The sequence below is a fragment of the Scyliorhinus torazame genome, chromosome 15 (genome assembly GCF_047496885.1).
Source record: "Scyliorhinus torazame isolate Kashiwa2021f chromosome 15, sScyTor2.1, whole genome shotgun sequence".
NCBI classification, from domain to species: domain Eukaryota; kingdom Metazoa; phylum Chordata; class Chondrichthyes; order Carcharhiniformes; family Scyliorhinidae; genus Scyliorhinus; species Scyliorhinus torazame.
In genome coordinates, this window is record NC_092721.1 from 100,767,153 (window position 1) to 101,920,585 (window position 1,153,433).

The window sequence follows — 1,153,433 nt, forward strand, 5'->3', positions numbered from 1 at the left end:
ATAACATGGGAGCCATGAAGAGTGGTGGGAAAGCCGTGGATGACAGAAGGTGGTGACCATAATTTACTACAACTTTGTCTTTCGCCCATTATCACTTCGCCTCTCTAAGGAGTACAATACGTACTTGTAGCTCTTCATCAAGCATATTCTCTTTGGAAAACCTGTCATGTCACCGCCAGCGAATAGTTTTTACATGTCCGGCATTCCTGGTACTATCATCTCTTGAAACGTTTATTCGAAAATAATGTGGAATGTGAACAATAGAAATTCACATCCCACATCAACAGACTAATTAGCATGCCCACTGTATTGAAAAATAAATCACAGAGGAATATAATACACGATTAAATGTATTTTTAACCTCTTTACCCAATTAACTTTGCTGAATTCTAATTCTCACTGGGGAGTTACGGAGATATGAAATCTGCCCCTTGGGTGTTTGCAATGTATCCTCCATAACACTGAGCTAATTACTGTGCACCGGATTACAATTCCAGATGCTGATTATCAACAGATTTTAATTCAGAATTTCTGCTTGATAATGTGATTCATCTCTATAATGGTTATATTGGTCACCATAAAAAAAATTGCTTTCTTTTCAAACAGTCCAAACAGAATTGAGCAGCCCTGAGGTGAGAGCATAGAGATGGAGAATGATTATATCCCAACTAGATAGAACCGTCCCTAGACCAGCTCAAGTTTCTAAAAGTACAGACATGAGGAAAAGTTAGGATGTTGACACAATATAATTTGATGGTTCCTGATAATTAAGATAATCCGAGGAATGAAGGTTGCTGCTCAAAAATTAAAATGAGATTTACACTTGCGGCGATGTAGAGAATCTGTATGCAAAAAAGGCTCAATTATTTTAATCCATCTTTTTTAAAAATGGTGTACCTTTAGCATTCACATTTTAAATATAATGAGCAACAATCTTTAACAATTTTAAACCATACTTCAGTCGCAGATCTGAAGGGATTCACTAGCTCCATTACAATCCATGAAACTCCAGTATAGCATTCAAAATATAACAGCCTTCATTTTTAAAAACTAATCTCTGCTATGAGGCAGCTGGAGGAAGGTAGACATGATAAATAACTCGCAATTGAAGTTATTGAAAACCCATTGGATATTGTTCTTTTCCCCCCGTTTTGTTGAACATGATCAGTTTGCAGGTTCGTGCAATCCCCCAGTGTTTTACACAGGTAGCTATTTTTTATTTGACTGTTAGCTATGTATTCAACTGTGGAGGCATTACAGTTAAGTTATGTCATTGCCTTAAGTTCATGTACCCACATCTTCCAGTAAGTGTTACTAGATAGCCAACAGGAGCTGGATGAGTTACTCGCCTCATTTGACACACACCATACATTCCTTAATCCTGATACATACAAGACATTGTTGTATGCCTATCTTCATTGTTGCTGAGATCAAATAGCCCATTGCAAGGCTAGGATCAAAACTGGAATTGTCCTGATCTTTATGGTGCAAGACTGCACCACAAAGGATGGTGGCACAGCGATTAGCACTGCTGCCTCAACGCCAGGGACCCAGGTTCAATTCCAGCCTTGAGTCTGTGGATGTGGAGTTTGCACTTTCTCCTCGTGTCTGTGTGGGTTTTCTCCGGGTGCTCCAGCTTCCTCCCACAATCCAAAGATATGCAGGTGAAGGGGGATTGGCCATGCTAAAATTGCCACTTAGTGTCCAAATGGTTAAGTGGGGTTGTGGGGATGGGCGTGGGAGTGGGCCTAGATAGGGTGCTCCTTCAGAGGGTTGGTGCAGACTCGATGGGACGAATGGTCTTCTTCTGCACTGTAAGTATTCTATGATTCTAAAGTCCATTTCATAATCTAGCCATTAATATTTTGGAGGATTTGACATTTTTTAATATTGGAAATATATAAGTTGTGTAATCAACATTTGCATGTTGAAAACATTAAAACTTCTCCAAATCTGATCAGCAGTTATGGGGAATATGGCATTTGTTTGTTCGCTTTCTCAGCCACACGTAATATTAATCATTAAAAATAAGATTCAGGTAATCTAGTAGCAAGTGTATGAACTGTTTCAGAGTGCTTCAGGAGTGATTCAAATTAATTGAATTTGAGGATGGATGAATTAGAAGTAAGATGCTATCAGGAACATTCAAAGCAGAGAACTGAGACTGTGTACTCTGAAAACCCAACATCTGTTTTTTTGAGATTGTTGTTGCTATCTTTGAAGTGTTTCAATCATAACTTTGCTGTTCAAAGTAGAAGACATAAATAATAGATAAACCTCTGGATTGCAATGAAGTGCAATGGTTGACCCAATTTAACAGACTTTCAACATATTAATTCAGTCATGAATATCTTCAGCCATACAGTTTCATCTATCATTTTGTAGCCTACAACTGTGCATATTTTATTTATTCATTAAACGCTTGGGTATCCATTAGTTATGTGGTTGTCTTTTGATTTTTATACACTGATATCCAGGGGAATTTTAAAACCCAAGAATGGTGCTTTAGGGTTGGATGGGTAGTGATAATCAGAATAAATTGCAACCCATCAGGAACTCAGCTCCAATGCACCCATTTCTGGGTTTGACTTGAAGTGCTTTTGATATGTGTACAACTTGCTCAGTGTGACCAATAGTGCAGGTGAGTTGGCAATCAACACAACATCCAACCTCAATTACAGGAGGGATTGAAATAAATGTAACGTTCCTATGTATTTCATACCTCCAGCACATGTTTCCTGGGGCTCAAGAAACGCGTCAATGAAAAAGGGGGATAGAGGAGGGAATCAGGACCATTGGGGAAATATATGTCTAAGGAAGGGAAGGACACTAGACTGGCTTCAGCAGGTCAAGTTTGGGATGATGGAACAAAATGACACCATAAGCAGGCACTTTGGAGGATCCCCAAAGAAAGGGAAACCCCGGAGTGCAGGGGCTCACCCACATGGCGTTCACACAGTTGGCGGCCATGTTGGGTGGTCCCCAGACAAAGGGAAATCCCAGAGCGCAGGGACTTAGCCCCAAGGTGAAAATGGTGACCCTGGCCATTTTGGATGGCCCCTAACAAAGGGAAACCATGGAGTGCAGGGGCGCACCCACCAGGTAAGTATGATTGATCCCACAGGAAGAGGGGGGACAGAAACTCCCACCAGGATTACCACCTGGAATGTTAGGGGACTTAACGGCCCCGTGAAAAGATCCAGAATCTTTGCCCACCTGAAAAGTATGAAAGCTGACAGTCTTCCTCCAAGAGATGCACCTGAGGGAGAAGGACCAACCACAGATGAGGAAGGGCTGGGTGGGGCAGTCCTACATTCCTGCTACGGGATGAGGGCTAGGGGGTGGGCTATTCTGATAAGCAAAAGGACGGTGTTTATGGTGACTAAGAAGGAAAATGGTCCAAGGGGGACGGTACATCATGGTCAGTGGTGTCGTAGACCGGGCACCGGAGTCCTTGAAAACGTGTATACACCCAACTGGATCAACACAAAGACCAAAGCGGAAATCCCTGACATAGATACACATCAACTGATTGTGGGGGGTGGGTGGGGGGGGGGGGTTTACGTTCTGGTGCTTGGCCGGATGGAAATAGTGCACTAGAGAATGTCTAGTTTGTGACTAGTTGAATGTTTATTGTTAAACAATAACCTGGGTCAGATAACAGAAAGAAAACTAACAAAATCCACTAACTATTATATTACTATTATTAAATTATCTAAGAGCTACTACAAATGCGAGTATCCACTACGACGACTATCGTTAGACTCTCCGAGGTAACAGTGTCACATGGTTGTTCTTCATTGACACCTGCTGGTTGAAGGCCGCATCTATCAACATTTACATGATTGCTTGTGGATATCATCACATCCCCTTTCCTTTGGAAATAAACAATATTTACATACATTATTGAAATTTAATATACACTATCTATGATATGCATAACTCTTAAGTTATTTACATGTTTCAAGTCCATCACAAATTCAATTTGTCTGGCTTTCTTGTGTGGCTTGTCAACTTTCTAAGCACTGGTTGAACTTGTGAGTTTGACTGGTTCTCAACTGTTGAAGATGGTTCTTGCTGTGTTTCTGTACTTTGTATATCTCCAGCTTGTTCTGTTTCTGTGTGCTGAGGTAGAATTTGTTCCGTTGTCCTGAGATTGCTTTCAACACCGTCTGATGGTTCTGAAACAAGGGGTTGCTGAACCTTCAGCAAAGCTCTCCTGTTTCTTCTCAGAGCTTGCCCTTCATCGGTGACGATGATGTGTGACTGAGGACCTGATGGTTGTATTACCTTTGCACACTTCAACCATCCATTTCCATCAGGATCTTTTACCCTGACTGTGTCATTCTTTGCTAATAGTTGCAGACATCTTGTCGATCTATCATAATACCTCTTCTGCCTCCTTTTTTGAAATGTGAGCTTCTTCACAAGTTTTCAATTAGTTGGTTCCTGTGAGTGATATGGTAAGGTAGTTCTGAGTTGTCAATTCATTAGCAATTGTGAAGGTGATAACCCATTAATCAATGGTACTGCTCTCTAGGTAAGTAAACCGAGAAATGGATCTTCCCGACTGTCCATAGCTTTTTTGAGTGGCTGCTTCACAATGTGAACACCTTTTTCAGCTTTCCCATTGGATTGCGAATAGAGAGGACTTGAAGTAATATGTCAAAAATCATAGCTCTGTGCAAACTCTGTCCATTCATGACTGCTAAAACTAGGGCCATTGGTGCTCATGACAATTTGAGGTATTCCAGAATGAGCAGAAATATCCTTGGTATGTTTGATGACACACCTGGCTGCTGAGTTGGATAGTTGTACCACTTCCGGAAGTTAGAGAAATAGTCCGTCACTAACAGATATTCTTTTCCTGCCAGATAGAACAGATCATTTCCCACTTTCTGCCATGGAATCGTTATTATTTTGCCCATTTGCATTGGTTCTTTTTGTTGTTTGTACTGAAATTTCTGACAAGTTGCACAATTTTCTATCATTATCTGAATGTCTTGATTGATGCCTGGCCAGTTTGTCCTGTCTCTAGCTCTTGGTTTGCATTTTTCTATGCCTCAGTGCCCCTCATGAATCTTCTGCAGAATCATGGATCTTAGAGATTGTGGTATGACATCCTGGGTGAAATTCTCCCGAAACGGCGCGATGTCCGCCGACTGGCGCCCAGAACGGCGCCAATCAGACGGGCATCGCGCCGCCCCAAATGTGCGGAATGCTCCGCATCTTTGGGGGCCGAACCCCAACATTGAGGGGCTAGGCCGATGCCGGAGGAATTTCCGCCCCGCCAGCTGGCGGAAACGGCCTTTGTTGCCCCGCCAGCTGGCGCGGAAATGACATCCCTGGGCGGCGCATGCGTGGGAGCGTCAGCGGCCGCTGACAGTTTCCCACGCATGCGCAGTGGAGGGAGTCTCTTCCGCCTCCGCCATGGTGGAGACCGTGGCGGAGGCAGAAGGGAAAGAGTGCCCCCATGGCACAGGCCCGCCCGCGGATCGGTGGGCCCCGATCGCGGGCCAGACCACCGTGGGGGCAGCCCCCGGGGCCAGATTGCCCCGCGCCTCCCCCCCAGGACCCCGGAGCCCGCCCACGCCGCCTTGTCCCACCGTTCAAAAGGTGGTTTAATCCACGCCGGCGGGACAGGCAATTTATCGGCGGGACTTCGGCCCATCCGGGCCGGAGAATCGAGCGGGGGGGCCCGCCAACCGGCGCGGCCCGATTCCCGCCCCCGCCGAATATCCGGTGCCGGAGACTTCGGCAACCGGCAGGGGCGGGATTCACGGCAGCCCCCGGCGATTCTCCAACCCGGCGGAGGGTCGGAGAATGACGCCCCCTGTTTTGCCTGAGAAAGAAACAATTCTCTGCACTTAGCTCTGCTTGAATGTTGTAATATTTGGAACAGATCCATGGAGGTTGGACATGAAGCTCCTGGCTGACAAGGCCTACTGCCAGAAAACATCACTGGCCATAGGCAAGTACTTTACTAACAGCCAGAACGGGCAAGTCTCACCTTCCATGTTCTGGGAGGCACTGAAGGCTGTGCTTAGGGGATAAATTACAGCCTACAGAGATAGGGAAGAGAGGGCGGCTAGGCAACAACTGATTGACTCCATACTGGAGGTCGACAGAGTTACTCCGAGGCCCCGATCATAGAGCTTCTGGCGGAGAGGAAAAAGCTACAAATGGACTTTAACCTGCTTTCCACCAGGAAGGCAGTGCACCAACTCTGCCAGACACGGGGACCTATTGGCTCACCAGCTGAGAAAGCAGGCAGCCACGAGGGATATAGCACATATGAAGGACAGCAGAGGCGGATTGGTAGCTGAACCAAAAAAGGTCTACAAAAATGTTCGCGGCCTTTTACCGAGGACTGTACAACTCTGAGCCCCTCAGCGGGGACTCGGGAATGAAACAGTTCCTCCACGGACTGGACACACCAGTCATGGTGGATGACAGATAGGGGGCGCTGGAATCACCAATAGAATTGGGAGATGTCATGTAGAACATCAAGTTCATGCAGCAGTTAAGGCTCGGGGACACCGTGGATTCCAAGCGGACCTCTGAAAAAATCTGCACCAGCTCTCGCCCCGCACCTGCGGGAGATGTTCGCAGACTCACTAGCAAGGTACACCCTGCCTCTGAGGCTAACATAGGCCACCATATCGCTGCTACCCAAAAAAGACAAAGATCAAATAGAATGCGGCTCTTACAGACCCATTTCGCTGCTCAATGTGGTCGCAAAAATACTCGCAAAAGTCCTGACCAAGAGACTGGGGAACTGCGTACTTGAGGTGGTCGCAGAGGACCAGACGGGCTTTGCTAAGGGTAGACAGTCAACTACGAACATCACACAACTGATGAAAGTGATACTGACCCCATCCGGGGAGAAAACACCAGAGGTGATCGTCTCCCTGGACGCAGAAAAGGCGTTTGACAGAGTCGAATGGAAGTACTTCATAGAGGTACTGGAGTGGTTTGCGCTGGGGACGGGGTACACCTCATGGGTGAAACTCCTGTAAAACATCCTGAAGCGTTTGGACCAACACTACCAGCTCTGAATACTTCCAGTTGCACCAGGCAGGGATGCTCGCTGTCCCCGCTCCTGCTAGCAATTGAGCCGTTGGCAATCGCCCTGCGAGACAGAGGAGGCTGGAAGGGAATCTGAAAAGGAGGCAGAGAGCGCAGATCTCACTCTATGCGGATGATCTGCTCCTCCACACCTCGGACTGGCAAAGCGCATGAATGAAATCACGAAGCATCTGGGAGAGTTTGGAGCCTTCTCGGGCTCCAAACTCAACCTGGGCAAAAGTGACGTTTTCCCGGTGAACCTGAGAGGGGGAGAGGCAGAGGTGGAGGGTCTACCATTTAAACGAGCCCGAAGCAACTTCCGCTACCTGGGGATCCAGATAGCTCACGACTTGACAGGGATCCACAAGTGGAATCTGACCAGTCTGGCGGAGGAAGTTAAAAAGGACCTACAGATTTGGGATACACTCCCGCTTTCCCTGGCGGGGCGGGTGCAGATAATCAAGATGAACGTACTGCCCAAGTTCCTCTTCCTGTTCAGATCCATACCGATCTTCAGCCCCAGGTAATATTTTTTTAGACAATAGACAAAATGATTATGGTGTTTGTGTGGGGGGTTGAGGGGAAGAAACATGGGTGGCCTGGCCCTCCCGAACTTGCAGTACTACCACAGGGCAACCACGGCCGAGAGAGTGAGGGGATGGGTGAGGGAGCCAAATACGGAATGGAGGAGAATGGAGGAGTTGTCCTGCACTGTAACGACCCTCCCGGCCCTCGCCGCGACAGCCATTTCCGCCCAGCAAAACACTCAATTGGCCCAGTGGTAGTAGCAACACTAAGAACCTGAAAGCAGATAAAGCAGGACTTCAATCTAACCGAGGTTCCCACCCTGGCCCCCAACTGTGGCAACTGTCATGATATTCAGGTAAACATCAGAGTACAAACATACATACATACTGATGGACAGATCAACGGACCAATCAACACACACACAACACCACAGGCAAGAGTATACACACTACAAAACAGGGAACACGACACTTCCTGGGCATTCCAGCAGGAGACAGCTCAGGGCACAGAGCTCACAGCAAGCCACTCAGACATCCACCATGTGCTGAGTGCCACTCCAAGATAGTATTAGGAATAGGTCCACAGATTCTAGGGTTATGATCGAACCTCAGTAACCAGTTTACCACCGTAAATAAATGTTAGTAATAAAATTGAGTTGTACCATTCGCAACCGTGTTGGTTCGTCTGTGTAGCAGAGTGCCCAACAAATCAGCAACCACAGGTTTCCACCAGCCATGCATGATGCTACTTTTAAGAGATGGGGACAGGATGGGGAAACGTTGACAGTCAGGGAATTTTACACAGGGGACAGACTAGCGATGCTAGAAAAGCTGACAGAGCGACTGGAACTACCGAACGGACAGGAACACCGACATTTGAAAATCCAAACCTTTTTCCGCAAGGAGACAACAAGGGACTTTAAGGCCCCGAGAGACACAATGTGTAGCAGAGTACCCAACACATCATAATACCAGGAGTAACTGTGGGACCTACCTACGAATCCTCCGGAATCTGCCATCCTGCGCCATGGACACCGTCAGCACACCGCAGCCGCTACAGCTCGCTGGAAACCTCGGCGTCAATTGGAAGCTGTTCAAACAGCGCTTCCAGCTCTTCCTGGAAGCCAAGGTAAAGGAGAGCGCTTCGGACACCAGAAAGATCGCCATCCTCCTCTCCACGGCAGGGCAACACGCTATCCATGTCTACAACTCCCTGGTGTTCGCGGAAGGTGAGGACAAGACCAAGTACAAGACGGTCCTTCTCAAACTCGACCAACACTTCAACGTCGAGGTCAACGAGAGTTTCGAGAGGTATCTCTTCCAACAGCGCCTGCAGAGTAAGGATGAGCCCTTTCAATCCTTCCTTACGCACCTCCGTATCCTCGCGCAGTCCTGCGGTTACGACACCACCTCCGATTCCATGATTCGGGATCAGATCGTTTTTGGGGTCACCTCGGTCACCCTACGCCAGCAGCTCTTAAAAATAAAAGGCCTCACTCTAGCCTCCGCAATCGAAGCCTGTGTCCTGCATGAAAACGTGACTAGCCGCTACTCCCAATTTCAGGCGGCCGAATCGGCGCGGCAGGGGTCCTACATGGCCAGATCGGCGAGGCAGGCATCCTACAAGGCCTAACGGGACCAGGCGATCGAGTTCCTCCCGGCCCGCGGCCCGGACGAGGGCGGCCATTTCGCGCGCTTTTCGAGGCCTCCCGCGTTTGTGCGCGCCAAAAACGACATCGACACAGAGGGACGTGATGCGCAGGCACGCTCGATGCAAGATCGAACTGCGCATGCACGGTGGCGCAATGAACAGCATGACGTCACGACGTGCGGCAACTGCGGAGCCGCACATTTAAAGCGACAATGTCCGGCAAGAAATCGACAATGCCTCCGCTGTGGCAAGATGGGCCACTACGCTGCCTGCTGTCGAGCAGCTCAACCTGCCAATGTTCCCCAATTCCGACAACCTCACAGGGACGTGCGGACCATTCAGCCGCCTTATTACGAATCGTGCCCAGATGATATCCAGACCAGTGACACAGACGACCGGGACGCCTTCCGCGTTGCGGTCATTGATGGAGACCGGATGTCTCCAGCCAGGACCCACCAGCCGTTGCAAGTGAACACTGTCAATCCGGGTGATGAATGGTGTGCCACCCTAACGGTCAACCGATCACCGATAACATTCTGTCTGGACACTGGCGCCTCCACCAGCCTCATAGCATGGTCAGCCTTCTACACCATGAAGGTCAGACCACCAATTCGTCCATCCCGTTGCAAGATGGTGGACTACAATGGGAACGTTATCCCGGCTATGGGATCCTGCCAGCTCCAGGTGAAACACAACACACACACGGCCACACTCTCATTCGAAATAGTCGGATCATCGAAGGACTCCCTGCTCGACGCACAGGCATGCAAGGTTCTCCACCTCGTGCAACGCGTCCACGCTCTGTCTCCGGAAGGCACATCTGACTTCCCGGATGCAGAATTCAGGGCACAGCTCCAATCGCTCCTCGCCCACAACCAGGAGGCAACTTAAGCTCACCACAGCCCCGGTATTGGCGTTTTTCGACACATCTCGTGACACTAAAATTTCGACTGATGCCAGCCAGCCCGGCATTGGGGCGGTACTCCTACAGCGGGATGACACTGCGTCATGGGTCCCGGTCGCCTATGCCTCGCGGGCCATGACTCCCACAGAACAGCGCTACACGCAGATCGAAAAGGAGTGCCTGGGTTTGCTGACCGGAATAGACAAGTTCCATGACTACGTGTATGGTCTCCCCCAGTTTACCGTTGAGACTGACCATCGCCCCCTGGTCAGCATCATAAATAAGGACCTGAACGAGATGACCCCTCGTCTCCAGCGCATCCTACTTAAACTCAGGAGGTACGACTTCCAACTGGTCTACACCCTGGAAAAGGACCTTATCATTGCGGATGCCCTATCCGGAGCAGTGAGCACGCCGCCCAATTCGGAGGGGTTCGTCTGTCAGGTCGAAGCGCAGGTGGCCTTCACATCGGCAAATCTGCCAGCTGACAACTCCAGTCTGGCCCGTATTCGCCGGGAGACTGCGGCTGGCCCCCTTCTACAACGGGTTATGCGCCACATGACGGGAAGGTGGCTCAAAGGACAGTGCCCGCAGTTCTACAATGTCCGAGACGACTTGGCCGTCATTGATGGTGTCCTCCTAAAGCTGGACCGGATTGTGATTCCGCACAGCATGCACAAGCTGGTCCTCGACCAACTACACGAAGGCCATCTGGGGTCGATAAGTGCAGACGGAGGGCCCGAGAGGCTGTATACTGCCCGGGCATCAGTGATGACATTGCCAATATGGTGCTCAACTGCCCACCTGCCAAAGGTTTCAACCGGCGCAACCTCCTGAAACGCTTCTGTCTCATGAGCTGGTGACGTCCCCCTGGGCGAAGGTGGGTGTGGTCCATTTTCACGCGCTTGGCAGGGACTATGTAATCGTCATTGATTACTTTTCAAACTATCCAGAGGTCATACGCCTGCACGATTTGACATCGTCCGCTGTCATAAGGGCCTGCAAAGACACCTTCGCTCGCCACGGCATTCTGATTACTGTCATGTCCGACAATGGGCCCTGTTTTGCCAGCCAGGAATGGTCGTCCTTTGTTGGCAAGAGCATACACAGTACAAAACAGGGAACACGATACTTCCTGGGCATTCCAGCAGTAGACAGCTCAGGGCACAGAGCTCATAGCAAGCCACTCAGACATCCACCATGTGCTGAGTGCCACTACAAGATAGTATTAGGAATAGGTCCACAGATTCTAGGGTTATGATCGAACCTCAGTAACCAGTTTACCACCGTAAATAAATGTTAGTAATAAAACTGAGTTGTACCATTCGCAACCGTGTTGGTTCGTCTGTGTAGCAGAGTGCCCAACAAATCAGCAACCACAGGTTTCCACCAGCCATTCATGATGCTACTTTTAAGAGATGGGGACAGGATGGGGGAACGTTGACAGTCAGGGAATTTTACACAGGGGACAGACTAGCGATGCTAGAAAAGCTGACAGAGCGACTGGAACTACCGAACGGACAGGAACACCGACATTTGAAAATCCAAACCTTTTTCCGCAAGGAGACAACAAGGGACTTTAAGGCCCCGAGAGACACAATGTTGGAGGAGTTACTGGACGCGGACAGTCTGGGAAAGGGGAACTGCGGTGACATATACGGCTGACTTTTAGAAAGGACACGCTCCCCACTGGACAGAACAAGGGAGAAATGGGAGGATGAGTGAGGGATGGAAATAGGGTGGGGACTCTGGAGCGAAGCACTGAACAGGGACAACTCCACCTCTGCCTGCGCAAGGCTAAGCTTCATGCAGTTTAAAGTGGTGCACAGAGCACACCTGACAAGAACCCGAATGAGCAGGTTCTTCCCGGAGGTGGAGGACAAATGTGAACTGTGTCAGGGAGGCCCGGCCAACCATACCCCCATGTTCTGGGCCTGTCCCAGACTTGTTAGGTTCTAGACAGCCTTCTCCGAGGCAATGTCCAAGGTTGTGGGGGTTGTGGTAGTCACCATTGTTGTATTATATTGTATATATGGGTATTACGGTAAGGCCCCTGTACTACAGGTACGGGGGTAGATCCCTGCCTGCTGGCTCCGCCCAGGAGGCGGAGTATAAACGTGTGTGCTCTCCGTACAGCAGCCATTTCGTAAGCTGCTGTAGGAGGCCACGCATCTCTGTGTAATAAAGCCTCGATTACATTCTACTCTCGTCTCGTCGTAATTGATAGTGCATCAATTTATTACACAGAGATTTTACAAAGATGGACCTCCACATCAAGCCGGATCGCCTGCAGCTGGATCCTCAAGCAGACAACGCCAAAAAGGACTTTGCACATTGGCGAGCTTGCTTTGAAGCATACATCGGATCTGCGACAGACCCAATCCCAGAAGCACAGAAGCTCCAAATTCTGTACACGCGACTGAGCTCAAACGTTTTTCCCCTCGTCCAGGATGTGACTACTACGCAGAGGCCATGGTGCTACTGAAGGAGAATTACACTCAGCAGACCAACAAGATCTACGCCAGGCACCTCCTATCCACGCGGCACTAACTTCCCGGTGAGTCTGTGGAAGATTTCTGGCGTGCCTTGCTCGCCCTGGTGAGAGACTGTGACTGCCAGGCCGTTTCGGCCGCTGAACATTCAAACCTGCTAATGAAAGACGCATTTGTTACGGGCATAGGGTCTGACTACATTCGCCAGCGCCTCTTAGAAGGGCCACGCTTGACCTCGCAGCGATCAAAAAACTAGCGCTCTCGCTCACGGTAGCCTCACGCAACGTACAGGCTTATGCCCCCGACCACATGGCCCACCCACCCTATTCATCGTGGACCCCACCAGCGGCCAACGCATCGTGGACCCCATCAGCAACCGCACTCAGCCAACCGCACGCCTGCGCCGTGCGGCAGCCAACCAACCCCGGGGGACCCAAGTGTTACTTCTGCGGACAGACAAAACACCCCCAGCAGCGCGGCCCGGAGCGGAGCGCGCTCTGCAAGGCCTGTGGCAAGAAGGGACATTTTGCTGCAGTGTGCCAGGCCTGCTCAATCACCGCTTTGTCCCGGCACCCCCACGAGAGGCCAGTGAGCGCCGCCATCTTCCTCGCCTCAGACCATGTGCGGCACCGCCATCTTGCCTGCCCCAAGACACGTGCAGCCCGAGGGCACCGCCATCTTGCCTGCCCCAGGACACGTGCGGCCCGTGGGTGCCGCCATCTTACCCGCCTCAGGACCCCTGCCCGTCGGGCACCTCATTGGCCGCTCATCGCCTGCAACCGCCGATAACCAGCCGCGCCTCGCCTCGGTCACGATCGACCAGTCTCGACCTCACAACCTCGCGACCGCTTCGACAAAGGTGAAGGTCGACAGGCACGAGATATCCTGCCTTCTGGACTCCGGGAGCACTGAGAGCTTCATCCACCCCGATACGGTAAGGCGCTGCTCCCTCGCGGTACACCCCGCTAACCAAAGAATCTCCCTGGCCTCCGGATCCCACTCCGTGGCGATCCGGGGGTACTGCATCGCCACCCTCACCTCCAGGGTGTAGAGTTCATCGGCTTCCAGTTCTACATCCTCCCCAACCTCTGCGCTGCCTTGCTACTCGGCCTGGACTTCCAGTGCAACCTCCAGAGCCTAACCCTGAAATTTGGCGGGCTCCTACCACCACTTACTGTATGCGGCCTTACGACCCTTAAGATCGACCCGCCTTCTCTGTTTGCAAACCTCACCCCGGATTGCAAACCTGTCGCCACCAGGAGCAGACAGTACAGCGCCCAGGACAGGACCTTCATCAGGTCTGAGGTCCAGCGGCTGCTGCGGGAAGGTATCATCGAGGCCAGCAACAGCCCCTGGAGAGCCCAAGTGGTAGTGGTGAAAACCGGGGAGAAAAACAGGATGGTTGTTGACTACAGTCAGACCATCAATCGGTACACGTAGCTCGACGCGTACCCACTCCCACGCATATCTGATATGGTCAATCAGATTGTACAGTACCGGGTCTTCTCGACAGTGGACCTGAAATCTGCCTACTACCAGCTCCCCATCCGCAAGGCGGACCGCCAATACACTGCGTTAGAAGCAGACGGCCGCCTTTCCCATTTCCTTAGGGTTCCCTTCGGCGTCACCAACGGGGTCTCGGTCTTCCAACGGAAGATGGACCGAATGGTTGACCGCTACGGGCTGCGGGCCACTTTCCCGTACCTGGACAATGTCACCATCTGCGGCCACGACCAGCAGGACCACAACGCTAACATTTCCAAATTTCTCCACACCGCCACGCTCCTCAACCTAACTTACAACAAGGAGAAGTGTGTGTTCAGCACGAACCGATCAGCCATCCTCGGCTATGTGGTTCAGAACGGAGTTCTCGGGACCGAACCTGAACGCATGCGCGCTCATGGAACTCCCCCTCCCCCATTGCCCCAAGGCCCTCAAATGATGCCTGGGGTTCTTTTGTATTAGGCCCAGTGGGTCCCAAACTATGTGGACAAGGCCCGCCCACTCATCCAATCCACCGCTTTCCCACTGATGGCCGAGGCTCACCAGGCCTTCAACTGTATCAAGGCTGACATCGCCAAGGCCGCGATGCACACGGTCGACGAGACGCTCCCCTTCCAAGTCGAGAGCAATGCATCAGACGTCCCTCTGGCCACCACCCTCAACCAGGCAGGCAGGCCCATGGCATTCTTTTCCCGCACCCTCCATGCCCCAAAAATATGGCACTCCTCCGTCGAAAATGAGGCCCAAGCGATCGTTGAAGCTGTGCGACATTGTAGGCATTACCTGGCCGGCGGGAGATTCACTTTCCTCACTGACCAACGGTCGGTTGCCTTAATGTTTAACAACACACAGCGGGGTAAGATCAAAAATGATAAAATCTTGAGGTGGAGGATTGAGCTCTCCACCTACAATTACGAGATTTTGTATCGCCCCGGGAAGCTCAACGAGCCCACCGATGCCCTGTCCCGAGGTACATGTGCCAGCGCACAAGTGGGCCGACTCCAGACCCTGCACGATGATCTCTGTCACCCGGGAGCCACCCGCTTTTACCACTTCATTATGGCCTGAAATCTGCCCTACTCCATCGAGGAAGTCAGGGCTATCACCAGAGACTGCCAGGTCTGCGCGGAGTGTAACCCACACTTCTACCGGCCAGACCGGACATGCCTGGTGAAGGCCTCCCGCCCCTTTGAATGCCTCAGCGTGGACTTCAAAGGGTCCTTCCCCCCCACCGACCGCAACACGTATTTTCTCAATGTGGTCGACGAGTATTCCTGATTCGCCTTCGCCGTCCCATGCCCCGATATGACGTCTGCCGCCATCATCAAAGCCCTCAACACCATCTTCGCTCTGTTCGGTTTCCCCGCCTACGTCCACAGTGCCGGTGATCCTCATTTATGAGCGAGGAGCTACGCCAGTACCTGTTCAACTGGGGCATTGCCTTGAGCAGAACGACCAGCTACAACCCCAGGGGAAATGGGCAGGTGGAGCGAGAGAATGGGATGGTCTGGAGGGCCGTCCAGCTGGACCTACGGTCCCGAAATCTCCCAGCCTCCCGCTGGCAGGAGGTCCTCCCCGACGCACTTCACTCCATTCTGTCGCTCCTGTGCACCGCGACCAACGAAACCCCCCATGAACATCTCTTTGCCTTCCCCAGGAGGTCCACCTCCGGGGTTTCACTCCCAAGGCTCCACAAGGCTGACCCATTGGTTGAGAGAGTACAGCTACTCCATGCAAACCCACAGTACGCCTATGTAGCGTACCCCGACGGCCGCCAAGACACAGTTTCCCTCAGGGATCTGGCACCAGCTGGGTCCCCACACCCCCTCCCCTGGCGCACCTCACCGCAGCCCCCACGCCAGGAAAATCCGTCCTCCCCTTGCTCCCACCCGGGGATGAAGAGGATTTCGACACGCTCCGAAGACGAAGACGACGCCTGAGTCGCCACCAGCACTGCGGCGTTCTCAACGACAGATCAAGGCGCCCGATCGTCTAAATTTATAACCTTCTCTGTAATTTTAAAACCAATCTGTATGTATATAGCTTTCCACTATCCCCGATGGACTCATTTTTAACAGGGGGTGAATGTGGTAGTCACCACTGTTGTATTATATTGTATATATGTGTATTACGGTAAGGCCCCCGTACTACAGGTACGGGGGTAGATCCCTGCCTGCTGGCTCTGCCCAGGAGGTGGAGTATAAATGTGTGTGCTCTCCGAACAGCAACCATTTCATCAGCTGCTGTAGGAGGCCACACATCTCCGTGTAGTAAAGCCTCGATTACATTCTACTCTCGTCTCGTTGAAATTGATAGTGCATCAGGGGTGAGAGTGGAGACGTGCCCAACAATGGCAGTCTTCAGGATACTGAACCAGCCAGAGCAGCACCACCCACAGCTGCAGACTGGCTGGCAGACCTATCAGAAGTTCTCCACCTGGAAAAGGTTAAGTACACCATCCGAGGGTCAGAAGAGGGCTTCTACAAAGCGAGGGGGCCATTCCTTAACCTGTTCCAACACTTGTTCGAAGCCAATAACTGATAGAGCGGGGCGGGGGGGGGGGTGGAAAACAGAGAGGGGGAGACGGGAAGAAACACAGAAGGGGAGGCCAGAGAGCGACTGCCACGGGGACCAGAGGGCCCAACACAAAGCCTCAAGGAAAAGATAAACACCAAACAAACCACCTACGGCGAAAGAAAGGACTTAGGATAAGGCCCGGAAACAGCAGAAGAGGTGAAGTGTGGGGAGGGGGGCCGAAAATGAACAACATGTAAACTGTTAACATCTCATCTAATTTATGTACAGTTTAAAAATGCAAACTATAATAAAAATGTATTTTGTAAAAAGGACACCAACTGGATGAGGCGCAGCACGGAGACTGTGATACTACATCAGAAGAGGAAGTGAATCATTATCCATGCAGACAAGACATGATGTGATGGAATCAGCAGGTGCGCAGGCAAGAGATTCCCAGGATAGAGGCCTAGAACAGATGAGAAGTGACTAAGAAAAGGGCTAAGGAGGCACTATCCAGGTGAGATGTTTGACAAACACAGGCTCAGGTTCCCCAAGCTCTCTGAAGAGCTGTGTTCCCACCAGCTCAGATTGCCGGGGAAGGAGGGAGTCGCATCATCTTCAGCCTCCATTGAGCAAAGCTGTCACTTTCTAGACCTGGTGACCAATCATGTTCATTGCTGTGGAAGTCGCCTTGTCACCAATTGATTTCATTGCACCAATGAAGATAGGTCGATAGTCTATCAGTTAATTGCACATATATGTAGAAAACAGGTCACAAATGAGTTATTCTTCAGCGCACCGACATATGTCAACAACGATAGCCCGAATGAGTGAACACTCAGATTCTCTTCTCTGGCTGACTTCTCTGGGTATGGGTGCAGATGTGTGGCAATCTAAGGATCATCACTGTGACCATGAGTGTTTATCAACTGCAAGGGTTTTATTCCATCAATGCACAGCTGGTGTGCAACCGCAGACGAGGTTCTTACAGGTATACATCAGATTCCCTGGGAGCTGGCTTGATGTTTTCATATTGTGGCTGACCAGCATTCCAGACCTTGGGCGAAATTCTCCTACCCACCCCGCCACATTTCTGCCCCGACCGGCCGGCGGGAGTCTCCGTAATACCGGCCGGTCAATGGGGTTTCCCATTGTGGGGCAGCCCCACGCCCTCGGGAAATCCCCGGGCGCCGGCAAAACGGAGACTCCCGCCGGCGGAGAATGATGCCCCTTTTTCTTCCAGACTTAAGGGCTAGAACATAGGGGACCAAGGATAGTTCCTTCAAATATGTCTTATAACACTTGTGAGGAATCCCACCAACAAAGTGGAGGGGTGCTACACTGAGAGTCACATGACCTCCAGCTGTGTCACCAAACTAGTCATCGCTATGTTGAAGATGTGATTTAGGTGTGCAGGTAGATCTGAAGACACCAACCCGTATTCACCAGTGGGGGTGCCAGAAACGAGCGGTGTGCAACATCCTAAAAATAAATTGTGCAGCAGAAATTATTACAGTTGCTGCAGGACAAAGGCATCTTCAGGTGCGAAGAGGCCGAAGGAGGAGAGATATAAGACCGTAAGATATAGGAGCAGAATTATGCCATTCAGCCCATCAAGAGTGCTCTGCCATTCAATCTTGGTTGATACATTCCTCATCCCCATTCCCCTGCCTTCTCCCCATAACCCCTGCCCCCTTATTGATCAAGAAATCCCCTTATCAATCAAGAACACCAGGTTTGTGTTTGAGGTGCTGTTACCTACAGGGATACAGACCAAGAGCTGGAAGGTGGAATTAGATAGAATAGTTCTTTCTTAGAACACAAGAACTTAAGAATCGGGAGTAGTAGGCAATTTAGGCAATTTAGCCTCTTGCACCTGCTCCACTGTTCAATACGATCATGACTAATCTCAACCTAGCCTCAACTTCACCATCCTGCTCATTCTCTATAACTCTTCAACCCATTATTAATTAAAAATCTGCCTAACTCCTCCTTAAATTTACTCACTGTCCCAGCACCCACCACACTCTGGGGTAGCGAATTCCACAATTTCATGGCCCTTTGGGAGAAGTAGTTGCTCCTCATCTCTGTTATAAATTTGCTACCCCTTATCCTGAGACTATGACCACTCACTCTGGAATGTCCCACATGAGGAAGCACCCGCTCCATGTCTACTTTATCCATACCTTTTATCATCTCATATATCTCAATTTGATCTCCCCTCATTCTTCTAAACTCGAGAGAGTATAGGCCTAAACTGCTCAATCTCTCTTCATAAGACAAGCCCCTCATCTCTGGAATCAATCCAGTGAACCTCCTCTGAACTGCCTCTAGTGCCAAGACATCTTTCCTCAAATAAGGGGACCAAAACTGTGCACAATACTCCAGTTGCTGTCTCACCAGTGCCTTGGCCAGTTGCAACAACACTTCCTTACCTTTACACTCTATTCCTTTAGCTATAAATGCCAACATTCCATTCACTTTCTTTATTACCTGCTGTATCTGCATGCTAGTTTTCTGTGACGCAGGCACAAGGACATCCATATCCTTCTGCACCGGAGCGCCCCAAAGTCTCTCCCCATTTAGATAAGCTGCCTTCCCATTTTTCTGACCAAAATGGATGACTTCTCACTTTTCCACATTAAACTCCATCTTCAACATTTTGGCCCTCTCATCTAGCCCATCTCTCTTCATTTGTAAGGTTCTTATTTCCTCATTGCAACTTACTGTCCCACCTATTTTAGAGTCATCTGCAAATTTGGCTATGCAACCTTCTATCCCTGTATCCAAGTCATTGATATAGACTGTAAATAGTTGGGGCCCAAGAACTAAACTCTGTGGCATCCCACTAGTTACACCTTGCCATCCAGAAAGAGATCCATTTATCCCAACTGTCTGTCTCCTGTCCGTCAGCCAGTCTTCTATCCAAGCTAATAAATTACCCCAACCCCATGTGCCCGGGATAATTTCCTGGAACAGTATGTAATGGAACCTACAAGGGAACAAGCGGTCCTAGATCTGGTCCTGTGTAATGAGGCAGGATTGATTAATGATCTCATAGTTCGGGATCCTCTTGGAAGGAGCGACCACAATATGGTGGAATTGAAAATACAGTTGGAGGATGACAAGGTAAAATCAAACACTAGTGTTTTGTGCTTAAACAAAGGCGATTACAATGGGATGAGAGAAGAACTAGCTAAGGTAGACTGGGAGCAAAGACTTCATGGTGAAGCAGTTGAGGAACAGTGGAGAACCTTCTGAGCGATCGTTCACAGTGTTCAGAAAAGGTTCATACCGACAAAAAAGAAAGAAGGTAGAAAGGGGAAAAATCGACAGTGGATATCTAAGGAGGTGAGGGAGAGTATCAAATTGAAGGAAAAAACATACAAAGTGGAAAAAATTAGTGGGAGACTAGAGGACTGGGAAGTCTTTCGGGGACAACAGAAAGCTACTAAAAAAGCTATAAAGAAGAATAAGGTAGACTATGAAAGTAAACTGGCTCAGAACATAAAAGCAGATAGTAAAAGCTTCTACAAATATATAAGACAAAAAAGAGTGGCGAAGGTAAATATTGGTCCTTTGGAAGATGAGAAGGGAGATTTAATAATAGGAGACGGGGAAATGGCTGAGGAGCTGGACAGGTTTTTTGGGTCAGTCTTCACAGTGGAGGACACAAATAACATGCCAGTGACTGATGGAAATAAAGATATGATAGGTGAGGACCTTGAGATGATTGTAATCACTAAGGAGGCAGTATTGGGCAAGCTAATGGGGCTAAAGGTAGACAAGTCTCCTGGCCCTGATGGGATGCATCCCAGAGTGTTAAAAGAGATGGCTAGGGAAATTGTAAACGCACGAGTGATAATTTATCAAAATTCACTAGACTCTGGGGTGGTCCCAGAGGATTGGAAAGTAGCAAACGTGACACCACTATTTAAAAAAGGAGGTCGTCAGAAAGCGGGTAATTATAGGCTGGTAAGCTTAACTTCGGTTGTAGGGAAAATGCTGGAATCTTTCATTAAGGAGGAAACAGCAGGGCACCTGGAGCGAAATTGTCCCATTGGGCAGACGCAGCATGGGTTCACAAAGGGTAGGTCGTGTCTGACTAATTTGGTAGAATTTTTTGAGGCTGTTACCAGTGCAGTAGATAACGGGGAGCCAATGGATGTGGTATATCTGGATTTCCAGAAAGCTTTTGACAAGGTGCCACACAAAAGGTTGCTGCATAAACTAAAGATGCATGGCATTGAGGGTAAAGTGGTAGCATGGGTGGGGGATTGGTTTACTAACAGAAAGCAGAGAGTGGGGATAAATGGGTGTTTCTCTGGTTGGCAACCTGTAACTAGTGGGGACCCTCAAGTATCAGTGTTGGGCCCGCAGTTGTTCACAATTTACATAGACGATTTGGAGTTGGGGACCAAGTGCAATGTGTCAAAGTTTGCAGACGACACTAAGCTGAGTGGTAAAGCAAAAAGTGCAGAGGATACCGGAAGTCTGCAGAAGGATTTGGATATATTAGGTGAATGGGCTAGGGTCTGGCAGATGGAATTCAATGTTGCCAAGTGTGAGGCTATCCATTTTGGGAGGAATAACAGCAGAATGGATTATTATTTAAATGGTCGATTTCAGCGGGAGAAGAGCTGGTTAGGCAATTTCAGCGGGGGGCAGTGCGGAAGTGATTGCTGGGAGGTAAGTCTCTCCTTTAAAAACACTTGTCTTTGCAGGGGCAGGCCAGTCGATTTCAGCGGGCGAAGAGCTGGTTAGTCAATTTCAGCGGGGGCAGTGAGGAAGTGATTGCTGGGAGGTAAGTCTCTCCTTTAAAAACACTTGTCTTTGCAGGGGCAGGCCAGTCGATTTCAGCGGGAGAAGAGCTGGTTAGTCAATTTCAGCGGGGGCAGTGCAGAAGTGATTGCTGGGAGGTAAGTCTCTCCTTTAAAAACACCTGGCCCCGTTTTCGGTCCCTCTTTTCTGTTTTAAAAAAATAGATAGTATTTAAGGCGGGAACAGGAAGTTCGACCCGCGGACCTCTGGGAAGACCCTCACCAATAAATTCTGGTGGAGAGGAAACCCGAGACACTACACGTGTAGTGTCTCCCACCCGCCCTCCTCCTCTAACCTAATAATAAAACCCATTGGTGTGAGGTAAGTACCATATTTTATTATTAACACTAAGAAGGTAAGTGATTTTTACTCATTTTTACTTTTGTACCTTTTTCAAATTGTGTGTGTGTCGGGGGGAAACTGAAGTGACATCATAGAACAGCTGTGGCCTGAGTGGCTGGTTGGGATTCTACACTAAATTAAAAAATTAAGCATTGGTAACTAATTAAACATAATTACTTAATTATAATTTAGAGGGATATCTAAGCCAGAGATCGGAGAGTACTATATTTAGCTTTCGCATTTCTATTAGAAATCTAGTGCTAGGAAACAGATAGCTAACAGTAACTTTGAAATTTTTTAAAAATTAAAAAAAAATAAAAATTTAATTTTAATTTTAATTAATTGACGCAATGTCAGTTAGAGGGGTGCAGTGCTCTGACTGTGAGATGTGGCAGGTCCGGGAGGCTTCCAGTGTTCCGGATGGCTTCATCTGCAGAAAGTGCACCCAACTAGAGCTCCTCACAGACCGCATGGTTCGGTTGGAGCAGCAATTGGATGCACTTAGGAGCATGCAGGTGGCGAAAAGCGTCATAGATCACAGTTATGTAAATGTGGTCACACCCAAGGTGCAGGCAGAGAAATGGGTGACCACCAGAAAGGGCAGGCAGTCAGTGCAGGAATCCCCTGTGGTTGTCCCCCTCTCGAACAGGTATACCCCTTTGGATACTGTCGGGGGGGGGAGAGCCTATCAGGGGAAAACAGCAGCAGCCAGAGCAGTGGCACCACGGCTGGCTCTGATGTTCAGAAGGGAGGGTCAAAGCGCAGAAGAGTAATAGTAATAGGGGACTCTATAGTCAGGGGCACAGATAGGCGCTTCTGTGGACGTGAAAGAGACTCCAGGATGGTATGTTGCCTCCCTGGTGCCAGGGTCCAGGATGTCTCCGAACGGGTAGAGGGCATCCTGAAGGGGGAGGGCAAACAGGCAGAGGTCGTTGTACATATTGGTACTAACAACATAGGCAGGAAGGGGCATGAGGTCCTGCAGCAGGAGTTCAGGGAGCTAGGCAGAAAGTTAAAAGACAGGACCTCTCGGGTTGTAATCTCGGGATTACTCCCTGTGCCACGTGCCAGTGAGGCTAGAAATAGGAAGATACAGCAGCTAAACACGTGGCTAAACAGCTGGTGTAGGAGGGAGGGTTTCCATTATCTGGACCACTGGGAGCTCTTCCGGGGCAGGTGTGACCTGTATAAGAAGGACGGGTTGCATCTAAACCGGAGAGGCATAAATATCCTGGCCGCGAGGTTTGCTAGTGTCACACGGGAGGGTTTAAACTAGTATGGCAGGGGGGTGGGCACGGGAGCAATAGGTCAGAAGGTGAGAGCATTGAGGGAGAACTAGGGAATAGGGACAGTGTGGCTCTGAGGCAGAGCAGACAGGGAGAAGTTGCTGAACACAGCGGGTCTGGTGACCTGAAGTGCATATGTTTTAATGCAAGAAGTATTACGGATAAGGCAGGTGAACTTAGAGCTTGGATTAGTACTTGGAACTATGATGTTGTTGCCATTACAGAGACCTGGTTGAGGGAAGGGCAGGATTGGCAGCTAAACGTTCCAGGATTTAGATGTTTCAGGCGGGATAGAGGGGGATGTAAAAGGGGAGGCGGAGTTGCGCTACTGGTTCGGGAGAATATCACAGCTGTACTGCGGGAGGACACCTCAGAGGGCAATGAGGCTATATGGGTAGGGATCAGGAATAAGAAGGGTGCAGTCACAATGTTGGGGGTTGACTACAGGCCTCCCAACAGCCAGCGGGGGATAGAGGAGCACATAGGTAGACAGATTTTGGAAAAGAGTAAAAACAACAGGGTTGTGGTGATGGGAGACTTCAACTTCCCCAATATTGACTGGGACTCACTTAGTGCCAGGGGCTTTGACGGGGCGGAGTTTGTAAGGAGCATCCAGGAGGGCTTTTTAAAACAATATGTAGACAGTCCAACTAGGGAAGGGGCGGTACTGGACCTGGTATTGGGAATGAGCCCGGCCAGGTGGTAGATGTTTCAGTAGGGGAGCATTTCGGTAACAGTGACCACAATTCAGTAAGTTTTAAAGTACTGGTGGACAAGGATAAGAGTGGTCCTAGGATGAATGTGCTAAATTGGGGGAAGGCTAATTATAACAATATTAGGCGGGAACTGAAGAACATAGATTGGGGGCGGATGTTTGAGGGCAAATCAACATCTGACATGTGGGAGGCTTTCAAGTGGCAGTTGAAAGGAATTCAGGACCGGCATGTTCCTGTGAGGAAGAAGGATAAATACGGCAATTTTCGGGAACCTTGGATGACGAGAGATATTGTAGGCCTCGTCAAAAAGAAAAAGGAGGCATTTGTCAGGGCTAAAAGGCTGGGAACAGACGAAGCCTGCGTGGAATATAAGGAAAGTAGGAAGGAACTTAAGCAAGGAGTCAGGAGGGCTAGAAGGGGTCACGAAAAGTCATTGGCAAATAGGGTTAAGGAAAATCCCAAGGCTTTTTACACGTACATCAAAAGCAAGAGGGTAGCCAGGGAAAGGGTTGGCCCACTGAAGGATAGGCAAGGGAATCTATGTGTGGAGCCAGAGGAAATGGGCGAGGTACTAAATGAATACTTTGCATCAGTATTCACCAAAGAGAAGAAATTGGTAGATGTTGAGTCTGGAGAAGGGTGTGTAGATAGCCTGGGTCACATTGAGATCCAAATAGACGAGGTGTTGGGTGTCTTTTAAAAAATATTAAGGTAGATAAGTCCCCAGGGCCTGATGGGATCTACCCCAGAATACTGAAGGAGGCTGGAGAGGAAATTGCTGAGGCCTTGACAGAAATCTTTGGATCCTCGCTGTCTTCAGGGGATGTCCCGGGGGACTGGAGAATAGCCAATGTTGTTCCTCTGTTTAAGAAGGGTAGCAAGGATAATCCCGGGAACTACATGCCGGTGAGCCTTACTTCAGTGGTAGGGAAATTACTGGAGAGAATTCTTCGAGACAGGATCTACTCCCATTTGGAAGCAAATGGACGTATTAGTGAGAGGCAGAACGGTTTTGTGAAGGGGAGGTCGTGTCTCAATAACTTGAGAGAGTTTTTTGAGGAGGTCACTAAGATGATTGATGCAGGTAGGGCAGTGGATGTTGTCTATATGGACTTCAGTAAGGCCTTTGACAAGGTCCCTCATGGTAGACTAGTACAAAAGGTGAAGTCACACGGGATCAGGGGTGAGCTGGCAAGGTGGATACAGAACTGGCTAGGTCATAGAAGGCAGAGAGTAGCAATGGAAGGATGCTTTTCTGATTGGAGGGCTGTGACCAGTGGTGTTCCACAGGGATCAGTGCTGGGACCTTTGCTCTTTGTAGTATATATAAATGATTTGGAGGAAAATGTAACTGGTCTGATTAGTAAGTTTGCAGACGACACAAAGGTTGGTGGAATTGCGGATAGCGATGAGGACTGTCGGAGGATACAGCAGGATTTAGATTGTTTGGAGACTTGGGCGGAGAGATGGCAGATGGAGTTTAATCTGGACAAATGTGAAGTAATGCATTTTGGAAGGTCTAATGCAAGTAGGGAATATACAGTGAATGGTAGAAACCTCAAGAGTATTGAAAGTCAAAGAGATCTAGGAGTACAGGTCCACAGGTCATTGAAAGGGGCAAAACAGGTGGAGAAGGTAGTCAAGAAGGCATACGGCATGCTTGCCTTCATTGAAAGGGTCATTGAGCATAAGAATTGGCAAGTCATGTTGCAGCTGTATAGAACCTTAGTTAGGCCACACTTGGAGTATAGTGTTCAATTCTGGTCGCCACACTACCAGAAGGATGTGGAGGCTTTAGAGAGGGTGCAGAAGAGATTTACCAGAATTTTGCCTGGTATGGAGGGCATTAGCTATGAGGAGCGGTTGAATAAACTCGGTTTGTTCTCACTGGAACGAAGGAGGTTGAGGGGAGACCTGATAGAGGTATACAAAATTATGAGGGGCATAGACAGAGTGGATAGTCAGAGGCTTTTCCCCAGGGTAGAGGGGTCAATTACTAGGGGGCATAGGTTTAAGGTGAGAGGGGCAAGGTTTAGAGTAGATGTACGAGGCAAGTTTTTACGCAGAGGGTAGTGGGTGCCTGGAACTCGCTAACGGAGGAGGTGGTGGAAGCAGGGATGAAAGTGACATTTAAGGGGCATCTTGACAAATACATGAATAGGATGGGAATAGAGGGTAACGGACCCAGGAAGTGTAGAAGATTGTAGTTTAGTCGGGCAGCATGGTCGGCACGGGCTTGGAGGGCCGAAGGGCCTGTTCCTGTGCTGTACATTTCTTTGTTCTTTGTTCTTGGTAAGATGTTAAAACATGCTGCTGTGCAAAGGGACCTGGGTGTGCTGGTGCACGAGTTGCAAAAAGTTGGTGTGCAGGTGCAACAGGTGATTAAGAAGGCTAATCGAGTTTTATCTTTCGTTGCTAGAGGGATGGAGTTCAAGACCAGGGAGGTTATGCTGCAATTGTATAGGGTGTTGGTGAGGCTGCATCTGGAGTATTGTGGTCAGTTTTGGTCTCCTTACCTGAGAAAGGACATATTGGCACTGGAGGGAGCGCAGAGGAGATTCACTAGGTTGATCCCAGAGTTGAGGGGATTATATTATGACGAGAGGTTGAGTAGACTGGGACTGTACTCATTGGAATTTAGAAGGATGCGGGGGGATCTTATTGAAACATATAAAATTATGAAGGGAATAGATAGGATAGATGCGAGCAGGTTGTTTCCACTGGTCGGGGAAAGCAGAACTAGGGGGCATAGCCTCAAAATAAGGGGAAGTAGATTTAGGACGGAGTGTAGGAGGAACTTCTTCACCCAAAGGGTTGTGAATCTCTGGAATTCCTTGCCCAGTGAAGCAATTGAGGCTCCTTCTTTAAACGTTTTTAAGAAAAAGATAGATACCTTTCTAAAGAATAAAGGGATTCGGGGATACGGTGTACGGGCCGGAGAATGGAGCTGAGTCCACAAAGATCAGCCATGATCTCATTAAATGGCGGAGCAGGCTCGAGGGGCCAGACGGCCTACTCCTGTTCCTAGTTCTTATGTTCTTATGTTCTTATGTGATCTAACCTTGTGTATTAACCTTCTGTATGACACCTTATCAAATGCCTTCCAGAAGTCCAGATATACTACATCTACAGGATCCCCATTTTCCACTTGGCTTATTACACCTTTGAAGAACTCTAACAAATTAGTCAAATATGATTTACCCTTCATAAAACCATGCTGACTCTGATGGATTGCGATTTGACTTTCCAAATGTCCTGATATTACTTCCTTAATAATGGATTCTAACAATTTCCCAACAACAGATGTTAAACTAACTGGTTTGTAATTTCCTACATTCTGCCTCCCTTCCTTTTTGATTAAGGGTGTTATATTAGCATCTTTCCAATCCACTGGAACCTTTCCTGAGATCAGGGAATTTGGAATATTATAACCAATGGATCCACTATCTCCGCTGCCACATCCTTTAACACCCTAGGATAGTGGGCAATCAGGCCCTGGGGACTTGTCTGCCCTTAATCCCAATAGTTTGTAGAGTACTGTTTCCCTATTGATGCTGATTGTTCTAAGTTCCACCCTTTCTATTACCTCTGAATTATCCGTTCTGATAGGGATGGTACTAGTGTTCTCCACTGTGAAAACTGAGGGAAAATATTCATTTAGTGCCTCTGACATTTCGGTGTTCCCCACTATTAACTCTCCAGTTTCATCTTCCAAAGGGCCAACATTCATTTAAGTGACTCTTTTCCCTTATATGTACTTATAGAAGCCTTTACTATCCTTTTTGATATTTTGCGCTAGCTTTCTTTCATAATTTACCTCAGCTCTTTTTATTAATTTTTTAGTGACCCTTTGTTTATGTTTGAAAGTTTCCCAATCATCCAGCCTGCCAGTGCCTTTGCAATATGGTATACCTTAGTTTTTGTCTTTATATTGTCCTTAACCTCCTTGCTTAGCTAGGGATATTTTTTGGCCTTCTCACCGTCCTTCTTCCTCTCTGGAAAATATTTTAGTTGTGAGAAATTGATCCTTAAACAATTGCCACTGCTCATCAGCTATCCTACCTTTTAGCCTTCCTGCACACTCGACTCAGTCCAAATCTGTCCTCATTCCTATGTAAATAACTGTTTAATTCCGGAACGCTATTGTGGGAGTCCACTTTCACATCCTCAATCAGAATTTTGAATTCTATCATACTCTGCGGCTTGAGATCAATATATGAGCAGACAAAGTCAACATGGCTTGAGGAAAGAGAAATCGCATTCGACAAACTTACTGGAGTTTTTGAGGATGTAACTGTTGGGGTAGGTAACAGGAAACAAGTAGATGTAGTACATTTGAATTTCCAAAAGGACCTCTTTGTCATTGGTGTTCTTTAGTATTCCAATAAAGCTCAAAGTAAGTTCACGAAACAGCACCTCACCTTGCCATGAAGTACTCCACAGCTTTCTATACTCAACATAAAGCTCAACAATTTTAGCCTGTAATCCCTATCCCCATTTTGTTTCTTTCTCTTTGCAGATTTTCAGTTTTACTCTCAATTTTCCCTGTTTGCTTTCAGACACCAGCTGGTAATCATTCTGCCAGTCACAATTCCTCTAGAGATATTGGGCGGGATTCTCTGTTGGCTGACGCCAAACACGATTGGGCGGATAATAGGTTCCGGCGCTAAAATCGTGGCGGTCGTTGATTTGATGCCAAATCGCTATTCTCCGTCACCTCGTCAGCGGCATCAATGCGGTCAGGAACACACATACAGTAGGCACTGTCATAATATAAACATCAGTATATGATGGTGCAGAGACACACACTGACTGGCTCATTGTTTCTTTACTTATCCCATTACCAATTCCTTTGCACCTGATCACCAACTCTTCTGTCATTTAATCTTTTGTTTCTTTTATTCATCGCAGATCTTCCTTTTCACTTGCGTAAAACCCATAGGTTTTATTTTTCCCAGTTTTGTTGAAAGATTATTGACCTGAAACAGTCACACTGATTCTCTTCCCATAGTTGTTTTCTGAGCTGGTACTATTTCCAGCATCTTCTGTTTTTTATTTAAAATTTCTAGCATCCACATTTATTTTGTTTTTTGTACTTGTACCTGTCATCTTGCTTACAGATAAGTTAGCATCCAAAGCCTGCACAGCCATGTTCGTGACCTGCATAGATTCATTTGAGAATCATGTCTGAAGCTCCAAGGAGCCTCCATGTCAAACCTTCTCGAAGTTACTTGTGCCGCAAATCCACTAGTGGGTTCTCTGATATTGGATAGACTGTGTGTGGCAAATCTGTCAGTATATTGTATCGTTGCTGATGCACCTTACCATTCTGCTTCACAAAAATAGTTCCCAAAGTTCAACATCTGTCTTCTCTAGGTTATGTTAAATAAACCTGGAGAGAAAATTGGCAGTCCCCCTCCCCCGCATTGAAAAGAACCCGCCTTAGCTATTCTTACCATTGGGGTCTACTTGTGCATACTATCGATTATCAAGCACCAGGTGAAAACCCAATTAACTGCCTAACTGGACTCACCAAAGTGAGTTTCGGCAATAGTGCATCCTACTGTTCAGATTTGCTGCCCATTCACTGAAAAGGGATGAATCTGTGGTCAGTCTTTTCCAAACATAAGTTTATTCAACACGACCTAGAGAATACAGGCACAGGCATCCTCTTTCCTTTCCTACACAGTTGGAAACTGTTTTTTATGTATATTTCTTATATATACTTAAGAATAAATGCCCTAACCTTTCCTCAATTAGTAATATCTGCTCTCACTTACAACTAGAGCATTTCATTGTGACATGATTGCAACATTAACAGATTTCCTTCTTCCTTAAGCAAACAAAACTGCATACAAAATTTATAAATAAACTGAAGGGAAATAAATTGTACACAGAATATAAGCCGACCTTTGAAGCCTCAAATTCCTTTCAAAAGTAACTTATGTGCTGACTGTAGTATTAGTGTACATTTTGAAATGTAAAAAATGTCATAGCGTAGGTAATTCAAATTCAACTAATGTGGCATTTTTTATTGAATGAATTCATTCGACCAGAAAAATTGTCAAAGTTGTTATCTTTGTCATCCAACACAAAGAGCTCATCAAGTTCATTCTGAGTCACTTTGGCTATGGTAACATCATAAAGATTCTACTCTGCATCAGTTGTGGCGTTTTCGGTAACAGAATCATCCCTTCACAACAAAATCATCTTCATCTCGATCTATTGAATTGGACATTCCACATTTTTTGAATAATCTGATGGCAGCTTGTGCATTAATAGCATCCCACAATTTGAAAGCACACAAAACATCAAACGGGGCAGCAGCAAGATTCCATGCCTAGTGAAGGATTTTTTCTCCATCAACCATCCATCTCCATTGGATGTAAACAGGATCCTTGAATATCTAGTTGAGGCACACATCCAAAACTTCAACTACAGACATCAGACTCCCTGGTATAACTGCAAGGTGGGTGTTATTTCTTTGCAGGCACCTTTTTATCTCATTGGTTATATGGGATCTGAACATGTCCCACAGTAATAATCTGCGTTCTTTATGTAGGCTACTGGAATGCCTATTCAACACATTGATCCACAATTTCACACCATCCTTATCCATCCAAACATTGCCATGGACATGCACAAAAACCCCTGCGGGCAACTTGATGTTCAGCAGGTTTTACATTGGAAAATTACTTTTGGCTTTAATTTTGTTCTGTTGGCCATACAGACTAGTATCACTGTGAATCTTGTCTTCTCACCCATGTGATTTTCACTAGAACTGTTTTCAAACCTTTCCACTCTACCGTTTAGTATTGCTAGACGTATGGAAATTCATGGGTGTTTCATCCATGTTGCTGACGTGAAATAATTTGCCGCAGTCCATTGATGAATCGTTGGGAACTGGTAATTTTGGCATTGAGGTTTCTGGGTAATCTTGGTCTTCTGCCACAACACTAGATAGTTTTGTTCCATAAAGTGGCTGCGCTTTAAGCTGTTCCTCTGACATATTTGCTTTGCACACTGAAGTCATATATATGCATTGCATTTCTGGTGACAAAATAACAATTCTGGCGATTTTCGAGGACTCCTTCTGAAACATGTTTCTCAGGGCAGCGGCTGGATCCTGTCCTCATGCAGTTGGCCTTGGGTATCTTCTTCAGGGCAGATTCCTTCCTCTTCCATTCTTTTTTTTAAAATTTAGAGTACCCAATTCATTTTTTCCAATTAAGGGGCAATTTAGCGTGGCCAATCCACCTAGCTTGCACATTTTTGGGTTGTGGGGGCGAAACCCATGCAAACACGGGGAGAATGTGCAAACTCCACATGGACAGTGACCCAGAGCTGGGACCTCTGTGCCGTGAGGCCGCAGTGCTAACCCACTGCGCCACCGTGCTGCCCGCTCTTCCATTCTTTTAACAGCTTTTCGCTAACACGGAGTTCCTTGTTGAAGCATTGTTATTGGCAAGTTATCAAAAGTTGTGACTTTCAGCTTGAAATCAGCTTGGTACTTCATTTTCTTTGCTGGAGGATCCATTTTGTTCCCCATTCATCACGCAGTCTGTTCACCGTGGCATTTAAAAAAAATATATAATAATCTTTATTAGTGTCTAGGCTTACATTAACACTGCAATTATGTTACTGTGAAAATTTAAACTCCTGTGCACCTTTTTGGCAACACAGCCTGAATGGCCTGCTTAACTCCACGTGCCAATTTATAACGGTGAGTAAAACATGCATTTGAGAGGTGAAAAATGAAGGCTGACTCCTAATTTCTTAGCAGAAAGACTTATGTGCCAGGTAGAGGTGTAAACATGATTTTTGCAAAATAAGGTCATATTATTTGTTACATCAATGTGTATGCTGCAATCTACAGTATTTAAAATGATAAAGGAATTTGATATGTTAGGTACAGAGAAACCATTTTCTCTAGTGGGAGAATCCTGAATGAGGAGGTATAATAATAAAAAATGTGCCAGAGGGAAAAGGTATTGGAAAACTATAACTTTCTCTCCAAAAGGCTCTTGATTCCTGGTTAATTGAAATTTTCAAGACTGCGATCCATAGATGTTTGTGATGTAACTGTGTCAAGGGATATGAAGCAAAGGACGGCAAATGGAGATGAGGTACAGATCAATCATGGTCTCGTTAAATGGCAGAATAAGCTGGACGAGCTGAATAGCCTACTATATGTTTTGAGAATGAAATGTTGTAGATGTTTCTTGCTCACAAAACAGATGTAACTTGATTGAATATTTGGATAATTGGGGCAGCACAGTAGCACAGTGGTTAGCACTGTTGCTTCATAGCTCCAGGGTCCCAGGTTCAATTCCCAGCTTGGGTCACTATCTGTGTGGAGTCTGCACGTTCTCCGTGTCTACGTGGGTTTCCTCCGGGTGCTCCGGTTTAGTTTATTTAAAGAGTCTAGAGATTCTTACTTTCATCCCCAAATTATCCTATCGGATCTGTAACAAGCATTATTAGTTACACCAGTTACAGTGCAAATTAACTTCATCTCCATTTTCTCGTTCAACTTATTTGTGCTTGGGGCTTAGGCATCGCTGGCTAGGCCGCCATTTATTATTCATTGCTAACTTCCCTCAAGAAGGTAGTGCTGCACAGCCTTCTTGAACCGTTGCATTCCATGTAGATACACCCACATTGCTGTTAGGGAGGGAGTTTCAGGATTCTGACCCAGTGACAGTGAAGGAACGGCGATATATTTCCAAGTCAGGACAGTGAGTGACTTGGAAGGGAACTTGCAAGTGTAGTGTTCCCATGCATCTGCTGCCTTTGTCTTTCTAGGTGGTAGCAGTCACAGGTCTGAAATGTGCTGCAGGAGGATCCTTGTTGAGTTTCTGGTACATATTGCTTCCGGTGTGTGTAGGTGGTGATGGGATGTTTAAAGTGATGGATGAGGTATCAATCAACCAGGCTGCATTGTTCTGAATGGTGTCAAGCTTGAGTGCTTTTGGAGCTGCACTCATCCATGTAAGAGGAGAGTATTCCATCACATTGCTGACTTGTGCCTTTTACAGTACGAAGTCTTACAACACCAGGTTAAAGTCCAACAGGTTTGTTTCGATGTCACTAGGTTTCGGAGCGCTGCTCCTTCCTCAGGTGAATGAAGAGGTATGTTCCAGAAACACATATATAGACAAATTCAAAGATGCCAGACAATGTTTGGAATGCGACCATTAGCAGGTGATTAAATCTTTACAGATCCAGAGATGGGGTAAAAGAGGTGTGAATTGTATCAAGTCAGAACAGTTGGTAGGATTTCGCAGGCCAGATGGTGGGGGATGAATGTAATGCGGCATGAATCCCAGGTCCCGGTTGAGGCCGCACTTACGTGTGCGGAACTTGGCTATAAGTTTCTGCTCGGCGATTCTGCGTTGTCGCGCGTCCTGAAGGCCGCCTTGGAGAACGCTTACCCGGTGATCAGAGGCTGAATGCCCTTGACTGCTGAAGTGTTCCCCGACTGGAAGGGACCATTCCTGCCTGGTGATTGTTGCACGATGTCCGTTCATTCGTTGTCGCAGCGTCTGCATGGTCTCGCCAATGTACCACGCTTCGGGACATCCTTTCCTGCAGCGTATGAGGTAGACAACGTTGGCCGAGTCGCACGAGTATGTACCGCGTACCTGCCTGAGGAAAGAGCAGCGCTCCGAAAGCTAGTGACATCGAAACAAACCTGTTGGACTTTAACCTGGTGTTGTAAGACTTCGTACTGTGCTCACCCCAGTCCAACGCCGGCATCTCCACATCATTGTGCCTTTTAGGTGGTGGATATTAGGAAGTCAGGAGGTGAGTCACTCAGGAGGTGAGAGGCAGAATTATTGGCCTCTGACCTGCTCTTCTAGCCACAGTATTAATATGGCTGGTCCAGTTCAATTTCTGGTCAATGGTAACCCTCCTCAGGATGTTAATACTCCAGGATGATGATTCATTTTGTTATTATCAACATTAAAATAACATTTTTGTTTTTTGTTTTTTTAGAACAGTTAACCGGACACCAGAACTGAAAGTTGATACATATTTTGAAATATTGAACAAATGGAGGCTTTTTACTCCAGGAAAGAGAAGATGGTGGCCTGATAGAGGGCTTTAGATGGGACTTTTGCGAGCTTGGGAGCACTGGAGGAAAAGTATAAGTTACCCCGGGGGAATTTCTTGAGATATATGCAGATGAGGGCATTTACTAGACAACAGGTGAGGGAATTTCCGCGGCTCCCGACACAGGGGATACAGGACAGGGTGCTTTCAGGGGTGTGGGTCGGAGAGGGCAAGGTGTCAGAGATTTATAGAGAGATGAGGGAAGAGGGGGAGGAGTCGGTGGGCGAACTAAAAAGAAAGTGGGAAGAAGAACTAGGGGAGGAGATAGAGGAGGGTATGTGGGCTGATGCCCTAAGCAGGGTAAATTCCTCTTCCTCATGCGCCAGGCTTAGCCTGATTCAATTTAAGGTGCTACATAGAGCACACATAACGGGGGCAAGATTGAGCAGGTTCTTTGGAGTGGAGGACAAATGTGGGAGGTGTGGCGGGAGCCCGGCAAACCACGCACATATGTTTTGGGCGTGCCCGGCACTGGAAGGGTATTGGAAGGGAGTGACGGGAGTGATTTCGCAGGTGGTGAAGGCCCGGGTCAAACCAGGCTGGGGGTTAGCTCTATTTGGAGTTGCGGAAGAGCCGGGAGTGCAGGAGGCGAAAGAGGCCGATGTCGTGGCCTTTGCGTCCCTCGTAGCCCGGCGCAGGATCCTACACTCATGTGGAAGGAGGCGAAACCCCCCGGACTGGAGGCCTGGGTAAACGATATGGCGGGGTTTATTAAACTGGAGCAGATAAAGTTTGCCCTGAGAGGATCGGCTCAAGGGTTCACCAGGCGGTGGCAGCCATTTCTCGACTACCTAGGGGAACGTTAGAGGGAAGACAGATGACCAGCAGCAGCAACCCAGGGGGGAGGGGGGGGGGGGGGAGGGGGGGAGGAGGCTTAGTTGAGTATAGGTCAATAGAGTACGAGGTTTTGTTACTTGTATATTATTATTATTATTGTTAAAAAGTTAAAACATTTCTGTTTTGTTATTGTTATCGTTTCGCTTGTTTTGTAAGCGGGAAAAATGTTGCTCAAGGAAAAAAAATGTCAATAATATATATTTTTAAAAAAAGATAGAGGGCTTTAAGATAATGAAAGAGTCTCATAGGCAATATATATGATGTGGAGATGCCGGTGTTGGACTGGGGTGGGCACAATAAGAAGTTTTACAACACCAGGTTAAAGTCCAACAGGTTTGTTTTGAGTCACTAGCTTTCGGAGCACAGCTCCTTCATCAGGTGAGTGAAGAGGTGGGTTCCACAAACGCATATATAGACAAAGTCAATGATGCAAGATGATACTTTGAATGCGAGTCTTTGCAGGTAATTACGTCTTTACAGGTCCAGACAGTACAACTGGAGAGAGGGATAATCACAGGTTAAATTGTCTTAAGCCAGGACAGTTGGTAGGATTTCGCAAGCCCAGGTCAGATGGTGGGCAGGTGAATGTAATGAAACATGAATCCAAGGCCCTGGTTAAGGCCGTACTCATGCGTGTGGAACTTGTGGACCAGAGATCATGAATATAGGATGGTCAGTAATAAATCCAACAGGGAATTCAGGATAACCTTATTACCCAAAGAGTAGCTACCATAAGTAGTAATTGAGCCAAATAGCGTAGGTGCATTTAGTAAATGCACGATAAACAATTGAGGGAGAAGGGAATAGAAGGATATATTGATAGAGTTAGATGAAGGAGGGCAGGAAAAAGCGTATGTGGAGCCTAAACACCGACATGGGTCTGATAAGTCTGTATCAATGCCGACAAGTGTCAATTATCAGTTATATCTTTCGAACTGTTTCTGAGGAAACTCTTTCACAATATAGCATGAACGGAATTGTTTAGGAGGGAATCGTGCTTTCTTTCTGGCCTTTCCAATATCTCAACGCAGTTTGACAATGATCATTCTCGGGTGTATCAAACAATGAAAATATAATTGTTGACCATTAATGAGTTAAAAACAACAACAGGCAAACAACATGCATTTTCAGTTCTTTGGTTCTTCCACAACAAGAACAGTAACCCAATGATGGAATTAGCTCATCATTCAAAATTGAAATTGATTTTCAAAAGAACTGTTTGCTCCATCAGTACTTAAGAAACATTTGTGTGAATTTCAAGGTTCTCTGTAAAATGTTACAATTCATACGGCAGCTTTATGCTTCAGTGATTTTTGTTAGGTAATTTTTCAGTGATTCCAATTCAGCCAAGGTCAAACATTTTTCAATTCTCTTGTCCAGCCATTGAGAATATTAATTCCCCCTCACGTTTTGGCTGGCTGTTTGTTCATGATGATGAGCATCACAAGCAAGCCTGACCTCAGAAAGCAGCCACACATATACATTTGCCAAAAGGACTTGCTGGATAGCCCAGTAGCAGGAGGTTGGGATGATTTTCTAGGATTTGGGTATTAACAGCGGTTAGGGCCCTGTTCCTGCTACATTGCAACAGTAACTACACTAATAAAGATTACACTACAGTAACTACACTAATTGAGATTATTAGTATTATTATTATTACAGCAGGAAGTATTACTTTGGCTGTAAAGTACTTTGATACATCCTGAGGCCATTAAAGGCACAATGTAAATGCATCAGTCTCTGCTCACAGCAAATGCCCGCAAACGGTGATAATGACCAGATGATTTGTTTTTGTGATGTTGGTTGTGGGACACCAGGGATAACTGATTTGAAGTAGTGCTATGCCCACCTTGAGGTGTTCTCTGCTTTGCTTTACCTGGGTGCCTTGGATGCATCGTGTTGAACAAAGAACACCAAGTTTTGTTAACGAACAACACTAATTTATTAACACTACTAAATAAGATTTGTTTGCATTCCTAAAGTACTAGGTTACTATATTAAACTGTGCTCCTTCTAACTATAGAACCCTCAAATACACAACTGCTCCTATGCCTCACCATCTTATACTACCCAGAATCCCAGAAATCACATGTTATATATATGACTGTTCTGTGGTTCCCTCTAGAGGTAAGAAACATCATCATTAACTTGTCAACTCTTTACATCCCAGTCAATATACATATCATGACACACCTGGGAGGGAAAACAGGGTCTTGTTGTAACAACACAGCCAAGAGATAGCACCTCCAAGTGTGCAGCACTATTGCACTGGAGTGGCAGCCTTAATTTTTGCACACAAATTCTGGAGTAAGCCTTGAACACACAACTTTCTGACCCAGAAGCAAGTACATTGATGAGTTGTTGAGTTTGGAGGCAACAAAGACATGAATGAGGGTTTCTGCTACAAAAGGGCTGAGGTGGAACAACAGCGGCAGTTATCATTGCGAAGGAGGTAAATGCTGAAATTGAGAGCAATCCAGTTCCGCATGACTCTGAGAAGGGTGCTCCTACTTGAGCCAAACAATCAGCAGTATTTTACAACCTGTTACAGCAGAGGTGGGGCCATAAACTGTGGTGAGTGTTCAAAACTCCATTGACTTTGGTAGGAACGGTCGATCCCACCAGTGGGAGAGGCTGGAAAATTCTATTTCTCTCTCCACAGATGCTACTTGACCTGCTGAGTATTTATTTTAATTTTAGATTTCCAGCATTTGCATTATTTTGCTGTTGAGTCAATCATATCAACTTGATGTCAGCAGTAGCTGAAACAGGATGACCTGCACATGATGACTTTGAACCCTTTTCTCTTATTGGTTCCAATTCACGTCTTCCATCGTCTACAAGCACGATGTGGGAGCTGTTGTGGGAGGAGGCTGCGGAGTCCTCTGAGGGAGCATCATCACACAGGTCATGTGCACTCTCCACCTGCCTGGAAATACACACCAGAGGGGACTTTACTGCAAGTAACTGCATTGTCACCTGGTGAGCCAGATATTACATGTGAGCAGGAACAGAGAAGGGACACGAGTGGAGAGACTCCATTAGAAGATACAGATCACTCCAAAGCTCTGTTCAACTGAATGCAGATGCTGAGCCTCAGCGAGCATCCTGAAGAGGACAGTTCCACAGCTGCAGCAGAAAACATGCGAGGTTCTGTGCATCCTTGAAGAGAGATTGGAGAAGCCCCTCTCTAGTATAAGTGCAATGATGCCTCAATGAGCCAATTCCCCACATCCATGTTCCCTTTCTCCAATTTTCCTCTCACGGCCCACCCACACTTCCCTGCTCCTCAAGTGTTGAAAATATAAGGGCAGCACGTGGCGTAGTGGTTAGTACTGTTGCCTACGGCGCTGAGGACCCGGGTTCGAATCCCGGCCCTGGGCCACTGTGGAATTTGCATTCTCCCAGTGTCTGCGTGGGTTTCATCCCACTCAGACGGCATGAACTCGTGAAAGAGAGTCTAGTAGTTCAGATGAGGAGGGTTGATCAGAAGTTTGATTTAACCACAAGTCTTCCATTGACTGAGTTGAAGTTGAGAGATATTTCATCCCAATTGAAAAGGTGGCGACAAAGTTAAAGTAGCCAAAGGACCCAGGAAGCTGGCGCTGTGAAGCAACAGAGCTAACCAGTGTGCTACCGAATTAGATGTTCAGTCAGTGGCACTGGTGCAAGACAAGAATTCCCAAATTAAATTCTGCACTAAGAATTGAAATTAATAAATATTTCTTAGAAAAACACCCAAAGTCTTTGGCCCTTAGCTGCTCTATAAATACAGTCACTAGGACCGTTCCCCATCTGCCCCTGCATCATCTGGCCCTGCCAGCTCTGGCAGCTGAACAATGCCTGCACCATGGTTTCAACGTCCACGGCGACGTTCCTCAGTGCTTGGGTCACACTCTGCAGTGCCTCGGAAATGCCCACCTGCGACTCGGACAAACTCTGCGGCACCTTGGCCATTCCCATCTGAGATCAGGACATGTCTCTCAACGCCTCATCAAGGTCAGCCTGGTACTGGGTCACAGCCCAGTGAGTCGGACATTCTGCTGAGGCACTCAACTATGGCCGTCACTGACTGCGCCACACCTTGGACACCTCCACTAATGCTGCTGACATTGTTCACCAGGCTCTCCACTGCGGCTGCCACCCTAGCAGTGTTGGCCTCGGTGCCACGCACTGCCGCCGACATTGCCTGCCCCCGTAGCCTCTGGGACTCCTCCAATCGGCTATGGGCCTGCTGGAGTGTCCCTGACAACTCCCTCTGAATGTCCTGGCAACTCCCTAACATTTTTATCAGCTCCAGGATAGCCTGGTCCAGAGGCTCAGCATCTGGATGGGACCCCACCGGGAACTGGGGTCTGGCAGCTCTCTGACTGCTGTCTCGCCTGGGGAAACCTGCTGCCACGTGATGTGCATCAGCGGCTAGTTGCTCACTACAATGTGATCCAGAAGCCTGTCCACTAACATTGCCCACTGAGGTGTGTCTCTGCGCTGGTAGAGGGTGGGGAGGACAGCAGTGACGCATCAAATGAGGTATCCTCGGTGGGGGTGGGAAGATCTCCGGGGGGTGGGGGTGGGGGTGGGGGGTTGTCAGCTCACCTGAGCTGTCTGGTGTAGGTCATTGCCTTTCTTGTGACACTGGAGGCCAGTCCTCCTGGTGACGTTTCCCTTGCTGACGGCCACTGGCACTTCATCTTAGGCGGCACCGGCTGCCCTGTGGCTCACCCTCCGGGACCCTCGAGGGAACAGGGCATCTGTCTTGGCCTCGGCCGCATCTTGGAGCCTCCCCAGGTCTGCGTCTCCAAACTTTGGGGCTGGTCGGTGCGACGACATGGCTGTGATCTGTGGCTGTGCAAGAGCTGTAAAGAGCTACTAGACCATGTTAGCGGGGGCTGGCGAACGCGGTCCTGGTGAATTGGCTGGTGAACCTTCATTTGCAGCGTTAGCCCATGGGGCCTCGTTAAGCGGACCACTTAACGTTCTACTGCATTGCTGACCTCGCCAGTCCGGGCGCCAGGGATCTTGTGGCAGTTCCCATTCACTACCACACTTAGAAATCTTTCAGGAGAATTGCGCCCATAGAGAGCAGGTCCTTTCCTTGGAGCACCCGGTCTACAACTGAACTTCCCCATGCTCTCTGAAAGTCAGGCCACACAGACACGTCCCAATCACCGCCTATTACCGCAGTGACAGAATTCGGCCTTTTGACCAGTTTATTGGCCACCAGACCACCAATTGACCGAGTCCCACCAATCTCTCGGGCCAAAAAGTCTGAGTTCTGCTGTTCAAAGATAGCACAGTGTTCTCTTTTGTAACTTTTGAATTCTTCACTTCCCCTGTTTGACTTAAAGATATGTGTCCAATGTTACGTCACCCTGGGTGAATGCACGGTCAATTTCAGCCCCACAGACCTCGGAGTCCCAACATAAGTGAATTAACCAATAATTCATGTATTTTCCTGAGGTATTTAAAAATTGACTGCTCCAATGAGTTACAGGCACCAGATTCATAAGTAAAACATTAAAAAACTGTTTATTATAATAAGAATCAAAGATGAACATACAATGGAAATAATGGGATAATGGTCTACTAGACAAACTAATCCCCAAATCCCCTGGTGAAAGTAGGAAATGTTTTTAAATCAACAAGGATTAAAAGGGTATGAGAGATTTTCGCTGCTGAGATTATGGTCTTTTTGGTCAGCGATCTTCCAAGGACGTGAAGGGTCGAACTCCTCAGTTGTTTTATCTTTTCTTCACTTAGAACATGGAGGCAGTAGAATTCCCTCCAGGGAGTCACTTGCATTTGTAGGACCTCTGCTAGACTAACTCGCAGACCCACTGAGGCAATATTAGAAATCTTTATCTGAGGATTTCATTAGGTTTTTAAACAACCCTTTCTTCCTTCAGGTGGCACTGAACTAGGTCCTTCCGCAGGTTGAGCTGACTGCCAAGAGAAAGGTCTTTAACCACAGAACATCAGTTGTGAAAAGTCAGTTTCAGTTCCCCAGCTATTTACTCAGAAGTGGAGCATTCACAGACTGGCTGGAGGGTGCTTTAATTGCCAGCCTTAGCTGATAGAAAGAGTGTTTTACATCAACAGCCCACCCAGAGATTTAATATTCTCACAGATGTAACTACTGCCTGAAGGCTTTTAAACAGGAGGGACTTCCACAGGCCTGACGGGAACTAGTTTAAATCACCAAGCTGAGAGAGAGGTCTGCTTTGTGCTGCCTTCCAGGTCTCAGCCCCAAATTGAAACTATTTTACAAAATGGAGCTGGCCTGTGTTCCCCAGAACATTCTGAAGTGCTTGACCAATCACCAGTGAAGATATGAAAAGGTCCAGAATTCCAGATTGGCTGGTAGCCAAGTCCATCATGGGCTATGCCACAGAGCAAAACCGAGTCAAAGGAGTCTGCCGATCAGTCCACATAGCAGCTTGCAGTGGGGGGAGGGGGGTTCAGCTCACAATCAAAAGTCTGTAATGTTGCACAGAACAGGAATTAAAAGGATGCAACGATTAGTCAAGGAGTCACATTAGGATCCTCACACCATTAAGCATCCATGGATCAAAATGATAACAGCAAAAACACTAAAAACCAGATGAAGCCTCCTGTCTCTGGCAGAACACTCCAGAACGGTCAGCACCAATCGACATAGACTATCAGCTAAGAGCTCGGAAAAGTACAAGCCTCATTGGCCAACAGCCAAGTCTATCAAGATGAGTCATCACCGATGCCAGCACATCCTGCTGGATTCCATTTTAAAAAATTTAAAAGTGAAGTCCATCTTAAAGGTATAGGTCCCAGTTCTTGTCCAGGGACAAAAATTATAAAAGCCAAAGGAAAAAAAATAACAGGACTAAATAAGGGACAAACAGGAATTAAAAGATGGATCCTTATAGTATGATTCAGTAAGTATAACCATGTCAGGTTGTTGATTATCTAGTCTGTGAGATAGGTCGACGTCTCCATAGCTTAGTGAGGAGGACTCTGTGGGAAATGTGACTGGTACAGAATGAAGGCAACATGGCAGGTTCCAGGATATTTTGCATGGGCATGAATGAAAACCTTCCAGTGATCACATGGCAGTTGAACATGATGGGGTGAAATCTGTTTTGACAAATATGACTGGATAATCTAAGGGTGCATGATTTCCACATGTGAGAAGTCTATGATTTACTGCAGAAAATTCAAGAGCCCTCTTATTCTGATTGATCAGTCGCAAATTAAACAACAGTGGTATAGTTCACCTGGAAGATGCATCTATGCGGAGTGGATTGAGAGATCTTACAGATGGCACCAGTTGATCCCTAGAAGGAGCCAGAGGCAAAAACACTCAGGGTTGTGATCACCTTGACGATAACCATGTGCTGGCCTGGCCTACCTGCCCCAGCGGGTTTCTCATGCACTCCCAAACATACATCCATTAAATCAAGAAGTCAATAAGATTTCTGACAGACAGTTCAGGTGATTGTTTGGCAGAAGGTTTCAAGATAATTCTGACAAAAGGCCTTTTACATTTTGAGACCTGGGCTTTTTTTTATTCTTTATGGGACATGAGTATGGTTGCCCATCTCTAATTGTCCTGGAGACGGTGGTGCTGAATAGTCTTCTTGAACCACTGCAGTCTGTCTGGTGCAGGCACACCCACCGTGCTTTTGGGAAGGGATACTCAGAGCAAATTAGCACATTAAAATGGCCCATTTCCTGACTCAGGCAGCCATCCGGGACACCTTGTGGTTGGTCCTTGTCAAGACAGAGACAGCTACCGATGGGTATCGTGCCCACTAATGGAAACATTCCGCAAACAGCTTTTTGCCAAACCCCCATTTTTGTACATTCCTTAATGTAATCTGAATATGCTTTAACCTCATTGGCCTCATATTCTATCTACCATGCAAAACAGAACGTATGATGCAGCACAATCCTTTTAATGGGAAAGTGCAGTATTTGTTGTATTGAAAGTCAAGTAAACAATGTTAGTGTGGAAAAATACAATGCTCACATACAGAGATCTTTATCCTGTTGTGAGCTTGGTTGTGAATAATATCTGACTCATTGATTTACAATGTGCAGCACAATCAATGCTAGAAATCTAATCTGCAATGAAATGTGACTTGTGAAACTATCTAACCTTCCACAAAGAAACAAAAGGGGCAGAAATTATAATGACATGGTCAAGTGCTTTGTTTATTCATGTTAATAAATCATTAAGGATTAATTTTGCGAAACCCCTCCACCAGTTTGGAGCCTTTGACGGTAAATATGAGTCTGGGCCAAGAGTAGAACAAATACATATGATAAACAGAAGCCGTATAAATAGAAAATTGGCTCCATGCAGGCTGAAACAAAAAGTATGGTTAAATTACACCTTGTTAAAGACCACACTGAGAAGCACAGATCACCATAGCAACTTTCAGAACATGGCTCCAAATCAGCTGGAGATTTTTTAAACAAAGCTACCTAAGAGAGGTTGAAAAAGAGCAAGTATCAGTCAATCTTGGAGAAGCCTAATGTTGCTATGCACCTGCCCCAGCGACGTGACTCAAAGTTAAAAGGGCTCAACACCACTACCATGTAAAGAAGGGTGTGCTTCCTCCATGCTCTACTGAGCTCCACCTCAACGCAGCCTCTCTCGACTCCTTCACTGCTGTGAAATTATCAGACTACTTGTCCAAAATATAATTCTAAATGAGCAGAAATCTACTCCAAGCAAGTAACGTAAAGCCTGTGATCACATATCTGCACCATCACTAAAACCACCGATTCCCACCTCTGTTACATAGCCCAACTCCACCCTACTTCAGCTCATCTGTTACTGGAACTTCACGCATACCTTCATGGCTTGACTATTAGAACACATTATATAAAAGCAAATTACTGTGGATGCTGGAATCTGAAACCAAAGAGAAAATGCTGGAAAATCTCAGCAGGTCTGGCAGCACCTGTAGGGAGAGAAAAGAGCTAACGTTTCGAGTCCGGATGACCCTTTGTCAAAGCTAAAAGACAGAGAAAGTGGGAAATATTTATACCGTGGAGTGAGAGGATGAAAGATGAATCATAGCCACAGAAACCAAGTGAACAGATTGCTAATAGCCACAAAACCAAGGGAAAGAGTGCTAACGGCAGTCCCCAGAGAGAACAAAAGATGTGAAAGGTCAAACAGCAGAGAAATTAACATCAGAGGGCAAACTCTGACAGACGTAGATGTGGGGGGAGGGGAAGGGGGAAGCAAAGGGGAGAAAGGGTAAGGAAAGGGGGATAAGATGGGGAGGTACATAAATATAAAGAAAGACAAGAAAAAAAGAAATAGTAAAAGACAGTTAAAATGAAATGGGATGAAAACAAAGGGGTCGAGGTGGGGTAGAGCTAATCATCAGAAGTTGTTGAATTCGATGTTGAGACAGGAAGGCTATAGCGTGCCTAACCGGAAGATGAGATCTTGTTCCTCCCGTTGCAGCAGGCCAAGGACAAAAATGTGGGCATGGGAGCAGGGTATTGGGTTGAAATGGCAAGCAACGGGAATGTCAGGGACCTGGGGCGAAATTCTCCCCCAACGGCACGATGTCCGCCGACTGGCGCCAAAAACGGCGCCAATCAGACGGGCATCGCGCCGGCCCAAAGGTGCGGAATGCTCCGCATCTTTGGGGGCCGAGCCCCAATATTGAGGGGCTAGGCCGGCGCCCGAGGGATTTCCGCCCCGCCAGCTGGCGGAAATGGCGTTTGTTGCCCCGCCAGCTGGCGGAAATGGCGTTTGGTGCCCCGCCAGCTGGCACGGAAATGCGGCGCATGTGCGGGAGCGTCAGCGGCCGCCGACAGTTTCCCGCGCATGCGCAGTGGGGAGAGTCTCTTCCGCCTCCGCCATGGTGGAGGCCGTGGCGGAGGCGGAAGGGAAGGAGTGCCCCCACGGCACAGGCCCGCCCGCGGATCGGTGGGCCCCGATCGCGGGCCAGGCCACCGTGGGGGCACCCCCCGGGGTCAGATAACCCCGCACCCCCCCCCCCCCAGGACCCCGGAGCCCACCCACGCCGCCTGGTCCCGCCGGTAAATACCAGCTTTGATTTACGCCGGCGGGACAGGCAATTTCTTGGCGGGACTTCGGCCCATCCGGGCCGGAGAATTGAGCGGGTGGGTCCCGCCAACCGGCGCGGCCTGATTCCCGCCCCCGCCCAATCTCCGGTACCGGAGACTTCGGCGGGGGCGGGGGCGGGATTCACGGTGGCCAACGGCCATTCTCCGACCGGGAGGGTCGGAGAATGACGCCCCTGAATACGCACAGACCGAAGGTGCTCAGCAAAGTGATCACCCAGTCTGCATTTGGCCTTTCCGATATAAAGGAGACCACATTGGGAGCAGCGAATGGAATAGACCAAATTGAAAGAGGTGCAAGTGAAACGCTGCTTAACCTGGAATGAATGTTTTGGGCCTATTACAACACATTACTGATAGCCGTGATGTGGAGATGCCGGCGTTGGACTGGGGTGAGAACAGTAAGAAGTCTTACAACACCAGGTAAAGTCCAGCAGGTTTGTTTATAAAATTCCAGCTCCGAAAGCTAGTGATTCAAAACAAACCTGTTGGACTTTAACCTGGTGTGGTAAGACTTCTTACATTACTGATGCTCTCTCACATTCTACTCTCCACTAATCAAGGTTATTCAGAACTCTAGTGCCTCTGGCTTCACTCGAAGCAAATCCTGTTTCCCTATCGCTCGCTGGCCTCCATTGGCTTCCAATCAAGCAACAACTTGATTTTAAAATTCTCATTTTTCCATTCAAATACTTCCCTGGTCTCACCCCTCTCATACCTTTAATCTCTTGCAACTCCACAACCCTCTGACATATGTGTGCTTATCTAATTCTGACGTCTTCAACATCCTTGATTTTGGTTTCTCCACCATTGGTGTCTGATGTCAATTGTTGCTTTATAATGCTCCTGTGAAGCACCTTGGGATATATTATATTAAAGTGGCTAGATCTATACAGGTTCTTGTTTCTCTGCTGAACCACTTTTTACCTGAATGCAGGTTACTCCTGAAATGCTGACTTGACTACAAGAAATAAAAATCTGCTGCAATTACTGGTATCCATCAAAGACCTTAACAAGCATGTGAAAACAGGTATAAACTTCAGCTGGTACGGTAATCTTAAATAAACCTTGTTCTGCAAAAATTAACTGTGGGATACATTGTGGGATGTAAGAAGCCTCTTTTATTGTTGTTAAAATAAGTTTAAATTGTGCAGTAAGCAATGGTATTTAATTCTAACGTGGATCTTTTTGGTCTGGTATATAATAAATGTTTTCTTTACAGAGCATGGTTTATTAACCAAAATTTCTTGAGAAAAAAATAAGCAAATATAACATCTAATTATGTGGATGCTAAAAGACATTTCACCCAAATTTAAAAATTGAGCTCTGTCCGTACATAACACTATAACACTCTGCTCTAGCCTATGGTCATTGCCACCAATGTTCCCCAATGTCCCAGTGGAAACTTGCAAGCATTTCTATTTTTTTTAAGTGAAATGGTAGTCCTTTTGTCTGCCAGCCACATGTTGCACAGTGGGAAATGAGGACACTAACTATTTATGGATTTTCCTTAAATTACAGTAATCCTTTCCCACTGGCATTGACTTTAGTTCCAGGACCATATACAACAAGAGAATATCAAGTCTTGAAAGAACATGTTGCAATAATACCAATTGGTCAAAGACCCTGAATGAGCCAGATCGGTACCCCCAGGCGATCTGAATTGAGCAAAACTCTGCTATCCTCAAACACATTCCACGATGCACCAAACAGCTGTCAAGCCAACTTCTCAAGAGTTCTGTTTCTAAATTGGGACCATATGGATCGATGCTGTTTTAATTCAGTGATTCACTTATATTTCATTAATGACCTAGATCCACTTACACTCCAACATAAATGAAATCCTTTTGGTTGCTTTACTAAGGGTTGGTACTTATGGGCCCTTACCAGCCTACTTGAAGGTGCGGAGGGACTGATTTCAGAAAATGCAATACATGACCTTTCCACCCACCCAAATACAGCACTCTGTAAAATCTAGCCCTAAAGTTGGGCTTTGCATTCTGAAAATAAAACCTCAACATCCTTTCATGTGGGAAGAAATACATGAGAAGGAGCTAGCCAAATATTCAAGGAGTGTTTTAGTGTTGTTGTGCAAGATTGTCTTAGAAGATGCAATTTTTCCTCCCAAGGACGGTGTTTTCTTGATTTCTTTTTAAAATCCTGCTGGACAATAGAGCATTAATTCCAGAATGGCTTCAGCGTGAGTCTAACAATGTGCCGCACTAACAATAGGACCGTTTTAATATTATGGATTTGCTTCTCGAAGGAAACATTCTCATTTGTGTTGGATTTACCACATTTAATAATAATAATAACCATTAATTGTCACCGTTTACTAGTCGCCACATTCCGGCGCCTGTTCGGGTAAGCTGGTACGGGAATTGAACCCCCGCTGCTGGCCTTGTTCTGCATCACAAACCAGCTGTCTAGCCCATTGAGCTAAACCAGCACATTTATGATTTGGGCATGTTCAGAAACAGCAGGAAAAACTATCTGTGTAAAATTTCCATTTGGACTGAGCAGTCCAATTTACAGCTGAGCTGAGAGTCCAGCCCTTATCCAACCTCGGGGCAGCACGATAGCATAGTGGTTAGCACAGTTGCTTCACCGCTCCAGGGTCCCAGGTTCGATTCCCGGCTTGGGTCACTGTCTGTCTGTACGTTCTCCCCGTGTGTGCGTGGGTTTCCTCCCACAGTCCAAAGATGTGCAGGTTAGGTGGATTGGCCATGCTAAATTGCCCTTAGTGTTCAAAAAGGTTGGGTGGGGTTACTGAGTTACGGGGATAGGGTGGAGGTGTGAGCTTGGGTAGGGTGCTCTTTCCAAGGGCTGGTGCAGACTCGATGGGCTGAATGGCCTCCTTCTGCGCTGTAAATTCTATGATTCTATGACGAAGACATACATGAATGGGATTTTTCCAGAATTGGAGGACAGTTGCTAGGGGTGTTTAAGGGGGTCAGCGAACCACGTACGTATGTTCTGGTGTTGTCCGAAATTGGCAAGATTTTGGGAGTCCTTATCGGGGACAGTTTTGGAGATTTTAGGGGTAAAGATGGCCCTGAGCCTGTGGGTTGTGATATTCGGGGTATCAGATGACCCAGGAGTGCAGGATGGGAGGGTGGCTGATGGTTTGGCCTTTGTCTCCCTGATAGCCCGGAGGGAGATTTTGCTAGAGTGGCGGGCACTGGAATCGCCAAGGCCGACGGTGTGGGTGGCTGACCTATCGGAATTTCTGCATTTGGAGAAGATGAAGTTTGCTATCAGGGGGTTGGAGGAGGGGTTCACACGAGGTGGAGGCTGTTCATCCTCTTCTTCAAGAGTTGGTAATCATCAGCAGGAGGGGGTGGGTTTCTATACTAGATATAAAATTGGGCATATAGGGCGGTATTGGATTGGATTGGATTGGATTGGATTTGTTTAATGCCACGTGTACCGAGGTACAGTGAAAAGTATTTTTCTGCGAGCAGCTCAACAGATCATTAAGTACATGAGAAGAAAAAGGAAGAAAAGAAAATACATAATAGGGCAACACAAGGTATACAATGTAACTACATAAGCACCGGCATCGGATGAAGCAGACAGGGTGTAGTGTTAATGAGGTCAGTCCATAAGAGGGTCATTTAGGAGTCTGGTGACAGTGGGGAAGAAGCTGTTTTTGAGTCTGTTCGTGCATGTTCTCAGACTTCTGTATCTCCTGCCCGATGGAAGAAGTTGGAAGAGTGAGTAAGCCGGGTGGGAGGGATCTTTGATTATGCTGCCCGCTTTCCCCCAGGTATGGTGGGTCGGTTGATTATAATGAGAATTGTATAATGTTAAATGAGTGTTGTGTTTTGTTTATAAAATGGAAAATGACTTGAATAAAAGTATTGTTTGAAAAAAGGAAGGACGTTTTCCATTCTGACCTGTCACCAGACCAGTTGCAATGTGGTTGACCACTGAACATGGTCTAACAAGTCACTAGCAGGCTTCACAAAAATCCCCATCATCATTGATGGGGGAGCTCAGTACATCAGTGCAAAAAAGACAAAACTGAAGCATTTGTAACTATCTTCAGCCAGAAATGGCAAGTGGATCCATTTTGGCCCCTTCCTGAGGCTCCCCAGCATCACAGATGCCATCTTCAGCCAATTCAATTCACCCCCTGATACCACAAAATACCTAGACACTGGATACTACAAAGGTTATGGGCTCTCAAAACACTCCAGCAATAGTACTGAAGACCTGTGCTCCTGACAATGATCAGGTATACCCTGTCCACAAAAAGCAGGACAAATCCAACCCGGCCATTTACTGCCCCATCAGTTACCTTAGATCACCATCAAATTAATGGTATGTGTTGTCGAAAGTGCTATCAAACAGCACTGACACTCATGTCCCAACCTCATTACAACCTTGGTCCAAACATGGACAAAAAGAGCTGAACACAAGATGTGATGCGAGGGTAACTGCTCTTCACATCAAGGCATCATTTGTCAGGGGAGCCCGAGCAAATCTGGATTCAATGGGAATCAGGTGGAAAACTCGCCACTGGTTCGAGTCATATGTCATGTGAGAGTACCTTTAAGAAATGGATGTTTAAGCAATGTACCTTTAAGAAATGGAGCTGATCATATTACTGAAGTGATGTCAGAGGGTGGGGGGAGCTGAGCTCACTTCTGCTTTTTGAGTTTCAGTTTGGGAAGGCAGCTGGGAGTGTCTGTGTGTTTTGCTGTGAGCTACACGAAGAAACACAGAGCTGGTCTGTTGATTTCTGCAATCCAAAGACTATAAATATATTGAAGATAACCTAATGTGCTCCTATTTTTGAAGGTTTGAAGTCTTTTGGATGTTTAAAGGAACAGTTTGAAGGATTATTTAGTGTTGTAGTCTTTTGGGGTTATCTTTGAAGTAATGGGTGTTAAGATATTCAATGTTTGTTTTTAAAAGGTTAACTTGAGTTCATGGAATAAACATTGTTTTGTTTTAAAAACCACTTGTCCATTTCTGCTGTATTACACCTGGAGAGTATGCCGTGTGCTTCCCACACCACAATTTATTAAAATTTGTGGGTCGGTTGAACTCCATGAAACACTTTGGGGTTCTGTAAACCTGGACCCATAACACATATCTGGCAAAAAGGAAGATGGTTGTGGTTGTTGGAGGTCCAGCACATCACTGCAGGAGTTTCTTTGGATAGTGTCCTGGACTCAAACATCTTCAGCTGCTTCATCAATGACCGACCTTCCATCATAAGGTAAGAATTGAGAATGTTTACTGATGCTTGCACAATGTTCAGCACCATTCACAACTCCTCAGATACTGAAGCAGTCCATGCCCATATACAACAGGGCTGATAAGTGACTCGTTACATTCATGGCACACAAGTACCAGGCAATGACAATCTCCAACAAGAGAGAATCTAACCATCTCCCTTGACATTCAATGATATTACCACAGCTGAATCCACCATGATCAACATCTTGGGGGGGGGGGGGGGGGGGGGGGGGGCTACCAGTGACCAGAAAGTAAACTGGACCAGCAGTATAAATACTGAGGCTATAAGAGCAGGTTTGGGGTTGGGAATTCAATTCCTCACCTCATGTCTCCCAAAGCCCATCCTCCATCTGCAAGGTACAAATCAGAAATGAAATATTCTCCCATTTGTGGCATGATGGCACAATGGTTAGCACTGCTGTCTCACAGCGCCAGGGACCCGGATTTAATTCCGGCCTTGGGTGACTGTGTGGTGTTTGTACATTCTACCCATGTCTGTATGGGTTTCTTCCGGGTGCTCCAGTTTCCCCCCACAGCCCAAAGATGTGTAGGTTAGGTGGATTGGCCATGCTAAATTGCCCTTTGGTGTTCAGGGATATGCAGGTTAGGTCCGGGGATAGGGTGGGGTAGACAGAGAATGAACATGGGTGGAGTGCATGGAACGTCATGACCTGCAGGTTCCCTTCCAGACCATGCACAAATATATGAACAAACAAACAAAGAACAAGAGGCCATTCAGCCCCTCAAGCCTGTTCCTCCTAACTTGAAACTACATTGCCATTCTTTCACTGTCACTGGGTCTATAACCTGGAACCCCCTCCCTAACAGCTCTGTGGGTGTACGTACACCACATGAACTTGCAGCGGTTCAAGAAGGCGACTCATCATCGCCTTCTCAAGGGCAATTAGGGATTATAGGGCTGAATTCTGTGACCAATGTTCCTATCAAGTGGGACACTGTGCCAGGATTGGAACATTGCTATATTTACCCCACTGAATAAACTTCCAATTCTAATCATTGTTCATCAAGGGGAAAAAAGGACTTCAATTCATACAGCACCTTAATGTATCTAATGAAAGTGCTTCATGTATACTTATGGCTTTGAAGGGCAGAGATGGTTATTTTTAAATAAATAAAATTCACATTGTAAACCATATGTATATACCACACGACACTAAATGTCTGGAGGCTGGAAATATGCGAGTTATTGGACATCAGTAGTGCTCATGTAGAACAGCTTGAACCCAATACCAGATTACAATTACTATTTTTAAACTAGATTAGCAAAGGTCAGTGAAATTGAAGCTTCCCTTTGGGTGTAAATTATGTAATCTCCTAAATCCTATTGACTGCTGTACTATAAACTATCTGGCCTCCAGGCCTACCTACAGCAGTTTTAGATTGACAGAGCTTGAATTATGGAGGAGATAGACTTATATTTATGTATTACCTTTCATACCCTCAGAACATCCCAAAATGCTTCAGAATCAATGAATGTTCACAGATAAACACAACAGCCAATTTACATACACACAGTTCCACAAACAAAAATGAAACACCTTACCAATTCATCAGTTTCTCATGAAATTGACCAGGGAGTAAGTTAAGACAGGCTGTTTAGCGGGTCCATCTTGGTTCTCTGAGACTTCATCCCAGTGGTGTTGATAATTATTAGCCATGATGTGGAGATGCGGCCTTGGACTGGGGTGAGCACAGTAAGACGTTTTAAAACACCAGGTTAAAGTCCAACAGGTTTGTTTCGATGTCACTAGCTTTCGGAGCGCTGCTCTTTCCTCAGGTGAATGAAGACCTCTTCATTGTCCGCAGGTCTCTATTCATGAGGAGTTGAGCCGGAGACATACCGGTGGACAGACGGGTTATCCTGTACGCCAACAGCGCAAGGTTGAAGTCAGAGGCAGAGTCCGCAGCCTTGCAGGGCAGTTGCTTCACTATATGGACCCCTTTCATTCACCTGAGGAAGGAGCAGCGCTCCGAAAGCTAGTGACATCGAAACAAACCTGTTGGACTCTAACCTGGTGTTGTGAAACTTCTTACTGATAATTATTAGGTGCTCACCTTTCACAGCCCCTAACCTCCCACTACCCTTGTGCACTCATACCTTCCTGTCAATGCCTGCCCATCCACACTCCCATGGCCCCTCATACCCTCAATGCAAACTCATGGCCTCTCCCCACCATGGACCCTCATACCTACTATGGCAACTCATACCCCCTCCCCCCCACCACCACCCATGGGGCCCTTACAACCCCCAAAGCTGACCGAATTCCAACTTGTGCATATGCGACTGTACGTACATGTACAACTATTTACATTAAATGGCAAGTGAATGAATATGTACATGAAAGGTGTCTAGCGTACAGATACAGAACAATATTTACAAGATAAATGTCTATAAGTCCAATCTTTGGGGCTGGCGTTGGATCCTTGTCGACCGCCTGAGAGGTGGAGGTGGGGACGATGGCGCCTTGACAGGCAGGATTGCTGCCAGATTGGTGGCCTTGTGGTGCGAGGTGTCCGGAGTAGGCATAACAACATCTGGAAAGGTGAGATTTGGTGGTGGGCAGGCAAGTTTGCGTAGTGCCCTTCTGTTGAGCCTGACAATGGAGACATCAGCCATACTAACTACAAACGATCTGGGAGCAGCCTGTCGAACAACAACAGCTGAAGCTGACCAGCCTCCATCAGGTAGCTTGATCCGAACAGCATCTTCCGGAGATAGCACAGGCAAATCGGTAGCATGAGCATCGTACGTCAGCTTTTGCCGGTTCCCTGAGTTGCTGCACCTTTTGCAGCACTGGGAGGCGATCCAGGTCTGGTGAGTGTATGGCTGGAACAGTCGTCCGCAGGTCTCTATTCATGAGGAGTTGAGCCGGAGACATACCGGTGGACAGAGGGGTTACCCTGTACGCCAACAGCGCAAGGTTGAAGTCAGAGGCAGAGTCCGCAGCCTTGCAGGGCAGTTGCTTCACTATATGGACCCCTTTCTCAACCTTCCCGTTGGACTGCGGGTCGTGTGGGCTTGAGGTAATGTGGTTGAATTGGTATGAATTGGTGAAATTGGACCACTCTTGGCTGTGGAAGCAGGGACCATTGTCACTCATGACCGCGAATGGAATACTGTGCCTGGCAAATGTCTCCTTGCAGGCCTTGATGACTGTCCTTGATGTGAGGTCTGACAGCACGGTTGCATTGTGGATAGCACAATTGCTTCACAGCTCCAGGGTCCCAGGTTCGATTCCGGCTTGGATCACTGTCTGTGCAGAGTCTGCACATCCTCCCCGTGTGTGCGTGGGTTTCCTCCGGGAGCTCCGGTTTCCTCCCACAGTCCAAAGATGTGCGGGTTAGGTGGATTGGCCATGATAAATTGCCCATAGTGTCCAAAATTGCCCTTGGTGTTGGATGGGGTTACTGGGTTGTGGGGATGGGGTGGAGGTGTTGACCTTGGTTAGGGTGCTCTTTCCAAGAGCTGGTGCAGACTTGATGGGCTGAATGGCCTCCTTCTGCACTGTAAATTCTATGAACTTTCGGGTAACTTGAGAAGTAATCTATGATGAGCACATAGTCACGCCCATTGGGGTGAAAAAGGTTGATTCCCACCTTGGACCATGGAGAGGTCACGATCTCGTGTTACTGGAGTGTTTCTTTCGCCTGAGCAGGCTGGAAGCGCTGGCAGGTCGCACAATTGAGGACCATGTTGGATATGTCCTGGCTGATTCCAGGCCAATAGACAGCCTGCCCGGCCCTGCGCCTACACTTTTCGACACCGAGGTGTCCCTTGTGGATTTGTTTGAGCACTAAGCTCTGCAGACTGTGAGGAATGACGATGCGATCTATTTTGAGGAGGATCCCCTCGATGACTGTCAGGTCATCCTTGGTATTAAAGAACTGAGGGCATTGCCCTTTTTGCCAGCCATTTGCGAGGTGGTGCATTACACGCTGCAGAAGAGGGTCCTTGGCAGTCTCCTCTCAAATGTTGATCACTCTTTCATCTGAGGCCGGGAGGTTGCTGGCACACAGCTGCCCCTGTGCCTCAATCTGGCGGATGAAGTCAACCTGTTCACAGGGCGAGGTGATGGAGCGGGACAGGGCATCCGCAATTATTAGCTCCTTGCCTGGTGTGTATACTAACTCAAAATCGTACCTGCGGAGTCGAAGGAGAATGCGCTGAAGCCTGGGCGTCATGTCATTCAAGTCCTTATGAATGATATGGACCAAGGGTCTGTGGTCAGTCTCCACTGTGAAGGTTGGTAGACCGTAGATGTAGTCATGGAACTTTACAATGCCGGTTAGGAGGCCCAGGCACTCTTTTTCTATCTGGGCGTACCTCTGTTCAGTAGGAGGCATGGCCCTTGATGCATAAGAAACTGGAGCCCAGGACGAGGAATCATCCTTCTGGAGGAGCACCGCACCAATGCCGTCCTGCCTTGCGTCCATGGAGATTTTTGTCTCCCTGTCTGGGTCAAAAAATGCTAGTACCGGAGCAGTGGTGAGCTTTGCTTTGAGCTCGAGCCACTCTGCTTGATGTGTGCGTAGCCACTGGAATGCAGTGGACTTCTTCACCAGATGCCTGAGAGCCGTGGTGTGTGAGGCCATGTTGGGAATGAATTTTCCCAAGAGGTTCACCATTCCAAGGAAGCGTAGTACCGCCTTTTTGTCTTCCGGGGTCTTCATGACGTTAATGGCCTTGACCTTGTCCGAATCTGGTTGCACACCCTGCTGGGATATCTGGTCGCCCAAGAACTTGATAGATGACATGCCAAAGGAGCACTTGGCCTTCTTCAACTTGAGACCATTTGCATGGACCCGTCGAAAGACTAGTTTGAGACAAGATACGTGTTCCTCAGGGGTCGTGGACCATATGATTACATCATCTACATAAACACGCACACCCTCAATGCCCTCCATCATCTGCTCCATGATCGTGTGGATGATTTCAGAGGCTGAAACAATGCCGAATGGCATCCGGTTATAACAGTACCTTCCGAAAGTTGTATTGAACGTGCAGAGCTTCATGCTGCACTCGTCAAGTTGTATCTGCCAGAAACCACGCGATGCATCTAGTTTCATGAAAAATTTGGCATGTGCCATCTCACTGGTCAGTTCCTCCCACTTCGGGATCGGGTAGTGTTCCCGCATTATGTTCTGGTTAAGATCTTTGGGATCTATGCATATCCGCAGCTCTCCTGAGGGCTTCTTCACACAGACCATCGAGCTGACCCAGTCAGTCAGTGCCGTCACTTTGGAGATGATGACCTGGTCTTGGAGCACCTGCAGCTGTGCCTTTCAACTTTCCTTCAGAGGAGCCGGCACCTGGGGTGGTACATGGATTACAGGCGTGGCATCAGGCCTGAGTAGGATCTTATAGCAGTATGGCAGAGTGCCCATTCCACTAAACACATCTGGATATTGAGCAAGGATGTCATCAATGTCAGCCTGAAGATCCACATTGGAAGAGGACATGGCATGGACTCGCTGTACGAGGTTGAGTAGCTTGCATGCATGGGCACCAAGCAGGGATGCCTTGTCAAGCTTGACAATTTTGAATCGCAGTGTGGCATTGATGGTCTTGTTGGAGACAAACTGATGACAAGAACCTAATGCAGTTATGGCATTGCCATTATAATCAAGGAGCTGGCAGGCTGGCGGAAGAATTTCGGGTTGCTTTTTAATGCGGTCAAAATCAGCTTGAGAGATGAGATTGGCGAAGCACCAGTGTCCAGCTTGAACTGGATGCTGCATTGGTTAACGTATATGACAGCACGCCATTCGTCCGCAGAATCCACATTGAGGATAGATAGGCGTCTTGCTGAATTTGAGGAGGCACATTCACATGTAGTGATGATGCCCACAAGATATGGGGACTCCAGGCAGTTGTCCTCTAGATCCGTAGTGCTACCAGGATCAGAATCCAGTAGACCTTGCTGTACACATCGAACGTGTTTGCGTTGGAAATGGGATCGCTGGCCCTTGACAAGGCTGCATAATGTCCAGGCTTCCCACAATTTAAACATCGCCTGTCTTTTGCAGGGCATTGCCACTTTAAGTGGGCGGTGCCGCAATTCGGGCATGTCATGACGTTGACGTTGTTACGCTGCGTGCGTCGTCGCACATGCGCAGTGCGGTCAGCCGACGTTCGCACTTGCGCAGTTTGGTCTTCGGCCGCTTCATTCTCCCGTTCGTGGTGCGCATGCGTGGGACGCTGGGAAAAGCGTGCAGAATGGCTGCCTTCATCGATACTGATGCACTCTCTGCCTCGTGGGAGGCAAGTTGTTCCTGTTCTGCCGATTTGAAACGGGAGTACCGATTTCTCGCCTGCTCATGCACTTTACACGTCTCGATTGCGACTGGCAGGCTCATGTTTTTTATTTTGAGGAGCTGCTCCCGCAAGGAGTCGGAGTGGACCCCAAACATGATCTGATCCCTGATGATGGAATCAGCAGTGTCACCATAGTTGCAGGACTGCGCTAATATACGGAGATGAGTTATAAAGGATTAGAAAGGTACATCCTTACCCTGAAGGCGTTGCTGGAAGACATAGCGCTCAAAGCTCTCGTTCGTTTCGACTTCACAGTGACTGTCGAATTTAGCTAAAACGGTCTTGAATTTGGTCTTGTCCTCGCCGTCGGTAAAAGTGAGCGAGTTGAAAATCTGGATGGCTTGGTCCCCCGCAGTTGATAGGAGCAGCGTGATTTTTCTGGCATCGGACGCACCCTCGAGGCCTGAGGCCTCAATGTAGAGAAGGAAGAATAAAAAAGAAACCTATTATCCAGAGCTCTGAAAAGCAGATGGATCTGGGTGCCCTAGTGCATGAATCCCAAACACTAGTATGCAGATACAGCAAGATACAGCTCTGCTTGAAGACCCGCCAGTTGGCGCCAAGGTTGCCGGAGATCCATAGCTATGGAGGGGGCTGGATCTTCTCCATGCCGCTGGAAGGCACTTGCTGGTCGTCACTGAATCACTCGAGGTAAACCACTTAGATAAAGTAGTCTACTGGTACCATGTCATGTTATTCACCCTGGGGTAACATTTGTACTGTAAAGTAGACACCAAACTTAGACATTAGCTCAATACATTTTATTGAACTTCTGGAGCAGTGCACACAGCTTGCTGTGGGTTGACACTCTACTAATCTCAGTGTGCTAACTATAACTAACTAGACCAGGCTAGCTCTGAGCCACGTGTAGAAGGTGCTAACTGATATATACACCCTGACTGTTACTACAGTTGTCACCAGTGGAAAGAGGCAGAGTGCTGATGCCTCGTGTGTTTTATAGTGGGAAACCCCTCTCTAGTGTTCTGCCTGGTGATTAGTTGTGTTCTGTCCTGTGTGTTGATTGGCTGAACTGGGTGTCTGTCACTGCCTGTCTTTATCTCATTATGTGCATGAGTGCATATCATGACACTCTCTACTTTTGTATTTAATTCCCCTTGCAATAAACAATAACCTTTTAAAGCTTTCCTAATTACTTGCTGCATCTGCATACTAGTGTTTGGGATTCATGCACTAGGGCACCCAGATCCATCTGCTTTTCAGAGCTCTGGATAATATGTTTCTTTTTTATTCTTCCGGCCAAAATGGACAATTTCACATTTTCCCACATTATACTCCATTTGTCAGATCTTTGCCCACTCACTTAACCTACCTATATCTTTTTGTAGCCTCATTATATCCTCGAACATTTTACTTTCTTACCTATCTTTCATTCATCAGCAAATTTAGCACTGATGCACGCGGCACAGCACTTGTTAAATCATACCAACCTGAAAAAAAAATTCCTACACCTTCTGTTTCCTGTTAGCTAGTCAGTCTTCTACTGCTACACCAAGAGTTTTTATTTTCCCCAATAACTTTGATCTGACACCTTAACAAATGCATTTTGGAAATTTAAGTACAACAGGTCCATCAGTTCTCCTTTATTCTCAAAGAGATCCAATAAATTGGTTAAACATGATTTCCCTTTCACAAAGCTATGTTGACTCTGCCTGATTATCCTGAATTTTCCCAAGTACCCTGTCATAACATCTTTAATAATACCTTCCAACATTTTCCCTATGACAGATGGCAAGCTAACTGGCCTGTAGTTTCCTGCTTCCTGGCTGCCTTTTGAATAAATGAGTTGCATTTGCTATTTTACAATCTAATGGAAACTTCCCTGAATCTAGGGAATTTTGGAAAATAAAAACCAACTCGGCAACTATCTAACTGGTCTCTTCATTTAAGACCCTAGGATGAAGCCCATCAGGGCTTAGATGGCATGGTGGCACAGTGGTCAGAACGGCTGCCTCATAGTGCCAGGAACCTGGGTTCAATTCTGGCCTTGGGTAGCTGTGTGGAGTCTGTGTGCTCTCCTGTGTCTGTGTGGGTTTCCTCCGGGTGCTCTGGATCTTTTCCTAAAGTCCAAAGGTGTTCAGGTTAGGTGGATTGATCATGCTGACATTGCCCCTTAATGTCCAATGATGTGCAGATTAGGTGAGGTTGCGGGGATAAGGTGGCAGAGTAGGCCTAAGGCATGTGCCCTTTTAGAGAGTCAGTGCAGACTGGCCTCTCTCAGCCCTGTAGGGATTCTAGGACCCAAGGACTTGTCAGCCCGCAGCTGAAACAATTTGCTTAGTACCACATCCCTAGTGATTGTAATTCTTTTGAGTTCCTCCGTCCCTTCCATTTCCTGATTGCTACAGATGACACATTGGATCCTTTTATTGCTCCCAGCATACAATCCCGTTCCAAATGTTCCTGTGCAAATACAAAGATTCAATCTACCCTTACCTCCTCCCTCCCTCCTCACTGTCCAAGGCCCCAAATTCATCATCCAGGTGAAGCTGCAATTTACTTATGCTTCTTTGAATGTGGTACACTGCATATATACCAAACTTTTGTTTGTTTTGAGACCAAACTTTTGTTTGTTTGCTTGTCCCATTACCAAAATCTTTTGTTGCTTAGCCTATTACAAACCTACCCTGTTGTTCTTCCCTCTCCCACTTTCCCAACCTCTACATTTGCTTAAAACCTGTTGCATCTCTAACTTTTCCCAGTTCTGATGACAATCATTAACTTTAAACGCAAATTCAGATTTTCTCCCCACGGTTGCTGCCAGACCGGAGTATTTGCAGCATTGTATAAACGTATTTCTAATGTCTGCTAGTTTTGCTTTGAAGTAATTGCTGATGGTATTATATAAACAAATGCATCTGCATGACTAAAGAGGTGCCTAAAAATGGAAGCGAGCTTCCATTATGTTAATGAATCTACATTATAAATGTGCATATTTTCTCACCAATAAAAGGATCCCATTTGCCTTCTTTTTAAACAATGACAAATTGTATTTTTGCGTGCATAAGGGTACAAATACAGCCAGGAGTTGTGTTTATGTTTCTATACCCATCAATCTATACCCTGGCTAAATGTTCTTCATCACTTGGCTACTTAGCCAGATGGCTTGTGTGTGTTACGTATAAGGACATATCCCCCACCAAATGCACTGAATTATAAGTTAAGTGAAACTTTTTTTAATTAAAATGTAATTGGTGCAGCAGCTGTAAGGCTGTGGTATTTTTGCAATAGCACTTTTGTCCTGCACCAGAACCCATATGTTTATATCACCAATAATATTATTTAATATATATATTGACTTGTTTATCTTCAGCACAATGGAACCATGAGAGCTAAAGTTTAGTCTGTAATAAACAATTGTTTTGTGCCTAAGGCTGAAAGAGAAAAGTTGCTCAAATTGCCCCTTGCACTGGGTGACCTGCAAAGCTATTTCAAAGAGCCCCCAATTCCAATGTACTTAGCTGAATAGTTACTCAAGAAATGTTCGCCAGAAAATTCCTTGTCTAACTCCTGGGCAACTTATATAACTGACGCCACAATCACTCACACTGACCACCAGCCCACAGCGGCCCCCCACCCCCACCCTCCCGCTTCCCCCTCCCCCAACTCCCTGATGCAACCTCACCACCCGACTCCTCCCCCAACCTGGCCTGACCTCACCACCCTTCCTACATATCACTCTACCCACCTAACACCTTAACCACCTGCTATCTTATCATCCTAGCCACATACCATCCTACTTACCTGTCACCCAATCTCCCTACCCACCTGCCAATTTAGCCACCTACCTCTCTAACTACCTTCATCTTAGCGATCTACCACTTCACCCACCTGTCACCCTATACCTTATCTACTTACCTCACCCAGCCATACATTCCCCCATTGACTCACTTACGCACGAACACACTGGAAAGTTGTTTAAATGTCCCAGCTTTTTAGTGTGTTACTGAACACTTACCAGAATATGTCAGCTACTGCTGCAAAAAAGGACACTACAAAGAAGCAATTGGATTGAAGGTACGCTTCGCATTTCTGAAGAAATTGGGATCAAAGTCCCAGTCAGAAATGTCAAGCTGCAGCATGGCACAGACAAGTAGCAGCAAAGCAACAACCTGATGGTGATTGCTGCTCCGCGGAAGGTTCTGACCATTGTTTCTTAATCTCAGTGTCTGACTTTACTTCAATTGGACACTGAGCATTTCTAACGTCACAGGGATGATGGATTTTTCAATGACTGACACATGCAACTAGTACAGTCTATTCTTTTTAATTCTATTCAATATCGTATTTGAAGTCAGACAGCTTAATTTACAACACTATTGTGTTGATCCTCAAAGATACAGCTATTGATGATATTCACTCCTGCAGTGATGTGGTCAGACCTGGGGATAGACTTGGTTAGAGATGCCGATATTCAGATTGCAGGACACACCAAGCAGGGCATCCCCTTCCTCAGCCTATTCCTACTCTGGGGTTAAGCTGTTCAAATCCATTTTAAGTGTAAAAGAGGTTTCAGTACCAACTATCACAAAAGTGGACAAGAGCTTCACCAACACCTGTGGGCATATTGAACCTTTTAAGGGAGATCTGTTTTTTTTAAACACAAGAAAAGACACAGATGGCAGACATTGTAAATTGACCACTTTCTGGAAATTTCCTATGTGAATCGGATTGATAGGCTTGTCCTGAAAACACAGAATTTCACACCTGAAAGAGGCCACTTCAGAGACACTGGCAAGAAAGGTGTAGAAAACGCCAAAGGCTAGACTTAATCTCCTGTGCTTGTGGAGACAATTGACTATTCTCTGCATCTCATCAGACATCCAAACATCCATCCCCTGTTCATTTATATCTCAGAAGGTGTCAAATGTGTTTCTGAGATGAAAGCAAAATAGACTGTAGATGTGAGACATGCCTATTTCCCCCTCCAGGGAACACACAGGGAAAACGGGTTAAAACTGTTTGAAGGCCAGTGTTTCAAAAAATGTGAAAGAAGCTAGAATCAACAGCAGTCAGTCAACCCTGCAGAGACAGGCAAGCAACCTCCACCTAACTTGCTGGAGGCAAGTTGTCTAGCAGGCAGTAAGCAGAAAGAAACAGGGCAGTCTCTTCAGTTACCCCTGCAGAGGACCAGGTCATCTTTCCCTTTGGGACAAACCAACAAGTGTCTTTAATAGACAGAAATCACCCAACTTAACAACCACAACACACCATCAGCTACATCTCAGGGACAAGTCAAGGATTGATTTGTATCGTCTTTAACTTTTATTTAGACTCTTTTATTTAGAGTACCCAATTCATCTTCTTCCAATTAAGGGGCAATTTAGCGTGGCCAATCCACCTACCCTGGACATCTTTGGGATTTGGGGACAAAACCCATGCAAACACGGGGAGAATGTGCGAACTCCACACGGACAGTGACCCAGAGCCGGGATCAAACCTGGGACCTCGGCGCCATGCCCAAATGTCAAAAATAAGCAAACTACAGTGTACGCTGAAATCTGAATCAAAACAGACAACAAAGAGTTCTGAAGAAGAGACAGACAGACTTGAAACGCTGGCTGTTTCCACTCCTTACTGGATCTGCTGGGTTTTACCAGCATTCTCTGTTTTATTTCAAGGTCAACAATGATTTTCTTAGGACCCGAGTTCAATCCCGGCCCCGGGGCACTGTCCGTGTGGAGTTTGCACATTCTCCCAGTGTCTGCGTGGGTTTCATCCCCACAACCCAAAGATCTGCAGGTTAGGTGGATTGGCCATTCTAAATTGCCCGTTAATTGGGGAAAAAAATAATTTGGTATACTAAATTTTAAAAATTAAAAATAAATGAAAAAACAATGATTTTTATTCTTAATCAATAAAAGGACATGATCTGTTTCAGAAATGATCATTTGGAAGAATACTGGGTGAAGTGAAACAAATGGCGTCTTTACCCCAGACTATCTGGTCATTTATGTCTGTAGGACCATGTGCACAAATTGGTTGGTGTCTTTCTACATTGCAAAGTGACTACATTTGAAAAGTACTTGGTTGTGAGACACTTTAGGATGTCTTGAGAGTGTGAAACATGTTGCATAAATGTAAGACTTTCTTTCGCTCTGGTCTTTCTCTTATTCTTCAGTGAACTGCAGGATGGCCTGTAGCAGGGATCATTGAATCTAAATGCAACATTCTTGCGCCATTTTGCAAGCTTGAAATTTGCGCACCAATGACTAATTTAGAGGTGACTGCCAGAAATGAACACAATTCTCAAATATGTTTAGATGTTGAGGCACTTAACCAGCAGTGCTTAAAGGGACCATTGGAGGGGGCTTAAAGAAAGCTTTGAACACATCGTGAAATTTAGTTTTTGGTGAAGTTGAAAGCAGCAGTCCTCCTCCTGTTTCCACAGACTGATTGTGGCTGGCCTGCTCTTGAGTACTTCCCACTTTTGCATCCCACCCACAACTCCCACTGCTTTCTGGACTCAACAATAGGCTTCAACATTAAACGATGTGTTGCATCAAAGGCCTTGCAGCTTTTCTATGATTCTTTCACAGGGTGTGGACGTCATTGACTAGTCCAGTGATTGTTATCCATCCCTAGTTGCCCTTGAGATGGTGATGGTGAGCCGCCTTCTTGAACTGCTGTAAATCTGTGGTTTAGGTACACCCACAGTGCTGTCAGGGAAGGAGTATCAGAATTTTGACCCAGCGACAGTGAAAGAAAAGGGATATGTTTCCAAGTCAGGATGGTGTGTGGCTTGGAGGGGAATTTACAGGTGGTGGTGTTCCCAGGTATCTGTTGCCCTTGTTCCTCTAGATGATAGAAGTTGTGGTTTAGAAGGCGTTGTCAAAGGAACCTTAGTGAGTTTCTACACTATGCACCAACGACATTAGTGTGAGTATTCCATTACACTCCTGATTTGCACCTTGTGGATGGTAGACAAGCTTTGGGGAGTCAGGAGGTGAGTTTCCTGTCACAGAATTCCCAATCTCAGACCTGCTGTGGTAGCCACAGTAATTATATAACTGTTCCAGTTTAGTTTCTGGCCAATGGTAACCCCCAGGATGTTGGTGGGACTTGTTACTTTTGTCTGCCGGACTTCCTGTTTTGGTATGGAGTCTTTGAGCAACATCAGAATTGGGCTCCATTTCACAGCGATTCATTATCTCCATTTGCTTCTACAGCGACTGGCATGTTTTCCATATCCCAGAAGTATACAAATTATACAACGATCATAATCATTCAAAAAAATTGTGACCTTGGTTCTCATCCGAAAAACTGCTAATCAATGTTTTTACCGGACAACACAGATTCATTTCAAAAGGTGTGTTGGCAGCACCTGACCAAGATAGAAGGGGGCCTCAGATTCCTGCACACAAGCCCAAAAGGAGCAGGCATGGCAAGTCTAACAGCTTTTCCCTATTCCTAAATCTTTCCCCTTCACAAATCTAGTTGCTGCTTTGAAATGCATTCCCAGCCAGTTTACACGAGAAGAATCCAAATCCAGGAAAATGTAGGATTTTAGCAACAAAGGTTTGAGAGCTTCCCAGGCAGCTGATGCCAGATATAGGTGTCGCTTTGATGTGATCGTCAATCATACTGGTGTTGGCACCGAGGTCTAACTTTGGTTTCTTTTAGTGCATGGGCATTGCTGTTTGTAGATCCGAAAGAAACAGCTTTATGTTGTGAGATGTGTCTTTCACTACCCCTTAAAATAGATTCACAACTGCATCCCTTTCATCGCCAATGAAACACATTTTGAACATCAAGAATCACCTCCATATTTCATTCATACACCTTTTGTTCTTTTGAATCAATTCTGATGAATTCAGACCTCTGATTCCCCAAACCAGCTTCATGTTAACTCCATTCACGATTTAGATGGTGCAATTAAGATTTTGCAAAATCTCTGCTGAGCTTTCCTGCCTTTTGTGGAATATTGACATTTTATCTGATTGTCCTCAAACGCACAGCAATTAAACAAAATGCATTTACTGTGTTCAAATCTAATTTTAGAAAGGACTGGCAAGCTGTATGCTGGTTGAGTGTTCGTTATTCTCTAAATGTACCCACACTGCTCTCTAGTGGATATTCCTACAACCTTCCAGTTCAATCATTTACTTATAAAACAGATCACCTGCTCACTGTTGTTGCTTTTACTTCATTTGGGGGAGCAGTTTCATCGTCACTGAACAGATTTTAGCATCACGCACAATTGGCCATTTTTTATGCTGAGCCAAGATAGGTGAATATTCAACTGTAAAGGATAGTACAACCAAATCTAACACTGTCCAGACTGACATCCACATGAGAGCAATCCAAATGAATTGTTTGGAGTGAAAATCTTAGTCTCCATCCACAACCCCTCAATGCTGAAACAATTTCTAATTGCTAATTCCCCGAGATGCTTTGATATTGTGTGAAGATCCATTGTAGTTCTGCGTCATGATGTGCAGGTCTCACAGTCACAGCAACCTTGAAGAAAACTGGCTGATGGCCAGGAAGGCTGAATGAAACCTCAGCCCTGACCAAGGATCAAAGCTGGGTCTTTCCTGGCCCCTCAGGTGCAACCATCCATTAGGTAAACTTACTGAAGCAGTTCTGACCCTGTCTCCACCCATGCCGCAACTGAACGGCTGCTGAAACCCTCCGGCATTCCTCTACCTCCAGGCTTTATTCCAACATTCTTCTGGAAGCTTTCCACCTTCCAAACTCCATTTTGCTGCCTAACTTGCATCAAACCCTCATAATATACACCAGTACATTATGGTGCAATCACATACACACACTGATGGACATGCAGTTGGACCAACCAGCATACATAACACCGCAGCCAATCACCAGTGAGAGCACACGCACTATAAAGACAGGGGACAGGAGAGTTCCTGCTCATTCTAGCAGCAGCCAGCTCGGAGCACAGAGCTCACAGTCTGCATCACAGACATTCACCATGTGCTGAGTGCCTCACCATAGCTAGTGATAGGAAAGGGTCCACAGTTAAGCTGGAATTGCTTATACCCACATTTACAGTGTGTTAGCATAGTTGAACAGTTAATAAAATAGCGTTACACCACTTCCAGCATTGTTGGCTTGTTTGTGAACCAGAACATCCAATACGACACAAACCTTGTTCGTCCATTAGCCCTGTGCTTGCTACATTGTTCCAGAAGGGCATCAATTTAAAAATTATCATCCTTACTTCTAAATCCCTCCCTGATGTCACTGCTCCGTAACTCCATAACTTTCGCTCACCCTGTCGTGTTGGGTGTTCCGATACAGAAACGAACCAACACGGTTGTAGATGGTACAACTCTGTTTTATTATTCTGTACAATAATAACTCTGAACTTCTGGCTGTGGTTCGTACTTTACCAGCTAGCCTGTGGACCCAGCCCTCGCACTATCTTAGTGAGGCACTCAGCACATGGTGTATGTCTGAGTGGCACGCTGTGAGCTCTGTGCTCTGAGCTATCTCCTGGTAGAATGAGCGGGAACTGTGGTGTTCCCTGTTTTATAGTGCGTGTGCTCTCACTGGTGATTGGCTGTGATGTTTGTGTGTTGGTTGGTCCATCTACCTGTCCATCAGTGTGTGTGTGTGATTGCACCATGATATGTTAATGTGGATATCATGACACACCCTACAACACACTGAGAAATCCATTCCTCCAATTCTGGCCCCAATGTCCATTTCTAACATTGGGTTGGTGATCCTCAAATTGCCCATGCACTAAGCTCTGGAATTGCCTCCCCAAATGTCTCCACATCTTTCTCTTTCAAATGCTCCTTAAAATATACCACTTTCAACCAGTTTTTGATCAACTAGCCTAATATCTATTGACATGGTTCAGTGTCAACTTTTGTTTCTGATAACATTCCTGTAAAGTTCCGCGGGATGGTTTTACCACTTTAAAGGTATAAATATATAAATGAAAGATGTCACTGTTGTGTAATAGTTTTCCTCCTTTTTCTTTGTAGATAAACCTTTAAAAAAACATGCATATTATTTCCACACATACTTTGGGGAACTAGTTTAGGAGTGTACAATGCTGATGGCTATATCCTAAGCATGTATGTGAAACAGATAAATCAGAATTCTTCAGTATGTTAGCCAGGCCTTCTTAGCATTGGAATAAAGAGCATGCTAGGGGCAGCACACGGAGTATCTAAATGTGAGGTGTCAACCTGGTGAAGCTACAGCTTGTTTGTACACTAAACACTGGAAGCAGCATGCTATAGATAGAGCTAAGCAACACCACAACCAGTGGATCAGATCCAAACTCTGCAGTCCTCTTGGTGATGGACAAATAAATAATTAACCAGAGGAGGTTCCATGAGCAGCCCCACCTTCAATGATTGCGCTGCCCAGCATGAATGTAAAAGACGACGGAAGCATTTGTAAGCACCTTCAGTCAGAAGTACTGAGTGGATGATCCATCTCAGACTCCTGAAACACTTAGCATCATAGATCCTCAGTCAATTATATTAACGCCACATGAGACCAAAAAACAGCTCCGTGTATTAGATGCTGGAAAGGTTATGGGCCCTGACAATATTCCAGCAATAGGACTGAAGACTGAGTTCCAGAATTAGCCGTGCCCCTAGCCAAACTGTTCCTTCACAGCTGCAGCACTGGCATCTACCTGAGAATGTGGAACATTGTCCAGGTATGGCCTGGCTACAAAAAGCAGCAGAATCAAAATCCAATCCAGACAATTACCACCCATTCAATCTACTTTCAATCATCAGCAAAATAATGGAAGGTGCCATTGACAATGTTATCAAGAGGCACTTGCACAGCAACAACCTACTCATTGGCAATCCGTTGGGTTTTTGCTAGGACCACTCGGGTCCAGACTTTATTACAGCTTTGGTCCGATCATTGGCAGAGGAGCTGAATTTAAGAGGTGAGATGAAAGCGAAAGCATGGGCGGCACGGTGCTGCCTCGCAGCGCTAGGGACCTGGGTTCGACTCTGACCTCGGGTGACTGTGTGGAGCTTTCACTTCTCCCCGTGTCTGCGTGGGTTTCCTCCGGGTCCTCAAGTTTCCTCCTGTTATGGGCCAGGGTTTAGAGAACCCTAAAGTGTATCATGGAGTTCACCTGACCCACAACTTTTAATAGATTGTGGTATGGGGAGCACACGGCCCACTCTACAGGTGTGGTACAGCAGAAATGGAAAAGTATTGTTTAAAGCAAAACAATGTTTATTCTATGAACTCAAGTTAACCTTTTTAAAACATACAGTGAACATCTTAGCAACCATCAATTCAAATACAACCCCCAAAAAATACAACACTAAGTAATCTTTTAAGCTTTATTTTTAACATCCATAAGACTTAAAACACCTTTTACCAGAAGCACATCAGTTTAAAGTCACTACTGTTATTAGTTTTAAATCACCAGGATCGATTTACCGTCTTTAGATTACAGAGAGAGATTCATACACCTTCTGGCTGTGACTGTAGCTATCCAGCTGTGAAAACGAAACTAAAACACACCCTGCAGCAAACAGCCTAAAACGAAAGTAAAAAGCAGACTGACAGCCCAGCTCCACCCACTCTCTGACATCACTGCAGTAATAAACATTCATTTCCTAAAGGTACTCTCACTACAGATACTTATATACACACCCATTTATAAACACCCATTTCTTAAAGGTACTCTCACATGACACCTCCCCCCAAGAAAAGAAACCCCATCAACTTCAAGACGGTTTCATTTTTCAGCTTTTCACTATCCTTTAAGAATGCACACAGTAAATAAACGTTTTTGTTACAGAAAACAACACAAGCAAACAGGTATAATAATATAGTCCATTTTTTTTTCGTTTTTCTTCCTCCAACTGAAACTGCTTCTGTTCATCACATTCATAACAAAGCATCGGCTAGCACATTTTCTCATCCTGCCACATGTACTATTTTCAAATGAAATGGCTGTAACAATAAACTCCAGCGAAACAGCCTTGCATTGTTATTCCGGAATCGCTCCAAAAACGTCAACGATTATGATCAGTATATATAATGGTGTCAGACAGATTGCTGGTCACATAAATGTGAAAATGTTGCAAAGCCAGCACCAAACTCAAAGTCTCCTTCTCAATCATCGAATACTTTTTCTGGTGAGAATTCAATTTCTTTGAAAAATAACCAATAGGCCGCTCTAGCCCTTCGTCGTTGTCTTGTAGAAGCACCGCACCTACACCCACATCACTCGCATCAACCGCCACTTTGAATGGTTTGATATAATTTGGGATGACTAACACAGGAGCAGTGGTTAACACAGCCTTCAGGCCGTCAAATGCCTGTTGACACTCCGCTGTCCATTGGAATTTGTTACGCTTCTTGAGCAAGTCCGTCAATGGAGTGCCACACTGCTGAAATTCGGTACAAATTTCCGGTAAAATCCACTCATACCAAGAAATCACATTATTTCCCGTTGTGTCGAGGGTATCGGAAACTCCCCAATAACTTTTGTTTTCACATCCTGTGGGACCTTTCGACCCTGTCCGATTGTATGACCAAGGAAAGTGACCTGGGCTTTTCCAAATTCACTTTTAGCTAGGTTTACCACCAAACCCACCTCCTGAAGTCGATCGAATAACTCCATCAGATGTTTTAAATGTTCTTTCCATGTCTGGCTGAAAATTACCAGATCGTCGATGTATACCGCACAATTGGGTAATCCTGAAACAACTTTGTAGTTAACCGTTGAAATGTGGCTGGGGCTTTTTTCATGCCAAATTGCATAACTTTGAATTGGTATATACCATCTGGAGGCACAAAAGCTGAAATCTCCTTCGCCCTTTCGGATAAAGGTACCTGCCAGTAACCTTTAAGTAAATCCAGTTTGGAAATAAAAGCTGATTGTCCCACTTTCTCAAGTCCTCACAATCCTCCAAACGTGGGATAGGACAAGGGTCCGTTCTTGTAACTGCATTAACCTTTCTATAGTCCACTCATAACCATTGGGTACCGTCTGGTTTTGGTACCATCACGATGGGTGAGCTCCATTGGCTGCAACCCACTTCAATTATGCCATTTTTAAGCATTCTCTCAATCTCTTTGTTAACCTTTGCCAATTTTAAAGGGTTAAGTCTATAGGGATGTTGTTTGATTAGAACAGCATTTCCCACATCTACATCATGTATAGCCATTTTAGTACTTCCCAATTTATCTCCACATGTGATATCAATAACTCTTTCAGGTCAGTTTGTTTTTCCTCTGGAAGGTAACACAACAATTTATCTCAATTTTTAAGAACATCCTCATTTTCCAATTTAATTTGAGGTATGTCAAATTCACGGTCATCAGGATTTGGTTCGTCACTTTGAGTTAGAGTCATTAAAACCTCCTCCTTTTTCTCTCCTTCCCTTTCGAAGCACCTTTTAAGCATATTCACATGACACACAGTGAGTTTTCCTTCTATCTGGTGTTTTTATCACATAATTCACCTCACTTAATTGCCTTTCAATCTGATAATGTCCACAAAACCTTGCTTTTAAAGGTTCACCTACCACTGGTAACAACATTAAAACTTTATCTCCACTGGCAAAACTACGAGCTTTGGATTTCTTGTCCACTACCCGTTTCATCACATGTTGTGCAACTTGTATATGTTATCTAGCCAATTCACTTGCTCCATTTAATCATTCCCCAAAATTTGACATGTAATCCAATAATGTAATTTCCGATTTCTCACTCACCAATTTTTCCTTAATCAATTTAAGTTGGTCCTCTTACCTTATGACCAAAAATTAGTTCAAAGGGACTAGCTTTGGTTACTCATTTGGTGCATCCCTAATTGCAAACAGTACAAATGGAATTCCTTTATCCCAATCCTCTGGATAATCGTGACAATAAGCTCTCAACATTGTCTTTAATGTCTGATGCCATCTAACGCTCTCTGCGATTCTGGATACACATTGTTTTATTCCTAAGCTATCCATAACTTCTTTGAATAACCATGAGGTAAAATTTGAGCCTTGATCCGATTGTATTTCTGTGGGTAGTCCATATCTGGTAAAGAATTTAAGTAACTCCTCCACAATCTTTTTAGTTCTAATATTACGTACTGGAATGGCCTCTGGAAACCTAGTAGACACATCCTTTATCGTTAAAAGATATTGATTCCCACTTTTCGTTTTAGGAAGCGGTCCTACACAATCAATTAGGACCCTTGTAAAAGATTCCTTAAATGCTGGAATGGGTATTAAGGGTGCTGGTTTTATCACTGCTTGAGGTTTCCCTATCACTTACCATGTATGACATGGTTGACAAAATTTAACTACATCTTCATGTAGTCCAGGCCAATAAAAATGTTTCTGGATTTTAGCTTGAGTTTTCCTTATTCCCAAATGACCTCCCACTGGTACCTCATGTGCAACTCGCAACACCTCCTTTCTATAACCTACCGGCAATACTACTTGATGAAGTTCTGCCCACTTTTCATCTGCCTGCATATGTAAAGGTCTCCATTTTCTCATCAAGACATCACTTTTGCGGTAATAACTCTGGTATCCACTCAGATTCCTCTTCCGTATATGCTTTCTGATACATCCGTTTTATTTCTATATCTTTCTGTTATAACTCCGCCAGTTTTCATGAACTAAAAATATCTCATCCTCCACCTGTTCTTGTTCTTTTTCAACCATCTGATCAAAAATCGTTTCTGATAATTGCACTTCAATGTCATCTTCACTCTTTGATTTCTCCTCGTCTTAACCTGTGACTTTGCGACCTTGTTACTACACAATCCGGAAAAATCCCAGGATACTCGTCCTTCAACACTTCAGTTGTCTGAATTTCCACTGGCTTATCAACCACAGTAGGCATCATTCTCTCCTGCGATCCAGCTATATCATTACCCAAGATAAACTGTATTGCTGGACAAGATAGTTTCTCTATTACTCCCACTGCCACTTCACCACTCTTCACTGAACTTTCCAACCTTACCTTATATCATGGAACACTACTCCTCTCACCCTGAATCCACATAGTACCACCTTTTCTGGCAACATTCTTCCCAAACTACATAACTCCTCATCTCTTACCGTTAAAGATTGACTAGCTCCAGTATCTCTTAAAATTGTGACTTCTTTACCTTAATTGTAAACTTTACCCACACAAGCAAATTCTTTAAAGAGATCTGGCACCTTCTTATCAATCACCTCTTAATCAGGCTGTACAATCTTTTGCACCTCCTTCATTTCACTTGGGCTTTCCTTTCCGACTTTAAGAAACCCCACTGTCTTATCCTGTCTTCCCACATCAGTCTTCCCAGTGCTTTTCTTCAACCACCAACACTGTGACTTTACATGGCCTAGTTTACTACAGAGAAAACATTTGAAACTTTTCATGTCTCTTCCACCCTCCTGGATTTATTTTTTAATCTGAGGTACACTCTCATTATTTCCTATTAGATCTCCTTTACCTCTGCCACTTGAGTATTTCTCTTTTCCCCAGTTTCTATCCCTCAAAGGTTTAAACTGATGTCGGAAACCAAGCTTTGATTTATGAACTAATTCATAATCATCTGCCATTTCTGCTGCTAATCTGGCAATTTTAACCCTCTGCTCTTCCACATGAATTCTCACTACATCAGGAATTGAATTTTTAAACTCCTCCAGAAGTATAATTTCTCTGAGAGCTTCATATGTTTGGTCTATTTTCAAAGCCCTTATCCACCTACCAAAATTACTCTGTTTGATCCTTTCAAACTCCATGCATGTTTGACCAAGTTCTTTCCTTAAATTTCTAAACCTTTGTCTGTAGGCTTCAGGCACTACTTCATCTGCACCTAAGATGGATTTTTTCACCGCCTCATACGTCCCAGATACCTCCTCCGGTCGTGATGCAAACACTTCACTAGCCCTACCTACCAGCTTTGTTTGAATCAGTAATACCCACATGTCCTGTGGCCATTTCATTTGTTTAGCTACTTTCTCAAATGAAATGAAAAAGGCTTCTACCTCCTTCTCATCAAACCTTGGCAATGCTTGGACATATTTAAATAGATCCCCACCAAGCCTTCGACTATGACGCTCTTTCTCACTATCCTCATCACTATCATCCAACTGTACGTTTCCCTTTATGCCTGCTAATTTTAACTGACTGTCATGTTTCATGGCTATTTTCTGAAGTTCAAACTCTCTCTCTTTATCTTTTTCCCTGATCTGTATCTCCCTTTCTCTTTCTGTTTGTTCTGCTCAGGCTATTCTTTTTTCCTTTCTTCCCTTTCTTTTTCGTCCCACTCTCTTTCTCTTTCCTCTCTCTCTCTTTCATATTCAAGCTGCTTTAATTCTTTCTCATGTTTCATTTGTTTAATTTGTAACTGAATTTTTGCCATTTCCAATGAGTCAAACTGTATCTCAGGCAACTTTAAATGCTTAGCCACCGCCATAATTACCTCATCTTTTTGCATTTTATCAGGTAATATTAACTGCAATGTTTTTGCCAAATCGAACAGTCTACTTTTAGTCTCTGTCCGTAAGGTATTGCTTGTGACCGTCTCCACCCCCAAAAGCTTCTGAGCCTCTGAAAGAGCCATTGTCCACAACACACACCCCACTTAAACAAAAATACCACAATTGAAAAGCAACCATAATATGCTCACCCCTCACTATCTTTAAGTTCACTAAGCCAATCCAATAGCTAGACTTTTATCCCCCTCGAGCCCCCAATTTGTGATGGGCCAGGGTTTAGAGAGCCCCAAAGTGTATCATGGAGTTCATCTGACCAACAACTTTTCATAGATTGCGGTATGGGGAGCATATGGCCCACTCTACAGGTGTGGCACAGCAGAAATGGAAAAGATATTTTTTAAAGCAAAACAATGTTTATTCTATGAACTCAAGTGAACCTTTTTAAAACATACAGTGAACATCTTAGCAGCCATTAATTCAAATACAACCCCCAAACAATACAACACTAAGTAATCCTTTACGCTTTCCTTTTAACATCTATAAGACTTAAAACACCTTTTACCAGAAGCACATCAGGTTAAAGTCACTACTGTTATTAGTTTTAAATCACCAGGGTCGATTTACAGTCTTTAGATTACAGAGAGAGATTCATACACCTTCTGGCTGTGACTGCAGCTATCCAGCTCTGAAAACGAAACTAAAACACACCCTGCAACAAACTGCCTAAATCAAAAGTAAAAAGCTGACAGACAGCCCAGCTCCACCCACTCTCTGACATCACTGCAGTACGAAACACCCATTTCTTAAAGGTACTCTCACTACAGATACTAATATACACACCCATTTATAAACACCCATTTCTTAAAGGTACTCTCACATGACACTCCCACAGTACAAAGATGTGCAGGTTAGGGTGGATTGGCTATGCTAAATTGCCCCTTCGTGTCCAAAGGTTAGGTGGGGCTACAGGGATAGGTTGGGGGATTGGGCCCAGGTAGGGCGCTCTTTCGGAGGGTTGGTGCAGGCTCGATGGGCAGAATGGCCTCCTTCAATGACTGTTCTTAATATTGAGTGCGGCATCAGGAGCCCTAGTAAAACTGAACATTACTGCAGGGAATTCTCCAGCGCAGTGTCTTCCAACCATCTTCAGCTGCTTCATCAATGTCCATCCCACCACCACAAGGTCAGAAGTTAGAATGTTCATTGACAATCACACATTATCACATCTTGTCCCCATGCAAGACCTGGACAAAATTCAGGTTTGGCCTGCTCAGTGGAAAGAAGCATTCACACCACACACATGCCAAATAATGATTATCTACGAGATGAGAGAATCTAACCTCATCCCCCACCCAGTTGCGAAAGGCTGCTCATCACCTCCTTGCCTCGGACAATTAGGGATGGGCAATAGGAGCTGGCTTGCCAGTGACACCATATTGCATGAACAAATGAAAACGAACATTTGTATTGTTTATGTATTTTGCACTTCATCATAACACTTGTAGATATGGCAATGATATCTCTTTCCGTGCCTAAGAGGTCCTGCACATGGTTGGCCACGGGAGATTTCCGAACATGGTTCAAACAGGTTGATAATCAGACATCCTTATCAGCACAATGATATTCGAAAATATTAGCTTTGCATTATTGGGCAGGGTAACCTATACAGACTTCAGGTGACAACACATCTCTGTCAGCAATGAGCGAACTGGATTATAGTCAGAAATATGGACAAATAGATAATTTATTACAATGATTTATGTGTGTCTGCAGATTGGTATACATATATACATGTTGGCTCATTTCATCATTCTTTCAGTCATTCTTTTGATACACCAAGTGCCAAGAGTGAAAATGCTTTCATCCCTTGGCTTGCTGCACATCCTTTTTCCTGCGGCAATCCAAATATGTAAATTACAAATAATTCTTCTTTTTATGGTTGGTAAAAGTGCACCATTCACTTCAACTGTATCTTTTTTCAAATGTGAGGGGTGAATGACGTAGTGATAGACTTTTGGGATGACTGCATGAAAAATAATCCTCTTTATTTATACCCACAAAAGCTTGCTGCTGGTTATTCAAATTGACCACATACTCAAGGGTTAAGGAACACATTTTTAAAAACACACTGATTATGGACAGTAAAGGAAGGGAATTGGGATTCAGTTTTCTCTCTTCCCTGTCCATAACATGGTTTGGAGATGCCTGCACTGGACTGGGTTGGGCACAGTAAGAAGTCTCACAACCATCTCTTCCTGTGTTTAAAACAGGAACACAATAGTCTTGTTAATTGTTCAGGGGATTTCAGCTACAAATCATGGGTGGAAAATGTGAAACTTTAAAGCCTTTAAATAGCTGTACCGTTGGGTGGCACAGTGGTGAGCTCTGCTACCTCATGACGCCGAGGACCCAGGTTTGATCCTCGCCCCAGTCACTTCCCAATTTGCACATTCTCCTCGTGTATGTGTGGGTCTCACCCCCATAACCCAGAGATGTGCAGGGTAGGTGGCTTGGCAATGCTAAATTGCCCCTTAATTGGAATTTTTTTTAATGATAAACCGCGTATTTATAAGTAATTAATAATCACAAAACAGTGATTGTGGAAAAAATCTTTGTCAATTTTTACACGAGCTATCGGAAAAATCTTGCTCTTTTTGGTCAAATGTCATAGTGTTCGACTTTTGAGATTGACCTTTACGCGAGATGTTGCAAGTTTCTAGTTCATAACTCATGTGTATAGGGTATAATTTTTAGTTTTAGAAATTAAAGTTTTGACTAGAAAATGGGACCATCTCAATCAGTTGTAAATAATAACTGACGTAAATGCAACTCAAACAAGCCTGGTTCATCACACATAAAAGAAAGCCGATGCTTGTCAACATTTAAGAATAAGTGGGTAAAGAGTTAAGAATAGGTGGGTAAAGGAATAAGGACAGTGAAGGTAAATGGGATTAGTATGACTGCTACAGTGGAGGATGGCAACAAACAGAAACTGATGGGCCTTTGCTATCTGTTACTGTGTTATATTTTATGTCCAATTCACTGTAGTGTATTTTTTCTTAGATTTTTAAGGCAAATCGAAAACTTTGGGTGCCTTACCTCAGGTAAGTAATTTTTCTGGGAATATTTCTGGAGGAGCGTACGATTGACACAATAAGTAAAAATTTACTGGGAATAACAGTTGCATGCAATAGCCAGCATCCAATTTACACAATTTACAATTATGGACTGAATTTTGCCATTCGAAAATGAAATAAAAATAATCAACTTTAGTAAAGACATCTGTATTTGCCATTTCAAAGGAGCAAGGACAAAAAGTATACTTTGTGTATTTATTTATTTATGCAATTGGTATTTTGTCAAAAAACAATTAGAAAATATTGAATTCAATAGTTCACAATTCTATTTGAAATTAATAAGCCTTCTCTTTCTCCCTCTCTCATCTGCCAATTCTACTGGTCCTTTCCCACACTTCACCCACCAATGCTATCAATTTCTTCCCCAACTGACCAATACTTTTTGTTCCTTCCCTCCTTGCATTGCTGATGGAAACCTCTAGTTTGCAGTTCTCTTAAAGCTCTGTGGCTCCTTCGACAGTGATGCCAAACCACAGGACACTGCCGCCTATGCAGCCAAATTCCAACACCCAACCCAATGTTGTCAGATCTCACAACCATCTTTCCTCGTACTATCAAAGTCTAGAACTGTTCCCAGTGCTGATAAATCCCATTATTAACTCTTGATTCTCAATAATGTCTACCACCTCTCTGCAACTGCCAATTTGATACATATTGCGTATAACCATGTTGTATCTCCTCTCCTTTAACGAAAGGAATCTAAATTAAACACAGAAGTAAAATAGGTATATAATATGTCAGTAAGAGAAGAATTGAGATCTGCTTTTTCAGTTTTTACAGAACAATGAGTTGCAGAATTTTAATGCAGGGAACATCAATAACAAATCTCAGAATATAGGGTAATAAACATTAATTTGAGTTATTCAATTGCAGTAGGTTAGCAATCCTGAATGACATGTTATTTGTTACATGACTGAATCCTCTTGTTTTAAAACAATGTGCGCTGACTCACAGCCATGAACTTCCCATATTACAATTATGCAGAAATAACATTAAAATTTACACTAGGTTTTGCGCCAATTTTGTGAATAAGGGTTCACGCTGAAGTGAGTTGATTTGCTGGCATGCAGGTTTTACATTAGAATGTAAAAACTGGTGTAAAATATGCTCAAAGTAATGTCACCATTAATGATAACAGAGAGTTGGTAGATATCTTCTGCCTCAATGGCAAGAGCTACTTGTTAATGATGTTCCTCTTAATGTTCTATTACTGTGCAGAGCAGGTCTCTGTCCATTAAGACGACTGATTAATCTTCTGAATGCTTTGGAAAGGACAAGTGTATGGAAAGGGGCAGTGAGACTGACAGCACTTGGGTTAAGTTAGTACAAATCTCAGGAAGAAATATTTTCAAAAAACCAAAGAAGATTGCTTTCAAGCTCCAGAAATCTGTTACACTAGGATCAGGTAACTATGAGCTGTATTATGCGGCACCAAATCAAGGCCAGCAGAGGTTTGTGGTGGATATATCTCTTAAGCGCCACATGCAATTGAGGAAATTTGCATGCAGTGATGTAAAGCCAATGTAATTCAGCTGTGCACATAATTCTTTGGGGAAGAAAAGATGCAACAATGCTCTTACATCACAATTTTCCTATTCACTTCTGGACCAATGTGTGAAAAGGTCCAGATGTGCTAGCGATAAAGAGAAACAAAATAACAAAAAATCAAAGCACTTCAGTATTAAATGAGTACTGTTCATGCATTAACATTAGTTCGAGACACATTTGATGTGCAAACAGGCAGAGGAAAATACTTATTTCTGAATTTTTTAGTTCATGCATTTCCATTTCAAAGTGTTTTTTTTTTGTCTTTCATGAATTTAAACAATTCAAAGCAATTGAATACAATTCTATTTAATATCCTTGAAAGAAACGTTCATTCAATTAGAAGATATGCAACAGTAATGTAGTACGCAACGCAACCGGAAATAATCTATTTCTGGTTTTGGGTGCGTTTAGCTTGAGCTGCAACGGCTAGAAACATCTCGCTATTCAATGGCACTTTGCCATTTTTCCTGGCCTCAGGGACTTTCTCTCCGCCGAGACTGCACTTGAGTGATTTCCTGCTGGTGAGCCCAGCAGGAAAGGTTCCTCGCAAATTGAGGCGCCATTTTGTCTGGCTGCTCCAATCTCCCACCTGCCCCCCCCCGCCCTTCAGCCCTCCTCCCCCCGTCTTCAACTTCTCCTCCCTCCACAACCTTGGGCAGGCCCCGGAAACATCCCCTCACCCTCCTCTCGACCTGGTAAGCCCCTGACTGGGCCCGATCCCTGGCAGTGCCAACCTGGCACTTGGGCTCCTTGGCACTGCCAGCTTGGGCACCCTGACAGTGCCTCTGCCAGCTTGGCCATGCCACCTGGGCTGACAGTGCCAAGTGCCAGGGTGCCATACTGCCCTGACCACCCAGGGGTCTCTAATATCCTGGGAGAATCGCCCCGTCAGGTGCCAATACGACTGGTCCACGTTTGCCGAAACCGATACTAAACGGCATCCTCGCATGGTCTCCCAGGCACGGCCGTTAGTTCCGGTGCTGGAAGAATCCCGCAAACACATATTTGAATGAGCCTAATGGACAGTGAGGGCGAAATCCTTATCGTGGCATCTCGAGAGACTCCATTAAATCTCGTGAGGCATTTCAAATGTTGCAAATATCAAGAGGCCTCTCGCGAGATTCAGCGGCCTCGCCGCACCAAGTTGGGCATGGAGAGGCTGCTAAAACACGCACATAATCTTTCATACACAAATTAGAGACATGAGGCCTGGACTATAAACCCACCTTGTGACAATGCATTTATAGCCTTCCTTAAATCAGGTGACCAATACCGTACACAGTACTCCAGATGTGGTCTCACTAGTGGTTGGTATAACTGAAGAGCAACCTCCCTACTTTTGTATTCAATTCCCCTCATAATAAATGATAACATTCTATTAGATTTGCTAATTACTTACTGTACCTGCATACTAATCTTTTGTGGTTCATGCACTTATAGACACCCAGATCCCCCGCTACATCTCAGAGCTTTGCAATCTCTCACCATTTAGATATGCTACTTTTGTTATTCCTGTCAAAATACACAATTTCACATTTTCCCACGTTACACTCCATTTCCCAGAACTGTGCCACTCACTTAGCTTATCTATATCCCAATGAAGTCTTCTTATGTCTTCTTCACAACTTACTCTCCTTTGTGCCATTAGCAAATTTGGCAACCATCCCGTCCATTCTAGTGATTTATATAAATTGTAAAATGATAAGGTCCCAACTCTGAAGTTGGAAACAGAATATATGTAGATGACAGAATGCAGTGCATGCACTCCAAATTTGTGTCTTGTTTTACTGATCCTCCCTAGGTATGATACTGGCAGCTGTAAGGGTCCACTGGGAAATAATGTTCACTACTAATTCAAGAAATAAGCCCATTAGTAAAAGAAAAGTGACATGGCTGGAGATTGTGGATAAGATCAGCAGGAGTGTGGTGCCACATTCTTGCATTCAATGTGAAAACAATTTAATGGCATAAGACAGGAAAGGAGAGTAGTGATACATTCAACTACAACTTCCTTAAAGTCATCCTCAACAATTATTCTCGATCCTTTCATTCAACACGACAATACTCTCACTCGGGTCTCTTCTTTCCCACCTTGGAAGAAAACATGACGGAGATGCAGAGATTGGAGAGTCTCAACTGACAGCTATGGTCATGGTCTCCACTATGGAGGCAGAAGAGACCCCCTCCACTGCGCATGCGCGGGGATGCCGTGAGCGGCCGCTGACGCTCCCGCACATGCGCCGCACGGCAAAGTCATTTCCGCGCCAGCTGGCGGGGCACCAAAGGCCTTTCCCGCCAGCTGGCGGGGCGGAAATCTGTCCGGCACGGGCCTAGCCCCTCAAGATGTGGAGAATTCCGTACCTTTGGGGCGGCGTGATGCCGGACTGATTTGCGCCGTTTTTGGCGCCGGTCGGCGGACATCGCGCCGATTGTGGAAAATCCCGCCCCACGGTCTTCAGCTTTGGGCATCACATCTCAGGAAGGATTTTGGCCTTGGAGCGGTTGCAGTGCAGATTCACCAGAATACTGGTTTATTTGATGTCAAGTCCTCAGTGGGCTTCAAGCAAAACCTTTTGACTGATCAACTTCAATTCTCGGTATACTGAGTTAGTCTATTATAGTTTCAGAATCACAGAATTGCTACAGCGGAGGAGGAGGCCATTTGGTCCAACATGTCTACATTGGCTCTCCAAAGAAGCATCATGACTTAGTGCCATTCTCCTGCCTTTTCCCCATGCCCCTGCACATTAATTCTGTACAAATAATCATCCAATGCCCTCTTGAATGCTTTGATTGAACCTGCCTCCATCACATTTCCAGCCAGAGTATTCCAGACCCAAACCATTCACTGTATGAAAGTTTTTTCTTAGAAGTGATCAAAGACAATAATTAGCCCAGGTGTCTCCAACAGGCAAAGGGGAAAGATTAGCCATGGTGCTCCTTGTTCACTGACTCATGTTGGCAGTGTACATGTATCCTTCCTGGTGAAAACAACATCAGGCTTAACTACTCTGGTCCCTTATGATCGAGAACCTTTGAATCAAATGATTCAATGTAAATTTGTCATCTTCTGATAATTACTTGTCAGAATATATGCAACTGTACCATATTACACAAATGTTGGTTCAAGTGTGCCTTTATGTTTGATTTTTAAATGAAGAGAGAAAAAAACCTCAAAATGGGATATTTAATTGAACACAAGTTTAAGAAATTCTCACAGTTAAATTACATGGGTTTCCTGAACATATTGGGATGAATGGAGGAAACTGAAGACATGACAGAAAGATATACTAATAACTTAAAACTCATGGCTGCTTTCTTGTCCGATTCATGTGAAAGGTTGATCACAGTATTTGGGTTAAGAGGATTCTTGCGCAATTTGAGAGGTTTGCATGTCTGATTGCCACTTCGGAGTTCTGATCTGTCAGATCAGCATGTTACCGCTAATGATGATTTATTTTGCACCCAAGATGTCCAGCAGCATCAACAGGGGTGGCTGGAAGAACATCACCAGAAGCACCTGCAGCCTGCTCCTCATAGAGCTCGCACTCCACAGTAGAGAGAGGATTATACAGAGAGGTAGCACGTAGGGAGGCTAATCCTGCAACATAACAGTACACAGGCAGAGGATAAGCTTTACCCACCTGTCTGAAAATTAGTGTCTCAGGAAGATCAGGTCTTGCATTAAGTTGTGAAGGGCATTTGCAACCTGCTGGAACAAGGTCTACTGCCAATTGGACCAGGTAGCCATGGTTTACCAGGGAATACCAAAGTCATCACTACACTCAATTCTTGCAGCTTTCAGTAATTATTTTACTCGGATGGCCAGAGATCTTTACTCTAAAATTTCTAGTTTCTCACCATTTAGAAAATAGGATACGTATCTGGCTCACATTGAACTCCAGTTATCAGTTTCACTCACTGATTATCTATTAACCTCCTGCTCTCAACTGCACCACTTAACGTCACTACTAATTTTGTGCTATCTGATGTTCAGTCTAGGTCCCGCTAAAGCTACATGCTCCTGACTTCATTATACCCTTGGTCCAAACATCAACAAAAGAGATTTACCAAGAGGTAAGGTAAACTTGACAGCAAGGCAGCACTTCACCAAGAGCGTTTTGCTCTTTTATGTCTTTCATTTAATCCTTTCTCAACCGTCACACACCTCTTCCTTCCAAGCCATGCTCTTTTTGTTCAGTCCTCCCACATGATGGCACCACTATCCTGATTTATTGCATCACCCTTTCTTGAACATGCCCACAGTTCTCTTCTGCTCCATTTTGGCATGTGACAACAAACCCTTTGCCATACACAGAACTCCGTGAGCAGCATCTCCAATCCCCTCATCTCCTTGCCCCATGAACCCTGCCATTCAACAGATATAAATCTCAATAATCAACATAGGTCAAGACTTGGCCAGTATAGTGAAAGCCCTCGCCGCCAAGGCAGAATTTGACTGAGTGTGGCATTGAGTCCTGATAAATTTGACGTCAATGGAAACCAGGAGAAAAGTCTCTGCCGTACACGACTTAAATGTAGGGGGCACGTGATGCGCTAAGCGTCAAGAACCACAAAGACATGTGAGACTTTAACTCAGGCTTTAATATAATACATGGGAGGCTTACCCGACACAGACGACCCCAGACAGAATGGGGCCTGTCCCAGAAGAGGTTCTTATACTGACTCCCGGGGGAGTGGCTAAGGCGGAGCTCTCCGTGGCCAGGTCGGGTTACCTACCAGTGACCGAACCTCAGCAGAGTTACAGTACAATACACAGTATTACAGGGCCACGTTACGCACAACTATTATATACTATGTACAATGGTAGGGAGGTACAGTGGTGTATCACCACAGCATGACTATTAAGTTTGCAAGTGATACAAAGTCACATGGTTCACACTGAGAAAGAAAGCAGTAAACTGCAGGAAGATATTAATGGACTGATTAGGTGAGCAGAAAAATGGCAAATGTAATTTAATCTGTAGGAGTGTGAGATAATACACTTATGGAAGGCAACAGGCAAGGGAATACACAACAAACAATAGGATTCGGAGAAATGCAGAGGGACTGAGGATCTTCGTGTATACGTCTAAAATCCCTAAAAACACCAAGACAGATGGCTACGTTGGTTAAGAAGCCATACAGGATCCTTTCCTTTATTAGGTGAGGCATAGAATGTAAAACCAGGTAGGTTATGCTAGAATTCTGTATGAACACGCGTCAGGCCAGTTAGCATACTACATAATGCTCTGGTCCCCACATTCCAGGGAGAATATGATCGAACTACAGAGATTTATGAGGGTGTAGCCAGGAATGGAGAATTTTAACTGAGGGAAGACTGGATAGGCTGAGGTTGTGATCTTTAGAATAGGTGAAGCTGAATGGATAGGAACAATCAATTTTCCTTCACTGAAAGGTCAATAACCAGGATTCATAGATTTAAAGTAGTTGGCAGAAGGATTAGAAAGGATTGAGCAGAAACCCTGGCCGGGATTCTCTAAAACGCGACTAAGTGTTGACGTCGGTGTAAACATCGGAGTGTTTCATGCCAGCGTCAACGGGCCTCTTGGCCCTGCAATTCTGTGGCCCACAGTGGACCAGCAGGGCACCGGAGTGCTTTGCGCTGCTCCAGCTGCTTTACGTGGCCCTGCACTGATGGCCATGGGTCCGCTCATGCGCACGGTGGCTGTTTCCGCGCCGGCACAGCGCAACATTGCGGAGCCACACAGTGGGCTGGCGCGGAAAGTGGTAGGCCCCCCCAGGTCGCCGGAGAATCGCGTCCCGGCGTCAGGCCCGATTGCGGGTCTGAGCCCCCATTCTCCGCCCCCGCGCCGAGTGCCATTTCGGCGCGGAGGCTCAGAGAATCCTGGCCCCTTTCATCTAGAAAGTGGTGGGGTCTAGAATTCACTGCTTTAAAGAGTGGTAAGAGGCAGAAATCCTCATCATAATTAAAAAGCACTTGGATATGCACTGGAAATGCTGAAACCTACAGGGCTACAGACCAAGACTGGTATGTGGGATTTGTTGGCCAGTACAGACATGATGGCTTGAAAGGCCTCGTTCTATGCCTTACATTTTATAATCTTTTATAATTAGCACAAAGGTGGATGTGGGTATTGGAGACTAACCATCTCCGCCTCAGAACATTACTGCAAGAGTTCCTCAGGGTACAGTCCTATGCCCAGACATTATCATTTGCTTTATCAATTATGTCCCCTCCCTTATAAGGGCAGATGCTCACTGATGATCCCACAGCATTCAGTTCCATTCAAAGCTCTGCAGATACCGAAGCTCATGTGTCCATATGGAACTTGACGTGGACAAATCTTTAGGTTTGGTCTGATATGTGACAAATAGCATTCATGCCACACAAGTGATATCCACAACCCCCACTGCCAACAAGAGAAAATCTAACTACTTTGATGTTGGATGGCATGGCCATTGCTGAATCCCTCACGTTTATCATTCTGTAGCAGTCACGATTGACCAGAAGAGGACCAGCCAAATAAGGCAGCTCATCACCATCTTCGCAAGGGCAATTACGGATGGGCAATAAATGCTGGCCTTGCTAGCGATGCTCACATCCCACAAATGAATTTAAAAAACAATAGTCCTCTGATCCTACATGCCTGTACTGCCCCGATTCCCAAAATTCCTGACTTTTTGGCAGAGCTTTCAATCCTGATACTACACTCTGCAACCATGATTCCCACACCCAAGCCTCCTTTTGCCTCAGAACTTGCCTCTCTAATTTCAAAAACGTCCTCAGAGTCTAATTATTTTCTCGCCGTCAGCCAATTCTCCTTATTAATTGACAAAAAGCTCTGCTATTCGGTCCATTTCTCCTTAGAAACACCTGGGGATGCGTTATCACGTAAACCATGTCACACAAATGTACTTAAATGACACAGCTTTGTCATATTTCTGAAGGAATTTTTGACTTTCAACACAAATGTGATCAATTGATATTAAGAAACCAAACGCATTCAGAATCCCAGAGTGGAGCTTCTCTTGCACTGCTGTTCGAAACTGAAATCACCGAGAAGTGAAGACATTTTCTGATCTTCTGGTTTTTGTCATTGGTTTGTGCTCACAACGGTAGGAATGCTGGAGAATAAACATTTTTAACAATGCATGCATTTTGCACTACCTGGTAAAATGACCCAGGAAATCTACCATAACCCTATCCACAACAGAACATCTCCTTCTGCACCAGTTAGACATGTACTGACTTTAAAAAAAAAAAATCAGACACTCATGATTGCACAGTACCAATAAGATGCAAATTGTTAGCTTCAAACTGCAGATCCAAGACCATTGCGAATTAAGTGACAATGCCAAAGTTCATTTCATATAGAATTCTTGATAAACGTGAGCTGTATTCAAATCTGGGCACTGACAAAGAAACACCACTATGTCAGAGTTCTTCATCAACAACTCAGTCACACATTCTCCCCGTGTCTGCGTGGGTTTCACCCTCACAACCCAAAGATGTGCAGGTTAGGTGGATTGGCCACGCTAAATTGCACCTTAATTGGTAAAAAAAAATAATTGGGTACTCTAAATTTTAAAAAAAACTCAGACAAGGTAAGACCTTGAGATTGTTACATGTATCAGCACACAGTAAATTCACTTTATTTCCAACTGATTTTTTGCAGTAGCTGAATATTTTAAAATAAAATAAAGTTATTATTTTCTTCTCTTTTTGCTACCACCAGCATTTGGGAACTTCAGAAAAGAGACCACTTGAACAACATTGTTACCCCAATCATTGCAAACAAAAAACAAATCATTAAAAAAACAAGCAGGAAGGGCAGCACGGTGGTGCAGTGGTTAGCACTGCAGCCTCATGGCACCTAGGTCCCAGGTTCAAATCCCAGCTCTGGGTCACTGTCCGTGTGGAGTTTGCACATTCTCCCTGTGTTTGCGTGGGTTTCGCCCCCAAGATGTGCAGGGTAGGTGGATTGGCCACACTAAATTGTCCCTGAATTGGAAAATATTAATTGGTTACTCTAAATTATTTTTAAAAAACAAGCAGGACAATTTTGGAATTCCAGCAGCAGAGATAATTGGCTATTTCTTCATATTTGAAGTAGCACATCACGTTTCTTCATGCATATTACATTTTCTTTAACCTAGACGGATCAAAATCCTGGTAGTGGTGATTTTTTGGGGTTTCAAAGTAACTTGTATTTGGTAAATTTAAATACTTGCAATTGGTTTGAAAAAGATACAAGGAGATTGGTCCATTATATGTTTTGAAAGGCAATTGAGAAGGTAGTTCAACAAGAAGCACTGTGGGGGAAAATGCACAATATTATAAATGCCCATATACTCTGTAGCATATTTTATAGCACATAAAAAATTGAACAACTATTTCCATTTTCCATGCCTGTGAATAATAATTCAGTAAAAAAGGATCAGAGTACAAAACTTGTGCTTGATCATGACACACAATACAGAGCATGTCTACATAATTTCCATCATTTACTGGAACTTTAAAACAAATTTATGTGCACTTGTTGGGGTGGAAGTCCATCACGGTCCTTCATTTCCAACTGAAATCTCAAATCCAACTGGCAGCTCTTCTAGAATATTGGATCATTATAGGTAATCTTGTTGCATATTACATTTGTTGAAATAATGTGAGTTTGAAGAAGTATTCTTAATGGCTTTGGGTTACGATCACCAACCAAAACGAAACACAGGCTTGCATTTATATTGTACCTCTCATGACCACTGGACATCTCAAAGCACTTTTGAGCCAATGGAGTACTTTTTGAAAGGTAGTCACTGTTACAGAAAATGCAGCACCCAATTTGCACTCAGCAAACTCCATTAAACAGCAATGTGATAATGACCAGATAATCTGTTTCTTGTGATGTTGATTGAGGAGTAACTATTGGTCAGTCACCAGTACACCAGAAATAACTCTTCTTTTCTCTTCTTTGAAATAGTGCATGGGAACTTTTACAGGCAGGCAGATAGGTCTAGCTTTAATGTCTGATGCAAAAGATGACACTTCATAGGGTGCAGAACTCCCTTGGTACTGCACTGGATTGTCAACTTTGTACTGGATTGCCAACCTTGACCAATATGAACATATTTTGAGTCAGAACCATTGCTTACATAAATTTCTAAACTGTATTTGCTATATGAACTGCCTGTTATATTCCTCCAAAACAAATTCTGATAAATAAAAACTGACAATATACTGACATTGATACTATCTTTTTCCATTACTATAAATAAAAATATACTTGGTCTCACTGATGTTTTATTAGTATTTTAATTGATAAAATTAAAGGATATTTATATTACTTTACAAACTTGTTCAGATGCAGTCTTAAATTTATCACGTGATTTACATGTTTTGAGTTTTCTATTTTTTCTTACAAAAATGAATGCAATTACATGGCATAATCTTCTTCAGATTTGCTTTGTCACTCTGCAGTGAAGACATTTTATACAAACCACTGGAGGTGCCTGTTGATAGCAGAAGGGGTTCATGTCTTTTGTTTTCTTTTGTTTGAATTTCAAACTTAAGTTTTCTAGGCAGAGGTTTAAGGCAGTATGGACAAATGGAGTGGTAACAAAAGCAACAAACTGTGCTCTTTGCACTGATAAGACATACATAAACAGGTACAAACTGCCTTTTAGCCCTTTGTAGCTCAATACATATAGACCAATGCAATAAACTAATTTTTAACAAAAGACATGAATACCTTTTAAAGTTTGACATGTTGCTGAATCGATTCTTCCACGATAATTTTCCAGTACATATTCGGGTAAATCTCAATGTTTCCAATGCATTGGAATAATTTGAATGCTCTCAGTTTTGATCAAAAGTACCAAAGCAATTCACATCATATTGTGTGATAACTCCTTCTTTATGAAGTAATTAACACCTGTAAATATACTCATTAACTAGACACATGCCATTTAAAAAATAAAATAAAATTTAGAGTACCCAATTCATTTTTTCCAATTAAGGGGCAATTTAGTGTGTTCAATCCACCTACCCTGCACATCTTTGGGTTGTGGGGGTGGAACCCACGCAAACACAGGGAGAATGGGCAAACTTCACAGGGACAGTGACCCAGAGCCGGGATCGAACCTGGGACCTCGGCGCCGTGAGACTGCAGTGCTACCACTGCACCACCGTGCTGCTCCACATGCCATTATTTAAGGGCAGCACGGTAGCATGGTGGTTAGCACAATTGCTTCACAGCTCCAGGGTCCCAGGTTCGATTCCCGGTTTGGTTCACTGTCTGTGCGGAGTCTGCACGTTCTCCCCGTGTGTGCGTGGGTTTCCTCCGGGTGCTCCAGTTTCCTCCCACAGTCCAAAGATGTGCAGGTTAGGTGGGTTGGCCATGACAAATTGCCCTTAGCGTTCAAAATTGCCCTTAGTGTTAGGTGGGGTTACTGGGATAGGGTGGAGATGTGGGCTTGGGTAGGGTGCTCTTTCAAAGAGCCGGTGCAGACTCGATGAGCCGAATGGCCTCCTTCTGCACTGTAAATTCTATGAAATGATTTGATGGAATACAAGTCACAGCTCTTGTCAATGTCAACCACTTGTGCTGGGAAATAATAGCTCCTCCCATTCTATTTTCACCTACCCCTGGAACTGATGAAGATGGTCCAATTGAACAGCTTAGGTCATAGTTAGGAGATCTCAAGATTAAGCCTGCAACCACAGCAGCTTCAGTAATCAGCATATGGGTAAAGTTGCCATAGACCCAGGTGACCATAGGCTGCTTTCCACTTTGAGGAGGAGAGCTGACTGGTGGTGATTAAACCTGAGGATCACCACACCTCAGGCGAGGGGCAAGGTTGAGAAGGTGGGGCTGAATAACCTCAGCCGATATGGGAATTGAACCCGCGTTGCTGGACTAGCCAACTGAGCAAATCCGGCCCCAAGGCTTGGGTTTGGATGTGGGAATTAGCATATATGGATCTATGAAACCCCTATTTCCAATTTACAGCATATGTAACATATTAGAGCAATTCCTGTCATTGTCTGTATATCACTTCTCAAACATCTTTTTAAAAATGTCTAAAACAGATCAATTTACACAACATCAGCTGTAGAAATAAGATATGATCTCACAGATTCAACACATGCTTTCTTCTGCAAATAAAAATAATTTTACACTGTTATGGACTATGCCCAAAAAATGACTTTTTTTTTCAGTGTAGAATAAAACAGATTTAGTTGGTAAATAGTTGATTTTATTACATATTTCAATTTTTAGAATTTCAATTTCTGCACTATTTCCCTTTTGAACAAATCACTGGTGCCAATTGTTTCATTCTCAGAAACAAACACTGTTCAGCATTCAAAGAGTTGGTGTAACCTAACTGTACTAATAACCTCTAGGATCAATTTCTAAATAAAATTTCCAACTGAACAGCTTTTTAAAATAAATTCCTGTGACAAAACAGATTTTACCTGAAATACACTTGTTATTGCATTTATAGGCAAAATTATTCACCTCTATAATAGATCAGAGAATGAAAATTTCCATTCAGTTTAAAGAGAACAGAAATTAGTATTAAGACTTTCATTAAGTTATCAGTATGGATAGAAATTTGCAGTAAATAGGTCACTTAACCGAAATGAAAAGGGCTTTATTGATCAAAAGTGATAGAGCTATTTAATGGTAAAAACAATGTTTCTTCAGCAGTGCAAGTGGATGGTCCAATTTATGTAATGTAACTTATTTCCCATCAAATTCTGTTTATTTCATTGGTTTGTTATCCATTGGCTATGAGGAATGAAACCATAACCATAGACTACATCAAAGAGAAAACATAGTAAATTTCTAAAACAAATTCATCAGCATCAGTGTAATTAAATGGGCGAGCTCCTGCTAAAAAGCAGTTGGCGTAAATGCAATTTGTGGTAACCTGAATTTATATGTATCACCTTTAAAATAACTAGCAAACAATTGTAACAAAACCTGGATCAAACAATTAACAGAAGCTACTGAAGTTCCAAAAGCAAAAATTACTTACTTAAAGCATTCACATTTCATTTAATAATAGAAGATGGGCTCAATTAGATAGCCCTTCTTTTAAGGAAAACAGCAAGAATATGGACTATTGACCATTTTTTTTTAGGGTGAAATACCGGAATTACTGACTCTTGCTAAACCTGTCATAAGAACCTGAACCACTCCACTCCACTGAATGTTTATTCTGGCCAGTCAAACCAGTAGGTAGTCAGGAATGGAGCCCAAGTTCCGGTTTTACAAGAGTATATCTTGGGTCCAGTCTTGGTATGAATCCTTTGAAGTCTCGAGAGGCTTGTGTGCCAAAAACATCCAGCGCTCTTCTGTTCATCAGAGCAAACCTGGTTGAAACAAAATGATACAGGTGAATACTGAAAAATCTTAGTAGCTGAAGAGATATTTGAGCTGTTTGTCACTAATCTACCTCATTTATATTTTTGGCAAATCACGTACTGATTTTCATTTTGTTGTTCATTTAGTCCAATTGATCTCCTGTGATGTTTCACACTGGAAGTCAAGACCTGGTGCAGTATTCAAGTCAAGAAAGATTAGTGGAGAGAGAGAGATAAAGGACCCAAGGTGGGGAAAGGGAAGAAAGTGAAAGGGAAAGAAATGGGGTGGGAGGGGTGATGGGATTGGGTGGAAAGAAGGGAATGGGAGAAATGAGATGTGGATGGCATGGGGTGGCAAGGGAAGGGGAAGTGGGGAGGGGGAAGAAAGGAGGCTGAGAAAGAGATGGAGGGCTGAGAAAGAAGAGGGGGGCTGTGGCAGCAGGCAATAATTAAGCTAGGAGTTTTCAAGTGTAGGCTGGGAGGCAGGTTGAAGGCCTGCAAAATACCTCGACAGCAGAGCAACTCTGAGTTCACAAAAAAGAGTTTACACCATTGTGGAAATCAGGCTATTGGAGAAACCAGTCGTACAGGTCAGGCAGAGCAAACGTAATACATCGTGATGTTCTCCCAAAGTAAGCAACTGGTTGAGGGGACAGGGAGGTGCTGTTGGCTAACTGAAAAAGAGTGCAGAATCGAAACCCAAGGATTGACGGCAAGATCAGTTGGAAGTTTCCCACAAAGGAAGTTTATGGTAACTTATATGTGGACAAAACTTTGCAGAACTAATTTAAATTTACAATTTTCTCCCAACTGTATCAAAATTGTGATAGCTGGAGGTTTCGAATCTTAGACTGCTCTATGGCACCACCTGGTGGCCAGAGGCTTTAGTTGCGTGCAGGCTCAATGAAATAACAGCTATTCCTTAAGCACATTGGTGTTACTGCTCTTGGAATTGCTAACTGTAGCCAACGCACCAATATCGCAAAACTTCCCCCCTTCACAGTCAGGCCGACAGGTTGTGGGTAAATATATAAACATAGTGACCATACATGATGTCACTACATGAATGATAGAAATTTAATTGCATATATTGATAAATACAAAATTAAATTTCAGAAACACAGAATACCATAAAATTGAAGATTATATTTAGCATTACAGGAATGAACTATAAAGACTGGTGGTGAAGCGTGAGAGTCTTTCCCTTTCATTTCCAGGATTTTGGGTTCTAAATCCAGTCTCGGCTGCCAGGATGAAACTCTCGTTGGACTGCTGGTTGTTGGATCCCAAAGTGAAATAAATTTGTGCAGTTTAAATTCCGTTCCTTGTAGGCTTGGTCCTTAACATCAAGCGAGCACTAGTTTGGGATGTCAGCCAGACAAACCTAAGGATGGTTGGTGTGAGCAATGGAAAATATTTCCCTGGTGTATTTTTCTTTACTGTCATATTTAATAGTGAGATGAGCTTCCCTCCGCATATCGGCATCATCACTAAGACCGCCTATTTCCAGCTCTGTAGATCACCTGACTCTGACCTGACTCAGCTTATCTACTGCTGAAGCCCTCATCCATGTTTGCTCTGACTATTCCAAAGTTCTCGTTCAAATTTCTGCAAACTGGAGGTCCTTCAAATCCCTGCAGACAGTGTCCTAACTCGCACTGCATCCAGTTATTTAATCACCTCCTCAGTGTTTGCTACCGACACTGGCTCTCTGTTAAACAATTCCCAAACTCCGTAATCTTCTCCAGCCTTACAGCCACACACTACATCACTGCAACCCCCCAACCCCCACAGTGTCTGAACTTTACCAATTTGGACCTTCTGACTATCATCAATTTTAATAATTTCGTACTGGCTGCCATGCATTCAGCTGCCTGAGCCCCAAGCTCTGAAATTCCCTCCCTACACCTCCCCAGCTCTCTTTAGGGAAGATGGTGGTGTATTGGTATTATCACTGGACTAGTATTCCAGATAACTAGGCTAATTCTCTGTGGGGGACATGGGTTCATATCCCACCATGGTAACTGGTGACATTTAAATTCAAATCTGGAGCTGAAAGCCAGTCTCAGTAATAGCAACCATGAAACTTACATCGATTGATGTAAAAAACCCAGGGAAGGAAATATGCCATAACAGGATTTTCTTTCTATTTGGGGCCTACAACATCTGTAGTTACTGAAGGAACTCAGAAAACTACTGATAAACCCGAGAGAACTATCATCCAATGTACCAGTATTTGATATTTCTATTCAATTCACACCGAGAGCAATATACCTGTGAAAAGGTAGAAGAAAAAGAAAAACACTTTATTTTTATGGTGCTCTCAAAGCACTTTACAGCCAAGGACGTTTTTAAAAATTCTTTGAGGCAATGTCCAAAGTGATGGGGGAGGGTAGAGCCATGCCCGAAAGTGGCAGTTTTCGGGGTATCAGACTAGCCAGATCTGTTCATGGGGAGGAGGGCGGACGCCCTTGCCTTTGCCGCCCTGATCGCCCGCCGTAGAATCCTGCTTGGCTGGCGGTCAGCAGCACCACCCAAAGCTGCAGACTGGCTGTCCGACCTCTCGGAATTTCTCCAAATGGAGAAAATCAAATTCGCCATCTGTGGGTCGGAAGGTGGCTTCCACAAAACATGGGAGCCATTCTCCGGGACCTGTTTGTAGCCAACAATTAAGTAGCCAGGGACAAAGAAAAAGTAGCCAAGACACAGAAGGAAAGAGGGGGAGGGCCCAGGGAAACAAGAAAGTGAAACCGAACCCAGCGGGAGAGATGAAGGCAGCAGGGAGGGGGGGTGGGGGGGGAGGTGCAACAACGAAGGAGAAACAGGAGGGAGAAAAGAGAGGGGAACACAAGCGGGAAAGAAAACACAGGGGACCACAATGGCCACAACGAACGCAACAAGGAGGAAAGAAAACAAAAGAACAAAAAGAAGAAACAATCTAAAGTAAATAACGAAAACCGACCCAAATGTAAATAACAGTTGCAAAGGTCTTATCATCTTGTGTGTATTTATACTGTGCTTTGTATTCTTTTCTAAATTTAGAGTGCCCAATTATTTTTTTTTCCAATTGAGGGCAATTTAGCATGGCCATTCCACCTAACCTGCACATCTTTGGATTGTGGGGGTGAAACCCACGCAGATACGGGGAGAATGTGCAAACTCCACACGAGCAGCGACCCTGGGTCAGGATGTGAAGAAGAATTGTAGGTCAAACAACAGGATAAAGACATCTTCCATCTCGCACAAGGCGGCAAAGGATAAAGCTGAATCAACAAGCACTCTTCAGGATCTCTCAAGGATTTCAACGGTCGAAGCATGAGACCAAATCACTTCCACCATGCCGTCACACCAATGCCCAGGTGGTCCACAGCCGAGGCCCCGGTCAGGGGGAATGACTCGACCGGTTTGGCCACCTCCAACCCCCCCCATTTATTGAGGACTGATAAATAGAGGTCCAGTGATTGGCGGGCCCAGCCAACCCTGGCCTCAAAGACAGGATACATTGTGCTCAATGAAATCTGATACACCCAGCCTCCAAATCCAGATTACCAAAGTACGGTAGCCAATTTTCAAACTCAACCGAGAACCTGCCTTCCACCTCTCACTAGGGGCCAGGGTCAGGGGCACACACTGCCTGCCCCATCTCCCAAACCCGCCAGGATGGATGACACACCATACAGCAACATCTTGACAACATGGGGGCCGGCCTTCATCAAGGAAAGTGCTCTTTCGATAACAAGAACCTTCTCATGCACCTCCACCGCACTCTTGAAAGAAACCCACGATTGATCGAAGTGAGCTCTGATGACCTGCACCGCAGAGCCAAGATTTCAGCTAAGACAGCATTTTCGATGGCAGCCATCATCCAGGTACACACAGCACTACCAAGGCGAGAGCCCTCTCAGCAGCAACAGTGCCACTGCAAGCTGGACCGCATCCCAGCCAACTCCGACCGCCAGTATAAACTAGGATATTAACTTTTCATCTTGGCGCTTCCTTGCAAAAAAAACAATCAGGAGCTTCCAGGAACATAGCACAAGCTATGTAACCAAAAACGACAAATGTAAAATGAGCACCAGGATGAAATTCCGGATTAAAAGATGAGCAGCACCAGAGCTAGCAAAACTGTGATGCTCCCGCCCTCACAACATGTGACCCTCCACAAACACACTTCTATTCAGTGGTAAATTCAAAGAGAGATAATAATTTAGTAGCCTCTTTAGCTTGTCAATCAAACTGTGAACCCCACTACGGTTCTGTGACATTTGAAACTCAGCCAAGCATTCATAATGACATAAGAGCCGTCAGGAAATATAAATAAACTCTATTGACACCATGGAACAGGTGATCCTGCTTTTTTCCTAACCTCCACAAGATGGCCTATCAATTAAAGCAGTCCAACAGATGTTTTTTTTTCAACTTTCATTGAAACATTAGCTTATTTTTCCTCAAGCTTAAAAAGCAGAGGATTTAAAAAAAAAACTTAAGATCATGACACTTAGACAGACCTTATCCATCCTTCAAGAATGCATATATTCCATCAATTCTTAACCGAAGGTTAAGGCCCTTGGAACAGCAAAAATAGGGTCTGTTTGAATTCAGCACAAAGTTCAAATGGCCAAGTTTCCCGTCTATGTAACTCACGTCCCAGCCACTTCTAGCTGTTGGCAAAAATTGGACCTAAGAGTTCCGCGTCCAGGATCCATCTGACATTTTTAACGTCGATAGAGTCTACCCAACTCTGCAAAAGCCCTTCCCTAAGTAGGTGAAGTTAACTGAGGCACTTACCTTCCCTTTGTAAGCCGCAGTAGAAACTTCCAGTAAGAAGGCCGTAAGTTCTGTACTTCCATCACAGCCTAAAAGTGATGAGGAAAGTTAATCATGAATTTTAAATTAAATGCAATTGGACCTGAATAACAGGGAGCATTTCAGTGAACTACGTTTTGTGTTGATTTAATTGCATGAAAAAGCTTTTCAGACCTACATTTTGTTTTCTAAGTTAACCATTTAATATCTCACATTTTGTTGGACAGGATAAGAGAACCATTCAGTCAGATGACCAAAAAGCTTTGTCAAAGTGGTAGGTTTCAAGGAGTACAGTATGTCATCATTTTAAGTTGCCCTGTTTCAAGTCTTTAACATTGCACAGTTAATGGAACTGGAATTTAGGCTTAGTGTTGGGAGTTTTTCTTTGGGTTCACTGAAGGGCCAGATGACCCAACTGGGGATATTTTGGAGTGGCTGCTTCCACTCCCCAACACTCCCTCTGACCAATCCACCCTGTCGCTACCAAACCTCCTCTCATGAACCTGTCATCTTGCATCCTCTCCAGCTTACAGCTTATTTATACAATTTTACAACTCAAAGTTGCTCTCCATTTGAAGCTGCTTCTCATGCTCATCTCCAAAGCCCTTGTTATCAGCGAAGGTTGGGAGAAGGAAGGGGTGAATCAGAGGATCAGCGGATCGACGGGTCAGAGACTCGGAGACTAGGATTGGCGACTAGGAGGGCTGGCGACTCAAGAGGGTCAGTGAGTCAGTGGCTTAGTGGACAACCAATCAGTGAGACAGATATGTGGCAAGCCGGAGTGAGCAGAATCAGCAATGACTAGGAAGGTTGGGAATAGGGGATAAATAGAAAGAATTAGCATACTTATTTTATATTCTTAAAAGTCATTTCATTTTTAAAGTAATTCTGTTTATGACTATAACAATCTAGCAATGTAAAGTATTTCAACTTACAGGGTGTGGTGCTTTAATATTTTTACTTAACAAAATTGGTCCGATAAAACCGAACAATAATTTTGCCTTTGGTTGTAATGGGAAAATTTGATTTGCTTAACATTGTTTAACTAAAAGCTGCACTTTTCAGGAACACCAGCTACAATGTCAAGTGAGGAATTACTGTATCTTCAAGGATGAAAGCAAGATAGCGAGGGAGAGAGATGTAGGGAGGGAATTGCAGGGCTCCAGTCAGAGACATCTGAAGGCATGATCACCACTAGTGGAATGATTAAAATGAGCGATACGCATGCTGACAGAATTAGATAAATGCAGAAAGCTCACAGGGTGTGGGTTGAAGAAGATTAGAGAGATAGAGAAGGGAGAGGCAACGGGGAAATCTGAAAACAAAGATGAAAGAACCAAAGTACACCAGCGAGCAGAAGGATGATAGGTAAATGGGATTTGGTGTGAGTTAGGATATATGTAGCAGAGTTTTGGATGAGCTCAAGTTTATGAAGAATGGAATGAGGGAGACTAGTCAGGTGTGCATTGGAATAGTCAAGTCTAGAGGGAACAAAGAACTTGAGAGTTCTGGTGAAGGGTCATCATGACCTGAAATATTACATTGTTTCTCTCCATATATGTGTCTGACCTGAGTATTTCAAGCATTTTTTGTTTTTATTTCAGATTTTCAGCATCTGCAGCCTTTGTTTTTGCATTAATGAGCATTTCAGCAGCAGATGAGCTGAGGCAGGGTCGAAGTCAGGCGAAATTACAAGGCAGAAATAGGCAGTTTTATTGAAGGCACTATACATGGTTTGTAAGCTCTCCGCAGCATCAAGTACGACACAAAGGTTGCAAAAAGTCTGCTTCAGTCTCAGACAGTTGCCAGCGAGAAGGATATAAGTCACTAGGGAACTATATCGAGTTTGCTGCGAGATTATTAATAGAAATTGGATTGCACCAAAACCGAGCATTTGCAAAATACGCCACTGCTTATAAAGAGGAAAAAAAATCAAAACACCTTTCTTTTGCGGACGAGTGGTGAGAGGAGAAATTAGTGCTGCTTAAATTAACGTCCCTCCTGTCTGTACAAACAGAATCATGAACAAATACTGTAATGGAGCAAATGCCCCGAAAGCAGATTTCTCGAATCAGCCTCTGAAATATATACCTTTAATCTATTGTTTTAGAGCATGTGCACAAATATTTGAAAGGCACTGAGATGGAGTTTCCGAAGAAAGTCTGTCACACCATTTGGTACTTACAGCTTGAAAACATACGGCTGTGGAAATCGCATAGATGATGGTGTCTGCATGTGCAATGTAAGGACATTTTCCTGCTTCAATGCCTTTGAAATACATGGTCTGCCAGCAAAAAACAAATTCAAATTATTTACAGAAGTAATATGACCGCCATCATTTTAATTATAATACTAGAATTTGCAGCATCCTAACAACTATAAAAACAATCCAATATCTTGCAAAATGTCACATATTCAAACTCATCACAAACCACTTATGTACAAACCACCAAAAGAGAACACTCTGCTAGCTTTCGGACAGCAAGGGCAGCATGGCGATGCAGTGGTTAGCACTGCTGCGTCACGAAGCCAAGGACCCAGGTTTGATCCCGGCCCAAGCCCCGGCTCACTGTCTGTGTGGAGTTTGCACATTCTCCTAGTGTTAGCGTGGGTCTCACCCCGCAACCCAAAAAGGTGTGCAGGGTAGGTGGATTGGCCGAGCTAAATTGCCCCTTAATTGAAAAACACTTTAATTGGAATTTTTTTTTAAAAAAGCTTTCAGGCAGCAGAACTCAGACTTTTCAGCACCTGAGCGATTGGTGGGACTCGGTTCAATTAGTTGGCTGGAGCCCAGTGAATTGGCCGAAAGCCATATTCTGCTCAGTGACAGGCAGTGATTGGGTCTCGTCTGAGTGGTATGATTTTCAGAGACCAGGTAAAAGACAGTTGGAGTCCTGGACACTCAGAGGAAAGGACCTTCTCTCTTTTTCTCTTGTTTTTCTCCAGAAAAGCTACTGTAAAGCTGCTGTATTTGCTGCATATTGAATTATAGTTATTGTTATTAATAAACGTAATTGTGTTTACATTTACAAACCTGGTGACTATAGTTATTTGACAGCTAAGGACCAAACACTTTGGGAGTTTTTCTAAGAATTATTTATTAACTTCAACTGTGTTGCGATTCTGGGTAAGTGGAGCTGGAATTGACCGCATACTAGCCCAGGGGGTCGTAACAGTATGTTTCGACTTATCTTAGTATTCCTTTCTAATTTGATTGTGCAATTTCTAATGCTTTACATCAAAACTGCATTCACCAGAAATTGACCAAGTTGTCGAAGGAGGTGCTCGGAGACCTGAAGCCTATAAAGTTAGTACCATGCTGGTAGACCCAGCAAATTCAAAAAAAGAACCCAGAACTGAGCAAACAGACGGACAGTTCCTGCTCACAATCTCATGCGGGTCACTGTGTACCGACTGAATCAGAAAATTGTTATGATGCAGTCGGAGGCCCATCGTTTTGTTTTCTTCTTCTGGCTTTGTAATCTGCAGGGAGAGATCCAGAGAGCATCACGGGAAGGTAAGTGATATAAAGACTTTTCAAATTTTGGGGGAAAAACTGAAGTGAAACCATAGTAACGCTGTGACCTGATTGGCTGGTAGGAAATCTTTTAAATTTGAAAAAAAACATTGAGAAAGTAATTAAGTCTAAGTGATTAACTAGATAGTTGAGTATCTAAACCTCAGGGAAACGATTGGTATTTAGCATTTATTTTTACAATAAAAATCTAGCGTAGGACCATATAGTTAATTGTAACTCAATCTAACAATAATTCAAGTGTTTATTTAAATTAATTAATTAGTGTTTAAATGTCACTCAGCGGGGTGCAATGTTCCAACTGTGAGATGTGGCAGATCTGTGACGCTTCCAGCATTCCGGTCGACTACATCTGCAGCAAGTGTAACCAATGGTAGCTCCTCACAGACCGCGTGGTTCGGTTGGAGCAGCAGGTAGATGCACTTAGGAACATGCAGGTGGCGGAAAGCGTCATAGATAGGAGTTATAGAGACGTGGTCACACCCAAGGTGCAGGCAGACAGATGGGTGACCGCGAGAAAGGTCAGGCAGTCAGTGCAGGGATCCTCTGTGGCTGTCCCCCTCTCTAACAGGTATACCGTTTTGTATACCATTGAAGGGGATAGGCAATCAGTGGAAAACAACAGCAGCCAGAACAGAGGCACCACAACTGGCTCTGTTGCTTAGCAGGGGAGTGCAAAGTGCAGGAGAGCGATAGTTGTAGGGGATTCTATAGTAAGGGGCACAGATAGGCGCTTCTGTGGAAGTGAAAGAGACTCCAGGATGGTGTGTTGCCTCCCTGGTGCCAGGGTCAAGGATGTCTCTGAGTGAACACAGGACATCCTGAAGGGGGAGGGTGAACAGCCAGAGGTCATAGTACACATAGGTACTAATGACATAGACAGGAAGAGTGATGAGGTCCTGAAGAAGAAGTTCAGGGAGTTAGGCAGCAAGCTAAGAAGCAGGACCTCTAGGGTTGTAATCTCAGGATTACCCCCTGTGCCACGTGCCAGTGAGGCTAGAAATAGGAGGATAGTGCAGCTAAACACGTGGCTAAACCAGTGGTACAGGAGGGAGGGTTTCAGATTTCTGGACCATTGGAATCTCTTCCGGGGCAGTGCGGCCTGTACAAGAAGGACAGGTTGCATCTAAACTCAATATCCTGGCTGGGAGGTTTACCAGTGTCACTCGGGAGGATTTAAGCTAATATGGCAGGAGGGGCGGGAACCAAAGCGTTAGCTTAGAAGGTGTCATAACTGAAGGGGAAATAGAGAACAAAAATAATAGAACATCACCCTCAGACAGAGCAAAAAAGGCGACAAGTGTGAGAAGGGAGGTGTTCAATGCAGGATTGAGGGTGTTGTACCTTAATGCGCGCAGTATACGGAACAAGGTAAATGAGCTTGTTGCGCACATTGAAATTGGCCGGTACGATGTTGTGGGCATCACAGAGATGTGGCTGCAAGGGGATCAGGGCTGGGATCTAAATATACAAGGATATATGTCCTATCGAAAGGACAGGCAGAAGGGCAAAGGGGGCAGGGTTGCATTGTTAGTAAGGAATGAAGTTAAATCAATAGCAAGGAGCGATATAGAATCAGAAGGCATAGAATCTCTGTGAGTAGAGTTGAGGAATTGCAAAGGTAAAAAGACCCTGATGGGAGTTATGTACAGGCCCCTAGCAGTAGTCAGGATGTGGGGCAGAAAATAAATCAGGAGATATAGAAAGCATGTAAAAAAGGCAATATCACAGTAATCATGGAGTAATTCAATATGCAGGTGGAGTGGGAAAATCAGGTTGGTAGTGGAGCCCAAGAAAAGTAATTTGTGGAATGTTTAAGAGATGGATTTTTGGAGCAGCTTGTGGTAGAGCCCACTAGGGAACACACAATTTTGGATTTGGTGATGTGTAATGAGGCAGACTTGATTAGGGATCTTAAGGTGAAGAAATCCTTAGGGAGCAGTGACCACAATATGATTGAATTTACACTGTAGTTTGAGAGGGAGAAGCTGGAGTCAGATGTAACGGTATTACAATTAAATAAGGGTAACTACAAAGACATGATGGAGGAGCTGGCCAGAGTTGATTGGAAAAGGAGACTCGCAGGGAAAACAGTGGAACAGCAATGGCAGGAGTTTTTGGGGGTTATTCGGGATCACAGCAGAAATTCATCTCAAGGAGGAGGAAACATGCTAAGGGCAGGACAAGGCATCCATGGTTGACGAGGGAAGTCAAGGACAGCATAAAAGCAAAAGAAAAAGCATACAAAGTGGCAAGTATTAGTGGGAAGCCAGAAGATTGGGAATCATTTAAAAATGAGCAGAGGACAACTAAAAAAGCAATAACAGGAGAGAAGATGAAATAGGAGTGCTGTAGCCATCTGGGATGGCCACTTACAACCAGGAACAGAGAAGGCCACAAAGCACAGCGGGAAAAATAGACAATGCGAGATTCAGGCAGGCTCAGAGCCTGAATGTATATTTGCGAGTGAGGAATCCAGACGGTATCGAAACATCCAAACGATTAGCATTTGATGGCCCATCTCTGCCAGACAAAGGACTGGTGCTTGAGCGACTGATACAATCCCAGACATTTCGGCGCCACTCCCTGTACTCGGGAAGCGTAAACAAAGGTTCAATGACTGCTTAGGACACGCCGAGCCATCAAGGCACCCGCCCCTTTATTGGTTCGAATCGAACGCAATGATCAGGAATCGCGCAATTGAAGGACCGCCCAAAAGTGCGCGAAAACCCCCAAGAATAAAAAGAGAGCCCACCATGTGTTCGGCCTCTCTTGGACCTGGCGCTCCGGCAACGTCCACTTCCAAGTGCAGCACCACCAGAAGCAAGTCCAAGTTCAACGCCCGCTATCAGACGGATGAGCCTAGCTGAGCAGCAGTTACTTCTCCAGACCCGATAGATCCAGAATCGAACAACGGCCACTGTTCCTCTGATCTAAGCCGGGTGCCTGAAGTGAAGCACAGGTTGTCATAGTCGATAGGTGTAGTTTAACTAGTAGTGTTTATGTTGCATGATTAATTGTGTGTGTAAATAAAGTACCCTTGACCTTGAACTAACTAACTGGTGTTTGGCTCTTTGATCGATAGCCGGTTGAACCTTGTGGTGGTAACATTTGATACCTGACGACTCTGAGAAATAGAATATTGATATCCAAAGGAAGGAGGGCAACCTCATTGACTGCCATATTTACAGTAGGTTAAAAAGGCAACAGTTATTGGCGACTCCGCCGGGACTCGACCCAGAAGTGACCGTATCACTACGAAAGAACCCACAAAATGTTTGAATTGGAAATCCAAATTGGCAAAGTAAAAGAAACCACAAGCGAAACCAGTATTGATCAAACCTCCAGAATTCGGAAGTGTGTAATTTGCATGCATACTAACAAAAGGACATAAGGTAAACTCGATAGATTTTGTTGCGTGAAACTTTCGGGAGTTGCGTAAACCAGAAAATAGCTTGAGCCGTACCTGTGTTTGCACCACCGCTTTATTCTGCTTGTTCCAAATTTACGGCAGAGGCAGAGATAATCATAGGGATAGCAATGAAGGCAATGAATGCCTTATGCATCCATAAGAGCCCGAGGGTCGCAGCGACCAACAGAGCAGAACAGTGTCCCATATGGGAAGAGGAGATCAGGAAATACCTAAAGGGGAAAGGATGGCCCCTATGGTCGGGATTTTGCACGAATGAGGAAACAGGTCCTGGCAGCATAGGACAGACTTGGTGGGACAGCCTGACCGAGATCCACAAAAAGAATTTGAGTAAGGTTCGTAAGCCGATGGCAATTGTGTCTTGCTTGGCACAATTGCGAGGCACAGAGGAGGTCGTGAGGACGCTCCGTAGACAGCTTGAGGAGAAGGAGCGAAGTAGAGAGGGAAACATTAGCGAATGTGAGAGATTAAACGAGCAACTCCGGTAACAGCTAGCGGCGAAGGACAAGGAGATGGATGATGTCAAGAGGGCACACCAATCTTGTCTCGCCCACCTCAGCAGCTTTCAGATTCAATACGATAAGGCCTACCAGGACACGCAACGTGCGGTGCTGGTAAGAGAGGAAACAGAGAACCAAGTAGAACAGTTGAGGAAACAATGTGAGGATTTGAAGGCAGCCCTCCGAGCACTCCACAGTTCCGCCACGGAACAGAGGCAGAGTTCAATGGATCATGCCAAGTGCAGGCAGCAAATTGCAAAATTGCAATCCGTTCAGAATGGGTTCAGAGATACCTTTGGCCCACAGTTAGGTCAGGAATATGGCCCCGATTGGCAGGAACTCAGTGAAACGGCCCAACGGTACGTGAACAAGATAGAAAATCAGAATAGAGCCCCCAAGGCCCCGAAAAGGAAAGGACCCGCACCACCTACTGCACAGGCAGCACCCAACCCTATGAATCCCATCACCATGCAGCATAGAGTAACAACAGAAGACTAACCCGATTTTGTGAACACCACCCCATTAACCATCACCCAGTTAAGAGATGCCCGCGATGAAATTGAGACTTTCCACCCCACGTCAGACCCACACCACTTTTTCGAACGAGCTAGGCAACAGACCCTCATGTACTGTCTGGACGAGCAGGAAGAAGTAAAGCTCATAGTGATGAGCCTTGACCCGTCGGTTAGTTCAGCCCTTCCCAGCCCACAAAATGTAGGAGGAGGTAGCCTCCAAGATATGAAAACAGCCATTTTAGAGGCCATTGGCTACAATAGAGGAGATCCGGTAGAAGGACTCAACCGGTGCAGACAGAAAAAGGGAGAGCATCCAACAGCATTTGCTGGACGACTCTGGATCCACTTTACTGCTGTATTCGGTAAGTTAGCCCGCGCCCAGTTATCGGTAGACAATATGGCCAAATGGATCCGTATTCTAGTATCCCATGCCACGGAGGCAGGACAAAAGGCATGTGCCAACTACAATCCCTCAGACCCGGCACACAATAAAGTGTGGGTACTGAAGCGCTTATCCAGAGCTTGGGAACAGTCCCTACAGAAAAAGACAGACCAAGAAAGAGTAGACACCACCATGAATCCAGTATGGGCACACCAAGACCCCACATGGTTAAATGAAGGCAGAAGTAACACACAGCACCCTAAAGTGCGGGGATGCTACAATTGTGGACAGAAAGGACATTACGCACGAGAATGTCAAGCCCCCCCAAAACAGAAATGGAAACCGCACACAAATGCCCCCCCAGGAACAATGCCAGACCCATCCACAGCATTAGCGCCCGAGCAGATAATTTGGCCATAAACGGCACCGATTGACGGTGTTCGGGCTCCCCAACTTGGGTCTGCGATACCCTTTGCGATAAGTCCGGAAGACCGGTAGTTGCAGGCACATTCCAGGGACACCCAGTAGAGTTCCTTTGGGACACCGGAGGGTCCCGAGCCACGTTAAACTCCTCCACAATGTACCAGCGAGGTATATGGCCCACTACAGACACCATTACCCTTAGTGGCTTTACAGGTCACCTCCAGCAGGGACACATTACAGCCCCTGTGGATATCCAGATTGGCAACATTAAAACGAAACACTCAGTCGTTTTGGTAGATTTACCCCAGACAGCAGAATGACAAATGTGATATAAAATAGTTAGTTCAAATATTAGTTACAGTAATGTAGATGTGGGCCAGTCTAATAGTAGTGAGTTCACAAAGAACAAAGGACAAAGGAATTCAGAAAGCATGGCAAGGAGGATGAGGAAAAGGATGCTGGGTAACAAGAGGCCCAGGGTTAAGGAATGCGAAGTGAGCCAATCAGGATGTATGGCCAGGTCAGGAGGGGTATAGGATGACCTATGGGAATCTTGCATGTGAAACTTGATGCCATTTGAATGTATTTGCAGAGATCTCTTTGTCTCCGACCTCACTCGGTTCGAGAGATTTTAGGAGACAGCTTCTGTGTTCTGAGTCTCTGTGAAGCGAGTCAGCCTTGCAAGTTGGTTAAAATAAATAATACTATACCTACAAATCCATCTCGAGTTTTATTGAGGCCAGACTGACGGGTAAAGAATTAAATGTTTTGTCATTTGGTGCTGAAAACCTGGTTTCTCCAGACGGTCACCGGCCAGCTGCGAAATCAGAATTAGACTGATGTTGGACAAGGAAAGTAGAAATGGGCCCACAATGTGTGTAGTTGGAAAATGACCACATTGATTTTCCCCTCTTCTCATGGTCTGATTGGTCTGGTCACTCGTGGTTGGTATGGAAAGATCATCTCGACGAAATCAAAGGTCAGTCTGGGGATTAGAAAATTAAACTGATGGGATATCATAATCTTGATAGTTCAGTTTGGGATTAATTTTGGAATTGATGGGACATCAAAATGATGGTTTAATTCCACGTGTGTGTGTTTTGGAATTGATGGGACATCGAAATGATGGTTTAATTCCACGTGTGTGTGTTTTGGAATTGATGGGACATCAAAATGATGGTTTAATTCCACGCGTGTGTGTTTTAGAATTGATGGGACATCGAAATGATGGTTTAATTCCACGTGTGTGTGTTTTGGAATTGATGGGACATCGGATGATGGTTTAATTCCACATGTGTGTTTTGGAATTGATGGGACATCGAAATGTTGGTTTAATTCCATGTGTGAGTGTTTTGGAAACTATAGTTGATTAAGCTAAAATTGTATCCTTGGACTGTAGTGGCGGGCAACGCAGATTAGTTTGAGATTATGGGGAATTGCTTGGATAAGTGATCCAGGCAGTCCATTGCAAATATTATGTGATATTTATTCAGATAAAACAAGAGATTTTAGGAAATGTCAGCAACTTTAAGGAAGAAATTTGGTGACGAATGGCCACTAGGGGGCACTAAAGACCTGGGCATCATTAAGAAAATTCAGGGTGAAATCTGCAAAAAGCCAAAGTATGAAAGCAAAAGAGTTAATTGGATTATGGAGACAATATTGTCAAGAGGAGAGGGATAAGATCATGTTATCAAGTTGGCAAGAAAATGCCCTTAAAATGGGGATTCCAATTAGTGAAGTGGGGAACCAGAAAACTCTGAAGATCATGAAAAAGGAGTGTGCATTCAAAAAAAGGGGAAGTAAAGAGAGGGTGGACTCGAGTAAAAAAAAAAAAAGGCCTACATAGTTCAATGGCTGGCCTTGCATTGACAGAGGCAGATGGTGACCCAGAGAATTGGACCATGTCGGGTAGAGTCCCGACTGCACCAGTAGCATTGTCTGCACTAATTCCAGAACAACCAGGGTACCATAATTTATATGCAGTCACTGCTCCCCAGATTCAAATTATGCCAGCCTCTCCAGTCCCTTCGGTTGATAATTTGAGTCCTATTTCTGCACCTTCACCGTCTGTTAGAGAAGGGGAGCTCTGTTCCACAAGCCCAGTTAGCTCTAGGACCCAATCTCGGGCAATGAGAGAGGGGCCTGATCCTATCCAGGAACAATTATGCATACCACCTAGATCCCTTAAGACCGATATGGTAGGACAGAAAAGTATGAGAACAAAGAAAGAAGACGGGAATGGTTCTGAGGAGCCGGAGCTCGCGCTATCGGAAGGGAAGGACGTCGAAGTCTTTGAAGAGCCAGAGGAATCAGCTAAAGCACCCCCTAGTGAGACTCTGAGACAGTTGCCGATTAGGAAAATACCCAATCCGGACGCTGCAAAAGCAGCAGCCCAGCCCACGATAGACGTTTATTTCCCATGGAGACCCAGTGAGATGATGGCTATTCTGGCTGCAATCCCAGACAGGAAGAATTTCCTGCTGCTTTCGTGGACTATCTGATAACTACCATCTCAGTTTATCAAGCTGATTCAAGGCACCTCTGGGCCCTAGTCCAGCAGGTTTTAACCCCAGCAGAGTACCGCAGTCATCTCAACCACTTGAATTATGCTAGCCACGCCGCACTTCAGCAAGCCCATGCTTTGGACGATGATAGACGGGCACAAATCCTGAATGCGTTGAATGCCACATTTCAAAAGCCCATAAACATCTCTGCTATCTTAGACCTCAAACCTAAAAAGACTGAAGAGCCAAAGGAATTTCTGGAACGTTTTAATGAAATCCACCGTGGGCAGTCAGGCGACTTGCTGTACCAAAATGGTCAGAATTCCCCTCAATATTGTGCAATGTTAATGCATTGCCTACCACCTTCTGTGGCTACTGCTGTGAAATGTAATAACATGAATTGGACAGAGAACGACCCTTCCCAGATGGCAAGGGCAGTCAGATTTTATTGGAAGGATGGTGTAGGCCAGGAAGGAGGCTCAGTTACAAAGGTTAAGACTGAGTATGTAATGAAAAAGGATGATCTGCGACCCCAACAAGCGGCAGAAATGGTAGTTTACCAGCAGGAGCTCCAATATTGTGACTTTGGGTGGGTGGATCAGCGAGGGGGAGGATATCAAACCCACCCAAAGGGACCCTCAGCTCCTTTTTATGGCCCACCGTATGCATCAACAGCTTTACAGCTGCCGACCCCTCTGAGGGGCCATTGGTCTACTGGGAGACGAGGACGGGGCAGATATAGAGGGAGCAATTCATGTTTTAATTGCGGCCGTGCAGATCACTGTCTGCACTCCTCCATTTGTTCCACCAACCGCGTTAAATTTAACCTATGCAATGTGCCCCAATTCTTGGCTATCTGGATCCCCAGGTAACGAAAGTCCCTTGTTACCTTCCTCAACGGTAGGTCCTCTATTTCTCTACTCTGCTCCCCTGGATGCACCACAAACAACTCACTTTTCCCCATGTTCAATTTATACCCTGAAAAATCCCCAAACTCCCCAAGTATCCGCATTATTTCTGGCATCCCCTCCGCCGGGTCTGCCACGTATAGTAGCAAATCGTCCGCATACAAAGATACCCGGTGTTCTTCTCCTCCTCTAAGTACTCCCCTCCACTTCTTGGAACCCCTCAATGCTATCGCCAGGGGCTCAATCGCCAGTGCAAACAATAATGGGGACAGAGGGCATCCCTGCCTTGTCCCTCTATGGAGCCGAAAATATGCAGATCCCCGTCCATTCGTGACCACGCTCGCCATCGGGACCCTATACAACAGCTGCACCCATCTAACATACCCCTCTCCAAAACCAAATCTCCTCAACACTTCCCACAAATAATCCCACTCCACTCTATCAAATGCTTTCTCGGCATCCATCGCCACTACTATCTCCGTTTCCCCCTCTGGTGGGGCCATCATCATTCCCCCTAACAGCCTCCGTATATTCGTGTTCAGCTGTCTCCCCTTCACAAACCCAGTTTGGTCCTCGTGGACCACCCCCGGGACACATTCCTCTATTCTCATTGCCATTACCTTGGCCAGGATCTTGGCATCTACATTTAGGAGGGAAATAGGTCTATAGGACCCGCATTGTAGCGGGTCTTTTTCCTTCTTTAAGAGAAGCGATATCATTGCTTCAGACATAGTCGGGGGTAGTTGTCCCCTTTCCTTTGCCTCATTAAAGGTCCCCGTCAATACCGGGGCGAGCAAGTCCACATATTTTCTATAGAATTCGACTGGGAATCCATCCGGTCCCGGGGCCTTTCCCGCCTGCATGCTCCTAATTCCTTTCACCACTTCTTCTACCTCGATCTGTGCTCCCAGTCCCACCCTTTCCTGCTCTTCCACCTTGGGAAATTCCAGCCGATCCAAGAAGCCCATCATTCTCTCCCTCCCATCCGGGGGTTGCGCTTCATATAATTTTTTATAAAATGTCTTGAACACTCCATTCACTCTCTCCGCTCCCCGCTCCATCTCTCCTTCCTCATCCCTCACTCCCCCTATTTCCCTCGCTGCTCCCCTTTTCCTCAATTGGTGTGCCAGCAACCTGCTCGCCTTCTCCCCATATTCGTACTGTACACCCTGTGCCTTCCTCCATTGTGCCTCTGCAGTGCCCGTAGTCAGCAAGTCAAATTCTACATGTAGCCTTTGCCTTTCCCTGTACAGTCCTTCCTCCGGTGCTTCCGCATATTGTCTGTCCACCCTCAAAAGTTCTTGCAGCAACCGCTCCCGTTCCTTACTCTCCTGCTTCCCTTTATGTGCCCTTATTGATATCAGTTCCCCTCTAACCACCGCCTTCAACGCCTCCCAGACCACTCCCACCTGGACCTCCCCATTATCATTGAGTTCCAAGTACTTTTCAATGCACCCCCTCACCCTTAGACACCCCCCCTCATCTGCCATTAGTCCCATGTCCATTCTCCAGGGTGGGCGCCCTCCTGTTTCCTCCCCTATCTCCAAGTCTACCCAGTGTGGAGCGTGATCCGAAATGGCTATAGCCGTATACTCCGTTCCCCTCACCTTCGGGATCAACGCCCTTCCCAGCACAAAAAAGTCTATTCGCGAGTAGACTTTATGGACATAGGAGAAAAACGAGAACTCCTTACTCCTAGGTCTGCTAAATCTCCACGGGTCTACACCTCCCATCTGCTCCATAAAATCTTTAAGTACCTTGGCTGCTGCCGGCCTCCTTCCAGTCCTGGACTTCGACCTATGCAGCCCTGGTTCCAACACCGTATTAAAATCTCCCCCCATTATCAGCTTTCCCAGCTCTAGGTCCGGAATGCGTCCTAGCATCCGCCTCATAAAATTGGCATCATCCCAGTTCGGGGCATATACGTTTACCAAAACCACCGTCTCCCCCTGTAGTTTGCCACTCACCATCACGTATCTGCCCCCGTTATCCGCCACTATAGTCTTTGCCTCGAACATTACCCGCTTCCCCACTAATATAGCCACCCCCTGTTTTTCGCATCTAGCCCCGAATGGAACACCTGTCCCACCCATCCTTTGCGTAGCCTAACCTGGTCTATCAGTTTCAGGTGCGTTTCCTGTAACATAACCACATCTGCCTTAAGTTTCTTAAGGTGTGCGAGTACCCGTGCCATCTTTATCGGCCCGTTCAGCCCTCTCACGTTCCACGTGATCAGCCGGGTTGGGGGGCTTCCTACCCCCCCTTGTCGATTAGCCATCCCCTTTTTCCAGCTCCTCACCCGGTTCCCATGCAGCTGTATCTCTCCCAGGCGGTGCCCCCCCCGCCCATCCCCTCCCATACCAGCTCCCCCCTCTCCCCAGCAGCAGCAACCCAGTAATTCCCCCCTCCCACCCCCCCCCGCTAGATCCCCCGCTAGCGTAATTACTCCCCCCATGTTGCTCCCAGAAGTCAGCAAACTCTGGCCGACCTCGGCTTCCCCCCGTGACCTCGGCTCGCACCGTGCGACGCCCCCTCCTTCCTGCTTCTCTATTCCCGCCATGATTATCATAGCGCGGGAACCAAGCCTGCGCTTCTCCCTTGGCCCCGCCCCCAATGGCCAACGCCCCATCTCCTCCACCTCCCCCCCTCCCCCATCACCACCTGTGGAAGAGAGAAAAGTTACCACATCGCAGGATTAGTACATAAAACTCCTCTTTCCCCCCTTTTTAACCCACCTCTTCGCCCCCCACATTCGCCCCACCACTTTGTTCAAACGTTCTTTTTAATAACCCGCTCATTCCAGTTTTTCTTCCACAATAAAAGTCCACGCTTCATCCGCCGTCTCAAAGTAGTGGTGCCTCCCTCGATATGTGACCCACAGTCTTGCCGGTTGCAGCATTCCAAATTTTATCTTCTTTTTATGAAGCACCGCCTTGGCCCGATTAAAGCTCGCCCTCCTTCTCGCCACCTCCGCACTCCAGTCTTGATAAACGCGGATCACCGCGTTCTCCCATTTACTGCTCCGAGTTTTCTTTGCCCATCTAAGGACCATTTCTCTATCCTTAAAACGGAGGAATCTCACCACTATGGCTCTGGGAATTTCTCCTGCTCTCGGTCCTCGCGCCATCACTCGGTATGCTCCCTCCACCTCCAACGGACCCGCCGGGGCCTCCGCTCCCATTAACGAGTGCAGCATCGTGCTCACATATGCCCCGACGTCCGCTCCCTCCGCACCGTCAGGAAGACCAACAATCCTCAGGTTGTTCCTCCTTGCGTTGTTCTCCAGTGCCTCCAACCTTTCCACACATCGTTTCTGATGTGCCTCATGCGTCTCCGTCTTCACCACCAGGCCCTGTATGTCGTCCTCATTCTCGGCTGCCTTTGCCTTCACGACCAGAAGCTCCCGCTCCTGGGTCTTTTGTTCCTCCTTTAGCCCTTCGATCGCCTGTAGTATCGGGGCCAACAGCTCTTTCTTCATTTCCTTTTTGAGCTCTTCCACACAGCATTTCAAGAACTCTTGTTGTTCAGGGCCCCATGTTAAACTGCCACCTTCCGACGCCATCTTGGTTTTTGCTTGCCTTCCTTGCCGCTGTTCTAAAGGATCCACTGCAATCCGGCCACTTTCTCCTCCTTTTTTCATCCGTATCCAGGGGGGATTCCCTTCTGGTTTACCGCACAGTGTTTTTAGCCGTCAAAATTGCCGTTGGGGCTCCTATCAAGAGCCCAAAAGTCCGTTTCACCGGGAGCTGCCGAAACGTGCGACTCAGCTGGTCATCGCCGCACCCGGAAGTCACATTACCCATTTATAATCGACACTGGAGCAGCCATGTCTTCGGTGCAATCAGAACTTCGACTACCACTATCTGACCACACCCAGCATTTGTCGGGGTTCCAAGGACAGGTGAGTATCCTATTTCTGAACCTGTGACAGTCACTTATGAGAATAAGTCTAAAGATCATCAGTTTGTGGTGATGACTGGATTGGACTGTAACTTGTTGGCCCGAGATTTACTGTGTATCTTCCAGCTACAGCGAGAGTGAGGAGATGAAGGGGTAACGGTTCAATCATGGAGGATGAGACAACAGTGCTATATTTCTATCACATCCCAGTGGTGGACGTTAGACATTGAACATTCACTGCACCACGTTACCCTGGCCTATGACAGAACCGGACAAAACAGTGAGTTGGAGGACAAATACCGGCCGTTAATTGGGACCGAATGGCCAGTCAAGGTTACAACCACAGTCACGGGAAAAGAAGGTACAGCTGATTTTGTTACAATACCACCACATTTATGGCCACAGTCAGCTTCTGTAGGCCCTCATATTACACGTCAGGTCCACGACCAGTACCATGCCAAGGATCTGGGGCCTATGGTAAGGAGGGCAGTGGATCATTAAGACCCAACAGAGTACGCACTTCAAGTCATGCCAGACGGCACTTCCATAAAATATTTTGAGGTCCCTGAAACGATTTAACACTCGACTTCAGCATCACCTGGGACGTGACGTTGTGGGATATGTCAACCCACAGCTCTGGAAGAATAGGGGATTCCTTACCTCGGCCGGCACGGAAATATCCCACCGGGGTTTAGTTAATGACCTACTGCAGGCTCTCCTTATGCCCGCGCAGATTTCCGTCATTAAATGCGCTGCCCATACAAACAGTAAGACGCCAGTTGACGTTGGTAATGAACGAGCAGATTGTGCAGCACTGACAGCTGCGCAAATTCAGCAAGTGATGGTGCCTAAAATGTTAAGTCAGACTAAACGATCTGCTATAAATAGGTCTGCCTCTGACAAGCCAATGCCAACCATCCAAGACGCTCCTGAGAGTCATAAACAAATGTGGAAACGGTTAATTTGTACATATGATTCTGTTTCTTCTTTATGGACCACGCCAGCACATCAGACTTGTATGTCTGATGTACTGGCTTATTGGTTCATCGAATGTGTACACTTTGCAACTCATTGTGGGACTCGGGGGACTAGTGATTTGTTGCTGGACACTTGGTGGTACCCTAAAATGCAGGGGCTGGCCCAGAGTATCAGTAATCGGTGTTTGATTTGTCAGCAATATAACACCGGCAAAGGTACCCCTTGTGGTATGGGGCAAACCCCGTTGCCCAGTGGTCCCTTTGAGACGCTCCAAATGGATTACATTCAGTTAGAAAAGTGTCAATGTTTTAAATATGTTTTGGTCATTGTGGATGTGTTCTGCAGATCGGTCGAGGCGTATCCGACTACCGATAATAAAGCTGCTACTGTGGTTAAAGTTCGGATGCGGGAAATCATTCCCCGGTACGGTATACCAGCTCAGTTAAGTTCTGATAACGGGCCTCATTTTATTGGACAGATTAACAAAGAGTTCTGCTCCCAGTTGGGCATACGCCAGCAGTCACACTGTGCGTACATACTGCAGGCGGCCGGGTTGGTTGAGAGACACAAACAGACCCTCAAAACTAAATTGGCTAAATTAAGAGCAGACACGGGACTGACATGGCTTAAGTTGCTCCCCGTTGCCCTCTTCCAGCTGCGGGTTACACCTGCGGGACCGGCCCAGCTCTTTCCTGCCGAGATCCTTTATGGCAGACCCCTTAGAACTCCCTGGAACCTGCATGTTCCCAGACTGGTACAGTTTCACCATATGACTGAAGAAATAACTACCTATGTTCTAGCCCTCACTAAGGTCCTCAAGGAACTCCATGGCCAGGTCGGCGCAGCTCACCCGCCACCGTCCCCATTACCTAGCTCGCTTTCAGTGCAGCCTGGTAGTTATGTCATGGTCAAAAATTGGACTTGGAAAGGGTCGGAGCCACGATGGGAGGGGCCCTTCCAAGTTCTCCTTACCACCCCCACTGCAGTTAAAGTGGAGGGGCGGAGTGCTCGGGTCCACCTCCACCACTGTAAAAAGGTCGGTCACTAACCTGCCTCCCTTCCCCAGCGCTGTTTTACAGGTGTGGAGCATGATGGGGTGGCTACGCACCGCCTGTGTAATCTTCGGCCTCGCCTCGCTTGGAGTGACATCGGCGACGGACATGGAAAAGGGAAATATCATCTACATCTGTAACCCCAACCAAACTACAAGGACATTTTACTTATGCAGAGGTGACGTTCTTCGCTGCCCCCATATACGAGGACATGGTATCGACTCATGGAAGGTCATCAGGTTAACGGACAATGCAGGACTCATGAAGCAATTGCACCAGTCCCGGCGATGGGAAGGGAACATTACATGGACATTGGCTTGTTTTTGGAGTGCATGTAAATTTGATTTTGGATGTGTTAAGATTGGTGCCATAAAGATAAAGTCAGACCGTGAGGAGAGGGTAGGAAGAGGTTGTGAGAGAGAGAGGGGGACTAGAGAGAGGACGGAGCGTGTGAGAAGGAGAATACAACTAAAACGTAGATTATCAGGATATATACTTAATTCATTTAGGACCCAGAATGAGGGAAACCTGGATAGTATGAATCTCTTCTACCAGATCTACCACCGCTTGTATGGCCAGGGACGGGTTGTCTGCTACCCGAACCCCGCAGTGGTGTCTAGGATATTTTCTGTTTCACTGCTTTGGGGCACTCCCCAAACGGTGGTTCATTGTCAGCATTCCGAACCACTGCCCGATCAGGTCACTCTTCCTTACGATCCGGGTTCAGCACCACCGGCTTTTTGCCTTCCCCTTCCTCGGGATAATTCCCACTCACAGTATGATAGGCTGCAACGGTGGAGGGCGTACATACCTAACCACTTCACTCCCAATAGAGACTCCCGGTCGTACGAGAATTGTTTCAGCAGTGACGGGTACGGCTGTTTGCTGGTAGAGATGGAAACGAATATAACATGTCTGTTCCCCACTTGTACGGACAGGAGGTGTCATATCACTCAGGTGTCTGGCCAATGCGTCTGTTACAACACCACCTGCGTTCCATTGAACGCTGGCCTCCAGCTCCTTTCTGGCTGGGCGAATGTCTCTCACGTCACTGTTGGGACTAGGGTTTTCCGCATTGCTGGGAGGCCCGAATGAGCGTTCCAAAGCTGGATAAACTGGGCTACTGGGGGATCCCTACGCAACCGATATATTGATTGTGACGCTAGCCTGTACACGGAGCAAGGATACTACTTTTTTAAATGGCACAGCGACCAATGTTTTGTCACCTCCATTTCCCCGCCAAATTGCTATCGGGACTCTAGTCCCTACCACAGTCCCCTGCCCCTTGGCGTGGATATTGCACAATCAGTTGGCACGCCGGGCAGTCTCAGCCGAATTCTGAGAGAACTGAAAAAAACCTCAGGTTCTCGCACCCAACCAGCCGGGCCACTCAGCCAGATGGGGAATTCTGAGCGTCTTGACACTGGGAGGTGTGGGGGGTTCCTTGGCGGTTAGCGATAGGGATTATTTTATTTGTGGCCTTACCATCCTGGGAAACGAAACCTTGGGAGCCCTTGGGGCAATAACCAAGGAATTGTCTCAGCTGCGGTTGTTTGCCAAGCAAATCGGTATGCTCTTGACTATCTTCTAGCCCGTGAGGATGGGGTATGCGCCATAGTGCAGGGCAAGTGTATCCATGGGAGTTCAAGACCTAACCGCTAACATCACTAAATTTATGGATCGCATACGGGATCACCTGGATGGTATGCAGGGCCCTGGCTCTTGGGGTAACTAGGGATTCGGAGGTTGGAAGGACTGGTTGATAAATATGACCATGTATTTAGCGGTGGGACTCGGCTGCATCTTTGTTGGCCTGGCCATCCTTAAATGCATGATGGGTAGAATGCAGGGTGCACTGGAACAGATAGACGCCCCTAGAATCTTGGCTGTTGGGATGCACGAGGGTGCAGCGGATGATGGGGTGCTGCAACAGGAATTGGAAATGCAGCGACGAATCTCAGATAGGTTATCATGAAATGATAAAAGGAATGACGAATGTGATATAAAATAGTTAGTTCAAATATTAGTTACAGTAATGTAGATGTGGGCCAGTCTAATAGTAGTGAGTTCACAAAGAACAAAGGACAAAGGAATTCAGAAAGCATGGCAAGGAGGATGGGGAAAAGGATGCTGGGTAACAAGAGGGCCAGGGTTAAGGAATGTGAAGTGAGCCAATCAGGATGTATGGCCATGTCAGGAGGGGTATAGGATGACTTATGGGAATCTTGTATGTGAAACTTGATGCCATTTGAATGTATTTGCAGAGATCTCTTTGTCTCCGATCTCACTCGGTTCGAGAGATTTTAGGAGACAGCTTCTGTGTTCTGAGTCTTTGTGAAGCGAGTCAGCCTTGCAAGTTGGTTAAAATAAATAATACTATATCTACAAATCCATCTCGAGTTTTATTGAGGCCAGACTGACGGGTAAAGAATTCAATGTTTTGTCAAGAATACATCTTGGGAATAGATTTTATGAGTTCACACAACCTTTCTTTCGACCCGGTAAATAAATGTGTGTGGAAAATGGCCAGAGCAGCACGAGCCCACGCCACGCTTACAGTAGGAGACTCCGCATGCAGGATTATCTCAGTGGGAGAGTACTGGTTTGATCCACAAACCATTACCACAGATAAAACGGTTAGAGAAGTCTTGAAAAGACATAAAACATTGTTTGCCCAGCACAAGCATGACTGCGGCAAAATTCCAGGAGTGGTTAACATTACAGGTCCCGACCCTGAGCCCCTGAAACAATACGGCTTTCCCCAACAAGCCGAGGGAGAGAGAGCCAAAGTAATCCAGTGTTTTTTGAACCAAGGAGTGATTCGGCCCATAGCATCAACGAACATTGCCCCGATATGGCCCGTAAGAAAACCAGATGGTTCATGGCGACTGACCATCGATTATAGGGAATTAAATAAAGTAACTCCGTTAGCAGCCCCCACCGTTGCCACGAGTCCCGAGACCATGTTAAAACAGGGACTCCCGTCAAAATTTTTCACGGTTTTGGACATTAGCAATGGCTTTTGGTCCATTCCATTGGACAAAACGTGCCAGTACAAATTTGCGTTCACTTTCCAGGGACAGCAGTACACGTGGACGTGCCTTCCACAAGGCATCCACAACTCCCCCTCCATTTTTCACAGACAATTGGCGAATGGCTTATCAAAATTTTCCCGACCTGAATGCCTTGTTCAGTATGTGGACAACTTGCTCCTACAGACTGACACCAAGGAAAAGCACATTTCATTTCTTTCGGAATTATTACGACTCCTCAAAGAAATTGGATGCAAAATTAACCACAAAAAAGCTCAAATTCTCCAGGAAAAAGTCACTTATTTAGGTACGGTCATCACGCATGGTAAGCGTGAAATAGAACAGAAACGGACAGATTCGATTAAAAAATTGCCCTTGCCCCAAAATGTGGCAACGTCCATTTCCAAGTGCAGCACCACCAGAAGCAAGTCCAAGTTCAACGCCCGCTATCAGACGGATGAGCCTAGCTGAGCAGCAGTTACTTCTCCTGACCCGATAGATCCAGAATCGAACAACGGCCACTGTTCCTCTGATCTAAGCCGGGTGCCTGAAGTACCCTTGACCTTGAACTAACTAACTGGTGTTTGGCTCTTTGCTCGATAGCCGGTTGAACCCTGTGGTGGTATCATTTGATGCCTGGCGACTCTGAGCAATAGAATATTGATATCCAAAGGAAGGAGGGCAACCTCATTGACTGCCATATTTACAGTAGGTAAAAAAGGCAACAGTGCAAGTTAGCTCGTAATATAAAAGAAGATAGGAAGAGTTTCTTTCAATACATAAAAGGTAAGCGAGAGGCAAAAATAGACATTGGACCACTGGAAAACGTGGCTGGTGAAGTAATAATAGGAAACAAAGAAATGGCAGACAAACTGAATAGTTACTTTGCATCAGTCTTCACCGTGGAAGACACCAGTGGGATGCCAGCGCTCCAGGAGAATCAGGGAGCGGAGGTGAGTGCAGTGGCCATCACTAAAGAGAAGGTTCTAGGAAAACTGAAAGGTCTGAAGGTGGATAAGTCACCTAGGCCGGATGATCTACACCACAGGGTCCTAAAAGAGATAGCTAAGGAAATTGTGGAGGCATTGGTGATGATCTTTCAGGAATCACTGGAGGCAGGACGGGTCCCAGAAGACTGGAAAGTGGCTAATGTAACACCGCTGTTTAAGAAGGGAGGCAGAGGCGGGAAATTATAGGCCGGTTAGCCTGACTTTGGTCATTGGTAAGATTTTAGAGTCTGTTATTAAAGATGAGATCGCAAAGTACTTGGAAGTGCATGATAAAATAGGACTGAGGCAGCACAGTTTTGTCAAAGGGAGGTCATGTCTGACAAATCTGTTACGAGTTCTTTGAGGAGGTAACAAGCAAGTTAGACAAAGGATAACCAGTGGACATGATTGATTTAGATTTCTAGAAGGCCTTTGACAAGGTGCCGCATAGGAGACTGTTAAGAGCCCATGGTGTTGAGGGTACGATCCTGGCATGGATAGAGGATTGGCTGACTGGCAGAAGGCAGAGAGTGGGGATAAAGCGGTCTTTTTCAGGATGGCAGCTGGTGACTTGTGGTGTGCCTCAGGGGTCTGTGCTGAGACCACATTGTTTCACAATATATATTAATGATCTGGAAGAAGGAACTGAAGGCACTGTTGCTCAGTTTGCAGATGATACAAAGATCTGTAGAGGGACAGGTAGTATTGAGGAAGCAAGGGGGCTGCAGAAGGATTTGGACAAGCTAGGAGAGTGAGCAATGAAGTGGCAAATGAAATACAATGTGGAAAAGTGTGAGGTTATGCACGTTGGAAGGAGAAATTTAGGCATAGGCTAGTTTTTAAATGGGGAAATGCTTAGGAAATCAGAAGCACAAAGGGACTTGGGAGTCCTTGTTCACGATTCTCTTAAGGTTAACGTGAGTGTCTTTAAGACAGAGATAGATAGGTTCTTGATTAAAAAGGGGATCAGGGGTTATGGAGAGAAGGCAGGAGAATGGGGATGAGAAAATATCAGCCATGATTGAATGGCAGAGCAGTCTCGATGGGGCGAGTGGTCTAATTCTGCTCCTATGTCTTATGGACTATGCACCGGTTCTCCAAATATGCATCTTGGCTTTGTGCCATTCCCCTGCCTTTTCCGCATCCCCCTGAATATTGTGTTTATTCAAGTAATCATCTAGTGCCCCCTTGAATGCCTCGATTGAATCTGCCTCCACCACACTTCCAGACACTGCATCCAGACCCAAACCATGCGTTGTGCAGATCTGTTTTTTCTCACATCATATTTGCTCATTTTGCAAATCACTTTAAACCTGTGCCCTCTTGTTCTTGATTCTTTTACGAGCAGGGGCAGTTTCTCTCTATCTGCTCTGTCCAGCCCCTTCAAGATTTTGAGCATCTCTATCAGATCTTTTCTTAGCCTTCTTCTCCAAAGACACAGAGTCTGAGAAGGAGATCGAGGCAGCAGCAGACTCGTAATGGACAGTAATGAAGGACCATCATCCAGGCCTATTTTCGCAGTGCAGTTGATCAATAGTAGCAAGCGGTAAAATTAGGAAACCAGCTCCCAAAGCAGCAAAAGACCAGGAGAAAATATAAGATGTAAACATTTTAAATTTATTATAGTTTTATCATAATTTATAAATCATAGTTTGATTAAATAGTTTTTTTTGAGGGGCCATTTGCAGTCTAAATTTAGTATATTTTAAGTAAAGGCTCCTAAATTTCATTTTGTCCTCTTTCATGTGTTCACTGCACCTGATGTGTGATCTCCAACATTTTAATTTTTTTCTCTCATATTTTTAGTATTTTGATTTATCTTCCTTCATCTTTCCTGTGATCAAATATTATTAGAAAAATTAGAATAAAAAAAATTGCAGAGATGTCTTTCTTTCAACCACAACTTGTACTTATGCCCTACTCCAAAGTGCGGTGCTTTGCAAACCTATTTATAACCACGGAAAATGAATGATTAAAGGAAAGCCTCAAGTTTATTGATATTCGCTTGTAAGAAGCACTTTGTTTTATAAAGATCAGCTTTATTGGAATCATTAAAAGATATTAAGCAATTTAAAGAGGTAAAACAGAAGTATTTTTCTTTACCTGGGATTTAAAAAAACTTTGAGCCTGAATGTTAAAACAAAAATTGAATTTTTCCGAGGGGCTGATGCATTTGTGAAAATAAACAGCATAAGAAATATACTGTAAATTCTTAGAAATGTCTGATAAATAAAGTGCAAGCGAACAAAACCATCAAAAAAGCAAATGAGAATCTGAGTTTTATGCAAGGGGCCAGTGAATGCGAAGGTAGGGAAGTGATGCTGAATTTAAATACATTGATTAAATAGAACATTGCAGGCGTTATCTTATAAATGAAATTTCACAGAAATTTTAGTATAGCAAAGTTTCCCAAATGCATCACAGAGGCATAATGAGACAAAGTAATCACCAAGCCAAAGGATATAATAGGAGTGACCAAAGGCATGTTCAAAGAGATGGTTTTGGGATTTAGATTTATTGGTGTGCATACCGAGGTACAGTGAAAAGTATTGTTTTGTGTAGAGTCCAGGCAGATCGTTCCACATATGAAAATATAGGACATACGACATACTGACATGACATAGGACATATTTGCAATGGGCCTTAAAAGAGGAGAGGTAGATGCAAAAGCCAGAAGAGATTAGAGAGACATTTCCAGACCAGCGATCAACACAGTTGGAGGCATGGCCATGGTGATTAAGGCAAAGGGAAGGCACGATTCCCAGAATCAGAGAAACATCGAGTTTGGTGAGGTTGTGAGGCTGAAAAAGTTTTGCCTCAGATGAAGGCTATGATTGGGATTTAAGTGCAAAGGTGAGAATTCCAAGCTGAAGATGTTGATCACCAAGAGGAAGGAGATAATTGAATGGAACTTGTTGGTGGATAGGATATAAGCAGCAGAGTTCAAGATAAACTGAAGTTTATAGATAAGAACATAAGAACAGGAGTAGGCCATTTGGCCCCTCGACCCTGCTCCGCCATTCAATAAGATCATGCTGATCTTTTTGTGGACTCAGCTCCACTTATCCGCTCACTCACCGTAACCTTTTATTCATTTACTGTTCAAAAATCTATCTACCTTTACCTTAAATACATTTAACTGGGTAGCCTCAACTGCTTCACTGGACAGGAAATTCCACAGATTCATGACTCTTTGGGTGAGATGTTCCTCCTCAACTCAGCCCTAAATCTGCTCCCCCTTATTTTGAGGCTATGCCCCCTCGTTCTAGTTTCACCCGCCAGTGGAAACAACCTTCCTGCTTCTATCCTACCTATTCCCTCCATAATTTCATGTTTCTATAAGATCCCCCCTCATTCTTCTAAATTCCAACGGATAGAGTCCCAGTCAAGAACATAGAACATTACAGCGCAGTACAGGCCCTTCAGCCCTCGATGTTGCGCCGACCTGTGAAACCACTTTAAAGCCCATCTACACTATTCCCTTATCGTCCATATGTCTATCCAATGACCATTTGAATGCCCTTAGTGTTGGCGAGTCCACTACTGTTGCAGGCAGGGCATTCCATGCCCTTACTACTCTCTGAGTAAAGAACTTACCTCTGACATCTTTCCTATATCTATCTCCCCTCAATTTAAAGCTATGTCCCCTCGTGCTAGACATCACCATCCGAGGAAATAGGCTCTCACTGTCCACCCTATCCAATCCTCTGATCACCTTGTATGCCTCAATTAAGTCACCTCTTAACCTTCTTCTCTCTAACGAAAACAGCCTCAAGTTCCTCAGCCTTTCCTCATAAGATCTTCCCTCCATACCAGACAACATTCTGGTAAATCTCCTCTGCACCCTTTCCAATGCTTCCACATCCTTCCTATAATGCGGCGATCAGAATTGCACGCAATACTCCAAATGCGGCCGCACCAGAATTTTGTACAGCTGCAACATGACCTCATGGCTCCGAAACTCAATCTCTCAACCAATAAAAGCTAACACACCGTACGCCTTCTTAACAACCCTCTCAACCTGGGTGGCAACTTTCAGGGATCTATGTACATGGACACCGAGATCTCTCTGCTCATCCACACTGCCAAGAATCTTACCATTAGCCCAGTACTCTGTCTTCCTATTATTCCTTCCAAAATGAATCACATCTCACTTTTCTGCATTAAACTCCATTTGCCACCTCTCAGCCCAGCACTGCAGCTTATCTATGTCCCTCTGTAACTTGTAACATCCTTCCGCACTGTCCCCAACTCCACCGACTTTAGTGTCATCTGCAAATTTACTCACCCATCCTTCTATGCCCCCCTCCAGGTCATTTATAAAAATGACAAACAGCAGTGGCCCCAAAACAGATCCTTGTGGTACACCACTAGTAACTGGACTCCAGTCTGAACATTTCCCATCAACCACCACCCTTTGTCTTCTTCCAGCTAGCCAATTTCTGATCCAAACTGCCAAATCACCCTGAATCCCATGCCTCTGTATTTTCTGCAGTAACCAACAGTAGGGAACCTTATCAAACGCTTTACTGAAATCCATATACACCACATCAACTGCTTTACCCTCATCCACCTGTTTGGTCACCTTTTCAAAGAATTCAATAAGGTTGGTGAGGCACGACCTACCCTTCACAAAACCGTGTTGACTATCTCTAATCAAATTATTCCTTTCCAGATGATTATACATCCTATCTCTTATAACCCTTTCCAAGATTTTGCACACAACAGAAGTAAGGCTCACTGGTCTATAGTTACCGGGGTTGTCTCTACTCCCCTTCTTGAACAAGGGGACAACATTTGCTATCCTCCAGTCTTCTCCCACTATTCCTGTAGACAAAGATGACTTAAAGATCAAAGCCAAAGGCTCAGCAATCTCCTCCCTAGCTTCCCAGAGAATCCTAGGATAAATCCCATCCAGCCCAGGGGACTTATCTATTTTCACACTTTCCAGAATTGCTAACACCTCCTCCTTATGAACCTCAAGCCCTTCTAGTCTAATAGCCTGAATCTCAGTATTCTCCTCGACAACATTGTGTTTTTCCTGTGTGTATACTGACAAAAAATATTCATTTAGCACCTCTTCTATCTCCTCGGACTCCACGCACAACTTCCCACTACTGTCCTTGACTGGCCCTACTCTTACCCTAGTCATTCGTTTATTTCTGACATATCTATAGAAAGCTTTAGGGTTATCCTTGATCCTACCTGCCAAAGACTTCTCATGACCCCTCCTGGCTCTTCTTAGCTCTCTCTTTAGGTCCTTCCTAGCTAACTTGTAACTCTCGAACGCCCTAACTGAACCTTCATGTCTCATCTTTACTTAAGCCTCCTTCTTCATCTTGACAAGTGTTTCGACTGCTTTAGTAAACCACGGTTCCCTTGCTCGACCACTTCCTCCCTGCCTGACAGGTACATACTTATCAAGGACACGCAGTAGCTGTTCCTTGAACAAGCTCCACATTTCCATTGTGCCCATCCCCTGCAGTTTTCCTCTCCATCCGTTGCATCCTAAGTCTTGCCTCATCGCATCATAATTGCCTTTCCCACAGATATAACTCTTGCCCTGCGCTATATACCTATCCCTTTCCATCACTAAAGTAAACTGAATCGAATTGTGGTCACTATCACCAAAGTGCTCACCTACCTCCAAATCTAACACCTGTCCTGGTTCATTACCCAGTACCAAATCCAATATGGCCTCGCCTCTCGTTGGCCTATCTACATCGGCTACTTCGTCTTTCTCCATGAGCTGATCCTCTCCACTCTGGAATCAACCTAGTGAATCTCCTCTGCACACCCTCCAGTGCCAGTACCTCCTTTCTCAAGTAAGGAGAACAAAACTGTACACAGTACTACAGTTGTGGCCTCACCGGCAACCAATACGGCTGCAACATAACCTCCCTGCTTTTAAACTCCATCACTCTCGCAATGAAGGATAAAATTCCATTTCCTTCTTATTACTTGCTGCACCTGCAAACCAACCTTTTGTAATTCCTGCACAAGGACACCCAGGTCTCTCTGCACAGCAGCATGCTGCAATTTTTTACAATTTAAATAATAGTCCATTCCTACCAAAATGGATGACCTCACATTTATCAACATTGAACTCCATTTGCCATCCCTTGCCCATTCACTTAAACTATCTATATCCCTCTGCAGACTTTCAGTGTCCTCTGCACACCTGGCTCTACCACTCACCTTTGTGTCATCTGCGAACTTTGACACATTACACTTGGTCCCCAACTTCAGATGGTGAAGGATAGCTGGCAAGTCAGGAGAACACTGGTATAGCTGAGTCAGGAGGTGACAAAATAACAGACAAGGGTATAACCCCCAGATAACTGAAGGAGTGATAGATAGGTGATGCTACAGGTGCACAATTGGGCGGGTGTTCTGATGCAGAGGACATGGGAGTTTGAAGCTCTGTTCAGGGCTGAAATATGAAAAGCCTAGCTCAACTGAGACGGTGGCTATGAAAGGAATTAGAATCGGTGGTAAGGATTTAGAATTTACGGTGGAAACTGAAGACGATGGCTTCTCTCTTTGCAATGTTTAACCCAAAGGTAATGAGAACTTTCCTGCAAGTGGCGAGAAGACAAACAATCGTAGAACACAGATTCAGTGGAGGGGTTGAGAGAAGTGGCAGAGAGGTACGGCTAGGCGTGGTCACTACACATGTGAAACCTTACCCCACGTCCACGGATTATGGTGCCTGGTAACAAAAGTAGCAAAAGGAGACCCAGGACAGATTTTTGAGGGTCTCTCGGGATAATTGTGCAAAGGCAAGAGGAGAGCAAGGCTCTTTTTATCCACAACTTCATTGTGAATAATTTATTGACCCTGACAGTAACCTTGGCCATAGTGGCAACAATCTCTCCTTTGTTGAAGTTTGCTACCACAATATACCATACCAAAAAGTTCCAACATTTTCATTTATTCTTTTTGCAGCTTGTTTTCCTTACAGTACCTTCCCACAAAACTCCTTACACAAAATTATTAATGGCCCCCATTACTCAGGCACCATAGATTGGATTTTTCCGGTCGAGTTGCAATCCCAATGAAGGAGTCAATTATGGGTCAGGAACCTGAATATGGCTATGGTTGAATGATGCTCACGATCTTCCCTGAGATAGCAAATTAAGAAGTTGTTTCTGGGAGCCCCATCCAATTAAGGATGATGGGCAGACTAGAGAAGCAAAAGGCCCAATCAGAAGGCCCAGTGTAATGCTGGCAGCCATCCCACCACGAGGGGTGAGTGGTGCTGAGGCAACCAGAACTCTGCAAAGGCACATTAAAGAAAAACCTTTTCCTTTCACTGTCTATTCACCAAAGCAGAATCAAGCTATCCAAAATCTCAGGCAAAATCAATTAAAACTGACACATGGCACAGCATTCAGACCATTACTGTGAAGGGCAAACCTGCCATAGGGTGGTTTGTGATTCCAGCTGTGACTGCTGCATCACAGCAGGTCTGGGCTAGGGTTATCAAGAGAAGCCATCAATAGACCCCCTGATCTGCCAAGGGGAATCTACTTCCAGTCAAATGCCAGGTTCCAGTCTCAACAGATGTTCTGTCTGCAAATAGAGAAGATCTCAGCAGAGTCATCACTTTTCCCACGATTGAGCCATTAATGGACCTAACTGGCTTCTCAAAGCTGCAGGTGGCATCAGCCAGGTTGAACTTCGTTCTGGCAAGATCGCTCAGCGGTGAAAATGAGCAACCCAATGTGCCATATTCCAACTATTCGCCCAGTCCTGCCTGCTAACCTGCCTCTGTTGGACCAGAAAAATTCAGCCCCATACCTCTCCCTCTCAAAATTACCATCACCACCCGCTGTTCCCCAAATGGTTTCCATTTGATCTATCAGTCTTCGTCAATGATCTACCCATCTCTTGCCTCCTTTTCTACCCTAAGATGCGTCATTAAATCTCCCTCAACTTCACTTTCACAACCCTGTCCAAAGCACTAAATTGCATCCCCTGTGACTGAGATAATCCCTTCTAGTGACTAACTTCACAGATGTATCCTTGTGTGGTTCCACTCCCACCCATCCCAATACATCAAACATGTCTCTTTCATTCACACAATCACCTCTATGGTTTCCTTCTCTACAACTTTCACTGGCTCTTTTTCTTAGCTGCAAGCGTTTCATTTGGTTATCATTCAAATAAAGAATTGGTTTCTAAATTATACCGATGATATTAACCTCTTCGCCATCTCTGGTCTGTCAGGCTCCATGTCTGACAATAAAGTCATGAATGAGTCAAAATATTCCCCAAGTGATAACCCATTATTGTCAGCACTTATCATAAACCTAACCCTTTTGCTACAAACCTTTTCCCTTTCACTGGCCATTCACCAAAGCAGAATCAGGCTATACACAATCTCAGTCCACTTTTCCAAATCCTATCTATCATACAAACTGGTTACTTTCCACCTGTACAATTTTGCCCATTTCTGCCCAATATTCTTCCCATCACCAAAAAAACCTGATTTGTGCTTTTGTTACCTCTAAACTCAACTTATCCAATGTCCTCTGTTCTAGCCTCCCAATCTCAGTTTCCATGAACTACAACTTAACCAATTGTATATATTCTTGCACTAAGCCTTGTTTGGCCACCATCCACATCCTTGTTGATCTGCTTGTCCTCCAATGTATTGAATGGGAAATATCGATACTCATCTACAAATCCCGCCATGTTTTTGTTCCACCTACACTTTCCTATGATTCTATATCACAGGTTTCCAGATTCAGGCCTTCTATTCACCTCTTCTACTTCTTCTCCCCACATATATGGCACAGCTTCAGCTACTCGGCACAACTTCCTTGCTACACTCCTCTGCCTGCTTTGCTTTCTGCTCCAAAAACCTCATCAAAACCTTGCTCCTCAATCATGCTGATGGTCACCCGTCCACATTTCACTCTTCATGACTCAGCATTGTTGCTTTTTTTAAACAGAAAATGCTGGAAACACTCAGCAAATCTGGCAGCTTCTGTGCCGAGAGACACAGTACTTATGCTTCAGATCTGAGAAAATATCACATGCTTGAAATGTTGAGACATAGTTTTAAATGGCTATAGAGGAGGGTCCAGAGATATGGACCCACAGATTCCTTGGCACTTGCTGGCAGGTTCACACCTCAAAACCACTTAGAACTTGCCAGTTAGGAGGGAATGTGCCCAAAAGTGGAAGGTACCAAATTAGGGATCAACGGCCTATTAAGGTGACTCTGGCAATGCCAATTGAGGCATGCAGGCTTCCCTTTGACGCCAAAATGTTCCATGTACCATTTTTGATCACCATTATCCATAATTTCCCCTGTGGCCTTGCAACAAGTTGTGGCTGCTGTCCCGTGAAGAGGTGTCATGGGAATGCCCCTTTAAGAAATGTGTGTTTATCAAATAGCTTCAGTAATGTCATTCTGTGGGTGGAGCTGGGCTGTAGTTCTGGCGTTTACTTTTGTTTTGAGCTGAGAGCTGTTTGTGGCTCTGTGTTTTACTTTCAGTTTAGACAGTGCGGAGCTGAATTCAGACAAAGAAAGTTTATTTTGGTATCTCTCTCTCTCGTTAAAAGGTGTCCAGATTACTTGATAATTTAAAAGTGATAACTGTTTTCTGTAAAGAATTCAAACCTACTGTTTTGTGGAAAAAGGGATTGTCTGATTTATGGATGTTGTTACTTGAGTGAATCAGTAAAAGGGAAGTTATTAAGGATTAAATATAGAATACTGTAGCTCTGTGGGGGATGTATGTTTGTAGTTGATAGAAATGCTTATTGTGTGTGTTTATAAAATGTTAACTGAATTTGTAGAATAAACTTTGTTTTTGATTAAAAGTGCTTAAGGCCTCTGTTGAATAACACCTGAAGATTAGGCCCATGTGCTCCTCATAACCAAAATCTATAAACAGCTGTAGGTCAGGGGAACTCCATGATATACTTTGTTCTCTAAATCCTGGCCCATAACAAGAGATTACCCCATAGTAGCAGTCTGGTGCCTGGGACTAATTTTACTTTCAGCCTTTCAGAAAGTGTTTAGAGGGCACCTCCATCTTTAGGCCCTCACTCTCCATATATCGACTCTTCCCACCTCTGATGGATGGGGTTGCTGATCTCTCGGGGCTGAATATCCTTCTAATGGTCCTCCAGCTTCAGGAACCCAACCAGAGTATTTAACTGAATGGTGACCTAGATCTCGGGCCTCTATAATCAGCCAGAAGAACCAAATAGGGTTCAAACAATTTTAGATCTAATATTGGGCAAAAATGCATAGTATTATCAGACAAAATCAACATAGTTTTATGAAAGAGAAACGTGTTTGACAAATTTATCAGAGGTTTTTGAAGATGTAACCAGTGGGGTAGGTAAAGGGAAACCAGTAGATGCAATATACTTGGATTTCTAAGGCATCAATAAGATGGCACACAAAAGGTTAACGCACAAGAAATGCGTTCATGGAGTTGGTGGTAACATATTAACATGGATGGAGGTTTGGTTAATGGGCAGGAAGCAAAGAGTAGGCATAAACAGAATATTTTCAAGACAGCAAGCTGTGACTATTGGAGTTCTACAAGTATCAGTGTTGGCTCCTCAACTATTTACACTCTATTAATGGCTTAGACAAAGAGAAAATAATATATTAAAATTTGCAGAAGATACAAAGCTAGGTGGAAATGTGAGCTGAGAGAAGGATACAAAGAGGCTGCAAAGAGATATAGACTGGTTAAATGACTGGACAACAAGGTGACGGATGGAGTATAATGGTGAAAAGTGTGAAGTTACTGACTTTAGTAATATAGGAAAGTAGATTTTTTAAAAAAGATGTGCAACTTGTAAATGTTGATGTTCAGAGAGACTTGGGTGCACATGTGCAAGGAAAGGAAAGTTAGCATGCATGTACAGCCAGCAATTACAAAGGCAAAGTTCACGTTGGTCTTTGCAAGGGGATTGAAGTACGAGAATAAGGAAGTCTTGCTCCAATTATACAAGGCTTTGGTGAGACCACGCCTAGAGAACTGTGCTCATTTTTGATCTAGATATTTAAGGAAGAATATACTTGCATTGAAAGCAGTACAGTTAAAGTTCACAAGATTGTCTCCTAGTATGAGAGGCTGAATAAATTGGGCCTTCTGGAGTTTAGAATAATAATAGGTAATATCATTGAAATATGCAGGATTCTGAAGGAACTTGACAGGGTAGACACAGAGGTTGTTTCACCTGTCTAGGGAATCTAGAACACGGGGATAGGGCAGACACAGTCTCAGGACAAGAGATTCATAATTTAGGACTCAAAGGGTTGTGACTTTCTCAAACTCTCAACTTGAGAGTGTTGTGGATACACTACCATTGAATACATTTAAAGCTCAGATTGACAAAGATAGAGATTTTTGGTCTCTCAGGGGATCAAGGGAAATGCGAAGGAGGCAGGAAACTGGATTAGAGGTCAAAGATCAGCCATGATCAAACTGCATTCACAAGAGGTTGCATGGTCTACAGTAGCTCCTTTTTTATGTTCATGTTCATCCATTGGAAACCTGTGGGGGAAAGAAAAGTACCACTAACCTTTTGGGCTTCCCTGGCTTTGTTCCCATCTCCCTCAGATCCACAGTCTAAAAGGGCCAGGTGCAAAGGCTAGAACAAACATTTTCTTGAGTGTCTGCCTGGAAAAACTAGAGGGAACATGACTAATACAATGAGGTTGTAGGTCTGGATAGTTTGCTTTCAAACCTTTCCCTCTCTTTCTATGCTGACCATTCCAGAGTGACACGCGAGCCAAAACCTGCACCATTTAGTAAGAGACAAACGTGTGATCCCCACATTTTCTAAAAATAGGTAACAAAATACTGTGACCTACATGGAGGAATATCCAAACTGCAATATATATATGTAATAAAAAAACTTTTGTTTTTACCTCAACGAGTTTAGAAGCCAGGTACATGGAGATGGTGGTGCTTTTGTAAAACATCATTGACATTCCTGCTAAGAAACCTGCATAAAAATATTAAGAATGTGATTGGCACATTGGGTGAAATTTTCCACTCCTGCCAGCAGTAGGAATCATGGCCGGTGGGGGCACTAAATTTGGAGTGATGGGCAAAGTCAGTTTCCTGCCGGCTGGAAATTAGTTTCGAATTTTGTTCTCTTGACTCGGTGATTCTGTGACTTTGATGGTGGGTTGATGGCAGCTCGAGTTTCCCAGACTCTATGTCAGGAAATACATTTGCATTAATTTGCATCTCATGAATGCTCATTAAAAGGTCAAGATTATTATGTTCTGGCACCAAATTAAGTGTCCCACCAGAAGATTATTAGAACAGTCTGTCTCCCAGCTCTATATAAGTGGCTTGCGCCTGCAAGCTTCAATTCATCTTGAAGTACATAGGCACTGCTTTCGCCTAACTTTAAGAGAAATGCTTCGAGTCCATTTACTACAAGCTGTATAAAGGCTTGGTAGGGGAGTCAGGGAGATGTCCGCAGAAAGCGGGCGGGGGGTGGGAGGTGTTGGGAGGAGGGTTGTGTCTAGAAAGTTGGGAGGGAGGGGGGCGGAAGTGTCTCGGAGGGTGGATTCGGTGATATCAACAGTGGTGTCCTGAGTAGGGGGGAATAGTCACAATCAGAGGGGAGAGTGGAATGCGGTAGGGTGGCAGGTTCAGAGTAAAAGCCTGGTAAGTGAAGGTGTCATCGGTCAAGGCGTGTACAGGACAGGTGGCTCAGATAGGAAGTGGCAGGGTTAGGCTTAGCGTGAGAGTGGTTAGGGTGCCAGCTTTGACAAGAGGAATAGTTTGTGAAGGTGGACCGTCATAGGGGTTCAGGGTAACTGGCCGAGGTTCAAGGGTGAGAGGAATGGTGATGTTGGGTGGGTCTATGGTGATGGGTGGAAGTTGGTGGCAGACAGGGAGGGTATAGATGGTGGTGGAGCTTGTCTGAAAAGTTACATGCCGCATCCTTTGCATTACAGCTGCTCTGCACATGTGAACCACAAGTAGGAGGAGGGGTTTTATCAAATGGGTGGAGTTCAGCACAAGTGGCTGACTAAACAAACATCCTTATAATTATGAGGCAATTGGATGTCAAAGATTCTCACTTGTGCTCTTCTTTCAGTGGAGAAGCCCACATTGCAACAGGTTTGTTCCGACTCATGGGTCTCACACAATTGAGATCCCAGCAATGTGTGGAGGTGCCATTCAGTCTGTGCCCTTTGTCATCAGCTACAGTCAGGGGCAGGGATGAAGGGAGGGAGGGAGATGCCACCAAGGCTGCTGGAGGGCAGCTAACTCACGACTCCAAACCTCTATCCTCATGGGTGAATGGTCATGACTAAGGGATCATGCGGTTAGCCTTTCCACGTTGCCAAGCAATAGTCTCTCAATGGAGTTTCGAGGGAGTGAAGACAAGTGGAAAAGTGTCCATGTGAGGCTTCTTGCATACGGCTCTCATCAACCTGGTCAAACAGCAATGTCTCCAAACACAATCATGTATGAATGGGAGGACTCCATCTCTGTTCCCTCAGAATGCCCTTTAACTAGTAGGTGTGGGTTAGGGATGCCATGTCTAGATGGGGGCCAGGTAAAAGATGTAGCACTTGCCTTCTGGCTTTGAGATGAAAGAAAAGTGTAAAGAGCATGCTCACTTAACAAATCACTTCAATTCATTCACACATCCACTGAAGGGTTGATGATGGAGGGTGCAAGTAACACTGCCTTGGTAAGAGCTCTCATCCAGATGAGATGGAGGGTCAGACGTAGATTGGCAAGGGATGGGTGGGGGGGTTGGTTGGTCATGGGCCCACGTAGCGAGATCTCTGAAAGGTCAGGATGCTGGTGAATTATGGTGAGCATTGGTGGTGAGCATTGGTCCTGACCATGGGTGCGTCACCAGTGGTGCTCTTATCCAGAGATGTGTGAGAGGCAATGCCAGAGCAGTCCTCTTACCTCCCAGGATATGATTGCTCAACTTCTCTAGTACAAGCTTCAGCCGCAAGGACTCTGCTCTGAAGGAGCAAGATGGAGTTCCTGGCCTGGAAAAATTGAATGTCTGTGTGTCTGCCCTTTTAATATGGCAGCAGAATCTTCGAATCCTAAAGGTTAATGGTGGGACGGGCTACTTCCTGCTCTCCGTGCCCTGAAATGTGCCAAGCTCCACGCAGATGCATAATTAAAGAGGTGAAAAGCACACGATTGCGCGTGTTCACCCCGCCACCCAGCAGGAAACACGACAACTTTCCTACCCACCACTGCACTTAGTCTCCAGAATGGAAAATTCCACCCATTCTTATAAGTGGCAATGGAAATTAAATGAATAAGCTATGGCTCCTCTTAAGATCTTGGGTTGCACTCTATACAGCTCTATAATACAGTAGGCTTATAAAAATATTTGAACTACAAAATGTACACTTTCTTACTGAAAGCCACCTGTAGAGAGACAATATTTGTCAAATTGGATTGCAAATGATTTCATGTGCAGTTTCCATCTGAGATCAAATGCACTGGGGATTAGCCAGGGCATCATTCAGTTTTACACTGTCAAATATATATAATGTTCAAGATTTGTCTCAAAGTATAGGTAGAACAATTGTGGAACACATGGAATAGTCACGTTCAAATTGTGAGACTGCAACTGCCATGTGCACAAATTATCATAGATTATCATAGAATTTACAGTGCAGAAGGAGGCCATTCGGCCCATCGAGTCTGCACCGGCTCTTGGAAAGAGCACCCTACCCAAGACCCACACCTCCACCCTATCCCCATAACCCAGTAACCCCACCCTACACAAAGGGCAATTTTGGACACTATGGGCAATTTAGCATGACCAATCCACCTAACCCGCACATCTTTGGACTGTGGGAGGAAACCGGAGCACCCGGAGGAAACCCACGCACACACGGGGAGGATGTGCAGACTCCGCACAGACAGTGGCCCAAGCCGGAATCGAACCTGGGACCCTGGAGCTGTGAAGCATTTGTGCTATCCACAATGCTGCCGTGCTGCCCCTTTTTAAGATACAGTGGAGCTGAAAAGCATTAATTTTTCCAAAGGACATGATTAAAAAGGCATTTTTTGGACTTTTGTTATCCCTATTTTCAATCTATATTATGTTATAGGCCTTTAAGGGCAGCACGGTGGCGCAGTGGTCCCAGGTTCGATCCCGGCTCTGGGTTACTGTCCGTGTGGAGTTTGCACAGTCTCCCATGTTCGTGTGGGTTTCGCCCCCACAACCCAAAAATGTGCAAGCTAGGTGGATTGGCCACGCTAAATTGCCCCTTAATTAGAAAAAATGAATTGGGTACTCTAAATTTTTAAAGTAAAAACAAAAGTTACAGGCCTTCATCTTGCTGTTGTGTACAGAATGGACTGAGAAAGCCTCTGCAAGATGGAGAGTAAGGACTGAAAAATGATTATTACTCTCACCTGCAATCAGTGCATGAAGTTCATCGTCCAAATTTCTCACCCATCGAAGGAAGCAACTTGTACCCTGAACAAGAAATAAAAACACCAGGATCAAATGAAAAAATAATACTGTCTGAACATAAATATGCTGCTTTTTATGTGCACGTTGGTCAGCTAGTTCAGAGAGATGTCGTGAGATGTGAATCTTCAGAACCTGCTGGGTGATATAGACAGTCTGCCATTTGCTTCACGTAAACAGCATCTTGCCCCGAGCTTCTCCGTTATTTTCTTTTAAAAACTGATGGATTTGCACGTTAATTACCGATTGCCAGAGGAAATTGAATAAGTAATACTGCAAGTATCTTTTTAACAATGGAATAATTGTTAATGATTGCCTATCAATCCCTTTGGCACAGGAGGTGAACAGTTTAACCGGTGGTGTCTCATTTCAGCAACGCGATAATGGTTAAGGACTCGGCATCAATAGCTTTGGAGAATGTTTTAAATGCCACATTTTTTTAAAAAAGCTTACATTTCCTATTTTTTTTTCTTAAATCTCTCAATCAAATCTAGCTTTCCTCTTTCTGTAACTGCTTTGACTACAATTTACCCATTCTAGTTCATCCGCTTTGTCAATCCTTCCTCTATTTCTCAATCTTTCAAACACATTAGTTAAGTTCATATACTGTTGATCTCCCCATTCACTCAGATCACAGATGCCTGATTGCCCTCACTATTCACAACTCCCAAGATACTCCACTGCAGCTACTGAATCAACAGCACTAACCTTTTGTCACACTTACACTTTCTCAAAAGCTTTCTGTGGAGTTTTGCACTGGAATCTGAGGTGATTAAAAAGCCAATATAGATTAGTGCCTTCTATAAAGGATCTAGCATGTGTGTGAACAGGGCAAGCAATTTAACCAATCAGGTTGAAGAATCATTGTTGAGCCGTGCAGAGTTTGAACTAGAAAGTGCAAATTAGAATATTTAATTCACTGTCAAATTCAGTTATGGAAGTGAAATAAGAAGGGGAAAGAAAGATGGGATTATGTATAAGAGATAAAAGGTTTCACAATTTTTTTTTCAAATTTCTAACAATAAATAAAATATGAAGGGATTACAATCCACACTTGTAAAGGTACATTTACCAGTGCCAGGGAGGGTCTTTGGCAGTAATTAAGATTCATTATACAGTCAGAAATTTACCCACACTGGAATAAATGTGCCCTAACTTTTTCTGGCAAGTTAAATGGGTACATATCAAGAGCAAGCAGCAAATCCACCTAGTTCAATGTCAAATCTCTCCAAAGTGCCACTTCTGGAGGAGCAAGGCGCCCCAGACAGTAACGTCTTGACTTCTGCAGTCACTGTCCAATATACACTTTAATAATGATCAGTGGTGTTAGGCTCATCATTATCTGTCCAATAAAATATGGTCAATAACATATGAATTTCAATACTTACTTGTTTTCTTCTTTTCCATAATGATAATCTGTTATTATGTTTTTCATTTATTTTGCCTGAGTTTCCAACCCCATATGTACTCCATTATCAGGCCTCCTTCCTTTGCTGTAATATCACTCATTACTAACTTGTCTCTGACCATCTGCCAATTAAACCTTTATCCATGCTTTTCCTACCTCCAGACTCAACTATTCCAATGCTTTTCTGGCAGGCCTCACATAGTCTATAAACCATAAATTTCAGCTCATCCAAAACTCTGCTCCCCACATTGTAACTTGAACAAAATCCTATTTTCCCATCACTCCTGTGATCAATGGTCTACACTAATTCCCGATTCATCAACAATTCAAGTTTAAAATTGTCCTTTTTGTGTTGAAATCTCTCCAAAGACCTTGCATCTCCTGATCTCTGTAACCTCTGAGAACTCTGCATTTTTCCAGTACTGGCCTCTGTGCAATGCCAATTTCCTTTTTCCTCACCACTGGCAGCCACGCATTCAGCAGTGGAGCCCTCAAGCTCCAGAATTCCTTCCTAAACCTCTATTCATACTTTAAAGATGCTCCTTAAAACCTATCTCTGGCATAACTGGGGTAACATGCTGGCACAGTGGTTAGCACTGCTGCCTCATAGCTTCATGGACCCGTGCTAAATTCTGGCCTTGGGCGACTGTCTGTGTGGAGTTTGCACTTTCTTCCCGTGTCTGCGTGGGTTTCCTTCGGGTGCTCCCACAGTCCAAAGATGTGCAGGCTAGGTGGATTGACCATGCCAAATTGCCCCTTGGTGTCCAAAAGGTTAGGTCGGGTTACTGCGTTTACGGGAATAGGCTGGAGGGGTGGGCTTAAGTAGGGTGCTCTTTCCAAGGGCCGGTGCAGACTCGATGGGCCAAATGGCCTCCTTCTGCACTTTAAATTCTAAAGGAACTTTTGCTTACTCGTTCTAATGTCTCTAGTGTCTTTTAGTCCAACACTGCGTAACATAAACATTGGGGCTCCAAGGTGCTGCAACTTGGAAGTTTCGTATTCCAACTTGTTCCTTGGTCTATTTCGAAGACAGACAAAACATACGGTGAATTTTTTGAAATTTGGTTTCTGCTACAAATAGAATGTTTAGATGCTAGTTTACAGCACTACTAAATTCAATGTCACCACATCTAAATATAAACAGATATTTCAAAAAGCACGAGGAGAGAGGCTAGAGTTCATTTCAAAAAGCGAGGGGAGAGAGGCGAGAGTTCATTTCAAAAAGGGTGGGGAGAGAAGCGAGAGTTCATTTCAAAAAGCGTGGGGAGAGAGGCTAGAGTTAATTTCAAAAAGCGAGGGGAGAGAGGCGAGAGTTCATTTCAAAAAGCGTGGGGAGAGAGGCGAGAGTTCATTTCAAAAAGCACGAGGAGAGAGGCGAGAGTTCATTTCAAAAAGCGAGGGGAGAGAGGCGAGAGTTCATTTCAAAAAGCGTGGGGAGAGAGGCGAGAGTTCATTTCAAAAAGCGTGGGGAGAGAGGCGAGAGTTCATTTCAAAAAGCGTGGGGAGAGAGGCGAGAGTTCATTTCAAAAAGCACGAGGAGAGAGGCGAGAGTTCATTTCAAAAAGCGTGGGGAGAGAGGCGAGAGTTCATTTCAAAAAGCAAGGGGAGAGAGCGAGAGCTCATTTCAAAAAGCGTGGGGAGAGAAGCGAGAGTTCATTTCAAAAAGCGCGGGGAGAGAGGCGAGAGTTCATTTCAAAAAGCGCGGGGAGAGAGGCGAGAGTTCATTTCAAAAAGCGAGGGGAGAGAGGCGAGAGTTCATTTCAAAAAGCGTGTGGAGAGAAGCGAGAGTTCATTTCAAAAAACGCGGGGAGAGAGGCGAGAGTTCATTTCAAAAAGCGTGGGGAGAGAAGCGAGAGTTCATTTCAAAAAGCGCGGGGAGAGAGGCGAGAGTTCATTTCAAAAAGCGAGGGGAGAGAGGCGAGAGTTCATTTCAAAAAGCGTGGGGAGAGAAGCGAGAGTTCATTTCAAAAAGCGCGGGGAGAGAGGCGAGAGTTCATTTCAAAAAGCGCGGGGAGAGAGGAGAGAGTTTATTTTGAATAGCGGGGAGAGAGGCAAGAGTTCATATTGAACAGTGGGGAGAGAGGCGAGAGTTCATTTTAAATATCATCCTGGCCACAGTGGTCTCCATTGTGGTCTCCATTTTGATCGCCACAAGGGGTCGGAGAGGAATTTTGCCAGAATTTTCCCATATTGGCCCTGGGTCCTTAACTCTCTTTCTTTGCCTCTCCCTGGAGATCATATGGTCTGGATCAGTGGGCGGGCGGAGGTGGGGTGGAGAATAGTCTGCAGGATTAGAAGGAATACAGTGAAAAACAAATTAATAAATTAATTAACTAGGTAGAGATGGCTGGGCAGGTGATGTGCTGTAGCTGTATGATGTAGGAGCTGGCAGATCACATTGCGGGCTGTAGTGACCACATCGGCAGCAAGTGTTGGTTGCTCGAGGAATTTTGGCTCAGAATTGATGAGCTGGAATCTGAGCTTCTGAAACTGTGGCACATCCTGGAGGGGGAGCGTTACCTGGACGCTTTGATTCAGGAGGCGGTTACACCCCTTAGATTAAGTACTACAAAGTCAGTCAGTGGTTAGGGAAAGCAGGGTGTGATGACTGGAAGTGAGGCAGGTAAAGGGATCCTGAATTCAGGAATGGAGGAGCCTCAGCTCTTGACCTTGTCCAACAGGTATGAGGTACCTGCTCCCTGTGTGGATGAGGAAAAGGGCTATAGGGAGGATGAGGTAGCCGACCAGTGCACCATAGTACAGCAGGCCATTCAAGAGGGGGAGCAAAAAGACGTGGTAATTGTAGGGGATTCCATAATTAGGGGGATTGATAGCATTCTTTGAAAGCAGGATTGAGAGTCACACATGGTATGTTGCCTGCCGGTGCCAGGGTCAGGGACATCTCTGACCGGCTTGAAAGGATATTGGAGTGGGAGGATCCAGTTGTGTGGTCCACGTTGGGATAAAGAACATAGGCAAGAATAGGAAAGAGGACCTGTTGGGGGATTATCAGGCACTTGGAACAAAATTAAAGGACATGTCCTCAAGGATTATAATCTCAGGATTACTACGTGTGAATTGGCGTAGGGATGAGAAAATTGTGGAAGGAAATACATGGCTAAAGGTGTGGTGCAGGAAAGAGGGGTTCCTTTTCATGAGGCATTGGCATCAGTATTGGAACAGGAGGGCTCTGTACCGTTGGGATGATCTTCACCTGAACCGATCTGGGGCCAGTTTTCTAGCGGAAAGGATAAATGAGGCGAGGCCATATTGGATTTGGTACTGGGTAATGAACCAGGACAGGTGTTAGATTTGGAGGTAGGTGAGCACTTTGGTGATAGTGACCACAATTCGATTCAGTTTACTTTCGTGATGGAAAGGGATAGGTATATAGCGCAGGGCAAGAGTTATATCTGTGGGAAAGGCAATTATGATGCGATGAGGCAAGACTTAGGATGCAACGGATGGAGAGGAAAACTGCAGGGGATGGGCACAATGGAAATGTGGAGCTTGTTCAAGGAACAGCTACTGCGTGTCCTTGATAAGTATGTACCTGTCAGGCAGGGAGTAAGTGGTTGAGCAAGGGAACCGTGGTTTACTAAAGCAGTTGAAACACTTGTCAAGATGAAGAAGGAGGCTTAAGTAAAGATGAGACATGAAGGTTCAGTTCGGGCGTTCGAGAGTTACAAGTTAGCTAGGAAGGACCTAAAGAGAGAGCTAAGAAGAGCCAGGAGGGGTCATGAGAAGTCTTTGGCAGGTAGGATCAAGGATAACCCTAAAGCTTTCAATAGATATGTCAGAAATAAACGAATGACTAGGATAAGAGTACGACCAGTCAAGGACAGTAGTGGGAAGTTGTGCGTGGAGTCCGAGGAGATAGAAGAGGTGCTAAATGAATATTTTTCGTCAGTATTCACACAGGAAAAAGACAATGTTGTCGAGGAGAATACTGAGATTCAGGCTATTAGACTAGAAGGGCTTGAGGTTCATAAGGAGGAGGTGTTAGCAATTCTGGAAAGTGTGAAAATAGATAAGTCCCCTGGGCCGGATGGGATTTATCCTAGGATTCTCTGGGAAGCTAGGGAGGAGATTGCTGAGCCTTTGATCTTTAAGTCATCTTTGTCTACAGGAATAGTGGGAGAAGACTGGAGGATAGCAAATGTTGTCCCCTTGTTCAAGAAGGGGAGTAGAGACAACCCCGGTAATTATAGACCAGTGAGCCTTACTTCTGTTGTGTGCAAAATCTTGGAAAGGTTTGTAAGAGATAGGATGTATAATCATCTGGAAAGGAATAATTTGATTAGAGATAGTCAACACGGTTTTGTGAAGGGTAGGTCGTGCCTCACCAACCTTATTGAGTTCTTTGAAAAGGTGACCAAACAGGTGGATGAGGGTAAAGCAGTTGATGTGGTGTATATGGATTTCAGTAAAGCGTTTGATAAGGTTCCCTACGGTAGGTTACTGCAGAAAATACAGAGGCATGGGATTCAGGGTGATTTGGCAGTTTGGATCAGAAATTGGCTAGCTGGAAGAAGACTGGAAAAAGGGTGGTGGTTGATGGGAAATGTTCAGACTGGAGTCCAGTTACTAGTGGTGTACCACAAGGATCTGTTTTGGGGCCACTGCTGTTTGTCATTTTTATAAATGACCTGGAGGAGGGCGTAGAAGGATGGGTGAGTAAATTTGCAGATGACACTAAAGTCGGTGGAGTTGTGGACAGTGCGGAAGGATGTTACAAGTTACAGAGGGACATAGATAAGCTGCAGCGCTGGGCTGAGAGGTGGTAACTGGAGTTTAATGCAGAAAAGTGTGAGGTGATTCATTTTGGAAGGAATAATAGGAAGACAGAGTACTGGGCTAATGGTAAGATTCTTGGCAGTGTGGATGAGCAGAGAGATCTCGGTGTCCATGTACATAGATCCCTGAAAGTTGCCACCCAGGTTGAGAGGGTTGTTAAGAAGGCGTACGGTGTGTTAGCTTTTATTGGTAGAGAGATTGAGTTTCGGAGCCATGAGGTCATGTTGCAGCTGTACAAAATTCTGGTGCGGCCGCATTTGGAGTATTGCGTGCAATTCTGATCGCCGCATTATAGGAAGGATGTGGAAGCATTGGAAAGGGTGCAGAAGAGATTTACCAGAATGTTGCCTGGTATGGAGGGAAGATCTTATGAGGAAAGGCTGAGGAACTTGAGGCTGTTTTCGTTAGAGAGAAGAAGGTTAAGAGGTGACTTAATTGAGGCATACAAGGTGATCAGAGGATTGGATAGGGTGGACAGTGAGAGCCTATTTCCTCGGATGGTGATGTCTAGCACGAGGGGACATAGCTTTAAATTGAGGGGAGATAGATATAGGAAAGATGTCAGAGGTAGGTTCTTTACTCAGAGAGTAGTAAGGGCATGGAATGCCCTGCCTGCAACAGTAGTGGACTCGCCAACACTAGAGGCATTCAAATGGTCATTGGATAGACATATGGACGATAAACGAATAGTGTAGATGGGCTTTAAAGTGGTTTCACAGGTCGGCGCAACATTGAGGGCCGAAGGGCCTGTACTGCGCTGTAATGTTCTATGTTCTATAATGTGGTCACTAGCAAGTGTGTGTGTGTGTGGGGGGGGGGGGGGGGGGGGGAGAGAGAGGGTCACTTCCCGTACCAGCTCCCCGAGCAGGCGCCGGACTGTGGCGACTAGGGGCTTTTCACAGTAACTTCATGTGAAGCCTACTTGTGATAATAAGCGATTTACATTTCATTTCAAGGAATGGGTGAAACTACAGGAAGAATAATGATTAATGAGAAGTAAAGTAGCAGGTTAGCGGGTGGGGAGGAGGGTTCAACTAATGGGAAAATTATGAAAAAAGTTAAAGGGAAGAAGAACTCAGGAAAAGTTATCAATGGAGGGATTCAAAAAGGGATAAAAAAACTAGCATACGGGCACTTTACTTGAATGCTCGTAGCATTCGAAACAAGGTAAATGAGTTGATGGCACAAATCATCGCGAATGAGTTTGATTTAGTGACCATTACAGAAACATGAGGCTAGATTCTCTGCACCCCGATGCCAAAATCGCATCCTGTGCCGGGGCGAAGAATCCATTTCCACGCATGGAATCGGGACAAGCGCCGGTTCCTCGATTCTCCGGCCCCCGAAAAGCGGCTAGCCCGGGAAGTACGCCGCGCCGCGTATCCCCTACCTGCGGCCATTGCTGGAGGACCATTGTGGACTCAGTCCGCGGCCGCCATGGTTGGGGGCGGGTCAATCGGAGGGCAGGGGGCCTCATACAGGACCGGCTATTTTCGAGCGGGCGGTCTGGGTCAGGCGCGTGGCCGACCGGGGGCACAAGTTATGAGGTCTAGCTCCGCGGTCTGAGTCTGCCATGGAGCACAGTCCATGTAAAAAGCCACAGTTTTTACGACGGCCTGAGGGCATAGTCCCTGAAACGGAGAATCCAGCCCATGGTTGCAGGGTGGTCATGACTGGGAATTAAATATCCAGGGGTCTCAAACTATTCGGAAGGACAGACAGGAAGGTGTAGCTCTGATATATAAGGATGACATTAGGGCGGTAGTGAGAGATGATATAGGTTCAATGGAAAAAAAAAGATTGAACCCATTTGGGTGGAAATTAGAAATAGTAAGGAGAAAAGGTCACTGATAGACATAGTCTATAGGCCACAAAATAATATCATGGTCGGGCATGCAAAAGACAAAGAAATAACTGATGCATGTAAAAATGTTACGGACGTTGTCATTGGGGATTTGAATCTACATGTCGATTGGCCATACCAGGACGGTCAAGGCAGCCTTGAAGAGGGGTTCATGGAACGTATCAGCGACAGTTTCCTCAAACAGTATGAAATGGAAACTACGAAACAGCAAGCTATCCTAGATATGGTCCTGTGCAATGAGACAGGAATAATTAATGATCTCGTCGTTAGGGATCCTCTCGGAAGGAGCGATCACAGTATGGTTGAAATTAAAATACAGATGGAGGGTGAGAAGGTAAAATCCAATACCAATGTCTTGTGCTTAAACAAAGGAGACTACAATGGGGTGAGGGAGGAGTTGGCCAAGGTAGACTGGGAGCAAAGACTTTATGGTGGGACAATTGCGGAACAATGGAGGACTTTGAAAGCAATTTTTCACTGTGCTCAGCAAAAGTATATACCTGTGAAGAGGAAGGACCGTAGAAAAAGGGATAATCAGCCATGGATACCTAAGGAAATAAAGGAGGGTATCAAATTGAAAAAAAATGCATACAAAGTGGCAAAGCTAAGTGGGAAACTAGAGTATTGGGAAATCTTTAAAGATCAACAGAAAGCCATCAAAAAAGCTAGAAAGAAAAGTAGGAGATTATGAGAGTAAACTAGCTCAGAATATAAAAACAGATAGCAAACGTTTCTCCAAAAATATGCAACGAAAAAGAGTGGCTTAGGTAAACTTTGGTCCTTTATAGGATGAGAAGGCGGATTTAATAATGGGAAATGAGGAGAAGGCCGAGGCATTGAACAGGTATTTTGCGTCGGCCTTCGCAATAGAAGACATAAACAACATGCCAATAATTGATGGCGAGGAGGTTATGTAGCCACCTAAGTTGGCCAACTCCCGATTTAAAATGGCGAATGAGAAAGTCAGCCAACAAGACAGAAACCGGCAGGTGCAGGTTTGCGGTGTATTAAAACTCTGCAAAAGGCCAGACAACATCGATACCAGCGACCATCACCATAACAATGTAGCAGCCATCTGCATACTGGTGAGCCATCCCCGGGAACAATAAGTAACATTTGGGACACACAAAGCAAAGCCAGACTCCCCGGCGCCAGCAGGAGCCAACACAAAGGAGGTGAACGAGCACCTCAAGACCGCCCATCAATCAGGGAACCGCTCCAGTATTGGAGAAATCGAACCAAGCGATTGGGACAAAGTCCAATCACTTGGGACCAGGTACAGGGTCCGCCCCGAAAGGCGGGAAGCCCCTGGGGACTATAAGAGTTAAGCCCCAAGTTCAAATCAATCTCTTCACCTCTTCGTCCTGCCCGGGTCACCCAGCAACACAAACCAACATTGACCGTGACCAGTGCAGTGACCACCGAACGAAGTAAGTCTTAATTTAACGCTCGCTACGAGATAGGCGCTCCTACCTACCAATCTGTACCAACTTCGAATCCCGCAGACTCAGAGCCCGAACGAAAGGCCATTTGTTCCCCTGACCTGGTGGGCCAGTCCGAAGTTAAGTATAGGCCTGTTAGTTGTAGAAGTAGCTTAGAAGTAAAATTTGTACATGAGTAGCGATTACGGTGTATAATAAATGTGCTTTGAATTGAATCTTACTAATCGGTGTATTGGGTTATTAATCATTACTCGGACTTGAACCTCGTGGTGGTATCATAAAGATACCTGGCGACTCGAGAGCAAAGGTAATAAAACAGAGCAATTGAACCAAGGAGAAAGTTAGCAACAGTTATGGCAGGTGAGGATCTAAAAAAGGATCATTATCACTAAGGAGATTGTTTTGGAGAAGCTAATGGGGCAAAAGGTAGGCACGTCTCCTGGCCCTGATGGAATGCATCCCAGGGTAATAAAAGAGATGGCGGGAGAAATAGCAAATGCGTTTGCGGTAATTTACCAAAATTCACTGGACTCTGTGCGGTTCCGGCAGATGGGAAAACAGCAAATGCTAAAAAGGAGGTAGACAAAAAGCGGGTAACCATAAGCCGGTTAGCCTAACTTCTATAGTGGGGACAATGTTTGAATCTATTGTCAATAATAATATTATAATAATTGTCGCAAGTAGGCTTACATTGACATTGCAGTGAAATTACTGTGAAAATCCCTGAGTCGCCACATTCCGGCGCCTGTTCACGTACACTGAGGGAGAATTAAGAATGTCCCAATTAACCTAACAGCACATCTTTCGGGACTTGTGGGAGGAAACCAGAGCACCCAGAGGAAACCCATGCAGACACAGGGAGAATGTGCAGACCCGGCACAGACAGTGACCCAAGCCGGGAATCGAACCTGGGACACTGGCGCTGTGAAGCCATAGTGCTAACCACTGTGCTACCGTACTGTCCTTTGCTAACCACTATGCTACCGTGCTGCCTGCATCAAGGAAAAAATAGCGAGACATCTGGATAGAAATTGTCCCATGGAGCAAACGCTGGATGGGTTCATAAAAGGCAGGTTATGATTGACTCATTTTTATTTTTAATTTTAAAAACAATTTAGAGCACCCAATTATTTTTTTCCAATTAACGGGTAATTTAGCGTGGCCAATCCACCTAGCCTGCACATCTTTTGGGTTGTGGGGGTGAGACCCACGCAAACACGGGGAGAATGTACAAACTCCACACAGATAGTAACCTGGGACCTCAGTGCCGTGAGGCAGCAGTGCTAACCACTGCGCCACTGTGCCGCCCATCTATTTAACTAATTTACTGGAATTCTTTGACTAATTTATTGAAATTCTTTGAGGACATTAAGAGTGCGGTGGACAACGGGAACCGGTGGATGTGGTGGATCAGGACTTCCACAAGGCAGTCAACAACATGCCGCACAAAAGGCTGTTGTATAAGGTAAGGGTGCACGACGTTACGGGTAATGTATCAGCATGGATAGAGGATTGGTTACTAACAGAAAGCAAAGAGTGGGGATAAACAGTGTTTTTCTGGCTGGCGATTCGTGACGAGCGCTGTGCCTCAGCCATCAGTTTTGGGACCACAATTGTTTACAATTTACATTGATGATTTGGAGTTGGGGACCAAGTGCAATGTGTCAAAGTTTACAAATGATACTAAAATGAGTAGTAAAGTGCGCAGAGGACACTGAAAGTCTGCAGAGTGTCATGTGAGAGTACCTTTAAGAAATGGGTGTTTAAGAAATGTACCTTTAAGAAATGGGTGTTTATCAGTGATGTCAGCGTGTGGGTGGAGCTGGGCTGTCTGTCAGCTTTTTACTTTTGTTTTAGGTTGTTTGCTGCAGGGTGTGTTTTAGTTTCGTTTTCAGAGCTGGATAGCTGCAGTCACAGCCAGAAGGGGCATTAGTCTCTCTCTCTGTAATCTAAAACTGTAAATCGATTGGTGATTAAAAACAAATAACTGCTCTCAGTAGTGACTTTAACCTGATGTCCTTCTGTTAAAGGTTTGTTTTTTAAGTCTTATAGATGTTAAAAGGAAAGCTTAAAGGATTACTTAATGTTGTATTCTTTGGGGGTTGTATTTGAATTAATGGTTGCCAAGATGTTCACTGTATGTTTTAAAAAGGTTAACTTGAGTTCATACAATAAGCAGTTTTGCTTTAAAAAATACTTTTCCATTTCTGCTGTACCACACCTGTAGAGTGGGTCGTGTGCTCCCCATACCACAATCTATTAAAAGTTGTGGGTCAGGTGAACTCGATGATATACTTTGGGGTTCTCTAAACCCTGGCCCATAACAAGAGGGATATAGATAGTGAATGGGCAAGGGTCTGGCAGATAGAGTATGTCATGTTATTCAGATAAACATATCATGGTGCAAACACACAGACACACTGATGGATAGATCAACGGACCAATCAACACACACGCAACATCACAGTCAATCACCAACGAGAGCACACGCACTATAAAACGGGGAACACCACAGTTCCCGCTCATTCCAGCAGGAGACAGCTCAGGGCACAGAGTTCACAGCGTGCCACTCAGACATACACCATGTGCTGAGTGCCTCTCTAAGATAGTGTTGGGGCTAGGTCCACAGTTTAATGGGTAAAGTACGAATCACAGTCATAAGTTTACAGATGTTGTTATCAAGAGTAATAAAACAGAGTTGTACCATCGGCAACCGTGTTGGTTCCTTTGTATAGCGGAACACCCAACACAACATAGTACCAGGATTGGAACCCAGCAACTGTGAGACCTACCTGCACATCTTCAAAATTCCACCATCCTGCGCCATGGACACCATCAGCCCGCCGCAGCCGCTCCAAATCGCTGGAAACCTCGGCGTCAACTGGAAGCTGTTTAAACAGCCCTTCCAGTTCTTCCTAGAAGCCACAGAAAGGGAGAATGCATCGGACACCAGGAAAATTGCCCTCCTCCTCTCCACGGCAGGGCAACACGCCATCCACATCTACAACTCCCTGGTGTTCACGGAAGGTGAGGACAAGACGAAGTACAAGACGGTCCTTCTAAAACTTGAGCAACACTTCAGCGTCGAGGTGAACGAGAGCTTCGAGAGGTACCTCTTCCAGCAGCGCCTGCAGGGTAAGGATGAGCCTTTTCAATCTTTCCTGACACACCTCCGTATCCTCGCGCAATCCTGCGGCTTTGAGGCCACCTCCGATTCTATGATTCGGGACCAGATAGTTTTTAGGGTCACCTCGGGCACCCTATGCCAGCAGCTCCCCAAAATAAAGAGCCTCACTCTAGCCACCGCCATCGGCGCTTGCGTCCTCCATGAAAACATGACCAGCCGGTACTCCCAATTCCAGGCGGCCGAATCGGCACGGCAGGGGTCCTAAGAGGCTGAGCGGGTCCAGTCGATCGACTTCCTCCTGGCCCGCGGCCCGGACGAGGGCGGCCATTTCGCGCGCTTTCCGCGGCCTCACGCGCTTGTACGCGCCAAAAGAGACGTTGACGCAGAGGGAATTGACGCGCAGGCGTGCTCTACGCAGGACCGAACTGTACATGCGCGGTGGCGCAACGAACGTCATGACATCACGACGTGCGGCAACTGTGGATCCGCACATTTAAAGCGGCAATGTCCAGCAAAGAATCGACAATGCCTCCGCTGTGGCAAGATGGGCCACTATGCTGCCTGCTGTCGAGCAGCTCAACCTGCCAACGCTCCCCAATTCCGCCAGTCTCGCAGGGACGTGCGGGCCATTCAGCCTCTTCCACCGAGTCATACCCTGACGATGTACAGACCGGTGATACCGACGACCGGGAAGCCTTCCGCGTTGCGGTCATTGACAGGAATCGGATGTCCCCAAGTAGGACCCACCAGCCGATGCCAGTGAACAGCGTTAATCCGGGTAATGAATGGTGTGCCACCCTAATGGTCAACCGATCACCAATCACATTCCGTTTAGACACTGGTGCCTCCGCCAACCTTATTGCATGGTCAGCCTTCTACGCCTTGAAGGTCAAACCACCGATTCGGCCATCCCGCTGTCAGATGGTCGATTACAACGGAAATGTTAACCCGGCCATGGGATCCTGCCAGCTCGAGGTTACACACAATGCATACATAGCCACACTGTCCTTTGAGATAGTTGGATCATCGAAGGACTCCCTGCTAGGCACACAGGCGTGCAAGGTTCTCCACCTCGTTCAGCGGGTACACACTCTGTCTCCAGAAGGCACGTCCGACTTCCCGGATGCAGACTTTAGGGCACAGCTCCACTCGCTCCTCACCCACAACCAGGAGGCTTTCGAGGGCATGGGCACACTGCCCTACACTTACAGAATACGGCTCAAACCGGACACCACCCAGGTCATTCACGCACCTCGTAGATTCCCAGCACCACTCAAAGACCACCTCAAGCAGCAGCTGCAGGATCTCCAGGACCAAGGGGTGCTTTCCCGGGTCATGGAGCCCACGCCATGGGTCAGCTCCATGGTGTGCGTAAAAAAGCCCTATGACAGACTCCGGATCTGCATCGACCCGAAAGACCTGAACAACAACATCATGAGGGAACACTACCCCATACCCAAATGGGAAGAGATCACGAGCGAAATGGCCCGGGCTAAAATTTTTACAAAGCTTGATGCCTCAAAGGGTTTTTGGCAGATTTAACTGGATCAGTCCAGCAGGAAGCTGTGCACCTTCAACACTCCCTTTGGCAGGTTCTGCTACAATAGAATGCCGTTTGGCATCATCTCGGCATCCGAGGTGTTTCACAGAATCATGGAACAGATGATGGAGAGCATCGAAGGGGTGCGCGTCTATGTTGACGACGTCATCATCTGGTCCACCACACCACAGGAGCACATCAGTCGTCTCCAGCGCATCTTTGCTCGGATACGAGAGCACGGGCTGTGCCTCAACCAAGCCAAGTGTTTTTTGGGCCAAACTGAGCTAAAGTTTCTGGGGGACCACAATTTCCGGTCAGGAGTGCGTCCAGATGCAGACAAAGTGAGTGCCATTACAGCCATGCCGCAGCCGGCAGACAAGAAGGCAGTGCTACGCTTTCTCGGGATGGTCAACTTCCTGGGGAAGTTCATTCCCAACCTTGCCTCCCACACAACGGCTCTTCGCCACCTAGTGAAGAAGACTACGGAGTTCCAGTGGCTGCCCGCACACCAGAAGGAATGGGAGGAGCTTAAGATTAAGCTCACCACAGTCCTGGTATTGGCGTTCTTCGACACTTCTCCTTATTTATAATGGAAATGAATTGTATAAATATGTTATTCCATAATTATTGCCCCCCTCCCACCTCCAATGGCCACACAACAATGTCTCTATTGGTGAGAAAGAGTACAACTGCAGCAAGTTATGGCTTTCATTATTAATGTAGAGATAGGAATTTTAATGCAAATATTGATCTACTTTATCAAACTTCTCTATCCTGAAACCTGCTTAACTGTCTTGGGTTCTCGGAATAGCCCTAACTTTTCAGAACAATCATTTCTCAATTCTGGTGAATACATGTTGCATGCTCCCCAAAGCTTCCTACTGTGCTTTGCCAGTACATAAATACATTATTATTTCCACTTTCAAATAAAAAATTCATTATTCATTTTTCATGAACATACTGTCTTACCTTCTTGGCCGCCTCATGTAACAGGTTCAATGAAATCTCTGTTTTCCTTCATGTTAGTGCTTATCAACAGTAATCATATTTCTTAATTTTGCTTATTCCATTTGTTCCTTAAGTTTACCAATCTTTGTCTATTCTTTAATTCATTCTTAAACATCTTTACAGTTTTCAACCCACCCCCAAACTTTCCTAATTCATCACTGCATCTAATTCAGCTCTCCTGAAATATGAAATATATTCATTCCCTTTTCCTTGTTTACACTATTGTCATAATATTGGATCCAATGACATTGATTATTAATTTATAAATGACCAAATCTGTTGTTCAAACTGCACTTTTCCTGCATCTCAGTCTCACAATGTGGTTGACTGTTAACTGCCCCCTCAAGGACAATTAGGTTGGGCAATAAATGCTGGGCCAACCAGCGGCGCCGCATCCCGTGAAATAATTTTTAAATGGAGTAAACGAGTAATACAAGCTTTCCATATTATTACCTTGTAAATACTGACAAAGGATCCTAGAAATGCTCCAAGTTGGAAATTTTCTTTATTGTACAAAGCAGACAGCAGCCGAGATGGCTTTGTAAACAGGTGTCTAAGTGCTGATGGAATACGAAGGCAGCACTGAATAAGGTAGCCAACACTGAACATCCGTATAAAACCCTGGAAAATAGATATTTTAAAAGTTTTAGAAATAGAATGACATGCAAGGCATCTGGGTACATTTCTGTATCTATGGATTGAATTTCCATTGTCTAATGGAAAATTATAGCAAGTTAGCAAATGTGAATAGTGATCGGTTTATAAATCAACCGTGTTTTATGTAAAAGGCTGGGATTAGGGTGCTATAACTGGATCAAAAGGTGACAGAGTGGAACCCTGCCTCGAAAGACCTTAACTTTTACTTATTTTTATAATACATGAAGGAACAGAGTCACAGGTTTGCTAATTAGTTTTAACAACAAGGAAAAAACATTTATTAAACAAAAAAACTTGGATTATACAATATTCCTTTACTCCCTCCTTAATCTAACAATTACACAGAAATTTTAAGATTAACACAGATTACAAAGTACATCTTAAACTAAAATGGTCCCATTAACACACAACACACAAGACGACTGTGTTAAGACTCGCTCCTCACTGAACCCCAGTGTCAGTGGATTTAATCTCAAGATCTCCCCAGATGATTATTATACCGTGGGCAACCTTGGGCAGGATCCCCCGACCCCCCACCCCCCCCGACCCCCCCGTTCCCCCCCACCCCGACCCCCCCACCCCCTCCCCCACCCCGACCCCCCCCCCCCCCCCCCACCCGCCCCGACCCCCCCACCCCCGTTTACACAAACTGCGGGATCCAGCAATCAATTTCCACAATTATTTCAAATAATGTCTCTCTAACTTCTTGGAAACTCCTCTTCATTTCTCTAGTTTCCTTAACCATCTGAACTTCAGGCTTCTGACATCTGCTTTCTTAATCATTACATCTTCCAACAAGGCTGAGAGAGATTCCCCCTCTTTAACCCCCTAAAACCAACTGCTTCTAGCAGAGCTGTGAGAGCTGTCTTCTCTCTCACTACCTATCTCCAACTGCAATCGAATTAGCTGAATGAAAACTTAAAAGCTTCTTACCTTACAAGGCCACAGTCGCTAAGCAACCACTGCTTACTTTTTACATCGCAGCCCTCTCTAAGCACAGTAGAATCATAGTTGGTATTGAAACCAACCCTCACACATACAAACACCTTTATCCAGCATGAATCTAACTATAGCTTTTACCCTTACAGGCACAGAAACATTAAGTTAAATCCACTTAAAACTATACGTAATTTCTAATACAAACATATATCTCTTAAAACTACCTTTATTTTCCTAACAGTTGTCATAATTTATTTAATTAATGCAGCCCTGATGCATACACTTTTAAAAAGAATCTCAAATGGAATTTTAAATAATATTAAAACATAAAGCGCTGCATTTTCGAATATGAGACATATTAGATTCAAAACATTAATTAATTTCTCTCTCACAGATGCTGAGAGACCTGCTGAGTTTTTCCAGCGGTTTGTTTTTTCTTTCATATCTCTAGCATCTGCAGTAATTTTGCTTTTTAAAAAAATAATAAGTCTAGCAACATTCCATTTGAAGTTTTTAAAAGTACCACTTTTTGACATTATTGAAATGAGTATGATGGCGCTGTGGTTATGTTTCTGGACTGTAATCCAGCGAATAGGAGTGTATTATGGGCCAGGGTTTAGAGAACACCAAAGTATATAATGGAATTCACCTGACCCACAACTTTTAATAGATTTTGGTTATGGGGAGCACAAGGCCCACTTTACAGGTGTGATGCAACAGAGATCTAAAGTATTCTTAAACAAAACAATGTTTATTCTGTGAATCCAGTTAACATTTTATAAACACACAGTAAACATCTAATCAACTACCAACACTGATACCCCCCCACCCCCCCAAAGATACAGTACTCTATAGGTAACCCTTAGTAACTTTACTAACAACATCCATCAGTCAAAGACCCTTTTTAACAAAGACAATAGGTAAGCATTCCTTACAGAAACAGGCATTGCTTTGAAATCATCAAGTGATCTGGAGACATTCTTTAGCATGCAGAAAGAGAGACCAAAACACACCTCCTTGGTTTGAATGCAGCTTCCCAACTGAAAATGAAACTAAAACTCAGAGCCAAAAACAGCTTCCAGCTTAAAACGAAAGTAAAAAGCAGAGCCAGAGCCCAGCTCCACCCACATACTGACATCACTGCAGACACTTAAGAAGACTGACATTTCTTAAAGTGACATTCCCATGACAAGTGCAAATTCCACCATGGTAGTTTGAACATTTGAATGCACTTAATAACTAAAATCGGTAAACAACACCAGTAAAACCATGACCGCTTGAGTTTATGAGATGGTGTGAATTTGTACCTAACTTTGCCCGGCGACAGACCCATGTGATCTGGTTGTCATGGGGACAGGCTTCCCGTCTTATACCGGACTGAAAGTCAGGTGCAAGCTTTAACACCTGAATGCAAAGGAGAAGGCAGGTGGTCTTGCTCCTTGTGAACTCTAAGTCAGCCAGGCCAAATAATTTGTGGGACGAACACCCACAATGCAAAGCAGAAGACTGCTTTTGGGGTAACCACCAAGCAGAGTGCTGATGAGGATAGCACAATTGTTCCAGGAAACAAGGATTAGGAAGAGGTAGAGACCACAGAATCACCAGAGGGAACCTTACAATAGGAAGTCTGTTTAAATATATTCAAAGGGTTGAGTGAAAGGTCTTTGTTTAAAAGGATACTGGAAGATTCACCTTATGAAGCAAGAAGAAGCGATTCTGTTAGTTCATGAATGGTATTTGAGGGAAGGAAATTTACCTGGTCTGGTTTATATGTGATTCTAGAGCCAACCACCAAAATAGTTGACTCTTTTGGACTGGTAACTGAATCACAGTATCCCCATACACCCATAACATACTGCACTGAATTCCTCTACCAAGCTTTTGTTAACATAGAACATACAGTGCAGAAGGAGGCCATTTGGCCCATCGAGTCTGCATCAACCCACTTAAGCCCTCACTTCAACCCTATCCCCGTAACCCAATAACCCCTGCTAATCTTTTTGGTCACTAAGGGCAATTTATCATGGCCAATCCACCTAACCTGCACATCTTTGGACTGTGGGAGGAAACCGGAGCACCTCTAGGAAACCCACGCAGATACGGGGGAGAACGTGCAGACTCCACACAGACAGTGACCCAGTGGGAAATCTAACCTGGGACCTTGGCGCTGTGAAGCCACAGTGCTATCCACTTGCTGCCCTTAACATAGTTAATTACGCTGAAATAAAAGAAGAAAAAGTGTAAATGTTAGAAAATGAAATAGATGATCAGAAGTTCTGTCAAAATCTGTTTGAACGAAAGACCGGGGGCGGCATTGATGGCTTTGCAGGATTCGTGGAGTTCCGTGACATCAAAACTGGCGCCGCACCTGGACTGATTCAGCGACTGTTAGGGGGTTAGCACCAGCGCCACAGACCCATAACCTGACCCCCCCCCTCCCCACAGGTGGCCGAACCCCTGCCCTGCACCACATGCCGGACCCATACCCAGTGCTTTGGCCACTGAAGCCACCAACTACCTACTCCCTGGACTGCATGTGTCAATCGGACTGTTTAAAATTTTTGTTTTCTGTCCTGTACCCCCCACCAAGGAGAAGGCCGTACATAATCGCCGGGAGCGGGAGAAAACTGGAGGGGAACCGCCGGATCTGCAGCCACTCACCGTGGCAGAGCAGAGGGTCCTGGACATGGTTGGCGGCCCGGACGAAAGGGAGGTCGCGGCGTGGAGATCAGCCGCGAGTGAGGAAGTGAGACCCGCTTAGTTACGGTTCCCCGCGACACTTGATGTCAATCCCCCCCCAATACCACCGCCACACTACCCTCACTCCCACACCGCCTTCACCCTCATGCCCAACCTCACTCCGACCCCCATCCGCGGTCCAATCATGCATCTTGTCTTGTGTCTTCTCTAGTGTCTTGCAGGACCTACTGGTGATTGGGTGGGTCCATGTGGTGACCCCCGCCCCCAACCAGTGCCACAGCCGGTGCCCCGGGTACCGAGCAGTGATGAGGACAGCAGCACAGATGCAAGCCATGGACCTGAGACGCAAGACACCCCGGAGCTCAAAGCTGAAGATGATGCAAATTTTCCACCACAGCTGTCTCCAACACTCTCTACCATCCCAGAAACACTCACCTCGGTTGAGCACTTTAGTGAAGGGGCTCCTGGGACACCAACTGATGCGCACCACACAGATGCTCCAGTACATCAGGTGGAGGTAAGAACTCCCAAGGGGCCGGATGGTCGGAGGGCAGGCGGACCTCAGGAACTAGCTGTCAGCCAGATGGGTTTCAGGCTTCTGGAATGGACAGTCCCATCGATTGTGGAGATGCAGTTACAGAGCCAGGGGTTACATGAGGCGAGCATCCAGCACCTGCAGGCACAAGTGGGGGAGTCCAACCACGTGTAGGAGCAGGAGGTGGTGCCGACCATACGTGCCACCCAGGCCAACACTGCATGGGTGGTGTCCGCGGTGGAGGCATTGGGGGCGAGGTTTGCGGGTATGCATCAGCATGTAGGCTTGGAGAATTCTGTGCAGGCATTGTCCGAGGCCCAGGACAGGGTTGCCGCCTCACATGCAACCATGTGCGAGAGCCACCTAGAAATTGCAGCGGCGCTTCTGAGCATGGCCCAGTCACAGCGGGCCGTGGCCGAGAACATCGTCGGCATTGCCCAGGCGCTGGCCGGCATGGCACAGACATAGAGGGAGGTGGTCCAGTCCCAGAGGGAGATGACGTCGTCATTGACTGATGTGACACAGACCCAGAAGGTGGTGGCACAGTCAGTAGATGATGGTCCACTCCCTGTGCTCCATGGCCACCAGTATACACACCCTGGTCGAGATCAGAGCGGACGCCCAGGTCTGGCAGTGCCAGGTGGCAGGGGAGCCTCAGGGTTTAGTTCCGCTCACACCCCTGTCCCATGGTGTAGCCCGGAGGCCATCGGGCACCCTGAGGGTGGAGGTAATGGGGCCCGTGCTGGAGACCCCCGCAGGGGAGGTGCCCGAACACCACAGCACCTCGGACTCCATCCGCCCCCTCCCCCACTGTCCTTGGCGCATTTGGTGGGCAGTGGGCAGACCAGGGCGGTGCCACGCCACCTGGGACACCCAAGCAGCAGCTGGGCCCATTCAGGCCACGGTTGCCCCAGAAGACGCCCACCAACATGGACCCAGGTCGGAGCGGGAATCGCAGCAGGTGCCTCCACTCCTGATGTACCATCTGGGGATCCACCAAGATGTAGCATGAGGGCCACAAAGTTAGACACCAGTTAAGTTTGCACGGGTGCAGGGCATAGTTTAGTTATAGGGTCTAGGGCACCTATAGGGTCGTCACCTTGATAGCCACCAGGAGAAGGTGTCATCCCCCATTCCTCCTTGATACAAGGTGCATCATGATATGGCAGATATGTCGCACTGTCTCCCTGCTCAGGCGAGATCTTGAACTGCATGCCAGGTCCTCGACTCGAAGACGGGCACTGCCGGTACACGAGGCTTAATGCGGCACGTCCTTTGCACTTCCTCCTCTTGTTGGGCAGCCGGCTTTCAATCCTGGGCGGTTTCCTCCCGTTACTTTGGAGTAGGCGCCACTACTGCACTTTCCGCTGTGCACGCTGCACAGCTGCAGCTTCCTCCTTCTCGAGCAGCGCCAGCCCCTACAGCCGCAGGGCATCCCCCATTTCCTGAGAGATGCTGCGACTAGGAGGAAGGCCACCATTGCTGGTTGAGTTCCAATATCCATTGTCTGCAGGGGTGAAAGGCCGACATGTTAGCATGGTGTGCATCCCCATGCCCAACCAGGTTCAAAGGGCCACACACGGTGGCTGTGGTTGGCACTGGAGGTTCTGCCCGTGTGCCCCCCATCTTCGCACCGGTGCCTGGCACCGTAGGGGTCTCTAGCCCTGGCACCCATCCCTGATGCCACGGGTACCATTGGCTAGCGCTGCCCCTGCCAGCGATACACTCTGCAGTCCCCGTCACACTCCACCATAGGGGCTACAGTGGGCATTGCCCTTGTGTGGGCCGTGTGATGCCCTGTTGGTGGTTGGCGGCCGGTTGGGTGGTGGGGTGCGGGGGTGAGTGCTGAGGTTTGGAGTTGTGGGGGCACAGATATGGCCGGTGTCACTCTGCAGAACCAGGGGCCATGGTAGATGGTCAGTGGGGTGCGTAGCAAGATGGCTGCCTTGCAGGCCGTAGCAATGGCGGTTCATGCCTGGACCCCGCCCCAGTGTGGTGGGGTGGTCACTCTGGCTACTCGGCCGTTCCCCCATCACCAACCCCTCCCCCCCCCAACTCAGTGACCTACCTCTTCTCTCTCCCTCATCAGCCACGACGCCGTTTTCACGGTTTTTAAAAACACAAGTGAACTGCACCGCCAGTAACTCGGCTCATCAGAGGCGGACAATCACGGAGGCTCCGGAGAATACCAGGTCAGGCCACTAATGATATGCAAATTATATTTACTGTACGCGCGTTCCGGAATGCATGGAGACGGAGAATTGCGATTTCGGCGTCGGAACCGATTCTCTGCCGAATCGCATTTCACGATTTTGGCATCAGCCGACGGAGAATCCTGCCCCAGGATCTGACACTTTGGGACATACTTGTTCTGACAAAGGGTAAACAGCCAAAGCGCCACAGCCTGTCTTTTCTTAAAACAGGTGACGACTGATGTGCTGTGTTTTTCCAGCATTTTCTGGTTTTAACCTGATTTGAATGACTCACTGGGATAGATTACCAAATGATCTCTGATGCTGTGTGAGGCAGCAGCTCGTTCAAAAGCTGCATCATTAAGAAATGGCTATTTGAGGTGTTGAGGTGAGCAGTGTTGTTGCACAGCAAAACATTTCTATGCCCTTTGAAAAGCAGATCATCAAACTATGCAAAATCTCTCGTGCTGCTCAGCCTCGCGACCTCTTCAATATACTTGCACGAGGTTTATGTAATTATGTAATGTTTTATCTTAACACTCTACAAAGCTTTTTCACAGACATCCCTTACTGTGAACAAGCTGACCATTTGAAATATCAATTTCGTCATTTGGTCCCAGGACTAGTGGTTCCTTCTGCATTCTGATAAAAGGTCAATGACCTGAAACATTAACTCTGTTCCTCTCGCCACAGATGCTGCCGTGCTTACAGCATTTTCTGTTTTTATACTTCATGTTTCCAGCATCTGCAGTTTATTTTTGTTCTTCTAAATTCTGCTGTTCTCATGTGATTCTCCCTTTCAAAAGGTTGTTTTATAACTTAAAGGCGGTAACGTGTGATTAGAAAATTAACTGTTGATCATCAATGACAATATATGTGAATAGTTTGGAGTCTAATGCAGTTGCTGATACTTTCCCTAGCCCAATCTTGAAATTTCAGAATTGCTGTTTCAGCTCTGAAGCTGAACTCTACTATGGACCAGCACAGATGCTTCACATAATAAAAAGAGAAAATGCTGGAAATACTCAGCTGTCTGGTAGCATCTGTGGAGAAAGAAACACTTGCAATAATAAACAAAGGGAAAGTGACATTCAACTGATTAGGAAAGCAACAGCATTCAAAGAAAAAAGCTAACAACTATTCACGAGGGATGCAAGCACAAGTGGGGCAGGTGGATTTCCAACTGGAATGGGGAAGGAAAATTCAGAGCGAGAGCCCTCGATAGTCATCCAGTACACAACCCATGCCAACAAACTCAGATCATGATCGGCTGGGTCTACTGGCATGCTCCCTTGATGTGATTTGGTGAAAAACAGCCATGGGGAGGAGAGCAGGACCAAAAATAACTTGAAAGATAAGGATTCATATGCCCAGTCTCCTTCCTCGGGCAAAAAGGTGACCTTAAAAAAAGTCAATGTAATGAGAACCTGCTGCTTGATGGTGCAAATTGTAATTGTTGTCACTGTTTTGAAGCTTCCCAGGATGAGATAGGGGAGGGGAGGGTCTCTGATATCTACAGGCAGTTAATGGAGGGGGAAAGGTCCTCGTTGGAGGAGGAAATTAGGACGTGGGGTGGAGGAGCTTGGTGGGGTATTTGATGAGGGGGGTTTGGAGTGAGGTCCTGTGGAGGGTAAATGCGACTTCCTCTTGTGCGAGATTAAGTTTAATGCAATTTAAAGTGGTGCATAGAGCGCAGGTGATAAAGTCGCACCTGAGTCGTTTTTTCCCCGGAGGTGAAGAATAGATGTGGGCGGTGTTTAAGGGGGCTGGTGAACCACACTCACATGTTTTGGTCCTGCCCTAGATTGGCGGAGCTTTGAGAGTCATTCTCATGGACTATGTCAAAGATTTTGGGGGTGAAGGTGGCTCTGAGCCCGTGGGTGGCGAGATTCGGATTTTGGAAAATCCAGGAGTGCAGTTAGGGAGAGAGGCTGCTGTGTTGGCGTTTGCCTTCCTGGTAGCCCAGACGCGGATCTTGCTAGGGTAGAGGGCTCCGGAGCCACCAAAGGTAGCGGAGTGGGTGAGTGACCTGATGGAATTCCTACATCTGGAGAAGATAAATTTTACAATCAGGGGGTCGGAGGAGTGGTTCACCTCCTCCTTGAGGATCTGTAAGCATCAGTGGGTTGCGGGGGGGGTCTGCATTTTCTTTTATGTTATATTTATTACTATTTTGCTTCATAGCTATAAAATGGGGTCTGTAAGGTGTGAAGTGTGTAAGGTAATTGGGAGGCTTTGTTACATGATGGTTGTATAGAGATGGTTATATTTTGTATAGAAAGTGAAAACGCCTGGAGTAAAAATATTGTTAAAAAAATCTGCTTTGAAGCTAAATTAACGTGATGTCATTGTTTAAAACAAAACGATGTGCAAATGGAGATGGTCTGCAATTCTGATATAGGATCATCAATCTGAAAAAAAAATTCTCTCTGCAGTTGCTGCCTAACTTGCTGAATATTTCCAGCAACCTCAATATTTTCCTTTTATATGTGAAAATGGAAGATGGTTGAAAAGAAATCAACACCTAACAATTACAATCTGATAAATTTTGGCTGAAAGTTAGGAATAAAAAGTACCACAAAATCTGGAGAACAGGGGTGAAGTTAAAAATTGTTCTTTAACATTGTTAAAAAAAAAGTCAATTCCCTTTTACATTGTACAAAATGTTAAGGGGTTGAAATAAGTTCTCACGTAACAAAAACTTGGGCGTGAGCCCAGATTTCAATCTCCAGCCAAATCACTGCTTTTCCACCATTTCTCATTTTAGCCCTACATAATCAATTTTTTTAGTTAAAATGGCCACCCATGTTATGAACTTGATTATTGATACCAAAATGACCATGGTATGTGACTAATGCTAATGAGGCATTGGCAGTTTTATTAAAAAATTACTCACTTTAATGCAGTAGGAGATGCAGTTGTCTTCATAATGTTTACAACATCTGTGTCTTGGGCCATGCTTGCAGCTGAACAAAAGAAAGGAGTTTTAAACATCCAATCTCCCTCAATTACAGCATATGTTCTTTGATTAATAACATTTTAATAGAAATCCAAAAAATTATAATAAAGGAAGTGTTGTATGTGTTTTTTTGTTAATGAGAGTGAAATAATCAACATGTACCATATCACAGATCTTATACACTACAATCTCGTACAGTTTTTAGGCACAGTTTCAATAATTGATGGAATACTAGGGTAGGATTAATACATATTCTGCACTCCACATCAGACTTCCATTGTGCTCATTACACATGGTAGGTTATTAAATACACGACAATTTAATGCACCTCATAAAACAAAATGTATGAGCAGCACTGTACCAGTTGAATTTCAACTGACAGCAGCAATAAATTAAATGGTTTACAGGCAGTAAATCAGGGAAGTAAAATATTGGGTCATACATCACATTACAAGCAGCACACTCAGATTTTGTGTTTAAAGGTCAATTGAAAAGATCTCAAGCTTCACAATGCGAGATTATTTCATGTTTCCAGCCGCATTGTCAAAGCCAGAGTTTCCACACAGCTGTATCAACAGCTTGCATAATGTTTCACTGAAAGTATCCTGTGGAATGTGGCAGCCCCATTCTTAACCTCAGTTCATTTTTTTCCTAATATAGAAAAGATGAGAAATAGGGAGTTATTCCAAATAGTAAGCCGCCATTTAGATAACGAGGCTTACTAGTGATATGCACGTTGTGTTTTCCTTCTTGCTAACTGCCCCTTCAAAACAAAGCAGATGAGCTCAGAAAAACCGCCAAAGTTTTTTTAAACGTCTTTTCCATGGCACCAGGAATGTGTGAATGACTATTGAGAGCTCTCCTGCTGAATTTTTCCTATCCATTCTAGTTGGAGACCAATTCCCAGAATCGACCTTGCATCACTTATACTTGCATCCCTCATGAATAGTTGCTACTTTTCTCTTTGAATGCTTTTGCTTTCCTAATTAGTTGAATTACACTTTTCTTTTGGTTTTTATTGAGAGTACCATTTGCAAGATACCTTGCAAGGCCAGATCTGTTTCTCTCTCCACAGTTTGTCAGCTGCATGCAAATTAGGTCCAGCCTTCAAATTGTCTCAGACCCCACCATGGCATTACTGGGCAGGATCACTCGAAGACGGTGTGCCTCAGATGAAAATCAACAATGTACAGAGGTGGTAGTCTTTAGGGCAGGAGTCCCAGAGAACAAGACCAAGGTGTCTTGAGATTCATGCCCCAGAAATCAGCAATAGGAAGGAGGATGCAGAGAAACGAAACCTGGAGGATCTAAGAATGCAAAATGGATTACTGATCTTCAGAGTTTGCAGTGGTAACAAAATGTGAGGCTATGGAGGGATTTGAAGAAAAAGACGTGAAATTTTAAATCAATTCATTGATTGACAGGAGCCAGTGTAGGTCAGCAAATGTGCAGCTGGCTGCACTTTAGAAAGTTGCATCACATAAGGTCAAATTTGAGTATTTAAAGGGAGAAGGATGGAAATCCAGCGAGAATAAGTTCCAGTGGTGCCAAAAGCAGATCAAATATTTTGATGGTGATTGAGCAAGCAGAGGATGTGTAATTTGCAACAATTTTGGGCTAACACTGTCAAACCAAAACAATGACGGTGCCATCTGTTCCAGGCTTCTTCTGATGATGTTATATAACTGACTGCAAAGCAATTTGAGAGAACAGTGTTTGCTGTAAGGTGATTAACTCAGGTTTATACTTTTCTTTTGACGCCTCCATTCGCACCCTACTTTGCGGAAAATCATTGTCTTTTGTTTATGCGGAGTACAAAAAAATGGGCGAAATCAGTTGAATACGTCTCTGGATATCTGGATAACCAGCGTTCATTTCCGTAGCAACGGTTAATAATCGTATTAGAACTTATACAAAAGTCGCAAGTCTCCCTCTCCCCAGAAAACAAGCTCCCCCTCTCACCAGGAGATAGATGGAGGATGTTCCTAACCAAGGACATAAACAAATGAAGGAAGACATTAAGGCCAACGGTCAAGGTGGCGGAGGTGCTAGTCGCCATGCAGACGGAGCTCAACGGCATGGGAAGGAAACTGGAAGTCCAAAGGAACCCGATCCAAGTGCTAGAATAGGCGTCGACAGATCAAGGCGACCGAATCATCACCCTGGAAGCCGGACTCAAGAGGTTGGTGGCAACCCAGGGGCGGCTTAAAGGGAAGGTCGAGGACCAAGAAAATCAGTCGAAGAGGCAGAACATTCGGATAGTGGGCCTGCCAGAGAGGATAAAGGCCAGGTACCCAACTGACCACATGGTCCAAATACTGGGCAACCTGGTTGGGAGGGGCAGCTTCCCCAAACTGCCAGAGATCGACAGGGCTTCAGCAGATCCATATTGGAAACATGGAACAAGATGGCACCGTAGGCAGCCACTTTGGAGGGTCCGTGAACAAAGGGAAACTTCGGTGTAAGTATGGTTGATCCCGCAGGAGGAGGATCTATATTAGGATAATCGAATTCCCCATTATAACTGCCCTCTAGTTTTTACACCTCTAAAGTTTCCTTGCAAATTTGTTCTCTATCTTTCCCACTATTTGGTGGTCTGTAGAATACACCCAATCATGTAACAGAATCTCTGTAGCTTCTTAGTTCTAACTTAGTTTTTAAACTTCGGACAGTTTGAATGATTTCCAGCATTTTCTGATTTTATTCCAGGCCAAAGTTAAGATTGCAGCAAAAAGGTGAGGAGCATAATAATGACAGACTTGAAGCAGGAAACAACATGACCACTATTACTTGCAAGTTGGTGATCTGCTTTGCTTTTGAACTATTAAAGATGAAAACCAGTCCTTTCTCTCGAGTCAATTGGTAGTGGGATTTTCCATTATGACCAAAGGCTCCAACCCTTATTGATAATTTTATCCATATGTCTATTGTTAGTACCCTGCGGTAGCCATGGTTAGAACAGTTGAAATTAATAGCAAATCTTATCCCAATGTTAGTCACCACAGACTTCCTTTCACTGTTTCTAGTAATATTGTGCTGATCTCAGTGAAACAATGGCAGTTAAAAAATTCTTATTCTTTTTGTTCCAAGATTTCTAAGTGAATTGTTAAAATTGGGGAAAATTAACATTAAAAAATTAATTTGGGATGAAATAAAAAAGCAGTTGGTAAGGGCAGCTGCCTGAAGGTATTGTGAGATGCGAATTAGCATTACAGTGAGAAAAGCAAGTGTTTACCTATGTGACTAGGGGAAAACAATGGGGTATAGAGGAGGTAACTACAAGGTGGAGAGATAAGGAAACTGAAATTGGTGTGAGACACAGTGGGCGATCTTCTGGCCACACTGCACTGGAAAAACATCTTGCTGCAGTGCAACGTGGCCGGTGAAAGCAGGGAGACCCCGTTCCCGGGATCCACCGGCTCGCAAGATTCAACGTGATCTCGCGAGACGTTGAAAGGAAAACCCCGCCCACAATGGGCAGGATCACATTTTGGCAAATCTGCATATTAGAGCTAGGCAGAAAATCTTACTCTACTATGGAGATTTCCAAGGTACCTGAGGCTTTGGGATTCAATCCCTTCGCCTCTGAGACCTCGGGCGAGCACTGCTCAGCAGTGATCCCCACAAACGGGGACCAGGCGGAACGGCACTAGTGTAGGGTCTCCAAGGGGAGGGTGATGCCCTGGCACTGCTGGTGCCTTCTGAGTACACTGGCTGTGTCAGCCTGGCAGTGCCACCTGTGTGCCATCCTGTCACTGCCAAAGAGCCCAGGTGGCACTGCCAGCTGACAGGGGCACTGCCGTTGTGCCAGGTTGCCACTGCCAATGTGCCAAGATGGCATTTTGTGAACGCGCAATTGGGCCAGGGCTGCCCACCGTGGGTGTTGCGTTCGGGCTGGGGGAAGGCCGGTGATTTTATTTGTGGGCCTCGGAGATTGGAACACTATTTAAAAATCTCTCGCTACAACGGGCAGTTCCGCCCGAGTGTAAAAGCGGTGCTGTGTACGGCCTCAGCCACGCATTCCCCGTTCAGGCCCCTTATTCAACAATAGTAGCATTGAATAGCCACATGTTTTTCGGCACAGCGAGTGCCAGGAAACACGTGACTAAACGCGCTCGCTAGAGGACTTTGTCCCCCTTAGGGAAGATGTTGATAACAGACGGCTGCTTAAGTGACTGGAAGCCAGTATCCAGTGGCTTACCTCTGGGATCTGTGCTGGGTCCCCTATTATTTCTCATTCATATAAAGAACATTGATGACTATGGAGGTGCTAGGTAAGTTTGTGAATGACACAAAGATTGGTCGGGTGGTTGAATGTCTTGGGTTACAGGAGGTTATCGACGGGACGGTCAAATGGGCAGAAAATCAGTAGATGAAATTTAACCCTGAAAAGTGTGAGGTGATACACTTTGGAAGGAGTAATGTGACAAGGACGTATACTATTAATGGCCTGATACTGGGCAGTTCCGAGGAACAAAGGGACCATAGATCTCTGAAGGCAGAAGTGCAGTTTAATAGGGTGGTGAAAAGGGCATATGGGACACTTGCCTTGATCAATCGAGGCATGGATTATAAAAGCAGGGAGTTCATGTTGGAGTTGTATAGAACTTTGGTGAGGCCACAGCTGGAGTACAGTGTGCAATTCTGGTCACCACATTGTAGGAAGGATGTGATTGCACTGGAAGGGGTGCAAAGGAGATTCACCAGGATGTTGCCTGGGATAGAACATTTAAGTTATGAAGAGGGGTTGGATAGGCTTGGGTTGCTTTTGCTGCAGCACAGAATATGAGGGGCGACCTGATCAAGGTGTATAAGATTATGAGGGGCATGGATAGGGTGGACAGGGAGCTGTTGTTCCCTTTAGTTAAAGGGTCAGTCATGAAGGGACACAAGTTCAAGGTGAGTGGCAGGAGGTTTAAGGGGATGTGAGGAAAAACCTTTTTTCCCAGGTGATGGTTTAGAATGCACTGTCTGGGAGGGTGGTAGGGGTAGGTTGCCTCACATCCTTTAAAGAGTGCTTGGATGAGCACATGACACACCATGTGTAGCTATGAGGAGAGGCTGAATAGATCGGACTATCTTCATTAGAAAGACGGAGGTTGAAGGGTGACCTGATAGAGGTCTACAAGATTATCAGGGGCAGTGATAGACTGGATGGGCAGGCACTCTTTCCCAGGGTGGAGGGGTCAGTCACCAGGGGGCATAGGTTTAAGGTTCGTGGGGCAAAGTTTAGAGGAGATGTGCAAGGCAGGTTCTTTACGCAGAGGGTGGTGAGTGGCTGGAACGCGTTGTCAGGGGAGGTTGTGGAAGCAGATACATTAATGGCGTTCAAAAGGCATCTTGACAAACACATGGATAGGATGGGCATAGTGGGATACAGCACAAGGAAGTGCTGAGGGTTATGGAAAAGGTTGGTATCATGACCGGTACAGGCTTGGAGGGCTGAAGGGCCTGTTCCTGTGCTGTATTGCTCTCTGTTCTAACATAACATAATTATAATAATAATAATAATAATAATAGCTTATTGTCACAAGTAGGCTTCAATGAAGTTACTGTGAAAAGCCCCTAGTCGCCACATTCCACCACCTGTTCGAGGAGGCTGGAGCGGGAATTGAACCTGCGCTGCTGGTCTTGTTCTGCATTACAAGCCAGCTGTCTTAGCCCACTGTGCTAAACAAGGCTGTGGTATTCAAGGCTATGGGCCTAGTGTTGGCAAATGGGATTAGGTCGGCAGGTCAGGTGTTCTTCATGCGTCGGTGCAGACTCGGTGGGCCGAATGGCCTCTTCTGCACTGTATCATTCTGTGATTCCGTGATTCTGTGGCACGTTTATGCTAAATGTCAGATCCAAACAGTGGGCATCATCAAAGGAAAAGAATGATATATCCATAGCACAGTAACTGGAGAAAGAGACACAGTACCAGCTACCATTACAGTCATACCCAGCTGCAGCAACAGGCTTCCAAAAGGCAAGTTATTGCTAAACAGGCAGCTGGTTAAGATCTAAAACTCGAACCGAGAATATTTTATCTTTGCTGAAACTGAAGATGTTTTTTCCAAACGTGGCCAAATAACCTGTGCGTCTGCTGGATTTAGCTCATAGGGTCATATAATATTGTATGTTGTTTGGGAACAAAGAGACGTCCCAGAGTTCAGGAATCATGGGCGGGATTCTCCAGCCCCACGCCGGAGAATCCCCGCAACCGCGCCACGCCGCCCCGACATGCGATTCTCCGCAGAGCAGAGAATCGGCGCCATTGCCGCCGGTCGCTCTACGCGGCCGGGCCGCGGATTCTCCGGCCCGGATGGGCCGAGCGGCCGCTCTAAAAAGGCAGTGTCCAGCCGGCGCCGCCCACACCTGGTCGCAGCTGGCGGCAACTCTGCACACAGGGTCGGGGGGCAGCCTGTGGGGTTGGGGGGGAGGGGGGGGGGGGGGGCTTCCGGTGGGGCCTGGCCTGCGATCGGGGCCCACCAATCGGGGTGCCGCCCTCTGTGGCCGGGGGCCTCCTTCCCTACCCGCTGGCCCCTGTAGTCCTGTGCCATGTTGCGTAACGCCTGGCACGCTGAAGGAGGCCACTGCGCATGCAAGTGTTGGCGCCGGCGCCACTGCGCATGTCCTCGTTGGCGCCGGCGCAACTGCGCATGCGTGGTTCCCACGGCACACAATTCGCGACGGGATCTGCAGCTGGAGCGGCGCGAACCGCTCCAGCGCTATGCTGGCCCCCTGTAGGGGCCAGAATTGGACGTGGGAGCAGCCCATTCACGCCATTGTAAAACACGACGGCGTTTACGACGGCGTGGACACTCTGCCGTGGGATTGGAGAATCCCGCCCCATAGGTAGTTGGGAACCAAGGGGTTACTTCATGTAATACTGTATGTGCATAGCCAGTGAAATCAAATGTTGTGTGTTTTCTTTCAAGTTAATAAATATTTTTTATTAACTGATCACACAAATTGACTGGACTATTCCTCCCTGGTTCATAAATGTTTTCTCACAGTATACTAAATTGAGAATATATACATTAAGAATTGGTATTCCATGTTACCCTTCTGGATTTTGGGATACCCTCGCATTTAACATCAGTATGGTTCTTAAGAAATTGCATATTTTATGATAGTGATCACTGGTCTGTTAGCATTTCTTTCTGCAGGCAATAGACAATTCTGAAATGTATAAAATAATATTGTCTGTTGGTCATGCTGTCTGTTTCTTAGGGTTGATTTAACATCCAAGTCTGTTTTATCTCTACCACAATAATTAAGATAAATTGCCCAGACTATCTATTGAGACATTTTTCTAATACAAATTATCTGATTCAATTTGCTATTTCCATAATCACAAATGTCTCCCAAATTTTTTCTGTTTCTAATTTGTTATTTGCAATGGGCTTGTTAATTTTTAATTAACATCCCACGCTCCATAAATAGCATTCCAATAACTTGTTGTTTAGTATGGTAAAGGATCATCAATTTGTGCAGTCTTTCTGAATCATGAAAAATATCAAAACAAATGTAAAAAATTCCATACTTAATTCAAAGGTCGGAGTGAAAGATTTTATTACACTGAGCCCTTTCAACCACCATTTCAGCGTACCACAATTTGATATTTATCTTGTGAATTACCTTTTCTCTTTTCTCCTATATGTTTGAATTGCTTACATTTATTTATTTTTTTCCTATCCTCTTTCCTCCCAAAAATTAGATACGAAATGTATTTGTCCAGCTTTGAAGATAAATGTGGGCACTATTCAGAGAATGAAGCCTGTTGATGCAATCACTAATGTTACAAGCACACCAATGTTAGATGATAGGCATTTTCTTTGCATTAGAGAAGGCCTGTTTGGTTAGCCTGCAAGAAATACCTCATCAAACAGCTGTGAGCCTTTTAAAGCTGATACAGCTATGTCTAAAATAAGAACTAACAACTGCCCCTTTCCTAAGTTTACATATATATTACATTAATATATTGCTCTCCGTCCGGCATCTGGCCGGTTGTGGTACAGCTTTTATGGTGGGCATCAAATGTCAATTTCAACCATGGTTCAGTTGGGGAAACTTATCCCTGAGTCAGAAGGCACGGTAGCACAGTGGTTAGCACTGTTGCTTCACAGCTACAGGGACCGGGTTCAATTCCTAGCATGGATGCTTGTGGAGTATGCACATTCTCCCAGTGTCTGCGTGGGTTTCCTCCGGACCCTCCGGTTTCCTTCCACAAGTCCAGTGTAAAGTGATTGGACATCCTGAATTCTCCCTCAGGTGTACTCAAACAGGCGACAAGGGGATTTTCACAGTATCTTCATTAATGTAAGTATTAATGTAAGTCTACTTGTGACAATAATAAAGATTATTATAAAAAGAAGGTTGTGAATTCAAGTCCCACTTGAACAGACTGGAGCACAACGGTCTAGGCTGACACTTTAGTGCAGTGCTAAGGGAGTGCTGCATTGTTCTAGTTGCGATCTTTCGGATCAGATGTTAGCCTCTCAGGCAGACAAGAAAAATTCCATGGCATCATTATGAAGAGAAGCAAAGGAGTTATTCCCAGTGACCAGTCAATATTTACCCCTCAATCAACATCATAAAAACAGGTTATTTGGTCACTGCTGTTTGTGAAAGTTCAATTTGCACAAATTTGCTGCCTTGCTACCCACATTACAACTACACTTCAAAAAGTATTAATTGGCAGTTAAACACTTTGGCATCTCCTGCGATTGTGAAAGACCATATATAAGTGCAAGTCTTTCTTTTTTGAAATACCCAAAATAGAATTGGTTATACACTGCAGTACAGTGCAGAAGTAGGCCATTCGGCCCATCGAGTCTGCACCAACCCTCTGAAAGGATACTCTACCTAGGGTCAGGTCACCACCCTATCCCCTTAACCCAGTAACCCCGCCTACCCTTTTAAAAAAAAAAAATGCTTTTTTATTGGGTTTTTAACGTAACCCCACCGAACCTAGGACAATCCACCTAACCTGCACATCTTTGGACTGTGGGAGGAATCCGGAGAACCTTGATGAAACCACACGGGGAGAAAGTGCAAACTCCACACAGTCACCCGAAGCCAGAATTGAACCCAGGTTCCGTCAGCTGTTAGGAAGCAGCGCTAACCACTGTGCCACCGTGTCGCATTATCTTCACGTGAGTGCATCGATGCTTTAACATTGAAATCTCTTATGGATCTGTCCGAGCACCCAATGCATCAATTCAGACAAATAAACGTCCAATTATTAGTTTAGGTTCTGGTGGTATTTATATTTAGATGCTGATAATTGGTGCCTACTGAAACTTTGTATCCTCCCTCTGAAGATAATGTGATCAACAGTGCCACGTTATCTTGGCTTATTCAAAAATATTTTTCTTATAGTTTATACTGTTAGTCAATGGAAGAAACACTTCACATAGAAACATTTGTGATTAGTAACTAAAATATTTGCTTACATTTTGTCAACAAGTCGTCTAGTCAAGGCTAGCAAAGACCTTTTGGTCTTCTCCTTTGAATCTTCTATTGCCTGGTGCTCAGTAGAGTGACCACTGGGTAAACTGATATTCCGTTGTTCTGCCAAAACTGAATGTGTCGGAATTTCTTCCTTTCCAACAATAAACCTAACATGAGAATCAACAACATATTCATGAAGTAAAATGCTAACAAACTTCACTATGTATTCTTTAACTGGCTTTAATTTCTGCCTTAATGAATCAACAAATTCCTTACAAAATACAAATCAGGAAATGAAGCGAGAATGGATTTAACCTCGAGTTAAATTATTTCTACATTTCTATAACTTTGTGTGCAAATGTTGCTTGGTTCGAGCAGGAAACCATCAGACCGTTGTCAACTGCCCCAGCAGCCTCGGACACACCCATACCTACCATCTCAGCTTCCAAAGTCAGATTGCCCTTCTTGAAAGTGAATCCTCGGAAAGCAACGGGTCCTGATAGGGTCCCTGGTCGTGCACTCAGATCCTGCGCGGACCAACTGCCGGATGTGTTCATGGACATCTACAACCTCTCCCTACTCTGTTCCGAGGTTCCCACCTGCTTTAAGAAGACCACCACCATCCCAGTGCCAAAACAGAACCAGGCAATGTGCCTCAACGACTACCGTCCGGTGGCCTTGACATCAATCATTATGAAGTGGTTGGTCATGAGTCCCATCAACTCAATACTCCCAGAATGCCTTGATCCAATGCAATTTGCATACCACCACAACCGGTCCACAGCAGATGCCATCTCCCTGACCCTACACTCATCCCTGGAGCAACTTGACAACAAGGACTCCAATGTCAGACTCCTATTCATTGACTACAGCTCCGCCTTCAACACCATAATCCCAGCCAAGCTCATATCAAAGCACCAAAACCTAGGACTTGGTTCCTCCCTCTGCAACTGGATCCTCGACTTTCTAACCCATAGACCACAATCAGTGGTCCACGATAGGCCTCAATACCGGGGCCCCGCTAGGCTGCGTACTTAGCCCCCTACTATATTCCCGATACACACACAACTGTGTGGCAAAATGTGGCTCTAATTCCATCTACAAATTTGCTGATGACACGACCGCAGTGGGTAGGATCACGAATACCGATGAGTCAGAGTACAGGAGCAAGATAGAGAACCTAGTGGAGTGTGTAAATACAACAATCTCTCCCTCAATGTTAGCAAAACTAAACAGCTGGTCATTGACTTCAGGAAGCATTGTATCATACACACCCCTGTCTGCACCAATGGTGCCAAGGTGGAGATGGTTGACAGCTTCAAATTCCTAGCTGTGCACATCACCAGAAATTGGTCCTGTTCCACCCACGTCGCCGCTATGACCAAGAAAGCACAACAGTATCTATACTTCCTCAGGAAACTATGGGAATTTGGCATGTTCACATTGACTCTCACCAATTTATACAGATGCACCATAGAAAACATCCTATCTGGCTGCATCACTGCCTGGTATTGCAACTGCTCGGCCCCAGACCATAAGAAACTATAGAGAGTCGTGAACACAGCCTAGTCCTTCACGTGAACCTGCCTCCCATCCATTGACTCTGTCTACATCTCCTGCTGCCTTGGGAAAGCGGACAGCGTAATCAAAGACCCCTCACACCCGGTTTACTCACTCTTCCAACTTCTTCCATCGGTTAAGAGATACAAATGTCTGAGAACATACACTAACAGGTTAAAAAAATAGCTTCTTCCCCGCTGTTCGCAGACTCCTGAATGACTCTCTTATGTGCTGATCTGATCTCTTCACACATCTTCACTACTGAGTAGTACTGCACTCCTGTATGCTTCACCCGATGCCTGTGATATGTATTTACATTGTGTATTTATGGACGTCCTATGTTTTCTTTCATGAATGGACTGATCTGTCTGGACTGTAAGCAGAACAATACTTTTCACTGTACCTCAGTACACCTGACAATAAAACAAATCCAAATCCATTACCATGTGATTCCTGGCCTGGTTTCGTTTACACCCACCCACATAGGACTATCTGCCATTTCTGACAAGGAGAGATCGAGTAGTTTGGGCCTGTATTCATTGGAGTTCAGAAGAATGAAAGGCGACCTATTGAGACATACAGGATTCTCAGGAGGCTTGACAGGGTCGATGCTGAGAGGTTGTTTCCCCTTGTGGGAGAGTCTCGGACCATAATTTCAGAATAAAGGTCACCCATTTAAAACTGAAATGAGGATTTTTTTCTCTCAGAGTGTAGTGAATGCGTGGAATTCTTTACCATATAGGGCTGTAGAAGCTGTGTCGTTAACTAAGTTCAAGGCTGAGATAGACATTTAAATCAGTAAAGGAAACAAGGATTGTGAGGATACGGCAGGGAAATGGAGTAGAAGATGATCATATCTGATCAGTCATTATCTCATTAATTGGCAGAGCAGACTCGATGGGCCGAATGACCTACTTCTGCTGCTACGTCTATTGGTCCTACGGTCTAGTTTAGCTTTCACTGAGCCTGACCTTTGTTCTCCTATGAACACATTCTGCTATCTTACCTCTGTGCCACTCTTAGTACTTTCTTTAGTCTTCAATGCTACCATTAACATTTCCTTTATCTTTTGTCCATGAAATCTGTCAATCCCTCCTAATTCCCACCTACCCCTGATTTGCTATTCTGCTCCACCTTCTCCAACAACGTAATCCATCATATTCCCACCCTTCATCAGCTCCGAAGAGGATTCATACAGACTAGAAATGTTAACTGTTGTTTTTCTCTCTACAGATGCTGCAAGGTCTGCTGAGTTTGTCCCACATTTTCTCTCTATATTTCAGATTGCCAGCACCTGCAGTGTTTCGCATGTATTCATTTAGCAATCTTGGATAAGACAGTATTTGAGATGCTCTTTCTGGTTTCAAAACCCATCGGTTGGGGGAGGAAACAGTTATTCAAGCTTCCGTCTCCAGATCATCGCCTAGTGGCCCCTCTAGAATGTGCTAACATTGAGTGACGACAGAATAACCAGTCAATGCCTAGCTTTACACATGAAGAATGACCACTTGAGTGATGTACAGCTTCCCCAGCATGAATCAGAAATTCTAAGGATGACGGGAAGGAAATTAAAAATACATAAATTGAACCCAAAACATAAAAAAACATAAATTAATGACTTTAAATTGTCATAAACCAAAAATTTAACCGGCCCATTGGAAGGCTGGCAAATCTTTGTTTCAAAGGCATTGGAAAGATATTGGTGATTTATAATTGACAGCATCTGTAGTTTATATTGATGGACCCGAATTCATAAATGTAGATATGATACATTAGGGGGTATCAGAGCTGGCCACCTCTTGTGATTCAGCTTTTAAACTTTAAGAATTCATGCACTTCTGCCTTAGAGTGTGATCATCTTTAAGGCCTCACAAAGGGACTGACAATGTAGCAATGCCATCTGCTAGCCTATCCCAATATCCACAGTAAATGTACCAGTCATTGGTAACAAATAATGACTATTATGCACAAAATGTCGCGCTTTGTTTTAACAACTTGTGAATACTAGTATCCCAAAGTGTACATGCTTCATGTATACTTTAGTGAAGGCTAAATCAAAGAGTCCTATTTCCATATTCCTGTGCCAAGGTCTGAATAGACTTTACAGTAAAATTTAATATTGCTATAAAATTGAAATTGGCTTCCAATTTATACTCCCTTCAGTTTTTACAGAATTGTCCATGAGGGATGTTAGTCAGCAACAACTGTTTATACTTCCTTTAAAAAACGTTCCCTCAGTCCGACACTGCCAAAATAAATTCAACTCAAAAGGAAACCCAACCCAAAATAAAACTATGCGCAAGCTGGATAGGTCTATTTCTTCGATCCCACTTGTGTCTAGAACTGCAATATGATTAACTAATTTCTGGAGACACGGGGACAGATCCATCTGGTTCTTCTTTAGAAATTATAATTATAATTGCGGGCAGGCGTTTCCCCGCTTACCCTGTCTGTCTGGCAGTCAGGACAACTGGCTGCAACAAAGGAAGAAGAGTTTGCCAATGCCACTTTGACAATCCAACTCAGCAACTGTTGCATACATATCTTGGTGGCCTTGATTCAATATATGATATCACCAGGGTTATACCGTCTTAAGCCAGGAATAGAAGCTGCCCATAATGGAAAGTTACTTTTTGATTTATCTGTAATGCACAATTAGAATGATGTTTAATGTTTAGTCCTGAGCCCAGAAAATAAACAACCAGATGAAATTTAGAACATTTACATTTTTGCTACTTACTTGAGTGCCGAAAATGCAAATCCCTTGAGGCCGTCTTTGCATCTGGAAAATAAATGCATTTATATCATACATATAGTCAAAACTGCCATAAAATATGCATTTTCTTCATCATCCAGAAAATGTACATCCAGCAATAATGTCTGGTGATTCACATTGTTTTGCATTATATTTACAGCACAGATACAGGTCATTCAACCCAACCAATCCATGCCAGCATTTATGCTCTACTCATGCCTCCCCTCACTATTCTTCATCTAATCTTACCAATATATCCTGATATTCCTTTCTCACTTATTTGTTTACATAGCTTTCCTTGAACTGCATCCAGAGTGCGTGTTAGGGAAAGATGGCAAGAGCAATGTCAAAATTAATACTCCCTCCAACTGAATAGCAAGTAGACAATGCCGATTTAGGCTCGCACCTGAATTTGCCCTCCCAAGACCAAGTTTTGCAAAGCTCCTAGTGGGAAAATATGTTCCCACTGGTGAAAAGATCAAGAACAAGAGTTACAGGTTTAAGGGTAATCGGCAAAAGAAACAATGGCGACATGAGGAAAAGCTTTCTCATGCAGTTTGGATTTGGCACTTTGAGATTACGCTGGAGGCAGATCCAATTGAGGCATTCAAGAGGGAATTGGACTGATAACTGGAAAGGAAGGCTGTGGGGAGAATGCAGGGGAGTGGCACTTGTAGTGATCTGTAGTTCTGCCGGTATGTAAAGGGTTAACAACTGCATCATAGTGTTAGACAACCACTAGATGGCAGCACTAGGTCCATGTATATACACTGAACTCACCCCGCCTCTTCGATCCAGGAGTGACTAGACAGCAGAGTGTTAGAGAGATATAGCTTAGTTGGCAAGTGTAGTTAAACATAATTAATACTTCTTCTGATTTACTTTATCATCAGTTATAGTTTTGGAGAGTGAACAAACTCATTAGTATTTATATTCATTTATATCCATTAAATGTTATTTGCTTTAAATTGAAGACTGATAGTTTCATTGAAATACAACCATCAGACCATTCTGGGAGTAAAGCAAAGAGTAACGATGTATTACGATCACGTAATATAACGGCACTAGGTAAATTGCTTCTACAGAGAGCTGGTGCAGACATAATGAGCCAAACGGCTTCCTTCTGTGCTGTAACAATCCTGTGAATTGCTCTATATGGTTATGTGTTCCCCATTTTAGTTACTCTTTTGGTAATTAAGTTTATTTTCTGAATTCCCCATTGGATTTATTAGTGACCACCTTATAATTGTGGTTCCTAGTTCTGGTCTCCTCAGCAAATGGAAGCAGCTCTTTTATTAAATTATTTTATCAGAGTTACAAAGCCAGAGCTGAGAGTGTGGACAGGAACAAACCCCTAATCCAGCTCCTCGCCTGCTCCAAAAAACAATTCAAATTGAATCCAATTCATGGCCCCCACAAGTGAAACATACGAGATCCAGGCATTGCACCAGACCTCATGCTCATCTTAGCCAAAAGGCCTTCCTTCCACAACCTTAAAGACATCTATCAGGAATAACCACGCCAATTGCTTTTCAGCTTCCAATGTAATTCCTGGTCTGAAGGGCCTGTACTGCGTTGTAATGTTCTATGTTCTATGCATTGAGTTAACTGACCTTAAATGTGGCAGCAATTAGAATTAAGATTCATGGGCCAGGGGCAAGGAGTGAAAGTAGAGTAAGAAAAAAATGATCACCCCCTTTGATCTTTATTTGTTTAAATCTTTGCTGGAAAGAGCGTGTGAGGGAAAGATGGCAAGAGCAATGTCAAAACTAATGCTCCCTTCAGCTGAATAGCTAGTAGACAATGACGAGTTAGGCGCGCACCTGGATTTGCCCTCCCCTAGGCTAGGTATTGCAAAGCTCCTAACACGAGTGAAATTGCACACCAACAGGATTCAATGTCTTTAAGTAAGGGAGAGAAAGGAAAAGAAAAGATACAAGTTTCAAACAAGAATTTAAAAAAAGTAGTGTAAATGAAAGTCGACATTGCCCCAAGGACAAGAGACTGCTCTCCCCTTTTGAGGGAGCGGACTGGACTGGTGGCGATTTAACCCGAGGGTTGCCACCCCTCAGTTTGAGTAGGCGGGTCCTTCATGGATAACCTCAGCCGGTATGGGAATTGAACCTGCACTGTCGGCATCGCTCCACATGACAAACCAGCCGTCCAGCCAACTAAGGTAACCGACACCATTGGTGTAAATACTAGAGATACAGAAGTCTATCAGACGATGCACAATTCCATCTAGATTCAGTTCCAAATTTCTTACAAGGCAAAAGAGATGGAAAATACTGATTTTTGGGGGGAATGAGGCTAATGGAAGTTGAATGGTAGTGCATGGACTAAAGCAGTACTGCTAATCATAGAATTTACAGTGCAGGAGGCCATTCAGCCCATTGGGTCTGCACCGGCCCCTGGAAAGAGCACCCTCCCAAGCCCACACCTCCACTCTATCCCCGTAACCCAGTTACCCCACCCACCTTTTTGGACACTAAGCGCAATTTAGCATGGCCAATCTACGTAACCTGCACATCTTTGGACTGTGGGAGGAAAACGGAGCATCCGGAGGAAACCCACGCACACACGGGGAGAACGTGTAGACTCCGCGCAGACAGTGACCCAAGCCGGGAATCGAACCTGGGGTCCTAGAGCTGTGAAGCAACTGTGCTATGGACACCCAAGAGAAAACCTTTTGACATAAAATAACAATGAAGAGATTAATGATCAGCTAATATTTTAACATTTTGCACAGTCCGTTCTCATCATGTATGAAATATTTTGACATTACATATCACTACTTACACTTGAGGTTTTTCACCAGCTCAGGGTTGCATAGTGACACAGTGGTTAGCACTGCTGCCTCACAACGCCAGGGACCCGGGATCGATTCCAGCCTTGGGTGACTGTCTGTGTGGAGGTTGCACATTTTCCCAAACATTGCCCGGGTTTGCTCCGGTTTCCTCCAACATTAACAAAGGTGTGCAGATTAGATGGGCTGGTCATGGAATTAGAGAGATAGGACGGGGGCATGGGCCAAGGTAGAGTGCTCTTTCGGAGGGTTGGTGCCAATTTGATGGGCCGAATGGTCTCATTCTGTACTGTAGGAATTCCATGACGAGGTGAAATAGCACTATTATCAAGGATGTTGGGGAGAAAACTGACTGGTTTGTGTTGAGTTACATGTAAAAAGGTAAAGAAAATCTGAAACCCAACCGCTTCTGGTTTTAACAGAGGCAAGATGGGGGGCGGGGGCGGGGGCGGGGGGGGGGGGGGGAGCAGTGTGGGTGAGACCAATTCATTTGTGGGAGGTGAGTTGATCATTTCAATATCAGAATGACAACGAACCACCATTTTAAACTTAACGCTGAGTTGCTGGTTTTCCTGAGCTCATGACACCCATCAGCTAAAGGGAGGAGAAGGCAGCACTGTAGCACAAGTGGATAGCAGTGGCTTCACAGTGCCAGGGTCCCCGCTGGGTCACTGTCTGTGCGGAGTCTGCACATCCTCCCCGTGTGTGCGTGGGTTTCCTCCGGGTGCTCCGGTTTCCTCCCACAGTCCAAAAACGTGCAGGCTAGGTGGATTGGCCATGATAAATTGTCCTTAGTGACCAAAAAGGTTAGGAGGGGTTACTGGGTTATGGGGATAGGGTGGAAGTGAGTCGGTGCAGACTTGTTGGGACAAATGGCCTCCTTCTACATGTTCTATGTTCTAAAAAGGCTGCCAAATACAGCTCCGATTTACTTCATCGACCATTCAAAGCAACTCCTCAGATATTGAATCAGTCCATGCCTGCATGCAGCAAACCTGGACAATATTCAAGTTTGCATGGGTAAGTGGCAAGTAACACACAAGCCAGGCAATGACCATCCACAAACCATTTTCCCTTTTGATGTTCGATGGCATTAACATTGCTGAATCTCCCACTATCAACACCCTGGGAAATTACCATTGACCAGTATCTTGACTGGACTAGATATATGAAAGAAATGTGGCGATAAGAGATCGGAGGCTATGAATTCTGTGGCAAAACGCCTTCGACCCTCCCATAAGTTTGCCTACCATCTACAAGGCACAAGTCAGGAGTGTGATGGAATACTCTCCATTTGCCTGAATGAGTATAAGTTCAACAACATTCAAGAAGCTTGACCCCATTCAAGACATAGCAGCCCACTTGATCCCCATCCACAATCTTGAACATATACCCCCTCCTGCAATGGCATGGAGCAGCAGTATGCATCATCTAAATTATGCACTACTGCAGCTCACCAATGTACCTTGACAATACCTTCCAAATCCGCAACATCTACTACCTAGGACAAAGACCGCAGATAGATAGGAATACCACCAGCTGCAAGTTCCCCTCCAAGTCACACACCATCCTGATTTGGAACTATATTGCCGTTCCTTCACCTCTGTTGGGTCAAATCCTGGAACTCCCTTTCTAACAGCACTGTGGGTGTACCTACACCACAAGGAATGCAGAAGTTCAAGAAGGTGACTCACCACCACCTTCTCAAGGGCAATTAGAGATGGGCAATAAATGTTGGCCAAGGATGCTCACAACCCAAAAATTAATAAATAAAATCCAACCCTTGCCCCTCCCGACCATGAGGCCTGATCTTACTTCTTCCTTCTCCGAGGCCTGTAATCTCCTCCAACATTTATCCATCAAATCTCCCCACACCCATCGACCTTCACCCTGATCGCTTCCATCTCTGAGGCCTCCAATATCTCCCCCCCTCACCCCAGACTCCGATTATTCCCCCCTCCAGATTATGAAACATGCATTTTACTTCACAAGAATTTAGAGTCATGTCTTCTGTAGCCAAGTTTCTCTTGACCACAACAGACTCCTAACTTTTGAGTTTCCACTTGTTTGCTGATAAAATCCAACACCACCTCTCCACCACAACCTGCATTTCTATGAACAAGCACATGATTGCTGCCTATTTGATATGTAATCACAGATGAGGCATAGCTTTCTCCAACTGAATACTTAAAACCGGTAAACCATCTTAGTCAGTTCCACCAAACGCTCTACAGTCCTGGACTGATTTCATCACCCCTTTCCCCAGATCTTTGCTGAGGCATGACAGATAGTGTACACCTCCAATGTTATGCTCAAGTCGGCTAAGTTTCAAACCTCATATAATATTCAGCATTAAGACATTTTACTTTCATTTCCGCAAAGATTCCCTTTCCTGTCTCTACTTCATTCTATGGGCATTGAAACCCCTGCCTAGGCTTGCATTATCCCAAAACCTAAATCTCTAACACCTTCTTTGTCAGCTTTCTGAGTTGTACAAATCATAAAGTTCAACTTATCCCTATATTGTCCTGCACTATTGTATTCATCCCTTGCTTTTGGCCTCACGTTCCAATGGCCATTGTCAATGAAGCCTCCTTGGCAAGGTTTACACGTTCCTTTGTGGTCTACTCCAGTAATTTTCAAACTGCGGCCTACAGAGTCAGATCCAGGGGATCCGTCAGATAAGCTCCCTGGCAGGTGATAGAAAGAGAGAGAGCAAAACACAAGTGGGTGGAGATAGAAGGAAGAAAAAAATGCATATCACACACATTTAACTGACACAAGATGTCTTCCCCCAGCCAAAGCTCCAGAATACTCAGCCCACTTTGCTGTGATGGGCACCTAATTTGTCATGGCTTTCAATTGCGGGGGGGGGGGGCACACATTTACTTTTGATGGGAGAGTAGGTCAAGGGAGGTGAGAGGCTTGTCGCTGTTCTAATTTTCATGATATCCACATTAACATATCATGGTGCAATCACACACACACACTGATGGACAGATAGTTGGACCAACCAACACACACACACAACATCGCACATGCACTATAAAACAGGGAACACCACAGTTCCCACTCATTCTACCAGGAGATAGCTCAGAGCACAGAGCTCACAGCATGCCACTCAGACATACACCATGTGTTGAGTGCCTCACCACGATAGTGCAAAGGCTGGGTCCACAGGTTAGCTGGTGAAGTACGAACCACAGCCAGAAGTTAATAGTTATTATTGTACAGAATAATAAAACAGAGTTGTACCATCCACAACCGTGTTGGTTCGTTTGTGCATCGGAACACCCAACACGACACTGATATTACGGTCTATTATATTCCACTTCATTTTAGGGGCAGCACGGTGGCGCAGTGAGTAGCACTGCAGTCTCACGGCGCTGAGGTCCCAGGTTCGATCCCGGCTCTGGGTCACTGTCCGTGTGGGTTTCGCCCCCACAACCCAAAAAGATGTGCAGGGTAGGTGGACTGGCCACGCTAAATTGCCAGTTAATTGGAAAAATGAATTGGGTACTCTAAATTTATTTTTTAAAAATAAAAAAATATTCTAATTAATTTTTAAAGCAAATGTCGTTATAGTACTGCCAGGCCTGCTGGGTTTTTCCAGGATTTGCTGTTTGTATTATTTTTGTTACTTTGGTTCTTGCACTTGTGGAAAAGCTGTCAGTTTGAATTACTTACATCATATTGATGCAAATTATTTTCCTGATGAAATAACACTGAAGTTGCGCTGGGTGATCACAAGTCTGCAAACTATTTATGAGAATGTCATGTTCAATTGAGGGTCCGAGTGAAACGTTTATGTAATTTTAAAAAACCTGTTTAAAGATGGTGAGGCTACCGAAAGTATGGCATATTGTATAGTAGTTGGCATTGGATTGGATCTGTAAACTGTTGGATATGTATGCCACTAACAGGCAACCTTTAACCTCATTCGAAGTAGTTCAGTTGGCATCTACTAGACTGTTTGTGTATCCACACTTTTCGTTGAGCTTGTCTGGTCTGTCTCATAATTGACCTCATCAATGAAATAATATTTAAATTGCTGCTCTAAAGTAATTACCTGTTTTCTTAAAAGCATCCTGAAGTACTCCATACAAGCAACACTTTCACATTGTGTATGATGTTGTATTATAAATTAGATTGGGGATTCTGTGATTACTAATTCATTTGAAAACAGGTCATTCAACCAAATAAGTTGGAGTACTGCTGGTCTCGCCCAATTTATCTCTGTAATTCCTCCCTACATCACAATCAAGAACATAAGAACTAGGAGCAGGAGTAGACAATTCAGTCACTCGACTCTGTTCCACCATTCAATTCAATCATTTTTTTTTAAAAACGCATTTTATTCAAACCTGTATCAAAGTAGGTTACAGCAAACAAACACCCCGGGAAACATTCTTCCCAACAATCAACTATACAGTTTGTACAGATTTTTCTCCTTTTTCATCCCCCTCCCCATCACCCACCCCCTCGCCCTCCCCTGCAACGTACAGCTCCTCAAACACGGTCACAAACATTCCCCAACTTTTCTCAAACTCCCCTGCTAAGCCCCATAACTTATACTTTATCTTCTCTAACCGCAGGATGTTATACAGGTCACCCAACCATGCTGCTACCCCCGGTGGCGATGCTGACCACCACTCTAGCAAAATTTGTCGCCGTGCAATCAGAGTGGCGAAGGCCAATTCAACGGCCTTCCTCCTCTCCATGAGCTCCGGCTTCTCTGAGACCCCAAATATCGCCACCAAAGGGTCCGGGTCCACCTCCTCCTCCACTATCCTGGCTAAGACCGCGAACACTCCCGCCCAGAATCTTCCCAATTTTTCACAACCCCAAAACATGTGCGCATGATTCGCTGGCCCCCGCCCACACCTCTCTCACTCATTTTTGTTTTATGTATTTGTAGAAACTTTTACTATCTGTTTTTATATTCTGAGCAAGTTTACTCTCATAATCTATCTTACTCTTCTTTATAGCTTTTTTAGTAGCTTTCTGTTGCCCCCTAAAGATTTCCCAGTCCTCTAGTCTCCCACTGATCTTTGCTACTTTGCATGTTTTTTCCTTCAATTTGATACTCTCCCTTATTTCCTTAGATATCCACGGGCGATTTTCCCTCTTTTTACCGTCCTTCCTTTTTGTTGGTATAAACCTTTGCTGAGCACTGTGAAAAATCACTTGGAAGGTTCTCCACTGTTCCTCAACTGTTTCACTATAAAGTCTTTGCTCCCAGTCTACCTTAGCTAGTTCTTCTCTCATCCCATTGTAATCTCCTTTGTTTAAGCACAAAACACTAGTGCTTGATTTTACCTTCTCACCCTCCATCTGTATTTTAAATTCCACCATATTGTGATCGCTCCTTCCGAGAGGATCCCTAACTATGAGATCCTGAATCAATCCTGTCTCATTACACAGGACCAGATCTAGGACCGCTTGTTCCCTCGTAGGTTCCATTACATACTGTTCTAGGAAACTATCGCGGATACATTCTATAAACTCCTCCTCAAGGCTGCCTTGACCGACCTGGTTAAACCAATCAACATGTAGATTAAAATCCCCCATGATAACTGCTGTACCATTTCTACATGCATCTGTTATTTCTTTGTTTATTGCCTGCCCCACCATAATGTTACTATTTGGTGGCCTATAGATTACTCCTATCAGTGACTTTTTAGCCTTACTATTCCTGATTTCCACCCAAATTGATTCAACCTTATCCTCCATAGCACCGATGTCATCCCTTCCTGTTGCCCGGATGTCATCCTTAAATAACAGAGCTACACCACCTCCCTTACCATCCACTCTGTCCTTCCGAAAAGTTTGATACCCTCGGATATTTAACTCCCAGTCGTGACCATCCTTTAACCATGTTTCAGTAATGGCCACTAAATCATAGTCATTCACGATGATTTGCGCCATCAACTCATTTACCTTAGTCCGAATACTACGAGCATTCAGGTAAAGTACACTTATGTTGGCTTTTTTATCTCTGTTCTGAATCTTAACACCTCGATCAGTAACCTCTGAGTTTCCTCTTAACCTTTCTCCTAATTTTCCTTGTCGTTGAACCCATATCTTCATGTAACAACCTGCCGCGTCGCTTACCATTAATGTTTTCACTTCCCATTTTATTTCTTTTAGTATTCCTGGTCCTATTCACTGAGCTCCCCTCAGTCACTGTACCTTGCACATCACCCCAATTTGGGGCATACACATTTAACAACACTACCGGTGCCCCTTCCAGATCTCATGCTTAGATTGATAAGACCACCCAGTTGTGAGGATTTAAAAGTGGATGGAAGAATGGCCGAGCTTGGGCCATAGAGCAGGAATGTCCTGTGCAACCCACACATTGAAACTCAGTTCTTGGATTAGAGGTTACGTGGCTGGGAAAGAAAAAAAGTAAATAACTTTAGACTGATTGTCTACTTAAGGGACAGTGCAAGAGATAACCACAGTGAGAGAGCTTCAATGGTGTTAGAAGTTAAATGGGGAATTTATTTTCTATGGTTTAGAGTGTAATTTGCTAGAAAATAATGTTTTGTCAATGTTGATTTTGTTTGTTTGGTACAGTAAACGTCTTAAACCTTGAAATTTTTTTCGGTGATCCTTTCAGTCAAATTGAAAACTCAAATATCTTTTTCAAAGATCACCAGTCTCTGCAGAAATCATAAGACTATAAATGTGTCAAACATCTTGCTGTACAATACAGCAGCATAACGGGGGACAAGCCCACCAATCCTCCAAACTGAACAAAACATATCTCGATCTTCAAGGTAAAGTGTATAACTTAGTCAATTCCCAAACTTGACACTTACAAACTGAAACCTACAACTTCATCTGCACAAATTGATTTTTACTGCCAGAAAGTTAATCGGTTAACCTTTCGGCTTACAAGAACCTAATCCTGCCACACAACAGAGTTTTTATGATGACATACACACTAAAATAATCTTCCAGACAGAAGGCAAAGCTGTAATTTAAAGGAGGCAGCATCTATAATTCCTGAGGCAAATCCTTGCCATAAGGCTGCCATTTTAATATGGTCATGGGTGAGCTTGTTAAAATCCCATTGTTCACCCGCACAACCCAAAGATGTGCAGGGTAGGTGGATGGGCCACACTAGATTTCCCTTTAATTGGAATATTTTTTTTTAATCCCATAGTTGTCCCATGGCCTACTACAGGCAGGAGAGAGCTTTGAAAAAAATTGCACTTTTGTAGTGCATCTAACGTAGCAAAATAAAATATTCCAATATTCTTAACAAAATTAGTACTGAATACAGACAATGAGCAGAAATTTGGGAGAAATTACCCAAAACTATATTCAAAGAATAGGCCTGAGTATGCTTTAGGATGTGGGAACAGATGTAGCAAGGGCAGTGGGTGGGGATGCGCAGAGTGAAAAGAATGGAAAATCAAACTGAGCTTTCAAACTAAATGGCATTACAGAGGTAGAATTGAGCAAGGCCACGAAGAAACTTGCAAATGAGGACAAGGATTTTGAATTCAATCACTGGAGAAAAGATCAATCGAGGCTGGTCAGGATGGAATAGGAGGGAGATTTAAAGCTGTCAAGGAGGTAGATAAAAGAGTGTTCAATAAGTTTGAGTTTGTCCAGGACCCTGGAGAGTGTAGCTTTGGAGAAGTTAAGCCTGGAGGTGTATTTCAGCAGCAACGCAGATGATATAGGGATGGAGGAAAGCAATATTCTGGGCATGGAAATGGGCAGTTTTGATTATGCCAAAATAATCAAGTATGTCTAAGTACCATAGATACTAAATACGCAAGTTTATCCAGATAACATCAGTTCATGTACTTCAACATCAGCAATTTATGGGATTATATAAAGCCATTAATATTATTTAATTTATCTAAATGCAGTGAGAATTTTTTTGTCTGGTCAAGAGTTGCAAGTGAGTAGTCATTGGAATTTGTCCTCAAGTTAATGAAGTTACTGTGGCAATAAAAATAACAGAGAATACATGCATCAAAATCGGTTACAATTGAAAGGATTAAGCAGCTTTGGTCTACGGATATTCCACATTGGGTACAGGTTGAAGTGAAGGCTTCAAGGCTCTCACTGCAGCTCATGTCAAGCTTTCCTGCCCAGATGTTGCTTTAATGTTCCTCTGGAAGGTATTTTGATTCCATAGTAATTGTCTTCCTGCTTCAAATTGGCTGTCAAAGGTATAGGATTATGAAATCCCACGTATTTAAGGCTTCAAAGAAGTCCACTCATTGCTCAAGTTGAGGATGGATGCAAAAATGAGCATACCGGACGTACATTAGGAAACTACCACAGGAAAGAAATGTTTAGTAAATTAAGTGAACTGGAACAAGTTGCAAATTCTTTTAAAACAAAGAAATAGCATTTATTTCTAAGAGTGCATGCATCAAATAGATTACATTTTGAGCCACTTTAATATGCAGCAGTATATGTGAAAATTTAACAGATTCATAAATTAACAAATTTGCTTATCAACAACTTTAACAGGAATTCTCTTCCCTAGAAAATAGTGGAGGCTGGGTCATTGAAGAAATTCAAGGTTTAATTAGATAGATTTTTGATAGACAAGGGAGTCAATGGTTCTGGGGGCAGACAGGAAGGGGGAGTTAAGGCCACCAGATCGGCAATGATTGTATCAACTGACGGAGCAAGCTCAAGGGACCAAATGACCTAATCCTACTCCTAAATCCTATGTTCCCATATGTATATGCCAGCAAAGGGCTAACTGGCAAGTGAAGAAGATGTAAGGTGCCGCATAACTGGGGGGGAAACAAAGTGATCCACACGAAAATGTGGTAATCCTCCTTTTACAATATGACATATATTATATTCAATATTAATTTTGTGAAACTGAAGTGAACATACTAAATTTGCCATTTGATTGTTTCATTGTAATATTCTAATTTGCCTAAAGAGGTCCCCATTCAACTGTCATTCATTTTTTTATTGCCTTTGTAGCCACACTGATCATATTCCATGGCTTGAAAGAAAATAACCTCAACATTGCTTTCATTTCTTTAATGCACCATAAATATTTGCCTTAGTCTGTCAAAAAAGACAGAATTATACAACCAATCAGACACTATTGTACCATGCTAAATGAAATAAAGGGCGGCATGATGGCACAGTGGTTAGCAGTGCTGCCTCACAGCACCAGGGTCTTGGGTTCAATTCTGACCTCAGGTGAATGTGTGGGTGTATGGAGTTTGCACGTTCTCTCTGTGGGCTGCATGGGTTTCCTTTGGTGCTCTAGTTTCCTTCCACAGTCCAAAGATGCGCAGGTTAGATGGATTGGCCATTCTAAATTGCCCCGAGGTATCCAAAGGTTAGGTGGGGTTACAGAGATAGGGTGGGAGATTGGGTCTAGTGAGGGTGCTCTTTTGAAGGATCGATGTGCCAAATGGCCTTCTTCTTCTGGATTCTATGATAACCTCAACCGTTGATTGATCATTCTTTTTCACAGTTTACAGGCAAAACAATCTTCACAGTATGCTTTATTTTACATAAAAATGACGATTCTTTGTGTTTTGACATAAATGAAGAGAAAAACATGCATTGTCCTATTTGACGCAAAATGTCCTAAGTGTCTGAATAATCTTGGTGAATAGAGGAAAGATGCATAAAAATATTTGCAGACCAGAAAGTGGGAGCATTTGTTAAATATGTGCTAATAATTTGAATCCAATCAATCATGACACATGGTCCAGAAGGGGAAGTAACATCACAGTATTAAAAGAATCCTGCCTTGTTGTTATAATCCATTAAGGGGTTGGGCACAGGATAGAGAGAAGACCTAGAAGGGAACTACTGGAACTGTTTATAATAGTAGTTGTAAAATAAAGTAAGTTTTTGTGTCAACAAACTCGATGTGGATTCCTCATGGACCTCACAAAACTGGCGACGAGGATAAAAACTAGATACTCGCGACGCTGCTGAGCCACCTTCCAATCAGTTACAGGTTGGAAATTTTCTTTCATCATGCTTCTTTTCGGACGTTTGGACGTGCTTGATTGATATCAGACTGGAAGATTGCAATCAGTATGCACAAAGGATGCGTTACTTTTCCGGGCCACCAAATCGCAACCACCACCAAGAGTCATCTTGCTAACTGCCTGTGGTATACATACATTCGGTGTGATAAGGAGCCTTACGTACACCGCGGCACGAGACACTAAAACCCCTAATGAGCTTGTAGCTTTAGTGGGGAAGCACTTCAAACCGATCCCATCCGTTATAGTACTAAGTTACTGGTTTAATACCGCCGAAAGGATACTGGGTGAGCCCATCTCTGTCGAGATTACGTAAAATTGTGGAGTTCTGTGAATTTTACGCCGCCCTGTCCGAAATGCTGCGTGACCGCTTGGTTTGTGGCATTAATAATGTAGCCTCTCCAAAGAAACCTGTTTGCTGAGCCTTCCCTGATCTTGCAACAGGCCATCCAAATTATGCTGTCCCGGGAGAGCTCAGTGCGATGGGTGCAGGAGATACACGGGATGGAAGTGAACATCCTAGGACGCGCCCCTCCCATCAAGGGGCCCCTCCCTGGACCACCTCCTCACCCTAGACCGAATGCTGTAAAGACCCTTCCTGGTGGCTGAGGGAAGAGCCTTCCCGGTGGGAGACATCCCAGGAGTCCATAGAAGAGGAGCTCGGTCGGTGTGGGGCTTGTGGTCACCTGGCCCCGTGTGAGTGTAGGCTGCGAGTGAACCAGAGGTGCAGACACCCCGGTCGAGGAAGATGTCAGCCCAGGGCCCATACTTTCCATTTGGACGAGCCAAACGAGGAAGATGACTGCATGCAGTTGTATTGCGTGCCAGTCTTCCCGAGTGGCTTCCCCAATTAAGGTTGCGGTGCGAGTCAATGGGCAACTGCTCAATATGGAGCTGGGCACTGGTGTAGTGGTCTCAGTGGTCGGACAGAGAACATTTGATCGCATTAAGCTGGTATTCAGACCCTAGATTTGATGGACACCCAGGCCAGGTTGTCCACCTACACAGTGAACCGTTGGATATCGCAGGTGCTACTATGACCCCGGTGACGTATGGGCGCCAGTCGGTGTGCCTCCTGCTCATTGTGGTAAAGGGCCATGGGCCCAGCCTGTGGGGCTGTGATTGGTTGTGCCACCTGCAGCTACATCGGCAGCACATCTTGCAGATTGGATCCGGCAGACTGGGCAGGGGGTTGGGGAAATATCCCAAAGTGTTTCAACCCCGACTGAGGACGATAAAAGGGCCCGGAGCCACATACAGGTCAACCCAGAAACCCTGCAGCAATATTTCCGGGCGTGCCCGGTTCCTTATGCCTTGCTGGAAAAGCTGGCAATGGAGCTCAATCATTTGGAGTCCTTGGGTATCATCAGGTCCGTCCAGTTCACTGATTAGACAGCACCTGTAGTACGGTCATGAAGCCGGACAAAACGGTTTGTCTATGCGGGGATTACAAATTCACAGTAAATTGACAGTAAACACTTCAAGTGCACTTCGCAGTTGGACCTCTAACCCATGTCCTGCACTGAGGATCTCTATGCGAAATCCGTGGGTGGGCATTCGTTCACTTAGCTTGTTTCGCAGCTTGTGTTGGATCCAGCCTCCCGCAAATATGTTACCATCAATAGACACAGGGGCCTCTATGAATATACCCGGCTGCATTTCGGAGTGTCCTCTGCCTGTGTTATGTTTCAGCGCACAATGGAGAACATCTTACGAGGGCTGCTACATGTGGCAGTTTATTTAGATGATGTGCTGGCCACAGAAGTCTCTGAGCAAGGACACTTGGACAACCTGGAGACTGTATTAGAGAGATTCTCTGAGGCCGGTGTCTGCTTACGACGAGCAAAGTACATATTTTATGCGAGGGAAGTGGTCTACCTCAGCTATCGGCTGGAATGTGAAGGATTAAACCCCATCACAGAGAAGGTGCCGCCATCCAGCATGCCCCCATCCTGACAGACGCCTCGGAACATCGCTCTTTTCTTGGGTTTGTTATCTATTACGGGAAGTTTCTCTTGAACTTAGGCCTCCACTTACACCTTCCTCTGAAGACGAGTCACGTGTGGACATGGGGCCAGCCGCAGGAAACAGCTTTTCGGCGGGTGAAGCAGTTGTTGTACCCCAGGTTACTGACCCATTAACGATCCCGCCAAACCTTTGTTCGTCACATGCAACACTTCCCCCTATAGTATTGGGGCCGTTCTTTCCCACCAGATGAAGAATGTCTGATCACCTTCGCCTCCGGTACTTTGGCTGCAGCAGAAAGGAAGTACGCGCAGATCAAGGAAGGAAGGTCTGGCAGTGGTTTTCGCGGTGAAACAAATGTCTACGGCCACCATTTCATTATTGCTACGGACCATAAGCATTTGCGTGGGCTTTTTAAGGATAAGGCAATTCCATCTATTGTCTCCGCGTGGATCCAGCGCTGGACCCTGTTATTAGACGCCCAAGTGTATTCCTTCAAACATAGACAGGGGACTCAAATCGCGAATGTTGATGGACTGAGCCAGTTGCCTTTGTCAACTGGCCTTTACCGACCCCCAGGATGATTGAGGCCATCACGACTCTGAATTTCATGGATTCCTTGCCCGTCATGGCAACACAGATCCATGAGTGGACCCAGGCGGACCCAATCCTATCTAAAGTTTGGCACATAGTCTTGTATAGTTGATAGCATCGATAGCTCCCAGGCAACTTGAAGGCATTTTCCTCCAGTTCAGTGTAGAGGATGGAATCCTGCTGGGGAGATACGCGCGTAGTCATCCCAGAAAAAGGGCAAGAGTTAATGTTGAAAGACCTCCACAATGGGCATACGGGCATGTCCAAGATGAAAATGCTGGCAAGCAGTTACATATGGTGGCCAGTCTCGATGTGGACATTGACAAGTTGGCCCAACAATGCTCCATTTGCCAGGAGCATCAGAAACTCCTGCCAGACGTGCATTGGGAATGGCCAGGCCGGCCATGGGCACGGTTGCATGCCAACTTTGCCGGTCCAGAGGGCAGCATGGTGGCGCAGTGGTTAGCATTGCTGCGTCACGGCGCCCAGGTCTCAGGTTCGATCCCCACTCTGGATCACTGTCCATGTGGAATTTTCACATTCTCCCTGTGTCTGTGTGGGTTTCGCCCCCACAACCCAAAAGATGTGCAGGGTAGGTGGATTGCCCACGTTAAATTGCCCCTTAATTGGAAAAATTAATTGGGTAGGCCAAACGTATTTGAAAAAAACTCCGCTGGTCTATTTCAGGGGTCTATGTTCCTCTTATTGATTGACACCCATTCGAAGTGGCTTGAAGTGCACAAGATGTCGGGAACCACGTTTGAGAAGTTAAGCTCATCATCATTTTCCACGCACTTCCCCCCTAATGTACTTGTCACTGATGACGGCATTCCTTTCACGAGTGATGAGTTCTCTGGGTTTTTGAAAGCAAACGGGATGTGGCACATTCAAGAAACAGTGTTATGGATCGATGGACACTAGGCTGGCTAATTTCTTGTTTTGCTACAGGACCACTCCGCACACCTTCTGAGTGGGGGGGGGGGTAACTTTTTGTTTCAACAAACTCGGTGTGGATTCTTCATGGCCCTTTCAAAACTTGTCATCCCCATTCCCTCCAACCCACCACTGGCATCTGAGCCTTCATCTAGCTCAGCCTATGTTCAGGAATTCCATCCATAAACTGCTTCAGCTCTCTTTATCCTCTTTTAAGGCCCTGCTTAAAATCTTACTTCTTTGACCAAGCTTTTAGCCACCTGTCCTAATATTTCCTTCTTTGGTTTGGTGCCAATTTCTGTCTCATTCCTGTGAACTGCCTCAGTATGCTTTTCTATCTTAAGGGGCCTATATAAATGCAAGCAGTTACTTTCCATCCCGACAAAACTTACATGGTCGTTGAAATCCTAATTTGGGGTCACTATCTTCTAAGTATTTCTGAGTTTAACTACGAAATGTGATATTCTGACACATTCTTTTGGCTTCATGTGCCTCAGCAGCTATTGATTCACCACCGTATGGCGATGGTACAACCAACACATATTTCTTTCAAGCTGTTGTCAGTCTATCATTTTAAATGTGGCTTCTGTAGCATTTTGTAGTAATGCTTTTATATGAATCTCAAATTAGATTTTAGAATTAGATAAAGGGAATAAAATCTTCAGAGCAACATTACTCCGACAACAAGGCGTCACGGTGGCACAGTGGTTAGCACTGCTGCCTCACAGCACCAAGGACCCGTTCGATCCTTGCCCAGGTCACTGTCCGTGTGGAGTTTGCACATTCTCCCCCTGTCTGCGTGGCTCTCACCCCCACAACCCAAAGATGTGCAGGGTAGGTGGATTGGCCACGCTAAATTGCGCCTTAATTGGAAAAAAAGAATTGGCTACTCTAAATTTATATTAAAAAACTAATGGCCGACAGAGACACCTACTAAATCAAAAAAAATTAAATTACAAAAGAACACATAGGTTCCCCAATGTCTAAGTGGGCAATATGTGGTATGGTATTGAGCCAGGTTTGATCTCTTTGGCTGAGGTAACTGGCCTCAGCTGATGCTACAATGTGGATGCTACAATTTCCAGCAACATTTTAGGCGAGGAACAGGAAATCAAAATTATCCAGTGACCACTGCCAGAAAGTCTGCAGCCTGTACAACATTTAAGAGAGTAATATTTAGACTGAGAATTACTGTGCTGCAGCATTTCTGAAAGTGAAAATCGTTCTTTATAGTGAACATTCCTGAGCCAAAGAAAATTATAGCATGTATTTTTGGGGAGGACTCTAAAAATTTGTGTTACCCTCATTTTGTGGTCACCCTCTGGAAATGGAAGTGGAAGTGGTTTCTCGTACAATCAATTTTGGGTGGGCCAATTTTTTCCTTTCAAGCAACATGTTGAGGCAGTTAAAGAGCCTTTAAGAATTTAGGCTTGTTGACATGGGTGCATCACATTTGAATTTATTTGATCTGATGTTTTTTCATCAGCTGTAGCTGGTAAGGTGCAGACAGGTTCTTGCAGCCAATTGGGACCGGATTCTGCGCCCTGCTGGGCCACATTTCTGTTTTGCCCCACCAGCGGGATGCTCTGTTACACCGGCTAGTCAATGGGGTTTCCCATTATGGGGCAGCCCCACGCCGTCGGGAAATCCCCGGGCTACCGGCAAAACGGAGCATCCTGCCGGCGGAGAATCCAGCCCCTGATAGATGAAATCTAATGTAGTGAAGTGTGAAGTGATGCATCTTGGTAAGGAGTGGCAATACAAAATACACCTTACAGTTTTAAAGGGGGTGAAAGAATAGGGAGAAACGAGGGAGTGTATGTGCACAAATCTTTGAAGGTAACATGACAAATTGAAAACATTGTTAAAAAGCATATGCAATCCTTGGCTTTATTAATAAAATAAAGGCACGGACTGCTGAACCTTTATAAACAGGTTAGGCCTCAGTTAGAGTAACGTGGCCAACTCCACGCTTTAGAGAGGATGTCAAGGCTTTAGAGGGAACACAGAAGAGCACTAAAATTACACCAGTAGTAAGGATCTTCAGTTAGCTAATGACTGGAGAAGCTGGGGTTGTTCTCCTTCGAGCAGGTAAGGTTAAGAAGAGATTTCATAGTGCTGTTCAAAATCATGAACAGTCTTGATAAGTAAATAAGAAGAAATTTAAGTTGACTGAAAAAAAACTAGAAGCAGCTGAAGGAAATCTTTGTTTTACAAAGCGAGCTGTTGTGATCTGAAATGCACTGCCAGAAGGGGTAATAAAAACAGGTTCAGTAGTAACTTTCAAAATTGGATAGGAAGTTAAAAGTTGAAAAAAAAAGTAGTGGATTGGATATAGGGATAAGAATGGCATATCAAGTCTAATCAGGTTGCCCTTCCGGAGAACTGACCTAGACATAGTGGGCCAAATGGCCTCCGTCTGTCCTGTATCATTCTATGATTCTAACTTTGAATAATGCGCAGGAAGTTGGGCAATTTTTAATTCATCAAGAGAACCAATATATAAAAGGTACCATCTCTCTACTCTTACGATTTCAATTGAAGTGATAAATAAATGCAGGAAAATAAGAATAAATTCCATACACAACAGCATCTTTGAAAGTTTTTGTCACTCAAACTGGATAGAAATATAATTTTTATGGGCGACTCATTATCTTGTGAAACAACTGACATGTTATTAGGGGAGAGGTACAATAACCAAAGTGGTGATTAAGTGACCTAATTAACAGCACTAATTATGTCTGCACACAAAAACATTCAAACTACTTGAATGTGTACTGTGGTATTTGAGGAATCCTCGTTTTGATTTCATTCCTGCGCTATGGTATCAGATGCGCAAGTTATGATTAGCCTTGGTGTCTGGTCTGGTGAAGGCTGGGTAGTAAATTGGGTAACAGTACCGGGTTCCTGATTAGTCTTACTTTCACAGGCAAAGCCTGCCAATACAGTTTGTCAGGCCCACACACCAAAAATGGTTCTCAGATCAAACTAGACACTTTTAGTGATAAATTTTTGTGATAAATTCATGTTCAGATCTATTAATTGAACTGCACAAAGTTACCACTTTTTTTTCTCTTCTTTTCTAAATTTAGAGCACCCAATTCTTTTTTTTCCAATTAAGGGGCAATTTAGTGTGGCTAATCCACCTAGCCTGCACATCTTTGGGTTGTGGTGGTCAGACCCTCGCAGACACAGGGAGAATGTGCAAACTCCACACAGATAGTGACCCAGGGCCAGGATCGAACCTGTGTCCTCAGCGCCGTGAGGCAGCAGTGCTAGCAACTGCGCCGCCGGGCCGCCTCAAGTTACCACTCTTAAATACATCATGGAATGCAATTACATTCTAAAACACTCCCAATCGCTCAGGCTTGTGGAAGATTTGTGGTGGAGCAGACCAGAGTGGCCTTAACGGAGGCAGGAAGCCTTCCAGAAGCAAAGGATGTTTTTTTTCTTTATTGTGGCATGGGGCACGGGCGTCGTTGGCAAGACCAGCATTTGTTGCCCACCCCTATTTGCCCTTGAGCTGAATGGCTTGTTCTGCCAGTTTAGAGGGCAGGCATTTCGTGGTTCAGATGAGGTAAGAACATCAGATTTATTTCCTAAAGAACAGTATTACATTCAAGTTTATTTATGTATTCAAATTCTACCAGCTGATGCGATGGGATTTGAAATTATATCCCAGAGAATTCCCCCGAGCCTCTGGATTACTGGTAGGGGGCATTACCACTACACCACTATGACATACACAGCTGAAGTGCAGGACATAGAAGGTACAAATATTGCATAATATGCTCTCAGCTCGTGCTTGCTGATTTCTCTATGCTTGCTGTATCGACTGTGTTTATAGCTACTAACATATCGAGGACCAAGGATTAGTGTCACGTTAGTGTTCATTTGTAGTTTGGTCCCTTAAAAAGAAACCTCTGAATTCCTGAAATGGAAAAAAATAACATTTGATGTTTAGTTTTTTTATTTTGATTCCTTAATCAATGATTCTGTTAAACAGACTTGGTGTCATGAAATAGAAATGCTCAAATGATGAGAATATATTTGAATTGCAGGTATCACCCCACTGTTGAATCTCACAAAGGGAGGAAAGATTTAGGCAATGGCTGTGTAGAGAAAGAATGCATCAATAATGTACCCACTAACAAAAATGTTTTGATAATAATACCTGATGCAATAATATTTAGGTATGCTGGGTATGTATATTAAAATATGGCATTCACTAAAGATAATTTACACTTGGTCCATCTCTCAGACAACAAAAATGGATGTAACTAACATAAATTCTAATATGTGGTTCATTATGAAAAAGCTACAACAACATTTTTAAATTGGTAAACACCAGTCACTGTATAGATTTTGGCAGGGGATGAGTGGGACATGGAAAACAAAACATGTGTAGTGTTGGATGGGCTGCAGCAATAAGGGATGTGCAAATTAGTTAACTTATTTCTGGTGGCTAAGCATAATTACATTCCAAACTGAGTATTTAAAGAAATAAGAGCCAGTATCTAAAAGGGATAAAATGTGCAATCTGCCAAAACAATCTCAAAATGTTCTTCCTGACTGATAAACAAATAAGCATGCACATTTTCTTTATGCATACTGTATTAACTTGTATTTTGGATTGCAAAACATTTTCTATTTGACAAAGTACAAAAATTGGGACTGTTTAGAAATTCATCATAATTAATTACAGAAATCCTACATAGCCACAAAACTAACTGCCCTCTGGACATGTCTAAGCTACTTCCCCAAACTCATTTCAAACATCAGAACCTCATAAAAATACCATTAAAGAGAGTCTTTTGGGTTCAATAATTAGCTTTTTAAAAATCAGGCAAAATATAAAAAAAGAAAATTACAGTAAACCTATTATCCCAGTTGCAATCAGTTCCTTCCCTCCTTTTACTGCAGACTTTGAGACACATGGGACAGTATTTAATGCCCTCTCTCTTAATGCTTGATAACACGGGGAGGGGGGTCATTTAATCAGGTGGGAGGATGGCAGTTGGGGACCCCACCATCTTACAACTTCCATACCCATTAAGCCAATGGCAGGAAGGTCCATGGACAACCTTCCCGCTCCACTTAATTGAATCCCTTAATGAGCAACTAATGGTCACTTATGGGCCTCATCCTACTGCCACTGGTGTTAACTCAACACTGAGTGGGAGGAAAAGCCATTCAAGGAGTACAGCAAGCAAACCCGTACTGGATTGCTTGCAGGCTTCCAGGGGGTGGGACGGGTCCATACTCCAAAGGCCTTCAGTATATGATCAAGGGACCTAACATGTTGGGGGGGCTAAGAGCCATTCCCTTCACTTATTGCTGACAACCCTCACCACCACATGAACCACATCCGGACACCCTACTTCTGCCATCACTCTCCTGTGGCCTGGAATCCAGCAATGATACTAGGCCTCGGGTGGGTGTTGTACTAGCAACATCCACAATCTCCATGGTAATGCTGCCGCTCAAGAGAGCATCAGGCCTCTGAGTGGTATAGCCCTTGGGAAGAGGAACTTCTGTCCCCAATCCTTGACCCCAGGGGAAGTCCTGCCGCTGTTTTGTCAAGTGCCTTAGTTTCACAGAATATGGTAGCCTTTCCCGAAAAGAGGCGACACAGGGCACTTGCCGACTCTCTAGCTGGTGGACAAGTCTTCCATTGCCTCCATTAAATACTGTTCATATTCATCCTTACTTATTCTAAGCAGTTCCATTCACATTGCTAATTATAACAAGGGTGTTTTGAAATAATTTATTATTTCACTTGTCTTGAACCAAGGCCAACAGGCATCAGGGAAAGCAACTTTCCCATGACACTTATTTGACAATACTTAGAAATAATATTTCTGGTAATTTACACCAAACAAGACTGCCCATTAATCAAAGATCGATAACCTACTCCCCCCAACTTCAGGCTACAAGTCTACCTCCCAATGTGGAACCAAACACAAGGCAAAGAAGGTGCCATGATAAATCCCGAGGTGGCAGATCATGGTCAAGGCAGTGGTAGGGGCACTAGAATGCTCCTCTGCACTCTTAAACTTCAGGAGGTAGTAAAATAAACTCAGGCTCCAACTCCTATTTGTTGTCCAGTGACAACTGTTGCAGTTTAATATAAGTTAGTTCACACCAATGTTGAAATGGAAAGGGTTTAAGAAATGTCATTCAAAAGCATTTTATGTATACCACAGTATAATCGTAGGTGGGAAGTTTTTACATTTCTAATAAAGAGCATGTGTAAGATTTTTATCCCACTAAATTATATTTTTCCGTTACTTTTCGTGGGATTAGGTCCAAGAAATGCAGACAGGCAATGCTTTGTAAACACTGCCATAAAAGTTCAGAGGTCTATTTGAACTTTTTTAACTTTGCATTCCAATCATCAGTATGACATAGTTGTAATCTGACATACTTCCACATTTACTCCAATTACATTTTTAAAAAATCGTTTACTAGTGAAAACATCCTCTGTTTAGTTAAAGCCAGTCTTTACACATAGCATTCTTAAATAGACATTATCACCTTCACTTTACTTCCAGTCTCTCATATTTAAAGTAATATATAAACAAAGTACTTAAGTTTTATTGTATTTTAGCATAAAAGAGGAACAGAGCAGAAAGTGAAGAATATCATAGCAGCATTGTTAAAAATATCTGAATTAATACAGCACCTATCAGCTGAAACATTTCATAGTGCTTCTCAAAATGAACAGGAAGTTTCTGATCACAGCGAAATTTGCACAGATATGTAGCAACTTGCTTCTAATTTTCACATATGATTGTGCGTATGTCTTACCTGAAGTTGCTGTCATTTGCAAGTAAATAATGTCAAGCACTGCTGTTATTTTGACAGCAATTGTTGGACCACAGTCTTTGGCCCCAAACAAACTCAGCGTGCTCACAGCGGTTCTCATTCCCCTAATGAGCCATGGTTGCAGATTGAACAGTTCACAACCTCAATATTTGTTTCAACCTTGAACTGAGTTGCCAACATAAAATTCTCTCCATTGTAGACTATATACCTCCACCTCAGCCTACCTGGCGATTACTCCAATGCTTTTCCAAATGACCTCCTGTCTTCTATCCTTTCAGCTCATCCAAAGCTCCAAGTCAAGTCCTGCTCACCAATCATCACTTTACTCTTTAAACCTTAGCCACTGCTTGCTCCCTTGCCTTACATTTAAACATTTTATCCTTACGTAAAAGCATTTTGGCTTCATCCCTGCCTATTCCAGTAATGTTCTCCATTCCAACAACTCTCCCAAAACCCACTGACCACAACCTTTTCTATATCCACCCCACTCCCTTTATCCCATCAATGTTAGTATTTAATCCCCACGGCCGCACACACTCAAATTGTCTGTACAAATCCCTCTGCCTCTCCATCGACCCCCACTGTTGAAACCGACCTTTCACAATTTGTGCCCCCTTTGAACACCTGCCTCCTTCGCTGAGGAGTATCCATTATTTTTCTTTGTGAAGCACCTTCAAACACCTTCTCTTCATTTAGGATATCGGATAAAGTGAAAGTTCTTATTGCATTGCCAAAAGCTTTGTTGTGTCAATTTAACTCTGCAATCTGTTTGAAGCTCTGAATTCTGGCACGAAAGCTACACAAAAGAGAATTATTTTTTCCTACACAGCACAACAAAAAAGTAGATAGTATGAAAAGCAAATGTGCTCCAATATCAAGGATCACAATTTAATCTGGCTACTAAAATGATTACTTATTACTCAAGAAAGATTAAAAACACTCAAGGATCCTCAAGCTTCACTCTTCAATAATAAGAGATCCTAAACTGAAATCAGTATTGGAATGTAAAGGATATGTTGAATCAGGACACATTAACAGATATTAAAATTAATTTGGTAGCATCCATACACCGGAGGTACCCTGGAAGCCCCAGAAGTCCACCAGGCAAGGACTGCACACAAATTGCCTGGGAAGTTTAAACTTCCGATGGGCAATTACCCTGCACCTGAAACCCTCCGAAATTCCGATTTAAATCAGAGACTTTGGATGGTTCTTACTTTCTGCTGTCACCCTATTCTGGAAAATTTCATTTATTGTGTTTTAGATTTTCACTCTGGTCATGTAAACTGCCGTGGAATATTTCAATATGATAAAGATGCTATATAAATGGAAGTTGTAGTTGTTGGTCCATCTTCAATGTCTCTGTTTTTCTCTAGGGTGGATTTTCAACTGACATCTATTACAATCCCATCAACTTCCGAAACAAGAATATGAGCCAGAGTTCCTGCATGGGTTGGAACTGACGACAGGTACTGATGTGGCTGTGAAAGCGAGGTCTTAGCAAATATGCAATCAAAAACATGCTAATAAAAATAAAATTAAGCTGAACAGGGCAAAAGAGTCATGGAGATGAAAATTGAAAGAAAACAACAGAACTTCTTCAAAGCTAAACAGTTGAGAGAAATGCACTTAACATGACACTGGGAAAATAGGGGAGGATAATTAAGATGAAACCCTTCAGCATTTCTCGGCCAGCTCCCACAGTGTAATTTCATGGTTAATGAATACATTATGTCACAGTCCGTGTGGAGTTTGCACATTCTCCCTGTGTTTGCGTGGGTTTCGCCCCCACAACCCAAAGATGTGCAGGGTAGGTGGATTGGCCACGCTAAATTGCCCCTTAATTGGAAAAAATGAATTGGGTACTCTAATTTTTTTTTTTAAATGAATACATTATGTCAATCAGTTACCAACTTGGAATAAATGATGAATTTGGGACAAAATAATAGACCAGCATTAATATACTAAAAAGTTTTGTTCACTTTTTTTGGTCTGTGAACAAGCTTAGGAAATAAAATCACCCAACAAAATTAGAAAATGGTCGAACAAAAAGAGAAGCATTTCATTGATCTGAATAAACTACTACAATGATTAATGTTGTTAATTCATTGTCAAGAGGCTGCAGTGATTCACTCAAAGATGATGTTTGAAACTCTGCAACTGTAGAACTTCCAGTTTGAAATCTTCCAAATCTCATTAAAATTATTGATTTCCACTCAAACAATCCCTCCTTTCTTGTTGCTCTACCTTTCACTCCTTTAAATTCAGGCATCTCATAACATAACGTCATGACCATGAAAAAAGGCAGACAGTTTGGTGTCACCCGATACTGAAAAAACTTAATGAATGGATTAAGGAATTTATCAGACATATTTTGTTCTAACATCACCCCAGTCATTCAATAATAAAAGATGTCAAAATGTTTGACTTTCTTCAGGTTTAGCTTTGTTTGCAACAAATAACTTGTAGAAAGTTTTGTTTCTTTAGCTTCAAGGACCGCGGAACACACCAGATTAAGTTGTGCGAAGAACAGTTAAGATTTCTAACTTTTAAAAATTGTGCTTCAATAAACTTGTTTTAAAAATAATAAAATGTAATTAATAGGAATGTGGCGACTAGGGGCTTTTCACAGTAACTTCATTTGAAGCCTACTTGTGACAATTAGCGATTTTCATTTCATTTCCTTTCATTTCAAAGAAGCAGATAGGTGGTTTAAAAGCCAAAGTAAAATGATTATTGGAATTAACACCATCCCTCTATACTCTGGTTCAGAAAACTGGTGGGTGAGCAGAAGAGTTCACTCATTGTTTCAAATTCCATGTGATTTTTCAACCACAGACTGTGGTGCTTGAACACAGAATGCAAAAATAACAACTATGTGAATTTCAGTACCATTAACAAGGAAATGTTACAAGGCCTGTGTCAAATAGGTATAAGAAAATAGGTGAACACACAACATAAACAGCTCATGAAAATGTACCTTCACTAACATTTTTCAGTTGTGTCAGAATTCAAACAAATAATGAATACTAATAGGCAAAACAGGAACTGAAAAGTTCAAGTGCGTTTTTAAGCAAATACAATTTTTTTAAATCTTTTATACGCTGCTACATTGGAATCTCAAGCTAAAGTGGTTCTCCAGGGGCAGTCAGTCATCTGCAGCAGAACTGTATTCAACTACAATCTGCAAATTCATGGCCCACATATCCTCCACTCTACCATTACCATCAAGCCAAAGGATCACGCTGCTTCAACGAAGAGTGCGGGAGAGTATGCTAGGCATACCTAAAAATGGGATGTCAACTTGGTGAAGCTACAGTACAGGACTACTTCCATACCAAACAGCGGAAGCAGAATGTGATAGCCACTGAGTTAAAACGATCCAACAGCCACCAGACCAGATCAAAGTACTGGGTAAAGGCGGCACTGATTCATCACGATGGCCTTCACCTGAACCACGTTGAGACTAGGGTTCTGACAAATCACTTAACTAGGGCTGTTGGGGATGGGTGGGTTTTAGCTAAGTAATGGGAGAGCGTTTACGAAGGGAGATTTGGAAAGTCAAAGAGAAAGGGAAAGACAATAGTGCAGGGCAATGATACAGTTAATGATAGCCAAAGTGTGACAGAAAGGGACAGAGCCTCCAAATATGAAGAATGCACCAGCAAAGAATTTCAGAGTAGGCAAAAGACAAAGTCAAAGGTTCTTTATCTGAATGCTCACAGCATTCATAACAAGATGGATGAATTGATAGCACAAATAGAAATAAATAAGTTTGGTCTTATAGCCAATGGAGACATGTGGTTGCAAGGTGACCAAATCTCAGAAATGAATATTGAAGGTTATTTTGCATTTCAGAAGGACAGGAAGAAAGGAAAAGGAGGTTGGGTAGTTTTAAATAATAAAGGGTGAGATCAGTACAATAGTGAGAGATTATATTGTTTGGAAGATCAAGATGAAGAATCAGTTTGGATGGAGATAATAAATAGCAGAGGAAAGAAGTTACTGATGTGAGTAATTTTTAGGCCCCCTAATATTACCACCACAGTGGAACAGTGAATACATCAAGAAATAATGGTGGCTTGCAAGAAGGTACTGCAATAATCATCGGCAATTTAAAAATTCACATTGATTGAGGGCAGCACAGTAGTGCAGTGATTAGCATTGCTGCCTCACAGCGCCGAGGTCCCAGGTTCGATCCCGGCTCTGGGTCATTGCTTGTGTGGAGTTTGCACATTCGCCCCCACAGCCCAAAAGATGTGGCAGGGTAGGTGGATTGGCCATGCTAAATTGCCCCTTAATTGGAAAAAATTAATTGAATACTCTAAATTTATAATTAAAAACAAATTCACATTGATTGGACAAGTCAAACTAGCAAAGGTAGCTTGGTTAGAATAGTTGGCAGGGATCCAGGCTATTTTGGACTTGGCAACATGTAATGAGACAGATTAGTTTTTTATAAATTTAGAGTACCCAATTATTATTTTTTCCAATTAAGGGGCAATTTAGTGTGGTCAATCCACCTAACCTACACATCTTTGGGTTGTGGGGGTGAAACCCACGCAGACACAGGGAGAATGTGGAAACTCCACACGGACAGTGACCCAGGGCCAGGATTCGAACCCTGGTCCTCAGCGCCGTAGGCTGTAGTGCTAACCACTAGGTGACGTGCCGCTCGAGACAGATTAATTAAGCAGCTTATAGTAGAGGATCCTCCATGCAAGAGTGATCATTACATAATCAAATTGCACATTCAGTTTGACAGTGATAAATGTGGGTCCATGATTAGTGCCTTAAACTTAAATAAAGGCAATTGCAAGGATATGAAGACCGAGTTGACTAAAGTGAACTCAATAGCTAAATGCTAAGACGGTAGAGAAACAATGACAGACATTCAGAGAGATAATTCATGACTCTCACCAAGGATATATTCCATTGAAGAATGAAGACTCTACCAGAAGGACGCACCATTGTGGTTAACGATGGAAGTTAAGGGTGGCATCAAATTCAAAGAAAATACATAAAATGCAGCAAAGATTAGTGGCAGCCAGAAGATTGGGAAAGTTGGAAACTAGAAAATGATGACTAATAAATAAAGAAAGAAAGAAATGAGGGAGAAATTGGAGTACGGGAAAAACATAAAAATCAACAGTAAAAGCATCTACAAATATAGGCGAGATAAGTGGGGATAAAAAAGCATGGCTAACAATTTCAGTCAAAGAAACAGTTACAGCTGTAAGGAGGAATGACATGTTGGGAGGATCATCAAATGAGGCCACATGGATTGAGTTAAGAAACCAAAAATGGACAGTCACCCTGCTGGGAGTGTACTATGGACCCCCAAACAATTATAGCGACATAGAAGAACAAGTACATTGGCACGTCTCCGGAAAGTGCAAAAACAATATGGCAATAATAGTAAGGAATTTTAACTACCCTAATATTAACCTTTGAAGTTTTCATGTGAAAAGGATGGAGGACACAGAATCCTTGAGGTGCATTTGGAGAACTTTTCTAGTCAGTATGTAGCAAGTTTAACAAAAGAGTGTACGGTTCTGGCCTACATTTACGGACATGAAGCTGGGAAGGTGGAAGGAGTGACCGTGGGAGAGAATTTTGGTTGTAGTGATCATAATTCAGTTAGCTTTAACATAATTATGTAAAAGGACAAAGATAGAACAGGAGTTAACGGTCTAAATTGGGGTACAGCCAATTTTACTAAGCTAAAAAGTGGACTAGAAATAATTACTTGAAGGTAAATCAGTGTCAGAGCAGTGAAAGTCATTCAAACAGGAGATTCAAAGGGTCCAGATTAAACGTGTTCCCACAAAAAAAATGATGGCCAGATCTAGAACCCCTGGATGTAAAGGAGCATAAACGGTAAGATAAGGCAGAAAAGGGAAGCTTATGTCAGACATCTTAAACTCAATATTACAGAAAACGGAAAAAGGAATGCAGAAAGTGCGCGGGTGAAAACAAAAAGGAAATTAGGAAAGCAAAGAGAGGGCATGAAAGAATATTGGTCAGTAAAATCAAGGAGAATCCAGATATTGTTTTATCAATACATTAAGAGTAAGACTATGGCCCCTAAAAGGTAACCTATGTGTAGAGGTTCTTAATGAATACTTTGTGTCTGTCTTCCCAAAATTGGGGGACAATACAGATATAATACAAATACCTGTTTGGTGGTATAGAATGTAAGTATTGCTAAAAAAAGACATTTTAATTAAGTTTTTCATCTTACAGTCATCAGGCCAATCGCAAGAATACCAATGTCAAGGGAAACGACAACTTTAGAATGTATGAGAAGAGTGCTGATTTGTTAGCAAATGGGCTGATTTGTAACGGCGTTGCCATGGAGAATGCACCAGTTAATGGTGACTGACGGTTTACAGCCAAGCAGCTTGACTCTGATTGGTCAAGGCATTGATTGCCCCGAGGAATGAATCAGCAAATGGGTTTCACTTATTTTGTTTCGCTGGAAAAGTTGTGTGTACATGTTCTTTCTGTCTGCAAAGAACAGGGCTCTATGAATTAATATATGTAGCTTCCAGTACACACTGCTATACCTCTAGCCCAACTGACAATCTTTAATCAGTTGTCAATGTAATTTTTAGCTCACTGAGGATTATTTCGCAAATGTTGTCCAATCCCAGAATCACATCAAATGTTGGACACTGTGCTTTGAGTTTTGTAAGCCTGGTTGGGTACAGTCCGTGCCTTGCTCGTTGAAAACAGTGGAAGGGGCATGCTGCTTGATATGATCTGCCAGTCTTTGGAACGTACTGCATACATACCCAGCATCACACAAGCACTGAAATTCAAACACCGCATTACTCATTTGTGTGACAGGCAGAACGTCTTTTAGGCTTGATGGCAGCATCATATTAGTGCCGAATACCACTTGCGTTACTACTGCATAGTAGCAGTGTGAAAGAACTAGCTTTACCTTTTGCTCAAATTTTTGAGATACTTTGCCTTTCCAAGGTATTGAGGTAGATTGGGCACTTTTCAGGGTCAAAAACAAGGTGCCACATGGCAGACTGGTTAAAAAAAGAAAAGTCCATGGAATGCAGGGGAATGTAGTAAGATGGCTGTGGCAGAAAACAAAGGGTGATGGGCATTTTTGCGATTGGAAGGCTGTTTCTAATGGGGTTCTACACGCTCCTTACAAGGTCCCCTGCTTTTTGTTAATTATTTGGACATCAATGTAAGGGTCATAATCAAGAGGTTCGCAGAGGACACAAAAATTGGCCGTGTGGTTAATGGCAAGGAGAGAAGCTGTGAACTGCAAGATGATATCACTGCACTGGTCAGGTGGACAGAAAATTGGCAATTGGAATTCAACCTGGAGAAGTGGGAGGTGGTGCATTTGGAAAGGTCAGACAAGGCAAAGGAATATACAATAAATGGGGGGATACCGAGAGGTATATAGTAATTGAGGGACTTTGGAGTGCATGTCCACAAATCCCTGAAGGTAGCAGGGCAAGTTGATAAGGTGGTTAAGAAGGCATATAGGGGGGGCTTCCGGTGACGGCGGGCGGGAGGCAGCCGCACAATGGAGGGCGCCTGTTCGGGAACAACATTTTCGGGGCTTTAAGCCCGGTCCCAGGGTCCACGGAGGCGGCAAAAGCAGGGAGAAGGCACAGTGAAGGCACAGTAAGGAAAAATGTCGAGGGTGAGCAAAAAAACGGCCGTAACAAAAACAGCTGAAGGTCCGTCGGGGAGTGGAAAGGTCACCACGGGATCACCAAGGAAAATGGAGGCTGGAGCACTAGGGAAGGCCGCATTGCTTACGGCTGAAGAAATAACCAAGGTGCTGGCTGCGGAATTCGAAAGGTAGTTTACAAAATACATGGAGACAATGAGGAAGGAGATGAGGGAGGTTTTGAGTGTGTTGGTGAAGGAGGCGATTTCCCCGGTGACGACGGCGGTGGCGAGCGCAGTAGCGGAGGTGCGGGAGCAAAGGGGAGGCGCTGAAGGAAGTGGAGGAGACATTATTGCAGCACAGTGATCAACTTACCTCAATGTGGAAGGAGATGCGGAAGGTGCTGGAGATTAACAAGGATCTGCGAGGAAAAATGGAAGACATGGAAAACCGATCCAGGCGACAGAATTTGAGGATTGTGGGGCTGCCCGAAGGAGTTGAAGGACCGAGGCCGACTGAGTATTTTGCCGCGATGCTGGCGAAACTATTGGGGGAGGGGGGGGATCCCTCCCGATATGAGCTGGATCGGGCTCACCGGTCGTGGAGGCCTGTACCAAAGGCGAGTGAGCCGCCAAGGGTAGTGACTCTGTGCTTCCGGAGGTCCAGTGCGAAGGAGAAGGTCCTGTGCTGGGCCAAGCAGAAGCGGGTGGTGCAGTGGGCCGGAGTTGGTATCCGTGTATACCAGGACTTTACGGTGGTGCTGGCGAGGAGGCGGGCTGCTTTCAACCGGGTGAAGAGGGCACTGTACATTAGCAAGGTGCAGTGCGGCATTGTATATCCAGCGAAGCTGAGGGTGATTTACAAGCTCAAGGACTTTTATTTTGGAACGGTGGAAGCAGCGGAGGAGTTTGCGAAGGCAGAAGGACTGTGGCAGAACTGAGAAATTGAGAAATGGCCATCTGCCGATGTAACCTCATGACTGTATTTTCTTCTTTTTTGTTTCACTGCGTGCGGGTGTATGGGTTAAAGGAGCCAATGTTGTATATATTTGGACAAGGGAAGTGATGGGACTTTCACTCGAAATTAGGGCTCTTTGGGGTGTAGGTGGATATACGGGGTTTGTGTGCTAAAAGGGGATTTCTGGGCTTTCCTAGGGCCGGGCAAGTGGGAAAGGGACCCGGGCGGGGGCCTCCACGCTGGCCGGTTTAAGCCGGCCAGTGAACGGGAGTGAGGTGGGGAGGGGCTGCGGCCATCGGAGCCTGGCAGAACAGGGTCCGACTGGTCTAGCGGGGGTGGAAAGTTGGGGGGAAGGAACCGAAGTTGGGGGAGGAGTTTTACAAGAGGCAGTGGACGGGAGGAGTTGGAGAGGGGGGTTGTTTACAACTCTTGGGTATCATGTACGGTACTCTTTCAAAGGTGGGATGGCGTTGAGTGTGTGTGTGTGTGTGGGGGGGGGGGGGGGGGGGGTGGACTCTCTAGGTTAATGGTGACCATGGGCGGTTCCGGACTCCTTTTTCTTTTTCTCCTTTGTTTTTTGTTTCCACCGTGGGAGGGTTTGTTTTATTGGATGCATATATTGACAGGTGGGCCGTTGTTTGGGGTGGTGGGAGGATGGGATTGTTGTTATTGTTAAGGGGATTTATTTTGTATTTGTTACCAAGTACTGTCTGTGGGTGGGGTGTAAATTTTGAAGGAAAATGTGAAAATGGAGAATAAAAACATTTAAAAAAAAAAAAGCATATAGGATACTGTCCATTATTAGCAAAAGTACCGAACATAAAAGCAGGGAGATTATGCTTGAGCTACATAAAACACTAGTTCGGCCATAACTTGAATACTGCACACAATTCTGGTCACCTCATTACAGAGAGGATGCAATTCACTAGAGAGGGTACAAACAAGATTTACGAGGCTCTTGTCAGAATTGGTAAATAGCAGCTATATGGAGAAATTGGATAGGCTGGGGTGGTTGTACTTGGAACAAAGGAAGCTGAGGGCACATTTGAGGTGTACAGTTGTGAGTGGCCTGAATAGAGTGGATGGGAAGGATCTATTTCCCTTAACAGAGAGGTCAGTGACTGGGTGGGTGGGTGTGGGGGGGGGGCAAAGATTTAAAGTAATTGGTAGAAAGATTAGAAGGGAGATGAGGAAAAATGTTTTCTCTACCAGAGCGTGGTAGGGGTTTGGAACTCATTGCCTGAAAGGGCAGTAGAGGCAAAAACTCTTAATTCATTTAAAAGCTGCCTGATTATGTACCTGGAGTGGGGTAACTTCCAGGTTATGGTCCAAATGCTAGGAAATGGAATTAGGCACATTGACCTGATTTTCAGCCAGCACAGACATGATAAGCTCTGTGGCCTCTTCCTGTGCCATACATTTCTCTACATTTTCAGAATTTTTGAAATATCGTGGAAGAGGGCAGAGGAATGGCAGTGTGTGAATTGCTCCTTAGGAAAACCAGCACAATTACAATGGGCCAAATGGCTTTCAGTGTGCTGTAACGATTCAATGAATCACCCTCACTAGACAAAAAGTAGTGGAAATACGAATGGGGCTAAAGACTGACAAGTCCCTGAACCTGTTGGCCTGCATCCTAGGGTCTTAAAGAAAGTGGCTGCAGAGATAGTGAATGCATTGGTTGCAATCTTGCAACAGATTGGAAAATCGTAAATGTAACACCTCCTTTCAGGAGAGAAGGGAGGCAGAAAGCAGGAAATTATAAGCCAGTTAGCCCAATGTCTGTCTTTGAGAAAATGCTAGAATCCATTATTATAGAGGTAGTAGCAGGTCATTTAGAGAACCATAATAAAATCAGGCAGAGTCAACATGTTTTGGAGGGGCTAATAAGCAGCATGCATAAGGGGGAAACCTATAGATGTCATGTATTTGAATTTGTCAAAGGCATTCAATAAGGTGCTGTGTAAAAGGTTACTACACAAGATTAGAATTATGGTGTTGGGGATGATATACTAGTATGGATAGAGGACTGGCTAACTAACAGGAAACTGAGATTTGGGATAAATAGTTCATTTTCAGGATAGCAAAAGTAGAACTAGTGGAGTGTCAAAGGGATAAGTGCTGGGGCCTCAACCAATTATGATCCATAATAATTACTTGAATGAAGGGGCAGAATGTATTGTAGCAAAATGTGTTAACAATACAAAAATAGGAAGGAAAGGAAGTTGTAAGGAGGATACAAAGAGTACATTGGTTAAATGAGTGGGTAAATATTTGGCCTATGGAGTATAATGTGGAAAAATGTGAGGTTCTCCATTTTGGCGGGAAGAATAGAAAAGCCGATTATTTAAATGGAGAGACACCACAGAATTCTGCTATACAGAGGAGCCTGGGTGTCCTTGTACATAAAACACAAAAGGTCAGCAAGCAGGTACAGCAAGTACCTGCTTGCTGACAAACAAAATATTGGCCTTTATTGCAAGGGGAATGGAGTATAAAAGTAAGAAAGTCTTGTTACAACTGTACCGGACATTGGTGAGACCAATCCCATCCTCCCGCCACCCCAAACAATGACCCATCTGTCAATATATGCATCCAATAAAACAAACCCTCCCACGGTGGAAACTGCATACAGCTGAGGAGGCACAAATTTGCTAGATTCCTTGGTTGAGGATTTATCTCATGAGGCAAGGTTGGGCAAGTTGGAGCATATGCTCATTGGATTTTAGGAGAACAAGAGGTGATCTTATTGAAACATACGATACTGACGGGGGCTTAATAGGGTAGATGCTAAGAGGATGTGTCCTCTCATGGAAAAATGTGGGGGCACAGTTTCAAAATAAGGGAGCCCTATTTAAGTCGGAGATGAAGAGGAAATTATTTTCTCAGATGGTTGTTGGTCTTTGGGATTCTCTTCCCCAGCAAGTAGTGGAGACTGGGTCATTGAATATATTCAAGGCTGAGTTAGACAGATTTTTGATCGACATGGTAATGAAGGCAATGCAGGGCAACCAGGAAAATGGAGTTAAGGACACAAACAGATCAACCATGATCTTATGTAATGGGAAAGCAGGCCTGTTGGGCAAAATGGCGACTTATGCTCCTATTATGTTCGCATCTGCAAACAGCTCTAGACAGATGTACCAAGTGGATGATCCATCTCAGCATCTTTTTGAAGTCTCCAGCATCACAGGTACCAATCTTCAGCCAATTTGATTCACTCCACATGATATCAAGAATGGCTGGAGGCACTGGAAACTGCAAATGTTATCAGACCGGACAACATTCTTTCCGAACATTGCTACAGGCTTACCTACACCAGATGGACATCAGCGGTTGAAGAACTTTCTCAAGGTTATTAGGGATGAATGTTGGCATTGCGAACAACATTCACATCCCATGAAAGAATTTTAAAAAGTAACTACAAACCAAGTTCTGGAACCTGTTGTTATGGTCCAGGGTTTAGAGAACCCCAAAGTGTATCATGGAGTTCACCTGACCACAACTTTTAATAGATTGTGGTATGGGGAGCACACGGCCCACTCTACAGCTGTGGTACAGCAGAAATGGAAAAGTATTTTTTAAAGCAAAACAATGTTTATTCTATGAACTCAAGTTAACCTTTTTAAAACATAGTGAACATCTTAGCAACCATTAATTCAAATACAACCCCCAAAGACTACGACACTAAGTAATCCTTAAGCTGTCCTTTTAACATCCATAAGACTTTAAAAAAAACATTTAACAGAAGCACATTTGGTTAAAGTCACTATTGAGAGCAGTTATTAGTTTTAAATCACCAAAGGATCGATTTACAGTTTTAGATTATAGAGAGACTAATACCGCTTCTGGCTGTGACTGCAGCTATCCAGTTCTGAAAACGAAACTAAAACACACCCTGCAGCAAACAGCCTAAAACGAAAGTAAAAAACTGACAGACAGCCCAGCTCCACCCACACACTGACATCACTGATAAACACCCATTTCTTAAAGGTACATTTCTTAAACACTCATTTCTTAAAGGTACTCTCACATGACACCTCCCCCCCCCCCAAGAAAAAAAAATAACCATCAACTTCAAGATGGTTTCATTTTTCACCTTTTCACTATCATTTAAGAAATGCACACAGTAAATATACTTTTTGTTTAAAAAAAACAACACACGCAAACAGGTATAATAATATAGTCCATTTTTTTTTCTTCTTCCTCCAACTGGAATCCTTCTCGATTGACAGTCTCTTTGAACAAGAATGTCTCTGCACGATCCATCCATTTCTCTACGCCTCAAGAGTTCTCTTTAAAATCAGATACTTTAGTTCAATCTGATCACAGAGTCCCTTGTAATTCTCCAACACAGGAGCATTGGTTATCACAGCTTTCAGGCAGTCAAATGCCTGTTGAAAGTCCACTGTCCATTGAAATTTTCAACGTTTCTTCAGCAAGTCTATCAGTAGAGCAACCACGCTACAAAGATTTTTCACAAATGTTCGATCAAATCCACTCATGCCAAGAAATCGCATTATTTCCCGTCGTCGTGAGGGTATCAGAAACTCCTCAATAATTTGGTTTCACATCCAGTGTGACCATTCGACCCTGTCCGATTGTATGGCCAAGGAAAATGACTAGGGCTTTTCCAAATTCACTTTTGGCTAGATTTATCACCAAACCCGCCTCCTGAAGTCGATCGAATAACTCCATCAAAAGTTTTAAATGTTCTTTCCATGTCTGGCTGAAAATTACCAGATCGTCGATGTATACCGCACAATTGGGGAATGCTGAAACGACTTTGCTAGTTAACCGTTGAAATGTGGCTTGGGAGTTTTTCATGGCAAATGGCATTACTTTGAATTGGTATATACCATCTGGAGTCACAAAAGCTGAAATCTCCTTCGCCCTTTTTGGATAAAGGTACCTGCCAGTAACCTTTAAGTAAATCCAGTTTGGAAATAAAAGCTGATTGTCCCACTTTCTCAAGGCAATCCTCCAAACGTGGGATAGGACAAGGGTCCGTTCTTGTAACTGCATTAACCTTTCTATAGTCCACACACACCCGTTGGGTTCTCTAGTTTAGGTACCATCACTATGGGTGAGCTTCATTGGCTGCAACCCACTTCAATTATGCCATTTTTAACCATACTCTCAACCTCTTTGTTAACCTGTGCCAATTTTAAAGGGTTAAGTCTGTATTAGCCATTTTAGTACTTCCCAATTTATCTCTACAATCGTGCCCATGTGATATCAATAACTCTTTCAAGTCAGTTCGTTTTTCCTCTGGAAGGTAACTGAACAGTTTATCCCAATTTTTAAGAACATCCTCATTTTCCAATTTAATCTGAGGTAACCATTTCTTAAAGGTACATTTCTTAAACACTCATTTCTGAAAGGTACTCTCACATGACACTGTCCTCATTGTTAAATCTTTAAACACTGATATCAATCGGATTGCCCAAAATACATTGTGCTTTTATAAAGAAATGCATCCTGCTTTGAGATCAGTTCCTTCTGTTTCCTTAATTATAACTCATTCAACAAATGAAAGCAGAGGCACATTAATTTAGGTTTAAAAAGCAGACAGTTTCTTTTAAAAAAGTGTATTATGGTTTTTCTCCTCTCCTCCTGTGGAACATCTCCAACACAATGTGTTTTCCACACAATGAGGTATGCACATTGATTGAAGTAGCAATTGGTCAAGTAATATGATGTGACAAGGCAACTGTAGCCTGGGTAGTATATGTTTGCCAACATTACATTCTAATACCTATATTTTCAGCAGTACATATTTTACCAATTTGTTTTGCTTCATTCTGTCCAACTGAAGTCATTTCAAAATGTTAATCAACTGCTTAATGTTTCCTAATGATTTTATGCCAAAGAGTGGCATTGCAAATGAACACCTGCATACTCGATTATTTGAATAAGGGTGACTTGTAGTGGAAAATATGCTACTGCAATCACATGTATTTACAAACTACATTCTTGAGAGACATTGGCATGTTGAGACTGTTTTACATTCTTCTGTGAAAGATGGCTTTACTGTGTAATACTAACAAAAATGCAAAATTTTAAAGCTAGCACTTAATGCAATTGGAGTTTATCCACATAAAGCCCAAATTATACCATAATTATTTTTTCAAACAAACTGGCCAATTGTGATTTTAAGAAGAATAGAAAGAAATACGCATTTATGCAATATCTGCTTTGTTAGTTGCTTGGACCTCCACCATCGTCCTTGGTCAGGAGAGAAAGGAAAATTTTCACTTATGCTGCCAATTCAGCTCTTTGACACAATGATCAACATACAGGTAAAACCAGTGCAACAGAGAACTCTATTTTCCCACAGCTCCACTGTCTAAGAGTGCTGAAATTAACCATTAATTGGGAAGCCTGATCAGAAGTAGTAACTCAAAGGTTGGCATGGTGGTGCAGTGGTTAGCACTGCTGCGTCACGCCGTCGAGGATTGATTTTACAATCCTCCACATGTAACCATCTATTAAGCTGAATAACAAAGAATGATACTTTCAACATTTTATCTCAAAACTCCAGCAAAACTCATATATACTGAAGTGCATTAGGTAAATTTACAAAATATATAATTTAATTTGAACATTGTAAACTATATATCGTTAAAATTTAATTTTGAACAAAAATAATTTACCCCTCAATATGCGTGAAAATACCCTCAATGCAAGTTAAAATTCAGAACTGAAGTTACAAATATGCTTCGCTCATCAAACTTGAAAGATTAACTGCTTTACTTTCTTCAGGTCATTAGAAAGAAATTATGGCTACCTTGTATAAAACTGAAAACAGGTGAGGCATAGTCTAAAAATCACATTTATTTAGGATTGTGAGGATAGAATCATAGAATCCCTACAGTGCAGAAGGGGGCCATTTGGCCCATCGAGTCTGCACCAGCCCTTAGAACGAGCACCCTACTTAATTAAGCCCACCCCTCCACTCTATCTCGTAACCCAGTAACCCCACCTAACCTTTTGGACACTGAGGGACAATTTAACACGGCCAATCTACCTAACCTGCACATATTTGGATTCAATGCTTCACACTGCTCAAACTGCCATGACCATTGCGGCTGTTCTTTTGGGCATGGCACGGGTATTATAACGTCCAATTGTGTAAAAAAAGATCCCAATTTGTCTATGGCAAAATAGATTAAAGATCAGTTTAATGCTGCAACACAGGAAATAATCAAATAAAGTGATGGCACCAACAAAGCAGTTCAAAAATCTGAGCTTTGAGTTATTTATATCACACAACATGTGACAACTCAATTGTACTAACATGCAAAGCACCACACTTTAACTGTCAATGATGATATTCTTTTAATACTTAACATGAGCTACCAAATGCAGAATGTTGCATAAGGTGCAGAGGGATTATTTATGCTCATGCATTATCAAATGATACAAAGAGATCATGTACTGCACACCCAAATTAAGTCAGAAATATCTGCCCAGAACAAAGATGCTATTTAAGGTGAACATTATAATAGCTTTACTTAACAGGCAATCCTCAACATGGTCAGACAAACATCTGACCAATAAGTGACTGATTATAGTTCACACAAAGTTGAAGGTCAGGTAATCAGAATCAGGAAAACAACATTGAAATGGTTATTTCATACTTTGCAGCAATGACTAGTAATGTAATTCTCAAAACGACCACACTGCGCACCATGTACAAGTGCACAACTGGGGACTCAAGACAGCAATATTGTTCTCCCTTGCAGTTAGCACACCTTCGTTGAATAAGCAGCAGTAACAGCACTAGTCATATACTTCTGGTATATTTATACTTGAAGATCAAGGAAACCTATGTGAATGTCATCAGTAAATTTGGGATGTAAGATCTATACTTTTCAGATGTAATGCAGATTCCTGCCTGTCAGATCACAACTTAGTAAAGAAACGCCTCAGAAAAAAAAATCTCACGAGCAAAAGCTACATTAAAAGTGGAAAAGCTGAGCTATGCACTTTTTCTCATGAATTGATAAATTAATTTATGGTAACATAAACAGGGGATCGTAATGAGGGAGCTACAGGCATAATTAATTACAACATGCAGAATTGTACAATTGGCAGACAGTAGAGATATTGGGCGTCATTTAACGGCCACATTGTGCCCAGCGAGAATCCGTGCGAGCCGGTAAGATCGTGGGATTGGTTTAAATCGGGAACTGCACCAGGTGCCGAGTGGTTAACGATTTAAAAAGCCCGCTCCCATTGGCGGGATCCGGATCCAGCCCAGACGTGGCGCAAAGCGAATTTAAAAAAAAACTTAAGAGTACCAATTATTATTTTTTCAATTAAGGGGCCATTTTAGCGTGGCCAAGCAACCAGAGCTGCACATCTTTGGGTTGTGGAGGTGAAACCCAGGCAGACACGCGAAGAATGTGCAAACTCCATATGGACACTGAGCAAGGGCCGGGATCAAGCCCAGGTTCTCAGCACCATAGGCAGCAGTGCGAACCACTGCGCCACCATGCTCCCCTGGTGTGAAGCTAATTGAGGCCAATTAAGGGCAATCTCCATCAAATTAGCAAGGTGGAAGTCGATCTAACGGCCACCCATGATCTACCCAGCTCCCCAGTGGAAGGTCACATGGGTGCCGATTAGTACTGGTCCATACAAATGTGGGCCAGGCGGCACAGCACCTGGGGAGTCTCCCGGGCCATTGGAGACCCCTGGGTGGTCAGATACACGGCAGGGTGGCACCCTGGCACTGCCAGACTGCCACCATGGTACTGCTGCCATGGCACTGCCAAGGTGCCTGGGTGGCACTGCCAGGATGGCAAGGGCAATTCCAGGGTACCACCAGTGCCATGGTGGCACTGTCAAGGACCAAGGCTTGAAGGGGTCATGCCCATGGATTAAGGATTTGGGGAGGGGGTTATGAGGGGTGGGGGGGTTGAGGGCCGGTAAAAATGGGCCTCCGGAAGGTTGACCCGGGGGGGGGGGGGGGTGATTGAAGGCCTGAAGAGGAGGGGTCCACAGCAATGGGGTGTCCTCATTATGGGGGTTGTGGGGTAATGTCCATGTGTGTGGAGGGTGACATTGCCCATGGATGGGGGTTGTGGGGGACCCTCAAAAGAGTTCAGGGCACCGTTTTACATTAACACTGCAATGAAGTGAAAAGCCCCTAGTCGCCACATCCCAGCACCTGTTCAGAGTACACAGAGGGAGAATTCAGAACTTTGGGGGCAGCACGGTAGCATTGTGGATAGCACAATTGCTTCACAGCTCCAGGGTCCCAGGTTCCATTCCGGCTTGGGTCACTGTCTGTGCGGAGTCTGCACGTTCTCCCCGTGTGTGTGTGGGTTTCCTCCGGGTGCTCCGGTTTCCTCCCACAGTCCAAAGATGTGCAGGTTAGGTGGATTGGCCATGATAAATTGCCCTTAGTGTCCACAATTACCCTTAGTGTTGGGTGGGGTTACTGAGTTATGGGGATAGGGTGGAGGTGTTGACCTTGGGTGGGGTGCTCTTTCCAAGAGCCGGTGCAGACTTGATGGGCCGGGTGGCCTCCTTCTGCTCTGTAAATTCTATGATAAACATCCAATTCACCTAACAGCATGTCTTTTGGGACTTGTGGGAGGAAACTGGAGCACCCGGAGGAAACCCACAAAGACACGGGGAGAACGTGCAGACTCCACACAGTAACCAAAGCCAGGAATGAAACCTGGGACCCTGGAGCTGTGAAGCAGCAGTGCGACCATTGAGAAACACCCTAGGGCCCGGAAAAATGACTTAAGTGTGGTTAGATAACGGTGCAGAACCCGCTGACAGAGCCGGGGAGGAACACTCAGCTAAACCTGCCTGAAATGACACTTAGAAACCTTTCGTTAGATCGTGCCCATTGGCTCTAAATACCAGCCGTAGGCAATTATAGCTCAGGTGTGGCACACATCACTGTAAAATAATTACATCTTCCCTCTCCCAACACCTGTGGAGAAATTCTGCGGTTCACATATCATCTGTTGAGAATACTTATTGCTGACAATGGTCATTATATTTAAACTAACAAAACCTCAAGAAAAAACACAGTCGTCTAGTAGCCAAGAAAAAAGTTAAACTTCAGTAGCAATCCTTATGAATAAGGAGGAGTTATAAAGTATTTCAAAGGTGGTAGGAGAGCTATGAAATCAGTCAAAAGAGATTGATGTAAGGGAGACTTGATTCTTGTTGAAAAAAGACATGTTGTTAAAGCTTTCCAACTTGCACTCATCAGGATAATCATAAGAATATCAATGTCAGGTAAAAAAACTTTATACTGTATGAGAAGAGTGTGCTGATTGGTTGGTAAGTGGACTCTGATTGGTAGAGGTGTTGAAATGGCTAATCACGTTAATGGTTTCGAACACTGAACGGCTGGGCATTGTTTGAAAATTTAAACCAGCAGCTTGACTCTGTTGAAATTCTTGTGATTGTCCTGATGAGTGCAAGACAAAAAGCTTTAACAAAATGTCTTTTCATGTCTTCCTTAATTGTGGTTCCCCACCCATTGTGGTTGACGGGGCTCTCAACCGTGTCCGACCCAGCTCCCACACCTCTGCTCTCACCCCTTCCCCTCCCTCCCAGAACCAGGATAGAGTTCCCCTTTTCTTGACATTTCACCCAACCAGCCTCTGCATTCAAAGGATCATCCTCTGCCAGTTCTGCCAACTTCAGCATGATGCCACCGCCAAACACATCTTCCCCTCACTCCCCCTGTCAGCATTTCACAAGGACCATACCCTCCGGGATACCATGGTCCACTCCTCCATCACTCTCAAACAACTCACCCTCTTCCCACGGCACCTTCGCTTGCAATCACAGAAGGTGCATCAGCTGCCCCTTTACCTGCTCACCATCGAAGGGTCTATACATTCTTTTCAGGTGAGGCAGTGCTTCACGTGCACCTCCTTAAATCTGGACTATTGCATTTGCTGCTCCCAATGTGGTCTATTCTACATTGGAGAGACTAAACACAGACTGGACGATCGTTTTGCAGAACACCTTCGGTCCGCAAGCAGGACCCAGACTGTCCTGTCGCTTGCCATTCAACTCACCCTGCTCTCGTGTCCACAAGTCTGTCCTTTGCCTGCTGCAATGTTCCAGTGAAGCCCAACACAAATAGCATCTCATCTTCCAATTCGGCATGTTATAGCCTTCCGGACTTAACATTGAGTTCAACAACTTCTGACTGTGAATTCTCTCCTCCACCTTCACCCCATTTTAATTTCTATTAATTTATTTTCATTTCATCCATCGACCTGTTTTTCCCTCACCATTGTTCTCCCCTTTTCTCCCCCAACCCACCCCACTAGGGCCATATGTTCCCTTTCTAAGTTGTCCTTTGACACGCTGCTTATCCCTGTTCTGCCGTTAACACATTCTGATCTCTCAATGTGCCACTATCAGCGCTCTTCCTCGTCATTATCACCATTTACATTCCTTTTGTCTTTTTGTCCATTACATCTTTGTTAATCACGACTAGGGGCTTTTCACAGTAACTTATTTGAAGCCTACTTGTGACAATAAGCAATTTTTATTTCATTTCATTTCATTTCGATCCAGTCCCACTGCTCCACGCATCCCTTCCCTCCCCAACAGTAAAATTCTCATCCTATTTCTAGTTCTCTCTCATTTTGACAGTCATCCAGACTTGAAACGTTAGCTCTGTTCTCTCTCCACAGATGCTATCAGACCTGCTGAGATTGTCCAACATTTTCTATTTGTGTCTTTTTTCAGCAATACTCAAGTTCTGTACCACCAAATGACAATTTGTAAAGGAGATTTTGCAAAGCATCGATGGAGGTGACAATGGAGAGATGCAGAGCAAGCGAACTTCAAAGGATAGGGTGTATAGTGGCAGAAAGAATGGAGAGTGTGAAGCAAAAGTGCAACGAAAGAAAACACAAGCGATCGATTAACTGCTACAATTAGTAGTTTTAAGAAACCCATGACATGCATTTAGATTTTTCATTTGGAATATTTAAAACCACAAAAATCCTAGAAACAATAAAGTTTAAACATTACACAAAAAACATCACTGCAACACTTCATGTTATTAAATGTTGTTTCATAATGTCTATTTTTCCCATAAAGCTTAGCATTCCGTTCAGAATTCGAAGAGGGTTGTAACAAAGCATTAGTAGGCACACCAGCAATACTTTTATCAGATCAAATTTCTAATATTCAAGCCTGATGTTTTGAAGTATGACAGAGGGCTGTAATAATTCATTCTGGCGATCTTGCAACTTGAGGTAAGAAATTAGTAACACACAATAACTATATGAGTCTTGTGCATTGTTCATCCCTTTGCCTCACCATTGCAACTCGTGTCTTCAGTTGTCTAGGCTGTGGATTTAATTCTAAGCTTCTCCATCTCCATTTCCCTCACTGTCTCCCCCTTTAACAACAGCTTAAAAAGTACAGCTCTCAGAGTTGCCTTGGGACATTTTCTATATTAAAGGTACCATAGAATGCAAGGATTAGTAGCAGTAACATGTAGTAACTGTAAAAATATTTTAACCATTGAAGTAGTGGAATAGTTGAGCTCATAGATTGGCAACGGACGAAGACATCAACATCTCAGTGTTAGCTATGTTAGACTGCTGGTTGTTTAAGGCTGCTGTTGTACTACAAATACTGGTCTAAGTTGATATTTGTACAGGGCAAAGCAGACCTGTGCGTAAATAAGCCAGCCTATCAAATAATGCAATGTTAACCCACTTAGATAGTTTAGTAGATATTCCTGACGTATGGCGAGCTCCAGCACTCTAATATTGGGCAATAATAATCAGCTGGCCACTTGTTACGCACAGAGCAATATTTCATCTTTAAAAGACAAAACAATTGGTGGATGCGCCAAACGGCTTACTCGCGCCCCTATTGCTTACGTAGTACTGTCTAAATTATCATTTTATATTTGCTGTCACATCAGTACCCTTTCAAAATAGGTACTGAGTGACTGGAGAGTTCAGACTGGGGAGAAAAAGGTTGTAATGACATTCCTAGTAACTGCAGGTGGGAGAGTAAGACGTCTTATAACATCAGGTTAAAGTCCAACAGATTTGTTTGGAATCACTAGCTTTCGGAGCGCAGTTCCTTCATTCACTCACCTGATGGTGTTGTAAGACTTCTTACTGTGCCCACCCCAGTCGAAAGCCGGCATCTCCACATCACAGGTGAGAGAGTTTAACATTAGTGTGGTGGGTATGGTGTGATTTTAGAAACAATAGTCAGGGGATAAAAAAAACTCAACAGCCTCTTGGAGAGGTTTTAGCTCATTAAGAAGAGCCTGTACGGCTTTGTAAAAAGATCATGCTTGACTAATCCACAATTTTTTGATGCAGTAACAAGAGAAGGATCATGAAGAGAATACAGCGGATGTTTTCTACATGGATTTTAATACCTTTAACTAAGCACCACATAAAAAGGCTGGTTAACAAAATTGAATAAGGTTTGGTGGAAGCTTGGATAAAAGATTGGCTTAAAGAAAGAAAACAAGTCATGATAAATGTTTGTTTTTCAAACTGGCGGATGGTAGCCAGTGTTTTCCCCAAAGGGTCAGTGCTAGGGCCATGGCTATGTTTGGTATAGATAAATTATTCGGATATTGGAATAAAAAGTAACATTTCAAAATTTATCAATGATTCCAAGTTTGGAGTTGTGGTTGACAGTGAGCATCATGCCAATCAACTGCAACAGTATGTAGATGGATAGCAGAATGAGTCAAGAAGTGACAGATGGAATTTTAATACAAAGAACTGAAAGGTGATGCACTTTGAGAGAAGAAAAAGGGAAAAACAAGACAGACTAAATGACATAGTTCTGCAAGGGCTGAACGGCCCAGGGGTTCATATGTATAGATCGTTATTGAGGGAGTAGTTAGCAAAGCATAACAGATCTTCAGGTTTCAGGAGTGGGGTATTGAGTACAAAAACAGGGACGTTATGTTGAATGTATAAAGATTCAATTGGGCCACATTTAGAATATTGCATATAGTTCTGGTCACCACACTTTCAGAAGGATATGAGGGTCCTTGCAGGTCTATCAAGCCTCAGCATCCTGGTGAGACCTGGACAACATATACAAAGCATTTTTAAAAATAAATTTAGAGTACCCAATTGAGGGCCAATTTAGTGTGGACAATCCACCTAACCTGCACATCTTTGGGTTGTGTGGGTGAAACCTACGCAGATACAGGGAGAATGTGCAAACTCCATACGGACAGTGACCCAGGGCCGGGATTGAACTCGAGTCCTCAGCATCCATCGATGCTAACCACTGCGCCACCATGCCGCTCCAACATATACGAAGCCTGAGAAAAGGGTGAACAGTTTCAACCTTCACTGTCTCAGATGCATACTTGGTGTCCCTTGGCAGGACAAGGTCACCAACTCAGAGGTTCTGGAGTGTGCTAATTCCATTTTGCATACAGTTATTGCTAAGCCAAATTGTTTGCACTGGTTCAGCCATATTCACTGGATGGATGACAGCCATATACCCAAAGACCTTCTGCACAGTGAACTGGCCACTGGTTCCAGACCTCTTGGGCATTGATACCTCTCTACCTCAAAGACATTAGTAATTGAGATTTGAAGGTCGCAAACAGAAATGAAAAGCTCAGCTGTCTGAGAAGAGGGCCCAGACAAAATAGAGGCCAGTGAATCGTGCACCCTCACAACCCACTGTCTTCCTCTGCAGCAAACGCAAGAGACTACCATGCCAGTGTGGGACTCTTGAGTCACACCAGTTGATGCCTAACACAGAGATGAGCACCACACGCAAATCATCGTCGGACACCACAGAAGGCTGTTACCAAAGACGGTGCAATGAGAAAACGCAATGGAGATTTACCAGAAAAGATCCAAGGATGAAAGATTTTAGCTCCAAAATTAGGATGGAAAAGCTGGGTGGTTTCCTTGTAGCAAAGGAAATTGAGGGGGCATTTGGTAAACGTGTACAAGATTATGACAGGTTTAGATGACCCCAAAAAACTTTTCACATTTGCTGATGGCACAAGACCAGGGGACACAGATTTAACGTTTGGGAAAGAGATGCAGGGTTATGCGAGGAAGAAGCTTTTTAACACAGCAAGTGGTAATGACCTGGAACTCTGCCTACAAGATTATTGGAAGCGGACACAATAAATTATTTCAAAATGAAACAGGATGGGCACTTAAGTGAAATAATCTTGCAGGGCTACAGGGATAGAGCAGGGAAATGGAATTGTGCGATTTCTCTATGGAGAGCCAGCATGGATTTGACAGGCCAAATAGCCTCCTTTTATGTCATAAATGACTCTGACAGTCTAACTACATTGCACAGCAGCTACTGAACCTGCATTAAAGTCAGGATTCTCAGGAGTCTGGAACCTAGCCATATGAAACATCCCTTACTGTCGACATCTGTTCCATAGCACTGACATTCCTCATCCAAGCACAAAAGGTTCGCCATGTAAAAATAACATATACCATATATTTTACTTGAGCATGTGGACAGACCTCTTTGTTAGAGGTGCTGCCTTTCAGATACATTAAACTAAGGCCTTCTCAGGTTGATGTAAAAGATCTTGCTGCACCTGTCAAAGAACAGCAGGTGCTCTCTCAGTGTTCAGCCCAACACATATACCTCAACCGTACAAGTAAAAACAGTTTGCTTTTTGTGGGAGCTTGCAAATTGGTTGCCATGTTGCCTACAAATCAACATTTACTGTAGTTCAAAACTAATTCATTGTGGGCAAAGCGCTTTGAAATATCCTGAGGATGTGAAGTTCAAGTTCTTCTTCTGAAAGGTACTTACCTAGAAAACTGTAACCTCAGAACATGCTCCCACCTTTTCTAAGACATTTGCTGAAAAAACCAACAACTTTTCACTTAATCTTCATCTAAACAGACCTTATTCTTTTCCACAATGGAGTGGTACACGTATCAAAAAACAGATCATTTTACAGCGTGAAAAGATTTCCTTTACAGAAGGAATCCTAGGTTCCCTCAAGAAAGAACGCTAAACATAGTCATTTATTCTCAACAAAGCAGAAATACATAACAAGATCCAACATTGTTCACAAGAATAGAATTATTCACATTTTGTCTAAGAAGTCACATAGTCTGACCTGCCTTTTTCCTGTTCTAGGCTTTTCATTTTTTTTTGAAAAAGCAATGCCAGACTGTACTTTAGAAAGAAAATGTTAACAAGCCCTTAAGGACTTTGTGGAGTCAAAGAACAAAAAAGGAAGTAGACATTGAAATTCAAAATAAAATGAATTTTCTTTTTAAGTCCCCTAAAGCTTAGTACGCATATGAACTATCAATTATCTGTTCAACGATCACTTCCCAAAGGGGAGAAAATTGCAGGCCTATAGGAAAAGAGTAGAAAAGAAGGACTGGACTACTTAAATAGTTTTCAAACAATCAGAAGCAGCACATTAGCTTGCATGTCCTCCTTCAATGATGATTCCATTCTTTAAAATTCCCAGCAACATCGGAAGTGATGTGGAATAGTGGTAACAAAAATGGATACCGTCATTTCAAACTATCGAACAAACTACAACTATAATTCGAAAAGAGAATTGTTAACTTTTCATGTTTGTGGAGTAAAATGATTCAAGCTATTGCTACGGGCCAGTGTTTAGAAACTCCAAAGTATTTTATGAAGTCCATCTAACCCGCAACCAAAATCCAATAAACCAAAAAACCCCATTCAAAGGCATGGCCCAGCACACCGTATTCTCACTTAACTAAGATTGATCTTGGTCCCTGTGATTTTGATCCGGTTTTCAACCAGCAGATTTCCTTCAGGAAAGCAATTATATCTCCAAAAACACCACCAAGGTGATTGTTACTAGAACAGATATTTAAAATGAAAATAAAGAGAGACAGACCAGAACACTTCTTTCTCCTGTTTGTAGTCCACAGCAGTCAAAACTGAAAGTGAAGGGCAGCACGGTGGCCTAGTCGTTAGCACAGCTGCCTCACGGCGCTGAGGTCCCAGGTTCGATCCCGGCTCTGGGTCACTGTGGAGTTTGCACATTCTCCCAGTGTCTGCGTGGGTTTCACCCCTACAACCGAAACATGTGCAGAGTAGGTGGATTGGCCACGCTAAATTGCCCCTTAATTGGAAAAAATAATTGGGTAATCTAAATTAAAAAAAAAAACTGAAAGTGAAACTCTAAAAACCCTCACAGCCACAGCTCAGCTCCACACACAAAACGACATCACTGAAGCCATGTGATAAGACAAAAACCTTTCTTTACGGGACACTCCCAAGACACAATGAGAAAGACACACATTTAACAGATACAATGGGCGGGATTCTCCCATGCCGCGCCGGCTGGGAGAATCGCCGCTTGCACCGATTTTTCGCGCGACCCCGGTCCGACGCCGTCCGCCATTCTCCCAACCGGCGAGAACGGCGTCATTGAGGTCGGTGCCACGCCTGCCAGAGATTCACCCGAGGTGCTAAGTATGGCAATTCTCCAGGCCTCCCGCTATTCAGCGGCTCGGATGGGCCAAAGTCCCGACGGCATGACCCCAGGTCACTCCGTCGCCGTTCACCCCTGCTAAATAAATTTGTCAGCCAGTCGGGCTGGCTGACGATGCGGAGTGAGGAGGTGAGCGGCCGGCGTTGTCGGAGGCAGCATGTTGTGGCGTCCATGGCTGGTGCTGGTGGTGGGAGGGGTTTTGGGGAAGGGTGCCGCCATGCTCGGGGGGAGAAAGGGGGGGGTGGGGGAGGATGCTGCCATGCTCGAGGGGGGGGGGGGGGGAAGAGAGGAGGGGGATGGAGGAGGTAGGGGGAGGAGGGGGGGGGGAAGGAGGAGGTGGGAGGGGGAGGAGGGAAGGGTGCAGTCATGTCCGGGGGGGGGGGGGCGTTTCCGCGGGAACGACATGCCATCCGGCCTGCCGCGGCAGGACAGTGGCGTAGACACGCTTGCAAGTTGAGGTCATGCTGAGGCTACAGACATCCTGCGCGGTCACATACCTTGACCTTGGGTGTGCCCAACACCCCCCCCCCCCCCGCCCCGCCCCACACAGGTGCCGCAACACCCAGCCCCCGTGAGGGCATGGCCAGCCCATGGTGGTGCAATGAGGAGGGACGGGGTAAACTGGGCACTGGACGAAGACTGGGGGCAGGGGTCAGGGTGCCTGCGTGTTTGTAGCAAGACCAGGTAACCGGGGAACACGTATATCCCTTGGCACCTGGCTGTCGAGGTGTCAAAGCGGCATCGTTAAATGTGGTGCATCTCCACCCCCCCCCCCCCCCCAACCAACCTGCAGACCGTCATGTTTGTGCACCAGCCAGCGATGTTTGCCGCCGTGGCGGGAGCTCTGGCTCAGAGCAGCTGCGGCAGCGGTGGCAGCAGCAGAGGGACTGGCCGCAGAGGGCCCCGTGCCACCTGCTCAGGCTGCAGGCCCGACAGGTGCAGGAGGAGGCGGAGGGGGACAATGACCACCACATCGTCGGGGTTGCACGAGACGAGCATTCTTTTCTTGATGGGGCGCGGGGGAGAAGGAGTAGGTGGTGGTGCCAAGGGGCCGGAGGCGCCCCATGATGTCTCGAGTGCACTGTCACCGCATGTCCTTCAAGGACCTGCCGGACAGGGCATGCAGGAGGAGACTCCGAATGAGTAGGGAGACCGTCGCACATATATGCCACCTCATGGCACACATGGCACCACGTGGAACGGGGCGAGGACATGCTATCCCGGTGACTGTCAAGGTGTCGGTAGCCCTCAACTTCTACGCGACGGGGTTGTTCCAGGCGCCGAGCGGGGACCTGTCTGGTATCTCACAGGCATCAGTGCACCAGTGCATCCGAGCAGTAACCGACGCCCTGTGTGCCATCGCCGACCAGTACATCCAGTTTCCAGAGGACCGCGCACACCAGGATGCCTGGGCAGCGGGATTCGTCTCTGTGGCCAGGATACCAATGGTCCAGGGGGTGATTGATGGGGTGCACATCGCCATGCGTTCACCATCCGCGAACAGGGACGTGTTCATGAACAGAAAGAGGACCTACTCCACGAACATTCAGGTGGTCTGCGACCACCGCATGCAGATCATGCAGTGTGCATGATGCCTTTATACTGGCGCAATCTTACATCCCCACCATGTTCGAGGGACCCCCCCCCCCCCCGCCCCTCGGGCTGAGGGGCTGGTTGCTCGCGTCAGGGGTTACCCAATGCGGTCGTGGCTGATGACGCCTATACGGAGGCCACAGACCAACGCGGACACCCGCTACAATGAGGCCCATGCAGCAACCAGGGGTGTTGTCGAGAGGTGCTTTGGCCTCTTGAAGATGCGATTCAGGTGCCTGGACTGCTCTGGAGGGGCCCTCCAGTACCATTCAGAGGGTGGGCCGCATAGTTGTTGTCTGCTGCGTGCTGCACAACATAGCCCAGCAGAGGGGCGATGTCCTGGAGGAGGAGGCACAGGGGGAGCCCGATGAGGGTGATACATCTGCACATGAGGAGGAGGATGGGGAGGGGGGGGGGGGGGGGGGGGGGGCACAGACACGATCTGGGGGCTGCATATGGCCGGGAGGCTGCACGACGCCACCGGCTTGGCGAACGAGCACGCGAGGCATTGATCGCAGCACGTTTCACCAACTAGGGAGGGCATCGCTGAGCAAGGCACTTGCACCACCCAGCACCCCCAACTTCCCACACCATCCGACAACCCGAGTTCCCACACCACCACTTTCACAGCACCTTACACCTGCGGCACAACGGGATGGTCTCACACAGTTATTTGTGTAAACGGGTGTGATCAGTGCCATGTTGAATGATGCCAACCTGCTCTGCGATGAGCCGTGAGCTCTGGATCGTTAGACAATGTCTGACTGATGGCCACAGCTACACCCTCCATCTGGGTGGTCCCTGTATGCGTCAAGGACATTCCATCACTTGGCCATGTGGGGTAGCTGGCGTCGGCGTGCCGAGGACGGCGGGTTGTTTGGGGGGGGACGGCGGGACCCGGCCTCCCCGTTGTACCGAACTTCGACCCCACCGCCACTCGGTCCCCTTCACGACCCCTCAGGGACCGGACATAGCACAGAGGCATCTAGGTTTGGTGCAACAGTGACTTTAATCGTGAAATTCACATACAAGTGCCCTAGCCCCTATAACTAAGCTGTGCCCTGCACCCGTGCCAACTTACTACGTGTGTAACTTCTTTGCCTTACGGGCCATACCAGTACGCCTTGGTGTTTCCCCAGACGGTACAGCAGGAGTGGAGGCGGACTGCTGAGACTCCTGCCCTGCGACGTGGCTTCCCGTCGGCGCGCGTTTCCTGGAGCGGCCCGGCTTGGATGGGCCAGACTGCTCGGCGGGCGTGCTGGATGGCGTGGTGCCACCCTGTTCTGCCCGCTGCCCACCAGATGCACCAGGGACGGTACGGGGGGAGTCCGAGTGTTCCGGGACCTCCCTTGCTGGAGTCACCGGGACGGGCCCTAGAACCTCATACTCCCTCGGGGAGCCCGGTGGCCCCTGGGCCTCACTATGGGATGGTGGTGCGAGCGGAGACAAGCGCAGTGGCATCACCGACACCTCGCGCTGCCATTCCTGGAGGCCGGCTGTGGCATCGACCAGGGTCTGATCGTTCACAGCGATCGACCTCAGGGAGTGCGCCATCCCTGTCAGGGACTGTGTAACCTCCCGCTGGGCTTGTGCGACGCCATCCAGCACGTGCGCAAGGCAGCCGATGCTCTCAGCGATGGCCTGCTGAGACTGGGCCATGGCCTGCTGAGACTCGGCCAGACCCCGGAGCGCGGCGGCACTGTCCAGCTGGCTTTGGGACGTGGCTGCCTGTGAGAGAGCAGCCCTGTCCTGGGCCACGGATGACGCCTGCACATGGAGCCCCATGCCTTGCAGAGCCTGAAACCGTTGCCCCCATTGCCTACACTGTGGACGCCACCCGTGCGGTGTCAGCCTGGGTGGCAGCCATGACTGGCACCACTCCCTGCTCCTGGACGCGGATGGACTCCTCCAACTGCATCTGCAGATGCTGGAAGGCGGCCGTCATCCCGTTGTCCACTCCATGGGTTTCCAAAGGCATCGGGTCTGTGGGTGGGTCTGGTAAGTCCAGGAACCCTGGAACCGTCTGGGGGGCAGCTGGGTGCTGGGCCTGGCCTGCCCTCCGACCGTCCAGCCCCTCAGCTGCTCCTACCTCCAGATGCTGTACCGGTTCGGCTGTGTGGTGCGCATCATTCAGTGTCCCAGAAGCCTCATCACTAATGTGCCCAACCGAGGTGAGGGTATCTGCAATGGTGGAGGGTGTGGGTGACAGCTGTGACGCAAGGTCCATGTCCTCATTGGGTGACTCTTCCATTTTGAGGACAGGCATACTTTAAATGACCTGTTTTCTTATCCAATCATTTATCTTTTGAATATTGTCGCCAGTGGGTGTAACCGTTCCAGGTTTCTTTGACTACCTCATCATTTACGACAACATTGATAATATCCTATCCCGTTTTCGATCCCAGCCCTGGGTCACTGTCCATGTGGAGTTTGCATAATCTCACTGTGTCTGTGTGGGTCTCACCCCCACAATCCAAAAAGATGTGCAGGGTAGGTGGATTGGCCACACTAAATTGCCCCTTAATTGGAAAAGAAAATTGGGTACTCTAAATTTATATTTAAAAAAAGGATGGGGGCAGCACGGTGGCACAGTGAATAGCACTGCTGCCTCACGGCGCCGAGGTCCCAGGTTCAATCCCAGCTCTGGGTCACTGTCCGTGTAGAGTTTGCACATTCTCCCCGTGTTTGCATGGGTTTCGTCCCCACAACCCAAAGATGTGCAGGGTAGGTGGATTGGCCACGCTATATTGCCCCTTAATTGGAAAAAATGAATTGGATACTCTAAATTTATATAAAAAAAGGATGGGCAATAAATGTTGGGTTAGCCAGCCATTTCCACATCCTATAAATGAAAGAATAGAGTGTTGAAAATACTCATTTGAATAGCTGCTCTAATGCCAGTTGAAATCTTCCACCTAGCCTTTGCAACCAGCTTTAATGTTGGCATTAGCTGATCAAAGAATTTGAGCTTCAAGAGTTGTAATTGTTTGTCCAACATGTGCGGTCAACTGACAAGAACTTAATAAAGAGTCTACACATGTGTATCTAATGCATCAGTAAAATACATCCTGTTGCTCTCTTTGGTTGGCTCTGAATATGGCGGTCAATATGGTCGCCTTCCTTAATTCTAATGACGTTTGCTCTAGAGTCGCCAGGTATCTATCGATACCGCCACAAGGTTCAAAACCGAATACTGATCAAAGACTCGGTACACCAATTAGTTAGTTCAAAGTCAATGATATTTATTTACACACACAGTAATACCTACTATGCACAGATACTACAGGCTAAACTATCACTACTGCTAAAGCCTATACTTAGCTTCGAGCGCCCACTCAGTCAGAGGAACAATGGCCGCTGTTCGGATCTGAGGCTGCTGGGGTTGAAGTGGTGAAGGGGGACAGCTAAGGTCGTCCGACTGGCAGCGAGCGTTGACCTTGGACTGACTTGCTTCTGGTGCAGCATGTAATGGGTCTCTCCGTTGTGAGAGCCAAGTCCAAGAGAGCGATTCTCTCTTGGGGGCTCCTTCTTATACCCAAAGGTTCTTCGTGGTCTTTTGGGCGGGCCTTGAACTTGGCCCCAATCAATTGGGCCGTTTCTTGATCATTCCTATTGATTTCATCCAATAAAGTGGTGGGTGCCCTGATGGCTGGGCGTGTCTTGGTTGGCCGTTGGCCTGCTTTGTTTCGGTCTCCTCTGGCGCCAGGGTGTATGCCTTAGTATCGGTTACTCAAAAGTTACTCTTTTGTTCCCGGAGATGGGCCATTAGTATGCTAATGGACCTTCAGTTTTGGTCTTGTCTGGGAGCTGCGGCTCCAATATACAGACAAGCTCTGAACCTGCTTGTTTTCTCAGCATTGTCCATTTTCCCTGCAATCTTTGCAAAGTGTCCATTTTGTAATCGGGAAGAGGCCATCCCAGATGGCTACAATCCTGTCTGCTGTTATTACATACTGTTTGGTAAAATCGTCCTCCAAGGCTGCTTTATTTTAACAGTTGTTTCCTCTCTCTATGCTTCTTCTGCATTTTATACTGTACTCTCCTCCTTCATAATAAGAGAATATATCATCCAAGAAAAGTTCAAAACTACAAAAGTAGGAAATGGATTAAAAATTTTGCACAGTAAATATTCTCTGTGATTACTTCCTTCAAGTATTCAAAGGGAGAGACATGAGTGATATGCCATCACCAAAAAAGGAGGTAACTGAACAGGAAGATATTATGAATGTATCACGATATCCAAGTCCCAGATATTAATTGTATATTAACCGTATGTAGGTGGGCAATAACTGGAATTCACTTGCGCTCCTATAAATATGAAAAGATTAAAACGATTGGGTTAGTTAGCAAGTGCATGTTTGTAATGCGTATCTCTGAAATAAATGCCTATAATAGTTTACAAAGAGTGGCTCCAATTGTATGCTTCACCACTTGACATTCTGGAATAGAACAAGGCAGCAGAAAAAGGTTATCTAAAAGCAAAGTTGGAAATAAAGCAAATTTTCCAGATGGAAAATTAAAATCCTAGGGGCCATTAAGAAAAATGATAGAACGCAAGTGGAAATTATCAGTGTATGACGCTGTCCGGTGTTCTCGGAAATCTGAACCATCTGGCCTGTGGAAGAATTAAGTCGATATATGAGCTTGGATTATATATTTACCAAGGAGAAAACAAGGATTGGCTTTGGTTTTGTTGCTTCTGCAGAAGTGAAATTAGAAGCAAAATATGTTGGGAGATGGTGCTCATCAGTTGGGATATTTGGGCGATATGAAATTTATAAGAAAGATGATCCACTAAATGTCTATGAGACATGGCCAGAATTTGATAAATTACAGAGCACAGATGGTCATTCCACAGAAGAATATGTCATGGATTTGCAGATTAAGATTGAGGAAATTCAATTTAGGGATCCCTGGATTGGTACGAATGCTTACATTCATGCTAAGGTGACTCATATGGACACAAAACTGTTTCTAATTCCTGTTTGGTCCTCAAGAGAAGAGGCACTATTGGATCTGCTGCCTGAAAAGAATTTCTGGGGAAAGCTGAAATGAATGATTGTTTCATCGAACGAATGAGACCTATTGTGGCAACACGCTGAATAAAAGACTTAACGATTGGCCAGATTTCAAAATAAGCCATATGGTGGATGCAGAATCATTACAACAAAAGGATTGAATGTAGGCAAACAGAGGATGAAAGTACCTTTAGCAGATTTAGAAAGAGCAAAAGACAGAATTGGAAAAATAATAATGGGTGAATGAATCCAAGTAATGTCCGAGGAACAGGCTTCAGCTGTGAATCAAAGTATCATTTTGCAGTTAACTTCCCAAAACAATGAGGCAGAGTCCTCAAAGTATCACATGACAATGATAATTTTGACAAAGAGAATGAAGATAATGGTAAATCCTAACAAGTTATACCAATCATAAAGACTTTTAGTTCTGTTTTGAATGCATTAGTCACAGATTTATTTAACTGTGCAGTGCCAGGTAATACTCATAGTTCAACAGAATGTGCGACAGATTGATTAAAATGTTATTTATCTTCATTCATTTGGGTAAGGCAGAATGTGATGAAAGAGTGAAATGTAAGAAAATACAGTACAACTGAGTCCCAAAATGACTCTAGTGTCAGAAAACCATCACAAACAGAGGAAGAACCTCCAATAATGAAAGAGAGAGTTCTCGCAGTAGTACAGACAGTCATAAAGGTGCAAGCTGAGGGAGTATCTGAATAGATTACACAATTAAATAAATAGTCACATAACAGAAGATAAGTCCTCATGACCTTGGTGGTTGCGGGTGAACGAATGAGAGAAAAAACATTGAGTGAGGTAGTTGGGCAGAGTTTGAGTTTTATTCTGAGGTATCAGAAAAGGGGAATCCGTTTTGGTATACAGCAGAATTTGTACTGCAGAAGCCCTTGAAGATGGGACTTACAAGGCTGAGGCTAGTAGCTCGACGTTTTGAATAGTGACCAAGTGATATGGATGTGAGAGTGTATCCTCCCACAGCTGAAAAACGTTAAAAATGTTTTGAACCCTTTTGGCCTATATAATCATGGGAATGTAGGTCAATTAACATAAAAGGTGCCTGTCTGCAGGGTGTTGGGGGGGGGGGGGGGGGGGGGGGATTCTCCAGTCCGCCAGCCGCCTGTTTCTCGCTGTTCCCGGGAGTGGGATTCTCTCTTCCCGCTGCTTGTCAATGGATTTCCCATTGAAGCTGCCCCAAGCTGCCGGGAAACCCGTGGCTTGGGTACGCTGCCAGTGGGAACAGGGAACCACAACGGCCGGAGAATTCCGGCTGTTTTGCTGAAAATACGTTGTGATCAGTGAAAAGCAGAAATCCTGGGGCGGAATTCTCCCCCCCACGCCGGGTGGGAGAATCGCCGGGGCGCCTTGCGAGTCCCGCCACACCGCCCCGGCACCCGCATGCGATTCTCCCCCACCACCACCCCCACCCCAACTGGCGCGGCGAGAATCACAGCTGGCCGCTGGGAGATTCTCCGGCCCGAATGGGCCGAGCGGCCTGCCCAACACGACGGGTTCCCGCCGGCGCCATCCATACCTGGTCACTGCAGCGGGAAAGCTAGAGGGGTGGCCTGTGGGGGCAGAGAGGGGGGTTCCTGCACCGGGGGGGGGGGAGGGGGGGGCCTCAAAAGGGGTCTGGCCCGCGATCGGTGCCCAACGATCGGCGTCCAACGATCGGCGGGCTGGCCTCTCTGAAGGAGAACCTCCTTTTCGCCGCCGCCGGTTTTCACTCCAGCGTCGGGACTTAGTCTCCCGATGGGAGAATTGCGCCCCTAATATTTTATTGGTATCATAAAGAAAACCTATTCAGACATGATACTTACTGATAATTACTAATTTGAGAAATGTTTTAATAAGATTAGATAAAATTGGGAGTCATGCTTGTGGGGCTTTTAAATATATTGGCTTAGATATCAGGGGCTGTTTAGCACAGGGCTAAATCGCTGGTTTTGAAAGCAGACCAAGGCAGGCCAGCAGCACGGTTCAATTCCCGTAACAGCCTCCCCGAACAGGCGCCGGAATGTGGCGACTAGGGGCTTTTCACAGTAACTTCATTTGAAGCCTACTTGTGACAATAAGCGATTTTCATTTTTTTCATTTTTCATATTGGTCTGGAGTAACTTCAAATCAACATTCCTGTGTAAATAGTGTAATTCCCATCCTGGTTAATTGTGGAAGGTCACAGAAATATAATGTTATATCTAAGGAAGAAACAAAGCATTGGGAAGTTTATGCAGTCAGATTAGACCAGGTGTTAGATTTGATGTATTGGTTTTAAGTACTACAATGAAACATGCTGCAGTAGAGAATCTTTTCAGGACAAATAAACATTCTGAAGTTTAAATGAGTGAAATGCTTACTTAAGTTCCCATTTTTAAGTGACCCAAAGAACGTGAAGCTAGTCGTTTTTAGCGATGTTTCACCTGCTAATCTCCCTGACGGGCATCCTAGTGCAGCTGGCTTCACAAAATGCTTGTGACAACTGAGAAAGGGAAAGGTTGTCCTTTAGCTTGGGATGCTAAGAAAATAAAAAAGATTGTTAAAAGTACTCTATTGAAACATTGGCACTTGCAGAGACAGTGGATATGAGATTCTATTTGACAAATATTTTAAGTGAGATTCTGTACAATGGATATATTGAGATATTATTCCCATTGAATACTGGGTAAATAATAGTTTCCTGTGTGATAATTACAATCTATGAAAAATGCAAGCGAGAAAAGGTTATGGATTGATCTTTGTGACTTGAAACAAAGTGACTGTGGGCAGCACGGTAGCACTGTGGTTAGCATCACAGCTCCAGAGTACCAGGTTTGATTCCTGGCTTGAGTCACTGTCTATGTGGAGTCTGCACGTTCTCCCCGTGTCTGCGTGGGTTTCCTCCGGGTGCTCCGGTTTCCTCCCACAGTCCAAAGATGTGCAAGTTAGGTGGATTGGCCACGCTAAATTGCCCTTAGTGTCCAAAAAGGTTCGGTGGGGTTACGGGGATAGGGTGGAGGTGCGGGGTGTTCTTTCCAAGGGGCGGTCAGACTCGATGGGCCGAATGGCCCCCTTCTGCATTGTAACTTCTATGTCTGTGCGTATGACTGGAGAAACAAAATCTCTAAAATTGAATGGGTGAATGCAAGTTATCAATATTATTTTATCAAAGGAAAAGCATGCACAATGTAATTGTTAGGCATATAGTGGAGGGGCATGTCAGTGCAGTGTTAATGTAGGACTACTTGTGACAATAAAGATTATTATTATGCTTTGTACAGAATATGGAGCTGTTTGATTTAATTTGACTTTAATTTTTGGGTTGTACATACAAACTCTCATTTTTTTTTATAAAGAGAAAGAAGGGAATCTGTTCATTTCTTTTTTTTAAATAAATTTAGAGTGCCCAATTCTTTTCCAGTTATGGGGAAATTTAGTGTGACCAATCCACCTCCCTGCACAAATTTTTGCCGTGCTATTGTTTTCTTTGAATTCTCTCATGGTATGTGAGCATCACTGGCAAGACCAGCATTTGCTGCCCATCCATAATTGCCCTTAAGCTGGTGGTGGTGAGCCACCTTCATGAACTGCTGCAGTCCATCTATTGTAAGGACCTCCAATGTGCTTTTGTAAAGAAGTGGCCGTGAAGGAATGGTGATGTAGCTCCAAGTCAGGATGGTGTGTGATTTAAGAGTTGTATTTACAGGTATCAGATTTCAGCATCTGCAGCATTTTGTTTATTTTAAGATTGTATAGATGGATGAAGGGAAGAATCAGAGACTAATGGGTCAACCGGTCTGTTTATGTCTTAACTTCTATGGAAGTGATCACAAAGTTTCCTTGCTACAATGTGCAAACTATCAGAATAAATTGCAACAAAGAAATCTTCCCTTTATAAATTATGGAGAAATACAGTATTAACAAAATTGTAGTATAATCATGAATGAGTATTTTATTTTAGGAATGTACTCCCTGTATTGAGGCAGATTGCCAAAATAAGGCCATAAACCATTTTTGTGATGGCTAATTGGTTATCTGAAACTTACCTCATTGAAATAAAATTCCTACTATTTGCAGTCTTTTTTTCAGATAACCTAATAATGGGTCGACAACTAAACATTGTCAAGTTAAATAAAAGCATTAGCATAAGAATTGAAATAATAATTTTGCCAATTACAAAAGTTAATTTAACATCCGGGCAGCACGGTAGCATTGTGAATAGCACAATTGCTTCACAGCTCCAGGGTCCCAGGTTCGATTCCCGGTTGGGTCACTGTCTGTGCGGAGTCTGCACATCCTCCCCGTGTGTGCGTGGGTTTCCTCCAGGTGCTCCGGTTTCCTCCCACAGCCCAAAGATGTGCAGGTTAGGTGGATTGGCCATGCTAAATTGCCCTTAGTGTCCAAAATTGCCCTTAGTGTTGGGTGGGGTTACTGCGTTATGGGGATAGGGTGGAGGTGTTGACCTTGGGTAGGGTGCTCTTTCCAAGAGCTGGTGCAGACTCGATGGGCTGAATGGCCTCCTTCTGCACTGTAAATTCTATGATCTCATGTCCATGTGTTAAACGTGATCAATAGATAGGGCGACACGATGGCACAGTGGTTAGTACGGCTGCCTCATGGCGCCGAGGACCCGGGTTCGATCCCGGGCCCAGTCACTGTCCGCGTGGAGTTTGCACATTCCCCCCGTGACTGTGTAGGTCTCAATCCCACAAACAGGGTAGGGTAAGTGGATTAGTTACGTTAAATTGCCCCTTAATCGGGGAGAAAAAAAAATTGGGTGCTCAAATTTTTTTTTTTTTTTTTTAAACATGATCAACAGTCAGCATCAATGCACAATGTAATTTTTAAACTTCTTGTATAGTTCATTTAAAAAAACAAAGAAAAGTACAGCACAGGAACAGGCCGTTCGGCCCTCCAAGCCTGCGCCAATCACAATGCCCTAACTAAAAAAAAACCTTCTGCCCTTACTCGGTCCGTCCAGTCCCTTTTGCTGCCAACAATATACTGCTAGGAACGGAAGCTTAAAGTTCTATGTCAATGGGCCAGAATTTACTGTAAAAATAACAGTGAGGGAAACACGTACGCCGTTATCTGTATGTAAAGCAGACAGCAACTTCAGGCAAGAATTTGGTAGCTGATGGAGATGCATTGTCCTTATGCAAACTGCAAGGAAAAAGCATCCCGTGGCCTGGTTCCAGATTCAATTAACAGACTGAAGTTATTGTACTTAAGTTACAGATACAGACGAAACAGCCACAGAAAGTTAGGACTCATTTGTTTCAGTCTAAGAACTTTTATTCAAGGCACAAGTCTGAAAAACTGTCAAACAATCTCTTGAATACCAAAAATTAATGTTTATAAGTCTGCAATCTCATTACTTAGGATTTTAATTCTTGATTTCTTTTTAATTTATTTTGCTTTGTTTTTTTCTTCAAGTGCAATCTTTCTCTCCATCTTTGTACTTGATTTGACATTGAATTCATTATTCTAACTTATACTTCCTGATTCATACTTTGCACTATTCATTAACAATAGTTCAATCTGATTGGTTCCTTGCCCCGATTTCAGGGGCTCGATATTCAAAGCCCAATGGGAGGCTGGGGTGATGGAGGAAAGTAGCCAATAAAAGTAATTGAGTGCATCAAGGCCTCTCTACCAACCTAACTAGAATTTTCCAGTCATTAGGTGAGCTCCATGTGGTGACTGAAACACGACCAATGAGAACACGCTGCTTCCTGTTGGCAGACCAGGGGGCTAGCACTCCAGTAGACTTCTTAAACAAATGCAATCACAGAAAGCCCTGTGAAGGGGTTACCCCTCCAAGAAGATGTCCTGGCAACAGTGGTGTCTTTCTACTATACAGTATTTGTAAGTGTTCAGAGGGCATCTCAAGATGGAGGCACCTTCTCTCTCTCTCACCGACATACTTCAGCAGCTACCAACTTGGATAGTGAGTCTGCTAATATAGCATTGCTGGAGGGCCTCCTATTGGTCCTTCAGCCCAAGAAGCCCAACCGCTGTTCCTACTTCGAAGGCGAGCATGTACTCTGGCCATTAATTGGCCTGGCACTTAAAAAACCACATTGGGGGCCTATTCCCAACATTGTACAGGATCAAGACCCAGAAGATCTCCGATGGGGGTTCCTGACCCCAGATGGAAAATCTAGCCCCAGTTGTCTTGTACAGGGCACCATGTCATTTGGATATCAAACTTGCAGCAATTGCCGGGGCAAAAGATCACACAAATCACAAGTCTAATAAATGTTGCTAGCTCTAGGAAACTCTGGCTCAATATCTTTGATCGCCTTTCAAACAGGTCACTACATTTACTTATTTTGAGGTTATTACCTCACATTTCCTGATGCAGATGGCAGGAAAAAATAACAAACTATATGTTATATATTCTTTGGAATGCCAACTAACTGCCACTGAATTTGTCTCTAGATTTTGCTCTTCAGGAGTCACTTGAACCTAATTCCATAGTTCACAACATAGTTAAAACTGCTCATTTTAATTGACACCTGGAAACTGATAAGTTATCTGACATACAATGTACTTCTCATCTTATGATAAAAGTTTTGTGCAATCTAAACAAAGTTTAAGTATTACTTATCATGTGTTTTAAATAATAAGCTTCACATACTGCAGAAATAATCCTGGCCAAAACCAATAATATTTTTTATTGAGATATATTCAAGCTTCTTCTGGAGGTTAGCACTGAAATATGACATTTCTCATTTAATCTCATCTTTCAGAGGACCCTTCTCCCAGTACCTGAATGCACATAATATTCAAAATAAAATGGATGAATTTATAGCATGAATAGAAACAGATAAGTGATATGATAACGATTATATAAACATGATTGCAGAGTGACCAAGTGGTCAAGGCTGAATATTCAAGAATAATAAATGTTTTGGACAGAGAGGAAGAAAGGAAAAAGAGGTGGGTGGATAGGGAGGGGGGAGAGGGAGGGGCAAGAGCGAGAGGCAGGGGGAAGAGTGAGACGCGAGAGCGAGAGGCAGGGGGAAGAGGGAGAAGGAGGGACGAGAGTGGGAGGGAGGGGCGAGAGCGGGAGGGAGGGCGAGAGCGGGAGGGAGGGGCGAGAGCGGGAGGGAGGGGCGAGAGCGGGAGGGAGGGGCGAGAGCGGGAGGGAGGGGCGAGAGCGGGAGGGAGGGGTGAGAGCGGGAGGGAGGTGCGAGAGCGGGAGGGAGGGGCGAGAGCGAGAGGGAGGGAGGAGAGCGAGGGGAAGCACGAGACGGAGGGGGGAGAGCGAGGGAGGGGTGAGAGCGAAAGGGAGAGGAAGGGGTGAGAGCGAGAGGGAGGGAGGTGAGCGAGGGAAGCACGAGAGGGAGGGGGAGAGCGAGGGAGGGGGCAAGAGCGAGAGGGAGGGGGAGAGCGAGAGGAAGGGGGAGAGCGAGAGGAAGGGGGAGAGCGAGAGGGAGGGGGAGAGCGAGAGGGAGGGGGAGAGAGAGAAGGAGGGGGAGAGCGAGAGGGAGAGCAAGAGGGAGGGGGAGAGCAAGAGGCAGGGGGAAGCGATGGAGGGAGGGGCAAGAACGAGAGGGAGGGGCAAGGGTGAGAGAGAGGGGTGAGAGCGAGAGGGAGGGGCGAGAGCGGGAGGGGCGAGAGCGGGAGGGGCGAGAGCGGGAGGGGCGAGAGCGGGAGGGGCGAGAGCGGGAGGGGCGAGAGCGGGAGGGGCGAGAGCGGGAGGGGCGAGAGCGGGAGAGGGGGCGAGAGGGAGGGGCGAGAGCGGGAGAGAGGGGCGAGAGGGAGGGGCGAGAGCAAGAGGCGAGAGGGAGGGGTGAGAGCGAGGGGGAGAGCGAGAGGGAGGGGGAGAGCGAGAGGGTAGAGTGAAGCAAGAGCGAGGGGGAGAGCGAGAGGGAGGGGGAGAGCGAGAGGGAGGGGGAGAGCGCGAGGGAGGGGGAGAGCGCGAGGGAGGGGGAGAGCGCGAGGGAGGGGGAGAGCGCGAGGGAGGGGGAGAGCGCGAGGGAGGGGGAGAGCGCGAGGGAGGGGGAGAGCGCGAGGGAGGGGGAGAGCGCGAGGGAGGGGGAGAGCGCGAGGGAGGGGGAGAGCGCGAGGGAGGGGGAGAGCGCGAGGGAGGGGGAGAGCGCGAGGGAGGGGGAGAGCGCGAGGGAGGGGGAGAGCGCGAGGGAGGGGGAGAGCGAGAGGGAGGGGGAGAGCGAGAGGGAGGGGGAGAGCGAGAGGGAGGGGGAGAGCGAGAGGGAGGGGGAGAGCGAGAGGGAGGGGGAGAGCGAGAGGGAGGGGGAAGCGATGGAGGGAGGGGCAAGAACGAGAGGGAGGGGCAAGGGTGAGAGAGAGGGGTGAGAGCGAGAGGGAGGGGCGAGAGCGAGGGGCGAGAGCGAGGGGCGAGAGCGAGGGGCGAGAGCGAGGGGCGAGAGCGTGAGGGAGGGGCGAGAGAGGGAGGGGCGAGAGGGAGGGGCGAGAGCGGGAGGGGCGAGAGCGGGAGGGGCGAGAGCGGGAGGGGCGAGAGCGGGAGAGAGGGGCGAGAGGGAGGGGCGAGAGCGGGAGAGAGGGGCGCGAGGGAGGGGCGAGAGCAAGAGGGAGGGGGAGAGCGCGAGGGAGGGGGAGAGCGCGAGGGAGGGGGAGAGCGCGAGGGAGGGGGAGAGCGCGAGGGAGGGGGAGAGCGCGAGGGAGGGGGAGAGCGAGAGGGAGGGGGAGAGCGAGAGGGAGGGGGAGAGCGAGAGGGAGAGCGAGAGGGAGGGGAGAGCGAGAGGGAGGGGAGAGCGAGAGGGAGGGGGAGAGCGAGAGGGAGGGGGAGAGCGAGAGGGGGGGGGGAGAGCGAGAGGGAGGGGAAAGAGCGAGAGGGATTGGGAAAGAGCGAGAGGGAGGGGGAGAGCGTGAGGGAGGGGGAGAGCGAGCGGGAGGGGAGAGCAAGCAGGAGAGCGAGCGGGAGGGGGAGAGCGAGCGGGAGGGGGAGAGCGAGCGGGAGGGGGAGAGCGAGAGGCAGGGACAAGAGCGAGAGGCAGTGGCGAGAGCGAGAGGGAGGGGGAGAGGAAGGGGGTTGAGCGAGAGGGAGGGGGTTGAGTGAGAGGGAGGGGGTTGAGCGAGAGGGAGGGGGATGAGCGAGAGGGAGGGGTTGAGCGAGAGGGAGGGGGGTGAGCGAGAGGGAGGGGGGTGAGCGAGAGGGAGGGGGGTGAGCGAGAGGGAGGGGGGTGAGCGAGAGGGAGGGGGGTGAGCGAGAGGGAGGGGGGTGAGCGAGAGGGAGGGGGGTGAGCGAGAGGGAGGGGGGAGAGTGAGAGGGAGGGGGGAGAGTGAGAGGGAGGGGGGAGAGTGAGAGGGAGGGGGAGAGTGAGAGGGAGGGGGAGAGCGAGAGGGAGGGGGAGAGTGAGAGGGAGGGGGAGAGCGAGAGCGAGAGGGAGGGGGAGAGCGAGAGGGAGTGGGAGAGCGAGAGGGAGGGGGAGAGGGAGGGGGAGAGCGAGAGGGAGGGGGAGAGCGAGAGGGAGGGGGAGAGCGAGGGGGAGAGCGAGAGGGAGGGGGAGAGCGAGAAGGAGTGAGGAGAGCGAGAGGGAGGGGGAGAGCGAGAGGGAGGGGGAGAGCGAGAAGGAGGGGGAGAGCGAGAAGGAGGGGGAGAGCTAGAGGTAAAGGGAGGGGGAGAGCGAGAGGGAGGGGGGAGAGTGAGAGGGAGGGAGCGAGAGGGAGGGGTGGCGCAAGAGGGAGGGGCTAGAGAGAGGGAAGAGCTAGAGAGAAGGAAGGGCTAAAGAGAGAGGGAAGGGCTAGAGAGAGAGGGAAGGGCTAGAGCGAGGGAGGGGCTAGCGCGAGGGAGGGGCTAGAGCGAGGGAGGGCCTAGAGCGAGGGAGGGCCTAGAGCGAGGGAGGGGCGAGGGCGAGAGGGTGAGTGAGAGGGAGAGCGAGAGGGAGGGGGAGAGTGAGAGGGAGGGGGAGAGCGAGAGGGAGGGGGAGAGCGAGAGGGAGGGGGAGAGCGAGAGGGAGGGGGAGAGCGAGAGGGAGGGGGAGAGCGAGAGGGAGGGGGAGAGCGAGAGGGAGGGAGGAGAGGGAGGTGGAGAGGGAGGGGGTGAGGGAGGGGGTGAGGGAGAGGGAGAGGGAGGGGGAGAGTGAGAGTGAGAGGGAGAGTGAGAGGGAGGGGGAGAGTGAGAGGGAGGGGGAGAGTGAGAGGGAGGGGGAGAGTGAGAGGGAGGGGGAGAGTGAGAGGGAGGGGGAGAGTGAGAGGGAGGGGGAGAGTGAGAGGGAGGGGGAGAGTGAGAGGGAGGGGGAGAGTGAGAGGGAGGGGGAGAGTGAGAGGGAGGGGGAGAGTGAGAGGGAGGGGGAGAGGGAGGAGGAGAGCTAGAGAGAGCGTGGAGGACAAGGGAGGGGGAGAGCGAGACAGAGGGGGGAGAGTGAGAGGGCGGCGGAGAGCAAGAGCGAGGGGTAACGCAAGAGGGTGGGGCTAGAACGAGGGAGGGGCGAGAGTGAGAGGGAGGGCGAGAGCAAGAGCGAGGGTGAGAGCGAGAGGGATGGCGAGAGCGAGGGAGAATGCGGGAGGGAGAGAGCGAAAGGGAGGTGGGAGAGCGAGAGGGAGGTGGGAGAGCGAGAGGGAGGGGGTGAGCAAGAGGGAGGGGTGAGAGCGAGAGGGAGGGGCGAGAGTGAGAGGGAGGCAGGAGAGTGAGAGGCAGGGGGAGAGTGAGAGGGAGGGGGAGAACGATAGGGAGGGGTGAGAACGATAGGGAGGGGCGAGAGGGAGAGGGAGGGGCTAGAGGGAGAGGGAGGGGGCGAGCGAGAGGGAGGGACGAGAACGATAGGGAGGGGCGAGAGGGAGAGAGAGGGGCGAGAGCGAGAGGGAGGCGGGAGAGCGAGAGGGAGGCGGGAGAGCGAGAGGGAGGGGGGAGAGCGAGAGGGAGGGGGGAGAGTGAGAGGGAGGGGGGAGAGCGAGAGGGAGGGGGGAGAGCGAGAGGGAGGGGGAGAGCGAGAGGGAGGGGGGGAGAGCGAGAGGGAGGGGGGAGAGCGAGAGGGAGGGGGGGAGAGCGAGAGGGAGGGGGAGAGCGAGAGGGACGGGGGAGAGCGAGAGGGAGGGGGGAGAGCGAGAGGGAGGGGGGAGAGCGAGAGGGAGGGGGGAGAACGAGAGGGAGGTGGGAGAGCGAGAGGGAGGTGCGAGAGTGAGAGGGAGGGGGTGAGCGAGAGGGAGGGGTGAGAGCGAGAGGGAGGGGGAGAGCGAGAGGGAGGGGGAGAGCGAGAGGGAGGGGGAGAGCGAGAGGGAGGGGGAGAGCGAGAGGGAGGGGGAGAGCGAGAGGGAGGGGGAGAGCGAGAGGGAGGGAGGAGAGGGAGGTGGAGAGGGAGGGGGTGAGGGAGGGGGTGAGGGAGAGGGAGGGGGAGAGTGAGAGTGAGAGGGAGAGTGAGAGGGAGGGGGAGAGTGAGAGGGAGGGGGAGAGTGAGAGGGAGGGGGAGAGTGAGAGGGAGGGGGAGAGTGAGAGGGAGGGGGAGAGTGAGAGGGAGGGGGAGAGTGAGAGGGAGGGGGAGAGTGAGAGGGAGGGGGAGAGTGAGAGGGAGGGGGAGAGTGAGAGGGAGGGGGAGAGGGAGGAGGAGAGCTAGAGAGAGCGTGGAGGACAAGGGAGGGGGAGAGCGAGACAGAGGGGGGAGAGTGAGAGGGCGGCGGAGAGCAAGAGCGAGGGGTAACGCAAGAGGGTGGGGCTAGAACGAGGGAGGGGCGAGAGTGAGAGGGAGGGCGAGAGCAAGAGCGAGGGTGAGAGCGAGAGGGATGGCGAGAGCGAGGGAGAATGCGGGAGGGAGAGAGCGAAAGGGAGGTGGGAGAGCGAGAGGGAGGTGGGAGAGCGAGAGGGAGGGGGTGAGCAAGAGGGAGGGGTGAGAGCGAGAGGGAGGGGCGAGAGTGAGAGGGAGGCAGGAGAGTGAGAGGCAGGGGGAGAGTGAGAGGGAGGGGGAGAACGATAGGGAGGGGTGAGAACGATAGGGAGGGGCGAGAGGGAGAGGGAGGGGCTAGAGGGAGAGGGAGGGGGCGAGCGAGAGGGAGGGACGAGAACGATAGGGAGGGGCGAGAGGGAGAGAGAGGGGCGAGAGCGAGAGGGAGGCGGGAGAGCGAGAGGGAGGCGGGAGAGCGAGAGGGAGGGGGGAGAGCGAGAGGGAGGGGGGAGAGTGAGAGGGAGGGGGGAGAGCGAGAGGGAGGGGGGAGAGCGAGAGGGAGGGGGAGAGCGAGAGGGAGGGGGGAGAGCGAGAGGGAGGGGGGAGAGCGAGAGGGAGGGGGGAGAGCGAGAGGGAGGGGGAGAGCGAGAGGGACGGGGGAGAGCGAGAGGGAGGGGGGAGAGCGAGAGGGAGGGGGGAGAGCGAGAGGGAGGGGGGAGAACGAGAGGGAGGTGGGAGAGCGAGAGGGAGGTGCGAGAGTGAGAGGGAGGGGGTGAGCGAGAGGGAGGGGTGAGAGCGAGAGGGAGGGGCGAGAGTGAGAGGGAGGCGGGAGAGAGAGAGGAAGTGGGAGAGAGAGAGGGAGGGGGTGAGTGAGAGGGAGGGGGAGAACGATAGGGAGGGGCGAGAGGGAGAGGGAGGGGGCGAGCGAGAGGGAGGGACGAGAGCGAGAGGCAGGGACGAGAGCGAGAGGGAGGGGCGAGTGCGAGAGGGAGGGGGAGAGGAAGAGGGGTGAGCGAGAGGGAGGCGGGTGAGCGAAAGGGAGGGGGGTGAGCGAGAGGGAGGGGGGTGAGCGAGAGGGAGGAGGGTGAGCGAGAGGGAGGGGGGTGAGCGAGAGGGAGGGGAGAGCGAGAGGGAGGGGAGAGCGAGAGGGAGTGAGGAGAGCGAGAGGGAGGGGCAGAGCGAGAGGGAGGGGGAGATCGAGAGGGAGGAGGAGAACTAGATGGAAAGGGAGGGGGAGAGCGAGAGGGAGAGTGAGAGGGAGGGAGCGAGATGGAGGGGTAGTGCAAGAGGGAGGGGCTAGAGTGAGGGAGGGGCTAGAGCGAGGGAGGGGCTAGAGCGAGGGAGGGGCTAGAGCGAGGGAGGGGCGAGAGCGAGAGGGAGGGGCGAGAGCGAGAGGGAGAGTGAGAGGGAGGGGGAGAGTGAGAGGGAGGGAGGAGAGGGAGGTGGAGGGAGGGGGAAAGTGAGAGGGAGGGGGAGAGCGAGGGAGGAGAGGGGGGAGGAGAGGGAGGTGGAGAGGGAGGTGGAGAGAGAGGGGGTGAGGGAGAGGGAGATGGTGAGGGAGAGGGAGATGGTGAGGGAGAGGGAGATGGTGAGGGAGAGGGAGGGGGTGAGGGAGAGGGAGGGGGTGAGGGAGAGGGAGGGGGTGAGGGAGAGGGAGGGGGTGAGGGAGAGGGAGGGGGTGAGGGAGAGGGAGGGGGTGAGGGAGAGGGAGGGGGTGAGGGAGAGGGAGGGGGTGAGGGAGAGGGAGGGGGTGAGGGAGAGGGAGGGGGTGAGGGAGAGGGAGGGGGTGAGGGAGAGGGAGGGGGTGAGGGAGAGGGAGAGGGAGGGGGTGAGGGAGAGGGAGAGGGAGGGGGTGAGGGAGGGGGTGAGGGAGAGGGAGGGGGTGAGGGAGAGGGAGGGGGTGAGGGAGAGGGAGGGGGTGAGGGAGAGGGAGGGGGTGAGGGAGGGGGTGAGGGAGAGGGAGGGGGTGAGGGAGAGGGAGGGGGTGAGGGAGAGGGAGGGGGTGAGGGAGAGGGAGGGGGTGAGGGAGAGGGAGGGGGTGAGGGAGAGGGAGGGGGTGAGGGAGAGGGAGGGGGTGAGGGAGAGGGAGGGGGTGAGGGAGAGGGAGGGGGTGAGGGAGAGGGAGGGGGTGAGGGAGAGGGTGAGGGAGAGGGAGGGGGTGAGGGAGAGGGAGGGGGTGAGGGAGAGGGAGGGGGTGAGGGAGGGGGTGAGGGAGAGGGAGGGGGTGAGGGAGAGGGAGGGGGTGAGGGAGAGGGAGGGGGTGAGGGAGAGGGAGGGGGTGAGGGAGAGGGAGGGGGAGAGTGAGAGGGAGGGGGAGAGTGAGAGGGAGGGGGAGAGTGAGAGGGAGGGGAGAGTGAGAGGGAGGGGGAGAGTGAGAGGGAGGGGGAGAGTGAGAGGGAGCGTGGAGGGAAAGGGAGGGGGAGAGCGAGAGAGAGGGGGGAGAGTGAGAGGGCGGCGGACAGCAAGAGCGAGGGGTAGCGCAAGAAGGTGGGGCTAGAACGAGGGAGGGGCGAGAGTGAGAGGGAGGGGAGAGGGAGGGGGAGAGGGAGGGGGAGAGGGAGGGGGAGAGGGAGGGGGAGAGGGAGGGGGAGAGGGAGGGGGAGAGGGAGGGGGAGAGGGAGGGGGAGAGGGAGGGGGAGAGGGAGGGGGAGAGGGAGGGGAGAGGGAGGGGGAGAGGGAGGGGGAGAGGGAGGGGAGAGGGAGGGGAGAGGGAGGGGGAGAGGGAGGGGAGAGGGAGGGGAGAGGGAGGGGGAGAGGGAGGGGGAGAGGGAGGGGGAGAGGGAGAGGGAGGGGGAGGGGGAGAGGGAGGGGGAGGGGGAGGGGGAGAGGGAGGGGGAGGGGGAGAGGGAGGGGGAGAGGGAGGGGGAGAGGGAGAGGGAGGGCAAGTGCGAGAGGGAGGGCGAGAGCGAGGGCGAGAGGGAGAGCAAGGGAGAGAGCGGGAGGGAGAGAGCGAGAGGGAGGGGGGTGAGCGAGAGGGAGGGGGGTGAGCGAGAGGGAGGGGGGAGAGCGAGAGGGAGGAGGGAGGGCGAGAGGGAGGGGGGAGGGCGAGAGGGAGGGGGGAGGGCGAGAGGGAGGGGGAGGGCGAGAGGGAGGGGGAGGGCGAGAGGGAGGGGGAGGGCGAGAGGGAGGGGGGAGGGGGGAGGGGGGAGGGGGAGAGGGAGGGGGGAGAGCGAGAGGGAGGGGGGAGAGCGAGAGGGAGGGGGAGGGGGGAGGGCGAGAGGGAGGGGGGTGAGCGAGAGGGAGGAGGGTGAGCGAGAGGGAGGGGGGAGAGCGTGAGGGAGGGGGGAGAGTAGAGGGGGGGAGAGTAGAGGGGGGGAGCGAGAGGGAGGGGGGGAGCGAGAGGGAGGGGGAGAGCGAGAGGGAGGGGGAGAGCGAGAGGGAGGGGGGAGAGCGAGAGGGAGGGGGGAGAGCGAGAGGGAGGGGGGAGAGCGAGAGGGAGGGGGGAGAGCGAGAGGGAGGAGGGAGAGCGAGGTGGGAGAGCGAGAGGGAGGTGGGAGAGCGAGAGGGAGGTGGGAGAGCGAGAGGGAGGGGGGAGAGCGAGAGGGAGGGGGGAGAGAGAGAGGGAGGGGGGTGAGCGAGAGGGGGGCTAGAACGAGGGAGGGGCGAGAGTGAGAGGGTGGGGGAGAGGGAGGAGGAGAGGGAGGTGGAGAGCGAGAGGGAGGGCGAGTGCGAGAGGGAGGGCGAGTGCGAGAGGGAGGGCGAGTGCGAGAGGGAGGGGGAGGGCGAGAGGGAGAGCGAGGGAGAGAGAGAGCAAGAGAGAGGGGGGTGAGCGAGAGGGAGGGGGGAGAGCGAGAGGGAGGGGGGAGAGCGAGAGGGAGGGGGAGAGCGAGAGGGAGGGGGGAGGGCGAGAGGGAGGGGGGAGGGCGAGAGGGAGGGGGGAGGGCGAGAGGGAGGGGGGAGGGCGAGAGGGAGGAGGGAGGGCGAGAGGGAGGGGGGAGGGCGAGAGGGAGGGGGGAGGGCGAGAGGGAGGGGGGAGGGCGAGAGGGAGGGGGGAGGGCGAGAGGGAGGGGGGAGGGCGAGAGGGAGGGGGGAGGGCGAGAGGGAGGGGGGAGGGCGAGAGGGAGGGGGGAGGGCGAGAGGGAGGGGGGAGGGCGAGAGGGAGGGGGGAGGGCGAGAGGGAGGGGGGAGGGCGAGAGGGAGGGGGGAGGGCGAGAGGGAGGGGGGAGGGCGAGAGGGAGGGGGGTGAGCGAGAGGGAGGAGGGTGAGCGCGAGGGAGGGGGAGAGTAGAGGGGGGGAGCGAGAGGGAGGGGGGGAGCGAGAGGGAGGGGGGGAGCGAGAGGGAGGGGGGGAGCGAGAGGGAGGGGGGGAGCGAGAGGGAGGGGGGGAGCGAGAGGGAGGGGGGAGAGCGAGAGGGAGGGGGGAGAGCGAGAGGGAGAGCGAGAGGGAGGGGGGAGAGCGAGAGGGAGGGGGGAGAGCGAGAGGGAGGTGGGAGAGCGAGAGGGAGGTGGGAGAGCGAGAGGGAGGTGGGAGAGCGAGAGGGAGGTGGGAGAGCGAGAGGGAGGTGGGAGAGCGAGAGGGAGGGGGAGAGCGAGAGGGAGGGGGGTGAGCGAGAGGGAGGGGGGTGAGCGAGAGGGAGGGGGGTGAGCGAGAGGGAGGGGGGTGAGCGAGAGGGAGGGGGTGAGCGAGAGGGAGGGGGGAGAGCGAGAGGGAGGTGGGAGAGCGAGAGGGAGGTGGGAGAGCGAGAGGGAGAGCGAGAGGGAGGGGGTGAGCGAGAGGGAGGGGTGAGAGCGAGAGGGAGGGGGGTGAGCGAGAGGGAGGGGCGAGAGCGAGAGGGAGGGGCGAGAGCGAGAGGGAGAGAGAGAGGGAGGGGGAGAGGGAGGGGGAGAACGATAGGGAGGGGGGAGAATGATAGGGAGGGGTGAGAACGATAGGGAGGGGCGAGAGGGAGAGGGAGGGGGCGAGCGAGAGGGAGGGGGCGAGCGAGAGGGAGGGGGCGAGCGAGAGGGAGGGGGCGAGCGAGAGGGAGGGGGCGAGCGAGAGGGAGGGGGCGAGCGAGAGGGAGGGGGCGAGCGAGAGGGAGGGGGCGAGCGAGAGGGAGGGGGCGAGCGAGAGGGAGGGGGCGAGCGAGAGGGAGGGGGCGAGCGAGAGGGAGGGGGCGAGCGAGAGGGAGGGGGCAAGCGAGAGGGAGGGGCAAGCGAGAGGGAGGGGCAAGAGGGAGAGGGAGGGGCAAGAGGGGCAAGAGGGAGAGGGAGGGGGCGAGCGAGGGGGAGTGGGGAGAGCGAGAGGGAGGGGGAGAGCGAGAGGGAGGGGGAGAGCGAGGGTCGGGGGAGAGCGAGGGTCGGGGGAGAGCGAGGGTCGGGGGAGAGCGAGGGTCGGGGGAGAGCGAGGGTCGGGGGAGAGCGAGGGTCGGGGGAGAGCGAGGGTCGGGGGAGAGCGAGGGTCGGGGGAGAGCGAGGGGAGGGGGAGAGCGAGGGGAGGGGGAGAGCGAGGGGAGGGGGAGAGCGAGGGGAGGGGGAGAGCGTGGGGAGGGGGAGAGCGTGGGGAGGGGGAGAGCGTGGGGAGGGGGAGAGCGAGGGGAGGGGGAGAGCGAGGGGAGGGGGAGAGCGAGGGGAGGGGGAGAGCGAGGGGAGGGGGAGAGCGAGGGGAGGGGGAGAGCGAGGGGAGGGGGAGAGCGAGGGGAGGGGGAGAGCGAGGGGAGGGGGAGAGCGAGGGGAGGGGGAGAGCGAGGGGAGGGGAGAGCGAGGGGAGGGGGAGAGCGAGGGGAGGGGGAGAGCGAGGGGAGGGGGAGAGCAAGGGGAGGGGGAGAGCGAGGGGTGGGGAGAGCGAGGGGTGGGGGAGAGCGAGAGGGAGAGCGAGGGAGGGGGGAGTAAGTGGGACGGGGGAGCGAGTGGGAGGGGAGAACGAGAAGGGAGAGCGAGAGGGAGAGTGAACGGATAGGGAGAGAGGTGGGGAGAGTGGAAAGGGGAAAATATTGAAATGGCTCTGGAGAGGTGAGGGGGAAAGGGGAATGAGAGAAAGGAATGAGGGAGGAAGAGAGAGGAGGGAGACGCAAGAACGGGAAAACAGAGACAGAAAGAGCACGGAGATAGTGGCAGAGCAGGTTGAGGGAGGAGGAATGGTGGGGCGAATGAAAGGGAGGGGGTTAGGAAGAAGAGAAGGGGAGAGAAACAAAGAGGGTCAAAATCAGAGGGAGCGATGGGCTGCGTGGGGGTAGAGCATCAGGCCAAGAGAAGGAAGGTGGGAGCCGTGGGCCAGGAGAGGGAAGGAGCAGCGGGTCACGAGGGGGAGGGAGGTTTGGCATACTGCAATGGAGAGGGAGCGGCAGAAGGCCGAAGAGGTGGGGGGGGGGGGGAAAGATGCAGGGAGAGATGGGGAAAATAGTGGATGGGGAGATTGGCTCCACTCATCAAAATGTCACTGAGAGGGAGACTGGGATGCCTGATTCTTGTTCAATGTTGGATCAATGTTCAGACACAAGAAGAAAGGTGTCTTACTTAGCCGGAAACTCTGCTCTGCCCTGTTTTTGAATGCTAACCTTTCCGACGTTTCTGGTGTCTTGCCAAATGAAGACTAGATAAATTTCGTAACAGAATTTAAAGTAAAGCGTATTTGCTCTCTTCCATTTTAACTTGTGCTCTGTATTTCAGACTAAAGTGATGAAAATGTTCTAGCTGCAGCATTTCTGACACTCATTCAGAATGTAACAATAGTTTTAAAGTGGATAACCTAGAACACATAGAACATCGAACATACAGTGCAGATGGAGGCCATTCGACCCATCGAGTATGCACCGACCCACTTAAGCCCTCACTTCCACCCTATCCCCGTAACCGAATAACCCCCTCACCTTTTTGGTCACGAAGGACAATTCATCATGGCCAATCCACCTAACCTGCACGTCTTTGGACTGTGGGAGGAAACCGGAGCACCCGGAGGAAACCCACGCAGACACGAGGAGAACGTGCAGACTCCGCACAGACAATGACCCAGCGGGGAATCGAACCTGGGACCCTGGCACTGTGAAGCCACAGTGCTATCCACTTGTGTTACCGTGCTGCCCATGGAACTTTTTTCCTGCATTGAAGGTATATTATCTACCATTGTGCTTGATATATCGCAACCTTATTTGAACGCCTTTTAAATTCATCATTTACATTTCTCTTGCAGGTTTACTGATAATAGAGACAAAGTACTTATTCCACAGGTTACTATTTAATTCTGCATTGAAAATAATTTTTTTAAAGCGGTTTCTCCCCGGTTGTTTTGTGTGGGTCTGGTGTATTCAAATTTATGCTATTGAAAAAAGAGGAAGAAATCAATTTCCTTGAAAATAACCTAATTTAATAAGGTGTATTAACTTTTCTGCTCAATTAATTCCTTCAAAAAGAATTCAGATCATACAAAACTTTCTCTTTTTAAGTTGTTATTTGTAAGACAGGATCGAAAATAAAAATCCGTGAAACTTCTTTTACCTCCTCTAGTTTGTAATATCACTCTAAAAAGAAACACTGACTACAAAACCTGAATCAATGAGATGTAATACATTTTAGTCATCAAATCCCTACAGAAATCATTCCAGGGCAGCTGGGACACACAAAGGTCCCCGGAGCAACAAGTAACTTATTCTCTGTGGCCTGAGAACCACACTGCCACTTTCTCCATTCTATGCTTCCAGATGACAGGAACATGATAAACAGCCAAGGCACAGTAACATCAATGAGCTTCCATGACAAAGACGCTTTGTGATTGACAGAAGGGACTGTTGGGAGGGTCCCCTCTTTCCTTCCTCAAGGGATGGCTCTGAACAGAAATGTCTGAAATTTCAGACATTAAAAGCTTCTCCTATTACCATCTGCTCACCTAGCAGGTGAACACCTTCCTGGTTCGTTAGATTGGAGTCACAGAACTGAAATCAAACACCCGGGAAAAACAGAAAATGGCAAGCAAAAACGTTCAATTCTGTTGTGCTGCTGTAATTTATGCAGTACTTGTCCAAAGGATAAGCACTTTCTTCTCAATCTGCCTCAACAATCAGCTCTTACTGCATGAGAAGCAATCATCTATAAGGCAGCAGATATGAATCATTGCTACAAGTAGGGAACATCTTTCAATTAGCACCAGGTGTTTCTCGATGTTTTGCCATCTACCATATGTCTGCAAAAAATTGAGAGCAAAATCAAAACACATCACCTTGCCCTTGCTATTGTATGTTGTGGTGCTGTCAAAGAGAAACATTGTGGATTTTCTCTTAAACGCGTCAATTGTTTTTGAAAATGAAGTAAAATTACCACGAGAAATAAGCTTTCTCAGCACATTAAAACATTCAGGTTTAAACAAAAACTATAAAACAGTGCATTGTCATTTTCCTCACATTTAAAAAAAAATTTGAGTACACTTCACCTGCATAAAGCTTTCAAAATTTAGCCTTTAGCTTTTCTTCAACTAATTTTGAAAAATATATGAGCGGGATAAATGAAGGATAATATTTCAGCCATTCAGCTGACTGGACAGTGTTCATGCATCCTGGGAAGTGAGGCACACTGCACAGGCTCAGAATGGGAATCCACATTTAGTTCACAGTTCTGGGCAAAAATATCAAGTACAAACCCCAAGTTTTTTGGGATGAAATGAAAATCGCTTATTGTCACAAGTAGGCTTCAAATGAAGTTACAGTGAAAAGCCCCTAGTCGCCACATTCCGGCGCCTGTTCAGAGAGGCTGTTACGGGTTGGAATCAAAGGTTTAAATAAAGCAATAAAAGTTCAGAAATGTAGTCTTGTTACTCTGAACTATGCGATTTAGTGTTTATACTGAGCATTTAAAATTTTAAGTGGACAAAGATAAACAATTTTTTTCCAGAAATTGAGTCACTGGCAGAGAAAAGATAACAGTGGCCCAAATCATGGTGCACCAAAGAGCTAACAGACAAGGGATGAAGTGTCACAAATCTGTTCCATTTCCCGATAACACCAGAAAGTGTGGACAGCTTACGTTATTTCACAAACTATGATTTCCTTAACAGACATACCGTATATTTTATGATCAAACCAAAACAAACAGTTTTCAGGATTTATGAAAGGATTTGATAGGTCAATATAATTTTCTACAGTCATATGGACCCAGAATCCCTACAGTGCAGAAAGAGGCCATTCGGCCCATCGAGTCTGCACCAACACTTAGAAAGACCACCCTACCTAGGCTCTGTGACCCCACCCTAAGGGGCAATTTGCCATGACCAATCTGCCTAACCTGCACGTCTTTGGATTGTGGGAGGAACAAGAGCACCCGGAGGAAACCCACGCAGACACTGGGAGAATGTGCAAACTCCATGCAGTTACCCGAGGTCGGAATCAGATCAGCCATGATCTCACCAAATGGCGGAGCAAGCCAAAGGAGCCAAATGGCCTATTCCTAAGTTTTGTGTTCTTCAGTTCTCCTGAATTACTGTATATTGTTAAGAAACTGGTCAGTGCTCTGAAATAGAGAATGAAATGGCATTCTTACACCTTTTTTGGAGACCATGGATTTACTTGTAAGCTATCCGTTTCCTGATTTGACTGAATGTATAGTCAAGCAACAGCCTGGCATATTCATACTTAATAATCATGCCTTACAGCCACTGACCATGACTCTATCATCACGACAGGGTAGATCCTGCAGTGTCATCTCAGAGGCAAAACCAGATGTTAGGGTACTGCGGTATACAGTCAGGAGGTGGTTGCCCTGGGAGCCCTCACAATTCGCTCCAGATCACATCAATCTCATAGCATAGGGTCAAATATGGATAAGGAAACCTCCTGGTGATTAGTGCACTCCTACAGCGAATGAATCAGGACTCTTCCATGTTGAACACTACTGAGGAGAAGTACTGATGATAGAAAGGGCATAGAACGAACTCTGGCTCAAGGTTTCAATGCCCATCACCAACAGTTGCTCAGTGGCACCACTGCTGGTCGAGCCCTGAAGGAAATATCCAGCAGACTGGGCCAGCATCAGGGTTGAGGGAACTAAAAATAAATTAAAAACCTGATGGCCTCATTGTAACTTTGGTCCAAACATGGACAGAAGAGCTGAAATCCAGAGGTCGACCGAGGGTGACTGTCCTCCACATTAAGGAGCATTTAACTGTGTAAGGTATCAAGGAGTTCTAGCAAAATTGGAGTCAATGAGAATGGGGAGTTGCGGGGGGAGATAAACTGCACTGGCATTTACCTTGTACTTATGCATATACAACTAGGGTATCTCACAGACATCTGGACCACACACATTGTGGGGCTTTGCCTAGCTGCAACATATGTTCTGGCCCAGCAGGAACTATTGTCTACAAGCATGAAGCACCATGATAGGCATCAATTTAAAATGCCGTGTGACCATAAGAGAATATATTATGAACCAGGGTTAGATCTATCATCAATATTTCAAGAAGTGTGATCATTTGTTGCCTATCAGTAATTACCCTTTACAAGATTGTGGTGAGTTGCCATTTTGAACCACTGCAGTCCATCTTGCGCATGTATACCCACAGTGCTGTTCAGAAGGAAGTTTTAGGATTTTGACACACCAACAGTGAAAGGCAATATAGTTCCAAGTTAGGTGTGTGGGTTGGAGGGGAACTTCCAGGTGGTGATGTTCCCATGCATCTGCTGACCTTGTCCTTCTAGGTGGTAGAGATCAGGGGTTTGGAAAGTGCTGTTGAAGGAACTTTGGTGAGTTGCTTCATTTCACACTGCTGCTATTGCACATCGGTGGTGGAGAGAGTCAATGTTTAAGGTGGCAGACTGCTTGCCAATCAAGCAGCTTTTTTGTCCTGGATGGTGTCAAGCTTCTTGAGTGTAGTTAGAGCTGCTGTCCTCCGGGCAAGTGGACAGTATTCCATCACACTCCTGATGTGAACCATACCTAGCTGCAAAAGACTTGGACAAGCTTTGGCGAGACAAAATGTGAGTTGTTCACCGCAGAATTCCCAATCTCTGACCTACTCTTATTGCCAAAGCATTTATATGGCTAGTCCAGTTCAGCCAGAGTGAGATTCAGCAATGGAAATGTTATTGAATGTCATGGAGAGATGGTTAGATTCTCTCTTATTGGAGATGGACATTACCTGGCACTTGTGTGGCACGAATGTTACTTGCCACTTATCATCCCAAGCCTGAATGTTGTCCAGGTCTTGCTACAGAGGCCCACAAACTGCTTCAGTATCTGAGGATTTGTGAATGATACTGAACATTGTGCAAGCATTTGCGAATAATCATCTGTGAACATTCCCATTTTTGACTTTATGATGGAGGGAAAGGAATTAATGAAGCAAATGACGATAGTTGGGCCCAGGACACACCCCGAGGAGCTCCTGCAGCAATGTTCTTGAACTGAGATGTTTGCCTTCCAACAATCTCAAGACCTTCCTTAGAGCAAGGTATGACTCAACCAGTTCAGTTTATCTCCCTCCACCCAACTCCCCATTCCCATTGACTCCAATTTTGCTAGAACTCCTTGATACCTTACACAGTTAAATGCTCCTTAATGTGTCGACGTTGTGGCCTTTGCTTCCCTGGTAGCCGACGTTGTGGCCTTTTCATCCCTGGTAGCCCGGCGACGAATACTGTTGGCCTGGAGGGACTTAAAGCCCCCAAAGACCGAAGTATGGCTGTCGGACATGGCAAGTTTTCTCGGCTTGGAAAAAAATCAAGTTCGCCTTACGAGAGGGAGGGGGCGAGCGAGAGGGAGGGGGGAGAATGAGAGGGAGGGGCAAGAGGGAGAGGGACACTATCGGGGTTCGCCCGGAGTTGGCAACCATTCATCGACTTCTTCGCGTGGAACTAATCGTCAGGGAGGTGGGGGGGGGGGGGGGGGGGGGGGGGGTAGAATAATGCAAAGATGGGGGGAAGAATAGGCGGGTCTATTTGCGAGAGAGGAACTGTTATTTGCACTATGTTTTTGTAATTGATATTTGCACACTAATGTATATTGTTACTGTTTACAATGCCAAAAATACCTCAATAGAATTGTTTTTGAAAAAAAAAAATGCGCCTTAATGTGGAGGACAGTTGCTCTCAGCTGACCTCTGGATTTCAGTTCTTCTGTCCATGTTTGGACCAAAGTTACAATGAGGTCGGCAGTTGAGTGACCCTGGTGGAACCTAAACTGAGTGTCAGTGGCCAGATTATTGCTGCTCCACAAACTCTTTTATCACTTTGCTGATGATTAGGCGTAGACCGATGGGATTTGTCCTGCTTTCTGGGGACAGACATACCTGGGCAATTTCTACATTGCTGGATAGTGTTGTAGATCTCCTAGAAGACCTTGACTAAGGGCATGACTATTTCTGGAGCACACGTCTTCAGTATTATTGCCAGAATGCTGTCAGGCACCATAGCCTTTGCAGTATCCTGTGCCTTCAGCTGCATTTCGATATCATGTGAATTGTTATTGAAATTACAAGAAACCACTAAAAGCAGAACAGGTTAATAAAGCCATTGAAAAGCAGGCAAAGCATTCTACCCATGGATAGAATTTTTAAAAACAGAGATTAGACTGAACTTGTGTGGAACTTTAGTTAGACCACATATGGGAGTATACAATTATGGTCACAATATACAGTCTGTTCGATATTAAAAATTTGAGTTTTAGTCTCATATATAAACCTATTCGCATTGGCCTTCTGTCAACTAATTGCAGGAATAATATGGAGTTGGCGTCAAAATTTAAGTAGCATTACATGAAGAAAGACACACACTCTGTCTCTCTCTCTCTCACTTAACCCCTGTCTCTATCTCTCTTCTTCACCCCAGTCTTACCCAGCCCTCTCACTGTGACTGTAGTTATTCCCTTTCTCTTCCCTGATGCCAGACTTTCTATCCCTGGCCCCAGCTGGACCCATGTGTACCTGCAACACTTTGCCAAACCATTTATCGGTGTTGTTCTTCTATCTTGTAGGATGGCAGTTATAAATGGATCTCCACAAATCAGAAGACTTAATGCATACTGCCATTGCACAATATAGTCAGATCAGACTGGTGGAAGACCTAGTTACTAACCTTGGGCGGGATTCTCCGCAATCGGCGCGATGTCCGCCGACCGGCGCCAAAAACGGCGCGGATCGCGCCGCCCCAAAGGTGCGGAATCCTCCGCATCTTGAGGGGCCGAGCCCTAACCTTGACGGGCTAGGACTGATTTCCGCCCCGCCAGCTGGCGGGAAAGGCCTTTGGTGCCCCGCCAGCTGGCACGGAAATGACTTTGTCATGCGGCACATGCGCGGGAGCGTCAGCGGCTGCTCACAGCATCTCCGCGCATGCGCAGTGGAGGGGGTCTCTTCCGCCTCCGCCATAGTGGAGACCATGGCGAAGGCGGAAGGAAAAGAGTGCCTCCCACGGCACAGGCCCGCCCGCGGATCGGTGGGCCCCGATCGCGGGCCAGGCCACCGTGGGGGCACCCCCCCGGGGCCACATCGTCCCATGCCCCCCCCCCCCAGGAACCCAGAGCCCGCCCGCGCCGCCTTGTCCTGCCGGTAAGAGAGGTGGTTTGATTCTCGCCGGCGGGACAGGCATTCCAGCAGCGGGACTTCGGCTCATCGCGGGCCGGAGAATCGCCGGGGGGGGGGGGCGCCCCGCCAACCGGCGCGGCGCGATTCCCACCCCGCCGAATATCCGGTGCCGGAGAATTCGGCAACCGGCGGGGGCGGGATTCACGCCAGCCCCCGGCGATTCTCCGACCCGGCGGGGGGTCGGTGAATCCCACCCCTTGTGGCAGTTTATAGGCTGCAGCAGAACCAAAGTGGAATGGAGTAGTCAGAAAATTTGGAAATTCCTTTAAAATAGTGGTTTGAATCCAAAATATATTACATGATATTCTGCTCTTTCACCATCAGAAAAAAAGAAACAGGAGGAGTAGGTCATCCAGCCCTTCAGGCCTTCTCCAACATTGAGTAAGATCATGGTTGATCTTCAGCCTCTATCTCACTTTGCCGCCATATCCTCGATTTCCCCTATCAGGAAGCTAAATTGCTTGTTGCACAAAAGACATAACCATGATGATTTCTAATAAGCAAAATACTGCTGATGCTAGATCCTGAAACAAGAACAGAGGAAGCTGGAAAAACCCAGGTCTGCCAGCATTTATCAGGAGAGAAACAGAGGTCATGTTTGGAGTCATGGACCCTTCATCGGATTTATAGTTCATTTGAATTCCCAAGTTCAAAGGACAATTACATACAATTGAGCATTATGAATGAAGGCCAAAAACTACTTGAGTAAAACGAATGTTGTTGTCAACTATGTAACTCAAATGTGCCTAGAATCTGTGCAAAATACATTTCCAGCCACAATCTTCACAAAAGATATTCACCTTGCTCAGGTGCACCATTACGTAGGTTAAAAGAAAAAGGGAGTGAAAAATCAAATGCCCTCCTATATATATCCTAGCAGATTAGAAGATTAGACATAATATAAAAATATAATAATATTAAAACAGCAAAGAATGACTATAAGATTGGTAGAGAAGGAAAAATCAGAGCATGAGCGAAAGCTAGTGAGAAACAAAGACAAAGGGTGCGATTCTCTGGAAAAAATTCTAAGTGTGGTACTGAGTGGGAATTGCCTCGAGCTTCCCAGCGCTCGGCCCAGCGAGGCCAGCAACATAACTCAACGTTAATTGGTCCACTTAACGAGGCCTCATGGGTTTCTCTTCACAAATGAACGCTCGCCAGCTGATTTGCTGGAACCATAATCGGCGGGAGAGGGCCCAGACTGGCGGTGAAGTGCCGGACATGAAAATCCTCACCTCCTTCGAGGAGCAGGCCTTGGAAGTGACAGGGGTGACTGAGGACAGATCAATCAGCCATGCGGAGGATGGCGGATGCCGCAGAGGTGAGGAACCACTGGGCTCCACCCAGAGGACCTGTAAAACCTGAATTGTTATTGCCTTCCTGACTTGCTCACCCATCCTCCGGCTGTGGACAGGTCCCCGGAGCTGTGTCCCGTCCCCTGGGTGTTCGCATGTGATGTTGCCTGCCACAGTGTTCAAACACAGTGTCCAGGAATCAGGGTATGAATGGGATGCTAGGCAATGACTCACACATGCTACATGGCCCACCCACCCACAGGAATCAACTTGGCATCTATAAAGTGCTCATTAACCACAATTGCAAATTCCCTGTCGGCAATAGCCTTCAGCCACGCAGCCAGAGGCCTCAGCAGTCGGTGGGGGGTATGAGTGATCGGTGGGGCAGACAGGCAGGGACATTAATAATAATAATAATAATAATCTTTATTGTCACAATTAGGCTTACATTAACACTGAAATGATGTTACTGTGAATAGCCCTAGTCACCAGACTCCGGCGCCTGTTCGGGTACAAAGCAGGAGAATTCAGGATGTCCAAATTAGCAAGCACGTCTTTCGGGACTTGTGGGAGAAAACCGGAGCACCTGGAGGAAACCGACGCAGACACAGGGAGAAGGTGCAGACTCTGCACTGACAGTGACCCAAGCCGGGAATCAAACTTGGAACCCTGGTGCTGTGAAGCCACAGTGCTAACCACGGTGCTACCGTGCTACACTAGGGTTGCCCCCGGAACAGGTACACACAATCCAAGGGTTGGGATGGTGGCGCTGCGAGCTATTGCCCTCTCAGTTGCCCCCATTCCCTCCACGGTAGCCCACCCGTTCGGAGGGTCCCTCACCCCCAGCCGAGGGGTCCCCCACCCCACACTGAGCAGGTAAGCCCAACACTCCCGGGTTCTTTACCTGTGAGCAAAGATGGCTACTCACCTCCTCAGCTCACCACGGAAGCCCTTCTGCCAGGTTCACATTTTTCGAAAGGAGTACTAATCGGCGCCACCATGAGCATTTGCTGGGGAGGCTGTTGAATGACAGGAAGCCGTTGGACGTGGGGTCATCCTCGTTAATTGGAAGGAAATGGAGTTTAAGTGATGATAATTGGTTTCTTCCCTACGGCGAGATCCCGATTTCGCCTATGGAAGCAGGCCGGTTGCATCGCAAATTGTTTGGAGCCTGCTGCGGATCTCGTTTTTGGCCTCTCCCGCTATTCCATGGCCTCGTTATGCTTGAATGAAAATGCAACGAGGCCAAAGAATTGCGCCCATAGTAAGAGTTTCTGTAGATATTTTAAGAACTAACAAAGTGAGCATTGGTCCTATAGAAAGTGAGTCTGGGGAATTAATAATAGAAAATAAAAGATGGCAGATGAATTGAACAGGTGTTTTGCATCAGCCTTCACGATAGAGGATACAATCAACATCCCAGACATAGTTGCAAATCAGAAAATGGAAGGAAGGAACTCAAAAAAATTACAATCACCAGGGAAGTGGCACTGAGCAGATTGTTGGAGCTGCAGGCTGACAACTCCTTGGGTCCTGATGGATTTCATCCTAGGGTCTTAGCGTATAGTGACCTAGTTGATGCATTGACTTTAATTTCCCCAAATTCTCTAAATTTGTGGAAAGGTTATGTTAGATTGGAAAATAGCAAATGTAACTCCTTTATTCAAAAAGGCAGGGAGGTAGAAAGCAGGAAGTTACAGGCCAATTAGCCCTTTGAAGAAAAATGTTAGAAGCTATTCAAAAGGATGTAATAGCAAGGCACTGGCATGTAACACCATGGCAAACCAGTATAAGCTTGTGTGTGTTAATTACCCCTTTTTAGGCAGATGATTCAATATCTGCCACTTTAGACAAGGGCTGTGCGGACACCTTGTTTGCCTGGACAAGGTGCTGACACAACATGGAACACACATGTCTCTGAGAAAAGTGAAATACTATCTCAATAGATTTCTCAAGTACCTGCCTAACATAGCAACCGTTTGTCCATTAATACCAGGCGGGTGGCTGTTCTCCCTGAGAAGGAGCCTCTGGAAAAATCGAGTGCTGTAGAAACATATTAGGCAACTATCATCTCACACTGAAGCGTAAATTTCTGATGGCTTGCCCATATTCTAACCTGCCCCCACGGCAAAATCCAGCCCAAGGCCACTGGAGTATTGAAAATATAAATGCGAGACTCAGCCTTAAAAAATACCAGTTCAGATGAAAGATTTGGTACTTTGCTTTTTATCTTGTAATGTGTACAGGAAGTATTTAAAAAATGGGATTTGTTAAGAGCAGGCAACCATTGTTGAATAGTGTTCTCGAAAACACCTTCATTGCACATTGTCTTTTCTTAAAAAAAAGATACATCTACTTTAAAAGCATCTATTAGCATGTTGCAGTGCATTAGAGGGAGTCTCATAATAACAGTGAAGCAGCAGGGGGAGCTGGGACACAAACTGTAAAAATATCAAATATAGTCTCAGTCTCAAAACCTGTGGATTCCACATTTCCATTGGGAGGCCAGCATTCTCCTGTTAAATGTTTCACATAAGAAAATGGCAAATATAATTAATGGAAAAATATATATTGTAGGATCTAATTGTAGAATCTCTATATAAGCAGCTTCTTTAACATCTGCCCATGTCTGGTCTTTTCAACTGGTTCAATACTTGCAATTATTACCTGTAATTTGTCTGATCAAACCAATTATAATTTTCAACAACTTACATTTAAAAAAAATAAATTTAGAGTACCCAATTATTTTTCTCCAAATTAAGGGGCAATTTAGTTTGGCTAATGTGAACATCATTGGGTTGTGGGGGTGAAACCCAGGCAGACATGGGGAGAATGTGCAAACTCCACACAGACAGTGACCCGGGGCCGGATCGAACCGTAGACAGCAGTGCTAACCACTGTGCCGCCCCAACAACTTATATTTATAAAGCGCCTTTAATGCAATATAATACTTCAAGGCACTTCACAGCAATATGATAAGTGCGATACCGAGCTACATAAGGAGATATTAGGTCAAATGGCCAAAAACCTGGTCAAAGAGGCAAGTTTTAATAAGTATCTTAAAGGAGAAACACGAGGTTGCCCCATCAGAACTCATTTGCTGCTGAAACCGTCATCTTTGCCTTTTCCTTTACCTCTAGACTCGACTATTTCAATGCACTCCTGGCTGGTCTCTCATATTTTACCTTCCATAAACTTGAGGTCATCTAAAACTCTGCTGTCCATTTCAGCGAGTCCTGTTGCTCTGTCACCCCTGTGCTCACTGACTTATATCCACTCGCAGTCAAGCAACATCTTGATTTTACAATTCTCATCCTTGTTTTCAAATCGCTCTGTGAACTTGTCCCTCCTTTTTTCTAATCTCTTCCAATGCCACAGCCCTCCAAGATAACTGCGTTCCCCTAATTCTGACTTCTTGGACATTCCCAACCATACCTGCTTCACCACTGGCAGCCATGCCTTCAGCCACCTGGACCCCAAGCTCTGGGATTCCCTCCATACACCTCTCCACCTCACATTCCATCTTTAAGTCACATCGTAAAACCTACCTCTTTGAACAAGCTTTTGGTCTTCTGGCAGAATATCTCCTTAAGAAGCTCAGTGTTAATCTTTCTAATATTCTTGAGATGTGCCTTGGGATATTTTATTATGTTAAAGGCACAATATAAATATAAATTAAAAATTATAATTGGTTATATCGCACATGGGTATTAATTGCAAATATTGAACCATTCGAAAAGATCAGACATAGGCAGACATTAAAAAGAGATGTTTATAGGGATTCTAGAATTAAATTAAATCCTACATTATATATTTTGCAATTAATCATGTTTGTTATATTATTATGTAAAACATTTAACAGAAGAATGCTGGCCGCCTAGTGGAAATGTTGAATCCACAGAGGTGGAAATAAGCAGTCTTCGAGATGGCCTGAACATGAGGTTGGAAACTCATCTCAGGATCAAAGGTGACACCAAGTTTGAGAACAGACTGGCTTAATCTCAGTGTTGCCTGGGAGAGGGACAGAGTCAGCAGAGAAGGAACAGAGTTTGGAGCGGGGACTGGAGACAATGTTTTCAGTACTCCTAATATTTAATTGGAGGAAATATCTGTTTATCCAGTACTGGATGTCAGATAAGCAGTCGCGTAATTTAGCAAAAGTGGAGGAGTCAAGAGAAGTGGTGGTGACGTAGAGCTGGGTATCCTCAGAATGTTTGTGAAAGCGAACTGTGGATAATATCATCAAGGCACTGCATATATATATAGATCAGAAATAGGAGGGTTTAACAATGATCAATCAGGAAAACAATCCATTGCAAGTGATTTTCTGGTTATGATTAGATCGATAAGAAAGGAACCATGTGAAAGCAGTCCCACCCATCTGGAGGACAGTGTCAAGACACTGAAGGAGGATGGTGTGGTCAACCATGTCATGGGTCGAGAAGGTTGAGGAAGGAAATTTACCTTTGTTACAGTCACATAGGATGTCATTTATGATTTTGGTAGGAGCCATTTCGCCTCTTCGGCAGGGGTAGAAAACAGAAACGAGGAATTCAAACAGTCAAAGATTGGAACAGATTTGTGGGTGACAGGATTTGTAGGGCAACACGGTAGCATTGTGGATAGCACAATTGCTTCACAGCTCCAGGGTCCCAGGTTCGATTCCAGCTTGGGTCACTGTCTGTGCGGAGTTTGCACATCCTCCCCGTGTGTGCGTGGGTTTCCTCCGGGTGCTACGGTTTCCTCCCACAGTCCAAAGATGTGCAGGTTAGGTGGATTGGCCTTAGTGTTCAAAATTGCCCTTAGTGTTGGGTGGGGTTACTGGGTTATGGGGATAGGGTGGAGATGTTGATCTTGGGTAGGTTGCTCTTTCCAAGAACCGGTGCAGTCTCGATGGGCCGAATGGCCTCCTTCTGCACTGTAAATTCTATGTTAATCTATGTTAATCTATGACAACAGGTTCAAGAATTAGGTGAGGAAAGGAAGATTGGAGATAGGACTGCAGTTTACGAGGATAAATGGGTCAAAGGTCATGGGGTCAAAGGGTCAACTGGAGGTGGGGAGAGACCACAACCCTGAGCTTGGGGAGGGGAGGAGTAGAGTTTTAAAAATGGGTGTCGGGGAAGGGGAGAGGCCACAATTTGGGAAGTCAGGGATGGAGATATCTCGCAATACAGAGGTTAGGGAGGGAGAGATCCCATAACTCGGAGTACAGAGGAGGGGAAAGATCTGCAACAACCAGGAGGATGCTTGAAGTTCACCAAGTTTTAAGTGAAGATCAACCTTTGTCAAGTTTGCTTTTTCCATTTTATCCTTTAGACAGTTCAAGCCCTCAGGCACATGTTCCATTTTCCCGGACTGATTTTCAATTGTTCTCATCAGTTCTCTTTTCTTCATTAACAAATTTCTCTTTCATACGTGAAAGTTGATTTTCTGTGCTCGTCGGGTTTTCTTTCAATTGCTTGTTATCTGCAATAAGTGTCACTTTTTCTCCAAAGTTTGTTAAGACCACCATGATCAACTGCCTGCTGCAAGACAGTTGTGATCACATTGCTGTCTCCACAAGCCAAGTCATTATCCAGGATGAAATCTATTCCTCCAATAGGTAATAATAATAATCTTTTATTGTCACAAGTATGAAGTTACTGTGAAAAGCCCCTAGTCGCCACATTCCGGCACCTGTTCGGGAGGCTGGTACGGGAATTGAACCCGCGCTGCTGGCCTTGTTCTGCATCACAAGCCAGCTGTCTAGCCCACTTAGCTAAACCAGCTAGGTAATTTAGGAATCGCTCCCACCGTAACAATTCCATTTACAAAACTGCATCTTAAATGAACTTTACACAAACCAACAGGTGAATCCCTTCCATCACTATCCTTTAATAATGCGTTTTCCTTCATAAAACTTCCTGGAATACAAATTATACCATAAGCTACTATCAATGATTGATCTGCTCCCGTATCTCTCACAATTTTAATTTGCTATTTATTTTGTTAGACAAACAAGGGAAAACTTGTCCCTTAAGACAAAATATCCGTAACCTCCAACAACCTGACTTCTTTCACTGGTATTCAAATAATTCTGTGAACTATCTTGAGATCTATCTCCCTTTCCCATTGATTCTGAAGGAGCATGTTTCACATTGGCGGAAGGTAGCACAGTGGTTAGCTCCAGGGTCCCAGGTTCTATTCCCAGCTTGGATCACTATCTGTGCGGAGTCTGCACATTCTCCTCTTGGCTGCATTGGTTTCCTCTGGGTGCTCTGGTTTCCTCCCACAAGTCCAAAAAGATGTGCTGTTAGGTCATTTAGACATTCTGAATTCTCCCTCCGTGTACCCGAACAGGCGCTGGAATGTGGCGACTAGGGGCTTTTCACAGTAACTTCATTGCAGTGTTAATGTAACCCTAACTTGTGACAATAAAGATTATGTGCCACTGCTACAGTTTTAACAGCCAGTTCCTTTTCAGAGGCTTCCTTTCCTACTACTGCAACTGGTCTCCCACTTAATTACCAACAATCTTCCCTAACATGTCACACTTTGTTTCAAAGGAAACACTTAACCCTCTGAATATCACTTCAACCTACATCACCTTCCATTTTGATCTCAGGTGAAATTTCCTGACCATTGGCAACTGTTGCATCTCTTCCTTGGCTAACTGTTTTCTTTTCTCCTTCCCACTTTCTATCCTTCTCATGTTTAAATAGATGACAGAAAAAAGATTTGGTTCTATGTACTAGTTCGTAATCATCAGCAAATTAACTTTGCTGATTGTCTAGCAGTTTTAACCTTTTGCTCCTTAACAGGCACCCAACAACCAAAGGAAGTGAATCTTTAAATTCTTCAAAAGAATCACTTCCCTAAGGATTTCATATGTTCTCTCTATCTTTAGCACCCATATCCAACAGTAAAATTAATTTTGCTTCACGCTCTCAAATTCAATATGAGTTTGTCAAGGCTCTTTTCTTGTGTTCTGAAATTTCTGTATTGTTTCCTCTTTTAGTCATGACTAACTTTTCCATTTTTAATTCCTTTTGAAAAGCTCTTTCTTTGTCCCTTTCCTCTCTGTCCCTTTCTTTTTGCTTTTTCTGCATCTCAAATTTCTTCAATCCCATTCCTTTCTCCCTTTCCTTTGCCTCCAATTCAATTTTCTTCATTTCTATTTATTTCTCTTGATCTTTTTCCTCCATTTCTTTTTTTTCCTTAAATTTAGAGTACCCAATTGTTTTTTTTTCCAATTAAGGGGCAATTTAGCGTGGCCAATCCACCTAACCTGCACATTTTTGGGTTTTGGGGGCGAAACCCACGCAAACATGGGGAGAATGTGTAAACTCCACACAGACAGTGACCCAGAGCTGAGATCGAACCTGGGACCTCGCGTCGTGAGGCAGCAGTGCTAACCACTGCGCCACTGTGCTGCCCAAGTTTTACATTTTTATAAAACGTGGACGAACAGAGTCCTAGGACGGCTAATTAGTTTTAACAAGAAAAAACATTTATTGATCATGAAAAGCTAGATGATTATACAATACTCCTTTACTCCCCCCTTAGTTTAACAATTACACATAGATTTGATTAACACAGATTACAAAGTACATCTTAAGCTACAATGGCCTCATTAACACAAAGGCCCTTTATGCACACAAATTGACTGTGGGAAAATAAACTCTCAGCTATGAACCCTGTGGATTTCTCCTCAGAATCCCCCCAGGTGACTGTCATATGAAAGTTTCCAAATCCACTCCCAAAAACATGATTTAAAATCCTCTCTCACAATCATGCTTGCCTTTAGCGGTTTGCATTCCAAAATCTAGATCAGGTTTTCCAAATTATATTCTTAAACAAAGCTTCCGCTCCACTTTTAACAGTCCCTAGGACACTGTTCGTCCACGTTTTAACAGTGATTCCAGTCCACGTTTTTACACCAACCCCATTAGGATCGACTTGTCTTGACTGCTGTGCAAAGTGCCCACAATTGCTTTAACTCTCGATTCCCAGAGTGTGTAGCATCAGACATTAGATTTGCCTTGCAAGGTTGCTGTTTTACTTTAAATCTGGTTACTGCAATTGTCTCTTTAACTCAGAAAACTTTGTTTAATCTCCCTTGAATTCTTCTGAACCACACCTTGATCTTTGTCTTAACTCCAGACTTCTTGGATACTTCTCTTCATTTCTCTAGTTTCCTTAACTAGCGAGACTTTAGATTTCCGGCATCTGATTTCTTAATCATTACTCCATAGTATGGCATTTCTTCCAGCAAGGCTGAGAGAGATGTTCCCTCTTTAGCTTTCTAAAACCAGCTGCTTCTAGCAGAGCTGTGGCCTTTTTCTCTCACTATCTCCAACTGCAAACAAATTAGCTAAATTAAAACTTAAAAGCTTCTCTATTTTACAACGCCCTAGTTGTTAAGCAACCACTGCTGGTCAATTTACTTCTCACACCGAGCCCTCTCCAAGCACAACACAAACACAGTTGGAACTTGGCCAACCTCCCACACAGACAAACACCTTTGTCCAGCATGAATCTAACTATAGGTTTTACCCTTCCAGGCACAGAAACATTAAGTTTAACCTATTTAAAAATATATCTTATTTCTAATGTTTAACAGTACAAATATAAATTCCTTAAAACTACCTTTGTTAAAAGTTATTTTATTTACTAATGGAGGAATTCAGCAACATAAATTTCTTCAACTTGGAGAGTATAATGTTTTGATTTTTTTTCTGATCAGGAAGATCCTACAAAACCTAAATACAGTTTTAACATTGATTGCTATGCCAACCGATGTTTCACTTAAAGCTATGATTTTCAACCACAACTTTGTGTGTGGATTTACTGTACCTCCGAGAGATGGTCTTTTTTGTATCTACTATTCCATGCATAATTTATAGTTTGTGCTGCGGTGATTTGTCTGATAATACATGTTTAATTTGCATTGATTCTGATTTGTGTTAAAGTTACAAAAAGTGAAATCTATTCCAGTAATTTCCTTATTTGGTAGTCATTCAGCAAATTTGCTTATTTTGGATTATGGATCCTGAAGTATATCTTAACAAAATTAAGAACAAAAGTAGATCCTTAGAGGGCATAAATTCCAATCATTCTCCAAACCATGCAACAACTAGTTACTCCAACTCTCTTACAGTTCAAACAAGTGGCGGTACGGTGGCACAGTGGTTAGCAGTGCTGCCTCATAGCTCCAGAGACCCGGGTTCAATTCCGGCCTTGGGTCATAGCCTGTGTGGAGTTTGTACATTCTCCCCGTGTCTGTGTGGGTTTCCTCTGGGTGCTCTAGTTTCTGCCCACAGTCCAAAGATGTGCGACTTAGGTGGATTGGCCATGCTAAATTGCCCCTTAGTGTCCAGAAATATGCAATTTGGGTTACGGGGTTGGGACGGGAGAGTGGACATGGGTAGAGTGCTCTTTCTAAGGGTCGGTGCAGATTCGATGGGCCGAATGGCCTCCTTCTGCACTCTCGGGATTCTAAGTAAGTTTTATCCATGCTGCCCCATTTTCCAATATGTCTTAAATTTTACTAACATTCACGACACTTTAATAATTTTTTTTTTTAAATCCACACATCTACGACATTACTTTTATTTCATCAAAGCAATTGTATGTTCAAACAAAAACGGCTCAGGTATTCCAGTCTCCGAATTGTTGGATGCTGTGGAAGTTGTGATGCTCTAACCTCTGTAGAAAGTGCCCAAATTTCAACTTCCGATGGCCAATTCAACTGCTCCCTTAAAGCCCCCATGACCTAAGCTAGAGACCAAGGCCTCGAACAGTCTCACAGTACTTCCTTGGATAGTTGTCCAAGAAATATTAGGCAAATTAAAATCTACTCAAAGATCTGGACAACTACATAACTGATCCCCCAATCACTCACTTTAATCCCCTCGGGATCACCACTCCAAACCACACAACTACGCCATTAAGACTCCAACTACACTCCCATAACACCACTACCTCGATGATCCCTCGACCATCCCAGCCAGACCACGCCCAACCCTACCACGCCAATCCTAGTCCCTCACCAGCCACCTCCTACTCTACCCACTTACATCACCCATTTATACATTCATTCATTCACTCATTCACTAACATTCACACTAGACCTTTAGACTTACTATACAGCAGCTAGTGCCATAACAAAGGGGGCATCTCCTGTCTTTCCCCAGCTCTACCGGAATTCAATTACGATCTTCTAGAGATGCTGCGCTCTGCATTTTTGGGAAAGCCAGGTTCAGAAGATCTGGCAAGAAATGCGGAGCAGCATTGAGACGGGAGAAAGTTAAAACAGAGTGGCAATCCAACAGTGTTTTCTGTTACTCAGAAAATCCCAGCCAATATTTCAGACACACATTTAATCTTAAATATAAGATTTTTAGGCAGTGAAATTAGAGAAGGTCCAAAAATGGTTGAGGGTATCGCAATGCATAATTAACCCATACTTATTGCTTCCCATGACAACAGCTGCCTGCTAATTTGCATGATAGATATGAGCAGTCAGCACTAAATGAGCTGCTGAATGGCTGCAAATCTTAACAGGAGCCACCAAGTTCATGTGACTTGAGAACCACTTAAAGCTCACCTGCTCTACTTAATACCAGCCTGCACCTTTTACGGGATAGTGCATTCTAGCTGGAGCAGCTGCCAAAACTGATTGCAAGAGAGAATTTGATCAAGAACAGCACCAAATTTTGAAGCAACAGGGAAGAGTGCATGTTCCAAAGTTCTCTTCTACTGCACTGGGCACCTTTGGAGGATGTGGACAGAAGTAGAAAGCTCCTCTATCTAAAAGCCAACAGACAATCTATGAAAAGGCAACGTGTTTTGAACGCCAGTTGTTGACACTCTCGTCATTGAGTAACAAGGTTCCAGGTTCAAATCTCACACCAGGTCTTAAACACAAAAATCTAGACTGACATTCCATTGCAGTGCTGAGGGAGCGTAGCACTGTTTTCAGATGAGATGTTAAACGAAGGCCCTATCTGCCTGTTCAGGTGGGTAGAAAAGATCCCATGACACTATTTTGAAGATAAGAAGGGAAGTTATGCCCAGTAACCTGACCAATACTTGTCAATACCAATACCACAGTGCTGCCTCTGGAATTTGCAGTGTGCAAACTGGCTGCCACACTTCCAACATGACAACAATTCAAAATTACTTTAGGGACTGGAAAGCACTTTTCAGACATCCGTTGGACAAGAAATGCGTGATATAAATGCAATTTTTATTTTTACATAGCTGGTCAAAGTTACTTAATTCATCTTCAAATACCATATCCCGCCAAATACACTACAACTTCACACATTATTCAAGAAACACATCACATCGTTCAACGAACAATAATCGTGACTGATACGAGCGGCACGGTGGTGCCTATGGCGCTGAGGACCCGGGTGCGATCCCGGCCCCAGGTCACTGTCCGTGTGGAGTTTGCACATTCTCCACAGGTGTGTGTGGGTTTCACCCCCACAACCCAAAGATGTGCAGGGTATGTGGACTGGCCACACAAAATTGCCCCTTTTATGGAAAAAAAAGTTGGGTACTCATGACTGATACATAATATTCAGTTTCACCTCGGACTCATCTGAGCACTGCTTTATATAAACACTCAGCCCCTCGAACCTGATCTGTCATTCAAGATCATGGTTGGTCTGATTGTGGCCTCTACTCCATATACTGCCTCCCCCCTGTAAATTGTGACTCCCTTGATGGTCAAGGATCTATCTAACTCTGCGATAAATATATTAATTGACTCTACCTCCACCACTCTCTGGGGAAGAGTGTTCCAAAGATTCACGATCCTCAAGAGAAAAAAATTCTTCACATCTCCATCATAAATGGGACACCCCTTATTTTTAAACTGTGTGCCCTAGTTCTAGTCATTCCCACAATGGGAAACATCCTTTCAGCAAACACACTGATAAGTCTCCTCAGGATCTTGTATGTTTCAATAAGATCACCTCTCATTTTTCTAAACTCCAATCGATACAGGTCCAATCTTTCTTCATGAAATAATCCCACCATCCCAGCTATCTGTCAAGTGAGCAATCAAACGGAGTGGCAATCCAACAATGTTTTCTGCTACTCAGGATCCCAGCCAATATTTCAGATAAACATTTAATCTTAAATTTAAGATTTTTAGACTGTGAAATTGGGGAAGGTTCAAAAATGGCTGAGGGTATCACAATGCGTAATTAACCCTGGGATGTTACCTGTATCTTCAATAGTGAAGACAGACAAGTCATCCGCCATTTCTCTATTTTCCATTTCTAATTTCCCATTCGAACTCTCTAGAGGGCCGACATTCACTTTACTGACTCCTTTCTCAATGCCTACAGAAATTCTGAATATCTATTTTTATATTTCGAGCTAGCTTTCTATCATACTCCCAATTTTTCACTCCTTATTAATCTTTTAGTCATTCTTTGCTGTTCTTCATATCCCGATCAATCTTCTGACCCGCCACTCATCTTCACAGAATTACACGCATGTTCTTTCAATTTGATATTATCTTTAACTTCTTTAGTTAGCCGCAGATGTTGTGTCTTTCCTTTAGAGATTTTCTTTCTGACTGGAATGTGCCTTTTCTATGTGTTCAGAAATATCCCCTCAAATGTCTGCCACAGCATCTCTACTGACCTATCCCTTAACCTAATTTCCCAGTTCACTTCAGCCACTCTGTCTTCGTGCCTTTATCATTGCCCTTACTGAAGTTTAAAACAGTCTTAGAACAACTCTTCTTTCCATAAAACAGAGTGTGGAATTCAATCATATCATGATAACTGTTACTTCTGGGTACCTTCACGATGACGTCATTAATTATTCCTTTTTCACTGCACATGACCAGATTTAGTATAATCTGCTCTCTGGTTGGTGCAAAAATGTGCTGCTCTAAGAAACTGTCCCGAAAACACTATAAACTCATCATCCAGGCTACCTTTGCCAATCTGATTTGTCCAATCTATGGGTGCGGTTAGATTGCGGGAGGCGCCAAAATTGAGAAACGCGGCAAGCGCCGATCAGTTCGCTTTCTAACCGGCTCGTCCCCGTTGGCAAGAACCGAATCCGGCTTGCCGTGGTGAGAAACCAACAAACATCACTTAAAGCCAATCTCCATACAATTAACAGGAACAGCCCCTATCGAATGGCCTTCCTTGATCTATCTGCCTCCCCAGCAATTGGTTACGCGGGTGTTGTTTAGTAATCCTTTTTAAAACTGAGAAGTTGGCGGAATGGCTGCTGTGGGGATATGAAAAGGTAAGTAGCTATCTTCACTCCCTGGCAGTGAGCCTGGGGGCACTGGGGTTACTGTCCCAGTGCTCAGGGGCATCAGTGGAACGGGGTGAGGCCACTGGGCTGGGGGGAGTGGTGGGTGCTTCAGTGCCTGCGGGTCCACAATGTCACCCCTTGGATTGCGTGTACCCATAACGGAGGCAACCCGAGCTGCTGCCTGCCTCACGACCACCCATAACTTCCATTGTCTGAGGCCGCCCCTGGCCGCGTGGCTGAAGGCTATTGTTAATTGAGAATTGACAATTATAGTTAAGTAAGCATTTCACAGCTCCCAAATGGATTCCTGTGGCCCGGCGTGCATGTGGGAGTTATCACTTAGCAGCCCATCCACACAGTGAGGCCTGGACACTGTGCCTAAACACCATGTATAGTGGGGCTGGAGTAGGAGACTGGAGGCCCGCGTTGCGGAAGTGCCAGAGGAGTCATATTTCTCTGGTGCAGCGTGTTTTAATGCTGTACATTTATGTCCCCAACTGCCCCTAGCCCCCAATGGTGCCGATCCACCCCCCCCTCCCCCCGGCTGCCCTCTCAGCGAATCTCGACCTGCTTAGCCTTCCAAGATCTACCGCTGCGTCTAGGTGTGTCCCCAGGATGCACATCAGAGGTGGAGGCAGCCTGCTGCTTACCAATTCCCATGGCCTTCGATGCCCCTGGCGGGCATCTTCGGGAGGCCCCGGGTCACTGTCTGTGTGGAGTTTGCACATTCTCCCCGGGTTTGCATGGGACTCACACCCACAACCCAAAGATGTGCAACTTAAGTGCATTGGCCATGCTAAATTTCCCCTTAATTGGGTAAAAATAATTAGGTACTCTTAATTTAAAAAGAAAAGAGATCCTGGCATTATTATGAAAAAGATCAAGGTGGGGACTTATCCTCCGTGTCTTTGCGTTATTCAACCTCATTCACTGCGCTGCTGGGAGATGTGAGCTTGAGCAACTCTGGGCCTTTCAAAAATCAGTTTCCGTTTCCCAGAAACCTGAAGATTTTCAGTTTCCCTTTCAGTTCGGGTCGAACTCCAAGATACAAACTTTGAAACCAGGTGCAGCATCCCCAAGAGTACACGCAACAAATCACCCGTTCAGAGAACAGCTCACACATATTCCCGCATTGGTCCTGCAAACCATGGATTCCATCACACTTTTGGTTCTTGCTATCTTATTTTATCCATTTATCACTTTTTCATTATAAATTCCTATACCACACTGTAATTACATCTCACCACTGGTGCTGTCAAACTTGACTTTTACATTCCTGCTCCTCAGTCTGTAGTGTGGGGAAAATGTTCCACCACAGTAGGGGCAGCATGCTGGCACAATGGTTAGCACTGTTGCCTCACAGCACCAGGGACCCAGGTTCAATTCCAGCCTTGGGTAACTGGAGTTTGCACTTTCTCCCCGTGTCTCCGTGGGTTTCCTCCCACAGTCCAAAGATGTGCAGGTTAGGTGGATTGGCCATGATAAAATTGCCCCATGGTATCCAGGATTGTACAGGTTAGGTGGGGCCATGGGGATAGGGTCTAGGTGGGTGCAGACTCAGTGGGCCGAATCATCTCCTTCTGCACTGTAGAGATTCAATTCAATTAATTCTGTTTCCAAAACTACAAGTGTTGCCATTTTATAATAAATCAAAGTATTTTATAAAAAATAAGAAGTCTTTCAAAAGGGAGCCCAAAGTGAAATGGTCCACTAAATTCTCCATCATCAAATCTTGCTTTACCTGAAGATTAGAATTATACAATGCTATGTTAGATTGACTAGGATAGTTACACAACATTGCGACTCTGTTGGCTTAATTTGATTAATTCTATTTCATGCAAAGAGCAATAGTTATAATTCGACTGCAAGTAACCAGAGGTTTAGTCGATAAATGGTTATCATGCCTTTGGTTTAGGTGTCTGATTTCTAGTTCCTGATAAATTAGCTCATCACAAACAAGGCAACAATTAAATTGGAAATTGGATTACGTAGGGGGCAGGGAATATTAGCCAAGGTTCTTATTCCTTATTACTTGGCTGAAGCTCCAGCCAGAAATAGTTATCAATCGACAACCTTTCCAACGGACTGGGTTCAGTTCTGATGCCTCACATGTTGAAACAACTTAACAAAGATTACGATCACACATTCGGAATGGATAAAGTACAGGGCATTAATACAACCATACCCTAGCATAAGGTGCTGTTCATAAGGGAAATCCTTAAACCTTTCATCACGGGGCGGCATGATAGCCCAGTGGTTAGCACTGCAGCCTACTGTGCTGAGGACCCGGGTTCGATCCCGGCCCCGGTTCACTGTCCATGTGGAGTTTGCACGTTCTCCCCGTGTCTGAGTGGGTTTCACCCCCAGAACCCAAAGATGCGCAGGGTAGGTGGATTGGCCACGTTAAATTGTCCCTTAATTGGAAGAAAAAATAATTGGGTACTCTAAATTTGTTTTAAAAAAAACTAACTTTTCATCAATGGTGCCTTTTTTTAACATTTTGACTTTGGTGTTTGCTGTGTGTGGCCCACTGAAGATTGGTTTTAGAGAAATATTGCTCTTTTGGCCAGTTATTCACATAAAGGCTTCAGAACACCTGTTACCTCAAAGGCTGTGCTTTCAAATATATTGTATTCGAGCAAGTTTAAAAAGGAAACTGGGACAGTTAAGCTGTCAACCAGCTTGGATGATGTTTTCACATGGACTGGAAATGAGAGAAATTTATTAGCTTGTCTTGACAATCAATAAACACATTACACTTGTTCTTTTGGGAGGTGGCTAATCCTGGGTGCTCAGCAAGCCATCCTTTCGATACACTTGTATTTTCCTTCTGTGAAACATATTAGCAACAACTTGCACCATTATTTCAAAGTCGAAGTGGCTACAACAATCAAACTCAAACTGATATAACTTGAGAAAATTTACAAGGACTATTTAATTTGGCAGACGGAAGGAAAGCTAATAAACTTTTGTCATTTTGGCAAAGTGGTCCAGGAATCGCACGAGAGGAAGGCAAAATTGAAATAAAGGCATGACACAGATATGCCAGCATTTCTGTAATATCTAATCTATTTTACAGAAAGATCTTGGCAATCTTACAATTTCTGACCCAAATAGCTTCTTTTGCTCTGATAATTAAGATCAATTTTAAAGGTTTTCCTTGCAGCTTTGTACCCCAGCAAAACAATGAACTGAAGGGCTGATACAGAGCAGATGCTCTGCTTCACTCCTAACACTAATCTATAGTTTCAGAAATATTTACTCTCAAAACATCTTAGAATGGGAGGGTCACATTATGTGAGTGTGAGAGCAGCTGTGTATTTGTGAGATCTGGCTCCAAATGTCTTTGAAGCTTTATTTTATCCTTTTTAAAAATAAATTTAGAGTACCCAATTCTTCTTTTCCAATTAAGGGGCAATTTAGCATCTAATTGAAGGTTCTTTTGTTTTTGTACCTCGATAGATAGTTCAGGCAGTGTCCTATTGCCATCTCTCCCCCCCCCCCCCCCCCGCCTCCACCAACACCCCAACTCCCTCCCTCCCCACCACCCTCCTTTCCTCTCCCCCCCACCCCCCACCCCCCTTCCCTTCTGTTGGTACAGAGGCAAGAGTACCTGGTCTCTCCAGCACAAAGTTTGGTGCCTGTACCGTTTGTTTTTGTACAACTGTGTTGTGAACTGTTTTAATAATGAGAGTATCCTACCTCCCTGCCCATACGTTGATACTGAGGGGAGGGTACCTGTTTCCCCAACACAAAATTAGTGTTTGTACCATTTGGCCTTGTACATATTTTTACTGTTTTAATAAAAAGATATGGCCAATACACATACCCTGCACATCATTTTGAGTTGTGGGGGTGAGACCCACGCAGACACGGGGAGAATGTGAAATCTCCACACGGACAGTGACCCGGGGCTGAGATCGAACCCGGATCCTCACGCCATTAGGCAGCAGTGCTAACCACTGCATCATCGTGCTGCCTGTCATGATATTCAAACACACACATCATGATAGACACACCAACAGACAAATCAGAACACACAACACCACAACCAATGACAGAAAGATATAAAAGCACAGACACGACCCCCGGTGGTCAGTATTAGCTGCAGAGGAGAACCAGGACACATCTGTTACCAAACACACTCAGGGAGACAGCACGTGCAGAGTATCCAGAACGAACTGTATTATAAGAGTTATAATAAAATAGAGTTGTACCACATACAACTGTGTTGGCTCATCTGTGCACCAGAGCACCCAACACCACACCGCCCATCCCTTTATTTTATCCTAATAAACATTCCATAAATATATTTTTTTGAGATAGATATTTTGCACTGGGATATATGTTTTGCACTATGTCCCTAGATGATTCTGGTTGGAGTTTGGTGGTGAAAAGCAGAGTTGAATCAGAGACAATCCTTGTTTGATTGGGACAGTTGGAGATGGCTGGGGCAGGATCCAGCTTGTAATGGCAGGCATACACCTTGGGTGACAGTTGGATGTTTAGTGTGGTGGTGACTGTTAGGGTTAGATTAGGCCTCACTTGGATAAAGGATAGCCCCCAGTTACAGCTAATTGTTTCGGGTTTTTATTTTGATTTTTTTTCCGGTTGCTTTGAATTTTGAGAATCCATACTGGTCTCCTGCGAAGGCCTATGCAGATCATGGGCGCGATTCTCCGAGCCCCGTGCCGGGCCGGAGAATCGCTGCAACTCGAAGAATCGCGATTCTCCGAGGTGCGGGGAATCAGCGCCATTTGCGGTGTCGTGTTTGGCGCGGCCGCAGGCTGCTGAAATCGGCGGGGCCGTCGATTCTCCGGCCCGGATGGGCCGAGTGGCCGCTCCGACACAACAGAGTCCCACCGGCACCGTTCACCCCTGGTCACTGCCGGCAGGAACTCTGCGGGAACGCTCGGGGGGGTGGCCTGTGGGGGGGGGGCTCCTTCACCGGGGGGGCCTCCGATGGGGTCTGGCCCGCGATTGGGGCCCACCGATCGGCAGGCCGGCCTCTCCCCCCGCCAGGACTAATTCCTGGCGCGGCCGGCCCATGAACACCGACCCCATGTTGGGTCGTGGCAGGCGCGCGTAAGAAGTTCCCTGCACATGAGCAGGATGGCGCGGCCCAACTGCGTATGCGCAGGATTGAGCTGCCCCAACTGCGCATGCGCGGGTTGTGCGGCGCCCATTTGCCACTGCGTAAGGAGGCTGGAGCGGCATGAACCGCTCCAGCGCCGTGCTGGCCCACACAGGTCATCCCTGGCCCTGCTTGGGCCGTCGTGAAACGCGACGGCGTTCACGATGAGGTGAACACTTGGCCTCAATATCGGAGAATCGCGCCCCATGTATCCTGGAGAGGACTGGGTTCTTTCTGATTCTTTTTTGTGGGCGGCATTTTTAGAGCTATTGGGGTACGGGGATGTATATGGTGGTACCGCCTGAGTGTGGTGTGTTTATTCCGGTTTGATTTGTTGAAGTGAGGGTCTGTAAGCTATGCCTCTGCATTGTTGGAGTCCTTGTCTGGTTTGGTGCTCGGGTTGATGGGGGGGGGGGGGGGGAAACTTAGGCGCCCTCGAGTAGTTCCAGCAATTTCTGCTCTTTCTATCAGTAGTATTGAAATGTGGGTGCGGTGTTGAGTTCAGGGTAATGTGCCTGCGAGAGGCAGCCACTGCCCTTTGTGTGATCTCTTGGATTGGTTCAGGCCAGTTGATGCTGGCCAGTTTTCAAGTGTGAATTCCAAATATTTACCAGTTGTTTAGAATTATCACCTTCATACAGAAACCACCTTCATACTGAAACCAAGTCAAGGAGAGGGAGAGAGATGGGGTATGTTAAAAGTAGTATCAATTGGAGAGCCTGACCACAACTTGTGCAGTGCGAGGAGATTCTGGTTGTAGTTTCAGGATAAATATTAGGACTTCCGGGTGCGGCGATGACCAGCTAAGTCGCACGTTTCGGCAGCTCCTGGTGGAACGGACTTTTGGGCTCTTAATAGGAGCCCCATCGGCAATTTTAACGGCTAAAAACACTGTGCGGTAAACCAGAAGGGAATCCCCCCTGGACACGGATGGAAAAAAGAGGAAAGTAGCCGGATTGCGGTGGATCCTCAAGAGCAGCGGCCAGGAAGGCAGGCACAAAGCAAGATGGCGTCGGAAGGAGTCAGTTTAATATGAGGCCCTGACCAACAAGAGTTCCTGCGGCGTTGCGTAGATGAACTCAAAAAGGAGATGAAGAAGGAGCTGTTGGCCCCGATATTACAAGCGATTGAGGGGCTAAAGGAGGAGCAAAAGACCCAGGAACAGGAGCTTCGGGTCGTGAAGGCAAAGGCTGCTGAGAATGAGGACGACATACAGGGCCTGGTGGTGAAAACGGAGATCCACGAGGCACAACACAAAAGATGTGTGGAAAGGCTGGAGGTGCTGGAGAACAATGCGAGGAGGAAGAACTTAAGGATTCTTGGTCTTCCCGAAGGTGCAGAAGGGGCGGACGTCGGGGCATATGTGAGCACGATGCTGCATTCGTTAATGGGATCGGAGGCCCCGACGGGTCCGCTGGAGGTGGAGGGAGCCTATCGGGTTATGGCGCGAAGACCGAGGACTGGAGAAATTCCTCGAGCAATAGTTGTGAGATTTCTCCGATACAAGGACAGAGAGATGGTCCTCAGATGGGCCAAGAAAACTCGGAACAGTAGGTGGGAGAATGCGGTGATCCGCGTGTATCAAGATTGAGTGCGGAGGTGGCGAGAAGGAAGGCAAGCTTTAATCGGGCCAAGGCGGTGTTGCATAAAAGGAAGGTCAAATTCGGAATGTTGCAACCGGCAAGACTGTGGGTCACACATCTAGGGAAACACCACTGTTTCGAAACGGCAGACGAGGCGTGGACATTTATTGTCGAGGAGAAGCTGGAGTGAGCGGCCAGAAAAAGAACGTTTGGGACAAAAGTGGGGGGGTGAATTTGTGGGATGAAGGGGGGGAAAGGGGGAAGAGAGGACTTCCCAGATTGTTAAACCTGCGACCCTTTCCCATGTCGTGGGGGAGGGGGTGAGGGAGGATGAGGAGCTGTGGGCGCCGGCCATTGGGGGCGGGGCCAAAAGGGGAAGCGCGGGCTTTGTTCCCGCGCTATGGTAATCATGGCGGGAACAGGGAAGCAGGAAGGAGGGGGCCTCACACAGTGTGAGCCGAGGTCACGGGGGGAAGCCGAGGTCGGCCAGAGTTTGCTGACTTCTGGGAGCAACATTGGGGGGGTGCAATTACGCTAGCTTGGGATCTAGCGGGGGGGAGGTTAACTGGGTTGCTGCTGCTGGGGAGAAGGGGGAGCTGGTATGGGAGGGGGGGGGGGTCGGGGCGGGGGGACGCCACCTGGGGGGGATACAGCTACGTGGGAACCGGGTGAGGAGCTGGATTGAAAAAGGAAATGGCTAGTCGTCAGGGGGGGGGGGGGGGGGGGGTAAAGAGCCCCCCAACCCGGTTGATCACGTGGAATGTGAGGGGGCTGAACGGGCCGATTAAGAGGGCACGGGTACTCGCACACCTAAAGAAACTTAAGGCAGATGTGGTTATGCTTCAGGAGACGCATCTGAAGCTGACAGACCAGGTTAGACTTCGCAAAGGATGGGTGGGGCAAGTGTTTCATTCGGGGCTAGATGCAAAAAACAGGGGGGTGGCCATACTAGTGGGGAAGCGGGTAATGTTTGAGGCAAAGACTATAGTGGCGGATAGTGGGGGCAGATACGTGATGGTGAGTGGCAAACTGCAAGGGGAGGCGGTGGTATTAGTGAACGTGTATGCCCTGAACTGGGATGATGCCAATTTTATGAGGCGTATGTTAGGACGAATCCCGGACCTAGAAGTGGGGAAGATGGTAATGGGTGGAGACTTTAATACGGTGCTGGACCCAGGGCTGGACAGATCGAGGTCCAGGACCGGAAGGAGGCCGGCTGCAGCTAGGGTGCTTCAGGATTTTATGGTGCAGATGGGAGGAGTAGATCCCTGGAGATTTAGTAGACCTAGGAGTAAGGAGTTTTCGTTTTTCTCCTATGTACATAAAGTATTTTCACGAATAGATTTTTTTGTTTTGGGAAGGGCACTGATCCCAAAGGTGACGGGGACGGAGTACACGGCTATAGCCATCTCGGATCATGCTCCACACTGGGTGGGCCTGGAGATAGGGGAAGAAAAACAACAGCTTCCACCCTGGAGAATGGACATGGGATTATTGGCAGATGAGGGGGGGTGTTTAAGGGTGAGGGGGTGTATTGAAAGGTACTTGGAACTTAATGATATTGGGGAGGTACAGGTGGGAGTGGTCTGGGAGGCACTGAAGGCAGTGGTTAGAGGGGAGCTGATATCTATTAGGGCACATAAAGGAAAGCAGGAGGGTAGGGAAAGGGAGCGGTTGTTGAAAGAACTTCTGAGGGTGGACAGACAATACGCGGAGGCACCGGAGGAGGGACTATACAGGGAAAGGCAAAGGCTACATGTAGAATTTGACTTGTTGACTACGGGTAAGGCAGAGGCACAATGGAGGAAGGCACAGGGTGTACAGCACGAATATGGGGAGAAGGCGAGTAGGTTGTTGGCCCACCAACTGAGGAAAAGGGGAGCAGCGAGGGAGATAGGGGGGGTGAGAGATGAGGAGGGAGAGATGGAGCGGGGAGCGGAGAGAGTGAATGGAGTGTTCAAGGCATTTTATGAAAGATTATATGAAGCGCTGCCCCCGGACGGGAAGGAGAGAATGTTGTGCTTTCTGGATCAGCTGGAATTTCCTAAGGTGGAGGAACAGGAGAGAGTGGGGCTGGGAGCACAGATTGAGACGGAGGAAGTAGTGAAAGGGATTGGAAGCATGCAGGCGGGGAAGGCCCCGGGACTAGACGGATTCCCAGTTGAATTCTATAAGAAATATTTGGACTTGCTGGCCCCGCTACTGATGAGAACCTTTAATGAGGCGAGGGAAAGGGGGCAGCTGCCCCCGACTATGTCAGAGGCAACGATATCGCTCCTCCTAAAGAAGGAAAAAGATCCGCTGCAATGCGGGTCATACAGGCCCATTTCCCTCCTGAATCTGGATGCTACGATTCTGGCCAAGGTAATGGCAATGAGGATAGAGGATTGTGTCCCGGGGGTGGTCCATGAGGACCAAACTGGGTTTGTGAAGGGGAGACAGCTAAATACAAATATACGGAGGCTGCTAGGGGTAATGATGATGCCCCCACCAGAGGGGGCAGCGGAGATAGTGGTGGCGATGGATGCCGAGAAAGCATTTGATAGAGTGGAGTGGGATTATTTGTGCGAGGTGTTGAGGAGATTTGGCTTTGGGGACGGGTATATCAGGTGGGTACAGTTGCTGTATAGGGCCCCGATGGCGAGCGTGGTCACGAATGGACGGGGGTCTGACTATTTTCGGCTCCATAGAGGGACGAGGCAGGGATGTCCTCTGTCCCCGTTATTGTTTGCATTGGCGATTGAACCCCTGGCCATGGCACTGAGGGGTTCCAGGAAGTGGAGGGGAGTACTTAGGGGGGGGGAGAAGAACACCGGGTATCTCTGTATGCGGATGATTTGTTGCTATATGTGGCGGACCCGGCGGAGGGGATGCCAGAGATAATGCGGATACTTGGGAAGTTTGGGGATTTTCCAGGGTATAAACTGAACATGGGGAAAAGTGAGTTATTTGTGGTGCATCCGGGGGAGCAGAGCAGAGAGATAGAGGATTTACCGTTGAGGAAGGTAACAAGGGACTTCCGGTACCTGGGGATCCAGATAGCCAAGAATTGGGGTACATTACATAGGCTTAATTTAACACGGTTGGTGGAACAGATGGAGGAGGATTTCAAGAGATGGGACATGGTGTCCCTGTCATTGGCAGATAGGGTGCAGGCGGTTAAAATGGTGGTCCTCCCGAGATTCCTTTTTGTGTTCCAGTGCCTCCCGGTGGTGATCACGAAGGCTTTTTTCAAAAGAATTGAGAAGAGCATTATGAGTTTTGTGTGGGCTGGGAAGACCCCGAGAGTGAGGCGGGGATTCTTGCAGCGTAGTAGGGACAGGGGGGGGGCTGGCACTACCGAGCCTAAGTGAGTACTACTGGGCCACCAATGTTTCAATGGTGTGGAAGTGGATGGGAGAAGGGGAGGGAGCGGCGTGGAAGAGATTGGAGAGGGCGTCCTGCAGGGGGACTAGCCTGCAAGCAATGGTGACGGCGCCGTTGCCGTTCTCACCAAAGAAATACACCACGAGCCCGGTGGTGGTGGCTACATTGAAAATTTGGGGGCAGTGGAGACGGCATAGGGGAGGGACGGGAGCTTCGGTGCGGTCCCCGATAAGAAACAATCATAGGTTCGTTCCGGGGAGAATGGATGGGGGATTTGGAGCATGGCAAAGAGCTGGGGTAGTAATTAAGAGATCTATTTGTAGATGGGACGTTTGCGAGTCTGGGAGCGCTGACGGAGAAATATGGGTTGCCCCAAGGGAATGCATTTCGGTATATGCAATTGAGGGCTTTTGCGAGGCAACAGGTGAGGGAATTCCCGCAGCTCCTGACGCAGGAAGTGCAGGATAGAGCGATCTCAGAGACATGGGTGGGGGACGGTAAGGTGGCGGACATATACAGGGAGATGAGAGACGAGGGGGAGATCATGGTAGATGAGCTGAAAGGGAAATGGGAAGAGGAACTGGGGGAGGAGATTGAGGAGGGGCTGTGGGATGATGCCCTACGTAGGGTAAACTCATCGTCCTCGTGTGCCAGGCTAAGCCTGATACAATTTAAGGTGCTACACAGGGCGCATATGACTGGAGCACGGCTTAGTAAATTTTTTGGGGTAGAGGATAGGTGTGCGAGATGCTCGAGAGGCCCAGCGAATCACACCCACATGTTCTGGTCATGCCCGGCACTACAGGGGTTCTGGGTGGGGGTGGCAAAGGTGCTTTCGAAGGTGGTGGGGGTCCAGGTCGAACCAAGCTGGGGGTTGGCTATATTTGGGGTTGCAGAAGAGCCGGGAGTGCAGGAGGCGAGAGAGGCTGACGTGTTGGCCTTTGCGTCCCTTGTAGCCCGGCGCAGGATATTGTTAATGTGGAAGGAAGCCAAACCCCCGGGGGTGGAGACCTGGATAAACGATATGGCAGGGTTCATAAAGTTAGAACAGATTAAGTTCGTGTTAAGGGGTTCGGCTCAGGGATTCACCAGGCAGTGGCAACCGTTCGTCGACTACCTCACAGAAAGATAGAGGGAATGGAAAAGAAGTAGATAACAGCAGCAACCCAGGGGGGAGGGGGAGGGAAATCGGACGGACTCTCAGGGAGGTTATTGTATATGTATAGGTATTTGGTATATGTAATTGTATATTGGATTGCTGGATTGTATTTTTGGAGAGTATTTATTTTGGACAAGGCAGTTGCCATTTAGTTTTGTTTTTTGTTTTTGTTTATATATTACTTATTTATTTGTTTAAAACTGGCCACGGTTATTTATATTGCTTTATTGTTGTGTAAAAGAAACACTACGTATTGTTATGTTTGGCCAAAAAACTTGAATAAAATATATTTTTTTAAAAAAAGGATAAATATCAGCAGGTTACAGGATTACTAGCAGTTACAGGTAGAGTTACAGTTATTATTGCCAGTTACGGGCAGCACTGTGGCCTAGTGGTTAGCACATCTGCCTCACGGCGCTGAGGTCCCAGGTTCGATCCCGGCTCTGGGTCACTGCCCGTGTGGAGTTTGCACATTCTCCCTGTGTCTGCGTGGGTTTCGCCCCCACAACCCAAAAATATGCAGAGTAGGTGGATTGGCCACACTAAATTGCCCCTTAATTGGAAAAAATAATTGGGTAATCAAAATTTTTTTTTTTTTTTTTTTTAAATTTAAATTATTGCCAGTTACATATAGACGGAGTTAAAAAAAAAATTTTTTACAGGATGTGGGCTTCACTGACCAGGCCAGCATTAATTGACAATCCCTAATTGCCCTTGAGAAGGTGGTGGTAAGATGCCTTCCTGGACCACCGAAGTCCATGTGGTATATATAAACCCACTGTGCTATTAGGGAGGGTTTCCCAGGATTTTGACCCAGTGACAGTGAAAGAACGAAGATATATTTCCAAGTCAGGATGGTGAGTAACTTGGAGGGGAACTTCCAAGTGGTGGTGTTCCCTTGTATCTGCTGCCCTCACCCTTCTAGATGGTAGTGGTTGTGGGCTTGGAAGGTGTTGCCTAAGAAATTTTGGTGAGGATCTACAGTGCATTTTGTAGATGGTACACGCTGCTGCTACTGTTCGTCGGTGGTGGAGGGAGTAAATGTTTGTGGAAGGGGTGCCAATCAAGCAGACTGCTTTGTCCTAGGTGGTGTTGAGCTTCTTGAGTGTTGTTGGAGTTGGGTAAATTGAATTGGCTGAAGACTGGCATCTGTGATACTGAAGACCTCCAGAGGAGACCAAGATGGATCAAACCACTAAACACTTCTGCCTCAAGATTATTGTCAATGCAACAGCCTTGTCTTTTGCAATGATGTGCTGGGCTCCTCCATCATTGAGGAAGGGGATATTTGTGGAGCCTCCTCCTCCAGTGAATTGTTGGAGGGCATTTTGTGATACTGGACTATGATATAAATTATAGGTGGCCCTGTAACTACATTTGTGCTCCTATATTACTTTTGAATAGTTCTGATGAAACAAAAGGTACTCATTGGCTTAGATGCCTGTTTAGAAGAAGCAATTTGTAGAAATAAATAGTGTATACACAATGCTGTTAATATCAGAAAAGACACAAAATGGCTGTTAGCTGATAACAACTTCACAGAACATGACATGCAATGTATCCTTGATAAAGCTCAAGGTCTACAGTTGTAGACAGGACACATTATTATGTTAGTTTTGAATGGCTTCTGTATGAAGTTAGGGGCGGGTAAGACAACACCCACTTCAACCATATATGTGATGATTGACTGCATGTAGCAAGTGTGACGCGAATATAGTTGATTGATTGTATGTAAATGAGAATACAAACTAATTCCGCCCCTTGAATCTGTATATTAACCCGTGTGAGCTTTAGCTCAAGTGAGAGAAGGTGCTGTCAAAGGCTGCGGAGTCTGAGACCTCCTCTCCCAGACTTCTGACATAATAAACTGCTTTTTTTTACTTATACTTAGGCCTTCGTGTGAATATTTTCACCCCTAACAACTGGCATCTGTGTTACTGAAGACCTCCAGAGGAGACCAAGATGGATCAAACCACTAAACACTTCTGCCTCAAGATTATTGTCAATGCAACAGCCTTGTCTTTTGCAATGATGTGCTGGGCTCCTCCATCATTGAGGATGGGGATATTTGTGGAGCCTCCTCCTCCAGTGAATTGTTTAATTATCCACCAACATTCACGTCTGGATGTAGAAGGACTGGGTATAAAATGAGGAAAATCTGAGTGTTTCAGTAATGCGATTAATTATTGCTGCAATTTCAATTAGTTCGTGAAATCAAAGTTTATTCCAACTTTGGTTTATGCCCCAATGTGAATCCTTCCCCTACTTTCTATTTTCTCACATTCCATTTCCTCAAGGACAGGAGAGAGGGCATGGAGGAAGAATGGATGGGAAGAAGGGAGGGTTGAGATGGAAACAGATGGAGTGGAATCAGAAGAAAAATGAACAGGAGTAAAATGGCTAGTTTTGGTACGGTGAGGTGTGCTAGATGTCGACCATAAAATCAGGAGATGGTGGCATAGTGGTAATTTTATTAGACCAATAATCCGCAAGCCCAGGCTGATACCCTGGAGATACAGCTTCAAATCCCACCAGAGCACTTGATGGAATTTAAATTTATTTACTAAATCAGGGATTGAAAGTCTCAATAATGATGACCATGACTTCACCCATACCCATATTTTTAGACTTCCGAAGTGGAGTCAAAACTTCACCATTGTCTCTCGCTCCGGAGATTCTGTCAGACCTAAGTTTTTACAACACATATTGTTTTTGTTTCAGATTTCCAATATCTGCAGTATTTTGTTTTTATTTAATTTACTGACTTGAGCACCCAAAACCCTCCAATTTAAAACTCTCATCCATGTGCTTAAATCCCTCACTACAGCATTTCTCTCTATTTCTGCAGTCTCATTCAGCGTTACAACACTGCCTCCTGTTATGATCCCAATTGGTGGTATAATTGGACGGGAAAATCCCAGAATGGAACCCTGGCTCAAAAGACCGTAACTTTTATTTTTTATAAAACATGGGAGGAACAGAGCTCAGGCCCACTAATTAGTTTTAACATCAAGAAGAAAAAAAAATCAAACAGGAAAAAATTGCATTATGATACAACGATCTAATTAACACAAAATGTCCCTATTAAGCACACAAGATGAATGTGGGTCAAAAACACACATTCCGCTCTCAACCCAAGTTAGTGTCTGTGGATTTCTACTCAGAAAACCCCCCAGATGATTGCCACGTGAGATTCTGTAAACTCCAATCCCCAAAACACACTTTAAAATCTTCTCCCACAATAATGCTTTAACTTAATGGTTTACATACCAAACTCTAGTCCAGGTTTTCAAAATGACACTTTTAAACAAAGCCTCTTCTGTTTGATCTGGCATCAGCAGTTTCTAAACTCACTTAACTATGCAAGTCTGCACCCTGTTCATTCTTGCGAGGCTTTACAACAGTCGGGAATCCCGGGAGAAGCCAGTGGGACGAGGCTAGTAAATCGTGCCCAACATGAAACTGCAAGTTACCAGCCTAGCATTATATAGACTTTGAAAAAGAGTGGGCAGCATAACATTAGCTGTTCTCAACAACACTTACATGACTAAATCATGTCTCAGGCATCCTAAAAACTCAGACCTATTAATCACAGCAAATCTCACTGAAAGTGCAGAATATGGGAATTGTCATTATGGCTAGTGCATGCCAAACTCTTGGTTCATTTAAAAGCACTTCCAGCATCATGTTACCACTATATAAAATACTATAACACAAATAAATATATCTACAAAAAGGTTGAGGATGTTTCCGAAACCATGTACGGTTGAACAGTGGTTAGCAATGCTGCCTCACAGCTCCAGGGTCCCGGGTTCAATTCCAGCCTCAGGTGACTGTGTGGAATCTGCACTTTCTCCCCGTGTCTGAGAGTTTCCTCCGGGTGCTCCGGTTTCCTCCCACAGTCCAAAGATGTACAGGTTAGGTGGATTGGCCATATCTTTTATTAAAACAGTAAAAATTATGTACAAGACCAAATGGTACAAGCACTAATTTTGTGTTGGAGAAACAGGGTACCCTCCCCTCAGTATCAAACTGGCAGTGGGGTAGGATACTCTCATTATTAAAACAGTTCACAACACAGTTGTACAAAAAACAAATGGTACAAGCACAAAACTTTGCGCTGGAGAGACCAGATACCCTCGCCTCTGTACCAACAGAAGGGAAAGGAAGGGGGGTAGTGGGGAGAGAGGGGAAAGGGGGAGTCGGGGTGTTGGTGGAGGGCCCAATAGGACACTTTCTCTATCTACAGAGGCAGAAAAACAAAAGAACCTTCAATTAATCATGGGGCAGCACGGTAGCATAGTGGTCAACACTCTGGCTTCACAGCGCCAGGTTCGATTCCCAGCTTGGGTCACTGTCTGTGCGGAGTCTGCACGTTCTCTCAGTGTCCGCGTGGGTTTCCTCCGGGTGCTCCGGTTTCCTCCCACAAGTCCCGAAAGATATGCTGTTAGGTAATTTGGACATTCTGAATTCTCCCTCTGTGTACCCAAACAGGCACTGGAACGTGGCGACTAGGGACTTTTCACAGTAACTTCATTGCAGTGTTAATGTAAGCCTACTTGTGATAATAAAGATTATTAAAATTATCATGTGCCAGATTCCGGGAGTCCCCCAGAGTGACACAGCGTCAGGCACGAGTGAGCCAATGTTAAATTGCCCCTTAGTGTCCAAAAAGGTTAGGTTGGGTTACGGGGAGAGGGTGGAGCCATGGGCTTAAATAAGGTGCTCTTTCCAAGGACCGTGCAGACTCAATGGGCTGAATGGCCTCCTTTTGCATTGTAAATTCTATGATTCTATGTATTGTCAATGACAAGTCATTTTGAGCATGTGCACAATCATATCATTTCACAGAAAAGGAATAGTCTGATTGCAAAGGATCTCAAATTAATTACTAGTCTGTACAGATAGCGCAGTACAACCGAATTAAAATGTTATAAGCATTTAGGAATTTGCACTTATCACAATAGACCCCTGTGGCTGTTTAGCCCCACATGAGGACAGAACAATCATGCAAACAGCTCCTCATAATCTGCCATTAAGGAGTTTTAAATTGGAACGTTTGTCGTGACTAGTTGATGCTTTGGTGCAGTGAAATTTTAGCAGTAAACATAGATTCTACAGGATAGAGGGGTATGGTAAAAGAGGGCCACATTTCTTTTCAGATCACAATTTATTGTTAGAATCGCTTTTTGCAAGTTTTGATTAAGTTGCTTGTGAACAGAAATCTTGGGCGGGATTTTTCGCGCGACGCTGGTCCGACGCTGTTCCACCATTCTCCCAACCGGCAAAAAACGGCATCATCAAGGTGGGTGCCGCGCCTGCCAGTGAATCGCCCAAGGCACGAAGTACAGCGATTTTCCGGGTCCCCCGTTATTCAGTGGCCGGATGGGCTGAAGTCCCGATCGCAGTTCACCCCTGCTAAATAAATTTGTCAGTGGTGAGCGGCCGGCGTTCCCGGAGTTTTGGCGTCCACGGCCGATGCTGGCGGGCGGGGGGTTTTTGAGTAAGGGTGTCAGCATGCTCGGGGGGGGGGGGGGGGGGGCGGGGGCAGGATGCCGCCATGCCCATTGGGGGGGTGGGGGGGAGGGAGGAGTGGGGAGAGGAAGGATGCAGTCATGCCCGTGGTGGGGGTTGGGGAGGGTTATCCGCGGGAGCGACATGCCAGCCAGCCTGCCATGGCAGGATGGTAGCGAAGACACGCTCGCAAGTTGAGGTCATGCTTATGGGCAAAGGCCAATGGCGCAGCAATGAGGAGGGACGGGGTGAACTGGCCGGTGGACGGAGACTGTGGGCAGGGGTCAGGGTGCCTGCATGTCTGCAGCGAGACCAAGCAACCGGGGCACACATGTATCCCATGGCACCTGGCTTCCCACCCCCTTGCAGATGTTTGCGCACCAGCCAGCTATGTTTGCCGCCGTGGGGGGAGCCCCTGCCCTGCAGGTGGCCATCCGGCAGCGTCGACGCAGGCGGCTCAGAGCAGCTGCGGCAGCAGCGGCTGCAGCAGAGGGAGTGGCTGCAGAGGCCCCCGTGCCAGCCGCTGAGGCTGCAGGCCCGCAAGCCCGACATGTGCAGAAGGAGGCGGAGGGGGACAATGACCACCATATCGTCGGGGATGCAGTGTTATGGGCCAGGTTATAGAGAACCCAAAAGTGTATCATGGAGTTCACCTGACCCACAACTTTTAATAGATTGTGGTATGGGGAGCACACGGCCCACTCTACAGGTGTGGTACAGCAGAAATGGAAAAGTATTTTTTAAAGCAAAACAATGTTTATTCTATGAACTCAAGTTAACCTTTTTTAAAACATACAGTGAACATATTAGCAACCATCAATTCAAATACAACCCCCAAAGAATCCAACACTAAGTAATCCTTTAAGCTTTCCTTTTAACATCCATAAGACTTAAAACACCTTTTAACAGAAGCACATTAGGTTTACATTAACTACTGAGAACATTTATAATTCTGAATTCACCAAATGATCAAGAGATAGTCTTTTGATGGCAGAGAGAACAGCAGTACACCTGCTTGGTCTGGCTTCACCTCCATCACTGAAAATGAAACTAAAACGCACCCTGCAGCCTGCTCAAAAACAAAAGTAAAAAGCTGACAGACAGCCCAGCTCCACCCACTCTCCGACATCACTGCAGTAGTAAACATCCATTTCTTAAAGGTACTCTCACTACAGGTATTTATATACACACCCATTCATAAACACCCATTTCTTAAAGGAACTCTCACATGACAACAGGGTGAGGATTCTAATCTTGATGGGGCGCAGGGGGACGAGGAGGAGCAGGTGGCGGTGCCAAGGCGCCGGAGGCGCCCCATGAGGCCTCGAGTCTACCATGACCGCATGTTGTTCGAGGACCTGCCAGACAGGGCGTGCAGGAGGAGATTCCGATTCAGTAGGGAGTCCGTGGCACATATATGCCACCTCATGGCGCATCTGGCACCACGTGGAATGGGGGGAGGACATGCTATCCTGGTGACCGTCAAGGTGACGGTAGCCCTCAATTTCTTTGCGACGGGTTCATTCCAGGCGCCGAGCGGGGACCTATCCGGGATCTCTCACGGATCGGTGCACCGGTGTATCCGAGCCGTGACCGACGCCCTGTGTGCCATCGCCGACAGGTACATACAGTTTCCGGAGGACCACGCACACCAGGATGCCCGGGCAGCGGGATTCGTCACCGTGGCCGGGATACCAATGGTCCAGGGTGCGATTGATGGGGTGCACGTCGCCATGCACCCACCCTCGGAGAACAGGGAAGTTTTCAGGAATAGAAAGGGGACCTGCTCTATGAACATTCAGATGGTCTGCGACCATCGCATGGCGATCATGCATGTGTACACCCAGTACTCCGGCAGTGTGCATGATGCCTTTACACTGGCGCAATCGTACATCCCCGCAATGATCGAGGCCCCCCCCCCCCCCCCCCCAGCTGAGGGGCTAGTTGCTGGCCGATAGGGGTTATCCTTTGCAGTCGTGGCTGATGACGCCTATAAGGAGGCCACAGACCAACGCGGAGACTTGCTACAATGAGGCCCACGCAGCAACCAGGGGTGTTGTGGAGAGGTGCTTTGGCCTCTTGAAGATGCGATTCAGGTGCCTGGACAGCTCTGGAGGTGCCCTGCAGTACCATTCCGAGAGGGTCGGCTGCATATTTGTTGTCTGCTGTGTGCTACACAACATAGCCCAGCAGAGGGGTGATGTCCTGGAGGAGGAGGCTCAGGGGGAGCCCGATGAGGGCGACGCATCTGCACATGAGGAGGAGGATGGGGAGGGGGGGGGGGGGGGGGGCGCGACGCGTCTGCATATGAGGTGGAGGAGGAGGATGGGGAGGGGGGCACAGACACGACCTGGGGGCTGCATATGGCCGGGAGGCTGCACGATGCCACCGGCTTGGAGAGCGAGCATGCGAGGCGTTGATCGCCGCACGTTTCACGAACTAGGGGGAGGGCATTGCTGAGCAAGGCACTTGCACCACCGTTCCGCACAAACGCACCACTTAGCACCCCCCCACCACCCGACAATCCTAACTCTCACACCACCACTTTCAAAGCACCTTACACCTGCGGCACAACGGGATGGTCTCACACAGTTATTTGTGTAAACGGGTGTGATCAGTGCCATGTTGAATGATGACAACCCGCTCTGCGATGAGCTGTGAGCTCCGGATCGTTAGACAATGTCTTGACTCGTGGCCACAGCTACACCCTCCATCTGGGTGGTCCCTGTATGCGTCACGGACACTCCATCACATGGCCATGTGGGGTAGCTGGCGTCGGCGTGCCGAGGACAACGGGGTTTTGGGGGGGGGGAAACACACACCCGGCATCACCGTTGTAGCGAACTTCGACCCCGGCGCCACTCGGTCCTCCTCACGACCCCTCAGGCACCGGACATAGCACTGAGGCATCTCATCTAGGTTTTGTGTAACAGTGACTTTATTCGTGACATTCACAGACAAGTCCCCTAGCCCCTAGAACTAAGCTGTGCCCTGCACCCGTGCCAACTTACTACATGTCTAACTTCTTTGCCTTACGGGCCCTATCACTACGCCTTGGTGTTTCCCCAGACGGTACAGCAGGAGTGGAGGCGGACTGCTGAGACTCCTGCCCTGCGACGTGGCTCCCCGTCGGCGCGCGTTTCCTGGGACAGCCCGGCTTCGATGGGCGAGGCTGCTCGGCGTGCGTGCTGGGTGGTGTGGTGCCACCCTGTCCTGTCCGCTGCCCACCAGATGCACCAACGACGGTACGGGGGGAGTCCGAGTGTTCCGGGACCTCCCTTGCTGGAGTTATCGGGACGGGCCCCAGAACCACCTCCTCCCTCGGGGAGCCCGGTGTCCCCCGGGCCTCACTATGGGACGGTGGTGTGAGCGGAGACAAGCGTTGTTGCACCACTAACACCTGGTGCTGCCAGTCCCGGAGGCCGGCTGCGACATCGACCAGGGTCTGAACGTTCGCAGCGATGGAGCTCAGGGAGTGCGCCATCCCTGTCAGGGACTGTGCAACCTCCCGTTGTGATTGTACGACGCCATCCAGCACGTGGGCAAGGCAGCCGATGCTCTCAGCGATGGACTGCTGAGACTGGGCCATGGCCTGCTGAGACTGGGCCAGACCCCGGAGCGCGGCGGCAATGTCCAGCTGGCTCTGGCACATGGCTGCCTGTGAGAGAGCAGCCCTCTCCTGGGCCATGGATGACGCCTGCACACGGAGCCCCATGCCTTGCAGAACCTGACCCATGGGCGAAACCGTTGCCCCCATTGCCTCCACTGTGGCCGCCGCCCGTGAGGTGTCGGCCTGGGTAGCAGCCATGACCGGCACCACTCCCTGCTCCTGGACGCGGATGGGCCCTTCCAACTGCGTCTGCAGATGCTGGAAGACGGCCGTCATCCATTGTCCACTCCCTGGGTTTCCAAAGGCATCGGGTCTGTGGGTGGGTCTGGTAAGTCCAGGAACCGTCTGGGCGGCAGCTGGGCGCTGGACCTGGCCCGCCCTCCGACCGTCCAGCCCCTCGACTGCTCCTACCTCCACCTGCTGTACCGGTTCGGCTGTGTGGTGCGCACCAGCCAGTGACCCAGAAGCCTCATCACTAAAATGGCCAACCGAGATGAGTGTATCTGCAATGGTGGATGTTGTGGGTGACAGCAGTGACGCAAACTCGAGGTCCTCATCTGTCCCCAGGTCTGGGGTCTCCTGGGTCGATCCTTGGACCGATGCACGTAGTCCGTGGCCCATGTTAGGTGCCGTGTCCGGTCTGTCCATCGTCTGTCTGGCCATCCTCTATGCGTCACTGTCCAGAGTCCCTGTCCTCTCTCCGTCACTGTCCTTGCTCGCAGCCCTCTCCTCGTCCGTCTCACAGCCATCAGTGTCCTGACTGTCCGTCCTGCGTTCGTCAGTGTCCCTCCAGTGCCCCGGCCTCAGAAGAGGGCCCTCCTGTCCGCCTTCCTTCCCGTCTCTGCCGTGCGTCTCTGTGGGCGGATGACCTTCGAGCTGGACGGCGGGGGCTTGTCCGAGACGTCCCTGGACTATCGGCTCCTGGCCCTGGAGAACACAATAACGCATGTATCATTAGACACGCGGAGTCGGGTATGAGGGGGTGGAGGGGTATGTGTCAGGGGGTGGGTTTGAGAGTGGAGGGTTTGGGGCACTGGTAGGGGGTGCAGTGTGAGGGGGGGGGGGGGGTGACGGGCTGCGGGCGTGTAGCCGGGCATAGTCTCACTTGGTCCTGCGCCTCCGATCTGGCATGGCGGCAACTCCCGGGTGGCGGCTCCCCCAGCGTGGTCCGTGGCCACATCTTGGGTACAGGATGACCCTGCGCTCTTCTACTGCGTCTAATAGAGTCTCTAGATCACTGTCCTGGTACCTGGGAGCGTAACGGCGGGGCTCAGCCATCTCTATCCTTCGGATCGCGCACTTTAAATTACGCAGCGTGGCGTCAGCCGGACGTCGCGCGATGACGCCACGCCCACCGCATTTCTTGGGGCCCCGCTGCTGGCCCCTTTTCGGGGCCTGAATCGATCGTGCCCGCGGCCGTTTCACGACGGCGCGGACACTCTGCCTCATATCGGAGAATCCCGGCCCTTAGCTTCAAACACAATCAGCACCAAACAGGCCATGAATATTCATTTAAATTGTGAAAAAATTGGATCTAGTCATCGGTGAGTACAAGCTGGAGAAAAGGAGAATCTGTCTACTTTGATCTCTTTCAAGCAAGGTGAGAACCAAAGGATATGAAAATCAAGCACTCACAATTCTTAATTGTCTCCATTTGTTCAGACATTCACAAAAGGGAATGTAATTAAAAGAAATCAAATATCTCTGTACAAATACTCCAGCGAGGAATGAGAAGCAATTGAACTGATTAAATAACAGGCTCTCATTGAACACTCAGCACCTGCAACTTCAGAAAATTATTTTTAGGCCTAAAGTTTCAAAGTGCCAGGGTGAAGATGTGGGAATGAATATGAAAATGCTTCCAAACAAAAACAAGATTCAATGGCTTCTTGGTATAGGTAAAAACAACAAAAATAGTTTTAAGATCATAATGTAATATAAAACGCAAATTGCTAATGCTGGGTGCACCTGAACCAGCGGAAACCAGCCCAATCAAATTTAGAATGTCTTTCCCAGGAAACAGTTAACTTAAACCCCAAATGGGATCTGAAATAATCCACAATGCTCTGTAAATGTATAATCTTCAGAAAGCCACATTAACAACTCAGAATCGATACCAAAGGCACCAGTGGTCACAAAACATGCCCTCTGCCAGACTGAGCTCCCCAATAATTGCCTCTGGATGAGGAATTGGACATAAAATAAGGAAGAATAAACTGTGCATTTAACAGGGAAAGAGTACTAATATTGAAGGAAATGGGGTAGATTTGTTTATGTAAAGATGAGCTATTAATATCAGATATTAATTGCCATGCATACATTCATTCTTGAAATGTTTAATTTGGTGTGTGAGCACAAGTCGAGAGCAAAATGTCTTCCAAATTGGAATCTGGGCTCTTTCTTTTGCAGCATGACAAACTGCGAGGGCACAGGTGCTGATCACAGCCAGACAAGAGCTGAGGATTATACAAACATTCTTGGTTAACCTGGGCTAAGGAGAGGGTTGGGAAACAAAAAATACATCAGCCATGCTTCATATTCCCACCTGGTGTCCAGTGACCACCTGCTGAAAATTATGCTCCAGTGCACATGTGACGAATACAAGATTGGGCTCAGTTGGGAAGCCCTCAACAGTTAAGTAGCTGACTGGTACTCTACCCACATTGGAAATATGCAAAAGTTCCATTTGGGCAAACTGCAGTGAGCGAGCTGCAGTTGTGGAATTGGACCCCAGTGAGAATTAAGGGAGGGAAGCAAAAAGAAAATCAGTCTGATCTCTTTGAAACCAAGCACTTTGATCAGAACAATCTAACCTTACATTGAATCACAGAATAATAGTGTAGAAGAGGCCCATCGAGTCTACATCGATGCATGAAAAATACCTGACCTGCCGACCTAATCCCATTTGCCAGTACTTGGCCCATAGCCTTGAATTCTAAAGGATGTGAGGAAACCTGCCTCTACCACCCTCCCAGGCAGTGCACCGCCCTCCGGGTAAAAAAGGTTTTCCTCAAATCCCGGTAAAACCTCCTGACCTTGAACTTCAGTCCCCTCGTAACTGACCTTTCAACTAAGGGGAACAGCTGCTCTCTATCAACCCTGTCCATGCCCCTCATAGTTTTGTGCCCCTTAATCTTCTCTGCTCCAGTGAAAACAACCCAAGCCTATCCAACCTCTATTCATAACTTAAGTGTTCCATCCCAGGCAACATCCTGATGAAACGCCTCTGCACCCTCTCCAGTGCAATCACATCCTTCCTATAATGTGGCGACCAGAATTGCACACAGTACTCCAGTTGTGGCCTCACCAAAGTGCAAACACTCCAACATGAACTCCCTGCTTTTGTAATCTATGCCTTGATTGATAAAGGCAAGTGTCCCATATTCCTTTTTCACCACCCTGTTAACCTGCACTTCTGCCTTCCGAGATCTATGAACAAACACTCCAAGGTCCCTTTGTTCCTCGGAACTTCCCAGTGTTATGCCATTCATTGAATACTTACCAACCAGGATGCCCTGAAGTATATGCTCTTCTTGGATTATTTAAATAGAATTTCAAGGATAACTTATTGAATCTGTGTTCTCCATGCATCCTGTAAAAGGTTTGAAACTTGGATGTCACACAGCTGTATGATATACACACAGTACATATGCCTCCACAGATGGACATCTTATACTTTGTTGTAAAACAGGAGTCAGTCTTTGTTGAATATGCATGATGAATTAGAAACGTATAAGCAACAAAACTAGATCCAACTATAGGATTTCAAGGTATTTGTTTTCTCTGATAGCAGGCTTAATTTTCCAATTTCTGTTTATTTCCCATTTTGTTCAATTTGCGGAAACTCTTAAAATAAAAATTGCTTCCTCCCAAACCCCAACATTTACCCTCTTCTGAAGGTACAATTCCACAGGTAGTGACTGCCTTTTATTACCTCATCCACAGCACGGTGGCATAGTGGTTAGCACTGCTGCCTCACAGCTCCAGGGACCCGTGTTCAATTCCAGCCTCGGGTGACTATTGTGTGGAGTTTGCACTTTCTCCTCGTGTCTGCATGGGTTTCCTCCGAGTGCTCTGGTTTCCTCCCACAGTCCAAAGTTATGGGGGTGAGGTAGGAGTGTGGGCTTGGGTGGGGTGCTCTTTCCGGCGGCTGGTGCAGACTCGTTGGGCCGGGTGGTCTCCTTCTGCACTGTAAATTCTATGATTCATGCTGGCCTTCAACCCATGTAAATCGACACAAACACTTAGCCTTTTCACTTTCCTCAGTTGGCAACAACACATGGACACTATCAGCGGGGGCACCGAATGCTGATTCGTAGTGTGCGCTATTCCCACTTTAAAACATACTGATAATTTTAACAAACTTGACCAGCTAACCCAACATGGACTATGAACTTGTGATATTAAGAGTCATAGCACATAATGGGTGTGATTCTCCGGAACAATTTCTAAACTCATTTGTGGCGGGTTTTATAGGGAGTTTCCCGCCGCTATTCAATGACATTTCGGCATTGTTTTGGGCCCAGGGGCGTTTTCACCGGTTTAGCCCAAACCTAGGCTGGCTCGTGGTAAACCTTTAAGGGCGCATGTTAGCACAGTGGGTAGCACTGTTGCTTCACAACGCCAGGGTCCCAGGTTCGATTCCCGGCTTGGGTCACTGTCTGTGCGGAGTCTGCATATTCTTCCCATGTCTGCGTGTGTTTCCTCCGGGTCTTCGGTTTCCTCCCACAAGTCCCAAAAGATGTGCTTGTTAGGTGAATTAGGCATTCTGAATTCTCCCTCAGTATACCCAAACAGGCGCCAGAATGTGGCGACTACGGGATTTTCACAGTAATCACAGATTATCATTATTAGAATTTCTTTTAGCACTGGGGATGAACTCAGAGATGGGGCCGCCATTTTGAAAGGGTGCCTCGATCTCCAAGTGAGCTTGTGGGTTCCCCCCCACCCATTGGCAATGTCATCCCCCACAAACATGGGCACTACCTCACACCACCCAAGTGAGGACACCTCACTATGAGGTCCCTGGGGGCCATCCTCTTCAGGCTCACCCCACCCTTCCAGAGCCCCCACCCGTTACCTCCCCGAGATCCCTACTTAGCTACCCTGCTCACTCCTCACTTAAAGCCCCGCCCCCCCACCTTCATTTCACGGCCCCTGACCTTTGACAATGCCACCCTGGCACTTGGGCACCCTTGCACTGCCACCCTGTCACCCAGGCAGTGCTCCTGCTGGCTTGGCAGAGTCAGGTTGGCAGTACCAAGGTGCCAGCTGAGCATACCAAGATGCCCGCATTCCAGGAGGAGGACCAAGGGGCCATACAGCACTTACCCTGACCACTCAGGGATCTCCAATGGGCGGGAGACCCCGCCCTGTTGCCGTTCCACCTCGTCCTCGTTTGTGTGCACCAATGCTAAACGGTGCCTGGCTGCAGACTCCCTGGGGAAGTCGGAGAATCGAGGGAGGCTGGTAGATCCCGGGCAGGTAGGTCGTAATTATGTTTAAGACCTACTTCCGCGAGCATCATTTGGTCCTGCCCCTTTTGGGCGGTACTGACTTTGGCGTCTCGCGGGACTTGGATAAATCCCGTATGGCGCGGAGGCCGTCCGGAGGCCCGCTGGAAGGCTCTCCCGGGATTCTCCGGCCGAGCGCAAAGCGGCAAGAGAATCATGCCCAATGTATTTACTGGAGGCAGAGAAACTCTGCAGTTAAAAGCAAATTACTGTGGATGCTGAAACAAAAACAGAAAATACTGGACAATCTCAGCAGGTGTGTCAGCATCTGTGCAGAAAGAAGGGACCTAACGTTTGAGTCTGGATGACTCTTTGTTCAAGCTAAACAAAGGGCTTTGACAAAGAGTCATCCAGACTCGAAATATTAGTTCCCTTCTGTCTTCACAGATGTTATCAGAGCAATTCTGCAGCCAGGAATATAGAAACAATTATGAAATTTATTTTGGTGAAACAACATTTGACAGTTATATGTTTTAGTTAAAATATTAAATTATTTGTAGCAACGAGACTGAAAAAATCGTTCATATTCACCAAGACAGAAAGTGAAAGATTCCTCTATTACACCTACTAAGCTTTTTCAGTGAACAAATTTAGGCAGAATCAGGCCCACAGCAATTCAAAAATGCATTTCAAAAGCATGTGCAAAATCCATGTGGTTCCCGAGTCAATAACTGAGCACTTACTTTCATACATATGTGGCATAACTTTGCTGCACAATTCCATTCCGCATGCCTCCCCCCTCCAGCCCCAATCACGTCCACGTAACTATTTTTCCAATTTGGAAAGCATTTGCTGACCTGAAATCATAAAGACGCGTTTCCTTTTTGGACAACAGTAAATTCTTATGCAGTTCTTTTTTGGGGTCAGAGTTCCTATGCTAGTGGTGAACAATATGTGCAAAGAGCAGGAAGGCAATCACTGTTATTTGGATGTCGAGAAGGTTGGACGAATATTCAGCCTGCTGCTTCACAAGAATATTTTCCCTTCCTCCATTTCCCTGCCAATATTTTCTCTTGTATTCTCTTTCCCTCATATTTTTTTTGAATTAATTTACGAGATGTCGGCATCGCTGGTGAGGCCAGCATTTATTTCCCATCCCTAGTTGGCCTTCAGAAGGTGGTGGTGGGTTGCCTTCTTGAACCGCTGCAGTCCTTTAGGTGTAGGTACACCCACTGTGCTGTTAGGGAAGGAGTTCCAGGATTTTGTCCCAGCGACAGCGAAGAAACGGCGATATATTTCCAAGTCAGGGTGATGAGTGACTTGGAGGGGAACCGCCAGGTGGTGGAGTTCCCAGGTATCTGCTGCTCTTGTCCTTCTAGATGGTAGTGGTCGTGGGTTTGGAAGGTGTTGTCTCAGGACCATTGATGAGTTACTGCAGTGCTTCTTGTAGATGATACACACGGCTGCCACTGTTCGTCAGCGGTGGAGGGTTTGAATGTTTGTGGAAGGAGGAGTAATCAAGCAGGCTGCTTTGTCCTGGATGATGTTGAGCTTCTTGAATGTTGTTGGAGCTGCACTCATCCAGGCAAGTGCAGAGTATTCCATTACACTCCTGGCTTGTGCCTTGTAGATGGTGGACAGGCTTTGGAGGGGTCAGGAGGTGAGTTAATCGCCATAGGATCCCTAGCCTGTGACCTGCCCTGGTAGCCACAGTATTAATATGGCTAATCCAGTTCAGTTTCTGATCAATGGTAACCCCCAGGATGTTGATTGTGGGGGATTCAGCGATGGTAATGCCATTGAATGTCAAGGGGCGATGGTTAGATCCTCTCTTGTAGGAGATGGTCATTGCCTGGCACTTGTGTGGCACGGATGTAATTTGCTACTTGTCAGCCCAAGCCTGGATATTGTCCAGGTCTTACTGCATTTGGATACGGACTGATTCATTATCTGAGGAGTCACGAATGGTGCTGAAATTGTGCAGTCATCCGCAAACATCCCCATTTCTGACCTTATGATGGAAGGAAGGTCATTGATGAAGCAGCTGAAGATGGTTGGGCCTAAGACACTACTCTGAGCAACTCCTGCAGTGATGTTCTGGAGCTGAGATGATTGACCTCCAACAACCACAACCCATCTTCCTTTGTGCGAGGTATGTCTCCAACCAGCAGAGAGTTTTCCCCCTGATTCCCATTGACTCCAGTTTAGCTAGGGCTACTTGATGCCATACTCAGTCAAATGCTGCCTTGATGTCAAGGGCAGTCACTCTCACCTCACCTCTGGCATTCAGCGCTTTTGTCCATGTTGAACCAAGGCTGTAATGAGGTCAGGAGCGGAGTGACCCTGGCGGAACCTAAACTGAGCGTCAGTGAGCAGGCTATTGCAGAGTGGGTGCCGCTTGAAAGTACGGTTGATAAATCCTTCCACCACTTTGCTGATGATGGAGAGTAGGCTGATAGGGCAGTAATTGGTTGGGTTGGATTTGTCCTGTTTCTTGTGTACAGGAACACCTGGGCAATTTTCCACACTGTTGGGTATATGCCAGTGTTGCAGCTGTACTGGAACAGCTTGGCTAGGGATGTGGCAAGTTCTGGAGCACAAGTTTTCAGGACTATTGCCGGATTATCATCAGGACCCATAGCCTTTGCGGTATCCAGTGCCTTCAGCCGTTTCTTGATATCACGTGGAGTGAATCGTATTGGCTGAAGACTGACATCTGTGATGCTGGCGACTTCTGGAGGAGTCGAAGATGATCATCCACTCAGCATTCTGGCTGAAGATTGTTGCGAATGCCTCAGCCTTGTCTTTTGCACATATATGCTGGGCTCCTCCATCATTGAGGATGGGGTTATTTGTGGAGCCTCCTCCTCCAGAGAGTTGTTTAATAGTCCACCACGGCTGGGTGTGGCAGATCGACAGACCTTAGATCTGATGCGTTGGTTGTGGAATCGCTTAGCTCTGTCTATTACTTGCTGCTTATGCTGTTTGGCACACAAGTAATCCTGTGTTGGAGCTTCATCAAGTTGACACCTCATTTTTTGCTATGAATGGTGTTGCTCCTGGCATGCTCTTCTGTACTCTTTATTTAACCAGGGTTGATCCCCTGGCTTGGTCGGAATGGTAGACTGGGGGATATGCCGGGCCATGAGGTTTCAGATTGTGGTTGAATACAATTCTGCTGCTGCTGATGGCCCACAGCGCCTCATGGATGCCCAATCTGGAGTTGCTAGATCTGTTTGAAGTCCATCCCATTTGTTACGGTGGTAGAGCCACACAACATGATGAAGGGTATCATCAATGGGAAGACGGGACTTTGTCTCCACAAGGACAGGGCGGTGGTCACTTCTACCGATACGGTCATGGACAGATGCATCTGCAGCAAGCAGATTGGTAAGGATGAAATCAAGTATGTTTTTCTCTCTTGTTGGTTCCCTCACCACATGTGGCAGATCCAGTCTAGCAGCTATGTCCTTTAGGTGGTACTAGCAAGCCACTCTTGGTGATGGACATTGAAGTCCCCCACCCAGATCATATTCTGCGCTCTTGCCACCCTCAGTACTTCCACCAAATAGTGTTCAACATGGAGAAGTACTGATTCATCAGCTGATGATGGCCGGTACGTGGTAGTCAGCAGGAGGTTTCCATGCCCACGTTTAACCTGAAGCTATGAGACTTCACAGGGTCCAGAGTCGATGTTGAGGACTCCCAGGGCAACTCCCTCCCGAAATTACCACTGTGCCGCCACCTCTGCTTGATCTGTCCTGCCGGTGAGACAGGACATACCCAGGAATGGTAATCGAGCTTTCTGGGATATTGTCGGAAAGGTATGATTCTGTGAGTATGGCTATGTCAGGCTGTTGCTTAACTAGTCTGTGAGACAGCTCTCCCAACTTTGGCACAAGCTCCCAGATGTTAGTGAGGAGGACTTTGCAGGGTAGACAGGGCTGGGTTTACCGTTGTCGTTTCCGGTGCCTGGTTCGATGCCGGGTGGTCCGTCCAGTTTCATTTCTATTTTGTGATTTTGTAGCGGTTTAATGCAACTGAATAGTTTGCTAGGCCATTTCAGAGGATATTTAAGAGTCAACTACATTGCTGTGGGTCTGGAGTCACATGTAGGCCAGACCAGGTAAAGAACTTAGAGAACCAGATGGGTTTTTATGACAATCGACAATGGTTTCACGGTCATCATTAGACTTTTAATTCCAGATATTTTTATTGAGTTTAAATTCCACCACCTGCCGTGATGGGATTCAAACCCGGGTTTCCCGATCATTATCCTGGAGCTCTGGATTATTGGTCCAGTGACAATACCACTATGCCACCGCCTCCCCCTATTCTCTTATCCTAAGGGTATCGACTCATCATTGCGATATATTTAACGGGCATCATACACTTTTCTTCCAAGTGAGTCTCTGGATATGAATGTTCACTATAAATAACGGTGAGGGTGTTGGGGGTAAGGCATCACAGCACCTAGCAACCAGACATGTGCTTCCAGTGTTAGATAGGAACCAGGGAATCAGGAATCCAGGTCAATTTTCCATTTCTTAACCAGGGGTGCCGAGGTCAATTATTGTACTGCTACTGACATCCTGCATAGACTGGAGATCAGACTTGTAATTTTTTCTGGTCTCTGTAGCTGAGCTACTCACTGGCTAAACCAGTTGTGTGAAAACGCACAAACCTCTTATATCTGACATTGATTCCAAATGAAATCTTCAAGACCAAAGCTAAAAGAAAGAAAATGTGTGTCAATTCGCAAATTTCATTACTAGCAGGAACAACTTTGCTGAGCTGCCTCCCATCAGCACAACACCACTGCAGCTACCCTCGCAATTCACCAACAATAACAAGGAAACAGCTTTATCTGCTTCCCCTGCATCGCACTGTGCGTCCTACAGCAGGGAAAACAATTCACGTCTGTTCTGCCAAATAACATAAAGGTGACCAAAATTAAGTTGAGATGGCAAATGTCGTCAAACATAACAGTAAGTAAATACCAGTTTAATCTAGCTACAGTTGATTAACTGCTTGCATGAGCTATAACATGGATCTATAAATTAACTTGATAAACTTGGACTTGTATTACCCGAGCTATAACTTTTTTTTTCAAACAATACACCACCACTACCCAAATAAGAACTTTATATTAATTGGTTTTAAGCTTTTTTATTAATTCACTCAGAATCCCAACAGTGCGGAAGGAGGCCTTTCGGCCCATCATATCTACACCAACCCTTTGTACCATCACACTGCCTAGGCCCAATCCCCCGTCCTATTCCTGCAACCTCATCCTAAGGGGTAATTTAGCAAGGCCAATGCACATCTTTGGACTGTGGGAGGAAACCGGAGCAACCGGAGGAAACCCACATAGACATGGGGAGAAAGTGCCAACTCCACACAGTTACCCGAGGTCGGAATAAAACCCGGGTCCCTGGTGCTGCGAGACAGCAGTGCTAACTACTGTGCCACCGTGTTACCCCAAAATGCATAACATAACACACAATTATTTTTCAACTAGAGTATACATTGGTCTGGTTAAAAGATACAACTTGAGGGCAGCACGGTGAAGCAGTGGGTTAGCCCTGCTGCCTCACGGTGCCGAGGTCCCAGGTTCGATCCCGGCTCTGGGTCACTGTCCGTGTGGAGTTTACACATTCTCCCCGTGTTTGCGTGGGTTTCACCCCCACAACCGAAAAAATGTGCAGGATTGACGGATTGGTCATGCTAAATTGCCCCTTAATTGGAAAAAATTTATTGGGTACACTAAATTTATTTTTAAAAAGATAGAACTTGTATTTCTATAGCACTTTTCACATCCTTAGCATGTCCAAAGATGCTCTCACCCAACTAATTTTGATGTGTAGCCACTGGGTTTGTAGGCACACAATCTGCACACAACAAGATCTCAGAAACAGAGAGTAATGTCATGTTTTGTTTTATGGTGTTGATTGAAGGGTAGGATACAGAAAGCACTTCTTATTTCAAAGAACAAAGAAAAGTATAGCACAGGAACAGGCCCTTTGGTCCTCCAAGCCTTTGCCGATCATGATGCCCTAACAAAAAAAAATCTCTGCCCTTACTTGGTCCGTATCACTCTAATTCCTCCCTATTCATGTACCCATCCAGATGCCTCATTTTATACCACTAAGTATCTCTCACTTGTCACATTATGAAAGGGTGCAGTTTCAAAACCATTGGTAGAAAGGTTAAATGCAAAATTATCTGTTTTTATCAGGTTAATGTAGTCCACAAAACAATTGTCCCTTTTAGAGTCTCAACACACATACAAAAAAACTTAAAGAATCTTTTGACTCGCCAGAATTAGAAAGGTGCGCCAGAATTAGAAAGGTGCTACTACAGAGAGGAAGGTAGGCAGGGGGTTGGGCCTTCCGAACCTGATGTATTATTACTGGGCGGCGAATGTGGAGAAGGTGCGGAGCTGGGTCAGAGGGGTTGATTCCCAGTGGGTCAGAATGGAGGAGAGTTTGTGCAGGGGGTTGGGATTGAAAGCGCTAGCAACAGCGCCGCTCTAGATGGCCCCAGGGAGATACTCAGGGAGTCCGGTAGTAATAGCTTTGTTGAGAATTTGGAGGCAGTTTCACCAGCACTTTGGGTTGGGGGAAGGGCCAAGGAAAATGCCGATTCGGGGAACCATAGATTTGAGCCAGGGAAGTGGGATGGAAATTTTCGGAGATGGGAGGAGAAAGGAATTAGGGCACTAAAAGATTTGTTTCTTGGGGGTCGGTTTGCAGGATTGAAGGAGCTGAGAGCGAAGTATGGGCTGGAGCTGGGGGAAATATTTAGATACATGCAGATTCGAGACTTTGCCAGAAAGGAGATACAGAGCTTCCCAGTAGAGCCGGCTTCCACATTGCTGGAGGAGTTGCTGACGACAGGGGGACTGGAGAAGGGGGTAGTATCAGCGGTTTACGGGGCTATTTTGGAAGAGGAGAAGGCACCACTGGAAGGGATTAAGGCAAAGTGAGAGGAAGAGTTGGGAGAGGGAGGAAGAGTTGGGAGAGGGTATGGAGGAGGGGTTCTGGTGGGAGGTGCTCGGTGAACGCCTCCACCTCGTGTGTGAGGTTGAGGCTGATACAGCCGAAGGTGGTATATAGAGCACACCTCACAAGGACGAAGATGAGTCAGCTCTTTGAGGGGGTAGAACAAAGAACAAAGAAAATTACAGCACGGGAACAGGACCTTCGGCCCTCCCAGCCTGCGCCGATCCAGATCCTTTATCTAAACCTGTCTTCTATTTTCCAAGGATCTACTTCCCTCTGTTCCCCGCCTGTTCATACATCTGTCTAGATGCATCTTAAATGACGCTATTGTGCCCGCCTCTACCACCACCGCTGGCAAAGCGTTCCAGGCACCCACCACCCTCTGCATAAAAAACTTTCCACGCACATCTCCCTTAAACTTTTCCCCTCTCACCTTGAAATCGTGACCCCTTGTAATTGACACCCCCACTCTTGGAAAAAGCTTGTTTCTATCCACCCTGTCCATACCGCTCATAATTTTGTATATCTCAATCAGGTCTCTCCTCAACCTCCGTCTTTCCAACGAAAGCAATCCTAATCTTCTCAACCTTTTTTTCATAGCTAGCCCCCTCCATACCAGGCAACATCCTGGTGAGCCTCCTCTGCACCCTCTCTAAAGCATCCACATCCTTCTGGTAATGTGGCAAACAGAACTGCGTGCAGTATTCCAAATGTGGCCTAACCAAAGTCCTATACAACTGTAACATGACCTGCCGACTCTTGTACTCAATACCCCGTCCGATGAAGGCAAGCATGCTGTATGCCTTCTTGACCACTCTATCAACCCGCGTTGCCACCTTCAGGGTACAATGGACCTGAGCTCCCAAATCTCTCTGTACATCAATTTTCCCCAGGACTCGTCCATTGACCGTATAGTCCGCTCTTGAATTAGATCTTCCAAAATGCATCACCTCACATTTTCCTGGATTGAACTCCATCTGCCATTTCTCTGCCCAACTCTCCAATCTATCTATATTTTGCTGTATTCTCTGACAGTCCACCTCACTATCTGCAACTCCACCAATCTTAGTATCATCTGCAAACTTGCTAATCTTCGTCCAGATCATTTATGTATATCACAAACAACAGTGGTCCGAGCACGGATCCCTGTGGAACACCACTAGTCACCTTTCTCCATTTTGAGACACTCCCTTCCACCACTACTTTCTGTCTCCTGTTCCCCAGCCAGTTCTTTATCCATCTAGCTAGTACACCCTGAACCCCATACGACCTCACTTTTTCCATCAACCTGCCATGGGAAACTTTACCAAACGCCTTACTGAAGTCCATGTATATGACATCTACAGCCCTTCCCTCATCTATTAACTTTGTCATTTGCTCAAAGGTTTGTATTAGGTTTGTAAGACATGACCTTCCCTGAACAAAACCATGCTGCCTATCACTGATAAGTCTATTTTCTTCCAAATGTGAATAGATCCTATCCCTCAGTATCTTCTCCAATAGTTTGCCTACCACTGACGTCAAGCTCACAGGTCTATAATTCCATGGATTATCCCTGCTACCCTTCTTAAACAAAGGGACAACATTAGCAATTCTCCAGTCCTCCGGGACCTCACCTGTGCTCAAGGATGCTGCAAAGATATCTGTTAAGGCCCCAGCTATTTCGTCCCTCTCTTCCCTCAGTAACCTGGGATAGATCCCACCTGGACCTGGGGACTTGTCCACCTTAATGCCTTTTAGAATACCCAAAACTTCCCCCTTCCTTAAGTTTAAATACTCTAGGCCGACTTGACCTAGAGTATTTAAACATCCATCCCTCGCCTCAACATCCGTCATATCCCTCTGCTTGGTGAATACTGATGCAAAGTACTCATTAAGAATCTCACCCATTTCCTCTGACTCCACGCATAAATTCCCTCTTCTGTCTTTGAGTGGGCCAATCCTTTCTCTAGTTACCCTCTTGCTCCTTATATACGAATAAAAGGCTTTGGGATTTTCCTTAACCCTGTTAGCCAAAGATATTTCATGATGTGTGCAGCATTGTGGATAGCACAATTGCTTCACAGCTCCAGAGACCCAGGTTCGATTCCGGCTTGGGTCACTGTCTGTGCGGAGTCTGCACATCCTCCCAGTGTGTGCGTGGGTTTCCTCCGGGTGCTCCGGTTTCCTCCCACAGTCCAAAGATGTGCAGGTTAGGTGGGTTGGCCATGATAAATTGCCCTTAGTGTCCAAAATTGCCCTTAGTGTTAGGTGAGGTTACTGGGTTATGGGAATAGGGTGGGGGTGTTGACCTTGGGTAGGGTGTTCTTTCCAAGAGCCGGTGCAGACTCGACGGGCTGAATGGCCTCCTTCTGCACTGTCAATTCTATGATAAACGTTGCGGGGGGAGGGGCCCGCAAACCATGTTCATATATTTTGGTACTGTCCAAAGCTGGAGGATTACTGGAAGGAGATTTTTAGGGTAATCTCTAAAGTGGCGCACGTAAAACTGGACCCGGGCACTCGGGAGGCCATATTCGGGGTGTCGGGCCAGCCGAGGTTGGAAACGGGTGCGGTGGCAGATGTTGTAGCCTTCGCCTTGTTGATCGCCCGAAGGCTGATCCTGTTGGGGTGGAAATCAACCTCTCCATCCTGTGCCCTGGCTTGACGGGGGGACCTGCCGGAATTCTTGGTTCTTGAGAAGGTCAAATTTGAACTGAGGGGTAGGATGGAGGGGTTCTACAATTCATTGGCGTTATTCATTATGCACTTTCGAGAATTTAATTACATCGAGCATGGGGGTGGGGGGGGTGGGGGGTGGGGGGGGTGGGGGGGGTGGGGGGGGGTTAGGGGGAGGGGGACTGTATATGTTAATGGTGACTATGGGTGATTACTGATTCCTTTTTGTCATTTGTTCATGTTAACATGCGGGCTAATGTTTGGGGGTTTGGTGGGAGGATGGGATCGTTGTTATTGATGTGGGGATTGACATTACATTCGTTACTGGTTGTTGTTTCTTGTTGGGTATAAATTTGGGAGAAAATGTGAAAAAGGAGAATAAAAATATTTTTAAAAAAAGAATCTTGTGACTCATGCATGTGCAATTATATTGGTATTAATGGTTTGCGGAATAAAACCATAAAAATATTAAACACCCTTTCACATTCTTGCATTGCTTCTAATGAAAACCTGTTTGGGATTTTGAAGTTTGATGAAAAGCTTCCTCATTTTAATTTATTGCTGAAGCAACAAACTTAGAGAAAAAGTAAACTAACAAATAGCTTCATTATATAATTGTAAGCATAAGTAACAAGGCCTTGAAATTACTTTGGGTGGGATTTGAAATTCCCACCAACGTCAACTGACCTTTTCCTGGTCTGTCAAAATTTCAATCCCACCAGTGACGATTGCCATGGCGGGTAGGACCAGAAAGTCCCAGCCTTTGTTACTACTACACTCAATAATGAAGCTGATTCTTTGTAGACTATCTGACATAATTATTAGAATTTTAACTTAATTCAATAGAAAAAGAATGGGATCATTTTTCACTTGGCTGTAATTATTGATTTTAAAGAAGCCTGATAAAATTACACACATCTTGGAAAGAGTAAGATACAATATAATTTAATAATGGTTCTCATATTTCTGGGTCCAGTCTCACACATGCAACCAGGTGATGCTCAGAATTGTTCAAGGTAACTACAACCTAATTGTTGCAGGTCACAACTGAGAAATTGAGAGTGCATCATGTAACAAATTAAAGTTATACATTTTAAGAATATTACTTTAAATAGCACAGTCTGTATAAATTGGGGACGCTAATTTTCCTGTTAGTTTTCACATGAACACTAACAACATACAGCTCTACCTCACTACCTTCCACCTCGCGACTCCTCCACTGTTGCTAAATTACCAGATTGCTCATCTGACATTCAGCATGGAATGAGCAGAAATTCCCTCAACAAAATGTTGGGAAGACCAAAGCCATCGTCTTTGGTCCCCACTACAAACTCCATTCCTCTCCATGTGAGCTGTCTAAAGCTGAACTAAACTGTTTGAAACCTTGATGTCAATATCTGACCCTGATATGAGCTTCCAACCACATCTGCTTCATAACTAAAGCAGCCTAGTTCCATCTCCATAACATCACCTAACTCTGCTCCCACCTTAGCTCATCTGCCTCTAAAACCTTCAGCTATGCCTTTGTTGCCTCCAGAATTAACTATTCCAACAGAGTTCTGTTCAGCCTCCGACATTCTGCCTTCGGTAAACTTGAGGTAATCCTATGTTCTGCTCTTTGTGTCCTTACTCTTCAGGTCCAGTTCATCCATTAACCCTGTGCTCAATGGCCTGCACTGGTTCCGGAGCTGAGGAATGTCTCTATTTCAAAATTCTAATCCTGGTTTTCAAATCCCTCCATGGTCTCACCCCTCATCTCTGCAATTTCCTCCAGCATCATGACACTCCGAGGTATCTTGCTCATCTAATTCTGGCCTCTTAAGCATTCCCAGTTTTAATCGCTTCACCCTTGGTGGCAGTGCCTACAGTTGCCCAGACCCCAAGCTTTTCCCTCATTATCTCTGTTCACGTCTCGACTTTACTTTCTTCCTTTAAACACTTCTTAAAATCTACTTCTTCCACTAACCTTTTGGCAATTTGTCCTAATTATTGTCGTACATGGTTCAGTACCAAATTTTGCTTTTTATTGCTCCTGTGGCGTGCCTTGGAACATATTATTCGATTAAAGGTGTTAAATAAATGCAAGTTGTTGTTTTTTGTATTTTGCATCATTGGAGCTGTTTGTAGAGTCCTCATTATAGAAATTCTGTTTGCATGGAGGGGGAGAAGAGTGATGTGGAGGCTCTTCAATAAGTATCAAAAATGATTAACTTCATATTCCCTATTGAAATGCTTTCGGATATTATGAGCAACATAGAATATAAGAACGATAAACTTAATTCCAAGATTCTCAAGAACGGCAAGTGCCCTTTTTAGTCAATTTTCTTTCCAAACCTCATTTTTGAAGACATTGGGTTGAATTGACCGCCTCCCACCACCACCAGCAGTGGAGTTACCGATGACGTGGAGAATCCAACATTGGGAGAAAATTAGATCGGCACCACACACTGACCTGTTCTCTACCCCACCAACCCCTCCCCAACCGTCGGGATTTGCACCCCTTCCTGACGGGAGGATGCAAATGGGGCATTAAGACCCATTAATGGGCAAGGTACCATATTCTCCAGGCCCCAGTGATCTCCGGTCCTCTGGGCCGGGAATCACGTGGGTAAGAATTAATACTGGTCCTGACAAACATAGCCCCGACGGGGTGGACCACACGGTGGACCAAGGCAGTAGCTCTTTAAGGGAGTTGCCCCCAAAGTCCATCAGATGGCCACCCACCCCCCACAATGCAAGCTCTGGCCGTGGGACCTCGTTATCAGGCCGCCCACTCAAAATGGCGGCCCAATAGCGAGATTCCAGCAGGAATCCCTCACCGTGCATAAATTTGCACGACTAAGGTTTGGGAATCGCTTCCTGATTTGCCCTCTCAAATCAGGTGCAATTCAGCTCTGGCGGAAGAACATAGTCTCCCAAACAGAGAATCTTGCCTCTTGCCAATGCCTAGCACCAGCCCGTGTTTTGGCCTAGTGATGGTGTGGTTTGCGGTGCATCATTGTTCAGCCTGATTTTGCTTTCACTTAACAGATAAGATTTCCAAAATTAATCTGGAATTGGTAATCTCTCCTGAGCTTTGGGGTATTGAGCTTATTGTAGCACTCTTCTCACAACCCTAGCAAGTATCAGGAAGCTCTGGAAACTGAAGCCAAAATCTTTTTTAAAAAATATATTTATTGAAGTTTTTTAACACAATTTTTCGCCCTTACAAACAAAAACCCCACCCACCCTCGTAACAAAATAGAAAGATAACGCACATAGCAAGATATAAACATGGTAAAACGATATGTTACAGAGCTTTGTACACTGAATTCCTCCCGTCCATGCCAGTTTTCCAGATCCTTCATGTGTTCTCTTGCTCAAATATCCCCCAGGCAGACCCCCCTTCCCGAGACATCCTCCCCCCCCCCCTGGGTTGCTGCTGCTGCTGACCGATCTTCCTCTAACACTCCGCTAGATAGTCTAGGAACGGTTGCCACCGCCTGTAGAACCCCTGCGCAGACCCTCTCAAGGCAAACTTTATCCTCTCCAGCTTAATGAACCCAGCCATGTCATTTATCCAGGCCTCCACGCTGGGTGGCTTCACCTCCTTCCACATTAGCAAGATTCTCCGCCGGGCTACTAGGGACGCAAAGGCCAGAATGCCGGCCTCTTTCGCCTCCTGCACTCCCGGCTCATCCACTGCTCCAAATATTGCTAGCCCCCAGCTTGGCTTGACCCGGGCTTTCACCACCTTAGATATTGTTCCCGCCACTCCCCTCAAGAACCCCTCCAGTGCCGGGCATGACCAAAACATATGGACATGGTTCGCCGGACTTCCTGAGCACCTCCCACATCTGTCCTCCACCCCAAAGAACCTACTCAGCCTCGCCCCCGTCATGTGCGCTCTGTGAACCACCTTAAATTGTATCAGGCTAAGCCTGGTACACGAGGAGGAAGAATTAACCCTCCCTAGGGCATCAGCCCATAGGCCCTCCTCAATCTCCTCCCACAGCTCCTCCTCCCATTTACCCTTCAGCTCCTCTACCAATGCCTCCCCCTCTTCTTTCATCTCCTGGTATATTGCCAACACCTTGCCCTCTCCCACCCATACGCCCGAGATCACCCTGTCTTGAATTTCCTGTGCCGGGAGCAACGGGAATTCCCTCACCTGCCGCCTCACAAACGCCCTCACCTGCATGTATCTTAAAGCATTTCCCGGGGGTATCCCAAACTTCTCCTCTAGTGCCCTAAGGCTCGCAAACGTCCCGTCAATGAACAGGTCCCCCATTCTTCGAATCCCCGCCCGATGCCAGCTCTGAAACCCCCCGTCCATCCACCCCGGGACAAACCGGTGGTTACCCCTGATCGGGGAGCACACCGAGGGTCCCATTGCACCCCTGTGCCGTCTCCACTGGCCCCAGATCTTTAGCGTTGCCGCCACCACCGGACTCGTGGTGTACCTTGACGGCGAGAGCGGCAGCGGTGCCGTCACCAGCGCCCCCAGACTCGTTCCTTTGCAGGATGCCATCTCCAACCTCTTCCATGCCGCCCCCTCTCCCTCCATCACCCACTTAGGGATCATCGCCACATTTGCTGCCCAGTAGTAGCTCCCCAAATTCGGTAGCGCCAACCCTCCTCGGTCCCTACTACGCTCCAAAAACCCTCTCCTTACCCTCGGGGTCTTATTCGCCCACACAAACCCCATAATGTTCCTACCTACACTCGCCACCGGGGCTCTGTAAAGGAGCTTAACCCAGCTAATAAACCCTCCCCCGAAACCAAACCTACGCAGCACTTCCCAGAGTTACTCCCACTCTACTCGGTCAAAGGCCTTCTCCGCATCCATAGCTGCCACTATCTCCGCCTCTCCCTCCACTGATGGCATCATTATCATGTTTAAGAGCCGCCGCACATTGGTGTTTAGTTGCCTGCCCTTTACAAATCCTGTCTGGTCCTCGTGAATCACCCCCGGGATACAGTCCTCGATCCCCGTAGCCAGCACTTTTGCCAGCAACTTAGCATCCACGTTGAGGAGCGAGATCGGCCTGTACGATCCACATTGCAGTGGGTCCTTGTCCCGCTTTAGAATCAAAGAAATCGTCGCCTCCGACATTGTCAGGGGCAGGGTCCCTCCCTCCCTTGCCTCATTAAAGGTACTCACTAGCAGCGGGGCCAACAGGTCTATGTACTTCCTGTAGAACTCCACCGGGAACCCATCCGGTCCCGGGGCCTTCCCTGCCTGCATATTCCCCAGACCTTTGCTCAGCTCCTCCAACCCAATTGGTGCTCCCAAACCAGCCACCTCTTGCTCCTCCACCCTCGGGAATCTCAGTTGGTCTAGGAATCGTCTCATCCCCTCTTCCCCCGCTGGGGGCTGGGATCTGTACAGCTCCTCATAGAAGGCCTTGAATGCCTCATTTATTTTCGTCGCACTCCGCACCGTAGCTCCCCTTCCATCCTTAACTCCACCTATTTCCCTCGCTGCCATCCTCTTACGGAGCTGGTGTGCCAGCATCCGCCTCGCCTTCTCCCCATACTAGTAGGTCGCCCCCTGCGCTTTCCTCCACTGAGCCTCTGCCTTCCCTGTGGTCAACAGGTCAAACTCCATCTGGAGACGTCGCCTTTCCCTAAGTAATCCCTCCTCAGGGGCCTCTGCATATCTCCTGTCCACTCTTAAAATCTCCCCCACTAGCCTCTCCCTTTCCATGCCCTCTATCTTCTCCCTCTGAGCCCTGGAGATTAGCTCTCCCCTGATCACCGCCTTCAGCACCTCCCATACCACCCCCACCCGCACCTCCCCGTTGTCGTTGGCCTCCAAGTATCTTTCAATGCACCCCCTCACCCTCCCGCACACCGCCTCATCTGCCAGCAGTCCCACATCCAACCGCCACAACGGGCGTTGGTCCCTCTCCTCTCCCAACTCCAGTTCCACCCAGTGCGGGGCGTGATCTGAAATGGCTATGGCCGAATACTCCGTTCCCTCCACTTTTGGGATCAGCGCCCTGCCCAGAACAAAAAAATCTATCCGGGAGTAGGCTTTGTGCACGTGGGAGAAAAAAGAAAATTCCCTGGCCTGCGGCCTGGCAAACCTCCACGGGTCCACTCCCCCTATCTGATCCATAAACCCCCTAAGCACCTTGGCCGCCAACGGCCTCTATCCGGTCCTAGATCTGGAGCGATCCAGTGCTGGGTCCAACACCGTATTAAACTCCCCACCCATTATCAAGCTTCCTACCTCCAGGTCCGGAATGCGCCCCAACATGCGCTTCATGAATCCGGCATCATCCCAGTTCGGGGCGTATACATTTACCAATACCACCCACGTCCCCTGCAGCCTACCGCTCACCATCACATATCGCCCTCCGTTGTCCACTACGATATTCTTGGCCCCAAACGACACCCGCTTCCCAACCAATATTGCCACCCCTCTGTTCTTCGCGTCCATACCCGAGTGGAATACCTGTCCTACCCACCCCTTTCTTAACCTGACCTGATCCGCCACCTTCAAGTGTGTCTCCTAGAGCATGACCACGTCTGCCTTCAGTCCCTTTAAGTGTGCGAACACTCGGGCTCTCTTTAACGGCCCATTCAGGCCCCTCACATTCCACGTTATCAGCCGCATTTTGGGGGGGAAGGGGCGCCTCCCACTGAAGCCAAAATCTTATGGGGAATCTGTGAAAGCTTTCTTCAAATTTTCCATACATTAAGATTTAGAACATCTCATTGACAAAACAATCTAATAACCATTCAAAATACCTACCATTATTATTCCCACATTTATTTCAGTAACAATTAAGCAATTTCCAACCTGCTTTGCAGAATTAATGATTAATTATTGCTTTTCTTGAAAGAATTTACTTTCCTCCAAGAGACAAAAGAATGGCTACAAAAGGGCAATAAAGAACAAAGTTCCTTCAAGCTAAAGGAATAAGACAAGTATTATGTTCACATATTTAAATACGGATAACATTCATTCCACATCCAAGAAATGTGTTTGTCAAACTTTACAAGTGATGATAGTCACAATATGCATCTATTCACCTTCTGAAAAGATGCAACAGAATTGAATACATGCACAGCACAAAGACATTTTCAATGTTATTGTTATAAAAGAGAAAAGCAGAACCACTTATGATTTCCATTGATTTGGACTATATTTTATTATTATACCTAGCATTTTAATTACAACTGTTCACTAGAGTATCCAATATTTAGGTCAGGTGAATTGAGACAAAACATTGTGAGCCTGTACAATAGAGAAGCAGGATTATCACCATGGTAACTTGCACTATGTTTTCTGCTAAACCGTCTTCACTGGCTGACCATAGGTAAATATGTTTTTTTGTATTCCCATCTCACCACACAAAGCTTTAGTGGTTAATTTAATGTTTTTTTCCCAAAAAATACATTTCATTATTTCTTTTCGACTCTGTTCATCTTTACGATCATTAAAGCGGAGTATTATTTAATTGGGGTAATTAAATTGCATACAACACATAGCCAGCAGTATCACGTTATGTTTGTTCACTATTACTTTGATCAAACAATACAGAAATGATGAGCAATTGTCTAAACCTGTCAGCACTGCATCTTTTCGTTTGACCATTAACTGTCAATGTTCTTTGTGGTTCACCAATGAACCATGACTTGTACTTCACTGTGTCTTGTCTTGTACGTACATCAGACTACTCCAAATCATATTGTTCAGAAGAAAAATGGGTTGACCTGTGGTGCCATTCTAACTGGTTGGCTCAGCCCAAGTCTTTTGCAAACACATTCAAACTCACTTCTCTGACCTAGGGGGCTCGAAGGAGTGACAAGGCTTCAAAGCTTTGTCTGGAACTCTCTAGGGCTATAATAAAATTTGAACAAATCTCCCAATAAGTGGGAGCATTAGATCAATGAGCCATAAGGCGACAAAAAGCAGCAAATATAGTAATTGAAGACTGAGAAATACCATACACTTACCTGAAGAAGAACATGTACAGGGCAGCTGTGAAGCAAAACAACAGGACCTGTACAAAATCAAACAGATAAGAGGGAAGTTATTCTGACTGTAAAGTTTCTTCATCCACTTTCTCTCTTGCCTGAAAATATAATTCACATTTGTGCAGTGAAAATCTGAAATAGTAAATTTATCAAGTTAGCAGATCCAGCCGAACATCCTTCCTTTTGTGACAAAATCATTAGAGTGTTTCTCAGAAGTTAATTTGAACACATATTTGTTGGTTAAAATAACTCATATTTGTGTGGCTTTTTAAAAATCACAGACATTCATGTTTCATATTGGCAGTGCTGCTAATCCACTTTTGGAAAACAACCCGTAGCCAACAACCCTGAATCTCATGTGACTACTGCATACTGTTCACTCAATCATCGGATAAATAGTTTACTTGACAATCTTATTCTCATAAAAAGTCTGCAATGTTGGGACTCAAATACTTTCATGGTGATTTAGCTATATTTAAAAGCTTTAAAGAATCAATAGATAACACGATTCAAACCACATGCAATATTTGGTTAAAATATTGCTGTTAAAAAAGTTGTTTTATAAATAAGTAACTTTGCACTTTCAAATGCCTTGGCATAAATTTATACAAATTTATACCAATTTATACCAGGAAGATGCCAATTTGAGACTTGGTCTTTTTTCAGTTAGTTATCCGAGACTGTTGGCTTCAGCACCTCAGGACTTACACAGGGAAAACAAAATGAAGACAAGATGCCCAACTAAGTGACCTGTAGGCATTGCTTTTGCGTTATTCACAAGCACCCACCCGATGCTGACTAGTGGGCTATTTGGGCAGAAATTACTCATTTGCAATGCAAGTAACCCAGAATGCTAAGGAGGAGGAGAAGTTAAAGAAAAAATCAAACTGATGACGAGGAAAAGTAAATAAAACCTGTCTAATTACGTTTAAGTTCTTCCAAATGTAAGCAACAGAAATATCCATCCAAAATATATCAATATTAACGGACTGCTTTGCTGAAGGTATGATATAAAGAAATACAGCTCTAGAAGTCTGCACGTTCTCCCAGTGTCTGCGTGGGTTTCCTCAGGGTGCTCCAGTTTCCTCCCACAAGTCCTGAAAGATGTGCTTGTTAGATGAATTGAACATTCTGAATTCTCCCTCAATGTACCCAAACCAGGTGCCATAGTGTGGCGACTAGGGACTTTTCACAGTAACTTCATTGCACTGTTAATGAAAGCCTACTGTGACACTAACAAAGATTATTATTAAATCAGTATGTTTCTGCACCTTACTGTAAACTGGAACAGTCAGTAACAAATGTTAAGGAAAACACAGCATCAACGGTGGAATGTGTACTGTCAATACTTTTTTTGTAATGGCGGGCTGGACTTTAAATTGTGACTATGTCTATTCCTTCAGAAAGGCGCAGAAGAACATAGAACAATACAGCGCAGTACAGGCCCTTCGGCCCACGATGTTGCACCGAAACAAAAGCCATCTAACCTACACTATGCCATTATCATCCATATGTTTATCCAATAAACTTTTAAATGCCCTCAATGTTGGCGAGTTCACTACTGTAGCAGGTAGGGCATTCCACGGCCTCACTACTCTTTGCGTAAAGAACCTACCTCTGACCTCTGTCCTATATCTATTACCCCTCAGTTTAAAGCTATGTCCCCTCGTGCCAGCCATATCCATCCGCGGGAGAAGGCTCTCACTGTCCACCCTATCCAACCCCCTGATCATTTTGTATGCCTCTATTAAGTCTCCTCTTAACCTTCTTCTCTCCAACGAAAACAACCTCAAGTCCATCAGCCTTTCCTCATAAGATTTTCCCTCCATACCAGGCAACATCCTGGTAAATCTCCTCTGCACCCGCTCCAAAGCCTCCACGTCCTTCCTATAATGCGGTAACCAGAACTGTACGCAATACTCCAAATGCGGCCGTACCAGAGTTCTGTACAGCTGCAACATGACCTCCCGAATCCGGAACTCAATCCCTCTACCAATAAAGGCCAACACTCCATAGGCCTTCTTCACAACCCTATCAACCTGGGTGGCAACTTTCAGGGATCTATGTACATGGACACCTAGATCCCTCTGCTCATCCACACTTTCAAGAACTTTACCATTAGCCAAATATTCCGCATTCCTGTTATTCCTTCCAAAGTGAATCACCTCACACTTCTCTACATTAAACTCCATTTGCCACCTCTCAGCCCAGCTCTGCAGCTTATCTATATCCCTCTGTAACCTGCTACATCCTTCCACACTATCGACAACACCACCGACTTTAGTATCGTCTGCAAATTTACTCACCCACCTTTCTGCGCCTTCCTCTAGGTCATTGATAAAAATGACAAGCAGCAACGGCCCCAGAACAGATCCTTGTGGTACTCCACTTGTGACTGTACTCCATTCTGAACATTTCCCATCAACCACCACCCTCTGTCTTCTTTCAGCTAGCCAATTTCTGATCCACATCTCTAAATCACCCTCAATCCCCAGCCTCCGTATTTTTTGCAATAGCCTACCGTGGGGAACCTTATCAAACGTTTTGCTGAAACCCATATACACCACATCAACTGCTCTACCCTCGTCTACCTGTTCAGTCACCTTCTCAAAGAACTCAATAAGGTTTGTGAGGCATGACCTACCCTTCACAAAGCCATGCTGACTATCCCTGATCATATTATTCCTATCTAGATGATTATAAATCTTGTCTCTTATAATCCCCTCCAAGACTTTACCCACTACAGACGTGAGGCTCACCGGTCTATAGTTGCCGGGGTTGTCTCTGCTCCCCTTTTTGAACAAAGTGACCACATTTGCTGTCCTCCAGTCCTCTGGCACTATTCCTGTAGCCAATGATGACATAAAAATCAAAGCCAAAGGTCCAGCAATCTCTTCCCTGGCCTCCCATAGAATCCTAGGATAAATCCCATCAGGTCCCGGGGACTTATCTATTTTCAGCCTGTCCAGAATTGCCAACACCTCTTCCCTACGTACCTCAATGCCATCTATTCTATTAGCCTGGGGCTCAGCATTCTCCTCCACAACATTATCTTTTTCCTGAGTGAATGAGTGAATACTGACGAAGATCCCAGGCATTATTCAATGAAGAATAGAGGAGTTCTCATACTGTCCTGGTTAACTTTCATTGTCAATAAATATCACGAAAGAAAATGTTGTGGCTATTTATTTTACATGTGTTGTTTGTAAAACCTAGCCATGTAAGGAAATATTGCAGTCATTTGCCCAGGTGATTACACTTCAAAAAAATCTATTTCATTCATTCATGTGCTTTGAAACATCTGCAGTCAATGAAGATGCAATCCAAAATGAAAGTTCTTTATTTATTTATGGAGAAATGATAATGGAATAGTACGAAGTAGATAGGTCTTTCAGAGATCCAGTGCAGCTGGAACAGGCTTAGTAGCTTGCGTCTGTGCTGTAAAATTTCACATTTCTATAGAGACATGTCTTTATTAATGTTGGTTTCCGAGTCAAATGACAATACTTTTCCTATCCCCAACACTACAATATATTCTAAATTCGCAGTTAAAGCAACTAGAAAGATATTTATTCAATATTCCTTCAAGTTAACGAGTACTTCAAACTTCAAGTACCCAAACTGGACTGCGAGAGAGTATGTGCAACACCGCTTCAGATGAGAAACAGATTGCCATTACCTTTACTACTGTCTTTTTTCTTCATTCAATTGACTATTTATTCTCCTCTACACACATTAGGATAATATTCTATTTTGATTCTGACAGGGATGGAGATAGAGCCACACGGTAACCTGACACGGTAAACTATTAATTGATAGTGGTAACGGTCGATGTTCCAAAAATTAACAGCGATCGTCAAGTGCACTCCAGAATCACTTCGCCAATTTATTTGTGGATTTATCTTTTAAAGATGTCAGAGGTGCCCATTCCACCAAGTAATACAATTTTGCATTCTTAGCCATCTGTTTTGTGATAGAATTGCATTTTTTGTCCAATGGAAAATTGTTCCATCCACATGTCTCTTATTCTTATTAATGTCTTCCAACTTCTTCCATCGGGCAGGAGATACAGAAGTCTGAGAACACGCACGAACAGACTCAAAAACAGCTTCTTCCCCACTGTCACCAGACTCCTAAATGACCCTCTTATGGACTGACTTCATTAACACTACACCCTGTATGCTTCATCCGATGCCAGTGCTTATGTAGTTACATTGTATATATTGTGTTGCCCTATTATGTATTTTCTTTTATTCCCTTTTCTTCTCAGGTACTTAATGACCTGTTGAGCTGCTTGCAGAAAAATATTTTTCACTGTACCTCGGTACACATGATGTGAGAAACACTGCTCACTTAATAAAAGATTTACACTTAGTCAAATTCTGAAGAAGTATTTATTATCGATCTGGCAAGAGCGGGTGCCTCCAGTAAGCAATAGCAGACACAAAGAATTCACACAGCATCACTTTGTTATATACAATCCATGAAAATACAATCCGTGGGAAACCATCCCTGAGAAACACATCCCACAAACTATAGAAAGGGCAGTTCCCTTATCAGTGATCCCTTATTTGGTCTCTCCCTTGCATAGTGAGTTCTATCCGCTCCTGGTCCATCCTTGGACTGGCAGTTAAAGATAAGAATGAGGCCCTTTGCTTGCACCTGCTATCTCCCCCTTGCTTAGCAAGTTCTGTTATTGTTCATTCCGTTCTTCCCCGAAGGTCATTCTGGTACATCGTTATAATAATTCGCTCACTATAGCTTACTCAGAACTTGACATGTTAATTTTCCCATCATGCTTCATTGTTGACATCTTAATTGTGAACCAGAGTATATACATGTAAAAACAACACAAAAACAACACAGAATGTTCATTTCTCACAATGACAATAAACAAATCCAATCCAATCCAATCCAATGTCAAAACAGTAAACTGCTGACTTGGTAGAATAATTGTCACATCAGAAATTTTAAATCACAATATCACACTGGCTCAGAAAGTTGATATACTTGTTAAGACTTCATGCCAAACAAAGTCCCAACTTTCATAAATCTGGAGATGAGAAGATGCTCCAATGATCACTGACATACAGAGACATTTCTCAGCACACTTTGCAGAACAGAGAGCAAGAGACCACCAAGCAGCTGTGCAGAAAGATTGAAAGGGGGAGGAAATGGCAAATCTGAAGAGAATGTTTTCTTTAGCAATAATTGAAAACATTTAAGGATTTTGCCAAACACCTCTAGAGGTAATACCTGAGAATGTGAAGTAGTCCACTGTTAAAGGAGAAAAGAGTGAGTGCATGTGGGGAAAACAGCCATGGGAGCTAACTCACCGATAGCAAATCCTTGCAGTATTTGAAGAAAGAAGATGAGCATTGTAAAATCAATATGCTGGGTAACAGTGAAGTTGAAGAATAGTTTGATTGGAGCGTGAACTCTGCAGAGGATGTGTGTCAATGAGCCATTAAATATATTAATGCAAGTTCCTTCTTTCCTTTTTTCTTCCTTTGTGAAGAGATTCAGAAAGCTGAGATTGTTCCTCAGGGCAGAGAGTTTAAGGGGAGATTAATAGAGCTGCTGAAAATTATGAAGGGTTTTTAGAGAGTAAATAAGGAACGATTTCCATGGCAGCAGGATCATAGCCAGAGACAATAACCAGAGGGCATAATTAGCAAAACAGCCAGAGGGCAAAAGATTACACAGCAAGTTGTTACAATCTGGAACAAACCCTTTGAAAGAGTGGAGGAAGCAGATTCAATTGTAACTTTCATAATGGAATTGGATATATACTTAAAAAGGTAAAAGGGAAAAAAAATTAAGGTTTTGGAGACAGAGCAGAGGAGTGGGACAAATGGAAAAACTCATTCAAAAAGACAGCACAAATATATTGGGCAGAATGGCCTCCTTCTGTGCTGTGCGATTCTGTAAACTGAAACTATTTGAAGGCTTTAAAAGGGGGATAACAAACTGTTGTTAAAAAAACAAAGATAGCAGACAACTGAACTGACTGCACCTCATAACCGGAAAGATTGATTTCCAGGAATGAAGACTGGCTCAACTGAAGAAACAGCAATGTGTCATTTTAAGATATTGGGTTAGAGTTTGTTCGATTGCATTGGTTTTTCCTGTACCATTCACCCAGAATCAGCCAAACAAATGCAAAAGATCATTGAATGTATGCGTATGCCAATGATGCTAGTCAATGATTCAATATATATTTTTACTTTCAATTATTTAAAATCAAAGGTGGTAGACCAAACACCAACTAGAAATGTTTATTTTTTGTGATAACTGCATTTCTAACGTTAATAAAACTGCACGGTACTCATTATACTTTTTCACACAAGTGCCAAAAGCAAAACAATGCTGTCCAGTTGCTGGTTTATGGAAGATTTTATATTTGGTAATATGCAATAAGAATTTGAGCAGAAACTTGAGCAAAACATCCATATCAGAAAGCTGGAGCAATTTTGAGTGCAATTTGCACTAGATTGTCAATTTGTGCCCAAAGTTCACATTTAATTATGAACTAATTAATTCAGATATTACTCTAGCATCATTTGCAATAATGCATTGAAAACATTTATTTTGAGCCTCTGCAATTATTTATGTGCCAGGGGAATCCCTGAGCCACCAGATCTACACTTTGCGGGTAAGGGTCAGGAACAAAGCACTATTGTCAACAGATAGATATGCTTTCACTGGTTAAAGATTGCACCACCGCCTGCCACCCGTCCACCCCCTACCCACAACTTTAGACAGCAGTATGTCAAACAAAATGAACTGCTCTATGCAGCCTGCCATCAGACAAAAACATGCCAAGTATGGATTATCAGCAACGCATAGTTCAATTGCTGCAACTTCCTGTGACATTTCCAAATAGTGGTACGGCAGATGGCCTGAATACCTAAATTAATTCAATATTCCTCAGGTGGGATTGTGAAACCTGACAACGCAAATAGGCTGCGTACAAGCATTGGACAAATACAACAAACAGAAATGCTGAGTGCTTATTTGAGGGGATTATGTTGCATAGAACTGAAATTTAAGCTGCGGATGTTTAACTTTGTGAAAAAATCCAGCTGTACAAAAGATGCATTTTCCTGTACAAATAAAGGCACACAGACAAAATGAATTCCTTTAAATCAATTCACAATTATTAGATCATCATACATTTCACACTCCAAATTAATTTCATTAGTTGCACTAAACTGGCCACAAAAGCAGCTGACAGACTTAAATCTAACAAAATAAATGGGAGGCTTTTAAAAATGTGTTAACCAGGGTGCAGGGTAAGCACATTCCCTTTAGAGTGAAGGGCAAGGCTGGTAGAAGTAGGGAACCCTGGATGACTCGAGATATTGAGACTCTGGTCAAAAGGAACAAGGAGGCATATGACGTACATAAGCAACTGGGATCAAGTGGATCCCTTGAAGAGTATAGAGATTGTCGAAATAGAGTTAAGAGGGAAATCAGGAGGGCAAAAAGGGGACATGAAATTGCTTTGGCAAATAATGCAAGGGAGAATCCAAAGAGATTCTACAGATACATAAAGGGGAAAAGAGTAACTAGGGACAGAGTAGGGCCTCTTAAGGATCAACAAGGACATCTATGTGCAGAGCCACAAGAGTTGGGTGAGATCCTGAATGAATATTTCTCATCGGTATTCACGGTGGAGAAAGGCATGGATGTTAGGAAACTAAGGGAAATAAATAGTGATGTCTTGAGAAGTGTGCATATTACAGAGGAGGAGGTGCTGGAAGTCTTAAAGCGCATCAAGGTAGATAAATCCCCGGGACCTGATGAAATGTATCCCAGGATGTTGTGGGAGGCTAGGGAGGAAATTGCGGGTCCCCTAACAGAGATATTTGAATCATCGGCAGCCACAGGTGAGGTGCCTGAAGATTGGAGTGGCGAATGTTGTGCCCTTGTTTAAGGGCAGCAGGGAAAAGCCTGGGAACTACAGACCGGTGAGCCTAACGTCTGTAGTAGGTAAGTTGCTAGAAGGCATTCTGAGACAGGATCTACAAGCATTTAGAGAGGCAAGGACTAATTTGGGGCAGTCAGCATGGCTTTGTGCGTGGAAAATCATGTCTCACAAATTTGATTTGAGTTTTTTTGAGGGGATGACCAAGAAGGTAGATGAGGGCAGTGCAGTAGACGTTGTCTACATGGACTTTAGCAAAGCCTTTGACAAGGTACCGCATGGTAGGTTGTTGCAGAAGGTTAAAGCTCACGGGATCCAGGATGAGGTTGCCAATTGGATTCAAAATTGGCTGCACGACAGAAGACAGAGGGTGGTTGTAGAGGGTTGTTTTTCAAACTGGAGGCCTGTGACCAGTGGTGTGCCTCAGGGATCGGTGCTGGGTCCACTGTTATTTGTGATTTATATTAATGATTTGGATGAGAATTTAGGAGGCATGGTTAGTAAGTTTGCAGATGACACCAAGATTGGTGGCACAGTGGATAGTGAAGAAGATTATCTAGGATTGCAACGGGATCTTGATCAATTAGGCTAGTGGGCCGACGAATGGCAGATGGAGTTTAATTTAGATAAATGTGAGGTGATGCAAATTTTGGCACATCGAATCAGGCCAGGACCTACTCAGTTAATGGTATGGCGTTGGGGAGAGTTATAGAACAAAGAGATCTAGGAGTACAGGTTCATAGCTCCTTGAAGGTGGAGTCGCAGGTGGACAGGGTGGTGAAGAAGGCATTCGGCATGCTTGGTTTCATTGGTCAGAACATTGAATACAGGAGTTGGGACGTCTTGTTGAAGTTGTACAAGACATTGGTACGGCCACACTTGGAATACTGTGTGCAGTTCTGGTCACCCTATTATAGAAAGGATATTATTAAACTAGAAAGAGTGCAGAAAAGATTTACTAGGATGTTGCCGGGACTTGATGGTTTGAGTTATAAGGAGAGGCTGGATAGACTGGGACTTTTTTCCCTGGAGCGTAGGAGGCTTAGGGGTGATCTTATAGAGGTCTATAAAATAATGAGGGGCATAGATAAGGTAGACAGTCAACATCTTTTCCCAAAGGTAGGGGAGTCTAAAACTAGAGGGCATAGGTTTAAGGTGAGAGGGGAGAGATTCAGAAGGGCCAGAGGGGCAATTTCTTCACTCAGAGGGTAGTGAGTGTCTGGAATGGGCTGCCAGAGGTAGTAGTAGAGGCGGGTACAATTGTGTCTTTTAAAAAGCATTTAGATAGTTACATGGGTAAGATGGGTATAGAGGGTTATGGGCCAAGTGCGGGCAACTGGGACTAGCTTAATGGTAAAAACTGGGCGGCATGGACTGGTTGGGCCGAAGGGCCTGTTTCCATGCTGTAAACTTCTATGATTCTATGAAATTCAGGCAAAAAGGCTGCAAGTTTCATCATGCTGTTGTTTGGTTGCCTGCAGTATATTATGTAACCAAATAGAAGCTGGAAATCTCTTTACTTTGGGTTAGAACCCAGAGAAACAAGCACAAGCATGCTGTTGTTTCACAATAACTAAAGAATTGCCCACTTAAAACGACTTATATGCTGCGATCTAAAGCCTGGAACTGAGCAAGTCAAAAACAATCAATGCACAGTAGCCCAATCCATCTTCCCCGACCTTCCCCATCGCCCCTCAATCCAAATCCTTACAGCAGGCTATAGCCAACAAACCACCTCCCCTTCTGTATTTGAGTTTCCAAAGGGCATTTAATAAGGTGCCACATTAAAGGTTACTGCACAAAATGGTGTAGCGAGTCTCATATCAGTAAGGATAGATGATTGATAACCTTACAGGGAACAAAGAGTAGGGATAAATGGGTCATTTTCAGGTTTGCAAGCTGTAACTAGTGGAATGCCATCGGGATCAGTGCTGCACACTCAACTATCTATAATCTATATCAATGAAAGAAACTACTGTATGGTTACAAAATTTGCTAATAACACCAAGATAGGTTAGAAAATAAGTTAAGTGGACATATAGAGTTTATAAAGGGATTTAGATAAATGAGTTGGCTTAAGTTTAACAGATGCAGTATAACCTTCTTGAAAGTCAGTGTAGCTTCCCCCAACAAGCGACGCTGTGTGCTGTCGTCATTAATGCCACAGAATAATGTGGTCTGAAGCATATCCTGCAAAAGTTGTTGTATGTTGAGAACACAGGAATTAGGAGCAGGAATAGGCCACTTGGCCCCTCGAGCATGCTCCGCCATTCAATAAGATCGTGGCTAATCTGATTGTGGCCTCAACTCAAAATTGAAGACTTCCCCACCAGGTGAAGCATCCTCTCAGCATCAGCTCTGACAAGTCTCTTCAGGATCTTGTATATTTCAATGATATCATCTTTCATTCTTCTAAACATCAATGGTATAGGGTCAGCCTGCTTAACCTTTCCTGAAAGCTGACCCCTCCATCCCAGGAATTAGTTATATCATAGCGTCATAGAATTTACAGTGCAGGAGGCCATTTGGCCAATCGAGTCTGCACCAGCCCTTGGAAAGAGCACCCTACCTAAGCCCACACCCCCACCCTATCCCTGTAACCCAGTAACCCCACCCAACCCAACCCTTTTTGGATACTAAGGGCAATTTAGCATGGCCAACCCACGTAACCTGCACATTTTTGGACTGTGGGAGTAAACCGGAGCACCCGGAGGAAACCCACGCACACACGGGGAGGATGTGCAGACTCCGCACAGACAGTGACCCAAGCCGTGAATCGAACCTGGAACCTGGAGCTGTTTCCCTGCTGTGCCCTCCCTTCGAAGGAGACTTAAACTGTACACAGTAGTCCAGATGTGGTCTCAATAAGGCCCTATACAGCTGCAGCAACACTTGCGACTTTTAGATTCGATTTCCCTTACATATAAATGCCAACATTCCATTTGTTTTCCTAATCACTTGCTGTACCTGCATGCTAATGGTTTGTGATTCATGCACCAGGTCACCCTGGTCCCTTGGTGCCGAGATTTCTGTAGTCTCTCTCCATTTAAATAAGAAACTGTTTTTTATTCTTCCTGCCATAGTGGACAGGTTCAAGTTATACTGTATCTGTTAAACTTATGCCTGCTCACAGATCCAATTCCTTTTATAAACTCTATATGTCGAGATGGTTCTGAATGTGAACTCTGTTTCTCTCTCCACAGATGCGGCCAGACCCGCTGAGTTTATCCAGCATTTTCAAATGCGACCTCCAGGGCCTGATCCTCATAGGGGGTGAAGATGTCTGGAACCCCACTGCCCTCTCCTGTCTGTTGTGGGCCAACCTCTTCTGCGAAGACGCAGAGGGGACATCGATAGCCGCACGAATGGTTCAACAAGGGGCTGGGGGGTGGGGGGCTGGGGGAGACGGGGAGTTTTGGGGGAATTGGGGAGTATGGGATGGGTGTAGTGTGAGCGGAAACGCTGGACATCGGGGCACCATACGCCATAGGGCCCCTGTACTTGGGGCATCCCATCGATGACAGAGAATCCTGCTGCCCGGGCATCCTGTTGGACTTGGCCCATGTCAAAGTTTATATAGTCCACTGCCCAGCAAACAGGGCATCCGTGACCTCCTCCTCTCCCCCACCAAGGCACACACTGGACATGCAGAACCGGCCGCAGCAGGGGCCTCTAGCTCACTGGACCAAAGACCCTGTTCCCCAGACACCCGCACGTAACATTACCTGGATCGGACGCAGGTTCCATCCCCGCTGTGTCCTAGGTGTTGCTTCCTGCAGTGTTCAGGCATAGTGTCCAGGCACAACAGTCTAATTGGGATATAGGCAATAACTCTCACATGCTACATGACACGTCTACTCACGGGAATCCACTTCAGATGTGTGAAGTGCTCACTTAACTACGATTGCCAATTCCGTATTAGCAAGAGCCTTCAGTCACGCGGCCAGAGGCCTTTGTGATCAGTGGGGATTATGGGTGATCGATGGGGCAGGCGGGCTGAGTTTGCTCCCGGAATTGGACCACGTGGTCCAGGGATTGGCATGGCGGACCTGCGGCCGCTGAGACATCCATTCCCCCCCACCCGCCTGGCCATGGGAGGCCAGCCCCCCACCTCACCGAAGGCGGCCCACCTTGACCAAGCTGACCCCGCGGTGGCTCCCCCACCTCTCCTCCAAACACCGGGGCAGTAACCCCAGTACCCTGGGGCTCTTTATCTGGGAGCAAAGATGGCTACTCACCTTCTTGGGTCTCCGCAGCAGGCTTTTCGCCAGCTTCACATTTTTAAAAAGGAGTACTAATCGGCGCCCATGTGAGCAATTGCTGGGGAGGCCATTAGATCACGGGGTCTGTATGATAGGGGGTCGCTCCCGATAATTGTATGGAGATTGGGCTTAAATGGTAATCATTGGCTTCTCGTCACGCTACGACAGGATCTTGAACACGCCAATGGGAGTGGGCCAATCAGACTACCAACAGATCGGCACCAGCGCAATTCTCGATTTTGGCCTCTCCCGTGATTTAATGGCCTCGTCGCACTCTCGTTTAAGCGCAACGCAGCCATTAAATCGCATCCTAAATCTGCTTATCTCTCCACAGCTGCTGCCAGACCTGGTGTGTTTTTCCAGAACTTTGTTTTTAACTGAAGTAGTAGTTTTGTCAGTATTGGAGGGGATGTGGATCAACAGATATCCCCACATCATCTAAGTGGCAAGCACCCTTTTGGTTTTTGGGTATGCATAACTTAACAATCACCTAAAACTGCATCCCAACTAATGTCCCGCACAAGCATTCGGTCACAATCCAGTGGACTCCAAGTTTCGAGTTTGACACTCGGAACAACAGCTTTAATTTTAGTTGAAAGTTATATCATAAATGTGTGATATAAGGTACAAATATTTCCCAATTTCATCAAACGAGCAAAAGATAATTTTTGAACAATGTGACTCAATGTCAAAATCACAAAAGCAGCTCTTAGATCATCAGCACGATTATATCAAGTTCCCAAATCAATAATCCTTGGGGCCTGCATGAGATTATTCATTTGTTTCAAATTATGGGTCTGTTTATACTATGGGCCCATGCCCATGGGTAAACTGTTGCACTTTGTTCAAATTCATTCATGTAGAACTCTTGCAGTCAGAAAAAGCAAAAGATTTTTATCCCACCAGTCAATGTTGGATTAAAATCCAGGTGAAATGAGGTATTATTTCCTACTGTCCCCACCAGTCACTAGAAACACAACTTTCATTCAGATCTAATGCATGTAAATCATCAGGGTCCTCAAATACAAGAAAACACATTGTTCTAAAAGGAAACTGGCAATGCTTGACTCTATATTACCTCGTTCAGAAGCTATTAGTAACAATATGTGTATTGTAAGGAATACAAAGGATTAACAATAAGATAATAATACTTCTCAACACCAGTTGGAGATATGGAGCAGTCGTATAAATATCATGTGATTCCTGGGATTCTGGGAGAAGGTTGTTAGGCACGAGATAGATTAGGTGTATAGCATAGAGTTCTGTTGTAAAATATATTGTATAGATTATTTAATAACTTTTTCCTTGTTGACTGGTTAGAATCTTTAAATTAGTAGTTTAAATAAATCAGTTTTGCTAAACAACTCAGTTTGATGTTCTTTGTTGACACTATGTTCTCAAAGCATCTTGATAGACCCAACTGAGAACATTGCATGGTACCAGGAGTGATCAACAAGGTACTTTAGTTAGTTTAGAGAGAAAAAGAAAAACATTTTGATGAAAAAACTTGAGAAAAGAAAAATAAAATCTCATCCAGGCTTCGATCACTACGATATCGTAGAAGCTAGTCGCATGAAACAGCAAAGCCCAGTCGAAGATCAATGCAAGGTCTACAGACTCCGAAGCCATTTAGGACAACGGATAAAGTAGATGTCAACTGGAGGCAATTCAAACAACATTTTGCACTCTACCTCGCAGCCTCAGACCTTAAAGCGGTCAGTGATAAGCAAAAGATTGCGCTGTTACTGATAATGGCTGGACCGCTGCCTATAGAATTGGATAACGCATTCCGCTTTAAGAAAAAGAAATATGACAAAGTCATAGAAAAGTTTGATAGCCAGTGTGAACTTCAAAGAAATGAAAAGTTACATGAAAAATTGCAAAGGCAACAAAAAGTAACGCTAGAATATCCCATTAAAATCTGCCATGCGAGCGAAGTCGCTAAAAATAGATGTTCCGAAATATTCAGTCGGGAAAGTGGTGCGAATGTGCACAAAATGGCTCACGCCATTGAAGCTGTGGCACAGCTTAAAAAATCAGCACACTAAAGAAGGTGGCCGTTTTGCGCAGGGGTGCTTGGAAAGTCAGCGCGATCCAGAAGTTGACCATTCTGTGCACACGCATCACCAGTTTGCGCATGACACAAGCAGCGTCATGACGGGCATGCGTTGTGGCCACGCCCACTCAAGAAAAAAATGCCCAGTTTAGGGAAACAAATGTGCAAAGTGCAGCAGAGTAAACCATTTTGTCTCGCAGTGCAGAACTGGGATGAAATCTCAATGAACAGCTGTACAAGACGTTTGCAGCATAAAACAAGAAGAACATTTTAACAAGTCTAACAATAAAGAGGATACACCCGACATTGTAGCAGATGAATTAGATTTGGAAGATATATTCTGTATTGTCACGATTGACAAAATAAATAGAATTCCACTGAAGATTGATGGAACCTATAAACAGATGTAATTGCATAAAGGTGCATGATCGGATATCAGTGAGGAATCTGACGATGAGTCAGGAAAGGAAGACTATGAAGGTCTATTTACTTTATTTGCAAGTCGTGATGAGGTGATCAAAAGTAGCATACAAACTGTACAGGACAACGGTGAGACTGGCAGTTCTCAGCTGGACTGTGCAGAGGCTGATAATGAGAGTGCAACAGTGAACAAATCAGTTGAGAGTACATCAATTGTGAACAGCCAACAAGCAACTGAAGACATCTTGGAGAAGTTGACTCCAGATGAGAAGCACAAAGAGCTCAAAAATACATCAGATAAGCCAAAGGGAACTGATCTTGAGAACACAAAGAGTAACTACAGACCAACAGAATTCGCACAAAGATACGGCTTTGAAACCAAAGAGCAACTAACCAACGTATTGCAATTCAATGGAAACAAAGCGTTGGGACTTGCAGTCACACTTGACAAACCATGCAATATGGAAAGCAATCCAGAAAGCAACCAAGTGAGGGACTGCAGGACATTATTTTAAGAAAATCTACCATCATGAAAGCACAGACAGATGTTTGTGTAGATCATACCATAGATTATCATAGAATTTACAGTGCAGAAGGAGGCCACCCGGCCCATCGAGTCTGCACCGGCACCTGGAAAGAGCACCCTACCCAAGGTCAACACCTCCACCCTAGCCCCACAACCCAGCAACCCCACCCAACACTAAGGGCAATTTTGGACACTAAGGGCAATTTATCATGGCCAATCCACCTAACCTGCACATCTTTGGACTGTGGGAGGAAACCGGAGCACCCGGAGGAAACCCACGCACACACGGGGAGGACGTGCAGACTCCGCACAGACAGTGACCCAAGCCGGAATCGAACCTGGGACCCTGGAGCTGTGAAGCAATTGTGCTAACCACAATGCTACCGTGCTGCCCTCAAGTTCCCGTATGATGGTGCTAATGCCAGGCAGAAAAGGAGAAGAAAAAAGCATCATTCCAATAAGCTGGAAGAATTGGTACTTGCTCAACGACCAGAAATCCAACCAGTTTTTTGGGCAAAGGAGATACAAAATCAACACCGCAAGAACAAGAAAAAGACCACCTCAGGCAACAAAGGTGGTTCAACAGCAGCATCAGTCGAAAACCTAGTTGGCTATGTACCACAGTGAATATGGAGTACAGACTCAATCGATGAACTGTAAAGAGTTAATAACTTATTGTTCACGTAACAATATGCATTTATATGTACAGAGCATACATTGCCTACCGTGCATAAATGTTTGTGATGATGTACAAACATCTTCAAAGAAAGGGAGATGTAACAATGTGTGTATTGTAAGGAGTTCTCAGGGTTAACAATAAGATAATAATACTTCTCGCCACCAGATGGAGATAAGGAGCAGTCGTATAAATATCATATGACTTCTGGGATTCTGGATGAAGGTTGTTAGGTGTGAGATAGATTGCAGAGCATAGAGTTCTGTTGTAAGAGAAATCATATAGTTTATTTAATAAGTTATTCCTTGTTGACTGGTTAGAATCTTTAATTTAGTAGTGTAAATAAATCAGCTTTGTTCAATAACTCAGCTTGATGTTCTTTGTTACACTACGTTTTCAAAGCATCCTGATTGACCCAACGGAGAACATCACAATCCTGTCATGTTGTAAAACACCAGTTCTAGGCTGCAGACACTCCAGAGCTTCCTCCTATTCAGCGATCCTATTACATCAGCAAAGACTAATAATAAAATTCAAGTGAAAACTGAGGAGGTCAGGCAGCAGCTGTGGAGATAAAAACAGAGTTAATGTTTCAGGTCAAAGTCCTTTCAACAGGTTTTGAGCAAAGAGTGGGTAGGACCTGAAGCATTGCATTGGGTCAAAAACATTTTGATTTTTTAGAAAAAGTGGTCAAGATGGAGGAAAAAGTTCGCAGTCCAAAGTTTTTGAACTCAATGTTGAGTCCAGAAGGCTAATCAGAAACCCAACTTAGTCATGTGTCCATGACATCTTTGTCAATCTCTCCTCAGCCCTCACGTATCCTTTTTCTATCCAAGAACCCTTAAAAATACAGCGGATGGGGCAAGTGATTCCACTCATTTTCCTGCCTGCTGCACCACTCTGCCAAAAAAAAGAGAGAAAATTCCACTTAATAATCGAAACAAATTGGATGGGATTTAGTGCACTACCCACCTCGTATTTCATGGTGGTGGGAGGCAGCCTGCCTTTGGCCAGCGGTGGAATCTTCTGGTCCCACTGTTGTCAGCGGGGTTTCCCATGGAATGCACCCCTCACTGTTGGGAAACCCACGGCGAGGGTACGCCGTCACCGGGAACGGCTGGAAAGTTTCGGTCATTGACCTCTTTTTGTTCGAATGTTCATCTCCAAATAGTGACCTATTGACATATAGGGCGCAATCCAACCAAATTCGTTCTAAGTGTGGTAGCGAGCGGGAAATGCCGGGTGTTTCCCGACAGCTGACCCGGTCGCGCCCATCACCGCAATCTAACATTAAATTGTCCACTTAACAAGGCCCCACGGGTTTCACACCACAAATGACTGTCCTGCCGGACATCAAAATCCTCACCCCTTACGAGGAACAGGTCCCGGACATCATGGGATGGCCGAGCTCAGATCGGTCACCAACATTGAGATTGGCCTACACTGCAGAGGTGAGTATTCTTGTTTGAGGAAGGAGTGAGTGGGACCCGAAACTTTGCGTTGAGATAAAAACATTTTGATTTTTTTTTTTTTAAAAGGGGTCAAAATGGAGGAGAAAGTTCACTGTCCAAAGTTTTTGAACTCAATGTTGAGTCTAGAAGGCTGTAACGTGTCTAATCAGAAGCCCAACTTAGTCATGGGTCCATGACATCTTTGTCAATCTCTCCTTAGCCCTGACGTATCGCTTACCTTCTATTCGGCCCCACCTCAGCCACCCGCCATCTCTAACAATATACCTTCCATTCTGTCCCACCTCCGTCACCCACTATCTCTAACTACATAATTCATTACACTTCTATATCTCTTCAGTTCTGAAAAGCCATATAGATGTATAACGTGAACTCTGTTTCTATTTCCACAGATGCATTTTCTGTTTTTATTTCAGATTTCCAGCATCCACAGTATTTTGTTTTTATGTGAACTGTCTCCTCCATCTTAAGGCAGCACGGTGGAGCAGTGGTTAGCATTGCTGCCTCACGGCGCTGAGGACCTGGGTTCGATCCCGGCCCCGGGAACTGTCCGTGTGGAGTTTGCACATTCTCCCCGTGTCTGCATGGGTTGCACCCACACAACCCAAAGATGTGCAGGATAGGTGGATTGGCCACGCTAAATTGCCCCTTAATTGGGGAAAAATATATAATTGGGTAGTCTAAAAATTTTTTTTTTTTTTTTTTTTTTTTTTTTTTAAACTTTCTCCTCCATCTTGACCTTTTTTAAAAAATCAAACATAAACATACACATGGTCATCTGTCACTTTTTCTAAAGTTTTGCTTTCATGTACAACTGACCTTTATTCTCCTATGAAAACATTCTGCTATCTTATCTTTATGCCACTATCAGCGCCTTCTATGGTCCTTTAATACTTTCTTTATCTTGTGCCCGAAACATCTTTGTGCAATCTCTCCTAGCTCACACCTATCACTGACCTCCTATTTTGTACCACCAGTCCACCCCCTCTTAAACAGCATAAAATGTATCACACGTTTTTTAGTTCTGAAGAAGAGTCAAAGTGGACTCAAAACGTTAACTCTGTTTCTCTCTTCACAGGTACTACCAGGCCTGCTGGAATTTTCCACCATTTTCTGTTCTTATTTCATAAACACAATGCATTCTAATCATTAAGCATTATTCTCACATAAAATTTATTCCAACTTGTAAATGTTCTGAGTTCCTATACTCCTCACATTAGGGACTATGTTCAAATACTTGCTTTAAGCACCGACAAGGAAGGAGAAGTTATATCTTAAATCATCAATCTTCTTGATTTACTCACAGAAGCATTCAGGGATTGATGTATTCTAACCTCAATCCTTATACTAAATAGCCTTCCAAACGTACAACCACTACCATTCAGAAGGACAAGGGTGGCCCACGACATCGAGCTGATTCAGCCTGCCCAGCCAGCAACTGAGTTTCTAAAAGATCAGAGCGCATTTTTTAAAGGATGCCGCAATTAAAAGAAACCCCTCCTCCCCACCAAACGGAACACCCCCTCATAGGGCCCCTACAATGGAACACCCCCCTCAGAACCCTCTCCCCCCCCAACTAGCCCCTGGCACATCCAGCTTAAGAATGCATCAAATTCTTAGAAGCGAAAACAGCAGAAAGCAGAGAGCGCCGGGACAGCAAAAACAGCGCCGGAGGAGAGCCGGGAGATTTAAAAGGCGCGGGAGGAGAGAGCCGGGACAGCGAAAACAGCGCGGGAGCAGAGAGCGCCGGGACAGCGGAAACAGCGCCGGAGGAGAGAGCCGGGAGATTTAAAAAGCGCGGGAGGAGAGAGCCGGGACAGCGAAAACAGCGCCGGAGGAGAGAGCCGGGAGATTTAAAAAACGCGGGAGGAGAGAGCCGGGACAGCGAAAACAGCGCGGGAGCAGAGAGAGCCGGGACAGCGAAAACAGCGCGGGAGCAGAGAGAGCCGGGAGATTTAAAAAGTGCGGGAGGAGAGAGTCGGGACAGTGCTGGGAGAGGTGAGTGCACAAAAGGTGTGGCAGGAGTGCCTTTAGTCACAGAGTGCTGATTGGAACAGAGTGCATCTGAGTTTAGGTGAGTGACTGAGTTCGGGTGAGTGGCTGTGTTTTTGTTGGTGTTCGGGTTTATCCTTGAGGTTCTATCAAGAAATTTTTTTTTTTTTTTTATAAATTTAAATTAATTAACTAGTTGAATATGGCTGGACAGGTGATGTGCTGTTGCTGTATGATGATGGAACTGGTGGATCCCATTGAGACCATCAGTGACCACATCTGCAGCAAGTGTTGGCTGCTCAAGGAATTTCGGCTCAGAATTGATGAGCTGGAGACTGAGCTGCACACACTGCAGCACATCAGGGAGGGGGAACATTACCTGGACGCTTTCTTTCAGGAGGCAGTCACACCCGGTAGAATAAGTTCTGTTAATTCGGACAGTGGTCAGGGACAGAGTGGTATGACTGCAAGGGAGGCAGGTAGGGGGATCCTGAGTTTAGGAGTTGAGGAGCCTCAGCCCTTGACCTTGTCCAACAGGTATGAGGTACTTGCTCCCTGTGTGGATGAGGAAGAGGGCTGTAGGGAGGATGCGTTGACTGACCACTGCACCGTGGTACAGGAAGCCATTCAAGAGGGGGGAGCAAAAAGACAAGTGGTAGTTGTAGGGGATTCTATAATTAGGGGGATTGATGGCATCCTTTGTAAGCCCCGCATGGTATGTTGCCTGCCCGGTGCCAGGGTGAGGGACATCTCTGATCGGCTTGAAAGGATTTTGGAGAGGGAGGGGGAGGATCCAGTTGTTGTGGTCCACGTTGGGACTAACAACATAGGTAAGACTAGGAAAGAGGACCTGTTTGGGGATTATCAAACACTAGGGACTAAATTAAAGAGCAGGTCCTCCAGGGTTATAATCTCTGGATTACTACCCGAGCCACGTGCCAATTGGCATAGGGTTGAGGAAAATTAGAGAAGTTAACACGTGGCTAAAGGAGTGGTGCGGGAAAGAGGGATTCCATTTCATGGGGCATTGGCATCAGTACTGGGGCAGGAGGGACTTGTACCGTTGGGACGGTCTTCACCTGACCCATTCTGGGACCAGTGTTCTAGCGAATAGGATAAATAGGTTGGTCACAAGGACTTTAAACTAGCAAGTTGGGGGGAAGGGAAGTGTAAAGCTATGGACAGTATAATGGTTAATGGAGATCAAGGCAGCAGGTTATGTGACAGGGTATTATGTAGAGATATGGGTTCAAAGACAAAGAAAATTAGGAGAAAGGTTAAGAGGAAAAATAGATTGCGAAAAGTTACTGATCAAGGTGTTAGGATTCATAACAAAGACATAAAAAACAGCATAAGTGTACTTTACCTGAATGCTCGTAGTATACGAAATAAGATAAATGAGTTGATGACACAAATCATCGTGAATGACTATGATTTAGTGGCCATTACTGAAACATGGTTAAAAGATGGTCATGACTGGGAGTTAAATATCCAAGGGTATCAGACTATACGAAAGGATAGAATGGACGGTAAGGGCAGTGGTGTAGCTTTGTTGTTTAAGGATGGCATCCGGGCAATAGTAAGGGATGATATTGGTGCTATGGAGGACAAGGTTGAATCAATTTGGGTGGAAATCAGGAATAGTAAGGCGAAAAGGTCACTGATAGGTGTAGTCTATAGGCCACCAAATAGTAACAGGAAGGTAGGGCAGGCAATAAGCAAAGAAATAACCGATGCATGTAGAAATGGTACAGCGGTTATCATGGGAGATTTTAATCTGCATCTCGATTGGTTTAACCAGGTTGGTAAAGGCAACCATGAGGAGGAGTTTATAGAATGTGCCTGGGATAATTTCCTGGAACAGTATGTAATGGAACCTACAAGGGAACAAGCGGTCCTAGATCTGGTCCTGTGTAATGAGGCAGGATTGATTAATGATCTCATAGTTCGGGATCCTCTTGGAAGGAGCGACCACAATATGGTGGAATTTAAAATACAGTTGGAGGATGACAAGGTAAAATCAAACACTAGTGTTTTGTGCTTAAACAAAGGCGATTACAATGGGATGAGAGAAGAACTAGCTACGGTAGACTGGGAGCAAAGACATCATGGTGAAGCAGTTGAGGAACAGTGGAGAACCTTCCGAGCGATCTTTCACAGTGTTCAGAAAAGGTTCATACCGACAAAAAAGAAAGATGGTAGAAAGGGGAAAAATCGACCGTGGATATCTAAGGAGGTGAGGGAGAGTATCAAATTGAAGGAAAAAACATACAAAGTGGCAAAAATTAGTGGGAGACTAGAGGACTGGGAAGTCTTTCGGGGACAACAGAAAGCTACTAAAAAAGCCATAAAGAAGAGTAAGGTAGACTATGAAAGTAAACTGGCTTAGAACATAAAAGCAGATAGTAAAAGCTTCTACAAATATATAAGACAAAAAAAGAGTGGCTAAGGTAAATATTGGTCCTTTGGAAGATGAGAAGGGAGATTTAATAATAGGAGACGGGGAAATAGCTGAGGAGCTGGACAGGTTTTTTGGGTCAGTCTTCACAGTGGAGGACACAAATAACATGCCAGTGACTGATGGAAATAAAGATATGATAGGTGAGGACCTTGAGATGATTGTAATCACTAAGGAGGCAGTATTGGGCAAGCTAATGGGGCTAAAGGTAGACAAGTCTCCTGGCCCTGATGGGATGCATCCCAGAGTGTTAAAAGAGATGGCTAGGGAAATTGTAAACGCACTAGTGATAATTTATCAAAATTCACTAGACTCTGGGGTGGTCCCAGAGGATTGGAAAGTAGCAAACGTGACACCACTGTTTAAAAAAGGTCAGCAGAAAGCGGGTAATATAGGCCGGTAAGCTTAACTGCGGTTGTAGGGAAAATGCTGGAACCTATCATTAAGGAGGAAATAGCGGGGCACCTGGAGGGAAATTATTGGGCAGATGCAGCATGCGTTCACAAAGGGTAGGTCGTGTCTGACTAATTTGGTCGAATTTTTTGAAGACGTTACCAGTGCAGTAGATAACGGGGAGCCAATGGATGTGGTATATCTGGATTTCCAGAAAGCTTTTGACAAGGTGCCACACAAAAGGTTGCTGCATAAACTAAAGATGCATGGCATTGAGGGTAAAGTGGTAGCATGGGTAGAGGATTGGTTAGCTAACAGAAAGCAGAGAGTGGGGATAAATGGGTGTTTCTCTGGTTGGCAACCTGTAACTAGTGGGGTCCCTCAAGGATCAGTGTTATGCCCACAGTTGTTCACAATTTACATAGACGATTTGGAGTTGGGGACCAAGTGCAATGTGTCAAAGTTTGCAGACGACACTAAGGTGAGTGGTAAAGCAAAAAGGGCAGAGGATACCGGAAGTCTGCAGAAGGATTTGGATAGGTTAGGTGAATGGGCTAGGTTCTGGCAGATGGAATTCAATGTTGCCAAGTGTGAGGCTATCCATTTTGGGAGGAATAACAGCAGAATGGATTATTATTTAAACGGTAAGATGTTAAAACATGCTGCTGTGCAGAGGGACCTGGGTGTGCTGGTGCACGAGTCGCAAAACGTTGGTGTGCAGGTGCAACAGGTGATTAAGAAGGCTAATCGAGTTTTGTCTTTCATTGCTAGAGGGATGGAGTTCAAGACTAGTGAGGTTATGCTGCAATTGTACAGGGTGTTGGTGAGGCCGCATTTGGAGTATTGTGTTCAGTTTTGGTCTCCTTTCCTGAGAAAGGACATATTGGCATTGGAGGGAGTGCAGAGGACATTCACTAGGTTGATCCCAGAGTTGAGGGGATTAGATTATGATGAGAGGTTGAGTAGACTGGGACTCTACTCATTGGAGTTTAGAAGGATGCGGGGGGATCTTATTGAGACATATAAAATTATGAAGGGAATAGATAGGATAGATGCGGGCAGGTTGTTTCCACTGGTCGGGGAAAGCAGAACTAGGGGGCATAGCCTCAAAATAAGGGGAGGTAGATTTAGGACGGAGTATAGGAGGAACTTCTTCACCCAAAGGGTTGTGAATCTCTGCAATTCCTTGCCCAGTGAAGCAGTTGAGGCTCCTTCTTTAAACGTTTTTAAGAAAAAGATAGATGCCTTTCTAAAGAATAAAGGGATTCGGGGATATGGTGTACGGGCCGGAGAGTGGAGCTGAGTCCATAAAGATCAGCCATGATCTCATTAAATGGCGGAGCAGGCTCGAGGGGCCAGATGGCCTACTCCTGTTCCTAGTTCTTATGAAACAAACCAGTTGAAACAGCGTTTTGACGATATCCAGCCAGAATGTGCAGAGGTTCTAACATGAACCAAATCTTTTCTGGAAAGCAAGTAATTACTCTGTGCCATTGGGATGTAGGATGGATTGAGAGCAATATGTTTTTTTTTCTTTTCTTGTTATTTAATTGGGAATGGAGATAGTAATTAGTACTTGCAGTGTTTACTGTATTTAGTAGTATTGTTTATGGAGTAATTGTACGCTATTTTCGGGTGTGAGGTTAAAGAATTTAATATTGTGTTAATAATGTTACGTTTTAAAATAGCAAATCCCTATTTCTTCATGTAATCACTCCTGGCGTCAATCATTCTTTCCGCACAGTCTTACAAATACACTAAAATATTGGGGTTTCGGTCCAGTATCCGAGCCACTGTTGGGGTCTGGTCTGGGATTATAATAACTGGCATATTACCCATATTTGGGGTCCCCTGAAGATCAACTGATTAAATTACATCACTGAATCCTGATGCCTCCTTACATTTTTAATTGCAGTCAGCTGTACTCCTTTAAGCAATAAGATATTTAATAGTATACATTTATTAGAATTTTGTTTAGGATCTAACTCAAATAATAAAGGAAAAGCAGGAATCAAGATAATAACCTCAAACAAAATACTATTTCGTTTTATTTGTTTTGATTAGTTTATAATATTCGGACCATTTTTCAATCTTTGTAATTCCGGTTATTTTTAATTTATAACATCTGGAACATGCGTACCCAATTTCACAGTTCATTTCTAATTATTAGTGACTCCATGTATTACATTCATTCTAGTTCACAGCAAGTTAGATTTGGCCACCATGACCCCCACCCTCAACCCTAAGGGCATTCCCACATGATGCTTCACATGAATCACTTACTTGTTTTGTTGCAATGGATTTTTTAAAAATCTCTATTTTTAGGCAAACAAAGATTCTTTTCTGAAAAATGTATTTTAACCACATGGATATCTCAGTGATATTTTGCTCCTGTTCCTCAAAACTAATAAAAATGGTGTACCCCTTTTAAAGCACTCTTGCAAATAATAGCACATTACATTACTCTGCTTATATATGAAAACAGGTCTGTGTTTTTGAAGTAGATTTATGATAATCTAATGATATTTATTAGTGTCACAAATAGGCTTACATTAACACTGCAATGAAGTTACTGTAAAAGTCCCCTCGTTGCCACACTCCGGTGCCTTTTCGGGTACACGGAGGGAGAATTCAGAATGCCCAATTCACCTAACAAGCACATCTTTCAGGACTTGTGGGAGGAAACCGGAACAACCGGAGGAAACCCACTCGGACACAGGAGAACGCGCAGACTCTGCACAGTGACCCAAGCAGGGAATCAAACTCGGGTCCCTGGCATCCTGCTCCCTGCTCCACCCACCCCCATTCCAACCACCCCCAAGCCTAACGCCATGCAATGAGATTATGGTTGATTTGTGACCTAGATCCATATATCCACTTTTGTCCAATTTCCTTAATAAGATGGATGAACTAAATCAATCAACCTCGGATTTAAAATTAACTGATCTAGCAATAACTGCCATTTGTGAAAGAATTCTAAAATTTCTCTCACCTTTTGTGTGTAAAAGTGCTATATTTCACTCCTGAAAAGCCTGACAATTTTTTTTAAAAGAATATGTTGCTTGATCTTAGATTCCCCAACCAGCAGGAATAGCTAGCTTATCTGTATCTACCCTATGTGCCCCCCCTAATATCTTGAAAACGTTGATCAAATCACCCCTTAAACTTCAAAATTCTGATGAATAAAATGTTAATTTGCATAATGTCATAATTTAACATTTGAGTACATGTATCCTTCTGGAAAATCAATGCTGCACTCTCTCCAAGATCAAAACATCTTCCTAAATACTCACAGTATTCCATGAGTGGTCTAACCTTGATTTAGTGTAGCCGAAGCAATCAGATTGTACTCTATATCTCTAAATATAAAGACCAAATTATTTTTTAGATCTATTCATGACATGTTGATTACCTATGCAACTAGACTCGCTAGTCTCTTTGGACCGAAAATGCTTCTAGCTTATTACCATTTAGAAAATACTCTATTCTATTCTTTTTAGGTCATATGTGGGACTTAATATCTGCCTAAAGCGAAACCAATTTACCACAGTTTTGCCCATTACTAACAATATTTCATAGTCTGCTTCTGGAATCATAGAATCCCAACAGTGCAGAAGGAGGCCATTTGGCCCATCTAGTCTACACCAGCCCATGCCTCCACCTTATCCGTGTAACCCAACATAACCTTTTGGACACTAAGGGACAATATAGCATAGCCAATTCACCTAACCTGCACATCCTTGGACTGTGGGAGGAAACCAGAGCACTCGGAGGAATCGCACATAGACACGAGGAGAAAGTGCAAACTCCACACAGTCACCCGAGGACAGAATTGAACCCGAGTCCCTGGAGCTGAGGTGGCAGTGCTAACCATTCTGCCGCCATGTTAAGTAATGGGTTAAGAGACATTCCAATTAGTTGTCTCATTTATGTTAAGTATCCAATAATTGACACTGATATGTAAAGGGGCTTCAGGTGGCCTTTGTGTCTGTTAAAGTAAAAATAAAGGTGTTTGTGAAAAGGAGCAGAACCTTTGACTCTTTATACAACAGTAGCTAAACATCTAACAAGCCGTGTCGAATCATTTGTGACTTTTCAATAGTATTCATTCACAATTTGGCCAAAAGCAAATGCTCTCTCTGAAACAATCTACAAAATGAATTAATAACAAGGGTCAATAGATGTGTCCTTTCCTTACTTCTATCCTTATAAAAACACCAACGGCGGTAAGTATTTATGAAAAATCATTTTAATTTAAAAAAATGTTTTAATGATTTTTAAAATCATTTTTAATCAGTTAGGAAGTCAAGGGTTATGGGAATATGGTAGGAAGGTGAGGTTGAAGATTATCACATCAGATCAGTCATGATCCCATTGAATACTTGATGAGCTAAATGGCCTACTTCTGCTCCTATGTCTTATGGTCTTAAACCGCATGTGGCATAAAAACCCTCTGCGTTTTTCTTTGCCATCATTTTTGGGGTAATAACTTTCCCCTTTCTAATAAATTTAACATTGAACTTTTTTTAAAGACAGGAAATACCATTCTAAACAACACCTCCTCCACGATAGTCCTCAATACCGTGGCCCCGCAAGGCTGCGTACTTCGCCCCCTACTACACTCCCTATACACACAAGACTGCGTGGAAAAATTTGGCTCCAACTCCATCTCCAGGTTTGCTTACCATAGCGGGTCGGATCTCGAACAACGACAAGTCAGACTACAGGAGGGAGATAGAGAACCTAGTGGGGTGGTGTAATGACAACAATTTCTCCCTCAATGCCAGCAAAACTAAAGAGCTGGTCACTGACTTCAGGAAGCAAAATACTGCACACACCCCTGTCTGTATCAACGGGGCTGAGGTGGAGATGGTTAGCAGCTTCAAATTCCTAGGTGTGCACATCACCAAAAATCTGTCATGGTCCACCCACACCGACGCTACCACCAAGAAAGCACAACAGCGCCTTTATTTCCTCCGGAAACTAAGGACATTTGGCATGTCTACATTGACTCTTACCAACGTTTACAGGTGCACCATAGAAATATTCTATCTGGCTGCATCACAGCCTGGTATGGCAACTGATCGGCCCAAGACCGCAAGAAACTTCAGAGTCGTGAACACAGCCCAGTCCATCACACAAACCTGCCTCTCATCCATTGACTCCATCTACACCTCCCGCTGCCTCGGGAAAGCGGGCAGCATACTCAAAGACCCCTCCCACCCGGTTTACTCACTCTTCTAACTTCTTCCATCGAGCAGGAGATACAAACATCTGAGGACACGTACGAACAGATTCAAAAACAGCTTCTTCCTCACTGTTACCAGACTCCTAAACAATCCTCTTATGGACTGATTTGATTAATACGACACTCCTGTATGCTTCACCCAGTGCCGGTATCTATGTATTTACATTGTGTACCTTGTGTTGCCCGATTACTTATTTTCTTTTCATGTACTAAATGATCTGTTTGAGCTGCACCCAGAACAATACTTTTCACTGTACCTCAATACACGTGACAATAAAACAAATCCAAATCCAAAATTTTGTTTGCTGCTGAAACAGGATTGCAATAATAAAAGTCTGGAAAAACTCAGCAGATGTGTCAGCACCTGCGCAGAGAGAAACAAATTAATGTTTCAATCTTCAAAACTGAGCAGAGGCAGAAATGTGATGGGTTTTAAGCTGTAGAAAAAGAGGGGAGCATCAGATCGAACAAAAAGGGAAGGTCAGAGGTGGAGGGCGAGAGAGAGGGTGTGTGTGAGAGAGAGAGAGAGAGCGAGACTAAATTACAAAGATGTTATGGAGCGAAAGGGATAGAGAGTAGGGATGGTGGTTGGAAGGAACAAAGCATTATTAATAGAAGAATAAATGTCAGCGTTGTCTGAAAGTAAGACAGCAGAATGTGTTAATAGCAAAATAAAAGTTAGTGATGTCTCAAAGCATAGCCTGAGAACAAGATACAGACTAGCACTGGGGAAAAAAAGTTGGGGTCATGCATGCGGACTGAACAGAGGAGCTCTGCAAAATCGAATAAATAACCCAACACTACGATTTGAAATATTTTCTCTCAAATAGCTAACTCTTTCATCTCCAGGAGTATTTTGCTTTTGTTTTAGTTATGAAAGCTACTTCATTGATACACCATTGTATTGCATGCTACCCTCAAATTGGATGAGGAAGCAGCTATGTGGCCTGTAATTAATATCACCTTCGCTCCACATATACAATAGTGTATGTCCTGGTGCTGTTCCACCAACTCACTTAAATTGCATTTTTAAATGTAAACCTAGTATTATTCAACTGTCAACAACCAATCATCAATAGCAAATTAAGAAGCACTGCTCCCAGGAGAGTAAACAAAATAATTAAACCATTTGCTATTGTGTATGGAGAAATCCAAGTTAAAACAATGCCTTTTTTCTACGACGAGGGAAAAACACTGCTTCCCCTCAATGCAATGAATTCTCAACAGGTTAGCATTCCTACAGCGAGCTTGTGGCCTGCTGCTGTGCTAAAAAAACTTGCCAGAAAAAACTGCCTTGCAAACAAAATACTGAAAAGAATATCCCCCAAATTCTGTAAAGTTTTTAACACGTAAAATATAACAATCCACGTTTCCAGAATGCTTTGCTCGAATGGAGCATATTGGTAAATTTAAAGACTTGCATTTATATAGTGCCTTTCACAATTTCAATGTTCCAAAATGCTTCACAGCCAATTAGGTATTTTTGAAGTGGGCTAATACTTGCAACATGGGGAAGTGAGACAATCAATTGTCACACAAGTTAGCACTGTTGCTTCACAGCTCTAGGGTCCCAGGTTCGATTCCCGGCTTGGGTCACTGTTTGTGCAGAGTCTGCACGTTCTCCCCGTGTCTGTGTGGGTTTCCTCCGGGTGCTCCAGTTTCCTCCCACAAGACCCGAAAGACGGGGGAGCGGGATTCTCCACTCCCGCGCCAAAGTGCCCACGCCGTCGTGAACGCCGTTGAGGTTCACGACGGATTTTAACAGTAAATTCATTGCAGTGTTAATGTAAGCCTACTTGTGACAATAAAGATTATTATTAGATACAACAAACAGCAATAATATCAAAGACCAAATGATACTGTTCTAATCGTGTTGCTTGCCGCATACATGGGGACCAGGACACCACGAGAACTACCTTTATCTTCCTCAATTAGTGCTATCAAACCTGTCATGTCTACCTGAGAGAGCAGACAGGACCCTGAATTAACATCTCATTTAAAAGATAAAGCCCGTGACTCAAAAGCAAATGTGCTATCACTGAGCCATGGTGAACTCCAGCCCAGCATTCAAAAAGCAAACTCAATTCAGACTGCTTGACCTTTGGTACTGAATTAGTGAAAGGTGCTTGTTTAAAAATCTATAACGCAACATTCCCCTTTAAAAACTGTGGACACCACAGTGACATTTATAAATTGGGATGCAAGTAATTGTTTGGCCTCTCCTAGGTAATGCAGTGACTACTAGGATTCTATTTTCTACTGAGATACTTTAGTATCAGCGTGGTTCAATTGGTAGCGCTCTGCCTCGGAGAGATGTGTTCAAATCTCACTTGAGAACTTGAGTGGCATGATCCAGGCAGACCCTCCAGTGCAGTGCTGATGGAGTGCTGCTCTGCCAAAGGTGCCGTCAACTGCCCTCTCCACTCGATGTAAAAAAATCCGATGAAACTATTTTGAAGAGGAACATGGAAGTTTATCCCCAGTTTGCTGGCTTATATATATCTCTCAGTCAACATCAGAATAAAAAGATTATCTGGCCAATGTCACAATGCCACATGTGAGAGTTTACAATGTATGAATTACTTTGTTTCTTTCCCACAACAGTTATATACTTCAAAAAGTACTTCATTGGGCAGCACGGTGGCACAGTGGCTAGCACTGCTGCCTCACGGCACCAAGGTCCCAGGTTCAATCCCGGCTCTGGGTCACTGTCCGTGTGGAGTTTGCACGTTCTCCCCTGTGCAGGGTAGGTGGATTGGCCATGCTAAATTGCCCCTTAATTGGAAAAACTTAATTGGGCTCTCTAAATTTATCAAAAAAAAGTACTTCATTGGCTATAAAAAAAACACTTTCGAGTTATCCTGTGATCATGAAAGGTGCTGCATAAATGCAAATCTTTATTTTTTGAATCTGAGAACAAAATGAAAGAACTCCTATGTATTCGTCAGCCAGTTACTTGAGTTATCTGTAGAAAATATTTGTCAATAGGCTTGAGCTAATGATGCCATGATTATACCAGTGGGTTCCTGACAGACCAAGAAAAATGGATTCAGTGTATGAATGGAAGCAGTTTTGCAAAAATTCCACTCTGATAATTAAGTGAAGTTCTTTGCCTTTTGTCGACAGGCAGGAAGCACTAAATAACCCAGCAGTTTGTGCACAATTACATTCTGGCCTGTTTCCTGTAAGTTTACAGAATGTCTTCCTGTAAGTTTTTGCTTCGTCCCAAAACTCTCATCTCTTGAGTCATGTAAAAAATGTACTGGAGGCACACATTTAGGGAGCACTTTATGCAGTCCAGCCATTAAAGAAAGATCCTCACACCCTAATAAACAAAACATTCCGACAGTGGGGTACCTCACATTATAGCTCTGTTTCCAGGTGAATTCTTTAATCCACAAAGTTCCCTTTTAACCCCACTGCTTGTTCCACAGAACTCCCCTGTGCAATACACTGCTTAAGCAAGCATTCTTAGCTGTAACTAATAATTTTTAGCTTATATAAATCACTGCAGGGTAAAAAAGTACTAGTCAGAGGGCTAAATATCACAAATTCAGCAATTCTTCAGGCCTTTGCATCAAAAAAGTGAAAGACCTTCTGGCTCTGCCATCAACCCAAATGCAAATTCAGAACTAGCAAAAGCTGCCAAAAACTTCAAAACAATCCCACAAGTTGATGGATGCGATCAAACCAAATAGGAACTATGGCCCATAGAGAGCGCGCTTAGCCGCGCGTTTCCCGGGGCTCACAGTGCCGAGAAACACAACGCTATCTAACACCACTACCGTTAGATACGGGACCTCAGCAGGGAATGCTTGGCCGTGGCCCCATTTCGTCCCATTTTCTGCACTGAGGGGTCCCGCTTGCCGAAACCCCTCAGTGCAGGGAGAGATTAGGACGTCATTTTTAAATGGAGTCCCCATCTCTCGACCTCCCAGATGTGACACCCAAACCCCCAACTCATCTATAAAGGGATCCTCCCCCCCCCCCCCCCCATCTCACATGCACATGGCAACCCCAGGCCCAATCACCACCACGCACAAAATAGCATCTTGGTAGTGCCAGGCTGGCCCCAGGTGGCACTGCCAGGATATCAGTTTGGCATTGCCACAGTGCTAGTGCCAGGATGGCAGGCTGCCAGTGCCAGGTGTCGAAAACTTCAACCTCCGACTTTAGACTGAAAATGTAACGGGTAACAACAGTTAAGTTTATTAAGTTTTACTTGCGTAAGGAGAGTGACCACCACAATCAAAGGTTGTAGCTAGGCACACTCTGCCACACAAAAGGGATGAACAGATCTTTATACAGTAAAAAAAGGCATCCCCACACAGGTAGTGACATCGATAATTTCTGAGCCTTTCTGTTGCCTTCGACAAAGACATAATTTCGATACAAAGGAGGTGATCAGATGACGTCAATGCATTCTGCGGTAATCCTACAGAGATCGGTATATGAGCAATACAAAAGCCAAGGTGATCGATTGACGTCATCGCACTCCGTGGTACTGCCACAGACAAAAGCTGTGTGTGTCACAATATAAAGGGGAGGGTGCTCTCGTCAGGAAACCGATTAAATTCCAGACAGTGTAATCAACTTCCAAGGAGCCATTTGTCTGTTGACTGAATTAATGAGGTAGCTGCAGCAATTTCTTTGGGACACTTTAAATCTTAATGTCAGGTATCCCACCATGCTCTAGTTGGTCATTTTAGGGTTCCACGCACGGTGGCAGGCTGGTGGTGCCAGGCTGCCACCCTACCCAGAGGACCTCCAATCCCGAGAGACTTTCACTTGTGTCATTCCATCTGGCCCTCATTTGTGGAGACCAGTACTGAATGGCGCTCGCCCAAGGTCTCCAAGGCGAAGGAGATAGATCCCAACGCCTTGGTTACCTCAGGGAGATCCTGGGAGTGGGGTCTCTCGGTATTTGCCGGCCACATTGCGCTGCGGCACACTGCTTTTCAGATGCAGCGTGGCCGGTGGATCGCGCCCAACATCTTTGACACTGAATAGAAACTCAAGACGTATAAAAACAAATATTCAGATTTGCTTCATACCCTAAACTAGAAATACATGCAACATTTCTTTCACTTGTATTCAGCAGAAAATGAAAATAATTCACATACATGAAATCCTAAAGGGGAACACTAATATCAAAGGCATGCAATTTGTACTGTATCTCTCCGAGACAGTACACTCCCTTGGAGAAATTCACATTAAAGCAATACATTAATGCTAATGTTAAACAGGAGTGGATCATTTTGCCCCTCAACCCTGCTTTGCCTTTCAGTGAGATCATGGCTTACCTGTGATTTAACTCCACTTTTACCCATATCCCTTAATACCTGCGGTTAACAAAAATCTATCAATCTCAGATTTAAAATTAACATATCAGTTCGACCATCACCTCCCATAACTAACAATCACTCCCCAGTTAGGGTAACCATTGTACCTTGTAATTCTCTTCACCCTACTGCAGAGGCCATCTCGCCAGGTTCAGACTGCATTGTATTCCCTCTCTACACATCCCTAATTCATGCTAATATTGCCCTTTTCCACAATTTACAGATTCCATCTTCTTCCCCCAAAGAGCCACGTCCAACTTCTTACCCTTTCTTTTCCATCTGCTGGGCCTGTTGCTACTTGAGATGATGCTGGCGCACACTGTCGATCAGAATGATCATTCTCACAAGAATTTTAATCGATAGTGTGCCGTGAGGAGAATGACTTCAAAGAGTAGGACGTTGCTAATAGTGCAAAGGGAAATGGATGTGTTCTGTAATGTGACAAGTATCGTCTGATCCAATATTCCTTTAAGCCTTACAGGACAAATCAATTACTATGTGATAAATTCAATACAACTTAACTTATATGATAACCAATACCAATCATTTCAGTCCCAAGATATCATTGCAGGAGTTCCTCAGGTAGCGTCTTATGCCCAACCATCTTCAGCTACTTCATCAATGACCTCTCCACCATCATATGGTTAGAAGTGGGGTTGCTCACAAATTTCATCATCATTCGCAAATCCTCAAATACAGAAGCAGTCCATGTCCATTACAGCAAGACCTGAACAACATTCAGGCTCAGGTTGAAAAGTGGCAAGTAACAATCGTACCATAGAAGTGCCAAGCAATGACCATCACCAACAAAAGAAAATCTAATCATTTCCCCATGACATTGGGGGGTACCTTGGGCAGAAATTGAACTGGACCAGACGGTGTGTCAGGCATAGCCAAATTGTGGCTAAAGAGCAGGTCAGAGGCAGCAAATTCTGATTCACCTCATGACTTGCCAATCACCATTCGCAAGGCACAAGTCAGGAGTGTGATGGAATCCTCTCCACTTGCCTGGATGAGTGCAGCTCCAACAAGACTTTAGTAGCTTGCCAGCATTCAGGACAATGCAGTCCATTTGACTGGCACACTATCCACCACTTTAAACATTGACACCCTTCATCACTGATGCCAGTAGCAGCAATGTGTACCATCTACAAGATGAACTGAGGCAACTCACCCAATGCTCCTTTGACAGCACCTTCAAAAACCATGACTCTCTACCATCTAGAAGGGTAAAGGCAGCTAATAAATGGGAACACCACCACCTGCACGTTCCCCGCCAAGCCACTCACCATCTTGGCTTGGAAATATATCACTGTTCCTTCACTGGCACTGGGTCAAAATCCTGCAACTCCCTTCCTAACAGCACTGTGGGTGTACCAACGCCACATGGACTGCAGCAGTTCAAAAAGCTGGCATCAACTTCTCATGGGCAATTAGGGGTGGGGAATACATGCTGGCCTAGTCCACAATGCCTATATCCTGTGAAAGAATAAAAAAACAGCAAAATGATAAATGTAAAAATAATCTATAATACACTTGGTGAATTAAATGCCCTCAAAGATGAGGGCTGATCAGAACATTATTCGACTGCAACCCATTCTTTCCTAAGTATTGTACGTCACCAAAATCATACATGTGGAATCAGTGCGACTGAAATCAGATTTACTTCCACAACTTGACATCAATTCAGGGACTACATTGAAAAAATAGTTCATGGATATAAAGCGCTTTGGGACCTCCTGTGGTCATAAAAGGAACAATACAATTACAAGCTCTCTTTCTTTTTTGCATAATTTTGTATATTTTTCATAAAAGCAAATAATTGCAGATGCTGGAATCTGAAACCAAAGAGAAGATGCTGGAAAATCTCAGCAGATCTGGCAGCAGCTGTAGGGAGAGAAAAGAGCTAACGTTTCGAGTCCAGATGACCCTTTGTCAAAGTCATCAGCTGAATTGCTGACTTACCCATGTGGATCACATTTTTTACATAGCGCGTTGCAGCTAATTAGTTCAAATTAATGTACTGTGTGTTTCATACAGGATTTTAAACTTAAAACATTAAAAATTTGAATATGGCTAAAAACAGAAAACATAGTTCAACATGGACTATCACACTGAGAGCAGTGCCACTATTCCATATATTATGTTATCTCAGCTGGCAGAACACTGTCACAGGATCAGAAGTTAGTGGCTTTGATTCCAAACCATGATATTCCAGTTCTAAGGGAATATTGCAGTTCTGAGGCTCCGTCTACCTTTTTCAATGAATGTTAAAACTCCCACAGCACTATTCAAGGCTTGTTCCTGGAACCCTGGCCAATATTCCTTCCATCCTTTAATATTACCACCAGAAACAGACAAAATGACTTACCATCCCATCACTCTTTCTGGGATGTTGCCTACGCAAAATGATCATTTGATCTGCCTATAAAACAGCTGCATTCAGAATATAATTGTGAAATTACTTGAGATGTTTGGATATCAGAAAGAATATTCAGCTATTTTAAAATTTTATTTAGATATCATGGGCTGGATTCTCCATTTGGGAGACTGAGACCCCGCGCAGGCATGAAAACGGTGATGTTTTACGCCAGGAAAACTGACGCAAAACGGCCACCGATTCGCCGTTTTGCTGGGTCTAACAGGGAGGCAGCGTAGAGCTCCCAGCTCTGGCTGCCGATATGGCCCGCAGCATTGCCAGGTCCGTGGCCACGCATGATGGCGGCCTGCAGCGGCCGCACCATGCTTCATGTCGGACTCAGCCTGTGGACCTGAACTGCAAAAATAGTACTCCCCCCCCCCTCAGCTGCTCGTGAGCCACGGACCACTCGCCCACAGTGCCCCCAACCCCAAATGAAGCCCACCCCCCACCCCCCTGCCCGCTGATCGTCCCTCCCCCGACTTTGGAGGCACCGGACTGAGTCCGCAGCCACTATGCTAAGTTCACGACGGGTGGGACCACATGTATCCCACGCCCTCGGGAACTCGGCCGGTCGGGGACAGAGCTTCGTGGGGCGGACCCCAGGGCAATGGTCTGAGGCCGTGGATATGTGGCTCGGTGTACTCCTTCAGGGGGCGGAGCATCGCGAAAGCGGCGCTGCCCCCAATTTTGCCGTCATTGGGAATTCTCCGCCTCCTTGCCAAACGCAATTTCGCTGTCGGGGAGCGGAGAATCCAGCCCCATGTATTTAATTCTTGTTTTAACTTCAGATTCTCGTGCAATGGCCGTCATCTATTTGAAAAAAAATATTCGTTCATGGGATGTGGACTTCGCGTACTAGGCCAGCAAATATTGCCGATTCCTATTTCTCTTCGAGAAGCTGATGTTTCGACTACTGCAGTCCATGTGGCATAGGTACATGCCTAGTGCTGACATGGAGGGAGATCCAGGATTTCGATCCAGCAACAGTGAAGGAATGGCGATATATTTCCCAAGTCAGGATGGTGAGTGGCTTGGGGCGGAACTTTCAGGTGGTGGTGTTCCCATGTGCTTGCTGCCCTTGTCCTTCTAGATGAATGGACGGGACTGTCTGAGGAATTCTGGCAAGTTGCTGCATTGCACCTTGTAGATGGTACACACTGTTGCCACTGTGCGTTGGTGGTGGAGAGTGTGAATGTTTGTGGTGGGTGCTAATCAAGCAAGCTACTTTGTTCTGGATAATGTTGAGCTTCGAGTGTTGTTAGATCTGCACTCAATCAAGAAAGTGGAGAGGATTCCGTCACATTCCAGACTTGCGTCGTGTAGATGGTGGATAAGCGCTTGAAAGTCAAGAGGTGTATTGTTTCGCTATATAAATGCAAGATTTTCTTTATGCTCTTAGGTTATAAAGTGTACAACTGCTTTACCCAATCTCCAGTCAGAACAACAGTCACACTTCTTACAATTTAATAAGCCACACAACAATTCATTTGACAACTGAATTCCATATCAGCAGCAAGCAATTCACTGCCAAAATTGAAAATATATTGAGTGGGATCATGCTAACATAAACAATTAATAAAGGGCTCTTTTGCCCCAAAATCCACTAATTATTTCAGTGCACATGGTCAATTCATATTGTTCAGATTCTCTATATAATGCATCTACTCACATAGCCATCAAAAAATATTTTATTCTCAAGTCCTAAGTTAATGAGATAAGAGGTGATATGATGATGTGGCAAAATTCCTGAAATAATTTAACAATCGGATGCTACAACCTAGGCAATGTGGGTTGGGTTAGGAGGTTTGGGAGAGGTGATATTAAAAACTGTCTGCATTGGGGAACCAACATGAGTTTTTCTGATCTGTTATAATTTTGTAATATTGAGTTGACTAACCCCTTACATTGCCTTCAATTCATTTTGCACTTCAATAATCTGGTCTACAGGAAGGAAACATGCAGTTCCACATCTCCCACCTCCTATTTTGTTTTATTAGCCATCCTATCTTGTAAAAAGTAATTCATGCATGCATAAAATTTAAGGCACTGGCAGACTTTCGATACTTCACCCAAGACGGCATTCTTCACATAGAAGCCTATACAGGGAACTGCCAATAACTGGGGAACAGTCATGAAAGCCAACATCAATCCTATTGTCACGGGCAGAATGCATTTTTTCTCTTACTGCCCATATATTTTGTATGAAAAGAAGAGTGCCTTTTCTTACCCTAGGTGTGTATTCCAATTAGATAATTCAGCAGCAAGGTTTTGTGAGTTCAAAATAAAGGACATTTGCTCTCACACACTTACCCCGAATTAATGCAATGTCACATGCACAAAAAGACTGAATACGGGTAAAGACAATTGACTTTTACATATTACAGTTAATTTTTGTCTCTGATTTATGATTTTCAGTCGTCGACAAGTCTGATGGGTTTCCGGAATGTGCTCTATGATTTGAAGTTGGAATTATATTCTTGTAAAGGATAGGGTTCACTGCTAGTTGCAAGGTTTCTTGCTGCTGAATATCTAAGAGGTTGGTTCTCAAGTGAACTTTGATACTGGAACAGGTTAAGTGCTTTGGTTGCTTGAAGACTTGCAATTTGTTCTCAGGCTAACTGGGGACTGATGGATCTCCTCGGTCATGGGGTAATACAGGTACAGTACCAAAACTAGATTGGACTACATGACCACTGGGTTGACACATCTGTGTCTAGTTTAGATGGCAAAGGCCACTATGACACAATTGGAATTGATAGTGTCCATTAAGATTCAATCATCCCTTTTGTCAGTATGGAGGCATAGATTCTGGAAACTCCTTAGTCTTTAGGTGTTGACCCAGTCTTGAACAATGAGGTGTGAATTCCACACACAGCAGTGAAGTACCCCCATCAATGTCAATATTTAATTAAGATATTTGCCAAAGACTTGATACTGTCTAATCTAAATGCCTAAATCATAAAATTTGCAGAAGCCATTTTCACAGGTTGGTTGTGTCCAATTTTAAAAAGTATTGACTAAAAGTTCATAATATTACATGCCTGCTCTGGGCATGAAACACCCCACCCCACGGAGAACACAAATAGAATTTAGATTTTTTTTAACATGGCTAAGAAACAAGAAAAAACTTACACATACATTCTGCACATATTCTGACCTTAACATAGCAAACTAGTACTGCTACGGTTTTCCCTACATTCTGTATTATATTGCAGATTTATATTTGGGTTACACCTCAGCAATGACATCATCCTTTCCAGAAATATGGGGTAATTTTTACGTTGAAAGGTTGCAGGAGTAAGCTCCATTGCAGCAATCTGGTGTTAGTAACTTAAACATTTTCTGGAACTTTAAAGGGTCATGGTCCATGTATATTAGTGTCTCTCGGTGTCCATTGCTAGCATACAGCTGGAGCGCTAACGATAGGGCCAATGTTTCTTTCATGACTCTAGAGTACTTCTTCTAGATATTGACAGGCTAGGAGATTGGGAAAAATTTGGCAAATGGAGTTTAATGTGGATCAGTGTGAGGTTATCCGTTTTGGCCAAAAAAGTAGTCAGGCAAATTATCTACATGAAAGCAGATTCAAAATGCATCTGGGCAGATCTGGAGATCTGGGTGTCTTTAGTCATGAATCGCAGAAAGTCTGTGTGCAGGTACAGAATGTAATTAAAAATCAAATGGAATGTTAATGTTTATTTATTGCAAAAGGACTGGAGTATAAAAGTAGAGTGTTGTTGCAATTGTATAAGGTGTTGGTGAGACCACATCTGGAGTATGGTGTCCAGTTTTGGTCTCCTTATTTAAGGAAGGATGTGGTGGCATTGGAGGCAGTTCAGAGGAGGTTCACCAGGTTAAATCTTGAACAAGAGGTCACAGATATAGGTTAAGAGGCGGTAGATTTTTAAAAAAATTTAGTGTACCTAATTCATTTTTTCCAATTAGGGGGCAATTTAGCATGGCCAATCCACCTAGCTTGCACATCTTTGGGTTGTGGGGGCGAAACACACGCAAACACGGGGAGAATGTGCAAACTCCACACGGACAGTGACCCAGAACCGGGATCGAACCTGGGACCTCAGTGCCGTGAGGCTGCAGGGCTAACCCACTGCACCACCGTGCTGCCCCAGAGACGGTAGATTTAGAACTGAGATGAGGAGGCACTACTTCTCGCAGGGGGTGGTGAATTTGTAGAACTTGTTGCCTCATAGTGCAGTGGAGTCCAAATCATTAAATGGTTTCAAGAGAGAGATTGATATATTTCTGATAATGGGTTAAAGGGATATGGGGAACAGGTAGGGAGGTGGATTTGAGACCAGGAAGAGATCAGCCATGATCTGTTTGAATGGCAGGTAGGCTCAAAGGGCTGATTGATGTACCTCCTTCTGCTCTTGATTCCTATGTTCTGTGATTATTTCGCATTTTTGAGAAATAACCAATCGGGCTTTAAATTCCAGTGTCTTCTTAATAGAGTAGAACTGCTCCTACCCCATTGCTTTTGCATCAACAGCCATTGTAAAAGATTTACTAAAGTTTGAGGCTGCCGGTTCAGGTTCATTTGTCTGGATATATTTAATTTCTCAAAAGCCGTTTTGCACGCCTCTGTACCGTGGTATTTTCCTTTCATAAATCAATTAATTGAACAGCTGGGGTGCTAAAATTTGGACCAAACTTTCAGGAGAACTTTCACATTCCCAGAAATCACAGCATCTCTCTCTTTGTTTTGGGAATGGCTAGCACTTGGATAGGTGGGGCCTGACCCTAGGTAGGGTGCTCTTTCAGAGGGACATGCAGGCTCAATGAGCTGAATGGCCTCTTCCAGCACTGTATGAATTCTATGATTCTTTGAATTTACCTTTGCTTTAGCAAACCTGCTCTTAGCTAAGTTCACTACAAGGTTAGCCCTCAGAAAAGCCTGCCTCCAGGTAGTCTAAATGGTTCTTCCAAGTATCACTGTAGATTAACAGGTCGTCCATGTATAGCGCACAGTTGGTTAACCCAGCTGCTACCTGGTTTCTCAAACTCTGAAATGTTGCAGGGGAACCTTTATGGCTAATGGGCATGACCTGACACTGATATAGACCATCTGGGCAGGACCAAGATTTCTCTCTTTCTCGGGATCATGAGGAATTGCCTTTCAAAAGGTCAATTTTACTGACATAAGCAGAGTGATCCACCTTACTGTCATGATATTCAAACACACACATCATGATAGACACACCAACAGACAAATCAGAACACACAACACCACAACCAATGACAGAAAGATATAAAAGCACAGACACGACCCCCGGTGGTCAGTATTAGCTGCAGAGGAGAACCAGGACACATTGGTTACCAAACACACTCAGGGAGACAGCACGTGCAGAGTATCCAGAACGAACTGTATTATAAGAGTTATAATAAAATAGAGTTGTACCACATACAACTGTGTTGGCTCATCTGTGCACCAGAGCACCCAACACCACATGGTACAGGAGTGGATCGATACCTGCCGGCATACCTCCGTGTACACAGACAACCAGCAGTGCCCAGGCAAAATGATAGAGCTCCCGGTTCCGCAGCCGCTCCAGTGCTACGGCGATCTCCGCGAAAACTGGCGGCGATTCCGGCAAATGTTCGAATTGTTCCTGGTAACAGCTGAACTCCAAGACCTGGATGATAGCGAAAAAATTGAATTTCTCCTTACCATCGCCGGGGCAAGGGCAAGAGAAATATTCACAAGGTTCAGGTTCTTCAGGAGGCAACAAAGGTACGATTACCAGGCAGTCCTGGGCAAATTCTCCAAGTACTGTGAAGAAAACGCAATCCAATCGGCAAATAAAGGTAAGAAAAGCTGCAGTACTCACCTCGTGGCTGGGATCCCGGAGCCCGAATTCCCAGAGGCCGAAATCCCGGGCCTGAGAGAAGGCTGGGTCGAGGTCGGCGGCCATCTTGCTAAAGGTATCACGCTAGCACAGTTGCGCGAGCTGTGCGCAGAACCGGAAGTTTCGTTTGCGCATGCGCGAGATGCTGCACATGCGCGAGATGCTGCGCATGCGCAGTCAAGAAAACGGCCATCGGTAAAGGAACAGCGATCTGAGCATGCGCAGTCGCTTCCTACGTGCTACATACCGAGCGTCAGGATGTCAGAGGCCCCAGACTGCACCAATTTAAAAGGGAAACGTCCCAAATCCAATTTAAAAGGGAAACGTCCCAAATCAAAAAAACAAAAATCTGTTAAAGCTGTAAAACAACCTTCCCTCACCTGGAATGACAGCACAGTGCCGCAAATTGACCCAGGAGATGAATTTGACCTCCGAAGAACCCTCCGACAAGCAGTTACCTACGCACAAGCCGATGATTCCGACCTTGAATACTTCGATGACGATCTTTACAGTGTTTCCGGACCTCGCGAGCCCAATGATAGCTCCATGGTCCTATATGACTATGACTCGGACGAACCTTTCGTGTTGCACATTGGCGGCCCCCACATTGAATCCGACGCAGATGCGGATTCATTTTTCGGATTTGAGGATCTTCAATCCAGCAGATATGACGTTCCAACTTATCAGTACCGGATGATGCTGCAGCCTGACATTAACAGACAGGGAGCGGTGCAAGCACACGGAGAGTGCCCTGCTGCCACACAGAGCGTGGTCCACGTCCCGCTCAACATTCCCGACTCTATGAAAGAAGACATGCAAGACTCCAGAGTGCAGTCCTCGCATGAACCAGAAGTGACTCCAGTGTCACAAGCTTCCACAGCAAGCTCGTGGACAGACTCCACAATTGCAGAAGCAACGCAAGACTCCAGAGCGCAGTCCTTGCACGAACAAGAAGTGACTCCAGTGTCACAAGCCTCCACAGAGAGCTCGTGGACAGCCTCCACGATAGAAGCAACGCAAGACTCCAGAGCGCAGTCCTTGCACGAACAAGAAGTGACTCCAGTGTCACAAGCCTCCACAGAGAGCTCGTGGACGGATTCCACGATGGAAGGAACGCAAGACTCCAGAGCGCAGTCCTTGCAGGAACAAGACCATGAGGGTCTAGCAACCTCTCCTGACCAACCAGCGGCAGACGATGCAAGTCTGCCATGCTCACGTGAACAGCAAGAAGGCTATAACAGCCTACCATGCTCCACTACACAGCAGCATGAACATGACGGTCTCTCATGCTACAATGAAGGGCACAGCGCTGAAGACTGTTCAAGCCCAACTGAAGACAAGCCAAAGGAATCGCCTCGTCCAAGCCCGAAGAAAAAAGGTTTATGCGCTGACCTTCAGGATCATTATAGCCGAACAGAGATTAATAATGCTGCACGGCCACAGAAGGATGCTGAGGATTTGCTAACGAAATTAATTGAATGTTTAACTTGCAAGGAGCAGACTGAGAATTGCCAGTGTTTTAGTACGGATCGAAAAAATGGACAAGACATTGATCCTCAGGTAATGGAAATAACACAACCTGAATCATATCTACAGCAGGGACAAATGTCTCCCTTCAACACAACACCGCAAAATCCCAACTTCGGAGACCAGCAGTTAGTCAGTAATGACTCTTCAAACCTTGAGGGGAACATTAATTGCATTGAACCTATACACGCTCCACTGATTATTGAGCAGAACATTGGAGCAAGAATCCTGAGGACACCGACATCGCCCCATGTAAATAGTTACGTCATATACACACGCTGTACATAACACACACACACACTCTTCGATGCACTCACGACACAATTATATTTATAACCACGTAGGCACATATCTTTGTAAAAAGGGGGGATGTCATGATATTCAAACACACACATCATGATAGACACACCAACAGACAAATCAGAACACACAACACCACAACCAATGACAGAAAGATATAAAAGCACAGACACGACCCCCGGTGGTCAGTATTAGCTGCAGAGGAGAACCAGGACACATTGGTTACCAAACACACTCAGGGAGACAGCACGTGCAGAGTATCCAGAACGAACTGTATTATAAGAGTTATAATAAAATAGAGTTGTACCACATACAACTGTGTTGGCTCATCTGTGCACCAGAGCACCCAACACCACACTTACCTCTACAATCCTTGATGGAGAGATTGGATATGAATAAATTTGGGTCACTGCATTCACTTTCCACTGCATTAGCTGTGTTCTTTAAGGGGAATAGCCTCACAGAATCAGGTGTTCATTATGCTAAAGAGGTACTGAAAGCTTGCACTGGTCTTGGGTAGCAACCCTGCACAGTCTATCAGGATTCAGTTAAGGGTTCACCAAACATGAGAATGGGTTTGCGAGGGACGACAGGTTTTCCTGCAACTTGACTAGTGCGACAGGTATTGCACTATGTGGCCACAGCACAGTGGTTAGCACTGTTGCTTCACAGAGCCAGATCCCAGGTTCGATTCACGGCTTGGGTCACTATCTGTGCGGAGTCTGCACATTCTCCCTGCGTCTGCGTGGATTTCCTCCGGGTGCTCCAGTTTCTTTCCACAAGTCCCGAAAGATGTGCTTGTTAAGTGAATTGGACATTCTGAATTCTCCTTCGGTGTATCCGAACAGGCGACTGGGGGATTTTCACAGGCGAATGTGGCAACTGGGGGATTTTCACAGTTAATTCATTGCAGTGTTAATGTAAGCCTACTTATGACAATAAAGACTCTTATTAATATTATTATTACATACTGGAGGCGAGGCCAGAAAAAGAACCTTCTAATGAGCCTCGAGCTTAGTTGGTACCAATATGTCCAGCCATCGAAATTGAGTAGGCAATTCATAAGATTTCCTTTGAATACTCATAGAATATTCAGGGAGCATTGCAATCAGTCCACTCCTCATCTGCAGGTCTCCCTGGAGGTGTCCATTTCAGCATTACTACCCTATCTTGTAGGTGATAGCACTTGGGGACATGGGCAACATTTACCTTAGGGTAGGCAGTCGGTGTTATGCACCTTAAATCAGAGTCTGTGAACTGTGCCTTAATTAAAGAGGCTCAGCTGTGCACCCTCTCTCCTTCTGGCAGGTTTCCAGAGAAGATCTGAGCTATCCAAAATTTGGCTCATCCAGCTGGGGTGCTGGATCCTTCTCATTTAGATTTTTGTATCCAGTTTGGGACCAGGTCACTACAGAATCAGAGTGTGTCCCTAGAACTTCCTCCGGGAGCTGCTCGATTTCCCTTTCCTCACTTGGCTGGTCCAGGGTTACAGGAGACGCTACCATCTTACTGCCAGCTAAATCATTCCCAGGCAAGAAACTAATCCTTGCCACCGGCAGCGCAGGGACAACATTTACAGTGACTGGACCCAAAACGAGATCACTTCGTAGGTGGACCTGATGGAGGGGGAAGGAACATGTATCCACTTGGACTCCCTTGATTGCCACCTTAGTCTTCATGGAGGTTTCTGGAAGACGGGTCAGATCTTCCCCCAGCATCAAGGATTGAGTGACCTCTATGTTCCTGAGAGATGCAATAAAAACAATGGACTTGCCTTTTTCCTTAGAGGGGTAAAGGGAAAAACTCACAGGCATTTGTCAGGTTCTGCCGTGCATAGAGGCTGATTTCTGCAGCTAAGGTCATTGCCTGGTCTGCTGCACCATTTACAGTGACATCCTCCTCGTGACTAATCATGTGGATTCTTATAAGATTGAAACTAGCTACCCCACCTTCTATAGTATTCCCCCAACTCTTTCCCAAATTTCTGGAGGGAAGAGTCTGCCTGAGTTACCAGGTCTAGGGGCGAGGACAATCATCAACGAGGGTATCAGTATTCCAGGCTGTTAAAACCGTCTGATCCTTCACATCAGTTTTGAAGCCAGGTGGGAGATAGTTTTTCTTATATAAACTTAGATGACCTAATTATTTTGTTTTTCTAATTAAGGGGCAATTTGGTGTGGCCAATCCACCGAACCTGCACATCTTTGAGTTGTGGGGGTGAAACCCAAGCAGACATGGGGAGAATGTACAAACTCCACACAGACAGTGACCCAGGGCCGGGATTCGAACCAAGATCCTCAGTGCCACAGTCCCAGTGCTAACCACTGCGCCGCATGCCGCCCTAGGTGGGAGGTAGTTTTCAAATTCCTCCAACAAAATTATTTCTTTTAATCCATCATAATATATTCAAATTTGGGGATCACACCCACCAGTCAAATACTAATTGCTCAATTGTCTTGATTTTGAAGATAGTATGGAGTGTTTTTTTTAACGAGAGTTCCACAATTGTTGGTGTACGCCTCCAATACAAGTTCATAGACACTTAGGATAGTAACGTTTCTACGCGTCATCTACACGTGCCAGGCCTTGTCGCCCGCGTAAAAGCGGCGCCACATAGATGACGCGGCCGGCGCCGCATAACGGATGTCATCCGCGCATGCGCGGGTTGGCCAGCGGCAACCCGTGCATGCGTGGTTGCCGTCCTGTCCAAATCCGCCCCGCAAGAAGATGGGGGACGGATCTTGCGGGGCCGCGGAAGGAAGGAGGTCCTCCTTCAGAGAGGACGGCCCGACGATCGGTGGGCACCGATCGCGGGCCACCCCACATTGCAGGTGAAGCCCGGTGCAGGATCCCCCCTCGCCCCCCCACAGGCCGCCCCCCCCAGCGTTCACGCACCGCCCATGACTGCAGCGACCAGGTGTGGACGGCGCCGGGGGGAACCCGCCGTTTTGGCCTGGCCGCTCGGCCCATCCGGGCCTCAGAATCGCAGGGGTGCCGGAGAATCGCCATTTTGGGTGTCTCCAGCGATTCTCCGGCCTGCGAAACCCGACCGGGCCGCTCCCGCCGCTTGGGAGAATCGCGGGAGGGCATCGGACCGGCGTCCCCGGAAATTTTGGTGGCCCAGGCGATTCTCCCAACCGGTGTGGGAGTGGAGAATCACGCCCCAGTTCTCCCCAACCACACCCACACCACATGAAGAATGTATGCAGATAAAAATAGTGTACTTCCACAGATTAATTAATTCAGTCTCTGATTGAGAGTTCCAGTCTCCCAAAGATAGGCCTGTGGTTTCTTGAATGGGTTTGATAATTTAAAGTGGCCACTGAGATTCAATTTCTCTTTTGTTCAGTATGAAACACGGAGACAGGCAATCTGGAAACTCCATTGTCTTTAGGTGTTGGCCCATCCTTAAACAATGAGATGTGTGAATTTGACAAATAGCTGTGAGGGACCCTCACACATGTCCATATTTAATTATGGGGCTGGTTTAGCACACTGGGCTAAATCGCTGGCTTTTAAAGCAGACCAAGGCAGGCCAGCAGCCCGGTTCAATTCCCGTACCAGCCTCCCCGAACAGACGCCGGAATGTGACGACTAGGGGCTTTTCACAGTAACTTCATTTTAGCCTACTTGTGACAATAAGCGATTTTCATTTTCATTTTCAATTAGGCATTCTCCAGAGACTTAATACTGCCTGCAATGTAAATGGCAAAAGTTCATCGTTTGCAGAAGCATCTTAACAGCGTGTTTGTGTCCAATTTTTAAAATGTTGACTTAAGGTCAAGAATATAATTTGTCTATACAGGGCATGACACAATACTCAAGGCATTCATGAACACCAAACTTGCAAATATATTCACTGGGCAGGAATCAGCAAGTATCCACACCTATTATACCTCTTTCTAGCTTAAAGATTCTTGAAGCCAATTATAGCAGCCCCACTGCGATCCCAGCTGAGCTGTAAAACTGTAAAGCAGACCATGAACTTCCTGATATATTTGGCACAGTACCAACATGCTAGGCATTTACCCATCAATGAGGTCATAAAATGTTTCAGACAATGGAGACAGCAGAAGAATTCATTCACTAATGCGAGGCAGTCCCATCAATCACGTGACCACCTCTTAAAAAAAATGACAAGAACAGTCAAAATCAGTTGAAATGAAGTCATTTTTACACGTTACAAAATCTCTATCAAAAAGTTTGCGCATGTTCAATGAACACTTCTTTATTCCTTGCAGTCAATATAGTGGATGTGGGCAATATCACATTTACACGAGCATGAAATATAATCCAAAATTGAATAGGCTTACCTGCAAAGCCAGAATGACATATTCAGTTAAAATGCTTTGCAATTTTATGAAATCCTTCATAATCTTCTAACTATTGTAGACTGAAGTGACGCATAAATACCTGGTAACAATGAGGGGTGAGGAAAGGGGGCAGGGAAGAGGAGCCGTCGGGGGGCAGGGAAGAGGAGCCGTCGGGGGGCCGGGAAGAGGAACCAATGGAGTGGAGGGGCAGCCAACAGGGGGCGAAGGGGTGAGGGGGGTTTCACCAACAGGGGACGGGAAGAGGGGCCGTTGGGGGGGGGGGGGGGTATGAGGGGCTGTGGGGGGGGGCTGGCAAGAGGGGCTGAGCACCAAGAAAGGCGCAGGGGGGGGGGCGCCAAGAGGGGGCAATCAGTGGGGGTCTGCCAAGAGGGGCAATGGGGGGGGGCCAAGAGGGTCCGATGGGGTGCTGCTAAGAGAGGCCGACGAGGGAAGGCGTCAAAAAGGGCCGGGGGGGGGGGAGAGCGCGAAGAGGAGCCAACAGGGGGTGCCGCAAAGAGGGTCCGGGGGGCCACCAAGAGGGGTCGACAGGCCGATGGGGAGGGGTTGGGGTCGACAGGCCGATGGGGAGGGGTTGGGGTCGCCAGGAGTTATGAATGCTAACATAGTCTTCCTCCAAGAGACGCACCTGAGGGGGAAGGACCGCCTGCTGGTAAGGGAGGGATGGGTGGGACAGACCTACCATTCATATTACAGGACGAGAGTCAGGGGGGTAGCCATACTGAGAATTATGGGGACGATGCTCACTGCGACAAAGATGATTACGGACCAAAGGAGACGGTTTGTCATGGTCAGCGGTGTCCTGGACTGGGCACCGGTAGTCCTTGTCAACATGTACGCTCCCAACTGGGACAACGCGGAGTTTGCAAAGGAGACCATGGTGGAGAACCCCGACATAGATACTCACCAACTGATCATGGGGGGTGTAAACCCCAGAACAGGGAAAACAGCAGGCATGGCCCAGAGAACTGGGAAAATGTATGGAACAGGTGGAGGCCGTGGACCCATGGCAGTTCATGCACCCAGGTGAGAAGGAGTTTTCTTTTCTCTTGCAAGTACACCGGGTCTATATCCATATCGAATTGTTTGTAGTGGGCAAATTGGTGCTTCCAGAGATAGCCAGAGCGGAATACTCTGCGATTGTAATCTCCGACCACGCTCCACATTACATAGATGTGAGGTTACGGGGTGACACGGTGGCACAGTGATTAGCACTGCTGCCTCACAGCCCCAGATTCGATTCCGGCCCCAGGTCAATGTCTGTATGGCGTTTGCACGTCCTCCCCGTGTCTGTGTGGGTCTCGCCCCCACAATCCACAGTTTTCACAGTTTAACACATTAACATTTCTTAAACCACGCGGGACGACGCACGCAAAACACCTAAACGAAAAAAAAAACAGAAAACAACGTCCCCTACTACCCCAGCCCTATTCCTTAATTACCCGTATACTAAGTTCCCTGTCCTTATCTAACATTGCCATGCCTCCTGTTTTCCACCCCCTCCCTTTTTCCCCTCCCCCCCACCCTTACTGCTGACGTTCAATTTTCCTTGAAGAAATCGATGAACGGTTGCCATCTTGATTTTTTTTCGAGATTGAGAAACTGCCATATCGCTGACCCACACTCCTGCCTGCGGGGGGCTCCGAGTCCCTCCATCCCAGCAAAATACGTCTCCGGGCCACCAGGGAGGAGAAGGCCAGGAATCGGCCTCCCTCCTCCCTCCCCCCTCCCTCCCTCCCTCTGTCCCCCCTCCTCCCTCCCTCCCTCTGCCCCCCCTCCTCCCTCCCTCCCTCTGCCCCCCCCTCCTCCCTCCCTCCCTCACTCTGCCCCCCCTCCTCCCTCCCTCCCTCTGCCCCCCCTCCTCCCTCCCTCCCTCTGCCCCCCCTCCTCCCTCCCTCCCTCTGCCCCCCCTCCTCCCTCCCTCCCTCTGCCCCCCCCTCCTCCCTCCCTCCCTCTGCCCCCCCTCCTCCCTCCCTCTGCCCCCCCCTCCTCCCTCCCTCCCTCTGCCCCCCTCCTCCCTCCCTCCCTCTGCCCCCCCTCCTCCCTCCCTCCCTCTGCCCCCCCCTCCTCCCTCCCTCCCTCTGCCCCCCCTCCTCCCTCCCTCCCTCTGCCCCCCTCCCTCCCTCTGCCCCCCCTCCTCCCTCCCTCCCTCTGCCCCCCCTCCTCCCTCCCTCCCTCTGCCCCCCCTCCTCCCTCCCTCCCTCTGCCCCCCCTCCTCCCTCCCTCCCTCTGCCCCCCCCCTCCTCCCTCCGTCCCTCTGCCCCCCCCTCCTCCCTCCCTCTGCCCCCCCCTCCTCCCTCCCTCCCTCTGCCCCCCCTCCTCCCTCCCTCCCTCTGCCCCCCCCTCCTCCCTCCCTCCCTCTGCCCCCCCTCCTCCCTCCCTCCCTCTGCCCCCCTCCTTCCCTCCCTCCCTCTGCCCACCCCTCCTCCCTCCCTCCCTCTCTGCCCCCCCCTCCTCCCTCCCTCCTCTGCCCCCCCCCTCCTCCCTCTGCCCCCCCTCCTCCCTCCCTCCCTCTGCCCCCCCTCCTCCCTCTCCCCCCCCTCCTCGGCTAACAGAGAACATCAGGCTGAACATGATAATGACCCCATCCAGGGCGAGAACACCAGAGGTGATCGTCTCCTTGGACGCAGAAAGGGCTTTTGACAGAGTCGAGTGGAAGTACCTCATTGAGGTACTAGAGCGGTTTGGGCTCGGGACAGGATTCACCTCATGGGTGAAACTCCTGTACAACGCCCCCAAGGCAAGCACCAGCTCTGAATACTTCCAGCTGCACAGAGCACAGGGCAAGGTTGCCCGCTCTCCCTGCTCTTATTCACTCTGGCAATTGAGCCGCTGACGATTGCCCTCAGAATGGTGAGGAGCTGGAAGGGAATCCGAAGAGCAGACACAGAGCTGAGTCTTGCTCTATGCAAATGACCTACTCCTCTACATCCCGGACCCGCAAAGCAGCACGGAAGGAATCATGAAGCTCCTGAGAGAGTTTGGAGCCTTCGCGGGCAACAAACTCAACGAGAGCAAGAATGAAGTATACCCTGTGAACCCAAGAGGGAGAAGGTCAGAGCTGGAAGGACTACTATTCAAATTAGCCCAAAGCAAATTCAGCTACCTGGGGATCCAGATTATCCATGGCAAGACACGGATCCATAAGTGGAACCTCACCAGTCTGGCGGAGGATGTAAAAAAAGGCCTACAGAGGTGGGATATACTCCCTTTCTCCCTGCCGGTTTTATTTACTTGAAATAAGGTTTATCTCATTTTATCTGGAGATTAATAGAAACTTAAAGAAGATCATGGACACCATTTTAAAAAGTGTCAATCTGGAGATGATAGTTGATTTTGCTAATACTTATGTGTATGTAAAAGAAAAAAACTTGTTAAAAGAAAAATTGTTAAGATAAAGAAATAATTAAGTTGTAAATGTTATACAAGTTTGTGTTAAGCAAATTGTAAATTTAGTTCTGAGTTGAGATCAGAGCTAAGCTTGCAAGTTGCAGTAATTCAATTTGAATTTTCAAACATTTTTAAGTTTTATAAAAAAAAAGAGCAAATAGAGAAAAGAAGGACATAGATCTTGAATGCGTTGAATAGCACATTTCAAAGGCCCATAAATCTTTCTGTTATCTTAGACCTAAAACCTAAGAAGACTGAAGAGCCAGAGGAATTTCTGGAGCGTTTTAATGAAATCTACCGGGGGCAGTCAGGCGATTTGCTGTATCAAAATGGTCAGAATTCCCCTCAATACTGTGCTATGTTAATGCATTGCCTACCACCTTCTGTGGTTACTGCTGTGAAATGTAATAACATGAATTGGACAGAGAACGACCCTTCCCAGATGGCAAGGGCAGTCAGATTTTACTGGAAGGAGGGTGTAGGCCAAGAAGGAGGCTCAGTTACAAAGGTTAAGACTGAGTATGTAATGAAAAAGGATGATCTGCGACCCCAACAAGCGGCAGAAATGGTAGTTTACCAGCAGGAGCCCCAATATAGTGACTTTGGGTGGGTGGATCAGCGAAGAGGAGGATGAGACAACAGTGCTATATTTCTATCACCCCCCAGTGGTGGACGTTAGACATTGAACAGTCACTGCATCACGTTACCCTGGCCTATGACAGAACTGGACGAAACAGGGAGTTGGAGGACAAATACTGGCCATTACTTGAGACCGAATGGCCAGTCAAGGTTACAGCCAGTCACGGGAAAAGAAGGTACAGCCGATTTTGTTACAATATCACCACATTTATGGCCACAGTCAGCTTCGGTAAGCCCTCATATTACACGTCAGGTCCATGACCAGTACCATGCCAGGGATATGGGGCGAATGGTCAGGAGGGCAGTGGATCATTCAGATCCAACAGACTACGCACTTTAAGTCATGCCGGACGGCACTACCATAAAATATTTTGAGGTCCCTGAAACGATTAACACTCGACTGCAGCATCACAGGGGACATGATGTGTTGGAATATGTCAATCCACGGGTCTGGGCGGAATACCCATCACAAGTGGGAAAGACAAATGTTACACCTATCAAGGTAATGATTAAGGATCATGTAAAGCTACCTTCCATTCGGCAATACCCCCTGAAATCTCAAGCTGCTCCATCAATAGATGAATTAATTCAAGAACTGTTGAAACAGGGTATTTTGGTCCCTTGCCAATCAGAATGTAACACCCCCATACTTGCTGTGCCTAAACCAGCCAAACCAGACCAGTACCGATTAGTACAGGATTTACGTTCAATCAATGCCATCGCATAGCCATTACATGCTCTCACCCTCCAACAGGATATTACGGTGTATAGCTCCCACTCGGTCATCGCACTACTGAGGCAACTGCAGACTCAGCATCTTACCGCAGCTCGTCAGAATACGTATGAGATATACCTTTTGAACAATCCACGTCTGACATTTAAATACTGTACCACTATCAATCCAGCCTGTTTTCTTAGCGGTCCCCCTGTCCATGAGGATGCGCCTGGTCACGACTGTTTAGCCTTGATTCAGGAAACTACCACAATAAGGGGCGATTTGAGTGACATTTCGTCAGAACAACCTGACATGATTATGTGTGGTCAAATATCCCACCGGGGTTTAGTTAATGACCTACTGCAGGCCCTCCTTATGCCAGCGCAGATTTCCGTTATTAAATGCGCTGCCCACACGAATGGTACAACCCCAGTTGACGTTGGTAATGAACGAGCAGATCGTGCAGTGCGAACAGCCGCGCAAATTCAGCAAGTGATGGTGCCTAAGATGTTAAGTCAGACTAAACGATCTACTATAAATATGTCTGCTTCTGACAAGTCAATGCCAACCATCCAAGACGTCATAAGGTTACAGGAGGACGCTCCTGAGAGTGATAAACAAATGTGGAAACGGTTAGGTTGTACATATGATTCTGTTTCCTCTTTATGGACCACGCCTGCACATCAGACTTGTATGTCTGATGTGCTGGCTTTACGGGTCATTGAATGTGTACACTTTGCAACTCATTGTGGGGCTCGAGGGACTAGTGATTTGTTGCTGGACACTTGGTGGCACCCTAAAATGCAGGGGTTGGCCCAAAGTATCAGTAATCGGTGTTTGATTTGTCAGCAATATAACACCGGAAAAGGTATCCCTTGTGGGAAGGGGCAAACCCCGTTGCCCAGTGGTCCCTTTGAGACGCTCCAAATGGATTACATTGAGTTGGAAAGGTGTCAATGTTACAAATATGTTTTGGTTATTGTGGATGTGTTCAGCAGATGGGTCGAGGCGTATCCGACTATCGATAATAAAGCTGCTACTGTGATTAAAGTCTTGATGAGGGAAATCATTCCCCGGTACGGTATACCAGCTCAGTTAAGTTCTGATAATGGGCCTAATTTTATTGGACAAATTAACAAGGAGTTTTGCTCCCAGTTGGGCATACGCCAGCAGTTACACTGTGCTTACAGACCGCAGGCGGCCGGGTTGGTTGAGAGACACAATCAGACCCTAAAAACTAAATTGGCTAAATTAAGAGCAGACACGGGACTGACATGGCTTAAGTTGCTCCCCGTTGCCCTCTTCCAGCTGCGGGTTACACCTGCGGGACCGGCCCGGCTCTCTCCCGCCGAGATTCTTTATGGCAGGCCTCTTAGAACTCCCTGGAGCCTGCAGGTTCCTAGACTGGTTCAGTTTCATCAGATGACTGAAGAAATGACCACCTATGTTCTAGCCCTCACGCAAGTGCTCAAGGAACTCCATGGCCAGGTCATCGCGGCTCACCAGCCATTGCCCCCAGTACCTAGCTCACTTTCAGTCCAGCCCGGTAGTTATGTCATGGTCAAAAATTGGACTAGGAAGGGGTCGGAGCCGCGATGGGACGGGCCCTTCCAAGTTCTCCTTACCACCCCCACAGCAGTTAAAGTGGAGGGGCGAAGTGCTTGGGTCCACCTACATCACTGTAAATTGAGTCCATCTCCACTACTGTAAAAGGTCGGATACTAACCTGCCTCCCTTCTCCAGTGCTATTTTACAGGTGTGGAGCATGGTGGAGTGGAACGCATCGTCTGTCTGATATTTGGCTTCACTTCGCTTGGCGTGTTATTGGCGATGGACATGGAAAAGGGGAATATTATGTATCTGTGTAGCCCCAACCAATCTACAAGGTTACATCACCTCTGCAAAGGTGATGTTCTTCGCTGCCCCCATATACGAGGACATGGTATCGACTCATGGAAGGTCATCAAAGTTAAGGAGAATGCAGGAGTCATGAAGCAGTTGCACCGGTCCCGGCGATGGGAAGGGAACATTATATGGACATTGCCTTGTTTTCGGAATACATGTAAATTTGATTTTGGATGTGTTAAGAGTGGTACAATAAAGGTAAAATCAGGCTGTCAGAAGAGTGTAGGAAGAGGCTATGAGAAAGAGAAAGGGACTAGAGAGAGGACGGGGCATATGAGAAGGGAAGTACAGCTAGAACGTAGGTTACCGGGAGATACACTTAAGTTAATTAAAGGCCAAACTGAGGAAAACCCGGGTAGTATGAATTTCTTCTACCAGATTTACCACCGCTTGTATGGCCAGGGACGGGTTGTCTGCTACCCAAACCCCGCAGCGGTGTCTAGGTTATTTTCTGTTTCACCGCTTTGGGGCACTCCCCAAACGGTGGTTCATTGTCAGCATTCCGAACCACTGCCCGATCAGGTCACTCTTCCTTACGATCCGGGTTCAGCACCACCGGCTATTTGCCTTCCCCTTCCTCGGGATAATTCCCATTCACAGTACGATAGGCTGCAACGGTTGAGGGCGTACATACCTAGCCACTTCACTCCCAATCGGGATTCCCGGTCGTACGAGAATTGCTTCAGCAGTGAAGGATATGGCTGTTTTCTGGTAGAGGTGGACACAAATATAACATGTCTGTTTCCCACCTGTACGGACAGGAGGTGCCATATCACCCAGGCGTCTGGCCAATGCGTTTGTTACAACACCACTTGCGTTCCATTGAACGCCGGCCTCCAGCTCCTCTGTGGCTGGGCGAATGTCTCTCATATTACTGTTGGGACTAGGGCTTTCCGCATTGCTGGGCGGCCCGAATGGGCATTTCAAAGTTGGATAAACTGGGCTACTGGGGGGTCCTTACGCAACCGATATGCTGATTGTGATGCTAGCCTGCACACGGAACAAGGATACTACTTTTTATTTAATGGCACAGCGACCAATGTTTTGTCACCCCCATTTCCCCGCCGAATTGCGATAGGGACTCCAGTCCCTACCACAGTCCCCTGCCCTTCGCGTGGAACCTGCATAATCAGTTAGCACGCCGGGCAGTCTCTGCTGAATTTTGCGAGAACTGGAAAAAACCTCAGGTTCTTGCACCCAACCGGGGCCACTCAGCCGGGTGGGGCATTCTGAGCGTATTGACACTGGGAGGTGTGGGGGGTTCCTTGGCTGTCAGTGATCGGAATTATTTTATTTGCGGCCTTACCATCTTGGGAAATGAAACCTTGGGAGCCCTCGGGGCAATAACCAAGGAGTTGTCTCAGCTACGGTTGTTTGCAATGCAGAACCGGTATGCTCTTGACTATCTTCTGGCCCGTGAGGGTGGGGTATGCGCCATAGTACAGGGCAAGTGTATCATGGGAGTTCAGGACTTGACCGCTAACATCACTAAATTTATGGATCACATACGGGATCACTTGGACGGGATGCAGGATCCTGGCTCTTGGGGTAACTGGGGATTTGGAGGATGGAAGGACTGGTTGATAAATATGGCCATGTATCTAGTGGTACCTATCGGCTGCATCTTTGTGGGCCTGGCCATCCTTAAATGTGTGATGGGTAGAATGCGGGGTGCACTGGATCAGATCACCACCCCAATCACCGAAAAAAAAAATTTAACTGTTAAAATCCATGAGGGTGAGGCAGATGAAGGGGGACAGGAATTGGAAATGCAGCGACGGATCTTTTTAGATGAGGAACCGTAGCTATGGATTGGATAGTTCGGTTATCATGGAATGATAAAAGGAGGGAATGACGAATGTGATATAAAATAGTTACTTTAGAGATATTAGTTAAGGTAATGTAGAAATAAGCCACTTTGATTCTGGCAGGTAGAGACAAAGGGATTTGAGACCGCATGGAAAAAGCAGGAAGAGGTGTGTCTACGAGAGTGATGCTGCATTGATAGGGGCCAGAGAAAGGGATTGGAAGTGAGCCAATCAGAATAGATCAAACAGGTCAGGAGGGATATAGGCTGACCTATGGGCGTCGAGTATGTGAAACTTGATACCATTTGAATTGATTTGCAGAGATACCTTTGTCTCTTTGTTCATTCGCTTTCTGGGATGTAGGAGACTGGATGTCTCTTATGTTTCTATGAAATGAATCAAGCTTGCAAGCTGAATAAAATAACTTCTTTTTACGTGCGAATCCATCTCGACTTTTATTGAGGCCAGACTGACGGAGAAAGAATTTTGGGAATCAACACTCCCACCCCCACCAACAAAACACACAAAAAGTCCAGCGGTGGTAACCATCCTCAGAAACTGGAACCAGATGAGGCAGCACTTTGGCTTGATGGAAATGTCCTCGGTGGTTCACACCAGCCTGCTTGACGCCACCTTTAAGAGGTGGAGACAGGATGGGGAGACACTGACTGTTACGGACTTTTACAGAGAAGACAGGCTAGCGACCTTGAGGAACTGACAGAGAGACTGCAGCTACCTAATGGGAATGAACTCCGACAGCTACAAGTTAAGAACTTTCTCCGCAAGATGACAGCATACCCATGGACCTCGAGACACACAATGTTAGAGGAGCTACTTTTCGGGGGGGGGGGGGGGGCGCTAAGGCTAAGCCCCATGTAGCTCAAAGTGGTGCACTGGGCTCACCTGACAAGAACCCGAATAACCAGGTTCTTCCCGGAGGTGGAGGATAAATGAGAGTGGTGCCAGGGAGTTCCGGCCAACCGCAACAACATGTTCCTGGCCTTCCCCAGACTTGTCGGGCTGTGGACAGCCTCCTTTGACGCAATGTCCAAGGTTGTGGGGGTGAGGGTGGAGCACACTCTACCGGGATCAGTGCCACTGTGTGGGAGCTACTGCTAGGGGAAGTGGTGGGGAGTGGACAGGGGGTGGGCGTGGGATCAGTGGTGGGCGGGTTACAGTTCAAGCACGTTAGGCGCCATCGTTTCCGGCGCGACTGGAGCAGATCGTTAGACCTGCGCATGCGCGGCCTGGGACCAGGCCAATCTCCAGCCGTTTTCTGCGCGATCCGCAGGTGGTTCACGTGGCGCCAGTACTAGCCCCTCTCCGGTACCGGAATCGGTGAGGGGTTCGAGCCGATATTCCTGTCGTGAACCATCCGTGGATTCTCCGTTGGCGCTGGCCCTTAGCCGATGGAATTCCGCCCACGATCTTTGAGTGTGAGAAATGGAACATGTCAAGAAGGCTGGCAGGGCAACATTTGCTTAAGGTCACTGTGAGAGTTAGGCGTGCCATTGCATTAAGATAAGGTTGAGTGTCAGCAGTGGCTGGTCAGATGGAGATGTGAGAAGGTGCATAGACAAGAGGTGGATAGGTGCACCTCTTAAATGCTTTAATATGAGTAATGATATGGAGGGGAAGGCAGAATGATGCAGTTGATGTAAGACGCACATCAGAATATAGCTTGAAGTGGCATGCCACTCATCTTTTCTGCTCTATTAGGTAATTGAATCTCATCCAACATTGTATTCAGGAGTATGACATGCCAGTTCTGCTGCTGACCGCCTCAGCCATTTGCAACCACATCATCTTATTTTCTACAGCAGACTTCTTCCTCCTATCTGCAGGGAACAGAATCTTTCTATGGGCCCTTACAGCCCACAGTATGATTTTCAGAAATACATCGTCAAAGCATGGTGCTGCTTGTTATGTTGTGTCTCCATTTTTGCTGGCACTGTGCCTGCTTGAAGACCTTTACTGTGTGTCCAGTCTGATCCCCACCCTTTAAACAGTTGAAGTAAAGAGATTGCTGGAAGTCATCATCACACTCATTTAATCCAAATGGTCGGCGAAACCTGAAAATTAGATGTAAACACAACGGTGGAGTTAAAAAGCCATTGACAAACATGCTGCTGAAACATCCAGGTTCCACATGTGTTATCAGGCTTCAATGAGCTTGTCAGAAAGTTAAATTTACGCCTTTGTACTTCACTTAAGATTCAGCAAACTCTGCCTACACCAATCAAGTTGAACTAGTTGGAAAGTAATTTGTCATTGATATAAGAAAATTAATGAAAAGGTCATAAAGTGATCCAATACTACAATATTGCAGATGGGCTACTATTGTCATTAAACTTATTAACTTTTTTTTTCTTGTATTATGGAGTTAATAATTTCTCAATTCTCTCCAAATACATTTATTGCTGCAATGTTATAACTCAGTCAAGATGGGAAGAACCCGAGGGTAACTGACCTCTCCAAACCTTTCATCAGAACCGTTCATCTAATTAACAAGTAAATTGAAAAAATTAACCAAATGGCAAAAGAAACAGAAAAATGTAATTTTAATGCAGTAGTAAAGCTAGAAATCACCACATGGCTTAAGTTAATAAGAAGAAGGGTTATTCCTGGGCAGCTGTAAAAGGCACAACCTATAGTTTCAGGAACAGTTTATCCGACTTCACGACTGAGATGCTTACCTTGGGAGAATAGGGGGCATAATCACACCCCATCAAAAAATATAACTGTTAAAAAAGCTGTTTATACACAAATGAACTGTCATATACAGATGAATGCCTGTACACTTCATTGCATCTCTAATTGCTACAAGTTAAGTAAGAAGTCTTACAACACCAGGTTAAAGTCCAACAGGTTTGTTTCGATGTCACTAGCTTTCGGAGCGCTGCTCCTTCCTCAGGTGAATGAAGAGGTCTGTTCCAGAAACACATATATAGACAAATTCAAAGATGCCAAACAATGCTTGGAATGCGAGCATTAGCAGGTGATTAAATCTTTACAGATCCAGAGATGGGGTAACCCCAGGTTAAAGAGGTGTGAATTGTACCAAGCCAGGACAGTTGGTAGGATTTCGCAGGCCAGATGGTGGGGGATGAATGTAATGCGACATGAATCCCAGGTCCCGGTTGAGGCCGCACTCATGTGTGCGGAACTTGGCTATAAGTTTCTGCTCGGCGATTCTGCGTTGTCGCGGGTCCTGAAGGCCGCCTTGGAGAACGCTTACCCGGAGATCAGAGGCTGAATTGCCCTTGACTGCTGAAGTGTTCCCCGACTGGAAGGGAACATTCCTGCCTGGTGATTGTTACGCGATGTCCGTTCATTCGTTGTCGCAGCGTCTGCATGGTCTCGCCAATGTACCACGCTCAAGTTAAGGTTAAGGATTCGTTTAACTCTGACTGCAGAGGGAATGCTGTACCATTAGTGGTGTCATCTTTCAGAACAGACATTAAACCAAGTTTACCAATCAAATGTGTGCAAGGGGCCTGATGGCTCGAACAAAAAAAGTAGAGTTCCCCTTCTTCTAGTCAATATTTGTCCTTCAACCAAAGCCACAAATTACATTAATTTGCTGTTTGTATGACTAAATTGTCAATATTGGTTGCACTTATAAGTGATCTATTGGTCTAAAGCATTCTGGGATATCAGAGGATGTTAAGGTGCTACTTAAAAGCAAATTACTGCTTTTGTTAATCATTGCTGCGTTCAAATCTGCACTGCTCTTCAGTTTAGAAGGAATGGAATCGATTTACTACAGTTCCGATTATGATAAAATATCAGCGACCTTGGAAAAAATCTTTTTACTTCCCCTTTTGTGAATTCTGTGATATACAAATTCCATTCAGTAGAAGATTTGTGTACCTCCTGAGAAAGAATCTGAGAAACTGGATGAATGGCAAATCACAAAAATGGTTGATTAAAGATACACGGGATGAACTTATTCCACCAGCAAGTTTCAGATTCAATCAAATGCTAAGACAGCACAAAGGGTATGAAAGAAATTCCACTTGCACTGATCGAACCACTTTCAAAAATACGGCAATACAAAATCATAAGTTATGTATACCACTAAATTACCATAAAATCAATTTTTCCCCATTTGTACCTCCAGTGGAAATTACTTTGGATAAAAATACCTTTTCTGGCATTTAAGGTGAAAGACCTTTCATTAAGTGCATTTCTATAGTGACACCACAGTCTATTTTTAACTAATATTGCTTCCAGAACTTAAGAGAAAATATTAATAACTTGATATATTCACTTTTTATTTGCCATCGGATTCTAACATGTTTTGTCGTATTACTAACACTAATGCATAACCCACAATACCTGCACTTATTTTACCTGGAGTTACTTTGATAGACAATGTAATTGCAGCTTTGACTCTCTTCTATCTTTCATTCACAGTAAGCACTGAGGAATTTGAGCAAAGTTGGTAGACAAATGGGAATGTGAAACAAAATTTTAGTTCCTGGTCATTAACTTTTGGTCTAAATATAGAAAATTATGCAAAGCATGTTTAATGAAATATTGAATCTCACATTCTGAATAAATCCTGCCAGTTTCATTCAGAAGTGCTTACTACCATAACTGATCACTGACAAAGGTGAAGGCTATTTGTACATAACAGCACAACAATGAGACCCACACATGCTTGATGAGACTCTTAGCCTGGGTTGGAATTCTTTTGTTTGTATCTTAAATGAATCTCCTCAGAGCTTGAAGACGAGACCACGTTGATTGTGATTACAATAGGGACAACATTTTTGCACCGACGAAGTAGCTTTCAGACTCGGCAAGTTTAAAGAGGTTAAAGGAAGTTGAACTTTGTGAAACGTGAGATACCAAGCAGAGCAGCGGGAGACTGACGGCATTGGATCAAGCTGGACATGATGCAGCAGAGCAAGCTAGACCAAGAAAATAAAAATGAGCAGTTTTCATTGTGGAGTAAATTCAATTTTAACACATATTACATATACACATTTCATCATTGAGGGAGTGTCTGGATTTTATCTGCAACATCTGGGACATTAAATGCAATGGCTTTGCATTTTTTGTTTTATGCAGCCCTCACAATATTTAGTTTGTGTAGATCTGACATCTTACTCCAAAAAAAGCCATGGACTGATTTGCTGAATGAGAAAACACTGTTATTGTGATTAATAAACCTTTTAATCCAGTTGCAAAGAGGCATTTTGAGAGACAGTAAGGTGCCAAAATCTTCAGAAAGTCTAATGCTGTATCGACAACTAACAGGGACACAATGACGTTGATGGATAGTCAAAAAGCAGGAATGTAATGAGGGTGAAAATGACCTTTATGTTTGCCTGCTGGGCAGATGTTGCAGCTTGTATGTAAAGACAAGTAGGTCAGAGGTGTCCACACAGGGAACAGCTGGACTAGAAATTGAATTTTCATGGCAATTCACAGCAAATTATATTATCTTAATGGAAAAGGCATGCCAGATAATAGAACTCCTGCACATTAACTTATTTCCAAGAATTACAGCAATGATTGATTTGCTGCTTTTCAATAAAATCAAAATAAAGCATTATAATAGAATGCTATCAGGAAGTTACAAGGCAATTAACTTGATTTTAGATGATGCCACAAACTACACTTGTAACACAATGATTTACAATATCTGCAGCCTGTTATTTATGTAAGTAACTGTTTTTAACTCATCAAATGCAAATGAAATAAATTCTGTAACCATGTTGGAACTTCATCCTTTCACCAATGAGATCAAAGTTGCCACACTTTTTTTTTGTTAAATTTAGAGTACACAATTAACTTTCCAATTAAGGGGCAATTTAGCATGGCCAATCCACCTAACCCGCACATCTATGGGTTGTGGGGGCAAAACCCATGCAAACACGTGGATAACGTGCTAGTCACCCAAAAGTTAAGTTAAGATCTAGTATGAGCTTTTAGTACTCTGTAGAATAACTTATTTTAATGGAGTGATTGATTAACTGCAACATTGAGTGTGAATAAAGACTATTGATTTAAAGCGAAATCGACTCGCAGTCATTGGTCCATCCCATAAGGGTTAAAGACACACTGTGAGCAACAACTCGATAGGCCAAAATGCCTCCTTCTGCACTGTAGGGATTCTATGATATCACGGGGGGAGAGAAGGTGCTGCATATCACAGGGAGCAGAGAAGGTGCTGCATATCCTGGGAGCAGAGAAGATGCTGCATATCATGGGGATAGAGAAGATGCTGCATATCCTGGGGATGGAGAAGATGCTGCATATCCTGGGGGCAGAGAAGGTGCTGCATATCCTGGGAACAGAGAAGATGCTGCATATCCTGGGAACAGAGAAGATGCTGCATATCCTGGTGGCAGAGAAGGTGCTGCATATCCTGGGGATAGAGAAGATGCTGCATATCCTGGGGATAGAGAAGATGCTGCATATCCTGAGGATGGAGAAGATGCTGTCCTGGGGGCAGAGAAGGTGCTGCATATCCTGGAAACAGAGAAGATGCTGCATATCCTGGGGGCAGAGAAGGTGCTGCATATCCTGGGAGCAGAGAAGATGCTGCATATCCTGGGGATAGAGAAGATGCTGCATATCCTGGGAACAGAGAAGATGCTGCATATCCTGGGGACAGAGAAGCTGCTGCATATCCTGGGGATAGAGAAGATGCTGCATATCCTGGGAACAGAGAAGATGCTGCATATCCTGGGGATAGAGAAGATGCTGCATAACCTGGGGACAGATAAGGTGCTGCATATCCTGGGGGCAGAGAAGGTGCTGCATATCCTGGGGTTAGAGAAGATGCTGCATATCCTGGGAACAGAGAAGCTGCTGCATATCCTGGGGATAGAGAAGATGCTGCATATCCTGGGAACAGAGAAGATGCTGCATATCCTGGGGGTAGAGAAGATGCTGCATATCCTGGGGACAGAGAAAATGCTGCATATCCTGGGGATAGAGAAGGTGCTGCATATCCTGGGGACAGAGACGATGCTGCATATCCTGGGAGCAGAGAAGATGCTGCATATCCTGGGGATAGAGAAGATGCTGCATATCCTGGGAACAGAGAAGATGCTGCATGTCCTGGGAACAGAGAAGATGCTGCATATCCTGGGGATAGAGAAGATGCTGCATATCCTGGGGACAGAGAAGATGCTGCATATCCTGGGGATAGAGAAGATGCTGCATATCCTGGGGATAGAGAAGATGCTGCATATCCTGGGGACAGAGAAGATGCTGCATATCCTGGGAACAGAGAAGGTGCTGCATATCCTGGGGTCAGAGAAGATGCTGCATATCCTGGGGGCAGAGAAGGTGCTGCATATCCTGGGGGCAGAGAAGATGCTACATATCCTGGGGGCAGAGAAGGTGGTGCATATCCTGGGGACAGAGAAGGTGTGGAAGAGAGGACGAGAGTGAATGTGTGCGTGTGGAAGAGAGGGCGAGAATGAATGTGTGCGCGTGTGGGAGAGAGGGCATGAGTGAACATATGTGTGAGTGTGGAAGAGAGTGCGAGTGTGAATGTGTGTGTGGAAGAGAGGGCGAGAGTGACTGTTTGTGTGGAAGAGAGGGTGAGGGTGAATGTGTGTGTGTGTGTGTGTGGGGGGGGGAAAGAGAGGGCGAGAGTGAACGTGTGTGTGTGTGTGTGGAAGAGAGGGCAAGTATTAATGTGGAAGAGAGGGCAAGAGTGACTGTGTGTGTGTGTGTGTGTGTGTGTGTGTGTGAATGTGGTGAGTGAAAGAGAGGGCGAGGGTGAACATGTGTTGAATGAAAGGGCGAGAGTGAACTTGAACATGTGTGTGTGTGAATGAATGAATGAAAGAGAAAGCGAGAATGAACTTGCGTCTGTGTCAGTGCGTGTGTGTGTTCATGTGCATCAGTGTGTGTGCATTCATGTGCACGTGTGTATGTGTCAATCTGTGTACATAGGTGTGCATGCGTGCATGGGTTACTGGCTTACAGCCAGTCTCAGGACTCTTAGACACCCTCGCACAGCAACACAACTCTCACCTATTCTCAGTAGTTGAAGGTGAGAGGGTAAATGCCAAGACTGGGAATGAGCTGAACACACACATACACACACACACTCTTCCACACTCACACACATGTTCACTCTTGCCTTCTCTTACACTCTGGTAGTCACTTTTAATAATTATTCTTTTTCTTTTAATTATCAATTTATTGCTTTCACATTCAGTCCCTCCACCACCAGAATACAGTCGCAGCTGTATGGCACTTGCCATGGCTTCTTTGACCGCACCTTCAAAACTGCAATCTCTACTATCGAGAACATTGTTTTTCAAGCTTTTTTCACCCCGGGACCGCTTTTGTCAACCGGCCGACCTTTGGAACCCACATTGGCAAAGCTTCGCAATACACGCCATCTTTAATGTGACAGGTGAGCCTGCTTGGTCCTTACAATCTCACTCCAATCAGATTCACAGGGGAGACCAATGCGCACATCAGGTGCAAAGTTCAGCCAGTTCCTTTGTGCCGTCTCCATCTTTGTGAGAATGGAAAATCCAAACTCACGTGTAGGTTATGTGCAATAGCAACAAAATACTTGTTTTACTCAGCACTGGATATTCCTGGGAGGTGCTACTCCAGAATGCTGACAGCCTCATGGTCTTGTGACATGTATTTAATACGTTGTCACAGATGAGGCGCAGAAGTTCAGTTTCCATTTGGAGTCAACTGTAAGTTAATCATTGACTCTGGGGTGTCAAACTCAAAGAGATTTTTCACCCACCTCTTCTCTTTCCAAATCTGAAACTTCTCCTCTAGAAAGTAGCGACAAAACAAGATGCGACTGAATAAGGCTTGCCAGTCGATTGACAGCTCCCTTACTAACACGGTTTTCTTCGATGTGTCATAGCAGTGTGTGGAACGTGTAGTAGCTTTGGCTTTGTATTCACATTTGGCAAACTTTCAATTACTTCTGTAATGCATCTATTTCTTCACGATGCCAAAAGCAATCCCTGCAACCTGAGGTTCAGTTCGTTGAATTGAAACGTCTGCAAAGTAAGACATTGTTTCATCACCAAACGAATCAGCCAGAAGGGACAATTTCTCAAGGAGGAAAGCATGGATATTATGCCTCAGTTTGTAAACTTTACCAAGCGACCCCATGATAGCCAATGTACATGTGTGTGTGCTCAGCCCGCATATCAGAACACAGAGCCTCAAAAAGTCTGGCATTGAATGTGCTGCATTGACTTTCCCAATTCCTTTCAACACCACTTCAAGATTGGATTGAGTTCCTTCTGATGCCAATGCCTCATGGTGAATAAAGCAATGTCCTGACCAGATGCCTACTTAATCCTTATTATAACTCCACTGTCTTTCCTAGTCACGTTGGCTACCCAATCATTTGTGATTCCTTTGCAATGAACCCAGCAGAGAGCACACTTTCTAACCACATAACTATTTGAAGTTTTAAAAATTCTGTGCGCCAGTCATGCTGGTTGGTAATGTCAGGCAATCCTCAACAAATTTATTATGCTAAACATATCTAATGTAAACTAACACAGTTGGACAATCAGAAATGTCTGTACTTTCTTTCAGTTGTACTGATATCTCCTGTGCTGACTTTAAATGAAAAATAAGCGGAACTTCCAATTTCTCAGCAACATCACACATTGTGCGAGCCATTGTATTATCACTAAGTGGTATTTTAGTTTTAATTCACTATTTAATAATAGTTTAATTTTAATTATTTTAGTTTCATTCACATTTTAGTTTTTCAGCTGACCTCTCATCTAGGAGAGGCCATATCTAATGCTGCAAGGAGAATGAATCTCTCTGCTATAGTGTGGGGTATTTTCTCTTTAGCTACCATCTAAGAGGCTAATTGTGCTTTGTCATTCAATGTTACATTTCTGCTAAGGACTTCAGTTGATGATTTAAGTTCTCACTCATTGTTTGAAAAAAATCAAGAAGTTTATTCTTGAACTCGCCATGCTGTCTTTAAATGCTGTCTTGAAATTTTGAGGGTTTTGAACTCTCATTCGCCAGTACTTCCCTGTATATAACACATAAGCTTTGCATCCTGATTTGCACTGGCACAATTAACAAAACCATACCTCAAGAAATCATCTTCCAGCTGCTTTGTTCCAGAGTTAAGTTTCTTCTTTGTAGGGAATGTAGGGTGTTCACCAGAGGCTCTGGAACTCTGTACAGAGCTAACACTAGCACTCTTCTGTTCTGCCATGGACTCTCCTGCGCAGCTCTCTCCAACAGTTTCAAATGTGAGATCCTGGCCATCCCCTCCTTGTAACAAAATGATCCATCTTCACAGTTCTCTTGCCTTGCTTGCGAGCAGCTAGAAAACGGAAAAAGCTCTCCTCCGTGATTTCGGACCAAAACCACATACATACAGGGCACTTGGCATTAAGTGTACCTGCTAGGCGGGTGATCTGCCCACTGCTGCTGCTCATGTCCAGAAGACTGCACGAAGGCTCATTTCATTCGCATTTAAAAGCCAGTAGTGGCCGCCATTCTCAATATAAAAGCTGGTACTTCTCATGCCTTTGAAATCACTTCGGCCGATCATACTCCGACCCCCCCCCGACAACAAACTGCGGGTCGCAACTCACTTTGAAAAACCATGATCTCAAGGACAAGGGCTGCAGAAGCATGGGAACGCCACCACCTGCAAGTTCCTGCCCAGCCAGAAGCATTCTGACATAGAATTATACTGTTCTCTCATTGTAGCTGGTTTAGAATCTTGGATACCTTATCTAAAACTACTCAAGGAGTACCTTCGCCACACAGACTACAACACATCATGTCAACACCTCAGAATCTCTTCTCATAGGCAATTAGGGAAAATCAATAAATGCTGGCCTTGCCAGCAATGCCCACATCCTATGAGTAAATAAAAGGAAGCTAGAACCTGCCTGTAACATCCTGAATAACCTTTTACACAGCAAAATCCCATCCACCAGCCAAAAGACCATCTGGAGGACACAAAGAAGAGTGAGAAAACGTTCTTGTCCATTCAGGATAACCTTTTGAAACTTCCTTTCTGATCTCAAAGATGATTACACAAATTCCACAAGGCCATGGCATGTAAAATACATATCCACCTGCATCTACCTACCTTTGCTCGTTTCAAGTCAGTAATATCAAAGAAAAGCAAAGTCTGCTATCGCCAAGGATAGGTAACGGAATCAATTTCACTGAAATCAACAGCATGTGTAAAATTAATACAGTTTTATTTTTGGTGCCAAGTCAAATGCAATTTAGCTACTATCCTAAAAAGTTGTTTCCATATTAAATGATGTACATCGAAAGCAAATACAGCTTGTCCGTCGTGGTGGTTTATATATGATATAGGGAAGGTCATAGTGACTTTGTTGTTTGCAAGGAAGTTGATGGTATGTTAATCCTTACCCAGCTGAACAAACAAAAGCTCCATATGGTTAGTATGCAAAAACAACAGCCCCGCTTTAAAGAATAACAAGATTAAAATTGACCACAGTAAGTTTGGTAACAAAACTAGAAACGATCAACATAAGATGAGTGCTTAAAAGAATCCTGATGCAATGATTGGCTCAGCATGTTAATTTGGCATTCTGTAATACACTACAATGCAATTGTGAACCTAACGATGTTACGATCTGATTAGGAACGAGTAATATTTTCTTTAAAGCAGACAAAGTTTGAAATCCCAGTTACCCACTAGGAACATATAGCCACAAGAAATCCAGAGTTTTAAACAAACATAATTAACTTTACTGTACAATCAGAAAGGTAAAACAACTTACTGTATAGCTTTTACCCCAAAGTTCAGAATTAACATGAGGTTATTCTGAAAACAAAGTTAGCTTTAAGGGTTTTATGTTTGTATTGGTAAACATCAGAAATAAGTTATAGTTTTACGTGGGTTTACTTTAATGTTTCTGTACCTGGAAGGGTAAAATCTACAGGTAGATTTCTGCTGGGCAAAGGTGTTTGTATGTGTGGAGGCTGGTTAACTTCCAACTGTATTTCTATTGTATTTAGAGAGGGCTACGGCATGAAAAATAAATAAACCAGCAGCGGTTGCTTAGCAACTGGGGCCCTGTAGAGGGGCGTTTAAGTTTTAGCTAATTTGATTGCAGATGGAGATGGGTAGTGAGAAAGAAGGCGGCGGTCGCGGCTCTGCTGGAAGCAGTTGGTTTAAAAGGCTAGAGAGGGAATATCTTGCTCAGCATTACTAGAAGAAAATGGAGTAATGATTAAGAAAACAAGGGCAGAGATTTGAACAGCAGCTAGATATTGTAAATAGTTTTACTCTTCTGACTGTATAGGAAATCCAGTTTAAAACTGTGGATTCGTGTGGCTTTATTTTCCTCGTGGGTAACTGGGATTTCAAACTTTGTCTATTTTTAATAAAATATAACTCGGCCGTAACCAAATCGTATCATTAGGTTCACTAGAGAAATGAAGAGAAGTGTCCACAAACTCTGACGTTAAGAGAACAGAGGCCAAGGTATTATTCAGAAGAATTCAAAGGAGAGTAAATAAAGTCTACTGAGTTATGGAGAGAATTGCATGTAACCAGATTTAAAGTGGGACAGCAGACTTCAGAGGTAGATAAAAAGTTTAATTTAATTTTAATACAGTCTGGGAATTGTGTGCAGTTTGCACAGCAGTGAAGACAAAAAAAATCCTGAAGGGGTGATGTGAAATCCTGAACTGGATTCACTGCTAAAAGTGAGCAAGATTTTAAATTATCATTTGGAAAACCTGATCTGGATTGGCGTTTGGAAAGTCTGATGTGACAATCATCTGGGGGGCTTCTGAGGAAACATCCACAAACATTCATTGGGGTTCAGGATGGAGAGTGTATTTGCCCACAGTCATCTTGTGTGCTTAAAAGGGACTGTGTTAATGAGACCATTGTAGATTAAGATGTATTTTATAACACGTGTTAATCCTAAAGCCAGTGTCGAATTGTAAAACTCAGGGGGGAGTAAAGGCACATTGTAACATAATCCAGATTTTTAATGTGTTATGGGCCAGGGTTTAGAGAACCCCAGAGTGTATCATGGAGTTCATGTGACCCACAACTTTTAATAGACTGTGGTATGGGGAGCACACGGCCCACTCTACACGTGTCGTACAGCAGAAATGGAAAAGTATTTTTTAAAGCAAAACAATGTTTATTCTATGAACTCAAGTTAACCTTTTTAAAACATACAGTGACCATTAATTCAAATACAACCCCCAAAGAATACAACACTAAGTAATCCTTTAAGCTTTCCTTTTAGCATCCATAAGACTTAAAACACCTTTTGCCAGAAGCACATCAGGTTAAAGTCACTACTGTTAATAGTTTTAAATCACCAGGATCGATTTACAGTCTTTAGAATATAGAGAGAGACTCTAATACACCTTCTGGCTGTGACTGCAGCCAAGCAGCTCTGAAAACGAAACTAAAACATACCCTGCAGCAAACAGCCTAAATTGAAAGTATAAAGCTGACAGACAGCTCAGCTCCACCCACTCTCTGACAACACTGCAGAAAGAACCCCCATTTCTTAAAGGTACTCTCACTAGATATTTATATACATACCCATATATAAACACCCATTTCTTAAAGGTACTCTCACATGACACCTCCCCTCCAAGAAAAAAAACCCATCAACTTCAAGATGGTTTAATTTTTCACCTTTTCACTATCCTTGAAGTGCACACAGTAAATATGCTTCTTCATTTCATAAAACAACACACGCAAACAGGTATAATAATATAGTCCATTTTTTTTTGGTTTTTCTTCCTCCAACTGAAATCCTTCTCGATTGAGTCTCTTTGAACAAGAAGGTCTCTGCACAATCCATCCATTTCTCTACACCTCGAGATTTCTCTTTAAAGTCAGATACTTTCGTTCAATCTGATCACAGAGTCCCTTGTAATTCTCCAACACAGGAGCATTGGTTATCACAGCTTTCAGGCAGTCAAATGCCTGTCGACATGCCGCTGTCCACCGGAATTTGTTACGCTTCTTCAGCAAGTCCATCAGTGGGGCAATCATGCAACAAAACGTTTGCACAAATGTTCGATCAAATCCACTCATGCCAAGAACTCGCATTATTTTCCTTCGTCTTGAGGGTATCGGAAACTCCTCACTAACTTTTGGTTTCACATCCCGTGTGACCATTCAACCCTGTCCGATTGTGTGGCCAAGGAAAGTGACCCGGGCTTTTCCAATTCACTTTTGGCTAGGTTTACCACCAAACCCGCCTCCCGAGGTTGATCGAATAACTCCATCAGATGTTTTAAATGTTCTTTCCATGTCTGGCTGAAAATTACCAGATCGTCGATGTATACCGCACAATTGGGTAATCCTGAAACGACTTTGTTAGTTAACCGTTGAAAAGTGGCTGGGGCGTTTTTCATGCCAAATGGCATAACTTTGAATTGGTATATACATCTGGAGTCACAAAAGCTGAAATCTCCTTCGCCCTTTCGGATAAAGGTACCTGTCAGTAACCTTGAAGTAAATCCAGTTTGGAAATAAAAGCTGATTGTCACACTTTCTCAATGCAATCCTCCAAACGTGGGATAGATAAGAGTCCGTTCTTGTAACTGCATTCACCTTTCTATAGTCCACACACAACCATTGGGTGCCGTCTGGTTTAGGTACCATCACTATGGCTGAGCTCCATTGGCTGCAACCCAATTCAATTATGCCGTTTTTAAGCATACTCTAAATCTCTTTGTTAACCTGTGCCACTTTTAAAGGGTTAAGTCTGTATGGATGTTGTTTGATTGGAACAGCATTTCCCACATTTACATCATGTATAGCCATTTTAGTACTTCCCAATTTATCTCCACAAATATGCCCATGCGATATCAATAACTCTTTCAGGTCAGTTCCTTTTTCCTCTGGAAGGTAACTCAACAATTTATCCCAATTGTTAAGAACATCCTGGTTTTCCAATTTAATTTGAGGTATGTCAAATTCACAGTCATCTGGATTTTGTTCGTCACTTTGAGTTAGAATCATGAAAACCTCCTCCTTTTTCTCTCCTTCCCTTTCAAAGTACCCTCTAAGCATAGTCACATGACACATTCGGTGAGTTTTCCTTCTATTCAGCGTTTTTACCACATAATTCAGCTCACTTAATTTCCTTTCAATCTGATAAGGTCCACAAAACCTAGCTTTTAAAGATTCACCTACCACTGGTAATAATACTAAAACTTTATCTCCACAGGCAAAACTACGAACTTTGGATTTCTTGTCCGCTACCCGTTTCATCACATTTTGGGCAATTTTTAAATATTGTCTAGCGAATTCACCTGCTCTATTTAATCGTGCCCTAAAATTTGACACGATTGTATTTCTGTGGGTAGTCCATAACTAGTAAAGAATTTAAGTAACTCCTCCACAATCTTTTGAGCTGTAATATTACGTACTGAAATGGCCTCTAGAAACCTAGTGGACACATTCATTATCGTCAAAAGATATTGATTCCCGCTTTTTGTTTTAGGAAGTAGTCCTACACAATCAATTAGGACCCTTGTAAAAGGTTCCTCAAATGCTGGGATGGATATTAAGGGTGCTGGTTTTATCACTGCTTGAAGTTTCCCTATCACTTGACATGTGTGACATGATTGACAAAATTTAACTACATCTTTATGTAGTCCAGGCCAATAAAAATGTTTCTGGATTTTAGCTTGAGTTTTCCTTATTCCCAAATGACCTCCCACTGGTACCTCATGTGCAACTCGCAACACCTCCTTTCTATACCCTACCGGCAATACTACTTGATGAACATCTGCCCACTTTTCATCCGCCTGCATATGTAAAGGTCTCCATTTTCTCATCAAGACATCACTTTTACGGTAATAACACTCTGGTATACACGCATATCTCTCTTACATGAATGCTTTCTGATACATCCGTTTTATTTCTACACCTTTTTGTTGTAACTCCGCCAATTTTGCTGAACTAAAAATATCCGCCTCATCCTCCACCTGTTCTTGTTCTTTTTCAACCATCTGATCAAAAATTGTTTCTGATAATTGCATTTCAATGTCATCTTCACACTTTGATTTCTCCTTTTGTCTTAACCTGCGACTTTGCGGCCTTGTTACTACACAATCCGGAAAAATCCCAGGATATTCGTTCTTCAACATTTCAGTGGTCTGATTTTCCACTGGCTTATCCACCATGTAGGCATCACTCCCACCTGCGATCCAGCTATATCATTACCCAAGATAAACTGTATTCCTGGACAAGATAGTTTCTCTATTACTCCGACTACCACTTCACCACTCTTCACTGGACTTTCCAACCTTACCTTATATAATGGAACACTACTCCTCTCACCCTGAATTCCACATATTACCACCTTTTCTGGCAATATTCTTCACAAACTACATAACTCCTCATCTCTTACCATTAAAGATTGACAAGCTCCCGTATCTTTTAAAATTGTGACTTCTTTACCTGCTCCTCCTGATACACATGAGTAAACCTTACCCACACAAATAAATTATTTAAAGAGATCTGGCACCTTCTTATCAATCACCTCTTGATTAGGCTGGACAATCTTTTTGCACCTCCTTCGCTTCACTTGGGCTTTCCTTTACCACTTTAACAAACCCTACTGTCTTATGCTGTTTTACCACATCAGCCTTCCCAGTGTTTTTCTTCAACCACCAACACTGTGACTTTACATGGCCTAGTTTATTACAGTGAAAACATTTGAAACTTTTCATGTCTCTTCCACACTCCTGGATTTCTTTTTTAATCTGAGGTACACTCTCATTATTATCTCCCATCAGATAACCTTTACCTTTATCACTTGAGTATTTCTCATGTCCACAGTTTATATCCCTCACACGCTGAAACTGATGTCGGAAACCAAGCTTTGATTTATGAACTAATTCTTAATCATCTGCCATTTCTGCTGCTAATCTCGCAGTTTTAACCCTCTACTCTGCCACACGAGTTCTCACTACATCAGGAAATGAATTTTTAAACTCCTCCAAGAAGTATAATTTCTCTGAGAGCTTCATACGTTTGGTCTATTTTCAAAGCCCTTATCCACCTACCAAAATTACTCTGTTTGATCCTTTCAAACTCCATGTATGTTTGACCAAATACTTTCCTTAAATTTCTAAGCCTTTGTCTGTAGGCTTCAGGCACTGCTTCGTATGCACCTAAGATGGATTTTTTCACCTCCTCGTACGTCTCAGATACCTCCTCTGGTAGTGATGCAAACACTTCACAAGCCCTACTTACCAGCTTTGTTTGAATCAGTAATACCCACATGTCCTGCGGCCATTTTATTTGTTTAGCCACCTTCTCAAATTAAATGAAAAAGGCTTCCACCTCCTTCTCGTCAAACCTTGGCAATGCTTGGACATATTTAAATAGATTTTCACCAAGCCTTCTACTATGACGCTCTTTCTCACTATCCTCATCACTATCAACCAACTGTACATTTACCTTTACGTCTGCCAATTTTAGCTGACTGTCATGTTTCATGGCCATTTTCTGAAGTTCAAGCTCTCTCTCTTTATCTTTTTCCCTGATCTATATCTCCCTTTCTCTTTCTTTTTGTTCTGTTCAGGCTATTCTTTCTGTTTTCCTTTATTCTCTCTCCTTTTCCTCTCTCTCTCTTTCGTATTCAAGCTGCTTTAATTCTTTCTCGTGTCCCATTTGTTGAATTTGTAACTGAATTTTTGCTATTTCCAATGAGTCAAACTGTATCTCAGGCAACTTTAAATGCTTAGCCACTGCCATAATGACCTCATCTTTTCGCATTTTGTCAGGTAATGTTAACTGCAATGTTTTTGCCACATCTAACAGCCTGCTTTTAGTCTCTGTCCATAAGGTACTGCGTGTGACCGTCTCCACCCCCAAAAACCTCAGAGCCTCTGAAAGAGCCGTTGTTCACAACACTACTTAAACTAAACTACCACACCTGAAAAGCACCCACAATATGCTCAGCCCTCACTGTCTTTAAGTTCACTAAGCCAATCCAATTGATAGACTTTTATCCCGGACGAGCCCCCAATTTGTTATGGGTCAGGGTTTAGAGAACCCCAAAGTGTATCATGGAGTTCACGTGACCCACAACTTTTAATAGATTGTGGTATGGGGAGCACACTGCCCACTCTACAGGTGTGGTACAGCAAAAATGGAAAATAATTTTTTTAAGTAAAACAATGTTTATTCTATGATCTCAAGTTAACCTTTTTAAAATATACAGTGAACATCTTAGCAACCATTAATTCAAATACAACCCCCTTCTGGCTGTGACTGCAGCTATCCAGCTCTGAAAACGAAACTGAAACACACCCTGCATCAAACAGCCTAAAACGAAAGTAAAAAGCTGACAGACAATTCCACCCACTCTCTGACATCACTGCAGTCATAAACACCCATTTCTTAAAAGTACTCTCACTACAGATATTTATATACATACCCATTTATAAACACCCATTTCTTAAAGGTACTCTCACATGACACATGTTAATAAATGTTTTTTCTTGTTGTTAAAACTAATTAGCAGTCCTATGAGTCTGTTCCTCAATGTTTAAAAACAAAGAGTAAAAGTTACGATCTTTTGAGCCATGGTTCCGTTTTGTAATCTTCCCGTTCAGTAATAATATCAACTGGGATAGTAACAAAATATATATGAATTAACAGGCAAACTATGGTCAAACACACCGCACTGCACACTAAATGACAGATGCGATCATGACAGGCCCCAGAGATTTCTCTGTAACCCACCCAGATGTCAGTGGCTACCCTGAGTCACAAAATCTTGTTAAAACTCCGTCTCCCTCATGGAGGATTCTGACTCCTCATTTTTGAAGATCTAGGCTCTGAACCTCCTCAAAAAACCCTCTGCCTCCACAACTGCTCAGCTCCGGATGGTTCAATCTCTCCTCCTGAAACTGCATTCCACAAGATTCACAAAGCTGCATTTCTGCCTCTAATTACCAGTAAACATTCAACTCTTTCATGGGTCACTAGTTTCACTTAGCTAACACAGTCCCTGAGTTTCTGTGAACTCCAATTTCTTGGCTGCATTGAGCTCGAAATGGCTCGCAGGGAACTGCAAACCACATCAGGTCAAAATTGCAACCAACTGACTCTCCCAGCAAACAGATAGATCAACTGAAACCAGAGAACCTTAAGCTCCACCCACCTCCATGAATGCTTTGAAAATAATTTAGCATTAATAAGCATTACATTTCCCCTATTGCCACATCATCAGTTAATCTTTCGACGTGTGAATTCGGTGAGACTGAATCAGCATTCGTTGTTTCTGTAGTGTGAAAGAACAAAGCAGAATAACTTGCTCAGTGTACGCACCACGGAATATCTGGGAAACTGCGCCACAAAAATGCAACATTGAATTTTTTAAATATTCAAGTAAAATCTACTACTTGAATGCCTTATGCCAGAGGCTAGAAATTCATAAGTAAAACTGCCCTTGCAACCATTATTGCGACTAATAATTTGACAAGCTCTGCAGAGTGTCCAAAGCAAAAGGAAATAATTCAGGCGTGGGGGGAAAAATACATAGAATTAACTCGATTAATTAAATTTCAAATGTGTTCTGCAACCCTCATCCATATAAGTACATTATATACCATGCTCCATGAAAGATAAAACCAATCCACACTACAGGCCAGTTAGTTTATCAGGACTGTTGTAAGTAAGGGTTGAGATAAAATAATCAAGGAAAAAATTAATATAAACTTGGAGGGGTTGAATTTAATCAAGGAGATCCAGCATGGATCTGTAAAAGATAGACTGCGCTTCATTAACCAAGCTGAAATTTTTGATAAAGCAACTGAGAACTTGATGAAGAGAATTCTATCTGGATTTCAAGAAAATATTTGACAAAGGACAACATAAAACGGATTAACAAAAACTGGTTAACAAAATTGAGGCTAATGGAACAGAGGGTCAGTGTCAGCTTGGATAAAAATTAGTGGCAGATGGAAATTAACGCAGGGATGGGCGAGGTGACCTATTTTGCCAAAGGGACAGAAAGAGGCAATATAGACTTAATAGCACAGTTCTAAAGAGTATGCATATCTTTTGAAGGTGTCAGAACATATTGAGGGATGAATTAGCAATAATCTTGTGCTTCGTAAATTGAGTACTAAGCAGTGAAGTTGTGCTGAAGCTTTGAAATGTTCTGTTTAGGCTTCAACTAGAGCATTGAATCCAGATCTGGTAACCACACTTTAGGAAAGATCTGAAGGTCCTTGAAAAGATTATCATAGATTATCATAGAATTTACAGTGCAGAAGGAGGCCATTCGGCCCATCGAGTCTGCACCGGCTCTTGGAAAGAGCACCCTACCCAAGGTCAACATCTCCACCCTATCCCCATAATCCAGTAACCCCACCCAACACAAAGGGCAATTTTGGACACTAAGGGCAATTTATCATGGCCAATCCACCTAACCTGCACATCTTTGGACAGATACAACGGAAATTCACCAGAATGGTTCTAGGGATGAGGGAACTTAGCTACAAGATTAGGTTGGAGAAGCTGGGAAATTGCTCTTCCATTGCTCTTCCTGCTGCAAAGGAGTTTGAGGAGAGACTGATGGAGATATACAGGATTCTGACAAATTTAGATAAGGTAGACAAAGAAAGACTGTTCCCATTGGACCAATTAACGTTGAATAGTGTTGACAGCCTCGCTGGGCCGAGAAAAGCCGCGACAATTCCCAAAATTGTTCCGGAGAATCACGCCCATTAGCTGTCAAGCAATTTGGGACATCTGGAGACTGTGAAAATCACTATATAAGTACAAGACCTTTTTGTGCATCAAGCTACTTGCCAGGATTCCTGATCTCATAGGCATTTCAACTGCATTTGGCAGTTCTTGCATCCAACATGGGAAATAAAACCCAGCCCTACAGAAAAGCAACTGTGTCAGGTGAAAGTTGGAGACATCACTGACATAATCAAGGGAACTGCCTTTCTGTGATCACCTTTCAGAGAAGGGGTTAAGAGGAGAAGGTTATTCCTCTGAACATGGGAGGAGGAAATTGAGAAAGAATGAACAACAAGGATTGAGCAGTTCACTGTGATCTCGAGGAAAAGGTACCTTTGCAAACTACAGAACAATGCCCCACCAGGAAAGTGGAGGAAGAGGGAAGAATGCCTCAATGAATCAGGAGAATAGAAAGGAAGAGCAAATATTTTATCAACTGGGGAAGGTGACATGGGAATGAGAGAGAAAGAAGTGTATCTGTGAACAGGGGCAATGCAAAAGCCAAGTGTCTCTGTGAACTAAAGGAAAGAGCGCCTGGTGCATTATTTGATAGTTATAATGGTAAGGATCCAAGAACAAAATTAATTATCTCCTGTAAGAGCAAAGTTTATAAACTACAGCCAACATGGGTTTGTATCAGACTAATGCAATCACAGTTTTGAATGAAATAATGGGGAAGGGTCGAAGAAGATAGTGCAGTTGATGTTATGTATATAGACTTTCAGAGCATGTTAAATAAAGTACAACATGATAGACTTGTAAATAAAAATGAAGCCCATGAGATTAAAGGGGAAGTGGCAGAATGAATACAAAAGAGGTCAGAACTATTCATGGGGTAGAGGGCTGATGCCCTTGCCCTTGCCTTTGCTCTATAATTGCCCGCTGGAGGATCCTGCTCGGCTGGCGAGCAGTAGCACCACCCACAGCTGCAGACTGGCTGGCAGACCATTTCGGAATTTCTCCACCTGGAAAATATTAACTATACCATCCGAGGGTCGGACGAGGTCTACCAACTTGTCCCAGGACCTGTTCGAAGCCAACAGCCAACAGTGTGGAGAGAGGACGCATGGGGGCCAATAGGCCCGGACAGGAAAGGCAGGAGGGGGAGAGAAAGGCTAGGCAAAGAGGAGGCGAAGGCCGGAAAACGGGCAATATAGAGGCCCCCTGGCCTCTAGAGCAAGACCACAGAAAAGGAACACCCACGGAAATGCCAAAAACAGGATACGGAGAGGAGAGAAGAAAAGGGGGGAGGTCAAATCACAAAGGGGTGGGGGGAGCACCACCCATACGTAAATAGTAGATAACTGCCCATTATACAGTGAAGAGCCCAGGAAAGGACCCTGAAACATGAATGAAGGGGGCAGGGGGAGGGGAGAGATCAGCATAGAGGAAAATGACATGTACATTGTAACTGGCTCATTTATCCTTCATACTATCATTGAATTTACAGTGCTGAAGGAGGCAATTCGGCCCATTGAGTCTGAACCGACCTTTGGAAACAGCACCCTACCCAAGCCCACACCTCCACCCTATCCCCGTGACCCACCTAACCTTTCCGGACACGAAGGGCAATTTATCATGGCCAATCCACCTAACCCGCACATCTTTGGTTTGTGGGAGGAAACTAGAGCACCCGGAAGATACCCACATACACACGGAGAGAGTGTGCAGACACCGCACAGACAGTGACCCGAGCCGGGAATTGAACCTGGGACCCTGGAGCTGTGAAGCAACTATGCTAACCACTAGGCTACTGTGCTGCCCCACCTTTCAGAACATATGGGGCGGGATTCTGCCCCCCCCTCCACGCCGGGGGGGGGGGGGGGAGAATCGCCGGGGCGCCACGCACGTCGCGCCACGCGGCCCCAACACCTGCACGTGATTCTCCCACCCCCCCACCCCAAAACCAGCGCCGCGAGAATCACGCCGGGCCGCTCGGAGAATCACCGCAAACGGCGATTCTCCGGCCCGGTGAACGACAGTCCCACCGGTGCCGTTCATCCCTGGTCGCTGCCGGCGGGATCGCTGGGGGGCGGCCTGTGGGGGGGGGGGGGGGGGGGGTGGTGCCTCCGATGGGGTCTGGCCCACGATCGGGGCCCACCAATCGGCGGGCCGGCCTCTTCCCCCCCACCCCCGGGCCTACTTCCTTGAGAGGCCAGCCCCTGAACACCGACCCCATGTTGGGTCGGGGCAGCGCGCGTAAGAAGTTCCCCGCGCATGCGCAGGATTGCGCGGCCCAACTGCGCACGTGCAGGATTGAGCTGCCCCAGCTGCGCATGCGCGGGCTGGCGTGGCGCTCATTTGTCCCTGTGGATGCCAGAATAGGCCCTGTTCGCGCCGTCATGAAACGCGACGGCGTTCACGACGGCGCGAACACTTGGCCTCAATATCGGAGAATCTCGCCCATGGTGCACAAAATGTAAAATCTTAACCAAAAACTTTTTTTTTTTGAATGAATATGAAACAGACAGAGTTGGAAAGCAGGGAACAGCAATGAACTTTTGTTTTTCAGATTGGTGGGAAGTCCACAGTGGTTCTCTTCAGGGGTTGGTATTAGGACTGTTGTTCTTTTTATGTCTTCATGACCCTGGTACAAAAGGCATAATTTCAAAGTTTGTGAAAGACACAGGGCTGGATTCTGCATTTCAGCTCCAGGTGCCTGCTCAAACCGAGAATTTGCGGGCTTTTTACGACCCACAAATCGGAGCCGGACCCTGACCGATTTCCGGGACCGGTGAGGGGTTAGCCACAGCGCCGGGTGAAACCCTCGGTTCCGTGCCGAAAATGGCCGGGTCCCTGGCCGCGCATGCGCACGGTGGTGACCTGCAGCTGTCGTGCCATACGACATGGTGCCAGCCATGCACAGACCCAACCCGCTATGCGTGGCCCCACAGGCAACCCCCCACCAGCCCTCGCGGAAGCCCCCCCCCCCGGTCAGCAGCACGGATTCCGTCCGAGCGTGGCGGCGCTGGACACAGTCCGCAGCTGCCACGCAGGGTTCCCAACCACTGAGACCACACGAGTCCCGCACGGTCGGGAACTCGGCACATCGGGCGCGGAGCATCGCGGGAGGGTCGGCCGATGATGCCTCAACGGCGTTGCAAAAGTGCGGGATTCGATGGCTCCATTTCGGAAGGGGCGGAGCATGGCTGCCCAGCGCCAAACCAGCACCGGCCCCGATTTGGGCGCCGGAGCTCATTCTCCGCCCGATCGTTGATTACGATATCCTCAGACTGTGACCCCTGGTTGTGGACACACCCACCATCGGGAACATCCTTCCTGCATCAATCCTCTCCAGTCCTGTTAGAATTTTATAGGTTTCTATGAGATCCCCCTTAATTCTGAACTCCAGCGTTACAATTCTAACCGATTCAATCTCTCCTCATACGTCAGTACTGACATCCCATGAATCAGTCTGGTGAACATTTTCTGCACTCCCTCTCCAGCTAGAACATCCTTCCTCAGATAAGGAGACCAAAACACTACACAATATTCCAGGTGTGACCTCACCTAGGCCCTGTATAACTGCAGCAAGACATCCCTGCTCCTGAACTTGAAGCCTCTGGCAATGAAGGCGAGCATTTGCCTTCTTACCGCCTGCTGCACCTGCATACGTACCTGCAGTGACTGGTGTACGAGGACACCCAGGTCTCGTTGCACGTTCCCCTCTCCTAAATTATGGCCATTCAGATAATAGTCTTCCTTCTTGGTTTTGCTACTAAAGTGGATAACCTCGCATTTACCCAAATTATACTGCAACTGCCATTCATTTGCCCATTCATTCAACTTGTCCAAATCACACTGAAAGATATCGACATCCTCCTCACAGCTCACCCTCGCACCCAACTTGGTGTCATCTGCAGATTTGGAGTTAAGACATTTTGTTCCCTCATCTAAATGATTAATATATATTGTGAATAGTTGGGATCCAACGCTGATCCCTGCGATACCCTACCAATCACTGCTCCCTGCCAATTTGAAAAAGACCCTTTAATTCCTACTCTTTTTTTCATGCCTGCCAAACAGTTTTCTACCCATCTCAATGCATTACCCCAATCCCATGCGCTTTAATTTTGCATGCTAATCTTTTATGCGGGACTTTGTCAAAAGCCTTCTGAAAGTTCAAATACACCATACCAATTGGCTCCTCTTCATCAATTCTACTAGTTACATCCTCGAAGAATTTGAGAAGATTTGTCAAGCATGATTTCCCCTTCATATATCCATGTTGACTCTGTCCTATCCTGCCATTTTATTTTTAAGTACTCAGCTATAAAATCTTTGATTATGGATTCTAGAATTTTCCCCACTACCAACGTCGGACTTACTAGTCTATAATTCCCTGATTTCTCTCTACCTCCTTTTTTAAATAGTGGAGTTACATTAGCCACCCTCCAATCTGCAGAAACTGTTCCGCAGTCCATAGAATTCTGGAAGTTGTTCAAATATTCACAGAATGATGAGACAGATTTCCAGTGATATGCAGGTAACATGCTGGAAAATTCTGCAAAATGTGTTTTAACACTCTCCAAATTTTGTTACCGTAAATACATCAGTCAACACCAGGCTTTTGAGACAAGCTGACGTTTCTCAGTAAAAGTTCTAATGAATAATTGCCTGGTTCCCCAGCGTACATTTAGAGGGTACCCCAATGCTGTGCTGGGGAATCCCTCGAGGAAGGTCCCACATAAGAGTTTACCCAGCAATTGTCCAGAAGTGTTAACTTCTTCTGGACAACTACACTGGGCTGGGCTGATGAATATGTATTGTATTATAGGTTCTCCCCATGTCTGCGTGGGTCCTACCTCCACAACCCAAAAAGATGTGCAGGTAGGTTGGTTAGTCATGCTAAATTGCCTCTGAATTGAAAAAAAAAAAAATTGGGTACTCAAAGTCTATTAAAAAAATTTTTTTAATTTTTTTAAAAGAGAAAAAAATGTATCATAGATGCTTGGTGCAGTCAGAGTAAAAATCTGGGTTAGTGGGTGTGTGATTGTTGAAATCATGTTTTAAAATCCTAGTTTGAAAGGAAAATATACTTTTGGAACCAGGGGTACAATTAAACCATCGTAAAAGGCTTGGGCTAATGCAATTATGTTTGGATTAAGGGGATTCCCTGTGGAGTTAGATTTTAGCCTGGTGAGATGATGTCGATGCTGGGTAGAGCAAAAGCACCAGGCATTATGCACAAAGCAGTTCGGTTGTGAGCTGAAAGAAGCTGTGACCAGAGGTGAAGCAGTTTGTTCTCAATGCAGTTCAGTTAAAAGAGATTAACAGTCTTTAAAGCAATGCACCTGAACCAGCTTCTTAGGAAATACAGCCAGAATTCTGCATGGTTTTGACATCTGCATGGTTTTGACGGGAGTCAGACCTTTCTTTTTAAAGCAGTGTCAAAGATCTTTCTTTCACAAAGAACATCTCTTTAAAGCAAGTATTACTGAGTGCCAATGGGTTAATAGTGGATTGATTGGGGAGATGTTTTTTTTTCTTGTTGCTTGAGTGGGAATAAAGATTGCAGTTGAGGATATGGTATTCACTGTATTGAGTAGCATTGTTCAAGGGGTAACTAAGTTATTTTGTCGTGTGTTGTTAAAGATATTTTAATACTGTGTTAGTAATAAAGTTTATTTTAATATAACATATCCCTATTTCTTTGTGTAATCGCTCAAGTAGTGAGGTGTCCTTTCTTCATGTCTTATAAAATTAAAATAAAATATTGGGACTTATGTCCTGTATCCCATTGTTGGGGTCTGGTCTGGGATCGTAATACTCTGAAAGTGTGAAAAGAAAAAAAAATAAATCACTTTTAACTCGAGAGTAACTACGCTCACGGAGACACTCTACTCTCGCTCTCATTTGCATGGCACCTTTGCTCTCCAGTTCACAAGATATTTGCTCTCTCCTCTCCACCACTTCGTAGCTCAAAAGATACTGGGTGCGATTTTCCGCTCCCGCGCCGGTTGGGAGAATCACCTGGCGCGCCATTTTTCCCCACGATGCCGGTCCGACACCCTCCCGCGATTCACCCAAGTGGCGAGAACGGCCCCGTCGAGTTCTGCGCGGCGCAGGCCGGAGAATCGCCCGGGTCACACAAAATGGCGATTCTCCGCTACACCCGCTATTCTCCGGCCTGGATGGGCCGAGCGGCCTGCCCAAAACGACGGCTTCCTACCGGCGCCATCCACACCTGGTCGCTGCCGGCGGGAACAGCGCGGGAACGCTGGGGGGGCGGCCTGTGGGGGGGATTCTTTCACCAGGGTAGGACTCAAAAGGGGTCTGGCCCGCGTTCGGTGCCCATCGATTGGCGGGCCAGCCTCGCTGAAGGAGGACCTCCTTTCCTCCGCGCCCCGCAAGATCCATCCGACATCTTCTTGCGGGGTGGCCTCGGGGAGGACGGCAACCACGCATGCGCAGGCGACAGCAGTTACGCAGCAGATGATGCGGCGCCGCACACCGGCGCGCGCTGACGACACTGCTTTCGCGACACGCCCCCCGAGTTTCTCGCGGTCCCGATCCTAGCCCATTTTTGGGCCCTGAATCGGTCGAGATCAGGGCCGTTTCCCGCCGTCGTGAACCTCGACGGCGCTCACGACGGCGTGGGCACTTAGTCGCGGGAGCGGAGAATCGCGCCCACTGTTCTCTCTAGATCTAGATGAATTGCTTCATCTCTGCCATCCAGAGCCATTCTCCCCCAATTTAGAGTAAAGCAACAGGGATCACAGCACCCATAGTGAGATAAAGAGTGTCTTGTAGCACAGTGATAGCATCCCCATCTCTGAGCAGGAAGTTCTGGGTTTCAGTCCAAATACAGAACATGATGGCCATGGAGGGTGCTTTCATAACATCACCAAACAGTTTGTTAACCTGTAAATCCTTCCATATTCCTATGGTAGATGGTAAGAGCAGGGGAGTCTCCTGGTCAGCCAAAACCTGCAGAAGACAATGGCAAACCACTATAGTACCTTGACAAGCATAACCATGGACCAACACATGGAGGTTCATAGTCGCCAACATCCTCTTAGGATATAAAAGCAACTTACTGCGGATGCTGGAATCTGAAACCAAAGAGAAAATTCTGGAAAATCTCAGCAGGTCTGGCAGCATCTGTAGGGAGAGAAAAGAGAGAATGTTTCGAGTCCAGATGACCCTTTGTCAAAGCTAAAAGATAGAGAAAAGTGGGAAATATTTATACTGTGGAGTGAGAATGAAAGTTGAGTCATAGTCCCAGAAACCCAGGGAAACCGGGTGCTAATTAGGTCTTTTGCTTTGACAAAGGGTCAAAACGTTAGCTCTTTTCACTCCGTACAGATGCTGCCAGACCTGCTGTGATTTTCCAGCATTTTCTCCTCTAAGGGCATGGGACCTTATGTGCATGAGAGTGAGAAAGAGCGAGAGAGAAAGAGTGAGAGAGTGTACATACCTCTTCTCACACTTAAGCATTTGAGGATATAAATGTTGTCCACTGCCACTTTCATTAAAAATAAGTGTAGGTACTTGCTTCATTATGAGGTTTTTTTAATAACTGGAATAAAATGAGAGTTTTAGTTCCTTAACAAAAATTATTTGGGACCTTCATTATTGCTGCTAGCTATTTTCTGTGGAACCTAGTAAGAATTAATGAGATACTCTTGTTTTTTGCATGATTTTTCAGAATCATTCTGTCACAGGAGACCATTTGGTCTATCGAGCCCATTGAATCCAGTCAGCCCCACCAACATTGTGAACACTCAAAACTGATTTTTCACCCCCTCTTGGTGGCATGTATGAAGTTTCTCAAACCAGAAACCAAGTTTAAAACAAAGTCACATACATGTTGTGATCCTCCACATACTTGCTAATCACATTTTGCCAGTACTTCTAGATTTACAGCACACTCAGCTACTTTAGCTCAATATTAAACTAAGAGAGTATGGGTATGAGCTACAATTTCATTTAAACTATTGGCAGATGAAAAGTTCAAATTTAATGAAACTTATAATGTGAATTTATTACATTATTACAATCCCCAATTTCTTACTTTTTCAATCATCTTTCTTCTACAATTTCATTTTCATTGGTTTCAAAAACCTGCATACTGCATTCTGCTAAGTTGAATGTGAAAAAAGCTACAGTTGGACCAAATTAAATTCTCTAACCACTTATTCATTGCCAAATTGTGAAATATTAAAAACGTGTACATGCAAGACATGCCTCATCCTAGCAGTTTGCTACGCATGTTCTCAAAAGTAATGGAATATTGCAAAGAGCCAACTAGTAGAAAACTAATTTAAAATTTACTATCAAAAAGTTTACAATGCCACAACTAGCATCCCTATTAGTCTACTTGTCATTGAACCAGAAAGTAGAGGGCATAAAGTTAAGATTACCTAAAGAACCCAGGGAAAATTGGAATTTCTTTTGACCAGGGCAAGTTATAATGCGGAATGCAAGAAAGGATAAAGTGAAAAAGTAGAAGCCATTCAACATTTTCAAATACTTAGTTACTTCTTTTCTGAAAGAAAGATGAGAGAATATGAGGAAAAAGCATGAGAAATTACCATAACTTTCCAATGGTCACCATAAATGAGTGAACAGGTCTTCTGTGCTCTAAAATACCATGGACCAGATTTTCAATACGGGGTCAGAAATTCAACACATAGATTAATTCCAGTTTCCAACCCCATGCCTTATTTGCATTACTCCCTTGTGGTGATATCTGAATACAATTAGCCTAATTGGCCAGGAGGCAAGCTTGGTTCCCAATTCAAGGCACCAAGTGTCTCCAGGGGGCAGGAGCTACCTGCCTGATGCCAGTGGCAAAGACAGGTAGCTGCCCCCACATATTTGATATAAAAACAGTTACAAAGAAATTTGCTTGGGCCATGTGTCAAACCCAATAGCTGGACACTAATGTGCACAAGACTGATAGGGTTTTCCAGAAGAAAACTGAAAAAAATTAATCCCAAACAAACAGGCTCTTTAACAAGCTCCTTCAAGAGCTTAAAGGGTAGATAACGATCAAAGACAATGTTTCCTGCTCTCTGCCCCTTACCCATCCAATGAAAATTCAAACTGTTCCGGAGGTGCTGTATTCCAAGTTGATTTTGAATTTCCTACCGAGTCCAAACCTCATGGCTCTTTGAAAATGTTGCCTCATAAATAAATGGTAAATGAGCCATTTTTACAAACAATATTCCAATTTAATACCCCACTTTTCAATGCTGTAGGCATCCCACACCCTTTTTTTTTTTAGAATTTTAAAGTACCCAATTCTGTTTTTTACAATTAAGGGGCAATCCACCTATCCTCCACATCTTTGGGTTGTGGGGCTGAGAACCACGCAGACACTGGGACAATATGCAAACTCCACACGGACAGTGACCCGGGGCTGGGATCGAACCTAGGTCCTCGGCACCATGAGGCAGCAGTGCTAACCACCGCACCACTGTGCTGCCCTTATCCCATACCCTATTGAACCTCTCAGCCCCCTTCCATGTCCCACCTGAGCTCCTTTTCCAGTCATCAGAAAACGCTGTTCCTCTTTCCCCCGTTATCAGAAGCTTATTGCTTTAAAGCATAGTGTACTCTTCATGCATTTACAGTCATACAAATAAAAAATCTCTATTAAAAAATGAACATATCTCAAAAAGTTCAAAGTTCATTGTTCACAGTTTTATACAATTAAACCATTCAGGCCACAGAAATGGTTCCCAACTTCCGAAGAAAGAACTCAACTAAATTTAGATTTAACATGATTGCCATGGATAACAACCAATCAGGAGACCCAAATATGTCTACCAGGTAGCTTCATAATCACCTGCAAAGAAAAACTGGAAACCTTTTCAAATTGGCAAAAATTAAATCCATTCTTGATTTTCATTCAGCTTTCTAAATGTCGGCAAAGGAAATTACAGGTGCTATCCAACTGTATGTGAGGCAAAAAATGGGCTGTTTATAAATAAAGAGGAATTGTTGTTTTAAGCGTAGAAACCCTGAAATAAAACAGGGAATTTAATTTCCAGTATACTTCAATAGTTTTTTTTAAAAGGAGCAAGAAATTTCTCAAATTTACATAAGATTACCTTTGACTTGCATATTGACAGCATCTCTGCCTGTCACGTTGGAGACAGGATTCAATTTCCCAATGGGAAACTTGCATTTTAAATGCAGTGGGAAGTTATACTACATAGTAGGCACTATATAAATGCACACTGCTGCTGTTGAACTAAGAAAGAAAAGGAGGACTTGTGTTTTGCAGACTTAGTAATTAAGTGGAAGATTTTGCAATGTGGCTTCATCAAAAAGGTTACAATCCACTAAATAAGAATAACTTTGTGGTCAATGATACCAAATAGTTTGAGCTGGACTGACTAGGGCAATTATATTAGGGCAATTATACAGACAACTTCCCAATGCCCTCATCACATTTTGGATGATGCAATACTACTCTCCCACTGTGTATGACACAGACACACACCCAACCCTAAGCACAGTCTCTTACTATTTACATTCTTCTGTGTATATGTCCCTATCATCCTATGTACATATTGCTTTCAAACACACCAAGTCCTCTGGTTTCCTCCCACAAGTCCCGAAAGACATGTTGTTAGGTAATTTGGACATTCTGAATTCTCCCTCTGTGTACCCAAACAGGCGCCGGAATATGGCGACTAGTGGCTTTTCACTGTAACTTTATTGCAGCTTTAATGTAAGCCTACTTGTGACAATGTAGATTATTATTAAATCTATCTGTCTCCGCATGTTTATGATCCTCTTTACATTCACGTCTCTCTATATCCCTTTTCTCTATCCTTTCATCTGCTGATCAGGTCTGCAGCCAGAGTCAGGGCTCTGACCCTGCTGCCATGCTAGATCTGAACCCATGACCTATTGGCCTATTTAAAGGAGCTGCTGAACATGTACAGGCTGGCCAAAGAACAACAGGTGCAGGCCAGGAGTGCAGAAAAAAGTCTCCTCTGGCCACACAGTGAGGAGGAACTCAACTTGGGTAAATTCTAGGGAAGATTTAACACACCAAAGCTTCAGAAAACCAATCAAAAGAATCCAATGGGATTTAGATGGATATTTATTTGTAATATCTTACTTTTGACAAAGCAGCCACCTACTTTTCCCTTCCCTTAAGAACGTATTCTAAACTTGTAAAATTTAATCTAAACCTTTTCTTGTCATATCTGCCACACTGTGTACTACGGAGCATAAACAATCCAGTTAGTTTTTTCACACATTGTTAATTATTACATTTATAAAACAGTTGCTCGGGAATTTTTAAGTTTTTCTTCCATTCATAATGTTGCACAATATTATTTGTTTTCTTCCACAGAAACACCATTGGTTTTCTATGAACTACAATGTACATGAATTTGTCTATTCAAAGACTAACTGTATCACAAGGTATGCATTTCAGTTTGATATATAGCGCTGAACTGCAAAGCCTACCTTGGATAGAATGCAACTAACAAGACTCTACCCTAAGGATCTAATGTAAAAGAAATAATTAAAAGGGACGAGAAACTTGGACAGAAGACTAGAAATTGGAGATGCCTCACAACCCATGTGAACAGAACTTTTGAACCCTTGGCAAGAATAACATCTTTGTAATTTGAAGGCAAGGGAAAATTGTATGGCTGGTATCACATCACTATTTTCTACATAATGTGCCTGTGAGTGATTATGCCTGGCATGCCCGTTGGCTGAAATCATAGGAAGCAACTGCGTCCAAATGACACTAATTGTAATGAAACTAGAAGATCACAGTTTTAAATCGCATTTAGGCCTTTCACCCCTTCTTTCATACACTGTTCAAGTAATGTGCTTTATGAACTCTATCTCTGTCTTTGACATTTTCTCAGGCTCTCGGTTTTGTTTTTCTGTAAGCTTTAATCCACTAAAATGTATAGCACAGTGACTGTTAAGAGGAAGTAAAGACCATGAGCATATAATAGTTCCTTGCAGCAATAAATTGAAAGCAAATTAAAATTAGGGGAGTGGATAAAATCAGCAATGAGAAAATACAAAAAATATTAAGCTTTTCTAACAAATATTTTTAAAACTGAAAATCATTTTCTTTTAAAGTTACAAGTGCTTGCAGACTTTCCTTACAATTAACATGCTTGGAGAACTTAACCACTGCGTACAACCATCACACTATAAACATCAAGTTTCATAGAATTTACAGTGCAGAAGGAGGCCATTCGGCCCATCGTGTCTGCACCGGCTCTTGGAAAGAGCACCCTACCCAAGGTAAACACCTCCCCCTATCCCCATAACCCAGTAACCATCCCAACACTAAGGGCAATTTTGGACATTAAGGGCAATTTATCATGGCCAATCCACCTAACCTGCACATCTTTGGACTGTGGGAGGAAACCGGAGCACCCGGAGGAAACCCACGCATACACGGGGAGGATGGGCAGACTCCGCACAGACAGTAACCCAAGCCGGAATCAAACCTGGGACCCTGGAGCTGTGAAGCAGTTGTGCTATCCACAATGCCACCGTGCTGCCCTAACTAAGTCAGTTCAACCATCACACTATAAACATCAGGTTCAGTAATAAATCAGTAACAATGACTACTTATTGAGCAATTGTTTTCAAAGAAATGAATGTAATTACTTGTATAAATTTATTTTCCTTTATCTTTTCAACAATGACTAACTAGCTATGAACTGAGAACCAGAGTTACATTATCATATTAACATGTAAACATAATAAAATTTGGATTGAAATATTTTCTTCATTCCAAAGATTCCATGAGAATTTTAATTTATGCTCTAAAGTTTAGTACATTTCTTCTCTATAACGCTACTAAAAGCACAAAGGGCATTCTGCATAGTTTTGAAAGCTGAAAGGTCAATAAGTTCTCAGTCAATTCCACTAATAATATAATCATACCTCACCTGATTTCCCTCATCATTCAAAACAAATTACAGCTCATTTATATATCCCCCTGACTTCCTCTTGCATCATGTACCTTTACAGGGAATGTAGTACCCTGATGAGTTAGAGGGGCCCCTTCTATTCCATGCAGCTTTAACTTAAGAACAGTACGTATTTATGTAATATAGGCCATTCTGCCCTTCAAGTCTGCTCCATCATTCAATTAGATTGTGGTTTATCTGTCCCTCACCTCCATTTACTTTTCTTTGTCCCATATCTCCTGATACTCATACCTAACAAAAAGCCACTGATCTGAATCTTGAAAATTACAATTAATCCAATATCTGCCTTTTGTGGGTGAGAGTTCTAGATTTCCTACAACCCTGTGTGTGTTTAAGCACTTACCATTTAGACAAAATTGCAATATTAAGAAGATTATTCCAGGCAATTATTGTCATTTATTATCACATTGCAGAAAGTAAGTCCATTATAGCTTCCAGTTTATCGAATAATGCGAAATCATCCAGACGGTAAAAATTGTCACTGGTAATGCACAAATGTAATTTTATAATCTTGTTCAAAGTCACATTAATTCATTATCATACAATGAACTTATAAAAGAATATAAGAAACAGCAACTAAGTCTGAAATAAACCAACTGAAAGGATCACTTCCAAAGAATTTTCCCTTACATCTCTCAAAATAACTTTGCCACATTACCTTAAACGTTAACCTTTGCGGTGGGTTTCAAAACATCAACTTTATTTAAAAACAAAACAAATTATACCTGAAAGGTACGTTTTTTTTCTGTCAATTAACTAGCCACAACAAACAGGTGGTCCAAACTGATCAACATTCTGCCACCTGTGGGTTAACCTGCTATTCATTCCATATCACTGCAAATCAGGAATATCCAAATACTGGTTATTTGAACAATTGTGGAGAGGACAACATCTCAGTGCATGGACACTTTAATGCATAGAGTGCAATTCATTGGTTGTGCATATTTGACACAAATTCCTATCCTATGGAATTGATCACAATAGACCATTGCTGTCTTTGAGCCGCTATTTCTAAAATGCCTCCTACCCTTAATATTTCATGGTTTATTCCGTTTTGAGTGGCATACCTATCTGAAAACGCTGACATTATTCTGCGCACAAAATCTGCGTTCCGAAGTAAACTTGTAGTCATCATTTGACATCAAATTGCGATCAAGTAAAATCACTGATCTGCCATGAAATTACACAGCGCTCAAGCCGCAACAACTGTGAAAACTTACTGCAGTCAGAAGCATTTAACTGACATCACTGGTGTTCAAGTGACATGGAATGAAGCTGGGAAAACATCACGAGCATCAGCAAAGGCATTCCACTGGCACTTTTAAAGTTTGCATGTTATAACCTGCCTGCTTACCATTGGCTGGGGACTAATGACAATCCCACAATCCTGTGGGAGTATGAGCTTCCCCAATGAGGGGGGGGGGGCGGAGAAACCATTAGTAAACTCCAAGTATAAATAAAGCTGGCCAGTTTGGAACTAGCAGGAAGGAGTGTGCAGCAAGGGAAGTTGCTGCTGTTATATATATATATATATATTATATATATATATATATATATATGTTATTGTAAATAAATGTTATTACTTTGTATCCTTAAAACTCGTGCTGGATTCTTCGTGGCCCTCACAAAACTGGCGACGAGGGTTGAAGTGAATAGCTGTCTACACTGCTGAAGCCACCTCCCTGGATTTTTGTTGGATACAGGTTGGAAGTTGTTTTCTATTATACCATGCCTCTATACGGACATTTGGATGTTTTTGATGCTGCGCTGGAAAACTGGAACCAGTACGCAGAACGGATGCGTTACTATTTCCGGCAGACAATATCACCGAAAACGAGTGCCAGGTGGTCATATTGCTCACCGCCTGCGGCCCGCATACGTTTGGGGTGATTAGGAGCCTTACGTACCCAGCTGCGATGGACACCAAAACGTTTGATGAACTTGTGAATATAGTGGGGCAACATTTTAACCCAACCCCATCCACGATAGTCCAGCGTTACCGGTTTAATATCGCTGAGAGGACGCCTGGAGAATCCCTTGCCGCTTTTCTATCCAGGCTACGCAGGATTGCGGAATACTGTGACTATGGTGAGACCTTGTCAGAAATGTTACGCGACCGTTTGGTTTGCGGTATTAACAATGCGGCCACCCAGAGAAAGTTGTTAGCTGAGCCAGCATTGACTTTTCAACAGGCCATTCAAATAGTATTGTCCCGAGAGAGCGCAGAACGAGGAGTGCAGGAGCTACAGGGAAAGGAAGTGCATGCCTTGGGGCGCAACCCCTTCCGTCCGAAAACGTCCCCCCGCACTCCTGCGGTACCTTGGGCGAGGCGACGTCCGGACCGACGCCAGTGGCCGTTGGACATTCCTCCCTGAAGGGAGACTTCTCCAGAACCAATGGGTGAGGAGCCATGTCCGTGGCAGACTTGTAGGCGCCGACCCTGTCGCGGACGCCGGTCCTGGGGGTGCCAGAGGCGCCGTCGTTCTGACCAAAACTGGGACCAGCCCAGGGGCCGTACCTTCCATGTGGATGAACCTGCGGCGACTACTCCGGAGGACGACTGCCTGCAGCTGCATTGTGTGGCAGCTCCCCGTGTGGCCCCCATTAAGGTGACAGTACGGGTCAATGGTCACCCGCTTGAGATGGAATTGGACACTGGCGCAGCGGTCTCGGTGATCGCCCAGAGGACGTTTGACCGCATCAAGCAGGGTATACAGACCCTTACATTAACCGACTCACAGGCCGGGTTGGCAACCTACACAGGGGAACCACTGGACATTGCAAGAACTACAATGACCCCTGTTGTTTATGGACGCCAGGAGGGGCGTTTCCCACTTATCGTGGTGCACGGCCATGGGCCCAGCCTGTTGGGTCGGGACTGGTTGCGCCATTTGCGGTTGCAATGGCAGCACATCCTCCAAACAGTTTCTGAAGGGTTGACTGAGGTGCGAGGACGATACCCAGATGTTTTCCAGCCTGGTTTGGGGAAAATAAAAGGGGCAGTAACCCGTATCCAAATCGAACCAGGAGCCACGCCGCGCTATTTCCGGGCGCGCCCGGTGCCTTACGCCTTGCTGGGGAAGGTAGAAGGGGAGCTCACTCATTTGGAGAGTTTGGGTATTATCAGGCCCGTCCGTTTTGCTGACTGGGCAGCACCAATTGTACCTGTAATGAAGCCAGATGCCACAGTTCGCTTGTGTGGCGACTATAAACTTACAGTGAATACGGCCTCCCGACTTGGCCGATATCCAATGCCTCGCATAGAGGATCTCTACGCGAAGCTTGCAGGCGGACTCTCCTTCACAAAATTAGATATGAGTCACTCCTACCTACAGTTGCAGCTGGACCTTGCCTCCCGACCATATGTAACGATTAATACACACCGGGGCCTATATGAATATACACGGTTGCCCTTTGGAGTATCCTCTGCCTGCGCTATTTTTCATCGTGTTATGGAGGGCATTTTGAGAAGTTTACCACGTGTTGCTGAACTTAGATGACGTTTTGATTACAGGGACGTCGGAGCAGGAACATTTGGAAAATCTGGAGGCTGTCCTTAGATGCTTTTCGGAGGCTGGAGTCCGTTTACGTCGCACAATGTGCGTATTTCAGGCAAAGGAAGTAGTCTACCTCGGTTATCAGGTGGACCACGAAGGTTTGCACCCCGTCGCAGAGAAGGTGCGTGCAATTCAACAGGCCCCCGCCCCGACTGACACTTCGCATCGTCGTTCTTTTCTCGGTCTCGTAAACTATTACGGGAAGTTCCTCCCCAATCTGGCAACTACGTTGGCCCCGTTGCACCTCCTGCTAAAGAAAAATCACACCTGGGTTTGGGGTCAGCCGCAAGAAACTGCTTTCCGACGGGTATTAAAGCAACAATTGTCGTTGTCTGGGTTACTAACCCACTATGATCCTGGAAAGCCTTTGCTCGTCACATGTGATGCATCCCCGTATGGTATTGGGGCCGTCCTGTCCCACAAGATGGAGAACGGGGCCGAGCGACCGATAGCTTTCGCCTCCCGCACATTGACTGCAGCGGAGAAAAAGTACGCGCAGATCGAGAAGCAGGGCCTGGCAGTGGTTTTTGCGGTGAAGCGCTTCCACCAGTACGTGTATGGCCGTCATTTCACTATCGTGACTGATCATAAGCCTGTGCTGGGACTTTTCAGAGAGGATAAACCAATACCGTCCATTGCTTCCGCACGGATCCAGCGCTGGGCTTTGTTGCTTGCTGCATACGAGTATTCTCTGGAGCACAAACCAGGTACGCAGATAGCAAATGCCGACGCACTGAGCCGATTGTCTTTATCGACCGGCCCCATGTCGACCCCCACGACCGGTGAGGTGGTTGCAACCCTAAATTTTATGGGCACCTTGCCTGTCACGGCATCACAGATCCGTGAGTGGACCCAGACGGAGCCAGTCCTGTCAAAGGTTCGGCACATAGTCCTGTATGGTGGGCAGCATAGACAGCTCCCAGGCGAGTTGCGGGCATTTTCCTCCAAGCTGTCAGAGTTCAGCGTGGAAGACGGCATCCTCTTGTGGGGGACGCGTGTGATTGTCCCGGAAAAAGGCCAGGAGCTGATACTAAGACTTGCACAATGGGCATCCAGGTGTGACCAAAATGAAAATGTTGGCCTGGAGTTATGTCTGGTGGCCAGGCCTCGACACCGACATTGAGAAGGTGGCCCAAAACTGATCCATTTGCCAGGAGCATCAGAAGCTTCCGCCGGCCGCGCCCCTACATCACTGGGAATGGCATGGGCAGCCTTGGGCACGCTTGCATGCAGATTTCGCAGGCCCTCTTCAAGGATCCATGTTCCTTCTATTAATCGACGCCCAGTCTAAATGGCTAGAGGTGCATAAGATGCAGGGGACAACATCCTGCACAACAATTGAAAAGATGCATTTGTCTTTTAGTGCGCATGGCCTCTCCGAGGTGGTCACGGATAACGGCACTCCATTCACGAGTGAGGAGTTTGCGAGGTTCATGAAGATGAACGGCATATGCCATATCCGCACTGCCTCTTACCACCCGGCTTCAAATAGGTTGGCAGAGCGCGCAGTGCAGACATTCAAAAGAGGCCTAAAGAAGCAGTCTTCCGGATCAATGGACACGAGACTGGCTCACTTTTTGTTTACGTATAGGACCACCCCCCATGCGGTGACTGGGGTAGCTCCCGCAGAACTCCAAATGGGCCGGAGACTTCGCACCCGCCTTAGTATGGTTTTCCCGGACATTGGCGCAAAAGTACGCCGCACACAAGAACGGCAGGGACAGGGATTTTCTCGGCATCTGCCGATTCGGCAGTTTGCGCCCGGTGACCCAGTGTTCGTTCGGAACTTTGCTGGTGCCCAGTGGGTTCCTGGCGTAATCTTTCGCCAAACGGGCCCTATATCTTACCAGGTGCAAGCCCAGGGTCGTCTCCAGCGCAAACATGTAGACCACGTTCGGTCCAGAAGACTATCCCCTCCAAAGATTCCCCGCCCCCGGAACTCATTTCTACAGCCGCAGAGACCAGGGAAGGTAGTCCTTCCAATCTTCCACTGGTGCCTCACTCGAAGCCTGCGCAGGTCATTACAGAACCGAATGGAGATAGAGACGCTGACATGACGGAGGCAGCAGACTCTGACTCCGAGATGGAGACACAGGACGCATCAGAGGGGGAATCCTTAGGTCCACGGGCCGTGGATGTACAACCGTTACGCCGTTCATCACGGAAGCGCCGGTCTCCGCCTCGTTACACGCCGCCTGATCCAGCACCGCGTGCAAATGGTCTCCGGCCTGCGGCAAAACGAGTCCGATGCCCTTCTTCGCCAGGGTCTTCGGTGGATTCCTTGGACTTTGGGGGGGGGGGGTTATAACCTGCCTGCTTACCATTGGCTGGGGACTAATGACAATCCCACAATCCTGTGGGAGTATGAGCTTCACCAATCAGGGGGGCGGAGAAACCATCAGTAAACTCCAAGTATAAATAAAGCTGGCCAGTTTGGAACCAGCAGGAAGGAGTGTGCAGCAAGGGAAGTTACTGCTGCTGTTATATATATATATATATATATATATATGTTATTGTAAATAAATGTTATTACTTTGTATCCTTAAAACTCGTGCTGTATTCTTCGTGGCCCTCACAAAATTTTCCAAATCCCCAGTGCGCAGCTCTTATAATATCAGTGTACATTCACTTTACGGGGGCGCAAACACGTCCGCCTCACAACTTTCAGGTGATCCCGTCCCAATGGGTGAAGTAAAGTGAAATCAGTATCAGCTCAAAAGAGATGTTGAATCAGGAGCTGTGGGCAACATGGTGGCACAGTGGTTAGCACTGCTGCCTCATAGCACCAGGGACCCGGGTTCAATTCCAGTCTTGGGTGACTGTCTGTGTGGGGTTTGCACATTCTCCCAGTGTCTGCGTGGGTTTCCTCTGGGTGCTCCGGTTTCCTCCCACAATCCAAAGATTTGCAAATTTGGTGAATTGGCAATGCTGAATTGCCTTTTAGTGTTACTGGGTAACAGGGAGAGGGTGGGGGCATGGGCCTATGTAGGGTGCTCCTTCAGAGGGTCAATGCAGACTCGATGGGCCGAAGGGCCTCCTTCTATGATTTTCTATGATTCTAGGACACATTAACACTTTTTAAAATTAATTCGTATGCGTACCCCATGTATTCCAGAAGGTATGCTGGAAGACCCTGATGTCCAACAGGCAAGGGCTGCACAGGAAATGCCTGGGAAGTTTAAACTTCCAATAGGTAATTACCCTGCATCTAGAATCCTCCCAAACTCTGATTTAAGTCAGAGACTTTAGATGCTGTTATGGGCCAGGATTTAGAGAAGGTATATCATGGAGTTCACCTGACCGACAACGGTTTATAGATTTTGGTTATGAGGAGCACAAGGGCCTACTCTTTAGGTGTTATGCAACAGAGGCCTTAAGCACTTTAAATCAAAAACGTTTATTCTACAAATTAAGTTAACATTTTATAAACACACACAATTAGCACTTCTATCAACTACAAACATACTTCCCCCCCACACAGCTACAGTACTCTATATTTAACCCTTAATAACTTCCCTTTCAACTGTCTCAATTTGATAACAACATCCAAGACCAGTAAAACCCTTTTACCCAAAACAGTAGGTTTGAATTCCTTCCAGAACAGTTATTACTTTGAAGTTATCAAGTGATCTGGAGACACCTTTTTAACATGCAGAGAGACCAGATAAGCCGTTTTACGTCTGAATGCAATTTCCAACTGTCTAAACCGAAAGTAACACTCAGATTCACAAACAGCTTCCAGCTCAAAACCAAAGTAAAAAGCAGAGCCAGAGCACCGCTCCACCCACACAATTACATCACTGCAGCCATTTGGGAAGACAAGCATTTCTTAAAGTGACATTCCCATGACAATGGTGATGGCTCTCTGAGCAGAATAATTACCAAAAAAGGTAGGACGAATAAAACCACTTCTAACCCCTGGATAACTATGGTACTGACTGACCCCCAATTCCCACACTCTTCACCACCGCACCCCCCCCCCCCCACCCGCCCGATAATGTCCCCACCAACTATCCCCCTGACCATTTGACTACCCTATCCTTCCCAATTATTCCCCATTCTCCCCTCCTACCCCTGACTAACCACACAACTGCCCACTGGCCCCAGATTTCCCCTAACCTCCACTCCCCTTCCCCCCCGACAGCTCCAGCCCCAATACCCCATAAAGCCTGGAATGGGGGCTGGAACACAGGTCAATGCAGGTACATTTCCAAAAGAAAAGGAGGGGAGGAGTCCAGGCAAGGCTCAGAGTTGGGTGTTGCTAGCTTCCGCCAGGGAAGGGGTATCAGGAAGGAATTTGGAACGGGATGCTGAACTGCAGGACTGTGGTTTGAAGCCATAATTGGGCAGCAGGTCTCTCCATAATCTGCGCGCAAATAGGGCCATGATGTCAAACGAGCGCATAGTTGATGACAATGAACACTGTGCTTTGGCAACCAAGATTCCAACCTCCAAGACTTTGCAATCAAGACTTCCAAATTTTAAAAAATAAATTTAGAGTACCCAATTTTTTTTTTCCAATTAAGGGGCAATTTAGCGTACCAATCCACCTAACCAGCACATCTTTGGGTTGTGGGGGTGAAACCCACGCAGACATGGGGAGAATGTGCAAACTCCACATGGACAGTGACCCACGGCCGGGATTCAAACCCAGGTCCTCAGCGCCGTAGGCAGCAATGCTAACCATTGTGCCATGTGCTTCCCCAAGGCTTCCAAGTTAAATGATGCACTGACCATCATGCTCACTGAATTAAGGTGGCACAGTGGTTAGGACTGCTGTCTCACAGCACCAGGGACCCAGGTTCAATTCCGGCCTTGGGTCACTGTCTGTGTGGAGTTTGCACGTTCTCCCCGTGTCCGTGTGGGTTTCCTCCCATAGTCCAAAGATGTACAAATTAGGTCGATTGGCGATGATAAATTCCCCCTTATTGTTTCGGGATGTGTTATGGGATTAAGGGGACAGGGCAGAGTGGATGGATGAGTAGACATGGATATTAAGTGCTCTTTCGAAGTGTTGGTGCAGACTCTATGGGTGAATAGCCTCCTTCTGCACTATAGGGATTCTATGATTGTTCAACTGAATGAAGAATCGATGTCAATTTTTCTTTTTTTTAAATAAATTTAGAGTAGCCAATTATTTTTATTTTTCCAATTAAAGGGCAATTTAGCGTGGCCAGTACATCTTTGGGTTGTGGGGGTGAAACCCACGCAAATATGGGGAGAATGTGTAAACTCCACACGGTCAGTAACCCAGGGCCGGGGTTCGAACCCGGGTCCTCAGCGCTGCAGTCCCAGTGCTAACCACTGCGTCACATGCCACCCAATGTCAATTTTTCTGGTCGTGAAGTAATAGATGATATGACCAACATGAGCCCCCTTTCCTCCCCCCAAATTACCCCCGTTTATTTCTCCTTCCCCGCACCCCACCTTGCCCCTCTTTTCTACCCAAGTCTTTCCCTCACTCGTTTCTCTTTCTCGAATCTTGCCCCAACTCTTTTCTTCCAAGAAACTTGCTCCATCTCTTCTCTCCTCCCCCAACTTTTCCCTTGCTAGTTTCTGATGCTGCTCTTCTGTTTCTCATCCAACATGCATTCAATTTTCTAGTTGCACACAGCTTACAACACATCCCACCACTACAGGGCATCGAAGGCCTGTATGGTTTTCCACATCAAGGAAAATCCTTGGAAGCAAACAACTACATAAGCACATTCTTGCGCCAGTGCAGTTTTTTAACAATCCTGCCAATATTCTGGAATGTAGCCCACACCTAAAGCAGCACTGTAATATAAAGAGGGGATAATTTAATCCCAATCTCAATAAACAGGATTTGACATTAATGTTATGGCTGTGTATAAGTTGGCACAACTGAATTTCTGTTAAGCATTTTAAACAAGTGTTGTAGATGACAGCACAGTTGCACTATGACAGAAAATGCAGAATAATGAGGAACAGCTGAATATGCAATTTATTTCCCAAGAGTAGACATCAGGACTTTAGAATGGAAAAGTACTCAAGTGGACTCCAGAATCATAATTCTAGGAGCTAAATGCTCCTGGGAAGAACTGAATATTTGCTTGTTGGACAAATATTTATATCATTCTAACAGATATAAAGGGACATGTCATTCAATTTGTTCCACAATTTCTCACAATTGAAAAGTTTGAAGTCAAACATTCTTCCTCAGCCGCTCCCTTCCAGGCAACATATTAAAGGGTGTAGTCAATGTAATTAAAAGGAAAACCAACTGGCCAAGACAAATATATGGATTAAAGAAAAATGAAACTAAGTTGATTAAAAAGTGAACCCCTTTGATTCTGTATATATAAAACTGGATGGTTACAGGAAATATTAAAAATGTTTCACAGTAACTTTACAAATTGCCAAAACACACGTTTAGAGTCTCATACCATCACTGACACTCTTTTTAATGTAACTGGCATAGATGTTTCTGGCCCTTAATAACTGTTGACACAAGAGTAGACTGGAAGTCCAGATAGTATTGAAGGACACTGACAATAGAAAGTAAGGAGTAAAGCCAAGCAGCCCATACATCTGGTTTTCGAAACTATCCAGACTGCTGGAATCTACAGCAGCCTTAATTTATTTCAATTCAAATATAAAATAACCAGGTGCGAAAAGCAGTGTAGGACAAAACAAGATAAAGAAAAATGTTATCGTCATTCATATTTGCGAGAGAGTTTGAAAGAGTACTAGAATAAGGTTAAATAATTAGTATGTTGAGTTAAATCTTGTTTTATTTAGTGTTTAAAGAGCAGCTTCTCTTCCTGCAAAAATTTCTGCCAAGCTATCCTTCTGTCCCCAAAGGACCCAACTATGGTATTAACATCGCTGAATAAGACTTTGCTTCACATCAAAGATACGTATTCAACGGGCTCACAAAATGTGATTTTTGGAAGTTTCCTCATATGCTGCATTTCTAATAATCACATTACATTGACTAACTCAACCAACAATATTCATCACGTTTGCAGAAAATATCAAGCATCTTTGCTTCAATTTCTAATCTAATCTGAGTATGTTCAATTGTTCATCACCTGGGGGTACATCAAACTCTTTCTGACAACGTTATCAACCGAAATTTACTCAAGCTTCACAACGAACTAACAGATTTTTCTTTCACCTTACAGCAACCATAAATTAACAGTGAGAGAGAGAGGGAGAGAGAGATGCCTTCAAGCTGATTTGTCCAGTCTTTGAACAGATACAAGAGCTGGTGATTGTCTGGTGGTGTAAACAGATTACTTTGTAGATCATCTAAACACTCAACTGGATGGACTCTTTGGTGTGTTATCTTCCAGTGGTATGGATTTGGCAAATTAACCTTTATTCTCCAATCTTGGTTCCAGCACCACAGACAACAAACACTACATTATGGCAAATTTGCCAAAAGTGAGTTTTCAATTTACTTATTCATATACCAAATCAGCCACAGCACTGGAATTTAGCCAATCATACAGTTTGAAGTGCCACACGGTGTGCGTTTACTTGAGGGACATGGGAGGATCTGGGTGAGGTTTGACAAGTGTCATATGAGGGTCCCTTTAAGAAAAGTGTGTTTGGGCAGCACGGTGGCGCAGTGGTAGCACTGTAGTCTCACGGCGCCGAGGTCCCAGGTTCAATCCCGGCTCTGGGTCACTGTCCGTGTGGAGTTTGCACATTCTCCCCGTGTTTGCGTGGGTTTCGCCCCCACAACCCAAAGATGTGCAGGGTAGGTGGATTGAACACGCTAAAATTGCCCCTTAATTGGAAAAAATGAATTGGGTATTCTAAATTTATTTTTAAAAAAGAAAAGTGTGTTTTATCAAATGGCTGCAGTGATGTCACTGTGTGGGTAGAGCTGGGCTGTGATTCTGTCTTTAACTTTCGTTTTGAGCTGGAAGCTGCTTTGTGGCTCTGAGTTTTTTGGTTTCGTTTTCAGTTGGGAGCTGCATTTAAACAAAGGTGTATATCTGGTCTCTCTCTCTCTCTGCATGCTAAAGAATGTCTCCAGGCCACTTGATAACTTCAAAGTAATATCTATTGTCTGTAAGGAATTCAAACCTACTGTTTTTGTAGAAAAAGGTGTTTGGCTTATGGATGTTGTGAGGAAAGTTATTAAGGGTTACCTATAGAGTACTGTATCTTTGGGGGGGTATTTGTGTTGGTAGTTGATAAGATGTTTACTGTGTGTTTATAAAACGTTAACTGGATTCATAGAATAAACATTGTTTTGTTTAAAAATACTTAAGATCTCTGTTGCATAACATCTGGAAAGTGGGCCTCTGTACTCCTCATAACCAAAATCTATTAAAAGTTGTAGGTCAGGTGAACTCCATGATATACTTTGGTGTTCTCTAAACCCTGGCCCATAACACAAGGGACAAACTTACTATCAAATCAGCAGTTAATGCAGCAGTGTGATGCACCAGCCTTCAGTACAGTTCAAATTTCCTGATCTCCAATCTACTATTACACCCCACCCAATACCCTTTGAACTGTAGAGCTGAAAAGAAGATACTCACAAAGATGGTGAACATTATAGCAATTAAATGATTGATGAAATGTTAATACTACCTGCATGCAAAGATTTAATGGATTAGATTCAAAATGCATCACTGATATGAATTCAATGGCTTGCATTTAGATAGATTATGGTACTTTGACAACTAAAGGATATTTGGAAATTGGTCTCAAATTAAAAGCAATTCTGAAGATTTGCAACAGGATCAGTGCATTTATAAGGTGCAACAAGATATAACTGAGATATAAAAGTGTTAACATTTTAAGTCAGATGACAACTAAATGCTAGGCATGAGCAGGAGGATCTTAAGTTACACCCTGGACTTCATTCTCACTGGTCACTAGCAATTTCACAAGCATGCAGTGGGTAGAGTAGGAGGTGGTGATGGTCATGGAGAAGTGAGAAAGTATAAATTAGAGCGAGTAAGGGAGACAAATCGACATAAAGAGACAGACTAGACATAGATAAGACATACTCCCACAGTTTTGAATTATGGACTTCAATTTAATAATACAAATGAAGCATCAGCAAAATCAATTACAGTGTAATTAAACTGATCTTGGAATTACTCTTGGTGTATTTTCATGCTGTAATTTAAATTCCCCTTAACGAAAGCAACTACAGAATTTTAGTCTTTCAGATGGCTATTTGGCGACTCACCAGTATTCCGAGCTAGTGGGGCACAAGCTCTGGAGACCTTGCCTGAAAATAAGAGCCAACGTATTACTTCAAAAAACCCTCTAATTGCTGATGCCTTAAATTTCACACATCGGATCATTTTCACATTCTGAAAAGGCAACTGTCAATCAGCAGTAATTAAGGAAGATTTTGTGATGAGAAGGCATGACACATGATATCACACAACATAACAATAGTCATTAACTATTGTTCAGTATATTTTCTTGAAGCAGAAAACTTGTGAATTTGGCATGCTACTTTCTCAAAAAAAGAAAGCTACTGAGATAATTAAACTCATGTCTTCACACACAACTGCAAAAAAAAGGTTTTCTTTAAGTTCAGTTTTAAATATGGAAGAAAATTAATCATATTTTATTACTTAGTTATTAATCATAAGTATTCATGCTACAGAACTACTTTGTAGATCATCAATCCAAAGATCTATTCTAATTACTCTACACATTAGAAGGCAAATGTATACAAGTTCCAGAGCATGCCATTTTAACACAGACAGGATCTACCTTCACATGTTATAAATTGAACAACAAAGTCTCTGCAATTATTTTGATTCAGTATTTTGAAATTAACAGTGCCGTTTTTAAAAAAAGAATAAGTCAGTACTTTTTTTCTTTACTATTGCCGTTTTTTATATATCAACACCAATCTAAAAAGATAAACAAGTGCTCCTACCATTGTTAGTTTGCTTTAAAAAAACATGTGTAACTCACACTACAATGTCTTTGCTTCCTTATTTGGAAAAGCATTAAGCCTACACTCTGTGCCCTAGTGTTCACGTTTGACACAGATCAGGAAGTCACACAATGAGCTTTGGGTAGGTGGCACCGCATGAACCCATGGTTCAATTTTTCTGAAAATATCTTTGTGCTGTCTTGTAATGGAGCCATCCGAAATCTTTCACTGGATCTGCAACCGCCCACTATGCCAAGGAACAAATTCCCTCCTTCTCTGCGCCTTAAAGATCTGATTGTCTTTGTGAGAGTAACATAAATTTTGCAAACCATTGTATTCTGAGATATGAGTAATCAATATTCTGAACCAATAACTGCCCTTGATTCATTTAACTGTGCAATAGAAGTTTACTGCTGAATTTTAAGTCAATGCCTCTACACCCATCCCTGCCAAATCTCCCTCCACCCCCAGTGACTCAAATACAAATCAGAAAGTACTGCTGCATTTAAACCAGTTTAAGATTATGGTGCATGATGGCAAATAATTAGCTCGAAGAGCAGAAAAAAACTAATGTGTTTGCACAGCATGAATGACATGTTACTGAGCTACAATAATACACGAGGCAAATTGGATGAGAGACACATTTTTATTTGAATTCTTAAACAGAATTTTCCTCAAAATGAACCAATTTAAACCTTGTGTAAAGTCTCCCATCAACAGAAACATTTTAAATAATCTGTGCACCATTCTCCACCCAATACTCAATTCATAAGGACTTGTATAAGATCATGTCAGCAAAGATTTAGCTAATTTTCCAGATTTTACACAGCTATGTGACACTGTAGAACAGATATGAGTGACCGAATTCAATTTACATTTACAAACTGAGAAACTGGTGTGACACACACACTGTTGGTTGCTGAAATAACCCAAAGTCCACAGCCTTAAACGCACACAAAACGGGGTGGCAGTGTGGTAAGGTCATCATAACAGCAGCCATGGTTACCCAAAGATAATGGAAGTCCAGATTAAAGACTAGTGACAAATTAACTTATCCACTAAATTATATTTAGTACTTCTACTACCTTTAATACTGAAACAAATAAGGGCAGCACAGTGGTTAGCATTGCTGCCTCACGCCGCCGAGGTCCCAGGTTAAATCCTGGCTCTGGGTCACTGTCCATGTGGAGTTTGCACATTCTCTCCGTGTTTGCGTGGGTTTCGCCCCCACAACACAAAGATGTGCAGGATAGGTGAATTGGCCATGCTAAATTGCCCCTTGATTGGAAAAAATTAATTGGGTACGCTAATTTTTTTTAATTAAAAAAAAAAAAATACTGAAACAAATATACCAATTTTATCAGTTCTCTAGTTTCCTCGGAGAACTAATGTCAGAACATAATTAAGCATCTAAAATAATGTCCCATATTTTGTAGTAATTAAGTGAAAATTGGACCGTAATGTGCGGTGACTGCAGACACAGGCAAATGTGGAAGTTTGGAAATTGTTGTCCCCGTTGTCCAGTTTCTTCAGATGCTTCACCAAACCAAGTACTCACAAAGAGGCTCAGCACTGAAATTCATGTGTGAAGTTGCTGTACTTGTGACAGATATCCACTAAATATGTCAGAAAATGTTAGGGCTTGTCTATTCAAGTGTGGGTAGTAAGTCTTAATGACTGTCAAACAATCTCTCTACAGAGAATTAATTTTTAAAAAGCATGAAGTCTCATTCCCTTAGATTTTAAAGAAGATTTGAAACATAAATTTCAGTTACACTTTTTCTTTCTTTTTTCTCCCTACCTCTATCTTATCTTTCTTTCCCATTCTTTACGTCAATTTCTGTACATGATTTAGCATTGAATTAATTATTCTAACGAATAGGACAGGATCTTGATCCTGATTTGTGCACAAGAACAGAGACAGGTGGGCAAGGTAGCTTCTTAGGTCAATTAACAGGCCAATTAAATCCACTGATCAGAGACCAAACAGAACTTTCCACTTGGCCTGTGGGCCCCCAGGTGGTATTGGGGGCATGGCAATCTCCTGCCAACAGATAAGGGAGTCCACTTCTGCAGGGTCACTTTGAGGCTCTCCCCATATATCTGGTCACAAGCCTCATTTTAGAGGGATTCTTCCTCCACAATGGTGGTCCGCCAGTTGTAATCATTTTTTATTCAAACTATCTTAGAAGCGCTGAGAGGGTTCCTCAAGATAGAGATGCATTGTCTCTCTCACATGCCCTCTGGCCACGAATTGGCCAATGCAGCCAAAATCTTGCGCTACTTTCTCGTTCAGACTCTGTGCTGCTAAGTAACAATTCTTCAGTATGACTAAGAAGATGCACTGTTGCTTGGAAATGCTCAACAAGTCTGGCAACATCGGGCCATTTTCTGCTTTTACTTCAGATTTCAGACATCCACACTATTTTGGCTTTGTACACAGTTGCTTGCCCAGTTCACATGGGTCCTGGTTCCCGTTGAGTGGACATTGTGCCAAAATGGTTTTCCAGCCACAACAAGTTCCAGTGCAAAACCCCAGCCAAGGTTTGTGGGCAACAGCAAATGTAATGAGTGGCGAGTACCATTTGTTCACCGGTGCCAGAGTATTGCTTGTTTGTCAAGTACTGAGTTAAATATAGATCCATATATGCAGCAGGTTCACTTCATGCTCCATAAATTGACATTTTTATGGGAAGATCTTTACAAACCTGTTCCAACAGCAGCAACATAAGTGGTCAGTTGTTTTAATTTACAGTAGTTTACATTGTTTCAAATGCCTTTTATTATTTTTTCCTGATCAAAAACAGTTATATTGCTCCCTGCAAAAAACACAGGAATAATTTAAGTGATAGTCTAATACTGCAACAAATATTGGTGATGCATGACAGGTGGTTGAATTTTTTAAATTGAAAAACAGGTTATTCAATTGAAAAAGGAAATATCAAATGGAAATCAGCTTAGACTTGTTAATTTTCCATGGATTTATTCATGTTCTTAGTGCAGAAACATTCAGATGTAGTGAAGCACCTTAAAAATGTTTAATGTGGGCACTAAATCTAAATGAAGTGTCAAATTCACCATGGCGCAATTAATGACGACAGGGAAGGTCCCACTTGAGTGGAAAACCAGCTGACATGATACCTCTTCTCCAGAAAGGTTATGACAGGAACCATACTACCTGCAGATCCATTAATCTAACATTGCTAACAAAAAATAGTACGAGTAACTAGGAAGAAGGTTCAGGAGTGTCAATATGAAAATAACGCAGTCTGTACCATTTCAGAAAGGGCAAAGGATGAAAGGTCATCAAGCTGAAATATCAGGCAGGATTCTCGTTCCTGGGTCCTGATCCCACCATTGGGATGAATCGCAGGTTGGCAACCCATAAATGCAGACACTGGGACTGAGAAAGCAAATTTGGAGGTAGCAACCAATTAACTGTCTGCCTCTGGGAGAGGATGATGAGCAGAATCCTGAATCTGGAGAGCCAATAAGAGACCGACCAGCAGTCAGACATTGGCAGCCCCACCATCAGAAGTAGACACTGCTTAAGTATGTAAAGAGTCAAAAGGGTACCTCTATTCCCAGTTACCATCCACAAGGCAGTAAATAAGTCAGCGAAAAGATTATGGCCATTGGATATATGGAGGAACGTCTGCCACAGTAACAGGCACTGTGGCCAATCTTTGTAGCGGTGCCCTCTACATTGAATAGAACCTCTGGCTCTGGTATCTACCCAGACTCACACTGGGAGGAAGCCCCCATATTATGGGTAGCCTTCCGACGATCAAGTACTTCATGCACTGGCTGGAAAATCCATTCAGCATCAGGACAGTGCTCTTCATTAAGCCCTCAAGGGCTTAAATGGTTACCTGCCGCAGCCGGGCAGGTGACTATTCCCATCATCACCCCAACTCCTGCATAATGCTGTGCAGGCAGGAAAATGTCATGGAACCAGCCCAAAGGCATTTCCCTCCAGTTATCAGTCGCGACACGCCTCCAGACCCATTCATTAACTCTGTTTCTATCTCCACTGATGTTGCCTGACCTTCATTTCCAGTATTTTTTTAAATATTTAATAATATTGCCGAACTTATCTTAACCACTAAAGGGGAAAACCCAATACTAAAGTATTTCCGGACTTCCAGAAAATATTTGATAAAGTTGTACATGAATGACTGCTACACGAGATAAAATAGCATTTCAAGGTGAAGCAAGAACTGTTGAAAAGAACTAGAGAAGCTGGGAGCAGTTAGTGGAGTAGTAACATGTTGTGAAGATGTACTGACTGGAATGCCCATGGGTTAGTGCTGGGAGCATAACCAATCTACCTAAAGGATCTGGGTTCAGAAAAATAATACAAATTGGATCAATTTTCATGTTCCATTTAACGTTCTGGGTCCTGAGGGTGCAATTACTTAGAATTACAACAAAACAAGTCTCTACGCCCCAACCAATCCATGGGCGGGATTCTCCGACCCCGCGCCGGGTCGGAGAATCGCTGGGGGGGGTGGGGGTAGGTGGACACGAATCAAGTGACGCCGCTCCGACGCTGGTCTGCGATTCTCCAGTGACCAGAGAATCGGCGGCAATGGAGCCGGCGGTCGGGGGCCAAGCCGGCGATTCTCCCTGCGCGATGGGCCGAGTGCCCACCAAGTTTGGCCGAGTCCCGCCGACGTCGTTCTCGTGTGGTCCTACCCGGCGTGACCTCGGCATTCTGGCTGCAGGGGGCGGCCTGGTGGGGGGTCGAGAGGGGATCCGACTCCGGGGGGGGCCTCCACGGTGGCCTGGCACGCGATCAGGGCCTACCGATTGGCGGGCGGGCTTATCGCAGTGGGGGCCTATGTTCCTCCGCGCCAGGCCCCTGTAGGTCTCCGCCATGTTACGTCGGGGCCGGCGCAAAGACGGCAACCCACGCGCATGCACAAACTCACGCCGGCCATGCTGACGCCCATATCGGCAGCTGGAGCAGCGTGAGGCTCTCCAGTGCCATGCTGGCCCCCTGTGCGGCGCAGGATCGCTGATCCTAGGGGCCAGATGATGCCGTCGTAAAACGCTCCAGCCATTACGAAGGCGTCAACACTTAGCCCCAAGATCGGAGAATCCCGCCCCATATCCTTATCCCCATACAAACAATAATCCTGATCCCCTGTGCCTGTCATATTACTATTACACTTCACTCCCTTTTCCTTCAACCACTATATAACCTACTCATAGATGTTGATATGGTCTCTGCTTCAATCATTAACGCCAGGATTGCATTCCTCAGTGTCATACGTACCATGAAACAAAATTCTCCCAATTCATTACCCAAAGTTTATGAAATTTAATCGTATAACTACATTGCCTCAGTTTAGGCTGTTCAGTCACCAGCAACTGTCTGTTTCTATCCACACTGTCCCATTCCTTCATTTTAAACCTGTCTTACCTAATCACTCCATAATGTCCTCTGTTCTACTGAAAGCAGCCCCAATTTTTAAAACTTTTCTTTGTGTCTGTATTTTTGGCATATTTCCGAATCAGCCCTCAACTTCTACTCACTATTTCCTCCTTTGAGGTTTTAACTCTAATTTCCTATCTTCCCACATTCTGTGATTCTTTGTCAAAGGTTTTCTGAAATCCGAATACATTACAACTGCATTTGTTCCATCAGCAATATGACAGCCTCTCAAAAGATGCACAATCCTCATTTCTGAAAGTCCCATTTTGGTCTATTATTTAATGAATAAATCTAAAAAGTGACAGGAAATTCAACTTGTCCAGTCAAGTCACTGTTTTTAAGTCAGACCATTATGCTGAAGCTGCTCTCATAGGGCCACACTTTGAATACTGCATTCAGGTCTGATCACTAAAGATGTTTTTTTGATTGCCAATTTTTGGTTTTCAGATTTCTTGTGAGTGACTAACAGTGTTTCTGATGCTTATCAGAATAGTATATGCTCTGTACAACATGTGAGCCCACTTCCCTGTTCTCAGTCACGTACTCCACTTCTTCTGATTTTTGCAGCGAATCATCTACCATAGCATGATGGCCTCAGCTCTGCTAAATATTTTTGACTCTTCTGCCATATTTTGTCCCACAACCACAGTCCTCACACATTCCCTGCAAATAGCTGTAAATCCACCCACTGTGTACTTTGATGATGTTTATTGATAAATAAAACTAACTTTTTCCAGTCCAGTTTGCACTTTTGACATCCAGAGACTGCATCGCACAAGGCTCGGGATTAAGGAAAGACTGATATATAATTGCATTCACTCTGGGAAATACCAGCCATTGTAATATTCTGACAAGAGATTTTTGCACTTGACTCAATTTTGGCCATAAAATATGGCTACATCTATTTAGTGCCTGCCAGATTTAAAATATAAAATAAATTTAGAATCCCCAATTCTTTTTTTTTTAATTAAGGGGCAATTTAGCGTGGCCAATTCACCTACCCTGCCCATCTTGTTGGGTTGTGGGGGTGAGACTCACGAAGTCATGTGGAGAATATGCAAACTCCACACAGACAGTGGCCCGGGGCTGGTCTGCCAGATATTCAATACAACTACTATTCATTGCTCTCTCATGGAAGCAAAGTCATTCTGATCATATAGGACTGAATTAAAAGATAGGTTGAACATGCAGATTAACTAGGTACATAAAATGATCACACAAAAGTCTGCAACAAAATACTGGTTGGAGGATGCCAAGGCCTTGATTTGAACATCCATCCCCATCAAGCAGAAAAAGATTAGGAGAGTGTTAAATCTTGAAAATCAAATTGACACTCACAAATTGTTGCATTCCTCTCTGCAATAATACTAACATTTCCCTACTCCTCCATAAAAGTCAAGGTCTACTTGCCTGAACGACTTTTGAGTGTAGCCTCAAGATTTATCTTAATCAATGGCGTAATGTATTGGGTGGGTGAAAACAATTCAATTTTAACTTTCAATGACAAACAGATATTGGAATAATTTCTTACCTCTCCATGCTTAACTGGTGTGATAAGACCCCTTGTTACAGCCATTCGAAATATACTCTCAGTTGCCTGTAAATAAAGACAATTTTTAGAATGCATAAACGTATTCTGAATGGGTACGATTCTAAAATGTTACTCATGGCACTGAACAATCTTTCAGTAGTAGGCACTTACATCCTGTAAACAAACCTCTTAAAATGCTCATGTTGTGAACCCATCTGTCCTGAAATGATGATTGCTATTTTTGAAATTCTCATGCTATTCAGTGGGCCAGTGGGCAAGGGACAAACCAGATTTGGAACATTTGAAACTTCTCCCTACATGTAGCTATGCACACTTCTGGAAATCTCTTAAATATTTTATAATGCCGTAAAGAGATTTGTGTCCCCTCACATTAACAACGGTCCTGCATTCCTCCCACAACTCTGTAATCGTCTCGTCTCAAATGTTTATCCATTTAACCCTTAAAAAATGTAAATATTCCTGCCACTGTAATTCTCCATGAAAAGTATTCCACACTTCAACAACCTTGATAAAGAAAGTACTACTAACATCTCCCCATTCTCCTGGTTTTAAATCAGACACACCTCATTTTTGATTTTTCAACCTGAGGGAATAATATTTCTCTGTTCACATCATTTCTAGAATTTGTGACGGGTAGGCGTTTGACTTTAACCCACAAAGTTTTAGCGGGCTTGAGAGTGCAGATATTCTATTCCAATGTCAGTTTGACTTCACACTTTTAAAAGGGACCTGTGGAACTAAGGAACAGAGAAGGCAGCAGTGAGAATGATCAATCAATTATATTGAAACATTCTCGCAATCAAAACTGGAAGTAAAAAAGCTAGCATTATAAATCACACTTAAATCATTGTACAGAAAGCTAAAAGAAAGATTGAGACAGTTACAATCCTCATGTGGAAATTATAAACCAAAATTACTACATTTACCAAATGACCTCCAAAGAGGAAATTATCAACGAGATTCCACTTTTTGTAGTTTTGCTTTAACACGATCCATATCCAACTTAAATTAATCATGTATTAACATGAAAATGCTACTTCAATGTAAAGGGACCTTTCACTTTAAATAGGTGGTGCTACAAAGATAAATCTAATGCAGGCATTGTCAAACTCGGGGGCGCGACTCGCGGGTGGTTCAAGGGCGGGTGTCGGGATGGTCGCGGAGCCGTCCGTCGCTGCACTCCCGATCGCGCAAATCCACGCGCAACAGCCAGCTTTTAATAATGCCGGCTGCAAGCGACCTTCAAAATGGCCAGGAACAGATAAAAAAATGTTCGGCCGCACTGCGCATGCACACCGATGATCGGGCACACATGCGCAGTGCGGCCGCATTTTCTTTTATATGGTCACAGCTTTTGTTTTTTCAAGTTCGGGGGACCAAAGGGACAAAGGGACCATTGGGGCCAAAGGGACCCAAAGCCATTTCCCTCATTTTTGTGAGCAACAAACAAGATAACAGAAAATGGTGGGTCGCGCAGGTTGGCCGGCGTGAGTCGCGAAGGCCAGCCAGCGTGGGTCGCGTAGGTCGGCCGGGTTGGGTCCCGAAGGTTGGCCGGTTAGTAAAAATGGGTCCCTGGAAAAAAGTTTGAAAAACACTGATCCAACGCAACCACAAACATTTGCATCACTCGCCACAAAAATGTGGTACTACACAGTTACAAAGTATGCTGTCCTGTATTCAGGTCAGGGAGGTCAACAGGTAGGATAGGTCAACAGCTGTCCAACAACAGCTTCAGGCTTCTCGGGTAAAACATCCACGAGCAAGTCACACTCTTACAAGGTCTCTCTCCCTGGGTCATGACAGTCTAGATGGCATAGTTTTCCAGAGTTCCTTTTCAACTGACCAAACAACAACACCCTGGTTCATGGTTTGGACATTTCTGGGGGAAACACCCAATTCATTAACATCTCTGATCTATTCACACTGCTTCCCAGGTTTTAGACCTTTTTGGCTGGCTCACACAATACGTCTGTGATCATCACTTTTTTTGCCAAACAGAAAAACTGAACTCTTCCTGAGAGGGATTTGCTTCTCCTCACAAGAATGCTCTGTGTTCCTCTTACTGTCTCCACCTATTTTCTCTTTGTTTGCAACTGCGTACTGATCACTTTCACCTTCTAGATCTTCTGCTTGTCACTCTCCTTTACACCTGCAGTTCTCCTTTTTGTCTGCCAGCCACCTGGCATTTTCCTAGATTCCTGCCTGTTAGTACTGCTTCTAGGTCAAGGGTCGCCAGGTCACATGGATCAGTATGTCTTATTACCCAAGAAAGTTACAATTGAACCCTTGGCAATTGATGCAAACTCTTAAAAGTCCTTTCGAAACATTCTTAAACATACTCATAGATTCCACAGACTTTCAAACAAATGTCACATTTTCCTTACTGTATCCCTTTTGGTCATAGGTCTTCACAAAATATAAACATGGGGAGAAGATAGAAATTTAAATCCCAAAATACAACCTTTAAAAAAGTAATTTTTAAACTTTAAAGAAAATCTGCTATTTTTTTCTGAGGTAGGGCGTTATTGTACATGCAGAGCCAGAGCCGGTTTTCATCAATAATTATGAGTTATTAAATCATTAAAACTAGAGTTACTCCTTATGGAACAAGGCTGAATCTACAGTGAGAATACTATGATGTATAATTGGTTTAAGACCTTACCTTAATAGTGATCTCTATACTGATTCCATTATCAAATCCCACAATAGCACCCCTGTGCAGGAGCGGATTATTTCTAACAGCATTTTCTGGATCTCCAAGTTTAACTGCGCATATCCAGATGCCAGATGTTGCTGTCAGTTTTACCGAGTAATAAAGGAGAGCACTGACATCCTTGCTGTTATTCCAACTAGAAGCTCTGGGGCAATATGTGAAAAACATTCTTGAGCCTTCAGTGCTTCAGTGAAAATAGCCCAAATATCTGGGGCGGGATTTCGGAGAATCGCCAGGGGGGGCGGCGTGAATCCCGGCTGCCGAATTCTCCGGCGCTGGGGATTTGGCGGGGGTAGGAATTGCGCCGTGCTGGTTGGCAGCAGCTGGCAGCGGCCCCCCCCCCCCCGGCGATTCTCCAGCCCGCGATGGGCCGAGTGGCCGCCCATTTTCGGGCTGTCCCACCGGCGTAAATTAGAGTAGGTACTTACAGGCGCTGGCTGCGCGGGCGGCCTTCGGGGTCTTCGGGGGGGGGGGGGATCTGGCCCCAGGAGGTGCCCCCCCCCACGGTGGCCTGGCCCGCGATCGGGGCCCACCGATCCGCGAGCAGGCCTGTGTCGTGGGGGCACTCTATTCCTCTGCGTCGGCTGGTGTGGTCCTCTGCGATGGCCGACGTGGAGATGAACCCCCCTGCGCATGCGCTGGGATGAAGCCAGCACACACTGGCGCTTCCGTGCATGCGCCAACTCGCGCCGGCCGGCGGAGGCCCTTCGGTGCCAGTTGGCATGGCGCCCCTTCCGCTCCGGCCAGCGGGGCGCAAACCACTCCGCCGCTGTCCTAGCCCCTGAAGGTGCAGAGGATTCCGCACTTTTGGGGCGGCCTGACGCCGGAGTGGTTCACGCCACTCCTCGGCGCCGGGACCGCCCGCCCCGCCGGGTAGGGGAGAATCCCGCCCCTGAAGTCTTTCCCATCCAGTTTATTACTTAAATGTTCCTTCTATGACATGTACATATGAATTAGGAGCAGTAACATGCCACTTGGCTCCTCAAACCTGCTCTGCCATTTAGTTAGATCATGGATGATCTGATTGTGGCCTCAACTCTACTTTCCTGTCCATCCCCTTTATCCTTTGACTCCCTTGTCAATCAAGAATCTACCTAACACATCCTTAAAAATATTCAGTGATGCTGCCTCCACTCCTACCTGGGGAACAGAATCCCACAGACTAACGACCCTCAGAGAAAAACCTTCTTTGCATCTCTGTCTTGATGGGAGATTCCTTATTTTAAAACTGTGTTCCCTAGTTCTAAGCTCCTTCATAAGGAGAAACATCGAGAGGATCCATGTGCCAATGATGAGTCCAAAGAAGGTTTCTACCCCTCCCTGAACACTATACTCTCCAACATTCCTAAGGAAGATAATATCATCCTCTTGGGGACTTCACAGCCAGGGTTGGAAAAAACTCCCAACTGTGGAAAGGAACCATCGGAAGGAAGGAGTTCGGAATTGCAACTCCAACTACGTTTTCCTGCTCACCAAATGCGCAGAACACCAGCTTATCATCACTAACACAAGTTCAAGACTTGCTGGAGAACAAAGCGCTGGCACCTGATCAATTACGTTATCATCCGATCCCGAGAGCAAAAGGATTCCCTCATTACCAAAGCAATGACCAGTGCAGATGACTGCTGGACAGAACATTGGCTCATTCACTCCTCTATGTTCATCAAAATTCACCAGAAGCGAAAGATAAAAAAAACAGCTTAGAGTAAAGATCAACATTGAGTGACTTCAAGAGCTGAGCAAGCTAGCCAACCTCTGGCAATGTCCACCAAATTCTCCAAAGCGTTTATTCTAATCGATGAAAGGAAAATTGGGAAGTCAACTTTCATCTCGAGCTGTAAAGAACCCATTAGCTGCATGACCAGGAAACACCAAGACTGGTTCGACGGGAATGACCACGCCATCTAACAGCTCATCGACAAGAAAAGGCAAACTCTCCGTGCCTGGCAAAATGATATCAGCAAGGCAAAGAGGAGAATTCATCAAACAGAAAAGACAGATGTACAAAGAAGAACCAGGAAAAAACAATGGTGGACTGAAAGAAGTTGCAACTCCTCGCCAACAAGCACAACACTTGGGGCTTCTTCAGTGCTACCAAGGTAATATATGGACCCAATCCTAGGCCTCAAACTGGTGCTGAGTAAGGACAGGATCCTTTTGAAAGGCAGAGAAAACACCAGTCTTCGATGGAGAGAACACTTCATAGGACTTAAACTGTGATAGACGTGTTCGAGGAAATCTCCTAACTTGCCATCAATGATGATCTTGGGCTCCTACCAAGCATGAATGAAGTCAAAGCTGCCAGTAAACACATGAAGACTGGAAAAGACGCAGGAGTGGATGGGATTCTGATGGAGATTTTCAAACTTGAAGAGATCACGGTCATCTCAATCAGAATCTCCTGAAAATCTGGGACAGAGAAGAAATCCCTGCCTACCTCAGGGGTTCTGTCATTGCCACCATCTTCAAGAAATGAGACAAAGCGAACTGTTGGAACTACCAAGGAAACTCCGTACGCTCCGCCACCAGGAAGATCATCGCCCAAATTTTCGCCAGCTGCCTTCTCTCAGCCTCTGAAGAAATCCTTCCAGAAAGCCAGTGTGGCTTCTGACAAACCATGGAAAAATGGACATGACTTTCACTGCTCAACAACATAAAGAGAATTGACAAGAGCAACATCAACCACTTTACATGGCCTTCATCGATCTGGCCAAGGCTTTTGACTCAGTCAATCGGGAAGTGCTATGGAAGACCTTATCAAAGGCCACCTGTCCTGAGAAATTCATCAACATTCTCCGACTCCTCCACAAAAAACTGTTGGCGACAGTCCTCATTGACAGAAATAAGACAGAAACCGTAGAGGTTAAGACTGGAGTCAAACAGGGGTGTGTCATCGTCCCCACTCTTTTCTCCATTTTCATCGCTACCATATTTCACCTTGTCAAGAACAAACTTCCCAGTGGACTGGACATCGTCTACAGGATGGAATGAAAAGTTTTCACCCTCAACTGGTTGAAATCCAAGAAGAAAACGACACTGACATCACTCATGGAACTTGAGTATGCGGATGACAAGGGGCAATTTGGCATGGTAAATCCACCTAACCTGCACATCGTTGGACTGTGGGAAGAAACCGGAGCACCCGGAGGAAACCCAACCAGACACAGGGAGAAAGTGCAAACTCCACACAGACATTCACTCAAGTCCATTTTTGAACCCGGGTTCCTGGCGTTGAGGCAGCAGTGCTAACCACTGTGCCGCCATGCTGCCCTTTTGAGTTACTTCATCTCAGTTGAGGCAGCAGTATAAATAGGACAGTTGCTACAAAGGTAAAACAAGCTGTAACTTTGAGATGGTGCCCCCTACTGGAAATTACAGAATGTCTGTAGCTCAGACTCCACCTCATCAACTCTGAGCGTAATTCCTCTGACTGCAGAAGTGGTTGCCTTGGACGATAATGGCGTCCAATGAGCCACTAAAAATGAAGCACTGTCTGGAAATTATGGCCTCAGCCATTCTTCTTGTACCATTACATTGAATGCTGGATTTTATTTGTTTGTCAGCTTTCATGTTTCCATTTGCAACACTTGTTTGTTTGATTACTGCTGTCTCACCAGCAGCCAGGTGGTCTACAATCTAGGCCTCGACCGGCCAGGTTGGGGAGGGGGGGTTTACTCAACCGTTTCCGCCACCTGCAACACCTCATGTGGCGCGCATCAGGGACAGGACAATGCAGGATCAGTGATTAGTAAGCCAAACTGACCCCTGACCTTGCAGACAGGATACATTTTGTGCTCTGCCATATCTGATACAGCCAGCTTCCAAATCAAGATGTCAGCCAATTTTCGAACTCTCTTGGGAACTCTAACCCTAACCACCTCTCGCCAAGGACCAGTCCCAGAGGTACATCCCACTCGGTCTCCTTCTCCTCCCGAACCCTTCAGAATGGACGATAAGCCATGCAGCAGAAAGTGGGTCCCTCTCTCATGTAGAAGAACCTCCTCGTCCGCCTCCACAAAAGTACCTTGGAAGTGAGCCCTGACGTTCTGCATCTCAGAGCTGAGACTTTCAGCCAAGACAACATCTACGTTGGCAGTTATCATCCAATACACACATCACCACCAAGGCAAAAGCCCACTCAACAGCAACTGCACCATTCCAAGCAGGGCCCCACCACAGCCCACTCCAGCCGCCACAAACAAACAAGGATTTAACCTTTTTATCTCAACTCTTTCTTGCAAAGATATCTACCAAACACTTCCCGAAACATAGCACATGCCATGTAAAAACCAACAAGGTGTGGTTTGTTTGTTGCTTGGGTATGTCAGGCCCCACAATTGGTAATCACCACAAAAATAATTAGTATGAAAAGGTGTGAGAAATACCACACTCAATTGGCCTGCCCCAGCAGATGTTGCTGGTGAACAGCTTCGGCCTGCCCATGCAGCGCTGAGGACCCGGGTATGATCCCGGCCCCGGGTCACTGTAGGTGTGGAGTTTGCACATTCTCCCCGTGTCTGCGTGGGTCGCACCCCCACATCCCAAAGATGTGCAGATTAGGTGAATTGGCCATGCTAAATTACCCCTTAATTGGAAAAAAAAATGGGTGCTCTAAATTTATTTTTAAAATAATAATGATTGAAGTTAAAGTGTTCTCAATTTAGATACAGGATGACACGTACAAATGTGCCTATTATTAGGAACCAATTAAAAGCACAAAGCGGAATACAAATGTTGACCAGCAGGCAATCGTGCTTCATCCTCACCAAGAAGGGAAAATGATCATCATCAGTTAATTCTTGAATAATTTCCACAAAGATGTATGTAAGATGTGTCCATACAATAGCACAAGTTGAAGGAAAGGGGAGAAAATAGAGTGAAATAATTGGGACTTGGAATAGAACTAAGGGCGGCACGGTAGCACAGTGGTTAGCACTGTTACTTCACAGCGCCAGAGTCCCAGGTTCGATTCCTGACTTGGGTCACTGTCTGCGGAGTCCGTGTGGGTTTCCTCCGGGTGCTCCGGTTTCCTCCCACAAGTCCCGAAAGACGAGCTTGTTAGGAAATTTGGACATTCTCAATTCTCCCTCAATGTACCCGAACAGGCGCTGGAGTGTGGCGACTAGGGGATATTCACAGTAACTTCATTGCAGTATTAATATAAGCCTACTTGTGACAATAATAAAGATTATTATTAATATTATTAGAATGTTATTGTTAAGGAAGTATTCTCTTTGTAGCCCTTTAGAAGTTAACACACAGCACAAAGGGTCGCAAGAAAGCGTGGCCTTAAGATTCATTGGTTTTCCTTAAGAGTGACGATGACACAGGCAACCTCACAACAAAAACAAATGGAATAGAAGTAGGGCTCGCACCAAGTAAATGCAGCAACTAAAGACAGAAGAACAATTGTTTTCTCGTGAATCTAAATAACATAACACAAGTAATTATACACCTAAGGGGAGAACACTCCTTGCACAATGGCACCTATTCTTAAATGGGACTGATGTGAACGTGCTTAATTTATCCAACTTCAAGCTCCATTTCTCCTACACAACCTCTGCAACAAAAAAGGGGAGGGAATATGTTATACAAGCTTTTGTGTTCCTTCGAATTGCTTTCTTTCATCAGTCTTCCCACCAACACTTTTAAGGATGTTTCAGCCAAACAGAGTAGTCTGTGAATCCAGTTAAGCTTCTTTTTTCTATTGAGAATCACTGATGTGTGGGCTTCTCTTTCTGTACAAGCAAGAGATCTTTTTAATACACTGGTACTTATACACCACACATGTCAAAGCCATTCAAATACAAGGCGAATCTGCAACCCTTGAAAGGTTGGTACCACAGATTCTTGATAGAAACTGCACACTTGATGTGTTCCATGTCACTAAGAAGATTAACACAACAAGTATAGCTTCCTTTCTGAAAAGAAAGAGAGAAGAGGCCACCTGGACCCATTACAAAGTGACAAAGGATATGCTTCTAACGGCTGCGATAACTTCATTAGGTCAAAGGGGGTGGCAAAAGAAAATTCTGATCTGTAGAAAATAAGCTTGCAAATGAATACGCAATAAAACTTTCCAGCACTAGCAAATGACATGATCAGCCATAATTCTAGATCATGCAAACTCATGGAAATGTCATGTTCTGTGACTGTTTAAAGTGAAGTAAAATCATTGATTTTAAAAGATACGGCAAAACAAATCTACAAGAGCACCATCTATATGTTCACTATTTTCTTTGTCTTTACTTCATTTACCAATTTTTGCTTCAGTCATTCAAATGCAAACCGCTGCTTCAGCAATAAAAAGAGCTTGAAGTGTTTCCAGACCAACACAGCATTGCAAATAAACATCAACTATCATTGTACATTAGCTGAATTGTCAACAAAGAGGAGTTTTTGTTAAAACGTACTTCCAATTAGGTAAAAGGAACAGTTAACACTGCCTGGGACAAACTGAAAAGACAAATTGGAAAGAGAGCCTATACAGAATAGAAACATACAGATTTAATTGTGTGCAGCAATTCAGACAGAATAATGAATCTTCATTCAACAACAACTTGGATTTCTATCGCATTGCTAATGAAGTAAAAAATTCCAAGATGCTTTGCAGGAGCATTATCAAATAGAATTCGACTCACAAAGTATTAGAGCAGATGACCAAATGTGTGGTGAAAAGGGTAGGTTTTAAGCAGTGCCTAAAAGGAGTAAAAGGTTGGCGGCACAGAAAGATTTAGGGAGAGAATTCCAGAGCTAAACGTCTTGGCAGCTGAAGGCAAAGCTGCCAAGGGTACAGGAATTAAAATTTGGGGTGCTCAAGAGAACAGAAATAGAGGAGTGCAGACATCTCAAAAAGTTGCAAGGATGTAAGCATTAAAGAGCTAACAGGCTGAATCTTACCACTTTTGTCTCTGGAGCCACAGCTAGTCTATTTCCAGGTCATGAGCTTGCCGTTCCGATTAGCAGGCCTTCCAATTGCCCTTTCACCGAGAAAATAGGGGGGCACGGTAGCACAGTGGTTAGCACAGTTGCTTCACAGCTCCAGAGTCCCAGGTTCGATTCCTGGCTTGGGTCACTGTCTATGCGGAGTCTGCACGTTCTCCCAGTGTCTGCATGGGTTACCTCCGGGTCCTCCGGTTTCCTCCCACAGTCCAAAGATAGGTGGATTGGCCATGCTAAATTGCCCTTAGTGTCCAAAAAGATTGGGTGGGGTTACTGGGTTACAGGGATAGGGTAGAGGTGTGAGCTTAGGTAGGGTGCTCTTTCCAAGGGCCGGTGAAGACTCAATGGGCCGAATAGCCTCCTTCTGCACTGCAAATTCTATGATTCTATGAAAACCAATTGACAGCATTCCTCTGGGTTGGGTATCCAATTATGAAGCACGTGAAATGACATCTCCACAGTAATGAAGGGACGCTCTTAAAGGGACCCCAACAGTACTCCAGTGGCAGCACTATGTGGTATGATTCACTGAAGCGTGAGGTGGAAAAGAGGAGGAAAATGGACAGAAGGCAAGGAAAGGTAACCCCCTGGTTGCCTGGAGGCCATGCTAAAAGCAGTCAGGACAAGCAGAGAAGTCCTCTTTGCAGGGGATAGCAGGAGTTGGAAATGAGTGGTCAGAGTGTGGCCCAGAGAACGTGAATCCAATGCTGAAAACATTTCAATGACCTCCTAAGGTCAGTGTAAGCGCCTTGCATCTCTCAGCTCTATAGCAGTTTTCTATGTATCAATCATCTGAGTCATATATTCATTTTTCCCCAGGCTCCTCCTCAACGACTCCACTCCAGCCAACAGCACTAACCCACAACCTGGTACACTTGTGCTCCTCATCCCATTATCACTCCCTCCACTATCTTACTTCTATTCTTCATAATCATAGAACACCTCATAGGCCTAACTCTCAACCTTTTCTCATTGAAGAAGACGACAGCCCACAACTGCCAGGAAAACAGAGAAGCGAAGGGGTGGAGTTGCTTTCATGGCCATCGAAACAACAATGCAGCAGGCTGTCCCAGAGATTAATAGGGAGCAGTGCAGGTGGTTGACAATGGAGAGATGGGGTGGCACAGAGACCTGGTGACAGCATTAGGTATCATACTCGGCCTCCTCCAGAGGTCCCCAGCATCACAGATTACAGTCTTTAGCCAATTTGGTTCACTCCACGTGACATCAATAAATAGCTAAAGGCACTGGACACTGCAAAGGCAATCAACCCTGACAATATTCTGGAAATAGTACTGAAGAAATGTGTTTGAGAATCTGCTGTGCCTCTAGCCAAGCTATTCAGGTACAGCAATGTGGAAAATTGCCCGGGTATGTCACGTACACAAAAAGCAAGCCAAATCCAACCAGGCAATTACCGTCTATCAGTCTACTCTCGATCATCAGTAAAGTGATGGAAGGGGTCATCAACAGTATTATCATGCGGGCACGTGTTTAGCAATAAGCCTTCTCAAAGACTCTCAGCTTGGGTTCTGCTAGGGGTCACTCAGAATAGAATCTGTGATGGGTTCTGCTAGGGGTCACTCAGCTCCTGACCTCATTACAGCCTTGGTTCAAACATGGATAAAAGAGCTGAATGCCAGAGGTAAGGTGAGAATGACTGCCTTTGATATCAAGGCAGCATTTGACCAAGTGTGTGAATCAGAAGGAAAACTCTCCGCTGTTTGGAGCCACACCTGGCACAAGGGATGATGATTGTGGTTGTTGTAGGTCAATTATCTCAGTTCCAAGACATCACTGCAGGTGTTCCTCAGGGTAGTGTCCTAGACCCAACTGTCTTCAGCTGCTTCATCAATGGCCTTCCTTCCATCATGAAGTCAGAAGTGGGGATGTTCACTGATGATTGCACAATGCTCAGCACCATTTGCAACTCCTCAGATATTGAAGTAGTCCATGATCAAATGCAGCAAGACCTGGACAACAGCCAGGCATGGGGGCTGACAAGTGGCAAGTAACATTCATGCCACATAAGTGACAATTTCAACGAGAGAAAATCTAACCGTCAGTCCTTCACATTAAATGTAATTATCATTGCTAAATCCCTCCCATCAATATCCTGGGGGTTACTATTGGCCAAAAACCGAACTGGACGAGCCATATAAATACTCATGCTACAAGAGAAGGCTCGGAATCCTGCAGCGAGTAACTCACCATTACAAGGCACAAGTCAGAAATGTGATGGAATATTCTCCACTTGCCTCTAGAGGGTACAATTAAGATGAAAACCTGAACCCTATTTCAGTTGGGAAAGTACTCCGATTCTTCCTCGAAGTTGCCCACATACCTGGATACTAATCTCTTCATGTACTGAATGTAGAAATGCTCACAGTGCAAGGCAGAACAACAGGATTGACAGGTGTAAAGGCCTATTCGAAAATCTAAGTCCTTCCTGCCAATGGTAGAATGTAAGCTGGATCCGTCCTTTGTGAACAAAGTATTATACTCTGGAATTTACAGACAAGGGGAGAAAAAAAATCAATTTTAAATTAAAGTCCCCCAAAAAATGTACTTTATGCATGCAATCAATTTTTGTTTTTACACATAATATGCATAAATTAAGTGATAAAGCTCCTCTCTTCCTTTTTACCAGATTTTCATTTTCCTATATATGTTAAATAGGTAGCAAGTTGGGGAAAACAGGGAGGAGCATTTTCTTAAATAATTTTTCATACATATAATGTTTCATACTATGTACTTCCTCCATTTCTTTTCAAATCCGGAGGCTGACTTCCAAAAGCTCTCCATTGGCTGAGTACGCCTGTAGGCTCAGATGCAAAGGTCAGCCAGTTTTAATACAGCCTCCAAATCAGCCGCAAGTAAGGTTCCCATTAAAGACAATGGAAGAAATGTTTTTTTTTTAAACTGAATGTGGAGAGAGAGAGAGAGAGATAGAGAGAGAGAAAGAGAGAGATCAAGATCAAGTAGGGGATATTGCGTAAATGGCTCCAGCCTCCAGAATTTCAACAGGTGGTGGCAATATTTCGGCAAATTTACTCAAAAATTCAACTCAACAGGAACCCTGCCTCACACAAAGGAAATTGTCAATTACAACATTTATAATCCTGAGAAATTCAAAACTTCCTCACTCTCCACTCCCATATGAAAAGAAAAGCAGTTTATATAGAATGTTGTAACTGTTTACTCCAAGATTAGCATTTCCTCCCAAGACAGTTACTGCAAACTATGGGCTTCAGCTTTCCCCATTGCTTACTTTCCAACGTTTTGAACAATGTTTTCAAAATTTCCATCTGCTCTACAAAGAGGCAGGGAAATACATATATTTCTCTTCTAGGTTACACATGTTTTCGGGAAAAAAAATTAAAAAACAATTCTTCAACAGTTTGTTAAAAGCTCCCAAAAACTTGAGTTTTGGCACTTATGAACAATTAATTTCTGTGGAGACTTTGCACCGTCCTTTTTCCTCCTCATTCCCTTCATAATCTTTGCAACATTTCACTGGCTGACCCGACGATTTTTAATAAATTGCTTTTCACTGCTCTGATATTTTTATAATTTGCTACCGCAAAACTAACCTGAGCACTCAGGTACAAAGTTTATCCAAATCTGCCTAAGAATTTAAAGCATACAGGCAGGAAAAAAAAAATCAAATGTTAAGGATGTGCCTGTCGAGGTGGCTTCATTTAAGATGGCGACCAGCTCCCACACACCTTTAGTGACTGAAACTCTGAGTGAAATTCTTGACACTGAGTTTGACAAATCCCAACGAAGTTTGGCTCTGGAACAAAACCATTCTTTGGAAGTGTCACTGGGTCCAATTCGGTCCTCCATCCACACTATTTGCCTAACTGTTGATTCTCACGCCGACACTTTACCGACGTTAAGACAGCCCTCCCTGACCGCAGCGGCAGGATCTGTACGCTGGAGTCCAAGCTGCCTGCAACAATTGAGTAGTGCGTGTCGCTGTGGGTCAAAGTCGATGACTTGGATAGGCAGTCAAGACAACAAAATCTGTGCATTGTTGGTCTACCAGAGGGAATCAAAGGCCGAGCCCCAAAGCATAGAATCACTACAGTGCAGGAGGCCGCAATTGGGCACTGACCCTCCAAAATAACACCCTATCTAGGGAGCACTAGCCCGCCGTACACCTGTAGCCCCATGCAACCAAAGGGGCAAATTAGCATGGCCAATCCACCTAATCTGCACATCTTTGGACTGTGGGAGGAAACGCATGCAAACACGGGGGGGGAAATGTGCTAACTCCACACAGACAATCACCTAAAATCGGAATCGAACCCTGGTCCCTGGCGTTAGGAGGCAGCAGTACTAACCACTGTGCCACCATGCCGCTTAAAAGGTTATGGCCAATGTATTTAATTACCCAAATTATGTCAGATCTTTTTTGCACCCTCAGTTTGAAACCCATGAAGCTGCGCTTGAAGTTCTAAATAAATCATCATTGCGATGGCCGGGAATCGAACCGGGCTCAACTGCTTGGAAGGCAGCTACACCACTGTACCATCATCGCTACATAATTACTCCATAAAAGCAGTTCATGTTAGATTTATTCAAAAAAGTGGTGGGCAAGGAAACTTTCCCCAAACCACCGCAGCTACAGAGCCCACTATCCCATCCAACCAAAGCCTCGCCCAGGTGACTTGGCTGATTCTCTCAGCTATGGTCAAGATATTTCACTACCCTGAATTAATTCAAAATGTTAGGCATAACCTAGTTTAATTACTGAGTTAGTCACGAGGTTGCTAAGTTTTTAGTGTTGTTCTGGGTTATCATGTGCTTAAATGTGGATTGGCCACTTAAAATGCTCAAAACGAATGGCTTGTCTGACGGTTGGGATGCATTTGAGCTTTTACTCTGCAGCTATAATAAGCAACTTTTTAATGGTGTAATACTCAATGTAGTTCATATGTCAGGAGGGGTACATGTCCCTCTAATGAGGCTTTATTTAGTTAAATATTGATTATCATACCATTTGGTTTTTCTTCAAACAGTTTGGGAGTGGATAGATTGTTCCAGGGACGGAAGGGGTGGGAGGGATTTTTATTTTGACAGTAACCAAGGATCTTTTTGTATTTGGCTATTCTCACTGCGTGTCGGATCCTCTTAGCCTTGTTTTATTTTCCTTTTGTTTCACTCCTCTGTTTGCAAAGTCTTCCTATATGCATGACTAGTTCAGGTGCTAGGGTGGTATGGGGCTCTCAGTCAGACTAGCTACATGGAATGCTAGGGGGTCGAATGGCCCTGTTAAGCGTTTCAAAGTGTTTCTGCATTTCAAAAGCCTTAACACTGATATTGCATTCCTTCAGGAGACGCACCTTCATGTTAATGATCACACCAGATTACATAACGTTTGGGTCGGCCAGATGTTTCACTCCAACTTTAACGTCAAAGCTAGGAGGACAGCAATTTTGATTAACCAAAGAGTGCAGTTCTCTCCCTTATATATTATCTCAGGCCTTGGAGGATGTTACACAATAGCCAATGGCACACATTTTCAAACCCCTGTAGAGTTGGTGAAAGTCTATACCCCTAACTGGGATAATACAAAATGTATTACTGTTTTTATCCTCCCTTCCCAATCTCGACAACCACTATCTTATTGTTGGAGGAATCTGAACTGCATCATAGATCCAGGGCTAGTCAGCTCAAGCCCAAGACTTTCACCCCCTCCGGCGTGACCATGGCTCTCTCCATGTTGATGACTCAAATGGGTGTGTTGACCCTCGGAACTTCCTCCACCCAGCCACGAGGGACTTTTCCTACTTCTCGCGTGTCCACCAGGCTTACTCAACATCAAATACTTTTATTTTAGATAGAGCTGTACCCTTTTTGGTTAAAAGTCAAGAATTTTGCCATAATTATTTCAGATTAATTATTTCCCTCGATCTGGCTCTTAAGTCCAAGGCTGAGGGTCAGCTCCCATAGAGCGTTAACACATACTTACTATCTGGCAAAGATTTTTGTAAATTCATATCCACTAATCAAGGTGAGTTGATTTAAATAAATACATTTGATTCCCCCACCCCGTCAGTACTGTGGGAGACCCTCAAAGCAGTTATCAGGGGGAACATAATTTCTTGACAAATTAAAGTCAAACCTGTTGGACTTTAACCTGGTGTAGTAAGACTTCTTACTGTGCTCACCCCAGTCCAATGCCAGCATCTCCACATAATTTCTTCCAATTGGGATGAATGTTGGAATTTTAGATATATATTGTATTATATGTATCTGGTGCAATAATGGTTAAAAACTTGGGTTAGTGTGTGTATGCATCTACTGCGGTAAGGTTTTTTTAAATTTTGGTTTAAAAGACAGGCAGACACTGTGGCTACAGATGGGGTAATTAAAGCAACATAAAAGTATCATTCATTCCAACCATATATAGTGTTTACCTAAATAGGGCTAATGGAATTTTGTGCATCGAAAGAAGGTTCCCCTCCAAGTCACTCACCACCCCGACTTGGAAATATATCGGCGTTTCTTCACTGCCATGGGGTCAAATTCCTGAAATTCCCTCCCTAGCAGCACCGTGGGTGTACCTACACCTCAGGGATTGAAGCATTTCAAAAAGACAACTCATCACTGCCTTCTGAAGGGCAACTAGGGATGGGCAATAAATGATGGCCTAACCACCCACATCCCATAAATGAATTTTTAAAAATCATACTCTTATTTGTGTGTGGAGTCACTCCTGGAGCGAAGTATCCTATCTTCACAGTCTTACAAATTAAATTAACTATTCGGGCTTCAGTCCGGTATCCTAGCAATTGTTGGGATCTGCCTATGATTGTAATGCAATGCACCAAGCAAAGATAATTAAAACAAGAATTGGTGGATTCAATTTTGGAAAATGACTGTCAATACTCGATTACCCCCCACTCCTGAGCTAAACGCAGAAAGATTAAAGATTCAGACTCAATTTGACTTATTTGCGCATTTGTTACAATGATCAAGCGGGATGTTTTATGAATATGGGGACAATGCCGCCTTCTGGCCCACCAACTCAGGCACTAGTCGGTTTATCACCCAGGTCTATGACTCCTCCCATAATCTTACCACTGACCTCTTGAGTATTAATTCGATCTTTGCTTCTTTTTACTGTAACGTAATAAATCAGAACCCCCCTGAACACAATGGCTGACTTTCAAAATAATTTGGGCATCCCTTCTGTCGATGCGGACTTGAGCAGATACTTGGGAGGATCCTTTGCATCAGGATGCAGAGTGGGTGGCATGGTAGCACAGTGGTTAGCACTGTTGCTTCACAGCACCAGGGTCCCAGGTTCGATTCCAGCTTGGGTCACTGTCTGTGCGGAGTCTACACGTCTCCGTGTGTCTGCGTGGGTTTCCTCCGGGCGTTCCGGTTTCTTCCCACAAGTCCCGAATGATGTGTTTGTTAGGTGAATTGGACATTCTGAATTCTCCCTCTGTGTACCTGAGTGTGGCGACTAGGGAATTTTCACAGAAACTTAATTGCAGTGTTAATGTAAGCCTACTTGCGACAATACTAAAGATTATTATTATTATTAGTGGCAAGGCCTCAGGCCCTGGTGGCTTTCCTATTGACTTTTATAAAAGTTCTCGGCTCAACTCGCTCCTTTATTACTAAATATGTTCAATTATCTCAGGGCTCTCTGTCCCCGACACGGACTCAACCTTCCATCTCACTCATACTCAGAAAAGACAGAGACCCTCCAGAATGTGGCTTATACCGCCTATTGGGCAAAGACCAAACACTGAATCCCTACAGTGCAGAAAGAGGCCATTCGGACCATCGGGTCTGCACCAACGCTCTGAAAGAGCACCCACCCTATCGCAACAATCCCGCAACCTAAACTACACATCCCTTTACACTAAGGGGCAACTGATCATGTCCAGTCCACCTAATCTGCACATCTTTGGACTGTGGGAGGAAAGCCGAGCACCCGGAGGAAACCGACACAGACACGGGGAGAACGTACAAACTCCACACAAACAGTCACCCGAAGCCGGAATTGAACCCAGGTCCCTGGCGCTGTGAGGCAGCAGTGCTAACCACTGTGCCGCCCCTGTTGGCTAAACTGTTGGCATACGTTTTAGAGCCTTGTATTCCTGGTATTCCATCTGATAATCAAACTGGCTTTGTAAAGGGGTGCCAATTATTCTGCAATGTACGCCGCCTTGTTGACACTATTCTTTCCCCAACAGCCGCGACCCAGCCAAAGGTTGTTATCTTGCTGGATGTGGAGAGGGCTTTGGCTGGGTGGAGTGAGATTATTTGTTTACAATTTTGGATGAATTTGGGTTTGACTCAAAGTTTATTTCTGGATTCGCCACCTCTATACCTCCCACACCACAAGTGTGCACACTAACTCTCTATACTCAAGAGTGCTTCCCTCTATCCAGAGGAACTCATCAAGGGTTCCTTTTGTCTCCATTCCTCTTTGACCTGCCCATAGGCTTAAATTCGTCAACGCTGTTAAAAGGTATCCACAGAGCTGGTGTGGAGCACCAGATGTCCTTATAAGCTGACGATCTCCTATTATATATTACTAATCCTATTGCCTGTGTTGAGGATATAATGAATATTCTCAGCATCTTTGGCTAATTTTCTGGCTGTAAATTGAAGATCAAATTCTATGATTCTGTAATTCTAAAAGTGAATGATTTACAATCAATCCTATTGCCAGACAAATCCTCCCAGGAGCTTTGCCGTTTCATATATCTATTGCTGGCTTTCGCTACTTAGGTGTGACCATAACACACTCCCTTGCACCTCTATATAAAACAAACATTATGAGTCGAGTCACCAAAATTATGGCAGACTAACTGCGCTGGGATAGTTTGCCTCTTTCCTTGGCCGATAGAAAAAATTACATTCTACCCAGGTTCGTGTTTCTTTTTCAATGTTTCTCTATCTTCTTACCAATTTCTTTTTCTGTTATGGTGAATAAGTTGATATCAACATTTACCTGGGCAAGCAGGACTCCTAGAGCCCACAGACCGTTATTTCAGAGGGGGAGATGGGATGGTGGGCTTGCATTACCTAACCTACTGTATTATTGGGGTGTTAATATTTAATAGATTTTAATATGATGTCACGATCTAGGTGAAAACTGGTGAAAGCGTAATCCTGCTGCTTATCCTCTCTTCCCATCTTAATTTGTGCCCTGCTTTTCCTATCCCCTTTAAAGGACATGGCACGATAGCTTCACAGTGCCAGGGACCCAGGTTCGATTCCCGGCTTGGATCATTGTCTGTGCAGAGTCTACACGATCTCCCTGTGTCTGCGTGGGTTTCCTCCAGGCGCTCCCACAAGTCCCGAAAGATGTGCTGTTGCCCCTCCCTCTCATTTCTGTGATCCTGGTGGCTCCCGGGCGATTATGGAAGCAAAGGCAAGGGCGTCAACTCTCTTCCCCATTTGGAGTTCTGGCTGATCCGATACCCCAAGGACTGTCACTCCGGGCACGGCTCCACCCTCACCTCCACAACCTTGGATATTGCCTCGAAGAAGGCTGTCCAAAAGTCGACAAGACTGGGGCAGGCCCAGAACATGTGGGCGTGGTTGGCCGGGCCTACCTGGTAAGGTTCACATGTATCCTCCACCTCTGGGAGAACCTGGTTATTTGGGTTCTTGTCAGGTGTGCTCTGTGCACCACTTTGAGCTGTATGAGGCTTAGCCTTGTGCAGGAGGAGGTGGAAATGACCCTTTTCAGTGCTTCGCTCCTGAGTTCCCACCCTATTCCCATCGCTAGCTCTTCCTCCCATTTTCTCCTGGTTTCAGTGGGGAGTGTGTCCTTTCTAAAAGTCATCTGTATATGTCCCCGCAGTTCCCCTTTCCCAGACTGTCCACATCCAGTAAATCCTCCAACATTGTCTCTCTCAGGGTCCTTGTCGTCTCCTTGCGGAGAAGGTTTCTGACTTGCAGATGTCGGAGCTCCTGTCCGTTCAGCCGTTCCAGTCTCTCCGCCAGTTCCTCTAGGGTTACTAGTCTGTCCCCCATGTAAAAGTCCCTAACCGTCAGTAACCCCCACTACCACCTCTGTCCTGTCTCCACTTCTTAAAATTGCGTTGAGCATGGCTGGTGGAAACCTGTGGTTTCTGCAGATGGGGACCATGGTGGATACTTTGATCAGACCGAAGTGCTGACTCATCTGATTCTAGGTTCTCAGGGTTGCTGCCACCATTGGCCTAGTTGAGTGTTTTGCTGGCGGGGATGAGAGTGCTGTCTTGGTGAGCGCCCGGTGGGTCGTTCCTGTGCAGGACGACTCCTCCATCCTCACCCATTCCGTATTTGGTTCCTTCACCATCCCCTCACTCTCTCGGCCGTGGTGGCGGCACAGTAGCAGTGGTTAGCAATGTTGCTTCACAGCGCCAGGGTCCCAGGTTCGATTCCCGGCTTGGGTCACGGTCTGTGCGGAGTCTGCACGTTCTCTCAGTCTCTGCGTGGATTTCCTCCGGGTCCTCCGGTTTCCTCCCACAAGTCCCGAAAGACATGCTGTAAGGTGGTTAGAACATTCTGAATTCTCCCTCCATGTACCCGAACAGGCGGCAGAATGTGGCGAGTAGCGGATTTTCACAGTAACTTCATGGCAGCATTAATGTAAGCTTACTTGTGACAATAAAGATTATTATTATGTTCGGGAGGGCCAGGCCTCCCATGCTTCTTCGCCTTTGCAGTACTGTTCTGGGGATTCTTTGATTTTTCCCTCCCCACACAAACTCCATAATCATTTTGTCTATTGCTTGGAAAAAGGCCTTGGGGATGTAGATCGGGATGGATCTGAACAGGAAGAGGAATCTGGGCAGCGCGTTCATCTTGATCGTCTGCACTCTCCCTGCCAGGGAGGGCATCACATCTCAGTGGGTCCTTATTCCCATCATCATGACTGTCGTTTTAGGACATCATAGATGCAAAAACAAATTGCATCAAACCCCCCTCATTTTAGATTGTTGACTCAGCAACACCTCAATCTCTCCTGCCTCGGTCCTGCAGCCGCTATCTTTTCAAACCAGTGTAAATATACTTTGTCTTAAAATACAACCTCAATCATAACTCATTCCTAAGGTCTCTTAAAAAATCACATATCCCAAAATGTGATACAGTTCAACATTGAAATGCCTCTTTTCCCAGAGAGATTAATGGCTACTATGGTCATGTAGAGGACACTGCACATAAATTGTCTGGTAGCTCACGGTTGAGTGCTCTCCTACAAAATAGATCATAAATTTTAATTTAGTTTCCTGCTATTGAAAGTCAAACTCAGTGCTTCAACCAAAAATGAATTTAGCTGGTCCGAAACTGTAGCACAAAAGGCAGTAAGAGGCTTTTTGATGCTAGGTAGCAAAAAGTCACTTGTTATATCCTTCCTGCTGCCAGCCACACAAAATTGTGTGCTCCCTCCTAGAGGATGTGTATGTCATGCATCCTGGAGGCAAGAGGAAAAATTGAAGTAACTTTTTATTTAAAAGTATCAATAGAGCACAATAGCCATCTGATCTTGTACTGCACAGAAGGGCAAGCTGAACGCTACACTCCATATCATTAAATATTCTTTGATTGCAATTTGTCACCTGTACAATCAAGAGAGGTTAATGATATCGGAGGTTGCCAATTCTCCCGACTTGCCTGGGAACCACCCAGAATAATCTGCGTACTTTAAATTGCCCCAACGAGTGGGGTCCACCACAGCCCCTGCTCTGGAATGTCATTCCCATCATTGCAGAGAATCAGGGCATGTTAGTGCGCTGGGAACAATCAGGATGCCTCAGGAGAACAGCAAGTCAAATTTCAGTCAGATTGAGGGTGGAGCCATGCCCGAAAGTGGCGGTCTTCGGGGTATCAGACCAGCCAGATCTCTTCATGGGGAGGAGGGCGGACGCCCTTGCCTTTGCCTCCCTGATTGCCCGCTGTAGAATTCTGCTCGGCTGGCGGTCAGCAGCAGTACCCAATGCTGCAGACTGGCTGTCCAACCTATCAGAATCTCTCCAAATGGAGAAAATCAAATTTGCCATCCGAGGGTCGATGGTGGCTTCATCAGAACATGGGAGCCATTCACTCAACTGTTCCGGGACCTGTTTGTGGCCAACAAACAAGCTGATAAATAATCAAGTAGCCAAGAGCCAGGGGAAAGTAGCCAGAACATGAGAAAAGAGAAAGAAGGGCGGCGGCACGTGGCGTAGTAGTTCGCACTGGGACTCCAGTGCTGAGGACCCGGGTTCGAATCCGGGCTCTGGGTCACTGTCCGTGTGGAGTTTGCACATTCTCCCCGTGTCTGCGTGGGTTTCACCCCTACAACCCAAAGATGTGCAGGTTAGGTGGATTGGCCACGCTAAATTGCCCCTTAACTGGAAAAAAAATAATTGGGTACTCTAACGTGTTTTTTAAGTACATTTTTTAAAAAAGAAAAGAGAAAGAAGCAGGAAAAGACCTGGGGGTGTAGAAAAAGGGGTAGCTAAACACAATAGAAAAGAAAGGAGAGCTGCAGGGAGGGAGAGGGGGAGAGGGGGGAAAGGGTGTGTGTGAAGGGGGCAGGGACGGGGGGACGGGGGGGGGGGGGGGGGAAGGAAGGACAGGGGGTAAAGCACAATAGAGGGGAACCAGAGGGGGGGGGGGAAAGACGAGGGAACACAAACTGGAAGGAGAGCACAGGATATGACAACGACCATGACAAGCACAGCAACAGAGAGTAAGAAAGTACAGGAGGAAGAAACGACGGACGGCCAAAGCAGAAGCAAACGCACAACAACTTCAAAAGTGATAACTGACCCGGAATAGCAAGCAACATCATAGAATCATAGAATTTACGGTGCAGAAGGAGGCCATTCAGCCCATCGAGTCTGCACCGACCCTTGGAAAGAGCACCCCACGTAAGCCTCACGCCTCCCCTTTACCCTATCCCCTTTATCTCTGTAACCCAGTCTAACCTTTTTGGACACTAAGAGTAATTAAGAATGGCCAACCCACCTAACCTGCACATCTTTGGACTGTGGGAAGAAACCGGAGCACCCGGAGGAAACCCACGCAGACACGGGGAGAACGTGCAGACTCCACACAGACAGTGACCCAAGCCGGGATTCGAACCTGGGACCCTGGAGCAGTGACGCAACTGTGCGAACCACTATGCTACCGTGGTGCGAATTGCCACCCAGATCTACTTTGTATTACTGATGTTGTATGTGTTCTCTTTGTTAAAAAAAAGAAAGGGGGGTCCTTCCCCACACCAAGACATGTATACAGGTATGCTGCAAATTGTCTCTCCAGTACCTCGATGTATATACACTGCCCCAATTTTTACTTCCCCATACATTGGGGGCGGGTTTCTGTGAACCTGAGGCTAAATGTCGACACCGTCGGAAACACCGTTGCGTTTCTCGACGGCGTGAACACGGCTAAAGGATCAGCAGTTCTGGCCCCTACAGGGGGCCAGCACGGGACTGGAGCGATCCACGCCGCTCCAGCTGCTGATCCTGGCGTCAACTGGGCGCCGCGGGATCCGCGCATGCGCAGTGACACCGGCGCCAACGCGCACATGCGCAGTGTCTCCTTTCTCCGCGCCGGCCCCGACGCAACATGGTGCAGGGCCCCTCCACTGGCCCCTCCCGGACTCTTCCACGCCGAGGTCCCGCCGGCTGAAAGGAGGTGTGAACGGCGCCAGCGGGACTCGTTTTTTTTACGACGGCTGCTCGGCCCATCCAGGGTGTAGAGCGGCCCCCGACCCAGCGCCGTGCCAAACACGCCGGCGCCAAGGTGCCAATTCTCCGCACTGCAGAGACTCACGTCCTGGCATCGGGGTGGTGTGGCGCGATTCGCACCGGTCGCGGGGATTCTCCGGCCGGGCCCCGGGCTGAGAGAATCCCGCCCTGGTTCTTTACTTTTTATTTACGTGATTGTGCGAATTACATAGCGTTGTTGTTCTTATAGGGTCTGTATTATCTTCTTTTTTTATTATTATTTCTCTTTTTTGTGCACACATGTAAATATATTATGTTCAAAAAACCCAATAAAAAACATTTATAAAAAAAAAAATCAGTGGGATCCACAGGGGCATGGATAGATGAGAGTCAGCAGGGTTTCAGAGAGAATGGTGGGCGACAGTCATGGGAGCCTCGGGGCGGGTGGCTAGTTGAGAATCAGTGCAAGTCTCTGAAGGAAAGATAGTCAAGAGATAATGGGAGCCTCTGAGAGGGACTAGTCAAGCAGGGACAACGGTGGTGGGGGGGGGCTTGTCGAGATTCGATGGTAGCTTCTTGGGGGGGGGGTTGCCGAGAATGAGCTGCAGCCTCTGAGGGGGGGTTGAGTCGAGAGGCAGTGGGAGCTTCGGCAGAGGTGGGGGTGATTTAGTCCAGAGTCAGCGGGATCCTTGGAGGGAAAACGAGTTGATAGTCAGCAGAAACCTCTGATGGCATGGGGCTGGGGGGGGGAAGAGAGAGAGAGAGAGAGAGAGAGAGAGAGAGAGAGACAGCTAGCCGAGAGTCAGTGAGAGGGTAACTAGTTGAGCATCAGTGAGAGCCTTGGAGAGGGGCTAGCTCAGAGTAAAAGCATCAGTGGGAGCCTGAGTGGGGGAGCTCGTCAAGAGTCAGCGGGGGCCTCAGAGGGACGACTAGTTGAGAGTCCGCAGGATCCTCAGAGGTGGGGCTACTCAAGAGTTAGAGGGATTCTCAGAGGGGAAAGCTAGACGAGAGTTAGCAGGAGTCTTCGATAGGCGCGAGCTAGCTGACAGTTGTTAGGAGCCTCAGAGGGGAGAGCTAGTCAAGAGTCATCAGGAGCCTTGGAGGGGTAGGTGACTAGTCAAAAATAGGAGTGGGGGGGCTGCAGGTGTTGGGGGGAGGGGGTGTTGTCGAGGGTCAGCAGGAGTCTTGGGGGAGAATAAATCAAGAGACAATCAGGGCCTCGGGATGAAGGCTAGTCAAGAGCCAGTGGTAATCAACAGAAGTAATTGGGGGGGCAGGAATAAGAGCGGCCGACTGGGGGGTCAAGGAAATTGAGACTAAAACAGGTCAGGATGGGGGAGGATGTGGATGAGGGAGAGAATCAATCTGGAGAATGACTGGGGCCCAATGTTCCCCCTAAGCTGCATGGCTACATGGAAACCCCACACACAGTCTGCTCACAATTCGGTCCCAGTAAATTACCACACAATTATGGAGATTCAAAACCGGATCGCCGGCTCCAGTCCAGCTTTCTATAAACTATGTATTAGACAACAATGACCTCTGCCAGTCAGCAAAAGTCTTTGTAAACAGAGCAGCTATTGTCACCATCCTCCTTACGGCAGTGAGGCATCATGGAATGTGCATCAGCGACACAAGAGCACAACAAAAATTCATTCAGCAATACCTCCGCCACATCCGACAGATTCAATGGGCGGAACATCAAAAAATGCTAGTGTCCGTCTTGAAGTAATCTCCCCCAGCATTCAGGGAAAGCTCCGACAAAGTCAACTTCGGTGCATTGGACACCATGTGCAGATGGCCAAATCGCCTCCCACGCCAAGTCTTATTCTCTCAACTATCAAATGACGAACGTTCCAGAAGAGTCTGGGGGTATTAGCTCAGAAGGTAGAGTGCGTGCTTTGCATGTAAGAGGTAGTGGGATCGATGCCCACATTTCTCCAATTTGATTTGGGGCAGCATGGCAGCACAAGTGGATAGCACTATGGCTTCAAAGTGCCAGGGTCCCAGGTTCGATTCATCGCTGGGTCTGTGCGGAGTCTGCACCTTCCCCCCGTGACTGCATGGGTTTCCTCCGGGTGCTCCGGTTTCCTCCCACAGTCCGAAGACATGCAGGTTAGGTGGATTGGCCATGATAAATTGCCCTTGGTGACCAAAAAGGTTACAAGGGGTTATTGGGTTACGGGAATAGGGTGGAAGTGAGGGTTTAAGTGGGTCAGTGCAGACTCAATGGGCCGAATGGCCTCCTTCTGAACTGTATGTATGTTCTATGTTCTAAGAGGACAAGGGAAGTGTTTCGAAGACACTCTGAAGCTCTCCTTGAAGCAGCAGCATTGACCTGAATGACTTGCTACCAATCGTTCAGAATGCAACAACTTGTTCATCAAGCTGCATCACACTCCAAATGAGTCTCAACGTCTTAATGCAGGGACAGAGCAATGGCAGTGAAGGAAAGAAAAGGAAGCAAATCCCGCACTCCAGCCAACAATGAGCTGTTTTGATCCCCTTATTTGAGAAAGATATTTCATTGGTGGCGTTTCAGAGAAGGTTCACTGGGATGATCCCCGATATGGAGGGATTGTCTTATGAGCAAAGGTTAAACACGTTGGGACTCTACTCATTGCAATTTAAAAGAATAAAAGGTGATCTCATTGAAACATATTGGTTTCTTAAGGGGCTTGACAGTGTAAATGCGGAGTGGATGTTTTCCCTCTTCGGAGAGTCTAGGAGAGGGCATAGTCTCAGAATAAAGGGGTGCCAATTCAAGACTGAGATGAGGAGGGGTTTTTGCTCTCAGAGGATTGAGAGTCTTTGGAACTCTTTGCCAGAGAGAGGTGTGGGGCCAGAGTCCGTGTGTATATTTAAGGCTGAGATATGACAGATTATTAATCAGTAAGGGAATCAAGGGTTACGGGCAGGAAAGTGGACATGGGGAGTGTCAGATCAGTCATGATTCTATTGAATGGTGGAGCAGACTCAAGGAGCTGAACGGTCTCTTACTTTTCATATTCCTTATGGTCTTACAGGCTATCATTCTGACTTTGGCTGGAAAATGGCAAGTAATATTCCCGGAACACATGTATCTGGTAATGAATTCCTCAACAAAAGACTATCTTCCCTTGAAGCAACGATGATAATATCATCACTGAATCCTCATCATTAATATACTGGAGGACGCCATTAACCAGAAACTGAACTGATCAGACACATAAATAATGTGACTACAAGGGCAGGTAAGAGGCTGAGGATTTTGCAGTGAGTAACTTATCTCCTGACTTAAGCCTTTCCACCACGTGCCTGGATGAGTGCAGATCCAACTGCATTCAAGAAACATGGTACCATGCTGGCCAAAGTAGCCTGCTTGAAAGACACTCCATTCACCACCTTAAACATTCAGTCCCCTCAATACTTGCACACCTTGGTGCACTGCAGCAACCTGCCAAGGCTCCTACTACAGCAGCTTCCAAATCTGTGACCTCTACCACCTAGCAGAGCAAGGGTAGCTAAACCATGGGAAACAAACACTTAGAAGTTGCCCTCGAAGCCACAAACCATCCTTGACTTGGAAACTCCCTTCCTAATAGTGTACCTACACTTTAACTTCATAGTAACTTCATTACAGTGTTAATGTAAGCCTACTTATGAAACTAATAAAGATTATTATTCTGGACTGCCATGGTTCAAAAGATGGCTCACGACCACTTGCTCAAGGGCAGTTAGGGATGGGCAATAAATGGTGGCCTAACTAGCAGCACCCAGGCATGCCAGGAACAATTAAAAAAAAAAAATCTCAGTTAGTTGTTACATTATTGTTGGAAATTAGGGCAGCATGGTGGCGCAGTGGATTAGCCCTGCTGCCTCACAGCGCCGAGGTCCCAGGTTCGATCCCGGCTCTGGGTCACTGTCCATGTGGAGATTGCACATTCTCCCCATGTTTGTGTGGGTTTCGCCCCCACAACCCAAAGATGTGCAGGCTAGGTGGATTGGCCACGCTAAACTGCCCCTTAATTGGAAAAAATAAATTGGGTACTCTAAATTTTAAAATAAAATAGTTGGAAATGAGAGGAAGACAGTTACCAATATTATTATTTGTTATCAGTGCAATTTTATTAAGTTACTATTAGTTACTGGTGAAATCAAAGTTCCTCCCATCTCTGATTCCCACCCACGGTGGCAAGGTGGTTAGCACTGCTGCCTCACAGTACCAGAGACCCATGTTTGTTTCCGACCTCGGTTGGCTGTGTGGAGTTTGCACATTCTTCCCGTGCCTGCGTATGTTTCCTCTCATAGTCCAAAGATGCGCAGGTTAGGTGGATTGGCCACGCTAAATTGTCCCTAGGTGGGGTTATGGGGCTAGGTCAGGTGCTCCTTCAAAGAGTCTGTGCAGACTCAATGGACCAAATGGCGTCCTTCTCCACTGTAGGGATTCTATGATTTTGCTTTCTCCTCTTTGCCACTCAGTTTCCCTTCTTTGTCAGGTCACTAATCTCCTGAATTTTACAGACAACTGGTACAAAAAAATCAACCTTTATACAAAGAACAAAGAAGTAAGAAGATCACAGCACAGGAATGGTCCCTTCGGCCCTCCAGGCCTACACTGACCATGCTGCCCATCTGAACTAAAAAACCCTACTCTTCTGGGGACCATATCCCTCTATTCCCATCATATTCATGTATTTGTCAAGACGCCCCTTAAAAGTCACTATCGTATCTGTAAAGTAAATGCAATAACCTTTGCAGATATCACATGATCTATTCATCACGTGATCAAACCTTCAGGAATGTTTCCAACCAAAGCTGACAATCCTTTTTTAAAAATAAATTTAGAGTACCCAATTCATTTTTTCCAATCAAGGGGCAATTTAGCGTGGCCAATCCACCTAGCTTACACATTTTTGGGTTGTGGGGGCGAAACCCACGCAAACACGGGGAGAATGTGCAAACTCCACACGGACAGTGACCCAAAGCCGGGATGGAACCTGGGACCTCAGCGCCATGATCCCGCAGTGCTAACCCACTGCGCCACCATGCTGCCCCTAAAGCTGATAATCCTAACAACATGTCAAACTAAACTAACAATGCAAAAGCTCCTTTGTATTTTTTGATCTAGAAGACAGCTGCAAAGAATGGTAATGTATGGGACACAGGCCAATATTGACCACAAATTCTCCAATGTATTTGTGATTTTTAAACTAAAGAGATTTGCAGAGACTTCAGCACTCATGAGTATTGAGGGTTTTATAACATTCATCAGAAAACTTCATGAAGAATTTTCGGCAGTTAGCCACAAAATTCAACACATCCTTTTCTGAATCTCTGATTTGGAGCTATTGAAATAGATGTAGAATAAAATGTGCTGCAGTCAACATCTAAATTCATGGTTCATGAAGGCCACTAAACCTAGTAAAGATTCATACAAATGTTTTGCTTTCGTGGTGCACTGCTGCTTCACGGTGCCAAGGACCCAGGTTCGATCCCAGGCACGGGTCACTGTCCGTGTGGAGTTTGTACATTCTCCCCGTGTCTGTGTGGAACTCACCCCCACAACCCCAAGATGTGCAGGGTAGGTGGATTGGCCATGATAAATTGCCCCTTAATTGAAAAAATTTAAAATTCTTTGCTTTCTAGCACTTCCTATAAAAAAGGATCCAAGCAGTCATTTTTGTTGCAGTTTACAACATTGTCCATACTGAAGTCCATCATTTTGTGAAGTGCAGATAAAATCATATGTCTGAACAATAACATCTTGTTCTACTGACTTAAACAATTTAGAGTGGGTAAGATAGCTACCAATACATGCATTCAGACAGTACGTATTAGTAGCTCTAGCAGTTCAAGGCATGACCAAGCCGTCTCGGGTATTTATTTACACATGCAGAAAAGTCAATGGAAAACAGATTTTTTTGCCAGGTTGCAATCTGAACCTGAACAGTGGTCAGATGTCCAGATGTGGACTTTTAATTCTGGGAAGGTGCAGATGCCAAAATAAGTTGTTAAAAATACACACAGCACACGCTGCTTAAGAGCCAGATGAGGAATTCTTGTTGCCGTAGCTTGGTTCTCATGCGGAATGTTGAATGTCACCCAAAGGATGAGAAAAAAATGTAAACAGGAAGATGCAATCGAAGCAGTGGTGACTGACAAGTTAGAGTACAAGAAATGGAGCAGACAGTATATCTGAAACATAAGGACTTTAAATAACTTCACGCCAGGATGTGAATGGTTTTGAGACTGTAAAACAATGAGAAGAAAAAGTGTTGACAGCATGCTGGAAAACATTCAAATTCTGTATGTGCGCAAGTAATACAGCAAGCTTTCTTCAATTTGCAGGAGAGACAGCCTAAAGAACGGTTTCAAGCTTTATCTTTTTTTTTGCAGTTAGACCATAACAACTTTTAAGTTTTCCACTCAAACCCAACTTTTCACTTCCACGCACCAGTCTTCCCTCGGTTTTGGAGACAGGAGCAATCCTTAGATTTAACTATTGGGCCCAGTATTACTTGCACATTTCAACAAACACTTAAACACTTGCAAACTCGGCCACGCACTGCAATGCACTGGAGCTATGCAAATTCAAAACTTGAAATTCAAAAACTGGGTATAATGCACAGGTAGCAGCAATTTACTGTGCTCTACAATAATTCAAATTGACCACCCACTAAAGAACAATCAATAATTTGTAGCCACTGCTCCATTTGTGATAATTTCTTTTATTGCTACCTCAGTTTCAGATGTCTTGGTAATGATTTCCACATTTGATCAAACAGAAATGAGTACCATATGTCCAAGCAGTTCTTCAGTCTTTGTAGATTTTAGCAATAACATACTTGTTTAGTGCAATCTGGCTAGCATCATCAGGTGGAGTACATTTTTTTCCAGATTAAATAAGTTTGGCAACAGAATGCGCAGTTAAAGACAATACCTGACAGTACGTGTGAAATGGATTCTGAAAGACACAGTAGAGGATTTATATAGGGATCCAAAGCAGAGATTTAGCCAAATAACGGTGCTTACATCAACTGCAAAAATGCCACGTGTTTTCACCTCTGGAAACCAGACTTGAATTCAGGTCAGACCAATAAAATAAAAATTACTTTGCTGGCTCAGAGCCCAAATTCAAATTGCTTGATCAAGTTTCTAGCAACTTCTCATGGTTGCAAATTCTGATCATAGGCCTTCCCATAATTCAATCTGTAATCTCAGTCAAACAATCCTCAGGCATAATTAGTGTGGAAACAAAGGGGGTAGTTTTACCCCAACTCACCCATGCAGGACGTTGACATGATCAGACCAGCCATCCATTTTACACATTGTCCATCTTTAATTCAATTGATTTTGTGGGAAATAAAACCAGGCAGCATGTAAAGAAGACAGCCAATCCAATCATGTCAGCTCCCCATCTGTGCAGACACCCAAAACGTCATACTGACACACAATGTGGCTAAAAGGTTTTGGATTGAATGTTGCTGAGGCAGGGCATTTTATGGCAATCCCAGTTTGACGTTTTTGTACCACAAGCTGATAACAGTGTGACGAGGGTAACAGGGCATCAAGGCCTCAGTGAATGGGGCCAACAGTTTTCTTGCTCACCAATGAGATTGAAAGGTTGAGAAAGAATAAGGAACCATGGAAAAGGAGAATGCATGGCAGTCAGTGAATAAAAGTCAAATCAGACTAGAAAAAAGAAAGGGAGAGGGACAGAGAAAATGGATTGAGAAAGACAGTGAAAAGGGACAGAAAGGAAAGATAGTAAAATAATCTTATATTTGGCTTATTTAAAATTTCCAACAATTGACACGAGCAGTAATGATATTCAACAATTTATTTTTTCCCTTTTTTAAGGCCAAGAGGCTGATTGGCATTGCATTAACAATCATCACATCATTAAAAAGCTGCTTATATTCGTAATTATCAGATTTAACTTTCTGTGGCAAGTTTGATGGGTAGCTATATGTGAATCCAGCAAGTTTTTAAAAATAACAAGGAGACAAAGATGGAAATTCCACTCAGGCAAAGATTTTTAAAAAAAATTTAGAGTACCCAATTCATTTTTTCCAATTAAGCGGCAATTTTAGCATGTTCAATCCACCTACCCTGCACAACTTTGGGTTGTGGGGGCGAAACCCACGCAAACACGGGGAAAATGTGCAAACTCCACACGGATAGTGACCCAGAGTCGGGATCGAACCTGGGACCTCGGCGCCGTGCACTCAGGCAAAGATAATGCAGCGGTACAAATCAACTAGCCAGATTTGGAACTCATGCTGTATCTCTTAATCCTCTGAATTTGCTAGTCAATTTACAGATTTATTAACAGCATGCAACATTAACACAGCATTATTTTTACAGCAAGATCCAACCCATTGTTACACAGATTAGTAAATTCAATTATCTTTCAGAGAACTCGAGAGAGGGAGAAAAGTGGTGTTTGGAGACTCCAACCCAAGATGACGGGAAATGTAGATTGAAAGTGCATTCCTTTTGGGAAACACATCTGGAATCACTTTTGAGTGGACATGGCATATAGAATAAGCATACAGGGTACGACCCAATGGCCTCGTCTTGCCCGGCTCGGGACACGACGAGGCCAATAAATCTTGTACAACACTCGTTACACCTCGCAAGATCTCGTGATCTGCATCCTACTCACAATGGGCGGGTTCCAGATTTGTATATTTAAGCATGCAGTTAAACTCACTTAAATATGTTTGCAATGGAGTTAACCAAGGCGCGGGACCTAGCGACCTCACCTCAGAGACACCAGGCGCTGTTTAGCACTGGGTTCCACAAACGTGGACCAGGGACCAGGCATACCAGCACTTTGCGGGGGGTGGGGAGATAAGAGTTTCAAATGCTTCTTCCAGGTCAATTAATTCTTGAGTTCTTCCAACTTAGTATACATATTCACTGCTTCAGACATGGTCTCTTCTACAATGGGGAGACCTAAAGCAGATTGGGTGATCACTTTTTTGAAGTGATCACTGTTCAAGTCCTGTGACCCCAAACTTCTGGTCACTTGTTACTTAAATTCTCCACCCCACTTTCAAGTGGCATTTACTCAGCAATAACCTGCTCACCGAGTCTCAGTTTGGGTTCCATCAGGGCTACTCGGCTCCTGCTTTCATTACAATCTTGGTACAATCATGGACAAAAGTGCTGAACTCAAGAGGTGAGGCAACAGTGTTTGTCCTTGATTTCAAAGACAGCATGTGACCGATTATGGCATCAAGGTGTGTTCGCAAAAGTTGAAGTCAACGGGAATCAGGGGAAAAATTCTCCACTGATTATTCATATCTGGTACAAAGGAAAATGGTTGTGGCTGTTGGAGGTCAATCATCTCAGTCCCAGGACATTGCTGCAGGAGTTCCTCAGAGTAGCGTCCTATGCCCAACCACATTCAGTTCCACATTCAATGACCATCTCTCCATCCTAAGGTCAGAAGCGGGGATGTTCATTGATAATTATACAATGTTCAGCACCATTCTCGACTCCTCAGATACTGAAGCAGTCCATTTCCCCATGCATCAAGACCTGGACGACATTCAGACTTAGGTTGATAAATGGCAAGTAACTTGCATGCCACGTAAGTGCCATCTCCAGCAACCAAAAAGCGAACCACCATGCATTGACATTCAATAACATTGCTAGCAGAAACTTCCCACTACCAACATCCTGAGCATTACCACTGACCAGAAACTGAACTGGACCATCCAAATAAATACTGTGACTACAAGAGAAAATCAGGGGCTGGCAATTCTGTGGCAAGTACCTCCCCTCCAGTCTCTAGAGTCTGCCCACTATCTCCAAGGCACAAGACATTCTCCTGCCTTCTCCCCATAACCCTAGATCCTCTTATTAATTGATAACGTATCTATTTCTGTCTTAAAGACACTCAGTGATTCGTCCTCCACAGCCTTGTGCGGCAAACAATTTCACAGATTCGCCCCCCTCTGGCTGAAGAAATTCCTCCTCATCTCAAGTTTTAAAGGATTGTCCCTTCAGTCTGAGGCTGTGCCCTCGGGTTCTAGTTTTTCCTACTAGTGAAAACATCCTCTCCACGGCCACTCTACCTAGATCTCTCAGTATCTTGTAAGTTTCAATAAGATCCCCTCATCCTTCTAAACTGCAACGAGTACAGACCCAGAGTCTCTCCTCATATGACAAGTTCTTCATTCCAGGGATCGTTCTTATAAACCTCCTCTGGACCCTTTTCCAAGGCCAACACATCCTTCCTTAGATGCGGGGCCCAAAACTGCTCACAATACCCCAAATGAGCTCTTCATATCCTACTGTATAGTGTGTATTCTCTTGCCTTGCTAGTCCTCTCCAAATACATCTCACACTCCCCCAGCTGAATTCCATTTGCCACTTTTCTGCCCATATTATCATTCCATTAATAACACACTGCAGAGTACAACTTTCTTCCTCTTTCAATCAAATGTCCAATTTTTGTATCATCTGAAAACATCCCAATTTTGTCGCCTAGATATCACGCTTTTGTTTCCCGCCATTCAGGAAATTTTTGATCCAACTTGTCCTTAGACTCCATGGGCTTTTACTCCACTGATCAGCCTTCCATATGCAATCTAGTCAAATCTCGTTGACAACAGCGGGACCAGAAGATCCCACCACTGGCCAATGGCGAGTAGCCTCCGGTTGCGCAGTTAATCACGCCCAATAAATTGCGAGTGTCAAAATAATGAATGGGACTATACGTTTAATGAAAAACACTGAAGCATGAGGTTCAAATTTATAATTATTTAAAAGTACAAACACAGTAGAAAAATCCATGAAGGTCAATACAGTTTGGGGTTTTATAAATTAGGGCACAGAATATAAAGCCAAATAAGTCATGATGAATCATAGAGCATTTGATGCCCAATTATACAAAAGGAAATTAAAGCCAAAGAGAGGATTCAACACAGATTCAACAGGGAAATGTCAGATATTGAACAGTATGGCAATGGGAAGGAATTTGAGATAGGAGGGATATTTTTAAAAGAGGCAAAGAAAGCTATATTGATATTTAATAGATGCCCTTAAAATTAAAAGTTTTTTTTAAGTAAAGTCATCTTTAAAGTCATCTTTATTGTCACAACTGGGCTTACATTAACACTACAATGAAGTTACAGTGAAAAGCCCCGAGTCGCCACATTCCGACGCTTGTTCGGGTACACAGAGGGAGAATTCAGAATGTCCAATTCACCTAACAGCACGTCTTTCGGGACTTGTGGGAGGAAACCGGAGTGCCCAGAGGAAACTCACGCAGATGCGGGGAGAAAGCGAAGACGCCGCACAGACAGCGACCTAAGCCGGGAATCGAACCTGGTACCCTGGCGCTGTGAAGCAACAGTGCTAACCACTGTGCTAATGGCGCAGAATGTGCAGGCTGAGAGGGACTTGTAGATTCAGGTGCACAGATCTTTTAAATCAGCATATTGAGAAAGTAATTTACAAAGCATATGGGTTTTTGGACTCCAAATCTATTGCGTACAAAAGCAGAGAAGTTATGCTGAACATTTTTTTTTGTAAATTTAGAGTATACAATCCATTTTTTTTCCAATTAAGGGGCAATTTAGTGTGGCCAATCCACCTACCCTGCACATCTTTGGATTGTGGGGGCGAGACCCACGCAGACACAGGGATAGGATTTTGATAGGAACATAGCAACTCAGATAGGCAATTCAGCCACTCAAGCACATTCTGGCACTCTGTTACATCATGGCTGATCGGCACTTAACCACCTGCATTTGACCAGCTTTGTTCTGCATCTTTCGATACCCTTACCCAACAAAAGTCGACACAAGTCCTGAAAAAGTCACAGTTGACCCAATATTCATCGTCTTTTGCAGGAAGGAATTCCAGATTTACACTACACTTTGTGGGGAAGGTGCTGCTTGATTTAATTTTTTTTAAACTTAGCTCTAATTTTAAGATCTTGTTCTGGATTTTCTCCACCGGAGAATTGAGTTTTTCTTTATCCACCCTATCAAATTCTTTTACCATTTTAAGTGCTGCTGTTAGTTTAAATTCCCCTGAAGGTTGATGGGTGATCTAGTTTATGCAACCTCTCCTGATAATTTAACTCTTGAAACCCCATTCATTCTTGTGAATTAAAAGATTGTTTCCTCTTGTTGGGAAGTCAGTGACAAAGGATTATCAATTTAATATGCACTGAATTCATAAAGAGAGAGGTGAACTTAGGTGAATTTTTTAATTAAAAATGTTTGGCACATAGATTGCTTTGCCAAAGGTAGAAGCCATTGTTTTTTTAAGATAACATTAGATAAATACTTGAAAGCAGAGGAATACACGGGACTTTGGAAATACACAGCACATGACAATGTTTTGGATTGCTCTCACCAAAAGCTGGCACAGATAAAATGGTTGACTGATCGCCTTCTGAGCTGTAAACATTGAAGGTTTTATAGTACTGTTACAAAACATTCCTTTCCGACTCCCACAATTCCCTTTCCATGCATATCAGCTACTGCTGTCTTCCATCAAAAATGACGTTTACAGGCCATGTTATCTCTGTGCTCCACTCCTTTACAAACTTGATTATGGCATATCAGTGAGATGAGATTTCATCTCCTCAGATGCCAAAGTGATGATTATTTACACAATTCAGGCTGTGCTTGGTGTACAAATTAGCTTTGTAGGCAAGTATGCCATTGTAAAAGAATATAAGGAACGCTTCAAGCTAAAGCTTATTTCCCAGAAATTCAGTCACAAAAGTTATGTGGACCTAGAATAGCCAAACCACCTCAAATTGTTCTCGGCTTACTGCCTCAAGTCATGCCATTTGGTGTCAATAAAGCAGTCGAGCTCCAATTTATTATCTATCAATCCATTCAACTATATTGTCATCATTTGGGAAAAGCATGAAAGACAAAACGCATAAACCATAGACTGCATTAGAAATGGCATTTCGGTATTATACACAGAAACCTATAGACCGGGATTCTCCGACCCCCCCCCACCGCGCCCCGACGCTGGCTTCCCTATTCTCCGGCGCCGTTTTTCGGAGGCCAGCGGGTTTCCCACCACGTCGGTCGGGGGCCGTTGACAGCGGCCCCCCCCGGCAATTCCCCGGGCCCCAATGGGCCAAGTGGCCGTCAAGTTTTGCCCAGTCCCATTGCCGTGGATTACTCACTTCACACACTGCAGGACCTGACAGGTAGCTGTTCGGGGACCGTCCTGGGGGGGGGGGGGGGGGGAGCCGACCCCAGGGGGGTGCCCCATGGTGGCCCGGCCCGCGATCAGGGCCTTCCAATCTGCGGGTGGGCTGGTTCCGTGGGGGCCTTCTTTCCTCCATGCCAAGCTCCGCCATATTGCCCGGGGGCCGGCGCGGAGAAGGGAACCCCCGCACATGCGCGGAAATACGTCGGCCGTTCTGTGCATACACGGAAATACGCTGGCCATTCCGCGCATGCGCGAGATCACGCCGGCCCTTCGCCGCAGGCTGGAGCTGCGGGGACCACTCCGGCGTCAACCTGGCCCCCGAGAAAGTGGAGAATTCCTCACTTTTGGGGGCCGTTGACGCCGGAGTGGTTGGTGCCGGTTTTCACGCCGGCGTGGGGACTAGCCCCATTATTGGAAAATCCCGCCCATGCTATCTGGAGATTTTACAATGGTGTACAATCTTATTTCCAGCTTTAAGTGTCTACAAGTTCAAGTTACATTTTTAAAAAGCATGGAATAGCTCTTGTGGTTATGAATTTCTGGTAAATATAATAAGCAATGTGCTGGTTTAGCACTGGGCTAAATCGCTGGCTTTGAAAGCAGACTAAGGCAGGCCAGCAGCACGGTTCAATTCCCGTACCAGCCTCCCCGAACAGGCGCTGGAATGTGGCGACTAGGGGCTTTTCACAGTAACTTCATTTGAAGCCTACTTGTGACAATAAGCCATTTTCATTTCATTTTCATGTTTTCATTTTCAATGAACACAGTGCCATACACAGCAATAATCATATGGATAGTGTTTAGAGGACTTTTATTTATTTTTGAAGTAAACTTGGCTCAACACACTGTTGCTTTGCAGCCAAAACTGTTACTAAGTACTGACATGAACATTACCTTTGATTTCGCCAATCACAAAATGAAGCTTGTTAGTACAGCCCAAATAAGAAGTCAGTTTCAGCTCCATTTAATTAGTACTTACAAAGACCATAAGTTACAGATTGTAGAAGGATAGAACTTCGGAATGCCATGTTGACAAATAAAGCAAAAACATTAGTTGAGCCCTCGACCTTGTATAAATAAGTATGGACTAATCTTTCATTTAGTAGCCAAAAAAGGAAGTTTTCTCTCTGCCTCTTCTGAAAGACATCCGTGGAACTACAATTCCACAAGTGGCAGCAGCCCTTCAACACTTCAGCAAAAAGGCAATGCTTCACCTACTTTAGAGTGCGTTAGCAAGTTATTCTACCGCAAGGCAAAATGGCAGTATGTATCCAGGTGAGTATTGAAAAGAAACGCATTTATATAGCACCTTTCACGACCACCGGACATCTCAAAGTGCTTCGCAGCCAATTAAATATTTTACGAGGTGTAGTCACTGTTGTAGAAGGAAAACAGCAGCTAATTTGAACTCAGCAAACTCCCACAAACAACAATGTGATAATGACCAGATAATCTGTTTTTGTGATCTTGATTCAGGGATAAGCATGTATTCTACAGCAGGAAGGTGGAATGGCACTGAATTGAGGTGCATTTTTGCAGATTGTTCAGCAGGTGGAATGGCACTGTGAATCAAGGGCAGTGTGAATCGAGGTGAGTGTTAGCAGGTTATTGTCCTGCAAGAAAAAAAATCACTGCCTGAATTCAGATGATTAGCAGTAGGTCATTCTATTTTGTTTTGCGTATTGGTATCGACTGAATTTATAGGAGAGATGAAGAACTGAATGCGAGAAATCAGATGCATAAAAAATAAATCGCTTTTAAGTAAAATACTGCAATCTAAAATAAAGGAACTTGATAATGTCAGATTTACGAAATGTGGTTAGAACTATTTGCTTTTGTCTGTAAGTTTTGCAGTGCTTGCTGTGTGGATACCAAACTGCAGTTATGAACTGAATTTTAAAACTCATCCTGGGTTTGCAAGATTATCGTATGAGGACAGATTGGGTTGGTGAGGCCTTTATTCACTGGAGTTTGGAAGAATGAGAGGGGATCTTACTGAAATATTTAAAATTCTGGAGGGTTGGACTGGATGCAGGGATGATATATCCCCTGGCTTAGGGCGGGGGGCGGGTTCAAGAACAAGAGGTCACAGACTCAGGGTACGAGGCAAGCCATTTAGGACTGAGATTAGGATAAATTTCTTCACTCAGAGGGTGGTAAACCTGTGATATTGTCTACCACAGAAGGCTGTAGAGGCCAAATTACTGAATATATTTAAGGAGTAAATGGATAGATTACTCGACATTAAAGGTGTCAAGGGGTATGGGGAGAGAGCAGGAGTATGTTGTTGAGATGGAGGACCAGCCATGGTCATACTGAATAGAGGAGATGACCCGAGGGGCTGAATGGCCTCCGACTGCTTTTATTTTCCATGTTTCTAAGTATGGTAGTCGATATACCTAAAACCTTATGAAGATAATAAAACAGATGTTACATTAATTTATATCTTTATGGGGGTTTTTCTTCAAATTTATTTTTCTACAAATCTGCCTTAGATTTTCTTTTCAACTTGCCTGTTCTGAGGTGGCCACTTTTACTGTACATGCAAGTTACCTTGTTATGATTCATGTGCCAGGATACCCAGTTCCCTCTAACATTCCTAGTTTGCCACCATTTTTTTTAAAAATGCACTTTTTTCATTTTTCTTACAAAGTGGTAACTTCACTGGGTTGTCTATCAGCCATGTTCTTGCCCATTCATCTGCGGTAGAGATCTAGCTGTCCTACAAAAACAGTGCAAAATACTTCTGAATCTTAGCAGAGGAGGTTTCTGTATATAAACTTTAATGGATGGAGATGACACATTGGACTCACCATTCAGCTGTATCTTAACAAGGGCATTTTTGTCATGTATCATATAGCTGATTTTATTCAAAGGAAATTATCCAATGTCAAGGGCCACATTTGACCTTCAATCAATATTTATTTAACACTGATGGTTGACCCTCAATGCAAATATTAGCTACAAACTATTGGGCCAAATGTTCCAGCTTCCAAATTGTCGGAGACCAGATATACGACTGAAGATGCGTATCAGAACACGGTGGAAGTCCTGATTTACAGACCTATGTGGGAAGTACCCATGAAGTTTCAACTTTAAAAACTTTTTTTTTTCGAGTAACCAATTATTTTTTCTTCAATTAAGGGGCAATTTAGCTCGGCCAATCCACCTAACCTGCACATCTTTGTGTTGTGGGGGTGAAACCCACGCAGGCATGGGGAGAATGTGCAAACTCCACATGGACAGTGACCCAGGGCCGGGATTGGCGCCCGGGTCCTCAGCGCCGCAGTCCCAGTGCTAACCACTGTGCCACATGCTGCCCCAGGAAGTTTCAACTTTTGATGGGCAATTCCTCTGTTCCCTGGGACCCTATAAATTTCTCCAACTCTACTCTGTAGCATTTACCTGAATGGTTACCCAGGAAATGTGAGACAGATTAAATCCCGGTGGAGCACTCGATGGGCCGAATGGCCTAATTCTGTTCCTATATCTTTTGGTGCAACACCTGGGTAGGTCCACAACCGACCCTGCCAGTCAGTCCCGCTCTCTCCACCCCCAACCTCTTCGAACCCCCCTCTCTCCCAAACTCAACTATCCATCTGACACCATCTCCCCGCACAGCACCACACAACTACAAGCTCGTCCCTACCCAACCCCGATTACCCAACTACCGCTCTCCCCACACGTTTTAACCAGGCCCTTCAACTCATCGTTTCTACCCCCCCCCACCAACCTGACTACCCCTTGATCCGATTATCCCCCAGCCCAAACCAGCTATGCCACAACCATCTGAACTATACCCCGACCACCCAACTAATCCCCCAACCCAACCATCCCCTCGAACTCGACCCCCCAACCACTCCTCTATAATCCAACAACAGACCTAATCCGACCCAATTCCCTCTACCATCGAACTTACATGCCTGATCCAATCAGCTCTGGATGTGACCAGTCCCCCCCCCCCCCCCACCCCCCCTTGACCCAAGTACCCCCAGCAACACGACTAACCCCAACCACCTGATTACACCCCTGAGCCAAATACCCCACCTGAACCAATCGACTGTTCCCAACCACCCGACTACGGTCCTGGCCTGACCAGCTCCCTGCCTAACCGACCTGCAAGCCACCCGACTACACCACCGCCCCCCCCCCCCCCCCCTAACCCGGCCATCCAAATACACCCCCAACCAAATCCTCTGGTCTGACGACCCCCGAACCAACTACCCAACGATACATTCAGCTACCTGACTACAACCCTCAACCCGATTACAGCCCAATCCAACTCAATCAGCTCCATCTGACCCAACCACAAGCCCGCGGATTCAAACGCCCTCCATTGCCATTGCCCAAAATTGTTTGGCCAATGTTTAAAAGATGCAACAAAATTCACATCACACCAGTTCTCATTTTAAACAAAGCACAAAGCACATAAAGCATATATCCTGAGTTCGACACACAGTGCCATGCGCCATCACATGTCCACATTTGGTCTCCCTCTCCAGTAGCAATGACTCACTCTATCTCCAAGAAGTCTTTGCCCCAGTTTCAATTCATTCTTCACCTCATTCGAATCCTTAACAAACCTTTTCTCTTTCTTTCAGGTATTAAGGAACGCAAGCTTCAATAACGTACTGATATCAATGCCCATCCAGAACCCTCCACCCCTTCCTGTAATCCCAGCCCTCGTCATGTATTCGTTGTACCCTCAGACCTTCCCCTCTCTGATGCTGAATGTTCTGTACTCAGCAAAGGACTCTGTTTCATCCCCTTACATCCTTATCTCAAAGAGTTCGGCCCGATGCTGAGCTCTTCTTCATCACCTTTGTCTCCCTGCTCACTTCTTTGGGCAGGAAGTCCTCTGCTGCCCCTGCTCAAGGGATTCTTTTGCCAACCTCCAGTGTTCCCCTTCTACCTGGACACCTCCCTCGAACCATCTATCTGCTCTTGATCTTTTCATTGAGAGCTGACAGCATGGCATCAGCCGTCTTAACTCCTGTGCTCCAGAGGCTGTTTAGCACAGGGCTAAATCGCTGGCTTTGAAAGCAGACCAAGGCAGGCCAGCAGTATGGTTCAATTCCCGTAACAGCCTCCCCGAACAGGCGCCGGAATGTGGTGACTAGGGGCTTTTCACAGTAACTTAATTGAAGCCTACTTGTGACAATAAGCGATTTTCATTCGCAGGGGCTGTTTAGCATAGGGCTAAATCGCTGGCTTTGAAAGCAGACCAAGGCAGGCCAGCAGCACGGTTCAATTCCCGTAATAGCCTCCCCGAACAGGTGCCGGAATGTGGCGACTAGGGGCTTTTCACAGTAACTTTATTTGAAGCCTACTTGTGACAATAAGTGATTTTCATTCATTTTTTCATTCATTCCTCCCACCCACTCCAACCGGTTTTCTTCTGAAGTCACTGCACTCATTCTCTCGGACCCAACCCTGACTTTGTTATCAAACCTGCAGACAAAGGTGGTACTGTTGTTGCCTGGTGTACTGACTGAGACTATGTGCCAACTCTCAGACACTTCTTCCTACCTCCCCCGGACCATGATCCCACCACCAAGCATTAAGCCATTGTATCCAAGTCTGTCATTTACCTAATTTCCTCTGGATATCTTCCCTCCACAGATTCCAACCCATAGTTCCCTAACCCCAAACAGCCCGCTTTTACCTCCTTCCCAAAAATCCACAAACAAAACAGCCCTGATAGACCCATCATGTCAGCCTGTTCCTGCCCACAGAACTCTTCCTATCTTGAAACCATTCTCTCTCTCCATGTCCAGTGGCTTCTCGCCAACATCCGCAATACCTCTAATGCCTGACGTCACATCACCAATTTTCAGTTTCCTGGCCAAACTGCCGCCTCTTCACTATGGATGTCCAATTCTGCTACAACTCCATCCTCCACCAGGTTGATCTGAGGGCTCTCCGCTTCCTTCTTCAGCAGAGGCCCAAACAATCCCCATCCACCACCACTCTCCTCCACCGAGTTGAACTTATTCCCTCACTCAACAACTTCTCCTTTAACTTGTCTCACTTCCTGTAAATGAAAGATGTGGCTATGGGTACCCGCGTGTGCCCCAAGCTATGCTTGATTTTTGTGGGTTATGTGGAACATTCCTTGTTCCAGTTCTATAGGTGGCACGGTAGCACAATGGTTAGCACTGTTGCTTCACAGCACCAGGGACCCGGATTCGATTCCCAGCTTGGGTCACTGTCTGTGCAAAGTCTGCACGTTCTCCCAGTGTCTGTGTGGGTTTCCTTGGGCGCTCTGGTTTCCTCCCACAAGTCCCGAAGACGTGTTTGTTAGGTGAATTGAACATTCTGAATTCTCCCTCAGTGTACTCGAACACCGGAGTGTGTCGACAAGGGGATTTTCACAGTAACTTCATTCCAGTTTTAACGTAAGCCTACTTATGATACTAATAAAGATTATTATTGTACTCAAGCTCCTTCCCATAAATCTTTTTCCATTACATTGATGACAGTATCGGGGCCACTCCACGTTCTCATCTGGACCTGGAAAGATTTATTGATCTTGTTTCCAATTTCCACCTCTCACCTTCACATTATCCTACTCCGAGACGTTCCTTCCTTGCCCTCTCTGTCTCAATTTCTGGTGATAGATTGTCCACCATTATTCATTACAAGCCTGCTAACTCCAACAGCTAACTCGACCACAGCTCCTCACATCCCATTTCCTGTAACGGTTCAATTCCATTCTCCCGTTTTCTCCATCACTGTCGTATTTGTTCTGATGTTGCTACCTTCCAAAATTGGCATGACCTCATTTTTCATGAATCAAGGTTTCCCAACCCCCACAGCGGTTGACAAGATACTCGCCCATGTCCAACCCATCTCGCTCACCTCTGCTCTCACCCCTTCCCCAGAATCGTGACGGGGTTTCCCCTTGACCTCACTTTTCACCCCACTAGCTTCCGCATTTAAAGGATCATCCTCTGCTATTTCTGCCAACTCCAGCATGATGTCACCATGAAAGACATCTTCCCTTCACCTACCCTGTCAGCATTCTGCAGGGAGTACGCCCTCCATGACATGCTGGCCCACATCTCCATCATGCCCAACTCCTCATTCCCTTCCCACAGCACCTTCCCACGCAATCGCATAAAGTGCAATACCTGTCCCTTTCCCACCTCATTGTCCAAGTCCCAAACACTCCTTTTAAGGTGAAGCAGCGTTTCATTTGCACCTCCTTGAATTTAGTCTACTGCATTTGTTGCTTCAAATGCGGTCTCCCCAACATTGGGAAACTGGGCAACTGCTTTGCAGAACACCTCTGCTCAGTCCGCAAGCAAGACCCCGACCGCCGTTGCTTGCCATTTCAAATCACCATCTTACTCTCATGCCTACATGTCCATCCTTGGCCACTGCAATGTTCCAGTGAAGCCCAATATAAACTGGAGGGACAACACCTCGGGCAGGATTCTCCAATAATGGGGCATTGTCCCCACACTGGAGTGAAAAGCGGCGCCAACCACGCCGGCGTCAATGGTCCCCGATAATGGGGAATGCTAAGGGGCTAGGTTGGCGCCGGGGTGGTCCTCGCAGTTCCAGCCGATGCGGAACAGCCCGCGCGAGTTCGTGCTGCATGGAACGGCCGGCGTGATTCCGCTCATGCACGGAACGGTCGACGTGATTCCGCGCATGCGTGGGGGTTCCCTTCTCCGCGCGGCCCCCGGGCAATATGGCGGAGCCCTACAGGGGCTCGGCACGGAGTAAAATAGGCCACCATGGAACCAGCCCGCCCGCCAATCGGTACGGCCCAATCACTGGCCAGGCCACCGTGGGGGGCCCGCCCCCCCCTCCAGGACGGCCCCCGCAGACTCACTTTCCAGGTCCCGCCGTGTGGGACCTCAGTAACCCACGCCGGCGGGACTCGGCCAAACTACTCAGCCACTTGGCCCAGAGAATCACCACGGGGGCGATGTCAATGGCCCCTGACCGGCGCGGCGGGAATCCCGCAGGTGCCCGAGAAACGGCATTGGAAAATGGGGAAGTTGGCGTCAGGGCGACGAGACGCAATTATCGCGTCCCCATGGGGATTTCCTGACCCGCCGCCGGGTCGGAGAATCCCGGCCCTCATCTTTCGATTAGACACTTTACAGCCTTCTGGATTCAATACCGAGTTCAAGAACTTCCGACCATGAACTCCCGCCTCCATCTTGACTCCTTTTATTAAATATAAATTTAGAGTACCCAGTTAATTTTTTTTTCCCCACTGAAGGAACAATTTAGCATGGCCAATCCACCTATCTTGCACATCTTTGGGTTGTGGGGGTGAGACCCACACAGACACGGGGAAAAGGTGCAAACTCTACACGGACAGTGAACCGGGGCCAGGATCGAACCCGGATCCTCAGCGCCATAAGGCAGCAGTGCTAACCACTGCGCCACCGTGCCACCCCATCTTGACCCCTTTTAAAATGGTTTTCTTTGTCCCTATGTTCCCCTGCCGTACCCACAGGTCCATCTGTCACTTTTTGCTTTCACAGAGAGCTGGCCTTTGTTCTACTCGTAACATATTCTGCTATCTTACCTTTATGCCATCACAAGACCTTCCTTGGACTTTAACACTATCATTAACACTCTCTATCTTGTGCCCATAACACCTTTGTGAAATCTCTCCCAGTTCAAATCCCTCTCAGTTCCCAACTTCACGGATTTTTTACTCTACCCCAGTCCCTCATAAACAGTATAAATACATCACTTTTCTTCCCCTTCTTTAGTTCTAAAGAGTCATACAGACTCCGTTTCTCTCTCCACGGATGCTGCCGCGCCTGAGTTTTTCCAGGATTTTCTGTATTATTTCAAATTTCCAGCATCCGCAGTGTTTCACTTTTATTATATAACACAAAACTATGCACATGAACACTGCCCCAAAAACATGGCAAAGGTGATCTGGGGTTTTGACTACATCATTCACATCCATTCAGTGCAGCCCTGGAAAATGTTTTCATTCCCAGCCACCTGCGGTCCACAGCAGATGCTATCTCCCTGGCTCTACAATCAACATTCAAACACCTCGACAACTAGGACACCCATGTAAGATTGCTGTTCATCGGCTACAGCTCCGCCTTCAACACCAGTATCCCGACAACACTAATAACCAAACTCTGCAATCTTGGACTTGACCCCTTCCTGTGCAGCTGGATCCACGACTTCCTCACCAACAGACCCCAGTCTGTCAGGTTAGGCAACAGCACCTCCTCCACAATAGTCCTCAACACCGGAGCCCCTCAAGGATGTGTGCTCTGTCCTCTACTGTGCTCCCTATACACACATGACTGTGTGGGTAAGATTTAACTCAAACTCAATCTATAAGTTTGCGGATGATACAACTGTGGTGGGCCGTATCTCAAACAACGACGAATCAGACTACAGGAGGGAGATAAATCACTTGGTTACATGGTGTACTGAAAACAACCTCTCTCTCAATGATGGAAAGACCAAGGAACTGCTCATCGACTTCAGGAAGCGTAACACGACACACACTCCCGTCTGCATCAATGGTTCCGAAGTGGAGATGGTCGATAGCCTTACTTTCATGGGGGTCACCATCACCAACAGTCTGTCCTGGTCCACTCACGTTGATGGAACAGTCAAGAAAGCCCAACAACGTCTCTACTTCCTACGGAAGCTAAAAAGATTTGGCATGTCTGCACCGACTCTCACAAACTTCTACAGATGTGCGATAGAAAGCATCCTATCCAGCTGCATCACAGCTTGGTATGGCAACTCTCGGTCCAAGATCGCAAGAGGGTAGTGAACTCAGCCCAATGCATCACAGAAGCTTGCCACCCCCACATTGATTCTGTATACACCTCCCACTGCCTCAGAAAGGCAGACAGCATTATCAGAGACCGCTCCCACCCAGGCATTGCCTTATTCCAGGCCATTCCACCAGGCAGAAGGTACAGAAATCTGAAGACCCGCATATCCTGACACAGGAATAGCTTCTTCACCACAGCTACAAGACTCCTCAACGACTCCCCCTCAGACTGATCTGTTCCCTGTAAGAACACTATTCACGGCGCCTTATGCTGCTCTTGCTCATGTATTTGCTTTGTTTGACCCCTTGTTCTGCACTGTAACCAATCATTGTTTGTCAATGTACGATTTGTCAATGTTCTCTGTTGATTATTCTTTAGTCTTCTATGTACGTACTGTGTTCCCCCGGCCGCAGAAAAATTACTTTTCACTGCACTTCGGTACATGTGACAATAAATCAAATCAATCAATCAATCCAGGCTTCTTAGGAAGCAGCATTGATTAATAAAGCCGAGATAGATGAGTTAGCTATTGAAAATTATGCTAATATTTATTAAACGGTTGAAAGTTAAAGATCAACAATAATCATAGAGAATGATTCCCATAACATTATTTAGAGCAAATACAATTAAGAGATTCCCTTATATTCAATCACTTGGCAAATGCAGCCAGATAGAATATCAAGAAGCTATAACTTTACAATGCAGGGAAGATGTGAAATTGCTATTAAAATCAACAAAGTTATGCCTCGGTGTGACTGGGGGACCACCTAGAATTTTTGTATGTGGAGAAAGTTAAATACACGCTGAGGGGGTGGTTTTAGATAAGATGGCAACTGTTTGTTATGTATTTTAAAGAGCTGGTTAGGGCGGCACGGTGGCTAGCACTGCTGCCTCACGGCGCCAAGGATCCGGGTTCAATCCCGCCCCCGGGTCACTGTCCGTGTAGTGTTTGTACATTCTCCCGGTGTCTGCAAGGGTCTCACCCCCACAACCCAAAGATGTGCAGTGTAGGTGGGTTGACCATGCTAAATTGCCCCATAATTGGAAAAAATAATTGGATATTCTAAAAAAAATTTAACATTTAAAGAGCTGGTCACTGTGAGCTGTTGGGGGTGGGGGTTGGGGGTTCAGTTATGTTTTTGTATTTGTATACAAGTTTTAAAATGTTCAATAAAAATATTTACAAAAAAAATTAAGAAAGCTGAAGGAAAACACGTAGGAATACAGTCCCGAACTGGAGATGCTGACTAATTACCTGAAAAAATAAGCACTATCCCATCCTGGGACCAGGAGTATATTCAGGGCCTTTATGGAAGATAGTGTAGCCATTTAAGGTTAGAAAGGAACATTTTTTGGAGTTTTCTCCTGCTGTTGGATTGTATGGAAGGGAGGCAGGGGTATGGTTTTCATTTCAGTAGAATATTTATACTGTACTGTACAATTCTGTTACTGTACATGGGCTAAAAACATTCATATCATTCTTTTCTTGCTTTTCGTGGTCAAATAAAACTTGATTCACACAAAAGACATCACAGCAGCCAAGCTCATTAAAAGCACACATGCACACGAATTGTTGCAGCTTTAAACTGCAGTCATAGTTGCATTGTCGAGACCCAGAGTATAAATAAGACAGATTTCTAAGCACCTGTGGGCTTCAGCCAGTTCAGTTGTCTAAATGCCATGAGGCTTAAACTCCTCAAACCTGCTGGCACAGGAATATCAATCCCTAATCTCTCATTTTGTGCCTAACAAACTTAGTCAATTTTTCTGCCTCCCTGAAGGAAAAGCCCATAAAATTATTTATTTTACTTCACAGCATGGCTCCAGTTAAACAATCACAGACCAGGGTTACATTTAAAATCAATCCTCATTTGTTTTGTTTCAGACTGAAGTGAATGCATGGGTATGGGAAGCAGAGGAACAGCATGAAAGTGTACAAAAACATCGGCTTAGATAAGGATTTTCCTATCATAAGAATTTCCTGCTCTGTATTTAATGTGGTTCAATTGTTGAAAAATCTGTCAATGTTCATTTACACAGTAAAATAAACCTCATTCTTGCCACTCGAAGCAAGGGCACAGGAATTTAGAGAATTACTTATTTAGATTACAGAAAGTAACATCAAGGCACTTTTATTTATCTTCCAGAAAGTCTGCCAACAATTTCAAATTATAAGGGGAAAGAATGAGAGGTGCAGATAATTATTCCCGTCCTCATTTTCCTTTCAAACAGTTGTCAGGCCCCAGTCCCAGTGGGATGATAATTTTGGATGACTCATAAGATTGCTGGCACTTTTTTCATTTAGTCTTATACCCCAAGGAGAATCTGGAAATTTTAACATGCGGAACAGCACTGTGATAAAATGGAGAGAGATTGGCAGAACATGGAGAAACAAATATCTACGACCAAACTCATTCCACCATCATCACGCAAGGCAGAAACTGGAAATTAAAGAGGCCAAATTCATCAAGGAATTTAATTTTATTTTTACAAGCACAGCACAGAACCATTTGCCTTGAAACAGAAAAAAGAGGGGAAAAGAATAGGGCAACTGAACTCCTTCTCCAACAACTGAGAAATCTTTACAATGGTAGACGCTAAATGCATAACCATTTCAAGATTTAGTCCCGAGGCTATTTTGATATTCGGGTCATATTATGCCATGAAACTAGTGCATATCATTTTACGTGATCTATTCAATTAAACTGAACTAAAATCCGAAATATTACAATCATCTGTAATATTAGACATTTAACATTTGTATCTGTATATTAAAGTACTATAGCAAATTGGCAGCATTGCTGATTGGTCTGTGTTTGGACCATCAGATACCAACATTGATGTCATGTTTTTAATGTGGCCCAATTATCAATCAGAATAACAACAGGGGGCGGATTTCTCCCCAAACGGCGCGATGTCCGCCAACTGGCGCCCAAAACGGCGCCAATCAGACGGGCATCGCGCCGCCCCCAAAGGTGCGGAATGCCCCGCATCTTTGGGGCCGAGCCCCAACATTGAGGGGCTAGGCCGGCGCCGGAGGAATTTCCGCCCCGCCAGCTGGAGGAAACGGCCTTTGTTGCCCCGCCAGCTGGCGCGGAAATGACATCTCCGGGCGGCGCATGCGCGGGAGCGTCAGCGGCCGCTGGCAGTTTCCCGCGCATGCGCAGTGGAGGGAGTCTCTTTTGCCTCCGCCATGGTGGAGACCGTGGCGGAGGCGGAAGGGAAAGAGTGCCCCCACCGTGGGGGCACCCCCCGGGGCCAGATCGCCCCGCGCCCCCCCCCCCCCCCCAGGACCCCGGAGCCCGCACACGCCGCCCTGTCCCGCCGTTCAAAAGGTGGTTTAATCCACGCCGGCGGGACAGGCAATTTATCGGCGGGACTTCGGCCCATCCGGGCCGGAGAATCCAGCGGGGGGCCCGCCAACCGGCGCGGCCCGATTCCCGCCCCCTCCGACTATCGGGTACCGGAGACTTCTGCAACCGGTGGGGGCGGGATTCACGGCAGTCCCCGGCGATTCTCCAACCCGGCGGGGGGTCGGAGAATGACGCCCTAAGGGTGCCATTATTTTATAGCTATTTTTAAAATACACATCACAACATTCTTCTGTATTTTAATGCAATCAGACCCCAACACCGCATTCCACATGACCCAAATCTCTCCAATGACTATGGTTAGATACGGAGGTCCCAATCAAATTAGGCCTCTCCACTCTGGCCAAGCTTACCTCTCTGCCCCACATGTCAGTAGCTAATCCAGCCTCTCTCTCTGCCCTGTCCTGCCCATGACATTCCTAACCTTTTATTTTCAAATGGGTGTACTACAAGGAATTATAATTTCCCCTAATCAACAGACTCCAATCAAGATACATTTTTCTTTGTTCTTTGGTTCTTGCTCTTTCCAATGCTGGGGAAGTGAAAGTGGGTGACACACCGTTTCCTAAGCACATCCAAGTTCAGTAATGTTTTAGGTCAAATCCAGCTTGTTACCACACAACACCGCCTAGATGAGCAAGTCTGGGAAAACATCTCTTCTGGTTCAGCGAAGGCACAATACGGTGCCTTTTAGATGAGAATATCTGCAATCTGCCATGAATCTAAATGCTAAATGGAACAGGGCTTCGTGGCTCCAATCATAGATAGAGCTGGCCTGTTTGATGTTTGGATGGAGAACTAGCCTGCTTCCCCAATGAGGGTACTAGTAGATATACTGTGCAGTCTCTTTGATATCCCAGCCTGTAGATTCAGCTGCCCACATCTCTCAAGTCCCTTGCCTTTAGAACTTATCAACTGTATAGCCCCACTAATCTCTTATAAACAATGGGCGGGATTCTCCAAAATCACGTTCGGCGATCGGCCAGAGAATTTCCATTGGCGCTGAAATCGGGGGCAGCGCCGCTTTTGCAATTCTCCTCCCCCTCCAAAATGGCATACTCGCAGAGTACGCCACATGCCGTTGGGACGGCCTCAGGACCTTACCTGAGGCCCTCACTCGATGCTCCATCCCCGATGGGCCGGGTTCCCAACTGCGTGGGGTGAGTGTGCTTTTTTTAGGGGGGGAATCTGGCGTGGTGGCTGCAGACTGAGTCTAGCGCCACCACAGTCGGGGGGGGGGGGGGGGGGGGGGGGGGAGAGCTGATTCGCGGGCTGGGGCAGACTAGGCGAAGGCTGGGAGCACTGGCGAGGGGTGGTCCAGGGGTGGCTAGCTTGGTCAAAGGGAGGCACTATTTGGCAGGCTGGGTCTGTGCACGGCCTTCGCCATGTTACACAGCGCAGCCGCTGCAGGCCGCCGCCGTGTGCATGCGCAGCCACGGACCCGGCCGTATCCACAGCAAGAGCCGGGGACTCTACGCTGCATGCTTGCTAGCCTCCGCAGCAGACACACAAATCAAAACTACAGAAGGGAGACAGGTCAATTGGTTTCATGGTGTACAAAACCAACCTGTCACTAAATGTTAGAAAGACCAAGGAACTGATCGTCAACTTCAGGAAGCGGAGTAGTAAGTCTGGGGCAAGACCAGAACATGTGGGCATGGTTGGCTGGGCCTCATTGGTACCATTCACATCTATCCTCCACCTCCGGGAAGAATCTGCTCATACAGGTTCTTGTTAAGTGGGCTCTATGTACCACTTTTCGCTGCGCCAGGCTGAGCCTTGCGCACGTGGAGGTGGTGTTGACCCTGTGCAATGCTTCGCTCCAAAGTCCCCACCCTATTTCAATCCCCAGGTCCTCCTCCCATTTCTTTCTTGTTGCGTCCAGTATGGTGTCGGCCTTTTCTACCAGTCGGTCATACATGTCGCTACAATTTCCTTTATCTAGTATGCTTGCATCCAGTAACTCATCCAGTGATGTCTGTCGTGGCGGTTGTGGGTACGTCCTTGTCTCCTTTCGTAGGACGTTTTTGAGTTGTAGATAGCTTAGCTCATTCCCCCTGGCTGGTTGGAATTTCTCTGACAGCATACCTCAATGTCTCTAGACACCTACTAATCTTGTTACTGGGCAAATCATAATTCATTATTCCTCTAGAAGCCTGCTACTCTTGTTATTAATCTATTATTTTGTTTTCATCTCAAGTTCACTGTTAACCTCATTAATTTCCCATTGAAAAAACAAGGTGCATGCTGTGGTCAACTTCTGCTCAATTGGAAGATTATTTTTCAAGCACAATGAACATTCTTATTGTGCTACCAATAATTCAGCTGTGAGATTCATTGAAACTTTTAATATGCTGTTTATCCCCATTGACTACAAATAAATTATTTCCCCAAGACAGAGGGTGGGAGTAAAGGGTAGTTATTCAAAATGGCAGAGGTGGAGTTCGAGAACGAATAATGGGGCTACTACTGTTATATTAATAATTTGGACTTTGAACTCAAAAACACAATTTCTAAATTTGTGGATGATGCTAAATAGGGGCCTAGTCAATAAATTACAGGAATAAACTTGCAAAATGGACAAATAATGGCAAATTAACTTCAACACATATAAATGTAACGTTTTGGTAGGAAGAATAAGGAGATCACTTATTAATCACAAATACCACACGTTGGCAAAGCTAAATAAAAAAACAAGTCATGTAATCGGATTTCTACAGGGATAGAAGTGAAAAGTGAGGAAGTTAAGCAAAACCTGTAGTGCACCTTGGTTAGAAAACTGCATGTAGTTAGGGGCGTCATATCATAAAAAGGGTATCGAGGTACTGAGAGAGTATAGAGAGGATTAATAAGGATGATGCCAAAAAAGGCGTGGGAGTACATTTCAGGAGTACACACAACGGATGCGTTACTATTTCCGGGCAAACAATATCACCCTAAAAGGAGCGCCAGGTGGTCATATTGCTCACCGCCTGCGGCCCGCATACGTTTGGGGTGATTAGGAGCCTTACGTACCCAGCTGCGATGGACACCAAAACGTTTGATGAACTTGTGACTATAGTGGGGCAACATTTTAACCCAACCCCGTCCACGATAGTCCAGCGTTACCGATTTAATACCGCTGAGAGGACCCCTGGAGAATCCCTTGCCGATTTTCTATCCAGGCTACGCAGGATTGCGGAGTAATGTGACTATGGTGAGACCTTGTCAGAAATGTTACGCGACCGTTTGGTTTGCGGTATTAACAATGCGGCCACCCAGAGAAAGTTGTTAGCTGAGCCAACATTGACATTTTTTAACAGGCCATTCAAATAGTGTTGTCCCGAGAGAGCGCAGAACGAGGAGTGCAGGAGCTACAGGGAATGGAAGTGCATGCCTTGAGGCGCAACCCCTTCCGTCCGAAAACGTCCCCCCGCACTCCAGCGGTACCTTGGGCGAGGCAACGTCCGGACCGACGCCAGTGGCCGTCGGACATTGCTCCCCGAAGGGAGCCTTCTCCAGAACCAATGGATGAGGATCCATGTCCGTGTCAGACTTGTAGGCGCTGACCCCGTCGCGGACGGCGGTCCTGGGGGCCCCAGAGGCGCCGTCGTTCCGACCGAAACTGGGACCAGCCCAGGGGCCGTACCTTCCATGTGGATGAACCTGCGGCGACTAGTCCTGAGGACGTGGAGACGGAGGACGGCTGCCTGCAGATGCATTGTGCGGCAGCTCCCCGTGTGGCCCCCATTAAGGCGACAGTACGGGTCAATGGCCACCCGCTTGAAATGGAGTTGGACACTGGCGCAGCGGTCTCCGCGATCGCCCAGAGGACATTCGACCGCATCAAGCAGGGTATACAGACCCTTACATTAACCGACTCACAGGCCAGGTTGGCCACCTACACGGGGGAACCACTGGACATTGCAAGAACTACAATGACCCCTGTTGTTTATGGACGCCAGGAGGGGCGTTTCCCACTTATCGTGGTGGGCCATGGGCCCAGCCTGTTGGGTCGGGACTGGTTGCGCCATTTGCGGTTGCAATGGCAGCACATCCTCCAAACAGTTTCTGAAGGGTTGACCGAGGTGCTGGGACGATACCCAGATGTATTCCAGCCTGGTTTGGGGAAAATAAAAGGGGCCGTAGCCCGTATCCAAGTCGAACCAGGAGCCACGCCGCGCTATCTCCGGGCGCGCCCGGTGCCTTATGCCTTGCTCGAGAAGGTAGAAGGGGAGCTCACACGTTTGGAGAGTTTGGGTATTATCAGGCCCGTCCGTTTTGCTGACTGGGCAGCACCAATTGTACCTGTAATGAAGCCAGATGCCACAGTTCGCTTGTGTGGCGACTATAAACTTGCAGTGAATACGGCTTCCCAACTCGACCGATATCCAATCCCTCGCATAGAGGATCTCTACGCGAAGCTTGCAGGTGGACTCTCGGTCACAAAATTAGATATGAGTCACGCCTACCTGCAGTTGGAGCTGGACCCTGCCTCCCGACCATATGTAACGATTAATACACACCAGGGCCTGTATGAATATACACGGTTGCCCTTTGGAGTATCCTCTGCCTGCGCAATTTTTCAACGTGTTATGGAGGGCATTTCGAGAGGTTTACCACGTGTTGCTGTCTACTTAGATGACGTTTTGATTACAGGGACGTCAGAGCAGGAACATTTGGAAAATCTGGAGGCTGTCCTTAGACGCCTTTCGGAGGCTGGAGTCCGTTTACGTTGCACAAAGTGCGTATTTCAGGCAAAGGAAGTAGTCGACCTAGGTTATCGGGTGGACCGCGAAGTTTGCACCCCGTCGCAGAGAAGGTGCGTGCAATTCAACAGGCCCCCGCCCCGACTGACACTTCGCATCTTCGTTCTTTTCTCGGTCTCGTAGACTATTACGGGAAGTTCCTCCCCAATCCGGCAACTACGCTGGCCCCTTTGCACCTCCTGCTAAAGAAAAATCACACCTGGGTTTGGGGTCAGCCGCAAGAAACTGCTTTCCGGCGGGTAAAGCAACAATTGTCATCGTCTGGGTTACTAACCCACTATGATCCTGGAAAGCCTTTGCTCGTCACATGTGATGCATCCCCGTATGGTATTGGGGCCGTCCTGTCCCACAAGATGGAGAACGGGGCCGAGCGACCGATAGCTTTCGCCTCCCGCACATTGACTGCAGCGGAGAAAAAGTACGCGCAGATCGAGAAGGAGGGCCTGGCAGTGGTTTTTGCGGTGAAACGCTTCCACCAGTATGTGTATGGCCGCCATTTCACTTTCGTGACTGATCATAAGCCTCTGCTGGGACTTTTCAGAGAGGATAAGCCAATACCGCCCATTGCTTCCGCACGGATCCAGCGCTGGGCTTTGTTGCTTGCTGCATACGAGTATTCTCTGGAGCACAAACCAGGTACGCAGATAGCAAATGCCGACGCACTGAGCCGATTGTCTTTATCGACCGGCCCCATGTCGACCCCCACGACCGGTGAGGTGGTTGCAACCCTAAATTTTATGGGCACCTTGCCTGTCACGGCATCACAGATCCGTGAGTGGACCCAGACGGAGCCAGTCCTGTCAAAGGTTCGGCACATAGTCCTGTATGGTGGGCAGCATAGACAGCTCCCAGGTGAGTTGAGGGCATTTTCCTCCAAGCTGTCAGAATTCAGCGTGGAAGACGGCACCCTCTTGTGAGGGGCACGTGTGATTGTCCCGGAAAAAGGTCAGGAGCTGATACTAACAGAGTTGCACAATGGGCATCCAGGTGTGACAAAAATGAAAATGTTGGCCCGGAGTTATGTCTGGTGGCCAGGCCTCGACACCGACATTGAGAAGGTGGCCCAAAACTGCTCCATTTGCCAGGAGCATCAGAAGCTTCCGCCGGCCGCGCCCCTACATCAATGGGAATGGCCAGGGCGGCCTTGGGCACGCTTGCATGCAGATTTCGCAGGCCCTTTTCAAGGATCCATGTTCCTTCTACTAATTGACGCCCAGTCCAAATGGCTAGAGGTGCATAAGATGCAGAGGACAACGTCCTGCGCAACAATTGAAAAGATGCGTTTGTCGTTTAGTACGCATGGCCTCCCCGAGGTGCTGGTCACGGATAACGGCACTCCATTCACGAGTGAGGAGTTTGCGAGGTTCACGAAGATGAACGGCATACACCATATCCGCACTGCCCCTTACCACCCGGCTTCAAATGGGTTGGCAGTGCAGACATTCAAAAGAGGCCTAAAGAAGCAGTCTTCCGGATCAATGGACACGAGACTGGCTCGCTTTTTGTTTACGTATAGGACCACCCCCCATGCGGTGACTGGGGTAGCTCCCGCAGAACTCCTAATGGGCCGGAGACTTCGCACCCGCCTTAGTATGGTTTTCCCGGACATTGGCGCAAAAGTACGCCGCACACAAGAACGGCAGGGACAGGGATTTTCTCGACATCGGCCGATTCGGCAGTTTGCGCCCGGTGACCCAGTGTTCGTTCGGAATTTTGCTGGTGGTGCCCAGTGGGTTCCTGGTGTAATCTTTCGCCAAACGGGCCCTATATCTTAGGTGCAAGCCCAGGGTCGGCTCCAGCGCAAACATGTAGACCACGTTCGGTCCAGAAGACTATCCCCTCAAAAGATTCCCCGCCCCCGGAGTTCATTTCTACAGCCGCAGAGACCAGAGACAAGGGAAAGTAGTCCTCACAATCTTCCACTGGTGCCTCACTCGAAGCCTGCGCAGGTCGTTACAGAACCAAATGGAGATAGAGACGCTGACATGACGGAGGCAGCAGAATCTGACTCCGAGATGGAGACACAGGATGCATCAGAGGGGGAATCCTCGGGTCCACGGGCCGTGGATGTACAACCGTTGCGCCGTTCATCACGGAAACGCCGGTCTCCGTCTCGTTACACGCCGCCTGATCCAGCGCCGCGTGCAAATGGTGTCCGGCCTGCGGCAAAACGAGTCCGACGCTGTCCTTCACCAGGGTCTTCAGTGGATTCCTTGGACTTTGGGGGGGGGTGGGATGTTATAACCTGCCTACTTACCATTGGCTGGGGACTAATGACAAGCCCACAATCCTGTGGGAGTATGAGCTTCCCCAATGAGGGGGGGGGCGGAGAAACCATTCGTAAACTCCTAGTATAAATAAAGCTGGCCAGTTTAGGAACCAGCAGGAAGGAGAGTGCAGCAAGGGAAGTTGCTGCTGCTGTATATATATGTGTTATTGTAAATAAATGTTATTACTTTGTAACCTTAAAACTCGTGCTGGATTCTTCATGGCCCTCACAAAACTCTTGTGGGAAAGAGCATAACTAGACGGCATCAAGATTCAAAACACATAGGGGCAGCGGGAAAATTCACCCTTGAAACCACACAAAAAGTCCATCAAAGATAGAGGCAAAAAATGCATAGTATTGAAAGAAAGTGCTCCCCCTGTGTATCTTGATCAGAGGAATAGTGAGTGTGTAAGGGACAGAATCTATGAGGAAATTGCCCAGAAGTTTTGAACTTCCAAAACTGCAATTTCACTACTCCACCTGGTTCCCCAGAAGTCTCAGATTCAGAATACGAGGGGAGACTTTGGGCAATCCCAATGTGCTGACCTGGATTTGCCATTATTTGACAGATTAAAGTCTGGTGGGTAACAAAGATGACTCCCCAATCACTCACACAGTCAATACCCAGACCCCACAACCAGCCCCCCGACACCCTCCTCGGCCTCCTGACTAGCTACCAACCAAACTACCCCCTTTCCATCCATCATCCTGACCCCACAATAACAGCCTCAAGACACCCCCCAAACCAACTGACAACCCACCCACCTCACACATCTACCCACTAAAGCAATTCACTCATTCAACCACTCACCCATTCACTAACATTCACAGTGGACATTTAAACTAAGCATACGGCAGCTAGTGCTGTAAAAAGAGGACATGTGCTCTCTTCCCCCAATGCTACAGTGCTGCGATGCAGTTCTTCGTTGAGCTACACATTTCTAAAGAAGCCAGGCTCGGCAGATCCCACAGGAAATGCAAGGAAATGTCGGAGCAGGGTATAAGTGCAGATAGATTATTTTCGCTGGTTGGAGAGCCTATACACAATTCAAAAAGGAGAGCCAAACCTGTCAGCAGTAAATAAAGCAAGAAAACACTTCCACAGGCAAAGGGTGGAAATCTCATCCACAAATGGCAATTGCTGCTAGATCAATTGTTCATCTTAAATTTAACATTGAGAGAGCTTCGTTAACCAATGGAGTATGGAGCAAAGGCAAGCATACGGAATTAGGTTGCAGATTAGCCATGATCTTATTGAATTGCAAAAGGGCTGGAGGTATTAAATGACCTGCTCTTGTCCCTATGATCCAAAGTTCCTATATTGGTTCAATATTGGCATTTAAATACATTCCAGCATCTAATTTTATTTATTCCCTGAGCATTGTTAATCAGGTCCACCAAACTTACATTTTAATGCAAATTATTTTCTTCCCTTTAACTTATGGACCTATCTTGGATTCTTTGTCTCCATGTGTTTATATCCTACAGCAGTTTATTCCTTTCAGCTTTGCAGTCTATCACCTTCATTAATTTTGTACCATCTGCAAATTCAACCACTGCAGTTGTGCTTCGAAGCTCCATAAAAATTAAGAAACCAAACAAGAGGTCCCAAAACGGATTCCACCAGTAACATTCTTGGAGCTGATGACAAGACCTGTACAACCATTATCTGGCTTCATCGGTCAACCAAAAATGCATAGATTGTAAAATATTTCCACTGATTCATGATTTATATTCAGTACAAGACTTTTCAGTGGTACCTTTCTAAAATCTAAGCACACCATTATTCACTACCTTAATGTTTGTATGCTTTACCATTGAACGGTCAAAGAAAACATACAAGTTCAATTTAAATTATTGTTTTGTAAGAGTATGTTAGGCCTAGTATGGAACAAGTTAGCATCACAGGTGATGAGAACAAACTCTCAGTGTGCGTTCAAGTGTTGGACTGGTTCCTAATTGGGAAAATCAAGTCCTATAAATGGTAGTTAAAATACCAAGTGGACAATGTGGTTTTCCTGGACCAGCTTTCATTGCCTAAGGAAGTTGAAGGGGAATCGTTAGCTGCTGGACGCACACACATGCCCTCCACACCTCCCAAGCTCAATTGTCCTAGATTTTTATACTTCCTTCAAAAGATTACATGATTGAGGGTGGAAATATGTGCTAGTCGGTCTGAGTTAGTCCTTTCCTGGTCAGTGATTTCATATATTTATACTGTATTTATAAAACCAGAAAGTTAGGTTAATGAAATTGGAAAAATTGAAGCCCTCCCTTTCATGAAGTCATTTTGACTATCTTTTAGGATTTTATTCCTCTGATTTTTTAATAAGGATTTACAAATGAATGTCAAACTCATTGGTTTGTAGTTTCCTGGATCATCTTTGCTATCATTTTTAAAGATAGGGTTATCGTCTCATTCTTTTACATTCCTGGGCATCTCTCCAGTATTCAGTTATTTCTGGAAGATGTATGCCAGAGTTCTTGCAATTTCCATTCTTAGTCCCTTAAGAATCTGAGGATGTGTCTTATCCAGTACTCGAGATGTATTTACATCAAGTTTTCTCAGATATTTGGCAATAATGCTGACAGTACTGCAAATAGTGTCTCAACCTACCTTCACAGTACCCTCTAGCTTTCCAGCCCAAACAAGTTACCTGTCTTATTCTAGGTAAAAACTGACTTGTATAGCATATTTGCAGCCTGTGTAGTAGCATCAATTGTCAAGCCATCACCTGATCCTATCCTCATGATTTCCTATCCTAAAGGGAGAATGCTCATGACAGAACACGATTGCGGGATCTCACTATCTGTTAAAGTTATTCATTTGAGCTGTCTGTGGATGTATATCAGGTTCAAAGGCATGTGGTGTAATCAAAAAGGAACAGACTGTGTTTTCTTTTCACATGAGGACTGTGTGGGTAGGTTGTGACTTTATACAGAGCACAGAAAATTGTACAATTCAATGGGAAGCCACATATCTTGTTTGCATCAATTTTCATTAAGACTTTCAAATGAGAGCTCTGTCCTGTTCACAAGAAAGTTGAAAGTTATGAAGATACATGGCTCCAACTTGGATTTTATCCACAATATAGATAATACATTATAACATGAGTGTAAGGCATGATGGAGGTATCACTGATTCTCTCTCTCTCCAAACAGGAACAAGGCACAGTTTCCCACTGTCACCAATCGCATTTGAAGTCCCCATCATTGACATGAAGGGTGACAATACTAGTACCTGTGTCTGGCATTTCAGAAAGAGTCATGGCACCACCTTTCCCCTGGGAAACTGACAGCCATTCAGTCAGCATCTTTAACAATGGGCAAACCAAAGGAATGTAATAGTTTGCGTAAATAAGTACAATGTTAGAACCTAGAATGGCTGAAAAAGCAAACTGTTTAAAACAATACAAATTTTAAAACTAGTGCCACAGGTTCTTACTGCAGTAGCAAGAGCTGTGACACATTGGACACTTTTCTACCTGTCCACCTGGTAGCTACATCCTGGTGGGGAAGATGAGGTTGGAAGTGGGTGAAGTTCTTTCGGGATTAAATTGACCCCAAGATGAATGCCTAGCATTAAATTGATCAGCTGCAGGGGCGATACGATGGCACAGTGGTTAGCACTCCTGCCTCAATGCGCCAAGGACCCGGGTTCGATCTCAGCCCGAGTCACTGACCGTGTGGACTTTTCACATTCTCCCAGTGTCTGCATGGGTCTCAGCCCCACAACCCAAAGATGTGCAGGGTAGGTGGATTGGCCATGTTAAATTACCCATTAATGGGAAAAAAAATTAAATAAATTGATCAGCTGCAAAAGCAAAGCAAGTCCACAGTACTGATGACACATAAATCAGTCTCCTACAATACAACAATGATTACATTTTAAGGGCACTACATCCCAAGGTGCAATGGTAGGGTGTCCTGAAGTTACGAGAGGCACTATGTTAATGAAAGTTCTTTATTTCTTTCTATTAATAAAGCTTGTAGGGGTATAACCATCACTAAAGGCTGAGATTCTTCCCAATCATCAGCAGATAATCTTGTGATAATAAACAACATCAGCCAGACAAGAAATAGATAAATCACCTGTGCCTTCTAAGGGAAAGTTAGACAACTCCAACTAAAATTCAAAAATAGTCCTGGACACAATTGGGGAACTTTATCCTTATGTTTACCTATCTATCATCTCATGCTTGGTGGTCAGGAAAATGGGATGTCCCAGTAACTGGAAAATTTCAGCCCCCCCCGATTAAGCAAACAAACATTTAATTCACCGAGAGCAATTTTATATCATTTTAACCCTCACATGTGTTATGGAGGACAATGGTATTAGCGCCACCCATCATAATTTCTTTTTTTAAATAAATTTAGAGTACCCAATTCATTATTTCCAATTAAGGGGCAATTTAGTGTGGCCAATCCATCTATCCTGCGTATCTTTGGGTTGTGGGGGCAAAACCCACGCAAACACGGGAAGAATGTGCAAACTCCACACGGACAGTGACCTAGAGCCGGGATCGAATCTGGGACCTCGGTGCCGTGAGGCAGCCGGGCTAACCCACTGTGCCACCGTGCTGCCCCCCATCGTAATTTTTGATGCATACCCACCCATCTCACGCTTAACATTGCAGACATATGGGCATATTTAATTACAACACCATAATCTGGATTCTCAAATGGTTTGAATCGCTGTTTCTCCCTGTATTTTAATCACTTGAATAACCTATTACGTTACAGTATGTTTGGACACTTTTTACAACTTTGCAAAGGTCTCAGCCATGCAAGACCCATAATATTGCCTGATTTCCCCCCCCCCCATTCCGCATTAATTATTTGCATTTATAAAGTAGATGGCATTTCTTTGCACGTTGCATTTCAACATGGGACTCCAACTAACATGTGGTCAGATCTATGCTTGAAGCAGGAATATAATTATCTGTAGTTAACAGCATAAATGTTTTTGGGGAAAAAGGTTCTATAAAATTCAAGTGCTTTTTCCCCCTAACAATTCTGACCTTTTCTTAATATCAACACATACAATTTATGTGTAAGAGCTGTTAATGAATTTTAACCAAAAGATGAACTTAATCTTAATTGTTCATTACCTGTACTATAATCTTAAAGTTTTCAATATTGCAAGATAGGTATGAATGAATAAACAATTGTAAACAACAAAAAAACATTATTTGATTACTTATTCAAGAATAATTGGGAACTGGTGAAGCACAAAGCAGCTGTGAAGCCTATTTTCTGCAGGATGAGAAGGAAGTATCAGAGGAAGTGTCACTATAAGATGTCCTAGCCTAGATGTCCTAGGATGGCACAGTGGTTAGCACTGCTGTTTCACAGCGCCAGGAACCGTGGTTCGATTCCGACCGTGGGGGACTGTGTGGAGTTTGCACGTTCTCCCTGTGAGTTTCCTCCGGATGCTCCGGTTTTCTTCCCAACATTCCAAAGACATGCAGGTTAGGTGGCTTGGCCATGCTAAAATTGCCCCTTAGTGCCCAAAAGTTAGGCGAGGTTACAGGGATAGGGCGGGGGAGAGGGGCTAGGTAGGGTGCTCTTTCGGAGAGTTGTTGCAGACTCGGTGGGATGAATGGCCTCCTTCTGCACTATATCTATGATATACATACGTATTATATGATCTACTAACAACCAGCTTGACAGTGGCATTAGCACAGTCTACCCTTTCAACCACTGGTCAAATATGTGGGGGTGGGGGAAAGCATCACAAACACTTTTTCTTCAGATCATTGTATTATCAATGTGTGTACGGCTACGCTTTAAATCCTTGATGAGTATAGCATCACTCGAATCCTTTGCCCAATAGCCTTAGCGGGCAGGTTCCTGCTGAACCTGACACGCACCATGCCACTGATTCCATGAGCACAGGTCACTTTACCCCAAATGACACGAGTCTGGTTTGGTTTAGCGCCAGGAGTGACGGTGTTGTTCTTCGCTTTGCAGACGTAAGAACATCTCTGGCCCAGATGAAATGCTGTTTCATCACGGCAATAAACACCCTCAATCCCCAGGAGAGCTGTGTGCTTTCCTTGATTTCGAAGGCCTCATTTATAGCCAGTAAACACGGCTTTGCACCATAATCTTCGCAGCATTGCAAGAGCACTCGGGCAGCTCGATCGCACGCCCTGATGTTAAGTAATGGGTTAAGAGACATTCCAATTAGTTGTCTCAATTATCTGCAGCTAACATTAACATTAACAGCAGCTAAACATATAACAATTGGTAGCAGAGGGCGGTTGCTGTGCAAATGTGAAGGGTTGCAAGATACAACTTTTCCAGACCAAACCAAGGAGTGAGTGAGAAGAAAAAAACTCAAAGATATATGGCTGAACATAGGATAAAGATGGCTGGATATGACTACCGCCCCCGCCCTTATTTTCTGAAAAGGGATCGTACAACCAATGGAAAAGTGCAGTAGTTATGTGGACTACGGTTGCCTTGGGAAAGAGAAAACAAGGTATGGCACTGGCTCTTTCTCTACCTTATGACAGTAAACTCCGGAGCAAAGTGTTTTCTGAGCTGGAATTGGAAGAATTAGACTCAGAAGAAGGTCTGCATACTCTATTACGTTATATGGATAAGATTTATCAGAAGGATGACTTGTTAAGTGCATGTGAAGCATTGTCGGATTTTAATAGGTTCTGGAAAATAGAGAATTTCTCCATTGAAGACTATATAATGGAATTTGGCAGACTATATAAAAGGCTGCAGAAACACATCCTGGAATTTCCACAGTCTGAGTTGGCCTTTAAATTACTTGACTGTGCTAGAGTGAGCAACATGGATAGGCTCCTGGTTTTGACAGGAGTTCAGTTTGCGGATAAGGATACCTTATTCGATCAGATGACAGAAGCTTTAAAAAATGTTTCTGGGGAAACATTTGATTCCGATGGCTCTGATGACCCGAATAGGTCAGCCTGCAATAAAGCAGAATTTGGAAGATACACTACTAACAGGATGGCAAAATTGTACGGCTACAAACAGGTTCCAAGACTATCGAAGGAGATCGGGGCCCGGAAATTATGAAGACAGAAACCCAGTTAGAACCTACAATAGGAAGATGAACCCCAGGAATGCACGGGGCATGATAAATCAATGTTTTCGATGTGACTCTCAATACCATTATGCTTTGAACTGTCCAACACAGTCAGAAGAGGAAAAAGATAGTGACCAGAAAGAAGGCATTGTCCTATTGACAAGCAGTTTTACACCGGTAATGAGGGTGTTGGTTGCAGAATTCTTCAATTGTGCTGTATTGGACAGTGGCTGGACATCTACTGTGTGTGGAACTGACTGGTTAAAATGTTACCTGGACTCCTTGAATGCTGAAAATCGTAACAAGGTTAAGGAATTTGAAAGTTCCACAAGTTTCAGGTTTGGGGATGATAATACTCTGAAGTCGCTGAAAAGAGTGGTGATCCCTTGCAATATTGCCGGAGTGAATCATTTCATTAGCACAGATGTTGTATCAAGTGAGATACCTTTGCTTCTGAGCAGACCATTGATGAAGAAAGCACACATGAAACTGGATATGGAACAGGATAAGGCAACAGTGTTTGGAAAGACGGTGGACTTACAATTTACACAGTCAGGACACTATTGTATTCCATTACTGACAAATAATATTTCAAGTAGAGTTGTTAAGGATGTGTTAATGGTAGTTGAAAATGGGACTTTAGCTGATAAAAAGCTTGTTGTATTAAAACTGCATAGGCAATTTGCGCATCCGTCTCCTCGGATGCTGAAATATTTATCAAAGGATGTAGGGGTAAGGGATGAAGACTATACTACGCGAATAGAACAGGTTAGAATAGATCGCTGTGAAGTTCGTAGGAAGTACAGAGGGACACCAGCACGGCCGATAGTAACCCTACCTTTGGCCAGCGATTGAACCAACATTGTGGCCATGGACCTTAAGATCTGCGATAAAGCCAATAATATATTTATTTTGCATTTTGTAGATTTAGCAACCAGATTTAGTCAATCAACGATGGTACGAAGTAAAGAAAAGAGAATAATTCTGGATCAAATCGTGGGAAAAATGGATAGGGCCAGGAATGGGCCCACCAGCAAAATTCCTTACAGACAATGGGGGAGAATTTGCTAATGATTAGTTTAGGGATATGTGTGAAAACGTGAATATCACAGTTCTGAACACGGCTGCAGAAAACCCATTTAGTAATGGTATGTGTGAAAGAAACCATGCAGTAATAGAGGACATGCTCCGGAAAATGTGGGCAGATAATCCAAACTGCAAGCTAAATTCAGCTTTAGCATGAGCGGTACATGCAAAGAATTCATTGCAGATGGTTGGAGGCTATAGTCCCTATTAATTAGTGTTTGGTAGAAATCCTAAAATTCTGTCCATTTTGGATGACCAGCCTCCAGCTTGGGAAGGGACTACAATTAGCTCTGCCTTTGCTGAGCATTTAAATGCGTTACATAGCAGTAGAAAAGCTTTTTTGGAAGCAGAAGTCTCTGAAAAAATTCGCAGAGCTTTGAGGCATAATGTACGGCCAACAAATACCATTTTTCAGCATGGAGACATAGTATACCATAAGAGAGACAATTTTAATGAATGGAAAGACCCAGGGAAGATCATAGGCATAGATGGCAAAACAAGTATTTTGCAACATGGTAATCAAACTGTTAGGGTACATTTGTAATGGGTACAGATTACAAAATTTCAAATTTACACAGAGCAGACAGAAATGACGAGGAACTAGAGTCATCTGGTACGCACGTGTTACAGAGCTATGAGGACAAGTTAACTGATATAGACAGGGTTTCTGTAGAGGAACACAACACTTCTGATGATTTAGTGTTTTTCCCAAAAGGACAACTGTCAAAAGTTGGTACAAAAGTGACATACTTGCCTGAAGGATCTAGTCAATGGCAGGATGCAACTGTTATTAGTAGAGCAGGGAAGGCCACTGGAAAGTATAAACATTGGTTGAATGTACAGCATTCAGGGGAGGGAGTCAAGATAATGGATTGGGAACATGAAGTTCAAAAATGGAGGGCACAGGAACGCAGTGCCAGTTCAGATAATACATCGGATAGTGAACAGGTCCGCAGGAAAAGGTCAAGAACTATTGAAAGGACATCCCACAGCAGAAGGGAAAGATCAAGCAGTAGCAGTACAGAACGAGATACCAGACGGGAGAGGGGATGTAGTTTATCAAGGTCTCGGAATATGATTAAGACTAGAAATACTAATAGGAGTAGAAGCCCACATGCACGTGAGATTTTGGTGGCTTCCAATAAGTTAGATGAAAAAGTTATCAAAGATGCCAAACAGCAAGAACTGCATATTTGGAGTGAATTTGGGGTATACACAGAAGTACCGGATAGGGGACAAAGAGCTCTATCCTGCAGATGGATTTGCACGGAAAAGGTTTTTCCGGATGGAACTTATAAGGCAAAGGCCAGGCTTGTGGCGAGGAGATTTGAAGAAAACTTAGAAGATCAGGATTTAAGGGTAGATTCACCTATGGCAGGAAAGGTTGTTTTAAAGATCTTCTTGGCTCTATTAGCCACAAAGGCATGGGAATGCAAATCTATAGATATAAAAGCTGCCTTCTTGCAGGGGCATCAGCTCCAGAGACATTTTTCTCCGTCTTCCTAAAGAGGCAGCTAACACAGAAGGGGTACTCTGGAAGTTGAGCAAATGTGTATATGGATGGGCAGCATGGTAGCATTGTGGATAGCACAATTGCTTCACAGCTCCAGGGTCCCAGGTTCGATTCTGGCTTGGGTCACTGTCTGTGCGGAGTCTGCACATCCTCCCCGTGTGTGCGTGGGTTTCCTCCGGGTGCTCCGGTTTCCTCCCACAGTCCAAAGATGTGCAGGTTAGGTGGATTGGCCATGATAAATTGCCCTTAGTGTCCAAAATTGCCCTTAGTGTTGGGTGGGGTTACTGGGTTATGGGGTGTTGCTCTTTCTAGCTTTAGTCTATTTGCTCTGTTTAGGTCACCTTTGCTCATGAGTCGCCAGATATCTTTATGATACCGCCACGTGGTTCAAGTCCAAGTTATGATTAATAACACAGCACACCGCTTAGTAAGGATTAAAACAACGGTCATTTATTATATACAACAAGCAATATTAATACCCTAATACTACTTTCTATATAACAAACCTATCACTACTGGCCAATACTTAACTTAGGAAGAGCCCACCAGGTCAGGGAAACAAATGGCTTGTCCAATCAAATCTGGCCCGCAGGATTCAAAAGGCTGCTACAGGTCGGTGGCTAGGTGTCTCTACCGGATAGCGATCGTTGGATTCAAACTTACACTTGCCGGTGGCTGGTCTTGCGAAGGTCTCGAGCAGGCGAAGATGAGAGAGAGAGAGATCTGAACTTGGACCTTTACTTTTATAGGGCCCAGGGGCTTCCCGCCTCCCGGGGCGGCCCTTGACCCCGAGTCCCAAGTGATTGGATTCTGTCCCCAATCTCTGGGGTCGATGTGTCCAATGGTGAGGCGATTCCTCGATCGGGGGGGTGGTCACTCACCTGTCTTTGTTTCGGCCACTGCAGGCGCCGACAGGTCTGGCCCGGTATTCAATTGCTAATATGTTGCAATTGTTCCCGGGGATAGCCGATTTAACTGTGGATGTCTGAGTAGATTAAGGTGTAAACAGTCCTGAATGCAACTGCGGATACCTGGGTTGATGGGCTGTTGATAGCCCTGAGTATCGATCTGGGCTACGTTCCCAGAGCTGAATATGCAAACGTGTCTGCAGCTGCCTGCTTGTGTCTTCTTGGCTGCTTTTCCCAGCAGTCTTTCGGGTTAGCCGTTTTAAACTGGGTTTGGCCAGATTAATCGGAACGCAGCCATTTTACATGGCTACAGGGGATAGGGTGGAGGTGTTGACCTTGGGTAGGGTGCTCTTTCCAAGAGCCGGTGCAGACTCGATGGGCCGAATGGCCTCCTTCTGCACTGTAAAATCTATGAAATTATGTATCTAGAGTCTGGTATTTTTTGGTAACGTCAGTTTTATTACAGTTAGGCTGTTGCCAGTTGAAAGCACATCCGGCCATGTTTTACTGGCACTATAAAGGAAACCTTTCTGGCATCTTTATGATGCATGTCGATGATTTTCTGTGGGGTGAAACTAGTGATTTCGAACCTATTGTAATCTCTGGTTTGAGGCAAGAATTCAGGATTGGAAGTCAGGCTTCCGGTGCATTTAAATATATTGGACTGGAAATCAGACAGACAAGTTAGAGGCAACTTTACGTCAGCAATCTTATTCGGAAAGCATCAGCCCAATAGCAATTAGCCGAGGTTAGATGCAATGGTTTCAAAGATGGAAAAAGAGCAACTGCAAAGTTTAATTGGGCAACGGAATTGGTTAGGTAGACAGACTAGACCGGACGTGAGATTTGATGTCTTACAGTTGAGTACAAAAATGAATGATCCCAAAGTGGAAGACATAATAAGAGCAAATAAAGCGTTGGTCAAACTAAAAATGCAGGAGTGTGTTTTAAGATTCCCGGTTTTAGGTGACCTTAAGCACTTGAAACTCATAGTTTATAGTGATGCGAACAATGCAAATTTATGTGATGGGGTTTCAAGCGCTGGAGGTTTTATAATTTTCCTTTTTGGGAACAATGCTAAATGTTGCCCTCATGTGTGGGAAACAAAAAAAATAAGGAGAGTGGTCAAAAGCACTTTGGCTGCTGAGATGTTAAGCCTTGAAAAGGCGGTGGATATGGCCTTTTATTTATCTCAGATATTGACAGAAATTTTGGGATTAGGGGATTTGGGTAATATACCTATTGAATGTCACATTGACAATAATCCCTGTGGGAAAATGTGCACTCTACAAAAGTGTCAATGAAAAAAGTTAAGCATAGACATCGCAAGTTTGAAGCAGATGCTGGACAGAGGGGAAATAGCAAAAATTAAATGGATTGACAGTAGCTATCAATTGTCAGACTGTTTTACAAAAAGAGGGGCGAGTTCACAGAAACTTTTGGATATTGTTAATGTTTCTGTGACTGTTTCTTTTCTTCCAAAAATGAAAAACAAAAAGGGGTGTAATTGCGTGTGTTTTTTTTGAGTTTCTTGTCATTTTGTTTTCACCTATTTATTTTTTTTCTCCAAGGAAGGGGAGACTGTTAAGTAATGGGTTAAGAGACATTCCAATTAGTTGTCTCATTGTGGCCTGTGTGTCAGGTGATGTGATGTTAGAGTTTTGTGCAGACTCTGTTGAAGTAAATTAAAGGTGTTTGTGGAAAAGGAGCAGAACCTTTCACTCTTTATACAAGAGCAGCTAAACGTATAACACCTGATACCAAGACGGAAGAAAAGTGCATCACAAACACTTTAGTAACAGTGTTGGTAAATGCACTTGTGCAGCGTGGAATGGAGCAAAAACGTCGAGGAAATGTCCAGGTTTGATGTCTAGATTGCACTGAGTTAGCTGATCTCAATTAGAATAAAGAACCAACAGAAACAGGCATTTCGGCCTACCAAGCTTGCGCCGATCCAGATTCCTTATTTAGACCTACTCTTATTGTCCAAACAATCTGTATCCCTTCATTCCTCACCCGTTCATGTGTCTATCAAGATGCATCTCAAATGTTGCTATTGTGCCTGCCTCCACCAACTCCACTGGCAACACGTTCCAGGCACCCACCACCCTCTGCATGAAAAACTTTCCCCGCATATCTCCCTTAAACGTTCCCCTCTCACCTTGAACCTGTGCCCCCTTGTAATTGAATCTTCCACGCTGGGAAATAGCTTCTGACTACTCATCCTGTCTTTACCTCTTGTAAATTTTTAGGCCTCAATCCGGTCTCCCCTCAGCCTCTGTCTTTCCAACAAAAACAATCCAAGTTTATTCAACCTCTCCTCATAGCTAACACCCTCCAAACAGGTAACATCCTGGTAAACGTTTTTGCACTCTCTATAAAGCATCCACGTCCTTCTGGTAGTGTGGCAACCAGAACGGCACCCAAAATTCCAAATGTGGCCCAACAAAAGTTTTATACAACTGTAGCATGACCTGCAACTCTTATACTCAATGCCCCGGCTGATGAAGGCAAGCATGATGTATGCCTTCTTGACCACCTTATCCACCTGCATTGCCACTTTCATGGAAGTATGGAACTGGATCCCAGATCCCTCTATATGTCAATGCTTCTAAGGGTTCTGCCATTTACTGTATAATTCACACCTGAATTTGATCTTCCAAAATGCATCACGTCACATTTGTCAGGATTGAACTCCAGCTGCCATTTCCCTGCCCAACTCTCCAATCTATCTATATTTTGCTGTATTCTCTGACAGTCCCCTTCACTATCTGCAACTCCACCTATCTTAATGGCATCTGCAAACTTGCTAATCAGACCATCTACATTTTCCTCCAGATCATTTATATATATTACAAACAACAGTGGTCCCAGCACTGATCCTTGTGGAACACCACTCGTTACAGATCTCCATTCTGAAAAACTCCCTTTCACCATTACTCTGTCTCCTGTTGCCAAGCCAGTTCTTTACCCATCTACCTAGCACACCCCGAATCCCATGTGACTTTACCTTTTTTAGCAGTCTGCCATGAGAGACCTTGTCAAACGCCTTACTAAAGTCCATGTAGATGACATCCACAGTCTTTCCCTCACCAATTAATTTTCTCGCCTCCTCAAAAAATTCTATCAAGTCGATAAGCTATGACCTTCCCCGCAGAAAACCATGTTGCCTATCACTAACAAGGCTATTCCCTCAGAGTGTGAATATATCCTGTTCCTCAATATCTTCTCCAACAACTTGCCCACAACTGACATCAGGCTCCCCGGCCTATAATTACCTGGATTTTTGATTTGATTTGTCACATATCACATAGTACAGTGAAAAGTATTTTTTTGCGGCCGAGGGAACGTACACAGTATGTACATAGTAGACAAGAAGAATAATCAACAGAGAACATTGACAAATGGTACATCAACAAACAGGGATTGGTTACAGTGCGGAACAAGGGGTCAAACAAAGCAAATACATGAGCAAGAGCAGCATAGGGCGTCGTGAACAGTGTTCTTACAGGGAACAGATCAGTCCGAGAGCAGTCATTGAGGAGTCTTGTAGCTGTGGGGAAGAAGCTGTTCCTATGTCTGGATGTGCGGGTCTTCAGACTTCTGTACCTTCTGCCTGATGGAAGGGTCTGGAAGGCGGCAATGTCTGGAAGAAGGCAATGTCTGGGTGGGAGGGGACTCTGATAATGCTGTCCGCCTTCCTGAAGCAGCGGGAGATGTACACAGAATCAATGTGGGGTAGAAAGCTTGTGTGATGCGTTGGGCTGAGTTCACCACACTCTGCAGTTTCTTGCGATCTTGGACCGAGCAATTGCTATACCAGGCTGTGATGCAGCCGGATAGGATGCTCTCTATCGCACATCTGTAGAAGTTGTGAGAGTCAATGCAGACATGCCAAATTTCTTTAGCTTCCGTAGGAAGTAGAGACGTTATTGCATCAAAGTGAGTGGACCAGGATAGATTGTTGGTGATGGTGACCCCCAGGAACCTAAAGCTATCGACCATCTCCACTTCGGAGCCATTGATGCAGATGAGTGTGTGTGTCGTGCTATGCTTCCTGAAGTCGATGATCAGTTCCTTGGTCTTTAGAGAGATTTTGTTTTCGGTACACCATGCAACCAAGTGATTTATCTCCCTCCTGTAGTCTGATTCGTCGTTGTTTGAGATAGGATTATCCCTGTTTCCCTTCTTAAACAAAGGGACAACATTGGCTATTCTCCAATTTTCTGGAACCTCGCCTGTGATCAAATATTATGCAAAGATATCTGTTAAGGCCCCACCGGTTTCCTCTCTTGCCTTCCACATTAATCTGGGATATATCCCATTCGCCCAGGGAACCTGTCTACCTTAATGCAATTTAAGATATCCAACACTTCCTCCTTCATTTTGCTGACAGGTCCGAGAGTATTCGCACACCCATCCCTAACCTCAACATCCACCATGTCCCTCTCCTTGGTGAATATTGATGCAAAATACTCATTAAGGATCTCGCCCACTTCCTCTGACTCCACAAATAACTTCCCTCCTTTGTCCTTGAGAGGCCTACTCTATCCCTAGCTACCCTCTTGCTCCTTAAATATGTATAAAAGGCTTTGGGATTTTCCTTGACCTTGCTTGCCAATGACATTTCATGGCCTCTTTTAGCCCTCCTAACTCCTCGTTTGAGTTTGTTCCTACTTTCCATACATTCTTCAAAAGCTTTGTCTGTTTTTAGTTGCCTCGACCCTATGTATGCTTCTTTTTGCTTTTTGACCAGTCTCACAATTTCCCGTCATCCATGGTTAGCTAATCCTGCAATTTCTGTCCTTCATTTATGCATGCTTCTTTTTCACTAATCTCACAATTTCCTGTAAACCATAGTTCCCTAATCCTGTCATTTCTGTCCTTCATTTTCATAGGGACATGCCTGTCCTGCACTCCAATCAACTTGTCTTTAAAAGGCTCCCACATATCAAATGTGGATTTACCCTCAAACAGCTGCTCCCAATCCACATTCTCCAGCTCTTGACAAATTATGTTGTAGTTCGCTTTCCCCCAGTTTAGCACCCTTTCTAGAGGACCACTCTTGTCCTTATCCATGAGTATTTGAAAACTTACGGAATTGTGATCACTATTCCCAAAATGGTCCCCTACTGAAACTTTGGTCAACTGGCCGGGCTCATTCCCCAATACTAGGTCCAGTAAGGCCCACTCCCTGGTTGGACTATCAACATAGAACATAGAACAATACAGCGCAGTACAGGCCCTTCGGCCCACGATGTTGCACCGAAACAAAAGCCATCTAACCTACACTATGCCATTATCATCAATATGTTTATCCAATAAACTTTTAAATGCCCTCAATGTTGGCGAGTTCACTACTGTAGCAGGTAGGGCATTCCACGGCCTCACTACTCTTTGCGTAAAGAACCTACCTCTGACCTCTGTCCTATATCTATTACCCCTCAGTTTAAAGTTATGTCCCCCTCGTGCCAGCCATTTCCATCCGCGGGAGAAGGCTCTCACTGTCCACCCTATCCAACCCCCTGATCATTTTGTATGCCTCTATTAAGTCTCCTCTTAACCTTCTTCTCTCCAACGAAAACAACCTCAAGTCCATCAGCCTTTCCTCATAAGATTTTCCCTCCATACCAGGCAACATCCTGGTAAATCTCCTCTGCACCCGCTCCAAAGCCTCCACGTCCTTCCTATAATGCGGTGACCAGAACTGTACGCAATACTCCAAATGCGGCCGTACCAGAGTTCTGTACAGCTGCAACATGACCTCCCGACTCCGGAACTCAATCCCTCTACCAATAAAGGCCAACACTCCATATGCCTTCTTCACAACCCTATCAACCTGGGTGGCAACTTTCAGGGATCTATGTATATGGACACCTAGATCCCTCTGCTCAACCACACTTTCAAGAACTTTACCATTAGCCAAATATTCCGCATTCCTGTTATTCCTTCCAAAGTGAATCACCTCACACTTCTCTACATTAAAGTCCATTTGCCACCTCTCAGCCCAGCACTGCAGCTTATCTATATCCCTCTGTAACCTGCTACATCCTTCCACACTATCGACAACACCACCGACTTTAGTATCGTCTGCAAATTTACTCACCCACCCTTCTGCGCCTTCCTCTAGGTCATTGATAAAAATGACAAACAGCAACGGCCCCAGAACAGATCCTTGTGGTATCCACTTGTGACTGTACTCCATTCTGAACATTTCCCATCAACCACCACCCTCTGTCTTCTTTCAGCTAGCCAATTTCTGATCCACATCTCTAAATCACCCTCAATCCCCAGCCTCCGTATTTTCTGCAATAGCCTACCGTGGGGAACCTTATCAAACGCTTTGCTGAAATCCATATACACCACATCAACTGCTCTACCCTCATCTACCTGTTCAGTAACATACTGTTTCAAAAAACCGTCTTGGACACACCTAACAAACTGCTCTCAATCCGAACCCAATCCGAATGGGCACTAGAGATGGCTTTAATATCACTTGGTTAATGTTACTTAGTCAGGGCAGCTACTTCGGATAACCAACCAGCAGTTGATGCTGGAAAATGCCTGCATGTACCGGGAGGACAGGGTCATATTAAATTATGATGCTCTCCAACTGCTAAATAACCTGGAACCACGTGCTGCCTCTGCTCACCCATGAAGATTGAATTCAACAAAAAACACAACAGTTTCTGGCATCCGTCACACATCTCAGTACCTTCTGGACAAGAAGGAAGAAAGAAATCCTTGATGGGAAAAATGCATTAATTTGAATATTTAAAATTTCAGGAACATTTGTGAAAGAAACAGAGTTTAAACTAAATATATTGTGGGAACACAGAAACAATTGGCCTTCTGTCATTTTTTGGGCCGTGGCAGTTCTTTATCTTTATAATCTCAATTTCTCATCCTTCACCACATCGTTTCCCTTATTTCCAAAGTAAACATTGATATCCCTTTGAATATCAGAATTGTTTCCACATCTTGGCTTAATAAGTCAGTACATTGCACATTATGCAACAAGACAGGGGAAACATTTCTGATCAAAAGTCATCAGCCTGAAACATTAACTCTACTTCTCTCTCCACAGATGCTGCCTGACCTGCTGCGTATTCACAGCATTTTCAGTTTTAATTTCAGAATTCCAGCATCTGAATAGTATTTTGCTTTCCTGTTGTTGCAATGGTATTTTCTGAGGTTTATATTCTAAATCCACTTCTGTTGCACAAAGTAACTTGTCAGGTTTGTTGCAGGAACATTGTCAATACATTTTTCTGCTCGGAATGTTGTATTAATGAAAGCCACATGGATAAGATTTTGTTCCCTTTGTTTTCACCTTCAGCCCCACCAGCATATACTAACGGATCATCCATTGCCATTTCCACCACCACCTGAATGACAGCAAACATATCTTCCCCTACTCTCCCTTTCCAACATTCCAAAGGAACCATTCATTTTTGACACCCGATTCATTCCTCAATCACCTCCAACACTCACTGCCCTCCTTATGGCTCCTTTCCATACACTTGTCCTTTTATCTCTTCTCTCCTCAATGTTCAAGGCACCACTCTTTCCAGGTGAAACGGTGATTTACATGTATTTCTTTCAATTTTGTATAATGTATTCTACCGTTCACGATTGGGTGAATGCTTTACAGAGCACTTTTGTATATTCCAGAAGCATGATCCAAAGCTTCCTTTCTGTCCTTGGTCTCCTGTCGTACTCCAATAAAGTTCAACGCAAATTGATAGCTGAGTACTTCCAGCATTTTCTGTTTTTATTTCAGATTTGCAGCACCCACGGTATTTTGCTTTTCTGTTGTTGCAGTGGTACGTTTTGGGGTTTATATTCTAAATTCACTTTGATTGTACAAAGCAACTTGTCTGTCAATACATTCTTCTACTCTGTATGTTCTATTAATGAAAGCCACATGCAAAAGGGTTTGTTCCGTTTCTAAGTTTTTTTTAAAAAGTTTCTTGTTATCAAGAGTTTGACTCAAATTCTTTGCAGCAAGTCAATTCATTGGAGATTTTTGCTCCACATACAAAAGCAGTTGATTTATAAGGCTCCTGTAGGCTATTTGGAACTATTTCCGCAACTCCCACAAAAACATTCCACAGTCATTAAGAACTGGCCCACATTTGAAACTTCGTAGGATGCATCTTGGACATCACTACCATATACACTTCCTTTAAATTCACCTTTAATACATTAACATTTGGAAACGTTTATTTAATAACACAATTGTTTTGAGACATGATCTCTAGTTTATTTCCCATCCCTAATTCAGTAACACGGTTTCTGGGGCAGCAAAAACCAGCAACTGAAAGTGGAACATGCTTCCTCCGGTTGGCTCAAATTCCATTAGGTTCAATTAGAAATCAAGATACATTAGCTGGAATATTTTGAATTTTATTTGCTCTAGATTGAAAGCCTTAATGATAAAAGAAAGTTTACTTCCTTCCCTAAAACCACAAACTGCCAATGACATGCTGTTCCATAAGCAGCAGCAATTCTCCAGTACCGCAACCAACGGCCATTATTCTTGTGTGAACAAAGAAAGAGTTCTGCTAGTTTATTGGTGTGAGGACAGAAGTTGGCTTGAAGGGTGCTCAGTGTCGGGTGAGGGTGGGAAGGGGAAGGTGGCAATTGGTGAGAGATGGTCCAAATCCACATTGAAGTTGCTCTTACTCAAGAATTTATCAATGCAAATTCCATGAATGGGTTGCAAGAGCACTATTCAGTTTATCCTGAGTCCCCTCCAGTTTCTCAGTTACATGCTGCCTATTAAGGACAGCATCCACCAAAAGCAGGTTTCACATGTATGCTGGCTGATTACATTCAGCTTTATCTCAACCACTGTATTGTTCACCGCTTCCACTGTCTGTCATTATTGTCAGACATCCAGTCCTGAATAAACTGCAATTTCCTCTAATTAAGCACTGGGAAGACCAAAGCCATTGTCTCGGACGCCCACTCCACAAGCTCTGCTCAATCGCCACTGATTCTTATCCACTTCCCCTGGTCATTGTCTCAGGCTGATTCCTGCATGACCCTGAACCAAGCTTCCAGCCTCTCCTTTATAAAGATTGTCTGCATATATCTCTGCAACATTGTCCACCTTCACTCCTACATAAACTAAGTATTTTTGTTGCTGATGGATTGTGTTATACATTTTTTTTGCAGTTTTTCTAACAGTCTAGATTTGACCATTAACCTACTTGGAAGGAAAATAAAGTAAACTCTTCAGTTGCAATGATATGATTCGCACCTTAAAGGTTAAAAGTCTCAGTTTGTAACTGTCTCAGATTAATGTCTGGTAATGAAAACTAACAGGACATGACTCATGCTGAGCCCAACAGAAAATTACACCAAAATATTAAATAAAAAGCTATGACAGGACTGGTATCCTTCAGAAATTTAGGGCTGGAATTTCGAATGCCGGTACAGACGAAAATAGTGTTCCCAAATAGCGTGCCAGTCTTCCAACACATCCAGAACACGCTACAATTTTCAAAGTGAGGCCAAGAGTGGGGGTGTCAGCAACCCATTGGCTTTCCATTAACCGACTATTAAGCTCGATGAAGAAAGGCAGCACCGTGGCGCAGTGGGTAGCACTGCTGCTTCATGGCGCCAAGGACCCGGATTCGATCCAGGCCCCGGGTCACTGTTGTGTGCAGTTTTGTACATTCTCCTCGTGTCTGCGTGGGTCTCACCCACATAACCCAAAGATGAGCAGAGTAGGTGGATTGGCCACGCTAAATTGCCCCTTAATTGAAAACATTTTTTTTAAAAAGAAGCTCGATGAAGTGCTTTTAATGGGCTGGAGAGGGGCAGGAAAAGATTTTCAAAGCAGTAAACAGGAAGAGTGAACAGTCTGTAGGAAGAACTCCCAGGAACAATAATGTGATGTTGCTGATGAACTTGTGTGTTGAAAAAGAAAGAATTATTCAAACTAAGGTGCTCAAGCAGTGATGCAAAATTGCCATCGCTTGAGCAGAGGGGGTCAAATACCTTGTGATTAACCATTTGGCCACATACAAACACCACAAAGCTGCTGGCCCTCTGCTCTCCTGCAAGTTCCAATCTACAAGGCATCTGCAAACTCAGTTTATAGCTGTTTGCCTTTGAGCATTGAATTAGAGAGCCGTTCCCACCTCCACACCGCACCAAGTGCCCCTAATTGGGCACCAAGCTCACCCTTGGCCCAATTGGGGGCTTTGCATTTAAAATTACATAATATCAGCATTGCTGACATGGTACCGAGGCAGGATACAGAAATGATCCATGTATCAGGTTCCCGATCCCAGTTTGAAAATCCAGACCCTAGAGTCAAAAACATTTTCTCAATGTGATCCATGAGGAGCATAATATTTGCATTTAAATGACCATACTGCTGCAAGAGGTGAAGAGTGGGGGAATATTACTGCTGAATATGAATCAATACCAGTCAGATATTATCAGTAAACAGTTTAAAAGCCCATGACTTTTTAAAATATAAATTTAGAGTACCCAATTATTTTTTTCCAATTAAGGGGCAATTTTGAGTGGCCAATCTACCCTGCGCATCTTTGGGTTCATAGGATCATAGAATTAACAGTGCAGAAGGAGGACATTTGGCCCATCGAGTCTGCACTGGCCAGCACCGTACTTTTTTTTAATTAATAATTTTTATTAAAGGTTTTCATAAAATATCAATAACAAAATGAGAAAGAAAAAAGAACCCAACAGGGGTAAGTACAAAACACAATCTAAAAAAGCAACCCCCCAAACCCCTCCCCTCCCGTACCTAAATAATAAATTAACATTAACACCCCGACTTAAGACAACAGGTGTATACACCCCCTCAGACCCTCCAGTGTAAATAACATAAACAAAAATAAAGTAAACCCCCCCCCCCACCTGCTGCTGCCATTGACCAATGTCTAGCGTTCTGCCAGAAAGTCTAAGAACGGTTGCCACCGCCTAAAGAACCCTTGTGCCGACCCTCTCAAGACGAATTTCACCCTCTCCAATTTAATTAACCCTGCCATATCGCTGATCCAGGATTCCACGCTTGGGGGCCTCGTATCTTTCCACTGAAGGAGAATCCTTCGCCGGGCTACCAGGGACGCAAAGGCCAGAATTCCTGCCTCTTTCGCCTCCTGCACTCCCGGCTCCTCTGCCACCCCAAATATTGCGAGCCCCCAGCCCGGTTTGACCCTGGATCCTACCACCCTCGACACCGTCCTCGCTACGCCCTTCCAAAATTCCTCCAGCGCTGGGCATGCCCAGAACATATGGGTGTGATTTGCTGGGCTCCCTGAGCACCTAACACACCTGTCCTCACCCCCAAAGAACCTGCTCATCCTTGTCCCGGTCATGTGTGCCCTGTGCAGCACCTTAAACTGTATGAGGCTGAGCCTCGCGCATGAAGAGGAAGAGTTCACCCTCCCAGAGGAAGAGTTCACCCTCCCTAGGGCATCTGCCCACGTCCCCTCTTCGATCTCCTCTCCCAACTCCTCCTCCCACTTCCCTTTCAACTCCACCACCGAGGCCTCCTTCTCCTCCTGCATCACCTGGTAAGTTTCCGAGATCTTCCCCAATTCCCCCCCCCCCCCCCCCCCCCCCCCGAGAGCACCCTGTCCTGTACTGTGTGTGGCAGTAGCCGTGGGAATTCCACTACCTGCCGTCTGGCAAACGCCCTTACCTGTAAGTACCTGAAGGTGTTCCCCGGGGGGAGCCCGTACTTCTCCTCCAGCTCACCGAAGCTCGCGAACTTCCCGTCCACAAACAGGTCCCCTAACTTTCGTATGCCTGCCCTGTGCCACCCCGAAAACCCTCCACCTGTTCTTCCTGGGGCGAACCCGTGGTTCCCCCGTAATGGGGTCCACGCCGAGGCCCTAACTTCCCCCCTATGTCGCCTCCACTGCCCCCAGATTTTAAGGGCCGCCACCACCACCGGGCTCGTGGTATACCTCCTTGGAGGGAGCGGCAGCGGCGCCGTTGCCAGCGCCCCCAGACTCGTACCCACACAGGACGCCATCTCCAGCCTCTTCCATGCAGCCCCCTCCCCCTCCATCACCCACTTGCGCACCATTGTCGCATTGGCGGCCCAGTAGTACCCACAGAGGTTGGGCAGCGCCAGCCCCCCCCCCTATCTCTACTCCGCTCCAGGAACACCCTTCTCACCCTCGGAGTCCCTCGCACCCACACAAACCCCATTATACTCCTGTTAGCCCGCCTGAAAAAAGCCTTCGGGATAAACACGGGGAGGCACTGGAACAGGAACAAAAACCTTGGGAGCACCGTCATTTTGATTGACTGCACCCTACCTGCCAGGGACAGCAGCAACGCGTCCCACCTCTTGAACTCCTCCTCCATTTGCTCCACCAGCCTTGTAAAGTTAAGCCTATGCAGGGCCCCCCAGCTCCTGGCCACCTGGACCCCCAAATTCCAGCACCGTACTTAAGGCCACCCCTCCACCCTATCCCCGTAAACCAGCAACCCCACCTAACCTTTTTCTTTGGACACTGAGGAAATTTAGCATGGTCAATCCATCTAAGCTGCACCGCTTTGGACTGTGAGGGCAGCACGGTGGCACAGTGGTTAGCACAGCTGCCTCACAGCGCCGAGGTCCCAGGTTCGATCCCAGCTCTGGGTCACTGTCCGTGTGGAGTTTGCACATTATCCCCGTGTTTGCGTGGGTTTCGCCCCCACAACCCAAAGATGTGCAGGGTAGGTGTTTGGCCACGCTAAATTGCCCCTCAAGTGGAAAATATGAATTGGGTACTCTAAATTTATAGAAAAAAACTTTGGACTGTGGGAGGAAACTGGAGCACCCGGAGGAAACCCACGCAGACACGGGGAGAACATGCAGAGTCTGCACAGACAGTGACCCAGCCGGGAATCGAACATGGGACCCTGGAGCCATCATGCCGCTCCTAGCCCGTGATTTTCTAGTCCCATCTACACAATTTACTGATGTAAACCAACCATATATTTTCAAAGAAATGACTTGCATTTATAAAGCATTTTTCACAACCAGCAGACATCGCAAAGCACTTTACAGCTAATGAAAGTGTAGTTCGCTTTTGTAATATAGGAAAACACAGCAGCCAGTCGACACACATCAAACTCCCACAAACACCAATGTGATAATGACCAGATTATCTGTTTCCGTGATGTTGATTGAGGGACAGAATATTGACCCAGAACCTGGGATTTACACCCCCCCCCCGCCCATCCCCACGCTTATCTTCAAAATAGTGTCATGGGATTTTTTTACATCAAACTGAGAAGGCAGAGAGGATCTGATTTTAACACCTCATCCAAAATGCATTGTTGACAGTTCAGCATTCCCTCAAATACTGTACTTGGAGTGCAGGACATCATTTTTGCGCTCAAGTCCTAGAATTTCAGATGGAATTGAGCCAACAATCTTCTAAGATACAATAGTGCTACCAATTGAGTCATGTCTGACACATCATTCAGACGAGATATTAAACAAATATCTGCCTCGATGAAAAACAGCAGAAGAACTCTTCCAATGTCTTGTTCAACAGGTATCCCTGAACAAGCACTGCCATTTGTCTACTTAATGTTTGAAGGGTCTTGCTGTGAGCTAGCTGTCTGTGGCATTCCCTATATAACTGTGAGTTCAAACATAATTAGTTGACTACAAGTACTTCGGATATCCTGGAGGTGTGAAAGGCACTATATAAATACAATGATTATCCTTTCCAATTTTTGCATCCCATTCTCAGACTTCCTCTCTCCAACATGGCTATACTTACAACAAAAATAATCACCAACAAAAGGCTTTTCAAAAACAAAAATCTACGGTTTAAAAAAAAGACTAAATGAATTGGTCTCAATAGCTATTCAGTAAATTTAAATCTTTTAACTGTTAGGTATCAGCCGCACCTCAGTTGGTAACACTTTCACCTGAGTCAGATCTTGTGGGTTTAAAATGAGATTTGAGCACAAACATCTCGGCTGGTACTCCTGTGCAGTACTGAGGGGATGATACCCTGCCAGAAGTGCCATCTTTTGAATCAGACATTAAACTATAGGGTCACCCGATCTCTAGGATGAACGTAAAAGATTCCAGGGCAGCACGGTAGCATTGTGGATAGCACAATTGCTTCACAGCTCCAGGGTCCCAGGTTCGATTCCGGCCTGGGTCACTGTCTGTGCGGAGTCTGCACATTCTCCCCGTGTGTGCGTGGGTTTTCTCCGGGTGCTCCGGTTTCCTCCCACAATTCAAAGATGTGCAGGTTAGGTGGATTGCCATGATAAATTGCCCTTAGTGTCCAAAATTGCCCTTAGTGTTGGGTGGGGTTACTGGGTTATGGGGATAGGGTGGGGGTGTTGACCTTGGGTAGGGTGCTCTTTCCAAGAGCCGGTGCAGACTCGATGGGCCGAATGGCCTCCTTCTGCACTATAAATTCTATGAAATGATGTATCTAGAGTCTGGTATTTTTCGGTAACGTCAGTTTTATTACAGTTGGGCTGTTGCCAGTTGAAAGCACATCCGGCAATGTTTTACTGGCACTATAAAGGAAACCTTTCTGGCATCTTTATGATGCATGTCGATGATTTTCTGTGGGGTGAAACTAGTGATTTCGAACCTATTTAATCTCTGGTTTGAGGCAAGAATTCAGGATTGGAAGTCAGGCTTCCGGTGCATTTAAATATATTGGACTGGAAATCAGACAGACAAGTTAGAGGCAACTTTACGTCAGCAATCTTATTCGGAAAGCATCAGCCCAATAGCAATTAGCCGAGGTTAGATGCAATGGTTTCAAAGATGGAAAAAGAGCAACTGCAAAGTTTAATTGGGCAACGGAATTGGTTAGGTAGACAGACTAGACCGGACGTGAGATTTGATGTCTTACAGTTGAGTACAAAAATGAATGATCCCAAAGTGGAAGACATAATAAGAGCAAATAAAGCGTTGGTCAAACTAAAAATGCAGGAGTGTGTTTTAAGATTCCCGGTTTTAGGTGACCTTAAGCACTTGAAACTCATAGTTTATAGTGATGCGACTGCCTTTGACATCAGCATTTGAACAAATGTGGCATCAGTAAAACTGAAGTCAATGGGAATCAAGAGTAAAACTCTGCTGGTTGGAGTGATACCGAGCACAAAGAAAGATGGTTGTGCTTGTTGGAGATCAATTATCCCAGTCTTAGGATATCACTGAAGGGGATCTTCAGGTTAGTGTCTTAGGCCCAACCACCTTCAGCTGCTTCCCTCTATCATAAGATCAGAAGTGGAGATGCTGGTAGATGATTGCACAATGTTCAGCACCATTTGTTACTCTTCAGATATTGTAGCAGCCCGTTTCCATGTGCAACAAGACCTGGACAACATTCATGCTTGAGATAATAAGTGGCAAGTAACATTTGTGCACACAAATACTAGGCAATGACCATCTCCAACAAGTGAGAATCCATCACATAACCATCACTGAATCCCTATCAAAAAAAAACAGTCCACCATCTACAAGGCAAAAGGCAGCAGTGCAATGGAATACTTTCCACTTTCCTGGATGAGTGCATCTTCAACAGCATTCAAGAAGCTCGACACCTTCCAGGACAACGCAGCCAGCTGATTGGCACCCCATCTGCATCTTAAACATTCATGCCCTCCACCACAGGCACACAATGGCAATAGTATGTACCATCTACATCATGCACTGTAGCAACTCATCAAGGCGCCTCACATGGAACTATATCACCTTTCCTTCATTGTCAATAGATTTTTTTTAAACTGGAACTCCATTGCTAACAGCGCTCTTCGTGTTCCTGAAGCACATTGACAGCTACGGTTCAAGAAGGAAGTTGACCACCATCTTGTCAAGGGCAAATGGGGATGGGCAATATATGCTGCCGTTGCCAGCGATGCCCACATCCCATGATGCATTTTTAATAGGTAGTTAATTGGCTGAAAAGCACTTTAGGATGCCCTGAGGCCATGGAAGGTGCCATACAAATGCAATCTTCTTACAAATCAAGTTTTGCTTTGTTTCTATTCAATAGAAAAATTATTCTACAAGCCAAATATTACCAAGTATTACTCTAAACGCTTACGAAATACCGTTGCATTAGAACTGATGTCTACGCAGCAATAGTCAGTTTACAGATAAAAAATATTGAAATAAAATGTAATGGCAATTTTACAACTTTTAGATGTCCTTTATACAAATAACTTGCATGGTGGACAGGTCCCCAGACATGCTGATGATCACATCAGCTTCACTGCAAAAAAAGGAAAGCTGTACTCGTCCGCGTAATTTTCCCCCACCACTGCCAAACTTCCTGCCCTGGAGTGATGGATGAGGTTTCCTGGGGCTGACTTGCCAAAGTCAATTAGCCATGTCACTCCACAAGAACACCAGCTGCCAGAGTCTAAAAAGGTTTTATTACTGTAAGATTTGAAGGCAAAGAGGCCACAACTGGCCATGTTTGCAAGAACAGTTCTAACTAAGTCCTTTTCAAAAGTCTCTGAAAGGTTTTTTTAAAGATGTGTGTAATAAAATGAGTGTTAGACAACATTAAATTACAACACCTGGGCTTAATCTCAGGACTAATATTTTGTGCTAATCATAAACCAAGATATGGGGGTATTAATTAGGACTGTTGCCCCAGGGATTATGAACACATAAAAATCACTTTAGAGCTGTTTTGTGAATTCAGTCACAAACATTTTTAATGCAGGCCTTTGATAAATTCCAGATATACTCTTAAAGTGTTGCAACTATTATGGGGAAATTTATATTAAATTTCTTCCATTTTAATTATTCCGTACTAATTACATATTAGAAAAATACTCAAATTAGTATGTCATCATGTTTACATTCAGAGTAAATTCCCTTCTTAATGCCCCAGCCCTGTCATCAGTCACATTTGTTGTAGAACATGGCTAAGAAGGTAACTCAATTCACAGCTAGTTCAGCTGTTGGTGGACAGAGGCAAATAGACTAATGAAAATGCTTTTATTTCCATTTTAACTACTTATAAATTTTCATGCTGGAGAAGAGCTGGCCAGTAAAAACAGTTGTTGAAATACTTCCCTCTTTCGAGGCTGAATAGCAAGCCACAATACCCATCTCATTCTAATTATTCACATTACTCCACGACACAGACGTGAAGAAGCTTATCATAGTCACATTTTATAAAATTGGATTCTTTGCACACTTCCATCAGTTTAATATTTTTCTGCCCAAGCTGATAACTTTGCATGACTATCTGTAGCCTCTCCTTGAGAAACAGAAATGGAGGACCAAGCATTGAAAGCCTGTGCAATGTTTCACAAACATTCAGTTGAGGTTCCAAAGTTTATTACAACTCAAAGGTCAGAGTTCTTGCTATAAATGTTGAAATCATAAATATCCTGATTTTAAACTGTTTGCCTATTATCAGGCCACTTCTTCCAGTTTATTCTTATGCCATATTCACATTACTGGCTTGTAGCCTCAGCAATGCAAACAAGGCACCACAGTTACTGTCATCGACCATATAAAGAAAGCATCATTATTTACACCATGAGCCATTTCATGGGATGCTGTCCTTTCTGACTAAAAATATCTGAAACAAAATTGCATGACCTCCTGCACAGTTAACAAGAATGGCTCCCCCCACAACCCAAAGATGTGCAGGGTAGGTGGGTTGGCCAAGCTAAATTGCCCCTTAATTGGTAAAAAATAATTGGGTGCTCTAAATTTATTTTAAAAAACAAGAATGGCTCCCATATAAATATGGGGAAGGGAAAGAGCAAGCATCAACTCTTAATGGTCGATAACCATTGGTTTAAAAGTTCAATCCGTTTATTGTGAAGCCAAATTTCACAGTATCCATGACATTTTTAAGACCTTTAAAAGGAGGAATCAAAACAAAACAGATCTTTGATACAATGAAATCAGCATATTAAAATGTCGCATTTTTATTTTTAAGAGGAAAATTGTCCTGAGGCAATCCAAATGACTTGCTACGATTATTCTGAAATAGTCCTTGAGACTATTAAGTTTCTAAACTTGTGGGTGGCACAGTGGTTAGCACTGCTACCTCACGCCGCCAAGGGCCCAGGTTTGATCCCTGCCCTGGGTTACTGTCCGTGTGGAGTTTGCACATTCTCCGTGTCTGTGTGGGTCTCACCCCCACAACCCAAAAAGATGTGCAGTGTAGATGGATTGATCACACTAAATTGCCTCTTAATTGGAAAATAAATGAATTGGGTATTCTAAATTTATTTTTTAAAGTTTCTAAACTTGCCTGAACGATTTTCGTGGTATAATTGTCCAGGAATCATATGGGGTTTTTTTCCCTCCATAACAGTAAGAACATGAAAATGGCTCAAATCAAGTTGCATTAAAATACACAATATCATAAATGATTAAAATCAGAACACCAAATTTTAGTATTACTGCTTCAATTCTTGGTGTGTTGTTAAAAATATGATATTTATAAGATTGTTATGCTTTTCGGCCGTGTCTTTAATTTGGAGAAAATGAAGGAGTTGTGTGATTTTTTTTTTTCTGAAGTCCATCTAACAACAGACCTGGGGAATGTGGCTGTTTAATAACAGAGGCACAGGTTTTTTGCTAGACAAGCTGCAAGGTGTTCATACATACAATTAATGGTGGCAGCATCTGTATTTAATGGTTAGACTGCGAGTCTCCAAAGTCCCAGGAAGGTGTCGAGAATTTTAGATTCCAAAAAGCTATGCTTTAAACTGTCCAATTATATTCAACATAGAATGCATTTGGGTTCTAAAGAATAACTAATCAGCATTTCTATCTTGATACAAGGCCCATATGATTCACGTTGCCATTGAGATAGGCTTTGCGAAGGAAAGGATTTCAAGGATATCTTTAACATTCTCAGACTTGAGCACTGTGCGAGGATGTGGATAGGATGAGCAACTGGAAAATGACAGCCTCTTCAGCTTGGCGCACAGGATTGAAAAGACTAAATTCGGGATGATTTGAAATGAAGCTAAGAGATGGAGAGAGAGAAAACAGGAAAAACCCACACCCGGAAAGGCAGTTCTGGGGTTAAAAGCTACCAGTTTGGGAAAAGAAAAGAACAGAATTAAACCGTTGGGACCTATGGCTTACTTTGGACTCAGTCCGGGGAAATCAAATTTCTACTTAAGGGACGGAGTGAAGTGTACCTGGGGTGTGGTGTTTTTGGTTGCGTTAAAAGTAAACGGGCAAGTTCGTAGTTAAAGTATAAGTCACCAGAACAATTGTGCTTTTCGTCTGTTTGTTCCAGTAAAAGTCTTAAAACAAGAAATCTTGTTGTGTCAATCATTCAGCTACCAAATGAAAGTTCAATTTTTTCTTTCGTAACACCAGTGTGTGAGTTGACATCAACTAAAAACAGCACTGGAGTGCTACAATTAGGCTTGCCTCTTGGGCTAAGTAGAGGGAATGTAAAAGAAACTAACTAAGCGGGAGAGTTTTTTTCTATCTGTGATCGTTCATCAGGCACAAAATTAGGGAGACAAATATGAATTTTGTGGATCCTATGCCCAAAGGAAATTTAAAATAACTCCATGCCATATTGGCGTAGGGCATATCCAGGCATCCCAGATACCTCAATTTAAACTTGCCTTAATACAAGGACTGTCTGGGCTGCTGATCCAAGTTCATCCATCTCCAGTTCTCTTCCTTATACCCCCACCCCATCCCAACTTCTAATCCAATATTCCTACTCTTCATTACTATCCAACAAACTCTGTTGAAAACTGTAAACAAAAACATCAGATGAGAACGAGAACCAGTTCAACTATAATATCTTTTTTTTTTTAAATAGTCTTTATTGTCACAAGTAGGCTTACATTAACACTTCAATGAAGTTACCGTGAAAAAACCCTAGATGCCACATTCCGGCACCTGTTCAGGTACAGAGGGAGAATTCAGAATGTCCAATTACATAACAGCACGTCTTCCGGGACTTGTGGGAGGAAACTGGAGCACCCGGAGGAAACCCGCGCAGACACAGGAAGAACGTGCAGACTCCACACAGGCAGTGACCCAAGCCGGGAATCGAACTTGGGAACCTGGAGCTCTGAAGCAACAGTGCTAACCACTGTGCTAGTCTGTGAACTCTCAGTCTTGGCACATCCATTAAGAATGATCACTGGGCAATGTCATGATATTCAAACACACACATCATGATAGACACACCAACAGAAAAATCAGAACACACAACACCACAACCAATCACAGACAAAGACAGGAAACATATAAAAGCACAAACACGACACCTGGTGGACAGTATCAGCTGGAGACAAGGACAAGGACAGACCTGTTACACGACACACTCAGGGAGACAGCACGTGCAGAGTATCCAGAACGAACTGTATATAAGAGTTAAAATAAAATAGAGTTGTACCACATACAACTGTGTTGGCTCATCTGTGCACCAGAGCACCCAACACCACATGGTACAGGAGTGGATCGATACCTGCCGGCATACCTCAGTGTACAGAGACAACCAGCAGTGCCCAGGCAAAATGTTACAGCTCCCGGTTCCGCAGCCGCTCCAGTGCCACGGCGATCTCCGCGAAAACTGGCGGCGATTCCGGCAAGTGTTCGAATTGTTCCTGGTGGCAGCTGAACTCCAAGACCTGGATGATAGTGAAAAAATTGAATTTCTCCTCACCATCGCCGGTGCAAGGGCAAGAGAAATATTCACAAGGTTCAGGTTCTTCAGGAGGCAGCAAAGGTACGATTACCAGGCAGTCCTGGACAAATTCTCCAAGTACTGTGAAGAAAACGCACTCCAATCGGCAAGTAAAGGTAAGAAAAGCGGCAGTACTCACCTCGTGGCCAGGATCCCGGAGGCCGAATTCCCAGAGGCCGAAATCCCGGGCCTGAGAGAGGGCTGGGTCGAGGTCGGCGGCCATCTTGCTAAAGGTATCACACTAGCACAGTTGCGCGAGCAGTGCGCAGAACCGGAAGTTTTGTTTGCGCATGCGCGAGATGCTGCGCATGCGCAGTCAAGAAAACGGCCATCGGTAAAGGAACAGCGATCTGAGCATGCGCAGTCGCTTCCTACGTGCTACATACCGAGCGTCAGGATGTCAGAGGCCCCAGACCGCACCAATTTAAAGGGGAAACGTCCCAAATCAAAAAAACAAAAATCTGTTAAAGCTGTAAAACAACCTTCCCTCACCTGGAATGACAGCACATTGCCGCAAATTGACCCAGGAGATGAATTTGACCTCCGAAGAACCCTCCGACAAGCCGTTACCTACGCACAAGCCGATGATTCCGACCTCGAATACTTCGATGACGATCTTTACAGTGTTTCGGGACCTCGCGAGCCTAATGATAGCTCAGTGTTCCTATACGACTATGACTCGGACAAACCTTTCGTGTTGCACATTGGCGGCCCCCACATTGAATCCGACGCAGATGCGGATTCATTTTTCGGATTTGAGGATCTTCAATCCAGCAGATATGCAGCATCATCAGTGCCGGATGATGCTGCAGCCTGACATTAACAGACAGGGAGCGGTGCAAGCCCACGGAGAGCGCCCTGCTGCCACACAGAGCGTGGTCCACGTCCCGCTCAGCGTTCCCGACTCTATGAAAGAAGACATGCAAGACTCCACAGCAAGCTCGTGGACAGACTCCACAATTGCAGAAACACAAGACTCCAGAGCGCAGTCCTTGCACGAACAAGAAGTGACTCCAGTGTCACAAGCCTCCACAGAGAGCTCGTGGGCAGCCTCCACGATAGAAGCAACGCAAGACTCCAATGTGCAGTCCTTGCAGGAACAAGACCATGAGGGTCTAGCAACCTCCTCTGACTAACTAGCGGCAGACAATGCAAGTCTGCCATGCTCACGTAAACAGCAAGAAGGCTATGACAGCCTACCACGCTCCACTGCACAGCAGCATGACCATGACGGTCTCTCATGCTACAATGAAGGGCACAGCGCTGATGACTGTTCAAGCCCAACTGAAGACAAGCCAAAGGAATCTCCTCTTCCAAGCCCGGAGGAAAAAGGTTCATGCGCTGACCTTCAGAATCATTGTAGCCGAACAGAGATTAATAATGCTGCACGGTCACAAAAGGAGCAGACTGAGAATTGCCAGTGTTTTAGTACGAAAAAAAAAAATGGACAAGACATTGATCCTCAGTTAATGGAAATAACACAACCTGAATCATACCTACAGCAGGGACAAATGTCTCCCTTCAACTCAACACCGCAGAGTCCCAACTTCGGAGACCAACAGTTAGTCAGTAATGACTCTTCAAACCTTGAGGGGAACATTAACTGCATTGGATCTAAACACACTCCACTGATAAATGAGCAGAACATTGGAGCAAGAATCCTGAGGACACCGACATCGAGTAGCCAGATAACGAATTTAAAACCCACAACAGTTTCAAGTGAACCAAGTGTGCTTTCCACTAATGGTGAAGATGCAGATTAGGTCGACCCGATTATCCATTGTACCACACTAACCCCAGTGATTAAGCAGTTATGTATGGGGAGTATAATGTGGGCAATTGAGAACAGTAAAAGAGATTCTGTGACCATGCCAGTCACAGCAAAATCAGACCCAGAGACCATGAAGGCATGTACATTAAACAAAGATACATATGAGGTACCGGAGAAGAGAAGTGAAACGGAATGTTCTTTGGAAAATAGTACAATGTCGATAGAAACATTGGATCCTATATTCGAGACCATACTTTTGGGAGAATTTGGGGGTAATAAACAAGGTTCTGCAATGTCTGGGGGAAGATTTAAAATTCCAAAGAAGAAAAGCCCAAATGAAGGACAACGGCAAGACAATGACAGTCCACTGACATGGTGTGCACCACCAGATGAAAACTCTGACAATTTACCCAACCCTAGTGAGCAGCAAGCTGCTAATGAGGATCTATCCACGGGATGTGAGACGAGTGACGACAGCATCCCACTTCCCATGCAAAAGGTGCAAGGTGGCAGACCTCGCCTAGTGCGTACCGAGGCACTCGACGATCACGGTGGGACCACTGACGACTGCGGTGGCGGCGCACCGCTTCCACCCTCGATGGCTCGAGCCTCTCCACTGGTCGGTGCATTCCTGCATGTTCCGACTCCAGAAGTGCAGCTTCAGGGAATCTCGGCTGCCTCCAGTGAACCTGTTGGGACTCCGGACGGGGAGCATCGACGGAAGGCAGACCGGACTCCAGATGGGGAGCAGCCAAGCGCCGACTCCGATTCGCGCACGCCAGACCTTGCTCTGGATGGGCGGTGTCGCGGCCTCGGTGATGGCACGCTCAGGGTGACGGCGGATGCCACGGCGACAGGGAATGGATCGCGTGGCAGTCCCACTGGGTCGGCAGTGGCGACCAGCACCGGCGGTCCAAGACGGACACACCAATTCGCGCCATTGCCAGACGTTGATGCGAGCAACAATTCTCTCTCCAAGGCGACATGCTTCGACGTTTCTCTGCGGAGTCGCCCTTCCGGCAGAGCAGGTGGCCGGAACCAGCGTGCACGGTCTCGGCCAACTTCCACATCTGGCACAGTCATCACCTTGCATGACATTAGTGATGGTGCTTCTTCAATGGCAACGACCCATCGGCTACAAGATGCTGTCCACCACAAACATAAAAAGAAAAAAGACTCCACCTTGTTCCTGGCATGCAGGGCGGATGGATTGGTGCGTAGGCGCAATCAGCGAGCTTTGCGCCGCCTTCCATGCTCGCAACTGAACCGTACGCACACGCCGGATCCTTCATTGGTTCCCAAGGTTGACTTCGTGGAGATGCCACGGATCATGCCCCTTCCATCGCCACCCGTGACCAGGCCACAGCAGCTAAAATCCTCCCCATGCAGAAGCTAAGGCTGTTTCTGGGACCTTGCCACCTGTCAAATCCAGGGCAAACTTTATTGAAGCAGACAAGTATTTTCTCCCTTTTGAGTTGGCATGCCAGTCGAAATGTCCCCGCATAGTCAGCACATCATCTGACTGTTTGCAGAAATTAATTGATAGAATTATAGAGACAATATGTGGTTGTTCTCAAGGACCACAAACCGACGAAGGTGTTCATTTGCAGATAATTAAGGCCTTACTAACTACAGTAACATCTCAGCACATAGAAATACACGAAGGAACTGTGTTACAGGCTGTTAGAACGCGCTACAAAATACACCTGGCCAGCAAAAAACTTAGTAACCCAAACCACAGCCAAGGCAACACTAACAAAGATGTTGAATGTTATATTTGCACGAATGAAAAACCAAGCACTGCACGAAGTACAACAAATGGAAAAGTAGAGACTTCGGCAACAGCATCACCTCCAACAGTCCAATGTGAACCAGTGTGAACCCAAATCTCCACAGCTGAACCGGCTTGAGGACCAGCCTATTCTTGAGGCGGTCACCCATTAGACTGGACTTATAACGCTGTTCATACGTTCAGAAAGTCAAACACTTCTGTATTATAACCTGTTGTTGTTTATCGTTCCAGATATCGTCTGACCGGACCACTGTTCAAGTTTTTTTTTTCTTTCTCGCATTCATGTTTTGTTATGGTACAACCTTGTTAGTGTGACGCACCCGACATCGCCCCATGTAAATAGTTACGTCATATACACACGCTGTACACAACACACACACACACTCTTAGATGCACTCACGACACAATTATATTTATAACCACGTAGGCACATATCTTTGTAAAAAGGGGGGGGATGTCATGATATTCAAACACACACATCATGATAGACACACCAACAGAAAAATCAGGACACACAACACCATAACCAATCACAGACAAAGACAGGAAACATATAAAAGCACAAACACGACACCTGGTGGACAGTATTAGCTGGAGACAAGGACAAGGACAGACCTGTTACACGACACACTCAGGGAGACAGCACGTGCAGAGTATCCAGAACGAACTGTATATAAGAGTTAAAATAAAATAGAGTTGTACCACATACAACTGTGTTGGCTCATCTGTGCACCAGAGCACCCAACACCACAGGCAAGTGAACTAGAAGACTACGACCACCTGTGGGACTATGCTTCAGTAACATGCAGTGACATGAGTCAAAAAGTGGAGAAAATGCAGTCAAAAATGGAAGTTAAATAGAAATAGATACCGTGGGTGAAATCTACTGGCTGTTCATGCCGGCGGGTCCTTTGAGTTCTGCCGATGGCGCACCCTCACCATGGGTTTCCAGCGACACAGGGTGGATTCAATGGGAAATCCCATTGACAGTGGTGGGGCCAGAAGATCCCGCCGCCAGCCATTGATGAGCCACCTCCCGCCACCAAGAAACACGCCGCCCAATAATTTCTTCAAAAACACGGTATGGGGAAGGTACAACTTTAACAAAATAAACATGTTTCCTTTCATTAAATAAGAATACATATATAAGGCAAATCATCTACATTTCTTCAATCACTTTTAAATAGATATGATGTTCCCAGCCACCATCGGAAAGAATTACACCGAAAGATTTCACATCTTAAGATTTTACTCTGCGAAACAAAGGTCAAGATAGACCAAACACTACTCAACAGACAATACCCACATTAAGAAAAAGGTACTTTGCTCTGTAAAAAAAACCTGACACAATTGAAATACTTTGTGACTTGGTTGTAGGATATGGCACACTTCCAGCACTAAGTTCCATCTCCTCCCAAATTTTTAGCAGGTAACCTGAAAAGTTACTGTGGCAGATCTGTATTTACGTACCAGTTAATCTTGAAAGATTGCCTTAGCAGCTTCCGCAGAACACAGTCATACAAATATCATCATGTCTTGAGTTTAGCTAGTATAATTATCTGCAATTGGAATGATTTGTTTCCAAGAGGCCCCTTCCTCCTCCTGGATACTGTTACAAATGCAAGATGTTAGAGGCAGTTATGTATAAACTGTGTCCTTTAATTTAAGGTAAAACAGAATATTTTGAAATGAGGCATGGTGTGATCTTTTGCCCTTTTCCCCTTCTCTCTATCACACCAGGGCGAGTCTTCCACTGTCCTTCGAAAGTCACTTCACTCAGTCTTCTACCAATATATAAACAGACTTCCAGCAGCAAGGCCCTCTCTAGAAACCCCTTACTCCATAAATTCCCTCAAGTCCCATCACTTGGAACTAAAAATCAGTTTCCTCAGCATCCTGCTAAATGGCAAACACAAAACAATCTTTTCCTCTATTTTTCACGCAACAGCTGTTTCTATCTCCTTCTCCAGTTCTCGGAGTCTTGAGTGTCTGAATCCAGAAAGGCCAAATGCCTCTTTTTTTGTGTCAAGGTGTGAAAATTGTCTTTTGATTTTGTTTTACTTGTTTCATCCTGGGCCTCTTTCTCCATGATAACTAGGTCACATGGGACCAGTCTCCAGGCAGAGTTCAGTACGATCTCGCCATGTCCCATTCTCGGACATTCTGTTTTTAACAAACACAGTTTAAAACAATTTAGAACATCCTCTCAGGTCCAATGGCATGATTTGTCTTGCACCACCAGAAATCAATTCTTCCTTTTGTAATGAATGTACGAAATTGTTATATATTATATTTTACATTCTGTTGTCGTAATGTTATTTAAAACCCTAAGTTCAGATACATGCAGGCAATATATCTGCTAAAGAAAAAAGTTCCCTGGGATGTAAATAATTAATTAGTGATGGTGTTTATGCCCAGCTAAGCATGTTATGGGGCATATCAGTGGGATAGAGGTGACGTAATGAATGGGAGGAGCCAGATCTCTCTATATTTTCAGCAGTTTTGCCATAGGATTTGAGTCTGACAAGACAGAAAGGTTTACAGGTTGTTCATGAAAGTGTCATTCTCCAAAGGTCTGCACAGAAAACAGCAGGGAACCCTGATTGCGAACTTGATTTATGAGTTGACCCGGGTTCGATCCCGGCCCCGGGTCACTCTCCGTGTGGAGTTTTCACATTCTCCATGTGTCTGCGTGAGTCTTACCCCCACAACCCAAAAAGATATGCAGGGTAGGTCAATCGGCCACGCTAAATTGCCCCTTAATTGGAAAAAAATAATTATTTACTCGAAATTTTGTTTTAAAATTTGATTTATGAGTGGATTTTGGAGCTGTATTTGGGTTGTTTCGTTGGAAAATGTATCGTGGCAGGTGCAGATAGTGAGTTAAAGATTTTCATTGTATTTAAGAACTGTTTAACTGTTAATTAGAAAGCCATTTCTTTGATGTTAACGTGGTTAATTCTGTGTTTAAATTAAAAGTTTGTTTTAACATAAAATCTATCTACTAGTCAGTGTCATCACTCTTGAGTGAAGTGTCCTTTCCGCAAAGTTTTACAAATTGCAAATTGTTTGGGGTTTCTCGTCCAGTATCCGAACAAAAATTGGGGTCTGGTCCGGTATCCTAAAACCTCACATGAGCAAGGCTGTAAATTTAAAACTCAGAGATAGCTTGATACATCAGCAAAGATTATTGCCAAAATCTTCCATACAAGTTCTTAGAATAATCTAACTAACAAAGAATGTCCAGAAGCATGGGAGATAAATTAAATCGAATACATTGCTTGTAATTCCACTATGCTTCTATCGTAATGATGTATGGGCTGAACATTCGGTTTAGGCTATATTAATCATTGCCAAAATACTTGCCTGTTTTTTTCTTTATTCTTTTTATGGGATGTGCGTGTCAGCGGCAAGGCCAGCATTTGCTTTCCACCCCCAAGTGCCCTTGAACTGACTGGCTTGCTCAACCATTTCAGAGGGCATTTAAATGTCAACTACGGTGCTGTGGACTGGAGTCACATATAGGGGTGCCAGATTTTCTTTTCTAAAGGGCATTAGTGAACCAGATGGATGTTTACAACAATTAATGGTAGTTTCATGGTCCCCATTATTGAGAATAGCTTTCAATTCCAGATTTATTAATTAAACTTAAATTCCACCAGCTGCCATGGTGGGATTTGAAGCCATGTCCTTGGAGTAATAACCTGGGCCTCTGGATTGCCCAGTGACATTACCACTACACCGCCATCTCCCTCTATCTGTGCGCATTTGATCCAGGGAAACAAATGAACATTTATTTTGAGTAAAGAAGCAACAGAATACCTGGCCAAGTTGGCCAGAGAGTGCTTTGCGAAGTAACAGAATACATGACAATCAAGTTCTATTGGATGGAGTACATTAAATTGTTGCCAAAAAATGAGATAATAGGATGGCATATTAAAAGGCTGCTCAATACTGTAATGTAAAATATTTTGACACTCATAAGTTGCTAATCTAAAACACAATCAATGCCTTACAAGAAATAAATCCAAACTGTACAACTTTCTTTTCTTTTCACAAAAAAGCATGGGTCGAGTTGCTCTGCTCATCCAAGAATGCATATGTGATGTGTTGGCATCTCTAAACCTGATTATTGGTAAATAAAAGGGAAATCCCACAGCATTTTCCTTAAAATTAGAGGGAAAATAGATTTATTTTTAACCAATTCACTGTCAGAAACAAAATCTGAGAATCTATTGGCAGAAAATGGGTAGAAACTGAAATTAATGATCCTAATCTAGCAACTACATTTGCAGTTTCTTATGCCAACTAATTCACACAGCTAAATTACATTTCAGCATCAGTACAATAGTTTGATGTGTATGTGCACACCATCCTGCTCAAGTAAAGTGAGCAGTGAAATTAGTTGGCTGACCCATAAGAGTTGAAGGTTTTATAGTATTTGAATCCTTTAGTCACCAAATTGAACAGTTAAATAGGTGCACAGCACACTGAACTCAGCCACAAGCAACAACCACTGAACTATAAATTGACATCAAACTGCTCGATTCCTAATTGTTCAATGGCTCAAACAGTTGACCTGCTCCAGACGCTGGTCATCACATGTGCAAAGGAAAACTGATTGCAGAAAGGGGTTGAAATCTTAGGGAGACTGATTACTACAGGAATACAACTCAGTCATTGCAGCAGTGGTGGCAAAGAAAATGCCTCCAGAGCCTATATAAAGCGTCCTCAGAGTTATCTCTAAATGCAAAATCACAGATCTTTCAAAGGCAATCACCAAGAGATCAATACAAATGAAAAATGCTTGGACAGAATCAAGGGCTGTTTGAAAGAACACAGTCTGGTGAGAAAAATGCGCCCCATAAGTATCAAGTGTTTTTAGCATATTATTCCTTGGTAGGGGCGTAACTGCAAAATACATACATCTGTACATTTTAATTGACTGTTAGTGGGACAAAAATGATATGAAACATGAGAAATGTGAAAGCCAAGATCAACCCCAGTTTGACTGAAAGTTAGGGCCTGATGACTTCACCAGTTCAAATTTAATTTCTGTAACCCAATAAAGTACCTTTAGGAGTGTAGTAGCAGTAACTGCGGATCTTCAATGCAGTTTGGCCTTTATCCTGACCTCTCTGATATGTCATGACACCAATGACTATTTTGAAATAAAGTGGCATAATTTGAATATGGCAGTTTTAGTGTGCAAATCATCAAGATGCAAATTTTCAGCACAAATGAATTGGAGATTTTGGTTCTGAGAAACTAATTAAAATGTTAATATTGTAAATTCATAGAATTATATCCACTGTCCCAGAATATTGTGACAACAAAGAAGGACAGTAAAGAAAATGTGCAATGTATCTAAAACATCCGAGGAATCTGTCATTCTTTTTCAATGTTTGAAAATGACTTTTAAGAGTTAACATAAATTAAAAGGCTGTCATTTTCTTTGATAATTAGTACTGATCCATGTGACCTGACTACCTTTGACTTGGAAGCAGTGCCATCAGGAAAATTAGGAATCATGACCCAAAGGAAAGCTACAAGCAGTGGAGCTGGAAGGTGAAAGTAATCAGTGAAGAAATACAGACACAAAAAGAAAGTAAACCGAGACAGAAAGAGGAACAGAGGGAATTCTTGAGGAAGTGAAGCAAATTACTCTCAGCCATAGGCCAGTTTTTCGGTTTGGCAGAAAAGGAGACAGGAGCTCTTAGAGGTACTGTGCAAGCTGGCCAAAATCTGGAAAGTTGCACCAGTTGCTCAGACACTAAAGAATTGGGTGGTTTCCCAGAAGTGGCCATGAGGTGTTATTAGTTGGTCAGTTGAAAAGGAACTCTAGAAAGCTACACCAGCAGGATTGTCATGACCCGAGGGAGAGAGTAGAAGTGTCCCAGAATACTGTGATCAGTCGTGCTGCTCATAATCACACCGAATAAACTTGAAAGTAAAAGCTGTTGTTGGGTAGGGCTCTTGTCCTACCCTGTATGAATAAATAACAGAATATTGTAGAACTGTGCAGCTATGTAGTACAACATTTGTGCAGGGAGTAATGTGGATGCTTGGATTTTTGTTGTATCGACTACTTAAAGTGAAATTCACCTTTTTATCTGAAGCATCACCTGCCTGTTTAATTTGCATTGATTCCGATTCTTGTTAAAGCTAAAAAGATGAATCTTGTTGACAATTTATTCTTTGGGGTCATTTAATAAATATAGTTATTTTGGTTTATGGTTTCATAACAATAGCCACAAAAAAATTACCTTAAGCCTTGCATTGTGATAAATTATGCTATAATATGCTAATTCTAAATCCAAACATAGTATTATCAGGTCTACACAGGCAACTGCAATATTCAGCTTAGAAATGGCCTGACAATTTTTACTTCAGCCTTTTGCCAATTAAATCAGAAATTCCTTTTTGCCCTCACTTCTGCCTTTTGGTTAACACCTTCAAATGAGCATGGCTGATACCAGGAGCGCTTCCCATGAAGCACAGAGAAAGTAAACCTCTGCCCCATGATTTAATCCCAGAAGAACGCAATACTCACTGATACAGATTTAATGTTAAAATTCCTCACATAACCTTGATATATATCAAGAATGCACCAGAATTGAACCTTATGTTAGAATCATAGAATCTCTACAGTGCAGAAAGAGGTCATTTGGCCCATCGTGTCTGTACCAACCCGTGGAAAGAATACCCTACCCAGGCCCACGTCTCAACCCTATCTCCATAACTTAGTAACCCCACCTAACCTTTTTGGACACTAAGGGCAATTTAGCATGGCCAATCCACCTAACCCGCACATCTTTGGACTGTGGAAGGAAACCCATGCACACACGGGGAGAACGTGCAGACTCCGCACAGACAGTGACCCAAGTCGGAAATCGAACCTGGGACCCTGGAGCTGTGAAGCAACTGTGCTAACCACTATACTACCATGCTGTCCAGACTACAAGCAACTAACTTTGTGACCTACAGAATGTCTATCTCTTTGAAAGAATGCTAAAAACCATTTCAGCACTTGACTCTGGCTGCAGAACTTAATTAAACTGCATTTCAGGAGTGAAGATGTCTCTTCCACCAGGCCTACAATGCATGTTTTCGAGAATAGGACAATCATGTGAACTATTCCTTTTCTTAATAACCTGTGAAGTGCACTATTCACTTTAACGTTACTTTCACTGAGTGTATTTGTGTGGGTAACTATGTAAATAAGTACAGAGGATTAGATTTCAGGGTTAGCACATGAATAAACAATCTCTTTATTTGAAGCCACGAAAGGCTTGCTGCTGGTTATTCAAACTGCCCACACACTCCACAGTAATGAAATACACACATCCTCCTTTCAAAAACTCACTGATTACAAACAATAGGGAAGCAAACAAGGATTTCAGTAGTGTTCTCTGTCTGTAACGCTATTAAAATTTGGATAAATTATTGTATAATTAACATAGGGACCTAGGAACATAAGAATTAGGAGAAGTAAGCAATTCAGCCCTTTGAGCCTGCTCTGTCATTCAATTGGATCATGGCAGATCTCTTTCTGGTCTCAAATCCACCTCCCCCTTCTCCATATCCCTTTAACCCTTTACATGTTTTAAAACCTTAGCAGAGAAAACAAGTTATCTTCCTTGTTTGGGAGTAAGAGGTAAGATTTTAAATGATTGCGAATAGGTGGACAGGACTATAGTGGAAGCACTGCATCAACCAACTACTATTTATATAGTGCCTTTAATACAATGAAATGTCCCAAGGTGCTTCACAGGAGTATTATAAGATAATATATAACAACAAGTTACATAGGAGAATTAGGTCAGGTGAACAAAAGCTTGATCAAAGAGATAGGTTTTAAAGAATGTCATAAGGGAGGTGGGAGAGGTGTAGGGAAGGTATTCCAGTGATCCGGAACGAGACAACTGAATGCATGATCACTAATGATGGACTGATTCAAATCAGAATGAGGAGTAGGCTAAAATTAGAGGGGTGTAGATATCTTGGGGAGTTCTGGGGCTGGTGGGGGTTTCAGAGATAAGGAGAGACGAGGATATAAAAACAAGAGTAAGAATTGTAAAATTAAGATATTGCTTGACCAGGAGCCAATGTAGGCCAGCGAGCACAGGGATGACACGAAACAGGACTTGTTGTGAGTTTCGAATAATCTCAAGATTACAGAAGGTTGAATGTGAGGGACCAGCCAGGAATGCATTGGAATAGTCGCATCTAGAGGTAACAAAGGCACGGATGAACGTTTCGCGGCAAATCAGCTGAGAAGGGTGATGTCTTGTGATGTTACAGAGGGTCATCTTAGTGATGGCATCAATGAGGTCAAAAACTAATTTCAGGATCAAAAGCAACACTAAGGTTGAGAACAGGCTGGCTTAATCCCATACTGTTGCAGGTATAAAATAGAAACCTGTTTTTAGATGGTAAGGAGCCTTTTTCAAGTTCATCGACTACATGGCAGGCTCTTTCATTAAGCTGCACCATGAATCATTAATTCAAATAATTTCATGCAATTTTATGGAAGACTCTATAGGCTGGGAAGCTCACTTGCTGTCACATGACACTGAAGTCCTTCAGACGGAGTACAATTTCATTTTCTAACGTGTATTTTAAATGCAGCTGACTAAGATACAAGTCCCAGGTTTTTCAACTAGAATTCAAAGCTGTCTCTGCTAAAAATAAAAATGACAGAATTGCCATGTAAAATACACCAAAATGCAAAAAGAAAATTAGCAACTTAATGTTTCCCGATCACAATCCTGTCCAAGAGGTTCTGTCACAAAATGATAACAAATAGTTACGGCCTTTGCAAACATAATCTATTTACTTTCATGTCTGTACATAATAATAGTGAGATTCTTCACTGTATTTTAATCCAATAATGCGATTTTTTTTAAACTCTAAAGTGCTGAACAAGGGGGCAGCATCGTGGCGCAGTGGTTAGCACTGCTGCCTCGGGCGCCGAGTTCCCAGGTTCGTTCCCGGCTCTGGGTCACTGTCCGTGTGGAGTTTGCACATTCTCCCCATGTTTGCGTGGAATTCGCCCCCACAACCTAAATATGTGCAGGGTGGTGGATTGGTCACACTAAATTGCCCCTTAATTGGGAATAAAATGATGAATTGGGTACTCTAAATTTATTTAAAAAAACAAAGTGCTGAACAAACAAAGGAATATTACATTGATATGCAAATTACAATCAGAGATGTTGTGCAAGATTCTCTGGGCTCTCCAGAGCATGTTTCTCGGCGGCCTGCTGTTGGCCGACGGTGAGATCTTCTGGTCCCAACGCTGTCAATGGATTTCCCATTGAATCCACACCACGTTGCCACGGGTTGCACCGTTGGCAGGACCAGAAGATCAGGCCTTCTGTTGTATAACCTTGGCAAATGTTTTTTGGCTTAATAATTGTGTGCCACATGTAAAATGCTATTCATATACATTTTAGAATAATTACAGCTAGTAATGGCATTAAAACTATATTGCAATGTATCTTTAAATACAGAATATTTCAAGGCATAGGTAGTAAAGCTGAGGCCCTCACGATTGTGACTGAGCAAATGAAACAGAAATCTCTGGTATGTGCAAATCTGGAAGTTACTGGCAGAAATGCCTCTCCATTGCTTATGACACTGAAATCAATTTAATGATATGAAATTGTGATACTTATCCATTTAATATGCAGTAAACATGCCTGAAAATGTTAGAGTCAGTGCATGTTTAATGGTATGATAAGCAATCATTACTGCCACACCACACCAACATCCCTGCCCTCAAAGTTTAAGTGTGAAGTTTCATTAAATTTGATGAGTATTGGTGATTAAGAAAATTACAGTAACTTTTTTACAATTGTCTTTACCTATCTCTTGCACTCTAATTTATCTTTTCCAACTTTCCTTTCATTTATAGTACATCATTGAAATCTAATAAATAATTCTAGTTTTGTACTTCCTGATCTAGGCTCTACATGTTTCAGTAATTCTTCAATCTGATTAGTTAAACTGCTTTGCTGTTCCTTGCCATGCCAGAGATCCCCTGTTGAGAGCACCACACTGGATCAGGCATCCAATTACAGCAAGCCTTTGCTCAAAACCTCGCTAAAAACTGGTTTCTGAAAAAGAGGCATGTTGCTGAAACCTTTGGTCTTGCACACATATGGGCAAACACAGAAATGCAAAATCTCAAATAATCACAACAATTTATGCCATAGGAGAAAAGCGTGCTCAACTGGTTGTTGTGTCGCATGTGGGACTTATTTCTAACTTAACCCTTCTATCACAAAGACATCACAGTGTTAGTGGAGCTATTAATACACGCAGGATTGTTCAACAAGTGCGGCGCAATCACAGAATCAAATCACGCAGTGACCCATTGTCTGCAAATAAAAGGAATATGTTCAAGCCTTGCACCGTTTTGAATTATCAGGAAGCACGGGAAGACTATAGTTCCCCATTGCTTTTCCAGAGCAACTTCTCAGCCATTCAGAGTCAACTTGCCAATCAGTACAGCACCCTTTTTCTTGCGGTATAAAATGTTTTGATCATTTCAAAGGTTTGTTGCCACCTGTCAGTGAGATGGACAACTAGTGCTATTTCTTCACCAGTGGTTGCAAATCCCACGTTGTTAACGTCCTACAATAATTCTAATTCAACTACCAATATACAGATCGGTTGTAATTCCTAGAAAATATATATTTTTAAAAAAATTATAATTCAAAAGATTGCTCATAAAAGCAATCAACTGCAACGTGTCCTATATACACACATAGGGCAAATTGTTTACACAACTTCCATTCTCTTTTTAAAACAAGATGGTTTCATTCTTTTTCCTTCTAGGATATTTGAGGCAAAATGACACAACTACAGTCAAATGATACACCATAGCTGTACATTTTCACAGAAATATGGCAAACAACAATTTTATTTTTAGCTGAGGCAAAATATTCTGTAAAGTACTGCACAGCTATAAGTTAGCACCCTTTCTGGATGCACCGTGAACAAGCAATGGCAGCAATCTGTTAGTAACAATTAATGTCACTAACTGGATTTATCCACCAAGTTGCATATTGTTCAAAAACTTGGCTGAGAAAATTTGTTACACATTTGTTAGAGTTTCAGTTGGCACCATTATGGTGCCATTAAATATATACAATTTTTACACGTACATTATTGAAGATGAGATAGGAAAGATTGCTGACTGTCTAGCGTTTATTCTACAAAGTAACACACCTTTATAGCTTTGCTCTGTTGCAGAGTCAACTGAGAATCTTTGAATTAAAAACATGGAAATACGAGCACACAATGTTTGACATGTATGAAATAAATTAATGACATTAAATTAAATTGTAGACACTTCATGTATTGACAGGCTAACATCCCCTAGCATAATTCCAAGCCCAAGGAAACTTATTTTTTAACAAACAATTTTATTGAGGTATTTTAGGCATAGAAAAAGTGACATTGTACAGCACAAAAAAAAGTCAAGACACAAATTAAACATAGTGCAAACCATGGTTCTGTTCATGCAAGGACCTGCCTCAATATCCCCCTACTCTACTCTACTGTACCCTAGCCCCCACCTAACTCCCCCCCCCCCCCTCTGCTGATGCTTATTCCTCTGCGAAGAAGTCAATAAATGGCTGCCACCTTCGGGCGAACCCTAATAGCGAACCTCTCAAGGCGAACTTGACTTTCTCTAGGCCAAGAAAGCTCGCCATGTCCGATAGCCTTACCTCAGCCCTCCGGGGCTATGAGTCTCTCCATGCTTACATGTCGCCGGGCTACCAGGGAAGCAAATGCCTGAACATCGGCCTCTCTCTCTTCCTGGACTCCCAGGTCCTCCGAAACCCCAAAGATTGCCACCTCAGGGCTCATTGCCACCCCAGTTTTCAATACCCGGGACATGACATCTGCGAATCCCTGCCAGTACCCCCTGAGTTTAGGGCACGACCAGAACATGTGTACATGGTTAGCCGGCCCTCCGGCGCATCTAGCACACTTGTCCTCCAGCCCGAAGAATCTGCTCATCCCGGCCACCGTCATGTGTGCCCGGTGCACGACCTTAAACTGGATCAGGCTGAGCCTGGAGCATGTTGCGGTCGTGTTTACCCTGCTCAGGGCTTCTGCCCAGATACCGTCCTCCATCCCCCCCGCCCCCCCCCCTGCCGAGCTCCTCTTCCCACTTAAGCTTCAGGTCCTCGGTCTGTGTGACAAATTCCAAATTTCTTTACCCGTCAGTCTGGCCTCAATAAAAGTCGAGATGGATTTTCAGGTACTGCATTAGTTATTTTATTTGACTTGCAAGTCTTTCTCAATTCACAGCAAGTACAAAGCACATCTTGCTTCGTACACCTCTGGAATCAACTGAGTCTGTAGGACAAAGGGATCTCTACTGATACATTCAAATGGCATCAAGTTTCACATACACGATTCCCATAGGTCATCCTATACCCCTCCTGACCTAGCCATACACTCTAATTGGCTCACTTCCAATCCCTTCCTCTGGCCCCTGTTACCCAGCATCCTTTTCCCCGCCGTAGCTGGTCACACCTCTTCCTTGCTTTGCCATGCGGTCTGAAATCCTTTGTCTGTGAACTCACCAGGATGAGACTGGCCTATCTCTACATTACAGTAACTAATATCTCTAAATTAACTATTTTATATCACATTCGTCATGTGTATCCTCAGCTCTCATTAGTTCCTTGTAGACGTCTGAGATTCTACCCTCCCCCACCTTTCCCCTAGAAACTACCCTGTCCTGCCTCCCCTTCGGCGGGAGACGTGGGAAGGACGGCACCAGTCTGCGTACAAAATCCCGCACCTGTATGTATCTAAAGTCGTTCCCTCTCGCCAGCCCAAACTTCTCCTCCAGTGCCCTCATGCTCAGAAAGCTCCCCTCCAGAAACAGATCCCCCATTCTCACAATCCCTGCCCTCCTCCACAGTCGATACCTCCTGTCCATGTTCCCCGGTGCAAATCGGTGGTTGCCGCAGATTGGGGTCCACACCGATGCTCTCACTTCCCCTATATGCCTCCTCCACTGGCCCCAGATCCAAAGAGCCGCCACCACTATCGGGCTGGTGGAGTACCGTGCCGGCGGAAGCGGAAGAGGCGCGTGACCAGGGCTGCTAAGCTAGTGCTCCTGCAAAAAGCAGCCTCCATCCGCTCCCAAACCGACCCCGCACCCACCATCCATTTCCTTATCATCGCTATGTTGGCTGCCCAGTAATAGTTGCTGAAGTTCGGCAACGCCAGCCCCCCTTCTCCTCTGTTCCTTTCAAGCATCACCCTCTTCACCCGCGGGGACTTCCCTGCCCATACAAATCCCAGAATAATTTTATTCAGCCTCTTAAAGAAGGACCGCAGGATAAAGATGGGAAGACACTGAACAACAAACAAGAACCGCGGGAGAATCATCATCTTAACAGTCTGCACCCTCCCCGCCAATGACAGCGGGAGTGCATCCCACCTCCGGACCTCCTTCCTCACTCGTTCCACCAGTCGGGACAGGTTGAGCTTATGCAACTTACCCCAGTCCCGTGCCACCTGGATCCCCAAATATCGGAAACTCTCCCCCACTAGCCTGAACGGCAACCCCTTCAGTCCACTCTCCTGCCCCCTCACCTGAATTATAAACAACTCACTCTTAGCCATGTTCAGTTTGTATCCGGAGAACCTGCCAAATTCCCTCAGGGTTGCCATAATACCGTCCATCCCCACCATTGGGTCCAACACATATAACAGCAGATCGTCTGCGTATAACGAGACTCTATGTTCCACTCCCCCCCGGACTAGCCCTTTCCAGCCCCTAGAAGCTCTCAGTGCAATTGCCAGCGGCTCTATGGCCAGCGCAAACAGCAGTGGGGAGAGAGGGCAGCCCTGTCTTGTCCCATGGTGCAGTCTAAATTAGTCCAATGTCGTCCTGTTCGTCCTTACACTCGCCTCCGGGGCCTGATATAAAAGCCTAACCCAGTCGATGAACCCCGCCCCGAACCATCCTAGTATCTTCCACAGATAATCCCACTCGACCCGGTCAAAAGCCTTTTCAGCATCCATGGCTATCACTATCTCTACCTCCCTACTCTTCGGGGGCATCATAGTCACGTTGAACAGCCTGCTTTGGTTGGCCACCAGCTGCCTCCCCTTTACAAACCCGGTTTGGTCCTCCACAATTACATCCGGTACACAGTCCTCAATTCTGGTCGCCAAGATCTTGGCCAGTAACTTGGCGTCTACGTTGATCAAAGAGATTGGCCTGTATGACCCACAAGCCTCCGGGTCCTTATCCCGTTTCAGAATAAGCGAGATGGTGGCCTGCGACATCGTCGGGGATAAACTCCCTCTGTCTCTTGCCTCGTTAAAGACCCTGATCAGCACCAGCCCCACTATCCCGGCAAATATTTTGTAAAACTCCACCGGATATCCGTCCGGCCCCGGGGCTTTACCCGACTGCACGACCTTCAGGCCCCCCCAATACCTCTTCGATCCTGACCAGGGCCCCCAGTCCGTCCACCAACACCCTACCCACTCTTGGGAAGGTCAGTCCGTCCAGGAATCGCCTCATCCCCCCCGGTCCCCCGGTAGGTTCCAAAATATACAGCTTCCTATAAAAGTCCCGAAAGACCTTGTTCAGCCCTGCTGGGTCACCCACTAGATTACCCTCCCCATCCACTACCCTCCCTATTTCCCTAGCCGCTTCCCTCTTCCTTAGTTGTTGCGCAAGTATTCTACTGGCCTTCTCCCCATGCTCATAAATCGCGCCTTTTACCTTTCTAAGCTGCTCTACAGCCTTGCCCATAGTCAGCACCCCAAATTCGGCCTGCAGCCTCTGTCGTTTCCTGAATAACTCTGGCCTCGGGGATTCCGCGTAACTCCTGCCCGTAGAATTTCCTTAATCAGTTGGCCCGTCTCTGCCCTGTCTGCCCGGATTGAAATCAGCTCCCCTCTCACCACTGCCTTCAGTGCCTCCCAGAGCACTGCTGCCGAGACTTTTCCAGTATCGTTCATCTGCAGGTAATTCTGCATGCATTTCCTCAGCCTCGCACACACCGCCTCATCCGCGAGTAATCCAACTTCCAGACTCCATGGTGGGCGCTGAAAGCTGACCTTACAAAACTGCAGGTCTACCCAGTGCGGAGCATGGTCCAATAAGGCAATTGACGAATATTCTGCCCCCACCATTCCGGCCAGCAGGATCCTACTCACAACAAAGTAGCCAATTCAGGAATACACCTTGTGGACGTGGGAGTAGTACGAGAACTCCCTCGCCGTCGGCCGGCTAAATCTCCATGGATCTGCTCCCCCCATTTGCTCCATGAACCCTTTCAGTTCCTTTGCCATCGCTGGCAACCTGCCCGTTCTTGAACATGACCGGTCCAGGCTCGGGTCCAGGACTGTATTAAAGTCCCCGCCCATGATCAGCTTTACGAGTCCAAGTCGGGGATTTTCCCTAGCATCCTCCTAATAAAATCCACGTCGTCCCAATTAGGGGCATACACACTGACCAGGACTACTCTCACCCCTTCGAGCTTACCCCTCACAATAACAAACCTGCCACCCCCATCCACGACTGTGCCCTCCGCCTCAAATTGTATTTTATTAATCAGGATCGCAACCCCCCTCATCTTAGAATCAAGCCCCAAATGAAAGACCTGACTGAGTCAGCCCTTCCTTAACCTAACCTGGTCTGCCATTTTCAGGTGCATCTCCTGCAGCATGACTATGTCCGCCTTCAGAACCCGCAGATGCTCAAACACACGCGCCCTCTTCACTAGCACGTTTAACCCTCTAACATTGCAGGTGATCAGCTGGTTGGGGGGCACTTCGCGCGCCCCCCCCCCCCCCTTGCCGATCAGCCATCCTCTTTTCTTGGCCCGCCCTCCAGCCATGTGTCACGCTTCATCTGGCCTGCCTCCTGACCGGCTCCACCCATGACCTCCTCACTGTTGTCATGCCCAGTTTCCATCCCCCTCAGCAGAACGACTCCCCCCCCCCCAACTCCCCCCCACTCCCCCCTGGCAACACCATCCTATCACCTAACCCCTGTTCTAATCTAACTATATGCACACCCCCCACCTCGGCTTCCATTGACTAGCCCCACTCAGCTAGCCTGCGGCTCCCAGCCTCCGCGCCAGCGCGTCTCCCACCCAGTGTTCCCAGTCAACCCTCCCCGACCCATCCATACCACTTCCCCAGATCAGCCCTACTTAAGCAAACACTCTATACAAGTCATAAACAACCCTCACAATAGCACAATTCAAGTTAAACAGGAAGAAAAAAAGAGATAAGAAATAACAGGCACTCACAGTCCTTCCCATACAGACACAGAAAAAGATTGCACAAAGTTCCCCTGAAGCATCCATCTTAACCCAACCCTTTTAACGGTTTTCTTTATTATTTTCCCCCCAACCAAACTCCAACTAATCAAAGAGCCCAAGGAGGAAACATTCAGGTAAACCACACAGAAAGCACGCAAAAAAAAAGACACATCCCTACCACCTTCCAACCCCCTAAAAAGGTCGAAAAAAAGAAACAACAAAAACTGACCCAAACCTGCAGACAATTTTCAAAACGGGAGAGACACCACATATACTTAAAAGTTCTAACATGAGTCCAAACGCCCTCAGCTCAGGGCCAGCCCTTGCTTCTTATCGAAGTCCTTCGCCTCGTCGGGCTCCTCGAAATAGTGGTGCTGACCCTCATACGTAACCCACAGTCACGCCGGAAAAAGCAGCCCGAATTTCACCTTCTTTTTATACAGTATCTCCTTCACCTGCCTGTAGCCTCCCCTCCTCCAGGCCACCTCAGCGCTCAAATCTTGGTAAACACGGAGGGTGGTATTGTCCCAAGTACAGCTTCGCGTGCTCTTTGCCCATTGCAGCACCCGTTCCTTGTCCAGGTACCTGTGAAAGCGTACCACCATCGCTCGTGGGGGACCCCCTCGTCGCGGCTGCCTCACCTGCATTTGGTGCCCTGTCCACCACTGGCGGGCACGGGAACACCTCGTTCCCCAGCAACTTCTGAAACATACCCTCCACAAACACGGCAGCGTCCAGCCCCTCTGCCCCCTCCAGGAGGCCCAAGATTCTCACGTTCTGCCGGCGAGATCTGTTGTCCAGGTCCTCCAGCCTTTCCAGACGCACTTTTTGCTGGTCTCTCAACCTCCGAATCTCCACATCCGCCACCGTTTGAAAGTCAGCCTGCTCCTCCACTGACTTCTCCAACTGCTGGAGCTTCTCAGCCTGATCATCCAGCCTTTTTCCCATCCGGTCAATCGACTTCTGTAGTGGCTCCAAGTTGTCACACTTCAGAGCCAAAAAGCCCTCCTGCATAGTCTGCAGCAGCTGCTCCATTGTGGGCTGGGCTGTCGGCGCCTTGCTCTGAACACCAGCCATGCTGGTCCCTCTCACAGCCTCCACTGTGCCCTTACTCGACCACTTCTTCTGCTGTTTACAGTCCCTCTGGCTTCTTAGGTCCATACAATTCTGTATGGGTCCTGTGCCTGAGTACTCTTGCTTTCCAGTTCCATGCTCAAAAGCACAAAAAAGTCGGGGGAAAAGGTCTAAAAGTCCGACCGAAACGGGAGTGTGATGAACTGTTACTGCCTTATCATCATGTAAGGTGATGTCCCCTTTAAGACCAGGCTTGGAACCCTGGGGACTCCGCCTCTGGCTCCGCCCATCTGGGAGCCATACATAAAGGCCTGCCTCATGGTCTGTATAGCAGTCAGCTCTCGTCCAAATCTGTAGCATAGTTATTAGCCTAATAAAGCCTTCTTTACAGTTTAATCTCTAAGCATCATTATTGAGGGTACCTCAATTTATTAGGCTAAACTAGATTCAGGATGGACGCAGGCCTAAAACCAGAGAAGCTCAATCTGGAAGCACGAATGCCGGAGGCAAAGGAAATTTTTAAATACTGGCTGCGGTGCTTCGAGGCCTACCTGGACTCCTCAGAGACTCCCATCCTGGGGCCACGCAAGCTGCGTCTACTCCACGCCCGGGTGAGTCACAGAATCTCCGCCACGCTCGAAAAAGCGACGAGTTATGAGGAAGCGATTGAGTTGCTCCGCAAGCGGTTTGTCAAACCCGTCAATGAGGTGCACGCCCGGCATCTGCTCTCTACCTGCCGGCAGCGCTCGGGGGAAATCGCTCGACGAGTTTGTTGAGAAACTCACCGCGCTGGCCAGGGACTGTGACCATCAGGATGTGACAGGGGAAGTCCATATGAACCTGCACATCAGAGATTCTTTCGTGTCCGGCATCCGCTCGACCTACATCCGGCAGCGACTGCTCGGAAACGGGGCAAAAGACCTCCAGGAGACGCTAATGCTCGCCTCCTCGCTGGAGGTGGCCCGACATAACTTGGGTACGTACCCCGCGGACTCTGCCAGCCCCCCCCGGACTTCCTCAGACTCGCCCGTATTACAGGCCTGCGCCACGCGGCGACCCGCTCACCATGGGGGCACACCTTGGTACTTCTGCGGGCAGGGCCAGCACCCACGCCCATGCTGCCCAGCCCGCTCCGCGATCTGCAGCGACTGCGGGAACAAAGGACACTTTGCGAGGGTCTGCCTGGCCAGACCCAGGGGCCAGAAAAACAAAGAACAAAGGCCTCGCAATGCTGCTGCGCACCGAACCGTCACGTCCTCTTCTGACGCGTCATCAGCCTCGTGCGAATCATGGGAGCGGCCATCTTCTCGACCCGACACGTGCGATCAACGGCAGCGGCCATTTTACGACTCCGACTACCCGCGACTGGGTGCGGTCACCCTCGATCAAACTCGGCCAAAACACCTGCAGGACTCCATGATGCAGGTCCAGGTCAACGGGCACGACACTGCATGCCTCTTCGACTCCGGGAGCACGGAGAGCTTTATCCACCCTGAAACGGTAAGGCGCTGCTCCCTACGCACCCATCCCACATCCCAAACCATAGCCCTCGCATCTGGGTCCCACTCGGTACAAATCACGGGGTACTGTATTGCGGATCTCTCGATCCAGGGTGCCAAATACACCCGTTTCAAATTTTATATCCTCCCTCACCTCTCTGCCCCCCTGCTGCTCCGACTGGATTTCCAGTGCAGCCACCGAAGCCTGACACTGAAGTTCGGCGAACCCTTGCCCCCCCCTCACGGTGTGCTGCCTTGCGACACTGAAAGTCGCACCCCCCTCGCTATTCGCTAACCTCACTCCTGACTGTAAGCCCGTCGCCACCAGGAGCCGGCGCTACAGTGCCCAAGATATGGCTTTTATCAAGTCAGAGGTCCAGCGTTTACTGGGAGAGGGAGTCATCGAGGCTAGCAACAGCCCTTGGAGAGCGCAAGTGGTGGTAGTCCGGTCCGGGGAGAAGAAACGGATGGTCGTGGATTATAGCCAGACCATAAACAGATTCACGCAGCTTGATGCGTACCCGCTTCCTCGCAGCGCGGAAATGGTAAATCGGATCGCCCAATACCGAGTCTTTTCCACGGTCGACCTCAAATCTGCCTACCACCAGCTCCCCATCCGACCAAAAGACCGCCCCTATACTGCCTTCGAAGCAGCCGGCCGGCTCTTCCACTTCCTCAGGGTCCCCTTTGGTGTCACAAATGGGGTCTCCGTCTTTCAAAGGGCGATGGACCAAATGGTGGACCAGTACGGTTTGCGGGCTACATACCCGTACTTGGACAATGTCACCATCTGCGGCCATGATCAGCAGGACCATGACGCTAACCTCAAAAAGTTCCTCCAGACCGCCCGAGCCCTTAACCTGACCTATAACGAGGGCAAATGCGTTTTCCACACCACCCGGCTGGCCATCCTCGGCTATGTCGTGGAAGACGGAGTCCTAGGTCCCGACCCCGACCGCATGCACCCCCTTAAGGAACTCCCTCTCCCCCGCAGCCTCAAGGCCCTCAAACGGTGCTTGGGGCTTTTCTCCTATTACGCCCAGTGGGTCCCCAAGTATGCGGACAAAGCCCGCCCACTCCTAAAGACCACCACTTTTCCCCTCTCGGCTGAGGCCCAATTGGCCTTCAACCGCATCAAGGCCGACATCATCAAGGCCGCCATGCACGCGGTGGACGAAACCATCCCTTTCCAGGTAGAGAGCGATGCATCAGACATCGCCCTGGCTGCTACCCTCAATCAAGGAGGCAGACCAGTAGCGTTCTTCTCCCGAACCCTCACTGCCTCCGAGATTCGACACTCTGCAGTCGAAAAGGAGGCACAAGCCATTGTGGGGGCTGTGCGGCGCTGGAGACACTACCTCGCCGGTAGGAGGTTTACCCTCGTCACCGACCAACGGTCGGTCGCCTATATGTTCGATAACACGCAACGGGGCAAAATAAAGAACGATAAAAGTTTGAGGTGGAGGATCGAACTCTCCACCTACTCGTACGATATCAAGTATCGTCCAGGGGAGCTCAACGAGCCCCCAGATGCCCTGTCCCGTGGCACATGCGCCAACGCGCAGGAGGACCGCCTGCAAGCCATCCACAATGACCTCTGCCACCCGGGGGTTACCCGGCTCGTCCATTTCATCAAGTCCCGCAACCTACCTTACTCAACCAAGGAGGCCAAGGCCATGGTCAGGGCCTGCCAGGTCTGTGCGGAGTGCAAACCGCACTTCTATCGGCCAGACAAGGTTTGGCTCGTGAAGGCCTCGGGCCCCTTTGAGCGACTGAGCGTGGACTTCAAGGGGCCCCTCCCGTCCACCAACCGTTATGCCTATTTCCTCACCGTGATCGATGAGTTCTCCCGTTTCCCATTCGCCATTCCCTGCACCGACATGACCTCAGCCACGGTGATTAAGGCACTGCACAGCATCTTCACCCTGTTCGGTTTCCCTGCTTATATCCACAGCGACCGGGGTACATCGTTCATGAGCGATGAACTGCGTCAGTATCTGCTCAGCAAAGGCATCGCCTCGAGCAGAACGACCAGCTATAACCCACGGGGAAACGGGCAGGTGGAGAGGGAGAACGCGACCGTGTGGAAGGCTGTCCTTCTGGCCCTGCGGTCGAGAAATCTCCCAACCACCCGCTGGCAGGAGGTCCTACCCGATGCCCTACACTCCATTAGGTCACTCCTCTGCACGGCCACAAATGAGACCCCTCATGAGCGATTGTTTCGCTTCCCCAGGAAGTCTACCTCCGGGGTCTCGCTTCCACCTTGGCTGACGGCTCCAGGACCGGTTTTTCTCCGGAGGCACGCGAGGAGCCATAAAACGGACCCCCTAGTTGAAAAGGTCCAACTGCTCCACGCCAACCCCAGTTACGCCTACGTGGAGTACTCCGATGGCAGGCAAGATACGGTTTCCCTCCGGGATCTGGCGCCCGCTGGATCCTCCACCACAGACGCCCCTTCCCCCGCCGCTCCCCTGCAGGACACGTCGCCCCCTACAACACACCCCCTTCTGGCCCTACCACCCGTTGGTGAGCTCCTACCGTGCGCCCCCCCCTTTACACACCCCGCCGGCGCCGGCTCCGCTACCCCCGGCCCTGCCTAGTTCCTCTGCCCCGGCTCCACTACCCCCGGCCCTGCCTAGTTCCTCTGCCCCGACCCGGACCGAAGCTCCGACCGCTGTGCTCCCGGATGTGCCCTCAACCGGGACGTCCGTGCCCGCCGCACCACCGCCCGAACTGAGGAGATCGAGGAGGACGATCCGGCCGCCGAGACGGATGGACCTATGATGACACTTCACCCCCGCCGGACTCCTTTTTAAACAGGGGGTGAATGTGATGAACTGTTACTGCCTTATCATCATGTAAGGTGATGTCCCCTTTAAGACCAGGCTTGGAACCCTGGGGACTCCGCCTCTGGCTCCGCCCATCTGCCTCATGGTCTGTATAGCAGTCAGCTCTCGTCCAAATCTGTAGCATAGTTATTAGCCTAATAAAGCCTTCTTTACAGTTTAATCTCTAAGCATCATTATTGAGGGTACCATCAGGGAGCCACCAAATGTGCGACCTACTCCCTCATAGCCGCCACTGGAAGTCCCAAGGAAACTTTTTTTGCCATTGTTGAAAGAAAATTTCGACAATGACTACAAGATGTAAGAAAGGAATGTCATAAAAATAAACTATTTCTTCTTGAGTCCTGAATTATAAACGATAGCCGTAATAAATTACTTCAAATGTGTCCCAGGTGGAACTTATTTCTAACGTAACCTTTCCATCATAAAGACATCACAGACTTAAATGTTACAAGTTAGATTTCTCTACAACTGATGATTGTTGTGCAATGTTCAGGACAGAAAGCAGAGGATTTTCATCAGCAGGGTTGAGCTACTTTATAATCTTCAAACTCATATGTATTTTTTATTTCCTATTTGCTCATATTCAAAGAGTAGAGCAAACAAGCTTTAGCTAGCTGCCTTCAATAGCTGGTTTTCACAGTCCTCAGCCACGCTGCTGCACACAGCATTTCACAACAACCAATTACTCAATTTCTGCAATAAAGAGCCAGTCACAAAAGTCCAAAGCTGGCAGAAACTGTTCTGCCCCAAAGCTCTGTGACCAACCAATGTCAGAGCAATGTGAATGGCAACTGAGGTGAATTGACTCCCAACCCACTACATCACGACATGGGTTATGGAAAAAGAATCAAAACCTTAATAAATGGGATGGCAGGGGCACAGAGACTGGTGGGGGTGGGGTTGGGGCCAATGGCTAAAGATAAATATGCCTTACACAAGTACGTACTGATTTTTGGAATAAATTACACAAACTCTGGCTAATAATCCTCAACATAACATAAATTTATCACACCAAAACTTACATAAAAGAGAAAGCTCATTAGCCTCAAAGGAAACACAGCTAGGCTCCAGAATTAAAATATAAAAGTACTGAGGCAGACAAATTCACATCATTGATCAAATATAAGCAAATGTCTCAACTAAATGATTCCAAATGTGTGGCAATGGGGTCAGGGGGGGAAAGCACAATTCTTAGCATTTCAATGTCTCATTATTTCAATGTCCCTTGAGTATCGAGTTTTGTATTTTAAAAGATGCCGCCTCAAAAATTTCTGCTAAAATAACAGTGAGGCTAATAGTGGTCACCAATAATTAAGTGCAAATGACACAGCAACTTCAGGTGAAGGGCAGAGGCTCAGTTAAACACATGGTTAAGAATGTGTATCCAAAAGTTGCTGGCTGAGTTAGCTTTGCAAAAATGGCATCTCACTGTCTGGTTTCCCATTGAAATGCATTGAGCTAGGTAAGCTGCAATATGTACACTCAACACATGAAGTAACTTCACCACAGCAAGTTAAGCATGTCATTTCAAGTCTTAAGTGCCCTCTCATAAAGGCGATATGTTAATTACTGCCAGTCAACCTCTTTGGCAATGAAAATTAGTTATTTCAGGTTAGTTTTCAAGGTTTTAACTATTAATGGAGGAATGTTTTTTAATTAAAAGTTTTGCTTTTTCTCTATTTTTGATGCCTCTTAATGCAGTCTTTTTCCTCCTTTATGTCACTCTCTGTACCTAATTTGACATGGAATTCAATATTCTCAATTACAATTCCTTGTTCTGACCATATGCTGTTACTTTCCCAGTGGAAAGGATGCATTGGCTAAAGGATGCATTACCAAACACATCCTTGATCAGTTGCATACATGCTCATGGAAAGGTGGTGCATTTCATCAACATATTCATAGCAAGCTGCAATTGGCAACTAGATTTAGATTGCATAGTTGCTCCACAGATTTCCTGGTAGTCACAACACTGGCACTGAAAGGGAGGCAAGAGCTCCCGTCTATGGCTTTTTAGCAGCACCTATTTTGGGCAATGAAGAGCAGGACTGTTCTCCTGGCTCCTTGAGGAAACCTTTCCCCTCACCACTGCCCCATCACCGATCCAGCCTCTTTCTTCCACCCACCATAAAATTCCCACTCCGCTCCAACCACATGACCTCTTCATCCATGCTGCAAAATGGTTGACCTCACCCCCATCCCTCACCCCAAATGTCAGGCTGTGTACCAAGAATCCTTCTGCCACAGCCTCCTCACGTGTCTCCACCTGGCAGCTGGCCACGGTGGCAATTTAGCACAGCCTCCGCAACTCCAGTTTTGCCAGATTCCTTCACCATTTCTTGCAATTTCCCCATCGCTCCAGAAATATTGGGGCCATTGGTGGTCACAGGGTTCTAATGGCACATACCTCAAGGTAATCTCTGTAATGATCATATTACGCAATATATTAAGAACAAAGCAAATATTCATCAATCCACAATTTTCCAATTGGATGTCAATGTCCTCTTATAAGGAACTCAATGCTGTTTTTAAATCACCCTTTGTAAGCTGAGAGGGCCTCACATAGATAAAATAGAGTTCCATTGCACAACGGTGTAATGAGAATCTTGGGACAGCATCCGTTGCTGTAATCGTTCAGCTTGCTTGGTTCAACCAGCAATCATTTGGCATACCCATTACTGCCTCCTGTTCACCCACAACAAACAGAGATGATTTCCTTGACAGCAATGGATTGTTCCACTTCTCTACGTCTTTCTTGGCTCTCATCCCTGTCCGCTTCACTTTCTTTACTTCATATCATCGTCTCATCCTTTCCTTCTCCATCCAGAACTGATTTTTCTACTTACTTCAACATTAAAGAGTCAAAGGACAGCAGCATGAAAGTTGTGGTGATTTATGTAACTTTCCAGTGCAGGTAGCACAGAGTTCTGGGGCTGGCAGCCACATGGAAATTGATTTTCAAGTTAAATTTGTTAAAATTAAAGTCACTCTCGTCACAGATGAAAGAAATGTGTATTGCAAAAAAAATTAGATTGGGTGGCTAAAACACATTTAACACATGCATGAGTAACTGAATTGTGGTTAGTAAATTTCCACTATCCTCTGTGTGAGGAAATTACATGACTCCTATTGAATGCATCAAAGCAAAAGAGAAAGCCTATAATGTGGCAAAGAGTAGTGGGAAGTCAGAAGATTGGGAAGGCTACAAAAACAAACAGAGGATAACAAAGAGAGAAATAAGGAAAGAGAGGATCAATTATGAAGGTAGGCTAGCCAGTAACATTAGGAATGATAGTAAAAGTTTCTTTAAATACATTAAAAACAAACGGGAGGCAAAAGTAGACATTGGGCCGCTCCAAAATGACGCTGGTAATCTAGTGATGGGAGACCAGGAAATAGCTGAGGAACTAAATAAGTATTTTGCGTCAGTCTTCACAGTCGAAGACATGAGTAATATCCCAACAATTCCAGAGAGTCAGGGGGCAGAGTTGAATATGGTAGCCATCACAAAGGAGAAAGTGCTAGAGAAACTAAGAGGTCTAAAAACTGATAAATCTCCGGGCCCAGATGGGCTACATCCTAGAGTTCTAAAGGAGATAACTGAAGAAATAGTGGAGGCGTTAGTTATGATCTTTCAAAAGTCACTGGAGTCAGGGAAAGTCCCAGAGGATTGGAAAATCGCTGTTGTAACCCCCCTGTTCAAGAAGGGAACAAGGAAAAAGATGGAAAATTATAGGCAATTAGCCTAACCTCGGTTGTTGGCAAGATTCTAGAATCATTTGTTAAGGATGAGATTTCTAAGTTCTTGGAAGTGCAGGGTCGGATTAGGACAAGTCAGCATGGATTTAGTAAGGGGAGGTCGTGCCTGACAAACCTGTTAGAGTTCTTTGAAGAGGTAACAAATAGGTTAGACCAAGGAGAACCAATGGATATTATCTATCTTGACTTCCAAAAGGCCTTTGATAAGGTGCCTCACGGGAGACTGCGGAGTAAAATAAGGGCCCATGGTATTCGAGGCAAGGTACTAACATGGATTGACGATTGGGTGTCAGGCAGCAGGCAGAGAGTTGGGATAAAAGGTTCTTTTTCGGAATGGCAACCGGTGATGAGTGGTGTCCCGCAGGGTTCAGTGTTGGGGCCACAGCTGTTCTCTTTATATATTAACGAACTAGATGACGGGACTGGGGGCATTCTGGCTAAGTTTGCCGATGATACAAAGATAGGTGGAGGGGCAGGTAGTATGGAGGAGGTGGGGAGGCTGCAGAAAGATTTAGACAGTTTAGGAGAGTGGTCCAAGAAATGGCTGATGAAATTCAACATGGGCAAGTGCGAGGTCTTGCACTTTGGAAAAAAGAATAGAGGCACGGACTATTTTCTAAACGGTGACAAAATTCATAATGCTGAAGTGCAAAGGGACTTGGGAGTCCTAGTCCAGGATTCTCTAAAGGATAACTTGCAGGTTGAGTCCGTAATTAAGAAAGCAAATGCAATGTTGTCATTTATCTCAAGAGGCTTGGAATATAAAAGCAGGGATGTACTTCTGAAGCTTTATAAAGCATTTGTTAGGCCCCATTTAGAATACTGTGCACAATTTTGGGCCCCACACCTCAGGAAGGACATACTGGCACTGGAGCAGGTCCAGCGGAGATTCACACGGATGATCCCAGGAATGGTAGGCCTAACATACGATGAACGTCTGAGGATCCTGGGATTATATTCATTGGAGTTTAGGAGGTTGAGGGGAGATCTAATAGAAACTTACAAGATAATGAATGGCTTAGATAGGGTGGACGTAGGGAAGTTGTTTCCATTAGCAGGGGAGACTAGGACCCAGGGGCACAGCCTTAGAATAAAAGGGAGTCACTTTAGAACAGAGTTAAGTTCTGCAGAGTTCTGCAGCCAGAGAGTGGTGGGTCTGTGGAATTCATTGCCACAGAGGGCGGTGGAGGCCGGGACGTTGAGTGTCTTTAAGACAGAAGTTGATAAATTCTTGATTTCTCGAGGAATTAAGGGCTATGGAGAGAGAGCAGGTAAATGGAGTTGAAATCAGCCATGATTGAATGGTGGAGTGGACTCGATGGGCCGAATGGCCTTACTTCCATTCCTATGTCTTATTCTGGATCTTCTCACCATCGGAAATAGTTCCTCGCTATCTACCCCATCAACTCCTTTCATCATCTTAATCACCTCTATTAGATCATCCGTTAATCATGGGTATGGGCCATCTTCCAATATCTCTGCACGTGAGCAGATATGAACCAATCAATGTGTTGGCAGATTGTTCAGTTGTGGAGTGGCAAAATCCATCCATACATCAACACAAATGCACTTCCTAACATTGGGGAAAATTGAGTGGAGAAGAGAGCCCTGATAGGTTTTTCTTTTCTCAGCTAGGAAAACCAAGAGTAGGAACACCAAGACCGAAACAAAACATGAAATACTGGACAATCTCAGCAAGTCTGACAGCATCTGTGGAGAGAGAAGGGAGCTAACATTTCAAATCTGGACTCTTTGTCAAAGCTATTGACAAACTCGAAACTCCCTTCTCTCTTTCCACAGATGCTGTCAGGGCTGCTGAGATTGTCCAGTATTTTCTATTTATTAATAATAATCTTTTTTGTCACAAGTAGACTTACATTTACACTGCAATAAAGTTACTGTGAAAAGCCCATAGTCGCCACATTCCGGCACCTGTTTGAGTTTACAGAGGGATTTTTGTATCAGATTCCAGCATCTGCAGTAATTTGCTTTTAATACCAAGATCGAATGTGCTCACGCCACTGCTCTGGCTGAAGTTAGTTAACTCAGATCGAGAATCGAGGTTCAAAATAAGCATGTTCTTAATCTGTAAAGCAGCGTGAGCAAGAGATATTGATTTTCTGCAGTTGCAAAGTTAACTGGTTATTCTGGCTAGTTTAGAACAGGGTTAAATCGCTGGCTTTTAAAGCAGACCAAGGCAGGCCAGCAGCACGGTTCAATTCCCATACCAGCCTCCCCGAACAGGCGCCGGAATGTGGCGACTAGGGGCTTTTCACAGTAACTTCATTTGAAGCCTACTTGTGACAATAAGCGATTTTCATTTTTTCATTTCATTTATTCACAAAATATGACTTGATCTGTCCAGGTCAACTGTGATTAAGAATCTTGCCATACTACTCAAGATGTTTACGATATGCCCCAAAGTAAAGCAGGGTATACTACTCAAACAACCATTCTTGGGTAGGAAGGAAATAAGAAGAATGCCATTTTCCTCTCAATAACTGAATGTTATCAGTGGTGCTAAATATTAATAGCGAAATTATACGGAAATTAATTTTCAAATTAAAATGGAAAATAACTTGAAATGTATATCTATATACGCTAATTATTTTTCAATGTTCATTCTAATGTTATCAAATCAGCTGCAAACAAAAGTAATACTTTCTTCTATTCAATGGTGTTTAACCGTTAATGCGGGAAAGGCAGGGCAAAGATTATGTTTTGTACAAACAGTGCCACCGTGTTCCACAGCGCATAGCCAAATATCCATAATAAGCTAGGAAACAAGTGGAGCAAAATGACATTTTGCAATCTTATGAAAATAAGATCAACCAATCAAGGAGCTTGCAGCAAAAAGCATTAACAAAACACAACAATCTCCAGAGTATAAGAAATTACTTACCAAGTTAGCCATATAAATTGTCAATAGGCCTCGCCTGTAAACCAAAAAAAAACTTCATGAGGCACTTAAACACTAGACATTCAGTAAATATTCCTGTACAACTATGCTGCAGTGGATGAGTGCACTTGAAAAAAAATTTAGGGCTGTATACACATACATACACACATATAAATATATATATATATACCATGCAAAAAAGCCATTTGATTTTTGGATGGCAGTGCAACATGAAATGGGTACAGGCTGCACCACGAACATTGGCAAGTTTTTAATCTGAGTCACATTACTGTGGAGAGGTGCTTAACAGTGTCAGGACTTTCCAATTAGAAAGAAAACAAATCAGGATGATTAGTCACCCAGGTTGCTTTTGTGTACCTTCGAATGAAGAATTACACAGCAGCATTTGCACAGCAAATGGACTCACTGGATCGGGAAAATATTTCAAATTTGGAGGGAAAAATTAATATACAAAAATGACATTTGAAAAAGAACTTTCATCTGTGCCCATAACCTTGCCTGGGTAAGACTGTCAAAAGTGTTCCATTTTCAGTAATTGCAATATGTGTGATAGCAATAGGATTAAACTGTCCATCATTTCCTTCAGGAGAACATCCAAGCCTCCATTCATCATCTCAGCTCTCACAAAGATTAGCAGAGCTCTGTCTGTCAAGTTAAGTGCAGACACAGACAGCACTGCTTGATAATACAAATCCAGTGGTATAACTCAGAAAGATGAACTAGAAGCACAAAAGGTAGCTACAATAAGCCAACAGCATAACTCTCGGTATATCTGACAATTAAACAAAACTAAAATCACATGGTCGCTCATTACCTTGCCGTTCAGTCAGACAACATTGCAACAAGATTTCACTTCTCTACTGTCAGTTTTAATTTCCTGTGAGGGTTAAAACTGACTATGCATTTCATATGAGGGCTGTTAAATTGATCAGAGGTAGGTAGTTGACAGCCATTCAGGTTTTGCATGGTCAGTGACTGCTCGTCAATCAGCAGTTTTATTTAAGTCGTATTCTTCTTAGATACCTTCCAGAAGCTTAAGTTGTCTGGCCAGAATGCTTTGGCCAGAATGCTCTGGTGCTTTTGCACATGCACATTTGCATGGAATTCAGAATGCGTGTTAAGGTGGGATGCACTGATTATGACAGATACTTCACAACACTTCTGGGCAGTGACTAAGATAACTGTTCAGTTTTGAACTGAACAGTGCTGTTTTCAGATGGTTGCCTAGAGATTGCAAACACTAAAAAAAAAGAAAAGGTCTGGATTTGTAAGACATGCCTGCGAGATGAATGAGTGAACCAGCTTCTCACTTACAGTCACAAAAGAATGTGGTGACTATATTGTGCATGTGTAAGATGACCCTGCCCAATCCTGGACAAAATCTAATTGTGGTGCTACTGCATGAAATGTAATCGCCACTTCTCGTTGCTAAAGTTGTGGGAAGAAAATTCATCAACTATTCACTATTTTTGTTAACAGCTTAGATAATAGGATCGAGAACCATATACCAAAGTTTACCAATGACACAATAATAGAATGCATTATATGCAGTGTAGATAGAAACATACAATTACAAAGAGATATGAATCAATTAAATGAATAGTTATGGAAGGAGTGCACCACAATGATATCTGAATTGCTATGGTTCAAGTACAAGGAGAAATTACACAAACAAAGGTTGTATTCCCTGTAATCTAAAAGGTTAAGTGAAGTTTTCAAGATATTTGATTGTTATGTGCATCGTCAGACTCTTCTCTCTCAAGTGTTGGAAGACATTGCAGGCTGAATAACAATCCCGTTGAACCAAGTCATGAATGCCCCTCAAGATATTCCGGTAAACAGATAGCATAACCAGAGATAAACGATATCCCCTGTTCTTAAAAAACAATTTGAATATAAAGCAATCAACTTCATTCCAAATTCAATTGAAGAAGATGAGGTCTGACGAAAAGCATATTTGTAAGAACTCCAAGGTCACAAGAGCATTCCTCTTAGGAAACATGTTAAGAGTCATATTCTGCATTTCAATGACCTTTCACCTATGCAGAATAAACTCAGCTGTTGACACATCAAGATGTACTGCGTGTACTGCACAAATCCACTATGACCCTATTTAGCATGTGTCCAGTAAATTCTCTAAGCTGCTGGTGGAAGGCACTGTGAAACCGTTGTAACCAAGCTTCTGTTACAAAATACTTGAACCAAACACAACATATTGTTCACCTGGTAAACGGACGGTTTCACTCTAGAATATACACTTAAATACAGTAGACCACATTTAGTCAAGCAGCTTAAGTTCAAGCGATTTTAATTTAAATATTGAATAAGCTCTAAATTAGGCTCCAGTTCACACCATTTCACCAGAGATTAATGCTGCAATACTCTCCAACCACATTTCAGTGACAGCGTCAGTTAAAGGCACTTGTCCCAATTTCGGTTTAAATATGTTATTCAATTTGTAAACTTCTTTGTAACTAAGCACTTCATCATTTTGCTGCCACAGATTGTCTTTTCAATTCCATTTGCGCAAATCCTGTTGTTTTTTGCTACGCAAGGGTGGAAGAGATATTCTTTTCGGAGGAAAAGTACATACTGCATTTGAATCAATTGTCAATTCTTTACCAAAGTGACTACCTGCTGTACAGCAAACAGCAGATTAATATGTGGTCGTTACTCATAAGAGTAGCAATATCTGCAGACTAGTTTAACCAAAGAAAGGAGACCAAAATACTTTTCACTGTACCTCGGTGCACGTGACAATGAACAAATTCAATCCAATCCAATAAACTTTAACAATATGCAAGGCTGACAATACAGCTTTAACTCAGTGTATAGTGGTAATAGGTAATTCCATAGACTGAATAAAAATAAAATTCCTGAACAAAATAAATCGGTGAACAAAATCAGCCTGTGCAATAGTTAAAAGTTTTGTAGCTCTGTATTGTGCTTTGAGTGAACAGCTTATTTGGAGCAAGGTCAGTTTTTTGGAAACAGTTTTCTGAAGTTTTTCAGATTGTATGTAAATGTAACTTTAAAATATCACACACTTCCTCGAAACAAATATCCATATACATATTTGCCAGTGCACTGTAACAGTCTGGGTTAAAAATTTCAATTGTTAAAGTAGTCACTTGCAGTTAAACTTATAAACATAGACAGAACAGCTGCATTAGATTACATTTGTTTTATAGGCATATGCAAGCCAAACAAAAAAACTTAATGGATCAATTAACAAAACTTAATGACAACATGTAATACAGAAACTAAGGGCATTAACTTTTACCAAAAGCACATTTTAAACTAATCACATATGGTTATGAATCCAAGGCTGCTGTGACACCAAAAACGTATGGCCTGAAACCATTACTTTGTATATAGTGTGGTGCACAGCCAGAAAGTAGCTCGAAGTTGCTTGGTCAGCTGCAACCTGTATCGAAACCGACTTGTCAAAGAATGGTTAAAAGTCAATCCATTTTAAGCAATTTCACATTTCCAGTAGGAATGGAAGGAAAATGATATCAGGAAGCATACGGTTTGCTGACCCCAGCATTACAATCACAGTTCCTGCCAATCACAACTAGGAGCCAGAAGGAAACAGTAGAGGTCATTTCTAAGTAATGGCAGTGCATTTGGAAACAATGGTTGAACCTGCAAGAGAATAAATTTAACTCTAGTTTTTCCTGAATCTGCGAAGAACACAGCTTTTACCACTAAAAACATCTTGATTTGCAGTTCATTAGGGAAATCTGAAATTTGAGTTGAAGCAAGATACCAACAGCAACAGACCCAAAAATAACATTCACCTTGTTGCTCCTTGAGTGACACAAAGGGAAACAGTCCCTTGGAGATGATTATGCCAAAATAAAACAAAGAGAATGGGAACTCTAAGATGTTATAATCCCACAAAGTGAATTTACCACAACTGGAGAATATTCTGCAAACAATTCCTATTTCCCAGCATATCCACCCATTTAGACTCCTTGTCAAAATAAACAGTTCTGTTTGGCTCTGAAGGAATAACTTTAACTAAATTTATGCACCAACTGGAAAACTACTGAAAAGGCTGCCAGAAATATGTCTCACATAGGCTTTACAGTACACTGTGGCTAAAAGAAGGTATTTTCCTTGTTCCTTCCCATCATCATAAACTGCTAAATAAATCTAAAGATAGAAGGTAAATCTAAAGATAGTTGGTAAACTGTAATTTTAAGAAATTCAGACATGGTGTGAAATTGATTGATTCACTATCGCCTGCAATAAAAGTTTAGTTTACCCCATTGGCACTTTAATTAGTCCTTTCGGGCGGCACGGTGGTGCAGTGGTTAGCACTAGGGCGCTGACGATCCAGGTTCAATCCCAGCCCGTGTGGAGTTTGCACATTCTCACCGTGTCTGCGTGGGTCTCTCTCCACAACCCAAAGATGTGGGGGTTAGGTGGATTGGCCATGCTAAATTGCCCCTTAATTCGAAAAAAATAATTGGGTACTCTAAATTTAATTTTAAAAAAGAAAGAGTCCTTTTTTGAATAAATTTAGAGTATCCACTTTTTTTTTCCCCCAATTCAGGAGCAATTTAGCGTGACCAATCCACCTAACCTGCACATCCAATCCACCTAACCTACACATCTTTGGGTTGTGAGGGGAGACCCACGCAGACACGGGGAGAATGTGCAAACTCCACACAGACAGTGACTCAGGGCCAGGATCGAACCCGGGTCCTCAGCGCTATGAGGCAGCAGTGCTAACCGCTGTGTCGCCCGGGGACTTTAAAGAGTCCTACTTGAACATTGGTCGTCATAAAAGATCATTCATCCGAATTATCAAAAATATGTTCTGTTCTATTGGAGTCGTCTTCTGGAGGGGCTCGCAAGATATGAAAAATAATTTAGAAAGACTCTTGCTATACCCTTGGTGGTGACTGTTCAAACTCCACCAGTTCTCTTTGCCAACATGAGGCAAATTTAGAATAAAAGCAACTTGTGCTTCACCAGCTCCTTAATGGAAGTTTGCACAATCAAAAAGCCATGACAAGTACAGATTAGAAAAGTATTGCTAGTTGAAAGCCAAAAAGTGGGGAAATAAGAAAACCATTAACCCTGGTACAGCCAATTAATGGCAGTAGGCAGGCTCCCAAAGTTAGAAGGCCAATCAGAGGTTTTCCATCTTGAAACCAATAGCAGGATGCCATAGCAAGTGAGTGAGGGAAGAGGGCAGATCAAAATGAAACTTGTTGCCAGGCCATCAATGTGGGGTGGACTCCACGCAACAGGCAGGGAAGGCCTCTCCTGTCTGCCTGGAATGCTGGTTCCCAATCTGCCACCAAGAGACCGTCTCCAGAAACCTGGAGGCCAACTCAGACAGTTGGCTAAGCCTGTAGTCCCCCAGATAATCCCCACTTCCGAGAAATGGTGTCAGGGTACTGGTAGGCAGGCAGCATAAAATTCCGTGCACGTCCACCACCATTCCCAGCCCTCGCAAAGGCTGTAAATCTAACTCCATGGGTGATTGAGAAACAAAATGTCGTTCAGATATTGAACGGTAATTCAGATTCAAAGTTGTGAAAAACAAAATGTTAACTTTTGAGTGCCCAATTCATTTTTCCAATTAAGTGGCAATCTAGCATGGCCTACCCTCCACATCCTTGGAGTGTGAGGGCGAAACCCACGCAAACACAGGGAGAATGTGTGAACTCCACATGGACAGTGAACCAGGGCCGGGATCGAACCTGGGACCTCGGCGCCGTGAGGCAACAGTGCTAACCACTACACCACCGTGCCACCCACAAAATGCTAACTTACAGAATTTTGCAAAGGCCCCACAGGAAAGTAAATGAAGTAATGGAAGAAAGAAAGGTGTGCCTGGGCAGTGGATTTCAGTTATTGAGTATATGCTGTGATTATAATTAGATTATTGGCTCTCAATTCCTCCCAACGAAAAGCAAGGACCCGATCTGCAAGCCTCGTTGTGCCAGGCGCAGAAAGATGCGGGCCGGTTAGATTGTGGGTGAAGTCGAAAACAGGAACCACGGCGGGTGCCAATTGGTTTCCGATCTAACTGGCCCGTTCCCATTGGCGAGATCAGGATCCCGCCATGGGTTGCGAGAAACCAATCCCCATGCCATTAACAGGAAGGGCCCCGTATCGAACGGTCACTCGTGATCTAACCCACTCCCCAGCAAGCAGTCACGCGGGGGTCCTGTGGCCTTTGATGCCCTTGGCGGGGGTTCTCTGGACGGCCTGGGGCCCGAGGTCCCTTGTTGACTTGGTGGTGGCACATGCCTGGCCATGCCATCCTGTTCTGCATGCTAACCCCGAGATGTGCCATAGTCGGGGAGGGGGGGGCGAGGGGGGTGGACTCAAGAGAGACTCCGTTGTCGTCTCCCTGTAGGGGGTCTCCGGGTCAGCCTCCGGCGCTCCCTCCTCCCGAACAGTGCCCATAGGGCCCTGGGGTTCACCTCGGGGTGGAGTAGCATTTGGATTGTGCTCGGATGCCCCTGCGCCATCTGGCTCTGCCAGCCCTGGTGGCTCCCCAATGTCTGCACCATGGTGTCGATGCCCTCCGCGATGCCCCTCCATGAGCGGGCCATGCTGTGCTCTGCAGTGCCTCGCCAGTGTCCACCTGCGTCTGGAATACTGTCCTCAGCGACCAGGACATGCTCTGGTGGTACTTAAAAATATTTTTATTTTAATTCAGAGCACAGTTTAACTCTTCAAACTGCAATTAAAATATAAGAGTTAGACTTCTTACTACAAATAGGGAGGGAAGGACGAGCTCTGTATCCCCCGGACGCTCCGGTTTCCTCCCACAAGTCCCGAAAGACGTGCTGTTAGGTGAATTGGACATTCTGAATTCTCCCTCTGTGCACCCGAACAGGCGCCGGAATGTGGCAACCAAGGGCTTTTCACAGTAACTTCATTGCAGTGTTAATGTAAGCCTACTTGTGATAATAAAGATTATTATTATTATTTGAAGTTAAATCTTAATGTAATTTAACTTGAGGACAGTGTAATGAACAAATAGCATGTTATGTAATTTTATGTGTTTTAGTACATTACTCTACAATTTACAACCCTAGGTCTAGCCAGTGATTCCATGTGCTTTAGCAAATAAAACGGTACAGTAAGCACTGTTTCCCTAATTATAAATTACACAGTGAATAGTTTTAACAGACACAGCTGGAGCTCGGCAGATATGGTGAGAATTCTACGGCAATCGTGTCAAATTCCCGCAAAACTGAAATAATGCATTTTCCTTCTGGAATCAAGAATCCAACATCGGGAGAACATTCAGGTTGCGATCCCGCATTGTGTTAAAAATACCACTGTTTTTTCAGTGTCAGGCGGATTAATGGCCAGAGGGTACTCTCGCCGTCGATTCAAGGGTTGCGGATGGGCTCCCAAGGCAAACATCGGCAGCTCCACCATCCAAGATGGGAGCTGATGTACATAGGAACATGGAAAAGAGAGTGAGAGAGAGAGACAGAGAGAATCCATCTCGAGGCGCCCTCTACACAAAAGGATAAAAATAGAAAGATGATCCACAGTTGCCAGTCATCCACGGGGAGGCCTGCAGCTGTGACTATCGCAGAATGGTGATTGCAGGGAGAGTGGTTTCAAAGGTCCATTGGGCCACCTCCACACCACCCCCTCCTCCCCCTCCAATGGTCTGCCACAACATTTCAGTTTCCGCAGCGAACTCATGTGAGAACTGTAAAATTCCAGTCAGTGTGGGAGACTGACCTGGATAGCCCCCTTAATTACCTTTATTGCCTACCCACACAGGAAAACATTCTACTCACAACCCAGCCTTTGAAAATGATTAAGGGGTGTGTTATGAACCCCATGGAGACCTATGACCTGAAATAACCAAATTTACCTAATAACCCCAACAGAAGAAATGAAGGACAAGATTTCACTTTGATAACTTTAGCTCTATAAAGTCAAAATCAACATAAATTAAACAGCAAATTATATTCAGCATGTTCCAGACAGAATTTGTGTGGTCCCTTCCAGTCAGGATGTTTGAATGTAAGAGGCAGTAGCCGAAGGAGGAGACTCCATGGAAAGCACGGTAGGCTGGATAAGAACAAGCTTTATCTACACTCTACATAATAACCACAAGTACTACAACTCCTCACCCCAAAGAGACAGCCTCCCCGACCTGCACCCGGGCCGGGTTGATATACTGCGAAGCTCCTCTCAGTCAGGGGGGAGGCTCTGCCCCTCAATTAACGCTGGAGTTAATATTTCATAGCGTAGGAGGGGAATTGGATACAACATAGTGCTTGGCCCCTGAGGGATCATAACATTTCCCCCACCCCCCTCCATTGCCTAAGGCGGAGCTAAAGGTTCCCTCGTCTGCTTGGGAGCGAACGATGGTCCGGCGGTGCTAAGGCCGGCTCAGGAGGTGTGCAGCGTACCAACGGCCACTGTTTCCATGTGGAGCGTCAAGGTGAGAATGGCACTGCTGGTATAGGTACTGACACCAAAGGTGCCTGGATGCTGTTGTCGGGTGGGCCAGTGTCCATGTCAGAGTCTTTGTTGTCGTTGTTGGATGGTCCTGAGGGTGCATCGGGCACTTCGGCCTCCCAGTGCCCGACAGTCAGTGGCGACAGCAACCGGTGCACTGATCTTGGCGGTGCCTCAGGGCGTCCCCTAGGTGGTGAGGGGGACCGGACACGGACCCGGGTCGGGCACCCTCAACCTGTTCCTGCGTGCAACGCCAAATGTGGTCCAGGTGGCGGCTGGTTTCACGCCCTTACATCTGGACCGAGTAGGAAATCAGACCCGTCGCCCGGAGAACCACGCTAGGGATCCATGCAGCTCTGGCGCAGAAATTCCGAACATAGACCATGTCACCAGGCTCGAATGTGCGCAGCTACGTACGCCAATGCGAGTCTGCCTTGGAGCGATCCTGCAGTTGGCGGATCCGTGCACCAACGAGGCTGAGCTATTGTCCCATTACTAACTCCGCCGATGCAACCCCAGTGGTAGCATGCGGGATTGTCCGATAGCTATAAATAAAACAAGCTAGCCGCAGCACGGTGGCACAGTAGTTAGCACTGCTGCATCACAGCTCCAGCGACCCAGGTTCAATTCCAACCTCGGGTGACTGTGTGGAGTTTTTTTTTTTTTTTTTTTAAACAATACAGCGCAGTACAGGCCCTTCGGCCCACGATGTTGCACCGAAACAAAAGCCATCTAACCTACACTATACCATTATCATCCATATGTTTATCCAATAAACTTTTAAATGCCCTCAATGTTGGCGGGTTCACTACTGTAGCAGGTAGGGCATTCCACGGCCTCACTACTCTTTGCGTAAAGAACCTACCACTGACCTCTGTCCTATATCTAATACCCCTCAGTTTAAGGCTATGTCCCCTCGTGCTAGCCATTTCCATCCGCGGGAGAACGCTCTCACTGTCCACCCTATCTATCCCTCTGATCATTTTGTATGCCTCTATTAAGTCTCCTCTTAACCTTCTTCTCTCGAACGAAAACAACCTCAAGTCCATCAGCCTTTCCTCATAAGATTTTCCCTCCATACCAGGCAACATCCTGATAAATCTCCTCTGCACCCGTTCCAAAGCCTCCACGTCCTTCCTATAATGCGGTGAGCAGAACTGTACGCAATACTCCAAATGCGGCCGTACCAGAGTTCTGTACAGCTGCAACATGACCTCCTGACTCCGGAACTCAATCCCTCTACCAATAAAGGCCAACACTCCATAGGCCTTCTTCACCACCCTATCAACCTGGGTGGCAACTTTCAGGGATCTATGTACATGAACACCTAGATCCCTCTGCTCATCCACACTTTCAAGAACTTTTCCATTAGCCAAATATTCCACATTCCTGTTTTTCCTTCCAAAGTGAATCACCTCACACTTCTCTACATTAAACTCCATTTGCCACCTCTCAGCCCAGCACTGCAGCTTATCTATATCCCTCTGTAACCTGCTACTTCCTTCCACACTATCGACAACACCACCGACTTTAGTATCGTCTGCAAATTTACTCACCCACCCTTCTGCGCCTTCCTCTAGGTCATTGATAAAAATGACAAACAGCAACGGCCCCAGAACAGATCCTTGTGGTACTCCACTTGTGACAGAACTCCATTCTGAACATTTCCCATCAACCACCACCCTCTGTCTTCTTTCAGCTAGCCAATTTCTGATCCACATCTCTAAATCACCCTCAATCCCCAGCCTCCGTATTTTCTGCAATAGCCTACCGTGGGGAACCTTATCAAACGCTTTGCTGAAATCCATATACACCACATCAACTGCTCTACCCTCGTCTACCTGTTCAGTCACCTTCTCAAAGAACTCGATAAGGTTTGTGAGGCATGACCTACCCTTCACAAAGCCATGCTGACTATCCCTGATCATATTTGCGCTTGTTTGCGCTTTCTCCCCGTGTCTGCCTGGGTTTTCTCTCCACAGTCCAAAGATGTGCAGGTTAGGTGGACTGGCCATGCTAAATTGCCCTTTAGTGGGGCTACTGGGTTATGGGGATACCGTGAGGCATGGGCTTAAGTAGGGAGCTCTTTCTAAGGGCTGGTGGACAGGGCGGATGATGCCCAAACGCTCCAACCGGTCCAGCTCGTAGTCAAGTGAATGTTCTGCACAGTAAATTCTATGTTTCAATAATTCTAGAAGGCCCGACAGTCATCGTCATCGTTTTCATCACCCGCTTGAAAGTCTGGACCGCCCACCCGAACAACCTGTTGGTTCTCACATCCTGGAGTCCATTTGCGGCCATGAGCAATTTGAAATCTTGACTGGTGAACCCTGCCCCGTTATCGGACATCGGGACTTTGGGCATCCCATGCATACTAAATACTTGTCGCAATCTGGCCATGGGGGTTCATGGAGGTATCCGGTGTACACGAGCCATTTGGACTGGGCATCCATCAGGACAAGGAATGTCGCCCGGGCCGGCGAAGTCCATGTGGATGCAGGACTAAGGCTTTCCCAGCCATTCCCAAGGGTACATCGGAGCCACCGTTGGGGCTTTTTGGTGTTCTTGGCAAGGGCTGCAGTGCTGGGTCACTCTCTCGATCTCAGAGTCCACCCTGGGCCACCAAACATAGCTGCGAACCAGCATTTTCATTTTGGCCACCCCAGGTGCCCATTATGGAGGTCCTTTAGCAAAGACATATGACCCTGCTCCACAGAAGGATGTCATGTTCTACGCTCAGCTCCGGGAGCTTCGTGGTGTAGGCCCACAGATCATCTGGCAGTGCTCTATGCTGGGCTCCATATTGAACCATATGGCGGACCTGCAACAATTGCAGGTCTGTCAGGGTCTAGTCCATTATACTAGCTGCCTTGACCAGCAAGGTGCCCATGAAGTGGAGGGCTGCAATTACCTCCGTGGCCAAAGCAGGCGCCAGCGGTCCCGTAGTGGGGGCCAATGGCTCAATGCATCGGCGTGCGCCATCCTCGTGCTCGGGTGGTGTTCCAGGATATACTCCTAGGCCGCTAGGAGCAAAGCCCACTCTTGGACCCGGGCAGATGCGATCAGAGGGATTACCCGATCCTCTTTAACTAACCCCAGTAAGGGCTTGTGGTCCGTATAACGACACACCCGTAAACGTACTGGTGGAATTTCCGTACTGCAAACACGACGGCCAAGCCTCCCTTCTCGACTTGCACATAATTCCATACAGCATCAGCGAGTGTGCAAGATGCGATGGCCATCTGCCGTTCAAAGTCGTTGGGCATCCGGTGTGCTAGAAGCACTCTGACGCCATAAGGCGAGGCATCGCACGTGAGGAGCACCGGCTTCAACGGGCCAAAGTGCGTCAGCTGTTCCTTGGACGACAGTTCATCACTTAACTTCCTGGAATGCCTTCTGGTGCAAGGGGCCCCAGTCCCATTGGTGTCCCTTTTTCAAGAGCTGGTGGAGCGGGTTAAGTAACGTTGGCAAGCCCAAAGAGCAGAGCTCCGTCAGGTTCCAAGGGATGAGGGCCTGTTGGAGCGCCCGCATCTTGTCCTCTACCCAGTGGAGGTGGTGACTGTCCAGTAAGTGACCTCTGGGGCATGAAATACTTATTTCTCCCAGAGGCGGACGCCGGCCTGCTCAAACCTCCTGAGAACTTCAGCCAGGTTCTCCATATGCTCTTCGTCGGAGGTGCCAGTAATGAGGATGCCATTGAAGTATATGGCCACCCTTTGTAAACTCCGTAAGATATTTTCCATAACACACTGGAAGGTCGCACAGGCGGAGGAAACCACAAGCGGCAAGCGGGTATATTCGTACAGCCCCCTCTGGGTGTTAACCATGATGAATTTCCGTGAACCTGGATCCAGGACCAGGTCCAGACATGGGTGGCTCATATCGAGTGTCATAAACATTTTGCCCGTTGAGCTTTGCGTACAAGTCCTCGATTCGAGGGACCGGGTAACGTTGCGGCAGGATACCCGGTTCACAGTCATTTTATTGTCTCTACAGAAACGTATGGAGCCGTCGGGCTTCAATACCAGGACCACAGGCCCAGCCCAATCTGCAAAGTGGACAGGGCGGATGATGCCCAAACGCTCCAACCGGTCCAGCTTGTAGTCAAGTTTGGGGCGCAGTGCGTACGGCACTGGGCGGGTTCAAAAATAACAGGGCTGAGCGTTCTTGTCCACACTGATCGTGGCACCGCCACTTTTATGGTACTGAAGCCCTCGGGCAAAGACTCCCAGGAACTTGGTCAGCAATTCTACCGGCCCGTGGGGATACATGTGACAGACGTGCTGCCAAATATACTGCTGAAAGAGAGCGTAAAATCTGTTCAGATGGTTGAAACTTAGCTTGTCGAAATTTAAACTGCGGACAGAATTTGAATCTGTGGCCAATATTTTGTTAAACATGGATTTAAATAAGGGTACTTTGCCGCCGCCTGTAAAGTTTAAACATCTCATTGTTTATGGATGAACCCACGTTTCAGGAATATGGGAACTCCTTATTTAAGAAAAGATGTAAATGCATTGGGAGCAGTTCAGAGACGGTTTACCAGACTAATACCAGGAATGGGTGGGCTGTCTTATGAGGAAAGTTAGGCTTGGATGCACTGAAGTCTAGAAGAGTAAGGGATAGCTTAGTTGAAACCTTTATGATCCTGAGGGGTCTTGACAGGGTGGATGTGGAGAGGATGTTTCCTCTTGTGCGAGAACTAGAACGAGGGGTCGCTGATTCAAAGTAAGGGGTTACCCATTTAAGACAGAGATGAGGAGAATTTATTTTCTGTCAGATGGTCGTGAGTCTTTGGAGCTCTTCCTAAAAAGGCAGTGGAAGCAGGGCCTTTCAATATTTTTTGAGGCAGGTCGAGACAAATATTTGAATAACAAAGGGATGACAGGTTATCGGGAAAAGGCAGGATGTGAAGAGAAGGCTACAATCAGATCAGCACTGATCTCATTGAATGGCAGAGCTGATTCGAGAGGCTGAGTGGCCAATCCTGCTCCTAATTTGTATGTTCATATGTAATTGCCTCACAGGTATCATTACTGTCTAGATTGCTGTATGTGGAATTTATTGATGGACTGAGGACAAACAAAACTTGTCTATGCCTTAGACTAGAGCAGGAATTTGCTATCAAAGTAAGGAAACTCATGCTGATGCTGGTTTTAGGTTCCGACTCCAATCGAAACAGGCAGAGTCAGAGTCCCCAATTTTGCAAAGGGGAGATACTAATTGGTTGGGGCAAATTGGACAGCAAGTTAGCAGGCAGGGGTGCTGCATGCACAGATGTTGACAGACTTGCATTCAGCTGCACGCATAATAATGTCTGAAACCTTAACTTCCTCCTCGCATGCCGCCATGATGCCTGTAGAGTCATGATCCCCTCCACCTTCCAAGCATGTACAGACCACTCGCTCCACAGCTTCTGACATGGTAACTGTAGAGCAATGGTTCAGTACCCCTCTCAGCCATGCTCCCTTTCAAGGGCCCACCTAATATCAGGGTGCAGCAATTGCAGGCTCTTGCTGTGTTGCTGTCTCCAATCACCTGGTCTGTCTGTGATCTACTGTGCAAACTATGTAACCTCCACCAAAATTCAAAAGTAATCCTTAATGAGCTAACAATAAGCTTGTTAATAAAATCACTCCCAAATCGGGTAGGTTTTCAGGGCCTGCCATCCCCATCCTGAGGAAAAGTACCAATGACAGGAATAGCAAGGTATAACTGGCACACTGATAGCGATATTTTTTGCACCTGCCAATCAGAATCTGACGTGATTTTCAGGTTTGTGAGCGTTTACTGCAGCCTGTGGAAGGCGAATTGAAATAACTGTGGAAATCGGTGGTTGGATCTTGGAGTTTGTGTAAAAGCAGTGAAAACAAAGGAAACCTAAAAGAGGATACAAGTGGAGCGGAATCTTGGGTTAAAAGAGTAATTTGTAAAACTTAGATTCAAAATGCAAACCACTAAGGGACAGCGTTATTATGAGAGCAGATTTTACAGTGTGTTCTTGAGAGTAGTGTTCGGAAACTCTCAAGTGGCAATCATCGGGGTGGGGGGAGGAATTCTGAGGAAACATCCACATTCACTTGGGGTTCAGAGTGGAGAGTGTATTTGTACACAGTCATCTTGTGTGCTTACAAGGGCCTTTGTGTTCCTAAAACCATTGTAGATTATGTTGTACTCTGTAATCTGTGTTAATCCTAAAACCTGAGAGTAATTGTTAAGGTAAGGGAGAGGAGGGGGAAGAGAGTAAAGGCATATTGTATCGTAATCCAATTTTTTTTCATGTGCAGTATTTTTCCTTGTTGTTGAAACAAATTAGCAGTCCTGTGACTCTGTTCCTCCATGTTTTAAAAAATAAAATAAAAGTTATGGTCTTTTGCGCAGGGTTCCATTCTGGTCCAGTTAGAAAATCCACTGGGATCGTAACATAATAAATACATTTGATATTCAATTATTTTTTGAAATGTTAATCCGGATCAAATTTTGGTGTTATATAGTGTATGGCACCCTGGGCAAGTGCACGGTCAATTGCAACCCCACTCATCCCAGAGTCACAACACAAATGAATTAACCAATAATTCTGATACAAATTCCTGAAACTTTGCCCGTCAACTCCCCAATAATTAGTCAAAAGGTTTGTAAGTTTAAACACAATTACTGTTTATTTATAACAAGAACTACTGTGGAAAAATGCAGTATAAACAACTGGTTATCTATCACCTTACCACTGACTCACTTTAACTGCCACACCCTCAACCCACATACACAAGAAAGACAAGCACAGAGAGGGGGTAAAAAAAAAACACGGATGAATGTCAAAAGGTAAGAATCTCTGCTTCAGATGGTGTTTCTTGCACACTTTCCTCACAGCACGCTTGCTGATTAAAGTCTCTAGTTTACAGCCGGTAACCGTCTTCTTTGTAGAGCCATTAATTCAAGCTCCAAGCAGGTTAGAAAATCTAGTATTCACAGGCAGCAGACATTCTGGAGAAACAACTTATTTCTCATCAAACTGTGCCCTCGACTAGAGGTTCAACCTCGGACCCATATTTTTCTGGAGAGACACTTTATTTCACATCAAACGTTGCTTTCAGATCGTGGTTTGGCTTCAGACCTCTGCAGCTTCAAGAGAACGACACCCAGACTTGGAGAGACAGTCAGACCACGCAGTGGTATTCTGGAGAGGATTAGTTCGATCTTTTTGGAGAGAGTTAGTTATATCTCTTCGTCCATGCTGCCAGGATCAAACCTGAAACCAAATTGGAACCTCGTGACTCTGAAAACATCCCAATTGGATCAGATCCAATCACTACCTGGTATCTGGCAGAGCACAGTCTTTTGGGCCAATTGATTCGTCACCAGCCAAATCAATAAAACCAAATCATCCATGATGCCGGGCAGTCTGCAATCACCAGTCTAAATCAGTACAGTGTTCTACTTGAATTAAAGGCTCAGGCCATTACTTACTCCTGTTTAAATTAAAGACTCAGGCTGCCTTAAAGACCCATGTCCATTACCCATCCATTAATCAAAAATGTAACGGCAAAAATAAATGGGACAATAAGGGAATAAAGAAGAACAGAAGGACCCTTACAATGGTTTCAGTAACACTAGAGTACAGCAGTGCTGGTCACTCTGGTAAATGATCTCCGATCCTTACATTCAGGAGTTTGCACATATTGTTCCATATCTAATTACAGAAAAACACAACCCAGAGGTTTGGCAGCAACAGCTAAATACCCTCCCTTGCACATAAGTCTTCAATTTTTTGATTGCAACTGCAAGTGAGATGAGATTAGATGGAGGTTATTAAACTGCTTTATTGCACAGGTTGCAAATGAACATAGATTAAAAGCCAAAGTAAATTATACTTACCTAAATTCTCTCCTCAAAATAAAAAGTCCTGTTCCTCTCATGATTTGAATTATAGTTTCTTGGCCTATTTTCTTTCTGAGCAACTTCGACCTATAAGCCATGATTATCTGGTCCCAACATTTTTTCACACCGTCCTTTGTGCTGTGGGCTTTCTTCTTTTTGCTGATAATTCTAATCCCAGAAAGCCAAGGAACAATATTTTATACACCTTCTTTGAAATGATTCTCGAGCAAGTCTTTCAAGCAACCTGGCTGCCTGACTCTCCCTGAAGTATATTCCCTGCAGACACTTCATGCCACCCACAATAGAACCATTTGATCACAGTGCATGTAGATTTGTTGACCGCTGGGTCAAGATGACAAATTACTAAATATCTTTGGTTTTCCTGATTAATCTGCCTGGATTAAGGCAGTAGGCCCTTGTTGTATCAGTTTAAAATACATATTCATGATATTCCCAAACTGGCCCATAGGCTTTAATACACACAGTCAATGCCTTAAGTTTGTAACCTTCCTTTTTTATCAATGTTTGAAGGGGGTGCTTTTCTTTTTAAACCTGTAACAAATTCATTGCTTTAAAATGCAAGTCAATTCTAAAATCAGTGAAGGGACAAGAATCCAAATATTTTCAAAATCTTTGTCGATTTAAGCAACTTCTCCTCATGCCTATCTTAGTTTTACACAAGGAAATCAAATTTTAATAGGGTACACGGGCAGTAGTTTGTGCTGGAAGGATTTTGGACTTCAAAGGACCAAAATTATTTGCACTCTGACTGTAAATACAGTTAACCTTCCAGCCGCAATCAATCCTGTAAAAACTCTTAGCTGCTCAAAACAATGTTAAACCTCTTCACACAATTATCCTAAATGGATACAATGAAATACAAATCAAGATAATTTGTAGTTGAAAGAATGGAGCTATCATATGGTTGTATTAAAATTCTTGTAAAACCAATATCTTCATCTGTAAGCATGGATCTAAGTATCCATCACTGCATTACCATAAAGACGTCTAACAAAATGTTTCTGCAGGATTCTGGGCAAGATATTAAACACAAAAGAATATCTCTGCAACTAAAACATTCTTGATGGGCTAAAAAGGCAAAGTTCACTTCCAGATGCGTCACGATCATAGTTTACATGCAAAACTCCTCAAACTCCACGTTTTGTACAGGACAATTTCAATAAATAAAAACAAAAACTGGAAACACACAGCAAATCCATCATCATCAATCGAGAAAATAAGACCTGTTTATGTTTTGGGTTCTTTCAGAACTGATGAAACGAGGTGGCCAAAAATATCATTGGAAACATTGGCATTATATGGTGAGGAAACATCAATGAACAATTGGTACAGGTCATCATGGTAACTTAACAAATAAAAGCATTAAGACACTAAAGAAACAGAAGGTGCATGAATAGCTACGGAAACAGAAAGCTGAAAGAAATGAAAGAATATATCAATAGTATGAAAGTGCTGAATATGCCAAGAGTTTACTGAAGTCAACATTAAAGTCGAAGGGAATGCCACTCCTGAAACTTGAGAGAGCTCTGCTGAAACAGTATACAAAGCAAGATGGGAGTGGAAATTAACAGGGCATGCATAGGGACCTCAGTATGCTGTTTGGCAGCAGCATATTGGGCAAAGCAGTCATCTAATTTCTGTTCAATCTCCCCAATTTAGAGCAGACTACATACACCTTGAGCAGTGAATGCAATATAGTAGATTAGTGGATATATACAGAAATTGCTCTCACACCACATAAGTGTTAGGGCCATGGACAAAGGTCAATGCGTTAGTGTTGAATTTGGGCAGGAAGGTGTGGGTAAATTAAATCAGGATGCTGAAAAAGTGAACCTGAGTATCCACAGAGAGAATGGTTCCTCCAAGAAACAAAGAGGAAACAATCCATGTGGTTGTAGGATAATGCTGTAAATGCATAAATGGGAGGTATGATCAGGAAAATATGGAAGTTGGTGGGATCAAAAGAAGAAGATGAGTAAGGAGTCTGCGGTGAGAGGATGGAAAAGAGATTCAAGGAACTGTGTTGGATCAGCTCACTGGTTCAGTTCAGCACCACATAATGGAATTTCCAAGTAAAGATAAGGGAGGACTTTTCAGAAGCTCCAGTCATCACAATTCAGTAGAGATAAGAGAACCTGAGAGAATGAGATGGGAGTCTTCACTGGACACAGGATAGGTAGAAGAGCTCTCCAAGTAGTTGTGGGCATTGGTGAGCTTGGAATAGCTATCAATGGAAAGTTCATCACTGGAGATAAAGAGAAAGATGACCAGGAAGGGCAAGGCGTAAAGGTGGATCAAGTGAACATGAGGAAACTGGAAACACGGTTCGTAAAATTCTCTAGATCAAGAACAAGACCAAGACCAACAAAGATAATTCGCAACAGTCATCAATGCAATGGAAGAGGAAGTCTGGAAGACTGGGACTCGAACAAATAACGTTCAATATACCCCCAAAAAGAGGCATACATCACTTTGCGGCTTTTTGGCTAAGGTTAGCAATGGCAGCACGGTAGCATAGTGGTTAGCACAGGCAAGATAGGGCAGCACGGTAGCATAGTGATTAGCACAGTTGCTTCACAGCTCCAGGGTCCCAGGTTCGATTCCCGGCTGGGTCACTGTCTGTGCAGAGTCTGCACGTTCTCCCAGTGTCTGCGTGAGTGTCCTCCGGGTGCTCCGGTTTCCTCCCACAGTCCAAAGATGTGCAGGTTAGGTGGCCATGCTAAATTGCCCTTGGTGTCCAAAAAATATTAAGTGAGGGTTACTGGGATAGGGTAGATATGTGGGCTTCAGTAGGGTGCTCTTTGAAGGGGCCGGTGCAGACTCGATGGGCCGAATGGCCTCCTTCTGCACTGTAAATTCTATGATTCTAAGATTAAGTGTCAAATCAAGCCTAAGATGAGATGCAATGCCTTTTCTTGTCAGCTTGACTCTTGTATGTCTCTCTGTGGATACCATAAATTGGCTTTAATTTAAATTAGTTTTTGGCGCAACCAATGAGGTGGATTAGGGGTTTGCCCTGTTCACTCTGCACATTGGCTTTGTAACTTTAAGGATGGGGGGGGGGGGAACAGACACAGCTGACAATGTAATTATAAATCAATTAAAAGGTGTAATGGACGATTATTATATACATCGGACTTGGATATAGATGATGAAAAATATTCAAGTGGCAGGAAGAGCAAAACCTGCCCAGCAGTAAATTAAGGCCTCAGAGAAACCTCAGCACACACACTGATGTCACTTGTACAAGCGGAAACCAATCATTTTATTTCAGTTTTATAATGTGCACTGCTACAGATATTTATTCATGTCCACCATCTGGCTCCCATCCACTGATTGAGCAAACACATTAATCAGCAATCAAAATATTAGCTGTTTAAATAGTTATTGTAACAAGTTATGATAATCTTTTTAAAAATAAGAGCAGTAGGTGATCAACCCAAACTCCTTGATGGAACAAATACCATTGGTGACTCTTTAACAAAATAATATACAGCACATAAATAATTTCTCAGTATTGGGCAAGAAACTGTCCATTTAAAAACTATTTTACAATCATATAACTAAATAATCAGTGCTCAACAAATAACTACCTCTCAGTGAATTAATACTGTGCTGTATTACTTTATTCTATGATTTAATGCAAAAACATACCCAAGAAAGTGACGAGCATCAGAATGTCTGATTTACATGTACTTTAGGATTTCATCTTCTTTCAACACTTTACTTTTTATAATAAAGTAGTTATATTCATTCAACAGGCGCCAGTTAATATTCTGCTGAGCATTGCAGAAATAACATTTATTCTGAGGTCAGGGCCCAACGTCAGGTGAATTTCTAGTACTCAGCCCTGCTTTGAATCAGCATCAAGAACCCGCACAATTGCTATAGTGATGATCAATTCATGAGCACACTCGCCGTTCAACTGAGGACAGAAGGCAAACCCCTAAGGCTGGAGGGCCAATAGGAGGCCCCTCCGCAATGACATATCGTCAGCCCCACCATCTGGGGGCTAATGAGTGAAGTGAAGTGAAGTAGTGAAGTGAGTGAATGAGAGAGAGAGAAAGAAAGAGAGAGAGAGAGAGAGTGAGTGAGTGAGTGTGTCACAAATGGAGGCTGATAGTAATCAACTATTTTCTGATAGGTAAAAGGGCTATTTTTAATACCCATTTTAAAATAAGGATTTCAGCACTCATAACCTCAGGCCATGACAAAACACATAACTTCAACAGAAGCACAAAAGCCTGACACATGCATAAACTAATTGTAGATTAAAACAACATTTTAGAACAAGCTATTGTTCTAATAAACAGATTTTCAAAATCAGTTTGACATTAAGAAATAAGCTGTACCAGTAATCGAGATCAAGGTCGAAGTAAGCACCATAGTAATATGAAGGCACCATTGTCCAGAATATGGATAAAGCAAAGTCAGCAGAAAACCAGTAAAAAACAATCTTGATAATAGCACAAAATCGCATTCCATAGCATACACAAATATTCAAACATGAAACATTCAGAACTCATGTTGCACATTGAGGATTGACAGTAAACCATCAAATCAAATGTATTTGATTCTCACCCAAACCAATTAGGGCAACATAGAGGTGTAGACAGATGGCTTTAGACTGATAAAATTCTCCTTAAACATGATGGTCCGTACGGCCATCTTTATTCCGGGATCATTCTATACTCGCTATCTCGATTTTCATATTTTCACTTTTCCACTCTGACTCTTGAAGTAAATGCAAGCTGTTTTGCCATAAGCAAGAAACCATTTTTGCAAACCTCTTCTGCTCTCTCTCCAATGCATTCACATCCTTCCTATAGCATGGCGCCCAGAACATACACAATATTCTACCTGAGGTATAACTAGTGTCTTATATAAATCCAGCATAACCTCCCGCTCTTGCACTCTATGCTCCTATTAATAAAGCCCAGAATACCATATGTTTTATTAACTGCACTCTCCACCAGTCCTGTTAACTTCAATGAAATGTGCACATATTCACCCAGATCCCTCTGTTCCTGCAAGGGGTAAAACGTTTACCCATTATATATTGTCACACTGGAAAGTTTTTTACTTTCTATCAAGTATCCGCAGCTGACGTGGTTTGTTCAGGTGCAGTTTAAGTTTTTCAGTTTGTTCCATGGAAGAGCAAAACCAGGGATCTTCTGTGCAAGTCTACCAGCAGGTGTTTGTGGCATCTAGCGAACATCAGTTAATTTTCTAAGTTTCATCAAGGTTGAAGTCACATTGTCAAAGGTTATTCTCATGGATCCAAAAGGACTAGCATGACTTCAACTGGTATTGACACTGCTCGAAGTCTTGATGGAAGGGGAGACTTCTGTTTTCTTCAATTTTCTGGTCTGCATAAAGGTTGTAGCATCGTAGCAACTGAATGGGGAAGTGATGCGCAACAGCATGAGCAGATATGAGCAGACAGAGTATTGTGGTTAACTTAAGGTGCAAGAAAGATTTAATGTAACTGTTTTGCACAGGGAAAACGTAATTGTGTAAATGGAAATAATACTCAACACCCAAGAACATGATATAAAAGTAGACCATATAGCTCCTTCAGCCTGCTCCAACATGCAATGAGATCATTGTTTATCTTCTGCTTCATTGCCACTTTACCACCGCCTTCCAAATCCTTTGATACTTAGACAAAAGTCTGTCTCAGCCTTAAACACAATGAACAATGGAGCATCTACAAATTCACAACCCACCGAGTGAAGAAATGTCTCCTCATCCAAGTCCTTATTCTGAGGTTGCACGTCCATATTGCAGATTCCCCAGTAGGGGAAATCAACCTCTCAGTGTTCACTCTGTCAAGTCCCTTCAAGATCTTATATGTTTCAGTGAGACCGCATCCATTCTTCTAAACTCCAGACACTTTAGATCCAATTTACTCTCTCTCTCTCTCACATATCATAGGGCAATCCTTTCATCCCAGGAACCAACCTAATGTGAACATTCACTATACTCCCTCCAATGCAAGTATACTTCTTGAGTTCTCTGCCTGAAGGCAGGTCCATGGCAATTACTTGCCGAACCAAAGCAATAATATTTTTTTTACGATGAGTAGGCAGGTCCTGAGTCTGCCTCAGCCAGAATGGGAATCAAAGCCCATGCTGTTGGCATTAATTTTATCTAGCCATTGATAACCATCAAGAAGAATAGAAAAACACCATATTATTTAAAAGTAGAAGTTGCAAAACATGTGGGTACAGGGGGTTCTGGCTGTCCTGGCACCGGTTATAATGCAGGTACAGCAAGTGATTAGGAAGGCAAATGAAAACTTCCAGTGGCGGCTATGGTGTGAAAGGTCACACATTTGGCACATTTGGTGATCTTTTTGCGGCTTCTAAGCTGGATTTTCATAGGAATTTTCCAGAATAAGGGTGTAAAAGCGAGAGGAAAAGGAGGTGACCCCTAGTTTATGGAGCTGCGCCCAAGGAAAAATTGAAAATGGAGAAATCAAAAGTTGGCTGGAAGCGAGGACCAGAGTTTGAAGGAGGCAATAGCGGGGAAGCAGGGTTTGACATCGCCAGCTCAATTGTCGACGGACCAGTTGGTGGACTTCTTGACTGAGAAGTTGACTCAACATCGCAAGGAATGTGCGGAGGGCCTGGCCCGGGCGGTGGACTCAATCTGGGCGGTGGTCGACCGTATGAAGGAGAGATTAACAACAAAGGACAGGCAATCCAGAAGTTGGAGGAGCTGGCGGTGGAACGAGAGGAGCAGTCCACTGCGATGGCAATGGAGATCGGGATGCTACAGGACCTACAGAAATGGCTGCTGGAGAAGGTGGAGGACTTGGAGAACCGTTCTCGGAGACAGAATATCCGGATCATTGGTCTGCCAGAAGGGAAGGAAGGATCGGATGCCAGTGCATGTGTGGGGAAGATGCTAGAGAAGCTGATAGGGGAAGGTTCGTTCCCCAAACCGTTGGAGGTGGACCGGGCCAATAAGGCGCTTATACGTAAGCCCCAGGGGAGGGAGCCTCCGAGGGCGATGGTGGTACAGCTGCATCGGTTCCTAGATAAAGAGCGCATCATGAGGTGGACCAGGCAGATGAAACGGTGCACGTGGGAAGATTCTGAGATCCAGGTGTACCAGGACTTGGGAGCAGAACTTGCAAAGAGGAGGGCGATAAAGTCAAGGCGGCCCTGTACGAGAAGCAAATAAAGTTTGGTCTGCTTTACCCGGCCCGTCTTTGGGTGACCTATGAGGTCGGGAGCTGTGCTTTGGCTCACCGGAGGACGTGGCGGACTTCATGAAGGACAATAACCTGGTAGACAAACAAGGATCGTAAACGTTGACTGTGGAGAACTGAGTTAGAAGCTATGCGTCGCCCTTTTAAAAACCTTAGTCTTTTAACTCTGTAATTTAAGTTGCGATGTTTGAAAAGCTGTTTGAGTTTTTACATGTATAATTCCTTTTTCTTTGTCCGGTCTTTTCTATTTGGTCCTGCTTGAAGGTGTTAGAATAGATAAGATTTTGTTAAGGGAGGAGGGGTGTGCCTCTGTGCTTGGACCTTGGGGGGGATTGTTTGTTTGTTTTTTGTGCTTTTTGCCATTGTTTTGGGAATTTATACGAAGAGTGGGGGGGGGGGGGGGGGAGCAGGTGGTAGATGCTAGGCGCCGGGGGCAGAAGCTGCCAGGCTAGCTGGGAGGGCTAGTCCATGGAAGCAAAGTGGGGGGTGATCCGAAGATTAATGTAGTGGGGAGGGATGGGGGGTTGGGAGGTGGGAGGCTGCTGACGAGGAGGGGAATTTTAGGAGGTTGGAGGAGGAGAGTAGATGACGGTAGCTGCTGAGGGGCGGGTCAGGTGAGGTGCGGGTCACGGGCCAAGGGAAGGTCATGGCTGATCGGCAGGGGAGGGGGATAGGGTCCCCCCCTGACCAGGCTGGTTACGTGGAATATTCGTGGACTGAATGGGCCGGTCAAAAGAGCCCGTATGTTCGCACACTTGAGACAGCCGAACGATGACGTGGCCATGTTGCAAGAGACTCCCTTGAAGCTGGGAGACCCAAGTTAGACTGAAGAAGGGATGGGTCGGACAGGTGTTCCATTCGGGATTGGACTTTAAAACAAGGGGGGTGGCAATCCTGGTTAATAAAAAGGTGGCATTCGAGGTGGGGAAGATAGAGGCAGGCCCGAGGGGTAGATTTATTATGGTTAGCGGGAAGCTGGAGGGAATGGCAGTGGTGTTGGTCAATATATAGGCCCCAAACTGGGATGATGTCGCATTTGCCAATGTCTCCCGATGTTTGTCCCGCAGGCCTTTTATAGGAAAATGAATGTGACGATCTCAGGTTTTGTGTGGGCTGGTAAAACCCAGAGGGAGATGAAGGCACTCCTGGACCAGGGCTGCGGGGAGGGGGGCTTGGCCCTCCCGGGTTTTATTAATTATTACTGGGCAGCCAACATATCGATGGTCAGGAAGTGGGTAGTGGGGGAGGTGTTGGTTTGGGAGCGAGTAGAGGTGGCAACCTGTAAGAGTACGAGTTGGAGGCTTTATGGATGGCACCCCTGCCGTTCTCGCCAGCTCGGTACTCCACAAGCCCAGTGGTGGTGGCAACCCTGAGGGTGTGGGGACAATGGAGACAGCACATGGGATTAGAGGGGCGTCAGTGTGGTCACCAATCTGTGACAATCACCGTTTAGTTCCGGGGGGGCTGGATGGGGGCTTTGGGAGATGGCAGCGGGTAGGGATTGAGAGATTTAGGGATCTCTTCATTCAGGAGGGTTTCCCAAGTCTAGTGGCATTAGAGGAAGAGTTTGAGTTGCCGGGTGGGAACTTGTTTCAGTACCTACAGGTACGGGACTTTGTCCAGAGGCAGGTTCCAAGCTATCCTCACCTCCCCCTGAGGGGACTACAGGATAAGGTGATGTCAAAACGAGGTTTGGGGAGGTGAGGGTCTCAAAGATATATAAGGAGTTGATGGAGTGGGAAGGAGTCCCTATCGGGGAGGTGAAGAGGAAGTGGGAGGAAGAGTTTGGTGGGGAGCTGGAAATGGAACTACAGGAAAAGGCTTTGAAGAGAGTGAATTCATTCTCGTCTTGTGCCAGACTTAGCCAGTTCAAGATGGTTCATAGGGTCGACATGACGGTAGCCTGGATGAGCAGGTTTTTTGAGGAAGTGGAGGACAGGTGCGGACGCTGTGGGGGAACCAGGCGAATCATGTACATATGTTCTGGCCGTGTCCAAAGTTGAGCGGATTCTGGCAGGGATTTACGGACGTTTTGTCAGAGAAAACATCCTGGAAGGGAGGGTGATTCAAAGTCCAGAATTGGCAATATTTGGGGTATCGGAAGATCCTGGGGCCAAGGAGGAGAGGGAGGCCGATGTTCTGGCCTTCTTCTCCCTGGTGGCCCGGGGACGGATTTTGCTGGGATGGAGAGACTCAGAACCCGCATAGTCAGGAGCGTAGGTCAGCGACATGGCAGGGTTTCTCAGGCTGGAAAAGATTAAGTTTGCCTTGAGAGGATCAATTCAGGGGTTCGCCCAGAGGTGGCAGCCGTTCATTAACTTCTTCAAGGAAAATTGAACGTCAGCAGTAAAGGGGGGGGGGGGGAAATGGGAGGCATGGTAGTGTAATTCAGGGACAGGGAACTTAGTACACGGGTAATTAGGAAATAGGGCGGGGTAGTAGGGGACATTGTTTTTAGGTTTTTTGCGTGTGTCGGCTCGTGCGATAAGGAATGTTAAAGTGGTCAACTGAAAACTGTGAAAATTACAAATGCTACAATAAAATATTTTCTAAAAAAAAAGGAAGGTAAATGAAAAGTTTTTGTTTATTGTAACGGGAATGGGATATAAAATTGGGGAGGTTTTGCTACAGTTCGTGAGACCACATCTAGAGTGCTCGAAACAGTTTTGGTCTTCTTATTTAAGAAAATGAATAATTGCATTAGAAGCAGTTCAGAAAAGGTTCACTTGACCGATTCTTGGGATGAAGGAGTTATCCTATGAAGAAAGGTTACACAAGTTCGGCTTGTATCCACTGGAGTTTAGAAGAACGAGAGATGATCTTATTTAAAGATAAAAGATCCTATGGGGACTTGACAGAGTGGATGCAGAGAGAATGTCTTCCCTTATGGGAGACTAGAAGTAGGGTCACTGTTTAAAAATAAGGGGTGTCCCATTAAAGACAGATAGGATGCAAAAGTTTCTCTCTCAGGGGTTCATTACTCTGTGGAATTCTCTTCCCCAGTGAACAGTGTAGGCAGGATCACAGTGTAGGCAGGATCACTGAATATTTTTCAGACAGAGTTTGACGTATTGTTGTTGGACAAGGGAGTCTAAGGGTACAGGAAGTAGACAGGAAAGTAGAATTGAGGTGACAATCAAATCAACCATGATCTTGTCAAATGGAAGAGAAAGTTCGAGAGACCAAAGAGCCTATAAAGACTCCAGACCAGACCCCAACATTTGATAGGATACCATACAAGAACCCCAAACACGTCTTTTTAATTTGGAAAACTGAGAGGAAAAGGTATTTCACTCCCGGAGTGATTCCAATGACCAATGGGTATCTTTTATATTAAAACAAACATTATTCTTAACACAGGATTAAACACATTGACATCACAGATCATAGCTTACAATTAACAGTTAAACAATTTTTACAATAAAAGGAAACACATTAATTTCTAACTGATAACTTCTCTATCTCCAATTAATCAAAGCCCATCACAGATCAAAAAACACGTATAAATAAAGTTAGCAAACAAGATTCTCTGGATAGACATTTCTTGGAAAGACTGGTCAGAGAGAAAGGTGGAACTCTTTCAGGCCCCAGCTGCAAGCCCTGTTGTCTTTTGGAGACTACTGCTTAACCGAACAGCCTTTGGCAAAAGCTCCTGCTCAGCTTCAAGCTCCAAGTGAAACTGAAAGCTAAACTGCCTGCTACTGGCCTGGCTCCTCCCATTAATTACATCACCTTTATCCCACTCAGATCTCCTGACCTGCTTACCTAAGTTTAATGTCTCAAATTATCTACTCTCCAGGAAATCTTTTTTCTAGAAATAAAAGTCCATTAGGCCTCTCTTTGTAGGTACATATATGGTTGGAATGAGTAATGATCTCACTTTTAAGACACCTAATTGTCCCTTTTGCAGCCAGAGTCTGGATATCTTAACCTAGATTCTTTAATAATATTAATGCAACAGATATGTATACCTGAACTCTGACTTTTAAAAACATTACTACAACAGATATAAATACAATACATGTAAATTTTTCCCACATTTATCACACTACTCTGGTTCCTAATTCTTATTTTCATATGTATATATGTTCAAAGGATCCTTAATAGTGATGAGGGAACCAAATATAACATTTCCATGTTTGCTGGCGACACAAAGCTGGGCAGAATTGTGAGTTGTAAGGAGGATGCAAAGAAAGCTTCAAGGTGATTTAGACAAGTTGAGTGAGTGGGCATACAAAGAGCATGCACAGGAACAGGCCCTACCGCCCTCCAAGCCTGCACCGATCACGTGTCATATCTAGACCAACCGCCTGTATCCTATACACCGTCTGTTCATGTGCCTATCCAGATAAGTCTTAAAGGTCCCTAATGTATCTGCCTCAATCACCTCACTTGGCAGTGCATTCCAGGTGGCCACCACCACCACCCTCTGTATAAAAAAACCTCCCATGCACATCGCCACTGAACCTACCCCCCCCCCTCACCTTGAACTTGTGCCCCCTTGTAATTGTCATTTCCGCCCTGGGAAAAAGCCTCCAACTCTTCGCCCTATCTATACCCCTAATAATTTTATATACTTCTATCAGGTTGCCCCTCAGCCTTCGTCTCTCTAAGGAGAACAATCCCAGTTTATTCAATCTCTCCTCATAGCTCAAAACCTCCATACCAGGCAACATCCTGATAAACCTTTTCTGCACTCTCTCCAAAGCCTCTACGTCCTTCTGATAATGTGGTGACCAGAATTGGACACAGTATTCCCAATGTGGCCCAACCAACGTTCTATATAGCTGTAACATAATTTTCGAGCTTTTATACTCAATACCCCGTCCTACGAAGGCAAGCATGCCATATGCTTGCTTTACCACCATTCCACCTGTGCTGCCACTTTTAAGGATCTGTGGACCTGCACCCCAAATCTCTCTGTGTCTCTATGCTCCTGCCATTTATTTTATCACTCCCATCTGAATTGGAGCTACCAAAATGCATCACCTCGCATTTGTCCGGGTTCAATTCCATCTGCCATTTCTCTGACAAATTTTGCAGCCTATCTATATCCTGCTGTATTCTCGGACAACCTTCATCACTATCCCCAACTCCTGCAATCTTAGTATCATCCGCAAACTTGCTAATTAGACCGGCTATGTTTTCTTCCAAGTCATTTATATATATTACAAACAGCAGAGGTCCCAGTACTGATCGCTGCGGAACACCACTAGTTACAGACCTCCATTGCTACCGTCTGTCTTCTATGGCCAAGCCAGTTCTGAATCAATCCAGCTAGTTCACCCTGGCCCCATGTGATCTAATCTTTTGCACCAGCCTGCCATGAGGGATCATATCAAATGCTTCACTAAAGTCAACCATTTTTGTCACCTCCTCAAAAAACTCAATTAAATTAGTGAGACATGACCTCCCTTGTACAAGACTATGTTGTATGTCACTCATAAGACCATTCATTTCCAAACGTGCATAGACCCTATCTCTGAGAATCTTTTCAAACAATTTCATTATCACTGACAGCAGGCTCACTGGCCTATAATTACCGGGTTATCCTTGCAACCCGTCTTAAATTATGGTACAACACTGGCTATCCTCCAATCCTCTGGGATCTCTCCTGTGGCCAATGAGGATGCAAAGATTTCTGATAGAGGCCCAGCGATTTCATCTCGTCTCCTTCAGTAATCTGGGATAGATGCCATCTGGCCCTGGCGATTTATCTACCTTAATGCTTTTTAGCACACCTAACACTTCCTCCCTCGTAATATCAACCTATTTCGAAAGTGTTTACACATCCTTCTGTGACACCACCAATCAATGTGTCCCTCTCCTTTGTGATTACCGATGCAAAATACTCATTAAGGATCTCACCTACTTCCTTTGGTTCCACACATAATTTCCCTCCTTTGTCCTTGAGTGGACCAACTCTTTTTCTAGCTACCCTCTTGTTCCTAATATACGTATAAAATGCCTTGGGGTTCTCCTTAATCCTGTCTACTAAGAACATTCCGTGACACCCTTTTTGCCCTCCTAATTCCCTGCTTGAGCTCTTTTCTACTTTCCTTGGCAGATACAGTAGTATGTGGCTAACCGTGAAGTTATACACTTTGGTATGAAAAACAGAAACAAAGAGTATTACTTAAATGGTAATATATTGGGAAGTGTGAAATTACAAAGGGACCTTGGTATTCTTATACACCAGTCAATGAAACTGGAGAGGTAGTGCAGCAAGCAAATTCGGAAGGCAAATGGTATGTTGGCCTACATTGCAAGAGGATTGGAGTTCTTAAGTAGGGATGTCTTTTGCAGTTATACAGGGCCTTGACGAGACCACACCTGGAGTATTGCGTGCAGCTTCGGACTCTCTACCTAAGGATATACATGCCATAGAGTAAGTGAAGCGGAGGTACATGAGGCTGATACCAGGTTTAGCAGGACTGTCCTAAGAGGACAAATTGGTTTGACTGGGCCTGTATTCACTAGAGTTTGGAAGAATGAGGGGAAATCGGATTGATACGTATACAATTCTCACAGGGGTGGACAGACTAGATGCAGGGCGGATGTTTTCCCTGGTTGGGGAATCTAGAACTGGGAACACAGTCTCAGAGTATAGGGTAGATGAGGAAAAATGTCCTCACTCAAAGGGTAGTGGGCATGTTAAATTCTCTACCACAGAATACCATGGAGGGCAAATCATCGAATGTATTCAAGAAATAGATAGATAACATTTTAAATTTTAATGGCATCATAGGGTATGGGAGAAAGCGGGAATATGCCATTGAGATTGAGGATCAGCCATGATCATATTGAATGGCGGAGCAGGTTTGAAGGGCCAACTCCTGCTCCTATTTTCTATGCATCTATATACTAGTTTGAGAACTAGTGAAGAACCACTGTCTTACCATTACACTCTATCACCTTACTTGGACCTTTCCACTCTTTCACAGTATACTGAATCTCCAGGATTGAAGTTTTTCTCGTATACAGTTATATACAATGTCTTAGAGCTCTCCAAATTGTCTTCGAGACTTGAGCCTTGATGAGCATATAAAGCATTCAAGTGTGTAGAAAAAACAAACAAATTGTAATAATTTGTAGGACAGCGGGACTATCACACAACACAGAAGGTAGTTTGGGTTTCCTCCCATAGACCAATTGATAAGGACTATACCATACCTCCCTCCCCTACACCCAAATATATGAAGCAAATTCTTTGCATGGTTTGTCCATGTCAGGACAGCTATTAACTTGTAGTTTGGTTGATCAACTAACATCTTATATAGCATCTCATCAATCACCACATAATTTATTTCACAGGGGCAGCACGGTGGCGCAGTGATTGCACTGCTGCCTCATGGCGCCGAGGACCCAGGTTCGATCCCAGCTCCAGGTCACTGTCCATGTAGAGTTTGTACATTCTCCCAGTGTCTGCGTGGGTCTCACCCCAACAACCCAAAAAGATGTGCAGCTTAGGTGAATTGGCCACACTAAATAGGGGCTGGTTTAGCTCAGTGGGCTAGACAGCTCGTTTGCGATGCAGAACAAGGCCAGCAGCGCGGGTTCAATTCCTGGACTGGCTGAGAATTCTGAATTCTCCCTGTGTACCCGAAGAGACGGCGGAATGTGGCGACCAAGGGCTTTTCACAGTAACTTCATTGCAGTGTTAATGTAAGCCTACTTGTGACAATAAAGATTATTTATTTTATTAATTGCCCCTTAATTGGGAAAAAAAATAATTGGGTACTCTAAATTTTTTTTTTTTTAATGATTTATTTCACAGAGCCAATTGCTGAAAGGACTTTCAGCTGCAGTGTTCATGTTCACAAATCTCCAAACTCATCATTAGCAAATCACACCCATCACCCCACCTGCCCAACGCATTGTCAATCAGAAATGTTGCCGGTGTTGCAAGTCCAGTCCCTATCCCTATCCATTTTTCTATGACCCTATCTACAATCACCCAATTTTTTAATCAAGTGTTACTGTAGAAAGACCAAACCTGCTTCTCCATGTCTATAATTATGAAGTGAAAATGTTTCTGACTCCCATACCTTTAAATCCAACTTCATTAAAGTCTCATGCCAAAGGGAGACTTACAATATTTTGACCATTGTTTCCTTGTATACTTATCAACCAATTTTTGTCTTTTAAAAAGCATTTAGACAGTTATATGGGAAAGCTGGGTATAGAGGGATATGGGCCAAATGAGGGCAATTGACACCTGCTTAGTGGTAAAAACTGGGCAGCATAGACAAGTTGGGCCGAAGGGTCTGTTTTCATGCTATAAACCTCTATGACATACCTGAAACCTTCAGTGGGATTTTTAGTCTGTGACTAAGGTGAGAATGTTGTCTGTGTAACTTTAAGACAATTTGCTTTTATCCTCATTCTTATTACCTCATGCCATTGATATCTCTTTAACATTTTAATTAGGAATGTCAAGTTTTTTTAAGGGGATGCAATAATGCCCTGATTGGGGAAACTGCAGATCTACTGACTCTCCAAAAACAATTGCTTTATCATGTTCCATATTCAGTTTCATTTGTGCTATTTTTATGGAAGGTTTGCTCACTCAAAACTACATCAGTACTAATGGTGACTTACTGCTGATATTTTGCATGACATAGTCACTCTTTTTAGTGACCTCAATGTATTGTCAGCCTCGAACTTCAAACAAGTAGAAATTTCATACTCACTACCCTTACTTGGATCTCTACTCGTGAGTCAATGCAAGTCACAATTTTTCATACAGTCTGATGAAGTATCTAATAGATCATTTTTCTTGTAAATATAATCTATCAGGCTGAATAGAAAACGCTGTATCCAACTGTATCCAATTGATGGGCATCCAACTCACAAAATGCTTTGCTTCTAATCTTATTTTGGTTCATAAGTGACAATATCAAGACCACACCTGGTTTTCTCTTTGGTACGGATGTAACCTCATCTCCGCATATCCACTTCATTCATCCACCAGTCATAAGGTTCAGATTCAGATAACATCAGTGGGTAATTATACCCTGATAATTAATGCTTGTTCTCAGCCATTCTTCACAAAACTAACTCAGATTGTAAAGAAAATTAGTTTCCAATCTTCACCTTTCAGCAATCATTCTCTGCTATGTTAATTCATCCTGAAGCTAGTTGGTGAAGTAGGAAACAGAACTCCAATCTTTGTTTGATACTAGATATATTTACAGAATGATTACAAATGCCTGCCTCCTCCCTAACCAACACTCAGTTTAATAGAAGTCACTCTGTGTGTGTTTGCGGTACTGAATTAACCAATGCACTTCACCTGTCTATCATTATCTCATGAATGAAAACTCTTTCTTCCCACACCACTCTTTGAGCCACACGCTTAATTTCCTAATCTTCTGGGCTCTATGCCAATTGGCTAACGGTTCGGGTAACAATCCAGGAGATTATTGTCATTGATGTTTTGCATTTTAATTTGGATTCTAACTGCTCAACTCACTCAGTAGAACATCATTCCTCATTCTACTTATGTCACTGGTTCCCATCTGGGCCACTGGATCCTCCCTTTCCCATGCCAAGTTCCTCTGCATCTGTAAAGATGCATACTCAGGCTCTCGGCAAGCAATATAGCCTTCGGAACTTACGGATGCAGTCTTGTGGGTGGAGAGAACAATACCTATGCCTCTGACTATACTGTTACCTATAACTTCTACATTCCTTTTCACTCCCCTCACTTGAATGGCTTCCTGCATCACGGTCAATTTGGCACCCAAACTGCAGTCCTTGTTCTCATCACACAGGTAGCAAATATCTCTTACCTATTGGTCAAAGTCAACAGCCAAAGGTGCTCCATCACTACATCCTAGATCCCCATACCTGCTTGACTTGTAGTCATACCTACCTCTCCCTGACCACAAATCAACTCTCAAGTTCCGCCTAATGTAATTTACAAAACTCAAACTGCTGAATGGTTTCGAGTTTTGAGGAGGCTGGCAAATAGCCTGACCCTAAATGATATGGGTAATATTGAGCATCACAATCTAGAAAAAATATTGTTAAGCTGGGATGATACAAGTTCTACAACTGCACATTGTTCAGCAAGAATGAAAGTCCTTATCATGATATACCTTATAAAGCACATCTTGGGGAATCACAAAACCAGATGCAAATTTAAAACCCTACTGAAAGATTTAACCAAATAAAGATGCCGCACAAAGAAAAGCAAAGTGGCATCCATAACACTCTGAAAAATTAATTTCTTACTTGTATTAGTAGTTAGCTACTGAACAAGAATTACATCCATGAAGATTAAAAACCACAGATCAGCAAATTGAATGATAAATCTTGGTTTACAAATGCAGTGGCATATGCTGACAGGCATTTTCAAGTAAGACAACGAAATAAAACAACATAAAAATACCACTAGACTGCCCAGTTAGCTTGCATCAATCAAAACTTTTTTTTTTAAATCCTGTATTGTTTTATGATTAAGAAAATTCCATTTTACTAATAGCAATGGGCTGAATGGAGGGTACATGCACTCATGGTCCAAATGAGACATAATCCTAATTCCATATCAATACAGTTATCTCTAAAGATTATATTCCTCATTTAAAAATTTGCCATTTTATTTGTACAATATTGTTACATTAAGACTGTCCTACACATCTGGAACTGAAAGCTAATTATGTGCCTGGAGACCTACAATCCGACAGCTTCCAACAGAACCCATGTAAGAAAAATATTTGCACAATTTCCAAAATTATTTTGTGCGGCTAAAATCCCCATTGCCTAACAGAACACAGAGACTCTGTAAAGAAATCTCAAGTACAAAGCTACATCCCATCCATCATTCAGTCGTTTATTATAATTGTATCCTGATGCATTTGTCAGCTGTCTTTAGCCATTGTTGTACGACTACAGAATAAAAATAGAAAGTCAGTTTTATTTAAACAAATGATATATCAAATGCAAGTTAAATTTCAGAATGATGTGGGATGTGTTCAGCAATTTTCATAAAATGGAACATTTTTCCCGCAAATGTTCCATTTTATGAAAATTGCTGAACACATCCCACATCATTCTGAAATTTAACTTGCATTTGATATATCAATTATTTAAATTAAACTGACTAATTTCTATCTTGACTTTAATGTTTGCAGAACAGCATCTATCCAATAAACCTATTTTGCTGTGTCTATCCACTAAGCCAATCAATAATTTACTGCTGTTGGGAGTCCAAATATGTTTTGGACCCCCTTGACCAGAGGTCGGCAACCTGCAGTCCGGGGGTCACATGTGGTCCATCAGGGTTCTGAGTGCAGCCTATATGCAGAGTTGCCACATTCCACTGGTTCCTATCCATGTATCTTTTTCCCTACCGGTATTACTACGCACGTAAAGCAAAGGCACGTGAAGCGAGGTGGGTGCTGATTGCACACAATATTGACTGTGAGAGCCATGCACTCCGTTTGCATCCAATCAAGCATAAATGTCTATTATTAGTTCTAATAATGTGATTAAGAATTTTCCAGAATTTATGTATTAAATGGCGTCAATCTTATTCAAGGGTCATAGTTAGTGAAGATGGCCGATTTTAATCTTGCGGCCCACTGAGATGAAGGATGCAGCCATTCACTAGCCTAGGTTGCCCATTACTACTCTTGACAGAATGAGACTAAGAAGTTGCAATAACATCCTGATGCACAGGCTGGATTCCAGGGCATTAAAAACAGGAAATGATTCCTTTATAATCTACACTGTCAAATAATGGTAGATGCAATAATAAAAGAACAAAACTAAATAAATGGTTTACTATCAAAGCATAGTTATTCACAACTGACACAAGTTTAGGCTGTGAATAGATCTCGTACAAAGCATAGTTATAGGCAAAGATTAAAAGCAGTTTTTTTAATTTGTAGTTAATCTCTTAGGTAATCTGAATCCTACAGGCAACGGGCCCCCAGCAGTAAAGTCACTGGTGCAATGCTTCATATTCCAGCAACGAGTGCAGAGTATGAAAGAATGGCAATACACTAATCAAATACAACTTTATATTAACGTCACCGCACCTTTGTTTAGGAAAAGTTTTAAAAACTCAAAAAATGAGATGTTGAAATCCAGCCTTTTCCTTCCAAGATTTAGTTGAAGAACTGAAGCCTTGAAATTGCAGAGCTTGCTTTAAACAGTTAAGTCCCACATTAAAACACTGAAAGGAACTCTGCTCAAGTTCCTAAATTTTTATTTATTTTTAAATAAATTTAGAGTACCCAATTAATTTTTTCCAATTAAGGGGCAATTTAGCATGGCCAATCCACCTAGCCTGTACATCTTTGGGTTGTGGGGGCGAAACCCATGCAAACACGGGGAGAATGTGCAAATTCCAGACTGACAGTGACCCAGAGCCGGAATCGAAACTGGGCCCTCGGCACTGTGAGGCAGCAGGGCTAACCCACTGCGCCACCGTGCTGCCCCAAGTTTCTAAATTTAAGCTTGTTTCCTATGCCCTTATTTAGCGATCAGTTAATTGGCAGGAATATCTTACAAGACTTTCAGGATGGTTACATCCAGCTATGTAAGAGTAATCTTCAGATAATAAATTCATCATGAATTATCCAGTTGTTATGAAGATCATATTGCTGAGCAATGAAAACAAGGTTTTCTTGAAAAATGTTCAGTGAAGGTGGACCAATTCTAGAAAATTGTCAATTGTAACTAAACAACTGCTGAAAACCATTTCCGCTGTCCCATCTCTCAGTATTAGATATTGGCGGACCTAAATGTACAAGTAAATTAGGGAGGTATGCCTTCTCTTTGACTTCCCTTCTCTTCCTTGAACAAAAGGCCTTCTAGCAACAAGCACCCATAATGATTCTGTAACATTTTGCATCAGTTAATTTTTTTTTAATTCAACGGTATGGTACGCAGAACTGAAACTTAAATACCAGTTGACAGATTCAGATTTTTCAGGCAAATGGTATGTGTCGTACAGACTTGACAACTCAAAAGGAAAAAAATTATTGCATTAGTTGTTTTTGCAGCATAATTGCTCTGCAAGTAATTGCTTGTACTCCCTGATTTTAAGGAACTCAGCATGCAATGCATATGCTATCAAAAGTGAACTCTGAAAGCATACACCAAGCTCACGTTTTTATACACTTAAAAAAATCGTACCATAACTCCCATCAGCTGTGCTTTTTCAGGTGGGTGTTTTCTCCACATTTTCTGAAAGCCTGCTGTAGTACTTCTTTCGAATCATTGAAATGGAACAAGATCACAAATATTTTGTTTGGCTGTTATCGTCTTTGATAACATTTAGGTAAAATCAAGCAATTATTTTGCACATTGGAAACTGAAAATCTCGCAAAAATGATCAGTTTTACAGCATTTACAGAAACTGCTAAAGTCTGGGAACAATCAATTAGCACTAATTCATGCAAGGATATGACTCGGTATTGTAATTAAAACACTCTTTAACTTCCTAACCTTCCAAAATCTAGTGGATATTATATTTTCTAGTTGTTGAACCATTAACAGATACTAGTAACGGAAACACAAAGTTCTGTACAACCCAGATATCCTTTGAAATGGTAGAATTAATTCCAGGAATAAAATTAATCAAACTAACACATTTTGCTCCCAGACTGTACTTCTGATGCCTTCTTATCCCTGCAAAATTGCAAAAGGCATTCAAAATATTTGAACTATTTCACAATGAATGAGCTTTTCCCTTCTTAAATTGGTGGTGTGGAAATAGTCCACTCAATTGCTTCGACTCCTCCAGAAAGCAAAAAAAAAAAGCAATAACCCTGTCCAACAGTGCAATTCCACAAGCGATTTGGAGGTTTTTTTTGTTCTTTTAACATTAATTATGTCAGATGCTCTCGCCAGCAAAACATCTCCCATAGGGAAAACTGGCTACAGAAATTTAATGGTGAAGTGCAGTGCCTTGATTTTGGCCAAAGTCCAATCACACTTCATTTTTCTTAAACACAGCAAACCCCTAATGAGTCTATTTCACAATAAACCCCAGTCATAGAGATTTCTCACTTCACTGCATTTTGGACAAGTACAGCTTATTCTGTCACGTACAGCAGAACAGAAAGGTCTAGAACTACACCACATGCATTTACCATCTATCATCAGTTGTGGCTTAGGTCTCAGCTGAAGGTAAAAGTATTGAAACTGTGGAGTACCAATCCACTCAGATAATCTGTAAGGCACATATTAGCACTACCATAATGTCTGTTAGTCAGTAGTTAATGATTGCAAATAGAGCTAAATCAACTGTGCTCATTAGCTTTTGGTCAAGGGCCACAATTCCAAGCAGTGACATGTCTGAAGGCCACTCTTTCAAATTTACTTCCCATATATACTGCCTCAATTATGATACTGTATACCAACAGAAATCTAAAGGTATCAAGTCAAAAACATTTTAGCTTAGTACTCAGCACAATAATTATGTTTAACGTCTTTTGTGATCTTGTGTGCATTTGTTTCCAACTCTGCACTGTAGAGGAGGTTGTTTCAGCTATGCATCATTCTAAGTGCTGCATTTCAGTCCACTTTAACACCTGAAAGAAAGGCACTGAGAAGGGGACTGGTAAACAAAATTAATTGTTGCACGTTGTCTTTTTTAAAAACTTACTTTCTCCCCATTCTGGCTCAGATCTTGAGATGCTTTCGCACCCAAGCAGTGAAACAGAGAACCAACTGGTGCTTCAAGTGGCTGGTTTAGCACAGTGGGCCAAACAGCTGGCATATAATGCAGAACAAGGCCAGCAGCACGGGTTCAATTCGCGTATCGGCCTACCTGAGCAGGCGCCGGAATGTGGCGAAAAGGGGCTTTTCACAGTAACTTCATTGAAGCCTATTTGTGACAATAAGCGATTATAATTATTAGTATTCAGTGTGAATCAGCATTCTAGCATAATCAAATAGGATTCAAAAGCAGCTCGTGGAAGGATATGGAGAATCTATTTTAAGACCATAAGACCATAAGACATAGGAGTGGAAGTAAGGCCATTCGGCCCATCGAGTCCACTCCACCATGGCTGATTTCAACTCCATTTACCCGCTCTCTCTCCATAGCCCTTAATTCCTCGAGAAATCAAGAATTTATCAACTTCTGTCTCAGAAAGACACACAACGTCCTGGCCTCCACCGCCCTCTGTGGCAATGAATTCCACAGACCCACCACTCTCTGGCTGAAGAAATTTCTCCTCATTTCTGTTCTAAAGTGACTCCCTTTTATTCTAAGGCTGTGCCCCCGGGTCCTAGTCTCCCCTGTTAATGGAAACAACTTCCCTACATCCACCCTATCTAAGCCATTCATTATCTTGTAAGTTTCTATTAGATCTCCCCTCAACCTCCTAAACTCCAATGAATATAATCCCAGGATCCTCAGACGTTCATCGTATGTTAGGCCTACCATTCCTGGGATCATCCGTGTGAATCTCCGCTGGACCCGCTCCAGTGCCAGTATGTTCTTCCTGAGGTGTGGGGCCCAAAATTGCTCACAGTATTCTAAATGGGGCCTAACTAATGCTTTATAAAGCTTCAGAAGTACTTTTATATCCCTGCTTTTATATTCCAAGCCTCTTGAGATGAATGACAACATTGCATTTGCTTTCTTAATTACGGACTCAACCTGCAAGTTTACCTTCAGAGAATCCTGGACTAGGACTCCCAAGTCCCTTTGCACTTCAGCATTATGAATTTTGTCACCGTTTAGAAAATAGTCCACGCCTCTATTCTTTTTTCCAAAGTGCAAGACCTCGCACTTGCCCACGTTGAATTTCATCAGCCATTTCTTGGACCACTTTCCTAAACTGTCTAAATATTTCTGAAGCCTCCCCACCTCCTCCATACTACCTGCCCCTCCACCTATCTTTGTATCATCGGCAAACTTAGCCAGAATGCCCTCAGTCCCGTCATCTAGATCGTTAATATATAAAGAGAACAGCTGTGGCCCCAACACTGAACCCTGCGGGACACCACTCGTCACCGGTTGCCATTCCGAAAAAGAACCTTTTATCCCAACTCTCTGCCTGCTGCCTGACACCCAATCGTCAATCCATGTTAGTACCTTGCCTCGAATACCATGGGCCCTTATTTTACTTAGCAGTCTCCCGTGAGGCACCTTATCAAAGGCCTTTTGGAAGTCAAGATAGATAACATCCATTGGCTCTCCTTGGTCTAACCTATTTGTTATCTCTTCAAAGAACTCTAACAGGTTTGTCAGGCACGACCTCCCCTTACTAAATCCATGCTGACTTGTCCTAATCCGACCCTGCACTTCCAAGAATTTAGAAATCTCATCCTTAACAATGGATTCTAGAATCTTGCCAACAACCGAGGTTAGGCTAATTGGCCTATAATTTTCCATCTTTTTCCTTGTTCCCTTCTTGAACAGGGGGGTTTCAACAGCGATTTTCCAATCCTCTGGGACTTTCCCTGACTCCAGTGACTTTTGAAACATCATCACCAGCGCCTCCACTATTTCTTCAGCTATCTCCTTTAGAACTCTAGGATGTAGCTCATCTGGGGTTGGCTCCACAATGCATATTAATGCAAACAGGTCAAAACAAAAGACAAAATCATACTTTTCTAAACAGGAGTCAATAAAACTGCAATTCAGGAATCTCAGTGCTAATTGAATAAAGTTGTAAAATTGTACTGCATGGTGGGCGCAATAAAGCAGGCATCTTCAAAGTGGGGATCGCGACCCGCAGGTGTGTCACGGGCAGGTGTCGGGATGGTCGCAGAGCCGTCCATCACGGTGATCCCGATCGCAGGAATTCACGCGCAACAGCCGCCGTTTTATTCCGGCTGCGAACGGCTTCAAAATGGCGACCGCGACCATATAACAAAATGCGGGAGCACTGAGCATGCATGCCCGCCCATCAGTGCGCATGCGGCCCGGGAGTGTTGGGACCTGAACCCGGGGTCAAAGTGCGATCGCAGAAGCTGACTGCGTGGTGATCATCGATGATGAACAAGGCTATGACCTCGATCTGTTTTGCATCCCTGAACATTAGTCAAATCATCTGGAGAGAGTCTATATTCTTCATGGTCTAATCATGGACAGAACTGAACTTTTGGCAAGGTATATAATGAAAGCCATGGAAAATCATCACATCGTCACCCTCTGTGTACTGAAGGGTGGCAATAGGTTTTTTGCTGACCTTTCAGACTACATTAAAGCATTGAATCAACACAGTGAGCAGTTAATCTCAATGACGGCAGACTTCATCCGCTTGACGAGTTACTGTAATGATTAGTCAACAGGGCAGCTACTCCAGAGTTGACAAACTGAGGTACGAAATTCATGCTTTCCTCCTCGAGAAATTGTCCTCTCTGGCTGATTCGTTTGCTGATGAAACTTGGATGCTAACTATCATCTTTTCAATTCTAAATGAACTGAACCTCAAATTGCCAGGGAAGGATGATGATTGCTTTCAGCACTGTGAAGAAATCGCAGCTTTCCAAAATTCATTGAAAGTTTGGCAATTGTGAGTGCAAAGCCAAAATTACTACATGTTCCACACACTGCTACGACACATCGAAGAAAATAGCATTAGTAAGGAAAATGTAAATGGATTGGCAAGCCTGACTCCAAATGAAGCTGACTGAACTTCTGCGCCTCAGCTTCGACAGCACATTAAAAACACGGCACAAGTCAATGAAACTGTCAGCATTCTGGAGTAGCATCTCCGAGGAGTATCCAATGCTGAGTAAACAAGCACTTTGTTGCTTTTGTCCTTCACAATGACCTACATATGCGAGGTTGAATTTTCCATCCTCACAAAGATGAAGACGGCACAAAGGAATCTGCTGAATCCTGCACCCGATATGTACATCGCCCTCTCCTCCTGTAAACCTGATTGGAGTGGACCAAGAAGGACCAAGCAGGCTCTCCTCTTGCATTAAAGGTAAGAGAAAATGGTGGGTCGCGAAAACCGGCCAGCGTAAGTCCCGAAGGTCAACCGGCGTGGGTCACGAAGGTCGGCTGGCATGGGTCACGAAGGTCGACCGGTGTGGGTCTTGAAGATTGGTCGGTTGGTAAAAATGGGTCCCCGGAGATAAAGTTTGAAAAACACTGCAATAAAATATTCTATGTGTACCATGGTGGAATTAGACAACTAGGCTGGGTTGCTCAGAATATTACTGGATTGTTACCTTACCAAAACACAAAGGTTGCCACCATCTTCGTATATATAAAGTGTTTGTAAATTTGTTCTGTACAGTGGATTACATAACAGAACCTTTCTATTTGTATATAAAGAAAGGGTTTCATTTTTTCCCTCCCAATACGGAAATTGTAAAAGACATCAAAATTAATGCACAGTTTTTCAATAGGAATTTGGAACATTGGCTAGTCCAGGAGAACCATTTCTGGCAACGCAGCATATTTGAGGCATCTTCTTCGGCAAGTCCGCAGTTTGAAGAGCAGTACTCCTTTTTGGGGGAAACAAATTTCTCCCATCCCTGCCTCAAAATCTTGTAGCAATATGAGCCCCTTACTGTAATAAATACTTCAAATGCAATGATTTGTCCAACAACCGCCAGAATATTCAACATGTGATATTTTTAGTACCGAGCCTCCAATCTGGTCTGGTTGAAATTTAAAACAGTAAAGAAACTTTACCCTCTTTCTAAAAAAGTGACCTTGCATTTAGGTAGCCCTTTTTACAAACAAAGGACAGCCTAAAGCACTTCACAACAAATGAAGTATTTTGAAATGTAATCACTCATAAACTAAAATCACAGCAGGAAAATTGCTTACAGATTGTGGCAAAATATCAATGAAATGATTGGACACAATCTACTTTCATGGTGTTGGTGGAGAGATAAATATTGGTCAAGTCAACGGGAGAACTCCAATGCTCTTCATAAAACGGTACCTAGGGAACTTTCATGGCCACCTGAAGCGGGCAAGCAACGCCTTGGGCCTCTCATCCAAAAGATAGCACCTACAACAAGCAGCACTCCCTCAATATTGCACTTAGGTGCCAGCCTGGATCGCATTCCCAGGTCTCTGGAGTAAAACATGAATGCACAACCTTCTGAATCAGATGCCAGAGTGCTGGACGGCAATGAAGGAAACTTTCAAAGGCGCCTTGGTGAGTTAGTGCAGTGCATCTTGTGCATGGTACACACGACTGGTACTGTGCACCGATTGTGGAAGGAGTGAATGATTATGGTGGTGAATGGGGTGTAATTGAGCAGGCTGCCTTGTCCTGGATGGATTGAGCTTATTAAGTGATGATGGAGTTGCACTCATCCAGGCAAGTGGAGAGTATTCCAGCATATTCCTTACTTGAGCCTTGTAGATGTTGGAGACTTTAGGGAGGCAAAAGATGACAGAAATCCCAAGCTTCAGATCTGCTCTTGTTTAGTTGGCTAGTCCAGTTCAATTTTTGATCAATGGTGACCCCAGGATGTTGATGGTGAGGGGTTCAGTGATGGTCTTGCCATTGAATCTCAAGGAGAAATAGTTAGATTATTTTTTGTTGGAGACGAACATTGCCTGACATTTGTGCGGCACAGGTGTCACTTGCCACTTGTCAGCCCAAGCCTAGATATTGTTCAGGTCTTGCTGTACATGGACATAGAACATACATGGACTGCTTCAGCATCTAAAAAGAGTTGTGAACAGTGCTGAACACTGCAATCATCAGCAAGAATCCTCAATTCTAACCTTGTCATGAAAAGATTATTGATGAAGCAACTGGTTGGGTCTAGGACACTACCCTGAGGAACTCCTACAGTGTTGTCCCAGGGCTGAAGTGATTGGCCTCCAACAACCACAATAATCTTCATTGTTGCTATACATGACTTCAACCAGTGAATAATTTTCCCCAATTGCTACGGACTTCAATTCAATTGGAGCTCCTTGGTGCTAAATATGGCCACAAGCTGCCTTGATGATCCATTTGTAGGAGTGCAATGAGCTCTGGAGCTGAGGAACCCTGAAGCGGAGAAGCCCTCACGAAACCCAAACTGAGCAACGACGAGCAGGTTGTTCCTGAATAAATGCTGTATGATAGGGCTGTTGATGCTCTACCTCACAAGAGTAGGTTATGGCAAATTGGATTTGTCCTGTTTTTTGGGAGTAGAACATAATTGGGCAATTTGCCACATTGTTTTTTTTAAATATATTTATTAAAGTTTTTTAACAACACAATTTTTCTCCCTTACAAATAATAACACACCCCCCCCCCCCGTAACAAAAAAAAAAAAAAAAAAAAAAAAAAAAAAAAAAAAAAAAAAAAAAAAAAAAAAAATCGCACTGAGCAAGATATATACATGACAAAATGGTGTATTTACATAGCTGTATACACTGGCTCTCTCCCGCACGTGCCAGTTTCCCCCACCATTCATGTTATCTCTTGCTCATCTATCCCCCCAAGCAGTGCCCCATTCTCCCCCCCCCGGGTTGCTGCTGCTGCTGACCGACCTTCCTCTAACGCTCCGCTAGATAGTCTAGGAACGGTTGCCACCGCCTGTAGAACCCCTGCGCAGACCCTCTCAAGGCAAACTTTATCCTCTCCAGCTTAATGAACCCAGCCATGTCGTTTATCCAGGCCTCCACGCTGGGGGGCTTCGCCTCCTTCCACATTAGCACGATCCTTCGCCGGGCTACTAGGGACGCAAAGGCCAGAATGCCGGCCTCTTTCGCCTCCTGCACTCCCGGCTCGTCCACTACTCCAAATATTGCTAGCCCCCAGCTTGGCTTGACCCGGACTTTCACCACCTGAGATATCGCTCCCGCCACTCCTCTCCAGAACCCCTCCAGTGCCGGGCATGACCAAAACATACGGACATGGTTCGCCGGGCTCCCTGAGCACCTTCCACATCTGTCCTCCACCCCAAAGAACCTACTCAACCTCACCCCCGTCAAGTGAGCTCTGTGAACCACCTTAAATTGTATCAGGCTGAGCCTGGCACACGAGGAGGAGGAGTTAAGCTTACTTAGGGCATCAGCCCACAGACCTTCCTCGATCTCCTCTCCCAGCTCCTCCTCCCATTTACCCTTCAACTCTTCTACTAGCACTTCCCCCTCTTCTTTCATCTCCTGGTGTATTGCCGACACTTTGCCCTCCCCGACCCATACACCCGAGATCACCCTGTCTTGAATTTCTTGTGCCGGGAGCAACGGGAATTCCCTGACCTGTCGCCTCACAAAAGCCCTCACCTGCATATATCTAAAGGCATTTCCCGGGGGTAACTCGAACTTCTCCTCCAGTGCCCCTAGGCTCGCAAACGTCCCGTCGATGAACAGGTCCCCCATTCTTCCAATCCCCGCCCGATGCCAGCTCTGGAACCCCCCGTCCATCTTCCCCGGGACAAACCGGTGGTTACCCCTGATCGGGGACCACACCGAGGCTCCCACTGCAGCCCTGTGCCGTCTCCACTGACCCCAGATCCTTAATGTTGCCGCCACCACCGGGCTCGTGGTATGCTTTGACGGCGAGAACGGCAGCGGTGCTGTCACCAACGCCCCCAGGCTCGTTCCTTTACAGGACGCCATCTCCATCCTCTTCCATGCCGCCCCCTCTCCCTCCATAACCCACTTGCGGATCATCGCCACATTTGCTGCCCAGTAGTAGCTCCCTAGGTTTGGCAGCACCAACCCTCCTCGGTCCCTACTGCGTTCCAGGAACCCTCTCCTTACCCTCGGGGTCTTATTCGCCCACACAAACCCCATAATACTCCTACCTACTCTCTTAAAAAAGCCTTTGGTGATCACGATGGGAAGGCACTGAAACACAAACAGAAACCTTGGAACGACCACCATTTTGACCGACTGCACTCTACCCTCCAGCGAGAGCAGTAACATGTCCCATCTTTTGAAGTCCTCCTCCATTTGGTCCACCAATCTCGTCAGATTCAGTTTATGTAGGGCGCCCCAACTCCTGGCTATCTGGATCCCCAGATACCGAAAACTCCCCGCCGCTCTCCTCAGCGGTAGGTCCCCTATCCCTCTTTCTTGGTCCCCTGCCTGTAATACAAAGAGCTCAGTCTTCCCTACATTGAGCTTATAGCCCGAAAACTCCCCAAACTCCCTTAGAGTCTGCATGACCTCCACCATCCCCTCCATTGGATCCGCCACGTACAACAACAGGTCATCCGCATGTAGCGACACCCGATGCTCTTCTCCCCCTTGGACCACCCCCTCCATTTATTAGACTCCCTCAATGACATGGCCAAGGGTTCGATCGCCAATGCAAACAACAGGGGGGACCTCGTTCCTCGGTACAGCCAAAAGTACTCCGACCTCCGCCGGTTCGTCACTACACTCGCCACCAGGGCCCTGTAAAGGAGCTTAACCCAGCTGATAAACCCTCCACCGAACCCAAACCTACACAGCACCTCCCAGAGGTACTCCCACTCCATTCGGTCAAAGGCCTTTTCCGCGTCCATAGCTGCCACTATCTCCGCCTCTCCCTCCTCCGATGGCATCATTATCACGTTTAAGAGCCGCCGCACATTAGTGTTTAATTGCCTGCCCTTTACGAAACCCGTCTGGTCCTCATGGATCACCCCCCTGAACACAGTCCTCAATCCTCGTGGCCAGCACTTTTGCCAACTTAGCGTCCACATTGAGGAGCGAGATCGGCCTGTACGATCCACATTGCAGTGGGTCCTTGTCCCGCTTTAGGATCAAAGAAATTGTCGCTTCCGACATTGTCGGGGGCAGGGTCCCCTCCTCTCGTGCCTCGTTAAAGGTCCTCACTAGTAGCGGGGCCAACAGGTCTACGTACTTTCTGTAGAACTCCACCGGGAACCCGTCCGGCCCCGGGGCCTTACCCGCCTGCATACTCCCCAAACCCTTGCTCAGCTCCTCCAACCCAATTGGTGCCCCCAAACCAGCCACCTCTTGCTCCTCCACCCTCGGGAATCTCAGTTGGTCTAGGAATTGTCTCATCCCCTCTTCCCCCGCTGGGGGCTGGGATCTGTACAGCTCTTCATAGAAGGTCTTGAATACCTCATTTATTTTCATCGCACTCCGAACCGTGGCTCCCCTTCCATCTTTGATTCCCCTTGCTGCCGTCCTCTTACGGAGCTGGTGTGCCAGCATCCGACTAGCCTTTTCCCCATACTCATAGGTCACCCCCTGTGCCTCCGCCTTCCCTGTGGTCAACAGGTCAAACGCCGCCTGGAGCCGTCGTCTTTCCCCAAGTAATCTTTCCTCCGGGGCCTCTGCGTATCTCCTGTCCACTCTCAAAATCTCCCCCACTAACCTCTCCTTTTCCATGCCCTCTGTCGTCTCCCTATGAGCCCTGATGGAGATTAGCTCTCCCCTGATCACCGCCCCCTATACCACCCCCACTCGCACCTCCCCGTTGTCGTTGGCCTCCAAGTACCTTTCGATACACCCCCTCACCTTCCCACACACCACCTCATCTGCCAGCAGTCCCACATCCAGTCGCCACAGCGGGCGTTGGTCCCTCTCCTCTCCCAGCCCCATTTCCACCCAGTGCGGGGCGTGGTCCGAAACGTCTATGGCCGAATACTCCGTCCCCTCCACCCTCGGGATGAGCGCACTGCCCAGAACAGAAAAATCTATCCGGGGGTAGGCTTTGTGCACGTGGGAGAAGAAAGAAAATTCCCTGGCCTGCGGTCTTGCAAACCTCCATGGGTCCACTCCTCCCATCTGATCCATAAACCCCCTAAGCACCTTGGCCGCCGCCGGCCTCTTTCCAGTCCTTGATCTGGAGCGGTCCAGTGCTGGATCCAACACTGTATTGAAGTCCCCTCCCATTATCAGGCCTCCTACCTCCAGGTCGGGGATGCGCCCCAACATGCGCTTCATGAATCCAGCATCATCCCAGTTCGGGGCATATACATTTACCAACACCACCCACGTCCCTTGCAACCTACCGCTCACCATCAAATATCTCCTTCCATTGTCCACTACGATAGTCTTGGCCTCAAATGACACATGCTTTCCCACCAATATTGCCACCCCTCTATTCTTCGCGTCCAGTCCCGAGTGAAATACCTGTCCTACCCATCCCCTTCTGAACCTGATCTGGTCCGCCACCTTCAGGTGTGTCTCTTGGAGCATAGCCACGTCTGCCTTCAGTCCCTTCAAGTGCGCGAACACTCGAGCCCTCTTCACCGGCCCATTCAGGCCCCTCACGTTCCACGTTATCAGCCGGATTGAAGGGGCTCTCTCACCACCACCACCCCCCCCCCCCCCCCACCGACTAGCCATCTCCTTTTCTGGGCCAGTCCCCTGTCCGCGTCTCCCTCACCCTCCAGTCCCCCAGCCGGGGGACCTCCGTCCCGGCCATCTCTTCTGTGTCCCATCCCCTTTCGGCCAGTGCAGCAACAACCCCCCCCCCCCCCCCCCCCCACCCCGTCGCTAGACCCGTCTAGCTTTTTTGCTCCCCCCATATCACTCCCGTAAGTCAGCTGACACCTGCTGACCCCGGCTTCCCCCGCCGTCCCTTTGACCCCCCCCGTGTGGGAGTCACCCAATCAATGTGCGTACCTTCGTTCCCCTTCCCGCCTTTCTTCCCGCGCGCGGGAAAAACCCCGCGCTTTCCAAAGCGTGCCCCGCCCCCTCTGGCGCAGCTCCTGTCGCGGCCTTGTCTCTCTCCCCCAGCCTATGTAACATTTCCTGCGCATGATTGACCCCCTATATACAACAACCATCACACATCAACCCTCAAACATCCCCCCCACCCTCACAAACCCTCAGTTAGAGTCCAACTTTTCAGTTTGTATGAAGGTCCACGCCTCTTCAGGCGTTTCAAAGTAGTAATGTTGGTCCTTATATGTGACCCACAATCGCGCTGGCTGCAGCATTCCAAATTTCACTCCTTTCCAGTGCAGCACCGCTTTGGCCCGGTTGAAACCCGCTCTCCGCTTTGCAACCTCTGTGCTCCAGTCCGGGTATATTCGAATCTCTGCATTGACCCACTAGCTGCTCCGCTCCTTCTTGGCCCATTTCAGGACCCTCTCTCTGTCCATGAACCGGTGAAATCTCACCACCATCGCCCTTGGCGGCTCATTTGCCTTGGGCTTCCTCGCCAGCACCCGGTGTGCCCCGTCCAGCTCCAGCAACCTCGAAGGGGCCTCCCCGCCCAGCATCGTCCCGATCATCGTGCCCGCGTATGCCACGGCATCGGCCCCCTCCACTCCTTCTGGGAGACCCAGGATCCGCAGGTTCTTTCTCCTCGACCTGTTCCCCAGGTCTTCGAGTCTTCTCGCCCACCTCTTGAGTAGCGCCTCATGCCGCTCCACTCTCACCGCCAGGCCCAAGAGCTCGTCTTCATTCTCACTGACTCTTTTCTGTACCTCCTGGATCTTCACCTCGTGGGCCTTCTGGGTTATCCCTAGTCTTTCAATTACTGCCAGCATAGGCGCCAGCATCTCGTTGCGCAGCTCTTCGAAGCAGCGCTTGATGAATTCCTGCAGCTCTGGCCCGCACTCCGCTTTGTCTCCGCCCGCCACCATTTCCCCCTCGCTTCTCCCGCTGCTCTAATGCTGCTTTTTTGGCCGTTGCACTTCTGGTCCGGTCCATAAACGTTGGAGGGGACCTCTCTCTTCCCTTCCCCACGGGATGTCGTCAAAAAAAATTCCGTTGACTCGTCACGTATTCCCCAACTCAGTCGGCGCATGTTCCCCAACTCAGTCGGCATGTTTTCCCCAGCCCACGGCGCATGCTCCCCAACCCACTCGGCACGTGTTCCCCAGCCCACGCCGCATGCTCCCCAACCCACTCGGCACGTGTTCCCCAGCCCACGGCGCATGCACAAAAAAAATGTTGGCAGGACTCATGGCCTTTGCCTTCAGCTGTTTCTTGCTGTAACGTGGACGGAGTCAAATTGGTTTGTAGCATGCTCTCCAGATTTCTCACTGAATCAGGGTTGGCCCCCTGACTTGATGGAAATGGTGATGAAGACTGTCCTCAGCATGAATATAGGAACTTATCTCCACAAGGATTGTGCAGTGGTCACTCCTCTAAATACTGTCATGATCAGGCACAACTGAAACAGGTAGGTTGGTGAGGACAAGGTCAAGTAGGTTCTTCCCTCTTGTTCCCTCTCTCACCACCGGCTCACTCTAGCAGATTTGTCTTCCAGGACAGGACCAGCTTTGCCAGTAGTGGTGCTACTGAGGCACTCTTGGTGATAGACTTACTACTGTCAATAATCACAAATGCCTATATGAATTGACCCAAATGATTTATAATTCCAGACTTTAAATATGACAGGTTACTTTAATGAAGTATTTTCTCGCTTACATGCTTACTTTGCTGGAGTGTAATAAATTATGAAGCTCTATCATTCACCATTCATACCGATTTTCTCAAGCCATTAAAGGCAGTACCTGGATTGTATCAGTATTATGAACACGCACTGAATTAATTACAAGAAAATCATTTTTGCAAGTTAACAACATTAGAGGTAGGGAAAAAGAAAAAACTTCTGAGTGAACTCACAATAAACCAAGCATCGAAAATCTTCAGTTGTTATCGGAGCTATTTTGCTGTGTAATCAAAACAATAAAGTAGCCTTTGACTCCTCACGTAGCTACAGCCCAATCTCTACTGCATCACAGCACAGAGGAAAGATTCTTCACACAAGGAGAAAAACAGAGTTGGCGACAGAAAAATAAGTAAATGACACTTGTGATAAATGTTAAAGGTCTGGGACTCTCCCTCTTTATTTTAAGGTGGTCCTTTTAGGGAAAATGCCAACAGTTCAATCAGTTTTTGTTATTAATAAATTACATAGGTTTTTAATCTTTGGAAATCTTGCATGTGCAGCACTACACATTTGGAGAACATTTTATGAACAAATACCATACAGAACATTTTTGCACTGAAAGGCTAACCTTTTTAGCCATTCTTTCACTGAGAATTCCTATACAGCCACTGCCTGTTATCAGGGAATTTAAAGTAGGGAACAAATTAAATAGATTTATTGGGGGAAAATAGACATTATGATTGGGAGGGTGCCACATGAGTGCACCTCAATAGGTTTAACAGTATGGGAAACATCTTTTTTCAATTGTATATAGGTTGAAGTAAGAGTGAAGTCAAAGATATTGGCCACGCACAGCTGTGTCTCAAATTTGATCTTAGCTGTTACTGGGAACTGCTAGAAAAACGGACAAATCACCTACTTCCAATAGCCTAAGGCACACTCCAGACTGTGACAGTTAGCACTGTGTGTACTAAGAACAGAAATGCAGGCACAACATCTGGAACAGGCAGGGAATGATTTGTATTCTTTATGGACTTTTTGTATCAATATTAGACTACATGATCTGATTTACTTGCAATAGATAAATGAAACAAATTTTGTTTCCGACATAAATACCAATTTATTAAAATATACCTGGTCTGTAGTTTTAGAGTTTGTTTTCTCCTCATTTAGTGTTCTTTAACACTCAATATTTCAGAAACTTTATGTAGATTGCAAATTTTACCTCGTCATTTTTCAATAGCCTGATCGTTCCTTTTATTATTTGCAAAATAATTCACTGTCAGTTGCAATTGAGTAGGCACAATCTAATTAATGGCATTAAACTTGTGTTCATTTTCACACAAAATTGAGATAAATGGGCTAAATTATCAAGATTTTGTTTAATGCACCAAATTTAAATATTCCCCACTGCTTTAAGCAAGTCACTGTTACATGCATTGAATTACATAGTCATTCAAATGAAGTTTGCAGAAAATCTTCCCCCTCCCTAATTGAATCTTTCTCCCTTAAAGTCAATGTGCAATTCCATAGACACAAGCTGCTCTCCAGTGTTTCAACCATGTGTTCATTTAATCAGGTACAACACCAAAATTTCTCAGTATGAAGTATCCTTGATGTAGAAAAATGGCAGTACCCAACTCTAAAACAATCAGCACAATAAATGCAGGGCCAAAAAAAATAGATATCAGGAAGGGCAGCCAAAGGCTTTGTCAAGGTGGGTTTTAGAGAAAGACACAAAGCTGGATTTTCCTACTTCCATCTCACAAATCTGTGATTTTCTGCACATTAAAATGAACAACCATAGTGATCCAAGAGCTACGTGGGTGCAGATAGAATCGAGGTCATGTATGGGGTCTAGTCTGGGGGAATTAGTGACGGCTCCCGTTCTCACCGAAAAAGTATTCGCCAAATCCGGTGGTTGTTTCCACTTTGAAGATATGGAGACAATTTCGACAACATTTTAAATTGGGTTCAGTGTAGAAGCTGACTCCCATCTGTGCTAACCATTGTTCGGGCCTGCGAGATTAGATGCCACGTTCTGGTGGTGGGAAGTGGAGGGGCTGGAGAGAGTGGGTGACTTGTTCCTGGAGGGGCAGTTTGCCAGTCTGGAGGAATTGACAAAATGGTTTGGGCTAGGTTTGGGTTCAGATATCTTCCAAGATCGCAATTTTGCAAAACAGATTTTCTAACAATTCCCATAGGCCCATATACCATGATAAGTTGTAATGTGATTCAATTTGGTTGACAACAATCCATCCCTCGGAATCAAAGCTTGTAACCTTACAAAAGCAGAACACTATTGGTGCTAAAAGTCAGGAAGAAGAACAGCAAATGCTGGAAATACTCAGTAGGTGTGGCAGCATCTGGGGAGAGTGAAAGAGAGTTCATCTTTCGGACTGATGATATATCTTCGGAACTGGAAAAATCTTACCTCACACAGTCCAAGAGTATGTGGGACATTTAACTGCTGTGCCATTGGGAAAGTCTTGTCCAGCAGCTGGAAGCTTTCCTAAATCCTGTGCACATTTTATTGCTAGAAAAGGAACATTGCAATTGGAACTGCAGTGCTTCATAGCACTGGATATCTTACACACTATTCCTTGTAGTTGTAATGGCAGAGATTAAATCATATAGCCAGTTTACCCCTGTTGTTTTTGTCAGCAACCAGGCAGATTTACAACAGCTGCTCTCCCGTCATAAAGGCTGTACAGTTTTGGGAGTCTTTAAGAAATAAAACAAAAATACTTCCAAGATGGCATAAATCATTTCAAATTTCACTACTTTTAGCAGATTAAGAAATAACTAATCATTCCACTGTGGTGTTACCAGGGAGTCAAGAACAAATGTCATCTTAGAGTAAAGAAGGGTGAACTAGTACAGGGACAATAGGCTTTCGTGCCATAAATTTTCTAGCTTTCCATGTTTGATGGCATGAGATAACTGGACTAGGGTGCACAGCTGTAATACAGTACACATTTAATTATTTTTTAATTTGTTATTCTAAATCTCAATTGTTATATTCAAGAATGCCAGTTGGTGAAAAATAGAACTGGAGCTGATTTTTACTCAGTCTAGGATTTTTTCAGAGTGAAGCATTACACGCATATACTTCCTGAGCTCGCAACTTCAGTTTCAGGACGTGTCTCTTCAGATCTGTTCAAATGAAATCCCAATTAATGCCCTACACATGCAAATAATTAAACATAATTGATATACAATCTATGTCACTCTGGTCTGATTATGCCTATGAAGTGTACATACAAGTTATTGCTGCTGAAATAGCACAGTGGTTAGCACTGTTGCTTCACAGCTCCAGGGTCCCAGATTTGATTCCCGGCTTGGGTCACTGTCTGTGCGGGAGTCTGCATGTTCTCCCCGTACGGGTACTCCAGTTTCTTCCCACAAGTCCCGAAAGACGTGCCTGTTAGGTGAATTGGACATTCTGAATTCTCCCGCAGTGTACCCAAACAGGAATCGGAGTGTGGCGACTAGGGGATTTTCACAGTAACTTTATTGCAGTGCTAATGTAAGCCTACTTGTGACAATAATAAAGATTATTATTATTATAAATGGTCGATCATTGGTGGTCATTTTCCAAAGTTCTTTGGACTCTGGAATTGCTCCTACAGATTGGGGGGTAACTAATATAACTATTAGCTATTCAAAAAGGGAAGTAGAGAGAAAACAAGGAACTATAGACCAGTGAGTCTAACATCGGTAGTAGGGAAGTTTCTTGAGTCCAATATCAAGGATTACATAGCACACTGTTTGGAAAGCAGTGGTATAATCAGACAAAGCCAGTATGAATTTAGGAAAGGAACATCATGCTTCACTACTAGAATTCTTTGAGAATGCAATGAGTAGAGTTGACCAGGGAGAACTGGTGGATGTAGTTTATTTAGACTTTCTGAAGGTTTCGACAAGGTCACACAAAACAGATTATTGTCTAAAATTAAAGCGGATGGGAGTGGGTAGTGTCTTGAGATGGACTGAAAGCTGGTTAGCAGACAGGAAGCAAAAGGTTGGAATAAATGGGTATTTTTCCAATTGGCAGGCAGTGACTAGTGGGGTACCACAGGGATCTGTGCTCGGACACCAACTGTTCACATTATATATTAATGATTTGGATGAGGAAACTAAGTGTTCCATCTCCAAATTTGCAGACGATCCATAGTTGGGTGAGAGGGTGAGCTGTGAGGAGAATGCTTCAGTGTGATTTGGACAGGCTGAGTGGGCATATGCATGGCAGAAGCAGGAATTTTATGGACAAATGTGAAGTTATCTAGTTCGGTAGCAATAACAGGAAGGCAGGTTATTATTTGGGGTTTTTTAAATTTGGAGTAACCAATTATTTTTTTTCGATTAAGGAGCAGTTTAGCATGGCCAATACACCTACCCTGCACATTGTTTTGGGTTGTGGGGCTGAGACCCACGCAGACACCGGGAAAATGTGCAAACTCCACACAGATCAAACCCGGGTCCTCAGCGCCGTGAGGCAGCAGTGCTAACCACTGCACCACCATGCTGCCCTCAGCAGATAATTATTTGAATGGGTGTAAATTGAGAGAGGTGGATACTCAGCGAGACCTTGGTGCCCTCATGCATCAGTCGCTGAAAGTAAGCACGTAGGTACAGCAGGTAGTAAAGAAGGCAAATAGTATGTTGGTCTTCATAGCTAGAGGGTTTGAGTATGGGAATAGGGATATTTTACTACAATTGGAGAGGGCATTGGTGAGGACACACCTGGGAGTATTGTGTGCAATTTTGGTGTCCTTATCTAAGGAAGGAAGTTCTTGCTATGGAGGGAGTGCAGCGAAGGTTTACCAGATTGACCCTGGATGGTGGGACTGTCATATGAGGAGAGATTAAGTCAGTTAGGATTATATTCATTGGAGTTTTGAAGAGTGAGAGGAGATCTCATAGAAACATTTAAAATTCTAACAGGATTAGGCAGGATAGATTCAGAAAGGTGTTTCCAATGGTGGGTAAGTCCAGAACTAGGGGTCATAGTTTGAGGAGAAGGGGTATACCTTTTAGGACTGACTGAAAAATTTCTTCACCCAGTGGAGTGGTGAATCTGTGGAATTCACTACCACAGAAAGTAGTTGAGGCTAAAACGTTGTGTAATGTCAAGAAGGAATTGGATATAGCTCTTGGTGCTAAAGGGATATGGGGGAGAAAGGCAGGATCAGGGTAGTTAACTTGACGATCAGCCATGATCATAATGAATGGCGGAAAGGCTCAGAGGGCAAATTGCCACCTCCTGCTTCTATTTTCTATGCTTCTTTGTATGTAAATACTTTTATACAGCAAAAGTGAATTTGTATCAATGAAATTATGCCCTTTCAACATCAGTGGCATTGCAATGTCTCCCCGCTGCACGAGGGGGTAACAAATGACAGTTTTCATTATAAAAGTGAACATAATTATTTAGAATGGGAACAAAGGGCATGCAGGTAAGATTTTTAATATATATGTTTTAAGATGTTGATTATAAAAATGCTTCAAACAGCCAACAAAAAGGTTAGTATCATCATAAATCTGGGCAAAAGCAATTCATGTTTACGCTTTAATTTTTATTTATACGCAGCCCTCAGTTAAACAAGCCTCCAAAAATAATGCTAATTACGAAAAATATAATTTTACAAAGTGCCATGGTATAATCATCATCAAGTTATAATCCTGGAATCCACTTTCTCACTGCATCCAATCTTTTTCCACTAACTCCTATCCCCTCCCTGTCGCTTTTTCCACAGACTTTTCACACCCAAATCACACCACCAACATTATCTGAGTTAATCGCATCCATGAGACTCTCCTCGGATTCCATCGATCCGTTTCCTACTCAACTCTCCTTCACCTTTCAGCTCTGATTCCTAATGCCAATGTTAGTTGCTATTCCATTCAAACCTGTCATCATAAAATCCACATACTACTTCTACCCTTGTCAATTACTATCCCACCTCCAATCTCTTTTTCCATGATCACTAAACACATTGTGCCTTGCCATTCATATTCATCACCTTTTTGGATCATTCCTAGCAAGCTTTCACCCTTGCCATAGTACTGTAACATTGCTAACCAATATTACAAAATATGCTCCATGAATAATGCTCTATTCCTCCTTGACCACTGTGTAGTATTCAACATATCTGACTATGCTATGCAATTCTATCATCAAGCTTTGTATAACTATCCTCGTGTGGCTCCATTTTTACCTAGTTGTATCACCAAAGTCTCCTAGGAATCTATCCTTAGCTCTGTCCTCTCGCTCTTCCACACTGCTTCTCAGCACCATCCACAGGCATGGAATCAGCTTCCTCTGGCATGCTTATGAAACCCAGCTTTCTCTTTCTATATCAATTCCTTTGACATCTCAGTGATATCAGAATGCACAGGCAATCGGCGCTGCCACAACTTCCTCTGGATCAGCATTCAGAACCACAAAGCCATTAACTTTGGCTCCGATCACCATCTTCACTTTCTCACCACAAAATCTTTCCCCTCCCCAGACATTATCCTGCAGTGAAGCAAACCATTTGGCATTTTTAGTTTCATCACATCCTTTCCACAATAAAAGCCACTTACTTCCAGACCCTGCAGGCTGCCAGCCTCTATCCTACCTCTGAAAACACCCCTGTAATATCCAATGTACATTTTGCTGATCTCATTTGCTTCCACCTTCTACAAACTTCAACTTATTCAAAATTCTGTCATTTTGTTTTGTACCAAATCATACTGATCCATCTCCATTGTTTTTGCTGCCCGACATTGGCTTTCCACCTCCACAGACCATAAGATATCAGCTGTGGTTCAGTTGGTAGCACTTTCACCTTTGAGTCAGAAAGTTGTGAGTTCAAGTCCCAATGCAAAAACGTAAGCACAAACTTCGAGGCTGACACTCCAATGCAGTAATGAGGGCGTGCTGCACTCTCAGAGGTGCCATTTTTGGGGTAAGAGGCCCTATCTGATCCGAAGACGAACATAAAAGATTTCATTGTACTATTTTGAAGAATAGGGGACTTATCCCCAGTGTCCTGACCAATTCCTTAATCAACATGCAAAAACGGTTGACACAAACTTTATTCCAATATTTAAGGGCAATCTTTGATGGAGAATCCTACAGAACTCAAAGTCAGTGCAGGAAACCTTGGAGGGAGGGGTAGAGAGAACCGGCACAGATATAGAACCCACCTTTTATGGCACTAGATGCCATATTCTGTAAGTAAAAAGTTTTACTGTCCCAAATCTTCTTTATAAACTCACAGGGAATAGATAAATGTGCAGGGGCATGGTGGGTAAAGGGAGTAGGGTGGGGACGGTAAGGGAGTAATAGGAGAGGGTGAGTAAGCTAAATGGATAGGAGGGTAGGGTTGTAGCTAGGTAGAGTGACAAATGGGTATGTGAGTCGAAAGGTAGTTGGGTCGGGAGGGGCTGTCAGGTCAAGAGTCAGAGGTGGAGGGGCTTGGGAGATTGGTAGTAGGCGCTAGTCAGGACAGGTCAGGGGTTGGTTTAGGGGGAGGGGAGGTTGGAAGTCAGGGGGTGGGATCAGGAGGCGGGAACTATGGAGATTGAGGGGGAGTCGGGATCATGGGGGGGGGGATTGATTTTGGCGTGTGAAAATGTTACTGAGAGTGATTGGCAGGTCAGTTGTACTGTTACCTAGAAGTTAGACTAGGTTTTTTTTAATAAACATTTTATTGAGGTATTTTTGGTATTACAACAACAAAATAAACAATGTACATGAATCTATAAACATAGTGCAAAAGCCGTCTCCCTCCCTTACAGGTCCCACCTTTATTAACCCCCTACTCTAAGCTAAATTAACCCCCCCACCCCACCCTTTCTTCTGCTGAAGATTAATTTGCCGCAAAGAAGTCGAAGAACGGTTGCCACCTCCGGGTGAACCCTAACATTGACCCTCTCAAGGCGAACTTGATTTTCTCCAAACAGAGAAAGCTAGCCATGTCCGATAGCCAGGTCTATGGCTTCAGGGGCTTTGAGTCCCTCCATGTTAATAGTATCCATCTCCGGGCGACCAGGGAAGCAAAGGCCAGAACGTCTGCCTCTTTCTCCTCCTGGATTCCCGGATCTTCCAACACCCCGAAAATCGTCACCTCTGGACTCGGTGTCACCCTTGTTTTTAACACCGTGGACATGGCATGTGCAAACCCCTGCCAAAATCCCCGAAGCTTCGGACATGTCCAGAACACGTGGACATGGTTCGCTGGTCCTCCCGCACACTTTGCACACCTGTCTTCCACCCCAAAGAATCTGCTCATCCGGGCCATTGTCATGTGAGCCCGATGAACGGCCTTGAATTGTATCAGGCTGAGCCCGGCACATGTTGTGGACGCGTTGACTCGACTCAACGCGTCCGCCCATAGACCATCCTCTATCTCTCCTCCCTTCTCCTCCTCTTGCGCTTCAGCTCCTCGGTCTGCGTCTCCTCTGACCCCATAAGTTCCTTGTAAATGTCAGAGACGTTCCCCTCTCCTATCCACCCTCTGGAAACTACCCTGTCCTGAATCCCCCTTGGTGGTAGGAGCGGGAAGATTGACACCTGTCTACGTAGGAAGTCCCGCACGTGAAGGTACCTGAATTTGTTTACCCCCGCCAACCCAAACTTCTCCTCCAGCGCCCTCATGCTCGGAAAGCTCCCCTCTATAAACATATCCCCCATCCTCTCAATCCCTGCTCTCCGCCATTCACGGAACCCCCCCCCCCCCCCCCACCAATCCTTCCACAGGGCAAACCGGTCATTACAACAGATTGGGGACCAGACCGATGCTCCCTCTGCTCCCACATGTCTCGTCCATTGCCCCATTCTCTCAGGGCCGCCACCACCACGGGGCTGGTGGAGTACCATGCCGGCGGGAACGGCAGAGGCGCAGTTACCAATGCACCCAGACTGGTGCCCTTGCATGAAGCCGCCTCCATACGCTCCCATGCTGACCCTCCCTCCACCACCCACTTCCTGATCATGGCTATATTCGCCGCCCAGTAATAATTACTAAACTTTGGCAGCGCCAGCCCGCCCTCTCCCCGACTCCACTCAATCATTACCTTCCTTACTCGCGGGGTCTTGCCCGCCCAAACAAAGCCAGTGATCACTTTGTTGACCCGTTTAAAAAAGGACCGTGGAATAAAAATGGGGAGACACTGAAATACAAACAGAGATCTCGGAGGACCGTCATCTTCACCGTCTGCACCCTGCCGGCTAGTGACAATGGAAGCGCATCCCATCTCCGAAAATCGTCCTTCATTTGGTGTACTCGTCGGGCCAGATTTAATTTATGCAGCCAATCCCGTTCCCTTAAAAGGCCTGCCTCTGGGGTCTCTGCATACCTCCTATCGATCTGTAGTATCTCCTTTACCAGTTGGTCCATCTTGGCCCTGTCTACCTTCTCCCAGTGGGCCCATATCGAGATCAGCTCCCCTCTAACCACCGCCTTCAGTGCTTCCCAGACCACTGCTGCTGACATTTCCCCTGTGTCGTTGACCTGCAGGTAGTTCTGAATACATTTCCTCAGCCGCTCGCACACCCCTTCGTCAGCTAAAAGTCCCACATCTAACCTCCAGTGCGGGCGCTGGTTACTGTCCTTACTAACCTGCAGGTCAACCCAGTGCGGAGCATGGTCTGAGATTGTAATCGCCGAGTACCCCGTGTCCACCACCCCCGTCAGTAAATCCCTGCTCAGAATAAAGAAATCAATCCGGGAGTTTGATTTGCACATTATGCACGTATGTGTAGAAGGAGAATTCCTTCACCCTCGGCTGCCCAAATCTCCATGGGTCCACCACCCCCCCCCCCCCCCCTTCTGCTCCATGAACCCCTTTAGCTCCTTTGCCATTGCTGGCACCCTGCCCGTGTTTGAGCTTCACCGGTCTAAGCCAGGGTCAATAACTGTGTTAAAGTCCCCTCCCATGACCAACTTATGCAAGTCCAGGTCCATCTTCCCCAGCATCCTCTTTCTAAACTCCACATCATCCCAATTTGGCGCATATACATTTACTAATACCACCTGCACCCCCTCCAGTTTCCCACTGACCATAATGTACCGACCTCCCACATCCTAGACTATTCTACCCGCCTCAAACACCACCCGCTTATTGATCAGGATCGCGACCCCTCTAGTATTTGAATCTAGCCCCGAGGGAAAGACCTGACTGACCCAGCCTTTCCTCAATCTAATCTGGTCAGCTACTCTAAGATGTGTCTCCTGCAACATTACCACGTCCTGCTTCAATCCCCTCAGATGTGCGAACGTGCTTGCCCTCTTGACCGGCCCATTTAGCCCTCCTACATTCCAGGTAATCCGCCTAGTTGGGGGGCTCATTGACACCCACCCCCCCCCCCCCTTCGCCAATCAGCCATCCCCCTTTTTGGGCCAGCCTCCAGCCCGTGCTCCGTGCCTGCCCCCAGGCAGCCTCCGTCCCCAACCTCCTCTCTGTCCCTTAGCACAAGTTCCTCCCTCGTCAGCAGAACATTTCCCCCCTCCCCCCCTCGTAATATAACTCAAACCCTTTAATAAATCTAACATATGCACACACCCCCCACTACGCTTCCGTGAGCTAGCCCGCCCAGCTAGCTTGGTGGCTCCCATACCTGGCGCTGAAAAGTCTCCCACCTATTGTTCCCTCCCCACCGCTCATACATACATATTCCAATGACAAACAATCCCAACACAATTGCCGACAGAAAAAACAGGGGGGAAAAAAACGCAACAAAGATCAAGTAAGAGATCCAAAATCTAAACAAGCACACCTCCATCCCCCAACAGTGCAAATGTAAACCTTAACTCACTCAGCTCTGCCACTGGTCCCAAATCAATACAGAAGGCATTACAGACAGATTCCAAAAACAAAAAACGAGAAACCTTTTTTCACAAAATAACATGAACGTTGCAGCAAAGTCCGAAAGTTCTCAGTCCACCACCAGTCCTTTCCTTTTGGCGAAGTCCAGCGCGTCCTCGGGCAACTCAAAATAAAAGTGCTGTTCCTCGTACGTGACCCAGAGACGGGCCGGATACAACAGTCCGAACTTCACCTTTTTCTGAAAAAAGGGTCGACCTGATCTGGTTAACCCCGCTCTTCTCCTGGCCACCTCCGCACTCAGGTTTTGGTAGATCTACAGGATACTGTTGTCCCACTTACAGCTCTGTGTCTGCCTGGCCCACTGTAGAATGCGCTCCTTATCCAAGTACCTGTGGAATCTCACCACCATTGCCCTCGGAGGGTCTCCCATTCGCGACTTCCTCGCGCGTGCTCTGTGAGCTCTGTCCACCTCCAAGGGTCGGGAGAATGCCCCATCCCCCAGAAGCTTCTCAAACATGTCCACGATGTATGCCCCAGCGTCCACTCCTTCGAACCCCTCCGGGAGCCTAACGCTTCTCAAGTTCTGCCGGCGGGACCTATTCTCTAGGTCCTCCACCTTCTCCAGGAGCTTTTTCTGCTGGTATCTCAGCATCCCCACCTCCAACTCCACCGCAGTTTGGTGTTCCCCCTGCTCAGCCAGCGCCTTCTCTACCTTCTGAATCGCCCGATCTTGGGCATCCAATCTGAGCTCCAGCCGCTCAATTGACTCTTTATCTAGTCCAAGCAGTCCCGTTTCTGCTTAGCGAAGCCTTCCTGAATAACTTGCACCAGCTGCTCCGTTGACCGCTGGGTCGACAAGCCAGAGGTCCGGTCCTCCGTCAAGCTATCTCCCGCTGCAGCTTCAGCCCAAGCCTTCTCTGTCTTTTTGTTTCTGCCTTTACGAGCACTTCTAGTCCTCCTCTCCATGCACCGATGTGGGAATTCAGTACACAATTGCCACTGCCATCAATTTTTCAAATCAAGTCCGGTAGAAAATCGGGGGAAAAGATCCAAAAGTCCGACCTGAGCGGGAGCCACCAAATGTGTGACTTGCTCCTTCATAGCCGCCACTGGAAGTCGTTAGGCTAAGTTTTAATCTAACAAACAGTTCCTATCCAAGTATGTCCAATAAAACCAAGAAAAACGTATTTTTAAAAAGTAAAAGATCCCAGGGCACGATTTAAAGAGCAGGTTAAGGTTCATCCTCCAAACAACATTACTCAAAAATAAAAAGGTTACGTGCTTATGTATTGTCTCACTATCGGTTGCATCCTGTGTGTGCAAATTGGCTGCCTTGTTTTCCCTAAGTTACAACAGGGACTGTACTACGAAAGTAGCCAATTAGCTTTGAAATGCATTGTGATGACCAAAGTTCATGAAAGGTGCTATAGAAATGCAAGTTAGATTTTTGTTTCATTAATGGTTTCCGAGGCATAGACTCACTTTCAAGCCAGCTATCATAAAATTAACTGCAATTTCTGATCCACGTTGCTTGAATTCACTAACCAATTCTCATGTCTTACATAGAATTTCTCCCTACCTCCAGTACACAGCGCCAGCTAGCTATCATTAAAAGTTTCAAATTATACGCATCTTTAGAACTGAGAGAAAATAATACATTTCTTTAATTAAGCAATCACGGACGTCCATTCAAATTGGAATATAAACAATCCTCATTACTAGTGTAAAATACTTGCCAATGGAGACCATTCCAAATGGAGACTGCTGATAATTATGTTGAGGCCAAGATCAGAAAACCTTCTCCTTTCTCAACTGTCAGGAAATACACAAGAGCAGCCAGGGATCTCTTTTCCCCTTGTGAGGTAACATCCGACCTCCCCTTAGTATTTTCCTTTCCATTATGACTAAGCAAGATCAGAAAACCGGAAAAAACAATCATAATAACATCCATCAGCTCATGATATTGCGTGATTATACCGCATTCAGTGCCACCACTCAAGGTTTTGGTCTTAATGTTAATTGGATTGCTTATTAAAGGATGTTCATATGGGGCACAATGCCAATTTAAGAGCTTTAAAGGAAAACATTCTTGCCAGTAAGCTGTTACAATTCGAATGATAATTCAGACTTATAACATGTAATAAGAGATAAAATGAACAGAGCAACAAAACTGTACCCATGTTGTTGAAAGTTAAGCGAAACCTCACAATTGAAAATCTCAGATACCAACAAACTCATTAGTATGTGGAATACCTTCAGAACGTATAATTAATTAAAGGAATTTTTTGTACATTTGTCAGTTTCAGTTAAGTACTATCTATCCTGTCTATCATTATATTATTGCGTTGATGATTAGGCACCTGAGACAAATTAATGCAAGTTCCCAATCAGTGTGAGAGATTACTGAACTCGAAAAGGGGGGGGGGGGTAGAAAAGAGACCGGCGCCTGGAAGAAGGGGAGCTTGAGAGGAAGCGAGGGGAAAGATCCCAGCAATATTTGTAAATATGTGGGTAAAGCTGGGTGCAACCACTGCCAGCAAGTGGTAGGAGTCCCAGTACGAACTCATCAAAATACTGTAAAAATGTAAAATAGTATTGGGACCTCAGTCACGGTTATGGCGACAGCGAGGGTCACATGTTTTGTCGTTTCTATTTTGTTACTTACCATTATTGTTGTTGCTGTATTGTCATTTATATGCAAAACTCTGATTTTCTAATTCCAAATGCCAATGAAAAAATGTTTTAATTAATGTGAGATGTTTTGTCAAGCAACTTAAATGATTTTGTAAAGAACTGTCCAATCCTGAACCAATTACCAATGGGGGAAATGAACAATTGTAAAAATTCCAAAGACAAATGTTTGCCATTTGTGCCCAACTTTTATTTTGAGCTACTGCATTACAATAATTGAACTTTGAACTTCAACTTCACACAGCAATTTGGGTAATACACTATCATCACAAATAGGATGAAATAACACATTCAAAGGATATGAAGGCTTCAAATTGCAAACATAATTAGTGTCAAATAACTTCTCAATTCCAACATTACAACAGTGACTTCAATACCTATAAACCACTTTTGGGCTACCGGTGATCATGAAAAGTACGACATAAAGACTGTTTCCAGAATTCTTCTGAACAATACCTTGGTCTCTGTTGTTAGGTACTGAGATGTTCTTTCTGTCCCAATTACCTGGTTATCTGGATTGTAACTTGTACTTTAGGAAGCCTGCATCTTTGCAGCTCCCATCCTTTTCAGCCTTTCTTCTGGCAGGATTAAGAGATGTTCACTCACTTCTGTCTCCAACTGCCCACTAAAACTAAGAATAAAGGAAAGCCTTTTCCTCTGGAAAGTGGCCTCCTGTTGCGAGGAAATGACTTACTTCTACTATTTATTCTTCATCCCATAGCCTTCTCCAAGCACAATAGCAATACAGTTGGAACTTAACCAACTGCCACACATACAAACATCTTTGTCCAGCATGAATCTTATTATAGGTTTACCCTTCCAGGCACAGAAACATTGAATTAAACACACTTGAAACTATACCTTATTTCTAATGTTTACCAATACAAATCTAATTCCCTTAATACTACGTTTGTTTTCTGAACACATTATCATAATAGCCTTTAATGGTGAATGTTTAAGATTTTCACACAACCTTACTAAGTTGTATTTTACTCCATTACAATTTCAATAGTGTGCAATGGTGCACATGTACTATATTCATCTGAAATTTGCATTCCAAGCAAATGGTTTAATTTTTTTATGTTTATCATAAACACATTTTTAACCTTTTGAAAACAATATTAAGATTGGAATCAGCGGCTATGATCTGCCAATAAACAGGACTGAAAATTTGCTATTTTCAACTCTCAATGGCAGCACTGATTCATTTTTTAGATGATGGTATTAGAGACATTATTCACCCTCCACCCCCCAGCAGAAAGCTCACTTCAACAAGCCAGTCACACCCATAACACAAGAAATAAGAGAACACAACACAGCCCACCAAACCCGAGCATAGCACGATCCTAGTAACAGGGTGGCTCAGCCAATGAGGAGAGGACCAGAAGATGGCAGCCATTCAGTTGTATTCAACCACAACAAAACACGAAAAAGGAATGACACCGAACCATCCACCCGACATCGAACCACTGGAAACGATAATGGCAAATCCAGCACTGCCAACTCTGCAAAGTCCTCCTTACTAACATCCGGGGACATGTGCCAAAGTTGGGAGAGCTGTCTTACAGACCAGTTAAGCAACAGCCTGACATACCATACTCACAGAGTCATACCTTACAGACAATGTCCCAGACACCACTATCACCATTCCAACAGAAGTGGCGACACATTGGTATATAGTCGGGAGGGAGTTGCCCTGGGAGTCCTCAACATTGACTCTGAACCCCATGAAGTCTCATGACTTCAGGTAAAAATGGGCAAGGTATCCTCCTGTTGGTTACTACGTACCGGCCACCACCAGCTGATGAATCAGTACTTCTCCATGTTGAACATCATTTGGAGGAAGCACTGAGGGTGGCATGGTCGTAGAATTTGCTCTGGTGGACGACTTCAATGTCCATCACCAAGAGTGGCTCGGTAGTACCACCACAGGCTGAGCTGGCAGGGTCCTAAAGGACATAGCTGCTAAACTGGGACTGCAGCAGGTAGTGAGGGAACCAACAGGTAAAAACATGCTAGACCTCACCCTCACCAACCTACCTGCTGCAGATGCACCTGTCCATGTCAGTATCGGTAGAAGTGACCACCGCACAGTCCTTATGGAGACAAAGTCCCATCTTCACATTGAGGATACCCTCCATCATGCTGTGTGGCACTGCCACCGTGCTAAATGGGATAGACTTCGAACAGATCTCGCAACTCAAGACAGGGTACCCAAGAGGCGCTGTGCGCCATCATCCGCAGCAAAATTGTATTCAACCACAATCTGCAACGTCATGAGCTGGCATATCCCCCACTCTACCATTATACCAAGCCAGGGTATCACCCCTGGTTCAATGAAGAGTGCAGGAAAGCATGCCAGGAGCAACACCAGGCATACCGAAAAATGAGGTGTTAACCTGGTGAAGCTACAACACAGGACTACTTGTGTGCCAAACAACATAAGCAGAGAATAATAGACACAGCTACGCGATTCCACAATGCATTCATCTAATCTAAGGCCAGTCGTCCTATCACATCCAGCTGTGAATGGTGGTGGACAATTAAGCTCACTGGAGGAGGAGGCTCCACAAATATATCCATCCTCAATGATCGAGGAGCCCAACACATATGTGCAAAAGACAAGGCTGAGGCATTCACAACCATCTTCAACCAAAAGTGCTGAGTGGATGATCCATCTCGGTCTCCTCCGGAGGTCTCCAGCATCACAGATGTCAGTCTTCAGCCAATACGATTCACTCCACGTGATATCAAGAAATAGCTGAAGGCACTGGATACTGCAAAGGCTGTGGGCCCTGACAATATTCCGGCAATAGTACTGAAGTATTGTGCTGCAGAACTTGTCGCACCCCTAGCCAAGCTGTTCCAGTACAGCTACAATACTGGCATCGACCCGGTCAAGTGGAAAATTGCCCAGGTGTGTCCTGTACACAAGAAACAGGACAAATCCAATCCAGCCAATTACTGGCCTATCAGTCTACTCTCCATCATCAGCAAAGTGATGGAAGGAGCCATCAACAGTGCCATCAAGCGGCAGTTAACTCAGCAATAATCTGCTCACGGACACTCCAGGGTTCCTCCAGAGTCACTTAGCTCCTGACCTCATGGCCTAGGTTCAAACATGGGAAAAAAAGAGCTGAATGCCAGGGGGGAGGCGAGAGTGACCGCCCTTGACATCAAGGCAGCATTTGACCGGGTATGGCATCAAGGAGCCCTAGCTAAACTGGAATCAATGGGAATCAGGGGGGAAATTCTCTGCTGGTTGGAGTCATTTTTAAAAAAATGTATTTTATTAATATTATTTATATATATGTATATATATATATATATATATATAAAAAGGGGCAGCACGGTAGCATTGTGGATAGCACAATTGCTTCACCACTCCAGGGTCCCAGGTTCGATTCCGGCTTGGGTCACTGTCTGTGCGGAGTCTGCACATCCTCCCCGTGTGTGCGTGGATTTCCTCCGGGTGCTCCGGTTTCCTCCCATAGTCCAAAGATGTGCAGGTTAGGTGGATTGGCTATGATAAATTGCCCTTAGTGTCCAAAATTGCCCTTAGTGTTAGGTGGGGTTACTGGGTTATGGGGATAGGGTGGAGGTGTTGACCTTGGGTAGGATGCTCTTTCCAAGAGCCGGTGCAGACTCGATGGGCCGAATGGCCTCCTTCTGCACTGTAAATTCTATGATAATTACAAACATTTATCAAAACAGGTTACAGCAAATCAACACCCGGGAAACATTCTTCCCAGCAATCAACGATAGTCATTCAGATTTTTCCTCTTTTTCACCTCCCCCCGCGACGAATAGTCCCTCAAATAAGGTCACAAACATCCCCCACCTTTTCTCAAACCCCACTGCAGAGCCCCTTAACTCATACTTTATCTTCTCTAATCTCAGGAAGTCGTACAGGTCACCCAACCAAGCCGCTACCCCCGGTGGTGATGCCGACCGCCACTCCAGCAAAATCCGCCGCCGTGCAGTCAGAGAGGCAAAGGCCAAGACATCGGCCTTCCTCCTCGCCATGAGCTCCGGCTTCTCTGAAATCTATCGCCACCAAAGGGTCCTGGTCCACCCCCTCATCCACTATCCTGGCTAAGACCGCGAACACTCCCGCCCAGAATCTTCCTAATCTTTCGCAACCCCAAAACATGTGCGCGTGATTCACTGGCCCCAGCCCACACCTCTCACACTCACCTGCTATCCCCTGAAAGAACCTACTCATTCTCGCCTGAGTCATATGCACCCTGTGCACCATCTTAAATTGTATCAGGCTCATCCTTGCACAGGAGGAGGTCCCGTTTACCCTACGCAGTGCCTCACTCCATACTCCCCAATTGATCTCTCCTCCCAACTCCGCTTCCCATTTTTCTTTGATCTTCACCACCTGCTCGCCTCCCTGCTCCCCCAGTCGCTTGTATATATCCTCAATTCTTCCCTCCCCTTCCACATCCGGAAGCAGCAGTCGCTCCAGTAAGGTGTATCCCGGCAACCTTGGGAACCCCCTCCAGACCTTTCACGTAAAGTCCCAAACTGCAGATACCTGAACTCACTCTACACTCTCCCTTAGCTCATCCAGACTGACAAACCCTTCCTCCAAATACAGATCCCTCACCTTGACCAGCCCCACTTCCTTTCACCTTCTGTATACACTATCCACAACACCCCCCCCCCCCCCCTCCTCCCACCAGCTCAAACCCATGATTCTCACACAGAGGCGTAAGCACCGACATCCCTTCCACCCTAAAATGCCTCCTCAACACTTTCCATATCTTCACCATGGACTGCACCACTGGGCTCTCTGAATACCTACTCGGAGCCATTGGCAATGCTGCCGTCATCATAGCCCTCAAACTAGACCCTTTACAAGATTCCTCCTCCATCCTAACCGACTCTACCCCTTCTCCTTCCCACCGCCGAACCGGCTGGTTGGAGTCATACCTGGCACAAAGGAAGGTGGCTGTGGTGGTTGGAGGTCAATCATCTCAGCTCCAGGACATAACTGCAGGAGTTCCTCAGGATTGTGTCCTAGGCTCAACCATCTTCAGCTGCTTCATCAATGGCCACCCTCCATCATAAGGTCAGACGTGGGGATGTTTGCAGATAACTGCACAATGTTCAGCACCATTCGCAACTCCTCAGATAATGAAGCAGTCCATGTCCAAATGCAACAAGACATGGACAATACCCAGGCTTGGGCTGACAAGTGGCAAGTTACATTCACGCAACACAAGTGCCAGGGCTTAGAAACTCCAAAGTGTATTATGAAGCTCATCTGACCTATAATTTTTACGTTGAATTTGGCTAGGATGAGTCACTTCAGGTGTTATTCATCAGACTTCCTAGGCGCTCTTATCAAAACAAAGTTTATTAACATATATAAAACAAGAATTTGGCATCAATTACAAACATGAAGAAAACACAACAACTACAATAATCAATGTATATAACTCTCAATGAATCCCCCTTAGTAGCTGTTCCAATTCAATACAAAATCCAAGAAACCTAAACCCCTTTCAAGGGCGTGACCCAGCACACTGTAATCTCACTTGAATGGGACTGGTCCTTTCCCTGAGATTCTGATCCAGCCTTCAACCCGCAGATTCAAAACTCTATCTTTAAAGTTACCACGGCAGTTTGCCACACCCAATGTGTTTTCAGTTCCCTGGAACAACTTTAAAATGAAAACAGGAAACACTGCTTCTCTTCTGCAGTCTAAAGCAACAAACTGAAACTGAAACCCAAACACTAAAAACCCCTCTCACCTGACAGCCACAGCCCAGCTCCACCCACAAATGACATCGCTGAAGCCATGCTACAAGTCATGTGGTAAGACCTTTCTTAAAGGGACACTCACATGACACAGGCAATGACCATCTCCGACAAGAGAGGATCTAACCACCGCCCTCTGACATTCAATGGCATGATCATCGCTGAATCCCCCACAATCAACATCCTGGGGTTACCATTGATCAGAAACTGAACTGGACAAGCCATATTAATACTGTGGCTACAAGGGCAGGTCAAAGGCTAGGAATCCTACGGTGAGTAAATCACGTCATGACCCCCCCCCCCCCCCCCCCCCAAAGCCTGTCCACCATCTACAAGGCACAAAGTCAGGAGTGTAATGGAATACTCTTCACTTGCTTGGGTGGGTGCAGGTTCAACAACACTCATGAAGTTCAACACCATCCAGGACAAAGCAGCCCGCTCGATTGCTCCCCATTCCACAAACATTCGAACCCTTCACCACTGACGAACAGTGACAGCTGTGTGTACCATCTACAAGATGCACTGCAGTAACTCAACAAGGTTCCTTAGACAGCACCTTCCAAACCCACGACCACTACCATCTAGAAAGACAAGAGCAGCAGATACCTGGGAACCCCACCACCTGGAGGTTTCCCTCCAAGTCACTCACCACACTGATTGGAAATCTATCACCGTTCCTTCACTGTCGCGGAGACAACGTCCTGGAACACCCTCCCTAACAACATTGGGTGTACCTACATGACAAGAACTGCAGCAGTTCAAGGTGGCAACTCACCACCACCTTCTGAAGGGCTACTAGGGATGAGCAATAAATGCTGGCCTAACCAGTGACGCCCACATCCTGTAAATGAATTTTAAGAAAACAGCTTTCTCCTGTTCTCTGATGGTACCTACATCTCTACATTTCCAGATGGCAGGTGAAAAAATGAAATGAAAATCGCTTATTGTCACTAGTAGGCTTCAATGAAGTTACTGTGAAAAGCCCCTAGTCGCCACATTCCGGCGCCTGTTCGGGGAGGCTGTTACGCGAATTGAACCGTGCTGCTGGCTTGTCTTGGTCTGCTTTCAAAGCCAGCGATTTAGCCCTGTGGGATTGTGGATTATAGCTGACTCTTCTCTCCGAAATCAAGAGGTTTTGAAGCCAGCTGCATCATTCCTTCTGCAGCCTCAACTTAAATTATTTATTTATTTTTAAAATAAATTTAGAGTACCCAATTCATTTTTTCCAATTAAGGGGCAATTTAGCATGGCCAATCCACCTAACATGCACATCTTTGGGTTGTGGGGGTGACACCCACGCAAACACGGGGAGAAAGTGCAAACTCCACACGGACAGTGACCCAGAGCCGGGATCGAACCTGGGACCTCAGCGCGGTGAAGCAACAGGGCTAACTCACTGTGCCACCGTGCTGCCCCTAATTTAAATTATTTAACTGAACAAAGAATGGGATTAAATCTCCCATCTTCTGGACTGTATGACCTAATATGAAGTCTTGATCACACTTGAAAATCTGGCTCAAGTTTATTTTCCTTTTTAAGATGTAGGAGGCAATGTGTATACAATTAAAAACACAACCTTATTACGTAATCAGTTCCTTGTGCAGTTAATATTCAAGACACCACAGTTTCTGAGGATGTGCTGCCTTAAGAAATAGCTTCAGTTATATATTTTTTTAAACAAAGCACTGGTCAACCTTTGAAACATCGGTTAAGGAACTTGCTACCTTTATATGCTACCTTGCTACATGTCCCAAAGTATTTTACAACTAATGCTCTTTAGCCAAACACAGCAACTAACCTCATGGTTGCATAAAAAGCATGGTTGCATAAAAAGCAACTGAATGAATGGCCAAATAATCTATTATTCCCCTGGCTTTGGTTAAGAAAGGAATGCTCACCAGGACACAGGAAGGACTCCGTCCCCTTTTGCAAAAGGATCTTTCACATCTGCCTGATCGAACAGACAGGGTTTCAATTTAATATCTGAGGAATAGCACTTTTGACAATACGGAACTGTCTTAGTACGACACTAAGAACATTTGATGCGTAAGCCTCATTTAGAAATCTTGCCTGGTTTTAGTCACCTCACATGGTAGCTGACAGAGACCCTGGAAATGTTGTGACCTGTACCACTAGCTTAATAAAAAAATGTGAAGTTATTGAGTTACCATGATAGTCCCAGCTTGCTCACTCCTTTTAACTTCAAAGAAAATTGAATTCTCGAAAACTATATAGAGTTCCTTAAAATAATGATTTCATCCAAGTGCCAAGGCCATTTGAGTTAGATTGGCAGGGGAGAACCATGGGGCAAAAGTATAAGCTATGCAAGCATAGAACTACATTAGATATCATGAGATAATGGCCCAGAATTTGCAGTGGTAACGATGGAAATCCGTCAGGGTTCAGTGTCATCATTCCACCAAAATTGACAGCAACGTCTGGAGACCATACAAGCGCAGAAAAATATGGAAAACCAGGAATTGTAATCAGTGATCTCTTTGCTTCTCCAGAGTGTTTGGTGTTGAGGCCCCTCAGAGTCCAATCCCGAAGCAATCATTGAAACAACTAAAACTTATACCTTTATGTTAGTCCCTCTGTAAAAGTACATGAAAAGTCATACTTTGTCGAATGAGGTGTAATTTCAGTTTTAACAGTGCATTAACTTCATAATTACTGCATACATGAAAAACTAGTTTTATGTGTAAAATGTCTCCAGTATGACGACAAATTTTACATTTGAAGATTTTTATGTTGCTATTTTAGCTTCTAGCCAAATCCAATCACAATTATTTATTTCACTATCTGAATTTTAAATTTCACCCGGGTCCTCGGTGCCGTGAGGCAGCAGTGCTAACCACTGCGTCACCATGCTGCCCATGAAAAGTTGAATTAATAGTAAAGGATAAAGTGCTTTTAATTTCCTGGTTCGTTGTCTGTGAAAATACTTCAGTGTGATTAGTTGCTTATCCTGCTTAGACAGATGCTTGACTTGGCACAAACTGCCACTGGGAAAAGGGAAGTCTGTGCAACAGAGATCTTTCTGGGCAGCTTTCTTCAAAGTAAACGGTGAGTGCAAAATCTAGCTCATTTCATTTCATAAAGATGTCAGTCTGTGGAACAGATTGGGAGCTTGTGCAATGAATGTGGATCCACAATAAACATTCACAGTTCGATGGGTTCTTGAGTGTAGATGATATAACCACCTAGAGAAGATCAGTGGTTATTGAGAAAAGTGATTCTCAGTCACCATTGTCTCCTGCAACTGATCTGATCACCTTGAGAGAGGAATTTTTCAGAGTTCTATGTTCCTAAATTGGCTGAAGATATTTTGATTCTTCCAGGTGGCTCGGCTAATTGATTGAGGTGGGTGGAGTGGAGGTGATTTCAGCCTGATAAGTTACATCATATCTGCATTGGACATGAGATTGTTTTTTTATCTGTCTTTAGTTTTTATAAGTTCACATAAAAGAATGTTGATGGCAATTTAAATAACCTGCGATTCATGACAATATATTGGAGCACTGTGCCACAAGAAGCCTTCAATTTCCTCAAAGATTTCCTGTCTGAAGTCCCCGGGAAAACACTGGACACGAATATAAGAAAACGGAAGAGGGCTCATCCCAAAATGTTCTTGAATGCTTTCCTGTAGCTATCCAGAAATTAGATCAACAAACCCCTCACATTTTTGTGTAGGAACTTTCAATGAAGTAATAAAGGAAGAATTAAAAGTGCTAACAAGCTAAAAAAAATCAATGGGGCAATGACATAGTTAGAAATTACAAAAGATAGTGAAGACAAAGATCACACAAAGATGCAATTTATGCTCGCCTGTTGCTCCAGTCCAAATGCTAGGAAAGTAATGAAGTGTCACAAGTACTTAAGTCAATACAATGTTCAACTATTCATGTGTCATGACACTTGTGTATATAGATAACACGACTATATATAAACATTGGATATGTAAATGAGTAATTAATCAGCTCTTATAACATTCCATCAATATAGTATTAAATGCAGTATTTTGGATTCAGAACAAAATATCATTATGATTGAGAAGGAGGTTTGCAGGCTGTGTAGCCTATGCATTGCCTAATATGAACTTTCTAAAATTTGAAAACAAATTCAGCATTACTGCAACATTTAGAATTAGAATTTGGGGATTTTTTTTGTGTTAGAAAAATTTCAAAGTGAAAATCATGTGAGGTCACTCAGCTAAATGTTAAAATAAGCTACAAAACTGGTCTTCAGCTAATTCCTCCAATTTAAATAATATGTGGATTAATGAGATTAATGGGAAGAGGAAAATCATGACCCTGGGATGGGCAATAAACTCAGGCTTTGCTACCAATGCTCGATCCCATGAACAAAGAAAAAATATTATACTTGGAATGCTCTTATGAAAGCTACATTCTTGGAAGTGCTTTTCATTGGCCAAAGGAAAAATTCCAGAGAGTGATATAATTGTTCTTATCAATAAATATTTACCCAAACATCATGGACTTTAGTAGTTTCATTGTAAATTCGGTCACTAACTTGTGTTGCACATAAGTAAATATACTTACTTTGTTCAGAGTGCAGCAAATATTTATGTTGCTCAACAAAGAAGATTCCATTCAACCCAGTAAAATGACTTGCATTTATGTAGCATTTTTCACGATCACCAGACATCGCAACGTATTTTACAGCCAATTAAGGACTTTGTAGACACAGTTGTAATGTAAGAAATGCAACTTGAAGCAACAGCGACATAAGGAAAACTTGTTTTTGCAGCAAATGATTAGGAACTGGAGTGCACTGCCTGAGAGTGTAATGGAGGCAGATTCAATCAGGGCTTTCTAGAGGGAACGGGATAATTAGCTGAAGAGAAAGATTTTGCAGAGCTAAGGGGAAAGGTTGGGAGGAGTGGGACTAGGTGCGTTGCTTTTGCAGAGAATCAGTGGCTACAATGACAGAATAGCTTCCTTCGGTGCTGTAATCATTCCATGGTTTTAAGTTGACAACAGCCTGCCATGAGCGGTTCATGCCAAGAATTCACTCCACACAGTTGGGAGGTAAAGTTCCTATTAATTAGTCTTGGGGGAAACTGGATAAAATCTCATAATGCCTTCGGTGTTGTACAATAATCCTCCTGCTCTAGAACAGTCATTTTCAGACCCAGAGTTGCGACCCGCGAGTGGGCCGCAGGGCCATGCATCACAGCGTTCCCAATTGCGGGGCTATGCGTCGCGGCGTTCCCAATCACGGGGCCATGCGTCGCGGCGTTCCCAATCTTGGGCCATGTGTCGCGCCATTCCCAATCGCGGGGCCATGCATCACTGCATTCCCAATCGTAGGGCCATGTGCTGCGGCATTCCCAATCGTGGGGCCATGCGCCACGGCGTTCCCAATCGTGGGGCCACGCATCACACGTTTCCAATCGCTGAAAGTAGTGCCCAACGGCGCAACCAGCTTTTAAAACTGCCGGCTGCAACCGGCTTTCAGAATGCCGGCTGTTCTGCGCGTGCATGCTTCCCCCAGCAGTGCGCAGGCCCAGAGCTCAACGGGGCAGAGTGCCTCCTCCTGATGTCAGCGCGCTGACCCAGGAGCAGATTTGTTTTTTAAGCGGCTGGTGTCTTCCTGCCTGGAGCAGCAGCAGAGAGCAGGTCACGCGCCCTGTACACTGACGTCACGTGTAACGGGCATGAGAGATTCCTCCATTTTGCAGCTGTCAGCAGTGCTGGTATGAACTCCAGGGCCTCTGGTGAACAACCCATGAAGAAGCTGAAACAGGAAAAAAGCAGTATAAAGATGATACTTGAGGTGTGGGTTCATTAATTGTGCCACTGCAAATCAGGATGCAAAGCTCGTGTGTGTTATATGCAAGGACTGGAAAATGAAAGTTTAAAACCCTCAAAACCTCAAAGACATTGAAGACTAAACATGGCGAGTTCAAGGACAAACCTCTTGATTCTTTTCAACGAATGCAATGAAATCTTAAATCATCAGCTGAAGTCATTATCAGAAATGTAACATAGAAAAATAGTGAGATTGTGAGGACCAGCAGCTCACTTGTCACATTAAAGTGAAAATGGTGGGTCATGAAGGTCAGCCGGCGTGGGTCCCAGGCAAACAAGTTTGAAAAACACCGCTCTAGAAGGTACTACAATAATTCATTTTTTTCTGCACTTTTGATTGCTGAACTTGGAGAGATAATCTTTCATCAAGGTTGAAATCTTGGAAAATCAGGATGCTCTGGAGAATTATATAAGAGCCCTGACACAGAATTTAATTCAGGAGATTAGAATCATAGAATTTACAGTGCAGAAGGAGGCCATTCGGCCCATCGGGTCTGCACCGGCTCTTTGAAGGAGCACCGTACCCAAGCCCACACCTCCGCCCTATCCCCATAACCCAGTAACCCCACCCACCACTAAGGCCAATCCATCTAACCTGCACATCTTTGGACTGTGGGAGGAAACCGGAGCACCCGGAGGAAACCCACGCACACACGGGGAGAACGTGCAGACTCTGCACAGACAGTGATCCAAGCCGGGAATCGAACCTGGGACCCTGGAGCTGTGAAGCAATTGTGCTAACCACCATGCTACCATGCTGCTACAAACTATTACAATTAATTTCTCACGATTAATCAGAATTAATAACAAAATCTTAGATTCTGAGCATCTGATCGAAATGAACAAGGCATCTTGTAACTGAAATGCTCATGTTTTGTGATGCAAGTCCTTCGGAACAGAAGATGGTGGTTGAAGGGATGGATAGTGCTAAGGTGAGTGATCATGGCACTGTACAGAGATATCTTTTCCACAGGCCAAGTGCCCAGAGTGGGTAAGTACTTGAGTGACATGTATGCCAGAGGGTTTCAGCGAATGAAGGGATGCGACAATTTCGGGAGGTTCAAGAAAAGTTACCGGCAAATTTAAATGTTCAGGATGATAGCCAAGAAGCAAGATCCATGGATTATCAGAATGGGATGAAGAATGGAGAGTAAGAAACTGCAATGCAAGAACCAAAAGTGAGTCTGGAAGTGGGTTTTGCACAGGAAAGGGATGAGGTACTGCAGAAAGATCTTGTGAGAGTGCAAGAGGCAATCTCACACTAGCAGTCCCAACAGGCATAAAAGTGCAAGTAGAGGCTGTAGCTTGGACAGATAACAAAAATAAATAAAGGCCATGGACCAATCTAGAAGCAGAAGTCTTCATGATCGCAAAGTTTTGGTGGTTGTCAGTAAACCTAGGGAGAAACTAATAAAAGACGAAGAAAGTTCTCTGGTCAAAAAGAAGAAGGAGGCATATGACGTACATAAACAACTGGGATCAAGTGGATCCCTTGAAGAGTATAGAGATTGTCAAAATAGAGTTAAGAGGGAAATCAGGAGGGCAAAAAGGGGACATGAAATTGCTTTGGCAAATAATGCAAAGGAGAATCCAAATAGCTTCTACAGATACATAAAGGGAAAAAGAGTAACTAGGGACAGAGTAGGGCCTCTTAAGGATCAACAAGGACATCTATGTGCAGAGCCACAAGAGTTGGGTGAGATCCTGAATGAATATTTCTCATCGGTATTCACGGTGGAGAAAGGCATGGATGTTAGGAAACTAAGGGAAATAAATAGTGATGTCTTGAGAAGTGTGCATATTACAGAGGAAGGGGTGCTGGAAGTCTTAAAGCGCATCAAGGTAGATAAATCCCCGGGACCTGATGAAATGTATCCCAGGATGTTGTGGGAGGCTAGGGAGGAAATTGCGGGTCCCCTAACAGAGATATTTGAATCATCGGCAGCCACAGGTGAGGTGCCTGAAGATTGGAGAGTGGCGAATGTTGTGCCCTTGTTTAAGAAAGGCAGCAGGGAAAAGCCTGGGAACTACAGACCGGTGAGCCTAACGTCTGTAGTAGGTACGTTGCTAGAAGGTATTCTGAGAGACAGGGTCTACAAGCATTTAGAGGCAAGGACTGATTTGGGGCAGTCAGAATGGCTTTGTACGTGGAAAATCATGTCTCACAAATTTGATTTGAGTTTTTTGAGGGGGTGACCAAGAAGGTAGATGAGGGCAGTGCAGTAGACGTTGTCTACATGGACTTTAGCAAAGCCTTTGACAAGGTACCGCATGGTAGGTTGTTGCAGAAGGTTAAAGCTCACGGGATCCAGGGTGAGGTTGCCAATTGGATTCAAAATTGGCTGCACGACAGAAGACAGAGGGTGGTTGTAGAGGGTTGTTTTTCAAACTGGAGGCCTGTGACCAGTGGTGTGCCTCAGGGATCGGTGCTGGGTCCACTGCTTTTTGTGATTTATATTAATGATTTGGATGAGAATTTAGGAGGCATGGTTAGTAAGTTTGCAGATGACACCAAGATTGGTGGCACAGTGGATAGTGAAGAAGGTTATCTAGGGTTGCAACGGGATCTTGATCAATTAGGCCAGTGGGCCGACGAATGGCAGATGGAGTTTAATTTAGATAAATGTGAGGTGATGCATTTTGGCAGATCGAATCAGGCCAGGACCTACTCAGTTAATGGTATGGTGTTGGGAGAGTTATAGAACAAAGAGATCTAGGAGTACAGGTTCATAGCTCCTTGAAGGTGGAGTCGCAGGTGGACAGGGTGGTGAAGAAGGCATTCGGCATGCTTGGTTTCATTGGTCAGAACATTGAATACAGGAGTTGGGACGTCTTGTTGAAGTTGTACAAGACATTGGTACGGCCACACTTGGAATACTGTGTGCAGTTCTGGTCACCCTATTATAGAAAGGATATTATTAAACTAGAAAGAGTGCAGAAAAGATTTATTAGGATGTTACCGGGACTTGATGGTTCGAGTTATAAGGAGAGGCTGGATAGACTGGGACTTTTTTCCCTGGAGCGTAGGAGGCTTAGGGGTGATCTTATAGAGGTCTATAAAATAATGAGGGGCATAGATAAGGTAGATCGTCAACATCTTTTCCCAAAGGTAGGGGAGTCTAAAACTAGAGGGCATAGGTTTAAGGTGAGAGGGGAGAGATTCAGAAGGGCCCAGAGGGGCAATTTCTTCACTCAGAGGGTAGTGAGTGTCTGGAATGGGCTGCCAGAGGTAGTAGTAGAGGCGGGTACAATTGTGTCTTTTAAAAAGCATTTAGATAGTTACAGGGGTAAGATGGGTATAGAGGGTTATGGGCCAAGTGCGGGCAACTGGGACTAGCTTAATGGTAAAAACTGGGCGGCATGGACTGGTTGGGCCGAAGGGCCTGTTTCCATGCTGTAAACTTCTATGATTCTATGATTAGGTGGTTGAGAGTTTGGAGTTTGAGATGCCAGATAAAAGGCAACTATATAGCTGGGATCTGTTCAGAAAAGATCCTTGCAAATGGGGTTGAAGGCTATAGTGAGGTGCGTTGTTAGGGATTTTGAAGAGCATTTGGGCAATATACATGCCAGAGAGGACTTTGCCATTGCTGAAAAAGTAGTCTAACATTTTTTTGGTCACACACTAATGGGAAATTAGATCAATCAACATACTTTTTAGGGAGATATTTCTCAGGAGATGCATTGCTGAAACACCCGAGAGGCGTTGAAGCAGAACAAAAGTGTCAAAAATTAACGTGTGGCCCGAATGATGCATGCAGGGTGCGGTACCTTTTGGTGAGATCTGTTCTGCTTAAAATATGTTGTGTTCAACCAAAAGCACATTCCACATTGTTATATTGATATTTTAACGGCAAACTTCCAAGCATCTTCATGATAATTTCTTCTGGGGTGGTACTAAGGAATTTGAGAAATGTGGTGTTAATAAGATTAAATTAGAATGTAAAATTGGGAATCAGGCTTATGGGTTTCTAAGTATGTTTGTTTAAGATAAGAAAAGCTGGCATGGAATCAACAATCCTATTTAGAGCATATTCCTAGTGCAACACAGAAAGTCGATTTTCTATCTAAATTTCAGAGCAATTGCAAAGCTGGAATGATCAGTTGAGCTGATTGGGCACTCATACTAGGCCAGATGCTAGAATTGATGTGTTGGAGTTAAATACTATGTTAAAACACCCTAAAGTACAGAATGTTTTAACAGCAAATAAACATAAAAAAATTAAATCTTGGCAAATGCATACTTCAGTTCCTCTCCTTTGGTGACACAAAGAACATGGGGCGGGATTCTCCACCCCCACGCCGAAGTGGCCGCGACATCGTGAACGGCATCGAAGTTCACGGCAGCGCAGAACGGCCCCGGTCCCAACCGATTCAGGCCCTGACAATGGGCCAGGATCGGGGCCGCGTCATCTACACGCGCCGGACCTTGTTGCCCGCGTAAACGCGGCGCCGCATAGATGACGCGGCCGGCGCCGCATAACGGGTGTCATCCGCGCATGCGCGGGTTGGCCGGCGCCAACCCGCGCATGCGTGGTTGTCGTCCTCTCTAAATCCGCCCCGCAAGAATATGGGGACGGATCTTGCGGGGCCGCGGAAGGAAGGAGGTCCTCCTTCAGAGCGGACGGCCCGACGATCGGTGGGCACCAATCGCGGGCCACCCCACATTCCAAGTGAAGCCCGGTGCAGGATCCCCCCTCGCCCCTCCACAGGCCGCCCCCCCCAGTGTTCACGCACCACCCACGACTGCAGCGACCAGGTGTGGACGGCGCCGGGGGGAACCCGCCGTTTTGGCCTGGTCGCTCGGCCCATCCGGGCCTCAGAATAGCGCGGGTGCCGGAGAATAGCCATTTTGGGTGTCTCCGGCGATTCTCCGGCCTGCGGCCCGCGAAACTCGACCGGGCCGTTCCCGCCGCTTGGGAGCATCGCGGGAGGGCGTCGGACCGGCGTCCCTGGAAATTTTGGCAGCCCAGGCGATTCTCCCAACCGGCGTGGGAGTGGAGGATTCTCCCAACCGGCGTGGGAGTGGAGAATCGCTCCCACAATTCTAGTCATTTTCAGCGATGCTTCACATGCTAACCTTCCTGATGGGGATTCTATTGCAGCTAGTTTCAGAATGTTTCCTACGGGTGAAAATGGCTGTCCTCTAACTTATGAAACTAAGAAAATAAAAAAATGAGTTAACAGTTTTTGTCAAACGTATTTGTTAACGATACGTTAAGTGAGATTCTCTACATGGGCTATTTCCATTCAGTGTTATGCAAATCATAGTTTGTTGTGAGATATTGTACACTCTTCGAAAAATGTGAGCAAGCAAAGGTCACAAATTGACCTTGCTGGCTTGAAACAGACAATGGAGGGAAAAGGAAACCTGTAAAATTAGAAGGGTAGATGCATGTTGTTATGATACCGAACAAGATCATCAATTGTTCTGATCTCAGGACAGAGTAGGAATGTATTTTTTTTTTTTTTAAATAATCCCAAAAAACAGGTATTTACTAAAATGATGAAGACACATGGTTCATCATTTCAACCAAAAGAATTTTACTGAACAAAAATCAAATAACATGAATATTGATAACTGCATGCCATCTTAAATACTTAGTTACGTTAAAGATATCAAAAATACAATGAATACAGTTACGTATTTTCTAAACCAGGCTTCTTCCTTGAATTTCTTTCTACATCCATTTGACACTCCCCCAAAGATACTGATCAAAATTACTAGATTAACTACTTGGTCTAAATAGTGCTTTGAAGATTAAAAGTTCAGATTTCTTGAGTGTGACGACTGGAAGACTTTAGTAATATTGGATTCGATGTATTGGGTACTTTAAGGGTTACAAGCCTGGGGTTAGAGTGTGTTTGTCTGCAGTGGTCATGTTTTTTAAAAATAATTCTGTTTTGTAGGACCTGGATGCTTTTACCACCCAGAAAGTGAAATTAACAAAGGAATGTTTTTTTCAGTCTGGACTAATGGACTGCGGAAGTCCCTGGGGAGTTAATGTGCTTTGCAGCCTGCAGAGATCATTTGTTTTTCAGCTTCGGGAGATGAGGTCATTGCTGTGTGCAGCTAAGGAATGCAGAGACATTATGGGAAACTTTAGAGATACATTTTGAAAAGCTTTCGAGAGGCAGTTTGTGGAGCAAGTTTTGGAGAGAGGAGTTGAATTCCGATCTGCCTGACACGGATTCCACAATTCTTTCAGAGTAAGATAATTATAAAAGAGTAACATGTAAAGCAGAGCAGTCTTGTCTGAGGACAAGGAAGAAGCTGAAACACGCCAAATGAACCAGCATTTTAAGATATTCAGCCAAAGACTGAAGGGGCTCCTCATAGCAGTCCGGATCGGTTCTGTTGACTTTGCCTAATTTGTTGAATTATTACTGGACGACGAATGTGAGAGTTTGGAAGTGGGTCATGTAGCAAGGGTCTGTGGCGGCAGAGGGAGGAGGCTTTGTGTAGGGCGGCAGGTTTGAAGGCACTGGTGCTGACACCTCTTCCATTCTCGCTGGCTAAATACTCCACGATCTCGGTGCTGGTTGCATCACTCTCAGTCTGGAATCAGTGCAGGCAACATTTTGAGATTGAGGGCACAGGGGCAGCTAATATCAAGTCAGAACTCTCCTGGTTCTAACATTTAACTATGTAGAACTCTTTCTCTTCTCAGCTTGGCTATCTTAGGTGTTTAACTAATTGTTAAGGAATCCTTCACATAACACGAGCCAATACACTGCATTTTAGGGCTGGTTTAGCTCAGTGGGCTAGACAGCTGGTTTGTTATGCAGAACAAGGCCAGCAGCGTGGGTTCAATTCCTGTAGTAGCTTACCAGAATAGGTGCCGGAATGTGGAGACTAGGGGCTTTTCACAGTAACTTCATACTTGTGACAATAAAGGGGCTGGTTTAGCACAGGGCTAAAGAGCTGGCTTTTAAAGCAGACCAAGGGGCAGCACAGTAGCATTGTGGATAGCACAATTGCTTCACAGCTCCAGGGTCCCAGGTTTGATTCCAGCTTGGGTCACTGTCTGTGCGGAGTCTGCACATCCTCCCCGTGTGTGCGTGGGTTCCCTCCGGGTGCTCCGGTTTCCTCCCACAGTCCAAAGATGTGCAGGTTAGGAGGATTGGCCATGATAAATTGCCCTTCGTGTCCAAAATTGCCCTTAGTGTTGGGTGGGGTTACTGGGTTATTGAGATAGGGTGGAGGTGTTGACCTTGGGTAGGGTGCTCTTTCCAAGAGCCGGTGCAGACTCGATGGGCCGAATGGCCTCCTTCTGCACTGTAATTTCTATGATAATCTATGATAATCTAAGGCAGGCCAGCAGCACGGTTCAATTCCCGTACCAGCCTCCCCGAACAGACGCCGGAATGTGGCGACTAGGGGCTTTTCACAGTAACTTCATTTGAAGCCTACTTGTGACAATAAGTGATTTTCATTCATTTAAAAAGGTCATTATTATTACTTAAATAAATTCTGCTGTTCTTGCCGCATCCTAAGTTGTACTCTCAATGATATGTCCATACAAGTTCTTTCTCAAAGCTGTCCTGGTCCACAATCCTATTTCATCCTTCCATTCAGCATTAGTTGGCACTTTAACAAAAAATGTTTTCTTTTTATTTCAGGTGTGAAGGGTCACAAACTTCAACTCATGGATAACAACCCTTTCTGCACCTTTCCTTTCCTTCCCTTGCCTCCGACCCTCTCTTCCTCGAGTCTCTCCTTGCCGCGTAACTACAATATTTTCTGATCTTCCTCTCTCGGACTCTGAACACTTTCTCCTTAACAATATCCTCTACCTCAATGATTTTTGAGCTCAGCACAACACTGAGCTCTTCTTTCATCACCTCCGCCTGACCAGGAGTCTACACCCCCCTTCCCCCCACCTCAACGGATCCCTTCATTTGTCTCTAACATTCCCCCTCCACCTAGAACCTTTCCTCTGGCCCGCTCTAGATCTTTCCCCCTCCACCTAGAACCTTTCCTCTGGCCCTCTCTAGATCTTTCCATTAAGAACTGCCAGTGTGAGATTGGCTGTGTATGTTTCTCTGCTCCTCTCACTCACTCTAACCTTTTTCCCTCTGAATTTGCTGCACTCCATTCTCCAACTCTGACAATGTCATCAAACCCGCTGTTATGACTCTGTTTTGTTTGGGGAACTGACCTTTATCTGGCAGAGGCTGAACGCCAACTCTTTGACACCTCTTACCTCCCTATGAACTATAACTCCACTACTGAGCTTTATTTTCAGGACCTTCACTGACTTTATATCCTCTGGAAATCTTCCCAACATCATAATTCCCCAACCCGAACAACCCACTTCCACCTTCCTCCCATGATCCATATTCACAAGACTCCGCCAGTCGACCCATTGTTTCAGCCTGTTTCTGCCCAACTGAACTTATTTCTTCCTTTGCACAGTCTCTTCCTAGCTATATCTATGACTCTTCTGATGCCCTCTGTCACTTCAACAGTTTCCAGTTTCCTGGCCCTAACCACTACCTCTTCACTATGAGGCTCCAATCCATTCTCCCAGTTTCTCTCTCTTTGTCACATATGTCCTAGTGATGCATTCTTCTTGACCAATTCTTCCAATCCGATTCCTTTTTTCCTCAACCGAGCATTCCTACACGTCATGGTTGACAGGGCACTCCAAAGTGTCCAATCCATTTCACGCACCTCTACTCTCACTCCTTCCCTTCCCTCCTAGACTCAAGATAGGGTTCCCTTGACCTACCTTCCACTCCACCAGCCTCCATATTCATTGAATCGTCTTCGGCCATTTTCCAGCTGCAGCGTGATGTCACCACCAAACACCACCTGCCCGCACCTTTCTGCATTCTGTTGGGATCGTTCCCTCCATGCCACCCTCGCCCACTCCTCAGTCACCCCTAACATCCCCTCCATTCCCAAGCACCTTTCTGCATAAGTGTGGAAGATGCAACATCTGTCCGTTTCACCTCCTTCTTTCTCACAGTCGAGGGCCCAAATACTCCTTTCAGGGATTTACTTGTACTTCCTTCAATTTAAGTATATTGCATTCGCTACTCACAACGTGATCTCCTCTACACTGGGGAGACCAAACATATTCTGTGTGACTGCTTTACAGAACATCTCTACGCACAACCCAGAGACTCTGGTTGCTTGTCATTTTAATCTCCACCTTGCTCCCGGGGCCTATAGTCTTTCAGTGAACCTCACTGCAAGCTCAAGGAACAGCACCTTATCTTTCGTCTCGGCACAGCATTTCAGCCTCACCCAGAGCACAACTTTAGATCATAACCTCTGCTTCCAGTTTATTTTTTTTCAGTCTTTGTCTCATTTCTTTCTTTATCCATTCAAGCTGCATTCAGATGGTTTTTCTACAGCAATTCACGCCTCATTTGGACACAACCTTTGTTTCTTTCCCATATCCATTACTACTCTCTTTGGCTCATGAAATGTTTTATTTAATCTCTCCTGGCTTCCACCCTACAAAAGACTTGCTCCTTTGTTTTTTTCCCCCTTCCACTGGCTTAAAAACTCATACATTTTTACCTTTCTTCAGTTCTAACAAAAGGTCATTGACCTAGAATACCTACAGTGCAGAAGGAGGCCATTCAGCCCATCGAGAATGTGCAAACTCCAAACGGACAGTGACCCAGAGCCTGGGACCTCGGCGCTGTGAGGCAGCAGGGCTAACCCACTGCGCTACCGTGCAGCCCCCAAGTTAGTATAATTTTAATCTTTAAAAGGAAGATCAGGTGGATCCAGGTAACTATAAGTTTGAAGTCAGAAATAGGAAATATGCTGCAGGGAATCATTAGGGATGCGGTAAGTAATTACTAAGGCATAGCAACACCCGACATGGTTTCTGAAAAAGGAGATTTGGACTTACTTAATTTGACTGTACTTTTTTTGAAGCAACCAACAAGATAGCTAATCGTGACACAGTGGTTCGCACTGCGGCTTCACAGCGCCGAGGACCCGGGTTCGATCTCGTCACTGTCCATGTGGAGTTTGCATTCTCCCCGTGACTGCGTAGGTCTCACCCCCACAACCCAAAGATGTGCAGGGTAGGTTGATTGGCTATGCTAAATTGGCCCTTAATTGTAATTATTTTTTAAAACGTAGCCGATAAGGGAAACTTGGTAGACATCATCTTCCTCGACTTTAAAAACTCTTGATAAAGTACCTATCAAGGTACTGCTCTACAAAACCAAAGGCTCAGATATTAGTGATAATTTACTGCATGGTTTGAGAACAGTATCAAGACCAGTGGGCAGACAGTATTTCTAAGTCGATTTGTAGATGATTGGGATCAGTGTTTGAGCCATTGCTAGTCACAAGTTTCATTAATGATCTAGATGTAGCTGTTTCCGAACATTTACTACAGGTAGATATAGATGCAGCGGGGATTAGGTGCATGTCCGGCACATGTGGAAAAGGTCAGTGCTACACGTGGGCATGCTGAAAGCACATGCACCCACGCACATGCATTTCAAGAACAAGAGATCAGGGCACTCGAATGGTTCGTGACCAATATCATGATGTGATAGGTAGCACAAACCAATGTGCTAAGTTGTATTTACAGAACAATTCATTATTAGAAAAAACATATTATTTTGTCCATGTAAAGGAATGTTTTAATCCCCGAGTGCTGTGACTTTATGAAACAAACACAAAATAGTGTTTTTTCTAAGTTTAAATCAAAAGAAAGCATAAACGTGTATTTTTACACTACCCAAGACTCAAATGCAACAAGAAATTATGATTTTATGAACTTAATTATCTTAAGATTTTTTCAAAAAGTCACTTCTGTTCAGTCCTCAAGATAGGTATTGAAACATTGCAGGCGAGAAAAATTCTCTCTTCATGCACTGAAGGGAAATTAAAGTCGGAAGTTTATGGAGGTGAATTCACACTGATTCACAGCAAACAAGAGCAACGTTCTGGCTTTCCAGTCGAAGCTGGTCAACCTCCAGTAGTGAAGAATTATAATTTTGCAGGTAAAATGAAAAAGCCCAACTCTGTCTCACTTGACCTTTGAGCAGGGCCCTTCTTTATAATGGACGAGAGATGGCTTCCCTTCCATCTTCAAATCCCAGATTGACCAGCTGGTCTGCCCTTGTGGATTTATCGGACATTGGTTATCTCCAGTCAGTTTCAATCATTCAACAATAGTATCGATATATTTCAGGAGCCACGCAAATTATTCATGTCATTAGCCATCATCACATAATGGAGATCAAATGGCAGTATTCACAGCTGCTTGTGACAAAGGAGTTCCTTCACAGCCCGCTTTTGAGATTTGAAATTTGCATACATTGGATTTGAGGTAACCATTTGATTTTCTACAAGTAATCAGCCAACAGTACGTGTAGGTTCACCAAGTGAGCTTGCTGCATCCGGTATTCTCTTCAGTGGAAGGTTCTCCATCAGGTCATTTACATTTGAAGTACTTAACCGATGAGTGCGTTAATGCTTGCCAGTATAGAAACCACAAAAGAAGTCATTTGGAGTCCGTTTATCAAGGTAAATTGCCCATCCATTCTGTTTTTTAAAACAGGTCAAGCGTCCATCTTCCTCATAGGTTTTGCAGGCATAGGACGGTGACACAGCCTAGATAACTTTGCTTCAACGGAACAGGTTAGAGAAGGCCAGAAGGCACAATCTTAAAATATTTAAAGGCAGAACTATGCTTCAAGTTAGGAAGCAACTCTTTTCCCAGAGAGCAGCGGACCAGTGGAACAGGTTGGGATGAGTATCACCTCATGCAAGAGGTCGGCACCATATAACAGTAATCAGGGACAAAGAGTGATCTCCAGGACACATTTTGATTGTCTAGGGGAGCTGGAGAGTAATTTTCCAGACTTTCTTTCCCCTAAATTGCATGTCTTATCTTATGATTTATTTATTTTTTGCCTCTCCCAAGAGATTAGATGGGGACCCTATATTGTGCTACACAAGACATTACATTTGGACAAAGCTGATGGACTGTTTGACCTTTTCCTGTCCAGCCTGGTAAAACATTTAGAATTTTCTGCTGCCTTTTTGTCATTTCTGCGCAATAATCAAATTTGTTTTTAAATGACATAAAAACCAATTATTTTTCAAAAAGAAACACGGACGGTGAACAGAGTTTTTTTGGTGAAGCAAACTGAGCAATGATACCTTGCTAGGATCCCGGACCAGGCCTCAACATTTGTTAGGACGCCGGACAAGAACCCCAAATAATTTTTTTTTCATTTGCAAAACTGAGAGGAAAGGATACTTCTCCCCACGTGTGATGACTCTTCTTTTATGTCAAAACAAACTTTAATTTAAACACTGAATTAACCACTTTAGCATCAGATGAATAGCTTTGCAATCATCAGTTAAACAGTTCTTACACACAAGGACAAACTTAAACTGCTACTACCTCCAATTAAGCAACCCAATACAATTCAAATACCACTTATAAATAAAGTTAACAAACGGATTACTTGCTTAGTTGTGTAGACAGAGACAGCCTTTCAGGACCAGATCCAGCACACTTCTGCTCAACCCAGAAGTATTTGGCCAAACTGTTGTTCAATTTAAAATCCTTGTCTGGTTAAGACTCAAATCATATGGCAAACTGCAAAGCTTCAGACAGACCTGGATCATCCTATTAATTACATTATCTGTATCCCACTACAATGTCACATGACCTGCTTATCTAGGACTAAATACAACCCCTCAAATTATCTGCTCTCCAGAAAATCTCCAGCAATCATAACAATATTTCATTGGGTGTTTATCTATAATCTTGTATATGGTTGAAGTGAAGCGTGTCATCATCTTTTCTAACTCCTGAATTACAGCTTCAGCAGGGACACCATCTGGATACCTTAACCTAAGTTATTTAATAATATTACTGCAAGCGCAAGTGGGTGATGGAAGGGGAGGGGGCTGCATGGAAGAGGCTGGAGACGGCGTCCTGTGTGGGTACGAGTCTAGGGGCGCTGGCAAAGGCGCCGCTGCCGCTCCCTCCAAGGAGGTATACCACGAGCCCAGTGGTGGTGGCAGCCCTCAAAATTTGGGGGCAGTGGAGGCGGCATAGGGGGGGGGGGGGGGGGGGAGTTGGGGCCTCGGCGTGGACCCCATTACGGGGGAACCACCGGTTCGCCCCAGGAAGAACAGGTGGAGGGTTTTCAGGGTGGCACAGGGCAGGGTTACGAAAGTTGGGAGACCTGTTTGTGGACGGGAGGTTTGCGAGCTTGGGTGAGCTGGAGGAGAAGTACGGGCTCCCCCTGGGGAACACCTTCAGGTACTTACTGGTAAGGGGGTTTGCCAGACGGCAGGTGGTGGAATTCCCGCGGCTACTGCCACACACAGTCCAGGACAGGGTGCTCTCGGGGGTGGGGGGGTGGGTGTGGGGAAGATCTCGGAAACTTACCAGGTGATGCAGGAGGAGGAGGAGGCCTCGGTGGTGGAGTTGAAAGGTAAGTGGGAGGAGGAGTTGGGAGAGATCGAGGAGGGGATGTGGGCAGATGGAGGGTGAACTCTTCCTCTTCATGCGCGAGGCTCAGCCTCATACAGTTTAAGGTGCTGCACAGGGCACACATGACCGGGACAAGGATGAGCCGGTTCTTTGGGGGTGAGGACAGGTGTGTTAGGTGCTCAGGGAGCCCAGCAAATCACAGGATATGTTCTGGGCATGCCCAGCGCTGGAGGAATTTTGGAAGGGCGTAGTGAGGATGGTGTCGAGGGTGGTAGGATCCAGGGTCAGACCGGGCTGGGGGCTCGCAATATTTGGGGTGGCAGAGGAGCCGGGAGTGCAAGAGGCGAAAGAGGCCGGAATTCTTGCTTTTGCGTCCTTGGTAGCCCGGCGAAGGATTCTCCTTCAGTGGAAAGATGCGAGGCCCCCAAGCGTGGAATCCTGGATCAGCGATATGGCAGGGTTCATTAAATTGGAGAGGGTGAAATTCGCCTTGAGAGGGTCGGTACAAGGGTTCTTTAGGCGGTGGCAACCGTTCTTAAGACTTTCTGGCAGAATGATAGACATTGGTCAATGGCAGCAGCAGCTCGGGGGGGGGGGGGGGGTTCACTTTATTTTTGTTTATGCTATTTACACTGGAGGGCCTGAGGGGGTGTATACACCTGTTGTGTTAAGTCGGGGTGTTAATGTTAATTTATTATCTATGTACAGGGGGGGGGGCGGTTTAGCGGGTTGCTTTTTTAGATTGTGTTTTGTACTTAACCCTGTTGGGTTCTTTTTTCTTTCTCATTTTGTTATTGATATTTTTTGAAAACCTTTAATAAAATTTTTTTTTTTTTTTATATTACTGCAACAAATGTATACCTCAACCTAAGTGTTTAATAACATTACTGCCACAAATATAAAATATAATACATAACAATTTCTACATTCTTCACAATATTACAATACAATTATACCACATAAATATGTTTGAAAACATATCATCGGAGGGAAGAAGATCAGGTGGTAGAAGTAGTGGAAGAGGACAGAGATACTAAGAGTGAGGTAAGGGAAGAACCCGACAGTTCAGAGCGACCCTCCTGGGTACAACTAGCAAATAATGTAACACTAGAACAGTGGGATACTGAGTTTGCATACTAATAAGAACAATAAAAATATCTCATAAGGATACTGCAAAAGCATAAGGTAATTTGTTTGGGCACACCGGGGTGCACTACATTAACTGAACATGATGTAGATGTGTTTGACACCAATCCGATAAATAGCATCCATATTGACTGAACCCACAGAAACTAGCTCAGACTTGAGCAGAAATCCAATACATGTTGGAGAATCATTTAATTAAGCCGAGTAAGAGTATCTGGAGTTCACTGGTCATGTTAGTACCCAGGCCGGGCAGCACGGTGGCGCAGTGGTTAGCACTGGGATTGCGGCGCTGAGGACCCGGGTTCGAATCCTGGCCTTGGGTCACTCCATGTGGAGTTTGCACATTCTCCCAGTGTCCTGCGTGGGTTTCACCCCCACAACCCAAAGATGTGCAGGGTAGGTGGATTGGACACGCTAAGTTGCCCCTTAATTGGAAAAATAATAATTGGGTATTCAAAATTTTTTTTTAAATGTTAGTACCCAAGCCAAATGAGACAACCCGGTTCTGTATAGACAATTTTATCACCAAAACAGTTTTGTATCCAATTCCAAGGTTGGAAGACTGTAAAGGATAGGATAGGCAGTGCCTTATGCCTCTCGAAAATATGTCTGTTAAAGGGGTATTGGCAGGTTCCTTTATGCCCAGAGCTCAAGAGATATCTGCCCTCGTGACTCCAAGCAGATTGTATCAGTGTAAATTGATACCGTTCGGATTTAAAAACGCACCAGCTACATTTCCAACACTCATATATCAAGTAGTGGCTGGGGTGCCTAACTGCATGATCTATTTGGACAACATGGTAATTTACAGGGACACATGGAAGAAGCATATAGGACAATTGGAGAAGTTATTTAAACAACTATAGTTGGCCGATTTGCTTATCAATTTGGCCAAAAGCAAGTTTGCCAAAGCAGAAGTGACCTACCCAGGGCACATTGTGGGAAAAGGACGAGTCGTAGCCAGAACAGACAAGGTAAGGGATTTCATTGTTCCCATTGCTTTTATGGGAAAATTTTAAACTCGGAATGCAAGGTTGTTCCATTGGGTATTTATTGTTGTAACCTTTCAATGTAAAAATTGTGCGTATTCCTGGAAAGGACAATAGTATTGCAGATGCATTGTCACAACTAAGTGTTCCTAGGTGACAGATATATGAATTGGGGCAACTGTGTCATGAGAAAGAAAGGATGAATGGATGTACATTTTGTGTATTTTTTGTCACATACCTTATGATGAAACGTCTTTGCAATGACATTTCATCCCTCTAAGAGGGGTAGTAAGTAACAGTCCTTCCTCTTTATTTCCTTTGTTCCCATTTCTTTTATGTTATTTTATTATTTTGGCCCGTGGACGCATAATCAGAATGTGCCTTTAAGTAGAAGATTCACTAATGAAGCAGCCTGTTTGTGAGGACAGTGTTGCCAGACCCCATGGCACCAAGTGGATCTTACGAATCAGGTTTAGAGGGAGTCGGATCAACTGGTTGGCTGGCAACCAGTGGGTTTGCCAGGGACAGTGTTCTGCCTGAATACGATCAGTAATTGGTTCTTGCTTGATGCTTTCGGAGAGAATTGGGCAGAAGTGTAGAGACCTCAGAAGTGAAAGGAACTCTCTCTCTCTCTGCTTGCTGAAATGAAAGAACTGTGTTATTGTTCTGAAAGCAGTGAGTGCCTGGCACATCCTTTGCTGTGAACTTGGAATGATGCGGAGTCTGCAGAGAAGATAGACAACCTTGCCCGAGAAAACCATCTCGAGCCTAGAATGAAGAGTATCAAAACTAAAGACACTAACCTCCCAGTGCAAATATCTTTGTCCTTTTATTTATTTTATTAATATTTTCTTTCCCTCGCCACCATTCTTTTTCTTCTGTGTTGCTTGTCAGTGTATAGAGAGCGGGCTAGTTAGGAAGTTGGGAAAGGGGTATTGGATAGTCAGTTACATTATCTGTCCGTTTAATCATAACACTGCACCTAATAAAAGGTTACTTGTGTTAAAGTTAAAAACCTGGTGACTGCAGTTTATTTGGCTCCACGAAGGACTTTGGGTATTTGAAATAAAATCTTATTTCACCTGTGTTGCAACTCCAGGTCAGGAGGGGCAGGAATTGACCAGGCACTAGCCCTGGGTGTTGTGACACAAAGATGAGTTTTAAATTCTAGTAGCTGCCTCACGGTGCCAAAAACCTTGATTTGATCCCGGCCCGGGGTCACTGTCCATCTTGGGTTCGCACATTCTCCCCTTGTCTGCGTGGGTCTCAATCCCACTATCCAAAGATGTGCAGGATAGGTGGACTGGCCATGCTAAATTGCCCCTTAAAAGTTTTTTTAAAAATAAAAAATAAATTCCAGAAGCTTTTGCATCTCCTCCATCCTGAACTTCCTCCTCCCCTTTCCCTCCACCATGTATTCCATTAGCCACAATTTTATTCGTTGGAGGTAACATGGAGTAGGGACTACAAAGGCTGGAAATCAGAAATGATACAACAGGGGGCAGTCACGTGATGTGAGCGCAGGAACGGCTGTCCTTTCACGAGCTCCAACTCTGCTCATCTTTTAATCCATCTTTTCATCCTAGTGCATATTTTGTATGTCTTTTTTTGGGTTACATAGAATATGAACAATAAAATTCTTACAGTGGAGAAGGAGGTAGCACACTACCGATGCCACTCCAATCCCCCACCCTATCCCCACAATTCCACCTAGGGGTAATTTAGCATGGCTAATCCATCTAACCTGCACATCTTTGGACTGAGAGAGGAAACCGGTGCACCCAGAGGAAACCAGCACAGACACGGGAAGAATGTGCAAACTTCACACAATCACCCGAGGTCGGAATCGAACCAGGGGCCCTGGATCTCTGAGGCAGTAGTGCTAACCACTGTGCCACCCCAAGCATAGCTACAAGCATTGCGTCGAACGTTAGAAGGAATGCAACTGGCAAGTGAAGAGTGAGTACCCAGGCCTCGCTCAGCCGGAGCTGTTCACCAGCAACATCTGCTGAGGCGGGCCGGAGCTGTTCACCAGCAACATCTGCTGGGGCGGGCCGGAGCTGTTCACCAGCAACATCTGCTGGGGCGGGCCGGAGCTGTTCACCAGCAACATCTGCTGGGGCAGGCCAATTGAGTGTGGTATTTTTCACACCTTTTCACATTAATTATTTTTGTGGTGATTACCAGTTGTGGGGCCTGACATACCCAAGCAACAAACAAACCACACCTTGTTGATTTTTACATGGCTTGTGCTATGTTCCGGGAAGTGTTTGGTAGGTATCTTTGCAAGAAAGAGCGGAGATAAAAAATTTAAATCCTTGTTTGTTTGTGGCGGCTGGAGTGGGCTGTGGTGGGGCCCTGCCTGGAGTGGTGCAGTTGCTGTTGAGTGGGCTTTCGCCTTGGTGGTGATGTGTGCATCGGATGATAACTGCCAACGTAGATGTTGCCTTGGCTGAAAATCTCAGCTGAGGTGCAGATCGTCAGGGCTCACTTCCAAGGTACTTTTGTGGAGGCGAATGAGGAGGTTCCTGTACATGAGAGAGGGACCCACTTCCTGCTACGTGGCTTGTCGACCATTCTGAAGGGTTTGGGAGGAGAAGTATACCGAGCAGGATGTACCCCTTGGCCTGGTCCTTGGCTAGAGGTGGTTAGGGTTAGAGTTCCCAAGTGAGTCCGAAAATTGACTGACATGTTTCAGTAATCCTGATTTGGAAGCTGGCTGTATCAGATTTGGCAGAGCACAATGTATCCTGTCTTCGATGCCAGGGGTCAGTTTGGCTTACTAATCACTGATCCTGCGATGTTCTGTTCCTGATGCTCATCATGAGGGGTTGGAGAACCGGTTGAGTCCCCCACCCACCGTCGGGCCGAAGTTGTAGACGATCTGGATGCTGGTGAGACAATATGGTGGAAGTAATGATGTCTCTTGGTTCAATCGTCAGAATCCTGGAGAGATCCTGAAAAGTGCTCTATGATCCTGATCCTGCTTTATCCTTGGCTTCTGCTTTCTTCGTTCAACCGGGAAGTTGTCTTAATCCGAGGACAGCACTGTAACTCGTCTGTTATCCTGGACATTACTCCCTGTGATTATGTTGTTTACTTGATGCTGTCATTTCTCGGACAGGGGAATTTGAAATGTGGGTTTGATGGCCTGTACTGTTGGTTATCCTGATTCAGGAAATTGGATTTGTGCAGTTTCACTCCTAATTGCAATTATGCTTTATAGTATTTTATAATCCGTGTGATTGGGGAAGAGGATGTTCTTCACCCCATCTCGTTTAAAAGGAAGATGAGTGGAGCCAGAGATGGGAAGACGGGTGGAAAGTTGGTGTTGGTAGGGTTAATTCTTCCTCGCTGTGAGTGAGGATAGCCCCTCCCAGTTAGAGCTAATCCATTTCAGGTTTTTCTTTCAGATTTGAATTTAAGAATCCGTGCTTTTAACCTTCGACGACCTGGACTGACTTCTTGATATTCTGGTGAGGACATGGTTTGTTCTGATTCTTCCTTTGGGTCAAGTTTATCTTTTTTCCTAGCACTGGTGGGTTTCTCTCGGTTTTGGTAATATTGGAACAATGAGCATCTTGTCTTTTATTAGAGCAAGGTGAAGTTGGACTGGCATTCGTGGCTGAGGATTGGGATGACGGTGGCCCTGGGTATCCTTCCTAGATGGTGGTTACCATGAGTCAATTTGGGTTTTTGCTCTATGGGAGTTATATTTTCTTGCATCTGGGTGAGCATTATGCTGGTCCTGGTTCTCGTCTGGCCCGGCGGAGGGAGTGGGGGCTCTTGACTGGCGGGGAGAGGTAGGGATATCCCTTCCAGGATGCCCTCTTGATGGATGACTTGACCGTTCTTCTTCTCCGGATCAGGGTGCCTCCTGGCTAGGGTTAGAGTGATTATCCTTTCTCTCCTTGTGTGAATGGGGTGGTGCACTGCCCTGGATGGGGTTGGGTGGTTTCAGACTCAGCCAGTTGTGGGTTTTGGGGTTGTGTGGGAGGCCCTGGGGACATAACCGCCTACGTTTTATTTTTGGACGGTGTTGGGCGAGACCAGGCCCAATGCCATGGCTACTATTCTGTTGTCTTGGAGGATCGGGGTGGGTGGGCGAACAGGTTGGGTTCGATCCCTGGGTGCATGGAGACTTGGGGATGGGCTGAGTGCTATAGGAAGTGGATATCCTGTCCTGTTTCCCCTGAGGTAGGTGTGGTGCCCCTTTTTTTGAATGGAGGTTGGCACTTCTCCTCATTGGTGCATCTCGGGAGGCTGCCCAAGAAGTTGTGGTTGTGGGTTGGATACGGATTCTCTGTTATCCAAGTGATTAGTTTGGATAGTTCTTGCTCTTTCTCCCCTTTGGGTAGCCCCGAAGGTGGAGTCTTCCGTTTGGTCTCTCACTTTCCTTCTGCCTTTCCCCTGAGCTAGTTGGAAGTGGTTTGGCACTGGCGTGGATTGAGGCTGGTTAGGTACTGGTGTTCTGGTCAATGAGGGGTGGGGCCACCTTGAGTGATTTTCTTGGTATTGTCACTGGCTTTTATCCTGGGTAGGCCTGGTTGATGGGGTGAGTCCCATGGTGTCAGGGAGGAGGGGGTTGGCCCTCCCCATCAGGGTACCCTATTGGAGGGGCATCTTGACAATTCCGTTCTTTCCGGGGTGGGGCTTTCCCTTCGATTGGGACTGGAAAGATTATCCTTACTCAAGTTTTGTGCCTTGAAGGCTATTCTGTCGATCCCCTTGGGTAGTGAGATGTTCTCTTGTCGATGAGTGGCTTATTCCCTTTTTGTTGATGGATGCCTCATGGACGTGGTGAGTCAGGGCCTGCTGGATCCAAAGCTCTTGTTAACTGGTGGGTTAGTTCTGGTAGCTCCAGTTCTTCCTTTCTTCTTCTCTTTCTATGGGAGACCCTGGGTCCAAGAATCATAGAATTTACAGTGCAGAAGGAGGCCATTCGGCCCATCGAGTCTGCACCGGCTCTTGGAAAGAGCACCCCACTCAACCCCACCCTCCACACTATCCCCGTAACCCAGCAACCCAATGCATGGCAAATCCACCTAACCTGCACACCTTTGGACTGTGGGAGCAAACTGGAGCACCCGGAGGAAACCCACGCAGAAAGGGGAGAATGTGCAGACTCCGCACAGACAGTGGCCCAAGCGGGAATCAAACCAGGGGAAGGCGCTGTGAAGCCATAGCGCTAACCACTATGCTACTGTGCTGCCCTCGGAGAACAACCGACAATGAGAACAACTCATGCTTGTTGCTGCTGCTCCTCTCCTTATAATTTTGCAATTATATAAATGATATTAGTTCTGCTCTGGGCCTGGAAGGGGGTTAGGTTGCATGGTAGGGTGTATATGCAATTTCCCCTTATAACTGGGATTCTCATGGATTTCCTTTTGTTTTTTTGTAGAGCTGAGCATGATGAATCCGCTCTTGACCCTTTGCATGGGTGCAGTTGGGTCTGATATCCAAAAGAGATGGCCATGTTGGGTTCCTGATGTCTGCTGTGCTGCTGGGGCAGAGCAAATTGTATGCTGGTGTGCACCCGGTCTGACGGAGGGTCATTTATCCTGATTTCTTATACTGGTTGTAGCCCTGTGCGGCATAGGAAAGTGTGCACTGTCTTGTCATGTTTTTTATGACCTTACACTGTTCTTCCTTCTGTTCTTGGAGGGGTCATGAGAACATTCAACTTTGACTAATGATTGTACCAAGCCAGTTATGATGTTGCTCTCCTGTGCCCATACATGTTAAGCTGTGAAGCCATTTAATTTTGCTTCTTTTTACTGTCATAATATATCATGGTATATCAGTATATCATGGTGCAGACACACACTGATGGACACACAGTGGGACCAATCAACATACACAACACCGCAGCCAATTACCAGTGAGAGCACACGCACTATAAAGACAGGAGGCATCAGAGTTCCCGCTCATTTGAGTTGCAGCCAGCTCGGAGCACAGAGCTCACAGCCTGTAACACAGATATTCAAGATGTGCTGAGTGCCTCGACTGGTTAGGACAAGGCAAAGGTCTTTAGTTAAAGCTAGTATCGTATTCACCCACAGTCGGAGTATGTTTAAACAGTTAGTGATTCAATAAAAAAGTGTTGCACTATTTCAAGTGTTGGTGACCTGTATGTGATCCAGAACACCCAACACATCATGATACCAGGAGTTGAGGGATATTAGCACTTCTTAGACCTACCTGCAAGTGATCTGCCTTCCGCCAGCAGTCCGTCATCCTGCAACATGGACAACATCAGTCCGCCGCCGCCGCTCCGCATCGCCGGCAACCTAGGGTCCAACTGGAAGATTTTCAAACAGCGCTTCCAGCTCTTCCTCGAAGCCACAGACAGGGAGGGTGCCTCGGATACCAGAAAGATTTCTCTTCTCCTCTCCACGGCCGGGGACCATGCCATCCACATTTCTCTCACCTTTGCGGATGATGAAGATAAAACGAAGTTCAAGACGGACCACCTCAAGTTTGACACTCACTGCAGCGTAGAGGGGAATGAAAGTTTTGAGCGCTACGTGTTCCAGTAGCGTTTGCAGGGTAAGGATGAAACTTTCCAATCCTTTCTCACGCACTTCCGCATCCTTTCGCAGTCTTGCAGCTACGGGCCCACCTCCAACTCCATGATATGCGACCAGATCGTTTTCGGTGTTCAGTCGGTCCCCCTACGTCAGCAGCTCCTCAAAGTAAAGCAACTCACCCTAGCGACCGCCATCGAGACCGGTGTCTTACATGAAAATGCCACGAGTCGGTATTCCCATATACAAGCGGCTGAAACGGCACGGCAAGGTCCCCACGAGGCGGAACGGGTCCAAGTGATTGAGCACCTCCAGGGCCTCAGCCTGGATGAGGGCGGCCATTTTGCGCTCTTTTTGCGGACTCCCGCGCTTGTGCGCACCAAACGAGGGGACGGTGACGTGGGGCAACGTAATGCGCGCGCACCACCGCACCACGCATGCACGGTGGCGCAGCGAACGTGCTGACATCACGATGTGCGGCAACTGTGGCTCCGCCCATTTAAAGCGGCAATGCCCTGCAAAATCTCGACAATGCCTACGATGTGGCAGACTTGGCCACTATGCTGCCTTCTGCCGAGCAGCTAAGCCTGCCACTTCATATCGCTTCAGCCAGCCTCGCGGGAATGTTCGGGCAATTCAACCCAGTCACCGAGTCCGATGCGGACCTCCCACACAGCAGTGACACTGAGGACCCGAAGGCGCCTTTTCGAGTCGGTGTCGTAACGAAAAACAGGCTTTCCCCGAAGCAAAAAGACACCAGCCGCTGTCGGTATGCAGCATCGATCCAGACGATGAGTGGTGTGCCACCCTGACGGTCAACCGGTTCCAAATATGATTCCGCCTGGACACTGGTGCCTCCGCCAATCTCATTGCGCGGTCTGACCTCCAAAGCCTTTGTGTCAAACCAGCCATCCTCCCGTCAGCCTGCCAGCTATTGGATTATAATGGCAAAGTCATTCCTGCTAGCGGCTCGTGCCAACCTGAAGTGACGCACAGGTCACGCAAAGCCATCCTTCCTTTCGAGATCGTGGGCTCCTCGAAAGACTCCCTGCTTGGCGCACAGGCATGCAAGCTGTTGGACCTCGTTCAGAGAGTGCACTCTCTCTCTCTCCTGATGACACGTCTGCCTTCCAGGACGCTGACTTCAGGGCGCAACTCGACGCCATCATCGGCCAGCACCGCGACGTCTTCGTAGGCATGGGCACGCTCCCATATACTTACAAGATCCTACTCAAACAGAACGCCACACCATGCACCTCGCAGAGTCCCAGCACCCCTTAAGGACCGCCTCAAGCAGCAGCTGCAGGACCTCCAGGACCAAGGAGTGATCTCCAGACTTACGGAACCAACCTACTGGGTCAGTTCCATGGTGTGTGTAAAAAAGCCTTCCGGCGAGCTGAGAATTTGCATTGATCCCAAGGATCTCAATCGCAATATCATGAGGGAGCATTATCCAATTCCCAAGCGCGAAGAGATCACATGCGAGATGGCTCGCGCCAAACTCCTCACCAAACTCGACGCCGCGAAAGGATTCTGGCAAATCCAGCAGGAAACGGTGTACGTTTAACACCCCCTTTGGCAGATATTGTTACAACAGGATGCCGTTTGGGATCATATCTGCTTCAGAAGTGTTCCACAGGATCATGGAACAAATGATGGAAGGCATTGAAGGTGTTCGCGTCTATATCGACGACATAATCATTTGGTCCACCACCCGCAAGAGCAGGTCAGTCGCCTCCAGCGCGTATTCAAACGCATACGTGAGCAGGGCCTACGCCTGAACAGAGCCAAATGCTCGTTTGGTCAGACGGAACTCCTCCTAGGGACCACATCTCCCAGTTGGGTGTGCGGCCGGATGCGGACGAGGTGGCTGCTATCACAGCCATGAAAACACCAGAGGACAAGAAGGAGGTCCTCCAATTTCTGGGCATGGTTAACTTTTTAGGGAAGTTCATCCCTAACCTCGCCTCTCATACCACGGCTCTCAGGAACCTGGTCAGGAAGACGACTGACTTCCAATGGCTTCCTGCCCACGAATGTGAATGGAGAGAACTCAAAACCAAACTCACCATGGCCCCGGTCTTAGCTTTCTTTGATCCAGCAAAAGAGACCAAAATTTCAACCGATGCCAGCCAATCCGGCATTGGGGCAGTGCTCCTGCAACGCGATGTGGCCTCATCATGGGCCCCCATTGCATATGCGTCACGCGCCATGACCCCCACGGAACAGCACTACACGCAGACTGCCCTACTTGTTAGCGCTTCCAGCCGGCCCAACCACGTGAGACCCTACAGCCCCATGAGTTGGTCACGTCCCTTGGACCAAGGTGGGCATCGACCTGTTCCACACGCTGGGCAGGGACTATGTCCTGATTGTAGACTACTTTTCAAACTACCCGGAGGTGGTACGTTTACACATCACATCGTCTGCAGTCATCCGTGCCTGTAAGGACACCTTTGCTCGACACGGCATCCCACTCACTGTGATGTCGGACAATGGCCCCTGCTGCGCAAGCCAGGAATGGTCCAACTTTGCCAGGAGGTACAACTTTGTGCATGTGACATCCTGTCCCCTGTACCCCCAATCCAACGGCAAAGCGGAGAAGGGCGTCCACATAGTCAAACGGCTCCTCTGCAAGGCTGCCGATGCTGGGTCTGATTTCTACCTCGCCTTGCTGGCCTATCGCTCGGCCTCACTGTCCACTGGCCTGTCGCCAGCCCAGCTGCTCATGGGTCGCAACCTGAGGACGACGGTGCCGTCCATTCAGGTCCCAGACCTCGACCACGTTCCGGTCCTTCAACGAATGCAGCTGTCTCGTGCACAGCACAAGGCGGCTCATGACTCCCGTGCACTGATCTCCCTGCTCTGGCTCCAAATGACAACGTCCGCATCCATGTTCCGGATGGTGGCTGGTCTGCAACCGCTGTGGTTCTTCGGCAGGTGGCCCCCCCCCGCTCGTTCGTCTACCGGATGGCTCCATTGTGCGCCGCAATCGACGTGCCCTTCGTCTCGTTCCGTGCTCGCTACGTGATCCTCCACCATTGCCATGCCCTCTTGTTGACCCTGACCTGGACTATGCAGAGATTCCGGTCACTCTGCATCCTCCTCACTCTGACGCAGTCCAGCCCGCTCCTCAGCCGGCGACTCCCGACCCATGAAACCAGAATTTGTCGCCCACCTCAGAGACTTAATTTGTGAACTTTGTGGACTTATGGTCTTTCTGATTTGCTCTGTTCTTCCGTTTAATCGTTCAGGTGGTTTGTATATAGTGTTCATCTCGTTATTCTTGTGACACACTGTTTTTCTGCACCAGGCACCTTCCCATGTAAATAGCTTAGTTTTCATGTACATAGTCCTGTAAATATTTCGCACACACATGGTCAGGAACATTCACCATACACTATTTATTGCCACGCAGGTACATTTTTTATAAAAGGGGGGATGTCATAATATACACCAGTATATCATGGTGCAGACACACATTGATGGACGTACAGTGGGACCAATCAACACACACAACACCGCAGCCAATCACCAGTGAGAGCACACACACTATAAAGACAGGGAGCATCAGAGTTCCCGCTCATTCGAGTTGCAGCTAGCTAGGAGGACAGAGCTCACAGCCTGTAACACAGACATTCACCATGTGCTGAGTGCATCGACTGGTTAGGACAAGGCAAAGGTCTTTAGTTAAAGCTAGTATTGTATTCACCCACAGTCTGAGTATGTTTAAACAGTTAGTGATTCAATAAAATAGTGTTGCACTATTTCAAGTGTTTGTGACCTGTATGTGATCCAGAACACCCAACACATCATTTACGTCTGGTATTATTTTGTAACTTTGTTGCTTCAATTCCTAAAAATGTAAAATCCTAATTTACTTTTCCAAATGAAAAAAACATAGAAAATACACAATAGTCATTTGAAGAGACAAGTGTTCAGTTAACTTGTTGGATGTTTTGTGTATTTCTATGCCCTGTTTTGTTTTCATCCTTACTCCACTGCAATCTTCTCCCCTCCAGTTAAACGAGGCAAAATTGATCTCCAGTCAAACTATGTGCTACACCTCAAAATTTTAATTAAAAACATGGGAACTACAGAACTAAGCAAGAACTAAAAGTCAACAGCTTCTCTGTCTTTTCTTTCTTCCCCAAAGTAGGCACTTTAAGAACAAATTAGCATCTGCAAACTAAAGTGCCATAAAACATTTCCTGTGTCTGGCTCTCCAGATAATAGTAGTTTTGTCATAAGTAGAACCGATAATTAAGAGTGTTTCTTTTTCGACAAAAAATGCAACGCGAGCTTCCATTTTCCCCTCTCATTCTCAACAACTAATTGCAAGTTATATTTTGATGAGTGACACATGTCACTGCACCTCACATGTGCAACATCAACAGGTTTCCACAAACACTGTATCCAAAAAGCTGAAGAGGAAAAGGCTGGATAAACTCAGCAGGTTTGGTAGCATCTGTGAGAGGGAAACAAAGTTAACGTTTCAAATCCATTGACCCTCTACAGAGCATAAAAGGGGTAGAAATATCATGAATTATCGATTGGGAGATGGGGGCAGGGCAGAATGGAGAGTCAGTGATAGGTTGGTGCTAAGAGACTGGCAAAGATGTTACAGATATGAGGCAAAGGAGCTGTTAATGCTGCCATTAGAGACTGAAGAATGTTAATGGTGCCAACGGTAGAATAACAGAATGTGTTAATAGGAAAACACATGTCAGTGCTCAGTGGGAGCAACATTGAACAGGAGGCAGTGGCCATGTGGGGGAGCGGTGGATAGTGTTGGGACATGCCAGGGAAACAGAATACAGAAAACAAAAGGGGGAATCAAGAAGGAGGGAAAGTTCCAAGTGTCATGGACATGAATGGTGTCATTAGGGACTGAAGAGTGTTAATAGTGGTAAGGGCAGGATAGTTCAACAGAATGTTAAATGAACTTGAAATGTGTTTCTCTCTCACAGATGCTGCGAGACCTGGGCTTATCCAGCATTTCAACAAAAGAACAATAACGCACAGGAACAGGCCCTTCGGCTCTCCAAGCTTGTACCAGTCATGTTTTTATTTCAGATTTCCAGCATCTATGGTATTTTGCTTTTATTTAAGTATCCAAAAAGCACTCCACTTCTCTACAGTCGTTTGTCAACAGCAATCTATTTTTTTTTTAAAGTTAATGTGCTTACAATACATTGCTTGAAAATAGAGGAGATCCCTTGCTCAGCATAAACAGCTCAGACACAAAGCTCGTGCAGCATTTACATTGTAGAACCATTTCCTGGCAAGGTCTCCTTTATTAGCTGCTGTTTCTGTAGACAGTGCAAAATTTATATTACAGGGAAATTTCTACAAAAGCTAGATTTTCAATACGACTGCACAAGTCTAGAAAGTTTGAAAGTTGCAAATCACAAATATTTCTATGGAGAATGTATCTTCCTCGATAACCAGTTGCAGATCAGTGACAATGAAACCATCTGCCTGACCAGGACTGAAGAACTTTGGATCCAGAGTCATTTGATCCAGTAGGTGGGAATAAATTCAAGCTTCAGGTCACCACACTACCAGAGGGACGTGGAGGCTTTGGAGAGAGTACAGAAAAGGATTACCAGGATGTTGCCTGGTAAGGAGGTTTTTAGCTATGAGAGATTGAATAAAGTGGGATTGTTCTCCCTCGAAAGAGGGAGGCCGAGGGGCCACCTGATAGAAGTTTATAAAATTATGAGGGGTATAGATAGAGTGAACAGTTGGAGGCTTTTTCCCAGGGCGGAAATGACAATTACAAGGTGGCACATGTTCAAGGTGAGGGGGGATAGGTTCAGTGGAGATGTGCGGGGGAGGTTTTGTTTTATACAGAGGGTGGTGGTGGCCTGGAATGCACTGCCAAGTGAGGTGATTGAGGCAGATACGTTAGTGACCTTTAAGACTTATCTGGATAAACACATGAATAAACGGGGTATAGAAGGTTAGAGGCGGTTGGTTTAGATAGAACACGTGATTGGCGCAAGCTTGGAGAGCCGAAGGGCCTGTTCCTGTGCTGTACAGTTCTTTGTTCTTATTTGCAATATTTCATGGTTAATATTCTGCCGTTACTCACCATAAAGACGGAAATAAGAATGGACAATAGGAGAAGGAAAAGAGCAGGCACAGCTTGGAAAATGAATCAATTAAAAGTTTTATTAAAACTTATAAATATATAAATATTTTTAGTCGCAAGAGGAGTAAATACTAAATATACTCTATTCCACAGATATGTAAATTTTAAAAGGGCGCTAAAGAGAAGTGGGCTGATTTGGGACCAAAAGGGGGATTTACACATGAAGGTAGGGGGCATAGTTTTATTTTGTTCTTTCCCAGGATGTGGGCTTTGTTGGTAAGGCCAGTATTTGTTGCTCATCTCAAATTGACCTTGAGACGGTGGTAGCGAGCCAGCTTCTTGAACCGCTGCTGTCCATGTGGTGTGGGTACACTCCAGTGCTGTTAGCGACCGAGTTCCAGGCTTTGACCCAGCCACAAGGAAGGAATCATGATATTGTTAAAAGTCAAGATGGCGTGTGGGCTTGAGGGTAACTTGCAGCTGGTTCCCTTGCATCTGCTGTTCGTGACCGTCTATGTGGTAGAGGTTGCACGTTTGAAAGCTGCTGTTGGAGGAGTCGTAGTGAACTACTACAGTGTATATTGTATATGGTACATACTGCTGCCACAGTGCACTGGTGATAGAGGGAATTAATATTTAAAGTGGTAGATGGAGAGCCAATCAGATAGGCTGTTTTGTCCTGGACCGTATCAACCCTTTTCTTTTTTTCAAAAATGTATTTTATTCCCAACGTGCATCAAAACAAGTTACAACACATAAACACTCCGGGAAACATACTCCCCAGCAATCAACTTTTCAGTCTGTACAAATGTTTTCCGCTTTTTCACGCATCGGCTTTCCTCCTCTCTGTGAGCTCCGGCTTCTCCGAAACCCCAAATAGCGCCACCAAAGGGTCCAGGTCCACTTCCTCCTCCACTATCCTGGCTAAGGCCGCGAACACTCCCGCCCAGAATCTTCCCAATTTTTACACAACCCCAAAACATATGTGCGTGATTTGCTGGCCCCCGCCCACAACTCATACACTCATCTGTGTGCAGTTCTGGTCACCCTATTATAGAAAGGATATTATTAAACTAGAAAGAGTGCAGAAAAGATTTACTAGGATGTTGCCGGGACTTGATGGTTTGAGTTATAAGGAGAGGCTGGATAGACTGGGACTTTTTTCCCTGGAGCGCAGGAGGCTTAGGGGTGATCTTATAGAGGTCTATAAAATAATGAGGGGCATAGATAAGGTAGATAGTCAACATCTTTTCCCAAAGGTAGGGGAGTCTAAAACTAGAGGGCATAGGTTTAAGGTGAGAGGGGAGAGATTCAGAAGGGCCCAGAGGGGCAATTTCTTCACTCAGAGGGTAGTGAGTGTCTGGAATGGGCTGCCAGAGGTAGTAGTAGAGGCGGGTACAATTGTGTCTTTTAAAAAGCATTTAGATAGTTACATGGGTAAGATGGGTATAGAGGGTTATGGGCCAAGTGCGGGCAACTGGGACTAGCTTAATGGTAAAAACTGGGCGGCATGGACTGGTTGGGCCGAAGGGCCTGTTTCCATGCTGTAAACTTCTATGATTCTATGATCTGCTGCCTCCTGAAAGAACCCACTCATTCTCGCCCGAGTTATTTGCACCCTGTGCACCATCTTAAATCGCATCAGGCTCATTCTTGCACAAGAGGTCCCAATTACCCTATGCAGTGCCTCACTCCATACTCTCCAATTGATCTCCACTCCCAACTCACCTTCCCATTTCTCCTTGATCTTGACCACCCGCTTGCCTCCCTGCCACCCCAGCCACTTGCATACATCCCCAATTCTTCCCTCCCCTTCCACATTGGAAGCAGCAGTCGCTCCAGTAGGATGTATCCCGGCAACTTAGGGAACCTGGTCCAGACCTTGCGTGCAAAGTTCCTAACCTGCAGATACCTGACCTCACTCACCCTCTGCAGCTCTACCTTAGCTCCTCCAGACTGGCGGACCCTTCACCTCCTGTTTGCACTATCCCTCCACTTCCTGCACGCACTATCCACACCACCCACCGCCCCCCCCCCCCCCACCACCACCCCCCCCCCCCACCCCTCCCCCCAACCGGCTCAAACCATGATTCTCACACAGCAGCGTTAACACAGACATCCTTTCCACCCTAAAATGACTCAACTATTTCCATATCTTCACCGTGGACTGCACCACCGGGCTCCCTGAATACCTATTTGGAGCCATTGGCAACACTGCCGTCACCATAGTCCTCAAACTAGGCCTCTTACAAGATTCCTCCTCCATCCTAACCCACTCTACCCCTTCTCTTTCCCACCATCGCCGCACCTCATCCACATTCGCCGCCCATTAATAGTGAAGTAGGTTCGACAACGCCAACTGCCCCTGCTTCTGTAACAGGGTCCTCCCAAACCTTGGCACCTTCCCCGCCCATACAAAGTCCAAAATGACCGTGTCCAATTTCAGAAAAAAGGCCTTTGGTATAAAGATCAGGAGAGCCTGAAAGATAAACAAGAACCTTGGCAGAATATTAATTTTCACTACTTGGCCCACTCCGCCAACATCAACTGCAGTGTATCCCACCTCTTAAGATTCTCCCTGGCTTCCAACTTCGTTAAGTTCCACTTATGCAGGCCCGTCCATTCTTGAAGGGTATAAAATTGATAGAGGAGATATTGGATAGGCTTTCTGCACTTAAATGTGATAAGGCAAGGGCACTGGATGGGATGCATCCAAGGACACGGAGGGAAGCGAAGGGGGAAATTGCTGCGGCAGTGGCCATAATTTTGAAATCTTCTTTAGACTCAGAGTGATGCCAAGGGACTTGAGAAATACAAATGTTTTTTCAAAAAAGGTGCAAAGATAAGCCCAGCTATTACAGACCAGTCAGTTTAACTTCAGTGGTGGGGAAAACTTCTAGAAACAATAATTTGGGACAAAATCAAGAGTCACTTGAGCCAATGCGGGTTAACTAATGCCAGCATGGTTTTGTTAAGGGCAAAACATGTTTAACTAACTTCCTGGAGTTTTCTGGAAGAGGTAGCAGAAGGTTGATTAGAGTACTGACATTTTTGTGGTGTACACAGACTTTTAAAAAAGCATTTGAAACAATGCTGCCTAACAGGCCGGTGAGCAAAATTATAGCTCCTGGAATAAAAGGGACAGGAGCAACATGGATACATAATTGACTAAGTTATAATAATAATAATCTTTATTGTCACAAGTAGGCTTACATTAACACTGCAATGAAGTTACTGTGAAAAATCCCCTCGTCGCCACATTCCGGCGTCTGTTCGGTACACCGAGGGAGAATTCAGAACAGCACATCTTCCGGGACTTGTGATAGGAAACGTGAGCACCCGGAGGAAACCCACACAGACACAGGGAGAACATGCAGACTCCGCACAGACAGTGACCCAAGCCGGGAATCGAACTGGGTGCCACACTTTTGGAAAGATGTGAAGATATTAGAGAGAGTACAGAAAAGATTCACGAGGGAGAATTGGAGGCTCCTCTGACTTTGCAGGAGGTAATGGAGGGTGTAAGTTTGATGCAGTCCGGGAAGATGACGGGATGGACGGGTTCCCAGATGAATTTTATAAACGTTTTCCGGGTTGCTGGCCCCAGTGCTGCTTGAGATGTTTGAAGATTCAATGACTCGGGGGACATTGCCGGCCTCATTGGCACAGGCGCCGATCTCCTTGATACTAAATAATAAAGACCCAGTGTGGGTCGTACCATCTCATTTTGTTATTGAATGCTGATGCAAAGCTATTGGCGAAGGTCTTGGCTTGGCTCATGGAAACCTGCCTCCCAGGGATCATATCAGAGAAGCAGACGGGGTTTGTTAAAGGAAGACAGTTGTCAGTCAATTTCCGGAGGCAGTTTAATGTGGTTTTGTTCCCCTCTGCATCCCCTGAAATGGGATTATCTCACCAGATGCAGATTGATAGGGTGGAGTGGGGTTATTTGTTCAAAGTCTTGGGGAGATTTGGCTTTGGGCCTAGATTTATTTCTTGGTTCCTTCTCTTGTATAGGGCCACCACCGCGTGCATCCGTAATACTTCCAACTGAGCAGAGACACGAGACAGGGTGTCCACTTTACCTGCTATTGTTTTCCTTGGCAATTGAGACATAGCAATGAGGGATGGGGGGAAGAGAGCACAGGGTGTCAATACATGTGGACAAACTGTTGCTGTATATGAAGGACCAACTCTCCAGTGCAGAGGAGATAATGAAACTACTCGAGAGATTTAGCTCCTTCTCTGGGGAAAGATTGAACCTGGGTAAAAGCAAACGCTTTCAAGTAAATCTCCCAGGGAGGGGAGCCAACCTGGCACTGGGTCAGGTCCAGTTTTTGTTATCTGGGAGTGCGGGTGGCCCATGACTGGACCTCGTTACGGAAGTTAAATTTTAGGACCTGTTGAAAGCGGTGAAGGATGGCCTAAAGAGTTGGGATAACCGCCTGCTGACTTTGGCAGGGAGGGTTCAGTCGTTCAAAATAAATATCCTCCCAAGATTTCTATTTTCATTTCAGTGCCTTCCAGTTTCTCTTTCAAAATCTTTTTTTGTCAGAGTCAATAAGATTATCTTGTCTTTTGTTTGGCAGGCGGGACCCCACAGGTCAATAAGGTTTTTTTTTTAACAAAGTAATAGGTTTTTTTAAAAACAAAGTCAGAGGGCGTAGTGTTGCCCAACCTGTTATACTACTATTGGGCGGCGAACATTGAAACGGTGCAGTGGTGGTATAAAGGGACAGAGTCCATGTGCAGGCGGATGGAGAGCAATAACTATGAAGGCACCAGTTTGAGAGCACTGCGCATGGCTCCCTTCCATTTTCCCCAGTGAAATGGATTGCCAATCCGGCGGTGGTGGATGCCTTGAAGACATGGGCATCGTTTTGATGACACTTTAAACTAGGTGCCATGTCGGTGCTGGCCCCAATTTGTGGAAACCATCGTTTTGTGCCAGTGGCTTTGGATTTGTCCTTTGGGGCTTGGAGGGAGGAAGGGTTAGAGCAGGTTTGTAGGTGGTAAGTTCGGTAGTCTTGAGGAGTGGCTGGAGAACTGTAAGCTTCCTAGAGCTAACCAGTTTCGGTACTACCAGGTGCGAAATTTTGTGCACAAGGAGGTCGCTACTTTCCCTTTGGCCCCCAAGCCATCGCTGATGGACAGAGTTCTCTCAGTGGTTGATGTAGGGAGGGAAGGGTGTCGGAGATCTATTGAGAAGATCCTTTTGGACGACTTTAAAAGTAAGTGGGAGGAGGAGTTAGGCCAGGTATTTGAGGGAGGTGTCTGGAATGAGGCAATATATAGAGTCAACTGTACCTCCTTATGCGCTTTCAAAATAGTTTAGAATCTCAGCCTGATTCAATTCAAGGTGGTGCATAGAGCACATTTGAATGGGTTTTTCACTGACGTCTAGGATAGGTGCGAAATGTGCTCTAGGGGCCAGGCGCCCCGTACACACATGTTCTGGTCCTGCACTAAGCTTCTGAGCTTGTGGGTCTCCTTTTTAAGCACAAGGTCACAAATTCTTGGGGTTGATTTGGAACCTTGCCCTTTGGTGGCTATTTTGGGGATCTCAAGATTTACCGGAGTTGCAGACAGGGGCAAGGGCGAATCTCTTGCCTTTGCCTCCTTAATAGCCCGACGGCTATTTGGCTGGAAGTCTTCAGCCCTGCCTAGTGCCGCAGCATGGTTAAGCGACCCGATGGAGATTCGGCACTTTTAAAAAAAATACTTTCATCATTTGTTAATAAAAGTTTTTTTTTTTTTTTTTTTTTTAAAAGGTTCAAGAGTATGTTTCCAAGGAAGAGGAAGAAAAACAGAAAATGCTGGGTCTGGCAGCATCTGTAGAAACAAATGTTTTGAGTTCATATGACTCTTCTTTAGAGTCATTATATCAGGGATGAGGAGCTTCAGTTACATGGACTGGGGTAGTTGGGACTGACTTTCCTTGAAAAGAAGGCAGAGAGGAGATTTTGTAGAGATGTTCAAAATTTGAGTGATCCAGACAGATGGAGGAAAACTGTTCCCACTGGTGGAAGGATTGAGAACAAGAGGGTGCAGATTTAAGATAGTTGCCAAAAGAAGCAATGGAAACAAGAGGATAAACGTTTTCGCACTGCGTGATTGAGATCAGGAATGCACTGTCCGAGGGTGTAGTGGAGGCCAGTTTAGTCAAACCATTCACAAGGGAATTTGAGCATCTAAATAGGAAGAATATGCAGGGTAATGAAGAGATGGCGAAGAAATGGCACTGGAAAACATGCCCATTCAATGATCTGGTGCAGAGGTGACAGGCTGAATAGCCTCCTTCAGCACATCACAATTCTGTGGTTCTGAGAAATAATAAGTTTCATTACAATCGTGCAAGTTTAAATGGGGAGATGGGCAGCACGGTGGCGCAGTGGGTTAGCCCTGATGCTTCACGGCGCCGAAGTCCCAGGTTCGATCCCGGCTCTGGGTCACTGTCCGTGTGGAGTTTGCACATTCTCCCCATGTCTGCGTGGGTTTCGCACCCACAACCCAAAGATGTGCAGGGTAGGTGGATTGGCCACACTAAATTGCCCCTTAATTGGAAAAAGAAAAAATGAATTGGGGAAATTTTTTAATTTTTTTTTTTTTAATGGGGAGATGGTGGCATAGTGGTATTGTCACTGGACTAGCAATTCAGAGACTCAGGATAATGCTCCGAGCATCTGGGTTTGATTCCTCCTAAGGAAGATGGTGGAATTTTAATCCACTAAAAATCTGAAATTCAAAGTGTAATGAGGACCATGAAATCCATATGATTTTCTTTAGTCTTTTAGGAAGGGAAGTCTGCAGCTTTACCTAGTTTACAAACAGAAAATAGGAACAGGAGGCGGTCATTCGGCCCTTCGAGCCTGTTCTGCCATTCATTGCGATCATGGCTGATCATCCAACTCACTTTCCCCCCATATCCATTGATCCCCTTCGCCCCAAGTTCTGTATCTAAGTGCTTCTTGAAAACATGCCATATTTTGGCCTCAACTACTTCCTGGGGTAACAAATTCCACAGGCTGACCACTCTCTGGGTGAAGAAATTTCTCACCTCTCTCCTAAATGGTCTACCCCATATCCTCAGGCTGGTTCTGGACACACCCACCATCGGGAAAATCATTCCTGCATCTACCCTGTCTAGTCCTGTTAGAATTTGATAGGTTTCTATGAGATCCCCCCCTCGTTCTTCTGAACTCCAGCGAATACAATCCTAACCGAGTCAATCTCTCCTCATACATCAGTCCCACCTTCCCAGGAATCAGTCTGGTAAACCTTTGCTGCACTCGTTCTAGAATAAGAACATCCTTCCTCAGATAAGTAGAACAAAACTGCACACAATATTCCAAGTGTGTCCTCACCAAGGCCCTATATTATTGCAGCAAGACATCCCTGCTCTTGTGCTCTAATCCTCTCGCAATGAAGGCCAACATACCATTTGCCTTCTTTATCGCTTGCTGTACCTGCATGCTTACCTTCAATGACCAGTGTACAAGGACACCCAGGTCCCTTTGCATATTCCCCATCTTAATTTATGGCCTTTCAGATAATAGTCTGCCTTCTCGTTTTGCTACCAAAGGGGTCATCAACAATACTATCAAGTGGCACTTGCTAACAATAACCTGCTCTCCAATGCTCAGTTTGGGTTCGGCCAGGGTCATTCAGCTCCTGACCTCATTACACCTTAGGTTCACACTTGGACAGAAGAGCTAAATGCCAATGTGAGGGTGACTGCCCTCGACGACTGCATTTGACAGAGTGTGGCATCAAGGAGCCCTAGCAAAACTGTAGTCAATGGGAATTGGGGGAAAACCCTTCCCAGGTTGCAGTCATACCTAACACAAAGGAAGATAGAAAGGAGGTTAATCAGCCCTGTTCCAGAACATCACTGCAGGAGTTCCTCAGGGTAGTGTCCGAAGCCCAATCACCTTCAGCTGCTTCGTTAATGACCTTTCCTCTATCATAAGGTCAGAAGTGGGGTCCAGAGGAGGTTCACAAGAATGAGACCTGGAATAAAGAGCTTGTCAGATGAGGAGTGGTTGAGGACTCTGGGTCTGTACTCATTGGAGAACAGAAGGAGATGGGGGGGATCTTATTGAAACTTACAGGATACTGCGAGGCCTGGATAGAGTGGACATGGAGAGGATGTTTCCACTAGTAGGTAAAACTAGAACCAGAGGGCACAGCCTCCAACTGAAGGAATGATCCTTTAAAGTGAGATGAGATGAAGTTTTTTCAGCCAGGAGGGTGGTGAATCTGTGGAACTCTCTGCCACAGAAGGCTGTGGAGGCCAAAGCACTGAGTGTCTTTAAGACAGAGATAGATAGGTTATTGGTTAATAAGGGGATCAGGAGTTATGGTGAGCAGGCAGGAGAAAAATATCAGCCATGATTGAATGGTGGAGCAGACTCGATGGGCCGAGTGGTCTTATGTTTGCTGATGATTGCACAACGTCCAGTATCATACACGACTCCTCAGATACTGAAGCAGTCCATGTTCAAATGCAACATGACCGGGACAATGTTCAGGTTTGGGTTGACAAGTGCCAAGTAACATTCACGCCACACAAGTGCCAGGCAATAAACATCTCCAGCAAAAGAGAATCTAACCACCACCCCTTGATATTCAATGGGATTACCATTGCTGAATCCCCCAATATCAACCTCCTGGGGATTACCATTGACCAGAAACTGAACAGGACTAGCTATATAATTACAATGGCTACAAGAGCAGGTCAGATGCTAGGAATCCTGCAATGAGTAACTCAATTCCTGACTCCCCAAAGTCTGTCCACAAGGCACAAGTCAGGAGTCTGTTGGAATGCTTTCCAACAACAATCAATAAGTTCAACACCATCTAGGACAAAGCAGTCTGCTTCATTGGCACTCCTTCCACAAACATTTGCTCCTTCCACCACTGACGAAGAGTGGCAGCAGTGTGTACAACTTGCAAGATGCACCGCAGGAACTCACCTATGGTCCTTAAACAGCACCTGACAAACTCTCAACCACTACCATTTAGAAGGAGAAGGGCAGCAGACACATAGGAACACCACCATCTGGAAGTTCCCCTCCAAGTCAGTCACCATCTTGACTTGGAAATATATTCCTTTACCGTCGCTGGATCAAAATGCTGGAACTCCCTCACCAACAGAATTGTGGGTGCACCTACACCTCAGAGACGGCAGTAGTTCAAGAAAGCAGTTATCACCACCTTCTCTGGGGCAATTACGGATGTGCAACAAATGCTGGCCTAGCCAACGCTGCCCACATGCCGTAAATGAATAAAAATAAAATGTTACATTTTAATCTTACTGAAGTGTCATCAAGTAAATAACTTATACTAATATAAGCAGCTATCCAAACTTCCACTGAGTTAATCCAAAATAAAAGACTCCAGAGATGGCTTACATAAGAGCCAAGTGTTAATGACTTGCATCACGTCTCCAAAATAAACAGGAAATCATGAGGGGGCAAAAGTAAATTAAAGCAAACATAAAGTCCTGTGTATGAAGGATGACAGGAAAGGTGACAACAAGCAAAGCAGCTGTAATCTTTTTAAAGCCTTTTAATTTCTGTAAAGAATTCTGAAGTACATATTTTAATACAATATTTAATACAAGTTATTTATAACATCTTGGGAGAATTATTGCTATATTATTGACATATCTCCAATTTATGAACAGAAATTTTTTTTAAGTTGAGAGTGCTCAATTATTTTTTTGTCCAATTAAGGGGAAATTTAGCGTGGCCAATCCACCTACCCTGCATATCTTTTGGGTTGCAGGAGTGAGATCCACGAAGACACAGGGAGAATGTGCAAACTCCACACGGACAGCGACCCGGGACCGGGATCGAACCCAGGTCCTCACCGCCATGAGGCAGCAATGTTAACCACTGCGCCTCCGTGCCGCCCTTATGAATGGAACTTGGGGCCGGAATGTAGCACAGTGGTTAGCACTGGGACTTCGGCTCTGAGGACCCGGGTTCGAATCCCAGCCCTGGGTCATTGTCCGTGTGGAGTGTGCACATTCTCCCCATGTCTGCATGGGTTTCACCCCCACAACCCAAAGATTTGCAGTTTAGGTGGATTGGCCATACTAAATTGTCCCTTGCAAAAGAGTAAATAATTGGGTACTGTAAAAAAAAATTTTTTAATGAACAGAACTTAACAACTCATGGAGTACAACCGTCTCCAGAATTCTGACGGCTCTAAGGGTTAAACCAATTACACCACGCATAAAAACCTGAACTAATTTGGAGTTATTTTTGTGAAAATGCGAAAGTGGTCTGCTTTAACTGAGAGCATTATAGGTCTGCTACACAAAACATTTTAAGTTCATATTGGATTACCACTTAATTCATTTCAAGTGCCAAGTTCCATTTTTTTTTCAACAGTTCCTTGTGATTCAACATTGGAATTTTGTTTTTCTTAAAAATTAGTGACTTATCTTGCAGAACAGGCAAAGATAACAATGTTTTATTTTTCGCCTATTGTACCTTTATAAAATCTTTGAGTAAACGTAAAGCGGACCCGAGGTCATTATATGATCCTTCCTTGTGCTTTGGAAGATCGTGATCAGCATTAAAAGATTAAAATTTCTGTTCTGTGTGTGTTATCTTACCACAATGTGCCTTTAAATACTTTTGACTTTTCTGATCACCAAAATATTCTGCAATAATAACAGGAGCAACAGGGTGCAGACTCGGCAAAAAGGCCACCCTATAAACATCTGAATTTAAGAGTGAAGATTGTGTCAAACTGTGATAAGTGTAGTGGATTCAATCAACATTACACTCAGCTTCCCTAATGGCTCAGCAAACTTATGCCAAGAGCCACTCAACACATCCCAGGATTCCTTCTGAGTTGTCCGATCCCAGCTCAGGATGGAAATACTACAAATGCCTCAGCACACCTCACTGAGGGGAGAGGAAAAGAGAGCTCCCATTCCTTTTTGCTATCTCAACTTTCCCTGCTACAAGTGCACATTGATATCAGCTGATGTCCTCCACAGCTGAATAATCTGCTGCCACTCACCAATAATCACACATGAAAAATCATGCAAGTGAGGTACAGTCTTCCAGCAGCTTTACTGCAGCAAAGAGGAAAAGCCTTCAGGATAGGAGACAGGAGAAAGCTGGCAAGAGGTGGGGGGAAAGGGGATGGTGGTGGGGTGTAGGGGGGGGGGGGGGGGAACACAATGATGTAAATAGACCTAAAACACAAAAGAAAACAAATAGTCCATTTCACAGCCTTATTAACCCTTTATGAGCACAATGATTCAACAAAAATTTTATGTATTTAATATTACACAATTCCATTGCAATATATTCTTAAATAAAGAAACTGGAAAACATATGAAGGTGCCATAAGAACGTTACAACTTTACACATAAAGCACTGATTTATAGGGACAGCAATTTTGAAAAAAATACCTGCTTTTCCTCTCAATCAGAATGGCCAAATAGGAAGCAGGCAAAGCAGCACCAAATCCTGCAGACCATATGTAGAATTTGCCAAGAAGTTTCCTAGATTTGGTGAAAAGAAACACAACACTTAAACCAGCTTTATTAGCATTGTTAGACAATCTACCTTGACTCATCTGCAATATCAATTACCAGAATTAAATAAAAATGAAGGATACGAGAATTGCATATGCAAGCTCCAATGTCGCTGCAACTGGAATCCGCCAAAAACCACCACTGGTTGAGCCTTGTTATTTACAACTCACCCTGCACGTCTTTGGGTTGTGGGGGTGAAACCCATGCAGACTCGGGGAATAGATGCAAACTCCACACGGATAGTGACCCGGGGCCGGGATTGAACACAAGTCCTCCGCGCCATGAGGCAGCAGTGCTTACCACTGTGCCATCATGGCTGCCCACCAACAGATGATATGACTCACCAAAATATACCAAAACCACATCATTTACAGCTTGATTGTAAGTCCACTCATGTAATTTCATAAGTGAAAAATGTATTGTTTCGCTGAATTTTACAGCAACTCATTACAAAACCACTGATTTCCATGTTCTGCAATTAGCATCAAAATATTTGGAAAATCAAGGTAGACAACAGATCATTAATCTCAGCCAATCTAGTTATTTTTTAATCAGTCATCTTTAACTAGCCTAAATATTTCCCCTCACTTTGTGAGCACTGTTATACAGGATAGTCATTCATGCTATGGTTCTTGTCCCAAGGTAATTGACAGCCTTTCTGTGGTCATTCTTCACAAACAAGCCCAGACAATAATCATCTGCAGGCTATATTACCAGAAAGGCCTCATGGCCAGCCTGATCCTATCTCCTTCAATCTTCAGAGTCGGCTGACATGTGTTATCAAGTTCAGACATGAAAAATGACCATAAGGTATAAAAGTGCATCGAGCACTTAATGAGTTAACATATTGCAGCTCACTTCCGGGTGCGGCGATGACCAGCTAAGTCGCACGTTTCGGCAGCTCGGGGTGGAACGGACTTTTGGGCTCTTGATAGGAGCCCCAACGGCAATTTTAACGGCTGAAAACACCGTGCGGTAAACCAGAAGGGTGTTCCCCCTGGACACGGATGGAAAAAGGAGAGGAAAGTGGCCGGATTGCAGCGGATCCTTTGGAACAACGGCAAGGAAGGCAAGCAGAAACCAAGATGGCGTCGGAAGGTGGCAGTTTCATATGGGGCCCTGAACAACAAGAGTTCTTGAAACGCTGCGTGGAGGAGATAAAAAAGGAAATGAAGAAAGAGTTGTTGGCCCCGATATTACAGGCGATTGAAGGGCTGAAAGAGGAACAAAAGACCCAGGAGCAGGAGCTTCGGGTCGTGAAGGCGAAAGCAGCAGAGAATGAGAACGATATACAGGGTCTGGTGGTGAAATCGGAGATACAGGAGGCACACCAGAAACGATCTGTGGAGAGGTTGGAGGCACTGGAAAACAACGCAAGGAGGAACAACTTGAGGATTCTTGGCCTTCCTGAAGGTGTGGAGGGGGCGGACGTCGGGGCATATGTGAGCACGATGCTGCACTCGTTAATGGGAGTGGAGGCCCCGACGGGTCCGTTGGAGGTGGAGGGAGCATACCGAGTTATGGTGCGAGGATCGAGAGCAGGAGAAGCTCCCAGAGCCATAGTGGTGAGATTTCTCCGTTTTAAGGATAGAGAAATGGTCCTTAGATGGGCGAAGAAAACTCGGTGTAGTAAATGGGAGAACGCGGTGATCCGCGTCTACCAAGATTGGAGTGCGGAGGTGGCGAGAAGGAGGGCGAGCTTTAATCGGGCCAAAGCGGTACTTCACAAAAAAAAGATAAAATTTGGAATGCTGCAACCGGCAAGACTGTGGGTCACATATCAAGGGAGGCACCACTACTTTGAAACGGCGGATGAAGCGTGGACTTTTATTGTAGAAGAAAAATTGGAATGATTGGACTACGAAAATGAACGTTTGGACAAAGTGGTGGGACGAGTGGGGGGGGGGGCGAAGAGGGATTGTATGATTAATCCTGCGGTATGGTAACTTTTCTTTCTCCCACAGGTGGTGATGGGGGGAGGTGGGGAGGGAGAGGAGATGGGGCGTTGGCCATGGGAGGCGGGGCCGAGGGAGAAGCGCGGGCTTGGTTCCCGCGCTATGATAATTATGGCGGGAATAGAGAAGCAGGAAGGAGGGGGCGAGCCGTGATCACGGGGGGATGCCGAGGTCAGCCAGAGTTTGCTGACTTCTGGGAGCAACATGGGGGGAGTAATTACGCTAGCGGGGGGTCTAGCGGGGGGGGGGGGGGGAGGGGGGAATTACTGGGTTGCTGCTGCTGGGGAAAGGGGGGAGTGGGTACGGGAAAGGATGGGCGGGGGGGGGCACCGTCTGGGAGAAATACAGCTGCGTGGGAACTGGGCGAGAAGCTGGAAAAAGATGATGGCTAACCGGCAAGGGGGGGGGGGGGGGGGGGGGGGGGGAAGCCCCCCAACTCGGCTGATCACGTGGAGCGTGAGGGGGCTTAACGGGCCGATAAAGAGGGCACGAGTACTCGCACACCTTAAGAAACTTAAAGCAGATGTGGTCATGTTACAGGAAACGCACCTGAAACTGATAGATCAGGTTAGGTTGCGCAAAGGATGGGTAGGGCAGGTGTTCCATTCGGGGCTGGATGCGAAAAACAGGGGGGTGGCTACATTAGTGGGGAAGCGGGTAATGTTCGAGGCAAAGACTATAGTGGCGGATAACGGGGGCAGATACGTGATGGTGAGTGGCAAATTACAGGGAGAGATGGTGGTGTTGGTAAACGTGTATGCCCCGAATTGGGACGATGCCAATTTTATGAGGCGAATGCTAGGACGCATCCCAAACCTAGAGACCGGAAAGCTGATAATGGGGGGAGACTTCAACACGGTGTTGGAACCAAGGCTGGATAGGTCGAAGTCCAGGACTGGTAGGAGGCCGGCAGCAGCCAAGGTGCTTAAGGATTTTATGGAGCAGATGGGAGGGGTGGACCCGTGGAGATTCAGTAGACCTAGGAGTAAGGAGTTCTCGTTTTTCTCCTATGTCCATAAAGTCTATTCACGTATAGACTTTTTTGTGTTGGGTAGGGCATTGATCCCGAGGGTGAGGGGAACGGAATATACAGCTATAGCCATTTCGGATCATGCCCCACACTGGGTAGACTTGGAGATAGGGGAGGAAACAAGAGGGCGTCCACCCTGGAGAATGGACATGGGACTAATGGCGGATGAGGGGGTGTGCTTAAGGGTGAGGGGATGCATTGAAAAGTACTTGGAACTCAATGACAATGGGGAGGTTCAGGTGGGAGTGGTCTGGGAGGCGTTGAAGGCGGTGGTTAGGGGGGAGCTGATATCAATAAGGACACATAAAGGGAAGCAGGAGAGTAAGGAACGGGAGCGGTTGCTGCAAGAACTTTTGAGGGTGGACAGACAGTATGCCGAAACACCGGAGGAGGGACTGTATAGGGAAAGGCAAAGGCTGCATGTGGAATTTGACTTGCTGACTACAGGCACTGCAGAGGCACAATGGAGGAAGGCGCAGGGTGTACAGTATGAATATGGAGAGAAGGCGAGCAGATTGCTGGCACACCAATTGAGGAAAAGGGGAGCAGCGAGGGAAATAGGGGGGGTGAGAGACGAAGATGGAGAGACGGAGCGGGGAGCGGAGAGAGTGAATGAAGTGTTCAAGACATTTTATAAAAAATTGTATGAAGCTCAACCCCCGGATGGGAGGGAGAGAATGATGGAGTTTTTGGATCGGCTGGAAATTCCCAAGGTGGAAGAGCAGGAAAGGATGGGATTGGGAGCACAGATCACGGTAGAAGAAGTGGTGAAAGGAATTAGGAACATGCAGACGGGAAAGGCCCCGGGACCGGACGGATTCCCAGTTGAATTTTACAGAAAATATTTGGACTTGCTCGCCCCGCTACTGACGAGGACCTTTAACGAGGCAAAGGAAAGGGGACAACTGCCCCCGACTATGTCAGAAGCAACGATATCGCTTCTTTTAAAGAAGGAAAAGGATCCGCTACAATGCGGGTCCTACAGGCCAATCTCCCTCCTCAATGTAGATGCCAAGGTCCTGGCCAAGGTAATGGCAATGAGAATAGAGGAATGTGTCCCGGGGGTGGTTCATGAGGACCAAACTGGGTTTGTGAAGGGGAGACAGCTGAACACGAACATACGGAGGTTGTTAGGGGTAATGATGATGGCCCCACCAGAGGGCGAAACGGAGATAGTAGTGGCGATGGATGCCGAGAAAGCATTTGATAGAGTGGAGTGGGATTATCTGTGGGAGGTGTTGAGGAGATTTGGGTTCGGAGAGGGGTATGTTAGATGGGTGCAGCTGTTGTATAGGGCCCCTGTGGCGAGTGTGGTCACGAATGGACGGGGATCGGCATATTTTCGGTTCCATAGAGGGACAAGGCAGGGATGTCCTCTGTCCCCATTACTGTTTGCATTGGCGATTGAGCCCCTGGCGATAGCGCTGAGAGGTTCCAAGAGATGGAGGGGAATACTTAGGGGAGGAGAAGAACACCGGGTATCTTTATATGCGGATGATCTGCTACTATATGTGGCGGATCCAGCGGAGGGGATGCCAGAAATAATGCGGATACTTGGGGAGTTTGGGGATTTTTCAGGGTATAAATTGAACATGGGGAAGAGTGAGCTGTTTGTGGTGCATCCAGGGGAGCAGAGTAGAGAAATAGAAGACCTACCGTTGAGGAAGGTAACAAGAGACTTTCGTTACCTAGGGATCCAGATAGCTAAGAATTGGGGCACATTGCACAGGCTAAATTTGACGCGATTGGTAGAACAGATGGAGGAGGATTTCAAGAGATGGGATATGGTAGCATTGTCAATGGCAGGGAGGGTGCAGGCGGTTAAGATGGTGGTCCTCCCGAGATTCCTCTTTGTGTTTCAGTGTCTCCCGGTGGTGATCACGAAGGCTTTTTTCAAAAGGATAGAAAAGAGTATCATGGGTTTTGCTTGGGCCGGGAAGACTCCGAGAGTGAGGAAGGGATTCTTACAGCGTGGTAGGGATAGGGGGGGGCTGGCACTACCGAGCCTAAGTGAGTATTATTGGGCCGCTAATATTTCAATGGTGAGTAAGTGGATGGGAGAGGAGGAAGGAGCGGCGTGGAAGAGATTAGAGAGGGCGTCCTGTAGGGGGACCAGCCTGCAGGCTATGGTGACAGCCCCATTGCCGTTCTCACCAAGGAACTATACCACGAGTCCGGTGGTGGTAGCTACACTGAAGATTTGGGGACAGTGGAGACGACATAGGGGAAAGACCGGAGCACTGGGGGGGTCCCCGATAAGAAACAACCATAGGTTTGCCCCGGGGGGAATGGATGGGGGATATGGAATGTGGCAAAGAGCAGGTATAACACAACTGAAAGATCTATTTGTGGATGGGAAGTTTGCGAGTCTGGGAGCGCTGACCGAGAAATATGGGTTGCCCCAAGGGAATGCATTCAGGTACATGCAATTGAGGGCTTTTGCGAGGCAACAGGTGAGGGAATTCCCGCAGCTCCCAACACAAGAGGTGCAGGACAGAGTCATCTCAAAGAAATGGGTAGGGGACGGTAAGGTTTCGGATATATATAGGGAAATGAGAGACGAAGGGGAGACTATGATGGACGAACTAAAAGGGAAATGGGAAGAAGAGCTAGGGGAGGAGATTGAGGAGGGGATGTGGGCAGATGCCCTAAACAGGGTAAACTCGTCGTCCTCGTGCGCCAGGCTAAGCCTGATTCAGTTTAAGGTATTACACAGGGCACATATGACTGGAACACGGCTCAGTAAATTCTTTAGGGTGGAGGATAGGTGTGCGAGGTGCTCGAGAAGCCCAGCGAATCATACCCATATGTTTTGGTCATGCCCGGCACTACAGGGGTTTTGGACGGGGGTGACAAAGGTGCTTTCGAAAGTAGTAGGAGTCCGGGTCGAACCAAGCTGGGGGTTGGCTATATTTGGGGTTGCACAAGAGCCAGGAGTGCAGGAGGCGAAAGAGGCCGACGTTTTGGCCTTTGCGTCCCTAGTAGCCCGGCGCAGAATATTGCTAATGTGGAAAGAAGCCAAGCCCCCGGGGGTGGAGACCTGGATAAATTATATGGCGGGGTTCATAAAGTTAGAGCGGATTAAGTTCATCCTAAGGGGGTCGGCTCAAGGGTTTACTAGGCGGTGGCAACCGTTCGTCGAATATCTTGCGGAAGGATAGATGGGAGAGTACAAAGTAGGCAGCAGCAGCGGCCCAGGACTTTGGGGGGGGGGCCTGAGACAAGGCAGTTGCCAATTAAGGCTAGTTTTATTTATTGTTATTCAATATTTATTTATTTGTTGTTGTTTTTGTTTAAATTTAAAAAAGGTCATTATTATCTGTATTGTTACAATGTTGTGTAAAGGATACACAATGTACTGTGTTGGTTGACCAAAAATTTTCAATAAAATATTATTTAAAAAAAAACATATTGCAGCTTAAGTCAGCACCTTTGGTGGGAGGGAAAAGGCGGCTAAAAAAGTGTCATGTCCATGCTAGCTGAAGCCTCACTTCATTTAACTGTATTATTCTAAAGATGTAAAATAGAACAACTGTACCTCTTGAAATAAACTAAACTTGGAAAAATTTGGCCATAATTTCATGGTGATTTAAAATGTGTCGGAAAATATGCTCTTTAAACAAAGACCCACCCTCCAGGGACCCCATGAATAGGGAGCCCCCCCGCCCCCACCCCAGAGACCCCATGAATAGGGAGATTCCCAACCCCAGGGACCCCATGAATAGGGAGACAGCCCCCCCCCCCCCGCCCCCCCCAGGGACCCCATCAATAGGGAGACAGCCACCCTCCCCCCCCCCCCCCCCCCCCCCCCCACCTCACCCCACCCCTGGGACTCAATGGATAGTGAGAGGCCGCCCACCTCCCCCCTCCCCCGAGACCAAATGAAGAAGCTCCCAGGGACCCCATAATTAGGGAGACCCAACCCCCAGTCCCCCCCAACCCTAACTAAAGAGACTCCACACAGGGACCCCCTGAATAAAGGGCTTCACCGCATGGACCCCCTGAGGAAAGAGACACCTCCCCTACGCTCGAGTGGTTGGATTGCACTTCGTCTTTGGAATGCACTTACTCTTCTTTGATGTTGTCAATGTTTGTAAACATTGGGGTTTCACCACTTAAAGTCACTGATACATGAAATGAAATGAAATCGCTTATTGTCACACGTAGGCTTCAAATGAAGTTACTGTGAAAAGCCGCCAGTCGCCACATTCCAGCGCCTGTTCGGGGAGGCTGGTACGGGAATTAAACCGTGCTGCTGGCCTGCCTTGGTCTGCTTTCAAAGCCAGCGATTTAGCCCTGTGCTAACATGAAGGGAGATGAATGAATCAAGGTTGAAGCTGATTTGTGGAAGTTGTCAATCACAGCCCACTACCAGAAAGTTATGAATGGCTTGCAGCTAATGAATCTGAGGTGTTGAAACACAGGTCACAGGTGTTCTTCTTTGAGGAACCAACATGTGGAGCTTCCAGGTTAAGTGCTACAGCTGTAATTTGTTTCACTGCCCCTGTCTGAACTGTTCTCTAGCTTCCAGACAGGGATTGGTTTTCTGGGGTGGGAGTGTGTGTGTGTGTGTGGGGGGGGGGGGGGGTTGCTTTAGTCAGGGGGTCCCTATGGGGGTCCATTTATTCAGGATTGTTTGCATCAACATAGATATTTCAACCAGTGTTTTTATTTCTCGTCTACCTCCTATTCCTTTCTAAAATGATACTTACTCCAAATAGTTAAATTTCAGGTAAATGGTCCACACACAATCAAGATATCACATTTATATGCAGTGAGATATTTGGTACACTTACTTGCACCCAGAGAATGTTGAGGGAAAATTAGATAATCAGTAGTATTGGTAATGACTAAATACCAGTCACTCCCCTTGTATTTTTACACTAATTTAGCCAAAAGCAACAAACACAGCTACTGAAATCAAAATGAACTTCCCTTGTATAGTTTGAACTAAATTGCTTCTTGTTTCAAAGTTGGTAGAGAACATAGGTCATGAAAGCAAAATAGCATTCAGCCAGTGCAATGTTCACACAAAAAAGGTCATTTATCACATTTCCAATAAATTTGATGGTGCTATTTGGCTCCAATTACCAAATTATAGTATTAATGTTGCAATTGCCTCTAATTGATTGGGCACAGGAAAGTGTATAAAGCACCTGAATTAAGCTTGCAACAATTTAAATACAGATCCTGCGATATCAATGTTACCTATAAGTTAGAAAACAGCTCACCTGAGGATACAGAAAAACATAATATAGAAGCCACCATTTGCAGTAAGAAACGAAGTTGACTGGAGAATCTCTGGAAGCAGTTTGTGAAAGTAGTAGTCTAACTTCCGACGTCGAAGAATGGCTGCAATCTAAAACAAACATGGTATGATTTGGGGTTTAAAATGTGACAGAAATTGAGAATAAGGTTCATCAATTGATGTTATATCTGATTGTTTTATTGATATTATTTAGCCTTCACGGTTGTAAGCAACATCTTGCAGGTTTACAAAGTTCTATCTATCAGTGACAGAAATAATGTTTCTAAAAACATGTCAAAAATTCATGAAAAATAGTTCAACATAAAATATAATTGGTGCTTTCCTGTTAATCACACAAAATTAAGGGTCTGTGTACTAGTGTGTGAACAAAAGATTAAAGCCAGCAGTATGCTTCAGCAATCAGCGTTCACTAACTTGTTATTGTTGTAGCAATTCAACCAGCCAAAAAAAAAAATCCAAATTAGTCCTTGGCAATTCAGAAGTAAGACATGATAGATGCATTAAAATTCTGCATTGTTATAAGTGTTTCATAAATTAAATAAGTTTTAAAATAACTATTTTTGTTACACAGGGGAAAATACTGGAAAAGCAATATCCCATCTACTTCTAGGCACCTGGAAGGTCAAGGGCAGCAGATGCAGGGGAACACCATCACCTGTAATTTCTCCTCCAAGTCACACACCATCCTGCCTTGGAACTTGAATTGTCTCTCCTTCATTGTCCCTGGGTCAAATACTTGAACTCTCCTCCTAATAGCATTGTGAGTATACCTACACCACATGGACTGCAGCAGTTCAAGAAGGCAGCTCACCACCACCTTCGTGGGAAATTAGGGATGGGCAACAAATACTGGCCTAGCCAACAAAGCCCACATCCTGTGAAAGAATAAAATGCAAAAAAGAAACCACTCAATATTGGAGAGTTCGTCAAAATAAATTACCTGGCAGTACTCGTATAAACCCAAATGCCTGGCTGCTAATGCTACATAAGGATTTGAGCTATTAAAACACTGACATTGCAAGAAGATGAATACCCCAGCAAATACAACGGGATAACAACCTAATACTTACAAACCACTTTAACAGTCCCACCCTCTACCCACACACAGACAGACGAACTCAGATGGGTGGAAAGTGGTAAAAATAATAAGGATGAAGGTCAGATACAAGAGTCTTTGCTTCGAATGATGATTCTTTAGCACACTTTCTTCACAATGCGTTGGTTAATCAAAGTCTCTGGTTAACAGTTGGTAATGATCTTCCTTGCAGAGTCATTCATTCAGGGTCCCCACAGGTTAGAAAATAAAGTATTTACAGGCAGCAAGCTTTCGGGAGACACTTTATGAGCTCAAGGCTCGCCTTCAAGCCTGTATCTTTCTGTAGAAACATTTTATTTCACATCGAACCTTGCTTTCAGCTTGTGGTTTGACTTCAGGCCCCTGCAGTCTCAAGAGAATGACACGCAGACTTGCTGGAGAGTCAGCCATCACAGTGCTTTCTGTAGAGATTTAGTTTGATCGTTTTGGAGAGAGTTAGTTAGATTCCTTCATCCAGGTTCCAGGATCAAAAGTGAAACCAAACTGAAACCTCGTGACTCTGAAAACACTCCAGTGGATTCAGATCCAATCACCACCTGTTAGCAGGCAGAGCACAGCCTTTTGAGCCAATTCATTGATCACCAACCAAATCAATCAAACCGAGTCAGCACTGATTTTTTATTAAAGGATATTTTACTTCAAACACATTCAACAAAATAACACGTGCTTAACATCCAATCAAAGTATACAGTTTGTATACTTTTCCCCTTTTAATCCCCTTCCCGTGACAAACAGCTCCTCAAATGCAGCCATGAACGGCCTCCACCATACCTCGAAGCCCTCCTCTGACTCCCTGAAGGCAATATTTGATATTCTACAACCTGAGAAATTCGTACAGATCCCCCAACCATGCCGTGATCCCCGGTGGCATAGCCGACCACCAATTCAAAAGTATCCATCGCCGGGCAATCAGAGGTGAAAGCCATGACATCGGCCCCTAACCCCTCCAGCACCTCCAACACCCCAAAGATCACCACCATAGGGTCCAGCTTCATCTCAACCCCTACAATCCTCAATAGAGTCCCGAACATCACCTCCTAAAAATTCTCCAACAACTCACATCCCAGAACATATGAGCATGATTCGCCGCCCCCCCCTCCCAGACTGCTCACACCCGCCTGCTACCCCCGGGAGAAACCCACTCATCCGAGCCCAAGTCATGTGGACTCTGTGCACCACTGTGTATCAAACTCATTCTTGCGCAGGCGAGTCATCATTGATGTCGGTCAGTCTGCAATCACCAGTCTAAAACAGCACAGCCTTCTGGAATCTTCTGTTTGAATTAAAACACAGGCCACTGCTTCCTTCTGTTTGAATTAAAGATACAGGCTGCCTTAAAGACCATGCCATAAATCATCCTTGGATCAAAAATGAAACAGCAAAAATAAGACAGGAAATAAGGGAATAAACAGGAAGCAATATCCAGCAACATTAAAGGACAGTGCACATAGAATCTCTTCCATGATATACATCTGTTCTAGCTCTTCTGAAGTTAGAACACTGAACATGTAAGCTCCAAGGTTTTCATCCTTCCATTGAAACCAGAAGCTAAAAGTTAAGAAAAAATGAAGGAAGACAATTGAAATAAATACTGTCAATTTATTAATGACTTTTTTTTATATTACCCCAATGCTTTAATAAAACATATATGCCATATGTCATTGAGTCATTACTGCACAGAAAGAGTCCATCTGACTCATTGAGTCCATACCAACCCTCTTAAAAAAAAGTCTGTCCCATTCCCTTTGCTCTCTCCCCGCAACAAAGTTTATTTCTATACTTCCCTCAAATGCCTATTCAATTTCCTTCTGAAATCGTTGATTTTCTCTGTTTCTACCAACCTCGCGGCAGAGTTTCAGATCATTTCCATTCTCTGTATTAAAAACCTTCCTCTAATCCATATTATGTATCTGGATTCCCAAAAGGCATTCAATATGGTGCCACATGAAACATTACTACACAAGATAAGGGTTTGCACTGGGTGTTATGGGCCAGGGTTTAGAGAACCCCAAAGTGTATCATGGAGTTCACCTGACCCACAACTTTTAATAGATTGTGGTATGGGGAGCACACGGCCCACTCTACAGGTGTGGTACAGCAGAAATTGAAAAGCATTTGTTAAAGCAAAACAATGTTTATTCTATGAACTCAAGTTAACCTTTTTAAAACATAGTGAACATCTTAGCAACCATCAATTCAAATACAACCCCCAAAGAATACAACACTAAGTAATCCTTAATAACTTCCCAAACAACATCCAGAAGACAAAAGAAACACCTTTTAACAGAAGCACATTAGGTTTACATTCACTACTGAGAACATTTATCATTCTGAATTCACCAAATGATCAAGAGATAGTCTTTTCATGGCAGAGAGAACAGCAGTATACCTGCTTTGTCTGGCTTCAGCTCCAACACAAAGTGAAACTAAAACACACCCTGCACCCTAAAATCAAAGTAAAAAGCTGACAGACAGCCCAGCTCCACCCACACTCTGACATCACTGATAAACACCCATTCCTTAAAGGTACATTTCTTAAACACCCATTTCTTAAAGGGACTCTCACGACACTGGGACATTTATAAGACCACACCTAGAGCCTGGTGTACAGTTTTGGTCACTTTCTTGAGGGACATACTTGTATTGGAAACAAATCAGAGAAGGTCCACTAAGTCGATTCCTGGGATGCGAGGTTTGGCTTGAGAAGAAAGGTTGAGCAGGTTGTGCCTATACTTTTTGGAGTTTAGAAGATTGAGAGTTAATCTTATAACACAAGAACTAGGAGCATGAGTAGGCCATCTGGCCCCTCATGTCTGCTCCGCCACTCAATACAATCATGGCTGAACTTTTTGTGGACTCTGTTCCACTAACCCACCCGCTCACCAGAACCTTTTATTACTTTACTGTTCAAAAATCTATCTACCTTTGCCTTAAAAATATTTAATGAGGTAACCTCTACTGCTTCACTGGGCAGGGAATTCCACAGATTCACAACGCTTCGGGTGAAGGAGTTCCTCCTCAACTCAGTCCTAAATCTGTTCCCCCTTATTTTGAGGTGGTGCCCCCTAGTTCTATTTTCACCCACCAGTGGAAACAACTCGCTGCTTCACCCACAAGTGGAAACAACCTCCCTGCTTCTATCCTATCAATTCCCTCCATAATTTCATATGTTTCTATAAGATCCCCCCTCATTCTTCTAAATTCCAATGGCAAAACTGTACACAGTACTCCAGGTGTGGCCTCACCAGCACCCCAAACAGCTGCAACATAACCTCCCTTATTGAAACATAGAAGATTCTGAGGGGGCATGAGGGGGATGCTGATAGGACACTTCCCCTCATGGGGTAATCTACGAACTCGGAGGCAGTTTCTAAGACAGAGATGAAGAGGAATTTCTTCACTCAAAAGGAGGCATCAGTGTTTGAAATTCATTTATGTGGGATTTCCCACATTTTCAGGTATAATTGGATTAATATAAAAGCTAAAATAAGCAAACCTTTTTAAAAATATACTGTTTCTTCTTTTTTTTTTTTTTAAAGTTGACTTTATTATGGAGCAATTGGACATTCCACAAACATCAAAGCAGCTTCTCAGGGTCACTAAAGGTGCTTAGCAATAATTGCAAAGTTTGTACCCTGTTTGAAAACTCAGTTACACCTCCAACATTTTCAAAGGGTGGAATCTTCCCAAAACTTGTCAGTTTCAGACTGAAAACTGGCGTGCAGCTCTCCAGCTGCACAGCCGAGTTTTCTCTCCCGATTCTCTGGAACCTAAGTGCAGAGAACCTGGGGACATGATTTGCGACGTCACTCTGATGGGGCAGGGTCTGTTAGGCCCAGCAAGGCCTGCTCCACACAGATCAGGGCGCCTTGATCGGCACAAAAAATAAACTCTCCCTGCACCAAACGACATGGGCAACGGGGTGAGCCTCCCCATCCCACCATCCCCAACCACGACACAGACATTGAAGCAACCCCTCAATGCCTCAGCCACAATACAGGCATTGGGGGGCACTGCCTCCCCACCACCACACATGCATCGTGGTGAACCCCGCCCATCGACCCCATCATCTCACAGGGCTGACATAAAGGTGCACCCCCCCCCCCCCCCCCAAGGGGTGCCAGCTTACCAATGCCATAGCACTGCCCGGGCATGTCCCTCACCACCCGGGTGCTATACTTACCTGTGCTGTTTTTTGTTTTTAAAAACCAGTTTGATTTGATTTATTGACACATGTACCGAAGTACAGTGAAAAGTATTTTTCTGTGGCCAAGGGATCGTACACAGTACGTACATAGTAGACAAATAAAGAATAATCGACAGAGTACATTAACAAATGGTACATCAACAAACAGTGATTGGTTACAGTGCGGAACAAGGGAAAAACAAAACAAATAAATGAGCAAGAGCAGCATAGGGCGTTGTGAATAGTGTTCTTACAGGGAACAGATCAGTCCGAGGGGGAGTAGTAGAGGAGTGTTGTAGCTGTGGGGAAGAAGCTGTTCCTACATCTGGATGTGTGGGTCTTCAGACATCTATATCTTCCGCCTGATGGAAGAGTCTGGAAGAGGGTAAAGTCTGAGTGGGAGGGGTCTCTGATAATGCTGTCTGCCTTCCTGAGGCAGCGGGAGGTGTAGACAGAATCAATGGGAGGATGGCAAGCTTGTGTGATGCGTTGGGCTGAGTTCACCACACTCTGCAGTTTCTTGCGATCTTGGACTAGCATTGGCATATCAGGCTGTGATGCATCCGGATAGGATGCTCTCTATGGCACATCTGTAGAAGTTTGAGAGAGTCGATGGAGACAGGGCAAATTTCTTTAGCTTCCGCAGGAAATAGAGATGTTGTTGGGCTTTCTTGACTGTTGCATCAACGGGAGTGGACCAGGACAGACTGTTGGTGATGGTGACCCCCAGGAACTGAAAGCTATCGACCATTTCCACTTCGGAGCCATTGATGCAGACGGGGGTTGTGTGTCATGCTACACTTCCTGAAGTCGATGATCAGTTCCTTGGTCTTTCGACATTTTTTTAAAAAGTAATAATCTTTATTGTCACAAGTAGGCTTACATTAACACTGCAATGAAGTTACTGTGAAAAGCCCCTAGTCGCCACACTCCGGCGCCTGTTCGGGTACAAAGAACAACAAAGAACAAAGAAATGTACAGCACAGGAACAGGCCCTTCGGCCCTCCAAGCCCGTGCCGACCATACTGCCCGACTAAACTACAATCTTCTACACTTCCTGGGTCCGTATCCTTCTATTCCCATCCTTTTCATATATTTGTCAAGATGCCCCTTGAATGTCCCTTTCGTCCCTGCTTCCACTACCTCCTCCGGTAGTGAGTTCCAGGCACCCACTACCCTCTGCGTAAAAAACTTGCCTCGTACATCTACTCTAAACCTTGCCCCTCTCACCTTAAACCTATGCCCCCTAGTAATTGACCCCTCTACCCTGGGGAAAAGCCTCTGACTATCCACTCTGTCTATGCCCCTCATAATTTTGTATACCTCTATCAGGTCGCCCCTCAACCTCCTTCGTTCCAGTGAGAACAAACAGAGTTTATTCAATCGCTCCTCATAGCTTATGCCCTCCATACCAGGCAACATTCTGGGAAATCTCTTCTGCACCCTCTCTAAAGCCTCCACATCCTTCTGGTAGTGTGGCGACCAGAATTGAACATTATACTCCAAGTGTGGCCTAACTAAGGTTCTATACAGCTGCAACATGACTTGCCAATTCTTATACTCAATGCCCCGGCCAATGAAGGCAAGCATGCCGTATGCCTTCTTGACTACCTTCTCCACCTGTGTTGCCCCTTTCAATGACCTGCACTCCTAGATCTCTTTGACTTTCAATACTCTTGAGGGTTCTACCATTCACTGTATATTCCCTACCTGCATTAGCCCTTCCAAAATGCATTACCTCACATTTGTCCGGATTAAACTCCATCTGCCATCTTTCCGCCCAAGTCTCCAGACAATCTAAATCCTGCTGTATCCTCAGACAGTCCTCATCGCTATCCGCAATTCCACCAACCTTTGTGTCGTCTGCAAACTTACTAATCAGACCAGTTACATTTTCCTCCAAATCATTTATATATACTACAAAGAGCAAAGGTCCCAGCACTGATCCCTGTGGAACACCACTGGTCACAGCCCTCCAATTAGAAAAGCATCCCTCCATTGCTACCCTCTGCCTTCTATGGCCTAGCCAGTTCTGTATCCACCTTGCCAGTTCACCCCTGATCCCGTGTGACTTCACCTTTTGTACTAGTCTACCATGAGGGACCTTGTCAAAGGCCTTACTGAAGTCCATATAGACAACATCTACTGCCCTACCTGCATCAATCATCTTAGTGACCTCCTCGAAAAACTCTATCAAGTTAGTGAGACACGACCTCCCCTTCACAAAACCGTGCTGCCTCTCACTAATACGTCCATTTGCTTCCAAATGGGAGTAGATCCTGTCTCGAAGAATTCTCTCCAATAATTTCCCTACCACTGAAGTAAGGCTCACCGGCCTGTAGTTCCCGGGATTATCCTTGCTACCCTTCTTAAACAGAGGAACAACATTGGCTATTCTCCAGTCCTCCGGGACATCCCTGAAGACAGCGAGGATCCAAAGATTTCTGTCAAGGCCTCACCAATTTCCTCTCCAGCCTCCTTAAGTATTCTGGGGTAGATCCCATCAGGCCCTGGGGACTTATCTACCTTAATATTTTTTAAGACACCCAACACCTCGTCTTTTTGGATCACAATGTGACCCAGGCTATCTACACCCCCTTCTCCAGACTCAACATCTACCAATTCCTTCTCTTTGGTGAATACTGATGCAAAGTATTCATTTAGTACCTCGCCCATTTCCTCTGGCTCCACACATAGATTCCCTTGCCTATCCTTCAGTGGGCCAACCCTTTCCCTGGCTACCCTCTTGCTTTTTATGTACGTGTAAAAAGCCTTGGGATTTTCCTTAACCCTATTTGCCAATGACTTTTCATGACCCCTTCTAGCCCTCCTGACTCCTTGCTTAAGTTCCTTCCTACTTTCCTTATGCCACACAGGCTTCGTCTGTTCCAACCTTTTAGCCCTGACAAATGCCTCCTTTTTCTTTTTGACGAGGCCTACAATATCACTCGTCATCCAAGGTTCCCGAAAATTGCCGTATTTATCTTTCTTCCTCACAGGAACATGCCTGTCCTGTATTCCTTTCAACTGACACTTGAAAGCCTCCCACATGTCAGATGTTGATTTGCCCTCAAACATCCTCCCCCAATCTATGTTCTTCAGTTCCCGCCTAATATTGTTATAATTAGCCTTCCCCCAATTTAGCACATTCATCCTCGGACCACTCTTATCCTTGTCCACCAGTACTTTAAAACTTACTGAATTGTGGTCACTGTTACCGAAATGCTCCCCTACTGAAACATCTACCACCTGGCCGGGCTCATTCCCCAATACCAGGTCCAGTACCGCCCCTTCCCTAGTTGGACTGTTTACATATTGTTTTAAGAAGCCCTCCTGGATGCTCCTTACAAACTCCGCCCCGTCTAAGCCCCTGGCACTAAGTGAGTCCCAGTCAATATTGGGGAAGTTGAAGTCTCCCATCACCACAACCCTGTTGTTTTTACTCTTTTCCAAAATCTGTCTACCTATCTACTCCTCTATCTCCCGCTGGCTGTTGGGAGGCCTGTAGTATACCCCCAACATTGTGACTGCACCCTTCTTATTCCTGATCTCTACCCATATAGCCTCACTGCCCTCTGAGGTGTCCTCTCGCAGTATAGCTGTGATATTCTCCCGAACAAGTAGCGCAACTCCGCCTCCCCTTTTACATCCCCCTCTATCCCGCCTGAAACATCTAAATCCTGGAACGTTTAGCTGCCAATCCTGCCCTTCCCTCAACCAGGTCTCTGTAATGGCAACAACATCATAGTTCCAAGTAGTAATCCAAGCTCTAAGTTCATCTGCCTTACCCGTAATGCTCCTTGCATTAAAACATATGCACTTCAGGCCACCAGACCCGCTGTGTTCAGCAACTTCTCCCCGTCTGCTCTGCCTCAGAGCCACACTGTCCCTATTCCCTAGTTCTCCCTCAATGCTCTCACCTTCTGACCTATTGCTCCCGTGCCCACCCCCCTGCCATACTAGTTTAAACAGAGGGAGAATTCAGAATTCTCAGCTGGTACGGGAATTGTACCCGTGCTGCTGGCCTTGTTCTGCATCACAAACCAGCTGTCTAGCCCACTGAGCTAAACCAGCTCAGAGAGAAGTTGTTTTCGATTTATCATGCAACCAAGTGATCCATCTCCCTTCTGTAGGCTGATTTGTCGTTATTTGAGATATGGCCCACCATAGTTGTATCATCCGCAAACGTATAGATTGTGGTTGACACGGGTATGACATCACGCCAGCTGGGTGGGAAGACATGTTGAGGATGGAGGTAGTGGCGTCAAGCCATTTTATTTATATTATAATGTATGCTAATCAGGCTTGATCACTGTAGCAGTGGGGGGGGGGGGGGGGGGGGGGGAGAGGTGAGGAAGATCCCAAACCATAATCCAATTGGCATAAATCCTGATTTTGGCCTCTCGCAAGATTTAGCGGCTATTACGGGATTTGCGCCCATAGCTATTGATTATAATCTGTGGGAAAGAGTTCCTCAACAGCACAACCTTTGGTAGAATTACTGAGTCAATGGTCTGGATTTTGCAGCAGCAATGATGGTGAAACGGTCAGCAGGTGCAAAATCACCTACAGCGCCTACTGGACTTCCAGGTTATTCTCCACATGTGCAGACTTCGGAAGTTTGTGTCAGTGATTTTGCACCTCTTTATTTGTGGTGTAATGACAACAACTGCTGACAGTTTCATCGTCATTGCTGCTGCAAAATCCAGGCCAAAAAGCTGGTAGCTACTGACCCAAAAATGAACCACAATGTATCTCCTCCCCTTTAAAAGCCAGTTTTGATTTGACTTCCATTCAGTTTTGTTAGGGACAGCCTCTACATAAACAAATTATCCTGATCCCACTTTGTTTCATTGTTTTAGTTACCCCCTCAATAGCCAGCAGCAATAGCTTTTCCCATTTACTTAGGAAGTTACTGTGGTGAGGCTCTATTATGCTTTTTAAATTGTAAAGACTGAGGATGTTTACAAAAACATTATATTGAAAGCATTTTAAATATTTATATGATCACAAAAATACAAAAGTCAACCACTGCAACAGCTAAGAGAACCCACCTTCCTGCATCCCCTACCCCCCTAACACTGGCCCCCACTCATCTCGCTGCCACTCCAGTAACCGCCTTCCTTTTCCAACTTGTTGCCCCTCAGACAAAAATTACCCCCCCCCCCCCCCCCACCCCGCCGTTGACGACTCAATACCCCTTAAAGTCGTCGATATCCAGCCTCCACCTCAAGGTGAATCCCCTCCTCCACCCCTTGAATGACAAATTTAATTTTTTTCCAAATGAAGGAACTCTGCCAAATTGCCCACCAATACCCTCGCCTTTGGCAGCTCCGAGTCTTGCCAACACACCAAAATCCATCTCCGGGTTTTCAGGGAGGCAAAGGCCAAGGTGTCACCCTCTCTCCCAGATCCTCCGACACTCCAAATATCGTCATCTCTGGCCTTGGAGCTACCTCTACCTCCAAAATCTTTGCCATTTCGTCCAAAGATCCATTCCAAAACTCCCTCTACCTCTGACACGCCCAAAACATATCGCACACCGCCCACACTTATCTTCCACCCCGGAGAAGAACCAACTCATTCTGGACACTGTCATGTGAGCTCTATGCACCATCTTAAATTGGATAAGACTTAGCCTAGCACACGACGAGCTTGCGTTCACCCACAGTGCTCCCTTCTCAGAGGCACTTGTTGGGGATATCCTGAGAGGCCGAGTTTTTTTGATGTGCTTTGAATATCCTTGGTTTGTTGGCTAAGTGCACAAGGGCATGGGGTTGAGCCAGATCCTGTACAGTGGTTGATATCCTGTTGCCCCCTTATGGTTGGGACGTTCCTTTGTCTGAACAAGCAACTTTTTCTCTTCTTCTTCATTTGATGATGGGCATGCGCCGGAGGAATAGAGACCTACAGGTGTACCTTGGTCCTCTTTTATCCCGAGACCTTTTGCTCCTAGTAGTTGTCACTTATATATCATGTCTCAATTAGTGTACTGGGAGGGGCCGACGGCGCTGATCACAATCAGAGTCTATAGTGATGGTCCTCTGTATAAATGTAGGTTGTCGGTTAGCTCAATTGGCTGGACGGCTGGGTCATGATGCAGAGTAAGGCCAACTGTGCGCGTTCAATTCCCGTACCGGTTGAGGTTAGTCATGAATGCCCTGCCTTCTCAACCTTGTTGTTTGCCTGTGGTGTGGTGATCCTCAGGTTAAATCTCCACCAGTCAGCTCTCTCTCTCCCGTACAGAGGTGAGCAGCCTATGGCGACTTACATAAATGTGTGGAGTGATGATTGTTCTGTATTATGCCTGAAGTTGGGATTATTCTGGGTTATGCAGTATATGTAAAACGTCCTTTTAGAATTGGGGTTCTCATGTATCTGTTTTTTTTATTTTGTTATGGTGGGAATAAAGAGTCCGTGATTGGCTCCTGCAAGGGTACAGATAGGCTTGATATTCGATGGGGAAGTGTGTCATTGGTGCTTCTGGTATTGCCATAGAAAAAAAAAATGGTCCAGCCACAGTGCAATGAAACTTTGAAAATGTGTTAAAATATATTCATTGATCAGACTGCAGATATCAGACATGTCACAAGTATGACAGTTCCCTTGGCTTCCACTAAGTGCACAATGGCACATCAAAAAACCTGGCCTCTCAGGGTGTCCCCTGCAAACAAGTCCAGAGTTCTGTACGGCAAACAAGTCCAGAGTTCCCTGTATGAAAAAGGGGATAGGAATTAAGAGAAAGAATCAAAGGTCTGCTTTTGACTTGTGTCAGATAGGAAATACAAGTTCAAAACGAAAGTGAATATAGAGGTTCAAAGGATAGATGAAAAAGTAAATAAAAGAAATGAAGAGGGATGAGAAAAGTTGGCAGCCAACATAAAGGGGAATCCCAAAGACTCTTATTGGCACATGAACAGTTAAAGGTTCAGTAGGGCCAATTAGGGACCAAAAGAGGATTTACACATGGAGCAGGGAGCATGGCTGAGGTGTTCTGTGAATACTGAACATCTGTAAACTCTGGAAGGGTTCAAAATTGATAAAGAGGAAGTGTTGGATAGACTGTTGGTACTTAAAGTTGATAAGTGTTAAAAATTGGGGAAAGGCAAGATTGAAAAATTAATTTGGAATAAAATAAAAAGGGGAATTGATAAGGACAGCTATCTGAAGGGGTGTTTTTATATGCAAATTAGCATACCAGTGACCTGGGGGAAACAATGAGGTGTCGAAGAGGTGACTTCAAAGTAGAAAGAAAAGGGAATTGGCACTTATATGCTAAAAGACGGGGATGGCACTGAGGGAGGGGTTGTGGTGTGAGGTGCTGCGGGGTGGTGAATGCTTCAACCTCATGTGCGAGGCTGGGTTGATACTGCCAAAGGAGGTACATAGAGCTCACCTGACAAAATTGAGGATGAGCTGGTTATTTGAAGGCATGGAGAATACTTGTGAGCGGTGTGGGAGGAGCCCGAGCAATCACATATGTTCTGGTCCTGCCCCAAGTTGGAGAAATTTTGGAGGTCGTTCTTCAGCACCATGTTGATGGTCTTGCATGTAGATTTGGAGCCCAGTGCCCTGCAGGCCATATTTGGGGTGTCGAACTTGCCGGAGCTGCAGAGGAGAGCGGAGGCAGATGTTTTAGCATTCGCTCCGTTGACCACTCACAGGCAGGTCCTGTTGGGATGGAGGCCAGTTGCTCCATCCTGAACATGGTGTGGTTGGGGCATCTAATGGGACTTTTTGTATCTGGAAAAGGTGAAATTTGCTTTGAGGAGGAAAGTGAGGGATTCCACAAGAGATGGGGTTTGCTTGTACTACATTTCAAGGAGCTGGTTACTGTCAAATGTTCAGGAGGAGGGGGGCAAAGTGGGGTGTTTGGTTGAGGTTACTTGGGGGGGGGGGGGGTTGGGGGTTTGTGTTATTTTTTCTTTGCTATGTTGTGTTCAAAATGTTGAAATATCAAAATCTTTTAATTAAAACCTTTTTTTTTTAAAAAGGATGGGGTCACAGGGTGGGTAACATCGAAGGGAAAGAATGATATATCCAGAGTACAAAGAACAAAGAAAATTACAGCATATAAACAGGCCCTTCAGCCCTCCAAGCCTGCACCGACCATGCTGCCCGTCTGAACTAAAAACCCCTACCCTTCTGGTGACCATATCCCACTATTCCAATCCTATTCATGTATTTGTCAAGATACCCCTTAAAAGTCCCTACTGTATCTGCTTCCATCAGCTCACCCGGCAGCGAGTTCCAGGCTCCCACCACCCTGTGTAAACAAAACTTGCCTCGTACATCTCCTTTAAACCTTGCCCTCGCACCTTAAACTATGCCCCCTAGTAATTGACTCTTCCACACTGGGAAAAAGCATCGGACTATCCACTCTGTCCATGCCCCTCATAATCATGTAGTCTTCTATCAGGTCGTCCCTCAACCTCCGTCGTTCCAGTGAGAACAAACCAAGTTTCTCCAACCTCTCCTCAGCTAATGCCCTCCATACCAGGCAACATCCTGGTAAATCTTTTCTGTACACTCTCCACAATAACTGGAGAAAGAGACGCAATCGAGGCAGTTACCATCACAGCCACACCCAGTTGCAGAAAACAGTCTCCCCAAAAACAATTTATTGCTAAAAGGGCAGCCTGTTAAAATCCAAAACTCGAACCGAGAAGATTATGCCTTCGCTGAAACTGAAGACGGTTTTCCCAAACGTGGACGAATAACCTGTGTGCGGTAATTATATTCTGGGTTTAACTCATTATTTAATATTGGAAGTTGTTTGGGAACAATCGGCATCTCAGAGTTCAGGAAACGTAGTTGGGAGCAAAGGCGTAACTTCATATTAGCACTGTTGCTTCACATTCCCAGCTTGGGTCACTGTCTGTGCAGAGTCTGCACAATTTCCCCATGTGCTCCAGTTTCCTCCCACGAGTCCTGAAAGGTGTATTGGACAATCTGAATTCTCCCTCTGTGTACCCGAACAGACGCTGGTGTGGTGCTACTGGAGGATTTTCACAGTAACTTCATTGCAGTGTTAATGTAAGTCTACTTGTGACACTAGGAAAGTCTATTATTGCTGTGTGTATACCCATCAGTGTAATTAAGTTTACTGTTGTAGTGTTTTATAGTCCTTCTTATCACATGTTTGTTTTCTTTTAAGTTAGTACATTTTCTTTATTAATTGATCACAGCAGCTGGTCTATTCCTTCTTGGTTTGCTCATCTTTTCTCACAGTATATCAAATTGAAATATACACCACTAAGAATCAGTGTTCCAAGTTATCCTTCCGGATTTTGGGATACCTTTGCATTTAACATCAGCAGGGCTCGTAATACAATGCACCGGGATCGGTTGAGATGCATCAAAGGAATTGAGTGGAAATTACAGGGGCACTGCCATAATCTTTCAGTCTTCCCTAGACTCAGATCAGTGCGAGAGGACTGAAGAATTGCAAAAATTGCACCCTTGTTCAAAAAAGATGGTAAGAGAAGGATAAGCCCACCAATTACAGACCAGTCAATTTAACCTGTGCGTGGTAGTTATCTGCTGGATTTAGCTCACAGAGTTACATAACATTGGACATTGTTTGGGAATAAGGGGCGTCTCAGTTAAGGAAACATAGTTTGGAACAAAAGGGGTAATTTCATGTAATACTGTGTGTGTATAGCTATCAGTGTAGTTATATGTACTGTTGTAGTGCATTATCATCTTTCTCATCATGGGTTTGTTTTCTTTTAAATTAATAAATATTCTTTATGAGTTGATCACACAACAACTGGTGGGGAAACTTCTAGAAATGATTATTCGGGATAGAATTAATAGTCACATGGGAAAATGTGGGTTCATTAATAAGAGCCTGAATGTATTTCTTCAGGGAAAAATAGTGTTCAATTAATTTGCTGTAATTCTGAAGAGGTGACAGAAAGGGTTAATGAGGGTAATGCTGTTGATGTGGTGTGCATAGACCTCCAAAAGATATTTGATACAGTGCTTCACACCAGACTTGAGAAAAGTTAGCACTCTTGGAAGGAACAGTAACAACGTGGATACAAAATTCCCTGAATGTTAGGAAGAGAGTAGTGGTTAATGGATATTTTTTGGGCTGGAGGAAGTTTGTAGTGGTATTCCCCAAGGGTCAGTATTGGACCCTTGCTTTTCCTGATATATATTAACCTAGATCTTGGTGTGTAGGGGAAAATTTGTGGATGATACAGAACTTGGAAGCATTGCAAACTGTGGGGAAGGCGGTGGAGAACATCAGATGGACATAGGCAAGTTGGTGGAGTGGGCAGAGAGGTGGCAGGTGAAGTTCTATGTGGATAAGTGTGAGATGATTTATTTTGAAAGGAAAAACATGAAACGACAATATGAATAAGGGGTACATCTCGAAAGAGTATGCAGGAGTAGAGACGTCAGTGCATAATTCATTAAAGGTGGCAGGGCAGATGGAGAGAGGAATTTACAAAGCATACAATATCCAGGGCTTTGTTTATTTTAGTTTTTTAAAAATAAAATTAGAGTACCGAATTCAACTTTTTTCAATTACGGGGCAATTTAGCGTGGCCAATCCACCTACCCTCCACATCTTTGGGTTGTGAGGTGAAATCCACGCAAACACGGGGAGAATAGAACAAAGAACAATGAAAAGTACAGCACAGGAACGGGCCCTTCGGCCCTCCAAGCCCGTGCCGACCATGCTGCCCGACTAAACTACAATCTTCTACACTTCCTGGGTCCGTATCCCTCTATTCCCATCCTATTCATGTATTTGTCAAGATGCCCCTTAAATGTCACTACCATCTCCTCCGGCAACGAGTTCCAGGCACCCACTACCCTCTGTGCAAACTCCACACGGACAGTGTCCCAGAGCCGGGATCAAACTTGGGACCTCGGCGCTGTGAGACAGCAGTGCTAACCACTGTGCCACCGTGCTGCCCACCTTTGGCTTTATTAATAGTGGCACAGCGAACAAGAGCAAGGGGACTTTGCTGAACTTGAATAAGACACTAGCTAGATCTCTGTTGGAGTACGGTGTACAATTTTGGGCACCACAATTTAGGAAGGATGTGAACGGACTGGAGAGAATACAGAAGAGGTTTAAAAGAATGGTGGAAATGATCTTCAGTATTGAGGACAGATTGGAGGAGTTGGAACTCTTCTCCTTGGAGAGAGAAGGCGGCGAATAGGAGATTCGATAGAGATGTTCAAAATCATGAGTGGCTGGACAGAGTAGATAGGGCGAAACTATTACTGTTTGTAAAAGAATCAAGAACGAGAGAGCACAAATTAAAAGTGATTTGCAAAAAAAAAAGCAAACACGGTGCGACAAAAAACTTTTTCACACAGCGAGTAGTTCGGAAGTACTCCTGGAAGTGTGGTGGAGGTGTATTCAATTGAGGCATTCAAGAGGGGATGAGATGATTATTTGAGTAGAAACAACGTACAGAGTTACGGGGAAAAGGCAAGAGAATGACACTAAGTCATAATGCTCATTTGAAGAGCTGGTGCAGACATGATGGGCCGAATGGCCTCATCTGCACCATAATAATTTTGTGATTCTGTAATCTGTATAAGTGCGCCACTTGAGCCTCCTCCCACCATACTTTTTCTAATCATAGCTGCACATTCAACAATTCCTTTCTCCATCACATTCTTAAAGGCATCTATGCTATTCGCCTCAAATGCATGTGATAATTTAACAAGCTTTACACTCTTAGTACTTGGTGGGTAAATAGGTTTTTCCTGAATTATTTACTGGATTTATTAGGGACTTAGATTTATGGTCGCTAGTTTTAGACTTCCCACAAGAAGAAACCTCTCTACCCAATTAAATCACTTCACAATCTTGAAGACTCCTATTCGGCCATTCCTCAGCTTTTTTCGTGGAAAAAGAGCCCCAGTCTGTTCAGTCGTTTAATGTACCCAATTATAGAATCTGCTGAGGCAGCACACGTTGACAAGGCAGGTAGAAAACAACGATTATATTTATTTACGATATTACACATTCAACTCCCCAAAGGATCTTCCTCCCCAACCTACTCCCAGGTTGGGTTTTTTATACTAGATCGCCAGTTAACAGGGAAACCCCGACACTTCATTACCGAGGGAGCTCATATTCATAGAATAGTCACATAGAATTTACAGTGCAGAAGGAGGCCATTTGGCCCATCGAGTCTGCACCGACCCTTAGGAAAGAGCATCCCACTTAAGCCCACACATCCACCCTATCCCCGTAACCCAGCAACCCCATCTAACTTTTTTGGACACCAAGGGCAATTTATCATCGTCAACTGACCTAACCTGCACATCTTTGGACTGTGGGAGGAAACCGGAGCACCGGAGGAAACCCACGCACACACGGGGAGAACGTGCAGACTCCACACAGACAGTGACCCAAGCCGGGAATCAAACCTGGGACCCTGGAGCTACGAAGCAATTGTGCTAACCACTATGCTACCGTGCTGCCTCAGAGGAAGTCACCTGGAATCTAATTGTCCAAATACCGTGATCTCCTTGAGGGTTATAACACCACTCCATCACTCCCCCTCCACAAGTCCGGAGATATGGCCATGTCTACAGCAAGGTCTAATGGTGCCTTAGGAGTCTTAGCTCAGGAACGGCCGTCGAGGGCCGAACGCGTGGCATCCAGTGGTGTATTGAATTGGGGAGCGGGGCTTCCACATGGAGCATCTCGGCTGCGGTGGCTGGGGTTGTTGACACTCTAGGCTCTGAAGGTGCAATATGTCCATACCGACCTCGGAATCGGAGTTCAGTGGGGCTTCGTCCAGCATTTCACTGTCTTCTACATCCGAAATCGGCTTCTCCACGGTAGGTGAGCCATGGCGGCGAATGGGGCGGAGGTGTCAGTTCAAGTTGAGGGCAGTTTCGGTCGGAAACCTCCGGAATCGGATCCGGCGTCTCTTAGATGCGCCCTCGGAGGTGATCCACATGTAGGTTCTATTTGCGTCCTTGTCCCTTTTCCCGATGTGAGACCGGTTCTGTCTGGGCCAACACAACGCCTGGTGTTAATGTGGCTCCTTCTCCAAAATGGCGGATGCCAGTTCTCCTAACACAAAGGTGCGCAAGGGTGAGCATCGCCCGCCTTCAGCCTCGGCCCGATCCTGGCCCCAGTAGATTTTCCCGCCAGTGTCTGAGGGGACTAAACTCAACGTGTACACAGGCAACGGCCCATCAACAATTTGGCCGGTGCGATCCCTGACGTGGCATGTGGCGCCGTCCTATAACAAAAAAGGAAATGCGCCAGCCGCGTCTCCCAAGACCCTGAGGTCTGCTTCTTCATCCTGTTTGTGGTACGGTGTGGTATGTATGTGTTGTATCTCGTTGGGGGCCATAAATGCCCCAAACTCCGCATATGTGAATGCTGTCCGATTATCTGGGACCACGACTTCCAGTATCCCGTGCGAGCTGCAATACTGCCGCAGTCTGTCGATGGTGACTCGAGCCTTTGTGCTTTGCATTTTATAGACCCTCCACCCATCTGGAATGAGCGCCTACGATGATGAGAAACAACGCCCTCTGTAATGGTCCCGCAAAATCGATATGGAGACGGGACCTAGGACGACCCGGCCATCCCATCATGGTTGCCAGTCTGGAATCCACTAAAGCTGCATGCACTGACCAGGCAGGTAGAAAACAAAGATTATATTTATTTACAATGTTACATTCTCCACTCCTCGAAGGATCTCCCTCCCCGACCTGCTCCCAGGTCAGGGTTTTTATACTAGAGGTCTGATCCCCAGTAAAGGAAGAAGCCCTGCCCTCTCATTACCAGGGGAGCTCTTATTCAGAGGAGGTAACCTGGAATCAAATTGTACTGAAACTGTGACCTCCTTGAGGGTTAGAGCACTGCTCAATCATTTTGTCCACCTTTATCAGTTCTTGTTTACCCTTCTTTGCTCTAATCAAAAGCAGCCTAGTTTCTTGCGTCGCTCTCTCATCCCTGGAATCACGCATGTAAATCTCCTTGACACCTTATTCATGGACTTACAATCCCTCAAGTAGGGTGCTGACAACTTGATAACTCTGAAAGCCCTACTCTTCATATTAATTTCCTAAGTCCTGAAACTCACTCTGCAGGTCCTCAATTTAGTTGCGTAAAGTTATTGATTCAAACATGAACCAAACTATCAAGCCTCTCATGCCTTGCTCAAAACCTTTTCTAACTGTTCCATTATATATCTTAGCCTGGCATCCAAGAACAATATGCCAGTTGGGGTCAAAACAGAAAATGTTGGATAAACTCAGCAGGTCAGGCAGCATCTGTGGTGAGAAACAAGAGTTAACTTTTTAGATCCAAATGGTCCTTATTTGGGCAGCATGGTGGCACAGTGGTTAGCACTGCTGCCTCATGGCACCTGGACCCAGGTTCAATCCAGGCCCAGATCACTGTCCATGCGGAGTTTGCACATTCTCTCTGTGTCTGCATGGGTCTCACCCCCATAACCCAAAAGGATGTGCAGGGTAGGTGGATTGGCCACGCTAAATTGCCCCTTAATAGGGGAAAAAATAGTTGGGAACTCTTTTTTTAAATTTAAATAAATGATCCCTCTACAGTTGGGTTTCTAGGCTGCAACTAAGTGTCTTGACTATTTCTTTCACTATAAAATCCCTGAATACGTCTGCATTTTGGCACTTCATTCTTCTAGAATCTCACCCAAACCCACCCCCAACCAGTCATTCTTGGTACCAATTGCTCCATGATGTCAAGATGCACCGTCAAAATCCAAACTGCTGCAATCTTCACAGCTATTCCACATACCTGTCCCAATTCATCACTCTCAGGACCTCTTTACTGTTTTCTCTTCCTACGAAAACGAATGGTCACCCACTCCCCTTCCTTAATAACACACTGCAGGGGGTACCTACGTGTATTTGAATGCGGAGCAAGAACTTACTCATTTGATGCCCTCATGAGAAAAAAGCACATTAGCATTAACTGTGTTGACTCTCAGGCGAAGAATCCTTACTTCAATGACACACTGGAAGATGCCCATGTAACCTTGTCCAAGGAAGATGTGAACACTTTCAGGAAAAGGGGGAAGAAAATTGGCTGAGAAAGGTCAGATGTTTGAATTATTTTAACGAAGTCACAGACTTAGTGAAAAATAAATCAATGGTCAAGGTTACCTGCAGTAGTATTGTAATCTTGATGATCTGAAAAGGAAATCTTGTGTATGAACTTAAGACTAGTTTTCAGTATGGAGGAGGAACCTTGTAAGGGGTCTAGTTTGAGGGCTATGGTGACGGCAGCATTGCCAATGGCTCCGAGTAGGTATTCAGGGAACCCAGTGGTGCAGTCCACGGTGAAGATATGGAATCAGCTGAGGAGGTATTTTAGAGTAGAAGAGGTGTCGGTGCTAACGCCGCTGTGCGAGAATCATGGGTTTGAGCCGGGGGTTAGATAGTGTATACAGGAGGTGGAGGGAAGTGGGGCTGGTCAAGGTGAGGGTTTTGTATTTGGAGGAAGGCTTCGCCAGTCTGGAGGAGCTAAGGGAGAGGGTAGAACTGCCGAGGTGTAGTAAGTTCAGATATCTACAGGTTAGGGACTTTGCACAGAAGGTCTGGAAGGGGTTCCCTAGATTGTCCGGATACACCCTGCTGGAGCGACTGCTGCATACGGATGTGGAAGGGGAGGGAAGAATTAGGGATATATATAAGTGGTTGGGGGAGCAGGGAGGCAAGCGGGTGGTGAAGATTAAGGAGAAATGGGAATCGGAGTTGGGAATGGAGATCAATTGGGGAGTATGGAGTGAGGCTCTGCGAAGGGTAAACGGGACCTCCTCTTGTGCAACGATGAGCCTGATACAGTTCAAGGTGGTGCACAGGGTGCATATGACTCGGGCGAGATTGAGTGGGTTCTTTCAGGGGGTAGCAGATGAGTGTGAGAGGTGTGGGCGGGGGCCAGCACATCATGCGCACGTTTTGGGGTTGTGAAAAATTGGGAAGAATCGGGGCTGGAGTCACGGTCTTAGCCAGGATAGTGGAGGAGGGAGTGGATCCGGACCCTTTGGTGGCGATATTTGGGGTTTCAGAGAAGCCGGAGCTCATGGAGAAGAGGAAGGCCGATGTCATGGCCTTCACCTCTCTGATTGCACGGCGACGAATTTTGCTGGAGTGGCGGTCGGGATCGCCACTGGGGGCAGCAGCATGGTTGGGTGACCTGTATGACTTCCTGCGGTTAGAGAAGATAAAGTATGAGTTAAGGGGCTCAGCAGGGGAGCTCGAGAAAAGGTGGGGGATGTTTGTGACCGTATTTGAGGAGCTGTTCGTCGCATGGGTGGGGGTGGGGGGGGGGGGGGGGGGGGAGACTAGTTTTCAGTGGCACCAATTCGGAAGTGAAGTCTAAGTTATTCTGAACTTGTTTCAGCTCAGAAAGAGAAATCTCATAGCTGTGGCAATTAAAAGTATAGTACAAGTACTCACAAAGTGCTGGCTGAAGACAAAAAAGGCAAGCCTGGAAAGGTAAGGGCCACAAACAGTCCAAGGCCTACCCTTGAAGACAAAAAATACTTCTAATATAAACTAGCTCAAGATGTGGACAAACGGAAATGGCACATTTTCTATGTACAGCTTTGCTACATAAACTGAAATGGGTTAACTTTAAACGCACATGGTGCAATTCTCAAAAAAATTGAACCTCAGCATGGGTGAGGAAGTAATTCCAAACAGAACGATGATTAGTTAAATCCAAAACCAAGCTATCATCCCGCATGCTATAACAATTTTATCCGGGATAGATAGAAGTAATGATAATTAATTACACAAACCTTTGTTCAGCCTTTAATCTCACTGGGATGATCCAAGGATCAAATGGATCCTTTTAATTGAGTTAATGTGAAATAAATTAAGAACTGCATTCAGTGTCATATATAAAATCTCTATAAACAAACCTAAATCTCAATCAAATATCCCCAAACATTGGTCTTTAAGGTTGTCATTTGTGCCAAATCATTTTCTGTCTGCTGCTTCAGTACAATTTATTCCGTTGCTTACAACTTTGAATAACTACATAAATGTTCATTCCACTGTGAAAGGAAGTAAGCTTCTGGTCTTTCTGTTTTAACTTACAATACACTTGAAGCACCCACCATCAAATGACAATGGACAGGATTTTGTACGCCCTCTGAGGTGTGTTTCGCAGTGGGGGACGCCAGCAGCCTGTGGCCGGCGGTGGGCAACTGGGTTTCCCGTTGTATGCAGTACCCATGGGACCCGCAGGAAACCCGCGGTGGGAGTCCACCATCAGCGGGACCGGAAGATCCCACCAATGAGAACGGCTGTAAAAATCCAGCCAGCATCTTGGGCCAACAAGTAGTGGGAGGCCATGTACCTGGCCAAATGATGTGACTATATTCAAGGAGGTGGAAATTGATAATGGAACAGTTTTTATACTACGCAGTGACTTTGCATATAATTTACTGACATATGTAACAAGGGTTACAGGAGTCAGCAGCTTGTTCCTCATCATTTGTTTCAACTAAATCGGAATGCTATTGCAACAGCACTAAATTGATGGTCTCAATCCATTTAAGTGCTCAATTCACATTCCAGCCGAGTTACCCAAATAAAGTTTCAGGATTCCAAAGATCTCAGAATGAATCATTCAATTCACTGTTCATTTAATTGTGCTACTCTTTTGGTGAGGGGGTCTCTAATGTAGTATCAAAGTCACCCCTTCCCACCCTTTGATTAACTTAGTTCCATATGTTATGGAACATGATAATTTTGAGAAAATTGAATTCATATTGAGTTCGGGGACAAACCTAAGTCTGCTGTTATAGGCTATCGGATGTACTGGTAGAGTCACACTATCTTGAGACTGTCTACAGGAGTTGAACAGCTGGATTTACAGTGCCTGATTTTACTCCTGGACTGAAGAAGTGGCCTATTTGCATGGCTGCTCCACAATCAATTATAACGTTGGTGCTTTAATATTTTCCCCTTGTGTAGTTGGCTGTTGCAATTACAGGCCTTAGAAAGAATTTCAATTTAATATTTGTCCTGCTATTCATTCAAGGTGTAGAATAACGGCATGTTTGTCATCTGTCACGGACTCCTTCCCCCCATTGTTCTGCAGATGTATCAATTTACAGTATTTAGGATTCCAATGACTCTGCATTGTAGTTCACTGCGTCCTTGGTTTAAATTGTATTTCTGAGGGCAGCACGGTGGCGCAGTGAGTTAGCACTGCAGCCTCACGGCACCGAGGTCCCAGGTTTGATCTCGGCTCTGGGTCACTGTCCGTGTGGAGTTTGCACATTCTCCCCGTGTTTGCGTGGGTTTCGCCCCCACAACCCAAAGATGTGCAGGGTAGGTGGATTGTAATTCTGTATTCTTCTCATCAACTGTGCATTACTTGGAATGTCTCATGACTGTCTCTTCTTGACATATATGCACACCTTTCTAGTCCAAAAGTGCCACCCTGAGTCCTTTCGTAAGTGAGATACACAGCGAACCATGATCTGATCAGCATTGCTTTTATCCCGTGGGATAACTTCGATGAGCCCCATTTTAGCAAAGTCAACGGGTAAGGTATCTCAGAAATTTGAGCAACAGAGGGCGGCATGGTGGCGCAGCGGTTAGTACTGCTGCCTCACAATGCTGAGGACCCGGGTTCGATCCCAGCCTGTGTAGAGTTTGCACATTCTCCCAGGTCTGCGTGATATCACCCCCATAACCCAAAGGCGTGCAGAGTACGTGGATTGGCCACAATACAAATTGCCCCTGAACTGGAAAAAAATAATTGGGTACTAAAGGACGGAGACTAAAGCACTGAGACACCCAAGGTTGTCATGGGCACTATATAAAATGCAAGTTCTTTCTTTTACTTCAGGAATTGACTAAACTATAACTGTAAACTTTACCAACACATTACGTTTCCTGTTCTCAGTCTGACTGGGGTATTCCAAGCATTTTGATTAATAGCGGGTGTAGATTCTAATCTCCATGATAGATTTACTCTCCTGATCAATTAGGCAGGTTAGCGAATGGTCATGAACCTGCTCAACACAAAAACTGTCAACAGTTCTAAGTTACATTGCCAATTTGACCCCACCCTGTTAAGTAATGGGTGAAGAGTTAAGTAATGCATTAAGAGACATTGCAATTAGTTGTCTCATTTAGTTTAAGTATCCAATGATTGGCACTGATATGTAAAGGGGCTTCAGGTCTGGTGTGTTGTTAAGAGTTTTGTGCAGAGGCTGTGGAAGTGAAATAAATGGTGTTTGGTGAAAAGGAACAGGACTATTGACTCTTCAAACAACAGTAACTAAAATGTTTAACAATGGTGGCAGAGAATGGTTTCTGTGCAAATGTGAAGGTTTGAAAGATACAACTTTTCCTGATCAAACCAAGGAGTGAGTGAGAAGGAAAAAAAAAGATACATGGCTGAACCCAGGATAAAGATGGCTGGATATGACTATCCTCCCTTATTTTCTGAAAGGGAATCGTACCACCAATGGAGAAGTGCAGTAATTACGTGGACTAAGGTAACTGCTTTGGGAAAGAGAAAACCAGGTATGGCATTGGCTCTTTCTCTACCTTATGACAGTAAAATCCAAAACAAAGTGCTTCCTGAGCTGGAATTGGAAGAGTTAGACTCAGAAGGTCTGGAGACTCTATTACAATATATGGATAAGATTTACAAGAAAGATGACTTATTAAGTGCGTATGAAGCATGGTCGGAATTTGATAAGTTCCGGAAAATAGAGGAATTCTCCATGGAAGACTATATAATGGAATTTGGCAGACTATATAAAAGGCTGCAGAAACACATCCTGGAATTTCCACAGTCTGTGTTGGCCTTTAAATTACTTGACTGTGCTAGAGTGAGCAACATGGATAGGCTCCTAGTTTTGACAGGAGTTCAGTTTACGGATGAGGATACCTTATTCAATCAGATGACAAAAGCTTTAAAGACGTTTCTGGGGAAACATTCGATTCCGATGGCTCTGATGACTCAAATAGGTCAGTCTGCTATAAAGCAGAATATGGAAGATACACTACTAATAGGATGGCGAAATTGTATGGCTACGAACAGGGCCCAAGACTATAGAAGGAGATCGTGACAAGGAAATTATGAAGACAGAAACCCAGTTAGAACCTACAATAGGAAGATGAACCCCAGAAATGCACAGGGCATGATAAATCGATGTTTTCGATGTGACTCTCAATACCATTATGTCTTCAACTGTCCAAAACGTTATGATAGAGTGTTTGAAGCAACACATGACACGGAAGAGTCAGAAGAGGAAAAAGATAGTGTTCAGAGAGAAGACATTGTCCTATTAACAAGCAGTTTTATGCCAGTAATGAGGGTGTTATTGCAGAATCCTTCAATTGTGCTGTATTGGACAGTGGCTGCACATCTACTGTGTGTGGAATTGACTGGTTAAAATGTTACTTGGACTCTTTGAATGCTGAAAATCGTAACAAGGTTAAGGAATTTGAAAGTTCCGCAAGTTTCAGGTTTGGGGATGATAATACTCTGAAGTCGCTGAAAAGAGTGGTGATCCCTTGCAATATTGCCGGAGTGAATCATTTCATCAGCACGGATGTTGTATCAAGTGAGATACCTTTGCTTCTGAGCAGACCGTCGATGAAGAAAGCACACATGAAACTGGATATGGAACAGGATAAGGCAACAGTTTTTGGAAAGACGGTGGACTTACAATTTACACAGTCGGGACACTATTGTATTCCATTACTGAAAAATAATATTTCAGTAGAGTGGCTAAGGATGTGTTAATGGCAGTGGAAAATGGGACTTTTCACTGACAAAAGCTTGTGGTATTAAAACTGCATAGGCAATTTGCACATCCGTCTCCTCGGAGGCTGAAAAATTTATTAAAGGATGCAGGGATAAGGGATGAAGACTATACTAAACTGATAGAACAGGTTAGTGATTGCTGTGAAGTTTGTAGGAAGTACAGAAGGACACCAGCACGACAGATAGTAACCCTACCTTTGGCCAGGGATTTTAACAACATTGTGACTGTGGACCTTAAGATCTGGGATAAGGCCATTTTTCCGAAAGGACAACTACCAAAAGTCGGTACAAAGGTGACATACTTGCCTGAAGGGTCTAGTCAATGGAAGGATGCAATTGTTATTAGAGCAGGTAAGGCCACTGGAAAGGATAAACATTGGTTGAATGTACAGCATTCAGGGGAGGGAGTTAAGACAATGGATTGGGAACACAAAGTTCAAAATTGGAGGTCACAGGAACGCAGTGCCAGTTCAGATAATACATCGGTTAGTGAACAGGTCCGCAGGAAAAGGTCGGGAACTTTGAAAGGACATCCCATGGCAGATCGGAAAGATCAAGCAGTAGCAGTATAGAACAAGTTACCAGGCGGGAGAGGGGACGTAGTTTATCAAGATCTCGGAACATGAGTAAGACTACAAATACTAATAGGAGTAGAAGCCCACGTGCACGTGAGATTTTGGTGGCTTCCAATAAATTATATGAAAAGTTATCAAAGATACTAAACAGCAAGAACTGCATAGTTGGGAGTGAAATTGGGGTATACACGGAAGTACCGGATAGGGGACAAAGAGCTCTATCCCACAGATGGATTTGCACGGAAAAGGTTCTTCCGGATGGAACTTATAAAGCAAAGGCCAGGCTTGTGGCAAGGGGATTTGAAGAAAGCTTAGAAGATCAGGATTTAAGGGTAGATTCACCTACAGCAGGAAAGGTTAATTTTAAAGATCTTCTTTTAGCCACAAAGGCATGGGAATGCAAATCTATAGATATGAAAGCTGCCTTCTTGCAGGGGCATCAGCTCCAGAGAGACATTTTTCTCTGTCCTCCTAAAGAAGCAGCTAACACAGAAGGGGTAACACAGAAGTTGAACAAATGTGTATGTGGTTTAAATGTTGCATCTATAGTCTGATATTTTTCGGTACGGTCAGTTTTGTTAAAGTTAGGCAGTTACCAGTTGAAAATAGATCCGGTACTGTTTTACTGGCACTATAAAGGGAACCTTTCTGGCATCTTTATGATGCATGTCAAATCATTTTTGTGAGATGGGACTAGTGGTTTTGAAGCTTTTGTAATCTCTGGCTTGAGGAAAGAATTCAGGGTCGGAAGTCAGGCTTCCGGTGCATTTAAATATATTGGACTGGAAATCGGACAGACTAAGTTAGGGGCAACTTTACGTCAGCAATCTTATTTGGAAAGCATCAGCCCAATAGCAATTAGTCGTGGCCGGTTTTCACAAAAAGATGCAAGGTTTCAAAGATGGAAAAAGAGCAACTGCGAAGTTTAATTGGGAAACTGAATTGGTTGGGTAGATAGACTAGACCAGACGTGAGTTTTGATGTCTTAGAGTGGAGTACAAAAATGAATGATCCCAAAGTGGAAATAAGAGCAAATAAAGCGTTTGGCCAAACTAAAAATGCAGCAATGTGTTTTGCGGTTCCCGGTTTTAGGTGACCTTAGGCACTTGAAATTCATAGTTTATAGTGATGCGTCCTATACAAATCAAGCACAGGAGGCTTTGTAATTTTCCTCTTGGGGAACAATGGTAAATGTTGTCCTCTTATGTGGGAAACAAAGAAAATAAGGAAAGTGGTCAAAAGCACTTTGGCGGCTGAGACGTTAAGCTTTGTAGAGGCGGTGGATATGGCCTTTTATATATCTCAGATATTGACAGAAATTTAACTTTTGGATATTGTTAATGAAGGGAGCCTGTTTCTGTGATTTTTTTTTCCAAAAAAAAAGAATTTTTTTTTTTTTAAAGTGGGCAAATTGCGTGTGTGTTTTTGAGTTTTTTTAAATTTTGTTTTCACCTAATTATTTTTTTCTCCAAGGAAGGGGAGCCTGTTAAGTAATTGGTTAAGAGTTAAATAATGTATTAAGAGACATTGCAATTAGTTATCTCATTTAGTTTAAGTATCCAATGATTGACACTGATATGTGAAGGGACTTCCGGTGGCCTTTGTGGCAGGTGGTGTGTTGTTAGAGTTTTGTGCAGAGGCTGTGGAAGTGAAATGAATGGTGTTTGGTGAAAAGGAACAGGACTATTGACTCTTCATACAACGGTAACTAAAACGTTTAACACACCCCAATCCATATTCCGAAAATCATTACTTCTTGAAAGTCAGTAGTCTCAGCCCTTCAGCTGCACAAAACTCCTCTGAAACAGAAACTAACAGAACTGTCAATTTCTGTAAGTGCATTGTCAGCATGCTTCTTACTACAGTATAAACTCGATGGCAAATCTAACAGTTGGAGCTGCAAACCCTCGGCAGCAACCGTTTGCCACTACAACACAATCAAGAAAGTTACAAAATCCTGAATATCACTCAATATGTTCAGATACCTGGTCTACAGGTAATGCTTTCCAGTCACTGTCATGTGAAGCTCAAGAGTTTCCATATTGGCTGTTGACAAATATCTACATTGAGCAATTGCCAAGGAATTAATTGAACAAGAGAACAGATATTCTGGTCAGCATCACCTCTTGCGTCCCAAAGCCTCTCCATGTCCTGTAAAGGTACAAATCAGGAGTGTGGTGTAATTACGGTCAACGTGCCTGGATGGTTGCAGCTGCAGCTTGACACCATCCAGTCCTCCTGATCAGAATGTCATCCACTCCCTCCAGCACTGGTTTCATTGTGCAAGATAGACTGCAGAAGCCTGCAAAGACTTCATCAGCTGCATCGCAACAACCCCTGGAAGGTCAATCACAGCACCTGCAATGACAATTCCCCTGTATGACACACACCATCTTGCTGTGGGAAATAAACTGCTGTTCTTTCATTATCACTGGTTCAAGGGCAGAACGGTGGCGCAGTGAGTAGCACTGCTGCCTCACGGCGGCGAGGTCCCAGGTTCGATCCCGGCTCTGGATCACTGTCCGTGTGGAGTTTGCACATTCTCCCCGTGTTTGCATGGGTTTCACCCCCACAACCCAAAGATGTGCAAGGTAGGTGGATTGGCCACACTAAAATTGCCCCTTAATTGGAAAAAAACGAATTGGGTACTCTAAATTTTTTTTTTTTTAAATCACTGGCTTAAAAAAAAAAAAATCACAGAAGGCAGTAGAGCGGAGCTGCTGACTGGCTGTTGCGGGGAAAATTTGCATCAGTGCATTGCGGTCAGGGCAGCACGGTGGTACAGTGGTAGAACTGCAGTCTCACGGCGCCGAGGTCCCAGGTTCGATCCCGGCTCTGGGTCACTGTCCATGTGGAGTTTGCACATTCTCCCCGTGTTTGCATGGGTTTATGGAGGGAAGATCTTATGAAGGAAGTCTGAGGGACTTGAGGCTGTTTTTGTTAGAGAGAAGGTTAAGAGGTGACTTAATTGAGGCATACAAGATGATCAGAGGATTAGATAGGGTGGACAGTGAGAGCCTTTTTCCTCAGATGGTGATGTCTAGCACGAGGGGACATAGTTTTAAATTGAGGGGAGATAGATATAGGACAGATGTCAGAAGTAGGTTCTTTACTCAGAGAGTAGTAAGGGTGTGGAATGCCCTGCCTGCAACAGTAGTGGACTCGCCAACACTAAGGGCATTCAAATGGTCATTGGATAGACATATGGACGATAAGGGAATAGTGTAGATGGGCTTTAAAGTGGTTTCACAGGTCGTCGCAACATCAAGGACCGAAGGGCCTGTACTGCGCTGTAATGTTCTATGGTTCAAAAATCTTAGAAATCTCAACCTAACAGAAAGCACCTTTACCACACAAGCTGCAGTAGTTCAAGAAGGGTCACCACAACCACCTTCAAGGGCAACGAGGGATGGGCAATAAATGTCAGCCTGGTCAACACCCACACCCTACAAATGAATTGAAAATATATAGCCAATACAAGTACCAAGAAACAGATTGAACACTGAAGTACTTAAGACAAGGAGAAAATAGTCAGCTGGAAAATAATGGCCTAAATCTTTTCAATGCAATTTTGAATTAATCTGTCCATTTGCTTACCAAATAACGACACCAGATATTCCATTAAAGGTTCCAAAAGGTTCCTCTGCTTGTTTCATTGTCATTAATCATGAACCACAAATTACCCAGGTTAGAATACCGAAACACCCAATATAGAAGTGGACTAAAATACGCAGAGCACTGTTTCAGTACGGAAATGTTCAACATTAATACTATTGACACTTTGCATATGTACCATGCCGATACATTACAAATATGCTTATATTTGCCTACATTATTAGGAATAAGCAATGTTGCGATTGATTTAGTTATTTAAAAAAGGCTGCTGTCTTTAGTCAAAACAAAATAGCCCACAAATAAACAACCACAACACGACTGTGCATTTTCCGGTGTCCAAAATCCTTACATATTTACTGTACACGTTACATTCACATAAAACAGTAACATTTCAGAAAGCAGTACACATCCAATTACATATCCTCTTTCCTCCTGCCAACACCAGCTTTGGATTAATACTTGAGAGGCAATGAACAGCTTCACAGAACAAAAAGAGTACTGTAGATGGGAACAAGATTATATTGGCTAATCTTTAATGAAGAGGTTGGACAGCACTTGTAATAAGTCATCCCTCCTACCACAATGTTATTCCTGCCACCTATTAACGCAATGCCTTGCTCTACACACCAAGTATGAAATGTTTGCCGCTGTTTAATATTAGTTGTTTTGAACTCAGCGCGTTGTACTTTTGTTTACTGTCAGGTCAGCTTGTGTTACAGATTTAGTGGAGGACGAGGACAGCTTGTTAAAATATACCAGTCGGCCGCTTTTTTTGCCTCCCAGCCTTGTCCCTCTCACTACCTCGGGGATGTGTTTCCATTTGGAACGACCAGGCCTCCCCCGCAACCTTCCGCCTCGCTTTCTTACAGAGTGCAGCCGTACTCACGATGTATAGAGGCGCATAAATTTTCAGGGACTCTTGAAAAGCTCCCAGGGTGACTTGGAAGGCGGCCATAGTGCAGGAGGTACTCCATGTGTGCCCAATCTCATAGCAGCCGTGCGGGATACTCTTACTGAAGGCAGCCATAGTGATGACGGGACCGCCAACGCAACGGCGAGCGGGGCAAAGGTCAGCTCCGCTGGCGGGGGTTACTCCCGGTCAAAGGCTGGATGGAGAGCTGAGACTGCGGTCTGGAAGGAGGTTCGAGAGGGCTGAAGGTCGGCTGAGTGACAGGAAACAGTAATGGTGAACGGTCGTTTTTTTCCCGACTAGGTGAAGAGACCTGGGATTCCCCCTTTTAGTTTAATTAATAGCCCTCGATTTCCTCTCTCCACTGTTACCTTTTCTGTTTGAATGTTGATGTTTCTGTCTAATGTCATTGGATTTCTCAATGCCTTTAGTCATTCTATATATTCTCACCTGCATGTATTCCTGTAAAATCCCTGTGTCTTTATCGTTCAATTATATAACTTCTGTATTTCCTTGTATCAATCTCTGTAGCTTCCTTTACTTTTCTTTCCCTCTATTTTACAGCACGTTTTCCATCTATAATCTCTCTCCCCTGTAGCTCTCGATATAATTGTTCTGTACTTTTCTAACATCGCTGGAGCTGAGTCAGAAATTCCAGATTTATATTTTACAAATGGCACATGTTGGTTTTGGCAAAGCCACGTTTATTGTTCACCATTAGTTGCCCTAAGGCAATGTTGAATTGCCCTCTTGAGTTGCTGCGACTCCTTCATGACGTAAAATAGGGACTTGCAGGATTTTGACAAGCAACAATGAAAGAACGCCAGTACACGATTAGCCAAGTTGGATGGTATAAAATAAAAATATAAAATACTGTAAATACTCAGCTGGCTGGGTTGTATCTGGGTTGTGGAGAGAAACAGTTAATCTTTGTCAGACCTGAAATTTTAACTCTGGCTCCACAGATGATTTTCTTGATTTTACTGACTTTGACTTGGGTTCAAAAATTTGCTGACAACACAAAACTTGAAAGTATTGCGAACTGTGAGAAGGGTAACTTTAAAATTCAAAGGATCTTGGGCTGGGCAGACACCTGGCCGATGAAGTTTAATGTTGAGATGTGTGAAGTGAATAATTTAGATAGGAAGAACTCAGAGAAATGAAATGAAAATCACTTATTGTCACAAGTAGGCTTCAAATGAAGTTACTGTGAAAAGTCCTTAGTCGCCACATACCAGCGCCTGTTCGGGGAGGCTGGTACGGGAATTGAACCGTGCTGCTGGCCTGTCTTGGTCTCCTTTAAAAGCCAGTGATTTAGCCCTGTGCTAAACCAGCCCTCAGCAATATAAAATAAAGAAGACAACTCCAAAGAGAGTGCAGGAGCAATGGGACCTACAGGTGTATTTGCACAAATCATTAAAGGGCAGGTCGAGAGTAATGGTTAATAAAGCATACGTGATCCTGGCCTTTATAAAGAGGAGTATGAAGTACAAAAGTAAGGAAGTTACACTAAACCTTTATAAAACACTGGCTTATCCTCGGCTGGGGTACTGTGTTCAGTTCTGGGCACCTCACAGGAAGGATATGAAAATATTAGAGGAGATGGACAGCACGGTGGAGTAGTGGGTTAGCCCTGCCTCACAGCGCCGAGGTCCCAGGTTCGATCCCGGCTCTGGGTCACTGTCTGTGTGGAGTTTGCACATTCACCTCGTGTTTGCGTGGGTTTCACCCCGACAACCCAAAGATGTGCATGGTAGGTGGACTGGCCATGCTAAATTACCCCTTAATTGGAAAAAATGAATTGGGTACTCTAAATTTTTATTTTTTTTTAAAGAAAATATTAGAGGAGATGCAGGAAAGATTTACAAGAATTGTCCCAGGGTTGAGGAACCTAAGCTAAATGTGTAGCTTACAATGGAGAAGCTGGAGCTATTCTCCTCAGAAGATTAAACGACAATAAGATAGAGGTATTCAAAATCATGAGAAGTCTGGACAGAGTAGATAGTGAGAAACTGTTCCCATTGGCAGAAGGACTAAGGACACTGATTTAAGATGATTGGCAAAAGAAGCAAGGGAAACATGAAAAAGTGGTTAGGATCAAGAATGCAGTGCCTGTGAGTGTTACAGCGGCAAATTAAATTGAGGCTTGAATTTTAGGGCATGAAAATATTTTCAAGTCAGTAAGGATCTCAGCCTCACTTATGAGAATAGTCTGAAACATGAGAAGCCAAAATACCTAGAAAAGAAGGAAATAAGAAACTGAAAAATGTCACCTGAAAATGGTATCTCACAATTCACTTTTCTTTTCAAAAATATTCTTTATTCATAAAAATTATAAAAGTACATTTCACAAGAGTTCAGATGTGACATTACAAAGTGAGGTACAGTTTACTTTTGTTTAGTATAGTATGTGGCACTCTGTGATGCCTCACCATACATACAATTACAGTATATTTACAGTATACATATTTACAGTATACATTTCATGTCATTCTCTGGTGCATACAGCCCGAGGGGTTTTACTTGCTTTCCATCCTCCTCGTGTCCTATAGCAGAAGTCCCTAAGGCTGTGGCCTTTCCCAATTGAGCCTGTGCAGCAACTGCCCCAGTCATTCGCCAGTATATGTTTGTAGACCTGGACCTGAGAATGTGCCAGTCTACAGCACTCAAATCATGGACAGATTTTTGCACTGCAAGAGCAACAAGATTCAAGCAGACCAAAGAGTGTCTTTCACCAAATTGATGGCTCTCCAGCAGCAGCTGATATTTGTCACAGTGTGTGTTCCTGTGAAAAGCCAATAGAGCAGAGTCCTGCATCATGGAGCTACTTGAACTGAACATTGACAAGAACTGCTACATCTACTCCCAGGCCGTGATTGCAAAGGCGCATTCTTGGTGCTTCTGCACCACAGTCACCTCAAAGGTAGCATAGGGTAATGCTGAGTCTCTAGGTCTTCATGAAGAATCCCACAGGGAGAGCACTTCTCACCACCATCTTGGTGATTGTTTGAATGTTCTTATAAATGAGGAATTCTGCCAAATTACTTTGACATTCTGCTCAGGGAGCCAACCAACAGAATTCATCACCTCCTTGATCCGTAGGACGTCAACAATGTTATGGTGGACTGTTGCCTGATGAACTTGTGGTCAAAGCATTTTTCTGAACAAGCTTCTGACAACTCATTTCTCTGTAGGTATCAGCCTAGAATATATGTGATCCATCTGATTGGCACTCCTGCCACTAGACTCAATATCCACCTCCACCACAGGGTCACTGTGGCAACAGGGGAAGTGGTGATGTAGTGGTATTGTCACTGCCATTAGTAATCCAGGAACCCAGAGTAATGCTCTGAAATTAAAATGTTAATGATGATCATGAAACATTTGTTGTAAAAACCCATCTAGTTCACTAATGCCCTTATATATGCACTTATTAGGCAACTAGTGGCACCCACATCCCACGAATGAGTAAAAATAAAACAGAATGTGCTATCCAGAAAATGCACCATAGCTATTCACCAAGCTCACTTTGGCAGCATTGTCTAGTTCCATGACCTCTACCACCAGAAAATTGAACGGCAAAATCAATATTAACACCACATTGCTCATCCAAATCACACCAAGTACCATCCAAGAACAAAATACTGAAGGGAGTGGAAATCTGAAATAATAACAGAAAATGCCTGAAATACTCGGCAGGTAGTTCAGCTGAACTCTTAAGTAAAGGAAAATGCATAGAGAAATATGGAGAGATGGAAAGAAATAGAGGAAGTAAAGAAAAGGGTTGTGAGAGCTGTTAGCATTTGAAAAGGGAAATGCAGATAAATGAAATATTGGAAATACAAACAGTGAGTGATACAAAGATTGAGAACTTGAAAATGGACCAGGTGAAATACAAGTTATGAAACGGGAGATTGAGAAAATACAGAGTAATGAAAACACCAAAAGAAAAGAAATGCAGAGAAATGTGCAAGTGGAGGAGAAAACATGGAAGTTTTGACAAATAAACATTGAGAAATCTATGTTACTGAGATAGGGAGTGTGCATCTTTACGTATTACAAATAAATTATTTTTTGCATCTAAAATGAACATGGTGTTTATGATGAGAACAATAGCCATCCAAGTGTATTTTATTAATCTTCTAGATGCAGCAGATGCTTCCTCTCTGCAGTACTTGATTCCCTATTGTCACATTTCCATTTTATTTTTTTCCCTTTATAAATTCTTATGTCTAAACTAATAATGGATTTTATGTAAATTTCTCTTGTAACACCACCCAGTAATTAAGGTGCAGTCGTGCCTCAGCCTCGTATTACAATCTCCCTGCCAGTGGTAGGTGCAGCTACTAAATTTCCCATTTCCATTGCTCTTTCTCCCCCAATTGCTCAAAAATTGCCTTCACTGTTCTAGGCCCTGAATGTACCTCCCAGTCTTAGAAATATTTTCAGACTCCACAAATTTGTGGAGAAAGAGAAGATTTTGCGTTGGGCCAGGGAGATGTGTACCTGTGGGTGGGAAGGGAATAAGGTCCGAATTTATTAGGACATAGGAGCCGAGTTGGCTAAGCGGCGGGTAGGGTTCAACAAGGCCAAGGCGGTGCTGTACCACGGCAGATCAGGTTTGGGGTGCTCTACCCGGCAAAATTATGGGTGACATTCGGAGGCCGGGAATGTTATTTTGAGACCCCGAAGCGGCCAAAAACTTCATTAAGGAGCATAAACTGGGGGAGAACTGAGTGGACAATGCTGGGGAAGCAGGGTGCTGGCACTTCTTAATGGTGGGGAACATGTTCGAAGTAGGGGTAGGGATGTCGTCGCCTCCAGTTTGTTGGGGTCCTTTTTGGGGTTTGCTCTTTACTGTTGGGATTGTAATGGGTGGTAGGGATGAAAGGTTTATGTGGGGATGTATGTTCCCATCCCCCCGTCCTGTTTTTTGGGACTGTTTGTGTTTAGCATTTGTTTGTTGTGTTTAGCATTTGGTTGTTGCACGTTGCAGGGGGTGAGAGATGACATGGTCAGTGGCGGAAAAGGAGACCATCTGGGATGGTATAGGGCGGAATTAAGGGGGCTGGAGTTAAGTGGGCAAGATGACGGACGATAGAGGAGATTGGAGGCATAAACCTCCAGTAAGGTTGGTAACGTGGAATGTCCTTGGACTGAATGGACCGGTTAAAAGGTCGCGGGTGTTCACTTACCTCAGGAGCTTCAAAGTAGGGGTGGTCTTTCAGCAATGTACACACCTCCGTGCGCAGGACCATGTTAGGTTAAGGAAGGGGTGGGTCGAGCAGGTTTTCCACTCGGTGGGGGTCTGATTCGAAATTGAGGGAAGTGGCAATTTTAATGAGCAAATAAATGGGATCTGTGAGCGCGAAGGAGGTGAGGGATCCGGATGGGAGATATGTGATTGTGAGTGGGGTACTGGAAGGGGCACCAGTAGTGTTGGTAAATGTGTATGCCCCAAATTGGGATGATGTGGGTTTTATGAGGGGGTTGCTGGCAGCGATCCCGGATTTGTCCACGCACCAGTGATCATGGGAGGAGATTTTAAATGTGTCCTAGAGCCAAGGGTGGATAGGTCGAGCCCCAGGTCGATGGGTAGGGTACGAATGGCAAGGGAGCGGGGGGGTGTTTATGGTGAGGATCGGTATGGTAGATCGATGGTGCTTTCAGAACCCAGGGGGAAGTGAGTATTCCTTCTTTTCACATGTCAATAAGGTGTATTCAAGTATTGATTACTTTGTAGTGAGTCGGGAGATTTTGGTTGGGGTGGAGGGGGGAGATATGCGGGGATAGTTATCTCAGACCATGCGCTCCACTGGCTGAAGATTCGATTTAGATCTGGCCAAGAGCAGAGGCCGGGGTGGAGGTTTGACTCAGGGTTGTTGGCGGATGGAGGTTTTTGTGATAAGGTGCGGGTGGCGATTAAGGAGAATGTGGAGTTTTTAAAAAATTTAATTTTAGAGTACCCAAATCATTTTTTCCAATTAAAGAGCAATTTAGCGTGTCCAATCCACCTACCCTGCACATCTTTGGGTTGTGGGGGTGAAACCCACGCAAACACGGGGAGAATGTGCAAATTCCACACGGTCAATGACCCAGAGCTGGGATCAAACTTGGGACCTCGGTGCCGTGAGGCAGTAGTGCTAACCACTGCGCCACCCTGCTGCACAGAGGAGTATGTGGACTTGAATCAGAATGGGGAGGTGTCGATAGCCACTGTTTGGGAAGCACTGAAGGGGGGGGAAATTATTTTGTTTAGGGCTCGTTTGGATGGAGAAAGGAGGGAGGTGCATGACCGTCTAGTGAGCGAGATAGTGGAGGTGGACAGGGAGTATTCGAGAGATTGGCGAGGAGGAAAATAATGCTGGGGCAGTTTGACAGGTTGACAACGGGGAAGGCGGTCGGGCAGTTGAAATGAAATGAAATGAAAATTGCTTATTGTCGCGAGTAGGCTTCAATGAAGTTACTGTGAAAAGCCCCTAGTCGCCACATTCCGGCGCCTGTTCGGGGAGGCTGGTACGGGAATTGCGTAGGGTAAGAGGGATGCAATAATGAGTATTGGGAGATGGTGAGCCGCATGCTGGCGCACCAGCTGCGGAAGTGGGCCACGCCCAGGGAAATATTTCGGATACGGACGAGAGCTGGGGATCTGGTGTCGGAGCCAGGGAAGATAAACGAGGCATTTCGGGAGTACAACCAGGGACTGTACAAGGCGAATCCGGGGGGAGAGGAGGGGACATGGGGCAGAATTTCCCCAGCTCACGAGTAATATAAGACAGCTGTTGAATGTAGTGATTAATCCGTCAGGGGCTCTGGTACCAGAGGTGGTGGCGTCCATTGATGCGGAGAAGGCATTTTATCAGGTGGAGTGGTGGTACTTGTTCGAGGTTTTGGAAAGGTTTGGGTTTGGGCCGCGATTTGTGGCATGGGTGCGGTTGCTGTATATGGCACCAAAGGCGAGTGTGAGGACGAAGAATATGAGTTCGCGGAGGTTTGACTTCCACAAAGGTACGAGACGGGGGTGACTGCTGTGGCGTTATTGTTTGTGCTGGCCTTTGGCATTGGCTCTCAGGGGGTCGGCGGAGTGGCAGGGATTTATGGGGGGACAGAGGGAGCATCGCGTGTTGCTCTATGCCGATGGCCTGTTGCTGTATGTTTCGGATCCGCTAGAGAGTATGGGAAGTATAATGGGCCTGCTGAGGTGGTTTGGAGGGTTCTCGGGGTATAAACTGAATGTAGAGAAAAGCGAGGTTTTCTCAGTGAATGAGCTGGGACAGCAGGTAAGTTTAGGGAGGGATGCCGTTTACGGCAGTGAAGGATAGGTTTAGGTATTTGCAGATTCGGGTAGCGTGGGAATGGCCGGGACTCCATAAGTGGAACTTAACAAAGCTGGTGGAGGAGGCCAGGCAGGATCTTAAGAGGTGGGATACTCTGCAGTTGATGTTGGCGGGGAGGGTCCAAGTGGCGTAAATGAATACTCTGCTGAGGTTCTTGATAACTTTTCAGTCTCTCCTGATCTTTGTACTAAAGGCCTTTTTCCGGAAATTGGACACAATCATTTCAGACTTTATATGAGCTGGGAAGGTGCCGAGGGTGGGGAGGACCATGCTACAGTGGCAGAGGCAGCAGGCTGGGCTGGCATTGCCGAACCTGCTTGATTATTATTGGGCGGCAAATGTGGGAAAGGTGCGGCGATGGTGGGAAGGAGAAGGTGTAGAGTACGTTAAGATAGAGGAGGAATCTTGTAAGAGGTCTAGTTTGAGGGCTATGGTATTCAGGGAGTAGGTATTCAGGGAGCCCAGTGGTGCAGTCCACGGTGAAGATATGGAATCAGTTGAGGAGGCATTTTAGGGTGAAAAGGATGTCAGTGTTAACGCCGCTGTGCGAGAATCTTGGGTTTGAGCCGGAGGGGATGCATAGTGTATACAGGAGGTGGAGGGAAGTGGGGCTGGTGAAGGTGAGGGATTTGAATTTGGATGACGGGTTCGCCAGTCTGGAGGAGCTAACAGAGAGGGTAGAGCTGCCGAGGGGCAGTGAGTTCAGGTATCTGCAGGTTAGGGATTTTGCGCAAAAGTTCTGGAGGGGATTCCCTAGGTTGCCGGGATACACCCTGCTGTAACGACTGCTGCATATGTATGTGGAAGGGGAGGGAAGAATTGGGCATATAGACCAGTGGCTGGGGAAGCAGGGAGGCGAGTGGGTGATGAAGATCATGGAGAAATTGGAAGGAGAGACCAATTGGGGAGTTTGGAGTGAGGCACTGCGTAGGGTAAACGGGACCTTCTCATGTGCAAGGATGAGCCTGATACAGTTTAAGGTGGTGCACAGAGTGCATATGACCCGGCCGAGAATGAGTGGGTTCTTTCAGGGGGTCGCAGATGAGTGTGAGAGGTGCGGACGGGGGCCAGCGAATCACGCGCACATGTTTTGGGGTTGTGAAAAATTGGGAATATTCTGGGTGGGAGTGTTCGCTGTCTTAGCCAGGATAGTAGAGGAGGAGGTGGACCCAGATCCTTTGGTGGCGATATTTGGGGATTCAGAGAAGCCAGAGCTCATGGAGAGTGTTATAGGTCAGAGTTTAGAAACTCCAAAGTATATTATGGTGTTCACCTGATCTATAACTTTTTGGTGAATTTGGCTAGGATGACCACAAGAGCCTTCACTTGAGGTGTGATTCAACAGTGTTCCTAGACAATTCAATCAAAATAAGCATTATTCTACGAACTTAGTTAACACATATATATATATAAACTCACAGCAACTAAGGGCAGCACGGTGGCACAGTGGTTAGCATTGCTGCCTCACGGCGCTGAGGTCTCGGGTTCGATCCCAGCTCTGGGACACTGGCCGTGTGGAGTTTGCACATTCTCCCCTTGTTTGTGTGCGTTTCGCCCCCTCAACCCAAAGATATGCAGGGTCGAGGGTTGGTCAAGCTAAATTGCTCCGGAATTGGAAAAAGTGAATTGGGTACATTAAATTTTTTATTTTTTAAAAATAATTTCTATCAACTACAAACATAAAGACAACACCCAGCTGCAGTAATCTATGTATAACACTTAATGAATTCCCCCTTAACTGTTCCAATTCAAAAACAAAATCCCATAAACCAAAAAACCCTTTTCAAGGGCGTCGCCCAGCACTCTGCAGTCTCACTTGAATAAGACTGGCTTTTCCTGAGATTCTGACCCCGTCTCACCAGCAGGTTTAAACCCTTCCGGAAAGCAAACTATATCTAACACCGCCACCAAGATGATTTTTACTGGAACAGATATTTAAAATCAAAATAGAGAGAGACAGACCAAAACATTTCTAAATTCTGTCTGAGTCCACAGAAGCCCAATGTGAAAGCAAAACCAAAAACAGCTCACAGAGCCACAGCCCAGCTCCACCCACACAATGACATCACAGAAGCCATGTGATAAGACAAAAACCTTTCTTAAAGGGACATTCACATGATGGAGAGGAGGAAGGCCAATGTCGTGGCCTTTGCCTCTCTGATTGCCCAGTAGCGAATTTTGCTGGAGTGGCGGTCGGTATCGCCACCGGGGGTAGCGGCTTGTTTGGATGACCTGTACAACTTCCTGCGGTTGGAGAAGATAACATATGAGTTAAGGGGCTCTGCAGAGGGGTTTGAGAAAAGGTGGGGGATGTTTGTGACCGTGTTTGAGGAGCTGTTCATTGCAGGGGGCGGGGGTGAAAAAGGGGAAACAATTAGTATAGACTGCATAGTTGATTGCTGTGAAGTATGTTTCCCAGATGTTTATATGTTGTAACCTGTTTTGATACATGTTGGTAATAAACTACATTTTTTATTTCATTTTTAAAAATAAATATTTTCTGCACTCTCCAGACTCCCACCCATTCTGATTTTCAAACATGCTCCTTGCTTTAAAAACCCAGTTCTGTCTCAGCTCCACTGAGCTACTGCCAAATTTCCCAACCTTTTACAATCAATTAAAACTTGTTCAATGCTGCCAGCTCACTGATTCCAGCCAAATGAGGGCTGCCAAGAAAATGGTTTGACCTCCACATTGACACCATTGGGCAGGCAGCACAATCTCTCCACCACCACCAAACCAATGTGCACCCAACCCAAAAATCGGCCCCAATTTTGTTCAGATGATGCGACTACACCAATGTTTTTATTTAAATGATGTTTAAAATATTTTTGCTTTTTGGGATATTTTAAAAACATTTTGATATGGGATAATGGTTTGAACTCAGCCTCTTTAAGGCAAATATAAAACAGTTTAACAACAAGAACTGCACATTATAGAGCAACATAGAGATGAGGAAGAGAACAGCTGAAGGATAAATCTTTGACAAACTCCAGTGGTTAACATTGTGGGAATGCAAAAGACACCATGGCTGGGATGCTTTGGTTATAATCTGGTAAAAAAGAGAGGACAGAAGAGAAATTGAAGGAAGATGGCATGATTGATCATGTCAAAGATTGCAGAGATATCAAGAAAAAAGAGTGATAACAACTTATATTTACCTGGTGTCTTTAAGTAATAAAATGTTCCACGGCAAATCACAGAGGCGTTATCAAGCAAAATGTTACACCAAGTGACAGGAAATATCAGGACAAATTGATGAAAGATTGATTAAAGAGGTACGTTATAAGGGCCGTCTTAAATGGTGCAAACTAAGTGGTGAGGCAGAGAGGTCTAGGGAGGGTATTCCAGAATTTAGGGATTAGACACCTGAAGACATGGCCACCAGTGATGGAGTGATTCAAATAAAGGATTCTCAAGAGACCAGAACAGGAAGTGCACAGACATTTCACAGAGCTATTGAAGGGAGTTGGAGGAGATTAAAGAGAAAGGTAAAGACAAGGCTATGGGGGTATTTAAAAGAAAAGATCAGAATTTTTAAATTGAGACATTGCTCAATGTTGGTCAGTGAGCACAAGGGTGACAGGTGAAGAATGAGGAATAATGTACCATGAGGTGCTCCGGTTTCCTCCCAAAAGTCCCGAAAGACGTGCTTGTGAGGTGAATTGGACATTACCTTATAGCATGGCATTTGTTAGGGCTGTTTCTGTCCTGCGGGAGAAGTGAAACTCTGACAGGAAGTTGCAGGAGAGATGGTCAGCAATTTGGGAACTGACAACATATTCTGAAACTGTCCTTAAAAACCAACATTGATCAGCTAGATCAGCAACCTGCTGTGGTTAGACAGCAGTAAATATTAGCGTAATATAAATATAGAAGAGAGAGTTCCCCTTCTTAAAAAAAAAAGTTACAGGGTGGCACAGTGGTTAGCTCTGCTGCTTCACGGCGCTGAGGACCCAGGTTTGATCCCAGACTCTGGTCACTGTCCCTGTGGAGTTTGCACATTCTCCGCATATCTGCGTGGGTCTCACCCCCACAACCCCAAAAAAGATATGCAGGGTAGGTGGATTGGCCATACTAAATTGCACCTTAATTGAAAAACAAACAATTGGGTACTCTTAAAAAAAAAAAAAAAAAAATTTTTTAAGTTATATTACGGTGGCACAGTAGTTAGCACTGCTGCCTCACAGCACCAGGGACCCAGGTTCAATTCTGGTTTTGGATGACTGTCTGTGTAGCACAGTGGTTAGCACTGTTGCTTCACAGCGCCAGGGTCCCAGTTTCGATTCCCACTTGGGTCACTGTGCAGAGTCTGCACGTTCTCCCCTGTGTCTGTGAGTTTCCTCCAGGTGCTCCTGTCTCCTCCCGAAAGACGTGCTTGTGAGGTGAATTGGACATTCTGCATTCTCCCTCTGTGTACCCGTACAGGCGCGGGAGTGTAGCAGTGTTCATGTAAATCTACTTGTGACAATAATATTATTATTATAAGATGTGTAGGCTAGGTGGGGTTACCGGGATAGGGCGGGGGATTGGACTTCGATAGAGTGCTCTTTCAGAGGGCGATGCAGACTCGATGAGCCGAATGGCCTCCTTCATGTAATATAGGGATTCTATAAATACTCTGCTGCCTTAAGTTGTTCCCAAGATTTCCTCCTTCATTACCCTACCTAGAATCTGGAAATGTTGATCATCCATTGTGTGCTTAAAATTTTTGCGATATCAATCCTAACTGTATATTTCGCCCATTTGAACCTACTCATAGCCTTTACCTTCTCTCTATCACTTACTTATTTATATGTTTTTATATTTCACTCGAACATCTTCATATGGGGGCAAGTCGCTGAGTACTTGCCCACTCCAACAACACACCCCAATCAAGAACCAGTTGTTTCCTTTCCAACCGCTATTTTCTTTTTCAACATTTTATGCAAACACCCCCATTACTATTTAGAAATTCCATTCTACCTTGTGTTCTAAATGAAGTTTTTTTTTGTGTGTAACGGTTATCTCACTTGGAAAATAATCGGATGGGAACTAAGACCCAGTGGAAACCGTGTCTGGCAAAACTTTCGTCTCCTAGCGAGTAAACTCCCCAAAAGGTTCACTGTTCCTTTTCAAATGTGTGTTTATGAAACAGGGAGTTCATTGTAATATCCTAAATGTTGGAAATCGTATAGTATGACAGAACAGTTCAATTTGCATCTACTTAGCAGGTTGTTAAAAATGTGTAAAAGGTTTTCCGATTCTGACCCCCCGATGAGTGCAGAATAAGCGACCAGTTAATGTGCAGACATCCAACTATTCCTCTGTTTGTATGCAATTAGTGTCAGTAATTGTGAAGGATAGAGCAGAGCCTGGAATTACATTCGCAGAGGGCAGACATTCAGCAGACTGGAATGCAACTGGCTCGGCCTTTCCAGTGTTTGTGTTTAGATAACAAATGCCTCAGAAATACTTGAGCTCTAGAAGAACTTTCCACACACACAAAAAGTTGCCAAAGGTCAGCTGGTTTAACTCTACTCGATATAACTGCATTATTTAATACATGGCACATTCCTTCGGCTTTCTAATGTGTCTACTAACTAAAATACAAACATACACACGGAGTGGCTTATAACCATAGGGATCTTTTTTAAAAGTCTTGCGAACTCTGGACCATGCGTTTTTAATTGGGTACCAAATTTGGGTAATTTCAACATTTTAACTACCAGGCTTATGAGAATTAGAACCATGGCGATACAGAATAAATAATTGGACAAATTGAAAAAGCACTTGGGTATCTATTCCGCAGTTAGATTTTTTTAAATTCCTGATTACTTTCCAACTTCCAACAGAGCTGAGAATCACACTTCATCGCGGTGAACATGAACAACTCTGAAAATAAACTGCCTAAATCTGAATACAATCTGTATTATTGCAGTGCACGCCAATATCACATAGTAAAAAGCACATTTCATAAGAAACTCAGAATCGCATTGAAATGTGATCCTGGCAACGTTTTCATTCCCAATAATTTATCTTTTCACAGGATGCAATTCATTCTGTACTTCGGAGTGTCTTTGTGGAAAGAAGATAGTTCGTGAGAATTAAATCTCGTATCAGTTTTTATATTTTATGAGAGTTAACTCATTTTTATGAAAACATTTACTTCTCATCGTGTTTGTATTCCTTTTAATTGTTTTTTTTTTGTTTTATAACCTTTGCAGAGTAATACCAATGACCCAAAGAAGCTTATTATTCATAATGGGTAAATCACTAAACACCCTGAAAACATAAGGTCCTCTACCAACCAATTCCCACAGCACAACATCTCCTTCCATTGTTCAAGGTCAATGGCAAGATTCTTGAAAAAGTGGACCATTTTCCACATCATGTGCAACTCTTCAGGACAAGGGCAGACGTAGATGACAAAACTCATCATTGGCCCCAATGTGCCAGCTCGGCCTTTGGTAGACTGAGGGAAAGAGTATCTGCGGATCAGGACCTCAAACCGGAGACCAAGATCATGGTTTACGGGATAGAAGTGATCCCCAGGCCCTTAATGGTTTGGAGTCTTCTACAACCTACAGTTGGCACCTTAATGCAGTGGAGAAGTATCATTAACGGTGCCTTCACACCATTCTCCAAATCAAGTGGCATGAATATTGGTCCAACAGCAGCCTCCTCTTCCAAGACAATACACAATCTCTACAGTGCAGAAGGAGGCCATTCGGCCCATTGAGTCTGCACCAATCCGTAGAAAGAGCACCCGACCCAGGCCCACGCCCTGGCCCTATCCCCGTAATGCCACCTAACCTTTTGAACATTAAGGGGCAATTTAGCATGGCCAATCCACCTAAACTGCACGTCTTTGGACTGTGGTTGGAAACCAGAGCACCTCGAGAAAACTCACGCAGACAAGGGGAGAAAGTGAAAACTCCACACAAGACGGTCACCCAAGACCAGAATTGAACCTGGATCCCTAGCGCTGTGAGGCAGCAATGCTAACCACTGTGTCATCGTGCAGACACATGCCCAACATCAAGGCACTAATAACTCAAAATCAGCTCTACTGAATAAGACATGTTGTTTGTATGCCTTGCAGCAGATTCCCAAAACAACTGTTCTACTCAGAACTCAGTTGCAGCAGACTTCAGTAGGACAACATAAATGCTTTATGCATGCCCTCAAAGTATCTGTGAAGAGAAGAAGCATTTTTGCTGATATGTGGGGATCTCTGGTTTATGACTAATCAGACTGGGAAAGTTTCATTCAGATTGGGAGTTCTGTCCCACTGACTAGTCAAGCAACAATCTGCCATGATCATCCTCACAGAATCATATCTTTCAGCCAATGTCCCAGACTCCTCCATCACCATCCCAAGGTATTTCCTGTCCCAATGGCAGGGCAGACCCACCAGAGGTTGTTACACAGTGGTAAACAGTTAGGAAGAAGACTTTGGGACCCAGCAAAGTCTCATATCAACAGATTAAACATGGATAAGGAAACCTCCTGCTGATTATCGTTACTATTCTCCCTCAGTTGATGAATCAGTATTTCTCCAATTTTAACACACTTGGAAGGAGCATTGAGGCAGCAAGGATACAGAAGGTACTCTAGGTGGGGCTTCAATTTCCATTACCAAGAATGATTCAGTAGCCTTACTACTGACTGCATTGGCTCAATTCTGACGGCTTGTAGCAAGTGGTGAGAGAACCAACACGAGGAATAAACCAACTTGACCTAATTCTCATCAATCTACCTATCACATGATAGATTTGTTTATGACTATCGGTAAGAGCGATTATCATACAGCCTTTGCAGAGCTGACCATCTTCATATTAAGGATCACCCCCATTGTGTTGGGTGGCGCCATGCTAAATGGGTAGAATCAGAACAGATTCAGCACCTGGGCATCCATATGGCACATGGACCATTGCAGCTGCAGAATTGTGTTCCACAACAATCTGTAACCCCGAGACCCAGCATGTTCCCTTACTCTAGCATCAGATCTAAGCTCTGCAGACTTGCCACATCCAGTTGTGAAGGCATATGGGCAATTAAACAATTAATGGAAGAAGGGAGTTCCATGCACATCAGCATCCTCAATGATAGCAGAGCTATAAGATGGTTGTAAAAGACAAGGGTGAATCATCTGTAACCATCTTCAGCCAGAAGTGCCAAGTGGATGATTTCTGTTAGCCTCTGCCTCGGGACCCCAACGCCATAGAGCGAATTTCAATCACTCCATATGATATCAAAAAACATAGCAAAGACTATTGACTCCTTAAAAAAACCTGCCCACCACCTGCAAGGTACAAGTCAGGAGTGTGATGAAATACTCTTCATTCTCCGGAGGAGTGCAGCTCCAACAACACTCAAGGAGCTCACCAAACGAGCAATTCACCGAATTCCACTCCCCTGCAGTTCCCCCATAGCCCTGCAAATGCTCCCTTTCCAGATACTAATTCATTCAATTCCACCTTGAATGCCTCGATTGACCTTGGGCGTGATTCTCCACTCCCACGCCGGTTGGGAGAATTGCCTGGGCCGCCAAAATCTCCGGGGACGCCAGTCCGATGCCCTCCCGCGATTCTCCCAAGCGGCGGGAACGGCCCGGTTGAGCTTCGCAGGCCGGAGAATCGCCGGAGACACCCAAAATGGCGATTCTCCGGCACCCCCGCTATTCTGAGGCCCGGATGGGCCGAGCGGCCAGGCCAAAACGGCGGGTTCCCCCCGGCGCCGTCCACACCTGGTCGCTGCAGTCGTGGGCGGTGCGTGAATGCTGGGGGGGACGGCCTGTGGGGGGGGCGAGGGGGATCCTGCACCGGGCTTCACCTGGAATGTGGGTGACCCGCGATCGGTGCCCACCGATCGTCGGGCCGTCCCCTCTGAAGGAGGACCTCCTTCCTTCCGCGGCCCTGCAAGATCCGTCCCCCATCTTCTTGCGGGGTGGATTTAGAGAGGACGACAACCACGCATGCGCGGATGACGCCCGTTATGCGGCGCCGGCCGCGTCATCTATGTGGCGCCGCTTTTATGTGGGCGACAAGGCCTGGCGCGTGTAGATGACGCAGCCCCGATCCTGTCCCATTGTCAGGGCCTGAATCGGTCGGGACCGGAGCCGTTCCGCGCCGTCGTGAATCTCGACAGCGTTCACGACGGCGCGGCCACTTCGGCGTGGGGGTGGAGAATCCCGCCCCTTATCTCCAGTTTAGTTCTAGATCCTAACCACTGGACTGCATGAACAACAATCTCCACGTGTCTCCACTGCTTCTTTTGGCAATTGCCTTAAATCTGTGCGGTTTTGTTTTTTGATCCTTCCAGCCATGGGTACAGTTTCGCCCTCTTTATTCTGTTCATGCCTCTCATTATTTTTAATACTTATGGCAAATCTCCTCTCAACCTTCTCGTCTCTAGGAAAAGCAGCTCCAACTTCTCTACCCTATAGCGGTAACCGAAGATCTTCAACTCTAGAAATATTCTCGTGCCCAGAATTGGACAGAATTAAGGTCGAACCAATGTTTCGAACAAGTTTAAATGACCTCTTAGCTCTTGTATTCTATATCCCTATTAATAAAGTGCAGGATTAAAATTAAAGTTAAACCTGTGAATCGATCTAAGTTTCTTAAATTGTCTCAGGTGAACAATGTTCACTTGTCCCACTGTTCAACTCCGATCCGATGCCTTTATGAAGGTTGTTAATTATGGTGTAACTCTGGTCAGCACCTCTCAATGCGGATGCGAACTGAGAGATTTTCCATAACAAAGGGCAAAGTTCCTGGGTAGGCATTCACAATCCACGGTTTATGCATTAAAAACATTACCCATCTTCCTTTTTAGTTACTGGGCAAATCCAAACCAGTTTTTTAAAAAATATTCATTTTGTTCACTATCCATTGCACACTGAATAGTTTAACTTCATTAATTAATTCAGCGTACAAAGTCGTGAGCATTATCATAAACACCCACTCTGCACACAGGAAAGAAACAAGCGAGAGGAGAAATCGCTTCCGAAAGCAAGTTCCTCGCACTTCAGCAGTCTGCAGTTTGTGACTGCCTCGTGTACGTCCATTCAGATTTCAGTGCGCTCCGAAGGACGCACAATATCGAATATGTAAGTTACAATCTTCCCCCCGCAACACAAAACTGCAGTTGGTGTTCTGGAGAACTTAAGAGAGCACGAAAGAAAATGACAACCCGTGAGAGGGGCGGCAGTCTCCCGGTGAAACTGGGCGGCGCGGCAATCCGGATTGGGTCCCAGTCTCCTCCACCAGGCTCCAGGATGTAAAGTGCTCCGCCCCCCTGCTCCACTTTAACTGGCCGTTGCTTCAAGAACGGGCGCAATGTGTGGTGATTTCAGATGTCAATTGCAGCGTCTCGCTCCATCATGTTAGGTTGAAAAGGGGATTTTTTTTTAACCTCCAGCGGGATAGTTGGGAGTAAGATGTATGATATTCTGAGGTTGCAACATAGACACTTTGGACGGGATCTGTTCGCGGGTAACAGATAATTACCAATTCATCCACCTTGTATCGATTGCCGAACAAGAAATGTCGGTTAAACAAGATCAAGTATTAAGTTAACTTTAAACAATCGGAAAGACGAGCCGTTTAACACAAACGTTGACAACACTTTCTTAAAAATAGCTTTTAATGTGTTGCTGGAGAAGAATTGGGAGATCCTGACTTGTAGGAGATGAATTGGTTCTCGGCACTGAATTTCTTAGCGCTTTGCTTAACTTTCTTTCAACACAAGCTCGGCGCTGTTCAGGGATATGGGGACGAAGACGAACGAAGATGCGATCCCATCAAAATCTCAATGTGCCAGAACCTGGGATATAATGTGACCAAAATGCCGAATCCAGAGGGGCACGAGTTACAAACAGACGCCGAGTTACAGTTACAGACATTTACACCTTTGATTCAATATGGCTGTTCCAGTCAGCTGCAGGTTTGTAACATTGGATTGCATTTAACCCCGAATGTTTGCTTTGAGTCACTGCAGTATTTATTTATCAGTGCCGCGATATTGAGTTTACTTCAAGCGCGTTGTGAAGAGTTGGTAAATTGTGAGTTGGTAAACTGTAGCCGAAGAAGCCACACGGATTTTGAAAATGAGGATTATTAGTTTGGATGGTGGTGGTAACTTTCTTAAAATCCAAAATATATTGACGGAGAGTGCAGGAGGAATCCGACCTCATTTGGAATGGCACAGGCGACAGCATCCACGATGCAGATATACAGTGAACCTTTTGGAATATAATCTAACTTTCATGCAACAAGGAACTAAACGCAATTACAATGTTAACATGCACGCATACTTTCTAAATGGAGGGGTTTGTCTTAAAAGAAATTATGTTAAAGCTGGTCCATATTTCTTAACTGCGTGTAGTTCAAGTGCTTCTCCATCCATAAATAACCAACCCTTCCCTTTATGCCAAATAGTTGGTTGGAACATATCAATTTTATAAACCAACATTGAACAAGTATCTGAAGTTTCAGTTCTGATACTGAAGATTTTTAAGTGTTTGCACAGAGGTGATTATGTTTATGGAGCACTCTCCCTTTGAGAGCTTATGAATGTTAGTTTATTGGGCGCTTTTCCGAAGGGGTCGTGAAAGGTATTTGTAAAGTAATCCTGTGCTAATCTTGACCCGTGAAATTAACGACCCCCCCCCCCCCCCCACACACACACACACACACCACCACCACAATTAGACAGGTTAAATAGTTCTCAATGTCAGCCAGTTCATTGAAAAATAGGAGGAATGTTGGTAAAAGTGAGAGCAAAAACTGATGACCTGCCTTAGATTGCGGCTGAGACTCGCCATACACAACTTGGGGGTAAATTGAAGGCTGGAAAAATGTGAGGATCATTGGCAGTGGGTTTGAGTCGAGACCTGACATTTACTCTTTCGATTGATCATATCTGTCTTTTTTGTCCCAGTTTTTTTTATGTTCGGTTTATGTGCCGATGTGCACAGAGAAAATCGACATCCCGATTGGGCCGTGTGGCAGCATGTGTCACTCTGTGAAGCAGAGATGTGAACCTGTCCTGAAGGAATTCGGCTTCTACTGGCCGGAGGCGTTAAACTGCAGCAAGTTTCCGCCACAAAACGACCACAACTACATGTGCATGGAGGGTCCGAGAGACGAGGACATCCCCTATCATACCAGCAAAACTTCCCTTTCAGCGGAAGAAGAGTGCCAGAAAATGGGGGGCAGCATGGATCACTATATCTGGGTCAAGAGAAGTCTCACTTGTGCCCTGAAATGTGGCTACGATGTCGGTCTGTTCACTCGCTCAGCCAAAGAGTTCACTGACGTTTGGATGGCAGTTTGGGCCAGTCTGTGTTTTCTATCAACAGCCTTCACAGTTCTGACATTTGTGATCGACTCTTCTCGATTTTCGTACCCAGAGCGCCCTATTATCTTCCTGAGCATGTGCTATAATATTTACAGCATAGCCTACATTGTGAGGTTAACAGTGGGCAGAGAACGCATATCATGTGACTTCGAAGATGCCGCTGAACCTGTCTTAATCCAAGAAGGACTCAAAAATACTGGATGTGCCATTGTTTTCTTGCTGATGTACTTTTTTGGGATGGCGAGCTCCATCTGGTGGGTAATCCTGACACTTACTTGGTTCTTGGCTGCTGGGCTCAAATGGGGACATGAAGCCATAGAGATGCACAGTTCGTACTTCCACATTGCAGCGTGGGCCATCCCGGCCGTGAAGACAATTGTTATACTGATCATGCGGCTAGTGGATGCCGATGAACTCACGGGTTTGTGCTATGTTGGAAACCAGAACATCGATGCAGTCACGGGATTTGTGGTTGCACCTTTATTCACTTATTTAGTCATAGGAACTTTGTTCATTATTGCTGGCCTAGGGGCTTTGTTCAAAATCAGATCCAATCTTCAGAAAGATGGGACCAAAACGGACAAGCTCGAAAGACTGATGGTAAAAATTGGTGTGTTTTCCGTCCTGTATACAGTACCTGCCACCTGTGTCATCGCCTGTTACTTTTATGAAATATCAAACTGGAATCTTTTCAAGTATTCAGCAGATGATTCCAATACTGCAGTGGAGATGCTAAAGATCTTTATGTCATTGTTGGTGGGCATCACTTCTGGCATGTGGATTTGGTCTGCCAAGACATTACATACTTGGCAAAAATGTTCAAACAGATTTGTGAGTTCTGGACGAACTAAGCGAGATAAACGTGGAGAGTGCTGGGTGAAACCAACAAAGGGCAGCGAAACCGTTGTATAAATGTGTAAAACATTGGATGAAGCAAGGAATAATGTCCCTTGTATGTTTACATCAGCTGGATTTCAAAGCATCACAAATCCACTTTTGCCCAGTTTCCAACCCTATCATAATTTTTTTAAAGCCCCAAATAAATCCAGATACTCCTAAGAGTTTTAGCATAAAATGTACATGAAAATGATTCTTACAGTCAAATAGAATGTGACTGTTTATACTACTATTTGGTCTAAAAAAATGACCAGATCAGATTTTGAAATCTAATATCTTTATGTTGTTTATTTTAGTTTTTATTGTGCTTTTTGGAAAAGCAGAGCATGTAAGCCAAAGAAAGACGAGTAATGGTTCTTTCATGAAACTTCACCTAAATAACTGTGATGCTCCATAAACATTGCAATGTCTAAATGGGTATAATTGAACTGAAATAAATTTCAGTTGTAGAGCAACTCAACCATCTCACATCAACATTAAATATTGTACACTGGAATCATGGAGCTAAGTATGAATGTGTGGTTGAAGCACAACCAGTAGCCAGCATTGTGCACTATACCCAGTCTTTGCACAAACTGAAATAGGATGTTCTTTACACATTTTACTGCACAAAAATCTGCTGGTTTTATATGTGAATCTGAACTTGCGTATGACCATTTTTAAACATAACGGCCTATGTATGCAGAAATGCTAGCCGGTTTTTGAGTCCAGGTGCTTGAAATGCTCAGTGGCTTAAATGCAGATTGACTGCAAGATACTTAATTGAAGATAACATTCAAGGTGTTTCCTGTATTTTGCCAGGGACCCATAATGATATTTAATAATTTTGAGGACAGTTAGTGCTCCAAAAACAAAGATCCATGAAGAGAATATTGTGAACCTAGTAGTCTACACAATCCTATAATTAAAAAGCAAAGATCTGCACATGATGGAACTGAGCAATAGAAATAGAAAGGACTAGAAGTACAGGATGGGTATGGCAGCGTCTGTAAGGAGCAAAGACCAGTTGAGACATTTCAGTGGGATAGCCTTAATTTGAAACATAATGATTTGTCTTTCCTTACAGTTGTGTCCTTCTGCATTTTCTGTTTCTTTTATAAATTGTATACATTTCACGAAAGGGGAAGGAAAGCCCTGGAAGAGTATTTTCTATTCAAAATTGATGGAGAGAAGCAATGTGCATCCTGCAGTGACTTCAATTATTTTAATGTATGTTGCCATTTTGGGCCAGACACAAATCCATTCCTAACCCCTGCAAAATATGCTACCACGTGGGTATGTTACATACTCCTCAACTCTAGCCACATTTGGAATATTCAACATTCAAAATTCATAGAGCAAGTCTTGCAAATTTGCTGTGTTGGAAACTGCAGGTATATTTTGAATGTGACTGAGAAGATGCAGCATTCAGTGGATTGACCATGGTGATATTTAGCTGATAATTGTGGGTTTAAAACTGAACGATGGAATGGCCAACTCTACACCTGTTGCGGGTCAAGTTTTCTATTGAATAATATCACAAAAGACACAACTCAAAAGGAACCTTACAGTGTATTTGTTGTATATAACTATAGAGACTGACTATGCAGTTAATTTTAAATTTAACATGTTCATTTTTGTCCTTGGATGAAAATTCTTACTATAAATAAGTAAGTGAAACCCTGCTTCACTATAATTGTGAGAGAAAACTAATGAGAAAGATTAATACTTATTAGTGTCTGTAGTTTTACAGTCATTCTCTTACTCATAATGAATGTATACAAAGTATTCTGTCATTCAATGCCAGTTTGTGTTCCATTATTAACGATTCAATGTTTGTTTTGCAAACGCCCTTGAGCACATCCTGTGTTTAATACAGATGAATCCCACATTTTTGGGGGTTCACATTACCTGAGAAAGCCAAACAGACATTCAGGACTTGCTACAGTTTTCAAAAGAAATGTCAAAACCAATTTTTATTACTTGTAAATGTATGTGATGTAAATTTCTAATTTATCTTTGTAAAGAAAAACTTGTCTTCTTATTTAATTACATTTGTACCTGAGAAAAACAAAATTAAATTTCTTGTTTCTTAATTGTGTAAGTGTGGTGAATTTTAAAATTAATAAAAGGTTGACATATTCTGAAGAAACTTTCTCATATACTCTGGGAACACCATGGAGCTAAACTTGAAAGCTCCGGGAATGGGTGTGAGGATTGCAACAGGCAATTAACCTATGCTTGTTGATTGCAAGGCAAATGGCACACCAATTCTATGCTGCTTGTCCATTTGAATACTCTATATCCAGCCCCGTGTTAACCAAGTCATGCATTAGCTGTACGACTCAGAAGGCAGCCAATGACATGCCCGGCTAGCATTACTAGCACTACAAAGACAGCTTGCACAGCAAAGCTAGCCCACATTTTTCAAAGGGAAGTTGTATTGTGCCACTACCACTGTGCTAAATGGGATATATTTTGTACTTTGCTTCTGTCTTCACAACGGCAGGCATGAATAATGTACTGTGAGTTCTGAGAGACACATGTTTTAGTGAGCAGCTGAAGTAAGTTAGTATTAGTAGATAAATCATTTTAAGGAAATTTATGGGATTGAAGGCGGATAAAGCTCCAGGGCCTAATAATCTTCATCCAAGAGTACTAAAGCAAGTAGCCCTAGAAATAGTAGATCCATTGGTGGTCATTTTCCAAAATTCTTTGGACTCTGGATTGGTTCCTAAAGATTGGAGGGTAAATAATATAACCCCGCTATTCAAAAAGGGAGGTAGAGAGAGAACAAGGAACCAGGTGAGTCTAACATTGGTAGTAGTGAAGTTGCTAAAGTCCATTATCAAGGATTTCATAGCACAGCATTTGGAAAGCACTGGTGTAATCAGACAAAGTCAGCATGGATTTATGAAAGGGAAAACATGCTTGACAAATACACTGGTAGTCTTTGAAGATGTAACTAGTAGAGTTGACATGGGAGACCTGGTGGATGTGATTTATTCAGAAGGCTTTCGACAAGGTCTCATAGCAGATTACTATGTGAAGTTAAAGTGCATAGGATTGTGAGTAGTGTCTTGAGATGGATAGAAAGCTAGTTAGCAGGCAGGAAGCAAAATGGGACTTTTTCCGATTGGCAGACAGTGACTCGTGGGGTACTGCAGGATCTGTGCTAGGACCCCAACTGTAATATATTAATGGTTTGGACGAGCGAACTAAATGTAGTATTTCCAAATTTTCAGATGATACAAAGTTGGGTGGGAGGATGAACAGTGAGGAGGATGCAGAGATGCTTCAGTGGGATTTGGACAGGCTGAGTGAGTGGGCATAAGAATGGCAGATGCAGTATAATGTGGGAAAATGTGAGGTTACCCATTTTGGTAGCTAAAATAGGAAGGCAGAACTAGGGGGGTCATAGTTAAGGGGTAGCCGGGTACAGGCAGTTAAAATGAATGCTGCCGTGATTTCTGTTTAATTTTCAACGCCTGCCGATTTTCCTGCCAAAGGCTTTTTTCAGAGAGATTGAGGGAAGGATTACTTTGTTCATACAGGGAGGGAAGGTGGCCAGAGTTAGAAAGGTGCTGCTACAGAGGGGAAGGCAGGCAGGGGATTTGGATCTTCTGAACCTGATGTATTACGACTGGGCAGCGAATGTGCAGAAGGTGTGGAGCTGGGTCAGAGGGGTTGATTCCCAGTGGGTCAGAATGGAGGAGAGTTTGTGCAGGGGGTCGGGATTGAAAGCACTAGCAACAGCGCCGCTCCCGATAGCCCCGGGGAAGTACTCAGAGTCTGGTAATAATAGCTTCATTGAGAATTTGGAGGTAGTTTTGCCAACACTTCGGGTTAGGGGCAGGGTCAAGGAAAATGCCGATTCGGGGAACCACAGATTTGAGCCAGGGAGCTGGGATGGAAATTTTCAGAAATGGGAGGAGAAGGGGATTAAGACACGAAAAGATTTGTTTCTTAGGGGTCTGTGCAGGGCTGAAGGAGCTGGAAGCGAAGTATGGGCTGGAGCAGGGGGAAATGTTAAGATACATGCAGGTTCGAGATTTTGCCAGAAAGGAGATACAGAGTGATGTACCATCAATGACCACAAGACGAATGGTGAACAATTGAGGCTATAGTGTGCTAGATGTTAAGCCTTTGCAGCTGGAACCAGAATGGGAGCAGCGCAGGAGAGCGTACACTTTTATACAGAGCATGCTGGGTGGAGCCAGCAGGCCGGTATTTACTGTAATGACTGGAGTACAATGGCAGTACGGTAATACACACAGTGTATGATCAGTGGTGTTCACCACATTGACTCCCTGTTTAAAAAAGTGTCCAGCGGGGGTAAAGCGACGTTACAGGTCGAGTCTGTCGGGGGCTTTGATCCTCCGCTACGATCGCCTCAGTCCCGGTTATGGTGTGGACGCCGATGTGGGTACCTGAGACTCCGGGAGTGTGTTGTCCTCTCCTTCACCCAGTCGTGGATCCGGTGAGGGGACGGGCACTGCCGGGGTGGGGGTTGTGGTGATAGTCGCTGGTGGGGGGGGGGGGGGGGGGGGGGGGTGAACGGCGCAGGGGTGGGGGTGGTAACCAGAGGGGATTACCAGGTTGGAGGTGGTGGTGATGGTGGATAGGGAACCAGCGGGTGCCAGGTCCCGGAGGGAGACAGTGTCCTGCCGCCCGTCATGGTGTGCCACGTAGGCATACTGTGGCTTCGCATGGAGGAGGAGGACTTTTTCGACGCGAGGGTCTGATTTATGGCTCCTTGCATGCTTCCGGAGGAGGATGGGCCCAGGAACTGTCAGCCAGGTTGGGAGCGAGGCTCCGGAGGTGGACTTCCTAGGGAAGGCAAACACACATTCGTGAGGGGTCTCATTGGTAGCAGTGCACAGGAGCGACCGGAGTGGGGTGCATCGGGGAAGGACCTCCTGCCAGCGGGAGACCGGGAGACTCTTAGACCGAAGGACCAGCAGGACGGCCTTCCAGACTGTCGCGTTCTCTCTTTCCACCTGCCCGTTTCCCCGGGGGTTGTAGCTGGTCGTCCTGCTCAAGGCGATGCCTTTACTGAGCAGGAACTGACGCAGCTCATCGCTCATGAAGGAGGATCCCCGATCGCTACGGATGTAAGTGGGGAAACCGAACAAGGTGAAAATTCTGTGTAGGGCCTTGATGACAGTGGCAGAAGTCATGTCAGGGCATGGGATGGCAAAAGGGTAACTGGAGTACTCATCAATGAGATTGAGAAAGTACACATTACGGTCAGTGGAGGGGAGGGGCCCTTTGAAGTCGATGCTGAGGCTCTTAAGGGGCGGGAGGTCTTTACCAGGTGTGCTCTGCCGGTAGAAGTGCGGTTTGCACTCCGAGCAGACCTGGCGGTCCCTGGTCACAGTCCTGACCTCCTCGATGGAGTAGGGCAGGTTGCAGGCCTTGATAAAGTGGATGAACCGGGTGACCACCGGGTGACAGAGGTCATTGTGGAGAGCCTGAAGCCAGTCTACTTGTGCGCTGGCACATGTACCGCGGGATAGGGCATCTGGGGGCTCATTGAGCTTCCCAGGGCAATACAAGATCTCGTAGTTATAGGTGGAGAGTTCAATCCTCCACCTCAAGATCTTGTCGTTCTTAATCTTGCCCCGCTGTGCGTTACTAAACATGAAGTCAACCGACCGTTGGTGAGTGAGGAGAGTGAAATTCCTGCCATCCAGGTAATGCCTCCAATGTCGCACAGCTTCCACAATGGCTTGGGCATCCTTTTCGACAGTGAAGTGCTGAATTTTGGAGGCATGGAGGGTACGGGAGAAGAAAGCCACGGGTCTGCCCGCCTGGTTGAGGGTGGCGGCCAGAGCCGTGTCTGATGCGTCGCTCTCCACCTGAAAGGGGAGGGACTCGTCGACTGCGTGCATCGTGGCTTTGGCGATGTCCGCCTTGATGTGGTTGAAGGCCCTGCGGGCCTCAGCCGTCAGGTGAAAGACTGTGGACTTGATGAGTGGGCGGGCCTTGTCTGCATAATTAGGGACCCACTGGGCATAATATGAGAAGAATCCCAGGCATCGTTTCAGAGCCTTGGGACAGTGAGGGAGGGGGAGTTTCAGGAGCGGGCGCATGCGGTCGGGGTCGGGCCCTCGGACTCCATTTTCCACAACGTAGCCAGGAATGGCTAAGCGGGTTGTGCGGAAAATGCATTTCTCCTTATTATCGGTAAGTTTAAGGAGTTTAGCGGTGTAGAGGAATTTCTGGAGATTCGCGTCGTGGTCCTGCTGGTCGTGACCGCAGATGGTGACGTTATCCAGATACGGGAATGTGGCCCACAATCTGTACTGGTCAACCATTCGGTCCATCTCTCGCTGGAAGACCGAGACCCCATTGGTGATGCCGAAGGGAACCCTAAGGAAATGGTAGAGGCGGCCATCTGCTTCGAATGCAGTGTATTGGCGGTCCTCTGGGCGGATGGGGAGCTAGTGGTATGTGGATTTCAAGTCAACTGTGGAGAAGACTCGATACTGCACAATCTGGTTGACCATGTCAGATATGCGTGGAAGGGGGTACGCGTCGAGCTGCGTGTACCGGTTGATCATCTGACTGTTTTCGATGACCATCCGGTGTTTCTCCCCAGTTTTAACTATCATCACTTGAGCTCTCCAGGGGCTGTTACTGGTCTCAATGACCCCCTCCCACAGAAGCCGTTGGAATTCCGACCTGATAAAGGTCCTGTCCTGTGCACTGTACCGTCTGCTCCTCATGGTGACGGGCTTACAGTCTGGGGTGAGATTCGCGAAAAGTGAGGGTGGATCGACCTTAAGGGTCGTGAGGCCACAGACAGTGTGGGGGCGGGCAGTGGTATGCCGAACTTCAGAGTAAGGCTCTAGTGGTGGCACTGAAAATCGAGATCCAGTAACAGGGCAGCGCAGAGGTGGGGGAGGACGTAGGGTCTGAAGTTGCTGTACTCTATGCCCTGTACCGCGATGGTCGCGACGCAGTACCCCCGGACCTGTACGGAATGGGATCCGGAGGCCAGTGAGATTTTCTGGGTGACGGGGAGAACCGGGAGGGAACGGAACCTTACCATGGCTGGGTGGATGAAACTCTCTGTGCTCCCGGAGTCGAAGAGGCAGATCGTCTCGTGCCCGTTGATCTGTACAGTCGTTGTAGCGGTCGCGAGGCTGCGAGGCCGAGACTGATCGAGGGTGATGGAGGCGGGCTGCAGAAGTTGGTGGGAGGGCCGATCGGTATCGGCGGCCAGCGGACGGCCAGGATAGCAGGGGTCCTGGGGTGCATTCCAAGATGGCGCCGAAGATGGCGGCGCCCCTGGATCGCACGTGGTGGGTGTAGCGATGCTGGGCCTTGAAACCGCCTCCGGATCCACCACTACCTTCCCCCTCATATCCTTTATTTACCCTATTTCTCTCACCGCCTCCTGCTTCCTCAGCTGATGTGCCAGCATCCTGCTAGCCTTCTCCCCATATTCATATATTGCCCCTTTTTCCCTCCTCAGGTGTCTCTCCGCCTTACCTGTGGAAAGGAGCCCAAATTCCATTTGGAATCTCAGACGCTCTTTTAGGAGCTCCTCATTCTGAGACCCCGTATATCTCCTGTCCACCTGTAAGATTTCACCTGCCTGCCTGTCCAACTCTGTTCATTCAGTCTTCTCCCTATGGGCCCGAATCGAAATACATTCCCCTCTAATAACCGCCTTCAATGTAACTCAGCTCTTGATGTCATTAGAGCCTTGGTTCAAACATGGAGAAAGAGCTCAATGCCAGAGGTGAGATGAGAGTGAAGGCCTTTGGCATCAAGGTAGCATTTGACCGAGTATGACATCAAGGAGTCCCAGTAAAACTAGAGTCAATAGGAATCAGGGAAAGCTCGCCCTGGTTGAAGTCATACCTGGCCTAAAATAAGATGGTTGTGGTTGTTAAGGGACAATCACCATAGTTCCTGAACATCACTGCAGGAGTTCATCAGGACCAACCATTTTCAGTTGCTTCATCAATAACCTTCCATTATTAGGTCAGAAGTGAGGATATTCGCTGATGATTGTGCGTTGTTCAGCAGGATTCTTGACTCCTCAGATACTGAAGTAGCCCGTTTCCAAATGCAGCAAGACTTGGACAATATCCAGTCTTGGGCTGCCAACAGGCAAGTAACATTTGCAACACACAAGACCCAACAAGAGGAGAATCTAACCATTGCCCCATGACATTCATTGGCATCACCATTGCTGAATCCCCCACTATCAACATCCTGGGGATTACCACTGACCAGAAAATGAACTGGACTAGCTATTTAATTACTGTGACTACAAAAACAGGTTGAAGGTTAGGAGTCCTGTGGCGAGTAACTCGTCTCCTGACTCTCCAGCCTATCAACCATCTACAAGGCACAAGTCACGAGTGTAATGGGATACTGTCCACCTGCCTGCATGAGTGCAACTCCAACAATATTCAAGAAGTTCAACACCAAGGCAGCATGGTGGCACAGTGGTTAGCACAGTTACCTCACCGCACCGAGGACCGGGTTCGATCCCAGCCCTGGGTCACTGTCCGTGTGGAGTTTGCACATTCTCCCCGTGTCTGTGTGGGTCTTAACCCCACAACCCAAAAAGATATGCAGGTTAGGTGGATAGACCACTCTCAATTGCCCTGAATTGGAAAAAAAGAATGGGGTACTCTAAATCTATTTTAAAAAGGAAACTCAACACCATTATTACGATCCCAGACCAAACCTAGTGGCTAGGACACTGGTCCATATCCCAATATTTTAGTTTATTTGTGGAAATAATGATTTGCTCTAGGAGTCATTGCATGAATAAATAGGGCTTGATTATCTTTAAAACAAAACTTTATTATGAATTCAATATTACGCTTTTTAGCTGCACACCTGAAAAGAACAGCTTACAATTATCCCTTAAACACTGCTATTCTATTTCCCATTAAACAACAAAAAAAACAAACAGCTCTCAATCTATCTTAAAAATCAGCATGGCATAGAATAATACTTGCACTGCAGAATAGATTAGGACTCCTGTTAGAATCCCTTCAGACTCTGGCTGAATATCTTCAAAAAGCTGGTTCACCTGCAATGTTTCAGCTTTTTTCTTGTCCCCAGACAAGACTGCTCTGCTTCACATATTGCTCTTTTATGACTGTTTACTGTGGGAGAATTGTGGACTCAGCATCAGGCAGATCAGAATTCAACTCATCTCTCTAAAGTTTTCTCCAAAAACTGCCTCTCTAAAGCTTTTCAAAATATCTCCTTGAATTCCTTGGCTCCACCCAACAATGACCTCAGCTTCCCAAGCTGAAAAACAAATTATCTCTGCAGGCTGCAAAGCACATTAACTCCCCAGGGACTTTCCCAGTCAAACCATAGTCCATTAGCCCAGATTGAAAAACACATTCCTTTGTCAATTTCATCTTCTGGCTGCTAAAAGCATCAGGCCCTGCAAAACAGAATTTTAAAAAAACATGGCCACTGCAGTCAAACACACTCTGACCGCAGGCTTTTAACGCTTAAATTACCTGATACTTAGAATCCAATATTCTTAAAGTCTTCCAGTCGTCACACCACCCAAGAAAACCCAGCCCCCGCTTGATTGGCACCCTCTCGACAAACATTCACTCCCTCCACCACCGATGCAGAGTGTGAATCATTTACAAGATGCACTGTAGGAACTCACCAACACTCCTTAGACAGTAGCTTCCAAACCCACAACCACTACCATCTAGAAGGACCAGGGTGACAGATGCCTGGAAACACCACCACCTGGAAATCTGCTCCACACAACACGCACCATCCTAACTCAGAAATATATTGCCGTGCTTCCTCTGTCAGTAGGTCAAAATCCTGGAAGTCCTTCTCTACCAGCACTGTGGGCATACTTGCACCACATGGACTCCAGCAGTTCAAGATGGCAGTTCACCACAACCTCCTCAAGGGAAATTAGGGATTGGCAATAAATGCTGTTGATCCGACGATGCCCACACCCTATGAATGAATAATAACAAAACAAAAGTGCTGAAGTCATGGCTGAAGAATAACTGGCCTGACAAGGATGAGGAGTAACACAATGGGAGTGAGTATAAGTCCCAACATTTTCAGGGATTGCACTGGAGATCTTAGCGGAGGAGATCCAAAGGAGAGGCATCTGCAGAGGAGAAGGAGGCCTTCTGGACACAAAGTCAAAAGGCATTGGGTGCAGATTATTGTGGAGGTTAATGCCAGGGGTGAAGGCTAGTGGACTTGGATGGAGTGCCGTAAGAAGTTCAATTACCTCACACAAAGTGTCAAGGTCATTGAATCCATCTTTATATGTCATTTTCTGCCATCTGCAACACTAGCCTCAGACACTGCTTAAAACATCACACACTTATCACATACCTACAAACATTTTTTATCACAGGCCTCATACCTGACATATACCTGTTTCACTCTCATAGTTAACATTGCTGGAAGCCTCATTCCTACATCTCACAACTTACACACACTGCCAGCTATTCGAACATTACAGACTGCACAATATTTACTCAGACACTTCTTTAACTTTTGCAGGATGAGTTGAAATACAACCGGAGGCAGCAGGACCTAACAAGCAAAGAGGGCATTTAGTATAGCCATACGTCCATCACACTGGGTTTAAGTCATTACAGTTGCGCAGTTTTTTCCCTGCTTTGTTGATGCTTTGCAAATTAAAAGCTGAAAAATTAACTATTTTCCATCTCACTGAGGAGAATTCAGGCAAATCTGCTCTGAAAATAAATTTCACCACAGCAGCTGAGATAATCTACAACATTCTAAAAAACCTCAATTCATTCTTCCTCCTATTGGTAACAGATCTTTTTTAAAATTGCAGAATATGGATCTGTACCTTCACTAAAGACTATTTGGATCTTCCTTGGGCCATACACTATGTGTGTACCAGGTTTTGTCAAAATATGCCTATTCGTTTTTGAGATATATTATTTACGGACAAACAGACTAATGGATGAAAATATTATATCCGTCCACTTTCAGTGGGGACAGGTATGGTTGCATATCCTCACCTTCATGGAGGAAAAATGTGTTGCTATGCCCTTTGCAGAGACTTTGACTTAAACCATTGGAGATAATAGTATCCTCAGACCTAATCCTTCTCACATATCACTTATCCCTCACCACACATCCTCTTCTGATTCACTTTTTATGCTTCAAATTGTGTAAGCCTGCACCTCTTACTTTCCAATATTCCGACACACCCTTTCCCTCATCCAGCTGACCTTACATCACTACAAACTTACCCTTGCAACTTTCTCCTTTTCGATACCCAGGAGGTCCAATCTGGCCAGGCAGTAGTAGAACACCAAGAATAGATTGATTCTGAAGACAGAGCACCATCAATTCATTTCACATTCACAGTTGCTTAATAGATCAGAAGCCAAATAACAAAGTATGAAACTAAGTGCAAATCCGTTTCTTGATAGTTGGCTAGTTTACAAAACGGAATACATATCTGCTTCCTTGCCTAACAACCCATTGTCTCAGGCCGCTCTCTTCATAAGTGCTCTAAGTATTGAATTAACTTAACAATATCATTCACATGCCATTAAGAAATTTCCCTTCCTTTTTTTAAAGAAACAAATGATAACACTTAAGCAATTACAAAACCAATCAGAGAAAAAATATTTTTCCTTATTTTGTACAACCCTTCATAATAAAAAACATCTTCTCTTCTAGCTCCTCAAAGAACTTCTTCAAGAAGCATTCTTTTTATGTAATGTAGTCTGTTATTGGTCACTTGCTGTAATATCCCTGAGTTTGCCACAAAGAGAAAAGGTATGAGGTGTCACACTGTGGATTCTTACAAACACAATGAGAGGTTTTGTTCAGGATGTTACTCATACAATCTAAGATGGAGAATTGATGTCTGTACAAAACACTCTCTGCTGATGTCACTACAGATCACGTGATGTCCCACCAGCAGGGATGCATTCTCTGATACACAATACCCCTCCCCTTTACTTCTTTCATACAATGACAGCGGCTTTACGTTTTTACAACAGACCCACTTATGCATTATCTTTATACATATATACAGCTTAATAAGACTTTGCTTCCAGTTTCCATCCCTCCATCACTTTCACCTGGTCCATCTCCGAAATTTCCCTTTCCTTCTTTGACCTTTCTGTCACCATTTCCGGCAATAGAATATCTACTAATATCCATTACAAGCCCACTGACTCCCACAGCTATCTGGACAACAGCTCTTCGCACCCTACACCCTGTAAGGACTCCATCCCTTTCTCTCAGCTCCTTCGCCTCCATCACATTTGTTCCGATGATGCGACTTTCCAAAATGGTGCTTCGAAAATGTGTTCCTTCTTCCTCAACCGTGATTTCACAGGGTCGATCACTGAAAGGATTTCCATCTGTAGTGTTCAAAATGGCAATGCTTATATTTTCATACATGGCTCCAAACTTGTCACTGGCAAATTTCCCCACATTGTTTGTCAGGAATTTAGCCCATGCTCCCAGTCCAGTCCTTATCATTTTCCATGATTTTATCTACAATCACTCTTTTGCCTTTACCATGTATTACTGTAGAAAGACTGTTTCTGGTTGCCATGTCTATGGATTGAAAGATGAAAATATTTCTTTTAAAAAAATGTTTAGGACCCAATTATTTTTTTCCAATGAAGGTGCAATTTAGTGTGGCCAATCCACACCTGCATATCATTGGGTTGTCACAGTGAGAATGTGCAAACTCCACACAATGACCCAAGGCTGGGATTGAACCTGGGTCTTCAACACCATAGGTAGAAGTGCTAACCACTGTGCCATAGTGCCACTGTTGAAAATGTTTCTCACCTTGTCGCATATCTTCAAATCCATGGCGTCTACCTCATTAAAGTATCGATTAGCAAATGTAATTTTAAGACAATTTATCTTTTTTCTAGCAAACTCATATTATTTGATGTCGTTAATACTTCTTTAATATTCTGATTAGATATTTTGTTAAAGGGATGCACTAATGTCCTGATTGGGTAAATTGCAAACCACTGACTTTCCAAAGTCTCCTTTATGTACAGGAGCATGGAGGAGCCCAGCTCAAACTTTGGCAGAGCTTTGTGCAGAGCTTAAAACCCATCTTTTTCAGCATGGAAGTGGTGGCCATACATATTTGTGAACTCTACAATTATGCCTTGTCTGATACCCAATGTTGCAAAGTGAATGGTAGCACAAGCAGCAGTGGAAACTCAGACTGTTGTCATGCAAGGTTAGCTTGCTGCCATGCAAGCTCCGACTGCTGCTATTATGGCCGTGGATCAGGGTGTGCAAAAGGATTTGCAGGATGCCATCGCAGTTCAGCAGTCTGTCCATCAATAGATTACTGGGGTTGCTGAGGTGCCATACCAAGGAAGTGGTAGTGGTTCCCTGGAGTACACACCTTGGTCCTCTCTCAAGAGGACAACCTTGGTCCTTCAGTGTCCGTGTCATCCAAACAGTCCAGACTCTGCGAAGGCAGTCTCGTCCAAAGTCCATGTTCTCTAGGCCCAGAACTCTGAAACAGCATCATTTTCTACATGTGCGCTGATGACACCCAGCACTACTTTATCACCACGCTTTCAACCAGTTCACTGTCCCTAAATGATCAGACTGTTTGCTTAACATCCAGTGCTGGAAGGGCAGAAATTTCCCCCAACTAAATGTTGGGAAGACTGAAGCAACTGTCTTAGGACACCGCCACAAACTCGATTCCCTTGCCATTGACTCCAGCAATTGTCTGAGGCTGAACCAAACAGTTCAGAATCTTGGTGTCATACTTTTTGAAAAATATATTTTTATTCTCCTCCTTTTTCACATTTTCTCCCAAATTTGCACCCACCAGCAATAAACAACAAGCAATAACGAATATAATGTCAGTCCCCATATGAACAACAACAATCCCATCCTTCCACCAACCCCCAAACAACAGCCCACATGTGAACATAAACAAATGCCAAAAAGGAATCAGGAATCACCCGTAGTCACCATTAACACATACAGTCCCCCTCCTCCCAACCCAATGCCCCCACCCCCCAACAAATGTTAGATGTTATCCAGTTGTTGAAAGTGCATAATGAATAACACCCATAAATTGTAGAACCCCTCCATCCTTCCCCTCAGTTCAAACTTAACCTTCTCAAGAGTCAAGAATTCCAACAGGTCCCCCGCCACGCCAGGGCACAGGGTGGAGAGGTTGCCCTCCATCCCAACATGATCCACCTTCGGGTGATCAACGAGGCGAAGGCTACAACATCTGCCTCCACACCCGTTTCCAACCCTGGCTGGTCTGATACCCCGAATGTGACCTCCCGAGGGCCTGGGTCTAGTTTCACGTGCACCACTTTAGAGATTACCCTAAAAACCTCCTTCCAGTAATCCTCCAGCTTTGGACAGGTCCAAAACATATGAACGTGATTTGTGGGCCCCCCAGCCCTGCAACGTTCACACACATTTTCTACACCCTCAAAGAGCCGGCTCATCCTCGCCCTTGTGAGGTGTGCTCTGTATACCACCTTCAGCTGTATCAGCCCCAACCTCGCGCATGAGGTGGAGGCGTTCACTCTCCGGAGCACCTAACACCAGAACCCCTCCTCCATATCCTCTCCCAACTCTTCCTCCCACTTTGCTTTGATCCCTTCCAGTGGTGCCTTCTCCTCTTCTAAAATAGCCCCGTATTCTGCTGACACTGCCCCCTTCTTCAGTCCCCCTGTCGTCAGCACCTCCTCCAGCAATGTGGAGGCCGGCTCCACCGAGAAGCTCTGTATCTCCTTCCTGGCAAAATCTCGAACCTACATGTATCTAAACATTTCCCCCTGCTCCAGCCCATACTTCGCTCCCAGCTCCTTCAATTCTGCAAACCAACCCATAAGAAAGAAATCTTTTAGTGTCTTAATCCCCTTCTCCTCCCATTTCCGAAAATGTCCGTCCCACTTCCCTGGCTCAAATCTGTGGTTCCCCCGAATCAGCATTTCCTTTGACCCTGCCCCCAACCCGAAGTGTTGGCGGAACTGCCTCCAAATTCTCAATGAAGCTCCTATTACCAGACTCCCTGATTATTTCCCCGGGGCCATAGGAGGTGGTGCCGTTGCTAGCGCCTTCAATCCCGACTCCCTGCACAAAATCTCCTCCATTCTGACCCACTAGAAATCAACCCCTCTGACCCAGCTCTGCACCTTCTCCACATTCGCTGCCCAGTAATAATACATCAGGTTTGGAAGAGCCAAACCCTCTGCCTGCCTTCACCTCAGTAGCATCACCTTTCTAACTCTGGCCACCTTCCCTCCCCGTATGTGGTGTCATACTTGACCACAAGATGAGCTTCCACCAGCTATCTGCCCCATCACTAAGACCACTTATTTCTCCCTCAGGAACATTGCCTGATTTCACCCTTGCCTTAGCTCAGCTGCTGCTGTAATCCTCCTTTGTCCCCCTTGGGCTTGACTATTCCAATGCAGTGCTCACTAGCCTCCCACATTCTAACGTCCATAAACCTGAGATCTTCCAAAACTCTGCTGCCCGTGTCATCACTTGCATCAAGCCCTCTCTCCCAGCCCGCCTGTGTTTGCTGAGCTGCATTGGTTCCCAGTTATGCAATTTCTCTTCCTTTCTTTCATATGTCTCCATGGCCTCGCCCCTCCCCAGCTCTGTAACCTCCTCCAGTGCTACAACCTTCTGCGATATCTGTGCTCCTCTAATTCTGGCCTCTTCATTATTCCTGATATTGACCACTCAACCATTGGCTGCCAAGGCCCGAAGTTCTGGGATGCCTTCCTTAAACCTCTCTGTCTCTCCACCTGTCTCCCTGCCTTTTCGACACTCCTTAAAACTGACTCTTTGTCAGTCGGGGTTGGAAGCAGGTGCAGAGGCAGATATCTTAGCCTTCGCCTCGCTGATCGCCCAAAGGCGGGTCCTGTTGGGGTGGAGGTCAGCTTCTCCCCCCCTGTGCCTCAGCGTGGCGGGCGGACCTGCTGGAGTTCTTAACGCTCGAGAAAGTGAAGTTTGAATTGAGGGAGAGGATGGAAGGGTTCTATAACTCATGGGCTTTGTTAATTATGCACTTTCAAGAATTGGAGGACATTGAACATTAGGAGAGGGGTCGGGTGGGGGGTGAGTTTGGAGTGTGTAAGTTATTGGTGATTATGTATGGGTTGATCATGGATTCCTGGTTCTTTTTCTTTTTTGTTTGTATTTCAAATGTTCGGGGCTGTTTTGGGGTGGGTGGGATAAAGGGATTGTTGGCCAGGAGATTGACATTATACTTGTTACTGTTAATTATTTGTTGGTGGGTATAAATGTGACGAAAATGTGAAAAAGGAGGAGAATAAAAATATTTTTTTAAAAAAGACTCTTTGGCCTAATATCTCCTTGTGTGGCTAGGTCTCAAATTTTGGTAACACTCAGGAAACACCTTGGGATATTTTATTCCATTAAATTAACACAAGTTGGCATTGTTGCTGTTGCTTTACCCTTAACAGAATTCACTTCAGTTGCTTGCTATATTAGCTACCACTGGTGATATAATCCAGTAAGCTTTAGGTTCTGTTAAAACGATGTGTACCAAACTGAACCATTTTCAGCAGTTGTCGTTTATACAGTAAATCAGTAAGCTTTCTGATCTTCCTTAAATATACCCAGAAATTAATGCTGCTGCTCCTCATGTAACTGCTTGTTTGCTGTGGGGAACACTTCATTTTCTCTCTAGCATATGTTTAGTCTATACCTTCAAGCTGTCTGCATCATGCACAAACAGCTGAACAAAGTTCAATAAGAGAAGGAGGTGCTGAGACTGCAGGTATTCATGCACATCAACTCCTCTCTAACATTATACTTTGTAAATACAGTTATGTTCATTTGATTGAAGAATTTTATTTCTTGCTTCTAAATTTGGTTTGTAGACCAATTCTGTTTTTTTACTCTAAAAACGTATGTTTGCTCACAGTTTAGTAAGTGATTAAATAATTGATATAGAAATTTACCTAATCAAGGTCACCTCAGAAAAAACTCCTCCATTTTTGGTATAATTATATTGCAATCAGGTATGCCGGTATAGCTCAGTTGGCTGGACAGTTGGTTCACGATGCAGAGAGAGGTCAACAGCATGGGTTCAATTCCTGTACTGGCTGAGGTTATTCATGAAGGTCCAGCCTTCTAAACCTTGTCCCTCGCCTGAAGTGTGGTTCTACCTCTCTTCCCCTCAAAGGAGAAAGCACCCTTTGGTCATCTGGGACGATGGTTACTTTACTTATATTGAAATGAATATATTTGTACAGGTTACCAGTGTAGCGATTTTCAGCCAAAGCTTCAAAATATCTTTGAAGATGGCAGCCAACAAAGTATTCTATCAAAATATGGCTACTCATTCATTTACTCATATTCTGCAGTTAACATAACATCTTCCGGCCTCGCTACACTCGCCCTCAAGTGTAACGAGGCTGGTAAATGCAGGAGAGGCCAAAAATGAGAACCGCGACAGGCTTCAAACAGTTTGCGATGCAACCAGCCCACTCCTTGTAGACAAAATCAGGATCTCGCCGTGGCGTGGCGAAAAATCAATTATCACCACTTAAGCCCCATTTCCACACAATTAACGAGAGCCACCCCTTATCCAACAGCATCCTGTCACTCAGCGGCCTCCCCAGCAAGTGCTCACGCTGACGCAGATTAGTGCTCCTTTTTAAAAACGTGAACCTGTCAGAAGGGCTTTCATGGGGAACCGAGGAGGTGAGTAGCCATCTTTGCTCACAGGCAAGAGCCTGGGGGCATTGGGCTTTCTGGCCCAGTGTTCAGCGGGGGATGGGGGGTCCTTGGCTGGGGGTGGGGGGGCAGTCCCTCCACAGGGCTGGGCCGCCATGAGAGGGTGGGGGGGTTGCTGGGGAGGGAACTGCTCTCTGCACCACCATGCCAACCTCTGGATCATGTGTACCCAGTCCGGGGGCAGCCCTTTTCCCTACCCGCCTGCTCCTAGACCATCCTTAACCCCCACTAACTGCCGAGGCCTCTGCCTGCTCCTCGAAGGAGGTGAGTATTCTCAAGTCCAGCACCCCACTGCCAGTCTGGGCCCTCTCCCGCCAATTATAGGAGAGTTTTTTCTGAGGAGACACAGAGAGGGTACCGTTAGCTACATGTGTGGTTAACAGTTGTGAGCACAGTAAGAAGTCTTACAACACCAGGTTAGAGTCCAACAGGTTTATTTCAAACACTAGCTTTCGAAGCACTGCTCCTTCCTCAGGTGAAGGAAGGAGCTGCGCTCCGAAAGCTAGTGTTTGAAACAAACCTGTTGGACTTTAACCTGGTGTTGTAAGACTTCTTACTGTGCTCACCCCAGTCCAACGCCGGCACCTCCACATCATGGCTACTATCAACAGTGTGAGGGAAGCAGTTTGGAGGGAGGATTGAAGGGGAGATGGGTGGAGGGAGGATTGAATGGGGAGGGGGTGGAGGGAAGGTTGGGGTGGAGGGAGGGTTGAAGGGTTGGGTGGAGGGAGTGCTGAAGGAGGAGGGGGCTGGAGGGAGAGTTGGGGATTTCCTGAGGGTGGAATGCTCCCTTGGGGGGTTGGTGGTGCTGGTGGTTGGGGGGGGGTGGGAGGATGCGGCGTTGGTGGCTACTCACTCATGCTGCCCTGTGTAGGCCGTTCACCTTCTTCCGACACTGATGGCCAGTCCTCCTGGTCACACTGCCCGAGTTGACTGCGCCACCATCTCATCCACTGTCTGCCTTGTGGCTCACCCTCCGGGACCCTCGGGGGAACAGGACACCACTCCTGGCCTCCACTGCATCCTGGAGCCTCTCCATGTCAGCATCCCTGAATCTTTGGGGCCGGTCCCCTCGGCGCCATTGTTGCAAGCTGGCTGGGGTTGGCCGAGCAAGTGCAGTTTAAATGCTGCTCGACCTTGTTAGCGGGGGGCTGGTGAATGCAGTCCCGGCGAATCAGCTGGCAAGCCGCCATTCAGGGCGGGAAGACCACAAGATGTCGCTAAGTGGACCAATTAATGTTGATTAGCGTTGCCGGCCTCACTGGGCCGAGCGCCAGGAAACTCGTGAGAATTCCCGATCGCTACCATACTGAGAAATACTTCCGGAGAACCGCGCCCAAAGTCTTAGTTAATGATCCACAGCAGAACTTATTCAAGATTGCTTATTCTAGTCTCTGTCAGCCACGTAAATGCTGCATCCTAACCACTGCATCACTTCAATAGAATATGGGAAACATGAGACATTAAAAAAATGAGGGGAGTAGAAAGAGTCACCAAAGGGTACCATTTTGCTCATGTGTGGGCTACTGAGCAGCTATATATTAAGAACAGAGTAGCTTTAACATGTCAATTTTTGTGTTTTAAGAAACTCACTAAAATGAGGGATATTATCGGCCCACAAATGCTACCTTTATACGGGGGACAACCTCTTGAAGCAGTTCTCCAGTAACAGCTGCCAGATGCATTGCCATACAAAACGTGCACAGCTTTAGAGATGTAAACAATGGTGATCATTCTGCTCATGTTCTTACATTATTCTGTGTATGTGAATGTAGCTCCCTTTCCTCTCTAAGGTCATTGAGTGTGTTACTGAGTCAAGAAATAGTTACAAATTTGGAAAGGCCCACGGCTTATTGAAATTCTTCCATCTGAAAGGATCTCAAAACGTTGCGACATTGTACTATTCAATTGTTCATTCAATATTTCCAGGACTTTCATTTCCATTGCTCCTGAAATCAATGGCACCCAACTTCATGCACCTCTCTCTCATGGTCGTTTGAATCCTTTCTGTTTGAATTTTGATCTGACCAAATTAATGAAATAGTTTGTGACTGGAAACACGATGGTTGGGATTTTCCGCTCCCATTTTCGGCAGGTGGGTTCAGTGAGGGGAAAATACCATGAGCAAGCCAAAGTTGTGTTCTCCGTCGGTGGGAAAGATTGCCGCATTCGTCCCCCCACAAATGGCAGGCCACATTTCCCACCGTGCAACTTCGGGATCCTCATTTCAATAGATTTGCATCTCATTATTGGGTCTATACGCTGGGATCATTCCCCCTCCCTCTTGTCAAAATGTCCCCCCACGGCAGCGTGCTATCATGATGGCACTAATCACGACTATTTGCAAAGACATGTACCTGATGAGCAGACCTCCGAGGGTAGTTCAGAGGTGAGAGCTGCGCCGATGGAGCAGCTCTACATATTCAGCGGGGAGAGGGATTCCCGGGTTATGACACAGGGGTACAAGGGTATAACTCGAGGTACTGGGGTATGATTCGGAGGTGAGCAGCCATGGCCTGGGGGTACTAGAGTATGACTTGGGGGTACAGAGTATGGTTCGAGCGTATCGGGGTATGAGCCGGTCGAACTGGGTATGACTTAGGGGTATAGGGGTGTGGCTTGGGGCTACCGTGGTATGATTTGAGGATGAGCAACCTTGACACAAGGGAGGCAGGGGTATAACTCAGTGGTACAGGGGTATGGCCCCGGGGTGGGTAGCCTTGACTCAGGGGTACTGGGGTATGACTCGGGGGTATAGAGGTATGACTCAGAGATAAGCAGCCTTTGACTCCATGGAGGCCAGGGTAAACCTGTAAGACTACTATGGGGAAGACTCTAGGCTACCGGGGGAGAAAGACTGAAGCCTATCTGGGGGAAGTCTGTGTGCTGCAGTGGGGGGAACACTGAGGCTACAGGGGCAAGACTGCCTGTGTGAAAAACACCATTCCAAAGGCTACCTTCTACTGCTCAGCCATGGGCTTCTTGGAAGAGTCTAACAGAGGGAAGGAATTGCTGGGTGGGCAGTCATCATGGACTGATGGATCCACTCAAATCTGTTGGAGGGGGATTATTGATAAGGGCAAGTCTAATGAGATTGTTCAGCTGCTATTCAATTGGCATGCCTGGAGTTTAACTGCTCACACAATTATGCCCACTCTACCACTGCTTATGTGTGTGAGTGCCACTGATTACTGCCCAGCATTTAACCCTTGACCACTGACCTTCAAAATCACTGACTGCACCATTGGCCAACTGGGCAAGCAAATATATTCCCTTATGCAGTTGACAATGGTACAATGCCTGGGGACAGCGCTCCAAACGCTTGGCTGTGTGTTGAGCTGCGTTTTGACAAGCGCGCCCCCAAAGATCAAGTTATGTGCAAGGCTTTGGAGTGAAGCTTGGGATAACGCCTGTGCCTCAGATGAGAGGTCAGGATGCAGTAGAGTAGACAAAACAATGGCCACCTGGTCACATGGGGTGGGGCAAGGGTGGTGTGAGGTCCTGCCCATTCAGCAAGCGACTGAAAGACTGGACATCAATGTGGTGGTCAGGATACGAGTCAGTGGCCTGAGAGGCAGCTCCCGATGGTGAGTGAGACAACAGTGGACCTCCAGAGACACATGCAAACTACCAAGTCTCTCTCTTTGATATCGTTGGTAGTGGTGAAGCTCTTAGAACTGGTAATCTTGAGAAAATTAACAGTCACTTGGAAAATAATGGATTAAGAAAGGAGAACACGCATAATTTGTTAAGGGGAAATCATCTGTGTGCATGATGTGCAGGTTAGGTGGATTGGCCATGATAAATTGCCCTTAGTGTCCAAAATTGCCCTTAGTGTTACTGGGTTATGGGGATAGGGTGGAGGTGTTGACCTTGGGTAGGGTGCTCGTTCCAAGAGCCGGTGCAGACTCGATGGGCCGAATGGCCTCCTTCTGCACTGTAAATTCTATGATAATCTTTTACTTAACTGATTCAGTTTTTAAAGATAAATTTAGAGTGCCCAATTCATTGTTTTCCAATTAAAGGGCAATTTAGAGTACCCAATTCATCTATCCTGCACATCTTTTCGTTGTGGGGGCAAAACCCACACAAACACAGGGAGAATGTGCAAACTCCACATGGACAGCGACTCAGAGCTGGGATCGAACCTGGGACCTCAGCGCCATGAGGCAACAGGGCTAACCCACTGCGCCACCGTGCTCCCTAATTCCATTTTTAACAGAACAAATGGATGAAGGCAATATAGTTGATGTCATGTCTATGGACTTTCAAATGGTTTTTGATGAACTACCAGATATTAGGCTTTTCGAAAAAATGAAGCCCATTGGATTAAAAAGGCAATAGCTGCAAAACTAATTAAGTATTAGAAAACAAAAGGTTGTGAGGAATGGTTGTTCTTTAAACTGGAGGGAGAGATATAATGGAATTGCCAAGATTCAGCCTTCGGAACATTGCCTGTTTTAATGTACATTAATGGCTTGGATTTGAGGATGACTGGGCAGATTCAACATTTACAGATGGCTGAATACCTGAAAATGTATCAAACAGTGAGGAAAATAGTAGTCGATGTCAAAAGGACAGACTGATCGATCGGTGAGAACCTGGCAGATAAAATTCAACACAGAAAAGTGTGAGATGATATATTTTATTTTGGAGAGAAGAATGAGGAGAGACAACACAACCTCAATGGTACATATTTTAGACTTCCGGTGGCGGCCATGCGTGGGTAGGTCGCGTTTCTGGCAGCTCCCGCCGCTAATGGACTAATGGGCCCTTTTAAGGAGCTTTGACGGCCCCTTTACGGCACAAATCAGCAGGCAAACGGCGCTAGAAGGCTTCCCACAGCAGTTTATGGAGGGGACCAGGAGCAGGACGGACAAACAAACGACCAGTGAGAAGCGGCAGGAACGGGCGCGGGAGCAGAAATTGGCGGCCGGCTTGGGTCAGGCAGCGTGGGCCCAGTGGTCGCGGGAACAGCAGGAGTTCCTCAGAAGCTGCTTTGCTGACCTGCAAACAGAGATGCTGGCCCCAATAAAGGCCTCAATGGAGAAAATAGTTGAGACCCAGAAAATGCAGGAGAAGGCGATCAAGGAGATTGAGAAAAAGGTCTCGGATAATAAAGACAGGACACTGGGCCTGGCCGTCAGGGTGGAGGCAAATGACACCCTACATAAGAGGTGGCAGGAGAGGCTGGAAGACCTTGAAAACAGGTCCTGGAGGCAAAACCTGCGCATTCTGGGCCTACCTGAGGGTGCGGAGAGGTCGGACGCGAGCGCATTTGTGACCGTGTTACTGGGGACCCTGATGGGGTCAGGAGCATTCCCTCGGCCTCTGGAACTGGATATGGCCCACAGAGTCCTTGCAAGGAAGCCCAAAACGAATGAACCGCCGAGGGCCATGGTGGTACGGTTCCACCGCTTCTCAGATAAGGAACGAGTTCTGCGATGGGCTAAAAAGGGGCGGAGCAGCAGGTGGGAGAACAGCGTAATCCACATCTACCAGGACCTGGAAGCAGAACTGGCCAAGAGGTGCGCTGGATTCAACCGGGCTAAGGCGACCCTCCACAACAAAGGGGTGAAGTTCGGGCTGTTGCAGCCGGCGAGGCTGTAGGTCACGTACCAAGATCGCCACCATTACTTTGAGATGCCGGACGAGGCGTGGAATTTTATCAAGCAAGAAAAGTTGGACTCGACCTAAAGGACAGCCAGACAGGGATGTTGCTCTGATGGGGATGTTAATTGCCGAGTAGCCGGAGGGAGCGACATTATGTGGTTCCCTCTTATTTTTGTTTGCTCCCTCTTCCTTCGGCCATGTTTTCGGCTTTTGTAGAGCTCGGCCGCAGAGGGAGGAGAGGGGCCCTACACGTAGGGCTGCTCTCCTGGTAGCTGGAGCCGTTTCTTTGTGGGGCCGGGTTTGCGCCCGGGGGTTGTTGTTTGTTTTGTTGGGGGAGGGGGGGGCGGAGGGGGGTTCTTTGGGGGCCATTGAAGCAGGTAAGTTGCGCTTTTCACAGGGAGGGAGGGGCCCGAAAAATTAGACATCTGAATAATCGGAGACAGAGGCGGGAGCGGCCATGGTCAGCATGGGTCAGCTGACACACGGAAGCGTAATGGGAGGAGAGCCAGTGTCAAGCGGGTGCTTGACTTGGGGGGTTGGGATCACGGGGCTTGGGGGGGGGAGGGGGCTGGTGGGATGCTGCTTTGCTGACAGAAAAGGAGCCAACATGGGGGAACAGAGGGAGAGTCGGGGGGGGGGGCTCCAATGGGAGGGCTCGAGTAAGCGGGGGACGCCGGCTCGTGGCTGGCCGAAAAAGGGGGATGGCTAATCGGCAGGGGAGGGGATGGTTAGCCCCCCATCCAGGCTGATCACGTGGAATGTGCGGGGCCTGAATGGGCCGGTCAAGATGGCTCGCATGTTCTCACACCTGAAGGAGTTAAAGGCAGACGTAGCCATGCTACAGGAGACGCACCTAAAACTTGCGGACCAATCAAGTTTGAGAAAAGGGTGGGTGGGCCAGGTGATCCATTTGGGGCTGGATTCAAAGACCAGAGGAGTAGCAATCCTGGTCAGCAAACGGGTGGCTTTTAAGGCAGGGAATATTGTGGCTGACAAGGGGGGCAGATACATAATGGTTAGTGGGAAGCTGCAGGGGACTCAGGTGGTACCCAGTGAACATTTACGCCCCGAACTGGGACTACGTGGAATTTATGAGACGCACGCTGGGTAAAATTCCAGACTTAGGCTCACACAATATGATTATGGGGGGTGACTTTAACACAGTTATAGACCCTGTATTGGACCGGTCAAACCCCAGGTTGGGGAAGTGACCAGCGGCGGCTAAAGAACTGAGGGGATTCATGGAACAGGTAGGGGGTGTAGACCCGTGGAGATTCGCCCGACCGAGGGCGAAGGAGTTTTCTTTCTTTTTCCATATCCACAAAGTTTACTCCCGTATAGATTTCTTTGTGATGAGCTGGGCGTTAATCCCTAGGGTGGAGGGGATAGAATACTCGGCCATTGCAGTCTCCGATCATGCTCCACACTGGGTGGATTTGGGTCTTGGGGAAGAGAGAGGTCAGCCCCCACTATGGAGGCTAGATGTGGGGCTGCTGGCAGACTGATGCGACCATCAATTCACTCAAAGACACGAGTAGAAGTAAACGGTGGTTTTAATCAGCTTAGAACAGTGCCTGCCTGCGACTGGTACAATACTGTGAACCGCCTACAGGTCAACTGCTCTTTATACTTCCTTTCAAGGGGAGGAGCATGGGTGGAGCCCATACATGTCACAACATATCCCCCTGTGGGTGAAGCCACACAATGGCCCATAGGTGGAGCCCACAAGGCCAACAACATAACATAGCTGTAACACAATGGCAGAACATGATACTAATACACTGGTGAATTACTAGTACTATACATTCACCACATTCACCCCCTGTTAAAAAAATGAAGTCCGGCGGGGGTGATGGGCTCATAAGTTCAGTCAGTCCGTTGCACGGATTGTGCGCTGCGATCGCCGAAGCACTGGTGTTGCTGCTGGTCCGGGTGTCGGGCTCATCCGTGCTGGCAGCGGAAGTGGGGCCGGTGCGGGCACAGGCGTGGACTCCGGGAGCGTCTCTTCTGGAGCTTCATTCCTGTGGACCGGTGTGGCGGGCGGGAGGGAGCGCGGGAGCCCTATAGGGGCGGAGGCGCTGGACATGGTAGGTTGGGCGGGATATAGTGGGGGGGCTGCGGTGGTGTGGTGGTAGAGTCTGCGGGCGCCAGGTCCCGGAGGGAGACGGTATCTTGTCGGCCATCGGGGTGTTCAACATAAGCATATGGGGGGTTGGAGTGTAGGAGCTGGACCCTCTTACCAGAGGGTCGGTTTGATGGCTCCTGACGTGTTTTCTGAGGAGGACTGGGCCTGGTGTCTTCAGCCAGGACGGAAGCGAGGCCCCTGAGGTATCTCCCCTAGGGAAAACAAACAAGCGGTCATGAGGAGTCTCATTTGTGGCCGTGCAAAGGAGGGACCTGATAGAGTGGAGCGCATTGGGGAGGACCTCCTGCCAGTGAGAAACTGGGAGATTCCTGGACCACAGGATCAGTAGGATGGTCTTCCAGACCATCGCCTTCTCCCTCTCCACCTGCCCGTTTCCCCTGGTGTTATAACTGGTAGTCCTGCTCGAGGCAATGCCCTTACTGAGCAGGTACTGACGCAGTTCGTCGCTCATGAACGACAAGCCCCGGTCGCTGTAGACATAACTGGGGAAACCAAACAGGGTGAAGACACAAGCAGGGCTCTAATGACAGTGGACGTGATAATATCGGGGCAGGGCATTGCAAATGGGAAGCGGGAGAACTCATCTATGATGTTGAAGAAATATGTATTGCGGTTATTGGAGGGGAGGGGCCCTTTGAAATCCATACTGAAGCGTTCAAAGGGCCGGGATGCCTTTACCAGGTGGGCCTTATCCGGTCGATAGAAGTGCGGTTTACACTCCGCACAGATTTGGCAGTCCCTGGTCATAGCTTTGACCTCCTCGGTGGAGTGGGGAAGGTTGAGGGCCTTGATGTAATGGGTGAGCCAGGTGACCCCCGGGTGGCAGAGGTCATCGTGGGTAGCCCATAGTCGGTCATCTTGCGCGCTGGCGCATGTGCCGTGGGACAGGGAATCTGGGGGCTCGTTGATCTTCCCCGGACGATATACTATATCATAGTTATAGGTGGAGAGTTCGATCCTCCACCTCAAGATCTTATCGTTCTTGATTTTGCCCCTCTGCGTATTGTTGAACATGAAGGCTACCGATCGTTGGTAAACCTCCTACCAGCGAGGTAGTGCCTCCAGTGCCGCACGGCTTCCACGATGGCTTGGGCTTCTTTTTCGACCGAGGAGTGTCGAATTTCAGAGGAGGTGAGGGTGCGCGAAAAGAACACGACCTGGTCTGCCTGCTTGGTTGAGGGTGGCGGCGAGAGCAACCTCTGATGCGTCGCTCTCCACCTGGAAGGGGACGGACTCGTCCACTGCGCGCATCGCGGCTTTGGCGATGTCTGCCTTGATGCAGCTGAAGGCCTGGCGGGCCTCAGTTGCCAGTGGAAAGATGGTGGCCTTGATTAGTGGGCGGGCTTTGTCCGCATAATTGGGGACCCACTGAGCATAATATGAAAATAACCCAAGGCACCTCTTCAGGGCCTTGGGACAGTGAGGGAGGGGGGGGTTGCAGGAGGGTGCGCACACGGTCGGGGTCGGGCCCAAGGACCCCGTTCTCCACGACATAGCCGAGGATGGCTAGTCTGGTTGTGCGGAAAACGCATTTCTCCTTGTTGTAGGTGAGAATGAGGGTTTGGGCGGTTTGGAGAAATCGATGGAGGTTGGCGTTGTGGTCCTGCTGATCATGGCCACAGATGGTGATATTGTCCAAGTATGGAAATGTGGCCCGCAGCCCGTACTGGTCCACCATTCGGTCCATTGCTCTTTGGAACACTGAAACCCCAGTCGTGACGCCAAAGGGGGCCTGTAGGAAATGGAAAAGGCGGCCGTCTGCCTCAAAAGCCATGTAGTGGTGGTCCTCCGGGCGGATTGGGAGCTGGTGGGATGCAGACTTCAGGTCCATCATGGAGAACACCCAGTAGTGTGCGATTTACCATGTCTGCAATCCGGGGAAGGGGGTGCGCATCGAGTTGCGTATGCCGGTTAATGGTTTGGCTGTAATCAACCATCATCCGGAACTTTTCCCCGGTCTTGATGACCACCACCTGAGCTCTCCAGGGGCTATTGCTGGCCTCGATGACACCCACCCGCAAGAGACGCTGGTCCTCGGACCTAATGAACGTCCTGTCCTGCATGCTATACCGCCTGCTTCTGGTGGCGACTGGCTTGCAGTCGGCGGTGAGGTTTTCAAAGAGAGGGGGAGGGTCCACTTTTAGGGTTGCGAGGCTGCATATGGTGAGTGGGGGCAGGGGCCCCCGAACTTCAGGGTTAGGCTCCTGAGGTTACATTGGAAGTCGAGTCCCAATAGGAGAGCAGCGCAGAGTCTGGGAGCACATATAATTTAAAGTTAGCGACTCAGCGCCCTGTATTTCGAGGGTTGCAGTAGTGCACCCTTGGATTTGCACGGAGTGCGACCCAGAGACGAGGGAGATGGTTTTTTGCGCCGGGAAAATTGGGAGCGAGCAGCATCTTACCATGTCCGGGTGAATGAAGCTTTCTGTGCTCCCAGAGTCGAAGAGGCAAGGCGTCTCGTACCCGTTAACCCAATCGGCCATCATGGAGCTCCGGAGGTGCTTGGATCGCGACTCGTCCAGGGTGACCGAGCTGAGCTGTGGTTAGCCGGCGGCGTGGTTGGAGTTGCAGATGGCGGCCCCCGTTGGTCGAGCGTGTCGGGCGGTGAGGAAGATGGCGTCCAAGATGGGGGCCCCCATGGATCACATGGGGTCGGCCGCGTGGGGGAGGGTGGCCAAGATGGCGGCCCCCGTGAGTCGCACGTGCTGTGAGGGCTGGAAGATGGCTGCCCCCACTAATAGCATGAGGCTGAGGCATCTGCAGGGGGTGGAGTCGGCAGACTTGCTGCCACCCTGCGGGGTCTGCGGGCCTGTGAGTCTGAGGATCGGGTCTGTGAGTTAGAGTCCTTAGACCTGGACAGGCAGACTTTGGCGAAATGTCCTTTTCTCCCGCAGCTGCTGCAGTTCGTGTTGCGGGCCGGGCAGTGCTGTTGGGGGTGTTGAGACTGGCCGCAAAAATAGCAGGGTAGCCCCCCATGATGGGCGGGCGGCCGCGCGGCACAGGCCTGGGGTAGTCTTTGGTCGGGGGCCCACGAGGGGGTCGCCTGGTCAGCTGGGATCGCAGTAAGGCTCTGAAACGCAACCTCCAGAGAGGTGGCTAACTTTACCATGTCATCCAGATCCTGGACCCCCTTTTCGAGCAGGCGCTGTCTCACATAATTCGACCGGACCCCCGCCACGTAGAGGTCTCGGACAGCGAGTTCCATGTGCTGAGTGGCCGTAACGGCCTAATAATTACAGTTGCTTGTGAGGCCTTTGAAGTCACGTAGGTTGTCATCTAGCGACTCCCCGGGGCGCTGGCGGCGAGTGGTGAAGATGTGTCGTGCGTAGACCTCATTCACAGGCCGTACGTAGAGGCGTTCGAGCATCGTGAGGTCATCTGCTTAAGAGGAGGCCTCGTCGAGCTGAACAGAAATGTGATGGCTCACCCGTGCGTGGAGGAGGCTCAGCTTCTGTTCTCCTCGTGGAAGAGGCAGCGAGATAGGCCTTGAACCATCGAAGCCAGTGCGAAAACATTTATTTCGCCTCCGCAGCCTGCGGATCGAGTTCCAGTCGATCAGGTTTGAGGGCTGAGACTTCCGGTTGCGGATATGCAGACCTAAGTCGCACGGTCAGCAGCTCCCGCTAGAAACGGACTTTTGGGCTCTTTTTAGAGACCGTAACGGCGCTTGATCGACGTTTCCTGGTGTGGGAAGGAGATAGCAACATTCCCCCAATAGTGTATGGCTTGGACCAGGAGTGGGGCGATCAAAAATGTGGCAGTGAAGCAAAAGAAGGTGCGAGGGAGGAAGACCAAGATGGCGGCAGGTGGAGACCAGGCAGCGTGGATGCAGTGGGCGCAGGAACAGCAGGAGTTTCTTCAGCGCTGCTTTATGGAGCTGAAAGCGGACCTGCTGGAGCCGATGAAGGCGTCAATCGATAAGCTGCTGCCAGACGGCCCAGGTCCGGCAAAAGGTCTCTGAGAACGAAGATGAGGTCCTAGGCCTAGCAGTGAAGGTGGAGGCGCATGAGGCGTTCCATAAAAAATGGCAGGAGAGGTTCGAGGAGATGGAGAACCAGTCGAGGTGGAAGAATCTGCGGATCTTGGGCCTCCCGGAGGGATTGGAGGGGTCGGACGTGGGGCCCTACGTGGTCACCATGCTGAATTCGCTGATGGGAGAGGGGTCCTTCCAGGGGCCCCTGGAGCTGGAGGGGGCCCACCGCGTGCTGGCGAGGAGGCCCAATTCAACGAGCTGCCGTGGGCGGTGCTGGTGCGGTTCCACCGGTTTGCTGATCGGGAGTGCGTGCTCAGGTGGGCCAAGAAGGAGCGGAGCAGCAGGTGGGAGAACGCGGCGGTCCGGATCTACCAGGATTGAAGTGCTGAGGTGGCGAAGAAGAGGGCCGGGTACAATCGGGCGAAGGCGGTGCTGCACAGGAAGGGGGTGAAGTTCGGCATGCTGCAGCCGGCGCGTCTGTGGGTCACCTGGAAGGACCGACATCGGTATTTTGAGTCCCCGGGGGAGGCGTGGGCCTTTGTCCAGGCCAAAAAATTGGACTCGGACTGAGGGTCAGGGGTGAGGGGGCCGCGGTGATGGGATGGTTGGGGATTGTTGTGTTGTATTTTGAAGGGGGGTTCTTTGTTCATTGTTGGTTCTTTGTTTATCGGGGGTTGGTTGGGCACTGTTTCGGTTGGGTCCGCCGGGTGGGCTCGTGGAGGGGGCAGGTAAACGGCTTGGGGGGTTGATGGCCGGCAGGGGGGATGGGGCCCTGCGGGGGGAGGGGGGGTGAGGCCTGAGTTGGGGGCAAGGGGACAGGGCCTGAAAAGGGAGCTGCGCCAGAGGAGGTGGGGCCGGGCGAGTGGAAAGCGTGGGCTTTTACCGGCGCTAAGGGCTGAAGGGGCGGAGCCGGAGCTGGGAAGCGCGGGCTTTTTCCCACGCTGGGAGTGGAAGGTGGAGGGGGAGACCCTGCTGGTGGGCAATTGGCGGGGGAGAGGAAGTTCCACACTGGGAGGGGTCGAGGGAGTGGCCGGGGTCAGCAGGAGTCGGCTGACTTACGGGAGTGCAATGGGGGGAGCAATGCAGCTGGGGGGGGGGGGGGGGGGGACCTAGCTTGGGGGGGGGGGGGACCGGGTTGCTGCTGGAATGGCCAAGGGGGAGCTGGAGTTGGTAGAGGAGGTCGGGGCGGGGGTCTGCCACTGTGGGGAACGGGTCATGCGGGGGGCGTGGGCACTTGACTGGCCTAGGAAGGGCTATGTCTAGTCGGCGGGGGAGGGGGGTGACTGGCCTAGGAAGGGTTATGTCTAGTCGGCGGGGGAGGGGAGTGAGCAGCCCGCTGATCTGGCTGATAACCTGGAACGTAAGGGAACTGAACGGGCCGGTCAAACGGGCCCGGATGTTCGCGCACCTGAAGGGGCTGAAGGCAGATGTGGCCATGCTTCAGGAGACGCACCTTCAGGGTGACGGATCAGGTAAGGTTGAGAAAGGGGTGGGTTGGCCAGGTGTTTCATTCGGGGTTGGATGCAAAAAATCGGGGGGGTGGCGATCTTGGTGGGGAAAAGAGTGTCGTTCGAGGCGTCGTATGTATACGCCCCGAATTGGGACAATGCGGCTTCATGCGGCGTATGTTGGGCTGCATTCCGGACCTGGAGACAGGGGGCCTGATAATGGGGGGGGGATTTCAATACGGTGCTGGACCCAGCACTAGATCGCTCCAGGTCTAGGACAGGTAGGAGGCCGGCGGCGGCAAAGGTGCTGAGGGGGTTCATGGACCAGATGGGAGGGATGGACCCATGGAGGTTTGCGAGGCCAGGGGCCAGGGAATTCTCATTCTTCTCCCATGTCCACAAGGCCTATTCCCGGATTGATTTCTTTGTTATGAGTAGGGCGTTGATTCCGAGAGTGGAAGATATTGAGAACTCGGCGATAGCCATTTCCGATCACGCTCCGCATTGGGTAGACCTCGAGCTGGGGGAGGAGAGGGACCACCGCCCGCTGCGGTGCTTAGAGGTGGGGTTGCTGGCGGACGAGGAGGTGAGCGGGCGGGTCCGAGGGTGCATAGAGAGGTACCTGGAGGCTGATGACAATGGGGAGGTCCAAGTGGGGGTGGTCTGGGAGGCGCTGAAGGCGGTGGTCAGGGGAGAGCTCCCATAAGGAGAGGAGGGAGAAGAGAGAGAGGGAGAGGCTGGTGAGGGAGATGGTGAGGGTGGACAGGAGGTACGCGGAGGTCCCGGAGGATGGATTGCTTAGGGAGCGGCGCAGCCTCCAGGCCGAATTCGATCTGTTGACCAGCAGGAAGGCGGAGGCGCAGTGGAGGAAGGCGCAGGGGGCGGTATATGGATATGGAGAAAAAGCGAGCCGTATGCTGGCACACCAGCTTCGGAAGTGAGAGGCAGCTAGGGAGATCGGGGGATTTAAGGATGGGGGAGAGAGCATGGTGCTAAGTGGGGTGGGTATCAATGCGGTCTTCAGGGACTTCTACGAGGAACTGTATCGGTCCGAGCCCCCACTGGAGGAGGGAGGGATGGGTCGCTTTCTGGACCGGTTGAGATTCCCGAGGGTGGAGGAGGGGCAGGTGACGGGTCTGGGGGCGTTGGTTGGGTTGGAGGAGTTGGTCAAAGGGATAGGAAGCATGCAGGCGGGGAAGGCACCGGGGCCAGATGGGTTTCCGGTCGGATTTTATAAGCAGCGTGCGGACCTACTGGGCCCTCTGTTGGTAAGGACCTTTAACGAGGCAAGGGAAGGAGGGACTTTGCCCCCGACGATGTCTCGGGTGCAGATCTCTTTGATCCTGAAGCGGGACAAGGATCCCCTACAATGTGAGTCATACAGGCCGATCTCACTCCTAAATGTAGATGCAAAGTTGTTGGCGAAGATTTTAGCCACGAGGATAGAGGACTGTGTGCCGCAGATCATTCACGAGGATCAGACGGGGTTCGTGAAAGGGAGACAGCTGAATACGAATGTACGGAGGCTCTTGAATGTTATAATGATGCCGGCGGTGGAAGGGGAGGAGGAGATGGTGGTGGCGATGGATGCGGAGAAGGCCTTTGATAGGGTAGAGTGGGGGTACCTGTGGGAGGTGCTGAAAAGGTTTGGGTTTGGGGAGGGGTTTGTCAGGTGGGTTAAGTTGCTGTATGAGGCCCCGGTGAGCGAGTGTGGTCACGAACAGAAGGAGGTCAGAGTATTTTTGGTTACACCGGGGGACGAGGCAGAGGTGTCCCCTGTCCCCCCTGCTCTTTGCGTTGGCGATTGAGCCCCTGGCCATGGCATTGAGGGAGCCAAGGAATTGGAGTGGGCTGGTGCGGGGTGGGGAGGAACATCGGGTGTCGCTCTATGCGGACGATATGTGGCGGACCCGGTGGGGGGAATGCGGGAGGTGATGAGGATTCTCAGGGAGTTTGGGGATTTCTCCGGGTATAAACTCAATATGGGGAAGAGCGAGTTGTTCGTTTTGCACCCAGGGGACCAGGAGAGGGGGATTGGTGAGCTCCCACTAAAAAGGGCGGAGAGGAGTGTCAGGTACCTGGGGGTCCAGGTGGCTAGGAGTTGGAGGACCCTGCATAAGTTTAACTTCACGAGACTGGAGCAAATGGAGGAGGAGTTTAAGAGGTGGGACGTGCTGCTGCTCTCCCTGTCAGGTAGGGTGCAGTCAGTTAAAATGATGGTGCTCCTGAGATTTTTGTTCCTGTTCCAGTGCCTCCCCATCCTGATCCCTAAGGCCTTCTTCAGGCAGGTTAACAGGAGCATTATGGGGTTTGTGTGGGCGCAGAAGACCCCGAGGACCCCGAGGGTGAGAAGGGTGTTCCTGGAGCGGCGCAGGGATAGGGGGGGGGGGGTTGGCGCTGCCTAACCTCTGTGGTTATTATTGGGCCGCCAACGTGGCGATGGTGCCTAGGTGGGTGATGGAGGAGGAGGGGGCGGCATGGAAGAGGCTGGAGATGGTGTCCTGTGTGGGCATGAGCCTGGAGGCGCTGGTGACGGCGCCGCTGCCGCTTCCTCCAACGAGGTATACCACGAGCCCGGTGGTGGCGGCTACACTCAAAATCTGGGGGCAATGGAGACGGCATAGGGGGGAGGTGGGGGCCTTGGTGTGGTCCCTGATACGGGGGAACCACCGGTTTGTCCCAGGGAGGATGGACGGAGGGTTCCTGAGCTGGCACAGGGCAGGTATTAGAAGGATGGGGGACCTGTTTGTGGACGGGAAGTTCGCGAGCCTGGGTGAGCTGGAGGTCGAGTTCGGGCTCCCCCCGGGGAACACCTTCAGATATATGCAGGAAAGGGCGTTTGTTATGTGGCAGGTGGTGGAGTTCCCACTGTTGCCGCCATGCAGGGTCCAGGACAGGGTGCTGTCTGGGATGTGGGCTGGAGAGGGGAGGATCTCGGCAACGTATCATGATGCAGAAGGAGGAGGAGGCCTCGGTGGAGGAGCTGAAGGGTAAGTGGGAGGAGGAATTGGGTGAGGAGATTGACGAGGGGACGGGGGTGGATTCCCTGGGGAGAATGAACTCTTCCTCCTCTTGCGCGAGGCTCAGCCTCATACAATTTAAGGTGCTGCATAGGGCTCACATGACCGGGGCAAGGATAAGCCGGTTCTTTGGGTGCGAGGACAGGTGTGTTAGGTGCTCAGGGAGCCCAGCAAGCCACACCCACATGTTCTGGGCGTGCCCAGCGCTGGAGGACTTTTGGAAGGGTGTAGCGAGGACGGTGTCGAGGGTGGTAGGATCCAGGGTCAAGCCGGGTTGGGGGCTCGCAATATTTGGGGTGGCAGAGGAGCCGGGAGTGCAGGAGGCGAAAGAGGCCGGTATTCTGGCCTTTGCGTCCCTGGTAGCCTGGCGAAGGGTTCTTCTTCAGTGGAAGGATGCGAGGCCCCCAAGCGTGGAATCCTGGATCAACGATATGGCGGGGTTCATTAAATTGGAGAGGGTGAAATTTGCCTTCAGGGGACCGGTGCAAGGGTTCTTCAGGTGGTGGCAACCATTCCTAGACTTCCTGGCAGAGCGTTAGAAGATGGGGGGGGGGGGGGGGGGGGGCGGGCTGGGGGGGGGGGGGGGGGGGGTTTGGTTTGTTTTTCTTGAGTGGGCTTGTATATTCGCCTTTGTGGTGATGATGGCTGTTAATTTATTATTTATGTATACGGAGGGGGTGGGGGGGGGGGGGGTTGTTCTTTTCTTTCTGTATTTTGTTGTTGATATTTTGTGAAAACTTGAATAAAAATTATTTTTTTAAAAAAGGTTTGAGGGCTGATTCCATAGTTGTGTTTAAGCTGATTAAATTGATGCGACCATCAATTCACTCAAAGACACGAGTAGAAGTAAACAATGGTTTTAATCAGCTTAGAACAGTGCCTGCCTGCGACTGGTACAATACTGTGAACCGCCTACAGGTCAACTGCTCTTTCTACTTCCTTTCAAGGGGAGGAGCCAACATATCTCCCTGTGGGTGAAGCCACACAATGGCCCACAAGGTCAACAACATAACATAGCTGTAACACAATGGCAGAACATGATACTAATACACTGGTGAATTACTGGTCCTATACATTCACCACACAGACGATGAGGTTTGTGGGCGGACAAGGAGGAACATTAAAAATTACCTGGAAACGAATGATACGGGGGAGGTAGCGGCGTCCACGGTGTGGGAGGCCCTGAAGGCAGTTATCAGAGGGGAGTTAATCTCTATCAGATCCCATAGAGAGAAGAAAGAAAGAGCGGAGAGAGAAAGGCTAGTCGAGGAGATACTCAGAGTAGACAGGAGTTACGCGGAGACCCCCCCGAGACAGGGCTCCTGAACGAGCGCTGGAGGCTGCAGGCGGAATTTGACCTGCTGACGACTGGGAAGGCGGTAGCACAGTTGAGGAAGGTAAAAGGGGCTGTCTACGAATACGGGGAGAAAGCGAGTAGAATGCTGGCGCACCAACTTCACAAGAGGGAGGCGGCCAGAGAAATTGGGGAAGTGCGGGATAAGGAGGGCAACACGGTCATAGACCCAGAGGGGGTGAATAAAGTCTTTTGGGCGTTTTATGGTAAAATGTATGAGTCAGAGCCCCCGCCGGGAGGGGAAGGGATGAAGCATTTCATGGACCAACTGAGGTTTCCAAAAGTGGAAGAGGATCTGGTGGAGAAACTGGGGGCCCCGATAGAGCTGGAGGAGATGGTAAAGGGTCTAGGGAACATGCAATCGGGCAAGGCCCGGGGCTGGACGGCTATCCTGTAGAATTCTACAAGAGGTTTTTGGAGCTGCTGCGCCCACTCCTGCTAAGGACCTTTCATGAGGCCAAAGAGAGAGGGACGCTCCCCCCAACAATGTCACAGGCTTCGATTTCACTCGTCCTCAAACGAGAGAAAGATCTGTTTCAATGTGGATCTTATAGACCAATAATGCTCCTGAACGTAGACGCCAAACTGCTGGCCAAGATCTTGGCTGCTAGAATTGAGGACTGTGTCCCTGGGGTGATAGGAGAGGATCAGACAGGCTTCGTCAAGGGCAGGCAATTGAGCTCTAATGTACAGAGGTTCCTAAGCATCATCATGATGCCCTCAGAGGGAGGGGAGGCAGAAGTAGTGGCGGCGATGGACGCAGGGAAAGCCTTTGACCGGATGGAATGGGAGTACCTGTGGGAAGCGCTAAGAAGGTTCAGATTCGGTGAGGGTTTCATAGGTTGGGTCCAGCTACTCTACCAGGCCCCAGAGGCAAGTGTGTGCATGAACAGGGTGAGGTCGGAATACTTTTGGCTCCACCGGGGGATGAGGCAGGGGTGCCCCCTCTCACCGTTATTATTCGTCCTTGCGATAGAGCCGCTGGCTATAGCGCTGCGGACTTCAAGGAACTGGCAGGGGTTGGTTCGGGGGGGGAGGAGCATCGGGTCTCGCTTTACGCGGTTGACCTGCTCCTGTACATCTCGGACCCACTAGAGGGGATGGGGGAGGTAATGCAGATTCTGAGGGACTTTGGCAATTTCTCAGGGTACAAGCTAAACGAGAAGAAAAGCGAGATGTTTGTGATCCAAGCTAAGGGGCAGGGAAAGAGATTGGGAGAGCTTCCGCTGAAGATGGTCGAGAAGAGCTTTCGGTACCGAGGGATACAGGTGACTCGAAAGTGGGATGCCCTCCACAAGCTTAATCTATCTCGGCTGGTAGAGCAAATGGAGGGGGACTTCAAAAGGTGGGACATGCTCCCGCTATCTTTAGCGAGGCGGGTGCAGACCGTTAAGATGACGGTTCTCCCAGATTCCTGTTCGACTTCCAGTGCCTTCCCACCTTCATCCCTAAGTCCTTCTTTAAGCGGGTGAACAAGATCATCTCGGGAATCGTACGGGGAAATAAGACCCCGCGAGTAAAGAGACTGTACCTGGAGTGGGGGTGGGCTGGCGCTGCCGAGCTTTTGCAGCTACTACTGGGCGATTAACATAGCCATGATTAGGAAATGGGTACTGGGGGAAGGGTCGGCATGGGAGCGGTTAGAGGCGGCCTCATGCAAAAGTACCAGCCTAGGGGCACTTGTAACGGCATTTCTGCTGTTCTCGCCGGCCCGCTATTCCTCCAGTCCGGTGGTGGTGGCGACATTAAAGGTCTGAGGTCAGTGGAGAAGGCACAGGGGGGTGGAGGGAGCCTCAGTTTGGGCCCCCATTCGCAACAATCACAGATCTGTCCCGGGCAAGATAGACGGAGGGTTTCAAAGCTGGCATAGGGCAGGCATTAAAAGGATGGGGGACCTGTTCATAGTCGGGGCCTTTCCCAGCCTGAACACACTGGAGGAGAAGTTCAGTTTGCCCCCTGGAAATGCTTTCAGATACCTTCAGGTACGCACCTTTCTCAAAAAACAGGTGGTATCATTTCCGATGTTACCCCCACGCAGGATACAGGGTAGGGTGGTCTCCGGCACCTGGGTAGGGGAGGGGAAGGTGTTGGTCATCTACCAGGAACTTCAGGAGGCAGAGGACGCCCCAGTGGAGGAACTTAAGGGCAAATGGGAGGAGGAGCTAGATGGGGAGCTGGACGCGGGCCTGTGGGCAGATGCCCTAAACAGGGTCAATTCCTCTTCATCATGTACCAGGCTTAGCTTAATCCAGTTTAAGGTGGTCCACCGGGCACACGTGACGGCAACCAGGATGAGCAAGCTCTTTGGGGTTGAGGATAAATGTGCGAGGTGTGCGGGAAGCCCTGCAAATCATGTCCATATGTTCTGGGCTTGCCCGGCTCTTAAGGGATGCTGGCAGGGATTTGCTAAGGCAATGTCCAAGGTCTTGGACACGTGGGTGGTGCCGAGTCCACAGATAGAGTTCTTTGGTGCGTCAGACGATCCAGCCAAAGAGGCTGATGTATTGGCCTTTGCCTCACTGGTAGCCTGGAGACGGATCCTGTTAATGTGGAGGGACTCGAAGCCCCCGAGTGCAGGAGTTTCTTCAGCGCTGCTTTAGGGAGGAATGAACAAATGGGCACTTACTGTAATTCCAGATGGGTTTTGGGCAGTGTCGATGGGGTGAGTTAATCACCCACTGCATCAGAAAATGGTCCTCGGAGATTTAAACTCCTGTGCACCATTAAAATGCCTACTTTCTTTCTCGCCTTTATGTAGCATCTTGGGGTGGTTTGCTATGTTCGTAGCGTTGTATAAAAGCAGTTGAAGATTAAACATTAAAGGCCACCTGTTAGCACAAAAATATTTGTAGGGTGTGTTTACTAGGAGAATCTTGTGGAAGGGGAGGTGGAGCACTCCTTGCAATGGAGGCTACAATTTTCTTTGTAGAGAAGCTCTCTAGTTCAGAGGAACTGTACAAAGGAATATAAGAAGATGAGTTGAATATTCAAAACAGATGGAAATGTGAAGTTGCGCATTTTGGATATGAGAAAGACGGGTCAGATTATCTTCTTTAAAATGAGAGAGAAATTGTGGAGGAGCAAAAGCGTGTGTACACACATCACTAAAATCATGTGCACAGGGACAAAAGTAATCAAAAAGGCTCATGGAATGTTGGTCTTTATCTCAAGGTGTTTGGAATACAGAAGTGAGGAGGTCAATTCCTCAGTTGTACAGGACATTGGTCAGACCCCATTAGAGTACTGCATTCAGTTTTGGGCTCCAAACCTCAGGAAATATATTTTAACAATTGAAACAATTCAGCATTGTCCAGCAGAATAATACCAAAGCATAAAGTTAGCTATCAGGATAGGTTGCATAAACTTGGCTGATACTGCCTTGAGGTTAGAAGGTTGAGTGGTGATCTAATTGACAATTTTCAAATACTAAAAAGATTCAGCAAGATAGATACAGAAAAACTATTTCCATTGGTGGAAATTGGAATTTAAGGCTGGGATTTTGTCAACAGATTGCCAATCCCGATGTTGTCACCTCAACTGTGCGGCATTTCTGCTTTTGCTCTTTTTGAACTTCCCGGGCAATTATAATTGCCACAAGTGTTCATGCAAAAAAGGTGTGATTGAACGGCAGGGGAAGCTTTTCATCGGTGAAACCCACCATTAACTGACAATGCAGCAGGTACGGGTAGACTATAAAACAACCATCAAAGTCAAACCTTTCCTGTCCAGCTACATTTCCATTAACGTAAGACTTGATAGCACAAAGATGGCATGGGTGTTTTTCAAAACTAAATTTCACTGTGAATATTTCAGATTACATTGCTTTCACTTTATTAAGTGTGTATCATTGTTATTTATTGGGATGAGCTTAGTCAGAGCTAAATGTACTGGCATGCCTTATGGCTGTTGTGCATTGATGGTTAAGGGGATTTAGGTACATTTCCTTTTAGGTGGAAGAAACTATGTTCTGCTTCTGTGTTTCTGTAAACAGGTTTAGCCACGTAGTATAGAGCTGAATACTGTAGAAGATATAAACATGACCATTCCAAGAAGAGTGGACACTAAAACAGAACATTGTTTCTTCCACAGTAAAGGAATTGTACCTAAATCCCCTTAACCATCAATGCATGATAACCATGAGGCGCGCCAGTAATTTTGTTCTGACTAAGCTCATCCCAATAAATAACAATGATACACATTTAATAAAGTGAAACCAATGTAATCTGAAATATTCACAAGTGAAATTTAGATTTGAAAAACAACCCTCCCTTCTATACATTGTAAAGGACATTGTCCAAGATTACTCTCAGCCAATCAAAATGTTATAGTTGAACTCAAAGCTGGTAAGGACTCTGCCATTCTACACCTGAGATGGACACAAGTTTGGACTGTACTGGCACCACCCTTTAGGCCCCTCATTTTCTTGACTGACTGTCCTCACGACATCCAGGATGCCAGGCCCTTCCCACTTCATTACTCCATGTCCTCAACTCCACCCTTTGTCCTCTGCTGGATCCCTCTTCCACTCCTTCATGCATCCAAATAATTTACACAACCATCTTCACACTGACTCAACCTCGCCGCTGTCAAGCCTCCATGCAAAGGTCCATTCTCCTGCTCCCCTTCCTTTTGCCTTAGAGTGCTATTAGGAATTATTTCTTTGCACAAAGGGTAGGAAAACAGAAAAACTGGCCTTCAAAAGGAAGTAGATATTGAGCCAGTTGAAAGTTTCAAGACGGAGATCAAAAGAATTGTGTTGGATAAGGTTTCTGTTATAACCCTACAGGAGGCCCGTGGATCTGCAACCTCAGAGTCCCTGTGGTCTCAGCTGAGTACGATTTACCCAGATGAGGGTGATGGGGCTACCCCCCCTTTTCCTAGGACTACTGGGACATAAATACCCCAGCCTGGCTGTGGGCCGGGAGTAGGAGGTATAACTAGTATGGAAATTTTTTTTTAAAAATTTAAGTACCCAATTCTTTTTAATTTCCAGTTAAATTTAACATGGCCAATCCATCTAGCCTGCACATCTTTGGGCTGTGGGGATGAGACCCACGCAAACACTGGAGAATGTGCGAACCCCACACGGACAGTGACCCGGAGCCGGGATCAAACTCGTGTGCTTTGTGCCATGAGGCAGCAGTGCTAACCACTACACCACTGTGCTGCCCTAAATTGTAAGGAGAATAAACGTTTCTACAGGCATCGGTTCCGAGTGGTTGCTTGCCTGAGACTTTACAGTTTCCAAACAACATGGGCCAATGTTGGATTAGTGGAAATGAGATGCTGATCAGCCATAATCTAAAACAGGGTTTCCAAAACATTTTCAGCCACGGACCCCTAGTGACCTTCCAAGTGCATCGGGGAACCCCAAACATTCTCAGAATGCCGACACCTCCTATTGCCACAGAATGGGTGCAAACAGAGAAATCAATCATAAACAAGTCTTTTCCAGCTATATTAGGAATTGGGACAAGGCACACAGTCACAGATGCATTCGATAGCGACATGGCCCCTAACATTTACCCCTGGAAGTAGTACCCACTTTAGGGGTGGGTAATCGAAAGAGGTATTTTACTGTAATAAGATTTAAATCTCATCTTTTGTCAGTTTTAATGGGAGGAGGGATGCTGCAAAGCTGATACTCATATTGGCGATATGAGCATCCTGCTCCCTTACATATACTTGAGTGGCACGATAGCACAGTGGTTACCACTGTTGCTTCACAGCGCTAGGGTCTCAGGTTTGATTCACGCTTGTGTCACTGTCTGTGTGGAGTTCTCCCCATGTCTGTGTGGTTTTCCTCCGTGTGCTCTGGTTTCTTCCCACAAGTCCCGAAAGACGAGCTTGTTAGGTGAATTGGACATTCAGAATTCTCCCTCTGCGTTTCCGAACAGGTGGTGACTAGTGTTAAGTAATGGGTTAAGAGACATTCCAATTAGTTGTCTCATTTATGTTAAGTATCCAATAATTGACACTGATATGTAAAGAGGCTTCAGGTGGCCTTTGTGGCAGGTAATGTAATGATCGAGTTTTGTGCAGAGTCTGTTAAAGTAAAATAAAGGTGTTTGTGAAAAGGAGCAGAACCTTTGACTCTTTATACAACAGCAGCTAAACATTTAACAACTAGGGGATTTTCACAGTAACTTTTAAAAAATATATATATTTTATTCAGATTTTTCGGTCAAACAAAACAATACAAAGGTTTACCTTTTTACACCAATAAAACAATATATACAACAGTGACCGTTTTAACAAATAAATAAATAATATATAAACTAAATGGCAACTGCCATAACAAAAATAATAACTCTCCAGAGATAAAATCAAACAATCCAATATCCATAACCTGGTACAAATATCTATACAAAAACACCCCTGGGGACCTGCCTGAGCCCCCCCCCCCCACCCCCCCGGGTTGCTGCTGTTGCCTTCCCATTTCCTTTATCGTTCTGCGAGGTAGTCAATGAACGGCTGCCACCGCCTGGTGAACCCTTGAGCCGAACCCCTTAATGCGAACTTTATCCGTTCTAATTTTATAAACCCTGCCATGTCATTTATCCAGGTCTCCACGCCCGGGGGTTTGGCTTCCTTCCACATAAGCAATATCCTTCGCCGGGCTACTAGGGACACAAAGGCCAAGATATCAGCCTCTTTCGCCTCCTGCACTCCCGGCTCTTCTGCAACCCCAAATATAGCCAACCCCCAGCCTGGCTCGACCCGGACCCCCACCACCTTCGAAAGCACCTTTGCCACCCCCACCCAGAACCCCTGCAGTGCTGGGCATGACCAAAACATGTGGGTGTGGTTCGCTGGGCTTCTCGAGCATCTCCCACACCTATCCGCTACCCCAAAGAATTTACTGAGCCTTGCTCCGGTCATATGCGCCCTGTGCAAAACCTTGAATTGTATCAGGCTTAGCCTGGCGCACGAGGACGACGAGTTTACCCTACGTAGGGCATCAGCCCACAGCCCCTCCTCAATCTCTTCCCCCAGCTCTTCTTCCCATTTCCCCTTCAGCTCATCCACCATGATCTCCCCCTCGTCCCTCATTTCCCTGTATATATCCGACACCCTACCATCCCCCACCCATGTCCCTGAGATCACTCTATCTTGAATCTCCTGCGTCGGGAGCTGCGGGAATTCCCTCACCTGTTGCCTCGCAAATGCCCTCAGTTGCATGTACCGAAATGCATTCCCTTGGGGCAACACATATTTTTCCGTCAGCGCTCCCAGACTCGCAAATGTCCCGTCTATGAACAGATCTCTCAGTTGCACAACCCCAGCTCTCTGCCATGCTCCAAATCCCCCATCTATTCTCCCCAGGACAAAGCTATGATTATTTCTTATCGGGGACCGCACCGAGGCTCCCGTCCTTCCCCTATGTCGTCTCCACTGCCCCCAAATTTTTAGCGTTGCCACCACCACTGGACTTGTGGTGTATTTCTTCGGGGAGAACGGCAACGGCACCGTCACCAGTGCTTGTAGGCTGGTTCCTTTGCAGGACGCCATCTCCAATCTCTTCCAAGCCGCTCCCTCCCCTTCTCCCATCCACTTACACACCATTGAGATATTGGCGGCCCAGTAGTATTCACTTAGGCTCGGTAGTGCCAGCACCCCCCTATCCCTGCTACGCTGCAAGAACCCCCTCCTCACTCTCGGGGTCTTCCCGGCCCACACAAAGCTCACGACACTTTTCTCAATTTTCTTGAAAAAAGCCTTCGTGACCATCACCGGAAGGCACTGAAACACAAAAAGGAATCTCGGGAGGACTACCATTTTGACCGCATGCACCCTACCCACCAGTGACAGGGGCACCATGTCCCATCTCTTAAAATCCTCCTCCATCTGTTCCACCAACCTTGTTAAATTAAGCCTATGTCAGGTTCCCCAACTCCTGGCTATCTGAATCCCTAAGTACCTGAAATCTCTTATTACCTTCCTCAGCGGTAAATCATCTATTCCCCTGCTCTGCTCCTCCGGATGCACCACAAACAACTCACTCTTCCCCATATTCAATTTGTACCCCGAAAATTCCCCAAACTCCCTGAGTGTCTGCATTATCTCAGGCATCCCCTCCACTGGGTCCGCAACATACAGCAATAAATCATCTGCATACAAAGATACCCGGTGTTCTTCTCCTCCCCTGAGTACTCCCCTCCACTTCCTGGAGCCCCTCAGTGCTATGGCCCGGGGCTCAATCGCCAATGCAAACAGTAACGGAGACAGGGGACACCCCTGCCTCGTCCCTCTATGAAGACGGAAGTAGTCAGACCTCTGCCTGTTCGTGATCACACTCGCCACCGGGGCCCTGTACAGCAGCTGTACCCATCCAATAAACCCTTCTCCAAAACCAAATCTCCTCAGCACCTCCCACAGATAATCCCACTCCACTCTGTCGAATGCTTTCTCAGCGTCCATCGCCACCACTATCTCCGCCTCCCCCTCTGGTGGGGGCATCATCATTACCCCTAGCAACCTCCGTATGTTCGTGTTCAGCTGTCTCCCCTTAACGAACCCAGTTTGATCCTCGTGGACCACCCCCAGGACACAGTCCTCTATCCTCGTTGCCATCACCTTGGCCAGGAGCTTAGCATCTACATTTAAAAGGGAAATGGGCCTGTAGGACCCACACTGCAGTGGGTCTTTATCCTTCTTCAAAAGGAGCGATATCGTCGCCTCCGACATAGTCGGGGGCAACTGCCCCCTTTCCCTGGCCTCATTAAAGGTTCTCGTCAAAAGCGGGGCCAGTAGGTCCATATATTTCCTATAAAATTCCACCGGGAATCCGTCCGGTCCCGGGGCCTTCCCCGCTTGCATGCTCCCAATCCCTTTTACCACCTCCTCCATCTCAATCTGTGCTCCCAGTCCCGCGCTCTCCTGCTCCTCCACCTTCGGGAATTCCAGCTGATCCAGGAAACACCTCATTCCCTCCTTCCCTTCCGGGGGCTGAGCCTTATATAACCTCTCATAGAATTTCTTGAACACCCCGTTCACTCTCTCCGCTCCCCGTTCCATCTCTCCCTCCTCATCTCTCACCCCACCTATCTCCCTCGCTGCTCCCCTCTTCCTCAATTGGTGGGCCAGTAGCCGACTCGCCTTCTCTCCATACTCATACTGTACACCCTGTGCCCTCCTCCACTGTGCCTCTGCCTTACCCGTGGTCAGCAGGTAAAACTCCACATGTAACCTTTGTCTTTCCCTGTACAGTCCCTCCTCCGGTGCCTCTGCATATTGCCTGTCCACCCTCAAAGGTTCTTTCAACAATCGCTCCCTTTCTTTACCCTCTTGCTTCCCTTTATGTGCCCTTATGGATATCAGTTCCCCTCTGACCACCGCCTTCAACGCCTCCCAGACCACTCCCACCTGAACCTCCCCATTGTCATTAAGCTCCAAGTACCTTTCAATACACCCCCTCACCCTTAAACATGCCCCCTCATCCGCCAATAAGCCCATATCCATTCTCCAGAGTGGGTGCTGTTCTTTTTCCTCTCCTACCTCCAGGTCTACCCAATGTGGAGCGTGGTCCGAAATGGCTATGGCGTATATTCCGTATATATAAGTATATACGGGTATATTCTTACCCGTAGAAAGAATCAGTGCCCTTCCTAAGACAAAAAAGTCTATCCGTGAGTATACTTTGTGAACATGGAAGAAAAATGAAAACTCCTTACTCCTAGGCCTACTAAATCTCCAGGGGTCTACCCCTCCCATCTGCTCCATGAAGTCCTTGAGCACCCTGGCCGCTGCCGGCCTCCTCCCGGTCCTGGACCTCGACCGGTCCAGCCCTGGATCAAGCACCGTATTGAAGTCTCCCCCCATTACCAACTTTCCCGCCTCCAGGTCCGGGATACGTCCCAACATACGCCTCATAAAATTTGCATCATCCCAGTTCGGGGCGTATACGTTCACCAGAACCACCGCCTCCCCTTGCAATCTGCCACTCACCATCACATATCTACCCCCACTCTCCGCCACTATGATCTTTGCCTCAAACAGTACCCGTTTCCCCACTAAAATAGCCACCCCCCTATTCTTCGCATCTAAACCCGAATGAAACACCTGTCCCACCCATCCTTTACGTAGTCTGACCTGGTCTATCAGTTTCAGATGCGTCTCCTGCAACATAACCACATCTGCCTTTAATTTCTTTAGGTGTGCGAGTACCCGTGCCCTTTTAATCGGCCCGTTCAGCCCTCTCACGTTCCACGTGATCAGCCGGGTTGGGGGCTCTTTACCGCCCCCCCCTTGTCGATTAGCCATCCCCTTTTTTAACCCAGCTCCTCACCCGGTTCCCACGTACCCGTATAACCCCCCGACGGTGCCCTCCCGCCTCGACTACCCCATCCCATAACAGCTCCCCCTTCTCCTTAGCAGCAGCAACCCAGTTAACCCCCCCCCCTCCACTAGATCCCCCTCTAGCGTAGTTGCACTCCCCATGTTGCTCCCAGAAGTCAGCAAACTCTGGCTGACCTCGGCTTCCCCCCTTATCCTCGGCTCCCACTGTGCGAGGCCCCCTCCTTCCTGCGTCCCTGTTCCCGCTATAATTACCATAGCGCGGGAACAAAGCCCGCGTTTCCCACTCGGCCCCGCCCCTAATGGCCAGCGCCCACAGTTCCTCATACTCCACCCCCCCCCCCCCCCCCCCCCCCCCCCCCCAACATGGGGAAGAGAGAAAAGTTACAGGATCACAAAATTAACAAATTGAAAAATCATTCCCCCCACCCCGTCCCCTGTAATCACCCCACCACTCCCAAAAGCTCTTTCTCTCGCCAGACTATTCCAGCTTCTCGTGCACAATGAATGTCCACGCCTCTTCCGCCGTCTCAAAGCAGTGGTGCTTCCCTTGGTGTGTGACCCACAATCTTGCCGGTTGCAACATTCCAAACTGGACCTTCTTTTTGTGAAGCACCGCCTTAGCCCGATTGAAACTTGCCCTCCTTCTCGCCACCTCCGCACTCCAATCTTGGTATACGCGGATCACCGCGTTCTCCCACCTACAGCTCCGAGTTTTCTTCGCCCATCTGAGAACCGTCTCTCTGTCATTGTAGCGGAGAAACCTCACCACTATAGCTCGAGGTATTTCTCCAGCCTTTGGTCTTCGCACCAGAACTCGATAAGCTCCCTCCACCTCCAAAGGGCCCGTCGGGGCCTCCGATCCCATTAGCGAGTGAAGCATCGTGCTCACATATGCCCCTTCTGCGCCTTCGGGAAGACCCAGGACTCTTAAACTCTTCCTCCTTGAGTTATTCTCCAGCGCTTCCAACCTCTCCACACACCTTTTATGCTGTGCTTCGTGCGTTTCTACCTTCACCACCAGGCCCTGTAATTCATCTTTGTTTTCAGCAGTCTTTGCCTTCACGACCCGAAGCTCCAACTCTTGGGTCCTCTGCTTCTCTTTTAATCCTTCAATCGCCTGCAATATCGGGGCCAACAGCTCCTTCTTCAACTCCTTCTTCAGCTCTTCCACACAGCACCGCAGGAACTCTTGCTGCTCCGGGCCCCATAGCAAACGGCCACCTTCCGACGCCATCTTGCTTTGAGCTTCCCTTCCTTGCCGCTGCTCCAGAGGATCCTCCGCAATCCGGCCGCTATCCTCTCCCTTATCCATGTGTGTCCGGGGGGATTCCCTTCTGGTTTACCGCACAGTGTTTTTGCCGTTTAAATTGCCGTTGGGGCTCCTATTAAGAGCCCAAAAGTCCGTTCCGATGGGAGCTGCCGAAACGTGCGACTCAGCTGGTCATTGCCGCACCCGGAAGTCTCCTTTCACAGTAACTTAATTGCAGTGTTAATGTAAACCTACTTGTGACACTAATAAAGATTATTATTATTATCTCTCACACATACAGACACTCATTTCTACCCCTCTCTCTTTCACACACACACATTTACGTCTCCCTCGCACACATACACATGCACACTCACATCTCCCTCTGTCACACACACACAATCACACACCCCTCTTGCACACACACACACTCACATCTCTCTCACACACACTCACATCTCTCTCTCACACACACACTCATTTCTCCCTCTCTCTCTCTCCCTCACACATACACACACACACTCACATCTCCCTCTGTCACACACACACAGTCACAGGCCCCTCTCTCACACACACACTCTTCTCTCTCGCATACTCACCACTCTCACTCACACACACTTACCCCTCTTTCTCCCACACGTTCATCTCGCTCCAATGCCTGCTCTGACACCCGGTTTGACGCCCGCCCTGAGGGCTGCTCTGAGGCCTGCTCTGAGGCTTTCTCCAAGTTCTGTTCTGAGGCTTGTTCTGACACCCACTCTAAGTTCTATTCCAATGCCTGTTCTGCACCCACTCTGAGTTCTGCTCTGATGCCTGCTCCGATGTCTGCTTCTTTAATTACTCTGCTGTCCATGCTCGTCCTGATATGCACCCCTGCCAAGTTAAAAAGTTTACCTGTTTGGGGCTTTTCAGCTTCTTGTCAGGTCTTGCCTTTCTTCCACTTGGCAGGAAAGCCAGTAAGTTCCCTGCCCAAGCCTGAGTAAATAAATGTTGGTTGGTAAGATATAGTTAACTTCGTGGTGAGCAAATAACCCAGGGCGTTTAAAATAGGCATTCAACCGGTTTCCACTCAGTCCCAAGGAATGGATCACGAGGTGGACTGATGCAAGTGCAGCCCTGTTGAATACTGTTAAGATAGACTGTGGGGTCAATTTTCAGATGGGGTGACTGGTCTTCCCCTATCTTAATTATTTGAAACATAGAACATATAGTGCAGAAGGAGGCCATTCGGCCCATCGAGTCTGCACTGACCCACTTAGACCCTCACTTCCACCCTATCCCAGTAACCCATTAACCCCTCCTAACCTTTTTGGTTACTAATTTGATTTAGTAAGACGAGATCTTTTGTTTTGAGCAGTTTGGTATTTCGGAAAATTGCTCTCATATTTATAGATTCTTAGAATTATGGAGCACAGATGGATTTCATTTGGTTCATTGGATTGAATTTTGCCAAGACTGTCAGAAACTCCATGTCGAGATCATTTATAGGTTTGGACCTGCTCGAGGCAACAGTGCACCTACTGTTGAATTTTACCGTAGGTGGCAAATTAGTAGGGAGCCTCTTTGTTGACTATCCAATTAGGGAAAGCCGGCACATTCCGGAAACAGGAGCTGCCGACAGCTTGGCACACCGCAAGAGAAGCTGGCATCCCTGACTGTGCGACCAGTGGGAGCGCTGATGAGGCCCAAGTGACAGGGAGGCACTGGAGCCACCATCAGTATCAGAGGAGAGGCTGAGGCCTCATTAGGGTCAGGACACTGGGAGGCAGCCATCTCCAGGAATTCCACACTCAATGGCAAAGCTGTGAGACGGGAAGAAAGCAGCCTTGCCATTTTCTGCTGGGAACATTTAGTTCCCCTTCAGTTTCAGGAGAAACACCACAACGTAACGTTTGAGTCAGTGTCCTGACACCAATCCTGCTAGCAGCATTATGCCAGTACTTCATGCTTAAACACTGACCAAACAGTTGCATCTCTTTCTGTGCCTGCACATTGATTTTCAGTCACTTTAGATGGATGCCGACTGCATAGTTTGAACATAAATGTAGGACAGTGGTCGACTTGGGTCACTGACGTGAAACCCAGTGTGAAAACAAGTTAATTAGTCTCCAACCAAACCATTGTGAAATCCACTAAAGTGCAGTTTTTGTTTGCCTGAACTAGAGTGCATGATCTTTCCACAAACTCTATACCCTCCTTTTTCTCTGTAATCATCTCCCGTACTGCAACCCCCTGACCTCACTGAACTCTTAGCTCCTTGGTCTCTGGACTGTTGTGCATTCACCAGCCTCTTTACTCCTCCATTTGTGATCCTGTTTTCAGTTGGCCAGGACCCCATCAGTGAAATTCCCTTCTGGAATCCCTTTATCTTTCCACTTCCCTTTTCTCTTTCAAAATTCTCTCCAAAATGTACCAAGTTATTGAGCATTATTTCTAATATTTCCTTTTTTTTCTGTGGGGCTGGATTCTACGCTGAGGTTGGGCGCCTTCTACTGCAGTGCCAATGCTGGGGTGAGCCTACCTCTGGTTGGTGGGTTTGCCCTGCTTCAATATTTTGGCCAATGAACCTTTAGTTATTCTGAGGTGAAATTTCCATCCCTCTCCAGGAGACACTCCCGCCTCAAAGGCTGGAGGGCAATTGGGAGTGGTGGTACGCAGGGGACTGCCAGTACTGCAGCTAGGCCAAGGAGCAGGTGTTCAGCGATAGTGCAGGACCTGTAGATAATGCTGGACTCTCACCAGAGCCGGATTGCATGTTAGGCACAGGCCTCACCTGCCGCCCGTTAAATGTGAGTGGTGGTGAGATGATGCCCTTAAGTGAGCAATTATTGCTCATTTAGTGGCCTCAATTTGGCTGAAGGTGGGTGATTCGCCCAAATCACTGCTCCCTCTGTCCACCCCCTGCCATTGTTTAAAAAATTGCAGCAGGGAGGAGGGCAGGTGGGCCAGTTGTGGTAGTATGTATTGGGGGTCATGTGGGACTGGAAGCCCTAATGTCATTGGCTGACAGATCCCGGGTCCTGGTTGGCCGTTGACCTCTAGCTCCGCCCTGAAGGCGGAGTATAAGAAGCCGGAGTCTTCCCTCGCAGGCCAGTTTACTGTCGAGCTGCGGGGGAACAGACACGCTTAATACAGCCTCATCGACTTCACTCTATTCGTCTCACGGAGTCTTTGTGCGCTACAATTTGTTAAGCGTGCCTAAAAAGGACTATGGAGCTCAGGATCATTCCGGAATGCCTGAGGATCAGCCCCCACGCAGTGAACGCGGCAGCAGCCTTCAAGGACTGGCAGACTTGCTTCGAGGCCTACCTCAGAACGACCACCGGCCGGGTCTCAGAAGACCAAAAACTGCAGGTCCTGCACTCGAGGGTGAGCACGGAGATTTTCTCCCTCATCGAAGACTCGGAGGATTTCCAGATGGCGTTCTCAGCACTGAAAAGTCTCTATGTCCGCCCAGTTAACCAAATCTACGCTCGCTACCAGCTCGCGACGAGACGGCAAGCTCCCGGAGAATCGATGGATGAATTCTACGCCGCGCTGCTGATTTTGGGACGAGCCTGCAGCTGCCGTCGGTGAACGCAAACGAACACACGGACATGTTAATGCGCGATGCTTTTGTGGCAGGAACGCAATCCTCCCAAATCCGCCAAAGACTTCTAGAAAAAGAGTCGCTAGGACTCTCAGAGGCACGGGCCCTAGCAGCCTCCCTAGACGTGGCCGCGCGTAATACCCGCGCCTACGGCCCCGACCGCGCGGCAACCCATTGGGCCCCGTACGTACCCGTCGCGGCAAACCCCCTACCCCCCCCCCCCTGGACACCCCACAGGCTTGCGCAGTCCAAACGCCGAGTCGCACCGGGGGCGCCCGCTGTTATTTCTGCGGCCAGGCGAAACACCCCCGACAGCGCTGCCCGGCCCGCGCAGCTATCTGCAAAAGCTGCGGGAAAAAGGGCCATTATGTGGTTGTGTGCCGGTCCCGCGAGGTCGCCGCTGTCCCGGGAGCACAGGGAGCCCTGCAAGCAGTTTACGCGCCCCAACCCCCCCAGCACGCCATGTACAACCCGCAGGCGCAGCCGCTCTGGGTCCCGACCACCGCGGTCCCAGGAGAACTGGGAGCCCTGCACGCCGCTTACGCTCCCCAACCCCCCTCCCCGCAGCCCATGTATGACCCGCCGCCGGCGCTACCGCTTTGGGTCCCGGCCAACACTCGCCACGGAGAGGAGGGAGTTTTGCGCGTCCCTAACGCCACCCTAACCCCCACCCCGCGCCCCACGCCTGACCCGCCGGCGCCACCTACTTGGGCCCCGACCACCGCTGTCCCCGGTGAGGGAGCTCCGCGCGGTCCTAGCGCTCGCGGTCCTAGCGCTCGCAGTCCTAGCACTCCCCAGCCCCCCCAGCACACCATGTGCGACCCGCAGACGCCGCCATTTTGGGTCCCGGCCACCACGAGGGGAGGAGGGGCGCCGCCATCTTGGACCGCCCCAGACCTGTACGACGCGTGGGGGCGGCCATTTTGTCCACCCCGCCGCCATCTTGTGACCCCCAGCCACGTGCGATGTATGGGGGCGGCCATTTTGTCCATCCCCGACGCCATCTTGGACGGCAACAACGGACCTCACTCCACTACTATAACCACGTCTCGCTTCAATTACGCTCGATCAAGCTTGGCCCCGGACACTCCAGACGACGACGACAACGGTGCTAATAAACGGCCACGAGACGCCATGCCTAGTCGACTCCGGGAGCACGGAGAGCTTTATACACCCTGACACGGTAAGACGCTGTTCCTTGACCACCTATCACAGCGCACAAAAGATTTCCCTAGCTGCAGGATCCCACTCCGTACAGATCCAGGGATTCTGCATAGTTACCCTAACGGTGCAGGGGAGGGAGTTCAAAAACTACAAATTAAACGTCCTTCCCCGACTCTGTGCCCCCACCTTGCTGGGATTAGATTTCCAATGCAATCTACAGAGCCTTACGTTCAAATTCGGCGGCCCAATACCCCCACTCACTATCTGCGGCCTCGCAACCCTCAAGGTGCAACCCCCGTCCTTGTTTGCGAACCTCACCCCGGATTGCAAACCCGTCGCCACTAGGAGCAGACGGTACAGCGCCCAGAACCGGACCTTCATTCGCTCCGAAGTCCAGCGGCTGCTAAAGGAGGGCATAATCCAGGCCAGCAATAGTCCCTGGAGAGCGCAGGTGGTAGTAGTGAAGACAGGGGAGAAACAAAGGATGGTCATTGACTATAGCCAGACAATCAACAGGTACACACAACTAGACGCGTACCCTCTCCCCCGCATATCCGACATGGTCAACCGGATTGCCCAATATAAAGTCTTCTCCACCGTGGACCTCAAGTCCGCCTACCATCAGCTCCCCATCCGCCCAAGTGACCGCAAGTACACAGCCTTCGAGGCAGACGGACGATTATACCATTTCCTACGGGTCCCCTTTGGCGTCACAAACGGGGTCTCGGTCTTCCAACGGGAGATGGACCGAATGGTTGATCAACATGGGTTGCGGGCCACGTTCCCGTATCTCGACAATGTAACCATCTGCGGCCACGATCAGCAGGACCACGACGCCAACCTCCAAAAATTCCTCCAGACCGCCAAAGCCTTGAACCTCACGTATAACGAGGACAAGTGCGTTTTTAGCACCGATCGGCTAGCCATTCTGGGCTACGTAGTGCGCAACGGGATAATAGGCCCCGACCCCGAACGTATGCGCGCACTCATGGAATTTCCCCTCCCGCACTGCCCAAAAGCCCTGAAACGCTGCTTGGGGTTCTTTTCATACTACGCCCAGTGGGTCCCCCAGTACGCAGACAAGGCCCGCCCCCTAATACAGACCACGACCTTCCCTCTGTCGACAGAGGCTTGCCAGGCCTTCAGCCGCATCAAAGCGGATATCGCAAAGGCCATGATGCGCGCCATCGACGAGTCCCTCCCCTTCCAGGTCGAGAGCGACGCCTCCGACGTAGCTCTAGCGGCCACCCTTCACCAAGCGGCCTTTTTCTCCCGGACCCTCCACGCCTCAGAAATCCGCCACTCTTCAGTAGAAAAGGAAGCCCAAGCCATAGTGGAAGCTGTGCGACATTGGAGGCATTACCTGGCCGGCAGGAGATTCACTCTCCTCACGGACCAACGGTCGGTAGCCTTCATGTTCGATAATGCACAGCGGGGCAAAATCAAAAATGACAAGATCTTAAGGTGGAGGATCGAGCTCTCCACCTTCAACTATGAGATTTTGTATCGTCCCGGAAAGCTGAACGAGCCGTCCGATGCCCTATCCCGCGGCACATGTGCCAACGCACAAATTAACCGCCTCCAAACCCTCCACGAGGACCTCTGCCACCCGGGGGTCACTCGGTTTTACCACTTCATCAAGTCCCGCAATCTCCCATACTCTTTAGAGGAGGTCCGTACAGTCACAAGGGACTGCCACATCTGCGCGGAATGCAAGCCGCATTTTTTCAGGCCAGATGGAGCGCACCTGATTAAGGCTTCCCGCCCCTTTGAACGCCTCAGTCTCGATTTCAAAGGGCCCCTCCCCTCCACCGACCGCAACGCATATTTTCTTAATGTGGTGGACGAATACTCCCGCTTCCCTTTTGCCATTCCCTGTTCTGACATGACCGCGGCCACAGTCATTAAAGCCCTGAACAGCATCTTCACACTGTTCGGTTACCCCACTTACGTCCACAGCGACAGGGGGTCCTCTTTCATGAGTGAAGAGCTGCGCCAGTTCCTGCTCAGCAAGGGCATAGCCTCAAGCAGGACGACCAGCTACAACCCCCGGGGGAACGGGCAAGTAGAGAGGGAGAACGGCATGGTCTGGAAGGCCGTCCTACTGGCCCTATGGTCCAGGGACCTCCCAGTTTCACGGTGGCAGGAGGTCCTCCCGGACGCTCTCCACTCCATCCGGTCGTTATTATGTACGAGCACTAATCAAACGCCTCATGAGCGTCTCCTTGTTTTCCCTAGGAGGTCCTCCTCTGGAACGTCGCTGCCGACCTGGCTGGCGGCCCCAGGACCCATCCTGCTCCGAAAGCATGTGCGGGCACATAAGGCGGACCCGTTGGTCGAAAGGGTTCACCTCCTCCACGCGAACCCCCAGTACGCCTACGTGGAGTACCCCGATGGCCGACAGGACATGGTCTCCCTGCGGGATCTGGCGCCCGCCGGCAACACGCACACCCCCCCGGCACCATCAACCCAACCCCCCCCTTCCTGCCACCACCGCACCCCGCGACCGCCCCCTTCCCAGGAGGATCGGTTCCCCTCCCCTCAGCACCGACCAAGAATAAAGCCCAAGCTGAAACCGTAAAGCTCCTGGAGGCGACAACAACGGTACAAGCACCACCACCACCGGGGCCGAGGCGATCGACACGGACGACCAGACCACCCGACCGACTCGTGGCGTCGATCTAAAACTAAATATGGACTTTCACAAGAACATTTTGCTTTTCTTCCCATACCCTCTGTAAATAGTTGCAACAGGACAAAATTGTACAATACTGTATTGCCTTGTGAATGTTTTTTTTCCTCCCAGGACCAGCCCTGTAAACCCTTACCACCATACGAAGCATCACCCCACCGGGTTCATTTTTGACAAGGGGTGAATGTGGTAGTATGTATTGGGGGTCATGTGGGACTGGAAGCCCTAATGTCATTGGCTGACAGATCCCGGGTCCTGGTTGGCCGTTGACCTCTAGCTCCGCCCTGAAGGCGGAGTATAAGAAGCCGGAGTCTTCCCCCGCAGGCCAGTTTACTGTCGAGCTGCGGGGGAACAGACACGCTTAATACAGCCTCATCGACTTCACTCTATTCGTCTCACGGAGTCTTTGTGCGCTACACCAGTAAAGTGTCCTGAATTATGGATCCACCCAACTGCTTTCTCACCCATGGGTGTCCCATAAAATCCAACCCTTGGTGTCCATAGTTTTTCATAGAATCATAGAATCACTCCGGGTGCTCCGGTTTCCTCCCACAAGTCCCGAAAGTGCTTGTCAGGTGAATTGGACATTCTGAGTTCTCCCCCAGTGTACCCGAACAGGCACTGGAGTGTGGCGAGTAGGAGATTTTCACAGTAACTTCATTGCAGTGTTAATGTAAGCCTATTTGTGACACTAATAATGATGATTATTGTTAAAACATCTGCCCCTGCTCTGACAAATCAGACACCCCAAATATGACCCAGCGACATGGTGCTGAAGAACGACCTCCAGAATTTCTCCAACTTCGGGCAGGACGAGAACATGTGCACTCGATTGGCTGGGCCCCTCCCACACCGCTTACAAATATCCTCCACCCCATCGTACAACTGATTCATCCTTAACTTTGTTAGATGTGCCCAATGCACTACCTCTATCCGTATCAACCCCAACCTTGCGCACAAGGTTGAGGCATTCACCCGCCGCAACACCTCACACCACGACTCCCCCTCCAGTGCCACCCCCAGATCCTACTCCCATTTAGCCTTAACCTCCTCCAGAGACACCATATCCTCCTCCAATATCCTCCCATAGATCGCCGAGATGACCCCCCCTCCAGCCCCATCACCGACAACACCCTCTCCAGCAACGAGGAGGGCGGTGCCACCGGACAAGTCATAAAAACCTTTCTCACGATCTGGGTGGCTCGGGACTGGGCTCGGCTCTGTAAGTTGAACTTTCCGAGTTTGGTGGGTAGGGTCAAGGCAGATTTACTGAGGTGGGATAACCTTCCCCTATCGTTGTCAGGCCGGGTGGAGGCAGTTAAGATGAACATTTTGCTGCTGTTTTTATTTTTATTTCAGTGCCAACCAGTCTTTTTGCCTAAATCGTATTTTTTGGGCTGCAGATAGGTTGGTCTCATCGTTTGTGTGGGCAGGTAAGGTGGCAAGGATTAGGAGGATGGTACTTCAGATAGGGAGACAGTCCAGCAGCTTTGCCCTTCCGAACCTGTTGTACTATTATTAGGCAGTGAAAGTGTGGGTTTGGAGTAGGGAGACGGAGGCTTTGTGGGTGAGGATGGAGGCAGGCTCTTGTAAGGAGTCGGGGTTTCAGGTACCGGCAACGGCTCCGCTCCCGTTTGCCCTAGAGAAGTATTCGGGGAGTCAGGTGGTGGTGGCCATGCTGAAAATATCTCCCTTCATTTATTCGAGGACCTAAGCACTGTCGCCAAGGACTCTATTGCCAGTGCAAACAGAAAAGGGACATGGGACACCCTTGCTTGTTCCCCTTTGACCGGATCTTTAATAATAATAATCTTTATTAGTGTCACAAGTAGGCTTACATCAACACTGCAATGAAGTTACTGTGAAAATCCCCGAGTGGCCACACTCATTATACAACAATTTCACCCAATCGCTTCTCGCCTTTTGGCTGAGATCAAGTGTCTGTAGATTGAGCCTTTGGTTCAGATCTGGTATGTCTCTCTTGTGGGGACCATGAATTGGATTCAATTTGAATTGGTTTTTTGGAGCGGGCGAGGAGCTGGATTGGGGGTTCGCCCCTGACCCACACTCTGGGCCCTGGCTTGGTAACTCAGAAAAGGAAAAATTAAAAAAAAAACAATTTCACCCATGCCACAAACTTAGGCTCAATCCCAAACCTCTCCAACACCGTAAACAGCTCCACTCCACAGGATCAAATGCCTTCTCCGCATCCAATGCCACCTCCTCCTCCAACTCCCTCCCTTCTGCAGGAGAAAGCACCACATTCAATAGATGCTGCACATTTGACGACAACTGTCTGCCCTTTATTAACCCTGTCCGATCCTCTCCAATCACCTTCGGGAGGCACTCCTCCAACCTGAGCCCCAGCACCTTTGACAAAATCTTAACACCCTCATTTCTTAACACAGCCTCGTATGGCAACTGCTCGGTCCAGGACGGCAAGAAACCACAGAGAGTCGTGAACACCGCCCAGTCCATCACACGAACCTGCCTCCCATCCATTGACTCCATCTACACCTCCCGCTGCCTGGGGAAAGCGGGCAGTATAATCAAAGATCCCTCCCACCCGGCTTACTCACTCTTCCAACTTCTTCCATCGGGCAGGAGATACAGAAGTCTGAGAACACGCACGAACAGACTCAAAAACAGCTTCTTCCCCACTGTTACCAGACTCCTAAATGACCCTCTTATGGACTGACTTCATTAACACTACACCCTGTATGCTTCATCCGATGCCAGTGCTTTTGTAGTTACATTGTATATGTTGTGTTGCCCTATTATGTATTTTCTTGTATTCCCTTTTCTTCTCATGTACTTAATGATCTGTTGAGCTGCTCGCAGAAAAATACTTTTCACTGTACCTCGGTATACGTGACAATAAACAAATCCAATCCAATCCAATCCATTTCACCAGGTCCTTCTCTTTTTTAAGCAGCAATTAAACGGATGCCTGTCCCATTGCCTCTGGCAGTGCCTCCTTAGCCACCGTGTCCTCAAACATCTCCACCGACAGCGATGCCAGCTTATCCAGAAACGTTTTCTAAAACTCCCCCAGAAAACCATCCAGCCTCTGTGCCTTGCCCATCTTCTTCTCCCCATCGCTATCTGCACTTCTACCACCCCCAACTGGCTCCTCCAACCCTGTCTTCTCCTCCTCTCCTACTTCGTGACACTCCAACTGCCCCCAAAAATCCCTTACGTCTGACTCATCCTCTGGAGGCTCTGACTTATGCAAATTCTTATTAGAACTCCTCAAATGTTTTGTTCACCTCCCCTGGTTCCACCACCAGTTCCCAATCCTATCCCGGACCCGAACAATCTCTCTCTAGGAGCCACCTGCCAGTGGAGTTGGCCCACCAAAAGTGGCTGGCCTTCTCCCCATATTCATATCCGTGGCTTGGACCTATCCACCTTCGGATTCAGCACTGTATTCAAGCACCCCCCTCCCCAGTATTCACTGGTGCGTATCCAGATTCGATATGGAAGCCAACATCTTTCTCATAAATCCTACATCGCACCAATAAAAGCAAACCAGTACCACCAACCCCCCCTCCAAATCACCCGTTACTATTATGTACCTACGCCTCTGGTCAGCCACCACCATCGCCACCTCTAACCTCACCCTTTTACCCCCAGTATCGCTACCCCATTACCCCCCGGGCCCTACTGTCAAAACCCGAGTGGGACACCTGACTCAGCACTTCCGAAGCCTCACCTGGTCCTTCACCCTCAGATGGATCTCTTGCAACAGCACCACATTGGCTTTCAAGCTCTTCAAATGCGAGAAGACTCTTGGTCGTTTCACTGGTCCCCCAAGCCCTCGCGTGATCCACGTTGTAGCCATATGGGATGGCCACTTCCAGAATACAAAATGGACGCTCTGCAAAGAATGTAGGGAACTGTGGACAATGTTAGGAAAACAAGCAGGCACAGAGCCTGTATGCATATTGGAGAAACAGCTCCAATTGAAACTATAGGTCAATTAGCATATTGATGGCCCATCTCCGGGAACAAAGGAAAGACACTCAAGCAACCGATACTGTTTCAGACATCCCGGCGCCAGTTCCCCAACTGAAAACACAAACAAAGCAAGGCCAACGGCCACCAAAGACACGCCCAGCCATCAGGACACCCACACCTTTATTGGTCAAGATCAATACCAGTGATTGAGAAGTGGCCCAATTAATTGGGGCCAAATTTAAGGTCCGCCTAAAAGCGTGTGAAGCCCCTCCGGGTACAAGAAGGAACCCTCACGAGAGAATCACTCTCTTGGATTTGGCTCTCAAAGCGGAGAAACCCACCCACCAGCCGCACCAGAAGCAAGTAAGTCCAAGGTCAACGCTCGCTACCAGATGGGCGACCTTAGCTGTTCTCCTGTCTCACTTCGAACCCAACAACCTCAGATCCGAACAACGGCCATTGTTCCTCTGACTGAGTGGGCACCTTTTGTGAGGGTCACGAAGAATCCAGCACGAGTTTTAAGGATACAAAGTAATAACATTTATTTGTAATAACATACATATATAACAGCAGCAACTTCCCTTGCTGCACACTCCTTCCTGCTTGTTCCAAATTGGCCAGCTTTATTTATACTTGGAGTTTACTAATGGTTTCTCCGCCCCCCTCATTGGGGAAGCTCATACTCCCACAGGATTGTGGGATTGTCACTTGTCCCCAGCCAATGGTAAGCAGGCAGGTTATAACATCCCTCCCCCCCCAAAGTCCAAGGAATCCACCGAAGACCCTGGCGAAGGAGGGCGCCGGACTCGTTTTGCCGCAGGCCGGACACCATTTGCACGCGGCGCTGGATCAGGCGGTGAGTAACGAGACGGAGACCGGCGCTTCCGTGATGAACGGCGCAACGGTTGTACATCCACGGCCCATGGACCCGAGGATTCCCCCTCTGATGCACCCTGTGTCTCCATCTCGGAGTCAGAGTCTGCTGCCTCCGTCATGTCAGCATCTCTATCTCCATTCGGTTTTTCATAGATTATCATAGAATTTACAGTGCAGAAGGAGGCCATTCGGCCCATCGAGTATGCACCGGCTCTTGGAAAGAGCACCCTACCCAAGGTCAACACCTCCACCCTATCCCCATAACCCAGTAACCCCACCCAACACTAAGGGCAATTTTGGACATTAAGGGCAATTTTATCATGGCCAGTCCACCTAACCTGCACATCTTTGGACTGTGGGATGAAACCGGAGCACCCGGAGGAAACCCACGCACACACGGGGAGGATGTGCAGACTCCGCACAGACAGTGACCCAAGCCGGAATCGAACCTGGGACCCTGGAGCTGTGAAGCAATTGTGCTATCCACAATGCTACCGTGCTGCCCCTGGTTCTGTAACGACCTGCGCAGGCTTCGAGTGAGGCACCAGTGGAAGATTGGAAGGACTACCTTCCCTGGTCTCTGCGGCTGTAGAAATGAGCTCCGGGGGCGGGGAATCTTTGGAGGGGATAGTCTTCTGGACCGAACGTGGTCTACATGTTTGCGCTGGAGACGACCCTGGGCTTGCACCTGGTAGGATATAGGGCCCATTTGGCGAAAGATTACGCCAGGAACCTACTGGGCACCACCAGCAAAATTCTGAACGAACACTGGGTCACCGGCCGCAAACTGCCGAATCGGCAGATGCCGAGAAAATCCCTGTCCCTGCCGTTCTTGTGTGCGGCGTACTTTTCCGCCAATGTCCGCGAAAACCATACTAAGGCGGGTGCGAAGTCTCCGGCCCATTAAGAGTTCTGCGAGAGCTACCCCAGTCACCGCATGGGGGGTGGTCCTATACGTAAACAAAAAGCGAGCCAGTCTCGTGTCCATTGATCCGGAAGACTGCTTCTTTAGGCCCCTTTTGAATGTCTGCACTGCGCGCTCTGCCATCCCATTTGAAGCCGGGTGGTAAGGGGCAGTGCGGATATGGCGGATGCCGTTCATCTTCGTGAACCTCGCAAACTCCTCACTCGTGAATGGAGTGCCGTTATCCGTGACTAGCACCTCGGGGAGGCCATGCGTACTAAAAGTCAAACGCATCTTTTCAATTGTTGCGCAGGACGTTGTCCCCTGCATCTTATGCACCTCTAGCCATTTAGACTGGGCGTCAATTAATAGAAGGAACATGGATCCTTGAAAAGGGCCTGCAAAATCTGCATGCAAGCGTGCCCAAGGCCGTCCTGGCCATTCCCAGTGATGTAGGGGCGTGGCCGGCGGAAGCTTCTGACGGTCCTGGCAAATGGAGCAGTTTTGGGCCACCTTCTCAATGTAGGTGTTGAGGCCTGGCCATCAGACATAACTCCGGGCCAACATTTTCATCTTGGTCACACCTGGGCGCCCATTGTGCAAGTCTGTTAGTAACAATTCCTGGCCTTTTTCCGGGACAATCACACGTGCCCCCCACAAGAGGATGCCGTCTTCCACGCTGAATTCTGACAGCTTGGAGGAAAATGCCCGCAACTCGCCTGGGAGCTGGCTATGCTGCCCACCATACAGGACTATGTGCCAAACCTTTGACAGGACTGGCTCCGTCTGGGTCCACTCACGGATCTGTGATGCCGTGACAGGCAAGGTGTCCATAAAATGTAGGGTTGCAACCACCTCACCGGTCGTGGGGGTCGACATGGGGCCGGTCGATAAAGACAATCGGCTCAGTGCGTCGGCATTTGCTATCTGCGTACCTGGTTTGTGCTCCAGAGAATACTCGTATGCAGCAAGCAACAAAGCCCAGCGCTGGATCCGTGCAGAAGCAGTGGGCGGTATTGGCTTATCCTCTCTGAAAAGTCCCAGCAGAGGCTTATGATCAGTCATGTTAGTGAAATGGCGGCCATACACGTACTGGTGGAAGCGTTTCACCGCAAAAACCACTGCCAGGCCCTCCTTCTCGATCTGCGCGTACTTTTTCTCCGCTGCAGTCAATGTGCGGGAGGCGAAAGCTATCGGTCGCTCAGCCCCGTTCTCCATTTTGTGGGACAGGACGGCCCCAATACCATACGGGGATGCATCACATGTGACGAGCAAAGGCTTTCCAGGATCATAGTGGGTTAGTAACCCAGACGACGACAATTGTTGCTTTACCTGCCGGAAAGCGGTTTCTTGCGGCTGACCCCAAACCCAGGTGTGATTTTTCTTTAGCAGAAGGTGCAACGGGGCCAGCGAAGTTGCCAGATTGGGGAGGAAATCCTGTGATAGTTTACGAGACCGAGAAAAGAACGAAGATGCGAAGTGTCAGCCGGGGCGGGGGCCTGTTGAATCGCACGCACCTTCTCTCCACCCGATAACCTAGATAGACTACTTCCTTTGCCTGAAATACGCACTTTGTGCGACGTAAACGGACTCCAGTCTCTGAAAAACGTCTAAGGACAGCCTCCAGATTTTCCAAATGTTCCTGCTCCGACATCCCTGTAATCAAAGCGTCACCTAAGTAGACAGCAACACGTGGTAAACCTCTCAAAATGCCCTCCATAACACGTTGAAAAATTGCACAGGCAGAGGATACTCCAAAGGGCAACCGTGTATATTCATACAGGCCCCGGTGTGTATTAATCGTTACATATGGTCGGGAGGCAGGGTCCAGCTCCAACTGCAGGTAGGCGTGACTCATATCTAATTTTGTGAACGAGAGTCCACCTGCATGTTTCGCGTAGAGATCCTCTATGCGAGGCATTGGATATCGGTCGAGTCGGGAGGCCGTATTCACTGTAAGTTTATAGGCGCCACACAAGCGAACTGTGGCATCTGGCTTCATTACAGGTACAATTGGTGCTGCCCAGTCAGCAAAACGGACGGGCCTGATAATACCCAAACTCTCCAAACGTGTGAGCTCCCCTTCTACCTTCTCGAGCAAGGCGTAAGGCACCGGGCGCGCCCGGAAATAGCGCGGCGTGGCTCCTGGTTCAACTTGGATACGGGCTACTGCCCTTTTTATTTCCCCCATACCAGGCTGGAATACATCTGGGTATCATCCTAGCACCTCAGTCAACCCTTCAGAAACTGTTTGGAGGATGTGCTGCCATTGCAACTGCAAATGGCGCAACCAGTCCCGACCCAACAGGCTGGGCCCATGGCCGCGCACCACGATAAGTGGGAAACACCCCTCCTGGCGTCCATAAACAACAGGGGTCATTGTAGTTCCTGCAATGTCCAGTGGTTCCCCCGTGTAGGTGGCCAACCTGGCCTGTGAGTCGGTTAATGTAAGGGTCTGTATACCCTGCTTGATGCGGCCGAATGTCCTCTGGGCGATCATGGAGACCGCTGTGCCAGTGTCCAACTCCATCTCAAGCGGGTGGCAATTGACCCGTACTGTCACCTTAATGGGGGCCACACGGGGAGCTGCCACACAATGCAGCTGCAGGCAGTCGTCCTCCGTCTCCATGTCCTCAGGAGTAGTCGCCGCAGGCTCATCCACATGGAAGGTACGGCCCCTGGGCTGGTCCCAGTTACGGCCCCTGGGCTGGTACCAGTTTCGGTCAGAACGACAGTGCCTCTGGCGCCCCCAGGACCGCCGTCCGCCACGGGGTCGGCGCCCACAAGTCTGACACGGACATGGCTCCTCATCCATTGGTTCTGGAGAAGGCTCCCTTCGGGGAGGAATGTCCGACGGCCACTGGCATCGGTCCGGGCGTTGCCTCGCCCAAGGTACCACAGGGGTGCGGGGGGACGTTTTCGGACGGAAGGGGTGCGCCCCAAGGCATGCACTTCCATTCCCTGTAGCTCCTGTACTCCTCGCTCTGCGCTCTCTCGGGACAATACTATTTGAATGGCCTGTTGAAAAGTCAATGTTGGCTCAGCTAACAACTTTCTCTGGGTGGCCGCATTGTTAATCCCGCAAACCAAACGGTCGTGTAACATTTCTGACACGGTCTCACCATAGTCACAGTACTCCGCAATCCTGCGTAGCCTGGATAGAAAATCGGCAAGGGATTCTCCAGGGGTCCTCTCAGCGGTATTAAACCGGTAACGCTGGACTATCGTGGACGGGGTTGGGTTAAAATGTTGCCCCACTATATTCACAAGTTCATCAAACGTTTTGGTGTCCGGAGCAGCTGGGTACGTAAGGCTCCTAATCACCCCAAAAGTATGTGGGCCGCAGGCGGTGAGCAATATGACCACCTGCCGCTCGTTTTCGGTGATATTGTTTGCCCGGAAATAGTAACGCATCCGTTGTGTGTACTGGTTCCAGCTTTCCAGCGCAGCATCAAAAACATCCAAACGTCCGTACAGAGGCATGGTATAATAGAAAACAATTTCCAACCTGTATCCAACAAAAATCCAGGGAGGTGGCTTCAGCAGTGTAGACAGCTATTCACTTTAACCCTCGTCGCCAGTTTTGTGAGGGCCACGAAGAATCCAGCACGAGTTTTAAGGATACAAAGTAATAACATTTATTTACAATAACATACATATATAACAGCAGCAGCAACTTTCCTTGCTGCACACTTCTTCCTGCTGGTTCCAAATTGGCCAGCTTTATTTATACTTGGAGTTTACTAATGGTTTCTCCGCCCCCCTCATTGGGGAAGCTCATACTCCCACAGGATTGTGGGATTGTCATTAGTCCCCAGCCAATGGTAAGCAGGCAGGTTATAACAGCACCCAAAGCTAAGTATAGGCGTTAGCATTAGATATAGTTTAGTTTGTAGTACTTTGTGCATGAGTAGATATTACTGCGTGTGTAAATAAATAGTATTGACTTTGAACTAACTAACTGGTGTTTTGGCTCTTTGATCAGTATTCGGGTTTGAACCTTGTGGCAGTATCGAGAGACACCTGGCCACTTTAAAGTAAACATAATTAGGAATAAGGAAAGCGACCATATTGACCGCCATATTTACAACCAGATAAACAGAGCAACATTGCTGGCGACTCTGATGTGATTTGACCTAGAAGTGGCCAAGTCACTCCGAGAGAACCCAAAATTTGAATTAGAATCCAACTGGAAACAGGAAAAACCACAAGCGTAAGAGCAATACTTATCAAATCTCCAAGATTCGGAGGTGTGTTATTTGCATGCGAACGCACAGGGATATAAGGTAAACCTGAGATATTTTGTCGCGTAAAACTGTCGGGAGTTTTGTAGGCCGGAAATTAGCGTAAGCTGTACCTGTGCTTACATCACCATATTATCACCCCCTGTTCCAAATTCGATAGAAACCCCAGAGGTAACGATAGAAATGGCAATGAAGGCAATGGAACGCCTTATGAACCCCCTGGAATTCGAGGACGCAGCAACCAGTAGAGTAGGACAGTGTCCCGTATGGGAAGAGGAGATCAGAAAATATCTCAAAAGGAAAGGATGGCCCCTTTGGAGTGAATTTTGTGCGGTTGATGAAACAGGTCCCGGAAGTATAGGGCATACTTGGTGGGAGAACCTGACAGAGATCCATAGGAAGATCTTAGGGAAAGCTCGTAAGCCGATGGCAATCGTGTCCTGCTTGGCACAATTGCGAGGCACAGAGGAGGTCGTGAGGATGCTCCGTAGAGAGATTGAAGAGAGAGACAAGAGTAGTGAAGAAGATGTGAGTGAGTATGAGAAAGGAAACAGGGAACTGAGAGAGGAGTTAGCGGCGAAGGACAAAGAGATGGCGGATGTCAAACGGGCACACCAATCTTGTCTCGCCCATTTAAGCAGCTTTCAGTCGCAATACGACAAGGCCTACCAAGACACGCAACGCTTACGTTGGTAAGAGAGGAAATGGAACACCAAGTTGAGCAGTTACAGAAGCAATGTAATGATTTAAAAGCAGCCCTATGAGCACTCTACACTTCCACGACGGAACAAAGTCAGAGCTCGGTAGATCACGCAAAATGTCGGAAGCAAATTGCAGAACTGCAATCTCTGCTTTCTGTCCAAAATGGGTTCCAGGACATGTTTGGATCTCAATTAGACCAAGAAAATAGCCCAATTGGCAGGAGTTAAGTGAGACTGCCCATAGATATGTACATGGCACATGTACACAGGACAAACCTCAAAAGAGAAAAGCACCCCAACCCCCGACTGCACAGGCAGAACACAATCCTATGAACCCTGTCATCATACAGCGCAGGGCCACAGCAGAAGGAGACCCAGATTTTCTAGACACCACCCCATTAACCGTCACTCAATTAAGGGACACGTGAGACAAGATTACATCGTTCCTACCCACATCGGACCCCCACCATTACTTTGCAAGAGTAAAACAACAGGCGACCATGTACGGCCTGGATGAAAAGGAGCAAGTGAAGCTCACAGTTCTGAGCCTCGACCCCTCAGTCGTGGCAGCCCTTCCCGACCCACAGAATGTAGGAGGAGGCACCCTCCAAGAAATACAGCGATCCTAGATGCGATCGACTACAACAAAGGAGACCCCGTAGAAGGCCTAAACAAATGTAGGCAGAAAAAGACAGAGCACCCCACAGCGTTTGTTGGACGCTTGTGGATACATTTCACTGCAGATTTCGGAGAGTTAGCCCGCGCCCATTTGACCCCAGACAATATGGCCAAATGGACTCGCATCTTAGTCTCTCATGCAACAGAAGCAGGACAGAGAGCTTGCGCAAATTACAACCCCTCAGACGAGGGCCACAACGAGAAATGGGTTTTAAAGAGATTGTCCCGCACTTGGGAACAGTCTGTTCAAGGTAAATCAGCTTCTGGTAGAGCAGAGGAAGAGCAGGCAGATGCGAACATGCATCCAGTTAGGATGCACCAGAACCCCGCATGGGTAAACAAGGGAAGAAACAACCCACAGCAAACTAAATCCCAGGAGTGTTATAATTGCGGCCAATTAGGACACTACGCACGAGAGTGCAATGCGCCCCAGAAACAGCAGTGAAAACAGCAGGCAGGCACCCTGAATAAGAATAGGGCCAAGCCAATCCATAGTATTAGCACCTGTTCCGATAACGCAGATATGAACGACACCGACTGACAGTGTCACAGTTGGAGACTATGAAAATAGAATTAGCGCAGTAGGAGACTTCTGGTTCGACCCCGAAGCCATTATTCAGAATAAAGAAGTTAGGGAAGTCCTGCAGCAACACAAAGCAGCATTTGCACAGCACAAACACGACTGTGGCAAGATCGCTGGCTTAGTGAACATTACAAGTCCTGACCCCAAACTCCAAAAGCAGTACGGTTTTCCCCAAGAAGCAGAGGGAGAAATCTCAAAAGTTATTCATAGTTTGCTTGACAAAAGCGTACTTCGATCAGTAGCCTCCACGAACAATGCCCCAATATGGCCCGTTCAGGAAACCGGATGGATCATGGCGACTCACCATCGATTATCGGGAACTCAACAAAGTACCCCAGTAGCAGCCCCCACCATACCCACGAGTCCCGAGACAATGCTCAAACAGGGACTCCAGTCAAAACATTTTCGGTTTTGGACATTAGCAACGACTTTTGGTCCATTCCATTGCATATTCTGGGGCAGCACAGTAGCCTTGTGGATAGCACAATTGCTTCATAGCTCCAGCGTCCCAGGTTCGATTCCAGCTTGGGTCACTGTCTGTGCGGAGTCTGCACGTCCTCCCCCTGTGTGCGTGGGTTTCCTCCGGGTGCTCCGGTTTCCTCCCACAGTCCAAAGATGTGCAGGTTAGGTGGATTGGCCATGATAAATTGCCCTTAATGTCCAAAATTGCCCTTAGTGTTGGGTGGGATTATTGGGTTATGGGGATAGGGTGGAGGTGTTGACCTTGGGTAGAGTGCTCTTTCCAAGAGCCGGTGCAGACTCGATGGGCCGAATGGCCTCCTTCTGCACTGTAAATTCTATGATAATCTATGATAAAGCATGCCAATATAAATTTGCTTTCACCTTCCAGGGACAGCAATATATGTGGACATGCTTTCCACGAGGCTTCCACAACTCCCCCTCCATTTTCCACCGACAGCTGGCAAATGATTTAGCAAAATTTTCCCGACCCGATTGTCTGGTCCAATATGTAGGTGATCTGCTACTACAGATGGACACAAAGGGAGAGCACATTTTGCTTCTCGCCGAACTGTTTGGACTCCTTCAACAAATTGGATGTAAAGTGAACCCCAAAAAGGCCCAGATTTTACAGGAAAAAATGATTTACTTAGGAACAGTGATCACACATGGCAAACGCAAGGCCGAGCAGAAACGAATCGACTTGATCATCAAATTACCCCTGCCCCATAATGTCACAGCCCTCCGGTCATTTCTAGGACTGGTTGGCTACTGTAGGAATCACATTGATGGTTTCGCCACAAAAGCAGCGCCCCTGTCCGACCTTCTCAAGAAGCAAGCACCTTGGGAATGGTTTCCACAGCACACGGATGCCCTGGATGCATTAAAACGAGCCCTCAGCACAGCTCCTGCATTACAGGTCCCAGATCCACTTTCCCCATATGCAATTGAGGTTGCAACCACCGACCAAACCCTTTCGGCCGTGCTCCTCCAAGAAAGACACGATCATAGCATACGTCTCACAAGTACTTGATCCAGTTGAGCAAGGATTTTCTGCCTGCAAAAGGCACCTGCTCGCAGTTTTTTGGGCAGTTCAATACTTCGCCTACATAACAGGACTCAACCCCATCACCATTTTAACTGAGCACACCCCAACACAACTTCTCCTGGATGGTAGACTAAAGGACGGCACAGTCATCCAAATTCGCGCAGCCCGATGGACCCTCCTCTTACAGGGATGGGACATTACAGTGAAGAGGACAAAAACCCACACTTTCCTCGCCGATAATTTACACTATGCAGGCACCCCACATGAGTATGAAATAATAACCACAAAACGCAGCACAGGCCCCTTTGTTCCAAAATCAGCTCCCCCAAAACCAGGAACGACACCCCAGAGACCCCAGCCTACAGACATAGGCGCACCCCTTAGGATTTATGTGGATGGATCCTCCACAGTTTTAAACGGAGAAAGGATTACCGGTTGTGGTATTTATGTAGAGGATGCGCAGGGACGCGCGCTAGAAGAAATATCGTTAAAATTCCCAGGACATTTAGGCTCACAGGCAGCAGAACTAGCAGCCATAGCGTATATTGTACAGCACCCCGACTCGATCCCGACCCCTGCCGACATATATTCCGACAGTTTATATGTCTGTAACAGTTTGACCGAATTCCTACCCCTGTGGGAATCAAGAGGATTCGTTTCCGCAGACGGAAAACCCCTACCCTCAGCCCCAATTACTCCAGCATATCCTAAAGACAGCAAGAGATCGAAAATATGGCATTATTCAAGTTCGTAGCCATCATCGTTCTTCCCCCCTTGGTAACTTCTCGCCGAACTATTAGGACTCCTTCAACAAATTGGATGTAAAGTGAACCCCAAAAAGGCCCAGATTTTACAGGAAAAAATGATTTACTTAGGAACAGTGATCACACATGGCAAACGCAAGATCGAGCAGAAACGAATCGACTTGATCGTCAAATTACCCCTGCCCCATAATGTCACAGCCCTCCGGTCATTTCTAGGACTGGTTGGCTACTGTAGGAATCACATTGACGGTTTCGCCACAAAAGCAGCGCCCCTGTCCGACCTTCTCAAGAAGCAAGCACCTTGGGAATGGTTTCCACAGCACACGGATGCCCTGGATGCATTCAAACGAGCCCTCAGCACAGTTCCCGCATTACAGGTCCCAGATCCACTTTCCCCCTACGCAATTGAGGTTGCAACCACCGACCAAACCCTTTCGGCCATGCTCCTCCAAGAAAGACACGATCGTAACATATGTCTCACAAGTACTTGATCCAGTTGAGCAAGGATTTTCTGCCTGCAAAAGGCACCTGCTCGCAGTTTTTTGGGCAGTTCAATACTTCGCCTACATAACAGGACTCAACCCCATCACCATTTTAACTGAGCACACCCCAACCCAACTTCTCCTGGATGGTAGACTAAAGGACGGCACAGTCATCCAAATTCGCGCAGCCCGATGGACCCTCCTCTTACAGGGATGGGACATTACAGTGAAGAGGACAAAACCCACACTTTCCTCGCCGATAATTTACACTATGCAGGCACCCCACATGAGTATGAAATAATAACCACAAAACACAGCAGACGCCATAGCAAAGGTAGGTTCCAGACATGGTCACTTTTGGAACCCCCCCGAGAGCACCCCAGTACACGCGATTCAGTCTCACAGACCAACACTCAGGATTTAGCAAAGGCCCAAAAAGAAGACGCACAGCTCAGGGAAGTTTTACAAGGCAACTTCCCAGCCCCCAATGATAAGTACAAAAACACGTTGAGAACACATGACGGTGTGATTTTGAAAGAAGGAATTTATGTTGTCCCCAGCCAGGACAGGAATCTGATTATTTGCCAATTCTATGACAACCATGGACTTCAAGGCATAGAAGCTACCCTAGCCCACCTCAGACCTCTCTGCTGGTGGCCTGATTTAAAAGGTAATGGCACGCACTACATTGAGAACTGTTTAATCTGTGCCCCGAACAATCCGGACAGATACGCAAGGAAAGGTCAGCTTAGTCACACCCGCCCCGTTAATGGCCCCTGGACGAACTTGCAAATTGATTATATAGGACCCCTACCCCCTCCAGGAATGGTGGTCATCGACGCCTTCACAAAATGGGTGGAAGCTTTTCCATCCAGAAGGAACACGGCTAAAGCAACAGCCAAGATCCTCACTCAGCACATCTTTACAAGATGGGGACTTCGCCGCAGCATAGAATCCGACCAAGGCTCCCATTTTACAGGACGAGTGATGAAAAACATCCTTACAATTTTCGGAATAAAACAGGAATTCCACATTGCATACCACCCCCAGTCAAGCGGCATAGTAGAAAGAATGAATAGGACTTTAAAAGCAACCCTCAGAAAAATGGTGCAAAAGCACAATAGCACCTGGGACACAGTTCTCCCCTTTGCACTGGTGTTCATAAGAAACACGGTATCCACATCGACAGGATACACCCCCCACACCCTCATGATCGGACGACCCATGAAAGGGGCAGAATATTTGTTAGGACTGGATTTGGCCAGCCCCACAATCACCTCCCTCACCCATGAGAAAGCAGTTCAGCAGATTTTAGAGAATGTAAAAGCAGCCCAGCTTGCAGCAGCTGTTAGACGTGGGACACGCAAGAAGCAAAGCAACTTTTGCTTTGATAAGACAGTACATGCCACAGAATTTGTAGTAGGGCAGCAAGTCATGCTATCCCTATACAACCCCAATTCATTCCTTTCCCCCAAATTTGCAGGACCGTACTCCATCTCGGATAAAGTCAGCCCCTCTGTATACAAAATCACCTATCCTGATGGCAAGTCTGCGTAGTTCCACATAAACCAGCTTAAGGCTTATGGCTCGCAGAACAACCACTCACACCACACCTCACTTGCAGCACGCTCCGCCCACAAACAACCTATTCCTACCCTCCCCCAACCAGTCCATCCTCAGACACCAGTTTGACTCCACCCCCAGAGGCACATCTCCGCCTCTCCCTTCCTCTAACCAGCAGCGACAGCGATAGCGACAGCCCCAGCACACCACACCACGATTACACCCTTGCACCAGGCCCCACTCCCAGTGACTCTGAACACGATTCCAGCGACCCCTTTGAGATCATGTACATTAAAGCCCCGATCCAGACCCACCGCCCGACGATTATGAATTGTCCCCTAGCAGCTCCAACCTCGACACGAAACACTGGCACCGAGATAATTCGTTCAGGCTCATCTGGAATGATGAGATGGACCCCAATTCGCCCCAAGCAGCTTTGGCACAGCTACTCCAGTCACGAGTGTGGCAACCGGGAGAAGATGATGGCTTAGAGTCTGACTCCCACCAAACGAACCCCTTTGCGACTCTGTTCGCTATTGAACAATGAGGTGTCCAGATGATGGTAAAAAGGAACCGATGGAGATTCACGGTGTCCTTTCTGATGGGACCTGCATGATTTTTGTAATGTTTGTGTGTTACGTTAAATGTCTGTTACTGTAAATGTTGAATGTTGTTGGTCCACTTAACGTTTTCATGGCCCCACGCCAACACTCTTTTAACGCCCACTAGCAGTTAAAGGAACAAGTTTGTCGGCAGACAACCGATCATAACTACTCTCCTGATTTGAATGTAATCACGAGAGGCAACATCCACGGCGAACACAAATTCTTACCATTCTTGTCCGGTCACTCAGGCAGTGGAGTAACGCCCTGCCTGAGGACCCACATCTGGTCAGCTACGCTCGGGTAGTGCACATACGGCACTGGTCACCGTCCTACCTGGGGATTCCACCCATTCTTGCCCCGCCACGGCCCATACGCACCCCATTTGGAACTCTTAGTTCAAAACTTTTTTGTTTGTTCTACGGCAACCCTTAGGTTGCTCTTCATATGCTATTTACATCCTCAAACACTGGGATGGTACATTCACTGCATCGCCCACACAGGCTGCGAGACTGCTCACACTGTGTCAGTATTTTCTTCTCGGATGTCTTGCCCAAAAATATTTGGTTTAAAAGAAAAATGAGGGAGTCACAGATGGTGACCAATTATAATGGGTAATTGGCAATAAAAGGACAGACTGACAGACATACAAGATCTTAAACAAGATAATAATGGGTATTATGCTTGTGTCCACAGAAATCCAAAACCATAGAAGCCTCAGGAAGACTACGGAAGAAAGAAGAGACCACAAAGACAGCCATCATAGTCTACATTTGGATCTTCGCGGGATCCCTACAGTTGCGCGCGGACGCGACCCCCCTGACCTCTACCACACAGGCTGTAAATGTTTCCTATCCCTACCATACACTGTACCCAGAGATAGCAACCGATACACCAACCTAGTGTGACACGTTCATTACTTGGTATTCCCTGTCCTACGTTGTAGAAGCACAATTAGTAATTGCAATAATCTGCAGTGTCGTTCAGACACCAAGACTTAGGAAATGGCGGAGGAAAGCCTCCCGCACTCCGGTATACACATTCAGATCCCCTATTTTCGCACTTCAACAAACCCCCCACTCTCTTTAAGTGAATTAAAGTGCATCAACCGTTTTTTTTGTTTGTTCACTTGTGCTAATAAAAATGTAAAAATCTGTGCTTGACTGCCAAGCCACAGAAACATGCGTTGCTGCTACTGTACAGTTTAAAATGTTGTACATCCTTTTCATTGATTAAGGCTAGCTTAAATAAGAATAGTTAGAGGTTCCTGTGTTTTTATTTTGTAATACATGCCTGGATGTCATAGCGCGCCGTAGATTTTTATAATGATGTGTGTACATAAAGCAATTTAGGTAAAAGTTCCAATTCATAGGACAGAGCAGCTTCGCGTTGAGGATCACAAGGAGGGAGTGCAGCCATCTGGGATGGCCACTTCCAGAATACAAAATGAACGCTCACAAAGAATGTAGGGAACTGTGGACAATGTTAGGAAAACAAGCAGGCACAGAGCCTGTATGCATATTGGAGAAACAGCTCCCAGACGGAATTGAAACTGTAGGTCAATTAGCATATTGATGGCCCATCTCCGGGAACAAAGGAGAAAACACTCAAGCAACCAATACTGTTTCAGACATCCCTGCGGCAGTTCCCCAACTGAAAGCACAAACAAAGCAAGGCCAACGGCCACCAAAGACACGCCCAGCCATCAGGGCACCCACCCCTTTATTGGTCAAGATCAATACCAGTGATCGAGAAGTGGCCCAATTAATTGGGGCCAAATTTAAGGTCCGCCTAAAAGCACGCAAAGCCCATCTGGTTATAAGAAGGAACCCCCCACGAGAGAATCACTGTCTTGGATTTGGCTCTCAAAGCGGAGAGACCCATCCACCAGCTGCCCCAGAAGCAAATAAGTCCAAGGTCAACGCTCGCTGCCAGATGGACGACCTTAGCTGTTCTCCTGTACCACTTCGAACCCAACAACCTCAGATCCGAACAACGGCCATTGTTCCTCTGACTGAGTGGGCACCCAAAGCTAAGTATAAGCGTTAGCATTAGAGATAATTTAGTTTGTAGTACTTTGTGCATGAGTAGATATTACTGTGTGTGTAAATAAATAGTATTGATTTTGAACTAACTAACTGGTGTATTGGCTCTTTGATCAGGATTCGGGTATGAACCTTGTGGCGGTATCGCGAGATACCTGGCGACTCTAAAGTAAAAATAATTAGGATTAAGGAAGGCGACTATATTGACCGCCATATTTATAACCAGATAAACAGAGCAACAACGTTACCACCCGGACCGGGGTCTCTCACCACCGCCACCCCCCCACCCCCCAACCGCCCCCTCCTATCCAACATAACCATTATTCCTGGCCCCGCCCGACAGGCGGGACCCAGCCTTACCCCAAGTCACCTTCAGCCACCTACTTCCCCCCTTCCCAAAAACCTCCCAACCACTTCCTTTCAAAACCACCTCACCTAGTATTGTCTCCACCCATTCACGACTCCCATCAAACCCTATCCACAACAGGTTCCAATGGCCACGGCACCTCACCTCACTTTGTTCCTGTTCACTAGCGAACTTTGTTAGCATGTTGACCCCTGCCAGAACCCCCTCCCCACATAGAGAAAACAAACACAATGGCCCCCCCCCCCACACCCAAACCTTCCAAACTCCCAACACAGAAATCCCTCAACTCAAGGGAAACAAATACCACCCATTCACCGCACAGCCCCAAACCATCCCTTCCCAAACACAACTTGAGAAGAGAGAAAAAACCAAGAAAAAAGAAAAAAGTAAAGCGAAAAAAAGAAAACTTTTAACACAACCAAGTCCAATTTCATTTCAGTCCCAGTCCTTCAACTTTCACGAATGCCTCCGCCTCCTCTGCCGTCTCACAGTAGAAGTCCATGGAGTTATGTGTAACCCTGAGTTTCGCTGGTAGACCACCCCAAACCTCACGCTGCATTTGTACAACGCTGCCTTCGCCCAACCAAAGGCTGCCCGCCTTCTCCGCCATGAGATCCTGGTATCTACAAATACCGTCTCCCTCCCACCTCACCTCGCCCATCTCAGCACCTTTTCCGTCACTTGATAGCTGTGGCAGCACATTATCACAGCTCTTGGTGGCTCATTTGCCTTTGGCTTCGGCCGGAGTGGCCAGTGAGCCTTCTGCAGCTCATGGAGGGATGGGTCCTCTTCCTCCCCCATCAACTTGGCGAACATCTCCGCAAAGTACTCCATCGGCCTCCGGCCTTCCCGCCACTCAGGCAGTCCCATGATCCTTAGATTCTGCCTTGGCCTCAATTGGGTTCACAGTCCTTTGTTACTCTCCATCACCCTTGGTAGCTCTTCACCCATCGAGGTGAACTGGTCACTGTGCTGCGACAATGTCTCCTCCACCCCCTTCAATGCCTCTCCTTGCTCCCACATTGCCGTCGAGTCTTTGCCAGAGCTTCCTTCATGGGGGCAAGAGTCTCATCCACCCACTCCTTGAGCGAGGTCATCATCCCTTTGAAATGCTGGTCAAAATGCTTTGAAAACAGCCGCTCAAGCTCCCCTGCCATCACCTAGGCCAGCTTATCCACCGTGATAGACATGGTCCCACTGGCTAACCAGCTCCCGTCATCTTTCCTCCCGCCGAAATCCCCACCAAACTCGCAGGTGGGCTTTTGTTCGCCCCCTTTTTCCCTGGATTCTTTTTCTGGGTTTTTAACACCCTTTGGTTGCCATAGGCTTTCCAACAAATAATCATGCAAAAGTTTCCTCCAAAACTGGGTGCGAAAGGCCAAAAATCAAAACCTCTAGCAGGAGCCACCCAATATGCGACCTCCACCTACATGTCGTCACTGGATGTCCCTAATATATTTTTTAAATATCCCCCTGCACTTTCTATAATTTTCTAAGGCTTCCACTGTTTCGAGCCTCCTGTACCTGACATAAACTTTGCTTTTTTTGCCTTATCCAATCCTGTACATCCGTTGACATCCAGTGTTCTCAGGACTTGTTGGTCCTAACCTTTATCTTTACTGGAACATGTTGGCCTTGTACTCTCCGTTTCCTTCCGTGGTTAGCAGTGTTGCTTCACAGCGCCAGGGTCCCAGGCTCGATTCCCGACTTGGGTTACTGTCTGTGCGAAGTTTGCACGTTCTCCCCGTGTCTGCGTGGGTTTCCTCCGGGTGCTCCGGTTTCCTCCCATAAGTCCCGAAAGGCGGCCTGTGGGGGGGGGGGGGGGGGGGGGGGGGGGGGGGGGGGGGGGATCCTGCACCGGGCTTCACCTGGAATGTGGGGTGGCCCGCGAACGGTGCCCACCGATCGTCGGGCCGTCCTCTCTGAAGGAGGACCTCCTTCCTTCCGCGGCCCCGCAAGATCCGTCCCCCATCTTCTTGCGGGGCGGACTTAGAGAGGACGGCAAAGTTAGGTGAATTGAACATTCTGAATTCTCTCTCTGTGTACCCGAACAGGTGACTGGGGGATTTTCACAGTAACTTCATTGCAGTGTTAATTTACTTGTGACAATAATAAATATTATTAAGAATGTCTCCCACTGTTCTGATGTTCCCAGTCCACTTTGGCCAGAACCTGTATTATACTAAAATCAGCCTGCCACCAATTCAGAACTTTTATTTCTACCGCATCTTTGTCTTTTTCCATAACCACCTCAAATCTTCCGGAGTTGTGGTCACTGTCACCAAAATGTTCCCCCACTAGCACTTCTATCACCTGCCTGGCTTCATTCCTTAAAATTAGATCCAGTACCAACCCTCTCTTGTAGACTTTCTACTTGCTGGCTCAAAAAGATCTTCTGGATGCTCCTTTGGAATTAAGCTCTCTTTAAGCCTTCCACACTTTGACTATCCCAATTAATATTGGGGAAGTTGAAACCCCCTGATATTATTGCCTTAAATTTTTACATTTCAATGAGATTTGCCTCCAGATAGTCTCTTCTAACTATTACGATCCCAGACCAGACCCCAACAGTGGCTAGGATACAGGACCCAAACCCCAATATTTTAGTTTATTTTTTAAGACTGTGCGGAAATAATACTTTACTCCAGGAGTGATTACGAGAAGAAATAGGGATATGCTATTTTAAACCAAAATTTTATTATTAACACAAAATTAATCTCTTTAACATCACACCATGCCCCTCAAAAAACAACCTGCAATATAAACAGATGGCTTCAATTTCCCAAAGCTTTTTAACTGTATTTCTCACACAATTTATACTCTATAAGATATATATATATATGTATATACATATTATTTTACATTTTAAACATGAAAACATAAACATGAGTATAGTCCGTTTCCGTCTTCTCACACGCCACAAACATATTAAATCATCGGCAATCACATTTTTTCTTTCTGCCACATGAAGAATTGTTCATTTAAACGATTGTAACAATACCTCCATCTGAAGTCTTGCACTTTGATTTTTAAAATTGTCCAAAAACTTTAATGGATTATGGTCCATATGTATAATTGTCTGTGATGGAATGTTACCAACATAAATGTCAAAATGTTGTAGCACCAATACAAACTCAATGTCTCCTTCTCAATATTCGCGTATTTAATTTGCTGAATATTTAGTGTCTGAGAAAAATAATCGATCGGTCTTTCGATTCTTTCATCGTCTTCCTGCAGCAGTACAGTATCAACACCCACATCAGTCACATCAATTGCCACCTTAAATGTCTCGGCATAATTAGGTGCCATCAACATGGCTGTGGTGATTAACGCAGACTTCAGATTACTGAATGACTCCTCACATTAGAAACTCTCCAATAGCTTTCGTTTTCACATTTCATGGGGTCATCTGACCATGTCCAATTGTATGACCAAAGAATGTGACTTGAGTTTTCGCAAATTCACTTACACCCAAATTTACTACCAATCCAGCTTCTTGTAGGCGATCAATTCATTCTTTTAACTATTCCAAATGCTCCTTCCACTTTGACTGAACACAACCAAATCCTCAATGTGCACTGCACAATTGTTTAGTCCAGAAATGACCTAGTTGGTTAATCTTTGGAATGTTACTGCCACATTCTTCATTCCAAATGGTATGACTTTAAATTCATACAGACCATTTGGCATCACAAAAACTGAAAATCCTTTTGCCCTATCTGATAAAGGTACTTGCCAATATCCTTTAAGTAAGTTTAATTTGGTAATAAAATGTGCTTGTCGCACCTTTTCAACACAGTCTTCCAAACAAGGATTTGGTACAAAACTGACTTTGTAACCGCGTTGACCGTTCTAAAGTCCAAACACAATCGTTGTGTTCCATCCAGTTTTGGCACCTTGACAACTGGTGAGCTCCAATCACTGCAACTCACTTTGATGATACCATCCTTAAGCATGTTGTCGATCTCCTTTTATACCTGTGCTAACTTTAGTGGATTGAGCTTGTATGGATGTTGATTAATGGGAATAGTGTTTCCAACATCTGAATCATGCATTATTATTTTCGTACTTCCCACTTATTCCCACATACAGCTCTATGTGACTGTAATAGCTCTTTTAGGTCATTTTGATTTTCCTCCACTAGGTAATTCAATAATTTATCCCAATTTCTTAATACTTCCTCATTATTCAATTTAATTTTAGAAGTGTCAAATTCAGAATCATCTGGATATATCTCTTCTTCCTGAGTTACAATGACTAACATTTTCCCCCTTATTTCCTTCTCTATCAAAATAACCTTTTGAGTGTATTAACATGACAGATTCTGTGAGTTTTCCTTCCGTCTGGCATTCTTATCAAATAATTCACCTCGCTCAATTTCCTTTCACTTTCATAAGGTCCACTAAATCTTATTTTTAGTAGTTCACCTACCATTGATAACAATACTAGTACTTTCTCCCACTAACAAAACTACAAATTTTTGATTTCTTATGCATATTATTTCCATCACACATTGTGACAATTTTGAATGTTTCTTCACCAGCTCACCAGCTCACCAGCCCTAGTTAATCTCTTCATAAAGTTTGACACATAGTCCAAGAATGTAGTCTCTAAATGCTGACTCAACAATTTCTCTTTGATCAATTTAAGTGATCGTCTCACTTCAAGACCAAAATTCAATTCAAATGGACTGAATTTAGTTGATTCATTAGGTGCATCCCCAATTGCAAATAGGACAAATGGAATTCCTTTATCCCAATCCTCCTGTATATAGGCCCTCAATGTGGTCTTTAGAGTTTGATGCCATCTTTCGAATGCCCCTTGTGATTCTGGAAGATAAGCCATTCAATTAAGTTGTTTTATTCCTAAGCTACCCATAACTTCCTTGAATAACTTCAACATTGAATTAGATCCCTGATCTGATTGAATTTTTTTGGGTAGTCCATCTCTAGTAAAAGATTTGGTTAACTCCTCGACACTTTTTGTTTCAGACAGGTGTCCTACCCAACCAATTAGGAACCTAGTACAAGTTTCCTCAAATTCTGGAATGGGTATTAAAGGTGCTGTTTTGATTGCCGCCTGAGGTTTCCCTATTACCTGACAGGCAGAATGTATGGCAGAATTCAACTACATCCTTATGCAATCCAGGCCAACACAAATATTTTTGTATTTTTGCTTGAGTTTTCCTTACTCCAAAATGGCCCCCTCCTGAAATCTCATGTGCTACCTGCAAAACCTCCTTTCTATAACCCGCTGGTAATATCACATAATGAACGTCCACCCATTTCCATCTGCTTGAATATGTAAAGGTCTCTATTTTCTCATTAATACATTATTTCTAATGTAATAACACTCTGGTATACATTCAGATTCTATTTTCATATATGCTTTCTGATACAACTGCTTTATCTCTGAATCTTTCTGTTGTAATTCAACCAACTTGCTTGAACTAAAGATATCTGTTTCATCCACCATCTGTTCTTGTTCTTTACCAACCACCTGATCAAACATGGTTTCTGACAACTGAACCTTAGCCTCCCTATCGGCACTCCTGAAGTTCTCTTCCTCCTGTCTCAACCTATGACTTTGTGATTAGGTTACCACGCAATCAGGAAATACTCCAGGATGTACGTCTTGCAACATCTCAATTGTTTGACTTTCCACTGGCTTTTGAACCACGGTAGGCGGCACTCTCATCTGTGATCCAGCTATATCATTACCTAGCATAAATTGTACCTCTGAAAATGATAACTTTTCTATTACTTTTACCACTACTTCACCATTTTTCACCAGACTCTCTAACCTTACCTTACATCGTGCCACACCACTGCTCTCAACACTAATTTCACATGTTACCACCTGTTCTGGCAATACTCCTTCCAAATTATATATCTCCTTGTCTCTCACCGTTAAAAATTGTCTTGCTCCTGTATCCCTTGAGAACTTAATCTCCTTCCCCACTCCACCTTGTACATATGAGTAAACCTCACCCTCACAAATAAAATCCTTAAAAGGTTCACTTGCCTGCTTATCCGCCGACCTCTGAACGGGCTGTACACTCTGTTATACCTCTTCCACTGGGACAATGGTTTTTTTCTCCCACTTTAATAAACCCCACTGGCTTATCCGATTTTACCGAGTCTGTCTTCCCAGTACTTTTCTTGAACCACCAACACTGTGACTTCGCATGTCCAACTTAATTTCAATGAAAATATTTAAGTTTACTTATCTCTCTCCCACTATCATAGGTTTCCTTTTTACTCTGAGGCAAACCCTTCTTAACATCACCAATAAAACCTCCTTTGTATTGACCACCTGTGAATTCTGCATTTCCCCAGTTTCTTTCCTATTTGAACCAACACTACCCACATGGTCTTTGGCCAATTCAATTGTTTAGCCCTTTCTCAAATGAGATGAAAAAAAGCTTGAATATATTTAAACATGTCCCTAATAAGCTTTTAACTAGGAAGTATTTCTTCTTCCTCCCAACATTCCTCAGTTTCTGGCCTTTAACTCCAACCTTTTAAGTTTATGTTCTCCTTGCAGTATCAGTTTTCGATGTTCAACTTCTCTCTTTCCTTATCCCTTACTTCCATTGCTAATCTTTCTATTTCTACCTCCATCTTCTTCCTATCCATTTCCTTTTGAAAAGCCCTCTCCTTTCCCTTTGCTTCTGCCTTTGCCAAACTCCCCTTTTCCCTTGCTTCTGTTTCCAATTTCTTCACTTCTATTTCTAATTTAATTCTAGCTAATTCTAATGATTCGGACTGTGGATCTGACCAATTTAAATATTGAGTTATGACTTGTATTATCTTTATCTTCCTCACCCCTTTAGATAACGTTAACTGCAGCTTCACCACCAAACCCAAAGGTTTTGCTTTAGTGTTGTGATATGAAATACACGTACCTTCAAAGGAGCATTTCTCAAATTGCTGTCAATCACAACCTCAATACAGGATGTGGTGTATTAGTCCCACGACTTATATTCAAACCATAAGCAGCAGAGGGAGGAGTCAGATGTGCTATCCACAGCCTCCCAGCTAACATTATGGGTGGAATTTACCGGCTGTTCACACCGATGGCGCATGGGTTTCCCAGCGGCGAGGGGGTGCAGTCAGCGGGAAATGCCGTTGACAACGCCGGGACCAGATAATCCCGCTGGTTGGTCGGTAAATCCTGTCCTATTTGTATATAGTCTCATCTTCAAACAAAGAAAACACATGATTGTTTCACCAACCCGTATCGTTTAGAACATAGAACATAGAACAATACAGCGCAGTACAGGCCCTTCGGCCCACGATGTTGCACCGAAACAAAAGCCATCTAACCTACACTATGCCATTATCATCCATATGTTTATCCAATAAACCTTTAAATGGTTGGTACTTTTAATAATAATAATCGCTTATTGTCAAAAGCTGGCTTCAATGAAGTTACTGTGAAAAGCCCCTAGTCGCCACATTCCAGCGCCTGTTCAGGGAGGCTGGTACGGGAATTGAACCCGCGCTGCTGCCTTGTTCTGCATTACAAGTCAGCTATTTAGCCCACTGTGCTAAACCAGCCACAGAGAATTTTACATTCAACAGAAGAATTTAACACTCACTGTAAACATAGAACATAGAACAATACAGCGCAGTACAGGCCCTTCGGCCCACGATGTTGCACCGAAACAAAAGCCATCTAACCTACACTATACCATTATCATCCATATGTTTATCCAATAAACTTTTAAATGCCCTCAATGTTGGCGAGTTCACTACTGTAGCAGGTAGGGCATTCCACGGCCTCACTACTCTTTGCGTAAAGAACCTACCCCTGACCTCTGTCCTATATCTATTACCCCTCAGTTTAAGGCTATGTCCCCTCGTGCTAGCCATTTCCATCCGCGGGAGAAGGCTCTCACTGTCCACCCTATCTAACCCTCTGATCATTTTGTATGCCTCTATTAAGTCTCCTCTTAACCTTCTTCTCTCTAACGAAAACAACCTCAAGTCCATCAGCCTTTCCTCATAAGATTTTCCCTCCATACCAGGCAACATCCTGGTAAATCTCCTCTGCACCCGTTCCAAAGCCTCCACGTCCTTCCTATAATGCGGTGTCCAGAACTGTACGCAATACTCCAAATGCGGCCGTACCAGAGTTCTGTACAGCTGCAACATGACCTCCTGACTCCGGAACTCAATCCCTCTACCAATAAAGGCCAACACTCCATAGGCCTTCTTCACCACCCTATCAACCTGGGTGGCAACTTTCAGGGATCTATGTACATGGACACCTAGATCCCTCTGCTCATCCACACTTTCAAGAACTTTTCCATTAGCCAAATATTCCACATTCCTGTTTTTCCTTCCAAAGTGAATCACCTCACACTTCTCTACATTAAACTCCATTTGCCACCTCTCAGCCCAGCACTGCAGCTTATCTATATCCCTCTGTAACCTGCTACTTCCTTCCACACTATCGACAACACCACCGACTTTAGTATCGTCTGCAAATTTACTCACCCACCCTTCTGCGCCTTCCTCTAGGTCATTGATAAAAATGACAAACAGCAACGGCCCCAGAACAGATCCTTGTGGTACTCCACTTGTGACAGAACTCCATTCTGAACATTTCCCATCAACCACCACCCTCTGTCTTCTTTCAGCTAGCCAATTTCTGATCCACATCTCTAAAATCACCCTCAATCCCCAGCCTCCGTATTTTCTGCAATAGCCTACCGTGGGGAACCTTATCAAACGCTTTGCTGAAATCCATATACACCACATCAACTGCTCTACCCTCGTCTACCTGTTCAGTCACCTTCTCAAAGAACTCGATAAGGTTTGTGAGGCATGACCTACCCTTCACAAAGCCATGCTGACTATCCCTGATCATATTATTAAAGAGATAAGGCAATGTATTCCCCTCTCTTGGCAGACTGTGTATCAATTATGTTCCTTATACAACAGTAGATAGTGAACTGCGAGACACAAAAAATGGTGTCTGTCTGGACCGGGAAGGAGCCTGATGCGAAGGTGTTCATGGACGTGGTTACATTTAGAGAAACAAGCACTGCCGTACTCATCCTGAGTTTGCAGGTCTCCCTTCAATAGATGGCAGGTTACAGTGAGCACTTCCTCAGTGAAACGTAGACCTTGCACACACTATCCCTCACTTATTTTGAGGTAGGAAAATTGTTCTCTGAAAACTCCTGGTGGCTATGCCTACTGCTGAGAACTTATCTCCCTCACCTCCTCCTGCTTCTTGCTGCTGCTTCTGCTCATTCTCCCTCTCATTCTGTTGCCGTAGAAAGATGGAAATGATAGCACCATGATGGTGAGCAAATGGTCCCAGGAGAATCCTTGAAGCGAAAACCAACCCCTCCTGCTCACGGGATCTTCCTGTCCCATCAAAGTGACACACACCCTCCCCATGGTGGATTCCCCAGCGGTGGGGGGGGGGGCGGGATGATGAGCCACACAACAGCTTGTAGACTTTGGGAAGACTGGAAGCTCCAATGGCTTGCTGCATGCGTCATGTGGAAAACCCACTGTGGGAATGTGGGCAGAAATTCCCAGCCCAAAGCTTTCACCACAAGTCACATCACTTCTTGTAGACTTCACTAATTTTAAATGGCGGTATGAGCCAACAAATCTTTTGTTAAAGATATTTTTATTCATCAAGCTGGAAAGGATAAAGTTTGCTTTGCGAGGGTCTGTGCAGGGGTTCTCCAGGCGGTGGCAACCGTTCCTAGACTTTCTCGCGGAACGTTAGGTGGAGGTCAACAGCAGCAGCAACCCGGGGGGGCGTTTGTTTTTTCTGTTTAGGTTAGAGTGGGGCGTTTTCCTTACTGGCGTGTTCATTTGTTAAATGGGGGTAATTGTATTTTGTTGGCATTCTCATGTATAATTTTTGCTTTCTCCTTTTTTTTTCTGTTTGGAATGTTTTGTTGAAAATCGTTGAAAATTGAATAAATATATATATTTTTAAAAACTTTTATTCAAAGCATTTAACATATATACTCAGAATACAGAATATCAGAAGGATGACATATCAACCCAACCAACAACCACAAACCTCCAACCCCCCTGACATCAAAACCTCACCACGTCCCACCTTCCCTACTTTGACCCCCTTACACCCCCCCCCAACCTCCCTCTCCCCCTTGCTGACCCCTCAATTCTCCTCTGGGCGAATCCCTCTACTGACCCCCGTAGAGCGAACTTGACCTTCTCCAACCTCAGGAATTCTGCCAGGTCGCTCACCCACACCCCTGCCTTCAGCAGCTCCGAGTCCCTCCAGCCCAACAAAATCCATCTACAGCCAATCAGGGAGACAAAAGCCAATACATCAGCCTCTCTTCCCCCCTTGACTCCCCAGTGTTCCGACACACCAAATATCACCACTTCCGGACTCAGGACCACCCCCACACCCAGCAAGTCGGACATCAGTTCCGAGAATCCCTGCCACAACCCCCTCAGTCTTGGTCACGCCCACCACACACCGCCTTCACCTATCCTCCACCCCTGCAAAGAACCTGTTCATCCTCGACACCGTCACGTGGGCCTTATTTACCACATTAAACTGGATGAGGCTCGACCTCGCACACAACGACGATGCGTTCACCCTCCGCAAGGCCTCCACCCACTTCCCATCCTGCACCTCCCCACCCAGGTCCTCCTCCCACTTGCACTTAATATCCTCCACCGGAACGCCCCCCTTTCCATCAACTCCTTATAAATATCGCCTCCGACACCCTTCCCTCCCCTATTTCCCCCTCTAACAACAGTTTGTCTTGCAGCACCGGAGAAGGATGGCACATCTCTCCTCATAAAATCCCGAACATGCAGGTACCTAAGTCCATTCTCCTTGAGCAGCTCATACAATTATTCTAACACCTCCAGCCCCACGAATTTGCCACTTATGAACAAGTCCCTGAAATACTCAATCCCCACCTGCCGCCACCCCTAAAACCTCTGCTCCAGCCCCACCGGCACAAACCTAGGATTGGCGCAGATCATGCCACCCCCCCGCACCCTGGTCGCAATTCCTCTCCAATCTCTCGACGCCCTCAGTGCCATTGCCAATGGCTCTATCGCCAAGGCGAAAAGCAACGGGGAGAGCGGGCACCCTTGTCTTGTCCCACGATGTAGCCCAAAGTACCCCAAACTCACTTGGTTAGTCTGCACACTTGTCACCGACACCTTGTACAGCAGTTGGACCCAATCCACAAACCCCTGCCTGAACCTCAAACAAATACGCCCACTCCACCCGATCAAAAGACTCCGCCACGGCCATCGCCACCACCACCTCCACCTCCTGTCCCACCGAGGGTAACATAATCATATTAAGTAACCTCCGTACATTCGCCAACAACTGTCTTCCCTTCACAAAACCCACCTGGTCCTGTCCTATTACCCTCGGCACATAGTTGTGAATCAGCGATGCAAACACCCGCGATATCGGGCGGCACGACCAGTATTGCACCGGGTCTTTATCCTTCCTTAAAATCAGGAAGATGGAAGCCTGCAACGGTGTGGGAGGAAGGCCTCACCTCTCCGTCACCTTATTATTCATCCTCAGTGGCCCCAGCACCACCCCAAACATTTTATAGCACTCTACTGGGAACCTCCGTCCAGTCCTGGGGCCTTCCCTGCCTGCATCGCACCCAGGCCATTCATCATCTCCCCCAGCCCAATCGGAGCCCCCAGGCCTTGAACCTGCACCGCCTCCACCTTGGGAAGCTCCAACTTATCCAGGAACCGCCACGTCCCCTCTTCCCCCATCGAAGGCTCCGACCCACAGGGCCTCCTATAAAAGACCTCAAATGCCCCATTCACCCTCCGGCCCCCCCCAAATCCCATTGCGTGAGTCGTGCCGCGCGCGCCTCGCGGAATGTCGAGGACCAGCACGACGCAATGGGCCCCGGGGCCGCCCCAATTCTCCGGGCTGGATGGAACGAACTCCCGCCGGCGTGACCACGGGTTACACCAGCGTAAATCAAACCACCTATTTAACGGCGTCAATCAGTCGTGATGGTTGACGCCGGCCAGTGCGGAGGTAGAGGGCGGCCGTCGGATAAGTGACGGCACAGCCGCAGGTGGTGCGGGTGGGGATGCAGGAGCCATTGGAGTGTACGTGCTGGAGGGGAGGGACTGGGGGGAGGGAAGGACTGGGGGGGAGGGAGGGGGATGGAGGAGGGAGGGGCTGGTGAGAGGGAGGGGCTGGGGGGGTGGGAGGGGCTGGGGGGAGGGGCATGGGGAGGGGTAGGGGGGAGGGGCTGGGGAGGGGAGGGGGCATTGGAGAGGGTGCGTGATGAAGAGGGTGAGTGATGGAGGGGGTGCGTGCCGGGGAGGAGGGTGGGGGGGGATTGGGGAGGGTGCGTGCCTGGGAGGAGGGGGGGGGGTTGGGGATGGTGCGTGCCGGGGAGAGGCGGGGGGTTGTTAAGGAGGGTGCATGCCGGGGAGAGGGGTAGGGTTGGGGAGGGTGCGTGCCGGGGCGGGGGGGGGGGGTGTTGGGGAGTGCGCGTGCCGGGGAGGGGGGTGCGGGTTGGGGAGGGTGCATGCCGGGGAGGAGGGAGGGGCGATTGGGGATGGTGCATGCCGGGGAGGAGGGGGGTGGGGGTTGTGGAGGGTGCATCATGCCGGGGAGAGGCGGGGTGTTGGGGAGGGTGCGTGCCGGAGAGGAGCGGGGGGGGGGGCGTTGGGAGGGTGCGTGCCGGGGAGGAGCGGGGGGGGGGGTGGGGGTTGTGGAGTGCGCGCGCCGGGGAGGGGGGTGGGGGTTGGGGAGGGTGCATGCCGGGGAGGAGGGAGGGGCGATTGGGGATGGTGCGTGCCGGGGAGGAGGGGGGGGGGGTGGTTGTGGAGGGTGCATGCCGGGGAGAGGCGGGGTGTTGGGGAGGGTGCGTGCTGGAGAGGAGCGGGGGGGGGGCGTTGGGAGGGTGCGTGCTGGGGAGGAGCGGGGGGGGGGGTTGGGGAGGGTGCGTGACGGGGAGGGAGGGGGGGGGTAGTTGGGGAGTGTGCGTGCCGGGGTGGAGAGGGGGGTGGGGGGAGGGTGCATGCCGGGGAGGAGCGGGGGGGGGGCGGTGTTGGGGAGGGTGCGTGCCGAGAGGGGTTGGGGGGGGGAGGAGAAGGGGGGTTGTTGGGGAGGGTGCGTGCCGGGGAGGAGCGGGGGGGGGGGGGGGGATGCGGGGGTTGGGGAGAGTGCGTGCCGGGGAGGGAGGGGGGATAGTTGGGGAGGGTGCATGCCGGGGAGTAGCCGGGGGGGGGGGGGGGGGGGGGGGGCTGTTGGGGAGGGTGCGTGCCGGGAGGGGTTGGGGGGGGGGAGGAGAAGGGGGGTTGTTGGGGAGGGTGCGTGCCGTGGAGGGAGGAGAGAGGGTTTGGGGAGTGTGCGTGCCCTGCTTGATCATCACCCAGCAATGTTGGCTGCCGATGTGGGAGCTGCACGTCTACATGTTGCCCTGGGGGAGCGGAAGCAGTAGCGTGCCAGGGAGGTGGCGGAGGCTGCCGCAGAGGAGCATGCCGCGGGGAGGCAGGTGGCAGCCGCCCAGGCTGGAGGGCCGCCCGCACGACAGGACGAGGAGGAGGAGGAGGTGGTGGTGCCACGGCGATGGAGACGCCAGATGAGGTCCCGTGTGTACCGGCCCAGCTCGTCGTACCAAGACCTCACGGACCGGGCATGCAGGAGGAGATCTGGATGAGCCGGGAAACCATGGCACACATCTGCCACCTGATGGCACACCTGGCACCGCGATGCACTGGGGGAGGACATCCTCTCCCTGTGGCCGTCAAGGTTATGGTGGCCCTGAACCTTTATGCCACGGGTCATTCCAGGCGCCGAGCGGGGACCTGTCCGGCATCTCGCAGGCATCGGTTCACCAGTGCATCCGTGCAGTGACAGATGCCCTATATGCCATTGCGGATCGCTACATCCAGTTCCCTGTGCACCGGGCCAGCCAGGATGCCTGGGCAGCGGACTTCGCTGCCGTGGCCAGGTGCCCAAGGTCCAGGGGGCGGTCGATGGGATGCACGTCGCCGTGCGGCCAGCTGCAGATAACAGGGCCGTGTTCACGAATAGGAAGGGGACCTATTCCATGAACATTCAGGTGGTCTGCGACCACCGCATGATGATCCTGCACGTCTGCGCCCGGTACCCGGGCAGTGGAAATGACTCATTCGTATTGGCGCAATCGTTTATCCCCGCAATGTTCGAGGGACGCCCCCCCCCCCCCGGCTGAGGGGCTGGTTGCTGGGTGACAGGGGTTACCCATTGGGGTCGTGGCTGTTGACGCCTATACGGAGGCCACAGACTGACGCCGAGAACCGCTACAATGATGCCCATGCAGCGACCAGGGGTGTGATAGAGAGGTGCTTTGGGCTGCTAAAGATGCGCTTCAGGTGCCTGGACCGCTCTGGAGGGTGATGTGTTGGGTAGGCTGGGTCGATGTGGACTGCACTTGATGCAGTGTGGCGAGAGACAGACCTCCAACACTTGACAAGATGCAACATGATTTTATTTAACATCTGAACTATTATGCATGTTCAACTGTGGGTTGACACTATGCTGACTTGACTGGAGATCTGATACTAGCCTAACCAGACTTACTAGCTACCACATGGTGTTTGCACTGGCCAGCTCACTAACTCTGACTGTCTCCAAGGCTGGGTCCTGAGTGAGCGGGAAAACTGGTGCCCTCTGGCTTTATAGTGGTCGTGTCCTGTCTGGTGATTGACTGCTCTGTTCTGTGTGCTTACTGGTCATCCTGTGTGTCACTGCCTGTCTGCACTCCATTGTATACATAGATGTATATTATGACATCTTCCCCTTTTTTTTTGTATTGTGTGTGTTGAGATAATAAATATTAAGGTGCATGTGCGTGTGGATGTGTATATGTGCGTGACTATATACAGAATGTGCTAAAATGGCCTTATGTACATCGGAAGGTGTCGCTAGTGCAGATATAGGGCAGATGAAACGGTAACAATGATATTTACAGAGGTCAAAACGATAAGGTAACACAGTTATGCAAAAGTTCAGTCTATAAGTTCAGTCTCTGCGGCGGGCGACGAATTCTGGTTAAACCGCCTCAAGGGTGGATCAGGGCCCGCCTGCACTTGGGTAGGCGGGACCGCCGCCAATGCGGTGATCACAGAGGTTGGCAGGATTGCTGGCAGATCAGTGGCCTCGTGGTAGGGCACGTCCGGGGGAAGCATTGTGTGAGGCGGGACATAATGGTTAGGTGGCGGGCGTGGAACTCTGCGCAGCGCCCGTCTGTTGCGTCATAGGAACGATCCATCAGCCATGCAGCCGAGGAACGATCTCGGGGGCACTTGCTTGACCACCACAGCTGTGGCGGACCAGCCGCCGTCAGGCAACTGCACACGAACACGATCAGTTGGGACCAGCTCGGGGAGATCCGTGGCATGAGCGCCGTATGCTGATTTCTGTTGGGCCTGAGACTGCTGCATCTTTTGTATGACCGTGAGGTGGTCAAGGTCTGCAACATGGATGGCTGGAACCGTGGTTCGCAGAGTGCGATTCGTGAGCATCTGTGCGGGAGACAATCCAGTGGACAGCGGGGATGCTCTGTATGCCAGCAGCGCCAGGTTGAAGTCGGAGCCTGAGTCTGCAGCCTTGCATAGTAATCTCTTGACGATATGGACCCCTTTTTCGGCCTTCCCGTTTGACTGCGGGTAGTGGGGGCTGGAGGTTACGTGACGAAAGTTGAACAGGCGGGCAAAATCAGACCATTCCTGGTTGTAAAAACAGGGACCGTTGTCACTCATCACCGCGAACGGTATCCCATGCCTGGCAAACGTTTCTTTGCAGGCTTTAATCACCGCCTTCGACGTGAGGTCGGACAGTTTCACCACTTCAGGGTAATTGGAGAAGTAGTCGACCAGGAGGACATAGTCACGCCCCTTGGCGTGGAAAAGGCCGACACCGACTTTGGACCATGGGGAGGTCACTATCTCATGTTGCTGCAGAGTTTCTTTGGGTTGAGCTGGCTGAAATTTCTGACAGGTGGGGCAGTTGAGGACCATGTTGGCAATGTCCTAGCTGATGCCTGGCCAATAGACTGCTTCTCGAGCTCTGCGTCAACATTTCTCGACCCCTAGGTGACCCTCATGGAGTTGGCCGAGCACCATAGCTCGCATGCTCTGTGGAATCACAATCCTATCGAGCTTCATGAGGATGCCGTCCACCACTGTCAGGTCATCCTTGACGTTGTAAAACTGGGGACACTGTCCCTTCTGCCAGCCATTCGTGAGGTGCTGCATCACACGCTGTAGCAGAGGATCCTTGGCCGTTTCCTCACAAATTTGGATGACCTTCTCATCAGTGGCCGGAAGGTTGGAGGCACGCAATTGCACCTGCGCATCGATTTGGCAGACAAAGTCAGTTTGTTTACGCGGTGTGGTGATAGACCTGGAAAGGGCATCTGCGACAATGAGTTCTTTGCCTGGCGTGTAGACAAGTTCAAAGTCATAGCGGCGTAGCTTGAGAAGGATTCGTTGTAACCGAGGCGGCATGTCATTCAAATCCTTCTGGATTATGTGGACTAGTGGCCTGTGGTCTGTCTCAACCGTGACTTTTGGGAGGCCATACACATAGTCGTGAAATTTGTCGATTCCCGTTAGGAGGCCCAGGCATTCCTTCTCGATCTGAGCATACCATTGCTCAGTGGGCGTCATGGTTCTGGAGGCATACGCAACTAGGGCCCATGAGGAGGAGTCATCCCGTTGGAGGAGCACCGTCCTGGCTCGCGTCAGTGGATATTTTGGTCTCTTTGGTAGGGTCGAAGAACGCCAGAACCGGGGCTGTGGTAAGTTTTGCCCTCAGCTCACGCCATTCATTCTCATGAGCGGGCAGCCACTGGAATTCCGTCGGCTTTTTGACGAGATGGCGGAGGACTGTGGTGTGTGCCGCCATGTTGGGAATGAACTTCCCGAGGAAGTTGACCATCCGTAGAAAGCGGAGGACTGCCTTCTTGTCCTCTGGGGTCTTCATGGCGTTGATCGCCGAGACTTTGTCAGCATCTGGCCGCACGCCTTGCTGCGAGATGTGGTCACCGAGGAATTTGATTTCTGATTGACCGAACGAGCACTTGGCTCTGTGAGCGGAGGCCATGCTCATGGATTCTGTGGAATACCTGCTTGAGGCGATTGATGTGTTCTTGAGGTGTTGTGGACCAGATTATGACATCGTCAACATACACGCGCACCCCCTCGATAACCTCCATCATTTGTTCCATGATGCGGTGAAATACCTCTGAGGCAGAGATGAAGCCGAAAGGCATCTGGTTGTAGCAGTAGCGACCGAACGGGGTATTGAATGCGCACAGCTGGCGACTGGATACATCCAGCTGTATTTGCCAGAACCCCTTGGAGGCGTCCAGCTTCGTAAAGAGTTTGGCATGAGCCATCTCGCTGGTCAACTCCTCTCGTTTTGGTATCGGGTAATGTTCCCTCATGATGTTGCGGTTTAGATCCTTGGGGTCGATGCAGATTCGAAGCTCCCCTGACGGTTTCTTGACGCAGACCATGGAGCTGATCCAGTCCGTGGGTTCTGTGACCTTTGATACGACGCCCTGGTCCTGGAGGTCCTGTAACTGCTGCTTGAGGCGGTCCTTGAGGGGTGCCGGCACCCGACGTGGTGCGTGGATCACAGGGGTGGCGTGTGGTTTGAGCAGGATTTTGTATCGGTATGGGAGTGTGCCCATTCCGTCGAACACGCTGTGGTACTGCGTGATGATGTCATCAATTTCAGCCTGAAAGTTCTCATCAGGTGAGGCCGTCGTCTGTGAGGATGACATGGTGTGGACTCGCTGAACCAAGGTCAGGAGTTTGCAGGGATGCTCTGTCACGTCCCACGATCTCAAATCGCTGTGCCGCTTTATTGGAAACTCCGAGTTGGCATGAGCCACTGGCAGCTATGGCATTGCCATTGTAGTCAAGGAGCTGGCAGGCCAGTGGAAGAATGCTTGGTCTGACGCGGATGGTATTGAGATCGAATTTGGAGATGAGTTTCGCCGATGCGCCGGTGTCCAGTTTGAACCAGATGCGATCCTTGTTGACTGTGAGGACAGCACACCACTCGTCGTTGGGATCCACGCTGAGGATTGGGAGGTGCTTCGCTGTCTTGGAGAAAGGCAGCGCATGCTCCATAATGATGTTCACCTGGTGTGGAGATTTGAGGCATGCAGCATCAGGATCTGTTGGGCTGTCGGGGTCGGAGTCTGGCATGGCCTGTTGTATTGACCGGACGCTTCTGCGCCGCGGCTGGGATCGCTGGATGCTGGGCAGTGGAGCGGATCTGCAAAGGGCTGCGTAGTGGCCAAGCTTGCCACACTGTAGACACCATCGTGATTTTGCCGGACATTGCCGCTTTAAATGGGCGGAGCCACAATTCGGACACGTCATGGCGCCAACGTCAGCGCGTTCTGTGCGCCATCGCGCATGTGCAGTGCGGTCAAACGACATACGCACCTGCGCAGTTTGGTCATCGGTCTCGCCGTCCCCTTGGTCGTGGCGCGCATGTGCAGGGGCCCAGGAAAAGCGCGCAGAATGGCCACTCTCGTCGATACTTAGGCCCTGCATTTGTGCGATGGCCTGCACCCGTTCCGCCTCGTGGGAGGTTAGCTTTGCCGTTTCTGCCACCCTGATGTGGGAGTACCGATTGTTAGCATGTTCGTGGAGAACGCACGTTTCAATGGCGATGGTGAGGGTGAGCTGCTTGACTTTCAGGAGCTGCTGGCGAAGGGAATCGGAGTGGACCCCGAAAACAATCTGATCCCGGATCATGGAATCAGTGGTCGAGTCATAGTTACATGACTGCGCGAGGATGCGGAGATGGGTCAGAAAGGATTGAAAAGGTTCATCCTTACCCTGAAGCCTCTGCTGGAAAACGTACCGTTCAAAGCTCTCATTCACCTCAATGTCGCAGTGGCTGTCGAACTTCAGTAGGACTGTTTTAAATTTTGTCTTGTCTTCGCCTTCAGCGAAGGTAAGGGAGTTGTAGATGGGGATGGCGTGGTCGCCCGCTGTGGAGAGGAATAGTGCGATCTTCCTGGCGTCCGATGTGGCCTCGAGGTCAGTGGCTTCTAGATAGAGTTGGAACTTTTGTTTCAAGATCTTCCAATTTGCACCGAGATTGCCGGTGATGCGGAGCTGCGGAGGAGGGCGGACGTTTTCCATGTCACCGGATGGCTGTTTGCTGGTCAACGCTGATTCACTCAAGGTAGGTCCGTCAACTTTCAGCATCACTCACTGGTACCATGATGTGTTGGGTAGGCTGGGTCGATATGGACTGCACTTGATGCAGTGTGGAGAGAGACAGACCTCCAACACTTGATAAGATGCAACACGATTTTATTGAACATCTAAACTATTATACATGTTCAACTGTGGGTTGACACTATGCTGACTTGACTGGGGACCTGATACAAGCCTAACCAGACTTACTAGCTACCACATGGTGTTTGCACTGGCCAGCTCACTAACTCTGACTGTCTCCGAGGCTGGGTCCCGAGTGAGCGGGGAAACTGGTGCCCTCTGGATTTATAGTGGTCGTGTCATGTCTGGTGATTTGCTGCTCTGTTCTGTGTTTACTGGTCATCCTGTGAGTCAAGAACTGCCTCTCTGCACTCCATTGTATACATAGATGTATATTATGACATAGGGGCTCTCCAGTACCCGTCAGATAGGGTCGGCCGCATCATTGTGGTCTGCTGCGTCCTGCACAACATAGCCCAGCAGAGGGCGATGTGCTGCAAGCAGAAGAGGGTGAAGGGGAGAAACAGCAAGATGAGGCGCAGACCTCCCCAGATGAGGAGGATGGGGGCAATCGTCAGGACAGATGGGCTGGACATGGACAGGAGGCTGCCCACCGTTACCGGCTGGGCCAGCGGGCACGGGACAGGATGATAGCCGCCTGGTTCATGGACTAGGGGAGCGTGGGAATCGCCGAGTATAGGCACAGACTGCACACTATGGCACCAGCATACCACCCTCACCCTACCCACCCACCAGCCTACCACCCTCACCCCACCCACCCACCACCAACCACCCTCACCCCACCCACATGCAGACGACCTCTCCATTGCACATCCACCTGCGGCACAACGGGCCGGGCTCACACGGTCGCCGGTGGAAGCGTGTTTATTGCAGGCCATGGAGGATGATGACAACCCGCCCTGCGATGAGCTCTGGGCTCCACATCGTTGGACAATGTCTGACCCATGGCCACAGTACCACCCTCCACCCAGACCGTCCCTGCATGTGGCTGTGACACTGCAGCGCACGGTCCCGTCGTCTGCCCGGGGGGTTGGCGAGGGCAACCCGGGGTGTGGGGGGGGGCACACTCATCTGAGGCCGACGTTCTATCACCCCTCACACACACACTGGCGCTCACCTCACACCACACCCCCGCACGCATCGGACAGAGCACAAAGGCAGCTTCTGTAGGTGTGAAAGTGATTTTAATAACAAACAGTTCATACACGTGCCCTAGCCCCTATAACTAATCTGTGCCCTGCACCTGTGCCAACCTGCTCAGTGTCTAATTTTTTGGCCTTACGGGCCCTTTGACTACATCTAGGTGATTCCCTAGACGGTACAGCAGAACTGGAGGTGGACTCCTGTGATTCCTGCCCGGTGACCAGGGACCCCTTTGGCGGCCGTTTCCTGGGGCGGCCCGGCCTAGATGGGCCAGGCTGCGGCTCGGGCGACTGGGATGGCGAGCTGCCAGCCTGTCCTGCCCGTTGCACACCAGATGTTCCTGGGATGGAAGGGGGGAAGTCCAAGATGTCGCGGTGTTCCGGGACCTCCCCTACAGGTGGACCCGGAACGGGCCCCAGCACCTCCTCCTTTCTCAGGGTGCCCGATGGCCCCCGGGCTTCTACATGGGTTGGGGATGCAAACGGACCGACCGTCCAAAGCCCCCGCAACACCTGGCACTGCCAGTCCTGGAGGCCCGCCCTGGTATCAACAAGGATCTGCAAGTTTGCAGCCATGGAGCTCAGGGAGTTGGCCATCCCTGTCTGTGTCTGGGCAATGCCAGCGAGCACCTGGACAATGGCGCCGATGTCCTCAGCCATGGCCTGCTGAGACTGTGCCACGGCCTGCAGAGACTGAGCCATTGCCTGCTGGGACTACGCCATGGCCTGCTGAGACTGAGCCATTGCCTGCTGGGACTGTGCCACGGCCTGCAGAGACTGAGCCATTGCCTGCTGGGACTACGCCATGGCCTGCAGAGACTAGGCCATTGCCTGCTGGGACTACGCCATGGCCTGCAGAGACTAGGCCATTGCCTGCTGGGACTACGCCATGGCCTGCTGAGACTGAGCCATTGTCTGCTGGGACTACGCCATGGCCTGCAGAGACTAGGCCATTGCCTGCTGGGACTATGCCATGGCCTGCAGAGACTAGGCCATTGCCTGCTGGGACTACGCCATGGCCTGCAGAGACTGAGCCATTGCCTGCTGGGACTACGCCATGGCCTGCTGAGACTGAGCCATTGCCTGCTGGGACTATGCCATGGCCTGCAGAGACTAGGCCATTGCCTGCTGGGACTGCGCCATGGCCTGCAGAGACTAGGCCATTCCCTGCTGGGACAATGCCATGGCCTGCTGAGACTGAGCCATTGCCTGCTGGGACTGCGCCATGGCCGGCTGGGACTGGGCCACGGCGTTGTGAGCCTCTGTTATCTGCTGCTGGCTCTGGTTCATGGCTTCCTGTGAGAGGGCAGCCATGTCCTGGGCCATGGACGCCGCCCGCACGGAACGCCCCAGGCCTTGCATACTGCGACCCATGTCTGACCCCGTCGCACCCAGTGCCTCCACCGCGGACGCCACCCGTGCGGTTTCGGCCTGGGTGGCACGCATTACCGGCACCACTCCCTGCTCCTGCACACGGGTGGACTCCTCCACCTGTGTCTGCAGCTGCCGCAAGCCGGCCGTCACCCCCTTCGGTCGTCCCTTGGTCCGTGCCTGAATCGGGTCTATGGGTGGGTGTGGTAACTCCAGGAATCCGGGGCCCATCTGGGCGGCAGATGGTTGCCTGCGCCGGGCTGCCCTCCGACCGCCCGGCCCCTTGGGTGATCCTTCCCCCACCAGTTGTACCGGGACGGCTGTGTTGTGCGCACAAGTGAGTGTACCCGACGCCTCATCGCTAAAATGCCCAACCGAGGTGAGTGTCTCTGCGATGGTGGAGGGTGTAGGAGATAGCAGTGGCGTTGTGTCGTGCTCCTCATCCGACCCGAAGTCCAGGGTTCCCTGGAGTGGTGATTCTTGTCCATCCGTCCCCTGTGTGTTGGTGTCGTGTGCGTCAGTGTCCAGTGCGTCAGTGTCCTGGGCGTCAGTGTCCTGGGTAGGTATGTCATGGGTAGATGTGTCCTGGGTAGGTGTGCCCTGGGTAGGTGTGTCCTGGGGGTGTGTCCTGGGGGTGTGTCCTGGGTGTGTGTGTCCTGGGTAGGTGTGTCCTGGGTAGGTGTGTCCTGGGTGGGTGTGTCCTGGGTGGATATGTCCTGGGTGGGTGTGTCCTGGGTGGGTTGGTCCTGGGTAGGTGTGTCCTGGGTAGGTGTGTCTTGGGTGGGTGGGTCCTGGGTAGGGTTGTCTTGGGTAGGTGTGTCCTGGGTGGGTGTGTCCTGGGTGGGTATGTCCTGGGTGGGTGTGTCCTGGGTGGGTTTGTCCTGGGTAGGTGTGTCCTGGGTAGGTGTGTCCTGGGTGGGTGGGTCCTGGGTAGGGTTGTCTTGGGTAGGTGTGTCCTGGGTAGGTGTGTCCTGGGTAGGTGTGTCCTGGGTAGGTGTGTCCTGGGTGGGTGGGTCCTGGGTAGGGTTGTCTTGGGTAGGTGTGTCCTGGGTAGGTGTGTCCTGGGTAGGTGTGTCCTGGGTGGGTGTGTCCTGGGTGGGTGAGTCCTGGGTGGGTGTGTCCTGGGTAGATGTGTCCTGGGTAGGTGTGTCCTGGGTAGGTGTGTCCTGAGTAGGTGTGTCCTGGGTGGGTGTGTCCTGGGTAGGTGTGCCCTGGGTGGGTGAGTTCTGGGTGGGTGAGTCCTGGGTGGGTGTGTCCTGGGTAGATGTGTCCTGGGTAGGTGTGTCCTGGGTAGGTGTGTCCTGGGTAGGTGTGTCCTGGGTGGGTGTGTCCTGGGTAGGTGTGTCCTGGGTAGGTGTGTCCTGGGTGGGTGTGTCCTGGGTAGATGTGTCCTGGCTAGATGTGTCCTGGGTCGGTGTGTCCTGGGTCGGTGTGTCCTGGGTGGGTGTGGCCTGGGTAAGTGTGTCCAGGGTAGGTGTGTCCTGGGTAGGTGTGTCCTGGGCGGGTGTGTCCTGGGTAGGTGTGTCCTGGGTAGGTGTGTCCTGGGTAGGTGTGTCCTGGGTGGGTGTGTCCTGGGTGGGTGTGTCCTGGGTGGGTGTGTCCTGGGTGGGTGTGTCCTGGGTGGGTGTGTCCTGGGAGGGTGTGTCCTGGGTGGGTGTGTCCTGGGTGGGTGTGTCCTGGGTAGGTGTGTCCTGGGTGGGTGTGTCCTGGGTGGGTGTGTCCTGGGTAGGTGTGTCCTGGGTGGGTGTGTCCTGGGAGGGTGTGTCCTGGGTGGGTGTGTCCTGGGTGGGTGTGTCCTGGGTAGGTGTGTCCTGGGTGGGTGTGTCCTGGTAGGTGTGTCCTGGGTAGATGTGCCCTGGGTAGGTGTGTCCTGGGTAGGTGTGTCCTGGGTGGGTGTGTCCTGGGAGGGTGTGTCCTGGGTGGGTGTGTCCTGGGTGGGTGTGTCCTGGGTAGGTGTGTCCTGGGTGGGTGTGTCCTGGGAGGGTGTGTCCTGGGTGGGTGTGTCCTGGGTGGGTGTGTCCTGGGTGGGTGTGTCCTGGGTGGGTGTGTCCTGGGAGGGTGTGTCCTGGGTGGGTGTGTTCTGGGAGGGTGTGTCCTGGGTAGATGTGTCCTGGGTGGGTGTGTCCTGGGTAGGTGTGTCCTGGGTAGGTGTGTCCTGGGTAGGTGTGTCCTGGGTGGGTGTGTCCTGGGTGGGTGTGTCCTGGGTAGGTGTGTCCTGGGTAGGTGTGTCCTGGGTAGGTGTGTCCTGGGTAGGTGTGTCTTGGTAGGTGTGTCTGGGTGGGTGTGTCCTGGGTAGATGTGTCCTGGGTGGGTGTGTCCTGGGTAGGTGTGTCCCGGGTAGGTGTGTCCCGGGTAGGTGTGTCCCGGGTAGGTGTGTCCTGGGTGGGTGTGTCCTGGGAGGGTGTGTCCTGGGTGGGTGTGTCCTGGGTAGGTGTGTCCTGGTAGGTGTGTCCTGGGTAGGTGTGTCCTGGGTGGGTGTGTCCTGGGTAGGTGTGTCCTGGGTAGGTGTGTCCTGGGAGGGTGTGTCCTGGGTAGGTGTGTCCTGGGTAGGTGTGTCCTGGGTAGGTGTGTCCTGGGAGGGTGTGTCCTGGGTAGGTGTGTCCTGGGTAGGTTAGTCCTGGGTAGGTGTGTCCTGGGTAGGTGTGTCCTGGGTAGGTGTGTCCTGGGTAGGTGTGTCCTGGGTAGGTGTGTCCTGGGTAGGTGTGTCCTGGGCGGGTGTGTCCTGGGCAGGTGTGTCCTGGGAGGGTGTGTCCTGGGTAGGTGTCTCCTGTGTAGGTGAGTCCTGGGTAGATGTGTCCTGGGTAGGAGTGTCCTGGGTAGGTGTCTCCTGTGTAGGTGAGTCCTGGGTAGATGTGTCCTGGGTGGGTGTGTCCTGGGTGGGTGTGTCCTGGGTGGGTGTGTCCTGGGTAGATGTGTCCTGGGTAGATGTGTCCTGGGTAGGTGTGTCCTGGGTGGGTGTGTCCTGGGTAGATGTGTCCTGGGTAGATGTGTCCTGGGTAGATGTGTCCTGTGTAGGTGTGTCCTGGGTAGGTGTGTCCTGGGTAGGTGTGTCCTGGGTAGATGTGTCCTGGGTAGATGTGTCCTGGGTAGATGTGTCCTGGGTAGGAGTGTCCTGCGTAGGTGTGTCCTGGGTAGGTGTGTCCTGGGTAGGTGTGTCCTGGGTAGGTGTGTCCTGGGTAGGTGTGTCCTGGGTGGGTGTGTCCTGGGTGGGTGTGTCCTGGGTAGGAGTGTCCTGGGTAGGAGTGTCCCGGGTAGGAGTGTCCTGGGTAGGCGTGTCCTGGGTGGGTGTGTCCTGGGTAGGTGTCTCCTGTGTAGGTGAGTCCTGGGTAGATGTGTCCTGGGTAGGTGTGCCCTGGGTAGGTTTGTCCTGGGTAGGTGTGTCCTGGGTAGGTGTGTCCTGGGTAGGTGTGTCCTGGGTAGGTGTGTCCTGGGTGGGTGTGTCCTGGGTAGGTGTGTCCTGGGTGGGTGTGTCCTGGGTAGGTGTCTCCTGTGTAGGTGAGTCCTGGGTAGATGTGTCCTGGGTAGGAGTGTCCTGGGTAGGAGTGTCCTGGGTAGGAGTGTCCTGGGTAGGTGTGTCCTGGGTGGGTGTGTCCTGGGTAGGTGTCTCCTGTGTAGGTGAGTCCTGGGTAGATGTGTCCTGGGTAGGAGTGTCCTGGGTAGGTGTGTCCTGGGTAGGTGTGTCCTGGGTAGGTGTGTCCTGAGTGGGTGTGTCCTGGGTAGATGTGTCCTGGGTAGGAGTGTCCTGGGTAGGTGTGTCCTGGGTGGGTGTGTCCTGGGTAGGTGTCTCCTGTGTAGGTGAGTCCTGGGTAGATGTGTCCTGGGTAGGTGTGTCCTGGGTAGGTGTGTCCTGGGTAGGTGTGTCCTGGGTCGGTGTGCCCTGGGTAGGTGTGTCCTGGGTAGATGTGTCCTGGGTAGATGTGTCCTGGGTAGATGTGTCCTGGGTAGGAGTGTCCTGGGTAGGTGTGTCCTGGGTAGGTGTGTCCTGGGTAGATGTGTCCTGGGTGGGTGTGTCCTGGGTAGGTGTGTCCTGAGTAGGTGTGTCCTGGGTGGGTGTGTCCTGTGTAGGTGTGTCCTGAGTAGGTGTGTCCTGGGTAGATGTGTCCTGGGTAGATGTGTCCTTGGTGGGTGTGTCCTGTGTAGGTGTGTCCTGGGTAGATGTGTCCTGGGTAGATGTGTCCTGGGTAGGTGTGTCCTGGGTAGATGTGTCCTGGGTAGGTGTGTCCTGGGTAGGTGTGTCCTGGGTAGATGTGTCCTGGGTAGATGTGTCCTGGGTGGGTGTGTCCTGGGAGGGTGTGTCCTGAGTAGGTGTGTCCTGGGTAGATGTGTCCTGGGTAGATGTGTCCTGGGTAGGTGTGTCCTGGGTAGATGTGTCCTTGGTGGGTGTGTCCTGAGTAGGTGTGTCCTGGGTAGATGTGTCCTGGGAGGGTGTGTCCTGGGTAGGTGTGTCCTGGGTAGGTGTGTCCTGGGTAGATGTGTCCTGGGTAGATGTGTCCTGGGTAGATGTGTCCTGGGTAGGTGTGTCCTGGGTAGGTGTGTCCTGGGTGGGTGTCTCCTGTGTAGGTGTGTCCTGGGTGGGTGTGTCCTGGGTAGATGTGTCCTGGGTAGGTGTGTCCTGGGTGGGTGTGTCCTGGGTGGGTGTGTCCTGGGTAGGTGTGTCCTGGGTAGATGTGTCCTTGGTTGGTGTGTCCTGTGTAGGTGTGTCCTGGGTCGGCTGCGACGGGGGCCGTTCCTGTGGCTGGCCCCTTCGTCCTGGGTCTGGCCCGCCGGCGTCGATGCACTCGCACTAGATAGGGGCGTCGTCTCCCAGGTGCTCCGGGTCTGTCCCTGGCTCGTGGCCGCCGTGGATCCTCCTGGGGGCATTGTATGCCTGATGGGCCGGGTCTGTCCCTGGCTCCTGGCAGCCCTGGATCGTTCTGGGGGCGGTCGCCATCCGCGGGGACGGGTGGGTTGATGTTTAGTCCTGCAATACACAATACGGCATGCATGGTTAGACACGCAGGCGGGGATAGGGGGCAGGGGGTATATGCGGGATATGGGGGATATGGGGAAGGGGATATGGGATTATGGGGGAAGGGAATATGGGGGATATGAGGGAGATGGGGGAAGGGGGATATGGGAGATATGGGGGAAGAGGAATATGGGTGATATGGGGGAAGGGGGATATGGGGGAAGGGGGATATGGGGGAAGGGGAATAAGGGGGATATGTGGGAAGGGGGAAATGGGGGCAGGCAGTGGGGGGTCTCACTTGGTGGTGCGCCCCTGACATCTGCATCTGCAACCTCCCGGTCCTCGGGTCCGCCTGTAAGTTCCAGGGCCCTCTCCTCATGGATGGTGAGTGGTCGCAGTTCGGGTGTGTCCCCTCCGGTCCTCTCACGCTCTCAGTTGTTGTGAGCGTGCTTCTCCTGTGGGGGGCGGAAGTGTGTCAGGGATAAAGGGTAACAGTGTTAGGCAGACATATACATGTGAACCAGTGGTTGTGTATATGTTGGCAGAGGTTCACAACCCATCCTGCCACTGCAGCCTGCATGGGTGGATGCAGCCATGTTGGTTGCACCTAGGGCTGTGCCGGCCATCGGAGGTGGGGGGGGGGGGGGTACACACCCTGGCTGCCCTGACAAGGTGATTGATCTTCTTGTGACATTGCTGTCACGGCCACAGCACTGACGGCCTCTGCCACCTCCCTCCACGCTGAGGCGTGGTGCGACCCTGCGGCCGTGTCCGGGGCACAGGGCCTCCCTCCTCTGCTCCACTGCATCCAGGAGCGCCTCGATGTCCTGCTCCTGGAACCTCGCGTGCTGCGACGGGGGGGGGAGCGTCTTTTGTGCTGCACTGTGGGGGGGGGGGGGGGGCGGGGGGGGGGGGGGGCGGGGGGGGGGGGGCGCGAATGGCGTCGCACCGCTGCTAGCCCATTCCGGGCCGGAGAATTTGCAACGTTTCAGGGGGCCCGATGCCGGAGTGATTCGCGCCATTTTTGGGTTCGGCCGATTCACGGAGAATCCCGCCCATGGAGCAGGAGCAGGAAATTCAGCCCCTCAAGCCTGCTCCGCCATTCAATACGATTGTGGCGGATCTCCTCTCGGCCTCATCTCCACTTTCCTGCCCGTTCTCCAGAATCTTTCCACCCATTACTGATTAAAAATCTATCTATCTCCTCGTTAAATTCACTCAATGAGCCAGCATCCACAATTCATGACCCTTTGAGAGAAATAACTTTGCCTCCTCTCTGTTTTAAATCTGCTACCCCTTATCATAAAACAATGACCTCTTGTTCTGGATTGCCCCACAAGAAGAAGCATCTGCTCAATGACTACTTTATCAAAACCCTGCTCAATCTCTCTTCATAAGACAAACCCCTCATTGCTAGAATCAATCTAGCGAACCTTCCCTGAACTGTCTCTAATGCAACTACATCCCTTCTCAAAGAAGGGAACCAAAAATGTACACACTACTCCAGGTGTGGTTTCACCTGGATCCAGCACGGGTCCACAATGCTCAGTGTCCTGCTCCCAGGAACCCTCGTAAACTCCCTATTGGCTGGGGTTCGCATGCTCCTGCACAATTGACCCGGGCCGGTCATGTGATCCGGGGCCGCGCTACCACACTTATCAACTTTAAGCATAGCCAATCTTCCTAATACCTCCTCTTTAGCATTTTTAGCCCAGCCAGCATCTCATTTACTGCCTGTTTGATGAGGACATTTGCCTATATTTTACTTTGGTAAGGAGAGATGTGAGATATTGATTTAGTGGGCTGCATTTTATGCAGCAAGCAGAGTTAAAGCAGAAGGTGGCAGGTGATCCTGCTTTGCCCAAGATGAGATCGTGGGGCAGCAGATTGCTGGAGGTGGCCAGTGAAGTGGCTACTGCCAGGGCCACCATCCTAATTAATGATGTTGATTGGACCTTAAGAGCTCCCAGACCAATCAGAGAACCGGCAGCTCAGAAGCTAAGTTTGCAGCTGTATAGAGAGGCTACCTCAATGGTTGGGTGCCCTTGAAGAAAGGTAAATGGAATAGGGGAACACTCAAGTCGGGCAGCTAGACCCCAGAAATCATTGGTGAGTGTTGTTAAGTGTCGATGGGGTCTTTGCCATGTGGGCAGGAATTGCCTTCGAGGTCCTCTCTGTCGGCCATGGAGTGTCCAAAATGGAGACCACCTCTACCTGCCAGGAAGCCATCGGGTTTCACTGGTTCGCCAGTGTGAAAAGCGGTGTGAATTGTCTCTACCCAGAACAGTTGACAGGATTTCGCTAGCCCAAACCTGATGCAAGAAAAATGGCCTGAGAGGTGAGAAGTGGCCCATGATTGGCCACTTACCCCATTCAGTTGAGTTGCGGGTGAGTGGTCAATCTGCCACCATTCCTTCTTCTGGAAAAATGGCTTGGCAGCTAGAAGACACCGGGCACACCCAGATGCCTTATACACCATTTTGTGAGCCTTCCTTCCCGCCAGCCCATTGCCAAAGGGCAGGTAAAATTCCAGACAGTTCATCAGCCATGCTCTTTGGCTTCATGGTCCCTAATCAACCCCACCCCCTCAATCAGAAATCAATCAATAACTAACCTTTTTTCTTTCTTTTTTAAAATAAATTTAGAATATCCAATTCATTTTTTCCAATTAAGGGGCAATTTAGCGTGGCCAATCCACCTATCCAGCACATCTTTTGGGTTGCGGGGGCGAAACCCACGCAAACACGGGGAGAATGTGCAAACTCCACATGGACAGTGGCCCAGAGCCGGGATTGAACCTGGGACCTCGGCACTGTGAGACAACAGTGCTAACCACTGCGCCACCGTGCTGCCCTCGTCAATAACTAACCTGTGATTAGTTAATGATCCTTTTAAATATCAATGGTGAGGGGGTCCTTCCTGCTGTTGAACACAGTTAGGCAAGGGAGTTAGTTGAAGCTTTGAGGTTGAAAGTGGCACAAGTAAAATCAAATCAGCATTATACACTGCGTCCGCTTACTTCTAGACGTGACCAGAATAACATGCAAGAAGTGTGCACATGCAGAGTGGACGCCATTTTGGATCTGAAACAGCATGTGTGGTGGCAAAAATACCGGTGCTATGCATTTGAATTTTGTGGCCAGGACAGCTTGCTGCAACTGTACAATGCTTAACAGTGAGTTGACACCTTGGGCGGGATTCACCAGCCACCACCGCCCGATGACCGGAGAATCCCGCCCAAGTTCAATGGACTTTTCCATTGTCCATGTCTTGTCCGTGCGACTGGAGAGAGGGATAATCACAGGTTAAAGCGGTGTGAATTGTCTCTACCCAGAACAGTTGGCAGGATTTCGCTAGCCCAGGCCGGTCGGGGAACACGTCAGCAGTCAAGGGCATTCAGCCACTGATCTTTGGGTAAGCATTGTCCAAGGCGGTCTTCAGGACGCACGACAACGCAGAATCGCTGAGCAGAAACTGATAGCCATGTTCCGCACGCATGAGTGCGGCCTCAACCAGGACCTTAGGTTCATGTCTCATTACATTCACCCCCCACCATCTGGCCTGGGCTTGCGAAATCCTACCAACTGTGCTGGCTTGAGACAATTCACACCTCTTCACACCTGATGAGAAGACATCGGGCCCAGTTGAACAGTCTCGTGCCCGACTCGGGAAACAATGAGGCGATTAACTCTCGTGAGAGGCCTCTCGTGAGACATTGTGATCTGGATCTCACCTCACTGGCCGGGATCAAGATTAACATATTTAAGTGAGTAGTTAGGCTCATTTAAATATGTCTGTGCCAATTCTCTCAAGGCCCAGGATCAAACACTCGTGCCCCACAGGTGCGGTTACACCTTGTCCACGTTTGTCTGGGCCAGTGCTAACCAACCAGGCAGGCTGAGGCACTACCAGAGTGCTAGGCCCTCAGTACCAAGGCTCCCAGGTGCCAGAATGGCACTGCTAAGGATTGGGCCTGGCAATGCCCTGCCCTTATCAGGTAGGGTGGAGAGGACTCAAAGATCCCTTAACAGGTATGTTGGGGCACTGGGGGGAGGCCTTGGTGGGGGGTCCAGAATTTGGGGTGGCATTTAAAAATTGTGCCCTGATTTCTAGCTGTACTGTCGGGCTGAGCTGAGCTCGTCAGGATGTGAAGGCAAATGTGGCCACGTCCGGGCGTTCCTCTCCAAGTCCCGTTTTATAGCGGGGTCATTCTCGACAGTGCAGCACCGAGAAACATCCTGCTAAATGCACCCAAAATGGGACTCTCCCCCCCCCCCCCCTGATAAATCGCACCCATCGTTTTCAAATTGAGGGATAGCTAATGATAATGATGATGCTTCTGATGAATAGACATGAGGCCTTTAAGTGCATCCCTTCACTTTCTGAAGCCTTGGGGAAGAGCTTGTAGAACTTGGGCAATGAATCTATTCTTTTCTCAGTCTGCAAGGCCTAAATCCACAGTAATTAGGTGAGCAAACTATCACTTTTGACTTCCCGGTGCTATTTCAGGAGCTCAACTGGCTCCTAATTGTAGTTCAGAGTTGATATAAAGGATTTAGTACAATTCCCTTCTCACTGGCTGACCCTCTGAGCAGGAGAGAATTCCCACAGCTTTGCCCACAGACTGAAACCAACAATATAATGGGTAAATCAACAGGAATAGGTTCTCCCAGCAACTTTAATAACCTGTAATCTATCCATGAATAGAATGTCAATAACAATCATTAGGCTCATGGACACAAACTGACTGCAGAAGTACACCCAGAAAAATGTAACCCTACTGTTGTTATAAGAATGCTGCTTTTAATTATGTGATCTTGTGTGTTTGGCCCCTGTGGATCTTGTTTAGAAACCCAATCTTACCTTAGAGGTTGGGAACTCCAAGTTCCAATGAACCTCAGGTCTCCCGTGCATGCGCTGACCAAGAACTGGCTGCGCAGTTTGGGTGTTGCATGTTCTTTAGGCCAAGATCAGGCGCACAGAGAAAAAGGAAGAACGATGTGAAAACCTGGTTCAGGTGTCTGGGTGGAGAGTACCATAGTCAAATAGGCGGCCTGGAGACAGGGACAAGGCAGAGGGACAGGCAAAGGCCCCAAGAAGAGTCCCAGAGACAGAGGCAAGTGACGGGACAGGAACAGGTCCCAGTTCATTGAAGAAAAAGTGTAACAGTCTTCGATTAAAGAAAGAGCGACAGGGAGAAGACTTTAAATGAAGTTGGCTCGGTAAAGTGTGTTTGGGAGAAGCCCTGATTGCAGAAGAGAGCTCAAGTGAAGCCCCAAGAAGGCAGCTAAAGTTTGGTGACTCCATGCTGTGAGCTTTTGGGGCAAAGGTACCCCCATGGAGCAGTAGCATTCTGCTTAATGTGGGGGTAGAGCTGAAGTTGCGCTTTAAATTGTTGCTTGAGTCTACTCGAGAATCCAATGGAATAGAATCTTGGAAAGGGAGTTCGAAACCCTACGAGCTGGGACGTTGTTGAGCTGCCAAGTTGAAGCGTTGTTTGGAGAGAATTCCAAAGCAAGGTGTTCGAAGGTGAAGATTGTAAAACCCTGTGAGAGAGATGAAGTTTCAGTGAGAATGTTGACTCACAGCTAACTTTGAGCTGTTGAGAAAACCATGGAATCCGTTTTGGTCGTATCTGGCATTTAATGTGTAGTGTTGTGTGTTCGACTAGTTTACCTATTAATTCACATGTACCACATACCTACCCTGAATGTTAGAGCATAAAATAGATATTGTAAGTGGGGGGGGGTTCTGAATTTGTTTACTGAGCTTTGATCCCAAACCGGTGGAACTTTGTGCCTTTCTTTATTTCATAAGTGTCTCAGATCTCAAACTTTGTCCACTTTAGACAAAACATTACTGGTCCCTAACTGGATCTCACCAACAAAACAAGCCTGACCAATCTACACAAATGACCAGAGTCCAGTACATCTAGAAAGATTGTCTCCCTGTGTTAATGTGCCCCTTTGCTTAATGCGGCACGGTGGCACAATGGTTAGCACTGTTGTTTCACAGCGCCAGGGTCCCAGATTCAATTCCCGGCTTGGGTGACTGTCTGTGTGGAGTCTGCACATTCTCCCTGTGTCTGCATGGATTTCCTCCGGTTTCCTCCCACAAGTCCCGAAAAACGTGCTGTTAGGTGAATTGGACATTCTGAATTCTTCCTCTGTGTACCCGAACAGGTGCCGGAATGTGGCAACTAGTGGCTTTTCACAGTAACTTCATTGCAATGTTAATGGAAGCCCACTTGTGACAATAAAGACTATTATTATTATGTAAGAGTGTAGTGCATGTGTATTGATCTACCGAAACAGGATGCAATGGTAATTGTGAAGCTAAGTGTCTTTTGGCTTTCTCTTTCTAAAGCACCTTTCCTCGCTGCTTTCCCCATTTCCTACAAAGCTTCCCAAAATGCTAATCCTGTGTCTGTATTTTAGTCATAGAATAGAGCCATGGAATAAAGCAGAACAGATGGAGGCCATTCAGCTTATTTATGCTTGTGCCAACTCTGAGAAAGCTACTCAATGAATCACATTCCCCTACTATTTGCCTACAGCTCTGTGAATGTTTCCCTTTCAGATATTCATTCAATTCCCTTTTGAAAGCTATTATTGAATCTGTTTCCATCACCTTTTCATGCATTTCAATCTAGATCTCAACTCACTATATAAAGAAAATACCTCCTAGGTTTTGCCTCTGGCTGTTTTACCACTTACTTCAAATGGGAGTTTTCTAGTTACTGCCCGTTCTTATTCCCCCATCAAAACCCCTCAGGACTTTGAACAGTTCTTTTCCATTGTATCTTTTCTTCGCCTTGTGAAATGTTCTGAGGTATTATTCTATATACAAGTCACACTGCAAAAATGCAGGTTCTTAGTGTTAGATAAACTACTATTTTAAGGGTGGCTCGGTGGGGTAGTGATTAGCACTGCTGCCTCACAGCACCGAGGGCCTAGATTCAATCCTGGCTCCCGGGTCACTGTCGGTGTGGAGTTTGCACATTCTCCCCGTTTCTGCGTGGGTCTCACTCCCACAATCCAAAGATGGGCAGGTTAGGTGCAGGCCACGCTAAATTGCCCCTTAATTTAAAAAATTTTCAAACTAAAATTTTAAACTGTTTCACCATTAGAACAATTTATAAAGTAAAGAAAAATAAAAGCAACAACGATTTCCCAGATCAACAAAGGTGAATTATTCCAATATTTTGAGGTCGTTTTCTTCCAAATCAAGGAAGGTTGAAGTCAAATTGAGTGACCAATCTAGATTCAGCTTTGTAAACCCTGTAATATCTTTTAATAACGTATTCCAATTAATTTCTGAAACTACAAATTACAGAAAGGTTAAGTGAGTTCTAGAATATAAGTTAAGTGCATGCTGTTGAATTTCCTCTCATTATTGTTGGAAATATGATACAACCAAAGGTACCCTGCCCATTTCTTATGGAACTGCCCCAGCGTTACAGTTTTGTAGTAAAGTGATGGGCCATCCAAGGACCACAGCCCCAACTTTAAATGCTCACATCTGCGAGAAACTTACCTTCTTGGTTGGGCCTAGCTATTGATTCTAAGGCCTGGTTTTCTTGACTGCAGCTGGTGCTAGTTTCATTGAAGACTGCATTGTGTCTGCCTCCTTCAGGTTGTCATGTGAGAGTACCTTTAAGAAATGGGTGTTTATAAATGGGTGTGTATATAAATATCTGTAGTGAGAGTACCTTTAAGAAATGGGTGTTGATTACTGCAGTGATGTCAGAATGTGGGTGGAGCTGGGCTGTCTGTGAGCTTTTTACTTTCGCTTTAGGCTTTTTGCTGCAGGGTGGGTTTGGTTTCATTTTAGTTTTGGAGAAGCTGAAATCACTACACTTTTACTGACCTTTGTTTTCATATGTTCATTTTATATTTATTCTAAAAATAACAATTATCATAAATAAAATAATATTTACAATTATTTATTTCCACAAACAGCTACCTGTTTGAAAAGAAGTGGCTCAGCATAAGTACAAATAGCAGCAGGCTCTATTTCTAACTTACAGTGGGTCGGGCGGATCAATGACAGCTAACAAACAATAACTAATCAGAGCTCTGGGGGGGGGGGGGAGCACACCATCTAACCAAGATTACATATCATTCGGTGAATATCTGTGTTGTGGGCCAGGGTTTAGAGAACCCCAAAGTGTAGCATGAAGTTCAACTGACCAACAACTTTTAATAGATTGTGGTGTGGGGAGCACACAGCGCACTCTACAGGTGTGGTACAGCATAAATGGGCAAATGTTTTTTAAAACAAAACAATGTTTATTCTATCTACTCAAGTTAACCTTTTTAAAACAACCATTGAATATCTTAACGCCCATTAATTCAAAGATAACCCCCAAAGACTAAGTAATCGTTTCAGCTGTCCTTTTAACATACAAAAGACTTAACCAACCTTCAAACAGGAGCACATTAGGTTACATTCAATGTATATAGTGAGAAAGGGTTCAACTGTGCTGCTGCTTTTGGTTACTTCAGCGACAGCCCCTTTGTTTTCTTCATGCAGCTCTGGAAACACACAGAAACACCCAAGCTGCTCTCTCAAACTGAAACTCAAAAAGCAGAAGTGAGCTCAGTTCCCCCCACCCTCTGACATCACTCCAGTAATATAATCAGCTACATTTCTTAAAGGTACATTGCTTAAACATCCATTTCTTAAAGGTACTCTCACATGACACCTCCTCCCAAGAAAAAAAACCCCATCAACTTCAAGATGGTTTCATTTTTCACCTTTGCACCATCAATCAAGAAATGCACACAGTAAAAACACTTTACCGGTTCAAAAAAAACAACACACGCAAACAGGTATAATAATATAGTCCTTTTTTTTTTTTCGTTCTTCATCCAACAACCAAAATCCTTCTTGATTGACAGTCTCTTTGAACAAGAAGGTCTCTGCCCAATCCATCCTTTCCTCTACGCCTAGGCATTTCTCTTTAAAGTTAGATACTTCAGTTCAATATGATCACAGAGTCCCTTGCAATTCTCCAATACAGGAACATCGTTTACCACAGCTTTTAGGCAGTCAAATGCCTGTTGAAAGTCCGCTGTCCATTGAAATTTTTGACGTTTCATCAGCAAGTCCATCAGTGGAGCAACCACGCTACAAATCTTTTGCACAAAGGTTCGATCAAATCCACTCATGCCAAGAAATCGCATTATTTCCCTTCGTCTTGAGGGTATCGGAAACCCCTCAAGGAAAGTGATTTGGGCTTTTTCAAATTCACTTCTGGCTAGGTTTATCACCAAACCCGCCACCTGAAGTCGATCGAATAACTCCATCAGATGTTTTAAATGTTCTTTCCATGTCTGGAAGTTGGAAATAAAAGCAGGTTGTCCCACTTTCTCCATGCAATCCTTCAATGGTGGTACAGGATAAGTGTCCGTTCTTGTAACTGCATTTACCATTCTATGGTCCACACACAACCGTTGGGTACCATCTGGTCCAGGTACCATCACTGTGGGTGAGCTCCATTGGCTGTAACCCACTTCAATTATGCCATTTTTAAGCATACTCTCAATCTCTCTGTTAACCTGTGCCAATTTTAAAGGATTAAGTCCATATGGATGTTGTTTGATCGGAACAGCATTTCCCACATCTACATCATGTATAGCCATTTTAGTACTTCCCAATTTATCTCTACAAACTTGCCCATGTGATATCAATAACTCTTTCAGGTCAGTTCGTTTTTCCTCTGGAAGGTAACTCAACAATTTATCCCAATTTTTAAAAACATCCTCATTTTCCAATTTAATTTGAGGTATGTCAAATTCAGAGTCATCTAGATTTGGTTCATCACTTTGAGTTAGAATCATTAAAACCTCCTTTTTCTCTCCTTACCTTTCAAAGTACCTTTAAGCATATTCACATGACACACTCGGTGAGTCTTCCTTCTGTCTGGTGTTTTTATCCCACATAATTCATCTCACTTAATTTCCTTTCAATCTGATAAGGTCCACAAAACTTAGCTTTTAAAGGCTCACCTACCACTGGTAACAACACTAAAACTTTATCTCCACTGGCAAACCTACAAACTTTGGATTTCTTGTCCGCTACCCATTTCATCACATTTTGTGCAACTTTTAAATGTTGTCTAGCTAATTCACCTACTCTATTTAATCGTTCCCTAAAATTTGACACGTAATCTAATAATGTAATTTCCGATTTCTCACCCACCAATTTTTCCTTAATCAATTTAAGTGGTCCTCTTATCTTACGACCAAAAATTAGTTCAAAAGGACTAAATTTGGTTGACTCATTAGGTGCATCCCTAATTGCAAACAGTGCGAATGGAATTCATTTATCCCAATCCTCTGGATAATCTTGACAATAAGCCCTTAACATTGTCTTTAATGTCTGATGCCACCTTTCTAACGCTCCCTGCGATTCTGGATGGTACACAGTTGATTTAAATTGTTTTATTCCTAAGCTATCCATAACTTCTTTGAATAACTTTGAGGTAAAATTTGATCCTTGATCCGATTGTATTTCTGCGGGTAGTCCTTATCTAGTAAAGAATTTAAGTAACTCCTCCACAATCTTTTTAACTGTAATATTACGTACTGGAATGGCCTCCGGAAACCGAGTAAACACATCCATAATAGTCAAAAGATATTGATTCACATTTTTTGTTTTAGGAAGCGGCCCTACGCAATCAATTAGGACCCTTGTAAAAGGTTCCTCAAATGCAGGAATGGGTATTAAGGGCGCTGGTTTTATCACTGCTTGAGGTTTCCCTATCACTTGACATGTGTGATATGATTGACAAAATTTAACTACATCTTTAAGTAGTCCAGGCCAATAAAAATGGTTCTGGATTTTAGCTTGAGTTTTCCTTATCCCCAAATGACCTCCCACTGGTACGTCATGTGCAACTCGCAATGCCTCCTTTTTATACCCTACTGGCAATACTACTTGCTGAACTTCTGCCCACTTTTCATCCGCCTGCATAAGTACAGGTCTCCATTTTCTCATCAAGACACCACTTTTACGGTAATAACACTCTGGTATACACTCAGTTTCCTCTTCCGTATATACATTCTGATACATCCGTCTTATTTCTACATCTTTCTGTTGTAACTCCGCCAATTTTCCTGAACTGAAAATATCCGCCTCATCCTCCACCTGTTCTTGTTCTTTTTCAACCATCTGATCAAAAATCGTTTCTGATAATTGCACTTCAACTTCATCTTCACTCTTTGATTTCTCCTCTTGTCTTAACCTGTGACTTTGCGACCTTGTTACTACACAATCCAGAAAAATCCCAGGATATTCGTCCTTCAACACTTCAGTTGTCTGATTTTCCACTGGCTTACCAACCACAGTAGGCATCACTCCCACTTGCGATCCAGCTATATCATTACCCAAGATAAACTGTATTCCTGGACAAGATAGTTTCTCTATTACTCCTACTACCACTTCACCACTCTTCATTGGACTTTCCAACCTTACTTTATATAATGGAACGCTACTCCTCTCACCCTGAATTCCATATATTACCACCTTTTCTGGCAAAATTCTTCCCAAACTACATAATTCCTCATCTCTTACCATTAAAGATTGACTAGCTCCCGTATCTCTTAAAATTGTGACTTCTTTACCTGCTCCTCCTGATACACATGAGTAAACTTTACCCACACAAGCAAATTCTTTAAAGAGATCTGGCACCTTCTTATCAATCACCGCTTGAACAAGCTGTACAATCTTTTTCACCTCCTTTGCTTCCCTTGGGCTTTCCTTTACCACTCTAACAAACCCCACTGTCTTATCCTGTTTTACCACATCAGCCTTCCCAGTGCTTTTCTTCAACCACCAACACTGTGACTTTACATGGCCTACTTTATTACAGTGAAAACATTTGAAACTTTTCATTTCTCTTTCATCCTCCTGGATTTCTTTTTTAATCTGAGGTACACTCTCTTTATTATCTCCCACCAGATCACCTTTACCTTTACCACTTGAGTATTTCTCATGTCCCCAGTTTCTATCCCTCACAGGCTGAAACTGATGTCAGAAACCAAGCTTTGATTTATGAACTAATTCATAATCATCTGCCATTTCTGCTGCTAATCTCGCAGTTTTAACCCTCTGCTCTTCCACATGAGTTCTCACTACATCAGGAATTGAATTTTTAAACTCCTCCAAAAGTATAATTTCTCTGAGAGCTTCATACGTTTGGTCTATTTTCAAAGCCCTTCTCCACCAATCAAAATTACTCTGTTTGAGCCTTTCAAACTCCATGTATATTTGACCAAATTCTTTCCTTAAATTTCTAAACCTTTGTCTGTAAGCTTCAGGCACTGGTTCAAATGCACCGATGATGGATTTTTTCAACTCTTCATACGTTTCAGATACCTCCTCCGGTAGTGATGCAAGCACTTCACTAGCTCTACCTACCAGCTTTGTTTGAATCAATAATACCCACATGCCCTGTGGCCATTTCATTTGTTTAGCTACCTTCTCAAATGAAATGAAAAAGGCTTCTACCTCCTTCTCATCAAATCTTGGCAATGCTTGGACATATTTAAATAGATCCCCACCACGTCTTCGACTATGACGCTCTGGCTCACTATCCTCATCTATCTCATCCAACTGTACATTTCCCTTTACGTCTGCCAATTTTAACTGACTGTCATGTTTCATGGCCATTTTCCGAAGTTCGAACTCTCTCTCTTTATCTTTTTCCCTGATCTGTATCTCCCTTTCTATTTCTTTTTGTTCTGCTAAGGCTATTCTTTCTTTTTCTCTCATTGCATATTCAAGCTGCTTTAATTCTTTTTCATGTTCAAGTTGCTTTAATTATTTTTCATGTTCAAGTTGCTTAATCTGCAACTGGAGCTTTGCCATTTCTAATGAGACAGAATGTATCTCAGACAAATGTAAATGCTCAGCTACCACGGTAAGTACCTCATATTTTCACATTTTGCCAGGCAATGTTAACTGCAATGTTTTTGCCAAATCTAACATTCTGCTTTTAGTCTCTGTCCGTAAGATACTGCATGTTACCGTGTCCACCCCCAAAAATGTCTGAGCCTCTGAAAGAGTCATTGTCCACAACACACTCACCACTTAAACTAAAATACCACACCTGAAACACAACCACACTATCTGCTCACCCCTCACTGTCTTTAAGTTCACTCAGCCAATCCAATAGATAGGCTTTTATCCCCCTCGAGCCCCCAATTGTTATGGGGCAGAGTTTAGAGAACCCCAAAGTGTAGCATGGAGTTCAACTGACCAACAACCTTGAATAGATTGTGGTGTGGGGAGCACGCGGCGCACTCTACAGGTGTGATACAGCATAAATGGACAAGTGTTTTTTAAAACAAGACAATGTTTATTCTATCAACTCAAGTTAACCTTTTTAAAACAACCATTTAATATCTTAACACCCATTAATTCAAAGATAACCCCCAAAGACTACGTAATCGTTTCAGCTGTCCTTTTAACATCCAAAAGACTTAACCAACCTTCAAACAGGAGCACATTAGGTTACATTCAATATATATAGTGAGAAAGGGTTCAGCTGCACCTTTTGGTTACTTCAGCTACAGCCCCTTTGTTTTCTTCATGCAGCTCACTGGAAACACAGGCACACCCAAGCTGCTCTCTCAAACTGAAACTCAAAAAGCAGAAGTGAGCCCAGCTCCCCCACCCTCTGACATCACTTCAGTAATATGATCAGCTCCATTTCTTAAAGGTACATTGCTTACACATCCGTTTCTTAAAGGTACTCTCACATGACAATCTCATGGTCACACAACGGCTGCGAGTTCATCGAGTGGCACCCATTTTGGTTTGTGAATACTGGCGCGATATGGGCCGTTGCTCGAAGGGTGACATGCATCCCATTGATCACTCCCTGGACCTGTGGCATCTCGGTGATGACCGCGAACCCCGCTGTCCAGGCATCCTGGTGGGCTTTGGTCAACATTGAATTTGATGTATTGTGCCAACCAGGCACACAGGGCCTCGGTGACAGCATGGTTGCACCTGCGCACCGAGGCTTGCCAGATCTTTGACAGGTCCCCACTCTGCGCCTGGAAAGACCCCGCGTAAACGTTCAGGGTGACCGTCACTTTGATGGCCACCGGGACCAGGTGTCTTCCCCGCATATCTCCGCGGTGCCAGGTGTGCCATTATCCGACAGTTATGCCGTATGGTCTCCCTGCTCAGCCGGAGACTTCGACGGCATGCCCACAACGGCAGGTCCTCGAATGACAGATGATACCAGTGCACATGAAGCCTCATGCGGTGCTTCCTTCCTATCCTCAGCGGCTGGCTCCTGTTCCTCTGGGGCAGGCTCCATTGCTTTAAGGTCTTTCCCGAGCAGCTCCAGCTCGTACAGCCTCAGTGCATCCCCAAGGATTGCGGCGGCCAGGGTGAAAGCCACCATTCTTGGTTGGATTCAGATAGCCATTGTCTGCAGGGGGTGAAAGGCAGACATGTTAGCATGGTGCATACCCCCATGCCCAAACATGCCCACCGGGTACATGGTGGCTCTGGACTGTACTGCAGACCCTGCCTCCACATGTCCTCCTCCCCCATCTCTACACCCAATCACAGCCTTTCCCCCTGGCATCCTGTGCTTGACACACCTGGTCCATCAATGCCTGGCACTGTGGGGGCCTCTGGCCCTGGCGCCTGTCCCTGCTGACTGGGGTACCGGTAGTTGACGTTGATCACACCAGCAGTACGCCCCAGCGCCTCAGTCCGTGGGCCTCCTGTACGGGCTACTGTTTGGCGTTGCCCTTGGGTGGGCCGCGTGCTGCCCCACCACCGGGTGGCGACCGGTTTGCGGGAGGGAGTTGGCGGTGTGGAAGGAGTGGGATGTTATGCGGGAATGGTAGGGTGGGAGCATCCATATGGCTGGTGTCACTCTGCGCAACCACGGGCCTCGGAGCGGGGGGGGGGGGGGAACAGTGGGGTGCGCAGCAAGATGGCCGCCTTGCAGGCTGCGGCAATGGCAGTCCATGCCTGAACTCCCTGTCCCGGGGAGATCACCCCAACCTCATGACCCTTCCCCTGGTCACCCCATCACCACCCCCCCTTCCCCGTCTCCAGGCCTGGCAGACACCTCCCACCCACGGTCACACCTCTACATGTCCTACCTCCGCTCTCTCCCTCATCAGCCACGGCATCTGTTTCCCGATTTTTAAAACCACAAGGGAAACTCTCCATTGATAGTTCCTCCCAGCAGAGGCAGAGCATCGCAGAGGCCCCGGAGAATATCGGGTCAGGACGCTAATGATATGCCAACAGCGTTTACTGTACATGCGGAGTAGTATACATTGACGCCGCTGTCAAGGCACCGTAGCATGGCATTCTGTCGCGCGCCTGGTACCGGCCACAATTTTCTGCTCACGCTCAATTCTCCGCCCATTCGCCTTTCTCGATTCCTGCGTCAGCCGACGAAGAATCCCACCTGAGGTGTCAACCTGGTGAAGTTACAACACAGGACTACTTGTGTGACAAACAGTATAAGCAGCAAGTAATAGACAGAGCTAAGCGATTCCACAACTAACGCATCAGATCTAAGCTCTGTAGTCCTGCCACATCAACTCTCTGGAGGAGGAGGCTCCACAAATATCCCCATCCTCAAAGATGGCGGAGCCCAACACACCTGTGCAAAAGACAAGGCTGAGGCATTCGCAACAACCTTCAGCCAGAAGTACCGAGTGGATGATCCATCTCAGCCTCCTCCAGAGGTCTCCAGCATCACAGATGTCAGTCTTCAGCCAATACGATTCACTCCACATGATATCAAGAAATGGCTGAAGGTACTGAATACTGCAAAGGCTGTGGGCCCTGACAATATTCCAACAATAGTATTGAAGACTTGTGGTCCAGAACTTGCCACAGTCCTAACCAAGCTGTTCCAGTATAGCTACAACTCTGGCATCTATCTGGAAATGAGGAACATTACCCAGGTGTGTCTTCTGCACAAGAACAGGACAATCCAAACCAGCTGATTACCTTAATTACCATAACAGTCTACTCTCCATCCTCAGCAAAGCTATGGAAGGAGTCATCAACAGTGCTATCAAGTGGCACTTACTCAGCAATAACCTGCTCATGGATGCTCACTTTTGGCTCTGCCAGGGTCACTCTGCTCCTGACCTCATCACAGCTTTGTTCAAATATGGAAAAAAGAGCTGAACTTCAGAGGTGAGGTGAGAGTAACTGCCTTTGGCATCAAGGCAGCATTTGCACGGGTATGGCATCAAGGAGCCCTAGCTAAACTGGAGTCAATGGGAATCAGGGGGGAAACTCTCTGCTGGTTGGAGTCATACTGGCACAAAGGAAGATGGTTGTGGTGGTTGGAGGTCAATCATTTCAGCTCCAGAACATCACTGCAGGAGTTCCTCAAGGTAGTGTCCAAGCCCAACCATCTTCAGCTGCTTCATCGATGACCTCCCTTCCATCATAAGGTCAGGAGTGGGAATGTTCGCAGTTACTGCACAATGTTCAGCATCATTCGCGACTCCTCAGATAATGAAGCAGTCCATGTCCAAATGCAGCAAGACCTGGACAACATCCACGCTTGGACTGACAGATGATAAGTTACATTCGCCCCACACAAGTGCCAGGCAATGACCATCTCCTACAAGACAGGATCTAACCACCGCCCCATGACATTCAGTGGCATTACCATCTGTGGTAATCCCCCACAATCAACATCCTGTGTGTTACCAATGATCAGAAACTAAACTGAACTAGCCATATTAATACTGTGGCTACCAGGACAGGTCAAAAGCTAGGAATTCTACGGCGAGCAATTCATCTCCTGAACCCCCAAAGCCTATCCACCATCTAAAAGGCATAAGTCAGGAGTGTAATGAAATACTCTCCACTTACCTGGACACTCAAGAAACTCAACAACACCCAGAACAAAGCAGCCTGCTTAATTGCTCCTCCTTCCATAAACATTCAAACACTCCACCACCGATGTACAGTGGTAACCGTGCGTACCATCAACAAGATGCACTGCAGTTCCTTAGACAGCACCCTCAAAACCCATGACTGCTGCCATATAAAAGACAAGAGCATTGTCCCCTCCAAGTCACTCACCACCCTGGTTTTGAAATATGTCGCCGTTCCTTCACTATCGCTGGGGCAATGTCCTGGAACTCCTTCCCTAACAGCACTGTGGGTGCACCTACACCCCAGGGACTGCAGCGGTTCAAGAAGGCAACTCACCACCACCTTCTGAAAGGCAACTGGGGATGGGAAATAAATGTTAGCCTAACCAGCGACGCCAACATCCCATAAATTAATTTTTAAAAACACTTCAACTGTCCCACCCTCTACCCACAAACAAAACAGACAAATGCAGAGGGTTGGAAAGGGGTAAAAATAATTAGGATGAAGGTGAAAAGAGAAGAGTCTTTGCTTCAAATGGTGGTTTTTTAGCACACTTTCCTCACAACACCCTTGCTGATCAAAGTCTCTGGTTTACAGCTGGTAATGGTCTTCCTTACAGAGTCATTCATTCAGGGTCCCTGCAGGGTAGAAAATGCAGTATTTATAAGCAGCAAGCTTTCATGAGAGACACTTTATTTCTTATTTTCAAACTGGGCCTTCAGCTCGAGGTTCGCTTTCAGGCCTACATCTTTCTGTAGAGACACTTTATTTCATATCAAACATTGCTTTCAGCTCGTGTTTTCACTTCAGGCCTCTGCAGTCTCAAGAGAACGACACCCAGACTTGCTGGAGAGAGAGACAACCTTCACAGTAGCCTTCTGTAGCGAATTAGTGGGATCCTTTTGAACAGAGTTAGTTAGATCCCTTTATCCAGGCTGCCAGAAACGAAAGTGAAACCAGACTGGTACTTCGTGACTCTGAAAACATTCCAGTGGGATCAAATCCAATCACCACCTGTTACTAGACGGGGCACAGCCTTTCGTGCCAATTCATTGGCCACCAGCCAAGTCATAAGTTCATAAGATATAGGAGCAGAATTAGGTCAATTGATCCATCGAGTCTGCTCCGCCATTCAATCATGGCTAATCTTATCTTGGCCTTAACTCCACCATCCTGCCCATTCTCCATAACCCTTCAACCCATTACCAATTAAAAATCTGTCTAACTCCTCCTTAAATTTACTCACTGTCCCAGCATCCACCACACTCTGGAGAGCAGAGTCCACAGATTCACAACCCTTTGGGAGAAGTAGTCTCTCCTCAACTCTGTTTTAAATTTGCTACCTCTTATTCTAAGACTATGACCTCTTGTTCTATAATGCCCCATGGAAGAAGCATCTGCTCCACGTCTACTTTAGCCAATACCTTTTATCATCTAATATACCTCAATTTGATCTCCCCTTATTCTTCTCAATCAAAATCAAGTCAATCAAACTGAGTCATCACTGACACTGGCCAGTCTGCAATCATCAGTCTAAAACAGCACAGCCCTCTGGAATCTTCTGTTTGAATTAAAGGCTCAGGCTACTGCTTCCTTCTGCTTGCATTAAAGATAAAGGCTGTCATAAAAGCTCATGTCCATAGATCACCCGTGATCAAAAATGTAACTGCTAAAGTAAAAGAAAGGGGAAATAAGGGAATACACAGGAACAAACAGTAACAAATAGGAAAGGCTCTTACACAGAATAAGCAGAGAATCGTTGATCAATGCAACTGACAGGTTGGAAAGGCTAGAAACTGCATAATCATTGAGCTGCCCATATGAAAGAATGTATTCTGAGACATTGATCTTTTTTGGAAGTCATTTCACAAACATTGGACTTTACTTAGCTAGAACTCAATTTCCCTGTGATCAGATTCACTGCAGATCAGAGAACTCGTGCAGTACAGCAGGGACCTCTAATGAGGAGCAACAGGAGCAGCCATACCAATAACAGTAGCACCAGGAGCTGCAGCACCAACACTGGCAGGAACAGCAACAATACCAGTGACCTTTCCCACAGCCCCATGTCACTCCACAGGACAGAGGGAGTGGGCAGAGAGCTCCAGATTTATCTTAGAAATATTTAAATTGGATGTGCTGAACAATCATTTTATAATTTTTAAATATGTATTTTCATTGAAGTTTTCAAATGTTTACTGTAGTCGCATCAAAACAAGGCCATAGGTATCAATGCAGAACAGGTGCAGCACACAACAGAAGACATAGCTAAGGAGGAATTACAATGACACCCATAATGCAGTCAAACTCCCTTCCATGCCCATGACAGAACAGACAACCATCATATAACTACAAGACAATCAGGGGAAGACGGGGTACCACAAGTCCAAGGGAATCTCAAGCCTCAGACCTCAAACCACAAACCAAGGGTCACCCATAGAAAATGAAGAAATGAGTAAGGAACAGACGGCAATGAGCAAGCAAGAGCCTCCTTACCAAAGCCCACCCAGATCCAGTGAAGGAACAGACCGCCAGACCATCAAACAATGACATGCCCCTTTGGGAGACCCACGAGGCTCAAGGTCAAGAAGGATATCATCAGATCCCAATTGGAAAAGGGGGACCCCACTCCAGAGAAGAGGGTACCATCAGGGCACCCCCCAAAATAGGGTGGGGCACACTGGAGATGAGGACTAAGACACCCCTCAGCACCAGGGAACCTCCCCAACAACCATAACCCCTCAGGAAAATAGAGTAGGGCTACCACAGGATTACTTATCAAAAAGGCCCACACATAGCACCGAGAACCGCCATCTTAACATCACGAGTAGTTCAGGAGAAAACCGAGAACAAAGTGAGGGACTCAGCAAAAGCCACACCTTCAGGATCTCTCCGAAGGAAGAAAAGGATAAAGAGAAAGAGCAAGAACTATTAGAACTAAACATTCGGATAATTGAACTGGATGAGATGGATGGGAGCCTGCCATCTGAACCTCAGGGGAACCTTACTTACAACGGAAAGAAAGAAACAAAAAGGTTACTCTTAGGTGCTACGCTCGGTCCGTCCCAAAGTCATTGCTACCCTGGGTGCAAGACCCGACCACACCAGGCTCCCCCTGCGGGTACCCAGGTACTCCATTCTTTGGGGACAACAGGATATCTACCATCACGCCAAGCCTGAGCTAACCCAACGCCATCACAAAAGACTCAGGAGAACCTAACCACAGCAACGTCCACAGAGCCCCAACCCTTCCACCCCACTGAGGTTGCACCAACCCCGTCCTAATCAGGACAAGACTCCCTTCCCCCTCACTCAACAAGAAAGGACATACACATTGGCCCTAGCGAATGGGGAACCCCAGCACCGAGGAAGAAGAACCGTCAAAACAACCACATTGGGGGCGCCCTGGGACGGAGGGCTGGTCCACCTCCTACTACACCCAGGGTCCCCCCAACCACCTCACCAGGCAAAGGCCGCACCAGAACTAACACCTAGCACCCCCAGATGGGAGAAAAGAAGAGAAGAAAACCCCCGGGGAGGAGACGCCCATCCAGATCACAGGAACTAGCGTCGTTAAGGAATACTTAGGGCCTCCCTCATCCTCAGTAAAGCTCCAAGAGCAACAAAAACAGTAAATCGGGAGACCCATATCAGGAGAAAAGACTGACTCGAGCCAAGGGAAGAGAGAAATATAATCCAGTCCTCATCAGGATAACAAGCAATCTGCCTGGGCCTAAAGAGATAAAAGAGAAACAAAAGCAGTAGAAAAAGCACCAAATTAGTTAGCTCTAACTGGGAGACCTTACTCGAGCATAATGAGGACAAATTAATCTGGCCAACTCCAACCCTCCACCCCCACTCCGGCACCATGCACATTCTAGGTGAGGGGGGGGGGGGGTGTACAACAAAAAGCATCTCCCTCCCTTCTCCGCCACAAGGATATTGTCAAACCATTTAAGACCCAAATACATTTAGGATAAAGAATAAAGACTGCACAAATCCTGTATTCAACATTTGACTGCAATGTAAGCCTAGATACTAATAAAGATGATTATTATATTAAAAAATGCGACAGTGAACAGACTGCATGATGAATGGGGAACAAAATGGATCCTCCAGCAAAAGGAATGAAGTACCAAGCTGATTTCAAGATGAAAGTCGGCCAGTGATTGACCGGGACACTGACGCCTCGTGACAAGGAGATGCCGAGCGAACACCTCATTCACTGCCCTCACGGACTGTCCTTTTAGCAGTGCGATTGCCTCTGCATATGAGGCCGCGTCTCTGATCAGCAGAAACATTTTGGGGCTCACCCAGGTGTTGAGAAGATGCAGCTTGTGCACCTCGGTGACGGCGTCGGTCGATGAGTTGAGGTAAGCCTCGAAACAGCTTAGCCAGTGCTCGAAGGTCGCAGTGGCATCGGCTGCCTGCGGGTCAAGTTCAAGTCGGTCAGGCTTAAGAGCGGCATCCATTGTAATATCTAAGTGTATTAAATTGATGGACCATCAATAATAGACGAAGCGAGTTATGGAACTAAATTGTGGCTTTAATACACTGAGATGTGTGCCTGCCTGCTGCTGATCCCTCACTGAGGGCAGGGCCACAGATAAGCCGACTATATACAAAGCCCGAGGGGCGGAGCCACAGGCGGAGCCAACAGAAGCAACAACAACAACAACAGTAAGTAATAATGGAACAAACAATAACAGTGAATATATACATACATCAGTGAGTAACAGTGGAACGTGGTTCACCACACGTACAAACTATGTAAACCAACAAAAGACAAAAAAGAAACGTGCACAAGGAAGAAAAGACTGATTTAAAAAAATGTTTTTTTTATTCTCCTCCTTTTTCACATTTTCTCCCACATTTACACCCATCAACAATAAACAATAATCAGCAAGCTATGTCAGTCCCCATAATAACAACGATCCCATCTGCCCACCAACCCCCAAACCTCAGCCCACATGTTTACATAAACAAATGACAAAAAGGAATCAGGGATTACCCATAGTCACCCTTAATCTACACAGCCCCCCTCCCCCCTAACTAATGTTAGATGTTATCCAGTTCTTGAAAGTGCTTAATAAATAGTGCCCATGACTTGTAGAACCCCCCCCCCCGAGCTTCCCCTCAGTTCGAACTTAACCTTCTCAAGGGTCAAGTATTCCAACAGGTCCCCCCACCACGCCAGGGCACTGGGTGGAGAGGCTGCTCTCCATCCCAGCAGGATCCACCTTCGGGCGATCAACGAGGCGAAGGCTATGATATCTGCCTCCGCTCCCGTTTCCAACCCTGGCTGGTCCGACACCCCGAATGGACAAAAACATATGAACGTGATTCGCGGGCCCCCCACCGCAACGCTCACACACATCCTCTACTCCTTCAAAATATCGGCTCATCCTCGCCCTCGTGAGTTGCGCTCTATATACCACCTTCAGCTGTATCAGCCCCAACCTCGCACATGAGGTGGAGGCATTCACTCTCTGGAGCACCTCACACCAGACCCCCTCCTCTATAACCTCTCCCAGCTCTTCCTCCCACTTTGCTTTGATCCCTTCCAGTGGTGCCTTATCCTCTTCCAGAATAGCTCCGTACACAGCCCCCTTCTCCAGTCCCCTTGTCGTCAACACCTCCTCCAGCAATGTGGAGGCCGATTCCTCTGGGAAGCTCTGTATCTCCTTCCTGGCAAAATCCCGAACCTGCATGTACCGAAACCCTTCTCCCTGCTCTAGCCCATACTTCGCTTCCAGCTCCCTCAATCCTGCAAACCGACCCCAAAGAAACAAATCTTTTAGCGTCTTAATCCCCTTCTCTTCCCATTTCTGAAAACTTCCATCCCACCTCCCTGGCTCAAATCTGTGGTTCCCCAGAATCGGCATTTCCCTTGACCCTAAACCCAACCCGAAGTGTTGGCGAAACTGCCTCCAGATTTTCAATGAAGCTATTATTACCGGACTCCCTGAATATTTCCCCGGAGCTATCGGGAGCGGCGCTGTTGCAAGTGCCTTCAGCCCCGACCCCCTGCACAAACTCTCCTCCATTCTGACCCACTGGGAATCAACCCCTCTGACCCAGCTCCGCACTTTCTCCACATTCGCCGCCCAGTAGTAGTACAACAAGTTCGGGAGACCCAAGCCCCCTGCCTGCCTTCCCCTCTGTCGCAGCACCTTTCTCACTCTGGCCACCTTCCCTCCCCATATGAATGAGGTAATCCTTCCCTCAATCTCCCTGAAAAAAGTCTTTGCAGGAAAATCGGTAGGCATTGAAAAATAAACAGGAATCGCGGCAACACATTCATTTTAACCACCTGTACCCGACCTGCCAGTGACAGAGGAAGGCCGTCCCACCTTGCCAGATCGGCTTTCACTCTCCCCACCAAACTAGTGCTGTTGTACCTGTGAAGCCTCCCCCACTCCCGGGCAACCTGCACCCCCAGATACCTAAAATGAGTCCCTGCTCTACGGAATGGCAGCCCCCCCACCCCTGCCCCCACCCCCGGCCGAGACACCACAAAGTACTCACTCTTGTCCAGGTTCAACTTGTACCCCGAGAAAGACCCAAATACCCGCAGTAGCTCCAATATTCCTTCTATCGACGCACTCGGCTCCGACACATACAGCAGCAAGTCGTCGGCATATAAGGACACCCTATGCTCTATCCCCACCCGCACTATTCCTTTCCATGCTCCCGAACTTCTCAATGAGATGGCCAACGGCTCAATCACAAGTGCAAACAGTAGGGGGTACATAGGACATCCCTGTCTCGTCCCACGGTGGAGAGAGAAATATCTCGAACTGATATTATTTGTGCGGACACTCGCCTTCGGTTCCTTATATAATAGCTTTACCCAGTTCACAAACCTTGGTCCAATCCCAAACCGCTCCAGCACTGCCATCAGGTACCCCCATTCTACCCGATCAAACGCCTTCTCGGCGTCCAATGCCACAACTACCTCTGTTTCCTTTCTTTCCGCCAGTGCCATAACAACGTTCAAAACCCTCCTAATGTTCGAAAACAGCTGCCTCCCTTTCACGAACCCCGTCTGATCCTCCCCTATTACCTTCGGAAGGCACTCCTCCAGCCTACCCGCCAGTACCTTCACCAACACTTTTACGTCCACATTCAGAAGTGATATGGGCCGATACGACCCACACTCCGTCGGATCCTTATCTTTTTTTAGTAACAGGGAAATCGATGCCTGCCCCAAGGTTTGCGGCAACACCCCCTTCCCTATCGCCTCCTCCAACATCCCCACCATCAGGGGTACCAACCTATCCTTAAATTTTTTATAATATTCCACCGGAAACCCATCCGGCCCTGCCACCTTCCCCGACTGCATCCTCCCAATCGCATCCTTTATCTCCTGCTCCACTATTGCTCCTTCTAATGTAGCCCTGTCCCCCTCCCCTAGCCTCGGGTACTCCAACCCACCGAGAAATTCCTGCATCTCACGGTCTCCTCCGAGTGGCTCTGACTTGTACAACCTCTCATAAAACTCCTCAAAAACCTTGTTAATCAGCACTGGGGCCACCACCAACTTCCCTGCCCTATCCTTCACCTGAAGAATTTCCCTTGCCGCTGCCTCCCTCCGGAGCTGACCTGCTAACATACGCCTTATCTCCATGTTCATAAACTGTACCCCTTGCTCGTCTCAGTTGGCGCACCGCCTTCCTGGTGGACAGTCGGTCGAAGCTCGCCTGTCGTTCCTTCCTCTTTTCCAGCTTCGCCGGGTCCCCATCGTCTGCATACCTCCTGTCTACCTCCAACATCTCATCTATTACCCTCTGCCGCTCCAACCTCTCCTCCTTATCCACTCTAGCCTTAAACAAAATTACCTCACCTCTCACCACCGCCTTTAGAGCCTCCCAGACGACTGCCTTCGACACCTCACCCGTACAATTGAAACCTACATATTCCTTAATTACCTTTTCAATTTTCTCACAGAATACTTGGTTCCCCAAAAGCCCCACATCCAGTTTCCACCCCGGTCTCTGCGCTGCCCCCTTCTCTAGCACCATATCCACCCAATGTGGAGCGTGATCTGACACTGCAATTGCAGAGTATTCCGACCCCTTGACTCCAGCCAGCAAAGCCTTCCCCACCACAAAAAAGTTGATCCGCGAGTATACCTTATGGACCGCTGAGAAAAACGAGTACTCCCATTCCCTTGGGTGCAGGAACCTCTAAGGGTCCACCCCTCCCATTTCCACCATTAGCCCAGCCAGCACCTTCGCCCCCCCCTGATGGGACCAGCGAGCGCGGCCGTGATCTGTCCAACCTTGGCTCCTGCACCAGGTTCCAGTCCCCCCCACAATCAGCTCATGCGTGTCTAAGTCGGGAATAGCCCCAACCACCTTCCTCGCGAATCCCACATCGTCCCAATTGGGACCGTATACACTTAACAGCGCCACTAATCTCCCCTCCAATGCCCCTGTCACAATCACATATCTACCCCCCTGATCTGCCACCACCTTCTCCATCTGGAAGCGTACCCTTTTGCTGACCAGCACCGCTACCCCTCGAGCCCTTCCATCAAATCCGGAGTGAAACACTTGGCTAACCCAGCCCTTTTTAAGTCTCACCTGGTCCTTCACCCTCAAGTGAGTCTCCTGCAGCATTGCTACATCGGCTTTCAAACTTTTAAGATGTGCAAGCACCCTTGACCTCTTGACCGGACCTCCTAGCCCTCTCACGTTCCACGTGATTATCCTTACTGGGGGTCTCTCACCCCCCCCACCTTTCTTATCCACCATCACCATACCACCGGGCCCTGCCCCATAAGCCTGACCCGCCCCTGTCCATTGTTAACATCGAACCCCTTCCCCCCCCCCCTCCCAAGAACCCCCCCTACAAAAACATCCCCCAACATCCCTCCCTCCACCCCCTCTTGCTCGCCTTGTAGGCCCATTGAAGCCTGCTATCCAGGCTCCAACGTCCGCAGTCCTCCTCTCACCTCAGCCCCGTTCACTAACTGACTCTACTTAGCTAGCGCGGGTGGCTCCCCCCCCGCCAATACCTCTCGCCCCCTTCCACCCAGTCCCAGAGAAAGAAACACCAAAACAAGCCCAACAATCCAACCCCTACAATTCACTAACATAACATTTAACCGTCGCAACACAGAACGCCATAAACTTGAACTCTGTAACAATGCAAAGAGAAGTAAATTTCAAATTTCAATACAAATCAGTAAAAAGAAAGTTGTAACATTTGTACATTTGTACATTTTCCAGCCGCTCAAACACAGTCCACAGTCTTTCTTCCAGTTCCGCTCTTCACATCTGTCCCAAGCCTTCTGCCCTCACGAACGCCTCAGCCGCCTCCGCTGTCTCAAAATAAAAGTCTTTGGCTTTATATGTTACTCTCAACTTCGCCGGGTACACCACACCAAGTCGCACCCCCTTCTTGTACAAAGCCGCCTTCACTCGCCCAAACGCCGCTCGTCTTTTTGCCAACTCCACCGTCCAGTCCTGGTAGATCCGAACCACAGTACCATCCCACAGCACCTCACGCTTCTGCTTCGTCCAGCTTAATACTTTCTCCTTCATGCAAAACTTATGGAAGCAGATAATTACTGCCCTTGGCGGCTCGTTCACTTTGGGCTTCGGCCTTAATGACCGATGAGCTCGGTCTAGCTCGTACAGGGTGGGGTTCTCACCCTCCCCCATCAGCTCCGCCAACTTCTTAGCGAAGTATTGCGTTGGCCTTGGGCCCTCTGTCCCTTTGGGCAAGCCCACAATTCTCAAATTGTGCCGCCTTGAGCGATTATCCAAGTCTTTCAGCTTTGCTCGGAGCCCTCTGTTAACCTCCACCACCCTCCGCAGCTCGTCCCCCATCTAGGTGACCTGGTCGCTGTGCCGTGTCACGGCCTCCTCCACCTCCTTCATCTTCTCGCCCTGCTCTCTCACCTCGGCCGATGCCTTTGCCACCCCTCCACCCTGATCGGGCCGAGTGCCTCCTCCAACAATGACCTCAACACGACCGCCATCTCTTTCCTCAGGATCTCCATGTGCCTCACCAAACGTTTTTCCAGCTCCACCACCATCACCTCGGTCATCTTCTCCACCGTAAGTAGTGTGGCCCCGCCTTGCAGTTCGGCTTCCGCCATCCTGTCAACACTTTTGCTTTTGCTCATCTTCTCCTTCGGCGGCGAACCCGCGATTCCTCCTTTCTTTGACGCTGCTTTTCGCATCTTTTAGCGGCTTATTGTTTTTTATCTTCTTTCCTTTCTCCTCTCTCCCCCTTCACCCTCCTGCCCTTCATCAATCTGACATTCTTCTTTTTTGAGAGAAAAAAAAACAAAAAACTTTTACCAAACTTCCATAAATCTTCTTTCTTTCTCCTCTACATTCACCTGGGACCAGGCTTCAACCTTCTTCTTCCTAGGTGGGAGCCATCCGACATGGAGCACCCTCCCTACATGGCGATCGGGCCTCGGGCCTGCCACCTCGACCTCTTCGAAGCTCCGCCCCCGCTGCTCCGACCTGCCGGGCCCGGCGCCTCAGCCTCCGCAGGCCGACACCCGCGCGGGGTTCTTCGCCGGCTTTTAAGCGGGCCCCGCTGGCTGCTTGTGGCGGCCCCAAAGGCTGACGATAGTCGGGGAGTGCGTGGGGTCTCGGGGGTTCCGGAGAATCGCCATTTTGGGTGTCTCCGGCGATTCTCCGGCCTGCAGCCCGCGAAACCCGACCGGGCCGTTCCCGCCGCTTGGGAGAATCGCGGGAGGGCGTCGGACCGGCGTCCCTGGAAATTTTGGCGGCCCAGGCGATTCTCCCAACCGGTGTGGGAGTGGAGAATCCCGCCCAATAAGTTTATTTAGTATCCGCTATTATTAAATTAATAAGTCAAAAAGAATCAAAAGTTTTCCCAAGAATCTTTCCCTCAATAAGGCAAAGCAAACACAAATCAACAGCTATTCTGTGTTTTCTAATTGTTTATTTATGATTAGCTTGAGTCACAGCTGTATTTGAATTCAGGGTGCTTTGTCAGCTTGCTGTTTGCTTAAACAGTTGAGTTTTGACTGTTTCAAGTAAGGTTAAATACTTCAAAGTAGAATTGAAACATGTCTAAGGAAACCTGTAAAGTAAAGCTCCATTAGGGTAATATTACTATTGTACAAACTACTTTGATGCCTACCCCAGAGTAATTTCTTTGAATCTCAAAGGGGAAAATCAGCCAGAATAATGACTGCTGATTGTTGTTTATTGATTTACACATCATGAACACTTGGCCAAGGTAACAGAAGGTGTGTTTCGGGGAGTTGTTAAGCAGAGGCCAGGTGCTTTCCTGCAAGTCGGAACATAGTCATTGCTTCATAGTCCCATTTGAGACTGCCTTAGCATCCTCGCAGCCAGTCTGTCTGACGTCTCATGAAAGCATTCCTGACATTGGGAGGAACAGACTGGCCAGTGAGTCAACTCCATGTTGCCATTGCTTTTTATGTGTGTCTTGTAAATGTTCTCTCTGAGGTCTGTATTGGGTATATCTCGTACAACTGTGACATTCTTACCGAAACTGTAGCCTCAGGAAATCATTGTGATGCTTAATTTTCAACCTTTGACTGTGGTTGAAATCTCCTTATTTGGTTTCTAGTTTGCTTACATTGTCTCCTATACCTCCTGTGAAGAGTTGATTCATCTTCCTGTTGCTATCGAATAGAAAAGAGAAGTGGCCATTTTTGGTTTCTTCTGACAGTACGAAAATTTGGACTACTGTGGTGTCTGTGCCCAAAGTAAGACTGAGCAGTTCAGATCCCCTGACACTGCTGAACTGCTTTGGGACACTGAAAAATAAGTGACAGATGACTCCCCATAGTGGCAGAGAGAATATCTCTGGATCCTTGGGATGTTCCAACATGCCTAGACATGAAGTTCAGGCTAGCATTGGATGAGAAAGCTTCCCAATTTTCCTTTTCTTCTGCAACTTTTACAAAGTCGAGGAAAGGACTGGCCAGGAACTAGATGGAGGTGACCATCTCATAAAAGAGCAGTGCATCCTGTTTGTGTAAGCCATGTTGGCTGGGGTTTGTTATTGGGTGGGTGTGCTTTTTATCTTGTTTTGTCCCTTTTGAGACCTGATGGTTAAAATTGTTGAAAAATTATAAATGCCTTAATAAAATATTTTCTAAAAAAAAAAAGAGCAGTACAAAAGTGAAACTAGTCAAATGCACTCCTCAGTCACCCCCGACACTTCTCCTTTCCCATAGCATCTCTCCATGATAGCAAGATGAGGAATCGGGAGAGAGAGGAGTAGAACACGTGGTTACAGGGATGGTGAAGGAGGGAGGGTTTCAGATTTCTGGATAATTGGGGCTCATTCTGGGGTCGGTGGGACCTCTACAAACGGGATGGTCTACACCTGGACCAGAGGGGTACCAATATCCTGAGGGGGAAATTTGCTAATGCTCTTCGGGAGGTTTTAAACTAGTTCAGCAGGGGCTTGGGAACCTGAATTGTAGCTCCAGTATACAGGAGGTTGAGCGTAGTGAGGTCATGAGTAAGGTTTCAAAGTTGCAGGAGTGTACCGGCAGGCAGGAAGGTGGTTTAAAGTGTGTCTTCTTCAATGCCAGGAGCATCCGGAATAAGGTGGGTGAACTTGCGGCATGGGTTGGTACCTGGGACTTCGATGTTGTGGCCATTTCGGAGACATGGATACAGCAGGGACAGGAATGGTTGTTGCAGGTGCTGGGGTTTAGATATTTCAGTAAGCTCAGGGAAGGTGGTAAAAGAGGGGGAGGGGTGGCATTATTAGTCAAGGACAGTATTACGGTGGCAGAAAGGACGTTTGATGAGGACTCATCTACTGAGGTAGTATGGGCTGAGGTTAGAAACAGGAAAGGAGAGGTCACCTTGTTAAGGGTTTTCTATAGGCCTCCGAAAAGTTCCAGAGATGTAGAGGAAAGGATTGCAAAGATGATTCTGGATAGGAGCGAAAGCAACAGGGTAGTTGTTATGGGGGACTTTAACTTTCCAAATATTGACTGGGAACGCTATAGTTCGAGAACTTTAGATGGGTCTGTTTTTGTCCAATGTGTGCAGGAGGGTTTCCTTACACAGTATGTAGATAGGCCAATGAGAGGCGAGGCCATATTGGATTTGGTACTGGGTAATGAACCAGGACAGGTGTTAGATTTGGAGGTAGGTGAGCACTTTGGTGATAGTGACCACAATTCAATTAAGTTTACTTTAGTGATGGAAAGGGATAAGTATATACCGCAGGACAAGAGTTATATCTGGGAGAAAGGCAATTATGATGCGATGAGGCAAGACTTAGAATGCATCGGATGGAGAGGAAAATTGCAGGGGATAGGCACAATGGAAATGTGGAGCTTGTTCAAGGAACAGCTATTGCGTGTCCTTGATAAGTATGTACCTGTCAGGCAGGGAGGAAGTGGTCGAGCAAGGGAACCATGGTTTACTAAAGCAGTCAAAACACTTGTCAAGAGGAAGAAGGAGGCTTATGTAAAGATGAGACATGAAGGTTCAGTCAGGGCGCTCGAGAGTTACAAGTTAGCTTGGAAGGACCTAAAGAGAGAGCTAAGAAGAGCCAGGAGGGGACATGAGAAGTCTTTGGCAGGTAGGATCAAGGATAACCCTAAAGCTTTCTATAGATATGTCAGGAATAAATGAATTACTAGGGTAAGAGTAGGGCCAGTCAAGGACAGTAGTGGGAAGTTGTGCTTGGAGTCCGAGGAGATAGGAGAGGTGCTAAATGAATATTTTTCGTCAGTATTCACACAGGAAAAAGACAATGTTGTCGAGGAGAATACTGAGATTCAGGCTACTAGACTAGAAGGGTTTGAGGTTCATAAGCAGGAGGTGTTCGCAATTCTGAAAAGTGTGAAAATAGATAAGTCCCCTGGGCCGAATGGGATTTATCCTACGATTCTCTGGGAAGCTAGGGAGGAGATTGCTGAGCCTTTGGCTTTGATCTTTAAGTCATTTTTGTCTGCAGGAATAGTGCCAGAAGACTGGAGGATAGCAAATGTTGTCCCCTTGTTCAAGAAGGGGAGTAGAGACAACCCCGGTAACTATAGACCAGTGAGCCTTACTTCTGTTGTGGGCAAAATCTTGGAAAGGTTTGTAAGAGATAGGATGTATAATCATCTCGAAAGGAATAATTTGATTAGAGATAGTCAACACGGTTTTGTGAAGGGTAGGTCGTGCCTCACAAACCTTATCTTTGAGAAGTTGACCAAACAGGTGGATGAGGGTAAAGCAGTTGATGTGGTGTATATGGATTTCAGTAAAGCATTTGATAAGGTTCCCCATGGTAGGCTACTGCAGAAAATACGGAGGCATGGGATTCAGGGTGATTTAGCAGTTTGGATCAGAAATTGGCTAGCTGGAAGAAGACAAAGGGTGGTGGTTGATGGGAAATGTTCAGACTGGAGTCCAGTTACTAGTGGTGTACCACAAGGATCTGTTTTGGGGCCACTGCTGTTTGTCATTTTTATAAATGACCTGAAGGAGGGCGTAGAAGGATGGGTGAGTAAATTTGCAGATTACACTAAAGTCGGTGGAGTTGTGGACAGTGCGGAAGGATGTTACAAGTTACAGAGGGACATAGATAAGCTGCAGCGCTGGGCTGAGAGGTGGCAAATGGAGTTTAATGCAGAAAAGTGTGAGATGATTCATTTTGGAAGGAATAACAGGAAGACAGAGTACTGGGCTAATGGTAAGATTCTTGGCAGTGTGGATGAGCAGAGAGATCTCGGTGTCCATGTACATAGATCCCTGAAAGTTGCCACCCAGGTTGAGAGGGCTGTTAAGAAGGCGTACGGTGTGTTAGCTTTTATTGGTAGAGGGATTGAGTTTCGGAGCCATGAGGTCATGTTGCAGCTGTACAAAACTCTGGTGCGGCCGCATTTGGAGTATTGCGTGCAATTCTGGTCGCCGCATTATAGGAAGGATGTGGAAGCATTGGAAAGGTTGCAGAGGAGATTTACCAGAATATTGTCTGGTATGGAGGGAAGATCTTATGAGGAAAGGCTGAGGGACTTGAGGCTGTTTTCGTTCGAGAGAAGAAGGTTAAGAGGTGACTTAATTGAGGCATACAAGATGATCAGAGGATTGGATAGGGTGGACAGTGAGAGCCTTTTTCTTTGGATGATGATGTCTAGCACGAGGGGACATAGCCTTAAATTGAGGGGAGATAGATATAGGACAGATGTCAGAGGTAGGTTCTTTACTCAGAGAGTAGTAAGGGCGTGGAATGCCCTGCCTGCAACAGTAGTGGACTCGCCAACACTAAGGGCATTCAAATAGTCATTGGATAGACATATGGACGATAAGGGAATAGTGTAGATGGGCTTTAGAGTGGTTTCACAGGTCGGCGCAACATCGAGGGCCGAAGGGCCTGTACTGCGCTGTAATGTTCTATGTTCCATGTTCTATGTTCTATGCAAGTGCATATCCCCTACATTAGTGAGACAAAACACAGGCTGGGTGATGGCTTTGTGGAACACCTCTGTTCAATCCACATGCACGACCCCAAGCTTCTTGTCACCTGTCATTTCAATTCTCCAGCTTGCTCCCACCCTGACCTTCCTGTCAATATAGTTCAATATAGACCTTGGACGGCATTCTCCGACCCCCCGCCGGGTCGGAGAATCGCCGGGGGGGGTGGCGGCGTGAATCCCATCTCGCTGCTCCGACACCGGCTGCCGAATTCTAGTGCGTTGGTTTTCGGGCAGGGATCACGCCGCGCTGGTCGGGGGCCGTCGGCAGCGCCCCCCCCCCGCCAATTCACCGGGCCCCGATGGGCCGAGCGGCCGCCCGTTTTCACCCAGTCCCACCGGCGTGAAATGGACATGGTCCATCATGGCGGGACCTGGCTTGTAGACCGGCTAGGTGAATCCTCACGGGGGGCGCGGGGGGATCCGGCCCCGGGGAAGCCCCACAGTGGCCTTGCGCCCGATCAGGGCCCACCGATCTGCGGGCGTGCCTGTGTCGTGGGGGCACTCTTTCCTTCCGCACCGGCCTCTGTAGGGCTCCGCCATGGCCGGCGCGGAGAAGAGCCCCCCTGCACACGCGCAGGAATACGCCGGCGGTTCTGTGCATGCGTCTACTCATGCCTGCCCTTCGGCACCGGTTGGCGTAGCGCCAACCCCTCCAGCACCGGCCTAGTCCCCAGAAGTGCGGAGGATTCCGCACCTTCCAGTCGGCCCGAAGCCGGAGTGGTTCGCGCCGCTCTTGGCCCCGGCGTCGGGCCACCCGGTGAGTCGCGGGAGAATCCCGCCCCTTATCTTACGATTGAGCACTTTACACCATTCTGGACTCAACACTTGGGCTCAACAATTTGAGATTGTAACCTCTGCCCCCATTTTATTTCCCTTTTCTGTTTTGTTTTTTCTCTGTTTATGTTTTCCATCTCTTTGCTTTCGAGCATCAGCGATGCATGTCCTGCCAGACACACCTCCTTTAGCATCCTGGGTGTTCCTATAACACATGGGTTGCAGTAGTTTAAGAAGGTGGCTCACCTTCTCAAGAGCAATTAGGAATGCACAATAAATTTGGTCCAGTCAACAACACCCAAATCCATGAATGAGTAAATAAACAAAATATGCATCTTTTCTTTACTTGTCCTATCACCACTTCCATGTCTTGCACCATGAACCCTTTCTGAGGCCAGAATTTTGTTGAAAAGAAAGGACTCAGCACCTTAGCCACAGCACCTGGAGTCCTGAGTCTGGAAGTCCCACTTCTGTATCCAGCACCCACCATTTTCAACAGTATGGGAGTGGGATATACTGTGCACATGCGTGGTTCACAGGCGTTGACACAAAAGTCCAGCTGCCATCAGAAGCAAATTTTGTCACTGAGGATTGGGAAAAACGATTTTTGAGCTTTATGAATTTGAGGAAAAGGTTGAAACCTATCAGACATCTTTGGAGAGGTCAGGTGCCCAACTAGAGTTGGACAGTGAGGCCTTGGGCCTTATGATTCAGACACCAGAGTGGGAGGGCAGTGACTGTGCCAAATTAGGATAAGAGTGCACATAATGAGAAAGAAGCTGCAAAATAGAGATAGCACATTCATGCCATAGAGGCAGGAGTGGGAGAAACATCCGGCCAGAGAGACAAGACAAGGCCTGGAGTTGGCAGTGCAGATGCAACAGGCAGGAGGAAGTGGGTAACAAGGTTTTACCCTGAGGGTTTATCGACTGTGCAGGTCATATCTGGACATGACAGAGAAACAATGCAGAAGAGGGCTCAGATTCACCCGGGAATTAGTAACTATTATATGCGTCAAGGTGCAACAAGATCTGACACCACAGTCTGCCGATCCACATGCTCTGCCAGTGGCACTCTAAGTCACGGGAGCTCTAAATTGTTATGCTGTCAGCTCTTTCCAGGTCTATCTGCAGCATATCATGAACGCACACAGCAGGGACATCAAGGCAGTCACAGATGCCCTCTTTGCCATTAATGTCCGATGGATGTGGCCTCACAGGCGCAGAGGACCATGGGGTTTGTCGAATTAGCAGGTGTCCTTCAAGTACAAGGAGTTATCAGCTGCACCCATGTCACCATACAGGCACCAAGTCATCAACCGGAGACCTTCATAAACATGAAATCCTTCCGCTCCCTGAATGTATGGGTGGGGTGTGACCACACCAAGGTGTTCCTGCACGCATGTGCATTGTACCCTCGAAGCTGCCATGACTGATTTAAGCTGAGGAATCCGCAGCTGCCGCAGCTTTTTCAAACACCAACACAGACTTTTCTGGGGGACAAGGCCCTTAAGGAGGTGGCCGATGGCCTTTATGCCCTGCAAATAGAGCCAAACAACACAATAATAACAGTCATTTGGTGAACCACAGCACCAGAGAGCAGGTTATTGACATTTTGAAGGTGTGCTTTGTAAATCATGTGGGTTCCTGAATCACTGACAGCAGGGACTTTCAATGAGGAGTAGTTTATTCACTAGCTTCGCAGCTACTTCAACACTTTAGTTCTGCCCACGCTCCCAGGGATAACGCCTGTGCCCCTGCCACATGACCTCTTTTGTAGCTGTGTCATCACCTTCTCACATGACAACTTTGTCAATCTCTTGCACGTTAAATTGGAACATCCAGTCACATGAGATGTAAAAGTGTGCGTGCAATAGGAAACTATTTACAGACCATTGTGCGGCATACTAGTTAAATGAGCTAATGATGCATAACTATTCAGAAATACAGCGAGGCACGGATTAAGCTGTTGCAGCTGGTGAATAGCCCATCGAGCCTCTACCCCCCCCCCCCCTTTCTTGTTGCAGAAGGATAAAATTCAAAAGCCAGTTCTAGGCTAACCAGTAATAAAGTCCTGGAACCTAATGTTCAGTGTGTTCAGGCACTCTGAGCATGTGGTCATGCTGATTAACGGTGTTGTTGTCTTTCTCCGGCTGATGTCCTCAGTGTGAGTCTTTTGGTGCTGTGTTCTGTACTTTGAAGAAGTGTCAATATTGCCTGGTGCACTTTAATCAATAATAATAATCTTTTATTGTCACCAGTATGAAGTTACTGTGAAATGCCCCTAGTCGCCACATTCCGGCGCCTATTCGGGTAAGCTGGTACGGAAATTGAACCCGCGCTGCTGGCCTTGTTCTGCATCACAAACCAGCTGTCTAGCTCACGGAGCTAAACCAGACTGTAACTAATGATTTTGCAGCTAACTGTATAATTATAGTGAGATTCAAAAATAATATTATGCGTTGGGTGCTATCGCAATGAGTCATATGAGTTAATTTTATTTACACTCACATCGTTTTGGAGAAATTGAACCATTTCTTGTATTCAGTGAATGGGTCAAAGACATGACTATTCGGACTCTACCTACATTATCGAATGTGCTATCGAGTTTCTAAAATAAGCTCATGATATACATTACATTGTATACATTGATCTGATGGATTTTCACAGTAACTTCACTGCAGTGTGAATGTAAGCCACCTTGTGACACGAATAATAATAATAATTAATATAAGTCAGTAGCATACTTTATACTCTCTACAACAACCTGCTAACGTTTAATTTCACATTAAACAATAATGCACCTTAGAGCTTTCATATTTTCCTGATAGTGGCCAGGATTGTCTGCTGCCCACCGCTGATAGTGGGGTTCCTGATGCGGTGGAGATTTGGGGTAAAACAGGATCGGCACCATGCTCCGTCCCCCCCTGCTGGTGGCGGGATCGGGGTTCGTGACCGTGCACCAGCGGGAAGATGCAAATGGATGCAAATGTGTCGTCTGTGCTGGGCTGTGGATCCTCAAATCCGAAGAACTCGTCTACGTCTGTGTTGGATTCTCCACTGTACAACACATCTTGTTGCGGTTTGGATTTGGTACTGAGGTCGCCACGTCCAATGGTGAAATCATCATCTGAGTCGTAGTCTTCAAGGACCAAAACATTTCTTTGGGCGATGCTAACTGCTTGTTGCAGGGTTCTGCAGAGGTTATTTTCAGCTACTGGTCGAAGTTCAGGCATTGTGCTGTCGTTCCAGGTGAAAGAATTGTTTTACTGCTTTAAAAAAATGTTTCCTTATTTTCGGGCATTTCCCGTGGGGAATAAAATAAAAAAAGAGATTGAATTGCACTTATATTTCTGGTCTAGTCTGGTATCATCTTATACATCTTATATATCTTATACACTGTTATGGGCGAGGCGTTTTCAGAACTCCAAAATGTATCATGGCGTTCAACCAACCTCCCCCTTTAATGTATTTGTTGCTTTTCCTAGCACACGGCTTGTTCCCTAGGTATGGGATTAAAATTATGGATACGTGGGTTTTTAAACACAAAACTCTGTTTATTTCATGAACTCAACTTAACATCTTAAATAAACATTGGATCTCTTAACACCCCTTACTTCAAAGATAACTCCGAAAATATTGCAACAGTAAATAATTCCTCAAAATGTTCCTTCAAACTTCCAAGAGACTTAACACCTTTAAACAGAATCACATCAGGTTAAAGGCTTTACTATTATGAGTTTAAATCACCCAAATGATCCAGAGATAGTCTTTCATGGCAGACATCACAGCAAATCCAGCTCACTGCAAAACACAGACACTCCCCAAGCTCTTTTCCTCCAAACTGCAGCTCTCTGGAAACACACAAGCTCTTTTTCAAAACTGCAAAACTAAAAATTGCAAAATGGCTGATCTAAAGCCCAGCTCCACCCACTCTCTGACATCACTGTTTTCTTAAAGCTACATTGCTTAAACATCCATGTCTTAAAGGTACTCTCACATGACAACACCGCTTCAACTTGCATATGAATGGAGTTTGGAAAAATCACAAAATTAATCAATTTGACTTATACATCACACTGACTTATACAAAAAAGGCATGATTCTCCGGATTGGTTACGTTCTCGCTCAAGTGAAGTGAGGCAGGGGAATAGCAGGAGAGGCCAAAAACGAGAACCGCGCCAGGTGCCAAACAGTTTGTGGTGCAACCGGCCCGCTCCTGTCAGCAAAATCGGGATCTCGCCGTAGCGTAGCGAGAAACCAACCATCAGTTAAGCCCCATTTCCATATAATTAACGGGAGCCACCTCATATCCAACGGCCTCCCGTCATTCATCAGCCTCCCCAGCAAGTGCTCACGCTAATGCCGTTTTGTACTCCGTTTAGTACTGGGGCTGGTTTAGCACAGGGCTAAAGAACTGGCTTTGAAAGCAGACCAAGGCAGGCCAGCAGCACGGTTCAATTCTCGTACCAGCCTCCCCGAACAGGCGCCGGAATATGGCGACTAGGGGCTTTTCACAGTAACTTCATTTGAAGCTTACTTGTGACAATAAGCCATTTTCATTTAAATTCCTTTTTGAAAAATGGGAACCTGGCGGAAGAGCTCCTGTGGCGAGTCAAGGAGGTGAGTGACCATCTTTGCTCACAGGCAAAGAGCCTGGGGTGCTCGGCGATGGGTGGGGGACCCTCGGCAGGGAGTATGAAAACTGAAAATGAAAATCGCTTATTGTCACAAGTAGGCTTCAAATGAAGTTACTGTGCAAAGCCCCTCGTCGCCACATTCCGGCGCCTGTTCGGGGATGCTGGTACAGGAATTGAACCATACTGTTGGCTTGCCTTGGTCTGCTTTAAAAGCCAGCGATTTAGCCCAGTGTGCTAAACCAGCCCCTCCAAACTCCATTCATATGCAAGCTGAAGCGGTGTATAAGATGTATAAGATGATACCAGACTAGACCAGAAAAATAAGTGCAATTCAATCTCTTTTTTTATTTGTACATTTATAAATTAAAAAGAAAAATCATATAACTTATTTCTATCGCAAAACCAAATCTGGTTCACTAACAATGATAAACTTGTAACAGACGTAACTCTCAAGACAACTGCAAAACCCTATATTAGGAAATGAATCACTGGCTATCAACACTTTCAACACAGTTTACTGTACATCAGAGAAAATAAAAGATTGCCATTACAATTAACTCCAAAGTCTATGGCAGTCTGTGTGGCCTTCAGGCAGAGCTGAACTGTATTTAACCTGCAGCATGTAGCTTGTGTGTCAACACACATTCTTCCAATTTCTGTTTGATGTTAGTCCACCTGCTTTTGTTTTTTTTTGTCTTCTTGGTTGTACACAGCACATCCTCCACCTTGCGCCAGTCCTGACCATTTTTCCCACTCTCTCCGTATTTATGGTGCGCAGACATGTTCCAGCCAGGCGGCACAATAGGGCTGTGGTTAGTACTGCTGCCTCACAGTGCTAAGGTCCCAGGTTCGATCCCGGCTCCGGGTCACTGTGTGGAGTTTGCACATTCTCCCCGTGTCTGTGTGGGTCTCACCCCCACAACCCAAAGATGTGCAGACGAGGTGGATTGGCCACGCTAAATTGCCCCTTAATTGGAAAAAAAATGAATTGGGTACTCTAAATTTATTTAAAATATCATGGGCGAAATTCTCCGTTATCGGCGGAAAGTCCGCCGATCGGCGCAAAAAACGGCGCAAATCCGACTTGCGTCACGTCGGAAAAATGGGTCGAAAGTCTCCGGCCCGAAATGGGCTAGCAGCGACATAACGGGATCCGCGCTTGCGCAATGGTTCACGCCGTGCAGCGTCATACGCGCCGCACGGCATGACGGCTCATAAGGCCGCGCTGCTCCCCCCCCACCCGACCGGAACACCCGACTGGATGGCTGGCCGCCGCTCAGCCCCGAGGTTCGAGTCACGGGATGCGGAGGCGCTCCTGGACGCGGTGGAGCAGAGGAGGGACGCCCTGTATCCCGGGCACGGCCGCAGAGTTGCCCCACGCCACAGCCGGCGTCTGTGGAGGGAAGTGGCAGAGGCCGTCACCGCTGCAGCCCTAACACCACGGACAGGCACCCAGTGCCACAAGAAGGTGAACAACCTCGTCAGAGCAGGCAGGGTGAGCCTCCCCATATCCCCCCTCCCCCATATCCCCCCTCCCCATATTCCCCCTCCCCCATATCCCCCCTCCCCCATATCCTCATATCCCCCATATCCCCCCTCCCCATATCCCCTCTTCCCCCATATCCCCCCTCCCCCATATCTCCCCCATATCCCCCCTTCCCCCATATCCCCCCTCCCCCATATCCCCCTTCCCCCATATCCCCACTCCCCATATCCCCCCTCCCCCATATCCCCCCTCCCCCATATCCCCCCTCCCCATATCCCCCCTCCCCCATATCCCCCTCCCCCATATCCCCCCTCCCCCATTTCCCCCCTCCCCATATCCCCCCTCCCCCATATCCCCCCTCCCCCATATCCCCCATATCCCCCCTCCCCCCTATCCCCAAGTGAATCCAGCCCTAACCTTAACCTCTGCAATGCATGCGCAACCGATGGCGTGCATTCATATACCTGCCTAACACTGTTGCCTTTTACCCCTGCCACCCACCCACCCCCACAGGAAAAGCGCGCACACAACAATGGGGAGCATGTGAGGACTGGAGGAGGCCCCACTGATGAGAGGCCACTGACTGAACACGAGGAAAGGGCCCTGGAACTGGCTGGCGGACCTGAGGACCGGGAGGTTGCTGATGCAGAGGTCGGGGGCGTACTAGCAAGTGAGCCACCGACAGCCCGTCCCCATATCCCCCCTCCCCTATATCCCCCTCCCCATATCACCTGATCACTGCCTGCGTGTCTAACCATGCATGCTTCATTGTGTATCGCAGGACCAAACGTCCAGGCACCCATCCCCGCAGATGCAGACCGCCCGCAGGATGCCCCTCGGAGGCCACGGGAGACGGAGTGACCCGGACCCTCCAGCATGCGACGCCCGCAGGATGCCCCTCGGAGGCCACGGGAGACGGAGAGACCCGGACCCTCCAGCATGCGATGCCCGCAGGTTGCCCCTCGGAGGCCACGGGAGACGGAGAGACCCGGACCCTCCAGCATGCGACGACCGCAGGATGCCACTCGGAGGCCACGGGAGACGGAGAGACCCGGACCCTCCAGCATGCGACGCCCGCAGGATTCCCCTCGCACACCACGGGAGACGGAGAGACCCGGACCCTCCAGCATGCAACGCCCGCAGGATGCCCCTCGGAGGCCATGGGAGACGGAGAGACCCGGACCTTCCAGCATGCGACGCCCGCAGGATGCCCCTCGGAGGCCACGGGAGACGGAGAGACCTGGAGCAACAGGGCGACGACACCCTCGTCACGTGCGGGAGCGACCACCCAGCGACGAGGGGGGCAGCCACAGGCCCCCGTCACATCCGAGCCAGGACACCACTACCCAGGACACCACTACCCAGGACACCACTACCCAGGACACCACTACCCAGGACACCACTACCCGGGACAGCACTGCCCAGGACACCCCTACCCGGGACAGCACTACCCAGGAAGACGAAATACCGGACAGTGACTCAGAGTGGATGGGTGGAGACGAACCCCCACCCCAAAGTGCCATGGACTCAGAGTGGGACGAAGAGCACGACACAACGCCACTGCTGTCACCAACACCCTCCACCATCGCAGAAACACTCACCTCGGTTGGGCACTTTAGTGATGAGGCGTCTGCTACACTCACTGGTGCGCACAACTCAGCCGTCCCGGTACAGCAGGTGGAGGTAGGAGCAGCAGAGGGGCCGGGCGGTCGGAGGGCAGCCCAGCCCAAGAGAACATCTGCCGCCCAGATGGATCCCGGGTTCCTGGAGTTACCACACCCACACATAGATCCGATGCAACCACCGACCCGGAGACGAGCGAAGAGGGTGACGGCCGGCTTGCGGCGGCTGCAGTCGCAGGTGGAGGAGTCCACCCACCCGCGTCCAGGAGCTGGGAGTGGTGCCGGTCATGCGTGCCACCCAGGCTGACACCGCACGGGTGGCGTCCGCGGTGGAGGCAATGGGTGCGACGGTGTCAGACATGGGGAACGGTTTGCGAGGCCTGGGGCTTTCCGTGCAGGCGGCGTCTGTGGCCCAGGACATGGCTGCCCTCTCACAGGAGGCCATGAGCCAGTGCCAGCGCCAGATGGCAGAGGCACTCAATGCCATAGCCCAGTCTCTGCAGGCCATGGCCCAGTCTCAGCAGGCCATGGCCCAGTCTCTGCAGGCCATCGCTGAGGGCATCGGCGCCAGTGGCCATGTGCGAGCCAGCGTCGCACTGTCACAGACAGGGTTTGCCAACCCCCTGGGCTCCATGGCTGCAAACCTGCAGACCCCTGTCGATACCAGCACGGGCCTCCAGGACTGGCAGCGCCAGATGTCGGGGGGGCGTCGGATGGCCAGTCCGTTCGCATCCCCCACCCATGTAGAGGCCTGGGGCCAGCGGGCACCCCGAGGGAGGAGGAGGTGGTGTGGTCCGTCCCGGCTCCCCCTGTAGGGGAGGTCCCGGTACACCGCGACACCTCGGACTCCCCCCCTTCCGTCCCAGGTGCATCGGGCAGGACAGGCTGGCAACTCGCCATCCCAGTCGCCTGGGCCGCAGCCTGGCCCATCTAGGCCAGGACGCCCCAGGAAACGGCCGCCAAAGGGATCCAGTGTCAGAGGGCAGGAATCACAGGAGTCCACCTCCAGTTCTGCTGTACCTTCTGGGGAACCACGTAGACGTAGTCAAAGGGCCCGTAAGGCCAAACAATTAGACACTGAGTAAGTTGGCACGGGTGCAGGGCACAGATGAGTTTTAGGGGCTAGGGCACATGCATGAACTCGTTTGGTTATTAAAGTCAATGTTACACCTACAGAAGCTGCCTTTGTGCTCTGTCCAAAGCGTGCGGGGGTGTCATGTACGTTGAGCGCAAGTGTGTGTGTGAGGGGTGGTCTTACCTCAGCCCCAGGTGAGTCTGCCCCCTTCCCCCTGGGCCGCCATCAACATCCCCCGGGCAGAGGATGGGACCGTGCGCTGCAGTGTCACAGCCGCATGCAGGGATGGTCCGGGTGGATGGTGGTACTGTGGCCATGGGTCAGACATAGTCCAACGATGTGGAGCCAGGAGCTCATCGCAGGGCGGGTTGTCATCATCCTCCATGACCTGCAATAGACACGCATCCGCCCGCAACTGTGTGAGCCCGGCCCGTTGTGCCGCAGGTGGATCGGCAATGGGGGGGGGGTGGTGTGCATGCGGGTGGGGTGGGTGGGGTTGGGGAGGGGGGTGAGGGTGCTGGGTGGGTGGATGGGTGGGGGGTGTGGGTGGTCGGCTGTTGCCATGGTGTGCGGTCTGTGGCCATACTACCTGATTCCCACGCCCATCTAGTCAGTGAAGCGGGCGGCTATCAGTCTGTCCCGTGCCCGCTGGGCCAGCCGGTAACAGTGGACAGCCACCCGCCTGTGTTTACCCCGTCTGCCCTGACCATTACCCCCATCCCCCTCATCTGGGGAGGACTGCGCCTCTTCCTGCTGCTCCTCCACTCCGCCCTCCTCTGCCTGCGGCACATCGCCCCTCTGCTGGGCTATGTTGTGCAGGACGCAGCACACCACAATGATGCGGCCGACCCTATCTGGCCGATACTGGAGGGCGCCCCCAGAGAGGTCCAGGCACCTGAAACGCATCTTCAACACGCCAAAGCACCTCTCTATCACTCCCCTTGTCGCTACATGGGCATCATTGTAGCGGTTCTCCGCCTCATTGCGTGGCCTCCGTATAGGCGTCATCAGCCACGATCGCAATGGGTAGCCCCTGTCGCCCAGCAACCAGCCCCTCAGCCGGGGATGGCGTCCCTCGTACATGCCGGGGATGGATGACCGCGACAACACGTATGAGTCGTGTACACTGCCTGGGTAACGGGCGCAGACGTGCAGGATCATCATGCGGTGGTCGCAGACCACCTGTATGTTCATCGAATAGGTCCCCTTCCTATTGGTGAATACGGCCCTGTTATTTGCAGGTGGCCGCACGGCGACGTGCATCCCATCGATCGCGCCCTGGACCATGGGGAACCCGGCCACGGCAGAGAAGCCCATGGCCCGGGCATCTTGGCTGGCCCGGTCCACGGGGAAGCGGATGTAGCGGTGCGCCATGGCATATAGGGCATCTGTCACTGCCTGGATGCATCGATGCACCGATGTCTGCGATATGACGGACAGGTCCCCACTCGGTGCCTGGAATGACCCCGTTGCATAAAAGTTCAGGGCCACCGTAACCTTGACGGACACGGGGAGAGGGTGTCCCCCGCCAGTGCCACGCGGTGACAGGTGTGCCAGCAGGTGGCAGATGTGTGCCACGGTTTCCCGCCTCATCCGGAGTCTCCTCCTGCATTCCCGGTCCGTGAGGTCCTGGTATGACTGCCGGGGCCGGTACACACGGGGCGCCCTCGGGTGCCTCCGTTGCCATGGGGCCGCGACGTCCTCCTCCCCCTCCTCGTCCTGTCGGTCAGGTGTCCCTCCAGCCTGGGCGGCTGCCGCCTGTCCCTCTGCGGCAGCCTGCGCCGCCTCTCTGGCACGCTCCCCCTCCTCCTCCTCCTCATCCAGGGCAACATAGACATTAGCGGCTGCCGCCACGGTGGCCAACATCGCTGGATGATCGGAAAACATGACGGCCTGGTGGGGGGGAGGGGAACGACGACATGTCATCATTGCCCATATCCCCTCCTCCCCCCAGCCAGGTGGCATGGACCGCATGGGTCCAACTGTTGGAGGCTGGCACCTGGCCAGGTGGACCAACTCACTTGCCCTCGCATCCCCCTCCCCGGCACGGACCCCCCCCCCCCCCAACCTCCTCCCCGTCACGGACCCCAACCTCCTCCCCGGCACGGACCCCCCCCCAACCTCCTCCCCGTCACGGACCCCAACCTCCTCCCCGTCACGGACCCCACACCCCCCTCCCCGGCACGGAACCCCCCCCCCCCCCACCTCCTCCCCGTCACGGACCCCAACCTCCTCCCCGGCACGGACCCCACACCCCCCTCCCCGGCACAGACCCCCCCCCCCACCTCCTCCCCGGCACGGACCCCAGCCTCCTCCCCGGCACGGACCCCTCATCCCCCTCCCCAGCACGGACCCCCCCCCCCCAACCTCCTCCCCGGCACGGACGCCAACCTCCTCCCCGGCACGGACCCCCCATCCCCCTCCCCGGCACGAACCCCCCCCCCAACCTCCTCCCCGGCACGGACCCCCCATCCCCCTCCCCGGCACAGACCCCCCCCCCAACCTCCACCCCGGCACGGACCCCCCCCATCCCCCTCCCTGGCACGGACCCCCCCCCAAACCTCCTCCCCGGCACGGACCCCAACCTCCTCCCCGGCACGGACCCCCCATCCCCCTCCCCGGCACGGACCCCCCCCCCAACCTCCACCCCGGCACGGACCCCCCCATCCCCTCCCCGGCACGGACCCCCCCCCCCCAACCTCCTCCCCAGCACGGACCCCCCCCCATCCCCCTCCCCGGCACGGACCCCCCCCAACCTCCTCCCCGGCACGGACCCCCCATCCCCCTCCCCGGCACGGACCCCCCCCCAACCTCCACCCCGGCACGGACCCCCCATCCCCCTCCCCGGCACGGACCCCCCCCAACCTCCACCCCGGCGCGGACCCCCCCCATCCCCCTCCCCGGCACGGACCCCCCCAAACCTCCTCCCCGGCACGGACCCCAACCTCCTCCCCGGCACGGACCCCCCATCCCCCTCCCCGGCACGGACCCCCCCCAACCTCCACCCAGACACGGACCCCCCCCCCATCCCCCTCCCCGGCACGGATCCCCCCCCCCAACCTCCTCCCCGGCACGGACCCCAACCTCCTCCCCGGCACGGACCCCCCAACCCCCTCCCCGGCACGGACCCCCCTCCCGGCACTCCCCCGGAGCCCAGCCCACTCTAACCACCCCCCCCCCCCGCCGCACACAGACACACACAACCCGAGACACACCTCTCCTCACACATTCAGACTGCGGCCACGCCATCGCCTGCCCAGAGCCAACCCCCCAGGCCGTCACTCACCTCCACGCTGGTCGGCGTGAACCTGGAGCACAGGGTCACGCCGATGAAAAGGAGGTTTAATTTACGATGACGTGAACGGTCATCATGTCGACGGGACTTCGGCCCATCCAGAAGGGAGAATATCGGCAGCCCGAAAATCGGCTGCCTTGCGCAGACCCGTGCCATTCTCCAACGGCAGCGGCGACATTAACGCCCCGCCGACTTTTCTCCCTTCGGAGACTTCGGCAACCGGCGGGGGCGGGATTCACAGCGGCCAACGGCCATTCTCCGTCCCGCTGGGGGGTCGGAAAATGACGCCCCATGTTCCAGCCATTTTCTTCTGCATATTTCACGACTTCCAGCTTGAACGTTGCTGTGTCGGATTAACATGACTTGACTGGAGGCATTTTGATATGAGGCATGAGGTCTGTTTGGGTTTATTTATAAGGCATCGGCATCTAAAACCTACTTAAATGGTAGATAAATCAAAGCGGCACAAAAGGCGAGGCTTGATCTTCTGTAGATAAAAGTCTCATCTTATACACTGAAAAATACAACACTGCTTTCACTCTAGTATACTCTGGTGGCTGCCATTTTACTTCTCCACCTTGCTCTCACACTAACATCTCTGTCCTTGGCCAGCTGTACTGTCCCAGTGAAGCTGACCTGAAGACCTTAAGCTTGAAGAATAGCATCTCATCTTTTGATCAGGCACTCTACAGCCTTCCGGACTCAGAACTGAGTTCAACTATTTATTTCAACTATAAACTTTGAAACATTTGTTTCCTTTTCTTTACATGTTTCCCTTATTAAGTTTTCCCTTATTCTTGATTTTAAACAGCAGTAGCACACTTTCCCTGGGCACGTCTTTTGTTTCTTTATTTCTTACCTTGCGTCACCATCATTGCCTTTTAAAAAAAAAAAATTTAGAGTACCCAATTCATTTTTTCCAATTAAGGGGCAATTTAGCGTGGCCAATCCACCTATCCTGCACATCTTTGGGTTGTGGGGGCGAAACCCACGCAGACACGGGGAGAATGTGCAAACTCCACACGGACAGTGACCCAGGGCCGGGATCGAACCTGAGACCTTGGCGCCATGAGACTGCAGGGCTAACTTTCTGCACCATCATACTGACCTTCTCATTGCCTTCATTCCTGAAAGACTAACACATCTGTCATTCAATCTTTACTGTTTTCTAGCATATCACAGATATTTCTTTGTTCTTGTCCCATCTACCCCTTGCTCAAAACCCATTACATCGCTAACGTTTCCCAGTGCCGATGAAAGGTCACTGACCTGAAACATTAACTCTGTTTCTCTCTCCATACAGGCTGCCTGACCTCCTGAGTATTTCCAGCATTTTGTGTTTTCAGTTCAGGGACGCGATTCTCCGACCCCCCACCGGGTCGGAGAATTGTCGGGGGCCGGCGTGAATCCCGCCCCTGCCGTGTCGCGAATTCTCCGCCACCGGAGATTCGGCGGGGGCGGGAATCGCACGGCGCCAGTCGGCGGAAATCCCCCAGCGATTCTCCGGTTCGCGATGGGCCGAAGTCCCGCCGCTGTCAACCCACGCCAGCCGACGTGGATTCAATCACCTTTGGGACGGCGGGACACGGCAGCGCGGGCGGGCTCCGGGGTCCTGGGGGGGGGAATGTGGGACGATCAGGCCCCGGGGGGTGCCCCCACGGAGGCCTGGTCCGCGAACGGGGCCCACCGATCCGCAGGCGGGCCTGGGCCATGGGGGCACTCTTTTCCTTCCGCCTTCGCCATGGTCTCCACCATGGCGGAGGCGGAAGAGACCCCCTCCACTGTGCATGCGCGGGGATGCCGTGAGCGGCCGCTGACGCTCCTGCGCATGCGCCGCCCAGCAAAGTCAGTTTCGCGCCGGCTGGCGGGGCACCAAAGGCCTTTCCCGCCAGCTGGCGGGGCGGAAATCAGTCTGGCTCGGGCCTAGCCCCTCAAGGTGAGGGCTCGGCCACTCAAGATGCGGAGACTTCCGCACCTTTGGGGCGGCGCGATACCGGACTGATTCGTGCCGTTTTTGGCGCCGGTCGGCGGACATCGCGCCGATATCGGAGAATCCCTCCCCAGATTTCCAACATCTGCAGTCTTCTGGTTTTTGAAGGTTCCTTCCTTACCTCGCTTTCCATGAGGATTACTGAAATGTGTAGGCTCTCTATCCACTTGAATGAGAATTATACACAGGGTTTGCACCAAGGGCTACTCCAAAGGATACGTGATTAAGAGCTCTGATTTTCACCCAGGATCTGGTGGCCAAGGAGGGTGCTTTCAGAACATGTTGTGTCAACCTGCAAATAATAACGATAACCCCTGCAAATCCTTCCAACATGCCAATGCTGGCAGTAAGAGCGGGAGAGACTCCTGGTCAGCCATGATTGATGAGGAGTGGTGCCCACCAGCCCCCCCAAGCTAAAAGCCTCTGGCGACAGACTAGAGACCTGTTCCAGGAATAACTAGCTGTGGGAACTGATGAAAGCCTGCCTTGGTGCACCACTAGGTGTGTATTGTGTCCACAGAGGAATACACATAAGAAAATCACAGAATCGCAGAATAATACAGTGCAGAAGAGGTCCATCGAGTCTGCATCGACACCTGACCTGCCTACCTAATCCCATTTGCCAACACTTGGCGATAACCTTGAATGTTATGACGTGCCAAGTACTCTCATCCAGGTACTTTTTAAAGGATGTGAGGCAACCCACCTCTACCACCCTCCCAGCAGAGGCTTAAAAGAAACTGGCTATGTATTTATTGTGTACGTGATTAGCTACACTTTGTCCAGAGGCCCCAGTCGGGACTTCCCTGCTCCGTTCGCACTTGGGCCGAGCTTTTACACACAATGTCCATAGCTCTGCTCTGGACCCCTGCCCCTCAGCGGGGAAGCTCGTACTCAACGAGACTCACTTGGAGCCGTAATTGGTCTGACCCCGTAGGTCTCGTGCAGGTTATAACAGTGTGAGAAGAAAATTGGAATTAGAACATTGATGCAATATTCCATTACTGAAGTTGCTGTTTTAAATTCCATTTTTGCCCCAGAAAAGAAAATCTTCCAACAATGTCAATGGCTTTGTGTGCATAAAAATTAAGGTCAAAATTGGCATTGACTCAATTGAATTCCTTATTCGCTTGTCACTGCATACAATAGTGATGACGCTTCTTCAGGTTTAAATACTAAACTGAAAAATTCTGCGTAATAATTCAAAATAAGATGAAGCATATCGGGCGGGATTCTCCCGAATCCACCGATGGCCCGACGCGGCGTAATAAAATTGCGCAAACCACTCCGGTGTCGGGCCAAGTTGGGGCGGCAGAGGGGTTGGCGCTGCCCCAACTGACGCCGAAGGGCTGGCGCAAGTTAGCACATGCGCAGAACTGCCGGCGTGGTTCCGCGTATGCGCAGACCGGCCGGCATAATCTTGCGCATGCGCACGGGATGTCTTATCCGCACCGACCATGGCTGAGCCCTCCAGATGCTGGCACGGAAGTAAGGAGTGCCCCCATGGTACAGGCCTTCCCGCAAATCAGTGGGCCCCGACTGGCGTGGCGTGATCCCCGCCTGAAAACCGGCGCCAGAGAATACGGCAGCCAGCATCGGAGCGGCGGGGCGGGATTCACGCCCCCCCCCCCGCCCGGGGATTCTCAGACCCGGCGGCGGGTAGGAGAATCCCGCAGCACATATTGATGTGTTGGGTGTTCTGGATCACATACAGGTCACCAACACTTGAAGTAGTGCAACACTATTTTATTAAAAGGTTAACTATTTAAACATACTTGAACTGTGGGTAAATACGATACCAGCACATGGCGAATGTCTGTGTTGCAGGCTGTGAGCTCTGTGCTCCTAGCGAGCTGCTCCTCGAATGAGCGGGAACTCTGATGTCCCCTGTCTTTATAGTGCGTGTGCTCTCACTGGTGATTGGCTGCAGTGTTGTGTGTGTTGATTGGTCCCACTGTGTGTCCATCAGTGTGTGTCTGCACCATGATATACTGGTGTATATTATGGCACATATCAGGGGATATATCAGGGCATATCAGGGGAGAATTCATTCAGCTCTCAGGAAATACAGTGGCAAATTTCCAGGTAAATAATCTTGAGCAAAGAATATGATAAACATTTCCTACTGGAATATAAGTATTTCTGCAATATTCATGCTGCTGGTATGAAATATAGAAGAGTGATAAAACGTGTCAGTTTTCACGATGGGGCAAGTAAATATTTCTAAGTTTAAATGGAAAGTATTAATGGTATTATATTAAGGGACAAACAGGAAAGATTGGCGTTGAGGTGCTTTGAGATATTCCTAGGATGTGAAAGGCATTGCAGAAGCGCAAGATCTTTCTTTTCTGTAGAATGATTGCTAGAACATTCTGCTGTTCCTGCCCTGGCCAGAACCCTATCCCTGTACATTATAGAGTTCTGGATTCAGTATTCGATTTCCAGAAAATGCCTCCTTTGTATTTGCTCATTAACCAGGAGGTGGTGCTATTGCCTCCACAAGATTTTACGTTTCAAATCTGAATACTGTTTAAATAACCGGGTTTGACAGTATAATATTTTGCCGTGGGTTTCTGCCAATGGCAAAAATGTCACATTTCTATTTCTTCATTGCACTGGAGCAGGGAGTAGGGTCCATGGAAACTGATGGAGGTGTTGCAATTTCATTTTGAAGTGGGGAAGTACAAGTGGCCCAGGCAGTTACTTTATATTGTTTTGGGCATCAATCAGAACCGTCACCAGAGATGGTCAACTGAAGACAAACCAGATTATTTTATGATGTTTTCATTTTGAAATCTGATTTTAGCCCTTCAGAATGTCAACTGCATGACATTTTCAAATGAAATGCAATGGTTTAATTTTCTCTGAACAGGGATATATTTTATTCAGCTTTCCACTGTGTAAATATATACTCCTTCAATGATCAATTTAAAGACATAAAATAACTTCTTTCCCGCTGTTGCCAGACTCTTAAATTATGCCACACTCCTGTATGCTTCACCCGATACCGGTGTCTGTATATTTACATTGTGGACCTTGTGTTGCCCTATTATGTATTTTCTTTTCTTTTCTTTTCTTTTCATGTACTTAATGATCTGTGGAGCTGCTCGCAGGAAAATACCTTTCACTGTACCTCGGACAACTGTACACGTGACAATAAACAAAATCCAATATTTGTTGATTATTGACTCTGATGTGCTGTGGTTTATTCAAGATGGAATATCATGCAGAAAGATGTGGAGACACAACAACATATCTCCTTCAGGGAATGTTAAATGAATTAAAAACTGGAATTTTAAAAGAAATATAATGTTGGTCAGATTTAATGTTCTTTATCTTCTTTTCATGGTCTTATCTCTGTATTTTGATAATTAAGTAAGAGAATTCTTCGAGACAGGATCTGCTCCCATTTGGAAGCAAATGGACGTATTAGTGAGAGGCAGCATGGTTTTGTGAAGGGGAGGTCGTGTCTCACTAACTTGATAGAGTTTTTCAAGGAGGTCACTAAGATGATTGATGCAGGTAGGGCAGTGGATGTTGGCTATATGGACTTCAGTAAGGCCTTTGACAAGGTCCCTCATGGTAGACTAGTACAAAAGGTGAAGTCACACGGGATCAGGGGTGAGCTGGCAAGGTGGATACAGAACTGGCTAGGTCATAGAAGGCAGAGAGTAGCAATGGAAGGATGCTTTTCTAATTGGAGGGCTGTGACCAGTGGTGTTCCACAGGGATCAGTGCTGGGACCTTTGCTCTTTGTAGTATATATAAATGATTTGGAGGAAAATGTAACTGGTTTGATTAGTAAGTTTGCAGATGACACAAAGGTTGGTGGAATTGCGGATAGCGATGAGGACTGTCAGAGAATACAGCAGGATTTAGATTGTTTGGAGACTTGGGCGGAGAGATGGCAGATGGAGTTTAATCCGGACAAATGTGAGGTAATGCATTTTGGAAGGTCTAATGCAGGTAGGGAATATACAGTGAATGGTAGAACCCTCAAGAGTATTGAAAGTCAAAGAGATCTAGGAGTACAGGTCCACAGGTCATTGAAAGGGGCAACACAGGTGGAGAAGGTAGTCAAGAAGGCATACGGCATGCTTGCCTTCATTGGCCGGGGCATTGAGTATAAGAATTGGCAAGTCATGTTGCAGCTGTATAGAACCTTAGTTAGGTCACACTTGGAGTATAGTGTTCAATTCTGGTCGCCACACTACCGGAAGGATGTGGAGGCTTTAGAGAGGGTGCAAAAGAGATTTACCAGAATATTGCCTGGTATGGAGGGCATTAGCTATGAGGAGCGGTTGAATAAACTCGGTTTGTTCTCACTGGAACGAAGGAGGTTGAGGGGGACCTGATAGAGGTCTACAAAATTATGAGGGGCATAGACAGAGTGGATAGTCAGAGGCTTTTCCCCAGGGTAGAGGGGTCAATTACTTGGGGGCATAGGTTTAAGGTGAGAGGGGCAAGGTTTAGAGTAGATGTACGAGGCAAGTTTTTTACGCAGAGGGTAGTGGGTGCCTGGAACTCGCTACCGGAGGAGGTGGTGGAAGCAGGGACGTTAATGACATTTAAGGGGCATCTTGACAAATACATGAATAGGATGGGAATAGAGGGATACGGACCCAGGAAGTGTAGAAGATTGCAGTTTAATCGGGCAGCATGGTCGGCACGGGCTTGGAGGGCCGAAGGGCCTGTTCCTGTGCTGTACATTTCTTTGTTCTTTGTTCTTTGTATCTCACATATTTAGTAGTCAGTGTTTGAATTCTTTTAATATGATCTACCAATTCATAAACTAGGTTCTACCAGTCTACATAGTTTTCCATGAAATTGAGATTAGAAAATTGATTGGTGTTAGATCTTAAATTAATAAAGTTATGAATTTCAAATGGTGTGCAATGACTTTGTTCAGGTGAAAATATTGTTTCCTTATTACATATAAAAAGGGTCCTGTGCTTACCTGGTATGCACAAGGATTCAGCTAGTTGTCTTCAAGAGTATAATGGATGAGGAGGCACTACACCAAAGACCAATATTCAAATATTGATTTAACTTCAAGGCACATTCGAAATAAATGAACAGTCTTTGAACGTGCATGTTCATGCTATAGTCTAAGGCACATTATCAGTTTTCCAAATGAGCAATGAGTGTATCCAGAGTACATAATGTGTGTTTGAGAGCACACAGCAATGGGTGGAACCACAGTGCTCTTGTTCTCACTATACATAATGGCTTGGATAGAGATATATAGAGAATAATATCAGACATGGCAATATCAGGAATCATTGAGCAGGCTGGGGCTTGCCTCTCACGTTACCAGAAATTTTTAAGATTATGAAAGGATTTGATGTAATAGAAACAACCTCCTGGCACAGAATGGCTCGATAACTATGGAAAGCTAGATGTGACAATCAAACAGGTTCCATTTCAAAACCCAAACAGTGAAATTGATTCTAATCATTCTCTGGATAGATATTTCTCCTGAATTCCCTGCTGGATTAGTGATGGTCTTATAATTTCTTGTTCTTATTTTTGGTCTTCCATCAAGTCTATATGTGTTAATTTGCATGTGACCTCAGAAGGAGAGAATCAAGTGAATAAGAGGTGTCAGATAGAAACTGATGCGTCATATAACATAATGACCTTCACAGATCTGTGCAAAGTGGTTCAACACGTTGATCTGAAAATGACACAGCTATGCCAGGGGGAAAGAATGACCCATAATTTCACAGTTAGCAAATGACCCATAATTTCACAGTTCTGAAAATTAAGCCCTCAAAAGTGCCATAAAATGGCATGATACTTTAAAAAAAGAATTGAGAGTACCAAATTCTTTTTTTTCCAATTAAGGGGCAATTTAGTGTGGCCAATCTACGTACCATGCACACATTTGTGGGGATGGGGCCCACACAGACATGGGGAGAATGTGCAAACTCCACATAGAACATACAGAACATAGAACATACAGTGCAGAAGGAGGCCATTTGGCCCATCGAGTCTGCACCAAGGCACATGGACAGTGACTTGGCACCAAGATCAAACCCGAGTCCTCAGCGCCGTGAGGCAGCAGTGCTAACCACTGCGCCACCGTGCCGCCCAAAATGGCACGATACTCATACCAAGCGGGTTCATTAGTCTGGAAAGCAACTGCAATGGCAAGCGGGATGATGCAGAGTTCAAGATTATGGATAGAATGCAATAATACTGATCTCAGCTGGAGCGAATCTAACACTTGGGCTGGTAAACCTGAATGTGCCAACAGAGAAAAGGCCTAGAGAGAGTCGGCAATGTTCATGTAAACCACAAGATGATTGTAGACCATGCTGGTACAATTAAATACACCAGGTGAAATTAAATTATTCAGTTCTACAAGAAAATGTTCATATCAGACGTGAACTGGAAGATTTGAAGCAAAAGATTCCAGCTGAGTATATACCAGTGAAAATGCATGATAAACTGTAGTCTTCAATTAAATAAGCTGTGTGAGGAACAAACACATTTCAGAGATGACACAGCTATGCCAGGGGGAAAGAATGACCCATAATTTCACAGTTAGCAAATCAAAGCTGAAGTTGAAAAATATCAACCAGGTATGCAGGCGCGACCCCAGGCACATATACTCAACTAGCAAAGCTATTCCTTTCCAGCTGGATGGAAGGGATCTCTCCACATGTACTGAGTACAGAAATACCATCAATCCCAGAGGTTCTCATGTCCCCAACAACTACAATGGAGCAACAGCAAAGTCATCAAGGCAACAAGTGCCAAAGGAATGACATTCTTCGGACAAGGAAAATCACCCAAACATACAGCCAATGTCAATGTGCAAATGGACCACAAAGAGACCTGCATGATTTAAAGACTATGGACAGGACTTTCCGCACAACCTACCACGTGCTTCGCGGTGATGGAGGCAGCCTGCCATTGGCTGTGGCTGGGATCTTCTGGTCCCACTGTTGTCAACAGTCTCCCACTGAATGCACCCCTCACTGCCATGAAACCCGTGACGTGGGTGCACCATAATAATAATAACAATCGCTTATTGTCACAAGTCGGCTTCAGTGAAGTTACTGTGAAAAGCCCCTAGTCACAACATTCCGGCACCTGTTCGGGGACACTGGTACGGGAATTGAACCTGCGCTGCTGGCATTGTTCTGTATTACAAGCCAGCTGTTTAGCCCACTGTGCTAGTGAAAATCGGTCATGAAAATTGGTGGTGGAGAGGAGCATGGCAAACTGGAGGACGAATGAAAGACACTTCAGCAGGATGTAGAGAACAGAATGCAATTATACAACACATTTAGAAGAGAAAAATACACCAAGTGCTTCACAGAAGAAATATTGGATATTAAGAAGTTTATCTAAAAGCTTAGTCAATGCGATAGATTTTAAGTAGGTTGCTATAGATAGTGAGGGAGGTGGAGGAACAGAGAAGGTCAGTGAGGAAATTCAGCTCCTTGCTGAAAGAGCCAGCAACTCCCAGGAATATATTGAGATACAGCACCAGAGGGGCTTTCGTTCTGCTACCGGGTTCAAAGAGCAGAGTGTTAAGAAATCAACTGCTGTACTTCTGAAATCTTCTAGCACCATAACAGTAGAATTAGGGAATACTAAGAAACCACTCCCTCTCACAACTTCTTTGACGTGCTGAGTCTACCTGAAAAAAGCAAATGTGACTGCAGAAGCCATCACAACTACTTACCCAAACATAGGTCGGGATTCTCCTCTATCCAGAGGGGCGGGCCATACCGGCTCCGAGGAGTGGCGTGAAGCACTCCAGCGTCGGGCCGCCTGGAAGGTGCGGAATCCTCCGCACCTTCAGGGGCTAGGCAGACGCCGGCGGGGTTTGCGCCGCGCCATCCGGGACCGGTGGGGTTGGCATCACGCAAACTGGCACCGAAGGGCCTCTGCCGGCCGGCGCGAGTCGGCACATGCGCAGGAGCACCAGCGTGTTCCGACGCGATCCCATCGCATGCACAGGGGGTTTCTTCTCCGCGCTGACCATGGTGAACCGTTACAGCGGCCGGCGCAGAGGAAAAGAGTGCCCCCACAGCACAGGCCCGCCCGCAGATCGGTGGCCCCCGATCGCGGGCCAGGCCACCCATGCGCCCCCCCGAGAACTCCGCAGGCCACTCGCAGAGCCAGGTCCCGCCGGCGGGACTGGCCGAAAACGGGCAGCCACTCGGCCCATCGCGGAGCGGAGGATCGCCGGTGGGGCCACTGCCAACGGCCCTGACCTTGCGATGCGATTCCCGCCCCCAGCGAAAAACCGGCACCGGAGAATCCGGCAGCTGGCGATGGGGCGGTGGGGCAAGATTCACGCCGCCCCCTGACGATTCGGATGGAGAGGGTGCGTGCCGGGGAGAAGCGGGGGGGGGGGGGTTGGGGAGGGTACATGCTGGGGAGGAGAAGGGGGGCCGGGGAGGGCGAGTCATGGAGAGGGAGCGTGCTGGGGAGGAGAGGCTGGGGGTTGGGGAGGGTGCGTGCCAGGGAGGGGGGGGGGGGGGGGGGGGTCCGCTTGGCCATGTGCCAGCTGGCGACTGTCGCGACCAAGCAGCCCATGGCACCTGGCTGCGGGAGGCGCTATGGGCAATGGTAACATGTCATCCAAGCCCTCCACCCCACCCCCTGCAGGCCGTTATGTTTGGTCATCACCCAGCGATGTCGGTCGCCGTGGCGGGAGCCGCACTTCTGGGGGAGCTGGAGCAGGAGCGTGCCAGGGAGGCGGCGGAGGCTGCCGCAGAGGAGCGTGCCACAGGGAGGCAGGTGGCAGCCACCCAGGCTGCAGGGCCGCCTGCACGACAGGACGAGGAGAAGATAGTGGTGGTGCCACGGCGACGGAGACACCCGATGAGGCCCCGTGTGTACCGGTCCTGCTCGTCGTACCAGGACCTCACGGACTGGGCGTGCATGTGGAGACTCCGGATGAGCCAAGAAACCGTGGCACACATCTGTCACCTGATGGCACACCTGGCACCACGTGGCACTGGGGGAGGACACCCTCTCACTGTGGCCATCAAGGTTACGGTGGCCATGAACTTCTATGACACGGGGTCATTTCAGGCGCCGAGTGGGGACCTGTCCGGCATCTCGCAGGCATCGGTGCATCGGTGCATCCGGGCAGTGACAGATGCCCTATATACCATTGCGGATCGCTACATCCAGCCCCCTGTGCTCTGGGCCAGCCAGGATGCCCGGGCAGCGGGCTTCACTGCGGCGGCCAGGATTCCCATGGTCCAGGGCGCGATTGATGGGATGCATGTCGCCGTGCGGCCACCTGCGGATAACAGGGCCGTGTTCACGAATAGGAAGGGGACCTAGTCCATGAACATTCAGGTGGTCTGCGACCACCGCATGATGATCTTGCACGTCTGCGCCTGCTCCCGGGCAGTGCACATGACTCATTCGTCTTGGCGCAATCTTTCATCCCCACCATGTTTCAGGGACGCCCACCCACCCCCAAGCTGAGGGGCTGGTTGCTGAGCGACAGGGGTTACCCGTTGCGGTCGTGGCTGATGACGCCTATACGGAGGCCACAGACTGACGTGGAGAACTGCTACAATGATGCCCATGCAGCGACCAGGGGTGTGATAGAGAGGTGCTTTGCCCTGCTAAAGATGCGCTTCAGGTGCCAGTACCCGTCAGATAGGGTCAGCTTCATCATTGTGGTCTGCTGCGTCCTGCACAACACAGCCCAGCAGAGGGGCGATGTGCTGCAGGCAGAGGAGGGGGAAGGGGAGGAGCAGCAACACGAGGCGCAGACCTCTCCAGATGAGGAGGATGGGGGCAATGGTCAGGACAGATGGGCTGGACATGGACGGGAGGCTGCCCATCATTACCGGCTGGGCCAGCGGGCACGGGACAGGTTGATAGCCGCCCGGTTCACGGACTAGGGGGCGTGGGAATCGCCGAGTATGGGCACAGACTGCACACTATGGCATCAGCCTACCATCCTCACCCCTCCCACCCACCAGCCTGCCACCCTCACCCCACCCACCCACCACCAACCACCCTCACCCCACCCCCATGCACACCACCCCTCCATTGCACATCCACCTGCGGCAAAACGGGCCGGGCTCACGTGTCTATTGCAGGCCATGGAGGATGATGACAACCCGCTCTGCGATGAGCTCCTGGCTCCACATCGTTGGACAATGTCTGGCCCATGGCCACAGTCCTGGGACTGCGCCATGGCCTGCTGAGACTGTGCCACGGTGTTGTGCGCCTCTGTGATCTGCTGCTGGCTCTGGTTCATGGCTTCCTGTGAGAGGGCAGCCATGTCCTGGGCCATGGACGCTGCCCGCACGGAACGTGCCAGGCCTCGCAAACCGTTCCTCATGTCTGACACCGTCGCACCCATTGCCTCCACCGCGGACGCCACCCGTGCGGTTTCAGCCTGCGTGGCACGCATGACCAGCACCACTCCCTGCTCCTGGACGCGGGTGGACTCCTCCACCAGTGTCTGCAGCTTCCGCAAGCCGGCCGTCACCCCCTTCGGTCGTCCCTTGGTCCGTCCCTGAATCGGGTCTATGGGTGGGTGTGGTAACTCCAGGAACCCGGGACCCGTCTGGGCGGCAGATGGTTGCTTGCGCCGGGCTGCCCTCCGACCGCTCAGCCCCTCGGCTGCTCCTGCCTCCACCTGCTGTACCGGGACGGCTGTGTTGTGCGCACCAGTGAGTGTACCAGACGCCTCATCGCTTAAGTGCCCAACCGAGGTGAGTATCTCTGCGATGGTGGAGGGTGTGGGAGATAGCAGTGGCTTTGTGTCATGCTCCTCATCCGACCTGAAGTCCAGGTTCCCCTGGAGTGGTGATTCTTGTCCATCCGTCCCCTGTGTGTTGGTGTCGTGTGCGTCAGTGTCCAGTCCGTCAGTGTCCTGTGCGTCGGTGTCCTGTTCCTCAGTGTCCTGGCGTCAGTGTCCTGTGCGTTGGTGTCCTGGCGTCAGTGTCCTGTGCGTCGGTGTCCTGTGCGTCAGTGTCCTGTGCGCAGTATCTTGTCCCTCAGTGTCCTGGCGTCAGTGTCCTGTGCGTCAGTGTCCTGTGCGTCAGTGTCGTGTGCGTCAGTGGGTAGGAGTGTCCTGGGTTGGTGTGTCCTGGGTAGGTCTGTCCTGGGTAGGTGTGTCCTGGGTAGGTGTGTCCTGGGTTGGTGTGTCCTGGGGAGGTGTGTCCTGGGTAGGTGTGTCCTGGGTAGGTGTGTCCTGGTAGGTGTGTCCTGGGTAGGTGTGTCTTGGTGGGTGTGTCCTGGGTAGGTGTGTCCTGGGTAGGTGTGTCCTGGTAGGTGTGTCCTGGGTAGGTGTGTCTAGGTGGGTGTGTCCTGGGTAGGTGTGTCCTGGGTAGGTGTGTCCTGGTAGGTGTGTCCTGGGTAGGTGTGTCCTGGGTAGGTGTGTCCTGGGTAGGTGTGTCCTGGGTAGGTGTGTCCTGGGTAAGTGTGTCCTGGGTGGGTGTGTCCTGGGTGGATGTGTCCTGGGCAGGTGTGTCCTGGGTGGATGCGCCTGGGTAGGAGTGTCCTGGGTAGGTGTGTCCTGGGTAGGCGTGTCCTGGGGAGGTGTGTCCTGGGTAGGTGTGTCCTGGGAGGGTGTGTCCTTGGTGGGTGTGTCCTGGGAGGGTGTTTCTGGGTAGGTGTGTCCTGGGTAGGTGTGTCCTGGTAGATGTGTCCTGGGAGGGTGTTTCTGGGTAGGTGTGTCCTGGGTAGGTGTGTCCTGGTAGATGTGTCCTGGGAGGGTGTTTCTGGGTAGGTGTGCCCTGGGTAGGTGTGTCCTGGGTAGGTGTGTTATGGGTAGGTCTGTCCTCGGTAGATGTGTCTTGGGTAGGTGTGTTATGGGTAGGTGTGTCCAGGGTAGGTGTGTCCTGGGGAGGTGTGTCCTGGGTAGGTGTGTCCTGGGTAGGTGTGTCCTGGGAGGGTGTGTCTTGGGTAGGTGTGTCCTGGGTAGGTGTGTCCTGGGAGGGTGGGTCCTGGGTGTGTGTGTCCTGGGTAGGTGTGTCCTGGGTAGGTGTGTCCTGGGTAGGAGTGTCCTGGGGAGGTGTGTCCTAGGTAGGTGTGTCCTGGGTAGGTGTGTCCTGGGGAGGTGTGTCCTGGATGGGTGTGTCCTGGGTAGGTGTGTCCTGGGTAGGTGTGTCCTGGGTAGGTGTGTCCTGGGGAGGTGTGTCCTGGGTAGGTGTGTCCTGGGTAGGTGTGTCCTGGGTAGGTGTGTCCTGGGAGGGTGTGTACTGGGTGGGTGTGTCCTGGGAGGGTGTTTCTGAGTAGGTGTGTCCTGGGTAGGTGCGTACTGGTAGATGTGTCCTGGGAGGGTGTTTCTGGGTAGGTGTGTCCTGGGTAGGTGTGTCCTGGGAGGGTGTGTCTTGGGTAGGTGTGTCCTGGGTAGGTGTGTCCTTGGAGGGTGTGTCCTGGGTGGGTGTGTCCTGGGAGGGTGTTTCTGGGTAGGTGTGTCCTGGGTAGGTGTGTCCTGAGTAGGTGTGTCCTGGGTAGGTGTGTCCTGGGTAGGTGTGTCCTGGGTGGGTGTGTCCTGGGTAGGTGTGTCCTGGGTAGGTGTGTCCTGAGTAGGTGTGTCCTGGGTAGGTTTGTCCTGGGTAGGTGTGTCCTGGGTAGGTGTGTCCTGGTGGGTGTGCCGTGGGTAGGTGTGTCCTGGGTAGATGTGTCCTGGGTGGGTGTGTAATGGTAGGCGTGTCCTGGTAGGTGTGTCCTGGGTGGGTATGTCCTGGGTAGGTGTGTCCTGGGAGGGTGTGTCCTGGGTAGGTGTGTCCTGGGTAGGCGTGTCCTGGGTAGGTCTGTCCTGGGTAGGTGTGTCCTGGGGAGACGTGTCCTGGGTAGGTGTGTCCTGGGAGGGTGTATCCTTGGTGGGTGTGTCCTGGAAGGGAGTTTCTGGGTAGGTGTGTCCTGGGTAGGTGTGTCCTGGGTGGGTGTGTCCTGGGTAGGTGTGTCCTGGGTAGGTGTGTCCTGGTAGATGTGTCCTGGGAGGGTGTTTCTGGGTAGGTGTGTCCTGGGTAGGTGTGTCCTGGTAGATGTGTCCTGGGAGGGTGTTTCTGGGTAGTTGTGTCCTGGGTAGGTGTGTCCTGGGTAGGTGTGTTATGGGAAGGTGTGTCCTGGGTAGGTGTGTCCTGGGTGGGTGTGTCCTGGGAGGGTGTGTCTTGGGTAGGTGTGTCCTAGGTAGGTGTGTCCTGGGAGGGTGGGTCCTGGGTAGGTGTGTCTTGGTGGGTGTGTCCTGGGTAGGTGTGTCCTGGGTAGGTGTGTCCTGGGTGGGTGTGTCCTGGGTGGGTGTGTCCTGGGTGGATGTGTCGTGGGGAGGTGTGTCCTGGGTGGATGCGCCTGGGTAGGTGTGTCCTGGGTAGGCGTGTCCTGGGGAGGTGTGTCCTGGGTAGGTGTGTCCTGGGAGGGTGTGTCCTTGGTGGGTGTGTCCTGGGAGGGTGTTTCTGGGTAGGTGTGTCCTGGGTAGGTGTGTCCTGGTAGATGTGTCCTGGGAGGGTGTTTCTGGGTAGGTGTGTCCTGGGTAGGTGTGTTATGGGTAGGTCTGTCCTGGGTAGATGTGTCTTGGGTAGGTGTGTTATGGGTAGGTGTGTCCTGGGTAGGTGTGTCCTGGGTAGGTGTGTCCTGGGAGGGTGTGTCTTGGCTAGGTGTGTCCTAGGTAGGTGTGTCCTGGGAGGGTGGGTCCTGGGTGGGTGTGTCCTGGGTAGGTGTGTCCTGGGTAGGTGTGTCCTGGGTAGGAGTGTCCTGGGGAGGTGTGTCCTGGGTAGGGGTGTCCTGGGTAGGTGTGTCCTGGGTAGGTGTGTCCTGGGGAGGTGTGTCCTGGGTGGGTGTGTCCTGGGTAGGTGTGTCCTGGGTAGATGTGTCCTGGGTAGGTGTGTCCTGGGTAGGTGTGTCCTGGGGAGGTGTGTCCTGGTGGGTGTGCCCTGGGTAGGTGTGTCCTGGGCAGATGTGTCCTGGGTAGGTGTGTCCTGGGTAGGTGTGTCCTGGGGAGGTGTGTCCTGGTGGGTGTGTCCAGGGTAGGTGTGTCCTGGGAGGGTGTGTACTGGGTGGGTGTGTCCTGGGAGGGTGTTTCTGAGTAGGTGTGTCCTGGGTAGGTGTGTACTGGTAGATGTGTCCTGGGAGGGTGTTTCTGGGTAGGTGTGTCCTGGGTAGGTGTGTCCTGGGTAGGTGTGTCCTGGGAGGGTGTGTCCTGGGTGGGTGTGTCCTGGGAGGGTGTTTCTGGGTAGGTGTGTCCTGGGTAGGTGTGTCCTGAGTAGGTGTGTCCTGGGTAGGTGTGTCCTGGGTAGGTGTGTCCTGGGTGGGTGTGTCCTGGGTAGGTGTGTCCTGAGTAGGTGTGTCCTGGGTAGGTGTGTCCTGAGTAGGTGTGTCCTGGGTAGGTGTGTCCTGGGTAGGTGTGTCCTGGGTGGGTGTGTCCTGGGTAGGTGTGTCCTGGGTAGGTGTGTCCTGGGTAGATGTGTCCTGGGAGGGTGTGTCCTGGTAGGTGTGTCCTGGTAGGTGTGTCCTGGGTGGGTGTGTCCTGGGTAGATGTGTCCTGGTAGGTGTGTCCTGGGTGGGTGTGTCCTGGGTAGGTGTGTCCTGGGTAGGTGTGTCCTGGGTGGGTGTGTTCTGGGGAGATGTGTCCTGGTAGGTTTGTCCTGGGTGGGTGTGTCCTGGGTAGATGTGTCCTGGTAGGTGTGTCCTGGGTGGGTGTGTCCTGGGTAGGTGTGTCCTGGGTAGATGTGTCCTGGGTGGGTGTGTCCTGGGTGGGTGTGTCCTTGGAGGGTGTGTCCTGGGAGGGTGTGTCCTGGGTGGGTGCGTCCTGGGTAGGTGTGTCCTGGGTGGGTCTGTCCTGGTAGGTGTGTCCTGGGAGGGTGTGTCCTGGGTAGGTGGGTCCTGGTAGGTGTGTCCTGGGTGGGTTTGTCCTGGGTAGGTGTGTCCTGGGAGGGTGTGTCCTGGTAGGTGTGTCCTGGGTGGGTTTGTCCTGGGTAGGTGTGTCCTGGGTGGGTTTGTCCTGGGTCGGTGTGTCCTGGGTTGGTGTGTCCTGGGGAGGTGTGTCCTGGGTAGGTGTGTCCTGGGTAGGTTTGTCCTGGGTAGGTGTGTCCTGGGTAGGTGTGTCCTGGTAGGTGTGTCCTGGGTAGGTTTGTCCTGGGTAGGTGTGTCCTGGGTTGGTGTGTCCTGGGGAGGTGTGTCCTGGTAGGTGTGTCCTGGGTGGGTTTGTCCTGGGTAGGTGTGTCCTGGGTTGGTGTGTCCTGGGGAGGTGTGTCCTGGGTAGGTGTGTCCTGGGTAGGTGTGTCCTGGGTAGGTGTGTCCTGGGTAGGTGTGTCCTGGGTAGGTGTGTCCTGGGTAGGTGTGTCCTGGGTAGGTGTGTCCTGGGTAGGTGTGTCCTGGTGGATGTGTCCTGGGCAGGTGTGTCCTGGGTAGGTGTGTCCTGGGTCGGTGTGTCCTGGGTGGGTGGGTCCTGGGTAGGTGTGTCCTGTGTAGGTGTGTCCTGGTAGGTGTGTCCTGGGTAGGTGTGTCCTGGGTAAGTGTCTCCTGGGTAGGTGTGTCCTGGGCCGGTGTGTCCTGGGAGGATGTGTCCTGGGTTGGTGTGTCCTGGGTAGGTGTGTCCTAGGTAGGTGTGTCCTGGGTAGATGTGTCCTGGGAGGGTGTGTCCTGGGTGGGTGTGTCCTGGGTGGGTGTGTCCTGGGTAGGTGTGTCCTGGGTAGGTGTGTCCTGGGTAGGTGTGTCCTGGGTAGGTGTGTCCTGGGTTGGTGTGTCCTGGGTAGATGTGTCCTGGGAGGATGTGTCCTGGGTTGGCGTATCCTGGGTGTGTGTGTCCTGGGTGGGTGTTTCCTGGGTAGGTGTGTCCTGGGTGGGTGTGTCCTGGGTGGGTGTGTCCTGGGTAGATGTGTCCTGGGTAGATGTGTCCTGGGAGGGTGTGTCCTGGGTTGGTGTGTCCTGGGTAGGTGTGTCCTGGGAGGGTGTGTCCTGGGTGGGTGTGTCCTGGGTAGATGTGTCCTGGGAGGGTGTGTCCTGGGTGGGTGTGTCCTTGGTCGGTGTGTCCTGGGTAGGTGTGTCCTGGGAGGGTGTGTCCTGGGTAGGTGTGTCCTGGGTAGGTGTGTCCTGGAAGTGTGTGTCCTGGGTAGGTGTGTCCTGGGTAGATGTGTCTTGGGAGGGTGTGTCCTGGGTAGGTGTGTCCTGGGTAGGTGTGTCCTGGGTAGATGTGTCTTGGGAGGGTGTGTCTTGGGTAGGTGTGTCCTGGGTGGGTGTGTTCTGGGTAGGTGTGTTCTGGGTAGGAGTGTCCTGGGTAGGTGTGTCCTGGGTTGGTGTGTCCTGGAAGTGTGTGTCCTGGGTAGGTGTGTCCTGGGTAGATGTGTCTTGGGAGGGTGTGTCCTGGGTAGGTGTGTCCTGGGTAGGTGTGTCCTGGGTAGATGTGTCTTGGGAGGGTGTGTCTTGGGTAGGTGTGTCCTGGGTGGGTGTGTTCTGGGTAGGTGTGTCCTGGGTAGGTGTGTCCTGGGTAGGTGTGTCCTGGGTAGGTGTGTCCTGGGTTGGTGTGTCCTGGGTAGATGTGTCCTGGGAGGATGTGTCCTGGGTTGGCGTGTCCTGGGTGGGTGTGTCCTGGGTGGGTGTGTCCTGGGTAGATGTGTCCTGGGAGGGTGTGTCCTGGGTAGGTGTGTCCTGGGTAGGTGTGTCCTGGGTAGGTGTGTTCTGGGTAGGAGTGTCCTGGCTAGGTGTGTCCTGGGTAGGTGTGTCCTGGGTAGGTGTGTCCTGGGTAGGTGTGTCCTGGGTTGGTGTGTCCTGGGTAGGTGTGTCCTGGGTAGGTGTGTCCTGGGTTGGTGTGTCCTGGGTAGATGTGTCCTGGGAGGATGTGTCCTGGGTTGGTCTGTCCTGGGTAGGTGTGTCCTGGGAGGGTGTGTCCTGGGTGGGTGTGTCCTGGGTAGATGTGTCCTGGGAGGGTGTGTCCTGGGTGGGTGTGTCCTTGGTCGGTGTGTCCTGGGTAGGTGTGTCCTGGGTAGATGTGTCCAGGATAGGTGTGTCCTGGGTAGGTGTGTCCTGGGAGGGTCTGTCCTGGGTAGGTGTGTCCTGGGTAGGTGTGTCCTGGGAGTGTGTGTCCTGGGTAGGTGTGTCCTGGGTAGATGTGTCTTGGGAGGGTGTGTCCTGGGTAGGTGTGTTCTGGGTAGGTGTGTTCTGGGTAGGAGTGTCCTGGGTAGGTGTGTCTTGGGAGGGTGTGTCATGGGTAGGTGTGTTCTGGGTAGGTGTGTACTGGGTAGGATTGTCCTGGGTGGGTGTGTCCTGGGTAGGTGTGTCCTTGGTAGGTGTGTCCTGGGTAGGTGTGTCCTGGGTAGATGTGTCCTGGGTCGGTGCGATGGGGGCCGTTCCTGTGGCTGCCCCCCTCACCGCTTGGTCTAGCCCGCCAGCATCGCCGCACTCGCACTAGATGGGGGCGCCGTCTCCCTGGTGCTCCAGATCTGTCCCTGGCTCGTGGCCGCCCTGGATCGTCCTAGCGGCCAGGGACAGATTGATATGGGGGAAGGGGGAAAGGGGGGCAGGCAGTGGGGGGGTCTCAATTCGTGGTGCGCCCCCGATCTCTGCAACCGCAACCTCCCGGTCCTCGGTGTCATAATATACACCAGTATGTTATGGTGCAGACACACACACACTGATGGACGTGCAGTGGGACCAATCAGCATACACAACACCGCAGCCAATCACCAGTGAGAGCACACGCACTATAAAGACTGCGGACAGGAGAGTTCCTGTTCATTCTAGTAGCAGCCAGCTCGGAGCACAGAGCTCACAGCCTGCAACACAGACATTCACCATGTGCTGAGTGCATCACCTGGTTAGGACTAGGCAAGGGTCAACAGTTAAAGCTGGTATTGCATTTACCCACAGTTCAAGTATGTTAATATAGTTAACCTTATAATAAAATAGAGTTGCACCACTTCCAGTGTTGGTGACCTGTTTGTGATCCAGAACACCCAACATATCACTCGGGTCCACCTGCAAGTTCCAGGGCCCTCTCCTCATGGATGGTGAGTGGTCGCAATTCGGGTGGACCACCTCCGGTCCTCTCACGCTCCCGGTTGTTGTGAGCGAGCCTCTCCTGTGGGGGGCGGGAGGGTGGCAGGGATAAAGGGCAACAGTGTTAGGCAGACCTGATAAGTGTGAGGTGATTCATTTTGGTAGGACAAATTTGAATGCGGATTACAGGGTTAATGGCAGGGTTCTGAAGAATGTGGAGGAGCAGAGAGATCTCGGAGTTCATGTCCATAGATCTCTGAAAGTTGCCACACAAGTGGATAGAGCCGTGAATGTGTTAGCATTTATTAACAGGGGGCTTGAGTTTAAGAGCCGTGAGGTTATGCTGCAACTGTACAAGACCTTGGTTAGACCCCATTTGGAGTATTGCGTGCAGTTCTGGTCACCTCATTATAGGAAGGATGTGGAAGCATTGGAAAGGGTGCAAAGGAGATTTACCAGGATGCTGCCTGGTTTGGAGGGTAGGTCTTATGAGGAAAGGATGAGCGAGCTAGGGCTTTTCTCATTGGAGCGAAGGAGGATGAGAGGTGACTTAATTGAGGTTATACGATGATGAGAGATATAGATAAAGTGGACATACAGCGACTTTTTCCTCGGGTGGATGCAGCTGTTACAAGGGGGCATAACTATAAGGTACATGGTGGAAGATATAGGAGGGATGTCATAGGTAGGTTCTTTACTCAGAGAGTGGTTGGGGCGTGATGCACGATCAATGACACAAAGACGAGAGTAGGATGTAATCGAGGCTTTATTACACTGAGATGTGTGGCCTCCTACAGCAGCTGACAATCGCCCTGACTTCCTCGGATGAAATGGTAAAAACGTGTGACCCCTGGGTGACAAAGGTTGTCACTTGTGCGTTAGCACATGTACCTCGGAATAGGGCATCGGGGGGCTCATTGAGCTTACCGGGGCGATACAAAATCTTGTAATTGTAGGTGGAGAGCTCGATCCTCCACCTCAAGATTTTATCATTTTTGATCTTGCCCCGCTGTGTGTTGTTAAACATGAAGGCAACCGACCGCTGGTCAGTGAGGAGAGTGAATCTCCTGCCGGCCAGGCAATGCTTCCAATGCTGCACAGCTTCAACGATGGCTTGGGCCTCTTTTTCGACGGAGGAGTGCCGAATTTTGGAGGCATGGAGGGTGCGGGAAAAGAATGCCACGGGCCTGCCTGCCTGGTTGAGGGTGGCGGCCAGAGTGACGTCTGATGCATCGCTCTCGACTTGGAAGGGGAGCGTCTCGCCGACCGCGTGCATCGCGGCCTTGGCTATGTCGGCCTTGATACAGTGAAAGGCCTGGTGAGCCTTGGCCGTCAGAGGAAAAACATTGGATTGAATGAGTGGCCGGGCCTTGTCCGCATAGTTTGGGACCCACTGGGCGTAATACGAAAAGAACCCCAGGCAGCGTTTGAGGGCGTTGGGGCAGTTGGGGAGGGGGATTTCCATGAGGGGGCGCATGCGATCGGGGTCGGGCCCCAGAACTCCGTTCTGGACCACATAGCCGAGGATGGCTAAGCGGTTCGTGCTGAACACGCATTTTCCTTGTTATACGTGACGTTGAGGAGAGTGGCGGTGTGGAGAAATTTGGCAAGGTTGGCGTCATTGTCCTGCTGATCATGGCCGCAGATGGTGACATTAGCCAAATACGGGAAAGTGGCCCGCAGCCCGTACCGGTCAACCATTCGGTCCATCTCCCATTGGAAGACCGAGACCCCGTTGGTGACGCCGAAGGGAACCCTAAGAAAGTGGTAAAGGCGGCCGTCTGCCTCGAACGCAGTGGATGGGCGGCTTACGGATGGGAAGCTGGTGGTAGGCAGATATCAGGTCTACTGTCGAGAAGACCCGGTACTGTGCAATCTGATTGACCATATCAGATATGCGTGGGAGGGGGTACGCGTCGAGCTGCGCGTACCGATTGATGGTCTGGCTGTAGTCAACGACAATCCTGTTTTTCTCCCCAGTTTTGACCATTACCACTTGAGCTCTCCAGGGGCTGTTGCTGGCCTCGATGATGCCTTCCCGAAGCAGCCACTTGACTTCAGACCTGATGAAGGTTTTGTCCTGGGCACTGTACCGTCTGCTCCTGGTGGCGACGGGTTTGCAATCCGGGATTAGGTTTGCAAAAAGAGAAGGCGGGTCGATCTTAAGGGTCGCGAGGCCGCACACAGTAAGGGGTGGTAGGGGCCCGCCAAATTTCAGGGTTAGGCTCTGGAGGTTGCATTGGAAGTCCAGGCCGAGTAGTAAGGCAGCACAGAGGTTGGGGAGGACGTAGATTTGGAAGCCGCTGAACTCCACGCCCTGGACAGTGAGAGTGGCGATGCAGTACCCCCGGATCGCCACGGAGTGGAACCCGGAGGCCAGGGAGATTCTCTGGTTAGCGGGATGTACCGTGAGGGAGCAGCGCCTTACCGTATCGTGGTGAATGAAGCTCTCAGTGTCCCTGAGTCCAGCAGGTAGGAGATCTCGTGCCTGTTGACCTTCACTTTAGTTGAAACAATCGCGAGGTTGTGTCGTCAAGACTGGTCAATCGTGACCGAGGCGAGACGCGGCTGGTCGTTGGTGGTTGCAGGCGATGAGCGGCCGGATGAGGTGCCCGACGGGCATGGGTCCTGAGTCGGGTAAGATGGCGGCGCCCACGGGCCGCACATGTCATGGGGGAAGGAAGATGGCGGCGTCCACTGGACGCACGTAGTCCTAGGAGGGGAAGATGGCGGTGCCCACTGGCTGCACGTGGGGGGTGCCGGGGCAATAGCGGCGATTGAGCGGGCCTGGCACACTGCAGTGAAATGTCCCTTCTTGCCACAGGCCTAGCAGAGGGCGCTCCGCACCAGGCTGTGCTGTCGGGGGTGTTTTGACTGCCCACAGAAGAGCATTTGGGCCCCACGGGGTTGGTTGGCTGCCGCGCGGCACAGGCGTGGGATTGGCTGAGGGCGGTTGCTGATGGGGTCCACGATGGGGCAGCCGTCTGCGGAGTCCATGATGCACAGGGGACATAGGCCTGAATGTTGCGTGATGCGACCGTAAGTGAAAGCGCTAGTTTTTTGGTCACCCCGAGGTCGAGCGTGGCCCCCTCTAAGTTGCCGGATGTTGTCAGACCCTATGCCCGTAACAAATGCATCTCTCATTAACAAATTTGAGTGTTCCGTGGCCGAAACGGCCTGACAGTCACAGTCTCCAACTAGGGGGAGCAGGGCGTTCCAGAAATCTTCCACCGACTCCCTGGGAAGATGACGCCGCATGGAGAGGTGGTGCCTGACGTAGAGTGTGTTAGTCCGCTGAGCGTAGTTTTCCTTCAGTAGCGCCATGGCCTCTGCGTAGTTGAGTCCTGGACAAGTGGAGAGACATTGGAGCTCAGGCACGTGTAAAGGATCTGGAGCTTCTGTGATTCTGGAATTTCGTCTGGCGCAGACCCGATGTACGCTTCAAAACAGGCTCGCCAATGTTCAAAGTCCTTTTTGGCGTTGTCTGCTTGTGGATGCAGCTGCAGGCGATCCGGCTTGATGCGGAGGTCCATCTTCTGAAAAACTCAGTGTAATAAATTGATGCACGATCAATTACACAAGACGAGAGTAGGATGTAATCGAGGCTTTATTACACTGAGATGTGTGGCCTCCTCCAGCAGCTGACGAAATGGCTGCTGTACTGGGAGCACACATATTTATACTCCGCCTACTGGGCAGAACCAGCTGGCAAGGATCTACCCCCGTACCAGTAGTACAGGGGCCTTACCGTAAAGCACCTATATCAACATCCTACATATACATTATATACATCAGTGGTGACTACCACAGGGTGTGGAACGCACTCCCAGCTATGGTTGTGGAGTCTGACACCTTAGGAACTTTCAAACGGTCATTGGATAGGCATATGGAGTGCACTAGAATGATTAGGAGTAGGTTGATTTGATCTTAGTTTCAGACTAGTTTGGCACAATATCGTGGGCTGAAGGGCCTGTACTGTGCTGCACAGTTCTATACATGCGGACCAGCGGTTGTGTGTATGTTGGCAGAGGTTCACAACCCATCCTGCCACTGCAGCCTGCATGGGTGGATGCAGGCATGTCGGTTGCACCTCGGGCTGTGCCGCCCATCGGAGGTGGGGGGGGGGGGGGGGGGGGGGGTACTCACCCTGGCTGCCCTGACAAGGTCATTGATCTTCTTGTGAGACTGGACGCCTGTCCTTGCTGTCACAGCCACGACGCTGACAGCCTCTGCCACCTCCCTCCACAAGCGCCGGTTGAGGCGTGGGGCGACCCTGCGGCCGTGTCCGGGGCACAGGGCCTCCCTCCTCTGCTCCACTGCGTCCAGGAGCGCCTCGATGTCCCGCTCCTGGAACCTCGGCACTGCACAGCGGGCGGCCATTTTGACGGGTCACCGGGGGGGGGTGTGTGTGTGGAGATTGGGGGGGGGGTGGAGATTGGGGGGGGGGGGTGGCGTCTTTTGTGCTGCGACGCGGGGGGGGCCGTCCTTTGTGCTGCGATGCCATGCGCCGTCACTGATGGCGCACGCGTCCGTGACGGGTGACGCCACCACGAATGGCGTAAGCCGCTGCTAGCCCATTCCGGGCCGGAGACCCCGCGACGTTTCGGGGGCCTGACGCCGGAGTAATTCGCCCCGTTTTTGACACCGAGTTCGGGCCATCGCGCCGATTCACGGAGAATCCCGCCCCAAATCTGGTGCAGAGGAATGGAGAATCCCGCTATTTAGTTTCCATAAGCTGCATTTTAATATTTGAACTTTTATTTTAGTTAATAATTTGATCATTTTTTACTTAAGAAACATTCAGCAATAGCTTTGTAACAAATTAACCTTTATCTTGTTTTAGAATAAAGCTTGTCTGCTGGATTATTTTTAAATTGAATTACTCACAAATTAAATGGAGGCTACATAGACACACATAAATTCTAAGCCACTATGAGAAAATGCTTTCTACATGGTGGCACATGACAATGAGGTGCCTTTGCTCTGAGCTAATAAACTCTAATGGTTCATGTCTAAGGGATTTGGGGGCTGAAATGTATGAGGACTGATAAAACGATGACAGATAATAATGATTATTGTAAGACACCAGCTCTCTTGTTGTTGTTTCTTTGCTGGTGGTTGATAATGTTTTGCTAATGTTAATTGACAGATATTAATTTTCCTCAGTAATGCTTGATGAGCAATTATTGTCCCCATTTCTCCAACTGCTCAATTATGATTCCCATTCCATTTTGTGAACATAAGTTTGATGACCGAGGAATGGCGAATTTCGGAAGCATGGAGGGTACGGGAGAAGAAGTCCACAGGTCTGCCCGTTTGGTTGAGGGTGGCGGCCAGAGCTACGTTGGACGCATCACTCTCGACCTGGAAGGGGAGGGACTCGTCGATGGCGCGCATCGTGGCTTTTGCATTGTCTGCTTTGATGCGGCTGAAGGCCTGGTGGGCTTCCGTCGACAGGGGGAAGGTTGTGGACTGGATTAGGGGTCGGGCTTTGTCTGCGTAGTTAGGGACCAACTGGGCGTAATAACTGAAAAACCCGAGGCAGCGCTTCAGGGCCTTGGGGCAGTGAGGGAGGGGGAACTCCATAAAGGGGCACATGCGTTCAGGGTCAGGGCCTATAACTTCATTTCGCACCACGTAGCCGAGGATGGCTAGGCGGTCGGTGCTAAATACGCATTTATCCTTATTATACGTTAAGTTAAGGATTTTCGCGGTCTGGAGAAATTTTTGGAGGTTGGTGTTGTGGTCCTGCTGGTCATGGCCGCAGATGGTGACGTTATCAAGATACGGGAACGTTGCGCGTAAGCCGTACCGGTCAACCATTCAGTCCATCTCGCGGTGGAAGACCGAGACCCCATTAGTGACACCAAAGGGAACCCTTAAAAATTGATAGAGCCGCCCATCTGCTTCAAAGGCAGTGTATTTGTGGTCACTAGTACGGAGGGGTAGCTGATGGTAGGCGGACTTGAGTTCCACTGTGGAGAAGACCTTGTATTGCGTGATCTGGTTTTCCAGGTCGGATATGCGGGGGAGAGGGTACGCGTCCAGCTGCGTAAACCTGTTGATGGTCTGACTGTAGTCAATGACCATCCTATGTTTCTCCCCGGTCTTTACCACCACTACTTGAGCTCTCCAGGGACTGTTGCTAGCTTCAATGACCCCTTCCGTTAGTAGCCTTTGGACCTCTGACCTGATGAAGGTCCGGTCCTGGGCACTGTACCGTCTGCTCCTGGTGGCGACGGGTTTGCAATCCGGGGTGAGGTTCGCAAACAGGGAAGGCCGGTCGACCTTAAGGGTCGCGAGGCCGCAGACAGTGAGGGGGGTATAGGGCCGCCAAATTTAAAGGTCAGGCTTTGCAAGTTACATTGGAAGTCCAACCCCAGGAGTGTAGCCGCGCAGAGGTGCGGCAGGACATAACAACGGAACTAGTGAGGTTTGCTAGGCAGAACCCCTTTACCTCCACCGAGTGTGACATGGAGGCCAGGGAGATTCTTTGGTTTACAGGGTGGGTAACAAGTGAACAGCGTGTTGGGGTGTATAAAGCTTTCCGTGCTCCCAGTGGCAATCAGGCAAGACGTCTCGTGGGCGTTGATGAAGACTGTCGTCGTTGCTGTTGCGAATGTCCGAGGTCGATTTTGGTCCAGAGTCACCGAGGTCAGATGAAGCAGTTGCGGGTTTTGATGAGCAGCGTGTAGTCGGCCGTGCTGGGAGCCTGGGGCCCCATCCAAGATGGCGTCTCCCATGGGTCACCCATGGTGGTCGGGGATGGACAAAATGGCGGCGGGGATGGACAAAATGGCGGCGCCCATCCGTCCATCGTGGTGTCCGAGGGGCAAGATGGCCACGCCCGTGGGTCGCACGTAGCCCTTCTTGCCGCACCCTTTGCAGGTGGAGGTGCGGACCGGGCAGCGCTGGCGGGGATGCTTCGCCTACCCGCAGAAGAAACAGCGGGGCCTGATGGAGTTAGCGGGCCGTCTTACAGCGCAGGTCTGCGGGGACACGGGGAAGGTCAGTGGGACTGCCGCTTTGGGATGCCACGCAGCCCAGGAGGCCGCCGCGCGGTCGGGCGCATAGGACTGCGCGTTTCTGGAGGCGACATCCATGGACCCTGCCAGGGCCCGTGCCTCTCTAAGTCCCAGGGTGTCGTTTTCTAAGAGTCTTTGGCGGATCTCTGAGGAGCTCATACCTGCTACGAAGGCATCCAGGATTAGAAGTTCCGTGTGCTCGCTCCCCGAAACTTGCAGGCAGCCACAGATTCTGCTCAGCACCAGTAGCGCACGGTAGAACTCCTCCAATGATTCCCCGAGGCTTTGCCATCTAGTTGCAAGCGTGTGACGTGCGTAGACCTGGTTTACAGGGCGGATATAATGTCCTTTTAACAGTTCGATTGCAGCATCAAAGTCCTCCGCCTCCTCGATGAGGGTGTAGATCCCAGGGCTTACCCTTGAGTGCAGGAGATGCAGTTTCTGTTCTCCTGAGGGGGTGCCTCCGGCCGTCTCGAGGTAGCCTTTAAAGCACGGAAGCCAGTGCTTAAATATCGCCGCTGAGTTCTCCGCGTGGGGGCTGAGTTGTAGACACTCCGGCTTGATTCGAAGATCCATCCTTTCAGCTTAAGTCTAGTCGATTAAATTGAAGCGCGTTCAATTACAATCAAAGACGAGGTAGTAACATAACTGAAGGCTTTAATCGACTAGAACTGTTCCCCAGCAGCTTCGGTACAAAAATGAGGGCTTTTGGGACGGCACCGGTTCTTATACCCCGCCTGTCAGGGCGGAGCTACGTACCAAACAGCCGATGGTAAACTCCTAGGTTTAACCAATGGTCTTCAGCCTCTCGGGTACGGTAATATTGTAATACCTGATAATACCACAAAGTTCAAGCAACTGGATGAAAGTGGAATGGAAGTTTGCTTTGAACCCAAGTGTAACACCTGAGTTGTGATGAAAAGCCACAAGGCTTTTGATGTGCATTCAAGTGTAGAAACTTACTGCGTTAACACTTGATCCGTTATTGATGGCAAAACATTGTTTTGGACACCTTCTGAGGTCGATATAACTGCACTCAGCATGAGTCAATACTTCAGAAAAGTAATGGAAGAAGCTATGACAAAAATGGATTATTTAATATCAAAGTGGCCTTCTTTGTTCAGGATGGAACAGGGAATGGATCTTGACCACCCAAACCCTGGCTTGTGGCTCAAATGACTTTTACATCAGGAGATCTTTTCATGACCTTGGCAACATTGGCAGAGTTGGACATCACAAGTGGAGGCATCTTGGCACTTGCACTGTGTTGCACTCTCCTTGCCTATGTATTTCAGACCTTTAGTTTTAACATTTAAAAATGTTAAATAATTCTCCTTTCTCTCTAAGTTCCCCTGCTCCTTACGCTTCTTCCCAGCAGATAGAAAGTGCCTTTGCTAATGCTTCTCTGTTTACAACCACAAGGCGATCAGCCAACACTGTTTGCTGTCTTGTTTTTCTTTTCTGTCTGTGAATGAAATTCTGATTTATTTTATTGTGTTTGGATATTTGCTGTGACAACTTTACAAATTCTAGCACGGTTAAGAAATTACTGATTCTTGTGCCATCAGGGGCTGGTTTAGCACAGGGCTAAAGCAGACCAAGGGTTCAATTCCTGTACCAGCCTCCCCGAACAGGCGCCGGAATGTGGTGACTAGGGGCTTTTCACAGTAACTTCATTTGAAGCCTACTTGTGACAATAAGCGATTTTCATTTCATTTTTCATTTTAATTTTTAATTTCATTGATCAAACATCAGGGTCTAATCCGTAATCCCAAAGGTATGTGACATTTTTCTCAAGTGATGTGATGCATGATGTCATTTTGCTTCTATAATGCCTGCCAATTTTGTGTAAGATTAGTAGCAGTCACTCCTCGATGAACGTCAAGATGATAAAGAAATATTGGTGAATGATGTGGCAAATACATAGATTTAATTGTGATCCAATTATTTCTCATACATTTCGTTTGTGCAGCTGTTCATCTGCACCTGCACCTGCACAGGATTAAGCATTTGGAGTTCTTTCCTGCTTCTGCACAATCTGATAACAAATGGTGCCAACTACTGGCATTTGTGTTAAATTAAATTCTGTTTGCAGCTTCGTTTTTATAACTTATTACAGTTCCTTTTCAATTCAAATCATTCAAGCCATGATGAAGGCCTCCTTGAGTGAGAAGAACCCACAAGTAGCCAAGTCATAAATGCATGTATTAATGTCATGTTACAAATGGCCATGCCACATTCTACTTATGGTGGGCATAATCTAATGCACAAAAAACAGAGTCCCGTATTGGGTGCGTATAGCAGGGTGTTTCTCGGCAACTGCAGCGTTGGTCAGGAACCCTCCCCCCAACCGAGGGCTGCAGTTACCTCATTTGCTTCACTGACGGGCTTGTCATCTTGGGTCATCAAACCCCTCCTCACCCCACTTCTAAGGGCAAGGCACCCCTTGACCCTATTCCTGGCACTGACAACCTGGCACCCAGGCACCTTGGTACTGTCAGCCTGGCACTCTGGCAATGCCCCTGCCAGCCTGGCCATGCCATCTGGGCACCCTGGCAGTGCCAAGGTGGCCAGGCGGCAGTGCCAAACTTCCAGGCTGGCAATGCCAAGGTGCCCTGGTGTCAGCAGGAGTGCCAGGGCACCACCCTGCCCAGAGCCCAACCACCCCATGGCCTCCAATGGCCTGGGCGAAACGTCCAGGTGCTGTTATGCCTGGCCCACATTTGTGTAGACCAGTGCTAAATGGCGCCATGGTGAGGTCTCCCAAATGAGGCTGTTAGTTCCCAGGCCTCGGGAGAATCCACGTATACATATTTAAATGAGTCCAATGGCTTTTATCCCAAAAGGAATGTCTGACCTTCCATCAGCCCATCACTAAAACTGTCCCTTTCCACATATCACTTGATACTATCCCACCTCACCTCATTTGCTGTTGAAACCTTCATCTGTGGCTTAATTACCTCTTGATTGGACTATTCCAACATACTGACTGGTCACCCACATTCTACGATCGGCAAAACTGAGGACATCAGAAACTCTGTTGTACATGTTCTTACTCGTAACAAGTCCCATTCCTCCATCACCCCCGTCCTCGCTGACCTACACTGGCTCCCAGTCAAGCAAAACCTACATTTTAAAATGCACATCCTTGTTTTGAAATCCCTACATGGTCTTACCCACTTCCCCTCTCTGCTATTCCCCCCCCCCACCCTCCCCCCAACAAATCTGCAAGGTGAGACAGAGACAGAGAGAGACAGAGAGTGGGAGGGATGGTGAGATAGCGAGACAGAGACAGAGAGAGGCAGTGAGCGAGGGAAGGACAGAGAGGGAGGGAAAGAGAGAAGGACAGCAAGAGGAAAGACCATACACAATCAAATTCCTGGATAATCCCAGAAAATCTGGACAGTTTATTTTAATAAATTTAGAGTACCCAATTCATTTTTTCCAATTAAGGGGCAATTTAGCATGTCCAATCCACCTAGACTGCACATCTTTGGGTTGTGGGAGTGAAACCCACGCAAACATGGGGAGAATGTGCAAACTCCACACGGACAGTGACCCAGGGCCGGGATCGAACCTGGGACCTTAGCGTCGTAAGGCAGCGGTGCTAACTACTGCGCCGCCATGCTGCCCCCAAAATCTGGACAGTTGATCATAATTTTCTCTTTCCCATTTCCTCACAATGTACAACAGATTTTGCAGATGAAGATGGGATTAAAATATAAAATATTTGCAACCTTTTTGACAGAGCATTTGACCAGCTCAGTATCAATTTTGCTTTGGGACATTTTATGACATTTAAGATATTACAGAAATACAAACTATTCGTACTATAATAACTCATTCTGGCCACCAGGTAGCACCATGCCCTTTTACACTGACTTCATCAGAAAGAATTTGGAGATGGAGTCACCAATGTGACTTATCAGTGGGCTCATTTTTGTAAACGCATTTACTTCTTTAAGTTAAAAGAAACAGAATAATTTTTGTTTTACTTAATTTGTTGTCTTATTTGTAATGTCATGATTGGGATAGTCAAACCAAGGAATCACAACCCCCTCGCTGCCATTGAGGCAGATGGTGAAGCTTCCAGCAGATTAGACACAGAAGATATTATCCAGTTGCTAGACTTGATTTCTATATATAATTAAAGAGAATAAAGAATCCATTGTTATCTTGCCAGTGTGAATATTCACAGAAATTTGTTTTTTCATGAACTGGTATAATTTGTGTACCTGTAAAAGGTACTATTTTCCCTCCAACTTTTTAAAATATATTTATGTTATGAGCATGCTCAGTGCATGCTCATTATCTAGCCATCAGGGTAAGAAAATCTGTGGGAAAAAGTGCAGGGGAACGGAGTGGTGCGTTATTGGTAGAGCCATTGACCAGGGAGGGGGTGTATGGGAGGCACGATAGCACAGCGCCAGGGTCCCAGGTTCCATTCCCGGCTTGGGTCACTGTCTGTGCGGAGTCTGCACGTTCTCCCCGTGTCTGTGTGGGTTTCCTCCGGGTGCTCAGGCTTCCTCCTGCAAGTCCCGAAAGTCGTGCCTGTTCGGTAATTTGGACATTCTGAATTCTCCCTCTGTGTCCCCAAGCAGGCGGAATGTGGCGACTAGGGGCTTTTCACAGTAACTTCAATGCAGGGTTAATGTAAGCCTACTTGTGACAATAATAAAGATTATTATTATTACCCACCTCTCGCGCTTCCGGGACTGCTCCCTGGGCTTGACAGGTACCACCCCCCTATTCTTGCTGGATATCCTCCTCAGGCTTGCCATCACCTCCCCCCATGCCCGGGTTTTGCTGGACCACGTGCCAGGTTGCCTGTTGCTCCACAGCAGCAAAGTGGGCATGTGCAGACAAAGATGCTCAGTGGCAAGAGACCCTCAGCAGAATCCTGATTATTTCATTTAATAATTGTCACAAGTAGGCTTACATTAACACTACAATGAAGTTACTGTGAAAAGCCCCTAGTCGCTGCACTCCGGCACCTGTTCGGGTACACTGAGGGTTGAGGGTGAATTGAGAATATCCAAATTACCTAACAGCAGGTTGCTGCCCAGAGGAATCCGGGAGTAATGGAAGACCATGCATGGTCAAATTCCTGGATAATCCTGGAAAACGTGGACAGTTGGCCACAATGCTCTCTTTACAATTTCCTCCCAATGTATAACAGAGTTTACTAATGAGGATGTGATTAATGTATAAAAATATTTGCCTCAAACAACCGTAGAGACCGTGATGAACAAAATTATCTTGTTCCCTGTGAGCTAATTGTTCGGTCATGGCAAAGGTTTTGGTTGGATTGCGTGAGGCGTGATCTTCAGGGTGAATGTTTGCTGCATGTTCCTATTGTCAATCTGCTTGCTGACTGCGCTGACTTTGACAAATGCGACACATTACCCCACCCACCTAGCTCAGGAAAAAAGCAACATTTCAAAATTAATCAGCCTTTTCACTCATCTCCCTCTGTGTTTCTCATTCCCATACCCTTCATGTATCTTTGTGCTTGCACTCACAGATGTTGTCAGATTTGAAAGGCAGCACTGCAGATCACAGGCAAATCTGGGAGTTGTTTGATTAACAAACAAAAAAATTAAAGGGATGTCTTTATTTGTTCACTTGTTGCTTTGTCGCCCTGACAACCTCGGCCACCTGCGCCGATAGCTCCCAGGAGGCTGACCCTGGCAGAATCTCACATTCCTCTGGTACAAGACGGTATTGAAAAATAAAAAGCAAATAAAAGGAAGGAATCCGACCACAACCAAAGCAGTATGCTGACTGAGGACTATCAATATTTGGCACAGTCCATTGGATCAATGGACTTTTCTCAGGTTCAGCCTTAAAGCTTTGTCTTGCTTCCACATCTAAACAGGGTGCTGCAGCAATAATGGAATTTGGTTGTGTGGTATTCTTCACTATGGTGGCTGACGCCCCCCCCACCCCCCCCCCCCCCCCACCCCAATCATCTGTTCCACCCAGTAAGTTAGATTTCCACCATGTGGAATACCCTCACTCCTACCATTTACACACAGTAAACTTGGCAACATGTGGCATGTCCGCCCGCATCCCTTGTTGAGTGAGGGGGAGTGAGGATAGAGTGAGGGAGAAAGGGAGGAGCTCAATCAGCTGGAGAGGAGAGGACGGGGATAAGAGGAGTTAAAGAAGGGTGGCAGGACAGAGTGATGCACGATCAATGACTGCTAAAGCAAGGTTGTCGTCCAACTGAAGACTTTAATAAGCTAGATGTTTCCCCCAGCAGCTCAGGTACAGAAAGAAGACTGCTGGGGCAGCACAGGCTCTTATACCCCGCCTTGCAGGGCGGAGCTACCATACAGCTTGACCAATGGGAAACATACAATATCTACCAATGGTGTTCCAGCATTACTAGGTACCGTAATACCTCTACACAGATTACCACACAGAGCAGCATGTGAAAAATACGGCAGGGTATAGAGAGAAGGAATTTTTCCTTGTCCTTTCTCTACCTCCTTTCTTCTCCCTACTCCTCCATTCACCTGTTCCCGCTTGTTCATTCCTTGAAGTAGATTCGGAGTATTTTACATGTAAATAATTCCACATCAGCAACACTCCACAAATAGCAATGGGATTTACGACCAGTTTTTCCTGTTGTTTCGTGATGGTATTTATTGGGACAAAACATTGAGGTAAATCGCTATTGTGCTCCAGATCGTTATTTGGGATCTTTAATGCCCACTTGAACAGAAGGTCTGGGGCTCAAATCTCTGAAAGGTGTCATTTTTATTTGACAATACATTTTCTTAATATTACATTGGAGCCAAGCTTAGGTAGCTTTACTTTGGGAGAATTTCAGATCGAGCTGGTGGGTTTTCCACTGGGTGATAATTCAGTCCTGCTTCTTTTCTTGATGTCAGCCTATGGAGCAGGCATGTACAAGATGTGTCCACAGCCATTTGTTTTGAAAACTTTCAACTGGTTTAGTTACCAAATCTCAGCACACAGGTTATGGGCGGGATTCTCTGATCCCGAGGTTAAGTGTTGACGCCGTCGGAAACGCCGTTGCATTTCCCGACGGCGTCAACACGGCCCCAGGATCAGCAATTCTGGCCCCTACAGGGGGTCAGCACGGCACTGGAGTGGGTCCGGCATGAACCCGCGCATGCGCAATCCCACCGGCGCGATTTCCGCGCATGCGCGGTGTCTCTCTTGTTCGCGCCGGCCCCGACCCAACATGGCACAAGAGTACAGGCGCCGGTGCGGAAGAAAGGAGGCCAGGAAACAGTGAGGCCGGCCCACCGATCGATGGGTCCCGATCGCGGGCCAGGCCGCATCGAAGGCCCCCCCCGGGGTCGGACCCCCCTTCGTCCCCCACAGGCCGCCCACAGACCCTTCATCGCCGGGGTCCCGCCGGCTCAGAGCAGGTTAGAACGGCGCCGGCGGGACTCGTTTTTTTTTTTTGAGGCCGCTCGATCCATCCGGGCCGGAGAATCGCGGGGGGGCCATGCAGAGCGGCCACCAACCGGTGCCACGCTGACCACGCTAACCCCAATGGCGCTGATTCTCTGCTCTGCGGAGAATCGAGTCCCGGCGTCGGGGCAGCGTGGTGCGATTCGCGCAGCCCGCCTGCGATTCTCTAACCCGATGCGGGGTCGGAGAATCCCGCCCCATGTTCTTGTAACACACTCCCTCGGGTTCTTTTCCTATTACGCCCAGTGGGTCCCCAACTACGCGGACAAAGCTACCATCTTCCCACTGGCGGCCGAGGCCCGCCAGGCCTTCAGCCGCATCAAGGCAGATATTGCCAAAGCCGTGATGCGCGCGGTGGATGCGTCCGTCCCCTTCCAGGTGGAGAGCGACATGTTAGAGGTCGCCCTCGCTGCCACCCTCAATCAGGCGGGCAGGCCAGTAGCATTTTCTCCCGTACCCTCAACGCCTCTGAAATTCGACAATCCTCAGTCGAAAAAGAAGCCTAAGCCATCGTGGAAGCTGTAAGGCTTTGGAGGAACTACCTTGCTGGTAGGAGGTTTACCCTCGTCATCGACCGACGGTCGGTAGCCTTCATGTTCGATAATACACAGTGGGGCAAGGTCAAGAACGATAAGATCATGAGGTGGAGGATTGAACACTCCACCTATAATTACGATATAGTGTATCGTCCTGGGAAGCTCAACGAGCCCCCGGATGCCCTGTCCCGCAGCACGTGCGCTAGCGCACAAGATGACCGACTCCGGGCCATCCACGATGACCTCTGCCACCCGGGGGTCACCCGGCTTCTCCACTACATCAAGGCCCGCAACCTGCCCTACTCCACCGAGGAGGTCAGGGCCATGACCAGGGACTGCCAAACCTGCGCGGAGTGTAAGCCGCACTTCTATCGATCGGATAAGGACCACCTGGTGAAGGCATCCCGGCCCTTTGAGCGCCTCAGTATCGACTTCAAAGGGCCCCTCCCCTCTACCAACCACAACACGTATTTCCTCAACGTCGTTGACGTGTTCTCCCACTTCCCCTTTGCAATCCCCTGCCCCGACATAACCGTGGCCACCGTCATTAAGACCCTACATAGTATCTTCACCTTGTTCGGTTTCCCCACTTACGTCCACAGTGACCGGGGCTCCTCGTTCATGAGCGATGAACTGCGTCAGTACCTGCTCGGTAAGGGCATCGCCTCAAGCAGGACTACCAATTACAACCCCCGGGGAAACGGACAGATGGAGAGGGAGAACGCGATAGTATGGAAGGCCGTCCTCCTGGTCCTACGGTCAAGGAATCTCCCAGTTTCCCACTGGCAGGAGGTCCTCCCCGACATGCTCCACTCCATTATGTCCCTCCTTTGCACAGCCACGAACGAAATCCCTCATGACCGCCTGTTTGTCTTCCCTAGAAAATCCACCTCTGGGGTCTCGCTTCCGCCCTGGCTGAAGACACCGGGGCCCGTCCTACTTCGCAAACACGTAAGTAGCCCCCTGGTTGAGAGGGTCCAGTTCCTTCACACCAACCCCCAGTACGCATACGTAGAACACCCCAACGGCCGACAGGTTACGGTCTCCCTCCGGTGCCTGGCACCCGCAGGTTCCCCTACCACCACCCCAACCTACCCCACCCCCAACCTACACCGAACAGCGCCCCCGCCCCTACATAGCTTCTACACCCCCTCTTATACTCCCTCCCCCCTTCGCCGACCCACAGGAATGAAGCACCTGAAGACACGCTCCCGGAGTTCACATCTGTGCCCGCACCGACGAGTTCAGCACCCATGCCCGCACCGACAAGTTCGACACCCATGCCCGCTGCGAAAACAGAGCTCCGGCGATCACAGCGTATGATCAGGGTGCCGGACAGGCAAAACCTGTGAGCCCTTCACCCCCGCCTGACTTCAATTTTTTAACAGGGGGTGAATGTGGTGAACATATTGTACTAACCATTCACCACCGTATTGCATTGTATCACGCTGTTGCCCATGTGGGCTCCACCTATGGACCATTCTACTGTACTACACGGAATGTATCATGTTGGTGCCCTTGTGGGCTCCGCCCCAGGCTCCACCCTCTTGAGTGGAGGCATAAAGAGCAGCTGCCCTGTAGGCGGCTCTCACTAGCAGAGCAGTCGCAGGCAGGCACTGTTCTAGTCGATTAAACTCGTCACTTCAACTCTCTGTCTCGCATGAATTGATGGTTGCATCAGGGAGTTTCTGCGACGCAGCAGGGGGTGAGAGAGGACATGGTCAAGAGCGAAGAAAGGGGCCGTCTGGGATGGGCTAGGTACAGAGTGGAATTAAAGGGGCAGGAGTTAAGTGGGGAAGATGACGGACGGTAGAGGGGATTGGAGGCGCAAGCCTCCGGTAAGGTTGGTAACGTGGAACGTCCGGGGACTGAATGGGCCGGTTAAAAGGTCGCGGGTGTTCGCGCACCTCAGGAGCTTGAAAGCGGGAGTTGTCTTTTTGCAGGAGAACACCTCTGTGTGAAGGACCAGGTTAGGTTAAGGAAGGGGTGGGTCAGGCAGGTTTTTCACTCGGGGTTTGATTTGAAATCGGGGTGTGTGGCGATTTTAATGAGCAAAAAAATGGGATTTGTGAGTGCGAAGGAGGTGAGGGATCCAGGTGGGAGATATGTGATTGTGAGTGGGGTATTGGAAGGGGCACCGGTAGTGTTGGTAAATGTGTATGCCCCAAATTGGGGTGATGTGGGTTTTATGAGGGGGTTGCTGGCAGCAATCCCGGATTTGGCCACGTACCAGTTGATCATGGGAGGAGATCTTAACTGTGTCCTGGAGCCGAGGGTGGATGGATTGAGCTCCAGGTCGATAGGTAGGGCACGAATGGCAAGGAAGCTGGGCGGGGGGGGGGGGTTATGAAGAGGATGGGTATGGTGGATCCATGGCACTTTCAGAACCCAGGGGGAAGGGAGTACACCTTCTTTTCACACATCTATGAGGTGCATTCGAGGATTGATTACTTTGTAGTGAGTCGGGAGATTTTGGTTGGGGTGGAGGGGGCAGAGTATGCGGGGATAGTTATCTCGGACCATGCACCCCACTGGCTGGATATTCGGTTCAGGACGGGATGAGAGCAGAGGCCGGGGTGGAAGTTTGACTCGGGGTTGTTGGCGGATGGAGGTTTTTGTAATAAGGTGCGGTTGCCGATTAGGGATTATGTGGAGTTCAATCAGAATGGGGAGGTGCCGGCGGGCATTATTTGGGAAGCACTGAAGGCAGCGGTCCGAGGAGAAATTATCTAATTTACGGTTCGTGTGAATAAGGAAAGGAGGGTGGAACATGACCGTCTAGCGAGCGAGATAGTGGAGGTGGACAGGGAATATTCAAGGGTGCCCACTGTGGAGGGATTGGCGAGGAGGAAAAAGTTGCAAGGGCAATTTGACAGGCTGACAACGGGGAGGGCGGTAGGGCAACTGCATTGGGCAAGAGGGGTGCAATACGAGTATGGGGAGAAGGTGAGCCGCATGCTGGCGCACCAGCTGCGGAGGCAGGCTGCGTCCAGGGAAATATTGAAGATCCGGACTGGGGCTGGAGATGTGATGTCAGAGCCAGAGAAGATAAATGAGGCATTTAGAGAGTAATACCAGGGACTTTATGAGGCAGACCCAGGAGGAGAGGAGGGGGACATGGGACGGTTTCTGGATGAGCTGGAATTTCCCTAGGTGGAGGAAGCAAAGAGGCAGGCGTTGGAGGAGCCCCTGGGGCTGAGGGAGGTGCTGGATAGTGTCAGGGGTATGAAGTCGGGGAAGGCCCCTGGGCCGGATGGGTGCCCGGCAGAATTTTATAAGGAATTTGCGGCGGACCTGGCACCACATCTGTTGGGGGCGTTTAATGAAGTACTGGAGAAGGGGGAGTTGCCGGAGACGATGAAGCAGGCGGTAATCACACGTATCCCAAAAAAAGGGAAGAATCCGGTGGAATGTGGGTCGTATAGACCCATATCACTATTGGACATGGATGTGAAAATATTGGCTAAATTGTTGGTGGGTGGATGGATGATTGTGTCCCGGGGGTGGTTGCAGAAGATCAAACAGGTTTTGTGAAGGGCAGGCAGCTCGCGAGTAATATAAGACGGCTGTTGAATGTGGTGATGAATCCGTCGAGAGCTCTGGTACCGGAGGTGGTGGTGTCCATGGACGCGGAGAAAGCATTTGATCGGGTGGAGTGGCGGTACTTGTTCGAAGTTTTGGGAAGGTTTGGGTTTGGGCCGAGATTTGTGGCATGGGTGCGGTTGCTGTATATGGCACCAAAGGCGAGTGTGAGGACGAATGATATGAGCTCACAAAGCTTTGACTTACACAGGGATACGAGGCAGGGGTGCCCGCTGTCGCCGCTGCTGTTTGCGCTGGCCATAGAGCCATTGGCGATGGCTCTCAGGGGGTCGGCAGACTGGCAGGGGATAATAAGGGAACAGGGGGAGCATCAGGTGTCACTCTATGCTGTATGTTTTGGATCCGTTGGAGAGTATGGGAAGGATTATGGGCCTGTTGGGGAGGTTTGGAGGGTTCTCGGGATACAAGCTGAATGCAGGGAAAAGCGAGGTATTCCCAGTGAATGAGCTTGCACTGCAGACTAATTTAGGGGGGTGCCATTTACGGTAACGAGGGATAGATTTTGGTACTTGGGGATTCAGGTAGCGAGGGAATGGATGGGGCTCCATAAGTGGAACTTAACGAAGCTGGTGGAGGAGGCCAGGGAGGATCTTAAGAGGTGGGAAACACTGCACTTAACGTTGGCGGGAAGGGTCCAAGTGGTGAAAATGAATATTCTGCCGAGGTTCTTGTTTATCTTTCAGGCTCTCCCGATCTTTATACCAAAGGCCTTTTTTCGGAAAGTGGACACAATCATCTCTGACTTTGCATGGTCGGGGAAGGTGCCGAGGGTGGGGAGGACCCTGCTACAGGGGCAGAGACAGCAGGGGGGGTTGGCGTTGCCAAACTTGCTTCATTATTATTGGGCGTCGAATGTGGACAAGGTGCGCGGTGGTGGGAAGGAGAAGGGGTAGAGTGGGTTAGGATAGAGGAGGAATCTTGTAAGGGGTCTAGTTTGAGGGCTATGGTGACGGCAACATTGCCAATGGCTCTGGGTAGGTATTCAAGGAGCCCAGTGGTGCAGTCCACGGTGAAGATATGGAATCAGCTGAGGAGGCATTTTAGGGTGGAAGGGATGTCGGTGCTAACGCCGCTGTGCGAGAATCATGGGTTTGAGCCGGGGAGGATGGATAGTGTATACATGAGGTGGAGGGAAGTGGGGCTGGTCAAGGTGAGGGTTTGTATTTGGAGGAAGGATTCGCCAGTCTGGAGGAGCTAAGGGAGAGGGTAGAGCTGCCGAGGGGTAGTGAGTTCTGGTATCTACAGGTTAGGGACTTTGCACGAAAGGTCTGGAAGGGGTTCCCTAGGTTGCCGGGATACACCCTGCTGGAGCGACTGCTGCTTCCGGATGTGGAAGGGGAGGGAAGAATTGGAGATATATATAAGTGGCTTCTTACTGTGCCCACCCCATTCCAACGCTGGCATCTCCACATCATGTTTTACAGATTTCACATTTCTCACTAATTTCTTCTGATGGTAATGTACACTCTTCATCAACTACTCTTTTACAAGTCTTTTGAGTAACGTCAATGTGTTTTCATTGTCAAACCTAAAACAAGTGGTATTTTTGTTCCTTAAGCTTGTAATAATCCTCACTACTTAGTAAATGAACATTCCATTTTCACCAGTCTGTTCCATGTACTGTGGAAATACAAGCACTATCTAGTACTGTAATGTTACATGAGTCCACAGCTAATGCATTTATTACATGAGTAAAACGCTTTGTGACCTGTATAACTTGTCAGGACTCATCATTATCTTCATCATCTTCCCCAGAAATTTTAGGTTATGTGTGAAGTATTTTTTCTTAGTTTCCAACTTTCCATGATGGGTATTCTGGTATCAAAATCGGATATTGCTACTCAATCTGAGATGATTCCGGGAAAAGACCAAGGTCTCCAAGGACATACTTTGTAATTTCTCACTTGCCGATGACTGTGCACTAACAGCGAGTTCAGAGCTGGACTGGTAGTGTAGCATGGATTTGTCCTCCGATGTATGTGACAACTGCAACCAGCACAAAGACAACTGAAGTAATGTATCAGCCTGCACCAGGAAAGCCCAATCTCAAGCCCAACTTGAGTCAATGACCAGAACCTATCAGGCGAGGCCAAGTTCATTTATCTTGGCAGCACACACTCTCTCGAGCCGACTGTATGATGATGCGCATGTAAGAATTGCCTTGGGTTTTCAACAGATTTCAAATTCTGGCCTCCTATGCATCACCAGTTTTAGTTTCTCCGTCATTGGTGGATGTGCCTCCAGTTCCCTAGGCCCAAAGCTCTCCACCTCTTTACCTTGCTTTCCTCCTCCTTAAGATGCTCCTTAAAACCTACCTCTTTGACCAAGCTTCTGGTCATCTGACCTAATGGGCGCGATCGAATGGCCATGCTGTACCTGAAAAGCAGCATGTCATGGCGCAACGTGGCTGATCGAAGCCACGGACCTCGCTCCCGGGATCTATACCCGGCGAGATCTAACGCAATCTTGAGAAATGTTGCAATGTGAATTCCGCCCATTGTGAGTGGAATCAGCTTTTGGCAAATCTGTATATCAGAGCGAAACAGATAGTCTCACTTTAATATGCAGTTTCCCAAGGCACCTGAGGCATTGGGATCTATCCACTTCATCTTGGAGACCTTGGCGAGCGCCGTTCAGTACTGGTTTCCACAAACGGGGACCGGACAGAACGGCTCTCGTGAGCGTTTCTCAGGGGATCAGAGGTCCCCAGGTGCTTGCCCTCTGGGCAGGGTGGTACCCTGACACTGCTAGTGCCACCTGGGCACCCTTGTACTGCCATCCTGACAGTGCCAGCCTGGCACCCTGGCAGTGCCACCTGGATGCCAGCCTGGCACTGCCAAGGTGCCAAGCTGATATTTTTTGTGCGGCGGCAATCATGTGGGAGTGGGGAGGGGGGGTCCAGGGATCCCCTCATAGTGAGTTGGGGTGGGGAGGGCTCGGGAATCGTGTCGGGGGCTCCAGAGATCGGGCCGCCCCTCTCACTACACTGAGGAGGTCTGGCAAGCGGAGCTCCTCAGGTAGAAAACAGGGCTATGTGCGGCCTCAGTCGTGTGTTCGCCGCTGAGGCCCCCTATCTAACCCGAGTAACGTTCAGTAGCGTTGGGCCTCTTGGCGCTGCAACGCAGGGAAACATGCGGCTTAACACGCTAACTATGGGATTTATTTCCAGTTGAGTTAAATCGCGCCCAATATCTCTTTTTATGGCTCGGTATCATACTTTCTTTTATAATGTTCCTGTGAATCACCTTGAGATGCTCCATGATGCTAAAGGTGCTGTATAAATATTTGTTGCTGTTGCTGTTGATAATGATCAGATGTAGCATGTTTCTCCATGAAATTCGATACAAGATCCAATTTCTACCTCTCTGTCTGCTACTATCCAGTTTAATGGCAAACCATCAGCCTTTATGATATGCCCATTAAAATATCAGTTTAGAATCATAGAATGTACAGTGCAGAAGGAGGCCATTCGGCCCATCGAGTCTGCTCCGGCTCTTGGAAAGAGCACCCCACCCAAGATCAACACCTCCACCCTATCCCCATAACCCAGTAACCCCACTCAAATTTTGGACACTGAGGGCAATTAATCATGGCCAATCCACCTAACAGCACATCTTTGGACTGTGGGAGGAAACCGGAGCACCCGGAGGAAACCCTACGCACACACAGGGAGGATGTGCAGACTCCGCACAGACAGTGACCCAAGCCGGAATCGAACCTGCGACCCTGGAGCTGTGAAGCAATTGTGCTATCCACAATGCTACCGTGCTGTTTCTTGGGGACTTACGGTGAGGGTGGGCAGGAGGCAGCCGTACACTGGAGGGCTCCCGCTCGGGGATAGAAATTTTGGAGTTTCAACGCCCGGTCCCGGGGGCAACGGAGTCTGAAAACGCTCTAAGAAGGCGCAGGGAGGAGAAATGTCCAAGTTTGGGAGAAAAAAGACCATGAAAAAGGGGTTTAATGAAAGTCCACCAGTGAGTGGAAAAGTCAGCGCAGGAACTGTAAGGAGTGCGGAGGCTAAAGCACCAAGGGAGGCCGCATCGCTCACAGCAGAGGAAATGACCAAGGTGATGGCTGTGGAACTTGAAAAACAGTTCACAAAACACATGGAAACGATGAAGAAGGAGATGGGGGGTATTGAAAGTGCTGGTAGAGGAGGCAATTGCCCCGGTGAGGGTGGCGGTATCAAGCGCAGCGGCAGAAGTGCGGGAGCAACGTGAGACACTGAAGGAAGTGGAAGAGGCATTATCGCAGCACAGTGATCAACTCACCGCGATGGGGAAGGAGTTGCGGAGGGTGATAGAGGTCAACAAGAGTCTGCGAGCCAAAATGGAAGACCTGGAAAACAGATCCAGGCGACAGAATCTGAATAGGTCTACCCGAAGGGGTGGAAGGCCCGAGGCCGACAGAGTATTTTGCCACGATGTTGGCAAAGCTATTGGGGGAGGGGGATGAACCCTCCCGATATGAACTGGATCAGGCTCATCGGTCGTGGAGCCTTTACCAAAGGCGAGTGAGCCGCCAAGAGTACTAACTGTGTGTTTCCGTAGGTACAGCATGAAGGAGAAGGTCTTGTGCTAGGCAAAGCAGAAGCGGGTGGTGCAGTGGGCTGGAGCTGGTATACGTATATACCAGGACTTTACGGTGGAGCTGGCGAGGAGGCGGGTTGCCTTCAGCCGGGTGAAGAAGGCACTGTACATTAGCAAGGTGTAGTGCGGCATTGTATATCCAGCTGAGTTGAGGGTGACCTACAAATCCAAGCACTTTTATTTTGGGACGGCGGAAGCGGCGGAGGAGTTTAAGAAAGGCAGAAGGACTGTGGCAGAATTGAGAAATGGTCGTGTACCGATGTAGCCTCATGTAACTTTATCTTTCACTACGTGTTGGTGTATGTACTAAATGAGTCGACGCTGTATATGTTTGGATAAGGGAAGAGATGGGACTTTCATTTGCAATATTGGGTCTTTGGGGCTTGGGTGTGTATAATGGGGTTGTGTGCTGAAGGGGATTTCTTGGTGTAGTACCCTCAATAACGACACGAGAGTGTGGAATGGTAAATGAAAGCTTTAATAAGCAGAGAACTAGCCAGCTACAGAGACGTGTGCTTACTGAGTGCCGCCTACAGGGCGTCATCTTATATACGGCTCCCTGGTGAGCGGAGGAGGAGTCCCCCAGGGTTCCAAACCCGGTCTTAGAGGGGCATCACCTACATGGTGTTAAGGGTACAGTAACCATTCATCACATTCACCCCCTGTTTAAAAAAAACGCAAAGTCCGTCGGGGGTGAAGTAGAATTGCATGTCTATTCTTTTCGGCGGCCTGGTCATCCTCATCGACCTTCTCAGCTCGGGTGGTGGTGCGGCGGACACGGACGTCTTTGGTGAGGGTACATCCGGGAGCACGGTGGTGGGAGCTTTCGTCCGGGTCAGGGTAGGGGGGCAGTGGGAATAGCTGGGGGAATAGCTGGGGCTGGGCGTAGCGGTGCTGGCACCGGCGGGGAATGTGGAGGGGGGGGTGCTGGGGGGGGGGGCATGGTCGGTGTCTACCGACGGAGTGGGGGTCCGGGGGGGCATCAGTGGGGGAACCAGCGGGTGCCAGATCCTGGAGGAAAACCGTGTCTTGCCTGCCGTCGGGGTGCGCGACGTATGTGTATTGGGGGTTCGCATGCAGCAGTTGGACTCTCTCTACCAAGGGGTCCGTTTTATGGCTCCTCACATGCCTCCGGAGAAGAACAGGTCCCGGAGTCGTCAGCCAAGGTGGAAGCAAGACCCCAGAGGTGGACTTCCTGGGGAAGACAAGCAAGCAGTTGTGAGGGGTCTTATTCGCGGCCGTGCAGAGGAGCGACCTAATGGAGTGGAGGGCATCGGGTAGGACCTCCTGCCAGCGGGTGGTTGGGAGACTTCTTGACCGTAGGGCCAGAAGGACAGCCTTCCAAACTGTCGCGTTCTCCCTCTCCACCTGCCCGTTTTCCCGTGGAACTGGTCGTTCTGCTCGAGGCGATGCCCTTGCTGAGCAGATACTGACAGAGTATCATTGTGGATGGCTTGCAGGCGGTCCTCCTGCGCGTTGGCGCACGTGCCGCGGGACAGGGTATCTGGGGGCTCGTTGAGCTCCCCTGGACGATACTTAATATCGTACGTGTAGGTGGAGAGTTCGATCCTCCACCTCAAGATTTTATCATTTTTAATTTTGCCCCGTTGTGCGTTATCAAACATGAAGGCTACCGACCGTTGGCCGTAACGAGGGTGAACCTCCTACCGGCTAGGTAGTGCATCCAGTGCCGCACAGCCTCCACGATGGCTTGTGCCTCCTTTTCGACTGCAGAGTGCCGAATCTCGGAGGCGGTGAGGATCCGGGAGAAGAATGCTACTGGCCTGCCTGCCTGGTTGAGGGTAGCAGCCATGGCGATGTCTGATGCATCGCTCTCTACCTGGAAAGGGATGGTTTTGTCCACTGCATGCATAGCGGCCTTGATGATGTCGGCCTTGATGCGACTGAAGGCCGACTGGGCCTCAGCCGTCAGGGGAAATGTTGTGGTCTTTATGAGTGGGCGGGATTTGTCCGCATATCTGGGGACCCACTGGGCAAAATAGGAGAAAAGCCCCAAGCACCGTTTGAGGGCCTTGAGGCTACTGGGAGGGGGAATCCCTTAAGGGGGCGCATGCGGTCGGGGTCGGGACCTAGGACCCCATTTTCCATGACGTAGCCGAAGATGGCTAGTCTGGTTGTGTGGAAAACGCATTTTTCCTTGTTGTAGGTCAGGTTGAGGGCCCGGGCGGTCTGGAGGAACCTTTCAAGGTTCGCGTCATGGTCCTGCTGATCATGGCCACAGATGGTGACATTGTCCAAGTACGGGTAAGTAGCCCGCAGGCCGTACTGGTCCACCATTTGGTCCATCGCCCCCTGGAAGATGGAGACCCCATTTGTGACGCTGAAGGGGACCCTGAGGAAGTGGAAAAGCCAGCCAACTGCTTCGAAAGCAGTATAGAGGCGGTCTTTCGGTTGGATAGGGAGCTGGTGGTAGGCGGATTTTAGGTCGACCGTGGAGAATACACGGGATTGAGCGATCCGATTGGCCATCTCTGCTATGCGGGGAAGAGGGTACGTATCGAGCTGCGTGAAGCGGTTTATGGTCTGGCTGTAGTTCACGACCATCCGTTTCTTCTCCCCGGATCGGACTACCACCACTTGTGCTCTCCAGGGGCTGTTGTAGCCTCGATGACCCCCTCTTTCAGTAAACGCTGGACCTCTGACTTGATAAAAGTCATATCTTGGGTACTGTACCGCCGGCTCTGGTGGCGACGGGCTTACAGTCGGGGGTGAGGTTCACGAATAGTGAGGGGGGTGCAAATTTCAGTGTTGCAAGGCTGCATACCGTGAGGGGGGGGCAAGGGTCCGCCGAACTTCAGGGTCAGGCGTCGGTGGCTGCATTGGAAATCCAGACCGAGCAGCAGGCGGGCGCAGAGGTGAGGGAGGATATAGAGTTTGAAACAAGCGTATTCGGCGCCCTGGATAGCGAGATTCGCAATACAATACCCCTTGATTTGGACCGAGTGGGACCCGGAGGCGAGGGCTATGGTTTGCGAAGCGGGATAGGTGCGCAAGGAGCAGCGCCTTACCGTTTCTGGGTGGACAAAGCTCTCCGTGCTCCCGAAGTCAAAGAGGCAGGGAGTGTTGCGCAAGTTGATCTGGACCTGCATGATGGAGTTCCGCAGGTGCTTTGGCCGCGATTGGTCGAGGGTGATTGCTCCCAGTTGCGGGTAGTCCGAGTCCTCAGCCGAGTCGGATTCACAAAATGGCCGACGCCGTCGGTCGCACGTGTCGGCGCCAAGATAGCCGCCCCCATGACTCGCACGAGGCCGATGACGGGTCAGAAAGGGGCGTGTCCAGCCAGTGCGCAGCCGCGTTGTGGGGCCTGCGGGCCTGTGAGCTTGATCTTCAGGCCTGGTGAGCTTTTTGTTTCTGGGCCTTGTGTAGCCATCTGGGATGGCTACTTCCAGAATACAAAATGGACGTTCGCAAAGAATGTAGGGAACTGTGGACAATGTTAGGAAAACAAGCAGGCACAGAGCCTGTATGCATATTGGAGAAACAGCTCCCAGACAGAATTTAAACTATAGGTCAATTAGCATATTGATGGCCCATTTCTGGGAACAAAGGAAAGACACTCAAGCAACCGATATTGTTTCAGACATCCCGGCGCCAGTTCCCCAACCGAAAGCACAAACAAAGCAAGGCCAACGGCCACCAAAGACACGCCCAGCCATCTGGGCACCCACCCCTTTATTGGTCAAGATCAATACCAGTGACCGAGAAGCGGCCCAATTAATTTGGGCCAAGTTTAAGGCCCGCCTAAAAGCGCGCGAAGCCCCTCCGGGTATAAGAAGGAACCCCCACAAGAGATTTGCTCTCTTGAATTTGGCTCTCAAAGCTGAGAGACCCACCCACCAGCTGCACCAGAAGCAAGTAAGTCCAAGGTCAATGCTCGCTACCAGACGGACGACCTTAGCTGTTCTCCTGTACCACTTTGAACCCAACAACCTCAGATCCGAACAACAGCCATTGTTCCTCTGACTGAGTGGTGCATCCGAAGCTAAGTATAGGCGTTAGCATTAGAGATGGTTTAGTTTGTAGTACTTTGTGCATGAGTAGATATTACTGTGTGTGTAAATAAATAGTATTTACTTTGAACTAACTAACTGGTGTATTGGCTCTTTGATCAGTATTTGGGTTTGAACCTTGTGGCGGTATCGAGAGATACCTGGCGACTCTAAAGCAAACATAATTAGGATTAAGGAAGGCGACCATGTTGGCCGTCATATTCATAACCAGAGAAACAGAGCAACATTACTGGTGACATCTGACGGGACTCGAACTAGAAGTAGCTTTGTCACTCCAGAGAACCAAAATTTGAATTAGAATCCATTTGGGAAAAAAGAAAAACCACAAGCGTAAGACCAATACTGATCAAACCTCCAAGATTCGGAGGTGTGTTATTTGCATGCGTACGCACAGGGATATAAGGTAAACCTGAGAGATTTTGTTGCGTAAAACTGTCGGGAGTTTTGTAGGCCGGAAATTCGCGTAAGCCGTACCCGTGTTTCCATCACCACTTTATCACCCCCTGTTCCAAATTCGGTAGAGACCCCAGAGATTAAGATAGAAATAGCAATGAAGGCAATGGAACGCCTTATGAATCCCCAAGAATTCGAGGTCGCAGCGACCAGTAGAGTAGGACAGTGTCCCGTATGGGAAGAGGAGATCAGAAAATATCTCAAAGGGAAAGGAGTGAATTTTGTGTGAATGATGAAACAGGTCCCGGAGGTATAGGGCACACTTGGTGGGAGAACCTGTTAGACATACACAAGAAGAGCTTAGGGAAAGCTCGCAAGCCGATGGCAATCGTGCCCTGCTTGGCACAATTGCGAGGCACAGAAGAGGTTGTGAGGACGCTCCGCAGAGAGATTGAAGAAAGAGACAAGAATAGTGAAGGAGATGTTGTGGTGGTATGTATTAGGGGTAATACGGTACACCAGGAATGCCGCGGAGCTATTGGAGGACAGATGCTGGATCCCGAATGGATCCGCCGCCTACTGGGCTCCACCCAGATAGGCGGGGTATAAGAACCTGGGTTAATCCCCGCAGCTGCATTCTGTGACTGAGCTGCTGGGGAACGAGTCTGAACAAGTCTGCTCAATAAAGCCTCGATTGAAGTTCTTTACGTCTCGCCTTGTGTGTGATCGATGGTGCTGCAATTTATTGAGCAGACTTAAAAAGGAATATGGAGCTCCGGATCACCCCGGAGTGCCTGCGATTCAGCCCCCACGCAGCAAATGCAACATCCGCGTTTAAACACTGGCTGGTGTGCATTGAGGGGTACCTCCGAACAGCCCCTGGCAGACCAACAGAAGACCAGAAGATGCAGGTCCTGCATTCGAGGGTGAGTCCCGAAATCTACTCACTCATCGAGGGCGCGGAAGAATTCCCAGAGGCGATCAACTTGCTGAAGGAGATCTACATTAAGCCCGTCAACCAGGTCTACGCACGCTACCAGCTCGCGACGAGACGACAAATCCCCGGGGAATCGGTAGACGATTTCTTCAATGGTCTAACGATCCTGGGACGAAACTGCGACTGCCCAGCGGTTACGGCGAACGAACATACGGACCTCCTGATCAGAGACGCTTACATAGCAGGTTTGGCATCGTCGCAAATTCTCCAGAGACTTTTAGAGAAAGACTCTCTCGGACTCACAGAGGTACGGGCCCTTGCAGCCTCCCTCGACGTGGCCTCCCAAAACGCCCGCGCCTATGCCCCCGACCGCGCTGCAGCCCCTTGGGCTCCGTGGACCCCCGCCACGACCGACCCCCCGGCAACCCCCACCCCTCCGCAAGCGTGCGCAGCCAGAATCCCAGACCACCCGGGGGGGCCCCGCTGCTATTTTTGCGGGCAGTCAAAACACCCCTGCCAGCGCTGCCCGGCCCGCTCGGCCACCTGCAAAAGCTGCGGTAAAAATGGGCACTACGCAGCAGTGTGCCAGTCCCGTGGGGTCGCCGCAATCTCCGGGGAACAAATGGGACCACGGGCTCAACTCCCCCAGCGACCCACGGGCGGCCAACGGGCGCTGCCATTTTGGACCCCGGACACCACAAGGGGGGGACGGGCGCCGCCATCTTCCTACCCACAGGTCGCGTGCGATCCATGGGAGCGGCCATTTTGTCCACCCCCGGCCGCGTGCGACTCATGGGAGCGGCCATTTTGTCCACCCTCTTGGCTGACAGGCAAGGACCCCGGCGTGGATGGCTCCACACTGCCTGAAGACAACGATCTGATACACTGACCACGTTTGGCATCGGTGACCCTTGACCAGTCGCGGCCCCGGACGCTCCAGACAACAACGACAAAGGTGCTGGTGAACGGCCACGAAACACCGTGTTTGATCGACTCGGGGAGCACGGAGAGTTTTATTCACCCGGACACGGTAAGGCGCTGTTCCCTTGTAATTCGGCCAAGCACCCAAAAAATTTTTCCTGGCGCCGGGGTTCCACTCCGTTGAAATCAAAGGGTTCTGCATCGCAAACCTAACGGTGCAGGGGAGAGAGTTCAAAAATTACCGGCTGTACGTCCTTCCCCATCTCTGCGCTCCCACCCTCCTGGGGTTGGACTTCCAATGCAACCTCCAGAGCTTAACATTCAAATTTGGCGGCCCTGAACCCCCACTGACTATCTGCGGCCTCGCGACACTCAAGGTCGAACCGCCCTCCCTGTTTGCGAACCTCACCCCGGATTGCAAACCCGTCGCCACTAGGAGCAGACGGTACAGCACCCAGGACCGGACGTTTATCAGGTCCGAAGTACAGCGGCTGCTGAAGGAAGGCATAATCCAGGCCAGCAATAGTCCCTGGAGAGCCCAGGTTGTAGTAGTGAAGACAGGGGAGAAGCAAAGGATGGTCGTAGACTACAGTCAGACCATCAACAGGTACACGCAGCTAGATGCATACCCTCTTCCCCGCATATCCGACATGGTCAATCGGATTGCACAGTACAAGGTCTTCTCCACCGTGGACCTTAAGTCCGCCTACCACCAGCTCCCCATTCGCCCCGGTGACCGCAAGTACACTGCCTTCGAAGCAGACGGGCGGCTATACCACTTCTTAAGGGTTCCATTCGGCGTCACGAACGGAGTCTCGGTCTTCCAACGAGAGATGGACCGAATGGTCGATCAGCACGGTTTACGGGCCACGTTCCCGTACCTCGACAACGTCACCATCTGCGGCCACGACCAGCAGGACCACGACGCCAACCTCCCCAAATTCCTCCAGACCGCTAACGCCCTCAACCTCACCTACAACGAGGAAAAATGCGTGTTTAGCACCGACCGTCTAGCCATCCTGGGCTACGTAGTGCGTAATGGAGTGATAGGCCCCGACCCCGAACGCATGCGCCCCCTCATGGAGTTCCCTCTCCCCCACTGTACCAAAGCCCTGAAACGCTGCCTGGGCTTCTTTTCTTATTACGCCCAGTGGGTCCCCCAGTACGCAGACAAGGCCCGCCCACCAATCCAGTCCACTACTTTTCCCCTGTCGACAGAGGCCCACCAGGCCTTCAGCCGCATCAAAACGGATATCGCAAAGGCCACGATGCGTGCCATCGACGAGTCCCTCCCCTTCCAAGTCGAGAGCGACGCGTCCGACGTCGCTCTGGCGGCCACGCTCAACCAAGCGGGCAGACCCGTGGCCTTTTTCTCCCGGACCCTACACGCTTCAGAAATTCGCCACTCCTCAGTAGAAAAGGAGGCCCAAGCCATAGTGGAAGCTGTGCGACATTGGAGGCATTACCTGGCCAGTAGGAGATTCACTCTCCTCACTGACCAACGGTCGGTAGCCTTCATGTTCGGTAATGCACAGCAGGGCAAGATAAAAAACGACAAGATCCTGCGGTGGAGGATCGAACTCTCCACCTACAACTACGAGATCTTGTACCGTCCCGGAAAGCTGAACGAGCCGTCTGATGCCCTATCTCACGGCACTTGTGCCAACGCACAAGTGGACCGTCTCCAAGCCCTCCACGAGGACCTCTGCCACCCGGGGGTCACTCGTTTCTACCACTTCATAAAGGCTCGCAACCTCCCTTACTCCGTCGAGGACGTCCGAACAGTCACCAGGAACTGCCAAATCTACGCAGAATGCAAACCGCATTTTTTCAGGCCAGATAGAGCGCACCTGATAAAGGCTTCCCGTCCCTTTGAACGCCTCAGTTTGGATTTCAAAGGCCCCCTCCCCTCCACCGATCGCAACACGTAATTTCTTAACGTCGTTGACGAATACTCCCTCTCCCCCTTCGCCATCCCCTGCCCCAACATGACCGCGGCCACGGTCATTAAAGCCGTCAGCACCATCTTTACCCTGTTCGGTTTCCCCGCCTACATCCATAGCGACAGGGGGTCCTCCTTCATGAGTGACGAGCTGCGTCAATTCCTGCTCAGCAAGGGCATAGCCTCGAGCAGGACGACCAGCTACAACCCCCGGGGGAACGGGCAGGTAGAGAGGGAGAACGGAACGGTCTGGAAGACCGTCCTACTGGCCCTACGGTCTAGGAGTCTCCCAACTTCCCGCTGGCAGGAAGTCCTCCCGGATGCACTTCACTCTATCCGGTCCCTGCTGTGTACCACCACTAACCAAACGCCTCACGAGCACCTCCTTGTCTTCTCTAGGAGGTCCGCTTCTGGAACGTCACTTCCGACCTGGCTGGCGGCCCCGGGACCCATCCTGCTCCGGAAACATGTGCGGGCGCACAAATCAGACCCGCTGGTGGAAAAGGTACATCTACTCCATGCAAACCCGCAGTACGCCTGCGTGGCGTACCCAGACGGCCGACAGGACACGGTCTCTCTGCGGGACCTGGCGCCCGCCGGAGCTCCCCACCCCCCCCCCCCCCCCAACACAAATCACCTCCCCCTCACTCCCGCCGGTGCACCCCACAGCCACCCCCTTCCCGGGGGAATCGGTCCTTCTCCCAGGCCCGTCCAGGCGTAAGGAAACAGAAGGGGACAGTGCGATGCTCCCAGAGTCGACCGGACCCGAGCCACCACCACCACCCGGGCTGAGACGATCGGAAAGGGCAACCAGAGCACCATCTCGACTCATCGCATCGACTTAAGATGTATATAATTCAGTGGCCCAGTAAAGCGGCATTGTTGTAAATAGTTAACGCTGCAAATCGGGTAAAATGTGAATAATTCGGTGGCCCAGTAAAAGCGGCATGATTGTATACAGTTCAATGGTTAAGGCACCGACCCTGTAAACCCCTACCACCATATCACCCACCACTCCGCCGGGTTCCTTTTTAACAAGGGGAGAATGTGGTGGTATGTATTAGGGGTAATACGGTACACCAGGAATGCCGCGGAGCTATTGGAGGACAGATGCTGGATCCCGATTGGATCCGCCGCCTACTAAGAACCCGTTTTACTCCCCGCAGCTGCATTCTGTGACGGAGCTGCTGGGGAACGAGTCTGAACAAGTCTGCTCAATAAAGCCTCGATTGAAGTTCTTTACGTCTCGCCTCGTGTGTGATCGATGGTGCTACAGATGTGAATGGATATGAGAAAGAAAATAGGGAACTGAGAGAGCAGATAGCGGCGATGGACAAGGAGTTGGCTGATGTCAAACGGGCATACCAATCTTGTCTCGCCCATTTAAGCAGCTTTCAATCGCAATACGATAGGGCCTACCAAGACACGCAACACGCGGTGTTGGTAAGAGAGGAAACGGAACACCAAGTTGAGCAGTTACAGAAGCAATGTAACGATTTAAAAGCAGCCCTACAGGCACTCCACACTGATGTGTTAGGCAGGTTGGTTCGATGTGGACTGCACTCGATGCAGGGAAGTTAGAAACAGACGTCTAACACAGGAGAAGATCCAACACTACTTTATTCAACTAGATGAACTGCTGTACATATTCAGCTGTGGGTCGACACTCTACTGATCTGACTAGTGACCTTGTAGTAACCTGACCAGACTTACTAGCTGGTGTTGTGCTTGCTAGCTCGTGGACTCTGACTGTATCAGTAGCTGGGTCCCGAGAGAGTGGGAAACCTAGTGCCCTCTGGCTTTATAGTGGTAGTGTCCTGTCTGGTGATTGGCTGTGCTGTGTTGTATGTTTACTGGTCATCCTGTGTGCCAATCACTGCCTGTCTGCATCTCATTATATATATGAGTGGGTATTATGACATCTCCCACCTTTTTTTTTTGAGTTAAATAAATACTGAGGTGTGTATACATATATATATATATATGTATGCCTGACTATATAAAACGGTGATTGAACAAACGTATATACATGGGAATGTGTCGATAGTGCAGATACATGGCAAACTAAGCAATATTTACAAGAGTTAAGTCGATGGATTCAGTCACAAAAATTTACAAAAGTTAAGTCTACAGATTCAGTCTTTGTGGCGGGTGACGTATTCTTGCCGATCGCCGCAGAGATGGAGCAGGAGCCGCCTGCACGTGGAGAGGTGGGATCGCTGCCATTGCGGTGGTCGTGTGGGCCGGCAGGATCGCTGGCAGATAGGTGGCCTCGTGGCAGGGTACGTCCGGATGAAGCATGATAGCCGGCGGAGCACTGCGGTCAGGTGGTGGGAGTGGAACTCTTCGCAATGCCCATCTGTTGCGCCGTAGCAGGGAGCCATCAGCCATGCGAACAATGAAAAACCTCGGGGCAACTTGTTTGACAACAACAGCTGTGGCTGACCAACCGCCCTCAGGCAACTGGACGTGAACATGATCGGCTGGAGCCAGCTCAGGTAAATCCGTGACATGAGCATCATATGTGGCCTTCTGTTGGGCCCGGGACTGCTGCACTTTTTGCAGTACCGTGTGGTGGTCAAGGTCTGGAACATGGATGGCTGGAACTGTGGTCCTCAGAGTGCGATTCATGAGCATCTGCGCTGGAGACAACCCAGTGGACAGTGGGGTTGCCCTGCATGCCAGCATTGCCAGGTTGAAGTTGGAGACTGAGTCTGCAGCTTTGCAGAGCAACCGCTTTACAATATGAACCCCTTTCTCGGCCTTCCCGTTTGATTGCGGGTAGTGGGGACTGGAGGTAACGTGACGGAAATTGTAGGACTGTGCAAAATCAGACCATCCTTGGCTGTAAAAGCAAGGACCGTTGTCGCTCATTACTGTGAGCGGTATCCCGTGCCTGGCGAACATTTCTTTGCAGGCTTTGATGACCGTCTTCGACGTGAGGTCGGACAGTTTCACCACTTCTGGTTAATTGGAGAAGTAGTCGACCAGGAGTACGTAGTCACGCCCCTTGGCGTGAAAAAGGTCTACATCTACTTTGGACCACGGAGGGGTCACGATCTCGTGCTGTTGCAGCGTTTCCTTGGTTTGAGCCGGTTGAAACTTCTGACAGGTGGGGCAGTTGAGGACTGGTTAATATCCTGGTTAATGCCCGGTCAGTAAACCGCCTCCCGAGCTCTGCATCGACATTTCTCGACTCCAAGGTGACCCTCATGGAGTTGACCCAGCACCATAGCCTGCATGCTTTGAGGAATAACGATCCTGTCGAGTTTCAGAAGGATTCCCTCCACAACCGTCAGCTTGTCTTTAACATTAAAGAATTGGGGACATTGTCCCTTCTGCCAGCCATGGGTAAGGTGCTGCATCACACGCTGCAGTAAAGGATCCTTGGCCGTTTCCTCACAAATTTGGACCATCCGTTCGTCAGAGGCTGGGAGGTTGGTGGCACACAATTGCACTTGCGCTTCTATGTGGCAGATTAAGTCACCTTGTTCACACAGTGTGGTGATGGACTGGGAAAGGGCATCTGCAATGATCAGCTCTTTGCCTGGCGTGTAGACAAGTTCGAAGTCATAGCGGAGGGGTCGAAGAAGAATTTGCTGTAACCGAGGTGTCATGTCATTTAAATCCTTCTGGATTATGTGGACTAGAGGCCTGTGGTCCGTTTCCATCGTGAATTTCGGCAGGCCGTAAACGTAGTCATGAAACTTGACTATTCCTGTCAGGAGACCCAGACACTCCTATTCGATCTGGGCATACTGTTGCTCAGTGGGCGTCATGGCCCTGGAGGCATATGCCACTGGAGCCCAGGATGAGGAAGGATCTCGCTGGAGGAGCACTGCCCCAATGCTGTCCTGGCTTGCATCAGTTGATATCTTGGTTTCCTTGGTTGGGTCGAAGAACGCTAGAGCAGGGGCTGTGGTGAGCTTCGCCTTCAGCTCACGCCATTCCACTTCATGTGTGGGCAGCCACTGGAAATCCATTGACTTCTTGACAAGATGGCAGAGGGCCGTGGTGTGGGATGCCATATTGGGAATGAATTTCCCGAGAAAGTTGACCATCCCGAGGAAGCGGAGGACCGCCTTCTTGTCCTCCGGAGTCTTCATGGCGTTGATCGCCAAGACCTTGTCGGCGTCTGGCCGCACACCCTGCCGCGAGATGTGGTCGCCTAGAAGCTTTATATCAGATTGACCAAATGAGCACTTGGCCCTGTTGAGCTGGAGACCATGTTCATGAATTCACTGGAACACTGCTTGAGGCGAGCAATGTGTTCCTGGGGCATTGTGGACCAGATGATCACGTCATCCACGTATACTCGTACCCCCTCGATGCCCTCCATCACCTGCTCCATGATGCGATGAAACACTTTGGAGGCAGATATGATACCAAAAGGCATGCGGTTGTAACAGTAGCGTCCGAACGGGGTGTTGAATGTGCACAGTTTGCGACTGGGCGCATCCAGCTGCATTTGCCTAAAACCCCGGGAGGCGTCCAGCTTAGTGAAGAATTTGGCATGAGCCATCTCACTGGTTAACTCTTCACATTTCGGGATCGGGTAGTGCTCCCGCATGATGTTGCGGTTTAGATCCTTGGGATCAATGCAAATGCGGAGCTCCCCTGATGGTTTCTTTACGCAGACCATGGAGCTGACCCAGTCTGTTGGCTCCGTGACCTTCGAGATGATGCCCTGGTCTTGGAGGTCCTGTAGTTGCTTTTTCAGACAATCCTTGAGGGGCGCTGGCACCCGGCGAGGCGCATGGATTACAGGGGTGGCGTTTATATCGGTATGGGAGCGTGCCCATTCCATCGAATACACTGTGGCACTGCGTGATAATGTCGTCTATGTCGGCTTGCAAATTTCCCTCGGGCGAGGCCGTCGCCGGTGACGATGACATGGTGTGGACTCGCTGAACCGGTTCAGGAGCTTGCAGGCCCGAGCACCGAGCAGCGACGCCCTGTCAGGCCTGACAATTTCAAATCGGAACGTTGCCTTGATCACCTTGTTGGATACCCCTAGTTGACACGAGTAACTGGCAGCTATGGCATTGCCATTGTAGTCAAGGAGCTGGCAGGCACCGGTGGAAGAATGCTTGGCCGGGCCTGGATGGTGTCGAGGTTGGGTTGTGAGATGAGGTTCGCAGACGCGCCGGTGTCCAGTTTAAATCGGATGCGAGCCTTGCTAACTGTGAGGACAGCACACCACTCGTCGTCGGGATCCACACTGAGGATCGAGAGGCGCTGCGCAGGTGTGGTGGAGGCCAGCTCATGTGTGGTTATGATGCCCACCCGATATGGAGCCTTGAGGCACTCAGCATCAGGGCCCATTGGGCTGTCGGGATCAGAATCTGGCATGCCTTGTTGTGTTGAGCGGATACTTTTGCACCGCAGCTGGGATTGCTGGCTGCTGAGTGATGGAGCGGATCTGCAGAGGGCTGCGTAGTGGCCAAGCTTGCCACACTGGAGACATTGGCGTCCTCTTGTCGGACATTGCTGCTTTAAGTGGGCGGAGCCACAATTCGGACACGTCATGAAGCTGACGTCAGAACGATCCGTGTGCCATCGCGCATGCGTAGTGCGGTCGACCGACGTACGCACCTGCGCAGTCGGGTTTTCGGCCTCGTTGTCCACTCGGTCATGGCGCGCATGCGCAGGGATCCGAGAAAAGTGTGCGAAATGGCCACTCTCGACGATGCTCAGGACCTGCATCTGTGCAATGGCCTGCACCCTTTCTGCCTCGTGGGAGGCCAGCTTTGCAGTTTCTGCCGCCCTGATGTGGGAGTAACGATTCTTGGCATGCTCATGGAAAACGCACATCTTGATAGCAACAGAGAAGGTCAACTGTTTGATTTTAAGGAGCTGCTGCCGCAGGGAGTCGGAGTGGACCCCGAAAACAATCTGATCCCGTATCATGGAATCAGCCGTCGAGTCATAGTTACATGACTGCGCTAGGATGCGGAGCTGGGTCAAGAAGGACTGAAAAGGTTCATCCTTACCCTGAAGCCTCTGCTGGAAGATGTACCGTTCAAAGCTCTCATTCACCTCAATGTCGGCTGTCAAACTTCAGCAGGACTGTTATGAATTTTGTTTTGTCTTCGCCGTCGACGAACGTAAGCGAATTGTAGATATGGATGGCGTGGTCCCGCGCAGTGGAGAGAAATAGCGCAATCTTCCTGGCATCCGATGCTGCCTCGAGGTCGGAGGCCTCAATGTACAAGAGGAACTTCTGCTTGAAGATTTTCCAGTTGGCGCCGAGGTTGCCGGAGATGCGGAGTTGCGGAGGAGGCTGGATGTTTTCCATTTCACCGGGTGGCTGCTTGCTGGTCAATGCTGATTCACTCGAGGTAGGTCCGTCAAGATCAATATCACTCTGGTACATGATGTGTTAGGCAGGTTGGTTCGATGTGGACTGCACTCGATGCAGGGAAGTTAGAAACAGACGTCTAATACAGGAGACTATGTTTTATTCAACTAGATGAACTGCTGTACATATTCAGCTTTGGGGCGACACTATACTGATCTGACTAGTGACCTTGTAGTAACCTGACCAGACTTACTAGGTACCGCATGGTGTTTGTGCTTGCTAGCTCGTGGACTCTGACTGTCTCAGTAGCTGGGTCCCGAGAAGGCGTGAAACCTAGTGCCCTCTGGCTTTATAGAACATAGAACATAGAACATAGAAAATACAGCACAGAACAGGCCCTTCGGCCCACGATGTTGTGCCGAACCTTTGTCCTAGATTAATCATAGATTATCATTGAATTTACAGTGCAGAAGGAGGCCATTCGGCCCTTTGAGTCTGCACCGGCTCTTGGAAAGAGCACCCTACCCAAACTCAACACCTCCACCCAACACCAAGGGCAATTTGGACATTAAGGGCAATTTATCATTGGCCAATTCACCTAACCCGCACATCTTTGGACTGTGGGAGGAAACCGGAGCACCCGGAGGAAACCCACGCAGACACGGGGAGGACGTGCAGACTCCGCACAGACAATGACCCAATCCGGAATCGAACCTGGGACCATGGAGCTGTGAAGCAATTGTGCTATGCACAATGCTACCGTGCTGCCCTTAAGAACAAATAAATCTACACTATATCATTTTACCGTAATCCATGTACCTATCCAATAGCTGCTTGAAGGTCCCTAATGTTTCCGACTAAACTACTTCCACAGGCAGTGCATTCCATGCCCCCACTACTCTCTGGGTAAAGAACCTACCTCTGATATCCCTCCTGTATCTTCCACCTTTCACCTTAAATTTATGTCCCCTTGTAATGGTGTGTTCCACCCGGGGAAAAAGTCTCTGACTGTCTACTCTATCTATTCCCCTGATCATCTTATAAACCTCTATCAAGTCGCCCCTCATCCTTCTCCGCTCTAATGAGAAAAGGCCTAGCACCCTCAACCTTTCCTCGTAAGACCTACTCTCCATTCCAGGCAACATCCTGGTAAATCTTCTTTGCACCTTTTCCAGAGCTTCCACATCCTTCCTAAAATGAGGCGACCAGAACTGTACACAATACTCCAAATGTGGCCTTACCAAGGTTTTGTACAGCTGCATCATCACCTCACGGCTCTTAAATTCAATCCCTCTGTTAATGAACGCGAGCACACCATAGGCCTTCTTCACAGCTCTATCCACTTGAGTGGCAACTTTCAAAGATGTATGAACATAGACCCCAAGATCTCTCTGCTCCTCCACATTGCCAAGAACTCTACCGTTAACCCTGTATTCCGCATTCATATTTGTCCTTCCAAAATGAACAATCTTTGGCGGGTAGGATCAAGGAAAACCCCAAGGCCTTTTACACATATGTGAGAAATATGAGAATGACTAGAGCGAGGGTAGGTCCAATCAAGGACAGTAGCGGGAGATTGTGTATTGAGTCTGAAGAGATAGGCGAGGTCTTGAATGAGTACTTTTCTTCTGTATTTACAAATGAGAGGGGCATTATAGTGGTAATATCCTGTCTGGTGATTGGCTGTGCTGTGTTGTATGCTTACTGGTCATCCTATGTGTCAATCATTGCCTGTCTGCATCTCATTATATACATGAGTGAATATTATGACACACACTTCCACGACAGAACAAAGGCAGAGCTCGGTAGATCACGCAAAATGCCGGAAGCAAATTGCAGAACTGCAATCTCTGCTTTCTGTTCAGAATGGATTCCGGGACACTTTTGGATCCCAATTAGACCAAGAAAATGGCCCCCATTGGCAGGAGTTAAATGAGACTGCCCATAGATATGTACATGGCACATGTACACAGGACAAACCACAAAAACGAAAAGCATCCCCACCCCCGACTGCACAGGCAGAACACAATCCTATGAACCCTGTCACCATACAGCGCAGGGCCACATCGGAAGGAGACCCAGATTTTCTATACACCACCCCATTGACCGTCACTCAATTAAGGGACGCGTGCGACAAGATTACACCGTTCCTACCCACATCGGACCCCCACCATTACTTTGCAAGAGTAAAACAACAGGCGACCATGTACGGCCTGGATGAAAAGGAGCAAGTGAAGCTCACAGTTCTGAGCCTCGGCCCCTCAGTCATGGCAGCCCTTCCCGACCCACAGAATGTAGTAGGAGGCACCCTCCAAGAAATACAGCGATCCTAGATGCGATCGACTACAACAAAGGAGACCCCGTAGAAGGCCTAAACAAATGTAGGCAGAAAAAGACAGAGCACTCCACAGCGTTTGCTGGATGCTTGTGGATTCATTTTACAGTGGTGTTTGGAGAGTTAGCCCACGCCAATTTGACCCCAGACAATATGGCCAAATGGACTTGAATCCTAGTCTCTCATGCAACAGAAGCAGGACAGAGAGCTTGCGCAAATTACAATCCCTCAGACGAGGCCCACAACGAGAAATGGGTTTTAAAGAGATTGTCCCGCACTTGGGAACAGTCTGTTCAAGGTAAATTAGCTTCTGGTAGAGCAGAGGAGGAGCAGGCAGATGCGAACATGCATCCAGAACCCCGCATGGGTAAACGAGGGAAGAAACAGCCCACAGCAGACTAAATCCCAGGAGTGTTATAATTGCGGCCAATTAGGACAAAACGCATGAGAGTGCAATGCGTCACAGAAGCAGCAGCGAAACCAGCAGGCAGGCACCCTGAATAAGAATAGGGCAAAGCCAATTCACAGTATTAGCTCCCGTTCTGATAACGCAGATATGAACGGCACCAACTGACGGTGTTCGGACTCCCCAACTTGGGTCTGCGACACCCTTTGCGACAAATCCGGAAGACCGGTAGCGGCAGGCACAGTCCGGGGACACCCTGTAGAATTTCTCTGGGACACAGGAGGGCCCCGCACCATGCTAAACTCCTCCACAATGTTTCAGCGAGACACATGGCCCACCACCGGCATCATTACTCTCAGCAGTTTTACAGGGCACTTACAGCAGGGACACATCACAGCCCCTGTAGCGATTCAGATAGGGAACATTAAGACTAAACACCCCGTAGTTCTACTCGACCTACCCCAGACAGCCGAACACATTTTAGGTATTGACTTTATGAGCTCCCACAATCTATCATTCGACCCAGTAAACAAATGTGTATGGAGAATGGCAAAGGCAGCACGTGCCCCCGCCACGCTCACAGTTGGAGACTATGAAAATAGAATTAGCGCAGTTGGAGACTTCTGGTTCGACCCCCGAGCCATTAGTCAGAATAAAGAAGTTAGGGAAGTCCTACAGTGACACAAAGCAGCATTTGCACAGCACAAACATGACTGTGGCAAGATCGCTGGCTTGGTGAACATTACAGGTCCCAACCCCAAACCCCAAAAGCAGTATGGTTTCCCCCAAGAAGCAGAGGGAGAAATCTCGAAAGTTATTCAGAGTTTGCTTGACCAAGGCGTACTTCGATCAGTAGCCTCCACGAGCAATGCCCCAATATGGCCCGTCAGGTAACCCGATGGATCATGGCAACTGACCATCGATTATTGGGAACTAAACAAAGTAACCCCAGTAGCAGCCCTCACTGTAGCCACGAGTCCAGAGACAATGCTCAAACAGGGACTGCAGTCAATTTTTTTTTTCTGTTTTGGACATTAGCAACGGCTTTTGGTCCATTCCATTGGATAAAGCGTGCCAATATATATTTATTTTCACCTTCCAGGGACAGCAATATACGTGGACATGCCTTTCACAAGGCTTCCACAACTCCCCCTCCATTTTCCACCGACAGCTGGTAAATGGATTAGCCAAGTTTTCCCAACCCGATTGTCTGGTTTACAAACGGACACAAAGGGAGAGCACATTTTGCTTCTCGCCGAACTATTAGGACTCCTTCAACAAATTGGTTGTAAAGTGAATCCCAAAAAGGCCCAAAAAGAAAACGCACAGCTCAGGGAATTTTTAAAAGGCAACTTCCCAGCCCCCTATGATAAATACAAGAACGCGTTGACAACACATGACGGTATAATTTTAAAAGAAGGAATTTATGTAGTCCCCAGCCAGGACAGGAATCAGATTATTTGCCAATTCCATGACAACCATGAATATCAAGGCATGGAAGCTACCCTAGCCCACCTCAGACCTCTCTGCTGGTGGCCCAATTTAAAAGCCAATGTAACGCACAAATTGAGAACTGTTGAATCTGCGCCCAGAACAATCCGGACAGATACGCAAGGAAAGGTCAGCTTAGTCATACCCACCCCGTTAATGGCCCCTGGACGAACTTGCAAATTGATTATATAGGACCCCTACCCCCTCCAGGAATGGTGGTCATCGACACCTTCACAAAATGGGTGGAAGCCTTTCCATCCAGAACGAACACGGCTAAAGCAACAGCCAAGTTCCTCACTCAGCACATCTTTACAAGATGGGGACTTCCACACAGCATAGAGTCCGACCAAGGCTCCCATTTTACAGGACGAGTGATGAAAAACGTCCTTACAATTTTTGGAATCAAACAAAAATTCCACATTGCATACCACCCCCGGTCAAGCGGCATAGTAAAAAGAATGAATAGGACTGAAAAGCAACCCTCAGAAAAATGGTGCAACAACACAATAGCACCCGGGACACAGTTCTCCCCTTTGCACTGATGTTCATAAGAAACACGGTATCCACATCGACAGGATACACCCCCCACACCCTCATGATCGGACGACCCATGAAAGGGGCAGAATATTTGTTATGACTGGATTTGGCCAGCCCCACAATCACCTCCCTCACCTATGAGAAAGCAGTTCAGCAGATTTTAGAGAATGTAAAAGCAGCCCAGCTTGCAGCAGCTGTTAGACGTGGGACACACAAGAAGCAAAGCAAAGTTTGCTTTGATAAGACAGTACACGCCACAGAATTTGTAGTAGGGCAGCAAGTCATGCTATCCCTATACAACCCCAGTTCATTCCTTTCCCCCAAATTTGCAGGACCGTACTCCATCTCGGATAAAGTCAGCCCCTCTGTATACAAAATCACCTATCCTAATGGCAAGTCTGCTTAGTTCCACATAACCCAGCTTAAGGCTTATGGCTCGCAGAACAACCATTCACACCACATCTCACTTGCAGCAGCAGATGAACACGCCCTGCCCACGAGCGACTTATTCCTACCCTCCCACAACCAGTCAAGCCCATCCTCAGACACTACTTCGACTCCACCCCCAGAGGCACAAGTCCACCTCTCCCTTCCTCCAGCCAGCAGCAACAGCGATAGCGACAGCTCCAGCACGCCACGATTACACCCCTGCACCAGGCCCCACTCCCAGTGACTCCGAACACAATTCCAGCAACCCCTTTGAGATCACGTGCATTAAAGCTCCTGATCCATACCCACCACCCGACGATTATGAATTGTCCCCTAGCAGCTCCAACCTCGACACGAAACACTGGCACCGAGATAATTCGTTCAGACTCATCCAGAATGATGAGATGGACCCCAATTCACCCCAAGCAGCTTTGGCACAGCTACTCCAGTCACGAGTGTGGCAACCGGGAGAAGATGATGACTTAGAGTCTGACTCCCACCTAACGAACCCCTTTGCGACTCTGTTCGCTATTGAACAATGAGGTGTCCAGATTATGGTAAAAAGGAACCGATGGAGATTTACGGTGTCCTTCTAATGGATTTTTGTTTTGTTTGTGTGTTATTGTGAATGTTAAATGTTGTTTGTGCACTTACAGTTTATTCATGGCCCCACGCCACCACTCTTTTAATGCCCACTGGCAGTTAAGGGAACTAGTTTGTCCGCAGACAACCAATCATAGCTACTCTTCTGTTTTGAAGGTAGCCACAAAAGGCAACCCCCACAACGATCACAAATTCTTACCGTTCTTGCCCGGTCACTCAGGCAGTGGAGTAACGGCAATAATCCCTGTCCTGCCTGAGGACCCTCATCTGGTCAGCTACGCTCGGGTAGTGCACATACGGCACTGGTCACCGTCCTACCCATTCCACCCATTCTTGCCCCGCTGCGGCCCAAATGCACCCCATTTGGAACTTTTAGTTCAAAACTCTTCTGTTTGTTTTATGGCGACCCTTAGGTTGCTTTCCATATGCTATTTACATCCTCAAACACCGGGATGGTGCATTCACCACATCGCCCACACAGGCTGCGAGACTGCTCGCACTGTGTCAGCATTTTCTTCTCGGATGTCTTGTCCAAAAATATTTAGTTTAAAAAAAAAATGAGGGAGTCCAATTATAATGGGTAATTGGTAATAAAAGGACAGACATACAGACATACGAGGTCTTAAGCAAGATAATAACAGATATTTTGCTTGTGTCCACAGAAATCCAGAACCACAAAAGCCTCAGGAAGACAACGGAAGAAAGAAAAGAACATGAAGGCAAACATCATGGTCTACATTTTGATCTTCGCGGGATCCCTACAGTTGCGCGCGGGATCCCCCTGACCCCTACCACATAGGCCGTAAATGTTTCCCATCCCTGCCACACACTGTAGCCAGAGATAGCAACTGATACACCAACCTGGTGTGACAAGTTCATTACTTGGTATCCCCTGTCCTACGTTGTAGAAGCACTATTAGTAATTGCAATACTCTGCAGTGTCGTTCAGACACTAAGACTAAGGAAATGGCGGAGGAAAGCCTCCCGCACTCCGGTATACACATTCAGATCCCCTATTTTCTGACTTAAACAAACTCCCCACCCTCTTTAAGTGAATTAAAGTGCATCAACCATTTTTTTTGTTTGTTTACTTGTTCTAATAAAAATGTACAACTCTGTGCTTGACTGCCAAGCCACAGAAACATGTGTTGCTGCTACTGTATAGTTTAAAATGTTGTACATGCTTTTCATTGATTATGGATAACTTAGATAAGAATAGTTAGAGGTTCCCGTGTTTTTATTTTGTAATGCATGCCTGAATGTCATAGCGCCGTAGAATTTTACAATGATGTGTGTACATAAAGCAATTTAGGTAAAAGTTCCAATTCATAGGACAGAGTAGCGTAGCGCCCGACTCAGGAGGAGAACAAAGAAGATGCAGTAATATGATCCTTCACGCTTTGCATTGAGGATCACAAGGAGGGTGTGTAGCCATATGGGATGGCCACTTCCAGAATACAAAATGAATGCTCACAAAGAATGTAGGGAACTGTGGACAATGTTAAGAAAACAAGCAGGCACAGAGCCTGTATGCATATTGGAGAGACAGCTCCCAGACGGAATTGAAACTATAGGTCAATTAGCATATTGATGGCCCATTTCTGGGAACAAAGGAAAGACACTCAAGCAACCGATATTGTTTCAGACATCCCAGCGCCAGTTCCCCAACCGAAAGCACAAACAAAGCAAGGCCAACGGCCACCAAAGACACGCCCAGCCATCAGGATACCCACCCCTTTATTGGTCAAGATCAATACCAGTGATCGAGAAGCAGCCCAATTAATTGGGGCCAAGTTTAAGGCCCGCCTAAAAGCACGTGAAGTCCCTCCAGGTATAAGAAGGAACCTCCCCACGAGGGAATCGCTCTCTTGGATTTGGCTCCCAAAGCGGAGAGACCCATCCACCAGCTGCACCAGAAGCAAGTAAGTCCAAGGTCAATGCTCGCTACCAGACGGACGACCTTAGCTGTTCTCCTGTACCACTTCGACCCCAGCACCCTCAGATCCGAACAACGGCCATTGTTCCTCTGACTGAGTGGGCACCCAAAGCTAAGTATAGGCGTTAGCATTAGAGATGGTTTAGTTTGTAGTACTTTGTGCTTGAGTAGATATTACTGTGTGTGTAAGTAAATAGTATTGACTTTGAACTAACTAACTGGTGTATTGGCTCTTTGATCAGTATTCGGGTTTGAACCTTGTGGCGGTATCGAGAGATACCTGGCGACTCTAAAGCAAACATAATTAGGATTAAGGAAGGTGACCATATTGACCACCATATTCATAGCCAGAGAAACAGAGCAACACTTGGGCCTGGCCAGGCAGACCCTCGCGAAATGCCCCTTCTTTCCGTAGTCACTGCAGATGGTGGAGTGGGCTGGGCAGCGTTGACATGGATGCTGGCCCTGCCCACAGAAATAGCACGGTGTTCCCCTGGTTTGGGCGGGTCGCCTTGCGGCGCAGGCCCATAGTGCGGCCGAGTCTGGGGAAGTCCGAGGGGGGCTCGCAGGGTCCGCGGGGTACGTGCCTAGGTTACGGAGGGCCACTTCCAGTGAGGTGGCGAGCGTTACCGTGTCCTGAAGGTCTTTAGCTCCATTTTCAAAGAGTCGCTACCTGATATAGATCGAACGGTTGCCGGACACGAAGGCGTGCAGGTTCATGGGACTTCCCCCGTCACATCCTGATGGTTGCAGTTCCTGGCGGGCGCGGTGAGCTTTTCCAGCGTTTCCCCTGAGCGCTGCCGGCAGGTAGAGAGCAGGTGCCGTGCATGTACCTCATTTATGGGTTGACGAAACGCTTTCATAGGATCTCGATCGCCTTCTCGTAAGTGGTTGCCATCTCGATCATGACGGAGATTCTATGGCTCACCCGGGCATGGAGTAGGTGCAGCTTGCGAGGCCCTAGGACGGGAGCTTCCGAGGATTCCAGGTAGGGCTCGAAGCAGCGGAGCCAGTACTTAAAAATGTCTTTGGCCTCCGGTGTCCGTGCTTCCAGGTTGAGCTTTTCAGGCTTGAGACTGGCGTCCATCCTAACATAGCCTGCTTATTAAATTGTAGTCCCCTCAACAACGACACGAGAGTGTAGAATGGTAAATGAAGGCTTTAATAAGCAGAGAACTAGCCAGCTACAGAGATGAGTGCTTACTGAGTGCCGCCTACAGGACATCACCTTATATACGGCTCCCTGGTGGGCAGAGCCACAGGCGGAGTACCCCAGGGTTTCAAACCCTGTCTTAAAGGGGCATCACCTACATGGTGTTAAGGGTACAGTAACCATTCATCACACTTGGTTTACCTGGGACCGGGCAAGGGGGAAGGAGACCCGGGTGGGGGCCTCCACGCTGGCCGGTTTAAGCCGGCCAGTTAACGGAAGTGAGGTGGAGGGAGGGGCTGCAGCCATCAGAGCCTGGTAGAACAGGTTCCGGTGAGTCTAGCCGGGGTGAAAAGTTGGGGGAAGGAACCGAGATTGGGGGGAGGAGTTTACAAGAGGAAGTGGAGGGGAGGAGTCCAGGAAGGGGGGTGGGGGAGTTGTCAACAATTCATGGGTGTCATTCACGGTACTTTTTCGGGGATTGGATGGCGTTGAATATTGGGGGGGGGGGGGGGGGGGTTGGGGGGATGGACTATATATATCAATGGTGACCACAGGCGATTCCTGATTCCTTTTTCTTTTTTCCTTTTTTTTCCACCTTGGGAGGGTTTGTTTTATTTGATGCTTATATTGTCAAGTGGGCTGTTATTTGGGGGATGGTGGGAGGATGGGATTGTTGTTTTTGATAAGGGGATTGACATTGTATTCATTACCGTTTACTGTTTGTTGATGGGGTGAAAATTCTGAAGAAAATGTGAAAATGGAGAATAAAAATATTTAAAATTAAAGAAATGTCAGTTTCTCCATTTAAGTGTACTCCATTTAAGTGTACTCCATTTAAGCACTCTAAGAAAGATTTTCATGTCCCAGTAGCCTGATCAAAATTGGTGAAGTAATTCCTGTTGTAAATCTCAGTGCATAAATCTTCACTATTTGTCAGGCCAATCCCACGTAAATGAAATCCTGCTTATCTACTGAGCGATTAATATGCCAAAAGCATGGCAGCACAGTGGGTAGCATTGCTGCCTTGCAGTACCAGGAACCGGGCTCGATTCTGACCTTGAGTCACTGTCTGTGCGGAGTCTGCACGTTCTCCCCGTGTGTGCGTGGGTTTCCTCCGGGTGCTCCGGTTTTCTCCCACAGTCCAAAGATGTGCAGGTTTGGTGGATTGGCCATGATAAATTGTCCCTAAGTATCCAACGGTTGGTTGGGGATACAGGGATAGGGCGAGGTTTGGGCCTCCGTAGGGTGGTCTTTCGAGGGGTCGATGTAAATTCGATTGGCCGAATGGGCTCCTTCTGCACTGTAGGGATTTTATGAATCTATCAAAGGACAAGGAGTCTAAGTGGACAATATCACCAGATCTAAAAGTTAAAATTACTCAATTCTTTCAATTTACGAAATGAAAAGAAAGAAAAGCGCAAGAATGATGACATAAGAGCGGGAGCAAGAGCTTGCTTTACACTTATAAAGTAGCATTATTCATTCCTGCCTTCTGTAATGGTCAATGGTGTTGTACAATAATTACCAACGTCGGCCACTGGAGGATGCTATCAGCACATGTTTTGAAATATATTCACAACGCAATTTTGAAAATCCCCAAGATTGTTAATGCAGGTTGAGCATCCCTTATCCGAAATACTTGAGGCTGAAAGTGTCTCGGATTCCGGAATGTTTTGAATTTTAGAATACCTGTAATTACCTATAAAATGCGGTAGCTCATCCAGCGGGGATGGGATCCAATTCTAAGCACAAAATTCATTTAGATTTAATTTACAGATTCAACAAGGCACCACAATTCAATATGCTATTTTAAAAATTATTAATAATAAGATGAACATCGAACCACAATTAATAATGCTTAAGTCAAGTAAGGTTTAGTAAATTCATTATGCAATGTTTTTAATCATTAAATAATAAGATGTACATTGAACCATCAGAAAATTACTTTACGTGGAGGTTAAATTCAGATTTCATGCAGAAGGATGAGGATGTGCTGTGCTGGATGGCTTTCTTAAATGTTTCTTCTAGCATCTTCTGCATCATTCACAATGTTTTTTGTCGTAGCAGTCTCTCTTTGATTTTATAAACTGACATGATTTCTTATTCCGTTATGAATGCATGCTGTTCTCGTCCTTCAATAAGCACATCACGCATTTTCACCATGACGTCTGTTGGCACTTTTCCATCTGTGTTCACGATCACCTTGATTCAGAACCATTTCAGCTATTTCATCATCAGTCATTGAATGAACAACTGGAGCCTCATGATCCATGTTGAGAACTTCTTCGATGTCCATTTCCTCCAGCTTATTGACAGCATCCAAGGGTATTCATTTTGCTCATGTAAGGAGGTCCGATATCATCCTTTCTTCACTTGTCAACAGAATCCTTGAAACTCATCATTTTGTTCATCATCATCATTGAACATAGTTGTAGGCCACAGGTTGTGCCAGGCATGCATAAGGGTGTCTTTATCTATGGTGTTCCATGCATTACCAGCGGCATAGATGGCATTCTTCACGGTAATCTCCTTTTGGAAATCTTCCACACCCAGGCCTCTGTTCACTACTGCCAACATGCTATTCAAGAAACAGTCTTTATATTTACTCTTCATTGATCTAAGGATACCTCGGTAACATGGGGGGAGTCACAATGGGAGGAAGTAGATGGCATAAGCATTATTCTTGATGAGAAGTTCAGCTGGGGGATGTGCAGAACAGACATCAAGGAATAACAAAATCTTGCAGTTGACATCCAGTCCAGCTTCCCTGCAGTGGGCACGAGCTGCTGGTACAAAATGTTTGTTAAACCAATGAGTCAAAGATGTCCCTGGTGATTCGTGCCCTCTTGTTTGCATAATAATGAACTGGTAAGGTATTTGCTCCTTTAAAACCGCGAGGACGCATTCTCTTGCCTATCACAGCAGGTTTACACTTGTGCCTGCTGCGTTAGCACACCCCAGCACAGTCACTCTGTCCTTGACATTCTTAACACTGAAGGGGGCTTCTCATCAGCTGTAGTCAGTGCCTTCCTGGGACAATAACACCAGAACAACAATGTCTCATCGGCATTGTAGATTTGTTCAGGAGGTAGATTTCCATTAGTGATGACCTTGGCAAAGTCATCAATGAATTTCTCACTACCTCATGATCAGCAGAAGCTTTATCACCACAAATCTTTAAACATCTAATGCCGTATCTTTTCTTAAATTTCTGCAACCAGCCTGCGGAATATTCAGTTACCTTCAATTTTAAGTTTGTCATGATTAATCTTTGCTTGTTTCATGATGAGCATATCATGATGGGACATATGTTCACTCCAATGCTGACAAATCCACTCTTTCAATACACGATCAAGTCTTCATTTTTCACCTTATGCAATGTTTATGCAAATATTTTTCCATTTTTCATACGCTTCTGCTCATCACTTTCAGCACAACAAAAAAACTTTAAAATAAAGTCATTTTCAGCATAAAACTTTAATAGTTTGTCCTTCTGTTTCTTCAGATCATCGATGGTGGCCATTCCAACACCAAAGCCCTCTGTACGCCACCTCACACTTACATCACAGTCAGGTTTCTGCAATAGCTTTACTTTCTGTGTTATGTTATTCTCTAAGTCTGAATAAAGATTGTAGACTTCCAGTTAACACAAATACTTTATTCAATGGGTTCAATCTGTTTCCAGAGCTTAACTAGATATAATACAGTCAAGAGGTATGACCAGTGAAGCTAAGGTAAACTGCCTATGCTGAGCTGTCTTTGTGTGCTGCTGCTCACTAGCCCTGTGCTTCTGAAAGAGGCAGATCCTACCTTGGGCTGGACCCTTTATATGCTGCCCACTAGTGATGCTGTGGCTGTTACATCTGTCTGTAGTCCCTGGTGTATGGGCAGATGTATGTACAGATGTACAGATCACTACATGTGTTACAGATAAGCACAAATGCTTTCTTTTTTTTTTCTTTTAACTATTGCCCATAGGGATATCTGCAGCCTATTTGACATTTTCCAATGCACTAACGTCAGGCTACGCTGACTGTTGAAAAAAACCTGACTTTTTGGCGCCAAAACAGCCCTGCCCGGGAACCTTCCCAGCGCCACTCATGGCGTCATGTCGGCGCTCGAAAAAAAGTGCGGATGTCAGAGCTTTTTGAGTTTCGGATTTTCAACCTGTGTCATTCTTGCATCCAGAAACAAAGCAACACCCCTCTAACCCCCCCTCCCCCCCAAACCGCCACACTCCCACCCAGTAACAGACCACCAGTCGTATTGCCTGCCTGCCCAATAAGTAACAGCACTGTTGTGGCATAATCCGTAAGGTCAGCTTTTGAAATGAAATGAAATGAAATGAAAATCGCTTATTGTCACAAGTAGGCTTCAATGAAGTTACTGTGAAAAGCCCCTAGTCGCCACATTCCGGCGCCTGTTCGGGGCGGCTGTTACGGGAATTGAACCGTGCTGCTGGCCTGCCTTGGTCTGCTTTCAAAGCCAGCGATTTAGCCCTGTGCTAAACAGCCCCTCTTGCAGCGGCTCCAGTGTAAAATGAGAGTACTTCACTGGGACAGCTAAGATTTGATACAGTGATCTGTGGTAGCATGTAATATTTGTGGAAAACAGCAGTCTGAAGCATGGACTCGGAACAGATCCAGAAGCTCAAAAGTAGGTGTCCATGAAGCTCTATGGGCCATCAGCAGCAGCAGCAGAGTTGTACGCTAACCACAGTCTGTTTCTCATAGCCTGACAGTCCCCTCACTACCTTCACCAGATGACCAAACTTAGTTCAATGAGCAGTGTATAGGAACATGCTAGGAAAAGCTCCAGGTATAACCAAAAATGAGGTACCAGCCTGGTGAAGCCACAATATAGGTGCATGCTAAACAGCAAAAGCAGCTTGTTCTACACAGAGCTAAGCTATCGCACAACTGATCAAATCAAATCTCTGCAGCCTGTTGCTAACTTTCCGGTTGGTTCAATTGCTCTGTTTTATTACCTTTGCTCTCGAATCACCAGGTATCTTTGTGATACCGCCACGAGGTTCAAATCCAAGTAATGATCAATAACTCAATTCACCGATTAGTAAGATTCAAATCAAAGCACATTTATTGTACACAGTAATCGCTACTCATGCACAAATTCTACGTCTAAGCTACTTCTACAACTAACAGGCCTATACTTAACTTCGGACTGGCCCACCAGGTCAGGGGAACAAATGGCCTTTCGTTCGGGTTCTGAGTCTGCTGGATTCGAAGTTGGTACGGATTGATAGCTAGGAGCGCCTATCTCGTAGTGAGTGTTGACTTGAGACTTACTTCTTTCGGCGGTCACTGCACCGGTCACGGTCAAGGTTGGTTCGCGTTGCTGGGTGACCCGGGCAGGAAGAAGAGATGAAGAGAGCGATTTGAACTTGGGGCTTAACTCTTATAGTCCCCAGGGGCTTCCCGCCTTTCGGGGCAGACCCTGTACCTGGTTCTAGGTGATTGGACTTTGTTCCAATCGCTTGGTTCGATTTCTCCAATACTGGAGCAGTTCCCTGATCGATGGGCGGTCTTGAAGTGTTCGTTAACCTCTTTTGTGTTGGCTCCTGCTGGCGCCGGGGAGTCTGGCTTAGTTTTGAGTGTCCCAAATGTTGCCATTGTTCCCGGGGATTGCTCATCAGTATGTAGATGGCTGCTACATTGTTGTGCTGATGGTCGCTGGTATCGATGCTGTCTGGGCTTTTGCGGAGTTAAATACACAGCAAACCTGCACCTGCTGGTTTCTGCCTGTGTTGGCTGAATTTCCCATCAGCCTTTGCCGTTTGCCATTTTAAATCGGGAGTTGGCCAATTTAGGTGGCTACACTCCCTCCTTGTGATCCGAACGCGAAGCGTGAAGGATCACACAACTGCGTTGTTTTCCATTCCCTGACCCGGTGAGCACTTCTTTCATGGCCTCTACACTGACCATAACTATGCAAAAAATGTTTAACTGACAATTCTAAGAGGTGCTATGTCAAAACAGGGACATGCATTACAAAACAAGAAAATGGGAACCTCTAACTATCCTTAATACACGACACTCACTTAAACATTTCATCACTATAACTTCCTCAACCATACAAACAAAATCATAGCAGTTTTATACATATTTTCCTGGCTTGGCAGTCAAGCTCAGGATTGTACAATTGCTCATGAACATTTCTTTATTTACAACAAAACGCAAACGAATGCTCTTTATTATAGATCGCGGGGGTCGGGGGTCTGGTCGTATCCGAAAATAGGGAATCTGATCCTATATACCAGGGTGCGAGTGCGGTAGGCTCTCCTTCTCCATTTTATCAGACGCATAGTCTTCACGATGCAGCAGAGTATCGGCAATACCAATAAGGATTCTATCACGTAGGACAGGGAATACCAAGATGGTGTGGTGTCGCTTGTGACTGGGCTCTGGGTACTGTAGAGAAGTGAATCATTAACGGCTGGGGGGCTTGAGGTCATGGGGTTCGCGTTCGCGTGCAACCAAATGTCCATTATCACGATGCACAATCCGGAGGATGTCCTCATGGTTCTTCTTCTTTCACTTCTCTTCTCTTCTCTTCTCTTCTCCGGTCCTGGAGCTTCTGGAGCTTTGTGGAAACAAGCATAGTATCTGTTACTATCTTGGTTTAACATCTCGTATGATAGCCTGTCTGTCCTTTAGTGCCAATTACTCCCTTTATAATTGGTCACTATGTGTGACTCCCTCATTTTTTTTTCACAAACCGAATTTTAGGACAAGACACACTTTCAAATACCGAACCAGTGCGAGCCATCTCGCAGACTGTGCGATTTACTATCCAAATGTTTCAGGATGTAAATAGCATATGGTTGGCAATCTAAGGGTAACCTGAAACAAAGCAAAACTTTTTTGAACTAAAACTTTCCAAAATGAGGTGCATATGGGCCGCGATGGGGAAGAGTTGAATGAAGTCCCCGGATAGGACGGCGACCAATGCTGTGTTTCCCCTACCCGAGTGTAGCTGACCAGAGGGGGGTTCCCAGGCAGGGCGGGTCCCAAGCCGTTTCGCCACTGCCTGAACAACCGACAAGAACGGGCAACAAATGTAGTCATCGTGGGGGGCTGCCATATTGGTTCTTCCCTCGAACCAGAAGGGCAGTTATGAACGGGGGTCTGGGTTTCTGTCGACAGACGAGTTCCGCTGAACTGGCGTCTGGGACCTTAACAAGTCTCTGCAGACAAACTAGTTCCTCTGAACTAGCGTCTGGCCAATAGCAAGTTTCTGTGGGCAAGTCCTCAGAGGTTTCGGCCGAAAAGGCGTGGGGCCGTGGAAAAAAAAAAATCCGGTCTGACATACAACATTTAACAATACACCACAAACAACATCAAACATGCTGCAGGTTCCATCAGAAAGGACACCGTTTTCTCCCAAGCGGTTCCTTTTAAAACATCATCTGGACACCTCAGTTATCAGTTGCGAACAGGGTCGCAAAGGGGTTCTCGTTTTGGGAGTCAGACTCAAGGTCGTCGTCTTCTCCCGGATTCCAAACTCTTGAGTGTATCAGGGTTGATAAGGCTGCATGATGTGATTTTAACCCAACCCCGGGATCGCTCTCGTCATTCCGGACGAGTCTGTACGAATTGTCTCTGTGCCAATAGGTGGTGTCTAGTTGTGTGGGGACAGAATCGGGGTCGTCATTGTGGGTCGGTGGTCGGTGGTGGGGTTTGTTTAGGAAAGTGATCATGAAGGGATCACTTGAATCGTGGTCAGATTCGCTGGGTGTGGGTCCTGTTGCATGGGGATAGTAGGGAGGCATGCTGTAGCTATCGTCTGAGTCACAGTCGCTGTCTCTGCTGCTGCTGTCTGTGGGCATTCCGGGGCGGAGTGTATATTTAGGGGGTGGAGTCGAAGTTGAGTGCGTGGCTGGGCTGGACGTGTTGGGGGATGGTAGGGTTACGTTGGCTGTGGGTGGGGTGTGGTGTGCTGCGTCGAGCATGACGTGGTGTGCGTGGTTAGACTGTGTTCCATATGCCTTCAGCTGGTTGATATGGAACCACGCAGTCTTTCTGTTGGGATACTTTATCTTGTAGACGGAAGGGCTTACTTTGTCCGCAATGGAGTACGGACCCGAGTACTTTGGTGACAGGAATGTGCTGGGGTTGTATACGGAGAGCATGACTCAGTCGCATGCACTGTCTTATCAAAATAGGCCTTGCTCTGTTTCTTTCTTGTGCCCAATTTCACTGTGGCTGCTAGCTGAGCCGTTTAACATTATCCATTAATTGCTCTACTGCTTTCTCGTGTGTGAGGGCCGTCACCTCGGGGCTGGTCAAGTCTAAACCTAATAAAAATTCTGTGCCTTTCATGGGGCATCCGGTCATGAGGGTGTGTGGGGTGTAACCTGTGGAAGTTGAAACTGTATTTCGCAAAAACATCAGCGCAAAATGGAGGACTGAGTCCCAAGTGGTGGTATTTTGCAGGACCATTTTTCTGAGGGTGGATTTTAGGGCCCGATTCATGCGCTCCACGATACCACTCGACTGTGGGTGGTATGCAATGTGGAATTTTTGGGTAATGCCAAATATCGTGAGGACGTTCTGCATGACACGTCCCGTTAAATGGGAACCTTGGTCGGATTCAATGCTGCGGGGGAGTCCCCATCTTGTCAAGATGTGGTGGGTCAAAATTTTGGCTGTGGTCTTTGCAGTGTTTGTCCTGGATGGGAATGTTTCCACCCATTTTGTAAACGTGTCTATCACCACGAGTACATATTTATAGCCATTCCTGCAAGGGGGCAATGGTCCTATAAAATCAATCTGGAGGTTAGTCCAGGGGCCATTGACGGGTCGGGTGTGACTAAGCTCAGCCTTCTTGGCATATCTATCCAGATTATTCTGGGCACAGATAAGACAATTCTCGATGTAGTGATTTACATCGTCCTTTAAATTCGGCCACCAGCAGAGCTGCCTGAGGTGGGCTGTAGTGGGATCGATTCCCTGATGTCCATGGCCGTCATGGAACAAACAAATCAGTTGATTCCTGTCCTGTTCAGGAACCACATAAAGGGTGTCTTTTAACACCACAACGTCATGTGGGGTCAGAGCATTTTTAAACCTCTCGTAGGGTGCTGGATAGTTTCCTTTTAAAATCTCCCTGAGATTGCTGTCCTGCTTCTGGGCCTGCACTAGATCCTCGATCTTAGTCTGTGAGACCTGAACTGCATTCACGGGTGCGCTTTCGGGGGGTGTCCAAAAATATCCCTGTCTGGAACCTGCTTTAGCCAGTGCGTCGGCTTTTACATTTCCAGTGGGGGAGGAACGATGGTGACTTCGAACTTTGACTATCCCAAAATTCCTATTCTGTGCTCTCTCTAAGATGTGACGGAGCAATGGGTGAGAGGGGAGGGGTTTTCCATCTGCGGAAACAAATCCTCTTGCTTTCCACAGGGGCAGGAATTCCGTAAGGCTGCTGCAGACATAGAGGCTGTCCGAGTATATGTCTGCTGGGCTGGGGAAGGAATCTGGGTGTTCCACTATATATGCAATGGCCGTAAGCTCTGCTGCCTGTGCGCCTAAGTGTCCTGGAAGTTTTATTGCTATTTCTTCTAGGGCGCGTCCCTGCGTGTCCTCGACATAAATACCGCAACCTGTTATGCGCTTCCCATCCAATACTGTGGAAGATCCATCCACATATACCTTTATGGGCTTGTACGTGTCTGTGTGCTTGGGGCTCTGTTATAACCTGCCTGCTTACCATTGGCTGGGGACTAATGACAATCCCACAATCCTGTGGGAGTATGAGCTTCCCAAATGAGGGGGGCGGAGAAACCATTAGTAAACTCCAAGTATAATTAAAGCTGGCCAGTTTGGAACCAGCAGGAAGGAGTGTGCAGCAAGGGAAGTTGCTGCTGCTGTTATATATGTAGATGTTATTGTAAATAAATGATATTACTTTGTATCCTTAAAACTCGTGCTGGATTCTTCGTGGCCCTCACAAAACTGGCGACGAGGGCTAAAGTGAATAGCTGTCTACACTGCTGAAGCCACCTCCCTGGATTTTTGTTGGATACAGGTTGGAAGTTGTTTTCTATTATACCATGCCTCTGTACGGACGTTTGGATGTTTTTGATGCTGCGCTGGAAAGCTGGAATCAGTACGCACAACGGATGCGTTACTATTTCCGGGCAAACAATATCACCGAAAACGAGCGCCAGGTGGTCATATTGCTCACCGCCTGCGGCCCGCATACATTTGGGGTGATTAGGGGCCTTACGTACCCAGCTGCGCCGGGCACCAAAACGTTTGATGAACTTGTGAATATAGTGGGGCAACATTTTAACCCAACCCCATCCACGATAGTCCAGCGTTACCGGTTTAATACCGCTGAGAGGACCCCTGGAGAATCCCTTGCCGATTTTCTATCCAAGCTACACAGGATTGCGGAGTACTGTGACTATGGTGAGACCTTGTCAGAAATGTTACGCGACCGTTTGGTTTGCGGTATTAACAATGTGGCTACCCAGAGAAAGTTGTTAGCTGAGCCAACATTGACTTTTCAACAGGCCATTCAAATAGTATTGTCCCGAGAGAGCGCAGAACGAAGAGTGCAGGAGCTACAGGGAATGGAAGTGTATGCCTTGGGGCGCAACCCCTTCCGTCCGAAAACGTCCCCCCGCACTCCTGCAGTACCTTGGGCGAGGCGACGTCCGGAACGACGCCAGTGGCCGTCGGACATTCCTCCCTGAAGGGAGCCTTCTCCAGGACCAATAGATGAGGAGCCATGTCCGTGTCAGACTTGTAAGCGCTGACCCCGTCACGGACGCCGGTCCTGGGGGCGTCAGAGGTGCCGTCGTTCCGACCGAAAACTGGGACCAGCCCAGGGGCCGTACCTTCCATGTGGATGAACCTGCGGCGACTACTCCTGAGGACGTGGAGACGGAGGACGACTGCCTGCAGCTGCATTGTGTGGCAGCTCCCCGTGTGGTCCCCATTAAGGTGACAGTACGGGTCAATGGTCACCCACTTGAGATGGAGTTGGACACAGGCGCAGCGGTCTCCGTGATCGCCCAGAGGACATTCGACCGCATCAAGCAGGGTATACAGACCCTGACATTAACCGACTCACAGGCCAGGTTGGCCACCTACACGGGAGAACCACTGGACATTGCAGGAACTACAATGACCCCTGTTGTTTATGGACACCAGGAGGGGCGTTTCCCACTTATCGTGGTGCGCGGCCATGGGCCCAGCCTGTTGGGTCGGGACTGGTTGCGCCATTTCCGGTTGCAGTGGCAGCACATCCTCCAAACAGTTTCTGGAGGGTTGACTGAGGTGCTAGGACGATACCCAAATGTATTCCAGCCTGGTTTGGGGAAAATAAAAGGGTCCGTAGCCCGCATCCAAGTCGAACCAGGAGCCACGCCGCGCTAAGTCCGGGCGCGCCCGGTGCCTTACGCCTTGCTCGAGAAGATGGAAGGGGAGCTCACTCGTTTGGAGAGATTGGGTATTATCAGGCCCGTCCGTTTTGCTGACTGGGCAGCACCAATTGTACCTGTAATGAAGCCAGATGCCACAGTTTGCTTGTGCGGCGACTATAAACTTACAGTGAATACGGCTTCCCGACTCGACCGATATCCAATGCCTCACATAGAGGATTTCTACGCGAAGCTTGCAGGCGGACTCTCGTTCACAAAATTAGATATGAGTCACGCCTACCTACAGTTGCAGCTGGACCTTGCCTCCCGACCATATGTAACGATTAATACACACCGGGGCCTGTATGAATATACACGGTTGCCCTTTGAAGTATCCTCTGCCTGCGCTATTTTTCAACGTGTTATGGAGGGCATTTTGAGAGGTTTACCAGGTGTCGCTGTCTACTTAGATGACGTTTCGATTACAGGGACGTCGGAGCAGGAACATTTGGAAAATATGGAGGCTGTCCTCAGAAGCTTTTCGGAGGCTGGAGTCCGTTTACGTCGCATAAAGTGCGTATTTCAGGCAAAGGAAGTAGTCTACATAGGTTATCGGGTGGACCGCAAAGGTTGCATCCCGTCGCAGAGAAGGTGCGTGTGATTCAACAGGCCCCCGCCCCGACTGACACTTCGCATCTTCGTTCTTTTCTCGGTCTCGTAAACTATTACGGGAAGTTCCTCCCCAATCCGGCAACTACGCTGGCCCTGTTGCACCTTCTTCAAAAGAAAAATCACACCTGGGTTTGGGGTCAGCCGCAAGAAACCGCTTTCCGGCGGGTAAAGCAACAATTGTCGTCGTCTGGGTTACTAACCCACTATGATCCTGGAAAGCCTTTGCTCGTCACATTGCTTGGCCGCCATTTCACTATCGTGACTGATCATAAGCCTCTGTTGGGACTTTTCAGAGAGGATAAGCCAATACCGCCCATTGCTTCCGCACGGATCCAGCGCTGGGCTTTGTTGCTTGCTGCATACGAGTATTCTCTGGAGCACAAACCAGGAACGCAGATAGCAAATGCCGACGCACTGAGCCGATTGCCTTTATCGACCGGCCCCATGTCCACCCCCACGACTGGTGAGGTGGTTGCAACCCTATATTTTATGGACACCTTGCCTGTCACGGCATCACAGATCCGTGAGTGGATCCAGACGGAGCCAGTCCTGTCAAAGGTTCGGCACATAGTCCTGTATGGTGGGCAGCATAGACAGCTCCCAGGTGAGTTGCGGGCATTTTCCTCCAAGCCGTCAGATTTCAGCGTGGAAGACGGCATCCTCTTGTGGGGGACGCGTGTGATTGTCCCAGAAAAAGGCCAGGAGCTGATACTAAGAGACTTGCACAATGGGCATCCAGGTGTGACCAAAATGAAAATGTTGGCCCGGAGTTATGTCTGGTGGCCAGGCCTCGACACTGACATTGAGAAGGTGGCCCAAAACTGTGCCATTTGCCAGGAACATCAGAAGCTTCCGCCGGCCGCGCCCCTACATCACTGGGAATGGCCAGGGCGGCCTTGGGCGCGCTCGCATGCAGATTTCGCAGGCCCTTTTCAAGGATCCATGTTCCTTCTATTAATCGACACCCAGTCTAAATGGCTAGAGGGGCATAAGATGCAGGGGACAACGTCCTGCGCAACAATTGAAAAGATGCGTTTGACTTTTAGTACTCATGGCCTCCCCGAGGTGCTGGTCATGGATAACGGCACTCCATTCACGAGTGAGGAGTCTGCGAGGTTCATAAAGATGAACGGCATACGCCATATCCGCACTGCCCCTTACCACCCGGCTTCAAATGGGTTGGCAGACATTCAAAAGAGGCCTAAAGAAGCAGTCTTCCGGATCAATGGACACAAGACTGGCTCGCTTTTTGTTTACGTATGGGACCACCCCCATGCGGTGACTGGGGTAGCTCCCGCAGAACTCCTAATGGGCCGGAGACTTCGCACCCGCCTTAGTATGGTTTTCCCGGACATTGGCGCAAAAGTACGCCGCACACAAGAACGGCAGGGACAGGGATTTTCTCGGCATCGGCCGATTCGGCAGTTTGTGCCCGGTGACCCAGTGTTCGTTCGGAATTTTGCTGGTGGTGCCCAGTGGGTTCCTGGCGTAATCTTTCGCCAAACGGGCCCTGTAGTTTACCAGGTGCAAGCCAAGGGTCGTCTCCAGCGCAAACATGAAGACCACGTTCGGTCCAGAAGACTATCGCCTCCAAAGATTCCCTGCCCCTGGAGCTCATTTCTACAGCCGCAGAGACCAGAGACAAGGGAAGGTAGTCCTCACACTCTTCCTCTGGTGCCTCACTCAAAGCCTGCGCAGGTCGTTACAGAACCGAATGGAGATAGAGGCGCTGACATGACGGAGGCAGCAGACTCTGACACAGGACGCATCAGAGGGGGAATCCTCGGGTCCACGGGCCGTGGATGTACAACCGTTACGCCGTTCATCACAGAAGCGCCGGTCTCCGTCTCGTTACACGCCGCCTGATCCAGCGCTGCGTGCAAATGGTGTCCGGCCTGCGGCAAAACGAGTCTGATGCCCTCCTTCACCAGGGTCTTCGGTGGATTCCTTGGACTTTGGGGGGGAGGGATGTTATAACCTGCCTGCTTACCATTGGCTGGGGACTAATGACAATCCCACAATCCTGTGGGAGTATGAGCTGCCCCAATGAGGGGGCGGAGAAACCATTAGTAAACTCCAAGTATAAATAAGGCTGGCGAGTTTGGAACCAGCAGGAAGGTGTGTGCAGCAAGGGAAGTTGCTGCTGCTGTTATATATATATGTTATCGTAAATAATGTTATTACTTTGTATCCTTAAAACTCGTGCTGGATTCTTCGTGGCCCTCACAAAAGGCTCTGGGCTGAACTACCTATCTTTCTGGGGGGTGTTTTAGCAATAAAGTGGCCTGTGTTGTGGTGTGGAGAGATAATTTCACATTCATGGGGGGTTCCGGGGTACTGTAGGTTGTCGGCTAAAAAGGTTTCACAGTGATATCCTGTCCCTGCAAAAGATGGGTCCATCTGGCTGCTCTTATTTGACTGACTGTACCATCCTTGAGTCGTCCATCCAGTAAAAGTTGGGTGGGTGTGTGTTCTGTGAGGATTGTGATGGGGTTCAGTCCAGTAATGTACGAAAAATACTGAACTGCCCAGAAAACTGCGAGCAGGTGCCTCTCACAGGCTGAAAATCCCTTCTCCACAGCATCTAAAATTCTGGAGGCGTAAGCTACGGGCCTTAACTGGTCGTGCCGTTCCTGGAGGAGCACGGCCGAAAGGGTGCGGTCTGTGGTTGCTACCTCTATAGCGTAAGGGGAAAGCGGGTCTGGAACTTGTAGTGCGGGGGCTGCTATGAGTGCCTGTTTTAAGGAGTCCACAGCATCCGTATGCTGCGGAAGCCATTCCCAGGGGCCTCCTTTCTTTAGGAGGTCTGAGAGGGGTGTTGCCTTGCTGGAGAAACCGTCAATGTGGTTTCGGCAGTAGCCAACCAGTCCTAAAAACGACCGGCGGGCTGAAACGTTCTGGTTAAGGGGCAACTTAGCAATCGAGTCAATCCTTTTATGCTCGATCTCGCATTTACCGATATAATTGTTCCCAAATATATCATCTTGTCTTCCAAAATCTTGGCCTTTTTGGGATTAACTTTGCAACCAATTGAGTGTAAAAGTTCCAGGAGTTCGGACAGAAGCTCAATGTGCTCTTCCTTGGGGTCTGTCTGCAGTAGTAGGTCGTCTACATACTGTACCAGACATTCGGGGCGGGAGAATTTGACAAAACCATTTGCCAGCTGTCGGTGGAAAATGGAGAGGGAGTTGTGGAATCCTTGTGGAAGGCATGTCCACGTGTACTGCTGTGCTTTAAAGGTGAAGGCAAATTTGTACTGGCACGCCTTTGCCAATGGAATGGACCAGAATCCATTACTGACATCCAAAACCGTGAAGAATCGGGAATTGAGTCCCTGCTTGAGCATGGTCTCGGGACTTGTTGCTACTGTGGGGGCTGCTGCGGGGGTGATTTTGTTGAGTTCCCGGTAATCGATGGTCAGTCGCCATGATCCTTCGGGCTTTCTCACTGGCCAAATCGGGGCATTATTAGTGGAGGCTATTGATCTAAGTACACCCTGCTCTAATAAGCTTTCAATTAATTTTGAGATTTCTCCCTCTGCCTCTTGGGGAAATCCTTCTCCTTTTGGGGTCTAGGGTCAGGTCCTATGATTTGTACGGAACCAGTCATCCGTCCACAGTCGTGTTTGTGGGTCACGAATGCTGTCCTGTTCTTTTGTAAAACTGCCCTAACCTGCTTGTCCGTGCTAAGCGTGGTCGGGTTGAACCAAAGTTCGCCTACTGTGCTAATTTTGTTTGCATATTCTCCTATGTTGAGCTTTGCAGGGGCTCTTGCGGATTTTGCCATTTTGTAGACACACTGGTTGACTGGATCAAATGATAGATTGTGGGAATTCATGAAGTCGATTCCCAGAATGTGTTCTGCTGTGTGCGGCAGGTCAACTAAAACCATGGGGTACTTGGTGGTGATGTTGCCGATTTGAATGGGTACAGGGGATGTGATGTGTCCCTGCTGTGAGTGGCCTGTAAAGTCGCTGAGGGTGATGGTGGCTGTAGTGAGCCACGTGTCTTTTTGAAACAGGGTGGAGGAATTTATTGTGGTGCGGGACCCTCCTGTGTCCCGGAGAAACTCGATGGGCTGTCCCCGAATTGTCGCTGCAACTACTGGTCATCCAGACCTATCCCAAAGGGTGTCGCAGACCCAACTGGGGGTGCCCGTACACCGTCAGTCCGTTCCGGTCAGGTCCGTCTGATCTGAACGGGTGCTAACACTATGAATGGGCTCTGTCTTCTTCTTACTTAGAGTGCCCGTTTGCTGGACTCTCTGTGGCTTTCGTGGGGCATTGCATTCCCTTGCAAAGTGTCCCAACTGTCCACAGTTGTAACATTCCTGTGACTTGGGTGGGGGGGCTGTTCTTTCCTTCATTTACCCATGCGGGGTTCTGGTGTGTTGTGACTGCCTGTGTATCTGCGTCGGCCTGCTTTTCTTCGGGATTTTTAACTGCGGGTTTGCTTTGTATAGACTGCTCCCAGGCGCAGGACAATCTTTTTACTACCCACTTCTCGTTATGAGCCTCCTCTGAGGGTTCATAATTGGCGCACGCTTTCTGTCCTGTTTCTGTGGCATGGGAGATAAGGGTGCGGGTCCATTTGTCCATGTCGTCTGGGGACAAATGGGCATGGTCTAAGTCTCCAAAGACTGCTGCAAAGTGCATCCACAGGCGTCCAGCAAACGCTGTGGGGTGCTCGGTCTTCTTTTGCCTGCATTTGTTGAGGCCATCTACGGGGACACGCCGGTTATACCCGATCGCATCCAGGATCACGGTATGCATTTCTGCAAGGGTGCCTCCTCCTACATTCTGTGGGTCGGGAAGGGCTGCTGCTACTGAAGTGTCTAAACTTAAAACTGTGAGCTTTACATGCTCGCGCTCATCCAGGCCGTACATGGTCGCCTGCTGCTTTACTCTGGCAAAGAAATGGTGGGGGTCTGAGGTGGGGAGGAACGGTCTGATTTTCTCGCACGCGTCCCGTAATTGGGTCACTGTTAAGGGGGTGGTGTATTGAAATTCCGTGTCGTCCGTTATGGCTGTGCAGTGGGTGGTTACTGGGTTCATTGGAGCCTGAACTATCTGCTCTGTGGGGGGTTGGGGCGCTTTCCTCTTTTGTGGCTTTCTCTGCGCACATGTTCCCTGAACATATCTCTGCGCTGTCTCATTTAATTCTTCCCAATCAGGGCCGTCTTCCTCATCTAACTTTGCTCCAAAGGTTTCCTGGAATCCTTTTTGGACTGAAAGCAGCGATTGCAGCTCTGCAATCTGCTTCCGACACTTTGCGTGGTCTAGTGAGCTTTGTCTTTGCTCTGTGGTGGCAGCATGGAGTGCTCTTCACGCTGCCTTTAGGTCACTACACTGCCTCTGCAATGCTTCTACCTGCTTCTCTGTTTCTTCACGTACCAAGACTGCACGTACCGTGTCCTGATAGTCCTTTTCATATTGGGACTGGAAGCTGCTTAAGTGTGCCAGACAAGACTGGTGAGCCCTTTTGGCATCCTCCACCTCTCCGTCCTTTGCTGCCAACTTCCTCCTTAATTCTAAGTTCTCTTTTTCTACCTCGCTTAAATCGACCTTACTCATTCGATGTATGCCCTTAACTTCTTTCCGGAGCGTCCTAACGACCACCTCTGTGCCTCGCAACTGTGCCAAGCAGGACACGATTGCCATTGGCTTGCGAGCTTTCCCTAAGCTCTTTTTGTGAATCTCACTCAGGGTCTCCCATCAAGTATGTCCTATACTCCCGGGGCCTGATTCCTCGTTGTCACAGAATTCACTCCAAAGGGGCCATCCCTTCCCTTTGAGATATTTCCTGATTTCTTCCTCCCAAATGGGACATTGCCCCACTCTACTGCTGCTGGTCGCTGCGACTGCAAATTCCTCTGAGTTCATGAGGCGTTGCATTGCCTGAATTGCCATCTTTCCTATCCGAATGCTGCTCTTCAAATTTGGGACAGGGGTATTAAGGCGGTGCTGTAAATACGGGTACGGCTTTCGCTACTTTCCGAAATACAAACTCCCGACAGTTTTGTCGCAACAAAAATCTATCAGTTTTACCTTATCGCCCTGTTAGTTACGCATGCATACACACACTTCCGAATTATGAGTATTGATCAGAACTGCTTGAACGTTTGTGGTTTTCTGTTCCCAATTGGATCTCTAATTCAAATTCTGGGTTCTGCCGGAGTGGTTATGCCACTTCTAGATCGGGTCCCGGCGGAGTCGCCAAATAATGTTGCTAACTTTCCGGTTGGTTCAATTGCTCTGTTTTATTACCTTTGCTCTCGAGTCGCCAGGTATCTTTATGATACCGCCACGAGGTTCAAATCCAAGTAATGATCAATAACTCAATACACCGATTAGTAAGATTCAAATCAAAGCACATTTATTATACACAGTAATCGCTACTCATGCACAAATTCTACGTCAAAGCTACTTCTACAACTAACAGGCCTATACTTAATTTCGGACTGGCCCACCAGGTCAGGGGACCAGGTCAGGGGAACAAATGGCCTTTCATTCGGGTTCTGAGTCTGCGGGACTCGAAGTTGGTACGGACTGGTAGCTAGGAGCGCCTATCTCGTAGTGAGCGTTGACTTGAGACTTACTTCTTTCGGCGGTCACTGCACCGGTCACGGTCAAGGTTGGTTCGCGCTGCTGGGTGACCCGGGCAGGAAGAAGAGATGAAGAGAGCGATTTGAACTTGGGGCTTAACTCTTATAGTCCCCAGGGGCTTCCCGCCTTTCGGGGCGGATCCTGTACCTGGTTCTAGGTGATTGGACTTTGTTCCAATCGCTTGGTTCGATTTCTCCAATACTGGAGCGGTTCCCTGATTGCTGGGCGGTCTTGAGGTGTTCGTTAACCTCTTTTGTGTTGGCTCCTGCTGGCGCCGGGGAGTCTGGCTTAGTTTTGAGTGTCCCAAATGTTGCCATTGTTCCTGGGGATTGCTCATCAGTATGTAGATGGCTGCTACATTGTTATGCTGATGGTCGCTGGTATCGATGCTGTCTGGGCTTATGCAGAGTTAAATACACAGCATACCTGCACCTGCTGGTTTCTGCCTGTGTTGGCTGAATTTCCCATCAGCCTTTGCCGTTTGCCATTTTAAATCGGGGGTTGGCCAATTTAGGTGGCTACAAGCCACAAATGGTGGTGGACATTTAAACAAACTAACCAGAGGAGGAGGCTCCAGGCCATTCCCAACCTCAATGTTGGCAGAGCCCAGCAAAAGATATGACTGAAGTATTTTCAGCCATCTTTAGCTGAACGTATTGTGCAAATGATTTGCCTACTCCTACCCCTGCCAACAGCTAGTCTCCAGCCAATTTCATTCACTCCACATGATACCAGAAAATGGCTGAGGGAATGGGTACGCAAAGGTAATGGCCCCTGATATTATCCTGACAATAGTATCGAAGGCTTACAATCAAGAACTAGCTGTGCCTCCTGTTCCAGTACAGCCAAAACATTGGCATCTACTCTACAATGTGGAAAATAACCCAAGTATGTCCTCACAAAAGGCAGGTCAAGTCCATCCTGCCAATTACCAACCCATTAACCTACTGTGAAAAGGAGAGCCAGTGGACGTGATCCATTTGGATTTCCAGAAGATCTTTGACAAGGTGCTGTATGAGGCTGCTAAATAAGATAAGAGCTCATGGTGTTGGGGGCAAGGTACTGGCATGGATAGAGGATTGGCTGACTGGCAGAAGGCAGAAACTGGGAATAAAGGCGTCTTTTTCAGGATGGCAGCTGGTGACAAATGGTGTGCCTCAGGGGTCGGTGCTGGGACCACAACTTTCACAATATACATTAATGACCTGGAAGAAGGAACTGAGGGCAGTCTTGCTAAGTTTGCAGATGATACAAAGATATGCAGAGGGACAGGTAGTATTGAGGAAGCAGGGGGGCTGCAGAAGGACTTGGAAAGGCTAGGAGAGTGGGCAATGAAGTGGCAGATGGAATACAATGTGGAAAAGTGTTAGGTTATGCACTTTGGAAGGAGGAATGGAGGCATAGACTATTTTCTAAATGGGGAAATGTTTAGGAAATAAGGAGCACAAAGAGACTTAGGAGTCCTTGTTCAAGATTCTCTTAAAGTTAACATACAGGTTCAGTCGGCAGTTAGGAAGGCAAATGCAATGTTAGCATTCATGTTGAGAGGGCTAGAATACAAGAGAAGGATGTACTGTTAAGTCTGTTTCAGGCTTTGGTCAGACCCAATTTGGGAATATTGTGAGCAGTTTTGGGCCCCGTATCGAAGGAAGGATGTTCCGGCTTTGGAGGGGATCCAGAGAAGGTTCACAAGAATGATCCCGGGACTGAATGGCTTGCCATATGAAGAGTGGTTGAGGACTCTGCGTCTGTACTCGGTGGAGTTCAGGATGGGGGGGGGATTTCATTGATACTTACTGAATACTGAGAGGCCTTGATAGAGTGGACATGGAGAAGATGTTTCCACTAGTTGGAGAGACTAAAACCCGAGGGCACAGCCTCAAGCTGAAGGGATGATCCTTAAAAACTGAGATGAGGAGGAATTTCTTCAGCCAGAGGGTGGTGAATCTGTGGAACTCTTTGCCGCAGAAGACTGTGGAGGCCAAATCACTGAGTGTCTTTAAGACAGAAATAGATTGGTTCTTGATAAATAAGGGGATTCGGGGTTACAGGGAGGAGGCAGGAGAATGGGGATGAGAAACATATCAGGCATGATTAAATGGCGGAGCAGACCCGATGGGCCGAATTCTGTTCCTATATCTTGTGGTCTTATGATTACTCTACCAGCAAGGAGGCCTGTCCAGAAGCTTAATTAGACGAGACATGTGGATTGTAATGTTTTCATTTCTTACACTCCAGCCGGGCAAAATCTGAACAGTGTAATCAACCCCAGGGTCTAGTGTCCAAAGGCAGTTCAGTCAAAGAGAAAAAGGCCCGTTCTCTTTTTTACAGCACTAGCTGCCATAAACCAGTTAATTTAAAGGTCCAGTGAAGTTTAAAGGTCCTGGACAGGCCAGGGAGAATGTAAGGGTATAAGGTAAGTGGGTCAGATTTGGGGACTGGGAGGATAGGGGGATTGGGGTTGGGAGGATTCGGGCCTGGGGTGGGGGGGGGGGGGGGGGGGGGGGGGTGCGTTTGAGGCTGAAAGGCGTTGGGAGAGTCCCTTTCAGAAGCTCACTTAGGCTCAAAGCCGTACCTCTGGACACAACAGGAATGAGTGGCTATGACAAGTATTGTGTTAAAACAACAATTTTACTGAACATTGACTCATGATTCTAACAATAATACATTAATTATAATTGATAATATATAAAAACAGATAAATAAATAACAAGGAAGAAAGATAACTTTATTGAAAGGAGAAGGCACTTTTGTATTTTTGGAGAGAGTAGGTCTTGTGATGCAGTGGATAACGTCCCTGCCTCGGAGCTAGAAGCTCTGGGTTCGAGTCCTGCCCCAGGACTTGACGGCCAACGCGGTCAAACAGGTTGAGTGTGTCAATCTGCAAAATCCTTCCAAACACGGCAAATGCTGGCAGTAAGAACAGAGAGACTTCTGGTCAGCCATGCTTTATGTGGAGTGGTGCCCCTCAAGCTTTCAGGCCCTTGTGACAGACTAGAAACCTGTTCCAGGAATTACTAGCTATGGAAACAGGCAAAAGTCTGCTTTAGTGCACCACTCGGCATGAGAGGAAAATTGGAATAGAAATATATCTGAAGAAAAGACAGAGTGATGTTTGTTTAAACACAAACAACAACCCCAATTTTGCCTGTTCTGTGACAGCTCCCCCAAATTGGTACCCGAGTTACTGTCCCCTCAGTACATACAGTACCAGTCACTGAGTAGCCTCAACAGGTAGGCACTAAGGTCAGTCAGTCACGCCATTCCTGGTCCTTCCTGCTGTTGTCAGTGGTGACTATTCCACTCTGTTTGCAGGGTCGAGTGCCCAAAGCAACGTCCCTTTAAAGGCAAACTTCTTGCTGAATTCCAGCTTCTCGAGGCCGAGTGCTGTCTTTCTCAAAACAAATCTCAGCTTCTCACAGGGCCTGAAAAGACTTTGCAATATTCAATTGTTTATGCAGCTCTTGATGATGTCTTCTCATCTGCCTTCAATCGGGTGTTATGTCCATTAATCAAACTTCATTTCCTGGTGCTTCAGATGTCCACGCCAGATACTATTACACAACAACTTGGTCAGTCGTCCAAGTGTCACCGAATGCAGTAGGACAGCGCCTCTGATTGTAATTTTAAAAAAACGTATTTTAGTATTTCTGCCTGGAAAAAGTGGAATACAAAATATTTAGCAAAACACCAGCTGCATGGCACTTCAGCTGAAAAATAAGATGCAGGAAAAAGGGCACTACAGATTATTATTGATTAATTAATCAAAGTACAATCATAGCTGGGTTAAGATCAATGTCTACCAAAAGTCTAAATACAAGATTAGCTCAACTACTCACCACAGACTTAAAATCACATCAGATCAGAAACAATCCCCCTCAGATGGGGGGAGTGGGCCTCCGGGAAGGGGTCGGACTTTGTAGGGCATTGGGACCTCGAAGGGGGGTGTCGGGTTGAGTCGGACCTTCGGGAGGAGAGGGAGGGTTAGGATCGTTCCTCAGGCGGGTGTCAGGTTGTGATGGACCTCAGGGGTAGGGGAGGATGGTTCAATTCTCGGGCTGAGTCAGGTCAGGCTTTGGGATTGTTGTCAGGCCTTGAGTGGATGCTTGGTCAGGTCAGGCCTAGGACAGGTGGGCAATGGGAGGCGTTGTCGGGTTAGGTCAGGCCTGAGGGGGGTGTAGTTGAAATTCAATCTGCCAGTGGGGGTGGAAATAATCCCCTTGGGGTTGTGAGGAGTCCCATGAGATGGTAGGGAGATGGGGAGACTTCTGGGGGGCTGGGAGAGACCCATTGTGGAGTTCCACAGATCTGTACAATAGTTACCCAGATGTTAAAAGATGTTTTGATTCTTCTAACATTTATCTCAAACTAATAGGAAATATGTCAAATGTGACCTTTGCCCGCAGCCTTGAACCTCACTCTACTCACTATGACACTTATGCCAATTTATGGTAATGGTATCTAGTGACCCAAACTACCAGTTTTATTCTTATGATGTGATATGAAAATGTGATATATCCCTAATATAAAAAACAGAAAACACTGGAAAAGCTCCACAGGTCAGGCAACAGCTGTGGAGGGAGAAACGTGAGTTAACATTTCAGGTTGATGACCTTTCAACAGAAAAACAGAAAATGCTGAGAATACTTACTCCAGATTTCCAGAACCCACAATATTTTGTCTTTCTGCTATAAACCTTATTGAAGTTCAGTGATAATGTAAAAACAAAACATTGTGCAGACTGAGAGTTCACATGTCACTCTTGAAATACGAAGGAACAGGATCCAAGGATTTGCTTGAGACAAAATGTGATCAACAGTCATCCATTATGAATATTCCATTCAGCTTTTCCCTTTGTGAATCAATGAATTCAAATAGGCTGCCTTCATGTTACCGAAAATAAGAAATAGGAGATGGAGCTAATGAAGATTGTGTTGATTCTGTGGGATCTCATAGAACTAATGTTTAAAATGCAGCCTGTCCCACAGCTAAGATATTTCAGTTTATGGACCACTGTAAGAGGGTAGGGATTTGGGGCGCAATTTTGCCACCGCGTTGCACCTGGCACCGATCCCGTTGCACCGGGAGCATTGCAGGAGAGGCCCAAAATGGGCTTTGGCCGAGCACAAAACCGCCCGTGAGTCACTCGACCCACGGCGTCAGCTGTCATCTGGATCATGCCCCTATTGGGCGTGTTCCAGGTAATGATATTTAAGTGAGCCATTAGGCTCATCTATATGTGCATGGACAGTTTGAGGCCACATTCTCCAAGCTCCCGGAATCACCGGCTGCATCCGCGAGGCCTCACCCAGGCGCTGGTCTTAGTACTGGTCTCCACAAGTGGAGACCAGCCATGATGTGATGGCCACTCAGACGGTCTCGAAGGCCATTGGAGCAACCCCCCAGGGTCGCTGGAGGCAGGGCATAACACCCGGGCACCCGGGCAATGCCGACCTGGAACCCTGCCAGAATGTCAGGGGTGATGCCTGTGATGTCCTCTGCTTTCTTTGTCTGGGTGTCTTGAATGCGTGGTGTTGAACAAAGAAAATCAAGTAAATCAAGCTGATTTATTAACACTACTTAAACTTGATTCAAAAGTATTCCTAAGTACAAGTGTGATGAACGGTTCCTGCCTTATCATCATGTAAGGTGATGTCCCCTTTAAGACCAGGCTTGGAACCCTGGGGACTCCGCCTCTGGCTCCGCCCATCTGGGAGCCATACATAAAGGACTGCCTCATGGTCTGTATAGCAGTCAGCTCTCGGCCAAATCTGTAGCATAGTTATTAGCCTAATAAAGCCTTCTTTACAGTTTAATCTCTGAGCATCATTATTGAGGGTACCTCAATTTATTAGGCTAAACTAGATTCAGGATGGATGCAGGCCTAAAACCAGAGAAGCTCAATCTGGAAGTACGAACGCCGGAGGCAAAGGAAATTTTTAAATACTGGCTGCGGTGCTTCGAGGCCTACCTGGACTCCGCAGAGACTCCCATCCTGGGGCCACGCAAGTGCGTCTACTCCACGCCCGGGTGAGTCACAGAATCTCCGCCACACTCGAAAAGGCGACGATTTATGAGGAAGCGATTGAGTTGCTCCGCAAGCGGTTTGTCAAACCCGTCAATGAGGTGCACGCCCGGCATCTGCTCTCTACCTGCCGGCAGCGCTCGGGGGAAATCGCTCGACGAGTTTGTTGAGAAACTCACCGCGCTGGCCAGGGGCTGTGACCATCAGGATGTGACAGGGGAAGTCCATATGAACCTGCACATCAGAGATTCTTTCGTGTCCGGCATCCGCCCGATCTACATCCGGCAGCGACTGCTCGAAAATGGGGCAAAAGACCTCCAGGAGACGCTAACGCTCGCCTCCTCGCTGGAGGTGGCCCGACATAACTTGGGTACGTACCCCGCAGACTCTGCCAGCCCCCCCGGACTTCCTCAGACTCGTCCGTATTACAGGCCTGCGCCATGCGGCGACCCGCTCACCATGGGGGCACACCTTGCTACTTCTGCGGGCAGGGCCAGCACCCACGCCCACGCTGCCCAGCCCGCTCCGCGATCTGCAGCGACTGTGGGAAGAAAGGGCACTTTGCGAGGGTCTGCCTGGCCAGACCCAAGGACCAGAAAACCAAAGAACAGCCGGCCCAAAAATCAGGCTCTCAGGCCCGCAGGCCTCGCAATGCTGCTGCGCACCGACTCGACACGTCCTCTTCTGACGCGTCATCAGCCTCGTGCGAATCATGGGAGCGGCCATCTGGTCGGCGGCCACCTTCTCGACCCGACACGTGCGACCAACGGCAGCGGCCATTTTACGACTCCGACTACCCGCGACTGGGTGCGATCACCCTTGATCAAACTCAGCCAAAACACCTGCAGAACTCCATGATGCAGGTCCAGGTCAACGGGCACGACACTGCATGCCTCTTCGACTCCGGGAGCACGGAGAGCTTTATCCACCCTGAAACGGTAAGGCGCTGCTCCCTACGCACCCATCCCACATCCCAAACCATAGCCCTCGCATCTGGGTCCCACTCGGTACAAATCACGGGGTACTGTATTGCGGATCTCTCGATCCAGGGTGCCAAATACACCCGTTTCAAATTTTTTTATCCTCCCTCACCTCTGTGCCCCCCTGCTGCTCGGACTGGATTTCCTGTGCAGCCACCGAAGCCTGACACTGAAGTTCGGCGGACCCTTGCCCCCCCTCACGGTGTGCTGCCTTGCGACACTGAAAGTCGCACCCCCCTCGCTATTCGCTAACCTCACTCCCGACTGTAAGCCCGTCGCCACCAGGAGCTGGCGCTACAGTGCCCAAGATATGGCTTTTATCAAGTCAGAGGTCCAGCGTTTGCTGGGAGAGGGGGTCATCGAGGCTAGCAACAGCCCTTGGAGAGCGCAAGTGGTGGTAGTCCGATCCGGGGAGAAGAAACGGATGGTCGTGGATTATAGCCAGACCATAAACCGATTCACACAGCTTGATGCGTACCCCCTTCCTCGCATCGCGGAAATGGTAAATCGGATCGCCCAATACCGAGTCTTTTCCACGGTCGACCTCAAATCTGCCTACCACCAGCTCCCCATCCGACCAAAAGACCGCCTCTATACTGCCTTCGAAGCAGCCGGCCGGCTCTTCCACTTCCTCAGGGTCCCCTTTGGTGTCACAAATGGGGTCTCCATCTTTCAAAGGGCGATGGACCAAATGGTGGACCAGTACGGTTTGCGGGCTACATACCCGTACTTGGACAATGTCACCATCTGCGGCCATGATCAGCAGGACCATGATGCTAACCTCAAAAAGTTCCTCCAGACCGCCCGAGCCCTTAACCTGACCTATAACGAGGGCAAATGCATTTTCCACACCACCCGGCTGGCCATCCTCGGCTATGTCGTGGAAGACGGGGTCCTAGGTCCCGACCCCGACCGCATGCGCCCCCTTAAGGAACTCCCTCTCCCCCGCAGCCTCAAGGCCCTCAAACGGTGCTTGGGGCTTTTCTCCTATTACGCCCAGTGGGTCCCCAAGTATGCGGACCAAGCCCGCCCACTCCTAAAGACCACCACTTTTCCCCTCTCGGCTGAGGCTCAATTGGCCTTCAACCGCATCAAAGCCGACATCATCAAGGCCGCCATGCATGCGGTGGACGAAACCATCCCTTTCCAGGTAGAGAGCGATGCATCAGACATCGCCCTGGCTGCTACCCTCAATCAAGGAGGCAGACCAGTAGCGTTCTTCTCCCGAACCCTCACCGCCTCCGAGATTCGACACTCTGCAGTCGAAAAGGAGGCACAAGCCATTGTGGAGGCTGTGCGGTGCTGGAGACACTACCTCGCCGGTAGGAGGTTTACCCTCGTCACTGACCAACGGTCGGTCGCCTATATGTTCGATAACACGCAACGGGGCAAAATAAAAAACGATAAAATTTTGAGGTAGAGGATCGAACTCTCCACCTACTCGTACGATATCAAGTATCGTCCAGGGGAGCTCAACGAGCCCCCAGATGCCCTGTCCCGCGGCACATGCGCCAACGCGCAGGAGGACCGCCTGCAAGCCATCCACAATGACCTCTGCCACCCGGGGGTTACCCGGCTCGTCCATTTCATCAAGTCCCGCAACCTACCTTACTCAACCAAGGAGGTCAAGGCCATGGTCAGGGCCTGCCAGGTCTGTGCGGAGTACAAACCGCACTTCTATCGGCCAGACAAGGTTCGGCTCGTAAAGGCCTCGGGCCCCTTTGAGCGACTGAGCGTGGACTTCAAGGGGCCCCTCCCGTCCACCAACCGTTATGCCTATTTCCTCACCGTGATCGATGAGTTCTCCCGTTTCCCATTCGCCATTCCCTGCACCGACATGACCTCAGCCACGGTGATTAAGGCACTGCACAGCATCTTCACCCTGTTCGGTTTCCCTGCTTATATCCACAGCGACCGGGGTACATCGTTCATGAGCGATGAACTGCGTCAGTATCTGCTCAGCAAAGGCATCGCCTCGAGCAGAACGACCAGCTATAACCCACGGGGAAACGGGCAGGTGGAGAGGGAGAACGCGACCGTGTGGAAGGCTGTCCTTCTGGCTCTGCGGTCGAGAAATCTCCCAACCACCCGCTGGCAGGAGGTCCTACCCGATGCCCTACACTCCATTAGGTCACTCCTCTGCACGGCCACAAATGAGACCCCTCATGAGCGATTGTTTCTCTTCCCCAGGAAGTCTACCTCCGGGGTCTCGCTTCCACCTTGGCTGACGGCTCCGGGACCTGTTCTTCTCCGGAGGCACGCGAGGAGCCATAAAACGGACCCCCTAGTTGAAAAGGTCCGACTGCTCCATGCCAACCCCAGTTACGCCTACGTGGAGTACTCCGACGGCAGGCAAGATACGGTTTCCCCCCCGGGATCTGGCGCCTGCTGGATCCTCCACCACAGACGCCCCATCCCGCGCCGCTCCCCTGCAGGACCCGTCGCCCCCTACAACACACCCCCTTCTGGCCCTACCACCCGTTGGTGAGCTTCTACCGTGCGCCCCCCCCCCTTGCGCCCCCCCATTACACACCCAGCCGGCGCCGGCTCCGCTACCCCCGGCCCTGCCTAGTTCCTCTGCCCTGACCCGGATCGAAGCTCCGACCGCTGTGCTCCCGGATGTGCCCTCAACCGGGACGTCTGTGCCCGCCGCACCACCGCCCAAACTGAGGAGGACGATCCGGCCGCCGAGACGGATGGACCTATGATGGCACTTCACCCCCGCCGGACTCCTTTTTAAACAGGGGGTGAATGTGATGAACGGTTACTGCCTTATCATCATGTAAGGTGATGTCCCCTTTAAGACCAGGCTTGGAACTCTGGGACTCCGCCTCTGGCTCCGCCCATCTGGGAGCCAGCCATAAAGTCCTGCCTCATGGTCTGTATAGCAGTCAGCTCTCGTCCAAATCTGTAGCATAGTTATTAGCCTAATAAAGCCTTCTTTACAGTTTAACCTCGAAGCATCATTATTGAGGGTACCTCAACAAGGTTGCTAAAATAAACAATGCTACAACTCTAATTACAGAATTCTCAAATACACAACTAACCTTGCTCATGCCTACACACCTTCTCCTGGAATCAAGGTGGCAACATAATAATAATCTTTGTTATTGTCACAAATAGGCTTAAATTAACACTGCAATGAAATTACTGTGAAAATCCCCTCGTTGTCACACTCTGGCGCCTGTTCGGGTACACAGAGGGACAATTCAGAATGTCCAATTCACCGAATAGCACATCTTTCGGGACTTGTGGGAGGAAACCGGAGCACCCAGAGGAAACCCACGCAGACACAGGGAGAACGTGCAGACTCCACACAGACAGTGACTTAAGACGGGATTCGAAGCTGGGACCCTGGCGCTGTGAAGCAGCAGTCACCTTGGGGTTCGATATACCTGGTCTCTGCCTCAGTTTCTGGCCACCGTACTGGTGTCATCAGCCAGGGCCTCAGTAGGCACCCCATACCTCTCCAAGGGCCAACTTGTCATCCTGGGGTGGTCCTCGAAAATGCCAGCGATCTCCGAGTGTCCCAGGATGTGGCTGTCGTGCACACTCCCTGGGAAGTGTGCACACATGTGCATGATCTGGAGGTGGTGGTCGCACACCAGTTGAACATTCAGGGAGTGGAATCACTTCCTGTTGTTTCTAAACCACAGTGTGCCTTAACCCGTATATGGTGGACAAATGACTGCAAGTCTGTTTCTTTAAACAATCAATATTTATTCACATGCACTCAATATTATGGTTATACAATCACACTCTCAACATAAATTACACTACAGAGCAAGTTCATACAAGACCTGAACTTAACTTTCAGAGTGACTAGTAAGTAACAGACAGATATTGACCTTTCTCTGTTATCCCGAATCCTGTAGTCCTCAATGTTCAGTCCTTGGTCTGGTCTGTTCCTGGCTCTGGTCTACCTTTTGCTGGTCGGGTGATGATCTTCCTCGCGTTGGCCGGTGAAGGTTACCATTGTTCGGTTCCTGCTGCACAGAGAGATCGTAGGGATGCGCGGCATCTTTTATCCTTGTAGATTTCGAACCCCTTTGAGCAGTCCAAGGTGGGTCACCAATCAATCGATCAGGGTTCGATCACCCTGATCGATCAAGTCCAATCAAGATCCGCCACCTTGATGATGAGGTGTGCCCTTACCTGCCACGTCCGTAGGTGTCTGGGGCAAGTAGGCCCTTCCAAATAAGGAAGGCAGGTGCCGCTCTGTCTGTTAGATGGGTGAAATTAACATGCAAGTCCTATTGTCCTGGGATGGCCTGGAAATGGCATTTTTCTTGTGTATTGCAAGAGTCTTGGCTGCAGCTTTAGTGTTTATTTGAGGTGTAGCATGCTTGTCCTTGAACTTGGCCATTTCTCCCAGTATCCCTTACAGAAAGCCATCTTAGGTGGCCACACTGTTAATAAAGAACTCTCCCTGACGGGGGTATAACGTGGGCTGTCGCTGGCCTCCCTTTCTGGGTCTCTCCTCAGCCTGATGGCTGGTCTGCAGGGTATGCGGTGACCCCTGGCAAATGGGATGCCAATCCAGCTTGCGTCGGCGCTGCTGCCACCTTCTCCGGTATCTGGTCACCTGGGCTGCCACCAGCACCGCGAAGGCTGCTGCTGTGGGGTCACCAACACCATCCACTGTGGTATCTGTAAGGAATTGGAGAAGCAGATAGACCACCAATCAGTAGGGCTTCCACACTGGGGACCCTCAAATCCCCCAAGCTTCCCCCATCATTACATGTCCCACCTTCAATCAGGGTGCCATCTGGCGAGCCTCTTGTGCTTGGGAACCCCGTCCTGCACACGCACCCATGGCCACAGCAGAGGCCCCGAGACCCGAGACCCCAGACCCCTGCCGGGAACATTAGGAGGACTGTGCTCAGGTCCCTTCCCTGATCCATACACTCATCCTCTGGTCGCGGGGATATCCCCAGTGCTGAAACCCAGCTTGGGAGTGTTTGATTGTTGGCTGCTGCCTCTGTGATGCTGACGCCTCCATGGTTCAGACAAAGTGTCCAGGCCTCACCGTTTGAATGGAATGTCTGCAATGAAGCTCGTCTGAGACATGGCATGTGTACGCACGAGAATGCACTTGAGCTCTTTTGAAGTGCTCACATAACTAATGATGCTGACTTCTTATTAGTAATCGTGCGGCTGGGCGCTGTGGCTCAGGTGGCTAAAGCGCCGCTCTGGTAAACAGAGTTCGAATCTCAGCGCTGCCCTTTCGCTCAAAGCAACTCGCTGCAGAAGAAGTGGCCTTCAGCTGTGCAGCCAGAGGCTGCTCACAGTCAGATGGAATTCAAGTGAACTTCACCATATTACCACAAACAGGGCTCTGTCCTGGAGATGTTTGGTGGGACAGACAGGCAGCAGATGTATTTGCCAGTTATGGGAACATACAATCTGGGGGGTAACCTGTAGGCCTGCTAAACCCCCCCCCCCATTCCCCCGCCACCCCCACCTGGCCCAGGGGTGACCCTCAACCAATGTCCCCCGACCAGGCCCTTGACCCCACAGGGGCGACCCACCACCTACCCCCCCCCCCCCCTCCAAGTACCAGGGCAGCAACTCCAGTGCCCCAGGGCTGCATACCCAATTTTGAAATATCTACTCACCTCCTCTGATCCCCACAACAGCCATTGTGCTAGGTTCCCGTTTTTAAATAGCTCTGCAAAAGGGCATCCGCGTGACCTTCCAATGGGGAACCGGTTCGATTCGGGAGGCTATTGGTTAGGGTGTCCATTGGTGATAATTGGTTTCTTGCCATGTCCAGGTGGGATCCTGAACCCGCCAACAGGAGCAGGCCGGTTAGATCACAAACCGATCGCCCCCATCGCAATTTTGGCCTCTCCCGCAATCTAACTTGCGCGCACGGATCCGTGCCAGGAACAACATGACCATTAAATCGCAGCCTCAGTGTGGGTGAATACAAGTCTGGATCTCACCCAAAAAGCCAGCGGGAAACGTCCTGCCAAACTCCCCCAAAATGATACTTAGAGTGCAATTCAATGGCCATGCTGCGCCCGAACATCAGCTTGTAGTACCACAGTGTCGCCGATAAAAGCCAGGCGACCCCACTCCCAAGATCTACCCTGCATTCCAATGCGATCTCACAAGACGTTACGATGTTAATCTCACCTATTGTCAAATCTGCATATTAGAGCGAGACAGTTGCTCTCACTCTAATGTACAGATTCCTAAGGCACCTGAGGCTTTGGGATTCGACCCCTTCGCTTTGGAGACCTTTGGTGATTGCCATTCAACACTAGTCTCCACAAACACAGCAGCACTCGTGGGGGTCTCCCAGCGGATCGGAGGTCCCCAGCTGCATGCCCGTTGGGCAGGTTGGTACTCTGGCACTGCTGGTGGTGCCACCTGGGCACTCTGACACTGCCAAGGTGCCCAGGTAGTGTTACTAGCAGGCATAGGCACTGCTGGGTGCCCAATTGGCACTGCCAAGCTGGCATTTTTTGAACATGTGGGATTGGGTTGGGGGTGCCCCGTGTGGCTGTTGCGGGGGGGGTGCTGAGGACCCTTCCATAGTCTGTTCAGGCTGGGGGGTGTGGTCAGGAAAATCAAGACCCCATTTAAAAAATGATGCCCAGTTTCTCACAAACTGGGGAGTTCCAGCAAGCGGGGCTCCTCAGTGTACAAAACAGAGCTCGGCCGTGCAGTCCCCTCTGAGGCCCCTCATACAAAGCGAGTCGCGTTGTATAGTCATGTGTTTCCCAGCACTGCAAGTGCCAGGAAACACACAGCTAAACACACTCGCTACATTTACAAATAGTTGAATCACGCCCTTAAGTCATTTTTGTGGTGAATGGCGTCCTTGGTTTAAATTGTTTGAAAAGTGAGTCAGCCTGTGCTTTCACATACATGCCTCTTTGTAATCACTTTATTATTTCAGAAAAGTTTGGAGAGGTGGGAGTTTGTACTTATAAACTAATCTCAGAGTGAATAAGTTCTACTTAAAGTAAATTAATTCTAAATATTTTGGATGCTGTGTCTTCTTGGATCAAGGCTAAGATAACGAGTAGGCTTCACAGCATTGGCCTTTGATATTTCAATTGTTCCGACATTCTTCTTTCCACTGTTGGTGCTGATACACAATCAATACTCTTGAGTCCACGTGGAGTCATATCGATTCAGCTTTAATCAGATAGAACTGTACCCAGCAGCGAAGTTACAGAAGTGAAGGCTGCTGGGACAGCATTGGTTCTTATACCCCGCCTCTCAGGGCGGGGCTATGTACATTGCCCAATGGTAGACCCCGCGGTCTAGCCAATGGTCATTCCTCTCTCTGGTACCGCAATACCTGGTATTACCACAGGTGCAACTATCTTTAATTTTCCCACTTGAAATCTGGTGTGTTCTAAAATATGATGAATCAGAATAACTTGACGATGTGCTTTGATAAAGCCAGGAATCAATTCCAAGTAAGTTTCTGTTGGTTATTCCCAAGGTGCTAATTGTGCTTTCTAACAAAACAATTAATCAGTAGTAGGGCAAAAACTCTGCACACCTCCACAGTTACTTATCCCAAAGTCAATTCACGGCAGTGTGTGTATGGAATCTGATTCTGTAGCTCAGGAAAGAAGGCCTATGTGTCCAGATGTCATCAATGAGATTCTTTTGTGAACAAATGTTTCTATATCATGTCCAGGCTGGTTGAGAAGCCACTCAGCATATGTTGAGCCATGTAACTTTATAGAAGTCATTGTTTAAAACAGGATAGAAAGGCCTAAGAGAAGGGAACTAGATACATGGAAAGGCAATAAACGATGAAAATGATCAGATGAGAACAAGTTGTAAAAAATGTTTGTTTTTTTCACAAAATACCCAACAGAATATTGAGTTTTTTCTCTGCCCAATTGTTATCCAGCCCTTGTGACCTTCTATTGCCTTTTCACATGCCTTTGAAACTTGATCAATCAAATTTTTGTTTCCACATCCCTTATCTCATCCTATGTTGCTCTCTTGCTTAGTTTCATAACTCCCGCCATTGACCTACAAATTAACTTTCAGGGGCTTGTTATCAGTTGTTAATGCTTTGAGCTGTTCATCAAGCCTGTTAATAGGGTGGTATCATCAATGGTACCATATCCAGTTCAACTACCTTCATTTCTTATATACACTAATTAACTTTCATATGTCAGTGAGAATTGTTTGTTTTCAGTAATGGTCCAATGCTTCATTCTGGTCCAGGGTCTTCCTTACCTGTGAAAAACAGCTTGCAGCATTCAGCAGTATTATTTCACTTTGTAGCACGCTGGTACATGACATTTAGTCAACATTTACGCTTGGTCAAGTTACAGAAAACTGTGCAGAAGTAATCTGCATCATTGCCATAGTAATTTCCTTTGTAATTTTACGAAGACTCTCAGAGTCTCAAGCAAGTCTTAACAAAATTCTATTCGTCTCTGTCAAATTTCTGGACCCCCAAGGGGCAGCTAGAATGGCCTTTGCAGTGGGTACCTCCCTGCTCTGCATAATAATAAAAGAGCACATGAACATAAGGATATTCTTTAAAAAAATGTTTTCCCCAATTAAAGGGCAATTTGAGCGAGGCCAATCCCCCTATCCTGCACATCTTTTGGTTTGTGGGGGTGAGACCCACACAGTCACAGGGAGAATGTGCAAACTCCACCGACAGTGACCCGGGGCCAGGGTCGAACCTGAGTCCTTGGTGCTGTGAGGCAGCAGTGCTAACCACTGCGCCACCGTGCCGCCCGTGTAGATATTCTGAGCATGTGACCGAAATGTTTCTTCTGCGGATGGTGTTGCATTTGCATTACTTTTGTGGTTTGTACTTTCCACTACATAAGCTCCTAAATTCCTGCAGACCTCAATAGAGTTGTACGACCCTCCATGGATTGGATTCACCGCCGCCGGCATGCTCCATTTTGCCGGCAGCCCGGGGGTTTCCTGACGGTGTGGGGCTGCCCGACAATAGGAAACCCCATTGTCCGGCCAGCATAACGAAGCATCCCGCCGGCGTGCAGAAACAGAAATGTAGCGCAGCGGGCGGAGAATCCAGCCCCATGTCTGTACTCCTAACCAGAATCTCCAATCCAATTCGCTTATCATTCTTCATATTTTTCTTTTATGTCTTTTTTGAATGTGGTGATTAATCCAAATTTAATACCAGAATTTCTTTTTTTTATATATAAATTTAGAGTACCCAATTACTTTTTCCAATTAAGAGGCAATTTAGCATGGCCAATCCACCTAACCTGCACATCTTTTTGGGTTGTGGGGGTGAAACCCACGCAGACACGGGGAGAATGTGCAAACTCCACACGGACAATGACCCAAGGCCGGGATTCGAAATCCGGGTCCTCAGCGCCGTAGGCAACAATGCTAACCACTGTGCCGCCGTGCTGCCCCAATATCAGAATTTCTAACCCGTGTATAAGACAACTTCATAAAACCCATTTACATTTGGAAAGGGAAGGAACAAATGTTAGGAAAATGAAAATTACAAAATACCAGGATGGGAACTAAAGGAATGGTTAAAGAGAAGGGAGAAATGTGAAATAACTGAATTAGTGAGGAAATTCCAGAAGTTAGGAGCAACTACTGGTACAGAGAAGAAATATCCAATGAGGAGAGTGCATTTGAATAATACTGCAAAAGATAGGGTGCAGTGAGAAAATGGGCAATTTAAAAATCAAACAAAAAGGCATTGTTAGGCATAAAGAGGAAACGGAACTTTGGAGATGTTGGGGAGGGAGAAAGCAATGTGGGTGAGGACATAGACTGAGGTTGATAGCTAGATTGGCTCCTGTTCCAAACCCTCCGATTTAATGTTTTTGATACATTGAAATTAATGATAATTGAGGGAAGGATGCCAAGTTGGAGTATTAGAGAAGTTAATCTGCATGGAGAAGACAGTATCTGTTGAAGTTTAGTTTGCAGTGGTACTGAAAAATAAAAAGAAAGGGCGGGATTCTCTGATCCTGAGGCTAAGTGTTGACGCTGTCAGAAACACTGCCGTTTCCCGACGGCGTCAACATGGCCTCAGGATCAGCAATTCCGGCCCCTACAGGGGGCCAGCATGGACCGGAGTGACTGTCGCCGCTCCGGCTGCTGATCCCGGTGTCCACTGGGCGCTGCGGGGCCCGCGCATGCGCAGTGGCACCGGCGCCAATGCGCGCATGAGCAGTGGCTCCCTCCTCCGCGCCGGCCCCAACGCAACATGGCGTAGGGCTACAGGGCCGGCGCAGAAGAAAAGAGGCCCCCAGCCCGAGAGGCCGCCCACCGATCGGTGGGCCCCAATCGCGGGCCAGGCCACAACGGAGGCCCCCCCCCGGGGTCGGACCCCCCCCCCCCCCCAACAGGCCCCCCCCTCCCGACCCTTCCACGCCAAGGTCCCGCCAGCTAGGAGCAGGTTAGAAGTGCGCTGGCGGGACTCACACCTTTGTTACGGCCGAGAATCGGCGGGGGGGGGCCATGTAGAGCGGCCCCTGACCGACGCCGCGCCGACCAGAGGCGGCATGGCGTGATTTGCGTCGGTCGTGGCGATTCTCCGGCCTGGCCCTAGGCTGAGTGAATCCCGCCCAAAGTGTCTGACAATGTTGCCATCCCAGTCATGAAGTAGATATCAGAGAGGAACCAGGGCTCATGGGTTTTTAAAAAATCTTTTTTAGTGGCATTTTCAAAAATTATAAACATTTATGTACATTGCTGGCCGTGTTTATTCACTGTACAATACAGTAACGTTTGTCTTTTCCTTCTCTTAAGTTCTCCTATATAGTCTGCCGCCATCTGGCTCGGCGTGTGGTTTCTCCCCCCCCCTCCTCTCCCCCCCTCCCCAGCGCACCCATCCCTGCCCCCCTCCACCCACCTTGTTGGTTTGGGAGGTGTTTCTCCCCCTTCCTCTCCTCTTTCTTCACTTCCCCCGTCAGCTTATGCTGTGTTTCCCCTGTGGCGGGGAGGGGTGTGTGTGCCCCCTCCCTTCCGCTTTGTCCCCTTTATGTCTCTCCAGCCCTTTCTCATTTTCCCCCTCACTCCCCCCAGGTTGCGCTTTCCTATGGTGCCCCCTGTCTTTTTCTTTTCCCTCTCCCTTTTCTTTTTAACTTTCTCTTTTTCCTATCTATTGATTGTTGCCGGCCTTGAACAGGTTTTGTAACAGGCCGACGAACTACCCCCATGCATTTAGGAAGCCTTCCTCCGACCCTCTAATGACGTATTTAATCTTCACCAGGTGGAGAAATTTCGAGAGGTCAGCGAGCCAGTCTGCAGCTGTGGGTGGTGCTGCTGATCGCCAGCCGCGCAGGAGACTTCAGCGTGCGACGAGGGAAACGAAAGCAAGGGCGTCGGTCCTCTCCCCCAAGTGTCAGGACTCATGGTTAAGCGGTTCACTGATCAGCAAGAAATACAGAATCTCAGCAATCAGACAGACGCTTAAAGATAGCTTTCCCAATCCAATTATGGAAATAAATTTGGAACCATGAAGAAGATGCAAAAAAAATCAGCATTGTATTCACTGGACTAGAAAAAAGTTGAATTGAAATTCTTATGAAATAATTTTGAAGTGATTTGAGAGGATCGATTGTAAAAGATAATTCCCATTCGTTCGTCTAAAATTTGCAATTCGTGCTAGAAACAGAAAGGCCTCGTCCCATCTGTGACTGAAACTCTCATTCACATCATTGTCACCTCCTGAGTTTCCAACTGTTTCCTTTTGCTAAGCTTCCATCTTTCACATTCTATAAATTTCAGCTCACCCAAAATATTGCTGCTATATCTTATCCCACACCAAATCCTGCTCAATCACCACGCTGTCCTTGCTAAGTTAGCTTGGCTTCTGTTCCAAGCACTCCAATTTTCTTATCTATGTGTTTTTAATTTTTTCATGGATTCACTCTAGCCTCCTTCAATTCCACAACCCCTTCAGAACTCTGCATTCCCAGCTCTTCATGTATCCCTTCACTCTGCCGTAACATTGGCGGTTGTAGTTTCAGCAGTAGAGGCCCTAACCTCAGCAATTCATTCCTTACACCTTCCTTTCTAAACCCATCTTTTCCAACAAAGTTTTGGTCCTTTCTCATATTATTTCCTGGCTTTAACTCAGTATCTATTTTTGTCTGATAATGCCTCTGCGAAATGCTGTGGGATAGTTTTCTCCAGGCAAAGAAATATAAAGACAAGTTGCTGCTCTGGTTATATATTTCCACAGTAAGACTTATTAGGATAATCTAAAATGAAGCCAAGTCAGTCACACCATTTAAGAAAGAATTAAACACAAGAGCAAGGAAAAGGGGTAAAAGGATAGAATGCTCTGATCTGAAGGTGAGATGCCACTGGTGGAATGGACTGAATGGCCTCCCTGTGCTGACATTTCTTTTTTTTCCCGATAAACAACCCTGACAGTGACCCTCTCAAAGCGAACTTAACTTTCTCCAGACCGAGGAAGCTCGCCATATCCGATAGCCAGGCCTCCGACTTCGGGGGCTTTGAGTCCCTCCATGCCAACAGAATTCGTCGCCGGGCGACCAGGGAAGCAAAGGCCAAAACGTCAGCCTCTCTCTCTTCTCCTGGACTCCCGGGCCCTCCAAAACCCCCAAAATAGCCACCTCTGGACTCATTACCTCTTGTTTTCAGTGCCCAGGACATAACGTCCGCGAATCCCTGCCAGTACCCCCTGAGTTTTCGACATGCCCAGAACATGTGGACATGGTTCGCCGGTCCTCCCGAACATTTGTCTTCCAATCCAAAAAATGTACTCAACCGGTCATGTGGGCCCGGTGGACGACTTTGAATTGAATCAGGCTGAGCCTAGCGCATATTGCGGTCACGTTTACCCTACTCAACGCCTCCGCCCATAAGCCCTCTTCCATCTCACCCCCGAGCTCCTCTTCCCACTTGAGCTTCAGCTCCTCGATCTGCGTCTCCTCTGCTCCCATCAGTTCTTTATATATATCCGAGACCATCCCCTCCCCCACCCATCCACTGGACACTACCCTGTCCTGGATCCCCCCAAGAGGCAGGCGTGGGAAGGATGGAATCTGGCTGCGTAGAAAGTCCCGCACCTGCAAGTACCTGAACTCATTCCCTCTCGTCAGCCCAAATTTCTCCTCTAACGCCCTCATGCTCGGGAAGCTCCGTTCCAAGCATCCCCCAAATCTCCCATCTTCTCAATCCCAGCCCTCCGCCATGCTCGGAACGCACCGTCCATATTCCCCGGCGCAAACCGGTGATTGTCGCAGATTGGGGACCAAACCAATGCCCTCACTTCCCCCACGTGCCTTCTCCATTGGCCCCAGATCCGCAGTCACCACCAGTATAGGGCTGGTGGAGTATCGTGCCGGCGGGAGCAGCAGTGGCGCCAAGCTGGTGCCCCTGCACGAAGCGTCTCCATTCGCCCCCAAACAGGTGTCGCATCCACCATCCACTTCCTTATCAGAGCTCTGCCTCTTGCCTCATTGAAAACCCTAACCAGTACCGGCCCCACTATCTCGGAGAACCTTTTGTAAAACTCCACTGGATACCCATCCAGCCCCGGGGCTTTACCCGATTGCATGGCCCTCATGCCCCCCAATATTTCTTCGGTCCTGATCGGGGCCCACAATCCATCTACCAATCCCCTGCCCACTTTTGGGAAGGTCAGTCCATCCAGAAAGCGCCTCATCCCCTCCAGCCCCGCAGGGGATTCAGAGGTGTAAAGCTTACTATAGAAGTCCCTGAACACCTTGTTCAGCCCTGCCGGATCCCCTACCAAGTATCCCCCCCCCTCCCGTCGACTATCTTCCCTATTTCCCTGGCCGCCTCCCTCTTCCTCAGTTGCTGTGCCAGCATTCTACTGGCTTTCTCCCTGTGCTCATAAATCGCACCCCTCACCTTCCTAAGCTGCTCCACAGCCTTACCTGTGGACAACACCCCACACTCAGTCTGTAGCCTTCGTCGTTCCTTTAATAGCTCTACGCTCGGGGTCTCCGCATATCTCCTGTCTATCTGTAAGATCTCCTTTACCAGTCGGTCCGTTTTGGCCCTGTCCCTATGTGCTCTAATCAAAATCAGCTCCCCTCTCACCGCTGCCTTCAGCGCCTCCCAAAGCACCGCAGCTGAGACTTCCCGTGTCATTGGCCTGCAGGTTGTTTTGCATACATTTCCTCACCCTCTCATTCACCGCCTCGTCCGCCAACAAAACAACCTCCAGCCTCCATTGAGGGCGCTGAAAACTTTCCTTGCAGACCTGCCTGTGTTGACATTTCTAACTCCTCATGCTATATGCAATCTGTAATCTCCAGGATGTGCATCTTACTACGAAGGTTGGCACTCACAAAATTTTGAAGCACAATTCAAACAATTGCTACACATACAAATGAAGTTACCCTTTTCACTCCTTTATTGATTAATTCATTGACATACATTGCATTAGAAATTGTCTACATTCAAAGCCCAAGATGAATAGCCACTGGATATTAAAAACAATTTTCAGTATTTGATCAATAAGATATAAATGTTTGCAGTATGAAAAACTTTGATCATTGTGCACAAAAACCTGTTCTGATAAGTTTATAGATCAGTAGGAATGTTGATATTTTATCCACTGAAAGCTGTACGAAAAAAAGCAATACTGTAATATATTTCACCCTTTGTTAAACTTGCTGAATAAAGTGAAGTTTCAGACTTTTTACACAACACATACTATGATCATTTTTGGGCACACCGAGCATTAAAACGAAATCTTGACGCTGACTTTTACATTCAAGTTGATTTTTTATGTACTGTTTCATTCAAATGCAATTACACATGCATGGCTTATATTTTACAGCCAAATAAGTGTATCTTTGTCTTCGCTAGCCAACAGCAACTTGCTCATTTCCTTTTGAATAGGTATTCACTTCATGGAGCCGCAGGAAAGTCAGCTGGCATAACATCAAGATGTTTAATTCACATTATCATTACTTCATGTTCAAGTTAAGGCAAGTGAATGTAATCACACCTGGTGGGATAAGTAATCAATTGTATCATTGATCTCACTGCAAGGATTTGAGGGAACTGTGATACTCAAGTTGATCTGCGATGGTCAAATTACGAAATTGCTCAGCTCAAAAATTTACTGATGTCGGCCAGCATTTAACAGTAATGGTATTTGCTCGTGTGGTGGTATGTATTAGGGGTATTACGGTACCCTGTGATGCCGAGGGGCTATTGGCGAGGGGCTATTCTCCCAGCAGCCGCATTCTGTAACCGAGCTGCTGGGGAACAAGTCTGCATAATAAAGCCATTGATTGACTCCATCTCACCTCACCTCATGAGTGACTGATTGTGCTACAGCTAGCACGAGACTATATTAAATTCCCATTGCTGCAACAGAGACAAGGCTTTGCTGCAACATACTGACTAGTTTCAAATAACCTCAGTTCACATGTCCCATCATATTAAATGAATAATCACAGACAGATCATAGACATACTTTAATTGCATTGGCTTCAGAATCAAAGAACTAACAATCATGCATTCTGATTCACTCATCCAGACAGGAAGTCACTATTGCCAGTTCCAGCTAGTCAGTAACCGGTTTACAATGTCTGGGAACAGATCATTTTTAACCATGCATGGACAGAGTCCCTCTACCAGCAGTTAAAATGTAACCAGTGTCAACAGCAGGACCCATTCTTCAAAAATGCATATAATTAATGGCAGATAATTTGGAAATATCTGTTCGATATTGGGCTGAAGTTACACACCTTGTGGTATCAAAATGAAGCAATGCGAGATCTAGAGATTCTCAATCTGTTTCCGCCTGGATTTAAGTTGGGTCCTGGCTCTGGATTTCCACTATTGACATTGGTAAGAAAGTGGACAATCAGACCACCACTGTAATTTGTGTTCTAGTCAGCCACCTTTTCTAACAGGAAGGAGGAATAAGTAAGTAAATTAAAATAGGATTAAAAAAACAAAAAGGAATTTTTGGTAAGTGGCCTATTATCATTGTGATCCAGACGTTCTACCTTCCAAGATGACGGAGGTTACAGGATTTAGTGCCAGCAGACAGTATGGGGTAGTTAGCTAGTTTTAACATAACTGAAAAGGTGTAAGAGATGCGTTCTCTTCACAAATGTGTTTTGTCCCTAAACCGGGGTAAGTTTCCAAGAAAACTTCTAAATGACTATTTAATTGAAAACAGTAGTTATTTTTTTCCACTTTGTTGGCATCAATAGTCTTTGTGATGTCCATTCATATACTTTGGTTTTTATTTCAGGTGACCTTACATTTGAAACACAAAGTACTCAAAACCATGGCCTTGTTATACCCTCACGCTCAAACGTAATGAGGCCGGTGAGTATCGGGAGAGTCCAGAAACAAGATCCGCGCCGGGCGCCAAACAGTTTGTAATGCAACCGGCCCGCTCCCGTAGGGGAAATCGGGATGTCGCCATAGCATCTGCACCGACCCTTAGAATGAACACTCTGCCCATTGACAAGTGTCCACCTTGCCCTATTCCCCTAATCCCATAACCTAACCTGCACATCCCTGGACATTAAGGGGAAATTTAGCATGGCCAATCCACCTAACCCGCACATCTTTCGACTGTGGAAGGAAACCAGAGGACTAGGAGAAAACTCACGCAGACACGGGGAGAAAGTGCAAACTGCACACAGACAGTTACCCGAGGCTGGAATTGAACCCGAGTCCCTTTCGCTGTGAGGCAGCAGTGCTAACCACTGTGCCACCAGATGTGGTTCAGTGTCATACTTTGTTTGAGAATGTTCCTGTGAAGTGCCTTGGGAAGTTACATTATGTTTAAAGTGCTTTACAAGTTGGTAATATAGTTTGCTACAATATACAGGATTACAAAATGTTGTACAAATTTGGAGCATTAAGAAAATCTAGTAAATCAATAATACTAATGAATGCAAATTAATAATTCCACCATTTATCAACAAATATCAGAACAACAGCAAGAAACTTTCACTCTTTGGAGCACTTACTTTTGGTGTTTATCATCAGCATCCCAGAAGGACTCTGAATATTAGTTGGACAGTCATGGAAACAACATTATCGATAATCACAGCTATTTCACAGGAAGTGGTAGTTTTCTCTGGTTTTACTTATTTTCTAATTGAGATAAGTAAACATACCTTATCCTGGGAACATTATAGAAAAAGTAAAATACATTAGGTGTCTAAATGAGATAGCCAGTAATGAGAGTAATGGAGATAAAATGATACTGCTCTTCCAAAATCATTACTAGAAACTCATTTGAAAGGCTGGAAGAACCCTGCCTTGGGTTGATACCGAAATATGTTCCTCGAGGATAACCCAAATGGAAAGTCGATTGGTCACCCATAAAACATCACCTTTTGGGAGAGCGATGTCTAAGAAAGAGAAGACCTAAAAATAGGAATGCCAAAAAATTGATCTTGTGTCAGTAAGTACATACAGAGATTGGGCAAATACAGGTAGAAGAACACTAATATCTACACTATCCAGTTCAAAGCAGTTAACTTGCTTGATGACACATGCACTCACTACAGCATCCATCATATGATCAGCAGGATGCTGAAACTTGACAAGGTGTCTTCAGCAGCATCTCCCAAACCAGTTAATTTTTACCACTTTGAAGAACAAGGGCTGCGGGTGCATAGGAATACCATCAGCTCCAAACTTTCCTCCAAGTCAAATATCATCCTGTCTTAACATGTATTGTCGTTTGTTCATTTTCACTGGGTCAAAATCTTGGAACTTCCTATCTGGCAGCTTTGTTGGAATACCTTCACCATATGGATGGTAGCTATTCAAAAAGTTGACCATCAATTCCCCAGGACAATAAATACTGACTTTTCCAGGAACTCCCACATCCCAGGAACGGATCAAAAAAAGAAAGGACCACTTTAAAAAATGTGACAAATTTGTTAACTATTTCATATTCATTTTCCTCTTTTATGTTTATTGCCTGCTAATGTCAAGCAAGCTTTCACTCATTCAATAAAAATGTAAGTTTACAATGCTTAATTTGGTGAAGGCAATGGAGTTGACAGGTTCTGATAAGACCTTAAATATTGCTTTACACATTCCCACATAATTGTCATTAATAGCTTTGCTTTTGAATTCTAGTCCACGATAAACCAAATAAAAACACACAACGCAATGTCAGGAAGTGGTTTTAACATTTACAAAAACTGTATTCTTATAACAACTGCTTCCATACCTAGGAACTCAAAATGGGTAGGCTTATAAAAGCGGGAAGGGTTGGAAAGCATCTCAACACTTTCTGTAAAAATTACATTTGTCTGGTAGGATACGGTTTCCATATTTAATGCAATGATTCAGTGTGGATAAAACGATCTTTTAAAATATCTAAGTTCATTTGAAGATTTATTAAGTGCTACAACATATTTATAAATCTTTGTAATTAAGCCACTGAAAGGCATTTAATGCCATCTCATTATACTAAAATGTTACTTAAACTATTCCAAACTTTGACATTACACATCTTAAGTGAGTTCCAAAATGTAACAAAAATAAACTATTCGTGGGAGACTTATTTGCCACCACAGTAAGGTTACATTTAAAAAGCTTTTTACCCTATTTTTAAATTTAGCGCTGTTGCAATACTTTGATCTCTTGTGTTGCACTCCCAGTGACAGAGCTTGCCCACGCTGAAGTGAATTTCAGAATTGAATATTTTTGTATGTGATACAGGAGTTTACCAGTTTGCACACTACGATCTTAAAAACAGAGCCATAAAAACTTCACCCATCTCTACAATCAACATAATTTCCTTTGATCCAGAAACAGATCTGTGCATATTTCAGGGGAGTGATCCGAACAGCCACATTGTAATCCTGCTGCACACCATTCTTATCCACCCATTGGTGCCCTGAAAAAATTCCGATCACCTTCCGCTCCCATTTCCGACTGTGCCTTTTCCACATTCGGATGTAAACACCTGAGCCACTGGCTCCCGGCTGCGCATCACAGTGCTGATACAGGAGATCATAGGTTTCATCTTTAACCAAGCAGAAACGATAAACAAGATCGCCTGGACGATCATTGTCAAATCCAGAAAAGTGAATCCTGCCACCAGGCAGCCTTCCCACCGGAGGAGTAACTCCTATTTTCATGAAGGGTTTCTTGTGAGGCCTTCTTAGTTCCAGCAGTGCATAGTCATAATCCATGCCAATATCATTCGCTGAACCTTTGATCCATCCCTTTGGAACATGTGTCCGTTTTACCCGTATCCAATGGAATCTAGGCTTTTCTGGAGAAATGGAGGTGGCTTTATTTGTGGCTTTCCCAGTCTCCTTTTGTTTTGATTTAAAAAATCCAACTTTCATCCTTTGCGCACCCTTCACATAGTTTTTGCCATCATGAATACAGTGGGCAGCAGTTAGGACATGCTTTTCAGCTACTAAAGTTCCAGTGCAACCTGTGGAGATTTTCACAGATGTCGAGAAAGGATAGTTCAACAGAAAGTTTTTTGACAGGATGCTGAATCTGCCGTCCAGGCCAAAGATCTGTCTTTTTGCTCTTCGACCACTGCTATGATTTTGTTTGTTTACCAAATCGGCAGCATTGAAACCATAGATGTCCACACTTGTGAGAGTTCTGCTTCCATTTAGGTACAGGGTTTCATATGACAAATATTCTTTCAGGTCTTCATACGTTGGCAGGGGTGCTCTTTTGTGGCACTCTAATTCACATGAAGAGGTTACTTCTAGCTTGGCTTTGCCCTTAAAATGCGCTCTCTCCAGTAAAACGGTTTCCTGAGGCAAAACAGCAGGTATGCTTGTTCTCTGCCATTCTGCCTTCAGCATTATCACGTGCTTAATGGAACAAAGAATAATGACCAGTGCTGGCACTGTTACCATGGTGAGTTGCGATCTGCTGTTGAAAGAACAGACTTTCGTTAGTCATGTTAATAACTTCATACGCGTGCGCTAGCTCCAAAAATTAACTCCTCCGTGATAATATTCATGAAAATACTAATCTGTTAGTTGAATAGCACCACATTCTGGTTGTTAATGCAAGTTCACTTTTTGCATTGGAAAATTACATACAAAGTAGAATACTGTGGAAATCTGAACTAAAAAAACAAAATGCTGGATAAACTCAAGCAGGTTATGGCAGCACTTGTGGAGAGAGGAACAGAGTTAGCGTTTCCAGTCCGTGACATCAGAACTGGCAAAAGTAGTAGGTTTTGAGCAAGGGATGAGGGCACATGGACAAAAAGGATCTGTGATAGGGTGAAAGCCGAGGGAGAGGAGAGCTAAAGGGAATGAGAACGGGACAACAAAAGATGTACCTAGAGCAGGTACAAAGGAAGGAAACAGAACTGGCACCGAAATTTGACCCCAGAAGATTGTATAGTGCCTCATCAAAAGACGAGGTGCTGTTCCTTCAGCTTGACTGGAACAGTGCAGTAGGCAGAGGACAGAAATGTCAGCATGAGAACGAGATGGAGAGTTAAAATGGCAGGCCACCTCAAGCTCAGGGCCATGCTTACAGACTGAATACATTTACCCATCTGCATTGGGTCTCCCCGGTATAGAGGAGACCATATTATCAGCAGCAAATGCAGTAGACTAGATTGAAAGAGGTGCACACAAATCACCGCTTCACCTGGAAGCAGTATATGGATGTTTGGACTGTCAGGATGGTGATGAGAGAAGAGGTAAAAGGCGAGGTGCTACATCTCCTGTTTTTGTGTGGAAAGCGGTATTGCGAGAAGATGATAGGGTGTTGGGGGTGACTGGAGAGTGGACCAGTTAACACAAAAGGAAAAAGTCCCTTCGGGACTGAAAGGGGAAGATGCATTTGGTGGTCACATCACACTGGAGATGGTGGAAAATGATCCGTTGGATACGGAGTCTGGTGGGATAAGAGGCAGGGAAAAGGGGAATTCTATCGTGATTCTAGGAGGGAGCAGAATGGAGAGAGGTACAGGGAGCGTGGTTGAGGGAGAGGGCCCTATCAGCTACGATTTGGCTGGATGAATGCAGGAGGAGAAGAGTCAGCCTCAGATGAGGAAACCAACATTTTACCAGCACTCTGATGGTAAGTTGCATCACTGAATCCGATGCAATGCAAACTAGGGAAAAGGCTACCATGCTGAATTCCCAGTTTGTGCAAGGTGGACGGAATGAAAAATTCTACCTGCAAGTTTGCTGCAAGGTACTTTGCCAAGATGACAGACATCTTTAAGACAAAATACTTCCTTTATCTGGGAGAAAGACATTGAAAAAGTGGCATTTATTTTATTAATATTAATAATAATAATAATAATAATAGCTTATTGTCACAAGTAGGCTTCAATGAAGTTACTGTGAAAAGCCCCTAGTCGCCACATTCCGGCACCTGTTCGGGGAGGCCGGTATGGGAATTGAACCCACACTGCTGGCATTGTTCTGCATTACAAGCCAGCTGTTTAGCCCACTGGGCTAAACCAGCCCCTATTTATTTTCAGAGAAAACTAAAGCTGCTAACCACGGTTTCAGTTCACCCAGAATCGTTTGAATTGTGTTTGAGTTTTGTAAGATCACAGATTCGTAGCTGTAGCATTAACCAATATCCGGGTAGGCGTTTCAGACATGTGCTATTTCAATAAAGGCAAACAAAAGGGATACTGTCTCTTCAAACTGTAAAAAACAATAGCTATTCATATCATAAACCATGTCAGTACAATTGTGAAAGATGTAAAGAGCCAACAGTGTATTGCCTATATTAAAAAAAAATAATCCATGCAATGTATGGAAAGTGGCTGAAAACATTGAAAAAAACACCAGAAAAGCAAAGAACACCTGTGGATCTTCACAATATTATCCAATATTGAAGAATGTACTCAAATATCCGTTGAAACATTTTTTTTCAGCACTTAACCAGTGATTCGAGTTGCCTTTGTAGAAATCTTCATCATTTTCTAAAATTCATTCACGTGATGTGGGCGTCGCTGGTTAGCCCAGCATTTACTGCCCATCCCTAGTTGCCCTTCGGAAGGTGGTGGCGAGTTGCCTTTTTGAACCGCTGCAGTCCTTGAGGTGTAGGTACACCCACTGTGCTGTTAGGAAAGGAGTTCCAGGATTTTGCCCCAATGTTAAGGCGAGTTGGAGATGTATTTTTAACTATACGACAAGAGTTTTACCCATTGAACCATGATGGTATTGCTGCCTGATTTTATTTTCAGCAAGGATAACACCGATGTTTTGAAATACCATTTTGCCAAACAAACAAACAAAATCAAGCAAAAAGAAAATGACCAATTAAGTCAATTGTCTGGATTATTATCCCCACATTTCCATTAGTTTTGAAGGACAACCATCTCCCGCCAGCAATCCAGCTGAAGGTATGAAAACAAATATTTTATGTGCTGCTGCTGGATTTCTGAAATTACTGATTCAGGTGGACTTTACTCCAAATGAGATATGGATATCATCAGCCAGTCAGTCATAAGGACCAACATCCCATCGACATGAAAATTGGTGAATGATGCCCAATGCTGCAATTATTTGCAAAATATCCATTCGTTGAATCGGAGTCTGACTTATTCAAATACTATTTAAGATAGATTTTGGTGAATCACGGTGAAACGCAGTTATGACACCTTTGCTTCACCTCAAATTATGAGCCAATTAATTACACAAATGGAAAATATAAATGATTGAAAGAATGCCAGGATTCCTCATTTTAGTTGCTCTATTTGCACGGAGCATACATCACATGGAAAATGGCTGAATTATCAGTTTGGCAATCCAGGGAATATTCACCTTGGTGGGACTCATGAAGCAAGCAGGAGTCTGATGATGAAGTTAGGAAAGTGTACAAAGATATGCAAACAATGGGCGAGATTCTCTGGCCTCGTTGCGTTCTCGCTCAAGCAAAACGAGGCCAGTGAATAGCGGGAGAGGCCAAAAACGAGATCTGTGGCAAGCGCCAAACAGTTTGCGATGCAACCGGTCCACTCCCGTAGCCGTAGGGTGGCGAGAAACCAATTATCACCATTTAAGCCCCATTTCCACACAATTAATAGTAGCCACCCTGTATCCAATGGCCACCTGTCACTCAGCGGCCTACCCAGCAAGTGGTCACGCTGGCGCCGATTAGTACTCCTTTTGAAAAACGTGAAACTGGAGGAAGGGCTGAGGGGAGCGGAGGAGGTGAGTAGCCATCTTTGCTCACAGGCAACGAGCCCGGGGACACTGGGATTGCCACCCCAGTGCTCGGTGGGGGGTGAGGGACCCTCGGCGGGGGGTGGGCCGCCATGGGAGGGTGGGGAAGGCGCATGGGGGGGGAAACCAGGAGGCAGCCACTCACAGCATCACCATGCCAACCCCTGGATCGTTTCCCCGTTCCGAGGACAACTCTTGTCCCCTTTCTGCCCCAACAACCACCCATAACCCCCACCGACCGCTGAGGCCTCTGGCTGCGTGGCTGAAGGCTATCGCTAATCGGGAATTGGCAATCGTGGTTAAATCAGCACTTCACAGATGCCAAATGGATTCCCGTGGGTGGGCGGGTCATGTAGCGTGTGGGAGTCATTGCCTAACATTCCAACCACACCCTGATGCCAGGACGCTGTGCTTGAATAATGCGGGAGGCAACACCACACATGCAATATCCAAACACCCAGGGGTTGAGACACAGCCCCGTGGACATGTCCATAGCTGGAGGGTGTCCGAACCAGCCCCCCACCTCCCACAATGCCCTCAGTGATCCTCAACGTGCCTGGCCCCCTAGCTCTCCCACTATGTCTAGGTGTTTCTCCATAATGCAAATCTGAGGTGGAGGCTGCCAGCTGCCTACGTCATCCCGTGGCCTTCAATGCCCCTGGCAGGAGGACTCTGGGGCCAGAGGGGTCCAGCTCACTTGTCGCCAGCACAGCCGTGCCGCCCTGTCCCGTGTGCTGACCTCGAGACAGAGCCTCATCAAAGGAGTGGAACAGGGGGGGGAGGGGGGGCTGCTGGCCACCATCGGCACTCCTAAGGAGGCACTGGATTGGCACTCAGCGCCCCCCCCTCCCAGTCCTGGGGTTCACCTTGGGATGGAGGGGTAGCTGGTTCGAGCCCTGGTTGTCCCTGCATCATCTGGCTCTGCCAGCCCTGGCGGTTCCCCATGGTCTGCACCATTGTGTCAACACCCTCGGCGATGCTCCTCAGTGACTGAGCCATGCTCTGCAGCGCCTCAGCCATGCCCACCTGAGAGCGGTGCATGTCCCGCAGAACCTCATCCAGGACGGCCTGGTATTGGGTGACATCCCACAGCAAATCGGATATTCTGCTGAGACCCTCAGTCATGGTCGTCACTGACTGAGCGACGCCTTGGACACCTTCACTCATGGTGCCGACATCGTGCACCAGGCTCTCCACTGTGGTCAGTACCCGAGCAGTGTTGGCCTCGGTGCCACTCATTGGTGACGCCATCTCCTGCGCCCCTAGCCTCTGAGACTCCTCCTATCGGCTGTGGATCTGCTGGAGTGACGCTGACATCTCCCTCTGAATATCTCAGTCGCTCCCTATTGTCTCCATCAGCTCCGGGTACCTCTGTACCACAGGCTCAGCATCAGGCTGGGACGCAGCTGGGTCCTGGGATGCAGCAGACCTCTGACTGCTGTCTTGCCTGGTGGTTCCTGCCTCCACCTGGTGTGCATCATCAGCGGTATGGTGTTCACCAGATTGTGTCCCCGAAGCGGGAGAATGGACATGTGGTCAGTGGGAGGGATGGATAGTCAGCAAGGCAATAACAACTCATGTTTGACAGCTCCTCCAGGTGGAGCCCAGTTGTTCCTCACCTCTGCGGCGTCCGCCAGCCTCCGCGTGGGTAATCGATCTGTCCTCGGCCACCCCAGTCACCTCCAGGGTATGTTCCTCAAAGGAGGGGAGGATTCTTAAGTCCGGCACCCCTCCACTTGTCTGGGCTCTCTCCCGGCGGTTATGTGAGAGCTTTTCCTGAGGAAACACGGAGAGAGAACATCGTTAGCCACACGCATTGTTCAATGTGGTGGTCGTGGATGGGAGGAGTGGGTGGCGCGTTGGTGTCTACTCACCCGTGCTGCCCAGCATAGGTTGTTGACCTTCTTACCACACTGAAGGCCAGTTCTCTTGGTCACACTTCCCAATCTGCCAGCTGGCACCACCTCATCCCAGGCAGCACTGGCTAGCTTGTGGCTGACTCTCTGGGTCCCTCGGGGGAACAGGACATCCCAACCGGCCTCTACAGTGTCCAGGAGCCTCTCCAGCTCAGCATCCCCGAATCTTGGAGTCGGTCTCCTCGGCGCCATTAGTCCGAGCTGGCTGATATTGGCTGAGCAAGTGCAGTTGAAGTGCTGCTCGACCTTGTTAGCGGGGGGCTGGCGAGCGCGGTCCCAGTGAATCATCTGGCGAACCTTCATTTGCGACGAGAAGTCCATGAGGCCTTGTTAAGTGGGCCAATTAATGTTGAATTGCATTGCTGGCCTCACTGGGCCGAGCGCCGGGATGCTCGCGGAATTCCCGCTCGCGAGCATACTTAAGAAATTTTTTCGGAGAATTGCACCAAATCCCTTTGTATTAAGAGTGGCTTTTGCTAATCTTCTTGAAATGCACTTTATGGAAAATAATCTCTCCCAACAATGTCAATCCAAACCTGTAAATACACTGACAACTAAGATGATTATGAATGGTGTGCCAAATCTTATTGCCATTGTCCCCAGGGAATTCATGGGCACCCCAGGGCATAAGAAAAGAGGGAAAGATCAGCTATATTCTTGGTTTCTATCCCTTTATATTTTGCAAACATAGAATCCCTACAGTGCAGAAGGCGGCCATTCGGCCATGAAGTCTGCACTGATCCTCTGAAAGAGCACTCTACCCAGGTCCACTTCCCTGCCCTCTCCCGTAACCTAACTTGCACATCCCTGGGCACTAAGGGGCCATTTAGCATGGCCAATCCACCTAACCTGCACATCTTTGGACTGTGGGAGGAAACCGGAGCACAGACAGGAAACCCACGCAGACACAAGGAGAACGTGCAAACTCCACACTGGAATCGAATCTGGGTCCCTGGCGCTGTGAAGCAGCAGTGCTAACCCCAGTGCCACCATGCTTCCCCGTGCTTTTTTCTTGGGAAGTCCTGGGCTTATTCCAAAGGACAGAGTAAATCTTCAGCAAAAACAGATACATGCACATTGTATAAACATTAATGAAGTACGAAGAGAAATCTTGGCAGTCAATCTCAATTCCTTGAGATCCAGGAGCCAGCAATTTGGCCTGGTTACACCCATATCGGAGGAGGCCCAACAGCATGACACAGAAATCTGTAAGGCAAGCAGGAACCTGCCTGAATATGATCTTAGGATGCACTGACTGCTGTTCTGCCAACAGCAATCAGAAAGCCCAGTGTCCTGTTCTATCTAACAGCTGCACTCCCTCGTTTCACTCTGATTTTCTAATGCAAGGTCCCTTCCACGCTGCAAGCCTACCCTGGTGTCAGCACGAACAACTTCTGACCAGGGGCTGGCTGTCCACACACCAGCCAGACGCGTGTTTCCTGGCGGTGCAGAGTTCGCTGGCGGCAGGAATGTCTACTCCCACCACTTGTCAATCGGATTTTCTGTTGATGCTCCTGTGTGCCGCTGGGAAACCCACATGCGGGGGAGGAGCGCACGGGGGAGCGCTGCCGGCGGGAACTGAGAATCCCAATTGCCAAATTCCAGCCTAGATATTAGAAATACTGATCAAATGAGCCCAGTCTAACAAAGAGTACAAATTGCAGTAAGCAATTCAAATAACAAACATTTGGCTGAAAAACAGCTGAACTATAATCAAGACAAATAAGTGATATTTATGCTGTTTTTGTGGTTTGCACACCTCAAAAGGAGATACGAATGATAAGATCAGAATTCATGCAAATATATACACAATTGCTGGAAATACTTGGCAGCACTGGCAGCTTCTGCCTGGAGAGAAAGGGATAACATTTCAGATTTTTGTTTAACTGGAAAATTATGTGCTCACTTGAAAACTGCTACAAAAGGCATAAAATGTGGGTGGAATGGATGGGAAGAACAAAAGACAATGTGTGCATTACCGTAGAAGGCAAGAGGGATTAAATGAATAACAGAATCAGCAGCTGCTGAGTGAAAAGAACCTGGAGCAGTGGTTATGATCTGAAATAATTGAACTCAAAAATGTGGGGCGGGAATTGGCGGGAATTGGCGGGGCGGAGTGGCGGGAACCACTCCGGCGTCGGGCAGCCCCAAAGGTGCCGAATCCTCCGCACCTTCAGGGGCTAGGCCAGCGTCGGAGTGGTTTGCGCCCTGCCGGCCGGCGGGGAAGGGGCTTGGCGCCACGCCAACCGGCGCCAAAGGGAGTGAGTTGGTGCATGCGTGGGAGCACCAGCGTGTTGGCGTCATTCCAGCACATGCGCAGGGGGGTTCTTCTCCACGTTGGCCATGGCGGAGGACCACAGCGGCCGACGCGGAAGAATAGAGTGCTCCCACGGCACAGGCCCGCCCGCGGATCGGTGGGCCCCGATTGCGGGCCAGGCCACCGTGGGGGCACTTCCCAGGGCCAGATCCCCCTCCCATCCCTCCCCCCCCCCCCCCCCCCCCCCCCCCCCCGAGGACCCCGGAGGCTGCCCGCGCAGCCAGGTCACGCCGGTAAGTACCTACTCTAATTTACGCCGGCGGGACCGGACGGAAGCGGGCGGCCACTCGGCCCATCGCGGGCCGGAGAATCGCCGGGGGGGCGCTACCAGCGGCCGCTGACTGGCATGGCGCGACTCCCGCCCCCGCCAAATCCTCGGTGCCGGAGAATTCGGCAGCCGGCAGGAGGGGGATTCGGGGATCGGAGAATCCCGCCCGTGGAGTTCAGAAGGTGGAAAGTGCTTTAACTGAAGGTGAGCTGCTGTTCCCGAGCTTCATTGGAACAATATTAGAGGCAAAAGAGAGCACGGTCAGAGTAAGATTGGGATGTAGAATTAAAATGGCAAGTGACAGGAATCTCAGTCACAGTTGCAGACTGAACACCGGGGCTCAGTAAAGGAGTCACATGATCTGCATCTGGTGTCCCCGATGTTGAGGAGACCGCATTGTGGATGGCAAATACTGATCAATGAAGCATAGGTAAATCACTGTGTCACGCAGAACAAATCCAATTTGGGAAATTACTGGCCCTGTCTAATCCCAATCACTGACATAATGATGGAAGGCTGTTGTCAACAGTGCTAACGAGCAGCATTTACACAGCAATAACCTTCTCACCGATGCTCAGTTAGGGTTCCACCAGGGCCACTCAACTCCGGACATCATTCCAGCCTTAGAGCAAGCACGAACAAGAGTTGAGCTTGAGAGGTAAGGTGGGAGGGACTGCCCTTCACATAAAGGGGCCTAACAAATTGGAGTCGATGGGAATCAAGGGGAAACCTCTCCACAGGTTAGAGTCATACCTAGCACTGAGGAAGATGGTTGTTTTTGTTGGAGGTCTAGCATCTCAATCCCAGGGTATTACTGTAGGAGTTCCTTCGGGGAATGACCTAAGCCCAACCATCTTCAGCTGCTTAATTAATGCTCTTCCTTCGATCAGGTAGGAAGTGGGGATGTCCATTTACAATTCACAACTCCACAGATGCTGCAGCTGTCATTGTCCATATGCAGCAAGACCTGGACAATATACAGGCTTGGGTTGACAAGTGGCAAGTAAAATCCGTGCCACACAATGCCAGGCAATGACCATCTCCAACAAGAGAGAATCTAACCATCACCCCATGACATTCAATAACATTACCATTGCAAATCTCCCATTATCAACACCCTGGGGGTTACAATTGACCAGAAATGGAACTGGACTAACCATATAAATACAGCAGCTACAAGAGCAGGTCAGTCATGAGAATTCAGCAGTAAATAACTCAGTGGAGAGACTTTGGAGAATCCAGTATCTACAAGACATATGATCAGAAGTTCAGCACGGTAACACAAGTTTTTGTGGCTTGCGCCAGGGTCCCAGGTTTGATTCCCCGCTGGGTCACTGTCTGTGCGGAGTCTGCACGTTCTCCCCGTGTCTGCGTGGGTTTCCTCCGGGTGCTCCGGTTTCCTCCCACAGTCCAAAAACGTGTGGGTTAGGTGGATTGGCCATGATAAATTGCCCTTAGTGTCCAAAAAGGTTAGATGGGGTTATTGGGATAGGGTGGGAGTGAGGGCTTAAGTGGGTCGGTGCAGACTCGATGGGCCAAATGGCCTCCTTCTGCACTGTATGTTCTATGTTTATGTTTAACAACAATTTAAGGCAAGGGGCAGGGGATTTGGCAGAGATATGAAGAAAAACATTTTTAATCCAGAGGGGAATTTGGAACTCACTCCCTGACAGGGTGGTAGAGGCAGGAACCCTCAACATTTAAGAAGTATTTAGATGAGCATTTGAAATGCTGCCACATACAAGGCTATGGGCCAAGTGCTGGAAAGTGGGATTAGAGTAGATAGGTGCTGGATGGCCGGCCGGCACAGACACAATGGGCAAAGGACATCTTTCCATGTTGTTAAAATCCCGATTCAAAAAGCACAACACCACCCCGGACAAAAGCATCTCGCTTCCACCTACCTTAAAATATTCAGCTCCTCCACCACTGGCACACAAGGGAACACCACCACATGCAAGTTCCACTGACTAGGAACCTTCACTGCTGCTGGGTTAAAATCCTACAACTTCCTTCCTAGCAGCATCGTTGGTATACCTACACCACATGGACTGTAACATTAAAGACATCAGCTTAGCACTACCTCCTTAAGAGTAATTAGGGATGAACAGTAAATGCTCCTATCCAGTGAATTCCAAATCCTAAGGGGAAAGAATATGAAAAGCTGTTGCACTTCCTGCACTAGATGGAAGGTGGGAAAGAGGAGGTACTAGGGGTGACTGAGGACTGAACCAGCCTATAACAAAGGGAATGGTCCCTGGAATGCTGAAAGTGGCAGGAGGGGAAGTTTTAAATAGCAGCGAGTTCATGCTGGGGAGGGAGGAAATGGCATAGTATTATGGTTGGTGGAAGACGAGGAGAAGGGAACCCCTTCATGGTACTGTCAGGTAGGGCAAAGCTGTGTGAGAGAGAAGTGTGGAAATGGGATAGACCCACAGCCGAGGGCCATGCCAACCACAGTGGAGGGAATCCTCAGTTGAGGCAAAATGACATATTGGAAGCACCAATGTGATACTGGGATAATGGAATGCTGGTCATACAAGAAGTGTGTATAATCAAGAAGTATAATCAAGTCTGTGGAAGTCAGTGTGCTTATAGCAGGTTGTCTACTAATGCCTACCTCCTGGTGCACACCAGAAACCAAGCACTGTTTCATATTAAATGAAAGGTAAAAGGGAAGGAATTTATGTCTACATAATAGAATGACAAAATAATGTACAAACCTACTCCACTATTGAATTATACTTAAGTAGAAAGAAAAATATAACACTTACCACAAACTAAAATTGATCCAACATCACATCTGTAATGTCGCTACGAATAGGGATAATTTTGTTCTAACTATGTGGGCTTGAACCTTTAGATTGTACCCCTTGCTAATTTTACCCATTTCTTTTATTTAAAAAGCTCTTTTGTGTGGTAGAAATGCAATCATATCAACGCTACATGTCTCATGTCTGTGCAATTACAGATCGCACCAAATAGAGTCCAACTTTGCACAAGGAGATCCATCCAGGTCGGCTTGAACTTTGGTATCTTTATTTACAGCAATAATGAAGCCATTTTGTGGCCAGTTCTTTGATCAACACCACCTTCCAGTTCACACTGGAAATGCGGTCTGACTTGATGGCAGTTAATTACTGCATAACAAATCAGACTACATTATAATTTATTTTAAAAAAAGAATATGTTGAGTACCCAATTCATTTTTTCCAATTATAGGGCAATTTAGCCAATCCACCTAGACGGCACATCTTTTGGATTGTGGGGACAAAACCCACACAAACACGGGGAGAATGTGCAAACTCCACACGGACAGTGACCCAGAGCCGGGATCAAACCTGGGACCTCGGCGCCGTGAGGCAGCAGTGCTATCCACTGCGCCACCGTGCTGCCCTAAATAACAGGACAATTAATCTTTTACAGGAAAAATTTAGTTTAAGCTCTGAAACGGAGGAACGTTCAATATTTAATACTACATCACCGACGGTGAATCCCACAGATTCATCTACTTCTGCAAGTCACTCATGCTCATAGTACTTGTGATTTGGGAGGATAACACACAAGAGAATAATACTTGTGACAATCCTTACAGCAGTATTTCCACTATGAGACTAAAAACAGAATGGGTATGTGTCGAATAATTATTTTTACACAAATCCATGTGCAGCTAACCACTTAAGACATTGGAAAAAAATATTGATGTTAACATGAATCACTTATTAAAAGTGAATTAAGTCTGCAAACGCAGCTTTGGATGCTGTTTATTGTAATTAAATTATATGTTTTGGATTGAACTAATGAAACAACCCAAATGTAAACTCAATTATTCTTAGCAGCAAAAAGCAAACTTAAGCTTAACTGCAGAGCAGAAAATTCAAATATACACTTAGGGACCTCCATTTTTAAAAAGATCTGCCAACACACCAGGAAACTGGGATTTAATTATACTCATCAGCTATGTGAAAACCAGAATGTCGTCTTCTTTCATCCAAGCAATACTTTTTGTGTCCTGTAGATGGCAGTAGTAGATAAAGGATCTTTCTGCTTCACCTTTCAATGTGCAGATGACTCTGTTCATCATCTGGGATATTTGATAGGGCTCGGTTGGACAAGTGTGTGACTGCTAATTCCAATGCTTGGGGTCTGGTGCAAATGGGAAAGGATACAGTGGGCAATTAAGATTTGGACAATCTGCTGGTGAACTTCCTTGTTGCCTCTGATAGTTTACTTTTGAAGAAGGAGGTATCACCATTTTCTTTCTTATTTGGTTCCTCCAGGTGCAGTGATATTGGTGACCTTCTCCCACAACTCGAAGTCGATATCAAAACACCCAAATGTAGCTTTCAGGATGCCCTTGAAACATATCCTTAGACTGCTTGAGAGCACACCCCAGACTCAAGCTCGCTAAAGAAGGTTTGCTTTAGTAAGTGAGTGTCAGGCATTCTGGCAACATTACCAGCCCAACTGCATTGTGACTGACTCAATATGATGTAGATGCTTGGCATGCCAGCATTGGTGAGTTTCTCAGTGGTGGTATTTTGTTCTGCTTTCTGATCTTCAGACAGTGTTTGAGCTTTTTGGCATGATACTGGTGCACAGGCCACGTTCTGCATGTGTCGCGCAGATTGGTCCGGCTGATTGCTCTATAGATTTTCAGTTTGGTAGACAGATTTGCATTGACAAATCTTGCATGTGTCATATAAACAGCTCAAGAGAGTGGGAAATCAAGATAGGTGAACATTTTCCCGGCTGATAGGTTTGGGTCATGGCCTGGAATAAGACACATATAGAAATAGACAACATAGGCAGCTTAGAGACTGTGCTGCTGAGAAAAATGGACATATATACACTGCTGATAGATTCTGGTCATGGACTGAAATGTTGGGCTCGAGATGGAGCTTTCCTAGAGTAGGCAAACTGTTGCAAGACCAAAGTGGTTGCATGCATTGGAGAACATGTTCATGCTGCATTGCACGCCCAGCTCTGAACCAGCAGCTAGTGCACAGTCATCAGCAAACAGGTATATCCTTGGAGACAAGTACGTCCATAGGGTGTAAAGAAGGGGTAGCACCTTTCACAGTGGCTCAATCCGTATTTCTCTCCATCTTCACCTGTGGCTCCAACTGTTAGTATGAAACAGCAGCCACACCCCACTAAATAAATGATACCACCTATTTAAACAGGTCGGTGAGGAAGTATGCTTTCTTGCTCACTGCCTTCTGACACATTTAACACTAGCATTCACTCTTCAACAATAGGGCTTTACTTGTTGACATCTACTTACTTCACCTTAGTTTACGCTCTAATGATTGTCCATCACCGTTGTTTGTATCGAATTTCAACTGCTATTCTGTTGCACCTCTATTAGGTGATGTATGGTAGGACCTGTACTACAGGTACGTTGGTAGTCCCTGCCTCCTGGCTCCGCCCAGTAGGCGGAGTATAAATGTGTGTGTCCTCCATGCTGCAGCCGTTTCGCCAGCTGCTGTGGGGGGGCCACACATCTTAGAGCAATAAAGCCTCAGTTGTATCCAACTCAAGTCTTTGTGCAATTGATCGTGCATCAAAGATTCCATCTAATCACAACCTGATGAGCACCACAGCTTTCCTCATAGCAAGTGGTTATCACTCTTCTGTCTTTAATAGTGACCTGCTGATAGTGCCAACATTGACCCATCACCCTGGCGTGATGTAAATAGGCCTTTGGAGGGTGGGGGTGGGGGGAAGTCGGGAAAGGGAGAAAGAGGGTGGTCGGGAAATGGCGCTATAATTGAGGGAGGGGGCAGGTGTCGAGCTGATGGACACAGTCTCATCTCATGTGAATTTGGAGACGGAGGGCCTCCCAGGTCCTCCTGGCATGTCAGATCCTTGCTGCGGATCATTGCATTTTCAGCAGCCTGAAGCACTGCTCAATGACAAGAGCTGGTGGCAGTGGGAGCCTCATTGTAATGAATCTCTGCTTCAATCTCAGGCCTCCGCACTTGCATTATCAGCCATGTCCTCAGCGAGTATCCCTTGTCCCTCATGAGCCAATCCGACATCCTGGTGAGGTTCTCGACAACACCAGGGATCTCAGAGTGTCCCAGGATGTAGCTGTCATGCACACTCCCAGGATAGTGGGCACACATGTGCATGATCCGCAGGCAGTGGTCGCACAGGACCTGGACATTCAGAGTGTGGATCCCTTTTCTGTTAACATAGGCCACTCGCTGGTGCCCCGGTGTTAGCAGGGTGCCATCAATGGCCCCCTGGACCAAGGTGATGGTGGTGAATCCTGCAGTCTGGTGGGCCTGGTCCAGGTAAAGGTGCTGCAGTCAGACACTCAGGCATACAGAGCATCCATCACCTCCCAGATGCACCTGTGAGCTGATGATTGCGGTATGCCACAGACCTTGAAATGACCCAGTGACGTAAAAATTAAGGGTGCCATGATCGTCATGGCCTCCTCCTCGATGGAGTACCATGTCCACGAGGATGTCGCACAGGTGCTGCACTGTCTCCCTGTTGAGACGCAGTCTTCTGCGGTACATGCTATTCATCAGCTCACTGAATGACCAAGTCAAAAGAGTTCAAAGTTACATTAAAGACTTCATTGAACACGCATCGACTCCTGGATACCCTCGCACTTTGCTCATCTCCCCTTCTGGCTTCCTCCTCAGCCTGATGGGTGGCTGGGTCTTGAGGTTGTGCATCAGCCCCCTGTACACGTGTTGCAGGTTCCAGCCTGCATTGGCCTTGATGCCTTCTGCAACATCTGCCCAACTCTGCTGCTACTCAACTCCAACATTCATTTTGATCTGGGATGATTTGGAGAAAGGGAGAGACCAGCAATCCGTTAGTTATTTCATCCTGAGACCCTCAAATCCCCCAAACCTTCGCCCCCCCTTACCATGACTAATCCCACCTTCTCTCAGAATGTTGTCCAGCGAGCCAATTGTGCTTGCAAATCTTTGCTCTGTACACTCACTCCTGGCCAGATCAGGAGCCCAGACCTCTGCCAGGAACATTAGGGAGGTTGTGCTCAGTTGTCATCTGCTCATCCAGATAATTACCCTTTGGCTGCGAGAGGGTCCACAGTGGTGAATCCCTGCTCTTTACTGTTTTGATTATTGGCAGCTGCCTCTATGGTGCTGACGCTCCTGGAGTTCAGGCAAACTGTTCAGGCATCAAATGTTGCAGGACATCCAGCCCACAAATCGTCCTCTCAGACAGGTCACCTATTCTTTTACGGAGGCACTTGAGAGTTCAGGGACTGTGAAGTGCTATCGCAATTCACAAGGCTAATCCCTCCTTTGAGATGGTCTTCAGCTGTCAAACTAGAGGTTGCTCACAGTCAAAGGGGTGTGAAAGGGGGGGGGGGGTGCTCTCTGGCTCCTCCCATCCTCCCTCTTTTCCCATGTCTCTCCCCGATACTCCCCTGGGTTCTTTCCTTGCCTTCTCCCCCTGCCCCCCTCCCCTTGTTCCTCTCTGCTTTGTGTGCTACTGTCTGCCCTCATTGGTCCCCCTCCCCCCTTTCTTCCTATTGGCTTCAAACAGATCTTGGATCAGGCTGATGAATAGCCCCCACGCTTTGTGGATGCCTTCTTCCGACCCCTAGATGGTGTATTTGATCTTCTCCAGATGGAGAAATTCCAGCAGATCTGCCAGCCAGTCTGCAGCTGTGGATAGTGCTGCTGATCGCCAGCCGAGCAGGATTCTCGGGCGTGCGATTAAGGAAGCAAAAGCCAGGGCAACGGCCCTCTTTCCAATACTTAGTTCTGGCTGGTCAGAAACCCTGAAGACTGCGACCCTCACCCCCAAAACCTTGGACATTGCCTCGAAGAAGGCTGTCCAGAACCCGACAAGTCTGGGGTACGTCCAGAACATATGGGCATGGTTGGCCAGGCCTCCCTGGCATCGTTCACATTTATCTTCCACCTCCAGGAAGAACATGTTCATTTGGGTTCTGGTTAGGTGCGCTCTGTGCACTACTTTAAACTGCATGAGACAAAGCCTTGCACAAGAAGTGGAGTTGGCTTTACTTAGTGCTTTGCTCCACCCCACCTCCATCCCGAGTTCGTCCTCCCATTTCTGCCTCGCTCCGTCCAATGGAGTTCTTGCCCTTACCAGCAGTCATCCGTAGGTGTCCCCACAGTTTCCCTTCTCCCTACTGTCCACGCCCAGCAGTTCCTCCAGTAAAGTGTCTCTTGGGGCCCTAGGGTATCTCGTCGTCTCCTTGCAAAGAAAGTGTTTAATTTGTAGGTGCCAGGGCTCCTGTCATTTCGGTAGCTCCAGTTCTTCCGTCTAGAATTGGGAGTCTGTTCCTATATAAAAATCCCTGACTGCTAGTGTCCCCCATCCGGTCTACACTTCTTAAAGGTGGCGTTAGCATGACTGGCGGGAATTTGTGGTTGCCATCGAGGACATTGTGGTTAAACCGAAATGTTGCCTCATTTGGTTCCATGTCATCAATGTGGCTACTGAGCAAGGTGTGTATTTTGCTGGGGTGAGGATGGGAGCGCTGCCGTAGCGAAGGCTCGGAGGGTCATTCCCTTGAGGAGACTCCTCCAGCCTCACCCATTCTGTGTTTGGTTCTCGTATCCATCCCGTCACTCTCTCAGCTAGGACTACCCAGTGGTAGCATTGCAGGTTCAGAAGGGCCAGGCCACCCATGTTTCTTCTCCTTTGCATTGTAGACTTGGGAATCCCAAACGCCATGATCATTTTGTCTATCCATCAGAAAAAGGCCTTGGGGATGAAAATCAATATGGGTCTGAACAAAAAGAGGAGCCTTGGCAGCCTGCACCCTCCTCGCCAGGGAAAGCGGGAGTGCATCCCAAATCTGTAGGTCCTTTTTAACTTCCTCCGCCAGACTTGTCAGATTCCACTTGCGGATTCGTGTCTAGTCATGGGCTATCTGGATCCCCAGGTAGCGGAATTTGCTTTGGGCTCGTTTAAATGGTAGACCCTCCAACTCTGCCCCTCCCCTTCTCAGGTTCATCGGGAATGCCTCGCTCTTGTCCAGGTTGCGTTTGTGGCCCGGGAAGGCCCTAACCTGTTCCAGGAGCTTCGTGATTACTTTCAGGCCACCTGTGGGTCGAAGATGTAGAGGAGCAGTTCATCCTCAGAGTGAGACTCTGTGCTCTCTGCCTCCTCTTCCAAATGTCCTACAGCCTTTCGTGGCTCGCAGATCGATCGCCAGGGGTTCGATTGCCAGAGCGAACGAGAGCAGGGACAGTGGGCATCCCTGCCTTGTGCCTTTGTGCAGCTGGAAGTATTCAGAGCTGTTAGTGTTGGTCTGAATGCTCGTCTTGGGGGTGTTGTACAGGAGTTTCACCCACAAGGTGAACCCCGTCCCTAACCTAAACCGTTCCAATACCTCAATGACTCTGTCAAAGGCCTTTTCTCTATCCAGGTACGCTGCCGCTCCCCTTGCTATCATACTTCCTGCACTGTCTAACCCTGCTAGTGTGGTGGCCCCCTCCCAGGGCATATCTTACCCCTGTCACGTGCCCGCTGACTGTCCGCACCCTCTGCCTATGCCTCCCCTCATCTGCGTTCTGCTGCTCTCGCCCTTCCCTGTGACCCGGTCTTTCTGATCAAAGCAAGGCAGCATAGTCCCAGGCAGACATACCATGTGTCCATCAAGTTTCTTTCCCTCTCTCTTTCCTCCTCTGCTTGACCTTCATCACTGCCTCGCCTGCCCCTTCTCCAGGCCTTTCGACCGAACAAACACGTCTGCCGGGGTGTTGAAGTAATGTGCCTTGTTCTGGAATGTGACCCAGAGCCTGGCTGGGAACAGCATTCCAAATTTTACCCCGCAGGGCCGATTGCACCGGATTAAATTCGGCCCTGCGTTGGCCAAGTCCGCCCCAATGCCTTGACAGTCCTTCCCAGCTACTCTGCTTCGTCAGTCTCACCCACCTCAGGATCCTCTCACAATCCAGGTATCAATGTAATTTCGCAATAATCGTCCTTGGGCTTTGGCCAGAGTGACCAGTGCGTGCAGTTGATCTCCGGGGAGTTGGGGAAGCTGTCCCTCCCGACTAGGTTGCCCAGCATTTGGGCCACGTAGCCAGCCGGGTCTCGACTCTCGATCCCCTCTGGCAGGCCCATAATTCGAATGTCCTGGCCTCAGGACCTATTCTCCTGGTCCTCAACTTTCCGCTTCATGCTCCCCTGGGTTGCCACCAACCTTTCGATTTCAGTCTCCAGGGAGACAATCCTGTCGGTCTGGTCCATCAACACCTTCTCCAGCTCCCGGATCATTTTTCTTGTGCCTCTACCTTCTTCCCCAGTCCATCGATCGCCGTTTGCATGGCGACCAATGCCCCTGTAACTGCCACCTTGACCACTACCTGGATTTCCACCTTTATCGCCTCTCTCATCACGGCCAGTTCCTTCATAAGGAATGCCTTCTACCCATCTCCAGGAGGTGGGGGAGATTGCTGCTCCGATCGTCATTCTCCCCATCTCCTGGGTGGCTGGGGCCCCCTTGCCTCGTGGATCCGCCAGCTCATCCGCCTGTTGCTCGTATCCTTTTCCTTCGCACCTGTCGTCCCTTTGGCCTCTCAAGCTCCTATTTGCTGGCATGCTGGCTCTGTTCCTTCCCTTGCTCGATTGAGGGTGTGATGCTGTTGAATGTTTGGGGTAAATTCACCTAGAAGTACCTATTTGGTTACATTCTGGAGGAGAGCCACCTGATATGCGTCTGCTCAGCACATCACCGTCACCAGAAGTCGGTTCTCGCCCTTTCTGGGTGAGATCCTGATCACACCATTGGGAACGGGCCGGGAGAATGGCAAACAGTGCTAATCCCTTTTTGGCCTCTCCTGCCATTCACCCGACGCAATGGGATGGGTGTTGGGTGCAACACGGTGGTAAAATCACACCCTCTGTCTCCAGGAGAGTGAGTGGGATGACATGCTGCATTTGTCGAAAGGTTGAATTTCTAGGTACTTCAGCCTGGATTACAATACCTCAACTGGATGTAGATTTCTGATGCTGCAGCAGCCACAGGAACAGGGAGGATACCTGGGAAAACTGCCCCCTCAGTCTCACATTATTACCGTAGGTCCTATTGTGGGATGTGAAGGACTGCAGTGGGGTGAGTTCCCCCCACCCACCACAGACAGAGACGAGGGGAGGGGGAAAGAGGACAGCCTTCTCAACCAAGCAGATGACAATGGAAGTGGCTAAGGAAGTCTGCACCAGAACTGTGCTTCCTCCGGCCTGGAGACATAACACCACGAAGATCTAGGTCTATTATTATTATTAGGAAGGGCAAGAGGCATAAGTTTCAAATGCCAAGCCGTCCACTCTGAATTTCCCCAACATTCTCCTGCACAACACTCCTCCGAACAGATTTTGCCACTCCACACATTCCTCTATCTTCATTCCGAACTCCTCAACCTATTGCCCTCTCACACCATTGTCTCAGTCACACCTCACAAATGTTGTCCTTCTCTCCTCTCCACAAAAGCCATTACAAACACTCAACTATCCGTTTTGTAAGGGCAACGTAGAGTCCACACCAAGTTTGGTCAAATCAAACAAACTTATTTTATTTTACAATTTACTATTATATACAGCTCCAGTCATTCCCTGCTGAGTCTTCTTTCTATCCAGTGCCTGAATTGGCTGGCTTTTACATGGTACAACCATACATTGTTAAGAGGCCCCCGCCCCCTTAATGAGGGAGCTCATATTCTGCAAGGGCCACGGGGAAGTTAGTTGTCCCCAGCCCGTAGGCTTCTTGCGGGTTATAACAATCTGCTTTCGCTCTTTGGAGAAGAGAGCATGTCATCTTGGACGTCACTAGCAACAGCCAATGAATGTCCACCTGGCCCACTGAAGAGAAGGCCTTGTTCTAAGATATTGCCGATGTCAGCAAGGACTTACCATGAGAACCTGAGCCACTGGCACGGAGACATAACAACAGAGGTGATCCTCTCCCTGGAGATCCTCTCCCTGGAGATCCTTTTTTCGGAATTGTGCCACCTTCCAGCTGGACTTTGGTGTCCATCCCCTCTGTCCACTGCAAGGGCATGTGACTGAGAACACAGCTAGCATTGCTGTGGTTGGACTTACTTCTTGTTCCTCCTGAAGAGGTGTGGGGAAGATATCCAAAAGCTGTTTCTATGCTGTGGTGACATTTGGCAGCAGGAACGTGTAGCTGAAGGTGAGTGAATTGCTAAACAGATGAAGTACCTTCCAACAAGTTAATAATTGCCAGTCAAGCAGTAAAAGCTTTCTCTCAGAGAAGTGCTTTGAAAGGTAGTCTCTCATCTGGCAATGGCTGGAGCTCTTCAGTTTCAGTGAAGAAACTCTCACCACTGTGCACTCACCTTAGTGATTTAAGTCACAAAACAGTTTCCCTGGCCATTAATGCTAGAATTAGGGTTAAAACAGTACTTAGTTACCCATTATATTAATTAAATGCCTCAGCTCACAGCTGCGCACCTTCAAACTTGTCCAGTGAAACCCAGAAGTGCATGGGGTGGTTTTGAAATTCTGCCCAGACATTACATTTACGGGTTTTAACTCCCTGCATACACCAAACCCACCTCCCCTTGCCAGGGAAAACTCCCCTCTTGTGCTACCAAATTATTATTATACTAATCAAGGCTCCTTAGACAGCACCTTCCAAACCGATCTTGTTTCGAAGGACAAGGGCAGTAGACACATGGGAACACCTCCACCTGCAAGTCCCCCTCAAACTACTCACCACTCGGACTGTCGCTGGGTCAAATGTGCTGGAATTCCCTCTAACAGCATTGCGGATGCACCTACTCCACATGGACTGCAGCGGTTCAAGAAGGCAACTCACCACCACCTTTTTAAGGGCAATTAGGGATGGGCAATAAATGCTGGCCTCGCCAGCTATGCCCACATCCCATAAATGAATGAATAAAAAACAATCCTGAAATATACTCCTGATAGCTTATCCTAAATACTTAAAAGTAAAATAATTTGAAGTACTGGAAAATGCATTTTTTTCATAGCTTATAAAAAAAAAATCCTATTTGGACATGCCAAGTATGTTGGTATGTATTACAGTTACCTTCCTTAATAACCCCCGATTGCCTTCCTCAAAAACCCGAGTTGCACAATTGACATTACAAGACGTGATTCATGGTTTCCTCTCTACATTTCAAATAAATATTTTAATTAAATCACCCGAGACATCAGGCACAAATGGCTTATTACTTGGATTACAATATTTAAGCGGTTATCAGAATAGAATGATCATATACTTGTGAAACCACTCAAACATCTGGTGTGGCTTGTAGCTTTACTTTTTTTTTCCATTGTAAAACTGTTTTGATATTTTATTAATCATAATATTGTATAGGCTAATGTTGAATGTAAGAATAAAAGGTATATTTTAAGTGTTACATCAATAAAGTGCCCAATGAATTAAAAGCTTATATAGTACATGCTTAAGGCGTCCAACCATTAATTAAAGAACAGTTTTCTGCCACCACTCCCACTCGCCACTTTAATCTTCTCTGGGCAGCACGGTAGCCTTGTGGATAGCACAATTGCTTCACAGCTCCAGGGTCCCAGGTTCGATTCTGGCTTGGGTCACTGACTGTGCGGAGTCTGCACATCCTCCCCGTGTGTGCGTGGGTTTCCTCCGGGTGCTCCGGTTTCCTCCCACAGTCCAAAGATGTGCGGGTTAGGTGGATTGGCCATGATAAATTGCCCTTAGTGTCCAAAATTGCCCTTAGTGTTGGGTGGGGTTACTGGGTTATGGGGATAGGGTGGCGGTGTTGACCTTGGGTAGGGTGCTCTTTCCAAGAGCCGGTGCAGACTCGATGGGCCGAATGGCCTCCTTCTGCTCTGTAAATTCTATGATAATTCTCCAATAGGAGTAGTGTTCTATTCGGTTCACTAATGCCCTTCAGGGAGGAAATCTGCTGTCCTTCCCTTGCGTCTGGCCTATATGTGACCCTTGATCCACAGCAATATGGTTGACTCTGTCCTGCCCTATTTAACAAGACAGTGTTACACTGTTGGAGATACTAACAGTCAAATGTTTACCAATTCAGGTGGACGTGACGGATTCCATGGCTGCATGGAGAATTTCTTGATTTCCTGAATCTTCCCTGAACTGACACCACTAAAAATTGTAATAACTTTTTTTTATTTTGCAGGAGTTTACCACATGACTGAACAAAGGAAAATACTCCAACTTTTTTCTATGCATTAATTTTAAGCAATCCCCAAAGGCATTTACAAATAACGGTTTCCTGAAATCATTAAAATGAAGAACTCGGATAAACAGAATGTGGAAGTGCCCATTAAAAATATATCAGGGATAAAGCTGAACTTTTATCTTTTCTTTTATTAAAGTGTTAGATTTCTACTGCAAATCAAATGGATTATTTTGGAATATTTGCGGCTAATTTTGAATTCATAATTATAAAATTTCAATCTCTAAACATTAAATTCTTACAGTTTCAAACTCCTCTCTTTAAAATTCTTCAGGGCTGCGGGTTCATTTGTTTACCAGAAATCTCATTCTTTAAGGGTTATGCTGAAAGGTTAACATCAATCCCACAGCAGTCAAGTTTGTTTTTGTTAAATGTAAGTTTCACATCCTGTTACCATCACAAAGGGGATGTCAACACAATCTCATCCAATAGCATTTCATAGGGACTGTCAACACTTTGCGACCTGGTCAGTGGACTAGGGGATGTTGATTGATGTGCAGCTGGTCTTCATGACTTCTAGTCCAGTGACTAAAGCAATACAGGCAGCAATGGTTCAGAATGCCATCTATTTATTTTGCAGACAGGAACCCTTCCGAAAACATGAGTTCCCGTCCACAACATACAGTCTGAAATTTCAACCATTAGCACTGTGAGCCTACAGGGAGGACAGCAGGATCTGCCTGCTGCATTAGCACATGACTCACATTAGAGTGGAGAAATGGACAGCATAAGGAAGGGTTAATGGATGGCAGTGAAAAGCATGGGACCAGACTGGGTGACAGCAAAAGGAGGGAGTGTTCATACCAAGGAAAAGGACTGAAGCTGTTCTTGGAGAAAACAAGGCATGGTGGCACAGTGGTTAGTAATTCTGCCTCACAGCTCCAAGGTCCTAGGTTCAATTCCGGCCTCGGGTGACTGTGTGGAGTTTGCACTTTCTCCCAGTGCCTGTGTGGGTTTCCTCCAAGTCAGGTTTCCTTCCACAGTTTAAAGATGTGCAGGTTAGGTGGACTGGCCATGCTAAATTGCCCCTTAGTGTCCAAAAAGGTTAGGTGGGGTTACTGGGCTATGGGGCATGGACTTAAGTAGGGTGTTCTTTCAAGGGCCGGTGTAGACTCAGTGGGCTGAATGGCCTCCTTCTGCAGTATGGATTCTATGATAAGGAGGGAGAAGTTCAAAATGGTACTTTATAATTGGGAGAAAGGAGAGTTGCAGCATTTACCGGAACAGAGAGGAGCAAAACGAGAATGAACTCAGGGCGCAGAGCAGGGGATAAGAGTTTGAATAGATAGAGTGGAATACGAGTATCAGCTCGAGTGGATTGGAGAATGCCATGCTGAATTGATGAGGGAGGGGAAGAACAATGCCTGTACAAACCAAATGGGCTCAAACCGAGTGGGCTGAGAGAGGCTGTGAAAAGAAGAGAAATTGGATGGCTGGGGTGTATCTGTGAAGGTTGTCAGGAGGGGACAGAGAGTACCTTGGTGAATGGAGGATGGGGGAGTAGGGTGCAGGAGAGGGCAATTAAAGTTCTGAGTCAGTGACAGTCTGGTTGGACGAGCAGAAGTATTTCTCTTTTAGTTAAAAAATTATTCAATTGTGAAGTGTAACGGTACTTACTTACGAATTTATATGACGTGTTATTTTAATGTAAAACTACCAATGCTTTCAATGTGTTCCCCAAGAAACCCATCAATTCCCTGCCTCTATCATTTGTATTTTATTATTAGCCTGTTATGAACCTTGTTTTTATCGATCCAATATTTGAAGAAGAGCTTCGTAAACATTTCACTTCAGTTACAAGTTGGTGTAACCATGATTTCACGTGTCAGGGGCTTTTGTGTTATCAGCTTTTTGGAGGCTGTGTCAACCTGTTTGAAGTGGTGGGTCAGTTTTTTGCCAATATTCTGGGTTGACAAGGAGTTTGTTGAACATCTTGGCTTTTCCATCTGCCACCAGGTGGTGCAGTGGTTAGCACTACTGCCTCACAGCGCCAGGGACCCGGGTTCAATTCCAGCCTTGGGTGACTGTGGAGTTTGCACATTCTCCCTGTGTCTGCATGGGCTTCCTCCGGGTGCTCCGGTTTCCTCCCACAGTCCAAGATGTGCAGGTTAGGTGGATTGGCCACGCTAAATTGCCCTTTAGGGTGGGGGAATTGGGCCTTGGGCTGAGATAGGGCGGTCTTTTGAATTGGCGGTGCAGACTTGATTGGCCGAATGGCCTGTTTCTGCAGTGTAGGGATTCTAGTCCCATGCCCTGCAGCTCAGCAAATATACCAAGTATAAATCCATTTTCCTTTTGAAAGTTACTGTTGAATTGTCTGATCATCCTCTCAGCCACAACGTCGAAGATAATAATTCAAATCCCCCTGGTCTTTTTGGGAAATTTATAAATCGGTGTCCTTGGGTTACCGACCCATTGCCAGTGGAAACTGTTTCTCCCTATCTAAACTAACAAAACTCTTCATAACTTTGAAAAGTTCTGATTAAAATCTCGAACGCATCCTCCATAGGAGAACAATCCATTTTGCCACTTGAGGCGAGAGGCAGTGGAAATAGTGATGGCAATTTATGACAAACTATATACAAGCACACTCTGGTCTGAGCTGAGCCCAGATCCAGGTGGCGGGATGCCTGACGCCGAGGAAGACTGGGTAACCACAACAAAACAACCTCTGAATCACTGATCTCAGGACCAGAATCTGCAATCAGCCAGAGCCGGGGGCGTCTCGGAAAGTGGCAACAGCGTTACCACAAATGTTCTGTCGTTCTGAACAATTACACTGCACTGTCACCAGGACACATGCACAAAGGAAGTCATTATCCTGAAGTGATATGAAAGGAAATATTCTGAAAGCTGAACAAAAAATGACTGGGAAATTAAATTTGCAGTGACGGAGCAGCTGGAGCGGTCACCTCCTAATCTCCGCCCTCGGAAGTTTACTCTCATTCCCATTCCTCGGGGGAAGCCGATTCTCCTCAGCGGGCGACTTCCACTCGTCCCTGGCAGGTTAGGTGCAGCATTTCCCCAGGCGGGCAGGGAATGAACCCAGACCCCCACTGACAGATCGCCGAGCAGATTGCACCCAGGCAGGAGCTGAAAGCATCTGCATCTTCAAACTGGCAAAAAAAGGTCAATATTTGCCCGTCAGGTCATTCTATTTTATTGCCAATTACGAAATTCTCCTGACTTATTTTGATACAAACTTTTTTTTGACTGTAATTAAAGTCAACGATGGTTTAGAAAGTTGCTGATACCGCAACTGTAACGCTTCCCCACGCGCGAACTGTATCAATTGCGAGAAGTAAAAGGAGCAAAAACAAAACCTGATACAAGATAGCTTACCTCGCCGTTGCCAGAGCTCGATCGCACTTGTGTCACAATTTACCAGTGAGGCAGCGTTTGTTCAGACCCCGGCAGGTGCACAGACTTTCATTCTGTGCTCTCCTTTGAGATTTGCTGCCGGGATGTTCAGCTCTTTTTATACAGCTGGGGGATCCGGGCTTTATTTTCTCCCATCAAAATATGAATTAGACTGTTTGATTCACCCCTCGGAGGGAGGTTTGGTTTTTGTGTAGCTGCGAGAACTGCTCCACACGGCTGCTCGCGCCTCTCTTTAGCCTCTGCTCTTCAACACTCGGCACAAGTTTGCTGGGAAAGTTTCTTTTCCTGAACTTTCTCCCTCGCCCTGTTGTTGGCTATCACGTGGTTCCAGGAGACGCCCGACGTTCACATCGGACCAGTGCCAGCCCCCTCAATCTGTGAATTATTTTAGCCTTTTTACCCCTCAGTAAAATAACTACAATTTAGCAGTGTTTGTTTATTCAATTTCCAGCATTTGGATCATCCCAAGTTATTTGCAAGTCAAGTTAAAATGCGTTTTAATAATATTGCACTTAACCCTCGCCAGTTTGACAGGAGCCCCTGTTATATTACTTGAAGTAATAAATGTTCTTAACTTGATGATGATGAATACTCAAAGTCGTCCAGTGAAAATAAATAATTTACTGAGTAACTAATCAATTAACTTGTGATTCTTTAATACTTTTACTAGCTATTAAATTAAACAAGATAGAACTAGATTAAACTATGAATATTTATACTTGTGCTCTGAGCTAACTCTACACCTCTGGGGCGAGATTCTCCGACCCCCCCGCCGGGTCGGAGAATTGCCGGGGGCTGGCGTGAATCCCGCCCCCGCCGGTTGCTGAATTCTCCACCACCAGATGTTCGGCGGGGGCGGGAATCGCGCCGCGCCGGTTGGCACACACCCCTCCACCCCCCCCCCCCCACGATTCTCCGGCCCGAATGGGCCTAAGACCCGCCGCTAAAATGCCTGTCCCGCCGGCGTAAATTAAACCACCTACCTTACCGGCGGGACAAGGCGGCGCGGGCGGGCTCCGGGGTCCTGGGGGGTGCCCCCACGGTGGCCTGGCCCGCGATCGGGGCCCACCGATCCGCGGGCGGGCCTGTGCCGTGGGGGCACTCTTTTCCTTCCGCCTTCGCCACGGTCTCCACCATGGCGGAGGCAGAAGAGACTCCCTCCACTGCGCATGCGCGGGAATGCCGTCAGCTGACGCTCCCGCGCATGCGCCGCCCGGAGATGGCGGGGCACCAAAGGCCTTTTCCGCCAGCTGGCGGGGCGGAAATTCGTCCGGCGCGGGCCTAGCCCCTTAAGGCTAGGGCTTGGCCCCCAAAGATGCGGAGCGATGCCCGACTGATTTGCGCCATTTTGGGCGCCAGTCAGCGGACATCGCGCCGATACTGGAGAATTTTGCCCCTGGTCGCTAGTCACAATACACACAAAGAGGCGGGAAAATAGATTGAGCCTGTTTTTATACCCCCTGTTAGTGTTGCCCTTTAGTGAATATTTAACTGTAATGACCACACATTAACCCCTTATGATTAATTAATAATCTTTATTGTCACAAGTAAGCTTTCATTGCAATGAAGTTACTGTGAAAAGCCCCAGGTCGCCACATTCCGGCGCCTGTTCGGGTACACAGAGGGAGAATTCAGAATGTCCAAAGTACCTAACAGCACGTCTTTCAGGACTAGTGGAAGGAAACCGGAGCACCCGGAGGAAACCCATGCAGACACGGGGAGAACGTGTAGACTCCACACTGACAGTGACCCAAGCTGGGAATCAAACCTAGGACCCTGGAGCTGTGATGCCACAGTGCTAACCATTGCGCTACTGTGCTGCCCTCGTGCTACCATGCTGCCCCCATATACAGATACAGAGATCACTACAGCCCCTAAAGCTGGTCAAATGGTCGCTCCACTCGCAGGCCTCTCTATCTGCCAGGTAAACCTATAAATTGAGAATTTCTGATGTGAAAACGACTGAGACCATCTGAAGAGTTTGACCTACGGTATCAGCAACAAGTGGAAAGACGAAACAAGGTGCAACCACCCACGCCAGGTGAACTCATGTTGTGAAAAATGCCCAAAGTGATTTTGTGTGGTTAAAGTGTAGTTTGCTCCTATTCTATTGGCACACAACAAAAGCTGCGTGAAATGCAGATGAGCTGGGGAACTAATTCAATAAAAGGACGATTCTGATGGCTACTTATTCAGAATATTTATAATGTGGAGATACCGGCGTTGGACTGGGATGGGTACAATAAAAGTCTTACAATACCAGGTTAAAGTCCAACAGGTTTCAAATCACTAGCTTTCGGAGCACAGCAAAATTACTTCCCAACTTGATGCAAAATCAGGACCGGGAGGTTCTTACTATGGTTTGAACACTTCCACTGCATATTTATAAAACTTTTCACCCACTCTTCCGCCTCCATTAGCTTCCCAAACCCTGCTCTTTCTCATCATTTGCGGAGTCTTCATCACTCTGGTCCTGATTTTGCATCAAGTTGGGAAGTAATTTCGGTGCCGCATTTCCACTGCTGGGCCCCAGTTAATGTCCGCCATCTTTGTATATATGTGTTTGTGGAACCCACCTCTTCATTCACCTGATGAAGGAGCTGCACTCTGAAAGCTAGTGATTCGAAACAAACCTGTTAGACTTTAACTTGGTGTTGTAAGACTTCTTACAATATTTATAGTCTGGCTGTGAACCCAACAGCCAACTGTGACGCGGCACGGTGGCGCAGTGGTTAGAACTGCTGCCTCACACCACCAGTGACTTAGGTTCGATTCTGGCTTCGGGGTGACTGCAGTTTTCACATTCTCGCCCTGTCTGTGTGGGTTTCCTTTGGGTGCTCTGGTTTCCTCCCACAGTCCAAAGTGTGCAGATTAGGTTGATTGGTCACACTAAATTTCTCCCAAGTGCCAAAAAGTTGGGTGGGGTTGTGGGAGAGTAGGCCTGGGTGGGGTGCTCTTTCAGAGGGTCGGTGCTTCGATGGGCCAAATGGTCTCCTCCTGAACTGTAGGGATTCTATAATTCTAGATGTGATTAAACCTCTTTAAATAATATGGGCCGAATTATGAGACATTGTTATCTCTGCCTATTTATTTGGTGTTATGATCATTAATTTAAAACAAATTTTGTCTGAGGGAATGAAAATTATTCAGCATATAAGAACATAGGGGCATTAAAAGACCATTCAGTAAATCTATCATGTAGGTCCTATTTTAGGCCACATTTGAACACTTTCCCCAAGCTCCATTTCACAAATATCTTATTTAATGAATAAATTGCTCCAGTTTCCCTATAAAACATACCCAGGTGTGCTTTGTTACCTGTATGGCAGTTAACATGTGCTACTCAATTCAGTTACAGCAAAGGCTTTCGGAAGAAGGCTCGAAGTCGTCCAGAAGTTTTACATAAAGTTTATTGAGTAACACAACTTAAATAACTGGGTGAGCTCTTACTTTAAGAACTGTACTAGTAGAAAGGTTTTCTATACACACAACTAGGCCTGGCCACACTAGCAGCCCTGAGCTAAATCTAGCCTTTGCTCTCCTCACAGTCTAATCAGCCAAAAAGGCTTGAGGGCTGCTAGCTTCCCCCTTTATACCTGCCAGTGCTGCCCCCTAGTGGTCTTTCCATTTCCCATCAGCCCCTTCTGTATCACTACAAGCTCAATCCATGATCTTTATTTCAGCTGGTGGTCCAACCCATAAACTGACCAAGGTTTCTGCCATAAACCACATATTCTGTGTCTAATTGTTGACCCTATCCAGCCATGTGTAATTTCCGTTTGACAAATCAAGTAAAGCTTCATGGTACTGCAATCTACTTCTAATATTTCAAAACTAATTTTTGCACAAAAATAAATGAACACAATCATTCGCATGAAGCACCATAAAGTGAGAATTAAGTGCTAAATATTGAGTTGTCAGATCATTTTTTTGACTTAATCCCCAATTAACAGGCAGATGTTTTAGTGGAAAAAGGATGCAGGAGGGGTGGAGGAAGCGTTTGTTCAACTGGTGGATGGATTCGTGGACCAGGAGTAGTTTTAGGCGAAAGGAGCTGTTAGAGTGAGAAACCTTTCCTGCGACACAGGGCAAGATGGCGGAGGGTACTGGACTGGCCCTACCTGCTCAATGGTCTATGGAGCAGCTGGTGGACTTCTTGAATGAGAAGTTCACCCAGCAGAGAGAGGAATCTCTGGAGGACCTGGCGAAGACGGTGGGTACTATTAAGGCAGGGATCGACCGTGTGGAGATGAGACTGGAGTCTCAAAAGCCAGGCATAAGCGTAAGTGGAAGGAAGAGTTGGAGAGGGAGGTGGAGGCTGGGGTGTGGGAGGAGAGTGAACACATCCTTGTCGTGTGCTAGGCTTAGCCTTGTTCAGTTCAAGGTGGTTCACAGGGCACTGTAGCCAGGATGAGCAGGTTTTTTGAAGGGGTAGAGGATAGGTGTGGATGGTGCGCGGGTGGGCCCGCGAATCATGTCCACATGTTTTGGGCATTTCCGAAGCTTGGGGGATTCTGGCAGGGGTTCGCCGATGTTATGTCGGCGATCTTGAAAGTAAAGGTGGTCCCAAATCCAGAAGTGGCGATCTTTGGAGTGCCAGGAGACCCGGGAGTCCAGGAGGCAAGAGAGGCCGATGTCTTGGCCTTTGCCTCCCTGGTAGCCCAGAGACGGATCTTATTGAAATGGATAAAAGGCAAAGAATTGCTGCAGTTAAACAAGTTCAGAAGTTGAAAAAAAATGGCTGGTGCTAGGAAGCTGTGCTGCAGCTTTAAGATTAAAAGAAAAATAGAAAAGTCCAAGACACACTATATCTTCATTGATACATTTGTGCAAAATACACCTGCCAAGGGAAGCCAACTATATTCAAGTAACTACAGCCTGTGTGGGGGAAAAAAAGATTACTACACAGTTTTAAAGTGGCAATACCCTTAAAAAGGTTTAAGGTGGCAATGCACTTAAGGCAGCAACCACAAGAAGAAAAAAACGGATCTGGGGAGGAAAATTGGAGAAGACCCCAGATAGAGGGCAACACTCAAAAAAAGGAACATAAGCAATAAAGCCCTCAAGGAAAAGACAACGGAGCACCTCAGAGGAGGCAATGGAAGACCCCAGAAGGGCAATGAAAGACCCCAGAAGGAGGGAAATGAAAGACCGTTGAAGGAGGGCAATGAAAGATCCTTGAAGGAGGGCAATGAAAGACCCTTGAAGGAGGGCAATGAAAGATCCTTGAAGGAGGGCAATGAAAGACCCTTGAAGGAGGGCAATGAAAGACCCTTGAAGAAGGGCAATGAAAGACCCTTGAAGGAGGGCAATGAAAGAGCCCTGAAGGAGGCCAATGAATGCCCCTTGAAGGTGGACAATGGAAGAGACCTGAAGGAGGGCAGTGAAAGACCCTTGAAGGAGGGCAATGGAAGACCCAAGAAGGGCAATTGAAGACCTCAGAAGGGCAATGAAAGACCCCAGAAGGAGGGAAATGAAAGAGCCCTGAAGGAGGGCAATGAAAGACCCTTGAAGGAGGGCAATGGAAGACCCAAGAAGGGCAATGGAAGACCTCAGAAGGGCAATGAAAGACCCCAGAAGGAGGGAAATGAAAAAAGCCCTGAAGGAAGGCAATGAAAGACCCTTGAAGGAGGGCAATAGAAGACCCAAGAAGGGCAATGAAAGACCCCAGAAAGAGGGCAATGTAAGATCCCTGAAGGAGGACAATGGAAGACACCAGAAGGGCAATGGAAGACCCCAGAAGGGCAATGAAAGACCCCAGAAAGAGGGCAATGTAAGATCCCTGAAGGAGGACAATGGAAGACACCAGAAGGGCAATGGAAGACCCCAGAAGGGCAATGAAAGACCCAGAAAGAGGGCAATGAATGACCCCCAGAAGGAGGGCACTGAAAAACCCTAGAAGGACAGCGAGAGAAATGCAGAATGGAAACAAGTCAACACTTCTTTGGAGACAAACCTGACCAACAGTGAAGCCAAAAGGATTTGGCTGAAGTTAAGACAAGTAGAAATGAAGGTTCTATTTGTGAAATTTATATGATGCTGAATTGAAATGCTGGAAAGAGAAGAAACATTATCACACGACCCAAGTACCAGAAACAGAGAACCACGACCAGTCCTACACGTGCCAGACCAAGATTGTGAAAGAACTTTGTTGTATAGTGATGATATGTGCCTGCATACATTATAATGTAAGGTGCTCGGCAGAGAAAGGATCAACGTGGGACTGGAGAATAGCACTGCTCACATGGACAGCGAACAGTCCAGGACAGAACGCGGCAAGCAGCAAGCCTGCATGAACAGCTGCATGAAAGGCCACATCTGGAACTATGCATAGTTAAGGCCTACCTATAAAAGTGTTTTTTTTAATATATATTTTTATTAGAGCTTTTCCATTTTTACAAATAACACAACAAACCTTTAAAACTGGTACAATACAGATTAAAGTTTCTGCGTACATGAATGCGGAAAAAGACAGGACAACACCAGCACAGTTAGTTCAGCTTAATCATTAAACTTTGCGCCTCCGTTTACACAGGTAAAAACAGCAAACAGATAAGCTGGAGAATGGGGAAGAGAGGATAAAGCCTTGAAAACCTGGTAAAATGATGCACACCTTCACGTGTAGCCAATGAAAATACAGGATAAAATTTTCATGCCCGTTTGGGCACCCACCAAAACATGCCTCCTCCAACTCCAGTTATACCAGAGGCACCAATGACACATTATAACGTCTTTCTCTTGGATATGAGACCTGTCTGTACCTTTGCAGAAGACAGTCAACAATTCTATAACCCCAGAACAAAGAAAAAGGAATATATTAGTTCTAAGGGGGTACTTCATATTTAACCACCAGACACAACAAAACCCCAAATCTAGCACAGTACAGAATGATCATTATTCCACATAAACATAGAGAAGACCAGCAAATAGTCATACAATTGGTTCAGATTGTCAATAATTATAATCGTAACTGTCATCTCCTTACATGTGGAAAAAGAAAGTCAGAGCTACACAATATATGGGATCCCTCTAGGGGTAAAATACAACTAATCAGGACCTAACTCAACATCCAAGACCTCCAAGCAATGAAAGGATTCTCCAGTAGAAGGGGAGCAACAGGGTAGCACCATCAATACAAGACGTGGCTTGGCAATGTACACTCTCGTATACAGGAGTCAGGAAGCCAAACATTCTTACACTATGCCAAGACTCGCAACGCAACAGACCTCACTCCTCACCAGACTAATCAGAGGCACCATTCAGGCCCCACCATCACTGGATACTCCACCACCCAACAAAGAAACCCCACAAACAAGGAGAAGAAAAATCGTCAAGACACCATCAACAGGATGTCTTGGGGAAAAATACAATTCTCCACCTCCTGACAGGATAAGGGATGCCCCCTGGAACCAAATCAGAGTCTGTATCAGCACTTCACCTACCCAAATGAAGAGGGGAAACCCCAGAGAGAGGATCATCAGGATTAACCAATAGACATCTGACATATACACTTTCGCAGAAAAGGTACAAGGAACAGAACAGCATAACCTCATTAGAAACAGGACACAGCCACTCCCCCCGCCCCCTGCCCCAAGGGAGCCCAAGTCACAAGGAGGACAATCTGGGAGTCCCTAAATAAGATCACTTGGAGGAAGATAACTTAATCCTCTCTCCAGCCTAATTTCCAACTGAAAGAAAGACTCTAACAATGCTGAACCAAAGCACTCAAACTCACATTCAGCCCCACAATCATCAGGACACTACATCTCCAGGGCAACTAAATCTCAAGAAAGAGAATAGTCCAGAAGCCCTCAAAAGGGGACATCTCAAGGAGGATCATCAACTTCCCTGCCTAACGTACTCTCCACCTGACCCAGATAAACTTAGTTATTACTGCCCTATCCTACTCAATCAAACTAAACCAGAATCAACAACACACTAGAATAGGGGCGAGCAGGCCAAGGATACTCACATTACTCTTATAACCAACCATCTCCACACCAAACCACCACCCTGCTGTGCCAGTACTCATCTTACTTATAAATAAAGTGAAGGGTATCAAAATAAATGTACTCTGTGTAAAAGCATGATTACAGCTCAATAAAACAGGTAAATACTGCACAACCCTTATGCCATACAACCAATTCAGCATGAGATTCACAGTATTACAGGATAACAGGTGACAAATGCCTCTCTGCTTGTATATCATACATCCTTGTCAGGATAAAAGGCAATAATACAAAATCAGGAGTAACATCACAAGGGAACAAAGTTCAGCGCTAATGATGATCTGCCGGAAAACATAACCATCCACGGAGCTTGGAAAGGTCACAACCATGACAGGATCATCAAGCAGCAACCAGGATCCATCCAGAGTTTCAATGAAGCCCTTGCACCTCAGCCACGTCGTCATCCTGAGGTCCTGGTAAAGAGACGCCTCGGCCCTGGCAGATGGCGAAGATGCCTCGCGTCCAGCCAGCTCCAACCCTTCTCGACAAGACAAGGTCAAGACAAAGCAAGACCAGTGGGTAGGTTTCTCCGACCCACCCCAGGCCTCGGAAACCCGATACGATGTGCTCCATGGAAGTCGAAATACCCAACCTTCAAATTGAGATTGTGAAAGCATGGCAGCCAGCTCTTAAATTTGGCCGAGAATTCAACATCAGCTCCCCTCGGGAGCCTAGGCGTAAGAACACTCCTTCTCCGGTCCCATTTCCCCGAATCAACCAGGATGTTTGACATACCATGCAGCGGGATTTCCAAGGATTGAAGGTGAGCCGTACCTAGGAACCTGGACTGACAGGATTCTCTTCTCCGTTCCAACCATTTTCTTTATGATATCTTGCAATTCATCGATGTGAGCAATGATAATGTTGGGGAACCGAGACAGTTGTCCACAACTTCACTCACAATGGCAGCCATCATCTCGATGCCAACCCGCCAGTGAAACCGCTGTTGTGAGCTGTGACCCAGCCCCGCTATATCCGACTGCCTTAATCAACCAAGGATTTCCTTGACTTAACTCGGCTCCCATTGGCGAGATTTTTTGGTTCTGCTGGCAGCATATACCCGCCCATGAGTTTTCCAGAGGGGTGGGGTGGCTTCAATGGGAAATCCCATTGAGAACATGGGGTGTAGAGAATCCTGCCACACAGGAATGGCACGCTGCCAAGAAACACATGGCTGGGAGGCCGGAGAATCCCTCCCATTGTCTCGGAGACTGGATCCCTGTCATACTGAGTGGACATAGAGGGATGGATCATTCATAAACACATGGACCACTTGAGGAGTAGGGAGATGCTCCAGCAGTTAGTGTTGCCATCAAGAAATGTTTTCGAAACCAGAAGAACCTGATTGAGCTGTTGTAGACATAGGGCGGGATTCTTTGATCCTGAGGCTAAGTGTTGAAGCCGTCGTAAATGCCGTTGTTTCCCGACAGCGTCAACATGGCCTCAGGAGCAGCAATTCTGACCCCTACAGGGGGCCAGCACAGCACTGGAGCGATCAATGCCACTCCAGCTGCGGATACCGGCGCCAGATTGGCGCCGCGGGTCTACGAATGCGCAGTGGGACCGGTGCGATTTCCGCGCAGGCGTGGTGTCTCCCTTCTCCGCGCAGACAGGTATAAGCATAATGAACATTGAGTGCTATTCTCTTGCCGCTGTCTGCAAAATCAGGGCCCATTTATTGGCCACGCATTTCAGACGGAGTTTGATAAATTCATATAACTATTGGCTAGCATTTCTTCTATGGAAGAATTTTAACCAGTAGACAAAAGTGAGTGTTGAAATGGAGGAAGTTCTGACGTTCTGATGTGAGCAGCCATCGACAAGTTGCTTGCCTGTGTGCATGCCACAACATTTCTCCCTCTTATCCAGAGCAATTACAGATTCAATGATAATTGAACGAGTGCTCTATGTCTCCTGCACAATTCCTATGTTTTCATGTTGTGCACTGCTCCTCCATATTTAAGTAATGGCCAGTAGAATTTCACAAGGGAGCCAAGATTTGGTGAAGCTTTGAAGGGCAAGTTAATTTTAATCTTTGTGTTGGCATGAGTTTTCCATTTTATCCCTTTCTAGATATATTGGAGAAAGAGAAACAGGAAGAGCAGGAGGGAAGAAGCTTCGAGATTTGAAAGCGCATGGTGGCACAGTGGTTAGCACAGTTGCTTCACAGTTCCAGGGTCCCAGGTTTGATTCCTGGCTTGGGTCACTGTCTGTGCGGAGTCTGCACATCTTCCCCGTGTCTGCGTGGGTTTCCTCCGGGAGCTCCGATTTCCTCCCACAATCCAAAGATGTGCAGGTTAGGTGAATTGGTCATGATAAATTGCCCTCAGTGTCCAAAAAGGTTAGGTGAGGTTATTGGGATACAGGGTTAGGGTGGAAGCATGGGTTTGAGTAGGGTGCTCTCTCCAAGGACCGGTGCAGACACAATGGGCTGAATGGCCTCCTTCTGCACTGTGAATTTTATGATTCTATGATAAGAGGATGTCATTAAGAGGCTAGCTGTACCTCAGCTATATTTCAAATGAGCAGTGCCTCAGATAATGGTTCCGGAGGCAGGAGGCAGTCTCTGTTGTGTTTTTCTGTTTGAAGCAGAGTGGCAGATGCAGTCAGTTGATAGCACAGAAGTACCTATGGTATTCAAAATAACAATTTACCTCAGCTTTAATGCACATGGGTTTCCACCAAGCAGAAGTTAATTATCTGTCTGGAATCAGCCACATCTGTAAAAGGGAGGTTACTAATGCTCCTATCAGACAATTATCTTTGGCTTTGACCTGCAACATTTATCACTTTAGACATGGTGGCTCACACCATTCTTATGCTCAGCACCAAAGATTAACATGAACTGGAGCATGATCTTATCCACGCAATATTTGGTAAAGTACCATTGCCCAAGGTCAAACAGGACATCTTATATTGTATATTTTCACCACATGATCATTCTGTAACAGAGCAGTAGAATAAAGTACAATAAGGTACTCGTAGAAAAATAACAAGCACAGGAAGAACACTGCAAGATACAAATTTCCACTAATTTTCATTGAATGCAATTGTTAATAATATCCATTACAGTATTTCGGCAAATATGTTCAGGGTTGCGCACAGATGTTGGGATATTTTCCATTCTATTCTGCTTCTGTATGCCTCTTCGCCCTCATCCGTTTTCCAGGTTATACTCTGTAAATCAGGCAAACATTGTCTCTGTTGTGTTTCCACCATTTGCAATGCTTGATGCTGGGTGTCAGGGCTTGTCCCAGGCATCCAATAGTTGGTAGAAATGGACAAGAGATTCTTGCAGCCATGGGTTGTGAAAGTGCACAGGAGGAATGCCACACACATCATAATTAGCCCAAAGTTTGTGAGGGGAAGGGCAAGGAATGATATTTTCCAGGCTTCTAAGGCTTAACACATCAGAGTTCTGCCTGTTTTCCTGTCAGACTCCCCAGCATTGGCTGGGAGCCTACTTCCCACATGATAAAGAACATACCACCAGAGCTTTGGCAGGAACCAGAGCAATTGTTTTTTCTGTGAAGAGGTGATCATGGAGAAAACACTTCAGGGGGTCGAGGGTAAAGTTTCTGCTTTGGAAGTAATTCGTGAACCCAACACAAATTCCATTGTTTTGAAAAGTGGTTCTTTCTCCGAGTTTCCACAAACTCATTTTCATATCACTGATCAGAAAATTTGTCATTGTTATGATGTCTGTCAAGACTGTTCATTTAAAAAAAATAATTCAAATCCCCAGTTATTTACAGGAAAGACCAAGCAGCAAGATTGCATGTATTAATGGGAAAGCATTTACAGACTAGCACTATCAATTTAACACTATAATCTCACAAACACTAATATTTCAAACCAGATTCCCAAACAGAACACTCCCTTTTCTACGTTTAGTTTCAACCTGTGTAGCCCATTTTACATTGCAGGTTCTTTGTTTTCCTGAAACCACCAAGCTGTGTCACTATTCTCTGAAATTCACTCCAGTGCTCCTTATTATCTCAATTACTTTCTGAGGTGAGAGGATTCTTGGGGATTTTCCTTTTAGCATCTGGCTAGGCAAATCCTCCAGTCATATTTGATCACTTCACAAATTTGGATTTCCCAGCCTGAACATGGCCTCACTCACACCCTTGTAAAATGACTCCAAATCAGAAACACACCTGGTTGCTGGTGGTCCTCTGCTTCTTGTCCTGGCTGCTGGCAGATTCACTCGCTGCCTTCTTCCGGCTCAGATTGGCAAATACAGCAAGATATACTAAACAAAGGGATCTGTCCCTCTCAACTTATCTCCAAGGCAATGTGACATATGTGGGCAAATTATTTATCTTTAACATTAAACCCAGGGTGGCACCAGGTCGAGAGGACATTTGAATGAGCTGCTGCTGAAACTCACATTCATGTCTTTGCTACTTCTAGTCTTGGCTATTTTGGTGCACCCCTGGCTGGCCTCCCACATCCCGCCTTCTGCGACACAAACTTGAGGAAATCCAAACTCTGCTGTCAATGTCTTAACTTGCACCTAGTTCTGTTCACCTACCACCCCTGTGCTATGCCATTGGTGGCCTCAGATTCAGTTACCTAGGCCCTAAACTCTGTGATTCCCTCTCTACACCTCTCTGTTTCACTATTTGCTTTCCTCCTATAAAACCTAACTCTTTGACCAAGCTCTTGGTCATTAACCTAATATCTCCTTATGCGGCTCAGTGTCCCAGTTTGTTCGATGAAGCTCTAGTGAAGTGAGTTGGGATCGCTTCCTTTTCAGGCACAATATATAAGTTATAGTATGAGATCTAGACCGCAGTTAGTGAGAAACTGTTCCCTTTGGCAGAGGGCCCAAGATCCAGAGGACATCGATTTTAATGTGATAAACAAAATAATCAAAGGCGACCCAAAAAGTATTTTTCATGTAGCGGACAGTTATGATCTGGAATGCACTGTTTGAGAGTGTGGTGGATGCAGATTCAGTTGTAGCTTTCAAAAGGAAATTGGATAAACATCTGAAGAAAAAAAGTGCTGGGTCTTATTGGGGTGGAGGTCAGATTCTCCACCCTGTGCCTCAGCATGGCGGAGGGGGGGGGGGGGGCGCTGCTGGATCAGGTGATGTTCTGGCTGAGGGTGGGGGGATGAATGAGGGGTTCTACAATTGTTGGGGTTGTTCATCATGCACTTTTAGGAGTTGATTACCGTAGACTGCTGAGGGAGGGGGGCTGTTTGGGGTTACTTTGTGTTGCAAAATTGTTAAAAATTTGCTGAATAAATGTACTTTCAAAAAACATGTTTCAATAAGATCGCCTCTCAGTATTCTCAACCCCAATGGATACTGGCCCAACCATCCAACCTTTCCTCATAAGATAACCACCCCCATCCCAGATATCAGTTATATTCAACTGATGCCCTACCTGCCTTTCCAGGTGGACGTAAAAGATCCCATGGCTCTATTTGAAGAAAAGTAGGGGAGCTCTCCCAAATATGAAAGCAAAATTATGCGGATGCTGGAAATCTGAAATAAAAACAGAAAGTGCTGGATACACTCAGCAGGTCTGGCAGCATCTCTGGAGAGATAAACAGACTAAAAATTTAAAGTCTAACCTGACTTCTCGTCAGAACTTACGGGAGTTCTCCCCACTGTTCTGGCCAATATTTATCCTTCGACCAACATTCCTAAAACAGAGTATCTAGTCATTTGTCTCATTGCTCTTTGGGGAACTTTGCTTTGTGCAAAAACGTCACCGCATTCCCAGACATTTGCAGGTTAATCACTGATTTGACACAGTTTTCATGGAACAGTATGTGTACTTCTCTCACCCACTTCCTGTCAACTCACCTGATGAAGGAGCTATGCTTCGAAAGCTAGCAATTCCAAATAATCCTGTTGGACTTTAACTTGGTGTTGTAAGACTTCTTACTGTGACTTCCTGTGAAAGTTTGGAGTGTTCTGTTTGGCACACAGCGGAATGTTGAAGGATGGCAGAGGGACTGAGAGAGAGAGCATACAGGCTCTCAAACGCACCTCAGGTTGCCTGCTGGAAGAGGTCCAGAGGGGGAGTAATATATTGTGCCCACAGTGAGGGAAGAAAACAAATCTCAACACCTGTGCCTTCCTGTCCCCTTCTCCTGTGGCAGCTGGTACTGAGGCTCTGCCTGGCCTCATGTCCTCCACCCATTCCCCAAGCAGACCAAGAGGAATTCCTTGCAATATGCCTATGACCAACCCACTCACTTTCTCCTGGTGATTGCAAAAGGTGTCACATTAGGTACAACAATATCATTTTCTCTTTAGGTGAAGTCCGAAGAGAATCTCTGAAACAACTATTATTAGATGTTGATGAAGTATTGCCTAAGTGCCCTAGAAAGTCATGTGGTGTGTTTCAGCGCATCTCTTCATAGCTACAGCAACAAGTGAACATGAAGTAGTTAGGTATCCCTGTAAGTGGAGCTTGAAATCAATACTAACAGTGTATTTACTCACAAACAACTGATCGCTGTTAGGAAAGGCATTAGAACTAACATTTTTTAAAAATAAATTTAGTGTACCCAATTCATTTCTTTCCCAATTAAGGGGCAATTTAGTGTGGCCAATCCACCTAACCTGCACATCTTTGGGTTGTGGGGGCGAAACCCACGCAAACACGGGGAGAATGTGCAAACTCCACATGGACAGTGACCCAGAGCCGGGATCGATCCTGGGACCTCGGTGCCGTGAGGCAGCAGGGCTAACCCACTGCGCCACCGTGCTGCCCTTTTAGAACTAACATTGGTGACCAAAGTGCTGTGCAGCAGGCATTTTTAGAGGCAATCGGCCCCTTGCATATCCTCCAGATGACTTTTCCTGATGCAGGCTTCCACTCCTTTACCAACTGTGATAAATGTAGCACATTTTTTAATATATTGTAGTATGTGTCCGTTGCAGTCTGTTTATTAAAATAACTTAGGTTAAGTGAAGTAAACTGCAAAGGGGAGTCCAAGGAGTTTCTAAGAAAGACATTTATTCAGCAAAATAGCAGTATTTACACAGGACCCAGTTACCCATCTCAAAGTCCTCACTCCTTCCTGTCAGCTGACCTGTTATACTAGTCTGGTTAACTCACAACCCAATCAGCACTAGGGAACAATCATCCCCAGCAGGATGAGACCCATGCAGGGGATTCTCCCACCTTCCCCGCTGCAAGAATGCCACGGGTGAGCCGCGTACAATGGAGAATTCCATTGACCTCGGGCGGGATTCTCCAGTCGCTGGGCAGACGTGACCAGAGAATCCCGCGCAACATGTCTGCTAAAGCTGTGATTAAGGGGTTAACAGCTGGGTAGGCTGTGATGTCACTCATGGGAAGGGCTGGGTGTTTGTTTAGTTTAGTTTTCAGCCCTGCCTTTGTGACTGTTGTTTGGTTTCTGAGGAAAGCTTCTCTCCCAAGGACTTTGTGAATAACTCTGTAAGCCACTGAGTGTTAACTGGATTCATAAGTGATGCTCGATCAACAACTCCAGAAGTGAGATTGGAAGACAATTGAAGGCTTTATTGGACTAGATGTTTCCCCCAGCAGCGCAGGTACAGAATGCAGCTGCTGGGGAGACACAGGCTCTTATACTCCGCCTTACTGGGTGGAACCAGCAGGCAGGCTTCACCAATGATATTGCTGTCTCAGGTACCTCCCACACCAATGGTCTTACAGTATCAACCTGGGTACCGTAATACCCCTAATACCGACTACCACAATAAGTAGCATTTAAGTAGTGTGAATTTTGCTCAATTGAAAATTTAGAAGTAGATGGGAAAATAAGCTTAAGGCCTTTATTTATTTATTTTAAAAATGTTTAACTGTTAATTGAAAATCTGTTTTTCCTGGGATGTTGATGGGGTTAATCATGGGTTAATAATATAGTTTGTTTTAATATAAAAAAATTCTAGATTGTCAGCAAAATCACTCCGGAGCGAAGTATCCTTTCCTCACAGTTTACAAATTGAATAATTTCCGAATATAAATTGTCCAGTTTCCTAATATAAATTGGGGTCTGGTCTGTGTACCATAACACAGCGTGATTTCTTTTGCTAAATACAGGCTAAATTCATAATTCAGCTCAAGGCCCACTTGGCCACTTCGGAGGATCTTTAGTGTCTGAAAGTTGTCCCTTGCCCATCTTACTATTTTAATAGCTTTGAATTTGCACTTTGAATGCTGGGATCATATTGCTTCCAATTCGTCCCTACACTCCAGTACTGCCATTGAGTACCGTTGTTAAAGTATGCATCAATATCACACCAGAATCTGTGATACACTTGCAGTAATTATGTTTACCTCTATAGGTCTTAATTAAAAGTACCACTTCTTTTTTTAAACCTTTAAATGTATCAACAAATTTTGAAGCAGACGAAATTAGGTTAGTTTTGTCTTTTATCATTTTGTCACTGCTTTGCATCAGTACTTTCATATCCACGATTTTCAGCTTTGACTTTTACTGCAGTGGTGAATAAGTTCTGTAACATGAATAGTGTGGTACTTTCGCATAGCAAGGCCATCAATATCAAACTCAACTTTTCTGGCCTCTGATGCACTCAATCCGTCCGTGCCCATGAGTCAATCATTGGGAGAGAAACAAATTGACCAAAGTCAATTATGAGCAAAATAGTTGTTTTTAAGTCGGAACTTTGTGGCTAAATTCTGTAAACACCAGAGACACATAATACAGATGCTACATTTTTCTTTGGGAGGCATACAAGCTGTCAGCATTTATCTGGCTAAATTTTAAACAATTGGACTGGTTCCATCATTCCAGTTATGATCCTGGGTGTTGGGCTGACAACATCAAAAGAATACTGTGTCTTGGATCTTAATCTTTCAAACTACTGAGAATGTGAAATGTAACACTTCAGACACAATGGACACTGTTCTCAATGTAACCCCAAAGAAAATTAAAGGTTTTGTTATGAAATATGGTTGCTGAAATTCCAATGTTTACTTGTAAAGATTTGGAACATGAAATTGCCCTGGAAACATGTCCCGACGGTGTGGGATAACCACAGTGGGAAACACCGTTGGCTGGCTATTGGAATGAAGGCTTGCCACCCCAGTACTCGGCGGGGAGAGGGGAACCCTTGGCTGGGGATGGGGGAACCCTTGGCTGGGGAAGGGAGACCCTCCACAGGGGTGGGCCAGGATGGGAGTGTGGGGGGGGGGGGGGGTGGCGCTCGGGGTGACAACCGCGTGTGGCACAGCCATGCCAACCTCTGGATCATATGTACCCGTTCCGGGGGCAACTCTTGCCCCTACCTCTCTGACCACCCATGACACCCATTGACTGCTGAAGGCTATTGCTAATAGGGAATTGGCAATCGGGGTTAAGTGAGCACTTCACACAACCCAAGTGGATTCCCGTGGGTAGGCGGGCCATATAGCATGTGCAGCTCATTGCCTAGCATCCCAATCACACCTTGACGCCTGGACACTGTGCTTGAACACTGCGGGAGGAAACACCACACACGCAACAGCCAACATCCGAACACCCAAGGGATGGGACACAGCTCCGTGACCGGAGGGTGGGTGGGTGAGTGCCATGCGGAGGCGGTTGATGCCTGGAGAGGTGGACCAAGAGTTCGGAGGTTGGCGTGCAGTGCGGAAGAAAGTAACATAGGCATCATACTAATTGTGCACAAAGGTGTTTATTGTGTTTTACAATTCTCCATTCTCCCGATGGTACTGCTCCCTGCCACCGCCCCCTCATCCCCTACCTACACCGCCCACCCCCTTCTCCTGGTGCCTCAGTGATCCGCGATGTGTTTTGTCCTCCTCGCTCTCCCACTACGTCTGGGTGTGTCCCCAGGATGCACATATAGAACATAGAACGATACAGCGCAGTACAGGCCCTTCTGCCCACGATGTTGCACCGAAACAAAAGCCATCTAACCTACACTATGCCATTATCATCCATATGTTTATCCAATAAACTTTTAAATGCCCTCAATGTTGGCGAGTTCACTACTGTAGCAGGTAGGGCATTCCACGGCCTCACTACTCTTTGCGTAAAGAACCTACTTCTGACCTCTGTCCTATATCTATTACCCCTCAGTTTAAAGCTATGTCCCCTCGTGCCAGCCATTTCCATCCGCGGGAGAAGGCTCTCACTGTCCACCCTATCTAACTCCCTGATCATTTTGTATGCCTCTATTAAGTCTCCTCTTAACCTTCTTCTCTCCAACGAAAACAACCTCAAGTCCATCAGCCTTTCCTCATAAGATTTTCCCTCCATACCAGGCAACATCCTGGTAAATCTCCTCTGCACCCGCTCCAAAGCCTCCACGTCCTTCCTATAATGCGGTGACCAGAACTGTACGCAATACTCCAAATGCGGCCATACCAGAGTTCTGTACAGCTGCAACATGACCTCCTGACTCCGGAACTCAATCCCTCTACCAATAAAGGCCAACACTCCATAGGCCTTCTTCATAACCCTATCAACCTGGGTGGCAACTTTCAGGGATCTATGTACATGGACACCTAGATCCCTCTGCTCATCCACACTTCCAAGAACTTTACCATTAGCCAAATATTCCGCATTCCTGTTATTCCTTCCAAAGTGAATCACCTCACACTTCTCTACATTAAACTCCATTTGCCACCTCTCAGCCCAGCTCTGCAGCTTATCTATATCCCTCTGTAACCTGCTACATCCTTCCACACTATCGACAACACCACCGACTTTAGTATCGTCTGCAAATTTACTCACCCACCCTTCTGCGCCTTCCTCTAGGTCATTGATAAAAATGACAAACAGCAACGGCCCCAGAACAGATCCTTGTGGTACTCCACTTGTAACTGAACTCCATTCTGAACATTTCCCATCAACCACCACCCTCTGTCTTCTTTCAGCTAGCCAATTTCTGATCCACATCTCTAAATCACCCTCAATCCCCAGCCTCCGTATTTTCTGCAATAGCCTACCGTGGGGAACCTTATCAAACGCTTTGCTGAAATCCATATACACCACATCAACTGCTCTACCCTGGTCTACCTGTTCAGTCACCTTCTCAAAGAACTCGATAAGGTTTGTGAGGCATGACCTACCCTTCGCAAAGCCATGCTGACTATCCCTGATCATATTATTCCTATCTAGATGATTATAAATCTTGAAGTGGGGGCAGCCAGCCGTGGTCTTCGATGCCCCTGGCTAACGTCCTCTGGGGGCTCTGAGGCTGGAGGGCCCCGGCTCAGTTGTCGGCAGCGCATGCACAGCCGTAGAGTCAACATGTCTGCAACTTGTGCGAGGCTCAGCCTGATACAATTTAAGGTTGTTCACCGGGTTCACATGACAGTGGCCCGGATGAGCAGATTCTTTGGGGTGGAGGACAGGTGCGCAAAATGTGCGTGAGGACCGGCGAACCATGTCCACATGTTTTGGACATGTCCAAAGCTTAGGGGATTTTGGCAGGGGTTTGCGGACGTCATGTCCACGGTGTTAAAAACAAGGGTGCTGCTGAGTCCAGAGGTGGCGATTTTCAGGGTGTTAGAAGACCTGGGAATCCAGGAGGAGAAAGAGGCAGATGTTCTGGCCTTTGCATCCCTGGTAGCCCGGAGACGGATACTATTAGCTTGGAGGGACTCAAAGCCCCCGAGGTCGGAGACCTGGCTATCGGACATGGCTAGCTTTCTCTGTTTGGAGAAAATCATGTTCGCCTTGAGAGGGTCACTGTTAGGGTTCACCTGGGGGTGGCAACCGTTCGTCAACTTCTTTGCGGGAAATTAATCGTCAGCAGCGGTGGGGGGGGGGGGGGGGGGGGGGGGGGAGGGGAGCAGGGGAGTAGTTTAGATTAGAGTAGGGGGTCAATAAGGGTGGGAACTGTACGAGAGGTAAATGGCTTTTGCACCATGTTTATGGTTTCAAGTATATTATTTATTTTGTTGTTGTCACTGTACCAAAAATACCTCAATAAAATGTTTATTAAAAAAAAGAAGAAATTGATAAAATATTGAGGAAAGATATTAGTACAAATGATGTGGAGTCTGTCTGGGTTGAGTTAAGAAACATGAAGGGGCAAAAAACATTTGTAAGGGTGGTATACAGACCACCCAACTGCAGTGGTAATGTTGGGAATAGTATTAGACAGGAAATCAGAGATCCATGTGATAAAGGAACATCTGTGGTTATGGGTGACTGTAATCTGCATATAGATTGGGTGAGACAAATTAGTCACAGTACAATAGAGGAAGAATTTCTGGAGTGTGTACAGGATGGTTTTCTGGACCAGTATGTTGAGGAACCAACAAAGGAACAGGCCATCTTGGACTGGGTGTTGTGCAATGAGAAAGAATTAGTTGGGAATCTAGATGTGAGAGAACCCTTGGGAATGAGTGACCAGAATATGGTAAAATTCTTTACCAAGATGAATAGTGAGGTAGTTGATTCAGAGACCCTGGGCGGGAGTCTCCACAATCGGCGCGATGTCCGCCGACCGGCGCCAAAAATGGCGCGAATCAGTCCGGCATCGCGCCGCCCCAAAGGTGCGGAATTCTCCGCATCTTGAGGGGCCGAGCCCTCACCTTGAGGGGCTAGGCCCGCGCCGGACTGATTTCCGCCCCGCCAGCTGGCGGGAAAGGCCTTTGGTGTCCCGCCAGCTGGCGCGGAAATGACTTTGCCGTGTGGCGCATGCGCGGGAGCGTCAGCAGCCGCTCACGGCATCCCCGTGCATGCGCAGTGGAGGGGGTCTCTTCCGCCTCCGCCATAGTGGAGACCATGGCAAAGGCGGAAGGAAAAGAGTGCCCCCACGGCACAGGCCCGCCCGCGGATCGGTGGGCCCCGATCGCGGGCCAGGCCACCATGGGGGCACCCCCCGGGACCAGATTGCCCCGTTCCCCCCCCAGGACCCCGGAGCCCGCCTGCGCCACCTTGTCCCGCCGGTAAGAGAGGTAGTTTGATTCTCGCCGCCGGGACAGGCATTCCAGCAGCGGGACTTCGGCCCATCGTGTACCGGCGAATCGCCGGGGGGGGGGGGGGCCGTCAAGCGGCGCGATTCCCACCCCCGCCGAATATCCGGTGCCGGAGAATTCGGCAACCGGTAGGGGTGGGATTCACGCCAGCCCCCTGCGATTCTCCGACCCGGCGGGGGGTCGGAGAATCCCGCCCCAGGATCCTGAACTTCAATAAAGGTAACTATGATGATATGAGGCATGAGCTGGCAATTACGGACTGGGAAACTTTACTGAAAGGAAGGACAGCGGACAGGCAATGGCAGGCATTCAAGGAACGAATAGTTGAACTCCAGAGTTACTTATTCCTATTTGGCGTAAGAGTAGAAGGGGAACGGTGGCCAAAACATGGCTTAAAGGGAAATTAGAGATAGTATTAGTTCAAAGAAGAGCCATACAAATTAGCAAGAAAAAGCAATAGACCTGAGGATTGGGAACAGTTTAAAATTCAGCAAAGGCAGACCAAGGGATTGATTAAGAAGGGGAAAATAAAATTTGAAAGTAAATTAGTGAGGAACATAAAAACTGACTGTAAATGTTTCTATAGGTATGTAAAGAGAAATAGATTAGCAAAAACTAATGAAGGCCCCTTTTTGTCAGAAACGGGGGAATTCATAACTTGGAACAAAGAAATGGCTGAGGAACTAAATTCGGACTTTGCTTCTGTCTTCACAAAGAAAGACATGAATAATGTACCGGAGTGGGCAGCACGGTGGCACAGTGGTTAGCACTGCTGCCTTACAGCTCCAGGGTCCCGATTTCAATTCCGGCCTCGGGTGACTGTCTGTGTGGAGATTGCACTTTCACCTCGTGTCTGCGTGGGTTTCCTCCGGGTGCTCTGGTTTCCTCCCAAAGACGTGCAGGTTAGATGGTTTGGTTATGTTAAATTGCCTCTAAGTGTCCAAAAGATCAGGTGGGGTTACTGGGTGCCGGGGATAGGGTGGAGGCGTGGGCTTTTTCGAAGGGCCGGTGCAGACTTGATGGGCCAAATGGCCTCCTTCTGCACTGTAAATTCTATGATCTAAATTCTGAGAAGCACAAGTTTTAATGAGGAGCTGAAGGAAATTAGTTTTAATAAAGAAATGGTTTTGGGGAAATCAATGGAACTGAAGGCGGACAAATCTCCAGGGCCAGATAATCTTCATCCCAGAGTACCCTAGAAATAGTAGATCCATTGGTGGTTATTTTGCAAAATTCTTTGGACTGGAATGGATCCTACAGATTGGAGGGTAGTGGATGTAATCCCGCTATTCATAGAACATACAGTGCAGAAGGAAGCCATTCGGCCCATCAAGCCTGCACCGACCCACTTAAGCCCTCACTTCCACCCTAATCCAATAACCCCTCCTAACCTTTGTTTTGGACACTAAGGGCAATTTAGCATGGCTAATCCACCTAACCTGCACGTCTTTGGACTGTGGGAGGAAACCGGAGCACCCGGAGGAAACCCACGCAGACACGGGGAGAATATGCAGACTCCGCACAGACAGTGACCCAGTGGGGAATTGAACCTGGGACCCTGGCGCTTTGAAGCCACAGTAATAATCACTGTGCTACAGAAAGGGAGATAGAGAGAAAACAGAGAACTATAGACCAATGAGCCTAATATCGGTAATAGGGAAGTTGCTGGAGTCCATTATCATGACTTCCTAGCACAGCATTTGGAAAGCAGTGGTGTAATCAGACAAAGTCAATATGGATTTACAAAAGGAAAATAATGCTTGACAAATCTCCTAGAATTCTTTGAAGATGTAACTAGTAGAGTTGATCAGGGAGAACCAGTGGATGTGGTTTAGTTAGACTTTTAGAAGGCTTTCGACAAGGTCTCACATAGCAGATTAATATGTAAAATTAAAGCGCATGGGATTACAGGTAGTGTCTTGAGATGGATAGAAAGCTGGTTATTAGACAGGAAGCAAAAAGTTGGAACAAATGGGTATTTTTCTGATTGGCAGGCAGTGACTAGTTGGGTAGCGCAAGGATCTGTGCTGGGACCCCAACTGTTCACATTATATATTAATGTTTTGGATGTTGGAACTCAATGTATTATCTCCAAATTTGCAGATGATACAAAGTTGGGTGGGAGGTTGAGCTGTGAGGAGGATGATAGGATGGAAGTGAGGGCTTAAGTGGGTCGGTGCAGACTCGATGGGCCGAATGGCCTCCTTCTGCACTGTATGTTCTATGTTCTATGAGGATGCAGAGGAATGCTTCAGTGGGATTTGGACAGGCTGAGTGAGTGGACACATGCATGGCAGATGCAGTATAATTTGGATAAATGTGAGGTTATGCTTCGGTCGCAAAAATAGGAAGGGGGGGAATCTCACAGAAACTTATAAAATTCTAACAGGATTAGACAGGGTAGATTCAGAAAGAATGTTCCCGATGGTGGGGGAATCCAGAACTAGGGGTTGTAGTTTGAGGATAAGAGGTAAACCTTTTAGGACTGAGGAGAAATATTTTCACCCAGAGAGTGGCGAATCTGTGGAATTCGCTACCACAGAAAGTAGTTGAGAGGAAAACGTTGTGTAATTTCAAAAGGGACTTAGATACAGCTCTTGGGGCTAAAGGGATCAAGAGTTATGGGGGGGGGGGGTGAAGGCAGGATCAGGGTATTGAACTTGATGATCAACCATGATCATAATGAATGGCGGAGCAGGCTCGAAGGGCCGAATGGCCTCCTCCTGCTTCTGTTTTTTATGTTTCTATGTAGCTTATTTAATGTTTGTGGGATCTTTCTCTGTCAAAATGACTACTGTGTTTGTTCACATATGATGTACAATAGATTTCTTTTTAAAAATCAGGTGCCGGTAAACTATTCCACAGGTTCCTCCTAAAGCCTGCTTCATCAACTTTCCTCTCTCTCCCAAGTCAGGTTGATGACACAGGTAGGAATACTTTTAGGAAATTATAAATTCAAGTTACCACGAAACTTTTAAGGCTGGGCAAAGGTAGAAGGCAAACAGAAGTTAAGAAAGCATAGCGCGGGCAGCACAGTGGTAGCACTGCAGTCTCACGGCGCCAAGGTCCCAGGTTCAATCCCGGCTCTGGGTCACTGTCCATGTGGAGTTACCAGATTCTCTCCGTGTTTGCGTGGGTTTCACCCCCACAACACAAAGATGTGCAGGGTAGGTGGATTGAACACACTAAATTGCCCCTTAATTGGAAAAAATTAATTGGGTACTCTACATTTTTTTAAAAAGGGAAAAAAAGAAAGCATAGCGACAGAAGAAAAATAGTCCCTTTTATCCTGATTCCTTGCAAATGTATGAAATTCCTAAACAAAGGAGATATGTTAAAATAGACCTCCTTGCAAATGTATGAAATGCCTAAATAAAATAAATATGTGAAATGGACCTAAATTCTAGACAGTATATCAATTGTAAGAGACTGGGCAAGGCAACAAAAATAGTTGTCTGACTGGCATGGAGGATGGAGCCAAGACACACAAGATATACAACAATATAAATTAGTGAGTGGTCTTTTCTTACTCTAGTAGACAGCAGAAAATTGGCTCATCACTCGTACTGGCACATCTCCAGGTCAAGTAAGAAGAAAAATTCTATGTTAGGTTAACATCTCTCCGAGAAATGAAATTAGAGATCAGCCCAGGTACAGAACATTCATATTGTCCAACTTAAGTTTGAAGTGAATCAATTTACATTTATTCATCTGGTCACACAGAACTTGAGTATTTCTGAAAAAAAGAGGCATGGGGCAAGATTTACTGCGCAATCTTCCAAGTGTTTAATGGCGATGGGAGGCGGCCCACCAAAGGCCAGCGGTGGGATCTTCTGGTCCCACCATTGCCAACAGGCTTTCCTGTTGAATGCACCCCTCGCCACTGGGAAACCCATGGCAGGGGTACACTGTTGGTGGGACCCGAACACCCCGCCAGCATGAACAGCTGGAAAAACGCCCCCATGCTGTTGAAACATTTCACCTTGCATTCATCAGGACAGTTTGCAAGTATGTCAATGGTGAAGGGAACAACAAGTTATACTGCATGAGAAGAGAGTGCTGATTGGGTGACAAGTGGACTCTAATTATTAGAGGCATTGCCTCAGAGAATGCACGAGAGAACATTTAACTGCCAAGCTTTTGTTCAAATTCAAACCAGGCAGTCAACTCTGAGTGGTCAAAACATTGACTTAGAGAATGAACCAGGGAATGCCTGTTCCCCAAGCTTTGTTTAGTTGATGAAGGAATAATGTGTGGACATGTTCCCCTGTATGCAAAGGACAGGGCCCTGTATGTGAATATAAGTAGCTTCTAGCTTGAGTAAGTTAGTCACAATGTGAGTCCCAAAGCTTGGGATGACCTTGGCATCAATCCTCTGGCTGCCTAAGACTTGGAGGACCCAACATGCTGAGGCAGGGGGAGCCTCCTCTGTTGTTGTACCACTTGAGGCCCTGGTGTCATGAACAGGGGACAATGAGCTTGTGTCCACACTCCGAGCACTCTGAAAAGAGCCCCCAGATGCTGAACATATCCAGTGCCCCATTTTCATACGGTTCACTTGTACCTTCCTGCTAACTTGAGATGGGTGAATAACTGGTGGAGACTTCAGCGCTTCTCCCCCACCCTCTAACCTTGCCACTGGTCCCTTGAGCTCCTGGACAAGGTGGTGGTATGCAGGCCTGTGTACCAGCGCAAGACGCATGCATGGCACCCATCTGGCTGCTTCATTTTACATTCTGGCCACTCGTCTGTGAGAACAAGGAAAAGGATAATTAGTTGGTGTACAATAACAGGAAGAGGGATGCTAATTGCCTGGCAATAATAGGCACAATACTTAAGTAGTTGTTAGCCTACATGCTCATTTTGGGAGCACTCCATTGTGCCTGACATTGAGCCACCCTGAAGCAACCTGGCAAGGCCACCAGTGACAGATCTCCCACATTGATGGACCTGCAACTATGAAATGAAAATGAAATGAAAATCGCTTATTGTCACAAGTAGGTTTCAAATGAAGTTACTGTGAAAAGCCCCTAGTCGCCACATTCCGGCGCCTGTTCGGGGAGGCTGGTACAGGAATTGAACCGTGCTGCTGGCCTGCCTTGGTCTGCTTTAAAAGCCAGCGATTTAGCCCAGTGTGCTAAACCAGCCCCTGGTCTATTCCTGAGCTACTGCAGCCTCACTACATTAGCACCAACTTTGGACTCTTCCCCCAACAACTGCACCCTCACATTCATCCATTTGTTAACCCTTAAGGGAATTCAGCATGGTATATCACCTTGACAGATCAGAGAAGGCATTCATGCGCCTCTAGCATTGCACCCAGATTCCCTGGACAATCCCACAGTGCTGACAATGGCCACAACCTCTGTCTAGTCTTGTTTGGTTGAGCTAGATTCTCCAGTCCCCCAGCCACATGTTTCTCCGCAGTGTGCCATTCACTGATGGCGGGAGTTTACCTTCCCGCCGCTTGTCAATGGGATTTGCCATTGAAACGAGCCCACACCAGCGGGAATCCCATGGGCATGGGCATGCTGCCAGCGGGAAAAGTGAATTACAACCTTTATGTTCTGCCCTCCGTTGCTACCAGCTCGGTAAACATCAGTGTAGCTAGGCTCATCAACATATCAAAAACACTGAGTGTGATTGCGCCCTGCGCAGATCTGGGCGCATCGGTTAAATAGCGGGAAAGGTCAAAATCAAGATTGAAGTTGAATAGAATGGCCTCTGGGGATTAACTGGCTACCCATCAAGAAATCAAGCGGCTGTTGTTTCGTACTCCTTTTTAAAAACCTGCCGCAATGGCTGCTGAGGAGATCTGAGGAGGTTAGTATCCATTTCCAATTTCAGGCATGCAACTCAAGGACTGCTTCCCAAATGCTGGGGGTACCCCTCAGAGGGGTTGGGCATAGTTGGAGGGCTGTAGCGTTCCAGGTAGGGGTTGCCTCTGGGCCAAGGGTGGGCGGGGCGAGGGGGGGGCGTTGTCAAGGGACTTCTCGTTGTGAGGACTTCAAGCCATCTTTAAATATTGTGGATACCCACAACAGAGGCAACTGCAACTGCTGCCTGTCTGTCCTACCAAACACTTCCAGGACAGAACCGTGTACTTGATTCTATGCTGAGGGTCACTTTAACTCCCTTTGTCTGTGAGCAGCCTCTAGCTTCACAGGTGAAGGCTATTGCTAATGAGGAATTGACCTTGTTAATTGTGAGACCACTTCACAGCTTTAGGTTGTGTTTGATGCTTGCTCCTGCTGGTGGTTGAAGATGCCAGGAGGCAGCTGTTGCTGTTTCCTTCCTTTTCTGTGGCCAGAAAGGAGGACAATTCTTTTCTAAGGTACCTGTTCCTGGAACACCGGGCTCAGGGGAACATTTCGGTCCAGAAGGCAATCCGGTTTGAAAGGGCCTGGCACGGACATTGTTCCAAATGAGCCACTAACACCATTAAAGAAATATTTTCACAGATTGGTGATGCTTTTGTTGCTTGTGTGGTGAGTGCTTCATGTAATTGGCATATCACCGGCATATCACCGCAGGTTAAACACTCTGGAAGTCAGGAATGTTTAACTACACCTTGGGCGCCAGTGGAATATGTGGATGCCAGGATTTGGTTCCAGTGAGATTGGGCCGTGTGGGGGGGCCTGCACAGCTGCACCTCCTGGATGAAGAATGGGACTGATACAGGAACAAGTCACACATTGATGGACAGCTTTGCGCAGGTGAAGGAGACACATCCTGAGTGAGTGAGACACATCCAGAGTGGGAATTGGAACTTGGTAATTTAGTGCAGTGAGATAATTCGGTGCAGAGTGGGAGAAGGTGCTTTTTCCCTACCGTTTTGTTCTCTTTCTTCTGGCCTGTAACTGTTAACCTGCAGGGAGAAAACCAGGGAGCATCCTGGGAAGGTAAGTGATTTTTATTTTTATAACCTTTTAAAATTGCGTGGGGGGGAAAACTGAAGTGACATCACAGTAAAGCTGTGACCTGATTGGCTGGTTGGGGAATCTGTTAAATTTGAAAAAATAATAATATTGCAAAACAAATCTAATTGATTAACTAGATAGTGGAGTAACTAAACCTGAGAGCAGTGATCAGTATTTAGCATTAAACTTTACAGTAAAAATCATCTAGCGTCATGGCCATGTAGTTAATTGTAACTCAATCTAACAATAATTCAAGTGTTTATTTTAAATTAATTAATTAGTGCTTAAATGTCACTCAGCGGGGTGCAATGTTCCAACTGTGAGATGTGGCAGATCTGTGACTCTTCCAGCATTCCGGTCGACTACATCTGCAGCAAGTGTAACCAATGGCAGCTCCCCACAGACCGAGTGGTTCGGTTGGAGCAGCAGTTGGATGCACTTAGGAGCATGCAGGTGGCGGAAAGCATCATAGATAGGAGTTATAGAGATGTGGTCACACCCAAGGTGCAGGCAGACAGATGGGTAACCATCCGAAGGGGCAGGCAGTCAGTGCAGGAATCCCCTCTGGTTGTCCCCCTCTCGAACAGGTATACCGCTTTGGATACTGTTGGGGGGAATAGCCTATCAGGGGAAAACAGCAGCAGCCAGAGCAGTGGCACCATGGCTGGCTCTGATGTTCAGCAGGGAGGGTCAAAGCGCAGAAGGGCAATAGTCATAGGGGACTCTATAGTCAGGGGCACAGATGGGTGCTTCTGTGGATGTGAAAGAGACTCCAGGATGGTATGTTGCCTCCCTGGTGCCAGGGTCCAGGATGTCTCAGAATGGGTAGCGGGCATCCTGAAGGGGGAGGGCAAACAGGCAGAGGTTGTTGTACATATTGGTACTAACGACATAGGCAGGAAGGGGCATGAGGTCCTGCAGCAGGAATTCAAGGAGCTAGGCAGAAAGTTAAAAGACAGGACCTCGAGGGTTGTAATCTCGGGATTACTCCCTGTGCCACATGCCAGTGAGGCTTGAAATAGGAAGATAGAGCAGCTAAATACGTGGCTAAACAGTTGGTGTAGGAGGGAGGGTTTCCGTTTTCTGGACCACTGGGAGCTCTTCCGGGGCAGGTGTGACCTGTATAAGAAGGACGGGTTGCATCTAAACTGTACAGGCATAAATATCCTGGCTGCGAGGTTTGCTAGTGTCACACGGGAGGGTTTAAACTTGTATGGCAGGGGTTGGGTACCTGAGCAATAGGTCAGAAGGTGAAAACATTGAAGGAGAACTAGGGAATAGGGCCAGTATGACTCTGAGGAAGAGCAGACAGGGAGATGTTGCTGAAAACAGCTGGCCTGGTGGCCTGAAGTGCATATGTTTTAATGCAAAAAATATAATAGGTAAGGCAGATGAACTTAGAGCTTGGATTAGTACTTGGAACTATGATGTTGTTGCCATTACAGAGACCTGGTTGAGGGAAGGACAGGGTTGGCAGCTAAACGTTCCAGGATTTAGATGTTTCAGGCGGGATAGAGGGGGATGTAAAAGGGGTGGCGGAGCTGCGCTACTGGTTAGGGCGAATATCACAGCTGTACTACGGGAGGACACCTCAGAGGGCAGCGAGGCTATATGGGTAGAGATCAGGAATAAGAAGGGTGCAGTCACAATGTTGGGGGTTTACTACAGGCCTCCCAACAGCCAGCGGGTGATAGAGGAGCAGATAGGTAGACAGATTTTGGAAAGGAGTAAAAGCAACAGGGTTGTTGTGATGGGAGACTTCAACTTCCCAATACTGACTGGGACTCACTTAGTGCTAGGGGCTTGAAAGGGGCAGAGTTTGTAAGGAGCATCCAGGAGGGCTTCTTAAAACAATATGTAGATAGTCCAACTAGGGAAGGGGCTGTACTGGATCTGGTATTGGGGAATGAGTCCAGCCAGATGGTAGAAGTTCCAGTAGGGGAGCATTTCGGGAACAGTGACCACAATTCAGTAAGTTTTAAAGTGCTGGTGGACAAGAATAAGAGTGGTCCTAGGGTGAATGTGCTAAATTGGGGAAGGCTAATTATAACAATAATTAGGCGGGAACTGAAGAACCTAGATTGGGGGTGGATTAATGAGGGTAAATCAACATCTGACATGTGGGAGGCTTTCAAATGTCAGTTGAAAAGAATTCAGGACCGGCATGTTCCTCTGAGGAAGAAGGATAAATATGGCAAATTTCGGGAACCTTGGATAATGAGAGCAGCACGGTAGCATTGTGGATAGCACAATTGCTTCACAGCTCCAGGGTCCCAGGTTCGATTCCGGCTTGGGTCACTGTCTGTGCGGAGTCTGCACATCCTCCCCGTGTGTGCGTGGGTTTCCTCTGGGTGCTCCGGTTTCCTCCCACAGTCCAAAGATATGCAGGTTAGGTGGATTGGCCATGGTAAATTGCCCTTAGTGTTCAAAATTGCCCTTAGTGTTGCGTGGGGTTACTGGGTTATGGGGGTAGGGTGGAGGTGTGGACCTTGGGTAGGGTGCTCTTTCCAAGAGCCGGTGCAGACTCGATGGGCCGAATGGCCTCCTTCTGCACTGTAAATTCTATGAAATCTATGAGAGATATTGTAGGCCTCGTCAAAAGGAAAAAGGAGGCATTTGTCAGGGCTAGAAGGCTGGGAACAAACAAAGCCTGTGTAGAATATAAGGAAAGTAGGAAGGAACTTAAGCAAGGAGTCAGGAGGGCTAAAAGGGGTCATGAAAAGTCATTGGCAAATAGAGTTAAGGAAAATCCCAAGGCTTTTTACACGTACATAAAAAGCAAGAGGGTAGCCAGGGAAAGGGCTGGCCCACTGAAGGATAGGCAAGGGAATCTATGTGTGGAGCCAGAGGAAATGGGCGAGGTACTAAATGAATACTTTGCGTCAGTATTCACCAAAGAGGACTTCCGGTTGCGACTATGAACTTCCGGTTGCGGCTATGCCTGGGTAGGTCACACGTTCGGCAGCTCCCGCCAAAAATGGACTTTTGGGCCCTTTTGAGGAGCCTCAGCGGCACTTGGACGGCAATTCCCGGTGTGGGAACGCAGCAGTAAGGTTTCCACCAGCACTGTATGGAGTGGACCAGGAGTGGAGCGATTAAAAAAGTGGTTTTGGAGAAGAGAGGAGAGCGGGTGCGGAAAGGTAAGATGGCGGCGGGTGGAGACCAGGCAGCGTGGGCGCAATGGTCGCAGGAGCAGCAGGAGTTCCTGAAAAGCTGCTTTGCGGAGCTGAAAGCAGAAATGCTGGTCCCAATGAAGGCGTCGATAGAAAAGCTGGTGGAGAACCAGAAGGCCCAAGGGGCGGCGATCCGAGAGGTGCAGCAGAAAGCCTCTGAAAACGAGGACGAGATTCTGGGCCTGGCGGTGAAAGTGGAGGCGCACGAGGCGCTGCACAAGAAGTGGCAGGAAAAGTTCGAGGACCTGGAGAATAGGTCGAGGAGGAAGAATCTCTGGATTCTGGGTCTCCCTGAAGGGGTGGAGGGGTCCGACGTTGGGGCATGTGTAGCCATAATGCTGAATACGTTAATGGGCGCGGGAGCCTTCCCGCGGCCCTTGGAGGTGGATGGGGCTCACAGAGACCTGGCAAGGAGACCTAAAGCCAATGAGCCGCTATAGTGGTGAGGTTTCACCGCTTCATGGACAGGGAGTGCGTCCTGAGATTGGCGAAGGAGGAACGGAGCAGCAGGTGGGAGAATACGAAGATCTGTATTTATCAAGACTGGAGTGCAGAGCTGGCTACGAAGAGGGCAGGATTCATCCGGGCCAAGGCGGTGCTCCACCGAAAGGGGGTGAAGTTTGGGTTGTTGCAGTCAGCGCGATTGTGGGTCACGTTTCAAGACCGCCACCACTATTTTGATATGCCGGATGAGGCGTGGACCTTTATACAAAACGAGAAGTTGGACTCGAACTGAGGGTTTGCTGTGGGGTTGGGTTTGTTTTTTTGTTTTTGTGTGGGAAAGCTGGGGAGTGGGAAGGGGTGAGTGGATGTGATATGTGGATTTTGTGGGTTTGTGGGCATTGGTACTGTTTTGCAGGGGCTGGTCCCCGTGTGCGAAGGGGGGAGGGGAGGGCAGGAGGCCCTGGGTCGTGGGGAACTGGGGTGAGGTTGTAGGAGAAAGGAGCTGTGCCATAGGGGGCGGGGCCTGGGGGAGGGGCAGTGCTGGAGAGGTGCTCACATTGGCGTGAAGGGGGGGATGGGATGGGGATTCCACACGGGGAGTCGTTGGCAAAGGCGGGAGCGGCCGAGATCAGCAGGAGTCAGCTGACTTACGGGAGTGCAATGGGGGAGCAAGGGGGCTAGACGGGGGGGGGTTGCTGCTGTACTGACCAAAGGGGAGCTGGAGGTAAAAGGGAGAGTCAGGGTGGGGGTTCGCCGCCTGGGGGACTGGAGTCTGCGGGAGGCGCGGGCACGTGGCTGGCCTAAGGGGATGGCTAGTCGGCGGTGGGGGTGGGGGGGGGTGGGGGGGTGGGGGTGGGGGGGGGGGGGGGCAGCGACGGCGGCGAGTATCCGGCTGATAACATGGAATGTGAGGGGCCTGAATGGGCCGGTCAAGAGGGCCCGGGTGTTCACGCACTTAAAGGGACTGAAGGCAGACATTGTTATGCTTCAGGAGACGCACTTTAAGGTGGCAGATCAGGTTAGGCTGAGAAAGGGATGGGTAGGGCAGGTCTTTCATTCAGGGCTGGTTGCGAAGAACAGAGGGGTTGCAATACTGGTGGGGAAGCGGGTGTCGTTCGAGGCGCTGAATATTGTGGCGGATAATGGGGGTCGATACGTGATGGTGAGTGGTAGGTTGCAGGGGACCCGGGTGGTACTGGTGAATGTGTATGCCCCGAATTGGGACGATGCAGGGTTTATGAAGCGCATGTTGAGTCGGATCCCGGATCTGGAAGCGAGGAGCTTGATGATGGGGGGGACTTTTGTTGCTCTTATTAGCCTTAGTTTTATTAGCTCTAATTCTGTCACCTTTGCTCACGAGTCGCCAGGTATCTTTCTGATACCGCCACGTGGTTCAAGCTCGAGTAATGATTAATAAGACAGCACACCGCTTAGTAAATGTTAAATCAACGATCATTTATTATATACAGCAATAAATACTTACACAATAATACTACCTCTAGACTATTACTTACCACTAAAGGCCAATACTTAACTTTGGTGATGGCCCACCAGGTCAGGGAAACAAATGGCTTATCGAATTGGGTCTGGCCTGCGAGATTCAAAAAGGCTGGTACGGGTCGATAGTCTGGAACACCTATCTGGTAGCGATCGCTGGAGTAAGACTTACTTGCTCTTTCGTCGAAGGGTCTCGAAGGTTGCGAGTAGGAGAAGAAGGGTTGATCTGAACTTGGCCCCTATCTTTATAGTTCCCAGGGGCTTCCCGCCTCTCGGGGCGGACCTTGACCCTGGTCCCAAGTGATTGGACTTGGTCCCAATCACTGGGTTCGATATGCTCCAATAATGGGGCGATTCCTTGATCGGGGGGTGGTCGTTCACCTGTCTTTGTCTCGGCTACTGCTGGCGCCGAGAGGTCTGGATCGGCTTTCAATTGCTAATTTGTAGCAATTGTTCCCGGGGATTGCCGATTAAAATGCAGATGGCTGGGTTGATGTGCTGCTAATGGTTGCAGGTATCGGTCTGGGCCGACTTCCCCAGAGCCGAATACACTGTTCTGTCTGCAGCTGTCCGTTTGTGTCCTGTTGGCTGATTTTCCCATCAGCCTTTTCAGTTCGCCATTTTACATCGGGATTTGGCCAAATTAATCGGGAATCAGCCATTTTAGGTGGCGACACTTTAATACGGTACTGGACCCAGCATTGGACCGATCCAGGTCAAGGACGGGTAAGAGGCCAGCTGCGGCCAAGGTGCTAATGGGGTTTATGGACCAGATGGGGGGAGTGGATCCGAGGAGGTCTGCCAGGCCGGGGGCCAGAGCGTTCTCTTTTTTTCTCCCATGTACATAAGGCCTATTCACGGATAGGCTTCTTTGTGATGAGTAGGGCACTGATCCCAAGAGTGGAGGGAATGGAATATTCGGCTATAGAGATTTCGGATCACGCCCCGCACTGGGTGGAATTATAGAATTTACAGTGCAGAAGGAGGCCATTCGGCCCATCGAGTCTGCACCGGCTCCTGGAAAGAGCACCCCACCCAAGGTCTACACCTCCACCTTATCCCCATAACCCAGTAACCCCACCCAACACTAAGGGCAATCTTGACACTAAGGGCAATTTAGCATGGCCAATCCACCTAACCTGCACATCTTTGGACTGTGGGAGGAAACCGGAGCACCCGGAGGAAACCCACGCACACACGGGGAGAACGTGCAGACTCCGCACAGACAGTGACCCAGGCTGGGAATCGAATCTGGGACCCTGGATCTGGAGTTGGGGGAGGAGAGGGACCAGCGCCCGCTGTGGCGCCTGTGTGTGGGACTGTTGGCAGATGAGGAGGTTTGTGCGCAGGTCCGGGGGTGCATTCAGAGATACATAGAGGCCAATGATAATGGGGAGGTGCAGGTGGGTGTGGTTTGGGAGGTTCTGAAAGCGGTGGTTAGGGGAGACCTAATTTCAATTTAGGCTCACAGGGAGAAGAGAGAGAGGATGGAGAGGGAGAGGTTGGTGGGGGAGATAGTAAGGGTGGACACGAGCTATGCAGAGGCCCCCGAAGAGGGGCTGCTGAGGGAGTGACGGAAACTCCAAATGGAATTTGATTTATTGACCACGGGTAAGGTAGAGTCTCAGTGGAGGAAAATGCAGGGGGCAGTGTTCAAGTATGGGGAGAAGGCGAGTCAGCTGCTGGCGCATCAGCTACGTAAGAGGGAGGCGGCGAAGGAGATTGGAGGAATCAGGGATAGGGGGGGAATACGGTGCGGAGTGCGGTTAAAATAAATTAGGTATTTAGGGATTTCTATGGGGACCTGTACAAGTCAAAGCTCCCGGAGGGGGGAGAGGGGATGCGGCGGTTCTTAGATCAACTGAGGTTCCTGAGGGTGGAGGAAGAGCAGGTGGCTGGCCTGGGGGCCCCGATGGGGCTGGAGGACCTGGTTAAGGGATTGGGGAGCATGCAGACGGGCAAGGCCCCAGAACCGGATGGGTTCCCGGTTGAATTTTATAGGAAGTATGTGGATCTGTTGGGCCCGTTGCTAGTGAGAACCTTCAATGAGGCGAGGGAGGAAGGGACTCTGCCCCCGACAATGTCTCGGGCGCTGATCTCGCTGATTCTCAAGTGGGACAAGGACCCACTGCAGTGCGGTTCGTATAGGCCGATCTCGCTCCTTAACGGAGATGCCAAGTTGCTGGCGAAGGTCCTAGCTACAAGGATTGAGGATTGTGTCCCTGGAGTGATACATGAGGACCCAGATGGGGTTCGAGAAGGGTAGGCAGTTAAATGCGAATTTGCGGAGGCTCCTGAACATGATTATGATGCCCTCGGTGGGGGGGGGGGAAGCGGAGGTGGTGGCGGCTATGGACGCGGAGAAGGCCTTTGACCGGGTGGAGTGGGAGTACCTATGGGAAGTGCTTAGCAGGTTTGGGTTCGGGGAAGGGTTCATAGGGTGGATCAGGTTGTTATACAGGCCTCCGGTGGCGAGCGTGTCAAAGAACCGGCGGAGATTGGAATATTTCAGATTGTACTGGGGGACGAGACAGGGATGTCCCCTGACCCCTTTGCTGTTCGCGCTGGCAATTGAGCCGCTGGCCATGGCATTAAGGGGGTCTAGGAACTGGAGGGGGTTGGTCCGTGAAGAGGAGGAGCACCGGGTGTCGTTGTATGCTGTTGACCTGTTGTTATATATTGCAGATCCAGTGGAGGGGATGGCGGAGGTCATGCGGATCCTTAGGGAGTTTGGGGACCTCTCGGGCTACAAGCTCAACGTGGGGAAGATTGAGCTCTTTGTAGTGCATGCGGGGGGCCAGGAAAGGGAGCTAGAGGAGTTTCTGTTGAAGAGGCCGGAGAGGAGCTGCTGATACCTGGGTATCCAGGTAGCTAGGAGCTGGGGGCCCTGCATAAGCTTAATTTGGCATGGTTGGTGGACCAGATGGAGAAAGACTTTAGGAGATGGGATGTGTTGCCACTTTCCCTGGCGGGTAGGGTGCAGTCGGTCAAGATGACAGTCCTCCCGAGGTTCTTGTTCGTGTTCCAGTGCCTGCCCATCCTAATCCCCAAGGTTTTTTTCAAGCGGGTAAGCAGGAGAATTATGGGGTTTGTATGGGCGAGCAAGACCCCGAGGGTGAAGAGGGTGTTTCTGGAGCGCAGTCGGGACAGGGGCGGGCTGGCGCTGCCGAATCTGTGTGGCTATTATTGGGCAGCGAATGTGGTGATGATCCGTAAATGGGTAATGGAGGGAGAGGGGGCGGCGTGGAAGAGTCTAGAAGCGGCGTCTTGTGTGGGTACTAGCTTGGGGACGCTGGTGACAGCACCGCTGCCGCTACCGCTAACGCGGTACACCACGAGTCCGGTGGTGGCGGCAACATTGAAGATCTGGGGGCAGTGGAGGCGACATAGGGGTGAGGTGGGGGCCTCAGTTTGGTCCCCGATACAGGATACTCATAGGTTTGTGCCGGGCAGGATGGATGGGGGATTCCTAAGTTGGCATCGGGCAGGAATTAAAAGGATGGGGGACCTGTTCATAGATGGGACTTTTGCTAGCCTGGGGGCGCAGGAGGAGAAATTTGGGTTGCCTCCTGGAAACAATTTTAGATATATGCAAGTGAGGGCTTTTGTGAGATGGCAGTTGAGGGATTTCCGCTACTTCCAGCACGAAAGATTCAGGACAAGGTGATTTCGGGTGTATGGGTTGGAGAAGGCAAGGTCTCGGCGATTTATCAGGAGCTGCAGGAAGCGGAGGAGGAGTTGAACGGCAAGTGGGAGGAGGAACTTCAGGAGGAGCTGGATGAGGGTCTGTGGGCTGATGCCCTGGGCAGGGTCAATTCCTCTTCCTCCTGCGCCAGGCTCAGTCTAATACAGTTCAAAGTAGTACATAGGGCGCATATGACAGGGGCGAGGATGAGTAGGTTTTTTGGGGTGGAGGACGGATGTTTGAGATGTTCGGGGAGCCCAGCAAATCGCGCCCATATGGTCTGGATGTGCCCGGCGCTGGAGGGGATCTGGAGGGGCTTTGCAAGGGCTATGTACAAAGTTGTGAACACCCAGGTTCAGCCGAGCTGGGGGATAGCACTATTTGGGGTATCGGACGAGCCGGGAGTGCAGGAGCCGGAAGAGGCCGGAGTTCTGGCCTTTGCGTCCCTGGTAGCCCGGCGGAGGATCCTTCTAATATGGAGAGATGCGAAGCCCCCGAGCATAGAAGCTTGGATCAATGACATGGCAGGGTTCATTAAGTTGGAGAGGATAAAGTTTGTCTTGCAAGGGTCTGTGCAGGGGTTCTCACGGAACGTTAGGTGAAGGTCGAAACAGCAGCAACCCGGGGGGGGGGAGGGGGGGTTGGTTTATGTTTTGGTTAAAAGGGGGTGTTTCCCCCACTTTTGTATTTATTTGTTAAATGGGGTTAATGTATCATTGTTTGATTTCATATGTACAATTTTGTTTTTTTCTCCTTTCTGGAGTGTTTGGTTGAAAATTGTTGAAAATTTTGAACAAACATATTTAAAAAAAAAAAATATTCACCAAAGAGAAGGAATTGGTGGATGTTGAGTCTGGAGAAGGCGGTGTAGACAGCCTGGGTCACATTGAGATCCAAAAAGACGAGGTGTTGGGCATCTTGAAAAATATGAAGGTAGATAAGTCCCCAGGGCCTGATGGGATCTACCCCAGAATACTGAAGGAGGCTAGAGAGGAAATTGCTGAGGCCTTGACAGAAATCTTTGGATCCTCACTGTCTTCAGGTGATGTCCCGGAGGACTGGAGAATTGCCAGTGTTGTTTTTTTGTTTAAAAAGGGTAGCAAGGATAATCCAGGGAACTACAGGCCAGTGAGCCTTACGTCAGTGGTAGGGAAATTACTGGAGAGAATTCTTCGAGACAGGATCTACTCTCATTTGGAAGCAAATGGATGTATTAGCAAGAGGCAACACGGTTTTGTGAAGGGGTGGTTGTGTCTCACTAACTTGAAAGAGTTTTTCGAAGAGGTCACAAAGATGATTGATGCAGGTAGGGCAGTGGATGTTGTCTATATGGACTTCAGTAAGGCCTTTGACAAGGTCCCTCATGGCAGACTGGTACAAAAGGTGAAGTCACACGGGGTCAGGGGTGAGCTGGCAAGATGGATACAGAACTGGCTAGGTCATAGAAGGTAGAGAGTAGCAATGGAAGGGTGCTTTTCTGATTGGAGGGCTGTGACTAGTGGTGTTCTGAAGGGATCAGTGCTGGGACCTTTGCTGTTCGTAGGATATATAAATGATTTGGAGGAAAATGTAACTGGTCTGATTAGTAAGTTTGCAGACGACACAACGGTTGGTGGAATTGCGGATAGCGATCAGGACTGTCAGAGGATACAGCAGGATTTAGATCGTTTGGAGACTTGGGCGGAGAGATGGCAGATGGGGTTTAATCCGGACAAATGTGAGGTAATGCATTTTGGAAGGTCTAACGTAGCTAGGGAATATACAGTGAATGGTAGAACCCTCAAGAGTATTGACAGTCAGAGAGATCTAGGTGTACAGGTCCACAGGTCACTGAAAGGGGCAACACAGATGGAGAAGGTAGTCAAGAAGGCATACGGCATGCTTGCCTTCATTGGCGGGGGCATTGAGTATAAGAATTGGCAAGTCATGTTGCAGCTGTAGAGAACCTTAGTTAGGCCACACTTGGAGTATAGTGTTCAATTCTGGTCGCCACACTACCAGAAGGATATGGATGCTTCAGAGAGGGTGCAGAAGAGATTTACCAGGATCTTGCTTGGTATGGAGGGCATTAGCTATGAGGAGCGGTTGAATAAACTTGGTTTGTTCTCACTGGAACGACGGAGGTTGAGGGGCGACCTGATAGAGGTCGACAAAATTATGAGGGGCATAGACAGCGTGGATAGTCAGAGGCTTTTTCCCAGGGTAAAGGGGTCAATTACTAGGGGGCATAGGTTTAAGGTGCGAGGGGCAAGGTTTAGAGGAGATGTACAAGGTATGTTTTTTACACAGAGGGTAGTGGGTGCCTGGAACCCGCTGCCGGAGGAAGTGGTGGAAGCAGGGACGGTAGTGACATTTAAGGGGCATCTTGACAAATAAATGAATAGGATGGGAATAGAGGGATACGGACCCAGGAAGTGCAGAAGATTTTAGTTTAGATGGGCAGCATAGTCGGCACAGGCTTGGAGGGCCGAAGGGCCTGTTCCTGTGCTGTACTTTTCTTTGGTCTTTGTTCTTTGACAGGTCATCTCTACGACAAAGTTCTGGACATGATCCTCCTTTTCTGTTCAGGAACCTGCGGGGGGGTGATACTTTGAGATTTACTTTGTGTGAAAATCAGCTGATATAGCTTTGTATTGGTACCAGTATGGGACAGTGACATTTCTTTGCTGTTCACTGGTTAGTGTGATATGTGGAATGTTACACAATTGATTTTTGAATCTTTGTTACTGTTGACCTTTTTTTTAACAAACATTTTATTAAGGCATTTATGGTTTTATAACAACAAAAGATACAAATGTAAAAATAATTCAGTGCGTAACACCCCCTTCCATTTCTTCTCACTTTTCCCGCCTAAACTTACCTAACCCCCCCTGCCCCCTTAATCCCTAACCCCCCCCCTATTGAATCTGCTAACAGTTTAGTTTTCCCCGAAGAAGTTGATAAATGGCTGCCACCTCCGAACGAACCCTAACATTGATCCCTCTCATGGTAATCCCCGGCCATGTTGCCAAGCATTGTACCCCCCACTGATCTCCCTCCCCACCCGCTCGAACATACAGATGCAAAACATCACAATCCCCATCAAACACAAAGAAGAAAATTCCACCCTCTATCCCCCATTAAGAACAAAGTTCACCTGCATACAAAACTGAGCAGCGGCCCAAAAATTAGTATGAAAACAATCCACACAGAACTCAAAGAGAAAATAAATTTAGCAGCAAAGGTACAGAATTACTCGCCCCCAAGCTCAATGTCCTCCATCACCTGCCAGTCTACTGTCCTTAACAAAGTTCACCGCCTCATCCAGCGATCCGAAATAAAGTTCTTGGCCCTCATAAGTGACCCACAAACGAGCTGGGTACAGCATGCCAAACTCTTAAAGAGGACTGATTTAACTGTATTGAAGCTCGCCCTTCTTTTGGCCAGTTTCCCACCCAAGTCTTGTTAAATGCGCAGCTCGTTATCTTCCCATTTGCAGCTCCTCATCTGTCTGGCCCACCTCAAGATCTGTTCCTTGTCCAGGAACTGGTGCATTCGTACCACCATCGCCCTCGGCGGATCATTCTTCAGTGGCTTCCTCATAAGCGCTCTGTGCGCCCTGAACACCTCCAAGGGCCGAGTAAACGCACCTTCCCCCAGCAGCTTCTTGAACATCAGCGCCACATATGCCCCTGCGTCCGATCCCTCGCTGCCCTCTGGGAACCAACGATCCTCAAGTTCTGCCTGCACGACCTGTTCTCCAAATCCTCCATTTTCTCTTGCAGTCTTTTCTGGTGGTCCCTCATCAGCCCCATCTCTGCTGCCAACGCGGTTAGCTGATCATCGTGCTCAGCCACTGCCTCTTCCACCTTCTGGATCGCCTGGCTCTGGGCTTCCAATCTTTGCTCCACCAGGTCAATCCCCGTCTTAATCGAGTCCAGGCACTCTTGTCTCTGCATGGCAAAGCTCTCCTGGAGGAAGTCCACCAGCTGCTCCGTTGACCACTGGGCCGGCAATCCCAGTCACTGACCCTCCGCTTTGTTTTCCTGTGCTGCAGGCTCCACTCTCTTCTTTGGCCAATGATCTCTCCTTTTCAGACCAGTTCTGGTCCATGAACCCATACACTGGTGGGGAATCCTACTCCTCTACCTCACCAATCGGTTCAATTCCCATACCAGCCTCCCCGAACAGGCGCCGGAATGTGGCGACTGGGGGCTTTTCACAGTAACTTCATTTGAAGCCTACTTGTGACAATAAGTGATTTTCATTTCATTTCATTTCAATCTCCTATTTTGCCGATCAAATCCCCGATAAGTCGGGGAAAAAGGTCTTAAAGGACATTGTGAGCCGCACGCTTGATAGATATGGCAGGTGGCATGTGTGGACAAAACAACTGGACATGAGGGGGTTGTGCTGGTGAGTGCCAAGGGGTGCTGCTGAACAAGCACGAATATCAGATGTGGGGAGGGGGGCGAGGTGTGAGCTAGTGATTTAGTGGGGGGGGGTTGGGAATTTGAGGGGTGGCAAGCGGAATTGATGCCAGGAAATAGGTGAAAACGTAACCGTACAGTTTGGTGAAGGTCATTGGAATTCTTCCTACATTGTACGGCGGTCTTCCTGGTCACGCTGTCCGAACTGACTGCCACTGCCACTGCCTCCCAGGGACCTGGCGATTCTCTGGCCGTTTTCCGCGTGATCTACGGGGGTTTCACGCGGCGCCAGTGCTAGCCCTTCACCGGTACTGGAATCGGTGAGGGGTTCGCGCCGATTTTCCCATCGTGAAACACCATGGATCCTCCGTTGGCGTCGGCACTTAGCCTCAGGAACAGAGATTCCAGCCCAAGGTATTTCCTTAAACAAGGGGACCAAAACTGCTCACAATATTCCAGGTGCCGTCTCACCAGTCCCTTGTAAATTCCTTGGTAATGGGGCGGGGTTTCCCCTTTAACTCACAATATAAAAACCCCGACCTGGGTGCCGATCAGGCAGGGAGACCCTTCGGGGAGAGGAGTATTTGTATGTAATGACTAAAAGAGTATTGTTTGCATCCTACTTGCCGTTTCATGCGTATTATCTCGACATGGATACTACAATTAGCCTTCCTGATTAACCTCTGCTTCTGTGTGTGAGCTTTCTGTGTTTCATACACAAGTACCACTAAATCCCTTGTGTTGCAATTTTCTGCAGCTTTTCTCCATTTAAATAATACTCTGCTCTTTTGATCTCCTTTCCAAAATGAACAACTTCACATTTTCCCACATTATATTCAATTTGCCAAACTTTCATCCACTACTTAACCTATCAATATCTCTTTGCAAACTGTTTGAATCCCTCTCGCAACTTGCCTTCCACCTATTTTTCTGTTGTCTGCAAATTTGGCTACAGTACATTCACTTCCTTCCTCCAAGTCATTAATATATATTGTAAACAGTTGCAGTCCCAGCATTGATCCCTGTGGAACCCCACTGGTTATAGGTCAGCAATCAGAAGAAGAGCTCTTATAACCCGCACTGAGGTCACGGGGTATGCACTGTTAGGTACCCCGTGACCTCGGCAGAATATAAACTTCCCTGTTAAAAGGGTGGGGCTTCCCCTTAACAAGGGAAGTTTTACCGATATAAAAATCTGGCCGGGATTCTTGGGCCGGGGCAGATGTACCCTTTGTGGAGTGGAAACTGTAGTTGTGTTATCGATTAAACCTTTTGTTTTGCCTCCAAACATTTGTTCCTTATGGTCTCTCTGCTCAGATCCAACATTGGCGACAAGGGTAAAGTGGAGTTGCCAACAGCGTCAATTTATTTGAACTTGGTCCACTTTGCAAAGGCCTCAGGAGGCCACTTTACCGACAACAGGGATATCACACATTGGGAAGCTCGAATCTTTCGATGCAGGTGCAGACGACTGGACCCATATGAACATAGAACATCAAACATACAGTGCAGAAGGAAGCCATTCGGCCCATCGAGTCTGCACAGACCCACTTAAGCCCTCACTTCCCCCCTATGCCCGTAACCCAGTAACCCCTCCTAACCTTTTTGGCCACTTAGAGCAATTTATCATGGCCAATCCACCTAACCTACACATCGATAGCAAGGAGCAATATAGGATCAGAAGGCATAGAATCTGTGTGGGTAGAGTTGTGGAATCACAAAGGTTAAAAGATCTTGATGGGAGTTATGTACAGGCCCCCTAGCAGTAGTCAGGATGTGGGGCAGAAAATAAATCAGGAGATCGAAAAAGCATGTAAAAAAGGCAATATTACAATAATCATGGGGAACTTCAATATGCAGGTGGATTGGGAAAATCAGGTTGGTAGTGGATCCCAAGAAATGGAATTTGTGGAATGTCAAAGAGATGGTTTTTTGGAGCAGCTTGTGACAGAGTCTACTAGGGAACAGGCAATTCTGGATTTGGTGATGTGTAATGAGGCAGACTTGGTTAGGGAACTTAAGGTGAAGGAATCCTTTTTTTAAAAAAATAATTTTTATTAAAGTTTTCACAAAATATCAACAATAAAATGTAAAAGGAACCCAATAGAATTAAATACAAAACAAAACAAAACAACCCCGTGCCCCCCTCCCCCCATACATAAATAATAAATTAACACCCGCCGAAACACATAGCAAACATAGCAAATATATACACCCCCTCAGATCCCCCAGTACAGACAAACAAAAATAAAATAGAACCCCCCCTCCCCCCCGGTTGCTGCTGCTGACTATTGTCTACCGTTCTGCCAGGAAGTCTAAGAACGGTTGCCACCGCCTGAAAAACCCTTGCACCGATCCCCTTAAGGCAAATTTCACCCTCTCCAATTTAATAAACCCCGCCATATCGTTGATCCAGGAATCCACGCTTGGGGGCCTCGCATCTTTCCACTGAAGAAGAATCCTTCGCCGGGCTACCAGGGACGCAAAGGCCAGAATACCGGCCTCTTTCGCCTCCTGCACTCCCGGCTCCTCTGCAACCCCAAATATTGTGAGCCCCCAGCCCGGTTTGACCCTGGATCCTACCACCCTCGACACCATCCTCGCTACGCCCTTCCAAAATTCCTCCAGCGCTGGGCATGCCCAGAACATATGGGTGTGGTTTGCTGGGCTCCCTGAGCACCTAACACACCTGTCCTCACCCCCAAAAAAACGGCTCATCCTTGTCACGGTCATGTGTGCCCTATGCAGCACCTTAAACTGTATGAGGCTGAGCCTCGCGCACGAAGAGGAAGAGTTCACCCTCCCTAGGGCATCTGCCCACGTCCCCTCCTCGATCTCCTCCCCCAACTCCTATCCCCACTTACCCTTCAGCTCCTCCACCGAGGCCTCCTCCTCCTCCTGCATCACGTGGTATGTTGCCGAGATCTTCCCCTCTCCAACCCACACCCCTGAGAGCACCCTGTCCTGTACCGTGCGTGGCAGCAGCAGCGGGAATTCCACCACTTGCCGCCTGGCAAACGCCCTTACCTGTAGATACCTAAAGGTGCTTCCCGGGGGGAACCTGTACTTCTCCTCCAGCTCACCCAGGCTCGTGAACTTCCCATCCACAAACAGGTCCCCCACCTTCTTACCCCTGCCCTGTGCCACCCCGAAAACCCTCCATCTATTCTCCCTGGGACAAACCGGTGGTTCCCCCGTATCGGGGTCCACACCAAGGCCCTCACTTCTCCCCTGTGCCGCCTCCATTGCCCCCAGATTTTGAGGGTAGCCGCCACTACCGGGCTCGTGGTATACCTCATTGGAAGGAGCGGCCGCGCCGCCGTTGCCAGCGCCTCCAGACTCGTACCCTCACAAGACGCCGTCTACAGCCTCTTCCATGCCGCCCCCTCCCCCTCCATCACCCACTTGCGCATCATCACGGCATTGGTGGCCCAGTAGTACCCGCAGAGGTTGGGCAGCGCCAGCCCCCCCCCATCCCAACTCCGCTCCAGGAACACCCTTCTCACCCTCGGAGTCCCTTGCGCCCACACAAACCCCGTTATGCTCCTGTTCACCCGCCGAAAGAAGGCCTTCATGATAAGAATGGGGAGGCACCTGAACAGGAACAAAAACCTTGGGAGCACCGTCATCTTGACTGACTGCACCCTACCCGCCAGGGACAGCGGCAGCGCGTCTCACCTCTTAAATTCCTCCTCCATTTGCTCCACCAGCCTCGTGAAATTAAGTCTATGCAGGGCCCCCCAGCTCCTGGCCACCTGGACCCCCAAATACCTGAAGCTCCTCTCCGCCCTTTTTAGTGGGAGCTCGCCAAACCCCCTCTCCTGGTCCCCTGGGTGAACCACGAACAACTCGCTCTTCCCCATGTTGAGCTTGTACCCTGAGAAATCACTGAACTCCCTGAGGATCCTCATTACCTCCGGCATTCCCCCCACCGGTTCCGCCACATATAGCAGCAAGTTGTCCGCATAGAGCGACACCCATTGCTCCTCCCCACCCCGCACCAGCCCCCTCCAGTTCCTCGACTCCCTCAGTGCCATAGCCAGGGGATCAATCGCCAGTGCGAAGAGCAGGGGGGACAGAGGACACCCCTGCCTCATCCCTCGATGCAACCGAAAGTACTCAGACCTCCTCTTGTTCATGGCCACACTCGCCATCGGGACCTCGTACAACAGCCTAACCCACCTGATGAACTCCTCCCCAAACACGAACACCTTCAGCACCTCCCACAAGTACTCCCACTTTACCCTATCGAAGGCCTTCTCAGTGTCCATCGCCACCACTATCTCCGCCTCCCCCTCCCTCGCCAGCATCATAATAACGTTCAGGAGCCTCCGCACATTCGCGTTCAACTGCCCCCCCTTCACGAACCCCGTCTGATCTTCGTGGATGACCTGCGGCACCCAATCCTCAATTCTCGTGGCTAAGACCTTCGCCAGCACCTTGGCATCTACATTTAACAACAAAATCAGTCTGTAAGACCCACACTGCAGGGGATCCTTGTCCCGCTTCAGGATCGAGGAGATCAGTGCCCGGGACATCGTCGGGGGCAAAGCACCCGCCCCCCCCCCTTCCCTTGCCTCATTGACGGTTCTAACTAGCAACGGGCCCAACAGGTCCACATATTTTTTGTAAAATTCGACCGGGAAACCGTCCGGCCCCAGCTCCTTCCCCGCCTGCATGCTTCCTATCCCTTTGGCCAGCTCCTCCAAACCAATCGGGGCCCCTAATCCCGCCACCAGTCCCTCCTCCACCTTCGGGAACCTCAGTTGGTCCAGAAAGCGGCCCGTCCCTCCCTCCTCCAGTGGGGCCTCGGACCGATACAGTTCCTCATAAACGTCCCTGAAGACCCCATTGATGCCAACCCCACTCCGCACCACATTCCCTCCCTATCCTTAACTCCCCCGATCTCCCTAGCTGCGTCCCACTTCCGAAGCTGATGCGCCAGCATCCGACTTGCCTTTTCCCCAGATTCATAAATCGCCACCTAGGCCTTCCTCCACTGCGCCTCCGCCTTCCTGGTGGTCAACAGGTCGAATTCAGCCTGGAGGCTACGCCTCTCCCTCAACAGTCCCTCCTCCGCCACCTCCGCGTACCTCCTGTCTACCCTCACCATCTCCCCCACCAGCCTCTCCCTCTCCCTCTGCTCTCTCCTCTCCTTGTGGGCCCTTATGGAGATCAGCACTCCCCTAACCACCGCCTTCAGCGCCTCCCAGACCATCCCCACTCGGACCTCCCCGTTATCGTTGGCCTCCAGGTATCTCTCTATACTGCCTCGGACCCGCTCGCTCACCTCCTCGTCTGCCAACAGCCCCACCTCCAAGCACCACAGTGGGCGCTGGTCCCTCTCCTCCCCCAGCTCTAGGTCTACCCAATGCGGGGCGTGATCCGAAATGGCTATCGCCGAGTACTCGGTATCCTCTACTCTCGCAATCAGCGCCCTGCTCATAAGAAAAAAGTCGATCCGGGAATAGGCCTTATGAACGTGCGAGAAGAATGAAAATTCCCTAGCCCCCGTCCTTGCAAATCTCCAAGGGTCCACCCCTCCCATCTGGTCCATAAAACCCCTCAGCACTTTAGCCGTCGCCGGCATCCTACCCGTCCGAGACCTGGAGCGATCCAATGCCGGATCCAACACCATGTTAAAGTCCCCCCCCATTATCAGGCCCCCCACTTCCAAGTCCGGGATCCGACCCAACATGCGGCGCATAAAACCCGCATCGTCCCAGTTCGGGGCGTACACGTTGACCAGCACCACCCTCTCCCCTTGCATCTTGCCCCTTACCATTGCGGACCTGCTGCCATTGTCTGTCACAATGCTCGACGCCTCGAATGACATCCTCTTTCCCACCAAGAACGCCACTCCCCGATTTTTGGCATCCAGCCCCGAATGAAACACCTGACCTACCCACCCCTTCCTCAATCTTACCTGGTCTGCCACCTTCAGGTGTGTCTCCTGGAGCATGACAACATCCGCCTTCAGCCCCTTCAGGTGTGCGAACACCCGGGCCCGTTTGATCGGCCCGTTCAGTCCCCTTACGTTCCAGGTTATCAGCTGGATCAGGGGGCTACCCCCCCCCCCACTCCCCGCCCCCCTCCCTCGCACCTACATGTGGTGGCTGGACATTGATGCCAACATCGAGAAGCTACCCCAATGTGCCCAGTGCCAGGAGCATCAGAAGCTTCCGCCGGCAGCATCCCTCCACCCGTGGGAATTGCCGGGACAACCTTGGTCACGCCTTCACGTTGGTTTGGCCGGGTCTTTCCAAGGGTAGATGTTCTCAATCAAGGTCAACGTCCACTGAAAGTGGGTGGATGTCCACCACATGCAGGCAATGACTTTGAGAGCCATGATTGAACGGCTCTGCCAGATGTTAAGCTTCCACAACATTCCGGAGGTACTTGTTTCCGACAATGGGACGGCGTGTACCAGCGCCAAATTCGCCAGGTTTTTTAGGACAAATGGGATCCGCCATGTCCACACGGCTCCATACCACCCAACCTCGAATAGTTTGGCTGAGCGGGTGGTCCAGACCTTCAAGCAGAGAACATGCAAACAGACCACGGGCTCCCTTGAGGCACGTCTGGCCCGCTTTAGTTTTTGTTATGGAACCACGCCGCACGCCATGATGGGTGTGGCACCTTCAGAGCTACTGTCAGGGCGATGGCTTCACGTACGCTTGAACTTGGTGCTGCAGGAGATTGGTGGTAGGTCCGTAGCAGACAGGCTCCGTCCGAACAGGATTCAGGTAGGCGGGAACCCCTGCGACATTTTCCACCAGGTGAAATGGTGCACGTCAGCAATTACGGTGATGGCGACACATGGATCCTGGGCGTGGTACTAAAGCAGACGGGTCTGGTCTCCTACACGGTGCAGGGCCAGGAGTCAAACAGCCACGTGGACCACTTCCGGAATTGCATGTTGGCAGTCACTAAATCACCCCTGGAAGTCTTGGCATTGTCGATCCCCCCCCCCCCGCCCAACCCCTGCCATTATCAAGATGCTGGCCCCGCAGGTCCCAGACCCCCAAGACACGGAAATGAGGGACGCAGCGACCTCTGTTTCAGACTCCGAGATAGAGACGCAACCGCTGGAGAATCCCAAGATCAAGGACGTAAGTGCAGATGCATCTATGTCGGGGCCGCCTCGATGATCCGCTCGGAAGTTGCGGGTTCCTGTGCACTACATGTCTCCGGATCCCCCACAGATGGCACCTGAGCACCCGCCCCGGGCAAAAAGGACGAGGGGCATGCTGAACAAATGGTCCCTCAGAGGAGCCAAGGAGGCCAATGATGATGGTCCATTAGGATATCAGCTTCCTTGGGGATTGCCTTAGCCTTAGGCTGGCACTCTGCATGGCTGGAGTGGATCACCAGTTGGGGTGCAACTGGCAACCACTCCAAACATCTCCGTACCATCAGCAGCACTGGTTAGTTTATGCCACATAGTGTAGGATGCATTTGTGGGCATCGGCATGTTGTATTTGATTCTCCATGGGGTTGGTCGCGCTCTCCATGGAGGAACTCATGCACTCAAAACCCTGAACCATTCTGACACACATGAGCTGAATGGACTCCTCCACTCTCAATGGACTCCTCCATTTTCAACCCATGACCCCTCCCCACACATTTCCTCAGGGAACTCCACCATGTGGGAGCACATCTGTTGCTGCTGGTCTCGCTAGAGCATCATTTCCAGTGATTCCTGAGGCCCTTCATCTGGGCCTAGCTGAGCAGAGGTGTTTCAGTCCTCCATCCTCTGAGGGGAACTGCCACAGTTGCAACTGCTGCTCTCACTTCCTCCTACAGACTCGTGACCTGCACTTCACCCAGTGCCACCCCTTGGAATTATGCGCAAACCCACTGATGTAAGTGTGGCTGGTCGAGAGGGGCAGTTGTAAGATGTGACAGTGCTTGTTCTGCTGACTCTATTTTGTGCAATTGTCCTGGTTTCATTACAGGACTCTGTTGCTTCATCTCTTGTTTAGAATGTACGGGAGACACAAGAGGAAACCATGAGAATTAGCCTTTGAGTGCAGATCCCTGTATTGCCTGTTCATTTTCTTTGTGTGGGGAGTGTTGAAATCTAGAAGGCACATCCTCCTTGTGCTTCCTCATTCCTTTCTTCCATCAATCCTTGCCATTCCTCCCCCTTAAAGATACTATCATCCAAAGATGCACCAGGAATCCCCTCTTTGCCCCAGAGAAGCTCTCACTGGGAACACCAGGAGATAAAAGACCTCATTGTTCTCAGCACCCCCCCCCCCCCCCCCCCCCCGGCCACCCTCACCCCCGACGGTCAGAGGCAAGTACAAAGTTATTGAGGCCTAAAATGAGAAACAAAAAATGCTGGAAAAAAATACGATTTTCTATTACAGGAATTGCTCTTCAATGGCCTCTATTTGTGGCAGGATTTACCTCCGAAGGCCGGGGAAACCCACATCGGGGCTGTTCCTGGGTCCCGTCCCTGTACTGGGGCAAGGGGTTGTTGTTGGAGCTTGTGAATTTCATAGACATCCAGGGCAGGGCTGCCCCTTGTTTCTCTGATGCTGGCCGACAGATCCGCCTGGAAGCAGTGAGAGAAAGCAAGAAGGTTCTCTTTCTATAGGGTGGAAGAAGAAGGCCAACCATCCAAACCACGAGGAAATGACTTGAGGTTGCTGAAAATGTGAGCAGGTGGAGTGTGGTCAGGAGGACTGGGTCCATTGCTCAAAAAGGTACAATTGGGCAGCATAGTGGCACAGTGGTTAGCACTGCTGCCTCACGGCGCCAAGGTCCCAGGCTCGATCCCGGCTCTGGGTCACTGTCTGTGTGGAGTTTCATAGATTTTCATAGAATTTACAGGACAGAAGGAGGCAATTCGGCCCATCGAGTCTGCACCGGCTCTTGGAAAGAGCACCCTACCCAAGCCCACACTACCCTATCCCCATAACCCATTAACCCCACCCAACACTAAGGGCAATTTTTGGACACTAAGGGCAATTTAGCATGTCCAATCCACCTAACCCGCACATCTTTGGACTGTGGGAGGAAACCGGAGCACCCGGAGGAAACCCACGCACACACGGGGAGAACGTGCAGACTCCACACAGGTAGTGACCCAGCCGGGAATCGAACTTGGGATCCTGGAGCTGTGAAGCAATTGCGCTAACCACTATGCTACCGTGCTGCCCAAACTAAGAAAGTTTGCACATTCTCCTCGTGTTACAACCCAAAAATGTGTAGGCTAGGTGGATTGGCCACACTAAATTGCCCCTTAATTGGAAAAAATGAATTGGGTACTCTAAATTTATAGAAAAAAGGTACAATTACCTTATTTACTCAGGCAAGATGAGTGCAACACCAGACCCTTATGACAGGCCAATTCAACTTCCAGCTGAGAAGCCTGAGGGTGCAAGTTGCTCCTGACCATGGAAGGAATGTGTGTCCAGGGTACTTCCTGACTCCTAGGCAGAGTGATAGTGCTGAAGACCTGACAACACCAACACATTCAGTTTCCTATGTCAATGAGCTATGGGAATTGGTCGCAGAGACCAACAGTGCCTTACTTCTCTCTGTTTATTTAGCCCTTGCAGGAGAAAACTGTTCTCAATGCCAGAGAAGGGTCTCTCATTGGATGGGTGTCCCCTGTAGCCATCTGGGATGGCCACTTCCAGAATACAAAATGGACACTTGCAAAGAATATAGGCAACTGTGGACAATGTTAGGAAAACAAGCAGCCTGTATGCATATTGGAGAAACAGCTCCCAGACGGAATTGAAACTATAGGTCAATTAGCATATTGATGCCCCATCTCCGGGAACAAAGGAAAGACACTCAAGCAACCGATACTGTGTCAGACATCCCGGCGCCAGTTCCCCAACCGAAAGCACAAACAAAGCAAGGCCAACGGCCACCAAAGACACGGACAGCCATCAGGGCACCCACCCCTTTATTGGTCAAGATCAATACCAGTGATCGAGAAGCGGCCCAATTAATTGGGACCAAGTTTAAGGCTCGTCTAAAAGTGCGCAAAGCCCCTCCAAGTATAAGAAGGAACCCTCACAAGAGATTTGCTGTCTTGAATTTGGCTCTCAAAGCGGAGGGCCTGTACTGCGCTGTAATGTTCTATGTCTATGTTCTAAGTAAGTCCAAAGTCAACGCTCGCTACCAGACGGACGACCTTAGCTGTTCTCCTGTACCACTTCGAACCCAACAACCTCAGATCCGAAGAACGGCCATTGTTCCTCTGGCTGAGTGGGCACCCGAAGCTAAGTATAGGCGTTAGCATTAGGGATAGTTTAGTTTGTAGTACTTTGTGCATGAGTAGATATTACTGTGTGTGTAAATAAATAGTATTGACTCTGAACTAACTAGCTGGTGTATTGGCTCTTTGATCAGTATTCGGGTTTGAACCTTGTGGCGGTATCGAGAGATACCTGGCGACTCGAAAGCAAACATAATTAGGATTAAGGAAGGCGACCATATTGACCGCCATATTCATAACCAGAGAAACAGAGCAAAACCTCTCTCCACATCATCACTGCCATGGAGGAGGGAACCATGGAGATCACCAGGGTGGTCCGCCAGGAGCAAGTCAAACGAGAGAAGGGCAGTCCTGGTGGAGAAGATGAAAAGATATTGAAATCTCTAGATGAAGGGGTGTGAAGTGCATTCCTCCTCATCTGATGGCATGTAAAAACATTACAGTGTCTGAGAATTTCTTTTATTTGAACACCTTTTTTTTTGCACATAGACACCATTGTGCTTGCCTCTGATTGGCTGTAGAAGTATGAGAACAATGGGATGTTTTATCTCTCTTTACTCCCCATGGTGAAAGCTTCTTTGGGGCATAGGAGGGATTCCTAATGACACATCTGTTCCGGACAGGAAGAGGTTTAATTTAAACAGCCTTGATTTTTCCACTTATTGCCCTTCCGTAATCAGAAAGGTGTTTTGATTCCCCCTTTATAAGCAGTGGCATATTTTCCAACCCCTCGGCAATTTCAGACAAATTTATTACAGCCACTGCCATTCCAGTGGGTCCTCACAGAATCCCAGAATTGTTATAGCGGGAAAAGGAAGCCATTCTGGCCATTCCTGTCTGCATCGGCTGTCTTAATGAGTCATTCACTTTGTGCCATTCCCCGCATTCTCCCTGTAACCGTGTACATATTTCCTTTTCTGATAATAGTCTAATTCCTTTTTGAATGCCTCTGTCTCCACTGATCAGTGGGACAACCGGTCTAATGGCAACTCAGAGATTCGGAATGTCCTGGGAGACAGCCGCATGCACCCAGTCTCTAAAGTCTTGAAGTGACTCACAAATCTGTCCCATGCTGCCATCAGAGCTGCTGCTTGCAGCATTTTCTGCACATTTAATAGTGAGTAAGTTGACACGTGGCCCGTTTTCCCTTTCATGGAAGTCCAGTGGCCACTCATTCTCTTCAGCTGATTTTCCTCAAGGAAACTTGGGAGGTCCATCGAATTGAAATTCTTCTTTTGTGTTGTGGCAATGTCCTTGATCCTTTTTGCCATCGCAGCCTGTTCCTCCAGTCGAAGTCATTCTTGAAAAGTGGGACAATATCATGCATGACCCATCTCGTGTAGTTACCTGACAGGCAATTCACCATATACATTCCTGTGTATGTGCTGCACCTCCCCCCCCCCCCCCCCCCCAACCCCCAACCCCCAACACCATCTACTGTAATTTCCAGGTTTGGAAATTTAAATGCTGCACTCTTTGCCCGAGAGCATTTTGCCCGATCTACTTTTACTTCCACATGCTGTATTCCTGGTCTAATTTCTAAGATAGTGTCACATATCATGTCATTGCAGCTTCATGTGGATCCAATGGCATGACATACTGGAATTCAAATCCAAATCTAGTGACATCAATTGGCTCTCGATTTATTTTCTGCCGTAACTGGTATGTGTGACCTGTACTTGACCCAGAAATCCAACATGACACGGCACTCAAGTCAATTGGAAAACATTATTCATGACTGTTCAAATTCAGCTAAACATGGCTTGTACATTGCATCATCAGATAAACATTATGGCATTTATGTATTGTTTTAAAACTGTAGACATTAGGAACGTAATTAAAGATTTTCCAACCATTAAACACAACTAACGGATTGTCATGTGAGAGTACCTTTAATAAATGGGTGTGTATAGAAATATCTGTAGTGAGAGTACCTTTAAGAAATTGGTGTTTACTACTGCAGTGATGTCGGAGAGTGGGTGGAGCTGGGCTGTCTGTCAGCTTTTTACTTTTGTTTTTGAGCAGGCTGCAGGGTGTGTTTTAGTTTCATTTTGAGTGTTGGAGCTGAAGCCAGACCAAGCAGGTGTACTGCTGTTCTCTCTGCCATCAAAAGACTATCTCTTGATCATTTGGGGAATTCAGAATTATAAATGTTTTCAGTAGTGACTTTAACCTGATGTGCTTCTGATAAAGGTTTTGTTTATAAGTCGTATGGATGTTAAAAAAGAAAGCTTAAAAGATTACTTAGTGTTGTATTCTTTGGGGGTTGTATTTGAATTGATGGTTGCTCAGATGTTCACTTTATATTTCAAAAAGGTTAACTTGAGTTCATAGAATAAACATTGTTTTGCTTTAAAAAATACTTTTCCATTTCTGCTGTACCACACCTGTAGAGTGGGCCGTGTGCTCCCCATACCGCAATCTATTAAAAGTTGTGGGACAGATGAACTCCATGATACACTTTGGGGTTCTCTAAACCCTGGCCCATAACAGAATTCTCCGTTCTTGAGACTAAGCATTGATGCCGGGGCAGGATTCATGAAGTTCCATGAAAGCAAACTAGCGCCGCACCTGGACCGATTCAGCGACTGTTAAGGGGCTAGCACCGGTTTTACATCGAACACCATGGATTCTAATGAGAAACGGTGCCGGGTTTGCCAGATTCGCGATTGACACTCGGGAGGCTGACAAGCTGTAGCCGCATAAACACACTTCACTCCCGACACAAACCATCCCAGCCAACAAGATGTCAGCAAGCAGAGCGGCCCCAGGATTCACTGATGCCAAGCTTGAGACCCTCCTGGAGGAGAGCCGGGCCACCGGGAAGGAGGCTGCCAGTCGCCGCCCTTCGCCGTACCTGGGAGCAGGTGACAGAGTCAGTCAGCGCCGTGAGCAACACCATTAGGACCGGCCTGCAGTGCTGTAACAAAACTGTTCGACAACCTCAGGGTGGCCAGTGTGAGTTGGCGGCACTGTGCCCCTGGCAGCAAACTCCATCGAAAACACCAGTAACCCTACCCTTCAACCCCCCCCCACCCAAAGGGCAGCCAAACCCTCACCGCGCACCGCATGCCAGCACCCATACTGGCTGCCATGGCCGGGTGCCCTGGCCACAGAAGCCACCAGCTACCCATCCCCTGGGCTGCATGCGTCAGACTGTCTAACACTGCGCATTTTCTCTCCCCCCCCCCCCCCCCCCACCCCCACCCTCCGAAAGCCGCCCATAACTGCTGGGAGTGGGAGCAGACTGTAGGGGAACTGCTGGACCGGCACCCCTCATTGCGGTAGATTAGCGGGCCCTGGTCGTGATCAGCGGGCCCAAGGAAAGGGTAGTCGTCCGGGTGGAGATCGGTCTCAGGCGAGGAAGTGAGACCCTGTCGAGTTGCAGTTCCCCATGACACCTGTATCAACCCCAGGGACTAGCTGCCACCCAAACGGGTTTCGGGCTTCTGGAATGGACAGTCCCATCGATCATGGAGTTGCCGATGAAGAATGAGGGGTTGTTGACGAGCATCCAGCACCTGCAGGCGCAGGTGGGGGAGTCCAACCGCGTGCAGGAACAGGAGGTGGTGCCGGTCATGTGTACCACCCAGGCCAACACTGCATGGGTGGTGTCCATGGTGGATGCCAGGGGCAAGGATTTTGGCCAAGGATCAGCATGTCTAAGGCCTGGGGCAATCTGTGCAGGCGGGGGGCGAGGCCCAGGACAGGGCTGCCCTCTCACAGGCAGATATGTGCCAGAGCCACCTGGACACTGCAGCGGTGCTCCTGAGCATGGCCCAGTCACAGCGGGCCATGGCTGAGAGCGTCGGCGGCATTGCCCAGGCGCGGGCCAACGTGGTGTGGACACAGAGGGAGGTGGCCCAGTCCCAGAGTGAGATGGCGTAGTCACTGGCTAATGTGGCACAGACCCAGAAGGTGCGGGCACAGTCACAGCGTAATGTGGCGTAGTCCCAGGTGGAGGTGGTCCACTTCCTGTTCTCCATGGCTGCAAGAATGCAGACCCTTGTCAAGACAGCAGCGGGACTCCAGGACTGGCACTGCCAGCTGGCGGGGGGGCCTCAGGGGCTGGCTCCGCTCGCACTCCAGTCCCATCCAGTAGCCCAGGGGGGGCCGCAGGGCACCCCAAGGGAGGAGGAGGTGATGGGGCCTGTGCCGGTGACTTCTGCAGGGGAGGTGCCGGAACACCGCAGCACCTCAGACTCATCCCCCAACCCTCCCTCCTGTCCCTGGCGCATCTGGTGGGCAGTGGGCAGAAAAGGGCGACACAACACTTCCTTGGACACCCAAGAAGCAGCCAGGCCCATCCAGGCCCAGTCGCCCCAGAAAACAGCTGCCAAAGGGGACCCAGGTCACTGGACGGGAATCACAGCAGCCTACCTCGATTCCTGATGTACCATCTGGGGGGTCCAACTAGACGTAGCGTTGGGGCCCATAAGGCCAGAAAATTAGACACCAGTTAAGTTGGCACAGTTGTAGGGCACAGTTTAGTGATAGGGCTAGGGCACGAATCTAATGTATGCTTTTACATTAAACACCTGCTCACACTGTTACAACCTGTCTTGGTGCTCTGCCAGATGTGAGGGTGTGAGGGGTGGGGCCGCAGAAGGGGTGCGGGTGGGGGTGTGTGGGGGAGAATTGGAGGATGTTGTGGGTGGGCTTGACTCAGGGACCGCAGTTCAGCAAGCGTTCACCGATCCGGTGTCCCACCCCCAACCCAGCAGACCCCTCCCCCCACCATCCTCCTCCTCGGCTACCCTAGGGAATCGATGGGACCATGTGATGGACTAGCCAGCTCCGTGGAGGGATCACCTAGGTGGACGGTGGAAAGTGCTACCATGGGCAGGAGTCACGTGTTGTCAAACGATGCAGAGTACCAAATTTCATCGCTGAGCAGATTGTCATCACTTCCATCCCATGGACCACTGTTACTGCCAACCCAGAGCCTGCACCCCGTAGTGTGACAGGTATGTATCACAGAAGGGGTTGCAGGCAGAGCACACGTTGTGCAGCCTCCCATGCCTGCCCAGTCCCCATATTCTGCCCATCCTCATCCTCCCCGGGGAGTACTGTCATTCATCCTCCTGCTCCAGCACTTCGCCCCGCTGCTGCGCGATGTTGTGGATGCAGTAGGCCACCACAATGCGGGCAACCCTCTCTGCATCGTACTGGAGGGCCCCTCCAGAGTGGTCCAGGCACCTGAACCACGACTTCAGGATGTTGAAGCACTGCTCGATCACGCCCCTCGTTGCTGAATGGGCATCGTTGTAGCGCGTCTCCGGGTTGGTCTGTGGCCTTCGGACGGATGTCATCCGCCACGACTGCAGCGGATAACCCGTCACCCAGGAGCCAGCCCTCCCAGCTGGGGGTGCACCTCAAAGAGGCCGGGAATTGTAGAGTGGGCCAGGATAACGGGCGCAGGCGTGTATGATGCGCATCTGATGGTCACACACCAGCTGCATGTTCAGCGATTGGAACCCCTTTCAGTTTGTGTAGAGCGGCCTGAGATCTGCAGGTACCCGGATGGTGACATGCATCCCGTCGATCACCCTCTGAATCTGGGGCATGGTGGCGAACCCCACTGCCTGGGCATCCTTAGTGCACATTGAAATGGATGTATTGTGCCAACTGGGCATACAGGGCTTCTATGACGGAACGGATGTACCTGTGCGCCGAGCTCTGTGAGATCCCGGACAGGTCCCCACTCGGCGTTGGAAGGGTCCGGTGGCGTACACTTTCAGGGCGATCGTCACCTTCACAGCCACTGGGAGCGGGTGTCCTCCCCCATGGCCCCATGGTGCCAGGTGTGCCATTATCCGGCAGATATGTCACACTGTTCCCGTGCTCAGCCGGAGCCTTTGACAACATGGCCGGTCCGGCAGGTCCTCGAATGATAGGAGCTGCCGGTACTCACGAGGCCTCCTACGCACCATCTCCTCCTCCTCCTTGGCATTGTGGGCGGCCAGCCATCCACCCTCAGCTGTTACCTCCTGTTCTTCCAAAGCTTGCTCCACTGCTGCACCCTGCACTACTGCAGCTTCCTCCTCCTCGAGCAACTTCAGCTCGTAAAGCCGCAGTGCATCCTCCAGGGCCACCATTGTTGGTTGAATTCCAATATCCATTATCTGCAGGGGGTGAAAGGCCGACATGTTAGCATGGTGCGTACCCCCGTGCACAACCAGGTCCAGCGGGCTACATGGTGGCCCCGGTTGGCACTACGGATTCGGCCTCCCCCTTATCCCCCCATCCCCGCACTCATGGCCCCGCCGGTGCCTGCAACGTGGGGGCCTCTGGCCCCGGCGCCCATTCCTGCTACCAGAGGTACCGTCGGCTGGTGCTGCCCTTGCGAGGGGGATGCTCCATGGTCCCCACCCAGCGCCCCCCTGTATGGGCTACTGTGGGCATTGCTCTTGGGCGGGCCGTGTGATGCCTCACCGGCGGGATGCAGCCATTTGCGGGGCAGGGGTGCAGGGGTAGTGGGTGAGTGAGTGCGGGCTGAGGTGTGGGTGTGGGGGTGGTGAGGTGGGTGACTGGGAGATGGGGTACGGGGTGTTGAGGTGTAGGGTGGGGGTGGGGGGTGGGGTGCAGGAGGTGGGAGAGCTTATTAAAATTCATTTTTGCGGGATGCGGGCATCGCAGGTTCGGCCAGCATTTATTGCCCATCCCTAGTTGCTCTTCAGAAGGAGGTGGTGAGTTGCTTTCTTGAACCACTGCAGTTTTTGAGGTGTAGGTATACCCACTGTGCTGTTAGGGAGGGAGTTCCAGGATCCTGCCCCAGGGACAGGGAGGGAACGGCGATATATTTCCAAGTCAGAGTGGTGAGTGATTGGAGGGAAACCTTCAGGTGGTGGGGCTCCCAGGTATCTGCTGCTCTTGTCCTTCTAGATGGTAATGGTCATGGGTTTGGTGCTGTCTAAAGAACTTTGGTGAGTTACTGCAGTGCATCTTGTAGACGGTACACTTGGCTGCCACTGTTCGTCAATGGTGGAGGGTTTGAATGTTTGTGGAACGGGGAGCAATCAAGCGGGCTGCTTTGTCCTGGATGACGTCAGCTTCTTGAGTGTTGTTGGAGTTGCACTTATCAGACGTGCTTGTTCGGTGAATTGGGCATTCAAAATTCTCCTTTAGTGTATCCGACCAGACGCTGGAGTGTGGCGACTGGGGGATTTTCACAGTAACTTCATTGCAGTGTCAACGTAAGCCGACTTGCGACACTAATCAAGATTATTATTATTATTATCCAGGCAAGTGGAGAGTATTCTATTACACTCCTGACCTGTGCGTTGTAGATGGTGGACAGGCTTTGGGGGGTCAGAAGGTGAGTTACCCGTCGTAGGGCTCCTTATCTTTGACCTGCCCTGGTAGCCACAGTATTAATTTGGCTAATCCAGTTCAGTTTCTGATCAATGGTAACCCCCAGGATGTGGGGGCTGCGTTGTGGGGTGGAGGAGCACCCATACGGCCGGTGTCACTCTGCAGAACCAGGGGCCAAGGTGGATGGTCAGTGGGGTGCACAGCAAGATGGCTGCCTTGCACACTGTGGTGATGGAGTCCATGCCTGGACACAGCTCCAGTCCCATGGGGGTCACCCAAGCCCCACGCCCGTCCCGTGGTCCCCTCACCCCAGCCAGCCTGGCCAGTATCAGAACCTGCAGCCTACGGTCGCACCTCTCCGTGTCCTACCTCTCTCTCTTCCTCATCATCCACCGTGCCTGTTTCTCAATTTTTAAAAGCACAGGTGAACCTTGCTGTCGGGAATTCGCCCCAGTGGAGGCGAAGAATCGTAGAGGCCCCGAAGAATACCGGTTCAGGCGCACTAATGATACGCCAACAGCGTTTACTGTCTATGCAGAGTGGAATGCATTGGCGCCACTGTCGAGGCACTGGAAAATTGCGATTTGGCCTGAAACCGGTGCCCGCCATGATTTTGGCATTGAATCAGATTCTCCGCCCAATCGCATTTCCCGATTTCAGTGTTGCCCGACAGAGAATCCCACCCAAGATGTCTCAGAAACATCAAAGGAAGTCAAAACAATTGGTGTATTAGCATAATAATAATAACCTTTTTTGTCACAAGTAGACGTACATTAACACTGCAATAAAGTTACTGTGAAAAGACCCTAGTCGCCACATTCCGGCGCCTGTTCGGGTACACAGAGGGAGAATTCAGAATATCCAAATTACCTAACAGCGCGTCTTTCGGGACTTGTGGGAGGAAAACGGAGAACCCGGAGGAAACCCACGCAGACACAGGGAGAACGTGCAGCATCCACACAGACAGTGACTCAGCCGGGAATCAAACCTGGAGCCCTGGAGCTGTGAAGCAACAGTGCTACCCACTGTGCTACCGTGCTGCCAGTTAGTAGCAATCAAACATTTTGAAACACATTTGATTCAATAGCTGTTATAGGGTCATAACAATGCAGAGGGAGACGATTCGGCCCATCGAGTCTGTACTGACCCTTCGAAAGGCCACCCTACCTTTGCCGAATCCCCCTCCCTGTAACCGCAGCCTAAGGGGTAATTAGCTTGGCCAATCCACCTAACCTGCACATCTTTGGACTGCGGGAGGAAACCGGAGCACCCAGAGGAAACCCACACAGACACGGGGGAGAAAGTGCAAACTCCACACAGTCACCTGAGGCCAGAAACAAATCTGGGTCCCTGGTGCTGTGAGGTAGCAGTAGTAACCAGTGTGCCACCATGCCACCCTTGTTCTTAATCATTAACAGTTTCAGAGCCTGGAGTTTACAACTGATATGCTCATCAAGGGTTAACTGAGCATTTCATAAGGAAGGAGCTGACATTTATATTGTGCTATTCAGGACTGCTCTTCGGGGGCATTATAGAACACACTTTTTAGCGTCTGACTTTGCTGCTCCATGGAGCTGTGGTAAATCACTGCTATAATGCAACCAGTTGAGTGACAAGATCCGTAATGAAGGTCAGCACTTGTCTGTAGTATTAAGTAGTCATTTAAACTTTTGAGTGCTCAGGTCTTAATGGTACAATACCACTGTGCTATGTATGCTGTCAAACAGAGTAAAGCTAGTTAGATTGGCAAACACTGGAAGTGTTCCAGCAGGGAGTGAGAGAAAGAAGGAATTCCATTTATGGCACGGATTATAGGAAGAACAAGCAGGTTAGTAGTTCTTAAATTCATATTAAACTAATTTTCAGCACAGTGGTTCATAATCATAAATATAAGCAATAACTCAGATGATCCATCCTTCGCGAATATCTACCAACTTTACAAAGCAATCTCTTCTAGCCATTTTGCCTACAATAGAAATATTAAAATTATTATTTCAATTTTTTTTTTAATAGTACCCAATTATTTTTTTCCCAATTAAGGGGCAATTTAGCATGGCCAATCTACCTATCCTGCACGTCTTTGGGTTGTGGGGGTGAGACCCACGCAGACACGGGAAAAATGTGCAAACTCCACACAGACAGTGACCTGGGCCGGGATCGAACCCGGGTCCTCAGCCCCTCCTGATAGCTTATAATTTGTATTTCAACCAGTGAATCTCTCATACTATCCTGGATGCTAACTTGGAATTGAGGGAATGAATGACAGTGTGGTGTTCTGGTGACTATTTCTTCTGTTCCTATATGTCATGAAGGGCAGCACGGTGGCGCAGTGGTTGGTACAGTTGCTTCACAGCTCCAGGGTCCCAGGTTCGATTCCCGGCTTGGGCCACTGTCTGGGCGGAGCCTGCACGTTCTCCCCGTGTCTGCGTGGGCTCCCTCTGGGTGCTCCGGTTTCCTCCCACAGTCCAAAGATGTGCAGGTTAGGTGGATTGGCCATGATAAATTGCCCTTAATGTCCAAAAAGGTTAGGTGGGGTTACTGGGTTATGCGGATAGGTTGGAGGTGTGGGCTTAAGTAGGGTGCTGTTTCCAAGGGCCGGTGCAGACTCGATGGGCCGAATGGCCTCCTTCTGCGCTGTAAATTCTATGATAACATCTATGACAGTGTCCTTCAACTCATCAGAATATTGGGAATGGCATCCTGGGATTGCATACTGACATTAAAACGTTAACTGTGAGTGGAGTGCATGTAGCGTGCATCATCCATCTGAGATAAGGAACTGTGTGCAGAAGCTTAGGGGTGTTGACACCTGCATACAAGAATGAAAATCCACTTTTAGATCTGTTGCTTGTGCTAATATGGCAAAATATTTGGTCCTGGCTGTCATGATTATACATCAGCATATCATGGTGCAATCACACACACACACTGACACACTGATGGACATACAGTAGGACCAACCAGCATACACAACATCGCAGCCAATCACCAGTGAGAGCACACGCACTATAAAGACAGGGGACACCAGAGTTCCCGCTCATCCTAGCAGCAGCCAGCTCAGAGCACAGAGCTCACAGCCTGCCTCTCAGACATTCACCATGGGCGGAGTGCCTCGCCTAGATAGTGATAGGACAGGGTCCACAGATAAGCTGGTAATGCACGTACCCAAGCTTACAGTATGTTATTACAGTTGAGTTGTTAATAAAATAGAGTTACACCATCTCCAGCCGTGTTGACCTGTTTGTAGACCAGAACACCCAACACGACATGGTTCCAGGAGTGGACGCATACTAGCCCCTGTGAGACCTACCTGCAACTTATCAGCAATCCACCATCCTGCAGCATGGAGAACATCAACCCGCTGCCGCCGCTCCGCATCGCTGGCAATCTCGGGGTGACTTGGAAGCTTTTTAAACAGCGCTTCCAGCTCTTCCTAGAGGCCACAGACAGGGAGAATGCATCAGACACCAGGAAGATTGCCCTTCTCTCCACGGCAGGGCAACACGCCATCCACATCTTTAACTCCCTTACATTCGTGGACGGCGAGGACAAAACCATAAATACAAGATGGTGCTCCTAAAATTTGATGAACACTTCAGCGTTGAAGTCAACGAAAGCTTCGAAAGGTACCTGTTCCAGCAGTGCCTGCAGGGTAAGGACGAGCCTTTACAGTCTTATTTAACGCACCTCCGCATCCTCGCGCAGTCCTGCGGTTATGGGCCCACCTCTGACTCCATGATACGCAACCAGATAGTTTTCGGGGTCATGTCGGACACCCTGCGCCAGCAGCTCCTTAAAATCAAGCAGCTCACCCGAGCGACGGCCATCGAGACCTGTGTCCTGCATGAGAACGCCACCAGCCGGTACTCACACATCCAGGCGGCTGAAATGGCGTGGCAGGGGCCCCACAAGGCGGAACGGGTCCAGACGATCGAGTACCTCCCGGCCCGCGGCCCGGAGGAGGGCAGTCGTTTCACGCGCTTTCCGAGGCCTCCTGCGCTTGTACGCGCCAAAAGAAGGGACGTTGACGCGGAGGAACGCGATGCGCAGGCGCGCACTACGCAAGACCGCACCACGCATGCGCGGTGGTGCAACAAACGCACTGACGTCATAACGTGCGGCAACTGTGGCTCCGCCCATTAAAGCGGCAATGTCCGGCCAAAGGGCGACAATGCCTACGCTGTGGCAGGCTTGGCCACTATGCTGCCTGCTGTCGAGCACCTCAGCCTGCCAACTCGCAACAGTTTAACCAGCCTCGCAGAAATGTTCGGGCAATTCTACCCACGTTCCCCGAGTCCGATCCTGACATCATACAGACCAGTGACACCGAGGACAGGGAGCCTTTCCGCATTGCTGTCATCATCAAGAGCAAGCTGTCCCCGAGTCGAACGCACCAGCCGCTGTCGGTGCACAGCATTGATCCGGATGACGAGTGGTGTGCCACCCTGACGGTCGACCCAAATTTGTCGCCCACCCCAAAGACTTGATTTATAAGCCTTGCACTATTGGACTCACTGACTTGTTCTGCCGTACTGTTTAAGAGTTTTTCATCGTTTGTTAATAGCATTTGTTTCGTTCTTGGTGTAACATAGTTTTCCTCTGCACCTGGCATCTTCCCGTGTATATAGCATAGCCACATGTACATATTGATGTAAATAATGCACACACATGATCAGACACATTCACTACACTTTATTTATTCTCATGTCGGCACATATTCTTTGTGAAAAGGGGGGATGTCATGATATACATCAGCATATCATGGTGCAATCACACACACACTGACACACTGATGGACATACAGTAGGACCAACCAGCATTCACAACATCGCAGCCACTCAAGTGAGAGCACACGCACTATAAAGACAGGGGACACCAGAGTTCCCGCTCATCCTAGCAGCAGCCAGCTCAGAGCACAGAGCTCACAGCCTGCCTCTCAGACATTCACCATGTGCTGAGTGCCTCACCTAGATAGTGATAGGACAGGGTCCACAGATAAGCTGGTAATGCACGTCCTCAAGCTTACAGTATGTTATTACAGTTGAGTTGTTAATAAAATAGAGTTACACCATCTCCAGCCGTGTTGACCTGTTTGTAGACCAGAACACCCAACACGACACTGGCAGTATGATCTTCACTGAGTGGGTGAGACATTTATCTGGTTGAAACATTACATTTCCTCCTGTACTCTATTGCTGGCCATGTGGTTGGGAGATGGTTTTAATAAATTCTGCTTTCCCCCTACAATGCCCTCATTATGGTTTCCTTTCCTGTTTGTTATCATTGCATCGATTGTTGGCATGGATTTTGAGGTGGTAATTCTGATGGCAAGAGTGTCAACGTTTACCATCAATATTCTGTGAAACTGACAGCACCTTCTGGAGTCCACCCACGTGCAGTTAAATGTGAAGTCCAGAATTTGCTGTCAGGAATTCGCTACATTTCTCCAGGAACTGTGCTGTTGATCTCCCCCTGAATACAATCATAGACCATTGAATTGATGAGAGCTTCCACTTTTATGTTTGTCATGTCCAGTGCAGGCATGAAGATATTACAAACTTTAACCCTGCATTCTTTTTAAAAATAAAAGTGGACACGAAAAGCTGTTTGAAATGACGATAGCAGATCGTGTGATTTGGCAGTACGCAGTCCCAAATGGTCCTGAAACTCAAGCAAAATACCTAACTACGTATGGACAATCACAGCCACTTGTGAAATTCACACATGCCTTTGTGAAGGATGCAGCATCAACAGAAAAGACCATGGACAAAAGAGACATCAAAACTCAATGGGTGCTGGACAAATATGAAATGGATCTCATCAATCATTCATTTTATTGTGTTATCTCCCTATCCCAAACACAAAGACCGTGACTGTCTGAAACACTCAAAGTGTGAAAAGTCACAAAACGGGATGTTTACCAGTCTAACACACTAACCTGTTTGGAAAAGGACTTTGGGTCTTTCCGAGGTCACATGGGTAAGGCAGCCATGGTCACGAACTGCTTTAAAACATATAACAGCAGAAGCTGCTCTGAAACAAAAGCATAAAAATGGCAGCAAAACCATCGAACTAACTGCAAAACAACAAGGCAGCCAAGGGAATAAACGGCTATATCTTGAAAGGAGGAGAATGATTCCTCCCCCCAACCTGTTCCTGCTTCAAGGTCACCTGATGGCCACCTCCTGGCAATTCAACCACAAGAGGCCCCACCGCTTACTGTGAATCCTGTGTCCATTTAGAGACCCTTGCTCCAGCTAAAGCATTAATTCATTGGGGAATCTACAGGTCTGCGACAAATGAAACTGAAATTGTTCCAAATTGTAATCATGGGCGGGATGGCCCGACGCCGGTGCCAAGAGCGGCGCGAACCACTCCGGCGTTGGGCCACCCAGAAATTGCAGAATCCTCCGCACTTCCAGGGGCTAGGCCGGCGGCGGAGGGGTTGCCGCTGCGCCAACCGGCACCGAAGGACCGCCGTGGTCCTGCGCATACGCAGGGTTTTTTTCTCCGCACCGGCCATGGCGGAGCCCTACAGAGGCTGGCACGGAAGGAAGGAGTGTCCTCACGGCACAGGCCCGCCCACAGATGGGTGGGCCCCGATCGCGGGCCAGGCCACCATGGGGGCCCTCCCCCGGGGCCGGATCCTCCCGTGCCCCCCGAGGACTCCAGTAGACGGCCTACTAGTCAGGTCCCGCTGGGATGGATCATGTCCATTTCACGCCGGCGGGACTGGCCGAAAATGGGCAGCCACTTGGCCATCGGGGCCCGAAGAATTGCCGGGGGGGGGGGGGGCGCTGTCAACGGCCCCCGACCGGCGTGGCGTGATCCCCGCCCCAGCCCGAAAACCGGCGCCGGAGAATTCGGCAGCCAGTGGCGGGGCGGGATTCACGCCGCCCCCCGGCAATTCTCCGACCCGGCGGGGGGGTCGGAGAATCCTGCCCACTGTTTTCTACATCTATTTCTCTCTGTGTGTGCGTAACAGTGTGTGTAAAACATTGCGTTTAAACCTTCGGGGTAAGTGTGTGTTAACAAATAATTTTTAGATTTAAGTTCACAAAACCTGCTCCTGTAAAAATTTAAGTTGGGACAAATCGCTCTGAGGGTAAGAAAACACGCTAACCTCATACATTTTTTAAAAATTCATTGACAGGATTGTGGTGTTGGGTGTTCTGACACACAGGTGAGCCAACACGGTTGTATATGGCACAACGCTATTTTATTCAAACTTATTATGTACAGTTTTGTCTTTGCACTCTGCACGTGGGGGTTCCCTGCTTGTGATGTTTCAACAGCTCTTCCCTGTTTCTTTATCCCCAGACCTACTGACCACCAGGTGTCGTGCTCGTGCTTTTTATGTGGTTGGTGTTCTTGTCTGTGATTGGTTGTGGTGTTGTGTGCTCTGATTTGCCTGTTGGTGTGTCCATCATGATGTGTGTGTTTGAATATCATGACATCCCCCCTTTTTACAAAGATATGTGCCTACGTGGTAATAAATATGATCGTGTCGTGAGTGCATCTAAGAGTGTGTGTGTGTCGTGTGCAGCATGTGCATATGACGGAACTATGTACATGGGGCGATGTCGGGTGCGTCACATGAACCAAGTTGTACCATAACATAACATAAATGCGAACGAGAGAAGAAGAAAAAAAAACTTGAACAGTTGTCCAGTCAGACGACATCTGGAACGATAAACAACAACAGGTTATCATGTAAAATTGTGCAACTTGTTAAACATATGAACGGTATTATAAGTCCAGTCTAATGGGCTTGCGACGAGTTCGGGTTGACCGCCTCAAGGGTGGATCAAGAACCACCGGCTGCTGTGCAGGCATGGCCATGAGTGGCGATGGAAAGGGCGTGATGTGCGGCAGCTCCACAAAGTCATCCTCGGAAGCCTGTTGAGGATCTGGCGTGTGCGTACTGTGTGGCTGTGAGCGCGGAAGTCGGCGAAGGGCGCGCCGATTGCGGCGACGCACTGAACCATCCGGCATGCGAACCAGGAACGAGCGGGGAGCCACTTGTCGGAGGACTTCGGCCGGTGCTGACCAGCCACCATACGGTTGATGGACGCGTACTTTGTCTCCGGAGGACAGGGGGGGCAGGTCCGTCGCTCGTGTGTCGTACCGACTTTTCTGGCGATCACGCTGCATTTGCATGTTCCGAAGAACCGTCTCATGGTCTGTTGTTGGTGCCAGGATGGAAGGTACCGTCGTCCTGAGGGAGCGACCCATTAGTAGCTGCGCTGGCGAGAGACCCGTGGATAGCGGGGCCGATCGATAGGCCAGCAAGGCAAGGTTAAAGTCCGATCCGGCAGCAGCCGCCTTGCACAGGAGCCGCTTGGCGATGTGGACACCCTTTTCAGCCTTCCCGTTCGATTGTGGATGTAGAGGGCTGGATGTCACATGAGTGAAACCATATGCTTCGGCAAAGGACGACCATTCACGGCTGGCGAAGCAGGGTCCATTGTCTGACATGACAGTCCTTGGAATGCCATAGCGAGCAAATGTTTCCTTGCAGGCCCCAATGACTGCGGACGACGTCAGATCATGGAGAGGCATGACTTCCGGGTAGTTTGAGAAGTAGTCTATAATAACGATGTAATCTCTGCCGAGCGCGTGAAATAGGTCAACACCCACCTTCGCCCAGGGGGACGTCACCATCTCGTGTGGTAGAAGTGTTTCCGGAGGTTGCGCCGGCTGAAACCTCTGACAGGTTGTGCAGTTGAGCACCATGTTGGCTATGTCTTCATTAATACCCGGCCAATATACCGCCTCCCGGGCCCTTCGTCTGCATTTTTCGACGCCCAAGTGGCCTTCGTGTAGTTGATGAAGAATCATCTGGCGCACGCTGTGCGGAATAACGATCCTGTGTGATTTCATAAGGACCCCGTCTATGTTGGTAAGATTATCTCGCACATTATAAAACTGGGGGCACTGCCCTTTGAGCCACCCTTCCGTCATGTGGCGCATCACTCGCTGCAGAAGGGGGTCAGTTGCCGTCTCTGCGCGTATGTGGGCCAGACTAGGATCATCAGCTGGCAGATTTGCTGCTGTCAGAGTTACGTGTGCCTCAATTTGACGCACGAACCCCTCCGCATCTGGTGGTGTGCTCACTGCTCGGGAAAGAGTGTCCGCCACGATGAGCTCCTTCCCCGGAGTGTAGATCAGTTCGAAATCGTACCTCCTGAGTTTAAGTAAGATGCGCTGGAGGCGAGGAGTCATGTCGTTCAGGTCTTTGTTAATGATGTTGACCAGGGGGCGGTGGTCAGTTTCGACCGTAAATCGTGGCAGGCCATACACATAGTCATGGAACTTGTCCAGTCCAGTTAACAAGCCCAGGCATTCTTTTTCGATTTGCGCGTAGCGCTGTTATGTAGGGGTCATGGCTCGTGAGGCATATGCAACCGGGGCCCATGACGACGTGCTGTCTTTTTGCAGGAGTAACGCTCCAATACCAGATTGGCTGGCGTCTGTTGAGATCTTTGTAGGGCGAGTCGTGTCAAAGAAGGCCAGCACTGGTGCCGTGACCAGTTTGTGCTTGAGCTCCTCCCATTCCCGCTGATGCGATTGGTGCCAGTTGAATTCTGTCGATTTTTTTACGAGATGGCGCATATTTGTTGTATGAGAAGCCAGGTTGGGAATGAACTTCCCAAGGAAGTTGACCATGCCCAGGAATCTTAAGACAGCCTTCTTGTCAGCCGGTCGTGGCATGGCTGTGATGGCGCTAACCTTGTCCGCATCGGGACGGACCCCTGACCTTGAGATGTGGTCCCCGAGGAATTTCAGCTCCGTCTGGCCGAAGGCACACTTCGCACGGTTGAGACGCAGGCCATTTTGTCGTATGCGGGTGAAGACACGTCGTAGACGATGCATGTGTTCCTGCGGAGTGGTGGACCAAATGATGATATCGTCCACATATACACGTACCCCTTCGATGCCTTCCATCATCTGCTCCATAATGCGGTGGAAAACTTCAGATGCTGAAATGATGCCGAATGGCATCCGGTTGTAGCAGAATCTGCCAAAAGGGGTGTTGAATGTGCATAGTCTTCGGCTGGCCGGGTCCAGTTGGATCTGCCAGAATCCTTTGGACGCATCCAATTTGGTGAATATTTTGGCTCGCGCCATCTCGCTGGTGAGGTCCTCTCGTTTCGGGATGGGATAGTGTTCCCGCATGATGTTGTTATTCAGATCTTTAGGATCTATACATATACGGAGCTCGCCAGAGGGCTTCTTTACACAGACCATGGAGCTGACCCATGGCGTGGGCTCCGTGACCCTGGATAGGACCCCTTGGTCCTGAAGAATCTGCAGTTGTGCCTTGAGGCGGTCTTTGAGTGGCGCAGGAACCCTGCGAGGTGCGTGAACGACAGGGATGGCGTCCGGTCTGAGTCGAATCTTGTACGTGTATGGCAATGTCCCCATGCCTTCAAAAACCTCCTGGTTGTGAGCAAGGAGGGAATGGAGATTTGCGTGGAACTCAGCATCCGGGAAGTCGGATATCTCATCTGGAGAGAGAGACATAATGCGCTGTACCAGGTGAAGGACCTTACACGCCTGTGCGCCCAGTAACGAGTCCTTTGATGAGCCGACAACTTCGAAGGGGAGTGTGGCCGTGTACATCTTGTGAGTCACCTGTAGCTGGCAAGATCCTATGGACGGGATGATGCTCCCGTTATAGTCAACCATCTTGAGCCGGGATGGCGTGATGGGTGGTTTGACCTTCATGGCCTGGACTGCAGAATATGCAATCAGGTTGGCGGATGCGCCGGTGTCCAGACAGAAGGCGACGCGCGATCGGTTGACCGTCAGGGTGGCACACCACTCATCGGCTGGATTGATGGCATTGACCTTGTTGACATCAATGACGGAAACGCGGAAGGCATCCTGGTCATCTGCATCACTTAACTGGAAGTCTTGATGCGTGGGCTGGACGGTCCTGACTTGTCTGCGAGATTGTCGAGGATGCGCCGGATCCATGGGTTGAGCCGAACGACAGTGGGCTGCGTAGTGGCCCATCTTGCCACATCTGAGGCACTGTCGGTTTTTTGCAGGACATTGCCCTTTTAAATGTAGAGCTCCACAATTGCCGCACGTCATGACGTCACGGCGTTTGTTGCGCCACTGCGCATGCGCAGTGCGATCTTGCGGTGGGCGCGCCTGCGCAGTGCGTCCCTCGTTGTGGCCGTTATTTTTGGCGCGCACCTGCGCGGGAGACCGCGAAAAGCGCGGGAAGCGGCCGCTGTCGTCCGGGCCGTGGGTCGGGAAGTAATCGACGGCCTGGATGCGTTCGACGTCGTGGGCGGCCTGGCTTGCCGATTCGACGGCTGGGGACCCCCTCCGTGCCAACTCGGACGCCTAAAATCGGGCAAAACGGCAGATAGCATTTTCGTGGAGGACACAGGCTTCCACAGCAGACGCTAAGGTGAGGCTTTTCATTTTAAGAAGCTGCTGGCGTAGGCCACTAGAGGCAACGCCAAAAACAATCTGGTCCCTGATCATGGACTCTGTGGTGGTGCCGTAACCGCAGGACTGCGCTAAAATCCGGAGGTGCATCAAGAAGGGTTGAAAAAGCTCCTCCTTACCTTGCAGGCGTTGCTGAAAGAGGTATCTTTCAAAACTTTCATTTACTTCAACTTGAAAGTGCTGGTCCAGTTTGAGGATGACCGTGTCATATTTGGATTGGTTCTCGCCTTCTTCGAACACCAGTGAGTTGAAGACGTTGGTGGCGTGCTGACCTGCGTAGAAGAGGAGCATTGCAATCTTCGTGTCATCCGAGGCACTCTGTTTTTCGGTGGCACGGATGTACAGATCAAATCGCTGCCTGTAGAGCTTCCAATTGGTACCTAGGTTCCCCGCGACTTGCATCGGCTGCGGTTTGTCGGTGTGGTCCATGTCCAGAATGGCAGGTTAGTAGGCAGGTATCGATCCACTCCTGTACCATGTGGTGTTGGGTGTTCTGACACACAGATGAGCCAACACGGTTGTATATGGTACAACGCTATTTTATTCAAACTTATTATGTCTTTGCACTCTGCACGTGGGGGTTCCCTGCTTGTGATGTTTCAACAGCTCTTCCCTGTTTCTTTATCCCCAGACCTACTGACCACCAGGTGTCGTGCTCGTGCTTTTTATGTGGTTGGTGTTCTTGTCTGTGATTGGTTGTGGTGTTGTGTGCTCTGATTTGCCTGTTGGTGTGTCCATCATGATGTGTGTGTTTGAATATCATGACAAGGATGTGGTGTCGCTGGCTAGGCCAGAATGTATTGCCCATCCCTAATTGCCCTTCAAAAGTTGCTTTTCTTGAACCGTTGCAGTCCTTGAGGTGTAGATACACCCACTTATGCTGTTGGGGAGCGAGTTCCAGGATGTTGCCCCAGCAACAGTGAAGGAATGGCGATATATGTCCAAGTTAGGGTGGTGAATGACTTGGAGGGGAACCTCCAGCTGGTGGAGCTCCCAGGTATCTGCTGCTCTTATCCTTCTTGATGGTAGTGATCGTGGGTTAAGAAGATACTGTCTAAGGAACCTTGCTGAGTTACTACAGTGCATCTTGTAGCTGGTACACACGGCTGCATTAAAATACTTTGATCATGGACAATAATAAAATACATAAACTGTCCAAGATGCAGTCTTAGTCTTGCAAAACCTCTTGAAAAGTTAAATCTTGTCGAATGAGATATAACTGTTTTTAATGCTATACTAAGTTCATAATTACTTCTAATTAGTAATTTTATATTTGGTAAATGTCAAATTTCTCCATTATAATTTTGTTTATGATATTTTGGCTTCCCTCCTACCCTCATGTATCCCAATCAATTCTTTGCTATCTGCAAAATTTAAAATTAAAGGTGAAGGGATTCAATGGTTTTTACCATTGAATCTGTCTGTGAGATTACATAAATGTGGTTGGCTGTTTATTCTGCTTGATGATATCACTATTGCTGAATGCTGAGAGGTACCCTTGACTTGGTACCAGATTCAAACTGACCTGTGAAAAGTAGAAGTTCCCACAACAGAGAGTGCTGGGACTTTGTGGGAATCTTTCTTCAAGCTTAATTACAAGTGTCACTATTTTGCTGCTGAAGACAAAATTCATCCCAATATGCCTATCGCTGATTCTTCTTTGAAGGTCTTCTGGTCAAAGTCATACCTTCTGAACTCCTCTCAAAGCTGCTTGCCATCTCTGTCCATTGACCATCCAATAATACCCAATCAATAGTGTCCTCCAGCAGGAAATTGTTGATGTTTACGTTAACAAGCTCATTCTGGAAAATTTGTCAGGGTTGGTACTGAGGTTGAAAATCTGAGAAATTCAGGTTTCCTATTGTAAATATGCACTGAAGCCTTTAGCAATATTTCAGATAAATTTATTCTCAGGTGGAAGAGAATAGAAATTGAGTCCTGTAGCTGAATGCAAAGCCAATAATAATTTACCGTTATTCCGAAGGACTGATTTTTCTCCACGATTGATTTGATACAATTGGGTGGTCAATGGCCAGAAATGGCAACCTGCCAAAAGTGCAATAATCCTGTCATGATCCGAAGCTGCAAAATTTTCGAGTTCAGGAATTAGGTTGGGTTGATACCTCCCAACACAACCCCTTCACTCCCTGACTGGGCATTACTTCTGGAAGTGAAGGTGGAAATTCAGTTGATGCTATTCAGAGCAGTAATCAAAGCCCTTTAGGTTTGTGGATGGTGTCAATGAAATTACCTCCTTCTGGGCTCCATTTACCTGTTGGTAGCCCATCTTTGATTCTCCTAATGCTCAAACATCTTTGTGTCAGGGAATTGTATTTCAGCTGAGCTCCACCTGACGCAAGTTTGCAGATGGGAATCAGCTGTTACGAGTCACAGTGATTTATCATTTTACTCTTGTAACCCAATATAATTCTCTGAAAGTTGCACTATAGTGCTGTGGGTGACCTGGAGCTCACCTGAGATTTGGTATTGGGGGAAGCTTTTTTCCCATTGAAAGATGAAAGATTTCAATTTACATTGCATCTCATCCTGAGAATGTTGCAAGCACTCCACAGCCAACGGATGTCTCAGAAGCTAAAGTGCTGCCTCTTAGCCAAGCCAAGGGCAGGAACATGAGAGGATTGATCCATTTCACCAGATTGTCAAATTAAAATAATAGAATGGGGCTACATAGAGTAGCCACGTGGTCATCCAGTCAAGAAGTTCGAACCCATACTTCTCGCCTGTGCACTGTAAATCACTCAAAATTACATATTTACCTTCATTAACTGATCTTCCAGAATGTGTGTAGTTGGAGAGTGGTTGTTAAGATTGACAAAATGAGTTATGATGTTTTGGGGTGCTATCCTTTTCTGGATGAGTAGCATATAGATTGGCTGCTCCTCCAGTCTTACAATGATGTCAACGGAACAAATGTTATAAAGCAGTTTCTTTCAGATGACTTCAAACAAAGCTAGATTCACACCATATACTATCCAGTGATTTGCCTTCACATCCTTTGCTCTGATGTTCCTCCCTTTTTAAAAATATATATTTTTATTAGGGAATTTGTAAGTTTTTATAATAATAACAATAACACGATAAAAACATGGTACAATAAACATTTCCACCCCCGTCATAATCTTCACACACACCAACCATAAAGCAACAGCCCGGCCCTCTTCCCCCCCCCCTCCCCCCGCCTTTGGAATTCTGCTTCTGCTGACATTGTAATTTTCCCCGAGAAAGTCGACGAACGGCTGCCACGTCCGGGTGAACCCAACCATTGACCCTCTCAAGGCGAACTTCATTTTCTCGACACTGAGAAACCCAGCCATGTCACTAACCCAGGTCTCTACACTCGGGGGCTTCGAGTCCCTCCACATTAACAAGATCCGTCTCCGGGCTATCAGGGAGGCAAAGGCCAAGACATCAGCCTCTTTCATCCCCTGAACTCCCGGCTCTTCCGACACTCCAAAGATCGCCACCTCCGGACTCGGTACCACCCGTGTTTTGAGTACCGTGGACATTGCCTTAGAGAAACCCTGCCAAAACCTTCTAAGCTTCGGGCATGCCCAAAACATATGGACATGATTTGCTGGACTTCCCGCGCATCTCACACACCTGTCCTCTACCCCAAAAAACCTGCTCATCCGGGCCACCGTCATGAATTGTATCAGGCTAAGTCTGGCACATGATGAGGATGTATTAACCCTGCTTCGGGCATCCGCCCATAGACCCGCCTCTATCTCTCCTCCTAGCTCGTCTGCCCACTTGCCCTTAAGCTCCTCCATCGGAGTTTCCTCCGCATCCAAAAGTTCCTGGTAAATATCTGATACCTTCCCCTCTCCCACCCAAGCACTGGAGACTACTCTGTCCTGTATCCCCCGTGGCGGCAGCAGCGGGAAGGCCAGAACCTGCTTTTTCAAGAGGTCTCGCACCTGCAAATACCTAAACCCGTTCTCTGCTGGCAATTCAAGTTTATTCTCCAAGGCTTTCAAGCTGGGGAAGCTCCCGTCTATAAATAGATCCCCCATCCTCCTAATTCCTGCCCTTTGCCATCTCCGTAACCCACCATCCAGCCTACCCGGTACAAACCGATGATTATTATAAATCGGGGTCCAAACCGATGCTCCATCCACTCTATTATATCTCCTCCACTGCCCCCTGATTCTCAGAGCCGCCACCACCACCGGACTTGTGGAGAATCGGACCGGCGAGAATGGAAGAGGTACTGTTATCAGTGCTCCCAAACCTGTGTCTTTACATGACGCTGCCTCCATCCGCTCCCACACCGACTCCTCCCCCACTATCTATTTCCTAATCATGGCTATGTTAGCCGCCCAGTAGTAATTGCAAATGTTCGGCAGCGCCAACCCACCCTCCCCCCTACTGCGCTCCAACAACACTTTCTTCACTCGCGGGGTTTTACCCGCCCACACAAAGCCTGAAATAACCTTATTCACCCACTTGAAAAAGGCCCTCGGGATGACAATGGGGAGGCACTGAAAGACAAACAGAAATCAGGGGAAGACCGTCATTTTCACAGTCTGTACCCTCCCCGCCAGTGATAGCGGGAGCATGTCCCATCTCTTAAAGTCCACTTCATTTGTTCTACCAGCTGGGATAGGTTTAACTTGTGCCTTGCCTCCCATTCCCGGACCACCTGGAATCCCAGATACCAAAAACTCCTTCCTACCATTCTAAACGGCAGCTCTCCCAGTCTCTTCTCCTGCCCTCTTGCCTGGATCACGAACATCTCGCTCTTCCCTATGTTCAATTTATACCCCAAAAAATTACCAAATTCCCCCAGGATCCGCATAACTTCCCCCATCCCCTTCAATGGGTCCGCAATGTACAAGAGCAGGTCATCTGCATAGAGCGAGACGCGGTGCTCCACCTCCCCCGAACCAGCCCTTTCCAGTTCCTAGAGGCTCTTAATGCCATGGCCAATGGCTCTATGGCCAGAGCAAACACTAGCGGGGAGAGGGGTACCCTTGCCTCGTCCCTCAGTGTAGTTCAAAATACCCCGACTTCAGCCGGTTCGTATGTACACTGGCGACTGGTGCCTCATAGAGCAACCGCACCCAGTCAATGAAGCCCACACCAAACCCAAACTTTCCCAGTGCCTCCCACAGGTAATCCCACTCCACCCGATCAAAAGCCTTCTCCGCATCCATCGCTACACCACCTCCATCTCCCCTCCTTCTGAAGGCATCATAATAACATTTACAAGCCTTCGAACATTGGCCTTGAGTTGCCTGCCCTTTACAAATCCCATCTGGTCTCCCCCTATCACCCCCGGGACACGATCCTCTATCCATGTGGCTAGTACCTTAGTCAGCAGTTTGGCATCCACATTCAGTAGAGAAATCGGCCTGTATGACCTGCATTGCTCCGGATCCTTCTCCCATTTCAGGATCAATGAAATCGAGGCCTGCGACATTGTTGGGGGGAGGACACCCTTCTCTCTTGCTTCATTAAATGACCTCACCAGCAGTGGGCTCAATATCTCTGAAAACGTCTGATAAAATTCCACCGGGTAGCCATCCGGCCCCGGAGCTTTGCCCGACTGCATGCCCTCCAGCCCCTCAATTATTTCCTCAATTTCAATTGGGGCTCCCAGCCCTTCCACCAGATCCTCATCCACCCTCGGGAACCTCAACTGCCCCAAAAACTGTCTCATCCCCTCCACCCAAGCCGACTCATATAATTTGCTGTAGAAGTCGTTAAACACCTCATTCACCCCCACTGGGTCCAGGACCGTGATCCCACCTCTACTCTTTACTCTCCCTATCTCCCTGGCCGCCTCCCTTTTTCTGAGCTGGTGCGCTAACATTCTGCTTGCCTTTTCCCCATACTCATAAAACGCCCCCTTACTTTCCTCAGCTGTTCCACCGCTTTCCCTGTCGTCAACAGCCCAAACTCCACCTGTAACCTCCGCCGCTCCCTCAGTAGCCCCGCGTCCGGGGCCTCCGAGTATCTCCTGTCCACCTGGAGTATCTCCTCAACTAACCTATCCCTCTTGGCCCGTTCCGCCTTTTCTCTGTGGGCCCGTATCGAGATTAATTCCCCTCTGACCACTGCCTTCAAAGCTTCCCAGACCGTTGCTGCAGAGACCTCCCCCGTATCATTTGTTTCCAGGTAGTTCTGGATGGACTTGTTCACCCGCCCACAGATCGCTTCATCCGCTAACTACCCCACATCCAGCCTCCATAGCAGGTATTGCCCTCTCTCCAAACTAACCTGTAGAGCCACCCAATGTGGGGCATGATCCGACACTGCGATTGCCAAGTACTCAGTATCCACCACAGCAGGTATTAGAGCTCTGCTCAGAACAAAAGAGTCGATGCGAGAGTAAACCTTGTGGACATGGGAGAAAAAAGAAAACTCCTTTGCCCTTGACCTTGCAAACCTCCATGGGTCTACTCCCCCCATCTGTTCCATAAACCCCTTCAATTCCTTTGCCACGGCTGGCACCCTCCCTGTCCTGGATTTTGACCGGTCCAATTCCGGATCAATGACTGTATTAAAATCTCCCCCCATGATCAAGTTATGTGACTCTAAGTCTGAGACCTTACCTAACACCTGCCTCATAAATTCCACATCGTCCCAATTCGGAGCATATATGTTCACGGGTACCACCTGCACCCACTCCAGCTTCCCACTCACCATTATGTACCTACCCCCCATGTCTGACACGTCTCTCCCTGCCTCGAATGCCACTCTTTTATTGATCAAGGTTGTTACTCCCCTGGTCTTGAGTCCAGCCCTGAGTGGAATACTTGGCCAACCCACCCCTTTCTCAATCTAGTCTGATGTTTCTCCCTTGTGAGAATGTACATTACATGTCCTCTACTTCCTAGCCATCTGCTTTTTCTAAGTATTTCTCCAGTGAAATAAGAAGCGGGTAGGTGGCTTGTGTGTGTTGGTATTTGCTCCTAGTGACGCAGGTTGTCCACAATCTTATCATGCTGGGTAAGTAGTTGTGCGCGGAGACTGGGTGTTACAGGAGGAACATGCCCTGCCAAAAGATGAGTACTCCTCTGCCCATGTTTCCTTTCTGCAGCAAGCATAATGTTTGCCACAACAAAGACTTCCCTACTGTTGCCTTTTTTGTGTCTCCTTTCTTTGATATCTATATTCTAATGCTCAGAGTCGCCAGGTATCAAATGATACCACCACAAGGTTCAACCGGCCATCGATCAAAGAGCCAAACACCAGTTTGTTAGTTCAAGGTCAAGGGTACTTTATTTACACACAATTAGTCATGCAACATAAACACTACTAGTTAACTACACCTATCGACTAAGACAACCTATACTTAACTTCAGGCACCAGGCTTAGGTCAGAGGAACAGTGGCTGTTGTTCGATTCTGGATCTATCGAGTCTGGAGAGGTAACTGCTGCTCAGCTAGGCTCACCCATCTGGTAGCGAGCGTTGAACTTGGACTTGCTTCTGGTGTTGCTGCGATTGGAGATGGTCGGTGCCGGGGCGCCAGGTCCAAAAGAGGACGAACACATGGTGGATTCTCTTCTTATGCTTGGGGGTTTTCGTGCTCTTTTGGGCGGTCCTTCAGTTTGGACCCCACTAATTGGGTGATCCCTGATCACTCTGTTCGATTCCCAACCAATAAATGGGCAGGTGCCTTGATGGCTGGGCATGTCCCAAGCAGCCATTGACCCTGTTGTTTACGTTTCCCTAGTACAGGGAGAGGCATCGAAATGTCTGGGACTGTACCGGTCGCTCAAGTACCAGTCCTTTGTCTGGTGGAGATGGGCCACCAAATGCTAATCGGTCCATCAAAATGCTAATTGGTCGGAGTTTCGATACCGTCTGGATTGCTCACTCGCAAATATACATTTCAGGCTCTGAGCCTGCCTGAATCTTGCTCTGTCCGTTTTACCCGCCATGCTTTGCGAGCTTCTCTGTTCCTGGTTCTCAGTGGCCATCCCAGATGGCTACACTACCATTAATTTTTAGACAGATATTTTTGAAAATAGCTGCCTCACTGCTAGCCCTTTCTCTCCATGTGCTCAAATCATACCCTCCACAGCCCAACCCCCCACCAAGACAAGACAAACACTTTGTTTGCCAGGTTCCTCAGGTTTCTTTCTCAGAATCTGTACAACTGAGGAGGAGGGCGCAGATTTGCAAAATTCATCAAGGTCAGCATATGTTACTCCCTGCAGGCTTGCCTGTGCCATAGATGGTGGCAACCTTTTAGTTTACTGACATTGTAAAAGTGGAGATTTGATTTCTAACCAATCAAATTGACAGCGCACTCATGCTCGTTCAAATGCAACTTTTGCAACTTAATAGCAGTTCAGCTGGCACAATGATAAACTTAGCGGAAACAATAACCTGATGCCAGGACAGACAGGCTTTTATTACATGGTTACTGCAAGTCTCATGGACGCGTAGGAGTTACAAATTGAAACTAATTGTCAAGTCAAACTTGTACTGGCATGGTTCCAATCCAGACTAACGCAAGACCCTGAAGCGGAGCTGACTCATCTTTTCCTATTCAAAACCATTTTCTAAGGGTGAGCTCATTCTTTTTGAAAATTGAGAATGCTTCATTACGATATGTTTTTTAACTGGGAGAAAGAAAGGATAATAAACAACTTCCTAACAGAGGTGATTAGCATCTAGACAACAGAAAATGCTTGGAATAAAATTAGCGAACAAATTCACATCATTACTTTGTGATACGTGGCAATGAGCAAAGTTCTGTCGCAAGAACAGACATTTGCTGTCCTTTCTGGATCAGTGCTACAATGCCAGTTTATAGTAACTTAACAATCCATGTCAGTAAATAACAAATGAGTCAAAATCTTTGCTTATTCTTGTCGTGTTAAGCACACTGAGATAACACAGGCTTCAACTGGATGCAGCATTAACTGAAAGATACTCCAGACCTTGAAGTTAGTTCAATTTGATTTATTGAACCTGTCACACAGTTAGCTCACTTCTCTGTGAGTTCGACTCTCTGCCAACCTAAGTGTGATTACTCTGTCTGACTGAACCAAACTAGCTCTCAGCCACGTGCTGTAGGTGTTATGTGATACATACACCTGACTCACTCTGTAGATGTCCCCAGTGGAAAGAGACGGAGTGTGAGTGCCTCGTGCCTTTTATAGTGGGAAACCACCCCCAAGTGTTTTGCCTGCTGATTGGTTATGTCCTGTTCTCTGTGTTCACTAGCTGCCTGTCTGTATCTCATTATGTGCATGTCTGCATATCATGACATCTCCCCTTTTGAAATGTTTTTCTGTAGCATATGTGAAAGTATTTACATGTGTAGGCCGAAAAACTAACTTATTTACAGACAATGGCAGATGGGAACATATGTACATGTGAAAACAGCTGTCTAATGTGCAAAAACAGAACATGGCAAACAAAACAAATATTCATAAGTCCAGTCTCTGGGGCTTGCGTCTGATCCTGATCGACCGCCGGAGAGGTGGTGGTGGGGACGACGGTGCCTTGATAGGCGGGATTGAAGCCTGACTGGTGGCCTCGTGGTTCGAGGTATCAGGAGGTGGCACAAAAACAGATGGAAACAACGAAGAATGTGGTTGTGGGCGGGCAACTGTGTGCAATGCCCGTCTGTATCGCCGCACAACAGAGCCATCAGCCATACGCACAACATACGATCAAGGAGCAGTCTGTCGATCAACAACACCTGGAGCTGACCACCCCCCACCAGGTAGCTTGATCCGAACAGCATCCGCTGGGGATAGCACAGGCAAATCGGTGGCATGAGCATCATAGCCCTGCTTTTGCCGGTCCCTGAGTTTCTGCACCTTCTGCAGCACCGGGAGGTGATCCAGGTCAGGCAAGTGTATGGCTGGAAGAGTCGTCCGCAGGTCCCTGTTCATCAGGAGTTGAGCCGGTGACATGCCGGTAGACAGAGGGGTTGCCCTGTACGCAAGCAGCGCAAGGTTGACGTCAGAAGCAGAATCCGCGGCCTTGCAGATGAGCTGCTTCACTATGTGCACCTCTTTCTCAACCTTCCCGTTGGACTGCGGGTAATGTGGTCTGGAAGTGACGTGATGAAACTGTTTTAACTGGGCAAATCTTGACCACTCTTGGCTGCTGAAGCAAGGACCGTTGTCACTCATGATGGTGAGTGGAATACCATGCCTGGAGAACATTTCCTTACAGGCCTGTATGACAGTGTTTGATGTGAGGTCCAAGAGTTTCACGACTTCTGGGTAGTTGGAAAAATAATCAATGATTAACACATAATCACGACCATTGGCGTGAAAGAGGTTGATGCCCACCTTGGACCACTGAAGCGTGGTGGTGCTGAAGCGTCTCCTTGCTCTGTGCTGACTGGAAGCGTTGATAGGTCGGACAGCTGAGGACCATATTTGAGATGTCCTGACTAATCCCAGGCCAGTAGACAGCTTGCCTGGTTCTGCGCCTGCACTTCTCGACACCCAGATGTCCCTCGTGGATTTGCCGCAGCTCCAAACTCTGGAGACTGAGTTGGATGACAATGCGGTCCAGCTTGAGGAGGATACCATCAACCACTGTCAGGTCATCCTTCACATTGAAGAATTGAGGGCACTGCCCTTTTTGCCAGCCATTGCGAGGTGGCACATGACACTCTGCAGAAGAGGGTCTTTGGCTGTCTCGTCGCGAATGCGAATCACCTTTTCATCCGACGTCGGGAGGTTGCTGGCCCACAGCTGCACCTGTGATTCGGTCTATTGGATGAATGCCGGCGGGTCAGCAGGCAAGGTTATGGAGCGGGACAAGGCATCTGCAACAATGAGCTCCTTGCCAGGCATGTACACAAGCTCAAAGTTGTACCTTCTGAGTCTGAGGAGGATGTGCTGCAGCCAGGGCGTCATGTCGTTCAGGTCCTTGTGGATAATGTGGACCAGAGGCCGGTGGTCCGTCTCGACGGTGAACATCGGCAGGCCGTAGACATAATCGTGGAAGTTGAGAATTCCAGTGAGAAGACCCAGGCATTCCTTTTCAATTTGGGCATACCGCTGCTCGGTGGGTGTCATCGCCCGTGATGCGTAGACAACCGGTGCCCAGGATGAGGTGTCATCGCGCTGGAGTAACACCGCGCCAATGCCGTCCTGGCTCGCATCTGCCGAGATTTTTGTTTCCCTGTCAGCGACAAAATATGCCAACACAGGTGCAGTGGTGAGCTTGGCTTTCAGCTCCAACCACTCTGCTTGATGAGCTGCTGCCACTCAAAGGCAGTAGACCTTTTCACCAGGTGTCTGAGGGCCGTGGTGTGTGAGGCCAGGTTTGGGATAAGCTTGCCCAAAAGTTTACTATGCCTAGGAAGCGCAGCACCGCCTTCTTGTCTTCAGGGGTCTTCAGGCTTCGATGGCCTTGACCGTGTCTGTGTCCGGGCGCACGCCCTGCTAAGATATCTGGTCACCTAAGAACTTAAGTGTCGACATGCCAAAGCAACACTTGGCCCTGTTCAGCTTGAGGCCATTGGCATGGACACGGCGGAATAACTGCTGGAGACGAGAGATGTGCTCTTCGGGGATCGTGTCCCATATGATGACGTTGTCCACACACACACACATGAACCCCTTCAATGCCGTCATCATCTGCTCCATGATTTTATGGAAAATCTCCGAGGTTGAGACAATGCCGAGCGGCATACAATTATAGCAGTACCTGCCAAACGGTGTGTTGAAGGTTCAGAGCCTTCTGCTGGACTCATCCAGCTAGATTTGCCAGAATCCTTGTGACGCATCTAACTTTGTGAAAAACCGGGCGTGTGCCATCTCACTTGTGACTTCCTCCCACTTCGGGATGGGGTAGTGTTCCCGCATTATATTCTGGTTGAGATCCTTGGGATCAATGCAGATGCGCAGCTCCCCCGAAGGCTTTTTTACACATACCATCGAGCTGCCCCAGTGAGTCGGTTCTGTAACTTTGGAAATGATGCCCTGATCCTGAAGATCCTTTAGCTGCACCTTCAGGCGCTCCTTCAGGGGAGCCGGGACCCGGCGTGGTGCGTGGACCACAGGCGTGGCATCAGGCCGTAGCAGGATCCTGTACCGACATGGCAGAGTGCCCATCCCGTCAAACACATCCGGATACTGAGCGAGGATGTCGTCAATGCCAGCTTGAAGAGCCACGTTGGGGGAGGTCATTGTGTAGACCCACTGCACAAGGTTTAGCTGCTTGCATGCATGTGCACCGAGCAGGGAGGCCCTGTCTGGCTTGACGATTTCAAACCTTAGCCTTGCGTGAATGCTCCTGTTGGAGATGAGCAGATGGCAGGATCCCAGTGCTGTGATGGCATTGACGTTATAGTCCAGGAGCTGGCAGGCTGCTGGAAGGAGCTTGGGTGGCTTCTTGATGCGGTTGAAATCTGCCTGTGAAAGGAGAGTGACAGAAGCACCTGTGTCCAGCTTGAACTGGATAGAGCATTGATTTACTTGCATCACCGCACGGCATTCGTCCGCAGAATCCACAGTGAGGATGGGCAGGCTCCGTGATCATGTCGGTGAGACATGTTTACATGTGGCAATGATGCCCACATGGTCGGGGGACTCCAGGCAATCATCCTCTGGATCCATAGTACTGCTAGGATCAGAATCCTGTCAACCTTGTTGGACACTCCGAACGCGCCTGTGTTGGAATTGGGAGCGCTGAGCGCTGGCCCTTTCTGGTGGTGCAGACCTGCACAAGGCTGCATAGTGTCCAGGCTTCCCGCAATTTAAACATTGCAAAGTTTTTCATAATAAATAGTAATAATCCTAACACAGCAAAATAGAGTGAACATTAACATAGTGCAAAAAGAGAATGTACAATAGCAATTGACTAGGCGTGACCCCACGCGCCTCAGTCTTCCCGCACCCTCCCAACGGAGCACACACTCCCACTCCCCTACGGGTCGCTGCTGCTGCTGACGTTTTAATTTTCCCTGAGAAGCCATCGGACGGTATTATGCCCCCGCTCAACAGCAGCAGCTCTGTACACTTGGCAAAATTATTTACACACACAAGGAGGCATCTGTTCGTGGTGTTGTCGTCCCTTGCTTCTCCCAGACGGAGTTCGCTGGCGTTGTCGTCTCGTTCCGCTTCTGCGCACTTCCCTCTCCCCGCTCCTGCCCCCCCCGCTATGGCTCTCCTTTCCTTCCTCTTAGATTTAGCTGTCCCCGCCCCCCTCTCCCGGTCTATCTCTCCCTCTCATGCTTTGGCTACTCTCCCCTGTTTCTTGGCTACCTGGCTATTCTTCTACTTGTTTGTTGGCCACAAACAGGTCTCGGCACAATTGGGTGAATGGCTCCCATGTTCTGTGGAAGCCGTTGTCTGACCCTCGGATGGCGAATTTGATTTTCCCCATTTGGAGAGATTCCGAGAGGTCGGACAGCCAGTCTGCAGCTTTGGGCGGTGCTGCTGACCGCCAGCTGAACAGGATTCCACGGCGGGCGATCAGGGAGGCAAAGGCAAGGGCATCCGCCCTCCTCCCCTGGAATAGATCTGGCTGGTCTGAAACCCGAAGACCGCCACTTCCGGGCATGGCTCCACCCTCACCCCCACCCCTTTGGACATTGCCTCGAAGAAGGCTGTCCAGTACTCCACAAGTCTGGGGCAAGACCAGAACATGTGGGCATGGTTGGCCGGGCCTCCTTGGCACCGTTCACATCTATCCTCCACCTCCGGGAAGAACCTACTCATACGGGTTCTTGTTAAGTGGGCTCTATGTACCACTTTTAGCTGCGTCAGGCTGAGCCTTGCGCAGGTGGAGGTGGAGTTGACATTGTGCAGTGCTTCGCTCCAGAGACCCCACCCTATTTCGATCCCCAGGTCCTCCTCCCACTTCATTCTTGTTGCGTCCAATACGGTGTCGGCCCCTTCTTTTTTAAAAAAAATGTTTTTATTCTCCATTTTCACATTTTCCTTCAAATTTACACCCCACCCACAAACAGCAAATGGTAACAAATACAAAATCAATCCCCTTAACAATACCAACGATCCCATCCTCCCACCACCCCAAACAACGGCCCACCTGTCAATATATGCATCCAATAAAACAAACCCTCCCACGGTGGCAACAAAAAAACAAAGGAGAAAAAGAAAAAGGAGTCCGGGACCGCCCATGGTCACCATTGACCTATAGAGTCCACTCCCCCTCCCCCCCTACACTCAACGCCCTCCAACCTCTGAAAGAGTACCGTACATGATACCCAAGAGTTGTACACCCCCCCCTCCCCCGCCCCCAGTCTCCAACTCCTCCCGTCCACTGCCTCTTGTAAAACTCCTCCCCCCAACCTCGGTTCCTTCCCCCCAACTTTCCACCCCGGCTAGACCACTCGGACCCTGTTCTGCCAGGCTCCGATGGCCGCAGCCCCTCCCCCCACCTCACTCCCGTTCACTGGCTAGCTTAAACCGGCCAGGGTGGAGGCCCCCGCCCGGGTCCCTTTCCCCCTTGCCCGGCCCTGGGAAGTCCAGAAATCCCCTTTTAGCACAGAAGCCCCGCATATCCACCTATACCCCAAAGAGCCCTCATTTCGAGTGAAAGTCCCATCACTTCCCTTGTCCAAATATATACAACATTGGCACCTTTAGCCCATACACCCGCACGCAGTAAAACAAAAAAGAAGAAAATACAGTCATGAGGTTACATCGGCACATGGCCATTTCTCAATTCTGCCACAGTCCTTCTGCCTTCGCAAACTCCTCCGCTGCTTCCGCCGTTCCAAAATAAAAGTCCCTGAGCTTGTAAGTCACCGTCAGCGTTGCTGGATATACAATGCCGCACTGCACTTTGCGAATGTACAGTGCCATCTTCACCCGGTTGAAGGCAGCCCGCCTCCTCGCCAGCTCCACCGTAAAGTCCTGGTATACACACATACCAGCGCCAGCCCACTGCACCACCCGCTTCTGCTTGGCCCAGCTCAGGCCCTTCTCCTTCACACTGTACCTACGGAAGCACAGAGTCACTACCCTTGGCGGCTCACTCGCCTTTGGTACAGGCCTCCATGACCGATGAGCCCGATCCAGTTCATATCGGGAGGGATCCTCCCCCTCCCCCAATAGTTTCGCCAGCATCACGGCGAAATACTCAGTCAGCCTCGGTCCTTCAACTCCTTCGGGCAGCCCCACAGTCCTCAAATTCTGTCGCCTGGATCTGTTTTCCAGGTCTTCCATTTTTCCTCGCAGATCCTTGTCAATGTCCATCACCTTCCGCATCTCCTTCCCCATCGAGGCAAGTTGATCACCGTGCTGCAATAACGTCTCCTCCACTTCCTTCGGCGCCTCCCCTTGCTCTTGCACCTCCGCCACTGCGCTCGCCACCGCCTTCGTCACCGGGGAAATCGCCTCCTCCACCAGCACACTCAAAACCTCTCTCATCTCCTTCCTCATTGTCTCCATGTATTTTGTAAACTGCATTTCGAATTCCGCAACCATCACCTTAGTTATTTCTTCAGCCGTAAGCAATGCGGCCTCCCCTGGTGCACCAGCCTCCATTTTCCTTGGTGACCCCACGGTGACCTGTCCACTCCCCGACGGACCTTCAGCTGTTTTCCTTACGGACGTTCTTTTGCTCACCCTCGACATTTTTCTTCACTGTGCCTTCACTCTGCCGCCTCTGTGCCTCCTCCCTGCTTTTGCCGCCTCCGGGAACCCTGGGACCGGGCTTAAAGCCCCAAAAATGCCGTTCCCGAACGGGAGCCCTCCATTGTGCGACCGCCTCCCGCCCGCCATCACTGGAAGGTGTCGGCTCCTTCTACCAGTCGGTCATACATGTCACTACAGTTTCCTTTATCTAGTATGCTTGCGTCCAGTAACTCTTCCAGTAGTGTCTATCGTGGTGGTTGTGGGTATGTCCTTGTCTCCTTTCGTAGGAAGTTTTTTAGTTGCAGGTACCTTAGCTCGTTCCCCCTGGCTAGCTGGAATTCCTCTGTCAGTTCGCCCAGTGTTGTGATCCTGCCGTCGGTGTATAGGTCCCTGACTGTCAGTGTCCCCCCCGTCCTGTCCCCACCTTTTGAAGGTGGCGTCAGTCAGCGTTGGCGTGAACCTATGGTTGTTGCAGATGGGAGCTTTACCCGACATTTTGGTCAGGCCAAATTGTTGCCGTAGTTGGTTCCAGGACTGGAGGGTGGCTACCACCACTGGGCTGCTGGAGTGTTTTTTGGGTGGAGATGGGGATGGGAGTGCCACCGTGGCGAGGGCCCGGAGGGAGGTCCCCATGCAGGAGGCCTCTTCCGCGCGCACCCACTCGGCTTCTGGCTCCTTGATCCATCCCCTTATTCGCTCGGCCGTCGCCGCCCAGTGGTAAAGTTGTAGGTTTGGGAGGGTAAGCCCCACCCTGGATTTTGTTTTTTGTAAGACCTTCTTTGGGATCCTAGCATTCTTCACCCCCCCCCCCCCCCACCCCCATACGAACGCCATGATTAGTTTGTCCAGTGCTTTGAAAAAGGCCTTGGGGATGTAGATCGGAATGGATCTGAATAGGAAGAGGAATCTGGGCAGCACGTTCATTTTGATCATCTGGACTCTCCCCGCGAGGGAGAGTGGGAGTGTGCTCCATCTTTGCAGGTCCTTTTTTACTTCCTCTGTCAGGCTGGTGAGGTTCCATTTGTGGATCCCTTTCCAGTCATGGGCTATTTGGATCCCCATGTAGCGGAATTTGTGTCGGGCTTGTTTAAGTGGCAGTCCCGTTAGTGCTGCCCACCCTACTTGTGGGTTCACCGGGAAGATCTCACTTTTACTCATGTTGAGTTTGTAGCCCGAGAAGGCGCCAAACTCTTTCAGGAGCGCGATGATTCCGTCCATGCTGCTCTGTGGGTCCGGAATGTAGAGGAGCAGGTCATCTGCATAGAGTGAGACTCTGTGCTCTCTGCCGCCCCTTTGGAACCCCCTCCAGCTTTTTGCTGCTCTGAGCGCGATTGCTAGTGGTTCGATCGCTAGAGCGAACAGCAGCAGGGACAGTGGGCATCCTTGTCTGGTGCCCCTCTGCAGCTGGAAGTATTGGGAGTTGGTGTTGTTGGTCTGTACGCTCGCCATGGGAGCGTTGTATAGGAGTTTTACCCAGGAGGTGAATCCTGTTCCAAGCCCGAACCGCTCCAGTACCTCTATGAGGTATTTCCATTCGACTCTGTCGAAGGCCTTTTCTGCATCTAGGGAGACGATCACCTCTGGTGTTCTCTCCCCGGAGGGGGTCATTATCACATTCAGCAGGCGCCTAATGTTCGAGGTAAGCTGTCTACCTTTGACAAAGCCCGTCTGGTCCTCTGCAACCACCTCAGGTACAGTCTTCTAACCTTTTGGCTAGGATTTTGGCCAGTATTTTGGCGTCTGCGTTCAGCAGTGAGATGGGTCTGTATGACCCACATTCCGTTAGGTCTTTGTCTTTCTTAGGTATCAGCGAGATTGAGACCTGTGCTAGCCTGGGCGGCAGTGTGCCCCTCGCAAGCGAGTCTGTGAATATCTCCCGCAGGTGCGGGGCCAGTACTGTCACAAATCTTTTGTAGAAGTCCCGGGAACCCATCGGGTCCCGGAGCCTTCCCCGCCTGCATGGAGCTAATGCTGTCCATGATCTCTCCCAATGCTAGTGGTGCTTCCAAGCCCTGTATTTTGCCCTCCTCCACGACTGGAATTTCCAGTCCATCAAGGAACCGTTTCATCCCAGACTCCCCATTTGGGGCTCTGAGGTGTACAGCCCTTGGTAGAAGGCCTTGAAGGTTTTGTTGATCTTTTCTGGTTCTGTTTCTAATGTGCCTCTGGTATCCCTGATTTGTGCAATTTCTCTGGTGGCTGCCTGCTTTCTCAGCTGGTGTGCCAGCAGGCGGCTGGCTTTGTCTCTGTGTTCGTATAGGGTCCCATGTGCCTGGTGGAGTTGGTGCACTGCTTTCCTGGTGGAGAGCAGGTCAAGTTCCTTTTTAGCTCTTTCCTCTCCGCCAGGAGCTCTACGGTCGGGGCCTCGGAGTATTTACGGTCTACCTCCAGTATGGAGCCAACCAGCTGCTGCCTCGCCACCTTTTGATGACCACATTCTTACCCGTTCTTGCCGGTTGCTCAAGCAGTGGAGAAACGGCATTGGTCCCCGTCCTGCCTGAGGACCCCCCTCTGGTCAGCTACGCTCGGGTAGAGCACACACGGCATTGATCACCGTCCTACACAGAGATTCCACCCATTTCTTACCCGCCGCGGCCCATATGCACCCCATTTTGGCACTCTCAGTTCGAAATTCTTTTGTTTGGTTTTGCCGTTCACAGAACTCCGGAACCTCAGGAACCCCAGAGGAAGACAAAGAAGAAGACAGAAAGACGGACAGATGAAGACGACCTCCATCTTTTTCACCTGGATCTTAGCGGGATCCCTTCAGTTGCACGCGGATGCTATCCCCCTGACCCCTTACGTTGCTTTCGCATGCTATTTACATCCTCAAACACTAGGATGGTAGATCGCACAGGCTGCGACATAGCTCGCACTATGTCAGTATTTTTCTCGGATGTCTTGTCCCAAATAGTTGGTTTAAAAAAAAAATGAAGGAGTCACAGATGGTGACCAATTATAAAGGGAAATTGGCAGTGAAGGACAGACAGACAGATATACAAGATCTTAAGCAAGATAATAACAGAAATTATGCTTGTGTTCACAGAACTCCGGAACCTCAGGAACCCCAGAGGAAGACAAAGAAGAAGACAGAAAGACGGACAGATGAAGACGACCTCCATCTTTTTCACCTGGATCTTAGCGGGATCCCTTCAGTTGCACGCGGATGCTATCCCCCTGACCCCTACCACACAAGCCGTGAATGATTCCCACCCCTGCAATACCTCGAGATAGCTAGCCCCGCAACAGCTAACGATACCCCGACCTGGTGTGATAAGTTTATCACCTGGTACTCACTATCATATGTAGTAGAAGCCCTCTTAGTACTGGCGATACTTTGCAGTGTCGTGCAGACACTTAGAGTCAGGAAATGGCAAAAGAGAGCCTACCGCTCTCGCACCCCGGTATACAGGATTAGGTCCCCTATTTTCGGATTTCACCAGACCCCCGAACCCATTGAGACGGATTAAAGTGCATCCATTTCTCCTTATGTATTCTGTGAAATAAAGAGATGTAAACCTCTGTGTCTGACTGCCAGGCCAGAGAAATTTGTGTGCTGCTATTTTGTACAGTTTAAGATGTAGGTTTTTGGATTGTTTGAATGAGGATAATTTATTGAGAATAGTTAGAGGTTCCAGTTTTTCTATTTTTCTGTAATGCATGCAGTAATGTCATAGCGCCCCGTAGAGTTTTATGATAATGTATGTATTTAAACTGATATAGGTAAAATTGCGTTTCATAGGATAGGGCAGAGTAGAGCCTGATTATGGGTGCCCCGTTTGGTCAGAGGACGAAGACGACGTCATAATGTGATCCTTCACGCTTCGCGTTGAGGATCACAAGGAGGGTGTGTAGCCATCTGGGATGACCACGTCCCGATTACAAAATGGACACTTGCAAAGAATGCAAGGGAAATTGGACAATACTGAAAAAGCAAGCAGGTGCAAGGTCTGTCTGTTGGTTAGAGCCTTAGCTCTCAGACAGGACCGGTACTGCTAAGCCATCTACATAGTAATGAGCCATCCCCGGGAACAAAAGGCAACAATTAGGTAAACAATGCTAATCCAGACATCCCGGCGCCAGAGGAGACTAAAACAAAGCAGACCAACGGCCACCTTGGACACGTCCAGCAACCAGGGAACCCATCCCTCTATTGGAGGAAAATCGATAAGGACAATTGGGAAACGGCCCAAATAATTGGGGCCAAGTTCATGGCCCGCCAAAAAGCGCGCAAAGCCCTTTTGGGGTATAAAAAGGACTCCCCAAGAGAGGATTGCTCTCTTGGCCTTGGCTCTCAGCGAGGAGAGACCTGCCTAGCAGGTACGCCAGACCAAGTAAGTTCCAAGTCAGCGCATGCTACGAGATAGACACTCCTAGTTGTTATCCTGTATACAGCTCAAACCAGCAGCCTCAGAAACGAGCAATGGCCATTGTTCCTCTGGCTGAGTGGGCACCCGAAGCTAAGTATAGACTTTTAGTAATAGCGATAGTTTAGGTCGTAGAGTTTTATGCATGAGTAGATTTGATTGTGTGTAAATAAATGAGCATTGCTTTCGAACTTACTAACTGGTGTATCGAGTCTTTGATCAGTATTCGGTTTTAAACCTTGTGGCGGTGTCAAAAAATACCTGGCGACTATTGAGCAAACGTAATTAAACAGAGCCAAATTAAGAGACAACAGCAACAACCTTCACCTCCACATTCAGCACCCAAGCTCTCATTAAAACCCTTATTCGCTCTTAACCTGGTCATTCACCCCCATGTGGTCCTCATCTCCACTATAAGGCTAGAACAGATATGGTGGACACTTAGTGTTATAACCTGCCTACTTACGATTGGCTGGGGACTAATGACTATCCCACAATCCTGTGGGAGTATGAACTTCCCCAAAGAGGGGGGCGGAGAAACTCCTAGTATAAATAAGCTGGCCAGTTCAGGAACCAGCAGGAAGGAGAAGGTAGCAAGGGAAGTTACTGCTACTGTTATGTATATATTGTTATAGTAAATAAATGTTATTACTTTGTATCCTTAAAACTCGTGCTGGATTCTTCGTGGCCCTTACAAAACTGGCGACGAAGGTAAAAGTGAATAGCTGTCTACACTGCTGAAGCCACCTCCCTGGATTTTTGTTGGATACAGGTTGGAAGTTGTTTTCTATTATACCATGCCTCTGTACGGACGTTTGGATGTTTTTGATGCTGCGCTGGAAAGCTGGAACCAGTACACACAACGGATGCGTTACTATTTCCGGGCAAACAATATCACTGAAAATGAGTGCCAGGTGGTCATATTGCTCACCGCCTGCGGCCCGCATACATTTGGGGTGATTAGGAGCCTTACGTACCCAGCTGCGCCGGACACCAGAACGTTTGACGAACTTGTGAATATAGTGGGGCAACACTTTAACCCAACCCCGTCCACGATAGTCCAGCGTTACCGGTTTAATACCGCTGAGAGGACCCCTGGAGAATCCCTTGCCGATTTTTTATCCAGGCTACGCGGGATTGCAGAATACTGTGACTATGGTGAGACCTTGTCAGAAATGTTACGTGACCATTTGGTTTGCGGTATTAACAATGCAGCAACCCAGAGAAAGTTGTTAGCGGAGCCAACATTGACTTTTCAACAGGCAATACAAATAGTCTTGTCCCGAGAGAGCGCAGAGCGAGGAGTACAGGAGTTACAGGGAATGGAAGTGCATGCCTTGGGGCACAACCCTTTCCGCCCAAAAACGTCCCCCCGCACTCCTGCGGTACCTTGGGCGAGGCAACGTCCGGACCGACGCCAGTGGCCATCGGACATTCCTCCCCGAAGGGAGCCTTCTCCAGAGCCAATGGATGAGGAGCCATGTCCGTGTCAGACTTGTCGTGGACGGCGGTCCTGGGGACGCCAGAGGCGCCGTCGTTCCGACCGAAACTGGGACCAGCCCAGGGGCCATAACTGGGACCAGCCCAGAGGCCGTACCTTCCATGTGGATGAACCTGCGGCGACCACTCCTGAGGACGTGGAGACGGAGGACGACTGCCTGCAGCTGCATTGTGTGGCAGCTCCCCGTGTGGCCCCCATTAAGGTGACAGTACGGGTCAATGGCCACCCGCTGGAGATGGAGTTGGATACTGGCGCAGCGGTCTCCGTGATCGCCCAGAGGACATTTGACCGCATCAAGCAGGGTATACAGACCCTTACATTAACTGACTCACAGGCCAGGTTGGCCACCTACATGGGGGAACCACTGGACATTGCAGGAACTACAATGACCCCTGTTGTCTATGGACGCCAGGAGGGGCGTTTCCCACTTATCGTAGTGCGTGGCCATGTGCCCAGCCTGTTGGGTCGGGACTCGTTGCGCCATTTGCGGTTGCAATGGCAGCACATCCTCCAAACAGTTTCTGGAGGGTTGACTGAGGTGCTAGGACGATACCCAGAGGTATTCCAGCCTGGTTTGGGGAAAATAAAAGGGGCCATAGCCCATATCCAAGTTGAACCAGGAGCCACGCCGCACTATTTCCGGGCGCGCCCAGTGCCTTACGCCTTGCTCGAGAAGGTAGAAGGGGAGCTCACTCGTTTGGAGAGTTTGGGTATTATCAGGCCTGTCCGTTTGGATGACTGGGCAGCACCAATTGTACCTGTAATGAAGCCAGATGCCACAGTTCGCTTGTGTGGCGACTATAAACTTACAGTGAATACAGTTTCCCGACTCGACCGATATCCAATGCCTCACATAGAGGATCTCTACGCGAAACTTGCAGGTGGACTCTCATTCACAAAATTAGATATGAGTCACGTCTACCTGCAGTTGGAGCTGGACCCTGCCTCCCGACCATATGTAACAATTAATACACACCGGGGCCTGTATGAATATACACGGTTGCCCTTTGGAGTATCCTCTGCCTGCGCAATTTTTCAACATGATATGGAGGGCATTTTGAGAGGTTTACCACGTGTGGCTGTCTACCTAGATGACGTGTTGATTACAGGGACGTCGGAGCAAGAACATTTGGAAAATCTGGAGGTTGTCCTTAGACGCCTTTCGGAGGCTGGAGTCCGTTTACGTCGCACAAAGTGCGTATTTCAGGCAAAAGAAGTAGTCTACCTAGGTTATCGGGTGGACCGCGAGGGTCTGCACCCCGTCGCAGAGAAGGTGCGTGCAATTCAACATGCCCCCACCCCGACTGACATTTCGCATCTTCGTTCTTTTCTCGGTCTCGTAAACTATTATGGGAAGTTCCTCCCCAATCTGGCAACTATGCTGGCCCCTTTGCACCTGTTGCTAAAGAAAAATCACACCTGGGTTTGGGGTCAGCCGCAAGAAACCGCTTTCCGGCGGGTAAAGCAACAATTGTCGTTGTCTGGGTTACTAACCCACTATGATCCGGGAAAGCCTTTGCTCGTCACATGTGATGCATCCCCATATGGTATTGGGGCCGTCCTGTCCCACAAGATGGAGAACGGGGCCGAGCGACCGATAGCTTTCGCCTCCCGCACATTGACTGCAGCGGAGAAAAAGTACGCGCAGATCGAGAAGGAGGGCCTGGCAGTGGTTTTCGCGGTGAAACGCTTCCACCGGTATGTGTACGGCCGCCATTTCACTATCGTGACTGATCATAAGCCCCTGCTGGGACTCTTCAGAGAGGATAAGCCAATACCACCCATTGCTTCTGCACGGATCCAGCGCTGGGCTTTGTTGCTTGCTGCATATGAGTATTCTCTGGAGCACAAACCAGGTACGCAGATAGCAAATGCCGACGCACTGAGCCGATTGCCTTTATCGACCGGCCCCATGTCGACCCCCACGACCGGTGAGGTGGTTGCAACCCTAAATTTTATGGACACCTTGCCTGTCACGGCATCACAGGTCCATGAGTGGACCCAGACGGAGCCAGTCCTGTCAAAGGTTCGGCACATAGTCCTGTATGGTGGGCAGCATAGACAGCTCCCAGTCGAGTTGCGGGCATTTTCCTCCAAGCTGTCACAGTTCAGCGTGGAAGACTGCATCCTCTTGTGGGGGACACGTGTGATTGTCCCGGAAAAAGGCCAGGAGCTGATATTATCAGACTTGCACAATGGGCATACAGGCGTGACCAAGATGAAAATGTTGGCCCGGAGTTATGTCTGGTGGCCAGGCCTCGACACCGACATTGAGAAGGTGGCCCAAAACTGCTCCATTTGCCAGGAGCATCAGAAGCTTCCGCCGGCCGCACCCCTACATCACTGGGAATGGCCAGGGCGGCCTTGGGCACGCTTGCATGCAGATTTCGCAGGCCCTTTTCAGGGATCCATGTTCCTTCTACTAATTGATGCCCAGTTCAAATGGCTGGAGGTGCATAAGATGCAGGGGACAACGTCCTGTGCAACAATTGAAAAGATGCGTTTATCGTTTAGTACGCATGACCTCCCCGAGGTGCTGGTCACGGATAATGGCACTCCATTCACGAGTGAGGAGTTTGCTAGGTTTACAAAGATGAACGGCATCCGCCATATCCGCACTGCCCCTTACCACCCGGCTTCAAATGGGTTGGCAGAGCGTGCAGTGCAGACATTCAAAAGAGGCCTAAAGAAGCAGTCTTCCGGATCAATGGACACGAGACTGGCTCGCATTTTGTTTACGTACAGGACCACCCCCCATGCAGTGACTGGGGTAGCTCCCGCAGAACTCCTAATGGGCCGGAGACTCCGCACCCGCCTTAGTATGGTTTTCCCGGACATTGGCGCAAAAGTACGCCGCACACAAGAACGGCAGGGACAGGGATTGTCTCGGCATCGTCCGATTCGGCAGTTTGCGCCCGGTGACCCAGTATTCGTGCGAAATTTTGCTGGTGGTGCCAATGGGTTCCTGGTGTAATCTTTTGCCAAACGGGCCCTGTATCTTACCAAGTGCAAGCCCAGGGTCGTCTCCAGCGAAAACATGTAGACCACGTCCGGTCCAGAAGATCATCCCCTCAAAAGATTCCCCGCCCCCGGAGCTCACTTCAACAGCCGCAAAGACCAGAGACAAGGGAAGGTAGTCCTCAAAATCTTCCACTGGTGCCTCACTCGAAGCCTGCGCAGGTCGTTACGGGACCAAATGGAGATAGAGACGCTGACATGACGGAGGCAGCAGACTCTGACTCCGAGATGGAGACACAGGATGTATCAGAGGGTGAATCCTCGGGTCCACGGGCCGTGGATGTACAACCGCGCCGTTCATCACGGAAGCGCCGGTCTCCGTCTCGTTACACGCCGCCTGATCCAGCGCCGCGTGCAAATGGCGTCCGGCCTGCGGCCAAACGAGTCCGACGCCTTCCTTCGCCAGGGTCTTCGGTGGATTCCTTGGACTTTGGGGGGGAGGGATGTTATAACCTGCCTACTTACGATTGGCTGGGGACTAATGACTATCCCACAATCCTGTGGGAGTATGAACTTCCCCAATGAGGGGGGCGGAGAAACTCCTAGTATAAATAAGCTGGCCAGTTCAGGAACCAGCAGGAAGGAGAAGGTAGCAAGGGAAGTTACTGCTACTGTTATGTATATATTGTTATAGTAAATAAATGTTATTACTTTGTATCCTTAAAACTCGTGCTGGATTCTTTGTGGCCCTTACAAAACTTAGTTTAGCCATTTAATGTCAGACCTAGCTAGATCAGATAAGCACTAATGGGTCCTGTCCCCAGTTATGAAAACTTCCCCCAATCCAGCACTATCCTGGACTACAAAGGTAACTCCTGGTTTATTTTCCATGTTCCTATGCTTAAATCCTTTTCCCTGTCTCCAATATTCTCAGCACCAACAAGTGCAAGGACTATAACCCGCCTCCTGTCCATTGAAAATAAATGGTCTCAGTCACCATCAAGACTGAGACCATCTATTCAGCTATCTCTGTCAGTTTCCCAAGTCCAACCGGCCAAGCTTCCCCTCAGGTTCCCCATGCTGCCCTACTCTGCTGCTGAAACATTCATGCCTGTCTTTGTTACCTCAAACATTCCTGCAAACCTCCCACATTCTCTCCTTGTGTGGTGATCGTCCCTTTAAGGGCAACACAGCAAAGTAAGGGTCACATGGCCTGTGCAACCAATCGGGACTCAGTGTGGAATGACTCCATGATGAGAAAGGCTTCTTAGGCAGGAGCTAGCTACAGCCATGAGGCTGCTGTTTACTTATTAATAATACCTTTTGTGTTTCTAATTAAGTCTGTGAAAGTGCACCTTTACATTCGGCGTAATGCCTCTGGCCTGGCACCTGGGAGTATCCTGTTATAATCGAAGTCTGAAAAGAACAACTCACCAGAATGCCACTCTTTGGGTGAGTGGAGCCATTTGGCTCCTTCACAGAGACTGGACACGAGACATTGAGCGCCTTGGGTATTACTTCCAAGCAAACAAAATAGGGTAGGAGGTGAAATGCAAAGCAATTCTCCTGAGTGTTTGTGGACATATAACCTTATTTGCAGTCTTACATCCCCCAGCGTGCCTGACTCCAAATCATTCAGTGAGCCATGGATTTAGTGATGGGTCATTTACAACCTCAGCCATCAGTCATGCTCCAGAAATTCAAATTTAATTTGAGGGGCAGAGCCCCAGGCTAATCAATTGTGGTTTACATTGATAAACTGAAGCAATTATTGGAGTACAGAGATTTTGGAACCACCCTAAATGATATGTTATGGGATAGATTAGTCTGTGGCATGAACAGCAACACTATTCAACGCAAATTGCTTGCAGAGATTGACATAAATTTTAAATAAGCAATGGAGATAGAACAGGCCATGCGACCTGTACTCTGCCAAGATGCCCTTCAAGGGACAATCGCCACACCTTGATAAACTTGCAAAACTCTGCTGCCCATTGCCTAATTTGCACCAAGTGCCATTCATCATTAATCTGTGTGCTCTTTGACTACACTTACTCCTGGTTAAACAACAAGTTAAACATTTGATTTCAAAATTTTTATCCTAGTTTTCTGACCCCTTCAGTTGCCTAGGCCCTAAACTCTGGAGTTCCATCGCTAAACCTCTAGCCCTTTCTGCCTTGCTTGGCAGAAGGCCAACATTTGTTGCCCAACCCTCATTGCCCTTGAAAGCAATTAAGAGTCAATGTGCGCCTGGAGTCACATGTGGGCCAAACCAAGTAAGGACAGCAGGCTTCCTTCCTCACAGGACATTAATGAAGCAGATACGTTTTTCACCATTGCTGAGATTAGCCTTATCAATTAGTTGAATTTAATTTCCATCATCTGCCGTGTTGGGATTTGAACCCATGTTTCCAGAGCAACAGCTTGAGTTTCTAGACTACTAGTCCAGTGACATTACCACTTGTAGAAACAATGCTCCTTGCTCTCACCAACCATTCCCTTACCCTCACTGAGACCTGCCAGACCCATTTACCTGGTGTTGCGAGAGTAGCTTCCACGCTGCTTCTTTGACTGCGTGTAATCCCAGCAGTGGCCATCACATCTGGTGGTGCACTTTGGGCTGAAGGGCTGAAGAGCCAAGTGCCTCAACAGCAGCTCATTATCATAGAATCTAGTCAGGATTCCCGAAACAGTAAGGGCAGGTTGTCCAGGTTCTCAACCCACAGTTTTTCACTGAGATTCAGGTAGAATTGCTCTCCCACTGAGAGTTCTTCCTTCCCTCCTGTGCCTCCTCCTTCTAGAAGCGTTTTGTCATCTCCGCGTAATTCTTCCAGTCATGCTGTATTCCTAAGGGAATGCCTGTGTCTAGAAGCACTTCTTAGTGCAAACTTTGAAGTCAGGACCAAGTTATTCAACACCTGCTACAAATTTAAAGAACTCTAGACAACACCAGATAAATGTACAATTGCAGGACCTGTGAGTAGGAATTAATCAGCAACCAATCTGTAGAAGTTAATAATTCTCTAAACAGTGCTAGTGGTCCTCCCAGTCGCTGAATGTTCAGCTATATATGTTTACGAGAGGGCTTCAGTTGGAGTATTGAGCTCTAAAATGACAGTGCTAGTGTCAAATCAGCGATACAGGCTGGTGATCAGCATACTCACCTGCACATCTCCAGTGAGAGCATACTGCTGAGTGCTAAATCCCTCACCAATATGGTATTCAGCATGACTCACACAAGAGGTGTGGAATCATGCCTTTTCTGACCTATAAAACCCCAGGTGTCCAGAAATTAAGTGCTGCAATCAACATTTTGCACCAAGAGACTACAAAAGCATGGACATTATGCTTCGATGTTCTATGTTCTATGTATGTTTATAAATCACGAGGTTAAGAAAACTGTTTCCACTCACAGGAAGGTCAGTAACCAGAGGGCACAGATTGAAGGTCATTGACAAAAGAACCAGGAGTTAAATGAGGAGAATGTTTTTTACACAATGCATCATTAGAGTCTGGAATATACAACCGGAAAGGGTGATGGAAACAGTCCCAATGCTATCTTTCAAAATAGAATTGAATACTTGAAAAGGAAAGATTTGCAAGTTCATGAGGAAAGAGCAGTGGAGTGGCATGAATTGGATAGCTTTCAGAAAGCCATCAAAGGCATTCTTGTCTTATTCTGCACTATATGATGGAGGTGTGCTTGTTTAGATCTTGGTGTTTTTCTGTCGGGCAACTGTGAGGGGATTGTTTGATGTTGTAGTTTGTTTGTATGAGCGGGGGGGGGGGGGGAGGGGGGGGAGGGAACAACAAGTGGGAGACTATCCGCCGCCACGGATGGGGGCCACCAAGCTAGCTGGGCGGGCTAGCTCACGGGAGCGCAGTGGGGGGGGGGGTGCATATGTTCGGTTTATTAAAAGGGTTGGGTTACAGAGTGTTGTTACTACAGGGGTGTAAATGTTCTGCTGTCGAGGGAGGGACTTGGGCTAAGGGACAGAGAAGAAGTTGGGAGCGGAGGCTGCCTGGGGGCGGACCGGTGGAGGCGCGGAGCATGGGCTGGTGGCAGGTCCAAAATAGGGGATGGCTGATCGGCGAAGGGAGGGGGGGCAATGAGCCCCCCAACTAGGCTAATCACCTGGAATGTTCGAGGGTTAAATGGACCGGTCAAGAGGGCACGTGTGTTCGCGCATCTTAGGGGACTGAAGGCGGATGTGGTAATGTTGCAGGAGACGCACCTCAGAGTAACTGACCAGATTAGACTGAGGAAAGGCTGGGTCAGTCAGGTCTTTCACTCGGGACTAGACTCAAAGACTAGAGATGTCGCCGATCCTGATCAATAAGCGGGTGGTGTTTGAGGCGGGTAGAATAGTCTCGGATGTAGGAGGTCGGTACATTATGGTCAGTGGGAAACTGGAGGGTGCAGGTGGTATTAGTAAATGTGTATGTGCCAAATTGGGATGATGTGGAGTTTATAAGGAGGATGCTGGGGAAGATACCGGACCTGGACTCGCACAGGTTGGTCATCGGAGGGGACTTCAACACAGTTATTGACCCTGGCTTAGACCGGTCTAGCTCGAAAAAGGGCAGGGTGCCAGCAATGGCAAAGGAACTAAAAGGGTTCATGGAGCAGATGGGGGGGGTGGGGGGGGGGGGGGGGGGGTGGATCCATGGAGATTTGGGCAGCCGAGGGTGAAGGTGTTCCCCTTCTACTCACATGTGCATAAAGTGTACTCTCGGATCGATTTATTTATTTTGAGCAGGGCCTTAATGGCAGGGGTGGTGGACACGGGGTACTCGGCGATCACAATCTCAGACCATGCTCCGCACTGGGTTGACCTGCAGGTTAGTAAAGACAGTAACCAGCGCCCGCAGTGGAGGTTGGATGTGGGACTTTTGGCTGACGAAGGGGTGTGCGAGCGGCTGAGGAAATGTATTCAGAGCTACCTACAGGTCAACGACACGAGGGAAATTTCAGCAGCGGTGGTCTGGGAAGCACTGAAGGCGATGGTCAGAGGGGAGCTGATCTCGATATGGGCCCAGAGATAGGTGGACAGGGCAGAGACGGACTGGCTGGTAAAGGAGACACTACAGATCGATAGGAGGTATGCGAAGATCCCAGAGGCAGGGCTTTTAAGGGAATGGCGGAGGATACAAGCGGAGTTCAGCTTGTTAACCACAGGGAGGGCGGTGGAGCAGCTGAGAAAGGTGAGGGGGGGGGGAGCGATCTATGAGCATGGATAGAAGGCCAGCAGAATGCTTGCACAGCAGCTTAGAAAGAGAGAGGCAGCCAGGGAGATAGGGAAAGTAAAGGACGGTGAGGGGAACCTGGTTGGTGACTCGGTTGGGGTGAATAAGGCGTTTAGGGATTTCTACAGTAGGCTGTACAGGTCGGAATCCCCTACTTGGCTGGAGGGGATAAAATCATGAGGATTCGAGGGGAATTTGGCCGGTTTTCGGGGTATAAGCTAAATATGGGGAAAAGTGAGATGTTTGCGGTCCAGGCGAGGGGACAGGAGAGGCGATTGGGAGAGCTGCCATTTAGATTAGTAGGGGGAAGCTTTAGGTACCTAGGCATTCAAGTGGTGCGAGAATGGGACCGGCTGCATAAATTAAATCTGGCCCGACTGGTAGACCAAATGAAGGCCGATTTTCGGAGGTGGGATGTGCTTCCGTTGTCATTGGCTGGGAGGGTGCAGACGGTGAAGATGACGGTCCTCCCGAGATTCCTGTTTGTATTTCAGTGTCTCACCATCTTTATTCCGCGGTCCTTTTTTAAACGGATCAACAAAGTGATCACTGGTTTCGTTTGGGCAGGCATGACCCCGCGAGTAGGGAAGGTAATGCTTGAGCGGAGTCAGGGAGAGGGCAGGCTGGCGCTGCCAATTTTAGTAACTATTAGTGGGCGCCGAATATAGCCATGATCAGGAAGTGGGTGGTGGGGGAGGTGTCGGCATGGGAGCGTATGGAGGCGGCTTCATGCAAGGGCACCAGTCTGGGGGCGCTGGTAACTGCGCCTCTGCCATTCCCGCTGGCATGGTACGCCACCAGCCCCGTGGTGGTGGCGGTCCTGAGAGTCTGGGGGCAATGGAGGAGACATGTGGGAGCAGAGGGAGCATCGGTCAGGTCCCCAATCTGTAATAATCACCGGTTTGCCCCGGGAAGGATGGATAGGGGGTTCCGTATATGGCGGAGAACAGGGAATGAGAGGATGGGGGATATGTTTATAGACGGGAGCTTTCCGAGTATGAGGGCGCTGGAGGAGAAGTTTGGGTTGGCGAGGGGAAACAAATTCAGGTATCTGCAGGTTCGGGATTTCCTACGTAAACAGGTGTAAACCTTCCCGCTCCTACCACTAAGGGGGATTCAGGACAGGGTAGTTTCCAGAGGGTGGGTAGGAGAAGGGAGCGTCTCGGACATTTACAAGGAACTTATGGGGTCAGAGGAGACGGAGAACGAGGAGCTGAAGCGCAAGTGGGAGGAGGAGCTGGGAGGAGAGATAGAGGATGGTTATGGGTGGACACGTTGAGTAGAGTCAATGCATCCGCGACATGTGCCAGGCTCAGCCTGATACAATTCAAGGTTGTTCATCGGGCTCACATGACAGTGGTCCGGCTGAGCAGATTTTTGGGGTGGAAGACAGGTGTGCAAAATGTGCGGGAGGACCGGTGAACCATGTCCAGATGTTTTGGACATGTTCGATGCCTAGGGGATTTTGGCAGGGGTTTGCACATGCCATGTCCACGGTGTTAAAAACAAGGGTGGCACTGAGTCCAGAGGTGGCGATTTTCGGGGTGTCGGAAGACCCGGGAATCCAGGAGGAGAAAGAGGCAGACGTTCTGGCCTTTGCTTCCCTGGTAGCCCGGAGACGGATACTATTAACATGGAGGGACGCAAAGCCCCCGAAGTCGGAGACGTGGCTATCGGACATGGCTAGCTTTCTCTGTTTGGAGAAAATCAAGTTCGCCTTGAGAGGGTCACTGTTTATTTTGTTGTTGTTACAATACCAAAAATACGTCAATAAAATGTTTATTAAAAAAAAAAGCTTGAAATGATGGTGACGGTGAAAGTGACGGTAGTGGCGGCCCTTCAAGCAGCGCTGGAAAAGACGGAGCGGCGTCAGGTGACACAGGAGGGAACGGTCAGACAACTGGAAAAGCTCACGACTGACCAGAGCGACGGGATCGCCTCACTGGAGACAGTGATGGCAAGGTTGGTGGCAAGGGACACTAAGGGGGAAAGTCGAAGTCTAAGAGAACTGGTCGCACCTCAAAAACCTCCACTTGTGGGCCTACAGGAAGGTACCAAGGCAAGAACCCTACGGAGTGCGTGGCACAGATGCTGGGTGAACTGATTGGAGGGGAAAGCTTCCCCTAGCCCCCAGAAGTGAACAGAGCCCACAGGTCACTCCAACCAAAGCATAAGGCCAGGGTGCAGCCGTGGGCCATTATCATGAAACTGCACCGGTACCAAGCCCGGGAAAAGATCCTGAACTGGGTAAGGCACACATGGTCCTGTAAGTGGGAGGGGCACGCGATCCGTGTGGACATCCCAGGACATTGGGGCAGAGCTGGCCAAGCGCTGGCCGGAATTTACCACAGCCAAGGCAGCCCGTTACAAGAACAATGTGCGGTTCAGGATGCTGTACCCCACCGAACACTTGGTGACTTCCCCGCACTAGCAGAAGCAGACAAATTTGTACACAAGCACGGGCTGGGAAGGCAATGACACCAGCAGTGAACCAGAACTCTAATCCCATCGGTCAAAAAAAAGAGAGACTATTTGTGCGGGAATGATCTGCCTCATTCTTCGATCTGATGATGAATCTCAGAAAGGAGGGGTGAGAGCAGCAGGACGCAGAAAGGGGTGAGGAGAGGGAAAGGTGTGAAGAGAAATGAAATGGGCGGGGTGTGGTAGTCACCACTAGTGGCATATTATATGTATTACGGCACTGCCCGTATATTAAGGGTACAACGGTAAATCCCTGCCTGCTGGCTCCGCCCAGCAGGCGGCGTATAAAAGTGTGTGCTCTCCAATGCTACAGCCATTCTGGTTCCAGCTACAGGAGGCACAACACCTTTGCTCAATAAAGCCTCGATTATTCCACTACTCTCGTCTTTGTGGTAATTGATAGTGCATCGATTTATTGAGCAAGGTTTTTAAACAATGGATCTCCGCATCAAGCCTGATCGCCTGCAGCTGAGCCCTCAAGCAGCCAACGCTACGTCCACCTTTGACCACTGGCTAGCCTGCTTCGAAAGTTACCTCAGGACAGCCGCTGAAGAACCCTCGGACTCGCAGAAGCTCGAAGTCCTCTATTCACGGGTGAGCCCTGACATTTTTCCCCTCATCTGGGATGCGCCCACCTATTCCGAAGCGATGGAGCTCCTGAAGGGACATTACGTTCGACCAGTAAATCAAGTATATGCCAGGCACCTGCTGGCCACGAGACAGCAACTCCCCGGGGATTCTCTGGACGATTTCTGGCGTGCCCTGCACATCCTAGGTAGGAACTGTGACTGCCAGGCAGTTTTGGCAGTCCAGCAGACAGAACTTTTAATTAGAGACGCTTACGTCATGGGCGTACGTCCGCCAGCGGCTACTGGAAGGGGGTACGCTCGATCATGCGGGGACTAGACAGCTCGCTAATTTGTTAGAAGTGGCCTCCCGTAACGTTCAGTCCTACGCCGCCGACTGCGCGGCACCCTCATGGGCATCGTGGGCCCCACCAGCTGCCGACTCCAGCTCACCGCAAGTCTGTGCCGCGCGGCAGCCAGCCGACTCTGGGGGTCCCCAAGTGTTGTTTTTGCGGGCAAATCAAACACCTCAGGCAGCACTGCCCGGCGCGGAGCGCGACCTGCAACGGGTGTGGGACGAAATTACACTTCGCTTCCGGTCGTTCACCGCTGTTTCAAGGCCCGGCGTTCCTACACCCCCCCCGTGTGACCCAGGGGCGCCGCCATTTTCCCCTTCGCAAGCCACGTGCGGCCCGTGGGCGCCGCCACCTTCGGCGCCATTTTGGACGGCACCTCAGGACTCCTGCTCGTCTGGCAGTTCATCACCTGCCGCTACCTCCGCGACCGCTGACCAGCCCGGGACCTCCCAGCATCTGCTGCAGCTCGCCTCTATCACCCTGGATCAGTCCCGACCCCGCAACCTCGCGACCGTGACGACAACGGTGAAGATCGATGGCCACGAGACGACCTGCCTTTTTGGCGCCGGGAGCACAGAGAGCTTCATCCACCCCACTACGGTAAGGCGCTGCTCCCTCCTGGTACACCCCGTCACCCAGAAAATCTCCCTGGCCTCCGGATCCCATTCCGTGGAAATCTGGGGGTACTTTATCGTGACCCTCACCATCCAAGGCGTAGAGTTCAGCAACTTCAGGCTCTACATCCTCCCCCACCTCTGCGCTGCCCTGTTACTCGGCCTGGACTTTCAGTGCCATCTCCAAAGCCTAACCTTAAAATTCGGCAGACCCCTGCCCCCCCTCACCGTATGTGGCCTCACAACCCTTAAGGCCAATCCACCTTCCCTGTTTGCGAACCTCACCCCAGATTGCAAACCCGTCGCCACCAGGAGCAGACGGTACAGTGCTCAGGACAGGACCTTCATCATGTCGGAGGTCCAACGGCTTCTGCGGGAAGGGGTCATTAAGGCCAGCAACAGCCCCTGGAGAGCTCAAGTATTGGTAGTGTAGACTGGGGAGTAGCACAGGATGGTCATTGACTACAGTAAGACTATCAATCGGTACACGCAGCTTGACGCGTACCCCCTCCCACGCATGTCTGACATGGTCAGTCAGATTGCGCAGTATCAAGTCTTTTCCACAGTGGACTTGAAGCCCTCCTCCCCCCAGCTCCCCATCTGCCCGGAGGACCGCCAATACACTGCGTTCGAAGCAGATGGCCGCCTCTATCACTTCGTTAGGGTTCCCTTCGGCGTCATGAATGGGGTCTCGGTCTTCCAGCGAGAGATGGACCGAATGGTTGACCGTACGGACTGCGGGCCATCTTCCCGTACCTAGATAACGTCACCATCTGTGGCCACGATCAGCAGGACCACGACGCAAACCTCCAAAAATTTCTCCAGACCGCCAAACTCCTTAATCTCACGTACAATAAGGAGAAATGCGTGTTCCACACCAACCGCTTAGCCATCCTTGGCTATGTCGTGGAAAATGGAGTCCTAGGGCCCGACCCCAACCTCATGCGCCCCCTCCTGGAACTCCCTCTCCCCTACTGCCCCAAGGCCCTGAAATAATGCCTGGGGTTTTTCTCCTATTACGCTCAGTGGGTCCCTAATTATGTGGACAAGGCCCGCCCACTCATTCAGTCTACAGTTCTCCCCCTGGCGGCTGAGGCCCACCAGGCCTTCAACCACATCAAGGCAGACATCGCCAAGGCCATGATGCACGCAGTCAACGAGTCCTCCCTCTTTCAGGTGGAGAGCGATGCATCGGACGTAGCTCTGGCCGTCACCCTCAACCAGGCGGGCAGGCCCATGGCCTACTTTTCCCGCACCCTCCATGCCTCCGAAATTCGGCACTCCTCTGTCGAATGTGGAAGCTGTGCGACATTCGAGGCATTTCCTGGCCAGCAGGAGATTCACTCTCCTCACTGACCAACGGTTGGTTGCCTTTATGTTTAATAATACACAGCGGGGCAAGATCAAAAATGAAAAGATCTTGAGGTGGAGGATCGAGCTCTCCACCTATAATTAGGAGATCTTGTATCGCCCGGGTAAGCTCAACGAGTCCTCTGATGCTCTATCCCGCGGTACATGTGCCAGTGCACAAGTGGACCGATTCGGGGCTCTCCACTATGACCTCTACCACCCCGGGGTCACCCGGTTCTCCCATTTCATCAAGGCCCACAACCTGCCCTACTCCATTGAGGAGGTCAGGGCCGTCACCAGAGACTGTAAAGTCTGCGCAGAGTGCAAACCACACTTCTACCGGCCAGATCGAGCGCACCTGGTGAAGGCCTCCCGCCCCTTTGAGCGCCTCAGCGTGGACCTCAAAGGGCCCCTCTCCTCCACCGACCGCAACACGTACTTTCTGAACAAGATTGATGAGTACTCCCTGTTCCCTTTCGCCATCCCCTGCCCCGATATGACTTATGCCACGGTAATTAAAGCCCTGCACAGCATCTTCGCTCTGTTCGGTTTCCGCACCTATATCCTCAGCGATCGGGGATCCTCTTTTATGAGTGATGAGCTGCGACAGTCCCTGCTCAGCAAGGGCATCGCCTCGAGCAGGACGACCAGCTACAACCCCCGGGGAAATGGGCAGGTGGAGGGGGAGAACGGGACGGTCTGTAAGGCCGTCCTGCTGACCCTGCGGTCTAAATATCTCCCGGTCTCCCGCTGGCAGGAGGTCCTCCCCGACGCGCTCCACTCCATCCGTTCACTCCTCTGCACCGCGCCTAACCAAACCCCTCACGAATGTGTGTTTGCCTTCCCCAGGAAGTCCACCTCCGGGGTCTCGCTCCCAACATGGCTGACAGTTCCTGGACCCGTCCTCCTCCGGAAGCATGTGTGGACCCCATGGTCGAAAAAGTCCTCCTCTTACATGCTAACCTGCAGTACGCCTACGTGGCACACCCCGACGGGCGCCAGGACACAGTCTCCCTCCGGGCACCCGCTGGATCCCACCCACGACCCCTGATCTGACCCCGCCCCAGTTGCCTCATTCACCCCTGTGCCACTCATCCTCCCTCCAGCGAACCTCACTGCAGCCCCCACCACAGCAGGGTCCGTCCTCTCACTGGATCCACTCAGGGGTGACGAAGACAAGGACAACACGCTCCTGGAGTCGCAGGTGACCAAGTCGGCGCCCACATCACCACCAGAACTGAGGCGATCGCAGAGGAGGGCCAAGGCCCACGACAGGCTTAACTTGTAATGTTTTCCACCATCCCTGTTGGACTCTTTTTTTAACAGGGGGTGAATGTGGTAGTCACCACTAGTGGCATGTTATATGTATTACGGCACTGCCCGTATATTAAGGGTACAACGGTAAATCCCTGCCTGCTGGCTCCGCCCAGCAGGCGGCGTATAAAGGTGTGTGCTCTCCGATGCTGCAGCCATTCTGGTTCCAGCTACAGGAGGCACAACACCTTACTCAATAAAGCCTCGATTGTTCCACTACTCTCGTCTTTGTGGTAATTGATAGTGCATCATGGGGGAAGGTGTGGATTGACCTTGGGGGGCACCGCACTTGCAGGCAAGCTAGCAGAGGGAAGTACGAGCAAAGGGAGGGCCACAGCACAATTCCTAATGGGGAGAGAGTGCCTGGCAGCAGGGGGAGAAAACTCCAGATGTGGAGGAAATAGGAAGGGAAAACATTGGGGAAAAGTTGGGGGAGTGAGGGAAGTCCGCAGGGATATGGAGGGAGGAGCGATGGAGGGGGTGCGGACAGGCCCAAGGGGAAAGCCGAGGGGTAGGGGGGAGCGGTATAAGGCTACACGGTGACAATGGAAACAAGGGCACCTCAAACATCCATCTTGGAGGCCCCCCAAGTAAAGAGAAACCCATGGAGTGCAGGGACGCAGCCACATGGCGTACACAAAGATGGTGGCCATTTTAGTTGGTCCCTGGACAAAGGGAAACCCTGGAGCTCAGGGGCACAGCTACATAGCGAATATGGTGACTACGTGTAGCACCATCGATCACACACGAGGCGAGACGTAAAGAACTTCAATCGAGGCTTTATTGAGCAGACTTGTTCAGACTCGTTCCCCAGCAGCTCAGTCACAGAATGCAGCTGCGGGGATTAACCCAGGTTCTTATACCCCGCCTATCTGGGTGGAGCCCAGTAGGCGGCGGATCCAATCGGGATCCAGCACCTGTCCTCCAATGGCTCCTCGGCATTCCTGGTGTACCGTATTACCCCTAATACATACCACCACATTCTCCCCTTGTTAAAAAAGAAACCGGCGGAGTGGTGGGTGATATGGTGGTAGGGGTTTACAGGGTCGGTGCCTTAACCATTGAACTATATACAATCATGCCGCTTTTACTGGGCCACCGAATTATTCACATTTTACCCGATTAGCAGCGTTAACTATTTACAACAATGCCGCTTTACTGGGCCACTGAATTATATACATCTTAAGTCGATTCGATGAGTCGAGATGGTGCTCTGGTCGCCCTTTCCAGTCGTCTCAGCCCGGGTGGTGGTGGTGGTGCTGGCTCGGGTCCGGTCGACTCTGGGAGCATCGCGCTGTCCCCTTCTGTTTCCTTACCCCTGGAAGGGCCTGGGAGGAGAACCGATCCCCCCGGGAAGGGGGTGGCTGTGGGGTGCACCGGCCAGGTTCCGCAGAGAGACCGTGTCCTGTCGGCCGTCTGGGTACGCCACGCAGGCGTACTGCGGGTTTGCATGGAGTAGATGTACCTTTTCCACCAGCGGGTCTGATTTGTGCGCCCGCACATGTTTCCGGAGCAAGATGGGTCCCGGGGCCGCCAGCCAGGTCGGAAGTGACATTCCAGAAGCGGACCTCCTAGGGAAGACAAGGAGGCGCTCGTGCGGCGTTTGGTTCGTGGTGGTGCACAGCAGGGACCGGATAGAATGAAGGGCATCCGGGAGGACTTCCTGCTAGCGGGAAGTTGGGAGACTCCTAGACTGTAGGGCCAGTAGGACGGTCTTCCAGACCGTTCCGTTCTCCCTCTCTACCTGCCCGTTCCCCCGGGGGTTGTAGCTGGTCGTCCTGCTCGAGGCTATGCCCTTACTGAGCAGGAATTGATGCAGCTCGTCACTCATGAAGGATCGCTGTGGATGTAGGCGGGGAAACCGAACAGGGTAAAGATGGTGCCGAGGGCTTTAATGACCGTGGCCGCGGTCATGTCGGGGCAGGGGATGGTGAAGGGGAAGCGGGAGTATTCGTCAACGACGTTAAGAAAGTACGTGTTGCGATCGGTGGAGGGGTGGGAGCCTTTGAAGTCCAAACTGAGGCGTTCAAAGGGACGGGAAGCCTTTATCAGGTGCGCTCTATCTGGCCTGAAAAAATGCGATTTGCATTCTGCGCAGATTTGGCAGTTCCTGGTGACTGTACGGACCTTCTCGACGGAGTACGGGAGGTTGTGGGCCTTTATGAAGTGGTAGAAACGAGTGACCCCCGGGTGGCAGAGGTCCTCGTAGAGGGCTTGGAGACGGTCCACTTGTGCGTTGGCACAAGTGCCGCGAGATAGGGCATCGGACGGCTCGTTCAGCTTTCCGGGATGGTACAAGATCTCATAATTGTAGGTGGAGAGTTTGATCCTCCACCGCAGGATCTTGTCGTTTTATATCTTGCCCCGCTGTGCACTATCGAACATGAAGGCTACCGACCGTTTGTCAGTGAGGAGAGTGAATCTCCTATCGGCCAGGTAATGGCTCCAATGTCGCACAGCTTCCACTATGGCTTGGGCCTCCTTTTCTACTGAGGAGTGGCGAATTTCTGAAGCGTGTAGGGTCCGGGAGAAAAAGGCCACGGGTCTGCCCGCTTGGTTGAGCGTGGCCGCCAGAGCTACGTCGGACGCGTCGCTCTCGACTTGGAAGGGGAGGGACTCGTGGCCTTTGCGATATCCGCTTTGATGTGGCTGAAGGCCTGGCGGGCCTCTGTCGACAGGGGAAAAGTAGTGGACTGGATTAGTGGGCGGGCCTTGTCTGCGTACTGGGGGACCCACTGGGCGTAATAAGAAAAGAAGCCCAGGCAGCGTTTCAGGGCTTTGGTACAGTGGGGGAGAGGGAACTCCATGAGGGGGCGCATGCGTTCGGGGTCGGGGCCTATCACTCCATTATGCACTACGTAGCCAAGGATGGCTAGACGGTCGGTGCTAAACACGCATTTTTCCTCGTTGTAGGTGGGGTTGAGGGCGTTAGCGGTCTGGAGGAATTTGCGGAGGTTGGCGTCGTGGTCCTGCTGGTCGTGGCCACAGATGGTGACGTTGTCGAGGTACGGGAACGTGGCCTGTAAACCGTACTGGTCGACCATTCGGTCCATCTCCCGTTGGAAGACCAAGACTCCGTTCCTAACGCCGAATGGAACCCTTAAGAAGTGGTATAGCCGCCCGTCTGCTTCGAAGGCAGTGTACTTGCGGTCACCGGGGCGAATGGGGAGCTGGTGGTAGGCGGACTTAAGGTCCACGGTGGAGAAGGCCTTGTACTGTGCAATCCGATTGACCATGTCGGATATGCGGGGAAGAGGGTCCGCATCTAGCTGCGTGTACCTGTTAATGGTCTGACTGTAGTCTATGACCTTCCTTTGCTTCTCCCCTGTCTTCACTACTACCACCTGGGCTCTCCAGGGACTATTGCTGGCCTGGATTATGCCTTCCTTCAGCAGCCGCTGGACTTCGGACCTGATAAACGTCCGGTTCTGGGTGCTGTACCGTCTGCTCCTAGTGGCGACGGGTTTGCAGTCCAGGGTGAGGTTCGCAAACAGGGAGGGCGGTTCGACCTTGAGTGTCGCGAGGCCACAGATAGTCAGTGGGGGTTCAGGGCCGCCAAATTTGAATGTTAAGCTCTGGAGGTTGCATTGGAAGTCCAACCCCAGGAGGGTGGGAGCGCAGAGGTGGGGACGGACATACAGCCGGTAATTTTTGAACTCTCTCCCCTGCACCGTTAGGTTTGCGATGCAGAACCCTTTGATTTCAACGGAGTGGGACCCCGCCGCCAGGAAAACTTTTTGGGTGCTTGGCCGAATTAGAAGGGAACAGCGTCTTACCGTGTCCGGTTGAATAAAACTCTCCGTGCTCCCCCAGTCGATCAAACACGGCGTCTCGTGCCCGTTCACCAGCACCTCTGTCGTTGTCGTCTGGAGCGTCCGGGGCCGCGACTGGTCGAGGGTCACCGATGCCAAACGTGTATCAGATCGCTGTCTTCAGGCAGTGTGGAGCTGTCCACGCTGGGGGCCTTGCCTGTCAGCCAAGATGGCGGCGCCCATGGATCGCACGCGGTCGGGGGTGGACAAAATGGCCGCTCCCATGAGTCGCACGCGGCCGGGGGTGGACAAAATGGCCGCCCCCATGGATCGCACGCGGCCCGTGGGTAGGAAGATGGCGGCGCCCGTCCCCCCCTCGTGGTGTCCGGGGTCCAAAATGGCGGCGCCCGTTGGCCTCCCATGGGTCTCTGGGGGGGTTGAGCCCGTGGTCGCATTTGTTCCCCGGAGATAGCGGCGACCCCACGGGACTGGCACACCGCTGCGTAGTGCCCCTTTTTACCGCAGCTTTTGCAGGTGGCCGAGCGGGCCGGGCTGCGCTGGCGGGGGTGTTTTGGCTGCCCGCAAAAATAGCAGCGGGGCCCCCCCGGGTGGTCTGGGATTCTGGCTGCGCACGCTTGCGGAGGGGTGGGGGTTGCCGGGGGGTCGGTCGCGGCGGGGGTCCAAGGAGCCCAAGGGGCTGCAGCACGGTCGTGGGTATAGGCACGGGCATTTTGGGAGGCCACGTCGAGGGAGGCTGCAAGGGCCCGTACCTCTGTGAGTCCGAGAGAGTCTTTCTCTAAAAGTCTCTGGCGAATTTGCGACGATGCCAAACCTGTTACGTAAGCGTCTCTGATCAGGAGGTCCGTATGTTCATTCGCCGTAACCGCTGGGCAGTTGCAGTTTCGTCCCAGGATTGTTAGAGCATTGAAGAAATCGTCTAGCGATTCCCCGGGGATTTGTCGTCTCGTCGCGAGCTGGTAGCGTGCGTAGACCTGGTTGACGGGCTTAATGTAGATCTCCTTCAGCAAGTTGAGCGCCGCTGGGAATTCGTCCGCGTCCTCTATGAGTGAGTAGATTTCGGGACTCACCCTGGAATGCAGGACCTGCATCTCCTGGTCTTCTGTTGGTCTGGCGGGGGCTGTTCGGAGGTATCCCTCAAAGCACGCCAGCCAGTGCTTAAACGCCGATGTTGCGTTAGCTGCTTGGGGGCCGATTCACAGGCACTCCGGGGCGATCCGGAGCTCCATATTCCTTTTCAAGTCTGCTCAATAAATTGTAGCACCATCGATCACACACGAGGCGAGACGTAAAGAACTTCAATCGAGGCTTTATTGAGCAGACTTGTTCAGACTCGTTCCCCAGCAGCTCAGTCACAGAATGCAGCTGCGGGGATTAACCCAGGTTCTTATACCCCGCCTATCTGGGTGGAGCCCAGTAGGCGGCAGATCCATTCGGGATCCAGCATCTGTCCTCCAATGGCTCCTCGGCATTCATGGTGTACCGTATTACCCTTAATACATACCACCACACTACGGCCATCTTGGATTGCACCCAAACAAAGGGAAACCCCAGAATGCAGGGGCACACCCACAAGATAAGTATGGTCGACCCCTCAGGAAGGTAGGAACAACCTCCCCCCCCTTCCCCCACCCAGTCACAATAGTCACCTGGAATGTCAGGGGACTTCTTTTTCAAATGTATTTCATTACAACCGTATATAAAAAGTTACAACACATAATTCGGGAATCAGACTTCCCAACAAACAACTATACAGTTTGTACACATTCTTCCCTTTTTTCACCCCTCCCTCCCCCCCCCCCCCCCGACGAACAACTCAAACATAGTCACAAACAACCCCCACCTTGCCTCAAGCCCCTCTACTGAACCCCTTAACTCGGATTTTATCTTTTCCAGCCGAAGGAAATCATACAGGTCACCCAGCCAGGCCGCTATCCCAAATGGCGCTGCTGAACAGCACTCCAATAAGATCTGTCACCGGGCAATCAGACAGGCGAAGGCCATAACTCCCCTTCCCATTTTTACTTAATCTTCACCACCCGCTCACCTCCCTGCTCCCCCAGCCACTTGTATGTATCTCCCATTCTACCCTCCGCTTCCTCATCCGGAAGCAACAGCCGCTCCAGCAGGGTGTACCTCGGCAGGCTAGGGAACTCCTTCCAAACCTTCCACGTAGAGCCCCTTACCTGCAGGCACCTAAACTCACTTCCTCTCGGGAGCTCTATCTGCTCCCTCAATTCCTCCAAACTCGCAATCCCTTCCTCCAGGTACAAATCCCTCACCTTAACCAGCCCCACTTCCTATACATGCCATGGCTCAAACCTGTGATTCTCACACAATGCCGTTAACACCGACATCCCCTCCATCCCACAATGCTTCCTCAGCTGATTCCAGATCTTCACCGTGGCCTGCACCACCAGGCTCCCTGAGTACCTGCTCGGTGCCATTGGCAATGCTGCCATTACCAAAGCTCTTAAGATGGACCCCTTACAGGATTCCTTCTCTATACTAACTCATTCCACCCCCTCTCCTTCCCACCATTGCCTCACCTTCTCCGCGTTCGTTGCGCAATAGTAATGAAGCGGTTCCTGCAATGCCAACTCTCCCTGCTGCCTCTGCCTCTGTAACAGGGTCCTCCTCCCCCTCGGCACCTTCCCCGCCTATACAAAATCCGAAATAATTGTGTCCAATTTCCAAAAAAGGCCTTCGGAACAAAGATCGGGAGTGTCTGGAAAATTAACAGGAACTTTGGCAGAATGTTCATCTTTACCACTTGGACCCTCTCCTCCAAAGTCAATTGCAGCGTATCCCACCTCTTGAGATCCTCCCTAGCCTCCTCCACCAGCTTTGTTAAGTTCCACTTGTGAATCATCACCCATTCCCTCGCTACCTGAATCCCCAGGTAGCTGAATCTGTCTCGAGCCATCTTAAATGGCATCCCCCTAAATTGGCTCACCATCCCAACTCATTCACCAGGAACACTTCGCATTTCCCTACATTCAGCTTATACAATGAGAATGCCCCAAACCTCCCTAGCAGTCCCATGATCCTCTCCAGGCTCCCAAGTGCGTCCGAAACATACAACAGTAGGTCGTCAGCATAGAGCGACACTCGTGCTCCCTCCGTTCCCTCATAATCCCCTGCCACTCTGCTGACCCCCTTTGCCAGAGGATCTATAGCCAGCGCAAATAACAGCGGTGACAGCGGTTACACCTGCTTTGTTCCCCCGGTGTAATTCGAAGTTCCGTGAGCCCAGATCATTAGCCTGCACACTCGCCCCCGGTGCCACATATAGCAAATGCACCCATAAGACCATAAGACATAGGAGCAGAAGTAAGGCCATTCGGCCCATCGAGTCCACTCCACCATTCAATCATGGCTGATTTCAACTCCATTTACCAGCTCTCTCTCCATAGCCCTTAATTCCTCGAGAAATCAAGAATTTATCAACTTCTGTCTTAAAGACACTAAACGTCCCGGCCTCCACCATCCTCTGTGGCAATGAATTCCACAGACCCACCACTCTCTGGCTGAAGAAATTTCTCCTCATCTCTGTTCTAAAGTGACTCCCTTTTATTCTAAGGCTCTGCCCCCGGGTCCTAGTCTCCCCTGCTAATGGAAACAACTTCCCTACGTCCACCCTATCTAAGCCATTCATTATCTTGTAAGTTTCTATTAGATCTCCCTCAACCTCCTAAACTCCAATGAATATAATCCCAGGATCCTCAGACGTTCATCGTATGTTAGGCCTACCATTCCTGGGATCATCCGTGTGAATCTCCGCTGGACCCGCTCCAGTGCCAGTATGTCCTTCCTGAGGTGTGGGGCCCAAAATTGCTCACAGTATTCTAAATGGGGCCTAACTAATGCTTTATAAAGCTTCAGAAGTACATCCCTGCTTTTATATTCCAAGCCTCTTGAGATAAATGACAACATTGCATTTGCTTTCTTAATTACGGACACAACCTGCAAGTTTACCTTTAGAGAATCCTAGACTAGGACTCCCAAGTCCCTTTGCACTTCAGCATTATGAATTTTGTCACCGTTTAGAAAATAGTCCATGCCTGTATTCCTTTTTCCAAAGAGCAAGACCTCGCACTTGCCCACGTTGAATTTCATCAGCCATTCCTTGGACCACTCTCCTAAACTGTCTAAATCTTTCTGCAGCCTCCCCACCTCCTCCATACTACCTGCCCCTCCACCTATCTTTGTATCATCGGCAAACTTAGCCAGAATGCCCCCAGTCCCGTCATCTAGATCGTTAATATATAAAGAGAACAGCTGTGGCCCCAACACTGAACCCTGCGGGACACCACTCATCACCGGTTGCCATTCCGAAAAAGAACCTTTTATCCCAACTCTCTGCCTTCTGCCTGACAGCCAATCGCCAATCCATGTTAGTACCTTGCCTCGAATACCATGGGCCCTTATTTTACTCAGCAATCTCCCGTGAGGCACCTTATCAAAGGCCTTTTGGAAGTCAAGATAGATAATATCCATTGGTTCTCCTTGGTCTAACCTATTTGTTACCTCTTCAAAGAACTCTAACAGGTTTGTCAGGCACGACCTCCCCTTACTAAATCCATGCTGACTTGTCCTAATCCGACCCTGCACTTCCAAGAATTTAGAAATCTCATCCTTAACAATAGATTCTAGAATCTTGCCAACAACCGAGGTTAGGCTAATTGGCCTATAATTTTCCATCTTTTTCCTTGTTCCCTTCTTGAACAGGGGGTTACAACAGCGATTTTCCAATCCTCAGGGACTTTCCCTGACTCCAGTGACTTTTGAAAGATCATAACTAACGCCTCCATAACATAACTGGACGCCTGGGGCTGGCGTGAATCCCGCCCCCGCTGGTTGCCGAAGTCTCCAGCACCGGATATTCGGCGGGGGCGGGAATCGCGCCGGTTGGCGGGCCCCCCCGCTCGATTCTCTGGCCCGGATGGGCCGAAGTCCCGCCGCTAAAATGCCTGTCTCGCTGGCGTAAATTAAACCACCTACCTACCCGGCGGGACAAGACGGCGCGGGCGGGCTCCGGGGTCCTGGGGGGGGCGCGGGGCGATCTGGCCCTGGGGGGTGCCCCCACGGTGGCCTGGCCCGCGATCGGGGCCCACCGATCCGCGGGCGGGCCTGTGCCGTGGGGGCACTCTTTCCCTTCCGCCTCCGCCACGGTCTCCACCATGGCGGAGGCAGAAGAGACTCCCTCCACTGCGCATGCGCGGGAATGCCGTCAGCGGCCGCTGACGCTCCCGCGCATGCGCCGCCCGGAGATGTCATTTCTGCGCCAGCTGGCGGGGCACCAAAGGCCTTTTCCGCCAGCTGGCAGTGCGGAAATTCATCCGGCACCGACCTAGCCCTCAATGTTGGGGCTCGGCCCCCAAAGATGCATAGCATTCCGCACCTTTGGGGCGGCGCAATGCCCGTCTGATTTGCGCCGTTTTGGGCACCAGTCGGCAGACATCGCGCCGTTTCCGGAGAATTTCGCCCCTGATTCTACCTTCTTTCTTTCAAATTGGCTAGTGAATTCTACCATATTATGATCACTGCCTCCTAAGTGTTCCCTTACTTTAAGATCTTTAATCAAGTCTGGCTCATTACATAACACTAAGTCCAGAATGGCCTGTTCCCTCGTGGGCTCCATCACAAGCTGTTCCAAAAAGTCCTCCTATAAACATTCAATGAATTCCGTTTCCTTGGGTCCACTGGCAGCATTATTTACCCAGTCCACCTGCATATTGAAGTCTCCCATGATCACTGTGACCTTGCCTTTCTGACATGCACTTTCTATTTTGTGGTGCATTTTGTGCCCCTGGTCCTGACCACTGTTAGGAGGCCTGTACATAACTCCCATTATGTTTTTTTTGCCTTTGTGGTTCCTCAACTCTACCCACACAGACTCCACATCATCTGACCCTATGTCGTTTAGTGCTATTGATTTAATTTCATTCCTAATTAACAAGGCAACCCCGCCCCCTCTGCCCACCTCGCTGTCTTTTCAATAGGTTGTGAATCCCTGGATGTTTAAATGCCAGTCCTGAACCCCCTGCAACCACGTCTCTGTGATGCCTACCACATCATACCTGACAGTCACAATCTGGGCCACAAGCTCATCTACCTTGTTCCGTATACTGCGCGCATTTAAATATAGCACCTTTAATTCTCTATTGACCGTCCCTTTTTGTTTTCTTAGTGTGGTGGACCTTGGTTTACTGAGCCTTTCCATACACTGTGTCATATTTTGTGGGATGGGGACTATCGTAACCTCTCCTGAGTTCTGTCTATTCGTGCTTTTTTTTATTCCTAAGCAGCTACGCTTCCCACTGATTACTTCACCTCTTGGTTCCCTGACTTTCCCTTCCCCCCCAATCTCTAGTTTAAAGTCCTATTGACCACCCTATTTACTCTTTTCACCAGAACACTGGTCCCAGCTCGGTTCAGGTGGAGACCATCCCAACGATATAGGTCCCCCCTGTCCCAAAACTGATGCCAGTGTCCCATGAAAAGGAACCCCTCTTTCCCACACCACTCTTTCAGCCACATGTTAACTGCCCTTATTCTTGCCTCCCTATGCCAATTTGCACGTGGCTCGGGCAGTAATCCGGAGATTATGACCCTTGAGGGCCTGTTTTTTAATTTGAATCCTAGCTCTTTATAATCTCTAAACAGGTCCTCTTTTCTAGACTTGCCTATGTTGTTGGTACCGACATGGACCACAACAACTGGATCCGCCCCCTCCCTCTCCAGTATCCTTTCAAGCCGGTCAGAGATGTCCCGCACCCTAGCACCGGGCAGGCAACATACATTGCAGGACTCTTTATCCTGCTCACAAAGGATACTATCTATCCCCCTGATAATAGAATCCCCTACAACTACAACTTGCCTATTTACTCCCTCCCCTTGAATGGCCTGCTGAACCATGGTGCCTTGGTCAGCAGACTCATCCTTCCTGCAGCCCTGTTCGCCATCCACACAGGGAGTAAGTGCCTCATACCTGTTGGACAGGGTCAAGGGCTGAGGCTCCTGAGTTCCTGACTGCTGGTTCCCTTTACCTGCCTGACTTGCAGTCACACCCTGCTGTCCCTGGCCACTGGCAGGATTTAAACTACTTACTCTGACAGGTGTGACTGCCTCCTGAAACACAGTGTCCAGGTAAATCTCCCCCCCCCCGGATGTGCCGCAGTGTTTGAAGCTCAGACTCCAGCTCATCAACTCTGAGCCGGAGCTCTTCGAGCAGCCAACACTTACTGCAGATGTGGTCGCTGCAGCTCACAATGGGATCTGCCAGCTCCCACATCAAGCAGCTCAAGCACATCACCTGACCATCCATCACTAATTAATTAATTAGTTTAATTTAAGTTTACGAGTTTAGCTGTGTTTTTTTTTAAATTTGGGGCAGATTTGCTATCAACCAATCAGATCATAGCTTCCCTCTGACATCACTTTTGGGGGGAAAAAAATGGAAAACAGGAAGTTACCGTTAGGTTTTTATACTCACAGAGACTGCTCCTCCTCCGAACGGCTCCCGAATTTAGGCCCGAAGAAAGAGAGAGAACAAAACAGTCGGGAAAAAGCACCTTCTCCCACTCTTCACCGAATTACCTCACTGCACCAAATTACCAAATTCTCACTCTGTCTGTGTCTCACTCACTCAGGCTGTGTCTCCTTGACCAGCGCAATGCCACAAACCTCTTAATCTTGGAGACTTAATCTTGGAGGTGGATCGGCAGTACTCCACGGCCCCTATGGCAGAGTTGTTGGCAGAGAGAAAGAGGCTACAAATGATGTTTGAGCTTGAATCAACGGGGAATGCGGTGAACCAGCTTTGCCATTTGCGAGGGACGTTTTATGACTATGAGGATAAAGCCAGTTGATTATTGGTGCACCAATTGAGACGACCTGCAGCCACACGGGAAATAGCTCAGGTTAAAGCTGAGGGAGGAGAGATGGATACTGCCCCGGATAAGATTGATGGAGCTTTTGAGGTTTTTTATTTAGGACTATACAAGTCTGAACTGCGGCGGATGGCTCGGAGATGGAACGAGTTTGGAGCAGTGGTAGATAGGGTGAAGAGGGAGGGATTGGGGTGGGAGAAAGTTATAGACTGTATCGGTTTCATGCAATCAGGGAAAGCACCGCGGCCAGATAGTTTTCCAGCCAAATTGTCCAAACAGTTTGTGACCTTATTGGCGCCGCACTTACTGAGAATGTCCAACAACTCTTTGCTGAGAGAGGTGCTGCCTGCCACGCTGGCACAGGCCTCGATTTCTCCAATCCTGAAAAAGGACAAACATCCCCTTGAGTGTGGTGTTATAGACCTATTTCACTATTAGACACTGACGTGAAAATACTAGCTAAGGTTCTGGAGAAACGTTTGGAGGGGTGCCTACCAGGAGTGATCTCTGAGGACCAGACAGGATTTGTCATGGGCCGACTGTTGTCATCCAACAGCAGGAGGCTTTTGAATAGGGTCGTGTCGCCCTCTTTGGAGCAGATGTCAGATGTAATCATCTCCATGGATGCAAAGAAGGCCTTTGACCGTGTGGAGTGGAGCTACCTCTTTGAGGTCTTGAGGCAATTTCGGTTTGGTCCTGGGTGATAATGCCCTCATGGCTAGTGTCCAGACCAATGCTGTGAGCTCAGGATATTTCCAACTACACGGGCATGAGACACTACTGTTCACGCTAGTGATTGAACCATCGCCAGGGGAATGGAAAAGTATTGAGGGGTGGGTGGGTGAGGAACATAGAGTGTCCCTTTACGTGGACGATTTGTTGTTGTACCTTTTTGATCGTCTCATGGATATGGGAGCAATTATGGAACTGTTGAAAAAATTTAGATCCTTTTCAGGATATAGATTGAATATAAGCATGAGCGAGATGTTCCCAATAAAGTTCCCTGGGGAAGAGAACAGATCTGTGAATGCTGCCTTTTAAACTGGCTAAGATGCAGTTTAGGTATTTAGGGATTTAGGTGGGACTTGATTGGACACTGTTGCATTAATTGAATTTGACCAATCTGGTGGAAGAGGCGAAGGAGGACCCGAGGAGGTGGGATGCCCTCCCACTAACCTTGGCGGGTAGAGTACACACGGTCAGAATGAACATTTTACCCAGGTTTCTATTCATGTTCCAGAGTCTTCCGATCTTCCTTCCTAAATCTTTTTTCGCTAGGGTTGATAGACTAATCTCTGCCTTTGTTTGAACAGGAAAGACTCCCAGGATTAGAATTTCCTGCATTGAGGGCAACAATCAGGTGGGTTGGCGCTGCCAAACCTAATGCTCTATTACTGGCCAACGAACATTGGGAAAGTGCAAAGATTGTTTGAGGAACCGGGTGCGGGGTGGGGTTAGATCGAGGAGGCCTCATGCGTAGGGTCATGTCTAAGGGCATTGGTTACAGCCCCTCTTCCATTCTCCCCGGCCAGACTCTCGATGAACCCAGTAGTAGTGGCATCTTTAAGAATTTGGAACCAGTTTAGACAACATTTTGGATGGTCCTTACTGTCACCAATCTGTGATAATCACAGGTTTGCACCGTCAGGGCTGGATGCAATGTACAAGATATGGAGGAGAAAAGGGGTTGAGAGTTTCAGGGATTTGATGTGGAAGATAAGTTTGTGAGTCTAGAGGAGAAATTTCAACTCCCGAGGGTGAGTGCATTCAGGTATTTGCAGGTGAGGAACTTAAATTGTGAAGAGTTTTTCTCGTTCCCCCAGTTGCCGAGACCCACACTGATAGATAGGATGCTATCACGGATGCGATGGAGCAAGGGAAGATCGCCGGTTTTTATGAGTGTTTGCTGCAGACGGGGGAACCATCACTAGAAGAGGTGAGGCGTAAGTGGGAATTAGAGCTGGGCCGAGGGCTGGAGGGAGTGGTGTGGAGTGAGATCCTGCATAGGGTGGACTCTATTTCCTACTGCGCTAGGTTGAGTCTGATAGAAGTTAAAGTCGTGGACAGAGTGCACTTAACTAAGACGCATCTGAGTGGGTTCTTCTCTGAGGCGGAGGTCAGGTGTGAGCGTTGTTCAGGGGGGCCTGTTCATACATGTTCTGATCCTGCCCCAAGCTAGTTGGGTTCTGGGTCTCATTTTTTGAGATCATGACGGAGATCGTTGGGGCCAAACTAGAGGCGTGATCACTGGTGGCAATCTTTGGGGTATCAGACTCCCCAGAGCTCCTTGAGGGGTTGGAGGGGGGAAGGCTGACGTCTTGGCCTTTGCCTCCTTGGTGGCTCAGAGGTGAGTCCTGCTTGGATGGAGGTCAGCGGTGCCGCCCAGGGCCTCGACATGTTTGAGTGAGCTGGCAGAATTCCTGCGATTGGAAAATATTAAATATACCCTTAGAGGGTCGGAAGAAAGGTTCTATTCCAGGTGGATGCCGTTCATGACTTTCTTTAAGGACCTGTTTGTGGCCAGCACTTAGGGGAATGGGACGGGAGGGTTAGGAGAGGAGATCATAAGGGAGGGAGGATAGTGGGGCTGAGGGGGGACAGGGGATTTAAGGTTGTTGCTGTTACTTTGTTAAAATAAAAATGACAAACTGTTTGTATGAAATAGTTAAGCCTTTGTATGTAAGAATCTGATAATGTCTGGAGTGAAATATATTTTAAAAAAGAAGTGCACATTTGGAAAACTCATTTGTATTTATAATGTGACTTTTTTCAATAAAAGAAATACTGAAAAAATAGGACGAAAGTACCAACTACAAGAAAAAGATATCAGAAATCTACCAACATTTTCACTTTGGATTAATTCCAGCCTTAATGTCTGTTACTGAGGTTAATTGACTCCAGAGTAAAACTGAAGTTTTCATCACGTGCAAAGATTATTTCATAGTGCTTGACTCTTCGAGTAGGTCATATATTTCCAGGCAGCATTATGTAATGTAAGATCACTGCCTTGGCATCACTTTGTGTGCAAACTGTATCAATGTCCAAAGGTCAGATTGAGAGTGAGCTGCAAACAAAGGCTCATTTGTGGAACATATTAATACATGATGCATATTGAGGGCAGAATATTTTTGCGATAAGATAGTACGGAATCATTGAGTGTTTTGTATAAATTATGTTTCAAACAGCCTTCATTGCAATGCTAAGTATTTAGTAAATCTGCTATTTAAAAGATAATTGAAGAATCAGTGTTTTTTTGTAATTTGTATTATATCGATGCCCTGTGCAGGCGATGTGACGATGCATTTTAATGTAATTTCCTCACACTGATCATATCCACTACCATAAATATATGTAACTAGGTATGTTCTGTTTGAAACAATTGATGTGATTTAATAGGGTGGATATACATTAATTATGAATGAAGATTATTTTTATATGGAAATATATTGGTTTCAAAGGGATGGTTGATGGTGGAGTCTGGGATATTGTAATGTATGATTCAATAAGTATGATTAAGGTTCATCAGATGAGTGTTGTGTTATGTATTTTGGAATAACGCATGCATGTCCGCCAGTTGGCACTAAGATTGCCGGAGATCCTGAGCTGGTGAGGAGCCGGAATCTTTTCCATTGTGCCAGTATACATTCGCTGGTCGTCACGGATCTTGCTGAGTTGAACTAACTAGATTGAACAGACTCCTGGTATCATGTTGTGTTATGTATTTTGGAATAACACAAGCTGCCACTTGATGCAGTTTTGAGTAAAAGATGCTCCAGACTTTGAAGTGAGTTCAATGTGTTTTAATGAACTATTAGCACAGTTCTCAATGAGTTCGACTCTCTGCTAATCTAAATGTAGTAACTCAGTCTCAGGGGCTGGTTTAGCACACTGGGCTAAATAGCTGGCTTTTACTGCAGACCAAGGCAGGCCAGCAGCACGGTTCAATTCCCGCACTAGCCTCCCCGAACAGGTGCCGGAATGTGGCGACTCGGGGCTTTTCACAGTAACTTCATTTGAAGCCTACTTGTGACAATAAGCGATTTTCATTTCATTTCATTTTTTCATAACTGAACCAGCCTTGCTCTGAGCCACGTGCTGGGGTGTGATGCTGAGGATACACCCTGTCTCACTCTGTAGATGCTGGTCTGTGGAAAGAGGCGGGGTGTGAGTGCCTCATCCCTTTTATAGTGAGATACCCCCCCTGAGTGTCCTGACTGCTCATTGGTCGTGTCCTATTCTACGTGTTCATTAGCCGCATGTTTGCTTATCATGACAATGAGTGCCAAGTTTTGTAAGAGCACTTTGATGAAATGACGACTTGTATTGGTAGAATACCGTTAATGTGGTAAGAGGGACTTCCGGTGGCGGCATGTAGGAGGAGGTTGTGCATTCGGTAGCTCCCGCCAGGGTACTTGTTTTTTGGTTCTTTTTGCCCAGTTCCCAGTTTAGTGGTTATTCGCTTCCTATAAGAAAGTAGACGGGCCTGAGTTTGGAAATATGTTAAAAAAAAACAACAACTAAGAAGTCTGCGGGTGGAAATTCCACAACCGACTCGCGTCGAGCCTCAGCAGGAAAGATGTCACTGCCAACCCAGAGCCCGCACCCTGCAGTGCAGCAGGTATGTATCACGGAGGGAGCTCCAGGCGGGGGATGGCGGGGTGGGGGGGAATGAGGAGGTGTGGGGATGGATGCGGTGTCCGTGCCCCTGGACAGACCCCCTCCACCACCCCCAACGACAGCCCCCCCCCCCCCCCCCCCCACACCCACCCCGAAGTCGGTGAACCTGGAGGCGATCAGAGTGTCCCGTGTTTGCTGGCCCTGGCGCACAAGTTGTGCAGCCTTCAATGCCTGCCTGAGTCCCATGTCCCACCCATCCGCCTCGTCGGACATAGCCTGGTGTTCACCCTCCTCAGTATCAGACTGGAGGGCCCTTCCAGAGCAGTCCAGGCACCTGAACTGCATCTTCAGGAGGCCGACCCACCGCTCAATTAGGCTCCTGGTCGCGGCATGTGCGTCATTGTTACGGGTCTCCCTATCGGTCTGTGGCCTCTGGATAGGTGTCATCAGCCTTGACCTCAGTGGATAACCCCTGTCGCCCAGGAGCCAATCTCCCCAACAGGGCGGCGTCTCAAACATGTCAAGAATCGTCAAATGTGCCAGGACTGATTGATATTTATTTTCACATGTACCAAAGTACAGCGAAAAGTATTTTTCTGCGGCCAAGGGAACGTACACAGTACGTACATAGTAGGCAAAAGAATAATCGACAGAGTACATTGTCAGAATACATTGACAAATGGTACAGCAACAAATAGTGATTGGTTACAGTGCAGAACAAGGACCAAGCAAGAGCAGCATAGGGCGTTGTGAATAGTGTTTTTACAGGGAACAGATCAATCCAAGGGAGAGTCGTTGAGGAGCCTAGTAGCTGTGCGGAAGAAGCTGTTCTGGATGTGCGGGTCTTCAGACTTCTGTACCTTCTGCCTGATGGAAGGGTCTGAAAGAGGGCAAAGCCTGGGTATGAGGAATCTCTGACAATGCTGTCTGCCTTCCTGAGGCAGCGGGAGGTGTATAGAGAATCCATGTGAGGGTGGCAAGCCTGTGTGATGCGTTGGGCTGAGTTCACCACACTATGCAGTTTCTTGTGATCTTGGGCCATACCAAGCTATGTCACAGCCGGATAGGATACTCTCTATGGCACATCAGCAGAAATTTGTGAGTCACAAATTTGTGGATGAAGGTGTCCTGCACACTGCCTGGGTATCGGGTGCAGGCGTGTATGATGAGCAGCCGATGGTCACATGTGAGCTGCACGTTCATTGAGTGGAACCCCTTTTGGTTTGCGTATAGTGGCCTATTATCTGCAGGTGCCTGTAGGGGGACATGCATCTCGTCGATCAACCCCTGGACCAGTGGCATCCCGGCGATGGCAGCGAACCCCGCTGCCCGGGCATCCTGGTGGGCTCAGTCCACATTGAAGTGGATGTATTGAGCCGCCTGGGCATACAGGGCCTTTGTGACGGCGTGGATGCAACTGTGCACCGAGGTCTGTGAGGTCCTGAGCAGATCTCAACTCGGCGTCTGTGATGTGGAAGTTCAAAACGACCATCACCTTGACGGCCACCGGGAGCAGGTGACCTCCCCCATACTCCCGCGGTGCCAGATGTGCCATCATCTGGCAGATATGTCGAACTGTCTCTCTCCTCGAATGACAGGCGCTGCTGGTACACGCGGGGCCTGATGCGGCACTTCGTGGGCACCTCCTTCTCCTCCTCGGCTTGTTGGGCGGCTTGCTCCCCATCCTGGGGGCTGCCTCCTGTCCCTCTCGGGCACAATGCGCTACTGCCCGTTCTGCCTGCTGCACGCGCTGCTGCTACAGCTTCCTCCTCCTCGAACAGTGCCCTCTCGCACAACCGCAGGGCATTCCCCAGGGCTGCAGTGACTAGGAGGAAGGCCACCATTGCTGGATGAAATTGAATATCCATCGTCTGCAGGGTGTGAAAGGCCGACATGTTAGCATGGTGAGTACCCCGTGCCAAACCTGGTCCACCGGGCTACGTGGTGGCCCTGGTTGGCCCTGCGGGCTCTGCCCCCGCATGTCTCTCACCCCAAGCCCCCTCCCCCAATCCCCACACCCCTGGCCCCGTCGGTGGCCGGCATAATGGGGGCCTCTGGCCCTGGTGCCTGTCCCTGAATCAAGGAGTACCGTCGTCTGGCGTTTTCCTTGCCAGGGGTATGCAGCGTGGCCCCCGTAGGGGCTACTGTAGGTGTTGCCCTGGGTGGGCTACCGGCCGGTGATGGGAGTAGGGGGAGTGGCGGAGGGTGGGGCGCGGTGGTGGGGGAATGGGGCGCCCATACGGCTGGTGTCACTCTGCAGAACCAGGGGCCGAGGTGTGTGGTCAATGGGGTTGGTGCAGCAAGATGGCCATTGTGGTGTTGGGTTCTCTGGTGTACAGATGAGCCAACACAGTTGTATGTGGTACAACTCTATTTTATTTTAACTCTTATCTACAGTTCGTTCTGGTTACTCTGCACGTGCTGTCTCCCTGAGTGTGTCGTGTAGCAGGTCTGTCCTGGTCCTCCTCTCCAGCTAATACTGACCACCAGGTGTCGTGTTTGTGCTTTTATATCTTTCTGTGATTGGTTGTGGTGTTGTGTGTTCTGATTTGTCTGTTGGTGTGTCTATCATGATGCGTGTGTTTGAATATCATGACATCCCCCCTTTTTACAAATATATGTGCCTACGTGGTTATAAATATAATCGTGTCGTGAGTGCATCTAAGAGTGTGTGTGTGTGTTGTGTACAACGTGTGTATATGACGTAACTATTTACATGGGACGATGTCGGGTGCGTCACACTAACAAGGTTGTACCATAACAAAACATGAATGCGAGAAAAAAAAACTTGAACAGTGGTCCGGTCAGACGATATCTGGAACGATAAACAACAACAGGTTATAATACAGAAGTTTTTAACTTTTTGAACGTATGAACAGCGTTATAGGTCCAGTCTAATGGGTGACCGCCTCAAGAATGGGCTGGTCCTCAAGCCGGTTCAGCTGTGGAGATTTGGGGTCACACTGGTTCACCTTGGACTGTTGGAGGTGATGCTGCTGCCGAAGTCTCTACTTTTCCATTTGTTGTACTTCGTGCAGTGCTTGGTTTTTCATTCGTGCAAATATAACATTCAACATCTTTGTTAGTGTTGCCTTGGCTGTGGTTTGGTTCTGGTGCGATGGAAGGGGCATGATCCATGGCATCTCCACGAAGTCATCCTTGGGAACCAGTGGAGGATCCGGCGTGTGCGTACGGTTCAGTTGCGAGCGTGGAAGGCGGCGCAAAGCTCGCTGATTGCGCCTACGCACCAATCCATCCGCCCTGCATGCCAGGAACAAGGTGGAGTCTTTTTTCTTTTTATGTTTGTGGTGGACGGCATCTTGTAGCTGATGGGTCGTTGCCATCGAAGAAGCACCATCACTAATATCATGCAAGGCGATGACTGTGTCATATGTGGAAGTTGGCCGAGACCGTGCACGCTGGTTCCTGCTGTGCCGGAAGGGCGACTCCGCAGAGAAACGTCGAAGCATGTCGCCTTGGAGAGAGAATTGTTGCTCGCATCAACGTCTGGCGATGGCGCGAATTGGTGTGTCCGTCTTGGACCGCCGGTGCTGGTCGCCACTGCCGACCCAGTGGGACTGCCACGCGATCCATTCCCTGTTGCCGTGGCATCCGCCGTCACCCTGAGCGTGCCATCACCGAGGCCGCGACACCGCCCGTCCGGAGCAAGGTCTGGCGTGTGCGAATCAGAGTCGGCGCTTGGCTGCTCCCCATCTGGAGTCCGGTCTGCCTTCCGTCGATGCTCCCCGTCCGGAGTCCCAACAGGTTCACTGGAGGCAGCCGAGATTCCCTGAAGCTGCACTTCTGGAGTCGGAACATGCAGGAATGCACCGACCAGTGGAGAGGCTCGAGCCATCGAGGGTGGAAGCGGTGCGCCGCCACCGCAGTCGTCAGTGGTCCCACCATGATCGTCGAGTGCCTTGGTATGCACTAGGCGAGGTCTGTCACCTTGCACCTTTTGCATGGGAAGTGGGATGCTGTCGTCACTCGTCTCACATCCCGTGGATAGATCCTCATTAGCAGCTTGCTGTTCACTAGGGTTGGGTAAATTGTCAGAGTTTTCATCTGGTGGTGCACACCATGTCGGTGGACTGTCATTGTCTTGCCGTTGTCCTTCATTTGGCCTTCATGGTCTCTGGGTCTGATTTTGCTGGGACTGGCATGGTCACAGTCTCTCTTTTACTGTTCTCAATTGCCCACATTATACTCCCCATACATAACTGCTTAATCACTGGGGTTAGTGTGGTACAATGGATAATCGGGTCGACCTTATCTGCATCTTCACCATTAGTGGAAAGCACACTTGGTTCACTTGAAACTGCTGCGGGTTTTAAATTCGTTATCTGGCTACTCGATGTCGGTGTCCTCAGGATTCTTGCTCCAATGTTCTGCTCATTTATCAGTGGAGTGTGTATAGATTCAATGCAATTAATGTTCCCCTCAAGGTTTGAAGAGTCATTACTGACTAACTGCTGGTCTTCGAAGTTGGGACTTTGCGGCGTTGTGTTGAAGGGAGACATTTGTCCCTGCTGTAGATATGATTCAGGTTGTGTTATTTCCATTACCTGAGGATCAATGTCTTGTCCATTTTTTCAATCCGTACTAAAACACTGGCAATTCTCAGTCTGCTCCTTGCAAGTTAAAGATTCAATTAATTTCTTTAGCAAATCCTCAGCATCCTTCTGTGACCGTGCAGCATTATTAATCTCTGTTCGGCTATAATGATCCTGAAGGTCAGCGCATAAACCTTTTTTCTTCGGGCTTGGAAGAGGCGATTCCTTTGGCTTGTCTTCAGTTGGGCTGGAACAGTCTTCAGCGCTGTGCCCTTCATTGTAGCATGAGAGACCGTCATGGTCATGCTGCTGTGTAGTGGAGCATGGTAGGCTGTTATAGCCTTCTTGCTGTTCACGTGAGCATGGCAGACTTGCATCGTCTGCCGCTGGTTGGTCAGGAGAGGTTGCTAGACCCTCATGGTCTTGTTCCTGCAAGGACCGCGCTCTGGAGTCTTGCGTTTCTGCAATTGTGGAGTGTGTCCACGAGCTTGCTGTGGAGGCTTGTGACTCTGGAGTCACTTCTGGTTCATGCGAGGACTGCGCTCTGGAGTCTTGCATGTCTTCTTTCATAGAGTCGGGAACGTTGAGCGGGACGTGGACCACGCTCTGTGTGGCAGCAGGGCGCTCTCCGTGTGCTTGCACCACTCCCTGTCTGTTAATGTCAGGCTGCAGCATCATTCGGTACTGATAAGTTGGGACGTCATATCTGCTTGGTTGAAGATCCTCAAATCCGAAAAATGAATCCGCATCTGCGTCGGAATCAATATGGGGGCCGCCAATGTGCAACACGAAAGGTTCGTCCGAGTCATAGTCGTATAGGACCACGGAGCTATCATTGGGCTCGCGAGGTCCGGAAACACTGTCAAGATCATCATCGAAGTATTCGAGGTCGGAATCATCGGCTTGTGCGTAGGTAACTGCTTGTCGGAGGGTTCTTCGGAGGTCAAATTCATCTCCTGAGTCAATTTGCGGCAATGTGCTGTCATTCCAGGTGAGGGAAGGTTGTTTTACAGCTTTAACAGATTTTTGTTTTTTTGATTTGGGACGTTTCCCTTTTAAATTGGATTTGGGACGTTTCCCCTTTAAATTGGTGCGGTCTGGGGCCTCTGACATCCTGACGCTCGGTTATGTAGCACGTAGGAAGCGACTGCGCATGCTCAGATCGCTGTTCCTTTACCGATGGCCGTTTTCTTGACTGCGCATGCGCAGCATCTCGCGCATGCGCAAACGAAACTTCCGGTTCTGCGCACTGCTCGCGCAACTGTACTAGCGTGATACCTTTAGCAAGATGGCCGCCGACCTCGACCCAGCCCTCTCTCAGCCCTCTCTCAGGATTTCGGCCTCTGGGAATTCAGGCTCCGGGATCCCGGCCACGAGGTGAGTACTGCCGCTTTTCTTACCTTTACTTGCTGATTGGATTGCGTTTTCTTCACACTACTTGGAGAATTTGTCCAGGACTGCCTGGTAATCGTACCTTTGCTGCCTCCTGAAGAACCTGAACCTTGTGAATATTTCTCTTGCCCTTGCACCGGCGATGGTGAGGAGAAATTCAATTTTTTCGCTATCATCCAGGTCTTGGAGTTCCGCTGCCACCAGGAACAATTCAAACACTTGCCGGAATCGCCGCCAGTTTTCACAGAGATCGCCATGGCACTGGAGCGGCTGCGGAACCGGGAGCTCTATCATTTTGCCTGGGCACTGCTGGTTGTCTCTGTACACTGAGGTATGCCGGCAGGTATCGATCCACTCCTGTACCATGTGGTGTTGGGTTCTCTGGTGTACAGATGAGCCAACACAGTTGTATGTGGTACAACTCTATTTTATTTTAACTCTTATCTACAGTTCGTTCTGGATACTCTGCACGTGCTGTCTCCCTGAGTGTGTCGTGTAGCAGGTCTGTCCTGGTCCTCCTCTCCAGCTAATACTGACCACCAGGTGTCGTGTTTGTGCTTTTATATCTTTCTGTGATTGGTTGTGGTGTTGTGTGTTCTGATTTGTCTGTTGGTGTGTCTATCATGATGTGTGTGTTTGAATATCATGACAGCCATGGTAATGGTGGTCTGTGCCCGGGCACCGCTCCAGTCGCTCGGCCTGTGACCCCGTCACCCCCCACCCTCTCCTGGCCCTCCCCAATGCCGGCCAGCCTGACCAGTGTTCCGCCCGGCAGCCCATAGTCACTCCTCTCTGTGTCCTATCCCCGCTCTCTCCTTCATCAGTCACCACACTAGTTTCACGATTTTTGAAAGCACAAGTGAACTGTGCTATCAGCAACTCGGTCCATCGGAGAAGGAGAATCGCGGAGGCCCCAGAGAATACTGGGTCGGGCCCTCTAATGATATGCAAACGGTGCTTATTGTATGTGCGTTCCAGTTTGCATTGACGCCACTGTCAAGGTGACGGATAATCGTGATTTGGCATCAAATCGGTGCCCGCCGCAATTTTGCCGCTGGAACCTATTCCCTGCCCAATTGCATTTCGTGATTTCAGCGTTCGCAAACAGAGAATCCCGCCCAAGGTGTCGGCTCAGTGGCGAGCATTGCTACCTCGCAGCACCAAAGGCCTGGGTTGGATTCCAGCTGGGGTCACTGTCTGTGGATTTGGCACATTCTCCCCGTGTTTGTGTGAGTCTCACCCCCACAACCCAAAGATGTGCAGGGTAGGTGGATTGGCCGCGCTAAAATTTCCCCTTAATTGGAAATAAAGAATTGGGTCCTATCAATTAAAAAAAAAGGTGTCAACCTGGTGAAGTTACAACACAGTACTACTTGCATGTCAAACAGTGGAAGAAGAAAGTGATAGACAGAGCTGATAGATTCCATAACCAACTGATCTAAATTCTGCAGTGCTGTCACATACAGTTGTGAATGGTGGTGGGCAATGTAGTCATCTGGGATGGCCACGTCCCAATTACAAAATAAACACTTGCAAAGAATGCAGGGAAAATTGAACAATACTGAGAAACAAGCAGGTGGAAGGTCTGTCTGTTGATTAGAGCCTTAGCCCTCAGACAGGACAGAAACTGCCAAGCAATCTACATACTAATGAGCCATCACCGGGGACAGAAGGGAAACATTTAGATACACAATGTTAAGGCAGACACCCCGGCGCCAGAAGAGACTAAAACAAAGCAGACCAACGGTCACCATGGACACGCCCAGCAATCAGGGAACCGCCCCTCTATTGGAGGAAGATCGATACAAATGATTGGGAAAGGCCCAATTAATTGAGGCCAAGTTCAAGGCTTGCCCAAAAGCGCGCAAAGCACTTTTTAGTATAAAAGGTATTCCCCAAGAGAGAATCTTTCTTCTTTGGCCTTGGCTCTCAGCGAAGAGAGATCTGCCGAGCAGCTACACCAGACCAAGTAAGTTCCAAGTCAACGCACGCTACGAGATAGACACTCCTAGTTGCTATCCTGCAAACAGCTCAACCCAGCAGCCTCAGAACCGAGCAACGGCCATTGTTCCTCTGACTGAGTGGGCACCTGAAGCTAAGTATAGGCTTTAGTAATAGTGATAGTTTAGTTTGTAGAGTTTATGCATGAGTAGATTTGACGGTGTGTAAATAAATGAGCATTGCTTTTGAACTTACTAACTGTGTATCGAGCCTTTGATCGGTATTCAGTTCTGAACCTTGTGGCGGTGTTGAAAGATACCTGGCGACTCTTGAGCAAACGTAATTAAACAGAGCCAAATTAAGAGACAACACAAAAGAAAGCAACAGCAATTGACAACTAACAGGTGGAGAAGGCTCCATAAATACCCCCAGAGCCCAGCACATCAGTAACCATAATCATTTGTAATCATATTCAACTGGAAGTGCCAATGATCCACCTTGGCTACCTCCTGAGGTTCCCAGCATCACAGATGCTACTCTTCAGCCAATTCGATTCACTCAATATGATAACAAGAAACGGCTGAGGGCATTGGATACTGCAAAGCTTATGGACCCTGCAATATTACTGAAGATGTGCTCCAGAACTTGCCGCGCCTATAGCCGGCAATGGCTAGAGCTACAATGCGGGGCAGCACGGTGGCCTAATGGTTAGCACAGCTGCCTCATGGCGCTGAGGTCCCAGGTTCAATCCCGGCTCTGGGTCACTGTCCGTGTGGAGTTTGCACATTCTCCCCGTGTCTGCGTGGGTTTCGCCCCCACAACCCAAAAATGTGCAGAGTAGGCGGATTGGCCACACTAAATTGCCCCTTAATTGGAAAAAAATAATTGGGTAATCTAAATTTATATATTTTTTAAAAAAGAGCTACAATGCTGGCATCTACCCGTCAATGTGGAAAAATGCCCAGACTTATCCAGTCTTTAAAAAACAGGACAAATCCAACCCAGCCAATTACCACCCCATCAGTCTATTATCAATCATCAGCAACATGATGGATGTTGAAGTCAACAGTGCTATCACATAGGGCAGCAAGGTGGCGCAGTGGATAGCACTGCTGCCTCACGCCGCCGAGGTCCCAGGTTCGATCACAGCTCCGTGTGGAGTTTGCACATTCTCCCCGTGTTTGTGTGGGTTTCGCCCCCACAACCCAAAGATGTGCAGGCTAGGTGGATTGGACACGCTAAATTGCCCCTTAATTGGAAAAATTAATTGGGTACTCTAAACTTATTTTAAAAAACAGTGCTATCACAGCACTGTCCTTATACAGCAATAACTCACGAATGCTCAGTTTAGGTTTTACCAGGGCCATTCAGCTCCTGACCTCATTACAGCCTTGGTCCAAACATGGGCAAAAGAACCTCACTCCAGAGATGGCGTAAGATGCATTTCCTTGCCACCAAGACCGCATTTGGCTGAGTGTGGCATCAAGCAGTCCCAGCAAAACTGGAGTCAATGGGAATCAGGGGGGAAACCCTCTGCTGATTGGAATCATACCTAGAATAAGGAAAGATTGTAGTTTTTGGAGATCGACTATCTCAACTCCAGGACATCACGGCAGGAGATCCTCAGGGTAGTGCCCTTGGCACAACCATCTTCAGCTGCTTCATCAATGACATCCCCCATCATAAAGTCAGAAGTGAGAATGTTTGCTTATCATTGCACAACATTGAGCACCATTGGCACTTCCGCAGATATTGAAGCAGCCCATGTCCATATGCAGTAACACCTGGACAATATTCAGTCTTGGGCTGTTAAGTAGCAGATAACATTCAAGCCACACAAGTGTCAGGCAATGACATCTCGAACAAGAGAGAATCTAACCAACTCCCCTTGACATTCAATGCATCACCATTGATGAAACCCCATTATTAACGGGGTCACCTTTGACAGGAAACTGAACTGGACCAGCCATGTAAATATTGTGTCTACAAGAGCAGGTCAAAGACTGGGAATTCTGTGGAGAGTAAGTAACTCACCTTCTGACTCCCAAAGCCTATCCACCATCTACAAGTTACAAGTCAGGGGTATGATGGAATACTGTGTACTTGCCTGGAAGAGTGGAGCTCCAACAATACTCAGAAAGCTCAACTCGTCCAGCACAAAGTAGCCCACTTGATTGGCACCCAAATATAACTCTATCCCACCATCAATGCACAGTGGCAGCACTGTGTACCAACTGCAACATGCAGAGTAATACCCACCAAGGATTCTTTGACCTCTAGCATCGAGAAGGACAAGAGCATGGGAATACGACCACCTGCAAGTTCACCTCCAAGCCATGCACCATCCTGACTTGGAACTATATAGTCATTCCTTCATTACCATTGGGTCAAAATCCTGGAACTCCCTAACAGCATTGTGGGTGTTCCAATATCACATGAACTGCAGTGGATCAAGAAAGCAGCTCACCATCATCTTCTCATGGACAATTAGAGATGGGCAATAAATGCTGGTCTAGCCAGCAATATTCACACCCCATGAATGATTAAAAAAGAGTGGTCAGCAGTTTAGTGACAATTAGCTCAAACAAGTAGGAAGTGGGTCTCATGAGAAGCTTGGAGAGGGCATGAGGGGAAATGAATAAAGGTTTTCATTAATTACCTACTCACATAGGTAACATGGAACTTCCAAAACATTAGCTTAGTAAGCAACAGGCTTACAGGCAGAATCGATGGTCCTTCCTTCAATAAGCCAGAGCAATGCTGTACAGCACTGCCACAACCTGTTGAAAATGCGGTGGACAACCAGACAACTGATGTGTTGGGTGTTCTGGATCACATACAGGTCACCAACACTTGAAATAGTGCAACACTATTTTATTGAATCATTAACTGTTTAAACATACTCAGACTGTGGGTGAATACAATACTAGCTTTAACTAAAGACCTTTGCCTTGTCCTAACCAGTCGATGCACTCAGCACATGGTGAATGTCTGTGTTACAGGCTGTGAGCTCTGTCCTCCGAGCTAGCTGCAACTCGAATGAGTGGGAACTCTGATGCCCCCTGTCTTTATAGTGCGTGTGCTCTCACTGGTGATTGGCTGCGGTGTTGTGTGTGTTGATTGGTCCCACTGTGTGTCCATCAGTGTGTGTTGATTGGTCCCACTGTGTGTCCATCAGTGTGTGTCTCCACCATGATAATATACTGGTGTATATTATGACATCCCCCCTTTTATAAAAAATGTACCTGCATGGCAATAAAAAGTGTATGGTGAATGTTCCTGACTACGTGTGTGTGAAATATTTACAGGACTATGTACATGAGAACTAAGCTATTTACATGGGAAGGTGCCTGGTGCAGAAAAACAGTGTGTCACAAGAATAACGAGATGAACACTAGACAAACCACTTGAACGATTAAACGGAAGAACAGAACAAATCAGAAAGTCCATAAGTCCTCAAATTAAGTCTCTGAGGTGGGCGACGAATTCTGGTTGACCGCCTCAAGGGTGGGTCGTGATCCGCCGGCTGAGGAGCGGGCTGGACTGCGTCAGAGTGAGGAGGATGCAGAGTGACCGGAATCTCTGCATAGTCCAGGTCAGGGTCAACAGGAGGGCATGGCACTGGTGGAGGATCATGTAGCGAGCACGGAAAGAGACAAAGGGCACGTCGATTACGGCGCAGAATGGAGCCATCCGGTAGACAAACCAGGAACGAGCGGGGGGCCACCTGCCGAAGAACCACAGCGATTGCAGACCAGCCACCATCCGGAAGATGGATGCAGACGTTGTCATCTGGAGCCAGAGCAGAGAGATCAGCTGCACGGGCGTCATGAGCCGCCTTGTGCTGTGCACGAGACAGCTGCATTCGTTGAAGGACCGGAACGTGGTCGAGGTCTGGGACATGAATGGACGGCACCGTCGTCCTCAGGGTGCGACCCATGAGCAGCTGGGCTGGTGACAGGCCAGTGGACAGTGGGGCCGAGGGATAGGCCAGCAATGCGAGGTAGAAATCAGACCCAGCATCGGCAGCCTTGCAGAGGAGCCGTTTCACTATGTGGACGCCCTTCTCCGCTTTGCCGTTGGATTGGGGGTACAGGGGGCTGGATGTCACATGCACAAAGTTGTACCTCCTGGTAAAGAAGGACCATTCCTGGCTTGCGAAGCAGGGGCCATTGTCCGACATCACAGTGCAGTGAGTGGGATGCCGTGACGAGCAAAAGTGTCCTTATAGGCACGGATGCCTGCAGACGATGTGATGTCCTGTAAACGTACCACCTCCGGGTAGTTTGAAAAGTAATCTACGATCAGGACATAGTCCCTGCCCAGCGCGTGGAACAGGTCGATGCCCACCTTGGTCCAAGGGGACGTGACCAACTCATGGGGCTGTAGGGTCTCAGGTGGTTGGGCCGGCTGGAACCGCTGACAGGTGGGGCAGTTGAGCACTGTGTTGGCGATGTCGTCATTGATGCCGGGCCAGTACACTGTCTCTCGGGCCCGTCGGCGGCACTTCTCCACGCCACGATGGCCCTCGTGTAGCTGTTCCAAGACGAGCTGGTGCATGCTATGCGGGATGACAATGCGGTTCAGTTTCAGGAGAACACCATCTACTACCGTCAGATCATCTCTGACGTAATAGAACTGCGGGCATTGGCCCTTGAGCCACCCGTCTGTTAGGTGGCGCATGACACGTTGTAGCAAAGGGTCAGCCGCCGTCTCGCGGCGAATTTGGACGAGGCGTTCATCCGTGGCAGGTAGATTGGAGGCCACGAAGGCCACATGGGCGTCAATCTGGCAGACGAATCCCGCTGGGTCATACGGAGTGTTGACAGCCCTGGTGTGTATACCAGCTGGAAGTCGTATCGCCGGAGCTTGAGAATCATGTCGTTCAAGTCTTTCTGTATTATATTGACCAGCGGGCGATGGTCGGTCTCGACGGTGAATTGAAGAAGGCCGTACACATAATCGTGAAGCTTGCGACACCGGTCAGAAGGCCCAGGTACTCCTTTTCTATCTGCGTGTAGCGCTGTTCCGTGGGGGTCATGGCGCATGACGCATATGCAACGGGGGCCCATGATGAGGCCTCATCGCATTGCAGGAGCACTGCCCCAATGCCGGATTGGCTGGCATCGGTCAAAATTTTGGTCACTTTTGCTGGATCAAAGAAAGCTAAGACCGGGGCCGTGGTGAGTTTGGTTTTGAGTTCTCTCCATTCACGCTCGTGGGCAGGGAGCCATTGGAAGTCTGTCGGCTTCCTGACCAGGTTCCTGAGAGTCGTGGTATGAGAGGCGAGGTTAGGGATGAACTTCCCTAAAAAGTTGACCATGCCCAGAAATCGGAGGACCGCCTTCTTGTCCTCTGTCATTTTCATGGCTGTGATGGCAGCTACCTTGTCCGCATCCGGCCGCACACCCAACTGGGAGATGTGGTCCCCGAGGAACTTGAGTTCTGTCTGACCAAAAGAGCATTTGGCTCTGTTGAGGCGTAGGCCCTGCTCATGTATGCGTTTGAACACGCGCTGGAGGCGACTGACATGCTCCAGCGGACCAAATGATTATGTCGTCGACATAGACACGAACACCTTCAATGCCTTCCATCATTTGTTCCATGATCCTGTGGAACACTTCTGAAGCCGATATGATTCCAAACGGCATCCTGTTGTAACAATATCTGCCAAAGGGGGTGTTAAATGTACACAGTTTCCTGCTGGATTTGTCGAGCTGGATTTGCCAGAATCCTTTCGAGGCGTCGAGTTTGGTGAAGAGCTTGGCGCGAGCCATCACGCATGTGATCTCTTCGCGCTTGGGAATTAGATATTGCTCCCTCATGATATTGCGATTGAGATCCTTGGGATTAATGCAAATTCTCAGCTCACCGGAAGGCTTTTTGTCACACACCATGGAACTGACCCAGTAGGTTGGTTCTGTAACTCTGGAGATCACTCCTTGGTCCTGGAGGTCCTGCAGCTGCTGCTTGAGGCGGTCCTTAAGGGGTGCTGGGACCCTGTGAGGTGCATGCACCACAGGCGTGGCGTTCTGTTTGAGTAGGATATTGTAAGTATATGGGAGCATACCCATGCCTTCGAAGACGTCGCGGTGGTAGTCGATGATGGCGTTGAGTTGCGCCCTGAAGTCAGCGTCCTGGAAGGCAGACGTGCCATCAGGAGAGAGAGAGTGAACTCTCTGAACGAGGTTCAACAGCTTGCATGCCTGTGCGCCAAGCAGGGAGTCTTTCAAGGAGCCCATGATCTCGAAAGGAAGGATGGCTTTGCGTGACCTGTGCGTCACTTCAAGTTGGCACGAGCCGCTAGCAGGAATGACCTTGCCATTATAATCCAATAGCTGGCAGGCCGATGGAAGAATGGTTGGTTTGACACAAAGGCTTTGGAAGTCAGACCATGCCATGAGATTGGCGGAGGCACCAGTGTCCAGGCAGAATCGTATTTGGGACCAGTTGACCGTCAGGGTGGCACACCACTCATCGTCTGGATCGATGCTGTATACCGACAGCGGCTGGTGTCTTTGCTTTGGGGACAACCTGTTTTTCGTTACGACACCGACTCGAAAAGGCGCCTTCGGGTCCTTGGTGTCACTGCTGTGTGGGAGGTCGGAAACGGACTCAGTGACCGTGGGTTGAATTGCCCGAACAATCCTGCGAGGCTGGCTGAAGCGGTATGAAGTGGCAGGCTGTGCTGCTCGGCAGAAGGCAGCATCGTGGCCACGTCTGCCATATCGTAGGCATTGTCGAGATTTTGCAGGGCATTGCCGCTTTAAATGGGCAGAGCCACAGTTGCCGCACATTGTGACATCAGCACGTTCACTGCGATACCGCACATGCACGGTGCGGTCGTGCGTGGTGCGCGCCTGCGCATTACGTTCCTTCACGTCGCCGTCCCTCGTTTAGTGCGCACAAGTGTGGGAGTCCGCGAAAAGCGCGCAAAATGGCCGCCCTCAACCAGGCTGAGGCCCTGGAGGTGTTCAATCACTTGGACCCGTTCCGCCTCGTGGGGACCTTGCCGCGCCGTTTCAGCGGCTTGTATATGGGAATACCGACTCGTGGCGTTTTCGTGTAGGACACAGGTCTCGATGGCGGTCGCTAGGGTGAGGTGCTTTACTTTGAGGAGCTGCTGACGTAGGGGGTCCGACTGAACATCGAAAACGATCTGGTCACGTATCATGGAGTCGGAGGTGGGCCCGTAGCTGCAAGACTGCGCAAGGATGCGGAGGTGAGTGAGAAAGGATTGGAAAGTGTCAAACTTGAGGAGGACCGTCTTGAACTTTGTTTTATCTTCATCATCCGCAAAGGTGAGAGAGTTGAAAATGTGGATGGCCTGGTCCCCGGCCGTAGAGAGGAGAAGAGCAATCTTCCTGGTGTCCGAGGCACCCTCCCTGTCTGTGGCTTCGAGGAAGAGCTGGAAGCGCTGTTTGAAAATCTTCCAGTTGGCCCCGAGGTTGCCGGCGATGCGGAGCGGCGGCGGGCTGATGTTGTCCATGTTTCAGGATGACGGAATGCTGGCGGAAGGCAGACCACTTGCAGGTAGGTCTAAGAAGTGCTAATATCCCTCAGCTCCTGGTATCATGATGTGTTGGGTGTTCCGGATCACATACAGGTCACCAACACTTGAAATAGTGCAACACTTTTTTATTGAATCACTAACTGTTTAAACATACTCAGATTGTGGGTGAATACGATACTAGCTTTAACTAAAGACCTTTGCCTTGTCCTAACCAGTTGATGCACTCAGCACATAGTGAATGTCTGTGTTGCAGGCTGTGAGCTCTGTGCTCCGAGCTGGCTGCAACTCGAATGAGCGGGAACTCTGATGCCCCCTGTCTTTATAGTGTGTGTGCTCTCACTGGTGATTGACTGCGGTGTTGTGTGTTGATTGGTCCCACTGTGTGTCCATCAGTGTGTGTCTGCACCACGATATACTGGTGTATATTATGACACTTCCTAGCGCCAAATGGGCGCCGCGCCAACCTGCGCACGTGCAGTGGCGACGCACCAACCCGTGCATGCGCGGTGGCCTTACTGAACGCTCCGGCCCCGACGCAACATGGCGTGGGGGTTCTGGGGCCAGACACGCAACAAAGCAGGCCCGGGAGGGGTAGGCTGGCCCGCCGATCGGTGGGCCCTGGTCGCAGGCCAGACCCCATCGGAGGTCCCCCCGGGGACAGAGACCCCTCCCCACCGCCACAGGCCCCCCCCCCCCCCCCGACCCTACGCGCAGAGTTCCCGCCAGCAGTGACCAGGTGTGGACGGCGCCGGCGGGTCTCTGCTTTTTCCACGTGGCCGCTCGGCCCATCCGAGCCAGAGAATCGGCGGCCCCGCCGCGGACAGCGACCCTCGACCGGCGCTGCGCCAAATGCGCCGGCCCAAATGGCGGCGATTCTCCGCACCTCGGAAAATCGTGCGCCGGCATCGGGGCGGCGTGGCTCGGTTACGGCGATTCTCCGGTCCGGCGCGGGGCTGGGAGAATCATGCCCATTATATCTACTGATTCCCCTTCATCCAACTTTGAGTTACATCCTGAAAGAACTCAAAACATGTTGTCAAACATTATTTTCCTTTCATAATATCATATTGACTCCGCTTAATTTATTAATGGATTCCAGCATTTTCCTTGTGGAAGTTAGGCTAACTGGCCGATTGTTTCCTGATTTTGTCTCCCTCCTTTCTTGGACAGGGTTGTTACAATTCGTGTTTTTGACCTTTCCAGAATCTACAGACTTTTGGGAGATTACAACCAATACATTAACTATCTCAGCAAACACTTCCTTCAAGCCTGCTGGAGGCAAGCTGTCAGAGGACTTGTCAGCCTTTCATCCCATTGATTTTCCTAGTTTTTTCTCAAGTGATCGTTATTGTTTTACATTCCTCCCTTCCTTTTGCCTCTTGATTTTTCTCCTAATAATTGTGATACATTTAGTGTATTCTACCGTGAAGACAGATTCAAAATACTTGCTCAAATTCTCTGCTATTTCATTGTTTCCTATTATTAATTCTTTAGACTCATCCTGTTCAGGACCAACATTAACTTTCGATACTCTCCTCCCTTTAATATATTTGCCAAAGCTCTTACAGTCTGTTTTCATATTTCTTGCTAGTTTACTACCATATTCTAATTTCCCATTTTTTTTTAGTTATCCTTTGCTAGTTTCTAAACAATTTACAACCATCTGGCCTACTACACATCTTGGCAGCATTGTATGCCTTTTCTTTCAATTTTATATAAGATAAAGATGCATGGCATTAAGGGGACAGTAGTAGCTTGGATAGAGGATTCGTTAATTAATAGAAAGCAAAGAGTGGGGATTAATGGTTGTTTCTCTGGTTGGCAATCAGTAGCTAGTGGTGTCCCTCAGGGATCAGTGTTGGGCCCACAACTGTTCACAATTTACATAGATGATTTGGAGTTGGGGACCAAGGGCAATGTGTCCACGTTTGAAGATGACACTAAGATAAGTGGTAAAGCAAAAAGTGCAGAGGATACTGGAAGTCTGCAGAGGGATTTGGATAGGCTATGTGAATGGGCTAGGGTCTGGCAGATGGAATACAATGTTGACAAATGTGAGGTTATCCATTTTGGTAGGACTAACAGCAAAAGAGATTATTATTTAAATGATAAAATATTAAAACATGCTGCTGTGCAGAGATAAATGGGTGTGCTGGTGCATGAGTCGCAAAAAGTTGGTTTACAGGTGCAACAGGTGATTAAGAAGGCAAATGGAATTTTGTCCTTCATTGCTAGAGGGATGGAGTTTAAGACTAGGGAGGTTATGCTGCAATTGTATAAGGTGTTAGTGAGGCCACACCTGGAGTATTGTGTTCAGTTTTGGTCTCCTTACTTGAGAAAGGACATACTGGCACTAGAGGGTGTGCAGAGGAGATTCACTAGGTTAATCCCAGAGTTGAAGGGGTTGGATTATGAGGAGAGGTTGAGTAGACTGGGACTGTACTTGTTGGAATTTGGAATTGGGGGGATCTTATAGAAACATATAAAATTATGAAGGGAATAGATAGGTTAGATGCGGGCAGGTTGTTTCCACTGGCGGGTGAAAGCAGAACTAGGGGGCATAGCCTCAAAATAAGGGGAAGTAGATTTAGGACTGAGTTTAGGAGGAACTTCTTCACCCAAAGAGTTGTGAATCTATGGAATTCCTTGCCCAGTGAAGCAGTTGAGGCTCTTTCATTAAATGTTTTTAAGATAAAGATAGATAGTTTTTTGAAGAATAAAGGGATTAAGGGTTATGGTGTTTGGGCTGGAAAGTGGAGCTGAGTCCAAAAAAGATCAGCCATGATCTCATTGAATGGGGGAGCAGGCTCGAGGGGCCAGATGGCCTACTCCTGCTCCTAGTTCTTATGTTCTTATATCATCCTCAAATTCCTTAGTTAGCAATGAATGATTCATTCTTTAATTAGGAGGGCAAATGAAATATTAGCCTGAGTTCTCAGTGGAATACATCTTTGCTGCGAGTTGTGAAATTATCTACTTAAAAGTCTGCCACTGTTTATCTACCATCTTACTTTTTAACTTTTCCAAGTCCACTTTAGCCAACTCTGTCTTTATTCCTCTGTAATTTCTTTATTGAGGTTTAAGAGACTTGCTTCAGACACAAGTTTCTCACCCTTAGATAGAATGTTGTTATGCTAAGTCATATGCCTGTTAGCTTAACAAAAAGATGGACATTTTACTTTTAAAAAGCATCATGGAATGTGGACAATTTACCGTGCGTGACAAGATGAACTCCAGGAGATCAGGTGACCTTCTTTTGCATAGACAAGAACTAACTCATGTCTGGGCATGGCCCTGTGAAGTCAATCAAAATGCAAACTACATTCCCAAGTCGGGCAGCACGGCAGCACAGTGGTTAGCACAGTTGCTCCACTGCTCCAGGGTCCGAGTTCGAGTCCTGGCTTGGGTTACTGTCGGTGCGGAGTATATACGTTCTTCCCGTGTCTGTGTGGGTTTCCTCCGGGTGCTCCGGTTTCCTCCCACAGTCCAAGGATGTGCAGGTTAGGTGGATTGGCCATGACAAATTGCCCTTAGTGCCCAAAAAAGGTAAGGTGGGGTTAGTGTGCTGCCGGGACTGGGTGGAGGCGTGGGCTTAAGTGGGGTGCTCTTTCCAAGAACCGGTGCAGACTCGATGGGCCGAATGGCCTCCTTCTGCACTGTAAATTCTATGATTCTATGATTGATGACCCCACCTCTTCATTTCAATCAAAATGACACAGAGTAGCAATACCTGTTAGACTGGTAGCTTCATGGAGGTAGAAATGCAAACAAAGATATTCAGTAGCTATTCATAACTTGAATATTGATGGAGGTTGAATATTCTCCATTGTGTGACAATTGTTCAGCCCTTCAAACTATTTCTGTGGACTGTGGGAACATTAATACTGAGGCCATATGACAAAAACTAATTAGTGTTAGGAAATACCTGACTAATTCACGAGGACAGCCAGAACAGGCATTCTGGGACACCAACCACAAAGGGAAGCCATCTCACTGTGCAAAAGGATGAACCCTGGGCGGGATTCTCTGACCCCGGGCCGGGTCAGAGAATCGCCGGGCCGGGCGCGATTCACGCGACACTGCCCTGACGCCAGTCCACCGATTCTGCGGTGACCGGAGAATTGGTGCCATTGGCGCCGGCGCAGTCGGGGGGCGCTCTACGCAGCCCCTCTGGCGATTGTCCGCGTGGAATGGGCCAAGTGGCCGCCTAGTTAGGCCGAGTCCCGCCGGCGCCGTTCACATGTGGTCTTACCCGACGGGACCTTGACGTCCATCCTGCGGGGGGCGGCCTGGTGGGGACGAGGGGGAGTCCGACTCCGGGGGGCCTCCACCATGGCCTGGCCCGCGTCCGGGGCCTACCGATCGGCGGGCTGGCTTCTCCTGGTGGGGGCCTCTTTTACTCCGCGCCGGGCCCCTGTAGTTCTATGCCATGTTGCATCGGGGCCGCATGCGCGAATTTGCACCGGCCGCAGAGCGCATGTGCGAATTTGCACCGGCCGCAGAGCGCATGCGCAGACCCGTGGCGCCCGTTTGACGCCGGTATCGGCAGCTGGAGCTGCGTGTGTCACTCCAGTGCCTTGCTGGCCCCCTGTAGGGTTCAGGTTCGCTGCTCCTGGGTGCCTGTTGACGCCGTCGTAAAACGCGACGGCGTTTATGACGTCGTCAACACTTAGCCTCAGGATCAGAGAATCCCGCCCCCTGTCTATGATGCACCGTCAATTACCACAAAGACGAGAATAGTGGAACAATCGAGGCTTTATTGAGCAAAGATGTTGTGCCTCCTGTAGCTGGAACCAGACTGGCTGCAGCACCGGCGAGCACACACATTTATACGCCGCCTACTGGGCGGAGCCAGCAGGCAGGGATTTACCCATGTACCTCTAGTATACGGGCAGTGCCGTAATACATATAATATACTATTAGTGGTGACTACCACATTCACCCCTGTTAAAAAAAGAGTCGGCTGGGGTGGTTGGAAACATTACAAGTTAAGTCTGTCGGGGGCCTTGATCCTCATCTGCGATCGCCTCAGTCCTGGTGGTGATGTGGGCGCCGACTTGGTCACCTGCGGCTCCGGGAGTGTGTTGGCCTCGTCTTCGTCACCCCTGAGTGGATCCAGTGGGAGGACGGATATTACTGGGTTGGAGGCTGCAGTGAGGGTTGCTGGAGGGAGGGTGAGTGGCGCAGGGGTGAATGAGGCAGCCGGGGAGGGGGGGGGGGGGGGGGCGGTGTCAGGTCGTGGGTCATGGGTGGGGATCCCGTGGGTGCCAGGTCCCGGAGGGAGACTGTGTCTTGGTGCCCGTCGGGGTGTGCCACATAGGCGTACTGCGGGTTTGCATGTAAGAGGTGGACTTTTTCGACCAAGGGGTCCGATTTATGGGTCCTGTTGCTCTTTTTAGCCTTAGTTTTATTAGCTCTGATTATGTCACCTTTGCTCACGAGTCGCCAGGTATCTTTCTGATACCGCCACGTGGTTCAAGCTCGAGTTATGATTAATAAGCCAGCACACCGCTTAGTAAGATTGAAATCAACGGTCATTTATTATGTACAGCAATCAATACTTACACAATAATCCTACTATCTATATCAAAACCTACCACTACTGGCCAATGCTTAACTTTAGGAGATGGCCCACCAGGTCAGGGAAACAAATAGTTTATCGAATTGGATCTGGCCTGCGGGATTCAAAAGGCTGATACGGGTCGATGGCTAGGAATCTCTATCGGGTAGCGATCGCTGGAATCAGACTTACGGTTCTTTGTCAAAGGTTCTTGCGAAGGTTGCGAGCAGGAGAAGAAGGGAGAGAGAGAGAGATATGAATTTGGCCCCTCACTTTATAGGGCCCAGGGGCTTCCCGCCTCTCGGGGCGGCCCTTGACCCTGAGTCCCAAGTGATTGGACTTGTTCCCAATCACTGGGTTCGATATGCTCCAATAATGGGGCGATTCCTCGATCGGGGGGGTGGTCGTTCACCTGTCTTTGTTTCGGCCACTGCTGGCGCCGAGAGGTCTGGCCCGGCATTCAATTGCTAATATGTTGCAATTGTTCCCGGGGATAGCCGATTAAACGGCAGATGTCTATGTTGATGTGCTGCTAATAGTCTTAGGTATCGATCTGGGCCAACATCCCCAGATCCGAATACGCTATTCTGTCTGCAGCTGTCCGTTTGTGTCCTGTTGGCTGCTTTTCCCATCAGCCTTTTCGGTTAGCCATTTTAAATCGGGTTTTGGCCAAATTAATAGGGAATCAGCCATTTTAGGTGGCTACAGTCCACACATGCTTCCGGAGGCCGACGGGGCCAGGAACTGTCAGCCATGTTGGGAGCGAGACCCCGGAGGTGGACTTCCTGGGGAAGGCAAACACACATTCGGGAGGGGTCTCATTAGTCGCGGTGCAGAGGAGTGAACGGATGGAGTGGAGCGCGTCAGGGAGGACCTTCTGCCAGCGGGAGACTGGGAGATTTTTAGACCGCAGGGCCAGCAGGACGGCCTTCCAGACCGTCCCATTCTCCCTCTCCACCTGCCCATTTCCCCGGGGGTTGTAGCTGGTTGTCCTGCTCGAGGCGATGCCCTTGCTGAGCAGGAACTGACGCAGCTCATCGCGCATGAACGAGGATCCCCGATCGCTGTGGATGTAGGTGGGGAAACCGAACAGAGTGAAGATGCTGTGCAGGGCTTTGATTACTGTGGCAGAAGTCATATCGGGGCATGGGAACCGGGAGTACTCATCAATCACATTCAGGAAATACGTGTTGCGGTCGGTGGAGAGGAGGGCCTCTTTGAAGTCCACGCTGAGATATTCAAAGTGGCGGGAGGCCTTCACCAGGTGCGCTCTATCTGGCCGGTAGAAGTGCGGCTTGCACTCTGCGCAGACTTGGCAGTCTCTGGTGACGGTCCTGACCTCCTCAATGGAGTAGGGCAGGTTGCGGGCCTTGATGAAATGGAAGAACCGGGTGACCCCTGGGGTGGCAGAGGTCATAGTGGAGAGCCCGGAGTTGATCCACTTGTGCACTGGCACATGTACCGCGGGATAGGTAATCAGGGAGCTCGTTGAGCTTCCCCGGGCGATACAAAATCTCGTAATTATAGGTGCTGCAGCACAGAAGAGCACACACATTTATACGCCACCTAGTGGGCGGAGCCAGCAGGCAGGGATTTACCCTTGTGATGCGACCATCAATTCACTGAGAGACACGTTGAGAAGTAAATCGTGGTTTTAATCAGCTTACAACTGAGCCTGCCTGTGACCGGTACAACAATGAATGCGGCCCCGCAGGTCAGCTGCCTTTATACTTCCTGTAAGGGGTGGAGCCATGGGCGAGCCCGTACATACCCCGACATATCCCCCTGTGGGTGAAGTCGTACAATGGCCCATAGGTGGAGCCCACAGAGTTAAACACATAACGTAACACGATACAGCAGTAACATGATATCACAGTGCACTGGTGAATTAACAGTAGTTCCATTCACCACACCTTGTACCTCTAATATACGGGCAGTGCCGTTTTACATATAATATACTACTAGTGGTGACTACCACAGTCTAGAAAGTCACTGAAAGGCAGTGAAGTGGGGCACATTCATTTTACCTGCAGAATTATATCTTCACTGCAGGGGCTTGAACACAAAAGACAAAGCAACTGCAGTTGTTTGGAATATGACACTGAGTTAATCACCAGAAAAATGCCACCTCCATTGCCTTCAGCAAACCAACATAGAACCTTCAGGCCTGCAACCTTTCTACCTACCATCTCAAGAACTGATAATAAAAGTGACAGTTTTACTCTTTCAGAAATCCAAGTGCATGATACGTCTCTAGTAACCATCTTTTCTTGTAGATGTGCATATTTAATGAATGAGTAAGTGGGTGCTGTTGTGTTTAATGTTTGGGTATTGAGAAAAATAATAATTTCTTCCTTCATTCAATTTAAATCTACTAGAAAGCTTGTCTTATGTCTATTCTTGAATGGCACAGCACTTACGATGTTAAACACTTCCGGCAGGATTCTCCGTCCAGCGAAGCCGGAATCGCGAATCGCGATTGGGTGGAGAATTGTGCAGCAGTCAAAAATCGAGGTGCCCGACAGGAAGCCATGCTACAGCACCTCGATAGCGGTGTGAATACCTTCCACGCTCTGTGCCGGTGTGGGCATGAAAATTGTACAGTAGCAGCCGTTAGCATATCATTAACGCGCCTGACCCGCTAGTCTCCGGCCTCCTGCGATACTTTGGCTCCGCCAGGCGGAAGTGGTTCACTTGTGGTATTTAAAAAACGGAACTGGGCGCAGTGGCTGCTGAGGGTGAGAGAAAGATGGGCTGCCAGTTGTGCGCTGGCTATGGGGAGCGGCTGCCAGGACTGGGGGAAGTAGTGGGGGGCAACCAGGAGATGGGCGATGGGGAGTGGGGATTGCAGAGCCCACCCCTAACAGTGGATGCATGCACCATTGCCCTTGCCACCCTCCCTGGCACATTGCTTCCCCCCCCCCCACCCCAGCGCAGATGTCTCACCAGTGGCACCATCAGCCAACCCACCCCGTGGGAACACTGACTGGCACCAAGGCCCACCTGCCCACAGTGCCCTTGCTCTCAACCATCCAGCCCCCTGACAGGTAGCCACAAACCATGTGTCGCACAGAGGATCCATGGCTCACTACATCTACAGTCCCAACAGGTGCCCATCCCCCTTTGTCCAGCCCTGTATGCCACCCCTGCCAGCGTGTCACCAGGCATGACGCCAGTCAGTGGCACGTGGTGCCCCCTGCAACCAAGTGCTGCTGGTGGGGCAGCACTCGGACCACCCAAGGACACACCCATGGTAGACCCCTCAGGATGGTGCAGGACAGGGGCCACAGAGTGTAATGCTGGCAGCGATGGGTGGCAGGGCTGAAGCCCCCCAGTGACAGGCACCAGAATTCTCTGGGGAGCAATGCTGAGGGAAGAGTGTCTGGAGGAATGGCTGGGGGATGGGGCTAGGATTGGGAAGGGGAAGGTGGAGTGGAACATGTGGGGGCAGGGGCTATAGTGCAGGGCAGGGCCACTGTGTAGCCCTTTGGACCTGGTTGGGCATTGGGAATACTCATCATGCTAACATGTCTACACTTTACCTTCTGCAGAAAATGGACCTTGGCGGCATCAGCAACCTGGTCGGGAGTGGGCACCTACTCAAGGCATCCTTGTGCATGATCTGCATCTTAGGAGGGTGTTTGGGAAGAACGCTTTGGTCCGGGATAAGCGCCAGACCGTTATCCTTTTAACAGCTTGTGGTGCGCCCATCTTCAGTGTGATTAAAAACCTGACGTATCCTGCTGCCCCTGACTCAAAGTTTTTCGCGGACCTGGTCGTTCTTAAACCCTAAACCTTCAGTTATCGTCCAGCGCTACCATTCCAATACAGCTGAGCAATCCCCTAGGGAGTCCATAACGGAATTTTGGGCAAACCTCCTGAAGCTTGGAGAGATCTGCGAATATGGTGCCGCCCTCTCCGAGATGTTGCGAGACAGACTGCTCTGCGGTGTCCGCAATGCAGCAACCCACCTGAAGTTGCTCACTGAACCCCAGTTGGACCTCAAGAGGTCTGTAGAAATCGCCCTTTTGCAGGAAAGTGTGGAACAGGGTGTGCAGGAGTTGCAGGGGATGGAGGTCCTCTGTTTAGGCCGCACCTCTCCCCGAACAGCGGCGCTATCCCGGTCCTCGACCCTGGATGGATGTCCACCAGGAGTCAGACCATCAGCCTAAGATCCTGGCAACTGGGCGGGACCCCTCCCCGACCCGGACAAAGCAGACCTCAGATACTGCGGGACATGTGGTTGGCATGGTCAGAGAGAGCGGCATCCGCAGGGTGATCTGTCCCCCTGCCGGGCCTGGCCGCCCCCCCATCCCGGGTCCGCACCTTTTGTGTGGAGGAGCACACGGCCGATTGCGTTTCTGCATCTAAGGTCGCCCCCATTAAGGTCATGGTTCGTGCCAATGCTCATCCTTTACTGATGGAGTTGAACAGTGGTGCTGCCATCTCGGTCATTGGTAGGGGCACTTTCAAGAAACTCAGGATGGGAGTGAAGCTCCTGTCATTGCAGGACACTGAGACTTGGTTGGTCACATACACCGGCGAGCCACTGGCAATAGCTGGGACTACTATGACAAACGTAACCTACGGGCAGAAGGCCGCGTGCCTGCCACTGGTCGCCATACGGGAAATGGCCCCAGTTTTCTGAACCGCGATTGGTTGCAGTGCCTCGACTGACAGGAGGTATTCCGGATGAGCTAAGGTGGCCTTCACGCAGTATTGGCAAGTACCACACTGTCTTCAAGACAGGGCTGGGCACCATCCGTGCGGCCATAGCGAAGATTCACATGGACTCTGCAGCGCTGCCGCGGTATTTCGACCCTCGCCAGATTCCTTATGCACTGCTGCCGAAGGTGGAAATGGAACTCAATCGCCTCGGCGGCTTAGAGATCATCTGACCGGTCAAATTTGCATATTGGATAGCACTGGTCGTCCCCGTCTTGAAGCCCACGACACCGTACGCCTTGGTGGTGACTATGAGGGGCAGGCCATGCTGGAGTGGTATTATCACTGGACTAGTAATCCAGAGACCCAGAGTCATGCTCTGGAGATCCGGCTTCAATTTCCACCAGGCCAGATGGCGAAATTAGAATTCAATAAAAATCTGGAATTAAAGATTTAATGATGACCACGAAACCATTGCCGATTGTTATAAAAACCCACCTGGTTCACTAATGGTCTTTAGGGAAGGAAATCTGTCATCCTTACCCAGTCTTGCCTACATGTGACTCCACGTGGTTGACTTTTAAATGCCCTCAGAGATGGGCAATAAATGCTGGCCCTGCCAGTGACGCCCACATCCCATGAACAAATTTTCAAAAGGTGAACGTGAACAGGGCCTCCAAACTGGACCATTATTCCATCCCAAGAATCGAGGACCTTTATGCCAAGCTCAGGGGAGATCACTCATTCACGAAACTCAACATGAACCATGCATACCTCCAGTTGGTGCTGGACGGAGTCACAAAACAACGTTACGGCGAACACTCATTGGGGGCTGTATGAATACGCCTGGTTGCATTTTGGAGTGTTGTCGACCTGCACCATTTTACAGCATGTGATGGAAAACATACGTAACCTGCCATACGTAGCAGTCTATTTGGATGACGTGTTGGTCACCGGGACATCAGGCCAGAACCACCTGAATAACTGTCGGGAGAAATACATTTTTCACGCCCGTGAGATAATCTATCTAGACTACCGCGTGGACCGGGAAGGCCTTCACCTGGTCGAGAATAAGGTACGGGCCATCCGACAGGCCCCCGATCCAGAAGGAGCAATGGAGCCCCATTCGTCCTTGGGGCTCATAAATTACAACAGCAATGATATTGGCCTCCCTGCCCAATCTCCTCAAGAAGGGCCAGGTGTGGATGTAGAGTCAGCTGCAGAAGATGGCCTTCACAGAGGTAAAGAGGGAGCTCACTTCTTCCCGTATGCTCACTCACTTCGAACCTGAAAAGCCACTCTTGGTCACATGCGACGCCTCGCCACAAGGCATCAGGGCGTTTTGTCTCATCGGATGAATGACAGCAAGGAGCACCCGATTGCTTCTGCCTTGTGGATGCTCACCATGGCTTAGCGCAACCATGGCCAGATCGAGAAGGAGGGCTTGGCCCTGGCCTTTGCCATCAAAAGGTTCCATCATTACATCTACGGTTCTAGATTCACAGTGCTGGCCAATCACATGCCATTTCTGGGGTGTTCAAGGAGGCTCGGGCTATTCCCCCAATCACGTCAGCCAGGATTCAATGGTGGGTCCTCAGTGTTCATGATTCTCTTAAGGTAAACATGCAGGTGCAATCTTTTGTTAGGAAGGCAAATGCAATGTTCGCATCTATAACGAGAGGGCTAGAATACAAGAGCAGGGATGTCCTTCTGAGGCTATATAAGGCTCTGGTCAGACCCCATTTGGAGTATTGTGAGCAGTTTTGGGCCCCGTATCTAAGGAAGGATGTGCTGGCCTTGGAAAGGGTCCAGAGGAGGTTCACAAAAATTATCTCTAGAATGAAGACCTTGTCGTATGAGGAACGGTTGCGGACTCTGGGTCTGTACTCATTGGAGTTTAGAAGGATAAAGGGGGATCTTATTGAAACTTACGGGATACTGCGAGGCCTGGATAGAGTTGACGTGGAGAGGATGTTTCCACTTGTAGGAAAAACTAGAATCGGAGGACACAATCTCAGACTAAAGGGACGATCTTTTAAAACAGAGATGAGGAGGTATTTCTTCAGCCAGAGGGTGGTGAATCTGTGGAACACTTTGCTGCAGAAGGCTGTGGAGGTCAAATCACTGAGTGTCTTTAAGACAGAGGCAGATAGGTTATTGGTTAATAAGGGGATCAGGGGTTATGGGGAGGAGGCAGGAGAATGGGGATGAGAAAAATATCAGCCATGACTGAATGGCGGAGCAGACTTGATGGGCCGAGTGGCCTAATTCTGCTCCTATGTCTTATACTGGCAGCATATGAATACGTGCTGGAACACCACCCTAGGATACAAATCGTGCATGTGGATGCCTTGAGTAGGCTCCCACTCCCGACTAGGCAACTGATGCCCTCCAGAACTGACGAGGTAGTCACTAACTTGCATTTCATGGGCACGTTACCAGACACAGTGGCCCGGATACGTGCATGGACCCAGCCTGACCCCTATTGTCCAAGTTTCGCCAAATTGTCTTGTGTGGGGCCCAGGATCACGTGCTTCCCAGTGAGCTGAAGGCTTTTACTATGAAGAATACAGAGATCAGCTTAGAGGACGGTATCCTCCTTTGGGGGAGGGGCGTGGTGGTTCCACAAAAAGGCAAGGCCCTGATGCACGATCAATTGCACAGAGATGAGTGTTGAATACAACTGAGGCTTTATTGCTCTAAGATGTGAGGCCTCCCACAGCAGCTGGCGAAATGGCTGCTGCACGGAGGACACACATATTTATACTCTGCCTACTGGGCGGAGCCAGCAGGCAGGGACTACCGCCGTAACTGTAGTACAGGTCCTACCATACATCACCTAATAAAGGTGCAACAGTGGTTTACCACATTCACCCCCTGTTAAAATTGAGTCCGGCGGGGGTGGTGGAGAATTATATACAACAACTGAATTTTACATGTACAGTTTTTATTAGAACAAAAATGTCTTTTGAAGTCCAGTGGACCAGTTAGAGATTCAACTGGTCCAAGGCCTTGATGTGCCGCTGGGAGCGACGCAGTGGTGGTGGCGATGCCTGGTCTGGCCTTCGGTGACTCCGGGAGTATGCCAAAATCCTCTTCATCCTCGGGCGTGGGCAGGGGGAGGACGGATGGTCCTGGGGGGGTTGCAGCTGGGAGTGCTGGGGGAGGGGAGGGTGGCGCTGGGCCGGAGGGATGTATGTGTGGGGGACCTGCTGGTGCCAGGTCCCTGAGGGAGACAGTGTCCTGGCGGCCGTCGGGGTACGCTACGTAGGCACACTGGGGGTTCGCATGGAGCGACTGCACCCTCTCCACCAACGGGTCCGCCTTGTGGATTCGGACGTACCTACAGAGAAGGACGGGTCCTGGAGCTGCGAGCCAGGTCGGGAGCGACACCCCGGATGTGGACTTCCTGGGGAATGCAAAGAGATGTTCATGGGATGTGTTGTTAGTGGCGGTGCATAGTATTGACCGAATGGAGTGTAGTGCATCAGGGAGGACCTCCTGCCAGCGGGAGGCCGAGAGGGCCTCCTCCGTAGGGCCAGTTGGACGGCCCTCCATACCGTCCCGTTCTCCCTCTCTACCTGTCCATTTCCCTGGGGGTTATAACCTGTTGTCCTGCTGGAAGCGTTACCCCTGCTGAGCAGGAACTGACGCAGCTCATCACTCATGAATGAGGATCCCCTGTCATTGTGGATGTAGGCGGGGAAACCGAACAGCGCGAAGATTGTGTTGAGGGCTTTGATGACGATGGCAGACGTCATGTCGGGGCATGGGATGGCGAAGGGGAACCTGGAGTACTCATCGACCACACTGAGAAAATACGTATCACGGTCGGTGGAGGGGAGGGGCCCTTTGAAATCCACACTGAGGCGCTCAAAGGGGCGGGAGGCCTTCACCAGACGCGCACGGTCCAGCTGGTAGAAGTGTGGCTTGCTCTCCGCACAGACATGACAGTCCCTGGTGATTGTCCGTACTTCCTCGACGGAGTAGGGCAGGTTGTGGGCCTTTATAAAATGGTACAACCGTATGACTCCCGGGTGACAAAGGCTGTCGTGTCGGTCTACTTGTGCGCTGGCATATGTACCTCGGGATAGGGCGTCTGGGTGCTCGTTGAGCTTGCCAGGGCGATACAAAATCTCGTAATTGTAGGTGGAGAGCTCGATCTTGATCTTGCCCCGCTATGTGTTATTGAACATGAAGGCTACCGAACGTTGGTCAGTGAGGAGAGTGAATCTCCTGCCAGCCAGGTAATGCCGGCCTCCAATGCCGCACAGCTTCAACGATAGCTTGGGCCTCTTTTTCGACGGATGAGTGATGAATTTCTGAGGCATGAAGGGTGCGGGAAAAGAATGCCACGGGCCTGCCTGCCTGATTGAGGGTGGCGGTTAGGGCGACGTCTGATGCGTTGCTCTCCACTTGAAAGGGCAGCGTCTCGTCTACTGCGTGCATCCCGGCCTTGACGATATCGGTTCTGATACAGGCGAAGGCCTGTTGAGCCTCGGCCGTCAGGGGAAAATGGGTGTACTGTATGAGCGGGCGGGCCTTGTCTGCATAATTTGGGACTCACTGGGTGTAGTATGAAAAGAACCCCAGGCAGCGTTTGAGGGCCTTGGGGCAGTGGGGGAGGGGGAGCTCCATGAGGGGGCGCATGCGGTCGGGATCGGGCCACAGAACTCCGTTCTGGACCACATAGCCGAGGATGGCTAAGCGGTTTGTGCTGAACACGCACTTCTCCTTGTAGTAGGTGAGGTTTAGGAGAGTGGCGGTGTGGAGAAATTTGGTAAGGTTGGTATCGTGGTCCTGCTGATCATGGCTGCAGATGGTGACACTGTCTAGGTACGGAAAGGTGGCCCACAAACCGTACCAGTCGACCATTCAGTCCATTTTGTGGGAGGCCACACATCTTAGAGCAATAAATTGATGCACGATCAATTGCACAGAGACAAGAGTTGAATGCAACTGAGGCTTTATTACTCTAAGATGTGTGGCCTCCCACAGCAGCTGGTGAAATGGCTGCTGCACGGAGGACATACATATTTATACTCCGCCTACTGGGCGGAGCCAGCAGGCAGGGACTACCGTCGTACCTGTAGTCCAGGTCCTACCATACATTATCTAATGTAGGTGCAACAGTGGTTTACCACAGGCCCACTCTGGCGGATCGCCACAATAGGCAACCCGTGTATCGTGGATGAAGATGCTTGCTCATAGTTATGTGTGGTAGCCAGGTATGGACACAGAAATCGCCCAACACTGCCGCGTATGCCACCAGCAGTGCTTCACCCCTGGGAGTGACCGGGTTGCCCATGGGTACGCCTCCATGCCGATTTTGCCAGCCCTTCTACAGGGCCCATGTTTCTCCTACTCATCAATGCCCATCTGAAGTGGCCAGACGTCCACCAGGTGGCATTAACAACTTCTCGGGTGACGATCGAGAAGCATTGGCTCTCATTTAGTGTCCACGGCATCGGGGAGGTCTTGGTTTCTGATAAAAGGACGCCTTTGACCAGTGCGGAGGTTGGGGCCTTCATGTGGACAAATGGAATACGCCACATCCGCACCGTACTGTATTACCCTGTGTCCGATGGTTTACCCAAGTGGGCAGTCCAGACTTTCAAACGTGGGATGAGCAAGCAAAAGATGTGTCCCTTGACATTTGGCACGTTTTTTGCTACCTCACCACACCACACGCTGCCACCACCATGGCATCAATGAAGCTGCTTGTGGCTGTCGGCTCTTGACTTGCCTCAGACTCGCACTGTCTAATATTGGCGGGAAGATATGATGGGGACAGGAGCGACTGCAGCAAGGCCCTGGCCGGCATGTGCCACCTTGGCGGTTCACACTTCGCGACACGGTCCACGTACGGAATTTTAGAGATGGTGCTAAGTGGGTCCCAAGCACTATCGTCTGGCAAACAGGCCTGGTAGCGTATCGGGTTCACATACGAGACTGGGAATCGAACAGTCACCTGGACCATCTCTGCAGCCGCAGCTCCATACTGGGCAGTGCCTTTTTGGAGGGCCTGGTGTGGCCTGGGCTCACCACCGACACTGCCATCGCCGTCCCATGAGAGTCTCGACGCCAAGATGCCAGGTGCTGATAATTTGGACCCTGAGATGGAGGTGCTATTGCCAGATGTTGCTGGCGACGAGGGTCCGGATGACTGGCCACCGGCGGTTCTGTCACTGAGACACTCGGCGCAGAAATGTCGGTCCCTGATCATGATACGCCTGACCCCACCCCAGCGATGCCCGAACGGCAGCCTCAGGCGAAGAGCTACAATGTTTCTCATCCGTACCCACCTATGGCGGATGCGTTTTCGAACTAATAACCTACACGAGACCCATGGGACCAGAACGATTAGGCTCCATGGGAGGCCCGTGGAGTATGAGCTTCCCCGCTGAGGGGCAAATGAGGGCATAAAAACCTCATCCCAAGTGTGGGCTGGGCGCGAGTAGTCCCTTCAGGGAGCAGTGTATATAGTGTTTTTGTCCTTCGTTAATAAACCTTTTCATTTCCTTATCCTCCTGCATGGTTGCTTCCTTGAACCCAACATCTAATTACTCTTCAGTGGCGAGATTTTTATAAGAGTATAGCCAGATATTCTGTATGTCCTATTGGACAATCTGCTGGTAAGAGGCCAAAATTAGGCCAAAATAATGCTCAAGAGTTTTTGTGACTTATTCAAAAGACTTGGCCCAGCAAAGTTACAGTCAGTTCAATTCTCTGCACTGATTTTGTTGGGAGCACAAATTGGGAGCGTTAGGCCCGCATGCTTTGAGTGCTTGGAGATTATAAATTGTACCATCCATATCTAGGGTTCGTAGTTCGCTCACCCCTGAACCACATTACATTAATCAAAGTCTCTTATATTAAGAGTTACTGTTAGAGGTGAAAATATTCACACAAAGGCCTGAGTATAAGTAAAAAAGTAGGTTATTATGTCAGAATTCTGGGAGAGCAGACCTCAGACTCCACAGCCTTTGACAGCACCTTCTCTCACTTGAGCTAAGGCTCACACGGGTTAATATACAGATTCAAGGGGCGGAATTAGTTGTATTTTCATTTACATACAATCAATCAACTATATTCGCGTCACACTTATTACATACAGTCAATCAATTTTCCTAGCTTCCCACTTATCACATATATGGTTAAAGTGGGTGTTGTCGTACCCGCCCCTAACTTCATACAGAAGCCATTCAAAACTAACATAATGATCTGTCCAATCTACAACTGTAGACCTAGAGCTATATCAAGGATACATTGCATGTCTTGTTCTGTGAAGCTGTTATCAGTGGCTGTTGGGATACTCCCTATACATATCCACGGTTGGTTTTCATGAGACAGTTTACAGGGAATGTGGCTTGTTCAGACATTTTGTGTCTTTAATATCACAAAATAGCTAACAGCCATTTTGTGTCTTTTCTGATATTAATGGTGATGCTCGATCAATAACTCCTGAGACAAGATTGGAGACAATTGAAGGCTTTATTGCACTGGATGTTTCCCCCAGCAGCGCAGGCACAGAATGCACCTGCTGGGGAGACACAGGCTCTTATACTCCGCCTTACTGGGC

The 1,153,433-nt window shown here is 47.4% G+C and overlaps 3 protein-coding genes and 1 pseudogene across 7 annotated transcripts; 1 reads left to right on the plus strand and 3 right to left on the minus strand.

The window, feature by feature from the left end:
- Positions 1-86,835: 86,835 nt before the first annotated feature.
- Positions 86,836-694,232, minus strand: tmem135 (transmembrane protein 135). Of its 2 annotated transcripts, XM_072476482.1 has the most exons (15): positions 693,978-694,229; positions 662,797-662,924; positions 654,455-654,547; positions 539,893-539,926; positions 419,955-420,020; positions 310,157-310,203; positions 171,243-171,284; positions 166,945-167,109; positions 157,442-157,511; positions 147,976-148,143; positions 132,279-132,342; positions 128,780-128,856; positions 96,903-97,001; positions 94,700-94,767; positions 86,836-89,920 (listed from the first exon to the last, which is right to left on the minus strand). In XM_072476482.1, the coding sequence occupies exons 1-15, from the start codon at positions 694,116-694,118 to the stop codon at positions 89,791-89,793; spliced, it is 1,392 nt and encodes a 463-aa protein (XP_072332583.1). In that variant the 5' UTR covers positions 694,119-694,229; the 3' UTR covers positions 86,836-89,790. The 2 variants fall into 2 exon arrangements, with proteins under 2 accessions (XP_072332583.1, XP_072332584.1); XM_072476483.1 differs by lacking the exon at positions 166,945-167,109 and having other exon boundaries at positions 693,978-694,232.
- LOC140391422 (large ribosomal subunit protein eL33-like) lies at positions 482,466-482,798 on the minus strand (annotated as a pseudogene).
- fzd4 (frizzled class receptor 4) lies at positions 694,205-716,658 on the plus strand. 2 transcript variants are annotated; one of them, XM_072476480.1, is made up of 2 exons: positions 694,205-694,304; positions 713,267-716,658. In XM_072476480.1, the coding sequence occupies exon 2, from the start codon at positions 713,294-713,296 to the stop codon at positions 714,596-714,598; it is 1,305 nt and encodes a 434-aa protein (XP_072332581.1). In that variant the 5' UTR covers positions 694,205-694,304; positions 713,267-713,293; the 3' UTR covers positions 714,599-716,658. The 2 variants fall into 2 exon arrangements, with proteins under 2 accessions (XP_072332581.1, XP_072332580.1); XM_072476479.1 differs by lacking the exon at positions 694,205-694,304 and adding an exon at positions 711,507-712,270.
- Positions 716,659-966,682: 250,024 nt separating this feature from the next.
- LOC140391718 (serine protease 23-like) lies at positions 966,683-997,852 on the minus strand. Of its 3 annotated transcripts, XM_072476486.1 has the most exons (3): positions 997,515-997,852; positions 977,090-977,246; positions 966,683-972,192 (listed from the first exon to the last, which is right to left on the minus strand). In XM_072476486.1, the coding sequence occupies exon 3, from the start codon at positions 972,174-972,176 to the stop codon at positions 971,058-971,060; it is 1,119 nt and encodes a 372-aa protein (XP_072332587.1). In that variant the 5' UTR covers positions 972,177-972,192; positions 977,090-977,246; positions 997,515-997,852; the 3' UTR covers positions 966,683-971,057. The 3 variants fall into 3 exon arrangements, with proteins under 3 accessions (XP_072332587.1, XP_072332586.1, XP_072332585.1); XM_072476485.1 differs by lacking the exon at positions 977,090-977,246 and having other exon boundaries at positions 966,683-972,189; XM_072476484.1 differs by lacking the exon at positions 977,090-977,246 and having other exon boundaries at positions 997,515-997,851.
- Positions 997,853-1,153,433: the final 155,581 nt, after the last annotated feature.

Excerpts from the sequence above, each read along its gene's own strand:
- tmem135 (XM_072476482.1), bottom strand. The coding sequence starts at position 694,118 with ATGGCTGCCTTCAGTAAGAGTATCCCGCACGGCTGCTATGAGATTGGG. Across the intron at positions 128,857-132,278 it reads ACTTCATGCACTGATTGCAG|GTTTCTTAGCAGGAATGTCA; the intron begins GTGAGAGTAATA and ends ATTTTTATGCAG. Across the intron at positions 97,002-128,779 it reads TGGCTTCTAAACTCGTTGAG|ACCATGTATTTCAAAGGCAT; the intron begins GTAAAAACAAAA and ends TTTTGCTGGCAG.
- fzd4 (XM_072476479.1), top strand. The coding sequence starts at position 712,016 with ATGAATTGGTTCTCGGCACTGAATTTCTTAGCGCTTTGCTTAACTTTC. Across the intron at positions 712,271-713,266 it reads GCTGTTCCAGTCAGCTGCAG|TTTTTTTTATGTTCGGTTTA; the intron begins GTTTGTAACATT and ends TTTTTGTCCCAG.
- LOC140391718 (XM_072476485.1), bottom strand. The coding sequence starts at position 972,176 with ATGGTAACAGTGCCAGCACTGGTCATTATTCTTTGTTCCATTAAGCAC.